At 40.9% G+C, this 1,153,433-nt stretch overlaps 1 protein-coding gene and 3 long non-coding RNA genes across 13 annotated transcripts; 1 reads left to right on the plus strand and 3 right to left on the minus strand.

Moving 5' to 3' along the window:
* Positions 1-9,093: 9,093 nt before the first annotated feature.
* On the minus strand, positions 9,094-730,003 carry CELF4 (CUGBP Elav-like family member 4). Of its 9 annotated transcripts, none has more exons than XM_027784805.2 (13): positions 729,432-730,003; positions 636,927-637,009; positions 319,091-319,139; positions 114,688-114,813; positions 109,743-109,822; positions 93,520-93,663; positions 81,719-81,866; positions 75,975-76,124; positions 63,339-63,401; positions 61,592-61,672; positions 55,519-55,602; positions 33,745-33,911; positions 9,094-9,690 (listed from the first exon to the last, which is right to left on the minus strand). In XM_027784805.2, the coding sequence occupies exons 1-12, from the start codon at positions 729,709-729,711 to the stop codon at positions 33,784-33,786; spliced, it is 1,416 nt and encodes a 471-aa protein (XP_027640606.2). In that variant the 5' UTR covers positions 729,712-730,003; the 3' UTR covers positions 9,094-9,690; positions 33,745-33,783. The 9 variants fall into 9 exon arrangements, with proteins under 9 accessions (XP_027640606.2, XP_027640602.2, XP_027640604.2 ...); XM_027784801.2 differs by having other exon boundaries at positions 55,459-55,602; XM_027784803.2 differs by having other exon boundaries at positions 63,336-63,401.
* A 171,661-nt stretch (positions 730,004-901,664) lies between these two features.
* LOC114011796 (uncharacterized) lies at positions 901,665-910,155 on the plus strand. The gene is made up of 3 exons (XR_003553887.2): positions 901,665-901,793; positions 905,997-906,046; positions 908,724-910,155. It is a non-coding gene; the product is annotated as an uncharacterized LOC114011796 (long non-coding RNA).
* A 112,268-nt stretch (positions 910,156-1,022,423) lies between these two features.
* Positions 1,022,424-1,029,994, minus strand: LOC114011795 (uncharacterized). Its single transcript, XR_003553886.2, has 3 exons — positions 1,027,509-1,029,994; positions 1,026,551-1,026,760; positions 1,022,424-1,025,432 (listed from the first exon to the last, which is right to left on the minus strand). It is a non-coding gene; the product is annotated as an uncharacterized LOC114011795 (long non-coding RNA).
* Positions 1,029,995-1,032,242: 2,248 nt separating this feature from the next.
* LOC114011794 (uncharacterized) lies at positions 1,032,243-1,053,956 on the minus strand. 2 transcript variants are annotated; one of them, XR_003553884.2, is made up of 4 exons: positions 1,053,853-1,053,956; positions 1,045,298-1,045,471; positions 1,041,799-1,041,852; positions 1,032,243-1,035,026 (listed from the first exon to the last, which is right to left on the minus strand). It is a non-coding gene; the product is annotated as an uncharacterized LOC114011794 (long non-coding RNA). The 2 variants fall into 2 exon arrangements; XR_003553885.2 differs by lacking the exon at positions 1,041,799-1,041,852.
* Between the last annotated feature and the right edge of the window lie 99,477 nt (positions 1,053,957-1,153,433).

Below are 1,153,433 nucleotides of genomic sequence, written 5' to 3' on the forward strand. Positions count from 1 at the left end.
ATACCTTGAAATGTTTTTCTAATGACTGCATATTTTAGCTGAAGAATTCACAAGGGCCGACATGGAAAAAGACTTATATATGCAAAACTAGGGTTAGAAGACAAAGTGGGATTATTTTCAAAGCTCATAAATAATTTAACTGTTGGAAGAAAAATGCAGAGGTTTCTGTTGTTCTTATTGCCAAAGGAATGACTTTAGGCCTGATAAAGTAAGGGGCTAAAGGGGTTTTCACACAGAAGAATGGCAGAGCATAGCTGTTTGTCTGTTACAACTTGTCACACCAGTCACGGTTTTTATTGGGTAAAAGATGGGCATGTTGGGACAGCATATTCTGGCTTCTCTGACACACTAAAATGCCTGCATCCAATGCTAAATGACCTTTTCATTGGAAAGAAATTGCAGTTTCTTGTTGACTTTTGTAAGGTGTTCACTGAAAGCAATTGTAAATGTTCCTATTAACTTTTTTCTTTTTTCTGCAGAAAGAGCCCATTGCTGAATGCTTTTGAAAACCCCACTTGCAAAAACCTGGAGGAGCCTTACAAAGGACCAGCCACTGGAAAAATTTGAGAGGCAGAGTGCCTTCTTCATTTGCATTTCTAGTTACCATGAAAATTGTGCAACTTCACAGTGACTAGGGCAGGTCATATAAAGGCTTTGTTATCTATTTTGCACGCACAACAATCCGTGCCATCATCACACGTGCTGAGTCTCCACATCAGTCACTTTGCACAGTCTAGTCATGCAGTCAAGTGGCTGAAGTTCTCAAAGTCCCTCTTCTATATAATTTCTGTTCCTGCCAGCTGACAACAACCAATAACTACCCGTCTAGTTTGTATTCTAGTTTTGTTTTACTAAACTGACTTATCTTTATCTTTGCCTTTGACTTCACATTTCCAGACAGTGAGAGAAGCTGGACTGACAGCCTTGAAACCTGCTTTCAGTGAACCTATGGTCTCTTTGCTTCAACACACCTCAAGCATGTTGGCTGGAAGTCACTGCTGCTCAGCTCAGGGAAGAGGTGTGTAGAAACTCCAGCACTTCTCTTCAGTATGCAGCACCCAGCCATGTGTGCACTCTGAGGCTATTTCAAATGGTAAGTGCAAACCATGGCTGATCTCTTTTACTTCCTGCTGCACTTGGCTTCTTTCAGTTACTACTTTCCAGCTCAGATTTAGTGGTTTCCATCTGCGCTGAAAGTGTTTCCTAAGTCAGCCATGTATAATACTTGGCTGTGACCATCCGCCCATCACCTGTGCGACAGACAAGGCGAATCCACGTGCTCAAGCACTGAAGGACTGATCCCTGAGAACTGACATCTCACTCATTTCTTGGCTCCTCTGCTAAAAGTGCAATAAAGGCACCAGCTGGGCTCATAAGCAGTGATATAGGCCTCTCTGATCTAACACCATCCAAAGATTTCACATAGGAAGGCTTACTGACCAGCTGGATGGCAAGTAGTTATCACCAATGACCTGGTAGGGAGTCAAAGAAAGGTCCAGTTAGGCCAAGTCTACCCTCACCTCAGCTGCACAGACCTCTGCCGACCTTTCTTTAACATTTGCAGTTAGTGGGGAGGGAGTGCTGCTTTAAATCTAATGAATGAGAACCCTTCCTAAAATTTGGCATTTGGTGGTATCAGCCCCTTCATGGAAGGAAAAATCCCCCAGTTTCTGATTAAACTGGATCTGGACTGTAAGTCTCTCAGGCAAGTGTGTTGGTTTACATGGATTCCCTACCTCTAGGAAAATAAAGCACTGTAAATGTCCAGTATTTCACCCAAATTCAGCTTTCTCCCAGCACTGCAAAAGCTTGGTAGTCATGGAGAGAAAATATTTACTTAGTAAAGCTTTAAGATCAGGCTTTTGGGCTGGAAACTGGAAGGTATAAATAAGCCAGATATAGGACAACTCCTGCTTAAACTGCAGAGCTTAATCTGCAAAGCCAGGTATCTCTAGCTCTTTATCCTGTTACAGCCTGGACTGCTCTGTGCGACCCAGTCATCAGAACTGGGAGTTTTGACCAAACGATCTCCTGAGTGGGATGCTCAGAGTGTGCAGAGGAGGCTAATAGCTTTGTCCCGCACACAGGGCCAGCCTGCTCTTCTCAGCTTGCTGTGTGTCTCAGTCTAATCTCACGTTTCTTCTTGTTTCCTGAACTCATCTGCTTGCTGATTATCAGCTAGCAGAGGTATGCACAGGGACTCAGACCGCTTTTGTCTTTGGCTTTTGGGCTGTGGAATGCTAATACAGGTGTTCTGGATAGCTGTCCCTTGGGGTTGGGAGCGCTGGGTCCAGAGGGCCAAGTATCTTTTTGTAATCAGTCTCCTGGCTGTCAGCCCTTAAACCACACCAGGCTGCTCCCTGGAGCCAGCTTCAGGGCACTTGTGTGAAAGGTGATGCCAAGCCTTAGTTTGAAGATTGTTGTGTGAAATTCATGTGCTCTGGCATGCTCTGGGGTCGCTACAGAAAGGAGCAACAGCAGAACAGACTGAGTGGAAGGAGTTAGAACAAGGAAAAATTGAGCTGACACTTTTCATCTGTGCTTACACACCATTGTAGCTGTGGCTGGGGGATTCTATTGGCTTGGCTTAAAAAAGGTATTGCTAATGTCTAACACTTGATGACAGATGGTTCACCAATACTGCTAGGCCCATTGTCTCACTTAATAGCTCTTTGCTCTAGCTGAAAGAAGGTAATCTTTTCTTGTAGGGGTTGGTAGGAGGATCTGTGTATGGAGTGCCTTCTGACAACTGTTCCAGTTTTGGAGTCTGTTCTGTAGCTCACTGAAGTGGAATCGTCTCCCTTACGCCCTGGGAGGAGGGGCTCACAAAGGAGGAATCACAGGCACGATGCCTAATTTGTGGGTGCTTTTCTATCTGGTAGGACTCATAACACTGAATTCAGCAAATACATTCTCTGTGCCATGTATGGAAAAAGTAAAACATGTGATCTGTTCAAAGGGTGAGGAGAAGTTTAGGGTCTCTGTCTCTCCAAGGAGGAGAAGCACCCATTTTTGGGATGTCATGCTGTGGCTCCCTGAGACAGTTAACCCACCCACTCACCAGATGCCTGCAAACTTGCATGCTTGTGTCTCTTCTTTTTAAGAGCTGAAAGCAATAGCTGCAATCCAGCAACACGTATGCCGCAGGAGACTGACATCAATAGCAGACTAAGGTGTACCAAGGGGGAATTCTGTGTCCCTTGCTCCTGGCGAGGTATCCTGTGCTGTACAATGTGCATCACTTTTATAGAAGCAGTGTTAGGAGCCTGGGTCTCCAAGGAGAAGTTATGGAGTCACTCACTTCCTGTTTCCATTTGTATTTCCACCTTTTCAAACAAAATGAGGCAAATCAGTGGGAGGGGTTCTGAATACCTCCCTAGGCTGCTTTATAGTTGTATGATCAGGGCATCTTCTGCTTCATGGGAGCCTCAGGGGGACAAGTCCAAAACATTGCTGTGCTTTTGAGACAGAACTCCCAATTTTGGGGATTTTTTTTTTTTTACCCTCCTCCCTGTGTATTTATGGTTTTTCGTTAGGTTGACAACCACCCCACTGCCCACCCCCCCTTTTGGGGGGGGGTGTCACCCTGTGACACAATAGGAATGTCATATCTGAAAACAGTAGTTTCTAAAGCAGGATTTAAGTTATTTTTTAAATAATTAGAAAAAAATATTTTTTCCTCTTCCCCTGGACAGAGGAAGAATCTGAACTTGTTGTATCTCTCATGAATGCACTGTACCCCATGAGGCTGCAGCTTGCAGGAAAAGGGCATGCTTACCTGTATGTATGCAAGAAACCTCCTTCCCCAGTCTATGCTCACTTAAGGTAGTCCATGCCAAGTTCAGAACTTAGCAGATCAAGGCGCAGAATTCAGGATGGTTTATGAATGTCGTGGTGGGTGGATGTTTGCTACCAAGGTGTTTCTTGCCACCAGAACACGTTGTGTGTTTACCAGTAGTAGTGCTATACAGGTTCCTTAGCAGAAATGTGGGAACGTTTGAGGTTGAGTGGGCATTAACAAAAGCTTGTACAATATCAGTGGTGAATGCAAGTGTGCAGAGATGGGGCTTTGAGCAACCTGATCTAGTTGAAGATGTCCCTGCTCACTGCGGAGGGGTTGGACTAGATGGCCTTTAAAGGTCCCTTCCAACCCAGACCATTCTATGAGTCTATGAGACACCAGAGCGACCTCAATCCCTTAATAAATGGAGCACAAGGGCTCTGATTTGGTACCTTCCAAACACTTTTTTGGGATGTGTTTGGTCTATTGTGAGTGCTTAGTGTAGTGAGAGGGAAGCTGTGGGACTGAAACCTGTTCCAAGGGCTGATTTGCTCCACAAGTAGGACAGCAGTGCCGTTCCAGAAGGGATTTTCAGACCGACTGCTGGCTAACTTGAGACTGTGGCCTATTCCCATTTCATCAGCTCTGGAAAGGTAGGACAAGCCAGGTAGTTTCAAAAGAATTTTGCTAAGGGACCTTCCTAGGCAACAGTATGAACATCTTCCTTCTCCAATGATGCTGTGCATAAGCTTGTGCAAGCTGCTTGGGCAGCATTTGCATGTCGCACTAAAGCACCCAGTGATACGTATTTCCCCATTTGCTAAACCCCTGCGATGTGTGAGATCTTTCTGGGACCACAAATGTGAACACCTGACATGTTTCTAGACCCATGGGGCTGACACTGCCCTGGCACATTGGTACTGGGCTAAACATGCTTTTAGAAACTGGAATAATCAAAGTGGAAAACTCCTCATCCTGCTTCACAAAGTCATTTCCAAATGGTATCACAATTTTAGTTACGTGAAAGGAAAATGGGAAGAGCTCTGTAGCCTCATTCAAAGCCCAGTTCACCTTTAATAAAAGAAAGCTGTCTAATGGACATCTGCCTGGAGTGGGGATGAGGTGGAAGTGAGGAGAGGAACCATTTCCTCCTGTGTGTGCAAAGGAAAGGTGGCTCTGCAGCTATGTCAGGAAAAGTTGATATGGAAAAGTGACACCCTGCAGGAAAGGATTTACTGCTTTCTTAGAGACGCAAAAATGTGATTAGTGGTTGAGGTGTCTCCATGATGGTCCAGAAAGAATGACATGCAAACCATTTACCGAAGGTACGTGAATAGCCATCCTGGCTATTCATGGGGATGGAATTGCAGTTTACTATAATCACACTGGTGCCAAGGAGCACCTTGGTGAAGGATAGATGTTTGACCTTCAATAAGCCTTTAGTTTCATGTAATGTGATGTAGCATCTACAAATCAGAAAAAGGAGCAGCCAGTGGCTTTTGAACCTCTGTGATAGAGCACTCCCTATCTGCTGTACCCTGATGCACATGGGTAGGCAGCTGCAGGCTTTCAGGTTGGCTTGGCCTCTTTCTTCATGTTCGTTGCTTCAGATTGAGTCTTCTCTTTGGCTGCTTGCCAGACCCAGCAAGACGGTCCCATGCGGGAACAGGCCCATGCTGCAAAGCTTTAATTGTTTTGCTTTACAGCACCTACAGTGTAAACCCGTGGAAAGAAGCATGGAGTCTCCATATGACAGGCACTTAAATCTTAAAACAGGGCAGGTGTATTTGTACAGCCCGGAGAAGAGTGTTTATATCAACCATAAGGCCATATCTACATGTGTGCTTCAGCCCATCCTGTTTTAGTCTGTGTCTCTAACGTAACCAGAGTTGAGTATGGCAAGTAAACATCACTTAGTTCAGGCAGCAGTGTGGTCACAGCAGTGCTTTATTCCTCAGCACACCAATGTAAATGAACCTCCAGCTGGCTGAAAACATTGCGGTGCCTCCCTCCTTTTTGCAGACTGGGCTTGGAGATTTGCCCAGTTTTTGAGCTTGCCGCGTAATGCATAGGGAAGTGCTGGGAGAAACGCAAGGACCATGCGTGGTCCCCTCTGTGTCACTCATAGCCAGATTCCCCAGTTCAGTAATCCCGATGGTGTCTCTGCAAAGTCAAATATTTTTAGAGGTACTGGCCTGGGCCACAAAGGCAGCTTTAATAGTGTTTTCAGGCCTCCCCATGGGAGCTGGCTGCTCCCCAACACTGGATATTTTATCTTTTGTGTATTACAGGGTACCTCTGGAATCTTGTCTCACAATCATTCACTGACAGCCCTCAGCTGTGTCTCAGTGGCCAAGGGTGTCCCCAGCTGTATGCCCCAGGGATGCAGCCCATCCTACTCAGACCACATGGCCATGGCCTTGCAGATACGTGAGGATGTACCTCACAGTCCCGTATCCACTGCAGAGACATAGCATCTTCCTCAAGGCAGGTAAGGAAGGGCTCTGGGGAGCTTGAGGGTCACGAGGGGGAGTGGGGAAGGCAGCCAGGGAAACAGGGAGGGAATCAGGCAACACCTTCTAGGGGTACCTTTGCTGTGCCACTGTGGGAAATTGAGTCTTCCCTATTTGTTGTGGGTTTTCCTTCTTCAAAGGGTAAGTTTCACAAGTGCCCCCTTGATTCTCAAATTGGCCCAGGTCAGAGGATATGTCTCTGTCCTTTTCACCCCTACAACTCAGGGCGGGACACTGACTGGCCTTTGGTGAAGAAACTTCTTCTTACCAGAGACCTAGCCCTCATTTTCTAGCTCAGTGACATCTGAAGCCAATTCCCACGTCTTTAGCCTACTCAGCCCTCTACAGAGTAACTTCTCTGCAAAAAGACAGAGATGGGGTTGGTGTATGTGCTCTTCTGTATTTGCCTTTACCTTTAGATGAAAAGAAAATACTGACCATATTCCCTCCTTGTATTCATCACCTGGTTTACATTTCATTTATTTCTATAGCCCTGAACAGACATTAGTAACTCATAATAGTAATAATAGGAGTTTCTACTAATAGAACTCCTTCCATCTGTGGAGTTCAAATTATGGACAAGCACCATTAGTCCCATTTAGAGATCGATTTAGCTGGTGCAACTTGTCCAAATGCAGATGCAGCTCTGAGAATCAGAAAAAAAAAAATATGCAAAAGCTCCTGGTTTCAGACCCAGCCTTAGCTCAGCTGATCCGGTACAGCCATTTCAAGGGAAAAAAAAAATTAATCATTCAAAAGATGAGATGTGAGGGATGCTCAGGAAGAAATTGAGCCTCCTCTCTAGAGACTGCAGAATTTCACAAAGTTGTCCCAAAGCAGCAAAAGGAGCAATGTCCCAAGCTTTGGCCTCTATCCTTATCAGCACGAAAAAACCATGAGCGTGAAATCAAACAACGGTCTTCAAATGGGAGCTACAATGACTCTAATTTGTATGTACTGTTATTTGATCTTCTAACCTACTAGGTTTAAGGTAAACCACAGTGGAATAGCAAGCAGACATTAAATGAAACAGTGTCATTAATTCAATCCAATGAGATACGTTTTATATAACAAAGGGATTTGTTCTGATACTCAAACAATGTATATTAATGAAAAAGTCGAAATAGATTCATTTTGTTCTCAAAGCAAACACATTAAGGAAAGCCATCAAGAAGTAAAGAACATGGCATTATTTTTTTTAAACTGTGCTTTATTTAGGGCTAAGCTGGAAAGCGTCATTCAATAATTACAGAAGATTACAAGGAGTTTTAGGGAATTGAGAGTGAAAGAGCAGTTGTATGGAACTGCAGCTGCGTTACACATCTGTACTTTCTAGCTGTGGGCTCAGTCTGGCTGCCCTTACTCAGGCAAAATACCCTCTATATCCCCGTGGGAGTTCTGCCTGAGTAAGGGCCGTAAGATCTGGCCCAATAGGGAATTAGACTTAAAATTAAATTAAAAGAGAAAGGAAGAAAGTTTGAGATCGACATAAAAAACAGTAAGAAAAGCAAACAAGAACATTAAAACAGAGTAAAACCAAACAAAGAATCAGAAACAATTATCACACTGCTCAATCGATGCAAACAAGTGTGAGAATGATGTAAATCAAGTTATAAGACTGTGAAAATAAATTTTAATAAATATGATATACTTTAAAATATATGTGTTCTTAAATAATTCATTGTTTTTTCTGAGTCAGATTTTTTAAAGCAATGTCTTATTTTTAACTGCTCTAAAGTCATTTACCAAAGATAAATATCGTGCTTTCATTAAATAGTTTTCCTTGTTTTTTCTCTATCATTACAATTAAAAGTCCTACAAAATATGCAAATTTATTTACAGAAACAGAGCCAGCATCTTTTTTTTTTTTTTTAAACATCCCCCTGTTTTTCAAAATTCCTTGTAAACAGTTTCAGAAATTCTTCAAAGAGATTGTTTTATGTTACTTTTTGCTTTTATTTTTTTTTATTTTTTTATTTTTTAAATTTTTTTTTATTTTTTATTTTTTATTTTTTATTTTTTAAGATTAAGGTTCTAGGCTAATCCTTGCCCTGAAGGTTTCTAGAGCAAATATGGAAGCTACTGAAGCATAGGATGATGGGAATCTTGCGGACAGCAGATCATGAAGACATGAAGCACTTAGCTGTGTTTTGTTGTTCAAGTTAGAACTAACGTCTGATAAAAAGACAGCTGTTTTGTTTCCCATTTGCATTGTCTACAGAATCGAGTTTTGTTTTGTTTATTTTTTAATAGCTGGAATGCTTGCAGTTAAAAAAGCTGCCATAATAGCCATTTATCTCCTTTTTCTCCTTGATATATAACAGCATCCAACAGCAATTGGCAGAGTAGGAATTTATGCTCAATCTAAACTCTACAAAAATTACAGTTCTACAACATCTTTGATTTTAGCATTAACGCTAACTTCTATGTAGTATTTTTTTTGCCTTTTTTTTTTTATGTTGTCTAATTTTTTCTATTATATAGGTATTTTAAACTTTCTTTTTTTTTAAATTCTGTACAACTATTAGGATTTTAAATGGGGAGAGTTAGAAGCATTTACAAACCTTTTTTGTTTTCCATTCAATATCAACCATCTTTCCTTTCTCTTCTCTATGCCTTTTTATGCATTTATTTATGTATTTATTTATTTACTTTTTTGCTTTTCATAGATATCCATCTTACCTGCCTTTAACAGTGCGATCCTTACGTATTATACAGAAAACCATATGAAAGCTTCATAGACTCTAATTAATGTATAACCAAAGAACCTCCCAAAGTATGAAAGAACTATTATCTTGCTGTTTTAAAAGCATTTAAGCATTTTTTTTTTTTTTTTTAATTTTACATATTTCATATAATCGCTCTCAAAAACTGTTTTAGGAACAGCTCAGAGAAAAGGAAAGAACTTCCATATTTTACATACAGCTACAAGTCTGCGGTAAAAAGTTTTGTCCTTTGGTCCCTATATAGCTAAGGAATGACAGATAAAGATGCTTAGTGACTGTTACCATGGGTCACGCATGGTAACCGCATCCTTGGTGGCAAACAGGCACTCCTTTGCCAGTATCCAGGTTTGCATCTCCTGTTTGAAGAAAAGCCGCTGTGGTGATATCAGTGTCTCTTCAGAAATCCTGGTTGATCTTGTTCCTGTTCTGATTTTACTTATGTGTTTGTTTGTTTTGTTTCAAGCGCATGTCCTTCGAAGTCAGCAGATGTGATACTTTTCTTGAAGAAATGTTACAGTCTAAACAATCAAAGAGAGAATAAGTCTGAAGTCTTCAGCTTGATTGATATTTGCTGATATGTCAAAGGTGTAATCCAACAGTTCCTGTTTTTTTAATATATATATACTTTTTTTTTTTTTTTTTTCTAATTGTGGCCCATTCAGCTGCTGCCCTAAAAAAATGAAGAAGATCATTGCAAATTAAATCAAAAAGGGGAGGGGGAAGTAGGGAAGGGGGGGAGGGTACTTGGGACAGGGGGGAAAAGACCTAAAAAATGAAAATTAAATTAAAAACAAGCCTGTTCTTTTGGGCCCAATCCTGCTCCTGTTGAAAGTAATGGATGTTTTCTTCTCCCTTCAATTGGGACAGGATGGGGCTTCTGGTTTGATGTTTTGCTTTTGGAGACATTGGCTCTGATTCTGCTCCCACTCAATGTCAACAGAAAGATTCCCCTTGACTTCAGTGAGAACCGGATCAAACCCAAAGTGAGCAAGGTAGTCACGATCATGATAGAAAAAATACAATTGTTCCTAATAGTAATAATAATAATAAATCAAAATAATAGTAGGGCATGTCTATGTAGATCTGTATCACTATGTATGTGCAGATAGCTGCATTTTAATTATTTTTGAGTGCCACTTTACAATGCCAGATCAAAATCTTGCTTGGCGGGCTTTTGTAGTGTGAAAGACATCAAGAAAGAATTGTTCTACATTTTAATGGGGTGCCATCTATGACAGTGTATGAGCTTTCTGTGGAGAAACAGCTGCCAATAACATCTACTCCTTTGTGACTGTCAGAAAGTAGGACTTTGAAAAGGCAATTTATAGGATGTTAAATTAAAAAAAGGCTGTTGGAATAAACTTTTTTTTTTTTTGCAAAAAAAAATGTAAAGCTAACATTTCTTAAATAAAAAGTTATTTAAAAAAATGTAATCATGATCCGACTAGGCTTGACATTTAAGTAGGATGCTTAATCATTAAGGATTAGCTCTTATCTCTTTCTAGCAAGCAGGTTCTTCTTATACACTTGGTGATTTATTACATCAAGAAACTTAGAAACTGCAAAAGGTCCACTCTGGTGGAAAAGTGTCATGCGGAATATCAATCCATGCTGGCAGGTTTTCACACTGTTGGTTCAACAAACAGCAAACCGTACACAGCAGTCTAAACAATTACAACACCAAAAATAATAATAGAATAAAAAAATAAAAAACACTCGTCAAGGACCCTTTTTCAGTTGTAAACAAAAAGATGCATTTTGCTTTTTGATCTGTATGGGTTTTTTTTCCCACTCAAAACAATCCCTCCCTCCCCCGAGCAATTAATTTTGGCTGGAGTTGCTGTAATATGGAACCTTAGAATTAGGAATTCTTGAAAAGACATACAATGAGGCTTTTCTTGGGGTTTCTTTTTTTGGATTGCTATAGTTTTCAAACTACTGTTACTATCATTACTCTTTTTTGGTTTTTTTTGTTTTGTTTTGTTTTTTTTCATTTTTTCTTTTTTTTCTTTTTTTTTTTTCTTTTTTTTTTTTTTTTAAATTTTTAGAGAGTGATTTGAAATATCCTAAGGGGAAAAAAAGGTGTCAATTGAAAAAGGCCCCCAATTCTCCGGAAAAAAAATAAAATCACAAGATTTTCAGTGCAAAAAAATTAATCACGCATTTTTTTCTCTCTCTTTTTTTTTTTTTCCAATTTATCTGTAGTTATAATAATCCCATTTTTTTCTAAAGAATTAGGAATCCATCTTTTTTTTTTCCTTCTATGTGACATCTAAAGAAGCATAAAACGCTGACGAGAAATCAAACAACAAATAAAGAAACCACTGCAAGCACCAAAAACGAAACGAAAATGAGCACAGCAAAAAATTGTGGCAGCACAAAGTCAAAAAAGGCACATGTGATCATGACTGGCCAATCATCAACTGATACAACATCCAAGAAAAATGCTTCAATCACGGCACCTGCACGAAACTTGACGGCATGTCATGCAACCAATTCTTAGCTTGTTACATGACGCCATCATGTCACACTTTCAACTTCGAGTTGATTTGAACTTACGGCCTGGGGGACTGTATTCTCCACTTTCATGTCATTACGTGAACTTTTTTCCTAGCTCAGCGCGAGACTGTGGTGGATTTGACTGGCTCTTGGTTGGTTTTGTTGGAATTTGATTGAATGACAAAAGAAGAAAAGATTTTTTTTATATATATATATTTATATATAGTGTGGAAAAAGGGAAAGGTGGGGAAAGAAGATATATATAAAAATAATAATAAAAAAAAAGTTACAAACACAGCATCAGTCAAAAAGATCTAATGGAAATACTTGCCATTAAACTATAGAAAATGAAACAAGCAGGAGAGCAAACCAAACTAACTGAACGGAAAGAAAAGAAAGAAAGGAAGAAGAAAAGAAAGAAAGGAAGAAAAAAAAAGGATGGAGGAGGCCTAGCTAGAGACACAGACGTAAAACACACACTTAAATGTAGACACACGGTCAACAGTGAACAGTAACAGAACGCTGTGCAGCGGCTGTTGAGGAGAGCATGCACTGAATGAATGAGCGCAGACACAGATCAGTTTGCAAAGTCTGGAAAATAAATACATTTGCTGCCAACCAGAATGCTTTTGTTAGCACCGGCCTTTCCCACACCACCCCCAGCATCCTGGGCTTCACTGGACCGCTAGGCAAAGTCCTCTGGCAGTCTTTCCATTTCCTTGGATGGACTTCAGAGCAGGTACCATTTTAATTTGATTACATCCCAGTTTAAAATCAGGGGGGAATACAGACCAAGAGCTGCTTTGGCTACTGAGAATAAAAGGAAGAAAAAAAAACCCCAAAACAACCCACCACCCCAAAAAATGAAAAATAAAATGAAAACAAAACCAAAAAGCAACTACTACTTCTTGCTGCATGTCCATTTAGTGGTTCACAGGACAGCAGGTTTGGAAACACAGCAATGCTGGTATGGTGTGGGAAGCAGACTTGTAGGAGGACTCAGATGGTATAATGGTTCCTGAATCAGCATCATTAAAAGACAGATATTTACTCCTTTGGCATTTGGGTCTGCTGTGAATTTAAAAAATAAAAAAAGAGAGACAGGAAAGAGGAAGCGGATGAGGGAGAGGAAGTGGACGAGGAAGAGGAAGAGGAAGAGGAAGAGGAAGAGGAAGAGGAAGAGGAAGAGGAAGAGGAAGAGGAAGAGGAAGAGGAAGAAGAGAGGAGAGGAAGAGGAGAGGAAGAGGAGAGGAGAGGGGAGGGGAGGGGAGGGGAGGGGAGGGGAGAAGAGAGGAGAGGAGAGAAAAGGGAAGAGAAAAGAGAAGAGAAGAGAAGAGAAGAGAAGAGAAGAGAAGAGAAGAGAAGAGAAGAGAAGAGAAGGAGAAAGGGAAAGAAGAAGAAAATGGAAAAGGAGAAGAAAGAAGAGCAAAAGGAGAAGGAAAAGAAAAAATAAAAAAGAAACTGCCAGGAGCTGGTTGCTACAATCTCCAGAAGCACCCTGTTCCTTTCCTACAAAGGAAAATGTCCCTTTATTGGCCCAGGGAGTTTTGCCTCAGTAAACACCAAAAATCACTGCACACAACGATACACTTGTCTCAGTCAGCAGCTCTGCATTCTGTTATTCAGGTATTGCCTTTCTATCCTCTTGGCAGGGCTCATATCTCTCCTCCCAGCTTATTTCTGAAAAGTCACTGCACACGACTGAAATTTCACCTTCAATCTGGGTGTCACAAGAATACTGTTGGCAGTTCTCATCCTGAAGTCATGCATGCTGGCTAGAGAAAATTCTATTGCTGGCTTTTTTTTTTTTTTTTTTCCCCCCCCCTGTAGTTTTTCTGAGCTGAAACATGCTTTCTGGCTAAAGCAGTTATGATCAGCTGACAAGAGACGATGCAGAACTAAGCTCCTGATCTGAGCACTGGCTTCGGCTCCACACTTTTCCCACAGTTGGCTGGTGTCTTGTTTGGAACTGACTCCTTCTTGATGGCCTGGCCCCAAGCCCTGCCCTTTGATGAGCTGGAAGTGCCAGCGTGATCTTCCTAGAGTCTGAGTGAAGGCAGTAGACTGGTACCCCTAAGAGAGATGCAAGATCTAGGTCTACAGTTATTTCACAAGCCAAGAGGGAGAAGACTATCTTTTTGAAGATGTCTCAGGGTAGAGCTGCTGTCGCTTGTGTCCTTGGGCACCCAAGGACAAGTACCGTCAGCTGTAGAGGTCCAGGTTGTGCATGAGGAAGAGGGAAAGGCCTCTAGCATCCCTTCTACCTCTCAGGGCTTTCTGGCTATGCCGTACCACAAGAAAAAGAGCAGGTGGGAAGGAACAACAGATGGTAGTACCATCATAGCAAGACCTGGCTCTTTCCTTGCCTCAGTCATGCCAGCAGCATGAGTTAGGCTTTATGAGGATAAGGGCTAACAGGCTTTGCTCCCCTGAACGGGGCAGGGAGGCAGTGGGAATGGGAGAGATCTGGTGGAGCAGATACTATCTCACTATAACGCTGGAAAGTGGCAGCAGCACACACCTGTCTGAGGTTGGAGTATGGGATGGCACGAGCTGCAGCTTCAGGGGTGGCAGCACTATGGGAAAGGCAATGTATACTTGTGGATGCTAGCCCCAGTCAACACTCAAGCTGAGGAGAGGTTCTTTGACATTACCTTGATTGGGGAAAACATTTTCCCTTATGGGTGAAGCAGGAGGGACCAGGGTGGTCTGCCAGTGACCACTGGTTTTGGAGTGGGTACTACTATCCCTCTGCCTGTCCTCTAAACACACCCTCAGACACTGTGGATGTGACACACACACACACACACACACACACATATATTTATGTACAGGTGAAGGATTAGGACTTACTAAGGCTAAAAGAACAAAACAAAAACCCAGAAAATGTACTTTCACATGAGAGTCCATGTGGTCATCTTGCTTGCCCAGCTTGGGTCTCTATTTCAAGCTCCAAAAGAAGCTGTCCTAAAGCAGAGTTCTACAGCACCTACCTAGTCAACGGTGGTGAGAAGACCCTTTGATGGTCTTTAGGGACATTTCCTGCCCACACCGCAAAGTACTGGACTTTAGGCAAAGATTGTAATAAACAGGAGTACACGTAGGTCGATTGGTTGAGTTGAATGACACAGGCTTTCAAGTGCACTATCCCTTTTTCAGGTCTTAAACTTGGTCTGACAGACTTTCCTTCTGGAGGGCTACAGAAGCAAATGCCATTCTCTATTGACTAGTCGGAGGAGTTAGGCACCTATCTCATGAGGACTGCTTCATCAGCAGCCTGAAATTGAGAGGTAAGTTAGGCATCTGTGTTAGACTGGACACCAGCCAAACTAACCTGTTTAAGAAAAGCAATTCACTTTGCTGGGAATGGGTATGAACTTTGGGTATTGCTGAAGTAAATTTGTGAGTAAAAGTGTTAAGGTTATGAAAACAAATATATACACCCTAGTTCAGAAGTGGTGCCTTGGAGATAAAGAAGGAACATACTTCCTGAGCATTTAGGACCTGTGCGCAAGGACAGATAATGCTAAGTATCTTTGCTGCAGATAACACTGACCAGGAACTTGCTCTACTGAGGAAACCATAGCCAAACACAGCGGGTAAATGACAATATTCCTCCAACCCAGCTGCTTCTTTAAAAAGTCTAAGTGGAGCCTGAGACTGTTCTCCTTGAACATTGTCTAGAGATAATGGCTTAAAGTCCTAATGATGGGATTCAAGACACAGATATCTCCATCTGAGCAAATCACTCTGGGCTGGTTTTAGCAGACAGACAGGGTTGGTAGGTTCCAATTCACCTGCCTGAAGTGATCCTTTCAGATGAGACTGAGAACCATGGCCAAAAAAAGCCTATATCTCTCCTGAGGTTATAATGAGGACCTTGAATAACTAGCCGTGAAGGAGACAGTTACAGAGTAGTTCTATCACATCAGGGGAAATGAATCTCAGTCAAAGCCTTGGTTAGAGTGTACATAACTTTAGTCATGTCCTTGTAACCTGTGCTGTCAGCACGGTAGTTCTAATGCTATGAACACCTCTGTCACAGGAAAGCTTTTAATGGCAGATTCTGATCAGACTGTAAGGATCAGCTCTGCATTGTTGCAGACATTCATTGACCATGTTTAAGCCAGAGCAATATTTACTTCCCCCAGAAGTCTTTGGCTTAGACTTATCCAATCCAGATATAAGCACTCAGCTCAGGAGTCCATTTACCCCAAACTCTGCAAAGTCCATGGAGGTGAAGAGGAGCAATGATGTTGCTTAGCTAAGATATGAATGGGACTTGAAGGTGTCTCACTCCTCAAAGACTAGAATGGAAATGTAAGTCCACTCAGCAAGTCATTGAGGCCAAATGAGAAACCCATGGAAACCTTCTCTGTGGCCACTTTCTTTCCCTGTTTCCACATGAGTAACTGCATGTGTGGTTACCCCAGAAGAGACATTTAATGGCAATCTGTTCATACCTTCTATCCCTACTGTTCATGCACATGGCCTTGCTAAAAAAGCAATGATGTCCTTTGGAACTGATTCTAATTTTTCAGCTCTTCATGTGTATTTCTTTTGCTCCACATAGGGCTGAGTCATTGCTGAGACCTTGCAGCCATATAAGTGGGGCTCTGGAGATAGATGAGGCTATGAGGCTGTACCCCCAAGATTCCAGGATCATTTTCCAAGGATGGATTTATTGGAGGACCAAGAAGAGGATGCTGAGACAGCTTTAGTCCCATATACATCACCAGCCTGGTGGGTAGTTATGGCCAGAGTCCAGGTCTGTGCACAGCAGGAAGGATGCTGCCCTGTCCCTTGCTTGGTGCTAATGGCAAACTGCCCTGGCTTCAATGGGAGAAGGATCCCATTGCCGGCATGACAAAGTCAAGCTGTTAAGTGGAGTAAGATTTGTGTTCATCTGTACAACAAACTTTTAAAAGCAAGAGAAGGACAAGCGTTTCCCAAAGACTTTATGAACTAAGAAAGTGCATATGATCTTTAAAAATACACAGCTCCTGTGCTCTGTGACATTCACAGTATAGTCCAGGGACTGCTAGGTTTGCGCAGCATCTTGCACACACCTTTCAGGTCATCTACCTGCTGTCAGGGTATGAATGTATCTGCTAAGCTTGCAAATGTAACCAGCTACAGATGCAAGACTGCTCTGTGTCTTTGCAGGACAACAGAATTAGCCCAACACTGCTCCTGTCAGGACGGGCTACCACGTTGAAGTTCTTCTTCCATTACATAATCTACTGCCTGCTATTTCTTGTTATTCTACTGTGTCTTTCTCCCTAGTTCTTCCTAGCAAAGTCTCCATGGATCATCTTCTCTACCTCTTTTTCTGTGCTCTGTTGGAGGCAAGAAACCTCTCCCTGAAGAAACTCAAAGGCCATCACTTCTTCCAGCACTGAAGTGGCAACCTCCCGTGCTCACACCGAAGCTCTGATCATGGCTGAATATTGCTCATGTGCCCACTACATATGTAGACTTCTTTACCTTTAAGCAATACACTTTAGTCTCTGTTTACACACACAAATATATGTGTGTGTTTGCAAGCCCATCCAAAACTGCGGTCAGGATCCTGTCCTTCCATTTGATAGGGCCTGCTGTCCAAGCACACCTGTAATGGGGCAGTGGAGATATTTCTCTTTACAGCTATTACCTCTGAGTACAATTCCAACTTGTGGTTTTTTCCCTTGTCTGTCTTCTTATTTCTATAGCAATTTCTCTCTCTGTTTTATGCCTTTGCACCAACTTTCTTCCAGTGCTGGATGGCTTCTCTTTGCCTCAGTCCTCATCTTCCCTGTTCCTTGATACCAACCCACACAGATCTCCCCTTCCCTGGCTTCTGCCTGGACTGCCTGGCAGAGGTGGAGGAAGGAGGCAAGGCTCGACAGAGCAGGCTCCATCCCTGCAACAACCACTGCTAAGACTGTGATGGAGCGTCCAAGATTAGGAGCCCAAATGTCTTAGAGAGGGAAAGGCAGTGCAGTGAAGGGGACTTTGCATCCATGCTGGGATTAAATGAAGCCTGATCATTTACACTAGAAATCAATGTGTTTACCTGGACTCTTGGGGTGCTATTTTTAGGAAGAAAAAAAAAAAAAAAAAGAAAAGAAAAGAAAAGAAAAGAAAAAAAAGAATGTTTTTGTCAGATGTTTCAGTTTGAACATCTGAAGGTTAAAAAGGAGACAGATTGTATATATGAATCTTTATATACATGAATATGCACACATACGTATCATACATATGTATACGTACAGAGGTACTATATATACATACATATCAACAGAGACAATTACACATATACAGACAGAGAAGCTGATGTGATCTAACAGGGAGATGGGAGTCCAGCATTTCAAATGCTAATGTTTTCTGTGGTTTCTTTTGTTTTTAAGATGCTTGATGACCCTGCCTCATTTTTCCCATCCATAAATTAAAGGTGACAATAAAATTTAGCTCTTAAATTGTAATGCCCTTCTTTCAAATAACCATATGACTTACTTGCTGTGCAGTGTTCTTAGTAGGATTGCTCTCATTTAACTACGTTGCGTTAAGAGCTAGTTGAAAAATGACAATTATTTTCCAGGGGGGAAATTGTCATTATTTTGGCTTTCTTTCCTGTGAATACTTTGGTTAAAAAACCAAAACAAATCTGGGGCGGGGGAGGTGGCCAGAGGAATTAATTTTTGCCTTTTTTTTTAATCAATCTGAAAACCAGTCCATTTTTAACAGGAATTTAGTGTTTTGAAGGCCAACATTTTTAATCAAGACAGTTTTGGTTTTTGTGCTGTTGGCATTTCTTTTTTAATCTACTAGAAAGAAAATTTACTGTGGAAACATCCAGTTTGGTCAAAATGTCACCTTTTGGTCACCCCCTCCTCCCCCAGCTGGTGTGATGAAAAAATGTCAAGCAGCAATAGCTATGTCACCTCTGATTTATCTATTTTTCTAGAGTCATTAGTCTCAAGCAGCAGATGAAAAAGCACCACACTGGAGCAGCCTGCTCCTGGAGAAGCCAGCCTGGATGGTCAAAAAATGTCACTGGTTCCCCTGTGTGGCTTTGCCTTTTCTTATGCTGTCCCCAGGCGGGGGCAGGAGAGGTGGTCATAGCATGATGGGGATCGCAGGGTGGTGGAGGCACCCTGGAAGAGATGTGGAGGTGTGCAGCACACGGAAGAGCTGGGCTGGGGTGGGACAGGGCAGGGATGCAGGGTGGGCTGGTTGAGAGGGAGCTCCGGTCTGCCTGGCACAGGGGCTGCAGCAGGGAACAGTGGGCAAGGGCCGAGCGGTCACAGCCCTGGTTGCCCTCCTCAGCAGCATCCAGAATTTACTTGCTCATGCAAACATAGCCATGGCTCTCTATTCCTCTCTCAGCTTGCTTTTACTAAGCAAGGGCTTTGCAGGCAAAGGTCAGAGCCATAAATTCAGGTCTTTTTGGGAAGCAGGGAGCAGTGATGGTAAAGGTCAAATTATATTGTTGGGCTACTTTTCCATCAAAGCCTGTAGCCTCTTCTGCTCCCAATGGCCAGCTCAGTGAGTCCTGTGCCCGAAGGAACTTCTGTTCTGCCTCATACAGAGTGCTCACTCCTGCTTTTGCTGCTGGTGAACATTAGGCGGGAGAGGAAATTAAGCTGTGTGGTAGCTACCTTTCTGCACATAATGAAAGGTTCTTTATTACAAGGGGGCCTCAAGGAGTCTGCTGTCTCCTGAGCACTGTACCAACAGTTTAATTAAAAAAATGTACATGGTTGAGAACCAAGTCTAATTGGGAAGATGTAAGTGAGCCTCTGTGCCCAGTCTCTGCTGGTTCTGCTTTTTTCCCTTCGTAGGTTGACTAGAGCTTATCAAAATGCTGATGAACATGATGCTTCACTCTCCTGTTCTTGTTGCTGAGGGTTAGATAGGGATGCTATGCTCATTCCCCCTTTCCTTTTCCTCACCAGACTAGAATGATCTCAGGACCCCTGATGAAGCCCAAAGCCCAGCTCATGGGTCTCAGCAAGGAGGGTTATGCTGCCTGTGACCTCCAAGCAGGTTGCCTGGTACACCCTACCTGAGGCTCAAGCCTCTGCCATGAGACATGACAGCCCACAGCTCTCTGCCAGGCCGGGCTTGAGGAGTCTGGTCTGTAATTGCTCAATGGGAGCAGGAAGAAGTTGTTGGGGTGCTGCTTGTGTGAGGCTGTGTCCAGGAAAGGAAGAGACCCCAGCTTTCCTCCCAGATAAAATCCCGGCCACGGGTCCACAGCAACTCCCCCAGGACTGCTCTGGTGCCAGTGGCAGGAGGCAGGGCTGGACTTGGGAGCCACCAGGCCTGGCTGTAGATGGGGTGGCAGGGACACCCTGTGCCCCACGATCATGCAAGACTTCTCATGTGCACCAGGCACTCATCCACACTCATTATCACCCTGCATGTCAGACCTTGCAGTATCTCCCATGCGAAGCCTTGCACTTGTGGGTCTGCTTGCCTGTGATACATAACCAGACCGTTCCCCAGGGGTGAGACTTCACCCTTCTTCTGCCAAGCCTGTTCAACCTCACCTACATTCCATACCCCTCTAAATCAGAATGCAGCCAGGAACACATATTCCCAGCTTGCAACACTCAATTACTCCTTCTGATATTTTATTTTTTTTTTGCCTGCAGCTTCAAATTACCTTCAAGGTGCACAGTGCAATTAGCTAAAAATATTTCCTGCTTCGTTTTAATTGCACTAAAACTCTAATGTACCTCCAGTGAGGAGCAGTAAGGTGGAAATTGGTGCCCCAAATATTTCAAATTGATTAAAGCCTGGGATGACTCAATAAGCTTACACAGTTCTATTAATTATTAAATGTTATTAATTTTTTTGTTAAAACCCCCACCTTCCTGAAGCCACGTTCTGTATGATGTTTCTGAAAGAAGATACTCTTGCTAAGATGATAACTCTTTCTGAGTTTGAGACAGATTAAGACAAGAATTCCTCCACAGAGCTGGAGCAGTTTCCATCTGAAGAATTCACAGCTCTTGGCAAATTTTAGCATCTCAGAATTTGATTCTGAAAACACTGATGTATGTGACTTACATAAGTGACTCATTTCACTGCTATAGCTGAGGTATTTATATGGTTCTAATTTAGAGCTGGATTACATTTTTGTTCAAAGCCTTTCTTGGTAGAAAATGCAGGTGATCAGTCAAACATGGTGGCTTAAAAAATAATCAAATCTTATTGTCTGAGAATTTAAAAAGATATCCAAAACAAAACTTTTTTTTTTTTTTTGAAAGCACTAAAACCCAGTATGTTGATTTCTTCATTCCCATGATGACTGGTTCATAAGATTACTTCAATGTACTTTGGAAAAAGTATTGAAAGTAAACCCCAAATTCCATTTGCATCCAGTGGAGTCTGATCAGTCTGAGTCCTTTGGGTTTCTGGCTCACTGTCACCTCAGAGATCCTGTGCTTATGAAGTCTGTCCCCTTGTGCCTGCAGCTGTGCTGCCTGGGAGCGCTACTATATCCTGATGCCCCAGAGCTGAACCCCAAGGCTGGACCCCTTCAGCTCTGCTGCTGAACTTGGCTTTGTAACCCATTTTATTCTAAATCAACCTGTTCACCTTATATGACTGAGACAGCAGGTCATTGCTGGTCTAGCTGACCTTAAACATGGCAGCAAGCTATCATATGAGCCATTCAACTGGCAGAAGTGAGGTGGTGGGGGAGACACCGAGCATCTGGAAAAGGAAACCCTGCCAGCTGATCTTGCTGCAGCTAAAAGTTGGTGTGGCTACAACTACAAACTGTAGAGGGCTGTCTGATGCTCCAGCCTCATATCCTAGCCCCATAATTTCATTCCCTAATGCTAATATTTGTGGTGTCATTGGTTTGAGATTGTAGAAAAGTACTGCAGTCATCTGAGGTTCTGAAATTTTATCAAAGGACCTCAAAGAACTTCAGAAAGGATTAAGACCTATACTCATTATTTCTAAGACTGTAATCTATATAACAAAAGCTGATTGGTTTAAATTTGTTTTTTATACACTTTTAGTATCAACATGACAAAGGCATTGTGTAAAGTGACCATGAACAGGATTTGGCAGTGAGAACTTTCACTGGCCAGTGTGCCTAGAGAGGCTATTCCCAAGGGTTCAATAGCTTCTCACCTCTCTTCGCTCTTCTAGTCCTCAGCTCTCAAATGCACTTGCCAACCTGGGTAGCAATCAGGGCTTGTGTGTTATCGAGATGTGTTTGGGAGGAATTGAGGTGCGATGTGAAAACTCATTTCACATGGGCCATCAGTAAGGTGTCAGATGAGGCTTTCTGCTCTGCAGTGAGTTCAGCAAGTTTCCCACCAGTCTTGTACAAATGACAGGCTCATGCTAAGCTTTTTATGCTCCTCCCTGTACCTAAGGGCTAGTGATTTACCTGAGTAAGGAATGGTGGTGGAATTGAGTGTATGTCTCACCCACTTCCATGGCTGTGAATGAAGCCTGCTAGTGATGGTGGAGTCCATGGCAAATATCAAAGATACACTGCCCAGCTCTGCAACTCTCCCTCTCCTGCACCCTCTAGGGCAAGAACAACCTCGACGATCTCCAGAGCAGCTCATGTCTGCAACTGATGCTTACATGATTTCAAGGGAAATTGAAGGTGCTCAGCCTCTTGCCAAAGGGCACATCGAGAAGACGAGTCTCTGAAAGGAAAAACCCAACCCCTTCCTTCTTGTGTGCAAGTCCATTCACTTGCTTCCTCTGCAGCAGAACTCCAGGAAGGCAGGTACTGGCTCCTCCTTCCCCATGGGAGTACAGGAGACAGATTAAAGAGAAGGGGAAAAAAATAATTTCACAGCTAGTCTGCCCTTAACAAGAAAAGGTTCCTGACACCAACAAACTAATCAACACTGAAAGCTTATGAGGTCAAGGTTTCCTTTCTCCTCCATTATTCTTTTGACTTTTTCTGACTGGTTGGGACTTAAGCGCTGCCCTGGCAAGTCTATAAATATAAAAGCCTTTCTTGCCTTCCTCTGGAACACACCAAAGACCATTTGAATACCTGTGGGGATAAGTTAAAACTAAACAAAACCAAAGCAACTCACAAAAAACAGGTATTCCAGCCAATCTTCAAGTGCTGACTATAAATTGCTGTTAAGTCAGGCCCAAGAAGCTTGTCTCTGCTCAGCAGGGAATGGGAAAGGCAGGTCTCCTCCTCAGAGCAAGCCCCCTGGATTCAGTGTTTTGTGTGAAGCCTTATGGACAGGAATGCTAATGGCAAGCAACTGGCCAAGCTGGGAACGGGGTGTAAGCTGTGCCCGAAGGATGGACCCAGGGACCATCAGAGCCAAGCTATGAACTTGTGAGTTGCTTAGAGCATCTTAGTGCCTATGCACCACAAAATGCTGCTGAGCTGCCTTGGGTGGCCATCCGTGCACAGCTGCTAGGAGTTTCCCTGAGCTGGCCGTCAAGAAGATTCCAGCCCTTGTAGTCTTTTCCACTGGCACCTATAGAGTGTAAAATGATCCTGAAGCCAAATGAGGAGTCTTTATAAACCCCCTTGCTATGCAGGAAAAGTGGCAGAGGATCTAGGAATATCTACAACTGCTGTATTGGAAATATTAAGGGTCCCTGCCCTAAGGCGCTGCCCATGCTCTCTGCACTGTAGCACAGGGACCTTTACCCAGCAGTCTTTTCATGGCAAAGGCAAGGCTGCTCCCTCCATCATTGCTGTCCATGGGCTTTCTGCTGGGCTCTGTGCTCCTTCAGTGCTCTAGTAGAAAAGGGGAAAAGAAAAATGCCCCATTCCCTGCTAAAGTCTGACAAACAGGAATCATAGCTGCGGCATAAGCTTCTCTGATGGATTCTGCCTCAGCAAAATGAAATTAAGATTTCAGCAAACAAGCTCCAATTCCATGGTACCAGAAGAACAAATGACATCTGATAATTGCCAGCTCCTTTTGCTTATTCTTTGCTCTGTTCACCCCATCAGTCTCTCCAGATTATATTTTCAGCTGAGTTTAATGAACGCCATTTATTAAACTAACACCAGGGTTCTGCTCTGGCCTCAGACAGATGTGCCTGCTAATATGAATCATTTTGTTCAATTGGATTATTCTGATGGAGAGTGGATCCCCGCCACTCCAAGGAGCACAAACAAATGGGTACAGCTTGCCTCCAGTTGCGACCAGCCGCTCGCGTTCATTAGGAGGCAGCTCTGGGCTCCGCAGGCAGGGTGGTGTCCCTGCCGCTCCCATCACCTGGCACTTCTGCTCCTTCCCATTGCCCCCTCACATACAGAGAGAGCCCAGATCTCAGTGCAGCTCTGGGACTGGCTTGTCAGCGGGATGTGAGCATCACTGCTACCTTCCCTGTGTTTATCAGCTGCATGGGCAACAGGATTCACCTTCTTTGTCACAACGAACAGTCCTTATCTGAATGTGGAACAGACCCCCCTAACTGTATTCTTCCCTTCCCAATGTGCCATGTCTGACCTCCTTTACACTGACACCTGAGAAAATGTAGACTACTTATGTGCTATTGATCCTTCTTTACTCTGATCTTCTCCAATTATTTGGGCAAAGGGACAGGCATGATATGCTTTTAAAGGCTAGTATTAATCAGAGAAAAGAGATAAAATCCATTTGAAATCTCCCAGACAGAGATCCCCCTCAGTCTATCGTTTGGGATTTTAGTGTTGAAAATTTTGGGTCAATCTCTGTAATATGTTGTGTTCAGGCACCAGACATCCATCTATCTGTCTATCTCAATACAAATCCTACCTTCTGTGAACCATAAAACTCCTAGCAAAGTGACATTACCACTTCTCACATCGACAGAACACACTGAGCACACATAACTTGGGGAAAAATTACAGAGGCAATTTGAAAGATCAGAAGAGAAAAGGCAGAAGATTTCTGCTCCCTAAGTGCAAGTGACCAAATCCCACAACAAGTCTAGCTGGCAGAAATCATCATCGCTCCGTTAAAGCCTTTTTTTTTCCCCCAGGTGAAAGGCAGGCACAGCGCTTCTCCAGCTATCTGTGATCCTCAGAACAACTCTTTCTAGACAATTTCTGCAGGAAGAAATGGTTTTCATTATAATCCTAAGCAGCACCCTGGAGTTACTTCCAGGAATCACTGGTAAGTACCAGAAGACAAGACTGTCAGGAAGCGGGGCTGTGCTGAAAGAGAAAAGACCCCAAAGCCAACCACGGTGCCAGCCCGTGTGCCTCTGCTAATAGCCCTTCAGCATGCTTCTCAACAAAGCTGTCTAATGAGAAGTTAATTCCTACGTTCAGGTTTAAGTTCAGGAACACTTCTCCAGGAGCGAGGTAATCCTTTGCTTCTGATCAGGATCTGTACACCTTTCTCTAAATTCCATTACATTGGTCTTCATGAGGAAAAGGAAAAAGACCTATCAGATTCCTGATGGGATTTTGTCTAATAAGGTCTGCACTCTCCGTACCAAATAATGCCCTGGTAAGCTAAAAGCAGAAGACAGAAAACCTTTAAATACAACCCCTCTGAAAGCACCAAATCTCTTAAGAATTGATATGTAAGAGCCCAGTTTCCTAAAGCAGTTGGGCTGCTGCCTGGCTCCCTTTCCCAGTGCCCAGCCTACTATGGTGGAGCAATATGTCATGCAAGGAGAATGCACAGAGGAAAATAAAGAGCATGGAAAGCATTCATTTGTCATGTGTCACAGGAGATGGGATGCAACCTCTGCTGATGAGTGGAGATGCTTCAAAAGAGAAAAAAAGAATCTTATCCAGCAAAGACAAATTTGTGGCTGACTGCATGGCCCACGGATTTCATGGCCTAGTTAATTTCCAAATCCTTAGAAATAAAGATAATGAAAACCTATTTTCTTTTGGAACAATCTGCTTTTTAAGATAGATATTGTATTACCGCACTCTACCATGACAACCAGGGCCCTGGTCCACAGCACACCCAAACCAACCAAAGGACGTCTGTTGGTTTCAAGGGCCTCATATAGCCAGGAATCACAAAGGTAGGCATCTTGTTGCTGTGGGGATCTTAAAGAGCTATCCCGCTTTGCATGGAATGGGTGCTTCAGATGGACCAGCTGCTGGATCAGTCCTACACAGGAAAAGGGAAAACCTGAAGAGGCAGGGAGGGAGAATATATCTCCCACTAACGGGAGGAGTCTGCTTTCTAAAGAGTGTGCAACTACAGCTTTCCAGGGATGCAAGAGGATTTCTTCTATTTGTAAGTCATTGTTGTACAAAAGGGGTTTTAAGAATAAGCCATAGGGTTGTGTTTGGAGATAGACATGTTCATTCCCTAGTTTCTCTGCTCTAAAGAGACCAGAGCGGCCAGAACAGTGGCATTGCATCTCCCTCTAGAATTGCGAGTAACTGAAACATCTCTGCTAGGAGAACATTTAGTGTTAAATAAGTAACAGTGGGCCTGAATCCTTGGCTGTGATAAATCAGTGTCTCTTCACTGACTTCAGAGGAGCTGGTGATTGACGCCACCAGAGAATGTTGCCTGATCATGGCTGTGGTTAGCACCTTTCCAGGCACAGCACTGAGTTTTCATTTACTGTGCTTCTTGCTTGGGAAATGACTTGACTGCTGTTCTCCTTTCCCCTCCAGCTCAGCCTTCTACCCAATATTTCAAAAAGGCTGGATGAAGCTCAGCTAAGTGGAAAAATGAACAATTTGAAATAAAAACTGTCTTTTCTCTAACTGCAGTCACAGGCAGGACGAAAGACACCTAAGAAACAGTGTTTGCACTGTAAAACTTCAATTCGCTGCTACAGCTGAATCAAACACTTCAGGGACCAGAGTTTTGATATTCACTTGTATCTGGCCAAAGTTACTGTACCCATGAATTATTCAAATATGCAATAATTGCATTTGATATATCACTGGGTATAACTGTGGGAATGAGAAACTGTGTTCTAGTGCAGCTGATTGTATATGCCTTCCAAACCATAAGAACATCAATTTAAGGTGCTCACATTGATGGAGCACTGTGCAACCCCTTATTAAGATTCTTGCCAACTCATATAGCAGTTTTCCCCTGCAGAGTAAATTTCATGGAGGTTTTTAGCCTCCCTTTTCTTTATACCTACAGTGTAACTGCCAAACACTACCCCATACAGCTTCAATTCATGGTTCTGAAGTAGCTCTCAAAGGTCAGTGGCAAAAAGATCAGATCATTTTCAGCTTACTGATCAATGCTACACAAGTGACCTGAGTCCTGTGAACTATGTGTTGGAGCTGACTTGTAACTTTGACTTTACTGAGTGTTTCCATTTCCTACATTAACTTTCTCTGCTAATTCACTTTTCCTTAGGGCCAGAGGGCTGTGCTCTGCCTTTGGCCTACACTGTCTGTATCATCTTTATCTGGACAAAAAAAAGCGCGTTCACAATGCTGATGTTTTCTTTTTCTAAACACACCAGAGACAGACCTATCAGCCTTCAAGCATATGAAGCACAGGGCTGTCTAAGAAAAACTTCTCTTGTCTGAAGTCCTAGACCTTTATGGTCTCATACACCACTTGTCCTTTGCTCTCTCCCCAAGTACTTGCATGTGCAAATTGATAACGTGCTTCTTTCCCATCTACTCATTAGTGGGTGCTGCTCTCCCCAGTATCAAAAGGTTTTGCTGATTTGTCACTTATTTGAAGGTCCTGTAGGAAAATGACCACACTTATTTTTAAACCTCATCCTGGATTTTCACAAGCCTCTTTTATTGTGGGTCTTTCCCCTCTCTCATCCTCTTTGTGCCTATTTTGTTTAGTAAAGGATTGATTCTGCCAGTGTTTGCTGCTGCTGGAACAAACATTTTGGCTAAGGGTGTCTCCTGTGTTTTTCCATGTCTTTGGCTCTCATTTCAACTCACTGCTGCTTGAAACATCTACCCATTCCTTTTCTTAACATTTCCCAGCTTTTCTTCAAGTGGCAGTCCCTTGTACACTGGCCCAGCAAGCCTCTGTGCTGGATGAACCTCATAAAAAGGTTCCTTCAGAGGCTACTGTTTTCGGGCTACTGCAGCTGCCCATTAACTGACTCAGTGAGAGCTCGCACCATTTACCTCAGAAGGGCTCTAAATCTAACTTACTCAGGTACTTTGCATGGCATGGTCCATATGTGATCCCACAATAATCTTGTTGGTTAAGTGGATGAATATAACACTACCACCTCCAGTCAGCTCTGGGGCTCTGGGGCTTTTGCTGTTGGAAACCTTTGAAGGTGGCACAACCATACTAAGCTCCTGGTCTTTTCATAGTAGGGACAACTCAGCAGGATCTTTGCTGGCTGAGTCATTGGCAGAAGTTCTCACAAGCCTTCAAAAGTTTACTTTAGAGCATCAGGACCAACAGCATCACAGTGGGATGAGAAATGGGAGGCTGCTTTCATATCTATTATTTAACTCTGAAATAATTGCATTATCTAACATTTAAAAAAAATGGGAACATGGCTTTTAATGAAGAATTCATGCTCTGAAAAGAAGGAAAGCTTTATGGTATTGCATTGTGCTGCTTTCTCACTCCCATGACAAATAGCACGGATCTGTTAGTGACCTACATGGACTCATTTAGATGCAAACACAGCAATACTAAAAAGCTGCCCTGCTTTGAGGAAGAACAAGTTCCAAATATTGCTGAATGGAATTCAGTCTCAGAGCAGTAATTACTGATTGTAATTTTGCAGTAAATGCAGTAATTAATTATTGTCGTTTTCCATCAGTGCATTATATTGTGTGCCAATCTTAGAATAACCACAATAATTAGCAAATGGGATTTTGCATGCTTTCGTATCAAAACTTTATAGAACAGGCATGAGAATTTTACCATAATAAAGTTATTAGTAATTTAAATTGGCAGGCAGGTTAAAAATTATCAGCCAGAAAAGAAATGGGTTTCCTTGTCAGTTTTGCAAACCCCTTCACTCTTTCTGTTTGACCCGCCCCCAGTAACACTCACTTCCATTCTCATGTATGAGCACAGGAGCGCAAAGTTTGGGTTAAAAACACAGAGAGCGATCTTTAATCACAGTCATCAGTGGAAATTAAAGGCAAAATTAATCTGAAGAAAAGAAAAAAATATTGGCTGAGCCGATGTTTTTCCAGCACCTAAACAGACTTTCCCAAATGAAGCTGTGCTGATTCTGTTCTCGCTTTATTCACTCACATTAAAGCTTGCACTGGAGTACTGTTTTGATGTAATTATACTAGTGCAAATTTCCATAATGTAAGCAAGTCCTACATGATCTAAGTGATGACTAAAGGAGGGAAACAACACTAATCTGTGCAGGAGTAAGAGGAATTGGTTAGCATGATTGCAGGAGGCATAACTACAAGAAATGGGATTAGATTCTGATAAAGGATATTTATTCCGAATCTCAAGATGAGCATCCTAATAGACAACAGTGAGATAAATGCAACTGCACAATATCCTCTCATTGAAGGTAATACAAGCCTGAGAGGCATAAGTAACCAAAAATTCAGTGAAAAATACACTTTCATTAGACTTTGTATTGAAGTGATCTGAAATGATAAGACAGCCAGAAATTTTCCATTCACTTCTTTTTGTTTATGGGCATTTAGAATTTTGCTTGTTTGTTTTATTTTTGGATGATAATGTCTGCTTACTTTAAAATTAGGTGGTTTGTTTTTTTTTTCTCTTATCAGAGCACAGAAAAAAGGAAAATTTAGTTTTCCAAAAGACATTTCCTCTGGGAAACATTATCACCTACTCCAGCCTGCTGCAAAAACAAGCATCTCACACCTTCTACAATAAACAACACATTGCACATGTTCAAGAAGCTGTGAAGGAGGACCTGAACATCTTTTTTTTTTCATATTCATGCTTTGGCTTATGTTATTTCCCCCAGCATTTTGGAGAAGCAGATTGCCTGGACAATGCATTCTTTTAATGTTTTGCCACTACTCTTAGGAGCTACTCTATACTTTTGCCTCACTCAGTTTGTCTCACTCAGTTTCTTGCCAGTTAGTGCGCCAGGTTAGTCCCACTAAAATGTCTCTCTACCTTTAGCTTTAAATAAAATTTCAGCAAGGGGTAAATAAGACACTGGTAATGATCAGTCACTGCAATGAAGCCCCAAAGGGCGAACTGACAGGGTTTTCACTGCTCTTCTGTGCAATGTCTTCTATTGATCTACCAGCTAGACACTTCTGTGCTGCTCTGTTAAGTCCCTAAAACTGGAAGAGCTGTGAATTATGGGGTTTTCTAGGCAATATTGTCCTATCATGACTACTACTGACTTAGCATGGACAGAGCAATGGGGAACTCACTTCAACACCCAGTGTGGAGGGCTGGAATCATGCTGATTACTTCTGCCTCCATGGGGAGGATCAGAGGAGGTCACCTTTCTGCCTGTCTAGCATTCCTCCATGGTGCTGGCCATGCAGCCAGCTCACATGCACCCCCAGGCACTGCAGGGTCTACCTGCAACTTTGCCATATCACAGCGTACCCAAGGGCTCCTAGGAATGGTTATCCAAGGGAGCTGTGGATTTCAGCGTCTTTTTTGCTTGATTATTTTGTACATTTACTATCTTGAAAGATACAAGAAGTGGCTCCAAATCCTTGCTTTCTAGTCCAGAGGGGGGATTTGTAATATACTGATTATAGTGATTTTGGCAGAGTTGCCTCAAATGATCCTCCTCTCTTACTTTTGTTTCCTCCCTGCACCTGCCTGTTTCTTTTTTTGCTAAAACCACTAGTTTAATTACAAAGGGGGGGGGGGGGGGGGGAAGATAGCAAAGACAGCCATTTTGGAAACATTTTGCCATCCAAATTCTTCATGGCTTTGCTTGCTGCAGCTTGTGGGCTTATCTGTCATATCACAGAGACCCTTTCAGTGTTTGACAGCAACTTTAGAGCACTTGCAAGGAAAACAAAGGACTTAAAATCACTGTGGCCTAGATTTCTTGTGTCCCAAAAAAAGAGATTTAGAAGTTAAACCCTGCCCTGTGCAGCCAGAATTAAAACTGAGTGAAGATCTTTCTTTCTTGGTTAGGAAAAAACAGACTAGTGGACTACATCAAACTGGGTGCTACTTGTTTGTTTTTTGTTGGCAGCTTCTTGTTTTTGGAAAGAAGTTCAATAAAACAAATCTTTTCCTTAACAAAATTCCAGTTAAAAGGTTTCTTGAGCATTGTCTTGAAGCACATGAGTAATTGCCCTGATGTCAATACGGTTATGAGCATGCTTCATATTGGAATAAGGAACCTGAAGAATTGCAACCAAAGCAAACCCAGATAAAAACCACACAGGAGTTACTAAGTTTCCGACAGTCAACATGATCTGCCTGCTCTTCAGCTTTGCAATAGCTATCTGTGCCATACCCATGTGTCTAGCTTGTTTGCACCCTAGTGTTTTAAGGAAACTTCTAGTTGCAGCAATGATGTTGTCTACTGAGTGGGAAAGTCAGAGATTCCCAGTGGTATTTTGGAGGCTGACTGGAAACTGCACATCAAACCAGACATGGGGGTACAATAACACCACACTGAGCCAACAACAACTGACCAGTCTCGAAGGCTTATTACTGAGGTCTTAGGCCTGAACTAACTCCTACTGCACAGCCCTGGTGGGAAGCTGACTTGTGGCCGTCATGACTAAAAACCTGCTATCTGCTTCTAGGGTGCTAGTATGGATTTTTCTAAGCATTGGAAGGCAGATGAGCTGAAGAAAGAGCTGGATCTAAGCCCTGATGAGCTTCTGTGTATCCTTGCTGTCACCAAGTCTCCTCACCAGACTAACCTAGCATGGTACTCCTTGTGCTAAGTCAGATTCTTCCCTGGGACATACTCCTTCAGTGTCCTCCTGGGGCCACATGTACTTTGTCAGTTCTTTTTGTTAGGTGCAAAAAGACACAGACACAACTTTTTTTTTTTTTTTTTTTTTTCTTTTTTTCCCTGAATAATCCTCTCCTGCTAAAAGACAGGTCCTCTTCAGCTTCTGCAGTGAGCTCACCAAGATGGGAGTCTGCAAGAGAGCAAGGGCCTCTGAGCTGTATTTGCTTCATTTTGATAAAGACTGTCTGTACCTCTGATAAAGGCTCCTATAAACAGAGGATGGAAGTGAGCTGGTAGTAACAACTGAAATGATTTTGCTGGACAGCTGATCATTAAAATCGAAGTAAAAGCCAGGAAGGCAAAAGGACTTCCTATTTAGAGGCAACAATTCAAGACTGTTCTCTTGCTTTTCAGAAGCAAAGTAAAGAAAAAAAATGCTCTGAGAGAGAGATATAGAATTTTGTTGCCATCTTACCAACTGATTCCTTTTTATATAATTCATTGAGGAAAAAAAACCCCAAAAACCCAAACAACAAAACAGTCCTACTGACTGAGTAATCTTTTTGTAGGAAACAAGCTGAGACCTCAACATCAGCCTGACAGTGAAAGGGTAGAGGCAGAGCACTTCATAATGATTCATGATAATGAAAACACTGTAGGCTTATGCAGTGATTCTTTAACAACACAAGTGTCTACAGCACTGCACTTTCTTACATGTCCGTAAGAAAGAAGCATATCCTCAGTGATCACAGCTATGCTATGATATAAAGCTATTGCTTAGTGCCAGACTAGGGAGACACCTGTGTTCCTCGATCCCTTTGCAGATATTACTGAAAATCTCCCCAACAAAGGCAGTTCCTGCTTAAAAATATTGCATGCATGCATCTCCCACTCCCCCCCACAAAAACCTGCAGTAAAAAGCCAGTGTGATGAAGCAAAAAGCGTTTGGATATGGAAACATATTTTGGTTTCAAGCTTCCAAGAGGCCTTGTCATAAGCAAGGAAAAGAAAAGAGGTATTTGAAGAGGGAAAATGCATCGACAATTATCTTCATATAGTCACATATAAAGGAGGGTCTAAACTATGGAGGCTGTATCTTGCACATGCACCTAATAGGTTTACTCGAAAGATTTCTTAATCTGCTTCATGTTGTCTTCAGTGCAGCACCTCTTTCTAAGACCTTTTGATCCCAGTCCTTAATTCCAGGTAGAAAAGATACTGCTCTGAAGACCAGAACAATACATTTTTCAAAGGTATTAGAGATACCAATGAAAAATTAGAACACTTTGTAGTTCTTTGGGAAGGTTGAAGGTAGGGATTTCCTGCCTATACCTTAGATGGTTAGAAAAAGCCTGAATTGAAATCACTGGATCTTAAACATTACAGCTATAATGGCCTAGAAAGGTCACCTAACCCACCTCTCTGTCTCTAATTCAGGAGTGCAACTGCTTGTTGCAGCTTAGGGCCACCCTAGGTGCTGGGTTTATTGGGAAGTCTCCGGTGTGAAACAGTTTTAACAACAGGGACACCTCTGCATCTGTAACAAATACATACGGTTTTATATTTGTGTTATCTAATGGGAAAGCCAGCCAGTGGTAGAAAATACTTCAGTTTTTGGAAACATCTCCATTTCTGTTATTGGTGATAGGCTGGGGTTCCAACAATACAAGCTGCTGCTTCTGATGTTTTTGACACTGTTACATGTATTGAAGTTCCCTTGGAGCACCAAGCTGGCTCCTTTCCAACAACACAAAGTACATGAGTCTAACAACGAGACCCTTGTTCACATTTGTCTAGGTCCTCACTCAGGCAAAGTTTCCTTGGCTTTGGTTGGATTTTATCTACACACAGGATCTAACGCTAACTGAGCAAGAATAGCATGGATCCTTCTATTAACTTCCTGGGCTTGGAAAGAAAGAAATTAGGGGTTATTTAGTTGTCAGGGAGACATATTTACATAGAGTTATTATGCTGGGATGAAATTGGATACAGACCATACCGCATGAAGAATGAAGAATGCTTTGAAACATTTGCAACACAAAGCTATTGAGACAAACACTGTCCCAGTCCAGTCACCTGGGATTAACCTGCAGCCCAGTCCCATCTCTTAATTGCAGATTTTCTTCAGCCACCAGAAACGTTCTCTTTGGCTGAGCAAGGGGAATCAGGACAGCTGCTGGCTCTCCTCTAGGGACCAGGAAGACTTCTTAGAGATGCAGGATGCCCCTGGGGTGGGGGACTTGGCTCATCCCTCGTTAAGCATCCTTCCACCTCTTTTTCTAAAGAGACGCACACACAAATGGTTCCTGGTTTATGTGTGGGTGCATATCTGTGCAGGGTGGCTCTAGCCAGAGGCCTAAGTGAAAAAGGCAGAAGCTAGAGAGCCGCAGAGCTGAATCTTTTTGAGGGTCTACAACACAAAGAGAGGCTACAACCATAGCTGACACCCCCTTCCCCATGCAGTTACCTGTGCTAGTGCTTTGTATCCAGTGGTTCCCATAACTCCTTAGTAGGGACGATTAGCATCCTTTGGCCTCTTGAGCTGCACCTTCAGCCTCTTCATGCCAATCTGGAAGCCATTCATAGCCTGGATAGCAGCTTGGGCACTGGCAGGATTGTCAAAACTCACAAAACCTGTCAAAACATGAGGCAAGGCAGGGGGCTTAATGAGCTGAAGGGGGCCAAGGCACGTACATGCAACGACCACTGAGAATGAACACAGGGAGAGGGCAGCGGGAAGGAGTGAGTGAGCAGGTAGGAGAGTGGGTAGGTGGGCAGGAGAGTGAGGAGAGGATGGTTGCCAATGGTGGATGGAGGGTAGGAGGGGTTGTTACAGAACAGTGTCCCTGGATGCAGTGCCTGGTCTGAGTGCCAGTTTGGACACAAGATTGTGTGAAGCATGGGGATCCAAATGTTGGTGCCACAGTACCAGCACACACAAGATTTGGGACACCTTTGAGCTGGGTGTCAGCAGATGTGATGCATGGTCTCAAGGCACTCTGTCTTGCTCTTTTTCTCTCCACCACACCTGCAGTAAATCTCTGGACCCTCCTTCACTCGCCAGCATAACCTGTCCTTTCTCTTCCAATGTTCACAATGAAGGGAATCTGATATACCTACTGCTACTTCCTTATTATGGCAATATAAGTAAAATGTGAATTTAATAAGTTCTTCATTATGGTATTCATTGGCATGAATAGTTTGATTGTTGGCCACTTAAGCAATATGAGAAGCTTTATTAACTGGCAATTTCTGCAGACTTTATGTTGACTCTGCAGTTGAGAAAGATTAACACTAGTGCTTCCCTAACATTGTTTTCATAAGTAGTTTCATACCTTGCCAGCAAATCATCCAATCAGCCATGGAGCACATCCAGCAGTAGAAACACTTATAGTGACTGAATATTGTATCTACAGGCCACCTGAAATTACATTCTTTGTCTCAATGGAAGACTTGCTCTCTGGGGATCAAAATAGCCAAGGTAGGTCAGAACCACACAGGATGCAATGCATCTAATGCATTCATCTTTGGAGATGGGTTTTGGTGTGAAGTTTGTGGTGGTTTTTTTTTCCTTCTTTTTGTTTTATATGTTAGGTCCAGGAAAGGGCCTCATTTTCCCAGATTGTATACAACTTCAGTTGGAGTGACCATGGGTCTGAGATACTAGTGAGGCAGGGGGCCATCACATTGTATAAGAATTGCCTCTGCTACCTTTGCCAGAAATGTCCCGTTGTGCCAACAACACTTCAGAGCACAAACCCTGGGTAAGACTAGTCTAGACTAGCCTGCACTCCAGACAAAGCCATCTGTTTTCCCATCCCTGTGAAGCTCTGGCAGCACAACTCAACCCTAGGAACCTAGTGTCTCTCAACAGACAGGCTGAAATGAAGAGACAGTTTGAAAGCCCCTCAAAAAGCTAATGCTGAGCATTTGCTGCCAGGTATACACCTGCTCCTGACAGCAGCACCAGGCATGGCTTACAGCCTTGGGCTGTACTGTGATTGCATTCAGCAGCACCTCCTCCCTGGTCTGGTTCCTCCTTGAAAGTAAGTCTCACACATGACATAGGGTGGCTTGCATTTAAAAAAGGCACGCATACACCTGCATGCAAGGTCAGGTCCTCATTCTTGAATTAGAGCTGCCTTAGGCTAATAGCAAAAGTTTATAAGAGATCATTAAACCTATGTCTTAGCCTCAAAGTAAGATAACAGGTTTACTGAGTATGGCAGATAGGGATTTAAGAGGGAGGTCCATGGAATAAACAGGCATCCCTCTTCATCTTCCCTTCTTGAAGCCAAGGCTCCAAGTAACAGGCTCTCCATGCAGTTTTCCTGCCAGCCGCCTGGATGAAGATGTACCAACACTGCAGCTCTGAACATGTGCGCAAAGGTGCTGCTCCAGCCTCACGACAGTGATCAATCTCTAGACAGAAAACTGGAGAATTATGGTAATGAACTGGGGTTCATTGGCAATGGATCTGCTTTTGTGATCACTTATTAGCCAGTAAGCACCTGGTAATGTCCCCAGTTTAAATTTGACTAGTTGAATCACCTATCAATCAACAAGGTCCTATGATCTGATATCAGCAAAGGAACAAACTAAACACCTCATGATTTCACCTGAGTTGATTCAGTCTTTAAATACTTCTGAAAGCTCCCTTGGAAATGCTTTACTTGAGCATCAACTTGAAATTTGCTGTCTAGCTACCTCACATCTTTGAATATAGGATGTAGTAAAAGGCAATTATTTTTAAAATCACCTCTGGCTTGCTAATAATCCTGTGTAAGACCCATCAGCTACATCTAAAACAGTAAACTAAAACTGTGCCAGGGAAGTTCAGACAAGCTGGAGCCCAGTCATCTGTACCACTGAATTTTTAGAAACGTCCTTGATATAGTTTTGGCTTATGCCTAACCAAACAATTCCTAGACAGAACCTGAGTATTAGCACAGAACAGAGGCTGTTTTCAATAGTTACCTTGGATGTGGCCATTATATTCTGGAAGGTAAGATAATTTAATAGTTTGGGTGTGGGCTATTCTCTGCCAGCTGGCCCCAGTGCTAGGGTAAAGTGCCAGGTATGTTTGCTTTACTAATATATACACAGCTACCAAATATCAAAGCTGAGTTGGCTGCAGCTGGGTAATTGTTTATATGATGTCTTTACAGAATCTAGCTGGCCTGAAAACTTTGATTTCTACTCTTGTAAGTGGTTCTGTTGCAGTGTACCTCCTACTGACTAAACGTGCACATCTAGAGTGCGTCTACACAGGCATCCACTTGGGAGCAAATCACCTTGGGATCCAAAATAATCAGTGGAGGTCTAACAAATACAGTCAATGGATATGATCTCTCTCCTTTTTCAGGACACTCTTAGCTGTGCCTAAATCAGCCAAGTCCCACTGGCTGTTTAGCAGGGACCAGCACTGACAGGAATGAAGGCAGGCATCTAGCTTAAGTCAAGGTACTTCTGTTGTGAGATTTACCTGGATCTGTAGGTGGGACTGATATCTTAAGGTAAGATGTTACCTGGCTAGTGCCTGGGTGAGACACTCCTCAAAATGGTGCTGGTTGCTGAATCAAACTTCTAAAGCATGTAAACCCTACCAGAAATGCTGCCAAGTATGATGGAAGTCTACTATTTATCTACTTCTGCCAAGACTAGACATTTAGTTGGGCGATCCTGGTGCCGGGATGCTGACATATTTCTGCCTCTGCAGGAACCTTGCCTTTAGATAAGCTCACAAAGCTACACTAGTTTTTATCATCACTTTGCTTTAGAGATGGAATTCTAAGACCTTTTCCCCATTCTGTGGAAAGCTGTAAATAATATAGCATTTTAACAAATGGTACTATTTTTTTTTTTGCTCACTATGTTTTGTTTAGACCAGAAAATGAAGCCGGGAGTTGTATACTCTGGTGCTATTGGTATTAGTTGCCCACAGGTTTGGACCAGGTTTGGCTTATTATTTTGATTTTCCTCCTTCCTTATCCTGATAGCCACTGCTGTAATATAAAAATCTCCACTGGCAGGCTGCTGAGGGTGGGATCTAGGGTGCAAGGGCTGGGGAGAGAGAATGAGGAGAGAAAATGCCAATAGTTAGTGCATTTTTCTTGTGAGCACGTCCTAGGGACATAGCAGCTAATTCCTCTAGCTTCATTTTGCATTATAGTTTCAGGGGACTTGATGCGCTCAGAAGTTGTTGGTGCATTCAGCTGTCCCCCTTTCTGTTATTTATGTGGAGTTGTATTTCATATTGTTGAAGGTTTTTGGACGGACTCCAAAAGGAAGAAAAGCTATGTGTTATCCTGAGGGCTGAGATATCATAGTGATAAAGGATAGGCAGATAGACAGACAGACAAGCTGTGCTAACAATATCATACTCCTTTGCCTTTTTAGGTCAAATATGTCCTGGTAGATCATATGACGTTGTTGTTGTTGTTATGTGCGCTATTGGCAGTGAACCATCTTTGTTTCTCCACATCAGTGTCAGTACTGTTAAAGGTGCTATGCCATATTTAAACATGCATGACTAGGAAGAGAATTTATATACTGGGAAAATGGCTCAAACAGTTCTTTCTGAATGCCTTTAATGTTTGAGCCCATGACTATAGGGCTCAAAGCACGACGATAGTACTACAGTTGTCCAAGAAGCTGTCTGTGTTTTGAACACTACCCCTGCATTGTCATCTACATTCTTGAAGGACAAAAGAGAAAGGGAGAGGTTAAAAAGCTTGAAGCTGTTTCGGTGCATCAGTTAATTAATAATCAGAGAAATATATGTTCTGGTCTGAAGATGGTTGGTAGGAGGACAGGATTCTGTGATAAATCTATTTTATAGAGGGGATGTTGTTTTTTGTTGTGGTTTGTTTTTTTTTTTAATTTTATTTTTATTTTTGCCCAAGGGATTATGTAAAAAGGCTCTTCTAGTAAATGATATATCAAAGCAGCAAAGAATGAAGAAATCTGCTAGGACTGCAGCTCAGGGCATCTAATCTTCCTGATACTGCATAGCATCTTCCAGGAAGGTTGTGACGCTGGAGTCCATGACTTCTCTTGGCCTGCCCTTTTCCTTCATGACTGTGTAAATGACTAGCAGGTAGAAACTAGGTAGCATCTTGGAGGGTGCTTTGGTTTCTCCCTGTTTCTTCCACAGAAAGTCTTGGTAGTGGGGCACACTGAAGGAGCTTCATGCCCTTTTCATGATGCCAGCATGATCACCAATGGCTTTATGTAACTGATATTACTCAAGGGCTGTTTTTCTGTTTTAATTAGCTGACATGATAAAGAAGGGAATTACCAATCTATCTCAGAGTGCATTTGAAAACTGTTTTGCAACTGTACACTTTTTATTCACAGTGAGTAGTGTCTCTGCATGGCCATGAATTAGTTTGTACACCAAGTGGAGTCCTGAATGAGCACATCATTATGTTCCCATGGATCCCTAACTGGCCTTTCTGAGTTTTCTATTCCTCTTTGCACGCTGCAAGGAGAATTGGCGGTTGATGTGTAGAATAGCCCTTTGATGATCTGCTACTGGGTTGGAATATCATATTGCCTCTCCAGTAGAAGCCTTCCTTTGGATGGAGCCCCATGCTTGGTAGCTACACTGAGCATCCCCTAAATCAGAAGTCAAGACTGCAGTGAATGACAGGTCCAGATGCAAGCTTTTGATCTAGACTCTGAACTGGGGGCAGATGGTCCTACAGCAGGTCCATTTGTGTAATCAGGCTGTTCTCAGGTGATGGAAAGAAAAAGAGTAACCTCAAAGAAACAAATACTTAACTTCTCTTAAAACTAAGAAGAGTTATCTGATCTATGTTCCAGATGCTTGCTGCACAAAACTACCATCTCAGGGATGCACTTTGCAAGAGACCTCAACAGAAACAAATAGACATTGGTGCTTATTAGCTTTTTTAGGCCAGAGATACATTTTTCTGGTTCTGGCTATCAGTGTGTTTTTCTGGTTGCCACAAGGAATCTTTCCTGGCACTTCTTGTTCCTCCAGTGTGAAAGTCACTAGTTAAGGAGAGAATCTCATTCTTCCGAAGTTTTCCCTCTTGTAATTTGACCCATGTTCATCTTATTAGAGGGAAATGAGAATAACAGAAGAGCAAGGATCTGCCTCAGCCTGTTGAAGGCAAATTCCCATGTGGCGAAAAAGAAGAAACAGCATGCACATGGGCTGGGTACTAGTGCAGGAGAAGTCCATGCCCCTTGCTTCCCTTGCATCCAAAGTGCTGCTACCCAGGATGTCAGAGGGGGCCTCATAGTCAGACTACTAAGGCGTAGGAAGCTGCAGAAAGCACTGGCGATTGGTTAGACCAGAGGTCCTGCTTCTTGCCTTCCCCCAGGCATTTGAGTTAGTAATTAAGGAATTAATTATTAACATAATTGGTTATTAATGTAAATTTTCTCTTAGCACAAGATTCCTTACTTTTGTTACTAACCAGTGAAGGGTGAGATCTAGGAACATCAGAGAGTCATTTTCTTCTGGGAAGGCAATGATAGGGTGTTCAAATTACAGGAGTCTTCTCTGCTGGGGATGAGCTCCCTTTTTTCTTACCCCACTGGGACCTGGCCACCTACCCCTGAGCACTTCCCTGCTATTTAAGTACATTTAATTCCTGAGACTGCCTGGTTTCTCTTTCTCCATGTTTATTAGTCTTATCAGAGAATGGAGGTTTTCCTTTAATTGCCTTGCAAGGTCTTTACCTTGCTATGTTCTTTACACGATGTACTAGCTGCTGTCTTGCAATTTTTTAGTGTTGTAAAGAATTTCAGGATACCATCTGTATGTAAGTAGCTCTATAATATATGTGTGCATTGGAAGGTATTGTATTGTAAGGTGATTTATGGGTACTGGAATACTCAATAAAGGAGTACGTCTGCAGACCAAGGGCATAGCACTTCAGCTGTTTTCCAGCATCTAATAGGTTTGGATGACTTTTTGGAATATTTAACCTTCCACTGATGTTTAATCATGTCCAAGTGAGATCTGTCTCTCCTGTTATCCATCCCATCCATCCATCCATCCACCCACCAACTAATTTTTTTTAATGTATGGACAGCTAGTAGCTGACGACTATGCTAAACAGCGACTATTAAGTATTTCACATCTGTGGGATGAGATAATTGGAACCTCAGAATATTTGAAGAATTGGCTCAGAAATTTGCTGAAGCATTAATGTTAATATTAGAAATTTATGGAATATTAGAAAATCTTCAAATTGTTCCAGGGGATAAAAATAACTAAATCTATTATTATTTTTTAAGGATGTAAACTAGATGGCCTGGTAAACTTAATCTTTCATCCATAAGTAAAAGTAAAATTATGAAAACTTTGATAGGAGAAGATAGGGCAATGAATTAAAAAGCGTACAATTAGTACCAATCATCATGGTTTCATGGAAAATATTATCTATCAAATAACCTGATTACATGAAGTTGCAAGTTTGATTAATAAAGTAAGTTTTCATAAAGTATGCCTAAACTTTTCTAGAGTATTTCAGAGAGCCGTGCTTGACAGAAAATGAAAGCAGCCCATATCAAACTTCTTAAAAATGGGACGATAGACCACCAGAAACATTGTAAATTGTGACTTACAATCTTGAGGAGTTTCTAGTAGACTCCTCCAGGAGCGGGCTGAAAGCTCTGTGCTATTCAGTTTCTCTAATGTTACCTGGAAGACGTCTAGAGTAATTACTAGTAAAAATTTCCAATCATACAAGAACGGTGAAGTGGTAAATAATGACAGAAGTCAGTTATGCCGACCTGTCACTGCATAGACTGGACTCAAAGAGTGTTCACTTTAATCTAACCAGTTGCAAAACTAATTACCCACAAGAAAAAGCAAGTGGGTCACTCATAAAAAGGGAAAATATTCACTGGAAATCAGTTCTCCTAAGAAAAATATGGGTGTCATGGTAATAGCCAAATACATGAGCTCTCAGGATTATGCTGAAATACTCAAAGTCTGAAGACTCAGTACAGTCTCTGGGGAATACTTTCCAGAAGTAGCAAGGTGATATTACCTCTGACTATGGCTCGGGAAAGAACTTTATTGGAATCCTGCATTTAGTTCTGGTGATTTCTCTACAAAAAATCGGTTTTAGAATTATTCAAAACTACAGGAATAATTCTAGGTCTGAAAAAGGATAGAAGTTGTCACAATTTGTGAAAAATAAGGTTATACAGTCTTCTGACCATAGTCTAAAAATAATTTCTAATATAATGTGTTTAGTTTAATACAGGAAAAAAAAAAGAGCTTGATGATTTCTTCGGGATGGAAGCAGACATTTGACAAATCTAAAATGGAAATAAGGCACTGAGTCTGCATTTTTTAAATAGTGAAGATAAATAACTATTTTGGAACATCTTGTTTAGCAATAGGGGTGGAGCACCTATCAAGTGAAATCTTGATTAAGAGATTGTCTAAAAGGGATGCTATGACTCAAGCAGAAGGTTTGAACCTGTCGAATGAGCTAAGGTATCTGGCATATGATATTTCAGAGTTCTGTCCAAAGGATCAGAACAGTCCCTTCTGATACTGCATATCTGTCTGTCTGTCTGTCTATTGCTTATTTCACATTTCAGATATTTAGAAAATCAGTTCTTGCCTACTCATCTGGCATGGACTGCGGTAACAGTCATGATAGAGGTGACAATTGATGTTAATGCCTTATAATAAATGGCCCCAAAGTGTGGGCTGCGGACCACTGAGACAGCTGACTGGTACTCGTTCTTCATCTTGCTTCCAGCTGAGAGAAACTGAACAGATGGGAAGGGGAGATTAAATGAAGAGTGAAAGTAGATGGCATGATTAACTTTCTCTAAAGGTCAGAACACCCAGTGCAGAAGGTAGCTTGAAATACACAAGCATCTTCCTTATGTCACCTTCCCATCTTCCCGTGAATGAAACTACTTCTATACATTGAGGCAGTGTGAGCTGGAATGTACAGAATAGTGGTCCCTGTTATTGCGCATTGTCAGTTGGATGCTCTCCAGATAGTGTCTCAGAGAAGCAGTACCTTCTTTGAAGAAGATTGAAGGCTGTAGATACTGACCCTGAATATTCTGGTTCAAACCAAGAAGGAATTTTCTTCCTATGGGTCTTCTCTTTCACAATCTGTTTTTGGGTTTGGTTGGTGGCTTTTGTTTTTGTGGTGTGGTTTTTTGGTTGTGTTTTGTTTGTGGTTTGGTTTTTTTGTTTTGTTTTGTTTTTATAGTTATTTTCATAGAGAAATTACTGTTGTGACTCACATTGAAACCGCAAGGTTAAGATTCGAGATTAGACTAGAATGTGGACAGTCTGAAGGTTGAGCAACTATTCATCTGATGCTATATACTGTGGTTCTACCCATTCTGCTAAGTAGGAGTTGAAGTTACCCAATGAATGGATGGAAGAAGTGAAGGATTCAGGCTTCAGCCATTCTCTGGAGACCCCATGAATCAAATACTAGACCAGCATACAAACATGTCTGCTGTGGACAAGAATCATTGTGTTTCTTCTAAAAGAAGCATAATGTTCCAACTCGGATGATAATGATGAGGATGATCTTCTTAACAAGGAACAAACTTGCCAGTGAGGAATCACAGACAGGTGAATGGTATTTGGTCTTTTTAAATGATGATTAGAATTGAAGCAATTTCCTAACTGCCTTCAGAAATGGAAGGAACTCCTCTTGACTTGCTTTCTGAGCCTTCCTTGTAAATGTTTGGTTTCATGATCTGTCATATAAGGTTTAAGGGGAAAGTACAGGGTTGGAAAAGGGATGAACTTTTTAGGAGACAAATCCTTCTGCCAGTGTAAAGCCAAAAGCAAAGAACAAGCTTAGTGTAGGTTTTACACAAGTTATGAGTGGGACCTAAGTAGGTGCTCAGTTAAGGATGCACTGAGAATGTTGTTGAATCAAGACAAAAGATATTTTTACATTTGTTTTGTTGGAGTTGTACAACATAAACAAGATGAACATAACTACTGAAGCTCCCACCAGCCATGTCACAATCTGTTTCTTATCTTAATTTTAATTTCTTTGCTCCCAGGTAGTCTCCTGGATCAGTTTGTGGGTTCTTAATAAAAAAAAGCCATGTATATGAACACTGCAGCTACTGAAATCACCAATCATCCTTCTTGATCTATAAGAGACAAGCATCATAGAAGGTGATCTTCTTTTTGATAGTATTTCATAGTAGGGAAGTAAATTCCTTCCTGGGTAATGAAGAAAAAACCTCTCAAAATAGGAAAACGAATCAGGAAGGTGCACTGTGAATTGTACTAGCGACTCCTTTTTATCAGTTCTTTTATGTCCCAGGGAGTCTTTGAGATAGATACATTTCTGGTGTAGTAATGTATGGAATCTCCCCACCTTGCTCCTGTTGATCATTGCTTGGATAGGCAACTAACAGCCTCTCTCCTTTATGTCATTCCACACCTGGTACCTCATTATGGGCAGGCTGGAGAAATCCAACAGATACAGAAAGATTTGAAGCTTCTTTTGTGGGACAGTCTGGAAGTTTCTGTTCTGAAACCTGAAGTAGTGATGAACAGTTTTTGGCCATGCTTTTCAAACCAATACTTTGCTTTCTATGGAGGCCAGTGGGTGAAAACCAGCTAACAAAACTAAAATTGAAATCAAAAGGAAAAAAACCCTGCTGTTACCTGGCGACTCATTGGGAAAGAAAAGGAAAAGAGAAAATCCCTTAATATCTAGACCAGGAGGTTGTGAGCTGACACTGAACTATGCTGGGCACCAAGAGGTGAAAGGAAGGAGTTACACAAGTATATTTTAAGCTGGAGAATAATGTACTGTTCCAGGTCCAACCATCTGTTCCATCTCTGGTCCTTTCAGTGTCAAAGTAAGATGTCTGTGTTTTCAACTACCCGCAACGAACGGGGAAATGATCACCTGGCCTCTTCTGTCATCAACGTTAATGGGAATGAAACAACTTCATATTATAGTGTAGAGGATCATAAATTCCTGTGGGTTTTCCATCAGAGTATTCACCATTAATGGCCTTCAAAATAGTATCCTGAATCCTGGACATCTCTGTGAAGAGCTTTCTTCAGTCTCTCAGAAGAATTATTCAGTCTGTAGGACTTGAATCATATCATAGATTGACTAAAGCCTGTTCTAATTCTGGCTTCCTGGGGCTTGTGCCCAATAACCTGTCTGAATTCTTGATCCGCCCTTCGGTGGGAGATGGGAAAATAAGCTTATGCTTCAAATGAAATATGGGGAGTGAAATATTGCTGGAAAACACATTTACAAAAATCCCTTTGACTAGAAAAAGTGAAGATCTGAGAAAGGCAGGATGTCTATTGATAATTTGGACAGGGATCTTATTTTGAAGGGATGGGGTAAAAATATAAATTACCCCTAAAAAAACCTGGCCCTTGCATTGAATCCTAAAATCAAGTAGCAAAAATTCTTCTCTCATAACCATTTTTAAACCCTCAATAACACAATAATCCTTCTGGAGCCTGTTCAACATGTCGGGAGATGCACAATGACCAGAGTAAATACTTTGCAATTTCTGGAAACCCTTCTAGAGAAGGACTTTAAAGGGTCATTAGAGACTTATCTTTAGAACAATCATATAATTTCACCTTGAAATGGTCAGAACACAATCAGATTAGTAGGTCATGTTGCCAGAGAGGGATAAAACCTGTTGCTTGTGAAGCAGCTGAAGACAACAGCTGCTCTTAGATGTTTAGATACACCTCTTCCCTTTTATAACAATAAACATACCTGGCTAAATATCAGGGGCACTAAAGCTCAGCTAATGAAAGGGGCATAGTCCTACTGTCTCTAGATTTTTTGTGGCTTCCATCACTGAGGATCTCATTAGACATGTTCCCTGGCCTGCAAGCTCTATTAACAAAAGCACAGCCAGTCAATTAGTGAAGCGATTACTATTCCCTAATCAGCACTCATTAGATCACATCTGGACTTAGAGTTTTGGGCAACCCTTTCCCTCAGCCTAGGATAGACAGTGACAAAGTGGAGTGAGTTCATCACAGGGCCATTGTGACAGGCAAGGGCTGGAGCACATGCCCTGTGAGAGCAAGAATACAGAGGTAGTCTCCTTGCGTCAGGAGAAGTTCAGATAGGACATAAGGAAAAGGTTGTTCACTGAAAGGGTGCTTGGTCCATCAAACAGACTCCCCAGGGAAGTGATCATGGCACCAAGCATATCAGAGCTCAAGGAGCATCTGCACAATGCTCTTAGTCATATGAATTAGTTTTAGGTAGTCCTGCAAGGAGCAGGGAGTTGGACTGGATGATCCTTACGGGTCATTCAAACTTGAGATATTCTATGATTCTATGGTTCACAGTGGTGTATGGTGGGAGAATGAGAGACAAGGGACATTAACAGAAACAAGAGAGGTCCAGACTGGATATATTGGTAAAGCTTTTTCATCTTGAAGTTCAGCAAGCATTGGAGCAGGTTGCCCAAAATCAAGCCACTTTTTCAGTGCTTTTCATTGTTTTTAATAACTTGCAGACATATTTGTTATTGCAGAAATATATATATATATAAAAAATAGATAATGTACATACCTAAGCATATGCAATATTTTACAGATATTGACTGGGGAGAGTGGAGACGATATTGTATTTGGTTGAGAGTTTTAGGTAGATGGACTTGGGAATGGTTAAGAAAGGTATACCTATTTTTCTGGGCATCTGCAAGTTGTTACCCTGGTGACAACCTTTGAAGATGTCAATATATGCTGTTTGAAGATGTTAATCTCATCTGGAGATATTTTTATTTTGATTTGCTTACTTGAAAAGGGAGGATAGCACATGCACTAATACATTCAAACAATGATAAGGTTGCAAAATTAAGCACTTGAGTTAGAAATGCAAGAAATGATGTTACCTATAAAATTTTAATTCTGTATTGTTTTGTATATGCATTAAAGCATTGCTTCTAAGCACACATTTCTGTATTTTTCTTTTTCATGACATCCTTGTTTTAATTACTGTAGAGAATGAATAACATAACAGGGTGAGGAAAATGGCAATGTATCAGACTCATTATTGCAAGTGTTGGAATGTAGAAAGTAAATAAGGCAGGGAAAGGATGGTTTTGTAGTTGTACAACCAAATGCTGCCTTGGAGAACTGGAATTGATCCCTATTTCTGCCATGACATCCCAGTTATTCTGGTATATCATATATCAAAAAATTTCTTTAATAAGATCTCCTAGGCTACTTTTTTGCTAGTAAATAAAATAGGGCAGGTTCTGACTGAAAATGGTACATTATGGCTTAAATCTACATGACTAAACTCTCTTATTCCTCGAAAGAGGGTGGCCTTGTCTTGACTGCTGTCTAGGGATGCTCCCTGGCCCTTGTTACTGCTGAGCAACCTCCAGCCTTGAGTGAATTATCATGGCCCAAACAGAGCCAATGGTACACAAGCATTAAAGAAACCTTATATGGATAGTTATGGCATAGTGCTTGAGCAGATATGTGAGGACTCTTTGGTTTGTCAGTGAAAATGAAGCTTTACTGGGTGTTCCTCTTTTCTTGATACTCAGTGCATGACCTGAGATTTCACTGGCAGAAAGGCTTCTGTCTCTACCTGTGTCTGAAGTAAACATAAACATGGCATGCCCTGCATTGTGTTAAATACTTTGGAAAACAAGCAAACAGACTAATCAGGCTCATGGCATCTCAGATTCGGAATAATAAATAATTTTGAAAATCTTTCTATGCCTCATCATCCCCTTGGTGAAATGAAGACACCCTGACCACTGTGAAAATGATGTTACTTAGCTCTGTGGACATCCCAGATGCTCTGCTGGGAAGTGCCTTAGGAAAAAAAAAAAAAAAAAAAAAAAGGAAAAAATAGTAAATTCATATTCGTAGTAGATTTGAATATTTTGTGGGAAGGAGGGCCTAAGGCCAAGCTCAGAGCTGTGAGGAACTATTGAACAGCTGCTGCTTGGTAACTAGCTAGCTGACAGACTTCAGAATGCTGAAAAGCAGTCCTGTGCAGTGAAGAGGCAGGATAGATGGATATAAAGAAGTTGAAGATAGATATATGGGGATTGGATGCATGGTTGGATGGACTGATAGAGACTCGTCCATTCTGCAGCTTGAATTTGCCTTACATCAGAGAATTCTTGGGAAAACAAAAATAAATATAGTAATGGTAATCGGTAACCAAAATGCTGTGGTGGGTTTGCAGTCTCACGAAAGCGGGATGTGGTAAGTCTGCACTCTGCAGATCAATCACCTTGAATTCAGAAATGGGATTGCCCATTGGAGGTGTCATTATTTCTGACTTCAGAACAGAAATTTCTGGCCTGCATGAAAGTAGCACTGGAGACCGCCCTCTGGCATTTCTACACATGGATGCATTTGCATTTGAGACTATAACATCCTTACAGCACATGTAGGACCAGCCATACACGACTCAGGTTCATCTACTCTATCTAATGTCAAAGGATTTTTAGAAGAGGTGGCAGCAGATAGCATGCTGTGCAGGCCCACGAGAGCCCCCTCAGGCTCTTTTCTTAGGTCCCAGTCCTGGTGGACTGATTTGAAGCCTAGAGCATTAAGTTTTTTAATATCTTTTAAAAGCCTTTTTTCCCCCCCCCCCGTCTTTTCTTTCTTCTGGCATTAATTCTTAACATTGGTCATTTCTATTAGTCACATAAATAGCTGTTCCCCCTTTGAAGGTCATTAAATGAGTAGCCACAAAGACCCTGTAGCAATGAGTTCCTCCATCTAATTACCCCATGAGTAAAGGCATTTAAAATGATTGTGTAAGTCTGCATATGAGTAGGTATATACAAAGATACCCATAACTTTAAAATATTCTGGATGGATCCTGTCTATTACTTGTGTGGAAAGATGGATGGAACAGTAACAGACACATGGACAGACAGATAAATAGAAGATAGATTCTGCTAACACAGTCTTGTCTAATAAATTGTTAAGCTACAAAAGAAAGCAGAAATCCCTGTGTACAAAGTATAGATTTTCTTTAATGTGAGTTATTGGGAAAAGACAGAGCTGTCCCTTTAACTGGAGAGCTGCAAACAGCTGTTCCTTATGCATACATGCTTGCTTGGTCTGAAAGTTTTGGTAAGTCAGTGCATAACTGACAGTTAGATTTATCTCCCCAATAAGCAATCAACATTATAATAAAGGAAAAATGCTTTCAGTGCACCTTTGAGAGTGCATCAGAAATTAATCTAAACATCAAATTAATTATAGTTTGTAAATGAATAGTGGCTCACAGCCCTAATACTTCTCCCGCTCCTCCTCCTCTCCCTAAAGCCTCCCCCAGCCAACTGCAATGGCTGGAGGTGTTGTGCAGTGAGTCTGATGAACAGCTCCTTCTCTTCCTTACTGACACAACTCTCCTTATCAGCTGGGAAAGAGTCTCATCTTTACTCTGCAGACCTGAAGTCTCAGAGCCTGACCACTTTGGAGTATAACAGAGAGTAGCTAGCAAATAATAAACTTTTGTGCCTCCTTCCCCTTTTCTCTGGGAGCACTAAGCACCCCTCTCACGGTGTCCTCCCACTCTTGGATCACTTTCCAACTGAGCTGGACACCTCATGAATCTCTCCGTGGCTGCCTGCCTGTGGCAGGTCTTTCAGAGTGGAGAGGACCACAACATACTAGCGCTGATCTGAAACGAAACATCCCAGGGGTTAGGCATGCTTAATGTGGCTCAAAAATCATTCCTATATCACCTCAACCCAGGCACCCAAATTAGTGGCCTTCTTCCATTACACTCTGAGCTTTGGTCTGTAGCTATATGGGAATGACAACCTGATATTGTCCAGGGACCCAAAACAAAATGTATTGCCACTAGATCATGCAAAGTAAACGACATAGCCTAATTCCATGGGCTACAGGGAGAAAAGCTCATGTAGATAATTTTCGTAGGAAATTTGAAATCAGGTTAAAAGCAAAAAAAAAAAAAAAAAATCATATTTAATCATAGGACTGGTAACAGCAGCAAGCAGAGCTCCACCTCTCTCCCAAGTGCTTTCTAATAATTCCTCTATTGGGTAAGAATCTTCTTATTTACAAAATAATAATAATAAAAAATCAGAAAAAAAACCCCAAAACCAAAAACTTCGAGTTGTTAAATAACTCTTCTCATCCATGGATCCTAAATCCCTGTGCAAAGGAGCCAGTGTCCTGCTACAGGAAGAGGAACCCAGGTTCCCATATGGGGCAGGAGCACGAGACTAATTTCTTACCCTTGCAGCACCAACTTACTCCTGGGCCTGCTTATTTCCCTGGATAAACATAAGAGGAATTGTTGGTTTGGTTTTTGTTTGTTTGTTTGTTTGTTTTTGTTTTTTTTTTTTTAATTTTTTTTTTATTAAATGAGAAACTGCCAGATTTGGCAGGGTGTGTTGGAGGCACATTGTGAGCAGGTGCTGAACAATATTTTTCCTGATGTACCTCAGGGTCCACTGTTTCCCTCCTATGTCTTATGGAGTACTGCCAATGCACTTTAGACCTGATCTGCAATGCCCCTGGTCCCAGGGCTCTGCATAGCTTTGCCAGTATGCCAGTCTCTTGGTGCTTCTCTCTTCTCTCTGTTTCAGTTTCCAGGTTGAAGCTCTGCAGCCCATCACCACCTGCCTGCTGCTTTGCATCTCCCACTCCACCTTTCTGCCACCACACTGCCGTCTTGAACTGCCACAATGTGTTTTTAATAACATGATACAAGCTCTACTCATCCCTCAGCCCTTCTCAGCTTCGCCCCCTCCTGTGTCCAGTCCTCATTCCTCACTGCTTTTCTCACCTTTAATATCTCTCCTCTGGCTCCCTGTTTCTTTTCATAAATGAGGAGCCAGAGTAAGTTTAGTAGGGAATAGAAATATTTAACAGCAAAAGTAATTAACTGCTGTGACCCTCATCAAATGATGTTATGTTTTCTCTTTTGGCATCTTCAGAGAAGACTGGATATTTTTCCAAACAGGGTGGCATGCTAGTAACTTTCAAGTGGCATCCCTGCAGGAAGTGGGAATGAAACTCGATGTTCATGTTGTACCCAGAGTCAAACAAGATGTTTCCTTTACACCATATATGTCTACGGTTCTGAGAAGCCCATGCAGTTTGTAGTTAAAACTAGAATGCTCCTTGCTATGTTTAATGTGGGACATTTCAAAAAAAGAGTGGGACATCCTTCCTGCCAGTGTGAAAGTCTGTCTGGAATGCATAGAAAAGGAGAAAACCACCCAGCAGTTGTTGTTGCTCACACCTGGGGTATCAAATCATTTTGAATTGGAGGGAAACCATGGTGTCTGTGGCCATAAGCGAGGTTCTTCAAAGTCTCCTGGAGTTATTGTCCCATGTGGAGAAACTCAAGCTGCCACGCCAGTGGATATGGGGAACAGGCACATGCCAAGGAGACACATGTGGGGGCCAAGGAGGGGAGGATGGAACAGAACTGGCCTGACAGCTCCTGCTGTTCAATGGTGTGCAAAAAGCCAGCAGATCTAGTTGCTCACTGCTCACAGAAGGATGTGACTGGAGTAATGAATTTCCAGCTCCACCAGTAAAGCAATTCCTCTAGCTTTAATTTATCTACATCTCATTTGACACCTTGGAGTAAGCACTTGGCCTCTGCTGCTCCATCTACATCCTCGTTTTTCTAATTTCTGTCATGTCTTCCTAATTAATATTGCCCAAATCTATCCTTTTCTCTCTTTCCTCGGTTAAAACATTTTCCTAGAACATGTCTGTCTCTGTATTTCATTTGTTTAACATCTTCAAATACCTTCTTAAAATGTATCTTGCGTGACAACAGTGAGTGCTCCTGAAATTAGGACTGTATTGTAGGGTCACCCTACAAGAGAGGTTGAGTTAGTAGAGTTAGCCATGTGTGGGCAATGTAAAGAACTGCTCTTCTCACATTGACTACTTGCCTTTGCACTCTTAATAGTGTCATTTCATTGGAGTTTTCTTTTTGCCTTGTAGACAAACCGGTCACATTTAAATTGCCTGCATAACTGAGAGGGGAATTACCAGCAGAACCATTGAGATCAGCACTTAGATATGTCCTCTGACATTTAGCATACCTACGCACAGAGAAACTTCTACATATGCAGTGGGAAGGTGAAAGACCTTGTGCAGTCTCTGCCTTGCACAGAGAGAAGCTCCAGGGTCCTGCAGAAGTTGATGTTCAGGCTGTGGCACCCTGTGCCTCTGTGCAAAACTTCCTAAGTCAGCCTGCTGTGAGAATGGCAGTCACTGTCTTCAAGGAGTGCTCAACTAAATGTGGTTTTTCCCTGAGTGAGACAATGATTCCTGCCATGGCCCTGCCATTTCACTGGGACTAGACAGCATGGTCCGGCAGGAGGAACATGCTGGCTGTAAAAGAAGTGCAAGGGAAGAGGCTGCAGATACCAGCTGGGTACTGAGTGAAGGACAAGTGAGAGAGGAGACAGAAGGGCAGAATGGTGAAGAGCTGTGAAGGTGAAATCAGTAAGTCTGAATACAAGAGGGCAGACAAGGCAACACCTGAGGAGAAACCCAAGGAGATGCTGATATGGTTGGTGTGATGGAAGCTCAGGCCATGGGGATGGAAAGGTTGTCGGTGAGGGGGAAGGAGAATTGTGGTTTGCATTTGGCCATGTTACAGCTGCATTAGGACAATGGAGAAAATAAAAGCCAGAGTTTTGAAAAGTTGGAAGAGAAAACGAAGCATTTGGGTGTAGCCTGGATGTGTGCAGCAGAAGAAAAGTCGAAGACAAAGAAGCCTCCTAATTTAAATCACTTTTTTCAGTGAGAAATCAGGGTTGTTTCTCAGGCAGTCTTACACACTACATCAAGCAGTCCTGCTAGGAAAAAAATAGACGTATTTTGAGCGCTGTCACACTTAACACGTGAGATTGGTGTTTGCTGTAGCTTGCATTCTTTGCTGATCCTTGTCAGCCATGAGCCAGCGGTCTCTGAACTGGGCAAGTCAAAGGCTTCATGACCATGGCATGGTTTCTTCAGCGTGTGCAGGTGCTAGTGGTTCTCTGCAGGTCATGGACTCCAGAAACCAGTAGAAAGGCTTGTGGCTGATCTCTCTTTCTTCCTAACACTCTGTGACTGCCTCTACACTAACCTGCCAGTGGCAGTCAAAGGAGATAACTGTGTGCTGAATATGTAGGGCAGAATTCAGAGCCAAATGGGAAGGAATAAAAGTCCTGTTTTGAGATGCTGACTTGCTCACTTGGTGCCAGCTGCTTGCAGGTAGTTCAACAGTGAGACAAGAAGAGCAAATTAAGTATTTTCTGTTTCTGTGGAAAAAAACACAGTGATGTTTTCCTCCATATAATTTTTTAAGTTTGTCTAAAGCAGGACTTCTTGACAATTTCTTGACAACCTGGGGCTAGACTCTGTTACAGCAATTTACTTGGGATCTGCATAGCAGATACATTTTAAAAGGTCATATAATGGTGGAATATCTTTCTGGGGCCAGACAGAATTGTCCCCCCAGGCTATCAGTTGGAGAGCTCTAGCTGGGTTAAAAAAACAGCGCAACAGAATGCAAATGCTATGTTTTTACATGTTGAGTTTTGGGAAATGTTTAAAAAGAAAAGGAAAGTTTTCTTACTTTCAAAGTTTAAAAAAATCCGTTCTTTTCCTTCAGGAAAAAGTAATTTATTTATTTTTTTTTTAAACTGACTTTCTGAACAAAAAATTACAATCACTGCCAGCTTCAGTGGACTTAGCAAAACAAATGAAAGGCCTGATTTTCTGTCATACCCTCTACATTTTTATATCACTTTAAAGTTGAAGGTCACCAGGGTGGGAGGTTTTGAAGAACAGCGTGACATACCTGTGATTATTATCTACCTGGACTTTTGTTATTTCTATCCTTCTGGAGGTGGTGCACATGGCAGCATAGTTAACACGTTTGTCTGAGACCAATAGTCACAGCAGGCACTCAGGTCTATGGGAAAGTAAGTTAAAGCCAGAGAAAACTGGGGCTTGGCATTTGGGGCCCAAACCTGACTGGATATTTGTGTTTTAGAAGCTAATGCAAGGTGAGTAAGATCCACTAGCAATGTCTAATACCTGCCTTTGCTTGCCTCTGTGATTGAGTTGACACATCCAAAGGACACCTTCCTGCTTTCAGGCTGGAATATCCCACCATTGGTTTTGGCGTTTACTTCATCAAACAAGCTGATGTTTAGTTTCCCCCAGTGAGACTCAATGTCAGGAAAAATTTCTGCTCAGATCCCTCAGTTCCTGCTCAGTTATCAACCATGATCTCACAGTACCTTGGAAACAGCAATAAAGGTAGCCCCATAAGCCTGCCCCACAAAGTGGGTATGTGTTGCTATCCCCATGTAGCCTTGTAGCCAGAAAGCCTTTCAGCTGAGAGGGGACAAGGTGAATACCCTTCCAGAAGATACTCTCCCTTATTGGACTTCATTTTCAGCTCGTTTCTCCATTTACCTTTGGTCTTCTCACCTGTCAGTATGTGGAGAACCCGGCTCAGTAGCTCCCTAAATATTTATGATAGTAATGGCAATTTCATTGCCAAAGGTCCGTTTCTAACTTGTGAATATCATTGAAGCATTAGTTTTCAATGTCACCTACAGCTGTGCTGGTCTGCTCATCTTGTTATGAGCTTTTATATGGTTAAAGCTCTAAAAAGCAGGTGCTCTCTGGAGGGAATGGGACTAATTCATCATTTCTCATTTGAATTTCCAACTGCCTCTTCACACCAAACTCTTTGTCCTCCATTCCTCTAGTACTTGAGAGTACAGCAACCCAGTGACTGCTGGTGAAGGAGAATGCTGTGCCCTCTCACATCAGAGGACAGAGCTCCTTCAATTAAAGGTGGAAAAAAAACCTGTTCAGACCCTCTGTGGATGGGCAGGAGGAACTGTGCAAAGAAAAGGAGCATGAAAATCTTGGAAGTACTGTCTGACATGCACCATAGCTAGGAAGGGATGAAGTAAGAGTTTTGGGAGGTGGCTGTCCAGGAGAAGAAAAGGGAAGGCAGCATGGAGGGGAAGCATAGTGTGGAGACTGAGAGTGGCTTTGAAATCAAATGAAACTTCAGTGAGTGTTAACTCTGGAGGTTTGCTTGAGAGACAGAGTCCAGATCAGCTGCAAGTAACAGGAAAAGAAAGGCAGTAGTTTGTCCCATTGCACTTCTCAGGGAAGGTCTGCAAAGAGTGCAAGATGGTGGAGAACCAGAAATTACACATCCCAGTTGTGGGCACATGGATGGGGGAGATCCCCTGTCGGCCAGTTGGGATGGGATCAAATGTGGCAGGGTCTGCATGCCGCTGCACTGCCAGGAGGGATCCTTCACAGGCACGGCTTTGCAAGCAGCAGGATCCCACTGAGACACCATGCACGCCTCACCACATGGTGGTCGGCAGGCTGAGCCCTCCCGTTGTGAGTGCAGCTCAGGGTGTCCCTAGCTGGTGGCTCACAAGCAGCTGAGGCTGTGCTCTTTCCATGCTCCAGCTGGTGGGGTTGAGCCAGCAGCAAGGCCAGAGCTGTGTGAGCACGGTGCAGCTTTCAAACCCAGCCTCTGAGCATGGCCTTTCAGCTGAGGCACAGGGTTAGCTTGGTCTGTCTCCATCTGCTGTGGCACTGGCTTGGGTCCAGCGGGCTCAGAGCATGGCTGCCCGCGGTCCACCAAGCAGCCACCCCCCCAGAAAAGCAGGTTTTCAGCTGATGTTCAGCCCTTGACCCCTTACAGTCTAATGCATCACAGCTGCTGGAAAGCTGCCCCCACAGCTCTGCCTTCCCTTCAGCCCCATGTCCTGTTTTTCCTTTTCCTTAGGTACAAAATTTCCCCTTCTGCCACATGCTCATGCTGCTGACCCTGTCAGCATTTCACCTACGCCCCCAACCTTCTCCATTTTGCTCCAGGTGCTTTAGTCTTTTCTGCACCCTTCCCACCTCCCCTTCAAAGGGGGGATATTGTCCACCCCACCACCAGCAGCTGCAGCACCCGGTGGCTGGTGAGATGCCAAACCTTCACCTCTAAGCAGCACACACAACTCTGAGCATGAGACAATTAGGAGAGAAAAAGGAAAGAGGGAAAGTATTGACAGGAGTAAATTGAGAGAAATCATAAAGCTTAAGCAGAAAGAAAGCAGTTTGAAAGGTAAAGTATTCAGAGAAAGCCCTTTCCTGGATGAATCTAATTGTTTTGTTATCTTTACCCACCAAAGCATTTACTTTGGTTTGTCGCCCGATCCACAAACACTTTCGAGGAGATGACATTACCGAAAGGCAGGAACATCTGCATCAGCTCAGCATCCCCAAACTCCTGGGGCAGATGGTAGATAAACAGGTTACAGCCCTCTGGTCCTATCAAGAGAAAAAGAAGACCCATGAATGGAGAGAAATAGGATATGAGAAAGCACATGGTGAAGCTTTACTTTGGCATTCCCTCTGTCTGACTGGTGAAGGGTCACCTCGAGGACGCAGTCTGTAGACTCTCAGAGGAATGGACAAAGCAGAAGACCAGGAGCTCAGAAAGTCACCTAGAGGCTATACTAACTTCATTAACTTTCCCAGGACAGACACCAGGATAAAATCTGGAGGCAGAGGAACGCAGCAGCACATGTGGCCAAGGAAAGACAGAATGGAGGAAAAAGAACAAAAAGAGTGAAAGAATGTGGTTCATAGTTTTTCTTTGCTCCTCATAATCTCCTTTAATCTGTAAAGTCTTAGGTGACCCATGCTAACCCTTGCCTCTTCTTAGTGTCTGCATGTAGAAGCTTCGTTATGCTTGTTGTATCTGTGTGAGGACTGTGATAACAAAGAGAAAGATATGCACAAACCCACAGGCTTATTTTGTTTTGTAGCATTTTATATTCAACCCCACAGCTTGACTCAGCCTGAAGACTCTCCCCCATCTGGACTGTCTGGCTATGTCCCCCATTCTAGAGGGTTCTGCAAGAAAGAATACAGATGGATTTCAATCCATATTACTAGACAAGAGGAATTGCCCTTTTTTTGCCTCAATGTTATAACATATACTCTTACAGATTTCAGAGGCTGCTTGGAAAAATATCTAGAAAGGAATATTTAGTTAGAATATGCAGTTTTGTTAAAGCAGAGACCCTCAGAAAATGTTCTGTTGAAATTGCATTTTGGGGCAGAAGGCAGAGAATCTGCCTCTGGTCACATAGCCTAGAATGAAACTTTTCAATTTGAGTTTTATTTTTAATCATGTACAGACTTGAACAAAAGTCAAAAGGAAACATGTGTATCCAAGTGGTTTTGTTGAAAAAAAACCCTCTGACATATGAACCCTTTCCAATGTTCACTAGTAGGGAACTGTATAGTCTGAGGAGGCAGGGACTGTGTTTTTTCATGGTCTTATTTCCAAAGGTGATCTTGACAGGTAACTCCGGCTCTGCTTTGCTCAGGGAGGTTGAGGTGAAGGTGGTACACTGTGTGTTTCTTGCAGCAAAGATAAGAGGACAGAGGGAAGGAGGGTTTCCCCTTTCCCTACAGCCCATGTACCTACAACCTACAACCCTGTGACCTGACTTGGCCTGCTTTCCCCAACTGACTTCCAGGTCACAGTGTGGAGAAGGAAAGAGTTTTTAATATTCTCATTTTCTTCATCAGGGCATAATTACGGTGTCATAACACAGCAAATTACAACTTTGCCTTTCCTGTTAGGGAGAGAAGTTCGCCTAGATGCTCCCACCTTTTATTAGCCATTACTCATCCCCCTGGCTGGCAGGAGAAGTACGGCGAAGTCAGGATTCTGACAGATGCCCATTTAAAGCTCATTAAAATTCCTGGGCCTCAGCGTGATTGAAGTCACAGGCTCTCCACATTTCCTTTTGGATTAATGGAAAATGAAGCCCTAATGAATATTTGCTAAGCACAATTTTCCCCACTAATTTGCTAAAAGGACTGTCATGAAGGAACAGCTGATCCTTTGCATCTTGTGCATTTCCTAGAGGTCATGAGGATGGTAACAGGGTTTCTTCCAAATGGGGGGGATAGCGGTATGGTGGGATAATTAGCTAATTAGGCACCCGGTCATCTGCTTAGCTAAATTACTTTTGAACCTCAGTGGCCCACAATGATGCTCCCCTATTTCATGCCAAGCTTTTCTATCTTCCCTCCACCTCCCGTCTGCCTCTTCCTTAGTCCCCTCACTGAGCAACTATCCCTTCTCCACTCCTTGCTGCAGTTCATTTCCACACAATGTGGAGTTACTGGCACAATAAACTAGACATGAAACAGTCTGAAAGTGTTAAACAAACACCGACCCTCTTAGCTGTCTGTTAGAATTGAGGAAATTCTACCCAGGAGAAGACCATGGTCCAGAATAGCAGGGAAAAATTCATTCCTTCATCTGAACATGCCCCAGAGCATTTCTGTTGTGGGATTTGAGATTCACATTATAATAGAATGGGTAAAATCTTGGCTTTGCTGCAGTTAGTGGCAAAATTCCCATTGACATCACCAGAGCCAGCAGTTTGCTCTGTAAAACTGGCAAATCATTTCATAATACCAGCTGCATTTCCTGGGGTCTTGGATGTGTTCTGCATGAGTAGGGATACTGCCTGCATGTGCTGAGAAACACCTACTAAGGCATAAGGCAGACAGGAGGCATGCAACTTCATCTACACAAGGTTTAGAGGTTGGTCTCAAGAAGAGAACAACCCTTAGTTCACCTTGAAATCAGCTTTGTCTCACACTGCTCAGAGACCAAGGGGAAGAGACCAGGAAGGATGTGAAAAAGCAGAGACCATCCCCAAAGCTCAGTTCAGCTTTGAAAGGTGGCTGAGAGATCCATGCAGCGTCTTCCAATACCGACTAAGACAATGAAGGCCATACTCTGTTCACATCTTCAGAGGCTTTTTGCTAATTTCCAATGCTGAAAACTCCACTCGCTCCTGAGAAACAGCTTGGGGTAATTTGGTATTTTTTGCTATCCTTAATTGTGAAAACTCTGCCATTAGAATTTAACAAGCAATTTCTTGTTAAATACATCCATCTCTAGGTTACCTATCACAGTGAGACTCCTTGGTAAAGGAGTTCACAAAACAAGATCTGTCTGCCTCAGCCTTTCTACCTTGTTGGATTTTTTTGGCCTGAGTCAAGTTAATCTGGACACTCCATGAAAGACTATGTGTTTATGTGTATGCCACTTCTTCGTATATGTGTGCATATTTTAAGAAATATGAAGAAATATGAATTGTTCAGCTCAGAATACTATGAAAAGCTAAGTTATTTCTCAGCACACACATGCAATGAGTTTTAAAGGACTCAGGATAACTGGATCCAGAGGAAGATCACAGCTGGTATGGCAAAACCTTCGTGAAGATTCCAACTGTCTTGCTTGAGCGAAAGGTCTTGTTTTGGACTGAGCTAATGGATAATCAGACATCAGTATACTTGGCAGTTCAGGACTGGATACAGTACTAAAATTATTTACCACACACTTCACTTTGGTTTTCAAAAGGGCTGTAAGTCAGCTCAAATTCTAACCCTCACGACACATTATGAGAAGAGCATCAAGGGTCATTTCTACCCTGACACCTACCGTGGCTCTTGGTTTTATGGCTTTAAGTTGTAGATATTTCTCTTCATTTGTACACAAGAAGCATAGATAGCCTTGATTCAGACAAAAGGAAAGAAAAGTTCTAAGGCATGCACAGTTTATGAGTGGTCTATAAATTAAAGGCAAACCATGCTGGGTAATAGAGAAACCTGTGACTGAGGCCACAAAAGCACATGATAGAGAACTCTGTGGTGTGTCTGTGTTGATTTGGCTTTGTTGGACTTGAGCTGCTAAGCCATTGCTCTGACCACCTCTTCACCCTCCATCTCATTGTTAGTTTTCTAGCATGAGGACAGGCGCAGACCCAACCTATCTCTGGGCGTCCACTGTTAACAAGAGTAAACCCCATGTACCTGTGATGACATCATCTATCTATTGTTGCACGCCCAACACCGGCGATCAGTGTCATAAGGAAAGGCTGTGACTAGACTGGTCTTCCAACAGTAATTAAAAATGGGCTGTCCCATAAGGCTGTATGTAAGCCTGCAGCCCTTTGGTCAGCTGCACACCTCACCTCTACAGAAAATACTCAGAGGCTGGAACTTCATTGCCTTTTCTGCACCTGCTGGCTATTCAGTCCCCAGCATGTTTGAGTACAGGGAAGGTGAGAGTCACGAGCCTGCATCACTTTATTTTAATATCTAAGTGTACTTCTGGGTTTCAGAAACTATGTCAAGATGAGTAACACCATATAAACTTAAAATTACACCCAAGTTTTGCCTGGCTGGCATGGACTGAAACCAGACTTCATCTCTAGCTTTGATTGTTTTGGATCTGTTCCACCCCATGCACCTCGTCAGCTGCCAGCAGCCTCAGCACTCATGTGAAAGTAATGACTAATCTCTACAGGAATGTTGCAGCAGCCAAGTGGGTCTGGGCTTGTTGTCCAACCAGGATCCAGGAGTGGAGGGTTAGCATTGTTATTAACAATGTGATCATTCATGTTATTGCTGCTGTAGGGGTGGTTCATTAATGAATCAATGTTTGTGAACGTTCTTACAAACGTAACGTACTCTTCTCAGCACTGAGGGTTATTATTGTTACTATTAGAATTCCCCCTTGCTGCGTTTTCCTGTTAAAGGTTAGAGGTGCTTAAAGGTCTTGACCCTCTGCTAAAAGGGAATGTCATACAGTAGAGATTATTCCTTTAGCAAGTAGCAGAGAAAGTTAGAGCATCTAAACACTGCAGGAAAATGGAGGACACTGGGAACAGCAGCCTGTACTGGGCTGGTGGTTCATCCTCTGTATCTGGCCCCCAACCATCCTCAATAACAGCTGCTTATTGAAAGGAGTGAGGAGTTATGAGATAACTTGTCCACTGGGTGACACTCACCCTCAACCCACAGAGACACACCATGCTTTGTGAACACAGGGAGCTTTGGGCAGCGGGTCTTTAAAGTGTGCACAATGACTATCCCTTGCTTCTGATGGTTCCCAGCACCGTGCTATGCTGAGCAATGATCTGCTCGCCATTTTGTCCTGTGCTTAATCTAGCCCCAGTAAGTAATAAAAAGCAAAGTCCTTCAGCATGGGGGAAACATCTCTGTAATGATACGTTAGGTCTGTGCATCTGTTCTCACAGCAGGAACATGTACTAGAGCTAATCAGGAGCTTGAAGTTGTGTTCCCCAGGAAATTCTGACATCAGAAAAAAATTAATTCCAAATTAGATCGAAATGCCAACATTTTTAATTTTCTTACAAAATGAGATTTCTCCCCCAATGTAGTTCTAAGCCATCAGAATAGTTCAGTTTGATAGTGTCATCTTGACTCATTTCATCCTGACTGTTACACTATATTAAAATATTAAATGTCATTATAGATATATAATAACATGTATAACATAGAATATATCTGAATTAGTGATATAATAGAGGATAAAAGTTGAAATGTAATTATTTAAAATGAGGGTGTCTACACTAGGCTGAGGCACCTGAATTAAATGCTTCACTTTGGCAAGCAGTCCCCTCTTCTTGTCAAAAGGGATCAGTGGACTCCTTGGAGGACAATTGGGACTACCTGAGGGGGTTGCCTCTCAGGAACCCACTGCTACCCGCTGACTGTAAAGGGAACATTACATGGCATGGTTGTCTCCCAAAACACTTATATGAACAGTAAGAGATTCACCTCTTCTTACTTTTCATTACTCAAGTGAAGCTATCCAGTCCTGCAGACTTAGAAAACCCAGGCTCCTCTTATAGTCAATGTAAAGAAATGGGTACTTTTACTACATGAGTCATCTCGTCCTGATATAGAGACTGTAGTCTAAAAGGCCTGATTTCCATTTCCAGGCTATCAAAGGAGGCTAAAAGGACTAGATCAGCTCCTCTAAATAGCAGGTATCTGAAATCATGTTTCTGGCTTCTAATGAAGGGCCACCAGTGCTTTGTTTCCTATTAAATTCTTTATTCCAGTGCAATTGCATTTTTATCTACATTCTTGTTGCTCATCCTGAACACAGATGGCCCTGGACATTATTGTCTGTGCTGCTAACAGGTCTTTCCATGGCTCATGCACATCAGCATGCTCCCCTCCCTGGGGACTGAGAAAATCTCAGCAGCGTTTCTCCATAAGGATGATTCTGCATACTACCCTTAGTACCAGTGATGCCACACCACACACAGGAATAGAGAAAGGACTCAGTGGACCAGGGATTCAAAGCAATTGTCTGTTTAATGGGCACTCTCTAGGTGCATGAGGAGGGGAATCAATGTGGTGGGGATGGTGTGCTGATGCCAGAAAGGAGGACAGCCCATTTACTCACCTTCTCTCTGTTGCTGTGGGATCATGGGAGGTGGCTGTGGGAACGCTTGGCTAATCTGGCCATAAGCAGCAGGATAAGCAGCTGTAGGGGAGGGAAAAGGAGAGAAGAAGAACAGGTTTCAGTGCTGGGAAGCAAGGAGTGTTCACTGCAAACCATCATACCAAGCTAAAGGTGAGCTTTCCCCCTGCATTTTGGCTCTGTGAAGGACCATCTTGTGCAGCCTGAGATGGCTTCAGGAGGTGCCCCATGGCCCTGAGCACTCACCCTCCCTTCATCTTCATCAACAGTGACACTGGGGACAGCCACGTGGTGTCAGTGGGGGTTTATGTTGGGACTTCTCCCAGCAGAGGTGCATAACCTCCCCAGGCTGTACTGCAAACATGTTCATTCACAAGCTCAGCATATTGATGCCCATGCTGCCAGCCATGTGCAGAGTGCCTGCATGTGTTTCCCTGTGTAGTGTCTCTTCCACCCTGATTAATTCACATGCTTATAAAAACAGTTTACATGCGTGTTTCTCCCCTTACTCTAACCTTCATATGCCCACACACTGTATAGGCACAGTTGCACATACACTCTTCAGGTATACATTTTCTTTCATGTCCATGGAGGTTTCCTCTCTCGCACACAAACACAGCGGAAACAGTGTGCGGCAATTAAATGATTTTCCCCACCTCAGCTCCCCCACCAAGCAGACAAGGGGAGCCATTCAGTACCACAGATGGCAGATGATGTGCCTTGCTGCTAAAAATACAGAGTACAGGTCGCCTGCGAGCCCAGAGAGAGTGGGATAGGGGCCATGTGTGTGCAGAGGGGTTAATTAACAGCTCAAAGGGTTGTGCTGCTTCCCATCTATCAAACCTCACAAGCAATAAATGACAATAACTAAAACACCAGCAAATGAAGCCCTACATGGAGAATTAAATTAAGTTGCCAGATACAGCGCTGACATGAGATAATAGCCATTCCTCAGCAGGACCCCATGATTGCTCCAGTTACCACAGGAAATAATGACTTTGGGGTGGCAGCTTCCTCGCAACGTTGGCCATGGACACCTCGCAAGGGGAGGCTGAACACAGTGGGGTCATGGTCTGCACCAGGTCACTTTGGCTGGTGTCAGTCCATCAACTGCAAAGGAGCTGCTTGGCATACATGTGGTGTGATGCGAGTGGAGGCTGACCTGTTGGGAGCTGTGGAGAAAGCTTCTGGGAAGCCAGGAGTATGTCTGAAGTCAGGAGTATGTCTGTGTAGCTTCTAAGCAAGCCTCAAACTAACTGGCTGGGGTATGGCCAGTGCAGATACACCCAAAAATATGGGTATGTGCAGACCTGCCCAGGCACAGCAGCAGTGGCTCTGCAGGGTCTGGTTGCCCGTCTCCCCGTCTTATTGTGGTACTCAAGAAACCTGTTATAGAAAGTGGCCTCCAAATCAGTGGCCTGATTTTGCATTTCTGCACTGCACTAAGCAGACCAGACCTGGTCCTGCCAGTGAGGATGCATGGAGGCATAGGTCAGTGGGAGCCTTTCCCTGGGGACAGGGAGGATGTTTCCTCCTTTTGGGAGAGAAGGCCCTGGGCTTTAAGCTTGTTTTCACAAGAAGTTCAAATTTAGTCTGAGGATCTGTGGCCCCCAGCTCACCCCTATATCAGCAAACACACCCCTTCCCCCAGCCCCCTTAAACATGTTCAGAGATTAAAGACTTCAGAGAAGAGAAAGGTTTATTGGGAGAATGTGTTAATACTAACGACCTGCGTACTGCTGCACTCCAGCGTAGGCTTGCTGCAAGGGGTCTGCTGCAGTGGGGCTCTGTGCTGTGGAGACACAAGAGAGAGAAAGATTTAAGGGGTTAAAGCATGATAATCACTCTCCCTTTCTCTTCCCTTATCGATATGTGGTGTGAGACAGACAGACGCAGGGGCTGAAGGTCCCAGAAGAGGAGCAGCTGGCTCACCCTATGGATAGAACTGCACAGAGTCCCCTGCGATGACCAGGAGGGCTCTGCCTCCCAGCTGTCACCCTGTGAGACGTTGGAGAAGAGGGCATACAAAACTTTCCCCTCCTTTCCCAGGCTTAATTTATGGAGCCCACATCTGATCATGCGGATTTTTGGCATTGCAATAATAAACTCCCAAAAGCACTCATCTTAAGCCAGGACTAACACTGTGCTAGGTGCTGTGCAAACTCAGATCTCAGTGACAGCTACAGTCACATGAAACTTTCAATCAGAGCAGAAAACAACAGGGGCATAGCAGGAGGAAAGAGAAGAGAACAAAGCAGTGGCTCCTGCCATCCCGACATCCCTTCGAAGGATTGTGTTGCTGCCAGGCAGCCCCCATGAGAGAGGAGATGCTGCTTGGAGGGGAGGGGGACACTGTCTGCTCCAGGGAGGGTGCTGTGAATCTCTGTGTAACGCATGCAGTCTCTTGCTGGCTTCAAAGTGCATTTTCTCTCTTTACAAGTGTACATTCCTCCCCCCTAAAACTGTTTATTTTTGTGAAACTTTGAAGTCTAGCTCAAATGCAACCAAAGCTAGTTAAGATTTTCTTTTTCCCCTTTGTTTGATAGGCAGAGAGCGAGAGAGAGAAACGTGTTGGATAAGCTCTTTCTTTATCTGCAGCAATAAAAAATTTAAAGCAAAGCTTGGCTGAACCTCCAGTCCAAATGTCACCTTGGCCCTAATATTTCATTTCTTGTTATGAGTTTAATTTGTATTTATTGATGCTGCACAGTTCTACATTTACAGAGTCCCTCCAGCTTCTTACTTCTTGTAGCATGATCCCTTGGGAAGCTGCCACTTTCCCCCTTCCGTCCCACCTTCCTCCTTCCTACAAGCACAGAGGTGTGGCTGGAGGCAAGGGTTTGGAGGATGCAAACGTGTGGGCCTCTTGAAGGGAAATCTGGTGCCATTGACCTGTCCAAGGAGAGTCACTGACTGAATGCCAAAAGGTGAGGGAGCTTGGCAAACATGAGTGTTACAGACTGAAGGAACATGGACAAAGTGTTTTCTTACAGATGCAAACAGCACCTTGAACCTTAACTTCAAAGATGACCATTGATCATGATAGAAGCTTGCAAGGTCTTGCACTTTCGTCTCAAAATACGAGGAATGGTGAGGAGACCAAACTTTGATGGGACAAACCCAATTAGCTGGTTAAAGGTTTGAAGGTTCCTGTTCATTATGGGCATTACTGAATCACAAGGACTTTGAGGATGGGGTAGTCACAGGAAGAAATAAGTGGGATTTCTGTCTTAGGTTCGCCATGAAAGGTTGAGTGATACACCAGTATCTTTGGGAGAAGGGGTTATAATAACTCGGACCCCCAAAAAACTACCAAATACTGTCAGGTAGAAGAAATCACCTGAGGAAGATGAGGGGACATGTGGTAAAGGGAACAAATCTTTACAAGACATCCATGGTTTTGCAGTCTGCGGTAAAGGAGATGATCTACTGTGTCTGCCCCAAAGCCCTTCCTTGGTTGCACTCATCTGTTTGTAGAGCTAGAAGAAGAAATTGTCTCTGCTGCTCAAGAAATAGAGTCACAGCATTTCCTTCCTTTCCAACTGGGGCTGGATCAAAATATACTTGTTCTTTCTCTGACATGCTATTAGCAATGTCTGTCTCCTCATTGATACGGGAGAAGTCACTGTGCAGTATGGATCTGACTGTGGTCCTTTCCTTCACTCCCTGTCTTAGCTGGGAACGTGGGAACGGCCCGCTCTCCTAGCTATAGCTGAGTCTGTGTCCTGAACAGGACCACCTGGCCTGAACAGGACCACCTGGCTCACTGCAGAGCTGCTCTCCTTGCCCCATCTGTGGAGATGTTGCCTGCCTTTGCAGCCATACTCTGCCCATCATAACTAAGCTATTATGCTTAGGAAAGATACATTGAAAATCATAGTTCATCTTTAAGATTAAATATTAAAAGTGGAAAAATGCTTTATTTAAAGTGCTTGGGACAACAGGCCTTTAAATGCAGCCTTTCCCCCTCCCACTCAAAGCTTTTAGAGCTCATTATTTTCCTGAGTCTTAACAACTTGTCAGCAAGGGTCACATCTAAGGTGACGTTTCTTTCTCAGGAAGCTGCCTTGTGCCCCAGATCACACAGGGAATCTCCTCTTGGCTCACAGCACATGAAAGCCAGTGGGAATGCTCTCCCCTGGTTTCAGACAGCTTTGCTCCAAGCTGGGAATCACTTACTCAAAAGCAAAGAAGATGCAAGGTGGCTGGTCTAACGTACAGGACCCAAACACAGACCAAACCATCCCCAGATGCTTTTGAAAAGAGCAAGTCAAAATCATCCCTGGGCTGCAGGAACAGACATCAGGAGGCAGGGGAGGGGAGCACCCCTTGGCCTGGGGCTCCGTGTTTTACCTGTAGTCTCATACCCTACCTTGGCTGTTTGGGAAAAGCAGTTGTAAGTCACCACCTGCAGGGATTTTTAATTTGGTAGCTCTTAAAAAGAGATGTGGTGACTTTTGCTCACTGAAAACTCATCTTCCTTAGCTCGAAGAGTGTGTTTACTCAGCTAATGAAGGTGTGACTTCAGTACAGTGGATGTGGCTGTGCTGGCCAACAGGGCCTATGAAGATGCAGGGACACAGACTCCAGGGCTGGCTGGGTACCCCGGCATGAAGCCAAGGCAGTTTGGGCAGCCATGAGCATATCTTCATGCTCCGCTCACTCTGCCAGATGAATTAAACCTATTGAAGGGCATAACTGCCTGCGCTCCCAGCTGTAGCGCATATGAAGCCAACGACTGGTATCAATCCAGAAATCTCAAGACACAAATTAGGCATTTGAGGAAGTTGTGGCCATGCTATGTTCAACAAAGTGACAGCCCTCCTACACACTACCGAACCATGAGAAGTTCAGTGAGGGCTGAGATGTACGAGGGGCTCACAATCCAGAGCCAACCTGCCCCAGGCGTTATGTGTGACTGTAGGTTTGAGCACACCATGTGCTAAAATTCAAAGTGATTCCCATCAAAGGGAAAGTGATTCCCATCAAAGGGAAGATAAATCATTTCTGTGTCTCAGCACAAGAAGACCATGAGGGAAGGTTTGCTTTATTCCTCCACAAGATAACATGTAACTTAACAGGATGTGCACCTCTGTGGCCTTCACACACACCATGCTCCCTGTCTGTTACCCGTTCTCGCCATCCAGCTGGCCAGTCTTCTCTGTTACTGAAAGTAATAGTTGAACAGGGGCATGGGGGTCTGGGAACAGACCTCAGCTCCTCTGCATGCTGTCTGTGCCAGGGTGCAAGCCCACTGTGGCCTAGAAGGTAAATACCTGAGTAAGGGCTGGTAAGAGCTGTAGGGGTATAGCAGACACTGTATGAGGAACATAGGTATCGCAATGTGTCTCAAAGGGGCTTTTGGACCAGAACTAGCATATCTCTAAGTTGTATCATCATTAAAAGACCTTGGATGTGCTGGTGACTATCTGTGCAAATGTGCCCATAGATGACATTTGAAATAGCTTTTCTTGTGGTCAGACTCATGGAGATCTTAGGTCCAACATACAGACATATGAAGGATTAAACGTGATGTAACGTACACGCTAAGGATCAGCTGGTGAAGTGAAAGAAGCAGAGAGGCTCCTGAGAGGCCATAGGACAACCATCAATTGTGTCAGCCCTACTGAAGTCCATGTAGCCTCGCGACTTTGCAGGAGCTGATGATCTGGCCTTGCCAGGGCAAACCAAAGGTGTACTGTGGAAACAGATACTAATAGTAACTTCATTTGGCAGCTCAGGGCAAGAGCCTTATCCCTGGACATCACCTTTATATTAATTTGATCATTTCCATATCTCCATGGGAAAAATCCTGCTCAGATACAACTGTTTCTTTGCAAGACTCTCCTGGCCAAGATGCCACAAGGTGACCATGGCAGATAACCTTCCATAAACCTGGAGACATAAAACAAGCCAATGACCTACTATATGGCCATAAATATAAATTTAACAAAGGCAGCACTTATTCATTAGGCAAAAGTCAAGAAAGGACTCCCAAGTCCTTCAGAGAAAGTAGATCTGTTAATGTCACTTTCCAAACCCTCTGCCTGATGCCAAAAACCAAGGATGATTTCCCAAGTCAGCATAAAATACCAGTGCTTTAAAATTAACATCAGGAAGCTTTCTTACTACTGATATATCTCTAGATTTAAATCCAACTTTTTAAAGGGGCATTCAGCTAGTGTTAGGCCTGACATTTAGCTTTTGTCAGAGAAAGAAAGAATGGAGGTGGCAGAATGAAGCACGTTGTTAAAAATAAATAAAATCGGTTTAAGTGATGTTCTATAAAGAATCCCTCCTGAGATGCCAGTAACCCAGCTACCGTGTCTGGCCAAGATGAGTTGTTATATGGGTGCCCCAGGTGAAAATGGTTGTAGGGCATAGAGGGCTGGAGTCTGCTGTGATGGTCAGGGGAGTAAATCAGGAGGATCTGCACCGAAGCCACAGGGGTGGTGAGGAAACAGGATGATGGTTGCTGCCTGAGCCTCCCAAAAGGGGGGTATGGGACAGTGTCCCTGTTCCAGCTCCGGGTATGAGAAAGCCAAGGAAATCTGCTCTTTGAAATCAGAGGGTCCCAGTGCTTCTGAGAGACAAAAGCAGTGTCTGGCACAAATCCCTAAGACACCCTGGGATTTCACTTCGGTGGAAGGATTCAGCAAACCTTACACCTGTATGATATCCTCGTCGCTCCCTGCATCTGATTGCTTATGCGTTTCCTGATAAACATGCTTTATTCCATCTCTTTCACTCTATTTTGCAGTGCTGTTCCCTGCATGGGTTTGCAGAAGCATGTTGTCAACTGGATGCACAGCTTTCTGCTCTGCCTCATTTATTCATTCTTCTCATTGTCCTGGAGGTATTTTGCACCTCTCTCAGGAGCTGCAGCTTGGTCACTATCACCTCCGGGGCAGTGGATGGGGGAGGAGGGCAATCAAAGGGAGGCAGTGCTGTTCAGTCAAGGGGAGGTGGGGGATGGGGTAGTGCAGATAAAATAGTGATAGCAAACAAAAAATCTATGCGAAGACCAGGATTTAAATAAATAAATAAATGAGTGGGAGGGCTCTATTCACCTTCTCCTTAAATCCAATTTAAATCACTCTCTACAGCCCTAATCTATATCCATAATTATATCATTTTGTACAACAAGCTTGCGAGAGGTCTTAAGAAATTTATGTAGATTAAAATTCATGGGTGCCATAGTACAGATTCCATATTATTAAGATTGATTAAGACAGCTGATGCTGTGATTAAAGAAGCCAGCATTTACTGTTGTAATTAATTAGGTATTCAGACACAACAATAACTGCAATAACAGAAAGAATGTGCTGATCTGGCAGAAAACAAAGACTGATCCTGCGTTTTATAGTCTCATTTTGCCATTTAGGGGCTGGACACTGCTCAGTCAAAGACATATTGTCCCACTATCTCTTCCCCTACACATCAAAGGAGCCAAGAAATCCAGGGCATTTGTGCCCTCTGCTCCATCCTGTTAGTTGGAAAAGCCCTTTTGGTAGCATCTCCAGGTATTGTAGATGCTTGTTTGGAACAATATATGGGTCTACTATAAAATTAACGTACTTCATCCCTGGAATTCAGGATCATCATTATTATTTGCTTAATAGTCCCACCTCTAAGCCCCATCCCGAGTCAGGCCCCTGCTGCAGTAGGTGCTGTGCAAAAACATGATAGGATTAATGTCTGGCAATGAAGATCTTCCAGTGGACAAAGCAAGAAAGACACAGAAGACTCAGAAACATGGACAGGTGCAGGTGGCTGGCCAAGGTGACAAACTAGTTCAACAGCAGAGTCAGGACCAGACTTCCCTCCTTTTGCCTAAGGCCGTAAACGTGTAAGTCAGGGTCAGGTTTTAAAAGCTATTAAGGTGCTCTAACTCCGTATTTTTTGGGAGCTTCGTTTAAGTCACCTTTAAAAATAAAGCTCAGGGTCTTAACTCAGGTGCCTCTGAAAACATCAGCTCAGAGCCTGATTTGTATTTACAACTTCTTCCAGATCAGAGGAGAAAATACTTTGGCTCTGGAAAGGCTCCCACAACTGCCTTAAAAAACCTCATTCATTATGGCTGCAGCATGATCACTGGAAGTACATGGCATCATTAAAGTAGCTTAGAGTACAATTGAAGATGGCAACTTGTTATTATATTTTTAATGAGTGCATTCCTTCACTTATTTATTTTACCAGTAAAGCGTGGTTTATGGCACGTGGCAGATTGTTACAAATGGGTCAAATTAATGCTTCCTAGTCATAATGATGTTTCAGGTGCTCACTGTTGCAGTTTTGGAACTGCTGATACAAAATGTGAGCAGGAAAGCTCTCGCCTGGAGATTTAGGGTGGACAAACACAACACAGCCAAAGATTTCCCATAGTAAGTAACTTAGCCTCAGGGTCGCTGAGCCAGGTACATTTCTAGGGCACGGTGTACATCTGCATCAAATTCTGTGGGGCTTGTTTTTTGTCCTTGACTTTCTACAGGTGCAGGCAGGTCAAGGTCACTCTTTTTCACACAGGAGGTCACACAAGATTCACCTCCCCTCTAAACTCTTATCGTCTGACATCTTTCAGGACCGAAATGTCAGGATGGGCGCTGGGTAGGGGAAGCTGGTTCCTTTCTCTGCCTGCACAAGGGAAGCCCTGATCTTGCCCAGTGCCACCAGATGGCGTTTGTTGTGATCAGGACTGGTCCTGGACTGACTGGTCCAGAGCAGCAGTCTGCCCATCAGCAGCACCGCTACCTAATTGACAAGCTAATAGATAAGGCTGTCATATTAGCACACCGGCAACTCTTCCCCTACGAAATTAGCCTGGGTAATGATAATAATTACAGATGGAGTTTGAATCCTATCTCTGCTGGCAATGGGTGAAATTGGTTACTGCCTGGTAGCTCTTTGTTGAGCCAAGGAAAATGAATTGATGGTCTCACTTCAGTTCCTAAGACATGAGTTTCTACAGCACAGGAATTCACCCATGGGGGACATCTTTACTGCCAGTCTCAGCAGGGGCTTGGAAACATGTGGGCATAGAAGCTTGGCTGTCCATTCGTACTGAGAACTAGTTCTCACTGGAGAGGGCTGGACCCCAAATAGGGTGTGAAGTGGAGCTTGCTGTCTTGCTAGCCCAGACCCACAGTGCAATGAAAGGGGCGTGGGGGAACCTCTTCCGTGTCTGCAGAGAGGAGAGAGAGCTAGCTCTGGTGGTGGTGGGTGGTCAGAAACAGAACCACCATGTGCCCGAGAACAGTAAAAGAAATTACATGTTTTTAAAGCAACAGAGGGAACTTTCCTTTTGTTTTCCTCAGCAATTTAAGCCCAGACAAAACGCACTGAAGAACTCAGCATCCTGAAAACATCCCACATCTGAGGCTCCACAAAGCTGCTGTACCACTGGACCCATCTTTGGCTCTGGTCAAGCTGGACATCCCTTGGTCCAGGAGGAATATTTTTGTTTGGGAGCTGTTGGACACTATGGGGTGTATTTCTGCTTCTTTCTGGGCATATCACTGGGCTGAAGACCATAGAGCAGCCCTCACTGTTTTCTGGTCTGTGCCTCCTTCCAGTTCCTTCATTTCACTGATCCTTTGACAGTCAATTCCTTCTTTGTCTTGTTTACTGCCCTTTGGTGTCTCCATTTTCTCATCTCTCCCTCCCCTTCTTTTCCCAAGGAAGTTTTATTTTTGGAGCAAGCATTTTGTCCAGTCCCTCACAATGCAATCCAGTAGGGCAGGACCTGTTACCAGACAGCAGAGTGCTGACGGTGTGAGATGCAGCAGAAACCAGTGCAGATGGTCTCCACTGTTATTGTACATCACACACTGTTACAAGAGAAGCACTGGCCTCTGGGTGGCTAAGAAGCTTTGGCAGAAGAGCTCAATCTCTGTTACTGCGGCTAATGTGGAAATGGCAAATGCTCTTGCACTGCTGCAAAGTGACTCACAAGATCATGGCACAACAGATTATGCTCTTTGTCCCCACTATAAGTTGTGACACATTGCCACATTCAGTAGTTCTGCAAGCTGGAAGACTAAAGGGCAGGCATTAATACACAAAAAGGTCAGATCTCCAAAGGGGCTTAGACTAGTGGAAGAGGAAATATTTACTCGCTTGTTATTCTGTCCATGCCAGAAAGTGCACTGTGAGCCAATATGTACTGGCTGAGCTTGCAGAAGGTGAGAGCATGGCTTGCAAAGAGTATGCCTACAAGGAATGGTTTACTAGTGCTACTGCATGGATCCATAGCCTCACCAGAGCCACATAAAAAGCTGATTCCTGTGGGGACTGGGGCTGTGACCAGAGACCTGGTGAGTAGGGACATTTGACCTACCCTCACCTTTGCCCCAAGGCCATGGATAGTTCAGCCACCCGACTCAAATGATACACTGTGCGTCCTTGCTCTAGATAAAGGAATCTTAAAAGAAGAACACAGGGGAAGACAGAAAAAAAAGAGTGAAACTACACAGTAAATACAATTACATGATCTGCACCTGTTTTTATAGTGCAAAGACTGGAGTTCTGGAGTCCTTTAGGTGCAGCATCAAAAATGTTATAGTACACACAAAGGTGGACATGTAGACAAACTGCACAATTAAAGGGATTTATTTGGGTCTGAATGATATGGTTGTCATGCCTCTACAGATTTTGATTGTCCTGATTTTCTATTTTCAGGCAACAAAGAGTATTCTGCTACAGGATATAATGCTGTGAACCCACATTTCAGTTTTTTGTGGAATATGAAAGAGTATCTGAGAGCAAAATTCAGGCTTTAAACAATATATGGCAAGTCATAATCATAGCAAGACTATGGTTATGTACATAATACTGCGGCACTCTTGGCCACTTTCAAATGAGAGATATACCATAAAAGAAAGTTGTTTGGAAGATGCTGACTTTGGATGGAGACTGGCATGTTCTTTTCTTCTCTATAATGGTAGTGCAATTTCATGCTCAGTTTTAATATTTTATTTCTACCCTTGCATTTAGAAACACAGACATGCAGAACCACAGGGCAATGCCAACAACAAATGCTACAGAGGAAAGTACAAAAAATCCCATAATGAACAATGATGGAATAAGCTGCCCAGTGATGAAAATTTCCTTCTAACCAGAAGCAATTAGTGGCTGGCTTATATCATAAAACATGAAGGTTTGTGTCCTTTCCGCATTTTTATCTAGTCTAATATGGCTGTGGATGTTCTCATTACCCATATAAATGTCTATTTATTTTTTTTTCATGCTGCTAAGCTCCAGGCCTCAATAAAGCCTGTGGCAAGGAGTAAAGTTTTTGGGAGTAAAGAAATGGTCATGAGAAAGAAGAGAATAAGACGGAGCAAATACCTGATGTAAGCTACACCAAAGAGCTACAAAGGGGCTTGCTTTCAGGGTTTCATTGCTACTGGGGACAAGCAGAGGTAAAATGAGAGGTGAGGGTTTGGCCTGCCACTGTTCCCTTTACACCTCTGCTATAACTTAAGATGCCACTAAGTTATGGGGGAGCTGAGCACTGAGAGAGACCAATATATTGCTGAAGAGACACTGAGATAAATCCAAACTTTACACAAAGCAGACTATTTGGATGTCAGCTTTACCAGCAGAAAGGAGCCTCTGCCTGCAGCAAAGTGGAGCAAGGATGACTATCACCTTTCAGTGTGTGAGGCTGTTGGTGTTTGTGTGGGGACTTACTGTGAATTGTTGGCTGAGCCAGTCTTTCCAAAACTCAGAGGGAATCAGATCAAGGCCATTTACTTTTATGTAATTGTGGATGAAATCCCTAACTGAAAGTTTTCTTTAATTATGGGGGTAGTTGGAAATGTTAACAAAAGCTCAAGTCATTAAGATCCGTCTAGAAAAATCATCTTTTCTCTGATACTTGCAGACATGGATCATGGAAGATTAGCTAAGAGGAGATAGATAAACCAGAAAAAAATATAAAAATTTGTAGAGGAATTGTAGAGGAATGAAGGCCGGTTAATTAACATTGATAATATACAGCTGTGGGCTGGCTTCAGGGGCAGTGGGTTGGCTGACGTGGATAATGTGCAGCTGTGGCTGGTTCCTGCTAAGTAGTTAAATAGCTCTAAGGAATGTATGAAGAGGAGCTCCAGATAAAGAGAGACCTGGAAGGAGTAGAGGGAGGAGAGACAAGGAGAGGCCCCAGGAGAAACAGGGAGCCCAGATGAGTAGAGGCTGGCTGGAAGAGGAGCCCAGAGAAGAAAGAATATGGATGCAGCAGAGCCAAGAAGCAGGGCTGACTGGCTTGAAGGGGATGAAGAAAGAGCAGGGACAGTAGATGAACTGTTGAAACCTTGTGGGGGATTGGTGGCTGTGCCGGGGCAAGGCGTGGGAATTACTTGCTGGAGTTAACCTGGTGTGGGGTGGTAAAAGCCTTGTTGCAGCTGGCCAGTTTGGATAGTGCTGCAACAATTGGTGCCCCATGTGAGGCTTGAACTCATGAGACTGAATGTAATGAGCAGCTGCAGCAGTAATGGCTGTGCTGGGGGACATTTGCAGTTCTGAGTGGTGACAGTGGTGCCCAACGTAGCAGAGACAGGCGGGAATAGCCTGCGATCTGGATCCTCAGGTTCTCCCCACCTATCTCAACGTGATTCAGATCGCAGGCTATCCCCACCTGTCTCTGCTACGTTGGGCCCTGCCACCACTGCTCAGAGCTTCAAATGTTCCCCGGCACAGCCATCACTGTTGTTGCCACTCAGACATAGAAGTGGGTGATGCAACAGAGAGGTGATAGACTGGCAAACAGGAAAATACTTCAACAGAATAGTTGAACAGATGGCTGTATTTGTATGACCTTAAAGAGAGGGTGCTTTCTTGGTACTGTGGTTGAGCTCAATGAGTATACTAAGGGCTCCCTGCAATCTCCTGATGCCATTGTAAGTCTCTAAGAGCTCCACATACCTCTAAGCTGCTACAAACATGTAAATACATGCCTAGCTCTTAGCATGGTAAGCCCCTTGATTTCGATTCTTAAAGTAGAACTCATTGCTAAATGTTTACAAAGTGTGTGTTGATTAATTTTCAATACTCTCTGTATTTCTGGGCTTTCCTTTGCTGCATTCACAGGGTGCCTTTTTCAGTGACATTGTCTGAACTGTAACTAGGTAAGACTTTTGTACTTCTACATTATGTGATATTTTTCCTTGTAGCTCATCAAGTCCCCTGTGATGTTGAATCTTCTGAGTTTTTGGGACTGGTTGAGATAAATTTTTTTTCTTAGGCGTTTTGTGGTCTTTCTGGCTGAAGCATCTGACTTGGTGTTTGATTTCCTAACAGACTGGATCAATGAATGTGTGCCCCAGGGTAAAATACTCCTTTGCCGGCTGGTGGCTAGGATCAGTTAGTAATGTTTACTTAGATTTCTATTGTTATGATTAGTATGTGTACAGAAATGGTAAGAAAAGTCTTCCTGGCAGAAGTATAGCTTGGAGGGGAGGGCTATCTGAACTCTTGAGGATGCTGAAAGAATGTAGGTGCATATTAAGGGCTCGAACTCCTGAGTTCTCAGTGATTACAGCCTCAGAGTGTCCATATATTTGTAAGTACAGGTATAGAGTCAGGTGTGTATACTTCAACCTCCCTCATCCATCCCTGACTGCCAGGGCTTGCAAAATCATTCCTTCAGTGCTGGCATCTTTTGAGCTAGTCATGGTCTGAATCCCAGGAGTAGTTCTCCGGTGGTGTGCTACAAAAGTGAAGCTGATTCTGTTCTGTGGCTACATTAAAGGAGATTCAGTCTCCAGGGCTGCTGAGGCAACAGGATCTGGATGCATTGAGCATTTTGGAGACCAACACCCACTGCCTGCACACATGGTCTGAGGCATGGAGCAGTTTGAGTCTCCATGAAGCAGCCATGTGGACCCTCTGGACTTGTGCTCCCAGAGCCATCTGGCTGCAAGAGATACCAAAGTGGATGCTAGGAGATGCAAACAGGCTTAGCACAGCTCCTTGAAGGCTAGCCAGGAGCCAGACCCCTGGGAGTGCCACTAGGACATCTGCCATCATGAACTAGTTAGGCCTCAGACCAAGTTTTAGCTAAAGCAAAACATGCTGGGTGTCCTGATTGCATTCACCAAACAAGTCATCCAGCAGATGAACACTTAATTCTTCAGCAGAGAAATTCTTCACCTCTGACACGCCCTTGGTGTCTACCATCCAGGTGTAAGTGTATGTATAACCACGGTAGCTGCGTAAGCCCTAACTACACCAATGCCAGAGTGAGCCCTGGTGGCATGGGGTATAATCCTGCTGAGGACACTCACGCTAGGCAAAACCTGTGGGTATGGACAATCTCCCTAAGACTGAAGGAGCAGGTTGTGGGCACAACATTGGTCTTGCTTACCTGGGTAAGGGTGGATGCCATTAGCAAACACGGCTTCTGTGGCAGGCTGCCCATTAGCCTGCGGCGGGAGGCCAGTGAAACCATTCACCCCAATGGGAGATGGGATGCTAGGCACAGCTGGTGCAGTTATGCCAGGAGGCGTGCTTCCACCTGCAAGTGGGGAAGACACAATATCAGAGCTGGTGAGTACTGGAAGCAATAACTACACAGAGAAAACTGTTGAAACTACAGCTGTGACCACCGCACAGAAACCTTCTGATAATCCAAAAAAATGAAAAATCTCCCAAGCTGTTGTGCAAAGACTTCTTGCCATTGCTCCTCTCTTTGGAAAGCACTTAAAGGCTTGAGAAACTTTTTTCAAAAGAGTGAAGCTTTTGCTTGGCCATCATAGTCTCTAGACTAGATCCACCAAACTAGCATCAAACAACAGAAAACTAGAGAAATACCAGCCTTCCTCCTAAGCTTTCTCCCAGGGCTATTACCTGTTTAAACTGAGAAAGGAGGAAAAAAAAAAACAAACAACCAAAACCTACATAGATGAAGGGCTTAGGGACATGGTTTCGTGGTGGGCATGGCAGTTCTATGTTATGGTTGGGCTTGATGATCACAAAGGTCTTCTCAAACCTAAATGATTCTATGATTCTTTCCTAGATAGCATCTAACACCAGAAGCAAATTCTGAGCCCCACCTTCCTACAGCATTTCTTCTCAGTTTCTCTATGGAGATGTCACCTTCATGGGCATACTGATTTCCAGGACTACTCTGTCTGTACTCCCTCACGAAGACATGTTTCATGTATATTTAATGTACAAACTCATTCTGAACTTTCTTAGCACCAGGGATCCTTGAAAGGTTTGGCAGGTTGATTGGTACCCTAAAGGCAGCCAGTGATACTGGGTTTTTGGGTGTCACTCTTTGGCCCAAATGTGACTTCATAGTGTTTTAGCAGAGAACTCCCATTCAGCAGGGGCAAATTTTAGGCTACATCTCTCTTTCATAGAATCATATTCCTCCCCTTCCTCCCAGATGCATCATGTGGGGGACTGTAATGCTGCAATCTGAGAAGAACAATTTACTCTTTATGTTTTGGGTGGGATCCTGTCACTCACTGACAGGGAATTCTTAAATTTCTGAGGGGAGAATTAAATCCCTCTGCTAAATCATTGTCTGTTCCTAAGTGTGTTTAAAATGACTGGGCTTTCTGTGCTTCTAATACATTCAGGATGTTTTGGTGGACCAAAAAAGAGTTTTCAATGAGTATAAATTTATATTTTTCCCTTGCTAGCTGTGAGTGGAAAGTTAAACTATCTTATCTTCAGCAATATCTTTCTGTGTCAGGGTATACCACTGATTGAAAGCACCATTTTTGCAGTAACCCTTTTTTCAAACCAATTACAGGAACTTCCTTCACCATAGCAGAATTCTATGATAGGTTAGTCCAATAACAGACTTTAATGACTGCTTAAATCTGTGTTGGTTCTTTAAGAAAGCCAATACTGGTGCATGAGGTGTTTTAATATGTTCTGATTTGAGTAGCCCCCCAAACCAGACAATATTTCAGCTCTTTTCTTATACCCTGAACAGACAAGCTGCTGCATCCCCTTTTCTTATTTAAATTGTGTTGGCCTTTAAAAATGTCCTCTGTGGAGGTACAGGGAGCCAGCAGTGGCAACTGTAGTCCAAAGGCAATGCTCTTAGCATATGCCATCACCTTGCAAATCACAAAGGCTACTTAAAATTTCAGTTGCTTTTCTGGATCTCTCGTTTATTTGCATAGACTGTGTAAGTAATTTTTTCTAAAATTACAGCAAGGGATTTGTGCTTCCTATTTTGTGCATGTTGAAGGAGGTTTAGGCATATTCATTGCAATTCTTTAATTTTCTTCTTATAAAGAATCCCCCTGGAGAGGTCAGATCTGTAGCTGGAGTAAAACTGGCATAATGCCACCGCAGAGAGCAAATGGTGGTGGTGCATGCCAGTTGTGGATTTCATCCCTGGTTTGAGATCTCTTGCTGCAGCTACACCATCTGCAGATTTACAATGTAGAGGGAGGGAGAAGAGAAGGAAGGAAGCCTAAATGAAATTTCATTTCTAGCCCCTTAGTCAGACCCACTTTTCACCCAGACTATGCTAATGATGGGACAAATGTGAAAACTGAACCAGACTTTCTGAGATGTCAGTTTAATTGCCTCACAATTACGGACTGTGTGTGAGATAAAAACCTGACTCGTGATGCAGAACCATCAAACCGCCAGCAAACAGCATAAAGTTTTATGGTCTGAATTACCTACTGCCTCCATTGGAATGTCTACTGCACTCCATTGACCCCCGGCAAGCCAGGTGACTAGTATGAACTAGATGTCTGACTTCTGTATGGTTAAAGCCAGATGAGATGGATCTCACAGTCTCTAGTCTGTTAAATTTGCCTGGAACCAAAACTTTGTAAGTTCCTAGCTCCTGTGGGAACTCGTGAGCCTGAATGAACTCATGGCCATGTCCCAAGGAACCCACTCTCCCAAAGGTGGGATGCACAGGAAGCAGGAAGCAGATGCACTGGGATGTCTGAAGATACCAGCACAGAGGCACAGTGCTCTGCTAATACCTCCAAAGCCTCTAGGACTCTGGGTTACCAGTGTCCTTTTTCTAGCACAATTTCTTTTGCTTAGGAAAGATCAAAATACTTTTTTTTTTTCAATATTCCAAACACTTTTTTTTCTAATGCCTGTTTTTTAGTGAACTTTGAAATGTTTCATTTTCATTCCAAGTCAGAACAAAGATATACTTCAATGACTGGAAATCCTGCTATGAAGCAGAATGATCATTTTCCATTTGGCTTTCTGAATGTTAACAAAAGCCAGCAGGAGAATTCACATTAGGCTTCAGATATCTCCTGGCTACTCAGAAATCGCTTTTCATTTTGGAGGCTTGCTTGCTCAGATGCTATGTGAAACATTTTCTATGCATCTTATCAAAAGCTTTGTGAGTGTTGTAGTAACACAAGGAGTCATTTCAAAGTCTAAACATTTCACCCAAGGAATAATTGTCAATGGATGTTTCCACAAGCCATTACAGAGGTTTTTCATGAAGGAAGCTACCCATTTGAGGTAAATCTGCAATAATGCCAAAGTGTATAGCCTTCATGACTGAAAATATGCCATAAGGAGAGTGCAGACTCTGCCACCATGAAAGAGATCGAGGGGTCATCTAAACCAGCATCTTATTTTCAGTAATGACCAGTCATGGGTGTTCTGGGAAGCATGTAAAAAACATGAGCTTTCCTCCTCTGTATTTTGACAATGTTTATCACTCCCCAAAAGGCACCAGGCACACCAGAAGAGAAGATCTTATGCCGAAGACAGGCTGTGATATTTTTCATGTGCTGGAAATCATGGTAAGCACAGAATTTGGCTGTTGTGTCAGTATTTACATACTTATGTCACAGAACTCACTCATTCTCAAGACTTATTTATATGCAAAAGACCTTGTGCTCTTTTGTGGTGAGGCCATCACAAACCACTGCCTGGATTTAGCTTTCCAGGCCCTGAGAGCATTTGAATTCCAAGCAGACTTTGTTTGATGTTCTCTCTGCTCCCACCAACACAAAACAAATCTAGCTAATGCAAATATGATAATCTTTCCAGCAGTGGGTTTAAAGGGTGCACATATAATTAAGCCACTTTTCTATTTGGATTTGCAGTAGCTCCATAGACTTGTTTATACATTTACCGTTGTGTAAACATATATTTTGAAATGTGTGGCATAAGGTTTTTGAGTCAAGCGCTTTTCCTTGGGTCTCCATAAGTTTATGTGGAGAGCTCTGTCTTTCTGTATCTCCCTTCTTTCCCCCTTATATTCTAATACAAGCAAAGGAAAAGTTAGGTATCTGATCCAGTAGCTGCTGACACTGTTCCCAGCTACAGATTGCAAAGAGATGCTTAGCTCTGTGCGCAAGAGGAGGTTTTCTTTGGCAGACAAGTTAGCTAAACTCAGTTCATTAGGAACAGCCCCCAAGCCTCCAATGCTGTGGTGCCTTATCTCCCTGCCATCCAGTGTTTGTCAGCCATGAGGCATCTTTCTTGGCTGCTTTGTCAGATGGCCCTTTCCCGCTCCAGGACTGGTACAGACCTCTTCTTTTCTGGTACTGAAGCTGCCCCTTTTCTCTCACTGCTCTGCGCTGCAGTCCCAGCTCCTGCTCTGCTCAGTGCTGGCCAGCACCACAGCTTGCTCAGGCATAGCTCACTGCTCCCATGTCTCACCCCAAACCTTTGTCCAGCTGATCCCGTCCAGACCAGCTTGATGCTTCATGGTTCACACAAGTGCACTGATATGCCACATCTTTCTGAACAAGTCCCATTCCCAGTGCCTCTCATAGGAACAACTCGCATCGCCCCAGGGACCCTTTTATCACAACCTGTCCCTTAGAAATGGTCCTCTGAAGATGTACCTTTGAGTCCTCTGCTCCCCTACCAGACTCAGTGGTATATTGCAAAGCTCTCCAGATTCTTACTTCTTTCCTTTTGTGGTTCAGCTCCACTTTCTCTGCTGCCCCACTTTCCTGCTGTTAGACCTCGTGCTACTCCATGGCTATCAGCCCTGCTCGTTCCTTGACCTGTTCCTGCACAAATGATTTCCTTGTGCTTTAAGCCCCAGGAAAGCCAGTCCTGTTTCTGTCTCAGGTTGACTCCCTGCCCACTGCAGCTCTAGCACGGGCTTGTTGTGACACCTAGACAGATCCTGGGAGCCCTTTCCCAACTACCTGCCTCTGCTCCAGCAGCCAGAAACCCTCTCACCAAACACTTCCACTGCAAGTATCACCAGAGGTCTTCCCTGAGTACCCCCTGTCTTATTTCACAGTAGGGGAAAGGCTTATATATCCCAAACACACAGCTCATCTTGTTAACGACATTGCATCTCACCACAGACCTTATTTTATTTGTCTTTAGACCAGCCTGGCTGTGACAGCACCAGCACTGACCCTTTGGACATCTATACGCACCACCAATAAACCAGTGTAGGTTACTGGGGGATGCTTTGTACCATTTAGAGCAGGGGTTCTCAAACTGTTTAAACAGGGGGCCGGCGTGGATGAAGTGGCAGGCAGTCATCTGTGGCTGCTTGGTTTCCGCCCCCCCCCCCCCCCAACCCCCGGTGGGGGGATCGGTAAATACCAGGGGCCGGATTGAGGACCCTGGGGGGCCGTATCTGGCCTGCGGGCCGTAGTTTGAGGACCCCTGATTTAGAGGGTGCTCGTAGCTAAAGGAAAGGGTAAGGCTGAGAGGGAAGGATCATGGCTGAAAGCCCTTTCCAGTGCCTTCCCTGCCAGCACCCTTCCTCCTCCCCAGCAATCCTATTGTGTCCTGGCTCTGGTGAGTCTCAGCCCTCTTGGTCTCCTCAACCATGAGTGCCACTTGGCACAGGGCACAGCTAGACCAACAGCCCGCTTCTAGCAAACTCTTTGACTTTGTCCTTATAACTATTTCATGATACAGAAGCAGACTTGCAGGTGGCCCCAGCCCTGGAATAGGTAGCAAACAGCCTTTCTCCACCCCTTTCCACCACTCTTAGACCACAAAAGGATCTGGTCAGCTCCACTCTTCACTTCTGGTGGCCTTCACCAACAAGACCAAGATTTCTTTCAAGACCCCCTGGGGGACAACCTGTCAGCTTCCATGTCCTGCCAGGTCTCCTCTGGGGTGTGTCAGATGTTCCTGGCCTTTGCCCTTTCCACCTCCCCAGCCCCTTACCTGAGGTTGGTGTCATGGGGGCGGCTGCCAGGCCATTCATGTTCAGAGCCGCCATCTGCTGCATCTGGGCTGCGGCAAAGGCTGCCATGGGGTTCAGGTAGCCACCCTGCGCCACCGACGCCATGATTGCGGCTTGCTGCTGCATCAGCTGGAACAAAGAGAGCAGGGAAAAAATATCATGCGGTCACTGGCAGGGCAGCCCGTGGCACTGGCACCAGGTTGGGGACCCGGTGTAGGTGCAAGGCATCCCTGTTTTGAGATGTCAGCTCACCATGCCTGTGGCACCTCCCAGCCTTGGCCCCCCTTCTTCCTATAGGGGCTGGAGGCAAAGTACATCTTTGCATCTTAGGGTTTTTATGGTCCCCACCCCCACAATGTGTTCCTGACTGTGGAGGATTCCCATGAGTTGAACACAACCCTCTGATTCCTTGGTACTTCCTTGATGATGAAAGGGAGAGAAAACACTCTACAGTCCTGGCCAGAGAGGTTTCATAGCTTACATTGCTTTTGCCAAAGCTTTGAGAAAGCACTGGAGGCCACCAATGGGAGACCAGTGTATGTGGAGCAGCAAGATGAGGAGATCCCTTCCCCAGAGCAGCAAGCCTAGCTAGTTCTCTGGGGTTAACCTGATTTGTTTCCATCTGTCAGTGACAAAAATATTTTTCTTATGCTGCTGGGAGGCAAAACCATTACCAAACCTTCCAACCAGATTACATAGCACCTATTTCCAACACAACCAAGCAGTGACTCCAGAGCTATATAACAGAAGGGAACTCCCCTATTTAAGCAGGATTAATACTGTGTAGTGGGAAAATCCCTTCCCTGTGGTTTTGATCTGGGATGACTTCCTTAATTGTTTATTTCGTGATCAAAATGCCACCTCTTACAAAAGGCAAATATAAGGAACCCAGCCTATATTTTCAGGAATTTAGGAGTAAAAGTTCTGGAGCATAAAGGTGGTGGTGAATGGTTATGCGTGTTGGAAATGCTTCTTGTATTAAACCCAGACTTTGCTATCGTTATCTTACACTCTGAACCTAACACAGTCGGTGCGGTTCATAGGTGCAGTATGGCTGCAGTGGGCTTTTGAAATGCTCCTGGCATGAAGAAGAAAACAGTTTGGAAGTAGCTGCCTCATGTCTCCTTCCCTGGAGCTGTACAGAGAGCCAGATGAGGTAAGTCTGGGTCCATATCCAACCCTCGCTAGTGACTGGTGGTGGAGGCTTACAAAAAATATAGGGGAAAGAGGATGAGCAGAGAGAAAAATCTCACTGTTCATTCCCCAGCCTCTGCTAATGCATAACTTGATGATAATAGTGGAGAAAAAACCTGTTTTTCTGTAGTGGTTTTAGAAGTGACTCATGTCTTTGCTGTCTCCAGAATTGGAGTGCCTCTGTTTTGCTGCTCTCTGTGATAGCGCTCTCTCTCCCATCAGGAAATCACCCTCTGATGCTGTTGTTTAAGCACACGGGACACGCTTCTCAGCATTAAACAGACCTCAAAAGTCATGGCAAGGAACAGACTGTTCCTTACTGTTCGCTTTAATATTGAAATATCAGCTAAATTAGCTGTTTATATACATACACGCTAAAACAAATCCTTGAGTTCACTGCCCTCATTCAAATGCTGAAACTTTCCTTGTCACCATCGGTTAAGAGACCAAAGCAAAGGATGCTCTGCCATTGACCTGCTGTATCACCGTGCACAAATTGTGTAAACTTGCTTCGGTTTCTTCAGTGATAAAATGGGACATGGGTTACCTGCCTCCCCACGTGGGAGTGCCTTCAGATCTACAGATGAAAATTTCTGTACCAGAGTTTAGTACAACTATTATTTTTTGAAGCCTGATGCAGATTGGTGGCAAGGTGGTGGCTTTCCCTTTGATTATCAATTACCTTTTTTTATTATACCCTGCATAAGACACTTTCACTTTTTAATTAGCGATATTCTGTTCTTTGTAATTACTGATGGAGTGATTAGGCAATCTTTTCTATTATAGCACGATGCTGATTTCCCTTTAAGAGCTACATTTGTTTCTGAGCATCATTTGAGTTTATTCTCCAGAGGAAGCACTGAGCAGGTGATTTTAGTAAGTGTGTCAATGAAGTGAATGAGGAAGGGGGAATCCATCCATCTTTAACACTGGATTGACTCCAACACTGAGTGTGCTGACTCGTGTCTCATTTTCTGTGCTGGATATTTTCACCTGGGGAAAGCTGAGCATATAACTGGCCGGGTTGCAGAAATGATCGCCAAGACCTGTGCTTATAGGATCTATTTAGAGCTGCTGATCAAAGGAGCATCTCATGAAATGGATGCAGTTGCAAGGTCTGGGGACAGTTCCAGTCTGGCCTTTGCTGACTTCTCTCTGTGTTTCTCCAAAGCTGACCAGAACTGCATGAACAAACCCACCTCAAAACACGGAGTAACATATAGCTGGTTGCATGTGTGCTGTGGTCAGCCTCGCTGGCAGGTAACAGCCTGGTATTTGTACCAGAGACCATCTAGGGCAGTCAGGGGGCTCTGTTTCTGGCACTTTCCGTTGTCAGATTCCAAAAACTAAATACACATGACGTTTCATCTAAGCTGGTCACCTATTATGGTTGATATGATAACAGGCAAAGGAGTCTAGGCCAAGATCCACTGCTCCCTTCTGTACCTGAATGCCTCTGGGCAGATGAATTGCAGCTTCATTTCTCCCTGTTGACTGTATGCGGACCTCAGGTGATCAGTTCAGCTGCACATACCAACACAGTCAGATGAAATGATTCCCACCCTTTACCTGGCCCTCAGTGGATATTTTTGGACCTTGGGTCCCAGCCATTTAAAAGAAAAGTGTTAGTCCTCCTTTTGTTTGTATTTCACCTGTGCTGCAAGAGAAACAGGGCTCTATCTAAAAGATACTGCATTGCCAATGGTAGTACAAATGATTGCATGATTGCAGTCCTCCAAAGACAGTCCCCATTTTGCACTCAGCAGAGCTAGGCAATCACCTGTGACATTAGCTATGGCTTATTGTCCTGGTTCCAGCTGGGTTAGAGTTAGATTTCTTAAGAGCTAGTACAGTGCTGTGTTTTGGCTCTGATGTGAGAACAATGTTGATAGCACACTGATGTTTGTGGTTGTTGCTGGGTAATTTTTATACTGAGTCAAGGACTTCTCAGTTTCTTGGGCCCTGGCAGCGAGAGGGCTGGAGGGGCACAGGGAAGTGGGAGGGGACACAGCCAGGACAGCTGACCCAAACTAGGCAAAGAGGGATTCCATACCGTATGACATCATGCTGAGTATACAAACTGGGGGAAGAAGGAGGAAGGGGTGGACATCCAACATTATGCTGTTTGTCTTCCGAGTAACTGTTACGTGTGATGGAGCCCAGCTTTCCTGGGGATGGCCAAACACCTGCCTGCCCATGGAAAGTGGTGAATAAAATCCTTGTTTTGCTTTGCTTGCATGTGTGGCTTTCGCTTTACTTATTAAATTGTTCTTATCTCAACCCTGGAGTTTTACATTCCTTTCCAATTCTTCTCCCCACCCCTCTGGGTGAGGGGGAGCAAGCAAGCGGCAGCAGCTTCATGGTGCTTGGTTGCTAGCTGGGGTTACACCATGACACTTATGCAACTTCTTCTCCTGCTTCTGAATGTCTCTAAGCTGTTCAGAGTTAACTCCACAATGGTGGGTGCTCCTTTTGGTTTGCAAACCAGGTAACCTGAGTGTGTGGTTTCTTGTGTATTCAGAGGGCTTATAAATTTGCACTGGAAGATGCATGTTTTTAGAATATACCTTAGTTACATGCATGCTCCTTTTTGCAGTGTAACGCCATTTCTGCTTTTCTGTCACAGGCCTTCAGAAAGAAGGCGGCACTTCCTTTCTCCTTAGGAGAACTAGATGGTCTTGTCTGCTGATCAGTGGTGAAGGTGCAAGGTCTGCAACTTAAATTCTGATGGATTTCAGTGAAAGTCACTTTAAACTGGCCATACTCTGATGGAGACTGAATTAGAATCTTGAGGAGAAAAGAGGTTAAATTCAGCTTAGGGTTAAAAAGCTAATGCAGTAAAAATAAGGCCCTAACCTGTGATTTGAGAAACTAGATCCAGTTGCTTCTGCTACAGCAGGCATTGTCCAGGGAGCGCTCACCCTGTTTCTGTTATGCTTGGTGCTCTGTGGATGCCCAAGATGCCCTGGAGAGCTGGTACCCCCCCCTGACATGGTAAAATGAGCTGGTGCCCTGCACCTCAAGGACCAGAGGACATACACCTTGCTGCAGCCTTCAGAGCCAGGCCGTGGGGTAACCCAGTGTCTCCTCCAGAGCTGGAAAAAGCATAGCATCCCATACCTGAACACAGCCACACACCTCAACTCACTGGCTCTCCTTCCTTGGCTAACCATGTCCCACATCTTTCTGGACATCTCAACCCTTGACAACACTCCTGACACCCTTCTGTGGACATATTTGCTCTTCATGCCCTTCTGTCTCTGGTTGGAGTTGCTCGAGGGTAACAGTTAAGGGGGAAGAGGAGGGGGGTCTTTCCCAGCCCTGTGCCTGATGGTCACAGCCTGGCTGAGTGCAGCAGCATCACAGGAATGAGAGGATGGGAACTTGGTCACCTTGAGCGAACCTGACAGCATAGACCTACCTCCTTCCCTGCAGGACAGCTCCAGGGAAATTTACAAAAGTAGGGCAAGCCCTGTAAGGGTCACCGGTCTCCCTTATAAAAGCTCTGCGGTATTCCCAATAAAAGTCACCCCACTCCTTCCCTGGCTCCCCCTGAAGACAAATGTTCCATCCACTCTCTTTTCACTTTGAAAGAAGCCCAGTGTATGGTCCCAGCTAATAAACCTGTAGAAAGTGAGGCAGTGACCCCACTAGGGGCAAATCAATAGCAGCAGGGCCCTTGGGTATTGTGTACTTTAAAATATGCCATTTGAAATGCAGATTTTCCCTGCATGGGCTGAAGCTGCAGATGAAGCCTAATCAGAAAGGCAGCAGCCTTATTATCTTGGACTGACCCAAGGGGACAGAGAAGAGCCTTCCCCTTCCTCAGCTGGAAGGACGTATTTCCTTTTGCTTCTTTTACTTCTTTGGCATGGCCTTTGCCTCAGCATTTAAAACTTTTCCCCATCCAATTTTAAAGACTTGTTCCCTCTTTCCTTCAATGTGGCCTTTACTATTGCTCAGATATTTATGTTCTGAGGAGACCAAGAGATGCTACCAAATTGGTTCATGTCCATGAAGAGCACCTCAACAGCTAAAAGCCTGCAGTCCTTATCCCAATGCTTGAGAACCAATGGGGCTGCTGAAGAGGCACTGGTAAGGCCAACTAAAGCATGGGAAGTGGTGGTAGTGATGGCTGGTCAACAGAGAGAGAGATAGGAGGCTTCATCTCACACATCTTTTTGATACCTCAAGTTGAGGTGGCTAAACTTCAGCCAGTTCTGTCATCAGTGGGTGGATGGGCAACTACACAGGCTTATCCATCCTATCCTAGCATGGAAAATGAAAGTAGCAGCAAAGGGTGAAGTTTTGCAGCACAGCTGCACTAAAGCAAGAGCTAGCTGATGCCCACCTCCCTCTCCACAGCTTGGCAACCAGGCCAGATGCACACCTGACACTGCCAAGCCCCAGCTCAGGGACAGCACAAACACAGCGTTTACTGCCAGCTTTCCTCCCAGACATGGGGCTCTGTGTGGTCACGACCAGTCTACTGTCGTGGGGTGAGGACATGTGGCCAGAGGTGGGGCTAGACACCTGCCTCTGGGACAGCTGCCTCTGGCATCAGGTGGCTGTTAGCAGGGTCATGCGACTGTGCACAAGGAGAGGACATACTGTCCTTGTCTTACAGGAGAGACAGATGCATGGAGAGATGAAGGAGCTTTCTCAAGGCAAAAAACCTCCCGCTAGAAATAGGGCAAGGATGCTACAGCCTGCCTACCCCAGCCGCCAAAAGAAAATACACGTGAAACTGGAGAAGGGGAAGAGGAGTGAGAAGAACTATTTCTGATATTCTCTTTTTGAAATAGCATGCTCATTGCCCTTGGAAAAAGCTTACTCTGAACAATCTGATGACCTTCTTATTTTTGTCAGTGTTATTTTCTACCCTTGCCTCAGAACCGCATGATGTTTTGTTTGACTTTTCACATTCTTCCTTCAGTAATAACAATAAAAGTAATAACAGCATCCCACGCTTCCCACCTCTAACAATCTATACAAACACTTAGCTAATTAATCCTCATGGTACCCCTGTGATAGAAAGAGGTAAGTAAAGTGATCCACCAAGCAATAAGAAGACACATATTTGGTAAAATCACAGAACTGACAAACTCACTTCTGTTTTATCTAACTGGCCATTGGGAAATAAGAGCAAAACTATCTCCCATGCCTTCAAACAAACAGAAGATATTCTGTAAAAAAAATCAGAATGGTTCTTCAGATATTTTTGATGTCTTCTGGAAACAGAAGTTTCTGCTTTGAAAATAAAATTTAAATTTAATTAAGATTTTGAAAAAAATAAACAGAAGTCAGCACTTGGATTCATGTGTCTTATTGTCTTTCAAAAGCCTGATACACAATAGTTTGAATTTCTAACTTTCTGAGAGCTCTGGAAAAACCCCAAAAACTGAACTAAAATAAATATATATATGTATATATATATAGAGAGAGAGAGCCCAAATCTGAGTGTTCATTATTTCTGAAATACCAGGGAGCTGACCATTAGAAATATGGTATTAGCCCTGCTACAAAGTATTATGGCTTCAAAATAGGTTCCTCTTCTGGAATGGATCAGAACAAGTGATTTGCATAACAGGTAGTATTTACCAAATATACTGCCCCATTTTGGTCATTGAAGTGTAACAGCTGTCATATGAAGAAGACAGTCTATATTCAGTAATTTTTCCCTGATTTCATACAGTTAGCAGAATGTTTTAAAGTATCTTTCCAAAATAATTTCACAGTAAGAATTGAATAAATATTGGACGAAGAGATTCTTCCCTTCAGTACTACCTCAGATCATTTAGCAGAAATGTCCTTTCATCTCCACAGGAGCCCAGACAGGGAGGCAGAGGGGCGCACCCAGGCTTTTAAGGTCAGCATGGTAGTCACTGCTGCCCTAACTTCCCAAGGTGACCACTTATGATGATGACTGAGAGCTTTGCTATACTGGATGTTCCTAGATTTGTTGCAGTTATTGCCTGCAGTTTAGGAGCTGCAGCATTTGTACTTTTTGAGAGTGAGGAGAGCTGGGATTTACTAGCAGGAAAGGACTTGCTCCAGGCCAAAGAGCAAATGTTACCATTGCCTGTGTTGCCTCTGTCCCCATCTGTCTGGTTTTCCTCACTACCTCTATGCCTGTCCCCTGCTGCAGGATGCAATCAGTCCCATAGCTGGAATTTGGCCAGGAGACTGTGGCTAGCACTGCCACCCCATTTTTTATGCAAACTTGATTTATGACTTTGATCTTATTTTAAATAATTTAAAAATTAAATAATTTATACAGTATCTGTCACTTTCCAAGGCTCCTTCCTTTGTTCTTGCTTTGCTTTTCTGCATTTTTCCATCTTCCCAACACTTTTCGATCTGTGCACGCTTTCTTTTCTGCATGGTGGGGCAGCGGTGACATGAGACAGCTGCTAACTACTTGGTATGTTCTTCACAGAAAGAAGACCTGCAGGAATTTTTGCCACTGTTGCTTATTTGGGCCAGGACTACAGTACCACTAGTCATAGTCTGGTTTGATGGTTACTGCTCAGGATTTGGGGGCTGGCCACACACACACAGAGGCTTTAAGGTGTGCTGTGCTGCTCTGAGCTGCAGTGTGTGCCTGCAGGTTTGTGTCGACTGGCAGCAAATCAGAGGTGGTGGGTGCCACCTAGCATCAGTCTCCTCTTCGGGCTGAGTTCAGATCTGTATCTCAAGTTGGCCTTAACTGAAACTGCAGAAACAGCTATCAATACCCAGGTGATGTAAAGCCACCGCAACTTGACAACAAAAAGGGCTGGTGCCCTATACGTGTGTGAATTAAAATAAATAATTGGCCCATAAAAGAAGACATGAAATGAGTATGGGAAGACACTGCTGAAAAGAAAAAAAAATCACACACACCCCTGAAATAAATTAGTATAGGGGCTCTGGGAGTTTTAGGGAGCCATGAAATCTGACTTGTCTTGAGCTGTTTCCAAAAGAGGGGAGGTGGGTCTGTTATGACTTTCTGTGTCACTGAAAAGGCATACAGAGTTAATGCCAAGCTTTGTCTGGCATGCTTGCAGGTGGCACATGAGGAGGGGAGGCAAAACCACACACAGATGAGAACTCACTTTGCTTCCTGATCTTTTTTTACCTCTGGAGCTGAGGCCATACGGCTGCTGAACCCGAGGACTGGTTGTTCAGCTGATGTGAGGCCGTCATTGCTACGAAGGTTAAAGTTGTTTAAGCTGAGGTTGAGTGGCTTGGCAGCGGGCAGTGGCTGGGAGTGAACTGTGACATGGCCATTTGCTGACATGCAAAGGAGGTAACTTAAAGAGCTGAGGTGCAGAGCAGTCCTGGTGGCAACACTAATGACTATCAGTCAAACACTGATGAACTGAGACCCTTGCTGCCTCTCTTCAGTGGTGCTGCTGGATTTGCAAATCCACAGCTGCACCCTAATCCTTCAAACAGCTGTACCATGTAGGTTTCTGCTGCACTGGCCACCTTGGTGCATGGAGACCTGTTTTCAGGAGCTAATCCAGTTCCCGTGATGCGCCTGATGCCTCTCTGGGGGAGATTCCGCAAGAAACTACTGCCTAGGGGACTCGGCAACCTCCTCCATGGGGACAGACCATTAGAGATAATTGATTAACCAGCTCTCATGGGAATGTCTGGAAACTATTATACGGAGACATCAGACAAACTTGGACTGCAGTGGAATAGCTGAGAGGATGAGTTATGAGTACAAACCAGCACAGTGTCTCATGCTAGTCCTGGCCTTACTACTAAGCATGGAGGCAGTCCCTAAACTTGTGTTATCATCGTACCCCTGTGTGAAAACCCATGGGGAGACAGACAGGGTGTCTCTGGGGGAGAAGGGCAAATAAATAAATCTGATTATCAGCTTTATTCTTACATGGGGAAACGAGGCTGAGGGTCAAATAATTCTCCCAAGGTCACACGAGTTGCCGGTGGCAGTGGCATCAGCTGTCATCACTGTCCTGCTCTTGATGTTTCACCTTCCCTCCTCTTGACTTGCCTTGGCTCTTCAACTTCAGTTCAGGCTGAATAAAACTGTCCCCCCTTCCCCTCTCCCCCTATCGATCCCTCCATCTCTTGCTGGCATTTGTGAGGTGCCAATCACCCTGATATCTAAGAGCCAGCAGTCCAAGGTGGATTAATTGGGACCGAGGGAACGTCACAGAGCCTTGGCGCTCCCTTCCTTCTCTTTTGTGTGAGACTGTGAGATGAAGCAGATAGAAAGAGACAGAGATAGGGAGGCTGATTGAGAGACAGCATCTGAGCACGCTCCGGGTGTATAGGCACCACACAGAAATGTGATCCCATCATTTAGACAGCTCTCAAGTCCCCAGGGTAATTGGTGTCACCAGCTTGTCATATCCAATGGGTCAAGATCTAAAACTTATTCTTTCCCCCTTATTATCATATTTACCATTAAAAAAAAAAAAAAAAAAGAGGATGGGTCCAATTCTGCTGTCACAGAAATCAATAGGAAAAATATTCATTGGTTTCAAGTGGAGTGGAGCACACCCAAGAATTGTTTTCACTCTTTCTTCAGTGATAAATCCTCATTCAAGCACCTACCCTCCTAACATCCTGCATTATTTGGTGATAAATAGATGGAAGGAACTTTTGTGGTGCAAAGATGCACACTGCATCCTCTTTTGTATCAGTATAAACCTAGGATGGCAATTAGATGTATAGATTAAAAATTATGTGAGAAGAGGTTTTGGACCAGAGCACCAGGACAGTGGTGTCTTTACCAGCTGCCTGATCAATGCCTGTAGTGTAACACCAGAGCCACATCTCCTGCCTGACCCCTTTAGATGTTTGTCCCAAGCTGTCCATAGGTTGCCTCCTGTTAATTCCTCTGGGACATGGAGGCACAGATGCTGCATCCCTCTGCCAGGCTGCTGGCCACTGACCTGAACTCAGCTGTGATTTACTGCTCTTCTACTCTTCCTGCAGCGTTCCCTGGCCAGGAAGGTTAAACACAGCCAAACTGTAGAGGGACAGCTCTACTATCATGTGAGGAGGGGAGCAGTGGACAAAGGATGAAGCAAAGGTTCTCTTTAACTGGGAATAAGAATAGAGAGGGGAAAATAGAAGGAAAAATAAAACTTGCCTTGTAGGCAGAGAATAAAAATGTCCAGAATAGCACCAGAAGGGGCAGCTGGGAGGTGAGGGGGAAATTCTGTGGAGCTCTACAGCATGTCCTCATGACTCTACATGGTTCATGCAAGGGGTAGGCTGGGTTATAACAGGTGTTCAGGGAGGCACAGGACATTCAGCAGAGGACAGAAATGTCAAGGCCCTCAAATTAAAAAAAAAAAGAGATTATGGGGATGTGACGGGAAATCCAGGGTGCCTACATGTGAGAAAGAAATGGGCAGGCAAGAAAGAAGAGCCTTGCAGTCAGCGCACTGGATGAAGTACGGGTACGTTGGAGTATGATTCCTGAGTTGGCCCTGTATACCTAGGGCAAGGCATTTGGTTTCTCTCATTCAGAAGATGCTACTCTGGAAAATGGGATTAATAGTACTTCCCTCCTGTACACAAATCTAGCAGAGTACAAGAAGGCCACACTTTGCTACCAAAAGGATAAAGCACATAGATGCACTGTCACTGTCTGCAAATCTGCTCCAGAGAAGGCAGCCAAAGTCACCTGGCAGTATTGTGTCTGCCTGCTGCAGGGATCACCTCTACCTTCCTCTGAAATACCTGGCGGAGACCAAGTTACCTAAACTGGATCTTGTCTTGCAGGTCCCTTGTTAATTGCAGCCTAAGGAAAGGTAGTTATGCCAGAGGCATCCATTCCAGGGTTCTTCATCAAGAACCCAGCTCTCTGTATAGCCACATTTTCTCAGGGGCTCAGGGTCCAAGTCTGGTATGTAAGTAGGACACCTGAAGTTAAACAGTGCAACATTGCCTTAAATAGCTGGTGCGTTTTCCCAGTGTGTTTAAATCACATTGTTTTGGGAAACCAGGACTGTATGTGTGCATATGTCTGCTTGTCCATTTTGATATACTCTAGCATGCTTTCATGACTCTAAAAGCACCTATGTCAACAGCTGCCATTTATCTTGTGGTTACTCCAAAGGTACCCACAATGATGTGTGGTGCAGCAGAGCCATCTCCCCCTTTCAGCTGAGTCTGTGTGTCCTTGTAGCAGAGGAGGGCCAGAAAGGTGTTTGTACCCTCACAAACCTTCTTTGGCACCAGATGATGCTGACATGGGGCAGAGAAGCAGGATAAGATGAATTCAGGCCTATTTTATCCAAATCCTTAAAGGCTAGCTGTGATTGGATTTGACAGCAATGGTTTAGACCCTGTAGGAAGTGTCTTGCATGTGTGCACACACGATCACAGTGTGGTTACTGCTAGAATTGGCTATTGTACCTCTTCGACTTGCCTGGCAGATGCCCTTGTCTACCCTGGGTGGCGTGACTTAGTTTGCTCCCATGATGTAATTAGTTTAATGGAGAAATCACTGGTTCTTCCTTTGTTCAGCTGTTCCTCTGCTCACGTGTGCTTTTGTGGACTTCTAGGTGCTATTCCCGTTGCCATGAACATGCATAGAGCCAGTGTCTATACTTACTGCCTGTGCATAGGCGCCATATGCTCCAAACTGGATGGCCATGGGGTTGAACATGCCCATTTGTCCTGCCATTTGCTGCATGCGTCTCATTGTACGCTCCTTGTCTGTATCTGCAAACTTCACCACCAGGCTTGAAGAGGCTCCCTGCATGACAGGAAACAAAAGGAGATACACACGGGAATTAGCCCAATACACATTGGCTCATGCAATCCATACATCCAACACAGATTTGTAACACGGGATCCAGTTGGTGCTGATTTTTTCCATGCAACCTCTCAGACCTTTTGAAATTATACCTTTGCAAGAGGCTGAGAGCATCAGGAAAGAACTAAAGGACCCTGGGGGTGAATGATTGAGGCCAGCAGCCTGGTTCTTAGTTTCCTCCAAAATTCAAACTTCCAGGCTCCCATTAATGCTCTTGCGGCAAAAGCTGTTGCTTTATTCTTTCAGCATAAACAGAAAACCTTCAAAACCTTCTGGCCCAGCAGGCTGGCCTCATCAGAGGACAAAGATCTGGACTCAGTGCAGCAAAATGTTGGAGTTTTGCTGGATGAATGTGGTAGGATTTAACTGATTCTGGCAGAATGTGTTAGCTCTGCACGTGCCAGAACCCTTGAGCTGGATCACACTTTCACACTGCCATGTCTTGTAACCCCCGATTAGAAATCCGCGTCCAGTGAGAAATTTGTGCCCAGTCTTGGAGACAGGATTCAGTATGCTGAACAGAGTGTATGTCTCACCACAAAGCAGCATCTCGTCAGCACTGTTAAACTAGCGGAGCAAAAATCGTACCTGATGGACCTGGTTTTCCGCTCCATGAACAGTAGGAAACAGAGGCTACCACAAAAGACCCCACATTTAAAGCTAAGCTTTTCCAGGAAAGCTTTAAAATGTTTGGGTTATGTCTCCTGTCAACACTGGTGCAGACCTACTGATGATCATTAGAGCTGGCTGCAGAAGTCTGTGAAAAATGTAGAGCTTTTGGGAATGAAAGAAATCCTTCTCCTCCCCAAAATGAGATGAGTGAAAGGTCATCAACTGCGATTCTTAAATTTCTGATATGAAACAGAGATGGGAAGAAATAGATCTGCTTAGGAAGGAAGGCACTGATAATTTTTTTGTCTGGCTGGCTCCAAGGATGTCCTGACTTGATGTGTTAGTTGATTCCCCGCAGCGTGGTGTCCCCAGGGGAAGTGGGGTGTTGGGGAGGGGGGATCTGGCACTAGCCCCAACAGCAGGCAGACAGTTGCCTTGGAAGCTGGGCTGCCACCAAGCCTGGGGAGATGGGCAGGTGAGCTGCCAGGAGACTGACAAAGAGCAGCTGAAAGCACCACACTCCTATGGTACACTTCCCTTTTGACACACTGGTATTTGCTGATGGAAATACATTCAGTGGGGAAATTGCCAGCTAAACCTCTGGCCGTGGCAGCAGAGGAAGTCAAGCTCCATGCCAGAGGTGCTGGGCTGTTGCAGGGCCCTCATTTTCCTAGCAGAGGTGGGCTTGTCTGGGATTGCACAGGGGAAGTGTTTAACTGGCTTACACACACCCCTGTGTCCTGGAACAAGAAAAAATCAAGTCTCAGTGGAAACAGAGTTGCTCTGCTACAAATTGGGAATAAAGTAGTAAACCATAGCTGTGAGTGTACTTATATGTAAGTCCAAGCTATGCATATTCAATAACCTCTCCAGATCCTCAGTTACAAATAAAGACTTGAGGAATTAACTTGCTAAAATAATTAAATAATCTAAGGCCACACAATAAGCGACGTTCCTCGGGATTAGCAGTCTGTTCTGGGAGGAAGTGATTTTCATTGGCAAAGAATCTGTCTTTTTGACCCGTTAGTCTGTCTTTAATAAATCTATAACCCACTCAAACAATGTGGTGAAGAGCAAGGGTTTGAAAGAAGTGCTTCAGGAAAACAATGGGATGGAGAGATGAATGCTCTGTTCAAGGGTGGAGAGCAGTCTTCAGAAGTTATTACAAGAGTAAAATAGAAAGCGTGGCGGGGTTGCCGGGGGTGTGTGTGTGGGGGGGGGGGGGGTGGGGGTGGAAGTAAAAAAACACCTAGCCAAAATTCCCCTGCATTTCTGATCAAGGCTGACTGACTTTTAATTTTTTTAAATCACATGATAAGGTTATTGATCCTTTCCCAAATCACACTCTTAATTGCAGCTCATCGACAAATGAATATTTTAATGCATACATTTCCTGCTAATTATCACCTGGACCAGTCCTTAATTAGATTTCAACACTCATTTAATTAACCCTGATCCAAGAGACTGTTTGGTAACCTGAATCTAATGATTTCAACCTATTTACAGCTGTGTTAGAGGGAGGCACTGGTCCACAGCAGACTGGGCTGTTCAGAGCTGCAGCTGTGATTTGCAGACCAGAGGCTGCAGCACATGGAGGATTTTGAAACTGAGTAAGGTGAATGGGTATTCATCTCTGAAATGGGTTTTGAAGATGTGACCTGCTCTAGTTAACAAGACAAAGAGCTGTAAATAAGTTGGTGTCTTTTTCCTTCCCCCTTTCTTTCTATCTCTGTTTACCCTGGGAGTCTTAAGGCCAGAGAACTGCCTCAGGAAACTGCTGATGCCTCACACTGTTGAAAACCAAGCTATTATTGTAGATGGCATCATGAAAACATGGGTAACCTCCACATGAAGTTCTTGCCCCTGGAGTGTTCTTCCCTCTTGATGTGAGTCATAGTGACTGCACAGCAGCTGTTTGACCCAATAGGATCTAAGGCTGCCTCTTATGAGATGTTTTTCTGGGTTGCCTGTCGCAGCAGGACTTCAGGCCTCTTTGAACATCCCTATCATATACACAGGGCAGAAAGGCCACTGGCAAACAGAAGCAAGTTAGAGCACACACTACAAAGAAAGAGGAGAAAAAGGAGGGCCTTTTAAGAGTGCTCTGCAATGAGATGCACTTGTAAGTGGTTAAAAATTTCTAGCCAGTAGGGATGCTGCATTGCTCTTGAATATGAAGATTGACCTTGGGATTGATGCTTTTTGTATGTTGTTCCTCATGTGCAACCCTTTCATGTGGCCCAAGGAAATCAGGCAGTAAACTCTATCAGATCACCCAGTCCAGGATTTTTACTGGAGGAGCGAAACAGTGCTGTTCATCTACAATTAGAACAAGACTACTTTCTAGTCCAGTACTCCTACTAATCCACTGGATGTTAGAAATGCCCCAGAATGGGCCAGATATTCCACACAGTAAAAACTGCAGAGCCCTTCACTTGGGCTATTTATTGCTTCCGCAAGAAGTTAAACTGTGGCATAAATCAACTGTTGTCTGCTGACAAAGGCAATAGGTCCTGTCTGCTCGATCATTTATTAGTAATACATAATCCTCTTCCTGCTTTCTCCTGTTGTTGGACTGGACCTCATAGTTTGCCAGCCCCCAAGAGAGTTACAGTGGGTAAGTCAATAATGTTTGACATGTACTTTGAGATCTCTGTGTTAATTCGGCATTTTACTGAGGGAAGGACCTGTTTCTTTCTCTACCCTGCAGATCCACAATCAAAAAAGACTACCGTGAAAGTGAGCATTCCTGCTGGTGCTTCTGCAATAGGCTACTTGGAATTGGCATTTATCTCCTTTCCTATCAAATCAACCTCTTTTTTCAAGTGCTTTGATATCTACTGATGAAAAGGATACTGTAAGGGCTAAGTATTATTATGCTTTCCTTATTCTCTCTTGGGCCAGCAAGTCTACTTAATATGACTACCTTGCTTCCCATCCCCCTCCCATGCACAGTAATGAATTGCTCCCCTTAGTCAGCAGAGTCAAATGCTCTCGAGGCTGGCGGGGTGCAGGAAAAGATGGAGGAAAAATCGCTTTGCACCACACTCACTTTGTAATCCCTAATCAGAATCCTCTGCGGGAAAAACTAATTTCCCAGCCTGTCTTGACGTGTGAAATAAAGTCATTCTTGAAAACAGGAGCCTGACAGGTTGCTTGTGAAATTTCATATTCAACTAAAAATAAAACAGCCATCCATTGATATTTCATTTAAAGGCAAAGGAAAACAAATCTTTTGCCTGGTTGTTGGGACTGTTTCCCATTAGTTATGGCCTTCCAAATGGAGTGTATACACAAATTAAGCAAAACCTTTTCAGGAGACCAAATAATGCTGGCGCATCATCAGGGAAAGCTGCTTCTCCCTATAACAATATTCATAGGAAAAGTTTTGTGAAGCTGTTTCCTTGTAGAATATATGTCTGAATTTTCTTTTCCTGTCAGCCCTATAAGTCTGCTCTGACTCAGTACATTACCAGTCTCTACAGATGGTTAGACATCTTTTTCTTGCAGAACTGATGAATCTGGGCCTAATTTGTCAAAGCCATTAAATCATGTTTCACTTTAAACTTAGTGAATGTCCTTTTGGAAGTAAACATATGCAAATACTTTACTGCAAGGGTGTCTATCTCATACAGGTCAACTTTTATGTCTCGGCTAGCACAGACAGAGCCAGTTAAAAGTTCTGGGCCAAAAATATTGGGAAAAAAAAGCTTGTTACATTAAATTCCAGTGACTAAAGCTCTTGAGTATTAGAGATCTGAATATGCAGATCCTATTAAGTATCTTCCAAAATGTCAGCCGTGCACACCAGCTAAAATGCTTAAATGAATAGGTGCTGCTGGATACTTCTCATCTGGGTGATCAGACTACCTTCCTACGTGTCACCACATATGCTTCACAAGGCTTCAGCAAGCCATTTAGGGTAGTGTTTCCACACAAGGATCCTTGATGTTAGGGCCTGAAAGCCAAAGGAGTACTTCTTTGCCTTGGGATCTGTCAGATCAGGCTGTTTGGTATGATGCTTTCTAAGTTTGAAAGCAAAGCCAGATATTTAGTTTTTTAAAATGCTTGTGTAGCTCTATGGAAAATAGGGCTGCTGAATTAGCCAGTGGGGCTTTGACCCCAACATGGATTTCAGACAAGTGAAAAAGAAACTACTGTCCAATTAAAGCTGTAGAGCAGAGGGAATTTTAGCTAGGTAGAAATGTAATTACCCATGCTGGAAGATGGCCAGAAGACCAAGACTAACATCCCTCTCCTCTTGTGAAATATGCTATTTTTTCCTGTACTCAGGGCTTCAATTTCATGTCTCATCTGAAAGATGAGTAGGACGGCAGTCACTAGGAGCTATTTCCACTGTACAGTCCTGAGAGGTGGTTTAGACACACTTGAGATGAGAGTGACAGAGACGGAGTGGGGAAGGGAGGCATTCATCCAGGGCTGGAGTGACAGACCCTTTGATAATGCTGCTCCTTCAGTAGAGGGGATTCTTCACGCAGTGCCTAAGTAGAGAGTTGCTGCAGGTACTTCCCTTCACAGGTCTCCGGAGCTGTAATTTATTTGGAGTGGAAGCTTGATTTAGGTTTTACTTGCCCGTACACTACTTAGCAGGTGTCTCTCTGAGCTGAAGTTATTGCTTTCCACGGGGCAACAGAATCTTTGACTCCTGGTGGCACTGTACCCAATTCTAATTAGAAAGAACTCGATAAATAACCTGGATATTAGTATGCCCCTCAAATCAAAGCCAGATATCCAAAAAACCTGAACTTCAAAGCAGAACTCTTCAAGCAGCTCTGTGTTTTTCAGCTCAGTCTATGGATGATAAAAGTCCTCACAGAATCATTCGCCTTCCTTAATGCATTATGAAGTGGAAAGTGTTGTTATACTGATAGACTGGAAATTCTTACCCGCTATTTAGGAATACGAAGCAATAAATAATTCTTTTTTGTCTATTTGAAGAAAAACTTAAAATCCAGAATTCAAAAGAAATCGTTATAGGTTTCCCTTTCCCAATGAGAGTAACATGGCTTGCAAGATAAGGTGTATTTAATTCTGTCTTTACTAAAAATACACTTCCCCTGAAAATATTCTTACAGCAACAAATGATGTAATTTTTAAATAAATTATTATTACTTATTAAGAAAATGTTTGGTAGCTGCAGCATAGAACCCCATGAAAGCTAGTATCTGAATGATCTCTCCATTATCCTAGGCAAGGATGAAAATAAAGATTAAGTGGAATAACTCCAGAGCCATGAAGTGAATTGTCTATTGTGAAAGCGAGGGAGCATCACAGCCAGGTATGGAGGCCCTGATGCTTTGGGACTCTGCTTACATGAGCCCCACTCTCCCTTGGCAATTCAGGATGAAGACATGAACAGCCTAAGATGACCTGGAAAGAAACAGATGTTGAGGAATGTCTGGCAAGCTGGGCAGCTCCATTACAACTGTGCACGTGACATAAAGGAACGTTTTAGTCACACTGAGTTACAAATACACTGCACGTGACTGGGCATCCCAGATCAATGTCGTGCTGTATAAATCTAGGCTGTCATGGTGTAAAGCATATTGCTTGATGGGACAGTAAGAAGTATTTGCATTTTTGCATCATATTTAAACTGAAGATCTCCAAGCACTGTACATCCATAGGGTCATTAACTGATACAGGATTGTGTTCGCAGGGAGGTATCACCCATGCTTTCGTATGGTGAAAGACATGGTCAACTGAAACTATGAGACAGTGTAAACTCAGAGAAGCTCTGCTGGTTTTGGCGGAATAAAAAGTTGATTTATGCTGAAGGATCTGCCCTTACTGCATTCCACCCCACCAAGACTGAAACGTGTCTCCTTGTTGCTGGGAGAGACTTCACAACCACTGTTCCTGTGAGTACCCACACAGACCTTTGGGATGGGAAGTCAGGCATATTCCCCTACCTGATTTCACTTGCCAGCAGACATCTGAGGCAAAGACATTGGTGTCTGGTAGAATGCTTCACATTTTTGAATTTGTGCAGACATCTGTTGAGGGACTTATCTGAAAGTTATAGTTTTGATCTAAATACACCTTGGCCTTTAAAAATTCATTTTGATCTTTGCAAAACGCATTTGGGTAATAGCTACTGAATGACTTAATGCCAGCTATGCTTTGATAGGGATGGCAATCTACCAGTTACTAAAGACTTTCTGTTCTTAAAACAATGTGTGTTATCAATCCAGACCGCCCACCTAACCATGGTTGGGAAGGAGTGAATTAAAGGAAAACAAGCAGAAGCATCAAGAGTGATTTAATGTTGATCCAGAGCCCACTGAAATCAAGAAGATCCTACTGATGTAAACGAGATTTGGAGCAAAAGAAAGAGGAAGGGAACAGAGGGGGAGAAAGAAATCCGCCAAAGCAAGCAAAGAGGTAAAGACCTAATACTGACATCTTCATTCCTCTCTGTGGTGGGAAGAGCACATCCTTATTAAACGAAGGTGGTGAAGCCCAGTGGAGTTCCCTCCAGTAGGCTGGGAACACCTCTGCCAGGCAGGGAGCATTTTATGCCTCCCAGACCGCAGGCTTACCAATGACTCTGATATTCCAGAAAGGTCAGTGCTTGTGAGTTATTTTAGCCCCTGCAAGACCTAATCTCATCCAGACAATAGAACCGCTGAGTGCCGTGAGCCTCACAGGGGCTGCTGCTGGCACCAGGACTTGGGCAATGCTTGGTGGTGGCACGGTCCAGCTCCCACTTTCCCCCAGCTGCCTCCACATCTGTTGATTTAGTCCCCAGCTCCTCTTGGATCCATAGACAGTTATTATGGTGCCAATGAAATGTCTAGAGCAAGGCTATGCAGCTCATGAGCACTTGTCCCTCTTATCCCGTTTGGGGCCAATGAACGCTGCAGTTTGGAGGGAGCAAGGAAGCCTGGAGAACACAGTGAGTGAAGCCTGTCACATCCCATGGGTCTCTCCCTTGTCCTGTAGGATGCCTGTATGGCTACAGAGATGTGACATGAGACGTAAAGGCTGTCTTTGGTGCCAGTATGATTCATAGCCCTGTCAGGCAGCTGGACTGCCTGGATTTCTATTCTGGGACCCAGAAACATGTGATTTATTAGTTCATTTATGGGACAAGGGGAGAGGCAGAAGCATGGTCTTATGATTTTATTTTTTGTAGAAAGAATTAAGGGAAATTATGGTAACATTGGGAAACTGCTGGCCCAGAGGTTGTAGAATCAGCTGTCTTGGTGGCAGCAGTGGGGTGGGATGGTCTATGAAGCTTAGTTCGCCTCCAGCCAGAAACCGCTGCCCAAAGGGAAGTGAGGCTGAGCTGCTGAGAGCTATTTGATTCTAACGGAAGAAATGTCTGCAAATTAACGCCTAGTTATTACACATCCATTGCTTCTTTCATCCCAAAGGAGAACACATGACTTTATAAATGGCGTTCAGGCAGCATATTCAGAAAAATCATTCATTACTGGAAGGAAGGCCAGGCCTGCTGCTGGTGACTTATGAATGGGTTCCTAATGTATTATTGTTTTTTAATAGAAGGAATGGGTGTGCTGTACCTTGCCCTGAGTTAAACAAGCAGTCTGTCTGTTACACGAAGACTTTGCATGGAGTGTATGTTCTTTAGAGAGCAGCAGATCCATACTGAAGAGAAGAAAAATGGGTCTGAGTTGGCGTCTCCATTCTCTTCCATCAGATTCTCCAACATCAACGAGGCCTCAACCTTCTGCGTTAATTTGAGCAGATGGACTTACACTGATGATACTCTTCTCTGCCCTAGACTTTGTGACTTTGGGCAAGTAACTTTAAGGCAAGTTCAGCTGCAAGGCATGAAGGGCACTTAGATGCTGGACTTTCATCAACTTTCACCTGGAATTACCTTTGAAAAACCCCCCTTTATGTTTCTGTGTTCCTGTAAAACGAAAGTCTAATGACTTTTCAGTTTCCTATTTACCCTGACAGCCTGAGGGGATCAGTGACTCTCTGTCTCTCTACTGACTGTCACAAGGCAGCTTTTATTAACTGAGAACCTGAGTCCACGCTGGAATCTCAATGAGAGTAAATTTTGTTGGTTAATTGCTATTCTGAATCATGATCTGTTTAATTGTTATCTATTTGTATTATCGGTTTATCTAAGGTTCTGTTTGTGTTACCTGAATATTTTGAAGATGCCCTTGGGAAGTGAGGTGGTGGACTGATGGCTTAAAGTTTGACCTTCTTAATTCTGCGTTTTCCAGATTTAAGTACATATGAAGATTTAGATGCTCAAGTATTCACTGGTTATTACTTTTCTGTTGGGACCAGGAAGAAGAATTGCTGTGGCTTTGGCTACAAAATTGCTAAATAGATTGATTAATTGTGTATAATACCAGTTAATTCCCAGACATTGTATCGTCGCTTCTTTTGCTTATCTTTTGTGTCTTGTCCCTTAGAGAGACAGTCGGATGAGCTAACTGCAGCCATTTTGGGGTATCTATTCCAAACCATCAATTACTTAAGACAGACGGATGTCTCTCTAAGGAGCTAGTCTCTCTCCATCAACTGTAAGAGATGTGTAGATGGCAAGACTACAGATGACCCCAAGATTTTATACTTTGATGAACACTTTGATGTAATTCAGCCAGGTCAACCCTGACCTTTAGTTGGTAAGCTGCTGATTGTGGGAGCTTTCCTGTAAGAGGTTTATACAGTGCTTAGCACACAGCAGCAATTCCATGTAAGATCAACAATAACCATATTTCCAGCAGCAGCAGTCTCAGAGGAAACATGCTAGAATTTCTGGAGAGGGTGAAGAAGTGTGTTCCTGTTGAGGTGAGACGTGCAAACACCAGGCTGTGGCTCCACACACCTGGCTCACAGATTTGGTTGACTTCCTGAAGATGCGTCTGGCTGAACTGCAGCCGAACTCCCCCAACTTTGTGGAAATGATAAACTCTCTTTCCAAGCACTAACGGCTGCTATGAGCCTGAAGGGAGAAAGGGAGTGTGCAGCTGGATGTGTGTGCGTGTTTGCGAAGAAGGGAGGAGAGATGAGGGAAGTTTCTCCTATGAAAGAAATGATCCAATTTGAAGCAAGTCCCTCATGGGAAGAGCTGTGACAGAGGCTGCTCTGTTCCTGTTAATTTTCACAGTGCAGCTGTCAGCGGGTCTGTAAATAGTACTCCGTGAAGCCAACACTTCCTATCCACACATCAACCATTCAATTAACGGAAGAACAGAAGAAGGAAATAAAGTGTACCACAGCCTTCTATCACGGCTTTGATGTTTCCCAGCAATTTATGAAAGTGTACACAAATCTAATTACAAGCCCCACTGCTTCCCATTTACATGGAGCTCCTCAAGTTCAGAGCTGTTTATATCAAAATAATTGTTAAAAATACCTCAGCTGATCTATGGCATTGTGGCCCCCCACTCACCGGAGCCGCCACACTGCTCCTTCCAGGGAGTTTCTGCCGACTCAGCACTTTGGTGCCAGTGTGCACGCATAATAACAGCCGCTTCCCCGCTGCTCTGTGAGCGAGGCACCCGGGCTACAACTTCATCATGCCCACAAAGGTCTATTTTCCATATTTCCTCCACCTGCTCAGAGCTCCTTCTGCAGACTCTCACTGCTTCCCCTTCCATTCCTAATTCACCTAAATATTCCTCTGCTGCATTGACAGGGGATGAGGACAGCTGCTTGGCCAGTTTCTGTAATAGGACTGTGTCTGAAGGCAACTTCACAGTGCTTTGCAAAGTCGTAACTGCGCTGTAGGAATGCACAGCAATAATAACAGCAGTCATAAGTGTGAGCCGGGGTTGGTTTCTTGGTGGGGTGCCTGAGCATCCAAAGCCAGGAACATGAGAACCAGTGACCCATTTGCTATTAGTTTGAACAAGGGCCACTACACACGATGTACTGGCAATCACTTGTGTTTCTTGGGGCAATTTTTGACAATCTTATATTTAAGTTACTCTCATTTGGTAAGCTAAACAGGTGAAAAATTCTTTCAGCTTAATTAATGGCAAAAATCCCTTACGGTATGAAAGAGTAGATAGTACAATTTATAAGGCAAGAAGACAATCCCTTCATCTGACTATTAATTGTTTTTGGCTGGGAATTTCAGTGCTATGGGTGACTTCCGAAGGATGTGGTAGGTGGAGGCTGAAAGTCAACCTTGTTCAAGATGTTATGTCATTCATGTTTTCTTGATTAATAGAAAATATATTAAATACAACAATTAGAGATCTAATCGGTCTATTGCCTAAGAACACTGAGCAATAATTGTGTAATTTTATATAGGTGGGTCCTAAACAGAGATCTGAAGTTGTTTTTCTCATTTGTAGTGATAAGAGCCGCACAAAAAAATGTTGAAATGAAAACTCTCAAGTTAACAAAGTTTTTGGTTGCAGTATTATTTTTTTTAAGTTCAACCAAGTTGAATATTTCTCTGAAAGGCAGACATCTGTTTAGTGCATGTATCCAAGTCTCACATTTTCCTTTCTTTTCAAAAAACCAAGGATTCCATCAGAAAGGCAGTTTTCATGGAAGATGTTCAGCCAGGCATGGATAGACTTGTGATGCTATTGCCTAGATGCAGAAGAAATGCTGTGGTTTGACCAAGCAGCTGTAGACTCCTACGGTAAAACCAAAAAAGGGCTTGGCCTGTGTGTTGGAGGAAGCCACCTTACGGGATTTTGGAGGTCTTAATGGCCTTAAATTTCATTAATTAAAGTAAGATATAGAATGAATGTAGTGCTAACAATTAGTGTTAGGCAAGTTCACAGTACACCTAATGGATCAGGAGTCAAAGGACTCAGGTGTGGGATGCCTGGTTTCCAAATTCCAAATTGCTTCAGTTGGGCAGCAAACACCCAGAACAGGATTCAGCTCCCCTTGCAGTGGACATGAAGCCCCCTTTAAGCTGCACACTCAGTGCAGCTCCTTGCACACTCAGCGGGGAGGCAGATGCCTCCACGGCTCCAGGGAGGCAATGATAAACCACATGTCTGAGCTACGTGGGAGGAATCGCCATCAGACAAGAAGCCAAGTGAACAGCTTTAATATCTGACTTGTAGGCGGCTAATGTCAGCTGGTATAGAGTCACCCTAGATCTTCAGCTCTGGCAAGATTACTAGATTACTGTGGCAGTGACGAGTACAGCAGAAGGATTTCAAGGTGGCAGGGGTATATTTCTGGTGAGCAAAGGCAGTTGTAGACTCTGAGACGTCTGCAGGAAGTAAGTGTTTTCAGCTTTTGTTTTTAAGCAGTATGGGTCCTTTTTCATTCTAAGTTACACTTTGGATGAAGAATCACTGTTTCAGAACTGACAGACCATAGGAATCCGACACCTAAAATTAACTAAAAAGCACACTTCTCTTTGGGTTTTGGTTTGACAGGTTTCAAAATCTATTTCTGTAAAATAGAGTTCCTCCATAGATATCTATTTCTCTTTATTGATTGTAATAGAAACTTAGATGACAAACACTTAGATGACAACCTCAGACATAGTTTCTTAGCCTCTGGATGTCTCAAATTAGGTGAGCCGAGTCCCATCTCAGGTATTCACTCTAATGCCCTTATAGAGATCTCCATTAAAATTAATGAAAGGGACAGGCACACCCAGAAAGTGATTTAGTCCATCCCAGCACAGATACATAAAGGGAAGAATGTACAATTCTCTAGAAATGTCTCCCTCTCTCCATTCTATAGGAATCCTAGAGGATGTTTAGATTAGATTACAAACTTTTAGACTGTTAAAGCCAGATCAAATGAATCACTCTCTTCACTTCTCACCTCTATGCAGAAAATGTAGGTAGCAGTACTGTTCTACCCCTTCCAGAAGTTAATTCATAACAAAATGAATTCTGAGGTTCCACAGTGAGTGAGGTGGTGAAAAAGGTGCAACAGCAGTACAGGTTTTAACCCTGTGTACTTTCTAGGTAAGGGCAGAAGCTGCTGCAATTTAGGCATGTATAATGAAGCACAGAGGACAGTTTATTCTGTGTAGGTGGGTGGACAAGCCCGTATCTTAGATGTGTTAGATGTGTTGTGCAAAACAACTTTTCAATATTTGGCTGTCACTGGGATATGAAGACATGGGAGAGAAGGAGAAAACCAAGCTGAAGATGATGCCTAGGTAGGAGTATGACTGACAGGTAGGATGATAATGTTGTCCACAGTGATTGAGAATGGAGGCGGAGGAGAGAGAAGACAGGGTTTGGGAGGAAAAGTTCAAGCTAGACATCCACTACGAGATGCTGGAAAGACAGGCCAAGATTTTAGTTTTGACAGGAGTCAGTCCTGCAACAGAGAAATTAGATCTACAAGCTGTCGCTATAGAAATAGTAGCTGAATTTGTGTTGGTGGATAAGGCTGCCAGGGACAAGACTTGGATGAAACAAAGAGAATCACATGAAGAGACCTATTTAGGTCTCCATTTGGATGGGGAATAGATACAGGAGGGGACAGAGTAACCAGAGCTAGAAGTACGGGGCATATAATTGTTAGAAATATATTATAAATGCCTGCAAAAGTACATGACAGTTATGAGCTCTCATAAAGAAGGACACAGAGGTCAAGTAAAACACTAGTGTAAACCTGATGAGCTGATAGGCAACATGATTTTAAAAGACCTTAGAAAGCTCTCTTGGCAGGTAGATACAGAAGGAACTTTGGGCCTGCTCAAAAGTAAGGGATTATGGGAAAGTCATTTCTAAAAGGAATTTATTGTGTGAAAATTGGAAAGCTGTGGGCCTGTTCAGTGGGCCCTTAGGAGAAACAAGTGCCTTGCACAGAGAAGTGGGCTTCTGACAAATGGCGGTCAGGCACCTGTCCAAGGAAAGGTTAATAAAAGAAAAAAAAAACAAAAACCAAAACCAACAACAACAAAAAAAAACTTTCATAAAAGAAAGTTGCCTTTTGAAACTATTAGGCAACATATGTTGTGTGAACAGGAAGTCACAGTAGAGCAATAATCCTGACAGCTGTGGAGAAACAGGAGTCTGCCGCAGGAACGAACGGCTCGAGACCTGACAAGAATGATGATGGATGCCCCATTGGTAGTACACGAGGACAAGGCAAGAGATGTTTAAATTGGCTGAACCACAGGAACAACTTTGAGTTGGCATCAAAGCCAGACAAATGAGGCCAGTCCTAATGGCGAGAGAAATGGGAGGGGGGGCTGAAGGAAGATGGCAGCAGTGCACCCCTCCTTTCCAAGGACGAGGGCTGCGTCGCCATCTCACCACGAGGTGGCTGCATTTCTCTGTGAACATCCAAGCCCTTAAGAAGCTGCACACCCTGAAGCACCATGAGAATGACAATAGGAACAGAGATCACCTGCAGGGTTTGGCCCATCCCATTGAAAGCGCCTTAGAAATTTTGAGGCCCTGTGGGAAAAGCACTGTGTTCCATGTCTTGACCAAGTGGCGGTCACTCCGCAGGCCCTCACTAGTCCACTTGGCTGTGGTAACTGCCTGTGTGCCCGCTTGTACCTCATGGGAGATACAAGGCAATGCCATATAACTTAACTTATAATGAAGAGGATGAAAATAATTTTCTACTTGCTTTTCCTGTGAACGAAGAGTAGGTATGTGGACGGCTGCTGAGGTTCAGTCAATTAATGGAAATTTGTCAAGCCATGGAAACTTGATTTTGAGCCTGGAATCTGCATCTAGTGAGGGTTAAATTGTTATGCTTTTTCAGATGCTCAGACCTGGTTATTCAAGAACATATCCATAACAGGTATTTGAGTCAAACAAGTCAACAGGAAAAATGGTCCCATAAAAAACTGACCCATGAAATGGCCGGTTCTTCATTGTTTTGCACATCCTAAGCTCAGTTGATGTCAGCGGGATGGAACAGAAATCTACTCCCAAGTGGTCAATAGATAAGTATTTTTTTTACTTATCTGAAGTGTGCCAAAAGTAGGAAGGAAAAAGGCTGGGAAATGATAAGGGTATTTTGGATATACTAGGTCTAGATAAAGTCTTCAACTCTCCTTGGGTTTTGTCTATTTTTTTCCTGTCTTGCTCTCACCTCTGTCACATGAGTTTGCAAGATTTTGGGGACAGGGACTGATTTTTAATACACCTTTTTGTGGTAATATGGAACTGTAATTCCTGATGTCAGTTTATAGACGCTATTGCTTTGGGTCAAAGTTTGAAAGATAGTCATTAAAAGTACATCTTCAACCTGTTTGAGAAAAGATGCCCATATTTCACCATGGGATGCCAGCATCAAGCCCAACATCTGGTATTGTTAGAAGGAAACTTTTAGGAAGAGGGTCCTATAAGTATTGTAATACTTCAAAAAATGGACACCCGTATCTTTAAGGAGAAGTTTTTCAGTAGTATCACTGGTAAACATGTACCATTTTTAAACTGATTTGTGTAAGATGTGATTCCAGAAATGAGATCTTGATGATTTGCTACTTCCAGAAACCTTTTCCCCTGTAAAGAACTTTCCATTTTTGTCCCTGCAAAGATCTAGATACAATCTGCCAGGCCCACTTTAAACTTATTTTAATAAATTCATGAATTTACATCAGAGTATCTTATTGAAAAGGAGATTTTACAGTCCTAAATATTTTTTAATGAGCTTTCCTGTATCCTTTCCAAGTTGTTGCCATGATCCTTTGCCTTTCATGATTTACACTGTGAATAATTAGTAATAAAAATAATATACTATTATAATAAACCAAAACGTGTTGGACCAGATTGTCTTTCATTGCTGACAGTGGAATGTCTTACATCCCTCTGGGTCTGTGTGATGGTGTACAAATATAATTTTCCATAGAAAATACATCTGCATTTCTACTTTCCTGAACTATCAGGTTCAAACCCCCATATTACTAGGTATTTGTCCAAATGGAATGATCTCTGAAATGCTTCCTGGAAGATCCAGTAGTTGGTCTGACTGCCTTTCAAGAGTTAGATATAGGGAACCACATTTATGCCTAGATAGGCACTTTTGTAATAGCAGTGGGAGGTGTCCATCACTGTGCTTCTAGTGCCATCACGTGAACATGCTGCTCTCTGCTGAATGCTGGCAAAAAGTTATTTGGGGAGGGAAACAAAGAAGCCCTTTGGCACAAGTTTCTACTTGATTCATCTCTCTGAAACTTGGAAGTTTACACTCATGGTAAGGTCAACCCAATGTTTTTGGCATCTGTCTTTTTTTCAGGTCATCAGAATTGCTAGTGAAAGAACACAGCACCCCTTGGGGTTCTGTGCCTGTGTGAAATGACAGTGTCTTCCTGTCCTTTCCACTGATAAGCAAAGCACACCCAAGGCCCTGCATGCCTGAGCTGTTATCCATCCTTCCTGGAAGACGAGTTCACAGAGCATAGACAAATCATCCCTCCTCCTCAATCCGGCCCCAGGGCAGCAAAGGCCAAACCAGCCCTCACTTGCCCTTGTTACAGAGCTACTCACCGGCATTGTCTGGCTGCCATGCAAGGCATTGATGGCTGCTTGGGCCTCCGCATGTGAAGAGTATTTCACAAATGCACACCCTGGAAGAGGAAAAAGAAGAATATAAGAAAGGTTACACAGGTACCATGAATGTCCATCTAGGTAAGTACTCCACCCTCAGAACTGGCCAGTAAAGATTGTTGTGGAGAAAGTATAACAAACAAATGTTCTTCTGGTTCCTTTCTGAAGTCCAGTCAGCAGCAGCCTGAGGACCTCTTAAGTCAAAGCTGCATCCAGAATTCCTGCGCTGCTTGTGATGGGCAATGATGGGCACAAACATAGCAAGTACATTTTGAATTCACTTGTGTTTTGACCTCCACAGCTTCACACGGTAAAGTGTTTCCCAATTTTACAATTTATTGCATGAAAATTAATTTTATTTGTATTAGACTTAATGCTGAATGCTCCTCCCTCTGGGATTGTGAGAAACAGTAAGGAAGTACATAGAAGTTGTCAGAAAGCCACACATACTAGTTACAAGCAACCAGAGGCCAAAGTTACAGAAAGTATTCGGGTTACTCCAAGCCCACAAGGTACCTTATCATACCACTGTCTGGTACAGCTCCATGATAGACTGCTTAGAGCTTGACTTGGCTCCAAGCAGGTTTGGTCTGACAAAGTGTGAGACAGCTTCTGATGAAGAAGTGGGGATGGGAGAGATCCACATGGTATGATTTACCATCTTGCCACCACCAGAATCTGAATCTTAGTCCTTCATAGCTGCAGAGCCAGCACCTGTATAAGGACTCTCCTCTGGACGTTACAGAAACATATGCAGCACTTCTCCAGCCTGCATTGTCATATGAGGAATCTCACACTGAACTCTTACATAAGGTTTTAGGGCATAAAGGTACATTTATGGATATGTGCTAGAGTGCAGAAATGATCAACACTTCAAAGGGTCACATGCACCACTAGAGTGGGGGGAAGTATTGCTAACACTCTTAGCTACAAGCAAACAGACTCAGAGAGAGGAAGAGTAATTTCCATATGCTAAGGCAGGTTTTGGAACAGATTGGGAGAGATCTGAGAAGTTCTGGCTTCCATCCCCTTCTATTAGTACCAAAGACTTTTGAGCTTTTAATCAATTTGCAAAGCCCTAGCTGTTTCCCCTGAAGGGGTGCAGATTGCTGAGCAGAGGATGTCAGTCCTGATGATGGGATGACTCTCCTTAATTCCCTTTGCAGAATCCTTAGAAAGTCCACAAATCCTTATGGATCCATACCATGCAGGGTGAAAATTAGAACAGCCCACCTGCAAACTCTAAGAATGAGCCCTAAAGGTCCCCAAAATCAGCACTGTGGGCTGGTACAAGTGAAATTGAAGAAAGCAGTGATGGCCCCTTCTAAAAAATGATACCCCCATATGAAATTAGCTTACAGACAGGAGCCCTTCACTTTCCATTACCCTTTCAGCACTGTGCTCGGAATGTATTTCAGGAAAAGCACAATGATTGTTGCTAATAGTTGGATCTAATTTATAAGGAGCTGAGAGGAGACAATCATGAGAAAATGAGATAGATAAACTTCAGCTGGAAACAATAGGGATCAATTATGACATAATCACAGCCCAGCATTCCCGGGCTTCTGAGATACTGCGCCTTACTCTTCATTAATCAGAGATAATCCAGAATTAGGGTGTTTAATTATTTGCAGAGATTCTTTTGTACTTTCTGCCTCTAAAAAGAATATGCTGATTAGCAAATATACAAAAGCTTTCCAGCTCCAGTCACCCGTTGCATTTAGAGCAGGATTTTTGCCTGCAGTGATGCTGTCATGTTGAAGCCTTCACTCTCTTCAGGTGGAATCCAGCCCTGTGCTAGGGAACTTGATGGATCAGTGGAGATGGATAAAGGTGGGAACAAAGGGAGTAGCAGGCATTTATCTTCTTTAATATCCAAGATACTAATGGGATCCCTCCTACTGCTTCCAGTAGGTTTGAGGTAGCAAGACCAGTGAAAACTCAGCTTTTACTGGTGTATGGTGGCAAGGCAATAGCAAAGATCCCAACATTTTGGCCCTTCTGTTTATGTGTTCAATAGGATGGCTTCTGTACACAACACCAAATGTGCATGTAACCTCTTCCTTTCCTGTTGTCACCAGAACTGACTCCAAGATCTTATGAGCCAAGGATGTGAGTCATGCCAGTCTCCTCAGAAAAATGGTATCCCTTTGACAGAAGCAGATCTGGAGTTTGAAGGGATTCTGACAGACAGAGAAATATATAACCTGTGCTGAACAGGCGAATACCTGTGTTTAAGGTGGTTTGTTTGTTGGGTTTTTTTTGGTTTTTTGTTTGTTTTTTTCCCTTACTTCCAGATTATAAAGCTGGAAGAGCTGCTTTTACTGTCCTGCCAACTTGGAGGAGACTGCAGAGTCAGGGCCTAAGGTTATAATTGCAGAGGGTGTTAAGACTTTTCTTGTGGAACTTATGGTGCTGTGGGAAATCTTTGCTTTCCGAGTTACTGAAGTAGACAACTGCTGCATGGACGGGTGTGTGTGTGGGGGGAAGAGGCTGTCCATGGAGCAGCAATTCAGATGCTGTGGGTCCTGCTGGTTTGCTGAACTGGATCCACCTCAGCTTCCTCACCTGAGGACTCCTGCACTCCTGCCTACACACTAGTGGGCTTCACCCAGAGGGGCTTGGGGACTATGCCTCTCCCATCTCTCCCAGGAGGGACAGGCTCTGCACTCCACTTCAGACAGGGAAATGCCTCAGTCCCAGCTCTTCCACCACCTGGTTACATGCTACAGCCACTTTGCCTACCCCTGAGTCACTCATGCAAGAGGTGTTTCTTCAGCCCCTTGAAGGATATAGCTCACCGTTCAGAACATCACCCATGGCCTCAGGCAAGGTTCAGGCAGCTTTCTGGCTGTGACTGAACTGTGGTGGCATTAAAGTGGGAAGCTAGGTCCTGCCTTCTGAGAGCAGTGCTTGCATGGATGTACCTGGAAGACCTTAGAGGCTCACCACAGGGATGCCTGTGGGACTTCATGTAGTAGGTTGGGTAGGATTGAAGTTTATGGGATTTGATTGCTATCTGATGCTTAGACAATCTGCTTAAATCTCAAATTAGACCGAATTTAAGCCTTATGGGTTTTACCCAAATTAAGTAACTCACAAGCAATGTGTGTCACATTGGTTTCTAGCAGATGGAAAACATTACAAACTGGAAATAACTTTGTGGGAGTTGTGGCTTGCCTGACTAGCTCCTAAGATAAGGGCACTAGCCTTAAGTTTTCTGTTAGATTGACTGCTCTGTGTGCCTGTGTGCGTGTATGTAACTGTGTGTGTGTAAATTAGGAGCTTCACATTCTCAGTAAATAGCACCAGCAAATGGAAGCTGGTAATATTAACTCTGTCAAGGCTCAGTATTGATCCTGAACAGCTCAGTGAAACGCAAGCCTGAGACTGCAGCCCGCTAGCACTAATAATTAAACTGGTTAGCAATATGGAGCTGCCACTCAGATTCAGACTTACAATGAAATTGTTTAAGAGGGAAGGAAAGCAAAAAAGATGGAGCAAGTATGATTACAAGTCTGTGAGTTGGATCTCCTTTGGAATCTGTTTCTTGCAAATCTCAGACATCATTGCCTTTATTATTACTCTATTTAACTCATTTGTCATTAGATTTTGTTCTGTACAATTTCAGGCGGAGGCAGACAGATTTTTTTTGTTGTTGTTGTTTTCCCCAATTTATTGATTTGTTCTGTGAATGGAGTGCTTAACTGGTTACTGTTATGATGGCTGGAGCTCTTTTAAGCCAACCTAACCTACTGTTTTCCAGTGGGGCAGCCCTTGTATTTGGATGTCACGGAACTAAAGTAGACCTGCAATTGAAGAAAGGTGCCCACAGTTTATTTTCAGCTCAGGAAGGCTGAGCTTTGCTGACATATACCAGACAACTGCCCTGTAATGCTGGTGCGAGTCTTTTTTGCCTGCCAGTGATTTTACGGAATACCAATATCTTTCTCCAGTGTATCACTGTGATTTTTTTACCTCTCTGTTGCAAAAATGTGCTGGTTGATGTTGTCACATGTCAAAATATCCAGTGAGATATGAACTGCATCAGCAGGACTGGTCTCTTCTCTGGTGCTGCACATTCCAGCACAGTTTATGATATATTACACACAGATCAATATTTAATGGACATATTATACTGTCAAAAGAAGAGGGCTTCCTATTCAAATTGAAGTTACTTTGTCTAGAGACTGATGGAGGAAAAAAATGACCCTCCAACTCAAGAGAGAAGCCTCATTCTTATACCTGGGCTGTAGCAGAAGATCTTTCATGCTACCCATGTAACAAGTGATGCCAAACAGTGGCAGAAAGAAATAAGGCACGTCGTTTCACAATGAAGCATTTGTGGGTTTCAAATGGTACTTGTCTACTGAATGTAATGTTTGAATCAGTGTCCGTACCCTTGGAATTGTGATCACTGGCTGAGATGTATCTATGCAAAGACCAAGTGAAGACAGGGAAGACCTGTTTCTGGTGGGTGAGAAATAAGCTGAGATAATGGCAGAGACAGTAAATCAAGGTATAAAGTAGAAACCTTGGCTTTGTTTAAAAGGAAGAATTGGCCTGTTCAACAGGGTGGAGAGAGCACATCTTGAGTGAATGCAGAGGCCCTGTGTTCAGAGGGAAGGCTTTGTGCTGTGAACAAACTAATAGTTTGCATGTGGTGAGACATAGCTCATCAGAGGCATGTGCTTTTAGGTGCAATCAGCTTTTTGCTCTCATACGCAAGCAGACACCAACCAGCAAAGCAACAGCTTCCCTCGGCATATGTGACCCCTCCTAATGTAAGAGATGCTGTCCTGGCAGCCACATAGTGAATTTGTCACGCCAGAAAATGATACACAAACTGAGCCTGGGTCTAGCTTGACGGAAGCCATCGCCTTACCTTTGCTGTTCCCATCGGGTCCCCGAAGGATTGTGCACTCCTCAATGTTGCCAAATGCCTCGAATAGCCTGCGCACATCATCTTCTGACTGCTGCTTATTGAGCATGCCCACAAAGAGTTTTCTGTCTTCTGGAACAAAATAAAGAGATGCTTACCATATTTCAGGAGGGATGTGAGAGCCAAGATGGCTCAGTATCACATGCAAAACAAACAGTGATTTCATTAAGGTGACATATTTCAGAAGCTGCTAGTCTTTTCAGGTGGCTGGCTTGAAAAAACTTAGTAGCCTCAGATGTTCAATGACTACTTGAAAATAATTTGGCAATTTCGAGAAACAAACAAGCAAACTAGAAAGTTTTGATTGTATATAAAATCTTTAACTGCTTCTTAAAATCTAGGCACTGAAGTCTTCCAAATCAACTTTTTCTGATCAATCTTTGCAGTCAGCTTACAGTAACTGAAATGACAACATTGCTAGAACCATGATACAAGAGGAATATGGATAAAGTTAGAATATAAAAATGAAGTCCAAATGAAAAATAACAAGTTAACAGCCTTTGCAATACTAAGTAAGTTGCAGGGAAAAAAATGTTTAACACAAGCTGTTTTAGATCAGGATATAAAGGAAGCCACAGCCTGTAAATGGAAATTTGTCATTCATACCCACTCACAGACATATACCTACAAGTTTGGATGAGTTTTTTAATACATTTTTTAAGTTTATTAGAAATAAGCCCCATATTTTTATACATTGTTTTTCAAAACATAAAGTTAATTTATGTCTACTAATATATGAGATAGCTCAAGCAGATGGTATTTCATGTCCAAGCAGGACATGGTCTGCTAGTAGATAATTTTTCTTTTTTGAATGAGGAAGCTCAACATGTCCCGGCAATGTGCACTTGCAGCCCAGAAAACCAACCGTATCCTGGGCTGCATCAAAAAAACATGGCCAGCAGGTCGAGGGAGGTGATTCTCCCCCTCTGCTCCGCTCTGGTGACACCCCACCTGGAATGCTGCATTCAGCTCTGGGGTCCCCAGCATAAAAAGGACATGGACCTGTTGGAATGAGTCCAGAGGAGATGATCAGAGGGCTGGAGCACCTTTGCTATGAAGACGGGCTGAGGGAGCTGGGGTTGTTCAGCCTGGAGAAGAGAAGGCTCCGGGGACACCTTCTAGCAGCTCCCAGTACATAAAGGGGACCTGCAAGACAGCTGGAGAGGGACTCCTGACCAGGGCGTGTAGTGATAGGATAAAGGGGAATGGCTTTAAGCCGAAAGAGGGTAGATTTAGATTAGATATTAGGAAGAAATTCTTTGCAGTGAGGGTGGTGAGGCACTGGGACAAGTTGCCCAGAGAAACTGTGGAAGCCCCAGCCACCTTCAGGAGTGTTCAAGGCCATGTTTTATGAAGCTTTGAGCAAGCTGGTCTAATGGAAGGTGTCCCTGCTCATAGCAGGGTTGTTGGCAATACATGACCTTTAAGATCCCTTCCAAGCCAAACCATTCTATGATTCTATGAGTTATACCTGGTCTTGGTGTTGGTATGGGGATATTCAGTCCAGAATGAAACACCTTCAGAAAATGTTGGTGAAAACAGACTAAATTAATGACTGCTGAGTTGGCAGAAGGACCTCAGAGGGCGCAGAGTGATGCCTCTAGATCAGGTTTATGTTCAGAGACCGATAGCATTACACAAATAAAAAAAGAAATTTACATAGTTTACATTGTGTATGTAAACAGGCCATTTGCACATGATTCATAAATGTCTTATCATTCATTAAGGGCTATGTAAATGTGTGAACCAATGATTTTTTCAGAGCAGTTTACAGAGCAGAAGTAACTAATTTGAATAAATATATCTAAATAAATAAATAAATAGTTTGATTTTTTAATTTATTTAGTTATAATGCACACGTTAACCTAAAGCTGAACAAAACATTGGTTTGTAACAACCCTTTTCTAGCTGACTAATTGGGCGATTTATGTCACTTTTGTTCACTGAGAAATCGCTCGTGTAGGCAATCTGTTCTGCTTCAACCTGTGTTTGATCAAAATTCCCCTCTCCAAGATGCACCTGCAAATTGGCAAATTACTTTATAGCCTTGGATGAGGATAATTTTTCATGCAGTGGATATCAAGAGAGGATATTAAAAGCTTTCAATCCTGTAGTCAGGTTATCCATGTAAACGAAAAGTGTACTGCCCACAGAAAGTGAGGAGTTATGTTGCCTTCAGTTAGGCTGTTGAAATGGTAGGAAAAACAGGTTATGAAGGGTACCTGTGCATTTCTGATAGGAGAGAGAAACAGCGCTAGCTTTCTGATAGCATGCTAAAGCAAGAAATATGCCTACTTTATGTTGGAAAAGTTTAACAAAGGGGCTTCTCGAGGTCTTTGCTGGCAACACAACGTTCAGGCTTTGATGATGCACAAAGCCCTAACTAACACAGTGCAGATTCTTTTCACCTCAAAATAAGGTACTTTGGATGTCTGAAAGGTCTGTTTTCTTGATGGCCAGACTGACCCACAAAAGAGACTCTCCGAGGTGGGGTATAAGCCTTAGAGAGGCAGCTACTGAAGTTGAGCTTGTGCTCTGTGGGGCATCTCTCAGTCTTGGCTAGACAAAGCCTTGGAGAAAAAGTCCAGTCCAAATTCCAGTGGTAGTCCAGATATTGGAGGAAAACCCACCCACCAAATGACACCAGCTGTCCTGGAAGATGGGAGATATTTTAGGAATGGGGCAGAGTGAGGTAATGAACTGGGAACAGCACTGGCAAAAGGCTTTGCCTGGAAAGTTTGTGTCTAGTAAATACTTCCAGCATGGAGGAAGCATCTGTTATATTGTACTTTATATGGTTTCTGCTGTTTCAAACAAGCTGCATCAGCAAAAGCACTTCTATAGCTATGTAACTGTATTTTCACCAGGCTTTTTGCTAATATAAATGTACCATTAAAAAAAAAAAAAATCACATCCCTCCTCTGTCAGCAAAACTCTCTAGTGTGGAACTGGCCTGAAACTGCCTTGTCTGGTTTAGTTTATGCAAAGCTAAAACCAGGTGTTTTAGGAACCACTTAATTTTATATTCTGTTTTATTTGGTTTTAATCTTTTTTTTTTTTTTTTCGTTCCCTTTCCTACATCTCTGCAGGACGCTAGGAATGGTGATGCCTGTCCCCAGAGCTGGCTGGCAGAAGATGCAGTGCTTTGGTGAGCTGCCCATGAAGTGGCCATCAGACCAGCAGGGACAGGCTCGACTAAGGGTGAGGACTACCTCCCCCAGGGGCTTCTGGTCCAGCTGCTCCAGAGAAGATGGCATGAAGGGGTCCCCAGGGCCAACCAGGGCTCAGCACTGCCTGGACATCACCTCCAGCTCCCTCTCCAAACCAGTGCCCAGTCTCTCTCCTGAAAAACTGCCTTGGGTTGTCAGGGGAACCATTTGTCACATCTGCCATTTCAGAAATCCTCACAATCACACACTTGGCTGATAAAAAATGAGTCAGTTTAACAAGATTTTTTTCTCTGAGAGGTGCTTCTAACAAAGTGCTGCATTTACCTTTCAAGTCCCAGCCCTGCCAGGGAGCTCAGCAGCATCTTTAAACACCACCGCTCACAGATCTAGGGTGGGAAAAGAGAGGGCAGGGTCCAACAGCTGGGACCATTCAGCATGTTCCAGGTCTTGGCTAATCAGTTTATCCTCTAATGGGCTTATATGAGCCTATTACACCCCAAGTGTCCCCATATGCTGCTCTTCCAAGTCCCAAACAAAAAGCTGTCATGCCATGCACCAGGGCAACTACTTTGCTCTAAACAAGGCCATGAGACTACCAGGAGAAAATGAAGACAGGATGTGCTGGCGTCAGTGGGACATGTCTGAGCACGTATGTACGCCAAGATGCTTCCCACCAGACTTTTCCAGTGTCCTTGAATGAGAATGGACAGTAGTATCTTGCTGTTCCATCTCTCAGGCCACTCTGCATCCTACAGAAACCAAACATTTAGGCTGCACACAAACCTGGAGCAATCCCGAGATCAAGCTGTCCCAGCGCTCTGCCTGTCTGCAGGGTGTAGGGTCCATCCCTACCACCCATGGTCCACCCATAACACCTCACTGAGTCCCATGATTCCTTCTCTTTCAGTGATATACTATGCCAACTCTATGCATCGCAGGACCAACATCTGAAATTCAGAACACTGGGCAGACTCAGTCCCCTGTGACCTCCTTGCCAAGCTTGATGCTGTCATCCTCATTTAAGATTGTGGGACTGAGTGGTAAAGAAACCTTCAGATCAGGCCCCCTGAGACCTGGGATTTGGGGCAAACTGAACACAGCCAAGGAGAACAGAAATACCCCTGTCCAAGGGCAGAAGAGAGGGACAAAACGGGGCTGGACATGAGCCCATGATCTGGGATGTCCCCAGCTGGAGCTGTGGGCATCACTGTATGCTCCAGCCTAAGCGGCCAATGGAGATGGAAGAAGGAATGGTACCTCACAGTACCATCTTGTCTTACACAAAAGGAGCCATGAGGAGCAGCCTTTATCTCCTCCCTATGAGGGAAATCAAGTCAGTGAGCTACTTAGCATGTCTAAGAACATATATGATGAAAATCTATTCTGTGCAGCTTCCACAAGGGCACACATGGCCTTGCATCAAGTATTTATGCACATACGAGCATAGGCCATAGAAACACAGAATGATTTGGGTTGGAAAGGACTTGAAAGATCATGTAGTTCCAACAATCCTGCTATGAGCAAGGACACCTTCCATTAGACCAGCTTGCTCAAAGCTTCATAAAACATGGCCTTGAACACTCCTGAAGGTGGCTGGGGCTTCCACAGTTTCTCTGGGCAACTTGTCCCAGTGCCTCACCACCCTCACTGCAAAGAATTTCTTCCTAATATCTAATCTAAATCTACCCTCTTTCGGCTTAAAGCCATTCCCCTTTATCCTATCACTACACGCCCTGGTCAGGAGTCCCTCTCCAGCTGTCTTGCAGGTCCCCTTTATGTACTGGGAGCTGCTAGAAGGTGTCCCCGGAGCCTTCTCTTCTCCAGGCTGAACAACCCCAGCTCCCTCAGCCCGTCTTCATAGCAAAGGTGCTCCAGCCCTCTGATCATCTCCTCTGGACTCATTCCAACAGGTCCATGTCCTTTTTATGCTGGGGACCCCAGAGCTGAATGCAGCATTCCAGGTGGGGTGTCACCAGAGCGGAGCAGAGGGGGAGAATCACCTCCCTCGACCTGCTGGCCATGTTTTTTTGATGCAGCCCAGGATACGGTTGGTTTTCTGGGCTGCAAGTGCACATTGCCGGGACATGTTGAGCTTCTCATGCATTAACAAGTCTTTCTCCTCAGGGTTGCTTTTAATCCATTCTCCTCCCAACCCAATTGATGCTTGGGATTGTCCTGACCTACATGCAGGACCTTGCACTTGGCCTTGTTGAACTGAGCATCTCCCTTTTGCTTTTTTCAAGAAAGGCCTGTCCAAGTTTCTGTCTATTACATGCACTAAATGATAGTTTCTGTTTCTGTCTCACACCTATATATCACATGTTGGTGAAGAAACCTTACTAACCTCTCTGTAGAGGCAACCCTTAACAGCAGCAGCCTGAGCAGTGACAGTGCCCTGCAGCATGGGGGCTGGATGTGGTGTCCATGTAATCCTCTTCTCCCCACATTTTTGTTTTCCCTTACTAGTGCTCACCCCATTATCAGTCTTTCCTTACAGCCTGAGTCCACCATGCTTGTTTGGCCCATGGAAATAACCATGGCTAGCAAATTCTCTGGTGTGATGCCCAGGAGAGCCAAGGAGTTTTTTGCTGGTGCACCATGAGGCCCTTCCCATGAGAAACCTGAGGCACACTGATAATACTGAAATTAAGTTTATCTCAAGTCTACACCATTTTGCCATAAACAAACCACAGCAATAACAGGAGCCAGCACCCCCTGTTCCTCCCAGGAGGACAGGTAGGGACAGAAAGGCCACAGCAATGGCAAACCAGAGCTCTCAGGGATGTCCCCTTGGTGACATTTCCAACATCACCATGAAACCAGGCTTCCCTTTTCTTGACCACTCTGCCAGCGACAGAGGCTTGTGCCCATCAGGAAGGGTGGGCTGCAAGGCACAGTGGTGAAGAAATGTAACCTGTCAGATGAGTACACAGCATCTGCAGATCTCCCCAGCTGTGTTTATATGAAGCTTCAGCACCTTCCCTAGTGCAAATAGGGGTTAAATTATTCCCTGTTCTATTTGTATTTAAATGTTATTTCTCTATGATAAGCGTAAGGCAGAGGTGTCAGATGGGCCGGGGCGAAGGAGGCGGCATGCATGAAAGGTGAAATAATAGAGCGTTGCAAACCAAGTGCTGAGAGGAGATGGGAAGGGGGGGGACATGTGAGTGTGGGGGAGAAGGGGGAGGACGGGCACTAATTAAAGAGACAGAAGGGACAATGAGATGCAGGATATTTGACCCTCTGTGGAGCAAGAGGACAAGAACAAGAATCACAGCAATTGCGGAGGGACTGGGGGAAAATTAGGGTCACTCATAGAGAGACACGACACAGGTTTGTGTTTATCCAGCTAGCTCTTGCTAATGTATGTGTGTGCGTGGGGGTACATTTAGATAACAGTATATAAATACACTTGTGTTCTCATATTCCTCATGCAAAACAAAGAGGTTGAATCCTTGTATCAGGAAAGCATAAGACAGCTTTACCATCTAGAACACTGCATTCAAGGCTTTGGAAATAAAGAGGGACGGATCTACCACCTTTGTGGCCCAGGCTAATCAAGAGGGTGAACCAGAAGGTCACGACGGTCCCTTCTAGCCACAAAACCCCTTATTCTAAAAACTGTGAGACTCCCTATTTCATCCTGAGTTCCCTGCCAGGGCATCACACACAGATAGTGTGTGTGCTTCTTTGTGCAAGAATAAAACTGGCATTTGCATATTTCTGTGTGGGAACAAGCATCTTCTCTACGCACATGGTATTCACCAGAGCAGCTCTCTGATGTTATTTGATGCCTTTGGCTTTTTAAGCATTAGGACCAGGTTGCTGCATGGCTTTATTTCAGAAACCAGATGCTAATTAATTCCATTATTTGTATAGCTAATAATTATTTGTCCCTGCTGCTATTCCCCTCCTCCTCAAACATTGCTTGCACACACAGTGAGGGATCAGTGGTAAAGCCTCAGTCCAGGCACTGGGAAGGCCTTTAAGCTTATCTCCTTGGCACCATGACAGAACAAACGAGCAGCCTAGAGAAGTTCTCTGTGCAGTTGAGGGTAAGAAGAAAATGCTGGTGCACCGGAACAAGTGGCACATCTACCAGAGAGGCTGCCAGAGGCAGAGTGGATCTTCCTTGCCTGCTGTCCTGACTGGTCATTGCTTGAGAGGGGAGAGGAGGTGGCATTGATGCTGTCCATCACAGAATCATACAGAATCATTGAACAGTTTGAGTTGGAAGACACCTTTAATGGTCATCTAGTCCAACCCCCCAGCAATGAGTAGGGCCATCTTCAACTAGGTGAGGCTGCTGAGAGCCCCATCCAACCTGACATTGCATGTTTCCAGGGATGGAGCATCTCCCACCTCTCCAGGCAACCAGTTGCAGCATTTTACCACCCTCACAATAAAGAATGTCTTCCTTATATCTAGTCTGAATCTATACACTTTTAGTTTAAAACCATTACCCCTTTTCCTATCATAACAGGCTCTACTAAAAAGTCTGTCCCTTAAAGTCTTATCTTTCTTATAAGCCCCTTTTAAGTATTGAAAGGCCACCGTAAGGTCTTCCTAGAACCTTCTCTTCTCCAGGCTGAACAATTCCAACTCTCTTAGCCTGTCTTCATAGGAGAGGTGCTCCAACACAAAACCTTGTGTTTTGTGGCCCTCCTCTGGATTTGTTCCGACAGGTCTGTGTCTTCCTTGTGCTGCAGAGCTGGATGCAGCACTGCAGGTGGGGTCTGATGACAGCAGAGCAGGAGAATCACCTCCCTCACCCTGCTGGCCACGCTTCTTTTAATGCAGCCCAGGATATGGTTGGCTTTCTGGGCTGCAAGCGCACTTTGCTGGATCATGTCCAACTTTTCATTCACCAGTACCCCCAAACCATGCAGTGGGATCAGGAGTCTGCCAGAGCCACAGGGATGGAAGAGAGATATAAACCTGGTTTTGGGGGGGACAGTCATGGACAAGGTATCCTCCTCTGGCCAAAGAAGAAAGGAGTAGCTATGGAGCAGAGGGGTGAGTTGCAGGTGCCCTGAACATCACAAAAGTTTGGGTTAGGCCCTAAGCTCAAAGCTACAAACTCAAACTGGCTTTGCTCTCCAGCCAGAGTGCCCTGCTGCTCCCCTCAACCCATGCTAATCAGGTGGATCAATAGGCTAAAAGCAGGGCATTTCCTGGGGCCGGGGCTGCACACTTCTATTGCCATTTTCACAGCAGTCCTACAGCTCTGTGATGATGATTACAGCCCTTTCCACAGGGGAAGCGATTACGAATTCTGTTGTAGCTAATTGTAAATTAGCTAATTATCTTCTCCATGGTACCTTGCTGGAAAATACATGAACCTTGTAAAATGGAAGTGTTTCAAAAATTAGGACGGGGGAAAAAAAACATCAGCAACCAAACACCCAACCCACTCTGGGAACAATGGAAACCTACCACTACTTACTTGCAAACAATAACAACCAAACCCTCCTTCCACCTGCATGGGCTCCTATTTCCCTGCTTTTCACTCCTCGTCCCCATGTCAAACAACACCCACAAGGGGCTAATTCTATTGTAGGTTTTAAAATGTTTGCTGAGTTCACCTGTTCCTTGCAGCTGGGTGTTGTGGGGCATCCCTAATCACATCTTAGTAGGAGTGATTTCTTTGTGCTGATCGCTTCCCTTCCTCCCTCCCTGGTTTGGTTTTGCTTAACAGATTCCTAATATCCCATACGTTAGCAGATATGATTGCACAGCTGCCGGTCTCTGACTGCTGAAGACAGAGGCTTTGAGACACCCGGGCTAGAGAGAGTAACAGCTAATCTGAACAGCTGTGTGATGGGGACAAGCGTAAATGAATATAAGCCCAGGTGTGGGAGCATAATTCTCCTGCACAAAGAAGAAATCTTCATCCCACAGGTGTGTTACTCTCCACTGTTGCTGCTGAAAACTTAGTTTGAAGGATTTCTTGTATTTAATTGCTTGGCTGCACTCTGAGCCTCGACTTGGACATGGATCCTGTATGCAGAGAGAAAGAACAGCTGTATGAGAGACAGTGGGTCTGTCTGACTCAGTGTGCTGCCTCCGGTAATAGTCAGTTGTGGATGTCTAGGAAAGAGTACAAGAACAGGGGAAGCAATTTTGTTAATCCCCCCAAATATTGTCATGGACTCTAGGGTTCTGCAGTTGAGGGACTTCTGGAGCCTGCACTGTTTATTTTAATATGCAACAGGTTTTTAAGTCTCCTTCTTTCATATCATTGTTTAGAGCGCTTTTGAACCCATGTAAACTGTGAGCATCCACCACATCCTCCAGCAAGATGTTCTGCAGCTTAGTTATGCGTTGAGTTAGGAAACTCCCCCTTTTGTTTATTTTGAACATGCCACAAACTATTTTCAATAGACAGGCCCTAGATCTCATTTTGGAAAAGAATGAAATCACTCCTGATCACATAATCATAGAATATCTCGCATTGGAAGGGACCCATAAGGATCATTTAGTCCAACTCCCTGCTCCTCACAGGATTACGTAAAAATAAACCATGTGACTAAGAGCATCCTTCAGACACTCCTTGAACTCTGACAGGCTTGGTGCCATGACCATTTCCCTGGGGACCCTGTTCCAGGGACATGTAAGAGCGGAGCCATGAGGATGTGCAAGGGCTTGGCCGAAGCTCCTGTCTGTACATTTCAGATTGGTATTTGGGACTCATGGGTCTCACCTCAAGCCATGCTTTGGATGTTGTGAAAGTCAAAATCACTTTTCCCTTAAACTGTTCTATTATTCCTGGTACCAGAGAAAGGGTTCACCATGTAGTCACTGTTACTGAATATTTATAATACTTCTTGGCCAAGAACAGCTGCTTTGTTGGAAATATGGGCTACATAAATTACCCAGGGCAAAAAGCAGCCTCAGTTTCCCCATCTGCAAAAGAATAATTGGTACTTACACCAGGCAAAATTGGGCGTTACTGAAGCTGCTCAGTGTTTGCCACATGCCAGGAATACAGGTAGCTCAAGCAGTAGTAATGGAAGACATCTGGCAGGCAGGTGGTCAGACCTATGGATGAAGCCTTTAATGGTTTCTATCACATTTAAGTGACTGGAGCTTCCCCAACTCCTTTTTCATGCAAAAGGAGTTTGTGGTGGGGGTAAGTCATGACAGGGTTTAGTTCTGAACAGAAAGCCCTGCTTTTGTAAATGACAGTGACTGTGGATCTTGGAGTTGTTGTTCAGGGAGACATTTTCATGTCCTGAAGTGGTGTGGTCCCTGGAGACAATGCTGCAGTGATCTAGGTGCATGAGTCCAAGAGAACACAGATGTTGGATGCTATTGGTTCTATGAGCAACTGGAAAGAAATTAAACATGTTGCCAACTGGTGAACCCGAAGTCTAAGGTAATATTTTAAATTCAAATGTGTCTTGCCCTATTCTCTGCTTTTGGGTTCCTCTTCCATACTACAGCCCTATCCTCCTGAGCAGAGAGACCTGCTTGACAGGGAACTGGAATAGGCCCTCAGTCAGCATCAGCTGCTAAACCATGTCCAGAAATGGTTTGGGATAGCAAGCATATGAGCACAATTGATGGAGTGCAGAGCTAGGTCAAAAAGTGGAAAAAGCTGTTGAAGATGTTTCAGACTAGGAGGATGAGTGCTCTTTGGGCTTGGGTGGACTGTGCTCCTATGGCAAGACCTGCTGTCTACCTGCACTGAAGTGAAATCAAACTGTAAACCTACAGCCTCATCTACACAGTTCAGACAAAAGCACACTCAGGCTTCTTCTATGCATAGAGGTTATGGACAAAACTTGGGCAGCAGGCCAAGCAAACCCTGCCATGAAGGCATAGCCTAAACAATTCTTTTACAGCAGACTCTTCTTGTACAGCTGAAAATATTATAACCCCAAGACAAATATCTTGAGTTCTGACTTGCTGAACTGTGCCATCACAACTGTCCATTGCCAAGAGATGCTATTCCCTGTGCAGATCTTAAATGACAGGTTTTACGGGTTTGATACTGAGCTGGGAAAACAACTCACAACAACCCGCTTTACTAGTAGCCCTTGTTTAAGGAAAGCTGGTGGTGAGAGCAGTCTAAAACCTTGTGTCATGCAAAGCACAAAGACTCTGGCTGTTTTGTGCCTGGCAGATCATAATTCTTTGAAGTTTATTCATTATCTGAAACACCCAAATGGTATATTTCTGAGAACGATTCATGGGGCGATGCTTTTTAGGAAGACTCAGGAGTCAAAATCTGATCTTTCTAATTTCAACACATTACCCAAACACCCACTTTCTCTTCACCATCCCTCCATAATATGAGGGATATCTGAATTAAAATCAGCCTTTCAATCCTTTAAAAAAAAAAAAAAAAAAAAAAGATTATGCCTCTTTCCCTAGTATTGGCAGCCTCTGCTTACAGTTACCATGTCCTGGGAACACCACCAGAAATGTTCATGGGAGAAAAGTACCTAAGGAGACTCAGCATCTAAGTCTGGAGGTGTGCAGCTGTGCTGTAACTAAACTTTGTAGGGTTTTTCATGGCTGTTTGGGCTTCTTCCTCGTGCAGATCTACTGATGTCTCCCTGACCCAGCTTGATGGATTTCCTGAAGAAGAAGGAGGCAAAGGAGAAACCTGTCTTGTACTGCACTATCAAATGATATCTCAAATAAACACGTATTCAGGTTTTTACACTTATCTTTCAGAGGAAGCTCAGATTTGAATACACCTCCTACAGCCTTTGGTTCTGGGGAATTTAACACATCTTAATTCCTATGTGTAACATCCCCTTTTCACTCTGTGGCCAAACAAGGCTGAGCCTGAAGGGCTGATTGGTTTTCACGCTCATTCAGAGCAGAGCTTAGAAGCTTCTTGATGAACTCTGCAGGGTCAGTGGTGTCAAGTCTGGTACGTCAGGAAAATAAGTTTCAGTTCCTAAACTCATCTCACTGGTGACCTTTTGGGGCTTTGAAACCCTTTCCAGAAGCCTAGAAGGCCAGGACATTAATCCGTGGTACCACTCCAGCCTTGAGCACCGAAGACTATTGAAACAGCAAAGACATGGGCAGGAAGGGAGGTGGGAAGGACATATTTTCTCTTGCAGGAGCTCAGACGACATTTCAGATCAAATTAAACTTCAGTTTTTAAAGACTTCAGTGGAGGTAATTGAAACACTTCCTCACAATTGCCTGAACCTAAGTGTTATCTCTCTTTTCCTCTGTATATCATCCCTTTTCCCCCAAGCCTGAGACAGCCCTGCACGGCCACAGCCTCCTTAATATTAAAGACAGTGATTAAATGGGATTCGCCAAAAGACAAAGGGCTGAAAACCTGCCAATTGTTAATCCCTCTTTCGCTGTGCTTAAAAATTCCATTTCCTTCATTTGAGGGAAGGGGCGGGGGGGGGGGGGGGGGGGGGGATGGGGGGGGGAGAGAAAAGAGAATTATACGCCTATGTCTAATTTAAATTCTGGCGTCGCGGGTCCTGTTCCCTTCTCCCTCTCTTGACGTCTGAATATATTCCTTTATTACCATTATTACAGCTTTCTGATTGCATTAAAATTCATCCACACGCTTCTCTCCACATTCCACTTTTCTTTTGCCAGTTTTTTTGCTAATTCCCTTTTTCTCTCCCCCCTTCCTTCCCCACTTTCAAATTATACAGAATGTCATTAAAGATCTCCACAAAATGCCTCAGCTCCTTTCTTTCTTGCTTTTATAAACTTCCTGGCTTTCCTCTTCTCCATCCCCTCGTCTACAAACAAAGAAAATGAAGGAGAGGAGAAAGAATACAATAATAATAAAGGAATCCAAGCAGCATGTCTCATAGGTCTCAATAACACCTTTCCTACATCATACAGCTCCAGGCCTAATGCTCACTTCAGTTATGAAGCCGTATTTCACACAGAAGTTTTGTTTATTATTTGTTTGATGCTTGTACCTGGAATCCTCAGTTAATATCAAAAGTGTGCCAGGCTGTGTATGTAAGCGTGGAAAGAGACAGTCCTGCCTGTGACTGTAAGCAGAAAAATCAGGAGGTTGGATATAGAAATATAATTTCATCCTGCTTTACAGAGCAAGTGCTGAAATTCTGCAAGGATTTACCTATGGGTGTGAGCAGTGGAGCTGGGCACACAGAGCGTATGGCCAGTTGCAGGTGATTAGTTGAAGATCTGAACTTAAATGGGATCCACACGTTTAATCCTTCAGACATCCCGCTGACTGCAGGGAGACCTTAAAAGTGACATTTTTTTCCCTGCAAGGCATATCACCTAAATACAAGGTAGCCCTTCGCTTAAACCAGTCCCACTTTATCTAGGTGGAAGTCTCAGTCTGGGGATTTTATAGATAGAAATGATGGTGAGAACTGGACTCTCTCATATATGGACTACCATCTGCTTTATAGGTGTTTAAACTAAAAGGTGGGGGCACGACACAGTCAGTGTGATGAGGCTGGGGTGACTGATCCCTCTAAGCTGTCCTTCTGACTTTCCTAGCCCAGCTAGGAGGAAGAACTTGCTGTTGTGCAACTTCCATTCATTCTTGCCAGTTCTTCCCAGGGTGCTTAAGCAGGCTTTTTGTCAGTGTGTTATTATTAATTATTATTGTTGTTGTTGTTGTTGCTATCACCCTCAATTACATTGATATAATGAAATGACTGAAATTGGGTGAAAAATGGAATATTCTTTCTGTGGGAAATACTGATGCCTCAAAAATGTGCTTCTGCTTTGGAGAGGCCAAGGTTCTTATGAAATGGAAATTCTTCAGTTATGAAATGATACAGGGTATTGTCTCAGAGGAATAAAAAAAATTTGTCTTCATGAAATATATAAAGCACAATGGCTGTGGTTTTAAGCCAGACAAAAGAGTACATTTTCACACACTATATGAATAAAGGAAAGATGCTTCTGCCATAGGAAGTTGCTGAATGCAAAAGTCATAAATTAGCTCAAAAGATAATAAGACAAATTAGTGGTGGTTGTGTCCACTCTCTGCTATTAAACATGAATATCCAGATGCAAAATCTATCTTAGTCACTAAACCTCTGTCTGCTGGAAACTGGAAGATATTTAGGGAAGGGTGACTCTTTATAAAAGCCCTGTTCTTACTCTTTCTGATGGGCACTGCTGGAGCAGAGGATGCTGGACTAGACAAACCTTTGGTCTAACCCAAAACGGAAGCTCTTATGTTCTTAGTGGTTTAATACAATACAGGCTTGAAACAAAATTAATCAAAAAGATCCTGTTAAAATGACAGGTTTGTACGTCCTGAAATGAAAACTCGATGCATTAATTTTAAAAAAATGTCCCCTGGCAAAAATCTCATTGAAATGGACCTATTCCAAGGTAACACTTTGCCTTTTACAAAACTACATGTTCGGCTGGATAACTGTTCCTTTGAAATGCTTTGGCCAGCTCAACAAATGACCCAGGAAATGAATGGGTTTGCTTCAGGGTGCCGCCTGGCAGGATCTGGCTTGACTTATTCACATACTCATTTAGACCGTTACCGTAAGGTGCGTATGCGAAGGAACATTATATTCTAGTGATGTTACATCAGTGCTTGAAATAAACATTGAGGATTCAGGGTTAGAGCTGAAGCTTATTGAAGTTAATGAAAAAGAGTGCCACAGAGCCTTGCAGGCTTTGGATCAGACCCTCGACTTGCTGAACTGGTGCTCAGTATGTCCATTACTGCTGGGTATTGCAGATTCTCCCTGATGCAGAACAGTGTGACACCCATGCCAGGGGAGGTCTGGTGAGAATGGAGCAAAAGGACAGCAGGATTTGAATGATGCCGATCACACCTTTTGTGTGCCAGGGTTTCGGTGTCTGTATGCACTTTCCGGACTCAGTCTCATTTCTTAGCCTCCTTTCACCACTCTGTTGCAATAAGGAAAAGAAAAGCACACCCCTATGAAATCTGGAGCACAGGCAAAGCTCATCCTTCCTATGAGTGGAAGACTTTCCTGCAAGCCTGACCCCAGGTTTTGAAACAGAAGTGCAGAGGAGCGAAGGAATGCAGGAGAACTGAAACCAGACATTGTGGCCTGAAATGCCAGGTGGCAATGACAGTGCGTGATACAAGGGTCGCAATAAGATTTATGACCAACACACTCACAAAAGAACTTTCCTCTAATGAAAGCAATATTCAGCACACACTTGGCTAGAAGCAAGAACTGCTGGACCCAGGAAGAAGTTACTCAAGGACACGGGATGTCCCATGCCCTGGTCTGGACCCCCCCAGGCACTTCGTCTCGCTGGATTTGGGCTGGTTTCAAACTCAGAGGAGACCCATGCCAGCCAGCACATTGAGCCAAAGATCTCTCCTCTTGCTGGGGAAAGTGAAACTCCTTTGATGTCACTTTGCATTCCCTTGTAAACATTTTATTGAAGATTATTTCTCCCACCCACATTCCCACCCCCCTCAACTCTCAGCTCTGACTGGCTTTAAATGCCACTGTCATTTCCATCCACTGACAGAGTTCTTTAACTGCCATGCCGAATGGCATCTGCTAAAACCAACTAATAGAGGGAAATGAGGTTAACCTTTAAGAATGGTGAAAACGAGCCAGGTGCTATGCCAGCAGTAAAGAATGGTTCATAACAGCCTCCTGCTGCAGAGGCAGTTTACTCTAGGCAGGCACTGGCATTGCTGGTAGGTCCATTTGCAGGAGGGTTTTGGGGGTGAACATGGCCAGGAGAAGGCACAGGACTTCTCCACTCATGCAGTTTAGTAAGACCTTCCCTGACAGGCCTGTGGGGACAGTCCCAGGACTCTGCCCTTGGCAGCTGCTGTCTGAGCTCACAGCCAATGTGCGTTGGTTGGAGCGGATATGCACAGCGTATTGGTGGCTTGCACCAGAAGAGCTTTTCTCCACTGTTTTCTTCCCTAGCTTGCAGGGAGATGGGAGTGCTCAGGGCCAAATCCTGCCTTGCCTGTCTCCTTGCTGAGTTTTTTACTTTCCACTGGTTTTTTTTTATATCCTTCGCAGCTCAGCCCAACATTACCTGTTAACTCTTATTGACTGAATTAGGGCTCTGCTTCTGTAAAAGTGGTGTTGCTGTGTGGTCATGCACTCTCCAAAGGACTATCATTGTCCTTTTGTTTTCCTTCAGGCTTAATGAACTTGTCACCTTGCTCAAGAGTTAGATAAAAACCTGTCTGTAAACCACAATTTGATCCTATTTGTGCTCATATCTGAGACCCTGTACTGTGCATCTCATGGAGGGTGAAAGGGAACAGCTGGGGACCAGAGACCGTGCACTTCTATGTAAAGACTGCAAGACGAGGGGCATCTCTTAGTCTACACTGAAGATTAACAGTAGATGAGTTTTACAGAAGGGAACTCAATACCTTACCAGTTTGGGTAGCAGAAGGAAAGGCAGCACAATGCCATGGTGGGAACAGGACAAATATTTGTTCAGTAATTTTCTATTGTCAGCACTCTGCTTCATCTAATTTTAATTAGAGGAGAGCGCGTGAAGGATGCCTATACTACTGACTATAATAACAACTGCCACTACAGGACTGAATCTGTATGAAGTAAAAGATGTTACTCCTCTCTTTTCGGTTAATTTTCTCCACTTGCTATTCAGATGCATCTCTGTTTTTACAGAAGTGGACTGAAGTTGATCCTTTGTCTTACCCCTGAACACTACTGACTGTACTATTGTCTTTCCCTTGCCATGGTATATTATCCATGCCAAAAGTACTTGAAACAGAAGATTATACACCTGAACCAAATGATCAGTAAGCATATATCTGCAAAGCTTCCTGAAAGAAGGTCTTTAGTAGGTATAAATCAACAATACAGACATGCACCATGCAATGATAGAATTATTTCTCCCACCAACACAGCTATGGCCAGATCAGCAAATATAAAAAGCAGTTATCCTATTCCCATCCAAAGTTAGTACCTGGAGAAATTAATTCCCTGATTCAGAGTAAAATCCAAGTCTCAGAAAGGCAAATTTCCAGCTACTAGAGCTTCACTGTCCACATGGGAAAATGTAACCCTCAATAGGGTCTTTCCACCTCAGGTTTCATCACCACTAATAATGTTTTTTGGCTAACAATGCTTTTTGAGGTGTGTGGAGAAAGCAGGGCTGTGCAAGCCAGAACTGAACCTGGCTCCAGTCCCTATTACTGCAACAGTACTGTAACTGTGCTAAGGGGACTCATCTTTTCCCTTCATCGGTAGCCAGGACTCAGAGACACAGAGGGAAAGAGAGGGAGCGAAGGTGCTATTTTATAGCAAGCCTTTTCTGAGCTCGCAAGATCACTGTGCTGTTATTTCCCCCTTTTTCCCTCATTTCAGGCCTTTTTTAGTGTTTCATGTTTGGCCCTTGGCAGGCTGAGAGACATGCTGACAAGTTGTAACTCTCACTCGGCTTTGTGAGGGCTTTGTTCTCTGCATGCGTGGAACAGGCTCGCTTCCTCTTTCGAAATGTGACAGCGAGCGATAACTTTGACACAGAGAGCCAGCGCGTGGTCTCGGCACGCTCCACATACTAAAGACCTTCTCCAGCGATCTGCAGCACCAGTCAGGAAGCAAAGATGGGCATTGTATGGGGGAAAATACAGCAGTGATGACCCCTTCTTCCTCGCAAAACTCCCTTAACCCCAGGCTAGTCAGAGGCTCACGTGGTTTATTGTCAGAAAGGGATTTTCAGTGATGTGGTCTCTCCCCCTCCGTACTGGAGGTGCCCACAGAGGTCCCCATCTCTCAGGAGCCTCCCATCCCACAGCTGAGCTGCCATGCCTAAGCCATTCTGCTGCTGCCCTGCAGTTATGCCTATAAATTGTGTTTTGGCTAAAATATGTGTCCTGGTGAGGGGCCAAGTCTTACTATGAGGACAACAGGCAGAGCAACTGTCAGCACCATAGTTTGCTTTGATGTGCATCCTCTTGTGACAAGAGCCTGTCTCTGACTTCTCACTTTGATGTGTTTGGCATCGTGTTCAAATAGGAAAAGTTTCAGAGAAAAGTTCAGCCTCTCTCCAGCTGATGAAAGTGCTCCTTTGTATATAGGCTTTTTTCCCCAGAAAAAATACTTCCTTAAAGGCTTTGGAGCTCTCTCAGGTGAGGATGAGTACAACTCTTTAAGCCTGAGACTTGGACGCATCTGTTTCATTTATACAGCTCTTTTCAAAATCTTTCACAGTTTTTAAAAGGTGAACACCAGTCTGGGATCAGTTTGCCAGAGTACTTCCCCCACCAACCCTACCTACTAAAGATCATCTTTGTCCTCCAGTTTCCCTGTTTATACAGCAAGAGTTCCCATCAGATGGTTTTGCTCACCACCACGCTGGGAGCTAATGTTGACTTCCTCAGCCATGCTAACCACTTTTCTAGGTCATCACCTAGGTACTTCTCTACGTTGCTGTCTTATGAAATACAACCCCTCATTCTTTAGGCCTGTTTTTTAGCCTTATTCCTCCATGAGTCAGCTCAGGTTTGGTTCTGCAGAGACACGGACATAATACCTCAGCCAGCCAAAGCTCGTTCAGGGTGACCTAGGTGACTCAGATGACTCTGTATCAGAATCCTGTTCTTACAGATTTCCATTTTGTGTTCTTCACAGATTTTATCAGCTGGGATATTTAATTCCACATCATTCATGATAATGCTGACTAGCATCAGAGCTGGTACCAATTTGTGCAGAACCCTGCGACAAATACCCTCGCTCTATCATGCTTTCTCTTTGACAACTACATTTTGAGATTTGTCCATTACCCGCTTCTTAATCCATTTAATGTCCGCCCTCTTGAACACTATACTCAGCAGGAACTACAAGGAAGTTCCAATTCTAGAGATCCAACCTTTGCAGCTCATGATAGCTTCTACTGATAAGGAAAACTCAATCAGTCAGTTTTGTGAAGGGGAAGATAGGATCTCGATGGCACATAGCCGCTCTCCTCTTGCCTCTGGCATTGTTCATTCTCACCAGCTTGAACAGCAGGCCTACACCTCTGCTGCAGCACAGTTCTCTAACATTAACATTTCAAGAATATTGTATTTTCCTAAGTACAGGCCATATTCTCCAGATATTGCCACAGAAGCTGGGCATAGACCTTAGTTAATTCTATTGTTCACTGACTTCACTTATTTCAGCTTATGGCCAATGGCTGGGTTACACACAACTTGTATTTGCTATGCAAGTGTAGACATCATCTTTGCAAATCCAGTGACTCAACTATGGTAAGAAGGACCCTGTTCTTCTGTATTATAACCTTGCTATTATTATTATGCAGGACCCTGGGATGAAAAAACCTCTACAAACCAGTCCCACAGAAAGCGTGAGAGCTGGAAACACCAGCAACCGAAGGAAAAAACCCCCACAATTCTGAAGAGTGTTTCATGCAAGGGAAAACACGGGATAGTTTGGTTTTTTTCCCCACCTCAACATCTTTTTCCTGGGAGCAGAAGTAATTGTATTAAATGCACTCAAAGATTTCCCTGCACAGTGAAGCAATGTAAGACAATAGGATTCTTATTCAGCTTCCCTGAACATTTCTCTGAGCTAGAAACAAAGCCCAGGTCCCAGTTGGGATGACATTTATTTAGCATATGTAATGTTAACCAAAAGAAAGTCAGGGAACATGCACTGAACCCTGCTTTGACTCCTCCACTGTTAACTATTGGCTTGCCCTGACTAATTCTTGGCCTGTTCCAGCAACTTTGTCCCAGTCTGAGGAAGATCTAGACCTGGGTGATATGGTGGTCCTTGATGTTATAGGCAGCTACCGGCTCTGTCTTTCTTTTGGATAGAAGCATGCACCTTGTTTGAGCGGAAGGTAGAACTCAGAGAACACAGGCTTGCAGGATTTGTTGCAGGCTTCCCTGAATTTTAACAAAAACACTGAAAGTTTGCCCATCAATAACCCACTCCTGAGTAGGATATAACAGTTTATCCCTAACTCCCTAGATAGTGGTCTTACATTCAGAGAAGGCCTTTATCTCCTTGCTTCTGCTATTAAATGTGAGATTAGTTCCAGGCAAACCTCTGTTTTGCTTTTTTCATCTCTCCATCTGCAATCCAGAGGAATTTTGGCCTTGGCTATTTTCATATCCAATTCTGAAAGAAAATGCCATCACAGTAATGATAGCAGGGCCATAATGTTGCTCTAACATACTCATTCAAAAGTTGCCCAAGTACTAGTAGCTGGTGGTGCTGGCCCTAATTCACATTTGGGGAAACTGAGGCACGGTGACATCACAGAGGAACATAGCCTGGAATAGGCTCCTGGAGTTGTGATTGCCTTGCATCACAACGCACCAGAAAGGATGGTCCTTTTCTCTGGGTATGGACTTTTCTACAGTGCTTTCAGAGCACTATTCCATAATCCTGACTCCAGGGAGCTCTGCACAGTCTGCTTACATTATATTAAAGCACAAGATTCGGAGCTCAGTTCACTCAGAAAATGCATGTGTATGTCTGTGTGTTTGCATATGGATGTGTGCAGTGTGTGGGTGTGATTCCCTAAATATGAGGCAAAGTGCCTATCACAGAGAATAGACCTTAAAAGGGGCTTCTGAGCTGTAAGTGAGAAACCAAAGCTGGGAAGAATAAAATAAAGCAAAAAGGCAACCTTCCCACCATGCCCGGCAGCTCAAATTAAAAAGCAATTGTGTGTGTAAGAAAAAGAAAGCTTTGGAACTACAGGGATAAATGACATTTGTTGTGAAATGCCTCCCCCACTCCTGTCCCCAAGTGATAAGGAAATGAGCTGGATGCCAGGGGAACTTCAGGTCAGATTCAGGCAACAGAAACATTTCCAGGTCAAGCTTCCTTTGATGTTAGTTTTAATTCTGCCATTAACTGGCATTGGGCAATGCTGCCACTGCCATTACCCTCCAACCCTATGTGCCCTCATAACCTGATGGAGATGTGGGCAGGTACCCATGGGCAGGCAGCCCTTTCATACTTTCCCCTCCAGCAAATGCTAACACCAAAGTACCACCCACCATTTGCTTTACATGAGGTCCAGGTGTGTGATGACATGTCCATCCCAAGAGCCTGGCACTGCTTTTCAGGGAGCAAACATGCCGGAGGGCTTGGGAAAGAGGAGAAACTACTCCTCCCCAGGAAAGCATGACACTGCCAGGACTCTTCACTGCTCTGGTTCACTTTATGGAGGAGCAGGGAGTCAGGCAGGGAGTGCTGCTCACTTCTGGGGATCTGAGGTAGCTGAGAGTTTTCCATCAATGCTAATACAGGTGGGAAAGACCCAACCAAAAAAGTGCACCAGCAAGAGTGGTGGGTCTCTAGCATGGGCAGAAGGAAACCAGCTGCAGTATATAAAATGCTAGACAGAATGTAAGAGGGTGCTTTTTCCTCATCTTTAGTGGAGTGGAGGTCACTGCCTCATCTTGATTCCCATCACCCAGTGAGTCCTCAGAAATCTCTGCATGGTGCCATGGCACTGAGCACTGCCTTGATGGTGCTGAAGGGCTGGCAGGACGGGGAATGCTGCTGCTGCTGATTTACTTTCTTGCTACTGTTTGGGTGAGCAGCAAGGTAGGAAAGGGGGGATGATTGAAAGGAGTGGGGAGGGAAGAAGAAAGGGGGAAGAAAAGATAATAAGAAAGCCCCCACTGCCCTCTGCCACTGTGCTGTTCACTAGAAGGCTCCCTACAGAATTACACTGTCGTCTTGCAGGAAAGCATGTAATAACTGAAAATACAGTGTCAAAAGGAATTTTTCAGGCTTTGACAGCTCATAAATTACAGTTCGTTGACTTCTGCCTGGGTCTAGATTTAAATTAATAGGCAGGCAGATATATATTTCTTTTGCTCCTTTCTCCTGAGCAGTAGCAATTGTGGAAGTGACGCAGTTTCTCGCATCTCCCCTTTCCCTCCCTCTTTCCCTTTATAGGCAGTCTTGCCCCAGTGCAGATCAGCTCAACTCACTCCCAAACCCCAGGGTGTGGCAGAGTGGTCCTGATGCCGCCCCTCCCCTGCACGCAGGAAGGGAAAGAAAAGGCAAAGACATTCACGGTTCCCTATAGAAAATAGTGTTTTACAAAATCTAGCCCTTTCAGAGGAGGTATTTGGCAGAAAACAGTCATAGGCAGTGAAGGTCAGAGATACTCAGGTAAGCTGGTGATGGCTGCAGCATCCGTAGTGAAAGCAAGCAGAAAAACCAGGCCTGCCTTCTAAGCAAATCAAAGTGAGATGATGTGGCCATCAATGAACAAACACGCATTGCTCTCTCCATGAAACTGTAGATGCTCACCTGTACTGGGAATAAAGGTGTGACTGGATGGATGGATAGATGGCTAGACAGTTGCGTACAATGGCAAACAGACTAGACACGTGATCATAGTTCCAGAAGGTAGTTATATTGTTAAAGGGATTACTCTCTTCCTGCCTGAAATCTCTTGTAGATGCTTCCATTTGGATGCAATGTTAGCCTGCATGGTAAATCTGCTGTTCTCAGCTGAACAGCTACCAGCATTTTGCTGATAGGATAGATGATCTGGCAAGATGGTAGTTTGCACAACACTTGCAGGTCTCTGGTGAATAGGAATGCTCAGCACTGACCTGAGCACAGGTCTGGAGTTGTTTGGCAGTGCATTGAAGTGTGGTAGGTAGCAGAGGTGTTGGAGAAAACCTCTCATACTTGTGTATGGTGACGCATTTACCAGTTTGGGGCAGGACAAGCTGAGGTCTGTCTGTGCTGTTGCTCTGCAGTTACGAGGAGCTCAGCCTTCACCGATGATGGCTGTGAGGTTCCTAGGAGAATGTGGATTTGGAACACAGGTAGTAAAATGCATCAAGTGCTTTGGGTTGTGGAGTTTGAAAAGGTCTCGTGTGAAAAGGGGTTATTAATAGCATTAATGGTACCGGCTACAAGCTGTAGTCTGTGGCTGCCTAAGAAGCTAGGATGAATACTGGGCTGTTTGCTTGGCAGCTCCTGTGAGACAGAAGTACAGGACACGTTTGTTTTTGGGAGAGTGGCAATGACTCAGAGCTGGGAGCTGAACATTTCCCTTGTTTGCCATAGTAACACAGTGAAACTGAGTGAAAAGTGCAGAGCCAGAAGGAACATGGGTCCTGTCTGCCCTTACGGAGGTATGCAAAGGGATGAGTGCAACAATCACACATTTGAATCATCTGAAAGATCTTTGCACTCTCACTACTGTCTGTGTTAATGCTGGCACTGAAGGGCGGTCATGTCCCTCTGAGAAAGCAGCTCCTTGTGAAGCACCGTGGCTGTGGATTGAGTCGCCTCTTGGCTCAGCGGTCCCTGTGAATTACCCTTCATGGTGGGGCTGGGCGAGCTTAGAAGATAGGAATGAGAGTGAGGGGCTCACTCAAGCTGAGCATGGGAATGGCAGGAAAGCCAGCAGTCCCGGGTGTTTGCCCTGCAGGAAGGCTCGCATGCTGTGACAAGAGGATGTTTCTCATTACCCAGCTCCTCTATGAAACATCCAGCCACTGTGGCATTCAACAGGATCTCTGGGTGCTCCCAGTGCACTCTCTGGTGCAATAACTGCAATGACACGGGAGGCATGGAAACCCAATTTCAGCTCATCCAGGAGGCAAATAAGCTATTTAGTGCTTAAGGCTCTTCATTCTGTTGTTACCTAAACTCTGAGTTTGACTGTTTAGAGGGAGGTGCCGTTTGGGTATGCTGGTGTCTTGAATGGGTAAAGTGTTGGGCCTAGGTGCTTAAATCTATTGGCTATTTTGTGAAATTTTGTGAAAACCTGTCCTGAGAAAGACAGTTATTTGCAATGCATCATTCAAATGAGTGCTGAATGCACCAGCAATGGTGATCCTATCTTAGGGAGGTGGGAGGGCGGGTGATGAGCGTTATCCTTTGCATTTTAGACTACAATTTGTGTAGGGATGGATAACTATCAGCCTGACTCACAGACTCACATATACTTCTATCAACACTATTTCAATTGGAGTTACTAGAAAAAATGTGTAAAGGAGTTCCAAATAAGTAAAGGAATTCTTCAGCAGTTTCACAATCCCATTGCAGGACTTTTTCCATGGCTTCCAGACCTCTACAGACCACAGCTAATAGATAACATTGCCAAAAAGACACACTAATGTCCAGCCTATGTCCTTTTGTCTTGATTTCAGCTCACAACTATTTCCCAGCAGCTCTTGCTCCTGGCCCCTCACTGGAACCATCTAATCTGTTATGCCCCTACAGCCTTCTGTGCCTTACTCTGATAAATACTTACTGCAATCCCCAGCTTTATGATTTGCAAAACAGCATTTTGCAGAGGACACAAAGGCAGATGTGCCAGAGAAATAAGGCAACCTTTCAATCCATTTATCAAAGTCCTTGAAGTTCCCATTTCAAGGAAACAATCAGAAACGGGGAGCATAAAAAATGAATACAAAATCCAGGGCATTTTAAATAAATGGAAAGGTTAACAACAAAACTGACTCCCCTTGATCATAAGAAGAGAAAATCAGTCCTGAGACCTGTTGATCCTGATGGATCTTATTTATTAGGGAGAGCCAATTGAATGAAACACTAGAAGAAAACCACAGAAATATAATGTTTATTCATTTCCTGTTTCTGTTTTCTTAATTGAATGTTTTATTTTGCAAAGTGCAAAAACAAATATGTGTCTGGCATGATGCTCTAGCCATGCGAGACCCATTTAATCACACTCAGTGGGTCAGAGTCTACATGAAGCTATGTGCTGTTGAGCTGTACCTGTCCTGTATTCCCCTGGCAAAGGCACCATTAGCTGGCACACCTCGTTCTGACATTGCTAAAGACTGAGCGGCATGTATGAACACCCTCCCCCTCGCTTGGAAATGGCAACCACTAAGGCAATAGCTAGGCAGGAACTTCACAACTAGACTTGGGAGCTAAGAAGTCACGGCCGCTAATTTACTGCTGCCCATTAGACTGTCTTCTGGCTAAGGAGAAGTTGTTTTCATGATAGTTGTCTGGCATAATTATTTTCAGGCACAGAAACATTTAAATAATGAAGCTCAGAAGGCATGATTTTTGAGCTGAGATCTCATCTATCTAAGTGTTTACAGCACAAGTGTCATGATGATGTCTCAGCTCCAGGCTCATTGAACCAATGAGACCTTTAAGAGGTCATATCCTCCCATGTCTGTGAAATCTGTGAGGTTTTCTGCATCTCCTTCTAGAAAGTTTGATGCAGTCTCTTCTACAGAAAGTGGTGCTGGACAATAGGACCGTAGGTCCCATCTTACACTCATTAGTTGTTAAAGCTCTGCTAAAATGAGGCATGGATGGGGCAAGCCCTCTTCTGGAGTGGGAACTGCTTAAGTGTGAGGCAGAAAATAATTTCACAATAAGGGATCTGCAAAGGAACCTAAAGGGAATGTGGGCTATTTCAGGAATTGGTTGAGTACCAAAATCTCTCAGGCAGTCTGGGAAACCTCAGAAGCTTTTTATTGTTGCTCTCATGTCATACTGATCACAGTCCCAGAGCTGAGTGCCACCACTTTTTTCCCTGGCTCCACTGATGATCTTCAGGAGTGCCACAGTCACTCAGAATCATGTTCCCCTTTCTTTTTGTTTGGATATCCTTCTCGTAATTTCCCTCGGTAGCCTGCACCATTAGCCTATCTTCTCTCCTTGGCGCCAATGTCTGAGGCTGCGAAGGCTGCACTCAGTTCCCTGCACATGAGCATGCATGATGGTGCCCTGAGTGTTACCACTGACCACATTCACCTGTGACAGCCTCAGCCAAGCAGCTGGAAAGTGGAAGTGTAAAGGAGCCTGAGATCCTTTTTACCCTCTGGTTTCAGGTCCTCTGGGTCAGACCCATGGGAGAGCTGGGGGGCAGATTATACTGCCTGTCTTGTGACTGAGCGGAGGACTGCTATGCTCAGGGCACTCAGTCTGACATCTCTCACCATCATGAAATGTACTAATTGGCTTTTTGTATGTGTATTTTTTTTATTTAATGGTCCTCTAGGACACTGAACCTGCGTTATGATCAGAGGCTGATGAGTTAAGGATATGGGGAATTAGGCTCAGCTGGGCATCTCTGCCAAGGGCTACAATAGCTTATTATAGTCTGTACAGTATTTCCAGCAAAATGTTTTGAAATCATAGAGCACCTTCTGTGTGAGGGACAGGGAACTCTTTACCATCAAGAAGGCAGTACAGAAAACAAAGCACGAAGCTTTTAACCCCTGTCAGTCATCTGTCTGCTTCTTAAACCAAGGCCCAGAAAATCTGCCCCTCTAGCTGATGGGATGCCTTTGCCATTACGTAGTCCTGACAGCTCCACAATCCCCCAGCACTGAAGCACCCGATAGCATGTGTTTGTGTGTATGTGTGTGCATCTAACCCCAAGCAGCTCAAGCAGAATCTGGTACCACCTACTCAGCATCCCTTTGATAACCAAATAAAAAAATCCAATATGCCCCCAGCCCCCAACTTGTATTAAGGTCCTACCAACCCCCTACTTCTCCACCCTCTGTTGCAGAACAAGTTATTTGCCTTGGCAAGCAGTGTAAAAGAGTTTTTGCTGCTAGATTTTGTTCCAAAAGGACTAGCAGTTTCTGAGACTTCAAAAGAGGCGAAGTATCTATCGTACAGGATGAAAGCCAACATCTATTTCAGGAAAACTGGCAAGGAATGGGTTTGGTGTAAGGCTATCTTAAAACTGCCTTCTGCTTCTTCTAGAGCACCTGGTGCTTCTGAAAGCTTGATTGAAAACAGGCTACCAGATTCAATTTCTATCTTCTGTATCCAGCATTGCTTTAACTATTTCATATAATGTGCCCACCTTCATTTCTCCTCTGAGGTGTTTCTGCAACCTCGCCAAGCACATATGATCCGAAAAGAGGTCTGGTTCTGTTAGAGATGATGACTCTGGGGTTCTGGCCCAGCAAAGAACAAGGCTGTGATATCTGTGTGCAAAGGAAATGTAAAGCCACAAACCTGTGCGCATCATCTGGCACTAGATGTACATAACCACAGAGTTTAGTGAAGCGTGACTGAATCAGGAAAAGGAGGAAAAAAGCAAGCAAGACAGCGAGGAAAAAAAAAAAAAAAAGAATGAATGTGATGGGGGAGAGCTTGCAGCTCTCAGTCCTGCATTTCTCTTTTAGCACAGTGACAACTGATGTGAAGATGTCTGTGTCTGTTAAAGTGGACATACAGAGCCAGGTCAGGAAACCACTGGTTCTTTAATCCTCTTTCTGGTCTCCTGGTCCACTGATTCAGGGTCAGGCTCCGCAGAGACTGAGGGAAAATCCTGGGCAAGAGCAAGAACTGCTGGGCCTCCCTACATTTAGTATTCTGTTGGTTGTGCAGAACAGGTGATAACTTCTAGCAAACTAGAAAACCTCCCTTCCTTCAAGAAAGTAAAGAACAGGCAGGGTATTTTGAAACATACTGATTTTCTGTGTTTTTCCTCAGTTTCATATTCAGCTCCACTAACTTCTGGGCTCCCTGAGGAGCAGGCATCTACAGAGAAGCCAGGCATTTTGAGGGGGGCCTGAAGAGCACAGAGGCAACAGCAGCACAGCACACGTGTTTTTGTATCTCCACAGCCAGGCTGAGAGATGCTCCAGTGCTGTGGGTGAGAAGATGCTTTTGTATTTATTGGGAATAAATTCAGCTGAGCTGCTCACGCAGCTCTTCTACTGTGCCACCTTATCACACACACACAGACCCCGACTTCTGCCATCTTGTAAAGGTACTGGAAGAGTTCATGCACATTGCAGCACCCTGGTTTCTATAGAACAGGTCTGGCAGATGAAGGCAATTTCCCCCCTTGATTTTGGAGGGTCAGAACCAATTAGCATAGTCCTTCCTACCTCCCTTGAGGGCAGGATAGGGTGTAATGTAGCCAAGGACTGATCTTGCCATGCAATATCATTGGGGGTGACACAGCTGAGCCCCTGATGAGATGTTTGCTGACATGTGTCAGGAAGGATCATGACATGCTTCCCTACATGCCCAGGTGGATTGTGGGTATGCCAAGGGAGGCAGGAGGCTTGTAACATTTTCTAATATGGCATTTAAGACAAAAAAGGGTGAGCTGAGGCAGAACAAGACAAATTAATGTAGGATGACAACTGCCTTAAGGAACATCAGATGTCCAGAGAAAATCAAAAGAATTCTTCTCCCAGAGACTTCAGTGTAAATTTCTGTATATACATATATATATATACACACACACACACACAAACCTCTGTGTGTGCATGTGTGTATAAAGACAGATTGTCGGCTTACTCAGTGGTATAGATACGCTGAAGTAGGGAAGTTATTTGAAGATGCTTAAACATTCATCACCTGTTTGCTTCTTGTATGTGTGAGCTGAAAACATTGACTAGAAGACATTTGTGTATACAGGTACATGCATGTGTAAATATTCTTTTCAAGCTCTCATAGATCTTGGAATCAGAAATCACAAAGATGACTAGAATGGGCAAATATTGGGAAGAAAGCTTGTGTGTAAGGATGTAGCAGCTGTCTGGAGATGCACCTATAAGCATCAAGAGGTGGAAGAATTGAATGATGTAAATCATAGAGCTTTGACTGCATGTAGGAGAGAGAATTTAAGGAAGAAAACTTCCACTGAATGGTTTCTTGGCACCAAATTCCCAAAACTGAAGAACTGTCTTAAAAGAAAGGAGGTGGAAATGTCACAGTTTGAGAACTCTAGACACAATCAAACGAACATACACAATTGTGGAACAGCTGAAATAGGCAGTGATAAGGACTGGAAAAGGAATATGGGTTTCATATTATCAAATCTCACTGTCCTTTGAAGTCAATTTACAAATACTGAGATGCTTACAGACTACTCAGTGTTGCAGAAGCCATCGCATCAGCTAACTCTGTGTTCATGTTCTTAATAAGCCATACCTCTGGGGTAAGATTTAAATTGCAGTTTAAAATGCCCACATTTTATATCTACAGAAAGACTGGCCATTTAGATTGTCATAGCCAATGGAGACATAGTTGTACAGTTAGGGGACCTCAGTATGCTACTCCACTTGCCCAGTGGTAAACGCCTATATCATGAACTGCACTGATCTCTAGACCCCATGTTGCACTGTCAAGATCTCCATTGACTGCAGTGGAAATGTCAGCTCCTCACCCTCATGTAGACACCCACATCTGCAAACTGACAGGTTAGGTGTCTCAATCTGGAGCTATGTTATTGCTCAAACAAGTCACCCTCTATTTATTTCAGTGTAATGCTGCTTCTCGTTCCAGGGCAAGAAGTGTCACTAGGGTCTGCAGAACAGGATTCAGCCTTTTAATATCGCATCAGACATCTAAATCTGAGTACATCACTCCCACATCCCTTCACAGCCAACAGAGGTATTTGTGCCTCCAAAGGCTGATTCATCCTATCAACACCGTTATCTAAGAAAGGTCGGGCAAACTGCTCTGGGCAAGTGCCCATCTCTTTCAACTAAGTATGAAGTACGTTCAAACAACTACTTTAGACTTAACGGTTAATATTCAGATGGCTAAATTTAGGCAAGATCAATCCTGCCTATAGCATATAAATTAAACACATGTAATCTTCTGTCCCTAACTGTACCTCCAGGTAGGTTCTTGCTGGAAGTGTCACAGAGACATGTCATAGCTTATGCAACTGATCAAAACCAAATCAACACAGCTAGAATAGCCAATATCAAATAAACACAGGGATTATCCTTGTGATAAAATCTACAAAGGTAAAAAAAGCCTTCAAAATACATCTCTTAATGTTGGCCTAAAATTACTTTTTGATTAACCCATAATCTACTTGCACATAGTGCATGAGGAGAAAAACAAGTCAAAAGAAGCTGGGAAAAAATACTATTGGCAAAATATTCCACCATTAGCACAATATATAACTGCTACCTACAAAAAAACCTTCCTGAGACAAAGAACAAAAGCACTGAAAAATGTGGCAATAGCTGGCAAGACTCTGCAGCTCCTGAGGTTTCAAGATATTTTAGAGAAATAATATTTTGCACATATGCAGCAGGTTTCACCTGAAGATCTCAAAGCACTTTGTAAATATATATGCATTAATTAATCTTCACAGAGCTCTGTGAGGTAAGCACTGTAAATATAATTATCTTGATTTTACAGATGGTGAACTTGAGACTCAGCGCACAGAAATAACTCCCCTAAGTTCACACTGTGAATCAGCAGCACCACAGTGACTGGAATCCAGCGGTTCCGCTGCCACTTCTCTTTGCTAACCCAGATGACAAAAGTCCCTTTGTTTACGGTAACAATAGACGCCACGCAGAGAAAAGAGCTGCTCTGGGACTTCACACTTTCTTGTTGGTAAGGCATTTTCCACCCTTTGAATAGGGGACATGATAAATGCACACTGTGTTATTTATTATTAATATGCTTATTAGCATCTGCATCATTACCACTGGAGGAACGTTATCAATAGACAGTGTTGGTTAGCAGGTCAGATCCTATCCCCAGTACCGAATACATCCAATTGTGGTGGCTGTTTGCTGCTTAAGAGGACAATTTCTTTGTTAAGCAGTTCTCAAGAAGGCTCAGGCAGCAATCATGCTTCCTGCACGTCTTTCATCTTCACTTAGTGTGACACTCTTGTTGTATCTTGTAAATAACCTGTGATTGTCCCCACTGGGGAGAAACACAGTTTGATATGATGTCATCCTGAGCTGGAACTGAGAAAGCTGAGCTTGCCATGAAGGGGAGGGTCTCTCAAGCACCCACATCTGAAATCTTCAACCCACTCTTACCTTAATAAAAAGTCAATCTGCCAGCATGTAAATGGCAGTGTACAAAAAGGGATGACATATGGCAAACACAGGTGGTAGTGTGTATGGTGGTGGCACTTGGGCTGTTAGAGCCAAGGGGCTTCTGCAGGAGCACTTGGTAGTCTCGTTTCTCCTTCAAGTAATAAAGGTACTTCATAGGGTGATGCATATTGAAAGCATTTAAAGAGGAACTGCTTTACTATTTTCATCGAAACTAAATTCCTTTAGATTACTCCATTCGATTCTGGTCTTGTTAACCTACTCTGTCCCTCACATGGAGCCCATCTCCATGGGGTACCTTTGTTTATGGCAATTTGTGCTCCAACAGTGTGTCTTGCTTTTTATTTTTGGTGAAAATCATAAGTATTTGTATATTATAATACTATGTTCTACTCTCCTGGGATTTGGAAAGGTATTTTCAGCTGGTAATATCCTAGCTGTATCCCTGCAGAACTGTGCTGGATCTAGGTACGTGTCTGGGAATCCTGAAGGTTCATACTCTTTCAGATGATCCCCAGTATATTCATGTTAGATGGTACTAGACTTCACCCATTTCCCTCAGTACATGGTAGCACTACCTCTGTAAGAATATGGTAATATTCTCCTTTCTGATGTGGCAGAGAACAAGATAAAAAACATCCCCTAAGCCACTGAGAAGGAAATTTGATCTTGTAAGGGTCATCACATAGAGGTGTTTTGGGCTGACATCAAAAGCCACACCCAGTTCCCACTTCACTCCAGGAAGGCATCTCCCCTGCAGCTCAGAGATGGCTGGGTGCCAGATGTTCCCCAAGACCACTTCTGCGGGGGTCTGTGATGACTGCCTTGCCCTTGCCCCCATGCAGACACTTGGCCCTTATTGTGGAAGTCAGTGGGGCAGAACCTGTCTGCCTGCATTTCCTCCTGGGTATCTAAGTTTAACTGAGGAGACACTGAGTTTTGCTGTGAAGGTTAGGATATGTCCTCATTCCTTGCTAATTCTTGCCTGAGGAAATCAGTTGTGTGGGTGGCAAGCCCTGAGGACAGAAGGTTGTGAGAGTCATTCAAAGACGTATCCTGCATTGGGCTCTGCACGATGCCACCCTATTGAACATGTGCAGTCCTGGGCTCTCTATTCTTACGAAGATGCCATGTTTTCTTTTTTATTCTAATACCATTTCAAATCCACCTCTCATATGTGCCTACAGGGAGTTCCCAGCTGAGGCCAGTAGCAGATGTGTGGGCACATCTGAAAGCAGGACATGTCCCTGAGCTCCCTCCCATACACCATCCCTCTGGGGATGGACCTCAACTGCTGGACATCACACAGGCCCCCTGAAGACAGCATGTGCTGCACATGCCATTTTTGCTTACTTATCTTTCTGGCAGTATATTAAGGGGAGAAGGTAAGGGAGAGAGAAAAGGCAAGAGAAAGGTCCAAAGTCAAGTGAGAGATGTCTGCAAGCTCTGTCTGAAGCATCATGTGATTCCTTCCTTGCCATTTCTTCCCCAGGTTTGAAAGATGCCTGAGGTAGGTTGCCATATTTGCATAGATTTACTTGTAAAGGGAAAATTCTGCTACTGCGCATATCCCTGTTGATTGCCACATTGTTATGGGCACCTGGGGAGTCCATAAAGAAATCAAAGGAAAAAAAAAAGTTAAAAAATTTGCAAACAGCAAAAGCCATATTGCATTTCCCAGGAAGCCCTGAAATAAGGATGCCTCAGAGAGGAGGCACAGGAGTAAAGCTGACACACAAACGCAGCTCTTGACGTAACAGACAACCCTAGATCTGCATCTTACTCTAATTACCATCTTTGTTTTCAAGTGTACCTGCTTGTGCGGATCCTTCCAACCACCTGAGCATCATTTCATTTTAGTGAAAATACCGATCATCTAAACCAGCTTGAAAACTGAACAAGGCAAGAGAAGTAGGGAAAAAATCCACCTCATCTTCCACCAAAACATGACAATTATGCATCTCTTCTTAAGAGCAGAGGAATTTCCTCGCTGTGAGCTGGTACACTGTTCAGAAGGCATGGGTGCAACCAGCCATTCACATAACTGGCATTGCTTTCCAGCTGTTAGAAAATGCTGCTTCTGGATTGCTTGCACATGGCAAAGGTGCCACAGGACATTCTGAAAGCCTTGTGCTCTTTGTCTTGTGGCTTTCACTTGTGACTGGAGGTAGCTTTAACTCTGTAGGATGACACCAGCTCACCAGTGCATCCTCCCAACCTTGTCTTGGAGGTTCCCTCCCACTGCCGGGCTGTTATGGTTGTTCATACAACAGCTGCTGAACTCCTGCAGTTTACAGCTCTCTGTAGTACAAAGTTTAAACCACCACTGATTTGGAATTCCACCTTGGGTAATGACATCTGGTAAGCATCATCATCCTGTGCAGCCAGGACTTAGGGTTCTTCTCTCTGAAACAGCCATGCTATACATCTACCACTTAGTCAACATTTTGGAAACTGAAAAGAGACTGATTTTATTTTATGCATTTACTTTATGCATTATTTTATGATTGTACAAATTGCCAGTCTTGAGGTTCTTTGACTGACTTTTGTCTTCTCCAGGAACAAATGGTCCTGCTTAAACAATGAGAAATGCCAGTGATGTAAAACCAATATATAAAATGTCCCCATGAATTCAAAACTAACAGGACAACTCATGGAAGAAGAATCCATTGAAAACTACTGATACAGAGAAAGTACCTCTGGTTCAGGAGATGCCTGAGCTGCCAATTGCAGGAAGCTAGGAAAGTATTGCTCTTGTAAATTTCCTTCCACTTTATGATTGACTAGTCTAGGAGATGGCATATGTGTGAGAATGACTGTTGATCTGATTGGCTATAATTGTCCTTCTGTTCTTATATTACATTCCTATGTTCCCTGGGAAAAGTGAGTTGGTACTGTTGGAAATGGGGGATTACTGCAGCACCCTATGGAGAACTGTCCCCAGCAGACTGTTTCACTAAGCCAGATTTGTAGCCACCTCCTACAACTGTCATTTCTCACATTGCCAGGAACAGGGAATGGATTGGGCCATCCACTTGTTGGGCTAAATCAAGCGCAAAACAAGGTGGTCCCTGGGATGGCACTAGTATGTATTGGGGGTGGGGGAAAGAAGTGGAAGAAAACAGGGTTTGATTTCTGACCTTCTCCTCTCAACAGTTCAAAAACTTTCCATGAAGAATATTTACAGAGAAAGCACCAAGCATTTAGACTAACACACAATATGTCACAGAAATATCTGTTTCCCAGAAAAAAGTTGGAAGGTTTATCTGGTTTTAAAAAACAGAAAATCAAACCCCAAAGCTCTTTTCAGCTGGAAGTAGAAGGCAAATAACTAGTTTTATAGGAATTCCTTGGGGGTGCAGGAAAAAATACCCCGTTTTACAAGGAGGTCTATTTGCAGCATGTCTGTGAGCAGGAAAGGTTGTTGCAAGTCTGGAAAAGCACCTTGTTGAATCATTATAGTGTCAGCTTGCTAATCTGTATTTGTATCAGAATGTGCTCAAAGACCGTAAGACTGTCTGTGTCTGATGTATGTGATCATGTGTAGAGATCATGTGATCTCTATGTGATCATTAAACTCTGCAGTTCCTTTAGAAACAGAAATGTTATTAGTTAGTTAACATCCCCCTCCAAACCCTAGAAAAAAACCTTCTTGCTTCACAAGGCCTCAAAATACTCACCACACTCTTGAGCACCAGCTCACAATGAATTTTTTTAGACACACATTGGATACAAAGATGCTACCAGAAACAAGGAACTGGCTTCTTCACTCCTCTACCCCAAAAACCCAGTCCTGAATGATTACAGAAAGCCAAAACCCAGCATTTGCAAAGAGGAAGGTGGTTTAGTTCAGGAAGGTGAGCCAAAAGGTGAGCCAAAAAATAGAGCTGGAGGTGTTTGGACTGATGTTGCATCAGGGAACTGCATATATGAAACCTGACTTTTGAAGTCAATAACTAGGTACAGACTTAGCACTGTAGACAATTACTAAGATAAGATGCAGTTTTACCAATTGTATATCTGTATGTCAAGCAGAACAAATGAAATCCTTGACAGTCTCTTATAGGATAGCAATCCAATTTAAAGTGCATGGTACAGGGATGAGAGCAGTAGACACAGGTTAAGATAAACCTTGCAATTTTGCTGTACTTTCCCAGATAATTTATTCAGTCTTTTTATTTATTTTTTCATACTATGGAAATTTCTGCATGCTCCTTCAACAATAAATTTCAGCTAGCAGTCGACATAAGAATGGGGATTGACAGATTGATTCTGCCTTTTATGATGAGCTTTTTTTACTCTAAGGAACAACATGCAATTCACTGGTAGTCCAAGGAATTGCTAATTTGATATTAATTTATACTAATTTGATATTAATTTACACTGAGGGTATACTCCCTTGAAAGATGCAACTGTTAGAGCAAAAGGTTAACTTTTGCACAGCTCAAGAAACAGCACAGGCTCACAGCACAGATAAGGTCCATGGCCAAGAAAGCACAGGGATATTAGAGACAATGAGTTTGTTTCAAACCTTCATTGTTTCAAACTATGCTTTTCTGCTGACTTCAGGTGGAGAGAGCTGGGAAAGAACTGCCAAGTTTTGTATCAATAAAATTACTCCAGATTAAGTGGGGGAGAAAGTTGTTTCCTGGCTCCAAGTTTACTGTAACACAAGATACTGTCTAAAAGCGATAACCTAGAACTGCTAGCCATTCATTTCTCCAAGATCTTCATTAAACACAAACTTGACTAACTCTGTCCAAACCTTAAATTAATCAGTTGAGCTCATGCCTCCATGGTGTAAAGTAGATATTCCCCCCCCGCCCCAAATATCAGGAGATCGACAACAGTTACTACCACTGCAGAAATGGCTTCATGTTACTGGTGTGTAACAGTTGCTGTGCTCTGCCCCAAAAGGACAGTATCTAGAGAGCAATTAGATGTTATTTTGCATTTTCATCTCCTATGACCATTATGTATGTCTGAGGGCTTGCTGTTTCACAGTGGCATTTTCTACTCCAGTTTCAATGGTTCTTTGGAAAAAAAACTCTGTAACTTTTCTCTCTCTGATCTTTTTTGGGAAAAATAGTCCAAAATATTTCTATAGGAACACATGACTGCTTTCCACTTGCATGAAAAACAACTCCCATTTAGCTTCTTCCAGATGAAAGTACTTTTCTTTTGGGTTTCCACTTCCTTGTCAACAGCTCATTGTCGTGGAAAGCCGAATAGGTGGGAGACTGGAACGATCAACTCCAAAACAATTACCCTACAACAACTGCGGTCATTCCTGTGACACCAAAGCTTCCTTCTTTCTCAAGAATTTGTACTAAGCGAAGGTAAGGGGCTAGACCCTGCTGATTGCAGCCATCAGATGTGGGTTGGAAACAGTATCCCAAGTGCTAAATGTTGGAACCTCACTTTAATGTTTAATTTCATGTTTAATTTTTAAAATTTGATTTGATCATTACCATAAACATTAAACAATATTTCCTGTTTAAATATGAATAGGCTGCATTATTTGATTGAAATGAGTGTTCAGATGGCTAATGCGTTTTATTATGGCCATAGAATTTTACTGTTATTTCCCCTCCAGCTGCTGCTATTGCAGGGAACTTGATGGGATTAAGTTTTCAATAGGATGGGCTCAAACCAATGGCACGGTGTGGTACACAAGCTTGCCAAGAAGAGCCTTTCCCAGACTGGGGGTACTGCTTGTTCCTGGTAGTTTTATAACACTGATGACTAGCTGTTATTGTTCAATGTCCATACAGGGACCTCTGAAAGACTCTTCACAGCCTATCTGCCTCCTACCTAACATCTCTCATTTGCTATTGAAATGCCAGCTCCCACCTTTGGTTATCCTGTGATAACATCCTCTATCACTCAGTAACTGAATTCTTCAGACAAGCATCTCATTGTTTTCTCCCATGCTGCCCTTTCATGCATGGCTGGAGCTTCTTAAAGAGAGCTGCAGTCCTGTCTCAGGATGTTCCCTGAAATTTCTCTAAGACTTGTTCCCTTTACTATCATGCTCACATATAAACTTCGACAACATCGAGACCATAAATCGGTTGAAGCCACTTCCCATCTTGCTGTTAAGCCTGTTTCATTGTTTTCTCTAGTCTATTTTCAGTTTTTTTCCTCTCCCTTCTCTTACTATCCTCGTGTTATGGAAAGTTTTGAGATAGGTGTGCTTTTTATTGGTCTCTGTAAAGGCACTAAAAAGGTACAGTCCTTCCTCACTACAGGCACTTCTCAGCACTATCTTAATTAGGGTGAGGTGGAAAACAAGAATTCCATTTAGCAGAAAATGTCAAGTTTTCATACATAATTTTTGTTCTGGACCATGACCTTTAAAAAATGCTTGAACTGACATCATCACTCCTCCACCCTGAACACCCATGAGCACAGACATTAGGATAAGTCAGCATCGCAGCTGTCTCCCATACTATCAGAGTATGGCTTACACGTTGGAGCAGTACTACTGCAAGAAGTCCATCCTGAACCTCAGAAACCTGCCCAAGAAATCTTTATCAAATCCACAAGTCCCCAAAGTCTGAATCATTAAAAAGCAACTTTTTTGCCTGGGAAATTTTCTCCCTCAAGCACTAATTATCATGGGGATAGTAAGTATTTAAGAAAGTAGCTTTCTAACAGGGTGTTTCAATACATCTAGACTAAATCTTTTTGGCAGTGGGCAATAGAACTAGAAATTGGTAACAGCTGTTATTGATTAAGAAAAAAAAGCATTTCCAGCTTTGTTAAGATGAAGGTATAGTCCAGTTAACTCCTAACAAGGTTTATAATAAGGAAACAAAACTTTACTGTAAGGTCATTATGAAACTCCATCAGGAGTGATGAACCCACTTGTTAGGAAGCATAATTCTAAACACTTACAGATGCGAAAAAGCAAAACTATAGTTTTATAAACAAAAGTTATAGGTCTTCAAATCCAGTATTTCTCTTAAAGGTAATTTCTCCAATACGGAGTGGCAACAGACATTAAAGGAGGTATTCTCCAAAACCCCATAGTCTATAAAACTTCCAATCGTGCATTTTGCAGCATCTTCTCTTCATTATCATCACCACTTCTGATTGCTTTGAGATCTTACAAAATACTTCTTTTGGTACATCTGGATTGGTTTTGTTTAAAGACAGAAGCAAGTTCAAAGTGAGCAGGTTGAGTACAGACAGTACTACGAAGATGACTTACAGGAATCAGAAACAAAAAAGACTTTGGTTATGTGGCCCTCTGGAAACATGGGATACCTCCCCACTGAACATTCAAAACCATTTTGCCTATCTTCATTTTAAGTAGTCCAAACAGCAAGTTACACCTCCCCGTCTTGGGGGCTTTATCCACAGTCTAAGAAAATTCACAATGAGTACTTGCTTCCTTGAGCCTTGTATAAATTGTATAAAGGCAGTCAGACTCTATGATCTTAAGGGTCTTTTCCAACCTAAATGATTCTATGAAATTCCCCTTTACTTGAATTTTGTGCACAAAATAGGGCTTCTACTACTTCCTGGGAGTAATTACAGATTTCTAAATTATCTTATTGCAGAAGTTTGAGCACACATACACATGTCTCATCCAAACCTGTGTTTGCCAGCCATGAAAACCACGTATGTCCTTAAGCAATAGAAGATGCTTGCAGCAAAAAGGATGTACCCTGCTGAGTCTCTGAAGGTGTTATATACTATTAATAAATAGATATGATCTATCACACAAAGGCAGACACAAGAAAACTCAGAGTTGAGACCCTTTAAAGGTTTAAAGCAGGTATCTACCTGTGAACCTCTGTGTTCCCTTCAACAAGATGCAATCTCTGTAATACTTGCTGTTACAGCACTGAGGTGGTTGCCTTACTGTGGGAGGCTGAACCAGAGAAAATCACTGCCAGTCCTTTCCAGCGGCAAGACAGAGTACATAGCCCACAAGATTGTGCTGTTGCTGTCTTCTAGACAGATATTTACAATATGCACTTACATGGTACTCCACATCGACAAAACCAGGCGTTAATTGCATTTGATAATCAAATCTGCTGCTCCACTCAGGTACTGTACAGCTGGCAAGTCGGAATGGATATAACAAATAGGTTCAGTTCTGGTGTTTGTGGGGGGGTTTTTTGGTGCTTTCCTTCATTTTCCCCTAAATTCAACACAAAATGTAGTAGGTATGTATGATCCAGGAGACATTCCCAGAACCAAGATGTTTATATTAGTAAAATAATACTAGGAATGGGATTATCATAATGGAAATCAGTCCTACTTGCATTCTGCAAGTATCTTCTTTTCTATCTTATGAGTAATGTTTGAAAGAGAACTGATTTCCCTCTCCCTCTTTCTCTCTTCCCTCCTCCCAGCTTTTTCCCTGTGTCTATTACAAGGATTTTAATAGAAAGACATTCAAATTGTAACATCAGCAGCCCATGAGAATCAATTATATTTTTTTTTTCGGTTGCTGGTTACCATATTATTTTGTATAATTGTTGATGTCTGTCGGCTAAATTATCTCACCCAAAAAGCGATCACACACATGTCAAAAAATAACAATAATAATAATAATAAAAAAAAGTCTAACAACCCTTCACAACCCAGGCACAACCTTGAAAGAAGGAAAACACAAAACAAAAGAGAAAATAATAATAATAATATTAATAATAATAATAAAAGAGAACAGCCCATCTAGCTAATTCATCTGCCCAGTAAGTGCATGTGTGTGGTGGATCAGATAGGCCTGATGGCAGGTGATGGGGGTCGGGGCTTTGCACACAGTCTGAAAGGGGTTTGATGATTGCAATTACTTGTCCAAGCTTTGACACAGCACACAATGAAGGACTACAATTAGACAACTATTATTCCTAACTGCTGATACCAATGATGTCCATACAAATGCAGCTAGCTCATTTGTCATTGCATTATTCATACTTGAGGTACATTTGTATATGTGTTTGTGAAAGGAGAGGGGTGGCAGTTGTTGTTTGTATTTGTGGCACTGTATAAATTATCTAGATTTATGCGCACTGTCTCTGTAAATCTCTGTTCAAGCACACAGTCATGTACATTGCTTTTCTGCCTGTAGCTTCAGACTTGCACACAAGGAGATGCAGCAGGATCCTTGAGATGGCACACTGCAGTTCTCCTGGTCTGCATTCAGAACCCACAGAAGGATTTACACTGGACATTTCTGGGATTTGGATGAGGCCCTGGATGGGTACATGGGAGAGAGGGATGCAGTTTTCTGTCCTTGTCTTGTGTCTTTTCCAGCTCTCAAATTCCTTGCATCACATTTCCCCTGCATTGCTGTGTGCTGAGCAGTGGCTTCTGGATATGGTCTTGTTACAAAGTGGTTTATTTTCACTGCAGAAGATTTTTAAACTGACAGAAGATTAAGACAGAAGATTTTAAAACTGATTTTAAAACTGAAATGATTACCTCTGCTCAGCAGACACAACTCAGTGCTGTTGGCAAACTCTTCAAACTGGGAGCATGGTGACATTCACTGAAGCCAGAGCATGCTGGCTATTGTATGCCACTGGAGACTTTGGGGTATAACTAAATGTGTGGAGTTTTTCTGGAATCATTAATTTCTAGTAGCTAGTATTAATACTGCTTAATGGTAAGACAAAGTAATAGCTTGCAAGAATACCCAAAGTTGATTAATCTTATTGGTCTACAGCAGTTTGACTGAAAAAAACAAAAAAGCAGCCAGACCAGGAATTAATTAAGAAAAGCTGTTTCATGTTAAATGTACACCATACCTTAATGTGAAGAAATGTATCTATGTAGAGAGCCCTTTTGATTAATTCTATCCTCTGGAAACGGGAATTCCAGTCAAATGTTGCCATAAGCAGTTAAATTACCGGTGGGACAGGGGCAAGGGATCAGAGCTGCAGGATATGCTGGGGCTGGGTTTAGCCCTCCTGCTCTTGCCTTAGCTGTCTGCATTGCAATTCTCACTGTAGATACCAGTGAGACAATCACTGCATGAGTAATTTACTGTTAGATTTATACAGCCTAACTTAGGTAATATGAAATCCAGAGGCAAAATCAAGTTTGTCCCAGATTTACAATCAATCATGTTTTTAATTGATTTACTACTGCATCATCAGGATGAAAACATCCATACAGCCCTCCAACACCCTCATACCTCCTGTCAGTAAACATTTATTCATGAACATTTTTGGACTGCATTGAGAATTCCTCCCAGGAAAGTCAGTCACAATGAAATGAAATGCAAGTGTACCCATTAACGACCAAATCATAAGGCACAAAATAACACAAAACAAGAGTAATAAACCTCTCTAGAGAATTGCATCATTGTTAACGAAGCAAGTAATCAATAGACCATTGTTTGAAAGCATTGCTTATTACATGACTGCTTAGACAGAGACTTGAGTAACAGCAGCAGCCTGAAAAAGGTTGTGTTCTGAAAGTAGCTACTCTATGAGAATTGTTTGGGAATGGTGAAATCGAGGATATTTAGGAGGTCTTTTGCTAGTGGTAAAGATTTGCAAATCTACAGATTTGGGCTCCTGGAGAAGGCAACACTTCCTTTTACCTTCTTTTTTTACCCTTAATTTATTTATAAATTTATAAAAATACCCTTTATTTACCTTATTTTACCCTTAAATCCAAGTTTGTGATTTAACAGAGGGAAACAGCAATGGGTATCAAGAACAATGAAGCTCCAGCAGGCTGGGACCCCAGGGAGCGCTCAGATGATCTGCTTGTGCTGATGTCTGTGCTTCATGGGTCCTCATCGTGGTTAGAAGAGACAGGCCAGGGAAAGCAGGAAAAGCCATTGCCAGGGATGATGCAAGGAATTGCAGCAGCTCATGCTGCTCCCAGAGCTGACAGTCTTTCAGTCAGGGGTTTCTCCTCTCATAGGAAGAGGAGAGAGAAGGAGGAGATCTGGGATGAGATATTAACACCATCTGTTTTTCCCTTTGTCTGCTTGCCTTTCTGCTTTCCTTTCATCAGCCTGTTTCACCTGGGGAGCCAGCTGTGGAGGTTTCCTAACACGAATGCATTTGGCCTGAGTCAAGACAGCTCCTTGTTCTAAGTCTCTGGGGCTTTCTTTTGGGAAGCTGGAGTTGTTAATAACATGTCTGGCTTTCCCAGCTTTCAGGGTGGTAGCATCAGGTGGCAGGTGACAGGGCTTGTCACCATTTGTAGATGTCAAACAAAGACCAGGGAGGCCATGTGTCAGAGTTCAGGGCCAGGTAGATGCACTTCACCTCCCACCGTCTTGTAAACTGTCCAGGCTTCCTTCAACTCTGCAGCGGGGTTTCCAGCTGCAGACGTCCCCAAGACCTGACAAAGCAGTGACAGCCCCGCTGCAGGGTAGGTGGATACATGGCAAGGCAGAAAGGGGATTGCAGGGATGGTTTTGCAGCAGGACAGAATAGAAATTGGGGTGCAGGTGGCACCCCATACAATAGCACCCCACAACACTGGACCTGCTTCCTACACTGGGTGTCTACCAACAGCACTTCACTTTTACAGTAAGAGCAGAGCTCTGTAAAATACCTGTCAATCCATCTAAAAAGTAATGCACTGTATTTTCAGTGGTGGGATCTAACTACATGTGAAACATTTGCTGTCAGTGTGTGCTCCACAAGAAGGAAACTTGCAAGTTAAAATCCCAGCACTCAAGGAAACGAGCCTTTGCTGGGTGAAACTTCATCAGTAAAAGGATCATCCGAGGCACATGGATCCCAGCTTGGATCCACACCTGGAAGCCGTGTGTCAGAAAGGGCACTCATACCTCAAACTGTCTGGGACAGATGTTTTCCCATCTCAAAGAATCATTTTGTCTTTCCAGGATATGAGCACAGGAATTCTGCACAGAAGAAAGGAACTGCCATAGCAGATTGTGTCTTGGACCTGGAGCAGCTTACAGGCATCACAGTCTGTACCCGAGCATTATACACCTTCTTTTAGAGATTAAGGTCCCAGCACTTAAACTGGGTGTGTTAGTCTTAACACACAAGGGCAGCTCCACTGGCTTCAGGGAGACTGCACAGTATTAAACTATGCATGTGTTTAAGCACCTGGTGTATGAGCCTTTCTCTCTAGTGCACTTCTCTCTCCTCTGGGCTTAATTTCAGCTCCTTCCCCATTATAGTTTGTGGCCTCTGATGTAAATTCAGAAAGCCAGGGAACTGATTTTTAAAAAATACTTTCTGCTTGAAATATTGCAAGTAAAGAGCAGATGAGATTATGTATCAGTTAAATGCTTTTTTAAAGGCACGTATGACATGACATGACACACTGGATTCTAAAATTAAGTACAGTAGCAAGGAACCCCCAGCTGGAATTTCCTAAAATATGGCTTTCCTCCTCTGAAACCACTTTTAATTTTAAGTGTTGACTTTTTTGACCCAGAATAAAGTTACAGGCAATGTTTACTAGCCAGCATAGAAGGGAATTGCTCCCTTATTGCATTCCAAGCATGCAAGCCACTGAAAATCAATATAACTAAGTAGAAAAGAAAGAATAAGCACATGCCCACTCATCCCCCTCCTCCACGTGAACAGACACATCCATAGACCTGTCTCTCTCCTCCCCACCATGACAGGTAATGGCCTTCTCTAACCTCAGATCTTGGCAGTGAAGAAAGATGAAGTTTGTCACATTGTTCCCGAGCAGTAAGTTGTACAGCTAGGTCACCTCCAATTTTTAGTTAGTCAGTCATAACTTTTCATAACCTTTCCATAAGCAGCGCACAGCTGCCATTCCCCAACCAACAGTGAAATCATAAGTCTATGTCACTGCAGAGGACACCATCTAAACTCCCGGTATCCCCTTCAGTTTGGTAACCTGATGGGAGGTGACAGGGACATGAGATGGGGCTGATGCAAGGCAGGAAACTCCATAATAGGCCTCCTTGTGGAGGTGGCAAGGGACTGACCTCTGGACATTTCAGAGACACAGGGAGTGACCAAGAGGCGGAAGCTCATGTCTAAAACATGCTGCTCCGGTGCAGGGGGCTGGAGGAAGGAGGCTGATCACTACTTGATGCCAGAGCCTGAAGGCAGACAAGATGCTGCAGGAGCAGCAGTGATCCAGAAGATGTCTCACAGATGTCTCACTTTCTTAATGCACTTCAGAGCTGAGGTGGGAGGAAGAGGAGAAAAAGGAGGAAAGGAGGAATGACTCACTTGTCAATTCTGCATCAGTTGCTAAACTTTCTGCAGAAAGGCCGCACTGCTCATAAAAAAGGTTGGATATTTTCTTTGCTTAAAAGGATACTTCTGATTTCTGTGTGGCTTGCAGACTTGTTTGTGGGAGAAACATACAGTCCTGTCTGCTGCTTTAAGGTTTATTTAAGTACTGTTCTTTCAATGCCAAAGCAGAGGTCCAGTGCAAAAGCAACACTCCCCTTTGACTCCCCATGGTATGGTCTAACTGGGGGCTGTGCAATTTAAGAACAGATTTTGTTTGTTGGAGGGGGCCTGAAGATGTTTTTGACCCATGGTGTCATGCAGGGCAGGTGTCTTGTGAAGCAGACATCAGCTGCAGGGTTAGCAGCAATCACTGCTGCAATTTGTCATGTGTGGGAAGTTAATGTAAGTGGCTCTGTCCTCTCAAAAGTCTTTGTGCCACATAGCGATTTTCTTCCCCTGGTAATCAGATGAAGAAGAGGAATGCAGAGCCTGGATTGTCTGGCACTGTGAACTGAAGACCGACCCAAGATGAAGTGTCTGCACGATCATCAAACCCACCCTACCCTGAGTGTCTCAGGTCTGCCCTTCAGATATGTCCCAGGACGTATCTCTAAACGATGCGGTCCCTGTCAGTCCTCAGAGGCTGTAGCCTTGCCTACAGTCTGACAACTTTTTCACCTCCCTCATTCCCTCCTGCTCTCTGTCACTCATCCTTTGGTGCATGGGGTATTCAGGGCAATGGCTAATGCCAGCGTTAATCGGAGTAGCACTTGGAGGCTGCTGGAGGGAATCAAGGCCTCCGTCTTCCCAAGCCATCACTGCCTCACAAACTCTGGCTCTCACCTTTGATGTAGAGTCAGCTTTCCTGGCACACGGAGGATTCACCCTGTGGGATACTTTGCTAAGTTTTCTGTTCACCTTGACTCAGACACACAATAGAAAAAAGCAGCTGTGGATTCCTACGGTTTCAGACCCTGCCCTGTTTCAATTAGAGAGACGCACATGTTTGCAGAGGAGGCTTTCAAGGAGGATGCATGGGTTTCCTATTGAGCCTTAACACATAGGAAAAAAGAGTTGCACTATGCTGCCTGTTTCTCCTGAGCACCTCCAAGCACCTGGCAAGCAGTTGGTGGTTCTTCTACCCTCCTTTGTCAGATAGGGGAGCACAGAGTGCACTCAAATTGCATCAATGCCCCTTCACACTGCTCACAGTGAGACAAAATGGTTGTGTGTTGGCAAAATCCATTCCCACACGGTAGCAGTGAGTTCTCCCAGCAGGACTTGGGGACAACACAGGGGCAAAGGGCATCGCTGAGAGGAAGTGACATTGGAAAGGCAGAATGGTTTGCATCCCTATGTCACCCCACCCTAGTAACTGTGGATAACTTGGTGCAGGCTGGACCGCAGCTGTTGCATTGATGGGGTCACCTCTGTGAACAGCTTGGTGCTGGGGCTGGGGAGGAGGTGACCATATGGCAATGCAAAGCATTCTCCCAAGGTCTGCAGGAAAGTAGCGTGCACTAGTTACCCTGCTTCGGTCCCTAGGCAACAATTTCCTCGTCCAGGTAAATCAGGCTCCTGGTGTGGAGCTGGGCAGAAGATAATTTGTCTCCCCCAGCAGCTCCTGCTGCTGCAGAGGGGATGGGAAATAGCTGGGAGGGCAGTAGGTGATGCCTGGCAGCTGATCCCCCCCTGACAGGCATGCTCACACCACAGCATACTCAGCTTCAGAATATCCTTTTGTCCTGGAAGCTCTTTCAGAAGCATCCAGCACAACCTGAGAAGCATACCACCATGTAAAAGGTGAAACCAGTCCACAGTTTTTTAGAGGTGCTTTTGTTACTGAAGCAAGAGTCTTCTCCCTACTCTACTAATCCACCTCCCTCACTAGGTTGGAGGGAAACCTTGTACACCAAATTCCATAACAAGCACACTCCTTGCCTGGGAGGGAGAAGAAGGGGAGGAGGTTCTAACTGCAAAGTTGAGGAGCTAGGGTAAACTCAGAAACTGTTTCAAAAGTAGAGAGAATAAGTTTTGTATTTGGTGTTATTTCGTTTTGTCTTTAAGAAATGTATATGAAATTGTTCCAAAAAATGTCAAGCGAGCATCTTCCCTGAGACACTCGCCACTTGGCCCTGGGGAAAGGCAACGTGCTCTGCAGCCTCCCACGAGGAACATAAGCAGCTATGAGGCGTCGTGCCTGGCAGAGGTTTGCGGCAATGATAGGGCTTAGAAACCAATCAGGATTTTCACAGCAATCTCAAGCTGTTCGAGGCCTTGCCCTCTGCTGTCATGTGCACACTTGAGGTTTTTTTTTCTTTCTCGTTCAATAAATCCCCAGTTTTCTAGACCTCAGGAGTGTACCAAAGTTTGAAAGTGACCCAAGTTCAAGCTAAAGGCTCAGCAAGACGCAAATAAAGGAAACTCAAATCTATTATTAAATAAGTAAAACCTCATGACATCCTTAGGTCTGACTTATATGTTCTGAGTCCTTGACGTTGCTAATAAACACCAAGCAAATGGCTGCAGCTTTGATCCTCAGCTCTGATAATACTTGGGAAAATATTCAGTAATATACCTATTGACATTTGGAGACTTTGGGAAATTCTCCACATTTTTCAGTTTGGGCAAGCTCATACGTGGGAAGGGTTTTGCAAAGTCAGGCTATATTGGATCTGTGCTGTCAGGCTTTAGCAGCGGGGTGCTGCAGGGGCGGCTCCTGCGAGAAGCTGCCCGAAGGTTCCCCGTGCCCGGCGGAGCCGAGGCCCGCGGCTCCGAGCGGGACCCACCGCTGGCCAAGGCCGAGCCCGTCAGCGGCGGTGGCGGCGCCGCGGGGGGGACGCGTTTCGTCAGGGGGGAAAGTTGCTGCCCAGCAGCGCCTGCAGCGGGAGAGAGGAGCGGGGTGTGTGAGAGCAGCAGCCCCGCAGCCCCCGGGCCGGGGCAGGGGGAGGCCGGGGGGCTCCGGGCGCCGCAGCAGCGGCTCCCCCAGCCCGCGGGGCGGCCCCCGGCGGGGCGGGCCGTGCCCCCAGCCCGCGGAGCCCCCGGGGGAGCAGCTCCCCCCCCGCAGCCCGGGCAGGGCCCCCCCCGGGGCAGGGGGGTGCCCGCAGGGGGCTGTGACCCGCGGGCAGCGGCGCCGGGGCAGCTCCGGGCAGGGGAGAGGAGCCCGGGCCGGGCCGGGCTGGGGCAGGGCCGGTGCCCCCGCGGGGGGCCGGGCCGGGCCGGGCTGGGCCCGAGGGGCTGCGCCCGCGGGGGGCCGGGCTGGGCCGGGCAGGGGGTGAGGAGCCCCGGCCCTGAGGGGCAGCAGCGGCGGGGACAGCGCCTGCGGGGCTGAGCCCGGACCGGACCGGCGCTGGGGGCAAGGGGGGAGAGGCGGGGGGCGGGCTCTCCCGGGAAGAGAGGGAAGTTGGGGAAAGGTGTTTAAAGGTTTGGTTTTTATTTCTGATTACTGTACTCTGATTTGATAGATACATTTCCCTGAGTCGAGCCAGTTTTGCCTGTGATGGTAATTGGTGAGCAATGTCCCTGTCCTTATCCAGACCCACAAGCACTTTGTTACGTTTTTCCTCCCCCGGCCCAGCTGAGGAGAGCACTGACAGAGCGGCTGGGTGGGCACTTGACGTCCAGCCGGAGTCACCCTCCCCACGGTCTTGGATGCATGCAGTGCTTCGCTTATCTCTAGCACGGAGTCAGTCAGAAAGCGAAATAGAACCATTTTAGGCAGAAAGTTTGCACTAAAGTAAGATAGTAGCTTTTCTCCAAAACACAGTTCTCGTTATTATTTGAGCTGTTGACCTGTGATTAAAAAACCCTAAAATTCTTCCTTTCTCATGGTCTTCAACACTGCTTTACCTAATGATCCCGCTTTTTGAAATGGCCTAGATAAAGTGCATAGTCATGGTCATATATACCCTAAACCTCTAGTTATTCAGAATAGAGCCCCTAGTCAGAGTTTACTCCTTGAAGGGTAGGGTAAATTCAACCAATTAGTTAAGTACTCCAGACCACATCTCAACACAGACCAACACCCATTTCGCTACATGTCATGGTGTAACCCCAGCTGGTAATTGAGCACCACGTAGCCGCTCGCCTGCTTCCCTCTCACCCAGAGGGATGGGCAGGAGAACTGAAAAGGAATGTGAAACTTGAGGGCTCAGATAAGAACTATTTAATACTTGCAATAAAATAAAACCAAAAGAACAATAATAGTAATAATAATAATAACAACAATGGCAGTTATAATGAAAAGGAAGGAGAAGGCGAGAGGAATGAAATCCAAAGGGAACGGAGAAAAGAAAACGTGGTGCGCAATACAACTGCTCACCACCAATGTATAAGCTGAGCATGACATCCCATGGTATGGAATATCCCTTTGGCTAGTTGGGGTCAGCTGTCCTGGCTGTGTCCCCTCCTGATTTCTCATGCCCCTCCAGCCTTCCCGCTGGCAGGGCCCAAGAAACCAAAAATTCTCAGACTTAGTATAAACGTTACCTAGCCCCAAGTAGAAAACATCAGTGTGCTATCAATGTTGTTCTCACACCAAACACAAACCACAGCACTGCAGCAGCTACTGACAAGAAAATTAACTCTATCCCAGCCAAAACCAGGACACTACAGATATAAGGACCATGTCGTAAAGTAACCGCAGCCAAATGCAAACTCTGAAAGTCCATGAAATTACTTTCAGCTTGTTGAAGTATTTCGCACATATTAATTAAACTTTAGATCACCTGGCTTAAATCAGAATAGCAGAACTACTTCAAAACTAACTTTGAAGTGTGCCTGCTGTGAGCAGGAGACTGGACTGCTAGTCCTCCAGAGGTCCATTCCAACCAAAATTACACAATTTCATGGAAACAGCATAAAACTTGTAAACTGGAGAGTCGATTGCTGAGACAGACACACTGGGAGTTTCTAACCACAGGCCATGTTATTTCTCAAGAGCTGAGAGCCGTAGTCTTGCCTTACTGTTGGCCAACCCCATCGTTCAAACACCAGACAGGGCCCCCAACACCAGCCTGGGGACACGAGCTGTCTCTCTGCTGAACAATTGCATTACTTTCAGAGGAAGTAAAAGCACAAAGTGTTTGAAGGTCTCTCTGTCTGAGCAGATTTGCATGACCAGTTCTGTTAGCAATCGTGCATCTCTGGCACGCCTGGGTAGTTAGATGCTCTTCAAAGATTTGCAGTGGGCAGTTTTAGCCATGCGTCTTTTCATCTTTTATAGCTACACTCCTTATGTCTGAGCCATTAGCAATATCTCTAAACTCCCTTTCAATCATGTTTTACGGTGCCTGTTCAGTGCATTGAGGTACCTTTTATGGTTGAGATGACACTTTCATTATAAGCTGCTGTTTTCAGTGGTTTATAACTTTCCCCCAAATTACCTTTGAGGGTTGAAATTTTCTCATGCTTTCTTATTCACAGGTTAGCAGTGAATTTATTTAGAAAGTTGGAAGATAATCTCCACAGCTAATTTGGAGTTATCAAAACTTAGGGCAGAAAACCAAAGAAAAAAATTTTAAAATTCTATTTTTGATCCTTAAAGAGAAAAAGCGGGCATGTACTTCCAGCCTCCTGTAACACAAAAAAACCCCTACTGTGAATGCAGGCTGCATTAGATACTTGTTTATTGTGATTAAATTTGAGCAAAGAAAAAAAACCAACTAAACACAATACGAAATTATAAACCAATCAGGCACAATCCTAATAGTAAGTGATGGAAAACGTACTTATGGCTGTTCGAGGTTGAAGGACCTTTTTTGCTGGCTTCAGCATTTTGAATTTCCTGAGCTTTGTGCGGTGGGCCCTTACTACAGCTTCAATAAATGCCTTCTGAATCTGTAAACCAAACAATCATAGCCACTCAACAAACATATAGGCAAATGCAACTAAGGTATTTATCCAGTATTCTGAAAGTATTTGTTCACTTTTCAGTACATGTGTGTTCCAGCTGGTCCTTGATAATACTTGTTGATGTGAATTATTTTCAGACTTTATTTTGGCTGAAGAACAGTAGTCACAGTCTGGGCAGATGCTGCTTCCAATTATGTCTACTTTCCTTTTAAAGGAAAGATAATGCATATTGCCTTGTTCCCTTCTCAGTGCTTAAAGATGTTCTTCAGATACGTTTGCTTGTTTGTGTGACCAAAGGCTTTCATCTGAAGACCAGAACATCATCATAATGAGTCTGCTGGGTTAGATGGACACCTGCTTTGATGTAAATTGAAATAATCCTCACAACGATCTGGTAGGTATTATGGCCACTGCAAATCTACCTGGGCTTCTTTTAGGTATATATCAAGAGGAAAATAAATATGGAGACAGATTCAGTTTAGATTATTCTCCGTGGATCCACTCCAATGTTGGCTCCAGCCAGTGGGTCCCTTTTCATTGGCTTTAATGGCTTTCCAATTAGGCTCTAGGGTCTGATTTTATGTTCAATGACCCGGTTGTTCATGATGAGGTTTCAGCAATTTCAAAGTAACTGAAGTTGCCAAACAGTTTTAGATGTAAGTGGTTCACTTCCCTCATAAATTTTGCAAAAGCAGCTCCACCTACAGGATCCCCAAAATTAGCAAGAGTTAAGCAACTCCTGCGAAAGGGGCTTTGAAGGCTTTCTTGAGCTTTTAAAATTTGCATTAGCTTTCTGTTCCAATTCTCCTGTGCATTTTAACCTCTCCAGGTCTGTCTTAAACATCATCTCCTCCAGACTTGCAACAGTATCTTTCTGACTAAACCCAGAAATCACCACTTTGAGTCTAATATTCTAATTCAGGGAACTCTTAACTGTACCCCTTTTGAGCTACGTACTTAACTACCTTATTTTAATTTTCAGTACAAGGAAACCTAAGCAAAGACACTAAATATTAGGTAGAGCTGAATGGTCTCAGCAGCCTGATCCAAACTGAATGAAGGAAAAATCTTTCCCCCCACATCAGAGATCATGAATAAGATGATGGTTTCTCCTTTAAAGACAAGTTACTTCATCCTGCAGTATGATATGCTGTATTTAATGCTTCATTTTAAGCTACTTTGAGCTAAAATGAATATAAATACCCAGTGGTCATTCTCTTTATTAAACTGGAGCTACACAAAGGACTAATAATCTGGTTGTCTTGTTGTTCAGTCTAATTATAGTAGGGAGTGTAAGGAATCCCATGTGCCTCCTAAGTTTGGATGAAAACAATTATTCTGCAGATTTCCTTTTTTGGCTTTTATTATTATCATTATTGCAATTAATAAACTTCATCTTCCACTGCCACAGTCTACACACTACAGACCAGAAAAGAAAAGTGAAATGAGATATTTCTGTCTTTTTCACTTGAATTCTGTCTTGCTCTTTGTGTACAATTTGTTTTGTGTATCAGGGCAATGAGCTCAAAGGCTGGATCCTGGAGAAGGGTATTAGAACAAAATGGTCAAAATTGTTTTTGGTAATGGAGGCTGCTGTCAACATTTCTCAAGAATAGGCCAAGCGCAAACCTTGAAGAGGGGCTCTAGGGAATGATTTATAGTATGGACTGATACAGTAAACACAATTTGTTTTAATTAAGGCGATGGCTTACTGCATAATTCACATTACGCTGGCTGAAATGACCGTACCAGGCAGTTTTGGAGAATCACAAGCCGTTCTCATAAATTCCATTGAATGTAATGCAGCAAATGTTGCAGGAAAGAGAGTTTCATCAAGAAATATAAATGCAATGATCCTACTTCTCACAGGTTTACACCAAAACTAATTCCACACTATGTCCAGTTTTTAGCTCCTGTATATTATTAAGTATAGTTTTTCCCTCCCTTTCCCTGCAAAAACCCCCCTGCAAATATGATCAGCATTCAAAAGACCCATCCAAATCCTTAAATAGCAACAAAGTCTGGTGCAAAGGAGGCAAACCTATACCCAAGCCCATCCAGCTGATCATGGTCCCTAGACCTGCACAGGTTGTTATGCTGGGCTACTGCAGCCTACAGGGCAACAACAGTAGCAAAATTTTGAAGAGTGATTGCTGGTTTTATTTGTGAGAGTGTGTCCAGCAAACCTGAGATGCCTGGACTGTTCAGAATGAGCACACCAAGTTGATTCACTCCAGCTTTGGCTTTTGTACTCTCAAGTTTACCTGCCCTCAAAAAACCCTGTGTGATTATGCAATTTAAAAGTGACTCATGAAATAATGAAACAGAAATACAATTGAGCAGAGTTAAATTTGCCTCAATCAGCCTAGTATTGGCATTGTCAAATGTCTTCAGAGACAATTTTATAATATTTACCTTTTTTTAATGTCACTTTGTACTACTAAGAGAAATGTAAAAAAAATATACTGCCTAGCATATATGTGGTAGGGTATACACCTAGAGAGACTATAGTATTATATATAGTATGACTAGAGCTAGAAAGAATCTAGGGATCTGGAAAAAAAAAGAGTGCAACTTAGTTGTTAAATATTTACTATTTTAAATGAATAACTTCAGTTACTCCAGTCTCTGAAATCTGCAAATATCATATACTTGAAAGAAAACAACTGCAAACATCTTAACGTGTTAGTGAGGTAGTTAGAGAAGGGAAGGAAGGAAAGAAGAAAGGTATTGGATCAGCACTGGTATTCATGATTGGACATAACCATTGTATTTATCTCCTCAGTGAAACAATGATAACCCAAATACATGTGAGAATCTGATTCCTAATACCCTGTTATGGATTCAGCTCACATAATACCAGCTACCTAAAACTTACATGTCTCTTCTGTCTATAGGCAATAGCTGTAGGTTTCCAGAAATCTATTTACAATTGGAGGATAGGGTCTTAAAACGAAGAGGGTGAGCCACCCACACTAGCCAACACAGAAGTGAATTTAGATGTGACCTGCTCCCAATCTACTGCATGGGGTTTGTGGCAGAAAAAAAGAAGTGAGTGCATGCTGACTATCTGAATCGCTCTGTGAAACAAACCAACAGAGCTTGCTGAAGCTGAAATTTCAACCTTGTCTGGGCATCCAGTAGCATTGCCAACCCAGCACCATCTGGCAGTGGTGCTCTACGGGCACACTCAGCAATTGCCTTCTGCCAGGGGTAACTGGGTCACCCCAGAGCCAGCCCCAGGACTATCCAGCAGATCGACGGCATCGACAGATGGAGAGCTTGACTTCAACACACCTTTGAGCCTACATCTGTGCAAACAAAAATGTTTCAAACAAAAATGATAGGCTTGCAATGCTCATTCAAAGCTCATGTTCAGATTCTCACAACTGGCTAACGAAACAACCCTCCTTATTTTGTTGTTTCTTCCTCTGGTGCTTGCCTTATCTACTTATTTTATTCTCTGCTGCAGGACACAGACCTCTTCTTTATGTGGGTAATGCTGTGATCTCAACTTGAGGAGGGAGAAGAGGTAGATTTAGGTGCTGCCCAGTTATAGAGGAATGTCAACTTATAATAAGTTGGTGGCTGTGTGCTCTCCTTCCCCTCCCACTCTGCTGCCTGTTATGCCGTGTTATCGGTTTGCCTCCTGTTCTTTCTTTTGGAGCATCGCAAATGTAACAGCACGCCAGAGCTGTTTTTGAGCAAAGTTCCTCACTGCATTAAACATGAGTTTGGAAACAAGGGGAGTTTGTTCTGAATCCCACTTAGCCTCATGAACTTTCACAGGTGAATTTCAGGCCTATTTGGCTGGCTAAAGCTGAAGTTTGAATTATTGAAACAACAGGGGGGCGCTTTGGATCTCTTCTGCCAGGAAGGCTGAGGGAGACAGCATTTTATTTTCAGCCTTATTAAAACTTCTCTATAGAGAGGAAGTCGATCTTTTCAATTGCTCTTAATCTCCAGAGAAATCTCCCACTGATCCCTAAAATGCCGAACTTGCAATCCTGGAGCAGTTTTTAACCTGCAGTGCTGGAATATTTCTAATATTTCCAATATTACTTAAATGCATCTCCCTTTGCCGATTACCCTGCTGTGGCTGGATGCTGCCAAAGCCTACTACGGTGTTAATTTGCACGGAGATATTTGTTGTCTACAAACTTCTGGGAACACCTGTGCCAATCTATGCTAAGTGCTGGATCCTGAGATCCTGGGTGTTTGATAGAGATGCGGAAGTATGAGCCTGCAATACAATTTCAGGCAGGCCTTTGACTCTCAGGAAATAAAACTCATCTCACCTAATCCTGGGAATGGGATTCAGCTCCAGATTGCCTGGACTTTATGTGGCCGTCTCGTCTCTAGGTTTTGACAGACAGGTTAGCCACATGTCCTACAGCAGGGTGGACGCCCTGAGCCTAGGCAGATGAAGGGGCAGAAAGACAAAGGAGACACACTCCTGGGAGAGGCTGGGAATGGTGTGAAAACTTTCTGTGATGTGGGTAGGATTTCTCTTCTGCCTGTGAGTCTGAGCAGGGCTGAGGCAGACACTCATGACATGTTCTGCCTGAGGGGATGGAAGTGGGGGAGGAAAGGTGGGGGGGACACAACGACGACATGAATTGTCAGCATCTGGATCAAAATGAGTTTTGCAAAGACGAAAGACAACAACCAGCTCAGTAATCTCACAGCATCAGCTGAGTTTTACCTGCACTTTTAACGTGTGCTGTTTAAAGATGATGAGCGTGAGATTAACAGCCTTTGTTTTCAGATTTTAGCTGCTTCCATTCCCTGGCCTGGAGTGATTCTTTATCTCCATTGCCAGCTTTGCATGTCATTCAGTTCAACTTAATCGCAAGGATCCACAAATCAAGTGATTTCAGGCTGGGGGCTCTGCCTTACAAAGCCTTTGCACGTCAGCAAATAGGATTTTCTTGCACTTCCTCACGGACTTAACAAAGACATTTGCTCTCAGTTTACAGAATTTACATAGTGCAATTTGGGCATTTCACAGTGCTGTCTGCATGAAGATCCTTTTGAAGTCAGAGCGCTCTGACAGCCTATATGAATGAATGGGGATTAGTACCGCATGTACAAGTTGCATCCAGGTTGGAAAGCTCCTAATTTAATGACCAAACAGTTAAACCAGGTCCAGAGTCAAGACCTTCAGCTCATTTGAGTGGATGGAAGTCTTGCACACTTAAAGGTTACACGAAGAATTACACCAACAGAAAATTACACCCTATTTTTAGGTTGTTAAATGGAGTTACTGTGAAGCATTCACCGATCGCTGCACATATACTCAGATCTTCATGCGAAAAAGCCAGCACACTTCAGTGCACAAGGTTTACCAGAACATTCAAATGTGGGAGAAAACCTGGATCTAACAACATTGTGAAGGGGAACTTGACTGCCTCTCAGTTGTTGTACAGTATGAGCATTTTTATAAGATATGAAAACCCGAGGAATCAGGGCATGCAGCTGGCTGAGAATTCGTGGTTACTTTTTTTCAATTGCTACATTCAATGGAGAGAACTTTGTGTGAAAGTTTAAATTGCATGTGATTTTGGATCAAGGAACACTGACTAGTCTTAACTAAAATTACTGCCCTCCTTGGAGCAAATGTTTGATCCCGGGTCAAAGTGTAATTGTCGGAAATTCTTTTGAAGTAATGTGAACTTTTATCTAAAGCTTGACCTGATTTCTAAAAGGGCATTAATGGTTTAAATTACCCCCACACTAAACACAAACATATATTTCATGTAAAAAGTACATTTTGGGTTCACAAAAACAAAAAAAAAAAAAAGGAAGGAGAGCACTCTGTAATGTTCAGGGGATTCATATAATTTTAGCAGAAATAAGCAGAGAGATGTAAACCACAAAGACTTTCAGCCATCTGATCCAGCGTTATTATGCATCCAGAAGAGATCAATTCCTCAAAGAAAAGTGCAAATTCCCCTGAAATGGCCCATAAAAGACTATATATTTGATAGTGATTAGTACATGGATGTCTGAGGTTCCCCCTTTTCTCCTTATTATTAGCTCCACTTAATGTGGTGTTCACCGTACCGCCTGCTGGATTCACATGGATTTGTGCAGAATTGGACTGGAAGAAAGTAGAGAAGACGTCTATATCCCAAAAAGCTGTATGTTACTTTGCTGTCTGTCCAGCCCTATTCTTCTTCCAGGATTAATCACTCTTGCCTAAAACCTCAGTTCTTTCTGGGGAAGTTGTGGCAATGCTTTGCAACAGCACAACCAAGTGCTTAGAGCAGGGTGCAAAGCCTGATTTTGTAGCCAGTTGCTGTGGTTGTGTGGTGCTGAATGGGTATGTAGATAGGCATAACAGACCCTGCAAATTGGAATTTGGCTCTGGAAAAGGAGTTAACAGTTGCAGCCTTCCCCAAAGTGCCATATTGTCTATAATGGCCACACGCTTATGGTTATAGGCTGCAGGCTGTGCCAGGGAATTAGGCACTGAGCTGTTTCACTGGAGCTATGAAAACAGCTTTCTACAAAGTTGGAAGCTTCGTTGTTTGTAATCATCTGAGATAAAAGATAGAGGAGATGGGTTTGTTGCTTCTTGGTGTCTTGGAGAGTTCTGGCATTTTATTCAGATAGGCTGATTTGTCTGTCTCTGCTGATGTGTAAATAGCTCATTAGAACCAGTAATACACCGTGTAAATGAATAAAGGGATGATACAGCAAACTTATGTCAGAGTGAGAAAGCCTAGAAACTGAATATTGCTGTTCGAGCCCTAGCACCTCTCTAGCAGATAGTGGATTGGGGATGGAAAAGGAGATACAAAATTTGCTTGTGTGGGTCTATGGAATCAAAACCTCCCTGCTCCATTCACAGCTTTAAAAACCCAACTGCTTTCAGATCCTTAAGGAAAAACTTGTTTGCTGGGAGAAGCTGTGAGGCTCGCAGGATGTATTTCCCCAGGACCTATGCAAACATGAGGAAGACAATCTCACCCCAAGCTGACTAACCTTTCAAAACAGGAGTAGGCACAGGGAAGGGTCGTAAAGAGATGCTTTGCAATGGCCTCATTTCTGATGTACATCTACTGTTCCCTGGGAGGAGGGTATCAATCCTTTTCTTCTCCTTTTGCCTTGCTGAGTGATAATTTCCCTCCTAGTGCAATAAATGTGGATGCAATCACCTTTCATAACCGATCAAGTCTACAGTCTCCATTTCATGGCTGCTGAAGTGAAAACAGTGCCATTGCTCTGCCCCACTGTCCCTGCAGACACAGCCGAAGCCTCGGTGGTCCCATTGTACCATCAGGCTTGTCAGCATAAAAGCACATCCCTCAGCAGTTTCTGCTCACTCTATAACTGAAGGGAGCTGAGAAAAACTCATGTTTCTCAGTTTGGAGTAGTTTTGCCAGACAATCAGAACATATTTAGAATGACATGTCTTGAAAGCAGTGCCTCCTGCTCTAAGCACACAGGTGCATTCATGGAGTACAGGAGAAGCTGCTGGCAGCTCTGTTGAAGCTGTTGCTGTAAGAGAGACATTCCACTCTGAGCCGCAGAGCAGCCTGTCATGCAACTTTGCTGCATGTTTACTTTTCCATATCAGCTTTAAGTAAAGGCAAAATTAAACATCACACAAGCTGCAAACAGGGAGCTCAACATATGCACACTGGATGCAGAAATAACCACACACACACGCGCACATGCACACAGTCCCCTTGTCAAAGATGGTAGCAAAGACCATTTTCCAAGGAGTTTTGAATACCTTCTACTGAGAAGCCTGTTTTGCCTTTGAGAAAAGTTGCTTTTGTTTTACAAATAAAGGATATTAATTTAAACAGGTTTTTGGGGTGTCAAACATAAAAATGAGATGTCAGTTGGGGCAAGGGGGGTGGTGGTGGTTGGGGGGGGTAGCGGTGTGGGGGAGGGGAAGACAGACAGAAAAATGCTTCTGATGCAGGCAGGTGGCTTCTTTAAGCACAGAACATGTTGCAGCTAGCTGGATCTTTGGAGAAAAAGATTAATTTCTACCTATTTAAATGAAGGGAGAGGGAAAATCCATGAAGGTGGAGGGCCTTTTTTTTTTCTTTCCCCAGTTGTAATGGATGATTTCAGCCTAAAGTACTGAGACTTCCAGTGAAGAAAATATCTACAGTGATTTTGAGAAATAATCGCTTAGACCTTGCAGTTGCTACCTTGATGTTGGAAAGAAAGAAGTTTATGCTTCATGGTGTGGTTTGTTTTTTGTTTTTTGTTTTTTGGTTTTTTTTTTCACAGGGCTCAGAAAGGGCAAGGCTGGGACAGTCCTTCTGCCACTCCTGTGTTAAGAAGAGAGATTTACTCTTGAGCATCATTTCCCACTGTGGGTTTTTTTTTCATTACACAGGAAAAATGGGAGTATCCACAGATGCTGGTCTCAAGATAACAATAGGCAGACTTAGGGTGGCATATGGGGCTGCCAAGTGCTTGGAAAAGGGAGGAAACAGGCCACTTTGCTGACCTCCAGTGTTGGCTTCTCTCTTTCCCCATGTTTGTAGCTGTAAGCAAACATCTTTGCAGCAGAAATAAACTCTCAAACTTCAAAATATTTGTTAGTGGAGGCAGACACACAAATTCCTTGCATGGTTCAAGCATGCAGGGTTTCTGAGTGCAAGAATTCCTCATGGCTGCATTCACATATTAAATGGTCAAGGCAGTCCCCAAGCATTTCCTTTCCTTCTCAAAGGAACTGTTTTACCACCTCCTGCGAAATGTGGCTGCTTCTATGGTGGCGTACCAGGGGATGCACTAAAAAGTGTTGTTGTAGTTCTGTGTGGTTTTGCAGGAAAGTGAAGAAAGATATTCAATCCCATTGCATCAACAATTGGCAAAACACAATAGCCCACGCTGGAGTATAGCTCAGATCATAAAGAATAGCCTGCACATGTGAAAAGAGAAACCTTTGAAGCACTACCCAGGACTTCTGTTTACACCCCAGCAACATTCCCAGTGCTGCTCTGGATTGGTGTGTGTGGGGAGTGCTGCAGTCTTTCACCAACTCTGATTTCTACAGCAGCAGTGTTTCTCCCCCTGGAGCACTGTCAGTCTTGCCTTGGCCAGATTTAACACTGCTTTGCTGATGAGATATGAACAGAGCAGAAGTGTCAAGCTACATCCTGGAGAAACTAGACTCTGGTGCTTCTGTCAGGCCCTGAACTAGAAACAAGCATTACTGGATTCCTAACCCAACCTTCATTTAAAAAAAAATGAAAACGATGAAAAAATACATTCCTTAGCTTTCAGCATACTAGGCGTCTGCTCACATCACTGGTCCCCTGACTTCAGTTTCCAAAGCCCATTGAGACAGTACCACATCAGCACATGGGAAAGGGCAAATGAGGGCAAAGACATATTCAAGTGGAGCACATACCCAGTCCTTTCATTCACTTCCCCAGCATGGGGATTCCTGATGAGGACAGCTGTGCTCCTACAAAAGGCAGTTGTAATTCCTCTCCCCCACTCCTGCCCGACAATGAAGTGTTTGAGCCTGCTCAGCGTGAGTGTGGAGCTACAGAGGACCAGATAAAAAAGACTGAGCTAAATGGAGAACACAAACACATCTCTGAGCTACACTAATGAGAACATAACTAATATGTTACATATTCCCAGCAGCACAAAGGACACCTAAGGGAAGCACAGGCAGTCAGAGGTATTATTTCACTAGCTGTAAGCTAGTTTTATTCGCACAAGGGTCTATCTATCAGTGTATTTAAGTTCCTATACTGTTTCTTATACCCTCAGAAATTCCCTAAACTTTGAATCTGAGACTAGTTTGCTTGGCTGTCTGTGCAAAGCTACATCAAAACCCAGGATCCAAGGTATAGTGGGAGAGGTGAGCTTTGGTCTGTAAAGGTGTGGAGAAACTCTTGAAATACTGTATGACCCTTTTTATTCCCTCTGAGGTTTGTTCAGTTCGGTTAGTAACCAGAGAGCTTCTGAGGGGCTCCAGATTCACCCAAGCTGCAAGATGAAAGGAGGGTTAGAAGGAAGGCTATAAACAAGATATACATCTTTTTCTTTCTTCTTTTTTTTTTTTTTTTCCTCTCTCTGCAGCAAACTGTGGCAGAGGTGGCAGCAGACAAGAATGCAGATGTCCATGTCATTTGCTCCCCAGTATATCAGGGGAATGACAGGTCAGCACTTGGGTTTGCAGTGATTTGCATTTCTGAGATGAGCAGGGTGACAATTTGAGGTGACATGACAGCAGGAAATGTTTGTAGCTATACTGGCCCTTAAGAAACCGGGACAGGACAGCCAATGTGATATCTCTTATTGGGCCAATGGACAGACCCATTGAGAGGATATTTGCAGAAAAGGATGCCCATCCTAACCCATGAAAAAGATGCAGGGGAGTTTTTCTACCGGAGCTGTTACAGGGTGTCCTTGTTGTCTGTGAGAGTGAGGATAGTAAGAGGAAGACAAAACCCAGAATTCTATTTTGCTTTTCCAACCACACCCTCACCAGCTCACTGTGCGGATGTGGGTACAGCAACAACGCCTGCCCTCCTTTCCAAACTGGTGCAGCTCTTTGGTGCAACAGGGATGTGCCAAAAAGTCACTGTCCCAGGGACTTGCTGGCAGACACAGTGTAAGATCACCCTTCCAAGGCTTTTATTTTTTTTTATTCCCTTTCCATTCCCGTGGAACTGATTACCACATTGGGGTCAACAGTGTCCATCAGTGCTTTCTGCAGTAGCAATTAATTTGTGTTAAAAAAGAGGTTTTCCTGAGAGATGGGTGAAAGCAGGGAGGAGAGGAGTGAGACATTGGAGGCAGACATAAAGCAGGCTTCTTTTGGCTTCACTTTTGCCTGTTCCCCCTTGCAGGTCCTATTGATGCCTGATGCTGCTCTGCAAACAGCCAAATACTGCTCATCAGTCTTTTTGGGTTTTGCATGCTTTCCTTGGAGGATGCTTGCCCTTAAACAAAGGGTCTTAAGCTGGCTGAGGGAGAGGAAAAGACTGAGTGACACTGTTTCTCAGACTGTGAGGAGGAAGATGAAGAATCCAGCCAAGTTTATGCTTGTGACAACTTCTGTGAGAATATTTCTGCAATTTCTAATTGGAATACAAGGCTTTGAGAGGGGAGAAATTAATCAAAATTGTGAAAGTTTTCCTACCAGCTCTAGCCAAGATGGAAGATTCTGTCCAAATTGAATCACATAAATCCCCTCAGGCCTTTTGGCTGGTCTGCTAGGCAGGTGGCTTGTTGGCCAGGAAAAAAAAAAAAAAAAGTTACATGAAAATGCCCTTACTATGCAGGCTGCAAAGGTTTCCCTGCTTTGTTCTTCAAGTCATGTTTAAGGGATTCCTTTTCTGCCCACTGGAGTATCTCCATTGACTTACAGCAGCTGGAGAGCAGACCCCTGGGCAGATATGCGGCTTTCCCTTGCTGAAACAGCTGATGTATTTCATCCCAGAGGAAATTGCCTCTGAGTACCTTATAAAGAAAAAACAGAGTGTGTGAAGGAGCATAGTTTGAAGCCTAACTGAAGCAAAAGCCCATGGCAGGGACAGAAGATTCAGCTGAATAGGAATAAAGAGTCTGTGATTTGGAGGTTGACAAGGCATTTGGGATGTGCTAAGGGGAATGCTGGAGTGGAAAGGACTAGGCAAATGTAGGGTATCATTTGAAAAATTCTGTATCTAGAAACCCCAGCCCTGCCATCAAGTAAAACATGAGCTTATGTGAATTTCACAGAGCTTAGCACTGTCAGAATTTGGGAAGACACAGTCTAGCTCTTTCTTAAGCAGTGCTAAGCACATTTATTTAGTTATCTTAAATGACACTAGAAATGAAGCTAATTTATCAAGTTCCCAAATCATTTAGAGCAGCCATTACAGAAAATAACATTAAAGATGGAAGGAAAGAAAGCCAAATCAAAGAGCCCAACTGAGACAGGGTTTGCCTAATAATTTCCGCTTACAGAAAATCAACCTGCACCAGAAGAATTACAGTGCTGGGCAGTGGACTGTAATTAGTTCATGACAAAACTCTGCCAGAGAGAAGTGCTCCTCTTTTGAGCCCACAGAAGTGCAAATGGGCAGGGACGAGAAGAAATTTTTTTAGGTCGTTTTAGGTTTAGATGACTAAAAGTCTCACTTTGTGCTGAAGAAAGACTGGAAGGCGAACCACTGTGCATAGCAAAGCACTAGGCAGTTTTGCAGCTTTCTGTGTGTTTTATGTGTTTTTCACTAAGTGGTTTTGGAAGAAGGAAAAAATGAAGTATCTTGCTGGAGCTGACCTCCTGTGGGTTACAGTGTGACTGCAGCAGAGGTCATGCCCTGCAAGCTGGGACTTCTTGAACCAGAAGGGTGATCTGCAGGAGCAAACCATGCAGTGATTCAGCACACAAAGGTGTATTGGACGTCTGCTCCTAGCTTTCACACTGCCCCAAAGTCACCTGTCCCCACCACTTCTACTCATAAAGTTATAGAACCATTCAGCTCCTGTCACAGAATTATAGAAAAATGTGGTAATTAATCCCACAGCTTCCCCCTGAAATGTATTTGTTGTATGGGTATTACAGTTAAGAAGCAGGCACAGAGAAACTGGTCAGCCTGATTAAAACCATCCTTTCTAAGGCTTCCACACACTATTCAAAGACCATGCTGAATTTCTTTTCCTGTTGGCAGGACCAAGTGCTGCTGGGAGTTATGCTGTTGTAAATCTGAAACAGAAATTTGCTGATTCCCAGCAAAGAAGCCAAGAGCTAAGATTTCTCTTTTTCTATGTCTCTTATTCCTCTGCACCACCAAGTGGTGCAGGTAAAGTGCAGGTAAAGTGGTGGGAAATAGCATAGAGGACCCACTCAGTAGTTGCTCATTCATTGTATTAATGGAGAACACCAGTCTGCTGAGGCTGCGTGTTTGCAGACCTGGCTGTTCCCCACAACAAGTAAGGGCAATCTGAAGCCTATTTGTTTCTGCCTTGGAAAGTTAAGTAGCATCTGTGCACACGTGTATGCATGTCTGTGTGCAGATGCAGGCAGAAACATCACCAGTGTTTGGTGCAGCCCAAAGGTGTGTCCCTATTTCTGTATTTTTTTTCCCTTCATAATGGCAGTTTTTTTCTGTGCGTATATGAGTTATGTTTTAGTACTTTCCAGCTGGAATGAACTTACAATCCAAAAGAAATGAAAAAGACATGAAAAGCGTGAGGGAAATATGAAGAGCTGAGTGCCAGAGGCTGCCATCCAGAGATTTCTTTTGGCTCTCCATTTCCAAGAAAACCAGAGTGAAGGAGCGTGCCAGTGCTGGGTGTCAGATTCCCCTGGCATGGAAGGGCTGGCTGCTTGGGGAAGATGTCTAGGAATGCCATGAGCATCTACGTAGCCTACCTTGTTTTCAGGGAAAGGGTTGATTTAGAGTGAGCAGAACATAACTTTCTTCCTCCACCTTCCCCCTATGATGTTGCAGACCGTGACTTTTGGACACGCTCAGTGTTGGTCACAGTCAAACAGCATGGCCCTCTCCTGTTGTGTAATTTGTGCTTCCCAGAAGTTATGCCATTATTTTTGGGTTTGAGAGATCTGGAATTAGTCTCTGGCTCTGCCACAAATTTCTGTGGCCTGGGGTAAGCCACTTTTTGCTTCAGCAATAAATTTTTTGTGACCATCTTTGCTTACTTTTCCTAGGAAATCAACAGCATTTACTGTAGCCCTGAAGTGAAGCATGTGCATGTATGCTTGGCTAGGCCAGGGGAGCTTGTTTAGCATCCTGTAGCCTTGAAGCTGAGGTAGAAACAGATGAATTTGGAGTAGGTCTCATTTAGGTATAACTGTTTCACATGGAAGTTGTGCTGAATTTGGTGCACAAAAGCATCTCCTTCACACTTTGCAACCTTTCTTCCCCATCAATAGTACCACCGAACATGCCAAGATTAAGAAAACTGTTTCCTATAAACCACAATGAAACTTGGACATAAAGGATGATGGTCTTCATAGATACATAAAATCTATATGAAGTTTACTTTCTACTGTAAAGTCCAGCAATGTGGTGTGCTTCATCACACTTCCTGAGCTAGTCATCCAGTGAGTGCTTCTGAATTGCAGATAAAACATTTCTTTCTGTATAATTGTCTCTACTCCAGATACTCCAGACTCCAGAGGGTAGAGAAGAGAAAGAACCCAGTTCTTGAAAATTACCCAGTTCCTGAACAGGGCAAACACAGAGAGGATCTGGACTAGGAAGTCAAGTAACAGGGCTATTTCAGAGACGGCAACCAAACAGGGCTTATAGCATTGATGTGGACAACCGCTGAAGGTCAAGTTGAGGAATTTCTAACATAGTTCCTTGGTAGATATGGACTGTGAGTGGACTTACAAATATTAACCACTAAAAAAGTAATTGTCTGGAGCCGAGAGTTACAGATGCTGCTTCACCATACTTCATTTGAACTCCATACACTATGATTCTCATCGAGTATAAAAAAGCTCTGGAACAGTCAGATTGTCAGACAAATAAAGCCTTCTACTTCACTTGATTTTTTAGGTTGCATTTGATAAATATTTAGTGGGTCAAATAATTTCTGTAGTGCCTCCATATAGATGCATTTTTGCCTATGTAAATATACACACAGACCCTATCATATATGCACATCTGTATGCAAACACAGAAAGTACAGAATGATGTTTATGCATGGTACATATGTATATGCATACACACATCTGCCTGTCTCTCTCTCTCCCCCCCCTACCTACCTACCTACCTATCTATCTCCCTGAAACACTGTATTACAAGCATAATTTTCTTCCTTATCCCTGATGCAAGCCCCTTTCTTAACCTCCTCTGAAAACACCTCTAGTGCCTCATTCTAGTGCCTAATTGGCCTTATCATTAAGATTTTTTTTTTTAACTAATGTCTAAGCTCAATGTTTCCTTTTTAGGATTCAAACCATTGCTTCTTGTTATGCTTCTCTCAATGATGTCTACATTATATGGATTGATACCCTAGTCAGGGATGGTTTGAAAAGAAGCAAATAGCATCCATTAAGGAATGGCAATATAAGAATGAATCATATAAAAATATTAATCTATCTGTATATATATTTCTTTCTGTATGCAGGTGGACACACAAACCATTTGAAGTACACACACACAAATCAGACTGCTGCATTTCAAAGATATACAACACTTAAAATCCACAGACCTGTAAGAGCACATTATCTCACTCCCTGGATATCCCAAACTACTGCATGCACATGTCTTTGCAGAAGCCCAGCAAGTTGTAGCTGACCAAAATACATCTTGTCTGCTGCTAACTGTGTCAGCCATGCTCATTTCACAACCTTGTGATCCCTGAGTTTAGACAGTGAAAGTTAGGTGAGATAAATCCCACCCAAACCCTGTGAAGCTGTGGGTCTGAAACTAGTCATTGTTTCAATTACATAGATTTGTGGGATCTAGTGAAAGAGGCCTCCAGGCCCTGATTAAGATCTCTATTTGCAGCTTTAATGCAAAACACTATTATTAATAGTGTTAGTAATAAAGCGTACAGAATGGAAATCCTGGGAACACATGTTATCAAAGCCTTTGCAGACTTTAATAGTTGAATGTTTGTAAACTACTTTTTGATCTTTAAAAAAAAAAAAAAAGTACAAGGGAATTGACTTATTATTATTATTATTGTGGCTTCAACTCCACTAACCGTGTGTTTTTCCCTCACCTTCTTAATTATTTACACAGTAATTGATGGGCTGCTGATGGCACCAGACTTCCCTCAGACAGGCTATGATTGCATAAATACTGAGAGTGAGCAGTAAGGGTTAACTTTAAGAAGGATAAGGTAGCTATAGAGATCAGAGTTCACTTTCCATTGTAGGTGGCTGGGGTGTAAAACACAAAGGACAGAGGTAGGCTAATGCTGGTAACAGGACTTTTTTCTTGATGGTGCTCAGAAATGTTTAAGTATAATCATTAGACAGAGGTTATCACTGTTTTAATGAACAATTTGTTGCACAGTGATGCCCAAACTAAAACTCTTTGATCATCACAGTAGAGTCTTCCTTCTTTCAGTTCCCAAAGCCCATTAGAATAAATTAACTCACCTCAAGTTTTAGCACAGCTTGTTGTTACTGGAAATTAGCTACTTTGTCCAATCCAATTTCAAATTAGACAACAAAATCAAAAGAGTGCCTGCCACTTCACTGGAAAGACCATACCTCCACCATCAAAAAAATCTCATCATTATCATACTCTGTCTAAGGTTTTCTTCATTTCCAGCCTTCTCTTAATTGCTGTTTGTTTGGACCTCATAAGAATGCCAAAGCTTCAGTTTACCAGCTCACATTCGTATAGATTTATCATGTCTTCAACTGCTTGAAGTAATAAGTACCTTTCCTTGAGTATTTTTGCAATGCCTTTCACTGAGTTGTCTGTTCAGTTACGCTTCGGGGTTTTTTTTGGCCTCCAAAAGGACAACTTTCTACACACTGAGTAATATCACAGATATACATAACTGGACCTTTATTCTGCATATGCCACATATTTACTATGGAGATGTTAAAATCTGAGGGTGGCTTTTTCAAAACTATTTCATTGCTCCATGGTTCACAGCTGATGTGGTTCTGGAATGACAGAAGACAAACTGATCTCAAAGGCTGGACCACATGAAAATGAAATATAATCAGTGTCTTTTCCTTATAATCTTGGACTCTTACAGAAGTGGAAACAAGATGTTTCATCTCCTTCTTGCATCTGACATAAGAAGGATACAAAATGAACTTTCAACAAATTTCATTTCTAAAGATTACTTTCCCAAAATCGGAATATGAGATCTTAACTTTGCTGTTGTAAATTGATAAAAAAGCCCTGTAAGATCAAGCCATATCTGCTATAATCCTCCAGCAACCACAGCTGTACTGTGCAAAAAAAAAAAAAAAAAAAAAAAAAAAGAAAATTCAAGTGAAAAGTGTGAAAAAGGAACAGAACCCTAGGATGAACTTATCTCAGTTTGGTCCAGAGAGATACAAACAACTCCAGGAAAATAATCTCTGAGGAAAAAAACAAAAACAACCCAAACCAAAACATGGCAGAAACAAAGACATTTATTATGGATGTTTAGAAAAGCATGCAGAGCTGAGATGCTGTAACACAGCCGTTGCTTTCATCAAGAATTTTTCTTCCCAGTGGTTAGGCTACTATTAAACACTGCATTTTAATGCTGTTGGGTATATTGTGTGGTTTCTTTTGTTACTTTGTTTCTGGATGGAGACCTAGTCACCTAATATTGGAAAAAGGAGAAAGAAAAATAATCAGTTTCTACAGTAGATCATACCAACATATTGGGATTTCATCTTGCATAGCTGAATCATTTGTATCTGACAGGTACAACTATATGGAAGATTTTAGACTTCTTAGATAAATTAATTCAGAGAAATGTTTATACATCTGGAGAGTTGCACCCATTGACTTCTGCTCCAAACTGAAGCAGTGTAACCACATTTTCAGAAAATGGCTTTCCTGTTGCTGTGACAAAAGAGATTTTGGTGAAAGTCGTTCACTTTTTATTACTTGAGGAAGACAGTGCCAGGGTGAAAAATTTCACTGTAATGTTCATGATGTTAATGAACATAAATCACAGGGCGATTTGGCCAACTGTAGTGGCTCTGGGAAAGCTTTCGTTAGCTGAAAGGAGGTATTGTGCTTTTGGTATTGTTTGGTTCAGAGGACATAGAAACAGGAATCAACATTGTCCCTTCACGGTGTGTTGAAGAGCAGGTGCTTCTGGTTTTGGCCAAGTGGATGGGAGAGGGAAGAATGATGGAGGTAGCAGTCATGCTAAATGGGGCAATGCACTGAGGAGCGAGGGTAGCAGGGCCATGGGACAGAACAGGACGAAGGCAAGCTATAGTAAGAGAGTTAGAAGTGCCTTTGATTTTGGGAGCCTTGAACATACAGGTTTCAGTCTGTTTTGACCACAATCCGCTGGACTGCCTTTAGCACAGTCATGGTCATTACCTAAAAAGTGCCTGAGCCATTTGATAATTGATGGGATAAAGATTTCCCTGGGCTGAATTCTATGGTTTACATTAAGTAACAATGGAAATGTAATCATTGAACTCATGGCTTTGTTCATCAGTTTGTGGGCCTGGAAGAGAAAATGGTTCAAAAGTGAACCACTTCTTAAAAGGAATAATAAGTATGAGAAAAGGAAAAGAAGGGTGACTAGTGCTATTAAACCATGCTATATATAATTTGTGTGTTGTCTCAGTCTCACAGAATTATGCTTTTTCCTGGTAGGCTGGAGCTGCGGCAGGATGTTTCTGATGCTTTTCTTTCCACCTGAGTTATGTCAACTATGTCAGTACATATGTGCAGGCACATACACACTTCCTTTTTTTGTACAACCATCCATTCCTTCACTGAGTCCATAATCACATCTGTTCTACAAATTTTTGTGGCCTGAAAACAGGCATAATATAGTTTTTGTCTAATTAAAACCTATGGCTGAGACAATCAAGCTGAGTATGAAGAAAGAGAATGAAAGAATTGTGAAGTACTTTTTATGGTCCACTAGCTAAACTACACTGTCCCTCCAGCATTCTGGCAAAATCAATGCACAAATCAGCTCTTTTCTTATTTAACTTACTGGTGCATTTGGGGGCACTACTGTTGTCACTGGGAGCTCTCCCAGGACTAAGTTCTTTTCTTGTAGAGGCAGAGAACCACCTCAGTATGCCACAGTGTCAGGCTTAGTGCATGAACGTAGGCTAGAAGCAGATAACAAGGACAGAAGGCAAAGAGAGGTAAAGTTGATGGTTCTCTTCTTGGTATGTAAGAATATGAATATGAAGAAATGTCATTTTTATGACCATTTCAATGTTAATTTCTTTCCTGATATAGCAACAATCATCAGTGCATAATGTTCTTTAACTTGCGGACCTCTCCTACCTCTTCCTTTGCCTGAGCCTTATTAAGTGCATTTCACATGTAAATCTGTTCCACATGCTGCAGTGTCCTGAAGAGGACACTTTCAGCCAGTTTGCATTATGATGGAGTCCATGCTTTGGGTTAAGAAGGGGGGTTAAGATTTTATGCAAGTGAGGCTTGATCTGTTGTCCAGGATAGGTCTGTGGGATGGTGTCCAGTAATATCAATGGACTTTGCATCATAAACTGTGGAGTAGAGATGAAAACCAGAAGACATTGTCCAATGCAGAAGACAACCTGGAAAGCTGTCTTGAAGGTGCTTGTCCCAAACAAGTTGAACAGAAAAGCCATGTCAAATGGCACGACTGAGATTACCCACAGTGTGAAATATGACAGACCATCAATGCACTGAAAGTCGGAATACCCAAAGCAATTGAAGATCTCTCCCGTGTGAAAGGAAGGGTCCCATATGAAACTGCATGTATTTTTGAATGTACTCATAAGTCACTCCAGAGGTAACGTTCACTTCTACACGACAGAAAAAACACTTAAGAAGTTCCCCTTGTTCCTGTGGTAACTCTTTACATAAGTGGAAGAGTAGGAGAGGGATTGTTTCCCAAAGAGAGAAGCAGAAATTTTTTATCTTCCTCTCCCTATACCAACGTTCTCCAGTCAGCCCAGAAGAGCTCACTGTCAGTAGGTATTCTCCACAAGAAGAAATAGATATCAAAATCCTGCTAGGAGGTTTCCCTGAGGTGAAGAGTAGGGGAAAGAGGAACAAAAGGTGAAGATAAGAAAAATTATCCTTTTACAAGGTATAGAGCTACCTTCTCAGAAAAGAAAGCAGTGAGTAATACTCAGAAAATGTGACTGCAAGTGCCTCAGGTGCCTCCTGAGTTGGTGGCTTTTACTGAGTGCCAAGTTCTCTCTCTGGCTAGACAGTCACCTACAGGAAGCTCTTGGCTAAGACAGTGTTTCTGCTGGGCAGACAGAAATCAGCAATGCTGAGAGGATGGTCCCACAGGCTGGAAATGAAATGTCTTGCTAATGAGAGATGAGTTGGGCTGGGTACAAAGATCATTGCAAGGTGCTGCTGTATATAAGGACATCTGTCAAGTGCAGTTCATCTGCCAGAAACAAGCCATTTTAATTGGATGTGACTCAAACTTCCTTTCTCTACATGATATTTGTATGCTTTATGGAATAAATGATTCTTGTTACATTCGTTAGCATGTGTCATTGAATATATAATGTCCTGTCACTTTCACTAGTATGTTCTATTGACTATATGGCTGCTTGCAAAGCTCATATTGAGTTAATGTACTCGATTTATTTATACAATTCATTTTGCTTTATTTCCAGAGACATGCTGTGACCATACTGTGATGCAGATCCTGTGAGAGTGACTGTAATAAATAATCCCAGTGAACAATTATCTCCCAAACACAGCTTCTATGACACAAATCAACGGAGTATAGTTCTTCACTTACATTTAAGAGCTGGTGGTCGCATACCAAATGTGGAGTTTAACCAACAGGGAGTACAAGCAATGCATTTGTGATCAGAACTGGAGGGGCAGAAGGAAAAAACAATGAAACAGCTTCTCTAGTAATAATTTGGAGAGGAAAATCAGTTTTGTGGTGTGGGTCGACTGATAAAACAATCTTTCTGAATGTCTGTATTTTTCACCCCACCTTTATGGTGCATTGATAGATAGATAAGCAGATAGATAGACAGACAGACAGATAAATAGATTTTTTTAATGGGATTTTTGTCTTATGATGCTTGCATTTGGCATTAAAAAACACCTTGTCCTTTGGCAAGAAAAGTACACAGCTTTTTCCTTCTGTCTGCACATTTTTTCTTTTTGAAATGAGTAACATTTTATTCTCTGTATGTTTTCTTTTGACTACCCTTGTAGTACAACTATTGTACACTCTGGCTGAAACTTTATCATTCTACTGTTAATGAAAACTGGTAAGTTTTTTGAAAACTGGAAGAAATTTCAAATTTCCAAGAGCAGAGTGCTGCAAAACCAAAGGAATCCTACAATCACTGACTTGCTATCTCTGTAGTTTAAAATAACTCTGAGGGGTGCTTAAAACTAGGTGCTCCAGACATGAGGCAATCGTGAATTGGATTCTAATAGTAGATTTTACAATGTAGGTGTGAATGTTTGAGCCAGGTGTCCAGGTGCCCTGATAAGAACCTGAGATCTCGTCAATACAGTCAGTATTATTTAGGATACAATTCTTGTGATCAAATGAAGGAATCTATTTTAAGCTGAAATTAATCTTGATCAAGCTCCACTGACTGTATTGCCTAACGCAGTGTTGACTATAGAGGCAGCCAAGAGAGATTTGCTCAGTTGTAGATGCATAATCTGTGGACACACATATTCGGTCAAATGAATCACTGCCCTGATTTTGAAGTAAACAAAATTGAGGAAAGTGAAGTCTTACTACGCAGTCCTCGTTAAGTCTTCCTTATCGTATGTCTTAGCGGTTACTTTACACTATCCACATTGGTGTTTGTAGTTCCTCTAGGCCTTATGGTGACAACGTGGCATCAGTGAGAAGACAGCAGCTTTGATTGCAAGATTGCTCCAAAGCCCTGAAAAGCTAACAAACATCTTACCCACTGACATTCTTGTCACTTTGAGCTTTGAGGTATTTAACTTCTGCTATGCTGTTCTGCCTTCGCAGAAGATCTGCTAGGGGAATGACAATATCTTCACATGGCCAACAGCTGCCACCTACGTGAGACCTGCACCACTGTTTCAAAATGGATGAATTTCCTCTTCCCAGGTGCAACTCCATTCATGAAGTCATGTCATGGTAGAGGAAAAGAAGAAAAGAAGGAGTAAGTCATAGGAGAGGCGGGGGAGCACCATACTAGGAAGAGTTTTTATTGTGTTGGGGCTTAGTTGGTTGGTAAACTCGGGCACTGAGAGCTGAGTGTTCTCCCTGCACACTCTGATTCCTTACACCCCAGCAAAGGGGACACAGCTCAGTCTGTCTATCTGCAACAGAGCATTTAGGGTCATGGTGCTAAAGGCCATGGTACACCCTCACAGACACATGAAGTAGGTCTTGGCCTTAATCAAACTGAAGAGTGGACACTGAACAGCAGTCAAAGAAATCCCAAGCTCTGTCCGTCAAGCTCCTGTTAGCAGCCGTGCCATGGTTTGCTGATACTTGAGCTGCTGGCAGTAACAAAAAGACTGTTGCCACAGCAGTCGTGCACAGCATGTCTCCTGAAAAGCCAGTGCATGGCAGGGCAAAAGGAGGGTAGGATTTCAACCTTCGCTCCAAGTTGCTTCGCTTTCCTGGGTTTATGTCAGGCCCTTAGCGTTATTTGAACATAGTTTTTGTGGTTTAATTTGCATAATTGATGAGATGGAAAATTATCTCGATGATTGATGGATGTTCTGCATGCACCAGAGTTTGTCACAAAATATAATGCATCTGTAGGATGAGCCTGCTGTTCCTGCCATGTTATTTCCCAACAGGGCTATAAAACTCTAACTTAACCCTGCAGGTTTTTAGGTTTCTTTTGTTTTTAATCTTTTACAATATAATGCGCAACACAGTAAACAAACACAAAGACACAGCATCAGCTAAAGTTACCATCTTTCTTCATTGTACTCCAAGGACATGGAGTAGTAAAAGGAAAAAAATGGTATCACACTTGTGGAATCGATCCAAGACTTTCTCTACACGAGGTCTTCTCACTCTCAGTAGACTTGCATTATAGCTATATCTGTACATTTCCCCTTCCATATGCATGGAATATGTCTTTCAGATGTTTGCACTAACAAAATTTTATTTTCATTTGCAATTCGTTAACAGTGTGTATACCACAACTCATGTGATGAGTGGACTTTTTGATAATTGATCATTATAGAATGTTTTATAATCAAAAGATGAAGCCAAGTGCAAAAGTACTTTTTAGTAATTAAGAGTGTTTCTTCACAGGGGAAGCTTGACTTTCCATTCTTCTTCAGCAAAGCACTGAGACACATGGGTGACTTGAAGACTGTCTTAAAGTTGAGTGTGAAGTAGCATATACTTTTATGTCCAGTATGCTTTAAAGTTTTCTGTGAAGCAGAGATGGTCTTAGGGACACATGCAGCTTCTTTACTTAACAGTGAATTTGGAGAGATGAAGCCTCCCCTGTTCTGTCTGCAAATTAGTGTCCGGGCACAGCAGGTAGTTATGCAGTTTTCATGCACCCTAACTGTATGGTGGAGGGACGTGCTTTGTGGGATCTGTCCTGTGTAATTCTCTTAGCTACCATAACGAAGTAGCTAATGAGCTCCTGCCTACACTGAATTGTGGACCAGTCCCTCTGGGCAGTCTTGAGATGTCTGTTTGAGACTGTCCCTGACACCCCAGGATGCAGTCCTTGGGGAATGCAGAAGGCGAGGCACCTTTTAGTCCTACATGGGCTATATTCAGAGAGGATTTATGAGGAAAGAAGGGAGAGAAGGAGGTGCAAAGAGAATTTTCTTGATCCTCAAACTGATCATACCCGAAGACTATCATTTCTAGGGCACTTTCAAATTATTTCAGCAGACTAAAAGCACAGGCTAAGCCTAAGATTATCACAGCACTTGAACGACAGTTTTGCTGTGTCAGGTGAGTTTTCTAAACAACTCTAGTTCTGGTATAAGAAGGCCACAACTGCACTGATGTCAGTGAAGCTGGGGAAGATGAACAACACTGGCAGTCCTCCAAGTACTTAAGGTACCAGAATAAAGGATTTACCCCAGGAACTCTTTATTGTGACAGCTCATTGCACTGAATGAAAATTTGCTTCAATGGGAATTTGTTCTCTGAGATACATATAGATTCCTCCAAACTTCGAATAGGCCTAATCTGCTTTTCTCAGTGATATAATTTAATACACTTTAGTTCATGTTTACAAGAAGATAAAAACATATGTGCAGTTTTAAGCCTGTATGTGGTACTATGCACTTTTTCCATAGTCTAACATATGTTGTTAATGTTGCCTGCAGAAAAGGGATAGATCAGACCAAGAAATGAAAAAAAACACCTGAAGAGCTGGGGGAAGGCATGGACAATATTGTGTCTATACCTGCAGAAAATTACTCCAAACCTGAAACTATTCAGCTTCTGAGCACTGAGGTAGAAAAATCATATGGTGACGGCCACGGTTCTTTTCCAACAAGGAACTTTTCTACCAAGGAAAATGAAAGACATTCTCTCCATCCCTGGTCCATGCATGATGCTGCTCCAGTTTGAAGTGACAAAGGGTTGATTAGTTATGATCGGGTGCTACAATTGAGGCAATACAGAACTCCAATCAATTCCCCGGCAATCAATTTGTTACACCGAACTCTCTTTCCCTCCATCTGCAGCTGCCTGACATCCATCAGGGCCCTCTTCCTCTGCCTTCGAGTCCTGGTGAACATCCGAATACAGCTCGGTGGGCTGAAATGGAGATCACTTGCTCGGCAGGCTGTTGGGCAGAGAGGCTGGCAGCATTAACCCTCTGGAGCTGAGTAGCTCAGCTGCACACTTCACATTTCCACTGTGATATTGTATTTGACATTCAATTTGAAACCCTAAACTCCTTTAATGCAATACCTCAGCACAATGATAGTAATAAGGCAGTACCACTTGCTTTCGATTTAACTACCAAAGGCAAAGTGGAGAGGGGGAGAAAACAGCCCCAATTATATTAACCCCTGCGCTGCTAGCTTGGTAGGTGACTCCCTTTATAGGTACAAACTTCTGTGTTGAAATAAACTGAGAAGAAAGGCTGAGGAATGCTTTTTCTGCTAGCAGCTAGAATGCTTTTTTTTTGTTGTGTTTTGCTCCCTGAAAGTGCCAGAGGCTGCCTTTTTCCTCTGAAAATTTCAGTAAAACTGCATGGAGATGGTACTGGATCACCGTAGAGCTATCACCTTACATATCTGGCAGGAGATAAACACTTTAAATCCTACTTTTCTAAATGCAGGGTCATGGTGTTCCCTGATGGGGTCCTCACCAAAGTCCCTCTGATGCTTCAGAAATCTACTTCCATGGTTTTGTCATCATCATATTAACATAGATAGAGAAGATAGCAGTGGTTTAAAGTACTCTGAGGTCTTCTTTATCTGGAGAAATGGGTGGAAATCTGCACCAGCTCTCAGTATCTCTAATTTACAGATGGGGAAACCTGTCAAAACTGTGGTCTGGTTTTATGGGAGATGAAAAATTTGTTCACTGTTCAAGCTAAAATACTGACTGTTCACCTCTAGGCTTTCTCAAGGCTCAAATCTGGGGCTGTCCGTTCTGGAGAACCTTGAAACACCATTTCTAGCCCAAATTTTCCTCTAATCCTAAGGCATGGTAAGATTGTCACCCAGATTTTTGTCAGCTTTCCAGGCTGGGAAAATGCCAAGTCTGGCTGTGTTACACCAAGTTTTGCTCATCTGTGCTACTGGTGTTCACCATCCATTAGACTCTGCAGATATGAGCCTTTGTGAGTCAAAGCAGGGACAAGAGTGGAAGGAAGGGGACAGAGACCTAGTGAATCAAGTGTAAAAGGAGTTAATATTCCTACTATGCATGAGCTTATAAAAGCATTTTTTTCCTTTGGTAACTTAATTTCTTTCTCTTCTAGTATTTTCTCATCTTTTTTCCCCTCATATATAAATCAGTGCTTTGTATACTATCTCTTTGACCATGTTTCTAGACATATGACCCATACTGTAGCAGTTGGTATAAAACTTCGCCGGCTGCCTCTCACCAGCTTGTCCTTAGACACAAATGAATGTCAGAGATCTAGACTCAAACTGTTTAAAAACATTTAGCCAGCTTTACACAACAACTCTTCGGTCAAACTTTCTCTGCTTTAGGAAAGGACATGTCGCCCCTCTTGGCAAATCAATTATTCAGACGCTGTGATAGTCCGAGGCATCGTATCAGTAATAAAGTAGTGAATTATTAATCATGGCTTGTGCCGTTTCGATTAGATTTGGGAAATTCAGGATTAAATTTCTGGCACCCTGTGTCTCAGATTGAGCTCAGCCCAGCTGGCCTGACAGGCATGAGCTGGCTTTGTACTTCAGAGGAGGCTGGTGGATAAAAATTACTTTAAAAGCCTCAGAACTTCAGTTTTTATTATTAGTATTTTGGAAGGAACTGGAATGACTGAAAATAGATTTCCAATCTGCAGGGCACTTTTGGATTCACACAAAACTTGTGCTGTAATAGCTCAGTCTTTTTTTCCCAGTTCCTCTGAGCTCATCTGCTTGCTGCAAGAAAGACTAACTCGGCTTGAAAGACGAGGCAGTCTGGTGAGTCTGTGTGTCTGTGTACAGTATTTACACTTTCCACATTTCATCTAGGCTCTGAGGACAGTCTGGGAGACTGAAATCATATTAATTAGAAGCACAGGACAGGCACTCCTACTGCTCTGGCACTATCTGTTGAGGGAGGGAGAGCTTTAATGCAGGAAGCACGAGAGCTGGCATGCAGGAGACTTTGCTTGCAGCCTGCTTAGGGCCAGTGTAAAAGGGTTTTGGCTTTATCTGCCCTGTCCCCAGCAGACAGCCACCCCTTACAGTGCCCTGTCACATAAATTCAACCTAGCTTCACTCAGCTGATATAGTTTAGCTCCTGCCCATGGCTGATGCACGTTGCAGAGAGTCTGCTCTGAAGTGCTGGTGAGCACTCCCTTCACCAGAGAATGGCTTTTGGCAAGCATGCCTGCTACAGCAATGGGGAGAAAAAACAGGAATGGGAAAGGCAGCCAAGAGAGGGGAAGCTGTTGGGGGCTTGTGGGGAGTGCCAGCTCCCCTATATGTGGTGAGGAGACATGTAGAGAAATACGGGGAGGCAATGCTGGGGTATCAAGTTTGAAGTGGTACCCCTGAGCATGGCATGGAGTGATGCTGTGTGTGGGAGCTTGGTAGCAGCGTCTTGGGGTCATGTGAGCTAAGATGGACCCAGGACCTCAAACCACCTGGGAGCAGAAGGGACTGAACTTCTGGGGTGCCACCAGCCAGAGCAGAAAATGTGCCACAGAGCTGTGAAGAAAGCATTTTTCCTCTCTAGTGACTTTCATCCATGGATGAAATTTATTTTTTCTTTGTTGCCTATAGGCATAGCAGATTTGTAGAAGTTAGTAACTTCTTCAACACTTAGGCTAGAAAGTTAAGTAAGTTTGTCCAGGCCTTAAGGAAATCAAAGGAAAAACCCAGGTGACCTGACCCTACACTCACATCCTTGTCAAAGCAAACTGATAGCACAGGTCTGAAATAAAGCCTGCCGGGTTTCTCTCTGTGAAGTTGGCCTTTTGCTAGACATACAACTGAGGGAACAACTTTTGCCACAAATGTAGTCCAATTCAAACCCTGAACAGGACTCAAAAGTGACTGAGTTGAAAACCCTTGACATGAAGGAAATAACATTTCACTCGGTGCAGTTTTAATTTCATCCCTCTGCCCTGAAGTCAGAGGTTTCTGCACAGAACTGGGACTGACTGTGGAGTGCATGTGCATTGTGGGGAGGAACGTGTATGGGGAGATGTTGCATGTAGCTAGTTTCTTACTTTTAGAAGCCTTCATGACTTTGGGGGAAAGGAAAAGAAAAAAAAAAGTTTTAAAAAGATTTTTTTGAAAGAAGAGCTGAAAAAGACATCAAAACAGATCAAAGAAACTCATGGAAGTGGGAAAAAAAACAGAGGGGGGGTGGGGAGGGAAGAAGGAAAAGCTCCGGCAGTAACATTGGATGAAAATTAAGCTTCTCAGATCTGTTTAAAAGATATTCTGTTTGATCTTTTATATCTTCTGCTCTGATTATCCAGGTTCCTTTTGATGTTGCTGAGCCCTATAGAACTGATATGTAAAAATACACATACATATGTATTAATATAGTGGGTACACATGCACAATCACGCACCCTCTCACGCTGTCCTTGCTGCCCATGAATGGGAGCATGGAGCTAATGGAGCTGAAGCCACGCAGGAACAAGCTCCAGTGCTCTGACCCTGGGTTGTGTGTCCCATACCATGGTGTCAACAGGGACAGAACAGCCTCCTTGCTCCTCTCCCTGGCAGGAACCACTACGAAAAGCTGTGCTCTGAGATGCAAAGGTCAGGGGTAGTGTTGGTCAGCATTTTGAGTTAGGAAGCAGTAACTGGTGGCACACCATGTCCTGCTCTGTGCACCCCCCAAGCCCTCAGAAAGTCATGGACTAACAGTCATTATGATGTATGTCCATAGAAAGAAGCCTCTCAGAGGCTGTCCAAAAAACACCCACAGCCAAAAGGGGAACAAGACATCTACTCCTGGGGACCTTCGAACAGTTAGTGCCACCCCACAGTTCCCCAACAGAGATGTCCCACGGTGGCCCCTCCTGCCTCCTGACTGCTCCCTGTGCCTTCCCACCAAGGCCAGCTCCAGACTCCTCAGCACTGTAGGACAAACTGATTTGTTTCCCTGCCCTCTCCTTAGGGTAAGAGAGCAGGGCCAGCCCTAGGGTGGGTCACTGGCGCAATGAGGAGAATGGGGAAGGATTTTGCACAGAGCAGCAGAGAGAGCCCCAGCATACCAAGCCAGCTGCTGTTGCTGGGGCGGAGGGAGGTGGATAGAGGTTGCATTAAACTCCCCTTCTTGGCCAGGCAACAAGCTTACTTTGCTTCAGTGCCACCACCTGCAAAGTGCTTCTCATGCTTCTGTGAAATGTGGCCACTTTGGAGCCAGCAGGACCCGACCCCGTGTGGCTGCAATAAGCTCCACGTCCCCCCGAGCCCAGGCTGCACCGTGCTGGCCTCTGGTCCCCACTGCCACAGCGCCCACACGCTTCCAAACCCTTAATCTGCTTACCCTCAGGAGGCCCTGGGAAGCAGGCAAAGTGGTGTTAAGCTCATTTTACAGCAGGAAACACAAGTGATTTCTGTACAAATACTAAGCAAGTTGGCAGCAGAGGTGGGACCCACACTGTATCTACTGAGGCTCTTGCTCTGGGCAGGAGGGCAGCTCTCTGCCTCCCACCTCCACCTCTGCATGCTCGGCTCTTGCACTGCCAGGTGCCATCTTACACAAGGAAAACTCTGCCCTCCCAGTCCCCCCATCCCAAGGAACAGTTTTCCACACTGCCTCCCCATCCCCCAGTCACTCCATGATGAACTACTCCAGCTGAACTGGGGCTCAAATGCATGCTTTCCTGTAATCTTAATACACCAACATGCTTCTAATTGTTATAAATGTTTGGAGAGGAGTGCAGGCAGCTGGTAGCAGCAGGCACAGCATTTTGGGTTTTCTTAGCTGGGGCTGGTACACCTGGTTGTCTCAGCCCCCACGTGCTGTCAGTCTGACCCCATCGAACTAGCTGCAGTACCATCTATTTATTCTCATTGCTCCTCTTCCTGGTTGCTCTCCCACCCTCATTCGGATGTTACCCAAATAGATCTGTCTATTGCCACTCCCCTCCTAATGCTCCCAATTTAAAGACAAAAAAAAAAAAAAAAAAAAAAAAAAGGAATACACAGCAAATTTTTTTTAGTTTTACAGACAGCAATAAAATGATCAAAGGCTTATTTGCAGCTAACAGCAGACATACACCATTCATTAAACTAAGATGGGGGGGGGAACATTTTCTTCATCTCCTTACAAATGTGGTCCTTTAAAAAAAAATCAATGGAGGCAGATTTTTTAATTAAAACAGATGCTGATCCTTCTTGCCCCTGATGCTCCTACATGTTTTGCTGTTGTTATCTAATCTGGGCCTTTATTTATTTATTTTTTAGCCCCTGACAATAGAAGACTGTAGCTCTGATTTCCCTGCTAGACTTTCGGGGAACAGAAGGGAGGTGGGCCTCTGAGAGGAAAATGTTTTTCTTTTGTCTCCAGTCTCTTTGCTACACAGATGAGGGTCAAACATCCCCTTCCTCAGGCTTCCCCCTCCTCCAGCTCTGGTGATGGATACAAAGGCTAAGCCTTGCTGTCTCCTTCTCTCCGTCCTTTTTACAGATGCAAATCCCCTATGCTCAAGCTCAAGAGTGTCTCCGGGAATAAAATGTGCTCTGTGGAAATGCCTTCATTTGAAAGCGTTATGGAGATATGGAGATGAACTGCTGAATGGATGGCTTTTCTTTCCTTTTTTTTTTTTGTAATACCTCTCCCCTCCTCCCTGCCTGCCTCCCCGAAGAAAAAACCAATGTAAGGGTCTAATAAAGTGATCAAGAAAGCCAACGCCTAAAGCGTTCGCCCTTCCACCTCGCCCAGCAGGCCTAAATCTTCAGTTTCCTTCCTCTCTCCTTCAACCACTCCCTCAATGGCTCCCCTTACACGAGATCAAAGGGTTCCCAATGAGTCTTTCATAAAGAATGTCCAAGATACACGTTTGCTAGTGCCGGACTTTGTGGGGCTGGGCAGGACCGAGCTCGTGGTCCACCTCCTCCCCCTCACTGGTTCTCCACTTGATGTTGATGAGGGTCCCTGGTCTTCTGCTTTTCAAATCCAGGCAAATGGATAAAGGTGGAGAGTTCATTTGCTGCAAGCAACTGGCAATACCCAACTGTTTCAGTCATCCTATAATCTAAAGCAGAGAGACAAAGCTGCAGAGAATCTAAATCAAGGATATGTTCATCCTCCATTTCAAAAGCTCTGGCTATGAGCTGTGATCAGCCCATGATGGAGGGAGATGTCCTGAGCTGGGACTGTCCACTGCTGCAAGCCCTTCTTGAAGGCCATATTTCAGTCCCCACAGATGCCTTTTGCCTATGGGGCTCCCTGACTGTGCCTGTGGTTCATGCCTAGACATAACCTCAGGGGCTCTCTGGACTCTCCAGATGCAACAGAGACCTACATCAGCCAAAGACGTGGCCAGAGCATTGTCTTTATGTTTGTCAATAGGGCACAAGATCAGTGCTGCAGGACTCCAGGAGAGATTTGTCCTTTCTGTCCCCCACCACACTGCTGGCCAGGTGCTGCTGGGAGGGAGGGCTTTCACACTCTCCAAGCACAGACCACTGCTGGAGGCACAGTGCCTGACATGATGGATCGCTGGCCCCATCTGCTATGGCAAACTGTACCTTTATATGTGAAAGGAAACTAATAGTTTAATCTGCCCAGGGAGTGCTTTTTCTTTTCATCTTATATGTCACCATGTAGCATCCGCAGACCTGTTTGAGCCTGACTTTCCAGGCTCTGCACACCCCTGACCTTCGCTGATCTTAAAGGCTGCCAGAGCATGCAGCCCTTCCCCAGGTCTGTGGGTAGGTGCTGGCAGCCATACCCATGGATTGAGAGATGTGTCTGAATTCCTAACTGTATACTTCACTGGCAAAAATGCACATCAACAAAATATTTTTTAAACATTATTTTCCAGTTTGCAAAAGTGACTTTACTGTCCCAAAATGAGCTATTATGTTTTGTTTCCTTTTTACTAAAAGCAAGCAGATTAATAAAGGAAATTGAGAAAAGGGAAAAGAAAAAGCATTGTTTAAAAAATGCCTTTCCAGCAAAATAGAAGTTCTGCATTTTCACTCAAATAAATTTATCGTGGTATCTTATTGATAGGAGCATGCATATGTTTCCATTCAATGCTTCACTACCTTTTTTTCCCCCAAGGCATAAAATATTTGACCAAAATCCTTCCTTGTGATCCGGAATAACCATCTGCCATTATGTCTACAAAGAAAACTAAATATTGCCTACAAGAATCTGCATATTTAGAGATTTGCTTTTGAAAGGGTATGATACATTCGGAAAAAACTTATGTGTTTGCCACAAGGCATGCCTCCATCTCAGATAATCACCCTCGACTTTCTTGTGTAGTCAAAAGAGATCTGGTCTGCAAAGTCAAGGTCACAACTCTCATTGTACAACAGACATCTACTTCTAGTCAAATCCCCCAGAAAACCACTTTCCTCTCCGTGTTCTGTATTGCAAGTCTTTACTGACTTGCTCATATGGAAGGATCTACATTTTAATTAGCTGTCTTAGATATGGGTAAATTTAGGGAATATTAAACCTGCCAACTAGTTTAAAAGTGAGTTCCTTCTTTAGAGCTGTTCAGGACACTAACAGAATTATGCAGAACCTAACAGGGCTATGGTTTCCCTGAAGCTGGCTGTGCAACAGGACATGGAAATAAACGTTTCTAATTTCTGATTGAATGCCTATGGGCAGAGTCACCAAATGTGCACAACAGTGTACAATTTGTTATTTGTAAGTGAAAACATTCACCCTGTAGAGGAAACACTATTAGGTGTAGCCCTTTTCTACTGAACCATTCTTTTTCTTAATACTAAGACCTTAGAATGCATAGAAAAATTAGAAGTGAGATATAAACAGTTCCCCTTCCCCCACCACCCACACTTACATAAGCACACACATTCAGAAGAGGTAAACTATATACATATATACCTGCAAAAGATAAAATCCACTTAAAAATGCAATCTGTAATCCTGTTCCAGCTTTTGCCTTTATCAGGTGGCAAGTGAAGACTTTCACACCAGTGGAGTGTAAATTCTGCTAATAAATTCTGCTACAATATCTTTGAAAGTGTGAGCCAATAAAATGTTATACCTGGAGATTAAATTATATCTAGCCTCTTTTTGGTGGACGTGGGTTACGGTAAGGGTTTTTAAAGCATCCCTCTGTACCTTTCAAAGTGAACTGGAGAAGGGCACTTCAGTCACAGTACCTTGGGATTAGATGTATTTTCCACTGCAGCCCCTTATCCATGTTTGGGGGTTATCATGGAGTAGCTGCCACACTATACACATCTTTTCTCAATTGCATGTTATTGACTGATGGTGGAACAAGGTTTTTGAGTGATAGCTCAACAATGGAGAAGTTCCAGACTCCCTCTCTCTCTCCTTCTGCCAGTGGAGGGGAAAATGTCTTATCCTCAGCATTAATTAAACTTGGTGAAACCTGATCCTGCTACAGAAGACCTTTGTGTATTTTCAGATTCTCTGACATCTTAAATTCACTGACTGGCATTTACTAGGTAAATAAATAAGGGGATCAACCCGCACTACTGTAAAGGGGTCAAGCAAAATCTTTGGTCTGTCTGTGAAATACATGGGCCAAGTCATCTTCTCTTGAAAACCACCAAAGGCGTACTGAAAAGCTTACTGATTTATGCCATGAAAGGATGAGCTTCTGTAAAGGACTTGCAGCTGAGAGAGAGTCTGAACCAGAGAGTGACTCCTATTAAGATAACCAGAGGAACCTTCTGCCTGGGGACCAGAAGGCTCTGGTTTGTGCTTTGCTTTGAGTCCTAGGTCCGTTTTGTTCTCTGCACCTTTTTCTTTCTGTGTTCTGCCTCCCTGTGGCTGTGTTTACCATGCACCAGATGGTGTGCAGTACTACTCAGCTAAATCAGCTTTCAAGGCAGACTTGTGGAGACCTTACCTTCAAACTGCCAAGTTCTTGCCCTGTCTGAATGGTTTTACCTAAAGGTTTGCTTGTGCCTGTGTGAATTTTTCAGGAATGAGAACAGTGGTTTCAGGGCAACTAAAAGGAGGGCTACCTATATGATTATTTAGGTTACCTCTGTGGTAAATTGGGCCAGAAAATGGGCTGAGACAATGTCCCACAATGGTCAAAATCTATTGCGGTTAGCACAGTGTTGGCCACTACTCTTCTGAACATCATCCAGGCATGGTTCAGGAGATAGCACAGACCAGAAACTGTTCACAGTCTGCAGTATGGATTTGGGCACCCATTTTTGTGACAAAGGAGAGTTTAGGCCTGTAAACATGAGCATCCAATAATTTGTCCCTATCTACAGGGAATGCACCTACAGTCATATGGATGTAGTTCTTGTTTATGTTTATAAATATTAGCTGGGGACAGAGACTTTCTCTGATGTATGGATGCTCTATCCATATTAAAAATTCCCTACACAGAGAAGATATACCTCAGAACACTCATTATATTTTCCCTGATTTTTATGTATTTTTGATAAACATCTGCTGGCCACTGCTTCAGAAAGGGTACTGAATTACCTTTTTCTGTGATCAGAGACATTATAATGACATTTATATCCTAAAATGCCTTTGTTGCCTTTAAGGTTAAAGCATTCTTGAGTTATCTCTTCTAATTCTCCCACCCCCATAAATATATGATCCCTCTTAATCAGCCCGTTCTAACCACTGCATTTCTCCCCTTTGAAAATCAAGGGTGACTTTCAGCTCCCAGCCTGACTGGAAAAAAATTCTGGCAGAGAATAAAGCAAAGAGTTGCTTTTCCCTTCCAGAATCTATGTGGGAGGATGAGATTGGCAGACGTTATTGGTCAAAATATCACTTATGAGTGGCAAAGCTCTTCCTAGGACAGTCTCTTTCACATCCCACTTACAATAACAACAATAGCCTTGGTATCATTTTAAAAAAGAGAGTAGAAAAGGTGTGGGGGTGGGAAGGGCAGGAATTACAGCCCTTATATTAATCAGATAGAAAAGCTCTGTCTCCCACAATTCTTTCATTAGCTAGCGAGACAGGTGCCCTCTGGACCTCCAGCATCACTTACTTCCTTGGTAACAACTACTGCTGGCAGATGATCCCTCTTGTAGACTTCATCCATATTCAAAGAGTTGTCACATCCAACTGATGCTAAGAAGCTAATCAAGTGGATTTCTTTTCCTTTTCTTTCTCTTTTTGTTCCCCATTTCACTTCACTCATGCTAGAAAGACAGTTCCCTACCACGCAGTCAAATTCTTTTGAACCCTGGGAAAAGGCCAGATCCATGGGGAAAGGGGCACAATCCCTTTTCTGTTCACACTTGGAGTCTCTGATGATTTTTTCCCTTTTTACACATCAGGTGTATGACTGTTTTGCATTCCCATTAACAGCATTTAAGAATGACCAAGCACAACCAGGGGCTTGGCTAAGACAGCTGTCACACCATACTTGGTGTTTCAGGGCAGGTTGAAAACTTCCCGTCAAAACTCTTTTGAGATAGAAAATTAAATTTTTAGTGCTGCCTGGGTTTTGGAAGGATGTGGCCTTATTAAAGCAGTTGATTTCAGAGCAGATATAAGATGATGGGCGCGGAATTAAAATTACATTTTACACAGAGGCTAATATTTTCACTGATGTTTGCTGTCTCCCTCACGGTAAGGCCATCAGCTATGCTGTGCTTCCTTCCTGTGTTCAGAACAGGACTTGCCGATGTAGTCTGAAGTATCTAGCAATAGCTTATATGAGAATATTTTATGAGCATTTGATGCATTTTCTACAAAAATAGTATCTAACAGAGATTTCATGGTCATCTCTTCTACCCACATGCAAAGACCAAAGTGAGGTAATTTCAGGTACTGAGGATGAGAACGCTGGATCTGAAACAGTAACTAGATAGAAAAATCCGCCACTTATATCCTTGATGAGAAAAAAGAACCAGAAGAACAACCAAGATGCCATTTCTGCACTTTTCCTTTCTGAGATTTATAGATTTCTGATCATTTGAATACTTATCTAGGGGAAAATCTGAGACCATTGAGTTCAGACAGACAGACAGTAAATCTTCATTCACAACTGTATGCCAATGGCTGTCAGTCAAACATGAGGAAAAGGGAATCAAAGTCAGGAATTTCTGCTCCAGAAAACATAGACCTTTATTTCAGTGAGAAACTCCAGAACACCAGAAATATTTCCAGCTTTTGAAAATGATGTATGATTAGACAGAGAGAGTTCCTAAAATGGTACAAATTTTTCTGAAAATATATTTGTAAGCAACTGACCTGAAGAATCTCTAATAAAAAAGCATCATCTATAAACAAAAGCCCCTTTACAATGCGACTGATTTGTACAATTCAGAGGAAATGCTGACATCTCCCATTCAAGCACTAGTTTCAAGCTACTGAAAATGTTGTTTTAAATCCTGATGGCATCTGTTCCTCTTCCATCAGTTAATTCAAGGGGAATAAATGTGTAAAATAAAGGAAAGATGGAAGGCGAAGGCACACTGGTACCAAACAAACACTACTCCCCCACATCTCCCTTATTTCTACCATCCACTCCCAGGTTTCTTGTTAGAATGTGCAATGCATAATTTACTCCTCATGTCTTTCCTTTCATCATCCTGTGAGTACAGATTCTTCCATAGGCATCCTTGGTGTTACTGCCGTTCCTGTCACTGGTGCAAACTGAAGCTGGCTGGCAGGTTTACTTATGTGTGTGTACTCTGCAGGATTGCTGCTGCAACTTCTTAGCAGCCTCTGTCTTCATGACCCCTTTTTTGGACCTCCCTCTCCCTCTCTCTTGTCTAGCAATGTCTTGTCTCATGGAGACTGGAGAGCTAAGTTCATTAAAATGGAATTTGGTGGGTTATTGCACAAAATTACCTCCATTTACATCTGCTGCCTGTCACTTTCAATGCTCCATGCCTTTTATCACTTAATACTTCCACTATCTATCCATGCCAACTTTCAGTGGGCAGCAGTTGTAAACTCAAGTTAGCATTGCTTGCTGCGTGCACTCCTTCCTACAGAAGCTGCCTTTAATGGGCTGTGTGAGCTGGTGTCTTGGCCAAGAATATTTGTTCATGGGTAAGACAGAGCTACAGCTGTGCTGATATCCAGAAATGCCAAGAATGTCCATAAATTATTTTCCTAGGCTGAATTATAGTTCCTACACTGTTATTAACTCTTTGGCTACAGCAAAAATGTCTTTGTTGAGTTCAGCTGGGAAGAAAATAAAACTGAAAGTAAGCTTTTGGCTAGACTGAGCACCAAACCTGAGTCTTTCATATCTCAACTAGGCTGGGCTGCAATAATTCAGCTGAAAAAGAAGTTCTGAATTTTTATTCATTGAAGACAGCTTAGTAGTGAGTCAGTGAATGACTGCACAAAAACATTCATACCTGTGAGAAATTCAAGAGATGGAGACCCATCTGAGACTCCAGTGTCTTCAGTTAAAAGTCCATGCCTGCTTCCTGGTCAGGCACATAGCAGGCTGTGTGTTCTAGTGGCCAAGTCACAACCTACAGAGCAGTGTGTTACTGTAGTCTAGCATACACTCCTGGTGGCACAGCACTGCCCTAGGGACTAGAAAAGCTTGAGAACCAACCCATTTTCCTGTCTTACATGCCACATCCATTACCTTCACCACTGTTTACTTGTGTGAGCAGTTCAACAGGGACATGGAAAGGATGAAGAGCGGCAGAGTGCATTATTTCCACGGACCTCAGCAGGCCCTGGCTAATGTCCCACATCTGCAGAAGCTCAGGCAATTACATTTTTCTTATTGCTCGCTTTTAGCACGACACCCAAATACCTAACTGGCTACCACAGCAGACCCAGGAAATGTGCCCCTGTGAAAATTAGGCACATACCAACAGGGGACAGCTCAGATCTAGATCAGAAACAATGGCTTTAAAGGCTTCCTTTCTCACACTTTCTTCCTGCCCTTTCGTCAGTGAATTAACACAGCATCAAAGTGTCTGCCACCCTGATCTCTGACCATGAGCCTATTAAAATTGCATTGGAAGTTAACAATGAGAACAGAAAACAAAGATCAAATGAATAATGCAAAAACAAAGCACTTCAGTTAGATATTGAAGAAAATAATATAAATACATTAGATAGAAAAATATATTGAATTATAAATTAGATGGGAAAACTTTTTTTTTTTTTTCCCTACTGGGAGGAAGAAATGAAAGGAAATAAAAAAGTACATAGCCTTTGATTGGCTGATGAGAATAAACTGTGGTGTGGGGATATTTATACTTCTTTGCTGTTCAAGCTTAGTAATTTCATGTGTTTTTGCAAGATAACACTTAGGTCATGTGATTTCATCAACCAATTGAGCTGCCAGGCTCTTCACTGACACTCGGTAATGAAATGATATGGTAGGGTAGGACACAGTCACCTTATCTTTTTATAAATGCATTGAGTGGCATTTGGGATGCCTTCCTACCTTTCCGGTTCATTTGCATTACACAAGAACTCTCTAAATGTTAAAGCTTTCACTTGCAGTGAAAGTTTGACGCTTCCAACGGCATTCAAGGATATCAGTCTTGGAGTGGCATAAAAATAATGATGTGCAGTTGTGTGTGTGGGGGGACGGGGCTGCATATGTGTGTGCGCAACAGCCGGCTGAGAGGCTCCAGAGCTGTCTCCGGCACCAAAGCAACGCGTGGCGTCCATCCAAGTTGACAGGCCTACCCAACCTGAAATCATCTGAGTGCAGTTTCTGAAATCGTTTGAAAGTGGAGTGTCAGGAAGATGTTTGCATGGCGGCTGACATCTCCTCCCGGCGTGGTTTAATGACATCCCTCCCTTGTCATAACTCTCCTCACGCTTCACAAATAATAACAGTGGTGGAAGGACTTGGCAAGGCGGAGTTGGGAGCAAGAATGGGAACGTGAGGAAGGGCTGGGAGGCAGGAAAGCACAAAACGCTGGAGACAAAACCACTTGAAAGAGCTTGAATTAGCCTGAGCAGTCATACTTGGGAGGGCTGTGGGTGTTTCTTGCTTTCCACATAATTTTCTCATCTTGTTACACAAAGGATAGGGATTTACCTGCCTTTGCCAATCACCCCATATAGAGCAGCAGGCAAGGATGAAGCCCCTCTTGGTATGGAGGCCTGTCTATAAAGGTGCTAATTGCCTCTGTGTATTTATTAGAATATATTTGGCAGGTGCAAGAAGGGAGAGGTCAGCGAACATGCTGCTGCCTGTGAGAGCTTCCTCTGACCCCCACTGGGCTTCTGGCTTTGGTGGGACTGGCAGGTGGGTTGCATCTGGGGTGAGACTAAAATAAACACCGCAAAGCCAGAGCTCGTGGGATCAAAGTGCTTGACCACACTGAGGGGTCTGAATTCCTGACTTTTAAAACCCGCTCTGCCACATTCCTGCTGGCTCAGTTTAGGCAAGATGCCCCATGCTTCTGTGCCCCAGTCTCACCCTTTGTAAAACTGGGAGGAGAAGGCAGTGCTGGGATTGAGGAATGAAGATTAATCCCAGAGCAGACCAAACACATAAAGATGACATGAAACATGTTATAACACTGTCACATGGGGGATGGACAGGGTTCCTTTAAAATGCCCTATCAGCGCTACATATTCTCAATTAAATGCAATTATAGCCAGGAAAAATGATCAAGAGCTAACTGACTGAGTCTGTACTGATTTGACGTTTCCTCCACTTCCAAAGAGGCATATTTCCCAAGCGCTTGCTAATTAGTGTTACCTACTTGTCAGGCTGGGAAACCAGACTCCTGGACATTTTTGGTCAGTTCAGTGCAGGTGGGAAAGATGCTGCCTCTGGATTTCTGGCGGGGGATGCACCCAGCAGAGCAAGGCATGCCACCTGCAAAGTCTGTGGGCTGCCAGGCAGAGGAAAGACTTGTTTCTGTCAGGTGTGAAGACAGTGAGAGAGCCAAGGAGCTGGGGAACCAGGTATACTCCTTCCCACGTCTCCAGATGGCTGTCTCAGCTGTCTCTGCAGCCATAAGAGGCAGTTCAGGAACTGAAAGCCCACACCTGCTGCTGAAGGAAACATGATTTTGTAGGTGCTTGGTGTCTGAGGATTTCAATGTGCAATAAAAAGATAATTTATAGTAATCATAACAATCATGGGTGAAACCTTGAGGCCTTTAACAGTCTTTTGTGGGGCGGAACGACCACATAAGCTGGTGACAAGTTTGTTGTCTCAAGGACTAAGTAAATGACTGAACTGCAGTCCAAGGACTATCTCCAATAATACAGCAAATGGAATGCAAAGACCCCCCTTGCTTTAGCTTATACACCTGAGGAAGGGCTTTTGTACACCCAAATTTTATCTTCTCCCCTCCCTCCATATGTAGTAATTGTTACCATGCAGTCCGATAAGAGTAGGTGGGTGGGTTTTTTTACTCACTAACTTTGTCTGAAACACAGGTATGACTGTGCTTTATATAAAACATAAAAGTTTGTTGAGCCAAATGTATCTGAGATGTAACTCATTTGAGCATGGTAGAGATCCATGTTAAGCACTGTGTCCAGCTATGCCAGGGGTATCTGGGGCATGTGTACAGCTCCCCACTGCCCCTCAGCCACCTCCACACACCAGGTATATGTGGAAAAGTCTCAAGCCCCTTTTTAAACATTTTTCCAGCAGATATGTAGTGGGCAGGCTCCTATGAGGATGGAGAGCATCTCCCAGAGGGCAGGAGCCTGCATTCCTGTCTTTGGTAGCAACACCTGACACCGTGGTAGCCTCTCAGACTTGTGTGTGCTCTGCCAGCCCTTTGGGGAGTGTATTTACAAATTAAATGAAAGAGAAAACAGATGCTCTCACATTACTTCACAAGGAACTGTATGACAAAGTCAAGGAAGAGGAAATGAAGAAAAAATTTTTGTCAAAAGGAGTGTGCATCTCAGTGGCTGGGATTTTCCTAAATGTGCTTACATCTATAGTACTGGCAGCGTGCCTAGTCACCGAGAAAGCCTGTCCTGATGATGCTGCACAAGGTACATACATGTACAACTTCGGATGAGTTGTTCAGCTAGCATTCTTTCTCCTGCTTCTCTTGGTTTTTCTGACAGAGGATAAAGGATCCCAGTGCATTTTCTTTGTCCAGAGTACTTGGTTCTACGACTGTACCATTCATCGTTTCCTAGCTCTGCACAACAGAGTCCCCTCACCAAGGCTGTGTGTGGGCAGCTATATGGCACATAGAGATTAGTATTTGTCCCAGTCTACAGCACTGCTCCTCTAGATTTTAGAATTTGCAAGGAACACATGGGCACCCCAGTGAGCAGAAATGCAAACTAAGGGATCCTCTTTTCTCTTAGGTGTCTCTGCTGCTGGTACCAATGTGCCCCTTGAAAACGTTGCGGGTGGCTATTGCACCCAGTTTATTTGCTGTACCATGAACACAGTTCAGGCTTGAAGAGGTGTTTGTGAGTGATGGACAACTTGGAGAAGGACACTGAAGCTAGAATTTGTTGAGGGCTTAGATCAAATTCTGATATAGTTAATAGAGTTAATCATCCTAACTGGGCTTTGAAGAAATCTCCAAACCCTTTAGGTAAGTATCTCTGGAACTCATTTCACCTGGCATCAACCAGCTGAAAATTTGGAGTAAAGGCAAACTGAACCATGCAAGCTCTCTCTCTCTCTCTCTCTCTCTCTCTCCATTCTTACCAATGGAAAGGTCTAGACTTCTCACTCCAGAGGGTGACCTCTTCCCTGGATATGGGGGTATAACATGAACTTCATGCCGAAAATTTACTCAAGGGAAAATGTACAAGCCAGAACACCAGCATAAGTGTATCAGAAACAGCACCAGCAGATACCAGAATATTCAGGTAAATCTTGGGGCAAGCTGTATAGACATAATGCAGGTCTGCTAAATTGTGAGTATTACTGTTAAGTGCAGAATGGAATCTAACTTGTAAGGCCTCTGAGATGGAGCTGCCTATGAATTTCTTACGTTTTACTTGTGTTGGCTTCCTCAGATATCTCCATGACCCCAGCTAATCTTTCCTCTGCTATTCACTACACAACAGCAATGGGAAGAGTTAACTGTTATTGCCAGGGGGCATTTAAGGTGAATACTGTGCAATTCTCCATATTTAATTAAGTGGCTGAGGGGGATAACACATCTATCTTTAATAATATTTTCAACAGCACAGTATACCTCATTCCATTAGAGATATTTAGGATGCAGTACTTAAGTGATTTAAATAGATAAGTATTGGATGAGTTTTGGTGGATTTGTCTTTGGTCTCTCTTCTAGTCTTTGGTTTGCTCAGTTTCTTTTTGGTATAAAATCTACATAACCAAAGGAGGATTGGAAAGAATAGGGTAGAGCAACTCCGTGTCAGGGGCATTGTGTGGAAACTAGAAGCACAGTTCATGTAGTGGTATTCTCTACCCCTCATTCCCCCATACCCAGAGGACACTGCAGTCAACGCTCTGCATGGGCGCACAGAGACTCAGCTTTACCTGCACCTTTGCTCCTACCACAGGTATCTATCTTGCTTTTTGAAACAAACCTGCTCATCCGCAGGAGGACTTTGGGAGGCACTGACCAAGGAGTCTCCCTTCTGCAGCCAGGTTTGCTGCAGCCCAGGCACGCTGAGCCTTGCTGTGGGCTCAGTGGATCAGCTCCACATGCCAGACAAGAAATGCTTCCCACTATTGCGCTGTAGCATGTGAACTATCGGCTATTTCTTTTCTCTTCTTTTCCCTACCCCCTGCCCTGCCACTTGTGAAATTTCTAAAACTTTTTTCATTTACAAGGAAAATTAAATAAACAAATAAACAAATCCCCAGAACTCAGAGATTTCTTATTAAAGTTTCGAACATATGCTACTTAGGAAAAAAAAAAAAAAAAGTGAAATTGGCTGATAAAGTAAGAATCCCACAAAGGGCTGTTCTTCCAATCATCTGGTATTTCTCCTGTAATTTCCTCAGAGATTGTGGAATGATTTTCCAGATGTCTCTGTTCCTTCCAGGTGGTGTGTTCAACATGATTGGAACAAGGCCAATCTTATGCTTCTTCCTATACAAAGGAGATGATGCTGCACAAGGTACATACGTGTACATACTTCCACATTTTTGTAAATGTAAATAGCATGTTTCCTTAAGCGTGCAATTAAAGCACAACTCAGAGGAAGAGTGACTTTCTTGTGAGGCTGGCAAAATTACCCTGTTAGAGAAAGTCATCACCTTTTCCAGTCAGTAAGAAGAAAACCAAGGGCCATTTTTGCTACAGAGCAAAGGGGTCTGGAGGTGGCAGTCAGTTTCCTACTTCTCTTTTATTTGACTCACATAAATTCTGTTTAGCCTCAAAGCTACTTTGGTTCCCTTCCAAATGCTATACCTCCTTGCTTGCCTGTTGAATATAGGCTGGCAGCAGCAATATGCAACCACAGAACTAGGGCTGCAGGGAGTGGGGCTTCTCTTCTTCTGGGGCAAGAAACCTATGGCAAATGAAAATAGCAACAGCATGTCTGCGTCAGGATATTGGATCAGGCCAAAAAGCATTGCATATTCTGCCTATATTCACTATCTTGATATCTGGGGCAAGGAGATCTGTTGCTATCTCTCCTGGAGGGCCTAATTGTGTGGTTGTTTTCTGCTGGAGCTGCAGGTGTGTGGCTGGTAAAGAGGACCTCCATCCCTCTCAGCCCCTCCTTCACCTGCAAAAGAGCAGATGTAGCTGATGACAAACTGGATGATTCCTCAGTGGAGAAGTCTGCTATGCTTTTCACCCGATATACTTTTCACCCTGCAAATTTAACAGCTTCTCTGTAAATGAGAACCATTCTTATTGTCCAGCTCTGCTGTGCGTTATCGGAGAGATTTGAGCCAACCAGTACTGTCAGTGGCCTCTGACTACCTGTGATGGACAGATATGGCAATGTAAATGCCACGGGTGCATTTTAATAGTTGTGATTTCTAAATGATGAGAAGGATACTTGCAGGGAGGACCTACAGAGCTGGGCTTTGGCTGTGGGAGAGACAGCTGAGCAGTATCCTTGAGTAAGGTTTTTGTTCTGCCTCCTCCCAGCACTTATGTCAGCAGGAGCAAGAATGACATGATGGTTTTTAAGATGAAAGGGAAGGCATTTCCTCTGCTCTGTGTTGGCTAGTGTGATATATTTAAATACCTTCAGCATGCCAGCATCACAAGCTAAGTGATGGACCTTTAGTCTACGTTGCTTCAGCTTTACAGTTCACTGTTGCAATTCCCTTAGCTGGGACTCCATGTACATGTTTTTGCCATTTTCACTCATGTTTTTTCAATTGAAGCCCAGGCATTTAATGGAAAAATCTTTCCAGCAAAGTGCCTAAAAGCTGTTGATGAGACATTTCCTTTCCTCCAGAAAATAAGTGTGATTTTCAGAAAAATTCCTTAATCTTGTGTGGTCAAAAAAGACCTTGATTTAATTGAAAACTTTTAGCACCCATGGAAAACTTATTTCTTATCATCTATCTGTAATGGTCACCTAAGCTATCTATCCTATATGAATCTAGTTAACTTTCAAAGAAAATCAGGAGAATTTGGAATGGGGTCAATTCTAGCAATTTCAGAATTTTTTTCCCTTTTCTGAATTGTGGCCAGCGGTGCAATATTTTTGCTAAATTTCTCCTTGAGGAACAAAACTGAGAAAAAAGAAAGAACTTTTTCTCAGCTTAGGATCACTGAGACTTTCCATCTCCATAATTATATGAATACCAGAATGCTGTGCTATGATTTTAACCTTTTACATATTTTACCTTTTCTTCCCTGCAGCTTTGCCTGCATTTCATACATTTCTGGTACATTTCTAGTTCAATAGCCTATGCTTTCTTCAACAACCAAAGCCAATTCAGCCATAAATATATATATTTTAATTCTGAAACAAGAAATCTGCATAATTTCCACCTGGTATCTCTTGCACTGGGAGGTGTGTTGAAAGCAAATTTTTTCCTTGAACTGCTTTGGTTTCGACAACTCACTTTTCCAATAAAGTTTGGGATCCATGTCTCCCAGCGGAGGTTGTTTAAAAGTTAGATGTCAAAGCTGGTCATCCTACGGTTCCTTTATTGTTATTTTGTATATCTAAGCACCTCCTGAGGGCAAATCTGGCTTTTCTTACATTTTCTTAGCTGCAATTAAATGACCTCAGGAGGTGCCTATTCTGTATTGATTGTGAGGAAAGCCTTGTATGACTGACACAGATTAGACATATGGCTTTCAGCACACCTGAATAAGGTGGTGATTCACAACTGGTTTGGCAGAAAATGTCCCCAAGCCCTGTTATTGGCATATTTATGATCATCCCTGTGCCAGATACCCTGCTATCTGCTGGCTCCTGGACAGTGTTGATGGGCAAAGGAGACCATGTCTTTACAGCTGAGAGCAGTGTGGAGAAAAACACAGTATGTCACCTGCAATGCATACTTTGCTTAGAAGTGCTGCTGAAGGGCTAAAAAGTTTGGAGACTGCTTTCTACCAAGTCATCAAAGAGAGCACTGGAAACAGGTTATATTTGTCTCTAAAACCCTCTTTTTCATTTGTGCCTTGGGTTTATTTCCCCAGAGTTTGCAACAGTCGCGTTCTAATTTTGGATACGTGACTATATTTTACTGAGACGGTCACCAAGAACGCAAGATTGACAATAAGTTTTTGGATGTGGCAATCAGAAACAAATTACTTTGTGAAAGTAATTTGAGCAACACTGAATGGATGATAGATTCAGGCCACAAACACTTTCACCTGAATCAAGACAACCTCCAAAACAAATACACCAGCCTGGGAGAAGAGAGCTGCCTTCTACTGGAGGGATGACTGGGCCACTGAGCAAAGCAGTACTCATTATAGTTAGAAAAACGTAAGAGGAAGGATCACAAGGGAGGTCTAGGGAGAAGAAGGGTGTAAAGGGAAAAGCTGAGGACACTTGGGTTATTCTAGCCTGTTGAGATCTTAAATGCAAACTAAATGGGAGTCCAGAAAGATGAGAGAAGAGAGCAGAAAATGCAGCTAGTTTGGCATCTCTGATCTCACTCAGCCCACAGTGAGTCTGAAAACAACCTCAGGCTGGAGATCTCCAGCTGTGACTCTGGTGAAGATGGTGGCCCCTTGCCACCAGTGGAGGAAGGACAGCAAGAGCAATGGCTGGTATTTCCACCCCTGTGTTTACTCCTCAAAAAAGAAGCCCCAACCCTTCTGCCCCAAGGACAACAACAATATCTGCAATTTCCCTTCTCCTTCTGCAGAAAAGGAGGAGTGACCCTGTGAAAACATACCCCTGAAGAAGAGGATCTCATGTTTGGAGAACCAATTTTCTTTTCCAAAAGTGTCCTGTGCTGACCTGATCCTGCTCCCAGGGAGAGTGCTGATAACAATGCCCCCCGACTGGAGCGAGGACAGACCGGCCAGCATGCCAGCCCTTTGGAAAGCACTGCCGATCTTGTGTACAGCAGCCCAGCAGGAGAAGGCTGTCTCTCGGCAGGACCTCGGTGGCTACATCTACATTACTCTGAAAGGGCACCATCTGGAGCAGCAGGAAACATGGCATACTCCACCTCCTGCAGGCTGCCTGCCTGTGGAGAGTTTGTTTGGACCTGCCTGGTAGCGCACTAACCCTCCAGGTATCCCTGGGATGTGAGGTCTTGCACGGTGGGAGCGGAGTATGCTTGACAGACCTTAGGCCATTCTTGCAGGCTCATTATCTGCACAGAGGGTGATTTCCTGGTCTTGAGCTCTCAGGGCTACCCTTAACAAACAGCGTAGACATCTAACATCAAGTGTTATCCAATTCCACCTGTTCACAAGCAGTTCTTCCCTTCTTTTGAAAAGAAAGCATTTTACATCTCTGTCCACCTGGGCCATTCCTCCCTCCTTCCCTCCACCCAACCATGCAAAACTGCACACAACATCAGGGAAGGAAAAGCTGATTTACCATAACAGATCAGAGTGTGGGTGCATAGCATAAAATATGCTGTTTGTGATAGAGGGAGCCATCCAGCCAATTTGATAGCTCTGCTCCCAGGGGATTAAAATACCTCCTTCATCTCAGCAGAGAGTCTGTGTGTGGGAGAGAACCTGAATTAAAATCTACCTTTTTCTTTGGTGCCTTCAAAACACCACTGCCTCTCATGGGCAAAGCCAGACATAATCCTGGATTCAGTGTTCCTTCTCGGTACTGCTCAGTTTGTTATCTCACCTTGTTTGTTTGTTCCACTTACTTGTTGTGTACCCCTGACATGAGTATAATCAAAATCCCTGGAGGAGGGAAGCATCTTCCCTGTGGTAGTGACTGGAGCTCTGCCTGTACCCTGATGCTCCAAGGCAGTCATCAGTCTCATCTGGCTAATGAGTTTGTGGTGGTCCCCTAACTACAGAAGCTGAATATCTCCCCATCATTAGCTAGCCAGCTAGCTCACACGGAGCTCTTTCTTTTCAATAGCTAATGTTACCTAAGGTAAATAAATTTCATCCTAATTGACTGGATCAAGGTAACCCAGGTAGTCTGTGCTAGAATCAGAATTTACACCAGAGGCCAATGTCCTCCCCAGCCTCAGGTTCACACCCCTAATATGAAGTATATATACATCAAGGGGTACCAAATAGAAAAACACCACCTTTGGCTCAGGGATCTTTTGAACTACAAATCAGGGGAAATGAGATTAATATTTTAGGGAAGAATCACTGTCTGATTGCTCTGATTTTATATTTTTTCTTAGGCATATACCCTTGGCCATAATCAAAGGCAGGATACCTGGCAAGACAGAAGTTTGGGATGCCCCAGACTTCCCATTCTTGTGTTCCTCCCTGTCTCAGACCTTGGATTAGAATTGTAGGGACAGCTTTTTAGTGGTGACATTGTTCCCAGCTTCCTTGGCCAAGGTCACATTGGAAGTTTGTAAAGGGTCTGAGAATTAATTCCAAATTGCCTCAGGTGAAATTTCTACACATTGGACTGCCTATCCCCCTGATTCATGGCTGCTACAACTAAATTCAGCTGCAGACTATCAAACCTTTTCAAGAGCTGTCTCTGATCAGTTGATAGTGTTCAAAAAGAAAAAAAAAAAGAAAGGGGGAACACGTCAAATAAATTCAAACAATAAATAACCCAGCTGAAATCGAGGTCTGCTCATGGATATTCAGTAAGCTGCAAAAGAATCAAAATCTGTTGGATAAATTATTCATTGCAAATTATTTGTTCATCTTGACAGTCATAAAATTATACAATCCATTAAAAAAAAAAGTCTAGTCACAGTATTTGACTCCAGCTCTGTGCTACAGAGAAAACCCCAGTAGGGCTGGTATTTGGGATGAATGGCACACCTGTGCTCCCACTGATGGGGTAATGGGGGCATTCAGCAGCTCCCAATTCAGCCTCAGAGGTGGGGTACCATACAGGTAGCTGCTCAGTGGCTCTGGGAGGCATGGCTTCATTTCCCCTTAGAGGATCTGAGGATATTCCTCCATGTTCCGTGGCAGAAAAGAGAGGATGTGGAGACACCACTCTCACGTATCTCAAATGTTAAGTCACACAAATCAACTTCAGCTTTATGCCAAGGGGCTGTGCTCCAAGTAGGGTGTGTTGCAACACCTCCTGCTTGGACACATCTGTGGGCCTTTATGTCATCTGAATTTGGGCACTAGAGGAAGGCGTCTGTGTATTGGCTGTTACCTCAGAGCAGTCCTGTTTTATAGGTGGATCCCTGGGTTTGTTCCAGCAGACAGAGAGCTGGAGTGTGCTGCTTGACTTTCTCCTGTCACCGTCCTCCTCTCTCAAATACACATCTGGGACCTTTTCCCTGCACAACATGATAAGTCTGTCTCTACACGAGGGAGGGACATTGAGCTATGATGATAACTTGATGGCTGGGCACACTCTTTGTGCTCATTTTGCATTGCCAAGTGTAGAGGGGTTGGACTCAGGTTGATAAGCACAGAGGCCATGTCAGCCATCACTTTGCTGCGATTCATCCTACTTCTTACAACCCAAACCACTGAAAATACCCTTTATTTTCAAAACGAGAAATACAGCAGAGCCCTTAACAACATGTAGCAAAGTGTACCAGAGGAGCACACACTGCAGTGCTGTGAGTCCCATACCAGCAAGTGTGCACGCCTTTGAATACTTTCAAACACACACACACCACACACACACACACACACACACTCTCTCTCACTGTGCTCACACACACACACACTCACTGTGCATGTGTGTGTACAGTGACCAGTGCAATCTGATTATATTAGAAAAGTTGTAGACCTCAGAAAGTAAAGATCCCTGCTACAAAAGCAGAGAGAGTATAGGTTCTTCTGCTCTGTTCTATCTGGCATCTTACATACTACCTTGATCACCCTGTCATTTATTTCTCTCTCTGATTTTCTTCTCCTTTTTAAGGTTTGATCTGAGGCCAGGTTTTCTAACCAGTTTAGTGAAAGGATCAAAGGATGAAAATCACCATCTGCTTAAAGAAAACAATAGTATTTCCAATTGCATGATGGTATCTGGCAGGGAAAGCAGATTGTTGGGCTCCTTAGCTACATCACAGAAGAGAGATGGGAACTGCAATAAAGAAGGGAATCTTATCTAAACGGGTGCCAGAGAAATTTCAAGTCTTCCCAAACCCTGCCGATAATTTCTTTTTGGCAGTAGTAAAGAGGAAAAATAGATTTGAGAAGAGAAGATAATGAAGAGAAGAGAGAGGAAAAAAAAGAAAGAAATGAAAGGAAAAGAAAGGAAAAGAAAAGACAAGTAAAGAAAAGGAAAGAAAAGATAAATTAAATTAAATTAAATTAAAATAAAATAAAATAAAATAACATAAAATAAAATAACATAAAATAAAAGAGGAAAGGAAAGGAAAGGAAAGGAAAGGAAAGGAAAGGAAAGGAAAGGAAAGGAAAGGAAAGGAAAGGAAAGGAAAGGAAAGGAAAGGAAAGGAAAGGAAAGGAAAGGAAAGGAAAGGAAAGGAAAGGAAAGGAAAGGAAAGGAAAGGAAAGGAAAGGAGGGGAGGAAAAAGGAAAAGCACTGTCATGTGAGAAGCAAAGAGTAGATGTATTTATCCTCCTCCTGGAATGAGCCCCAGAGGTGCAGGAGTACAGGCTGGCAGTAGTCAGACAGACAGAGCTTATTGGAATGAACTTGTGTACGTCCAAGGCAGCTCCTCACCTGCCCCATTTGTTCCATCTCTTGACAGATCCCATTAAGCTGAACAGTGAGCTAACTGGTTTGCAGAGCCCTGTGGGCTGTTGCAAGTGAGTGGATGCTTACGCAGCTCTGCTTTCCTCTGGCTCCTTCTGGGGCGGGTGAAGTTGTTGAAACAATTTAGTGTGTTTTAGTGGAGATTTAAAGGAGAGAGAACAATTTCAGGTTTGCAGCTTAAGACCCTGCTGATGGTTTTGGACTTCCAAGAGTCACAGTACTTACTCCCCTGATAGTGAAGCTACTTTAATATGCCTGAGAATAGAAAGGAAAAAAAAGCTACTGACCACTTTTGTAAATCTTGGAATGTGAATGTGTGTTCTGTAAATCATCAGTACCAAGTTAGGAAGAGAGATTTCAAAGAAATTTAGACTGCTGAAGAGATCACCATTCTCCTGTCATGGATTGCTAGACAACCATGGAGCTTGGGTGTTAAGCTCTTGTTGATCCACACAGGGGCAATTGTGTGACCATATAACTGCACATGTCCATACTGCCAAGCACCCAGAAACCTCAGACAAATGCCCACCAGCCTCAGATTCTGTTTCCAAACAGAAACAAATGACTTTCTAAGGGAAAATCTGGATGTATGGTGATCCTGCCTGAAGAGCGATGATGGGGTTTCTACTTTCTCCTTTTTGGCTGTTTTTAAAAATAACACTGAACCCTTATGCTCCTCATTAGAAGCCTTGATCCCTTTGAAAACCTGGACCTGTGTGGTCTGTGCATGAGGTGGTATCTGAGCCCATTCTGCGTAAGGTATGATGAGACAGAGGAGGTTGTGTCCCCAACCCTAGACACTGGAGATGTCATCTTTGCAGACATCCCTCCTTAAGAAGAGAACACTCCGCTCTACCAGAGTATTTGTATTTTTTTGATGTTAGCATCAGCCTCTTCCTCCTAGGCAAGTTACAGGTACAGAAGAGTAAATGAGCTAAGCACTTGTGGAGCGAAGGGGGAGACAGCAAATCCACAGCCCTAGAGAACAAGCTAAGCAAAGAGGGACTCACTCAGGCCTTTAGCGCAGCATCCTCTCCCCGACCAGCTACTTGGCATTCCAGCAGGGCGGGTTAATCCTTTGCCTTTGATGAATCTTTAATCTTGGCACCTTGTGGCTGAAGCCGGCACTAACTAGCAGATCCTGGCGATCAAAGCTATGCACTTAAATATTTCATTTACAAATAAAAAATAATAAAATAAAAAATAAAGGCTTGGCTTCATAATAGCAATAAGGCAACACCAGGGGGGTTGTTATTGCCAATTAATCACACTCTTGGGACTGGAGAAGAGCTCCACTGCTCCTTGTAACTTTAATTGCCCTATGGGTGCAATTATCCATACCCCTCTCTTCCTCTCCCTGTCCAGCCAGACCTTATGGCTTAATTTCAGTGTAGGATTTCTAGTTTTTAACCTCTGTTGCTCTAAGCCACCCTCCCTGTGATCCAGACTGGGGATGGAGAGCAGTAAGACTATTTCTTCTCCTCCTGTGCAATTCACTGTGGCTGGCTGCAATGCAGGTTCGTTCACACCTGCTTCCATGCACACAGATCCAGGCTGCCACTGAGGACACTGAGGGGAAGCTCCATGCTGCAGAAGGCAATCCATGAGCGCTACCTTTTTGGATAGAGTTTGCATTTCAAGTCCATGAAAGCACATAATTCTCACCTCCTACTCAGGACCTCAAACTTCCCACTGAAGCTGTAGCCTCTACTCAGATCTCAGGGGCTGGACCTAAGTCATGAAATTTTGAGCATGGAAATAAGCCTCCTTATCGCTGTTTGTGCTACTTTGAATCTCTGGAAAATACTAGATCTAATTTTGTTAAAGACACATACCCTTTTCTTCATTATCTATTATTGAAGCATTTCCCAGTTTGAAGCTTGGACCTGACCCACAAAACGTCTAAACTTATGGATAAATGGAGGCACACATGACACTGCCATGGGACTGGCAGGAACAGAGACTTGGGGAAGGGAAAGAAAAGGGGAAGAGAAGAGAAAAAAAAAAAAAAAGTAGAACACTTCTAATGACTTTTTGAGCTTGTTTATACATTCTACAGAAAGGAGTTTCACCACTAAGTCCTGTTAAAAATTAATTTCCTTGGATCTTTTTGAAGTGTGCTGCCTGACAATTTTTTTGAATGGTCCCCAGTTGTTACGCTGGGAGAAGCACTGAATGACTGTTTTCTGTTCATCTTCCCTGAGACACTCAGTTTTATATACATCAGTCATATGCCAGTTTTATCATGGAAGACTAAAGGCACCAGTTAGCTCCTCAAAGAGAAAATTAAGAGTTGATTTAATCACTTCCTGTGGAACAGAAATGTGAGAATGCAGGGCTCTTTATATTAGCAGATGGGGATGTAGAAAGAACCAAATCCTGGAAGACAAAGCCTGACATGCAAAGAGGAAATAAGGTGCCCCTTTTTAAGAGTAATTAACTATTAGAAGTCTTCACCAAGGACTACAGAAGATAACCTGTCGCTAGCTACTTTAAAATGGGATTGGATGTTTTTATATTTACTTTGACAATAGCTCTGGGACTTGAAGTGGAAAATGAGAAGTCTGAAGGCCTGTTTTATGTAGGAGGCTAGCTTAGATTGTCATACCAGTCTCTTCTGGGCTTAAGATGCATGAATTATTGAGGTCTGATACCGAGTCTCCACGGCAAAGGTTGCTTTCTCTGAAAGGCTCAAGCCTTTAAAGGTTCACTTGTAGCTACTTGTAATGTTCATCACCTGCTGTAGTGGAAGCCCAAAGCTTTGAATTCAAGTCTTAAAGAAAAAAAAATAATTAACAAGGACTGGATTCAGACTGTATGTGTTTTGTGGCTGATCTGAAGCTGGTCACCCTACTATGCCTAACTATGTGAATTGGGGGCTGCAAAAAAACTGCCATGCTGCAAGTTCGGAGCTCTCTATTTCCTTAAAGAAACCTGGTCTGTAACAATACAGTTTCCCTCATATTTTTATTCTTTAATATATCCTCAGATGGTATAAAGGAACAGAGCTCCCTTAGCTTCAGCCAAGCTGTAGCAATTTACCACATCTGAGAATATGTCTCATTTCACCTCTCCATTTACTGATGGCATCACCTCTTTAGAGAAGAAAAAGGCAAAAGTAATTCCCATCCCTGATTCATTCCTTGCTTTACTGCTTAAGGCAGCTAACAATTATTGCTGATCACACACACATACTCAGAGCTTTGCAGAGAATCACTGCAGTCCTCCTGCAAAGAAAATGGTCTAGTTTTCATAAAAATCGGAGATCGAGCTGTTCCTATGCCTTGTGCTTTCCCTTAGCATTTAAGGCCTGGAAAGCTTGCTGCTTGTGTTGTAATCTTACCCAGCTACAGGATATGTAGCTGTGTTGCTTATTCCTCCCCTGTGTAATGTAGACCTCCATGCCTCACATAAGCCAGAGCCTTGTATGAGTTATATGGCTATTATGTTATAAGTAGGACTGATGTATTACAGAATGCTGCCGTAGATCCTACTAATAGCACTCGGGCTCCATTTTTTTCTCCTTGTAATAAATTCGGCACTTTTTTGGAAATGGACAGTTTCACAAAGATGCAAAGATCCAGCACCTGGGAGGGTCTTAGGCAAAGTTTGGAGCTTGCAGGGTTAGGTGGTAGCAGAGCACCTTGCTCCTCTGCAGTGGCAGGATTTATGTTGACATGACCAGCCCCTGCTGATAAACTGGTGTCTTGTCCAGCCTTGAGCAGCAGTGCTGCCAAGAGGCTCCCCCATGCCCACGCACTTCACTCTATTGCCTGAATTGCTTTTATCATAACAAAGTTTTCCCTTGTTCTGAATTTACAGTTACCTCAGCCCCTCACTACCGCTCTTTTCTGCCCATTGATAGACTTGCAGGTATCTGCCCTTCTTATAACACTTTCCTGCACAGGAGCAAGACATCACATGATATTCACATACAGTGTTTTTTTATACAGTGATCTTGGTAAGAGATGAATCTGGAGCCATTTGTAAGGCTTAAACATCTCTAGGCTTTGCTAGATATGCACGGGCTGCAGTCCCATTGTGCTTTCTGTTTTTTGTAACGGCAAAAACCGTAAAGCCCAGGGGACATGTATGTAGTGACTTAAAGTCTCTATCTGGATATGACTTAGGTTGCACTCTGTTTTTAATAATCAGGATTCAAGCAAAACATGAATAATTTCCTTCCATGACAATCTCTTCCTCTTGAATCTGTCCTCTTAGGAAGTTTTGGGTTTTACTGAATTTGTAACTGTAGAATGAGTTGGAAGGGAGTTTGCAGTTATGAAAGGTAGTTGGATGAGCTTTTCCTCCTTCCACAAGTTTTCAGATGGGCACAAAGGCTTATCACTGGCTTTGTCTATACCTATCAGCTAAACCAAGTCACAGCATGGACTCAGGCACCGTGCTGTGGCCATACAGATCGCCATGGGCCAGGCATCCTTTCCAGGAAGAAATTTAGAGTCACTCACCCTGTTGTGGATGGAAAAGATTTTAGGTAGGTGGATAAAAAGCTGTACTGTGTCACTTGTTCCTTGGGCCAGAAAATGGGCCTTGGCTGGTTTAATTTACTAGCATAGATATATGTTTTAAGATTCCATCGTGTGGTTGTGATAACAGGACATGAAAGTTTAAAGATAACAGTATCTTCCTCAGTACTGCTAACAGCTCACTGCGACTTTTCTGTATCTTGCAGTTCATTTTCTTATTTCTTTCTCCTATCTTTCCTTCTTCCCAAAACGCAGCCAACATGCACTATGTAATTTCTTACTGGATGCCTGGAAATGGGTTTGAAAAGAGCCAGGTTCTTTGCTTAGACTAGCTGTGGGACTTAGATATATGCACTGCTGCCTCTGATCCAGCCCAACTAAATGTTCAGCAGCACAGTGAGTGAGTGAACAAGTGGTTGTAAAACCATGATGCAATCGCTGCCTGTCACATCCAATTTAGAAAAGTCAGATGGTGTTCCCCGCCCCCCCCCCAAAAAAAAAAAAAAAGGAGCATAACCAGCGCTTCTCTGTTGGAACTGAAACTTCTACAATCAGAGGGCAGCACTGAAGCACTGCAGCCAGCACATCCATTTTAGACATATCAGACCAAATGGAAATCCATGGCCAATAGATACAAGAAGCTTAAATACCTCGGTGTCGGTAAGGTAGACTCAGCCTGATTGCAGGGAGGCTGGTGAGGTACATAAGGGAGGTCATAAATCCAGTGTGTAGAATGTGATGAAGGCAGCTGTGATCAGGGGCTGGGATTCAGGACTGGCTTAGCTGCGTGAGGCACAAGGGATTAGGAAATGCAGGTCCTGAAGTCATACTGAATTTACCACTAAATGAATCAAGATCTTTTTTCTAGACTCCGATGTATCTATTATTGCTGGTGAAATAAACTATAACAAGATTTGGGGAGGACTCGCTAAAGGGAGGGGTAGGAGAGAGAAATGAAACTGAAAAGTATTTGCATTTATGTATTTTGAAGTGTCTCACCCTGCTGGCTGGGATAAAAAGCACCCCAAGTCCACTGTGAGTGCTAAAAATGCATCCTGAATCAGAGGCGAACAAAGGAGCAATGGTCTGTTTATTTGTATCCACTTGCACCATATCAGGTAAAAACCTCACAAAAAATACTAATTTCATCTGAGTTCCATCATGATGTTGGGAAGTTTCTGACACATTTATAAGAATCTGATTTATAGGATTTTGGCAATGCAGTGTCTTTCTCTGGAGTATATTTGCTAAGTTCAGTCTCACCTTTGACCCTGAGTCCTCCTGAATCTGGATATGGTTTAATTCCTAGCTGGTGTCTATTTTACATATGTTTTACCATGAACCAACAATGTTTTGGTTTTTTTTAATAAAGGGAGGAAAACACAGATGTAACAGGAGAATTGATACTTCTGTGTTTGTCCTGTTTGGTCCAGAAGGGAAAAGTTGGGCAATGGAATGGAGAGAGCGTAGAAAAGAAAGTGAGGAAATCACAGCCAATTTTTCAAACTAGCCTGTTTCTCCATCATTCCCAGATATATCTTTTTCTCTCTCTTTCTTTATTACCAGGGACATTAAGATCAAGGCAGTGTCCTTTCTGAGTAGCACTCCTGTGGCTCCTGCTTGCAGAGCATCTCTAAATGCCTCACTGGTATGACTGCACGAAGCTTCACAGCACCCTTGTGAGAGGAGTCAATATCATTAAGGATGATGGTACGTTATGATACATTTTCTAAAGCTCCATCTATGTACAATTAATCTCCAATTCCAATCCAGTATTTGGCCTTCCAAGGTACACATCACTTTCCGTTGCATGTAGTAATGATTTTCTGTCCCTGGTCCTGACTTTCCACTGGTGTAAATCTATACAGAGCCTGCTCCGGCTCATTTTACACCAGCCCATCATCTCAGACTCTCTCTGATATTTGTTGTCTGGTGGTGTTGCGGGTCATTAAGATAGATGCTTGTGGCTACCTCGGGACGGGCGGATGTCAGTGTTGGGAAGATGTGTTTCCTTATATATGGTTTGCTGTACTCAGTGGGATCTTTCAAGGTGGGAAAGACTATCTGAATGCAAAGTGGAATTGAGTGCACAGACTGTCACAACTGTTGGGCTAGAAGGCACCTAGAAAGAGCTCATTTTTCTTGAGAGGAGACAGCATCACTTATATCTGTGTTGTTCTGCACAAAAGTTTGTCTATCCTGCACTTGCTGGTCTGGAGAGGCTGTGCCCTGTGTGAACAAAGGATTTCAGCTTTTCATTGACTTTGTCATTGTACAGTGTGTCATTTGCAGTAGTAAATTTACCTTGTCATAAATTTTATCGCTTTTAGTGAAGTTTTTTAAAACTAGCACCTGCAATCCTGTAATGATGTGAGCATTATAAGCTTATTTTTACAGTAGGTTTCAAAGCACCATAATCGCTGGACCTCCCTGTCCTCCATTTCTCAGCTCTTGGAGGGGTGAAAAAAATGAACAGATAAGGCAAAACACGATGCAAACCCAAAGAATGCCATATGTGTCTGTTAAAAAACACCTCAAGATTTTAAGCAAATGTTGTGCTTCTGTAAGTCTTGACTGCTGCTTTTAAATGTTTGGGATCAGGAATACTGCAGTGGGAACCAACAAGGAAAAGCAGGGGCCAATTTACCTGCTTGATGCACATGAGAACTGAGTATTATTCTGCCTAAAGTGGAAGCAGACAAGCTGCACAAAGCATCAGATGACAAGAGATGAATGCAGCCATCACTTGGTTAAGTGGTCACAGACCGTGGAGAGTAGACAAGTGCTCTCCTCCAGCTTTTGTCTAACTCTGTGATTCAGCCATCTGGGGTCACATATTCATTCTCTGGAGGAACATCCATAGCTCATACTGAGATGCTGGGGAGCCCCTCACCTATGTCTGAGGGGAAAATTGGGTTCTTAATTGCCTAGCATGGCTGCGCAAGAAAGGTGTATGGCAATAATAATGCAGTAAATGAGGAAGGTGGCTATTTGAATATGACATCCTTTGTCAGCTTTATTTCACTTAGTAATGTGACATGGCTTGGGGAGGGAAAAAATGATTAACCTTGCCAATTTTAAGCCTGAATTGCTAGGAGTTTTTCTGCTGAAATTCATGTCCTTAACTTTCTTTGATATTTAACAAATTCCTAGCTTTATCTCCATGGAAGCCTGTTTTAGGAGGGATGAGGGCTAAATGTCTTGGGGGTGGGGGTGGCAGGGAGAGTGTGGAGCAAGCCACCATTTGGGAATTGGGTGTAAAGTACCCTGGCATTGATTAAAAGAAAGTGGGAGGGGAAGTGTACTGAAAATGAGTGAAAGAACAGTATTGTAATCTGCTTTATTGCATTCCCGAGATGCTTGACTTAGCCTCATTGTCATAGCAAGATGATGTGTACCCTACGAGTGTATAAAAATATATGAACTCCTGGGACAATATAGTTCAATCTGCTCTGCTATTACCCATCATGCTCATCTGAGCACAGTACAGCTATTAGATCTGTTTGTGAAACAGCTGAGCCCATGGATGGATCTCCTGCAAACGGAGCCTGAATGTACAGTTGAGACAGGGTCTGAATGTACAATATAGGGAAGCGGAAACAATGGAAATGGATGTACAATGGGGATGACTGAACAATAGGAGGTGCAAGAGGAATGAATCTTCTCCAGCTGTGGATATGTAATGGTAAAACAGACAGATTTCCATCTATAATTCATAGAGTTTGATTCTCCTTCCCCTTGTCAGATAGCCCTCAACCAGTTTGACTTGCAGAAGCTATCCTTCACTACTAAAAGTTGTTGAAAATCTGTCGTGTTCAACCCCAGAGGTAGCTGCATTTAAAACACAGGAACAGAGCTCTGTATGCACAGAAAAACATGTCCCATGCTTTTTCTTTCCAGAGGGACTAAAGCAGGGCTACCTCTGGGTGAAGAACAGCGACACCAAAGCAGCACACCACAATATGCGTACAAAGGCGAAACAGAACAGCATCCAACAAACCAGGCTCCCTATTAAAATGTTAAAGATTAAGAATATATACCAGAAACGCAACATTAATATTCTTAAAGGGCTTCCATCATAATCCTAATAGCAATTCATTTTTAAGGCACATGAAGACAACTATTGTGCCATACCCACTACTAACACTGATGTTTGGTTATCAGTGATACCATGAAGTAATTGAGTCATGTTCTTCTAATCCTACATTATGACAGTTTTTACAGATATGTATTTTTTTCTAATGATGGCATTGTTGAACAGACTGAAAAATACCAAGCTGTCACACATCTGCATCTTTGTGATTCCGTCTGTAAGAAATTTTCTTGCATTCTCACTACTTCAGTTTGGAAGAATTAAAAAATGTTCCAAATGTTTTTTCTTGTCTATTCCTGGGATAATACTCTCAGCCAAAAAAAAGAAAAAGGGGAGAAATAAAACCCCTCAAAACCAACACCAAACTCACAGAAAGAAAGCTTGTCTTGTTATTTCCTTCTCTGGGTGACTGCATTCTCCATACCTCCCGCTTCAGAGGCATTTACGGTGAGTACTGCCTTCCAATGCTTCTATTGATTTGTATCTCTGCAGGGTGAAAGCCAGACCCTGGCAAAGCCAAAGGGAGTTTTGACTTCATTCTTTAAGAACAAATCCACTGGTGTGCCGGATCAATGCAAAGAGTGAGAGCTCTGGCCTGTTAAAACGGATTTGTAACTGCTGCTCAGAGCTATGGCCATGCAAGCAACCAAACCATACTGCTGAGTTTAGCCTTTACTTTTTTACTGCCTTTTTAGCGACCGAGGTAATGTGGGTTAGTGGCAGGTGAAGGTCTAGGACATCCCTTTCCACTCCTATGTTTGGTTTATGCATTAAGTTGCCCACTTGGTTTAGCCCTACAAGTGGGGACCTGGTTCAGAGCCACCAGAGGGGTTGTAGGATATGCTGCTGAGGTAGAGGAGAGATGAGAAGCTGTGGCAGACCTGCCTAGCAGTGTGAGGTGCAAGGCCATGCAATGTCTCCCAAGCACAAATGCCCAACCTGGCATGCAGTGGTGGACTTTATAGGGTAGAAAGTAGATTTGGCCCAAAGCAAGTGACATAACTCCCAGTAAAGCCAGCAGAACTCCAGCAAGCAAATTCATGACACAAGAGGGAAAAGAGTCTACTGCATTGTCTCTGAGATCACATCAAGCTTAAGAGCTGAATAAGCTGTTGACCTTGGCCTGTTTGTTGGCTATACTATCAGATCAATTAGATACAATTGTTAATAGCATAGCCTAATTACTTCTTAATTTCTTCAAGAATACCCCAAGCATAAGAATTCAATTAACTGCAACTATACAGAAAGTTTGAAGTCTGCACTATTCTCTTATTGACATCATTTGGATGAAGAGAATGTGAGCAGATGTTACATTTCTTAAAGAATCCAATTTTTAATTAATTTTAACTTATAAGCTAATGAATGGGTTTCTCTTGTAAATTCTGTGAAAATTACTTCCATCCTCCAAAAGTAAGAATGCTAAGTTTGAGAAGGATAAGCTGCTGTTTGCTTGCAAAACAATGAGACAGAATCCCAGGCTTCACTGCAAAGCAGAAATTTTTAAATTACAAATCAAGGCTATGTTCCTGTGCTTATTAGACTTCCTTATGCTGTGTGCTTTCACCCCAAATGAAAAAAAAAAAAAAATAAGGTTGTCAGCAGCTTCTAGAAAATATATGGAATTGTGATATTACATAATGTTTTGCCAGAGTTTTCCTTCTTTTCCTTTTAGTCTTGTTCCACTCCCTAATGGCTTGTTAATGCAGTTCAGTGTGTACGATCTCTAAAACACTGAGGATGGCTGAAATGCACAGCACTATCTTAAGATATCAGGGAAGGGATCTTACCCAATGTGTGCAGTGGAGTCTACTTCTAATGATGGAGACTCTTGGTTTTTGCAGGAAATTTGTGGAGGTGAAGCAATGGGAGTGTAAATTAGGCAGGAGTTAGAAAGCAAACCTGTTAGTCGCAGAAACTCAGGGAGTGGTAATACAACCCCTAGCACAGGTAGCATCATCCCCTGGTATCACTGCATGGGGAAACTGCTCACTGACAGTCCCAAGGAGCAAATAGGAAAATAGACACTCCTCCCCTTGTGCGACCACTTGGATGAAAATCCCAGTGAAGTCCAGCTCTCCTGGACAATGCGCTGGTTTACACACACACACGAATATACACAGTGCAGACAGGTTAGAAATAGTTGTTAATTTGCTTAGGACCGAACCAGATTTACTACTTAGCTCCCTGTTTGGATAAATGTACCAACACACAGAAGTTGTACATCCTGCAGAAACCTCTGCAATAAGGATCAAAGGTGTCTGATTAGTTCCCTGTAAGCCTTGGGATGCAAACAGACAGCTATGCCCTCCCTCTTTGCAATTTCAGGTGTGGGCGGCTGTTTAGGGAGGGTTCTGTTTTTGTTAGCTCTGCAGTAACAGTAGTGTAACACAGAGGTATTGGCCTAAAAACCTTTCATACTTTTGCCCCAGCAGGAGGTTGCACTACTTGAACATGCTGGAAAGGGAAGGCAAAACAACTTTAATGCAAAGAGAAGGCTCCTGGGATCATAGGACACATTACCATAGGCCATAAATAAAAATTAAACTCCAAAAGATGAGTCTGCATAGCAGAGCCAGCTCTAAGCATGCCAGGTTGGGTGTTAGCTGTGCAATTGCAGCAGCATGGATGACAGTGGAAAGCTGCAAAAAACCCCCACCGAACTGCTGAAATTAATTACATACAGTGTAATTAATTAATCAAGTCTGTCCTGAACTCGGTGTTTCTGCAGAGCTCAGCTGCCGGTGTTACCTGTGCAGCATGGTGGAGGGCAAGTTCAGGGGCACCCACATCGGCTGCAGCCCTGCACGGTAGGCAGCACCTCAGCCTAAACCTGACCTGCGGGGTGCTTTAGGTTTGGCTTCACTGCATGGTCCTAAGGCTCGAGATCCCCTGGGAGTTTTGAACAGACACACTCCTCACCTCCAGCTTGCCAAGGGAGGCAAGACAAAGAGGTCTCAGGTACCTGGCCTTACTGAATTTCTGTAAGACACTTGTGAACTCTTTAAAACCCGTCTGTACTCTTGAAACACAGCTAGACCGAGGCACTGATAACCTGACCATGTGTATGTGACAGCACTGCCTTGAAAGAGAGGGTGAACCAGAGACCTTTGGAAGTCCCTTCCCACCATGCTCCAGTGATTTCCCTACAATATTTCAGCTGATACCTCCTTGTGCTGCAAAGTGGTGGCCAGGTTGGCTCTGGTTTTGAGCTGGCCATTCTCCACGATACACTGACATTGTCCAGAGAGAAGCTTGGTCCTGCACTGAGCGCTGGGCTGCCATATCAAAGCACCTCTCAGTTTCTCAGCAGTGTTCAATGCCTGGCACAACTGATTTTCACACCTGAAGGTTAACATCCATATTTATCTGTTTTCACCTGCTTTGCTTAAGTTTGAGTATAAACCCTTCAGCAGCCATTTTTTACTCTAGTGAGGAGTGAGAAAAGGAAACTTTTCTGATTTGGAAAACTGAATTGTGTTTGCTTTTAAGCTTTGCTACAGAAAGCAAAAGCCAGCTGGACTTTGAACCCTGACACAGAGACAATTCTCACCGAAGATGGGTTGGTGCATTCACTAGACTACAGAAAAAGGAGGAGGGGGGACAGAGACAAGCATTTCAAAACGTGGTAATGAAAATGCTCACAGGAAATGTCTTAGATCAGTAGATATACTCTAATAGCATTTGCAATTATTTAACATCCCTTTTACACATCCAGCATGGCTTAAGGGAGCCTTAATATAAATGTGAATTGGGGTTACAGGGAGAGAAATAGATACAAGGAAATGGGCCAAACTCACAGCGATGCGTTCAACCAGGATGCATTGGTGTAATTCCTAATGTATGTTAGGTAGAGATTTGTCCATACATTATATTCCCACACACGTGGATGCAGACACACAGATACATGTGCTTTCCCTTAAAAATAGCAAGCTTTCACTGGGCCCCACTTCCCATTAAAGAGGGCTTACATCCTATGAAAATTCATAAACTCTGCAGGCGTTTCCACAGTGATTTGACGGAGTAATCTCCCGTCATCTCAGCTTCTTGGTGACAATGACAAGAGGAAGATGGATTTATCAAATACACAGCGACATGTTTATGACCCTGTTTTGCATAAGCAGGAACCTGAGCCAAAGGCTGTGCAGCTTGAGATAGCAAGAGGGGTTTTTTTATAAATATTGTGACAACCAGAAGTGATATTTGGAAGAACACGAACAAAAAAAAAAGTAAAAAATGAAATCTTTCAGTTTTTTTGAGACAGACTGCATTGTGGTGGGGTGGGGGAAGAAAGCCTTTTTCCCCACTTCTCCACAGTTACATTTATCTAAGAGCATGAAGGCTTAGCTTTCACTCTCACCTTGAAAAGTTTTTCTGTTAACCCTTCTCCTCCCTCTGTGCAGGACATCCTTCTTATAAACGTGTTGTTAGGAAGGCACCAGGGTGAAATGCTGTCCATCTTTGAGAGGTACAGAAATAACATGGAAAAGCTGTAGGAACGCAGATGGCACCAATAATGCCATTTATAACGTGCTCGCAAACATGCCAGGCCCAGCTCCAGGCACACCACTGCCTCCACCAGCACGGCTTTTAAACGGGGAGCACCAGCAGAGGGCCCACGCACCAGCTGAAGTGGATTTTACCCTATTGCACACAAAACCTTACTATTATGATTATAAGTGTAATTCCTGAACAGTGGTCTAGACAGCTCACAGTGTACTGCACAGGAGACCCTCTCAGATTACTTGGGGCTGCAGAAAGTTTTTGTCTCCATGAGGCAGGACTAGACCTATGGTGGCATAAAAAGGCTTTAGAGCCCAGGTTAAGCAGGGTCTTGCAGAGACACCAGGTCTTTATCACCAAACTCTGCCTGTTCAGTGTCCCAGACTGGGTGCTGAGAGATGGCCACAGTCCCCTGCTCAAACTTAGGGGCAGATGGACTGTTTTCCTGCATGTCCCTTTAGCAGCCCTGCCTGCAGGAGAAATAGAGCTGTCAAGAGATGTGGAGACAGCTTCAGCCTGGGGTCCCTCCACCAGAGGCTGTGGAGATGTTCCAGACTGGGGAGTCTGCAGCATGCTGAGGTTTGCACAGATGTGCCATGCCCGGGGGGAACGCGCAGCGAAGGCAGGAGCAGGGAGCAGGGATGAGTGATGTTGCAGAGCTGAGGACCAAGCCCCACAGTTTTACATCCAAAAGTCCCACAGCAGGGGGTATCCGGAGCACTGCCAGACACTCTTCTGGAGGCTGGCAGCGAGATAATAAAATGTTTGCACTGTCTTTCAGCTTCTCATAAAACCAGAAGGGCTGGTTGAAAATGCAGTAAATGAATCACAAAGAGCTAAAGAAGGAAAACATGAGTAAAAAATGTGCTTGTATGTGTTTTTCCTCTCTGGATTCTATCGTTTTTGTGATAATTTATACACCAAATTAAAGGATGAAGCTAAGAGAGCAACTGTGTGTAAAGAAGGGTTGTGGGTACCCAGAGAGCTCATGTGCTAGACAGACTCGACCAAGACCAGCAATGCTCAATGTAAAATACAATCTTTGTTTTAAGTTTGTTTTCCTCCCCCCTTGCTCCTCTGTTTTCTTCCTCCAGATAAATATATTAATTAAATGACCCTTCTGTAGAATTACACAGAAAAGCCAGTTCAGGAACTTTTATTGAACGAACCTGTAAAACTAGAGCAAAATCAGCTTCTCTGTTGTTCTCTCTAAATGATTTTTCCATTGCATTTCACATCTTATCAGGGACTTGTTTGGGCTTGAAGCTCTGAAGCTTTTTCTGTAGGTCAGTTCAATAAGGCACTCAAAGATGCTTTTCTCTCCATTGATTGGGATGTTTGGTATGGTTTTGGATTTTCTATTTTTTTTGAAAGTAAAATAATAATCTGTTTAGCTGGCTTTTGTTTCTTTTATTTTTAAAGGAAAATGGACATATTCTTATTCTTGGTCCAGCACCTTTCTTACAATGAACTCATCCCATTTCCATACTTGGTAACCAGAAAAGACTCTAGCTTCTCCAGTAACACTGCAGCATTACAAAATTTGGCTCATTGTTCTGGATTCAAACAGTTATTTCACAAGATGTGAATGAAACAGCAGTTTCACCAGCCATTACACCCCAGGGCAAACTGACCCTCTATTTAATGACAATCTATATATAGCTTGTTGCACAAAGTAGTTTATTTGTCCTAATTTCTAATTTTGATGTCATATCTAATGAAGAGATGGATGACACGTAGGCTGAGATTGGGTGGAAGGGACAGCATGTGAAGAGTTTTAGGCAGACTGAACTTAACAATGGACAGAAGACAGGTGACACAAATGTATCAGACCCAGCGCTGGTACGTGCAGATATCTGCACAGATCTGCCTCATGGCCAGTGGGTCCCTGGGATCTTTTTAGGCGCTTGCTACTGGTGAGTGTTTAGAGAAGTGTGAGGCAGCAAGGGTGAAGTGACCCCTCTCCTGTGCCTTTCCAGCCATCAGACTTCATGAGCAATAGTACACACCACAAGGTCAGAGGTGGGTTCAAACTCCCATCTGCCCATTGGTGTAATTTCCCTCTGAGATCCCTGCTTCATTTCCACCCCTAATTATAGTTGTGTTCCCCGAGAAGAACCACCAGAGCGTAGCATGGCTTCAGACAGCCCCTGGTGTAGCCTCAAACAATGCGCTGGGTCTACAGCAGTGAGCAGGGCTACCTGAAACCCCAAGGAACCTCTGTGACTCCTACAGGGACTTCTCTGGGCTGATAAAATCCAAGAACCCCTCAAATAACAGTAGTACACACACACACAGAGACACACAGACACAGAGCTGCTCCCCGCAGCCCCTGTTCCAGCTGCAGGCAGCGTTACAATATCCCAGGAGGCCAAATTCAAAATTACTATAGCTCTATACAAAAGTCACCTTTCTTTTTAAGCATTAGTAAAAATTTCCTATCTCCAGTTGTCTGATTAGACATTTTATCTGTTATGTTATATTTCTTCTTCCTTCCCCCTCCAGCCTCTCCCCCCTCACAGCAAACAGTTTCATGCAAACCTTCTAAGATTTCTGTGGGGAGCGGTAGGCAATAGAACTCTGTTGTCTAATGGGACTTCCACCGGCATTTGGCATCCTTCCTGGCATTTCACCCTTCATATTATAATTTATAGAGTAATGTAATTTTTTTCGTATCATGCTATAACATAAATTATTGCCAGTTTGTCCTTAACACTCAAGGAGACAGTCTAGGGCTTTTCGAACCAGGAAAAAGAATGAGAGAAAGAAAGAAAGACAGGCGGAAGGAGGGAGGGAGGGGAAGGAGGGAATGGAGTGAAGGAAGGTATGGGAAGGGGCGATGAAGAAAGGAAGGAAGAAGGGAGAGAGGAAGGAAATCTATTTACAGAAACACACACACCCCACCCCCTGCCCCCAAACCAAACCGAACCAAACCAAACCAAACCAGTTTTTGTAAAGGTAAACTTTTTAAATACAATAAAATACAGAGTACAACTTTTTGTCCCAATAACTTATTAAAATGTTCTGCTTCAGCCTAGGATATATCAATGAGTCCTCAGTGAATCAGACAGGAGAGAGTCTGAGGAAGAGATCATCAGGCTGAAAAATAATATATTTTAAAGTTCCCTTATCTTTCTCACTAGTATGTCCCTTAAATTATTAAAAGTGAAGGACATTTTAATATCACTTGGAGGCTGTTTGTTCATTTTTGGCATCTCATTTAGCCTGGAGAATAACATTATAGAAGACAGTTTTACTGTCTATTTACTTTATTACTATATGTTATTTCTATTATAGTCGCAGTTAGAAGCCCCATTGGGTTAGGTGCTGCACAGATGCATCCCAAGGCGTGAGCAGCCCGTTTAGTTAAGGAGACTGCAGGGATGCACTCATGTCCCCTCCTCCCTGAGCTGGCACTGCTCCATGGGCAAAACCATGCCCTGCATGCAGCAACGCCGCCAGAAGACTGCTTCTGTGTCCTTCATTTGCATCACTTGAAGAAATCATCACCCTCCACCAGCTAAAAAACACCCTCCCTCTGCTCATATATCCCATGTCTCCTTTTGGAAGCTCCACTAAAGGAGCAGAGGGGGCAACAGATGAACCCTGGTGTGGTCAGACATTTAGGGACACTCTATGAGAAGTCCCAAACTCCAAAATGAGGGGACAGATCAATGCCATCGTGTATTGGTCTCAATGGAAAAAAAAACCCAAAAAGAAAAGAAGGAAAATAAAACATTTTTAAACATGCATATGATAGTTTGGGGGTTTACTGAGGTTTGAACTATCAGGCTAGGACCATTTGCCCCTTGCAGTGTGGTCTCCTGTATCTGAAAGTTTGGACAGCCTCCCTGGGCAGACTCCCCATGTGACCCTAAGGCAGCTCACCAAAGAGTTTGGGCTGCATGGCAAGGAAGGAGCTGCTGTTTGCCTACAGCTGCTGTGGCAGGTAAGTGTGCTACTACGTGCAGGGTGGACCTGCTTGTGACATGGGACAGCTGGAGCTAAATGCTGTAGCCAGCTCCTGCTCACAGCAGCCTGGGCTTTTACACCAGGTTTGGATGCTGGATCACAGCACACCTCACTCCCCGACACACAGGCAGTGTACAGGAATGTCAGGAGAGCAAAGGAGTTCTGGAGGATGCCGGTGCCTCCTTCTCCCTTATTTTGGACAGTGTTCATGAGGCACCAAATGCTGGGAGAATCTTTGGGCTTTTGGATCAGGATTTTTTCTACAGGCCAGCTATGACCCTTCCCCTCCTTTCTTTCCCTTCCCTCCTTTCCTGGTTTTCAGCAGCTGAAGCAGAGCAGAGAGGTTACCAAACCACGCAGAGCCCTCCAGCTGCAATAATTGCTAAGGCCTGTGCAGGATTTACACCCTGCAGTTCTAGGATTACACCTATAAACAGCTCTAAGAAGAGAAAATCAAAGGAGAAAAAGTACTTTGCCATGTCCTCATCCTTGTCCTTTCTCCATGCTCTGAGTTACACACCTCCCTGGCCCAGGAGCTGTGGCGACACACCTCTGCTGGTGTCCCAGTGATTTTTCCTCTTCTGTCCACTTTGTCCTTCTCCCACAGCCTTGCTCAGCTACTTGAGCACAGTCTTTAGGGCAGCACCTCACACAGGGTTGCTCTTGGGATATGGTGTGTGTTTGCCTTTTCCCTGCATGGGTGATGCTTGTGCAGGATGCCTGTGGTTTAGGAAAGCCAAATACTTCACCTTGTGGCAATTAGCTAGATACAAACCTGGCCACCTTTCTCTCTGATGGGCTGATCCGAAGTCTGTACACCTTTTGCAGGGCTCATTTTTTAAATATCTTTCGCAAAACTGCAAGATCATAGGAGCTGTGTTAGAAAGGGACACCCCTATTGCTTTTTAGAGGAGGGGATATCCGTACCTCCATTAGAAATAGGAAGCAATGAAGGCGCAGAAGGGTCCTCTCACATCAGCCTGAAGGTGCCTGGTGGAAGGAGCCAAAATAGTGACCCCTCTGCTGGAAGCCTCTCTGCTTCCTGGGAATTCCTCATCAACTTTATCCTCTTGTCTTTTTGGAGCAGCAATTTAGAAATTTCACCCTTATTTCCCATTTTTAAAAGAATGCACAAAATCTGTCTTCCACTTTTTCCAAATGTCATTTTTCTGGCCACATCTGGTCTTCAGCTTTGTGGCATATCCAAGCCCTTCCCCTGTTTCACAAAGAGGGAGTACAGGTTGGCTTCTGTTCTCATTCTGCTGCTTAATCTAAGGTTTTATCTAGGTTTCACTTTCTGCCGGATTCTAAATGAAGTTTGTCCATCCTAATCTTCTCTGGGGTCAGCTCATGAGAACCACAGATGTTATCTGAGCCTGTAGAGATTCTCAGAGGAAGGGGTGGAAAGTGGAGTTGCACTCTTCAGACAGAGTCTATAGAAATAGACACATCTGTATTAATTACTCTGCTGAAAGATCACACATGCCTTGACTGATGCTCACTGCGTGGACCTTAACAGCACTCTTTAACCTTCTTCCACCTCCTTACCCCTTACTAATATTTTTCGTACTCTCTAAGTCCATGTCCGGGTTTGTTTCCTTCACTCTGCTCTGTCTTCAGACCCTGAGCAGAATTTAACTCAATGTGTTTGCTTATACATTTTTTGTCAGCCAGCTGAGCAGAACCACTATATTATAGGGATGCATATTGGCCCCTCTTAGACTTAGCCCGCTCCTTGTGTTTTTGATGTGATGGTTTTGTATTCAATCGATTGGTAAATGGCTAAATAGTGAGAGAAATTGCTTTCTCTCATTACTCTGCATGGCTGTGTCATTACCCTTTAATATTGCATCGTTATTGACTGATGCAGCCTGTCAAGACATGGCCAGCGGGATGTAATGCAGTGGTAGAGATGTGCAAAATATTTCATTCAAAGTTTACTCCTCTAATGGGAGGCATGCATATGGTTGAAAGAGGGAGAGGAGGAGAGGTGTGAAACCCCAGCAATCAAAATGGACAAGCCTGCTTCTCAGCTTGGCTTCTACTTCAATCTGTGATGAATGATTTGGTGGACAGATGCCCCCATTCTTTATCATAAGGATTAGATCGAATCTAAACCATGCCATAGAGACTGCATATCCCCCAAGCTCATACTGCCCTTGAAATGCCGGTTCCTTGTCGTAAAGAACTCTGTGACTTTCCTTTTAAATACTATTATGGCTTGATGTAACCAGTTAGATGTGGTCCAAGAGATACATAAGCTGGAAAAGCAAGATAGCTTTCTGTTCTTGCTGATCTTCTTATCTCCCAGAAACTAAAATGAAAAACAATTTTTTTTCTTTCTTTTACTCCTAATCTTTTCACTTAAACAAGTGTTTTGAAGTTGCTTGCTTCCTGGGTTGGACTGGCCAGCTTTGGGCTTCCTGCCTCCTTCACACACAGAACACGACTTCGGGCACTCTATCAAATGTTTGTAATCTGATTTCAAAATTTCATTTAGTGTTTAGAGATTTCTGCTAAATAGTCCTTTCCCATTCAAGACTCTAGCTTGCTGCTTCCAGGGCTGAGCAATGCACAGGAAATGAGACAGTTCAAACACAAATGGGGGAGACTGCGGAAGAGAGAAAAAAGTCAACTGAAAACAACTCTATGAAGAGAAGACGAAATAACAGAAAGTGACAATGTGACATAAGAATAGTTATTGATTCACATGTCCATTCTCAAAACACATCCATGATTGCTCATCGCCTGCTAACTGCAGTCACCTCTGAATTAACCCACAGATGGCTGGTGGCATGTAGGCATGCTAATGAACACCTGGAAAACACTGTTTGCCCAAAGTGTCATTGACCCATGGAACTCCTTGCTGCAGGGAATCACAAATGCTGGAAGTTTACATGGGTGCAAAAAACAACTAGAGAAATTAATAGTGAAAAATCCATGCTGGGAAACTAACTGCAAGGAAACAGGGAACGAAGGGCAGTATGTCCTTCTCAGCCTTAAACTCCCAGCTGCTGTTGGCTGCTGTGGATAGAAGGTACTGGGCCAGATAGCCTGGCTTGGTGCAGCTGTTTTTATTTCCCTGTGTTCATGTAGAACATGTATTTTGAAACAAAAATGTTGTATTAGTGAAAGAACAGAGAAAAGTGTGAGAAAGATTTTAAAAAATCAGGAGAGAAAGAAACAAAGGAAAAAAAAAAAAGAAATATTGTCAGAGGGATGGTGCTCTGCCCTACTATTCTCTTTCCCTCCCCCTTGCCATCCTAGCCCTCATTTGGGAAAGAAGACCAGTCAAATTAAAGATGGATAAAAACTCATTAAGAAACAACAGGCCTAGATGAAATTGCCACTGGGATTACACTGATGGGATGGTCTCTTCCCACCCTGTCTTTCGTTCAAAGATTACAAAACCTTTTTCTCCTCCAGGGCTCCATCCTGGTCCTGGCTAGCTCCACTTCTGAATGAACCCCTGGGTTTGAAGGGTCCATGTGGATAGAGAGGAGAAGAGAGTGGGGGTTGTTTGTTATGCTTCCTTTTGTTTTTAATTAACCTCCAGTGTTTTCTTTGCCTAAGAGCAAATCCTCTCACCCTGATTTTTACACATGCCTGCATTCAGACTGCAGAAATGTTAGATCTAGAGAGAGAAAATCTGAGAAAGTTAGAGGGGAAAAAATGCTGCTCTGTCAAAAGGAAGAGCATTATATGGAGAGGGAATTGCAATTTTTGTAAGCTTTACAGGCCAATCTTTGCTTATTAATCCTGGTGTAAAGCAAGCCCAAGAGGGCAAAACCACTCACAGACTGATAGTGAGCTACCAGGCTTCTGCATTTCAGGTTTCCTGCAGCAAACTCTCATTGTGGGGGCTTGCACAGGAGTATCTGGGCCGGGCTTTAAGACAAAGGTCTGCAAAAATGACACCCCCACTCTGAAGCTTTTCCTGCTCTTTAGCCCACACACTTCTTAAAGATGGTGATGGTTCAACAAATACCAACACTGAAAGAGCTGTGGACCTAAAGTAGCAGGAGGGTCAAGATATTTCACAGGGTAGTGGCAATGCAGAAGTGACACATCATTGCAAAATAGAGCCTAGAAAAAGGGGAGCCACTGTCTTTATTGAACTGTCTAGACAGGAGTTCCTGGGATTGCTGGGGATGTGAAGCACAATTATAGTTTAGATTTCATGTGCCTTAATCTCCAAGAGTAAGCTGAGCTCTAGATTTTCATGCATGTGCCAGTGGAGTTACTTTCCAAACTAAGGGAAAAAAGGTCAAACGCCAGTTAGCAGACAGACCAGCTAGAGGTCAAGGCAATGTATAAAATACCGAACGTACCACTCCAACAGAAAGACAATCAACTTGACTAACTCCTAGCCTGATTGCGATTAGAGAACAAAAAGGAATATTTTAAACATGTATTGAAACAGAAAAATGGGTCAGGGGGCAGGACAGGTTAGATTTTTGCAAGGCAGAGTAACATAGGCATAGTCAAATACCGGGGTCAAAATTTACATTTAAACCTTCATTCCACATAAATTTGGATTGAAGTTATCTGCAGAAAATGAAGAACAGATTTCCCTAAAAAAACATTATTTGTGTGGACTTGTTCAACATCAGCACAACATCATGCTGTGGAGAGTGAGTTTGCTCACTTCAGCACCCTAAACCTTTCCATGTGTATAAGCATCCTCATCTTTTTTTGGTCTCTCTACTTTGCTAACAGTGGTGTTACATAAGGGAACATATGAAATAGCAGCTTTCCTGTGAAAAGCGTTATCTTTCTGCGGGAAGAGACAGCCCAGCAAAAAGCTTTCTGCCACTGTCAATAGGGACTTTGGGCTAAATTCTCAGCTGATGTAAAACAGTGTAGCTCCATTGAACTTCAGGTTGATGAAGCAGCTTGAAACCACCTGATGTTCACCTTGGAGAATCCACAGGACATACTTTGCCCAGGCTATGTATTAAAATAATAATGGTAATAATGACAATGACATCAATGGAATTTGCCACGGAGCTGCTGGAACACCAATAACAAGTAGAAAATATAGACAGTATAAACATTTAAATATGATCTTCCTGTTCTGTAGACCAAACTTGGGAATTCAATGCTTTCTGTATCTTCACTGAACAAATATTCATTTCACTGCTCTTTTGAAAAGAGTGAAATTTGGAAGTAAGATCAGTTAGGTGATACAGTAAAAATAAAACTATTACAAATCTTGTGTAATTGAGTCCCAGACTCATTCACCATATCTGCTACGTCAAATTCAATTTGGGGAGTCACATATGTAAAGTATCACTCATGCATATATATCATACTGAATACACATAGAAAACAATGCTGAAATGATTAGATTTTTACTTCCTTAGACCTGGATTTCCTCCACTTCCCTCAAAGGAAAATCCAGTCACTGTTAATGACGGCAGGATCTTAACTGTCAAGGAAGGACAACCCACAGAACAAGGTAACTCATACACGAGGCAGTGCAATACAAGTGGGTTGCATGAAGCATGTAGATAGTTGTGGTAACCTTAAATCTTGTGAAATTGAGCACACTTCCCAGTCTTATGAAGCACTTGTGAACGGCTCCTCCTGTTCTTCACTTCCTTTAAGGAAGATACGGAACAAACCCTGAAGACTATGAGGTTAAGAAACTCTTCACAAAGCCTTGGGTCTGCTGCCTGTGAAAGGAGGGCCAGAACCATAGCAAATGGTTGGCAGGACCCTGGAGAATCTGTGCAGCTCAACCAGCATGGTGCAGGAGCAGCTTCAATAGTGCTGTTACTGATGGTTGCATTTCTCTCATTTTTAATCTGCCCCTAGTGATGGAGAGCCTCAGCCTCCCTAGACACCCAATTCTACATCTTTTCTTTCCTCACCATTAGAAAGGATTTCTTTTAGTCAGAATCTTTCTCCATTCAATTTCCTGCCTTTTTTCCTGTGGCAATAAGGAACTGAATAGGTCTTCAGACAAACAACAGAAACCCCATTCTCTCATTAAAGATGTCCACTGTAACATCCCTTAAATGACTGGTGCCATGAGATGCAGACATTGATACAAGCAGCAAGTTATCCTGACAGGGACAGGGGGAAGGACATATCCTTCCACTTTCTTTTCCCAAACTTTATCAGAGCCAGTCTTTCAAAATTCAATATTCATTCTGAGCTCTGGCTTAATAAACTTGGCAAACCTGACATTTTTAAAACAAAACCAAACCATGCTGTTCACTTTCCCTTTTCATTCTTAATTGGCCCATCTAAAAGCAATCAAGTGAACATTTAGCTGTGGTAGAAAGAACTGCAGGAGACCTCTCCTCCAAATGCCATTATTCAGGAGTGCACAGGACTGTGGATATGTTTATGGAGAGTGGAGGCACTCTCTCTCAACAGTGACAGAGGAGCAGGAGGCTACCCAGGACTGGGACCATGGGTGATGTAGGCATCACAGAGCCCCAGTGCTGGGGACTAGCTATTAGGGGGAAGTCACAACCAGCAACGCCTGTGGCTTAGGCTCCCTCGACAGTGTCAGGGGAAATTAGGCATTAGAGAATAAACTGTATCAACCGCACAATGTATAGGAAGCTGCCTAAACTCGCCAAATCAAGACACTACTGAGAAAAGGATCTCCTAAACCTCATTCCTCAACAGGTCTCAGATACCACTCTTCATTAGGGGATCGACTTGCTGGGATTCAGGTGCACGAGACCCTTCTCACAGCATGCCCACCTGGAGGAGGGCTACCTCTCAACTAGCTGCTCAGTGAAAGGAAAGATAAATAAATATCAGGCTCCAAAGCAAAAGAGAAAGAGGCGTGCATAAAGTGTGACTGTAAGATTGTCTCTCTCATGGCTGAAATGCAGACCTGCTAAAGCACTTAATCTGTTTCATGTGGTAATGATATGGGAGGTATGGAAATGCTGGCTGGACTGCTTGGTGTGTGTGATGAAATACATCAGTTGTAGATCAAGTTAACTTTTCACAGCAGGTAACACAATTTCCAGAAATACACACACAAATGTGTCTAGGGCAGGAATCAGATTTCAACAGTGGAGCCATACAGAACATGTAATTATATTTTGCATTTTTAATAGACTCATTAGCATAATAATGCATTAGTCTAATAGAATATTAATGTGATGCAGAAATATTAGCATATTACAGATCATATTCATTAATATATTAGAACTTTATTGTATTAGTAGCACAATCTACTAGAGAAAATGTTGCTTTGTGTCTGATACTGCGATTCAAGAAAAAAATTGGGATGGCAAATAAGAGAGCCTCTGTGTCATGGACATGCCTGAATCTAGGTGTTATTGAAAGAGCTGAGAATAAAATGCGTTTGCGGGCAGAAAGCAGTTGATATTTGAGCAGTTTTCCCACTTCCTCTGAAATCAACCTAAAAACTTTTCAAGGTGTTTCCATTAAAATATGGAAAATTGCAGTGCTCTAAGTCCAAAACCTACAAGAATCTCAGAACAAAAAGAAACACAGTCCCTTTTCTGCCCCCCTAATTTGTAGGGAACTAAGTTCACATCATTGCTCTCCCACTGTTTCATATCCTGGGAAATGCCTGCTTTGGGGACCTGGTGGCATCTCTGGTGACCGGCAGCTCTGCAAGCAGAGCTCCCCTGTGTTGGACACTACCAAAAAGAACATCTCAGCAGCTTGTATCTCGATAATCCACAGTGTAGATGAGCAACCTGACTACCTGTTTATCTGGGTTTCCAGTGTATCTTTCTGTATCTTCTATCTCACCAGAATTGAGAAGCCTGTCCTGATAGAAGCTTAATTGAAAACAGTAGCGTCCCATGAAAAGACCGGAAAAAAAATCCTATTAAATTAAGGCCCCCAAAATTCCTTTGTATCTTTGCTAAGACTTTGTCAGATTGACATCATTTCTGAAGTCCCATCACTGGCCTGTTCTCTCCATCTGCCCCTTAACAAGGAGTAAGACCTCTTTGAGCTTGTGTTGCTATCCATGCCTTTGTATTGGTGAAACAGACTGTGGGCGTTTTTAAAGACAGGCTCCTAGGACAACCAGAATGTCAGAACAAGATCACTTTTTGTGATAGGGACTCAAGGCTCCCATGAATGGGACTGTATAATGCAGTTGTCTGCTCAAGCTGCGTACCAGGCTGCATGACCCTGATGTCCTTATGACAACTGAATAAACATTCTCTATAAGCTATGGAAAACAAATATCATCTAGCGACTTAATCCTATGTCTCTCATTCACAGACAGACTGACAAACAGGACTAATTCTTCTTATTAATACTTTGAGTATAGGCAGCAATGCTGACCAGGATGATTCATAGGTTGCATGATGTGCTTTTAGAAGGATTGGAGAATGTGTGAAACAGAAGAATGAACAATTTCAGCAGGGATGCAGAGTTTTGAAGTTTGATGTTTCTTTTTTCCTTTTGAGGATATGCACTGCTGTCCTTTCCAGAAGCAGGTATTCTCCAAGCTCCAGGTAACACTCCCAAGTAAGGACAACAAAGAGAAAGTGAAAATCATAATGCTTACTCTCTAGAAAACATTTGCATCTACCTAGCATCTCTGTGGTATCAGGATTATTTGAAATACCTTCTAAGAAACTCAGCAAAGTAGGTATTTTGATTTTAAAAATAATATACTACATTCTCAAAAAAAAAAAAAAAAAAAAAGCTATTGGATTGAACTGACTGTAGCACAAATTTCTCTTAGACTTACACTAGAGCCAATGGACTGTTTTCTGGGCTTCCCCCGTTCCCTTGCCCGCCTTTTCCCCCTCTCTTTCCTTGATGTTTTTTAAACAGCAGCTTTTCCTCTCTCCTTGTGATCATGTTAAATGTTTAATTGCTCTTTGCATTTGCTGATGGCACAACATAAGCCCCTGCAGTAAAAGAGATTTGTGCTAAAACTCAAGTGCTTAAGAAATAAAGAAAGAGGTTATATTTTGGGTCAGTTCAATTATCTCTATTTTTTTGGAATTATATATTAATTTTAATATAAGCTGCAGCACAGGAGTGCAATTAGCATTCAGACAATGTGAGAAAGTCTTGCCTGAAGTTAACTGGTGTGTACAATCCATGCAAGGGTTTCAGGGAGGTTAGACAGTGCAGATCACTGCCATAACACAACTAAGCCAGGTCCTCAGATGGGGTAAATCAGCATCATTGATGGAACTGCTCTGATTTACACCAGATAATTATGTCCCTCCACTGCTGCTTGAGATAGGCTCAAGATGACAGCACTGGAATCATCACTAGAATACAGACTTTTTCTAAGTTCCAAATTACACTAGAGCCATCCAGTTAGACTGAGCGCTAGAAAGCCAAGCAAGCTTTTCATTAGCAGGCATCAAGCTACTCAAAACTAACATCAGCCACTCCAGATAAGCCCAATTTAAGTAATAAGGAGAAAGGCTTGCCTCCCGCTTTCCCACCAGTTCAAGGCAGATGCTTTTATATCCCATTTGGAGATAAACTGCTGCACTCTCTGCCTGGCATAAAAGGGATATTGAGCACGGGAGAGCCAGACAACTCTCTGGTGGGACCCACCTCCTTCCAAATTAATGCTTCAGGTAGGATTTTGTAGATATTTAACTTCCTACCATGTCTGGCTCCTCATGTCTGAATCTACTGTAACCCCTCAGCAGGGCTGACAAGCTTTTTGCCAGTAAGACCCTCGTCGGATGAAAAAAATGAGCAAACAAAACCCCTTTGTTTCTAGTCTCAAAACCCCCAAACAGTTCGAGTTGGGAGGTTCACTCAGCACTTTTGTGAAAGAGTCTTGAGTGACAGAACCTATCTAAACTGAGAGAATTAATGAGCTTGTATTCTGCAATGGGCTGGGGAAGGAAACCAGCCAGAGAGACCCTCAATATGACCGTTAGTGCTGCTTTGTTACTATCCTTTGTTCAGCGCTTGTATAGTGCCCAGCAGACAGGGGCTCTGCTGCTGGGTGGAGAGGGGGCCCAGGTGATCCTGAAATGCAATTAATGCATAACAGCTTCAACCAATCCATCTGATTTACTGCCTGTATTTCTCCTGGGCTTGCTTTCCTCTTTATTTTCCCCTCCCATCATGTCCATCATGAGGGGTAGCCACTCATTAAAAAAAAAAAAAAAGGAAAAAAAAGGAAAGAGTATACAAGAAATAACGTGGTGGGGTTTTTGTTTTTTGGGTTTTTTTAACGTGGTGGGGGTTTTGTTTTTTGGGTTTTTTTTGGTTGGTGGGGGTTTTTTTTTCTGAATTCACTCTGTTTTTCCCTTCCTGAACACTGTTTGGGGACTCTTATTTAATGAAACAAGGTCAGCTCATCAGCACAAAAGCTGAAAGTTTCACTGGGTCCAAGACTGCTTCCATCTACGGAATTACTTTTTAACACAGTCTGAGTTAAAATTATCCCCTCTGAGCCAAATGCAGATTGACAGCTAAACACCAAACAATCACATTTTGTTAATCCATTTATAGAGGTGCAAATGCCTAATTCAACACTGGTTTGCTCTGACACCACAGCAGTATTGTGGGGGTTTCTCTTTTCCTTTTTTTTTTTTAAAAAAAAAACAAACAAACAAGCACATTTTGGGAGGGAGACTCTTGTTAAGGGAGACTGCTTAAGGGAGAAGAGAGGGATCCTAGGAACCCCTGGGGCTGTGGGGTTGTTCACCACCATCTCAAGTCTGTTTAGCTTGTTTATAGTTCAGAATGCAGCTTTTGTATCAAAAAAGGAAGCCTTTAACATTTTCAAAGCTTTTCTTCCTCTCAGCTGTGGCGTACATGCAGATGGAGCAAAACAAGGGCACCCAGAGTTCACCAGCTCTTACAATTGGACCTAAACTGATCTCAGTCTAGGGTCAGTTTCAAAAGGAGGCTTCAGGTGCCATTCAGAAATGACAGGAAAGCGCGATGAAAGCCCTAATATTACAGGAATAATACAATACTTATCAGTTAGAAATCATTGCTGGAAAGTTGCAGTCAGAATTGTCTTGCTTGCATGCAAGCTATGGATCTAGATCATTTAAACAGACAGATAGACAGATCTGGGTAAGGAGGTGAAATTCTGTCCTTGTCACTCAACCATCCAATTTAACCTGATTTTCTTAATTTAATTTTGTGTGCCTTACTACAAAAGTGTCTATCACCTCATTATCTAAGTGTGGGAAATGTGAAAATTGACTTATTGGTAATAGAGATAAATAGTTACACCATTCAACAGAGATATACTTATTACTAAGTATCTAACTCCCCTTACCTATTCTTCTACTTAGGCATGCACCTTTCAGTTTTTAGCACTGTTGGAATGGGAAACATTCAAGGCTTAATATTTATCTGCATTTCTTTTTTTTTTAAGCAGTCGATATAAACACTGGCACACACACTCACAGCTCTGCGGTAAACAGCCTGCTTGAAAATGGTTCATAGAGCATCTCCAAAACATCAATGTGAGGGCATTAGATCACACATGGGATATTCAAAAGCTGTGCCCAATGTTGAAAATTTACCTGTCGTATTTGCTTCTGCCCTGTTCTGTACGTAGAAAAGCTGCCAACCCATCACCTGACCTTTAGAAAACAGCTGGTTCCCACTGTAGTTTGAAAACACCTGTGCTCATGGCAGGGCTATTGCTTTTGAGAATAAGTAGCAGGACTGGGAAAAGAAGAGGGAAGGCAGACAACATGGCCCTTTTGCAAGCTAACAAGTGATTCAGTTGACATCAGGCAGGGTTAGAGTGGTGGAGCTGAGAATTGTGCCCCTTGTCCCACCTCCTCAGCAGAAGAACAAATTCAACCTTCCACTTCAACTATCCTTAAGGAAGAAAAGGCTCAAAGGACTCTGCTGCCCACCCACTGTCCCAAGGACTCAGGGGCTGAGTTAATCCCATCACACTAACAGAACATAACAATGTGTTGAGGGTACTTACCATATTCCTTGAAATTGAAGAAAGTTGCCATGGTTATTAGTAGCTCCTAATGATATTTGCATAGATTAACAGACTTTAATGCAATCATGAATGCTACAATCCCGGGGAAAATAATGAAGAAATCCATTATGAGGTAATAAAGTAACTAAGTCAATACAGTAATAATTTGATCCCATATTAGTAATAATTTCATCTCCTGCTGCAAGGCAATTTTAATGCACATACCATTTCTGGACAGTTTTATAAATATCACCTTTGTTTGAGATAATTAATTAGCAAAATCAAAAAATATATTGCTGGTATTTTATACGATAAATTAGTCATTAGGTTTAAACTGGCAGGCTGTAATAAAACTTATTAAGATAAATGTGCTGGGATTCCTAACACTTCAGAGAAGCTGTTCTCCTCTGTCTTAAGGCTCTTCTGGTGCAAAACGACTATCGCTGCTGGGTGGTTTCTACGTATGTTAAAACCCAATTATGAAAATTGTGTTTATAAGCCTGACTTGCTTAGCAATAGGAGCCGAATGCATTACCCTGTGCCTGCCCAGTGGATGAGGCTAAGGTGAGGGTGAGTTGCTGAGGGCCCTATTATTTTGCTTCCTATTGACAGTCAGAGCTCAGAGCCTCCTGCAAGACTGAACCAAACTAACTTCACATCAGCGGCACTCGGGTCCAGGTCCTCCTGCCGATAAAGGGGAGGGTTTTACGTTTTGAGGCAGGGGAGGGGAAAGAACAGTAATCATTAGGGGGCTGGTTACCAATTCTTGTTCTCTACTTCTGCTCTTATTTTGTGATTACTGAATCATTTTGTGCTTTCCAGAACTGCTGGAAATCACAGCGGACCTCAGCAACATCTGTGACAAAGTGACCACTGGACCCAAAAGCTACTACACTTCACAGTGACCACCATTTCCAGCCCTCTGAAATATTCCCTCCATGTGGCTGGGGCTCCAAGAATGGCTTTGCTCTGTGTTTGGGGAGCTGTCCCAGCCAGATGGCATAGGCTGGCTGAGACTGTCAGAACTGGATGGGGACCAGCTTCTTACAAGGAGCACAAATCTTGCAGTTTAATGAGCTGGTCTTGGCTCCCTGGAAGACTGCACTGTGTGGCCAAAGCTGGGATCGCCATTCTGGGCTTCATGACATGACTATCCAGGAATGGGGGTACTAAATCATAAGATCACCTTTTCAAAGGGCCTCTGTTGGGTCTTGCTTAGACATCCTCTGAGCCAGTTTGCTGTCATCTTCCCAAGGCATTACAATTTCCCACTCCAGCCAAACTCAGCCCTTTACCCACAGTTCCCCATCTAGCTGAGGATTCCAAATCCTTGTCAGTTTGCATTTGGAATGGTAGTAAATGACACAAATTGATGATCCATCAGACTCTAGTCTTCTGTATGGGCCAATTCTCAGTGCAGAGTAGGACTGTCCCCAAAACCCCATTCTGATTTATAAAAAATCAACAGAGTGCAACATTTAGCTGGGAGCAGGCCATGAGTGCTGCTGGAATGTACTATGAAGCCAATATTGTAGCCAAGTAAACAGTCAAAAAACAGAGAAAGTGGCAAAACCCATTGCTCCCCCAGTCAGAAAACTACCTCTGGACAATATCTTTAAGGCAGCACAACACATTATAAAACTAAGAAACTCACTCTACTCCAGAAATACTTCCTTTCCTGATACACCATGGATATCACTCTTTAAATACTTCTTGAAAATGATAGAATTAATACTTTGTCATACTTGTTTAGCTTCTTTGGGGTAGAACAAATTTTTTTTTCCTCACCCAGTAGCAATGCCTTAACTTCATGCATACTATCTCACTGATGTACAGGGTGCTTTATGTACAATTTTGGTTTAGGAATTCTGTAAGGTCTGGAGCACTGGAGGCTGGAAGAGCAATTGGGGCAAAAATCATTGTTCTTTGTTCTGATAGTTTTTCCTAAGGATGCTTTACTAGCCATGTCAGGGAAGGCTATGGGACTACATGGCCTCTGACGTGACACAGAATGGCCATCATATACTCATATCCCATCTTGGTGCCAATTGGCGTGGTCCATTGCAGTCAGTTGGTAGGCTGTATGCCTTCCTTCTCATCAAGATCTTATCAGACTTGAATTTATAGTCCTGATATTTGGTATATTGACTGGAAAACTGTTTAAAAGTGTCGTGACATGGAGAGGACTGCAAGTCTAGTCAAGGCCTCATAGATTATTTCATTTGCTGTTATTTGTGGACACACATCAACCCCACAGTGTTCTCTGTTCTACCACCTCTGATTTAGTGCTTTTGAATACACATTTGCTCTGACTGTTCAAAGGGGAAGGCATGTTTTTTCAGGACCACCTTTTGGGGTGTAGGTTTCCTCAGAACGGTCCGAGACTCCTAATCCATTGGAGCTATTTCTTTGGCTGATGTCAGTTGTGCCTGTTGTGTGATGGATGCACATGACACAAGTTCTTCTCAATCTTTGTGACCCGCAAGCGATCTGGCACCTCTAAAATGGTATTTCAATGATGTCTACTACATGGATTGTCATTTGGCTGTTAGATTGCCCTCCCCTGCATGAACTGAGATATGGCAACACAGAATAACCACGGACCATTTTTTAATTACCACATGAAACCATTTGAACTATTTGGGAGAATTGTGGCTTATTGGTAGCCCTGCCTCATTCCTCTTACTAAGGCCTCCTGGCTACACAGAATGAGATGATAAAGCATCTAATGACCACTGGGGTAGTCCTGGGAGGTCTACTCATTTGGCCAAGTTGGAAAAGCCCCCAGGTAGTTGGCCATTTTGGGTTTAGCTGGTTCATGCAAGTTTTTGGGAGCCTTGCTGCTCCTGCTCAGACCCATTTTGCGCCAGGGATCCTCAGCTCCATGGTCACACTCAGCACCATTAAATTGGACGACCTGCGGGGTGAGGGCAGGAAGGAAAATGCCTAGGCATAATCCCTTTAGCATCTCCTGCGGAAAAGTGGCTTTAGCGACAAGCGCCTCACAACTGCCATTCCCACAATTGTTCCCCTTGTCAATACGATGACCTTTCAGAGGCGGAAGCTCCTTTTTATTACTCTGTGCACTGGGGTAAACCAGGCCATGCTGTGTTATCTACCCAATTTATCAACACTATTTACAGCAGGCCCATTCCACTGTCTGGCTTAACTCAGTGCCCAGAGACCTGGCATTGAGAGTGGAGGCGGCTGCTGGAGAGAAAGAAATGTCAATTCCAGCCTAGTCCCCTGAAGTGAAATAAAAGAAACAAAGTAAATAAGGAAGGAGAAGTAAATACAGTATCTCCAGGGTGATTACGTCTATCTAGTCCAATACAGGCAAGCATGAAACCAATAGAAACACCGTCTTATCCTCTTAGTTATCATCACACACAGAATGTCATCTCTTGGTGGCCTAAAAAGAAAGAAGTGTGCCACATCCATCTTTAATGAATATGACATGTCTTTCACCTGCTTGTATTTCAGCAAATCCAAACTGCTGAAAAAAGAGATAGGAGAGTCTGTTCTCCTGTTAGCCCTGAACCATCAGGATGGATTAAAATGTGGAGAGTTTTATTTTTGGTTTTGTTGTTGTTTTGCTTAGTTTTTTTAAGGATTACTTTGGGTAATTCTGTTTTCTTTCTGCTCTTGTGTCCTCTAAAGGTTCAGGTTTACCAGCCATTTTCCACAATCCTGTGATCAAGACGTAATCTTTAACTCTTTATAAATGAAAGAAAAACAGGCTGTTACATGTGCAAATACTTGTAAAGGCTGCAGGTGACTGGAAAACAGCAAGTGTCATGAGACTCACTGTGACATCACATGGGTGGCAGTCTGCTTCTTCTGTCATACTCAAATCATTTGAGCCTTGGGCCTGCCTTTCTAGCAGGTTCAAATTCACTAAGTAGCAAAATCGGCCATACTCCTTTCCCTGTGGTACTGTTGCCTGGTCTGTAGGATGCTTTGAGCCATGTGATGAAGGGGATGCTGCTCAGATACTTCATATCTTCACATGTCTCAGCAGGTCTCTGTTAAAGTCATGTCCTCTTGCCATATGATCTGTACTACATCTCCCTTCAACAAGAATCACGCCATGGCCATTCATACATTCTTCAAATGAGTTAATATATACATTTTATATTTCTCTGCCTTACTCCCCTGCACCCTGGATTGCTATCAGTCCTTCATAGCTATGCTAACTCAAGACTAAACAGGTAGCCATCAATATCTTGGATTTTGTCTTGTATTGTTTAGACCACTATCAAATCGTCACAGGGATGGTCCATGGGGACTGTAACAAACAAAAGAAATTATTTGTTTCCCTACAGCTGAAATATGGCCCCTTCAAACCCCACAGCTGTGATCTATCACAGTGTCTGGGCATAGTCAGAAATCTAACTCAACCATGTCCGTACAGATTTACAAATCAATCAGAGCAAAATCAGGAGACCTGGCGGAAGCTGCTTTCTTAAATCATATTTGAAATGTGAAACTAAGAGAATAGCAAGAATAAAATATGAAATAAAAGATCTGTGTATAAAGAATAATTCAGACAGGTTCCACTGAAACTAAGGTATCTGTTCAGGTTTCCCATTATAATTACATTTTATTGCTGCCTTTCCACCTCTCTGATGACTGCCTAGGAACCAGCCTTTGACAGCCCTCCCTCTAAAGCAGGCTCTCTGGTTTATTACTCTCCTGGAGTCAGGAGCCATAGCTGTCTACTCCAGGCACCTAAGCCAGGTGTCTAGTGAGGCCCTGAAGAAACCATCTGCTTACACTTGCCTTCAAGTCAGCGCTTCATTCTAGCCCCCGTGGACTTTCACTATGAAGCTGAGACAGTAGATGACAGGAAAGAAGAAGACAGTAGAGATCAAGACCACATTCCTGTTCATCCTTGTAAGTACTTCACCAGGGGAGAAGGGATCTAGGTGAGGATAATGCTTCATAAGGGGAGACTCCCTTGGCACTGCACAAGGTTTGCTCACAGCATGCATGTTGACCACCCCAGGTTCCCCACAGCAGGAGCAACAAGGCCTGGGTGCATCCAAAAGCAAAACAGAAAGCATTTAAGAGGATTAGCTTGCACCAGTTCCTTAACAACCATCCCTCCTGTAATTCCCTCTGTAACCCCTTCCTTATTTACCCTGGTGAGCAGAACACAGCCCGTCACTGGTGACAAGCTGTTCCAGTGTCACTGTCATTCAGCTTTTGGTAGCTGCCTCCTAAGAGTCTCATGGTCATTTGGGCACTGCCAATACTGTGAGATAGCTTCAGCACTCCTATCTGATTGGCAGTGAAGTGTGACACCACTAGCACTGAACTTTCTGCAGTGTCTGTTAAAGATAAGTGGAGGGAGGAACCTGAATAATTTATGTAGTTAGTTTAATTTAAATAATTTATATGCTAAGCATTGCAAACAGAGCTGGAGTTGATAATGAGTCCGAGAAGCACATTTTGAACTCAGTTGCAGATTCTACTGCATTGTAATTCTTGCAGGATACAGGATTTCCTAGCGGTATAAAGGCCAGGGAGTGTAAACAGGGTAGTTGCTTGAAGAAGAGTCCGTACAGACTCCTTCTTTACCAATTACCACCAGATCATCTTACGTCCTCTACAGCTTGTTCTGTTTGAATCTTCTGAAGTTATCACGAGCTGAATGCATTCCCCAAGCCACAGTGAGAAGCCTGGCTCTATTGTGTGACAAATAACAGTTTGTAACTGGTGTAATCAGTAATCAGGAATCAATTAAAGAGATATCAACAGGAAAGGACAGATAAGGGAAAACCAGGAGAAAATCAATGAACAACGTTAGGGAACTGATCATTCAAAGGGTCTTTCTTAAGCCCCTGGGTCCTCTCAGAGGCCTCTTTGCTGCATGGCCCATAGGCTTTGTCTTTTCTTCTTCAGCTGCTTTTTGGCCCTTTTACATGAGGAAGCCCTTCTCTTTAGCAGGGAGTGGTGGTGGTGGCTATAAATAAATATATATATTTCTCCAAGCCCCGCTGCCCTCTAAGTTCATTCAGTAACAACTGCCTCTTACACTTATGATGCAAGTGAAATACATTTGAGAGGTTGCTTAGAGCTAAAGAAAATTGATGCTAAACTTTGTGAATTCTTGCATGAATTCACAGTGAATATCTCCAGGAACACTTTAGAGGATGTACATATCCTCCTCAGGGATGCTAGCATCAAAGATCATGAGCACATACCTCATGAAAAATAATTTTCCACAAATCCTTACACAGTTTAAGAACCATCTTTGTCATAGTAGACCAGTTATTTGTTACTGGTGTCTTTTATCAAGGGGTTTGCTTTTTTTTTTTTTTTTTTTTTTTTTCCCTGTTTGAATTTCTAACATCCTTAAAAATATACTTAACTGGTTTCAAAGAAGCCATGAGAACAGCAGTAATGAACCATATTATGGACTCCAGCAGCAGCTTTGAATGTCAGGATATTTTGTGTTGATCCATGACTCCTCCCAGAGTTCCGCTGTTATGTGTGCAAATCACAGCTTTCAGTTAAAAAATAAATACCTTTCCAGACATGAATTGCTGTGAACAACAAAAGCTTGAAAATGTGAGCCAAGTCCTGAGCCCTGAAGACTTGCAAACCACAAATGAAGTGAAAAAAAACCATGCATTTAACCACTGGGGGGGGTGGGGGGTGGGGGGGGATGGGGGAGTAACATTTCTTTAAGCTGATCAGTGTTATGATTTTTAGGGGGTCTTATTCATCACTTTTCAAGATCTGCAGGTTGTCACAGTTGTGAAACCATGAAAGGCTTTAGAGTGTTTTCTTGTAAAATGCCAAGATTTGTGTCATTTCCTCTTGTCAGTTGTACAATAGCTAGGGAATTCATGTGCCAGTGAAAACAGTACTGATGGTGAAGTGAGTAACTTGCTTCAGGGGCTTTCCAGGATCCCAAAGGGGTCAAATACAAAAGCTTAATCTGAGGAAGTCCAGAGGTCACCCTCCTTTTCAGACTGCCAAGGAAGACTAAGACATCCCAGGCTTTCTTTGTGCCCCACTCTTGGAGCTGGGAAAGATCATACAAGTACAGAAGGCACGGTTGTGAGAAGAGCTACCTCAGGTGAAGGACCTAACTGTATTCCCTAAAGTAGGAAAGGTTTTGAGAAGCTGGGGTCATCATCTTTGGGACCAGGTTTTGCCAAATGCCAAAGATTTGCATCTTCTCACATCTCAATCAATACTTGGCTTAAGCAAAGGCAAAATAAAAAGTGTGTGTTCAGAGATGAGCCTCTGCAGTCCACACCTAATCTTTCTCACTGAACCTACAACCCTTTGCTTGAAAAACCATGTACTTCAGTACCCAAAGCAATCATTCCACTACTGTCTGTCACTGAGTTTTAGGATGCCACATTTAACAGGAATAGGAAAGTAGAAATTTTGTTTTGGTAAAGCCAACATTTTTCTTTTCTAAAGAAAGTGTGGGATATGTGACAAAGAAACCTGGGCTTTGCTAATCACAAACAAAAGTAACAAAGTGTAGCTGGCTCCCATCTCCTTAGTTCTGGTAGTTTACCTTATAATCAAAAATAGCTCCAGCCCCTGCTGGTGCTGAACTAGATCATCTCCAGAGATCACTTCCAGCCCCAACTATTCTGTGATAAACTGAACCTAGCTGAACAATTTTTAGAAACTAAGAGGGGAGAGGTGGAGCCAGGAACTGGCCATGCTAAGTATGTTTTCTAGTATTTCAGCACATAAAGCTGGTTGGAAATAAAAACTTACTCATTGAGTTATTTTCTTCTCCAACTTGTCAGCAAGCACTCTCAAGACAGAGAGGTTGGATTGACACTACTGATCAGATTTTAGCCTAGCCAAGGCTGAGATAAAGCCTGGCAAAGAACAGTAGACTTACGTTAGCGTTAAGCATTCTGGGGCTGCAGGTGAAATATTGTGGGTAGTAAAAGAGACAACAGAATTTGTTGTACTGGGCTGTACAGTGCTGGTCTTTCTCTTCTGCCTGGATGGTGCTTGCTGCCTTGGAAGATGGTGATCTCCCCATTTCACCCCAGTAATTCACAGGGTCAATTATGCAAAGTCAGACAGAGAGAGCAGAATTATTTCCTGACCCCATGCACCGCCAGTTGAGAGATTCCTTTATCTTTAGCTGGTGATGCCTTGATACCAACAGGAAGTTATTGCCACTGCTGGTAAATAAAGATGTTTAAAATCTATTATAGCAAGATTTGTAATGGGTTTTCTCTCCATCAAGCTCCCTTTGTCTTGTTCAAAACACAAGGAGGGATGAGTCTTTGTCCCAGTGGTGGGTGGTAACGGTCAGAGCTCCTTTGACCTCCTTGCCTCTGACAGTCCTTTCCCTCCACTCTTCAGGGAGGGAAAGGTTAAATGTCACCTCTGCCTTTCTTGTTTCCATCCCTATTGTTCTCTGAGAAGGAAAGCCCTGAAATTCATATCGGTGACATCAAGTATAGGGTCTGCTGTGCTACTGCATTTTTAAATTGACAAAGCATCCAAGATCGCCTTTCCTTTCTCTTCTCTCTCTGCCTGTTGGCTTCTTCCTTTCTCATTCAAAGCTAAGCTGACCAAGCATTCCCTCTGCCTGATTCCTATCCAGGACTGAGCATACCTGCTCTGCCCTCTCATCTTTCTCTGTTTCCCACTGATAATGGGACTAAAGCAAAACAGTGGGAAGAGAAGGTGGAGGGAAAGCTGATCATATGCATCTGTCTGCCTCTTGAAAACTCACATTGCACCACAAAATACAATTCTCACTTTCTTTTGCAAATCTGTGTTTCCACACATCCTAAAAATGTTTTCCAACTTATCTAGCACTTTCCCTTCTTGTCTTTCCCATTTCCTTAAAATCCCTTCATGCAACCTTTCTTTCCCCCACTTGCTCTGAGGGACTAAAGGAATAAGGTTGAGTTCACCATGTTAATGTTAAATTACTTTTTTTCCTTCTTACTGTTTTTAGCGTCACCACTAGCACCACCATCACAACCAATCTGCCTGTGTGGTGTTAAAATCCTAGCTGAGCCAGAATGGGGAAAGTAGATTAGGACAATGCACTGCTGAAAGTCACCATGGTGGATTCTTTTCACCACTTGCTCCCAATACTAGAAATAGCAAATGAAAAAGAAATAAAGGAATAATTAAAAGGATGGATAGCAAAAAGTTCCTCTGTAAAGAAGACAGGGATTCAGCTAAGCAGCTGGTGCTATCCACTTGCAAGTACTATTGTTTTGCTAGATTCAAGAACCTTACAGGCATGAAATATGTCTCCTTCCTCTCTCCTGAACTAACACATTCAGGACACGTAATTGTGTATGAAGTACATCCACAGCTCTGAAGCTCCTCACTTTGTAAAGAATTCTCACCACTTCCCCTTCCTGGGCTACTGATGCCCACCTTCCTGGTGAGATGTGCCTCAAAAGACTTTGGAAAAAAACATCTGTGAAACTTGAGGGGGTTTTTGTTTTGTTTTGTTTTGGTTTTTTTTGTTTTGGGTTTTTTTAAAGACAAAGACTTACATGGGGCGTCTAAACACAGCAACCTGAATTGCTTGTCACTGAGTTTGCTCAAGCCTGAGGACTGCATTCATTATTATTATTATTATTATTATTATTATTATTATTATTATTGCATTTAATCAGTAATAACACATCCCCATAAATTATGCAACAGGAAAGAAGTTGCGTTCCTTGCCATTAATGTCTCAAAATACATTAGACAAGATGCTTCATGGAAGAGCACTGGTCAAACTGACTGAAAACACAAACACCACATCAGGTATAGCAAACAGGGGTTTTTTGAGGGTTTGGGTGGGTTCCCCCCCGCCCCCCCCCCCCCCCTTCTTCTTCAAAATTATGCTCAAAACACTTGATTCTACCTTTCAAAAATGTGTTTTAGGTCAAATGTCTCCTTTTCTCTGCTAAACCCACAGATAATTTTCTCCTTTAAATGGGGATGATTTTCTGTTGTTTGAAAAAAGATAATTGAAGGATTTCTGATGAAAGTGGAATCTTCCCACAATTCAAATAATAGTGCTGAGAGCCATTTCTTGTGAGAGCAATAGTTTAGCTGTCTCACATGCCCATCCTTCACAGGGCTGGGCTCCCCTGCCAGGCTACAAATCCCATGGTGCTCCCCATCCACAACATTTGCCTGAGGCACTGTGACAGCTCGGGTCTGGCCGCCTGGAAACTGAACTTCAGTTTGAGAAAGTCTGAATGTTCTTCTTCAATCAAAGGTGTCTGCCTAAAAAGTTCCCGCATTTCTGAAATTCATTGTGCTAAGATGGGTTTGATATTCTGCCTTTTCATTCCAATTCAGGACAAAACCAAATGTTGACAAAACTGTAATTGCTTAAGTCAGCTTTCCTATTTAGGTTCGTTTTGTTAGAGCAAGGCAGAGAACTGTGAGGACATTTCTAATTCTGCTTAGTTCAGTTAGGAAGTTTTAACATAAGGTGGAATCTGTTGCCCTCTTAAAGGAATATTAGTGTTTTGTTTAACTATTTTTAGTAAGGTTCTTGTTAAATGGTACAGTAATCCAGGTACACAGCACCAGCTAAAGGATTAAAGAAGTGTCGGGCACAAGAAACAAAGTGCTGATCTTAGATGCTGCTGGTTCAAATGTCTTTGTTGGTTTTCATGCTTTGACTGTGTTTCAGAAAGTTTCAGATTGAACTTAAGGTTCAAGTAGAATCTGGGATTAAATCCCAGTAGAAAATCTATTTTCTATTCTTCTATTTAAAACCAGCTTTAAAGGTTGAAGTTTGTAACAGTGCTAGCTGGCTCACTGATGTAAATGTGAATGTGTGCTCACACCTGATCTGGATAAATTAATACCACAGTGCTTAGCGCATAGCTCCTGATTTAGAGATTTTGGTGCCATACATAATCAATTGCCCTTTGTCAGCTGATGTGATATAACTCATCAAATAAGTGTACTTAGCTCTGCCACCCCTGCATGCAAAAAAACCCCACAAAAATCTCAGAAGGTGGATGGCAACTCATAAGCATTGGTAGCTCGATGGCTTTAGACCATGTAACCACACCTCAGTCTACTGCAGTTACATTAGTACAAGCCTGTTGCAGATGAAAATTGAGGTTCATTCCTGATTTTAGAGCCATGGACAAAATAATTTCAATATCATATACCTGCAAGAAGGTGCAAGTAATGTTTAATCACCCCCAAGCTCAATACAGATTTTCTTAACTGCTAACCCTGCCCAGTCCAGTCTCAACACTAAAGTACCAAGCTCAGCTTTTGACATAACTGTAAAGAAATAAAGATGCTGTACTTCATAACCTGCACATGGCTGCACAGGGAGAGACCATGGATCCAGACTAGCACATCCCTTTTCTGACAAAGGCCAGGAGTGGATGTGTGGGAAAGCTTTGTAAGAGCAGGTACTGATATTTCCTGAGGCAGTACTCCTTGCCTTGAAAAGCAATTGGTAAGTGTATTGACAAGGTGTGTGATGCAAAATACTGTCATGATGCCCTTTCTTACAGAGAGGCTGCCCAAGTGAAATGATCACCCTTCTACCAGCAATGGACTTGTTTGGTGATGGACAGTCTTTGGGCTTTCACATTGCAGCAAGGGAAGGAAAGGCATTTCAAAACATGTTTGTGAGACATCAGAAATCAGCAAAGGATACTCAAGGGCAAACATAGCACCTGAAACTACTTGTAATTCACATTTTGTTCCTGAGGAGGTAGTGCGTTTGGCAATGTCCCTTTAACTGCATTGAGACCGCAGAGCCAGCAACAGCAACAGATCCTCCCTGCCAGTAACCAAGTCAGTGGTGATTCAAAGGCACACCGGGCTACAGCAAATGCAAGCATGCCACTCTCAGTGCCTTTACTGAAATAGTCCACTCTTTAATAAAACTCCTCTTCAGTCCCTTGTTTCTCAGGGCATTTTGTAACTGGACTTTGTCTGGTCTCACAACAGTCCTCACAAGGACTAACCCATTTCCATGCAGTGGAATGAAAGCAGGAGGAATTCAAATGCCTGTCCTGAATGCACCTGAGACCCAGCAGCTGCAGGTGTACACCTCCAGGACAACATGGGCTTCAATGACAGACACATCCTTCTTTTTAACCGTTTAAGAATAACCCCATGTATAATTTAAATAATTCTGCCATGCATTATCATCGCTTAGTTGATCCTGACATATGACAGCTGCTAAATAAACAAGTAACATGGGGAATAACACAAGTAATGTCCTTTAAAACCAGTCTAGGAACTGAACAGTTGAAGCAAGACCTCACTGTATGGATGATTACTCTGAGGCAGAGTGGATCACATAGGAGCTGCCTGAACCATCCAAAAGCTTAGGTGATCTGTGGTGTCAATCAAAACTCTTCAGTGATTCTTTTAAACAGCCACAGTTGATGAGGTTAATGTGCAGTTAGAGTTATACTTCTGATGCAGATGAAGAAACTAGCTCATGTTCCCAAATTGCAACAAAAACAAGAACAGTCAAATCTTCCCATTTACTCCAGTGCTTTTGGAAATGCTCAGCAAGAATAGAAGTGACCTTTGCAGAACTGCACAAAGTGCCTGCCTAGCAGTTCTCTTCTCACACCTCACTGAAGGCAAGCCTTGATTTTGCATGGCATGTATCTTCTGCTCTTTGCAGATCACCACTACGCAGAGAAGACATCAAGAGGCTACCATCTCCAGTCTCCTGTTCATCATGGGGAGTGACAAAGCAAGGCACTCTCCCACCCTCAACCCAAGAATATCTATGTACTGAAACCTAGTGAAGAGATCTCTTCTGGTCCAGGATGAGCAGTAAGACTGAGAGTTTGGCTATGTGTTAGCATGAAGGAGATCTTAGGGCGTTTTACCTATGTGTGGAGAGTTTGGGCAATTTCTTCTTAGAAATGCCAAGGACTACCCGGTTTCATCACCTTTCAAACTATCTGTTAAAGAAAACCACAGGGACTGTAGTGGAGAAGTGAGAAATGGCCATGAGCCAGGTACCGACCATGTACTGGCCACGAGCACCAGTCTAAAAGGAGTCATGCTGTATTTAGGAGACATTTAACCTCTTTCCTGCAATAACTGGAACCCAAATATACCACAGACAGACTAAGCTAACTCTGTTCACAAACAACAGTGACAGCCATCCTGAACCTGCTTTCCTGGGGCCCCAGCCATGGGCACTCTGGGTGCTGAGCAGCCAAGCTATGCTTGCAGGAACCGTCGCCCACCCTACTGAGACCAAAACAGCTGCCCAGATGAATGCAGGCATGATGTTCAAGAGCACCTTCACAAGGGCACACTTACCAGGTTGGCCAAAGAGCCGTGTGGCATGGTCCTCAGTGGAGAAGGGGACCTTCACAAGCCCAGTCTGGATAACTATGGTGACAGGGGAAGTTGTTAATCCCAAATTAAATTTTTGAAGTCACAACAAGGGCCACAATTCCTTCCATTCCCTGTCAAAGTGCAGGATAGCTTGTGCGCAATGTATTGCTTTCAGTAGGAAAAACACTTTTCTGACTGCGTATGAGAAAAAGAAAATCTGAAACAAACAAACAAAAACCCCCACACCCAGGGAGGCATTAGGGAAAGAAAGGGCTAAAGGGCTAAGAGTGTGATGGCAAAATGTACGTCTCTCAACCATGACACATAAACACCCAACCCTATCTTCTGAACCAAAATCCTGATGTTGGAAGGCATGCAGGCTCAGAGGAAAATAACTGTAATTTGTGTGAAGGCGGCATTTGCAGCAATTCATTATAATTCCTTGCTTGCTGTCACCCGTCTCTAAAGTCACTGGCAATGCAGTACTTGTGTGAAGTTATTAAGGCCAAACTCTCTTTAGATTCACGGCAAGTGCCGAATGACAAGGCAAGAGCCCAGGCAGTGATAAAGTGACATGCCATAACCCCTTTCTCTCCCCCACCCAATCACCACCATGCCAAGGATGAAAACACTGTGGGTTTTGTAAATGAGAGCCACCTCTTCTCTCCCTGCCCTGTGATGAGCTCTGCCTGCCACACACACATCTCCTCGATGCATGCACCCCGAGGAGGGGGCAGGAGGGAATGGAGGAAAGCAAAGGAAAATGTGCTTTTCCTCGCTTTCCTTCCACAAAGATCACACAGGTTTCTTTCAGAGGTTCACAGACAGATGGCATGTATGTGAGAGGCAGAGATAGGCAGGCTGGGCAGAGGAGAGATCCAGGTGGGAACTTTTCAGCTATCTGAGATAAAGACACCTCCTTCAAAAGGTTATATATCTATATTTATAAATCAATTACTAACTTATCTGTATCTAGGTTTAGCCCTCTATCTGTGTTGTGCTGTTTATTTCAGTAATGCCCAAGACTAGACAGAGAAGAGACAAATCTCTTACAGTTGTACAGACTTCCGACAAATAAAATGTGTAAGTAAAAGGTGATCACTCTAGAGATCAGGGCTCCTTTCAAACTGTATTACTCTGTCCTTCCCTGTTTTTTCTTGCATCCTTGGCCTCTATGTTTTCTTCCTTCCTCTGCCCGTCCTGTCTTTTCCTAAGCTGGGCAGAAAAATCAGCTTAAAGGATAATACTGCTCAGCTTTCAGTAGGATAACATAGCCAGCCTACAGGGAAGAGAAAACCTCAAACCCAACTAGAACGATGAAAACAAGCAGGTTATTAAAGGTCTTCCTAAAGCGACAGCTAAACTCATGTTTGCAGATACTCACAGGCTGTTGCTCAGCAGTGAGGCTTTCTGGTTCAAATCCAAGTGCTTGCCAACAGAAGGGCTGTAGTGGGAAAAAATCCTCTCCTCTCTCCTAGCCCCTTACTCTGGAAAAGCCATATGCTATTTTAGCAGTGTAGGGATGCTCATAGGCTCCGAGCATCATCTGTCAGAAGCCAAAGAGGAATCACTTTGTCCAAAAGATTTCTACAAGTTAAATTAACCTGCAGTCAGCTTCTGCCCATGATAGATTTAAAACTGCAGTAAAACCTATATGGCCAAGATTTCAAACAGATGAGCAAGGTTATTAAAAGACGTCTGATGGGACTAGATATTTAACCACAGTCCGCTGTGCTCTTACGCACTGGGTCATGGCCATCCCTGAAGTTATCCTTCACACTATGGTACTGATGGCCCACCTCACCTCCCTTTAGACCTGGGAGAACATGTAGACCTTTTGAAACATGTCTGAAAATTCAACACATTCAGATTCTCAAAAAGCAGGATTGAAAAACTCTTCTGTAATCAGTGCTTGCAGCCAGGGAAAGGTCTACCAGCAGCCACTGCTTGCTGTTCTCCCAGGAGGAAATGCCAGTGATGTTGACTTTTCTGATCTTAGCACAGGGAGAGAGGCTTTGCCTCTCAAACACCTGAGGCTTTCAGATGAAGGCACCCTCTTGGCTGAACCAGTTAAGCCCATGGGGCATGGATGCTCCACGAAAAGAAAGGAAAGGGGTCCTGACTTCCCAAGGGAGCAGGGCACTCTTGCTCCGTTGAAGGCAACAGCAGTTGGGTCCTGAAACACATTGGAGAACCCATGAGCGAGTAAACTCTGAGCAAAGATTTAAGGTTAGGGCCCAACATAACTGCACCCACTTGTTTAAATTAAAATTGCCCATAACCCTTTTATTTCCTTGCATCTGATTCTTCCCTGGCAGATGACAAGAAATTGCTAGTTGTTTGTGGTTTTTGGTTGCTGTGAAAAGCCACAATCAATCATGCTTTCTTCTGACCCTGCAGTTACAGGGAAACAGAATGACTCTGGGCTATATTTTCAGACTCCACAGGTTGCTCTGACTCTGTATTTCGTGCTCCCTCCTTCCTCTCTGTCTCCATGTTATAAAAGATCAGGGCTTTCTTTTATAAAATAGTTCTGGCATTTCTATTATCACACATGCCTGCGAACAGGGATGAGATTGCGCTGAATAGTGTGAAAAAAATAAAGGAAAGGGGGAAGAAAAAAAAGAAAAATCAAAGCACAGCCGAGTTGATTATTTAAAGAGCTGGGTGAAATTTGCCATCCTTTTAAGGCATCCTGGGCTCTGGAATATCACTGTGTCACTTAATGTTTGCAGTTAAGTATTTACAGATCTGTTTCCATGGCAACTGATTCCTCAAAGTTACTTTTACAATTCTGTTTTCTAAAATGTGTTTCTTTGGTTGATTGCACAGGGATATTTGGAAAGCAGCCAGGTCTAAATCATGATTTTTTTCCCATTAAGGAGAGGTCCTTTCTAATCATGTTTAGTTAGTTCTTTGATGGCTTTATCTTGATTTGAAAATGTATTTTGTTTTTGGTTAGCAGGTGGGAGAGGGAAGGGGGGAGAACACGAACAAGCATTGTGGGGCTTTAGCAAAAAAAAAAAAAGGTGTTGAAAATTAGTAATGGGAAATAACCTTGTCTGAGTTGATTTTATTTATCCTTTCATTGTTTAGAAGAGTAGAACTTTAACCACAACAAAATAAATAAATAAATGTCCCACCGACACTTGGAATGCATTTTGAGGCCACAGGAGAAGATGACTCATTAATTAGTCAAGGAAATGGCAGCGCAGGAAGGGATGATGAATACTAGAAATGGTGTGGAAGCTGAGACAAGTGGATGCAATGTGTGTGAGGGTTGGTGGCCCCCAGCTGTGCTGAGGCACCTGCGTGGAGCTGGGGAAGGTTGGCCCTGCCAGCTGGGAGGCACCTCGTGAAGAACTAGCAGGGGAACAGTCATGGGCTACGCTGCAGCTTCGTTTGTGACTGTGGTCAAAGTAGTTTTAAATGTGTCTTTGTATGCAAGTTTCCTGAGCCCACTGACCTATGCCCTTCCCATCACTGCACTATCTTCCCATCCCTCCATCTGGCTCCCCGTCCATCCCAAGCACACAAAAGGGAGCTTGATCTAGCAAGCAACATCTCAGGAGCCACACAATTATGTGGGATGGATGGGGAAGGGGTGTACATATTCCCTGTGATAAGGTATTGTCCCTACTTGAAGTCAGAGATAAATTTAAGCTTGTTAGGATGGCTGAGAAAGAAGTGTGCTTAGCAGTGATTTAGGAACTTGGGTGCAAACTTCGGGCACGTGTTAGAGAGATAATCAACTCAGATGTGCTTACAAACCTCACCACAAGCAAGGAGTCCTGCAATGCTCAGCAAGCCACCTCCCAGGCAACGATGTCCCTGCTGACGAGTAACTTCAAACAAGGGAAAGGAAAAGTATTGAGTTACTTGGCTGGACCCAGTACTGGTTGGGGTAGCTGAAGGTGAGCCTTTAATAATCCTGAATAATCCACTCCTGTTTTCAATCATGCTACAGCAGGTAGGAGTGTGTATCTCAAGGGAAAGGGTTAGACCAGTAGACAGAATATTACAGAACAATCAAAGTATCGCACAGCATTATCCAGAGAAGACTGGTGGGGTATCTGGTGTACATAAGGTAGTTTAAATAAGGATGGATTATTACAATAAGATAAAGAACAGTAGGGAAAGGGATAGCTTGTTCCATATGTTCCTGTGCTTTGTGTGAGACAACATCAGATGGTCAAACCAAGGAATAAGGAGTCAGGACTCCCAGGCTTTTTTTCTAGCTCTGCCACTAATTAAATATGTGACCATTCAAGCACTCTGTGCCTCCACTAACCTAAACTTCCAGCATTGTTGTCAGGTTCAGTTAATTACTGTCTGCAAAGAACTTAGAAACCTACACAGGAAAGATGCTAGACAGGTACCCTGGCTTTAATGTTAAAAGTTCAAAATATTATAATTGGAGAGCTGAAAAGGGGTGTTGATCTGAAAATGAAGCAGCAGAACTACAGGAAAGCTTATAAAGTGAAGGAAAGCTTATAAAGTGGAGGAAAACTAAGGAGGGAAAAAAACACCACCTTGAAGAATAAAGAAAGGAAAATGAAGACTCCTAGGCAGGTGTCAGGCAAGGCGAATTTTGGCTGACTGAGATAATAAGCCACTCTTTTGAAACTTTTTCACTTTTTCCTTTTGCTGCAGAAATGCTCCATTAACTCTCAGGAAGATGATTTACCATTTGCCCTTTATAGACAAAGCTGAAATAGTAGGCACATCATAGCAAAACATATGACCCAGCTTTTGGCACACCCTGTGGCTCCAAACCTTTAATGCACAACACAGAGTCTTGGAATCTGATGGGAGATGATAAAGAGACACTGTCTTGCTATGATGTTTATTAAATGGACAACAGCTATTAAGAGAACCAGAAGTTGCAGGGGGCAGATTCCTTACTTGCAAGGAGTGGAGTGACTTGGTTTCATGTGATTTATTTACCCTTCAGTCTATTGGGTGTAAAGAAATTTTTATGATCCATGACCTTGAGGACTAAGAAGCAAAAATGGTTGGTACAGTCACCTCAAAGAGAACTCAGAAAGAAGGATAAAAGAAAAAGAAAAGAAAAGAAAAATTAAGCATAATAACAGTAGAGTTTGGCAGTGTCCTGTTATATTATTAATTTTGGCTGGCTGGTGGGCATTCATAGCCTCATAAAATAGGATCCAAGTCACTAAAACAACAGATAATAATAGGTGCTCTTACCACCTCCCCTTTCTCTCCCTGGTCATTTGTTGGCTGGTCCAGGCAACACAATGATCTGTCAGTAAATGGTTGCTGTATGAAAAGAAAATGATCTAACTAGCGCTGGCTAACCACCTTTTGAGCCTCCAGTCTCAAGATCACAGTTGGTGAAGGAACAGAAAAGCTTTCCCATGCTAAAAGATACAGATTTTCAGCTGCTGGAAACTAGACCTTCTCTTCTAAAGGCAGCAGAGGCACTGGGTATGTCTGCATGGTTAAATAAAACAGGGTTAATGGCCATTCTCTAGCACCAAGGCCCACTGACATAGTCTGAGCACAATCATAGTAAGTATGTCTGTTATTTTGCATGGCATTTGCATTTTGCACGAGAGAGGAACCCCATATAACAGACCACAGTTTTCAAAGCCTGAAAATAAGAGGATGTGCTAGTGCCATGAGGTGTGACATAAGGATGTATCAGCACCCATAGGCATGCAAAGCCTGCTGGAAACACGGTGTAGGACAGAATAGGGTGGAAGGAGGCAAACCTGACAGAAATTCATCCACACTGGTTTTGCGAATGGTCCTTGGCATGATGTATGCTTTCATGTAGGGACTGGTGAGCAGCTTGGACACAAGCCAAAATTGCCAGGGGATGTGTTTATAATTCAGTAGTGTGGCAAGCTGTAGGGCAGGGCTCATGCCAACAGCCTTGACTCTTTTTATCTACAGGTAGAGATGTATCAATGTTGCCCATAAAGACAGCAAGCTGTTGGCCTTCAGTTCTGTGGTTACTCTTTGCTTTACACTCTGTTGTGAAACCCAGCCCCAAAAGATACCAACAGGTAGATTTTCTGGAGCTTTCTTTAACATGGTATGTTATTATTTAATTAGGATGCAAGCAGATTTTTTTTTTTCTCTTGTCTATATGGGAAATATGTCAGAAAACTGGGTTTTCTCTCATAAGCCATACTCTATAGCACATTCATTAGTATTATGTAGACATCTTGGAAAGAAACTTTTCTAGGCCAGCAACTCTTTAAGACTTTCATATATAGTGTAATAAGTCTTTGTCCAGTCCTTCTGGAAAGAAACAAGCTGACTTCACTAATAGTCTATTGAGTTCTCACATCTCTATTATAAATAATTTTAGTTGCAGACATTTAATTAATGTTATAAATATACTATTTATGATGTGCTTTGGGAAATTACTAGTTCTCTTTGTATACATCATGTTTGGGTTTATTGCTTTACTTTGCCTCACTGCAGTGGCCAGGTGCCTTGCAGTTTCCCGTGCAATCACAGGCTGTGCTATGGGGGTTCTGCCTTCATATTCACACCTTTGCTGGGGAGAAAGGAGCTTACCACTTTCCTGGAGTCTTTAGGCACCTAACTTAAATGCAAATAGGAGTACCTGGAGCAAGCAGGATAAAGATGAGATTTATCTAAGGATTAAGTGTTGGATGCCTACCCTGAGTTGTCACTTAGCCTCCCTGTGTAGTCAGAGGAAAGCAACAACAATGTACCTCTGTCTAGGACCAGCTGGGTGATCCATACTCTTTGCCTGCCCATTTTTCTTTACTGTCCCTAAAATAAAACCAGCTCAGACTTCTTCCTCTGACTTCCAAATGCTAACAGTAAAAGCCATGAATCCCACCCCTATATAATGAGTAGAGATACAGGGGCCTCCAGATTTTGCAGGGTTTGCTTCAGATAGCTACAGTCAGACAGTGTTAACACTCCCCTCTGTGCTCAGGCTCTGATCCATCCCTGTGGCTGTTTCCATCTCAAAAATGTGCTGTCAGGCTTGGATTTCTAAAGAGAAGCCAGAGGACTAAGAGACTTTGATGGGATGAAAGTGCTCACCTGTACCAGATCCTGGTGAAAAGCTTAGACTGGGTTTTCAGAATAATGTCATTCATGGAGTGGTAGAACAGCCTCCAACAGTGTGCTCTTTGTAGGAAAAAAAGTTTGTTGCTACTTTGAGTGAGTTCTCACCATGCTTTATGCAGTGATTTCCATCAGAGGATCTGAAATATCTTGCACAACTCACTCTAGAAGAGCTGAAAACTCGTCTGATGTTTGACATTGTCATGACTTGGGGTTTTCTCTTTTCGACTGAGTAAACTGAGGCACATTATATTATCAGGCAGCAAGGAATGCACATTGAGCCAATAACCCATCTGACAAAATATAGTTACATAGATGATCCTGTAATTAAAGCAGCCCAAGAATTTTAAAAAAAACCCAACATAAATGAAATAAATTTGTTTTTTATAGAGACACATGTTATAAACCACAATATTTAATTTAATCTAAACACATTTCTTGTTCCCCTCAAGAAGCATGAAAAGGTTCACTTTGTCTTGTGAATGTGCATGAGTAGCTTCATGGGTTTTGTCTGACCATAAAGCACCTTGCACACTGGACTCTCAGTTCCAGTGAGGATCAGCTGACGCTACTGTTGTTGCTGTTAACTGGAACAGCAAATTTGTAATAAGAAATGCCTTTCCAGGACTAAAAGTATGAGTCTGTGTTCAGCACAAGTGTCCTTGATATCAGTGGAAGTTTTATATGTACGCAAGGTATATCAGAGTTCCTTGTGTTTGTGAAAGCTGTTCTGATGTATTGCTGGAGCCTGTAAGCTTCAGCTCATGCACATGCACACACGTACTCACTCACACACACACACACACAAGATAGAGTCTTCTGCCACTTTCTATCTGGCAACATATTAATCTTGTGTTTCGCATCCTCTAAAAGCTTCACCATTATAACATAATTACTGCTGAAATTGACCTTTAAAATATATTCCAAATTTCAAAGGTCTTTAAACCCCTCAGTGAGCACCATTTTTCAATTTCACATATTGTTTTCTTTTTTAGGAGAGGCGGGACAAAAGATGGGAAAGAGCATTAGCAGATGAATGTCAGCATGTAACATGCATGTAGTGATAAAACAAATTCTTGCAAAAATGTACCTGGGCACTTTTAATATCCAGTCTTTAAGCATTTACGATTTCCCTTAAGGTAAATGAATACATAATAAGACTAACTAAAATGTTGCATTTGTGTCTCACCCTTCCCTAAATTCAATCAATCAGTTTAGCTTCACTAATATTCAAATATATATCTGATACTGGCAATATAAAAGTTCAAGTACTCCTCAGCCTCTAAATACATTTAAAGTATCTTTATTAGACCATGCACTTTCCTAAATTTTTATTAGTACCTAAAATTGGTTGTGTTTCTAACTATCCTTAAAAGAAAACATAACTTTGCCTGCAAATGAGATGCTGAACTGTGTGTGGAGGCAGATTCCTGTACAACACAGCATCTAAGACAGAAAATGTGCATATTACAATGCACAGATGAACTTGTGTATGCTTACATTACTGTGCAAATAAGAACATATAAAAGCATGTGATAGAACTTCAATCTAGCAGCATTTGCATCCAGATTCACTCCTTCCATCTCCCAAACTCCAGGAAAGGGAGAGCAGAGGACCTGAAGGAGAGGGGAGGAAATTCCCATCTCCCACTGGAGCTCTCCACTGCTGTGGTGCATCCCTGCCCTGGTTTGGGACCTCCAGGGAAGGACGGCTGAGGAAGAGTGCTGTTTGTTTGGCCAGTGAAAAGCTGTCACAGATTTATTCACATGGTTTCCAGTTTTGGCCTATCCTAGGGAGATCCCAGCTGGAAAAGATGGTTCATGGACCTTTCACACTGTCTTCTCCCACATAAACAAGTGTACAGTCTGCACGCAGGGACCACTTACGTATGTATGACTGCTCACACTTGGAAGTATACACTCAAAAGATGCTTTGTTATCTCACACTAACAAAGCCCACTTAAGCTGGGGTAGAAGGGAGGTGGATAAAAAGCGAGAGGGAACTGTATCCACAGAGGCACCCAGCCTGCAAAACACATGCCGCATTTCAGAGATTGCTTTGAGTACTCACTGGCACCAAGTGTCTGAAGCCAAGCATAGCTCTGGCTTTACGCTTAACTTCTCTGGCCCCTTGTGGGGTCTCATATCCTTCCTATTGGCACAGCTAACTGCATCCTTGAGCAAAGCGCTGGGCCTGAACAGCACCTGGCAGATGAGCCGAGGTATTGCCTGCGTGCTCTGTAAACTTTCCTTCGTGTTTTGCCCAGACCCTTTACTAACCAACCAGGAGGATGCTGACACCCCAAAGGGATGCAGCTTCGGAGGACCAGCTACAACCCTGGCAGGCATGTGGGCAATGACAAGCAGGCGGTTACAGTGCCAAAGCATGGGTCAGGCAGCTTGCCGATGGAGGTAAAAGGGGACAGCCTCACTGAAAACATGGGTTTTGTGTCCATTTACCCCAGCTGAGGATCCAGTCCATTACTTCCAATTAGGTTTGATGGAGCTTTAATCCAATCTCAAGTGTCAGTTTTCTGCCCCCTGACAGCTGCTTACAGTGTGACGCATGTGCTGTAACCTGCTGGCCCACCTTACCTTCCCTTTTATGAAAAAATGCCATGTAGAGTCAAGCTCGCTAGAAATGAAGACAAATGAAAATCATCGGAAATCTCATTAGTGACCATCCAACAGCTTCACTGAAAGGTAGAAGATTTTTGCTTTCCCTTGCACACACCTGTTTTAGGTTGCGGGGTTTTGTTGTGTGTGTCACACACACACACAGAGACACCTTCTCCTTCATTCCTTCTACAGCACAGTGAGGTAATGCAAACAAATTGTTCTGCTTACTTTGTGCAGAGGTTTACATATTGTTCTGTTGATAACGTTTTTGGTATGCCTAATAGATGTGAGGGGGAAATATCTGTATCACTTCTAAAGTTTGCGTATTACCTAACTAGTTCACACTGCTTTAAAGGTTTTTAGCCCTCCATAAGAAGTCCTTTTGCCTGTGAATCTTTTATGTTACACCTAGGTGTCCTCATTATAAGGGCTGTACTATTTGACAAGCAATGCTTGTCTCTACAGTCGGTGATGAACACAGCATGACAGGCAATGTGTGCCTCTGTCCAAGGCAGTGAATCACAATAAAATGGTAAATTACTGTCTGTCATAGCTAGAAACGGCAGTGACTAATATCCAATTCCTTATTCTACATAAGATGGGGGGGGGGGGGGGGGGGAGGGGGGGAGGGGGGGCAGGGTGCACTCGTTTGGTGGTGGTGGGAAAAGCTAGTATTACCTTCCTTTTTATTGAATCCTTGCAATTGAAAATGTACCTGGACACCAAGAAAGAAAGAAAGAAAGCAAAAGAGGGGTTTTATCAGGAGGAAAAGGATGAATTACTAGTAAATGGCATTATCACTAGAATATTTTTGGATGGCTCAGAATTTGTTACTGTTGGGGTTCATCAGGACAAAGATATTTGCAAATGGGATTCACTCTTCTCATGCTCTGGCAGAAATACCGAATTCAGTTTCGATTAAAATGCAATAATAATTGTGAGTTGGACTGTGTGTCACTGCTGCTCAGAAAGGCCCCCATTAGAAAGGGCTCTATTTTAAAAGAAGCCATTCATCATTGGAGTATAATTTCCAGTAAATATATTGTTTGTTCAACTGTAATGCTAGAGATAATGTTTAAAATTCTCTCCTCATTTCTCATTATGAAATAATTGATAGCAACATGGCCATTTCTTTTCATTTGTGAGCCTTTTTTTTGTTGTTTTTCTCCCCCTCTTCCTTTAAGGCAACCTCTTGAAACAATCAATATCAGCAGTTTCAAAAGTGTGATACAATAAATAAATCTCTCAGACAATGACAGAGAACATCCTTCTTATAATAAATTTACCATAAATAAAACTCTGTGTGATATTCCTAAGAGCCATTTTACATGAATGCCTTCAAATTTTGTGCAAAGAGAGAGAGAAGGGAGGGGGTTGGGGTGGGGGTGGGGGGAGCAGGGAAGAGAAGGTGGCAGATATGTGTATTCAACAAATGGCTTCATTCTCAAAGTATGTTAAATTTGGCTTGCTGTATGGTACACACAGAGTAAACTCCCCCCCCCCCCTTGCAGAAATACACTGCATTGTTTGGAGTTGCTTAATTAATGTTGGCCTTGATTGTCGTATATGACTGGATTATCTGCTTCCTTTTTTAGTAAGATACAGCAGAGCTTGTGACATCTATTGTCTCACAAAACACTTTTGAATTCTTTCTGTTGTTACATTTCAATAGACCAAGATCAGTAAGGGCTTTTGCAGCTGAGGTCCAGCTTTGAAGTGACCCGGCAAGAACATACCAAATGGGTTTAAATATCAACACAGGTCTGAAATGTAGATTATACACTGCTTGGTATAGTACAAAAATTCTTATATTGCAGTTTTTTTCCTCTCATCTCATATGCCACTCTCTGGCATTTCATGTAAGATTGAATTTTTGGAGAAAAATTCTTGTCTCCCACTCCTTCCCCTCCCTGCCGGCTTTCATCAAAACTGGGGCTCCACTGAGAATTCAGCACCCAGCTTTCTCAACCATAAAGCATGTGCTTTAATTTAAGTACATGTGTAAGTGATTCGCTGAAGCGGAATCAAGCATATTGTTGACCTTACAGAGACATTGTCTTTGGCTTTGAACAGATATGCTTCAAGTGTCTGCACAAAAGACCAGAAGAAGGAAGAGCATATTTTTATGCAAGACATGCAGTCTGTTAGGGTTTGATATCAGTACTGGGACACTGGTATGGAGGTGGTAAAATACAGGCAGATGGCCAAGTTGGGCTCCTCTGAAATTTTGGATTGCTTAGATTGAAATTCTTTGATGGAAATCTTATGCTTTCCCACTGGCTTACGCTGGTGTTCTCTCAACTTCAGAACTATATTATTTAGGGAAAAAAGAAGAAATAATACCTGGTAGGTGGTATATGTTTTTTTATTAATAGTAATACTTGGCACTCAGATGTCACTTTTCATCTCCAAAGCACTTTACATAATTAAGTAATTCATCTTCACCATCCCTGCATGAGATGGAGCTTTTCACTGCAGCAGCATGGGAGTTTATGCATTCAGGACTGACACTGTTCACAGAGCAATCAGGCTATCCAGATGGAACCACTTTTGGGTGAAAAACAGCTGACCTGTCCTAAGGACAGGGCTGCCTTGCGACATTGTGCATGGGTAGGTGCTAAAAGAGTATTTACTTTGTAGAAGTTGGCATGTGGTTCCCCAATACTGACCCCAAGGCTCTGCATACCCATGCAGAGAGGGATGCTGTGCACTCTCCTCTCCAGGGCTGTCCCTGTGTCCTGGTGGACCCCCTGGCCCTCTGGGTACTTGGAGGGCACTGAGGGTGGGTTGCCAGTCTCATTAGTGTCTCCACACCTAGAAGACCTATATATCCATTCAGACCCATCCTCTGCCTTCAGTGGGGACTGGTGGACACAGGGTGCTTCTTCATCCAGGTCTGTTGGCAGAACCCGTATGCGAGGAAATCTCCTGTGAAATCTACTTTTCCTCTCATTTAGATTGTCACCAGCATTTCTAAGTAAATCATAGCAGTGACAAAGGGCACTCTGCAGACTTGGCTGGAGGTTCCTTGCTCAGCAATTATGTTTGCTGACATGACTATACTATTTTCTTCTGTATTTTTTCTCTCTGTGTGATGATGGAACTTTTGCATCAGGACCCAATCCAAAGCACCTTGAAGTATGTTTTTCTGCCCTTTTTGTAATGGTCTGGTTACATCTGTGGGCCAAACGCAGATACTTCCACCCTTTCTGCAAACAGCTTGGGACAACTGTTTTAATCTTGCCAAAAGCTCAGACATGCATTGATGACTTCAGTGGTACAGGTTCTGACCCTAGACTAGAGATCATAACAAGCACCTCCAGTGCCAGGCTGTGGAGACTAAACAAAGAAAAACGGTAGAAGCTAGTTTGAGGGGAGAACACAGGGCAAAAAGCCCTTGCAGGCACCCTGCTGCTTTCTCCTTCTTCTCCGCAGATGTAGAAACCTCAGAGAGAAATTACTTTTGTCACAGGGTCCCTAGCATGGCACCAAAAATTAGTCTGCACGATCTTCCCCTGGGTTTAGGCACGTGCTTTGTTGAATGTGGGAAGCTATTATTTTTTTTCTTGGTGCGTGTCCATTCGCACGTGCATGGGAGGAGCTCTCTGCCAGAAGGTGATTTGTCAGAACTTGCAATGAAAGTCAATCCCTGCAATTAGAGGAATGGCTGTACTTAAAAGAGAGATGTAGAACATCCCAGTGCGCACTTGGATTTATCATATTGAAAGAACACGGTCTTCTTTCTACACAGTTGCAGTTTTTGATAAACGGCCTATATTAGGGCACCTCAAAGGTGCACTGCATCATTAATTACCAGGGTATATGCTGAAGAGGAAGTTAATAAAACTTGTCTCTTATATGGAAGTGAGAAATCTTACTACCTGATGATTCCTGATGGAAGAAGATGTTTCTGAAGCCACATGTGCAACCTTGTACAGGTAATAATAGCAAAACACTCAGGGGAGTCTTTTATGTTTGAGGATGTCATTTTTCTTTTTGATTTATAGGATACTAATGGGCTTTCTCTTTTTTTTTTCTTCTTTTTTTTTTTTTTTCTTTTAGCCAAGAGCCATGGTAAAAATCAACTGATGATGCTCAGAATCAGAAAGAAAAGCAGAAAAGAAAACAGCAGAATAAAATGGGACAAATATGAGTCTCTCTGGGAGGAATGCCAGCCGCTAGATTCGCTATTATTATACTGGAGAATCTTATAAAACTCTAGCCATTAATAACAAGCTGCTGCCAGATATTGATAATTTATTCAAATTGTAGGTCTGGATTTGAGGGAGCAGATGTTCCTCATGCAGACACTTTCAGAAAATGAATTCCAAAGAAACAAAATAACATTCGGTGCTATCAGTAGAGAGGAAAGGCAGTATTTTAGTGTGCACTAAACATCTGGACTGCCTGCTATTTTTATTGCCTCTCTCTGGACCCTGGTTTTCTCCTACCCATCTACCTTTACCACTCGATATTCTGTTGCTCTTCTTCAATGTTAATAAATAAATAAATAAATAAACAAATACTCTGTTTAGTCTCCTGCTTGTGTTAGAATATATCACAACTGATTTCACTAGGATTAATGGGACCTGACCAACTTCAAATCACTTTGTGCAGAGCAAAGCCTCCAAACAAGCCATCTATTAGGAATAGTAGAAATTAATTTTGATCCAGAACAAATTCCTCTAGTCATTTCAACGTTTTGAGACTGCTTTACTCGATATGGGGCTTGGTTTTACCCTCCAGCAAATTCACAGATGTTCTCTCTTTCTCTGTTTCCCTGTGCCTTGCTAGGCTGGAGGAAGACTGGGTATTCATATCCCCAAAATCTCACCGGCACATATGCTCCAAATTGAAGCAAGCTGTTCTATCATCTTCTCCAGTTGTTGGCCACTCCATTTGAAACCATCCTAGGCATGGTGCAACAGAATGTGCTGTGTGTCCAAAAACTGTTAAACATATTTCCTTGGGCACAGTGACAACTGTTGATGAACAGTAAACTGCAATGCTTGCTACCAGTGGACCTGTTTTCTCCAAAAAAGAAGCCAACCTCTAGGACCAAATCCAGAGGTTGCAGTGAGATCATGTTGGCCAGATCTTATCCCTGGGAGGTCACTTTGCTTTCTACAGTTCTGTGCAGCTTTGCACTGCTTGGAAAGGTAGGTAGGTCCAAGACTGCCAAGGGGCTAGGACAGTGGTCTAATTTTCAATACTTTACAAATGACTGTACAGACTTGCATTCCCAACCAGTCCCATTTTACAATTCCCATCCATTTCCAGCTAATCTCATGCAATAACTTGTCTTCCAACCAGTCACACGTTGCCATCTGTCTCTGCTCCTGACTGATCCCAAGTCGCCATCTGCCCCTGGCCAGCCTTTTTCAACTATACCCCATTTGGAGAGGTACATAAACGATGATGCTCAGCATTGTCAGTCCTTCAGATTGTCTAGTCCAAGCCTGTGGCTGACACCCGGCTTTCACAACATACAGAGACTGAAGGGACACCTTCTTGACCCACCCCCACCACTCACACACTTAGCCTCCCACTTTGCAGTAAGTGCTACAAAGGATTGTTTACAAAGGGAACCAAGGATGGATTAGTCCAGGCAACTATACAACAGGATGTGGGAAGTGCCAGGGAAGTGAAAGAACAGTTGCAAGCAATTAATTTACAAAGGCTGTGCAGATGCAGTTGTGGGTCACTGCACACTGAATAATCCTAAGACTAGTTAAGGGTTTCTCTCATTTGCTCCCCACTGCCCTTTGCCCATTGTCTGTAACGATCGACATCCAGGGAAGGCTCTTGCATGATAGGAGGCTAAAAGTGATCGTGCCTAATTCTGCCCACCCCCCCCCACCCCGCAGCTTGAATTATGGCTTTCGAGACCTCTTCATGAATTCCCACTGACTCTTAGGCTGTCTGTCTTGCTTAGAGGCCTGTTCCCTCTGCGGGGAAAACACAGCATAGCTGTCGCAACATTCCACTGGGGCAAATTGTTTCCCTTTTGTCTTCCTTGTGTTTAGGGGAGAACAAAAACCTCCAGGTTTCACTCTGATGGTGACAGCACTTCACAGTTGGACAGTAGAAGGGGAATGGAGTCAGCTCACTTCCCTTCCCATCCCTTGCAATGCTGCCTTGGCCTCTGATGCTGCACTTCCCATGCAAGACATGTGGAAAAGAGCGGAAGGATAAGGGCCTGAAGAGTGTGTCTCAATTTATCCTGTGCCCGGTTACCAGCTGCCACCAACTTCGTAAAGTTTATTGACTACTGCTATGTCTGGTGTTAAGTATCTTCAGACTTCATTCCAAGTAATAGGAAAAAAACTGAGGGGCAATCAGCTAGTTCCATGATGAATGAAGCCCATGTCACTCAGAGAAAATGAATATTTCTTTGCAATAATGACCAGATGGTAGCAAGACTCAGATCCAAATTAAAACATGCATGATAAATGCCAAGAAAACACAGAAAGACAAAAACCCAACCTGGAGTGAAATCTCTCTATAAATCTTTCCCCCCCTACAACACAGGCATTTCTAATGGGAATTAAATTATTAAGAGATGTTGCAAGGAGAATACAAATGTGAGAGTCTTCCTCCTTCTTGGAACTTTTTGAAAGAGTATTTCAGCACAGCCAGCTGGCTTTTCTTCTCCATATGAGACAGCACTGGGCTGAATGGGATCTTTTCATGTAGAAGCACAGGCAAAATACTAATCCAGAAAATAAATTATACATCCGAGTTGGCATAGAAATAGAATATATTTTGCCTCCTGCAGAGTTGACCTATGGAACTCCTTGCTGCAAGAAATTATTGCAGCTGAAGGTCTTCAAGGACTTAGAAAGCGGGTATTAGTTGTAGATAGTGATACCTTTCAAAATTTTTTTAAATAGAACAAATGTGGACAGGGGTTTTATTTACAACATCTTCGTTCCAGGTGGATGCTAAAAATAAATTAATGGTGTTGGAAAGAAATGTTCTTATGAAAAAAGTAGAGCTCACAATTTTTCTGATGCTTTTTCATGATATATGTGATATTTGGAAGTGCCTCTCTCTAGCCCCTGGTTTTCTCCTACCCAGCAACCTTTACTGCTCGATGATCCTGTTGCTCTTCTTCATGACAAAGGACAACAAGGACTGCTGGAGCTGATCTAACATGGCATTTGCAGGGATATTTGAAAGAAGTCTGTGTTTTGGCATCCTTCTGGATTGCTGCTGGGTGAGCCAAACAAAGCTTTTCACTGTCCAACCAAGCAATACCCTCAGCAACCTTACTTTTAACTGTCTGTTTCTGACCATGCATGATCTCTTCTATGTCCCCTTCCTTCTATTTACAAATCTCCCGGTGATACAAAATGGATGGTTGCTCAGGGAGCTGGATGGCTCCTCCCTGTCATCACTGACACCTTTCCCCAGCCCTAAGTTAATGAGAAATATTAAATTACAGAGGCACACACACACTTTGGAAAGAAACATGGTGTCTGATCCCACCAAACTGCCAAGCTCTGCTTAAAACTGATAACAAATGTTCTTCCCCAGCAAGATGTGATTAGCTTTTATACCTGTGCAGATTGTACAAACACACAGGAGGGAGCTTTTAAATATCATTGATTTGCCTATTTGAAATTATTAATTTCAAATTCAGCTGGAACAACCTTTGCTAAATTACACTGTGCCAGTGGGAGTTAGAGGACCCACAAGTCTAAACTTAACTTAAGAATGGGAGGGGGGAGGGTTAAAGAAGAAGAAAAAAAACAAAAAACCAAAGCAACTAAAAGTCCATTTAACCTCAGTAGGTTTTCAGTTAATTACATTTTCACACCTATCCCAGCAGTTACAGATGTATTTATAATGTATGCCTACCTTGGTGTTTACTGAATACTGCATTCTTCACAGATTCTCTGAGCCAGGATTTCTTTCCTACATCTACAAGACCTGTTTTCTTTACAGTCATATCCAAATACTGTCTAGGTTCAACTGTAATGGCTTAAATGAATTTCCTTCCCTCACCGTTTCTCCCCTTCTTTCCCCATCTCTTCTCTCCTGTGTAAAGGGAACAACTGGATGTCACATGTGGAGACATCACTGATACCTGGTGAAGCTTGTTTGAGGACGTACCCACCATTTGAGTGTGCAGTGGAACTGTTTCATGTGACTACTCATCACAGCATTCCCACCCCATCCTTACAACATAGTCCATCTCTCTTGGATACTGATACACTAATTCATACCCTCCACAGCTCCCTCCCAGGATGGGAATGCACCCCTTCTCTCTCTGAAGGATTTATCCTCCCTAACCCTTTGTGGGGTAGGACCCTGTGATCTGCTCTCCATGATGCAGGCCCACGGAAGGGGCCACGGCTGAGATTCAGCCCTTCTTCACCAAGTCATAGTTGGTGTCCCACAGCTCTGTGGAGTGAAGCAAGCTACTCCAGAAATCAATTTCCCTGTCTTGTTTTCTAGGAGGAGGTGAATTGCCATCTGGAGTTACCTTTTGCTCTCTGCTGGCTCTAAAGGGAGCCATCGGTGACTAGCTCAGTCACAAATGAACTTTCATGACACCTAAATCAAACCAGATGAACCCTACCCTGAAATTCTTGCCGGGGTCATTTGAGGAGGCTGTTGCAGAGAAAAACTGAATGTGAGTACACCTCAGGGAGTGAAGCTAATGTTACTGAGCCTTCTTTGTATCTGTGAAGGGTTCCTGAACCATTGGAATGGAGGAACAGGAGTGGAGACAGGGTTAATTCTGCAAATCCCCTCCACTCCCTTACCTTTTCCTGTGGAATAGACAACTTTTTCTGAGCTTGTCCCCTCAGGCCAGAAGTCCCCACCTCTTCTGAAGCATACTGGAGCCTCATATCTGCACTCCTTAGCCTGTATGCCTTTGGCCTCTCTAAATATCCTGCATGCTCAACTGGAGCCATATGAACAACTGCCCACTGGAGTGAGAGACTTTGAATGACCGTGTCAGCTCTGAAACACCAAAGGCTTGCAGCGCAGTGAAAGGTTTCTCTAGGGCTCTGTGAAAGCATCTCCCACAAACACTATGGCCATCACAGACTACAGACATCTTTCAGTTATAGAACCAGGGTCACCTCCTTGGCTTGCCTTCCCTGCTGTACACCTCAAGTGCAGACATTGAGACAGACTTCAAAAGCAAAATCAACAAAACCAAAGTGATCATGTACCTAAATTTGCTCCCCTGAGAAGAAAATTACAGAAGAGGCTGTACTGGAGAGAAAGTGGTCATATTGCTTAATGCATGACTAGAAAGCACGCCACTATGTTGGTGCTGAAGATGGGATGAAAACCTATCTGAAAGAGAACAGCACTCGAGAGATTATTCACAGCCGCAGCGTAAACAGTGAAAATTTACTGGAGTATATAGACCACCCAAGTGTGCAGCTAAATGAGCTTCATAGTAATGGAATTGGCATATCCCCCTGAATTGTACCTCTGTAAGGCTACCCTGCTGTTTCAAAAGCAAATTCAGACTAGATGGTAGGAGCCCAGGTGATTAGAATATGAGCCATAGGGAGAAGATAAACCATCTAAGTTGATAAGGATAGCATGGACTGCTCTGACAGAGCAAAAACAGTGTGAGCATTCAAGGAGACAAACAAGTTGTGGAAATAGAGCAATGTTACAGCTAAGGTTGCGGAAATACTCACCTGAAACAATATCGTACTATCTGAAAAACCAACCTGTGATTGCTGTAAAAGGCAGCTATTCATCTGGTGCCAATCAGCATAGCTCCATTGATGTCAGCCTCTTTTCTCAGTAGTATAATGTGCTGTTCTTTTGCTAATATAGTGCTATATAATTTCACACTTTTTTAAACTTCAGTAGTTATACAGACTTCCACGAAGTGAGGGTTTGGTTGACAGCCTTAAGATGCACATTTAGAAGAAGGCAGTTAAGATTACAGAAGTAACTTTAACCTCCTTTCCCGATGTCTGAGTGTTTGGCTGCAGAGCCACAGCGTTACAGTAACGTGATTTCCTCCCGAACATTTCAGCCCCTTCTAACCATTCACAGTCCTTCTCCCTGCACGTCTTGAAAAGCCTTACAAATGCAAGTGAATGCAGCCTGCCCACCCACCTACCACAGCTGTTCAGCAGGTAGCAAAACTGGTGCAGTAAGATGCTGGCTGGTTCACAGAGGTGACACGGGTTGCCTCTTTTTCTTACTGATTTTTCACTTTCTCCCTGATTACGCTTTCATGAGCAGCAGTCAGCATGAAGCCATAGCAAGCAGCCCATTGTTTCTAGGGGTAGCCTGAAAGCTAGGGAAGGTCAAAACACCATGGGTTTATCATTGTTGTCCAAGGGGGGAGCTTGGGCTCAGGTGTTATGCTCTGGATGTCCCTGTTGGTTTGCTACTAGCGTTCAGACTGGCACGGTGCTAGCCCTGGCGAGCTAGCACTCTCACAGGGAATACCTGGAGGCAGTCTGGGGGGTACCACAAAGCCAGGAACCTTTCCCTGTAGGAAGAATGGATGACAACATCTGATTTTAGGGAGAACATCCCTCTCCTGGCACTAACATTAGCACAGTGACTTCCCCTTTTTCTACCTTGAGTTGTTTGAATGAGGCACCTCTGCTGAGACACAAAGTCCTACGGGGTGCTTTGCAAGGGAGAGGTGCCTCCCAGTGCTGAGAACAGCCCGTTTCTGAAATGCTGGCCAACGAACAATTCATTTTGTTGTCCCTGATGCCAGCTTATATCTCCTGGGTTCTAAGGCCAGGAGCAGCTGAGCAGGAGGGGCTCTCCTTTCCCTGCTCTGAGTGCTTACTCAGCAACAGGGGGCAATGAGAAGTGGGGAAAGACAGTGAGGAGGGAAAGCAAAAATAAAACCTACCAAACCAAACAGAAATGTTTTCAGTTCCTGTCAGGAACAGAAAGATTGGAAATGACATCAAGTCAACACTCATTGATTCTCTTTTGTTATAACCATTATATAGAGCCTTCCAATCTCTTATCTCTTCCTGACTGGCAAGTGCTGTCTGAGCACCTCAATCCAGAGTCTCGGGCCAGCCTCTCCCATCTTCTCTTTTTAAATTATTATTATTATTATTTTTCTCCTCATTGTTTTTAAATCGCTCTCCATATAACAGTTGTTTTTCACATTAAATAACATCAGATGAGAGTTTGCCATCGTCAGAAGAATGAAACTGTCATCTCTAATTTGGCTGGCAGAAGCCGTGTTGACAGGAAGTTGTCTGTGGTTGTTTAGAAATAAAATAATGCTCTGAGGAGAAGCACAGAAACTTAATAGGACTTTAAAAACAACAGGAGCCATGGGGACTGCAGATGGTTCCTAGGCCTAAGGACTAAATAAACAATGATTTTATAGGCAAGAATGTAGCCTAGGGGAGATGGCCTCTAAAGAGATGTTCACACATATTGTGTCCAACATCATTAGACTGCCCGGTGGGAGCAAACGTTCAGCAGTTAAAGACATTTTGAAAAGGAAAAATCAGCCTCAAAAGATGCTTTAAATGAACAGGAGGTGGAAGAGCAAACTGTCTGAAGAAATTCGCGCAGCTAAATGACTCACCAAACATCTGTCTCAGGGACCAATAATTTGAAACTGATTGACTTACTGGGTGTAAAATATATAGATAAATGTAGAGGGGAAAAAGTAAAAAAAGGCAAGGTGGGGAAAGTGGGATTTGCTGCTGGAAAACAAGGACTGAGGTGAGGAAGGGGGGGTGGGAGAGGGAGATTCATAAATAAGTAATGATAAAGGCAGTGGGGATGTGCTTTTTCAAAGGTCCGGAGCACAGCTCACATTCTTCCCCTTCTGTGAGGTTTCATTTAAGCCTGGCACATCCGAGTGCAGAGATTAAAAAAACAAAGAGAGAGAGAGAGAGAGAGAGATTGAGAGACAGAGAGAGAGAACCTGGTATTCACTGATTGAAAAAGCAAACACAAGGACCAGCTTCGAAAGGGCTCCAGTGCTGTGATTTTGAAAATAAGGGCCTTGGAACACCAAATGCAATCTTCTACCTAGGGCTGCTAAACCCTTTCTGCCAAAACATTTACATTTATAAGGCCTTCAGTCGTGTCTTCCTCCCCCCCTACCCCTCACGCCTCCCATCCCACCTCGTCTCCCCTCTCCTTTCTGCAGAGCGATCATTTCAGACTCACTCTTTTGTTATACCTGTTTGCAAGTGGGAATTTTGCAGTTAACTTCAGCTGGCCTCTCCATATTTACAGCTTTCAAGACAAGGCAGAAGGTGGGGTGAGGGGGAGAGACGAACCAGGCTTTTTGTAAAGAGGTACGGTAAATTTTGCATCTAGCATTTTTTGGCGTGAGGGTTTGCTACAAAGAAAGGAATGTTGATGTTGATGTTGCAGCTGCTGCTGGAGAGACCTTTTTCTGCTACAGACAGAGAATGGTGAAATCTCTATTGTGTTAAAGCCGAACCCTTATTTTTGTATTTTGATAGCTGTATACATAGATCTGTTAGATTCCAAATATTTTCTTATATTAATTACCTTGGAATAAGTTTGTTCCTAAATTAATGAATTCTTTTATAACTGGGAGGATCAGAATGTCTTTCTTGACAGCAATGTCAAAATTCAGTATTTTGACAATTTTCTGACATTTCTCTCTGGATTCTGCCCCCACACCCCCCCACCCCTCCTCCTCCCCGTAAATAACACTGTTTTCAATGATCTGGAATTTCCTCATAAACTTAGCAACAAAAGAAACCATCCAAGCCAAGCATTATACAATTTAGTGGAAAATTCCTGACCCTCTTACTGGGCAAAGTCTGCTTTTGTTACCCAATCTTACTTTTTAGCCTTCCCCTGAAGTTAGCCGTTTAATTGATATGAACCAGGTTGACCTGGTTTTTTTTTTCTCATTTGAGGGTACTTGGATCATATTCTGTGTCCCTTGAAGCAGTAGAAAAATAGCACCAGTGCTCTTGAAACTAACAGGATGCTCATCACCTTGGGTTTGTAAGACGAACACCAGATAAAGAGAATCAATAATCTATCTCAGAGCAGCAAAAACATCAGAGCAAGCCCTTCCACACAACCCTCAAAGGCTCACAGTGAGTCACCATCAGCAAATGCAGATCTTGCTTATGCTTCTCACGCTATCAGGATAACACACTAGAAATAACAGTGCTATTTAGATCTTGAGTAGTGTTTGTAGGAGGCAAACAAGCCTCTCAGAGCTCTTGCCAAATGCAGTTGAAGCATCACATCCCCATTTTGCAGACTGGGCAAAAGCGGGACCCTCAAGACAGGTCTGGGAATCAAGCTGGAGGCTCCTAATGAGCAGCTCAGTGCCCCATCACTGGTCCATGGGCCACTCCGCTACCCATGTCACCAAAGGCATTGGTGGGGAAACCAGCTTTGGCTGCAAGCACTTGGGGTGGACAGCCTTTTCAGACACTCACTTTTGGAAGTACCTGATATGTTTCCACAAATACTCTGTTCCAGGAGCCAGCTTTAGCCATGCCAGGACAGAAGGGGTGATTCCTAACACCAAAGGTCCAAAACGTGTCTAGAGAGGAAGCCAGTGGGTGCTCCGGGTTTGAATGGGAATTGAGGAGCAAGCTTGGTTCTGCCCCTACTGCTCAGTCGCCATCTCTGCTTGCAACCTTCATCTACTTTGCTACACCAGTGTTTTCAAATGTGGGTCCCTGAAATTAAATCCCTGATTCCTTATTCAGACATCAAAATAACTGGCCTTCATCTCAAAGTTGCTAAGCAACCATTGCTTGTGCAGGAGGCGATGGGATCTGCAAACACACAGCGGTATTGGCTCCAACAAGTGGGTCACTCTCCTGGTCCCTAAAATGCTGAAGAAGGTTGCTGCTTCTAAGCACCTTAGGATGAACTTTCTGACCTTAATTTCTTTGTGCCTCAGTATTCCTTTTTGTGAAATGATCAGTGCACCTCACTGAGCATGGGGGTCTCTCACACAGCCCGTCAGCAGAACACCTCAGACTGCTTGGGTGAAAGGAATTACAAGCAGGAAAGGGGTAAAGCAGGAGGGCAAAGCAGATAAAAGCCAGTGAAAGCCCTGGCACGGAATGAGGTGGCATTGGGGTGGTACAGGCCATAAGCACCTCTCATTTTTCAGTGGCTGTGCTGATAAAATGAAACCCTTATATTAATAAATGACACCTCACAAAGCCCTGCTAACTTCATGTGCTCATGCAGAGTCCTATAATAAGCATTTGGAAAGCCATGCATGAGGGCTGGTGGGGGGAAGGTGGGGGCTTGGAAGCAGTTACAAAGTTCAAAGAGACTCCAAAAAAATCTAGTTTAAGGATGGACATCCTGGTCCTGGGGTCTGGCTAACAGTCAGGTTTATTAGCAGCTGGGCAGGCAGACCAGCTGGCAAGCCAACTGAAATGCAGTGTGCTAGAACAGATTGTGTCTGAGGCGGGGAGCATGGTCCCTAGCCTGCTCCTGTGGGATGCAGCAGGTCAAGTTGAGGGCTGTGCAAACATAAATGCATCAATCTGGCACCCTGAATACCTGACTCAGGGTCAAAGTGGTCCTAGTCTATTGCAGTATGTTGAATAGTGACCAGAAATTGTCCTCTTCACTAAAGATTGGTAATTCATACTCTTGCACTGTTACAATGGCCCATGGAGTGTATTTTTGTCTAAACACATATTATTCTCCTAACGAATCCTCTGGACGGTTAGAGAATTAAGATACGCCAAAGACCATCCTCAATATGCAGTGTGGATATGAACACCTTTTTTTGGAATCTTAAGAGACTTTGATAACACAAGATGCTTCATGTTGGCTGGCCTCAGTGATTGAGAGAGGTCCCAACAGTGTTAACTTTAACAGTCACCAGAAAATTAAGAATCTGGATGTTTTTCATCTAGTCCAATCTCCTAAATACCCCAAAATAAAATATTTCACCCATCAGCTTCTGTGTGCAGCTTATTTGAACCAGACCCTCTCTTTAGAAGAACATTCAACAGCAAATTTTGTCCATGGTTTCTTCTGTTCCTTACACTGCTTTCATAGATGTTAGCCAAGTGAGTCTCACAAAAACACCGGTGAGGTCATCTCCTGTCTTTATGAGCATTTCACAGGGTTAGGGGCAGGAAAACACCCATGGTTCAGACCAAGTGGAATCTCGGCAGAACCGGGAGCAAAGATGAAATGCAGGGATTCACAGTCTGCTCCACAGCACATCGCTGGCGGGTGATGTTAAGTCCTGTGTGGATGCAGAGGGTGGTGTATGCTGGGAAGCAGCAGGGTAGGAAACAGTAGACAGTGTGTACACCGTGAGCAGTAGTGGGTAGGAACAGAAAGATTTGTGGCAAAAAATGAAGAAGGATGAGGGACATTATTAGGTGTACTGTTATGGCTAAGAAAAATCTAACACCTGGAATTTGAGCCATCCCAGACAGTACTGGCCATTTCAGTGGATTTCTTGTTTCCTTGGTCATCCAGGACTTTCTCCCAAACTTAGAAATTCCTTCTTTGTTATTATCGATTCCTGTCTCCCCTTTCCATGTCTACCTTAGATTGAGTTAAAGTACAGGAACGGCAAACAAATGAATACACTGGTATCTCAAAAGTGCCAAATATAAAGGAAAAATTTGGTTTGGTGGAAGAATTTGGGGCAAATTCTTACTCTTTGCAGAGTCTGAGTCAGGAGTCTTCAGGTGCTTTCTTGTCTGTCACTCTAACTCTCTGGCCTGACCTCTCTCTTCCAGAAGATAAATTAGGAGAGATTCTGATTAGCAGGGATGGGAGGAAGCTGTGACATATGAAATGACAGTCTCTGCCAGGCTATGCTTGCACAAACAACCCCCTGGTGCTTTTGAGGGGGGAAAAATGCGGGAAGAGAGAAAGCAGAAGCTATAAGCAGTCTGGCTATTTTCAGGTCCCATTCCAGGCAAAACCGGTACTAAATTATTTACCAACCAATTGTGTGAAGGAATCAAATCCAGTGGCATCCACATGCGGCACTCATAACCTACTAACTGCATTAACGCAGCTGAGGATTAAGGGAGATTTGAATCAAAGTAATGGGAAAGAAATCTTGTGCTGAAGTATTTAGATGTAGTCACTTTTCATGCTGCCTTGATGCCTAGGGACTCATCTTCCCCCTTCCCTGGCACATGGCCGCAGCCAGCTACTAACCATCCGTGCTGACAGTTTCCACCTCAGCCAGGCTTCCATTTTGGAGATTGAATTTGCAAAGATGTGGCTGGGTCCAGGAGAAAAAAAACCCAAACAAAACCACAACACCAAAACCCAAACAACAAAACAAAAAACCAGACAAAAAGAAAGGATACTAAAATAATCCCTCAGCCCTTTGGGAGCCATATGAATTAGTAGAAGGGGGCTGGTGAAGGGAAGGGGAAGTCTGTTGAGGGTCTCCCAACTTTTCTAAGATGATTCTGCTAACCAGCCACATCTTTTGCTGGATTAAAGCCTGACGGGATAGGGAAACGAATCGGAATAGCAATAAAGCAGAGAGCTGGAGCAGTTAGTCTGTGAATGAACAGCCAACTGCTGCAGTGGTGGAGACAGGCAGTGTCCCCCTTGGCTGAGGGAGGAGGAGGAAAGACAATCCTATGATTTTGGGAAGAGTAGGGGAAATTGGTGACTATCTCTAAGATGCTCTCCTTCCTTTCATCAGTACTAAAGAGCTGCTACGTGAAAACAGGCCTATAAAGCTGCAGATCTAGTAACCTACCATAGGCTACACCAGCCAGTGCTGCATGGTGAAGGAAAGAGCTGAGCATGGGGTCTCCTGTATCTTTTCTTTCTGCTCTAGAGCTCGCCCATGCTGAGGAAAAGCTGTATGTGTGAGAAGGATGGAATGAAGCAAGTGCAGCACGACAGCAGTGACAGAGGTGAGGACTTAGGCCAATGCTCAGTTACCTGGTAAATAACCAGCATGCCATTTTTTTGTTGGTGGTTTTTTTTGTTGTTGTTTTGTTTTTGTTTTAGAGGACAGGAATAAGTTTGGACTTTGGGATCAGGCCATGTCTTAATGCAGACTCAATGCAGAGTATCTGTGAATGGGTATCAGAGAAGCTTGGCTTTGAGAGTGGGTTGCATCCTATGGATCACCACCCAGATGCTGCATGGAGTGGTGTTTGATGACAGTGGTGGCAGTGAGGAGGATTATCTCTGCAGAGCCAAGTAAATCAAGGACACAATCTGGTCCTGCTTAGTTAAACCCTGTAAGTCATCATGCACTCAGTTCACACACAGACCTTGTGTTACAGGTGGAGGGAAACATTGGCAAAGACACTGAGGTGACATCTCTTCTGGGAAGGTTACACTAGGATCTTTTTAAACTCTTTGAACAGCAGCCACTAGAGATGTGCAGAAAAGGGGAGCTCCAGTGAATGGCTTATCTGAAAGACATCAGTCCTGAGCAGGCAAACCTGCACTCCGGGGCAGCCAAGGGCTGAGAGGTGGGAACAGATACCTCTCACTGAGCCATCTTAACTGCAGCATTCATAAATCTAAACCTGAAATTATATTTACTCCCAATACCCTATGTGATGTGGATTTTTTACATGGCAATCAATGATACTGTTCTCAAGGGCAGCATTTACCCTTGCCTGTAAAAGATGGCAGGATCAGACCTTAGGGATGGGAGAGGAAGGAGCCAAGAAATGCACGCTGGATTTGAAATCTACAAAGATAGCAACTAGTTTCAACTTCCCTCAAATCTAATAGTAAATGAAATCCAATGGGTCTTTTAATTCATTTCATCTTGCAAATGTTTCTTTTCCTCTCTCCTGTGACAACTCTACATGGCAGTTCTATACGTATCTCTTGTACTTTGCACAGATAAGGAAACTAAGGCATGGGTAGTAAGGAGAAGGTCATGACTTGCTCTGGATAGCTTGGATTCAGACTAGCATCTTAACCTCAGCCTTGGCTCAGGAAGTTGCCAGATGAACTGATTGAAGTCTTGACAGCTGGTCAATGTCAGCTGAAAACAGGACTGCCTATGGGATGAGATAGATGCACTGAAGTAATTGGGTGTAGGGAGAGCTGTGAGACATGTAAACATGTACCTTTACCTAACTAAATGCAACACCAGCTATAACAGATCTTCCAAACCATCCAACAGCAAATCCTGTTTGAAAACTACAGTCCATTCCTGCCTCTGTGAATGATTAATGCTTTGGCCTTGCACATACAGACAGGGGCTCATCAATTTCTTTAAATGGTGATGGCTCTCGAATGCTTCACCTAATTTCAATGAATTTGCAAACCCCATTTCATTTTACTCGAGCCTGTCCCCCAAGGGCTTACATTGTGCAGTTTCTCTGAAAATGTGTATTGCTTTAGATATGTGCTTTGTTATCTGTTAACCACCTACTTAGCAGTGCTTGCCTTTTGGGATTTTTTTTTTAATAGTCTTAAAACTTATGAAAACATGAGTCCTAAATAAAATTCCTCCTGCTAACTACCAGCCATGGAGTCATTATTAGAAAGGGCAGCTGGTGGACGATAGGAAAGCTGAGCTCAGTGCTGCTATTTGGAATGGATAGCTTTGTACTTAATAAAAAAAGTCACTGAGTGTTTAAACTCTGCTTCTGTACATCTGATCAGCGTGCAGCCTGATCAGAGTTTGCCTCTCCTCTGGAGTGAAACAGCCGATTCAAAACCAAGCAACTGACCTTCTTTGGTTAATAGTAATAACAATGAAAAAAAAGAAATAGCATTCATGGGAACCCTCTTAACAAAAAGAAGCACTCAATTTCATAAAGGAGGTATTACTTTCCTTTAAGCTAACACCTTCTCAAGCAGGCTATAAACAAAAAACCCAAAATGTTAAAGCAGAACAGACTTGTCATATATTTTAAATTTTAATCATCCTATCATGCTGATTAAATAAACAAGGAAAGTGGAGATTTATTTGACAGGGAAGAATGACACAGGGAAAGTTCGAATGCATTCAAGGATCAGACGTGCTGCCAAACAGAAGTCAGGGAAGGAGGTACAGCTCTAAGGTAGTTTTTCCTTTGGACTACCTGGCTCCCAGCTCACCTGTAGCTCATTGTTGTGAACAGACACCAAACCTGCAAATGAAACAAGGTTTCACTCACAGTGTAAATGAACCATCTGTCTCCTATCAGCATTTGAGGTGTTGAGACGTGTCCAAAGAAGGCAAGCAAAGCTGGCGAAGGGTCTAGAGAACAAGTCTTATGAGGAGTGGCTGAGGGAGCTGGTGTGGTTTAGCCTGTAGAAAAGGATGCTGAGGGGAGACCTTCTTGCTCACAACTACCAGGAAGGAGGCTGTAGCAAGGTGGGGGTCAGTCTCTTCTCCCAAGTAACAAATGATAGGAGAAGATTAAATGGCCTCAAGTTTTGCCAGGGGAGGTTTAGAATGGATATTAGGAAAAATTTCTTCACCAAAAGGGTGGTTAAGCCTTGGAACAGGCTGCCCAGGGAAGTGGTTGAGCCAAAACCCCTGGAAGCATTTAAAAGATATTTAGATGTGGCACTTATGGATATGGATTAGTGGTGGGCTTGGCACTGCTAGGTTAATGGTTGGACCTGATGGTCTTAAAGGTCTCCTCCAACCTAAACAATTCTATGATTCTATGATTCTATCCTAGCATGACACCACCCTAACAGAACTGACCTTTGGAAACAAACCCTGGATACAAATCCTGCAAAAAGGTTTCAAGGCTGAGTTCTTATTTCAACCTTTTTGCTATTTTTGGCCCAAGTCTACCCATTCTTTACACTGGCACAACTTAGAACAAGATCTTGGAACAACCTTTACTCTTCATATTATTAAATCTCCATCTGGTGTCAGATATCACTCTCTAATTTTATTTTTACCCCTTGCACTTCAGAGCTGCAATTTGAGTAACAAAGGCTGTACAAAACACAGATGAATCATACAGGCAGGTTAGGGTGAACAGCTCTTGTATTAGTCACAAAAGCCTGAAGAACAAGATGAATTATGTGCATGCAAGTCATTGGGAGAAGATTCATTAGACCATTGGGCCTTGAGCTTGGTTAAAATCACACCCTTTTAAATCACCCTGGAGAGGTTTTCTGGTTCAGGGGATAACTCACCAGAGAAGGACTGAAAGAGCTGGGGTCTAGGCAGGCTCTGACATGGTCAGCAATATGACCTTGGAAAAGTAATTTTTACCTCTGTACCCTTGTTTCCCCTCATTTTCTCTGTGTGGTCTGGCAAAATCTGCAGATCGAGAACTACTGCATCTTATTAGATGTAAATCCATCACCTGGAACCCTCAAACCACTCACAGAGGGCATGTGGAGTTGCTACCAAAAGGCAAACAGTGATGCTGAGCCCACACATGCACAAATTGGCACAGAAACCGCAGTACTAGGGCATGCTTCCCAATGCAAATATATTTCAGAATGACAGTGCAGTGAGGGAATTGCTGCTCAAAAATTGCTCCTCACTACTACTTGAGGAGTGAGGGTCCTACTCCTGAACACCAGCATTTACTTAATCAAGCCAAAACAAACTGGAGAGAGGGAAGGAAAAGGAACTTAGAAGAGTTGAGCTGTTATCTGACATGTGAAAGGTTGAGGTTGGACCAGTAGCTGCAGGAATTTTACACAACTTTCAAAGAGCAACAAATACATAGACCAGAGGCTGCACGTAACCAGCAAGCAAGATGTGAGGAGCTTATTAAGCATTAAGTATAAACAAATAAAAAAATGAAATTAAAAATAAAACAGATCTGAGATCAATACTCTCTCAAATACCTGTCTTATCAAGTCTGGCATGTTGATTGCAGCCCAATCAAAATGACCTGCAGTGAATGATTCCCAGTCCTTTTCTCCTTCATTTTTATTTTTTCATTCCTGCACTGGGATAATCTTTTATTGATATGATACACACTTGTAAGAACAATGCTGCAGAGATAGTGGGCTTGCATCTTTTCATAGGCAATGTCATGTTCAGGACCTCTGCATTCCGTCTACCAAAATTACAGTGGGACACATGCAGGATTTTCAAAGGAGTCTACCTCCAAACCAAATAGATTTCAGTAGGAGGTGAAAAACCCAAAAAGGTAATTACGTTCACTGTGCAAAGGCTGTTGGAAGCAGGTAAGAAAGGAGATTTTGTGCTCAGTGGTGTTAATTTGCATCAGTGGATGATCTGGCTTTTTGTTTATTACTTCCATTTTGACAAAGGTAAAACTGAGGCTCAGAGAAACTAAATTCAGTAGGCAAAAAATACATAGCCATCTTGTTGTAACTGAAGGGAATTAGTGAGCATAATTAACCAGTGAGGGTAATAAACCATTGAAACTAGAGGTGTGGGTACCTCTCCATTGCTTTCAGACTTTTCAAGGCAATTTGCTGTCTCTGGCTGTTGGACAGATGCAAGAGTCAGTAACTGAAATTGTGCATTGTGCATGAGGCCAGGCAGAAGTGTCAAAGGTTAGTCCTGGCCTTCAAACCTCCATTTGGAAGTTCTGTTGTTATTTGCACCAACCCTTTGCTTGTACTCCCTGTATTGTACTCCCAACAAGAGAGTCCAGAGCTCATCTATACAACTGCAGCTCCATCTCTTCTTTGACTAAGGAGTTGTAGCTTCCACAGAGACCTGGAATATCTGAGTTTTCCATCAGAAGTTTCTCCCTTGAAATAGAAAACAAAATGACTCCTTTCTGCTTTCCTCACATTTGACTCTCCGTCTCAAAAAATCACAAAGAAATGTCAAAGAACATATTTAAATGACATTATTTGGACATGGTAGCAAATCTACTTGAAATTAATTGATTGTGTGAATGCTCTTTCTGAATGTATCCAACAACTTATGGACCATTACACCTCTAATTCTATGAGTTTGGTCTGCTGGATGTTATGGAGCAATATCATTGAAAACTCATAGAGCTGAACAAGACAGAACCTGAGGTCTGAAACACTTCAGATCTAGAGGATGTTTTGATTTGGCTCAAAGTCATGCATACCAGTCATGTTTAAAGGAAGCCTTATTGATCCCTTGGTCACATGGATGAAGGGATTTTCAGGCAGAGATTATTTTTATGCCCTGGGAGCAGCAGTCTACAGTCACTAGTGCTGTTTGATTCCAGTCAATGTCTTCCACATCCGCTGATTGTAAGGGGTCAGAACAAATCTTTCCACTGGCTCTCTCTCCCCTGTCCCATTTTTGGACCTTTTACCCAAAATCTTCATCATCTTATCAATCCCTCATGCAGTCTTTTTTCCACTCCAACTATTATCCCTTCTTCTTCTTTAACTTCACTACCAACCTTCTCTCTCTGAGCTTGAAACTTTCCTTTAGTTCCTTGTCTCTGTGTTTTTCTACATCCCTCATAATCTCCCTCAGTTTTTTTCATATGAGGCACTTTTTAAATTATATGCAGCTGCTCAAGGTTTACACTGGAGCACATATATGTTAGGCTTTTTTTTACAAGAAGTTCTGAACCAGCACATGCATTTGATAGCACCCACTTTTTAAGCACTGCAGCTCATTTAGCAGCACATTACTTGCCAAATGGGATGCATGGGCTCCCACGCGTTATTTGCTGTCCTTAAGGGGAGCATTTTGGGATTGCAGGTCTAACATCTCATTCATAGTTTGCTCAAAGCGTGCTGAGAAGGGACAAAAGACAAACCAGTTGTCCTTTCTGAGAGGGCTGAAGATCCAAAGGGAACAGAGTTCCTTCTCCAGTCCTTTCACATCTTTTTTAATCCATCTATCCTCTTCCACTTAAGATGTCAAAAGGAAGCAATAAAGTCCATAAAAGTATCAGAGAAGCCAGGAAAGCTCTCAGGGAAAGAATGATGGGGTTAGTCTAGGAAACCGCCCAAAATAAGGGCTGAATTTGCTCAAGACACAGAAGGACAAGCCTCAGAAAAGATACCAAGTAATATCTGTAGCTACAGTGCATGTTTTTTGTAAGAAAGGCAAATGCAGAGAGCTTGGGATCACACCTGAATCTACTGCAAGGAGTTATAAACATCCCTGTCACTGAACAGAGTTAAGATGGAATTACCAATTTACATGGCCAGTGTCTTGGATAAGATACCTAGGAGCAGGTCAACTTCAAATTAGTGTGACAGGGCCCAGAAACACCACCCAGGTCTCAAGTGCATGCAAAAAAGGTAGAACATGAGCACCAGCCTTTGAATCACTGCAGACCAAGATCGTATCATCCTGCAGCCGTCATCCTTCCAAATATAGAAGGGGATTCACTGACAACCTCAACTCCTTATCTTTGCTGCTGACCTTTACTGAGTTACACAATTGGTTTCCTGCACCAAAGGGGACTCGGATTCACAGTTTACTATGCACTGGCTGTCTCCACTTTTATGGTTTGCACTTTTACTTTATTATCTTTAATTTTCTTCTTCCAACCCTTGAGTGGGTATTAGAAAGTCAATACAAAACCTATTCCGGCCTTTTATTCTAAAATTACAGCACTAAGCTTGTTTATTTACACTAAGACAAGATGATATTTGTGACAGTCTTGTCAATAGTTCAATGGCATGATGCTAACTTTTTTTCTTTAAACTCAAATGCACTTTATTGTGTGTATTTCTCTGTTTCTCCAGATTAACTCTTGCTTTCAAGAATCAATATCAATATTCTCCAAAGACTTGAAAAACTGCTCAGGCAACAGCTGGTGAGCAAGGCACATGGCCTTTGAATGCTTCACCCTAGGGTAGAGGTCTACTGATTCCCATGAACGAAGGGTTGCCTACTCATGCACTGAATTTAGAGTTCTCAGCTTGCTTAGTTGAACAGGACTATCTGGAAGAATTAGCTTTTACCACTAACAGGGAATAACTGGGAAATCATAAAATGTTCCTGTGAAGGAGCCCTAGTGTACCCCTCCCTCTGCAAATTCAGACTTTTTTTGGCTCATGCCACTACTTTCTGGTCACCCTGTTGCTATTGACTGATTCCTCTGTTCCTGGGAGCAGCTGAGAAAGGAAGAGTGAGCGGGCAATATCACTCACTGCTCCCTTTGGGAAGAGGTAAATCATTCATGCCCTCCTTGATAGAGCTTGATGCCCCACAGCAAGATGAGAAGAAAACCTTTGTCAATTCTGGTAGCATTATTTCTCCATCCTACTACAGTTGAACATTTTAGGCCAAGTCCTATGCCTTTCTGTGCCTCAGTTTCCCACTTGCAAAACAGGATGGATGTAAAACAATGAATTGATTCGTTATAGATATCAGTTGATAAAACCACATACATTTCAAAATTTTAAGTCTCTGAATGAAAGGTTTGATTTTCAGAGGATCTGCACATCCCCTTTTCCCAAGAAATCAAAGGGAAGTGTCCTCTAGCAAGGGCAAACCCCCAAAGCATTAATAATGTATGTAACAGCTTTCCTACAAAACTCAGAACCAGAGCAGCCCTGCAGCCAGGGGACTTACCAGCGTATTGCAGTAGTAGACATCTCTCTGATGTGCCACCACCATTAGTGGAGCCTTTTGCTGCTCCCTTTTGGGGTCGGTTGAAGATGTTCAGATTGTACAAGAATCACTGAAGAGAGAAGCAATCCCCCAGGAAAGACTGTTTTTCTCCTGAGACTTTTAACACGTCTGAGATGCAAAGCACGTCTCTACATCCAAACACCAGTAAAGCATGCCCCCCAGACTGGTTAGGTAAAGAAGCTATCCTCTTCTCCACTCCTGGCAGGAGAAGCCAGGAGGGACCTGCAGGCCCACTCAGCCTGGGGCTGTTACTAACATCAGTGGGATGGAAAAGTGGGCAGCCAGCTTGAATTCCCAGAGGGGAATTAATTCAGATCAAAAAGTTTGACTCAGATCAAAAGCCAGAAGTGAGGTTCCTCATCTGAACAATGCAAAACCCTCAAGCCTGAGGAGCAGGTGTCTGAATCAAGGATGCCCTGTCAACTCCCCTCTTCTTGGCTGTTCTAAAGAAAGTCCCCAGCACATTTTGTCTCACAGCCCCGGGCAGCTGTGATGAATATTGGGACATTTCCCCGTGCTCTCCTTATCCTTTTCTAGATGCAGGTTACCTAGCTTTGCAAATCCAAAACAGGTAGGCTCTTTGCTTTTGATTCAGACCTGACTACTCTTTGGGCCACCAGTTATGGCTCTGCATTTTGTTGCCACTTTGAGTGGAAGGACCTCCACTCAAACCAGATGTACATCCACCAAACCAGATATCAGACAGACACAGATGCTGACTTCCCCAAATACATAAAACTGAGGGCTCTGCCTGCAAGGTTTCACCAGATGTGGTCTCAACCACCTTGTCTTTCAGATCCTTCTCACCAAATTTGAGATAAAATACAAAAGTGAGTTTTTGTCACTTTATGATCGAGAACTTTGCTGCTGGAAATGTGTTAGCTGCAGTTGTGCAACCACATTGTTCCTGTAAGGCCTGCGGTGGACATGTGCATTAGTGATAAGGAAGGTATAAGCTAATCCAGCCATTTGTTGTTGTAAGACCTGCAGTGCAAGGCTCATCAGAAAGTCCCAGTGAGGCAGGCAAGGTTACAGCCCTCCCAGTAAGCCTGCTGCATCTGAACTAGTTTGTGCTTGTGCTGCAGCAGCTTGGTTTGCCTGTCCCCAGTGAAGTGCTTGCCTTTGTAAAGGGCTATCCATGTCTGCAGAACCTGAAGCCTTGTGATCCTTTAAAGTATGACTGTCAGGAGAGTTTGACCACCTTTCAAAGGAAAATAGGGAATTGCTAAATCGGGTCCATTTTCATTCCACATGGAGTTTGTGGAATAATGAACCTCGTAACTAAAGACAGCACTGAGTCTAAGTCTTTAGAAACACCTGATGTCCAGCTTGAACATAAGTTATACCTTCCTAATTGCACTTGTTCCTGTACACTTTCTCATGTTCTACCTAGCACACATAGGGTGGTCAGTTTTTTTGGGGTTTTTTTTCTTTTTTTTTTTTTTTCTTTTGTCTCATCTGCTACTCCAAAACATTGTTTTGGCTGAAGCTTGTCTCAGATCATGGACCTGCTCTCAGAACTTACTGGGTTTTCTGTCCCGTGGCAAATGTTTCATGTCATTGCTGTGACCTACTCCAGAAGAAGCTGCCTTTTGGTATTGGCTACAAATAGCAGTCTGCCAATTTCTGTAAGGACACTGTGGAGAGAAGGCATGCAACAAGGGCAGAGGAGGGTCATGCATTATTTTTGAACTCTGATTAGCAGTAAAGTGGTGCCTGGGAATAAACGTTAAACTGTGGAATTCAGATGTGGCTGGCTGATGATTTCCCATCTTCTTTTGACCCTAAAAGTCAATAAAGTTCCCATCCTGCCCTTCTTTGAGATTCCCCTTTCCTCCCTATAACAGTGTCATTAAAATACCCTAGTGCAGGGCCAGCCTATTTGGATGGTGCCATGTGCCTCTTCCCCATGGATTTCTTCTCTCTGGCTGTCAGCCAACCAGGCCTCAGCAACCCGATCATGATTTCAGCGTGATTTAATGAACGCTCCTTTCGTGGGGAAGGGCACATTCCTTTATAAAAACTGGTGAGATATCACATTTCACAGGATGACCTCTACTTTCATAAGATGATGGGAGAAAATTGGTTTTGGAAATCGAGGAAGATTGCATCTTGTGAAACAGAATCCAGAGAGTGACACAGAAAGCACCTTTCCATTCCAGTCCATTTAATTTTCAGGTTTGGGTTTTGATGGGGAGCTAAATATAGTGTGGGCCACTAGACCATAAGCACAAATAATTAACAATGAAAGAAACCCCTCTCCCACTTCACTTTTTTACTCCAGGAAACTCTTACAGCAAGTGTACTCAAAGCTGAATAACGAAATAGAGCTTCTCCATGCCACTGCAGCAGTTCTTGCGGGGAGAAATATACTTTTACTAACAATATCCTGCAATATTGTTTTACTGTTGTTGCTCTGCCCAAAAGGCAGATTTGAAGAATCAGAATGCAATGGTCCAGACATTTAAGACCTGGGCCCAGAGGTGCTGTCTGGGGTCTGAAGTCCTACATAAACCTAGAGATTTTGGCACTTACATATTTTTCAGTGTGCTATCCTGAATTCTTGAGGAAAATAGCAAAAAATAGTTAATGTTTATAAGAAGTAGAGTTTAAGTTTGAGAGTTGTTTAAAGAACTTAAGAGAGGTTCTCTTTCATGAAGTCATAAACTTGATGCTCTAGGGTAAATAGAGTCTGACAGGCATGTTTCTTCAGGATACATTTATTCCTGAGCTATCCAGGGACATCCACAATTACTGTCATGAGTCGCCTGCCTGATGATTAAAGAGCAGAATGAGCAAAATGGAAGATTAAAGGCATAGAACAAGGAGCAGTGATGTCTCTCTTCACTGAGAGTGCCCAACTGACAGGAAATTTTGAGCCATTCAGGAATGTGCCTCGGTGTGTGTGTTTGTGTACGCTGAAACTTGCTGTACATTTCTTAGACAGCAACTGCCCTGCTTCCATAACCTTTTATGTGTACAGCAGACCATCAAAGGACACAGATCTTATGGTCTGCACCCTTAGCTCTTCAGAGAGCCCATCCTGCAGAATTTGGACAGTAACAGTCATGTATCAGTGCTGCTCAAGTGTTTGCTTTTCTCTGGACCTTTCTGTGGTGCCTTATAATCCCTAGTGTACCTACAGAATGCCTTTCATACACTTTCCACTTCCAATGTTCCCAGTGGAAAACTGAAAGTGGCAGAAGCACCATTAGTTTCTACAGCCTAATGTCTTTCCCCAGTATCGTCTGGCTTCCAGTTTACCCTGTAAAAATTTAACTCATTCACTGGATTAGTGGGTGAAAGCCTTTGTAGGTACTTGCTTTACAGGGACAGTGCAGTGGCTGACCCCAGGGGTGGATGGAGAGGGGACAACTTACTGGATTACACCTGAAATGAAGAAAAAAAGGTTTTCATTGCATGCCCTTGTGCCACGTATTCATTCACTCTCCATGTCAAGTCAAACCTGCCTAGACTTGCTTCTCCTGGGGAGCTGCCACAGAGACAACTAACAATGATAAAAGCCCATTGTCATTTAAGATGTGATTTGGTCTAAATGTGTATAAGGGTCAGCAAGTATGCCAACACCTATATAATCACTAGGATCCATTCTGAATAGCCAAAGAGAGTGAAAAATAAGAAGAAATAATGTTCTATGAGTAAACTGTGAGGGGAAAAGGGGTGTCCAAAAAGTTTTACCTTTAGAAATCATGAAATGACAATAGAAAAGGGACATTTTATAGGACAGCCCACACCTGGGACAGTTTGGCACAGCCTCACCTATTTCTTTAGAATTTCTTCTACATCACTAGAGAGTTCTATATAAATATATCCTAATGAAAAAGTGTAGGGACACCCCATGAAATAGCCCATTCAGAACATAGTATATGAAGGGCCAGATTATAGAATTGTCTGCTAATATCTAGCTTTTCATCTCTTCATTCCTCATATTTTCCCTTTGTCCTTACCCAGAATGAGACTGGAGAGCACCCTGCATGCAAAGGGGATTAAAGCAAACAGAAAAATAAAGAAAAAGAAAAAAAAAAATCCTGTCCCCAGAGTCTCTTCACCTGCAAACACTTTTCTTTCTGTGTGTGCATGGCTACATGTACTGCAACTTTATGACTGCACCGGGTTCCCCTGGGGAGCTTCAAACTCTCTTAATGGTTATGACCGCCAGTCAATTTCCATCCAGAAATATCCTCCACAGAAAAGACGTGAAATAGGCAAGGAGAAAACAAATATTCATTACTTCAGGAGTTAAAGTAGCATCCATTTGGATTGCACATCTGTAAAAGGCCAATAAATTGAAGGCAATGCTCATAATTACATTGCAGGCCAGGCTTAAAAAATGATGCATTCCTCCAGAGCAATTTGCTATTGTTTGGGGTTTAGGAAACTTTTCCCTCCCTGCTGTTGCCAAAAGGAAAAAAAAGAAGAGAAAAAATAAAAAGAAAAAAGAAAAAAGAAGAGAAAAAAGATACTTCTTTCTTTGGATGATGATGATTAAATAAAAGAATGCTGAATGGCAATAGTCATTAGACCAGCAGGAGGAATAAATAAGCAACATCATTGGTAGTTGTAAATAACTGATGCTGTTTTGAGCACAAAGCAACACATCTGGTAATTATTCTTAATTCCACTCCAATTGCTTTGATTTGGTGGTATAAGGTGCCACAATGAATTCTGCCTTTATTTATTTATTTATTTATTTATCTATCTATTTATCTATCTATCTATCTATCTATTTATTTATTTATTTATTCATTCATTCATTTATTTATTTATTTATTTATTCATTTGCAAATCAGTGTTTAATTGTAAATTGTCTTGGAGGAATCAATGGGATTTATTGCTTCTGCCTTGTGAGGTGTGAAATGTTTGCCATTACTGAACAATGCACTATTTTTTAATAATCGTTGCCTAACTTCCTTTTTGATTGCAATAGGGTTGTTTTGGCATGGGTGGAGTTGCTTTTGGTCCTCGTTTTCCTCACATACCTATAATTTTTGCCTCTCTGCTTATACCTTTTCATGGCTGCTCATATGACAACTTACTAGCATTTGTTCCTTTTTTAAAACAGAGCTTAAAGAAGACTACTCTGCCCGAGCTTTTTTATGTGACCTTCTGCCAATTACTTTTAGGGAGACATTTTGGAAGGGAGTGCTTGGACATAGCCAACACATATAGCTCATTAACCAAAAAATAAGGAATTTTTTTTTCTTAACCCTGATTATTTTTCCATTACAATTTGTGTTTGTCCTTAGAAAGAATCCTTCATATGCAGTCTTACTCCCTCCCGAAATTCAAGGTAAAATTCCTCCTCCTTTCCAACACAAAGGTTAAATGGAGAAGGTACAGCTTTTCCCTTTTCCTTTTCAGTGATTATTAGAAAATTAAAGAAAAAAAAAAGAATACAAATTTTGAAGAAATTTACATTAATAAGAACTCTCTGGATTTGACTGATAGCACTTGTGGATGTCCCTTTCCTCTGTCAAGGATTTCAATTTGCTCCTGCACATAGTATGTCCAAACAGCACCAGGGGTGGTGGTGACTATTACACCTTTGAAATGTCTCTGGGCTTTGGTTCCTTATCTATGACACAGTAATAATGGACCTTTTTCCTGAATTGTCTGCTGAGATTATAACCATGCCAGGACTTCTTTTTCATTACAGCGTGTACAGTACTTAGCAGAACAGGGACACAGTCACAGTTGCTTTCTCCAGATGATACTGTAATTACCACATTAATTTGTATAACAACCTTCAATCCTCTGGCTGGGACACTCCTTCCCCTGAGCCACACTTATTCCTGTACTAGACTGACACATCCTTTCTCCTTAGGACAGGACTCAGTTTGGTTGAGTCTAAGATGCTTTTTTTGAAAAAGCAGGAGGGGGGATTATTTTTTATTTATTTTATTTTAATGATCAAACGCTAATATTCATGAAATCCGTTTTGCTTTCAAGCTAAACAAAGAAACAGTCCCCACCCTCCAGGCACATCAGTTTGAACCTGATGACAGTATCTCTGGGGAACCAGAGCCCAGGTGGCTGCAGGGACTGCAGCTCCCCAGACTTCAGCAGAGCCCAGCAAGCCTCAGAAAGAGTCCCAGGAAACCAGAGGAAAGGAGGACCCTCCTGTTTGCTAGCCATGAAGAGTCTTCTCCCCTGAGGTTGACTAGAAAGCTGCCTTCTTGAAAGCCAGTCTTCTGCAGAAGAGCAAGTTGCTGGAGCTGGGCAGAAGGTCCCTTCTCTCTTCCTCTGGCGACAATCATTGTGCATTTAGCTCTGCTGTGGAACGGAGCAAGCGGGCTAATTAACCAAATAAGTCATAAAGAGATGGTGCCAGTGGGGAAAATGGAGCTGCTCAAGCCTTCCGTGTTCATACTCTGCGCAGTCCTCTGGTCATGAGACCCTGACTGTGTGATTAAGAATGACAAGTGTTAACCCCTCCGGTCGGGGGGTGTCCCAGATCTCCTGCTGCTGTGGTCTCATCCCATTTTCTTTCTCAAAATTACAGCAATTAGCAACAGAAAATACTTATTAGTTCATCTGTCCCACACACTCAGTCTTCTCCTTGGATGGAGTGAACTTAATCCCTATATTCATGCAGCTTATTGTCCAGCCAATTTTTTAATGACTCAGATAATGAAGATTCCTTCAGAAAGCGGTTTCATTGACTAATGTATCTGTCTTGGACTGATTAGCTCCCATACATGAAAGAATGAAATTTATTTAAGGAAGAGGTGAAACTAAAACATTCTCCTTGTAGAGCATTTACCAGATGGCTCCCTTGGGCATGGGTTAACCCTTTAGCCAGCAATCACATATTGACCAGCAGTCTCTGTTTTGCCCGTGGTTATGTTTTGTGTCCAGTCAACACTTTAAGATCTGGGTTGCAACTTCTGGTGAACCACAGAGACAAAACTGGAATTAACATTTTTGGAAAACAGTGCACTTGTAATGTTCTGACTAAAACAAAAAAGAAATTGGTCTTGCTTGGGTGGAGGGGGAAAGTCTGCAGAGAGTGGAAATACACAGCCCTGAGAATGTTCTTTCAGCAAGACTAAGCTGGGTTCAGGGCTGAGTGCGGGTCAAAACCCAGACAGAGTGACACTTTTGATTATTTTTTTTTTTTAATGGATTGCAGTAGTTGAATGTGTGGGAAGGCAAGAAGGGAAAGGAGCAGAAAAGAATGGAAGGAGAAAGGATACAGTATGTTGATCCTGATCATCCAAACTCAGCAGCTCTCAAACCCTTATTTCCTCCTTGCAGGAAATTAGGGTTAAGATACCTCCTATGAACACCTGAGTCAGAGGATCATCTTTGTTATTTTTTCTTGGAGCAAATTTCCCTGTTTAAATTCTACAAAATAATAATAATTGAATACACACAGAAAAGCTAGGTAAATTCCAGGCACCACAACCCATTGGGAATGAATGCCGTTTTCAAGTTATATTTGTTTTTACATTTGTTTTCTTTCTTTTTAGCTAACAGTGCCTCATAGTTAAATATCCCCTGAAGGGAAAAAAATATTAAAACCTACAGAACAGCTGACATAAAGAAAAGGACTGAAAAGAGCATCTGACTAAAGTGGTTATTATTATTCACCTTGATACACGCTCACACACACACATAGACATTCATCCCTAGCAGCTCCTTTACTAACAACTTCTCTTACATTTGAGAGTGTTCCTCTCCAGTAATAAGAATCTATTGCATTTTACCAATAACAAGATCAAAATTGCCCAGGAGTATTGCTCAAATTCCAGCAAACACGTATGCACCTAGACATTTTGTAAAACTTTTTGGGCTTGATACAGAACTCACTGATATCCTCAGTGGTGTTAACATGAACTGTACTGGGTGTTGGATGAGACCTTCAATTTTGTTTTCCATCCTTTCATATTTAAAAAAAAAAATAGAATATTCAACATTGAAGCATGATTCTGGCAAGTGGGGAAAATCCTCAGCCCATGGATAGAATCATTTTTAGTGAATTATAGAAATTGAATAATTTGGGGGAGGGAGGGAAGGATGCTTTTTACCTTCAAATATAAAGAAATAAAGATCATCACTAGGATAGATCACTACAGAAACTTCTGTCTCTGTTTAACTCATGGATTACCTCTCCAGAGGATAAAAAGCAAATCAGTCATCTAAACCAAGAAATGTTGCCCATCCCAGATTAACAGTGCTCTGGTTCCAGACATTACTAGTGACTCTGAACAGACCCAACAAAAGTCAAATGAGAGAAAGAATTGCTTCTGAGTCCCAGCTGAATTTCATCCTTAATGAAGCAAGAGACCTGGAGATGGGCATAACCTTCAAATACAAAGATGCCCGTTACAGGTCACCGTGGAGGAGTACGGAGGCTCTGGGACTGCAAGCCAGGACTTCCACCACTCAAGTTAAAGAACAAACTACTTCTGCAGGGCTACTGCCAGTAATGAAAATAATAACTATGGGGAGTTGTTCAAGCAATCTCAATAATATTTCTTGGAAACTAAGACCATGCACAATTTGAGTTAAAGTATGACCTGTAAAAATCTAGTCTCAATTACTGTAAGTGTCAATTAGTCTTGGGAAATATATATTCCCACTAAAAATTATGTGCTTGATCCATCATCAGAACAGGTATAGCCAGGAATGGCTTAAAGGAATATGGTTGCTGGAGTATTGCCCCTGCTTTCTAAGCTCAGCAGTGTATTCAAAGGCTCACTGTAAGATTGGGAACTGGAAGAGGAACTTGCATAAAATATGGAAGGAAGCTCTACAAAATTCTCCTAAGACCACAGCTGGTTTTGTCCCTGTTATTTCAGAGAGGTCTGCCCATTACTGGACAGCACAGAGATTTCATCTGCTGTGTGGACCCTGGTGCCTTTATGGTTCTGTCCCTTTACCACAGAACATCTGACAAGGGCTGGTGAACATCCTTGCAGCATTTTGAAGAACAAGACAAGTAATATTACATTTTAACATCAGTTGAGTGCAAAGGTGGTTTTTGCTTGTGTTTTCTGTGCTGCTATATGGCAAAGGTGACAATCTCATCTTGCTTTGCTGGGATATTGCCCTCCAGTAGGCTAAGCTAAAAGGGATAATCATTAGGTTTAGGTAACTAGAAGTACCTCTGCAAACCTCTGTCCTCCTCCTGAATGGTTTCTTCAGACATTTAGGAAGCACTAGAGATACTTGAAACAGACATTCCTCACCTAGTACCTAGCCTGATGTTTCAAGTGAAGAAAATGAGATTATCTGGACCAAATCTATTTGCGAGGGTGGGGGTGAGTGATGGCTACAGAAAGGGGCTTACATTCAGCAAATAAACCTCAGCTTCTGCCAAAAGCCATGCTGACAACACCTCCTGGTGCCAGGCTGCCTGCTCTTGTTTGCTTCATCACTTTGCACACATCCATCTATAAAGAGGGTGGTCCATGCAAGAGCCCTGTGCAGAATCCTTGTCACCAGAAATAACCTACTTGACACCTGGTGGAATTGCCTCCCCCTGCCTCCCTGTCTCCTCTCTTCTTCTGTTTTCTGTTTCCGTTTATTGACAAGGGATAGAAACCTGCATTTTTTGCAGTTTCATCCTGTTGGTCATCTATACATATAAACAACTTCTCTGGCAGGATAACTTACACCAAAGCCTGCTTTAACGTACCCCACAGTAAATCAAACTGACTTTTAAGAACTTTCGTAGACTTAGTCACCACCATTAGAAAAAAAATCAAACCTAGTCCTATTCTTTTGCCTACTTGTTATATCTTCTAGAAATTACGGTGATAATACCTAACGAAGCAGGCAGGCAGGTGGAAGAAAGAAAGGAAGAAATTAAAAAAAAAAAAAAAAGGTAAGAAAAGGAGAAAACAAGACATCCTAACTTCTAATAAAAAGAATAATACAATCAATTTAATAAAAACAGAAATGCTTTGACAAATTGAAAATAGACCCAATTATTTTTTCTGTAAAATTTCCACTGACTTCTAAAAAATCTAAAAAGACATAAGACCTGAACAATGCATGTGCACACACAGCCCACATAGTACCAAGTTATGTGCAAATCCACATATTGAAATTCTTGTGATTTTCTTTGAAAGGAGGAATTAAGCTGAATTTTCTTTTACCTAGAATGCTACAATGAGAACAAAAATTTTAAGTATACACTTAGAAAAATCTTGATCTAAAGAAATAAGGGGAGGAAGCATTTTTGATGTTTATGAAAAGCAGTAACTCTGAAATTATATTAAATGGACTTTTTTTGAAATGCAGGTTGCTATATGACTGGTACCAAGCGGGGGCATATTCCAGTTGTCATTCAGTGGTGTCCTTGCAATACAAGTTTTGTGTGTGTGTGTGTTTTAATTCCAATAGTACCTTGCACTTTTTAGCCAAGGTATATCAACTCTACATCAAAAATCTTTACTGGAGAGCTTCACCTTTATGTTGCTTGTAGTAGATCACACTGTGTACTGTGAACACCTACATCTGCATACCTGTGTCCAGAGGTACGCTTCCATCCAGGAAAGCACAGGGATTTCAGAACTAAAGCTGAAGCACCGTCTCTCCTGCAGCTAGATATACTGCCATACATCTGAGGCTTCGGAGGTCTGCTTTGGAGTGTGCTCTCCTGCACTTCATGATGAACAGAGACACTTTGAGTAACAGCTCAGGTTTGTTTACTCCACATGACAGATTCAACACTACTAATGTAACAGGGTTTGGAAGAAGAAAATAGACAGGCTGGACCATGTCAAAAGAAAATAAGATTTGTTCACCTACCTTTCTTAACCCTGAAGTCCATCTAGACAGCCTGGAGATGTGATTGAGTAACAGATAGCAGTATATATTCGAACAGTACTTTTTAATGCTGATATACCAGAGCCATTTCATAAGCATGTGCTGTTTTTCCTGTTACCTTCAGGTACTCATCACTGAAAAACAGCCACCTCTGATGTTGTGCTAGCTGTTAAACAATGCGCAGGAACATCCCCAGTGGCTTTGGCTGGGGAAGGAAGGGAAATGCAACAAGCAGGCTGACTTCTCTGCTGTGTGAAGCACTGTTGAAATCAGCAGAAAGGAGCTAAGAAATCTGTCTGACGCCCTGTTAAAACCAAGAAACTGTTACTACACGAGGCCTCTTGACAGGGTATCAGAGTGCACACACTGAAACAAGTTGCTTCATGGGCAGCCAGATGTGTAAACCCTCTTCCAATGTCCCTACCCCCATGAGTTCATTAACGTCTAATAAAAGATGGGCTTATGAGCACTAATGAGAACTCTCTGCTCTGCCTGACTGCCTATTTTCATGAAATTTATAGGAACACAATAGCTTTCAATAGCTTTGGGACCTCTTCCACCCTACCAAGGATAGGTTAAATTACCCAGTGGGTTCAAAGCTCAAAGGAGGAGCCCTTGACAGATTGACTGATAGATGGGCCCAGGCACACACTTACAAACAGCTTGATTGTACAAGTCTGATTTCCTTTGGAAAGAAGAAGTAGTGGTTTTATTGGTCCCAGCCAATAGATGGAATAACTTCTAGCAAATTGTCTCCTATTGCTTTCTTAAGATGTTGCTTTAATGAAAACCCGATGGTAAAGCACCTTCTGGATTTTGAAGATGTCACTTTAATGCTTCCCTGGGCAAAGTGTCCTTGCTGAGCTTGAGAATATCACTATGATACCATCAGTGGTGAAGATGGTACAGCTGCCAGTGTGCTGAAAGCAAAAGTCTGGAAAAGAAGGAGAGCTTTTCAGAAGCATGTCCTTCATTTTAAAGGGCAAGGCCATGGCTTTGAGAAGCCGAACAATTTCTCTGAAGTACAATTTTGTTTGTGCTGCAGGGGTATTTACTGTTCTAAGGTTTCCTGGCATTTAGGTGGTGTCGGTAGAACAGATTTACATAAAAAGGGGGGAAAATAATCAAACCTTCAAAGGAGCTTTAAAAGGACAATATCCCAACCCACTGTCTGTTTGGGGGATTTTATTTGGACAGAGCTGTTGCTGAGCCTTTTGTGACCAGATATTTGTACGTGTTTTAGTGAATGTTTGCATGGCTGTGCGCAGGAGATAATATAACTGACAGGCTAGTGATGACGGATTCCTGCAGCACAGAGGATGCAGGGAGTTCAGGAATGGGGCTACATCCTCTCCAGTATGACAGCACCATCTTTTCTTTTTTTCCTGCAATGTCAACTGCAAGATGTTCCCCATTCACAAATGGGTGGGTGCTAAGGTCCTGACAGGCTGGGCCCGGAGGTAACTGCCCTCCAGACTCCCCACAGATGCAACCCATGCCCTCTGATTTGTTTTCTAGAAGGTTTACAAAAGCCAGAAGTCTTACACAAAGCTGAGGTAGGGAAAGAGGACAAAATGAATAAAGAAGCAGGCCAAATTTAAGTAAGGCAATGATTAGTATTTGGAAGATATGGCTTCTGCTCCAAGCTGTGTAATGAGGTGCTGCTACCAAACCATGATGACTCAGTGTTCCTCAGTTTCCTTGTCCATACACTGAGCAAGGCAAGGAGGCTGATTTCACCTGAAAAAAAGCTTTAAGAGCCGCTGACAAAGCTGCAGAAGAGCAAAGAATTGTCTACTTCACCCAGTGGAGCACCATCCTTTTTAAAGCCATCTTTTCTCCCCTTCTTCATTTTGTGGGTAAAGGTGAGTAGCTTTACATTGCTGGTACACCAATGGGTACAGGAAGGAACTGCAGTTCCACTTTGCACTTAACTGCTCTTTTCTATGGGCAGGAACAGATGTGTGCACAATTGGCTTAAGTGTTTAAGGCATGTCTATAGAAAACAATGTCTAATTGTAGAAAGCTACAAGAACAGGAGAACAGAAGAAGAAAAAGGAAAATAAGAAGAAAAAAACCAACCCACAGTCAGAAGCATACACATACAGGGAGAAACCCTTCTGCAAAATTTCTATGCCAGCTTCTGCAACCCTCAACCAATTCTTTTTAACACCAACTTGCCAAAATAAACTATAGTTTGCATTTTCAGTGGTTGCTTTTTTGGCTGTAATTTTCCCTACGCTCACATCTCTAAATACATTTGCAGGAGGGGAAATGAATGTGTGCGCCCTTCCTGGTAGCAAATCCACTAACTTGTCTCTGCACTTCATCAGGCTGTGAAAGGCAGACTTCACACCGTGAGAAACAGCCCAGGATAAATCAGCCCATTCACTGTCTTCATTCATCTATTGAACATCTTTTGCATGTGTTCAGATTGTATTGTGGCGTAGATAACACTGAAAGACTCTTGAACATTGGCTTTTAATTGCTGGCTGTTACACTGTTCAGCTTTCAGAGAAGTAACATGATTCCTAAAGAAAATTCCAATATGCAAACACCACATTGATGGTAAGAGGGTGTTTAAGACTTAGGTACTTGGACTGTTCTCGAGGAAACCTTCCATGGAGGCCTTGGTCCAAAGGCCTCTGGAGTCTGAGTAGGCTTTGGACCAAATCCTAAATAGTTTCGTGGGTACACCCTGGTTTCAGACCTCATCTTTGTACCTCTGGAGAATTATGAATTTTCACACTGGAGACAAAATCTTACCCCCTCCAGGACCAGACTGCCCTCACTGGCTGCAGAAGGTCCTGCTGACTATGAAAGCAGTTGCTTACATGGACAAGAGACTGTTAAGAGACTGGTTCATGCATTTTACCTGTCCTATAATGTGTGGAAAAAGAACCAGACACAACCACAGAAAAAAGCACGCACTACAGCCTGTCAAGAAACCCTACCAAATCTAAGCATTTCTGACATGCTTTTGCAGTGGTAATTGACCATTTGGATTGTGGATACCCAAACTGTAATTTTTCAAGGACACCATCTGATGAATGTGAGGTTTTCCCTGGATTTCCATCTTCACTCTGAAGGCAAAATCTATGTGGTCTATGAGCTCTGCTGGCTCATGTGATTGCAGTGGGCTCAGCCAAGGGCCATGTATTCGTTTGTGATCTGCCTGGAGCTGGTAAAGAACTGATATAAGATCAGCAGATCTGTGTCCTGGACCAACATGTCTTTCTCTTTTTCAAGGGTGCAGGAGAGGACAGTCTTATCACAGTCTATTCGGCCCAAGCTTCATATCTGGTAGAGCAGCCCATGTGCTTCCCTGAAGTGCTGTGAGGTGGATTTAGTCCTGCAAGCTATTTGCTTATTTTCCTGCATTTGATGGCAGGATCTGGAAAACAGCTACTAGGAATAATGGAAACTTCAGGGTCGACTGGCTTCAGGAGTTTACATTGAACATTTTGCAGGCAGGAGGACCAACTTATCAAAACAAGAGTCAGGTGAAGACTGGCACTACTAAATGACAACACTTGTGATAGCTTTTTCCCATTCTGCTAATTGAAATAGCAGCAGCAGATACATACACACCCACTAACGTAATCCTTTTTCCTGTAAGCAATGGAAAAGGTCTCATACAGCATACTGTCTTGCACACTTAATCTTCACTGCACCCTGAGCTACAGGAGGAACAGATCTCCCTTGCTCCAAAGCAGGCAGTGATGTCCCAAAGAAGGCAATAGTTATGGCCAAGGTAACCCAGGCTGTCAGAGACAGAGCAAACACTTGAATAAAAGTTCAGGCTGGACCTTTAACTTCTGGGCTGTCCTTTTCTGTTCATAACAGCAGCAAGTGACAGAAGGAGCCCAGCAACATTCACCAGCTTAATAACAATCATTACTATGCTAGGAGACTGGATGGATAATGCAGTCCCAAAGCATGGACATGAACTAATGTCATCAGCATTGGTATAAATAGGGTGTCTGCATTTAATTAATAAATAATAGGCTGCAATGCTAATCTCCTTCTGCTAACTCTTTTCTAAAGGTGCAATCTATTAATCACATGTCACTGCCAGCCTGGTCACTTCTTTTTTTAGATTCAAGACAGAAAAAAATAGCTAGAAATAAATGGATCCTAAATACAGCAGGGCAATTGAATAGCACAGCTAGCATTATGATCCACTGCTGATTTCAATCCTTAGCTACAAGTTTTTCCCCCTAAGGATGGATATAATACTTTAAAGAGAGAATGAAGTCTTGCAATGTTGTTAAAGGTCAGCATGTTACTAATGTCTGTAAAACGGATGATTTTTTTCCTCTGATTATTTGCCCATGGAAATCCTGTCTCTCAACATGCAGTAAGACCCATTTCTGTGGGCGTTGGCTAAGGCAGGTGAGATGTTCTTTTTGGGATGGGGACAGCACAGCTTTCTGAAGAGCACTGGAACTCTCTCACCTGTCTGGCACATGGTAAGACTAGGAAGCTAGAAACTTAAGGAGAAGAAACATTTGTGCTGGTATGGAAATGTGGTAAGAGGGAAATGAGAGCGCTGCTCATATAGAATTCATGCAAATTTCTTCCTCTGCATCTGAATATCCACTTTCTAGGAAGCTTTCCTGTCAATGCTCTGAATGAACTTCTTAGACACAATGCAGATTTTCACCTGTTCGGCTTCAGGATTATCAACCTGCTGTGCCTTTTCTAGGGTCTCTTTAGCAAAGCCTGGGAAACTTTGCCCCAGCAAAACATAGCCGCTCGGGGTTTTGTGTGCAGGAGGTAAGGGGGAGGCATGCGTATTTAGGTCAGAAAGCAAGTTTTCATCCAAATTATTTTGGTTGGAAAATATATCCTACTGTGTCTAGTTGTTAAACATAATTGATTGCAAAAATGTGTCCTTACTAATTGAACTGATTTTCAAAATGATTAAAAGCTTTTCAGAAAGTTCATCTCCACAATTCCAACTTGTTTGATATCAAAGTTGTGCTGAAGCCTCAAAAGAGTCATTCTCCGGCTAAATTTCTTTATTCTTCAAATACAAGTGAGATGCCTCAGCACAGAACATCTGGGTGAAATTTTACAGTTTATGCGAGAGGTTAAGTGAGATCTAACAATTCCTTCTAGATCTAAAACCTATTCATTTCCTTTTAATCTAGCCAGAAACACCAGAAGAATGGCTAGTGCTCTGGTGTTTTGGCCTTTCCTCTCAAAGTCCAAACTTCAATAATAGAACATTACAGGCCCTAATAAAAACCACATTGCCTGTAATACCAGGGCAGAGTGCTGGATCACACGCTGAGATCAAGGAGAGACAGGGATAAATTCAGCTCATTGCAAACACTGGAGAATATACTTGCATCAGGATTTGAATTTCTGTTGTAAGACATGATGTTTGACCCCTGTTTTGTTCTAGGTGGCTCTGGGCCCTTTGAAGAGTTGCCTCTAAAGAGACAGCTGGTACTTAGGAACTGTTATATCCCAGTTTTCTCCTGCTCACTTGCTTCTCCCACAGTACCCAGGGACCTGCCTTGCCTGCAGCAAGTGGCGCGGTAGCATAGTAGTCTCCCTGTCAGTGTGATGTGTCTCTCCAGCATCTGCTGAATCTCAGGTTCTTTTCTACTAGCAAACTTGTCCACCAAAGACAGCTTCTTCACCTTAGCTGCGACCAAATAGCACATGGTGTGACTGTGCAGGAGGAGGGTCCTTGTCAAGAAGGTCCTAAGGTCTTGTGTATGTTACTCAGGAAGTCACTCGCTTTGTCTCAGAGGATGTGTCCCCAAAAGGAGCTTTGCTTCAAGGCCATCCTTAATGTTTCCTTTCCCCAGGTAGACCCATAACTCCACGGCCCCTGGCCTGATGAATTAGTTTCACTCCCAGTTGTGCAACCCAGAACAATGCCTTTTATTGCATCTGGGAAGACACTGCATGACAGGTGCACATCCAGACGCTGTGTCTGGTCTTCTCTTTAGAGAGTAAGCTCTTAAGGAAAAGAGGGCTTCCATCTGTTCTGTATTGTGCAATGAACCTGGTGTCATGGTTCATAACTGGTCTCCCGGGCACTGCTGCAAGATAGATAGTAAATAATTAGATTTCTGATCTAGGGAGTGGAGAGACTGCTTTGGTTTAGTCCAATCTCTAAAGTCATTAAACTCATTCTATCTTCATTCCCCCTTGCCTGAAGTTCTGGCCCATTCTCCCACATCTCTTCTTCACTAGCTGTTTTTAATAATAATAGTCGTAGTCATTGTGGGGGGAAAAAAAATATAAATCCAAGAAAGCAACTCATCCAACCTACCTTACATTGTGGCAACATAATTTCATGTTAATTGGATAGCTGCTTATAAGTGTCAGTAGTTTGTGGTTTATAATCAATGCATCTGGCAATTCATCAGTGACTCAAGAGATGGATAAAATAAAGATTTGGGAGAATTAATTACCATTCATATGGCAGCTCATGGGAGGGAAGTAGTTTACTAACTATGAATTCCTGCTTACTAGGTTTGATGCTACCAGAAAGCATCCCTCCACTAAGGCCAGTCCTAACACATTTGAGATACTTATCTCTTATTTTTAACAAATATTCTACTCCTGTTCATTGGGCAATCTGGAATTGTATTATGAAACAAACCTTTTCTAACAGGACATGTCTTGCTGTAGTTCCCACAAGCATGAACAGGCAGTGTCTCTTACAGGGATGAGTCTAAGTTGACTCCACTGTAAAAGTGTGAGGAATCAGCCCCACAAAGTTGTCTCCAACTATTTTTCAAAGGGAATATTTAGACACACAAGGCCCATTGACTTTATGTGAGATTTGAGCAGTGAAACACATTTGACACTTTTGAACATCTCTATATATCTAACCAAGTTACTTCTGTGGAACTAATGATTAGAGAACCTGAGCACCTCATAATCTTTAATGTATGTATCCTAGCAGCACCAATGCTATTTTATAGAAGGAAACTGAAATCAGAGCAAGTTGTTTGGCCAATTTTGTATGTATTAGACAGTCAAAGATAATATTAGGCATCAGTTAGAAATGGAGTAAGAATAACAACCTGACCCTGAGTAACCTCTTCAAGGTCAAGGTGAAAATCTGTGACAAGGCAAGTAGTTAAGCCTCAGTCTTCCAAGCTGCAGTCTATTGCATTGCATAGAGCTTTCTCTTCCTCTGTGCAGGATCAGGCGGCAAGACTGTCCTTAAAATTGAAAAGAAAGGAAACAGTCCCTCACTAATTGAAGCCAACTGTTTATCCTCCCTGGGGGAAAATGTTTCAGTGCAGTGCTGCCTTGAAAATTACCTCTCTACAAATGATATTACAAGGGGCCGTATTCATTTTCCATCACAGATTCCAAAACAAGCTGGTTTTAAAGATAAAAATATTTTTCTTAATTATGAAAACACATTTTAAAGTCACTGACGTTATGCACTGCTTTTAATTTAAAACTTTTTTTTTTTTTTGAGTTCACTTTCTGCTATGAGAATGGGAGTGGTATCAAACCCAAATACAAAAAAGAAAATGGAAATTGACTTTAAAGAGGAATTAAAATTGATCAGATTATCTCTATTGCTCAGTCTGATTGGGATACTACCCCTCTTATCTTCCCCTGATATTATGAAGCAAACAGTAATGGAAAAAGATGCCTTCCGTTTTTAGGACAAACCCCAGCATCTCCTAGAATCCACAGGTTTTATATAGCAATTTTTATTCATAGATCTTAACTAGGGTTTCAGAACGGTGAAGTATCATCGTTCATACAATACAGATAGAAAACTGTGGCCTGAAAAGGTGAAAGTTGCGATTCATCTTACCTCTTTTCAGGTGTCTAAAAGTGAGATACCTAAATCTGAGTTAATTGGCGCAGGTTCATTCTGGATTCACTGAAGAGAGAGAGAAGGGAAACTTCTGGGCATCATTTATCCCATCCATCTTAGGATGGGGTAGATCACAGTTTGGAAGCACCTCTCTCCCTCCACTGTCCATAGGCAAAGCCTAGATGACTAACTTAGACTATACGACTAATATTTAGGTGCTAAAACTAGGCAAAGGGAATCCTGCCTGAAATAACATTGTAAGGACAGTGTTATAGAAGCCCTATTTAAAATTTCTTCTGTCACTAAGTTCAAGGCTCCTAAGACAACCAGTTTCTGGGTAAAAGCACCAGATACAGTTTACTCAGAGAGCTAAATTGTTTACACAGGGATTTTCTACTTCCCAAACTGATTTTGTGTCCGTAGTGCAGAATAGATATAGCAACTGGAAAATGCTGTGTATGCCACGGAGAAAAGTTTTCTTGACCTCCAGTATCTCCTGAGTCTTGAAACTTCTTGCAAGCTGTGATACTACCATCTGGAATCTTAGCAGGCAAGGGGCAAAACCCTCCTCACTGAAATGCCTGCTCAGAGAAGACAGAGTTCAGTCTGCATTGAATCGGCAGGGCTGATCCAGTCTTATTTTAAATTGCTTAGTTATAACCCCTGTGTGCCAAGACCTGAGGGTACTGACTGCAGTCCAGACATTTTCTAGCTCCTATATCATGCTAAAACTCACTTTCCAGAAAGACCCTGGATTACTCTAGTCAAAGATCTTTGCAAGCATGCAGTAAACAAGTGACAGTCACGGAGAAACGGGCACACAGCAATACGTGCTGAATGCTGGACTCAGCTGTACCCTGGCAATAATTTAGGCAGCAGTATAACTGTATAAACTGTACTAGATCTGGAAACAACAAACTTATTTATCTGGAGCCAGGGTTATAAAAGTGGTTATAAAAGATATTTGATTGACGCTGATTACAGTTGGGGTTAGATGAATAAACAAACACACATTAATTACATGTGTACATCAGATGCATGCAACTGTAAGTTGCCAGGAGGAACTGAAGTTCAGACCTAGAGTAATGATGTCAGGCACGGGAATAACTCTGGATGCCTTATAACATTTTGTGTTTTTAACTATAAAATATGTCTCCTTTTATCCCGATTCCAAGTGACCTACAACACAACGAGTTTTCTGCCAGATGGCTCAGTTTCCTTTGTACTAATTCTTCTTCTTCATTCTTCCTTACATCACATTTTGCATCAGACCTCTTCTAAGACCTCTGCCTTCCTGGTGCAGCAACCAGCAGCAATGACATTTTGACATGGGGTGAGAAACTGGATGTTTCAAATTACAGGCCTTGTCCAGGGATTGCCTGTGCATTTTTATTGAAGTATCACTGGAAAAATACAGAAGTGCCCACAATGCAGAAGTAAAGACAACACCAAACGCCTCATACCTCGCTCACTGCTGACTGTATAGAGGGATATTGGTGCATGACCTCTCTGGGAGCTGGGCTTGGACTTGGTCTGAGAACATTTCAATCCTTTGTGAATGTCAGACGAAATGCACAAGGAAGAAGCTTGGAAAATCAACAGAACATGAAATCTGTAGGGTATGAGCATCAGTCACTCTCACTTTATTCAACATCTGGCAGAAAAATTGCCTATATGTTCCCTTTCCCCCAAATGTTTCTCCAAAAGAACAGTGAAACATGTCCATTTTTTAAAGAAATGCCCCTGTAACCATAACTACAAGTATGTCAATAGAAAAATACATAATAAATGGCTCGACTTTTTTGTGAGACAGTTCATTAGAAACTTCATTTGTCTACATGGATTGCACTTATTCAGCTATATTCTAATAAAATGCACATTGCTTCCAATAAAGGGAATGCATTTACTATTGATGTGCTATAAACTACTATACAGAGAGGTGTTATTATATCCCTGTGTAATAACAAGCCAATTATAATGATCAGCAAAACCTTTACAATAAAGTCAATGCATGAGGAGTGATTATCATAATGCATTCTAACTGCTCAGTGCCATAAATGCTTTGCAATTAATTGTGGAGCATATCTATATATGCATTATTAATGCTGTATAAAAACCCATTGACAAGCAACCTTTACATTAAAAAAAGATACTAGGATTGTAATGTGTCCCTGAGTTCACCTAGGAGCCTGAGTTGTTTACAAAGGCGGAATTTTTTATAGGATTACATTTTTTATTTTCTCCACTCTCTTCCTCCCACCACCTCTCATATTCTTGAAAAACCTCCAAATAACACTGTAGCATGAGGGCCCTCGATCATCCACTGTTTGATTTTTGGTCCTATACACATCATCTTGGGCACAGCTACAGGCTTTCACTGGTGTCCTAACCTATGACACTGACAGCCTGACATGGAAAAATGCCAAAGGCACTTGCCGCAAGTAATGAGCAAACAAAACGTATCATAACCTAAGCAGGCAGTGCAGGAAGGGTGAGAAGGAAAAGGGAATCGAAGTTACATAATTGATCAAAAGTCGTGTGGTAGCAGAGAACAGAACTGGCATCAAAACCTCAAGGCAATGAGCTTCCCAGCCTCTCCCCAGGCTCTGCTCGAGACTCTCTTTCTTGTCAGTAAGACTATTAGGTTACTGATGTTTTATGAAAAATGTGCAATATGTTGTGTATTTTTTCCCCTTTTTTCCCTTAATACTTGATTTTAAAAGGTTGTCCTTAGGACATGTGCTAGAACACAGTGTCCTGTGGATCTTTTCCAGTTCCTGTTGACAGGCATACTTCCATCGATTTCAATCATGATTGAAAGGGCAGACATGAAGAAAAGTTTGATGTCCCTTGTATTCTTTCAGCTGGTGAGTATGGAATGGAGCACATCAGGCTTCAACAATCATTGAATATAGAACACTACACATGAGGGTCTGCTGCAGCCTTTTTTCTCCCCTAGAATAAAGTTTTACCAGACAGTGGAGGGCACAAATGGGGTCATCCAGGGCCACTTTGAATTAACTGATCTATTTGCATGCTGCTACTTTCTGCGGCTTGAAAATACAGTCTTGTGAGGACAACAGTGTTAGCTGTCAGTAGGGTCACGCAATTGTGAATTTCCTCAATAAATCAGATTTTCATTTTCCATTGACTGTAATCAGCCCCACAACAAGCAACAGCTAGAAAGAGAAGATTTTCATGTGTACTAAAATGTTCTTTCTAGATGAGTTTTATCTTACCGCCAAAGGAGAAACACTATAGATTTTCACAGATATTCAGACCTGGGATTAAATCCAAGGGACAGGTTTCCTTTGAGCCTAGTGGTTTTGAGCACTGCTGTAGAAGGTTCTATCACACACAATGGGGTCTAAAGCTTGGCTCTGCTTTTTGAAGACTGTGGCTTCACCTGAACTGAGAGAAAGCAATGATGTCCAAATCTGGGTGACGTTCTTGATTCTGCCCTGGACTCCATGTGTCCCTGTTCACATGGGGACAAACCCAGGACATACAGGAGAAAAGGGGCCAGGGTGATGCTCAAGACTGTGCAGTATCTGAGGTAGCCTTTGTGATCTTAGGCCCAGCTCCCTTCCCTTGACTAGATAGAGAGGTGAATGTGTTTCGAGGCACTGACATCTCTCCCTCCCAGTACTATAGCATCTCCAACGGCCATTCCTCAGGAGCCCGCCCTATCAATGACACCAAGGTTTTCTGCTGGTTCTGACACTTCCCCAGCCTCTGAGGCAAGAAACCTGTCTCCCAGTTTGTATCAAGATCTTCTGGTTAGATTCATCATATTACTTTTTTTCCTTTGACTCATGAGCTCATCTCCTCTCCCACTGGATTTTTTAACAGAATATTAGACTATTTTTAAACAATTATTCCTTCTCTTTACCCTTCACACAAAGATACTGCAACTCTGCACCAGGGTGTTGTTTAATATCGGATATATAATTAACAGAGAAAAGAGATTCAGGTTTGGGTGTGGAGGCATTATTATTTTTTTTTTAATTCCTTGTGCCAGAAAAGTCAGAACCCATTGATTAATCATGTCTGAGGAAAAATTTCAGGAGAAGATGTATAACACTTAGAAGGAGGTTTTGGCATGGAGATAGAAATCTTTCAAACTGTAAGGGCATATAAAAAGGAGGAGAAATGTTGTTTAAACTGTTATGGGCATTAAGGAAAAGAAAGGAGAGTTTGAGGCCCTGGGTGTGGTAAATGATTTGTCCAGAGGTCACCTCATAAAACATGAAGACAGAAGTTGTTACTGTCCAACTAGTAGTCTTAGCCTTGCAAGTGCAATGCTCACAACAAAGGTGACCCAAGCTACAAAAGATTGGGGTGAATCATACTGGGCTCATAGCAATGTTGAAGGAGTTAATGGGTATGCATTCATGGAGAAGTAAGCTTGGATCTTTTACCCTGCTGTGAGAAGGGAGAACATTATCTGTCTTCCTGAGGTGTTTGCCAGGGCCACCTGCCTGCTCCTGCTGGATGGGTGTGGGAACCATAAAAGAAAAAGAGATGAACAGTTGAAAAAGCTGTGGCAGGCCACATAAAGGTAGGTTGTGTGGATTACCATCTGGAAACAGGACATTCCTTCAGCCTGCTTTCCAGCTTCTGGGATAGGAAGTCTTTTAAAGAAGCCCACCAAAGGTACCAGATAGGGAACTGCTGGTAAAGAAGCTTCCAAGGAGATTGACGTGCCAGGCAACAGATGTGGTTCAGAGACAAGGGAGAGATGAGAATTACAAAGGGACAGCTCTGGTGCATGCATCGTCCCAGACTTCAGGACTTCTTGCACACAGCCATAGCCTAATCTCCAGCAGTGCAGGAAAGAAGATGCTGACCTCTGCCAAAATTACCATCTCTTCATCCTTAACTCTCTACTTCAGACCTTTCCAGTCTGAAGGTCTGAGCAAGCAAATGTAATCTTTGCAAAGCACTTCCAAGGAAGAAGGAAATTGCTCCGTGTTTCATAGTTGTACCAGTGTAAAGGCAAACTAGGGTGAAAACAACCAGTCTTGCTTGATTGCAGCACCTAAACAGGCCTGGATCTGGCTGGTACCTGGATGGCAAGCTTTCTGAGAGGTTTTGGCCATCTGCAAAAGCCACAGAATTCTGATCAGTTAAATGGAAAACAGCTAAATGCCAAATAGTTACTGGGACTTTGGGCTGTTTGTCACAGATAAACCCTGCCAACAGAGAGTTGGAAATGGCCTGAATGAAATAAGAAATAGATTCAGACTTTTGTCCCAAAGGAAAATAGGGCTTAGAAATTGTGGAGAGGCCATTCTGGCCCCATCATCATTGCTAAGTTGATGGAAGGGAAAAAAAGAAACAGATCATAGTGCGTGAACAAGGCACCACTGCTTTTCTGTTTACTGTAAATGAATGCTTGGACATTTTTCTCTGAAGCTGGAGTAAACCATAACCAGGCAGATAAATTCAGAGCCTGCACATCGAGTAACAAGTAGAGAAATGATGCAAGTCAGTTGCAATATGAAGTGCAAACCTTCCAGCTGCTGCTATCACCTCCCCCAAACAGCAGACAAAAAAAACACACACTGCACATGCTTTCCCAAAACATACCCCCCAAAAAACTGGCTTGCAAGCACAAACACAGACAAAAGCTTTAGTAGATTTGTGAAGTCTTGCATGCAGAAAATGCTACAATGTGATGAACTGCACACCCCTGTAAATCTCTCAACACCCTTTTTGTATGACACTGCACCCTTTCAACTGAACCACTTTGGACTTCGCCTTTTTATTTTCTTTTGCCCAGGAACCTTCTCTATCTCTTCCATAAAATGCAGGATGACCCCAAAAACACCACAAAGTGTTTCTTGGTAGAGACGTTAACACTGGGCCTGGGTAGCACACTCTGGGCATCTTTGCATGCCTTTCTTTACGGACCTTCCTCTGTCCTTTGAGAGGAATGTGGGAGCAATGGAGCATCTAAGCATCACTAACGGAGTACAACTAGAGCAGCAGGAGAATCTTTTCCTTTTAAAAAATGTTACTCCCTGTACAACCTAGTGGGACCTTGGGGCTGTGTTTATCATAGGTTAACCCTGCCAGCTGCAGTGTGAGTTGTCTAGTAGGAGCTAGAGATATTGTGGATAAAATAAGAAACAGCTCCAAACTTTTGCCCCAAACCACAAAACAGACTTGAAATCTTTCCGTAAGTTTCCAAAACTTTAAGTCACTGATATCTAAAGACTATTTCTAGAGCTGAATATGAAACAAGAAACCAAAAACCCCCATCAACAACAACATGAAAATAATATAAAATTCTATCAGTTTAATTGAGATTTGTCATGTTCAGAATTTAATGTGGAGTTATAGCTTACATCCCTAAAACCATACTGGACTACCTAATCTATGGTGTAGTAGTTTCTTTATAGTCAACCTAAATTTTGGACAACACAAAAGCCAATGAGAGTTTTTAAAACACCCTTAATAGAGCTAGAGTTACACTCCAATTTTTCAGAATGAAATACAGAATTGTTGCCTTTTTATCACATTCTATCAATTCTATTACTGCTGAAGTCTCTATGAAATGTCAAAGAACTCTTTACCAGCCAGGTATTTGAAGCTTCATGAAGCATTTTGCAGAAGGAATATCCCTGTACAACTTTTTATATATACGTGCACAAGCAGGCAAGAATGCAAAATGCAAAATTTTCCCATTGATTTAGACTGTTTCCCTAGAGAATGTACTGAGGATACATTCATTTCTAGTTCCTGTGAAATATGGGAAATGTAAATAATGCCAGTTTTTATTGAAAAGGATTGCAGGATTTGTCTTGCTCTTTGTTCAATATGGGGATTAATGAACAAAATAATAAACCCCAGAAAAACTAATAAGGGGCACTCAGCATTTCCATTTTGTTGGGTTGGGTGTAATTTGTGCCAAGCAACATTTTGAATTCGTCCCCAAACCTAGATAGTCTAATTGTCCAAATTCTCACTCACATGGACTAGATGCTAACACATCTGCTTTTGGTTCAATTGGGAATCAAGACAGGAAGGATTAAATACCAACAAAATCCAGACTCCAGAACAAGAGAAAAAAATGCTGAGCAGGATCTGGTTGCAGGGTAGAGTAAATTCTGAACTCCCACCAGCTTTGGGTTGAGGGATAACTTGCTGGAAAAGTCAAAGATTCATGTTTTAGCAAAGGGCAGGTATTTGCCCCTATATAAAACAGAATCTCACTTCCTCAAGGATACTGCTCACTATTTCCAGTAAAAGCCTTCTTGCAAACTACAGTTTCAAAGAACACTGCATTTTTTCTTTCATACATTGACCTGGCACCAAAATTCCCCATAAGCCAGAAGAGAGGTGTATTCAGAGTGTGGGCTTTGAGCAGACTGAAGATCTGTACTGTGTGTGCAGAAGAGCTGCTTCATCTTCCAAGCCCCTCTGTTCTCTCACGTCCCATACTGATACACAGACACAGTATAATAAGCTACAACTTAGGTTCCTTTGCTGTTGAAGTTGACCTTTATCTTGCAGCCCTAATGAAGCCTTTTGATGTGCTCCTAAGATACATGGCCCCCTTTTTAGCATTCTGTTTGCTGTACCTACTTTAACCAGTGGACTTGCAAAGAACCTAAGTTTTCAAACAATGCCTCCCTTGGGTGACAATTGTTCTTCTCTCCCATATTTGCCCTTGAGTCATGCTGTCCTGAAACATCACCAGCCCAGAAGCAGCTTGTGGGGAATTAGGACAACGTGCCTTTCATGCCAATGATGAGTGCACCCACTTGGCTCCTGCATTATGATCACCACTGATAGGAGCAATATGGGAGCAGAGTGGATGATAAAAGATGAAGTTTGTGTGCGTCGGGGTTATAATTAGCTAAAATACAATGGGGAAGGAACCACTGGTGTGGTGGATAATGTGAAATCAAACTGCCACCAGAGCCTTTTGCAGTTCAAACTGCACCGCCTGAAAGCAGCTGCTCTTAGCAAAAGAGTTTGAAAAGGCTTCCCAGAAAGCCAGGCATGCATTCTCTATTAGTGATTCACATTAAAAAACAACAACAAAAAAAAACCCAACAAAAAAAACCCAACCCGAACCCAGTGATTGGGAGCTACATACCCTGTAGGCGCACTAAGCAAATTGGCCAGCCTAATTATTATTTTTTTGTACATCTAATTAAATAGACAAAAGGCTCTCCCTTCACTCTCGCTGTCGGCACGGGTTCCACTGGAATGTGCATAATGTCCCCTCATTTGTCCAGGCAGCTGAGCCTTTGCCTTTTCCCCTAGGAAATCGGCACTGACAACTGCCCATGGCTTACCCACTCCTGCTCAGACACAGAGCCAGATTGCGAGGCAAGGAGGGAAAGAGGGTAAACTGACCTGGTTCTGTTAAAAACCACCAGATGATGCTGTACAATGTGACATGCCTTTGTGGCAGGTTAGAAACGTATCGTGGCCCTTGATAGCAGAAACTTGCCATCCTGGAGCCCATCAGATATTCTGCCCAGTGCTGGCCAAATTCCCTCAAATTTACTTCACAGGGACTCTGAAAGTGCAATATTTATCCCTGAGATTTCTGGCATTTTTCCAGCACTCAGCTCTTCTCCTGCTCTGCAATTACGTGGCACCACAGCCCTTCCTCACAGAGCCTCTGCTGACCTGCTGGTTTCACCACTCTGTAACACCAGCCCTTTAACTACAAGCTACGTACAAAGTCCTCCAATGACTTGAGTCATTGGAGAGTTTCAGCCTCACACTGATGCACTCAAAGCCTCTGGAATTCAAAGCTTTCAACTGAGAAAAGAACACAATTTCAGCACCTTTTGTCTGCGACACATTTTACTACTTTTAAGCAGTTGTTGATGGTTTCCACTAATGCCAGCCTGAAGATAGTTGTTGCATAAAGGAAGAAGAGTTTACGTATGTGGTGGGAATTAAAGAATTTTCACACATCTAAGAGCCACATCATTACTAAATGACAAAATTTACTCCCACACTCATATGATACATAAGCACTAGTGTTTCTGCTGCATGTATCAGCAAAAGCCGCTCTATTTTTTCCTGAAGAGATAGGTGGAGAGCGGAAGGAAGCACCGTGTCATTATATATGCATGTATATATAAATGTACAGACACAAGAAAAGAAAAAAAGAAAAAAAGCGCAATGATAATTTATCCAGCATAACAGACTATCTCACACTTTCCCCATGGGCTTTGTGTTTGCTTTGACAAACCATATCAGTTGTGGTAAAAAACCTTCTACAGGAAACACCTTAACACTGTTGATCTACCAAACAGTCACTCGGCAAAGCCTTCCAAATCTACTGTGCAGTATGGAAAAGCAAAAGACCAGCTCCTGATTTTGGCTACACCTGTACTAATCCCGAATAACTCCCTGTGACTGAGAGAAGTCTTCTGTTTCCACAACAGGTTTATCCAGATAAGCTGATACAGGTGCAGAAAACTGCTACCTTAGAATTTCCTTTTTCCAAAAGCAGAGTTCCTTCAGGCCAAGCGAAAACAACATGGTCAGATAAACCATAATATATCTGCCTCATCCTAGTCAAATTAAACACCTCTGCAGCTCAGCCCAACACAGGTCTGGAAAACCTACATTGCCATCACTGCTGTTAAACTTTGTTAAGTCAGTGCCTGATGCTTCACTTCTTAACAAGGCAGTTATTTGTTTCCCAGGCAATTTCTGGCACCTGCCTGCCTTTTAAAATCAAATAATAATTGAATATGAGGAAAGCGAGACGAAGTAAAGGAGATTTAATAAAGAGAATCTTTGCTGCAGAGGGAATTTCTTTGGCAGTGATTACGTTACTAATTGATCAGCACATTGCCTGAGAGAAGCCAGAGACAACAATTATACTTAGCAGTGTGGTTGAAAGCAATGCAGTCAACTACCTCCTCGGCTCTCGCTGTCCGCTGGTTTCACCTGGATTGGTCTGTTCATCTGTTAGAAAGAGCGAAGAGAGACACATAATTAATGGTGGAATTAAACATTCATGCAGAGTCTTGCTTTGTTTTTTAACCATGCAACATAGTTAGCACCAGAATTTACTCCATGAGGGTGGAAAAAAACCGATTAGTAAGCAAATAAGTCACCACTGAATACAGGCTGCTTCTTAGTCTGAGGTAAATCAGTGTCACCCCATTCACCTGACAGAGGCTCTGCTGAATCACATTGGGAGAGCGGTCTGACTCATTTCACGCAGGCAATGAAATATTAAACACAGCTTTTTAACTTTCTAATAGTTTTCTCTGGAAACACTACTCTGTCAGAGCAGGAATGCTTTGTTAGAACATTGGGATCAGTGAAACTTTAATTGCAAAGATTTCTTGAGATTGGCACAATGAAAAGAAAATGGAAAAGTGAATTCCACCTTCACTGTTCACTGTTAGCTCAGTAAGATAGTCACCCATAACATAACATGCTCCATCTCATCCTTGGGGAATGGGATTTGGATCTGATTTGTCCACATGCTGCAGGAGTGTTGGCCATCGAGTCTTTTTTTTTTTTTTTTTTTTGGGGGGGGGAGGGAAGAGAGTAGGATATGAGTCAAAACATCTTGCTCTGTTTCTTTTTCAAACATCTTTTTCCTTTCTCACATCAGAACGTGAGAAACTATAAAAGCTTTGCCATTGTGCTGTGAATAGGATTTCTGCTCTCCAATTTATCCCTCTCTCCCTCAACGAAAGCACTGGGTAGCATCATTACCCCCAGAGCTGCTCGCTCCCAGGAGAGAGGGCAAAAGATGCCCACAATCATCTTCAGTGGTAGTGCCTAACATTTTGTAAGTGTCCGATGAACAGGGGTGAGGAATGTCCTCCCTGTTAATAGCTGCAGAAGCAGATCGGATCAGAACCAGTTGAGATTTTCATCTGAAAGCCCTTCCCTGCCTCTTCCTCCATGTCACTTAAAGCAATTCATATACTATGCAGATGGACTATTCAATGTAACTTTCTGTGTGTGACCACCCCTGCACCCCTGAGTGGAATGAAAGTATCCCTTAGATTTGGCAACCCAAAAAAAAAAAAAAAAAAAAAAAAAAGCAAGTGCAAACAGTCATCACAAGGAGCAGGAAGTCAGAAGGCAATGGGAATCTTCCAACACATTGCTTCCATTGCTTCCCAATAAAGTCAGACCACAATTTGGCTGATGAGTGTCACAGGTGTCTTCAGGTGATACTATCCCTCCCTTATTTGTGGATAATCAGAGTCGGGCAGCAAGGCTGTTAGTTTTCTCTTTTCTTTTTTTCCTAATTTCCCTTTTTTTTTTTTTGGAAGTAGTTCATAATAATTTAGATTTATTCTAATTGCTCTGCACACATATTTAGTAATAAAAAGTTATCAAGCTGGCTGACAAGTAGGTTAAGATGATGGAGAGCCTAGCAGATCCTGCTGCACTGTTGTCTCTAGAGGAAAATGTACTTAGCCATAAACTCACTACAGTTAGACTCACACTCGGGAAGAAAAGGATCAATGGCTACAGATGCTACTGAGCAATTTCTTCTCTCCTGAATACCTGTATCATCCAACAAACTCCAGACAGTTAAAGTGCTAAAACCAACAAAGAATCTGATACTAGATAAACCTTGTATCAGTCCTTGCTTCTGCAACTGTAAAGACCTGTTGGTCATACACATATCACAAGATACTGGCAAGGCTGGAGGTGATGTGTTAGCAGCAGCAGGATGGACATCCTGCCATAGGTCTCCTGTAACCACATGTGAGCAGGTGGCTGTTACAGACAATTACAGATCTGACAACACACAGGTGAGGAGGCTAACTTATGCCATGTTACTCCAGATGTTTAAAAAGTGTAATTTTAAGCCACTCTTAAGCTTGGTGTCTGAAATTAAAAGGATGACTGATCTTCTGCCGTGCCTGTTCCTCTCCACTAATCATAGAAGTAATCTATGCAGTCAGAGCTGGGTGATATGAACCCCGTCTTGGTTCTCACTTGCAGGATAATGAGCCCAGACTACACAGTTACTGTTCTTTAACTTTCCCCAGCTGTTCAGCCCCTGCGACTGATTTGTGTTTACATCAGGTTGGTGCTGACACCATCCATGTACGCAAGTCAGATGTGAAACCTGTTAACTTTTGACAGCTGCACTCATGCTATAAATTATGGTTTCCTAATGTGGAGGCAATGGCTGATCTAACTCCAGTCATCAGAGGAGAGTGGTCAGGGGTCCCTGGTGCTCAATCCAAGACAGACAGAACCTGCATCCCAAGCAGTCAGTAAGAGAAACAGTCACAGCAGCCAGGAATTTATGGGAGGTGTGCTGCGCAGAGCCCTGGGAGGCAATGTCTGGAGCCCAAAATGGACACAGCCTTGCAACAAAGAACACTCCATAAATCCTCCAATGTAGGTACTGATAAGAACCCTGCTAAAAGCCATGAAAATCCCCACTGAACTTGAGTGAACTTTGGATCCAGCCTTTAGGAAAACAAGACAGAGCTTTTCCTACTTGTTGAGTTGGGTGTGGCTGGTTATCAAAAGGCAGAAGAGATCACCATATCCCTATTAGCTAAAATGAGAGGAGACTATTGCTTGTTTGCAGTTGGTTTGTGGGTTTTGTTTTGTGGTTGGGGTTTTTTTGGGTTTTTTTTTTTGTTTGTTTCTTTTTAGGTTTTTTTAGATTTTTTTAGATTGAGGCATGAGGAAAAAAAGACAATCCCCAAGAAAGGGAAAAAAGAGGGAGGGAACGATCATCCAACAGAGGAAGAAAAAAACTGGGGAAATTAATAAGTAAAAGGCTAGTGTAATTTAATGTATACTATGATTTATACACTTGACAACTTCTTTATAGACCAAAGAGAAAGTGCTGCCTGCACAGAGCCCATAATACAAATTGAGATCATCTTGACATGAAAGACACCAATTATAGGGAGAAACACTGAGAGGAAAATAATTAAGTTTCCTTTCTCTGTCTATGAAACCTTTTTTTTTTTTTTTTTTAATACAGACACCATGGGAGCAAAAGCTAGCACAGCAAGCAGAAAAGGGTTATGTGGGGAAATAAAAGGGCAGAAAGACATACCTTCCCCAGTCTGGGGAAGTGCCTTCTTGTGGAAAAGGGAACTGAGAGGTTAAATCTCTCTGCTTATTTTTCAACCGGGTATTGTCATGGGTTTAATGCAAAGAAACCAAAATTTATACTTCAGATGGTAGTCTTCTGAGTAGTATTTGGGGAATACTGATATGGACAGTTTTAGTATTTGTTCTGTCTTGGTGGACCCTGAGAGTGTGATAGGAGAAAGATTTACCAGTCAGCAGATCTAATCAATACCACAGGTATCCACATGGGAACATAGGAACTACAGAAATGGCTGTGAGGTTTTATTGATCCCTATCACTAGAATTATTCAAAAGAGATTTGTGTACATGGGGAAAGACCTAGGTAGGCTGATGAGCATTTGAACTGACAGCTGGACTGGATGAACTCTGTTAGGCTTTCCTCTAGGATGCTCTACACTTTTGTCCATCACAATGGTCCTTCTTTCCTCTGCCCATGGTGTGCTCTGTGCTCTCCTTTGAAATATGGTCTTGGTTCCTTATTCTGTGTTATCCCTGTTGGGTTGCTACAGTAAAAGAAGTTTACTGTTTTACCATTAGTTAACCCAGAAATACTTTATGTCCCTTTAGCCTACCTCCTATACTTTAAGACCTGACTAAATTTTTTTCTTTATAGAAACTGTGAAGATTCATGACATTATGGTACCAGAATGCCTAATAGTGATAAAACCATTATAAAATCAGGACAATGTTTATCCATTTTGGCCACAAATTTACTTGAAAGTGCCTCATTCAAGAACAATCCATAACAGAGGTGTGCTGAGGACCACTGAGACACAAAGGGGTTTAGGCAAGAGCCAAAAATTTGAGTTTCTGGTTACATATGACAGACCCAGTTCTCAAAGGGCTGGCAAGGGGATGGCAAATCAGAGCTTTACCAACAACTGTGCTCCCAGTGAGGCGTCAGGCGAAGCCTGTGCCTCAGATTCCATCTGTATTGAGAACAATGGGCACTGGATACCATTACAACTGTGAATCGGCCCCGTTTCAGGAACCCCGTTTGGGTTGATGGAGGAGTTAGAACTTCAGATGCATCATGGTTCTTATTTTTCTTTGATTCTTTGCACATTTATCTCTGCCAAAACCCATCTTTACTATCCTTGGAAAAGATAATTGTACCTGTTACACTTCATACCCTTCATTTTGGCTTTTCCTTTCTTTTGCCTAAAACAAACTCATCCAAATAATGCCAGATGTCACCCTCTCGCACCAACTTGCCATTTGCCCCACCCCAATCCTCCCTGGAAGTAGAAACATGACATCATTTTTCATGTCCAATTACAGCCACCGTGGTGCCACTGTTAAAAGACAGCGCAGGTTCTCCTGTCAAAAAGGGTTTGAGTTACAAGAAGCGATGAATTACAGCAAGCCCTTTTTCAATTCTCCACAGAAATGAAATGTCAGAGCTTGCTGCTGTATTTTTCTCAGCAACATCAGCTACAGGCCACTGCAGGAATTAGACAGGGGACAGACGCTTTTCTGCATCATGATTTTTCTTTTCCTAAGGTTGTCGTTTTCTCCCCCACCAACCTTTTTCTGCTCCCTCTGGCTTTGATATTAATTTAAAGCAGGTAGAAGAATCACCAGGGAAAGAAGAGCATGAAGCAGAGACAGCTGATTTCTCATTGTCTCCATCTTTCTCCCTCTCACTGTTCCTACTACACTTTACTTTCTTGTGTCACTTGCTTTTCATTACTCATTAATATACCTGGTGTTTCTAGCCAGGACTAAGGCTCTACCAGGCTTGAAATGAACAAACACAGAGATGAAAAGAAGAAAGCAGGGAGGATGGTGAGCAAGGGAATGGCTTCAAATGTGATCTGAAACAGGAAGGAAAAGTGAGAAGAGGAGAAGACTACTGAAGATCACTGAAACGCCACTAACGGTTAGGAAAATTGTGTCCAAGGTAGAAAAGAGCTGTGTTGGATGTAATATGCTGGTTGTCCTTAAGGAAGAAGTCACTTCAGGAGACAAAAGTGATTCTAGAGCTGTATGATCTGTAAGACCATGGAAGACGACCACAGTGATCACCTAGCTAATAAGAGCCTTTCCACCCTTCCTTAAGGGGCTTAAGAAATTTGAATACTCCCTGAGAACAGATTGGGCAGTTTGATTAAAGCTTTGTATCAAAAACTATGAGGAAAGGTATTCTATTGTAGATGTTTTCTGAAGTTCCCAAAGAGTCAGTCTGGTACAGTGTAAAAAGTAGAGGTGTTAACCTCTGACAAAGCCTGTTTCCAGCTTTACACCGGCCTTCTGGATGAACTTGGACATATCATTACATCTGCCTCTTTCTCAGCTTTCTTTTCTATACAATGAAGATAAAGATACCCTAATGTACCATGAAGGTGGCTGATAAAAAAAAAAAAAAAATATCTTAATGCTGGTGTTAAACAAAGAAAGAAACCAACAAATGTCCAGTCATTTCTAAGCCTGAATTATGTGGACAGATAAAATGGCAAATAAGAAACTCTTTCTTGCTCATTGATGTGTCGTGTTTGGTATTGTTCAGGCATCAGCCCTCTAAATCAATGATGAAACACTGCTGTGACCTAATCACAAAGGATAAGACTCTTATGTGAGCTAGCAGGTCTTAGCAAATGCTTATTGGGCACTACTGCATCTCTTCAGATGCTGGTTAGCCTCATGGAAGAAAATCCCATACCAGAACAACTTGCTTCCTAAAGATGTCAAACAGTTCTTGGTGATCTCATGACATAGCCTAGATGTTAACTGGAGACATGAATAGTTTACTAACTGCCCTGAAATTTCCAGAAAAAAGGGTTGCTCCTTTTTTTTCTTCAGTGGAAAAGGTTTTTCTTGTTCAAAATCTCCCTCAAAGCACTAACTGGAATTTCATTTTACCAGTTCTTCCAGCTTTTTGGGAATCTGCCATGTACACAATAGTAATTCTTCTGAAGTCAACACAGCTATTTATGTAAGTAAAGGTACTGGCAGGAATGTGTTTGTAGGAGTGGGTCATAACTTTTAAAGCATTGAGCAAAATCTGTTGTGATTGAAGGCCCTAAGGAAATGCAAAGTATATTAGTGTCAAAGTTTGGAAAGGCCAAGAAAATCACCTACAATTGATTTGTGTGTGTGTAATTGCAAAGTTCAAGTAAATCACTCTGTACCATAATTGAATTACAGTGATCTAAACTAGATAGCCGTAAAAGTGAATCCAAAGCAAGCTCCTCTCTCTGAAGAAAAAAAATAAAGTCAGGGCCCAGTTCCTTACCTCCAACGAATTTCTGTGAATGTTACAGAATCGGGAAAGCTGCTTCAATATAGGTTAGCTACACAACCAGCTTTCTGTATTTGTATATTGAAGCTGTAAGGTATGGAGCAAAACCCTGCCCCCATGGCAATAAAGGTAAATGCTGTGGTTGCATGAATCGCCGTGTGATTACATCTTAAGCATACTTTTGTGTGGACACTGCAAATTGTTACAAAGTTGGATTAATGAAAGAGCAAGGAGAGGAAATATTTTAGAAAGTTTGGTGAAAAAAATCACTTTGGCTTGCCTTGTGGGAAGAACTCACTAGTAATCTGAATTGCATTGCATCTGAAATGACTCAATCCCAAACCTTATCTGGGTGGTGGACTCTTAATTCCTCCCCACCATCCTCTTCCATGCCTGATGAGATGTGTGTCACAAACATGTACACAAATAAATGAGAAGACGTGAAATGGGAATGTATGAGATATGAAAAAAATCTTGAAGGATCTGACCTTTACAAATCAGTTAATGCTCTGGTGCCTACCCCTGAGAATGATTGCTACCGACCATCCCCGCACTCTGAGAGTATTTTCTATATATCATATAAAATACATTATAATCCATCCGTCTAACTATCAATTCATCTTTTCACTTGTCTCTTGTATATAGATGAACCTAGAGGTGGCTTAAGTTTAGTTCAGGCTCATGTGCAGAACCTCATGGCTCCAAATCCAAAACTTTCTCCCTGCAGAACACTCTGGGCTTGAGTGTGAAGAAACTGCTGATCTTGTTTATAGTAAAATAAACCTTTCTGGCACAACAAATCCTTTGGTTTGTATTTGGGAAAGCTGAGCATGTAGTGCCTAACCTTTGGTGCCTCTGGTTTTAAACAAAGTTGGGAGGGGTAGAGGAGGAACTCAGTCCTTGGCAGGTTTTGAAGGCAGTAGGAGGCAAAACACAGGATGCTTGGAGCAACAAAGCCTGATTTTAAAAAAATAAGACAGACAGCACTACTTTTTGTTTTAGTATTTCTATGTTACATGTACCTTTTCATATGCAAATCTGCACGTGAAAGAGACAGCAAGAGATCCCCTTAAAGCTCTGGGCAGTCACACAGTAAAACCGATATTCAGTAAGTCTGCTTTCACCTGCTAGCCTGTGCCACCACACACCAGTGAGGTACTCATGCTCTGATCACCCAGACAGGTATTTTTTTGCACTCATACTATCTTGCCTGGCTTGTGCACTTGACCTTTCTTCCCTGGGAGAGAAGGGGTCCTGGTGGATGCTGGCTTTATCTTGGGAAATATGTCTGCAGTTCCAGACCCCTCATGTGTACGTGAGAAGTCCCTGGACATTTAGTGAGTTTACTCAAGCATGTAAAGAGGCCCAGGATTGCCCCACTGGTGATGCTAAGCTGTATAAAAGGGTCTATTTGTCTGTGATTCCTTACAGCAGAGGTATAAGCTCTGAAGGGACACCCTGCTCATTAAATCTAGTTCCCTGCTGCTAGTATGAGCAATCGCTATGTGAAATTCTGTTCATAAACACATCAAGTTCTAATATAAAACTAAGTCTTTTCATGTCCTTTCCTCCTCTCTTCCTTAATATCAGTAGGGTTAAGCTTTTCCACAATCTCACCTCTTCTCTAATTTCCCACTTGAGTTTATTTCAAGATATAATTTACATGTAATTTTAAAATGTGCCCAAACCACCTTTTATCTAAAATTGTTCTTCTCTATCCCTGGCATTTTCTATTAGCCAACACTGCATGAATTTAGTAAAAAGCAAACACTTTCTCTTTTAGCCTAGATATTGTGATCCCAAGCTCTTTCCGGGCAGAGCAACAGCTTAACCCACACATATGAAGGTAGTCCATGTAGATACAACCAAGATAGCCTTAAACTACCCAGCATGGCTAAGGAATAACTTTATCTAGGTGGCAACATAGAACTTAAATGAGCAAGATACACACCAAGGATCCTAGATCAGTTTTGGCACGTGTAGTCAGCTTGGGCGGTTGCGGCTGTAGGTTTAACCGTGCCTGCCCTGCCTAGCTGAAGGTTGCTCTCAGACTTTGTATCTGGGCTGCCCCATAGCTGCTCTCTGTGTGGGTCTGCTCTCAGGTTGCCCTGTCCTGTCTGCAGCTGGTGCTCACCCAGGCAGGAGCACAGCCTGGGGCATTCTCAGGAGCTGCCGTGGTGAGGAAGAGCAGGTAAGGGGAAAGGCAGGGTGTGCTCTGCATATGGGTCCTGTGCCTGTTGCGGTGTTGACCGCACAGTGCAGAGGCCAGAGACCGCTTCAGCATGGGCATCAGTGGGGCAGGCAAGCAGGCCAGAGGCACAGATGTATTACTCAAGGCATTACAGGCACAACCCCTGCCCCCTCACTTAGAGATTAACATCTGCTCTCATCTTTTCCTTATCCAGAGCCCATGACCTCTGGCTGTTGTCACTTCCCTGCTGTGCTCTTCAGTCTCTAGGCTTTATCTCCCCTTCTGAAGCAAGACCCAAATGCCGCCTTTGCCACTAATGGTTGCTCGGCTTGACTCTGCAGACTTTAGGCAAGGCCAAGCTCCATTGACATCTGTGCTTTGAGTGCAAAAGGAGCTTGGCCACTGTCCATCCAAGAAGATTAGACCTTCTGTGCTTGTGGCTTTGTATGCCTGGCCACAAAGATAAGAACCACAGCCAGCCCTTTTGCCCATGGAGAAATGCTTTCCACAGCACTGTCATTTGACAAACAACTGAGTAAGCAGTGTAAATTAACTAGCTGCTTTCACCCACTGCCAGAATCGTGAAATAAAGGCTCCCTCACTGATATAAATGTGCAGGTAGCCTCAGGGCCTTAATTAAAGCATAGCCTCCCCAGGAGCTGGAAGAAGCTATCACAGGGGTAAGGCTGCAAGCAAGTTTTCTTTGGTACCAGACTAGACCCACTTAGAGCCACAAAGTGACTTCCCCCTAGCACTGTCCTGCTTTCAAGGGTGAAATGTTCACTTTCCTCCTCCCACCTACTTTCCTTTCTCCCAAGGGTCAAGGTCATCTGTGGGGTAAGCTTGCTGCAGTAGAACAGGGAGCAGTCCACTGCCCCCCAGTCCTACACCCCGGGAGGACCACCCCTAAACCTATTCCAAGCAGGATGCTGTGGCATTTCTGAAACCTAAGGGCTTCCTTTCAAGGCATATCCCTATCATTACACAGGTGGTGTGGCTGTGCTCTCCTTTCAGTTCTATTAGTTGAAAAAGAAATTTTAATTATTTTAAGATAACCTGAAATAAATCCCATTCAAGAAGAAAACAAACAAAACAGCAGCCATGCCACCTTCTCCACTGGTTTGTCTAAACTGATTGGAAATCACACTTCAAATTACATGTGTGAAAACCTTGCCTAAAGTTAAACCCCTTGGCTGTGCACTGGATCAGGGCTGCAGCTCCCGAAGGAACTGGCAAAAGGAAAATAATTAAATAAAAATAAAAACAAAACCCAACCCACCAACAAACAAGGAAAGCCTTAGAGAAAGAATAAGATTAACTTAATCTTGGCAGTGGTCCTTTAAAGGAAATCTTTTGCGAAAGGACTTAGAGCATTAACTTTTTCTTTAGTCCTCTTTCACAGCTAAGAAATGCATGGGGGGGGGGGGGGGGGGGGCAGGCATGGGGAAGGATTTTAAGCCCCTTCACCCATCCAAGTTAGTCCTCTGTTCCTAACAGTAAATGAATCAGCACAAGCAGGAACCTTGCAAATTAGTATATCATACAAAAAGAAGAGAAAACAAAAATCCTTAGTTTCCCAAATATTTCCTGAATTTGAAAAAGCATGGAAGGCTTAAACAAAACAAAACAAAACCTTTCAATCTTTCCAGATCCCAGATCCTCACGGTCAATGCTGTTCCTTGTGCCAGTTTCAGCCTCTATAGAATCAGGCCCTCTAACAGAAAACTAACTACCCCTCACCCCCATCTATGTATAGCTGGTATCATCTGGTCCTATGTTTTGACAATTATCTATAACATAATTACCAGACTGATGAGTATCACTGATTAATTATGCCATCCTTCAAAGCTGATCTGGGTACTTACAACAAACAAACACCCTGGCTGGGTAACAAAGGTGATTTTCTGCGTCTGTTCCAGCCAGCAAAGGCTAGAAATTTCATTCCACCATGTCAGGACGTGGTTGGAGAGTCCCGGGGATTATTTCTAATCTATCATTCATGTGGAGCTGCTTCTCTTCTGGCCCCTGACTACACCCTGTTTCCCCCACTCCTGAATGATATTTCCTCTCTGCTGAGAGCTATTCAGCATGAGTGATGTCTGATACTAATGCATTGCTGATGCTTTCCTCCTTTAATTATGCCTAAACATTGCCTTTCTTTCTTTTCTGCCCTGATCAACCACCTTTTTTTTCTTCCTTCCTTTCTTTCTTTCTTTTTTTTTTTTTTTTTTATTGCATCAACATGTACCAAAGCATTAAACAAGACATTCCATTAATTTCTTCATCATAATAACTTAAGCCTGGGACATACCCTTTAAATATTCATTCAGCTATGAAAACTGGGCATTAAAATTTTAATAATGTCAAGCTCATTTGAACTGAGCTCCTGGGGGACTATTACGATACAATTAGAATAAATATGATGATTGATTTGGTGTAAAGGTTCACCTGTCCACATCTGTTAGTGGCCAGAAGCAGCATGCCTCCTCTGGCATCACAGCCAACAGCTCCAAGTTATTTACTCTGCTCCTCCTCACTCCTATTTGCTTTTCACTTGCTGGTGAATGACCCCCTTGCTTGCTTGCATAGCATGCTCGGCTTGGATGAAGTTGGAAGAGGCAAACCAGAGAGGCTCCATCAAGAAAGACAACTCATCCAACTGTGTTTTCCTCCCTCCTTCCCCTTCCTGTGCTGCAGCATTTGATTAAAGGCAGAGCATTGATCAGAGCCACTAGAAATTCAGCTATAAACTTTCTGGTGGTATTAGCCATTAACGTTTTTACAGTATGTGTCTGAACTCCCAGGGTCCGAGTCTTCTGTGTGGATCGGTAGCAAGTCTAAGCAGCATTGACATGTTTGAACCAGCATGGAGGAGAAGGCTTGCTGCTTTCTAGCAGCATCCTTCCAAAACCACACCAGAGAAATATTCTTAAGATGCGACGCTGAGAGTAAAAAACCACAGAGAGGGAAACTGAGCAAGAAATAAAACTACTTAAGAACCTTCTGTTTCAAATGTGGGACATTCTTAAATACACAGACACATAATTAAAAGATTTTGGTCCACTGGGTGCTGAGCGTATCTGAAAATTTGGGCCAGATTGTACTTTCTCTCTCTGCAGTGTGAATTGGGTGCTACATGGTGTAAATATGAAATGAGATAAATTGGAGATGTGACCACTGAGAACAATCATGGGCTTTTTTTTTCAGATCATCTACTTTAAATAAACTACTCATTAATTCTCTGAATTAGGGTATAATGAAAACCTCTCTTTATTTAAAGGTAATGCTGATCTAGCCCTGCTTACAGGCACTGCCAGTGCTTCTAGCTTTTGGGGCTTTACCATCAGTCTCCTGACATACCGTGCTTTCCGTAAATACTCAACTTTTGAATCTGAGCAACCTTTCAACAAGAATTTTAATTCCAGAATAAAAGAAAATTCTTAATGCTCAAAATACAGCTCAAACAACATGAATATGTGAAAATAAAATCTTCTTTATTTATATTATCATAACACACATGATTCTTAGAGATAATTTGTCTGATGCATCTTTACAGTAGGCAATTTTAATTACTAGAAGCATTATTTGCTTTTCACTGTTTTAAGCTGTTTCTTTCCGCTCTGTACTTTGCTTAAAGCAGATACTGATCCCAAATCTGTGACTTCCTTTTTCAAATTGAAATCGAGACCAGTTCTTGTGCCTATTCATTGTCTCTACTTCTGCATTTACTTTTCAAAACCTGGTAAAAATATATAAAGCTGTCCCCAAAATATCTTTTCCTGCTTAAAACTAAAGGAAACAAAAATTCTTTTACTAAGTTTTATAGAACAATAATATACCTACATAAATCTTTAGACAGAATCTTTACATTTAGTATCTGTTCTTATTGTCAGCAGCTCACTCTTGCTTCTGTATGATGGACCTGAAACTTCATTTAGTTAGTAAGGACATACAGTATGTCATGGTAACAATCATCTGAGATCAATAGATCTGGTTTTCATGTTGGACATTGCTGTCCAAGTTCTTTGGCATTTACTTTGTTACCAAGATACTTCTAACTATAATTCGTCTGCCGTACACACAACAACTTTTCCCATCTGAACCCTTTTATGTCTGTAGTCTCTGCATGGAAGATCATAGGTACCCAGGTCTGGTTAGATGAGCTCCTGTGACCATCCTCATTATCTGCAGTTAGATTACACAACTGAGGTGACACAGGTGAACTTGTGGCTGTTTCTACCCTGACAGTGAAAAGTAAAAATTCTTGGGTGAAGAATGGGAAATGTGGGAAATGACAGTCATGAACCGATGCCGACTTTTGAAACCGTGCCTGCTTAATTCCTGAAGGCACCCAGAGGCACAAGATAACCACGGGAAGCACCAAAGGCAGTTACAAAAGGTGTTTAAGTATAATGGGTGTAACCTGCTCCTGCAAGATTTCTAGGACCCTTTAGGGTCTCCCTCCCTGTTCTCTCCAGTCCACCAAAAGCTAGAGATGTTTTAAAGTAAACTCAGGCCATTACACATTTCAATATGGATACAGGAAAGGGAGATAATGGTCACTTCATGTTGATTTTCTCAGAAGGAAAGAAGCAATTTGGGAAGTCTGAGGTTTACTTACTGTGAATGCAGAGTGTGGAAAGGTAGGGCCTTGAACTCTCTTTTGAAGTCTATTACCTATCATCTTCTTCCCCACTTAGTTTCCTCCGTGAAGAAAGGGGTTAGGCAGTAATCTTTACCTTCAGGGACCATTGTAAGGATTAATTAGATATTATTGCCACAAAATTGTAAAGTTCTAAAATGCTGTATAAGCTCTCTGTTATTATAACGTGCCATACTCTGCATAACCCATACCATTGCAATATTACCCCTTGGTTGTTCAGGACTACAGAACTGCTGCTTCCAATTGAGTTAATGGCTTCAAAGGTTGGTAATTTAATAAAACAGACTGCTTAAACCAGCAAGGTTTTGATTAAATGGGGTATATGCAAAAGGGAATTTATATTTGTTAGAAGGTCCATAAATTCGAGGCACAGGTTATCGAGGCCCAGATAATGCCAACATAACAGTCATATAACAATGTATAGAGAGGAAGGAAGGACAGAGCTGGAAGCCGTAGAATCACAGAATCATAGAGTATCTTGGGTTGGAAGGGACCTACAAGGATCATTGAGTCCAACTCTCTCCTCCTTACAGGACCACCTAACACTAAATCATACGACGAAGAGTGTCCTCCAGATGCTCCCTGAGCTCTGACAAACTTGGTGTGGTGGGGAGCCTGTTCCCATGATGGGCCACCCTCTCAGCAAAGAACTTTTTCCTAATTTCCAATCTGAACTTCCCCTGACACACCTCCATTCCATTTCCTGGTCCTACTGCTGGCCACCAGAGAGAGGGGGTCACCACGTCCCTCTCTGCTGCCCACCTGGAGGGAGCCATAGACTGGTGCCATGTCCTGCTGTGGTCTGATATGTTGGGCTGGTCCCAGGAATATGCATAAGTCACGGTGTGCACATACAGAGGAGACACTGCGCTTCTCCCACTGATTATTTTTTTTTTAGACATAAGGAGGTTATATCCTAGGTTATCATGCCCCTTACCTGACTTTGGAGAGAAACTCGATTTTTCCTTTCCAACTGGCCTCACCCCCCAGTTTAGATCTAATACTGGAAGGAAAATTTGAAATTTGGGGAGAGATCATATTTGCTTAATGAAAGGACTTAGCCTGTGCCGAAATAACAGATCGGTTGTGAAATTGCCTTTCTGTAGTAAGCGCCTAGCGTGGCCCATGCAGAGAAACTGCTTGGGCTGCTCGGAGACCTCCAGAGGGAGCCCTTGGCTACATAAATTTAGACAACTAAATTATGCAGACCCAATTTCCTAGATGGAGAAATTAAGGATTTACTCTGGGAAGCCTGCTTCATTAGGTACTTAAAATGTACTCAAAAGTTAGTTACTTCGATACACAGCCTGGATCACACCTTTGACTCCAGCGATTGCCTGTATGTAGTGATTTTGGACTATGGGAGCAGCTCCAGGCACTTCCACTGCCTGCTGGCATCAGTAGGAAAAATCTGCCCTGAACGTGGAAAAGCAAGGGAGTCAATCCCTCTATCTTGACACTTTTCTGTGCTGTAAATGCCAATTCATAGCTGTTTCCTTACCATAGGTCAGCAATGCTGTGAGAGAAAATTTTGTTCTTGCATCAACTTTCAAGAGCTCCAAGTCAGGCAAATCTGAAACCAAAGCAATCCTGCCTTTCATGCATCTGACCCTGAAAGACAGAGTAAGCCAGGCACAGCTAGCCTGGCTGCTTTGTATATGAAGAACAGCACCCACAAAGCTAATGAGGAGCTTTTACAGCTGATTGTGGCACACTTATAGATAATCAGAAACAGGTCCAAGCTGCAAAGTTTCATCTGTCAAAAGCTGGGCGGAAACTTTCCATAACAGGGGCCAGCCACAAAATTCAGATCCTTACACAAACACAGCCAGATTAGGAGGGTTTATGGCAGTTGTACTAGTGGCTGGGATTATATCTTATTCAGAAATCTGGCTCAGTTAAACAGTTACTCACTCACATCTTTATCTGACCCAGCCAAGCTCAGCAACATTTGGACTTCTGCAGGGCTCCATTCAGACATAGGAAGCTGTTGGGGTTTTGCTGGAGATGGGGATGCCTCACCCTACAGACTCAGCTGGATGATGGGGACCTAAGGCCAGACATGAGCCTTGAGCAGGCATTCCAGCATGGTGACCAATATTTTGTGGCCTCAAAGGAGCTGATGACAACACTTCCACTTCAGGGGGGAAGCTGGCTCGATGGAAACAAAAAATAAGGAGTGGGAAGTCTGACATCAAAACTGGAAGTTTTCCCTTCTCTCTAAAAGTCGTGTGACTGTTTGATGACTGGTTATTGCTCCTGGTATTCATTAGTCTCTAGCTTACCCTACAGTGGGGGTCAGGCTGCTTGATGAAAATTGTCCTCCTCAGCCTTAAAATCTGCAAATTTTGCTGAAGTTCAGGAAAGGTTTGTGCAGTCATGGAACTTTGTGAAAAGACTAATGACAACTTGCTTGTGGCTCCAAGTACTGTGCTCATTCCACACAAGAATCTTATTAGGGCATCATCAGAAATGTTTGATTAACATTACTTTCACACCAGGCCAAAACGCCCCTCTACACCACCATGACAAGATCTGTTGAGCCACTGCTGGACAAAGGGAATTCAAAATTCAGCTCCTTCATGTGAGATGGTGTGTGCCTCTGTGTGTGTGCTTTAACTAAAGCATTTATGGTCAATAACGCCAGGTTATTATAGGCCAATAACTTTCCGTTATTCACTAGCCACTGTCAGGCAGCACACTAGTGTGTTGGTTCTCGAGAAGCAAAAAGCTCAAGATGAGCTTTGGAAAGGCAAGCACAAATACAGCTTGAGCAGAGAAAATGAAAACAGATGAAGGCAAGAGTATAAGAAGTTCTAGTTGCTCTTAAGAGTATTTTGAGGAACGTGTGTGTGACATTATCTTTCTCATACAACCATGTACACTCAGCCCCCACATTCATTATTCCTGGGCTCCCAGCTGGTCAGATGTGAGGCAGTCCAGATGCCAGGGCTGCATGACCACAGAGCTGGTCCTGAGTAAACATTATCTCTCATTAACGTCTACAAGCTTGGGCTTAATGACACAGTAGCCTGCAGGTTGTATAAGCTTTGCGTGTGGACAGTTAAGCCACACAGCTGCCTGCTTTGTACTGGGTATCCAAGAGAGGACAAATATCAGTTTGTGGTGGTTTTTTTTTTTTTTTCCCAAGTCAGAATGCAAGTATCAATAAAGAAACAAAAATGTCAAACAAATGAAAATAAATAAGAAATTGCAGGACAACATGAAAATTATATTTGCCCCCATCACTAGTGCACTGATGCTAATGCTCTGCTCTGTGTCTCATAAGAAAAGTGGTCAGGAGCCCAGAACAGCAGGCATGTGCAAATAATAGTCTGTCCCTGTGAGGACTGCAGGAGGCAAAAGCCAGCCCTGTGATTTGGCAGAGTCTTGTTTGGCTCCTGTAGAGGGTCTGAGCATGCTGCTCCCAACCAAACATTTTGAGATGACAAGACAGGATGCAGGAGTTGTGGGACGGATTCATCTCTTGTAAAGGGCAGCCAGTGGAAAATGAGTTTCTGTCTCGAAAGTGGAAGCAGAGAGTAAGTCAAAGCCTGGGAGAGGAGATGAGGAAGAATAATTCTGCTTTTCATTGACAATGGGGTATCTAAACTATCTGCCTAGAAGCTTTTTTGGCTCTTTGCTGAGCAGTGTGTTGACCCTGCTTCCATCTAGCGCTGGGAAAGTGCCTCCGCTATCAAACAGCTCAGCACTGATCATGCCCTGTTTGTGGAGCGGGACTCAGCCTGGGGGAAGTGTCACCTTTTCCTGACGTCTCAGGTAGAGGCCACTGCCTGAGATAACAATCCCGGCAGCCTGGGCTCTGTTGACACCCAAATCTGCACAGATGCCATGGGCAATGAGGAGTTAACAAGAGCTCTGAAGAGCTGGTCCATTTTGAATGTGAATAATGGGAATACTCTCCTTCAATCCTGTATTCAGCACAGGGATGTACAGAGGTATAAAGTTAATCACTAGCTGGGCCACCCCTATTTCCAGAAAAAGAACTTTAATACCTCCTTTATCCAATGAAGTACCATTGTTATACCTGCATATTATGAAGGGTTTATTAAACCGGTGATAATCTATTCAAGATAAAGTGATCTGTATGGCCAACTGAGCACAGATCAGACAGAATGATGGGAGGTTATTGTTAAAATATGCAAATTCACATCCTATTGAAATGCAAACCCTCCAGATAAGATTTTTTAATAAATCTGGTCTTTTTTCACTGCATGAAGGTAACCTAATGTTTATTGACTTCAAGACCATATAATGGAACGTAATATCTATTAGTCAGATCCTTGCCTCTCTTTCGATTACTGGAGGTACATGTTCTGGCTCCCGAAGAATTTTTGTTTTATGGTTTGGTACAAAAGAAAAGAGATTAAACCCCCTGAAATTAATTAACTTCCTTCAACCCAATACCCCCCTTCCCCTCAACTGCTGTCATTAGTTACTCAAGTAAAAGGAAGCAGTACCCATCAGCTGAGAAACTGTCCACTGTTTTCAGTGTTAGGAAAAACAGACAAAAGGAGAAATGCTGCTAATGCTGAACACCTCTGTACAGCATAGAAGTTAAGACTTTTTGATGCCTTCCTTAGGTTTACTATTACCATGACAGAGAAAGTTAAGTTTTATTTCATCCTTCCGTAAAATAGGGCTGTGAAATATCTTGACTTGACTTCTGTGTGTGTGTTTCTGGGTGTAAGACTTTTTTAATGTATACATGAGGTGTGCTTTTATGAATTGTGCAGGACAGGTGGTTACAGAACCAGACACAGTTTCAGGTACCCATGCAGCAGTTGAAATAAAGGCTTTTATTTTAGTGAAATGCCAGTGCTGTGATAGCAAAAGTTGAGAACCCATTTATGCTTAAAGGTCGCTTCTCCTCAAACCCTGTGAAATTTACATGCTGATGTAGCTTGATCTGAGATTTGGTGTGTCTGGTGGAGGTGGAAGGTTTGTTTCTTATTCCAAAGCAAAGGTCAGTGAAGTGAAAGTATCCTGAAATACAGCTTCCTAGCTCCTTGGAAAAGCCCTGCCCATCTCAGAGGCTTTTTTATATCTCAGATAGACTCTCCCAGCTGTTTTGTGGTCAAATTGGGATTGTGATCATGTCTAAAATGCTCTCATCCACCCAACATTTACGCCAGCTGGTACTTGGTGGTCACAGAGTGGAAGCAGCAAGACAGAGGGGCTGGACAGGGGCTGGTGTCGCTGCAGGGGATGGGGCAGGCAGCTCAGCTGTGGGCATGTGCAGAAAGGATTCAATAGGCAACTGAAGATGTGCGATCTGGGATGTGTGAACGGCTGCCTACACTTGGTTATCTGAAGCAGTTATGCTTTTTCTGACCTGTGCGGTTCTGCACAGACAAGGCTATGCAACCCAGGGGTAGACTTTTAATACAGCCAAAAACCTTTGTAAGACTGGTCCTCTCTCTCACAGCAGACCTTTGGCTTCCACTGCAGCTGAAGAATAACCCAAGCTAAACCTTTCTGGACAGTTCACCTACCAGGCTGATGGGGATGTGCATAAGATGTACTGCCTGCCTGCATGTCTGTGGTGGGAACAGTGCTTCCCATCCTCAGTCTGCAACGCTGCCAAAACACAGACTCTCTGCCCAGGCACCCTTCTCATCAGTCACTTCACTGGGTATACCACCAGTTACAAATTAGCACTTAATCAAGATAAATCCCATAGGAAGGATATGGATAATATGCAACGCATTAAGCCTGCAAATTAAGATGGTCTGATTTAGCCCTGGCTTTAAAACTCCCAAGCTTGCATTAGGGCTAATGATGAATGGATGTACGTCCCTGGCTGGACAGGAACTCTGTCAGGACAAAGCTGCCCAGCAGTGACAAAGCCAGTGCAAAGCAGGTGCTCTGCTTAATGTTCATTAGACCTTCCACACTCTCTCTGCTTGGGAATGTGCTTTCCCTTGCTATGGATGGCTGTAATAGTAACACTTATACAGGATCCATTGGCTTAATGGTGCCAGAGTTCATTAACAAAACCTAACTTAGGGTGGTGGCTGCTGGCATAATTTGCCCACTGATCGAGTGGGGAAACTGAGGCACACGGGGCTATGTTTGGCATGGCTGACCTGCACCATGCCCAGGGCTTTCCATTCACTGGCTCTAAGCAGGACTCTGTACATCACCTCACTTAGGCATTCTTAATCACACTGGGGAGTCTCTTGTTCTTTCACTAACTAGCTGCAGGGATGTAGGTGACATTTCAGCTCTCTAAGTGTGGCCCAAGGTAGTTAGAGCTCAGTGGCCTGAATTTTTCTAGCAGATTAGTGGAGGAGCACAGAAAAGAAACTCTTTGCCACTCCATCTCCTGGGCTGCAGTATGGATGATGCACCAGGATGGTCCTCAGTGCTTTTTTGCTCCAGGTCCAAATATCCAAATATCACTATTTCTAATGAGCGCCCTGCTCCATGGTGCAGAGCACTTTGTAAATATACAGCTGGAGATTGCTCCTGTCCCTGTGTGACTGAACAGTTACAGGGGTCTGGTTAGGCTCTCTTCCTGCCTCAGCTCCTGCAAGACCTGAAAACAGACTGTTATTAGGCTTCCCATCTACTATATTTATAGCCCAGAAATTAATCTCTGTATGAGATCAGGGAGGAAGAAAACCCCTTAGCAGCTTGCTCACCCATCAAGGTCAGGGTCCACACAGACAGGAGTACACCAAGGTATGAATCCTGCAAAATGCAGGGGGGGCACTACTTTAGGGGAGGATGTCTGCGGTGGAGACTTCAAGAGAAATCAGTTTAAGATTCACATCTGGGGAGCATCAGGAACTGCCTAAAGTCTGCTAAGGGTTAAGGGTCTTTGCTCTGGCTGCAGAAGTCATTTAGGGAAGGAAAAATCTTTAAAATAACAAGCATAGCCACATCTGTGGTTTTAAATGTACTTTTCTTCAGGTTTGCACTAGTGTGCAAGCTTGTCACAATACGGTATCTTTCCTGGATGTCATATGCACTTATTACTAGGAACAACTACTTTCTACAGTGCGTCTCTACTTTATGGCTTTTTAAGATATGGATGCTGTCATCATATTCCCTAGAGATGTGTTCTGGTTCACGGAGAGGCTGTTTTATATAATCTCCCATGAAGGATTAAAACAACAGCAGCAGGAACAACAATAATGCAACAAACTACCTCCTGAGAAAAACAAAAAAGTGGTGGCATAGGCAACAAAATCTCATCACCCATTGCAAAGTGGCAGACTTGAGTCCATCCAGGTGGCTGTGCTTCTCTTTCCACAGGAAGGCTGTACCATATTCATCCTCAAGAGGACCAGCCCTGTCACCCCATCCTGGGATATCCTAATATGTATTACTTCATGAAATGACATCAGAGTTATTTCACAAGATCCAGGTGGCTTGGGACAGAACACAGAAGTTGTGACTGCACCTCTGTGATAAAAAACAAGGCTCCAGCATGGGCTGATGCCTCCTGAGGGTTGTTACCCACATTGTGTACTTCCTGGTGCTCTGGGCTGCTGCTCAGTTGTCCTCAGCTATTCCAAATCCACCCCACAAGGGTTTGGGTTTGCTCAATGAGACTAAACACAGTTGAGTGCACAGTAGCAAGCACACTGCTGATGTACAGTAGAGCCTGAACTGTAGTGAGCATGGGAGTACATGCAAACAAAGGGAAGCCTGCCTCCGCCAAAGCATGCCACCTCTCCACTGCTTTTGTCCCCTCTGATATCACCAGTCACCGGAGCAGGCACTGCCATCCTCCCTGATGTGCCCCCATCCAGCAGCTCAGATCAGGTACCAGCAAGTGGAGCTCTCTGCCAGCCAGTGCAGCTCCTGATGATATCCTTCCTTTCCTGGCCAGAAAATGTCAAATCTCACAGTTTACAAGATCTTCCTTATGCCTCCTTCTCCTCCTTGCAGAGCAAACCCCAGTCAAAGCAGAGGTGATGGCAGGAGAGAAACTCATGGAGAAGGCCCCATATAAATTCATAAAACTCTGCTAGTGAAGGGAAGGGATTAACCTGGGGTACCTCACCCTGTGATCCAGGGTGTCAGCATGCCCCAGTCTCGGCAGAAAGTGAGTGAAGCTGCATCCAGCCAGAGATGCACAGTAATTTGCCAGGAACTGCCAAAGCCAGAAGTTACCTTATTAGCACTGTGACTTTTCCATTGCCAGACAGCACTTTAAGCCACATATCAATAAGAAGAGGGTTGGCATGTGGTTTATGCAAGAGAGAAAAGTTATTTTTTTCATTTTTTCTTTCTTTTATTTATTTCCCCTCTAAGATAAGAGGCCGGCAGCTGCCGATCCACAGGAAAGAAGAGGGCTTTGTGATGAGGGAGCAGGATTAAGGTGGCTTCTTGTTAATTTTGACTGTGCTCAAGGTACATCTTGAGCTGAAGAAACAGGATACGGCTGTGTCCCTGGAGGGGGGGCAGGTGTTTGTGTTTCTGTGTTTGTGTTTCTCCGGCTCCCAGGCTGGAGAAAAAGAGGCCAAGCAGGAGAGATCTGCGTGAGCTTTACACTTGACTGTAACATGCTTCTGGCTTACTTCAAATCCAGATTAACACCATGGATTTTAAAGTTTGACCATGAACATGTGAATTAAATACTTAGGAAAAACTGTTGAAGGCAGACAAACAAATGGAAATGCAGAACTGAGGTGAGGCAAGTGATGTAAAAACAGGCAGTGATGAAGGATAAAATCCAAAGGCCTGCAGTATAAAGGAGCTGAAAGTAAGAGTTTGAAAAAGTCACATGAAAAAGAAGTATAACAAGTGCTGTCATGGATGATTATAAGGGTTTGAACCTGTCACCTACAGCAACAAGAGCACTGGCTTTTCTCACTTGACCTGAGGAGGCAATGCTGTTAGCTGAGGTTAGAGAGGGCAGGTGATGAGTCGCTGTTCAAATACAAATCAAAGATGTCCTTTCATTCCAGATAATTAAACAAAAAACATAAGCAAACAAGCCCTGAAGCTGTGGAATTGCCTGGCAAAGTCCCTGAAATCCCTCAAGAAATGTTGCTAGATCTTCTTATCTCAACAGCATCCACCCATCCTTAGGAAAAGCCATTATCTCAGGGTTATTCTGTTCCCTGGTGTCCATTTAAAAATATCAGTCCAGACACAACCAAACTACACCTGCAGACACATCCCAAAATGTCCTGTGGTACTTTACAGTACACTGAATTCATACAGAAATTCCTGCTTGACATTGCTGAAATGCAGCCACGTCTAGGAGGTAACACAGACGCCGTTTAGCCACGCACCACTAAACTGTGCAAGACAGTAAAAGTGATGGGAGAAGGTAAACTCCCTCTTCAAAAGACAGGAGTAAATTGCTTACAATTTTTTCTTGACTTATTTTGTGCACTTCCTATGAACATGCAAACAGTTGTGTTGTATTGCCATGAATATTCAAGAAAAACCCTGAATTTCTAAGACATATGTAGAAATACTAAAGGAAGCTGAATGCTCGATTTTCACACAGACGTGTCTGCTTATTGAATCAGGAATATGAAACAACACCATATGATTTTTCTGATCAGTCACAACTCACCAACACAGCCTGAAAAGTGGAATGTGCATAGATAACAATCCAAGTACGCAAAAAGGGAGAGAAAATGCAACTTACAGTTAAGAATAATTACGAAGGCTGCATTAAGAATTATCCACCCGTTAATATAAATTCTTTGGGATGAAGAACTACACCAACCAGCTATGAATATATTTAGCCTAGAAATTAGGAAAACTTTATATCCCACGGACAGTGTGAAATCTTAGACCAGTAGTTCAGCAGGAGAAGTGGGGAAAAAAGCACAAGAATAAGTTCAAGATGGACCTTGACAATTAATGCAGTGGCAAGGAATCAAACTTCTGATCCAGGAATGTTTTTCACTATCATGTGTTTTCCTCTTTTTATTTTACTTTTGATTTTACGCCAGTGCTAGCAAAGCTAGGGTGCCTACTGCAATAGTGTCATCAGCTCTGAGGCTTGGCTTAGAAAATGCTTAGATTTTGAATTTTTCATCATTTGAAAGTAATTGGTGTTCAAACTTTTCTACAAATACTGGAGATAGAAACTTAAGTTTTATTTAGTTATTACTAAGGTGAATCAGCACCAATTCACATGCTTCCAAAGGCAAGAGATTTAGGAAACAGATTAGCAAATATTGTTGTTGTTGTTTTTTTAATGATAAAAATATTGTGAGAACTGGCAGAACAGCTCAGGAGTTTCAGTTTTCAAAACCAGTTTCCAAAAACCTGGACAAAGATGTTTTGATTATCTCTTCATCTGTTCATGATACTTAGTTTTCTCATTTGAAAGTCTAATAAGCCAATGTCATTTGAAATGAGAGACACTGCCTGACGCATATGAATGGGAGTCAAGGATTTCTGCACAGAGTGGTTCAGAAAACTGCCAATTTGTGTGTGTGCAAAAGGAGTCACCACCCTCTTAACAAAGCCACTGAGTTTGAATCAGGGACCTCTGGAGCGGTGGGCTCCAGCTCCACAGCTTGTCTTGAAAAGCTGGCAGATGCCAGCTGGAGGCTTTAAAAACTCCTATCTCCTCAGAGCCAGAAAGGACGGGGCTCACGAGTTTAACACATGAGTTTCTGATGCTTTTAATGTCTCACACACATTTTGGAAAGGGACAGGGAGGAGGCTGAGGAGGAGGAGGATTCAACAAAAAACTAAAACATGCAAATTATCTTTTTTCCAGTTTCTGGCAAACATTTAGATTATTATTATCCATAAAGAGTGATAACATTTGAAAACACAAAGCCATTACTCTTTTAGTTGAAAGCTGATTTTCTTTCATGAACTACCCTCCCCTGGTATTTCATCAACATCCAGACAACTTCAACTTAAATAAAACAGCAACAACAAAGACATGAATTTCATAGGGTTTATTTTGGCTGTAAAGCCAGTTTTCATACTCATACATGCACAATTTCAATCAACACTTTAACCAGTGCTGCTCCCGTGTTTATATCTCAGCCCCACTATCATCTTTTATACCTCAGTTTCCCTACAACAAACATCTTAATCACCTTCCCCTTTCACAGGTATTCAATTAAACATTTTAAACTGCTTTTAAGATGGAGAACAGAGAAGCAATCTTGAACCCTGCATATTTACACCTATTAACTTTGCAGTCTGGATCTCAGTTTTGAAGTGTGGGGATTACATCAGATGTTGTAAGCAATATTTAAAATCCAGGGATAGCGATTTTTGGTGGAGAAATAACCTAATGATCAATACAGTAAAAAAGAAAAAGAAAAGAATAAAATTTGATTGAAAGAGAATTCCTAGTCTAAGGATTCATAACAGCTTAAAAAAAAAAAAAAAACAAACAAAAAAAAAACCAAACAACAAAACCCCAAAAGGAATCAGGGAGAGAGAAAGAGGAGACATTAAAAAGGAAAAAAAAAGAAATACTAAGGTGTGTAACAGAACTTCCTCCAAGCAGAAAGCTGCTCTAAGACTTCTCTGTAGACATGATTATTCCTGGCTGGAGGAAAAGCCCCATTAAAAAGCATTTCTGCTCATTCCCCTAGTTATGGGACAGCATCCTGAAGAGAAACCATTGACAAGCCTGCCTTTTTCTGAAGGGGTTAGCCAAACAAATTGTTTTTCTCACCAGAGCTCCTCTCCTTGCTTCTGCCCTTTTGTCTTTCTCTTTCCTTGTTGTGGTTAGGAGTGAACAATTTGGCACATTAATTAAAAATAGTAATAGTTGCAACGGAAGAAAGAAGAGGAGGGGTAAGATGGGGGAAGCTGAAGGGGAATGGTAACTACAGGCCTAATTAATGGAATTACTCTCAGTTGTAAGCCAGTCTGATGATAACTCTTGTCCTTGTGCAACTACTGTGTCTATGCATATCTATGTATATGTGCATATAGATAAATGCACATGTAAACACAGCTACTCTGTTGCTTAGCGGCTAGCCAGTAGTGTTCTTTCATGAAAAAACAAAATATATGTGATAAACCATCTCAGAAACACGAAGTTCTGTGAGCATATTTCTTTTCTCGTAGCTATTCAGACAAGGTGGAAAGTGGCTCTGAAATTAATGTCTCATCCAACGGACAAAGGCAGAACTAAGCTAATTGGATTCCCATCTGTTCCAAACATAGTCTCAACATCACACAATAATAATAAATAATATAGTTTTCATGGTTACAATTAATCTTTTAGTTTAGACTTTTTACAGGGTGTTGAATGGATCCTAATTTCATACATAGACTGCCGTCTGGACATATCTCCTGGACAAAAAAGAAAAAAAACCCACCGAAATATCAATCACCACCTGACCACGCACAATCATGTCAGATCTTTGGGTATATTTCAGAAGAGCAGAGGCTGTCTAATCTAAATACCTCCTACAGCAAAATACAAACTGGAATCTAACAGAATCTAATTTTGATCTAACCCCAAAACAAATGTGAACTGAACTGTCAAATGACTGTTTTAACGTGACACATGTACTCCTTGTTTAAAAAATTTCTGGGATGATGAAGCACTGAGTAAACCTTTCCATTTCAGCTGGAGAGAGGAGCCATACGCCTGTCCCCTGGGGCTCACAGAACGCCCCTCGCCACCTCCTTCCCCCTTCAGCATGCCTTTATCTTCAGTAGCCCCTGGTTAGGTATTTTAACTGTAAAATGGTTGGCCCAACTATCATCTCCTGATTCTTTACCAATGCAAAGGTAGCTTCAACGCAGGACTTTACAGCAGTACAGGTAGTAAAGAGGCGTTACAAACTGGGCAAATTAGCCTTGTAATAAACCAGTGAGAGAGTACAGAAATTATACCCCCTGATGTCCAGTTGCCTGCCACTGCCCAACCAAGAAACCCTTCTGCTGGGTCCTCTGCATGGACAATGCAACAGGAAAAATTCCACAGGCACCCAAAATCCAGCTGCGATGTAAGGGGGACTGCGTTTGCTGAAAGTAATCTCCCCAGAGCCATTGCAAATCTCCATGGAAGAACTGGGTGTGGAAACAAGCTTTTCCACGAACATGTGAACTTTCCCACATATTTATGTAAAGTTTTAGTGTCTACAGCAGCTGGTGGCAATTAAATGCCTAACTCTGCTTTGCCACATGAAAATCACTGCCTTGCCTTTTTTTGACCTGGTTCCTTGGTAGCTTTGTCTGATGCTCCCTAGTTTTAATTCATGCTGAAGTCAACAGAGCTGCAGAAGAGAAGCAGGGCAAAGCCATGAAGTTGTTACTGCACATTGATGTGAGCTCTTGAACATCTGTTACATCCCAAATCCGAAAGAGCCACCCTTTAGTGGTGAGGGAAATGCTCTCTACACAGCTATAGCTGTAAGCAGATGGATAGATATGAGGTGATGTGTGGAGCTGGAACAACCAGTTAGTAAAGTTTATAAAGTACTTTGGGGGTCCATCTGGACAGATGGCACTTTATAAATGTAAGGCCATTATCAGTGCCTCCTAACAGCACCCAACTATCACTCAGCACTTTTTGGATGGACAGTTAAAGAAAACATATAAAATATATTCCTCAGCAGATATTTCACCCAGACTCTTACTTGCAATAGCAGAGGTCTGGGCTTTCATTTATACAGACCAATCCCATTAGCAGTCACAGGGAAAAATCCACAACAGCTCAACTCATGAAGTTGCTGGATCTGCTATATTTGAAGAATGAGGCTTCACAGCACAGCCCTGGAAATAAATGAGTGGTTTGGGAATTTGCTAGTGGCAGGTCTCTTGCTGCAGTAAGGGACAGGATAACTAAAGGGATAGTGATGGGAGAGGCACGGGGGGGTTGTTGGGATTTTTTTTTCCTCTTTCCTCAGAGACACTGCCCAGAATTAAATTCAAGTTGGTAATGAATGAAAAAATAGATTGCCTTTCTGGTGACAAGGTGATCTCATGTGTGACTGTTTGGACATCAGCAGAAGTTGTACAAAATATTTATTTTCCTTGTGGTCTCCCTCATGCTCCTTGGGAGTATGGCTGGGGAAGAAACTGGGAGATATTGCTCCTGGAGTTGGAGAGGAACAGAAACATCATGAAGATCTCACTGAGACTCCTCCACAACATCGGGACAATCTCATTCCTCATAGCACTTCTTTGGTTAAAGAAATATGGGGGACGGTGGGTGGCTGCACTCTCGAGGAAGCCTCTCCTCCTGGGTCTTAATCACCATTTAGTGTGAAATCAGGCTGTATTTCAGAGAAATTTAGGATTTGAGTTCTATGGATTTTTTCATGAAATGAATGTGGTGTCTAAGGATATTTTTTTTTTTCCTTCTGTTTTCTTTAAATTCTGAACACCCCAAAGATTTCAGTCTGGAGATGCTGCCAGAGGAAATGTGTTTTCATTTCCTGCGCTGCCATCCATTCTCTGCTATAAGATTGCTTCCCCAGATGTGCTAAACCTCTCAGGATAGTTTGTAGGCAAAAGTTCCCCTGATGAACTGTCTTCTTGCACTAAGACTAGAGACTATTATACATATCATACCCATGTAGTTAATTTAGCATTATGGTTTATGGAAGAAGTTACCCAAATTGCTATTCACAGCATGGTGGCCTTTTCAAAGATAAATATTTATGCATTCACTTATTATTTGTCCATGGAATCAAAATATTCCATAGACAATTTTAAGGACCTCATATAATTGTTTTTGTCAACTTTTTTCTATGAAGAAAGAGAGCATAAATGTAATGGTTTACTTTTTTACTGCAGACCTAATTTCTCTCTGTTTGTGTCACTACTGATGGGGTATTTAAACCCTTTTAAGAGATAATGTTGGAATAAGCTGTTTCTTTACTTGATTTCCTGTTGCAGTAGATTGGGAGATTGATGGCAGAATCAGTGTCTACTTATAAAACTGTCTTTTTGGGCACGGGAATCAGTCCACTCCAACCTTCATTTCAAAACTTTGACACCATCATTAACTGTCAAGATGATGGTCAAGTAAGATGAACATGGTAACTTCTCAGGGAGATCTGCCTTAAGAGACCAGCTTGAACTTGTGTTTTGAATTCTGAAAACCTGTCCATCTGCCTTTCTTTAGTCCTGACTTAAGGATGGAAAGGGGAAAAGCAGACCTATTCTGATAATAGGGGAGCTACACTGTCCTGTTGGACTAATCCTGACATTTCTGAAGGTCCTTATATTTCACAGCTAGGAGACTGGATTACAAGCAAGTAGATGCGTGAGTGGACAGATTTTAAGTGTTATTAGTTGCATGCTACCAAAGACATGCATAGTCAAATAATAAAGCATGAAGTAGGTAACACACATGATAGCCACATGCCACAGGTGGGAACATGTAAGTATTTACAAAGCTAGCATAAGGGCAGCAGTATTTGGGTGCTAAGTAAAGTTGCTACTCAGTGCAGCATAAAGGAGTCTGCACACTCAAGAAAGTTACATTTATCCCACAAGAACTGCAGGAGGAAGAGTGACAGACTACATATGAATAATTGCCTCCAAAGAGGACCAGGACAAAGAGGTGGAAGAGGATATCAAGGTCAAATTATTACTTTTTGAATACAGTAGCCAGACAGCTCTCAAATGGTTGATTTGAACAGCTCTAATTGAACAATGTTATTAAAACCCAACAGTCAGTGCTCAGGCAACAGCATTGCTGAGTCGCTACCAATGTCTTGGCAGGTGAATATGAAGGTTCACATTGTTAATGACTAGCATTTGTAATGACCACTTTATTTCACTTCAGCAGATACTCCATTTCCAAAGCAGCCCCAGGAAAAATATGGTGAATTGAATCAACATGCATTTTGGGTTAATACAAGCTAGCAGCCTTTAGCTTGGTCACAGGAAGATCAAGCAGAGACCCCTTTCTACATTGTCACCAGCCAGCCAGCTCTTGACATTGCTAGTTCAACAACTTCCGCACCTGTGTCTATTAGTCTCATTAATACTCAGCATTTGCATCATGAATTGGATTCTGGTCCCCACTTGTAAAGCGTCAATCGCTTGCACACCATCAGTGTCACAACCTACATCCCAGATTCAGCAGAGGGCTTCAGCACATGCTTAATTTCAAACACAGGCATACAACCTATTCAACTCGGCATGACAGAAGCTTGTGTTCAACCTGCAGCATGGGGCAAGGAGGCAGCAGATGGGAAATTGGCACAGCAAGGACTGACACAGCATGGTTAGCTACATGTTTTTTGGGTTATTTATACCTATGGGGAGGGAAGGAGGGAGAAAGGGGGAAGCAGGAATGGAAACATCAGGAGGAGGAAAGAAATGAAATCAACACATTACATGTCAATGCAGAAGGATGGAGAAAAGTTCCCTAAAGAGACTGATTCCCCAGTTGGGTTTGGTTCTTTCTTTCTTTTTTTTTTTTTTTTTTTTCATGGAGGTGTCATTCAAGTAGCACAATGGGATGCTGAGGCTGTTTGCTGGTAGGCATGCAGAGGTTTACTCACCGGAGGACTACACCAAGGAATAGGAAGGATGCAGTGAATGTCTTACGTGCATGGCAATGTTCCAGGAAAGCTAACTAAGATGTGTAAAATAAGCCCTTTCCCAACAACAACAACAACAAAATTCCCAACAACTACCAGCTAACAACAAGCAAGAAGTTCAAACTAGTATGTGAATATCTCTAGAAAGCTGAGTGCATCCTACTGTGCATGGAACAGCTAGTGCCACACTCACCATCACTGGGGCTACCTGATTAAGGTGTGTTTGTTAGCAAGATAGAGCAAAACCAGAGCTGCAATCACATTCTTCATGATTCCACTTTTCTCCCCCTTGTGCACAGCTTTCCTAAGTCTAGGAAACAAAGCCTTCTTTCAGTGTCCCCTCTTTCTAAGACTACCTGCTCCAGGTTACTTGTGGATGGATGCTGACCACATGCTATGTAAAGGCACAATCCCTAGTCAAGCCAGCGTAGGCTGAACGTAGATATCATCATTGATAGTTCACCTGGTTTTAAATTCAAAAGGCAATTCTCTCTCTCCTTCATGGAAACCAAGGATTGGTAGTGCAGAAGTTAACTGGAACAGGTAAGGAGGAATCTCTCTCAGGGTTAAGGCAGCAAGGAACATCCCACTGGGCTAGTCTGTAGCCCTCTAGCTCCTGGCAGATGCTGAGCACTTTCTCCAGTGCCTTTCTAGCGGGACCGACACATGCTGGAGCCAAGAGTGAACTTCCTTTGTGTTATGCTTGTGCCCCAAGAACAAATTCTTATCAAGGTAGTGCCTTCTCCATGCCAAGGCCTGTGTTTCAAATACAAGAGACGAACATTGATGCAATAATTCTGTAACCTACACAGGCAATAGGTGGGAGAATGGGGAGAAGCATGGGGAATACAACAACCCCCTTCACAATCAACCACTCATGAGGGTGAAGCAAGGAATGAAACCAAGGACAGCAATCCACAATCTAATAAAGGACAGCGATCCACAATTTAACACTGTCCCTGCTAGATAAGGATGGGTCTTTTTGAAAGACCCAGGCCAGGAGCTTGTTTGCAAGGCACTTCACCACTGACCCCAGAAGCCCTTGGGAGTACGCTGGATACACTTTGGAGAGCCCTGTTGATGCCTAATCTCTATGTGAAACCAGCTTTGATAAAGAGCAGATCTGGTGGCCAAAAATACTGCAGCGATTTTCAAGCAGACTACAAGCTAATCCCTAGGATCACGATTAACATGTTTATTTTGCTCAGTTAAACACATTCTACCGTCCAGAGCTGGGTGTAAGCATTGCTAAGAACACAGTCACTAAGCTGCCAGCTTTGGGTTGCCTTTGGTGATCTAGAGGCTACCTCTGACTATAATAAGCTTGAGCTTCCAGAGAGTGGGGAGGTAGATTTCTTTCCTTATGCTTTATTTTGCTTTTATTGATTTATTCTTATTTTTTAATTAATTTATTTGTTTGGGATTTTTTTCTTTTCTTTTTTTTTCATTTTCCAGACCTAAAAGCTGCTCCGGTCTGCCATTGAACAGTCCTATCAAATATAAGACCTTTGGTCTTTTTAATTAGTCACTTATTGTCCTAGATTTAGGCAATATATTTTCCCTTTTGTTGCTCATGTAAACAAATTTTTACAGCCGGGGTGGGGTGGGGGGGTGGGGGGGGTGGAGCAAAGAGTTTATTCTCAATAAGCAGTAGAAGAAAGGGAATTGAGAGAGATGGAAAAACAGCTCTTCTCTACTTGTCCAGATGCTGGCAGGTTCTGTAGTCAGGGTTACCCATAAGATGGAAAATGAAAGGAGATTGGTCTCTTGGACACCTGGTTGCTTTTTGCTCTCAGAAAAACAATTAAGTCACATGACTTTGGAATAATAAGTGGTTCACTTCATAGCCACTAATGAAAGAGCACTCCTGCAACCCACACCAGACTTTTCCTGAGTAAGAGCTGGGGTGTTTGCTCCTATATGACTTGATTTCCATGTCAGGTTTCATGGGTGGTGGTGGGGAGTCTTTAACCTGCCCCCCACCTTTCTCTCCCAAGCATGTGGTGGAAGAAGAGACTATAAAGCATGAATCATCTTTCAGGCAAAACACACAGCAGAATGATGTCAGGAAAACAAGACCTCAGCTAAAGATCATGAAGAGCAAACCAGGAATCTTTCTCTTGTGCTTTCTGCAAAACACCATCTTGCTACTGACATGGTCCAGTTACCTCAGAAAATTTCTGTACCCTTTGGATACCCTCTTGCAACCGACTATTAGGGTGTGCTGTGCATGAGCATTCATAGGAAGGAAGGAAACATGAGTTTCAGAGGAAACATGAGCTTATTTTCAATTGCACATTCAATGCCAGGTTGTTTTTTCAGGTCTAGGCAAACCAGTACCTCTGCCTTCTCATAGCACCTGGTAGTTACTGACACCCTCTGTGGCCCCTGATGCTATGTTTTGAATTGTCATCTCCTGAGCTACACCTTCCTCCACACTGTCCTTTTACCACTCAGCCCTGGGCTTCACGTGGTGTTTATCCAGCTCCATCACAACAGTAGCTTAGTGACTCAAGGGTTACAGGCTCAAGGAATGACACAGGCAGAATTGACCCTGCCTTGGGGCCTGAAAAGAAGTTAGACAACCTCTGGGTGGCTCCACATTTTCTCATTTCATGCCTTACTCTCCCAAACAGACATTAAGGAGTATGTTCCTAACAAAGAGAAAAGCCAATTGAAAATTAAGTTTTAAGGAGACCTGAGTAAGTCAGAAATCTGGTAATAACCTTAATACTTTCTGTGAAAATAAGGGCGAAAAGAGCTTGGGAAATACAGAAAATGGATGGAACGGCATGCTTTTTCTTTTAAACTGAAAGGAAAGGACTGTACTAACCCCTGAAGAGCACTTCACTGAAATTCAAGAAAACCTGGCAGCGCTTCTGCCTCTGCTTTTCCCTGTGTCTGTTTTTGACTAAAAAAAAATAAAAAAATTCTTTGTCTTTTATTTCTTTCATTTCCTCTGTTTCCCCAGATGATCATCTCTCTTTAGATGACAGGATTTCTGGAGTGGGGAGCACACTGTCTTTTGACACCATCCTCAGCATTTTTGAACCTAGGAGTCACTGAAATATCTATGTAGGGATAAGACCCCACATTGGTGTAAACACAGAAATTGCACTAGAAGGCAGGTGCAATGAGATACATGACTTCAGTCCCTGCTCTGCACAGACTTTTTGTGTGATCACACACAGAAACTGGGCTTCAGTCTGTAAGGGCACAGAACCATGGCTCTTCAGCACAGCCAGGAATGTCCACACTTGTCTGCCTGTTACCTGTATGTTGGATATAATCTGGGGCAAGCCAAATGTCTTTCCAGGAGAGAAACCCCTGCATGAAGAAGATTAGTCCACAGCAGTGGTCCCCTTACCTGGGTACAACTGGCTGAAGCCTGCACACTGACATTTTGAGCTCACACTGAAGTGGTTCAGGTGCCCCAGCTCCTGTAACAGGGCAACAGCTCTACAGCAGGCAATGTCACTAAGGGGCTGAAGGTACTCAAATGGCACCGTGTTGACCCCATGGTAACAAGTCAGTTAAACGAATATCTAGGTTGATATGTTTTCATTAATCAAGCATACGACTTGGAGACTGTCATTGAAAACATCTAGACAAGCCTGAAAGACTGCAGCTGTTAGCATTGTGTACCACATTATCACCACATGCTTAGATTGTTATTAAGTGAACTTTAAGTAAGGTAGTCTCCATTTGTCATTTTCCCCCTGGTGAATACAGCTACCAACATTGATTTCTTTTTTTTTTTTTTTTTTTTCTTTAATCTGAAAATTTGGCTATTAACTTTTCAAAACTTATTAATCTGTTTTCACTGCATTGGTAGCAGCTTCCCCCCACCTTCTCCTTAGCTTGTTAAAACTCAGAGCTGATTAAATATGACACAAGAGTAAAATATTACATAAGCACATGAGAAAATTTTTATTTCATTATCAGCACAAAGTGAGTCATCTTGAATATGACACTGGCTTTGGCTCCATTTTCTCTCACTTTTTTGCTTTGGTTTTATATTTAATCACAGCTTTTTTCTCTGTCTCTCTTTGCGCATATGATTTTGTTTTTCAGATCCACAGCAGAACGATCCAACTTTGTTCTTATGCTATTAATTAACACCACACTCTAGTTTCCAACATACTTAAATGATGAATAAGGTTAAATTCCAGACATCGTTCTGTACATTGCTATCAATTAACAATTTTCGAGGTAGCGCTTCATTAATAAACACTGATCAGCAGAGCCCTTGTGTGGAGTGCATTGGAGCTGAGAATTTGTGCCAGAGCTTCTGTAATATGTGTGCTGGAGTGTGTGGTGTGGGTGAGCGTGTGCATAAGCATGTATGTGTGTGTGTGTGAAAAAAAAAAAAATCAATGCAATATCCTAGGAAACTCATCAGCACATCATCTCCTTAAAGGTTAATTAAGAATTTGAGGAAGAACAGAGGGGCTGAAGCAGAGGTGATGGACATCCGTGTCTCTCCAGATCATTAAGTACTAATTAGGTTTGGAAAGTCTATTGAGCTTCCTTGGTCTCATCAAGCCATGTGATGGTCCCTGGATACCTCAGTGTGAAATGCCATCAGCACTATATCTCCCTTTATGAACAGGATGCACTTCAGTCTCAGGTGTGCCTGCTGTCTCTCACTCTGTCTGTGGATGCCTCTTGCAGTATGTCTCTGATTAAGCTACTTTATATACTGCATAAAACCTGCATGGAGAATACGGCCTGTTTCTGAATCATGTGTAATGCAGCATTTTTGCTGGAACACTAATGAGGCCAAAAAAGGGGTAAAAAAATAAAAGGCAAGAAAAGTTCCTATAAGGTATACATTCCAAATAAGCAGGGGAAGAAATTACAAGTCCATATGAACCCTCTTACTGTGCTACAAGTCCGCTTAAGGAGGACTTCCAAACTGTCTTCCCCTTACCTATGTTTCCTGAACTCAAGATAGAGGTGGGGCCAGACAGGAGATCCACAGTGGAAGTTATCAGAGCAAGACACCACCATGCAGCTTCAAAGAGACCATAATATGTATTTTGTTAATTACCTAATCTAAGACTCTTAGCAAGAAGCGCTGCAGAGCTAAATCCCAGAAGTAGTGACAGTTTTTTAGAAATAGTTTCCATGGAAGGTGAGATGCTGCTTTTAACTTAATTTCCTGGCTTTTCAGTATTTCCCAGTCTACAGGTCTTACAGGGACAGACTTTTCTCAGGATGTTTCCTCTAAATTGAATTGGAAACACAAATTTAGACGCTCAGCTATGGACAAGGATCTAGGAAGCAATCCAATCTGTGCCTGAAAGAAACCTTTGAGGTGCCCAGGGACTGAGTCAGCTCTCAGTGCTAATGTGCAAAGTAATTCAAACCAGATGCCAGTGACCAGATAGGTTCTTCTGGCAACCAGCCTTGATGGTGCTATTAGAAAAAAAGCACAGCTGGCTCCATTATAAGGGTTTCCTGAACTTGGCAAAGCAAGAATATTTGTTAATTCTAGCTTTTAGGCAGTCTTAAGCTAGTGGGATGGCATAAAGCTGCTGAAAGGTAAAGGAAGAATGGACCTGGTAGCACTTCAGCTTTGTTAGTCCAAAGAAATCCTTATTCAGGAATATGCAAGAGACCTATTCCACACCCGGTAATACACCTATTCCCTTGCTTCAGGATGGAGTGAAGGGTAATGTACCTTAAGGTGTCAGCACTCGTTTAATAAAATGGTACTGGAAAGGGCTCTCCTCTGGGCTGGCATTTTCATGGAACACCCAGTATAATGGAGGAGTTGACACTGGGCTTAGTTGCTGTTGCCTTTTTGAGCCCCACTGAGCTTGGACTTTGATTGCACCTGATGGAATGGAAGTTAATGGTTCATTGGCTCAAACTGTTGCCCTACCAATACTGTGCTGTTAACATTTCGGTTATTAAAAGCAACTCCAGTTGCATCAGCAACATCCCAGGGGTGAAGGGAGCAGTCTGGGAACTACTAGGATGTGAGTTCCTTAGGATGCTTCTGGAATTAAAATCAGCTTCCTCCCACTCCCACTAATACTGCCACCCAATTTTCAGCAGGAGATGGCTGAATTGAAAAGCTACTGATAATGTTGCAGCCTGCATGTCTGCTGCAGAATATCAAAGACCCCTTGATAAAACCACTGCAATGCCTGGAGCACTTCATCTGCAGGCGACTTGCTCTCTTCAATATGGAGAGGATTGCGACTAATCCTGGCGCATTACTGTTCACTTGACAGAAGTCGCCTGAAACAACTTGCGTCTGTTCTTGTCCTGATTTGCTGTCGGTATTTATTAAGAGCACTGTGTTTAAAATGGCACACAATGTAGCCTGCAGATAACATCTTAAGCTTCCTGCCTATACCAACAACAACGACCCCCCCACCCCCCACCCCCAAACAACCCCTCATGAGAAAATCTCCTCCAAACATTGTCACTCCCCACTTTGCTCAGCCATGTCACCACTGCTGCTTCCTCCCCAGGAGGTTCCTGGAAGAGCAGTGGTGGTAGCAAGATCCATCTTATCTCCGGTATTTCTGGTAGCCATTCCTGAGCTGTTGTGGAATAATTTTAAAAACTGAAGTGATATAAAACAAAATATTAACCATTCAGATCAGCTCTATTTTCATTGCATCAGTAGAGAAATGTGTTAGACTAACAGCACCTGTGGTCTTTTATTGCCCAACAAGACCTTCATGTTCTTCCCCTTTCTGGCATAACTGAACATTAACCTCCAAGGATGTAAAGATGTAACAGTTCTCTGAACATTTTATCTTAACTGTTGTGCTTAGAAGTGAACAAGACTCGCTGATGAAGACTGAATATTATGATGGTTGTATGATGTGGGCATTTATTTACCAAGAATTTGGTTTGACTCAATGACACTTGTTGGGTGGATCTACATAGTCTGACTTTTCACATAGTAAAGACCACAAAACAACCCCACTAATTCCTGCTGTAATTCAGATTTGTGTCTAGACAAGTTTTTAAAGGTATAGAAATTCCTCTGCAGAAAAAAAAAAATACTACTAGTAAATGGCTCTGCAACACGTATTTTCCAGTTTTCAGCAAGGGTCCTACAGTATTTCCAGCTGGGTTAGTTACAACCATTTCTCCAAGATTTTGATATTTCTTGGTTTCAATATCATACAGGCCAAGAAACTTTATCAGTTTGAATGGCATAAGAGGTTCTCAACCACACAGGCAAATAGAATCAATCTGCTTTTCTGTGTCTCCTACACAAAAGCTGTGGCTCTTCTGTGAATTTAAGTGTTATACAGAAAAATCAGTCTGGGAAGAGATGGATAATCACTTGTGTTGTTTGTTTTTTCTTTGGTTGGTTTTTGGTTGTTGGTTTTTCTTAAATAAGGGAGATATCAGAGAACCTAGATGATACACCTTTGTGCTTCATTTACTGACCCTTGAAGATTTTTTTTTGTTAAACTGATACTTCATTGCTAGTGAAGAAAATTTTCAGACCTACCAGGTCCTTAAAGACCTATTTCTTCTACTCTTGGGTGGATAGTATGCTTAAGAATTCAGCATCAAACAAGCTTTTGCTTGTTCTTTTTTGCTCCCAGCACATTGGTCTCATGAAAAATTTCATCACTTATGCATGTGAAGGATGTGTGTGCATGTGTGAAGGTATGCATATGTATCAGTCTAGCGTATTTTAAGTCGTTTTATATACATATGTATATATACATATTTGTGGAGAGGACATGTATGTGTGAAGAGGGAATATCATCATATCTGGCCTGGATGTTTCTGTACTTTAGGCAGTGTGCAGCTAGAGAGTGGTGTGAATCAGTGAAGATTTATATTGTGGTAACTGTCCTAGAAAACAAAGAGTAAATATAAGGTATAACTTTTCTGTTCTCAGTGATGTACTGAAAGACAAACCAGTGGAATATCTTTCCTTCTGTCTTTAAAGAACAAGTTTGCAAAGCAAGGCCCCGTACATCAACCTAATCCATGCAGCATCTTAACATTTTTCTGGGACAAGCAACATTAGGTATGGCAGACAGTAACGGTGTTTTCAAATGAGGGACAGATGGCTGTCCAACCCTGACACGGCAGGTGTCCAGGACTTTTAATTCGGTTTCATTCAGTGGACCTTTTGCTCTCCAGTCCCTTGCTACCACTGTCAAACTTTTTCAGAAGCAAGAAAAGAGTGTGGGGACAATGTGATAGAATTACAGAAGGTGGTAGAGCCATTTGTAAATCCACCAGGGAAATTAGTCCATCAGACAACACCCTGCCTCACAAACTAGATCTCTGGCAAACAGGTGTGTGTATTGTGTGTGTGTGTACATGCAGGGTAGTGGTGGGAAGCTCTGGGTGCAGGGGAGGGGACATGGAAGAGTTTTAGCTAGTGAGCTTCAGGATGGGAGGTGAGGAGAATGACAGCCAGATCCTGACAAGATATAACAGGGTGTCCAAAAGAGCAAGGCCCAAAGTCTGCCTCCTATTGGTTTCATTTGAAAACTTCAGTTCAGAAAGGGACACAAGTTCGCTGTCACCGCAGAGCCTCACCTGTTAACATCCTTGTAGGTACCAAGGGATGAAATAGACATGAATGGAGTAAAGGCTCCGTTTTTCTTTCATTCCTTTATCCGTTCCTGCAGAGCGTAGTGCGTGGAAGCTTTAAGCATTTAAGGGTACAGACGGGGATGTCCCTGCCAGCACAAGGCAAAGTCCTCGGTAAGCCTGACTCTGGCCCTGGGAGCAGAAGATGCACTCTGTTACTTCTGTGCACTGCTCACCTTTCATTGTGATGATCCTTCAGAGATCACAAACCTGCTTGCAGCTGAGTATTTTGGGAGCCCTCTGTGACAATAGGTACCCTTCAGCTTGCCTGATACAAGTGCAGTGATGGAGTCATCCTAAGCAACATTTCCTCTTGGCTGGTTCTCAGTAGCAAATGTTGGAAAGCACAGTGTAACCCTCGTGGAGTTTCTCAGAGCTTGAAAGGAGCAAGGACACTTTGCCTTGTCTGGCCAGACACAGCATTTATAGAAAACACTTTCTGTGAGCTCTGAAGGCAATAAAGCCTGGCTTGTTAACAGTTTGTGCTGTAAGCCCTAATTCCATTTGGATTTTCTGGTGTCTAGTGAGGGGTGTGCTCCAGCATGTCCCCTCTTTCCATGTAAGTGTTGTGCTCAGAACTGCACATTACAGCATATTCCTCTGCGCCAGCCCTCGACAGCATCTTCTTTGGGAAACAGGGTTTCTGGGCTGAGAGGAAGAAGGAAGCTCACTTTATGTATCTGCTCATTTCTTGAGGGATAGTGGCATTGTGAGATACAATTCTCTGGACCAGGACTACGAGGGTCAAAATCTGTCATCTTACAGGTTCATAATCTGCATAGGCTATAGATCTAAATCCTACCTCCTTGAGGAGAGGGAGAGGAAGAGGGGAGAAATCATAAGTCCGTCCCTGGAAATTTTGATTACTTTTAAGGAATCCACAAAAAGTATTTTTCCAACTTTTAAATACAGAGCTTTCTCCAGAAATCAGGAAATGGCAAAAGAATTTCAAAACCATCTTACTGAAATTACATCTGTTTGGAAAGATATTTTCCATTAAAAAATAGTATCGCAGATGCTCACTTTTGGCCGTCTTTTAGACATAGCTTACATTGAATTGCCAGTCCTGGATATCAAGTACTTCACCTTTGATGGAAATGATATGAAAAAATAAGTGGTTTTCTTTGCAGTCCCTAAGAATAACTGTATTTCTTCATCCTGGCTGCTCAGGATGCTAAGCTGTCCTGCTTCTGCACAGACGGGCAGTGCTGCAGGGGTATATTCCCACCCATACAACTGAAGTGCAAAACATCCTTCAAGCATTGTTCAGGGAAAATGCATATAGCATTTTGACAAGGCATGTTCTTTACACTAGAGATGAACTAACTCAACTTTACATCAGCAGTTTGTTCATGATCTCTGCAATCTTTATTTTATTCATTTGGATGAAAGGAATCATGATTTGGTCGAGTTTCAAAGTTCAGATTTTTTTTAGTTTTCTGCATCAGAAACAAACCTCCCAAGCCTTATCACTTTTGCTTGTCTTTAGCTGAGGTGAATAGCCTGATTCAGATTTTTGTAAATATACTTCAGCTGGTCTCTGAGAGGTACTCCGCACTGCAGAGGAATGAGTCACATTGTTGCTTTCACTTTTACACTAGGGATACTGCTCCTGCCAGGATCTTGCCATTTACTTGGAGAACTAGTCAGTGCTCCTTTTGTATTCCAGATTGTCATCCTCCCCTTCCCTTTCCCCTTTTCTCCATCCTCTGGGAGCTGCAGGATGCATTTTTCTATTGTCCTACGGAGATAGACCTCTGGTAAGTGATGTTGCCTGATCCCTGGAGAAGGAAGGAAGGAAAAGAAAGCCCCAGCAAAACCAAACCTGTTCCCATTCACACTCCAAACCCTGAATATGGTCCCTTTGTGCCAGCTGCACCATCATACTACCGAGTTCTATCTTGCCATGATTTTTTTGGTGGAAAGCTGCTATGCAATCTGTGAGCACTGTTGGAACAGCCCAATTTTACAAGCATAAAGTATTATGATTGCATTGATTTCCATCATAAATCATATTTTCCATCCTCTGTCTCTCTTTCCTTGCACTGACTGAATTAAGCCTTGGTGTTTTCTTTAGCTGCTGCCAGAGCTGAGGCTTGAGATGATATTAGGGTAATGATGATAAATTTTAGCCTCAAGCCAAACCATTTCCACATTACAGATAATGTTTTTTTCCAAATAAGTTCTGTTATTGGAATCCAGGACCCACCACATCTGCAGAGCTGCCTCAACACAGTCTCTGCAGTAATGGGTTTATAGATTTGAAAATTTGCTCTAAACAAATAAATGAGAGAAGAGAGGAAAGAATGAACGAAGGAATGGAGAGGAAGAATCAACCAGAAGGAGGAGAAATAGAAGAGAAGGAAAGAGGGGAATAAAGAAAAAAGGAAGAAGACAAAAAATAAAGAGAAGAAGAGAACGATGGGGAGGGGGGAGCAAACAAGGAGGAAAATGACATCATGCATGCAGCAAAGTACTAGCAAGGCCACTGCTAGCTCTGTGTGTGTCTCTGGAAAGGAGCAAAATTGGCCCTGCTGATAAGCACAAGTGCCACACAAGCATGCACATCCACACCTATGCGTTTCAGATTTCACCCTTGCCTTCTTAAAAGACCATTCCCTGCCTTGGACAGACTAATGCAATATCCCTGCAGAATTTCAGCTCTCCCCACAATGGACTAGGATGAACCTGAGGTAAGCCTGGCCCAACATTGGTATCTGTACTATAGCCTCAGGTGGTGTCTTACTGGTCTAAGTTTTTTCTCAATTTTCTGAAGCTACTGCAAAGCAGGTCATCTTCCAGCTTTCATCTGAGGAGAATTCAGTCTGTGTAATCAGGCCTGAAGGACAGTGCCCAACACTCAGCAGACTATAGATTCTGGGCATGGTGACCTTCAGCAGAGCAGCTGAGGGAGGCCAGTTCCATTACTTACTTGTTCTTCACTCACTATAAAGGAAGGCAGTTTACGATGTCTTTGTGGCATCTTACGGGGGTATACCTGTATCCCTTTTTGGTGGTCCATCCCTGATTTGGAGCATAGCTCAATAAATCTTATGCTCCCTGTGTGGCTTGTAAGCATCTAAGTGCCTTTCTGCTCTTCTCACATTCACTAGACTGTACTTGGTTGAGTGTTTTTTAGGTTGTTACTCTACTGAATGAGAGAAGTCCACCATGGACGAGCATAGGCAGAGATGCCTCCTTCAGCAGCAGGCAGCCCTTGGAAATCAGGCTGGTTCAGAGCAACATGGGAGTTCTGAGGAGCTCTGGTTAAGGAAATCATCTATACACAGATATTCCCATGGGAAAAAACCAGACTTTGATTCCTACTCTATTTTTCTCAGGTGAGACTTTCTGAGGAAGCTGCTTAGCATCTACCACCATTTGTGCATGCAGAGAAAGAACAGTTTTAGATCCTTGGTTCATCTTGAGCTGTAAAATTGCATTTCATTAGCTTACACTTGTGACAGCAGGATTCATCTGAATGAAAGCAGATACCTGTGACACAGACATCTCCATCAGAGAGAGCCACTCCGGACTCCCTTTAGAGTCAACGGAGGCAGACATGCAGTCCTAGCTTGTGATTTGTCTCATCTTATGGTGGATATCTAAGTAAGTCAGGTGAATCCCCCACTAGCTCTAAAGGCAGTCTGGGTGGCTTGCTTAGATGTATCAGCCTGCATCTGAGATCAGATGAGTTGCACACAGCTGTACCTTACTTCTCTACTGGTCCAGCTGCTTACAAAGTGACAACTGACTTGTGCTGTATTTGCGTGGCTTGCATAAGCATCCACAGTGTTATTCAAGCTGGCAAATACTACTACTGCACAATGAAATAGGTATACTGCACAGAAGAAGCAAAAAAGTGCCTATCATAGGAAAATTAATTTAATCACAGTGCTGGAATATGAAATGAAGGTGGAGAAAAGTGAATCCCATGTGGTTTGCTAAAGATATTCCTTGTTGTGCTCCAAAAGGAGGCATGATATCACAAAGGCTGACTTAGTATGACAAGACTCTGGGCTAAAACATCTTGAAAAGGACAGAGCAGAACCCATGGTTTTAAGCTCCAGAGAGGTGTGAAGTCACAGCTCCCTGCAGACTTTGCCTTTCAGTCCTGGAGAAGTTGATGGGTCTTCAAACTTTACCCCAATAACTCTTCACTCTGAACGACACAAGCATTTCAAAACAATCTAATGAGCTAAGGGGAAATGTCAGACTCACAAGACTTTTGTCTGGGCATTCTAGGACTGCACAGACGTTTGAGTAATCTGGACTTTACTCTCAGTAGAAGAGAAGCAAAGCTGGTGATGTTGGCTCTAGGACAAAGCCTCTCCCGAGGTGTCTGGTATCTGACACCACAGCCCCAGCAGTGGGGTAGACAGGTCTGGGTATGGGTTTAGGTACTGCACTGAGAGCACCCAACCAGTTTTACTCTTAGCCTGATCCTTGGTGCGATTTTAGTTGCTGCCAACTAGTGTTCTCCCAATAGTTTGATAGAGGGGATAGCTCAGACTGGGAATGGTTCCAGGTGAAGTCTGGATGAGACTTCTCTGTTTTGGGAGGAAGAGATCTTAGCCACTTGGATACACTTTGTTTTGTGCTGCTTGCTGTGGGTCCAGAGAACAGCTCCTGTCCAGTTAAGCCAGCTACCGCCTGCAAACTTTTTTTGTTGTGCCCCAGGTTCCATGAAAGCACAGGAATATCTGATATCCTGATTTACTTTTCTTCCTCTGGAGCTCAGTTATTGTTCTTCTCAGCCCTAAGCCAGAAGCCCTCACTGCAACAGGTGTGGGCAATGCTGAAATACAGATGATGCAGGTGGCAGGGGCCAGCTCTGACTCTGGCCAACGTATTTACAGCAGGGAGAAAGGAAAAAAATGGACCTGCAGATAGGTAGACAGGTGGCAGCATTTTATTTCATTGGCAGTGCTGGAATGCCTACTTCACAGGATGCCTAATGCAGTAAGTGGGGAGCAGAACAAATTTAAGAGGGAAGAAGGAGGGGGTGAAGCAGTCAGTGCTATTCAGGGTATGAAAGGAACATCCTGCACTTCCAGAGCAGTCTCAAATAAGGGAAACATCCTCAGGATGTTGCCTTTGCAGGGTCCGTGTCTTTATTATTCATATCAGCCCCTAAAGAGGTGTTTTCTCTGAGGACATGAGTCATCTGGGAAAGCCAGCAGCCCTACCATGCCCCTGCTGCAAGTATAGCACAGCACAGACAGTGTGTCCTGGGCTAAGCATTCCAGATGATATGTCCTTAAAATTGGGTTAAACCATTTTGCTTGCTCACCTGGATTAATCAAATTCAGATCAGTTTGACTTAATCCTACTGACTAGTAATCCCACCAGCACTCTATAATAAAAACCTACCTGACACCCTGCTGCTGCAGCCAGACCCATCAGAAATCTGTGCTGTCCTCCACCATTCCTGAAGACTAACTAATTCCTGGTAGTGCTGACTAACCAAATTAGACCTCCACTTGGAATCTCTATTCCTAGTACCAAATCCAAAACTCTCATGAAAAGGCAGAAGGATGCTGACACATAGGGCAGGGCTAAGTGATGCATTTTCCTCTATCTCTTTCTATCCCACAGGTTTATCTTTAAAAAAAAATATTAGTGAAGGCTTTATGCATGTCCTTTTGCCTGTGGAGTGCCTGCATTTTCACTATGCTGACTGCAGGAGAGGAGGAACCACAACTGAAATGTGGAATTTAGGTGCAGTAATTCACAGCTTACAATGCAGGACTCCTTTCAATGAATGGTTTGACCACATGGGAGATAAACAAAGTGGACAGTGCAGCCAGGGAACAGCATGACAGCTGACGCTGTAGCTGTGCAAACTGAAGCATCTGTAAAGGCAAGCAACAATTAGGCTTTAGGGTACAAAACTGTGCACCTGCAGGTACAGGAATGACTGCCACCAGGCAGTCAAGGAGAGCATGGATCCAAGCGTTCATAAGCTTCATGACACAAGAAGGCTTCTGCACAGTTCTTCCTCCTCTGCCTCCACAAATTGACCAGAAATGAAGGCACTGGTTTTGCCTTGCTTGACAGCTCTGCAGTAGCAAAGGCAGGAGTCTGACAGCCATTCCTAGGACCTCACGGATTAAGGTACCTAAGATGACAAAGTCACTCCACATTTCCTACCAACCAGCATTGCTGCTGGCAGGCACACCACGGGGAGAAGAATTAGATAATGCACGGAGAACAACCCCATCTTCTGCCTTGTAAAGGAGCATTTATAACCCAGCTCAATGGAGCATTTATAGTTACTGTGGCTGTACCAGACAGCTTCGGTCTGCTGGGCTGTGATGCTAGGCCTGGTTTTGAATTAAAAGAAATACTAAACTAGATTCAGACTATTTCATGGATGGTATTTTATTTTATTCCATTTGAACAGTGTTTTGGTTTATCTTGCGTTTAATTTGAAGGATTGAGTGGTTTCCCAATAAATCCCATAGTAAGATCTACATGAGAAATACACTTTAAAAAAAGCCAACACAGAACAACAACAACAACAACAACAACAACAAAACCCTTTCTTCTGCTGCTGCTGATAACAAGGCCTATTACTTCCCAGCCTGTGTTTGGTTTCAACACGTATAATCTCCCAGCTGCAAACAACAGACCAAGACAGCTCTGTCTAGAGCTACCCTATAAATGATTTTGTCCTTGATGTTTGTTCTCACTGGAGAGTTGCCCAGCTCCCTGCCACATGTTTAGGTACAGGTGGCAAATAGGCTTTCTGGCTGGTTCATAGGTAACTCACAGGTAGTTTGCTAGGGGAATCTAGTTTTACACCCAATGAGAAAACAGAACTGCTTCAAAAAAAACCCTGCGTCCTGAGGTACAACATCATATTTTTCCCCATTTAGACACAGCATATGACATGCCCCTCCTCGTGTTTTTTGCAGCATAGAACCTAACCTGGGCAATAAAGCATTCCATGAGGTTACACTGGCATGCAGCACACAGGGAACCACAGAGATCTTTTGCTGATGCCTCTCCCAAGTGCTTGATAGTGTTTCCCACTTGACCTGCCCCAAAGCCGACACAGGCTGGCAGCAGCCTGTAGCTCCTTGGTTGCCCCAAATGAGTGAGAGCATCTCTGTTTAAACTAATGGGTATGGACAGGCTGTGATTAAATTTAGGCTAGAAATTAAGAGGAGACAGAGATGTGGAAAGGCCTTCCAAAACAGAACAAAGAATGGGAGTGATCTGAACAAATGCAGATGCCTATAACTGAACCAGACCCTTTCTATTCAATTGAGGGAATTAAGCATCACTTATGAATCATCTCACCCTAACGAGGCACCCAAAATAGACCAGATGAATCACACTCCAGAAACACCTGTTTTTCTCCCCCTCACTGTAAAAGCCCAAGGTAACTCTATCTGAAACAATTTACACATAGGCTGTTAAAGTTAGGTGAGATTAATTAAAAATATATATAAAAAAATATTTTAAAAAATCAACAACAAAACCCTAACTGTTTTTAGCTGCAACAGGACACTTTATGAAGGTTATCGGACACTAATGGATATATGACTGAAGGAGATGATGGAAGGATTCCACTGCAGGTGAAATAGGACAGCTCTTGCATGGAAACTGCTCACAACCACTGCCATAAAAATCCAGATACTAATGCAGCCACTCTTGGTTTATAGTGAAGAATTCGGGACAGTGAAGAACTGCGTCTTCCATGTTAATTTGAATTTAAGGCCTAAAGACTACTGTGTTTCTCTTCTCTCTTTAATTAATCTATTTTCATCCAATATTCCTGTAATTAGCAGAGATGAATCAAGGGATTGGTTTAAATAAGGAGGAAGCAGAGATTTATTCAGAAATGAGTGTTCTCTTGGTACTTTTTTCCTCAAAGTTATCTCAAATGCCACCTTTAAAGACTCCTTTCCCCTTGAATAAAGCCAACTTTCCACATGATTATTTCTGCTACCATTGCTGCCTCAGATCTCACAAAACAACATTGCTTATGTGATGTTTCACTTGTCCATACTGATGGGAAATGGTAGTAGGTGATGGAGAGGAAAGATGGAGAAACTTTTGTGTTCTGGGTACATCTCTTAAACTATATCACAGCAACCGTATTTACAAAAACCTGTGTGTGCCTTTGGCATAGGGTGGAACCACAGTGGAGACAGCAGTGGATCCCAGCCGTACCTCCCGGCACACCCACAAATTAACTGAGCCCTAAAGAGAGCCAGCACACATGGTGCGTGGTATATATAATACCCCAATTATACCCAAATAATATACTACCCAAAGGTATTGGTACCCTCTCCAACTCAGGATAAAGTCCTGACTTCCTGCTTTAACTAGGGGTTAACAGGATTCAGTCATGCTTCTGACACTACTGGAATTTTTTTTCAGGGCAAGGAAGCATCTCAGATCTGCCAAGATTATTCCCCTCTTGGTGCCCATGAATCTGACAAAAATGGACTCCTGCTCTGGCTTCTAGTTTGGAAGTGAGGGGTGAATTTTTGAAACAGCATGAGAAACATAATTCTGGGGTACCTTTACCTTGATTCACAAAACACACCACAATCATACACAGAGGACCTCTGGCACAAAACCTCCCTAGGACACTAGGTTTGAACCTAAAGCAGAATGGTTTTGTTCAGAGTTTGTCCTCATCACTCAGTTGAACAGATCCTAAAGCCAATGACGAAGTGCTGTGATTTCTTGCCATGTTTATTTCCTTCCTTACATTTTTTTCCTCACTTCATTGCATATCTAGTGTTAACAAAGAAATCTGTGTGCACTGACTGGCTTGTCCAGTGTTTCAGATCTTCTGAAGGCTCCCTCACAACTCTTTCACCTTTTGCAACAGTGACCGGCATGCTTTGAGCACGGTTCCTTTCCAACTGACGCCTGTTCTGAAACCCCCACAACAGCACCAGTCCTACCATGTATGAGATAAAATCAAAAGCCACAACTTCCACTTCTTCTTCAGAAAACAGATCTCACTGCACTCCCATCTCACTAAAGAGCTGAATTATCTAAGCTTGATCTTCTGCATCATCATCATCATGTTTTTTAACATATCACCTGGTACTGTCAGTGATGAGAAAACTGTTTCAGAGAAGTCTGCTGAGGTTAGTTGGATGCAGGTGGTGTCAGAGCATTACTTGGGTCCTTTTGAAACTGAAGTTACTGTATGGGGAGAAAACCACCACCTACAGTCGTCCTTGCCCCTGATGCACTGGTAGAGTTATAACTTGCTCCTTTTCCTTTCCCCTTTCCCCTTTCCTTATTCCCTCCCCACCTCCGTCGTTACAGGGTAGTCACCTCATTTGGGGATGAATGTAACAGACAACCGACTTCATGAGTCGAAAAGCCACAAGATGGCATTATGGAGCAATTAAACAGAAAATGTGCGGAATCTGTTTTTCCTCTCTCGCTGGAGGAGGAATTAACGAGCAGCCGAACGGTGCTCGCTGCAAGAGGGGACAGGTGTTTCAGAGCAGCTTCCAACACAGCCACTGTCCCTTCTGTTGACGGTCTCACCTGGTTAACTCTTATTAACATTTCCAAGATTTCAGATGAAAGCCCTTCAGGAAACAGAGGAGAGCACATGCCTCTTAATCTAGCCTTTGTTAGTGTTATTTTCCTCTGAATGCACTGAAATTTTTTCTTCTCTTCCCTTATTCACAAGGGTATGTGCTTGTGCTTGCATCCTTTTTGAGGGGGGGGGTGTGGTACATCAGTCCATTGTCCCTTGAAGCTGTGGATATGATATAAACTGCCTGCTTGACCACAGCATGTGCTGCAGATATAGGTATGTGCAGGCATGTTATGGGTTAGTGTGGGGCCTGATGGACCACAGTAAAAAGTAAGCAAGTGAACGTGTAGGGCGTGCACAGGCTGTGTGAATAGTGTGCGCACATAGTTTACGTGAACATTTCGAGGTTTCGTGGCAGAAGTACACGTGTGCACGGTGCAGTTGTATGTCTGTACGTGGCTGCCTGTGTGTAAAATAACAAGCGCTTTCAGTGGAAAGTTATCTTGGGAAAAGGTTGTAGGTGTGGTGTGTATTATTTTTGTTGCACTGTGGCAAGCTGCGTAGCTATCAAAGTGCATTGCAAATGTGCAGGCATCTCTTGTAGCCTATGGGCTCCATGGCACAGTGTGGAAGAGTGTCCGTGTTGTAGTGTGGGGTGAATTACTCAGACGAATGGTGCCCACGTGGCCATCCTGGACATAGTCACGCTGGCTTGGCTTTGTGGTGCAGCAGGCAGTGTGTGTGCATCAGCACTGCCATGTTTCATGTTTCTGGGGGGCGTGTGATTTACACACGCATGAACATTGTGGAGGGCACATACAGCTGGGTTTGAACAGTCACAGCCCACTGCAGCAGTGAGAGAGGGGAGACTAGTGACACTCAACCTGATCCTGTAGCACTTCTCAGCACTGAGGGGGAGAAATAAGGGTGAAAAAACCCCAACCCCATTGCTGACTTTCCCTGCAGCTTGACAGAGCATGCAGCATGTGCAGAAACAACTGAGCTGCTCACCAACACCTGACACAGAGTAGCTTACTTTTGCAAATAATGTAAGTCCCCTTTATTTCGCATCGTGCATTGTTACAGGGCAGGCCAAGGAATGCATTAGGGCTGATTCCACAGAGCATCCTGCAAATGAGACAGAGCTCAGGCTGAACACGCTTCAGAAATCAGCGATTCGAAAAAAAGCTGGGATCACCAGACCTCTCCAGTGTCTCCTTTCTCTTTCTTACGGTCAGTGAGGGCAGGTACTTTTCTTGGTGGCTGCTAGTGCACAAAGAAATGCAAAGGTACAAATGTTGCTGCTTTATATGCAGTGCTGTTGCATTGCATATACAGTGAAGCAACTATTTCCCTTTTTATAAGTCAACTTAGTAATGTTATTTTTATTACTCCTACCATGATGTTTATAATTGTTACTATTATTAAATTATTTATTAGTCAAATTGGCTATGGGAATCTTTGATTTTTTCCCCTTTTCTTTTTTCTTTTTTATTTTTTTTGCTCAGCTATAAAATTGCTAATAAGTTGCCTCATTGGGGCTCCAAGGGATTGATGAGAGATTATTCCCTCCTGGATTACTTTCTCGGTGCTCTGTCCAGCTTCATTTTAATATTAGTCATCACTGTTTCATATTTGCATCGTGCTCCAGTCAGGGATCATTTCAGCACTGCATTTCCTTAAACATAAAACTCCCAAAAGCTTAAAGGCAGAAAAGAGTGTGGGGGTGAGGCTCTCTGTGTACTGAGGTTCTGTTTTTCTTGGCATTCTGCGCCACAGCATTGTTGTTCCATTGCTTTCCTTTCCATGCTTGAACCTCTCTGTTTTAGAGCACCCGGGGGCTCAGGCATATAACAGCTCCCTGTTGTCACTGAGCATGGCCAGTTCTCATCCCCCGACAGCTTCTCCATGGCCATGTGGTCCTGCCACTCTCACCTAAACCAATTTTGGTGCTCACAAGACACAGAGAAGGTTCATCCTGTTAGTCCTATGAAAAGATATTCCCCTTCCACCGCCCTGCTGTGTCCCCCTGTCCTCAGTTGTCCTGCTAATGCCTGTCAATGCAATGAGGTGATTCTGTCCAGATGAGCAGCAGACATAATACCATGGAGGGGACACAGCATGTGTCTCCACAGAGGACCCAGACTCTGTCACCTTTCAACTAAGCTGTTGCACTCAAGCAGTTGCTCAGAGTTTTGCCTGTACAGGAAAGCTGTAAACACTTTGGGGTGAGGTTATACAGAAAAGCAGCATGATCTGCCTATCTGCTGCATCCCCTACCACTCAGCCTGCCTTGAACCTCCTGTCCAATCCCATCCAGATGCAGTGAAGTGGCACCAGCTTCCAAAAGATGTTCCTGAAACAGGTCATGAGACTATATGGCTAAGGCTGAGCAGAGGGAGTGTGTCAATGCCCCTGTTAAGGAAAAGACACTGAGTGCCACAGGCACAAGGGCACTAGAGCACTAGAGAGTCAACACAGGATGGGCAAGAGAAGGCAAGTACTCAAACACAGGGCAAACATACCGCAGGACACCAGAAGAAGAAACTACAATTCAAAAGCCACGGGGAACTACTGCAAATGGAGTGAATTTTTTAGTTTGTGACCTTTCCACCCCAAAGGCGGAGGAACCAGGTCCTTATGTGGAAGCCCAGACCCTGTGCTACTACTGCCATTGCCATAGTATTGCTACTGATGTTGCAAGACATAGATGTGAAGTAGAGAAACAGAGCAAAAGGGAGATGTCTAGGGAGCTGAGATCCCAGTAAAATGATTTCTTGCCATAACTAAAAGAGGAAGGCATCTCTAACACTAAGAGCCCAATATCACGGTTATTCCTGTGATAAGAAGAGACAGCTCTGTACAACGCCTTAGAGAAGAAATCCCCTCCCAGGAACACTCTGAGGTCCTGATTTAGCACAGACTTAAAAACGCATTTGAGTATCACTGTCTCGAGTGATGCTTACTTCTGTGTGTACACCACGGCTTTCAAAAACTGCACCGGGGCACAGAACAGCTTACACCTGAAGAGAAAGCAGACGTAAGCACAACACAATTACTAAGGCTGCAGATTCAGGCTGCCTGAAAGCCTTCTTTTTAGTGCCTTTGCTTTCGCTACACACAACATGGGGAGACCTCTCTGGTAGGCTATCATGTGCTTCTGGCTGAAGCAGCTTAGCCATTACAAGGATGAGATGATCACCCATGTATGGGAGATTTCTTGGCTTGAAGGACTGAAACTTTACTCTTGGGAAAAGTTCCTGTCCACCAGGCTATAAGCTACACTACAAGAGAGGGGAGAGAGCTGCACCCTCTACCTCCTAACACTGTGAAATTGGTGAGAAAAGACAGAAAGAATATGTAGAGCAGAAGAAAGGGAAGCGACAAGGCTATAACTCCAAAGCTCAGAGATTAGAGAGCATACCTTTGAGTTGGAAAGGTAATGCATTTGCCTTTTATCCAATGCTGATTTAATGTAAAATACATTCAGAGATTAAAAAAAAAAAAAAAAAAAAAAAGACTGAAAGAGAGGCTGGGCTATTCTTCAAGAACATACCCTACATATATGGTTACAAAATAAGAAAGAAATATTTTATGCAATTATTATAGAAGACAGTATGATTAGACAGACAGAGAAAGAAAGAAAGAGACAGACAGGCAGAAATATAAAAGAAAAAGCACAGAGCTAGCTAGCTGTTAGGAAAACTGAGTATTATGAGAAATTGTTGTGTAAAGTAGTAGTTCAATAGATTAAGGAGAAAAAAAAAACCAACTTAGCCTGTCATTGGGAAGGAAAAGTAGCACAAGTTCAGGATGCAACGAAGCATCCAAAGGATGGTTGAGTGGGTTAATAATGTCACAGCGACATAATCAAATTAGTAATGCTATCTTGGCAATGTGGTTTAGTCTATCAAGGCATTTACCTGGTTACATTGTTCAAAACAATACCACTCTAGAGGCAGAGGAGACCAGATGTCCTCCCCATCCTACACCCTTCATGGGCACATGCCACCCCCTCTTACATAAACCCTCACTGCAGGAAGAGGGGAGTTAATGGGGCAGAAACCGCCATCCAGCTCTCTCTCTCATCCCTGCACCGAGCCCTGTGCCCTGGATGCCACCCCCCAGCAGACTGGCTGGGGCAGAGGTTCAGGGCGAGTGGCCTCACTGGCACAGCAGCATGATGCCCTCCCTGAGACAGCTCTGTGAAACGCTGCTGGCTGCAGCGTGGTGGCATCTGTCTCTAGGCATGGGTGAAGCCAAGGTAAGAGGAATGAGTGTCCCTGAAGTCCTTCCTAGAGGAAAAAGATCTACCTGGGGAAGGATGCGAAGTTTTATTACCTGTCTCATCCCCCCTGATTCCTAACAAGCAGCACAGACTCACCGGGGCTGCAACCCCACTCTTCTTGCCCTATCCATCCTTTGTGATTCTGTGCCTATCTACTAGTGTAGGGCTTCCAGGCTGAAAGCAAGGTAGCCTGACGGGAAGAAACAGGAGCAAGTTGAATCTAGCTAGCCAGGTGAATGAGATAGGAATAATGGGATAGGGACTGTTCTTAAACGATGTATCAGACTTGGGACACCCACAAGAAGAAGCAGAAGAAAACGCATAGGGACGGATGGTGGGGAGTGAACACATTTCACAAGATCGGGTATGTTCAGGCTAGAAATTTGTACAGGGAAGGGAGAAGGGAAGACAGATCTTACAAGGACAGTGGTATGTGAGAGAAGCATAGGGATATTTTCACAGTTTTAGAGAACTCCTTTGGGCCGCTGCTTTGTAAGTCTCACTTTATGAGACTGAGATTAAAATGTGTTTATATTTATATAGTTATCTTTCATAGAGATGCTTCATTTAAATGCATATATGTATTGTATATGTATACAGAAAAAAGAGAATCAATAGCTGTAAGGGTCTTTTCTTCAAATTCCCACAACCTAGAAAGGACCGTAAAGGCCACTGATACCTGTTTGAAAAAAAGCCTGTCCCAGCCCCCTCCATCTGCTCTTCTCTTCCAGGACAGCAGGAGGACAAGCAAAGAAATGCAGTTCTCCCTGTTCCACCTCAGTGAGGAAGAAGCAGCACAAAGAGTCCCTGTATCTGCCAGTAGGACTCAGAGACAGGCACGGGGCTCTCCATGAAGGAAATAGAAAATAAAATCAAATGAGGCTTAATCCGAAAAGCAAACGTTTGCAGGGACAAAGCCACCTCAGGGACTGTCATTTCACAAATTGTATTAATCTGGGCAAATAGTGCTTCAGAAACAGTAACTGTGGTGTTAATGCTCGGTTCCCTCTGCTGACCTTATCTTGCCTCCCTTGCTCCCCTCAATACGGGCCAAATCCTTATCACTTTGCACCAAGGGTCTCTTCCTCAGCACTGCAATCACACAAACCTGGAACTAGTGAATGAATCAAATAAGGGAAAGAGATGACTGAAATGTGACTTTTTTTCCTTTAGTTTAACAAGTAGTGTGAGAGATCAGTGGCACAAGATGACAAAGCAACTGAGCACCCGGATATCCATGGAGCAGTTCCTGCACTTTCCAGGGTTTCCTGCTTACAAACAGTATTGTGTTATCACACTCTGCATCTTGGGTCCCAATAAATGTGCAAGACTGAGCAGGTAGAGGGAGAGCTGGAAAACTAAACCATATGTAAGTGTAACAGGGTAAGCAGGAAAGAGCAAGGAAATAATTATAACCAGGCTTGCAACACTTCCTACGCTCCTTTTTGGTCCAGCCAACACATTGGCCACCCGTTTGCCTTGCAAGATGCTTTGCTATAGCTGTAGTCCTTCATTTCAGAAAAGAGATGAGAGGAAAGGTTTTTTTCTGGAAGCTGACGGAATCTCTCTTCATTTGCCTATCTTAGTATTTCTCCTGATCACATGACTTCTGGGCACCTAAGAATCCAAGACTTTTCTATGTACAACTTTGACCAAGGTGAAAGTGAGAAGATAGTGGAATTTCAGTTCTATGGGTGGAGCCAGCACAGAAACAATAGAAGAAAAGCAACCTTTTTTCCTAATGAATATTAGCTCAAAATGATGCTGGGAAAAGAGCTTTTTGTCTTGTTATGCTACAAACTCTATCAGACCTGCTCATGAGCTCGGGAGGTGGAGGCAATATTTTTTTCTTTCTTGATTTTAATGGTACAGAAACATCATGGGTTTGAACATTTCAGTTCAATCTCTAAAGCTATTGAGTTCATGTTCTGATTAAGAAAGGCAGTGAACAAAGAAGCAGGGAGTGTGTGGGGGAAGGAAGTAAAAGTGAAAACTAGCATGGTGAAAAATGAGGCAGAGTTAAAAATATATTGGAACTGTAAAAAAAAAAAAAGCTTTAGAAATGGCGAAAATGCAAAAAGTTATAGAAGAAAAAAACTATCTGTTCTACCTAATCTTAGTGGTCATGCTAATTACCAGATTTAGGTGTTTGCACGTTATGGGAAGAAGAGTGTGTGTGTGAGCGCATGAGCATGGTTTCTGACAATTCACACATACTGATTTCCCCCTTTAGCTAGAGGACAGATTTCTGTTTGTTTATTTATTTATTTATTTCAATTGAATCACCATCAGAATGAGCTGAATTACAGGAAAGACCAGGTTAGGCAGCTCATGTAGCTTTTGAGAAATCCAATAAAAAAAATCCTAAGGATTCCCCAAACCCCAGAACTCCAGGAAATGCCCTAGTTTCTGTGTATTACATTGTTTCCTTCCTAACAGATTAATGTCCACTACACAGCAATATGCAATGGCATGCTCTGGTTTACTTTTTCGTAACTAAGACTTTCATTCGACTTGCAGTTCTGTACAGTCTTCTGCATCCCCCTAAAGTTACACTGGGTTTGGCACCCACATTTTTTCCCCACTGCAACTCAGAAATCACTAGCTTTGGCTAAACTGTGCTTTAGGACGCTAATGGGGCTTAAACAGGGGAAGGTGGGCAGAGGGCAGTTGATGTTCGCTTAGTGATGCGGTGAGGTATGCAACAGCTCCAGTGACAACTACTCATTAGCAGCTAATCCAATCGTTCCTGCTAATCCAATCAGTTTGAGTAGCTGGAGTCCTTGCTTTGCAAGGGTGGTCATTTTGCTCTCTCAGATATCCCAGGAAGTTAACTGAGGACTGAAGGCAAGCTGAGCTGGCCAGATGTACCCAGCAGGTCCAGCCCCAGCAGCATCACCAACAGACTGGCCTTGGACCCGCATGGGAAAAGAGCAGCAGCCAAAAGTCAAGGCACCCAATTAGCCTCTTTGCAATATCGTGAACAAGTTTTTCACTAGCTCACTCTGAGTGCTGGGGACTGGAGGCTGGCTGGGGTGAGGAGGAGGTGGAGAAGGAAAGGGTTAACCCACTGTTATCCCCTCCCCGGGGCCCCCACTCTGGCAAACTGCAATACAGCACTGAATTTTCTCAGCAGCCTCGTTAGTATCATTCCACTATGCCTTCATTACCTCCTGATTTCTAAATAAGGGTCAGTTTGGCTCTGAAAACATTATGTGGTGCTGTTACAGCTGATATAAACCAGCAAAGTGGCACTTGCAGATGAGAAGAACAAGCAAAAACCCCAGAAAATCCTCTGCAGTTGGGTTTAAACAAGGGCTGTAACTTCTCACACATGTCCCGCTCCCAGTCTACAGGAAGAGGCTGATTAATCCTGCATGTGTTAAACTGGAATATTGCATTACTGGAAGCAAAGAAACCCCGTAATCATATTGCTGGTTATGCCAGAGGTCTGTTTTCTCTCAAGTGCATCACATTAAGAGCATCCATCCCTGGGCTGCAGCAGCATCCCAGGCTATTTTTCAGGTTGCAGCACTACACACAGGCTTTTTCATTCTGGTTTTTAGTGGCTGACTTGCTGGGCTGTGGTTAACCTTCAGATAACCACAAGCAGCAAAAAAGTTTTTGAGTGGAGAGGAAGATGGGATTTTGTGATGTCCTGTCTCCCAAAGAAATGCTGATCTGCAAAGAAGAGCCTTGTTTTTAACCTCCCTTTGCTGCTTGCTCCAAAAGCAAAGGGGTGGAGGAAATAATATCACATACAAGATGGGAAGTGGTGCTCTCTCTTTTCTCCTCTTCTGTCTTTTCCACCGTGACCTGAAGAATGATAAGAATTGCACAAGGTGTACTGCTGTCTGCAACTTCAGCCCTTTTTGAGGGCACAGTACAACCCTGATTAGATGTGTCCTAGCTGATAGGGTATCCTCCCAACTTCATTCCCTCCTTCTGTAGCAAGGCTTGTCATTAATGAGAAGAAAAGAGATTCTGTGAGACCATACTCACTTGGGAGATCTGGAGCTTTGGGAATCTGTAATTCCCCCCTAGAGCCATTATAGGAGCGTATAGGGAAAGAGAAAACACTGTGTTGTTAGCACAGTCCCTCTCTAGGAAGCCCAGGGGAGCACACAAGAAATGCAGACAACTTCTGGGATGACACACCATGCACCTGATCTCGGTTGCCTCTCCCCAAGCAGGAAAGGAAAGATGCTTCCCTGTGATAAGGAATAAAGGATTTGCTTCTGATACCACTGGAAAGTTCTTGTTCTGTGTTTAGCCCATAGCTGAGGTTCAAATTTGCACCCATCTCCTGTAAAAGCAGGATCCCCCCGCCCCACCCTGCTCCACTTAAAAAATCCTGCCCTTCCCCAACTAGGATGTTTTCAGACATCCAGCCACCAAATAAAACACAACCAGCATGGGAAGTCCTGGCAGCAGCTTCAACGATTACAAACACGTAGACAAGACCCGTGACGATAAATGATGTCCCACAATGCATGCAACTAAGCAGAAACGTCTTTGAGGATGGCTGATTATTGCACTCAACCCCACGGAGGAGGAGGTGACAGAAGGAAAAGAGCCTCTGTTTGTACAAGCCACTTTGGACTTTCCCTTTGAACAGGACACAGGGGCACTGAGTCTTACAGCCTTTTTAATAGGAGCATCTGCTCTTGTTCCCATCCCAGCTGGATGGCATCTATGCATGTTTGCTGTTAGCGAGATGTGCCATGTGTCATGAGGGGGAGCGAGTGTATCCTGGGCAGGGAGCACACACATGGTTTAGAGGACTTTACACCATGGCAGCAGGTCCATTTGTTTGGCCTGGGCGCTTGCTTGGGGGCAGCAGCTGCATTCTCCTTCTACTGTGGAATTTCCAAATGGTAGAGCCCCCAAGGGTGGATGTCATTATCAGGGTAATGTGTACACAAGTGAGGGTGTGGAGGGAAGGGGCTTCATGGGCAACTTCTATTTATTTTATTTTATTTTATTTTATTTTATTTTATTTTATTTTATTTTATTTTATTTTATTTTATTTTATTTTATTTTATTTTATTTTATTTTATTCTTCCACTGGTATGTGGAAATGAGAGTTCTCTCACTCCTACAGACCCCATGAAATCAGACCATTTGTGGGATCATCTTTTCCTCACTCTCAGTGATGACCTGCTCTGCAAGAGATTGATGGTGATGGAAAGGTGATGTAGGAAATGTCATAGGGATGTCTACATGGTCAATAGCAAATTTGCCAAAATGGGATTTCTGTCTAGTTCAGAGCCTTGTTACACAGCTCTTAACACTTTGGTAGGTGTTCACAGGGATGGAAATGCCAAAGCAACCCTATTTTTATGCCCTGTGCTCTCCTTATTCCATCTATGCCCTTTCCCTGTGGAAACATCCACCAGCAATTCTTAAAAGGCTCACGTGTATAGGGTAAGTGGGGGCAGATGAAGAAGTCCAACCCATCCTACCCCTTGTAAAGGACTTTAGGGGCCCCATGGAAACCTACAGCTGCCTCTCTCCTCTGTCCATCAGCAGCAAACTTAATTGCCCCAGCTGCCACCCCAGTCCTCCAACAGAGCACAAAATGGGCTAGCCCTTACAGCTAAAGTACAAACCATACACAAACTGCCATATGTGGTTCCTTCTATACAGTTTAGTACGATTTGCATGCAAAAGCAGTTCTAGTGTGGTCGACCCCCAAACTGGAAGTAAGAGCTGCCGAAGAATGGGTAAGTGCTGCTTTGTAAAGAAACCTTTGCCTGAGAAAGCGTACTATGAGGTTTGTAAGAGAAGCCTGCATTGATTTGAGCTGGGTGTTAATAATAAATCCAAAAAGCTACAGCATTGGCTCCCCGCCACCCACCTCGGCGAACCCGGCTGAACCAGCAGATGCAAATACAAGTCGAACTCTATAGGCTGGATACACAACAAGATACTCTTGTCCCATCTGTAGCCGTGTACATGCCAGTGGATATCAGCCTAACACAAGGCACGGAGATACATGGGGAAGCGGTTGCTTTTCTCCTTCCTTCCCACTTTTTTTCTGCTCTGAGCTGGGAAGGAAGCCTGGAAGTCAGTGCCACGTCCATGGTGCTCCCAATAGATTGGCTTTGATATGGCAAACAGAAGAGGATGCTCAACATATGCTCTGTTTGTGCTACGACACAGGGACAGACGTTATGGGACCGATGTAAGCATTACCTGTGATGCTGACACCCCAAATTGTTCACCATGCCTTAAGACATCAATTAACCAGGCTCCCACCGCTTAAACATCAGGACTGCATTTTCCCCAGGAGTCCCCCCAGCACCCACACCAGGGCCAACACCCCTGCAACAGCCGGTAGGAAATTCGCTGGACATGACCTGGTTAGTGTCTCCGAGGCCTAATTGGCATCCTCTGCAATCGGTCTGGCTTCAGCTGCCAGAAGAGAGTAAATCGTCTCCTCATTTCACAGATGGGATGGGGGAAGGGGTGACCACTGCGTGTCTGTGTGTCGGTGTCAGGGGACGGCAACAAAGGATGTGAAGAACATGGCTCTGCCAAGGCGCTCACATATTTGGCTTATAACCTGATAAGTGCAAGGCAGGTGGCAAAGTCTATGTCATGCCCTGTGGGGAGTGGGGAGGGAAGGGAAAGAAAGGAGGAAAAAATAAGACTGGTGCAGATGGGAAGTGCCAGCTCTTCTCACTGGAACAGAGCTGTTCAATTGGGAAACCCAGCCAGAGAATCTTCAAAGGACCAGGAGGGAAAGAGCAGAGCTGGTCAGCGTCAGCAAGCTCCTACAGCCTGCTTTGTTGCTATTTTAAAAGTCTCATGTTGATAGGAAAATGCATTTTTAAAACCCCACAATTTTTTTAAAAAATGGAACATAAAGAAAATTTCAGAGATTTCAAATAAGTATGTGACATGGGTGTGTATGAGAGGAAGAAAGAGAGGAAGAGACAGAGACAGAGATTAAAAAAATAACCAAACCCAAAAAAAAACTTCTTGGAACAAAACACACACGAGGCAATGCCAAAAACTTGAGAAGGAGAGTGGTTACACACTAATTTAATTCTCTAATCCCCCTACTCCTGTCACTGTTTACTCACTGATAAATGTGCAGTAGCTTCAGCAAGACAGCCACATTTGCAGAAACTGACAGCCTGACTCAGAGACTATTTACCTAAAGACCATGAATATTAAAACAGGTTTCCAAAGGGGCCCCGTCTTGAAGGAGAAGATTAGCATGGGGCCTCTTGCTGACAGACTCTTCCCTCTCCACCCCTCCTTCCCCCACTCCATGATGCATCTCTTGTGCAAACACTCGAGAAGTATCACCTAGCCGAAGAACTGAAATATTGGAGCGATGCCCTGGAGCTGTGCATTCAGCTTTAGCCTGACAGGGAAAACACCCATCCGTCCAAGGCAGAAGTTGGGGTTAGCTTTTTGGTGTGGTTTTTTGTTTTGTTTTGTTTTGTTTTGTTTTGTTTTGTTTTCCTTCCCCTCCTCCTTTTCTTTTTTTCTTTAAAATAATTCAATAAAAACAAAAACAAGTCTTTTGGAGTGGTCATGCCCCCCCGCCCCCCCTTCCTTCTGGAAGGTGAACTATAAATACAGAATCCTTTAATAAAATTAAAAAGGCAACAAAATTATATTCCAAAGTCCAGAACCTGAAATTGCTTCAGCTGTCTCCTACAATGGTGCATGGAATTCACCACAAAGCTGGAAAAAGAATAAAGTAGAACTAGAAAGAGCAGAGAAAAGGATGACTGAAAAGATCTGAGGGAAGAAATAGTTTCCACAGGATAAGGCAGATGAAATGGTCTAGATAGCCCAGCTGAAATGAGACAAGAGTGGAAATCAAATTGATGTCTATAAAACCAAGATGGAATGTCAAAGGGATTTTTTAAATAGACAGTTAACAGTTGTGGTGGGGGTTTTTTTGTTGTGTTTTGTGTTTTGTTTTGTTTTTTTTAAGAAGTTAAACTATCTGGGAACAAGTCTGAAGTTAAAGTAAGAATTTTGTTTGTTTACTCAATGTATTTTTTACTGGAGGAACTCTTTCACCACAGAATCTTGTGGAGACCAGAATTATAAATAGATCCAAGGAAACCTTAAGAAATTTATGAAAACAGTGTAAAAAGTGCCTTTAAAAGCAATGATGCAGGAGGAAATGATCACAGATTGCTAGAAGAGAGGCAAATTAGGCTTGTCCTGTAGCAGTTTGGCAATGGAATTAGAAGTGCAATATATTTACATGGACTTTAGTTTCTCTCTCCTTATTACCCCTCCTCTATTGGGTATGAGGAGCACTTTTTTTCCAGAGAAAAAGCCTCCACGCACAGAGAAATGGGCATGCACATACAGGCCATGTGGCCATTGAGTGTAACTTCCATCATATACCCAGCGATACCAACACATAGCCCTCTGTCTAACCCACCCTGGGCAAAGCAGTAAGCCCCACGTCTCTTACAGTGGATGACAACATTATGTGAGGCATTTGTCCTGATGCAGACAGTACTGCTTAACCTTGGAAACGGGTGAATATCCTGGCTATGAAGACAATGACATCCAGTCTCTCTCTTAGGTCAGTGAACTATACAGACAGAATTAATAGTCTGTGATTTTCCAGCCTCTTAAGCTACTCTAAGATGCCTTGATGTAGATGTTCATTTGGCGTAAAATGGCATAGCTCTGTTGAAGTCAGAGGAGTTATTCTGTTGTTTGTTTTTGTCTCCAGCTGAGGATCAGGTGTTTTGAATGCAAGCCTTTGGGAGCATTACTGCTAACTGCATGATGGACAAGGCTAACACAAGGACGAGCATAATTCACTTCCAGGGAAAAGGGCTAATAGTCATTCCCAGCATCCCTGGACACCTTCCCAACTGCAACCAGGCAGTCCATGCCTAGAAAACCACTGTCAGTAAAGCTCCACCTCAGCTCTGCCTTCAGCAGAAAAACAAATGTCAGCAAAGCAGTGCCAGAGGCTGCTTGGTCTGAAAGGCTTTGCAAACACTTCATGATTGATCATGTGAGAGGGTTAAACCATGAGACCACCTGGCACACAGCCCTCCTCTGGCTAACATCAGGCTTCTGCCTCAACATCAGTCTAGAAACAACCCCAGACTCTTCAAATTCGTGGTTCCCAGCTGCCATGAGTCTAAAAGTGCGCTGAGCCAGAGGAAGATGAAGTCTCCTTGGGAATACAGAGAAGGCTACCGAAAGACACCTCTTGTTCAGAGGGGATGGGTTAAGTCAGGAGCCAAAGTGAATGGAAATGTTCCCTAACAGAGGTGGAAGTCCTCGATGAACATTTCTTGCAGGCCGGATTTGGCATCCCATTAAAGGAAGAGTTTAATTATAACCAGAGCTACTATAATGAACAGGCAAAGGTGGAGTATTAGGAAAGTCTCCTGGAAGCAGAAATGCACTGTCGGTGTTCAGGTGAAGCGAGAGTCACTTCAGCCTCGGAATTTTGCCCCAGGACAGACTGGCTTCCTCCAGCTTCTCTTTAGAACACCTCCCTCTGCAAAACCTCTTTCTACCACCTCAATGCACTTCACTTTCTTTGCCCACCATAGGCTTTTAATAGGCGCTGAGAAGCTCTGTCGTGACTCTGGGTATATACTTGCCATGGACAAATCAAGCCCACTTCAGGTCCAGTTTTAGATGCAAGCTTTAGTCCATGCTCAAAGGTGAAAGAACAAATGTATGATGCTTAAAAGGTGTAAACAGTGTTTCCTGATGACGACACAAGAAACATTTTGCTTTCTGGGACACCTTAGGCAGAAAAGGTTTTGGGTGCCCTTTGGTTTAGTGATTGCCAGAACCTTGGGGTGGGTTAATGCAGGCAAGTGTCACTCCATGCTACATTTGTTTCCTAAATACCTCTTTTAAAGCATTCCCTTTTAGATCGTTGAACAGGTGGGTCTTGGTATCTCTCTCCCAAGGAGCCTGAACAGGTATAGTTTTCTGTATTGATTGATACTCATCGTGGACTCAATTATTTGAGAAGCTTTTATCTCTATGCTGTTTTCTTTCCATTAGATATACATATCTATACCTGCGGAATGATAACATCCCAGGTGTACAGGCGATACCCCTTGATTTAGGAGGGTCCTGCAGCCTTTATGAAGTAAAGCCGTGCCCAGACTCCCACAGGGTAGACAAATCCATTCTGAAATTCCTTGGGTAAATCATCCGTCTCACTTCCAATGGGTGCATTCCTGTTGTGTGCAGCATTATGCCTGTACACTGAAGTGCCACAAAACCTTTTTTGTTTAGTGTGCCCATGTGCCCTGTGGTAGGCTGACCTACTGCGGACCCTGGGGTGTGTGTCTGTGTCCGTGTGATGTGCCACAGAACTGCTGCAAGGTGGTATATCTTCTAGCCTGACCCCTTGCTTGGAGGAGCTCCTGCGGCAGGCATACTGCCCAGTGACGATGCTGTGCATGGGCTATTGCTTTTGTGAGGTGCCATAGCAGAATGATCACACATCCCTCTGTACATTTATGTGTTCCTCAGGCAGTTCTGTGCCCCTGATCCATGGTAAGATCCCATGTACAGAAATTAATGCAACAGGTATAGAGAAAATCTGCAAAGACATTAAGGTACCTAACTTCTATTTAGATATTTTGTGCCCAACATACGGAAGGAAGATTAGGGTCCTAAAGAAGGATTTCAACATATAAGCATTTTCATGGGTGTAGGAGTCTGTCAGGGAACATACCTTCAAGACTCTGAGGAAATAGTTTCTGCTTTAACACCCCCAACCACGCATTCATCACCCAGCAGACATGCAGGCAGTCCTCCTCTTCCCTCTCCCTTCCTTATTCTACAGCGAAACCACACTATTCAAACTTTTCCACTATCAGTAAAAGAAGCTGCCGTTTACACATTTACAGAGCAGTAGACACAACACTAGTTTAATGATACAAGGAGGGAAAGAAATAAGGAGTGATCTGTATATAATGTATACACATACATTTTAAAGACTCAGCGGGAGAGAGTCTACTGTCATTTTAGTTTATTGAGAAATAGCCAATATTAAAGAGGGCCAGGGTTGATGGAATAGGACGGCAAGTTATATCTCTGAATCTATTTGTAATCACCTGTGTCTCTGCTTCTTTTCTCATAACACCCGCAGAGACATGACATAGTCCTAGCTACCCTGCAGAATGAAAAAAGTAAAGAATGTAAAAGTTTTCCATCATCTGGTACAGGTGGTGTTGGACTGGAACACCCCCAAAAAGGCAGGAAGGAAGAGGTTATTTTAGCCCAGGCACTTGCAATATTTACCTAGAGAGGGAATGGGAGAGGGAATTTGTGATGGCTACTCTATGGGAGGCATGACAGTGTCAGCAACTGTGGTCTGACTGAGCTGTGTGGCTGTAAGAGACCTCTAACTCTCCAGCTCTTGTCTCTCAATCCACACTTGCTCTTTGCAGTTCCTGCAACTGAGACAAAACCCAGCCTCGTGTGGCTTCCAAATTCTCCACATGTAAGCACCACGTGCATTTATCTCTGTGAACACGTCCTCTCCTTATCCTTGCATAACAGCTCCAGATGGGTGTGATTAACAACACATAGGCCTTACACACCTTCTTTGGGAAGTAGTTGTCAGCAAATTTCCCCAATTTACCTTAATTTTACTGTTAGGCAGAAAATTAATTACTCGAATCATGCAGCATGCCCAATGAAAAAAAAAAAAAAGATAATAGAATCCATATTTCTTTTTTCTTAGGTTTTTTCTCTACTCTCTAGGCAACACTGTAACACTGTGTCCTATAATGCTGGCATCATTTTAAAAATCAGTCACAGCTGTGGGGCTGAGAGAAGGACTGAGAGGCTTTTCGAGATTTTTTTTAATGTCTGATATGTATGTCTTTGCCAAATTATTTTTGAGTAGCTACTGACTATTTTTTCTTTAAGAGCTATTCACGAAGGTGCATGAGAGAGACATTACTTGTGCTATAGCTGGATTGCAGCCATTTGTCAGCAAGGCAAGACAATACCTAGTTGTAGTGGATGGTTTTGATCAGACAAGAAGCTCAGCTGGAAGGATGGATACTCGATTTGAGACCTTAGTTCAATTCCTAATTCAGCCAGGTTTCTTGTCCTGTCTCTAGTTCCCCTCATCTGGCCTGAGTCAGTATTTTCCTGCTTTTCAAAAGTTTTTAAGGCAGTAAGTCAAGTAATGATCAAGAGGCACTCCACAGTCTGACACAGAGAGTACAAGCACATAGGCAGGCAGATAAATTGTTTCTGTTCTCTGCCTGGAAGAGCATAACTTTTGCAGTTGTGTGTTTCCAGTAGGAGAATTCATAATTATGAATTCAGCAAGTCACTGCGCTGTGCATATTCCACAGCTGCTCATGGAGAGATCATTGTCTGTGAGAAATGTTTCTGGTTAACATGTGTGCTGCAACAGGCATAAAAATTGATTGCAAACTGGCCATGAACAGGCAGAACAAATTCAATTCGGGAGTCACAGGGCTATTTTGTCCTGCACAATGGTCTGCTGTCATAGAGTTCTGCACAGGATCCAGGGACAGACATAGGAAACTTTGACTCAATTTTCAAATTATTTTTAGTTTGGTTTCCTAAAGAAATTAGGGATTTTGTCATTATTCAGTACCTTAATGCCTATTTACATATCTCTCTCTCTCTCTCTCCTTTCCCCTCAATAACTTTGAACCAATTGGCACAGGAGGTTTCATTTGCAGCTTGATAGATATGAAAGAAAGTAATCATGAGATGAAATGCTGTAGGGAAATAGATTCTGTTATTTTTTCACTCTCCAATGAATGCATATTTTGGAAAAACTTTCCTGGGGAAGTGGAGGTGTTTTGGAATATTGTCTTCTCTCACCATTACAAATCTAGTGAATAAACTGAGATCCTTATTTGTATTAATTTCTAAGCTGACACAGCTATATCTGTGGTTTACATTGTTTGTGTAGGGCAGAGCAGAAATCATCAAGCCCTTTGCTGACTGGAAGTCCAAAGTATCGAGCCAGTAGTGTCTCCAGTACTTGGCCTTAATGGGTTACTCTTTTAATCTCCCATTGCTTAGACTGATATTGAGTGGCCTTAAAGGCAACAGACTCTGAGCTCTGTCTTGGGAACCACTGGCCTAAACTCGTCTGGAAATCACCAGTCAGGCAGTCATGTCTACTGCCAATCAGTGAAGAAATCAGTCTGGTTCCAGAAATTCATTCTGTGATTTAAGGCCAGTCTTGCAGCCATTCTCATAACTTCCTTAGGCTTCCCTATGTCTTGTCAATCCTTAAGGCTAATATAAATAACAGTAGCCTTCATGCTGCTCTGACTTTTATGGAGGAACAGATTCAGCCAAAGCCCAGTGTAAAGGATCTACATAGCACATCTCCTCCTTGTCTCTGTATACTCTTCACTGACAGATCAAGGCTGACCTTGCAAAGACAGACCTTGTGCATGAAGAACCAGCATGAGATTGAACTGCGGGTAAGTCATTAGCAATTTTCAGCTGCAAGCTCTTTAATTTCCATAGGTGCCTAAAAAATTTTCAAGATCTAGACCTCTTTACATCTGTGCCTTGGTTTGCCACCTACCAGATAGGAGTAAAACCCACTGGTCTGTTTCACAGGTGAGCAGATTTCAGTAATTAATTCCTCCTGTAGTGCCCAGAGGCTACAAAAATGGCAATGCCACCCAGCACTGCTGGCAGTGCACATGCATCCTTGTAGATCCTCTCTTTGCTCCATAGGACAAAACTCAGCAAGGACAGAGCAGGCTAGGCTCAATCCTTAGCTGGAATAAATTGAGGCAGTCATGAACTACCATTTTGCAGCAGCCAGAATGCCACCTGCCTGACTCTAGAGTAACGTGATGACTGTGTAAGCTGTGTGCTCCTCCACACTCCTAGGAAAACCAGTCAAGCAAGAATTCAGATGAAGAGGAGTGTGCACAAATGTTTTCTTAATAATAATTAATACATGATTAATAGGAACAAATTCTGAAAATAAATGATTATAAGATGTCTCTATAGCATGCCACCAGGATGATGGGGATAAATGATGCTGAGGCACCTGAAAGTTGAGAGCCCATTACTAAGCATTTATAAACAGGAATGCATAAAAATATTTATCCACGTCTTTCTGAAACAAGCTCTAATGTGTCTTTGAGCAATTTATCAGCTAAAAAGTAATTTTCATTAATCACTTATTAATTATTAATAAAGTGTTTGCAAGTGCCACCTTAATTTAAAGTGCTTCTGACTCAAGGTGTGCTTCCAGACTTTCATTCTTGAAGGAGAACTTGACTCCCAGACCTGAGTCCTTCAGACTCAAGTGACCTTGGTACATCCTTCTTTGCCCAGCCCAGGCCTCTACAACTGTTTAGGCTTGCAAATGGGACGAGGTCATGTTTCTGAAAATCACAATTTCTCATTTCAGAAGGAAACCTGATCAGATCCTCTCCCCACTCACAGAGCTGGATGCCCAGACCTGGGAACGCAGCATTCAAATGTTTCAATTTATCATTACAATGGAACCCTGAAGAGATCACATCTGCTAAGACCATAAATTGGACAAGATCCCACTTTAGAAGGAGCAGGCTCAGCTCAATATTCCCATTCTTGAACAAGGGACCAATTAGGCAGGCTTATTTACCTGCCATAAAATGAGATGTTAGCCAGTGGGAGAAGTCACTTAAGGACAACAACAACAACAAAAAGTCTTTCTGATCTCTGTTAGAAATGGCCAGCTTAAGAAACAGCAGCACTTCATGTTCTCACTTCAGCCTGTATGTCTTCCTTCTGTTCCTCCTATTTCTTCATTCCTCCTTTCAAGTCAGTCCCTGCCCCTCTTTGCATTTTCCTCTTCATCTTACACATTTTTTCTTCTTTCTGTCCCTTCTCTTTGATTCTTTTCACCCTTCTTTTACTTAATTTTTCCTCCTACTACTTTGCTCTCACTTTTTACACAGGCACACATTCAGACAAGATTTAATTTGGAGCTTTACTACTGAACAAGCAATCAAAAAGGTCTTACATCTTGCAACAGAACCTGGGCTACAAAATGAACAAATTGCTCACACCCCCTTTCCTTCATAAGATTTTACTGTGGGGATCAGATCCTCCACTTTCCAAAAACTGGATTCAGGTCCCAAGAGACCATAAAGGGGAAATCTTCAGGCTTAAAAAGTGATATTTTCTGCTTCTCCTCATAACCTCAATTTGGCTTCTTCCCTAGATGGATAATGGTGTGAGAGCATCCAGAGTGGAAACAGAGAGAAGCAGACACACACCTGTCAGGGATGGTCTCTGTACATTTATCCTGCCTCCATGCTGGGGGATGGACGAGATGACCTCTTGAGGTCCCTTCCAGATGTACTCATCCATGAGCCCATGATTAATTGCCTTCATGATCTGCGGTTTATCTATCCAAAGAAATAAGCTTCAAAATCTCCTGCAAATACATATACTCTGGACTGCCTGAGGATATTGCCCCTCCGTCCCTGGAGTGCTGCACCCTAATTTAGACTCCACTAAGGGGATGTCTCTCTGCTGATCCCGGCAGAAATATAGCCCCTTTCACATCCTCTAATAGCACAGGAATTAGAGAATAAAGCTGATTTATTTCAGTAGAGAAAAGAAAGGAAATTCAGCCTCTAAATGGGAAAGAAAATTTCTATAGTCAGCTTCCCCTCAAGACAGAGACAGGGAAGTGAATCTTGGTGAGGGCTGCTGGTGGCATACTCTGGTTTCCCAGTACTGCCTCCCCTCCAGTATAAGCAAGAATAATTTGTGGCTGTATTGCTGGGATAACGAGATATGGTGTGGCACAGAACACTACCATCCCTGCCAGAGGGGAGCCACAGGAGAGAAGCCCGTGACCCATCCTCTTCTCAGTCAGAGGGTGTCCTTGGCTCACTCTGAAGCAGTGCTCATCCATGTAAGGGCAGACATATTTTGTCAGGGTGAGCCAAATAAACAAGAAATGAAAATACTGAAAAGGAAAGATGATAATGAAGGAGGGTGTTGAACAGAAATCTAACATGAATGTCTTACGAAAGACAGATATGAAGGATGGAAACCTCTTACTTATCTGAAGAGATACAGTTCTGAAGATCTCCATCTGAACTACTGAAATTCTCCAGCTGATTTATTCCAGGTATTTAGTTAACAGGGAGATATATTTAACCCTAAAACTTTTTTTTTTCTTCTTCTTCTTTTCTCTTTGGAGGCTGTTGTGGGCCACCTCAAGTGGAGATTGCTGTAGTACTTAAACTTGGTCAGACACAACCTTCCCAAAGAGAATTTACACTGTCTTCATTATGGCAGACAAGGCTCATAAGTAGAAGAGAGGAGAAGCTGGTCATGCAACTCTAATTTACAGAAAAGGTGCCTCCTTAATGAACACAATGCATACTAAAGATATTAAAGACTTAATCTTACATTTTTAGGCTGGCCAGATCTAGGCTACAAGGAGTTTACATTAGCCTATCCTTTCAACAGTCATGACAAAAGTAATAGAGGAAGTTCATTTAGCATCACACTTGCTGTCTCTTCCGAATCATCAGAATTCAAACTGTTACAAATTAATAGGGGTGGGATTCAACTTGCTTAACATACATACCTAGAGTAGCTGTGTATATCTGAGCTAGACACCCTCAACTCCCTTGTTAATCAAAAGAGAGAATTAGATACTTCCATGCACTTCAGCAATTCATTTCCTCCTCAGGCACATATCTAAATCAGAGATCAGAGGACTGTATAAAAAATAAAAATCTTATTTCCATCCATTGACCATAATGGGAACTTACAATAAACAGTTCAGATGCGGATTTCTGAAGGTAAATGGGGTTTCTAACTTGTGAATCCCAAACAAAAAAATAATATAGCTAGTGTTCTTTTCTATGGAGTTTAGCAGGAAAATAGCATCACGTGTACAGCTCCCTCTCTTTTAAGAACTATAGAGCAGAGATATGATTTTGAACTGAGTACTTCCTAGTAACAGGAAAAAACCCTCACTATTTCAGCTTTATGTTTTTAATTCAACTCTCCCGACCAATTTTTTCATTACTTTCTTATTTCTTTAGTTTTCCCCATCTTCTTCCAACAATCTCACCACTTGTTTCTTTACTTCCTTTTCATCTTGAATACAAAGAGCATGTTGATCCCAGCTCTGGCCCTGGAAATGTCAGGCTGAAAATGTTACTCTTGGAGTGATTTGCATGCATTACAAAGTGACAGGTGACAGGTGACAGGAGCACACAACCTCGGCTAATAGATGATTAATGATGTGATGTTGGCCAGCACTGTTGACTCGTTTTCCTGCTCTTCGGGAAACTTCAAAGGCAGCTGGCATTTCTGTTGCCTTATGACAGGCTCATAGGTGAGCGTAATTGTTTAGTCCATATGCGCATAGCATAGAAGTAGGCATGAGCATGTTCACGGAGCGCATTTATCTGTATGTGTGTATATGAGGCAATGTGCAGAATCGTGTGCATGAACTTCTGCGTGTTTCTGTGTGCATATGAGCTCCTCATATACAAACTGCCACTGCCTGGTTTTTTGCAGGTTGCTGAGAGCATCGTTAGCTATCTACTATATTCTGTATAAACTACCATGGCCCATTTGGGGTTACAGTCTAAAGGATTGAAAGAAACTTACTGGAATTTAAATCTGGATGGAGAAAAATCAGCCCTAAAGTAAACAGTACGTTTGGAAGGCAGCCCAGTAACTAGCAATCAGAACAGGATTAGAAATAGGTCAAGGCTGTAAAGTTGGATCTTTTCTTCACACCCTTTTCATTCTCAGGAAAATGTGGGAGGGTTTAGGCCATTATAGAGATTAAGGGTAGTGGTAAAAGATGAGTTCAGATTTCAACCCCACCTAGAGTTCAAAGCATAGGCTCACTTCTGATGCATGTATTATCAGGCTGGAGTCTAGTTAAAGAAGTATTTGGAATTTTCCAGTATAATATTCTTAGGCAGGATCCTCCCAACACATACAGATGACATCCTCTGGATTTAAAATCTTAGTGTTTGATGAAGGTGAAGGAAATCTCATTTCCTACTCCATACAACCACACCTCTGCCTTCTGCCCTGAGTTTCCTATTCCGCAGCACTGTCTATTCAGGAACCTCTTTTGAACTTGCTTAGCATTAGTGGAAAAGCAAGAAAACCGAAATTATAGACAAGGATTAGGGTTTGTAGTTCAAAACAAGGATCACCCAAACTGGCCTTTTTTAAACAGAAATGAGTAGATTTTGTAATCAAAATTCTGCACTAAAAGTGTGTGGGTTTGTTGGTTTTTTGTTTGTTTGTTTTGTTTTTTCTTTTTCTTTAAATGGAAAAGAAAAAGTGTGAAAGTTGAAAGTTGGTCTCTCTTTAAAATAACAAATTGCTCAAGAGCCAGTATTGCATGAAGTTGCTGTAGCATAAAGGAAGCATGTCCTTAAGGAGAGCTTAAGACAGACACATTTTGTCTTTGTTCTTCCAATAGCTATCATTTGGAAAAGCACAATGCAGTTGTCAAAAGCTGAAAATACATGTTCCTAAAACCAGAGACAAATAGCCAGAGGAGCCTTGAAAGATTTGTATCTGTTGATTAAAAGGGGAACATAACAGCGCCACTGACCACTGACTGAGATAAATCTTCTACACAGAATGACATAAAATTGGAATTGAAAGTTCCTCAAGAAATCAGCTGGGTTCTGGGCAAGAAACCTGTCCTAAGCAATTGAAGCCCATTTCTGAGCTCTGAGCAAGCCCTGGCACAGGACATACTTTACAAATCAGCTGGACCCAGGGCAGATCTTGAGCCTGTGTCTCAGTGTCTGCCTGAGCCCTGTTGAATGGTGGTTTCTCATCTCTTCAGCTTGGACACAGAGGGGAAATAGGCTTGCTAGCTGCACAACTTGAAGCAGAGGCTTCAGTGCTTCTGAAACTATAATTATTTCTTTGGTTTTCCTTGCCTCATGGATCATTCAGTTTGTTAACTCAATCTAAAGACTTGCCATGTCCACCTTTCTCAGCTCTCACTAACTCTCTCAATTTACAGGACATCAACCCACTCCAACTCGGACACGGCTCCAAGCAGCACAAGACACTGAGTGCCGGAACACCAGAAAGCAGAGAGAAAGCAGAGAGCTGGGAGTGCTTTGATCCATTTCAGACCTGTCAGATTAAGCAGGTCTGGAGGTCTGGGTGATGGCACTTGTGCTTCATGCTTGCTTAAGCAGAGCTTTCTCCACAGTTGATGGAAGGCATTCATTGGGACCAGGTTAGGTCAGCCTTTCGGAATCCTTTCCCCCACCCCACTTATTAGTAGTGTTTACAAGTCATATAAAGCAGTTTTTCAGCCCAGCCCCAGGAAGGAGACTGGTCTGCCTTCAGCTAGCTGGCAGGTGGAGGCATCCCTTTGCTACTTAGTGCAGAAGCAGCCAGATCCAGGCTCACTGACAGCCTCTTTTACCAAAGGGAAGGCGGCTTGTTTCTACTTCTGTCCTTACCATTCCTGGCTTTCCCTCATGGTAAAGTCTGTGTCACCCTAGCTCCTCCTATAAGCAGCAGCAAAAAAACTCTCAGCATTTTGAGCTTGTGACAATACCAGTTCCTAATTTGTGACATGCCTGTCACAGACTTTCAGGTTAACCCAGGTAGATGCTAAAAAAGGGAGTTGTTGTTTCTACTCCTTCTAGAAATGCAATTCATTCTATAGTTTTTATTCAAAGCCTCTTGAATAACATGCATACATATGACTGTCTGTGAATGTGTCAAAGGGGGAGGGATGTCAGTAACAGAAAAAGAAAGGTAAAAGTCAGCCGACAGAAACAAATATTTTAACTTTTTGATATTACTATGGCACATAAAAATATAGGTTTGATAGTAGAAACATAGGTGCATATACATCTAAACCCATAAAAGTTGTGGCCATTTACCAGTAGTGCTGACATTTTTAAGTGATACATTAAGTGGTACCTTTCTTGTTTCTTAGCACTTTGAAAGGCTGCTTTGAACACTTTTCCCTAGGTTATTGATAAGTATTAACTTCAGGTATCTGTACCATGCTGTTACTTTTAAAAGCTTGAAAATTTAGAATTACAAAAATCAATTTTCTTCCAAATGAGCTTTGTGAAGTCTAGTAAGCTCAAAGAAAAAAAAAAAAAAAACCCAAAAAAAACGGGGGGGGGGGGGGGGTGGAAATAATAATAAAAAAGAAACAACAGAAAGAAAGCAAGGTTAGTTTCTGCCTCACAGTTGCTTTTGATAGGGATTAGCACCAATAGCAATGGAAATGCTTTCCTTCACCACATTCAATAATTCGCCCTTATTTCCCCCCTATTGTTTTAAGTAAAAAACTGGATGGCAGCATTTAGAAGAGTGGCTGGTTTGTTCATTTTATTTTCCTTCCAAAGCTTGTACTGAGCAAATGATGCTGGTCTAATTCCACACAGTCTTTCTGGTTGACATTAAGAATGGACATTTGCAATAAAAGGGAAATTGTTTTAAGGAAGATTTTGCCAAGCATGAAAGGGAGAATTTCAGAGGAAAGTTAGTAACTGGGGATTGCTGCTGACACTCAGCATAGTACTGGAGTCATTGCTCACCTGCTACAGAATCGCAGCTACCTCGGCATGGAATGCACTAGCAGATGAATGTCTCAGTGCTGTTGTTTAAGACAGCAGGACTTTCACCATGTCCTAAGTGGAATCAAGATTAGTTATACTACACAGCAGCTGAGTACAAGAGGAACAGTGCTTTCATTTAAAGTGCTTCTAGGTCTGTTAGGCTTAGAAACTTCCTTGCATGCTCTCAGACCAAAAGGCTTCCACTCCAAAAGCATCTGCTGCTGCTGTGCTGGACAGTCCCAAGCTCACTCCCTCTGGCCAATACAATTTCAAGAGTGGAAGTGGCAGCACAGTGAAACTGTGGCAGTAATCACAAGCTCTTGAAGCTACTATGAAAAGAGAGATGTAACATCCTGAAGTTTCTCCCATGACCTCAATCATAATTTCATACTGTTACATCTTCTACAACTCAGCTCCAAATGGCTTGTCAAAATGCTGCTCATGCCTTCTAGACACTCAGCGTGTGTATCCAATCAATCCATTTGATTTGTAGGTTAGGACTAAGTCTTACAGTCAAACCCAATGATCTCATTGCTGCTAGCATGAATGTAAAATATGTTGAGTGAAAACAAGGGGATTGATCTAAAAGGACACAGGTAATTTAGAGAAAAAGTTGGGCTTTTGTGTATTAATTAAAAAGTTCGCTGTAACCTATGGGACACATCAATGCTCTTGCAAAGGTTGTCATCTCTGTGCAGCCAGCCATTTGTTTTGCCTTCTTCCTAGAGAAACTTGATTTTCATGATGGGCTATGCCTTTTGCTTCTATATCCTCTGGGAGAGAGGTCTGGTCAGATGATTAACATTATCTTCTCTCTTAAATATTGCATTATTAAAATTGGGCAGGGGTTTTTATGGTAGCTGACTAATTAGCCCCATGTCTCATCTCAGCTGTCAAAAATCTCTATTCATTGACAGTTTACTTTAAGTGGCTCAATTAGCATAACAAATGACTCACCAAAAGTTCTGTAGGCATCCTGTTGATTAATGTCATTTATCTTGCAAACCAGCAGTAGATGCCTGAGTTGCTCCTAACAATTATTATATGTGTTTATATATGTTACGTGTCACTCTCAGGGAAGCAATGCAACTTAGGAGTTATTTGTAGACATTTAATAATAATAAAGAGCTCTCATCAGCTGCAACAAGATGGACAACTTCCCATTTAAGAACCAGACAGAGGATGAGGCCAAGTTTCCTTGCACATCACCTCTCATACATCCAAGTAATATAATGAACAGAAATTTCTAAGAACATGTGATCAGACTGAGAAGGAACGAGCCTGATCAGAAGGCTTAGAGTCTGTCTTTTTTACTTTTGCCTGTTGTCTGCCCACACCTTTTAGTACACCGGCCTGGTATATAGTAACTTTGTTTATGCTTTACATGTTCCATGGTTAATGCACAGGAAAAAAAGAAAAAGAAAACAAAAAAGAAAGAAAAATCCTGGATTCTTCAGCTTCAGCTTCAAAGGCTTGCCTTGGGATTTATGCTCCTAAAACTTTTATGTGATTTTGAAAGCACAGTGTCCTAAGCCCCCATGGCCAGAGCTGATAGCAGATCAAGGGGCACCATACAGCAGCATGGCCGCTGATTTCCTATTACAAGAGGACCCTTGACCAGTGAGAGTGCAGCAGTGCTGGGCGGGGGGTGGAGAGATGAGGATTTGTTTTTTCCCTCAGCTTTGCCACTCACCTTTGGCATGGCCTCACTTAACCTCCTCTCTGATTTTTTTTCCCATCCACTTTGATATTATCTGCACTGCTCATGAGGTCCATGTGGTCCTTGCCACAAGGACAGTCCTTCCCTGAATGTTTACGCAGTGCTTGACCCTACCTAAGGTCAGGTCCTCAGAAACCCCTGCTGTGTAAAAATATGTTTCACCACAGAACAAATTCCAGGTATTCACCACAGTGAGGGAAAATGGGCTTATCAGCTGGCGTCAGATAGTATCTCTAATCAGATGACAATGTTCTGAAATTTCTGCAGATAGAAGTTTTCTGTCAATAAAATCAGAGATGGCCATGTCTTACACTGAAAGGCATTAGTATGGATGCCTCTGTAATCAGTGTGAAAAAGTATGTGTGGGTTTCAGTTGTTTCAAAGTAATTCTCCTAGAGGAAGAAGCTTTTATCACTGAACTCTTTAATAAGGTCTCTTCTCCTCAGCCCCAGGAGGGATGGTGCAAGCTTTAAAGAAAGTACAGCAAGTGCTCTCACTACTGAAGCCACTAAGAGTATATTTTATAAAGCAATATTAAAGAAATACTGAGAGCAGAATAATTTAATCAGATTCATGAAATCAAATACCCCCAAGGCAGCGATGAAGATGCAACTCAACAAGTACTGGCATTTCATTCCATAGGAAGAGGAAAATTCATCAGCTCCCTTTTTTTTTTTTTCTCTCTCTTTTTCTTTTCTTTTCTTTCTTTTCTTTTCTTTTCTTTTCTTTTCTCTTTTCTTTTCTTTTCTTTTCTTTTCTTTTCTTTTCTTTTCTTTTCTTTTCTTTTCTTTTCTTTTCTTTTCTTTTCTTTTCTTTTCTTTTCTTTTCTTTTCTTTTCTTTTCTTTTCTTTTCTTTTCTTTTCTTTTCTTTTCTTTTCTTTTCTTTTCTTTCTTTTTCTTTTCTTTTCTTTTCTTTTCTTTTCTTTTCTTTTCTTTTCTTTTCTTTTCTTTTCTTTTCTTTTCTTTTCTTTTCTTTTTTCTTTTCTTTTCTTTTCTTTTCTTTTCTTTTCTTTTCTTTTCTTTTCTTTTCTTTTTCCTTTATTTTCCTCTTCTCTTCTCTTCTCTTCTCTTCTCTTCTCTTCTCTTCTCTTCTCTTCTCTTCTCTTCTCTTCTCTTCTCTTCTCTTCTCTTCTCTTCTCTTCTCTTCTCTTCTCTTCTCTTCTCTTCTCTTCTCCTCTCTCTTCTTTTTTTTTTTTTTTTTTCTCCTTATCGATCTAAAACTGGACACTAAATAAACTAAAAAACAACCTGAGAACATGAAGATTAGTGCAAAGGCACCTTGGGCCTCCACTCAGTCACACTCTGTCCTGTTTCTTTTTTTTGTGGGAGCTGGAAACTATTCAGTACTAAGGAGCTGGAGAGAAGGTTGTCAAGTGTTTCTTTAAACAGCAGGTTTTTTCCTCTACCACATGATCAGTCACTGGCAAAATATTACATCACCTTTTCTCTCCCTACTTGCATCATGCTGCCATGACTATATTGTCTTCTGGTAAAGGGCAGCACAGAAAACCTTGATCCCAGCCTGGGGTCTCCTTATGTTGTAGAGAAATGTAACAATAATATATGAAAATCAAACTGAAAAATAAGCAGAGGGGTAACTTTCTAAATCTTGAAATTTAAGGTGCCTGTGTGTCCTAACTGTTAGAAATCTCTTGCAATGAAGGAACCTATCATTTTTGTTCTTTCATGCTATTACCTATAGTTTCAGCTTATGGCTGATGGCCTTCCTGGGGTTGATGCAGGTGAAGTGTTTCTGTAATAATATTGGTGTTGGCTATGAAAATCAGTATTAAACTGACTTTGAAGGCAACTTGTACTGCTAATTAGGAGACCATGGGAAAGGCCCTTGGAGGAAATCTAGGTGTGATGCCTCAGCTTCTACTATTGCCCCATTGAAATAGCAGCTGAGCAACAACATTGAGTGTACCTGTCCTTGAAATACCTTTGGAGAAGTCACTCTCATTTGCCATATACATAACTGAAGCCAAGAGATAAATTCATCTCATGTAAATTGAACCATCCAAAGTTAGACATTATGTTCATTCCAGGCATCTCCACTTGCTTTATCAATAGGTGATCAGGTGTCCCATGCAGTGAATCATCCTGTGCTGCAAAAGGTGTCATCCATTGTCTTACAAAGGTGCCTGTTTCTCCCTATTGACTATAGAGAGTAGAATATTAGCTTAGACTGAATACCTTGCTTTTTACAGAGCTAAAATTAGCTGAGAAGTTTCCCATCTAGCCATCTTCTCCAAAGTAACACAAGAGAAAGTGGATAGCAATGTTAATTATTCCTTCAGTCCACTAGGCATACACACTGTGCAGGGGATCAGCCTTCTTTTTTATGTGGCCATCAAACTTTCTCTGCAGTGAGGGGATAGAGATACAACACCAAATCTATGCACCTGAGGTCTGGGTGAATGCAGTCCACAAGGACTAAGGTAGTTTGGAAAAGCTGAGCGACTACAGAGGAACAAAACATCTAGGCAGCACATGATGCTGACAAGTGGCAACAATATCCCTGAGACAGATTTTTGAAGAGTATGGAGAGAAAAGCCTTCAGTTTATGATGCATATTTAACAGCTAAAATATATCAGCAGTACTGTCCTGTCGTGCCTTATGGCTTCTTTTTCCAACAAGGCCATCATAATTCTGCCTTGAGCAAAGCAGAACTGATTGGACTCAATTTATTCTTCTTTAAAACACACACACAAACACATTCACTAGGGAAGAATATAGAAGTTCCAGGAAAGAGCTGTAACTCAATTGCCATTATAGAACAGAAAGATAATTAAGTAAATGTTGGCAGGGGATAGCATTGAATAACTTTAGCAGAATGAGTTCTTCTTTGCTTTGCCCTTTGCAGAAAGTATACCGCATTCTCCAGAGACCCCACCCTAAATTGGTTTGGATAGCTTCCTTTTCCATGAAGGAACAGAAAGAAGAGAAATCCAAAGGTCATTTCCCCCCACTACAAGGATCAGCTCAAGCTAACCTGGTAAAGATGCCTGTTTTCTCTGTTCGTGGGCAGGAGGTTGGTCTGTATGTTGTGTAGGTATGCAGTTAACCCATCCCCTATTAGCTACTTGGAACTTGGGGAGGATGCAGCTAACATCTGAATTACTTTGATCTACAGTTTGGAGTCAAGAGCAGCTTTTTAGAAAGAAATGAATTCTAAGTGGGACATAAGTAGACACCCTGAAATTTAACTAGCTTCTGATTGTGCCTGAGTATCCAGAATACAAGGGAGCCATGAGCTGCAGTTACTAATTATTTCCAAGGGCAGATAAATAGCAGCTCTGCTTTTTATTTTTCCTGTGTGGTGACCCACTGGGTTTGTAGACTTTGGCACATTTTATGTCTCAAATTTATCTTGAGTTTATAGCCAGCCAATAAGTTAACAGAAGAAGAAAAAAACCCATCATTGTAAATCTAGGGAGACTGTACTTGTACTAGAATACGAGAGAGAAAGAGCACGTGAGAAGAAAAGAATGAAAACAGAACAGTAAAATATTAAATTGGCAAGTCTGAGTTCATTCTCATTGAGGCAAATAAGTTTTAAATAAGATGGCTTCTCTTTAATGTCAGTGGGGTTTGGACGATACATTTCTTGTTCTTTCTGAGTTCATTGGAAGTATTGTATATAAAATGCTATGTGTGTGTACATGTATATGCAGCCACCTTTAAAATATAATTATTTTAAATCAAAGTCTTAGAAAGAACTTATCTCACTTTCAATCATAGAAGGTTATTCAAACTTCTTGGTAATGAATCTTTGTCTAAAACATATTCTGCAATCTTTGCATAATCATTTCACTGCATTTCATAGACTGCACCTTCAAGAATCACCACATGATGTGTGAAATGAAGCGAAAATAGCAGATATCCCTCGACTGACTTTGGTATGGCAGTGCTAATTTCTCAGCCTCCAGAAAGATCAATGTAATGGTAGAGTTTCAAATACATGAACAAAAATATCTTTGAGGGGGAAACAGATGTACAAATGGGCTGTTTTAATTTAATGTGAAAGTTAGCACAAAGAAATTTTGGGCCACCACCACACCTGAAATGTATGGTAGACTTAGGATGACAGGAAATATTTCATGACTGCACAATCACAAGCAGTTCCACCCTTATATAATGTCTTTACTGCTGCATTTTGTATCTTAAGGTCTGTTATGACAACACCTGTTCAGAGAGTCTCATTCAAAAAATGATATTCCAACAATGTTGTCCTGTGTTTGTATGGGGAAGAGAAGATGATCAATAAGAAAAATACACCCTACCGGATCAGCAAAAAAGCAGCAGTATCATGCTTATCCAAGACATTGGATAAAAAGTAAAAATAATACACAGTAATAAGTATATGTTTTTAGCATATGATTCATTTAATCTCAGTCAGTCCTAACTTGAACAGTATAGCATTTACTTTGACCTAATCCTTCCATCTCCTTCCATCAAATAAAGAGAAACACATACCTCCAAAGAGAGATTTATTTTGTTCTTAGGCATAGCTTGAGGATATAGAAGACAAACTCTCTTTCGTGATTGTCTTCTTTCTCCATTGACTACAGAAAATTTCTAGGTGACCAGATAAGCCTCAGCACCCGACTTCCAGACATCTAAAGGTTGGGTGTATTGAAGCCAACCCACTAGGATGTCTCATTTCAGCCTGAAGTGGCTAAGATAACAGTGGTTGAAAAGCAGTTGGAAAACCTTAGAGTTTTCATTTAATTGCAATATTGGAGAATACAGATGACCTGATTATAATTCATGATTTATATGTTAGTGCTACCAAGAAGCTTAAGCTGCCTAAAGTATACACTGCAAGCAGAGATGATGGATAGGAAAGGATGAAAGTTACAGGAACTCTAGTACTGAGATTAAGTGACATCCTGAAGATCACAACAGCTATCTTGTCTATGGGAAAGATAGGATTTGGAGCTGGATTTCTTGAAACTCAGCTCAGGGACCTAACCGCGAAGCTCTTCTTCCCTCTTTAAAACCATAATAAACTACTTCAGGTAGAATAACAGTTCCTCATGTACAAATCCTGAACGAGAGTATCATCAAAACACTTTAAAGCATGATCAAGAGTCTAATAAATAAATAAATAAATAAATGAGGTTGTGGTTGAGATCCACAGTGAACCCACAAGCCTGAAAGCAAAACCAGAACAAGAAAAGCACCTCAAATGGAAGCTCCTAAGTCAGCAACACGTGTTCCTTCAGATGAGCAGTTTTTCCCCCTCAGCACCATGAAGCTTTATACAGTACTGGAGGCAGTGCTGGAGAGGAAATGGAGAGTCTTGGACACAGCCTTGCGTTTTCCTAAGGTTTTGAATTTAATCCCAGTTTTCATTAGACAAGGCATCTTGTTGTATCAGCTTCCCTCTGTAGTCATCTGAAAAAATAACGGCACCTCAAAAATGAGTCAAATTGTCCAGGCACGGAATTGCCACCTGGAGTGCCCTTTCTATGTATGTACTGTAAGGAAACCTAGTATTGACTCCACTTAGAAATAGAGTGTCTCAGGTTTGATGGGATGAAAGTACCCATGAAGATGAGATGAACAGATGAACAAATCATGTAACATGGATCTGGATAATTTGAAAATTATCCTGTGAATGAGCATGGTTTGACATTGGGTACAAAGTGTTGCCTGAGCTTTGCCACTAATTTCAGCAAAGCCTGGATTTTACATGGATATTGCAGAAGCTCAGTGGAGGAGCCCGGTTTACAGATAGGACTGCAACAGGTTGTCTGATGCCTGCTTGGGACAGGTATCCAAAGGATGAATAGGACATCTACGGGTGATCTAGGTTTCAAATAATCGTCTAGAAGATTATTACCAGCGGCAGATCTCGGTATCTAAGGCTCATCTGTTATAATTTCTTAGTAAAGAAGAAATGAAAGAAAAGATCTGCTAAAAATATACATGATGGATCAGCCAAATTGTTTCTAAATGGTACCTTAGTCAGAGATTTCCACAGGGGACCCGCAGCCAGCTGCACTACACTGTAGAGTAAATGCTACTGCTTTGGAAAAGAATCAGTGGCAAGTGATTTGCATTAAACATTTTTTTATGTGTTTGTTTTTGTTGCTATTTTTGGCTAACACAGAACTGCATCAGCATGTGAAATTCAGAAAGAAAGTGCCCAGTCGCTGATTTCTAGCATATTTTTTGTCTCCATGTTTAGAGGCTTTACTCCCAGCACGGAGAGGGGAAGGGGGGAGTAGCAGGGAGGAGGTGGTGGTAGGGAATCCAAATACACCAAGCAACCAGAAAGACAATCCGGAGCCAGAAACAGCTTTTGTTTTCCAACATTTTCTTTCAAGCTCATGAATAAACAGAAGTCTGTGAATTCAGAACACCTGTGGTTCGCTAGCCTTGGAAATGAGAACAGAAGAGGGAGAGCTAGACCTATGATGAAAGCCACCAAACTCATGAATATGAACAAGGGGCATGGAAGCAAATGAAACCCAGGGATTCATGGATCATGTCATGGGCTATAGAGGCTTTCAGTGAATGATTGGTACGCAGCAGGCTCTGGCCATTTTCCGGCTATTGAGGCTGCTTTTGGGACTGCCATTCTCCTGCACATGTTTGTCCTGGAGGATTGTTCTCACAGATATGGTGTGATGAAATCCATATCTAAACGCTTGCAGGTATATGTAGGGATGGCTCCAACTGTAAGCCTGGTCACTTGCCCAGAGCAGCACATTGCTAGGAGCAGCAAAATGGCTTTGCCCCCACCTTGTCTGCTCTCATCTAGGGAGGTGCTGGGTGTGTTGGGGAGATGTTACACGCATCCTGCAGCCACCGTTCTCTGCTGAATGCAAAGGTTAAGATCAGATTTTCAGGGCTCTTCCCCCAGCTCCACTCCTTCCCTCCTGTGACAGAAGCAACCTGGCTGAACACAGCCCCTCATCCTAGGAGTGGAAAACACTTGGATGCTTCCAAGTGTTATCTCTAAGACATTTTTCATCCCAGACACACATGGACTTATGTGTAAGTAATCACATAAAGATCTGTAATGACTGCTATAAGGATAAATATACAGATAGGTGTATACATTAACATGCATCATATACGTGGATACATATGTATGGATTAGAAAGGAAAGCAAATACATTAAAAGATTAAAAAAATCAAAGTCCAAAAAAGACCACTGGAACAATCCAAGAGGCTTTCTGTCTTGCATTAACCGATCTTTATTATCTAAGGCAAGCCCCGCTAGGTTACGGAACATGCTGAAATCATGCAGTATGATGAGGAAAACAAGAACAAGCAATGAAATATTTAATATCCTCCTGTGGCACCGACACTGTCTTCAAGCACAGGGCAGGGCATTAACACTGTTCGCTATGCCTCTTAACTCAAGTGGATAGAACTTGATTACTGGAGACAAAATGCAGAGAACAGTTTTTGCAGTCCCTTTGAACTGAAAAAACCCTCAACTAAACTGAGGTTTGGGCACTGTTCTTGAAGAAATATGTGGATTGATCAGTGAGTTCAGAGGAAGGAGTGTTAGAAGCTGGGAAAACACCAGCCACAAGAAATAGTCAAAAGAGTTGTGCTTGCTTAGAGTGCAGAAGGAAAGAATAAGGGTATGAAATCAGTATCAGAATACATAAAGCACTTTGCCTAGAAAACCATTATGAAGAGGTTTCGATCGAAGTATGAGATGCTTTTTGCCTGGAAAGGTTACATATCTTAGAGTAAGACAGCTCCGATCCTCTTGAGATGTCACACATAGTCCACTGCTGGTGGAACAAGCTGAGCCAACGTGCTTAATCTTTGCGTATGATGATAAGAACCCTCTCCAGGTGTGACAGCGCTGTCTGAAATACAGGTGTTTGATGAATCAGTGCCATCACTGGCACGCTACACTTTCTTTTTGATACCTTTTCCCTGAGTATGTGCCACTTGCCATGGTTACACAGGACACACGTCTGTGAGTCTTTAATCCAACTCAACAGGATAGGACATATGTTCTTACGTAAAAGGCCCTGCCAGAATACTGCTGAACTTTGGACTGATGTGCACAGCATGAACATGAAACTATATTTCATCTGAGATCCCTTGCCCCACAGATGCTATCTATGTAAAGAGGGAATTCATATCCAGGAATCAGCAGCCACATCTTAAATACCGTGCATATTCCTGAGATTCCTACATTCTTTTATCAAACTCATTAAAAGTTTGACTTTTTTTGGTAAAGTGACAGCTCAGGTCTGACACAGAGCTCTTTTCTACCTTTTAAAATGCTGCTAGGATCTTCCATAGACTTGGTGCCTTACAGAGGAAGCTCTGTTGGAAGATTTGGTCGTGTTTTAATTTTTTTTTTTTTTTGGTTGTTTTGTTGGTTTCTTTCCCCAATGAAAGTTCCAAACCCCTGCCTCTCCTCAACAAGATTTTTTGCTTCCTGTATGAGAAAGGTATTTACAAGTCACTAAAAGCAACTAAAACTCTAGCAAAGTATTTGTTTCCTTGGCCTGTCTGAAACATATTGCTGGTGTACATTAAAAGGACACATGTACAGTGATTACCAGATCTGCTGTTCAAGCAGACCTCTTCATTCTAGACCTACAAGTCCTGGATAAGGGTAGTTTGTTTTTAAGTCCACCCGAGGCAGATTCAGAAATTCACTGTAGCAGAGGAACCAACTTAAAATTCAAACACCCTAATTCGGCAGACTAAAGAGTCTTCCCTCCTGAATGCTCTCTTGGCCACCCAGCCACCCCTCCAGGCTGGCTGCAGCTCCCAGGCACTCAGAACGGATTTGGTGCATGAGATGCAGTGCTCAGGCTGCAGGTCTGTAATTCAGTGCCATTAGTTGCAGCCAGGCCTTCCTTTCCTCGTTAGAAAAGAGATAAATTATACAGTGTACTCTCAGTACAAGCAGCAAGAACCGACAAAGCCATGGAAAAGGGAGAGGTGGAAGGAAAAATAGCCTGAAAAGCAGGGCTGACTAAATGCAACATGGTGTTGGGAGTGGTGGGAGGGAACCCTCATCCTGGGTCTGCACCTGGCTGGAACCATGGCAGGGAGCAAAAGACTTTACATTCCTTGGCCCTCATTTCACCCTGCCCAGCTGCAGGGTGACATGTCTCCTGCTACGCTTGCCCACCCTCCAAAGGTCCCTCAGTAGTTACTCTTATTGTACCTAAGACTTCCATAGAGAAATTCAGTTACTTAAAACTCCAGAGCCCGAGAAGGAAAACATTTATCCTATATCCCAAGCAGACCCTCCATGAGAGAGCCTCTCCCCTGACACCATTTTGCAAAGCTCGATTTTCCCCCTGATAGATGCCCCTTGAAGCACGGTATCAATGTGAGCTCTTCTCTGGGGTTGTGCTTATTTTATTTCCAGGAAAAAATACAGTAGGGGAGAAAGGGGCTGTGTGAAATATCCTACAGCCACCTGAGCAAGATAAAACATACAGGGTGTGGGCAGGAAAAAAATGGTCGACATTAGCTTAGATACCAGACCCCTCTCAATCCTGGCCACTGCAGGACTGTCAACATGGTAACCAACCATCCTGGCACCCTTCTGTGGGAGAGAAATCCTGCCAGGAGCTGGGCCGGACTCACATTAATTTTCTCCTGGCCAACAAAGACCGACCAGATTGCAAAGACTGTGAACTCATGACCTTGATTTTTTTCCCCTCCAAAAGCTCCCTGGAATGTTTGGTTTCACAGCCTCCTCTCTGCCTTCTCCCCTCTGGGGCAGATACAGCCCTGACCACGCACCCCTGTGCAGACCTGACCCACAGGGGAGCAGGAGGAGCACCGGGTGCTAACGTGGCTGGAGTCCAACACTCATCCCCGCAGCACAGGTAGGACTGGGCTGGGAGGACCGCACATCAAAGACAGACCACATTTAGCTGGATACTTTCCCTCAATCACTGCATTAGCTTTTCCTGATCCTATAGTTAAAAACAGCTATTTATTCTATCACTACACGCTGGCAAAGATATATTGCACCAAGTCAGCACCTACAATTATTATAGTACAGACAACCTTTGCTGTAGCACGTTTAGTACTGCTATTTATCAGACACAGCTATTACATCCTGGCTCCCAACAAGGCTATACAATCCTGGCACCCAGGAAGACAGCAGGTGCTCTGAATTAAACCAGAACCCAAAGACTTTCTCTTCACCTTCCTCTGTCTTTCCTTAATAGTCTAGCCAGGCTTGCAGGCTATCAGAAAAGAAAAAAGTTGCAAGAAAGCACTCTGCTTATCTGACACAACGTCTTGGTGTAATGAAATATTATGTGGAGGGGTGAAAAGTTTGCCGTGTTGTGAGGGAGGCAATGGAGTCTCTAGAAATTACAGAATTTAGAATCCAGGCAAGTTGTAGAGTTCCTCGAGGTGCCAAAGCCACAGTATTTATAGTAGAGATTTCTTTGTGAAATGCTTAACCAATAATACCTGATACCCAAGAATATTACATGCCATGGTCCACCTGCCTATCCAGCCATCAGAAAGTGTACAGATATTGCTGCTGCTCCATTCATATGCAAGCCCAGGGCTCTGGATATCTGTTTGGTATCTTTGTTATATTACCAAAACTTCATTCTATTATTCTCAGCAAAATTATCTTGCCAATGATCCACATTTCAGACTAATCAACATAGTGGTATTGAAGAAGGTATTTCTTAAAGAATCCTCTCCAATTCTCTAACTTCAGGGTTGCTAGTAAACTTAAAATTTGGTTCACAAAGTATACAGATTTACTGTAACGATTGAAAAAGAATGAGAGAAGGAAATGCCAGAGAATAGCTGTTGATCAGGCAGAGGGGAATTGTCTGGATACTTTTCTGAGAGCCTGCTCTTCCAGAATTCTCTCTCCCCCACTGTCACTAATTTTCCAAAGAAATTCAAGCCTGAATCTAAGAGACTTCCCTGATGATTTCTTTCTGAAAAATGATGCATTTTTTTGAAAACATGTTTTTTTCAGTAGAAAAACATTGTCTAAATTACTTTGATCAGCCCTGGCCAACATCTTTCCAGCCCAGAGTTGCCAGCAGCTACATTGAGTAATCTGGGTGTAGTCTCCGTGGAGCCGTGGAAAGTACCATTGCTGGTGACTGCGTGTGTTCAAAATGCCAAAAGGCACTCGATGTCTGTCAAGTCCCAATGTTTGTAGGAGCAGAAGCAAATCTGGGGAATTTCTAAGTTCTATAAGAAGGTCTAAAGGCAGAAAAGAATATATAGTAATAGCTGAATGGGGATCAATACCCAGCCAGGTACACAGGACTAAGTCATAATTTTCACTGTGGGCTGGATGCAGAACACTTTGGGTCACTGTTGTTAAGGATATTTTCCTTAAGAAGTTTTTGGGATACTTTGAAACATATTTAGCTTTATTTTCACCTGCTTCCTGCCAAAGGCATCTTTTCAAAGTTGCCCCTGAAGGTCTTAAGCTCCCAGGCTTCCTCTTGGCAGGAAACACATGGTCATCTGGAGCACATTGTCATCATATTATGGAGTCACTACTGACCACCGCTGCCCCATGGCTTTGCCTTTGCAACACGATAGAGGTGGCTCATGGGATTTTTGTGTAATATATTTCTTTATGTTTGATGCTCCGAGACAGCAGTGCCATTTTGATAGAAGAAATAAGCACATTGGATTGTGTGACAGAGGAAAGAAGAGTAAAGGAAGTGAAAATATTCTCAATAATAATAGCAATATTAATAACCAATGCAAAAGGAAGATTTGGCTTGTGGCCATCATTGCTGATGTACAAGACACACATGGTGAGCGGATCTATTGACCTGATATTCCTGCTTACTGTGCAAGTGTTACTAATGTTAGGATGACTATATTTAAGAGACAGCAGCCCTTAAGAGGCATCTGCTGATGGAGCTGCAGACACCACCAGAGATTCATGCTACTAACTAGGGGAGGGACCCAGACAGTGGAAATAATTTGCTTAAAAGCATGTTGATTTGGACATCACTAATCTCAGCATTGATCTCTGCCGGCATTAACTTTGCTGTTAATGCAAATAACTGAACATAAGGATGCCATTAATTGTATTGATATAATGGAAGGCATTGCCCTTGACTTCAAGGCCCTCCTCCTTGGTCTAGTGCTTGCCAACGACTCAACATTTTTGTCTTGTCTCCCCTTTTCTGCTTGTCCAAAATGATGTTTCATTCCTTTTTATGTCCCTGTTATGCTTGGAACATCTTGTCTCCACATTCTGCTCCTTCAAACACTCCTTTCTTCTTGAAGGTCCTGCATTCACCTTCTCTCTTTCCCATAAGTGCAATCTCACAACTATAATGAAAGAAATCAAGACTATAGACCCAGAACACAACAGCAGCAACACAGCTGAAGAATTCAAGTTGTACTTCCAGCATGGCAAATTCCCCCTGTGATTCCCTGGGCTGAGAGGATTGTGAATTGCAGGAGTGAGGGCTTAATGAGGAAAAAGCAACAAATGTGACTTATCCCTATGGCTTTACTGAGAGTGTTATTTCAAAACCGTGCTTTTTCCTACTGTCCAGTTTCCAAACTGAATACTGATAAAAAGTGATGGCTCTAAAAGAGTTTAAAAAATTGAGCTGGGGGCTTGAAACCCTTGTAGCTTCTACAAAGGGAAGTTAGGAAAAGTCTGTTGACCTTTATTGTTATCTATTAAAAGAAAAAAAACCCTGATGGCAGAGAGGCATTTTAGTTCAGGGTATAAAGGCACCACAAAATACCACACTAAACAAACTAAGTCTGAAATCACAGTACGGTTTATTTTAACCATGAGCCAAACTTTTCAGTTTTCAAACCTTTAAATCAACTTCAGTTTTCTACAGGCATGTTCAAGATACGAAGCAAAAAAAATTATGTTAGGAGGAAAGCTCTTGTTTTCCCAATGGAAGTGTTAACTCAGACTAGAGACTTAACAAATACATGAGAATCACTTTCTCTGACCCAAAGATTTTGCAGTGCCAAAAGGGAAGACACAGGAAGAGAAATACCATTGCAGATTTATCATGAGTAACTACAGTTTTCATTGAATAATAAACCAAGCATCAATTAACTCCACATTTTTCTCAACCACTATTAATCGTTTGATTTCCTGAGGGTACTATCATGGTAGAAACTGGTATTGAGTGGATCTGAAGACGTGAGGGTATGGGGAAGATGTCACATGTGTGTGTGGCTTGCTGGATCAGGAGGCCTTTGGGCTGTCTTTTTCAACCAATCACCGCAGCTTCGTTTAAAACAGGGTTGCTGACTGTTTGAAATGCTGTCAACTTTGAGATAATCAGAGGCATAGCCTCTGGAAACTAGCACATTGTGGGACTGTAAAAGGAAGCCCCTGCAGGGGAGAATAGGAATAGTGTATGTAGCAGCATTAAATTGGTATCTATTTGTCAAAACCCATCCTTTGCCACCTCTTTTCTCCAGCAAAAAAAAAAAACAAACAAAAAAAAAAAAACACTGCAAAATAATAAAAAAAACAAACAACCACACTCATCCTCCAGTTCCTCAGTTAACATCTGAATTGCAATCAACAACTTTGCATTCCAGGAATCTTGGAAGAGATGGGAAAATGAATGTTGTTTTTCAAGCTGAACATGAAAATGCAGTGATGATAGTGGGATTATATTGGAAATACATGGCCAATAGGAACCTTGGAGGGGCTTGATCCATTCCAAATCCAAATCCCTTTTGGTCCCTTAATCCATAAGGCTTACTAAAGAAGGATGCTATTGCTAAATAGTTGTGTTTAGGATTTGCAGCTGGATTTTCGTGTACAGTTGTCTATCATCATACTTCTGTCTGTAAATGCATCTTCAATAATTGCTTTGCACTTGCAGAGGGTTTTTCTCTTTGCAAAGTAGTGGTACAAATGCTAATTCTGAATAGCAGTTCTGTAAATGGGAGATATTTATTTGCTCTGTCTTACAGATTGCAAAATTAATAGACAGAGTGTTAATTGAGACTAGTTTGAAAGAAAAATAAGATCGAAATTATTTGTCTCAAAAGAACACACAGAGTTCCAGATGTGAAACAAACCCCTTTATAATCAGCACTGTAAAGAAAAAGAAAATTCCTGTCTCAAGTAGCCTTCACCCCAATTATAAGACAATAACGCATAGACAGGTGGATTATCACAAAAAAAAAAAAGCAAGACTAAAAGTTAGTTTGTTCTTTCCCGTTCTTTTGACAGTAAGGTATCCATGTGGGTCTTAATCTTTCCTGATTTAGTGAAAAGGGCAGGAATTTCCTGGTAAACAGAGGAAATGGGCATGCCCTTGGTTTAGCCTTGATTTACTTCAATGTGGCTAATGCTAGAGGGACCACTCACCGCAAACTGTCTTTCTTCAGAGGAATGGTGTCTGGGATGCTCCTGCCCAGCAAAGCAGCAGGATCTTGGTAGCATCTGCCTTTTCATTAGCACATAGAATATAACATGATACACCTCTCTTTTAAAGTAACACATAAGCCACGTCACTCAGGAGGCCCAAATTTCATGCTGCTTTAGCTCCACAGACTTCAAAATCCAAGACCTAGCTGGAGACCCCAAATATGCCACAGATAATCAATTTTCAGTGGTTCCACAGTTCCTGAGGAGGAACAACAGATGGAGAGGAACACAAAGAGGCTGATTGCATAAATCCTGTTTTTTAAGGAAGTAGACTGAAATAAGGTGTTTTAAATTCCAGATCGAGGGTCAACTTTTGGAAGGAAGTGCCTGAATATTAATGCATATGGCTAGGACAGTAGCTGTGTCTGTTACTGTTGTCAAAAACAGGTTTTGATACACCAAATTTAGTTCTGGTATGTCATTACAAACTGTTATGTCATAAAATGAGCCCTAGACCCATGCATATCCAACTAGGTAAGTAAGCTTTATGTTCATTTCCACTTGAGCCACGCAACCTCCTAATAATAACTTCTAGTTTCAGCCAATTACTTTATAATTATGTTTTAAAATGTCATGTCTGATTTGAGCCAAACACTTGGCTTTTAGCCTTGCCAAGAAAAAGAAAGACTGTGGCATAAAATCACAATATTAAAAGCAAAAAACTGTGTCATCTATAGAGGTACTCACAATTCAGGGCTGTATTTCTATGCATAACTTGGGGCATGGTTCCACAACAGATACCCTTCCATCGCAGAGCCCTCAGAAGAGGTTTCAGCTTAACTGTTTGTGAAATGATCCATTGGCAAAACAATAAATATTATTAAAAAATAAACAAAAAACCCCCAACAACAAAACCCCACATGTCCAAAACTTCCAATACTAAATAAGAATGTCACCAGCAACACATTTGATCTAAAGTTAATCCAAACAAGCAATTTTATTAGTAAAGATGAGAAGGGCAGTGATGACTTGTACAACAGTGGTGAGGACAGGAGACTAATACAGAAGACTGGTAGGTACAGTGATAATGTATATATCCTCTAAGAAGCTAGCAAATGATTGCCTACTCTGACACACACCCTATCTCTCAAAAGACCAGAGAGACTCCTTCTTGATTTCCTTTTGCCACCTAACCAGGGGAAAGGTTTTGCCCTGTGATGATTTTGCACAGAATTATGGACAAGGAGAGCATCTCCAGTGCTATTCTGGAATATGCACACCATGCAACAGGGTCAAAACCTGCTGCAAATCCTGCTGCAGCTGCAGCCTTCCAGGGCTTCCACAAATCTTCCTCCCATCACTTCCCCCAGCATTTCCCACCACATGGCCTGGTATGAGTCATCCTTCACAGCATGAAAGGAAGATGCTGAAATTATCTGGCAGTATCTATATACACTGGTTTAAGGATCGGAGATGTAGTTCTGAAACTACCTTTCCTTTGCACAAGACCAAAGCACTCCACGCTGAGTAACCCACGAGGACTGCCACTAACTGTGTATTCATGGCACTCATATGCAGCTCAGATCTCCATTGTGGCTTTGAAAAATCTACCCCCAGTGTTATTCTAATGCAGCTGTTTGTCTCCTTGTGAACTTATAATGATAATAATGATAGTAATAATGACTGACATTTATATAGTACCTTTCATCCAGAAGGATCCCAAAGTGCTTTGCAAACTGATTTGCAAACGACTGCATACCCATATTAAACACCCCGTCCCTATGTTAATGCAATGTTAATGTTGCAAATGTGAAGCAGCAGAGACAGGAAATGCAAAGGTTACAGCTTCAGGAACAACATGCCGTGCATCTTGCCTATGAAGGTCTACCATTCAAAAGATCACCTGGTAAATTTTGTGCAGCAAGTAACTTCCCAAACTGAAGGAAAGGTGCTCAAAACCTTGTGTATCTGGGCATGAAGGTAATTGGGTGAGTGAGGCAGAAATTACACTCAGTCCCCTTTCTCAGGTGCTCATGTGGAAAGCTCAGTGCTCTAATTTTCTGTTTTTATTTGCTGCAGTTGAGAGGGCGATACTAGATGTAGATGCCCAACAGTAAGAAGTAATGTGGCTAATGATGCTGCAATTGGACAAGGGAGGGAATGGAGAGAATCCTGTTGACTTCAGGGAAGGCTGGATCAAACATTTGTGGAACTTTCTGAACAGTAGAAAAAATTCAGTCTCTCGCTTTCTTCTACCTATTATTGATATTGTGAGTTGCTCTATGTTTTTGCAAAGGGAAACCATTCTTTTCTTTTTCACCCCTTTATTCTTCAAACTATGGGGAGGATAATCTATTTTGGAACTAGATCTCACATGGCAAGTTTCAGCTGAAAGGCATTTAAATCCATTTGAGCTATGTTCCTCTGTTGATAGAACAGATGAGCCCAATGTTAATGGTGCAAACGGTGCTGTTTTCAATGCTCAGTTAACCAGGTCAACACCGTGATGAATGAAAAATAAAGCTAGCATCAGGGAGGACCCCACGGAAGTTGAAATCAGTTGTTTAGGTGCTCATGGCTCTTAACACGTCTTATCTCTCAATAGACACCCTCTTTTTCCTCACATAAGATCAAATCACCTGCGTCAAAAGGCTGAAGTAGAAGAGTTTGAAGGAGACAACTCTGTGTTTGAGAGTGAATGGTTTAGCAAAAACAGCAGCCCCAAACCTTTTGACTCCAACAAGCTGTGAGCTGCTTTTTGGGCCATCTGGACAGAGAGCGATTTTTTATTTTTCCTTTTTTCTGTATTGCAAGATGACCTGGTGAACAGGGCGAAAATGTACACACAAACACAACAGAATCTGACTGTATGCACAGGGCAAACACCCACCATGTCATCACTATAGCTTCTCAAAAGCAAATACTAAAGCTAAGCTATCTGTTAAAGCAGCCATTTCTCACAAAATGGGAAGTAGATTCTGACTATGCAGATCACTTAGTTGTTTTGGCAGGAGTCTGGCATTAGTTTGGACTTGCCTGTCTGTGCTGCTGCCATACCTGTTATTGCAGGGCAAAACTCTCAGCAGAGTGAGGGAAAATAAGTACAATTTTATCTATCAAGTTCCTCAAGGCTTTTCTTGCTATGTTTTGAGAGGCTATTTCCTGCCAGCTCTGTGTATCTTCACACAGTGATAGCAATCAGAGGAAAAGAAAGTAGCAGCAATATATAGAATATAAATTATTTGCATTGAGAAAGACTTAAACCTTTGTTTGCCTCAACATCCATAACAGCTCACAATGGTTGAAATTCACTCCTATGTACCTGCTGCTGTCAAGGTAGGCGGTAGACTGGCTTCCCAAATATCTTGCAGTTACCCTGGGGGTGATTTTACCCTGTCATTTTTGCACCATGAAGGCTTTCATCCCACCTTGAGTAAGACTCTGTAATGGCTGGCTTTGCACAGCTCTGGGAGAAGAGTGGTTAATAGTGTCATTTTGGAATTTCTTATTAACAGGCCAGCAGAACTACAAGGTTGACAGCACTATTAAATATGACAAAGTCTTCTTTAAAACACTGACTGACTGGTGGGAGACAAAAAAAAAAAAAATCCTGGCATGATTTATACCTGGCTGTACGAGTCACAGACTCTCTTCTGCATTTTGTGTCCAAGGAATGATCGCACATCTACAGTCTGCATTGTGCTCAGACAGCTCATCACAGATGGCTCATCTTTACTCTATAACATTGAAACACGCTTGTGTGTCACCCTGCACCTTTCCTGGACAAACCACCTCCTTCTGGCCCCCAATCTGTAGGAAGGTTTCCTCCAAAACTGAAGGGTTTGTAATTAATCCCTGCATTGGATGGATGGCTGTTCTTAATGGGAAAGTCACGCCCCTAACGGATGACATCACTGTTCGAGGTGAAGATTTCATAGCTGGACTGATAAGGTGTGTGGGTGTCTGAAATGAGAAGGCCACTTTCAAATGAGATTGATGAGTTTATTAAAAAAAAAAATTTATACATATAGCTGGGAGTTTTCAAGACACAGAAGAAAAATGCATTAAAATTAGATTAGATGAGATTAGATTGGATTAATAAAGCACAGACATAGTGACCAGATCAACAGTCAGTTTTAGTTCAATACCCTGTCTCAGACAGTGGTCAATACCATCTGCTCCTCTGCAACAAGCAGGGCATCCTTCAGTGGGCAGCTGTGGGGATAACATACACATAAGGACAACATCTTCCTAAAACCCGTTAATTAGAAGCTGGTTTAGCCACTGAGGCAAGAAAGCTTTTATCCACTCTGAAGCTCTAGGAGGTGGGTTTTTTTTTTTTCTTTTTTTTTTTTTTTAAATCCTCACAATTGTAATTCTGGATGTTCTTGCTACATAAGCTTAATCCCATTCTCCCCTTTCCCCTCCTCCTCCTCTACCATCAAAATTTCGGTTTCATAGACTAGGGGGAATAAAATTATTTTTAATAACTGAATTGCAGCTTTTGCCTGGGCAGGACTGAGAAACTTGCGTAACAGCTCACAGCAGCTCTGCCCAGTGCTGAAGAAACAAGGGAGAAGAATGACTTCAGCCACTGAAATCAGAGATGACCGATTTTGTGTTACCTGGCTGTAATCATTAAAGCATCCTGAAAAACGCCCTTCCGTGTATTTTCACTTTTAACGTTTAGCACTCATTTTCTTTGTGAAACAAGTCTAGTAACTAAACCAGCTTGGAAGAGATCCAGGGGACATGGTTAGCGTTATGTATTTTAGACATCTTCAGTGCATGTTTCTTGGCTTGGCCCCTGTCTCTGCACCGCATTTGAATAATACAAGGTTTTACTGAGAGGAAGAGGAAAAAGTATTATCCAAAAGAATAAGGAGTGATATCAGCTCTGCCTCATTTCAGATGCCAGCCCAGTGCTTCATTTTACTGGATGAGTTGTGTAAGGTCAAGAATATAAACACAGGGCTCAGGGAGAGAGGATACTTGTAGTATTTTTCTGCATGATGCTTCAAAAATGTTTAAAGACACAAAGCCCCATATTTTAAGCAATACCTCACAACTGCCTGACTGTGAGGGTTTTGCTAGTTTGGCCAGTGTCACCTCTTTCTATTTCTCAAAATCTCTGAAGTGTGGCTTGATTATTGGTACAGGGGTCCCTAAGGAAATCATATGAGATACTGTCCTCTAAGGTTCTACGGTTTTGGTTGTTCACTCTGCTGTTGTGGTATGTCCTTTAAGTTGTCCAGCCATTAATGTGTCCATCTATAAAACCTTATAAACAGCAGCTTGCCTCCTCAGGAAAATATTGTTTTGGTTTTGCATCCCAGAGACTTTACAGAAGACCCCAAATACTGTGATAAAGGTCTGTTTCCATATGGCCTTATGAGCTAGTAGAGGTTTCCTCTCTCCTCTGTGGGTAGTGGTCCCCAGACAGACTTCATGTCTGGTGATGAACTGCTCCTTTTAAAGCAGAGGAGACAAGACATGCAACCTGAAGACAGAGTTGAGCCTACAGAGGTAAATGAGAGTATGAGTCATTCCAACTCCTATCAGGTGTTGCTCTGACATTCTTTAATAAAAAATTGCAGCTTTCAGATGAAATACCTTATTTTAAAAAATGTAGTCGTACATGAAATGTTTGATTTTTCCAGCTGAATGGGGAACATATTTTGAGCAAATGCAATTTTAGTGTTTGCCCGCTGAGTCCCAACTTTGATATCATGAGGAAGTGGGCAGGATTTAACAGCTCATATCTGAAGTGGTATAGAGGTCCTGGGTGGTAGCTGAAAAACCTATACACAGAAAACGTCTGAAGCATATGTCTCTGCTTCTCTATCCTTGCATGGATATGTGGGGTTTTGTTTTATTTTATAACAAGATGTATTGACTAACTGGGAGAATTTTATTAAAGAAAAAAGTCTGCGTAAAGCCAGCAAACTATTCACTGCCAAAATTTACCCAGAAGTACCTGTGTAATTGAATTTGGCTGGCTTTAGCAAGCTATTTGATTTTTCCTAATTGGATTGGCTAATGGGGGGAAGAGGGTGGGGAGAAGGAGGAACTAGAAAGTTATCTATCTCCCTTGACAAAATGATCCAGTGACTTGGGAAATTTCTCTGCCCTCAAAGAAAGAAGGGCCAGATAAAAACATGAAAACAAAGCGAGAGGTAGGGCTGAAAAGCAGGGGTTAGCCCATGGTTCTGCTACAGACTCCTGGGATACTTGTGGGCAAGTCACTCCATCTTCCTGTGCTTAAATTCTGCACTCTGTGCCTGACATTTCATATTCTGAGTCCTTTGGAGTGCAAGTGTGTTGCGTATTACAGTGCAATTGGGTAAGAGCTGGACCTTGCTACATCACATAGGAAAAACACACTCTCCCATTGAATAAGCCAGTCAATAAATGAGGATATCGATAAGAGTGTCTGAAGGGCTATCACATCTCTATCATACATTTTTTCTACAACATTTTTGTAGACACATGAGACTAGAGGACATGGGCCGTATATTTTAGGATATTCAGCAATCCTGGACATACCCACTGTGTGCAACTCCCCTGTGTGTGTGTGTTTGGCATGAAGCACCCTGAGGTTGCCCTTCAGGTCATTTCCTATGGTGATGGATGAAATTCTCCTATCACAGGAGATTCATGATACTAAATGTTATTAGATATTTTGAAGGAATAAGAGAAGCCTTACCAGATCAGAGAACAGGTCAATCCAGGTAAAGTTCCTCTCATCAGCCCTTCCTGATAGTTGGTGCTTAGGGCAAATGTAGGCAGCAAAGATTATATTTAAGCTGAATATCCTGCTAAACTCCAGTAATTTTCAGTTCAGGGGATCTCTGAGATGTAATATCTACACAGTCAGTAACCTTCACTGCATTCCCATACCCATCCTACATGCTGGACCCATGAAAAACAAAGAAAGCAAGCCAAACTCACCTCATGCTGTAGACATGTGTTTGCCAAAAATCTCATTTTTAGTAATATGGAGCCTACACTTGTCACCACAGCAAGATCAGATGGGCTGGGAGCAAGAGTTTAACAAGGGGGATAAAGACAGAGACCAACAGCTCACCTAATCCCTCCCCAGCTAGGTAATACTCCTATACTGGTGGTATGAATATATTATGTTTGGCAGTATTGTGACACTTTTTGATAGCAGTGTCAAGAAATGCTCTAATGCTCTCCTTATTCTTCATTAAAAATGCAACATATTCATTTTAAAGGATTTTAAATGTCTAATCAATCTTCCCTAAAACATGAGACAGATCTAAAGCCAAGATGGAATAAAATCTTTGGTTCTTGGACACAACTCTAGTATGAAATGAGTGCTAGAGTCCTTTCTTAGTAAGTAGAGTTTGTTTTTCTAAAGAAATGAAGATGATGTGATCAAGCTGCGTGCGTGTGTGTTAGTCTATAACTCTTTCCTGATTACATTATTGCATGCTTCAGATGAATGTAAATTGGAATAGGAAAAAAAACCAAAACACATAAACCAACAAAATACAAGTTAGCACTGTCACTGAAGGGAATGGTTACGTTAGTAGCTCACTCTTATTAGACACCAGATGATCCACAACAGTGAGAGTCATCATGAGCATCTTGGTCACAAGCAAATATTCAGCCATGGCATGTGCATGCACCTTTTTTAGACTTCTGAACATCTAATCATCAGGCACAAAGTCAGAGGAATTCCAGGTTCACACGTGCATGGCTTACAGAATAAATTCTATTTTATTTTGCAGCTAGATGAGCTATTACACTGGGGATTGTAAAACTTTTTGGAATTAAAATAGATAGAGGAGGAAGAAAGAAAAAGAACACATACCTAAATCTTTCTTTAAGATTTAATGACAGTCTACTTCTAAGAACAACCTGTTGGGAGGGCTGGTTTTATAGCCTCACAAAACTGCAGTCTGGGTTACCCTTGGTATATTGTTCCTTGCCTGCCTACTCTTTGTAGGAAAATGTACTCTCCACCATCAATATACATGAAGTCAACTTCCTTAATCAGTTTAAAAGCCTTTCGAAAATGTATTTTGTGGGTGTCTCACTAGCTGAATCTTTTATTTATGGGCTTGTACTGGGATGGTCATTTGAATTTTTGTTGTGAGTCCGTATTTTATTATGCATTTTATTTGGTTTTTATTGAAAGCTTTCTGAAGCACTAAGAAAGATGCTGGGCAAGTGATTGAATAAAAGCAAACTCATTTCAAAACCCCTCCCTGATCTTTCTGCCTCTTCCCTCTGCAGATATGCACACATCCAGACTTCTGCCCTCTATTTCATAGCACACACGAGTACTTTCTTTTATTTTCATCTTCTATGAAAACCTAAGCAATTTGTCCCATTTCTAGGAACAACCAGCATTGGAATGCTAATAGATGTGATAGAAACTGCAGTAAGTTTATTTATTTTGAAGAAAAGTTTCAGAAACAGAGGAGCCTCCTTATTTTCCTAAAAGTTTAGGGTTTTTTTCCCATCAGTTGTCTCTTTGTGCAAGAAGCATTGTAAAAAATAAATATCACTTAAAGATTTTTTTTAAACTTTTCAGTTTTAAAGAAGATGATTTTGAGATAATTATTTTTGCCCTATTTTTAAAAGGAATCCTTAATATTTTTGCCCTATTTTTAAAAGGAATCCTTAACATCATTACTATTTTTTTGTGTGGAAAAAATAAATCTTTTTTGAAAAGAGAATGAAAGAACAGTATGTGCTGTTTTCTGATTCGTTTTGGTTTTTTTTTTCCTGTGCTGTTCTGCATATACTGGCAATCCTTCAGAATGGGCTATTCCACAGATAGATGAAGTCACAGCATCCGAGTCCATCAAGATACACTCCATTCAGACTTCTGGCCTACTCTCACTTTCCTTTGGAAACTGATGAAAGATAAAATCTTAAAGGAAGCCAGTTATTGTTCAAGAGCTTTTTACTACTTGCTGACCATGGTGCAGGACTAAAATGCTGCCCAATGTTCCAAAATGCCATCAGTTTTGAACAGAACATCTGGTGATAGAGTTACACACAAATACAGAAAGAAAAATGAAAGATGTAGATGAATACCGAGGAGAATTTTCTTAAATGAAAAGTATATTAGGTTGTAACTACCACGGGAAATAAAGCAAGCCCTTTTACGTGGGATCTTGAATACTCAGACAGATCAAGAGGAAATACATAACAGAAAACTGGCAAAAGTACATCCTACATCATCTAATCTGTCCTCCCAGCTCTTTTTTCAAAATGTTGAGATTGTAGATATTTGCTGAATGTGGCTGTGCACAGCCATGTTATCGGACATTTACTCATGATGAGTCTCTCCACACAACTCCCCATTTATTCCAGATCATCCTGCTTAGAGATAAAGGAATCCCTTTATGTTTATATTTTACTTAAAAGGTTATGTCAACATCCCTTAGCATGACAAGCTATATAATGTACATCCAGCTCACAAAAGCCAGCTTTATAGGAACACCTGATTTAGGTTTCTGTTACCCACATTTAGTGGGTTTTTAGCACCAATGACATGCATGTTTGCCAATAGATTTACAGCAGCGATCTTATAAATTACACAACCACATGATGAAGCATAGAAAAGGTGATTAACTACATTAACCACACACCTTTGGCCAGGTCACCTGCACTCTGTCCACTGATTTATCACCTCTTTGTGAGAAAACCAAACACAGAATTTTGAGAATACTAGAACCGCTGACAGGTCAACTCCCAAAGTGCTCTGATAACAGTATTTTCTTCAGCACATGGGAATAAGAGTTATATGCTGAAGCCAGTCAGATGAACTTATTGAACTTTAACATCACATGGTCCAACTGGACACAGATAGACACATTTACATTTTGTGGTTTGGTTTTTTTTTTCCTTTTTTTTTTCTTCTTCTTAACATGGGTGAAAATCTGAGACAGTTTGAAAGACTGAACACCTGTAAAGTTGTAATGCTTACTTTGTACAAAAATAAATGTTTCAGTCTGACTGAGCTAGAAATCTTGTAAGAACTTGTTTCCCCTAAGTCTTTTGCATAACAGTCAGGTCAGGAAAAGCTTTTCATCACACTACCACTTAAAGGTATGAAGAGGATAGCCGGAGATTAAATATTCTTTTGAACAAGCATCCTTGACCTGGCGGGGAGTGGAGAGTTGAACACTAAAAAAGACGATCACATTGTCACCACACAGTCTGATTTATATCTTTCCAACAGGAGGGCACACTCAAACAAACATCTTCAAGTCCTTTTGGTAAAGCTGAACCCAGAGAAGTACCTAGGACATGTTTACATGATTTTTCATATGCAGATGCAACTGCACCTTCACTAGTCTCTAAGCATACAGGAACGTTTAGCACCATAGATATCACAGTGCTGCAATGAGCTAAGGAGTGCTGCTGAGGAGCAGGAGCTAACAGTTTGGTTTTGGTGCCTCTAGGAAATTTCTCCTCCAGGAGGCCAGAGTAAGTTTAAGTTTATCCAGCCAGATGTGGTTATTGAACACAGATGACTCCATCTGAGCTAGTCACTTCTGATTTTCTCTTTAATCAGCAAAGAAAAATGGGTGCTTTTGGGACACAATTTATTTGACTGATTCTACATTTCACCATTAAGATGAGAGGAATGACGTCATAAAAGAGTGTACTTCTCTCTACTGACTGTAACACAAGCCCATGCTGATTAGCTCGAATGTATATACCTAAAAATCTCCGCAGCTACAGAAGATGTGTAACATGTCTGTATAGGCAGGCTGTAATGGGAGTTCTAGTAAGAAAAGGTGGGACAAGGGAGTAATTAAATAAATTCTCGTCTTTTATTATTCAAAATTTAAATATAGACCATGGTAAAGTGGCTGAACAACAATTAACTGACAGAGTTAATGAGATGGGGGGGAAAAACACTCCAGCACCAGGTTTGGTGTATCAGGATTCCTGTGCGCACCTTGCAAATTTACAATGTCAAATTGACATAATTTGAAGGAGATGGTGGGCATTATCCTAGAAAAAAAAGAAAAAGCAGACCACTTGTAATTTGCATATGCATATTTATTTATTCGATATAGCAGCAAATTCTGCTGTTCTCTGAGCAGCACCTTTGTATCTTACAAATTTCTCCCCATTTGCACAATTAGTGCTGGCAGATAAATGTGCTGGCTGGTGAAGCATTCTCTTCTATCTTCTCCCCTGCTATGGGCACAGGCCCTCAGATATCTTGTTGAAATGTAAAGCAGGAGCATATCACTGATAGGCTAACTTGCAAACTTCGGATCATAATCCAGTGCAAAACTATTTTCTGCGGGTCATGTAGAGTGGGGGAACCTCTAATGTGCACTCGCCAATAAGGTGGACATATAGACTATAACCTGCATGAGCTACAAAGAGGTGTGTGAAGTCCAGGATGAGCTGAACATGTGGCATGGGTAGTGTTAACAGCTGCAAAGTGTTCATCTCCTAAAACGTCAACACTCCAACCACTCAATAGTCCAAAAAATCAGAACGGATTTCTGTTTCCACTTTGACCTGTTCTGTAAATTTGCATGAAAGACCTGGATTTCTCAGTAGCTGTGTTCATTCATTGATATAGCAGCTGTGTACTGTACTACAGGCTGTAAAGCTTAGTGGTCATAAATTGTTCCTTATTGCTCATTCCCAGGAGAATCAAACACAAAACACATATGTTTACTCATGTAAGACACATTATCCCCGTACTCCTCTGTCTCCCACCGCAGACCGTGCCCAGAAACACAAATAAAGGAAGAATAGGTTAACAGGGATATCATCCATAGGGACAAAGAGGTACCCCTTGGCTACTTTTCCTAGGCCACATAGACCTCTCCGGAATAAGGAAGGGATTTTCAATTACACATCAAATTAATAAGGCACTTCTGATGCTCCATTCCTGCAGGAAGACATTAGTAATTTGTTTGTTCCAAAGGCGCCACTCATATTCACACAAAATGGCATTTAAATGTTAATCGAGTCAGGGGATGGGGAGTGCTTGCCAATCACTACGCAACTTAAGGTCAAGGTTTTTGTCTTAAAGGAGGACTCAATGTTAATTTTAAATTTAAAATTCTTGACAGATAGCAGGTTTTCAAATGCCTGCTACAATCTGGCTTGTTTGATTCATTTTAATGAGTAAGTAACTCGTGGCAAAATGAAGGTTTCTCCATGTCTTCAAGGAAACGGAAGGGCAAAGAGGCTGGACTAATCCTGCATCCACTACAGGGAACAGGAAGCAAAACCAATTTAGACTCCCATTCATCTCCTTGCTCCCCACATAGAGACCAAAAAGAGCAATTTACATTTCTACAAATGCTAGGCAATTATTGGAGGTTTCAGTTTAAAATGAAAAAAAAAATGTTCTCAATATTAAATTCAGCTTTGACTCTCTGTGCTGGGGGAACATTTTGTGTGCACATCTGCGTACGTGTTTGGTTTTGTTGTTTCTGTGCTTTACATTCTTTTGATATGTTTGTGGTCTTTTGGTTGGTTTTTTTGTTGGTTGTTTTGTTGTTTTGTTGTTTTTTTTTTTTAACCTCTAGATTGTAACTTTAAAATAGATTTTAAAACCTGCAATTCTCTTCCTGCCTTTTTTCCCCAAATATGACAGGCCTCAAAAGGAGCCAGAGGGCTTTGCCGTATTTACCCCTGGCTGTTGCAGGCTGGGGCTCAGGCTGACATCCCTCTCAGGCGGCTCTCGCCACTGCTGCACAGGTACATGACAGACTGTCATATTTCCCAGGCAGCCTTGCAGGGGGTGATGGATCCAGATTGCCACTAACTCAAATTTGTGACCTGAGCCAGGTAAGAATATACAAGGACTACCTCTGCTGATTTCTTTGCTGAGAGAAGCAAGATGGGAAGGGAATGAGAAGGGCTGTGAGTGATCGATGCAATCACTGCGATATCAAAAGTTTTGCAGATGCCTTATAGTAAAGGGGCGAAGTTAAACCCTGTGTTCAGGAGAGAAACAGTGTTTCCAGGGTGTAATGCATGCAGTGGTATGCATTACCACTGGAAGGAGGATGCATAGATCACATAAATGAAAGAGGCCATATCCGTGTCACTCAAAATGACTTATTTCTCTCTTGACGAGGTCTTTTTTATATAACTAACTCAGACACACAGACTGCCAAGTTAGCTGAAAGGAACTCCGCACTAACTGTTGATAAGAAGAGCGGGAAATAATTTACTTTGACCTCTTCTTAGATCAATGAAACTAACTGCTGCACTTTCCCGTGGTTAGACTTGAAAGTCACATCTGCCCTGCTGGAATGTATGTGTTTGGTGTATGGATACATATGCACAGAACTCATGGACCTGCGTACCGAGCACCACCTGAGCCTTCGTGAACCAGGATCTCTCAACTTCATTCCACCCCAACCCACCCCACCTATGAAATATATGAACAGCATTTCCATGACTCACCAAAACATTTAATGGTGTTGAGATGCTCAGATTAGCAACACACAACTGGTTTAGATAGGCAGTATCTGAAGAATGAATTGTTTTGACAGGTTTTTCCCCACGAAATTAGAGGACAAGTCTCCATCATTTGACTTTATAGAAAATGGAGACAGATGGTGAGAACTGGGCTTCTGCAATGAGCTATTCAGTGCAGGATCTGAATAAACCTCCAAGAACATCAAGACTCCTCAGCTGGATGGAATTAATCTGGACATTAAAAAATGTTATGGTGCTGAAACTATCTGTCCATTCCATACGTATACAGTCCTCAACAAAGAGGCCTCAGAACTGTAATCTTGACCTCTACATGTTTCAATAACGTTTTACAAACCCATAACAAATGTGGGTGGTTCATTCATGTGCCATCTCCATCGGCATGTGCCCTTTTTGTCATTATACTGGAAAGCACACTTTTTCTCACTGAGCTGGTGTGCACTTGCATTGAACTGAGCTGTTGACAATCTCCCAAGTCTCTTAAAATCTGCAGGGCAGAAGAATGCTAAAATCCCATAAAGTCAAATAAAATTGAGCACATGGAGTCAGAAGTGATTTCATGAACAAGAAACTGACCCACCTTATGAAGTCAAGTTGCCCAATGAAGTCAAGTTGCCCAACCTTCAGCTAATGAAATACTGTTCCCCAAAAATGTGCTGCTTAATTTGTTGTTATTTCAAAACAACCAAAAAGACTCTGAGTCCCAGCTTTGATAGTTCCTGACCTGTGTGATGGTGCTTAGGGAAAACTGTCTTTGGATACATAATCCCCGATTACTGGATTTTATTATTTATTTATTACCATTTGTTTTATTTTTCCTTACTGTGTAATTCAGCCTGAACTCTTTGTGCAATTTTTCCTTCCCATGCCATCACTTCTTTTTACGGAGTTACCTAAATTCTTATAGTTAATCAGGAAAGAGATTGATGAAAGTAGTTATTTTTACACTTGTTCATGGAATAAGTAAGTTCAAACACACAGAAATAAATCCTTTACTAGTCCTGAATACTTTCATTTATAAGTGACAGGTCACTTACTTTTTCTGCAGAGTAAATACCAGTAAGATGTTAGGATACAGAAATACAGCACTAGTAAGTGTCACCACTATTATCTTCTCTTCATTTCCCATTTAAGAAAACTAAAATATCCCAGGGGCCCCAGCTGCCAAATAATAATATAAAACTTATTGTTTAAGGCAGTAGTAGAACAACTGCTTTGAATAAAATGAGTTCAGTCTATGACTTTCCATTCCAAGAAGGAAATCTACAGGCTCCATCAGATTTGGTTAGTTACAGAAACAGTTAAGTCATGTCAAGCTATTAATGTAATCTGCAACCCAACCACTGTGAGTTACCTACAAGAATTTCTAATTGGCACCTTCCCCAGGTAAGTGTTCACATCATTACCATGTCTTTGAATAAGTCTATGTCAAGATCAGAATTAAACTAAGTTCCCGTCCAGTTTGTCAGTAATCAACTGTAATCCTGGGAAACAAATGTCATTTCTCCCAGCTTCTGCTTTTATTCCCTGTCTTAATCCTTGTTGTTTTACTTGGAATTGGACAGTTTTCCAGTGGGCACCGTATTTGAATGAGTGCATGCACAGCACTTGGCACAGTGGGAACCTCGTCTTGGTGGTGACCACTGGCTGCTACTGAAATACAGATAAACAGTAACTGTAACAGCAACTGTCCTCCCTCTCTCATTCCACATTCTCCTCCACCAGAAACAAACAAACAAACAAACAAACAAACAAACAAACAAACAAACAAAAAACAAAACCCGGCTAAATAAATGTAAGAGTAAAGATAAAATATCCATTCCTTGTTCAAATTATTGTACTGAGAAAAGGATAAAAAAACCATTATGGGAGCTCTTCAGACTAAGTTTGGAGAATTTAAAATTCAGGAGAAAAAAATCACGAAATTACCCTGAAAGAAGAAATTCTGCATCCTGGCTGTTTAAGCTTTTCTCTGGACTTCAGTTTCCTGGCTTCTTTCAGATGCCCTTTCATATACATAGAGATGTCTTTGTGTGGCCAAAACCTGTCCTTTTTTTTCCCAGCATCCTAACCTGTGTAGTGGCTTAGCCTGAAATATTATCACTTCTTGGAAAAAGCAAAATCTAGGGCATTTCAGTAAATGTGTAAAATAAATTATTTTTGCTTTGTCTGGAAAAGCAAGAGGAGGAGTTAAAGTTAAGATGAACCTAACACATGAACGCACTGTGCCTGCTGGGGTCTGGCTGTACATTCATTATACAAGGTCAGGGTCTCACTTCCATTCCTCCTAGTGTAATTTAGGTAAAGCCACCACACAATGCCTGACCTTTCCATGGGACAAGCTCCCTGCCTCCCTCCCGACAAGCTGCAGTAAATTTGTGTGTAATTAAACATAGTGTTCCGACACTCCAGGTCTCTGCGGCCGCCTGGCCTCCCCTCTACAGCTGACCTTTCAGACTGAATCCAACACAGACCATCAAGGCTGGGAAATGGCTAGTATCGGACTGCGACGAGTTAAAGAAAGGCATGTCTGCTCAGTTTAAGACAGGCTCCCTGCTTCCCTCCCTGCTTGGGCCAGCACAGCGTGCATTGGCACTGCATTCTCTGTGTTGAATCAGGAGCAGGAGTCATGGGAGAAGAGTAAAAAGGCATCTTTGCCTCCTCAGTGATGCTTCATTTACACCTGGGGCACATGATACCTCCAAGTTCCAGACACGAGAGTCCAATAGACAAAACATTAAGTATGTGGGAATACCAGGTCCTTCTCTAGGGAGATATGAACAACCATCTTTGGAAGGATGGAGGCTTTTTACAGTAGGGCCCTCACTACATTATATGTGTTGTTGCTGGCCTGGGCTGATCTAGTCATCTATCAGAGAGCATAATAACTCTGGGTCATGAAGGCAGGATGAGATGGGGAATGGCCAGACTGAGTGTAAGAATTAACTACAAGAACGTTCTCTAGTCCATAGGAGTTCACCTAAAAAGCAGGATTTCTTCTTGTAGGAAGCTGCCAGAAAATATAATGATATGGCATTGTAAGGAACATGTTTAGAAATATAGCTGCTTTGGAAAAAGGCCCCCAAAATATATGACAATACCAGGCATCTAAAGACATTCCTTGGAGGTTGCAGATACTGTTATGGAAAGACTACAGGAACAAGTAATTATTGCACAGGACTTGGTTACAAAACTGAGAGTCAATGCGCCTATCTTCATTCATCTATACCCACATTTGGACTAATCTTCCAGCTTTAATTTATAGTCAAAGGAAAAAACCTGAAAATTCCACATATCTGCTCTGGGCAGAGGTCTCAACCATGCAGATTTATGAAGATCAGTTAAAGAAATCCCACCCCAGCTTCTTCTTTTACACACTGACCGGTGAGCACCATTGCGGTGATATAAGGGGGTCTTGATGGTCCTTCAGGGCACTCAAAGGCAGACTGTCCCTGGCTATATCAACCTCAGTATATTCAAGTGAAATGACTTCTTTGTGCTTTATTTTTTCTAATAAAAAGAACAACAACAACAACAACAACAAAAAAGACAGTGTAACAATAATATGAAAAGCTATGTTCCCCTAAATTACAGTAGTGTATTACCACTAACTATGACTGACACTGTCTAGGATAATGAAAAGTGTGAAAAGCCTGAAAATGAAGAAATTTTAAATATCATTTCTTCAAGCAAATAGTACTGCAAATCTGGGTACAACCCTTGGAAACTTTTCTATGCCATGACAAGCATTTAGGACTAAGATTAACTTTCTGTTAGTAGGAAACAACATTATCATGCTGGTTCTTTTCTGCATCAGGAATGAAGACACCAAAAGGAAATAGGCACTGCACTGTACTTTCAGACCAGTCTCCATCATTAGAAACTGCCGTTTACCATCACCTTCCTTCACAGACAGACCTAACAAGACAGTGGTGGTATCTTAGGTATCTAAAAGACATTTTGTGTTCAAGATTTTCAGATGCACCATACCAAACTTATTACTACAATCTTATCACATAACCTTGTCTCTGCTTTCTCTTTACACTCTGATATTAATAATTCTCAACCCCATCTTGCTCACGGCTCACGATCCCATTGTCCTCTAGAAGTTTCATGATATTTTCTCTGTCTTTACATTCCATTATTTTAATGGGGAGAGAAGTTAGATTTATAGGATGGTAATTGCCAGGACCAGAAGTAAGAAACAGAAAAAGACCTATTTTTTTTGTAGGTCATCCAGCCATTTCCCTTGCCAGTGTCTAAATGTTCCTTCCTGCATATGTTCCTCTGTTTTGCCCGATGTGCCTCTAAGTCTCCTCAGCAATGGATTTTCTACCCTTTCCTTTGGGAGAACATGGCTTGATATACTTCACTGCCAGTAAGTGTTTTATTCCTGATATTTATTGTGAGTTTTTCTTTGCATAATTGTATCCCATTACTCTTAGTTATATGCCCATGGACCATCTTAAATAATTCCTTCCATCACTGGCATCTTTCCCCTTCAAGTTTGTGTATTTATTTCTTGTCTTGTTAATCACCCTTTAAGAAAAACACAATCTTTCAGCACCTTCATCCTTGAGATATGGAGGAGATGTCTCTGCCTCCACCAGTTAAGGTCACTCTTCATGTTCTGAAAATCACAGGGATTTTGAGAATGTAGTTTCAGAAGTAATTTGCCTATAAACACAAAGGATAGGTAAAAGAAAACAGATAAGCTTTACCGTATAGTGGAAGGGTAAGAGTGTTAGAAGGAAAAGCTGAAATAAAAGGATTTACACTAAAGTGACCAAATCCATCTAGTAATCTTAAAACCATAACTGAGGGAGTTCTCTGGTACTGTTTCCTTGTGGGATCTTAAGATAAGTGAGCCACATTCAACTGGACTCCTTAGTAAACTTTATTTTATCTTGCATGGTGAATAATATACTGCAACACTGCTCTAAAAGGTAAAATAAAGCCAAAGACTTAAAAAGAAATTGCAGCATTTAAGTAGTATCGAAACAAAATACCTGGAGTATATCAGGTACTGTCCCCCTCCTGCAAATTAGCAGTTCATAAAATTCTCTTATGAAGACTCAGAAAGAAGCAAAGTTCTTGCTCGGTGAAATATCTGTGTCCTTCCACTTAGAGTCTTAAGCCTATATATTTCAATTTCTAATAAGTCAAAATACAGGATTTCAATTCAATTATAGGGTGCATATTTAGTTGCAAAGTGCATGTTAGTGCTAGACTTCAGTATCAATACCAGCATCGTACTTCTCCTTACATCACCAGGGTGCAATGAGGATTACTTAGTTAATGTCTGTAAAGGGCTAGGAAGTGCTGTTTAAATGTTATTCTTCTGAGCTCTTCGGTTTTGGGGGCTGATTTCATTTCTGTTGAAACTGTCACTAATACTTTCTTGACCTTTTGATTCAGCTGCAGCACCTTTGGCAAGAGAACTCCCTTTTGAGCTGCTGGTATTTCATCCATTTGATTCACCCCTGAGCCTGAAGCGCACTTATTTGCAGTCAGAATTAATGCGTGGGACAAGGGCTGTTGAGTTACTTCTTCAGCCCTGGCCAAAAACACACAACACAAAAAATATGAAAAAAAGGAGACAGAAAACAGAGACAAAGTGTGTCTTTGTCGAGTCCCCTTGCTAACACTCTCCTTTTGAAGCTTTTGAAGTAGGAGGAAGAGATGTAAATCAAATCTAACGGAGTGCTAGATAGAGTAGGACTGACATTTGAAGCTGCAATACCTTAAAGTCAATATCATTATCTCTGGTATTTACTGTAGCATACAATGGTTGGATGAAATGGTAAAGTTCACCTGTTCTTCCCATACACACTACGTTGTCATATGTGCTTTTATACACACACTGACATATAATACACACATGCACACACACAGAGAGAAATTAAAATTAGCTTAACCTAAATGTCCAGTGTGAACTTCCATCTAAGTACATCTGCTGCTCAGACTCCTCAGAAGTGCTGTGTTGGTGGGTGAGCCACTTTTTAATATAGGTTATCTCACTCAAATGCTTTTTCCAAGCATAAATGCTGGTAGTGTTTGGGTTGGGTGGTTGTAAATATGACTACAATTACTAAAGAGATACAGTATCTGAAGGGGGGCAAGTTTTGGGACTTCCCAGGTATATGCAAGATAATAAGAATCTTGCCAGTATGAGAATGTACCTAGACATCTGCAGTTGGACACTCAGGACTCTTTGTAGTCAACGGAAATAAACAAGCAAGCCCTGGAAACACACAGCTGAGTTATCTGAGTATTGTTTCTCAGGACGTGATGAATCATTCTCAGGAATGGATAATTTTTCTTCTCTGACCACAAAGGGAGGCTAGCATATCTAATCCAGTCTCAGACGTCTCTATTCTGGCCTTCAAGGTTAGGACAGATGGATCTCACCCCAGGTTATATTTTTTCTTTAGTAGGGAAAGATTATAAGTCTTTAACACAGGGGGAAAAGGACAGTATGGGACCAAGGACTTATGATTTTTTTTCCTAGATCTCTAACAAAGTTCTGGAGTGGTCTTCTGTAAACTTATCAGAGTGTTGTGGAATCTCATTCACTCACCTTAGGCACTGAAATAATTGAGTTATTTCCAAATATACCCAACAACACCCTACTTTACCAATGGGGTCTGCTAAGTGCCCCTGAAGGCCTCCAGAGAAAAAATCTTCATTAATTTAACCACTGGACCACTGCTGGTCAGGTCACTATACTAGTAACAAAGGAATTAAGTCTATGATATCTGGCTCTAATGCAAGAATATCTTATATTTGTTGAACTACCGGTCATGATCTGACATACATTCCTTAAGCACAGCAAGGCGAGACATCCAAGTTCCAAGCAAACTCTGAGCTCTCTTTTCAGTGAATGAATACATCTTCCCATTTACTTTTCAAGTCTTCAAACATCATGTTATATACTGTTATTTCATACTATGTACTGTCACCTCTCTTAATGCAAATCTCACCTTGACAGCACTCATGCCAAGCTGAGCTGTCCTGCACTGAACTCAAACCCTCCCTCTTCAGCCATGCAGAGCACAGACCAAGATCTCAGTGTGTGGTGCCTCAGACACTCACATCCTATTATTGTCACAACATTGTCTCAGAAAGGACTCTGAACAGCATGGAATAGCCTAAAACAGAGGTACCCGAACTTTTAGTGCTATGAATGACTACTGCTGCTGGTAGTGGGTAAAGGCTATGTGGAAGCTCCCGACCATAGCAGGAACCAGGTTTGAAACTCCTGCCTGAACACCTGAAAGACAAGAGTTCTTGTAGGCTGAGAGCAAATTTTGCTGGTGATTACAGCAAATGGCTGAGACAAGAATTTCTTTGAGCAGATAGGAATTCTAGGGCTATTTCAAGGGATCCCAGTGTTTCTTGATGCCAGAATACTCCATACTCCAAGTCACTTAGATTACTTCTCCTAAGAAATAAACAAAACAAAACACCAAAAAATACAAAAGCATCCTCCCTCCCCGTTCTGGGTTTCATTATTAATAAGCTCAGAATTGCTTCCCTGAGAAATGACCACCAAGATGACGTCAACTGTCTTGACTTCAAAAGGAACCCTGCTCATTTTTATGCCTTTGTAATTTTATATGAATTTTGCACTTCAATGTGATCAAGAGATGCATTCATCTTGTATGGCATTATCTTGGGAGATGAAGGTATTTCCTTTTCCTTATTTTCTTGATGAAAATATTCTTTCCACTACCTTGCCATTATCTGAAGGTTTGGCCTTCAAGAATGATCATTCCTATTACTACAGCACCAGCAAAAGTGGAAATAGCAAAACACACAGAGAAACAGGGAAGACAACACTGGAATGAACAAAAGAATTCTGCAAAGCACCTTCAATTTTTTAGAGGGGATTTGAAAAGCTGTCAATTTTCTGCTGCTAGCTGACTATTTCTCTGTACCTCTAGCCACAGCAAGCAATAATAATGTAGCTTGCACTTCTTATTTCTTTACCTGAGCTTCTAAAAACTCTTGGCTAAATCTGAACTTGGCAGCCTGGTGTCTGGGAAATCTAGGTAGGCTTTGCTATGAATTCTTTCTCAGCTGCTATCAGGATTCATTATTCAAAGACATACACTTGGATGGCAGGAGTTGAATTTTTCTAGGACAGAAGGCCAGTGCTGGAGTAGATTTGTTTTCCGTAACAGGGAGCATAACAAATTCTATTGGGACATGGTGTTTCCTGCCTTAGACACATCAACTCCAATGAAAAGAAAATGGTGGAATCTCTTTTTCTTTCTTGGTGATACCAGTGCTTACCCAGATGCTCTTTCCCCATAGCCCCTGGATCTCAGCTTTCTTTAAAGAACTTTAATTGCTTTAAATATGTGTCAAGGTCTGGGTCCCCGTTTACTCCCTCCTTTTTTTCACCTGTCTATTTATCAAACACTGACTAGTTTTCACTACTGGTGAGAGAGCCTTTCTCACTTTGGCTCTTGTTCTCTGAACAGCAGAGTTTATCTCACCTTCTGCCTCATGGATTGCCTTCAAATTGCACTTGAATGTCTGCTTTCCCCTACAATAATGGGACTACACCTGGAGGTCCTGAGACTCAATTTATGCTTAATTTGTGAAGGATGCTCCACTATCTCAGTGCCCCCATCTTGAGGGAGTTGATATTTCATTCACCTTAAGTGTGACAATTTTTAGCTATCTTGGGACACTCATTGCTTGGAAACTGTTCTGCAGAGTGTTCTGTATTTTAAAGTGCAGATTATTGCTTCGCTTGTAAGAGCATCAGGCCCCTTAAATTAGATCATTCTACTCATAAGGACTGCAGTCTTGTTTTAATGCAGGAAGTCCATTGGGTCCTACTCCTGCCGATCCTATCGATCCACTCTGGAAGCTGAAATAACTTTACAAAGGGTGGAAATCCCTGCTGGAGAAATCCCTCAGCCCTCTGATAGGAAGAGGAATGTAGTGTGGCCATACAGCTCTTCTTCATGCAGCTCCTGATAGAGATATGGCAAATAGAACCCAAGTTACAAGCAATGGGAGGTTTCTCCAGACTTGTCCAGGTGTGCTCCGGCCAAGTCCCAGGCAGCTGGACACACAAAGATAGAGAGCTGTTATCCTATACTCCCTCTCTATGGTCTCTCTTAGCACGTGAATAGGCAAAAACCCCAGGAACCAAGGCCTTCAATCTGTGTGCTGAGACTAAAGCCCATGTATAATACCAAACCTTTTCGAATCACTTCTCTGAAAGCTTCAACTCTGTTTTCCTTGGGACTCTCCCAAAGCCCTGTCTGTACTCCTTTTAAAAATGAGAATGAGTGGGTGAACGCTGCAATATATTCTGTTAGATCAACCCATACACCTTCTGTGTTAAGTCAAAAGTTTTGGATAACTGTTCCCATCCCTTTTTATTAGATGGCATGTTTTACTTTGCCAAAGAAGAATGAGACACAGCAACAGAATGCCGCAGGAGGGTTCACTGCTTTCTACTGCCAGGGAAAAGCTGAACAGAAGAGACTAAGCAGGCCAGTTGGCCATTGTCTGGAGACAGGAGAAGGCAAGGAAGGCTAAAACAACTCACCAGTGAACCAAGATCTAGTTCACCAGGAGATCTGGTTTCCTTAATAGTATTCTAGGTGATTTTTGCATTTTGTGACTCAGTTGCCATACCTTAAAAAAAGAATAATAATCAACATAAAGATAAACTGACATGGTTTTGCTGCTTCAAGAAAAAATAATATTGACTTCTTTTGGTGCCTGCAGTTTGGAACCTGCTGACTGGACAATATAACTGCCTCATACCAAATCCTAGTCTTAAGGTGTATATCATCACTTCAATGGCTCCCAATACTATGAGGCCTTGACCTCAATTAAACCCACATCTTATGGAATTTAGTTGGAATAACATGGGTGTGCTTTATATGGAATTCAATCAGGCTTATAGTTTAATATACACATCTGGGTGAAAAGGGGCTAATAAATAAGAGAATTACTGAAAGAACAAGCTGCCTTTTACAGCCAGAAAAGGACCCTAAAACAATACAGAATTTTAGTTATAGTTTTTAGCTACAAAAAAGGAGGTTTTTAGCTAAAAGACAAAAATACACCTTTGGCAGCATTTTATTTACTCATTTATTTGATATTCACTCTCCAAGCTGGTGCATTTTTGTATCAGACCAGGATGATCTATTACTCAGCAAACAGAATGATCTAAAGTAGAGATGGAAGGAGATCTACTGGGACAGATTTTCAAGCAATTCACATGCACTCATATATACAAAATATGACCACTCTTGCACACATAACTATACATGCAAGTCTGCATCAATGCATATGCAAATCAGGCTATTGTGTGGGGTATTATGCCCAATCAGCAATTCAATTGGTGCAATTAACCAATTTCTACGCAGAACTCTTGTAACTGGGCATGCAAATTAATGCAACTGCATGCAAAGCTTACACCAGCGTTTGTGTACCTAAATGTTCTGTATGTCTAGTCCATTAAACCAGGGTCTGTTTTAATTAGACTGTGTAATTCAAGCTAGACCAGATCACAATGTACTTGAAAGTCCAGTAAATAGAAATAAAAACATGTTTTCTGATATGCTGTGTTGCTCAAAGACACTGTGAAACCCCTACCACCTCTCTTGGATTATGAAATTGCAATCACAGCCTATCAAACCTTAACATGGGAAAAACATTTCCCCTGATGTTCAGTCTCATTTTTATCTCACTTAATCTTATTTCCTCTAGTCATCCTCCCACTATAAGCACCATCTCCCACAGAATCATAAAGTGGCTGCTGTTTTTGCTTAACTCAATTACAATATTTCTAGGAAATGAATTATATCTGTATGAAAAAAAAAACCCAAAACAACAGGAGATCAGTGGATGTAGAAAGGGGATACTCTTCCATGGATCTTGTTGGTGACAAGAGCCCTATTTTGACAAGTCTTGAAGGTGTCCCATTCTAGTAAAAGTAAACCTTGAGTGGTACTCACTAGACCTTGCAGAATATTGCCTTACACTTTTCCTCAGTTCATCTCAAAGCCAGGCTCAGATAGACCCTTTTCTGTGGATGGAAAAAGTAAAGTAGAGAAAAGGAAGCATCTTCTGTGGGGTCTCACTGTAAATCTGTAACCAAGCAAGGATAAAGTCTAGATCTCCTGAGACCAAGGCCAGGAACAAAATCTAGTGAGTGGAAGGATTTTCTAAAAAAAAATAATTTCAGAAGCCCTGGTTCTTCAACTGGATGTACCCTGGTAGGTCACTGCAGGCTTAGGCTGTGTTCAGAAACAGCAGACTGATCTCTGAATGCAGTGCAGGTGTCCTTAAACCAGTACAATTCAGCCCTCAGGGTTGCAAAATTACAGAGCCATTTAGATTGGAAGGGCGTCATCTGATCCAGGCTCCAAACTGAAGCAGTGCCTGCTTATATCACGGTCCCTTCCTTAACACATATATATTTACCTAATATAATGATGATTTTAATATAGATTCAGTCCTTTGATAAATGTGTTTTCTGTAAGTATGGTATGTTTATTTTCTTAATGCATCCATGACATGAAAAAAGGGGAAAAATTAAAGCCTTTAAATGTAAAAATTTTGTCTAGCTACAAAGATGAGGTTAATCTATGGCTTTTCTTTACATGGGTGATGGTGTTAAACAAGTATAAAGTTGTGGTACCCCACTGAATTAAACCCCCGTTGTAACAAAACCCGCTTTGGCTAATGGCTTAAAACCATTCTGTTTTATCAGACTTAACATAATATTATGCTGTGCAGATCACATATCTTACAGCTGCACTAGAAGCACTTATTCTATGTTCAAGGTCTCCTTTCCTATATATCAAACAACACAATAATGAAGAATTATACTGAGCTGCTAAAATATTAGTGAGAGAGAGAAGGAGGGAGAAATACATTTTTGCAGTGTTTTGAACCTGGTGTCGCTGGGATTTTTTAATGCATAAGAGGCAGAGTAATTTTGCTCTAGTTCCACATTAATTCCTGCACAATATGCATTGGGGATATTATTTTTTAACAAGACATTTTAAAACCAGGCCTGAAAACAAGCAAAATCCATTACTGACTTACAGTAAATTCCTAAAGGATTCTCTGTACTTCTGTTCCTACTTCAAAATGGCTATACACACACACACACACAGATTCAGCAAACATGGCAGTATAAGATTCACTACCCTGAAGAAAATAAGACAAGAAACAGTAGACCCCATTCAGCAAATTTATTGTACTTTCTTAATTTCCAAACCTCAAAAGCACAATGGGCACTTACAGTACATGATGATTTTTAATTCCTAGAAAGTGATCTAAGATGGGAACATTCCAAATGATGACATCCAACAAACCATTTCAAACATGGCCCTGTCCTAGATCTGAACACTCTGGTAAGACTTGCAGACTTATTGATGCTTTATACTTAATATGAAGTAGAATTAAACTTTTACAACTATTCTTTGCCATGACGTCAGGAAAAGTTAGTAGCTGAATTGTAAAAACCCCCATATATATGCATATATATCCATACACACACAGACAGACACACTGTATAATACTGCAGTAATGGAAAAGACAAGTGATGAATATGATTTCTCTTTAATAAAAAAGAGAAGGGGAAAATGAAAGAAGAGACACAGTGTTATACTTCTTAACGTTATACAGACAAGGAAGGAAAACTGGAGAGCATACTTAGATGTCTGGGCAGCGAGTACAAACCATGTCTGCTGAGGCTACTCATTGGGATTAAAGGGTTTTGGACCAGATCCAAAGGAAAGCTGTGGCTGTAGAACTGGGAAACAAGTTGGAAGACTGATGAATGAACCTCAGACCTTCAAAAGACTGAAAGTGAGGAGTTGACTTGCCATATCTGAAAGCTGGATGCTAAAAAAACCCCAAACAAACAAGCTAAATAAATGTGGCAACAATAGTTTTTCCCTTGATGTTTGGAAGTGTTGTAATATTTGGAAAGATGCATGCAGATAAGAATGAAATGACACAAATATTTAATGTCAGCAATGCCTAGCTCTTACCTGTGTGATTTGGCTTAGGCTGAGGACTAGCCAAGTAGCTGAACTTGCAGTCAGACTGCCATGGCTCTTTGCTTGTTGTCAGTAGTCAGGATAACGAGTAGCACTTTTTACCAGCACTGTTCATGCTTACAGAATAAAAGACATGGTAGATAAGTGCATTCCAGAAGTCTGTTTTTGAGACTTCAGATGGGAAGATGAGGCTAAGGTTTTCCAGGGTTTGATTGCAGTATGTTGCCCAGTTCGAGTCTTCTAGAATAAAGCCAACAGTTGTCCTGACTCCTGTCTGAGCTCAGATCCACGTTGCTTCTCAAATCTCACTTTGCCTTTACTCTGTAGCGCTTTAGGTTCTATTCCTTTCACCTCAAGCATACCACTTTAAAGCACGCAAAAACCGAGCCCACCCTGACAGATCCTGCTCAAAGTCTTGAGCCTGCCATAACACAGAGAAAAAGCTCCAGGGCTAAGATTGTAATTAGGAAGCTGGAAATGTTTGTTGCTTTATTGTCCACATCTGCCTATACATGACAGATGTGGCAAGATGAGATCTGACATGAGTATAGGCTCTGCTGAACCCTTTGTCACATCACTTCACGCATAGTGCATGCACGGGATTGGGAGACACAACACACACGTTATATATGTGCACATATATACCCTCCCCCTTTGTTGCACATTCCGCAATGAGCCAAAGTTTTGGAGATCAGAAGAAGCAGCAGTGAATTCAAGTGGAAATAGCAGAACAGAAAGGCATTTTGTTGTCACAGGAAGGATTTTTGGTGTCTTTCCTGCTACTTCCCTGCAATGTTTTATTAATGTATAAGAAAAAACTAAACAGCCACTGAGATTTCCCCATCAAAAACAGGGGAGGAGGAAGACATCATCTTAGTTCTATTTTTAAAGCAAGAAGAGCAGGGGGTGGGGGGGAAGTGATTTTATATTTAGCCTTTCAAACAAAGAAAGGGAAGATGGAGCTAGTAAAATGGTAACTTCAGAGAACATTTTGGGTTAATGTGATGCTGATAATGCAAGCCCTCAGCCTTACAAAAATAAAAGATCCCTTGCTTCTCCTATAAATTGCTGTGTCGTTTACATATAAATGACTCCCCTCTATTTAGCCCCCTCCTCTTTTTTTTTTTTTCCTTTGGACTTTGTATCATCTCCATCTATTCTGCCAGACAATAAAACAGCTGAACTCATCACCAGAATTTATAGGCTAAGGATTTGCTCTGGTCACCAGCCTAGGGCAATGCAACACAAAGAGGTTCAGGCAGGTTTAAAGAGAAGGCAGTAGCATGTGTGCGTGGGCCTGTGGCAGGGAAAAAAATGAAAAGAATTATTTCCAGTGATAATTCTTCTATAATCATTACAAGATACATGGCTTGTATATGTACAGATATGTATATACAGTGAATTTGGGTTTGCTGAGTAGGAGATTCTTTGATGTCCCATATCCAACTTGTCTGTGAAATAATGAATGTGCCTGCATGTAAAAGTCATGTTTATGTATATAAAATGTATGCAGCTCCTGTGGGAGATGTGTTCCTATGCTGCCTTGTCCAGCAATGTGCAGAGGGTAGGAGGTTTTATTCCAGTCTCTGAAGGACGTATGGATGTGTATTACAGCTACACATCTGTTAGCATGTTCTGACTTGCTGAAAAGTCCTTGAGTGCTGTCTGTGAGTATAAAGGCTACATGCTTGTCAGAAAGTCTGTATGATCATTAGTGTGCATATCTGTGTATTCAGGCATGTATTGATACACACTGACTTGTATATGGTTATGTCACATTGTGTGAGTGCGTTTTGCCTTGTTTGAAAGTCTCGGTGAGAGTGTATATATCTGCCTTTAAAAATTGCATTGCCGCAGCATATAAATATTTATATATGTAACTGTCATAAATCTGTCAGCTTGGCAAACGTATGAGTCGCCAAGGTAACTTTGGGAGATTTTTATTGAAGAACTCATAAGCTGGATTTGAGGAATAGCTGAAAGAAATAAGAATTAATGGCTACTTAACATCACTATCATAAAGTTAGTTATCCCAAGTTTCAGAAAATGAAACAGACAGCATTTTGGCGACCCCAGGCACAATTCAAGTACATCAGATTTGCTAAAAGCTTAATATTTTGACTAAAACTAAATCAGGGTACTAGGTCAGTGTGCTGTGTACTGCTGGGGAACCCTGGACAGTCACACTTGGAAACCAAAGGCTGTTGTCCTCCTGTGCTACACTAGGATTATTTTTGGAAGAGCCAACAGGATTTTCATCTGGTGTTTAAATGTGTGCCAACCTACGAAAAAATCCTGCAAACAGGAATGTTTTTGTAACTGAAACCCTCACTTGTTCATAGGCAGTAATCTTTTGTCACTGTGCAGCTATTTAGAGGCACTTGGTTATGCAGTTGTCTTTGCTAAGTTTTAGTTAAAAGGAAACAGTGCAGTGGTTTCATTTTGAAGAGATGTTACAAAAAATGGAAAACATCTTTCCCTTAGGGCTTGTCTACACAGGATTGTCTTTCTAGAGTAAGCTGGAGTCCTGGCTTTGCCTGGGATAGAGTTAATTTTCTTCCTAGTAGCTGGTATACTGTTGTCTTGTGGATTTAGTATGGGAATAATGATGATAACACACTGATGGTTTTAGTTGTTGCTAAGTAGTGTTTATACTAAGTCAAGGACTTTTCAGCTTATCATGCCCTTCTAGTGAGAAGGCTTGAGGGGCACAAGAAACTGGGAGAGGACATAGACAGGGTAGCTGATCCGAACTGGCCAAAGGGATATTCCACACCATATGGCATTATGTTCAGCATATAAACTGGGGAGAAAGCTGACTGGGGCCCACTGCTCAGGAACTGCCTGGGCATCTGTTTGTTAGCAGTGAGAAATTGCATTGTGCACCACTTGTTTTGAATATTCTAATTCTGTACTATAATAATAATAATAATAATAATAATAATAATAAATCTTCCTTTTCTGTCCCACTAAACTGTCTTCATCTCAAACACAAGTTTTCTCACTTTTACTTTTCTGATTCTCCTCCCCCATCCTGCCGGGGGCAGGGGGAGCGAGCAAACAGCTGTGTGGTGCTTAGTTGCTGGCTAGGGTTAAACCACAACAGCTGGGCAGTGCTTTTTCACCTGTCACTAACTGGACTCTGCTGGCTCACATGAAAAACAGTTCAGAAATTAACTGTGATAAATACACTAGCATTCCCTCTAATTCCCAGGCCAGCTTTCCCTGCCCTCCCAGTTTCCCAGTGTAGACAAACCCTCCTGCCATGTCCATGCACAACGTGGTTTTTTATTGCTCATGTTTCGCGCATCTGTTTGCCACTGGACTTGACCAAAGAAGCAGATATCCAAGCTCTGGTTTAGTACCACTAGCTGCTGGTACCTCCAAGCTATAGATAGTATCTCTGGTACTACCTTGAAAGCACAGTTACAAGATATGTGGTTCATTACTTTGGGGGTACAGAATAGTTTCTTAAATGTGGGGATGCTAATAAGTCTTGGTTTTCCACTGATTACTGGCTTGATAAATAATAATAACAGAAATCCTTGTACAATCTGTGGGGGGAAATAAGATAGGTGAATTTTTAAAATAAGAAAAAAATAATTAAAAGATGTGCTTACACTTCCAGTTGAGAAGCATGCCTTTAAAATCTGCTAACACAGCTGGTGTTGGGTTGTTTTACAGCACTTGGTTCAACAGCAAGCACACGAAGCCATTGTTTGGATAGGAGAGGCGCTGGTAAAAATGTGGAGCATATCCTTTAGGATTTGCAAAGTAGCACAGGGGTGTGCAAGGCTAGGACCACTTGCACCCTGAGAAAGAGTGCATGGACACCCCTCCAGAGACAGTTCTGTGTCTTGGGTAGACCTCTGCAATGCTGCAGATACAGCTGTCATCACATTTAAATATAATAGGCAACCTTTCATTTCCATATAGTTAGTTGATTTCCTTTCTATTATTACTTTTATAAGGCATTCACTAGGACTCCTGCTTCATGTCTCAGCTTAAGGCTAAGCACTGTACTGTCTCACAAACAACTTCCACTTTTTCTTTCAAACACCACCTCAATTTTAAATATTTTTAAGTATATTCTTCTTAATGTCTTGTCTTTGGGTAGTAAAAGACAAGTCATGAAACTAAGTTGTTATCTCTCAATATATTTATACATATTTGTATGTACAAATGTACAGAGCTGAGACTGTATATACATCCATATTCATCCACTCATATATGTGCACACCCACACAGAGAAGCACATTTCTAAAATTTTAAAGCTGAGGAAAAGGCTTTGGTGTGCTAGAGACTTGTTTGTAGCTAGTGAGACCCTTCCCTGTGGTAGGGAGCAGGATAAAAAACCCCGATAAGCTCAAGGATGTGAGAAACCTTCATCTTTTCCTCCCAGCATCTTGCTGAGTTGTGGACAAGTTCACACCCCAGGCAGTAAGTTTGCCTGCGGTATCTGCTAAACCAAAACGCAGCCATCAGGGATAGATAGCAGAGGAATGCCAGAAGCCTCTGGGATGATGCTGCTGCTCTCCACTTGTGCTTGCAGAAACAAGCACCTTTCCTCCCTGCTTGGTCTGCCTGGCAGAGCAGAGCCTGCCTCCCATGGCACTGCTGCGTGATGCCTCACACAGGGATGGCTGGCCACACGTAGCAACGCTAGTGAATAACTTCCAAAGCTGAAAGCAGCTTTCGGCTTGATTTCCATGTAAGTCTGTCTTGCTTATTATTTATCAGACCCCTATCCCCTGCCCTCCTTCCTCGGGCATAATTGGTCTCATTATTTGCACACAATGGAGATATCTTGCTTATCGGGGAGCACAGCAGAATCAGGGAATCAAGGAGATGATGCTTCCCTCTTCCCATCTTGCACACAAAATGTTCCTATTTCTTTATGTTGGAAGATAAAGCCAAACGCAAAGTCCCCACAACCCCCTTCAAAAAAGAAAAAAAAATTAAAAACAGAAAAAAAAAAAAAAAAAGCTGAGGATGCAAGTTTTCAGACAGCAACCAAACAGTGTGGCACTACATCACGCTGGATTTATGACATCCCAGAGTGCAGGACAATTCCTTAAAACACACTCACAGTCAGGAAAGTGACTCTATTTAAAATGCCATCTGAGGTTTCCATATTTTATTCTTTCTCTCTCATAATGTTTCCAGGTTGAGTTTGTTAAGTCAAAAAAATATTTTTTTTTTCCTTCCAACTCAGCGCTGGCACACTCCCCTAAGGATAGGTCATGTATTATCTAGCTCTTACATCATTTTATAGGAGAAAGATGCTGCCAAAAAAATGCATTTTGATCATTTTCATCCTTACACCTTGTCTGCCACCCTGCAAACCTGTGGAATTTCTTTCAGAGAGCAATGGGAGGTTAAATACACAAATACTCCTTTGAACCTCTCTCACCCACAGTACATTACCTTAACTAAAAAGGTAGACAATGAAACAGAGGAACTGGATTTTTTTTTGCAGATGTTTTATGGTTGAGTCACATAAACCTACCATTTTGAATATTTTTATTATGAACAGCTTTCTAACACAGTATCTAGAAATATTTAAATCTGAAAACTGTAAGGATATATCACAGGTAAACCGAAACAGTGATTTTATTGTGCTGAGGGAATATACAGCTGTTGTCCAATCAGGGCTAAAAGATATTGCTTGGGTCAATCCAAACATTTTTAAAAAAATGTTTTCTTAGTCACAAAAAAACCCAAAACCAACCCCAAGAAAAAATAGCTAATTGTTCCTTGCTACTTGTAACACTCCAGTTTGGAACCATGTGAGGAATGAGAAGGAATCAATGTTGCAGCCCAGTGGAAGAAAAAAAAAAGGTAATTTCTTAATTAAAAATTATGAATGTAACTTTTGTTGTGTGGAATTCCCTACAGAATAGCTCAGATCTTCCTCACTGTGACTTCCAACAGCTACTTAGAAAGCTGGCCTCGACATCAGTACAATTACGATCTCGCTGGCTAGCTAAAGGGAAGCGAGAGGCATCTCTTTGTGCATTGAGCCTTTAATTAAGCAATAATAAATGAGATCTACCCATAGTTCTGTGTGTCAGGCTTTGGCTTAGGAAATATAAAGACTGAGGAGCAGTGATTCATGTTCAAATATAATGCATGGTTAGGTAACATCCAAACTGATCAGAGAGGGGAGCCAAGGTCCTGATACAACCCAACCATTCATCACTTATCAGCTCTAACCTCTTGACAATCAGGGCACCCCTCCCTCCTTTGGTAATAGGTTAATTAATTACCAATTTAGAAGTAATCTTACAAATCAGCTGTTGCCCTTGATAAGAATTAATTGCAAATACTTTTTGGGGAGGAACATATTAAATGGACCTTTCTTTAAACAAAAATATCATCAGAAAGCAGATGAGCAAGACTCCTAGAGTGGTTCCAGAGATAGGAGAATTGTTTGAATCCTCTTCAGTGGGGATGTGGATGACTACGGAACTAATTAATTTTATTTATTGAGGAATTACCAAGATAGTGATAAAACTGTTCTAAGCTCATTTACAAGCCTCCTTAGCCCACCCATGTTTGAATTTCTCTGAAACAGAAACTTCACCCACTCCTCCTTCTGGTGGGGGATTTAAATACAATTTAGCTCACTTCCCACTGAAATTAGCTAAGCTTTTTAATTATCCTGGGTAGGATTCCTGCCACTTTAGGTATCTGGAAGGTAGACATCCAGGTTCCTCCTGTAATCAATGGAAACCTCACCAATCTATTCACATGATGCAATGTGAGTGTCCGCTTTGGGATGAGATGAATCATGGCCTAATCTTCAGTAGCTGTCCTGTCTACCTACCCTCAGACTCTGAAAACAACCTCAGGTCACTTGCTGAGATAAGGACACACATATTCTATGCAGAGCACTCTTTTTAGATAGTATTCAAGCTGACTCTTTTACCATAGCTAAAGTTCTTCTGCTGTGCTGATAGCACTAGACTTCCTTTAGAGGCAATAGAGAAAAACAGGTACCTTCCAGGATGGGATGGGTGACACCTTTTAGATATTTGCTTTAATATGATAATCATCTTGCAAATGCTAACCCTTCTCCATGGAAAACAGAGGTATTTTAGAGATATAGGTGGCTGTACCATGTGATGTCTATGTTTGTTCAGATGAATCCCAGCTTCTCCCCTAATGCCACAGTTTCTTTAAAGTAATATACTTGACACCTAATGTGCTTGCAAAGTACTCCTAATAGACTATTCCACTCCACTGAGACTGAGCTCTCATCATCAATAACCACATGCTTAGGCTGACCTTAGAACAATATATGAAATACAAGGTAATCATGACAGCAGCTGATGTCAGACTGCAATATTGAGTTCCAGAGCCAGATCTTAAAAGTGTAAACCTCTTCCAGCTTTCAGAAGCTTTGAAATGTGAGATCTAACCCATCAGAAAACTAGGTATCAGCTATAAAGAGTTCAGTGAATCTAGATCGAAACTCCTCCAGAGTTGGAAGGGCTTTTCACGAGTAGTCTTCTTTAATAAGAATTCAAACTCCTGGACCTCCTGATGTTTATCCATTACTAGAAAAATGTATGCTTCATTTCCCATCCCCATTAACATGGATAGCTGTGGCAAAGGTGCATGAGAACCAGCAGGTTTATAGATCTGTAGCCATATGAATTATCAGCAAGATGGTCTGAAGCCACTGGAGTCCGATATTTACGTCTCCTGCATAGGGCCACCACGAAGTCTATGCATCACTTGAGTCCTACCTTAGCACTCAGCTTGGCTCTGCTCTCTCATAGCCTGTGCAGCGATGAGATCAGCTCCAACTATTGTAACCATCAGCGATATCTGGCTCAAATTTTCAGAAAGATTTTGAAAATTTGTTCTTATTCTATGGTTGAGAGCTTGCTTATTTCTTATGATAATTAATAAAAAGAATTAAATAAAACCAGTCTTATACCTCAACATTATATTATCTTCTTGGGTAATTATTAGACTGAAGATATGTTCTATCCTCCCATCACTTTGGGAGATTTTGTTGGTCAAAAAGAACTGAACATACTTGCAAGAAAAAATCTGCTAAAAAAGAAAATCTCCCAACCTGTGCAGAGAAAATTGCAAGGGAAATAAAACAAATAAATACATAAATAAATAAATAAATACCACCCCACCCCCCTCTATAATTTCAAAATAAACATGATTCCATAATTTCAAGACAGGAATTGCTGGGGAAGTGTCACTAGAAAATTACTTTTCACTTTGAAATTGCAGTTCATACCTAAAGGGCTAATAAACATAGTAAGATAAAAAGCAAATTAAACAGTTTAAAATAATGATCTTAAAATATATTCACCTGATTTAATGTTTGTTTGCCACAGTCTTCTCAATTTTACTTTCCATCACAACTAGACCAAAAATTATTATATAAAATCAATCTCAAAAAATTTTCTCCAATGGGAAGAAACAATTCCCATCCAGCTCTGATGTGACACTGCCCCGTTTTGGATATATAATTAGAATAAGATTATTTAGCCATTCCACAGCTAATGAAGATTCTTCTTGAACTCAGTGGCAGGGGATAACACTTGTGCTGCAGGAAGACTTATTTTCAAGCATCCCTGTCACCATGAAATTCTGAGCGGCCAAGGCAAGAAGTGTAAGAAACACCATGAAGTCACAGACACCAACAGGTGTGTTACAAAAGCATTTGCTGCTAATCGCTATGATCGGTACAGTTTCTAACTACAGCACAGTTCCTAACGCATTTTCCCTACAGCCATGCAAACCTGTTGTTGCAAGAAAATGAATGGAGACTAGGTTTCTCAGGTGGTGTTTTTGGTTTTGGCTTTTGTTGTTGTTGTTGTTGTTTTGACACCACATGCCACCCCCCACCCCCGCCGGGTCAACATACAGGGCTGAAGTTTGGCTCCTGTGTTTAGAGCCTTCTGAGTTTGATAAAGAAACTTGGTCTCAGATCCAAGCAAACCATTTACTCCAGTTAAGATTCAGAGTTTTGTTTCAAATTGGGACAACTCTGCCAGTGAAACATCTTTATGAGTCTCAAAGTAAATAAAGATTGAAATTCAAAAAGAGTTGTGGGGTTTTTTGTTGTGGGTTTTTTTTTTGTTTGTTTGTTTCTGTTTTGTTTTTTTTTTTTTTAGTCTATGAACCTGTCGGAAACTGGAGCATAGCCTCCTCTGACTAGAATCCCTAGAGATTCACAGTCCCCACTAACCCTTCAGTCCTGCATTCCTCACCAAATAGATGTCATACATCATTTCTGAAACTAAGACTGCAGATGGGAGCTGAGAATGTGCATTTCCTAGAGGCAGGAGTAAGTGATTCCCCTGACATCTCTTTCACATATATGGCGTTCCACCACCTATTGTCCACTCTGTGTGCTTCCTTCTCCCTGGTAATACCCCCAAGAGATGGCTGATGTCCCACAAAATAAAAAAAGAGAATGCATCTTTAATTGGGTCCAGAAGAAACTTTATTACCCTGTAGCTACCTTCTTTGGTTTTTTTATAACAAATTATCCTAATGATCTGACCCAGGACCAGATGTTAATTGCAATGGAAAGTAATCAATTTCCTTTACTGAGCGTGAACTCATTTGCAAGGTTAGTCAGTGAACAGATATGGAGTTCTTAATGAGGCAAGAACCTAGCAGACCTTCTGGGTTCCTTGTGTCAATTCCAGGTTTACTGCATTGCACCCATTTTTACTCTACCCATCTTCAGCTGGGCCACCTTTTTAAAAAAGTAGCAATGAAAAAAACCTGCAATCTGTCTCTAATCACTTGGTAAAGGATGGAAAAAAAGTAAAAATGCAACAACCACAGCCATCTGAGAGTGGTAGATTCTTAGAGACAAAATCACCCTCTGTATATATATAAAAATAAAAATAATAAATATGTAAATCACACAGGAAATTATGGCTAACGGCATGTTGTTTAATAGAGGGTATTATTATAAATATGGGAGATGCTCAAACAACAAATTAAGCCCGCAGTATTCTGAAAAAGAGCTCAGAGGACACAACCTAAATTCTAACTTGGCTGCTGTCTTTGGTGCTTCTGTGCTTTCGTCTGGGTTTTATATTACCACTGAGCACAGCTTTAAGAGGGAAAGGTTGGGCCATCCAGAGCGATAAAAATATAAAGAGGGGAGGGCAGGAGCAGAAGGAGGTACTTAATCTTCCAGTAAATTTCTCAAAAGATAGTTTTGTAAGAAAAAGAGCCTTCAGTGCACTTGGATGTGAAGAGTATTTTCAGTCCTGGGGAGGACATGGGGAGGACGGTTATCTGTTCAGCAGCCACCAGGATAGCTGTAACAGCGCAACCTCTAGTGTATTTGCACCAGTGGAGCTGAAAATTGGAGTAAACGCCATTGTTGTGAAGAGCAGTTTAGCCAGTCTACCTAGGGGTTGCAGTGGGGCAATTACACCCTACTGCTGCTTATGGTAAGTCTCTAGTCTACCCTGGTTATATGAAACACTTTTTTCTTTTTTTCCTTTTTTTTTTTTTATAAGAGAGGATAATCTTCCCCTCCAGCTCGATCTCACTTCCTAATTCTAAAGCAAGCCCTGCTGCTTTTCAGCCCCGTTTTTAGAGCACAAAATCCCATATACACCATTTTATGTGTGAAAGGGGATCATAAATTTAAATCAAAACCTCTTACAACCAAACTTGGTTTTAAAATATTTAAGAATTAGCCCCACTGTATCAAGATTGAACCTTGTATCTCTGTTAATTGGGGAACTGTAGATACAAAATCAAATAGTTGTTTCACACAGGGTGATCTTCAACAAAGTCCTCCAAATTATACCAGCTGTCAGAACAATCTCTATCCCAGGGATCTATCTTGACAGGATAAAGAAACGCATGCTACCAGGTGAGTGATAATCTAGTGATAGTCTAGGACCATCACTTCCTTTCAGAAGAAGGTGTCTCACATCTACAGTTGTAGCAAGTGATTCTGGAAATTCACACTTTTGGGGCTGTCAGTACCACTCCTGGGAGGTGCACAACTCAGGTGAGCCCAGACATGAGGGCAATGTGCTGTGGAAGCAGCGGAGTCAGGTGAGCAAGAGAAATCTAAGGGAACAAGTATTAATTAAAAAAGAGGAGGGGGAAAAAAAATCCATCTCCATAATATATTTTTATTCATATATATTACAGCAGCTAATTGCAAAACTGAAATCTCAGTGGCCCCCAACGGAGTTACATAAAACACTAGTAATTTTCAGTGCATTCAGCTAGAAAGGGGTATTGGAAGGTGCATTCTGCACCTGTCTACATTAATAAATAGCAGTTCAGTAAGAGACTTTCTCTGTGACGAGGTCACCCCCATGTTGTGCCTATATTAGAGCCCCTTTCAAAGCACACACGACAGGTTGTTCTGCTACGTCAAGGACAGGGTTCGACAAAGCCTGGCAGCTTCCCAATTTGTTTGAGGTGAATGCGAATCCTGGAGGTGAGGGGTGTATGCCTGTGGCTGAGGAAGATGTGCTTCACACCGTCACCCCTCATGTGCTTTCAGGGGCAAAAAACTGAGTGGGGGATTTAGCATGGGGCGGCTTCCCCACCAAATTGAGTTAATTGGTAAGGATGCTTGAGGAAGAAAATATATCATCATGGTTCTGGCTGAGGAGTACGAGTGTGCATCAGCTCTGCTCACAACTCTGTGCATGCCCTGGAGTTATCTCAACTCTGGCAACAGGAGTAAACACACTTTATAAAAGTCCTTTCCTAGCAGTCTTTCAAGCTCTCATCTGGCCTGTTATACATTTAAAGTGGAAATCAGAGGATCAAGTGACTGTCACTGAATCTGTGAGAAGATGGGCCTGATAACTACTTGTGGTATTGGGCAGAAGAATTTGGACCATTGTGCTGCTGAGGCAGCCCTGGCCACACCAGCCCCAGCCCCTGAGCCCATCAGGCTCCTCTCTGCCTGCAGTGAGGAAGGAAGAGCTGCCCCTGGGGCTATTAGGCACGGAGCTGCTTTAGCAAAATTGATAACAGTGCAGTGAAGACCTCAAACCTCTTCACCTGGAGTTTGATCTTATCTATTCACAGCTCTGCAAGCCCAAAGCCCATTCATCTGCCTGTCAGATGCCAGCCTAGATATCTGCATGAGTAATCACTGCAGATTCAAAACACTGCATGTGACTTAGATGCCACTTTCTCCCCCGCTTCTCCTTTCCCCATCTTGCCCAAAATAACAATGACGTGACTGTTACTTTCACCTGTTCCCCAGTAGAGACATCCAAAAGCACTTGCCTGTCTACTTATCACCTCTCCTTTCTCCTCAGAGTCTCTCTATGCATCAAGAAAGGTTTTTTTGCTGGACATTGAGTGAATACGCCCTCTCTTTTGTAAGGTTGCTTATAAAAACTTTTCAGCAGAGGATGCTGAATGCTACCAGAGAATTCACTAAGTCATTAAAGTAAAGCTGCAAAGAAAGTGCAGGAAATATCATAGGTTCACAGCCTGTACCATGAACCCCAGACCCCACACAAACACATTTTCTTGCTCCATGAAAGGTCAACTTTGGACAGACTCAGACAAATTGAGCCAGGCTTATTAGCCTGGGCTCCCAGCCAGCATGTTGGAGCTTGTGGCAGGGTGCAGAGGCTAAGTGTGGGTGGTGTGGGAGGTGGGAAAGTAGAGATAGCATGGAAAGAGGGAGGTGGCGGCAGCGGCAGGAACCTGGGTCACAAGGTGAGTACAAAGAGGATGCTCAAGGAAAGAGGAGGAGGTACACCAGGAGATGAGGTCAGCACCAAGGCAGCAGGAGCACACAGAGAAAGAGGAGCTGGCAGCAAGGTGTGGATTGGTGACTGCCATGAAGCTGGGCTTCATCACCCACTCCAGCAGTAGCTGATGTACTGGTGTCCCAGCAAAGGCAACCCCCCCGTGCCCCCCTCCTCCCCGGCACTTAGCCAATTGTGCAGTGCTGCATGTGGGGAAAAAGAAACTTCTTCCTGACCCCTGCAGGCAATCAGTTTATGCCCTGAAGCATGAGATTTGATTAGCCTCATTATCTCAGCTTACATAACTGTAAACGTTATTAATGGTAATAAAATTATCTAGCCTGTTTTAATAATACAGCCACAGTATTTGTCTCGATGACCTCCCGTGGCTGTAAATCCCACAGGGGACTGGCACATGGCATAGTGGTTCTTTTTATTTATTCTAAATTTGCCAGCCATTAATTTCACCAAGTCACTCCTTGTTCCCCCATTGTGGGATAGAGCAAGAAGAAGCAGATTAGGTCTCAGTGCATCTTTCCTAATGCCAAATGCAAGTAACTCCAAGTCTGATTAATAAATTTGGGAATAGACATCACCAGGCCTTCAAGCCTTGGGATTAATCCTCTCTCCCTAGCTGTCAACTACTTTATTCCCGTGATATGATGGGACTTGGCCTGAACTCTTTAAAACTCACTATTTAGTTAAGAAGATTTAGTATGCTAGATGTGAACTCATCAGTTACTTGAAGTCTAAGCTACAATTTTGGCTTCCAAGTAACCCAAAGTAACACAACTGCCCTGATTTCTGTGGAGAGGTCTTGCCAAGACAGATGCAACAGCATCACTTTAGATTTCAGCCATAACATCTTACTCCATCTCTGATGTTCTGCTTGCTGCCTCTGCTGAAGCAACCAAACAACAGCACACATTTCCCTCCTACCAGTGGATGCTGCTTCCTCAGAGGTCTTCTCCAGTATGTACTCAGGGAGTGTTCAATAGAGGAAAACCTGGAGATGGCCACAAACTCTTTAGGTGATGCATGCTTATTCCATACTACGAGAGGTGAAGGAAGCTCCCTTGTCTCATCTTATGCAGAGAAGTAGACAGACAAATCAGATAAAGAATGATAAAACAAGCTATTCCTTGTCTTGCCTACAGCAGATTGTACCTGCCTATACAATTTTTATGGAAATCCTGGGAATCTGCTCCTGTACCCACACTTTTAAATATAAAGGATGGCATTACGGGACAAAGTTAGGGATAATTCGGAGAGTAGAGGAGTAATAAAGAGTTGCAACTCTACTGCACTTCTGATATAGTGCTATACTGTGTTCTCACATAGGATGTGGGAGAAGCATACCTTCAGCTTTTTCTTTCAAAATTAAAGATACAATGATAGAATCCACATTCTTTGGGTATTTTTTGGTGTGTGTGTGTTTGTTTGGTTTTTTGGGGTTTTTTTTTTGTTTGTTTGGGGTTTTTTGGGGGTTTTTTTTGGTTTTTTTTTTGTTGGTTAACTAGTGTTTGCCTGCTTGTTAAAAATACCCTATGTAAACATTTGCTTATCATCACAAATGAGGCTGTCCCTAAGTGACTAAACCAAAATGAGTCTGGTTGAAAACAAATAAGGTCAACATGGAGGTTGTGTCGTTGGTTGGTGTAACATATTATGTTACATACCTCAGATTAAACTTTTCCGTTCCTTGTTTCCCATTTTGAGAAATCATTTGTAAAGCCATTCTAATCCAAATGAGAAACTGGGGTAAACAATTGCTTTGGTTTGTAGAAAAGAGGGTAGTTCTTCAGAGATTATGTCAGGGGCAGGCAAGCAACAGTAGGTGAAGGACCCATTTGATCTGCACGCCATGACTGCAACATTTGTTCACCTATAGGATATATGCACAGGATCCCATCCCAGAAGCCACTGTGTGCTGTTCCTCCCTGAGGACACCACGTGTCTTCAGCAACAAAACCTGTTCAAAATCCAGATCTGTCATTATGACAAGACTGCCAAGACTTTCACCCACATACCCTCAGTAGTTTGGGGACAAGGGATTGCAAGTTCCTGCCTGAGGGCACAGCTGCTAGCTTTGCCGTTGGGCTGCTTTCCTGTCACCTTTTTGACCGACAGCTCTTTAATACTAGAGGCCAATCAAGCCAGCGTCCTCAGGACAGGCAGAAGAAGTGTCCCTCATTTTGGGCAAGAGCAGCTCCCCAGTAGAAGCAGCAAGAGGCAGAGCAGTTCTTGCAAAACCCATCAGCTTTCAGAGCAAGGGGCAGGCCCAGGTAAGCCTTATGGAAAGCCAGCGTCCTCTGTGCCTTCCCCGTGCAAATGCTGCTCCTCCGCACCGCATAAATCTGTGTAGATAAACTCTCTACACTGAAGGCAGCACTGAATTCCCAGTCCACAGCACTGACCTACTAGTTAAGCACTGCAGTGCCATTTGCTGGACTCCCAATGCAAACATATGCTTCAAACACAAATTGGGATTCTTCTAGCAGATTAAAGCTGTTTTCCTTCCCTGGAAAACAGCCTGTGAGGAAAAGAGTTAAAGGTTCGGCTGCCTCACTGTGCTCCCTGGCTCAAGAGGATTTAATATTCAAGTTGCTCATTTCCCATCCTCCCCCCTCCGCTTCTCCTCTTCCCCCACCCCGCGCCCCCCTGCCCCCCGGCCCCAGACCAGCTCCACGTCTGGTGCCTTCCTCCTACCGATTTCCCTCAGGTCAGAAGAACTCTGTCATCAATCCCCCACTGAGACTTATTTCCAAAGATCAGCACTGACCCAGAAGTCACTTGGCACCGCACCATCAGAACAGCGTGTGCCGGCGCTGCAGAGAGAAGAATCTCACAGAGACCGGATTCAGGATGTCGGGCTGTCTGCTAAGCACTTGTCAGGCTCCCATATTTCAGAAAGAAGTCTTTATGTGGCTGACCCAGTACTGGAGGATGTATTTATAAAACAACACACAAGGGCCAGGCTGGTTGACCCTGCCGTAACACCCTGCATTGCTGAGCAGACGGGCCTGTGCTGGAGTCCTGCTTCTCACTGCTCTCACCCAAAGCCAGGAGCAGGGCAGGAGAAGGCTCCCACAGAGCCTGGAGTCAGGGATAGGAAGTGGGCAAACACTCAGTATTGGGCATGTGCTGTGGGATGAAGGTCTGCAAGGAGGATGGAGAGAGATGCGAGGTACCCATTGAATTCTGCACACAGTCGTTGGCAGAGGGCACTTCTGTGGCCACACAAGAGGAATGACCTCCATCTCTGAGCTGGTGTGAAGTAGGGACCAGGTAAAAGGGATTCTTCAGCTCAGGAGGCCCTCACCAGAAACTCTACACAACATCACATCATCTTTCATGCTCTGGGACTTCAGTTGCTGCTTAGTGGACCACATGTTCATCAGACACCTCCATCTGAAAAAGGAAGTCCAAGGACAAGGGAGGGAGAAGCAGCAGCACTGTCCTGCAGATATACTTGGTCTAGGAACTGGCGGGGCAGTACCTACATGAAGGACTGTTTGTAAGCACAAGCCAAAAGATAGCTTAGACCCTGTGAAAGAAAGAACAATAAAGTCCTATGCTACAGATTAAAGAGAATGTTCCCCCAAAACAGACAATGCAAAGAGATACCTTGGCACCAAGGAACTACTTCTACCTACAGGTTTCCTTCCCATTGGGATCTTACCTGTGGCCTGCTGCAAATGATATCCCTACCCAGCTCATCACCTCCCTGCAACGGAGGGAGCCTTCTCCACATGAACATCAAGTCCAGATTGCAAGCATCCCTCACACAATCTCTGTGGTCAGAGCCTGAATGAACTGATACATTTTTCATCACAGCCTTAATGCATCCCTTGGTGCCTGCTAGCTCAGAAGACACAGAGGTTTCCCAGATCTGGGGCCACTGGATTGCATCCTGCATGCAGACATGGGACAGCTGATCCCACAATCAAAGCACGACAGATGGAGAAAACTGCCTTGCTTTGGACACACAGATGCCAACCACAAAGGAACCTCATGATAAAAACCGATTGCACTGACTGTTCAGAAGCTATCTAGGACCATAACCTCTCACTGCATAAAGGGAACCCAAGCCAGAGAGTATCAGTACTGACTTCAACAGGGTTAGCTGATGTTCCTAAGCAGGCAAGCATCAAACAACTGGTTTCAAAGGTGCAGATCTGAAATTTGAGCCACATTTTTTCAGTGTGGTTGGTCAAGAGTATGACACATACTATTACGGTTCCATCTTCTGTGGTGAACAAAATACATTTTTGTGGTGATATTTCAAGCTGTCATGCTCAAAGCTTTGAATTTTGCATTCTATGAATACTGGTAAATCCTCAAGGGTTTAAGCATTCAGAAGAAGGGAAAAGGCCACTAATGGGAGATGGAGAAAGAATTAAAAGAAACCGCAACATAATACATAGCTAAACATAAGCATACATGCACAATCAACTCAGTCCTGGTTTGAATGGAACCACTCCGCAAAGAACAATTTCTTTCATTCCAGGAATTACTGGGTGAATTTCTCCAGCCCATGTTAAGTAGGTCAAAGCAGATTATTGCAGTAGTCCTCAGGGCTTTAACATCTATGAATATACCCAGCTGACTGCTGAGCAGGCCTTTGGAGTGGCTCAACGCAACGTGTGCTGCTGCTGTTTAGACACAGAGGGTGGGTGCATGCCTGAGCTAAAAGGACTGTAGTTTTTAGTTATAACTCACGATTTTCAGTGCTGAGATGCTGGATTCACATCCCAGTTCACTTACTTTCCCAGCCTTCACTTTGGTTTCTGTGCAGCCTGGGAAAGGAATATGGGTCTTCAGCTGTCGCTGCAGAGCCATGGGACACGTTTTCTTGGCAGCAGAAGTTAGAATCTGTTTTCCTGTCCTTTTCTCAGGATGGCACTGGTGTTTGTCTGACCAGTCTGATCTACATCAGGCCTGGTCAGTGTAGGACCTCAAGCCTGATGAGTGCTACACTGGTGCAGTAGAGAAGAGCATGAACAGGCAGCTAAGTGTGGGAGACAACATTGCCCCTTTTTGTGGCAGCTCGCCATTGGAGCTATTTACTTTTATCATCAAAACACGTCCTTTGCTGTCCTGACTCAGGAGCTCTAGTGATTTATACAGGGCTGACTTCAGATATCATTCCCTTCTAACACAGCTAAGTGCCTCAGTGGTGACAGCAGAACCAAAGCAACCTCCTTTCCCAGCATCTCGGCAGAGGATGGCTCCAGCAGGAACCAGACCTGGCAATCTGTTGCATCTTGCATTAGGACCCCGGGCTGTGAGCAATAGCAGCATGGAGCAGACATGCCTTCTGCTCTGCCGCCTTGTCTGTGGGGAGAAGCAGATGCTGGGGAAAGGAGACAGGTACCACTACAGATTTCCTATCATAAAACACCAGGAGCTTTGAGTCTGAGCGGGGGCCAGGTCTCCAGGCATTTTAATCTGCATTCCTCCAAGCATGGGTCCAGTTAATTTTCAGGGTCCTCTTCTCCCTCCTCATAAGAACTGAGTTATCAGGATGTCAATATTCATCCCATGGTACAGGTAAAACCAACGTTAATTCTTTGCTCTCCCATCTCACCATTTCTACTTCAGGAGCTCTTGGTACCTTGGGATGCAACCCTTATACCCTGAGTTTAGCCCACAGGTAAACTATACCTACTCTTTCTATGCCCATTGCTTTAAAAAAATATAATAAAAAGATGCCTACATTAGTATGCAGAGAAAGTCAATTTATACAGGGCATTAGGCATGCAGTATAAATGAGGCTACAGGAAAAGCAGAGTGGATGGTGAATGTTTATAGAATAAGTTAACAACTGGGAATGATGTTGCATTTTCCATGCAAGCAGACAGACAGATATAACATGGTCCCAACAGGGAAGAATAAATCCCTGTAGTTTGTGGCCTACTTTCAGCTTCATTAATGGAATAAAGGCCAGGAGGCATGATGTCATGAAATTAGCTTCCTAATTAAACATTGCCTTTGCCTCTCTTCCCCTCCCCTCTGTGGATGAAGTCAGTGGCTTTGCTGGCTCAGAGTCCTTGTTATTTGTCAAGGGTTGAAACTTCTTCTGAGCAGGGTGTTTAGATGTCTTTTGCAGCATTTTACAACAGCATGATCTGCAGTTTGGAACTCCGAGACCGGTACCCTGGCTTCTCTGTTCAGGACACTTTGAAAGCCAAAGGACTCTCGAATTGTCTGATGTACCCATGTCCTTTCAAACACCAGCCTATACAACCTTCTCCAAGAACCTCTTAAGAAATGTGCTATGTATAGCCCTTAAGGTTCTTAAAGCAAATTTGCTAGCTGGAACATGTTAGTGGTGTAATGCTTGCTCTGAATCCGTTCTTTCACCCCAAGTTTTCACACAAAGAGTTAGAACACCAGCCATAACTTTGGACTGTAAAACCCAAAGTGAGTGATGAATCTGCCTTGTCAGGTAGCAGGAAATCAGCTCTTTCTTGTCCTGCCCATGCCTATCACTGCTGAAGAACCAGCCTGAGGAGGCGGAAGCAGATTAAAGGAAATACTTTCTTTCCTTCCTTTCTTCCTTCTCCAGGCACAAGCAACAATGTTAAGAAGCTGCATCTCTGCCTTGTGAAAGGAGACCAGAACCAGGTCATACCCATCCTCTTCAAATCTTACTAAGAGCAGTGCAGAAGTAAACGCAGAGGTTATCCTACTAAAGAAGGGAAGATCTACCCTTTTCCTCTTTTTCTACTTTTGCAGTCTATTAATTGGTAAAGCCACCATTTTCCTCCATGGTTTGTTCTTACTGTGGGTGACTCATACATAGAAAAAAACCAAAAAACCCACCAGTATTTTCACCATCATATAATATTTCAGTTTACAATAGTGACTCCAGAAAGAGAACAAAATTCAGTGCTATTGTTAAAACTGGTCACAGGCTTTCAAACTAATCCAAAGTTTGTGGCAGCCTGGTACAGTTTTATAATGAAATATCATTAGATCAAATTCTTAGCATAGTTATAAGCAAACTAGACCTCTCCCAAGTTTCTGAACATCCGTCACTGGCATGAACATGCTTGTTACTCTTCTGAATCTACAGTATGGGAAGTGCACTGACCTTTCTCCCAGAAAATGTCCATGGCTTTACTTTGTCCATTCAGCTAAAAATGCTGCAAATACGGTATGGCCATGAATAATAGAGAGCCCAAAGGTTGATGTTGCCAAGAATGGGTGACTCAGGAAGTGGTTCAGACATATGCATGAGAACATTTAGCCCTGCAATTCATCAAATGTGGATGCGTTGCTCATATTTATCATTTTTATTCCAATACCAAAGCAAAATCTACTGTATTCATTAAAGAAGTAATAGCTTCTGCAGCAAAGTAGTTCCCTGAAGATGAGTGGAACCCAGTGTGAGGCCAAGATCCCACTCTCCTTGCCCTCCTCACTCAGGTTGTGTGGTGGGGATCCAGAAGTCCTGACACATCTTTGTATCAGGGCTCATGGCGTGGGGCAGGAACATCTGGTGAAGTTTCAGACAGAATAAGGCTCTAGTATGCTCATATTAATCTCCATATGTAGACCCCACAGCACTGGTACCACTCCAGCTTCTAATTTATCACCTATGGGCACCCTACATCTCCTTAAATCCCACGTGTAACAATCTGGGGATTCAGAAATGAGCTAAACTGCTCTGTAAAGGGGAATGCACCATTGGAGTGTGACTGATATTCAGGGACTCAAACTCCCTTTGCCTCAGCTGTCTATTCCTGCTTGATGGATGACACTGATGCTGGCAAACTGAGGCACAGAGCAAGAAAGTGGCATGCACAAGGTCATGAAAGGAAGGGATAACGGGGCTGTGTGCCAAAGCTCCAAAACATGATCTATAGCCCTAACCCCAAACTGAACATCCTATATACCCTGTGCTGCTCTTCCCCTCTTCCCTTTCCTGCTCTGCCATACAAGTCCCAGTGTGATACTATTACATGGCATCCCTGTAATGTATGTTAAGTAAGTGTGTGTCTCCGGGTTTGCTTGTCTCCCGTCAAGATGGAGCTATTTTCTCTCACTCGGCATCTTTTGTGCAGGTGCGTGCTTTATAAACAGAAAAATCAGCACTCTGCAAAAGTGTTTCTGTTAACATTTATCACCCCTTCCCTTAGCCATCACCACAGCAGCCCTCCCCGGGGAACGGGAATGCTAATTCAAGGGAAGATGTAATGCTAATCCATTGGGAGCCTTGGATTAGAACACCACAAAAAGAGAAAAGGAGGAAAAAAAAAAGGGGGGGGGGGGGGGGGCGGAAAGGAGAAACTCCTAAAGACAGAGACAGAGAAAGAGTTGAAGTCTCATTCCCTTTTATTGCAGCCCCATGCTTTTTAATTGTTCCGCCTGAGTAAATCCTTCCTCTGTGATCCTGTTGTTAATGAAAAACTCCATTGTGGTCATTCTGCTGGCTTTAAGCTTATGCTTGTCCAATGGTTTCTTGAATCCCAGAGCTGTTAATATATCTGGAGTGGAGCAGCTGCAGGGCAACCTATTTCTATGATAATGTGTATACAGAGCTTTTATCTTTTTTTCAGGGGGTGGGAGCGGGGAGGGAAGAGATGAGTGATGCTTAACTGTTATCCCCTTTCCTCCACCTCTGATCTTTCTGCTAAATATTTCCAGAAGGTCTACCCAGAGCCCTGGGTGTTACTACAGAACTTAAATTTTGATAGACCACTGTTAGGGCCTGAGACTTTATCTGTAACTGAGTTGGATAAGGCTCAGTGTTGTCACTGCAAAATCATGGGTGTACAATGGTTAATCTCTCTAAAGAACTAGGCTGGTAAAATGAAAATCCCAATCTGTCCCAAAGTGCTTTCAAACTGCAGCAACACCTCTGGTTTTGAATTCCAGCAGTAAAATGATTTCACCTTCCAAGAGTTCCTGTAGATATACAGTGACTGAAATGGCAATCTGGAGTTTCGCCCTATAAAACTGTAAAATATTAAAGCATGAAACCAAATAATTTTGCAGACTCCACCCAAAATTGCCACTATCTGTGTCTGAGGCACCTATGTGTTGTAGTACCACACAGAAACCTATTATAATCAATGCCTACAGAGTTAAATTTAATGCTTATTTCCCTTCCACAAAGGTTGGTCAAAAAGGATGTTAACTTTTTCCTTGCGTTCCTCTTGCTGATGAAATTTTTAAAAACATGAAACGAGAAACTGAAATCTTCTAAAATGTCTCAGATGCCCATCAAAACACAACAAAACCCCAGCTCCATTTGTCAATTTCCCCCTTTAATAGACCAAACACATTTTTAGTAGGAAAAAAAAAAAAGAAAAAGATACATATTGGCTACAGTTCTCTAGTACACAATATTCCTATTTTAGCAAAAATTGTAGTAGAGTAAGGATTGCCCTACAGAGCTAAGCATGACATGTAAAAATAGTCAGCACAACAAGTCGCAGAACTTTGCCATATTATCTGTAGAGATCCTTTGGATTTTGTTTGTATACAAAATGGATAGACTTCCTTTGGTTATATGTATCAAAAGCATGTTCTATTTGAAGGCTGTAGCGCACAATACTTTCCTCAAAAGGCTGTTAAAACAATGGGGACCTGTGCAGGCAATGAAGAAGCAGAAAGCAGTAAAGAACTCAACTCTTCCTCTATTATTTTTTCATATTCTCCAAAGCCAAACCATCCAAACCACAAGCTTTTTTTTCAAGTGTTGGTATCACAACCTCAACTTTGGCGAACGATGTGGCCAAAACACAGTGAAAAATCAAGCTGTTTCCTTTTTGTTCTCCACTATGCTACAAAAAGGGTGATTGATCTACTTTCCCCCCACCTCCACTCCTCTACGTATTCAGATGATATCATCACAGAAGGGCCAGGTAACAGAAAGCTTGAATCAGTCTCTCATAGATAAATTTGGTCTAAAAAGGGCAATGGCACTCACATTCACTGAAGAAAAGTTTGGGGAGGGTACTCAAAGGCTTTTGGGGTACAAGAAAAGTTATATTCACAACATACATAGTTACAACCATGTAGCAATGTAGATTTTAACATTCCCACCACCCCACCACCCCCACCCCCTGCCCCATACTTCTATATTTTAAGGCAAATACTTAATGGCCAGCATCCTGCAACTTTGCCTTTTTCTCAATCTAAAGACAACACTGTGTCAGTGAAAGGTCTTGTTTGAGCAGCTGGAGACCTGAAGATTTACATTTTCAGACAGTGTGGAATAGTTTGCCAATGAGAACAACTCTAAAGGTGAAAGGAAATTTCAATTTGAAGCTTATTCAAATCCTCAGTCTCCATTTAACTGCAGCCCAGCTAATGATCCTTAAGAGTGCTCTACCTAGGTTATACTCTACTAATCCTTCCCCATATTGAATTAAATCGACACTGTATCTGCAATTAAAAATAAATGGGATAGAGCAAGACAACAAGAGGAACCTATTTGATAAAAGCAACCAAAGATTTATCAGTAATCTCATATATCAGGTGCACCATCTTTACAGTAGGGAGAGGTGCTACTCAGTCAAGCTTCTCTTGACATGTTTTGACAAAACTCCTTTCTTCAGGTTGTTTGTTTGATCCTAGAGTGCACAAAATTAGAGCCCTGCTGTTTTATACGTTGTACAAGCTCCTAATAAGGAACAGTGTCTGGTCCCTAGAGGACTTAAATTAAAACAGACATGACAGAGAATAGGAACAGTAATAAAAGCAAAAACAAAAGTTGAAGGGCATAATTTTCAGGGAAGGCTCAGATATCAGAAGCTTTCAAAGCCCAGTTCTTTTGATCGTTAGGCAGAGTACAGTGGAGTCTGGTGCAAACACCAATTCTGGATGAAGGGACAGGACAGCTGGGTTTGCTGCTGTGTGGACATACCTCCTGGCTCTGAATGAGCTCAGGCATTTGTAACTCAGCGCTCCCTCTGGTGCAGACATTGCTTATAAATCACTCTGAAGCTCTGACGTCACTTTGTTGCTTTTGAAAGCTTTATTAAAAATTAATGCACCAGGTTGGCTATAAAGTCCCATCAGGACTGGTATCAGAATGGAGGTTTCCAACATGATAGGCCAAGGTCCACATCCAAGGAGAGAAAAGGGGTAAAATCCCTCTAAAATCATTGTGGTTTATAAAAGGTGATTTTTGTCACTAGAACTATGCATGGTGAATGGTGTTAGGTAGGGCTGAGAGTTTTGGAGCGCTATAGTTCTGGAGAGGTTTGGAGATGTATTTGTAGCTCAAACAGCTTTCTCCATGGATTGAGTTTTTCTGTTGTCTATCAAAGGTACAGAATACACATTTAGAGTCGCCACTGGATACCAAAGACTTTTGATTTTAAATGACAAAACCAAAACAAAAATCCATCAAAGATCCCACTGATATTAATCTATTTGGCTAGTTTAGGAGTTAGGTCCTGGCACCTTAGCTAGATCAGATGGCTTGGGAAAAATATTTCTGTTGTTTGCCTACCTCTGTGTAGGCCTTGAGTTGGAATGATGATGCTTCCAGAAAAGCTGCAGCTGTGTGCAAACAGAGGAATCACTAACTTAAGCCCAGTATGGTGATATGCTATGAACTGAACTGGTCCATTTTCTCTTCCAGAAAAATGTGTTGACTTGATGACTCAGGGAGAAAAGTTAAAGGAAAAAAAAAAAAAAAAGATATTAAGCAGAAGTAGCAAAAGGAAGCTGGAACCACACCAGCTTAGCCTTTGCAAAATCCATGCTTGGCCTCAATCTCACCACAAGAAAGAGATGAATAGAGCAGCTGCCTCTCCAGGGGGCTCTACCAGCCCGTACCACAATGGTACCAGTTGAACTGCAGATGCTTTGTAGCAGGTAGCCTTGAAGGACCACGGAAGCCAGCCCACCACCTTATTGAGCTATTACCTCCTATATAAACATTACATTTACTATCCACATGCCTACCAGAGGCATTGTGCTTTCATCCTGGCTTGCTAGGCACAATGACCGCTGCTCCCCTCTCAGTCCTTTTTCTCTTTGTGCTTCCCTGCTTCATTGTCCTTGCTGTCCTCAGGAAGGAGGGAATCTGCGACATTGCTGCTTCAAAGCACACTGCTGTCTACTGATGAGTGTACAGCTGTAGACATGTTTTCATGTGCCCCTTATTGTCTGCTCTGAGAAAAACCAGATTAGCTTTACTCCAACCAGAAACTTTAGACCTTGAGAAAGCAAAAGCATTCCCTCCTTTAGTCTAAAATTACAGCGAGTATAACTTTGTACACTCATTGCAAAGCTACACTAAAAGCATCACGTCTTAGCTGCTGCAAGGAACACCAAACAATAATGCAGCTTGCAAATTATAATTTTCAATACAGTAGTTGCTGGCTCAGGCAAAGCAAGTAAGAGGGAGGGGGGGCAGAAAACCCAGAAGGATTCTGGGTATTTTTTTTTCCTTTTACCTCATTAAGCTTTGCTTCCAATTACATTTTAATGATGCTTGATGTCTTCTGTATGCTAGCATTTACTGCAGTCTCTTTAAATTTAATCGTCTTGATAATGGGTTACTCTGACACTGCAAATTAGGGGCTGAAAGAAACCTTTTGCCACATCCAGAAAAAGCTGTATGTCCACTCCACAGCCTGTTGTTACTCAGCAAGAAATAGCAGACTTGCATTGTGGTGTTCCTTCTGCCTCATGGCTTCCTGCTTCCTAAATGGTGAATTAAGGATGAACAAGCCACACATGGAAAAAACAAGAGAGAGATTTCTGAAAAGTTGTTTTCTGCCAGTGTGTTTGAAACCACTTTGGGGCATGGGGCATCATTTCAAGAAGCTAATTTTCTCCAATTTTCACTACCCTCATTAGGAGCTCTAATGGTTGGTTTCTTGTGGTAAGCAGTAGCTAAGGGGAATTTAAGGAATTATTTTTTAAGATAGCCTTACATTTTTCCAGCACCACTCATACTCATACAACAGGCATCTAGATTTTATCCATGCAAGCTGCAAACTCACAGCCTCATGCAGAAAGATGAAAAGAATAAAATTAGAGGCTCATCACCCACATATTTTCACACTTCCCTGTGCTGTATTTTTGGTACTGCTTTCACTATCAGTTTATACGACTTCCCATCATCAAAACATCTAATCACCTAGCAACTGCTGGGTCAATCCCATTTCTAGGACTTGAACATTTTCTTGTCCCCTTTTATTCTAGAAGTATGATAAATGGAAAAAATATGCAGCAAAGGCAAAGAAAAGAACACAAACAAGATGAAAGAACAATTGGAGAGATGGAAAAACCAAGCGCCACAATTCGTAAGTCATTTGGGGATTTTGGTCAGGTCCAGGTTCCATCGAGATCTCTGTCTCCCTTTCTGTAGAGTTTAACATATTTCTTGAAAAAGCAGTTCTGAGCACAAAGTGTTTCAAAGGAGCTTTATGGATATGGCTTTTGATTCAGAAGTTGGTTATGTTTCCCAGCTACCTTTTTATCATATTTTACTCTACCAAATTATTATTTCACTAGAAAGTGACAGCACCTCCAAATAGCATGAGCTCCTTGGGTGGTTCAGTGGAATAGGTCCCTCTTCAGCCACAGAGACACACAGGGAAACAGCACTTCGTTAACACATCTGGTTTGCCATTAAAATACGAACCTACAGGTTCAGATTGATCCCAGCCTTCCAAGTGTTCCTCAACACGGAACTCATAAATTGCACAAAGAGTGGTTCCAGTAGGATCAAAACCAGTAAAATGTGGGGCAAAGACACAAAGACACCATTTTCTTTCCAGCTGTTATCGCCCACTAGTAATGGAGGCCAGTAGTGGAACCAATGGTAGTGATGGAATCATTCCCATCCTCCACCTCATAACAGCATTTCTTCTGCAAAGAGAGGAACATCACTGAGATAGGTACATGATTTTTGTTCAGAAGTTGGCAGGCTGGTGCAAACAATCCAGATCCTTTTCATCATGTTTATGGAAAGTAACTAGTTTGCTTAATGGCTGTCCCATTAAAGACAATAATTAAATAGATTATGGAAGCTGAACTAATCTAACAACCTCTATGACAAAGATAAACATTTATGGTCTAAGTCTGATAGAGCAAGTTGTTTTTTTCGGGTTTTTTATGTCGCTCTCTCCTGTCTTTTTTCCTGAAGGAACTGTTCTGGTATATCAAAGGCCATAATTTCAGTCAGCTCTGAAGAGCGTGTGTGAGGCCTTGCACCTCTGGAGGAGTGGAAGAGATTACTCCAGATGTTCTTGTAGAAAGAGCTCTTGTGGCTACACCCTGGAAAGGACTAGCCAGTTTATATTTACATTATGGTTCTCAATTGATAACTGATCTTTCTAATTGTGAGTTTCATAAGCTCTAATTTCTAAAAAATTGACCAAATTGATTACCTTACTTTTCTCAAACTTGGGAGAAGGTTTCTGTTCCACCCCTCTCCTACCCCCCTCCCTTCTTCCTTGGAGGACCATGAAAGCACAATGGGATGACTGCGAATAAAAATGTATTTATGCAAGTTTTTGAAATTTCTAAAATGAGCGTGAATTGTCTCTGGAAGCTGGCAAATTTTCAAGTGGCTTCATCCCTAAACTTTCCCAACGCATCATTTTTACCTCCATTGTTTTCATTCCAACACATCTCTTTTGTGCTAAAACAAATTTAGAAAGCAGAAAACCCACCCCCCACATCCAAAACTCACAAACCTTCTGACTTTAACCTTATAAATGAACTTGAAGGAAAATAATATCCATTACTGCCAAGATGTCTCTCTTATAAGCCAGTTCTACTATTTTGGGGAAGCAGAATCTGCAGAAAGAAAATCCTAGCTGTTATCCTCAGTCCTAAAATAACCCTTCATACATATATGGTGTTGGTTTTTTCTTTCCAAGGGGTTGATTTGGTTTGTTTTTAAGGATCTGATTTAGGTTAAATATGGTATAAAAACCAATCAATATCTCAAGGAAAATGTCTCACTTCAAACAACGCTCAGCCTAACACACCTCCATTTGTTCAGCTTCCTTTCCATTTCAGTGCTATTTTAATGGGGTCTCCTCCCTTTTGCTCTAAAATAATCCCCTTACATCTTTAGAATCAATTTCTCAAAGGCCCCAAATGCCATCCTGTTGCTTCTCAAAAACCCTCGGAAATGGACTGGAAACCAGAGAGGGTCAGCCTCTCTCTCCAGAGGTTTCAAATGCCCGCTGATTCAAGGAGGTGTTGCTTTATTGAGGAAGGCTGTTCTCAGCACATTTGTGTTTCTGCTTAAGTGCTATCCCAAGAAGTTGCACAAAGGCATAAAATATAACACATCTCTCCTGCCTTCAGCCCTAAAAAATGGATTACTTTTCTGGCTTTGGAGGAATGTGACTAATGAATGAAGCTCTCACCTTGGCCAGGTTCAACATTGATATATGCAAGAAAAATTTAGCTGTATCCAAGGAAGTTTTGCTTTTACATCTTCTACAGAAACTGTGCTTACTTGTGCTATCCATCACTATTTTGCAAAAAGCAGCTACATCCTCCTATTTTCAAGTTGGGAAGTTAAGGGGTTTGCCAAAGTGCATTAAATAAATCCATGGCAAAAATTAGAACTAAACCTCCATCCTCTGTTTTTGTCTTTTTCCTCTGAGCCTTGCTAGGTGATAAACCGATCTCCTACCACCAGTTGATCTAGGGCCAACATTCTCTTAATTATCATCTCAGCTCATATTCCAGTCTAAAATAAATAAATAAATAACAAGGAAAAGGGATTCTTCAGATTCTCACTACCTTTAGTCACCTTTCCCTCTCCACCCGCCCATTTATCATTCAGGGAACATAAATAATTGAAAAGAATAGTACATAAAATTAATTGTAGAAAATACAGGCTTTTAAATTCTCATATGCATTAAAAAATAAAACAGAGATGCTTGAGCACTCCATTTTGTAAAGTCACTTCCAGCAGACTTTCTGCATCTGCATAGAATTAGCCGCAAGACTTAGCAGCACCATTCATCCTGTGAAGATGTTCTTATCTGACACCCATAGATCTTTATCATAGGAAAACATTAATTGAATATTTATTGATGAACACCAGAGAGAGGCAAGAGAGGCTGACTGAGTGAAGATGGAAGGAGACAAAAAGCAGTGAAAGTGCAGTTGGAAAAGTGGGAATGGAAAGATTTTACAGCTGTCCTTTTTATAGATGGCCCTGACTGGTCTCCCTCCTGCTATATTCATGAACTATAAGATAGCAAAGTAGTAAGATGAGTGCAGTGAGTTTCTGTTCCTCGGGAAGACCATACTCTAGGCAGGCCAACTTTAAAAAAGGAGATTAAGAGAAATGCTACACAACTTTGTGCTTTTGCCTTCAGCACATACAGGCAGAATGAACCCTGTCCGGGACACACATTCACTGCGACCACTTCCAAGGGCAACCTCTGCCATCTGCCCTCCATACAAGGGATCAGCAAAAGCAGTGAACATAGCCCACCGCAGGACCAAGCTGAATCTTGAACAACCTGTTCTACCCAGTTTTCCTAAGGAAACAGGTCTTACAGAGCCATTCTATGTTTATTACCTATCTCCTTGTCCCATTCTTTCTCTGTCAGTATTTCTTATAGCAACCGGGCAATTTAAACCAAATTTGACAGAGTGAGAGAAAGCAAATTCTTACAAGAGAAAAAAAAGACATTACTTTTCATAGATGTTTATGAGACTAGACAGCTGACTGAAGGAAAGCTTTGTAAACCTCTTCTGAGAGAAAGCCGATGTTTGTTCACCTCTTTACAACAGACATTGGAGAATCCACAGAAAGGATGTGATGAGAGAAAGGAGGGAGGCTGGATAACACTGGAAACTGGGCTCCATTCCTTCTGCTGCACAAAGAGAAGTTATTTTTGTTACCAGCACTCAACTGCCTTCCAACAATAAATAAAAGTGACACAACTGATGTCTGTCAAAAATATTTTGTGCCCTTTCTCTTCTATCTCCCCCACCCGAAAGAGAAGCCCGTGCTGAGTGCAAAGACTTTTCTCTGAAGATCTAATTGTAAATGTTTTTTGTGGGGTATTGTAGAAGATGGCTGATGAAGGGCAGCTGGAACAAAACACTCCAGAATACATTGGAAAAGGAAAAATAGAAAGGGAGGTAGAGAATGGAGTGAAGCAAGGAACACAGAACAAGGAAGGGATAAGGTGGAAAGTTTGGTAAGGTAATTCTGTTTGGGTCAGATAAATGGACCTCAGGATCAGTGAAACGAGGGCTGGCATTAGGACATCTGAACCTGCAGTTCTGTCACAGGTTTAATGTGGACATGTGGTGTCCAATTTCCTCATCTTTCATGAGCTGGAGATGTGGAAACAACTTGTAACTATCTTTCAAGTAGGTGGAGAGGAATTTTGAACTTGAGGAGAGGAGCACTGGGATGGTAGAGCCCAGCCACACAAATGTCACTCAGAAAGAAACCTAGAACCAGGATGTTCTGAAGTAATCTATACCAATGATGGTTTACCGCAAGGAGTAATGGAGTGGCATTAAAAAAGGGAAAAATGCAGGCTTAATACACGGGAGAAGACTGAAGGCAATGAGGTGATGCAGGCTCATGACGGACGTGGTGAAGGCTACCTTATCTGAGATGTTAAAAAAGAAGCCAAAGAAAACACTAGAAAATGCACATCAGGAGATACTGTCACATTGTCCTCACTTCACTATGACTGTCCCAGCAACTTTCTAACCGTAGGTGAAGAAAGCCAGTTTCCTTTACCTTCTTATTTTTTCTGGAAAAGCTCCCAAACTTTCTTTCAGAAGACATTGAGATTCTCAGCTTACACTCTACTATTGACAGAAGACTTCAGGTTTGTTTGCACCTTGACTGGGAGTCAGATAATCCTGACAAAAACATTGGATAGACATGACGGCTTTGCTCTCACCAGCAAACTCACTGATGTGTGGCCGAAGGGTGTGTATGCCACTGTTGTGCTTCTCTTAAATCTTTGTTTTTCTAGTGGAGGCATAGTAAAAAGACAGATGATGCCAACACCAGCATGGACCTGGGCGCCTGCCCCCTCTCCCTTCCACAACTCACTTGGGGTTGTCTCTGCTCAGAAGCCTCTGATAAAGGCATGTGTCCCTCTCCATGCTGTCGTCCATGGGTTCAGTTTTGCTCAAAAAGTCCTAAAGGTTGCTAGGAGGAAAGATGGTCCAATGGTTAAGGGCCAACCGAAGGCTCAAGAGATGTGGTTTTAATTCCTCTGTGGTTTCAGGCAAGACACTTAGCCCGACATCCACATAGGAAAATGTCAAAACACTGCATTTCAACACAGTCAGAGACAAAGTGTTTCATGGCGGAAATGCCAAAGGAAAAACAAAACCAGAACAAAACCTTTGTGTTTGGAAACCAGTCTTTTCTTTTCAAAATGCCTTTGTAAAAAAACAAAACAAAACAAAACAAAACAAAACAAAACAAACACCACCCCCCCAAAAAAAAAAAAAAAAACAAACCAACCCCACAACCAAAAGCCCAACTTTTAAATGAGGGGGCATTTTGAAAAAAAAACAAAACCCCACCCTGATAATTACACAACTTTTGATCATCTGCCCCATATAAAGAAGCAAGACAAGAACAAAGCATTTTAGTCTTCCCCTGAAAAGGATTACATTTTGATTCATCAAGCCAGACTGAAAGCAGGATTCTCCTCACTCCAAATTGTAATTCTGCTTTGACCATCCAACGCAAAATTCAAGGTGCAGATGGAAATGAATGAAGGAAATTGAGGACAACAAAGCAAAGAGTTGATAATGAGATAATTTCAAGTTGCTTCTTGTTTTGCAGTTGTTTTTTCAATCATAAACAAAAGTAAGCTGGAAAGACAAATCTAATAGTGGTGAGAGTCTCTTTTGAACATATGTTCTTGACACAGAGACTTCTGAAATAAAATAATCTGGCTATCAGCCTGCTTCTCTGCTTAAGACTGATGTGACAAGTAATTAACTGAGATGGGGAATATATTTTTAATGCATGAGTTCATAGAAGCACAGAATGGTTTGGGCTGGAACAGACCTTAAAAATCACCTAGTTCCAACCCTTCTGCCATGGGCAGGGACACCTTCCATTAGACTAGCCCCATCCAACCCAGTCTTATGTATAAGTTGCACTGTTTATGCATCTGTCCTTTTCTCCCCCTCTTACTCTGACCACTGGACTACTTCCATGGGACACTTTGAAAGCCCATTGCTTGGGAAGGTTTTGATCGCATCTTTCCTGCAGCACTGGAAGAACTCTGGGAGGGCATTCAGGATTTCATCCTCAAAGCATTTAAAGGAAGAGAGAGAGAAAGGCAGAAAGGAGGACAGAAAGAGAGAACTAAGAAATTCAGAGGGATGCATTATTCAGCACGCTTGGAAATAACCCTTTCCACTGGCTCCACTAAGCCTAAATGCCCTGGAGGTTTTTACTATCTATCTTTTTCCAATGCAGCTCAGAAAAAAAGCTCACATCTGTCAAGATCACAGTTTCAAGAGTCCCAATTTATTCAGCTGAATGGGATAAAAGCGCCTGTTGGAAAAAGATTTGAAAGGGGGAGGGGGAAGGAAACTGTCCCGCTCCTACATCTATCTTTCTAACTCTGTGTGCATGTGTGTATATAAAACATGCTCATTCAAATATACACACAAGCAAAAGCTGTCTGCACTCCTGTCATCACAGAACTGTTTGTCTGTCTTCATGCAGGGCAGCTCCTCAAATCTCACACATGTCAAGAGCTGGGCAGATTTACATGCATTGACCTATATATATGCAACCTAAGCACATATGGATATGGTATAAGGAGATACAGATATATGTGGGAGGCTGGGAGTGTGAGGAGAAGGAAATACAAGGGAAAAGCTTAAAAATCTTGTTGACTCTTTTTTAATCTCTGCCCTTCTTGATCTGCTAAATGCTGTCACAAAAACATTTATTAATATGCAAATTCTAAGTAGCAATCTGGAGCCAGTCAGGTTGCGCTAATTTGCACATTAATATCCCTCTTCTGGTTTGCCTTTGCTCTCCAGCGGAGGAGAGGAGACAGAGGAATCTCGTGCTGTATCCTTTTAAAAGGCTGCCACGGCAGTGGTCCAAAGTTTCATTTGAAATGCTGATGCACATTTGAAGAGGAGAAATACAAACAGCATCTAACTCAGATGAAAGAACAGGGCAGAGAGAGAGAATGGAGTGGGTATGATAGAAACCACGGCCAGATTCTTTTCCCCCAGATTCCATAACTCCACCATAATCGCAGGCTTCAAAGAAGGCAGCACCATAATGAAAATGGTCTCAGAAACTAGCTTTGGCATTCTGATTGTCTTCTTTTGTGGGCTGATTTGTGTTTTCTTTGGCCTGGTTGCTTCCTGGATTGTATTTCTCTTTAGGTCACTGATAGGGAGGGAGGGGGGAAGGAAGGAAGGAAGGACCACCTCCCTAAGGGAAAGAGGACAGCAGAGTAAGAGAGAGTTAGAGTGAGAAGGGAGACCTTCCTCTTTAGAATTTTTAATTTAAAGATAGCAGAATGATCCCGTCTTCAGCCTGGAAGAGGCATAGCGGAGGCAGGAGGTAACAGAGGTCTATAAAACTCTCAGTAGCATGAAGAAACTGAATGATAATGAATGGCTGATGTCCTTCCAACATAGGAATCAGGGACTTTCATGTGAAATTAGCATGTAATTGGTTCAAAATACAGAAAAGGAGTTGATTCTTCACACAGTGCTTACGAAACATCTTGCTTGTAGATACAGGTACCAAAGATCTGCATAAGTTCAAAAGCTATTGGAGAATTCAAGAAAGAAAAGTCTACCAGATGCTTCTAACTGCAAAAATCTCACCTCAGAAAATGCCTGAGCCTGAATTTGCTGAAAGAGTGCTGTTAGTACCTAGCAAAATGTTTTTGACTTCCTTTTACAGCTTCATTTGAGCATCTTTTTAGAACCAGTGTTGGAGAAGAAGCTGCTGGATGACACGGATTTCTGGTCAGTAAAGGTCTTCTTAGAAAAGCTGGGCTTTTGCCTAGGTGAGAGACAAAACCTGTAAGTAATCATGAGCGCTGAACATTAGAGTAATAAAGTAGTTGACCCTGTAATTATGGGCACATTTCTGCAGCTTGCTTAGATAAAGCCTAATTCTATGTATGGTGTATTCCTCTTGGGGCACAGAGTCTTGAACTAGGTACTGTACTTCATTAAGGCATCTGAATGCCTTAGACCAGCAGGGCTGGCGAATGTTTAGTTAAAAAAGAAACAAACAAACATTATTTTTTACAGGGAAACTGAAATGTTGAAGCAAGAACCTGGCAGATTCTCTTAACAGTCTTTCAGAATCTTCCCTTCTGATCTTATGTCATACTGGGAGACAAAATAATTGTATTCTTATATACTCAGTCCTAAAACCAAGACAAGAGTGGTTTTCTGATGTAAACTTAGTCAGCTAGTGTAACTTAAGTTGATTGAGATCTCCATACCCTGGAGTTCTTTCTCTAGAGACTAGGCTGAGACCTTCAACTTGCTCTTACCATTTAGTAACAGCCACTTTTGGTCCTGACTGCCCTAAGTCAAATGGAGTCCAGTGACCCTGAGGTGAAAGGATCATTTCCAGGCAACTTGATCAATAGCCTAAGTCTGTTTTGCAAAATTGTCAGGCAGATTTACCAGCCAGGTCACCAAGTGTACCTACTCAGACTTTCACTCATGATGTTGATTGTAAAGCTAATGATATTTCATTCACACACTGCAGAGTTCTGTTATGGGCTCAAGCCATAGAGCCTCTGTTGGTACAGGTTCTTCAGTCCCCATTACCAACTGTAATTTTCTGTTAAACTGCTGCAATGTAATCTGTCCTTACTTTATAATTATGCATAAAATTGTAAATGAGGGGTGAATAAATGGATCTACTAGTCTTGCTTATAAGTACAAGGCAGAGGTATTGAGGATGAAAAACATCTTACCTATTTTTAACTACTTTGAACACAAAATATCTACCTTAACCTAGTTGTCCACAGTCTTCTTACCTTAAATAAGGAGAGAAATCTCTCCTGAAAGTGATTGATCCCATTCTGAGGCACTTAACTGCAGCAGATGTGAGAGTAGAGGCACCTTTCTCATCACTGTCTGCAGAAGAACCAGAACAGCTAGTTTGGATTGCATGCATAATTTTGATCAGTCTGAAATCTGATTATACGATCATCCCTCCTACCAGGAGATAAAACCGCTGTGATCTTAATTCTACTCTTTGGCCCATACTGGGCCCACATTTATGGGGACCTGCACCTTGTGCCAACATTTATGTGGTGCAAAGTCAGAGTAAACACCCTAGCAAAAAAGAAGGATGGTGCTTGACTTTACTAGCACTATGAAAACAAGCATGTGGAGAAAAGTACAGGATCCACTATTGCTATCATGGGAGCTGACGCAGAGTTGGTTAGAGGGAGATGCCTCGGTGAATGCTGGACTCACTGACAACAATCCCAGACAGGCAGGGGAAGGTGCAAGGTCAACCTGTAGATCACTGGAAACTAAGCACTTCCAATCCATTAATTAATTACACAGCTGGAAAGAGGGGACTGTAAAAAAAGGTGAACACAATGACATTGCTGACAACAGGAGCCCTCTATTTATCAGTCATAATGAGCTTCTTCCGCCCCCCTGCATCCTCCCTCCCCCAGTGCTGCAGCTGCACGGATGTGACTGAGCACTTGGGCTCCCCTCTCTACTCCCCAGCCAGTCCCCTCCTTGCCAATGTGAAGGTGACTCAGTTATTCATGTCAGTTAGGCCTGGGGTATCTCAGTCTGTACCAGGCTGCTTGGAGAGTGAACGCCACCCCACCAATGCAACACATCTGCCTGCTCTTTCCTTGGACCCCTTTACCCAACAGCTCCTTTTCCTCCCCTCTTGACATCTTGTGCAGTGAGCCCCTGGCTGGAACTGGAGGGCTAAAGACTATAAAGTGCCACCACCTGCTCTGCATACTTGAAGCTAATGAAGTGAGTGCACATGCATATTGAAAGTAAGGGCTTTCTTCTTTCTTTTCTTTTTCCTCTCAAGTGGTACAGAATTAAATTACTTGTTGCAGGAGATTCTGAGGCAATCACAGAAACAAACTTCAGAAAGAATGACTAAACAAATTCACAGGTCTACCAGCATCTGCTGAGCAAAATTACTTCAGAGCAGGAAGTCTTTACAAGATATATTTCAGGAAAAAAAAATTTTTCTTTTCTTATAATATGTCCCCAGTTATCCACAACTGTTTTAAAAATGGAATACTAGGATAGATGGACTTGTGATCTCACCCAAATCAGACCTATTCTTAAGTTAGCATGCTACAAACCAATATCTACAGCACACAAGCCACAATTTAGACTTGAGACAACACCAGGATTTGTTCTTCCCCAAGTTCCTTCTGGGCTTGCCTAGCAGAATCCTCCACTGTGCCCTACTGCTGGAGAACAGACTTGCTATACATAGAGAAACCGAGGTGGATTTAAATGATGCACAAAGATTGGAAAATCTACCTTTTTCAAGGCAGAAATGACAGCACATCGCTTTCTGAAAAGTGTACGCCTTTTAGTTAACACAATCTCTCTCTTCCAGTGGCAACTTCATTGGGTAGCTCAGAGTTCATGTTGGAGAGGAGAAGTGTGCAATAGATCAAACAAAACTGCATATTTCTAGGAGAGGAGCTGCAAACTCACGAGTGTTATCCCTTATGAACAGAAGAATAGAAAGGTGTGAACTTGTCATTTAGGAGAATAGAGCTGGGGTGCAGATGGTACAACTTTAACAGTCTCCTCTCATTTGCAAAGGCTAAGAAAAGGAACAATGCCTATTACTGTCTCCTGTGTTACTCCACACTAATGGATGCCTCTGAACTAGCAGAAGTCGTTCCCATTAAATTCCTGCATTATCAGGCCATTACTTGACAGGGCAAAGATTAATCGCAAACTTTCCGGGGACCATTTATTCCATTTGCCAATCTATCTCTCCCCGTTACGCTGCTTTGGTTGTGTTGTCAATTTTTCAAGTGCCAAGGAGTTTGGACTGATCCAGTTTTCTGTCCATCCATCTGTCACACACCTGTCAATCTGGTTCGATCTGAATGCGCTGTTTGCTTTGGGAAAGTCAGAGGGGGAGGGGAGGTGGGCGGGGTGCTGAATGGTGTAGGAGTGAGAAGGCCCGTGTTTGAAAAATAAACAGAAAACAGATTAGCAGGATGTATTAGAGAATGGAGTATTCAGAGAAGCCATGGAGGTAAGACTGAAAATTTAACACCATAAATTTAACATCTGCCCTGGTGCTGCAGGCTGACTCATATTGCTAGTCTGAGAAACTATAAATGGGGAACCTCAAAACACTCACAGATGTATGGCTAGAGTTCATTTTATTGTGCTGCTTGGTGCAGGGCAGAGTGTGAAATGGATTGAATGGGAGAACAGATCTTTTAAGAAAATAAACTTTTAACTCAGTGGTCCAAGCCATTATTCAACATCTGCAGAGCTTAGCACCAGTACTGCTCAGGAAACATAGCAGAGGGAAAGTGAATTGTACAAACACTTGAGAGTGGAGTTAATTACCCATCCTGATTTCCTTTTAATCGGTATGCATTAAAGCAGTGAGTTTGTTCACTGTTAGTTTGGTTTTGAAGACGACCTTTCCTTTCTAAGCTGTTCTATTTCATCATCAGTGTATTTGTCCCATGAATAAAAGGTATTCTCACCTCACTGGTAGATATCACAGAAAATCCTGCATTTCAGCCAAGCTCAGAAATAACATCCAGTGCTTTCCCATGCAGTTCACACAGATTTGTGATTTGGAAATTTTCTTGGTTCTGAATTATAATCAGGGTAAAAATCCATCTCAGTTCAAGAGTGATTTAATTGGACACAGCAGCCCAGATCCTTCCATGTAACTTCAGGTATTTAACTAAGATACTAAAGCTTGGAGTTTAGCCATCCTAAGCTCTACTGTAGTCAGCGGAGGGAAAAAAAAAAAAAAAAAAAAGATACTCAAATATTAAGTAGTTGTATTCCCTGTGGAAATTACCTCCCTCCTACCTTTAGCAGACTAGTTGTTAGACAACCAGTATAAGTTTCTCAGGTAATTGTCTAAAGCTAGGTGGGTTGAGCCTAAGCCACAAGCCCAGCTGGGATCCACCTTTAGCTCAAATGATCCTGATCTCCAGGAAATAGGAAATCCTAGAGTTCAAAGGCTGCAGCATTGGTTTTAATATTCAGGACTCTCTTGAAACTCATGTGCATTCACTGATCTTTCACGTCAAATCTGCCAGGAAGTGCATGGCAATGCTTACCTTTCTCCTTCTCCCCCATGAAAATTAATCATAACTTACAAGCAGCTTCACTCCAGTCCAAATTGGTTTTACTCATACTTTCCTTAGAGACATTGTGCTAGAAAACTGGGGACAGTTCCCTCAACAGGGACATCCTTGTGGATCAGCTACTGGTTTAGGATCTTTAGTATAATGAAAATGTAAGAATTAAAATTTGCAAAATTGTCAAGTCACTGACAAACTCCAAGAAAAGACAAGAAATTATAGCTGACAAAAGCCAGGTTCAAAACATTTTACAGAAAGCTCCCATGAATGATGTCTGAAATTCAAGATGTGTGACAGATACACTGATCCTAAAACCAGGTGAGCTGAAACAGGTAAATACTCATCCCTTTACAGGGGGACAGTTTTTACATTTTTAAGTTTTCCTCTTTCTTTATTTGCATGAAACAGTGTAGAAGACAATTTCTGATTTTTAAATGTGCCTAACAGTAAATGACCTCCACAGAGTTTAGGCTTGTGAAGATCACTGTTGCAGAATTAACCCTTAAGCATCTTTACTCCTTCCTTTTTGCCTTTTCCTCATCTTTGAAACTGAAGGTTAAAAATAAGACAAAGTAGAACACTGTTGTCAGACAAATTTGAAAAATCAGTCCTGCCAGCTTTATCCCATCGCTGTGGAGTGCCAGCTCCACTTTCATCAGCACACATTAGAGGTTTCTCACCTTCAGTCCATTTAATCAGGGGAAAACAGTGCAGGCAGATGGAATAGGATGGTTGATCTAGCATCTACAGAGTTGGACTAGAACAGTCCTTCCAGCAAAACCTCAATGGAGATGGAAAATAAAATAAATAAAAAATAAAAAAGAAGTTCTTAATTTCCACTAATAACCCTTCCTCTTGCCTTTTATCAACTCCTTTGCATGAAGTATTGGAGAAGAGTGTCCCCACTTCTGTCTTCTTGCCCTAGAAAACTTATTTGTAAAATGGAGGAAAGTGCAGAGAATCTTGGAATATTTCACACTTGTTTGAAAGATCACAATCATGCATTACTTGTTTGAATTCAGCTTAAAGGGACCAACAGAGCCTAGAGAACTGTGAAGGTGACATACCTGGAGTAAAATGGGCATGCATTTTTTAATGGAGAGCTCCTGAGTCACATCTACTCCTAAAAATCCACACCACTTTGCAGTCTTGTTACAGCTGCATGAGGACGGTGGGAGAGAAGACTACTAGATAACCGTAATGTTAAAGATAGGTCCTTCAGGATAGGGCTGAGATGTCCTGAATGAGACTGGCTGGAGAAATCCAGCCTGACGAGAACACCAGCCTCCAAAACTGATGATCCCAAACCATTCATTAACAAGGACATGCTGAGGTATTTGGGAAAGCAAAAGGTGGGACCATAACAAAATCTTCTTTAGAAATCTCCCCAGCAGTACTTTTGGTGTGAAATGCAGGTGAAGTTTGTACAGCTGCCTCCTGTCAGGGCCTCCTTCCCTGCCTCCAGGCTAGCACCATGGATCCTGGAAGGGACTCTGAATGCACCATGAAATCAGGGCTACATTTCAGTCTCTGTGTCTTTTCAACTCTTTCCTCTTTCAACTGCAGGTCCCGTCCTCTCTTCTACATTTAAGGTGTTAGTTTTGTATTTTTGTTGTTCTTGTTTGTGACTTTGTGTGCCCTGTCCCCCTGTCCTCTGCCCTCCCAATATGAAAACACATTTCTGATTTTCCCTTAATACTCACTTCTCCCTTCCATTCAAAACTGACATGTTGTGCCTCTCAGGTTTCTTTTTAAGTATTCACTCAATTTCCAAGCAGACGGTTACCTTTGTTTCTAAAGCAGCCTCTTTTCTCCATTTATAAACCCAAGTTTGTTGTTATTTAAAGTATTTTTTCAGCAGAAATGCCAAAAATTTATACTTTAAAACAATGCAATGAGAAATCTGCACATCTCTCTGTGCTGAATAGAGGAAAAGACTGAGAGAACTGTAATATTCATCAGTGATTTAGAACATTATAGGGCTTCGAGTTCTTTATCCCTATTTTAACAAAGAGTAGGATGGAAAAGCCTGCCATGCAGCTGAAACAGCAAATGGTGCATCATTACTGCATACCGAGGAACAGTTGAGGGCAAAAAGTGTATAGTCACCTACTCTCATACCCAAAGCTGCTTCATAGCACATTCATATTTTTCTGGTCAATAAAATGCCAAAAGCAAACTAGATTTCTGAAGCACTGGATATCCACACAACAAACATCCTAGTATGTAGCAACACCTTATATGCTTAGATCAGCTAGAAAAAAGTGATGCAAACTGAAGCCTTCCATTTAGCTCCACTATTTAGGCCTTCTGCATGCAGAATTTCAGGCAGTAAGAGTCAGCATCTTAAACTGTCTCTCAGTTGTACCTCACCGTCTCTCCTGCTTTATTTCAGTGCCAAGCCAGCGTCATTGAAAACAGAGGTCAACAACTGATTGTGCAGGTGCCAAAGATGGCATGGAGTAAGCCAGAAAAAAAGAGTGGGGAGATGTGGCTTTTTGAAAGACACATTTGTGAGAGACAGGTGCCTTACACAGAAGCGAGATACTGCTGATCAGCTGTGTGTGTCTTTCAGTGTCAGTCTCCTGGCTCCCGTTGGGTTTCTACCTGTACATGTAACCTCTAATTTTGGAAATAAAGTGCCTTACACTGGAAAAAAAAAAAAAAAAAAAAAAAAAAAAAGAAGAAAAATCAACATGTCGCTATTTAATGGTTGCTGATTCCATAGTTTAATTCATTATTGAAGTTTCACCTTGCTCTGAAACAATTAGGAGTGCTTATGTGATCAGTTACCAAGTCTCAGTTGGGAGGTAACAATTTATGTCTGAGAAGCTGGAGGCAACAACTTCTGAAAGTGCCTTTCAATTGCGTCTCCCCTCAGTTATGATGAATGTATGTATTGATGTAAACACATATTTAGGAAAAAAAGTTCAGGAAGATGATGTTACACAAAAATCACAACCAATGGTGCATACTGATGTACAATAGTTTATGCTGTATTATGTGCAGCACAATAGAGTTAAATAATTGCATGTATTATCAGAGAAGAAAAAGGACTGATGCAGAAAATCTAAATTAAGTCCAATTCACTATTTGAAGTATGATACAATGTAAAGTCTTTTCTAAATTGGCCATCACTGCAGACTTGCATGAGGTACTGAAGAAAGATGCACCATGAAGACCAAAAATCAGTGAGAAAGGGGTGAGCAACTACACTAAGTGCCGTAACATGAACACATGCTGCCCCCATCGCTTTCGCTCAGGAGCGAGTTAAATGTGCTTCAGGATGGCACCAATAACCTTGCCCAGTTGTTCTTGTGTGCTGCGCTCCCACTGGGAACATTAGAAAAGGTTCCAGCAGGGTGGGGATGAGCAAAGGGGGAGCAGGTTGCTAGTCTTCTGCGATACGCTGTTTATCCAGCTTAGCCATAAAGCAACGTAAATCAAGCATGTCATCCTACCTAATTGCATGTTCATATAGGACTTAATTGGTAATATTCCTGCAACCCAGCTCCTCAACCTTCATGTTGCATTGAGTTCCTCTCAGAGACTAATGAGCTTTATACAACAACAAACATTTAGGTCTGTTGTTCTAATTCATTAACATAATGGGCAATACAATGAGCAGTTATGATAATAAACACTAATAAGAGGTACTAGCGACACTTACTCCTAGCAATGCCAGGGTTGTATGATGTGTTTGTACAGTGGCAACAGTGTGACAAAAAAGGGGTGCACTCCTTCCAGGTCCTCTTTCAGCAGCTACCCAGAGTATCAGTTCCATGTCTGCCAACTGAAAGTGACAACACTCTACAAATAATTGCTATTGTAGATGATGAAACAGGACAACACAAATAGACTTTTTTTTTTTTTTTTTTTTTTTTAATAGTGACAGAATTTGAGAAGGAACGTGGAACACAAGGGGAATAGTTCTCGGAGTAATTTTGTCAAATACACTGGCCCATCCCAATAGCTATGGACTTGGCTGCTGCCTGAAGAAATTTAAGCTGCTCTCCTGTTTGTAAATGCACTTTAGTATTTACAAGAAAGGGAAACACATAGGGAAAATGTTTTGGGGTTTTTTTTCCTGACATTCAGGTCAGCCATCTTTGACTACAATTAATTTTCTGGTATTAGATGACACTGTAATTATCCACTGGGACTATCTGGTCCCAAAAGGCACATGTATGTGCACATATCACCCTGCAAAATTTTTTTACAGACTTCACTGAACATAATTGTGGTTCACTACAGCTTAGTCCACTCTTATACCGATCTCTATTGGACTTTGGATTATGTGTAGAACACCATGCTGCCATCAGAAAAGCTCATTCCCCTTTGTTATTTCTCAGACAGATAAAACCAGGTAATAATTTGGATCTTGCTGAAAAGTGTACCACGTGATAATGATAACCTTCAGCACAAACCCATACCCACTGCTTCATTACATGTTAAGCAATGATCTAAACAAGTTCAGATGTTACACTATCTGGTCCCTTCAAAATTTATTCATCTCTGGCCTTTTCCTCCTTTTGGGATTATGGGAGAAAATGCTTTAATCTAGTTAGGATGGCATGGAGGCACTGCAGGTAAGACAGATCTGTAGGATCATGCTTTGTTCTTTATCATGTCAAGCTAACCATCCTGACTTAACAATCATGCTTGGGAAGTGACGTATCCATTTACCTTTTAACCTGATTGCTAAAAATGGTATCCCATTTAGAGGACAGGGTTTTTTCCTCCCTTTGCTCTTCTATGAACAGAAACCTTTACTTTCTACAGTCGTACTCAGGTTTTCAGTGACAGACATTCCACGAGCAAAGAAATATAAGGCTACAAAACCATACGATTTTTGAAATTTATGGACAGAACTTTATCACAATGGAAATATTTTTTCTAATTGAAATCTATGCTAATGTTATGACACTAATTCAATTACTCCTTACATTTCATCCACAATAATTTTACCTTCTTGTAAAAGAAAAGCCACTTGTTTCCCTTACATAGGTAAGGCTCACCCAAGAAGGAAGGGGTGAACTTGCATTCTAACAATATCCTTTAGCAATTAAGCATAAGGGCAATATTAAAATAAAATCATAGAATCATGGAATCATTCAGGTTGGAAAGGACCCTTATGATCATCAAGTCCAACTATTAACAACAAACCACAATAAACCCCATGTTTAAGTAAATATTCAATATCCCAAAGGCTTCTAAGAAAAGATTATGCCAAAAGCCATCTGACAGTTCAATATGCTATTCCTGAAAAGCTGGATACCTCTTTGGAATAGTTTAGATCAGAAATTTATCAGTTTAGAGAACACTGAAAAACTTTTTGCTGCAGTAAATAAGAATTTCTTTTAAACATGTCACGAATCACCATCAAAGACTTCTGGATGGTGCTGAGAACCTGTGATATGCAATGCATGGTATAGAAAATATCTTGTGCTGGAGGTGCATCATTTTTTATAACTCTGTCATCCCTCATGGACCCTACATATATCAGTAGTCTGTACCATGACTCAGACTTTCCACATGCTTCCTGCCAATAAACAGTGTTTCTATACAGGTAATGATTTTGACTATGATGGGAGTTAATATCTGTAAGGACACGAAATGACCGCTCTGCTGACAGTCTCAGATATTTATCTTCTACGCCTGTAACTCATACACACAGCAATTTCACCCATATATTTGGCTGTGAATTTCCCTCATTGAGTAACAAAATGCCATAGGTACAGTTATTGTTCACATAAAATCACCAATGAGTCTCTTGCTATGAACCTCTTTGCAGGGGAAACGAACTAAGAATGTTGGGTTTTTTCTCTTACAAGATTCTTGTAAAGTGTCTCATTGAAGCTATCCAGATTTTAAGCCTAGCCTCTAAGCTAGTAATTTAAGACAAGACTGTAATCAATAGTGATCTGTACCTCCATAAAGGACACACATTCCATCCTAAAACTGATGGTGGTCTCTTAGAAATATAGGTAATATTTGGTATACAACTTTCAGATAATTAGAAGGAATCTACTGTCTTCTATCAGCTGCAGGAGCAGCATGAATCTGGCAGTCTAATGTTCAGAGATTCAACTGTTCAGTGGTCCTTTGAACTCAGATGTTGTATAAGCCATATCATTTATGTCTGGCATCTATAGCAAGTAATCGGAACATGAGCGCCTTGGCCTCTTTAATAAGGACAAAACCTAGCTTAATTCCCACAGGGAAACAGAAAGGCACCTACAGCAATGCTTTCCCTGAAACTCCCTCTTTCATTCCACTATGCGTCTTGTAAGAAACAACCTCTTCAGGGCAGGAGATACATTTTCATGTGATTTACACAATGTCAAGCACACAATTTGCATGAAAACCCTATAACAGCCATTGCCATCAAGCCATGCCACCACAGACATGGCAATTCATCAGTTCATGTACTGCCCATTCACAAAATCTGTTCATCTTTCTCAGTCGGACTGTTGGACTGTGAGCCACAACAGCAGCAGAGAGGTGAACACAATGGCACACCTCCCTTGGAAGTTGTTTTTTTTTCCCCAACTCTCGGTCAATGCTTTTTACTGACCTGCAACAGAAGCAAGACTGTGATTCAAGGAGAGAACTTATTTCAATGAGGGGCATGAGGATGGAGAAAGACATGTTAATTTGTAACCCAGGAATTCTGAGGGGTACCGTTGCCTCAGGATCAATATTACTGGTGCCACAAATGTCTCTGCCACACTTGCCCTCCCTTCAACAAAAACACACATAATTTTTCTTCCTTTCAGGTCTCCTTCCTGCTCATTCCAGAAGCTTTTACAAATCCTACCTCTTCCCATCAAAGCAAACTACTAATGGAGTTTGGTCTTGGAGAAGAGGGAGTACAGAGAGAAGTTGATTGCTTTAGAGAAGAAAATTATTCTCTGCATTCTCCCATCACATCCCTTGGTTTTCTACCTGGAAAAAATACATTGTACTTGAAGGAAGTAATATTATTTTCTAAAAAGTAAGAATATGAAGATAGGACTCATTGGTAGCTTTGAATCCCGTCTTTGACAATCTCTCCATCCATTTATCTACAGCTTGACTATGAAAGATGCATTGGTGGCAGGTCACTTAACGATTTTAGAACTAGCACTGCCAGTGTCCCAAGCCAATTTGCCATTAACCAGCAGAGACTTGGAGCCTTTCTACTATTTGGTCTAATTTCTGGAGGGTGAGGAGATGTGAATTGTTTTTTCTGTGTTGGTTCTCACCAGAAAAATTAGAAATCTTAACAGATCTGCAGTTTTGGACGTATATTTTAGAGGTATTTGACATCCGAGTGCAAAACCATGACACACTAAAATGAAAAGCTAAGCCTAGCCAAAAAGTGTTGGCTGTCACAAAAGCTAGTGTTTTCCATTAATTTATTTAGGAGAAGTGGGCCCTGGAGTTACCCCACAATACTGGCTGTACCTAGAAACAAATCTTTTTAGACAGTCATGCAACAGACATATAAATACAAAAAACCTTCAGCTGGGATGTCTCTGTTATAATTGTAAATGAATTGGGTTTGGGTTTATGGTTTACAAGAAACTGGACCATTGTTAGGGCCTGCTTGCTCATCCCACATCCTTCCAAAAGAACCCTGATCAAAACACCGTAGTTATGTTTCCAGAAAGTTAGTGCATTCATTCAGAAATTCTGAAGACCTCTAGATCCTTCAACTGCAAATTTTTCAGGTGCCTCTTGCCAAATTTACTTAAAATGTGGCAGCACAGACCGGTTGGTGTCTGCCCAGGTCTCCATCAGTGCCAGACATAGCATCAATGCCAACAGTTCTCCGTCACTGCTTTTGAGTGCTTGACACTCTACATAGCACAGAGCACTGAATTTTCCCATTAGCTCTTTATTAAGTACAATGACTTTTTAAGTTGAAATTTATCTTCCAAAAGAGCCCTCTACTCTTTTTGAAGATACTAATAGAAAGTACACCACTTGTTTCTCAATAGCCAGTTATACTTAGCGCTTAAAAAAAATAGTCCATGTCTAACTGCAACTTCTGATCTTTTGTTTCTTGCAATGTTTCCTGCCTTAGATTGAAGCATATTTTATTACCTGGTATTTTCTTCCTTCTCACTGGGTTGTGTACATGCCTTCAGCTCAGACCTTTTACTTGGTGACTGCTGTGCAATAATAGTATGGCTGGCTTGCTGCTGTGTCTCACCAGGGCAGTAGACTTCTTCAGTGGCAAAAATATTGTTTGTGATCATGTACTTGTGCTCAACTTCTTCCCCTCCGTTTCTCCTTCCCCTCCCACTCCTCATCTGTTGGTGCACATGTTGTTCTCCACCTTTTTCTAAGTTGGACCCCCCTCTCACTGTCTTCTCCTCCTCCTCCTCCTTTCCCTTACTCCCTGACTTCTTGCTGGTCCCAAAATCTGCCTGCTTTGCAACACCACCTCCTCAGCTCCTGCTTGGTGGGGCTGGCAGCTCTGTTTCTTTGAGGAGTCAATGTTATTAATGGCAGAAAATCTCATTAGCTTGGATTATGTGACTTTATTTTAAAGCCAGTGAGCTACATTTCAACATTAGGAGCCAGTGATTTAGCCGGTAGGTACTGTGAAACAGGGTCTTTACTTTGGTTATGCACAGTAATGACATCTTCTCACTGCTGATGATTCCTTTGACTTCTGGGGGGCTACTAACAATTACAGTAAGTGATTTAAGTGATGATCTGTGTAAGTAATTAGGTAGCTATCTCTCCCCTCACCTTTCCAGGACCTCTCTGCACATGATCCTTGTAGCCTTTGATTATCAGAACTGTCAGGACCCTTCCTGACTGACTGAGAACTTGGATTAATTCTGCCTGTCTCTGCCTCAGTTTCTTATGGGCTGGGCAATCATAATAGTTCATGCTTCAGGGCTATGAGGTCTAAAGTGGTAGTGTTTGCATCACGTTTTAGGATCATTCAGTACAAAGGCTCAAAATAAATAGTGTCGCATTACAGAACCAGAATACCTCACAATCTCATTATTTTAATTTCACTTCTGTTTCCAATATTAGTGGCTTTTTTGCAACTAGGAGGATATTTCCTAAGGCTCCAAGGAAAGCAGAGAGATGGTTGCCAATGAGTTTCATTGGAAGATGGGAAGTCAATTACCTTTTGTCTTTTTGGAAAGCTATTAAGTGTTACAAAAGAAGTGGTAAATCAGATAAAACTTCCTGGCAATAAATGAGTGATTCTTCTTTCAGGTCAGAGAAGGAACAAAATCTTAACAGCAAGTGTCATAACCCTCTATGAAATGAAACACTTGAATTTCACAAAATTTCTGTCAGTACCATTTCAACATGACCATACTAAGAAATTCACTGCTTTATCCAGTTCTAAGGAACAATTTAAGTGGCAGGATGCAAACGCTGGCTCAGGTGTCATTACAGCAGTGATACTCATTCCTGATTAACTTCTGACATGTTGTGCTGAAACTCACTCAGATGCCCAGGATAATAATTCATTCTTAAGAGCAAGCAGAAATTGCCAAGGCCCTATTCCATATAGGAGCTGGTGTTGGGAAAAACAGGAAGTTCATACGATCTTGAAAGAAAAATCCCTGGACCTTTATTACTCTACCAGATACTCGCTCACAGGTTTTATTTGCTTTTCAAATCTCTCAAGATCTCCCCATTCCTTTTCCTCATATATTTTAGCTTTAGGAGAAAATAAACCCTTAAAAATAAATAAAGGATTTATAATGAGATAGAGTTCTAAATTCTGTATGTAACCGATGTTTGATTGAAGCCTTTGGCAGTCCTTGTCTAGTTTCTAGGATAATGAGACAGATACAATTTTTATATTGCTATTGCAATAATAATAATAATCTTCATAAATTTACACTCTGCTCATGGTGTCATCCCATCCCCTTCATCCAACCTATTTGGCACAGATCATTCTGTGTTTCTAGTGCTGGTCTAATTTAACATCTGGGAAATATACAAATCACACCAAATTTTAGGATTGACAGATGACAAAAGTCTGGAAATGGCTACCACAGTCCACAGACTTAACATATGCCCCCAAAGAAAATTATGGCATACACCTTCAAATGTATATAGTACCTAAATGTTAGTATTAAGCAGACAAACAGAGCAGAAATATTGTATATAGGAGAAATCCAAACAGGTCTGGGAACTGCTAGAGGATGACTGGCTCATCTTCTACTACCAGTTTAATTCTAGTACCAGAGGTAGAACAGTCCAGCAGTTTTTAAATGTATGCAAGATACCTGAGAAATGTATGTTTCTTATCAGCATTGCTACCCAGTTTCCCCTTAAGTATCCATATCTGAATTCAAGTATATTAGATATTTTCTGAAGGAAGAAAAACATTTCTTCTCCATCTAGTCCTTCACCAAAACATGATTAAATCTTTTTTGCTTGAGTAAGTGGTGGTTTTTGTTTGAGGGGCAGACTTTGGAAGGCAGAGGGGGTGATGTATCATTGAACAATGACAATTAAATGAATTTCATTTAGTAGGTCATAAAGGTAATGTGCCTAATTGGAACATAAGGATAGAAGAAAGAAAGGAAAAAAGAGGCCCTCCTATTATCCTTTCTATTTCTTTCCCCTTGATGATAGGATAGCCTATCATTAGTCATCATGAAAGCTCTTGGTGACCACTGAAACAGAGGAGGGACCTTTGACACAGCTTGATCAATCCTAATTGAATAGACCAGAGGGACAGCAGCCAAAAGCAGGGGACCCATTCTTTGCATTTGACAGCCTCGTCCTTTTTAGTTTGTCAGCTGTCAGAAGACATTGGGGCACTCTCAGGGTGTATGAGAATGCTTTAAGTTGCCATACACTTTTTTGCTATGTGCAGGAGATAGTTTTAATACTGGAAAGGTGTTTGATCTGCTCAGAAGATCTAAAATTTGAATGTAGGGAGGTACCTGCTGCAGTCAGTGAAGCAAATGGGAACTTTCCAGGTGAGGCCTTGCAATTTTTCCTCAAATTAAGAGAAGGTTTGGTTCCACTCACCATCCCGTATATCCCAATGCAAGTTATTCATCATAACCCTTTTATTATTTATCCTCTGCTTTGCACAGGAGTAGGATATGAAGCAGAGACTCAGTATTTTCTGTGACACATCCCCCTTGAAGATGCTTTCTCCATACTTCTACATTTCTCTTGAAAAGTTAGCAGTTTTCTTAAGAGAAAACCTGAACTCCTAGAAAAACAACATCTACGGGGGCAGATATTCATTTGTGTTTACACTGCTGTAAATGTGCAACATCCTTTTTGACTTCCAAGAGGCTGCCTAATGTTAAGCCCTAGCACAACTACCACTAGACCTGAGGAAATATTTATAGGAAATACAGGTGAGGAGGGAAAGGGGACAGAAAATGACTGCCTTCTTTCTTACTGCCCTCCCACCCTTTCTCACCCAGCTATGCTGGTAAGGCACCACTGCAATCAGGGAAGTAGTTTCCCATTAGAAATTTCAAGCAGTAAATAAGGGACCAGAGTAAGAAGATCTAGAGCACATTAAAAAAAAAAAAAAAAAAAAAAAAAAAGAAGAAGAAAACCAGTCAGACTGAAGAACATTAGAAAAGACCTCTGCTTCACACTCAGAACAAGCACTTTCATACTCAGCTCTGAGGCCTCTTTACTAGAACTGACTTCCCAAACTCTTCTCTTGCCTTCCATTGCATGAATTTTTTTGGGATCAACTGCACCTGTCCTGATTATTCTTTACATGCAAGTGCCAGACAACCAAGGCAATTCACTGCTTTCACACTGCTTCCAGCTTGATGAGGAGTTTAAAATGCTAAAAATCTTCTCAGAAACTTAATCGTAACTGGGTCTCCATCCCACCTATAAAAATCCAAATAATTAAAAATGCTTGGAGGTGCTACTGTCTTTTCCTATGTTAGTCAAGGCTCAGCCATGATTGCATCTCATTTCTTCTCTCATATTTTGACAAGATGGACAGGAACTTAAGAAATGTCCACACTCTTGTCACTTTCTGATCACCTCCCTTACTGCATTGCTTACAAACCACACTGTCCTTTCTGCTATAAGGACTGTCTCCCTCCATGTATTTGGTAGAGGAAATGCACACCAAGATCACAGCTTCTCTAGCCATCCATCACATCTAGAAGACACCTTCTTCATGAGTTGTAGGGGAAGCCAAAATTGACACATTGGGCGTTCCTTTGGGCAACATTTGGAATGTTGTATCTGTTTCTACAATGCTGCAAATTCTTGTTCTTATATTGTTCGTAGAAATGACCTATCTTTAGGCAATTGATGCACTGCACAATATTAATATAATTAAACCAAAAGAGCAACCACTCCAGCAAAACTGGAAAAAAAGAATGCTGAAAGGAAGAAAGAATAACTTAAGAAAGGTCAAAATAGTCATCAACATTGTCATGACTGCAAAGGTCTTAAATAGAGCCTGCGTGGCCATAGAGGGAATTCACAGACATCCACAGGGAAGGTCTGAAGCTGAGCTCTGAGGGTGAAAGTTCCTGTCATATTCTAGAAAGTGTCTCAGCACTGAAAAGCCAGGTGAACACAGCTGTACTGGAAGTACCATCTCAATTCTGACAGGTCATACCTAACTCTTAACATAAAGAACTCACAGGAATCTGCCCTTTCATTATTCAGCTTATGCTGGGAGATACAAATTTCAGCTTGTTGCACTGGTTACTCCTGTGACAGCTGAGCGGGGCTATGTGTCCAGCAACAGCAAAATACTGTATTCTTATACTCTATTTATACTGACAAACGTCTCCCACTGTGGCAGCTCCACAAGATTTTAATTTCTGCCTAGAGCAACACAGGTACTGATTTTGGTCACCAAGTCCCTTTTAGTCCCAGAAAGGGGAGAGGCCATGAGGGAGGTAATGTAAACTATTTCCAAACATGTCTCAGGCTGTAATTTAGAGAACTCAGGTCTCTGCTGAATTTAGTCCTCCAATAAATAAACAAAAATTAAGTGAAACTCAAGTTTCTTTGCCTTGGTGTTACCAACAGAAACTTTTTGATTCTCCAGATGCCCATGATTCACAGAGATATGTTGAAAACCAATTTAAGACCCAGCGTAACTGAATACAGCACCACATTCAGCCAGCTGTGGAGATTCATGCCAGTGCTTCTGCCACTGGACAGATGATGAATGGCTGGTGGTGTTTGAGAAGATTCTGCAGCCCGGAGCATATTGCCTTGATCTTGAATGTCAGGGAATAGGTTGTCATACTGCTAGCAGTAATGGGAATGCCTGGTTCTTATACCTCCTTCTTTTTATCATAGCAAAGAGAGGTTTATTATTAGGAAAAGCAGAAGAGAAGTGTAAGGTTTGGAGGTTGGTGGCTATGAAAAATTACAAGCATAAGGTGCCAGGGTTGCTGGCAATACTCTGTTCCAGCTTAAACAGGAAATTCAAAGGTGCAAGACAACCCCATTTATAAGTAACACGTCTCACACTTTGGCTTCAAGAAGAAAAGTTGTTTTACTCAGGATACCAATAACTTCTGGAAAGCGGAGTAGAAGGAGGAGAAGAGAGAATGAGAAAAAGTGCAGACTTTAGGCAAGCGGTGTCGGAGGCGGCAGGATCGGCAGCGGCGGGCCGCAGCATGGCCCCCCGGGGGTCCCCCCGCCCGGAGCCTCAGGGGAGCGGGCAGACCCGCCGGGGCCCGCAGACACGCACGGCGGCGGCCGGGCCGGGCCGGGCCGGGAGCGATGGCGGCCGAGCCCCCCGCACCCACAGGGGCCTGTGTGCGGCCCGGCCGCGGGAGGGAGGTGCCGGAGGGCGCTGAAGCGCCGCCGGCTCGGCCAGGGGCAGCGGCGGCCGGCAGCCACGGCCCGGCCAGGCCCTGCCCCGCGGGCCTGAGGCAGCGGCCCCCCGGCGCTCGGGCGGGAAGGCGCCGCCGCCCCGGTGCCGGGCTGCCGGCCGGGCCCGGCGCTCAGGCCAGCACGGGCCGGCAGCCGTGAGCGCGGCCGGGGGGGCCGGGGCCGCGCCGCCCGGGGCCAGAGCCCCGCGGGGAGCCCCAGGGGCGCCGGCGGTGCGGGAGAGACGCCGGTGCGGCCCCAGCCGCCCCCCGAGCCAGGCCCGGCGGGCGGGCAGGGGCCTGGCAGGGCGCGTCGCGGCCCCGCTCCCCGCCCGGCTGAAGGCCGCGGCCGGCGGGGTGGGGGCGGTGGGGGCGGGCGCTGCCCGGCGCTGCTGCGCGGCTCCGCTGGGGCTGCCCGGCTGCCCCGGTGCCGCACGGCGGGGGTGAGGCTCTGCCGGTGCCGCCCAGCAGTAACGGGGCGGTGGGTCACTGGCACGGCGGAGCCGCCGGGCGAGGCCGGCCCCGCGCCAGAGCTGCTGCCGCAAGGGAAGACGGACGGGTGGCTTCAGGGAGACCCCTTCTGGAGGGGACAGGAGGCCCAGCACGGCCGGGCCCACCCGTTAGGGCAGCCCGCTGTCCCCCCGGGGCCGGGGCTGGAGCTGTGAGGAGAAAGCTGCCCGCCCTGGCACGGCCCTCGCGTGTAGCCGTCACCGATTTTTGAGGGAGGCAGCGATGAAGCGGCAGCAAGATGTCCGAGGGCCATCAGGAGAGACTTCAGGGCCTCGGGACGACGGGCTAAGGGATCAGGAGCACAAGCGGCGCTCCCCTCTGAGCAGCCGGTGCACGGAGTGCTGAGGGAAGGAACAGGAACACCCAGGAGATCAGTGCCCGGCTCCCAGCCAGGTGTCACCGGCAGACTTTGGGGGTTTTGATCATGGGGCGGTGACAGATGGGGCAGGCCTGTCGCAAAGGGGGAAAAGAAGCACTGCAGAGGAATTAGCAGGGCTCATTGAAAGGGCTTTGAACTAGATTTGAAGGGGGAAAGGGATAAAACCAGGCTCACTAGATATAAGCCTGGGGTGGCACCCCAGTGTTTGAGGACCAATGTGCTAATGAGGTCCTGTGGTCTGCCATTGCAGTGGAGGTAGGAGATGGAGAACCATGTGGCAGCAAAGACACAGAGCTTATTGATGTATTGGTAGCAGCATGGGCAACAAACTGGTGGAGCTGGAAACCATCATGCAATGGGAAAACTATGACATAATTGCTATCACAGCAACATGATGAGATGATTCACACAACTGGAGTGCTGAAATGGATAGCTGTAAACTCTTCAGAAGGGACAGGCAAGGAAGTAGAGGCAACAGGTAGCCCTGTATCTTAGGTAGTGTTTTGATTCTCTAGAGCTTGATGATGGTGATGGTAGGGTTGAGTGGTTATGACTAAGAATCAGGGGGAAGGCCAACAAGGCAGATATCATGGTGCAAATGTGTTACAGACTACCCAACCAGGATGAAGAGGCAGACAAAATGTTCTATAAGCAGCTGGAAGAAGTCTCACAATTGCTAGCCCTTGTCCTCATGGGGGACTTGAACTTAACAGATGTCTGCAGAAATACAACACAGCCGAGAAAAAAAAAGCCTAGGAGGTTCATGAAGCATGAGGAAGATAACTTTCTGACATGGCTGGTGAATAAGCCAACTAGGGAAGGCACCCCACTGGACCTGTTGCTTGTGAGCAGAGAAGGACTTGTGGGTGGAATGATGGTTGGAGACCATCTTGAGCATAGTGATCACAAAATGGTAGGAGTTTTTGGCTCTTGAAAATAAGGAGGGGGTTCAGCAGAACTGCTGCCTTGAGCTTCTGGAGGGCAGACTTTGGCCTGTTTAAGAGACTGTTGACAGAGTCCCTGAGGAGGCAGTTCCAAAAGGCAAAGGAGACCAGGAAACCTGGATATTGTCCAAGAAGGAAATCTTGAAGGAGCAGGAGAAGGCCATCTGCTTGTGCCAAAAGGCAATCCAGTGGGGAAGAATACTGGTCTGGCTGAACAGAGAGCTTTTGCCGGAACTCATGGTAAAAGGGAGAGTTTATGAACATTGGAAGAAGAAGCAGGCAACTCAGGAGGACTACAAGGATATTGTGAGGTTATGCAGGAAGAAAAACAAAAGGGCCAAAGCTCAACTAGACCTTAATCTGGCTACTGTTGTAAAAGACAGTAAAAAAGGTTTCTATAAATAGATTAGCAACAGAAGGTGGGGTAAGGACAGTCTCCATCCTTTATTTGAGGCAGGGGGAAACATAGTGACAAAGGATGAGGAGAAGGATGAGGTACTTAATGCCCTCTTTGCCTCAGTCTTTAATAGCAAGACCAGTTGTTCTCCAGGTACCCAGCCCCTCTGAGCGGAAGACAGGGATGAGCAGAATGAAGCCCCCATAATCCAAGGGGTAATTGTTACGGACCTGCTACACCATTTAGATGCATACGAGTCTATGGTACTGGGTGGGATCAATACAAGGGTACTGAGGGAGCTGGTGGAAGTGCTCACCTAGCTACTTTCAATCATTTATCAGCAGCCCTGGCAAATGGGGGAGGTCCCAGTTGGCTGGTGGTTAGAAAATATGATGGCTACATAAATGAAGGGCCAGAAGGAGGATCCAGGGAATACAGGTCTGTCAGTCTTACCTCAGTGCTGGGGAGGTTATGGAGCAGATCATCTTGAATGTCATCGTGCAGCATGTGCAGGACAACCAAGGGATTAGGCCCAGTCAGCATGAGTTTATGAAAAGCAGGTCCTGCTTGACTAACCTGATCTCCTTCTAAGACAAGGTAACCTGCTTAATGGACGAGGTATGTGGGTGCTGTCTGCCTAGACTTTAGTAAAGCCTTTGACATTGTCTCCCAGAGCATTCTCCTGGAGAAACTGGCTGCTCATGGCTTGGATGGGCATTCTCATCGCTGGGTAAAAAGCTGGCTGGACAGCTGGGCCCAAAGAGTGGTGGGGAATGGAGTTATACCTAGTTGGTGGCCAGTCACAAGTTCCCCAGGGCTCAGTATTGGGGCCAGTTCTGCTTAATGTCTTTATCGACCATCCGGAGGAGGGGATTGAGGACATCCTCAGTAAGTTTGCAGACAACACCAATTTGGGGGAGAGTGGTGGTCTGCTTGAGGGCAGGAATGCTCTGCAGAGGGATCTGGGCAGCCTGGACTGATAGGCCAAGGTCAATTGCACGAGGTTCAACAAGGCTCAGTGCTGGGTCCTGCCCTTGGGTCACAACAACCCCACACAGTGCTATGGGCTGGGGAAAGAGTGGCTGGAAAGCTGCCTGGTGGGAAAGGACCTGGGGGTGTTGGTTCAACAGCTGGCTCAATATAAGCCAGCAGTGTGCCCAGGTGGCCAAGAAGGCCAATGGCAGCCTGGCTTGTATCTGACATGTGGCCAGCAGGACAAGGGAAGGGATTGTTCCCCTCTATTTGGCTCTGGTAAGCTGCACCTCAAATACTGTGTTCAGTTTTGGGCCCCTCACTACTGGAAGGACATGGAGGTGCTGGCGCATGTCCAGAGAAAGGCAGTGAGGCTAGTAAGGGTCTGGAGCACAAGTCTTATGAGGAGTGGCTGAGGGAACTGGAGTTGTTTAGCCTGGAGAGGAGAAGGCTCAGGGGTGACCTTCTTGCTCTCTACAACCTAAAAGGAGGTTGTAGTGAGCTCAGCGTTAGTCTTTTTTCCCAGATAGCAAGTGATAGGAAAAAAGGAAATGGCCTCAAGTTGCACCAGAGGAGTTTTAGATTGGATATCATGAAAAAATTCTTCACCAAAAGGGTTGTCAAGCATTGCAACAGGCTGCCCAGGGAAGTGGTTGAGTCACCATCCCTGAAGGTATTTAAAAGATGTGTAGACGTTGCAGTTAGGGAGATGTTTTAGTGGTGGACAAGGCAGTCCTGGGTTTATGGTATGATGTGATAATCTTAAAGGTCTTTTCTAATCTAAATAATTGATTCTATGATCTATGACTGTTACTATTGATGGCCGTAGTGCAATGATGAAACAGTTCCTAAACGTGGACTACTCCATGGGGATTGTCCACCTGCTGCAGGAACCATAAAGTCAATCTCTATAACCTCTCATGTACAGAAATTTAACTAGGTAGTATCAGTTGCCTCTACTGACCCTGACATGAATCAAGGACAAATTGAGATCTTTTCACATATGATGACATTATCTTTCTGGTCTGTAACCAGATGGATGGGATTTCCTCCTATCAGCCCCTATATACACATTTCTCAAGTATTTGAGCACAAAAGTGTTTGCTCATGTATAAACATCTTACAATGCTTTAAAGGCTTCTTTGTCCCTCAGCAAGGAAAAAAGTTCCCAGTCCAGATTCTCAAAAAGCACAAGAAAGAGAGAAACCATAGGAATAAAGTTGTGTCCTTCATACATATGGAAATATCGCGGCAGGGGGTTGAGGGCAGGGCAGAGAGGTTTAGAAACTGGAATGAGCTGGCTGGAAAAGACACATACTGAGTGATGGACAGACAGAGGAGGGTTAAGAAAAGGAGCAACCCAAAACAGCTGCTTTAGAAAGGACACAGGTTATAGGAAAATCAAAAGAAAGAACAAATGCCACTGGCTTTTTTTTTTTTTTTTTCTTTTTTTTTTTTTTTTACATTTGGAAACAAAGTAGTTCCTATTTCAGCACTCCTCTCCTTGGACCTCCCATATCTACTATGCATCACTTACGAGTTGTAGCACACTTTCTAAGGCATACATCAGTAAAGATGCATCAGAAAGAGAAAACTTGTAAAACAGAACTTACATGTGTGCAGTAATTAGCAGCTTACATTGTGGACAATTTTGATTTCATCACTATGGATCTGTGATGTTCTAGAAACAAATCTAAGAATTTGGTAGAGTTGAGTAATTCCTTGCGTAATTTGGTACTGAAAGTTTTATGAAACTGGTGAAAAAATTGCTGAAGATTTTATTGTGATGATAACCTTTGATAATATTGAGGTTGCCATGCCTTTAAACTTCAACTGAAGAGCAGTAAAATTTGGTGTAATTGAGAAACAGTTGCTGAGCTCATTACAAAATCAGATGTGCTTTTTTGCAGAAAATAATGTGAAGACAAGACAAAAAGAAAACTTAAAAAAAAAAAAAAATGAGAATCACTATATGGCCTATTACAAGTAAATTTGATTCTGTTCAAACAACCCTGACTACAGAGACGTTTGAATCAGCAAAATGAGATACTTAGCAAGGAACTGGTACATCTCAGTCTTGCTGGACTGTCCTAGTTCTTCATCCCTGTAGTAGTAATCAATTGAAAAGACTCATTCATATTTCACACCTGCTTATTACAGAGAGGGTTTTGTGTTAAGAGTCTGATAGATACTCTATTTCTAAAGCAGAAACAGAATAAGGAATGACATCCTTATTCTACAAAACAAACACACACACACCCCCACCCCCACACACACACCCACCCAAAACAAAACACCCAAAAGCAAAGTATTGCATGATATTCTACTTTAGCAAGAAAGGGGATTTTCTGCATATTTTTTGTGGTGTGTCATCCCCCACCCCACCCCCCATGCCTTTTGCATGGCACAAAGCGACATTTGTTTCACTCTATTTTAATGATAAAATCAGTGCTAGTATGTCATTTCACTCATTCAAAGAATTGGGGAAGAGTAAAATGTCAGGGTTTTTTCCAAATATAAGCACATTTCTCTAGCTCTGCTTCTGCTGCTAACTGTGCAAGACAGTCCATGGGAGGAGATTTCTAACCCAGTCATCAAAGCCAATGCTGACAGGCTATAACTTGTAATCAAAGATTGACCTCACTCAGATGGTATAGAACTCTAGGGAGAATCTTGGGAACTACAGACTGGTGAGTATGACTTCCATCCCTGGTAAGATGACAGTCTATAATAAACAATAAAATCATACAGTACATGAATTTTCCATTGGGAAATAGTCAGCATGGCTCATGAGTCAGCTCATGAGTATTACCTCACTAAACTGCTGGAGTTCTAGCTGGGTGGCAGTAAACGCATGGATAAAAATGCAAGCAGAATTCAAGAGAAGAGGCTTTTCAAGAGAAAAGTCAATAGGGATTGGTCCTGGAAGAAATTATATGCAACATCTTTGTCCATGACCTGGAGAAGAAATAAGCAGAGGAGTATCCAACTTTGTAGATATGATAATCACTTCTAGAAAGTCAAACTGCTTTCCTTTTGGCAAGGAATCACAGACAGATCTCATAAAACTGTACAAATCATTGAAATTAACTCTGATGTGGATAAACCTAAGCTAATGTGACTAAGGAAAAAAAACAAAACAAAACCTAAGCCATCACTGATGGTTCGCAATGCCAAACACCAAACTGGCAGTTACAGTTCAGGTAAGAAAACCTGGCTTAGTGTTGACAGGTGTCTGAAATCTTTGGCTCAATGTGCATTGGCAGCTGAAAAAGCCGGTGAGATATCGGAGACCATCATGAAAGTGTCTCCCATAACATCCTGATAGGTAAACTCAGGAAGTGTGGGTTTTGATGAGTGGACAGTGAAGTGGATCAAGAAATGGCTGAATGCAGAACTCAGAGGGCTGTGATCAGCAGAGCAAAGTCTACCTGGAGGCCTGTAGCTCGCAGTGTTCCCCAGGCATCAGTACTGGGTCCAGTTCTGGTCTTCGCATTCATCAGTGACCTGGATGAAGGGACTGAGCGCACCCTCAGCAAGTTTGCTGATGATACAAAACTGGAAGGAGTGGCTAATACACCAGAAGGCTTCTCTGCTGTTCAGCAAGACCTGGACAGGCTGGAGAGTTGGGTGGAGAAGAACCTCATGAAATTCAACAAAGGCAAGTGTAAGGTCCTGCATCTGAGGAGGAATAACCCCACACACCAGCACAGGCTTGGGGTTCATTGACTGGAAGGCAGCTCTGTGGAGAAGGACCTGGGAGTGCTGGTGGACAGCAAGTTGCCCATGAGCTGGCTTTGGACAACCAGCCTATGAGTGTGCCCTTGTGGCCAAGAAGGCCTATGGGATCCTGGGGGGGCATGAGGAGGAGGAGGGTCAGCAGGATGAGGGAGGTGATTCTCCTCCTCTGCTCTGCCCTGGTGAGGCCCTATCTGCAGTGCTGTATCCAGTGCTGGGCTCCCCAGTTCACGAGGGACAGGGAACTACTGGAGAGGGTCCAGTGGAGTGTACGAAGATGATGAGGGAACTGAAGCATCTCCCTTATGAGGAAGGGCTGAGAAAGCTAGGCCTGTTTAGCCTGGAGAAGACTGAGAGTGGGATCTTATCAATGCGTACAAATATCTTAAAGGGGAATGTGAAGAAGCTGGGACCAGGCTGTTTTCAGTAGACAAGGAGCAGTGGGCACAAACTGTAGCATAGGAAATTCCATCTGAATCAGAGGAAAAAAACCCTTTACTTTGGGGGTGACAGAGCACTGGAACAGGCAGCAAAGAGAGGCTATGGAATCTTCTTCTCTAGAGACATTCAAACCCCACCTGTACGTGATTCTGTGCAGCGTTGCTGTGGAAGAACCTGCTTTAGAAGCAGATTGGACTACATGATCTCCCGAGGTCCCCTCCAACCCTGACCACTCTGTCATTCTGTGTTGATAATGAGACAGGATACATCATTTTGCCTCTCTCTAAAAGGTGTAGTACACCCACATCTTGAGCACTGTGTGCTGTTCTGGCTTCCACACTTCAAATAGATGTACTGAAGTTAGGAAAGGTACAATGAGAAAGCAAATACAGGGTGATGGGGCAGCTGCCTCATGAGGGGAAATTGAAAGTTGGGGCCAATTCAGGAGTCTGAGGAGAGGTAGCACTGCGATTTACAAAAGGTGAAAGCACTGGCTGAGCTGAACATGAAAATGCTCAACACATCATGGAATAAACAAAATTAAGGGAACAATGAAAGTAGCAGTAGGTCTGTTTAAAAGAGGCAAAAGAAAAAGCTTCTTTATGCAGTAAGTGTTGAACCTCTGGAACTTGCTACCATGGGAGACTGTGTGGAAGGACAGTATCAGCTGATTTTATAAAGAGACTAGACATTCATAGACAGTATACAAGTAAAATGGAGACCAACAGGATGAGGTGTGGGAGTACAAAAGGAATAGTCTGCAGAAAGTGGCTGGTTTTATATGCTCTGCTTGGGTAGCAGAGATGCTCCCAGTGTTCTGCTGCAGACTGAACACTGGGAGAGATGAACAACTGGTCTGATTCAATAGTCATTTCTGATTTTCTTACATCTATGTGCTGCTTTGATGGCAGACATGATTTCCATACCCATATTCTAAAGCAGGGTCTACATGGAGTTCTGAATCCAAAGCCATGTAGCAATGGTTGAAGCAGGGTTTACTCCAAGCTGAATAGCTATTGTGAAAAATAGGGAATACAAGGACAAACCCAGTACCATGATAATGCAACTGCATGACCCAGCCTAGAGATGACTTGCACTTGGTCAGGTCAAAGCTGTGTGAGAACTAAGGTCTATCAGGAAAATATTTCATCAGTATTTCTTATTACAATCTGGTATCTCCAGAGTCAAAGGTCTACCAGTGATCTCCTGGGACACCACATCAAATCTCCTGCAAACATCTTGTTGTCCAAGGCAGGAGGAAGTTTAAGGGAGTTATTTTTATGGGACTTTGTAAGAAATCAATATGATCTATACCAGCTTCTGACTGAGGATATATTTTGTGAAACATTAGCTCATTATTTATCTTCTAGATCTTTTATACCCTAGGTGGGCCAGTGGCATGAATATTTCAAAAGAGGCTTTGTTTATCCCTCTGAACATAATATGAGAAAAAAATGGCCCTTCTCAGAGGCAGCTGCTTCTTCTGATCCAAGAGTTTGTGATGACCTGTAGCTGTCAATTTTATAAACCTAGTCAACAAGGGCACTAGAATCTAAGTGATAGTGACTGAAGCTATGGAAATAGCCTGTCCTTTGTGAAGACATTTTATCATAGCACTTATAATTGGAAGAGCGAGTGTATAAATCCAAAGCAGGGATTCACCAGGGAAGTCCTGCTTATGCAGTTGAAGATCTAAAAATAGGGTAGCAGTTATGACCTATTTTTGGTAACCAGCACATGACTGGGAATGAGGAAGGGGTAAGATCCTGACATCATCTGCTTCTTCAGGAGTCCTGGAAGTACTGAGCCCCATCCTTGTTCCATTGTAGGTGTGGGGAAGGGCCTGCCTTGGGTCTGCATAGCAATGGGCACAATAAGTTAGGGTCTGTTCAAGCTTTGCACTTGGGTGAAAGTCATCTTTGGCATGATCCCAGTGCAAGACATTCAGCAGACAGAATTACACATTCAGACCACTTGGTTGTATGTAGTAACTATTTGATTTTAAATCCAGAAAGGGGGGAGACACTTCCATCTGTTACTGCTAATGAAAAATTGAGTGGCCCAAGACCCCAATCCCTCAAATGGAAGCCTGTCCACAGCTGCAGTCTTGTAATCCACTGAAAAGAAGAACTGCTTTGAGCTTGTGCTAACCAAAATGTGGGTGGGCTCCCCATTACCCTCTCTTTATGAAACAACTTCATTATTCTCAATAATTTAGACTGGCCACTGTGCTCCCTCTGTGCCTTGCATTTCTCTCTCCAGAAGTACAAGCTTTTCACCTGGTTTGTGGACCATTACTACACCTAAGGAACGAGAATACCTCAAAGCCCCTTGTGGTCCACATTCATAGTACTGGAAGTTCCGTATGGAAAGATATAGGTAAACCTCTGAATTCTGTCATCTCTTCACAAGCAGTCAATGCCCCTGCCCCAAACACATGCTTTAAACAAAGACATTAAAGGACATGAATGAAACAACACATTAGTTTCCCCATAGCCTTTGTGCTTGCTGCTAAGAATAAGACACAAATAGGATGGTGTAATTACCAGTTAATAGCACAAGGGTACTTGACTGCTCATGTGATAGTTCCGTATTCAGTTTTTGAACAGTTTCTCAGAAGGGCCTTAAATGCAGAGAGTTTGAAAGGAACTTAGGGGACTAGCTTGCTACGTGCTTCTACTTTATATATTTAAGTTTAGAAGACAGTCCAGACTGTTATATATGCCAACAAAATACACCACAGTTTCACCAAGAAACCTATTGCAGCTCCAGCAGACCATGTTGCTAAATCTGTAGTGAGGATAAAGCTTGCTATACACACTACAATGCTCATAAATAGACAATACTAATACTGATAGTAAAAGAAGTTTTTAAACTGGCCACATTCTGATGCATCCTTTCTCATAGTCATACCTCAGAACCTCAGTAATGATCTGTGAGAACTCCTTGAAAACCGACCAGGCATAAAATCATTTGCAACAGAATTTGTCAGTAAAAAATATTCTTTAATAAATAGGTAACTTCCAGGTCCCGTTTTTGATATACCATCTGTGAGATTGCATCTGCATGCAATGGTGATAAAAGTGGTCAGGTTCTGGGAAAAAAATGGGTTAATATTTTAACCCTTTAGAGATATGGGTTATTTTATGCAGGAGTTTTGCAGATTCTGATTTTTGTTATGATAGTGTGACTCCAGAATAATTCATTTATCTGAAGACTTTTAGATTTATTCCACTGAGATCAAAAGGAAGACAAATCAAACTGACATCCAACAAATAGCCTTCCAAATATGTAAATCAAGAGATATGAATCTGCAGTTATTGATAGGTACAAATTACCGGTAATTGTCCAGGTGAGGAAAGAGTTTTGTCTACTTCTTCTTTCTCAAAATTCAGAGGAAAGAAATACAATGAATCAAAAGAAAACCCTGAAAGCACCTGCAAACTCATCAGTCTCTTTCATTTTTCCAAAGCATTATCACAGACATGTCTTACCAAGTGTAATTGTTCATTTTGATTAATAAAGAAACAAATAAATAGATAAATAGATAGATAGATAAATAAATAAATAAAATAAATAGAAGAATTAGATGTTACAACCATTAAATTTGGCTGAAAACGGATAAGAACAGAAATCATAAACAAGTCTGGTGTTGACCTGTTTCCAATCTGTACAGACTGGTAAGTTTTGAACAATTCAGTCAGAGAAGTGTTTGACTTCCTGAGTGATTTAGACCTGAATGAATCAGTTGAGCTTTGGTTATGTGATCAAGAAAAGAGATCTTTTCTTGATTTCAAATATTGCTTCTTTCTGAAGGGTGAAACACAAGATGCATATGGGTGGTGGACCATAATAAGAGTCAGAGAGATATGGTATTTTAAAGCCCCAGAGAAGACCTCATTTGAATTCTATTCTGAACTTCCTGGCTTAGGCCTTTGTCTACACCCTCCTGCTTTTATTCTCTTTAGTTGTGCACTAACAACTTTAAGGCTCGTGCAGCATGTAAGCTGATTGCTTTGAATATAAATGGGTAGACTATTAAAAGCAGAATTTAGGCTTCTACTCATAAATCATAAAAGGAAGCATAAATTCTGTGTTTTAGTGGAGATTTAAATTCCTAAATGGGTTTTATAGGAACCACATAAGACCTACTGACAATACCCCTTTATGATAAAAAGTAAATAGAAGTGACAAAGTCAGAATTCAAAATGCCACTGCTTAGCTCCCAGTAGCCTGAAGAAGACCAAAAAAATGGCTGGAGGAAATCTCAGAGGAAAACAAATGATAACATGAAATTAAATGTGTAATATTCCTTTTTATGCTGTGTGGCGGGAAAAAAGCACTCAGAGAATGAGCTGGTACATTTGCATAACAAAGGAAATCAACAACAACAACAAATTGCCATCGTGTTCAAAGCTGATAATTGCACAGATGACAACAAGAAAGCGCCTTTCTTCTCAGCTCTCTAGGGGACAAGCCTTGTTGAGATGAGGAAAAAAGGTGGAAAGTGACCCCACTTGCTTTCATGAAAATTAGCAAGCTCAGAAAATGTCTTTGGTGCAAGGGGGTGGCCAGTGAATGGTGTGAATGCTGATGAACACGATGAGGGCAGAGGCTCAGCCAATGTTCTCATCAGCTCCATCAGATGATCGTCAACTGGCAGCAGACTCTTCAAACAACCCTTATCCAGCCTACCAGCATTCAACTCACCTTGTCAACAAGGTCTTTTTGGAGAAGTGATTTTTGAGGGGGTTCTGGTTTTTTGGCTTTGTCGTGCTTTAAATTATTATTTGTTTTTTCTACTGATGTTTTCTTTCAGAATGCCACTGAGTTTGAATTATTCAAGACCTGTGAAATGTGGGAAGCTCTCTTGTTTCTCTACAGAATGGCCCCAATTAATGGTCCTCAATTTTCCCATACCAGTTATCTGCACATCTCACCTTACTGGGATCAAAGTCAAAGTATTTTCAATCGCTACCTCCTCTGATGTTCCCAAGCCCTAGAAGAGTTCTCATTCTAAGAAAGAGGTGCTTCTTTGGGCACCAACACATCACCAATTGTAACTGGTTTTGTCAGCATGAAAATATATATTTGCTTCATCTGCAAGATGAAACATAATTCAATTTTTCCAATGATTTCCTGGAAGTAGTGTGACTTCAGAAGTCTACTAAAAGTGCTGAATAGTGGTAGTATTTTTTTTTTTTTTTTTAGTTATCCAGTGGTAGGGTGTCCTTGAAATGAGCTCTGAAACCCTTTGAAAGTATGCTACTGCTGCTGAAAGTCCTATAGAGAAAGACAGGCTGTAGGAGACCAGGACCAATTGATACATCCTATTTAACTCCTCATTTCTTCCTTACTATTTCCCATGCCTGCATCAATAATGCAGCAGGCAACAAAAATGAACGAAGTCACAGTCTGATTCTAATCATTCTTATTCTAGGACAAGCTCTAATAGCACAAAAATAGCTCCCATTGGCAAGTCTTTATAGACTTGAGAGGTTTAAACCCCTGAAATCTGTCCTTTAACCTTTTGGAAAACATATATAAAACTTAACAGTTTCAACCATTTGAGGTAAGAAAAAACCTTTTCAGAGTTTGAAGAGTTTAACACAAATAAAATAATTCTAGGCATATAAATTATTAAAGTCAGTGTATATTCTACAAGGCAAGTTATCTGAATGTATTTTAAAGTCTTTGCTACTGAATTTTGCAGCAGTTTTAATTTTCTGTCATGGTCAATAGGATTGATTAAAAAGCAAACAGCTCCTCCTTCCACCCCCCTCAATAATGTAGAGAAGAAAAACACAAATGTTTAAAATCAGTGAGGCATTGTTTTGTTTTTAAATCCCCTGGGATTTTTGTATTTGGTTTCTGATATCTAGTTTGCTTTTATTCATTCCAGAATAAATGAATGGCAGTCAGAGAGACCTTCAATAGACAAGACGGTTAAGGTACTCATATGAGATCCCTGGGTTCAAGCCTCAACAGCAGACAAAACAGAAACTTTTGCCTGAGGCTTTAACATCCTATGTACCTTAACCTGTCAGTCCTTACAGTTGGAAGAGTTTCATCTTGTATAAATAATGAAACATTTGTAGGGAAAGGAGGTGCAGGCGTGAAAGCTCTGTCATTGAGGGACTCATTTAGGAAGACTGAAGGCACAGATTCAAAACCTTCTTCACCACAGGAAGAACAGGTAAAAGGCTTTCCTATCACCTAGACAAATGCAGTAAGCCACTGCACTACATTGTCTCTCATGTGGGTGGATTTACCTCCCCACCCTGCCTCTGGTGGCCAGTAAATATGAGAGATCTTAACATTATTCTGAATGATAGTTAACCATTGAATCCTTAAAAATCTGTCGTTGGGTAGAACTCTTTGCAGTCAAATTTAGGCTCTGAGAAACAACTGAACTGCTGTAGGAATAAGAGGATTAGCTGACCAGGAGAGGAATAAACCTATATGGGACTGCTAATGGATTCCTTAGCTATCTGCACGCTCCTGTTTAGAAGGAGTCTCATTTTACTTTCTGAACATACTTAATTGGAAAGTGACTGTAGGAGGTCACTGTAAGATGAAAAATTTACATCTAACTGCTCCTCTAAGTTCAGATGTTTGCAACACAGGATCATCATACTCGTGCTACAGGGCACAGGGAGCTTTGCTTTTGTCTCCACTTCATGTCCAACAATCAAATGAAAATGAAGTAGAGACCAGGTTCTCATGAGACCTGGGAGCAGTGGGAGACAAAATGAAAATATGAGTCTGAATTATCTCAATGGAATCCAGGATGCAAATGTGAGGGGCAGGGGGGTGGGGTAGAGTTGAACACTTTGCTGTTTAATCTGTTTTGGACAGGTTACAAGAGCAAGGTTTTCTTGTCTGAAGCCAGTAGAGCAGCTCATGAAGACTTAATCAGATAAGCGGGTCTGTTCTCTTCTTGTTTCCCTGGCTGGCTGATGGAGTTCAAGACCTGCAGGCAACGGAAAGAAGCACCAATTGCCACCTCTCTGGGTGCAGGTTCACTACATGCATCTTTAATGGGTTAATCCTGCCAGGTTTTGGTTGAAGCAGCAAGCCTAGGGTCTGCAGGTAGGTGAGTTTTTTCCAACTGAGGACAGCGGGTGCACAAACTGAACTGCAAAAACAGGAGAAAGAGACTGGCTTGCATTGATCCTGCTGAATGCAGCAACCTGAGCCAGGGACAACTCTGTCTAATGGGCTGTGGGAGTTGTATCAAAAGTGATGAAGATGGGGGCAGGCAGAGGAAAGGTTGGAAATGCTTGAAGTGATAGTCTTCAGCCTAAATCCATCACACTGCATAATCAAGTGCGTATGGGAAGCTGGTCTTGAGGTGCTGCCCAGATGCCCATTAAAATCAGTTTTCTACAGTTCTGGTCATTAGCAAAAGGTTGACTGTTAATACTGTTAATTTTCTGTAGTGTACTTCAGTTTACTGATATGACAGACAGAGCTGGAAGCTCCTTCCTCAATATTTTAACATAGTTCCTAAACAGGAACAAATAATTTCAGACTTTGTGAAATCAATGAGGCCTGTTTGCCAATAGCTTGCTCGTGACTGGATTCTCTGATGTCTAATAAAGGACAAGATCAATTAGCTCTTCCTTCAGTTAAAGCAGTGATAGTGTCTTTTCCTTACCATTCCACCTGTTTCCAAAATTCATGTGAGAACAGAATAATATGTGAGCCTTTTTACTTCCACTGTTAATTTATCACAAATCAGCTCAGAGTTCAAAAGTTGAAGGACAGAAAGAAACTGTGATCATATAGTTTTTCTTCACCTTGAAGCCAGATGTATAATTTTAGATTAAGTTGGAGCTGCTTAGAGATCTCCATGGCAGTACAATACCATTTGTCCAGGGAGCAGACTGAGATAACAAAATTATCATGACCGCTCCTCAACTAAGCTGATTAGCCTGTGCCTCACCAACAACTGCCCCTCTCTGGGGGCCTGATCCCACCATGCATCTAGACCCTGCCCATGTGTATAAGGGAGTAGTTCCCTATAATATTTGGAAGTGTCTGGCAAACATTAAGAAATTTCACAGTCTCACCTGGGAAGAAACTGCATTTTAACTCCATTTAGCAGCTAGTGAAATGAGGGAAAAGGGAAAAATACGTTTTGTGTGTTGTTCAAGGAATGAAGAAAAGCTGTGGCATAAAACCATGTATCTCCCACATATCAGCTTTGTACTTCCAATGAAATCTTATCTTTTAAACATTGGTAATTTAGTATTTGGTACAATCCTGCAGTACTTGAAAGGTTGTGTCTAGGGTTTGGTATGATTTTGTTTCCCTTGAACCAAATTGGGATCTTTCAAGTGATGGTTTACAACAGGAGCAGGGCTATTACTTTTCTCTAATGAATTCATTCATGTAACAGGACCACTTCCACCATGTGAAAAAATTTCTACTCCTGTCCTTTGCTCTCCAGACACAAACCCAACCCCACGCCATTACAAGGTCAATCTCCAGTAGGACAGAGAAGGCATGTCTTCCAAATCCCATGTCCCTGTTCCTACTTGACATTGGATCTCTCTCCCCTTTATTTATTTCGTTTCCTGTTCTCAGTGTGCTGTGAACCTCTCCAGGTTCATTCATTCATTTCACTTTGGCAGCAAGTCACTACGCAAACAATCTATTGAGGATGCAATGGAAATAATATTACGCTACTGAGCTGATAATACTTGACTTTAATATCTCTTAGCAGCATCTCCATTATGCTATGTCAGTGAAACAGATCAGACAGTGTAGGTCTCTAATGTAAACCAAGAAGGGGGGTGGGGGAATACTTCTGCTATCAAAGTGAAACTTCTAATACATCAGCAACAGAAGGTGAAGGGGCAGCAGAACTGCAAGGGAACAGATCAGCTATCTTTCAAGTAGTGCCTCTGAGCAGGTAGCTAATAAACATCTGTATTTAACTCCAAGCACTTTTCCTCCCTCTCTTTCTCTCATCTTCTTGTCTTGTCTGCTCCCACTAATACACTAGGTTGGTTATATATAGCTCGTTTTAGTGACATCATAACCATTCCATTGGTCATTATCATGTTACTTAAACAGATTTACGGTCTGTGCGTTTGAATAAAAAAAGGACAAAAGGGAGATGTTCAAGGAGCCATGAGGAAAGATATTCAAGAAGTGTGGTTAAGACAGCCCTAAGAAGCTCTGTGAGTGGCTTTGCTCTCTAAATCAAGCCAGTAAGCCTGTCTTGTACATAAGACACAGGACAGGGAGTTGGGACAAGCATGCTGTTCTTGTTTCTTCCATTTTTTGGCTATCTGACCTTCAGGGATTATCTAATTTTTCAGTATCACTGTTTTTGCATTTCCAGCTTGTGTGTGAGAGAGTATCTTCTGTGTTTTAGTGGCTAGATGGACACATACATGCTAAACGTATTCATTCCTTTAATTCAGTTGATATGGCAGCAGTGTAGCACTTGATGCAGCAGTTGGCTCTAATAGACCCTGATCATGGGTCAGATTTGATCCTGACGGCCAATAATTTCATCTGAGGATAAGGGTGCAGTTGGATAGAAGGATATTTCTATTTCATTAAATAACCTCTGCTGCCTCAGCAAGCAACTCATCAAGGGAACCATTAACAGCGTGAAATTTTTAAATGCGTGTTTACAGATGATTCTATAACGAAGATGCCTGGAAGAGCCTTTCAACTCTTCCAGGTGAATTTTGATGGCCACATCAGATATAGATAAAATGCAGAAGGTTGAAGAGGTCAAGTCTGAAATGAATGGACCTCTGTTTAACTCTTCATGTCCTGGTGAACTTGGCTGACTTTATTCTGCCTCTCTGGTATTCTTCTGCATGCCGATAATGACAACTTATCATTCCTGAACCTATTGCTGGTTGGCGTGCCACTGCCACCTATACCTAGGATTGTAAGCTACGAGTGTGAAATCACAGTTCAAAGGAGAATTAAAATCCTGCATCTCTGTTCCTACAATTACCTCATACATATCTCTAGAGGAGCAGAGAGGTGGTCCTGTTTGCTATATTACAGGCTTGGGGAGAAGTGTGAATGACAGCTGTACTAAGGCAGAATAATTTACCAGAGAGAAAAAGTCAAGGAAAGAAAAGAAAGAATGAAGTTTTTAATGGGTTTCTGAACTTTCTGAGAGGCTGCAGACACAGCATCCTAGTTTTTGAGATCTATGCTCAAAATGATGAGTTTTCCCCATTTTCTTTTGCTGCTAAACTTCCTCATGCAGCCAAAATACAAGTGGTCCCTCGGCACTTGATTTATATTATTTTTAGCGATGTGCAGGCAGCAACAGTTTTAGGCCCTCAAAGCCTAATAATATTTTTCCTTCAAAGAAGAAAGAGCAAGAAAAGTGATCCTCCACAGCAGATCAGAGCAGGGGGAGGTGACTTATAAAAGTTGGGACTGGCAGATTCAGCACCATACCCTAATTAGATGGGAACTTGGCATTTGCAGTGACTTCTGCCCAGGTAAAGCTTTACTCTGACTAGAGCAGGGAATAAATTCAGCACCTCTTAAAGCTGTCATGGTCTAAAATCTGTCCAGCTCTGTGAGCAACCTCAAATTTAAATGATCCTGACTTCAGACTCCTAAAATAACATGTGCTGAACTATAGAAAACAGCTAATTTTAAGGGTAAGGTACTGGAATAAGTCTCAGGACACTTCAGTCATTACCAATTGTGTACCAAATTTAGAAGTCACACTGGGCAAGGCATATAACTTAAACCACATATGTTGAACAGGCACATTCTTTTGCTTGTTTTGTTTCTTCAGACAAAAACAACTTTGGGAACAGGGGTTCTCCTTACATGTCAGTCCATGATCTTAGGCTCTTCTAAAGGATAAATAGCCAGAAGCAATTCAGTACTGGCATATCTTCATCGGAACATTGGGAGTAGATTCATCAGTACAGATTTAGTCATCTACAGTGTTGGCATTTGCATCTGAGATAGTCATCTAGGTCACCTTCACAACCCATGAGGAATTGTCAATTCTAAAGCACGATCCATTTAATTCAAATGTAGATGTCAGGAGAATCACTCTCTGGGATTGCCTGTTTCTCTCCACTGACTGTGTATAGAGTCTAGGCAATTAGGTCAGATGTGTATTCCTTATACGCATTCGTCAATGAAGCCCAGGTAGTGACCCCTTGCAGAAGACACCCTCTTCAAAGCATCTAGACTTTCCAGGATTTGGCTTGTAGTTAGTCTCAACTGTGGGATCCTTACTGACCTATGGAGACTCCCCTGAGTGCCCAGGTATTGCTGTGACCTGCTAGAGCTCGGAGGGTGAGAATAGGAGTAAGATGAGCACTGATGAAACAAGGAGTAGATTTACATATCCTTTTAGGCAACAACGTTGAATTTCTTCTGTAAGGTAAAGAAAAGCAACACACACACGCCTACAAATGTGAGCAATTCTGTCTGCAGGAGAAGCAATGCACTTTGACTTCTTGTGAAATCTTTTTTCAAGAGTGAGAGACAGTGGGCATTCTCCAGTTTTACTAAGGCATCCCTTTCACAGAGTAGGGTAGTAAAGAAGCACCATTTCCTGTACCTAAGACCCTGGTTTCACAAAGCTGGTCACAACTTCACATTTAATTGAAACCATCCCACAAGTTCAAAGGTTACAGCTGGGGACAAGGCAGAAAGGAAAACTAACAGGCACTGAGAGAAAGATTTCTTAAGAAGACGAACTGCAGAGGAAAATAATAAAATAAAAGGAACAGAACATTAAAAAAATCAACAACCCAGTCTGGAAACCACCCCACTGCCACAAAGAAAGCCATTAATTTACATTCGCAAGGAACCCAACAGCAGCTGGAGGTGTCTGCGCACTGCCATTCCACAGATGATGTCAGGCCTGTAGAAGATTTTTCAATTAATCTCTCTTGACCCTATGCCTTGAACCGTCATTCCTATTTTTAACAATCCCATTCTGTTGGATGACCTTGGGACCCAGTGACCAATAATGCCCATTTAAGTAACTGCGGGGGTGTCGGTAAGTATGCAAGGAGAATTTGCAAGGGGCTCATTATATAGAGAGTTAGTTACCACAAAGAAGGACTCTCTCTCTCTCTTACTCTTGCCTGTAGGCTAGTAGCTGGGGACCTGAAGCAGACACTCGGTCATGCTAAACACACAAAAAATGCTCTAAAAGAGCCATTCTGCTTGTAGACAGTTACAGAACTTGAAGAAGAAAGGGCATATGAATATATACCAATCAAATCTGCCAACATCATGAAGAAAACCATCAAAAACTTCATATTCCTTCTTTCTACTAAAACATTAGATAGAAAGGAATTGCAACTAAAACAAAAGAAGCCCAGATTTGTTTCACAGCACAGTGTAGAACCTAGGTTATTCCTGCTAATCATGTTGAAAGACTAACACAGGAAGGATTTGGCTTCAAGTTCATGCATGTACATCAAATTTAGAGAGTAATTTTGTTTGAGATGAAATGCACTAAACCACTTTGCCTCACCAGTTTTACAGAAGTTTTATGCCCACAAGACGTGTGCTTCAAAGCATCCTGACAGAGATTCAGCAGCAATCCTTGGATGCAAAAAACTTTTATTCCAATATGAAAATGTGTTGTATGCTTGTAAGCATTGTAACGTTATGAATGTGTTCCCTTTCCTGTCTTCAGTACATGCGTTTGACAGGCTGAGAAATAATATATTTTTCTGTTTTCTTAAAATAAAAATAATTATACTTTGTTGAATAGTGCTATGATGACAACATGGGAATGAAAACACTGTGTTGTGATGCTGTGCAAGCCTCTCTGTACTCCTTTGTTGATGGAGTGACAACCATCTTGGTCCTAACTCTACATTTCAACCAGCTATCCTTTCTGCAAAACTGTTTGGATGTGAGAGGGGGAATGATAACAGATAGGGCTAGGTTTAAAGTAGAATGAATGATAGACCTCGCAGACTGGGTTGAATTTGAAGATATGCAAGTGAAAGGAGAGTTTTCTTTGTAGTGTCCCCACTCTTGGGGTTCTGGTAGGTAATAGCTGAAGAACAGGTAAGAGGATTTATAGGAGTTGTGTGGGTAATGTGGGATTAATGCTATTAATCAGAACATAAAACCTGTCATCCTGGGTCAGACTAAAAGTCTGTAACAAAATAACCTGCTTCTGACAGTGACCTGTAGCAGATGTTTCAGGAAAGTATATAAAAGCCATGGCAATTACAGTACGATCTTTCCCCTGGCTGTACTCTCATGCCTGCAGTCAGAGGTTTAGAAGCCTCCCAGTTTTGGGGTTTTTTTTCTGAAGCTTTCAGAAGATTTGCATGTAAAAAGTTACAAAATCCATCAGTAAAATCAGGCATTGCTGATGTTTACTGGTTAAAACCACTCTTGTAAGAATGCATGAAGATCAGACAGCTTGTTTTTATTATTCAGACTGAGTAATAATATTATTATTACTCCAAACAGGCTTAGATCCTTGACTAAAAGCACCTTTGGCATATAGGGAGAGCATGTAATTTTCTCTGAGATGCCATTCAAGCTCCATGCCCATCAGATCATACCAAAATGCACAAATCTAGTGGATTACATGTTGAAAGGCTGGATATAGTACTGGAGCAGAAAGATTTCAAGGGTCTCTGAAAATTCATCAATTATGATAAACCTGTTCATCCAGCATCTGCTGAAAAACCCTTGTCCATGTATTTGTCCTGGTATCACTCTTGCTGGGTCATAGACTAGCAAGGCGGCCAATGCACTCTGCCCTAGTAGCGTTACACAAAACTGATCCTAAGTCATGATCAAATGAAAGCAGAAGGACAAAGCACCAGCAGAACAAAGAAGATAAGGCCCACAGAAATCCATCAAATTTTAAAATGCATTGGATGCAGTAACATCTCAGAGGAGACTCAGATAAGGACACAAGTAACACTTCTCACATAATCCTTTGAGACTGAACTTTGACGCACAGGCTTACCAGTTCTCCAGCAGGTCTGCTCACCTCTTTGTTCCTTCAGGAGCCTTTCTTTTCTAATGGTGAGATTTCATTTTGCTGAGCTCCATTAATTATTAGACAACAAGAACTAAAAATCAAATACTGCTGTGTGGATTTCTCCACCTATCATACAAATCTCACTCACCTTTATTTGCTGTTGCCACTCTAGTTTCATCCAGGGCAGGTCTGCTTACCATAGCTATGTTCAGAACTCATTTCTATATTCTATACATCCTGACATTAAGCAAAACCTCCCTTTTTTTCTTGTTTACTCCAATTAGTTTATATTATAACTTTCTTTATGTCCTTTACTTATACCTTTTAATTCCCCTTTCTTTTTAATTCACTGGCTCTGCACCAGTGTTGCTTAACTCTCATGAAGTATTTTGGGACATGCTTGATTAGAAAAGATAGAGGAGATTAAATTTCAGCAGTTCTGTATTTTTATCTAGATATTTCCACTTTCCCCTGTTAGTATAACTGGAGCATTTATAAATTTAGCATTTTAACAATGGGGTGTTGGGTTTTTTTCCAAATATTCTGACTTCACTGTTTTAAAACAAAGAGAAAGAAACTTACATGATGGATCTAAAAAGGATTCTGGATTTCTTCTTTTGAAACATATTTTAGTATTCTAATTGGATTATTATTTTTATAACAGCCCCCATGTTTTCTGGACATTTAAAATAAATTCATGTCAAAGTTACAAGATTTCTTTGATGTTATGTGGAATGCCTAAAGTATTTTGGGTTTGTATCTCTTTCTTTTCAAGCAGAGTTTGAGATACTAATAAAATTAGCTGATTTACAGAGATGGAAGTTTCAGGGGAAAAATTATATATATTATGAGTCTTTGGTCCTTACAAGTTTAACGCTCAGATATTCTTCATTTTCCTAAGTGAAAAAAATTAATTTAATAGATGTTATTTGTGATTCATTCTGTAGATGGAAAGGTAGGGGTTTTTTCCTCTTTAAAAAGCTGTGCAGTGCTTTAAACATAACCCTGTGAAAAAAATAAAAAATCAGCCATCCACCTGGAGTTTTGACTCATATTCTCTTTCCTTCAAGCCGTACGCCTGACTTATTTGTAAACCTTCCAATAAACATGAATCTGACAGTCAGCCTAATATGCTGGAATCAAAAGCTATTATTGACTTTGCCATATTGATCAATGGTGGCCCAAGCCCCGTAATAGATTATGGTGTTTCTCTCTGAATGCGGCTGCTCAGCTGTTCCCTCGCTGCATTAAATGAATGTTCCTTTGTCAGGAAGTGTTAAAATGACCTGGTTCAGAGCCTCCTGCTCCAGGCCTTGCCCTCCCATAGATTGGGTGCACAATACACTTCTAGAGCCATGTAAATGCCAAAGCAGGAGGTTGCTACTCCTGTTTGGAGGTGGATTTCACGTGGTTCGTTGCCACTCACCCCTGTTTTACCCTCCCTTAGTAACACATCCATCTCCTTTCCCATGGCACGTCTCACCAGCATTTGTACATTTTTTCTTCACCACTCTGCTGTGTGTGCTATATCCTCATCTTATAGACTGGGAACAGAGCCACAGGGAGGCTAATTGACTTGTCACACAGAAAGCTCATGAATAAGAGGGAGTTTGAAGCCACTTCTTTCATGTCAACAGCAGGCGTATGAAATGTTGACTAGCTCCTTCTCTCCTTATGTTCCTCAAACCAACCTTCTCCCAGCATTAAATTCCAAGACAGTCACTGGGTGAAAAAGATCTCTTTGTCTGCTTGAAAAGTATGGCAGGATGGCTTTTACATGACATCAGTCTGAGCTCATAGGAACCCTGAGAAGGACTATCTTATGCCTGGAGGAGACTTATATTTCAGCAGACTGCGCAGTCATGGTCTTTTCTGAGCTACCTAGATGTGTTAACTGCAATAGCTCCGGGAACCACACCGACCCTCTCCCATAAGCAATAGCAGCAGCCATCCGGAAGGCAGCCCCTACGCTGTGCACTGCTCTGGGCTGGGATTTAGGCCAATGATCAGTCCAGCTAAGTTCCTAGCAGAAGCAACCTTTCATGAGGGGTACAAGGATTTAAAAAACACAGAAAGTTCTGCTGTTTCTACAGCAGCCCCTTCTCTTGAAACCAGGAAGAAAAACAAGAAACTAAAACCAACCAAACAAAAAAAAAAACCACCAAAAAAAACCCCAACAACTCCTCATGTATTGTGGAAATATGCAATTCAGAAATTTTTAAATGCAGAAATGTCTAAGGAAAATTTCTACTTCTGCAGAAAAAGATGTAATCTGTACTGAACAGCCAGTTGCAAAAAGTGTTTCAATATTATCTTTTCACAGGAAAAAATTATACATAACGTTCAAGAAAAATGAAATGACTACATAAATGTGGTTTTATTTTTCACAGATTGTTTTCCTAAGTTAGAATATATTGACTGGATATAATCTGAAGAAAAGCAAAAGATTAAAGAAAGGCAGAAACATTCAGTGATCCACTCAAGACAGGTCACAATTTGTGAGACCCAAGCAGGTCAGGAGCAAGGTGTGTACAGGAGCTATGCAAAGGAAAGCTAGCACTGCTCTTCCCTGGGAGTAAGTCCACAGCCAACAATTCCAGATCTGTTATTCAACAGACGTTCCTTCAAACTGGGAGAAAACAAAACTGTGCTGTGAAGCAAACAATGGACATTGGTATTGAAATGAAAAAGATATGGAGAACATGAGAGTTTTAGAGCAGGTGGCATCAAACCCTTCCCAAGCAAGTCAAGGGCTCAGTGTCCCCAAAGCAACTCGGCAGAGAGTTCCCCAAAGCAATCTCTTACACAGTCTTCTGTAGTATGTAAATTTATTGAAATACAGTCCCCTTTGCCTACTGGGAGATGAGTGCACTGTGATCCGTCCTCTCTGCCCACACTGACACAGGCAGCTGACATTGTGGTTTTGAAGATTTCCTTTTTGTTTTTGCTGCCAGCTCGTGGGAGGGGGAGAGAAGGAGGAAGGGGAAAGAGGAGGGCGTTACGCGCCCGCAAGTATGTGTAGGCAGGCCAAGAGAATCTGTGCCACTGAACACCCAGATGGCAGGAAAAAGTCACCTTTTACTAACTGGATCTGAGGCAGATTTTTATAGTGTGTGGGTGTGAGAGAGGGCAGGGGCTGTGAGGGGGATGCAGGAAAGCAGAGCATGTAAATGCACATATGTTTACCCCAGAAAGAGGGAGAGGAGGGCACAGAGTGGATAAACAGGCTTCTATCTGCTTGTATAGAGTGACAGAGTTGCACAGGGAAGAGGGGCAGGGTTACAGAGACACCCTTCAGGAGCAGAAATTCAAGCACCTGATAAGTCTTTCCTTTGCCCTCCTCTGTGCAGAGGCACACAGAAGGTCTCCAGCTTCCCACTGCCCTTGCAAGGTATATTACAGGACAACTTCTTTTTCCCCAGATCCCCTGAAATTGCTTTAACAATGGTGAAAAACTGTCTGTCTTGACCTTTACTTTCTCTACAGCCCTGAAGGTGACAAAGTCCATGTGCAAGGCCAGGGTCACATTCTGTGACTTCATGCTCCTGACCATGAGGCTGTGCCTCCACCTGTACCTCCTTGCAATCTGTATTTCTGGCTTTAGGAAGAAATGAGCCAGCAGAACCATTCAAATATACTTTTCTGAGCACCCATATATCTATGTTAATAAACTAAACCAGTCTGTAACTTGTTCTTTGACCCTACAGGTATGAAAGCCTTGCACATGTGTAGTTAAATTCTCTACCTTCTCCCCAAAACTGGGTGGGCTGAGTCCCACATGCCTGAAAGTCTCCACTATCCCCTAGACTGTGGCACAGTGCTAATTAACATGGGCCCCAAACACGGCAGGGAGTATGCTAACAGCAAAATATTATGGGCAGACCCTTGCTATATAATCACAGAGTGATTGAGGGTTGGAAGGGACCCCTGAATGTCATCTTGTCCAACCCTTCTGCTCAAGCATGGTCAGCTTCTTGTCAGTGCTCAAGTCCGTGCCCATAATTTACCAGTGTACAGGGTTCCTTGGTAAGATCTTGACTCTTCCATCTCCAGGAGTTGAATCCCAATTGTAGTTTCCATTCACCTGAAGTATCTGAGATGCTAGGTGGCTTGCAGCTCTTGGCAGGTGAGCAAAACTCAAAGGGACAAGAAGGCTGACTGGAGCTGTTGAATCCTGCTTTGGTTAGGAGCGTATGGGATACGCATATACAGCTCTCCAAAGCTGCAATAAAATACCTCTAAATATCCCATATTAATTGTATATCTGTAACAGCACTGGTGCTCATCTTAACGGTACCTAAGGACCTTGCAATTCTCTCCATAACAGGAGGTGTAATGAAATGCATGCAAGATAGCTTAATACCATGACCATCTCACTTTCTGGGGGGCAGTTCTTAAGAGATTTGTAATTAATTGAGATCCGTTAAAAGACTGACAAATATTTCCAGTGAGATCTGACCAGACTGGGGAAGATGTAAGACTTTTGGCGACTGAAAAGAGAAGGGATAGAGGGTTCATCTCAACTTCAGCTGGAGTAAGGTGCAAAACTGTTCAAGAAAGATCTGATAAAGAAAGATCTTAAGAGCCTTGCACAGAGAGTATGCTGTGAGCTTACATCTCTAACGTCCACAAACTATGTGTCCTGGGTTGTGTTTCAAGCCAGAACAGACCATTTTGATTATTATTTTAACTCCTGGATAACAGAATTTAAGTCACTAATTCCCAGACTGAGTAAGTGTCCTCTGTATCCCTTACTTAGTAGTACTGACCAAGCATCACCCAACACCTCTGCCAATAGAGGTATTTTGCCCACCACCTTCTTCCCAACACAGGAAGCAGTTGGGCTCTGTATTCTTGATTTAGCCCCAGCCATCAAAGATACTCTGCATTGTGGTAATAACAAAGTATGTAAAGTGACCTCACATGCCAGCATGTGCTATGGGGGAAATCCACTGGGAATGCCTTGATGGTGAGTATCAAGGCAAACCTTTTTTAGTACCTTCAAAAGTAACCAAAATCAAATGAAAGCAGGGAAAAATAATCTGCTTACATCTCCCTCTCTGCAGGCAGTAAATTTTTTAAAATTCACCAGGCAACATCTGCTGTGTAGCAGACAGTGGGGCAGAGAGGGTGGCTGCTCTGTACAGCTTCCTCCACCCCCTAGGCCTGCTTCCAGGGATCACATCTGCATCTGCAATTTGGGAATTTTTATATATCTGTTTGACCGTTACATAGATCTTTGGTGCGGGGATCTGGGTTTGTTCCCTGCCCCTCCTCAGTCCTCCCTCCACGAGGGAGGGGGCCTTGTGCATGGTAAATGGCATGCTACGCTGGCTATTAGTAATCCACCAACTGGCCAGTGACCAGGAACCGCTGCAAGCAGCATTTCCAGCTGACTCCAACGCTTTAATTGTTCACTCTGTGTTAAACAGAAATGCATTTCTGAGTCTACAGATTATGAACACGAGGCTTGCTTCTCAACCCTCCCCCCGGCATTTTTCCTTGACTTGGGGGAGGTTATTCCCTCCAAGACACCCTGTTGCAGAGCTTGCTGTGATAGCAGAAAGGGATACCAGATCATCAGTGTTAGTAATCGAGGGTGTAAGCCTCAGCCCTTGTCCCAACCTTCCATCTTGCACAGGCTCCTGCTCACATTGACTGAGAGCTCATCCCATCTGGGTATTTCTAGCTTTGCTTGTCATGAGCTGCACCTTAACACAAGCTTGATTCAAAGCCCACTGAAGCCAATGGAGAGACTCCTGCCCTCAGGAGCTTCAGATCAGGCCCATAAGAAAATATCTTCAGCACAGCCAGCAGACCAGATCATTAGGATCAATGCAACAGCACGGACTTCCATGAAGTGAGGCCAAAGTACCTTAACAGAGACCTATTTCAGGAGCTCTGCTAATAGAGGGAACCAGTATTCCCTGCAGCAACACAATGAAGATGCAGTGCCTGGACTGCAAGTTCTGGCACACCATTGCTGTATCTCCTAATACCTTCCAGGAAGTTCTTTGTGCAGTTTTGATCTCAAAAGGAATCGCTTAAAATCTGTGTGAACTTCATTTGCAGAATACTTATTTCTCTGCTAAAAAAAAAAAAAAATAAAGAAAAAAGAATGATTTTTGCACTAATGTAACAAAATAGGTTACAGATTGCTCAGGTCAGATGGACTTCTATACAGATGTCAATATGAAAAAGACACACCTCTAAACATTGCTTTTAAGGAAATACACATGACATAACTGTCTAGTCTGACCTCTTTTACAGCACTGATTGAAGGTATTGCAAGTGTCTGTTACTGGGTGAGATACTCTGGGGTCTAGACCCAAGTCCTCTGCAGGGTCAACGGCAGGGTATGACAGTCCCTTATATCAGGTTGCTATCCTTCCTTGGCATTTAAGGTGTTCTCACAGACTTCCTAAATGAACCACGGAGGAAGCTGCATCCTGAGTGGGTCCCTTCCTCCACACTGTCGTGCAGGAACACATGCTATTTTACCATCTCATACTGTTAAGCAAAGATAGATCACATAATGCCAAATTCTGGCAATATAGAACATATTTCATGAAAAATGCATGCAAAAAAAAAGCAAGTAGAAAAGAAGTAAAAGTATTTTATTTTCCCTAAATACAAGCATCAGAGCCCTCTGAGATACTTAGCCGTAGACATCTAAACCTTTGACATCTGAATTTGAGATAGTCATTCCATTACAGACAATTCATTTTGAATGAATTGTTATTAGACTGAAGCATTTAAGATGATTATTTTAAAGACAGACAGCCTGTTAACTCCTCTCATTGACCACAGAAGGGGTGGAGAAAGTCAGTTCACATTTAAACATCTGTCTTTTAGGTTTTTAAATAAACCCCATCCCTGAAACTCATCTTGAGTAGGGGACCTATATACTGCAAGTGGAAAAGGCTTGATTTGTGCTGCAGACTTCTGTGGACAACACTACCATTAGAAGATCCCTGATTCTCAGACCGATGCAGAAGCAGCTACTCCAGCCAGCCTGAGAGCTCACTGTGCTCATGGAGAGAGTCTTTGGCTGTCCCTGTACCGTGAACAGATTTACTGTTGCATCTGTGTCTGTGCCAGGAAAACTTATCCTACTTTCTGAGATGTGTAAAGGCTCCTATCATGGATAAGACTGAACTGGCATTCATAGATCTGAAGAAAAGAAGTTATCACCAGAATATTTTAATCTCTCTGAATATACTGGCTTTGAGTCCAGGTTCAAGCCAGGTTCTCCAGCACCTGAGCTTAGCCACACTGTGCGGGATGGGTTTAACAGAAAACTCCATCCAGTGTCATGTGAAACCAGCCAGAAAAAAAAAAAAAAAAATCACAAAAACAATGAACCAAGCCAACAAATGAGAGGGGGGAAACATAAAAAGATGACTTAAGCACTAGGAACGAAAAATATCAAACAAAGCAAAACAGCTGTGCTGCAAATAACACATAATGTTTTTCATTTATTGCAGAAAGTTTCTTTCAGCAAAATAAAATAAAACGAAGAAAACAAGAAAAAAGAAGTATTTGTCTGTATCCCTATTCAAGATGAATTATCAGCTTCTCTGAGTACCTGGTTAACACTATCTATTTTGGGGTTTAAACCTCAGAGTCACAAGAGTATGTTGTTGTGGACAATGGCAGTGAGTGCAAGATTGTGATGTCCAAGACTACCCAGGAGTCCGACCTTACAGCTTTACTACTCAGCTGATTTTCCCAGGCACTGGTGCAAACATCTGGGTGTTTGTGTGCGTGTTGACATTTATATCTATATTTTTAATGCCACGGGGAACTGAGTATTAGGTTTGTTATTTCCACTAGCCAGGCATTAAAATACTTTGAGCTGATCATGCCCTTACTGAGTTTCAACTGAAAAGCACTAGGCAGCGAGGATGACACAGCCCTAGGAAACAGTAAGAGAGATTAATGCAAAGCACAGCAGCAGCACAAACAGCACCCAGACATAATGCACCGAGTAAACTTTTTCCCCTTCCTTTCACGTTGTGGTAGATTGGCCACCAGAGGGAGTCCAAGAGACCCCCAAGAACTGCAAGATAAACAGATCAGCTTTTGGCAAAATAAAGGTAATTAAACGTTTTCTACCAGGGACTGCACCGTTCAAACCAATGTGAGCTGCTTTAGGTCACTGTGAGATGTGCATCTCAGCAAGATTTCTCAGAAAAACTAAATCAGATTTCATGTACAGTTTAACTTCTCCAAGAAAACAAAGGGAATAAAGAACTGAGTTGACATTGTTAGTATTATTGTTGATGCTGAAAATGGTCTTCTCCCTGCGTATTTCTAATCAAGTAATATTATGTGTTTATAGGTCAACGGAATGGAAAAGAAGGTGAGGAGACCAGAATCCAAAGGGCAATGCTGCCTCATCTGTATCACTATACACTTGCTCACGTGTATGGAAATACACACAGATATTTAAACACAAGTACATTACATACTGTTCAATCTTACTGTTTGGTAACAGAGGATGAAGACACGAGATTTCACATTGCCTTGCATCTTCCAGTCTGACCTCAAGGGTGGAGGAGGAAACCAGCTCTCCCAGGGGACTTGGAAGGGGTGTCACAGGCTGCTGTTATGGCCATGTCAGGCTAGAGAGACACTACCACACACAAATGTAAATAATCTCCCTCCTTATAGAGCAGGGCAAGAAGTAACATCGGTGGGCCAGAATTACTGACATACTGAAAAACTGGGTTGTGCTCTGCTATAAATAGAACTTTTGTGGCAAAAAGTAACTGCATAAATGTCAGGAAAGACATCTTCCCCAGAAGATCCGCTATGCTTCCCTAGTTTAAGTTGGGACTATCACCTTATCAGCCAAAAGTGGAGCATTTGTCTTTAACACTGAGCTACAAAATCCCCATCCCTACATTTCTTCTAATGCTTGTTGTCTGGAGAATCAAAAGGTTCCCTGCCCCCCCCCCCCCCCCCCCCCCCCCACCTTTGTCCTACAGTAACAAAATCCTACAAGACCGGTCTGAAAACAGATGGGTTTCTGCAGAATATTGACATTTTAAGCAGGAAATGCATACATATGTGGAGGAGGAAGGGACTCATACTATTTCTGGGTAATATGGGGCAGATTGTGTTTTCAATATCATGCCGGTAGTGGTAGCTGAGCTGAGCTTTCCAAGAACATATAGCTGAAATAGATGAGGTAAGGGAAGGGTGAAACAGGTGTTAAGAGAAGTGACTATGGCCATAGAGTAGATTGTTGGCAGAGTACACCCTCATCCTCTACACTAAACAGACTGTCCTTTCACCATATTTGAACTCTCCACCTATTAATACCTCACCCATGGTTGCATATGCAATGATTGGTTGAATATGATGTATCTACAGGGCTCTATACAAGAGTTAAGAGCTGAGATGTAAAAAAAGATGCATGATACACAAAAGAGTGATTTGGGACCAGTTTGTCAAGGAGATCAGGCTGTGGTTGGAGATAAATGAATGGTTCAAGCAACACCTTCTGGACCAAGACCTGTCCAAAATCTGTGAGGTGAGAATTGAAAAAGAAGCCTGACCTCTTCCTCCAGCACATGAGGAGTGTGAGATAACGTTCCCTGGCAAGCTGTCTGTTCTCTGGATCAGCAGATTAGTTGGAGTGATTACAAGAAAAGAAAGGATATTTTCCACTCAGTTATTTACAAATTGTACCTAATGAATTATTGATCAGATGAGTAGCCCTTTGCACAGCCCTCTAGGAATCTGTCCTTTGGAAGTCGTGTTCACAGCCCCCTGGCCCAGAAGGGCCAGTGGAGACGTTTCAGCCCTTATACTAATGGTGTACCTGGCTGCTGAAGCCACTATTGTTTTTTCATTGCTTTCTCGGTGCCTGCCTGCAAATTAAACCTCATTAATTTAGGTGGAAAGCAACAGAAACAGGGAAAAAAGCCAAACCTACGCATCTGTACAGGATAAATGTTATATCCACTGCTCCAAATGAGAAAAATTATTTCCCCATTGTTGAAGTGGGTGAAGGATAAACACAAGACTCAAATTCAGGAGTCCTAAGCTCCTTTCTTGTCTCTTCCACTGAAACACTGAACAGGTCACAGACTGTATTTGCCAATGTAATTAACTGTCAGCAATGAGAGTGTACAGCTGGCGCATGTCTCATCCATGGCTCTCTTCACAACCATTGGGGACCGGACCAGGAGCCCCACCAGTCTAGAGTGCAATTCATCCAGCTAAACACAGGTATCTGCTCAAGGCCAATGTGAGTCATGCCCTAAAAGTCACCATCTGTCTTTCCTACCTCTCCATTAATTATGAAGTGGAAGCCTACACTGTATGGATCTAAAGGTAGATCAAATGAGTACCACCACCAGTCTGTGTCCCAGTTCTCCAGCTGCAAATGGTACCCAGTCTTTCACATTCATGTCTGTTTTGTGTCTGTGGTTCTACATAAATCCTCAGGCCTTATGGCCACATCCATGCATATTAACACAAACATGTTTTATCTGCATCCTTCTGTTTCAGTACTTCCTTGTGAAAAAAAGATGAAATAAAAATAACAGCATCAGAATCTGAACCCTGGGTAGAAATGTGGTCTTTGATTCCACTGTACGAAATATAGTGAGGCCCCAGTTTTCATGGCTGTCCCTTTGCTTGCATACTCAGATGAAAACAGCTTGAGCTGTTCCATGCCAGACCTTTTACCAGTACAAGGCAGTGTCATGGCACTGCAGTCAATGGCACTACTTTAAATTATATGGTTGAATACCTGTTTATAATCTATACAGCAAATATTTATGCTTCATGTAACTTCAACTTTATTTTTTTCAAGGGAAAAGAATAACTTTATATTTATTATTATTGGTTTTTTTGCATAGTTGGCAAGAAGGTTAGAGTCAGTCTCTTTCTCTCTCCTCCTCTCTGAGTACCAGCTGTTCTTCATGGGGGATATATGAGCAGTTTTATACAGTTTTAATATCCACCAGAAATTACATCTCGCTGCCTTTAGGGACTGAACCTTTAAAATTCAATTTCAAATAAATATAATTATAAAATAAGGTAGGAGAAAAAAAAGGGCAAGAGAGGAAAAGAGAGTATCAGAATTCAGTTCCTCGCTGTAAAAGCTTCAGGGCACAGCCAGTGGGGCTGTGTTCTTTAGCGACAGTAAGAAAAATGCCCCGGGGCTCTGAGATTAGCATGTTGATGTTTTGGTCACCACTCTCTATATGAAGCCAGAGATGGCAGAATCCCATGCTACAAAGGAGGAAGGGGAGCAAGAGGTTTGCAGAGGAAGTTTTTATATCTTCTCATAATCTATCGTAACTGGAGGAACACTAGAAGAGGAGAGAATGAAAGCACAGTGTTGAAACAGAGCTGAAAGGAAGAAGGGAGGACTGCTGAAGTATCTCAGAGTTCTTCCCCTAGAAAAAGAGACCTAGCTCCAAACAAAGTAGGGTCTCAGAAAGCACAGCTGTAATTTTGGCAGGAAAAAAATGCCACAAGCACTAAAAAAAAAAATGCCATCCCAAGGCCAAAAGCTTTGCAGCTTGTTAATTTCCCTCTAAAATGACACAGAGAGGATGGTCTTGTTGTATAAATGTAAAACTGCTGTAACTGTGTGGACATGCTAGTCCTCAGAGAGGCTTTCAATCCTTGCATGTGCAGAGTTTCTAACAAGCTGGAATTTTTAACTGGAGATTTCACATTAACATAAAATTAAGAAAATCCTTGCTTACAAATCTGAACAGTCCTGAGCTGATAGATGTTCCTTCTGCTCAGTGAAGCTAAGGAAAAGAAAGCATCTTTAGAATTTTGCAGCAGTGATCTCCTATTTATTGTTAGCAATACTAGACAAATCTAGCATTGCTAAAAGAAGAAACAGATGCACAGAAAATGCAGGTAAGTGGGACTGAGGTTATGGAGTAGGCCACTCTCAGCGTTTTGTGCCCTGTCCCTGAGATTGCACTGCATCCAGGGAGCACAAACACTGGAGACTTACCTGAATGCTGAGGGTGGATTTGTTACATTAACAGCTTGTAAGTCTGGTTGGACATCATACTGGTGCTTCTGAATCTGTGATTTAATTCATGTTCATTGGGAAAATCATTGTATTGAGTAAGTACAAAGAAGTGACTTTGAGAGATGAGGACCCACCTGCACACTCCACACTGGCAGCAGATGCTTAAAGTGCTCAGCAACTTGCAAGAAAACTTATGCATGTAGGTGCCCCATTCCATGGCCAGCATTCTCCCCATGTGCACTCTCTGCCTCACTTCCTGGGAGGAATCTGCTCTATCCAAAAGGCATCGTTGATGCTTTAGAGAAGATGCACATAGGGGAAGGCATATAGCCACAGACTGTTTGGACCATGTGTGGGCTGGACTCCAAGAGCTTACTTCTGATTTTCTGAGCTAAATCTAAGAGTGGATGTTCTCTGGAAATCAAGGTAAAGAACGCTTTATGGGAAGAAATTATCTTTTTTCTTTCACCAGCAATTCTCAAATTTTAGGCCAACCAAGTGACCTAGCTGTGAAAGACTGAGTATCCCTGAGGATTTCTGTGAAATGAAGGATCACATAACAAGAAGGAAACAAGATTCATGGGCACAAGTGAAATTACTAAGTCAGGCCAAACATCTCATTGGGTCAGCCATCACACAAAGTTGCTCAGAGGCCCAGGTCTTACCTGGAGCAGATTTTGTTTTAAGAACTTGTTCTTGAACACAGTGGTTCCAGGAAACATTTCTCCTTTTCTCTAGCAATTTTGCCAGTCACTGCTGGGGCTTTGGTAGAAATCCTTGGAAATAGATTTCCTCTACAGCCTTTTCACATCATGTTCCAATCACCAGCTTCACTCAATCCAATCTGCCCAACTGCAGCAAGACACAGTCAAAAATCACTCAGCATTTAGGGAGTCCCCTCTCTTTTATCTCACCTTGGTCTCTGTCTGCTCCCTACCCAGGCCTTGTCCTTTCTTACACAACTTGTGTATCATTGGATAACCAAGTAAATATAATTTCGGAGAGCTGCCCCCTTTTGCCATGCATCTGAATAAGCACCAGGTTTGCAGTTATTTGTTTAGCCACTGAGCTGAACAAATTAGATTAACACAACACATGCAGTGAGGGGAGGAGGATGGAGGGGGTGGGGGTGGGGGCTTCTAACAGAGAAAGGAAAGATGCTGGGGAAGTGCTGTCGTCATGGCAATTAACCCTGTCTTGGCAACGGCGTCCTTCGTTCCCCCAGAAAATCTGCTAGGTAATTCCCCTTTCCTTTCCTCTCCTTTATGTGTGTTGCAGAACTGGGGCAGAGCTGCACAGGATCAAAGCTGTGCTTCAGAGCTCAGGAGGTTGTGACAGTTGCATTTGTGCGAGAGGAGATGTGTGGGAGAAGCTTCCTTCTGCTAAATTCAGTGACACACTGTTAACAAGACAATACAACAGCAGGGTTGGTTGCTGTTTTCCCTCCCTCTCTCTCTATCTGTTGTTTTTTTTTTACAGCCCAATGAGACCTTTCATTATATTTCAAACGTGTTTGCTTTAAAGCTGTTGTGAAGATTCCCTCCTACTGCTTCCACTGCTCTTCCTCTTCTTTCACTGTAGCCGATAAGCACCTCACTCCATCAGGTCCTGTTTTATATAGGAGACACAATGCATGGTGTTGTGGCAAAACATCTTGCTGCTCTCCCTTAGAGATGGGCATCTCACAAGGAGTCTGCTCTTACCAAGCCAACAAGTCACCCTCATCTCTAATTTCAGGGAAACTTAGCATGTTCTTCACCCACAGAGCTGGAGAACAGGTCAGTAACATTTGCAAGGCAGGCTTTCTGTTGCTGTAAAGTAGTACAGCTCCTCTGAAGTCAAAGAAATTACTGTCAAGATGGACCAGATTAAAGCATGCAAACATTGGAAAAGTTGAGATCCATTTTATAAATGGCACAGCAGAGTTAGAAAAGGGTGAATCACATGGAGTCACTGTCTCGAGAGCAGACAGAAATCTCCTGCGTCATAAACCAGCAAGTCAAACACAGAACCTCTCTGAAGCAGCAGTGACTGTCTCACAAACAGTCCTCTGGGAAGCCCAGAGCCTGGTCCATTTTCCAAGAGGAAATTACCAAAAAGGCATAGGGAGATTTCCCTGCAAAAACTGTCTTCAAACTACATACTACCAGTAAAAAACCCACCCAAGGTAAGAAAAGGACTAGCTGTACCAAGGTAACTTAATCAGATTTGTCAAAAGATAACATTGACTGTGTTCTACAACTTTGACTTGGTGCTGGTACTTTTTTTCATCTCTCTGCCCCTCTAATTGAAAGGTCTGGAAGTAGTGACCTCTCACTGTGGGAGGCACAGCACTGAATTGTGATTTTTCTATTTCTGAAATAAACTACTCTGCAAAGGGGAAAAAAGACCCCCAGCACATCAGAACATCTCAGTGAGTTCTCTTCCACCACAGAAAAGAATGGGCAAGTGCTTAGGTAATTGGAAAGGGGATTAATCTAATTGCAAAAAAAGCTTTACTAGATTAATCAATTGAATGTCCCCTCTGATAATTCATGAAGGAATTCCATGCAGATAATCACGATATATTGATAACCCAAACTAATCAAGAGGTGTGGAGAGATGGAAAAGCCTTTTTCCTCAGTGTACTATTGTTACAAAAGACATTTTGAAAGAATCAAACAAGAATTTCCTTCCTGTTTTTTTTTTCTCTTTTGTTTGTTTTTTTGGTGTTTTTTTTTTTTTCTTTTGTTTGTTTGGTTGGGTTTTTTTAAAATGAAAACTGTCTCTACAGAATTTTAGGATGTCCGGAAAAGATTCAAAGATCTTTGTTTATCTAATCAAACTGTAACAGTCCTTTTCCAGGTCTTTCCCAGATTCTGTAGTATTTCCCAGTGGTCTTCAAACTGAAATAGGGACCTGCAGCCAGAAGTTAATCAGCCTATTGCCCTCATCAGTAAATAACATTAACAGCAAGAATTCTCTGTTTCTTAGTAGAGACATGCAGGGGGAACTAATGGTGGCAGAAGGGTGACCTCGGAGTTAGATGAAACCTGTAAGGTGTAACCAGGTGGGAAGCATTGAATCTGCACGTGTGTGAGGCAACAATGCCAGAATTAATTTGCTCTAAGGTCAGTGAAATGACCCGTCTTGGAGGACACTATGAGTTTTTGGACACTGTGACTAAGTTATGGGTGATGCCAGATTTATGAGGGATGACGCATGTATGCGCAATGGCAGAAAAAGCAGGGTGAAGGTAACCATTTCTTGGTACTTTCCCTGCTGTAGGTGCAAAGAGGGGTGTTAAATGGGATGCCTGTGAATGCAAAGCAGAGTTAACCAGTGTGTCTGCTTCTTGCAGACTGGTCCTCAGAGGCACCGGGGACTTCCAGCTCCTAAGTGCCACTGCAGAGGGATGCTCCTGAACCATTATGTTTATATACAGAAAACTACAGTACCTCCTCCCCACAAAGATGCTGCATGGCTTTCTGCTCTTGCAAGGGAAGAGAGTTGACAATGAGAGGCGAGATGCATACTACAGGGCTGACACCTCCCTGCTTTCAGCATTACCCAGCAGAGCTGACTTCACAGATTACCCAGAGCAATGGGAAACAGAGCTGACATGGACATTTTTGTAATGGATTTTCCTATGTAAAAATATTTCTGGGGCAAAGTCTTCAAACTTTCAGGTCTTTTCCAACATATATATATTGTTTGCTTGTTTGTTTTCACTCCTTTTCCACTGTCACATCTCAACATTCAAAGAAAAGTTTCCCTTGCAAAAAAGTAGTTATTTTGATTTCTTTGATGTTATCTTTAGAAGAAAAAAAACCACCCCACCTGCTTAATCAACTGGATTTCCCAAGATGTAATTCCTCTTAGCCAAATTCAGCAGAAGTCCCTGTGCTTTTCCATAACCCTGTAGGCTGCCATACTCTGCTGAACTGTAGAAGAGAGGGAATGTAATTGGTGTTCAAGGGAGGTATCTGGAGAGCCAGACTCCTAGGTTTTGTGTCTGCTTTCATCACCAACATGGTAGCACCACTTTTTTCAAATCTCCTATGACAAAACTTTCGAAACTTAGACACCTCCATGAGTCTTCTGAGGTCTAAAAACATCAAATGTAATGCCTTTAGGTGCCTTGTGAGTGTAAAACCATGAATAAAGGCATTTATGCCACATCTCTGATAGCACCTTTAGGCAGCTCCGTCTTCCCCAGTTCTAAAAGGAGGTTGGACGTGCATACCCTGAAAGGGCTACTGCACAGAGCTGAGATGCTTGCAAGGGGCACTGGAGGAAGTGCCAAGAGGTCTGAGAAGTCAATCTCCCTCCCATCCTTTGCACTCTCTGGGAGTAAAATTCACTCCTGCAAAGAGAGTGTCCAAAGCAAAGTTTTTATAGGCCTTAATTTGTGCTGGATACTCCTCAGCAAATGCTATTCCAGGTGCCAAAGGCCAGCTGCAAACTCCACAGCAAGAGCTAAAATCAATTTGCAGCCAAAGTGAAAAGGCCTGGATATCTGTCCCTGGCTCCTTCGCTTTCCAGCAAAGCCATGAAATGAGCTGCTGCCTTTGGTTACATGCTTAATTTCAGAAATGAAAAGACCAGTAGAAATAACAGCATCACCGGCTACATGGTGTGGAGCTCAAGAAAGAACATGCTGGTTTCCTTTGCAATCCAAGCTGCAGAAACAGTTTCCTCTCAGAAACAATTTCCTTCCATTTTTTGGAGGAAATAGAATAGGCCTAATTCTGAGGAAGAAATTAAATCTTTAAAACATATACGCGAGTGAGTGAGGAAGGCCTTAGAGAAACAACAGTGAGCATCACTGAGGGCCAAAGAAAGGGGCCAGCAATCATAAAAACAATGTAAAAATTTGAGGCTTTCAGAGAAGGCAAAAGAGAAGTAATTCTAAGTGTCTGGGGAAGAGAAGAAAACTTTTAATTATTTTTTTTCCTGTAACAGGAAATTTTTTCTATTATGAAATAAATAAAACCATCCTTTAGTGTATCTGGAAGATGGGTATTTTTTTTTTCCTCTCTCTCTCGGATTCAGAACAAAACAGAAAAAGGAAACTGTTTTCACAGTTGCTGTGCTAAATCCAGCAGCAGCAAAGCCTGATTGCTGGTGCCATTTGACATAGGCTTCTCAGAGACCTCAAACACCTGGGGTATGCTCCCCTGCTAAGTGAATGGTAACATTTCATGTTCACCATTCATGCCATTCCTCTGTCCTTTTAGGCTGAAGAGGGCTGGACTCATATACTTTAAGGAGGAAGGCTAAAGTCTGGGAGATATTTTGTTGTGTGGGTTTTGGTGTTTTGTTTTTGGTTTTGGTGGTTTTTTTTTCATTTTTGCTCAACCACAACTTTCTGGATAATAGGACAAAACCAACTAAAAAAGTGATATGCCTGGCATTCAGGAAGATGTTACACTTAGGCATCTAGTTTTCCTCCAAGGTCGGTTCACCCTTGTGCTGGGCACCAGAAGGAGGCCTGTATGTTGAAGACATTTCCCATCAATTAGGTCATGAACGTGACAATCAACTGCAGGCAGATTGCACCAGTGATGGGTTTCTGCACCAAGGCTGTATGCACCCACACTGCTGCTCAGGCAGGAACAGTAACACCCACCACATCCCCCCAGTGTGTTCTAGACCCTGAAAAGTGCCTGCTGTACCCTGAAAAGTGCCTGCTGCCTCATGCTATGGTATTTAAAAAATAAAAAAAAATATGGGTTTGCCCATGTGATTTCCCAGAGGTTACACTGTGCCTTGATATAGCTTAATCACACTTTCCCTTTCTTGACTGTGCCTTGATATCCCTGCAGGCAACTGCAGCTGGTACTTTGTACCTCAACAGCTTTGTAGACCTGAAATCCTACCTGCCCAGCATGGACACAAGACAAAACACAAAACAGGGAAGCTCCCTGACTTGATGCATGGACTTACTGTGTCCAAGCAAACCTTGTTTAGTGTATTACATCTAAATATGTCTGTGGTGAAACACCTCATATTATAAATAAGAGCAAAGTGCAAAGGGTGAAGGGGGACCAGATCTCCCACATCTCCAAGTTGGTACCTTAACTGCAAAAAGTCTAAACCTCATAGGAGTTTTGGCATTTCCATAGAGGAAAGCTCTTGGAACTTGATTTAGAACAGTAAAACCCTAAATTAAGTCAGCTGTGATTCAACCACATGGCACAACAGAGAAAGAAGCTAACACAACTAAGTCCACCATCACTAGCAGAAATACAGATTCATGAGAAGAGAAAACCAACAAAAAAAGTCTCACCACTGCCTCAGTCATCCATGGTAAATCTGAATATATAGAGCTACAGACTGCACAGATCCTCTGCCATGAATGTTTCTTGGACTGGCAGGCGAAATACTATTTAAAGGCTAGCCCAGTGAAGAGACAGCCCTGATGCTCCACTGTATCCAAAATGCTTGTTTAACTCGAACACTGGTATGAATTACACTGCATATTTTTGGCTGAGGTTAAATTGTTTCATAATGATTTGTGCCTCAGTCCTGCCTAGTAATTTTGCACCAGACACATAGATGTCTTAATAACGCTTTGGTTTGGCTTTAGCTTCTCTTCTGACCAACCTCACTGCCAGTGCTTGCGCTGGTGGATGGGAATGGCTAAGGGATTTATTTCTTTCTGTTGCACGTGGAAAGTGATAGCTAACGCAGTCTTCTTTATTGTCACAGCAAGCTCCCTTGCACTCTAAGTTCCCTCTGTATAATTAATTAACTACAGCTTCTTCTTACAGGGGAACAGTAACTGTGGCTCATATTAGGTTATCTCTCCTTTTCCCCACTGAAAAAGCAAGCAATTGCCCCCAGCCCCCAGTAACCTACATTGGCAGCATCACAGCAAGAAAAATTACACGACTAGAAAAGCTTAAAATCCTACATGCAAAAGATATTATTCCAGTTTCTACCCTGTTCACCCTTAGGATCATCAACTGCCTGTTTAGAAATGTGATCAGAAATGAAACAGAGTGAGATGGTTTCCCAAGAGTCTAGGGACCCAAGGGTCCCCAGGAACAGGCAGAGCTGGGCTGTGGTTTACTCTGACATCCAAGGGGCTTCAGACAGTTGCAAACACGCTGTGCACTGAGCATCTTTAGGATGGTCAGTCCCATCCATGCTGCAAGCATTGACACTTGATCAGATGTCTCACCCATTTTGCCTCAGCTTTCCACCAGGAAACAATGCTTTTCCAGCCTTCCCCATTGAATCTGAAAGCTCTTTAGAGCAGTTCCCAGCTCATCTGAGATGTCTGAATAGCGCCTACTGTATTTGGGCTCTGATTATTGGCATGTTCTCTGCAAGCCACCACATCACAGTTGTGAATCAGGAGATTGTCAGAAACATACACATATTCTCAAAACAAACAGAAATAACTACTCCTTTTTGGGATAATATTTACCATATTTTGAAATTGTGAATAAAGAAAATTAAATCCCATGTTGACAGCTCTGAAGTGTTTTGAAGGAAAACACAAAGGGCGGGGGAAGGAAAATGTGCCCCTGCTCTCTCGCTTTATTAGTTTCTAGAGCTACTTCTCCTTTCCTTTTTTTTTTTTCTTTTTTTTTTTTTTTTTTTTTTTCCTGCTGCAGAAGTGGGACCGGGGAGAGAGAAAGGTATGAAAAAAAGTATTATAAAGTGTGAGTTTAACCCCATCAGGACCTCTTTATAATGCTTGCGCAGCAAACTCTGTAGCACCAGCAATAAAAATAATGAAAGGCTTTGTCTCTCTGTTGAAATGACACACCACATTTTATAAGCATTTTGAACACTTTCATTGAAAAATTGTGTTTCAAGAAAAGAAAAGCAAAAGACGCCTCAACAAGGTTCACAACACTTCCATCCCAAACAATTTCTTTAAAAAACAAACAAAACTGTTAAAAAGTTACCTTGTGATACTTTTTCAATTCCTTCTAGCAGTGACAGTGATGACATTTTTGAAATTTTTCTTTACTCTGCCACTTTCTGGATAAGCCTTCCCATTCTGTTCCCCAACTGAGAGTAAAGGCATTGCCTTTGATGGAATGACTCTGGACTGGGACCAGTATTTGCAAGGCCTGAATGTAATTCAATAAATTTTCAAGTGTTTTAAATTTGAGGACATCTCACCTTGGCTTACATTTCTGAGTTTTTTCACTCTTCCCTCCTCCCCTCTCCCTTTCCTTTTAATAGAGTTAATCTGTTCCTGGCTTTTGCTACAATAAACTCTCTAGATTAGTATTATTAATAAAACCCTAATTTCCACCCCCTCATTCAATTAATCTATGCATCCTTTTTTTGTGTGAAGGTGTCTGATGTCAACTTCAATGATTTAGTGGCCATAAAAAATAAAAATAAAAATAATAAAATCACCCAATAAGCTCTTAAAAAATAAGGGGGGGTGACGAGAAGGAGGCCCTGTGGTACAAAACTATTAAAGGTTAGATTAGACTTTAGCAGAAAAGTCTCTGTGATAATTACTGTTATCTGCTGATCCATAAACTCTTCACACAAACTGCAACAGTAAACCAAAAAACTGACACTTTAATAGCAATGTGCTTTGTAGCGCGGGGACATCTCTCCTCCTCCTTCCCACATCTCTGTGCCTCCGAATGCTTCATTTCCTCGCAGCCCTCTGACAGGCAGAGCTGACAACCCGGATTCCGAGCAAGCGGTGAGCAGCTAGAGGTCGGCACTAATTATTGCTAAACTTTTGCAGACTCACAGCATGATCTAGTTGGGAAAGAAAGGAGGAGGAGGGTGGGGTGAGACAGACCATCACTCTGGTAGTTTGGGATATTTTTGTGGAAGGCAGAAGGAAATAAGAGAATGCCAAGAAGGTCTGTGAGAAAAGAGCTGACCCTGTCCAAAGTGCAAGTCCCGTCAAGGGTCCACCATTCCCTGCTGACCCTCAGCTGGCATAGAGTAGCACAGCTCTGCCAGCTTTAGCTGGCTTACATTTCCAGCTGTTCACCCATCCCCAGCATCTGCCGTGCAGCCCTTTCCATGGCTCACAGAAGGAAGGGATCTGGCCACCACGCAGATGGAAAGGGAGAGATCCGGAAGCACCAGGAAATCTTTCTGGACTTGGCTTTTGTGACACCAAATAAAGAGCAGATTTATCAATGCCAACTTAAGGATGCAGCTCTGGAGAGGGAAATTGAATGCTCCATTTCTCATATTTGAAAATCGTTTATAAAGTGGCAACTTTGTGCTCCTCCTGTAGCTTCACACAATTTTAGCCTCTTGCAGGTACTGAGGGGGAAATCGACTAAAGCAGGGGGAAAATACAGCCAAGGAAGAGCAAACTTTTAAAAAAGGATTTGAGTTAGAGAACTGCCCTGTACGTAGCCATGCAAAAGGTACTCTGAAGTTAATGATTCTATAAAACAATTAAAAGGAAATTGCAAATTTGAATTATAATTGAAGACTCTAGGCCAAAACATCAGCTAGCATAAATCACTGAGGACAGATCATCTCCACTTCCTTCCACTGGCCACATCTTTGTCTCACTTCTCAATCCATTAGAATTTAACAGGAAGCTATTATCCATCCTTAAATATTTTGAACCACGTAGTAAAAATTCAAGAAAGATTCACACCCAGTTTCTCATGTTCTTTAAGAATAGTGAAACTCCCCCCAAAAGATCTTGCTTTCTATTTTATGTCATCAGGTTTATTGGCTCATTTTCTAGAGAATGCTTCAAATTTGATAACATCCTACTCAGTCCAAAGGGAATTTATTCTGAACAACTTCTGCAACAGTTTTATTTAAAATAATATTACATGACCCAAACAAACCAACTAATAAAGTCCTAAGCCAGTAACAACTGGGACAAAACCATCTCAACAACTTGGAAAAAGAGATATATATCAAATTGGTCTAGCTAAATTAATTAACAACAGTAACAAAAAATATTTCACCATTTTGCCTAGGTTCAGAGGCTCTTAGAATACATGAGGACACTGTGATTTTTAGTCTGACTTCATGTACAAAATATTCTCTTCAAATCACACACAACAGTTTCTGCACCAGGTCCCTCTATTTTGTCTAGGATATGGCACATTTTAAAAAAACGTGCAATTTTCATGTGAAGATCCCCTGCTGATAGAAGGTCTATCATGTTCCCAGATACACTGCCCAGCAGCATCCCTTTTTGCTTATTCTTTCAAACCCTTATTTTATTTAATCACAACCTGCAACTCCAGAGTTGTGTTACATAAACTAAATGTGTACCTAAATCTTGGGGTTTGGGGTTTTTTTTTGCTTTTTCTTTTCCATGTGGTAGCTATATTCAGGCAAACATATATGCTCAAAATTTGAAGAAACAGGTGCCCCGAAAGAAATTCCAGAGATCAGAATGCACAGCCCTCATTATTCCAGGAAACCATTATCCTGATCAGCAGGCTTTCTGTGAAATTCCTGAATTATATATATATATATATATGCATATATTACCAGTTTGAGGGAGAGCCTCAGTAAACTGAAAAGGAGAATGCGTTTAACACAGACAAAAGATTTTTATTTATTTTTTAACTACACTGCATAATTATCTTATGCAACTTATTGCCACAAGGTACCACAAAAGCCAAGACCTTACCGTAATTCCAAATAGGATTAGACATTTATATGCATAATGAGAACATCCACAGTTGCACTGTCTCGGATTAGAAATGCTAGCGAAATAACCCTCATGCTTCTAGGCATATGTCAATGCATAGGAACAAAGTTGAGAAGAAACTCAGTTTATTTTGTACTTATCCCTTATGTGGATTTTAGCACTTGTTCTGTAACACCCAAAGCTGAACATTATCTTAAGGCAGAAACAGACCATTGGTTCTGTCAAGCAGCTCTAGCAAGATTCAATTATACAAGTGTAATTTTCAAGTCACTGTTTAACACACAAGGTCCCCTCCTCACCTGGATTTATCTTTTTCACTTACATAGCTGTCTTGTGTATAACAGATATCCATACTGTCTACAGAGTTATGAGAAAGGAAACTTGGATGTATATGCATCCATAGGATTGAATTGAGTATGATCTTAGAAGAATCTTTAGGATATATTGAAATATTCATAGCTATCTATCCATGAGATCAAAACGTTATCAAATAGATTATATGCCCTCTCAGAGCTGTTTCTAAAAAAGGCTGATGATTTCATTTCTATTGAGTTTTATGGGACTTTGCCATAAGAAACTAATATGTCGAGTACTGTTGAATTGGTCTCATTATGCCGGTGGTAGGCAAAGGGTATATTTTCATCAATGGCTGATAATTCAATTAAAGGACTATTCTGAAAAATTAAACAATGCGTAGATTTGAAGTCTGCAATATGCTGACAACTATCTAAGACTTTGCATTGGGCTTCCTTGCTGATTCAATCACCTTCTTTTCCCTGAAGACCGGCCACTAGGCTTATGAGTCCATTTCTGCTTCTGTTAACGAGATAAATCCTCCACTGCAATCAAGCAAGATTTATGCTTTTAGACAGGGAGGTCCCAGGTTACACACCAGTAGATTACACTACTGACAAATATGTGTCCTTTGCATGGGACAATAGACCACATCTATCCCATTGTCCCTCTAAGCGCTGCTCTCTGCTGCATTGCTTTAAGAAGCTTATGCAGAAGACTCCCCAAAAATGTCTTTTCTACCCCTACGGAATGTCATGTAGTCTTTGGCGTATATTCCTGTCTTTTCTGCTTGGGTCTTCTAAGACTGACTTGCTTTTTCTTAATGGATTTAAGTAGGGCCCAGCACTGTGGGTACGTGGTTTCCCTGAGCTCAGCACACATTGTAAATAAGTGAACCATAGCAGACAAAGTCAGAGAAAGCAACACAGAACAATTTGCCATTCGACCAGCTCAGTTTTGCGCAGCCCCCAAGACGACATTTAAATTCTCTCATTATCAGTATGCTACTTGATTATTTCTAAATTGTTAGGCTGTAACAAAACTGGCCTTTAAAGTCACCCTCCCTTGCCCAGCTGGTACCCTATGATGCACACAAACCCTGAACACAATAGCCAAATCCATCTCTGCCCTCACCTTAAGCTTTTCATCACGCTAAAGTCTCATTAGTCCAGATCGAGACGCGCACAACAGCATCCAGCAACTGGCAGATCCCGCTCAGAGATGAAGCAAAACAAAATCAGGGGAGGGAGGAGTGGGGGTTTAAAAATATCGCAGAACCTCAGCCTCTCTCCCGGGCAACTTTCAATCCCATTTATTTATTTATTAATTAAAATCATTTAAGCCACGGAAACAATCTCTGGAGATGTGGAGTCTCATTTAGATATTTTTATTTTTTTTCCCCCTTCCCTGTCTGCTTGGAGCATCCTGGAACGATCTCTGCATGCCTCCTGAGGGGACATGTGGCACTAGCAAAGCCAGAGGTAATTTTCTATTACTTGTTGGGCCATGAAAGACCCACAAGAGAGTGACTCGGGTTTTTTCAGCTTTTCTGTCTGACCATGGCCTATGAAATAAGCCCTGAAGTTCTGGCTCTGCTGAAGTCAATGGCAAAATGCTCGAGTCAATGGCAAAATAGCTACAGTTTCCCTGAAAACAAAATTCTAGTCAGGATTCCTCATCTTCAAAGATGGCCTCAGAAGCAAGAGATAAACTCTGTCTGTCTCCTGCCGCCCCTTGAAAAACAGTGTTGAGGCATAACAGCATTAGGGTAGTGGAACTAATTCTTGGCTGAGAAATAAAATGGAAAATATACCACCCAGGTTCATCATACAGCGTGACTTCTTGAGACAGAGTTGGCCCAGCAGCTACTGACAGCAGAAATGAAGGAGCCAATAAAAAGCCAAAGACCCAAGTAGCGGTGCAGTAAATGGCTTCATACATTTAGTTTGCAGCTTCCTAATTCAGAGCTATGACCCTTCTCCATGCCAGCAAACAAGGCAGGAAAACACTGAAAGAATAGCTTCTGATTTGGAAGTTACAGTCACCTGCCCCAAAACTGTGCCCAGCTCTACCTCAAGGTACCAGCAGGTCTCGGAGTCCCTTATCTCAGGGAAGTGCGAGGTCTGGAGGGGCTGAGGGAAGAAACCATTCCAGCACAAAGGCCCTGGACTGGGTGTGGGGGCAGAAGAGCAGAAGCAGCGGCTGCCAAACCACTCCTGATGTGTTCTTATGGGGAAACTGAGGCATGGGAATATGTGCGGGTATTAGCCTGAAATCACCAAGAAACAAGACCCACCACCAGGACCCTAACCCCTCTCTCCAACTCTTTGTGCAGTGCCTGGATTCCAACACCCTCCCCTTCCTTCATCCAGGACACATCTTGATCCCTTCCTGAAAGCTATTTTTTTCTGTTTTAGCTTCATTCAGCTTTTTAAGTACTTTTCCAGCCACGGAGTTCACTGCACACCTCCAACAAAAGCTCTGCAATGTCAAAGTACTCTATAAAGTCCTCCCTCCATCTCCATCTCTTTATTGTTTTTTCCTTTCTCTCTTTACTCTTTTTTTTTTTTTTTTCCCTCCACAGCCCCTCACATTATTCATCATAATCATAAAACATTCATTTGCGCTTCTGACCAATTGGAAGGCCCTCGCGGGAGGCCATAAAGGGGGGGTGTCAGGGTTATAATGAATGTAAATGCCAGGTGTTTAAGCTGGATAATGTGCAATTTGCAACTCAAGCAATCTGCACAATAAGCAAACCTAACGTTATGGTACCTGATAGGGGCACGATGGCCATTCAGAGAGAATGAAACATTTTACGACCTCTATGTTGCCCTGATCTCATGATCTAATAATAGTCCAGACAAAATTAGTTCCTGCTATAATGTATTCGAATGTTTGGGGGGAGGTGGATGGGGAGGAGGGATTGCAAGGAGTTGGAGAGGGGGATGAAAATTATATCAGGTGGCTGAGCTGAAGTTTCAGAGGATCAAAGGGAATTGCGAGCTGGATGTGCTATTTAAGACAATAACCTTCTGCTGAAAGTGAGGAGGTCAAAGACAGGTCTTTCATAACTATCTCTCACACACATATATACACCACGCAGAGCTGTTCCCCGGGATTTTGGTGCTGATGAAATAAAAATAAGTTGATCCTTGTGAAAGGGCTGATTTTCTGGCAGTGTGGGGCTGGGCAGCCCAATTCCCCAGTGCCTAATGGAGCAGCATCACTCAGAGATTAGCTAATCTCAGGCTGGAAATAACTGCGAAAAGGACTTACTCCCATCTCACTCGCCTGATCCCAAAAGTGAGTTTCATTTTCTTTCTTTCTTCCTTGCAAGCCTGGGTCTGGCTTGGCAAGAGAAGGGGAAAGGCAGGTCTCCACTCGCTCTTCTTGCCCCATCAAAGAAACCAGCAGAGGGGCTGCTCTGCACTGGTGGAAGGGGCACTCAGAGGAAAGCCTCTCCTCCTCTCTGCAGTCTGTGCAATGCTTTTTAAAATGCTGTTCAGATTCTGAGGAACACTGGAAGGAAACAAAGGGGAAAAAAAAAAAAACCAAACCACAACCACCAACACAACTCTTCCAAACAGAGCGTTGAAAGCATCAGAAAGTGCGGTTCCCTTTGGGGAATTCGGTCAGGTTTGTTGCTCTAACCCACATGATATAAACACTTTCCTCTCATGGTACAACAGCTCCAGAAGCGCTCACTGTACCTCCACAGAACAGGGGGGGAGTGCAGAGGCTAAACTGCCGTCTAGGGAGAGCTGTCGAAACTGCAGGCCTGGCTGAACTCCACCAAAAAAATCCTGCCTATCCTCCCCTGTCTCCAATTCTTGGCTTCGCTTTATCCATCTCAGCCCCGATGCTGCTCATTTGGGTGAGCCTAACAACACGCACACACCTTCCAGCACCCTGGTGCTCAGTCAGAACCACTTTACTCCATGTAACCACAGCAGCCTCAGAAACACTGTGTGGCCTTTGGACATCACAGCTTGTGTCCACCCTGTACTGGAAAGGTCACTTCATAAAGGCATCAAAAGCATATCAGAAACAGTAACATGGATTTTGTACTTTCCCACCACCCCCTGCAAAGTAATGTCACCACTCAGCATAGCCTTCTGTGCAGCGTCTAGCAAGCTGGATATACTCTGGGGATCCACATCTATTTAACTTCATTTCATAATGTGGCTTTGGTTATTATTTTTTTTTTGGTTGTTGTTGTTGTTGTTTTTTGTTTTTGTGTTGTGTTGGTTTTTTTTTCTTTTCCATTTTAAGTCAGAAAAGAAACACTAAAGTCTGTTGGTTTGGGTTTGTTTCCCTTTATGATAGATTCTTCTTCTATGTCTCTTGCATTTACTGTTGAGTAGGAATGTGTACGTGTGGCAGGCAGATAGATATCCCACCTGTCTAACAGAGCCAGATAGCTGGATTTGATTCAGATGTTGCAGAGCTGAGTTCACCACTGCAACTGTTCAAGGAAAACTGTGAATCTGCTCTCGTGAGCTTTTAGGTTTGTGTTTCAAAAGGACCTCACTTTCAGGAAATTTCTATTGACTAATCTAATTTTAAAGTTACAAGTTTTTGTGCTAACCCTCATTAACATTTTTAGAGTTTTAGGAGAGAATTTATGATAATTTAGCCACAAACTCTCCCTGAGAAGTTCCCATCAGAAATTTCACGCATACATGAATACAATAATTGCCAAACAAGCTGTGATCAAATTTGGCTTGATTTTTTTTTTTTTTCTTAACCTCTGTGAAAGCAAAGGAACAAGCCAAATGCAAAGAATCGTCTGCCATTGGTCTGATGTGCTTACCAGCATCACACTGCATTCTCTACCCAAGACCCAAGGTTACCTCATCCATTTTTTCTTGCTGAATTTTGCTAAGTTGTGGACCAAAGCTCTCTTCCCTGCAAATTTCCTGTCCTTCCAAAGTCTATAGATTTAGGTCTGAACACTGTTTCCTAGAGTATGTATTAAGGTCTGCAGCCTCGTATACCTTCCTTCTGTTCCCACCTCAGCTTCCCACAGGCCTTTAACCACCCTTGAGCACATAAACCTCTTAAAACCTTGAGGAGTCAACCACATGCCATTGCCCTCCCAATTCCACTTAGATGTAGAAGATGGAAGATGAGACTTTAGCCATTTCATGGTCATAGACTGACCCATGGTGAGGTCCCATTTCACCTGAACCTTCAGGCTGTCCTAATCCTCAGCCCTTTATCATATGAAATCTTTGTCCCAGAAACTACTCAAGGCTGCAGCTATTCTCTAAGAACGCATTAATTTCAGGTGACCTGAAAATAATATCATATACTTGCACCCCGGCAACTCTACAGTTCTGAAGACAAAATCCCCAGGGAGGGGCAGGTTTGCCAAACCCGTTCATCATAAGGATGTAAAATTTGAACAAGATGTCCATTCTGTGCAATACAGGATACAGACTGAACCAAGGTTACTTCTGGTCTTTCTTCAGTCTCCATCACAACCGTTGATGAGGGAGTCTTCTTCCCAGGTCAGTATCAGATATCTAACATGTTCTGCCAAAGGGATTTAGGCACTGAACAGCAGAACCTGTCAAATCTCAACAACCCCTTTCTTGTCAACCTGTGTTTCAACAACATAGCCCTAAGTGGCTGACATTTTGCCAGAAACAGGGATGAAAGGTGGCTTGCCTGATTTTCTGTTATAATTTCCTGGTTTGACTTTTTAATTGCATGTGTGTGGGGAAAAATATATCAGATCTTGGCAGGGAAAAATGCCCCTTCAGAACCTAAATTCTGCAGATTTTATTTTCTGGAGCAGATGATGGTCTTTGTTTATAAGGAAAATTAGGCCAAATCCAACATTTTCACAGATGGAGAAGCCTGAATTATTTATCAGAGGTTCATGGGCTTTCTCTCTCTCTCTTTTTTTTTTTTTTTTTTTATTTCCTTAACTGGTAAATAATCAAGTCCAAAAAGGCTGATATTTATTTCAAGACTGGGATCAACTCCACACCAGCAAAGCGAAAACAATTTCTCTCCATTTTACTCCCTCCCTCTTTCTCTCCCTCTCTTCTCTTGGAGATGTTCCACTTGTATAAATAATTAAACATTCATTGGGCCAAGAAACAAGGAGAAAGAGAGACTGACTTTTTGGTGTTGCAGTGACAACATACACAGAAAAAAGTTTCATACAATGGGAAATGAACAAACTGGCATAATTTAGCTAGTTCCAGCTGTTTCGATTGAGGACACAAGGAACACTAAAGCAGAGAGTGATGAGATAATATGTTCCCATAGAAACTTTCCTCCTAATGCATAGTCATTAAAAGGTTGGTTTAAGCCATGCATTTGGAAGCTTTGCGTTACTGTGTCTTAAAATGTTTCCTTATTTTATTTACTGGTTTCTCCATGCACTTTTCCCTTCTTTTCTGTCTTTAAAGCCTATAAAAATTATTCTCATCAGCTGTACTCATATGGCAAAGAACTTCAGTGGATTAGAGGCTGGAGAGACACAAATATCCCCAGAATGAGAATAAGGAACATGTTTATGCTAGGTCCCAAATGAATAATAATAATAATTTATTAATATTTTTTTAACTTGTACCCTGCCCCAAAGTCACAGAAGTTGCAGAATACATCTGGAAGTTTGAAAGAGATGCAACAGTAGAAGGAACAAAGGAAAGAAAGAGAAAAAAAACCACCAAAACCCACACAGCCAGAAGCTCTTTGAATTCAGGCTAATTTGAATTAACAAGTACTTTGTACTGAAACCTTACACTGGCATGGAGATCTAGGTTAGAGTATATTCAGATTACTCATGAGGAATGCTAATCAAAACCCCACAGGAAAATATAATACTTATCAGCTTGATCTATCCATATCGTACCAGTCTGGAGGTTTGGGAACTCCTTGAATCCCCACTGAAGTGTATTTAACTCTACCAAAAAAGAAACCAGCCAACGACCCTCCCTCATATATTGTTGCAGCTCTTGCAGATGGTCAAGACTGGATCCCATAAGCGAAGATTAGTTTCAGAAAGATGCAGAACCACATAAAGCTAGCTAAATAAAAATTGCTGCATGTGAAACATCTTGTAATTCTAGAACTAACTCTGTGATGGAAATGGATTATATATCCAGAAGACAATAGTTTAAGAAAATTTTCATAATTCACTTGGTGATGCCACTTTGGTACTTGAAAAGAAATGCAAAACTTTCAGCAAGTTGAAGAAAGGATCGATCCCTTATCTGTACCACAAGAGGGTGACATGATAGTCCTCATGCATACACATAAGTCCAGGCTTTGACAGCACCTCCTGTGAAACACCCAGTAACTTATTTTTAGCACAAAGCACCAGTAATAAAGGGACAGTTGTGAGAGATCATTATTTGAAGTTTAGCAAGACCTGGCACAACAAGAAAAAAAAACCCACCTGATTGGTCTGCTCGAAGTCCTGCAGATGCACTCCTGTCAAAACAGCTGAAAGTAAATTCATTTTCTCTTTGACGGCCATTAAACCTGGTTATGCTCCACTGATCAGTTGATCTAATGGAGAGGTCAATTTTCATGAAATGTGGTGGATAGGAGAGCTAAGGAGATGCATCATTTTTCATCCAAGTATCTGGCTTTGGCTTTAAAAGAAATTGTCTTGCGAGAAGAATGAGATAGATACAGAAAAGTTTAATGAATGTTCTAACCTCTTTCCCTATAAACTTCAACTCCATCACCCTATTATGCTTTGCTTAATTTTAGGGAAACAACCTCAGAAGAAACCAGGGTGATGTCTGGACTAATGACAATTGCAGTATAACAAATACTATGCTTGCTAGTAATTTACCAGACATCCCACTCACCCTCCAGAAACTTCTTCCCACGCTCATCACCTTGCCAAGCTCTATTCACTTCCCTGCAGAACATGAAAAGGATGGCTTGCTTGGGATGGGGAAAGCAGGCATCCCTGCAGCAGCAGTCTTTGCTTCCTAACTCAGAAAAGTTTCAATCATAGGAAGAGATACAGACCTAAAAAGGGTAAAAGTACCAGAAAGTCAAAGCATCTGTTAAGTGAGAATCATGTGCACTGGGAGCGTAAGCCAGTCTTACAAAGATACGTGGCAAGAGATCTTTACCACCTAGATAATTGTGAGGTCTGTAACCCAGGGATTAAGTACAGGCTTTGCACACTGTTGCAGAACAAGGAATCTGGCTATTCAAATGGATTTGAGGCCACACTAATCAAACAATTATTCCATGTCCATTTTATCAGTTTCCTTTTTTAAAGATGCAAATTCAAACCACGATATTTCATTGAACAGCTAGCTGGATATTCTGAGATGCAAATAATTATCAATTCCAAGTTATGTTCACTTATCTTAAATGAATTAGAGCAGATTAAAAAAAATAAATTCATAGGTCTTTGAACTACACATATACATTAAAAGGACATATTATAAGAAAACATGCATTTTGCCAAAGACACCATGTTGGAAACAACTGAGTAGCACTCTGCAAACATTTCTGGTCTAGCTGACTATATCTACAAAACTAAAACTTTATGAGATTTATTCCTTGAATGAAATGTCAGTGATAAACTAGGATAAAGCTCAGTATGTAGCTAAAAGGCTCATATTACATACCATTTAACTGTCACCACTCAGTAATTGCAATTACAAATTACTGTAGCTTTACAGTCACCAATCTGAGACTAAATACTTGGGAAAAGTACTGAGCAGACACCCCAAAGTAAATGATCTCTGCCCTAGTTTGCTAATAATTTAGGCACTGAAATACTTGGGCAAAACAGACTGATGGGGTGGGCTGGGAAGACTGGTACAGTGAAAGAAAAGGCGTTTGCTAGGCAATCCCAAATCACAAAAGGTCAATCTTCAAAGCACACACGGGAAACACCTCAAAGGCATGGACTATGTATGTGGAAGAGACCTAATGCTGTACATTATGGACTGTATTTGACAAGCTCTGAAAGCCCGTCAGATTTCTTCTCCATATATATATGTAACTTAAATGGGAACGATGACTTTCAAGACAAATACAGTATTTCAGAACCAACACAGGAACAAAGGAGCATTCTGGACACACCAATTTCTTGTGAATTTAACTGTCTTCCTCAAATGCTCACATGAGTAGCACATGGATTGCAAAGGCAGAAACAAAAGAAAACCTATCAAAACCCTACTCCACTCGCTCTGCTGGGGAGATGATGATAAAGAAAATTAGCTACAGGTGACATAATAGTCCAGCTGTTTAGAACACTATTGGAAAGTGTTTAGATACAGCAATGAGATAAGAAAACTGGAATTGAGAAGAACAGTGTGGGGAGTAAAAGTATGCTTAAGGAGGAATTTATGAGATGAATAAGAGAGCAGCTTTGGAAAAGGTGATACAAAACTAATCCTGCTTGTAGAGCTCAGGCTCCAGTCTGGCTCAGCATCCTCGGCATTGAAGGGACACTCCTGCTCCTGCCTACAGCTCAGCCGGTGCATGGAAAGAGCAGCGGTCACCATCACTCCTGTGCAGCTCTGCTTTCCAACAAAGTGTGAAATCAGCATTTGGATTTGAAAGCACTATTCGAAAGTACCTGAAATTTGTATCTGCAATTTTAATTGATTGAGAAACCCTTAAAAGGAGGGAGCTAAGCACAGCCCGCAGGTACATAATGCCTGACAGACAGTGTTAACAAGGACATACTTAGCTTGCCTGAAGAAACAAACAAGCACAGAATTGATAACTATTTCATGAATGAGCTGTAACTTGTTGTTTTAAAAAGATGCTGTCAGAAGAAAGATGCAAACAAAACAACACATGTTATTGAAGGGCAGTTGCTATTATCTGGGCTATTAGCAAACAGAAAAAAAAACCTATTAAAGCAGAAACAGTGTTAGAAATCTAGTTCATTCTTCAGCATTAATGCTATTTACTACTTCACTCTTAGGTTAGAACAGAGAAAAAGGACTAATCAATTTTCTGTCCCAGTCCTAGCACAATTTCTTAGCAGTGCCTGAAACAGTGTGGTTTTGGAGTGTATACTCAGAGCTTACAAACTAGAAAAACATGACCTCAACAAAGAAAAGTGGTTGTAATGGACGAGGGAAGTTTGGAAGAATGTTGACAACAATATCAGCCTTGGTTAGTTCCACCATTTCTAGGGATAATTTAACCTCTCCTGTAACTTGCAGTTCCTTTTAGAGTGTCCAAAAATGATCAGGACTGGTGTGTTCAACACTGTTCCCACAGGAAAACATATTCCCTCCCATTCACTAGCATATAGCTAGACAAGGTAGCTAATGAATTTGTGAAACCAAATACCATCCCTCTCCCTAACTCCTTCTTTTCATAAACTTCTCATGTTCTGCTGAGGGTTTCTAAAGCAACTCTGTGGCACAGACAAAATCCTATTATTTTACCTAAAACCTCGTTGCTTATGCTCTCAGTCAACTTCAGTATCTGTAGACCTGTCGAATGTAGTGGACAATACAAGGGAAATAAAAGAGAAAGAAGTAACATGGCATTTGAAATACAAAGAGGGCAAAACCATAAATTAAAGTAAGGATTTGGAATATTACTGACTTGTTATTTTAAAGTTTGGAAATGCTTCTGCTGAACTTAAGTTTGTGTAAAATCATGACTGTTTGAAGCACAGGATAAGCACTTTAAATGCAAGCCAAAGGAAAGCAATATACCCTTAGTACTATTTCCATTTAAACTGCTTAGCCACACACTTGCAGACATGAAACAATCCCACTGAGGTTCTCCTGCACTCAGGAAATTCTTCCTGGGTCACTGGCCATCATTCAAAGGGCACATCTAAGCCCAGTGTCCAGTGTGAATTTTTCAAATTAGCTTTCAGTTGCTGCCTCTGCAGTATACATGATTGTGCTCAAAAACCCTGAGTTTTTCAGAAAGGCCCTTATTCCCATTTAACAATGAAAAAAACATGCAACAATATATAATTACTATATTTCACATGCTGTGCAACCACATACACAGGCCCTATAAAAGTGAGACGCCAGCTCCCTTGAAGGCTCTTTATTAGGCTTGCATGCCTTTCCAAGAAGGTTGCTGTGATTCAGCCCTAGTGACGGGTGCCTGGTACAGGAATCACTGTAATCCCATGGCTTCTATAACATCCAGAAGGTCAGGAGAAATGATGCCTTCTGTCCTCAAAATCCTCTGAGTCCTTAATATTGAGGTAGGCATGGGAGAGCCTTTTGCGATGGTTGGTTCAGATAAACATCCTAACAGCATGATAGTGTTGGCTTAACCCCAAAGCTATGTCAGCTGTTTCTACTGTCCAGAGACCTTTGTGTACCAGGGATGTGAAAGTCCTGCCAACATCAGAGGCATCTACTACAGAGTCTGCCTCACCATCCCTCCTTGAAACTCACCTTTGCAGTGACACTTCCAAACCACTCAACACCCACGAGGCAGCTGGTGTGCTATCACTGCAACTTCCCAACCAAATCATAATCTGCTCTATATTACCTTGCTCTCCCTCCATCTGTTTGCTGTGGCCTCTCTCAGGCGTTCACATCTCCGAGCAGTTCGGGTCAAGGACCATCTTTTCATTTTGCATGTAGTAAGCACTAAGTATTCCAGGTCTTTTACCTTCAAATAGGACCTCCCCCACTTGTGGCAATGCACACTATAATAAATCACCAACAGCAACAGTCCTGAGGACTGGTCCAGCTATGGAGTAGCCCATGTCAGCCTCAAACCCCTTCAGGTTATCAGCTCTTCACTCGCTGCTCACAGCACAGCAGAGATGCTGCAGTGACACCAGAGCAGTTTCACGGGCAGCCCCCAAGCAGAAGCATGACACATGCCTTGCAGACACAGACAGAAAAACCATCCCTCTTCCTGCACCATGCCCTTGCCTTTGGCCCCTTCGGATGACACTTCCATCAGCTCAGCATGGTCATGACTGGAATCCTTGGGTCCAAGCCAGGAGTGGAAAAATCCATCAAGTTACTCATGTGGATTTAGAAATAACTTTACACATATTTCCCCACCCTAAAAACGACAACAGCAATAAAACCCAGTACTTTCTTCTTTCACTGCCAGATATCTGATAACCTGCAGCACTGCTTTAAGTCACCATTTTTCTTCTTCCTTTCATTAAAGTAAAACAACCCTCTTTGGTCATCCATGATTTAAAAAAAAAAAAAAAAAAAAAAAAAGAAAAAAAAGGGAAAAAGAAAGAAAAAAGAAAGACAAAAAAATATTTGGGAAATTACATTGGGTAGGTTATTTTATCCTGTTCTAGTATACTTAGAATTTCATGTTCTCCAGAGAAATAAATAAGATACAAGTCTTCTGTTTGCTTTAGAAAGATTAGGTGATGGCTTAAATCAGACCTTAAGAGGGCACCATCTTCCCCCAAAGTGGTTTAACTGGTATCCTCTCCCTCGTGCTACATCAAGCCAGCTCTGTTTGCTGACCGCAGAACAGATAAAACCTTTCTCCACTACTTCACTTGACTACTTTGATTCTAACCTCTCCAGAGCAGGATGCATCTCCTACGTATTTGCACTCTATCTACCCCAGCAGTTCCACCTCCATGAAAAGGTTTGGTGTTCCCAGATTTTTGCTGGTGTCCCACGCAGGGTTTACCACTGTTAAACTCAATTTGTGTTTTTTATGGCACTGTAAGATACTGAAGCAATGCAGTGGGTTGCAACGGGATCTAATTTGAGCCTCTGGGAAGCCCTGGCCACCTATTCCTGTATGGACTCCAAGAACTTGGCCTTGAATATTGTACACACAGAGGCCCAGATTTAGGAAAGGTGGTGCGTGCATGAATAAATCCTTCCCTCTTTAGGACAACATTCAAGCACATCCTTAGCTATGCATACAGCGTGTTTCAGTGTTTTCCAAAATAACATTGATTTCCCAAACTAGTGCTGCAATTTTATGGGCAGGACTATGCTGTCCATGTAATTCTGATTTTCTTTTTTCTTCTAAATCCTTTGCTTTACTGTCACTGCATATATACAAGCAAAGGCTTGCAAAGAAACCTTAAAAACATACACGGTCTTTCTCCTGCACTTTCCTGTTTCAATCCCATGATTTTTAAACAAGCCTAGTCATTTTGAGTTCCCCAACACCATCCATGCTTTCCAAGCCTGAGGTTCAAGCACACTGCCTGGCAAACAAAGCACCAGCGCAGGCTTCGTGGCAGTTTGTTCAGGAGCACACTTAAATCAACCACAAACCAGCTGTCCCAGACCGTAAGGGAGCATGCTGGGCTGCTGAAACTCTTCTCCTGAGTGGGCATAAAATTGAGTCGCATCCACTTGAGAGTAGCAATACTGCAGGGTCTTTTTCATAAGCATGCCCCAGTGATTGGGAACAAATTCTTTCCTTTCAGTCCCTCCCTCTGGGTTCCATGCACAGGGTTATGACTGTATAAATATTCTAGGGACCTGGGACTTGGGGGCCAAGGCAAGGAGGAGGAAGCCAAAGAAAATACATTTTAACTAGCAGGGACAGTTGCTTCTCCTCTTTCTGTCACCTTGTGAGCTTTTGCAATAGAAGAGGTATTTTATTTGTATTTAATAAAGCCCAGCGGTAGAGCTGTTTATGAATCAAGCAGCATCATGCATGGAGCTAGAAAAAATATATATTGGGATTTTCTAGCTCGCTAGAGTTGTTAATCTGGCTCAAAGCCTGCAGTAGGATTTAATATATTAAGTGAAATTGCAGGCCTTTGCCCCTGTCTTTTTGCTAAGACAACAACATACATACGCCATATTAGATTTCATTTTTTGTACATTTCAGATAAGGAGTGGATTAAATAATGAATGAGATTCCCATTAGCTTGAAATTTTGCTTATTTCAGGCAACATCCTCCTCCCCTCCTGCCCCCCCTTTTTTTTAATCAAAATGACTCCACAGTGGAATATTTTTGCATTGCATTGAAGGGATTTTTTTAAGCACTCATTAAATTTGCATTTACACATCTGACAATACTCTTTTTTTTGTCCCAGCCACTGAAGACTGCATTAAAAAAAAAAAAAAAAAAAAAAAAAAAGGAAGAAAGAAGAAATAAAGAGAAACCCACCCTGCTTTTATCTTGAGTTGTGTGACATATTTCTCTGGCAGAGTCCATAAAGATCGGAAGATCTTTGGGATTCCCTATTACTTGACAAAGTCAAGTGAAAGACTCCAGTGTGGCTTTGGTGAGCATCAGACATCACTGTTGTTGATATAGGAGACAGAAGACACCAGTGCTTGCCATGCTACATATTTCTACCAGACTTGTATGGGACTCTCTCTTGCAAGGCCCATTCTGATATTCTTACCAGAATAGAGGCCTTAGGTGAGAAGGCCTCTCAGGTCTTCATCTACTGGCTTTCCCACACCACGCTAAGAAGACTTCTTTTCTCGGGTTAGTGTTGGAAAATTGCTCTTAAGTTCAGTGAGCACTAATATGGAGCTCTGTAGCAAATTGATCCTAGGCTGGAAAGCAGAGATGCTCTCTTCAATTTATTTACCAACTAAATGGCAAGTTTTCCAATGTTTTTTCTGAATATAAACCCCTGCCACAAGAAGACAGACACATCTTGTGCTTGAGTTGCCTTAGGAAAAGGTTCTACCAATCTGTCTTTAGAAATGTCAGCAATAAATGGTCAACAACTGGCTTATGCAACACCAGACCAGCCAATGTACTCAAAGTCTAGCCAAGCTATGCTTAGACATGGATTTTTACCCATCTCTACTTCACATATTGAAGGGTGAACTTTCCCTTCTCTGCACTAAACCTTTTCTCAAATAGCAAGACAGGGTAGAAAGCAATCCTTCCCTATTACCTAGGAACACTGGAGGCAGGAATCAGCTTGCCACTATTTGCCCCTTCTTACTGTCAAAATGCTATATAAATACTTACCATCATTACCTTACCCTTAACAAAATTCTCTTGACATTTAGCTGAAAATTTCCGTTGCTTAATTTCCTACTACAACTTCTAGTAAATCTCCCTTTGTACCATCATAAGCAGTACATCTCCTGCCTTGGAATTTACATCCTTGCAAATATATGGAGATAAATATCACATTCCCTTCCTCCCCCTCCCTTCAGTCATCCCTTAGCCAAGCTACACGTATTTGGTTCTTTTAATCTCTCCTCATAAGTCAACTCTTCACAGGCCCTTCATCATTTTTGTGGCTCTTGTCTGAACTCCTTCCAATTTGCCCACATCTTACTACTGAGAAGATGCCAAAATGGAAAAAATGGGATGAGCCACTTTCTGCTATGTGTATTGCAGACTTGCTACTGACACTGTGCAAGGCTCCCTCCATAGCCCACGGGGCAGGTATCCTGGAGGCTGATTCCTCCATCATGATATTCAGCTGGTAAGAAATGGTGCATTGAAACTTCATGTGAAAATAAAGATACCCTAGCTTTACACCAGTCAGGGATATTTTCTCCGCCCCCCCCCCCCCCCCCCCCCCCCCCCGCAACCCCCTTACTTCTTACTTTTCTTCTTTTTTCAGCCACAAAGAAAGTGGCTGGAAAAACAGTGATTTCTATGTTTATAATCAAAACCTGAAAACATTAATGTAACAGAGAACATAATATTTTAATCAATATCTGACTCAGTCAAAAAATGTGATCTAGGTTTAGGAATAGGAACTAATGAGCATGCTATCTTAGGGAACAACAGGACGTAGACTCTATTCCTCCCTTTTCTGCTTAAATTCACTTTTGGTCCAGGACCATGCAACTCAGTGACAAAGGAAAAAGACCTGAGTGACTGCATTTGTCTGCATTTTAGGGAGCTGGAGGCTTGGTTCACTAGAGCAGATAAAGCACTGAGATCCCCAGCCAGGCCTGCAAATCCTTTCTTAGCTATTGGGATATACTGGCTTCTTTCTGGCTGCTTAAAGAACAAATGCAGTCAGCACAGTAATGACCTACCACCCAACACATAATTGTATATTTTTACCATTGCAACACCCTCAAAATATTCTTTTTGAATCAAAAACTCCCTGTGCTGGGTGCTGCACAGGCAAGGCACAGAGCAAACAGCCAGCTGCTGCACTCCCCACCCCCCCAGCTCAAACTTGGTTTCGGATCAGTGCCCACAAATGGCAGAGGTGTACAAAAGGAGGATTTTGTTCAGCCTGAAAATCAGTGATTTCCGCATGGTGCTGGCTGACTATGGTTACTGGAGTTTTATTTACAGCAGTATGAGAGCTTTTTAATTGTGCAGGAAATAAAACACCAAAGGACTCCTCCCCTCTAGCCCTTTTTTTGCAGAAGACAGATTTAGTTTACAAATCTATCCTGTAATAGATCCTTTGCACTTTTATTTTTCCACCAAAAGATATACTGGTTATTTACAAACACAATTAAATGTGGAGAGGAAGGGCTGTAAATCACAGTGACTCAAGAGGAAGGTCTACCAGTTAGACCCAAATTTAAAAGCTGGCTGCAGTGAGCACAAAGCGTGGCAGCTCCCGTGCACTTTAGTGCACAAGCACTTTGCAGACACGGAGAGAACAGGGTGAAAAGCATGGGAAGTTGGGGAAAGTCAGGACGCCTGGGTTCTTTTCATGTCTCAGTCACTGTGTGTTAATATTAAAGTCATTTACACTCTTTGGGACTCATCTTTAAAAACCAGATCTTCCCTCTGTAGAATTTTTGGGAGGTAAATCAGATGTGTTAAAGTTGGGTGATAGGAAAATTAATGACCTGTGCTTCCCTGCTTCTCTCTCTTCCTCCTTGGCCCAGATGGGGACTTTGTGTGGGTTCAGATGCATTCACAAACACACGCAGCAGCACAAGGAGAGGATCTATTTCTGCACCTGGGTTACATTTCCCACTGATAGGGATGGTCAGGTCCCTTTTGGGGTCTGCATGTTTCTGCCCTCTCCCAGGGTGTCATCATGGACTTACACCCACAGTTCGCACTACTTTTTATTCAGAAGTTCCCACACATTTCCACTTGTGTTCTCCATAGCTGTAGTCCCCAAAACTGTCATTTGGGAACTGCTGCTGCAGCATTTGTGTCGTGGTGGATAAAGGCCTCCACACTACAACAGCCAGCAGAGGAGCTCATTGTGCAGTGTGCTCTTTTGAGTCCCAGGGCTCACTCCACTAATGGGCACTGCCCGGTCCTCTCAGCGCAGGCCAGCTCTCAAAAACAAATGTGCCATGATTTGGAAGTAAAACCCAGAGCAACTGGGTTAACAGCTATTAGCCTGAGCCAGAGACTGTGGGTCTGGGCAAGGCATTCCTGAGCTGGCAGCTGCAGTAGCTGAAACCAGTCCTTCTTAAGGATGGCTCAGCATCAGCAGCAGTTAGGAAAACCAATCTTCTGATGAAGACTGCTGGATTCTAATTGTCCATCAATTAGGTACGTCTGGTCCTGCCTTGCACCTGAACAGACACTCTTTCAAGATCCCTCCCAACTAGTGCACTGTGCTAGAAGTTTCTTGGTAACAATTATCTCTGATGTAAAGCTGATATATAGAGAAAGAAGGGATGGAGAGACAGAAAAAAATAAATATTAATTTGAGTGAGAGCTGGGAAAAAGGTCAGTGAGAGCAACAAGGTGAGGGGAAGCTCTTTCCTCTTCCAGACTTTGAGGAAACGGCTTGTCTGTATCTTTTCTTCCTTTTTTTTGCAGAAAAGAGAGACCCTTCTGTAAAATTCAAAGGCAACAGAACACTTTTGTGAGAAATCAGGAAACAAGTGATAAATATGGCTCAAAAGCAAAGGAGCTGAGCTGGCAACTACTAACAGATTGTTCAAAAACTGCTATTCACCCAAAAGAAAGGGATAGAAGGAGGGTGGGAGCAGGTGAAGGGGGAATCCACTGAAATGAAGACAAATAGATGAAGGTAACTGTCACTGACTTTTCATTTTGTGTTCCTGATAAGCTCCTGTTTCAAACTCTTGTGTCCCACACTACCAGCTTGTTTTTCAGAGAAAAATAAAAAAAAAAGTACTTTTGTCAAAACCCACCCTGCCCCAGCACTGCAGCCTTGCTCAACGTCCCACTTGCCGGGGACGAGCTGTGTTTGAATCTAAAACTGGGACAAGAAAAGATGTGGCCTCTCTGACATGCTCTGGGGCAGCTCCGGGCAGCCCCTTCTGTGCCTGGACCCCTCACTGTGCCTCTGCACATGTCCCAGCAGCTACATCAAGGTGCCTTGGGTGGTATCTGGGGAAAGCAAGGGAAGGACAGGGATCTGGAAGAGGCTCTACTATTCTTCCCTCTTCTCCCACCACCACCTCCACTGTCAGCTGTGGAAGAAAGGATATCCTACTAACTGTTCAGCTGTCCTGAGGTAAAGCAGTTATCCAGACTCCAGAACCTTGGAATGGGGAATATTATCTTTCCCACTGCTGCCTGCAAGGGCAAAGTGCACCTTTTGAGCCCTGGATGCTGAAACCAGATAGAACACTAGGTCTTTGCAGTCAAGCAGAAGTTGTTACTCAGGAGAACAATGGACATGAGCCAGCCTTTATTCTTCCTGTGTCCTGGTTTCAGCTGGGATGGAGTTAATTTTCTTCTTAGTAGTTAGTACAGTGCTGTGTTTTGGCTCTGATGTGAGGACAATGTTGATAGGAGGCTGATGGTTTTAGTTGTTGCTGGGTGATGTTTATACTAAATCAAGGACTTTTCGATTCCTTGGGCCCTGCCAGTGAGAGGGCTGGAGGGGCACAGGGAACTGGGAGGGGACACAGCCAGGGCAGGTGACACAAACTAGCCAAAGAGGTATTCCATACCGTATGACATCATGCTGAGTATATAAACCGGGGGAAGAAGAAGGAAGGTGGTGACATCTGGCATTATGGTGTTTGTCTTCCTGAGTAACTGTTAATGTGTGATGGAGCCCGGCTGTCCTGGGGATGGCCGAACACCTGCCTGCCCATGGGAAACAGTGAACAAATTCTTTGCTTTGCTTTGCTTCCATGCACGGCTTTTGCTTTACCTATTAAATTGTTCTAAGACCTGGAGTTTTACACTCCTTTCCAATTCTCCTCCCCATCCCTCTGGGTGAGGGGGAGTGAGCCAGCGGCTGTGTAGTACTTGGTTGCTGGCCGGGATTAAACCTCGACATTCCTGTCAGACACCTAACCAAGACAGATGTTGATAGCAGGTATATCTGTCTACCCTAGAAAGAAGGAAAAACTGTTCCTATTAGGTCATACAATCCATGCTGTCTGGTACATCGTTTACCATCCTTCCTTCATCTTGTCCAGGAAATGCCTACACTGTTTACATCAGCCCTATGTTCTGAAAGGTAGGATGAAGTATGCTGTGCCACAGGAACAAAAGTCATCCTGGCTACAAATGGTACCTGGGACCACTGGATTTTTATGGATGCATCAGTGTGAAGCTTACAGGGAGCTGTGACCACCATCCTGCAAAAAGGTGATGCAATGGTTGAAACCTTTTCTTTGAGTGATGCAAAGCCTCTCAGGATGCCACTGATCAGTTACTTGGTAGGCCCTTATCACTGTGTGCAGCAGGTGGTAAGTCACTCCCAGTAAGCTCTTATCAAAATAATTTCATCTTGAATTTAGAAAGAAAAAATACATTTAGCCACAACGGTGACAGAGGAGACTGTAACCATAATAAAAGATTCCCTTCCCTGCCCCACCCCCCCCCACCCCACCCCCCCCCAAAAAAAAAGGTAAGCTCAGAAGTTTGCCATAGACTATAGACTTCTTCCATGAGGGTCTTTCAACCTTCCTTGCCTCAGTTTCCTGACTCATGTACTGGGGAAGTAACAGTTTCCACTCTCTCCCCAAAATTTTAGCAGCCTCAGTACATTCAAGACTACAATTGCCATCAAACCCTAAGGAAATTTGCTACTGTTCATCAAGTTGCATATTTTTTGCCTTTCTTAAGCAAAATACTCCATATTTTCCAAATACTTTGAGATTTTCAGATAGCTTTGCAGTACTGAAATATTTTAGGATGTGAGAATACCTTATTACCAAGTTTTTCGTGTTTTCACAAAGAAAAGACTAGGTGGAACCACAGAGAGAATAAATGAGCAAAACCTGTGCTGATGTCACTGCTGCAATAATCACATTATTATACACAGGGAACACTTGGGCCCTTGGATATAATCACTGAAGTTTTCTCTTAACCTGCCTCACTTTTGTTTTAAACACACCTTTGCAGGTCCTTCAGGGACCCTGCTTGCTGGCTCCCCGGTGGAAAGTTGTCCTGCTTTTATGAAGTGCGAAAGCAGCTTCTTTCCCTGCACACTTCTCTATAATTTGAAGCTTAGCCCCTGGGAGAATGCACAGCATTTCAGATCAGACCCAAAGGAAAGTATTTTACCAAGAGGAAAATTTCTGCATACTTCAAAATACCCTATGACATTATTTTTAATCTCTGCACAAGGGTTAATGGCTTCCCCCTTGAATTCAAGGTTCCAATGCCCATTTATAAAGGTCATAATAAATCTGTTACAATTATCAGTTTCTCATCCCACAGCAGCTTTGTCAATCTGTCCATGGCTTCTTCCCAATGAATCCTAGTTCAAGCTTCACTCCTTGCCTTAGTAGCACTCAAAATACCCAACAAATGAGGATGAAATAATGAAAACAGTAGCACTAGACCCAAATAATGATTCTTCAAGCCCAGCACCTATTTCAGACAGTAATCAGGAGATGCTTGTGGATGAAGGATAAAAAAAAGCACAAGTCAATCCCTCCTAGCCAGAGGCTCTTATCCTCTGAATATCAGCAATTACAGACATTTCTCAGAAATAGGTTATGTGGATAATCATATCTGAGAGTCGCCATGGACTCCTTCTCTGGAAATTTGCCTAGTACGAATTTGCCTAGTACTCCTACTTATTTATTTATTTAAGCCTCCCACTCCCAGAATACAGTTTGATCTTCATAATGTCCTGCAACAACTAGTTCCACATTTTGATTATTACTTGGGAAAGAGCTCTTCTTTTCAATGGAGCAATCTCTGCCTTATATTTAGATCTTAATGTCTCTACTCCACACTACCCGAAAGTTGTTGCTTTGCTGGAGCCTAGCTAACTTTTCCGCTTCTTGCCTCAATGCACTCAGGACTGGCTGGGTCCTTCAGTACCCTGGGCCTTTCAATGATACTGGCATTTTTTCAGAGGCATGACATTTTTTGAAGCTAAGTGGCACATCCTTCATATACTGTGAAAAAATTGGAAATAATAATTGCTTTCCCAAAGTACAAAGCCAAAATAATGAAGCTTGGCTTGCTACAGGTTAGGCCTCCCATGCTCTCCCATCTCAACAATCCAGCCTCTTCCATAAGTTTTCCACTATGTCCAAAAGACTGAGCTCCATAGCTAAGGCAGAGTACTGTGCATACCAGTTGTGTTGGCAGGTGTGTGGGTGCAGACTGGACAGCTGCTGTCCTGGCTGAACTCTGCCCACCATCTCCTCATCAGGGAAATGCACTTTTATCCCCTTTCTCTGCAAATTTTTGCACAACCAGTGGGACTGTGATTATCATCAAAACTTGCAGGGTTTATTAAATGTGGTTGAAACCAGTTGATAGGTTCAAAAATATCATGGGGGAGTGCAGACAGAAACAGGGGTAGCACGGGAGCATGTGAACAAACAGATGTGGGTGGACTGTGTGGCTTAATAAGCTGTGTTTTCTTTGGAAACATGACAAAAAACATTGCTCAAATCCAAGCAAAATAAAGGTTTGCCTCACTCCATTCTTCCCACCAGACCACTCCACAGTTGGAGCCAGAGTGTTTACTGAATGCACTCACACATGTTACAGGGTACTGCAGCTGGGCAAGCAAGAGCAAGAGGGAGCAGAGCTCTAGCCTTTTCTACAGTCTGTGGTGAGCCCCTCAAACACAGCCTTGCTGAGGAGCAAATCCTTCCTCCCCCTTACGCATCTGGTGTGTCAGATGTCTCCTTTCTCTACACCCACTGATGTTTCCGACTGAAGAGGAAGAGCAGAGATGAAACTCCAATGATAGCACATTTCCTTATCACAAAGGTCCATCTAGAGTGGGCAGGGAAAGGACACATCCCCTTTCAATGTTCCCAGCTATGGAGAATTCCCTATCAGTGTATTTCCATTTTTAATTCTTTGAGTGGGTCGATATTTGGGTGGGTCAGTAGGGAAAAGAAGGGGTGTGAAGAATTTAAACCTGTGTGTTTGCCAAAAAGCAATACAAAATCTGCTCCAAACAGAAACAGACGTAACTGAAAGGAAAAAGAGAAGGCAAGCAAAGAAGGCTTGGGGATGGGGGGGGTGTATGTGTCTCTTTTTCATAGCTACTACTAATGTTCAGATTGAAAGAACTGCAAGAAAAAGAAAAAATCTCCATCAAGAATGCAGATTTCAAGCTAAGGTATTGAGTGGTCTCAGCTCCCACCATACCCAATGCTAAAATCACACAACTTGTCCCTCTCTGAGGTTCTGCTGTTTAAGACATTCCTTCAGGGTTTAAATTTGAAAGCAGTAAAAGCAGTTGATTATGGTGGCAATGATGAATCAGGAAGATCCTTTTCCTTTAACACTGAGCTTGACTATCGCAAGGAAAGCAGTATTATCCCAACAGTGGTTCTGTTGGTACACCAAATCTTCTTGCCTCATTTCCTGCTACAGGTTTAAAGCAGGATCTTGCATCTGCATCCTTTATAGGTCTCTCCCTCCCTCTCCCACTTGCAAAATTACCACCAGCATCAGTAGGTTCCATTTCAGATAATCCCAGTTTGTGCCCTCCTTCCTCTCAGTTTTTCTTATCCCTTCTATAAGAAAGTGTAAAACAATGGCCCTTTAGGTCAAAATCTTTTGTTTAAATCTCTGAAAGATGAGACTCAAAATGGATTTTAAAAAGGTCAGAGATCTAAGCTTTCAATTCTCTGTGAACATGAAAAGCCTGAATCCACTCCAAGACTCCACTGAGCAGAAAGACACAGGGATGGGGAAAAATTTACATGGAACTGCTGTTCCTGAATCTCCTTTATCATTTTCCCACTCTTCTCCACCTACAGCCTCTATATAGAGGGCACAGCAGCTTCCCTCTGCAACTCACAAAAAATCAATAGTCAACAGGGAACTGTGTATTCTTCCTCACCATGCTGCACTCCCGATTCTCTTTTTCTGTAGTGGCAGTGCAAAATACCCCATGAGGTACCTGCCCTTAAAGACAGCTAAAGCTACAGGGAAGGGAGGGGGAAAGAAAAAAAGCCCAAACCCAAAGAAACAAAAAAAGCCCACCCACTCTGAAAATAAAAGACAAAGGAGAAAGAAGAAAAAAAAATAATTAAAAAAAAATAAAAAAAGCTGGAATCATCCAACAGAACATATTTCACAGGCTTTAAAGGGTTCCGATCACAACTGTACCTGATTACCATGAAGTGCATCACTCACTTTAGAACCCCACAAACTTATTGTTCTTTCCATGTTTATTACTGTAAGTTATTGCCCTCCAAATTGTTGATTCATGAAACTCAGTTTATAGAAAATATGCTATATGTTAAGGCAGCAAATCCTTACACCATCTCTGCTGCAGTTCATGTCTCTCCTAGTACAAGTGTCAGTCAGGACATAAAGCAAGGGATTTGGTACTCCTGGTTTCTTATTCTTGCTTCTAACACTGATGATTTATGTAATATTGGGCACCATACACTAAATTAGACATCCCCTTTATCTACCCAGTTGTCTATAAAATGAGAATTGAGTGCCCAGTACTCTCAAAAACAAACATTAAGACATACTGAACTGCTTCCCTCAAAAAGCATAAAAGTTTTATAAACTGTATTTTTTCTTAATTTTAGGACTGTACAGGTTAGAAATTTGTTTCTAGAAAAGATGTGAAATGGAAACTCAGGTTCTTATGTAATCATGTTTCTAGCAAGTGAAGCTTTATGGAAGGTCTAAATATCATTATGCAGGTGAAAAATACAAACAGAATCAGAAAGGGGGAGAAGCAGAAACGGCAAATTTGAAAGCCTGTCCTCCACACAGGCATTGTCAGGTTTCAGCAGTTAATGTTCTCAAAAGTACTTTTGAAGAATCTCAGGAGAAAGGTGTAAAAAAGTGTAGAATGGTTGTTATTTGCTTTCTGAAAGCTAAATACCACATTTTAAAGGCCAGCAATGCACAACCCTGGAAGGGTTTAGGCACCAAGAGGGATCTCTTCCAGCCAAGCTCAGACAGACTAGAACTGGGAAGACTTACTATTTACATCTACTTCATGATTAAGCAACAGTACAAACAATCCTACAGCTTCCCTTAAGTCAGTGCTAAAGCTCCTGGTCCCAATCCTGCATGGGCCTCCTGCGCATACTTAACGTGGGTTTCATTGAGTTGAAAGGGATTACTCATGCATATAATGTTATTCATACAAGTGAGTGCTCACTGGATTCAGGGGGGAAAAAGAAACCCTTTTCAAAGATTCAGAATATTCAGCAGCCTTTATTAATTATTACTCTGATTTACTTCTTATTTAATATAATGCTGCATTTTTTTCTGTATATTTTATAAACTTGCACACAGAGATCAGCATTGTGGATTTCAGCAGGAGCAAACCCCGTAAACTATCATGAGGAAGTCTTTTCTTGATTTTAATTCTAGATCACCCAAACCCAGCAAGCCCTACAAATCACACCTGAGAGAGACCTTCTGAGTCACCTTCAGTTACCAGGGGTCTGGATTAGGACTGGCTGGGGAATGGGCTTTCCTATGTACTCAGATACAGAAAAAGAAAGATTGAAAAACATAGCATTGCATTGGATTCAGTCTATAGAAAACTTCAATTTTTCATTGAAAATCAAAATAATCTTTTGGTCAAAACTTAATCTTCTTCTCTACCTTCCCCTTTTAATTTATCAGTGTTAAATCACTATTTTCAGGGAGAAAAAAAAAAACAAACAAAAAAAGGTCTTTTCATGGAAACCTAGCTAGATCAAATACCTAGTTATTCCCAAACCCAGCTCTGACAGAACATTTTTACTAAACCTTGTTTGTACACAACTTAAAAATAATTCTCTGCTGCTTTTTTGAGATCCTTTTCTCACCCTTTCCATTTTATGCCTTTTCTGGTAGGAAGCTGGAAAAATCAGAACTACCTCACATTGATTGGGTGCTCACCATTTTCTCAAGCATGCTTTGTTGCTCTGCCACAGCTGTCTATGGTCTTACACAGCTTAAGAACAGAAGAACACCATGTATTGCAGGGTAAAAGGTACTGTCTGTAAGGGATATTCTCGAATGAGCCTTCTTTCAGAAATATGGGAAAATGTCGTCTGCAGTGACAAACTCATTTGGCGCCACAGCCAGGCTGAAGATCCTGTGGTCCTTTGTCAGCACTCAGAACGTGCTGGTGAGATGGGTCATCCTATAATAGACAAGGAGTAGGTTTTCTCTGTGGAAAAGCAGTTGGAGTTACTGCCTCTTCCCAGTGTGCAATTCAGGCAGATGTTCCCGTACACACTTTATATAAACTTGATTGGACAAATCATGTTCTCCACAGAAAACATCACCAAGTTTGTGCACTGAAAGGTTTCCCCTAGGAGAACTTCACACTCTGCACTGACAATACAGTGAAAGGAGGGACACCAGACTGTGTAGGCACCCCTTGCTGATCCTCCTTGAAAGGTGAAGCAATCTGCCCAGGTCATGCAGTATGTCAGGGTAAGCCTATGTCTTCCGAGTCCCATCCCAGCACCTTCTCCATAGCTTTATGCTCTTCCCTTTGTTTTAGCTGATGCCCTCTAAACTGACAAGCCCAACTTCCAGAGCCCTCCTGGCCCCGTCTGTCATCCCAGCTGAAAGAAACTCCATTCAGGCTGTCCAACTTGGGCCAGCCTGAGCAAGCAGAGCTCACAGATGGTTAAATGCATTTGACATTTCACTGCAGGGCCTGCAGCAGAAATCCTTGCCTGCTGTAGCCGGAGCCCCGGATAGTAGCGAATCAAGGCTCGTGGCTCCAACGCTGTGTGTGCACACTCTGCTGTGAGTTAATATTATTGGCTCACCCCTCAATCATGCCTTTTCCAGCTAGCTGCTCCTGTCAAAGCACATCTCATTAGGCCTGAAGGCTCAATGAAATGGAAATTCATGTTTAAATTTAAAAACAACATATTGACCCTGGGAGCCAGTGATGTCTACATTTTTAATAACTTACTGAGAATAAAAGGAGTGTATGTGTATGGAGGAAGGGGGAGGGCTGGGTGGCAGGAGAAAGAGGGAACACACAAGTGGAGGGAGGACGAGTGGATAAGGTGAATAGCCAGCAAGGGACCGTGGTCCTCTCCACTTCCCTCCAGCTCCATTCTCACTTTATTTGTCCCTCTTGCTGCATTGAAAGGGGCTCAGGCTTAACTTAAGGGACCTCATAGCCTCAGCAGGCAGAGCATGTCCATAATCTGATACTGAAACAACAAGGGAGGGAGAAGAGCATTGTCTAATGCAGCCTGTATGTATACACATATGCGTACTCATCTATAGGCATGTGCACAGACATGTGCGAACCCTGGTTGTCAAGCCCTGAGCATCCCAGCGAGATGTGTTTCATTTGTACAGAGAGGTAGTGTGCTGTAGAGCAGAAGTAAACACAGAGCCTCTTGGAGGAGGATGTGAAGACAGCCATGCTGCATGTGACTTGTCATGTGGCACCAACCCCAGCCCCTACGCCTCTCTCTGACGTCATTCCCAGTTAGAGAGGCACATACAGCTCCCTCGCTCCTTTCACCACACCAGTTAGTTAACTGGGAGGGGTGGGGGGGGAGGCAGAGACAGAGAGGCATGTCTTCTCCTCTGTGATTACAGGAGGAGTGATTCTTCTTCTGCTGGGCTTCAGTGTTCTCTGCTAGCACCCAGGGAGTTGGGGAAGGGAGGTGAAGGTGGGAGGTCCTTTTATTGTGTGATCACTGTGGACCCCATGCCAGTGTTTTTTGAAAGCAAGCAGTCTGACAATGTCATCTTGGCTGGCATCCAGCTTGGGAAATTACACACTGCATGGATAAACCCGTTCTGGCTGTGGCGTCTCCCTCCAGACCGAGACAGGTCGTTGTATTGCTGCACAGTAGCAAGACTCTCCTGATGCAAACTACTGCTCAGCAGGAGATAAAAGTCAACACTACTCACTCTTTTGGGGGGAGCATGGAAAGACAAATTTGCAACAAGCTTTAGGATCTTTGGATGGAATTGCTATAGGTGAGTAAAGTGCCTAATGAGAGATGAAATCAGTTTCAAAACAGCATAGCTCTTTCTTTGGTGCTCCCTTCACTTTCTCAGCACAGTACTCCTAGACTACTGAGCAGTCCTCTGGTGATGCCTCTCGTCTGTAGCTCAGCCCTAGTCATCTGTCTGGCTCAGAGGGACATGCCTGTGGACAGAAAACAAGAACATAACAGGACTGAAGACTTCCTGACCTACATCCTGTTCAAAGGTGTCCACTGCAATTGAAACCAAGGTCTAAACATTGTAGGCATGTGAATTCCTCAAGTTTTCCTCCTTTTAACATGAGATCGCCTATGCTTTACAGCTTATTCCTCTATTGTCTTGCAACCGCCCCTCCTATCTTTTCTTCTAGACTGCTTACCATTAGCCCTCAGCTCTGCACTGCCTCTTCTAGCTTCCTTATTTGCAGTCTTTGACTATTTTGATAGTTTCCCCAGCATTTTTCATTGTGACACTGATGGTTTTTGTTTCATACTGTTGTCATTTTCCAGATGTATTCAAAGACTGTGTTCAAACAGTTTAAGGCCAGATTTCTCTATCTTGCCTCCTTGACACTACACTCGACAATTTCCACTCACGTACTGAACACCTTGCTCTTGGCTAAAGCACCTTTTCTAGGAAGGCATCCAAATGTTGATTTGAAAACTTCAAGCAATAAAAAATTCACCCATTTGAAGTTATGACAAAGTTCAATTACACTCACTGATTACAAAAAAAAGCATAACTTACTTATCATTTTTGTCTGGCTTCTTTTCACAGGTGTTAGTTCTTGGTGTCACTTTCCCTGATAAGCTAGAGAAATTTTGTTGTTCACATCATCTAAGTTATGACACTCTTAAGCACTTTTCACCTTCCGCAAGCCTGCTTCATCTGCCTCATCTTCTCCTTTATGGCTCACTGAGTAATTCTCCATCCCCATGCTTTTTCCTGGTGTTCCAGATACCACCACAAGCCTTCACTTGCTGTCCCAAATAACCCAGGTGCCCTGGTGGAGTGTGGTTTACGTACATAAGGACCTATGGCGGCCTTTCAGGCTTGGGGGATGGGGAGGGGTGGGGGTGGGGGGTGGGGGGGCTGTGAATCCTCTCTGCAGGCCACATACCTCTGAGCCCCTTCAGACAGGAGCCTGCATATCTTACCAAAAGGCTACAGAAGTCCATGGAGCTCCTTCTGTATCCCACCCAACTCTGAAGCCTCACGTGCAAGCAGAGAGGGAAGGGGCAGAAAGTCTGCAGGGGTCACATGTGAATGCTATTAAATAGCCTTTAGGCTTCTATTTTATTTATGAATTAAGCTAGACAAGGAGTGTAAAAAGGGATAGAGGTACTTTGTTTCTCAATTTGTGTCTATTATCTATTGAAATTTGACATAATGTCTCCACAGCTCCCCTTAATATTCCACTGTATATAGAATGTGACTAGTTCCACCATCTAATGTGACAGCTTAGGAAGATTAAAAAGAAAAGCTAAACTAGCAGTAGTTGGAGATGAGGAAAAGTAGCACATTTATGAATAATTTCAGCTGAATTCTAACAACATTGCATTCCCTGGACAGGACACATTTATTATCTTATTCACCATGACTACTGCAACATTAGTGATTTGTTACTGAATCAATTATTAATTCACATGAGTGAATAAGGCTCTGTCACTTAACCCTTCAGCTGGCCGTGCCCATTATATACTGATTGCCATTTTTAACTCTGTTTTGTATCCCCTTCAATCACCCTCCTTATCTCTACCCTCCTTGCACATCCATAGTGAAACAAGATTATGCTTTCCATTTCAGAAATCCATTTGACAGAAGCCACTTGCTTTCCTTTTAATTGTGAGTCTCTCCCCTGCAAAGGTCCTCTTTTAACACACCAACTTTATACCCAAATGGCCAAGGATGCAGTCTCAGAAACTGGTTGGGCAAGACGCAATCTGTTGAAGAAACGGGTTAAAAAGATCAAATGTCAAATGAAGACATCTTCCCTCCAAAGATTCTTAGGTTCCCACCACTAAAGTTGCAGGAGGAAGACTTTTAAATGTTTTGAGCTGTTTGGTCACTAGGATATAAAGCATGCTATGACAAAACATGCAGATGGCAGGTTTTATTCTCCAACAGTGAGGTACAGGAACAGATGAGCTCATGGCCTCAATCAAGGCCACCACCTAAAACAGAAGCAAAGGTACAGGTAATACCCACACCATCTGATCTCAGGCTTGCAGCTAATACACCTTTGTCTGTCATCTATTTAGGGAACAAGGCAACAAATTTGAACAGCTGGATTATAGTCAAGGATCCAACACAGATTTACTGCCATGGACAGTGATGGTCACATCTGAGTTTTGTCACCCTGCTGCCTTTGAAAAAAAAAACACTAGAAGGAAATGGGAACATACTAAAATCTTCACAATATCTACTGCAAGCAATTGAAATGACAGTCATTACTTACTCCTTGTCATGTGCAAAACAACAATGGTCATTAGGCAGAAGGTAAAAACAATCATTTTAACCGTAACTACTCTCAATGAAACATACTGTGATGAAGCTTTAAGCTGTGCTTAAACCTTATGCTTAGAGTGACAGAAGAATGCAAATTCCAGGCCAGGACTAGTTGTTATCTGAATTTCTCCTATAGTCCTCTGGATCAAGCTGTAAGCAGCACATCTCTGCGTGATGGAAGTGAGGTGCACCCCTAGCTGCTTTCCTGGTCTTCCAGATCAGACTGTGTCAACTAGACTTAGGGTGGCAACCAGACAGTCCTCAGTGTTGAGCAAAGCAAGGGCTGTCATTCATGTGAGTGATGCAAATGTAGCCACCTGTCCATTGTAACAAGAGCAATGTCCAACCCTAAGGAAAGGAAAAGGCTGCAGCATCCTAAGAGTGTTCTTCATGGGTCTCCCAGAAGGCTTGGGTCTGTCCATGCTCATCATTCAACAGCACAATCTGCAGATAGTACTATAAATTATGTGCATAGTCACCAAGCACCCTGTTGTTTGGGTTTTTTTACTCTGTTTTTATAATTTACTCTGCCCTTCCCAAAGCCTCCCCAAAAGTTTCAAGACAAGGAAAAATGAGTTAGTGTAAAACCTAAGCCAAGGTCTCTCAAAGGGACTTGGGTATGTTTACTACAACTTTGTTTTCAGGTGGAAAAATGCAAGTTTTTGTATCACACCTTTGAAGCACATCAACATAAGGTCATTCTCCAGTAGTGATGACTGAAAATGAAGGGCTTTCCATATCTATCACAGAGGCACTTAGCCTCTCATTAGTAACACCCTGGCATATTTCAGGTTAGCAGAATTACCTGCTAACATATATCAGTATGAAGCTAGAAAGAGAACACTGAAATCAACAGAGATCTTGCAACTGACTTTACTGCTACTACAAATGAAGCTTTCGGGGCACACTGCTCACATCCTTATTACCAAACAGTGTTTCTCTCACAGTATGGGGTCAATCAAGGATCAAAATGAAAACTCACCATCCAGGTTTGCAAGGATAGTACTTAAATGAAAAATTTCCTCAAATTATGCTTTGTAGTTCTTTAATGAGAGACTAGAGAAACAAGGTAACATTTTTAGGGAGATGATTCTACATCATGCTTTCTCACAGCTGGTACCTGGTGCTGTCAGCTTGTTCCTTTCAGTGCTATCACCTGATGTAAAGTTTTCTACGGCCACAAAAGGACTAAAGGCATCTAGTTTATGAATAAAATCTCTCCCTCTGTCCTCCTTCCAACTTCACTGCCCAAGCTGAGAGCACCAGAAGAACTAAAGTAAATAGCCTAAATGATGACAGGTCAATTAGAGGATTGAAATCATGTCCGTTTTCATAATGTGAAGCATTGTAAGTAACACAGAAAGGATTTATCTACACACACGAGTAAATATTTGATTTTTATCTTGACATTGTCCTTTAAAGGAAAGTCAGAGAAGGGAACAGACAGAGATTATAAAGAGGATACTAATGTGTTGAAAAGCAAATGGTTTACGGTTAACAGCTAGGTAGCATAGGGAGTATGCCACCAAGTCACTGTAGTTGTCAGAGAAAGGGACCAGCCATGACAATATGACCCATTCTGTCTACTAAGAGGGGTTAAAAAGGGCCTTGATAAATTACTCTGCATGGCATCAGTCTTTTCCTGATGAGAAGATGACTTCTGCCCCACACATCCTGTAGTCACAGATCAACATTCACATGCAAACACAAGTACACATTGTACTGCCTGCTTTGCTCAGAGGAAGAATGTATTTATTACAGTCACGCAAGGAAATCAATAGTAAAAGAAATAATGTTAAACCCTCTACAAAACTATTCCAGCTTGAATTGGTCAAGATCTGGCTGCTTATTTTCTCTATGTTTTGCCAAAATTTTGTCTCACACTTGGTCTCCCCACATCTGCCTCGATATTCTTCAATATTCCAGTTGCCTCCCATTTTGACAAGAAAAAGGAGATGTAAGTCTGGAAAGTCATTTGCAAGAGTTTTATTCCATGCTTCAGAAACAGAAATTCGCCTCTTAGTTTTCCACAATTCTCATTATAATTAAAGTGGCTGTGAAAGACAGGCAAAGTCTCTGCATCAGCTGAGATGGCTTGACATGGACCTCAGGAAAACAAAGCTACTGATGGAAAATGTTTGTTTATAAAAGCCTAAAAGGACAAAAATGAAAAAAAAAAAAAATCCTCTATCATTTAAGCCTGCCCATAAATCTCTGTAAGACTGCAAAGTTGCAGCTTGCTTGGTATATTTTATAGACAGAGATCTTGCTGACTTGGCTGACACTGGCTAGGAGGCGGGGAAGGCAGGAAAGTTGAGATTTGGGGTGGGTAAACATTCCCATCCATCAAGCAATTGGATTTGCAACTAAAGCTGTGAAAGCCACATCAGATTAACGTTGCCAGGGCAGGAGTGATGTGAAAATCATCTGTCTTTAATGCAAGTGACGGTAGGGACAGGGAATACACACGTGGGGCCAGGGCAGTTCTGGCCCCTCTGTACATTCAAGCCAAGGTGCAGAAAAAGTCTTGCATGCAGATCCACGCCATTTCTCCTACCAGAGTATCTCCTCAGCTCTTTGCACTTGGTGGGGAGCAGTGGGGGAAGGGTGGAGGACAAGGTCTGACAACCAACGCTGCAATTCCCTTCAGCCTCACATCTCTTTTGCCAGAGCAAGATGCCCCAATCCATATGAAAAAAAAACCCACACCAAACCAAACCAAACCAAACAAAAAAAAAAAAAAAACCCAAACCAAAACAACACCAAAACGAAAAACTATGGAGCTTTTTGACCTCCAGAATCTCTCAGGAAAGGGCTGAGACCAAACAATTTAATTCACTTAGGATCTTTGTGTCTTAATCCATTGAGCAAAGTTTTCTACTGGCTGCAGGGGGACACAGGGGCAGGCAGCTCTGCACGGGCTCCCTGGGGCGAAGGGCAAAGGCATGTAGGTGGAGGGCAGAGAGGCAGGCAGGTTGCTCAGCTGTGATCAGTCACGGAGCTCCCACCCACCCCGAGAGGAACCAGCCAGGCATTACTGCACACCAGCCCTCAGGAATGCAAAGCAGCTTTTGTGTGTAGGTCATTTCAGGACGACAATGATAATTACAAAGAACCCCAAAACACACTCACACACCAAATGATGAAGGGAGGTGGAGTCTGTGGGTGGAAAGAGAATAGGTCCAACTCCTCCCTAGGGGGGCAGACGGAACATGCAAAGGAAACAAATTAGCTTAAAAATAAATACATGTGAGGACAATCTATGGAAAGGAGGAGGCTAGGGGAAAAAAAAACAACCAAAAAACCTAAAGAACCCAAACAGAAGAGGAACAGCACACACTTGGAGTGAGGGAGCAAAGGGACAAATCTGGCTGAATAACAGCCTAGGTTGCGTGACTCAGGCAGTACCTCAGTGTATCTAGGAGCCACCTGCTTTCCTTCCTCAGTCCCTTCACATTTACGTAGCCTTGCCAGGTCAGGCACCAAGTTGGACCCTGGCACTGAAACAGGCAGAAGTCCACTGGGGTGTGGGAGTGTGAAATTACCTCCAGACTCATGCAGAATAGGACTTGTCTCACCCCCTTCCCTTGCCCACACCCTAACTCTCAATGTCTCCAGCTACCAAAGTGTCATTGCTTCTCTCAATGCTTACAGCTTGGCTCTGCAGAAGCAGGACCAGAGACCAGGATTTGTACGGTACTTGGAAATTAGAACCTGCCAAAGGAAACAGAGCAAAACTTTGTTCCTATGTGTGACACCTATACAGACACGCAAACCCCCACACATAAAACCCCACTCCCCTCCACCCCATGCTTTATAAAGGTTTGCTTCTACTTTAAGGACACAGTTCAGGAAGGGCAGCTGTTGAATCACATTTCTCTACAGACCACACAGTTCTGAAACAAAATGTTATCACGAAAATCCCTGTGGACTGAAGCTGGGAAGGAAAAACAGACTCCTGACCTGCAGTTGTTAAAAATGGCTTTTTGCAGATGAATGGTAATGTGAAGCCCTATCTTACAGAGGGTAAAAAAATAACACTGGGAACTCAAATGGCATGTACTTTTAGCACCTTGAAAATAAAACAAAAAAAACCCAACAACCAGCCCAGCCTGCAATCACTATTGGAAAGTAGTATTGGCACAGGTCTGTGGTGTCCCGAGAGCCATGCATCTGCTCCTCACATAACTTGCCTCACTACTATGGTTATAAATTAGGTGTCACTGCTCAGGCTCAGATCGATCTCTACTGCGCTGTGCACGTGCAGTGTGGTGGTCAGGCCCATGGCAAGGTGGTGAAAGAGAGAAGTTTGAGGAAGGTAGAGAAGGAGATAGACCTGGTTCTTCCTGAGCTCCAAGTGCTGTAACTCAGCCTGCAGAGACCCAAGAGCCACAAGCCTTGGAAGGTGCAGGTGGGTCACTGCGATGGTTCTGAAGCAGTTGAGCTCGTGAGTCAAACAAGTGACATCAAGATTTGGCAGCAGCTGGGCACTGTGTTTGATCACAGGTCCACACTGATACCAACACCCTGTGGCAGTGCTTTCTCTGCCTCCTACCCATAGGTGTAAAACACCAGTATCTTTCCTCCTTCTCACTGTAGGTCTACCAGAAGCTAAGACCTGTGTAGTACCTACAAACATATCCTGTTCACTCAAGACCCTGACAGGAAACTCTGTAAATTATGAAATATAGGTGGCATTTGCCATAAAAAGAGAAATATCAGCATTACTGTAAGCATTAGAAATTAGTTGAATTCAAATGTTAGCAACTATGTCTATAATTGCGAGGTGAAGACAGAACCACTGCTTACATCAGGTGCGATGTGCCTCTGACTTTCATATCAACTCTTTCGTGACAACTTGGGGAGGAGAAGTGACTGTCATCCATGGTTTTCAAAAAGGAATCAAGACCCCTGTGAGCCCAGGCAGCTACTGAGAGTCTGATCTGAATTTACTGCTGCAGACGGAGGGAGAGGTAAATGGCAATTTATGAACTCCGTCATTTATTGACTCACCAACATTGTTTGCTTTTGGGGAGGCTAGTGACGCTTTTAAAACCTTTTTTTTTTTTTTTTTTTTTTTTTTTACACTGTAAAAGGAGCTGCATTTGTTTGGCTGGCTGCACTGGCCTGATGTAGCCAGCATCACAACCTCATGTGTCTAAGCATGCTCCTTCTCCCCTGTATGGGTGCTGAAAATGCTCCCTTTCACAGCTATTTCACTTGAAGCTTTCTGACATCCCTTATGAAGACATCTCCTGGAAACCCCATGCTTCTGCTGGTCCAAGAGCAGGCTGTTGTACATTCAGCAGTAGTAACTGGGAACACCACAGGTCCTGGGATCCTCCAAAGAAGAGTGCCCTCTTCAGTCTGTCCTGCTGAGCATGGCCTCAGAGAGCTGCAGCAAGCATCTGCTTAAGCTCTTCCTACCTCAAACACTGGTCTAGCGGAGTGACTCTGCGCTGAAGATCCATGCATGGTCAGGCAAACTGACACACACGGGAAGGGAATCACCTTCTCTAACTGCCCCCAGCTAGAAGTTAGGCTCTGGTGGGCTGGCCCTGGCTGGATGCCAGGTGTCCACCAAAGCTGCTGTGTCACCCCCCTCTTCATCTGGACAGGGGAGAGAAAATACAATAGAAGTTTGGGAGTCAAGATAAGGAGGAGAGATAACCCAGTTACCGTCACAGGCAAAACAGACTCAACTTGAGGAAATTAGTTTAATTTATTACCAATAAAACCTGAGCAGGGTAATGAGAACTAAACGCAAACTTAAAACACCCTCCAGCCCCGCCCCCCCCCCCCCCCGCCCCCCGCCTCTCCCCCCTTACCCCAGGGCCGGTCCGGTCCGGGCTCAGCCCCGCAGGCGCTGTCCCCGCCGCTGCTGCCCCTCAGGGCCGGGGCTCCTCACCCCCTGCCCGGCCCAGCCCGGCCCCCCGCGGGCGCAGCCCCTCGGGCCCAGCCCGGCCCGGCCCGGCCCCCCGCGGGGGCACCGGCCCTGCCCCAGCCCGGCCCGGCCCGGGCTCCTCTCCCCTGCCCGGAGCTGCCCCGGCGCCGCTGCCCGCGGGTCACAGCCCCCTGCGGGCACCCCCTGCCCCGGGGGGGGCCCTGCCCGGGCTGCGGGGGGGGAGCTGCTCCCCCGGGGGCTCCGCGGGCTGGGGGCACGGCCCGCCCCGCCGGGGGCCGCCCCGCGGGCTGGGGGAGCCGCTGCTGCGGCGCCCGGAGCCCCCCGGCCTCCCCCTGCCCCGGCCCGGGGGCTGCGGGGCTGCTGCTCTCACACACCCCGCTCCTCTCTCCCGCTGCAGGCGCTGCTGGGCAGCAACTTTCCCCCCTGACGAAACGCGTCCCCCCCGCGGCGCCGCCACCGCCGCTGACGGGCTCGGCCTTGGCCAGCGGTGGGTCCCGCTCGGAGCCGCGGGCCTCGGCTCCGCCGGGCACGGGGAACCTTCGGGCAGCTTCCCACCGCTGCAGCCCCTCTGCTACCAAAACCTTGTAGCTCAAACCCACTACAGAGGCTCTGCTCTAAGACAGTCATCTAGTTCTTTTCAAAGTTAATAGACACAGACAGCCACCTCACGAGATGTTTTGCCCCACTTCTTTATAGGATGGACTGCACCCCCAAGTGTTTCTTCCCATAGACAGCAGAGCAGTCTAGATGGCTAAGTCTAGATACCATCCCAGATTTTAGGGGTGCTGGAGCTCAAGGAGGTGAATCCTGCAGCCCTGGTCTCTGTGCCTCACTTCCCCACCCTGAGAGCTCTTATTTCCACATTCTTGCTTCATTCAGTTCAGTTAACATAGTGAAAATACAGCCCTGAAAATGAAATCTCTAGAGGTTAGGAAATAGTGGTGGATAGGTGTCTATGGCAGACACAAGAAATTACTGTCAGAGCTAAATAAAAGAATATGCTCAAAACAGCCCAAAACACCTAGTAAAACTGCTTGTAGACAAACAGGAGTAACATGAAGGGTGACTTAATATAAAGCCTCTGGCCACCATACCCAGTTCTCTCCTCCAACTCCTCAACACCTACATAAGGCCAAAGGACAACAGGGCAAAGACCTTGTGCTCTTCTTCATTGCTGTGATGACTTCATCTGAACAAGGGTCACCGACTACCCGCACACAAACTTCTAGGCCCAAAACCTGGTCTCATTTCTGTTGGGCCACTAACCACTCTCTGACCGGTGCATCTTGCAGGGTTCTGACCATGCAGCACAGCTTGGGCTCTCCATGGCCAAAACTCAAGGCTGAAAGAATTGCTCTTTACATGATGGCCTCAAGGTACAAACAAGTATCTCCATAAGTTTTGAACTAACAAGTCCCAATTTCTGGTTTCTGAGTATTTAATCATTGGAATTCTTGGTATCTATCAAAGATAAAGCAGCAACCAAAGCTCCACGAGTTGGACAATGTAAAAAGTTGTTTTCCTACATGTCTGAAACAATGGGGTCAAGATAGGGCTTGTTTTTTTCTACAGGAAGCTAACTAGTGGTTCTTTTCTCATACCAAGATGAAATGTGTAGGAACTAAACATCTTTTAAACCAATAAAGCAAGTGCTGTCAAATTCATTTCAAACACAGGAACAAGTCCAAAAACTATTGCATGGGAAAGGGAGGTGGGAAGAGACAGAAGGAGAGGAGAGGCAAAGAGAGAGATAAGGAGTGCTGGAAAATGAGATGTTTATTAAGGAGCGTTTCTGCACAACTGCTAAGTTACCCTAGAATAAGCCAAGGCTGGAGGAATCAGCAGAAGATGAAAACTTCAGTAAGAAGAGGAAATATGGTCTCAAAGCCTCCAGGCAAGCCCTGTTCCCCCCATGTATGCCGTGACTCTGAGGAAGGTGTGGGAGCAGTCTTGCCAGCTCATTGCTGAGGGACATGTCTCCTGCTCAGCTCTTCACGTCCACTCCCACTTAAGCTGCCACAGAATAACCTTGTGCTTCCCGCTGTGCCACTGCGCAAGGGCTGGCAGGGGAAGGGGCTCGGGGATAATGAATGAAGCTCTATATTAGCCACAGAAGCACAGGACAGTCAAATGAAAGGGTAAAAGTATGGTCATGAAAGACAAGCAGTCACTCCGACTGTGTGCTGGAGGTAATTACTGCTATATAAATAAACCAGAGGAAAAAAAAAATCTTTTAAAAATCTAATTACCATGCAGCACTGTGGGTTTCAACCTTGGTCAAGTACAGGCAGACCTGATTTACGCTCCATCATAAAATCCTAAGCACGAGGCTGGTCTCGCTCTCTCTTTACAATATGAGTCAGGGAATCAGCACAGGACATTTCTCAGAGAAGAGCTGCCTGATAGATGTGCCCATGTCTGGGTGGGTCGGCATCTCCAACAAGCCAAGACTACATGAGTACACCACCTGCACATATATTTATCAGTTTTCCCTCTTCAAGATATGGCAACATGTGTTTTGAAAAAAAGAAGAAAGAAGAAGAAAAAAAAAAAGCTCCAAACTCCTGTTTCACTTTCTCTTAGTATTTGTCATGACCCTTAATAAGGATATTTCCCTTTTGTACAGACCTGCCACCTTTCTTTCAAGCGTATCATGAAGGCATTTCTATGAAACTCTTATGATTGTGTAGGAAAGGGAAACTGAGGTAGAGCTTTAATTTACCACTGAGACTTTTGGCTCCTTCTACTCAAGCAAGAAGTTTGTGCTCTGCTTTTCTGAAAACCTCAGTGTGAACACTTTACCCATCATCCTAAAACAAATAATGACCCAAACTTAGATCTTTATTTTCTGTGCCTTTGCTTTTTGCAAGACAGATTTTGTCCAAGAACAGCAGGTGAGTGAAATGCAGCAGCTAGCTTTAAATGTATCATCATTCTGAACTTGCAGAATTGAGGCACTTCCAACAGCTGAGCAAAGTAAATCCTAAAGAACATCTGATTCTCCTTATGTGGAACCAAGTGCTACACTGCAGCTTCTTAACTGCAGAAATACTTCTGACAGCAATCAAGTTCAGACTGGAATTGCAGCTCCATGCTCAGAGTTGTTGATATAAGAGGAAAGAAAGCAGATTTCCCACCATGAGTGAATAGGAGACATTTTTTTCCCGTCCCAAACAGAGAGTGAAAAATCAGAAACTATTGTCAATAATTTGTATGTCAGTAGGCATGCACACACACCCACACACACCTACAATGACAAATATGTTAGGTCAGTGAAATCTGTCATACAAATTTCAAATGTAAAATTGTGTTAAAAAATCTGCAGCTTTATTTAACAGATTTGAAATCTAAACATTGTTTAAAATCTGAAAGCCAATTTTGCTTAAACCCATATCAAAACAATATGTGTCAATACTTTCTAAACATAAAGACAGATCTGAAAGTGGTGGGACACCCTAGGGAAAAAAATCGCTCGTTGTGTCATCTAATTGTTTCCAGCACTGTTTGGAAAACAAACAGTGAATCCAAAATAAGTATTAAACAGTAACAAAATTTAGGAAAAAATACCTTCAGAGTTCAAAAACAATGCAATCTCCCTATCATTGTTAGTGAGATTTATTACCCAGCATCTGCTATACTACATTTAAAAAGTTAAAGCCCACTTTTAATAATTGCCTTTTGCTTTTATACAGTATTTGGCACTCACACAGCTTCCTTGATTAAACCTCAGCACAGGTAAGCACTGTGATTCAGAGGAAGGAGGAGGATTCAGAGGTAAAACAAATTGCTCATAGTTTCACAGAAATCAGTGCCAGAGGAAACAATCAGAGGTCCAACCTCACGTCCTGTGTAATAAACCACCCTGCAGCTAAAGTCTTGGCTACTACTCCCCACCATTAGTGTGCATTTTGCAACCTTGATGGCAGTGAAACTTCTGTAGCTGGAGTAGTTGCACAGAAGCATAAGTACCCTCGTCGGAAGAGACCCTGGCTGTTTAAACAGACACAGTAAAGCAGGTAGGTGCTGCTGTTCATGAGGCTGGTCATGCATGCCGCCATCAGAAAAAAAACCTAATAGGTGCAAACAGGTTGCAGACATCTTTAGACTTGACAGTTTGTGACCCCTGGAGGAACAAAATTCTTGAAGAGCCTGAGTGAATTAATACACAGCTTTACCCAGGGCTGTGATGTGGTAGCAGCACTAGAAGGGGAGAGGAGTGGGTAACTGAGGTGTCCCACCTGGTCTCATTGTAAAGGGTGGGGAAATAACTCACCACATCTTGTACCCACTTCTGACAATCATATTTTTTAACTTATTTTTAACTTGAGATTTCACCCTGTTTTGATGAATTGCATATAGGACAAAGAAAGTGAAAACATTTCAGCTGAAATTTTACTAGCTGTGAAAATCTCAGCTGTAACAGATAACATTCCTGTAGCAGCATTTCTTGAAGCGTGTTTATCAAGACTATGACCCATGCCTTTAAATTTTATCCTATCTTCCTGCAACCCTTTCAATCAGGGAAATTGTAAGCAGAGAATTCAAACTGTGTACAGATCCACTTACTTTATATTTAAAAGTAAAAAGGAAGGGAAAGATAGCAAAATGGACAAGTATTAAAATGTTTCCACACACACAAAAAAGAGAGCTCTAAAAGCAATTGGAATAGCTCTTGGGAACAGTTCTTGTTTCTTGAATAAATACTTTGCAGTTTACAGCTTTCTATAAAAAAGAATATTTTCTTTTCTCCATCTTTCTTCGAGCTACACACAAGCTTTATGTTGTAAAAGAACAAGTTTGATAAGCCCAGGAATGGGCTGCTTGTATGTGTGGCTGTATATGTGCATTTTTAGACTGGGTTTAAGAAAAATGAATGTACAACATGAGCCACACACTGAGACTGGCCCTGCTCTAAGCACTTTGGTACATGTCTGCAATTCAAGGACTGATGGAAGGCATGACTTGGAGCTTTGTAGATGAAAGACACCAGTAGAAGGCAGACCTGCAGGCACATCAAGAGAAACTCAGATCTTTCTCATCAAACTGAAGTATCTACTTTTTCTGTTTTCTATTCTCACCTTCCTCTTACTTCCCCATTTGGCTGTGGACTCCACGCTTATAGGTATCTCTAGTATTTGCAATTATTTGCAACGTTCACAGTTTACTGGACTTTTCCCAGTCAGTCCTTCTTGATTACCAACAGGGATTTCATTTACACACACCCCCCTGTGTGTCTGTGTGTGTGTGTGTCTCTGTGTGTGTGTAAAGTTCATGTTAACACTGCAGGAATGGTTATTATAGTTAAAAAAAAAATAAATACAGTAGCTGATTTTGAGGAAGACAGGCAGATGTCAACCCAGAACAGAATAGCTTAGTGGTCACACATGCCTAACTCTCTTATCAGGCTGATCTCTCTCTATAGACTAGTCAATGAATAGTTTTACTTACTCCTGTCTGATTCAGCTGACCTCGGGTGACCTTCCCTTGGTTTGTCACAGGGTGAGAATCATCAGGTAAAGAAAGTGCAGTGTGAAATTTGGAAAAGTTCAAAAGCACATCTGAGATTTGTATTTGTTCTTTTAAAGAAATAAGATGTACTACACTTATAAATGGTCCTTTAGGTTCCTGAAGTGCCCAACTGATACAGTAAACGTTTTAAGTATTTAGCTCTTACTTTACAATCTAGAGTAAGTGACAAGATGTTGAAGTCTTGTAGGCAAAATATCTTTGTGAACAGTAGGAGCTGATCAGTAAGAGACAATCTCTAAAAAGAGATGTACAGATGTACCTTACCTAGTGTAAACAAGGCTATGTATTTAATATCCAGGCTATTACCGTTATTCTGTTATGTCATGCACTTTATCCTGTGAGGTAGTTTTCCTGTTCTGGAAACAGGGCTAATACATTTACTTTTGTTTCGATATCACAGTAAAGTTATGTGTACACGATCCACCAAAATTTGCTGAGAATTGTGGTTGAATTTCTGAAAAAAAAAAACCCAACCTTTATTCTGATTCTTAAATAACTTTAAATGCATTGAGTTCTACAAATAAATAGTAGAATTCTTTTTTTCTTATATCACCACAATACTGTATATTTTTAAAAGAATTTTGAATTTTATATGGTACTTCCTGCACATGTCTCCAATATTGCACAGATTTAAAAGTTCTGAACTGCAAAACAGAAATAAATTCTAAATAAAGGCATAAACAAAAATGAAAAAGGACAGGATTAGGCGATAAGAATTCTACTCCAAGAGCAGGTGAAAAAGTGAGTCCAGATCTCGGATGGAAACCTGACCACTAAGCCACAAAACAAAACTGAAATTCATCAAACTATAAAATGAATATATTTTTTCTAGCCTTTAGAGCTTGTGGAAAGGGTCAGGACAAAATGTGGGCTAAGTCTGCCATCTTTACCTAACAAAGGATATGAGGAATGATTAGGAGCTGTTTCACTTGTACAGTAGCAGAGGAAAGCACCAAGCTACATAGCTAACTTCATAAAAGAACCGAGGGAACTATGCTTACATGGTTACTGGGATGCAGCAGAATCAGGTAATCTAACAGCAGTGTCTTGCGGGGCTAAGGCCTTCACCACTCCATAAGACACCTTAAAGGAACCTTGCTCTGAAAACCGATAGAGCTTGTCTAGGTAACACAGGCTTTAAAACTGCCCCTGAGTTTCTGTCCCCTCTTTCTGGCAAGGGACCTCCAACCCATGTGGCAGCATCCCAGTGTTGCATCAGCAACACACCCAGCTCATAACAAGAGATTTACAGCTGTGTCAGACTAAAGGAGGCTGGGTGAGGGCAGCCACACTAGAATATTTATTGTGCATCACTTAGAAGATGCAGAATATTGCTTGGACACTTTAATAGATGCATCAGTGTTAACTGATTTGCTCTGAGGCACCATATGCTGATCAAATGGGGTGCGATGCATAATGTCACATTAATGTCGTAATAAAGGAAATCTCAATGTGTTCTGTAATGTCTTTATGATTACCTTTAATTTTAGATAGCTAGTGAAGGAATGTGTGTTCAATACCTGGATCTGCTGTCTAATTACCTAGCATATAACAAGAGCCAAATGTACAATAAAAGGCTAGGGCTTTTATTGGAGATCACTGGTGACAACATAAACCATAAATAAGTCTTACAATCTGTACAAGCCTGAAACACCACAATCTGATTGGCATGTGAGATTGTTTTGGGCGTATTTTGATTTCTTTTCATCTTTAGTCACCAACCTGGAGAAAGGAAATATATAAACATAGAGGGATGTAACTTCAAAGCCACTCCCAGGAGGATTAAATACACAGGTCCAACAGATGTTTTACATTTACTTCTACAAATAAACACATGGTTCTGTCATTCAATTCAAGCCACCCCTTATGCTTGCAACAGCCTTTCAGGTAAAGTCACCTTAAGCTTACTCATCTTTTTCATAAATGCTCTCACACTTCCCTTCTTAACACACACACACATGCACTTATTACTTTGAATTAGCTTCTGACAGTTTGACGCAATACAGAGAATATTAACAGCATTTGGATTTCAGGGGTTTTGTTTTATGTAATTTGCCTAATCCTCAGTGTGTTTTGCATAAGAAAATGGTTACTTTTATTCCCCTTTTATAACCAGGGAAACTAAGGCACAGAGTTTTAATAACCTGATTTGTGTGACAGCACTTTGGAGGTGGTATAGGTACCAGTTCTTAACTTCTAAACCAGCATCTGAGCAACTAGGTGCTTCAGATGGAGTTCCTTACATCAGGTAGCTTGTGCTAGAAGAAAATAAGAAAATTTTGGTTGTGCTGTGTCAGGGATTTGGAGTCTTGCACAAAAGAGAATTGATTTAAAATGATGTCCGTGTTATAAGGATTCTCACCTGAAATCTTGTGCTTTTGAACACAAGCATAAATGAACCTTTCACCCTTCTTTTGTAATAGCAGCTTTTAAACCAGGACCCCAGAGGAAAGGTTTTGCAGCTCAGCTGGTGAAATGGAAAACAGAGCACAACTGAAATTTTCTGCAGCAGCCATCCCAACCAGACCTGCTCAATGGTGATGTTTGAGCCCCTTCACACAGCCAAGGTCCAAGATGGCTTCTCCCTGAACATATTCAACAAGTGTACATGAACAGAGTTATTTCAGGCTGGTGTTGCTGAAACTAAGATGAAGATCTGGTCATTATGACTGAAACAATTAAGAAGGATGGGAAACAGTGAAATCTAGATCTCTGAGTTAACTACAGTCTGCTACCCTAGTATGAATCAGAGAAATGACTGCAGGTCAGTGGAGTCACACCAGGGTAACAGCCATATAAAACTAGGTGAAAACCAGGCCCAGGAATTAGAGCAGCATTGCTGCCTGGGCCCTAAGAGACAGCCAGAAACCCTTTGATAGAGTACAATCATGATACACTGCAAGAAACAACCTGCAAGTGAGTTCCCTATCGGCATCATTAATGCATTCCCAAAGCAGAAACCAGAAGGCTTTTTCCAGAGGAGCAAAGCTGTGGAAAGAGGCTCCTTCTGTAACGACAAGAGGGAATGTTTTGTCTGATGTGGAGACATAGAAATTGGCTTCTGATGGCTTGGTATCCACATGGGCTGGGACTGGCCTGAAATTCATAGTCAGAACATGTGCAAGACAGAGTGTGAAGGGGAAAGGAGGAGTCAACTTAAGTGGTGGGGCAACTACAGAGTGGTCTTACCATTTATGATCCCTACTAGCCCTTTGGCTTTCTGGAAAATGGGACTCAATTTCATTATAATCTGTTCTTCTGCCTACTGGATTTATGGAATACATGGAAGAGGTGCTCAGGATCAAGCAGAACACAATCAAACAGCACTGGGGACAGTCTTGGCCTCAAATAAGAAAGAGATTTGAACTCTGCACCAAGGCTAAGAGTCAGGTTTTCTGCTTTTACAGGATTTTAAGTCTGGATTTTGGTTCCAGGCCAGCTCAAAAAGCATAATGCTGTTACTAGGTATGGAAGATTTCCTTCTCCCTCTTCTTTTCTTCAAAGGTCAAGTCTCAAATCAGTTTTGCTGTTTCTAAAGCTGGTAAAAAAAAGCTGTGAGGAATCCCAGAAGATCAGCTGTTTCAAAAGGAAAGATTAACACCCAATCATTCATGGATCCTTGTCTAATGTCATCATAACCTCTATGGACAGAGACAGCACAATCCTAAACTCCTACCTCATGGTTAACATCTTTGCTGACCAGCTTCACATCATAATAGCTTTCTGCAGCTTTTTTTCCTACTTATTGAAAATTACTGTTCCCAGTGGTAGCTGTAAACTGTCCAAACACAGAAGTTAACTAATTCCATAGAAGCACATATGCCTGACCTCTATCCTACAGTGGCTAACAGTTTGTTTCTTTGTCATTTTTACTTTTTTCTAGTCCTTAACTACCCTTATATTTAATGGTTCCATTTTCCCTTATCTGACTAGTATAACTTGTATAATTTCCATTGTCACCTTCTGTGTTTACATGAAGTTTAATTTGCATGGGGATGCCCTGATTCTTGACCTCTATGCACTGTTTCAGTGCTGGGTACCAAGGTACTGGTTTTATCATCTGAGTCAGATGGATCAGTTCAAGAAGGGATTTGTCACTCGGGTACACCTGGACTTCTCAACATTAACACTGTCCAGTGGGTGATGAAGTAGTAACCTGGAGATGATCAACACCAAAAGGAGACAATAGAAAGGAAAGATCCTGGAAGAAGCTAGAAACAAAAGCAGACAAGGAAAAGAGATTATAAAAATATTCAGAGTCTTATAACTACTTTGAATTTCTCTACCAGTAAAGCATGGAAACACATTGGCTGATATAGATACTGCACTTTCTGTGTATGCTACAAATATTGCTGCAGCAGATTCAAAATGTAAACATAGCACTTCAGCCCAACTCCAGCTGAAACTCAAGCAGAACCTAAGTATTTCTGGGTTTGCCTAAGCTGTATTTCTAATGCGGTTTGTTCTAAGGCAGCAAGCCCTAGTTACTACAGGGAATGTGTGAACTTAAATCCTAATCCATATGAACAATGGCAAGAACACATAAGAGTGAGAATCATAAATCTAAAGCATTCTCTTTTATTTATTTTATTTTATTTTATTTTATTTTATTTTATTTTATTTTATTTTATTTTATTTTATTTTATTTTATTTTATTTTATTTTATTTTATTTTATTTTATTTTATTTTATTTTATTTTATTTTATTTTATTTTATTTTATTTTTCATTACCTGATGGTTTCATAGCTTTAAGCATTGTGGTTTCCACAGAGGGTGGCAGCACACTGCCAGCAGCATACCTAATTAATTCCTCCTCCCCTGTTCCATTTGCCTTCCTCATCCCCCATCCAACTGACCTATCACTTCTCTTCAAAATAGGCTAAATTAATGATGATGAAACTAAGGAAGAAGTGAATTATTTAATTCCAGAAAGTATCAAAGCTTACATGAGCCCAGCATTGACTAGGCAGAAGTATCAGTCCATGCCCTTGGGATTGTTTCTCTGGGCTCCTCCCTGTCTTCTTATCAAAATCAATGAGAATTTAGCCTGGTCTTCAGTGGGTGACCTTTTGATTCTCAAGAGGTGTATAACGCTTGGCATTTACTCTGTGTAGTGTCTTTCGTGAGAAGGGCTCAAAATATCTCTCTATACCAAGACTCACAATATCCTCAGAGGGAAAGTAAGCATTATCCTCATTTAATTAATGCACTGCCAAAGGCTAGAACACGAACTAAAGGAGACTGATCCTTCAAGGTACACAGCTTGCTTATATTCTGGTGAAGTTGGTGGGGAGATTAACATACTGAGCACCAAACAGGATTAGCCTCTAAGACCAAGATTAGTTTTCTGATCAGAGATTCTGGTCCAGCATGCTTCATCCAATGTTTTTAATCAATGCCTTCCTTCATTGCCATGTCAAGACCTAAGTGATACAAATAAAAAGATATATTTCAAAGGAAATTGTTTGTGAGGGTGAGTATATGGACATAAGGTAGCCAATCCCAAAGCAAGTTTCAGAAGCTCATAAACCAGTATGACCATTTTCCCCTGCCAATCAGCATAGCATAGAAAGCAGAAAGGCTCACTAGGAAGCCACCAGAAACGTTCACAGGACTTGGATTCGATTCCTGCCCTGGCCAGGGCTTGACTTATGGCCCTGAGGTAAGTCACCACTTGCAGATCCTCTGTTCAAGTCCTATAACCATCAGCTTGACCCTAATGATGAGTATCGTACTATCAGCAATGTACTGCCCAAAAGCAAGTAGAAAGGAAGGGGAACTGAGGCATAGAGAGGCCAAGGAATGGCTAATGTCACGTAGGATGTCTAATGTAGCCAGGGAAATCAACAGAGTTGACACAAATCTTTGTGGAATTAAGGTTCTGTCCACTGGACTGCAAGAAGAGTACAAAGATGTAAATTTCCTTCTTATTCTCCTCTGCCATCCACCCTTTCCCTTCTCCTTTTTGGTCACAAAGCTACTTATTTTCATTACATTCTAGGTGATACCAGGCTTTCTGTACATTTGAAGCAGACTTGATGGCTTGACTGAGACTCATAACAAACATATAAGCAGGCAGATCCCTGAATTAGTTGAAGAGTCCTGTTAGATGCATCATTGTAAGAAAAGTAAGCAGCAGTGGGGGGAAAGAAAACTTTACCACGGTGCAGACCAAAACCCAAATGCCCAGAGTTCCACTCAAACCCAGCATCAGGGTGTTTTTTTTCTGTATAGCAGCTGTAAAACAAAATTAAGGTAGCGTGTCACCGAAAATAGGATCTCTCCTATGGGGGGTAATGCCTACCATCATCTCAGAGCAATTTTCTGCTCTGTATTCAAAGAACTCCTGAGTTTCTACAATAGGCAGTCTAATTGCAAACATTTGGTGTTGATGTCTGATGACTGAAAGCACAAGCTAAGCCATGGTGTGTTTCAGAATGGTATGTATGCTCTCTTTGCTTCAGAGGCAGGGTAAGACATCCATTAGAAGGTGATGAGCTAACCGCAGTCTTCTTGGAAGGTTTTATGACTGTACCAGCACTAAAAAAATGTTACTTAATGCACCTCAGATAGGTCCGGGTGTAAGACCAAGTCACATATAAGTACTCCGTCAGAGTCACTTTGAACTGGGGAACAAGGATTTCAAGATCTAAAGCCAAATAAACAAGGCAATGAAGAGGAGGGACAAACTGGTAAGTCAACCACCAGTCATAAGACTACTGTGCATGATGCAGTGTATGCTGTAGGTGATTGATATTGACTAGTTTGAACTAGACTGAACTGTCTCCAGCATAGCCTTGAGTATGGTAGTGGTGGAGGAAGTGTATGAGAAAAAATCCTAAACATGTCATCTTGATTAACGCCAAAAAAGTTTCTTCAAAACCTGACTCTCCAGCTGTGTATTTGTGTTCTCTTCGGTCACAAATTCTATTGCCAGTAAAATGCAGCTTCTGTTACAGCAAAGCTCAGCTGTGAGAACTTGTATATTCTGCAGAATATTAATGAAAACTAAAATGCAAAATGTTGAATTTTTATTTTCTTTATTGAAGCAGTTCTCTCAAGTCTTTGTGTAACTTGGTAGTGGACAGTATTAAAGGAAACATAAAAAAAAAATATTTATAACTTGATGACACTTTTTTCCCCCCGTTTTAATTTTGACCTGAAATTCCATGAGCAGGCTACCATATTAATACATATTTAATACATAGAGTTTATAAAAGAAAAGGAGTCATGCAGATCTTTTGACAGAGTACTTTTCTTGATTCTTAGGTACTCCTTAGTGTGTGCTCCAACCAAGTGCCACTGTTATAAACCTATAAACAACCCGACCCATAAAATTTCAACACTAGCTTCTAGTTGTATATTGTTACTTACTATTTTCTTTATTATATTAGACATCTCCCATGCTCCAGGTATTTTACAGCTCTTAGGATAGTTAATGCAATTTAAATATATATAGTAACTGTACTGAGTTCTCATTCAGGAAAGGAACTGTAATCTCTATCAGAAAAAAAAAAAACAAAAAACTAATTACGGTTTATCCCATTGATTTATTTCTCCCCAAGCCTCCCCTCCCAATTTTTTGTAAGTATTACAAACCTTAGGTTGTAATTTTGATATATGCTGCTAGATAGATTAAATACCAACTAATTCTCATATAAAACTGGTAGTTTGATCAATACAGCTAAAAGCTTCATTCCTCACATATGTATTTCCCAGCTTTAGAACTATCAGTTTTAATCTCATGTGTCAGAATTAGATAGTAATCAGGCCAGGAATTCAGCTCCAGAGAATTCAACAAACCTTGCCATTCAAATTCAAGTCAGAAAAGAACGGTTGATCCCTCTCTGGGTTTATAAATATGGACTGGATAACCTTACCAGGTTCTGTCCAAGGCTACATCCTACTCTTCTATCATCTCCCCTTTGCCTTCCTCCCTCTCTCCCTCTGCCCTCTCTCTAAGGAGTAACCTTCTAGGAAGAGATGTGAGAGACAATACATGAACTGAGTTAGGAAAGGCAGTTTCTGAGATGATTTGTTTCCCAGGCTAGAAACACAAGAGAAGAGAGTAGAAAACCACTGAAAAGGTTTGTTCTCATATTCTGTGAGGAACTGAGCAAATCTGTTTTGCTCTTCCTGCATGATCCAGATGGATTTCTCGCCAAGGCATTTCATTTCCCAGATAGCCCCTGTGTCCTTCTTATGTAGGAGGACACCAGAGAGAAAAGGGAAAACAATAAATAAAAATCACTTGGATTCGGCAGCGATGGGTGTGATGTGGGAACCTGATTAGAATGTCATATTGCAGTCCTGATATAGGAAGCTAAATAAATAGAGTAAGCAGCCTACAAAGATTTTGCTTTCAAGTAACATTAATTGTCACCCTGAAAAAAAAAAGAAAAAATGCAGCCAAGCAACGGAGGTGGCGCTGGATCTCCAAAAGGCTTTCCACAGTAACTTTGAAGAAGTTCATGTGAGGAAAAGAAGAAACTGGAGCCCTTTTTCTCCACAGAGGAAAATAAATGGTTGACACTATGCTAATGAAGACAATTCACTCCAGGATGAGTCATTCAGCAGCAGCAAGGTCTCTGTTCTGCCTGTTGATTCATATTCTCTTCCCCCCATCATCAAGAAGTTGTCTTAAAAGAGTTGGCTGGGTGACCTACCCACTAACAGGTTTGGGTTCAATTTTGTTACTTATTTGGTATTAGCATAGTGTCACCCCAAGGAGATTTTCCCTTCAGTGGTGGAATATCCTCTGGGTTATCTTCTGTGGGGTGAGACGGAGAGAAGCTTGAAGCAAGGCATGATGCCAGAACGACAGCAGAAACAAGACATGAGCAGGCAGCATGTCTGTTGGTGGGAAGGTCAGGCTGGCCTCCACCCTCACAGTGTAAAAATTAAGCTAGGATTTTTTTTCGCCTTGAAATCTCATTGTCACTGTATGAATTATTCCTAACAGTTACGTTTCTCTCCTTTGCTTTGACACACAGGAGCTTTTAAACAGAGCAGCCCCTCTGATGTGAAAGCACAGATCTGAACTGGGATATAGGTCCAATTATGCAAAGCTTCCTTGAGCAAAATTGTTTAAAAATCAAAATAAAATGAAGACATCCACAATGCTTGGATGTGTATCCAAGAGTATCAGCTGCACAAGGACTCTACATTGGACATGACTAACTGCAGTGGAAAAAATTATAAACATTGTCCTTCAGAACTAGAGCACTTTATTTTCATTTAATGACAACTGTGATGGTCTTTTTAAGCAGCAAGCAAAAATTAAAGACTGTTTTTAAGTGTGCATTTTTTAAGTGTATCACTTTATGGAGATATTACTAACCAGATAGCTGGTATAAACTGTCATATTTCTAGTGACTGAAGGCAGCTGAATCAATACTTCAAACTAGGTTTAATATTTGAATGGAGCAGTAAGGAAGGTAGTGTAATCCACTGTTATAGATTAGATGGCATGTCAATCCTAAACTGCACATTACAGAAGAACCTTTAGTTAGCGAGACTTTTCCTCTAAAGATAGCTGTTTTTTCCTGAACAGTAAATATTCTTTGTACTATGTCATATAGTCCAAGTTTTCCCTGGTGTCAAACAAAGCAGAATTTGTCTCCTGCATCTATCACATTGCCAATAACACTCAATAAAATATCAAATTAATTATCAAAAAGTATTTAAGATCAAAATCTTTGATTGCCAATAATGAGATGTCCGATGATGCTAATCACAGAAAAAGTGTCTGTTTAGAACTAATCATCAGAAACACATTTCAATGTGAAATAAGCAATGATCAGCATGACAAGAATAATAAAAAAGCGAATCAATTGCACATATATTAAGCCAGGGCTCTCGTACATTAACTATTAATTTTATGCTTCACATTACACCTATAACTTAGTAAATAAATTTTAATGTTTATTGGGGATTTCTTAACTTTCTGCAATGATCTTTTGAAAAGAAAACACAAATCTATTTAGAAAACTCTTTGAAAAGGTGACTTTAAGTTTCATAATCAGACAAATACTTTTTCTCCAAGTTATAAGAACACTGATAAAAAGAAATCTCTCTTCATGTTTTACTTCTTATTGTTTAAAAGGTTGATTTTCTATCAGCCAGGGCCCCAGTTCTGCTATTGATGTAAAGAAGGCAAAACTCCCATCCTCTTCAACAGGAGCACAAGAGGGACTCAAATTTGCAGTGTACCCTCTCTCTCAACAGCCACAAAATCCTGCACAGTCTTTCCCCTGTACAGACAGCCTGATGCTGCATTGTTGGACAGTGCTGAGGGACACAGACATCCAGACTAGTGTGGGACAGTTTCCCATCTTTTGCTATACCAGTGAGAGTCCCAAGTAACTAAACAAAAGCCGAGCTGTGCTACACCAGGTTTAGAAAGTCTCAGCGGCAGCAGTACCTGGCTCTGATATTACATACGAAGCCACTGGAGGAGACAGATCGTTTGCGATGGGCAAAGACAAGGCAAGCTTTGGAAACTTCCCTCCTCCCTCTTGTTTGAATAGCAGAGGCTGTGCTTGCCTGGAGCTGCTGCAGTGGCAACCCATAGATTGTAATCCCTTATATCATCATTAGCCTGAAAAAGCATGTAATCCATGCTCCAATTTACCAGTAAGGATTGGATAAATGGCTCTGTTGAAGGCAGCTATATCCTGGCAGCCCTGCTGCAGCAACAGTGAAGGGTATCCTGTACTCAGGCTGGATCAGCAGACCTGCTCCTTGTGAAGGTTTGGGATGCAAGAGGGCCAGGTAACTCCTACAGGAAAGCTATTTTTTTTTTTTTTAATGGGGTTTGCTTGAAAGTGGCCCAGTGGGTGCATAGGACATCACTGATTTGTGTTCAAGCTATACATAAAAGTTTATCCGATTTATGGGTAGGTGCATTGTATCTCCACAAATTCCCTCACCCACAGCTTTGGGTGGGCTCCTGGGCCACTGTCTTACACCTCTTTGCAGAATGACTGGGTGCTGGTATCACAGCTGCCACAGTCCACTGCAGTGTCGTCTCCTGTGGGAAACACTCTTGCAACCACTTTCAAGTCAGTGACAGAAACCCCATTTGCTTAAAAAGGAGGAAAGCTTTTCATATAAAGCTCTAGCAGTATTCTTCAGTACTGGTAAATTGCTTGTCCCTGCTCTCCATCTCATGGAGACTCAGAGAGTTCTGAAAGGCGCAGTGACCTGCCCTGGCAGAACGCTTGCATCAAGTCCTGGGTTAAAACCACCTTACGATATTTGCTAGGCCAAACCAGACATCCAGGTGAAAAGCATGAGGTCCTGTCTATAATTAGTATATGGTTCTTTTACACATCTTTCTTCTTGGCATTCTTTCTTTCATTTATTATTTATTTTATATATAATATTACCTCTGAAGGAGCAGATTGCTGGGAATTCTGCACATAGGTGCACAAATGGTGAAATTAATGAACATTAATTTTCCCAGTCTTTCTCCCAGTTTGGATTTTCTGATGTCTAGATAATATGTTTAATCTCAGCTGAGGCTTTTCATTCAGTGGGAACTAGGCTTTCCCTCCCATATCCACAGTCCTATTTTCATTAAATTTGTAGGAACTGAATACCTTTGAGAGGGCTTATTGTGTAGGGGTGGGGGCTGGGGCGGGGGGGGGGTGGTGAGGAAGTGAAAAACAGAAAGAGCAACCAGGCCACTCAGTTCAACAGTCTGAAAAAAGGTACGAAAGAAAACAGAGCTACAACACAAAAGTTTAAAACTTGCTTTTTCAGAAATCTAAGCTTAAGAAAGATTCAAAAAGTATTCTGGTGATTTCAAATATGTAGCTGATTGAGCTACTTTACTAATAATGTTGACTCTCATTTTATTCACTTGATTAAAAAAATAAAAAAACAGAGAAAGCAAATAGATTAAAGCCATTGGCAAGAAGAATGGATGACAAATCCAAACAAAAAAATCTGATTATACTGGTTGACTGGTTAAACTGCATGTGTTGCCATTTCCTGAGTCCTGACATCTTTCTCCTATACTTATGTCTCTTGTGTATTTGTCCACCTCTTCCATTATGGTGCACACTGATCTCCTAGGTCTGGCATACTTTCTAAACACCTTTGAAGCTCTTGAGCCTTGGTTGCAAGCAGTGGCAGTATTATAGGTGAGCGCGGCTGTTCCTGCCCTTGGTTGCGAAACACCAGGGATCAGCATCCTGAGTGCAGAACGGAGCAACAGGAAAAGTCAAGGCATCGCTAAAGCAAGGAGGTCTGAGTCCCGCCTAGGATGAAAAAGACTCTGTATGCCTAAGATGGAAGTCCAGCTCCTTTCAAGACAGAAGAGCCTCTGGCCATACACAGTGAGTTCAAAGTGTGATGTACAGACCTGCCACACCAAATGGGGTTTAACTTGTGGAGGGCAGCTTAGTTCCCAGTTTCAGTGAGGAGGCGTTGGGGAAGGATTGAGCCTATAGGTGTTTCACACCAAAATGGAAGCAAAAATCATTGTTTCTAATGCAGCACATGGAGAAACAAAAAATATCTGTACCTTTATTCTCTTGGTAAAATTCTTCAAGTAAAACATTATTTTCCTGTGCAGTATAACAAAAATGACAGCTGCCTCAAAAGCTGTGTTTTGTCACTTTTTGTGACATCTCCTGTCTGCTCAATTATTCAGTGGCCCAAGGGACCAAGCTTAGTATGGTCTTGTTTAAAAGCTCATGGTCGGAGCTGCTGATCTAGGGAAGACTCGTTTATTCACAGATAGTTGAACAGCAAAGTTTCTGTTGAGACAGAGGCCACCTAGTGCCAAAAAAGTAAGTTATTCTGTAAGATGGACACCCTGGTACCAGGTTGACATCTCACTGGTAGTGTGGGAAAAAAAGTAGCTGACAATTAAAAAAAAAAAAAAAAAAAAGGAAAAAAAAAAAAAGGAAAAGAAAAAAGGTGATTTTAGACCCTTCCATTGAAACACATTTACTTATGTTGATTCAGCCAAAAATCTAAAATACTGAATTACTTTCAGGTAATTTTAAAACTTTTTTTTTTTTTTTTTCAAAAAACAACAACCACACACTTTTCTGAAAAGAAAAATATAACGAGACTTTTTAAAAAGGAAGAAAGCAATCACTTTTTCACCTTCATGTGCAGCCTTTATCACATTTCACAACTTGTTACTGTCCAAAATAGCCACCAAATTTAACCCAAATTAGTTAAGATAATACACATTTGTTCAGTTAAAAATCTAACAAAAATGTACAGCTCTGCCCTTAAATCACTGGGACATGGGAAAATAAGGTTCAAAATCTTGGGTTTGTCATAATTTTTCTGTAAATAATGACGAAATGTAATGCTCATCATACGTTTGTTTGTCTAGCCCTCTCGAACCCCGCTATGCAAACACACTTGCAGTTGCTGAACACTCCACAAATTGAGTCCAAGATACAAAATCATAAGATAAACAGGAAGGAAAAATAATGAGAGAATACCTGAAGAGCACATTATATACAAAACATTTCCCTTCCCATGCTACTGTAGATTATGTCTATATAGGGAAAAAAAAAAAAAGAAAAAAGGAGAAAAGAAAATAAAATTATAAAATAAAATAAAATAGAAAAGAAAAGAAAAGAAAAGAGAAAAGAAAAGAAAAGAAAAGAAAAGGAAAAGAAAAGAAAAGAAAAAAGAAAAGAAAAGAAAAGAAAAGAAAAGAAAAGAAAAGAAAAGAAAAGAAAAGAAAAGAAAAGAAAACAAAACAAAACAAAACAAAACAAAACAAAACAAAGAAGAAAAGGCTTCAGAGCAGACATAATTTCTTATGGAATGCTTACAGAGCCACAAGTGCAACAGATCCCAACACCTAAGCAGTACAAATAGCTTCAACTCTTGCCAATAAGGCATTTGAAAATATGTATCTGTTTCTAGGGTTTGTTAATGCTGGAAAACACAAAGTTAGTATTGTGCATCGTAAAAACAAAGGTACAAGCTTTAAGCACACCAGCCAGTTTTATTAGTCCACTGTGCCTTGTATGCTGCAAAGAGAGTAGCCCTTCTGTGGTTGGCATCAAATTCTTGTGCTCTGTGGATGTTGCAGGGACCTTTAGTTCTTCATCAGTTCTCTGTCACACCTAAGCCATGTTCCTGCACTAGACCATATGAAACCTTAAGTACGCACTTTAGTGCAAAAAAGGCATTCCTCTTTAAGGGAAAACTGAGCTACTTTACACTTTGCCAGAATGACCATATTGCTAGGTGGGGCAGAACAAATGAAGGTCAAAAATTTGCTCAGGGCTAGGACGGCTGATGTACCTAAGCATCTGTAGCCAGCAGCACAGTAGGCAGTGGCTACCACAATGTCCAGGCACAGAATAGACACAGAACATGTAGATTCATATGCTCATTCTTTAGACATTAAGTAAGTTCTCTACACAACTTATTAACTCATTCCTTTACTAGCTAGTTGTACTATATTCTTGTAAGCAATTGACAGAAATGTATTTACAGTTCTTAAAAGGTAGCTTTTTTCACCTATGCTTTTTTTTTTTTTTTTTTTTTTTTTTGGCCATACAACTCTTATCAGAGGTGAGCAGCAAATTTCTAATCAACACATTTAATCACACTGTCTCTTCAGAGAGACCACTGTAGTGCTCACGTAATCTCATTTGTCTGGGTTCCTGGAAATTACTTGGAAAAACAACAGTGTGCAGCTGCAGAAGTGCTGCAGGGTGAACAGGGAAAAGAGGTGCTCCAGCCTCTTTCTCACATCCAGAATTTCTCCCTCAATTTAGAAAATGCAGAGATACCAATTAACAACATTGATCAGGGTTTCCAGAGCTATTGATGGGGCTCTGCATGGGGCATTTCACTTGGCTAGTGAAGTATCATATCTAACCTAAAATACAACCCATACTACTAACATGTTTATATTTCATTGGCTAAATGGTATTGGAGAGACTAAAGGCATCACCATCGTTGCTTAGGATTTGTCACGTGGACAGATCAAATACATGTTGGAGATTTCAATGGGCAAAACCGACAGCAACTTAAAGGGGCACCAACTGCTCAATTTATCTCATTAACTTCAGGCTCTTAATAACCTGTCCTTCAGAAACGCTTCAAGAGATTTCATTGACTGCAGAGTGAACTGAAGGAGATTAGCTCCTAACTTGACATCTCAGCTGGAGTGAATCAGAGACCAGCAGTCAAAGACACAAGACTGAATCACCAGTTCTCTTCATAGCTCTACTGCTAGCTACTTGTGAACAACCCTTCCTTTGCCGCACTTCTCTGCCATCCCTCTCTGCTTCTGGAAAGCTCCCAAAGGCAAATGACATTTCTGCACATTTGTAAGACACTAACCCTGTAGGGTCCCAACTTTCGCTGGGGCCTGCAGCAATTATTGATACATAACTTTACAATCTGAATTACTACATCACCAGCAGAACTCATTTTGACAAGGCAACAGTATACATTTAAAAAAAAAAAACAACAACCACCCTCCAAATTAGATGATTCTAATGGAATTACAATCTTCTACATATGAGTAGAATATTAATATAGAATTGGAAACAGCATCTTAGTATTAGGAACCCAGTCCCCAAGTTCCCTATATATTGAATGAACAGAGATTGGCATAGCCAGATGGCAATTCAGATCCTAGGTAGGCTGAATTGACCTCTGGAAGTGTCTGTGAATATTAACAGTTCCCCTTAATGATTTGGAAAGCACATCTTAATTTACACTGAAGCCTCTAGTGTATTTCTTTCTTTTCCCACCCACCTCACAAAATGCTGACATAGAAGACACCAAAGCAGAAAATCCCCTCCCCCCCCCAAAAAAAAAAAAAAAAACCTCTTAAAGATTTGCTTTCATCTTCTTTTTTGGAGCTTTCTCAACAGATTGTATTAACTCATTTAGTTGCCCTTCCTGAACTAAAACACTATTGCAAACTAAAATTTTATCATTCTAGATTGCAAGTCATAAATCAAAAAAGCATTAGTACAGTACCATATAGTACAAAAGGACAAATTCTGTGTCTGTTGACACAAATGTCAAAGGTCTTATTCTTTTGTAAGTTTCAGCTTTAAATGTTAGGGCTACCACAGCAGTATTGTTGGAATTGGGACTACTGTGAGTGATGGGGGAGAGAAAAAAGAATATGAAATTAAGTTGCCCTTGCACCAATACATCATTTTTCCCTGTTTCCACAGAGCATAACAGTTAAAGAGGAGAAAGCTGGACATAGGCCTGTTCATATGAACAGCTGCTCCTGCTAATTACCTGTCGGTTTCTAAACTCCTCATCAGAAGGCAAGGGAACAGCATTCCCACCACTGGAACTATTAAAAGATCATCTGTTTCTATCATCAGACTAGAAATGGAGACTCATCTCACCAGGATGTTTAGGAAGGAAATCTAGAAGGGAACTGTAGTTGACAAGGATCCATTTATCTCAAATTCTGCTACTGTATTTATGCCCAAGACCTTTTCTATTCCCACCTGCTACAGTGGGAGATTCTGCTCTAAAAGTACCATGACTAAGCTGCCATTAGAAGCTACACAGTCATGGGTAGCATAGGAAAGCAACAAGTCAAGAGTATAGATGGATGACCATAGACATGCAGAATTAAATGAGAGTAACACTTGCTAAGAAAGGAAGACTGTCCTCAGTTGGAAATTCACTCTAAGCTCTTCTTCAGTAGCCCATTTGTGTGGATTTCAGGGTGGGAAGGAAAATCCCAGACTATGTGCATTCATGGGTCATTCACAGTTGTTTGAAGCCTCTGCTGTAACTGTTTGTTTGTGGCAGGTATCCAGGGAGATTAGAGTGGAAGAGGAAGACAAAATACAACTCACAGGATCAACAAGATTTCAAAAACTTTAAGAGGAAAATCTACCAGGGCCAAATAGATTTTCCCTTGGGATGCTGTCATCAGACCATGAAGGTAGCTGTTCAGATCTTCCAAACACAGCTTGGGGAGGAACAAAAGTGGGGTCTGGATTCAAACCCACTGAAGGTAATAGCAGGATTCCTGCTAACATCAGTGAGGTTTGGATCAGGATGGCAGCTGGTCACCAGGCATTTGCACCAATGACTTACTAAGACCCTGTGTCAGCAAACAATTTAATGTATCCCCAAAAGTCAGGGAGTTTTAAGGCGATTCTGCAGCCATCCTCTGGTTCAGACTTTAGAATACATCCAGTCTCATCCAGTTCATGTAAAAAGCAGACATCACAAGAAATGTAATCAGCTCAGTAAAAGCTTAGTATTAGCCACTGTTCAAAACCCACAACTCTTTTGTTCATTATCAATATGTGATACCAAATCCAACAGAGGAAAGGGTTGGTGGACACTGTATACAGTATGGATTTTTCATGCTGCCAACAATTAATTTCTCCCACAAATGAAACACCTTTCATATTATTTTGTCAGGGAAATACCAACTTGCCATCAGTAGGGACTTTTGGCAGTGTAGTTTATACATACTTTTTACCCATCTGTTAGCATTAACACTTTCTGCTGTTTTGGTGGTGGGTTGTTGTTTTATTTTTTTATATATATATCCTCTTCCAATTCTAGTTGAAAATTGAAAGGGATTAGGTTAGTGTTTTAAGCAAAAAGTCACAAAGATGGATGAAGATACTTTCAAAGAGATGATACACTAGAGATTCCTTGCTACCAGCTGTCCCTAGGTGGGAGGATTTTCCATATGAATTTTTTTTCTAAAACCTCTATATAGTTTATAATTTTTTTTATTTTTTTTTTTTTTTGCTTCTTCTGTCAAAGTAAACTGGCCAAGGTATCACTTACCTTCATTTCCTGAGACCCGACCAAGGGTCAGCAATTACCTTAAACCAATGTCTGACATTAGCGAATAGACAATCTCCTCTTGTTTCCCACTTGGTGACTCAGCAGTCCCCATGCTAATCGCATCAACAGATTTAGCTAAAGCAGAGGAAGGGGAATTCCAGGCTGACAAATAGGTCTCGGGAGAAATGTACCTGTCAGTTACAGGAGATCGCAGAGGCGAAAGCAACAGGATGGATCTGTGCCACGGAAAGCTATACTCACAGGGTCATGGTGAAAGCCAGCTACACTGATGCACACAGGTTACTGGGGCAACATGTAGCCAATAGGTACTACCCACCACAGACCCCAGAAAGAAAAAAAAAAATAATTTAAAAGCACAGCGGTGTATAAACAGGAGATGAACTGGTCAACTGACATTTTGCTCCTTTTGTTGTTTCTTGCTGTATTGCTACCCAACACCTATATACCAACAACATCCTAATGGTCTCTGGCTCCCTGTTACCCAAAAATATTCCTCTACCCAGTTGTCCCAGAGAAAAATAATAAAACTTACTACCCTTCTAGAAGGTTTATTTTATAATTTCAGAAAAATACCCCACACTTTCTTGGCAAATACGGTCATTACTTCCCCTCCCATAGTGAACACAAACCAACAGTTAGGCCAGGTCCTGAACTAGAACCAGCTCCAGCATTTGACGTTTTTAGTCTTGCAAGTAGGAAATCTGGAACTGCTATACCATTCAATGTGGGAGGAAATATATATAGAGAGAGACCACCTTTGTGACCTGCTGTGGAAAAGGTGATTTTGAAAGGAGTATGATAGATGGAAACAAAGTCAGGAGATTGGTGATGGGAAGGAAGTGACTGGGTCATGGGTTGGGGTCACTCTTTTCCTCCCTGCTCAAGGAAGCTCCTTTGTTACACCGAGACAAGCTGAGAACCTGGCTGCACTCTGAGGCAATTTCATCCCCCATTGGGAGCTGGAGCACTGAAGGTACAAAATGTGTCTCTACTCAGAAATCTCCATTAACTCCCCACTTCTGTTGCAGCTCTGATCACTGCAGCGCTTTGCTAGGGAAAAAAAGAGTACCACCACGAGCTGGGGAGATCGTCTCACTTACTTCTCCTTTTCCCCATAAAGAAGGAGCCAAGTCTGTACAGTCCTATGTCAGAACACGGCAGGACAAGACAGAGTGAAACACAAAATTAATAGCACCAATATTGCTATTATCGCATTAGCACAGGCTCCAAATCCTTCTGAATTACAAGACCAGCCTGGGATCAGCCTTCTCAAACAAGTCATGGAAAAGCAGGGAATACACATCTCCTTAGCTGTCAAATTGTGCTCTTCTCTCGAGCAAAACGTAATTTTTGCTTTCAAAGAAGTGAGAAAGAAATTTCATGGGAAGCTAGCAGTTCTGTTTTAATAATGAAATGTACATTAACCCAATTTTACTCATCAAGAAGAGAGAGGCTTTAAGAATGCCCTGAATTTCCACTATTCAGGTGGCCACTGATGCCCAAATTAGCTTGTTTCACAGCTGTTATTAGTAGTGCTTTGTGCCTGCTTCACAACTAACAAAACAGTTTTATATTAACACAGGGACCTAAATAGATTTGTCCATTAAGCGCTAGTACATTAGACCCAAGGTGTCCCTTACAAGTGTCCCAGTGGAGTTTTCTAAACAATCTTGGCTAGAGCAACCTTGGAAGGCAAGTTTACTGAGAAACATCACTATTAATAATAACCCTTCCAGGGCTGAATCCAGGGTCTAATGCAGAGCTGATCTGGAAGTGTGACTAAAGCTACTCATCCTAGTGGGAAGAGGGAAAATAAACTGTTAGAAGTGACATAAAGGAAAAAGAAAAAATCCCAGCAGGGAATGATGTGATCAAAGATTTAGATTCAAAATCCATTACTTTAAGCAGGGTCTTCCCTCACCCCTCACCCCCCCACCCCCACCCCCCGGCATTGACAATGATATTGAAAGAGCAACAAAATAAGATTTTTATCTCTAGAGGGGAAAAGACTTGTTAATTTCTTGGTAAGCTGGGCAAAGCAATGAGAATCATATTGTTGTAATTATTAATTTCTTCAGTAAAGTGTTAAATCTCCAGGTGCTTTACCTATTGGCTATTTTTTTTTTCCCCAGAAAAGCTATTTAATGTCTCATCTTTTCAGAGGAAAGAAATCTGAATGGAATTAAAGGACCCGTGATTACAGCTAGCAAAATGAGCAGAGTCAGGAAGAAGGACAGAGAGAAAAAAATCAAACCTCTGATAGTTTAAACTGCCCAGGAACACCAGTGGAAAAACGTCCTCTGCAATCTTAACTTGTCCTTATTTGGGTAGATTATCGATCTCGATCAAAGCTATTTTTTACCACTTTGCTTGTGCCAATGAGTAGGTATTGGCTGTATCAGACCAAAAAAAGTTCTATAGAAAGGAATACTTTTGCAAGATGGTATTTATTTAAAAGTATCACGTGCATGCAGACATAGGCAGTCTGAATACAAACATGCATGTATATAATTTCTGCCCACCATACGTTTCTGAAAAGCACCACCAGTGGCTTTAATTCCTGCTAAGTTACACTAGGATCAAGGACTTTGTGACTGCAGATCTGCCCCCAGTTCTCCTTCTTTCTCAGAAATCTGAAGTCAGGGAGTGTGGGCTGGACAGAGGATCATTCACTGGGAGTCACCATCACTGTCTTTCGCTCCGCTTTACTCCACGGAACAAGCCTGATCCAGGCCCCTTTTTCTTTGACTGTGACCTGCTGTGGCCTTATGGAAGGATGGGACAAGTATGGAAGGTCTGGGACCAGTAGAACCATTTGTTTGGGAAGCCTGCTGGGCAAGGGGACGGCATTGCAGCAATGCCTGTACCCCCCCATTTCCTGGACATGTGCAGCAGAGGTGTCACCAGGGAGATGAATCCAGGCTCCCTTCATCCAAAGCCAGTGCCAGGCTACAGAGTTAAAGGCATCACGTTAAATAACACACTAAACAGCAGTCTGACACTTTTAGTAAATGTCTGAAAAAAAATTTTAAATCCCAAGTAAGGAATTTGTTCAGCCCAAAATAATTTTTTTTTTTATTTTTTTTTTTTTAGTTTATAGAAAATGCCAAGATGATTGTGCTGGGGGACAAGCCGAAAGGTTTTGCTTTTAATCTTTTATTCTTTTTGCTTTCTCACTGCTATTCATAAAGCATTACCACCTAGGGACAGGTTGCTAAGGGTCCAAATGTGATGATAGTTTCCACATCTCTACCTGAGACTAGGAGAGGCCAATGGGGAACGTTCTTCCTACTAAGCTTAATATTTTCAAGGAACAATGCCTGTTACAAACCCACAGTGCTGCTGTGCCCCAAATTCTCCTTTTATTAAGAATCAGTCAATGCATCTCCACCTTGGGAAAAAAATCAGTCTCCAAGCCTCAGCCACGAGCCTTTCTCAGAAAAGAGGGTTCTTGCCGTGCCTTTTGGTTCCCTCCTTTGGCCTCACTGCAGCAGACCAGGTTTTTAATTGGAAAAGCAAGGCTAATTAAAACCAGAGAGGCAAAAGAAGCTGTGAGGGAAGTGGATGGAGAGGAAGGGGGAGGGAAAAAAAAAGGTAAATTCAAGCACATAAGAATATTTCTGCCCTGCTGTTCCTAGGAGGGATCTCCTAACACTAGTGCAACAGCCCAGAGGCTACAAGGAAAAAAATTAAGCTACTGTGTCTAACAATGAAAACATCAAACCCTTTGTGTACCATCAAAATGGAAACCAAGAAATAAAGTTAAGATGCTAAACATGTGTTTGAGAAGCACTGAAGCATGCGGCATGTATTTGATTTCCACCTTCTGGGGAGTGCAGGGAGGCATGGCTGAGATCTATTAAATCCAGTGATGGCCAAACGCTCCGCAGGTGCATAGAGCCTGAGTCAGGGCACAAGCCCTGAAGTTCAGACACACAGATTTTGAAGGGTCATGCCACCAGGCATACATGCTGCCTCCCTTTCCTCTGGAGAGAAGTGTCTGTCATTTCTTGGGTGAAGGTGTCATAACCTTTCTCAGTGAGGATGCTTAGAGATGCTACATGTGCTCACCCTTCATCCGGATACTTTTGTGTCTCTCACTCTGGGACCAGCCTAGGTCCCATCCACCACAGCAGGGAAGTACCTTTGCATGCAAAGAAGTTGCATAAACCCCGAAGTTTATAAGAAGCCACTCTTCACAAATGTGACACCCTAATTCCTCAAAGTCTCTAATGTGCTGCTGTATACAACACCTTGCTGGTGGAGAGATGCAGTCATAAGATGCAGTCATAAAGGCCCAGAAAAAGTGGGTATCAGGATTTAAAAGGTAAGAAGAGATACTTTGCCTCCTCTCTAATTAAACACCTTTTTTTTGTGTGTTTTACTTCTCTAAGAATGATAAAGCCAGGCTAAATTTCAGGTGATATAGAAACTTCTCATTTTTGTCCAGCAAGTCAAAGTGGCAGAACTGGGGAATGAGAGGACAAAGACTGACTCTAATTTCCCTCCTTGCACATCCCCTGCTCCTTCTCCTGTGGGGGAGTTTCACATCTTTCGCAGAGTCCCCAAATGCCTGCAGTGCTGTTAACCCCTTTGCTGGCTCCATGCACAGCTTGCTGTGTTTCCTGCAGGTCACTGGATTCTCCGTGTCCCAGCCTGCACACGTGAAGCAAGAGCTTGTGGCAGCAAATATGGACAAGGTCATATTCCTGACCACTTTGATTTCAGCAACCCAGAGGTGTCTGCCTCCTTCAGTAATACAGTTTGAGGCTCACTTTAAGGCCATTCAGGTACAAGGATATTTAAAATTCCCAAGTAAATCCAAAGCCTGTTGAAATATATCCAGGTCTCGTAAATAGGTAGGAAAAACTGGTTTTCCCCTACAAGATCACTTTCATTTCAGCTGAGAAAGAGACCTAAGTATGTGAAACACACAGAAAATACCAAAAGGAAAACTCAACTCTGCCCCTGCCCTCCACCCCCCCCCCCCCCCCCCCCCATCTCAAGCTACCTTTTTGTTATTAACTTTAAAAATTACCTCATTAATTGGCTGCAAGAAGGAACACCACTCACAAAACATTTAGCTACTGGGAGTAGGAAAAAAATATAGGAAAGATAAAGCAATGTACATTGAGAGTTTGAAGACAATTTTGCATCACAATAGGCTTGGGGGTGGGCGGCTACATTAACTTTCAGCATTTCTGTCCCCCCACAGTCAAATCACTTCCCCAACCTGCTTCATCAGTTTAGAAAGAGTTCCTGTTTCTAAGGGATTTTGACCTCACTCCCTTTGCTTCCTCACCAGGATCACAGTAAGTGTGATAAGACCTTAAGGACAAAGAGAGGAAAATAAATAAAAGCAGGCAAGGACAATTGCAGAGCGGACAGTGTTAATGTCACCATATAAAGGGTCTGTCAGCATTTCCATTAGAAACTCCTATTTTCAAAGGTTTATAACTTGGCCATAAAAATTCACTCTGAGCAGCAGCTGGAAACTTGGCAAACAAAATCTCACTCAGCTTTGATTGATTTTTCTTTTTCTTTCTTTCCCCCTGTTCCCCGTCCACCTTCATCCTCTATCTTCCCCCTGCCCCTCACCCCCTCTTCTTTCCTCCTCCTTCTAGACAGTAAGTTTGGCTCATTTAACCAAAGGACTGCAAGAACAGGCATCCTGCCACAAGTTGTCAGATGTGCTAACACTACTCACATTTTACCTTTTCTGTTTCCTAGTGCTTTCTTTATAGAAAAGCCTTTTGCTTTGCTTCCAGATATTCTGAATAATGCATTCCCCAAATTTTTCAGGACAGAGCTCTACTTTGGGCTGACTGCAGGTGCCATGTCAATATAACAAAACTCCACAACTTCTTTGAAGAGAAATAATTCTATAAAAAGAGAGACTCATGACGAAAGTGAGTATTGCAGTCAATCATTTGCAGCATGTGAAGCCCGGTCAGAAATGTCCGGATAGCTTATTCAGGACTACGAGATGTTGAGTCTCCTGGTCTGTGCTGCTTTTGACCCACAAAATCCCTTCTCTTGTCATACAAAGGGCTCATCTACATGGGATGCTTAAATGAATATGACAGCAGCCATCTTGCCTGACACTTGAGACTAAACTGGAGACTCTAAGCATGACGCTGTGCAACTTGAATTAAATTGCCAAGGCGGGTGGACCAGGCATGGAGAGGGGACACGTAACATATGCTGAACAGCAGGAACGCAGCTCTGTAGGTGTAAAGAGTGACTTGAATTAAATGCAATTTGCCCTGGTACAAGTCACTTTCCCAACAGCAGCTCTGAGTATTCACAAATAAAGACAAGGAGAGGAAGGAGGAAAGGGAAGTAAGTGCATCAGTATCATTGAACAGGGAGGTTTAAAAAGAAATCCCACTGAAAGTAGGTCTTAAGGTGATGCAAAGCAAACGAACATTGTGAAAGCAGGGCAAGGAGACTGAAAAGCAAGGCACAGAAGGCTGAGAGTTCAGGTTCGGAAACATCCCAGTGTTTGAGATACTTCTCTGAACTGCCTGAGTCAGCAAAGAGGAGACAGTGATGGGGAGGCAGTGGCCTCTGTCATGAGATTTTCCATCCCGTATTGCATTGGCCAGAGCATAAACTCATACACAAAATAAAGCCAAGAGATTATATAAGGAGGGAAAAAAGACAAAATACTGATGGTCTGAATTTTGGGTCATCATGTATCAGGGAGGGTGTGGAATTATATTCATGCCTGCATACTGGGTTTTGAATTCCACTGAGGGTTTTGGTTTTTGGGGGTATTTTTCTGCTTTGTGTCACAATATAATTTAAGCTGGACAGAATGAGATGACAAGACCAAAATAGCCATAGTACACTCTTTCTATTTTTGCATTAATCTAAGCAAAATAAACAATTATATTAGAAGGGCATGAGGAAATTACATCAGTATGGGAGTAGCCTTTTTGTATCATGATCTCATTTTTCAGACTCTGCACACAGAATTATCTTTAGAATGAGACATCTCCCTCTGTTTTCTGTTTTGCACATACTAAACTGCCTAAGAAGAAATTTAAGGCAGTGTCTCGGTCTTCCTCCAAGTATTACATATTTCTGCATCAGTTAAACATGAGAAGTGAGTTTAGATGTCTGCAGCTCAAAACTGAATCCAAGCTTTGTAAAAATTCATATTATGGGGGTTTTATTCAAATTACGTACAACTGTGTTTTCATGATGACCTAAGATGTACACTTACTTGTTCAGTGGCTTAGGGTTTATCCAGTAGAACATATGAGCTCATCTAACTGAAACTTGTATGTCTCAACTACCCCACAAGCAACTAACTTAACAATTATATTAGAAGGGCATAAGGAAATTACATACAATTACCCTTTGGAAGAAGTGCTGCAAAGATTGGTACTTTAAAGAAAATAAAAGAAGTCAGCAACAAATTAAACAAGATGACAAAATTAGTTCAAAATCATAAGCTTACATTTCTGTCAGAGTATGTCAGCTCAGCAAATGCTTGTTTTCCCCTGTTAGTGTAGTGGTGTCCCCCTAGCAGGGAAGGAAAGGGCAAGCAAATAAAATACCAGGAGAGAACTGGGGCTGCAAGGAAGCTCACAGAGGAAAGAAGGAACACAGTAATTAGGAGAAGGACTTAGGGAAACAGTTACACCATCCCATGGAGTAAGAGATCAAGTGGAAAGGAGAGGAACCAGGAGAGACTTTGGTTTTGATGTTTTTAATTGATGTGATGCATGGCTGATGCCTGAAGATTTGCTACCAGTTTTGTTATTCTAATTAGCAAAGTGTACAGACAGGCAAACCAACATCAAAACCCTGATCCATCGAAGCAGACCTCAGGCAGCTTCAGCAGCAATTGAGGAGATGTGTAAAGCACCGTGACACCAAACACCTACACACTGAAAAGACAGAGATTTATGGGCTAGCATGCAAGACTGGCAGGGGGACTGTCCCTTATTGTGGGACAGAGGCACCTTTGGTGAGCTATAGCTCAGCAGCAGAAAGGAAGTTTGAGCATTAAAAGCACAGACACAGGGCTACTAGCTTAAGGCTGCACTTGAGAGGGGTGTGGGGGTGTTTGCTGCCTCTTTTCTTTTTTTTTTTTTTCCCCACAATGGTTCATGAATATGTTTGATATGTAGATGTAGATTTATATCAGTGAAGACAGGCTAAGTAAAGTTACCGGATAAGAGAGGCTAAGGAGGTGTATGGTTAGGGATTAGAGTGTGATGATAAATGATAATATGCTTTCGTAATTAAAGCAAATCTTATGTTAAAAAGGACTGGAGTCTGTTTGACTGGTAGATAGGGTTTGGGGTTTATTTACAGTCCAAAGGCACATTTAAACTGCTGAATCTCCCAGTTCCAAGTAGATCCTTTGACTGTGTGATGAGCATGTTTTTCATTTTCTTACTGATACCTCCTTATTCAAGGCACATCCTGGTTTCTGAAGGAATGAGTTTTTTCTTTGTGATTGCTATCCAGAAGTTGAGCTTTGAAAATGTGACCCGGTTCTGTAAATATTTGACCTCTCTATCCCTTGCACACACCATCCTCACCTTCCTTCATCCCCTCCATTCTCCCCACCCCCACCAACTGCCTGCGAAACACCTTCTTGATGGCATCATCTCTCATGGGATAGGAGATGGGCAGCACAGAACCAAATATTGCACACAAAATGTAGTCGTGCTGATATTTTCCTCTGAGGGTATTCACTTTATAGTTCACAAAATGGCTACCCAGCTATAAAAACATCAGTGAGGGATTTAAGTGCATCATATATATATATCTCAAGACAAAATAAACTTGGATATAACTAGGTATATCACAGTCCCAAGTAAATGACTCGAGGCATTGCAGCTATGTAGGAAGCTAATCTTGGTATCATATTATCCCAATTGCCAGTTTATTATTTCTTCTGCTTCTATTCAGAGATGGATTTTCCAGGCTGATAAAGCACATGCCAACTTTAAGTTAGGAATTGGAGCTATTCACATGGAAGGCTGGACCTGGAAATTATTCTTTCACATCTTCAGTTTGGAATTAGCTCAACAAAAATGAACAAAGTTTTCATAACCAGGTTTTCTTTGGAAGATGTGGTTTTGTTTGTTTGTTTGGGGCGGAGGAGTATGTTTTGATCATTCACAGAGCTCCTTAAAACAAGTAAAATAAATCCCTCTAATAGTAAGCTACACTCATGCAAAGATTTCCTACTACCTGTCACCCCAGTCTTCCCACTATTCAGCTTTTTTTTCCCTTAAATGACTCCAGAAAATTTCCTTCTTTTTTTTCCAAAACCTTCATCTCACCCCTCTCCCTGAACAGTACTTCCCTCACGTATATACCACAAAATGCTGAAATATTTTTCTCCAAGGACTCCTATAAAGCATTTCTAAAGCATGGCATTCAGGTGGTTTTAGTTCCTCTGGATTCAGGCTAACTCATGGCACACCATTCCCAAAGTTACCTTGCAGCTTTAGCTAGACTCCTGTCAGTGCTCGCTGTAGGATACCTGGATGCGGGTACTATCGTACACAAGCCTGAACACATAGCAAATTACAAATGCCTGTTGGTATATACACACATACACAGCACATTCTCAGCGGATCATTAACCATCTTTTAATCAAAGTCCTTAAGTTATTCTACGCAGTCTTATGATCACCTTAAAATATATTCCTATAGAAAGAATGGGGTTGCCTGACATGATCACTTACAGTGGAAACAGAAACACTATGACCAAGGAGACCAGTAGAGAGACCAGAATTGAAATAATGAATTTCAGCCAAAGGGACGCCAGGTGACTTGCCTTTCAGCAGCCAGGCAGTCAGAAACAGAGCTGCAGAGAGTTATCTGACCTCTGAGAACCATGCCTTAGACACAGGACCTTATGGACATAATCACACACTGCTGGTTTCTCTGCTTGCAGCCTCCACCTACCCTGTCCCCCAGGCAAAAATCATTCAGAGACGTAACCCCATTCACATACTCAGGGGAAATCTTACATTCCCAAAACCGCAGCACACAATGAGATTCCTTCCCAAAACAGAAAGTTCACAGGGTCCCTTGGCACCTATAACTTTACACACACAAAGGGAAAGAGCAGAACACAGCTGTATTCACCAGCACAGACTAGTATAATTTCAAATAAAAAAAAAAATAAACAAAGGCCAGCCAATCACTCTCTGGACATCTACATTTGCATGGTTTATGGCAGGTGTAAATCTAGAAGCCATTAACAAAAAAATCTAGCTTTTTGAAGACACATCCACAGCTTAGTGTCTTTTGGATAACATCATTGCCTTCACAACACTGCATTCACTTTATGAATCATCTTTCCTAAAATCAGTTCTTCACTTTTTCTCTCCTCATCCTTCTTCTTTTTCCACAAATGGGAGACTTAAACTCTTGAGCGCTGGTTTCCACCAAAAATAGTGTCATCTGTGCACTTTATACAGATATCAGGCAAGAATGGTATTCATTATGATGTTTTCCATGCTTCACTGCATTACTGCAGGCTCCATGAAGAGTTAAACTCCTTTGCTGGAAATGATGGGTAGCTAAACTTGTGTGGGAGTCTAGTATATTCACAGCCTCAGATAAGTTAGGTGTGGTATCTCACAAAAACCCACATTCTTTAAGAGTCAAACTTGCAGCAAACATGTTTACTTTCAGCACAACCAACTAAACAAAAGCACTGTTTATTAACTGATAACTCTAACCCACAGGGCCAGAGTGAAAAGTCTTCACACTACCCAAGCAGACCCAGTGCAACTTCTTGCTTAGGCGGGGAAAACCAGTTAGCTCAAAAAGACTCATTTCAAAGCTGACAGTGAGCGTATCTGCTCTGACTAACTCTTGAAAGGGTCCTATACCTGTTGACTACCAAGAGACATCAACCACAGGCTGGGAGCTCTGTTTAAGCTGCCTGGAGTATCCCATTCCCTCTCCAGTGAGCTGGCTGTCTGCAGCAATTTATAAGTGCTCCTGTCCACTGCACCAAGGACCCTGTTCTTTACCAGGCAGAGCAGCACTAACTGTGCTCTGAGATGCAGAAGGTCCACACGCAGCCTGAAGACATGACATTCCAAGAAGCACTGTGCTCAGACCCACCACAGCACATGCTTACTATTCTGAGTTGAGGAGCCGTGTGTGTGAGGATGGCTGCCTGCAGGAGGACGGGTAGTGTTACCTAAAGGTTAAGTGACTTATTTCAGAACTTGGGTGCATTTGCAAGAGACATTTAATGCTAGGAAACAGCTCCTATTTCCACCTTAATAGGAAGGAAAATTACAGTCTCTATCACTAACTTGAAAAGCTGCTGGAAACTCTAACCCTGGAGCAGGGGTTCCTTTTCTAGCTATGAATATTTTTTTTTTCTGCATTTCATTAGAATGGGTGGTTGTGAAAGGAGAGGCAATAGAGAAGCTCCGGTGCTTCAGCACCCTTCAGAACAGCAAGGGCTTTGCAAATTGCTGTATGCAACTCGATTAATACAGATGTACATTAGGGGCAGCAATTTAGGTGTGGGTTTATGTATGGCTAGATAGATATCCTCACAGTATACTTGCATATAGATACATATTTATCTATGTATGTATATAAAAAAAAATTCAAGACAGATAAAATGCACACAGCTGTTAGCAGCTGAAGCAGGCCTTAATTACACTCAGGTTGTCATGGTAACATCTGACAAGCTTTGCTTTCCTGGATGGGAACATTTGCCCTCTTGGAGTTTCAGTGCACCAAGAGAGAGGTTCTAAGGAAAATTAGAATAAATCACACAACTTTCCCTGGCCTTTGTGTCTTCCTGCCAAGGCAAAAAGGCTGGGAAATGGTATTGCTCCACAGGCCTGACACATTGGAACAAGGCAAGACTAAAATGGTACAGGAATGTAAAGCATGCTGGCACTTAAAATACTTAGGTTTGCTGAGAACTAGCATCCAGCCTAAGATCTCAAAGTATTATCGTATTTGTTTTTTAAAAAGTATAATTAATGCAACATAAATGTCAGTAAGTCTGGAACATGAAATCATCACTGGTAACATCTAAGCTTTTATAGCTGTTATCCAAGTAAGAAAACTGATGGGAGAAAGATGTTACTCATTTCATCCATCACCTTGTATCAAACCAGGCACACAGCCAGGAAGGGAACTTAGGTCTGTTCTTACTAGAAGTCCATACTCTTTGCTTAAGGGCAGCTGGTTTAATATGCATTCATTGGTGTCTCACAGCATTTCTGAATAAATTCTGCCTTTCAGTGGAACAGCATTGGAAAACACTCAAAACTGGAAAAAAAACCCTCTGTAATAGATCTGATTGAGGAAAAAACAAGAATTCACTTGGACTGTTTATTTCAGTAGTACTTTGCTGAGAAAACACTAAATAGCAAGCACAAAACCCTTTGGAGCAGAGACCTAGAAAGGAAGTGGCAAAGCTAGACACTTGCCTTTCCTTCTGTCAGAATCAAATAATTCCTGTTTTCCCTTCAATAGCTTTGCAGAAGTAATTATTCCTATGCATAAAATATTCAACAAGCTTCACCCCGGCCCTTTCCTTCCCACGTCTTAAAAATAGGGGGGAACAAACAACCCCCAACAGAAAAAAAAAACCAACCCCCAAAAAAACACCAACACCAACCCCAATCCAAACAGGAGAAAATACTGTATATCTAAAGTACCACATATCAAGACTGCTTTAATTAATCTGGCTCACACACACATTTTCCTGAATTGTTGGCAAAAAAGCAGCACTGTGGTGTGCTACTTCAGTGGTAAACATCCAGCTGGTGAGAATGGTTTCAACATGTTCAGGAAGCCTGGAGTGGAAGTCAATGATCTGAACTTTGACTTCAAGTTTGACTTAGTCAATCTGGACTTCTTCTATAGGCAATGCAGACCAACAGGCACAGGGAATGTGTCTCTGAAGGTGCCTGTCCCTCTCCTGGCTATAAAATGGGCCCAAGAGAGCCCATTCAGGCACACACTTTCAGATGCTGGAGATTGAACAAGATGGATCTCCTCCACCAGCTCTAAGAAAGCCAAAAAACATACAAGTGAGCATGTCAGTGGCAGCTCTGTTTAAATCACACAGATGTGGCTCAACAGCCTTTCTTTGCTCTTGCACAAAAGGAAGTTAGCAATGCAGAATTCATGTGTTTGTACAGCAGGCCTCCAAACACTACTGTAATACATCTAAGAAAGAAGAACTGAAAATCCTAATGAAAGCAAATTTGCATACAAATGAAAGTTATTTTTGTATGCACTATTCCCCCACCTCCAGTTTCATTCTCTTCTCGGAACCTCAAGGATGCATAAGACACGAGGAATTACTGCTGGACAGAAACCTTGTTTCCATTTCCCACAAAAAGAAAAACAGCAAAATTTCTCACAAAACATACTTGGCTATTTCTATGCATTGATGTGTTAAAGTATAAGGGGGACAAAAAGACTTACCTTTTTTTGGTAACTTAAAAAAGAGGAAGAAATAGTGTTTCAAAGTGGAAAGTCAAAATGCTTCATTACAGAAAACAGAAGCAGAAATGGGAAAAGAATAATCCCTCTGGGCCTCCCCCAAAATTCCAGAGGGCACAATGCTCTAAGATGTTTTATTGCAGGATGATATTTTTAGATTAAAAACTCTATTAAACAAAAAAAAAATATTTTGAGAAAAAAAATTATTATTCTTCCTTTGCTGAGCACTGAATGTGTGTTATTCTGTCTCTGAAGGCTTCTCACATATTAACTTAGAGCTTTTTGCATCATTCTTTCCTAGGAACCTGTTTCTAACTTCCACTTCTCTCTCTCTCCTCCTCCTCCTGCCTTTAATTTTATTATTATTTTTTTCTTCCATTTCATAAGCTCTCAGCTTTTTAATATGAGAGCCTTTATTTCTATAAAACTGCAGCTGCTTTCATTTAGTTTTATGGATTTAATGTATTTAGAGGTTCCAAGAGAAGCTTGGAGCTGGCAGTATTATCCAGACGTTTGCTGCTTAGTGCCTTTTCTAATGACAAGACTTATCTGATTCAGAACATTTCATATCTGTAGAAAAATTAATTCTCTCTCCCTTTGTCTTTAGGCCTCAAGATTTAATTTGTTCAGGGGATTCTTTCAAGAATCTTTTTTTTTTTTCTCCTCTTTGCAGATACCCTGATGACTTACTTCCAATGCTGAAGTTGTTCTTCCTGCTGGCATGTGAGTCTGAACCATTTACAGCTTGGTACTTACATGCCTTCCCATCACCATGGCATCTGAGCTGCTTTCAGTATTTAATGGATTTGGTCCTCCTGCTCTGTAACATAGAGGTTGCTATTTTCACCATTTTACATACATGGAAATGAAGCAAAGAGGGAACTAGAGCTCATTTCTACAATTGATCCATATTGATTTCAATATGAGCTACTCATCTAAAATACTCTCCTGAATGTAACCTTAAGTGATTTACTCAAGGTTGAACAGCAAGTCTGGTGAAGGAGTGGAAGGGAACTTGGGCACAGTATTTATGGTTACCATCCTTTCTACCAAAACACATCCCAATCTACAGCATGGTGTCCCTGTAGGCATTATGGCAAGCCAAAGAAACACATCCATCAGAGAAAACTGGTCAATAAACAGTTGAAACTTTTGGACATTGACCTCAATACTGAGAAGCACAGTAAGACAAGTTGTGTAATTTAAGACAGGTCTGAAGATGAAACTAGATGAGCTAAAACTGTCCTGTGCTGGTAACAGGTGGACAGCATATGAGGCAGCCTATCAACATTCACAAAAGTCCAGGTTCTCTTCATGGGTTTGATCATTAGACAAGTATATTAATTTCAGACTACTTTGTCCTCTCATCAGAGTAACTCAAGGACAGCAGCGGGATGCTAAGGCATGGACCAAGACTTTGCAATTACTGAAACACCGATTTAGTTATCACTTGCTATTACTCTGTCACCTCTGTAGCACAGGAGAAAACTGCACCTGTTCAGAAGCACAGTTATTATCCATATCTATTTTCTCTATTTCATCTCTCTACTTTTTGTCCTCTGCAATAACTCCTGAGGACCTTGGAAGGCCTCATACTAGCCTTCCTCTTCACCCCATCTATTAACCTGATCAGCAATGAAAAAGTTCATTGCAATATTCGTCCATAATTTTTACGCTTTATGGTTAATATCCTTTAATACATTTATGGGGAATTCATGCCTTGCAGAAGCACCATCTCTAATCACTTAGGACAGTTCACTGTCTTTCTTGGTTGAGCTCTTCCTGCATTTTTCTTGCAATGTTACGAACTAGGTTGGAGATAGTTGAGATTCCTCATGAACAGTTTTCAGATATTTGTTTTCCCCACACTGTTAAAAAAAATAATAAAATAATAATAAAACCACCACACATCTACGTAAACCTTATTGGGTTTGCAATCTAAGCCTAAAATTGTGTATATTAAAATTTGACAATAAAAGCTGTAATTGTTTGTAATTAGATCTGCATTTAAAATTCTGAAGTTGTAAAATGTTTTCAAAAACAATATTGAAGGAAAAGAACCCCAAACAACCCAACCCTAGGATCAGACAATAAAATTTCTCCAAAATCATCACAACTTTTCTGTCTGTCTTTCAGCTACCTATGTCCTCCTCTTCAGAAAAACTTAAACAGTTCTGAGGTTTGAATTTGGGGGTGACTGGGACAGGGACTTGGTCTAGAGGTCAGAAGATAGAAGAGAACAGAAACAGCAAAATAAATTTCTGTGCCTTCCTCCTCTCCCCTTCTAAAGTGTTCTAGATAGCTAAACCTTAAAATACTAAGAACAGAAGTCTAACTGAGAAGGAAATGCATGTTAATGTTTTTGTTTACATTTGTTTGAAGATCTGGGGTTAAAAAAACCTGAACACCCTGGTGTGTCAAAACCTTATCATCTCTACCCCCTTGAAAGCTCATGTTTATGAAGCATTTTAATAAAACAAAAAAGGAAAGATTTGATAATATGGTGAAGAACAAAACCACAAAAAATACCTTCAGGTATACATATCATAAGGAAGCTAAGGCCACCCCTCAAACCTGTTGTATGCATTCCCATGCACCTACTCTCAAGACTTTTGACGGGAAATCTCATGAAAAGGTTGTATGGTACCAGCTGGTCAGAAGCAGGGCGGTTATAACTGCATGTGCTACCATCCCAGAAACAGAAGAAAGGACAAGGGATAGGTATGATTCTGTCTCTGCATTTCCCATCTGAGTTCCACATGACTATTAAATATGTGTGTTAAATGCCTCACTGACCACTGAAGAAGGATGGTGCTAGGCGCTGCGGAGGCAGACAGCATCTTTAAAATCTTACAAGCCAAAGAGGTAAGACAGCAAGAGGAGGTGGTAGCAAGCGGCTTTTCAAGAGTCACAGCCAAAAAGTCAAACAAAAGATGAAGCGGAAGGAAAAGTCAACTTTTCAGCCCAAGGGAGTACTTGAGTACGATGTAGAGAGTGACGGTGCCTCTCTAGCTGCCAGCTGTGTGCACGGGCACCTTCCCTGCACACACAGGCTTGGGGAGAACCTGCAGAGGGAGGTGCTGCCCTGGGTATTCTAGAGACATGAACAGCAGGGGATTGCTCTCCAGCTTCATGATGAGACACACAGGCATCCTCCCTGGAAACCCAGTCGACTAAGACAGGTGTCACTCTTCAAGTCAGTGCTCCGCGGTTCCCTTGCGCAGGGTCCAGAAGATGGGAGTTTTTTCTCACAGGGAGGCGGTGATACAGCTGGGATGGGGGGTCACAGCAGTGGGTATTCCCGCACATCACAGCTCCCTAGCTCCTCTGCAAGCACATTCTATCTTGTTTAACTCCCCAACAGAGCTGCACACAGAGCTGAACTCTGTACGCTCCATTTCATGTCCCTTCCCTTATAAACCTTTATTAAGGCTTTATGTTACACAACTATCACCGATACAAAACTATTGCATTTAGGCTTCCAGGCGACCGAGTGCATTAAAACTCCTTGCGTGGAATGGCAGGAACCAATTCCTCATTTTTACTGGCTGGGAACTGAACCTTAATAGGCCACAGAGCACAAAACTCATAAACCACTGGAGTAAGGGGAGGAGGAGAGCGGGAGAATAAGGATGGAGGAGGGGGAGAAGTTTGTTGCTGAGGTTATGAAATTATAACATAAGAAAACAAAAGATGTGAAGCAAGGCACAGTGAGGAATTCTCTCCATGCATGGCAGAGTTAACCTTGCTGCAAACACCCAGCAGCTGGAGGGGAAACAAATAAGGCAGGACCATGCTGCTAAAAGAAAGTGTAGCTCCTTGACACTGGAATAGCAGCAGCCTTCATCTCCAGCCCTTACACTCCTTGGGAGAGGCATGAGTTGCCTTTGCCTAGCAACCAGTGCAAAGTCGGTCTGTCAGCTTGGCCTACAGTTGTTTCATCCCACCTTCCTCCCTTCTCCATGCATGGTATAGGGTCTCCGAGCTCGTTTGTCAGACTTCAGCTCCAACCAACTCTAAGCCCATCCAAAGAGCTCACTGCTCCCATACTAACTACATACAAACTACCTTTGAGTAGTTCATCGCATCCCCCTTCATCTTATTCTGCTTTTGCAGCCCCTCCTTGAGAAGCTCTCAGAGGAGGCACCACCTGATTTGACAAGATACTTAACCCACTGGATTCACCTAGGAGGCATCACCAGACACTCCTGAAAACACACACATCTCTTTCTGCCTGGCTGTGATATTAAAATGTCCATTTCTCCATTCTGGGTGCAAGGACATTTTTAAAGCAGGAGGTGGGACAAAGAAAAAAAAAAAAAAAGAGAAGGAAAAAATGAAAAGATTGGAAGCTAATTTCTAAGGACTGTTCTCCCTGATATGTAACAGGTGCTGTAAATGCATAAAAAAATTCTGCAGATTGAAGAGGAAAAGTCAAATCTACAACTCCAACCTCTACCCAGTTAAATTCTGCAGCCATTTATTTTAATGCTGGAATTTGCTGCTGGTATTCTGCCACGCTGTGTCACTCTGACCTGAACCACAACAGGCTGGGGATGATACTCCTTCCTGGAATAGCAAGAATTCATTTCACCTTCTTGCCCAACAAAGGAACTTATTAGGAAATTAAACAAGCTGCAATGCACAAGACAAGCCCAGTAAACACAATTGTGCTCCAGTCAGCATCAGAAGGGCTGGCTGGTCTCCAAAAGTTGAAGCAAGTTAGTCCCTACATCAGGGTTGCTTCAAATCAGAATGGAAGATAATCACCCATTTCAGGCACCGGAGGGATATTTACATAGTGTGTTCGGACTTTGAAAATGGAAAATTACGAGATATACGGCTGCAGTTACCTTTCAGAGCTTTAAGTTATCATAATGCCATTCTTCTAATTATGAATAAAACTCTTAATGAACAAGGGCCAAAAGGAGCCAGATTCCAAAGGTAGGAGCAGTGTGCATCAGGTAAGCTTACCTTGGGAGCTGTCTGGCATCACATCCCAGCCCACCAGCAGGAATCCTCTCCCCTCACCATCAGGGTCCTCTTCTAAAGTATAAAGTATTTTTTCACCTTTTAAAACTTACAGGAAATAATTTTCAATTGCAAAATCTGTCTGAACAGAGGAAGAACATCTGAAAGCAAAGAGAAATTTTTTAAACACCCACCCACCTACCCACCCAAATATTTTTCCTTTGAAAGTAAAATGCCTCTTTCTTCTGGGAGTGAAATTTCAGCAGTGCAGGGCAGTTGTTTCACAGGTCAGTGCTTGGCATGTACCAGGACCAGGGAAATTACACCCACAACCCAGCCTGGAGGCCAGCCTAAATATAGTGATACAAGATGCTGAATTCAGCCATGCGACACCTGGACCAGCATTGGCAGAAGTGAGGCAGATAGTCGTTCTCACCCTGCTGAGTTGCTAGGGCAGCACCAAATTTTCTCATCAAAAAGCTTTTCTCTATAAAAAGGTAGAAGAGACAATGGTTTTTTTAACATTTTTAATGATATCAAATTCAATTGAAACGAGCTACTTTGTCATCACGGCTCGTTATTGATCGCAAGCTGAACATTCTCGGCAAAAACGGGATGAGCAAGAGCAAATCTTACATAAAAAGCACGGTTCTATTGATCACAGCAGCCACCACTGGCCCTCCACTGAAGCAACAACCAGCTACTTTAATAAAAATGTAATCCTCCAATAGAGAGGAACCCATCTGCCTTCCAATCCACTCTGCATCATACTCTTCCAAACGCTCTTGAGAGAGAAAGCAGACCAGTCCATCCCCCTGATAAAACACTATTACTATGCAGTGACACCATCGCACTTGATTTAAGTATATCTGGCATTTTCAGGTGTAAAGCCTGAAGCAATAATACTAAAAAACTAGAACAACCCTAGCTACGCCCTCTGGGAGTTGCATGTGTGTGAACTAAGTAACTTATAGAGTTCCTATTTCCATAGTATCAAGCTCTTTACATTCTGTAAAGTATTTGTCTTCCTGCTACCCAGGGGAAGGAGAGGTCAGTGCTGCTCCTCTTGCTTTCCCAATGCTTACTTAGATCTTCATTTTCTATTGCATGGGAGCTGGAGACCTGATCTCTGCGTGGGCTTGAATCTAAGAGGCCTGGCCGTGGTCACACGGGAAGACATCACTGTGGCTGAGACCTGGCTTTGAGACTAGCCACAGGTCAGACTCCAGGCTCTGCTGGAAGCCATTTGGGCAAACTGAGTGTGATGATTACAGCAGGTGTCCCTGAGGATGTATCGGGACTTCTGTCTCCATTTCTGCTGCTGGGAAATGACATCAAGCTCCACAAACACTGTTGTACTCATTTCCCTTCCCACCACCCACACTGCCATATCAACATGGACTTTTAGGCTAAACACAGTGAAAAGGAGGCAAGGAGCCTCCTGTTCTCATGCTGAACCTCATGAGAAGTCCCTTGCCCTGTCATTTTCCTCATTTTCCAGTGTTTAGGCTTAGACCTAGGTGTCTCTGCCTTCAAAACGTCCCTGGGGAGGAACCTGGGTAATCCCCTCCTGTTCCCCATCCTCCTTGCACTCTCTGCAGCCCTGCCTTTATGGCTCACTGGGCCCATTTCAAAGCAAGGACCAGGGCAGCAGCCACACATACGGATTCAAGCTTGCTTTTCTGAACAGTATGGGGCAGTTCAGGTTCTGTAAGCAGAAGAGGTTCAGGAGATGACGGAGCGTGCATGGAAACAAAGAGCTGGGTTTTCATCTCACATAGAGCAAACAGGCAGGGAGACGTATGGACCGATGGAAACCCGTGAGGATGCACAATTGTGCAAGGAGATAGGTGGAGCTAGGGAACTGTCTGCCCTGCAATCGCTAATTATGAACAAGCATGGTTTGCTTTTTGTGGTGTAACCCACAAGCAATTCCTGCCAAACGGATGGAGCTGCTGCTACACCGCAAAAGGGACGAGGAGATGGAGCAGAAGCCTGTGGGGGCATTCAGTTCCCCTCCATCACAAGCTGAACACTAGCACAATAAAGGACACGTGTAGCTCCTGTGTGGACATGTGATGCTGGGGACTACAGAGGCTCTGCTCAGCAAGCCGAGGAGTTAATAGAAGCAAAACAAATCCCCCTTATTTGCCTCAGGGTCAAGGGTCAGTGTAAGTAAATCATTAATTAACACGCTGGTGCCTCAGTGCTATTGACAGGGTTTTGTGTACACAGTGGGACTGTGGCACCCCCTGCAATTAAGCAGGCAGTGAACTTTCCTCCTCCTGCTGTCTCCCGCTCAGCTTGAGCAGCCTCGCTTACTCCCCTGTCCTCGTTGGAGGCTCCTCTCTGTTCTTCCTCTCAGCACGGGGCACCAGCCACCCCCATGATCACGCTTCTCGCCTGCCCAGAAGAGCTATCTTCAGAAACCAAGCCTACTCATTTTGCTGCTTTCCAACTTCATGCAGCACCTGCTTCTTAAAAAAAAAAGTCACCGGGTATTAATTCATCAACACGTGCATTTATTTTACCTCCCTGATCAGGCAAAGCTGCCTACAGCCTCTAAAGAGCTCACAGGTGCTTGGTGATAATTCGCATGACTTAAGACACTACAGTGTCTCAGAGGAAAAAAAAAATATTCCTTGCCTCTCAGCCCTTAGATTTTAGTAAAAACCTGGGATTCTAATACCTTACTAATGGCACATGGATATTCCTGCCCCGCCCCCCCCCCCCCCCCCCCCCCCCCCATCGAAACAGGACTGTTGACAGCCTGATTTCTGTGCCAGCTGGGAAACTGCCATATAAAGAGCAGTCATTTCAGTGACTGCAGTCACAGATCCTCTTAACAATCAGGCCTACGGTGTCAGAGGAGCTCCTAAGAAATTTGTTTTACACTTTTCTTTGCAGAGCAGCCTGCTTTCTTTTGGTTGCTTTGGGTTTCAGAATGGTCTTGGAATGCTGTCTGAAGGTCTGACGTTGATAAAAAAGACCACCTGCCTCACAGCTACACCACACTGAGGTCAGCACCAGTTTTGAAGCTGAACTTTGAGTCCCAGGGAACATCAGCTGGAAACGCAAGATCAGGGTTCATCCCTCCCAAACCCAGAATTAAACACCGCATCATTCTTAGGTGACGGGACAGCCCACAGTCTGTCAGGACCCAAAGTACAAAGTGAAAGACCTGTCCAGGCAAAATCCTAATGTATTCTTGTGCAGCTACTAATTGAAAACAAATACAGGTGCTCGGATCTGCTTGAACACATTTGAAATAAAAGCATCTGGACAGTCACCACCTTCTGCTCATGAAGCATCGTGTGAGTTCAACATTGTTTTAGAATCTTTGACATATTTTTTCACATAGGATAAGAATGAGATGATAAACATGATCTCAACCCCGTAGGACCTGCAACTACCTAAAAACTGCAGTCATATTAATCTGATTCCCACAACAGTCTGCCCTCCCCCAATTATTTTTTTTATATTATTATTTATGATTTAGGAAATTCAGCTAAGTGCCCAGTCATTTCTTCATTATACCTTTGAGAAATTGCTACTTTGGGGAAACAGTCAGTAAAGGTCCTCTGGTACAAATTTGATTAACTTGCCACAGCACTTTCTAGAGAGAGAACAAAAGCACAGTCTGTGCAAAGCTCCTCTTCTGCCTGCCAGCTGCAAGCACTGGACAGACTGATGAGGACTGGGAGAGGGAAGAACACAGCTGAGCATCTCCAGAAGCTGTGCAAGGGCTTTTCTCAGATTTTGAGACTATGACAGACTAGTACATCCTCAAGAATTCAGATAACCTACAAGTCTGCCTCATTTCAAAGCTTAAATGCCAAGATATCAGTAATTTTAAATGTGCCCCCAATGCGTTAGACACAACTGAAGTTTCAGGTGTGCTGATGGCACTAGCCTGTCCCAACCTATGCCTCCTTGCCCCTCCCTTACACCCAGGTACTATTTTCTTGTATTTGTACGCTGTTACTAGAAACGGTAGTCTTGACTTGTATACTCTACTTACATGAAGAGAGCATCTACACACTGGCAAAATTTCCTTATGCAGTACACTTGTGGATCATGCATCCTGGTATTTTTGGTCACCAGGACAAAGGTTGAGGGAATCAGAGCTCTCCTCCTCTTTCAGAGTATTCCACTGGTATTTGCCATCTTTGCATTTCAGCATCCAGTTCACAGCCCTTGCACTAGTTACATGAAAATGACATCCTGTAAGGTTCCTGAATCCAGTGGATGTTAAAAGCAGAAAGCTGCTAGCAGCCAAATTAACAGCACATAATTAGTCTTATGCATAAACCTCTTAAAAAAGTACAGGGCACTTGGTGTCAAGATTAGACAATTAACTTTGTCAGAGCACAGGAGAATGCGCTGAAACGCTTACATTTGCAACGTAGTATTAAGTCTGCAATTCTCACCGGGACTCATGTGAGTAAATACTCTAGGTCAAAGCCTTGACAGACTTATTTAGATTTTGCTCACTTAGTGCAGGCTCTGCTCAAGTAAAGACTACATATAATCCAAGCAAAGACTTCAGAGTTTGGCTCTGTGTTCTGATAGCCTATAAAAGACTGGCTGGAGCATAATCAGGATCAGCAAAAGTAAGCCCTTCCATATACACAACTCTGAAACCAGTGCTGTTTAACATGCTAGCCAAAACGTGACTGTTCACTGCAGCATATTCTGCAGTGGTCCACCCAGCTAAGCTTTAAAAACATCCCAAAGTGGGGAAGGGCTTCTGCCAATTCCCATCATTGTGAGATGCAGCATCAACAGAGCGATCCGTCAGCAGTTCATAGCTATGATCAAATAGGCTCTTTCCCTGGGGAGTGGCAGACCTAGGGAGATTGGCACCTGTCTCTTTTCTGTTTATCACTGGCAGGTGCTTAAGTGAAGCAAGATATCGGCTCTGCTAAAGTGAACAAAAGATAAGATGGATATGATAGGCCACTGAGCTAACACTCGCTCAGGAAACAGAGCAAATGAGTCTCCATCTGTTTAGCAAAGGTAGCTTTGTGAGCTGATAGGAGCAACATGGTAATTCATTAATACAGTGAGTATTAAGGGTCAGTATAATGTTACTAGGAAAAAGCCTTCTGCAGCACAAACAAAAGAAATTTACTGGCCCTGAAAAATGTGGGGACCTGGGTGACTCTACAATGTCAGGAGCAGACAGGCACAAGCTGGCTCTGTTCAAGCTAATCCCAGAGCTGAAAGATCAAGGGAGCCTGGAACAGAGGTGTGGATGTGAGCCTGCCCTGATCTGGAGGCAGTCTGGCCACTTTCACGGAGCACCTGAGCTAACAAGCCCCCCTTCTCTGCAGGTAACACTCCATCCAGCTTAACTCTGTCAGCTAGATAGCTAGATCTCTGTGTCATATTCTATTCTGCAACCACCTGGTGTAAATATCAGACAGTAAAACAGGTTTTGTAAGTAGAACATCTGGGTTAACTGTTGCAGGAGTCTGTTCAGCGCTGAAGAACTCAGGTGTGTGGAAGGCAAGAAAACAAGGTGAGAACTTAGCCACTAGGCTTGCAGTTTCATTTGACCGTGCAAAAGCTAGAAGAGAATACTGTCCTCACTATGTGAGTAAGGAATGGAGGAGAAAAAATAGCTCTCTGCTTTCAGTTTTGCTTAAATGTTACCTAGACATCTGTAGCAGCACATGGGTTTGGGTTTGGTTTTCCGCCCCCCCCCCCCCCCTTCAAATTACTAGGCATATAGCAACAGAACAGCACAAAGCTGACATGGTTTAGTGGTGAACTTGGACGTCCTGGGTTGATGGTTGGATTTGATGATCCCAAAAGGTCTTTTCCAGCCTAAATGAATCTGTGATTCTATGATTCTGTGAAAGGTTGCACTCATTCAATCAGTAACAGAATTTTAGTACTGTGATGCTGCTTCGTGCTCCACTGAAGTCTCCAAGTTTTCATATTTCGGAGGCTTTGCAAAAATATTAACTCAGATACTCTAAAAAACTTGCCTGACACAGGAACAGAAATGTCTGTCAAAAGCTCTGACCCAATATGTTGGTGTCTAATGTCTTCGTAGAATACAGAAAATCTTCCAACATTGTAAGAGTAGGTATCATTTGGCCTTCTCAGTTTAAGGAAAAAATAGTTCCTTGTGAATTTGTTTAATGTAAATAAACCCTCTATTTATCCTTGCTTTTAATGAATTCATGCACTATTAGAAAATCCTTTATACAAGAAGACCCACTGAGCTATATCATCTCATTTTAAGAGATTTCCTGTCGGTGGAAAACAAAGCAGCCACCTGCAAGGGCCTAGTGCTCAAAAGGATTTAAATAAACACACAGATAATTAGATCAGTTAACCTTGCAAATTAAAACAAGCACATTGCATTATCTTCAATTTATCCTAAAAGAAAATATGAAGTTGCCTCATATAAATAGTTTAACAAAGATTTAAGTAAAGAGCTTATACAAGCAGCATAATGCTAAATCTTCTAAGCATGTGGGCTAATAGAATGAAAACCCAGTTTCTGACTAGCTTTAATTTGGAGAACTGGTTACTGGTTTGCATGGTACCAGGGGATCGCATTTAATTCATAACCCACATTGTCAGAGCAGTTTCACCTAACATCACTCAGGCAGCCTAAGCCTTTGATCTTGGGTCACTCTCTGTTCAATGGAAAAGAGCAGGTGTGATGAGTGGACACATTCAACTGCTGCCCTCCAATGACTCTAGAAGAAAACCAGACATTTAACCTTCATTATGCTGAAGTTAGGGCAGATGAATCATACCCATGTGTACAAAATGCCACTTTATGTCTCAGGCATCCACCTTCTTTTTGTAAAGAAAGAATTGCAGTTGGGGTAAGTTTTCTTACACAACCAGAAAGCTGAGCACAGCACATTAGTTAGGCTACAGAGAAAAAAAATCTAGAGTGAGAGTTGCCCTAGCAGCTGGGTAACACCAATTGTCCATTAGCATCAGTGTGCCAGCTCGGGTCACATTAGGTCACCTACATGCAGAGAAATTTCCCTTGTGGTCAGCAGCCTAGGTGCACAGCACACAAGCTGCACCAATTGCCTACCAGTGTCAGTCTGCTGTGACCACCCATGACCAGGGCTGGCCAAAAACCACCACTTCATTCGGTAAACATTTGAAGGCTTTGAAATGTATTTTTCCCCTGTAAAGAGACCAACGTTTTAAGAGGAGATATATCACTGCATATTATCCAGTGATTAGATGTGATTTTAAAGGACAGTTTTCTACCAGTTTCAAAGCAGGTTTATTTATTGGTTTCTAATCCCAGATGTCATCAAACCAGGATAAATAGAACATCTTGGTCAAAATACTGTCCTGTATCTAAGATATCATCACAGTAAGACATATGCTGAAAGCAATATTGTTTCAGAAAACATTTCAGTTCTTTCCAGGAGAAGAAAAACTTTTGTTTGCTTATTTTTCCATCATCTCTGCTCATAAAATCTGGCAGCGCCCTATGTTTTAAACAGGAAAGGAAATAGTCACAATTCTAGCAGTGAACTGGACTGCACTACAGCTCCTGCACACAGGTAGCTCCTACAACCACACATCACAGGCCACTTGCTGTTCACTGCTGGAAGGTCATAGATGGTTGGTCCTGTAGTCAGGAGCTGCTGTTACTCTGGCAGTTCTGTCACTGCTGCTGATGGCACCTGTTTTCATGATCAAAACTGTTAAGTTCTCAAAAATGTTTTGTGAAAACCTGCTGAAAATGACAGATTTAAAGCTCTACTGGGGCTGGTTTTGTTTGTTTTTTGTTCGGGTGTGTGTGCATGTGTGTCTGTATCTATCATCTATCTATCCGTCTATCTATCTATCTATACATGAATGAACCCCTATACAGCTGAAGTGAATGCCATTCAAGCACCAAGGACAAAACAGGTCTTTTGGTAAAGAAAAATGGTAAAGAAAAAAAACACCCCATGATTGACTACAACAGTGACAACTTTTTTGCCCCAATATTGACATCAAAACATGTTTATGGAAGATTCAGAAACAAGGTGGTCCTATACTGAGGCTTGCTAGGAGATCTACAGAGAAATAAGCTGGTGTCCCAAATAAAATAGAGAAGTTTAGAGTGAACACTTGCTGCTATGTCAGCTAGTCTGCCTTACCATGTCACATGGGCCACTGAGGTTTGTAAAGATACTACAAGCCCTAGCATAAATTGGTGGTTACACAAGGAGACTTCACAGGGGTAGAGTGAAAACTGAATGGATCATGGGGCTGAACTGATTTTTTTGTTCAGAGTGTGTTTAGGTCGCACACCGAGCGTATGCCAGAATCTCAGTTTGATCTTCAGGCTCATTTCTGTACACATAATGAAATTCTTAAGTCAAGGCTTGATTACCCACTGCCCTTGGTTACCAAATTGTTCTGGTTAGCCTAGCAAACAAACCTAAATTTGCATCTGCTGCTCTGCAAATAAATCCCCTGGGCTGGCACAGGAGAAGGTCATGGCATTGGGAGTGCATTCCTTAATGCCACAGGCTGTACTGTGCAGCCCTGTAAATAAACACAGGGGGCTTAGTTACCAAGGCTATCCCTTCTGCTGCACCTCTTACTGGAACTTCAACATTCAGAAGAAAATAAAATAAAATTTAAAAAAAGGTGTGTGTGTGTGTGTTTGTGACACACAACAACAACAACACAGAACACCAAGTTTAAAAAAAAAAAAAGAAAAAAAAAAGGGCAAGCCAGAAAATAATTTGGCTGCTACAATGCTAAGAAACAGACCTTCCCTCACCTATTTTACACCCCCTGCTTTCTGCTGCAGATCCAACAAACTCGTGTTTCATTTCAGAAAGTAAAGCTGCTAAGCAGCTACGAAATGACCTTTGCTTCTCAGATGAGTATTTATGGCAGGCAACACATAACATCAACAACAGCAAAAAGTTTCCCCAGTAACAAAAATGTTTCTGCCAGCAATGTATCTTTTACAAGCTTGCAAGATGTACCGAGAGTCTAATAATCAGATTAAAATCACATCAAATTGTGTTGGGAAGTCAAGGTGAAGGCCTTTGGATTGTTCTCATGAATAGCCCTATCCAGACCTACCAGATGATGATAAATTCAGGTTTTTGCTTAGTTGGTGTTTTTCAAATTTATTTTAAGGGCTTACAGTTTTTAAAAGCCAAGAGGTGGGAAAACAGTTGGTGTTTTAGCAGTTCTTGCCAGCATCTGACAATAGTGAAATGGTAAAGAAAAAACCTCATGATTTCTCCTGTGCAGGGGGCCAATGGACCTGGTAATAAATGCTTGATTTTTTTATGCCACTTTACAAAAGAGTTTAAGAGCTTTGTCTTCCTTTTACATGTGGAAGCCCAAGTCTCAGAGAGGCGAAGCAATTTGCCCAATATCATTCATAATTCTAATACTTAACCTAGTAACAAACTTGAAACCTAAAGACCCAGGATGGGGTTGTATTTCCTCCCAGGATCACTAGGAACCAGATTAGTGGATGGGTTTACTGCTTGTATTTACTGCAGAACTGGAATGGTCAGAGTTTTAAGTTGCTGAGCACAAGGAGAAATGCTGAAGGCCTCGTGCTTTATTTCCATCTCCCATAGAGAGCTTGCCTGAAAGTTTGGTTTGAATCTCTGCTTTCCAGAGAGCACACAGCAACCTGTGTATAGGTGCTTGAAACGGATGCTACACTCATGCTGCTCCCTGCCTTCCCCTCCCTATAGAAGGCCACCTGGGAAAAATAGACAAGCACTGACAAATGTTTTTAGAAACACTGTCATCTGTCAAGGCGGATTATTACGTGTGAGAACAGGAGTTCAGAATGTTAATACCTGCTCTGCAGATATAAAGAGTAGGAAAAGCCTATCCAGATACCTGCAGTACCTGAGGTGTGCAGCATCTAACCAGCCTAGTTACTGGTGAGCATCTAAATTACAGAGCCCTACCCAGTTTACCGCAGCAATGCCAGAATATCACACCCATTTCAGCTTAATTTGAAAGTCAAATCACATGACTACATTTTCCAGTTTAACTTGCATGTCTGCCACCACCAAACCAGTTTCTAAGAATTGTATTCACCTACCCACTGCACAACTCCCACCAGCTTCCCAGTATATGAGAAACAGCTTCCTTGGAAATAAAAGAGCTCTATCATTAGGGAGACTTGGTGAAAGCCCTGATCCTCCCACACGCACTGAGAATGGACACTATGGGTAGCTCACACAAAAAGAAGGGTTTATAATGCCATTGATTTAGATCTACTTCCAGAGAAGCCAGATGAATTTTTTTCACTGTTTCCAATGGGAGCAGAATAAAACAGATACCGAACATGTATTTAAGAAAAATCTACCCACCTATTGCCAGAAAATCCAATCTACTTCATCCCTTACCCTGGTACTAAGTTGGGTTCTCTACACAGAAGTTAATAAAGTGTAATTGGCTAATCTGCAGAGAGATATCAAAACCAGCAAAAGAAAATGCCTGAAGAGCCTCTTCATCATCTTCCCTCTGGAAAAGTAAAACTGTGCTTTAATTCCAGCTTCAGAAAGCCTCTAATTTTTCTACACAACTGCTTAATCCCATGAACTCCTGAGATGACATCAGACACCGGTGGGACTTCACCACATAGAGAGGCAACCTCTCCTAGACATGTGAGTGTTGGTTGCGGAGGCATCAGTGAGTCACCAGCAAGCAGATACACTATGTGTACACACAGCCCATATGCTACTGGATGTATCATCTAACTGTAGTACATCTCACAGGCTCCAACGTGTTCATGGAGCAACCTGCCTACCCCAAACTGGGTAGAACTGGTCCCTCACAGCATTACAGCCATACCCAAGGCTGGTTTCACTACCAGACCAAGCAGAGTGATCTCATCCCTGAATCATCTGAAGCCTCAGCCAAACACCCGGGGGGCCAGTGCCAAGCCTTATGCAACACTTCACCCCCTCCCAGCATCCTGAGCTTCAGCAAGGAAACTGGCAACTAGTGAGAAAGATGTCTCAGCAACCTCAGTGGTGCAGAGCAGGTTTAGGTCTTATGAAAGGCAGGTCCTGCTCAACAAACCTGATCTCCTTCTATGAAAGTTGACCTGCCTAGTGGATGAGGGAAAGACTGAAGATATTGTCTACTTGGACCTTAACAAACCCTTTGAGACCATCTCCCAAAGCATTCTCCTGGAGAAACCAGCTGCTCATGGCTTGGATGGGTGTTCTGTTCATTGTGTTAAAAGCTGGCTGGATGGCCTAAGCCCGAAGGGTGGTGGAGAATGGAGTTACACCCAGTTAGTGGATGATCACAGGTGGCGTTCCCCAGGGCTTAGTGTTGGGGCCAGTCCTGTTTCATTTCTCTATCAACCATCTTGAGGATGGGATCGAGTGCACTCTCAGTAAGTTGCAGACAACACCAAGCTGGGTGAAAGCACTGATCTGCTGGAGGGTAGGAGGCTCTGCAGAGGGGTCTGGGCAGCCTGGACTGGTGGGCCAAGGCCAATTATATGAGGTTCAACCAGGCTCAGTGCTGGGTCCTGCCCTTGGGTCACATCAACCCCATGCAGCGCTACAGGCTGGGGGAAGAGCAGCTGGAAAGGTGCCCAAGTGCAAAAGGGCCTGGGGGTGCTGTTTGATGGCCAGCTGAACATGAGCCAGCCATGTGCCCAGGTGGCCAAGGAGGCCAGCAGCATCCTGGCTGGTGCCGGGAACAGCGTGGCCAGCAGGGCCAGGGCAGTGCCGTCCCCCTGCACTGGGCACTGGCGAGGCCGCCCCTCGACTCCTGTGTTCAGGTTGGGCCCCTCACTGCCAGGGGGACGCAGAGGGGCTGCAGCGTGTCCAGAGACGGGCAGGGGCTGGTGCCGGGGCTGGGGCACAGGGCTGGTGGGGAGCGGCTGGGGGAGCTGAGGGGGGTCAGCCTGGAATCGAGAAGGCTGAAGGGGGACCTATCGCTTTCAGCAGCTACCTGGGAGGAAGTTGTAGGCAGGTGGGTGTTGGTGCATCCTCCCAGATAACAAGTGACAGGACAAGAGGAAACAGCCTCAAGCTGTACCAGGGGAGGTTTAGATTGGGTATTAGGAAAAACTTCTTCACTGAAAGGGTGGTCAAGCATTGGAACAGGCTGCCCAGGGAGACGGTGGAATCACCATCCCTGGAAGTGTTCAAAAAAGCCACATATATGTGGTGCTTAGGGACATAGTTTAATGGTGAACTTGGCAATCCTGGGTTAGTGGTTGGACTTGATGATCTGAAAGTTCTTTTCCAACCTAAATGATTCTATGATTCTAGCTCTTCACAAGGGGACTAACACCTCCTCACTTCAGACAAGGTAAAAAATACACTTTATGTATCAGGGAAATTAACATCACTCTAGAAGAGAGGCCATTGAGGCAAAACAGCAAGTGTGTGATCCCATTAAGAGTGATCACAAGTTGAAATGGTTTTGTGTCTTTTACTTCCTGAGAAACAGTTTTTCAGAGTATATCATCTGTATTTTTTCTTATCTTATGAGGACCTGTGTGCCAAGTACTTGTACCTTAAGAAAAGTGGATGCTCAAAATTAGAGAAGAAACACCAGCTAGGAATGAAACTAAGACTCTTCTGGCAATAAACAGACTCTGATGAAGTGGGCATCAAGGGAGGATTTCTAATTTTCTTCTTGAAAGCACTATGTTTCATCTTTATGCACTTGTAAGCAAGTGCTTCTTTCGATCGCTGTGTATCAGTATGAACTAGAACAGTACCAAACCCAGTAACACTATGAGTAAATAGTTATATCCCTAAACTTAATTACTAGAAAGAGCTTTTTATTGATAGATTTTTAATAATAGAATGCAAATTATAGGCTATGAGTATTATTTGTTTAGAAGCTTTAATCAGCAATTATTTTCCCTAGCAAAAATATAGATTTTTTTCCTTGCATTAATGTGGAGAGGGGTATTACTTGTTGTTTACACTCCTTATTTTTTCGTTTTCCTGACCGTATAGAAAGTGGCAAATGAAAAATCTTGTGGGTTTTTTTTTTCCAAGATCCAAGCAGAATTGTCTTTTGAAAATAATTTTAAAAGGATTTTTATCAAATGTTCTGAAGAACAAAACAACAAAACCCCCAGTTGTGCACCAAATAGTGTTTTCGGAGTACTGGAAACTAATGTGAACCTCTACTAATGGGACTTGCAAAATTAGTATTTGCATTCAATTTTCAGTGTCTACGTCACTTGAATTTTCAGAAAGCTTTTGAGAAGCCTCAAGAGATAGATTACAGAAGATCCAAGCCAGTCAGAAAAGTACATTAATACTTATAGTTTCAATGCATCTCCTTTGAAGGTTTGCTAGAACCTGTACGAAGAAAAGATTAATAGGAAATCGTTGCCCCCAGTAATTAGCATCCTGTGTTGAAAACCATTTATTTGACTTTCAAAACATATTCTGGACCCACCTATTACTTGGAACAACAAAGGTTATATTAAAGGGCTGTTTGAACAGCAAGAATCTTACAGGGAAGACCACAAGATACTAAAAAATACCAGGATGATATAACAAACACTCAGGCAAATTTCTCAGTCCTCTTTTTGCTTTTTACTTTGGGTACATTTATCCTCCATTAAAATTCTCTATCTTCTACTTGATACAACAAACAAAATGTACAGCATAAGTATATTAACTCTCTCTCCAAAGTTTCAAGAAAGCTGTTCTCCCTTTTCTTTCAGCCAAACTGAGCCTGTTTCCCCACTCCCCCTCCCCCTGGTGGGGGGAAGGGCAGAAGAGAGTTTCTTTGTGAAATCAAAAGCTACCCTTGAATCAAGTCTGATAGGCTGTGGAAAATGCAGCACAGAAACGTGTTTCTGTCAGTGAAAGACCTTGTTTGTAACCATAAGGATTGCATACAGCAAGTTGTTTGATCCTGGGAGGACTTTGATCTATGCTAGCACCTCAAATATGTCACTATTGTCACAGCAAAGGATGTCACTAGGCTTTGGAAAAAGGAGGGAGAAGAGAGAAGAAAAGGGAAAGAAAGTGCAGGTGTGTGGCACCAAGCAGATGACACTGAATTATTGATGCATTGGTCAAGTGAAACTGGGATTTGGACAGAGGGCAGCAGATGTCACACCTCTGGAGGGAACTAGATTTCACCATCTACCCCAGAAAATACCATTCCAAAACAGAAAAGATTCAGTGAAAGCACCTCAGAGCAGCTCTGGGCATTGAATTTGAAGCAAATAATTTCTTTACCTATGATGACATGACTACAAAACCTTTTATGAGGCATGAGTGAAATGAAACTCAGTCGTCTCTCCTCCTGGTTTCCAGTCACCCCACTCAAAGTGGACAAGGTTTGACTGAGACTCAGTGCTGAAAGTATTCTTGAGGGCTAGAAACAAATGGTGATATACAAAAGCCACCATAATGCTGTGGGCACTGATCCAGAACTGGTAGGGCAAGATGTATGAGGCAATCAAGGTCAAGAGCCATCCCTAGATGTGAACCGATCAGAGGTCTGTGATAACATATGAAGTCTCCTGTTGCGGATGGACAGTGTACAGATATGGCAGGGAATCTTAGTGCCAAGACTATACAGATAGGATCTATTCTGCATACAGGCAGATGCCTAAAATTTGTGCACTTGTGAGCAGCGTGGGAGGCCTTGAGCAAACAACACTGAAAGAAAGTGACCTAAGACCACTTTTTTCATATGCGAATGGTCATTCCCTCATCTCTCCCCAAGGCACTATTCATTCACAAAAAACCCAGCTTGCAACCTCCCCATGAAGTAACAGCAAGAAAAAAAGAAATTCCCCCTGACAAAAGCCCTTCCTCCCTCCTGCAATTCTTACCCAGACGGGGAGAGGACACAAATGATCAAGCAAGACAATGTGAATGCTTCACCTTTTTCCTGTGCTCACTGATGCTAGAATAACTTTGAGGAGCTTGCCCCTTGCTAACCAGCTTCCCTTTCTGTGCCTTGGTGAGATGTGGTGGAACATGATAGGCATCTTGTATTATGTCTTGGAAAGAAACAGAGAAGAGAGAGGTGAGGAATACTTAATACAATGCAGAGATTCAGTGCAGTGGCAATAGTCTCTATTATTCTTGACATGACCCTAATACAAGCACAGAGCTGTTTGTAGGATCCCTCTTTTTATTGAAAAGTATATCTGACCCAAATTTTATTACAGATGTCAAATATAGTATGGACAAGTACAGCATGAATCTAAGAGAATTTTTCCTTCCTTTTTATTAAAAAAAAAGAAAAAAAAAGGCAATAGTAAGAATGTCACTCTTCCCTTATTTATTTTCAGGTCAATCATGAGAAAGTGGAAAGAGACAGCCCATTCTGAAAGGCAAGAATGATTCTGAGCCATCACCTTATATCGGAAGAAAGATTTTCCCTCCCAACAGTTATCATCCTTTGTCAGCATCACAGGAATGTCTAGGACACTGTAGTCAAAAGCAGGAGCTGTCACTGCTAAGCACTGTACACAAACATAGATGGATAAGAAAGAAAAAATCCTACTCTGGAGAACTCTAAATGTCTACTAATCAAAGAGGTAACAGTGGGAGAAGGTTAATTATCTCCATATTGTGGGTCAGATATGAAGGCAAGTTCTTTGACTTCTGTCACATAGGGAAGTATTGAATCTAGATTTCTTAAATCCTGGTTGTGTTTCAACCCTCAAAACCACACCTTATCATAGGTATTTTCTCTCCATACTTTCTCACAGCCTCACTTTTCCATCTAAAGGAAGATGAAAGAGACCAGTTTTGAGACAGATAGCTGAGGAGGTGCCAACATCTTAATGAAACCTGAGGTCAGCAACAGTAAACTCCCAGTCTGTATGCCTCATCCCCCCTTGCTACAGCATGTCAAGACCCTGTATATTCTTCTTAAAACCAGCAAGGTCTGGTATTGTGCCTCAATGATCCATACAAAAATCTTCATCCACTCAAAAAAAAAAAAATATCTTTAGTATTTCAGATAAATTGCTTAGTAGTTTCTGTAAAAATAGAAGAGATGAGAACATAAAGGAAGCACATGTGCCAGTCTTCAAATAGCCAAGAATGAGGTGAGTAGGAAACTTAACTGGAGTGGGCAGAAGAGAACCAGTGTGTGTTCACTTCTTAGTTTGAATTTGGTAAGGCAGAGATTTGTATCACGGAAGCTCCATATGTCAAGCAAATGTCATGCCTGCCTGTTTGGGTTGATTTCTGCTTTTCTGGCCTTTTCATTTGAGCAAGAATTTTCTAACAGATCCAAAAACCTCAGTCTCAGATAAATGCATGACCAAAACCACCATGATCCCTCAAATGGAAAGGTCCTGAATTGACATTTTCTGGAGAAAATACTTTCATTAAAAAGAAAAATTAAACATAAGGCCCTAGTAAGAATCTTAGGCATTATCAAGCACACTGTCTAGGATAGAACAAAAAGTAAAAATTAAAAAAAAAAAAAAAAAAGAAAAAGGAGGAGCGAGATCATGAGATGACAGAGACTAGTAGACCTTGGAGTCAAGAAAGAATTCTGATTTCCTTTAGATATGCAGAATCCATTTCTAAGCCCAGCATTTGAGAAGCATAAACATTGCACTTTGGTGTTACCATTGCAAGTGTGAGGGAAACAGACCCACTTGCACATAGACTCCTTAAGGAGAAATCAGAGTTAGGAGTTCTATTTGCTTCAGTCAAAGCAGAAATGGTATGAACTGTTTATTCTGAAATGTGCATTCCCTCACAGGTTAAAAAGTAATTTTAGGATGGATAAACTGACATATGGTAACTCACACTCCAGGTTCAAAGAAGTGAATCCAGGTTTCAGCAGCTGGATGAACTGGTGATTTTAAGTTTGAATGATAGATACTATGGACTTACTGGTTTAGGATATCTGTATATCACTGACCTGGACCCTGTTCCAGAAGCTAAACCCACTTGCAGGAAAGCGGTTTTCTTGAAGTGGAATAAGAAGAAAATTGGAGGGCAGCTTCTACAAAGCTGATAGTGGCTGCATAGAAAAGGAATGGGTGTGCAAGCAGCTGAAAGTAGTAGTACGTTGATGTGATCTGCCACTGGATGGTTGTGCAGTCATTATACACTAAATCAAGTTGTTAACTGTTGCTTTAACAGTAGTTTTATTGAAGCAAATGCTCCATGACTTCAGTCTTTCTGGGGAGAGAAGACTCCAATTCTCTTCCTCAGGTACCTGGGTTTTGATGAAGGTCTTCTGCAGAGTTGGAGGAAGGGGGAGGAAAGGCGGGGTGTGGGGGGTGAGGGGGGTGTGGGAGTGTGGGGGTGGTGCATGCATGCACAGGCTTCCAGAAAGAGAATGATAGAACACAGAAATATTTCTAGGGAAAAAATGTTAAAAAAAATTATGTTTTTCTCTGATGGTATAAATTCTTCCATTTTACAACTTCTTTTTTTTTTTTTTTTTTTTTTTAATTTAAACGCTGTTGAGTTCACCTGGTACAGATCTGATTTTAACACAGTTGATTGAAGTGCTTTGAAAATTAAGTAAGGAAAAAAGAGTCATTCATTTTGATTAAAAGGGCATTAGGCTAGATTTCAAAAAGCCACAAGGTAGCATATCATCTTAGTCTAAGTTCAAGGTTAGAGCTAGTCTTAAAAGGCAAAGCAAGTGAAATCAAGAGGGTTACTGTTAAACTTGGCTCTTATAATAGTGTCGGCTTCTGTTCAGAACTCTCTTGGCCTTTGGACAACAATTCAATAACAGCTAGCAGAGACTTTCTAGGACTCTCAAGGATGTTTTCCGAGATATAAATGGAGAGACCTCCAGTGGCTCTGATCTGTATCATCAAGCCACCATGGTGCAAGACTTCAAGCAACATATCAGGAGCAGACCTGGCTGACTGGATGGGCTATGAAGAACTGTAATAACAACAATTATAAAGAGCGTTTGCACATCAGTGCAAAAGAATGAGGAGCAAAGAGGATGAATGTGACTGTTAATCTTCAGCTATCTGCATGGGAAAGTATGATTAATAACTATAGAGGCTTAACATAACCTCCTCAGATAACGAGTGAGGTGGCCTTCTCCGAGCCCTGATTATCCTCTTCTAATGGGCTTCATTTATTGTATAAACTAATAACCAAGGCCTAAGCACTGCGCACTCCAGGGTCTGCAGGAAAACCACTGGGCCCAAATGTGATTAAGCTGGTGAAGACAGCCCAGCAACACAGTGTGTTGGTTGAGGCGGGGGGGACCAGGAGGAGGGAAGGGCAAGCAAAGGATCCTTCAAAAAAAATTAAGCAGAAAGTAGCAGTGATCTGCCTTTTCATGTCAGTCTGCTGGTATAAATCCCCTGCCTTTCAACTGGGATTTTTATGAGTTTTCAGCTCGAATTGCTGGAAAGCCAGAATACAGCCCCAAGGTGCTAATATCAAGAAAAAGAGGCATTGATAATGAGGGGATCTGATTGCAATGCTGTCCAGAAAGTCAGCAGCAATGCCAGATCTGGAGAGTAACTCAAGTTGTCAGTCAGAGTTTCAGTGTTCGAGAGCAAAGAGGGACTCAAAGAAAGCTGGATTCCCCAAAGTGAATGAGTTCAACAACACAACCCTGGCCCAGAAAAAAAAAAAAAAAAAAAAAGAAAAAGAAATGACCTTCCAGCTCCCCTGGCTGTATTTCTAAAGTGCAAGCACAGCTGAAGGGAGGCAGCTTTACAGGGTATCTAAAGAAAAAGGGTGAGATTCTCATTTGAGCTGCACTGAAGTAAAGAAGCTTAAACACTGCAGAGTCCATGGAGTTACTCTGAACTTATACCCAGCAGACAAGAGTACGGAATGAAAGCCCCCCTCACTGGGAAGCATATTTCTTAGATGCACAATGAACATCACATTAGATTATCCAAACTGAAATAATTGTAAATACCCGATTTATCTGGACCCATTTATGCTGTCTGCTTAATTGTTGCACTTCACTCAACATGGACAATGAAATTAGTTTGGACAGGCTCACTTTAGAGGCATTACCACTGTGCTGTGGCAGCTTGGGTTCAGAGTGCTGATGGAAAAGGTTTAAGGCTTAATAGAACAAAAATAAAAGAGAAACACATAGCAATATAGATAAATTTGGGACCTCCACTGGGATATGAGACAATGTCTTTGAAGCGTGTCACATCTGTATTTTACTTTTTGGAGTGTATCCACATTTGTAGAGCCTGTACTATAGTTCCAAAACACATAAAGAGCCCACAAGTACATGCGTTTTCTCAGGATCCCCTCAGCTGCTATCTGCTTGCTGGCTGCTAGTGACATGTTGTGCCCAGCTTCCTGGGAGTGTCTTGGCTGCTCCCCTCCCTGGTGAAAATGAGTCTAATATCAAACAATGTGAAAGTGCAGTAATAGAAAAAACAACAAGCTGGGAGCAGGGGCTGCTATCACCAAAACATCTAGCCTGCAAGGCTTGGCTCCCCTGCACAAACCCCACCTCCCTTCCCCTGTGCAGGATAAGCATGGGCACAGAAATCAGTTGCTAGTCATTGCCCATTTGTTCTAAGGAAGAGCAGGCAGGAGAATGTTGCATGAACAGCCCTCTCCTTGCTGCATTGTTTCTTTTGGGCAACATGAACATACATGGGAAAACCCACATAATTTCAAAGCCTCATAATTTCAAGGAACATCAGATTTACAGCAAGCCACTTCTGCTACCTATATATGTGTAGCTTCACAAAATGTGGAAAAAAAATCTGTCACCTAAGTCTTTCCCTTTGTCTGGGAAAAATATGCGATCTCCCATACAGAGGTAGTTGGGAAGTAAGGTGTTCCTCCTTGGTAGCTGTAATCTCAAGTCATTTCACCGGGCAGGCAATATGTGAACACAGAGTAATGTTTCCAGCAAATCTAAAAAGGATATGAGAGATGGCAAGGGCAGACGTGAGAGTGAGATGGGACAGAGGAGAAAAGAAGGAGAAAATGCTGTTCAGCCAGACATGAGGCACTAGTGTGACTTTATTGAGAAAGGACACCACAAAGTATTGCAAAAGATAGAAGCAATGTCTCAGATGTTTAACAAGAAAGATCTTGACATAAGTCAGCCATAAATAAAAAGACCTAGAAAATCTGATTCCAGTTTTACCACCCTGGAAACAAAATGCTATTCCATTGATCAAAGTTATAAATGAAATCAGAAACTCATGCCAGCAAGTCTTATAAGTTACATATTTACCACGCAAAGTCACTATAGTAGCATCAAAATGTCTGAACCATTCACAGAACAAGAGAAAAATAAATTCATTCCATCTGTTTGAAGGAGCAACCTGAGCTTGGAATGGATTACATATAGCTGGACAAGACTTCAAGACTTGCTTTGCCAAAACCAGCCTACAAAGCCAGTGATCAAAACAGTTGTTTTTTGCAATATGCCAAAGAAAATATGCATTAGAAAGTAGCAGAGGCTTTGAGGATTGTTGTTTACCATTCCTAAGGAGGGGAAAGGAACAACTTCATTCTAGAACCATAGGATTCATTTGGTGCTGAAAATGTATGCAGACCAAGGTCAAAATATGGTGCAGAACTCATAGAAATCTGAAGGTACATGTTTTTAAAAGGAAATTTTAAGAAGATTTTTTCTTTCAGTATATTTTTATTTTAAAGGGGTGACATGATGGGAAGGAGAGGGGAGAAAAAGTATAAGAAACAAGATATAATAAGTCCCCATTAAAGAGAAAAATGGGAAATGCACATTTCTTCTTTGAAAAATAGGTTAGGCTTAATTTTGTCCTTGTACTTACAGAAACTAATCAGAGACATTTGACATTGCTGGGAACCTGCCAAGTGCAGAAACTCATACATGCAGTGCCGCTGTAAGTCTCTCACTGCAGCTTCTCAACAGAGCAAAATCACTTCAGATACCTACTTGCCTGAACTGATAGTGCAATCTCATGGTCAGTCATTCCCCACCACTTTTTCCCTGCCAAAGTAAGAGCTTAGCAGAAGTAAAGCACAGTAGCTAAATGGGTTATATCATGTCAAGTCCTATCAAAAGTTATCCATAAGTGGAGAGATGGGACAGTTTTTGTCACTCCCAAAAGCATTCCAGCTCAGCTAGTTCTTTAAAACGTGTTCTTAACTTTAAGCACAGTTTTAAGCTTAATGCATGAATCATGCTCTCAGGCTGTTTAATATAGGTTACACAGCTTTTTGAAAACATCTGCAGCCAGTGGTTGGATTTCACATGGTAAGGCTTGCAGTCTGTCTATGCTGCAACTGAAAGTCTGTTTTCAACATGCATTGATGTTCCTAACACACATGGCATGAGTAGCACTAACAGAAATAACATTTCAGGCAAGATTCAAGTCCTTATTGTGTAATCATCTCACAGGAATTACAGTAATGGAATGTAGTGGCTCCACAGCATTCATATCTGTGGTTTCGTGTTTATATTGCTATTATATGTGCTATTTAAATTTAACTAGACCAAGACACACTTCTTCGAGTTTCGATGATAATAATTTTGGAGGCAGACATACTTACCTGATCCATCACTCTTGTGTATAGTCTTCAACCTTTTCTACTTAAAAAAAATATATATATATATTATTTTCGTCTCACCAAGTATCTGAAGGATTTAAAGACATACATGCACTGCATGAAGAAACACGGGGCAGACAGCTTACACCAATGTAAGCTATGAGAAGTACAACTGCCACTGGTAAACCTATAGTTTAGGTGGGCATATTGCCAGAGGTGGAAGTCAAAATCACATAATTGTACAGCATTTTCATCTAAGTGCATTACTGAAAGCTTGCATTGGCCTTGCATTACAGATTACAGTCAGCACATTCTTCTCCATTACTGTATAGTGCGAATACGGGAAGCGGGTGTTTATGGAAAGGTTATCCTGTGAACAATGACCCCTGGACTAGGTAATGTCTCACAATATCATCCATATGACCAAACAAATGAAAAGTAAATTGATTGTTAAAGCATGCCTGTTCTTCTCTACCTCTGTCGCTCTGCGACTGAGAACATGGGACAAGAAGTGTAGGTTTATGGCTTGCAAGTTATTCCTGGGTGTATCCCATCATCACTCAGATCAGTAGGGTGATGCAACTGGAAACCCATGTTTAGGGTTTGTTAGCATCTAATGGCTAACACTGTTGAAACACCAAGACACCAACCATCTTTAATTCCTATAGCTTGAAGCTGGGATCTCTCTCTAGTAAAAACCCCATGGGAGCTACTGAATGGACCAGCAGGTGTCAGAGATGCTCAGCATTTTGTGAGATCAGATATTCAGATGCAAAGATTCTTGGTAGAAATATGTTTCCTCATTTAGAGCTATGGTACTGTTCACGATGACATCATTTCGGCAGTGACAAATATAGCTGACTCTGCTCTTTCCTACGCCATATAAATCCCTTGACCTCAATCAGATGACTGCTGATTTACACTTGTGTAAATGAAGTCAGAATCAAGCCCATGGCATTCACAAATGTAGGCCAGAGTAAGCATTACTCACAGACAAGAGACAACCCTTCAGAGGAAGGAAAAAAAGATCATTTTCATGCAAATATCCTTAATAATAAGGAACAAGAGATAGAAATAAGAGTATGAATGAAATGCAATCAAGAACTGCTCTGAGATCAGATTTGCTTCTAACTTTATGATGCTGCATCAGCTGCTCTTAAAGTAGCTTAAGCCCAAAATTTGACCTACCTGAAGCTTGTTATATATAATTTTTCATCAGGGATCTGTGAGCTAACTCAATCCCTAGGCTTGGCTTTGAAGGTAGCTGAAGGTGCTCAGCTACTTGCAGGATCTGAAAAGATTTGATTGCTGTGTTCTATGAAAATGGAAACTTTTTTTTCCCCCCCTGAGATCCAGGTTTGCCCTCAAATTGTTACACATTATCTATTTATTTATGCATAAACAGTGGCATTATGGCTTGGAGAACAGGGGCTCTTTGATGGGAGGTAAGCTTGACTAGCCTATGGGAGTTTACTGCTATGCATATAAATTAGGCCATACATACAAATATGCAGAATAGACAAGTGAAAATATACAGCATCTCTTTAAAATGAAATACTTTGATTGCTTCAATCACAAGAAGTTGTAAAACTACCTTGAAGAATTAACAGCCTCAGTACATGCTAACTACATCCATCATAAATTCGTCTTTAGTTTCTGTTATCATATCACTGTCTCTTGGGACCCCCAGTGCTGTCATCATTTGCCCTTTATAATTTATTCAGCTTGTACTTGCCTGAATCCTTTCTACTTATCATTCATCTTTACAGTTGTACATAAAATTAGATTGATCCTCCTATGCCAGACACGTCAGAGAGAAAAGTTGTCATTGAATAACACATAAAGCAAATGAAGGTCCAGCAAAAGCTTTTGTTGAATAACTTGGAAATTGTCCTTTGAGAGCCAAAAGGTGTCAAAGCAGAAACACAAGACAATATTACCTTTATAACTTTTTTTTTGCACACCATTTTCCAATGTCTGCCAAGTCTCAAACACAACTGAGAAGCCTTGTTCCCATTTTGCATATCAAGCTGATCTTAGCTAGCCACCACAAATGTGATGAATACCCCAGTCTCAGCTGAGATAACAGCATGCATCCAACACACTGGTTCTGTCAGAATGCTTGCTCTGTATCCTTTTCCTCCAAAGCTCTTTGGACTGGGTGGCAGAGAGATAGTTTACTTTGTATTCTAGAGGCTGCTGTATAGGGATACAGAAGCCAATCTTTAACTAGTGAAATGGAACTTCAATGTTTACCAAGCAGATAGGACCCAGGTGTTTCATCTCATCTGGTGAACAGAACAGCACTGTCAAACTACAGAGGTTTTTAGCAAATGGGAAGTGCATATAGTTTCCTCTCTCTTTCTTATCCCCCTCCTTTCCCCAAAGCAAGATCTGAACGCCCTTTTACTGGCTGGTCAGCCAGGAGGAAAGAAGGGGTAAAAAAATAATAACTATTTTAACCATGGCATTGACACTCCAAGATTTTAAAGCATTGGAGAATTTCTACAGGACTGTTTTTTGCAAGTCTCTCACCTCAGCTCTGGTTTTATTCCTTTTCATCTTCATTTTTAACTTCAGAAAACAGACACGTTTCTCCCAAGGGAACAATTAAATGTGTTTTCTTTCAAAATCTAAAGGGCATGGTGAGCAGGCTGTGTGTTCAGCAGGCTACTTTAATCAATGGAACCCATCCAGCCTGGCACTGCTGACCAAATGGCAATTTACATTGGTCGAAAAAAACTTTTGAAATGGGAAGGTGTGGGACTGTAGTACCATTTTTTGCATAATGCAGTGTGCAGGGTGAGATGTGGTTTAATGGTTTTCTAACAAGTTTTTGGAAAAAAGCTTTGAAACACTAAAAAAGACAGTAAGACTGCAAAATTACAGCAAGGTCTGCTTGAACAGTGAAATCCATGTTATATGTGCAGGGCTTCTAACATCCAGATGACACTCATGTCTCATGTAAGCCTTATTACAAGGACTCAAATGGGCTAGATTTCGCAAGACAGCCTCTCACATCCTCGCCATACTCAGGTTTCCTCACATATACAGAAGAGTCTGAGCTGGATAAGGCTAACAACATAGAAAAACATTTCTTTTTTTTTTAAAAAAAAGAAAAACAACAACTAAGCACAGAATCAGTTTCATTAGAGAGGGGTTTTTATTTGTTTAAAGCTGAGTTTAATATAAGTTTTATAAGCTCACCTGTCTTCTAATGTTAAAGTTGCATATTTTTGCATATGATAAATAATACAATGCATTTTTTTCTAGATGGCAGAAGAGACAAAGGGTATGAGAAAAGTTAGGAAAAAAACTAATTATGTTATGGACTGAGAAATTCAGCATACCAGTATTACCACTCTCCCTTTCTAGAGCAAGAAATACAGTAAGAAAGCCCAGTCTGCCTCCTAGCCCAAATAAGCCCCGCAGATTGCTGAGGTTAACAGATTCATAGCTACTTAATTTTATAGTTTTTCTTTGCAAGTCTTACAGGGAGGTTTTAGCATTATGCAAAGAGGCAGTGTCTCCAACCAAATATACATGGACTATTCACTCCCATTGCCTGAGAGAGCCACAAAGAAGCAAAGGAGAAAAATGCTGCTGTGCTTATCATACATGAGCTCAGTTTATTTGTGCTATAAATAAAAGTAGATCTTGATAGCATAATTACATTTCTCAGCATTATCCTCTGCCATTCGCTTCAGAAAGAAAAAAGAAAGGGGAGAAAAAGTTGACTTCACTATAATTTGTAATCAAAATGACTACACTTAAAACATAATTTTATTTCCCTGATTTCATTTCCTGTGGAGCTTTGTGGGGCAAATAGATAATATTATACCAAATGTGCAGGCAGATAATTCTCACATCCCCTGCACTGTCATTGTCTAGGTCACTTCCTCCCCTTCCCATGCTTTCCCCAAGACCATGGGCCATGGGTTTGATTTTATCATTGAGAGAGATATCAGAATCAGAAATCCCAAGGGTGAACCAACTTTTACTTTCTCTACTTTCTCTCCTGGTCCCCCAAAATTAGTCTTCCTTGCCTAACTTGCTTTTTATAAAGTTGGAGGGAAAAAAAAAAAAAGAAAGAAAGTGGTTTCCCACTATGAAGGATTAGCACAGATTATGGTGAACAATGTTAATTATAGGTGGGGAAAGAGAATAGTGCATCTCTCCAATCTGTTCTTGATTTCCCCCGTGTCTGTCTGTCTGGTAATAAGCCTCCTTTAATCTGGCAGTCCCCTTGGTGAAATCATCACCACGGACAGCAATATTGATTGCTTCTGAGAAACCATCACAGCTGCTCAACCAAATTACCTTTGATATGTGACCTTTAATGTAATTACTGCAACATCAAAGCATTTCTATAAATTATTAAAGAACTCATATACTTCATCATCCAGCTACTCTATTATATGTAAAATAAACAATCACAAGTAAACACTAAAATCTGAATTGCCTGACACTTGCAAAGCGCTCTTTACACACACACACACACCCTGCTACGTTAACCTTCCATTTTAGGCAAGACAATTTCCAACTGCCCAAAACAGCCTAATTCATTTAGATAAAGAGTATTCAACTAATAATTTTATGGTTTACATTCCATTCTCATTGCTTCAAAATATCTATCATGATTCCTTCCCGCCCCAAAACAAAGTGCTGTAAAGACTTTATTAATCAACACATACCTGCTTGGAAGTCTTTTGATTATTCGACAAGATGACTTTATGTCCCACATATAACATAGAAATATGTGAAACATATTTCTGTCATATTACAAAGCACATCCAGAAAGTAATTACTGTAAAATATGTGCATGTAGCCACTCCACTAAAAACAAAGTGATACATAGCTAAGAGCAAGGCGTCTGAAATCTGGACACAAAGTCCTCATGCCTCACTATTTCCATACATTAACATTCATGTGCATACTATTAAAAATGACTCAGTTCTCTGTTTTATAGTACAAAAACCACAGCAGTATTGCAAGAGCAGGCAAATACAGTTTTCTGGGGGATGGGAAAGAAGTGTCTTGATTCAACAGATCACTGTAGTACTATTTTCTTTTTTTGTTATAGCAGACTTGTTAATTATTTTTGATACCTCCTAAGTACTGCTGTTTATGTCACAGACAGCAGAGGGTCAAGAGAAGGTGTTATATATGTGTCATTTGTGAACTCATGTGAATGAGGACTTAGACCCCTGACCTTACAAGTGCTTTTTATTTTATGGTGATGAACTATGCTTGATATTGTTGGTGCATGTTATCAAGAACAGTCAGGTAAGTCATAAATAATTCTTTGCTACTCACACAGAAACCATAAAACAGATCCAGGCACGATAGTTTATCAAGAGACAAGACTGGTTTCCTTAAATAAACTACAGTGAGATCATTCAGAAGATGATTTTAGAAACTTGGCAGAAAGCTGTATGCAGAGGGTTTGCTGGTGGAAAGTAAACCTTTATCCTGAGACAAAGAGAACTGGAAATGGAAGGGATGGCAGAAATCAGTGCTCAGAACTCTCCAAAACCTGGTTGCTATTTTAGACAGAGGATTCACTATTCTCAATTCAATCAGATCCTGATGTGTCACCTCTAAGTGTAAAACAAAACAAAAAAGCTTTCTGAAGTCATCATGCTCAGTATGGGCTATATGTGATGGAAATTACATAAACCAAGGAAGAAGTGTTTTGCCTGTAGTCTGGAATCAGTCAGCATAACCTCTGAAGGAAGTCTTGATCCTAATGCAAAAGCTGGTTGAATTTTTTCACTGTCCAACAACAGTTTCGACTTTAAGAGTTTTGTGATGTGAAATCTCTAAGACACAGAATGAAATTCAGAACTGTGGATATATCATCACTTGCCCTCCCTCCCCAGTTCTGAGCCCTCACTCACTGACCCACTGTCTTCTTGAAGATATTTGCATAATACAACTTCAGGGTGAGATTTTAACCCTATAAAGAAGATATGAGCTCCACATGTGAGTGGTCTGGTTCCTAATGAGGAGAGCCAGCAGTCTCAGTGAAAACAACTGGAATTCCAGATAGTATTTTTAAAATACACACCACCTTATTCATCACAAGCATGTTTCTAGTTTTGATTTTGAATTTCAAGCATATTTCAGAAAATCTCAGGTAAAAGGTTACCTGAAACATCCTTATTCAAAATATTTTCATTTCTTTTACATCCAGTTCTATCAGAGGAGAGATAAGTAAAAAGAAAACATCACCTGTCAGAAGCCGGGTGGGGGAAGGCGGGGAAAGAAAAACCCCAAACTGAAATCCCACCAAAACTTATGCTACTTTCAATCTGTAGCTAAACAAGTGTCTAGAAAAAAAGTAATTCAGAGGGAGTTGTCAGCTGACAGAAATTTATTTTTAGGGAATGAAGTATTTATATATTTACATAAGGTATGGCCTTTAAAGCAAAGATAGATGTAGATGAGCAAGTGCATGGGCATCTTCATACTGGAAAGGTGGCATAAAGATAGGTAAATAGACCTGGGATGATGGAAACAAGCAGAGCAGAATCAACACTTCCATCAACCACACAGAGCAACTGATGTATCTTGTTTTGTGGAAAGGTAGGTTATGGGTATGCAGGACTCAGTCATTCAACACCAACTAATAAAGGCAGACTTTGGGTTCAATTTCCTCTCAGTTCAGATGCAACCTGGAATCCTCAGGATCCCACTTTTAATTATTTGATCACTGACTTTTGTGTCATTGTGAAACCAGCCCTATTCTAGCCACAGGAGTACTGTACTCAGCTGTTTCGAATCCATGTACCCTGGCTGAATCTAAATAGTCTCTTTCTTTCTCCCTCCTCCCGGTTACTGCTAAACTGGAAAGCCATCCCAGCAGGGCAGGTCTTCCCCACATAATGCTGATTCTAATTTTTGTTCTGCTTGTGTTGTCTGAACCTTAGATCTTGCTCATGTGAATAATTTTCCTCATTATCTTGTGTTCGTCTCTCCTCTCTCTCTTTTCTCCTTGTCTCACCGCCTTTCCAATCTGCTACAGCTGCCTGAATACTAAAGTAACTGAGTCAAACCACTTTGTCATCAGGAATATGTTTTCATTCTGTAATAACTCAATAATGTGATCTGTTTCTTGATTTCTTGCTGCCACACCTTGCTTCAGAGGAAAAATATAGTAAGACGTAACACCTGGTAAACATTTCTAATATTTCATTGTAGTAGTCAGAACCCTAAAACCTTCCCTCAGCTGAGTAAATCTGATAGAATCGAGCCCATAACCAGTTAAGTACTGCTTTCTGACTCCCAGTAAGAGCAGAGATGTTTTCATTTTTTGCATGGAAACTGTTTGGATGGTTCAGTTGATTTTATTAGCACAATGCAAATAGTGAATCATGCAAGTAACCGGAGACATTAGTGTTCCAAACCCAAGACAAGAACTCCATATACAACCCTTTATAGTTGTAAATAAAAAAAATAATAGCAAAAAAAAAGTTATCAATCTGGACTCACCCCTGGAAGTGTCTTCTGTTCATGCAGTGCACTCTGGGCCTTTAGAGCAGACTCCCTTTCGCAGTATGTTAAGAAGGCACAGCCTGTAAACAAAAGGCAAAACCTCAGTAAGAGCAATGTTTCAAAGAGGATCTGCTTAAAATTGAGACACAGAGCAAACCACATTCTTGTCATCACCTCATTCCCAGTAAATCAATAATAAAAATATCTCCTTAGTAGGTCAGTAGTAAAGAGTCAAGAAATGAAACTATCATCACTTCCTCTGAGCCCTGATGAAGTGAGCAACAGTGTGGCCATGAGTGCTTACTCTTGTTTGAATACATGTTTAACCATTGGAAACAGAGGGTTGTACAGGGTTAGGGATCCCAAAGAACTCACACGGTGGCAAGGTGGGGTAATGAGATCCCATTGCTGCTCCAGCAGCACCACTGGGAATAAGCCACATAACTGCCACATCACGCTGAAGGTCTCATGACCTTCTTTTGTACCCAGTGTTTAATTTAAAGGCATACAAGGACTTAGGACTTCCCACTGCAGAGGACAACACCTATTGTTTAGCCTGACTTGCATCTACAAGTAGTCTCCCTGTTTGCATCACACCAGAAAGCCACTTCACTGCACTTGCTGCTGCAAGGGCTCATTGGCTTCCAACCATTCATACAGACAATCACAGCAAAGCCCAGTCAATCAGTGCAAAACATCCATGTCGCTTTACAGAACATTAGAACTTCAGAGATGCTCTAGTGGATCACTTTCCTGATTCTTTAAAAAAAGTTGTCTTATAAACTGCAAAGGCTAAAGACCTCTCATGGTAGGGCAGAGAAAAAACATTTCTCTCCCCACATCCACGCTTGCCTTCTGATAAAACTGATCGGTTGCTATGTCTTACACCGGTTGTGTGTGTGTATGATGTGATCAGACTATTCCTTCTTACTGCAGTATACTGAAAACCTGCCAGTTCCTGCAGCAAAAGAAATGCTTGTTATGCAGAGGACATTTTCTCTTTAGTTACTACAGAATGTCTGCAACCTCGCCAGCTCCTTGAAATGGAGGTATCAGATCTTTCAGGGTTTAGGGAGCATGTCCATCAAACTGTGGGCATATTCCAAGAACAACACAAGTACAGAGAGACTGCCAAAGAAACAAATGTGTCCCACAACCTCACCTTGACCCACCCACCTTTTCCTCATGCATATAAGAAGTATGCAACAGGTAAGCACACAGTAGACTATGAACTTTTTTTCATCTCTGATCACCACTATGAACTTTTTGTTCATACAATGTTCACTGCTTTATCAAGGTTGGTTCCTTAAACAATATTACTGAAGAAATATATGCTCATTCTTTTCTTCTTTATAATGCTTTAAATATATTAGTATGGCCAAGAGACTAGGGAGATTTTTTTTTCTATAAACAAACATACATATATATATATATATAAATATGTGTGTGTACTTTTTTTTTTTTTTTCCTTAAAAATTGTTTTGTGGAAGTCACCCTACTCTTCACACAATGAAGCTACAAGCTGGATCTGGATGAATGTTCCAATTTGGTGTGGAAAAAACCCAACCCTTATTTTTGCCCTATTTCTTACTCTATATTGCTTTCTGAAGGTCTTGTTCCTTTCAGTTTATTCAAGCCAACCACGTTTATTATGTCTCAATAATTGAGACTCAGAAGTGGAAGTTGACAATTAAGGAAGCAGACTGAACAGCAGCAAAAGTTTGCATACTCTAATTGGAATTATTTGGATTCATTCCCCTCTAACTTTAAATGGATGAGTTTCCAGTTAGTCTGCATCTACCAGAGAAGAGGAAGAAACTGTGGCAGAGAGTTTACAGCTAGTAGAACTAATGGGTTGAAAAGGATCCTTAAAAGTCAACCATAGCCTGATAATCAAATGGGAAACTATGCTTAAATTTAATTTCAGTGTTAAATCACAGGCTGAGAGCTCTCTCTTGACTAGACACAATAAGAAAGTCTCCCTTTAGTAGCAGACGTGGAGCAGCTGATACAGTCTAATTAGGCACATCATAGTGCACTGTTATAGAGATAAACTATGCAGTGTAAAGCTCCCATAATGATAGCTATATTTTTCTCCTTATTGTGATGGTCATGACAACAGTTCAGGGTAACAGTGTCCTGCAACTCCTACCATATCATGACTGTAATTCAAACTGAATAGACAGGAGACTGCTCCTCTTTGAAGGATCAAAGTTTCTGTCCGAGATCCATGTGAAGGGGGGTGGGGGTGGGGGGTGGAGTTTGAGGGTGGAAGTTCTCATCAGGGAGAAACCTCTGTTAAGTCCTCTCCAAACATGTTTGTAAAAGTAGTAGAACTACCAAACTCCAAGAAACAGTACTTACTAGAAGGCATCCAAACATCTCCAATTTCCCAAAGAGGGTGTTAAGGGTAAAAAGACTTATAAACTGAAAAGAAATAATCTGGTCTCTCATACGGTCAGACAAAGAAAAAACATGTTTTTCAGGGACAATTTCTTTTTTTTTTTTTTTTTTTTTTTTTAGGTATTTATTTTTCCTTTCTCCTTAAAAATATTCTATGCACATGAATTACACTCTATCCCACTCTTGTTGTGTAAGAAGTAATTCATTCAGGAAAAATAATACTTCATTTGCTTTAAGTAAGTGTCCTGATTGCTTAGAGACAGTAAGAAGTTCCATCCTAGCAGTGGCCAGCTGGAATAAAGTAGAGCTTAATGTTCATAAGCCTCAAACCTGAACCTTAAAAGCCCAGTTCATGGGGGTTCTTTTGTCTTCCTTGTGCTTATCACAAAATTGCTTTACAAGGCACTAACCCAGCATCAACTATCAGCTAGAGTAGAATTTTTCAAAAATATTAACATATGGCTTGTGATGAAACAATACATATCTGTTATTCCATCCTGCAAGAATTTCCATATTTCAGTTCCTTGTGCATTGCGACAAAAGGCAGTAAGATTTCTTTCTCGCCTTCCCCCGCCCCCTTCCCTTAGATACATCAAAATACTTGATTCATCCTTTGTATTGTGATGCTTAATGTAATTACAACTATAGCACCTCTTTCAGGTGTTGCTTTTCCTATGCTACATCTTTCAATGTGCATTCATATGAGCCCTCCAAAGGATTCTTGCTTCCCGAAGAACGTTGCTTAAAGAACAGAGCACTGAACACTCAGGTCTTGAAATAACGTCATATGGAGCAGCAATATTGGGTTTTACAGAGAAAAGTGAAACTGGTGAGAAAAGGTGTTTTTTAAAATTTTGATTTCCCAGATGGAAAATAATTTCAGAACAATCGGTTTTCCCCACTGACAGTTTTGATTGTGTATAGAACCACCCATTTCACTGGGTGGGGGGGTGGGGGCGTGGGGGGTGTGGGGAGCACAGGGGAAGAACCAAACAAAAACCCAAAATATTTTGCTAGTAAACTGTTAAGCAGCTCAACCTGATTGCTCACTTCCTATCAGCTCTTCTTGCTGGATGTGTATCTGGACTTCTGTGCGAAAAGCTTCATATTCCATTACCAATCATTCGCACCATCCAGCCCCCTGGAACAGCCTATGTTCAACAGTATAATGCATATTTCTGAACACATCTCTTAAGGAAAGATAGAGTGAAGACTATGCATTATTTCTGTCATCTACTTGTGTGGGTGATAATGACTGAGGGAGTACAGTGCTTGAGAATCATATCTGAATTTGAACAAAAAAATCTAATTGACTAATTATTGATAATGAATGACTTGCTCTTAGCTGTTCCTAATTTCAGTTCCATTTCTCTCAAACATACCAAGTTTTCCAGACATATGTCAATCAGCTAAATGATGCTTTGTTTGGATTATGTCTTTCCAAATGTTTATTTGCTACCAGCGGACAGCTCTTTGGGCTAGTGCATAAACATCTGGAAACTCCCAGCTGGCAATTAACTCTCAACCTATTGAACTACAGTGTCTTGGAAACATGAGGACGTACCAAGTAGTCTCCTGGGAAACAAGGCTGTTAAAGAGAAAAGGGAAACAAAAACAAGAGCTTGAGATAGGGGTAAAAAAAAATTAAAAGCTCCATTTTAATTTTACCTCCAGGGAATTCAATAATGTAAATAATAATTGCATGGAATACAGATGGATAATGATCACACTTACACAAACTTCAACAACACAATAAGTCTCATGAAGATTTTGCAAAAGCCTGGGAGGAAAAATGGTCAGAGGACACAGTCTGAGCTGAACAGAATAATTCTAGAAACAAAATGTTACTTCACCCCACCGGTACTCGGTTCATCCTGGGACAAATGAAAACAAGTCTTCTCATGACATCTTGGTGTTTATCACTTCAGTGAATCAGGTGACTGTCAGTCACTTTAAATCAGTCAAGTAGCTCTGACCAGCTAAAAACCAGTGGTCATCTAACTCAAATTTAGCTATTTAAAATTAGTTATCTTAGGGTCTACCATCAATGACAAGGCATTCATTTAACTTAGCATACAGGAGAGGAATAAACCTCTGGAAAGGCCTGTTCTCTACATCAGGTGTAAGAACTATGCACAACCATCTCTGGTGCAGGCTTTTAGCTTGAAGTTTGCATGTTCACAGCATTAGATTCCACCTGCTACTTCTAATTTCCCAGTTACCTCAAGTATATGCATTATCTGTACCTTAATTAATCCTTGTTATATGTGATGGGAGATGAAGGACACTGGAGATCTATATTTATATATATATAATTTATATTTATATTATATATATTCAGATTAATAACTGTAATTTTCCTTCTTTCTTTTTTTTTTTTTTTTTTATTCTGGCAGACAGCCACAGGTATCCCAGCACAGTTTCTCCTCTTTACCCATTGTTTAGATCAAAGAACAAGCACTTGGTGACTTATGACTCTTTCTTTGCATGATGTCTTTTGGTGACATCTTATGATTTTATTTTAGAACTATATAACCTCATGCAAAGCATGCCTTTAACATCTAGATCCAGAGGCATTGTCTAAGATAATTTCCAGGTATTCTTTGTCTGTCCAAACAAGGTATTAAAGGTCCAGTCTAAATCTAATGAAAAAATGCTTGTACACTTTGACAGGCTTTGGAGAAGGGGCCTTTAATCTTTCTGTGCCCGTGTTTACTCTTTGGCATTATCAGGGAAAATTTAGAAGTTTGTTAGGTGCTTTAAGACTCTTGGACAAAAGCCAAGAGCTAAAGCAGATACTGAGTTCAGGGGTGTAAATCCAGTCAAGGGGAGAGCTCTCATGTAACTCAACAGAACTATGCAATTACACCGCCATAAAACAAAGTTCCTGATTTGACCCATAATCAATATACTGCCTCTCTTAGAAGGATCCTGGGCTCAGACAGTGATTCGAGCTGAACTGGTGATAATCCAGAGTAGTTAGGGTAACCATAGGTTTTGAGCAGGTTGGTTCAAGTGGTCTAAACCAGTTTTTGATTCACATACATTTATGATTATAGAGTATGCACTCAACCAGTTATCACAGCTCAGCTGACAGCTGATAACTTCTGAGACTACACCCCTTCTGATACCTGTAAGGATAATTAAAATCAGAATCATTGCCCAAGAAAAGATAAAACTATCACAGGGCTGTCAGGATTTTTGGTTTTTTTGTTTGTTTGTTTGGTTGGGTTTTTTTTCTTCTTTGAGTCAATTAGCTTCATGCTTTTAGTTACAATAATATTAATTGACTTTAATGGTGAGTTTCCTAAATCGACCTTCCTATGTTGTTTTATGTTAAGATTCCTGGATAGCACACTGAATGGTGAACAACTACTATTCTTCAAAACCCTTGTATGAATAATTATGCAAGAACGAACAAAGGAATCTGTTCATAGTTTCTCCTACTGTAGACCTTTCCCCCCTATCACCTTTAATGTACATAAGTTCCCAAAAACCCAAGGCAAAGAAGCCAAGGGCTTTACTCCAGCAGCACACTGTGGAGTTCAAGAAAGCAAACTGCAGTTCAAGCAGAACTATCCAAGATCTTCATGCTTCATACAGAAAATGGAGGAAAGCAGTAATATCGTATACCTTAAACCACATGTTAGTACTGGTAAGAATAGCTACAGTCTTGCAAATGAGCTGCTTTGAGAGCTAAAAGCTTGCATCTCTGGGAAATCGGAACTCTCAGCTGGTCACAGGTCTGAGCATCCCATTTAGTGATGTTTCAGTCTCTCTGTGCTTAATTGCCTTTGAAACTTTTAGATCAGCTTGTACAAGTTACCTGTGGTGGACCAGAGACCTGTTCCCCATCTTCCAAGCTCTAGGTTTCTATTTAAAAGAGCCTTTCCCCTGAGGATAACAGTTGCTTGCTTCAAGATTTCAGGGATCTGTTACACAGAGAAAGATTGTAACACCTAAGAAAACTCTTTCCTTAAAATCAACACCTTGAATGATGTCTCCCAGCTAGGATTTCAAAGTGAAAAAAGAACCCTTTTTCACTTTAACTATCCTAGCTCTACATGTCTGGTTTTGAAACAATTCTCATTTGCTCTGTCTACAGTGGACTGCCCAAGGTTTAATCACTTGAGGGTTTCAGAGATTGAGCTGAATTTTCTTGAGGGGGACACAATCAATAAAGACTTTTGGAACTGGAAATGTTTTATCCAATTTCTTCATCTGTTTCTCTCTCAGTGATTAACTACCTTCTGATGAAAGTTAACGTCTTTGCAGGTAAAGAACATTCACTTGGCTAGAACTTTCTTTTTCTCCATCTCCCCTGCTGCATAACTACTGAACACTAACTGTTTAGAGAAAAAGATAGGAATAAACATCTTCCCAGATATCTGCTTCCCTGTCAATTATATTACAAGGCAGATTAACATCCGAAATGCCCTGCTGTGTGGAATGCTAATTTTCTTTCTCCTCTTATGTTATCTTCCATTAACTATTATGATGCTGCTGTTTTCCTACTATAGACAACTTGATAGGGGACTGTATGTAAAAGCATACATAAGGCACACTCACATAAACCCATGAACCAATATTAAAAAAAAAAACAAAAACAATTTTAAGAGTCCAAATCTGAAAACACATAAATTAATCATGTTTACAGAATATTAGCTCACTTACAATGCATTTCAAAATGAGACATGGATATGCAAAATTCAAATCAGAGCCCTTCCTTTGACTAAGCAGGGCTTAATTACATTTAGCAGTGTCCAGGCAGACAGCAAAGAGACTCGAGTATGTGTTAGTGTATGTAAGCATTTCAACAAAACACAGACAATAGTTTCATCTTGATTTTTTATAACAAGTAGGTTTTTAATGAAAACACCAGTTTTTAAAAGACCAAAATTTCTCATGGAAAGTTTCAATGAAATATTTTGTTAACAATCATTTCTTAGCCCTATGATTGTCCTGTTGTCAGCTGGGAATAGCTACTTTTTCTTCTCAGTGGCTGGTACAACATTATGTTTCAGATTTAGTATGAGAACAATGTTGATAATACACTGAGGTTTGCAATTGTTGCTACCCAATGTTCATACTAAGTCAAGGACTTTTTAGTTTCTCAGGCTTTGCCAGCCAGAGGGCTGGAGAGGCACAGGGAATTGGGAGGGGACACAGCGAGGACAGCTGACCTGAACTAGCCAAAGAGATATTCCATACCATCGAACATCATATAGAGTATGTAAACTGGTGGGGAGGGCTGGCCAGAGAAGGCCAATCACTGCTCAGGAACTGGCTGGGCATCAGTCAGTGGGTGGTGAGCAATTGTATTGTGCATCACTTAGGTTTATTTTTCACCCCTCTTCTCTTTGGTTTTTATTCCTCTCCATCTCTCTCTCCTTTTCATCATCATTATTGTTATTATTTATTATTTTATTTCATTTATTAAATTGTTGTTCTGTCAACCCTTGAGTTACCCTTGTCCCCCCAGTTCCCATCCCCCTCCTGCCAGGGGGAACAGGAGGAGTGAGTGAGTGGCTGTGTTGGTGCTTAGTTGCCAGATAGGGTTAAAACATAACAATAATACAATTTCTGATGCAATCCTACAGCAAAAGAAGCTTATTCCAGGACAGTCAGTAGTCCAGACTGTAATCTGAATCAGTGAAACAAGGTCTCAAGCCCAGGGCTTCTACACATCAGAGCAGAGTGCACTGTCACTGGCAGACCCCTGAGGGTTATCTCCCTTTCTTCAGTAACTCCAGAGCTACCTTGCCTCCATCACACGGCAGAATTGGAAATCTCAAACCTTTTACTCCCAGGATGAGGGAACAGTTTCTGGCTCTGACTCACACAATGATAAGTTTCTCACAGGTTCCTTGCAAGTTGCTTTGAACCATCCTCTGTGGACTGGTAAACTCAAGATAAGGTACAGAATGAACCATTGATTTGACATAGCATATGCCAGGTCCTGTTTTCCCATAACTGCCAACATTTCAGTTTTAAATTTTATCCTGAAACTTCTGAGATACTTTTGATCATCTGAGCCCAAGTCAACCCAAGATTGGCTGCTCAAGTTTCTGCAAGTCTAGTCATCTAAAGAATTTTATTTCCCAGAGTAAGTGTCTAAATTCTGTATGCACAGTAAACCATAAATAAATAGACATCCCATTAGAGAAATATGAATGTTGATTACTGGTTAAGGTAGTTGTCTACCAAAGAGAGTGCTGGTGTGCCTAACAGGGCCTGAAAATATTTGATGATTTGAATTACAGTAGAAAACTTACTTTTAAACACACCAGCCTCAGTTCAGCTTCTCTAACTGTGGACTCCATGTTGTAAGGAGACATGCATGCCCTCAGGCCCTATCCATCAAGAAATTATGGCATTTTTTTTTAATTTAAAGTTTAGGTTTACCTAAACCACTGATGTAAAAGTCAAAGCCAAACTCTAGGGAACGCTTAAGTAAGGATAAGAGTAAGTAGGTTTCAGCTTCTACTCAGTAAGGAAACATCAAGTCAGAATTCTGATCACCTCTAAGCCTGGCTCATTCCAACTTTCCTATTACTTCAGAGAAAAAGTCAACATATTGGTGTTACCCATTTAATATTGTAGCCTCAGAAAAAAAACCTATAAAACTATGTCATTAAATCTTCAAGATTTCTTGTTTCCAGGGTGATGATAAGTGAAAGAAATATGGAAGGTGGGGTTATCGCCTTGCTATTTACTGGTGAAAGTCAGGAATGTAATGAAAAACAATCTTGCTATTGAAGCACTACTGCTTGCCTTCAGACAGTTATGGGTTAAACCTACTTAGAGCACATGCATTAATTAGACTCTGTACTTGCTGTTCTGGGTCCTGCCTTTCAAGTTCTTACTATTGTTAGCAGCATCTGAATACCTCAGTAGATTTTCTAAAACACTTAGTTGTTCCAGAAACTTTTCCCTCTCTTCATTTTGTTTTGATTTTTATATCCACTTCTTTTTGGGGAGACTTTTTCAAGAATTCTGAACTAGTCTCCAGAGGTTGTTTTACTGCCAAACAACATTCATTTGGAATGCCTTGCATCTCAGTAAAGTAAACCTAAACCAAAACCATCTCCAAACAGATTAAACTGTTCTACCACATACAACTTTTCCCAAGCCTTGACTTTCTGCATCCACATAGGGCTCTTTGGGTTTTTTTTGGTTGGTTGGGTTTTTTTTTTTCAAGTGCTCATTATTTTTAACCAGGGTGAGGAACAGATATTTCTTGGAAAATAACATCAACTCTGTGTGCAGGAAACTTGTTTGCACTTAAAAACATAAGAAAAGTTGGTATTTCCAACCTTAAAAAAAATGTCAGGGCCATGCAGTGAATATCTTCTTAATAGCACCATCATATGATCAGTTATTTATGCTTTTGTCTTGGGAACATACAAGTAACCTGTTCTAAGTGCAAACTTGTATGCGCTCCAAATAGCTTCATATTCTTTCTTCTGAGATAGGGCACATGTGTCAATAGAGACTTCTGACATTTCCAGCTCAAGGTTGAAAGCAGAAGGCACTGAAACAACTGCAGGAAAGAGCTATTATTAAACAACTTCTAGCCCATTCAGAAACAGACTGTTTAATATCTCTCTATAGAGTTATTGTTCTTACAATTGTGCCAAGCCACATTTTTCCAATTCAAGAAGTTCAGATTCAGAGTGGAACCTTTAAGACACCTCTCAAAATCAACCTCAGTACCTTTCTATTACTTATGATCAAGTTTTTTTCACCTTGTGCGTAAGAACTGTAAACAGAAAAACATTATAATCTCTTTCCTAAGTTCCACAGGGTTTTGTTAAGTTTAAGTTCAGGTAAGTGCATCTGAAGCCACCTTAGGACTTTTATATTACAAATCGAATCCAGACCCACAAAGAATGTCTTTCATGATTCCAGCTGATACAGAAATGAAAATCTTTAAGCAGCAGCTGCTGCCTCAAGATGATCATCCTGAGACTGGAAGTCTCCAGAAACTTGCAAGAGTCACAATATGAGCCAGAGAAAAACTCTGCAATACCACCTGGCTTCATGAGATTTCTGGAGACAAATTTTAGCTGTCAGAACAATTAACATCCAGGCTCCCATAACCAGATGCTGTTTTCCATATGTTTTGACTTTGGATAGTTTCTTCTATCTTCTAATTGATGTTAGTAGCATCAAGTATTGTCTTTTCTATTTCTTTCTCCTTACCCTTCTTTCTCAATTTGACTTTTTCATTAACTATAGGCAGTGGAATAGCATGAAGTAGGATCAAGTTCTTCTGCAAGCAGCCAGAGATGAAGTAATCTTCTTAATCAACAGACTGCTATCTACTTAGGGCCAAGAACCACAAGGCACATACTCTTTGTGTGTGCATGAGAGAGAAAGTAAGCTGGGAGTACAGCAGGAGAAGGATGGTAAAGGCTTCTCAAAGGTCCTCTCTGTATAGCACAAAGGAAGAGAGGTAGGTCCCAAGAACAAGAACCTCCACTGGCAAAAAAATAAAAAACCTCTAAGTTGAGCCATCATTGTATTGTACAAGCTTGCTTTAAGAGCCTGGCTCAAACATAAATTATTTAGGAACAAGACAAGGCATGCAAAGTCTGAAAGAAGATTTAACCACCTGTCCAAACCCACACAAATAGTTTGTAGTAAAGGTCAGCATTGAACAAAAACTTTCCAAGACCCTATCCAGAGCTATGAACACCTATCAGTCTACTTTTCTTAAACTTGGATGTATTCCTGCATAGACTCACAAATACATTATGTCCCAAGTAGATTTCCTTACAAAAGTAAACTAGAAACACTATTGTTCCTTGCATCCAGGTGCACTTTCCCATCCACTATTGTGGGACTGAATTTCTGGGTAAGAAGTTAAAAATGAACAGTGTGTGATTTTCAGTCAAAAACTTCCTATTTTTACAAAAGATATAAGGATGTAATCTTAGAAGTGAAAGAGAAACATTGAAATTAATTATAACAAGATCTGTGTAATTTACAAAGCTTCAGTGCACTGGGTTTAAAAGGGCTCTTGTCAGTGTGAAGTGGAGGAAGTACAATTTCCTGATGAATATAGAACACAAGGTAAAGTGTGTAGTAATCATTACCAGAGGTATTCTGATCACCTTTTGTTGTTGTTATTGTTGATCAACCTAAAAATTAGTGAATGCTGAGTGCATAGTAGATTGTTTCAGTTAAATATTTGAAACAACTTCTAGCAGAATTTTTTTCTTTGAGAAATAAATTCATATTAGATTGGATGAACAGAAAGCTCCCAAAGCACTGAGGACTGGCAGAAGGAATGTGCATGGTTAACATCAGTTGCATCAAGATAGAAGAGCTATCTAGCAAAGAAGATCCGATCTCAGATTGAAACGGCACAGCAATGAAGATTTCACACATGAAGAGGAATGGAAAATAAATTTCAACAGATCCTTGAGGGTGCTGAGCTCCTTAATAATGTGCCCAGTCACCTGAATCACTATTGGGGAGGATTAGCAATGCCTAAGACCTTGCATGATTCAGCTCTTAAAATACAGGTAGGGAACAGCCACAGAGGCAAATATCTGAATGTTCAACAGGACATATGAAGCTGGAAGGCAGTAATGTCAAAAGGCACTTTTAGATGACAGTGGACAATGTCACAACCAGTAGCATGTATGTCACTTCCAGATCAAAGACACCTCCTTCCTGTGCTGTCAATAGAAAATCCACATCTAAAGTGATCCTGTCAGCTATGATCACCTGACAGTGTTCAGAAATACATGGAAGGAAGGAAAAAAAAAAGGAAAAGAAGAGATGGAATTCCGAGTTGAGTAATAGAAATTCTTAATGGGCTGGGAGGACTGACTTATGTGGGGAGATTAAGAGAACTAAATATGTGTAATTCAGGTAAATGATGGCTAGGGGGGATAAACAATAACCAGCTACAAGCCTTGAAGGTATAAACACAAGTTGTGGAGAAAGGTTGTTCAAGGTGATACCAGACGATAACAGCTAGGGGTAACCCCAGAACATTTCAACAGAACATGGAGGCTGAGCATAAGAACTGCTTCCTGACTGTTGAGAATATTGGTCTTTGCTCCACCCCAACAGCCCTTAAGGTGGCTTTTACATCTAACTGATCTGTTGGTCAAGAATATATTTAGTTTCAATTTATTTCAGTTTACATGCATAAGTGTAGCACATGACCACAGAACCTAACATTTCTCATATCCTACAAGTTTGGGAACAATAGTGGAATAATCCCTTAAACATGGCTGAGGTGTGACTGTTGAAGGTGGAAGTGTAGAAAAGGCAGGGACCGAAAAGACAGAAAGAGATAAAACAACATAGTGGGGTGCCTTTCAGCACAAACTTTTAACTCTGCAATTTTCCAACATCTTTCATGTCACTGTTCCATCTGACAGTTCTGCAAGCTTTTTGTCTCTCTGTTCCACTGAGAGGCATAAAGAGAGAGAAACGCTTGCAGGCCTAGAACAGAATCATGACCACACATTCTTATGCAATTTAGGACAATTGCAAGTTATAAGATGGAAGTTTATGACCCTACAAAAGGCAAAAGTAAATATCATTTTCTCTCCCAGCCTTTAGAGCAAATCACTCCTTCATGGAATTTCTGTTACTCAAGTCACTTGAAACCATAAACAAAAGTTAATGCTGACCCAAGAGCAAATTCATTCAGAGGGCTTCCATTCCCCCCCTTCTCCCTGTTTAAAGCTGTTGGATAGAATCATAAAAGTTAAACAAATCGATTTACCCGAGAGAAACCCATTCTTTTAAGAAACCAGTTTCAATAACCTTTCTCGATGAAAACAAATCAGAATGTCTACTGACTGGGATGGCAAGTTGTATTAAAATGCAATCCATCCATGGTCAGCTGGGCAATTACCTACAGTTTTTAAGGGGTTGGACAGAGATGAGCAGCCAGCCAGTTTTTCTGAGTGGTGTGATGTTTTTATTTTATGAAGCTCAATTTCAGGAAAATAATTGAGAGTCAATTATAAAAATGCAGTTATAATTCTACTAGGGTGTTTTTAAAATGTTTATATGACACCTTGCTTGGTATTTATTTCTCCACTGAATTAATACAGATGAGAGAAGCTTTAAACCAAGAATGAACATAAAGGCACATGTACCAACAGAGTACCAGCAAACAGTTCCCAATGGGAAAGTATTCAGACTGTGGAGCAGTCTCCTTAAAAGAGACCAGTAGAAGCCATTTTGTCCAAGACGTTAAAAGCTGGAAGAAAGAACTCTTCTAGGATACCTCCTGAATACGGTGCCCTACCAAAACTTTCCCTGTTACCAGTCTATGAATCACTGGCTAGTGGATGCCTGGAAACAAACACACATTAATGATGTGGTTTCACTCTATTATTTTTTCCATCAGGAACACTAAAAATAGTAAGCCAGCTGCTGAGCATCTCTGGGAGGCTGAAACTCACTGGAGAATCCCTGCTGATGTCAGAAAGTAGGAGAGTAGAGTTTAATGAGTGTAAAAAAAAACCCAAACAACAAATAGTGTTGTCTTCAAAAGGAGTTGGATTAGAGCATCATATAAGGATGACGGTAGTAGGTCAGACAGAGTCTGTCTCATACAGTTTCCTGTTTCCAACAGTGGCCAGAAGCAGAAGCCCCGAGAAGAGGTTAAGGAGAGGATGTGCATAATGCCTCCTCTGGGTATTTTCAGTCTCCAGCTTTGTGGCTCAGGAACTTCTGGGCCAAAAGTGATCCTGTGTATACAGTAATCACTTGATGAGACTGAATCTCTCATTTTACACACCCATTTAGTACATTTTAGCATTTCAGTTGTTATTTTCACTGTACACAGATTTAGGGGGGTTTGTTTGTTTTGTGGGATTTTATATGATTTGTAGTTAATACATTTTCCCAGAAAAGTAGTAGAATCCTGCCTAGCAAGCTGAAGTCTTAAAAAAATGCACCATAAGAGTCTGCTTCCAAGGCCACCTATAATCTGATCTCACTGAGCAGCCCAAAAGGCAAATCAAGAGATTACAGCTTTAGAAGTGTGACCCACAGGGCTCCCAGCATCTTACCAACCCATTTACAGACAGCCACAGAACCTTTCAAGACCCAAGTAGATCAGCTTGCAGAAGCTTTGAGTTGAGCATTTGTTAAATATTTTGTTCCAGTAAATCAACATTACTCAACATGGAACTAATTTATCACAGGATTTCCTCTCTAGTTTTACCTCTGCTGATAAACCAAATTTCTCACAACGATACCTTCTGCATAATAACAGAACACTCACAGGAATACTAAATAATATTCCCTCAACACTCAGGAAAAAAAAAAAAAAAAAAGATTATATATATACATGTCCCTCCCTTCCCTCCCCTCCCCCCCCCCCCAACTATAAAAATCCCCTTACATCTTAAAGAGTGAAAATACAAGATTTCAAGGGATGTTATCTTGGAGGTGGTTGTGGGTTTTTTTGGCGGTGGTTTTTTTTGGGGGGGGGGGTTTGGTGGTTTTTTTTTAAATGCAAATCAGAAGTCAGGAAACATTTGAATTTAAATTGCCCCTATAGCAAAACTACATTAATATATGTATGCTTTATAGGAGTTGTCAGTTATATGATTGCACACTATTTTTTCATCCTCTGTACTCTAGCTTGTCACTGGTCTGTCTTTGTTCTGTACTTGTACAAATCCTAGCAGATCAGCATCCTCATCAAAATAAACGTATGCAGCCACTTTCTCCAGTATTTCTAAAGTAATTCACTGCCTGAATTGAAACATGTGATATGATCATCATGTGATTTATTTGCAACATATTAAGTTTATCAGGATGTATAGAATGTTATGCTATAGCTACAAAAGCAGGATTCCTTTCCTTGGGAAAGGGGCAAAAAAGCGAAAGGCAGAAACCTCTTGTTCCAGCTATTATTAAAGAGCCCTAATACTGGACATCTCAGAAAGGCCAATCTCTTCCTCCCAACCCCCGACATGCATTCAAACCTTCTTCATGCCACTTAGACTCCACTCATGCAGTAGTTTGTTCTTTTTCACCTCCTCTCTCTACAAAGAGATTTCAGAGATGCATTACCAAGGAGGATGCATCCTGTAAGAATGCCATACCCAAAGGTGATGAGGAACTTTGGTAGACCCTTGATTCAGTTTTGAGTGAATTTAGCAACTAAATTTAACAGCTAAATGAACAAAATTTGGCTCCTATAGCTCATGCAGTATGAATATATTGCTTTGATATCCATATATTATTGTATAACACAGCGGTGTGATAACATGACATTTGACAAACCATGCTAATGTCTGTCCAACTGAAAAGCACTCTTCAATGACAACCCACTGACACAATGTACTGGGGGCTGATATTTACTGCTACCCTACATCTTGTCTTTGCCATGCAACACAGCCAGGTATCCACAAAGTCTCTCATCTGCTCTGCATTACCATGTCTAATACTTTCACAGTTCTTGGCTAAGTACTCTGCAGCCATACCACCACACCTTTGGCTACAATGCCTGCAGAACTCATGAAACCGTGTCTCCACAAGAACTCCACTTGTAAAGGCTTTACTTACAGCTCACATGCCACAGCAGGAAGACTACATGGCATCAGTCTTTCCCCTCACACATCATTTTGCACTGTATTTGGCTTTGTGAATGAGAAGGCAAGCCAGAACAGCTTGTAGCTACTCTTTCTTCTAGTTTTGGTAAGCATTCAATATCCATGTAGGTCCTTGCAAGGTCAGAGACTGCCTGGAAAGGTAGCAATTCAGTGGTCATCCAGTGAACGTTACATGACAGGACATGTTACAACACTCTAAAATGCATGTCCAGGAGTATTGCTACTCCAGACTGTTCATTTAAGTTCTCACAACATTCCTTATTGAAAGTGCAAAAAGGGAAGGACAGTGGCTTCATCTCAGTGTGTTGCTCTAATGCTGCCTCCAGCAGTTAACAAAGCCTGTGCCCAGAGGAATAGTCAAGATCAGGAAAAAGAGTACATTAAAATTGCCATTAATATGAGGCCGTTGTGAGGCCTCAACATGAGGAGGGGGTACCATTCCCCACACCGGTGTTCCAAGGGATACAATACAAAGCCTGGAACCGGAAACATGTTAGCAAGTTTGTGTTTTATGCAACAACTAAGAGCTTGCTCTGTCTGTCTAGCAAAATGGAAAAAAAAAAAGGCTCAGCACGGATAGGATTGCTAGCTACATCCCCACAGTAAATATCAAGGAGAAAAGAAGCAGCATTTAAAATAAAGGACAATGTTGCACAAGGACAAATAAGTATAAATTGACCATGAATAAATTTGATTTGGGAATTAGAAAAAGGTTTCTAACCATCAGAGAAGTGATGCTCTGGAACTGCTTTCCAACAAGGATAGTGAGAGCAAACGACCTAATTAGTTTAAAGATGAGGCTTGATAAACTTATGAAAGGGATTATGTGATGCGGTTGTCTGCAATAGTAGGGAGCAGATCCTGATGAGCCAGGATTTCCTCCCAGTCCTGTGTTCCAGGCCACATCCTGTCAACCTAAATTCTCAGCTGCAGTGCAGTGATTTACCAGGCATCGCTGGCTACCCTATTCTAAAACAGGACTAGCTTCTTTTTTCCGAAAGGCATAGGTTTCAACTTACATTGAAAGGGAACATTTCCTACTAGGCTGAAAACACAAGAAAAAAAGGGCAGTGGGAAAAAGCCCCTAGAAAGCTTTATAGAAAATGTGAAATGAGAAACTTAGAAATTTGTCATTGAAATTAAGGTGGGGGAAGAATGGAAAGATTATTTCTATTGGAAACTTGAGCAAAGTACTCCATTATTTTGAGAAATAATCATATAGGAAGAAAACCGTTTTGATATTCAATAAAAATCAGTCCATATATTTGTAATTTTTGTTGCAGGGGATAGCATGCTAGATAAGAATATTAGTCATGCAAACCATATTTTCTGTTCAACTTTACAAATTGAGAGCAGCACTCTTGGCTGCATAGCAGTAGTAGGTGAATCACAGAACTGTCAATTCACACCAATTACTATGAAATGGAGCTTGGGAGGTCAGCTCATCCAACCAGCCACCAAAACATATGGTATACATAAACCATTTAACATTTTTTGTGCAATCAATTCCTAGAAACCTTCAGAAATAAAAAGAGAATCTATATTTTGGAATAATAATGCAATGTACATTGACGACAAGTATTAAGGTGGCAGGTGTAGGAGATATAGAATATAACCATTCCTCTTTTTTCAATAAAAAAACCTTATACTGTGCTTCCGCAAAGTTAAAGTTGTCCCAGGATTACTCCAATAGCCGTCTTGTTATTAGCTGTTATTATTCCTTAAGATAACTGATAAGGTTCCCAGGAAAAATCAGTCTTGATGGGCAAAGCAGTCTCACACTGCAAGGGAAATTATTTTCTGACAAAAGTATAAACCAAGCACCTCTGGACTCTAGAGAGATGTTAAGGGTGTCTTAGATTCACCAATTTAAAGGGTTTTTTCTTGGCCACTCCCAACACTTAAAATGTTTCCTGAATTAGATCGCTGCCATCATGGCTATTAAAGTCATAGGGACAGAACCCCCCATTCCTATCATTACCAGAAGGAAACCAGGCTGCACAGACACAGTCCAGGGTTCCAGTTCTTGTTTCAGCCTTCACCTAACACAATTGGCCTCTATGCAGAAATGCAATAGCTGATGAGTATAATGTATTAAACTTCCTAAACTGTAGGGTTTTCTAGCCATGTTGCAAGAGTCTGCAGTTTTGATTCTTCTGAACCAGTGCTACAGGAAAGGTAGAATTTGTTATCCCTGTTTCACAGATGTTTGAAAGAATGTTTAAAAAAAGCAGGAAAACCTCTGACTACCTTTCCTATATATGCATATAGAGTAGTTCAGGGCTGTTTATCCTAGATACCAAGTTAAAACCAGTATTTTGCCTCTTTCAGCTTTTCCCAACTTGTCCATAGTGCATTTTACCTTCTCTCAACTTAGTCCATAAAGAGATTTGGGATCTTTTCTGGAATGGAAGATGTTCTACAGCTACAAGCTGTTATAGCAGCCAGTCTGCCTACTGTTCTCCTGGGCACCTGCATTATGCAGAGCTTAGTGTTCTCACTCTTAGCTCCAGGATTTGGTTCGACACTTCGGAAACACAGCAGACTAGAGATAAGATATTTAAAAGAGATAAAATTCCTTGAGAGTAGTTTAAATAACTTGATTTTTCCAAAGTTGTTAGGAAAAGGAGTTTTGAGACCAAAAAAAGATGTGTTGGAGAAAAACACAAGGAGTAGGAAGGATATAAAGTAGTCAGAATGACCTACACTGATGTCTTTCCACCTGGTCTCCCCTGCTTTGGTTTTACACATTAAGAAAGTGGAGTGGGCTTCTCTGTGAGAAGTGCTCTCCAGCTCACTTTCAGGATGCATGACCAGCCCTCATTCAGCTGATCAACCAAGTCTTTCTGATTTTTGAGCTGTGGAACAGGGCTGGTACTTCCAAATACCCAAGTGGTTCTTGGACATTTAAAACCCTTCATGAAGGGTAAACAGCTCCTTCCTTCCTTCCCACTGCAATGTCATAGTCTTTTCCTAGCTCCCTCTTACTTCTGCCACACAATACTCCTGAGATTTACTTTAAAGATGAGCCTGCTCTGGAATCACATCCCCGCCCCTATTCTTTCAGGAACAGGATAACATATATGCTGAAGCACACTTACAAAGTTGCTTATATGTATGTAATGTCTCATCGTACTGTTTCTTTAAGAGGCAAACAACAAACATCAGAAACTTCTTTAAATTCTCCTAACTCACTTAAGAATCACTTTCTCAGACCACTCTGGAAACTTCATCCAATGTTTTATTCCTTTACTTATGCCCTTTTAAAAGCTTCCAAGTTCCATCTTTAAAGTTTAGGCTTTATTCCACCAACTTTGTGAACACAAGCCATTTGTGACTCAACTCCTTTAGGTACGCAGGGGGTCAAATAATAAAAACATACCTTCCTGAAATGTCTGGGTTAGTGTTATCTGGGAATGGGAAAGAGGGGGAAGAATGGGCAAGGCCAAAATAATGATATTATTTGCAAACAAAAAGTCCCAAATTTGAAGGTTATAAGGAGTTTTGTTCTGAATCAAAAGTCTGTGATGAATCTTTCTGTCCAAGGCAAAGGGACAATAAAAACAACAAACAAAAAAAGTCCAAAATATGTTTCATTTCAGTGTGAGGTTTTTTTCTGTCTGTGTCAGCAACTTACTGCTACATCTGTAAGCCCACAACTGTGGGACAAAGAATAATTCTGATTTTCATCACTAAGCTTGATTTCTTCTGAAAATCTTAGTATTAAGTTTAGAACAGATAAAGGACTATTCCAAAAAAGCTCTGGTTAAGGGGTAAGTGGAGTCCAGCCCATCCCCAATCCTATGATTTTAAACCAATGACATGAAACATCAAGTAAAGACTTCCAAAGTACTTAAGTCACGGCACAGTGGAATTCTATGTAGTTCAATACTATTCCTGTGAAATGAGTTCATGCACTTAAATTTAGGCATTTCAGACTAACTCACTGAAATCAGTGAAGATACAAGGATCCTCTGTCACAGGAACTGTGGTTTTGCCTTTATGATGTCTGGGTCAGTGTCCCGGTTTCGGCTGGGATGGAGTTAACTTTCTTCTCAGTAGTTAGTGCAATGCTGTGTTTTGGCTCTGATGTGAGAACAATGTTGATAAACACTGATGTTTGTGGTTGTTGCTGGGTAATGTTAGTTATATATATATTTTATACATATATATAATATATATATATATACATATAAAATATATATATATAAAGTCAAGGACTTTTCAGTTTCTCGGGCCCTGCCAGCAAGAGGGCTGGAGAGGCACAAGAGACTGGGAGGGGACACAGCCAGGACAGCTGAGCTGAACCAGCCAAAGGGGTGTCCCACACCATGGGGCGTCATGCTGGGTATATAAACCTGGGGGGTTGGCTGGGGCCTGGGGATCGTTGCTCGGGCACTGGCTGGGCATCAGTCAGCGGGTGCTGAGCAGCTGTACTGTGCATCACTTGTTCTCCTTTCTCCCTTTTCCTCTGGATTTTATCCTTTCCCCCACCTTTCCAGTAAAACTGTTATTATTATCATTATTGTTATTATTGTTGTTGTTCTTACCTTTATATTCTTTTAAATTATTAAATTGTTCCTATCTCAACCCTCGAGTTTTACATTCCTTTCTGAATTTCCTCCCCAGCCCTCCAGGTGGGGGGAGCAAGCAAGCAGCTGCGTGGTGCTTAGTTGCAGGCCGGAGTTAAACTACGACAGTCAGCAAAAAAGTTGATGGACAATTCCTTCTCTGCCTGCTTTCTACCCTTCCATGTTCTTGCTTGGAGCTTTGACTCCTGATGTCCACTGACAGAGATTTGCTTCAGGACAGGTTGCTTACAGATCCCATCTGCTTTGCAGCAGCAGATGTCAGGCTCTTTCAGGAAGGATTTGGCAGCACCTTCTCCACTGTTTGGTGTTGATCAACCAGCATGGCTGCAGGAAACATTAAATAACAGAGACAGGCCAGACACAGCAGACCAGTCCCTCCATGACACAAGTAAATGTGCACTTTGAGCACAGAGCCTTTATTCCCCCTCTTTTCCCTCTGTCCCTTAGATCTAGCATGCCACAGACTGGCACGTGCCCTGTATCGATGGCCAGCAGGGTGGGACCTGAGTGCAGGCGTGGGTCCAGCTTCCTTACACACTGCCGAGTTATCCTGAGGCATTTGAGGAAAAGGTACAGGAAGACAAATTCTCTTGCTTCCAGCACAGAATACAGACAAAGCGACAGCAGATCTGGATGGGGAGCACTTGGCCTTGTTACAATGTGTGGGGAGTAAGAACAAAACTAGGCTCTGGGCCTGCCCAAAGTTTGGCTCTAGGCCTCCATGGCTTTATTCCTGCTGCAGCTACAAATGTGTGAGTCTACAATTTAGTAATAATATACTTCTTGACTGACCTTTTCTGGCAAGTTAATGACAGGAGAGAGTAATAAGGACATGCTTCTTAATCTAATGTCAGTCAATAATAGTATACAACTAATAGACTTAGACATCATACATTCAATAATTGTTTTTACTTAAAGCCCTTACAGTTTGCCCACTGAGACATAGCATGTCAGCAGCAGTCGCTGCTTATTGATAGGCACTGGCAAGACATTTATTCATACCTTTCTGGCTAGTTTACCTTCTCCCAGAGCATCCATCACACGAGTATCTAAGCACTGAGATACACATTCATTTATATACACACACATTTTGGCTCAGCTGCCACAGAAGCTGGATTCATTATACATTTCTCAATAGAAAGCTAGCTCCCCTACAACTACACCCATTTATTTCACTTGGTTGCAGAAGGAGCTTATTTATACCCTCTAATACCTAGAAATCCCAACCAGAATCAGTACTTTCTTCATGTGAAGAGGCATATGCGTACTTGGACCATATTCAGCTAGACTGAACACAAACCTTTTTCCTGTATCTGCTTGTGTGTCAGTTGCTTTTCAGAGGAGTAAATAAAATACTGAAGAGGGAGACTGAATAAGAAGCACTCAGCACTCCAGAAGGACTGAGTGAAGTAGGATATTACCTCAGACCGTGGCCAAGGATGTAAAGGGATCCCTGCACCAGGTCCTGTAATGCTATGAAAAAAAAACAGGTTGCCTCATCCAAAGTCACCCATCAGGGAACAGCATCCAGGTTTTCTGTCACCCAGCACTGAGGCACAGTATCCCGCAGCTATCATTGCCATTCAAGCATCAGTTGTTTTGGAGAACAGATTACCAAGGGTTCAGTTAGAACTGAGATATCTAGAATAACAAGAATTGACTTTTTTTTTTTTTTTTTTTTTTCCCCCATATAAGCATTATTCTTCTTTTTGGTAGGGGGCAGGAGAGACACATTAATATTTAGTTTTTTAGATAGTAGTTGCCCCAGGGTTAAATTGCTAAAAAAGACTCTTCTTCCTCGTTATCCTTATTTTGTTGGAAGAATTAGGTTCATCATTTTACATGGGAAAGATGAATGACCCAGTCCACTGGCAAGGCCTAAATTATAGCCTTTTGCATGCCGAAGTCTTCCACCACTTACTCTTGTCACAAGCAGCACCCTGCAATCCATTTAGTTTCATTTACAGCAGATTAATTTCTCCCTGACCCTTGGCTCTACTGCCAAACAGGCCTGAGACAGACAAGAGCTTAGGAGCAGCAAGTGCATTTGATGATGTCAATCACTGGACCTCGGGGATATTCTTAACTTCTCATGTGCCAAAGCACCACAAACAAAACCTCTCTGCTCCTGGATGCTGGCATTCCCAATGACTGTTGTTGCTAAGCAAGCCCTACACAGTCCCCACAACTGCCTGTACATGAAGATAAAAAGCAAATATTTTCCTTATTTTAAACTTATTTTCAAATCCCACTCTACTTTTCCTCTGACAATTAGATTGATTTTCTTTAGGTTAAGTTTTAAAGGTAAATTCTTTAATGTAAGGGTCATACTGCTCCTATCACTACTCCAGCAATTTTATTGCCTTATTGCCATTTGCATACCATTACCCAGTGGGCCTTGCAGCATAATTACTTTGCTTTTAAGACTCCATCTCTAAGAAAAAGAGCAAGCTACAGTCACTCTGCATAAGGAAAAGAACAGTTAAATTCAACTACTGCCTGCCCTATTCTCCAATAGAAAGGTCTCTCTCCCATTCACCTCCATCAGGAATTACTTCAGCTGAATGCTCACTCAGGACTGAGATTTCATCCAGAAGACAGGGAAGGCAATTTTGTTTCCAAGGGACAAGGAGTATCTGTGGTTGGAATCTAGGAACTACTTTGTCCATCTTCCTTTCAAAAGGAGAGGAAACTATTCACATCAGCTGTCAGAGCTCTACTCATCGTTGGACTTCCTCAGTATAGAAAGCAAGGCTGAAAGGAAGGGAAGGCAGTTAAATTAGAAGGCCTCGTTGGTCTTATCTGGATTACTTCACTCGCAACTCAGCAGTGCTCAAGAGGACGATGGGAGTTGGACTCCTTGCTATTTCCAGGGCACCACCTGGCAGAACTGCAGGACTTCTCATGTCACCTAGCCTCAGTGCCAGTCTCCACCTGCAACACTACGCAAATCCTTAGGCTTTCTTTCTCTCCATGAATTTTTCATGGGGACTTCAAGGTTTACTGCAGCAAGTTAGACATTTCCATTAAAGAGAACACCCTGAGTGGAATCAGAGGCATCTTTTCAGTCTCTGTTCAAGAAGTCCTTCTGCAGAGTTGGCAATTGCTTGTGGAAAATTATTTTCCAGAACACATCCAGACCCTCTTCCTGTAGCCATATGCTAAAAAATCACGCTTCACAGTCTGAAAGGCCCAAAATGATTTGAAGGTCTGTCATTTTTCCTTTCCCACAGCTCTAAAAATTCTTAAAATAAGTTCCGTTTTACCAAAAGAACTTAGGTTTTTCAAAAGCAAGCAATAAAGGGAAATATGCAGAACTGAGTCATTTCTGCCAGCATGTTTCTTGAAAATAACGATCTCCCTTCTCCAGCACTTCCTTTTCTAGAAAAAAAAAAGTGTATTCGTGTAGATAATGCATTTTTAACTATTGCTTGTTACAGTTGGGACTAAACACAAATGTGCAGCAATAAGAGCAGTTTCTGGCATTAATTACACTAAGCACTCCCACATCACTTTACATTTTGAGCAATGTCTCTGACCCATCTTTCCTTGTCTCCTCCATTTACACAACTTATTTTAGAATTAATTTTGTTTAGTAGTTAGTACAATGGGCCTGCTGATTTCAGATAGTGCGTTACTACATCAAGTGGTAAGTTCAAATATTAAAAAAGTCCAAACACAGAAGCACGCTTTCTCAAATCCTTCCCTATATTTTACTGTATCCAGAACACCTGATTGCATTGGTTTTCAAGAAACATTATTAACTTTCATTGCAGATTATTTCTTTAATTTAAAATAAACCTTTCCAGAGATGGAATCCAGTTATTTCAAACTCTGTCAACACCTTTCTAGCTTCCTATGCCAGGTTTCTATGTGCATGAGAGAAGCCTGAAGTGTTTTGATCTCCTTAGACAGAAGACCCGGCATGAATCTTCATGATTAACAATACTGTGTGATGCTGATATTGCGAATTTATAGGCATGCCACTCCAGGCATATGAGTGTGTGCAGAAACACAGATATGCAACACTGTACTAGAGAACTAATGCTTGGCACTTACACAGTGCCTGTTAGTTAAAAGTGTTGGAAAACTCTCCAAAGCTAAAGGAAGCCTCAGTGCATAAATATCACAGGTAGAAAGAGGAGCCAAATGACTCATGCTCAGTGCTAACTGCTAGGTCATATTCAGCCATCTGATGCATGTGGTTGTGTCCACACCAGTCCACCAGCCACCTTCTGCTCTAGCTAGGATTTTTTGTTTCTCAGCTACATGTGTGAGGATGACAGCAGACAAGGGTGAGTGCTTAAAGAGTTCACCAAATACCTATTTCATGCTTTTCTGACCAACACATATATTTTTCCACCTTCTCTGCCTTCATTCTCACATGCCTAGCCTGCTCAATTCACTCAGAAGGGGTCTTACAAAAATCAGCCTAAAAACTGAAGCATGCGTTTATGCACTGCTCCTTTTCTGAGGCCATAAAGAAGTGAAAAAAGGTTCATCTGATATACTGATGTGGGTGTCCTCTCCATGCTCCACTCACCCCTTACATAGTTATTCTAAAAGAAGGAGATGCACAAGTGCCATAAAGTGACACAGGGTTGTGCTCTGGGAAAGCTGTTTTATTATTAAATGGGTGAATACATTGGAGGGTAAAGGCCTGACTATGCTATCAACACATTTATTACAACTCTTACTGTTGTCTTGGTGGTTTTGCAGCTTATTTTATAAAACATTTCAGGGTTTTTTCCCACCTGAGTTGGGCCTTCCTCTTAGTGTTTTTTTTCGAGATATGGGTGGTCTCCCATGCTGCAGAGCCCAGAGGACAACTATGGGAGCAGAACTGGGGAAGGCAAAAATTTAATTTCAAATGGCTCGATAGAAGAGAGATTAGAGCTTTCTTAGATTGAATGACTGAAAGATTGTCCCTTTTCTCTCTCTATCTCCAACTAAAGAAACATGCCACAGAAGTCAGCCATATCAAAGTTATAAAAACTGTCTATCACATGTTAGAGACACTACATACCCACACAACAAGGGGTTGCCCAGATCCTCCAACATTATCATCTACTGGTAAGAACTAGATGGTTATTGGGAAGTTTTACTCTTCCCCAGATCTGGTAACCTGCAAACCAAATTCAGGTCTTCCAATTTGCTCTCCATCCCTCAGGAAAAAAAAAAAAAATCAAAAATCCAACACACAAGCAGAAACAAGTGTCCTGGTTTCCACCTTGAAGTTGCGTGATTCACATCTAACCTCCGAGGTGGCCACGGAGGATTGACTTGAACTTGTGGCGTTGTACACAGGAGGTTGGCTGGAAGCAAAGTAAGGATGGCTCCTTCACTTCTCCAGGAGAAATGTGGAACCTTTCTACAGTCTATAAAAGCTGTTGCCTGAAGCCTGCACACATACCATTATGTTCATGGGTACCTTCTATGTCACTGCAAGACTACTCTGGCTCCAGAGAAACAGTTACCTCTGAGCCCCTCTGCATTGCTATAGCTGCTCAGGGGGCAGCGTGGCAAGTCCTAAATAATGATACGCCATCTTGCACCTCTATCTCTTCTGACTTATTTTCAAAGGACAGATCTTGGTTTCTGAACAGTGGCAGATTCTGTAATTATGTACATTTAAATATGAAGGGGGAATCAAGAGCAATTTTAAGGGCATGTGGATCTGGCCTTCTGCCAAAGTGCTTTATTCTATAATGAACTCTTCCTTTTAAGCCATTTTGGTCTGAGCCCAATATCAATAATATAGGTTAAATTTCACATGCTTAACAATATTTAACCCTGGGGCCTCTTCTTGGGCCATTGAACACCAGACAGTACACCAGCCCAGGGTACTTGAATAGGAGGTGAAAGCTGGGAAGGCAGCCCACCAATGGGTAACTGGAAAGAGAATGGAAAACCTTGACCTATGCTGTATGAGTTCAGCATTGCAAACAGTAGAGCAGACCTTCTTTTTCAGGCTGTTTGTAGTCACATTTAAATAGTCAATAATTCATCACTTACAGTGAGAATGTTAAATGCAGAAAGCAGCAGAATGTAAATTGAAATAGCTAATCCTTTTTAGTATGATCCATTAACAACAAAATATTAAAGGTGAATGAGAGAATGAGAAGAGACTTCATGGGCAAGTGCATTGGCCTTTTGCCTCTGAGGAAAGGTCTGTACTCAAAGCTTCATTAGGTTAGAAGCATAAGTGGGTCACACAGGCCTAACAGACGTTTGTCCATATCACAAAACCAGTGACAAGCTGCAAGTACAACCTAGAGCCTCAGATAAAGCTGAGGTTATGAGAGGACCCTGTTAAGTCTGTGCATCCCCCAAGCTGTGTGTGGCACTGAGCGTGCTGCTTTGTTTCTTCAGCACTGCCACCCATCTGCAAGGGAACAGTAACTCCTGTGCATCTCTGTGGTGCTGGAAGGATTATTGAGTTAAACCAAATGCTTGGGGATTGTCATTATGGGGAAGGGAGAGGATATTACAAGTGGAAATGACACTATCTAAAATACTGATGTCACTGTGTATGAAAACTAGGATGTAGCAGCTGAGCTGGAAAGTAGAGTAGCAAGAGAGGATGGAGCTTAGGATGCAGTTTTACACTTTCACTGTGTTTTCATTTAAAATCCTAACACAGAAAGATTAAAACCCTAACAGAACCGTATGATATCAGAGGCAAAGCAGCTTTACAAGTACTCCCTGTTGATTTGAGATGATGATCTCCAAACCCTAAAACCAAATCAAAATATCAACTGCCTCATTTTAACCACGACACTGAAAGACTGAAGGACCACCTCTGAAAGCAGGCATTATAACCTTTCAGCGCTAAAGCTTAACCTATACAAATTGAACACTGGCATCACTACAAATGTTGTCTGCAGGGCCAGAGGTTTGGTGCTAGAACAATGTTTTAAATTGTTCATTGAGATACTAGAGCTATAAAGAAGCAGAAATTATTATCAGAGCAATGTATCGGAATGGGACCTGAGGGAGCTTTTGAGGGATTTGGGTGCATTCTTCTGGGACTCTGCTCATTCATCATCTTTCCAAGAGAACTTATTTACTCCAAGATTTTGCTGGGTGTTCATGATTTGGGTACCTCCCACCACACCACCACTTGGGCTGCTGAAATCTGTGTTCTGAAGCCATTTCTTTCAGGCAATGCTCCAGAACATAGCATTTCTACTGGGAAATAACGACTGCAAACAAGCATAGTATCTACTTAGCAACAGAAAGAAAAAGAAAGAGAAGTGGGTTTTCTTGTAGTTTTTATAAAAGGCACAATAATCTCTTGCCTGAAGAGTAGTATAAGTGCTTCTCATAAAACAACATAAAACAATACAGTCCTGTAAAACCAAACAACATGTCAAAGCCCTATTTATTCCTTTCATTAACCTGATCTAATCCCAAGAAATTTCTAATGGAACATGCATTGAATTGATGAGTCTTCCTCCAGCCCCTCAACTTACCCCAAAGTGATGAAACAAATATAAATATATTTACACTTTACACTCAGTCTTAATTTGTTCAAAGCTTGGAGGAACTTAAAAACCCACTAGTGCCTCATGGAAAACTGACAACTATTCTATTTGGAGATATTTTGGCTGCTTATGCCCTTGTTTTTCCTATGGTGTTCCCTTCCCCCACAGCAAGGGCTCATTCACATTGGGGACATGAGAGTTTTACTGACATTTGCTGAGGAAGGGCCCTGCCACCTGGCACAGACCACCCCCCTGCTAGTGGGGAACTGTTCCCCACAGCCCTCAGTTCTGCTATAAATAGTCAGGTAAACTACAACCCCCTTTTTCAAGACCTGCCCACCCATGGGGAAAAAAAAACGCCATGTTTTTTTTCCCCAAGAGAAATACGTTTATCTGATTTAATTAGTATGTTCTCCTTGACCTCTATAATATTCATTACTAGTTTTCTCCTGTTTCATCCCCAGTTCTTTATGAACCCCAGTTCAGAACCCACCTCCCAGTAATCAGATTTTTTCAGAGGTTCTTGCTCCATAAGGTTAGATAGGAAGACATGATGCAATCACTGGAAGGGAAGGGACCATTGAAGGAAGAGCCACCTCTCAAATTTTAGGCAAGGATCTTTGTAATGCCAATGGCTGTTGGAAAAAAAAAATGGTTGTATTTGATCTAGCTCAACCTGGGAAGAACAGGCGAACATGTTGTACTTCATAGCTTTATCTCTACCAGAAAGCAAATGTTAGCAAGGGTGCTGCTCTGTGGAAGGCAGCAAGAGTATATAAGCAGATGGTGTCTGAGCATTTAACCACCGCAATCCAAGCATGACTTGGCAATGAATATACTAGAGGCCTTGTTTACCCTAGAGCTTTGGACAGCACAGCTGCTACTCCAGTTCTGGTAGAAATTTTCAAGCACAGGTATGCTTGGTGAGGGGCAGGGATCACTGCTATAGATGGGCAAGAGGGACTGTCTCAAATTCAGTGGTGCATAGACTCTCCAGACACTCTCCGTTGCTGGTCTGCACACTGAATCCTAACCAGGGTGGCTGATGGATGCATCAACATCTGAGAAATAAGAAATACTTGGCCCATACAAGCTCTGTCAACCAGTACTTGAGAGGCTGACTGTTTCCTCAACAACCAGTAATGTAGATGTGTTTTAACTGCCCAGCTGTAAACTTCACCCCACCCACACCCTCCTCACACATTTCTGCCCCACTAACTATCTGCATGAGACTGAAAAGACAATCTTCAACAGAAGCCTGTCTTTTTTTCTGTCCATGATGAAAATATCCATGGATGTTTGGAGATGTTACTTACACATAGCTAAAGATGGGAAGAGAGCAGGATGATCTATACAGGAATAGAAATTAAGGAAATAACCAGTAACTCCACATTCTCAGGCAAGAACATTAATCTCCTCAGTGAATTGTTAGTGGTTTAGTCTAAGCCTATTTTCAACAAATGTCCTTGGGCATAAAGACCAATAGCAACCTGATAGAAATCTAGTTCTGTACTGAAAAGCCCACACTCTGACCTCCAAAATCAGATCCCAAATATCCCCTATTTCTCAGGCAGTCAACCAAATATAAAGTACAAAAAACAAATCCAAATTGCCTTAACGTCACTGCCTGCAGTGCAATAGCGAGGTGATCCCTTGCCTCCCATTACCCACCCCAATAATTCTTTTATATGGAGTGTGAAATAATTAGAAGCAGCAAAAATAATTTAGGAAACAAGAAGAAACTAATTGTATAAGCTTGTTTGGGGAAAACACAAAGGACAAAAGCAAACCTCGTAGAGATGCTGACAGATACAGTACCGGTATATTAAAGCCCACACATGTATTAATAATAAGCTAACTAATGGTCCCTTGCACAATACACAATGAATTTACTACACGGCAGCCTGCTGCTATGGTGCACTGTGGGTCCACACTACAAAGAAGATCACGGTTTGTGAAGCAGGAGAGTTTAATATCGTGTCCAGTCCAATGACTTTACACTGTGTTTAGGGATACACCAAGGTTTCAGAGTGCAGCTTTGGGAACCCAAAAAACTCCAAGCCAGCAATGCTGCTGATTACATCCTCTGGATCCAGGCAAGTCACAATCTACCTCAGTGCCCACATTCCCAAAGCATTAGATCCACGTACTGATAAGTGACATTAGTCTGTAGCAGCACTGCTCAGGCCTTTAACTAGTGCTGTGACTCAACCTTCAGGGATCAAACTCATCTTTCTGTTTCAAAATGACTTCTCAGCTGAGCTAAAGGACGCTCTCCATCAGCAATACAAGTCAATGGAAGCATTTTTTCATACCTGAGGTACCGTTTCCTTTCCTCAGAGCATGCTGGCAAGCCAAGAGGTTATCTAGGCTTGCTAATTGGAGAAACCAAAGTATGGTGTTGACTGGAAAGCTCACTGAAAAATCACATAAGATACTGAGGTTGTGTGGAGGTGAATCCACAGCTATCGCATCCTTGTCCTGCACTAATAGCTCAAAGATCTTTAAAAACCAGGCAGAAGTCAGAAGCTTAAGGTCAGACAGTTTGTTTCTGAACGCCAAGTATGAAGCCTGTTTGACTGGACTAGCACAGCCTGACCTCCGGCAACACAAGCTCTTCTTGACAGCCAGACCACATTTTAACTTACCCTCTTTTAACATTGTCTTTTATCATGCCTATTAGTGCCCAAAACAAGTGGATACAAGATGTGGGTGGATTTGCAGATGTGAACAGGGATCTCAGCTGGTCACAGCCATTCTAGAAGCTGCTTTGTTCCAGGGTAAATGCTCCCCCATGACGAGGCTGTGTTTAGAGAGGTGAGCATCAACCAAATAAAATTTCTAAAAACCCACAACACTCAAACCCACACAATCTTATAAAACACAGTTGTGGCCTTCTGCTAGAAGAGACAGCAAGTGGGGCACTGGTCTCAACAACGACAAAAAAATCATCTTAAACAACTACCCTTTCAAGGTTCCAATCCTATGCATTTCAAACTCAACCAATGCTAACTAAATTGGCTGTCTACACAGCCCAGCCTAGATCTGCTTGCAGACCATTGTTTTCTCCAGCAGCTCAATTCCAGTGTCTGAGCTTAGTCTGTATCCTGAGCTTTAGCTGTTAAAAAAAGCCCTTTGTTCTTTGAGCGACTATCTTAAAGAAGCTAGCCAAGTACACTTGATCCTCCCAGATTACCTTTCCTGATCACAAGCTTCCTAGCTGAACTCACTGATTTAGAAACAACACACTAACATACTTCGAAAGCCCCTTCCAATTTTTCCAAGTGAAAGGCATTCACTCAGGCATGCTGCTCAAACTCACCCAAGTTGCCTGCCCAAAGCTCCTCTACCAGTTCAGTGTGTTGCTGCTTCTTTCTTCAGCAGCCACTGCTGCTGCTGGGTAGCACTGCTGTATATTTAGCCACCCACCCACTGCACATCACCCCAGCAGTGGCTGAATGTCAGTGCCAAGGCTAAAGGTTTCCTTTGTGCGTATGCTGATTTTGTAAAGCACTTCAGGATCAAAGGTGCCAGTGAGATGCAAGGGTATTATAAAAGCCCAGAGTTTCCACACAGCCAGCTTGTCAACTAAATACAGTTGTGTGCTTTGCTGAGAAGCTCTGAAAGGTATCAAGATCAAAACCCCATGCCACCACCTGACACTGACAATGCTGTAACCAGGAGTGCTGCCATTTTTCATGCTTTCAGGACTGGCTTTGAACTGGATAAGAACTCCCACAGATATGTGCCTGAAGCACAAGCCAAGTGCACCAGTGCAGTGATCCGCCACACTTTCCATCACTTTACACTCAACTGCATGCTAAGCCTTCATAAATTACACTTGCTTTCCAGTCTGCCTCCAACAAGAACACAGTCGACTTCAGTGTCACTCGTGCCAGCGGCGCAAAGCACAGGCAGAAGCTTGGATGGAGGACTGCTCGGCAGAGCTTTTCCATCTGAAGGAGTCATCACAAACATGCTTCTTTCTCCCTTGCCCTCCCTGAAAAGCTGCAGGTAATCTGCAACACAGATGGACTGACAGTTTAGACCTTGACAAGAAAACAATTTGTCTGGGGTTACTGAGAGTCCAGGAGAAAGCCAGGAGCAGAACTTGGTCAGATGAATCTCAGTACACCATCTCAGACTGTAACACTGGCTTTCCTGTGAGAAAGGGCTGGTATTTCGGTACCAGGTGTTCTTTGTTTGATCCTGCCTAGTCTGACACACATGGATAACACCCCCAATCAGGTGACTGACTGCATGGGTTAATTAAGGAAAGGAAACCAAAAGCCACATCTTCCAGCTTCTTACTCTATGTGCTCTAACAACACAACTCCATTTCTTTGCACTCTGTACAAGAAACGTAGGGGGCTGAGAGCTTTTTCCCTCCTCCTCCTTCCTCACAATCACTTTTTAGAGATTGTTCTAGCTTTTAACAGGTAGTTTATGAAAGGAATTAAATGACGTGGTTGCTTGCAATTGCAGGGGGGCAGGCTCAGTGACCCAGGGGTCCTTTCTAGGTCTGTGTCAGCCTATGACTAATGTCAATAAAAATTATTTCATCCCAGCTTTTACATGTAGGCAGGAGAGCAAACAACAAATTAATGAGAACAAGAATCTCTGAAAAGCTGTAGGGAGGGGGGTGGAAGAGAACAACAAAGCCACGCGTGATGTTTAGTGCTGGGAAAGCGAGCATTCAACTTGGACTAAAATATGACTTACAAGGCTGTTCATTTCCACCCGTACTCCCACGTACCCAAAGAGAATAGAATTTAAGTGTCCCAGCTCTGGCTTTGTAAGTGATTTGACAAATTGTTTTCTGTGCTGCTGCCACAGCCACCCAAAATAGGTAAAATATTTCATTTCAGAAAGGAAAACATTTACATGAGGACTTGACCTTTAACTCAATGTCAGAAGCTCCCCAGGTGGGAGGCAAGACTGATGGGAGCTTTAGCAGAGTCTAGAAACCTCCTGGAATAATTACTGTCTCCATGGCAACAAAACACTGACATGGGAAGAGGGGGGAAAAGGAAGGAGGGGGTTATGGACCTAAAAAGCAGACGGGTTCCCACCTATATACAACGTACAGCCATTAAAGATGCCCAAGTCACTCTTCTGGAGTGGCAAGAGCTTGGACAGCCCAAGTGGCTTTCTCCATTGACCAGATGGGGTATCTAGCATGGGTGCATCTTCAAAGTACCACACTGCAAGGCAGGACCCCAGGAGCAAAACAGGATGAAAGCCACCTCCACCCCTGCTCATTGCTCAGCTTTCTGCTGAGGCCCTCAAAGGGTGAAGAGCAACAAAGGCAGAGAAAGTGCTACTAGCCCTAGAAACCTTAGTTCACCTGCAAGCGGAGCTACAAAGCAACCAAAAAAGCCTGGAGACAAAGTACAAGCTTTTAGTCAGAACTACTGAAAGGCATTCTGTTTAGTGAGAGAGGGGAAAAAAGACCCACAAAACAAACAAACAAAAAAAAAACCCCAAAACCCAACGAAGGAAAAGTAGAAAAACTAGACTTCCTTTCAGAGTACTGTTGGCCTACTCTCATCATCATTTAACAAGCCAAGTGGCCTGACTGATTTTTAGATGCTTCACCATAAAATTAGAGTTTCTGGCCAGGAATTTCCACAGGACAGAGGGAATTCACCAAGTTGCCAAGACAGAAAGCAAAACTAAACCTGTTCAAAACCATAGAGGTGCACATGCTGATGATCATCTTGACAGAATAGCTGAGGTTGGAGGGGACCTCTGGAGGTCATCTTGTCCAGCAATTGTATTGACCAAGATCTTCCCTCTTTCTGATCTGTATTAGCTCACTCGGATCACGGTGAGGTAGTACAGGCTCTGCTCTAACTCCAAAAACATTCTTCCTTTAGGAAGACGCCAAAACAGCAATGGTATGTTCAGGTCCTATGTGACACTGTGTATTCAAGTCTCTTAACTGAAATTCCTTGCTAATGGCTCAAAGTGCTTTGAGGGAGAAATAAGACAGGGGCATAAGAACTTTGCTTCCTGATTTTAGTACAGGAAAGGTAATGTTTTTCATCTTGGTGCTAAGCAACAAATGTTTCCTTCTTTTCCATGCAAGGTTTGTGTTTTAAGCCATTTTCTCCTCTCTACACCCTTCTCTTCCTCCCCTCCCTCCATCTACTTACAAAAGCTGTTCCATTCAGTTTAATTGGAAAAGATGGAAATATAGAAAGTTCCTTTTAAAAATTTAAATAAATTATATACACACACACTCTTATATTATGATCTGGAGAAGGGAAAAAAATCAAAATCTGAGAGCAGAGAATATGAAGAGCTAGTACTCATTGTTCTGATGCTGAACTCTAATTTTAGATGTGTTTACAAATGTGAGCCTTCAAAAATTTACAGAAAGTGCTGTTCCATAATATATGTTTTTGCTTCTCTTACGGCTAATGCTTTTTGCTAGAAGCTAGCAGTTGAAACCTTCACATGCAAAGCAATTCTATCCCTCAGAAATAGGGAAGAAGTGGTCTATGAAGTTCACCAAACACTTTCCCCACTCCCCACCTTCCTTCTCTACACAAACAACTTCTCTCATTTTCCCACCACCCCCTTCTTTTGACCCTGGTACATTTAACTTTCTAGAATTATACATTTTGTGCCTGAATTTAGTACTTCTGACAAGTGACAGCTACTGGATTGACAACCTGAGAGAATGACATCCTATTTATCTGGAAAAGGGGTACAGGAAGCCATCCATAGCTCTCTACCTACCACGTTAATCCTTCCATGCTCTTGTAAAGGATATTTCATGGGTAAATCTCAAAGCACTTAATGAAGTCACTATCTTAACTCCATTTTACAATGAGAAGACAGAGGCTTGGGGGAACGTGAAGTGACTTGGTCAAGGTCAACCAAGAGAGGTGTAGCAAAGCTGTGTATGCAATCCACCTCCTTCACGGTCAGCCCTCTGTCCAGCTCACCCACTCATGCCCCTCTGTTGTAGACAGCAGCACATTTCCTTCAGCTCTTACCCCAGCCAAAGTGCATTTTGAGGTCGGGTGAACACACCACAGAAAGTGCAAACCACAGAAACCATTGGAACTGACAAAGGCTTCTTCATGGTGTCCCTCTCTTCATCATAAATAGTGAGATACATACCCCCACATAGGTTATTAAGGTAGCAATTAATAGTATTACTGCCATTGTGAATAGTGCTGATTTTATACATGGCCTCTTCTTCAGGCATAAGGAGGATCGGATTTGTAGACAAAATAGAAGTCTGAAAAATCTACTTGCACATTTCATCCCAGCATTATTGAAGGCCTCTGAGCAGGAACATAGCACCTGAGAGCTGCTACCAGTCTGCCAAGGAACAGAAAACCAGAGCAGAAGGCTGTATTTCTTTCATATTGAGAAGTTAATGATGAGCTGAATTTAATTTATTATTTAATTCAATGGTAAGAACATTATAATTAGCACTGCCCTCTATTTATCAGCCCTGTTGACTACAGAAACTCTTTGTCCATATCATATAACCACAGCTAGAGCCTCACAGTATCAGCCAGAAAGCAGAGACGTCAGAAATGAGGTGGGGGCGGAAAAAATAAAAGTCATGGTCTAGTCTTGTTTGAGATGTTTTGTTCACCTGAAGGTACTTGATGTCTTTCTACCTTCACTGTACTACAAAAGGACATTAGATTTCCCAGGATCTGCAACTGAGAGTTAGAAGCTGCTAGGAATATACACCTAATACAAGTAGACAGAAAGAAAAGAGACTGAACTTTTAGTTACTAATGTTATTAACACTGTCTCAGTGAACATTTTTTCCAACTACAAAACTCCAAAAGGAACAGGAAACCTGAGATGTAGACCAGCTAAGGGCCATGCCACCAGATCAGGCTAGCAAAACTCATAAGCTGAACCCTGAGTCTTCTCCAGATGATCCAGGCAGTATCCAGATGAATCTCTGCCTCATCCTTGAATCTTACATTGAGACTGTCTCAGGAGGCCAAGATTTGTACAAGAACTTTGCTGAAGATGGATCAGAAGTGATCTAGATGAGCAAGCAAAAAGATACACATGGATGTTCTGAGAGTATAGAGGGGAGAAAGAAAGTTAGTGAGCAAATGTGTGTTTGGTGCAGACAGGCAACAAGGTCAGACTCCGTCATTCCACCACACTTCACCCCCGTCTCCAAAAGAAACAACTTTCTCTCCCTGCCACTCCAGCAACATTTCTGCAAGTCTGCTGCAGAAAACAGTACAAACAAGACAAAATACAATGACTGATGTCTCCCCACCTTTCCAGTTCTACATCTAAAACTCTGAGATATTTTTACCATTTCTAAACCTATCCCTTGGGCTTTCTGTTGCTTTCTGTGAGTTTGCATCATTATAGTTTCCTGGTTAAGGGAGATGAGAGGAATCAATGTAAATTTGCATCCCCTTGATGCCATCCTAAACCAATCCTTTCCCTCCTTTAAGCTGTGCCCACTACATGAAAAGATCAACACCATGCCGCACACTGATGTGGGAGATGTGGGTTCAATTCCTATCTTCACCACAAATTTCCTAGGTGACAGGTGGGTTTTATTTTCCCCTCTAAAACAAGCATTGCATTTCATTACCCTACAGGGAATTTGTGGTTGAAGCATCCCAGTGATGTTTCAGCAGCTCAGATTCAAAGCTGGTAGAAAATTTCTATTAGAAATACTTTGAAACTGGGGGAGGGGAGCTATTTTTCCCCCATAAGTTGCAACCCCCCCTGTAAAATAGAAGAAAAAACATCCAGCAAAAGGTCCAGGCAAAGAAACATTCATCTCTGTGTGTCCCCCAGGCCAGTTTACTCAACAACAACAACAGAAACCCAACAACCAAGAGCCATTTAAAGAGATATACCAGCACTTTTTATTTATAATAATAATAATAATAATAATAATAATAATAATAATAATAATAATAATAATAATAATAAATATTGTTGTTGTTGTTATTATTTTCTATCACTCTTGTGCCTTTTTAGAAAAACAGAACGTTCTGGTCAATTCCCTAAGACAGATAAAGGCCACCCCAGAGCCTTGCTCTCTTTAGAGGTGTCTCTGAGACAAGCATTCTTTTTCCACTCCGCTGACAAACAGCACCATGGAACTAATGGGTGAAGATCTGAAAAACTTTTCCTCTAAACAGGCAGGGCGCATGAAGGCAGGAGTTACAAGGTACCAGGTGAATAGCTAGGAGACAGAATGGAGTCTAATTCCATACAGAGACAGATCATTCTAATCAGACAGACAATTTAAAGATGCATTATGTCTTTTCTTCTTTATTAGTAATGAACATAAATCAAAGGTAACAAAATCCTCAGTGCTCCCTCCCCTCCCTGCAATTACCTACCTGATCATGAGCTCTAAGAGAACAGAAATCATGAAAGAAATTTTGGCATGTTTTGTTTTGGACCATCAGGCAGCAGTTTGTACTGATAGATGTATTTTTGAGAGCATACAGCTGCCTTATTCACTAATTAAGGCTTCTGAGAGTGTAATGAAAAACTGTGTGATTTCACTGCATGGCAAACGGCCAGCACAATTTGTTCCAGATACACAAAAGAGATTCGAGCTGCAGATTATCTGGGTATGGGTAGGGTGAGTTTCATGCAGGTGTGCTGCAAAGGCAAGGGAAAGGGGCTGGCACCATATTCCCAGCACAGTTGCAAATCTTACCATTGGCATTTCTTCCAGTGACAAAACCCCACAAAGCACTGGTGACATTTACCGCTTGTCCCCGTGTAACAGCCCTTACCTGAGCGGTGACAGCATATGCCATACGTACCTGGTAACGCTAGAGGGAGCGTGCAGAAGAGGAGGAGGAAGAGCAGTTATATTTTTGGTGAAAGCTGTAAATCTGCAAACTAGTGTAACTTCTATAATAAGGCAAAAAACCTACTCAAGTAAAGGACGCGATTCCCTTTTCCATTCATTCTTTTGATGTGTGTTAGCTGGTGTGAATGTCCCTAACCGTTAGACATATTTTATACTTGCTACCAAAGGCAGAAAAGCCTCTTTCATGTTGTGAGAGGGGACACCAATAAAACAGTTTAGGCCTGCTCAATACCGAGCAGCACTCATGCAACACAATTCAGAGAGAACAGTCTCCAGACAATGGCTGGTATATGAACACGTCTCGGAACGATGCTGCTATTTCAGCAGTCCAAATGACAGAGGCTAGGAAAGATGCCAAGACCAGGAGCCCCAAGAATTGCTGACAGGCTAAAAAAGCACCAGCTCCACAACAGAATCTATCCCAGAACATCATGCAGTGTATCACCCTGACCACACTGGCAGCAGCTCTGAGCTATCACAGAGTGAGAAAGAGGCACACTATCAAATTTACATACATCAAGCAGACAACAATATGACCAAAATTAAAAAGCTACTAATACATAGCAATCTGCAAAATCGAAATTCTGGACTCTTTGGATATGCAACTCCATGTCTCTGTCTATTATATTATGAACATAATCTCTACGACTATCAGCAGCTGGAACATACAAGGTTTGCTTTCCTCAGTATTTGGAAAAAAAGCTCACTTTTTATCCCAGTGCTCCATAAATAGCACTTTTCCCGCCAATTTATCTGCACTATAATCCAGATTATATCCCAAACCTTCAGTCAGAAGCCATCAGCTTTCAGATATTAAGGAGAATACTGATCCATGGAGAGAAAACATGTCAAAGAACCAGATCCCTCTCACTGATGGAAATGAACACATTTTTGGAGATAAACCTCAGCCTCAGGCACGGTTTTGACAGTCTGATCTGTACAAGGCAAAGTAGTCACTAAAAACATGCAGGATCTTTAAGTAAAAGCATTCTCAATAGGAAAGGGAATAGGCAGCTTCTTACAGATTTACAGGGCTGCCATGATCTACGTTTTTAGCTACACAGTTTTAGAAATCAGAGTTTTTAGAAATGATGTTGTACTTAGTAAAAAAATTAATTGCCAACAAGATATATACATTTTTTTTAAGGGAGTTTGGAAGACAATAGCATTGTCAAATATTGGACATCCCTGTTCAAGCATTCCAAGTTGCCTCTACAGGCACCCTTCACCCTTAACATAGCTGCAGGGAACAACTATGTTTTAGAAATAATAAAAGAACTGACCAAAGAAACATGACGTGATTTTTGTTTGATTTTCAAAAAGTTCCTTTGGTTTAGTTACCTTTCAAAATAATTACTTGTTACTTAAATAAAATCTCATTAGAACTTGCAATACAGTTATTTCCCACTTCTTTTTTTCCCCCATCAGAATAAAATGTACTATTTCCCTGCCTGCCCTAGCTCACAGTGAATTCAGTCAGCTGTCCCATGCCTCAACAAATCACAGCAATTAGCAACAAACACCACCACAGCACAAACATTTCTAAAGACTGTCCACAAAACACATCCAGAGACAATATTCAGAACACATAAATCAAGAAGCACTTAAAACACCAGTCATGAAAAACCTAATTAATCAGATTCAAAATAAATACTGTAGCAAAATGCTAAGTGACGTTAAACAGGCTGCAAAAGACTTCTACAGGAACAAAGTGACCCCTTGACATGGTCAGTGAAGCAGTACAGCAGTTCAGAGAGGGAGGGGGGTTTGGGGCATGGATGGGTGCAAACCACAGCGTGCTGAGAGTAGAATAAGCAGGAGAGAAGCTCCTGTTTGGAACACTGAGCTCCATATGACCCTGGCCTAGGCATATCTTACCATGACACATTGTGGGAACTAGAAATCAATGCTCCCACTAAAACAGTGGCATGATTTTTCAGAACTGCTGAGCATAGAGTTGCCCCCATTGATTTCAGTGAAATCTTCTGTGTATTTGTATCTCTGAAAGCTAGGCCACACACTTAGGTGCCTATATATAGCATTAAAAGTCTATCTTTAGGCACATACTTAAAAATAAGCTACAGAAACTTCAATCCCTGTTCCTGGAACTACTGTCTTTGAGAAAAGAAGCAAAGCCCACAGGGGCTGGCATTGCCCTGGCATTTCAAATCCTATCCCCCTCCTCAAAAGTGTAGCATTCAATGTGTTGCTGTGGCTATAAAAACTGCAGGAAGGTGCCATGAACCTACCTGTGTTAAGGCTGAACCAGTGCTTCATGGAATGAGGAAACAAAGGCCCTGCCTGTATTACTGAAAAAGATTCCAATATTATGATGGTGGTCAACAAGAAATCCCTCGGTCCTTTATTCTGGTCAGGGCACATGTGCTATCTGAGGAATGGTGCCCCAGCATGGTTAAAAAGCTGTTATGCACTGCCCCACAGCAGACACACTCCCCTTCCTAAAAAAAGTAACAAATCTGGTTTATAGTGAGAATGGCAGGTCACCTTGAAAACATCAGAAAAGAATATAGCACTGGCAGCTTTGCATGATTTAGAGATGTTAACTAGTGACTTTACCAGCCTGCACAGCTTCTGTGGTATGTTAGGTGCTTCAAGAAGTTTATGATATTGCCTGTTTTTAAGCATGATAATATATGAGGATATTACCTCTGAACAACTACCATGCTTCATTTGACAGAACAGGTCATAACGAGCCTTCACTTTACACCTTTGAAGCTTTGAATCAAGGGTAGGATTTTTGTCCATTTCTGTACTAAAGCTGATAAAATTGACATCCCTTTTCTCTCCTCACCACAGAGCCTGCATTTTTTCCACAGTCCTAAAAGAAGTGAATACTCTTAAATCAGAGACATATGTTGTTCTAACACCTAATATTAAGCTGTTACAACACTGAAGTATGAAAAGATCAAATATATTGCTACAGCTGCTGTACTGATTAACTAAGGGTTTATAAAAGCCCGGTTTTCTTCAGCAAATGGTTTTTCATTACCAAATGGGGGCAAAGAAAAAAACACCAAATACACTGCCTTGCCCACCATCACTTCTGGGTTTTGGAGAACATTTGCCACTCACCATTACGGTTTTAGTTTTCACTTGACTAGAATAGACCTGGAGACAGAGATTCCTCCCACCTCACTTTAGTTACGTGGCTGGGGCTCTCAGAACAGAGTGTGATGGCCCAAAGTTATTTATTCAGCCAGTGAATGCAGAAAAAGGGGTCTCAGGAGGGCCGTTTATAACCACAACCTTCTGGGTCAGGCCCAATGTCCATTTATCCCAGTATCCTCTCTCTGGCAGTGGTCAGTAATGGCTATTAAGTGAAAAAGCATAAGAACAGCACAAATATGTACATTCTCTCCCTAGTATACTCTCTTCTTTCAAAAACTTGTGGACCCCAAGGTAACAAACATTAGACTGAAAATAAAAAAAACAACAACCCTTTAGTGGAGTCATCTGAACATTTGCCTAGTCACTCTGAGTTGGGGAACTTCTGCCAACCCCATCAAGCTGCAAAGAGCTCATCAGTGCATAGGCAATGATGTAGAAACTACTGCCATAATATCACTGCTTCAAAATCTTAGGAGAATGCTTTTAACCCATTGCAAGACACGAGTAGGCATCAGTAAAGACATCCAGCAAGACTCCAGCCTCTGGAAGCAGAGGTAGAAATGCCACAGAACCAAGATCAAGCTACTTTTTCAGCATCCAGTAGCACAATAATGCAGAAGCACTTTTAATATGAAAAGCCATCAACATTAGTCTAGCACAGCTAGTGAGGTGCTGACAGGGTGTCTTGCTTCAAGTTGCAGAAGAGTTAGGGAACAAGACTCCTGACCCTCAGCTCAGCTTTGCATTCCCCAGTCCAGCCATCTTCTGTCACACCTACTATTTATCAGCAACTATTTATCAGGAGCAGATACTGCTGCATGCTGGAAAGGTTTCTGTGGGGCTTCCTGGGAAACACTTTCGAGATACTGAAATGCTATTTTCTAAGGGGGTTTCTAAGCAATATTTTTAGCTTTATCAACTCATCTTAAAAGCCTGACATCATTATTATAGGGTTACAAAAACAACACAGAAGACTTTCAGGAAAAGCTGTTTGAGAAATTGTTTTCCACAGTCTGTCTTTCAGCTGGTAACAAACACAGTTGTACCACTCTTCAAAAGGCTTGTAGCAAGTCAGCTGGATACCTCACGTGCTGCCTACAATTCCCAGCACCCTGTGTAAAACACTTCCAGGTCCTACTGCTTTTTGCTTTCAAACCATATGCTGATCCAATAATCAGGTATCATGTTATCTGTTTAGCCTGTCCAGTCAATGCATTGCTATTTAAGTTGCATTTTCACCAAGATATATTTGGTACAACATCTACAGGGACTGCATTGCAGAACACTTACTTGTTTGCTACTGAAATGCAGGGCTATTCAATCTGTCCACAAGAGGCCTTGAAACAAGACCCCATCTCACCCCACACCTGCATTGCTTTCCCGGACAGCTTTAGGGACAGTACCTGGCCAGTGTCTTCTGAGGTCCAGTACTGGCTGCAGCGGCAGTGGACCACAGGAAACATGGCACTAGTATGTGCAGAGCTCACAACACAGTACCAAAAAAATATCAGAGCTGCTCAATGTCCTCACCCTCCACTAAAACATAGGCAGAGATGAAAAGCTGGTGATGTCCAGTGTGATTCATAAATGGTGCTTTAGGCCAGAGTGAAGGAGAGCAGATACCACTAGTAGATGGCCACAGTTGAAAGGCAGAATTCAGAGGGGGTGGGGTGCGGGTGGGTGGGGGGGTGAAAAAGTGTATTAAATTAGCTCTAAGTTAGCAGTGAAAAAAGGGAAAAAACCTGGAGCCACAGGACTGACTACTTCTGCATGGATCGGCTAGCCAGACCCAGACATGAGGGAAAACATTATTATCTTCTCGTTTCCATGAGTTGCTTATTACCATGTTACTTCAAAGCTTCCCAGAGAGAGAGAAAAACATCTCCCACCATCAGGCTCCACCAAGGTGACATCGTTGCTGGGAGACTCACAGCTGCAGATACCTACTACAGAGAAGTAAAAAGACAAATCCATTCTGCATGTGCAACTGAGGCTTGTGGTTCAGCCACTTCCAGCTTGCTCCTGGCAGCCTGGATATTACCTCTAAGATAAATGAATAAGAGTTTAGGTCTTATTGGATTACTGTTTATTGAACTTTATAAATTCCAATTAACAGACCCCTGAGCAATAAGAGACATGTAGTGTACTCTTCATTTTATAGTGCAATTATTACTGAGTTTATCCTCAGCTGAACAAGAGGTATTAACGGATAAAACATGGGAAAGAAGACATACTAATAGATAAAAACAGATATTGGAGACAAGGAGATAAACAGATACAACTAGGAGAAAATGCACAAGGCAAGAAAGAGCACACGTATTTGGCTGATTAGGTTATTTAATTGCTTATACTACTATGCAGGAGGCCTACAGGAAATAGATGAGACAGTTACACAGATGAGTAAGTGTCCTAAATATGCAAGCAGGAGAAAGGAGGTAGGGAGAGGGAAAGGGAAAAACAAAAAAAAAAAGAGGTAAACAGCAATGAAAATAGGACAGAATTTGGTGTTGGTCCTTTTTATTTTTTTCCCCACAGTTTCTCTAGAGACATGAACATGTTGAGAAACATCTCCCTATTCAGCATTTGGGCAATGTGCAGATGAGGTTGTACTAGTGAAGCTTTGGTACTATTTAAAAGAAGGAAACATGGCCAGAGTGTTCATCCATTAACTAGTTTATACAAACAAAATACAATGCAATCCCTCCATCCCCACCCCAATATCAGATAGAAACCAAGCTGCCAACACAAGATCTGTGGAAGCTCAGGTCCGTTAAAAGCCATGATGACAGGAAGGTGTTTTTTAAAGTGCTGCCACTACAGTTCTCTCAAGCCATCCTTGCCACCCTCCTCATTCCCACCTGTGCATACTGTCTTTTTCAAAGACAAAGAGTATGTATGTGTATAAACTCCAGCAGTAACCAACTACATTGATCCGGTCCTCATTGCCAGGGTTTCCAGACTTTCACATGCTAAATATAAGACCTCCCCTACCTGTTTGCTGCAGGTATTATGAAGTGGAAAAAGGAAAGAGATTCACGTAATCTTCATTTCATGGTTGAACTTCCACATTATGGTCCTTCACTGGTGGGAATATTAGCAAGGTAGTTTCCAGTTCCTTCTCCCCATCCCACCATGATGTCAGGGTACAGATGCCCTGTACTGATTTAAGTGTCCCTCAGGGAACTCACAGCTTAGAAGATAACACATAATGTGGGTGGTGGGTCTTTTGCTTCCTAAAGTCCCAAACACAGGTTGTCAGTTACTTAATTCAAAATAGGGATCCAAAGAAAAGGTAATTTCTAATGTTGGGCAGCTTCTTCCTGGTCCATAGAAAGAAAAAAAAAGAAAAAAGAAGAAAAAAAAAAAAAGACAAACCAAAACCAAAAAAACAATCAATCCTGCAACACTAAAACAAACTGAAGATGTTGTTTTGTCAGCAGGGTTAATGCTCTCCTCCCTGTGCACTGATGTCAGGGGAGATGAGGGTCAGGGAGCTGATCAGACGCGCTACACAATTACTAGCAAGTTAAAATAAGATCGAGTGGCTACACCTAGGTGTTGTGCATACTTGCAGTGAAAGATAGCCGTGCCCCAGCTCAGTTACAGTCTGAACAAAAGGTTTGCAAAGAAAGGGCAGGACAGCAGAGCTGCACACGAGGAAGAACACCTTTGTTAGGGCATTGACCTTTCACCCCATCTTGAAACTGGTCCTAGATCTGTCCACCCACAAATGATTTCTTCTAAACATACAAGAGTTGCAAGGGAAAGCTGGCAAGGATCTTTTCCAGTCCTCCTCCTCAAAGGAAAACAGATTTAGTTGTTGCAGTCTGGTTTAATTTTTGTCTTCTCCTAAGGGAAGAACTCCACTGGAACTGCTGGTGTCAACTGCCATAGGTAATGGACTGCAGCAACAAATAGCCCACACATTAGTAAGAGATCCAAACATCAATCTTTCTCTCTGAATACTATGTGGAAACTTCTCCCTGTGCGAAGGAGGTGTAGGAAGGTTGATTTGGTAGTGCTTTGAATAAACAAGGCTTTTTTAATATGAAGAAGATATGAAAAAAGACAAGGCAAGGCCTATACCATTTTAAAGCTTTCCTCCAAATACCAGGGTGACTTTTCCATGATATAGCAACCACGAAGTTTAAGAAGCTTGATGGTCTCAGCCTTCTTTTTTACAGCTTCCATCCCTGCAGCTACCTCTAGCCATATCAACCACAGGAGTCACTTATATTTCTCAGCTGCTTTCCTACATTCGCTTCTCCTTTATGTACTTGGAAGCTGTAATGCCTACCCCCTTAAAGTTATTAAGTAGCAAATTGAAATAAAATATTTCTCTAAGAGGACCTCTTGTTGATGAAGCACGGTCTGTTTATGCAAACACTGACACAACACAGGGTTGCCAGCAAAACTGCAAGCTCTCCTGAAGGTTAGAGGTTGCACAGTACCCCAACAGGTACATGAAAGACAGCAAACAAGCCCCAGGTCATTGACAGTTATCTACTTAAAGAACGTAAAGTACCTAAGAAAGTAATGCAAACTAATAATGGTCACCCCCCAGCCCCCTGTACCACCTCCTGAGCTCCCAGGTCTTGCAATAGATCATACAGAATGGATTACATTAATTTTCTATAAACTATATCACTTGAGTGACATGTCCTTAAGGGTTAGGTAATTGATATCCACAATGAAGTCTTATAATCTAAAATCATATTAATATTAATATTAAAGATTTTCTGTCCTTTATGTGCATCATTAAATTCCGAGTATAAGGTGAAATTGACAACATACATTTTGACAGCTTATCTATAATAAATATGCAAATCTTGATACCAGCGTGTCATCACAGACTTTGCTGCTCCTTGAAATATCAGAGAGATCCTTTCTTTATATGACATTTACAGTGAAAGATCAGATATAAAGCATTTTGTATGACTGAGATTTTCATTGGTTTAGTCTTCAAGAACAATGATAGGAGTTTCATATTCCATTGGCGCCACCATCCTCCCTCCCTCCTGTCTCCTTTTCATGACACCATGGTTGGGAAAAAAAATGAAGTGTTTCTACTTTTTCTTTGCTCTTCTTACAGGAAATATTTTTTAAAAAAACAATAACTCTCCATAGGAACCTTAGCAATGCCTTCCCTTATGTTCACTTATACTACCAGAGATGATGGTTCAACACAAGAAGCTTGCATTTTACCCAGGAGGGGAACTATATGAGTTAATAGACAGAATGCCAGCTGTCCTTCACCCTGTGAGGGCACCTCAGGAATGTGTAGTGCTACCCCACACAAATACATGGCACAGAGAACTTAGAAGCCCAGGCCTGATGGAAGCAGTATTTTGGAGCAGTACCCTGCTTGTTCCTGCCCATTAGTCCCACAACCTCAATACACAGATACCCACTCCATCACACAACCTGGTACACAACATCTCATGCTTTTGTGTTCATGGATGTTCAGGACTCTGGCAACAAGATCTCCTTTCACTTCCACCCTATTGCTTGCTGGGACTCCACATATGCAGTGTAAGCCAATGCCACCCCTGGGCTGCATCACAACACTTGTGGTGCAGAGTTCCAAACCCACTGTTCTGTGCTGACCACAGCACATTCTGGAGCCTTCAACCCTTCCCTACCTCCACACTCCTTATCAGAGGCTGCTGCCAGAGAGCAGTGGCAGGAACACTGTTTTGTTACGTGAAATTGCTGTGACTAGCACAACAAGTATCTAATTTTGATTGGGAATTTGAAGCATAACTAATCTAAACGACTAATCACAATTTTTACACTATCTTGAGAGAAAATGTGTACATGTCCATGTACACATACACTTACTCATTATCTCCTTCTAAATTAGTCCTTGCATCTTCTTGTCAGTAGAAAAAGAATTGAATGGAAATATAAAAAGATTTTCAATGAGGACAACAGTTCATAAGAAACCAACCTGAGGCTATGAAATTTATTGTCTCAATGTCTGTTATAGCTGTTTATTTCTGACAAGGTAGGGCAAAGATAGAATGGGAACAAAAAGATCAAAACCCACTTCTGTTATCTTCTGGCCAAAGCCTGACATCAGCCATGAAATGTGGGATATGAACAGGGCAACATGAGAGCCCAAAGTGTGTGACAGGGGCTTCGCCAGAAAGTCCATGTGTGTACACAGGCAGTTGCGCTGAACAGGAGATAAAAGTACAAAGTAGCTTACGCTACACTCGCTGAAGGATTAAACGCTGAGCCTTTACTATTTAGTAAAAGCATGAACCCCAGCAGTTTGAACAGAATAACCCCCTTCATCCTCAGGGAAGGCAGAAAATTTGTAATTTATTCAGGTGTTGAAGCCTTCAGGGTCTTTTATGCTCAAAAAAAAGGAGTAGGGATTGGCCAGGGAAGACCAGCCCCTTTTTCCATAGGTTTTTCAGTGCTACCATGTCACTAATTCCTTGCAACTGCCACTACTCGCCTTTCACTAAAGTCACAGGAACTTATATTTAAAAAGCATCTAGGTTTACTCAAAGGCATCTTCCCTCTCACAACAGGCTTGCATGGATAGTTTTAGTGCTTCAGAAACTCCACTTTCCAATACGGCTCAGTTGTTTGGAGTCTCTAAGGGAATCCTGCTGCTGGAGAAGGGAATGTGTGTCACAAAAGGCATCTCCCAGTTCATCCTGCCAGCAGCCAGTCTCTGCTCACAGCCACACCACACAACAGCTGCAAACCGTGAGACGTGGCTGAGGGCTGCCACCTTGCCTGCCATCTAGGAACCAAAGCAGGAACTTCTGAAGCTGAGAGTTACAACTCTGAAACATGAGTTACGCAGAAAGTGAGCTCTGCAGGAAGGCTGCAATCTTTGCACACTAGGGACACATTACCAGAACACATTGTCAATGCTGACCCCAGGACAGACTGTCTTCAGAGAAGGAAGGGGCAAATAAAGGAGGTTTTATTTCTTCTTCCCCTGCACCATTCTCACAATTAAGACTCAGCTCTTGTGTTGCATTCATCTCTGACTAATCCTCCCCTGCTTTATTTTTTATTTGTGTTCACTTGAAACACCTTAATCCCTGAGTCAGCCCCTGTTTCTTGCTAAACCAAAGGAAAATTATACCAAGTCTACCCAGCAATGTTAAAACCAGCAGGATTTATAATGCAAAGCACCTGCTAAAAATACTCAGGCAAGCATACTGACTGCAAGAGCTTTCCACAGTGCCAGAAACAAACATGTCACACCCAGAAGATGCAAAGCAAAACAGGGGTAAAGCAATGCAGTGTATGAGAGACCAGGACTCTATCCTGCACCCAACTCCTAATGAAGGAGAAGGCAGAGGCAGGAGAACTTCTGTCTTGGCCTCTACTCATGCAATGATTTTTCACACTCGCTTCCCCTGGACCTTGGTTGTGCCACCTTTCACATGAACATCACCCACGTCTCTCACTACACCATGCGTGCATAGTCCCTCAGAGCGGGTGGTGCGCTTGCTTTCTGTCACACACATATTCAGCCTCACTTGTGGGGACTCTGCACAGAGGTGTTTCACCTCACCCAGGGCACTGCCTGCGCACACTCCCTCACCCTTAGCTTGCACACGCTCCATCAGTAGCATGCTTCCGCACTGTATTTTTTCCTCTCCCTGTTTTTGTCACCATCTCAGAGGCCAACACCCTACCTGTCTCTGCCTCTTGCAATTGTACACGCTGATGCGTTCCCCCTGTATCCATGTCCCAGGCACTGTGTGCAATTTGCACTTCCTCTCCCTTCCTCCTGCCTGCCGACATCAGTCTCTCTCCAGCTTGAAAGAGCCATGTGCCAGGCAGGAAGACAGTTTTTTGATTCATCCACATTATCAGCAAAGTGCATCCAGATCCAAACAGCCCTGTCAGCTCTTGAGAAATGAAACAATAGCAAGTATCTGGTGAATTTCATGGTTATCAACACTCCTAATCAGGCAGATGAACTGGAAAAAAAAGCATTCATTACTTTGAACTAATGATTCCTTAACGCCTTTGCTTTTTGAGACTTGACTCATTTCAGTTTCCTATTTTTATTTTAAAATTAATTGAAAACTCAACCTTTTTTGCCCAGGAATTTCTGCAATATCCCAGATCCTGAGGTCTTGTTCCCTCCTCCCCCTCCTCTGGTTTCTGTTTGCAGAGCATCATTATCATTATGTAATGATGTTTCTGTCGAGCTAGCAGAATTGCATAGTAAAGTGCATTAACCTGGCGATAACGGATCACTTACATTTTTTATCATGATCTATTGCCGAGTTAGCACACCGGGCCACTTCCAATAGCACCACACACTCAATAAATTAGTGTGCTGGCCTAGAACCCGTGATGGAATATTGTTTGGATTTCTGGTGGCTCTGCAACTAATCACATTTTTTCCCCTTCTGTTTGCTTTGCTTTGACTCAGGGCTGTTGAGGGAGGTGAGGGTGTAGGGGATGAGAAAAAAAGAGATCTGTCTAAGATTTATCCCTTGGCACTAATCGTCTTAGCCACTCCTTCATTAGGACCTCTCCCATCAACTCATTCCCAGTTGATAGCATCCAGCTCTGCCTGATCCAGGCAAGGTGCTGAGCCCCTCCTTATTGTCTATAGGGAGGCAAAGTTTTACCATGGCTGCTAGTAGTTTCTGTAATCAGATCGGCTCAGGAGCGTTAGACGCCTGAAGTTTTCAGCCAAATCTGGAACAGGACTGGGCTTTCCAGAGTTTTGACTTCCTATTGTATTGGTCTCATTTACAAACCCACATGCCTCAGGAGGGAAAAAAAAAAAATAATCTAACCGCCAAAGCATGCCTCAAGCCAAGGGAGAGCTCAAACTGCTTAACGAGCAACAGCAAATCCCACCTGACCTCCAGTTCCTCACCCAAAATAGAAGTGGTAACGGGTTTTGAACTCAGCAGGTTTTTGAGAGGATAGAAACACTGGAGATTCTTTCTAGGCTCAACAGTCAAGACTAGGTTCCTGCACAATGATGTGCAGGACCAAGAGATGGGTGCCTGCATGGGTGGCAGCTGACCTTTCAGGCCAGAGCTACATATTGCTATAAGCTCTTTGCTCATAGCTTCTGCAGCAGACACATTTAGCACAGCTGATACAGAAGGTGTGTGTGGGGTTGTGTGTGTTTGTTTCCTTTTTCATGAAAGCCTTGTTCATTTTCCTTGCATTTCAATAATCAGGGGCAAAAACAAGTGGTATTGCCCCTATCAACATAGGCCTCCAAAGCCAGATTACGGCATTAGGTGCCTTTGTGCACAGTCCGCTGAGAGCTGCCCTGTTATTACTGCAAGCTAAGCAGGTCACTAGAGAGACCTAGAGATCCCATTTCTGGAAACTTATGCATGTAATCCTCGTGCCACTGCTGACCACAACAAGTTTATTTGTGTACTTAAAGTTAAAAAACTTCATGAAGTGCTTGCAGAATCGGAGTCCTATTTCCCTGGATGGTAGTTCTGCTGCTGGTAAATAAGTGGCAGGAAATAGAGCAGAGACATGCTGGTTTGTGCATCCCCAGGCACACAGAAGATAGAAGCAAACTCTAATATTTACCAACCTGAAAAAACGGTAAAAACCTGGAGTTTCCAGCTTCTCTGATGGTACTAGCAGCAGAAGAGTGAAATAAATTAAATAATCATGCCATAAATACTAATTAATTGCCATTAAAAAGTACTCAAATCGTTTAAAAGAAAAATGCAGCCATTAATCAGAATAGCTCAGGTACCTAAATAAATATTTACTATTATGTGTGCATATTTAATCTACCTACCCATCAAAGGCTAATGCTCTGTTCCTTGCCAGTGAGGCTTATTAACATCCTAGAGGGATAAAACAGTGCCCCAGAACTGTGCAGGAATGGGGCATAGGGATTTAGGAGTAACACAGTTGCATAGGTAAAAGCATAAGCCTGGAAATGTGGTCCTATATATAGACTTACATACGGGAATAACCTCATCTTATTAATTGTGTTTAAACTAACAGCTCTAGGCCCTAATACACAAACTCATTGTCCCAAGCAAGCCCTTCTTAATAGATCCCACCCTGAAGAGCTCCTAAGCCCACACATCAAAGTCTTCTCAAGATCAGGATTTAACATATTGTATTAATGAGAATTACTTTCAAGCGACTGTGCAAGAACAGGTCTATCTATAGCTTTTGAAAACAAAATATCTCTGTGTTTGAAGTCTGCTCAGAGATGATTTGTTAGGGAGGTGGGTTGGAACAATTTTCAGAAGAAAAAAATACAGTTAGGAAAGAAAAACAGAGTTTTGAAGATTTAAAGAATGGGGGGAAAAAAAAGAAAAAAGACTTAAACAGCCTTGTTAGAGAACACACAATCCAACTCAAAGTTCACAAACAAAAATTAAGAATACTCACCATCTGGAACAGAGATTTAGCAGTCTATCGCCTACTGCAAAATGGACCCTTTAAGGCCTTTGCAATGCTTCTGCCCCTCATTTTAAGGGGTCATCCCCCCTAAAAAACAAGCTAGAAAGATGTCATCGAAGGGAAAGTTTAACAAGATACAGCTAAGGGGAAAGAAATGATAAAAGGAGAGGACATTTGGGGCTTGTTTAGATGCTATTATGTGATGCTTCTGGGGTAGTCCTGAACTTGCGTGCTCCTGCTTTTTGAGTAAATTGCTTTTCCAAGTGTCTTTAGGGGAAATTAAATATAAACATTTAATAATTATTGGAAAGATTATGTTCAAGTGTTCTCAGTAGGCATTTGCTATGATTGCTATTATTTCTAATAAAATTAATGAAAGCAGAGGATTTGAAGGCTTTTTTTCCACCCACCCCCCGTAATTGGGCTTTGCTGTTTTTTCTTTCCCCACAGTGAAATACAGATAGATACCTCAGTAGTGACAAAGCTAAGAAAGACTCAAAGAAAAAATATGTCTGTTAAACTTAATAAGCAGGGCTTACTGCAACAGCTTGTTTGATTTGGTGTTCTAAAACTTCTGTTAGCTTCTCACATATAGAGAGTTAAAGAGGTTTAAGCAGGTGGAGGCTGCTCTAGAAGCCAAGCTTTTTAAACACTACTGCCAATAAAACACTAAATACCTTTTCCACTTGCTAACTTTTCTGATGTTTTGTTTGCTTCTGTTGAAAGTGAATTTCAAAGTTTATGCATTCCTTAGCAGCTGAAAGTTACTCCTTACCTGATAGTCTAACTTACTAAGGGAAGTTCCTATTCTTCCCAAAAGAATAGTTAGGCTACTACATGCTGGGTAGCATATTCAGGATATAAACTTACAGTCATAAATGAAGAAACATAAAGTACTTATTTCTTAGTGACTAAGAGCTAAATCCAAAAGCAGAGTCAGATACATATCTGCAAGGGGATTTCAACAACAAGTCTACTATCTAAATGACCTTAGAGATGCGATTATACATCATACACATGTCTATAGATCATCCATTCACGCAAAACAGCTTTAGAGAGAAACAGCTCAGGAAAGAGAAAATAGCCTTATAACCAATGTCTCAGCTGCTTGAGATCTCTGTAGCTTTAAAGTAATGCTGATTTACTGCAGCTGGGAACCTGCAAGACAAATGCAGTGAGTGGGAACCAGGTCTGATCTTGCAACGAGCTCCTGCCCCCAGGTGGAACCACTTCTGCCTGGAGAGCTGTTAAGGACAGAACAGAGCTTTGCAAAGGAGTCTGGCAAGGTCCACCTTCATTTCTGAGCAGAACAGGTGTATTCCCTCTCTTAACTATGTGCACAAAATCTCTTTTGTCCTAGCCCTGTACTGCTGCTCCTTCTAGGTAATCTTGGTAGGGAGAAGAGCAATTTTCAAGAAGTAACTTGGTGGGGTTTAGGGGACACAGTAGAAAGTGTTTGGGTAGCAAAGACAGCAATGCCTGGCTGATACCTTCCCAGGAGTGAGATGAGTTTACCAGAAGATTTTAAAAACAAAAAGCTTGCTCTGGATGTTGGGTACGCCTAGCTTGGATGAAATTTCTGATGGGAGAGGCATATGCAGGTGTTTAGTGTTAAGGAGCATAGATGTGAAATACCTGTTGACAAGATGTGGCAATGTCTTCTAAACCTGGTGTTTATTTTGTGATTGCATAAAACTGATAATTCCCTGTTCTTGGGTGGCTGTAGTGGCAGTGGCGGGCACCAGTGCTGCCTGGGCACAGGGGAAGGCTGCTCTTCTGTCACTCACCTTTCAGTATCGCTGCAGAATCTTCTGCTTTTCACTGTTGACATTGTGGGTTTGTTGCTTTGTTTTCCACATGGCATATGTACTGCTCTTGCCCTGCCTTGTGGATCTGAGCTGTGGGTGTACAGCCAAACAGAGGAGTAGAACATGGAAGCAGCTCCATGTGGCTCAGATGCACTGTGGAACTTGCACAGGCGAAAAAGGAACAGGTGTGACATGTCATTATAAATGTTTGGGGTCTCTTGCATGAGCAGCCCAGCCTGTGTGTCTGTCTCAAATTTAAGTCAGCCTTCCAGCTGTGATGCTTTCCAGAGATGTTTGCAGGAAGGGGATAAACTAACCTCAGTGACTCTAGCATCCCTTTGAAGAGAAAAGTCCTTCTAAGCTGGTTCAGCAGAAGGACCTTAATGTGAGCAATTTAGATTTACTGTAAAACTCTACATTTAAGGTGATGGGTGGGGTTTTTTGCTGATTCCTTCTTAGGATTTATTGTCTTTCTTTTTTCTTTAAGTGTAAGGCAGATTCAAATCAATGTTTCAGAAAACAGCACCTTGATTCTCTGCCCTTGACCTCAGCCTGTATTTCTCTGCAAAGAAGCAATGCTGTTCGGGTTTTGTTTTGTTTTTTTTCCGTCAACCGTTAAGGAAACTACAAGCTTTGTGTTTCCATGACCTGGCCTGGGTTTTAGTACTCCCAGTGTCCTACATGTTTCTGGTGAACATTTGTCTTGTGTATTTGTGGGCAGAAAGAGTGCTTTTGACTGGTGATCTTGGGCACAGAGGAGGTCCAGCAGCTGACCTGGGTGTGCTAAGCTTAGCTAGGGGATGCTGGTGCTGGAGATGGCTCTCTGGACTGACACAGTTGAGTGAGTACCCCACCAAGTGCATGGCGGTGATTTGATGTGACAGTTACAACTGTTCCCAAGGGAAACAGTGTGCACCAAAAAGAATCAAGATGGTGCTTTGGATGCTGCATTAGCAGGGGATGAAGAGGTTTTGCTGCTTCTTGTATCTTAATTCTGGACCAGAGAGAGTTTGAGAACGATGCTCTGGTAAGAGCATTTATGTGACTCAAAGGAGACCTCAGATCTGGGCCCTGTTCCAAAATATGGATTTGTTAGAGAAGGTGTATTTATGCTGATGGCATAGGTGCTTTTGGTCTTGAGTAGAAGCTGAGCAGGGCATTTGAGGTTGGGACACAAGCACCACAAATTATGGTCTAGACATTTTTCTTTATTTATTTATTTGTAGCTGTAGCTCCAGCTTTTTCCTACATCTCAATTCCCTTTATGTATCGGGGAACAGAAGCAGTTTTTACTTTCTAGGGGCAAGGTAAGAATATAGGTTGTGAAGTGCTCTTGCATGATGATGATGAAAAGTGTACAAAGTATACAAAACGCTTGCTGACCTCACTGATGGTGCAGTGTATACTGCAGCATAAGGAACACTGGGCTGGTGGTCAAAAAACTTAAGTTCATTTTTTCCCTTGGCTGCTGAGTTGCTGCATGGCCTTGAGTGTATGACTCCCTCTCTTCTGTTTCTTTTGGCTTGCATTTTTGTTAAAGCATGAACAGCACCTTGCACTGTGGGGCACTGATTGCAGCTGAGCTTTCCAAACACAAGCATATCACATAAGGCAAACTTATGAATTATTTCTATTGGTTGTCTGATAGAAAACAGATTTATTCTTACTCTTGTAGTAGAATGTCATTACTCTTGTAAGGAAATGGAGTTTCCCCCAGCTGTGCAAAGCTGGTGGCCAAACCAGAGAGCTTTGAACTCCCCATGAATTTGCTAATGCATGAATTGTCACTGACTGGCAAGTAGAATTTTCCTTCATGTTTGTTTGTGGGTGAAATTCATTCCTCTCTGTTTAGGCTTATATAACTATTTAAGTTGAGGCTGACATAGAAGACTTACGGATTGCATAGGTGTGCAATTGCTCTCTATAGAGGAGTTCAGGCTTTTCATCTCCTGTCTGCTCTTAGCTTTCCTTTAAGATGGGGTATGTGCTGGAAGTATTTTCAAATCAACTGGAGTTTGGAGCGAGAGTCAGAGTTGGTGTGAAGAGTTAAACAACACTGATATCAGTGGAGCATCGTCTATTTCCAGTAGTGTCCTGCATCAGACACCGGGAATTTGGTTCAATGACTCCTGGTTTTGCACGGGTTGACTGCAAGTCACGTACTGTTTCCTGCCTGCTACAAGGCCAGAAAGACCAAAAGACCTGCTTCCCTTTGCATGTTGGCTTCTCTTCTAATGCTAGACAGAGGCACTCACTTAGACCTAGACCTCACTGTTCATATCCTAAACTCAAAGACTAGATTAAATCTGTGCTAGCGGAAAACTAAGAAAGATTTCTGGATTGCTCACAGGAAATTCAGGGTGCTGTGTATCCTTGCAGACTACCAGAAACTGTTCTGTGGAGATGGATCAAGACAGCTTGAGCAGGGTAACCTGCCTACCTGCTGGTGTTACTCATTTGCCTTCTCTCCATGGAAAGAGAGTTTATTTTTAGCTTAGTTTTCAGAAGACAATGCCGATGTGATGGTGGTGTCACTGTCTCTTACCCTCACTTCTCCACTCCAATGATTCCTGAACCTATTATCCAACCTCAGATAACTTCACTAGGTAGAAAGGCTTAGTGACTGAAATGGAATAAATTTTATGAAAATGGATGTCTGGGTAGAGAAGAGACATTAGAATTGAAGATGCCCTAAAGAAGAGACCACAGGGATGGCTCCACCATATTAGCTGAAAGAACCCACATTCTGTTAGTCAAAAAATCTCTCAGGTTTTCTGTTTCCCAGCACATTTATCTGTCTCAGATGGCAGCTGCTGAAGGAGTGCTCTCAGTGAGGCATTTCATACCAAGAGCGCTGAGAAATAAGAAAGGAGCCAGTCTGGTGCTCTTGGGTGACTCCAGTGACAAGTCAGTGCAGCCAGGCCTTTCTGCCGTGCCCTTGGTTGTCCACACAGCATACTTAAGGGCCACCTTGTAGGTCAGACCAGGCATGGGTAAGGATTGTCTACATTATGGTCTGCTATGTGCTTTTACCGTGCTTCAACTCATTCTGTTTCAAGTACCTCCTAACACAGCAAGAGTTGTGGTCTCTCACTCTTAACTTCGGCATTTCTGGAGATGGCTGGGTTGGTGGCCAGCTGAGGTTGTGTGTGAGCTTGGAGGGATGAGCACAGATTTTGTCTACAAAAATAAAAAAACACCTATAGCCTGCATTTTCTGCCTGAGTGCATGAATGTTTCACTATTACTCCCTGCCTAGCACAAGCCCTACTTTTGTTTCCTCTGACCTCTCATGACTATTGTTTTAAATTCTTTCCCTGACTCCAAATTAGCACATGAAGCTCCAAAGTCCATGGCAGGGAAGTTTGCCCTGATGGACTATCTGAAAAAGTAAACGCAGCAGCTGGAGCACTGTGCCTCTGCTCTGAAGTTCCTAAAGTAATTTTCTCTAACTTGGTCCAAGCTCATGAAGTTCCATAGGTGCCTGATGATTCAACACCTCACACACCCTGCTAGAAAACAAGCACTGAACTTGTTAAGAAAATCTACAGAACCTGGAATGTGCCTTCCTCATCAGGGAGCATCTTCATGAAAACACACAAAAGATGACTTGCAGCAATTACTTTTAAGCTGATTTCTTATGGAAATGTGTTTTTTCAAGCACCTATGCTGTCTGCCTACATAGAGGTGGCTCTGTCTGTCAGTCTGCCCTTCCTGTGTAACCCTGAAACTCACTGGGCAAACCATTCACCACAATATGATAGAGAAGACATGTCTTGGAGACTATTGTAAACTTCATTAATGGGGTGGCTGATAGTGAAAACACTGAAGAAAAGGCAACTAAGCTTTTTTATTAGACATATTATTAGACATATTGTCTATATTAGTAGACAATAGAGAAGCTGCATGGAGAGCAGGACATCAAAAGTAAAGCACCACCAGTTTTCTCTGCTCTCTGAACAACTTGGTTTTAGTTCCTCTGGACCTGAGTGAGACAGGGAAAGGATGAATTTAATTCCCCCGCCCTGGCAAGAGAGTATGCTTAGCCCCTGACATCATTACAGACGAATCCCTCCAGGGATATTAAAGATGGAGAGCATAGTTCAATCTTGGTGGCGTCATGTCCAGAGGGCCAGTGGGAGAAATCCTCCTTGCCTAGTTAGGCTTAAAGGGAAACTTAACACGAGGAGGATGACTAAAGTGCATTTAGAGCCAGTGATTTATGTAAAACTATAACCTTTATAAAATAGGATTAAGTGCCAATGTGCTTACATTTGGATGGGGAACGCTTGTTATTTGCCCTGCAAGAGTTATGGCCAATAGGTCTCTGCAAACTGAGACCGAGGAAGAGACAGAGAGTCTCAGTCGCTTTTTCTTTTTCCCTTTGCCCCTGCCCCCCTCCTTCTTTCATTAAAGCTACACATCATAAGAAGTGGCACCAGCCTCGGAGAGTCTCTGACAAAACCATTGCATGGAGCCCCAGGACAGACCTTGCTGCAGTTCATGTTCTCCCCCTCTGCCCTTCTTCTCCCTGCCTTTTGCTTTCTGAGTGTACATCCAATAAGTCAGATGAAACTTAATCTTGTTTGCTTTGTCTCTAATTCTCTCTTCTTTTCTCTGTTCTCCTTTTCTCTTGCTGCTCTGCTTCCTTGTCCCTCCTCTGCCCTCCAGCTTCAAGCTATGGTTTGTGTTGCTCTAGAACAGTGGCACTTTTTGGGTTTACCTTTTTTCTTTCATGTGTCTGGCCTTCTCTCTTAGTTGTGGATCAATAAGTGCAAACAGTGGGCAAGGGAACATCAGTGGAATAAAAATGAATTGATACAGCTCAGCCCGTTTTATGTCTCTTAAATTTCTGGATGGGGTGATTTGCAGCAGAGGTGTGCTTGGAGTGGAGGGAGCAATTCTGCTTTTTTGTTCTGAGGTCTGCAGGTGCTGCGTGCTCCTGCTCAGAGACACAGATGCTGTCTTGAAGATGAACCCCTTGCCCAGGAGGTGTTGAGTGAAATGATGCTCTGATCTGTAATGATTAGTAGCAAGCCAATATCACAAAGCTCCATTTGCCACCACCTCTGTGTTCATATAGCACTGTCCTGAGTACTTTTGGATCTGCTTTGGGGTTTTTTTAGGTTCTGGGTATCTGTAAAAATCTAAACAAGAGATCTGCTTCTGCAGCATAAGCTCTGCTCTCTAAGAAGATGAGCCGTCATTGCCTTGAAGTTTTTATTGTTTCTTGGGCTTTCTGTTTTTTTGTTGTTGCTGTTGTTTTTTACAAAAATAGAACTTAATTAGCAGACAAGGGGTGCTATAATCAATGAACTGGGGACTCAGGCTTGTATCTTTCTTTCTGTGAAAAAACTCTGTCCTTTTTAACACCTTCCTCTGCGGAAAATAGGAAACACCACCCACCTGAAACGATGAAAGTGGGGAACTCAAACCACTTAAAAATAAGCACTGTCTGATGAAACCTGCCTCTAGTAATTTCTTGGTTTTAGGAAAATATTTCCCTTCTCATGCTGGTGGGAAAGCAGAATTATTGGTAGACTTTGTTTTTCACATCCTCTGCTGCTATCTCAGAAGGAAATTGTAAGTATAAATCAGTTGGAGACTGATCCAGGTATTCTCTTCTCTTTTTGAGCGCAGATTGCTATATTTTCTTCCCTATGAAATGGGAATTAGACTCATGGAAATGCAAGGCTTGTAAAGCTAGATTCTTATCACGCTCCAGTTTTCTGCTGGTATTATTGCAATGACTTCTGTGTTCTTTGCTCCTGGTATATATTGTGATTTATGAAGATAAGGGTTGGTGCAGTAAGGTTCCTCAATACTAGCAAGAATAATTAATTTCTAGTCTGAGCCCTAACATGACATGTGCCAGTTATTGATGGATGAACAGTGAAAGGGGCAGAGGCTTCACCCAGTTTGAATTCTTGCTCCTAAAAACCTTTTCAATATACTCTCAACTTTAGCCAGGAGCTGTAACGTTGCAATAAGTCCTGTCTCAGATTTTTTATCTTGACTCCATATGATCTCTCTCCCTAATGGTTACCTGCAGCTGTCAGGACTAGGAGCATTTATCTGCTCTCAAGACAAAACATGAAGACATTTTCAGGATCTGGTTTTCTCAGATTTCCTCCTGCTCTTGGCTAAGCTGGCTGTGCTCTAGCAACAACTTTTCTTCCAGTGACTCTGCTTTAGCACTGGAGCTCAAGCACTGCATTGAGCCAGGAGCCAGGAGAGCACCAAGGCAACTAAACCCCCTCCTCCCAACACCCAAGACATCCCAAATCAGTTTGATTACAGTTTTGCTTGAGAGCTGCTGGGTCCCTTTGAGCCTAAATGGTTGTCATGTTTTACAGATGGATTATTCCAAATCTGTAGGGAGGGGAAAAAAATTAACAAGGAGGATGAAAGTAGGAAAACACTGTTGCAACAGTCGCACCAGCTTCAGCTACCTGATGGCTGCTGTTGTGTAATGCAATCCCCCTATATGGTGCATTACTGGCTTCCAATATGCGGTAATATTTGTATTAGCATTAGGACACCATCAAGCCTTTACTTATCCACATGGTTAAAATTTTTATCTGTGTATGAACCCTAGAGATGATATATCTAATTGTCAGCAGTGACCTGATGATAATAGCAGTACAATTTAGTTACAATATACAATATCATTAATCATCCAAATGTAGCATAAACAGAATGGACCATTTGCTAAGGTCTTGCCGGGGGTGGGAGGATGGTCCCTCACTCATAACAGCTGTATATGCCAGAGGCTTCCCTAAGGAAAGGGTCTGGCACGATGGGGAGGGGGAGATCTTCCACTGAAATCAGAATCACCTTCAAGGGTGGTACATGCCTCTATTTATTAGCATTATGCTACATATGCTAATGGCAGACTGTACACTATTTCTGAGCATTAACATCTGCTCAAAGCAACAGACTTTCACTTACAGAAACTGATTTAAACTCAGTGAAGCAGATAAACACAGAAATCTAAGCAGGTGGCTGCGACTGAAGGAAGAATTCTCAATTCCTGCACTCAACCGATGAACTTCACTAAAACCATAATTAATATTCAGATAACTATATTCCGACACATAAAATAAACAAGATCATTTAAAGGATGCAAATGTCTACCTGGGACGAGGGGAGGCAGGGGCTCGGGTTTGGAATACAGAGTGGTTTGAATAGAAGTCCAAAGCACTCCTGAATTTCATACTGCTGCCTTTGATGTTGGCCTGGGCCAGAGAACGCGAATAGCAAAAGGACGTTATTGCATTGTTCACAGGCACAAAGTGGGAATTCAACTTTTAAACAAGTAGTTTGTGGAAGGTAATGATAGAAATTCATTTTTCCTTGTAAGATCTTAGCTGGTGTAAAGATCTTGTTACAACAGTGCTAGTAAATGTGGTCTCTACTTTTAACACCGCAACCTTTCATTGGGGAAATGTTGTACAGGCATGATTAAAAATACAAACAAAAAAATAATTTTCTGTTCTCTTCAGTCACACTGGCTCAAGTTTTCTTTTGAGCTGGTTCCAATGGAAAGAGTCACCAGTGTTTCATCTATGGGATAAAGTTTTAAAACCAAAAGTCCTCCTCATTTCTCTCAAACTCGAGGCTCATCTGAAAGGTTGGATGGAGTAGCCTAGCTGAACCTGCAGCTTAGACTGAATTGTTAAACAAGAGTGAATTTTACATAGATTCACCTTTTACTGCAGGCATTTTATCTGGTTCTAGATGTACCATTTCTCCAAAGAATCATTTGATAGTTCTTTTTCTTATACTAGGGATATGTTTCCTTTCTGCTGGTCCTAAAAGGCATATTCAAACCTTGTGTGCTTCAGCTAGGTCTCTGGACTGGTATTTCCTCTCGGATGCTTCCAAAAGACTCTGCTCAAGGCTTTATTGTGCCCTCTGAATTATTTTTCTCCTCTCTATTGACCAGATGCACGGACTTAGGTCGATGATGCTAAGTTTTCAAGGACTGTGGATAAGATCCATGCAGTGATGAAATTGCTCATTATAGTTCATTACATCAAGAAATGAACAACGTCAGGCTTTGGAAATCCCTTGGGCTGAAGACGGTGGGAAGCTGTGAGAACGTCTGGGGGGAGATATTGTATACACTTGTCCTGTTCTTATGGTTCTCTGGGCATGTGTTTATGGCCACTGCTGGATGCAAAATGGCCTTGTGTGTTCCATACCTCTGAATCAGTATGGCTGTACTTCTCTTCTTAAGGAAGCAGCATCTTTCATTCCTTTTTCTTTCTTTTTCCCTTTGCATCTTTAATGTTGAAAAGCTTTTCTAAACAACCTTCAAAGATGTAAGCTTTGTTTATAAGGCTGGTACCTGTGTTCACTGGACTCCAGGAGAAGATGAATTGGAAAGAATAGCAAGCAAAGCAAAATTTAAAGGATAATTGTGAGACCTGACCCTCAAAATAATTAAATACACCATGTGCATAATCAAAGAACCAATTTGCTATTCTTTTTTGGTATTGCTGTCTCTTCCAGTTTCTACAAGCCTGGTGTACTTTGCTATGCTTCCTCACAACCAGCTCCAGAATGTGTGAGAATATATGAGAATTTCAACTTTTTTTTTTTTTTGTTACATACATTTTCCAGCCTGTGTGTTAACTGAGAAAATCTGAATCTTAAAGATTGAAATATTGCGAAACAATTAGAAATCTCAAACTGTACAGTTTTGAGCTAAAATAATTTAATGTCTTTTGTCTTAAGATTTTTAATCCAACATTATAGTTTTGGAGGGTCTATTCCATTTTTCTAAATGCATCAGAGCTTGCAATAAAGCTCTATTAACCTTTAAACTCCAATTTCTTGTTTTCTTTGAAATCAAAAGTAGCAGCTTCATGGACTTCCAAACTCTAATACCAACTCCCTCTTCTGTGTACGCTGGGAATCACAGGGTATAACTATGCTACCATGATCTTTTGGGAGGAGTCGTAGGATACCAGATACTTAAATTACCTATTTATGGTGAAGATTTGAAGTTTACTTTGGCTGATCTGTCCTTCTGCATTTTCATTCCCCAAGTACAGGTTCCCTCTATGGATTCTGGATATTGGAGTCTGCTAGGTGTTTTTTATGTTAACACCTTATCAGAAATGTGGAGGCAAATTCTGCTATGCCTATGCAATCCATTTGACTTGAGTGAGGCTGCACCCCATTAAGTACTTCATGATATGCTCAACAAAGTCAATATTAAAGCTCCTCCCAGCTCCAGCTGTGCGGGAACAGGGCTAAACTGGGGGCAGAATGTATATTATTACCAGTTTGAAGTTATTAGTTTCGTATATTCCCAAATTTTTGAGTATTTAAAATGACTGTTAGAGGCATGCATGACTTTCTGAAATTCTGTTCAAAAGGATTCTTTACTTCAAAATATTAACAATATGGAGAATTTTCAGATGGAATTATTAGGTTGTTGTAGCTTTTTTTCTTTCTTTCTTTCTTTTCCCCCCTTTGTGCTTAATTGTATGCACACGAATGGTTTCATTGACTGCTTTGGAGGGGTGCGAAAAGATCTGCCTGAAAAAGTGTTCTGTATAAAATCACAAGGGGGAAATGAAAAGAATGCCTACCAATCTGTTAAAAAAAAATAAAATCACCCAAGTGTGTGGTATCAATTTCCAGGGAAGAAAAAAAGGGTGTTTTCAAGAGCCCCTAATGCAGCCCTAAGTAAGTCTTCACTGCCAGTTTAGAAGAAGAATTTGTCTGAGGAAAAACAAAGCAAAAGCAGCCGCCAAAGAAGAAGCATGCCTGCAAAACCAAACTTTTTTTTTTTAAAAAAGCATACTTGCAGCTGTTGCCAGACCACACTGCAAAATGCGACTCAGTTACAGCCATCTTTCCCCCCTTGAGTTCCCCTGCCTTTTTCCACGTGTGTATTAAATGCCTGGCTGTTATCCACTCAGCGCAGTAGGGTCACTACAGACTGGATGATATTCTTTTAGCCAGCCGTGACTGAGCGAAATACAGCATCTATGTTTGGAGACGGGGCCCCAGTTCTGCACTGTGTTATTTATCCAACCATCAGGAGACATGGACTCCTGTTGCCTCAAACTGGCACAAATGTGGGGTTAAAATGGAAGGTGTGAGACATTTTCAGGATAGGGGCTGCTGTCGTAGAGGGGAGGAAAATCTGTGTAATGGGTGGACTGGCTCTGCAGCTGAGCCATCCTGCTGCCAAAAATACGTGGGTTGCTCTGTGCCCTGGGGTACCCCTTTGGGTACTGGGAATGCCGCTGCTTTTCTCCTCTCTGCAAGTGAAGGAGAGGTATAAGCAGACAAAGCAGTCTGAAATCTCTGTTTGAGCAGTAGGACAGCTGTACGAAGATGTATAGTTATTATAGACATATATATAGCAAATAAACCAGACTGGAATCAGGACATCAAAAGACTGATGCTCTCTCCCAAGTATTCATCCTTTAAGTACTGTGTCTTTCTTTCTTTCTTGTTTTGTTGACTGTCTATTAGTGTGCTAATCTCTTGGGGGAGATTACTGAACAAATAGCTGTTGGACAAAAATAATGATAGGGAAGGAAGGAATGAAAAAAATGTAAGAAATGGAGGCGGGGCTGGTGATGGTAGAAGCAGAGGCATATGAAATCACTCACAAGTTTAAGAGTGAAGGAGGGCAAAGAGCCTGATTTCCCTATAGGTCAAAGGGAAAGGGAAACCAGCTCTGCACAGAGGGGACTCAGCAGCCTTGCAGGATCTGCCCATGCCTTCCCCAAAAGATGTAAACCCACATTCTGTGTGGGAGTGGTAGCAGGTGATGCCTGATTGCCCTCTTCACTGTTCCTGCAGGGGCGATGGTTGCTGTCCCTGAATGCTTCAGATTAAAACAATGACTTCCCAAGCTGAACAGCCTCAGTGAGAGCTGGGAGCGATGACAGAATTGCGTCCTTCATGGATCTGGTGTGGAGGGGGCACATGCAGCATACCCCAAGCTGTGGGTGATGCCGGCCACCCCTGGGGACCTCTACCAGCTCTGACCTCTGCATCCGCAGCCCTCACTGCAGCCCAGCCCTGGCCCTACTGGAAATGCAGCTGTCTGAGGCACAGCCCTTACTGATTTTCCAGCTAACTTGTTCAGAAAACAAATCTATTGTCCGTGGTATGTGTTGCACAAATACTCACTTCCTGGGAGGAGCTATTTATCTATATTTGCCTAGGATTGCTTTTGAACTGGACGTTGAACCCATTTCCATGCAATGATTAACAGTGGCGGTGGAGCAAACAAAAGGAAATAGCTTGGAGTGAGCTGGTTTAAAAAAAAAAAAAAAAAAGGGAAGGGAAAAAAAATCCCTGTGGTCTGATAATGCTACAGTCAAGGGAAGACATTCTGTAATCTGGGAACAGTCCTATATATAGCAATATGCCTGAGTGCCTCTGGGGAGCTGAAGCACTTATAAATCTCATGTATTAGATGGAGCCAGAGTACAGCACTCTCTCTGTTCGTATGGAGGTGGCTGTTTCTAGTGGTTCTTGTGCATCTTGGAGTACTATCACTCTACTCCAGGCTGCCACTTTTAGAGAAAAAGAAATCCTTTTTGCTTTTGCACTGGCCTATTTGGCTCTTTCCTAATTTCTTTTCTATTTTGTCTACTTTTTGCTTAGTTTGGAGAGACTGAGAGCAGACCGTTAGCTTGATGACTAGACTTGCACGATGTTTTTGTCAGCTGGTATTTGTAGAGAAAAATAGCTTAACAGGAAGGAAAGCTGTTCACAGATTTGGAGGAAATTTGGCAAGTTGTTTCAAGTAGGAGATAAAAAGGATAAAACCAAAACATTTTCTTTTATTATCTTTTAAAAAAAGAGAAAAATTTTCTGTGGAAATATTTTTTTTTTTCTTAAATAGCCAGGACTTGCTTTGTTATTATATTTTAAGAAAAGTGTAGAAGACCTTCCAACATGAAAGTGCTTCAAAAATACCTTGAGATTATTATTTTTTTTTACTTAGAACACAAAACAAATTAATTTTTTAACTTAACCTGAAATTCTTTTCCCACCCCCCCACACCCCCACCCACCCCAACTGGTAAAAAGTTCTCAAACCTCCCAAGCCAGGCTCCATTAACTGTTTGCAGGTCTGTCATTCTGATTTCTCCCTGGAGCTGCCGTCCCTGGCTTTCACTGCCACCTCTGTCACTGATGTGCCCTATGTTCTTGGTCGAGTCATCAAATCTCTCACCAAAGGTTTCTTTCTCCACACGTGCATGTGCAGCGCCTCGCACAGAGGGACTGGCTGTGGTAGCGACCTGAAGGTGTCACTACTACACAACTAATACTGGTACCTTCGGGTCCTGTTCTGTAGCTCCAGGATGGCTGCACTGCAGTTACAATGAACATGCAGAAAATTGCAATAGGTGTCACAAAGTACACCTTTAGCACTTAAAATACACCAGTATACTGACCTGTTGGTGTCCGTATTTATTCCTTAGTGGCTGCATTACATTGGCATATAAGCTCCAATCTTACTTCCATTAAAATCAGTGACAAACTCCCATTGACTTAAATGGTGCAGGATAAAGCCCTAAATCTTTAATGTCATCGTGCTTATGTCTGTTTTTTCTAGATAATATAACCACAAAGATATAAAAATACATCTATTATGTGGACTTTACTCAAATCTGTAAATGTGACAGTAATCAGCCTTTCATATTATATGCTGTATATCAACAAGTTATTTCTACTTAGTAAGAAAGAGAAAAGTTCTTATAAGTTCTTTTCCAAAAATGTAAATGTACTTCTGAGTAGAAATTCCCAGCTAAGACTCTCTATAAATATTAATTCTTCATAACATATACCAAGGCTGTCTCACACTAGGAATTACACAGTCACTGCATGCAAATATTCCTTGGTGCCTATACATCCCTACAGCACCAGCTGGGTTAAAGTAAGGCCAGCACTTATACCAATGCTGTCACCAGGGCTGCCAGACCCTTTTCAACCTCATTGCAGCCTGATCGTGCAGTTAGGATCAGGTTGTGGACAGTTTTACTCACTGTAATCAGCAGCTGCTCCTGAAGTGCCTTCCCCACTGCTGCCCTGCACTTTGTCCACCCAGCAGCAGTGAGGAGGTCTTCTGTGCTGCCACAGCTTCCAGGCTCGGTGGGGAAATGATGTCACACCAGTGCCTTGATTTCCCCTCTAGCTATCCTCACAGGGCCAAATCCTCAGTAAGTGAAAAACTAGGTGTTTCACCCTTCTACCTGCTGAGGGTTTGGTCATCTTGAAGCAAAGAAATGGAGGAAAACACTTTCCCAGCTGTATTTGCAGCCTTTCTCACACACTGCCAGATCCACCTCCCTCCCTGCCCCATCCTGTTGGTGTACATCTGCAACTCCTGTCTCCTTAAAAGCAAGGGCAGAGGGCTGCAGAGGTGCCTGCCGTGTGAAGATACGCAAGTAAAGCAGACCCTCCCAGGTCAAGTATCCCCCCAACACTCCTGTCGGGGTGGCCAAGACCCAAGGGCATCCCTCCCTCCTGCCCTTTCTCAGGCTGGAGTAGGGAAGAGCTGGAAGGGCAAGAAGGGACCTGGTGGGAGACATCCCAAGGTGGCTGTCACGTTTGCCAGGTTAATTAGCCAAGACCGAAAGCCATCCTCCCAGCTGCTGCCGAGCCCCTCCTCACCCCTGGCTGCTCCCGGGCACCTGGAGCGGATGGGCCGCTGAGATGGCTGTCAGCCACGTTGCCGAATAACGTCTCAGTGTCTCCTCACACTTCCACCGTCTGCCGGTATCCATCTGCTGTCTCTCGTCCCCTGCTCAGCATCCAAGCGCCTTGAGGCAGGAGGTGTCTTTTTGTCCCCCATCTGTGCAGCACCCAGCACAGGGGGGCTCCCAGCCCTGATGGAGGTGACACAAGGGACGGCTCTAGCCCAGAGCCAAGGCAATCCAAAGGTGCGACCATGCTGTGTGAAGCAGGAGGGTGTTTGTAAGGCAGAGAGGAGGCTGAACTGCCCTGTCTCTGTTTGCTGTCTTTACAATATCATGTGAATTTTCTTTTACCCTGAGAAGAGCTATGGGCTCATCCTGGGCATTAGGGTGCACCCCAAAAGCTGGCTTACTACACCCTGCAGGAAAGAAACAGCCTCGCAGAAATAGAGCCAGTTCCCTTGGCTGTGGTGTCTTTAGGCCTGGTGTGCAGTAGGATTTGGAAGATGGGAATTAACATGCATTAATCCTGCAGCCTTGTTGAAGCAACGTCTAAATAGCTTATATGTATTAAACACTCACAGCCTTTGCTGCCCGAGCCTGTTACTGCCTTTCAGCAAATGCCTCTAGAGAAGGTCCTAACCAGACACCAAGACAGAAAACACAACAGGAAAAAAAAAAACCAAAAAACAACAAAACAAAAAAACAAACCCAAAACTTTAAACAGCCTGATTTTAAACAGGAGTGTTTGGAGAGGGAAAGTTAGGGGCACAAATTACACCTCAAGCAACCTGGTGCTCTTCTAACTAGCAGGTTTCCTATTGTCCTGGCAGCTAAATGCAGAGAAAACCATAGCTATGGTACAGTGACTCATGGTCCTCTAGAAAACTCTCCCTGCATGCTCCAAATCCTCACTTCAATCCTGCAGTATCAGAGAGGAGCCAGCAGGCTTGTAGGAGATGACTGGACTTAAATCAACATTATGAGCGTAAATTTTTTTGGTAGGCTTTAAACCTGCTCCATGAATTGAAGCAACTGCATGGGCATAAGGGCTCCCCCACCCCATCCCCGAGATAACTGCATCCAAGCTAGTTATCCATCAGGGCTGTGGTTGCTTTGGAGTGTATATAATGCACATGTTCAGCTTTTGAAATGTCTTCTGGCCCTGGTGACTTTGCAGTGGCTTTCACAGGGTTCGGATCTGGCCCTTCCTGTTGTTCTGTAGCTGTGACTCTGATTATGTGAATGTTAGTGTCTGGGGAAGGGAGATCAAAAAGGTCCCCATCTGTCCTGATTCTGAGAGACTCGGTCCTGATCCTTCCCTGCCAGTCGCTGTGAGTAAGGCTGCCCTGCCAGCCCACCCCAGGCAATAAGGAATTGCTCGTGAGGAGTAAAGGTGGAAGAGGAGGATGTCAGACAGCCCCTCCTGGAAAGATTTATAAATGCACCATAACCGACTTCACAGGCTTAGTACCTTGGAGAGTAATTGAAAGAGATGTTCCATATTGATCTTTTCAGAAAGTTCAGTTTGTCTAATCCATCCCCTCCCTAGAGCCGGGTGAAAAATGTTTGAACTTGTAGTTCTGGGGTTGGATTCTTCTCTCTGTCACCTGGGTGTAAACCTAGGGAGGCACCTCTGAAGGCCATGGCAGTTTCCATGGTGTAAAGGAGAGCAGAAGCCAACCCCAAGCAGAGACAAAATGTACTGGTGTGTCTGTAGCTGGGCTTGGTTCAAGGAAAACCATTTCTGTCACAGCAGGTTTCCAGTGATTTTATGGGATGGGCATTATGTATCCATGTTGTGATGTGAATGCCAGGGATTTATTGCACAAAATATGGAGAGGACAGATGATTTTGTGATTAAGAAATCAGACTGGGACTTGTATAATCTGTGTTTAATTCCCAACCCAGATGTAGATTGCTGCTCTGCCCTTGGATAAGTCATTTATGCTCAGATCCATAAAGCTATTTAGGTATCTAACACCCATTGATTTCAATGGGAGTTGGGCTCTAAGTGCCTTTAAGGATCTGAGTCTTAATCTCACTGCAGCTCAGGGTTAGGAACCAAACCTATTAGATCACTATCTGGTACTTCTTTCTCCTACTGATGTGTGCTTTTTTGTGTCTATTTGGAATATGGTAGGTCTGTTTGTGCCTGTACAGCATCTAGCATGGTGGGGTCCTGAGCTCAGCCATTGCTGGAAAATTACAATGCAAATACGATGACAACTACCAGAATCCCCAACAAAACAAACCCCAGAATCAAGAACTAAACTGCAAGAAAATAATTTAATGACCTTAATGTTACTATTTTTTAATATTCTATTGTGTTTTAAAAATTATTAGCAAACCCCATGTCTTTTGCTGTACATAGATCTCCCATGGCCTTTTAAATTATTCAGCCCTTCCAGTGACCCTTCCTCAAAATATCTTAGTTATTTTACAGGTGTGAACTGGGCTTTGAATCCTACCCTTCCAGACATGGGGTTATTACTTTGTTTACTTTGCAGTTCAGGAAACTGACTCACAGAACTTTGCCCCAGACAAAAGGTACATAAACCTTACACTTAGGTCTTGAAACAGCAAAACATCCCAGTAGCTGCTGCCCTGGAACAGACCTGCAGCCCCCCTTGTTTCAGTCAGAATTACAAGTATCCTGACTTTAACCAGGTCTCTGGGGATAGGAGTCCCAGTTCCAGTACTCTGGTTATTAAACTAGTCTTTTCTGTCACCTCCTCGTGCTTCTCACTAGGTTTGTTATCATAATAACAGTGTTCTTCAAGAAAAGGTTGTGTCTCTCTCTCAGTAAGAACAGGCAATGTGTAGTCCTTCATGTGATTTTATGCCAAAAGGAACGTAAAACTAAGCGGCCACAGAGAACACACTCTTTTCAGGGTTGTGGAGTCTTTTTGATTAAGAAACTTTTTAAACCTTGTACTAGATACACCATCAGGTGTCTGGCAGTGTTTGCACAGCATGAGGACTGCAGGTGTATCCTTTGCTAAGAGGCACCAGGGACAGATGGAGAAATGATGGGGATTTTTTTTCCAGTCTCATTCCCCCTGCTGCCCCAGCACTGTGCAGGAGATGTGGGGAAGCTCCCTGGCTGCGGTCAGTGGCTGGGGTTTGCCGGGACTCAGGCACAGCTCGGTGTTACCACACTTGAACACGAAAAGCCAACCTCAAAATGTAAGCCTGCTTCCAGGATGGCTAAGACATTTCCATAGATGAGCACTAGATTCTTCTTGTCGGGGGCACATTTTCCCCAGAAATAGCGACTAGCCTTAACATTCCTTCTTCTTCTTCTTTTTATTTTTTAATTTTTTTTAAAGTGAAAGTTTGTAAACTTGCAGCATTGCCCTCCTGCTCTTCGGATTTCAGTATCACCAAGGGCCAGATGCAATGTGAAGACTCACTGAACAGAGGCAAACCATGCTGCCTGGGGAGCACCGAGGGTGAACGGGGAGCCAGAAACATCCAGTGCTTCCTGGCTGCAATGGTTCACATCATCCTGAAAGAGCAACAGGAATTTGAGGAGGATGTAATGGCCTTATTTTGAAACAACATTTCAGTAAAAAGCAATTAATTCATTTCCTGAATTAAAAGGAGCCTTGGAATTCTAGTGGTGTTGCAGTACACCGAAGACTTGCCTAACCAGGATGAAATGGGGAGAATCACACCAGGAGGAAACCATTATCCTTATTGTATCCAGGAAAATGGGAGCAGTTCCACCTGGCGTTTAATTCATGTGAGTGTTGCTGATGGGTTTAAAGCTCTTCTGTTTTTCTCATGTGTGTGGGGAAAAAACAACAACCAACGACAGATCTCTCTAAATAAATTAAAGGACTTTCTTTCCTCTACTCAGTTGCCCTCTCTGTCACATCCCTCGCTGTCACTCCTTCCTTTCTCCCCTATAAAAAATAATCAGTGTGAAATAAATGATTGAAAAGCCAGCATCTTACCAAAGCATCTTTGTGGAAAGGTTTAATTTCCTGCCCTGCTGTGTTTTTGTGTGTGTGTGTTTTTCTTTTCCCCAAAGGAGGGAAGGAAATAAAGAAAAAAGCAATGGGAGGAAAAATAAAAAGAATCAAGAACTTGACAACCAATAAAGAGAAGATGTTTAGGAAAAAAATGGCCTGATCCTATCCGCATTTCCACGTGTATATTCTGCTTGCACCAAAAGGATCAGCCACCTCTGTAAGGATCTGGAGAAGTGGGGTAAAACAAAAAGCAGGCAGTGTCTATCAGAGAAATGAAGTTTGGCATTCCTACACCTTCCCTTCCAACGCAGTGTCTTTGTACGAAGCACTAGCCGCCACCCGAGACAAATTATGGGAGCGTGCAAGGGTCTTGTAATTTATGACCGCTGGCAGGGGGCTCTTCTTTGGTCTCTGCCTATGCTGGAGGCAAGTGGGGCTGGGTGGCATCCTTGACCGTGCAGTGTGAGCTGGAGTGCCAGAAGCCCTCCCTGGAGAGAGAGACAGGATGCTCTCTCGCAAGATCTGAGCGGCGGGCGAGTGTGTGCAGCAGAACAGAGAGGAAGGAGCCACAACGTGGCAGCATTGTATCTGGTGTGCTGGAGAGACGGCGAGAGTCAAGCTAGGCTGACCTTGGTCCTGCCTGTATCAAATCTGAGCTGATTAGTTAGGAAAAGGTCAGTGCTGGAGGAAACATGCGAGGAGCAAAGTTTGTTCTCAGGCACCAGCACTTCAGCATCTACCCCTCTCTGGAGAAGAGGAAAAAGAAGGAAAAAATTGGAGTGGCTTGATTATTCACCAAAACACGCTGGATTCCCTTAAGCAAGAATCTGGCAAAGCTCTGCGTGTTAGGAAAAATCTGTTAACACAGTATGTGCAAGTCCAACAAGGTCTGATCCCTGATACTGCAAGTGACTGTCAATTTGTTAACTTTCTGGAAGATCTCAAAGTTCTTCATGGAGAAGTTTTATTTATCCAGTTTTGTAGGCCAAGGATCAGAAACACAATGCCTACAGTTACATATCTTGAGGTTTTTTAAATCAACCCCTAATTTATGGTGTCCAACTTGAAACGCCAATTGCAGTAGGGACACCCGTCCTCAAAGCACGTACACAATGAGCATACAAAACAAGTAGGCACTAAAAAAAGTAGTAGCCAGTAATATTTTTTCTCTAGAAATTACTTGTTCAGCATCTGCAGAGTAAACCAACAACTAAGCTAGAAAAAAACAGCCATCTCTCCTAACTGCCAGCTCTCAACAAGACCATAATGGTGCGTTACAAGTGTAGATAGGGCTGTGAATCAATGCCTGTCCTCATGGTAGGACCTGGGCAAGATGGGTGGCTTTTCTGGGCTTACCCCAGCAGTTCACCTGAAACCAAGGAAATGAGCTATCAAGGCAGTCCACTTGCTCATCAGGTTCATTTTGTCTGCAGTCCTCAGAAGGATTTCTGTTCCTCTCTTTCTCTACTCCTCATAGAGAGAATGGCTCCCATCAGGAAAAACAAAAACAAAAAAGGAAAATGCATTTGTGTTGTATAGTTTGAGCATGAAACTGACATAAAAATAAGGGCTTCAGAATCTGGGCTTGGTGAAGGAGAGGGAGGGGGAAGAATTGGAGTGTGGGGGGGAAGGAAATAGCAATTTGCTGTCACCTGAAGTATTGTTTAACGCTTTGCTTAAAAACTCTGACAGCTTCTGTACTGCTGTACCCACGATAGAAGCAGCCTGCTGGCACAGTGATAAAGTATTAAGACGAATGCAGATTTGGGCATGATACAAAGAGAAGAGATCTCCTTACAGCTGAATTAAGGCAACACACACAAAGTAACCATTACCTGGCAAAGGATGGTTTTGATACCAATGTCTTTTGTTTTGATTTCAGATCAAAGGGAGGCTAGGTTGTGTAGGGCTGGAGCTCCAAGCTGGTGCTCTGAGCTGCATGGCTAACTTATCTGTGGCATTCAAGCCGGTATAACATCGTCTGCTTGTAAGTAGAGAAAGATCTGAAACACAAGGGAAGGACCGGAGACAAGGGGGAAAAGCAACACCAATTCCATACTGCGGAAAGGTGCAGTCTCGAGTCCTGCAGAAGTGCATTTAAATACTTATCTTTCTTCTTTAAAAAAGTTTGGGAGCAAAGTCCTCCTGCTGTTCTCAGTCTGGAAAGCCTCACTCCAAATCCAGATCTGAGGTTGTCTCTGCTGTTAGAAAGCTCCAGCTCTTGTGCTAGGATACCCTCTGGGTCCACAGCCCCAAGCCAGCGTAACACCACCTTGTCACAGAAAACATTATCTCAATAGACCCTGGAGGGTGGGCACAGCTGTACTGGTATTAAAATGCCTGATGACAGAATGCCTTTGCTTTACTTCTATCTGTGTGTGTGTATGTGTATTTATATGTCAGTGTAACCACTTCTATACAGGTATTGTATTCCCTCTAACAGAGAGATTTGCCATCCTGATCATGCTGCTGCAGTTAAAACAGTGCAGATTTTCTCCTTCAGCAGACCTAAACACAGTCCTGCAAAGCCCTGTCAGTTCCTGCTGGTTTGGAGGGAATGTCAAAGCATCTTTTGAGAGGGTCTCAGCAACCCTCCCTGCACCCCAAAGAAGAACTGGGCCCCAGGTTAACGAAAACGAGGGCAACCTTATACTATCAGCTGTCTGAGAGGGTGCCTGGCATTTAGAGAAGGAGTGACAGAGAAAATTCAAGTTACCAAGGCAATAGGCAACCTCAACATAGTGAAGGCAGACATAAATATATGGGCAGGAGCCAAACACAGTCGCTGTGAGACAGGCTTGCTACATGCACTGCCTCAGTTTCCCTTTGATTCTGAGGCAAAAGATGATGCTGGTTCACCGCAGTTCATCGTGATGAAGATGTTGCAGCCAAGATTTCTGATGTGCTGCTAAATGACCTGCTCTCTCTAAAGTGCAAGTATCTTCTTTGCGTTGCACTGGAATCAAATAGATCGGCTTTTCTGCTGCCCCTGCTGGAGCCCTCACAGAAGTGAGTTGTGCGGCGTACGATCCCATCGCAGCCCATGCACACTGCAAAGGAGAAAAAGAGAACTCCGACTCTTTCTTTGCTTTCTTTCTCCCACCAGACTGGGCCAAATCTTGATCTCATTTATGTTGCAGTAATCCTGGAAGAAATTCATGGGAGTCAGTTTTTTTAGATTTACATGGGTACAACTGAGAGCAGAATTCATCACCACGTCTTCATAGATGGCTCCTAATCAGGGAAAAAATACTAAGGCCTCCTTTATCTTGACGGCACAAGATGGCTCAATAAATGTAAAGCACGTGTTATATAACAGTACAATAATCTATGGTATTGAGGGCTCACAGATCCTGAAAGTCTTTTCCACTTGCAAGGGGAGGGGGGAGGGAATTAAATAATAAGAAAAAATATATATTGAATAAAGTGCTTGTTGCAGAATATTTTTTTAAATACTGAACTGTGAAACCTAAAGTAGGGCAATACCCTCCCTTTCAACAATACTTTGACTTCCTACAGTCAGCAGATGCAATATGCATAGGATTCAGAAAGATCCCATTAAAATTCATTAAACCGTGTTTCCAGCTATTTAGTAAATTTTGAAGAAAAGAAACCTATTGCCTCTTCTGCTCCATACGATGGCCTCTTTGAATGTAATTAACCCTTCATTCATGGGTCTTTCTATCCAACTAATCTCCCACCCCGTGCCTTCCGATGCATTTTTAATAGCACAGCTAATACCACCACCTAAAATCCTCCAGCAGTCACCATGCAATAGAGCTCTTTGTACAGGCAAGGTACTGTAAATCTCCATAAACAGTGCTTGGATGAACAGCAAATTCAGATAAGTGATGTGTTCTTTTTCATGCCTTCCAGTTACAAACGGGGGATGCTCTTCATCCTTCAAGGTAGATTTTTATTTGGGAATGATGTTGGTTTCACACCTGTTCAGGGAATGTAGTCCCTGGATTTGGGGAAGCTGGGCAAGAAGAGGTGTAAGAAGGGGAAAAAGGGCTTAAATAAATAGTGAAACAGTAAAGAGAGACCTAGTCATACACATGAAAACAACCCTCCAAAATTAAAAAGCAAAATCATAACGGATCTGGCAAATTAATAGATGTTATACAAAGTGTCAACTTCATCTGTGTAAAGTGTAAAACTCTGGTCTTTTTATTACATGGTTGACAGAGACTCAGGACCCAATCTGGTCTCATCCCGCGTGCGATAAACCGTGACCAATTTCAAATTGGAGCTCCTATTTACGGAGGTGCTAAGCAAAGAGGGGGATTATATCATGCAAAACAGAAGCAACCAAAAATATTCCTGTTCCCCCCATCCTCTTTTCCCATCTGATAAATGAGCTTGTTTGTCAAAACAGGGTGTGGAGTTGGAGGGCCAGGGAAAAGGGATTGGTATAAAAAAAGGAAATGGAAAATGAGAACTGAAAATATTCTGTTTCTTTCTGCTCGGAGCAAATCCCATTCCCAGGCCAAATCTAATCAGAATCTGTCCATAAAAAAAATCAGGAAGGAAATGCTTTGAAATATAAGAAAGGTCTCAGCCCGATCCATCCTGCAAGGTGTTCAAGGTACATGGCGTTTCTTTCATGACTTCAGTGTTCTGTCAAAGCTATGAAGTGTTATTTCTGAGTCACAGAATTATGATTTTCACTTGGCTTTTGTAACACCCCTACACTTAATTGTTTCATCCGAACTGCAGATTTCCATGGATCCAGCAAAGCATTTAAGCACCTGCTCAACTTTAAGGACCTATTGCGTTCTGGGAGGCTTTCACAATATGAATTAAGCACACATTTTGCAGGATGGACAGCTACATTTTGTCTGGAAGAGATACAAGCCTGTTCCCATGGGGTTCGCTGCTGTTTAGTACATCAGTCTAAAATTTGTCCATGAGTGTATGCGCCTCTTTTGTGAAAGACTTTGTTGTACCTGTTTGAACTCTGGTACAATGTTCATGATCAGTCTTGGACAACTCGGGAAGGACTAATCCTGGCACCGCAGGACGGGACATGAACATTACAGTGTGTGTATCACCCTAAGCCACTGGGAAGCCAGTCTGAAGACTGCTTGCTTAAGAGAGAGGCACTGTCATTGCCTTACTCTACCAAATCAGGTTATTTTAAAGAGAAAGCAGAGCAATTCTGTTTAAAATGCACAAGACATCTGTACAGAGGATGAGAATTTCAAAGTACAGCACAAGTCTTACTTTATGGGAAGTATTATTGTCATTATTCTTACAGAGCTGGAAAGGGAAGAGAAAAAAAAAAATATATAGGAGCTCAACTCTACAAAATTTGCAGACCTGAGTGGCAGGCTAAGTGCTACGCAGCAAGCTGTGGAAAAATATCAGCAATCAAAAGCCAAAATCCTGGTCCCTGAACTTCCCATTCAAAGACATGCATTGTATTTTTCTTTACCCAAGAAAAAGTAGCAAGGAAACACTAAAAATTTAGTGGTTAAATACCCATATAGGGGAATATGTTAATTGCTTCACACACCACTGGCACTGGACGTGTTGCCTGTAACACCATGGAAATGTGTGTACAAGTTAACAGCAAAGTTCAGTCACTGCAAGATGTGTATGTCTTTGTCTGCTTTAATTGTTTCCATGATTTAAGCTTTAGGCACCAGGAAATTAATCTGGGCAATAGTCAAGACAATCTGTACAAAGCTGGGTCCAATGTTGCTAAAACAAGCTGGCTGAAATGAAACAGTGCAGCTGTGACTCTCCGCCTGATACCAACGCACACACACACACACACACAAACACACGCGCACACGCAAAAACGGCCCGATTATTATTCTTATTATTTATGGACACAGATGAAAAGCCAAAGGGGGCATGGTAATGCACACAGATGCTGATTAGCTGGAGATTATATTGATGATGTAATAAAAATTCACTTTGTCTCTTAAGCTGCACCAGGACAATCAAAGACAGATTAGATAAAAATCAGGGAGAATGAATAATAGAAGGGAGAGGTAGCATCGTAAACCATAACTCTCTGCAAAATGTTCTACCTCTGAGTGCCCCTGGTCAGAATAAATAAGGGATGGAGGGTATAAATGCAGCCCAAAGGTACGTAAGTAGGAGGTAGATGTGGCTTTGTACGTGTATTATTTATCAATAAGCAGCCAGATATGCGCATCTACCTGCATGAGTTTGCAAATGCACACACATACACATCTACATGCACACACCTTTCCAACTCTGTTGAACGGATGAGGCAAGGGAGTGCAAGAGAGAAAGCATTGTATTTGGAGAGGGCAAACGGACAGAGAAAGCATACGGGGTGAACGATTAAAAGCATACGGGAAATGATCTGAGCGAGAAAGATGTGAACTTGTGGGGGAAAAACAACTCAGTCTCTACTTGACAAGGTAAAAGACACACATGCAAGCCTCCACATGTGCATGTATTTACCTAGACATATACCAGAGTCTGGAAAAAAGGTCCCTCCAGCCATAAAAAATCCTGATAAGGAGAAATTGGAGAAAACTTTCTCCTCTTAGAGTGCTTGCTTGGAAAGCAGCAGAACTCTTTTACGTCCAACGTTGGTTTAAGTTTACTGACCATGTTTAATATTTGATTAAACCTTTGGCATAGCTGACTATCCTGATCTGAATAGATGATCCGATGCTTTCTGTGGTAGTAAAGCCAAGCATAAGTAATAGCTGTCCTCTGACAACTGCTGCCTTGTGCATACGAGTAGGATTTTGCCATCTGAAAACCTGCTTGCTACCTGCTTCTGGATACTTTTCAGCTGCTCAGTATTTTCAGCTGTGCTTTATGAAATCAAACGAAAAACACAAAAATCCTTCTCCCAAACATGGAGAGGGCTGCAATTTATTTGTAGCTGAGGGAAAAATCCCTTCCTTCCCAAGTCTTCCCTGGCTTAAGTATTTAACTTGTTCTCCTCACTGTACTTTTTGCCTGTGGTTGCATCGTTACTTGCTAAATACATTAGCAAATGTTCATCAGCTTGCTCGGCAGCTTGGGGATGTTTGTGTGGTTGCCCACACACATGCACAGACGCATACATGCAGCAATTTTACGAATAAATCACAGTCACAGGGGTGAGGAGAGGGCATGTGGTACTTTATAATGGAGCAGAACAGCAAAAAAGAAAGGACATCTCCAGGATCAGAAAATAAGGGCTGTCAGAGTTTCTCTGTGCCTCTGAACGCCTGTGAGGTGGCCACTGCTGCCGATCACAGAAGGTGAGAGAAGGGGACATGAACTCAGGCTGCTTCTCCCTTGGCCTCCAAGGTGAGGAAATGTCTAATCCTTCATTACAGACAAAAAACAGGCCTAAATTATCAGCCTACATGCTCTACACCTCAAATGAGACAAGGCTTGCCAGGAGAGGTAATATCTTTTATTAGACCAACTGATACAGTTGGAAAAAAATAGACAAGCTTTCAGGCACAGAAGGAAGTCTGTCATTTTTTTCCACAGCTATATCAGCTGCACTAATAAAAGATATTACCTCTCCTTACAAATGCTGTCTCATTTATAACCTCTAGACCATCACCACTAAAGCTACAGCACGACTTCTACCTTAAATACACACAAAGCTCTTTGCAAAGCTGGATATCACAAATTCCTCTTTACACATAGCAAACTGAGGAAGAGCAAGGTCTAGGAATGGGATCTGGCAGGACAGAAAAGGTTAGTAAGAGGGCTGGGCTACAAATAGGCTCCTAATCCCTTCCTACCTAACTCTGAATGAAGAAGACTCTGATGCAGCACTACATAAGCACAAGAGCTTATTTTGCCTTCTTGCTTTAATTTGGGGTTGCTAGAGAAGGGTTCTGGAGCTGAGGGGTAGTTACGTTTCAAAACAGCAGTGAAAAATATTTTTGCAAGAAGCTGAACTGTAGTCCCAGAAGGGACTGCCAGGAATAGTTAAGAATAAGATCACGATTTTAAGAATTCAAAAGAAAATGTATGCAGATTTTTTGTTCAGGTGTGAGAAATCTGCTGCTGATTTAATGAAACAAGAAAAGTTAAAAAAAAAAAAAAAGGTGCAATTGCCTTGGTGAAATTATAGACTTACTGCACTGTTTTGTACTTTTAATCTTTGACAGCGGACAATAAGCTTTGAACCTCAAAAGAAAAAAAAAACCACCCACCTTTTCTGTCTAGTCTCAGTAGCTGATGTACGGAAATACACGTTTGTGTATCTGTGTGTGTGTGTACATTTTGCGGGTGTGGGTCTTTCCGCTACTACCCACAGCTTTTTTCTTTTGGAAAATACTCGGTCAGTATGGCTCTCTTTCCCCAAACCGTTCAGGAAAGAGTGGCAAATGGAAAGGAGAGATAGTTAATGTGGTCTGAGAGAATCAGAGTGGTGACTTGCAACATGAACCAGTGAAGTGCTCTCTACAGGGGTGACAGCCAGCAACAGCACAAGGGCAAAATGTCGGTGCAGAGATGAACTGAGGGAAGAGGAGTGTGAACAGTGATGGCGAGAGCCAGGGAAACAGGTCTGTAGTGGCAGAGGTTGGCTATGGAAAATAAACGACGCGTGAGCACAGGTAGACTGAGAAGGACATTGTGGGAAATGGATATTGAGCCTGGAGCAGTGGCTGGGGAAGGGACCTGATGCTGGGCACAGATCTGAGCCTGTGGTCCTCGCACCCATGCCTGCACCTTCCACCCAAGGAGGAAGCCTGGGAAGAAGTGATGAAGACCTGGTCTTGGATGCAAACCCAGCCAGTGAGAGCCCAGGTGCAGCATTTGGAGAGTAAGTGCAGGGGCCAGGCATGGAGAACCGAGCCTAGGGAGCGAACTGCTCGCCTGGCAGTCAGACCAATGCCTTTTGCCGGGTGGCACAGAGCAGGGTCGCTGGGCATGCTGGTGGCTCGGCTATTTCTTTATAAACTAAGAAACTGCTGCCAAGAGTCTTGTCCCTGGATTGGTGTAGGGGAGAAGGCAGGGGAGTAACACACCTATTGTGCAACTCCTTTTATGAATAAACTCATAAAATCTAATTCTACCAGCACCTGTCTGGCCTTTTTCAATGAGCCAGTCAGTAACAAATGATCATTTAACAGCACAAAGCAGCCGTTATATAGGAGAACAGATTGAGGCTAATACAACACACGTTCCCCTCCAAACAAGAACCCAACATTCTTTCTTCATTTTTTTTTTCCCCATCTGCAAACACTGTCAGTAAAGCTGAGTAAATATATAAATAATTAAACAAACAAATACTTTCCCTGCTGCCCCCGGGCCTTTGAAACTGAGACTTAGTTGGATTTCAGGCAATCAAACAGCATCACATTCACACACTCACACTGCACGCACGCTTCCTCTCCACCTTTGACAGAATATCATTGACTTGAGTGCACTGTGATGATTTCAGATAGGCTAGGGGTTAGATAATCGACTACACACACATACACACATGCACACTCCAGCTCTTCCATTTATTTCATAAAAGACATAAGCACAGATAGGATGGAAACACACACACACACACACAGAAAAAAAAAAAAAAAAAAAAAAAAAAAGAAACCAAACCCACAACACCAAAACTCCACATACGTTGCTATTGATGAACTAACTAAAACTGCAATGAAATAACAAAAAAAACCACAGGGAGACGAATTCATTTGCTTGTCAGAACTTCACTGTAGGAGACCACCTGAAACCCTGGTTTTAAATGAAAAGGTTTATAATTTAATTTTGTTGTGGCTGGATACTTGAGGTCACTGGAATCTTGTTTGTTCCCCACAATAAGCTACTTCTTGGGTAGCAGTAGTGAAAACTCCCTTCTGGAGCACCTTGCTCTGCCAAAGACGGACATGCATATCCCTGCTTAAGGATTCACATGGTGTCTGTCTGTTGTTTGTGAGGCTGGGTCACAGTCTAACTATTGACTTGAGAGAGTGTTGGGTCAGTCCTCAGCAAATGGGCGATGACTGCCAATTCCATCTGCCCATACTGAGGGCAGGAGTACACTTATCTAGAGAGAACTTGCTCTTTTCACTGACCCGGTGAAGGCAGATACCTTTGGCTTGATCCAAATCGTACTGCAAACAATAGGTTTGGATCAGGCCCTTAGAGAAGGAAGGTGGGATGAGCCCTTCATCAAATCCTTGAGCTTTGCAGCTCCCTCAGTTGCCATAACAATGAAGAGTATGTATGTGATTCACTAAAAGAAGAAAAAAAAGAAAAAAAATCAAGATCCTGAATCAGTGAATGATGATATTCCTGTAGACACAGAAATTAAAAAGGATGAATCCTACTCACACAAAGAAAACTGGCAAAATTGCTATTGACCCTTTCTTAGCAAAGCAGGGACAAATATGTATTTACAAGTGAAATGAGCAAAGCTAATTTTCCATCTCCCCACAACGTGTTTTTTTGAAAGCGTGTTTTCCTGATCTGCATTGAAAGGGGCTCTGATGTAACACACTTGTCACCAGAGATACACCAAAACCTTTACTGAGAAAAAAATAAATGTCAAATTTGTGCCATTAAATTTTCCTTCCTATGAAAAATAAAAAAAAACCCCTAAAATTAAATTAAAAAAAAATCCAACTGTCCCAATACTGCAGATGGGAAAATGAAAGATCAATAGCTCACTGGAGCCAATAAGAATCTTTCCATTCATTCAACAGGTTTCAGATCAGGCCTGAAGGCACCGAGCTTAAGTGACTCCATCAGAGAGTGATGGTGAGTAATTATCCATGCTGTGATTAGAACCCAGGCTCCTCACCGCCTGCCCTCACCTACCAGATAACGCCCTTCCTTTGAATGAAACTGCAGGCGCAGGCAGCAGTTTAAGAGGGGAAGCTCTGAGGTGTATTAGCTATCAGCAAATAATCCAGAAGGAATGGCAACGCTTGCTTTTCTTGTTTATTTATTTGTTTGTTTAATTGGATGTTAACTTATACTAAGTCATAACAGAATGTAAAACCTAGCGCCACTCCATCACCCTTACGTCCTGCAAGATCTTTACCTTCATTTCCTCCCAGTGTTTCTACAAATTGGCTTGCCTTCACCCCCTCCCCGGCTTCTCTGTCAATGACTAAACTAGGAGTTAAATTATTTGTAAGATACTCTTTTTCTTTGGTATCAAAATTGGCTGAATCCCGACTCTTGTAAATGAACATGCAGCGATGGTATGGTTTAAAAGATTTTGCCAAAGGATTTTTGTTAGTTGTCTTGCCCATTCCTCACTTCCACTCCTACCTTCCTTGTTTATTGCCAGTATCTTGAATGAGATTTCTTTTTCTTAAAAGGAAAAAAAAATCCTTAAGAAAAAAACCTAAAAGATAGAAGGAAAACAAAGAAAAAAAAATTCCAGACTCCCTCCGAATGCACAAACCAGAACAAACCCCACAGAATAGCATAACTGAATAACAATGTATCTTCATAAAAGAGGGTGAAAAATTGCATCCTCATCCATGTATTATTGAAGATGGAATACAATCAAATAAATCACTTTAAAAAGCAATTAAATACTTACAAAATAAAAATACTTGTCTTGTAAACTGACCAAAAAAAAAGGGCGTAATGAAATGCAAACCATCTTGAAACTACCACACAGAAACTGGAATGAGACACTTCACGCTGAACCATATAGCAGAAGTGAACTAGCGTACCTAGATAAGGCAGCCTATTGCTGAAGACGGAGTAGTTAGGAAATTCAGAAGGAAGCAGGTCTGTGTATCTGGATTTAGATGAGTAAGAACCTAAAGGCAGTCACATTGCATATTATCGGTCATTCCTGCCTCAAATAACTGTTTCTTGCAGAACTGTCCGTAACCTAGGGCCCAATCCAAACACTGCTGCGGGCAAAGTGGAGTTTTCCTGAAGACTTCAACAGGCTTTGGAGCAGGTTTGTAGCTGCTCTGGAAAGTGTTTTCCTGTCAATTATAGATTACACATGTCACAGAATATATGTTACTTCCACCCTCTTCCCCCCCCACCCCCCCCACCCCCCCATTTCTTAAATGCTGCTTAAGGGTGTGAAAAAATAATCTAAATCAAGCACTTGTGTTGCATTGCTGTGTAGAAAAAAAAAAGCTCTCTAGGATTAGTCCTGTTCTGATGGAGGCTGAACTGGTTGACCAAAACAATCCTAGTTGCATTGGGTTTCTCAAGCCCCTGGCTTCTCTGCAGCTGCCAGGCAAAGACCCGATCCTAGGGAAAGAGGTGTTTCATTTCCATCTGGGTCAGGCGAAATAATGGGCAAGAAATGGCACCTTGCCTGTAAGAGGCAAGAAAAGTGAGTTCGCTCTGGGTTAGCTTTTGAAGAGCTGCAAGCCACCTACTTCAATCTGCTTAGCAGAGGTATCTCCCTCTCCCCTCCTTTCCTCGCTCATGCACCATTTCAAAGAAGCGCATCTTTACCTTATTATATTATTAGAATCAATCAATAATATTAATATTACATGTGAGCAATTCTGTAAATTCTTCATAGTTCTCCTCCTTGCCTGTTAACAGCAGGTACATTATACAGTCTCTGGTTAGATTGGTCAACCAGGCTATCGATAGTCTTAATAAGCAATATCTATATTGTGACCTTTGCTCACCGAACTGAATCTCTCCTATAGGGCTGTCAGATTCCTTAAAGAAGTATTGATAAGCTCATTACTGTATTGCTACATATAATTTTAGGTGTTATTTTCACTCACCCTCAAGCATCTAGTAGCCTCATGCTTTTTTTCTTTTTTTTTTCCCTCCTAAAGTTTCGGCCCTTTTACAATTGATCAAATAGTGAATTAGAGCATTATAGAGAGGAAACATAATCAGGGGATTTCTACAAGCATACTGTGATATATCTTTTGATCTTCTGACAGCCTTCTTCCCTCTGGATCCTAGGAAAGAAGCACTGTTTTATAGGGATATTATTAGGCTGATGCTGGTTTATACATATACCTGCAAGAAGCTACCGAATCCAACAAAGATATTTGTGCGCGTTTGCAGTGAGTGATGCATATTATGTGATGCGAATCTGTCCTTAGGGACTGAAAAGGAGAGGAACTATGTGCAAATGTAAGTCTGCCCTTGCGATACGTGTGTGCATACACAGTCTCTGTGTATTATATACACAGGCATTTGAATTAAAAACAGGCCAAATATGCAGTCAGATCTCATCAGCCCAACTCTGTCTGCAAAGCTCCATTTTTATTCTGTTTGAAGAAGCTTCATGTCCAGAGTTATCTGCCCCAGCACACTGGGAAGTCAGCTGGGTTGCCTCTGGAATATTTTGGAGACTCAGAGACAAATAAACCAGAGATGGATTAATTAAGTGTGACTGTATCATTAAATTAGTATAATGAACAAACAGCTATGTATCATGTTAAACTCTGCGTATAATTCCAGGAATAGCCTGTTAAGTCACCTGCTACTTTCATGCAAGAGTGTGATTTCTGTACTGTCTTTTAGAAAGGAATTGTTTAGAGACCTGTATCAACCTGTCTGTACTGAATACATGTTTTTGTTAGTATCACATGTAATAAATGGGTGTGTGTGTGCGTGATATACAAACATGGCAGGCACACTTCTCTCTGCATATGCACTTCTCACATAAATGTTCATTCTCGGTTGCACCTTTCACACAAGCGATGTCTTTTTTATGTTTTCCAGACTGAAACAAGGAAATTATAGACCTCAACCACACAAAGGGGAAAGAATAGCCTGCGTTACAAACTGAGTCTGCACTGTACCTTGGTATATCAAACTTTAAGCAACTTTCTGGTGGGAAAATACTTTGAGGCACTTAACAGCGAAGGTGCTTGTTGCTGGCAATTGTATATCCCTGGAGGCACCAACATTGGCAACAAATCCATCTATGAAATAGTTAATGTTAAAGAATGATTGTCCATGTTCAACAGAGGAGGGAGAAATAAACAGATAAGGTGAGGTAGATCGAAATCTGCATGCCTCATTGGCTGAGTTGCCGGATATTTCTAGTGCATCTGAAAGGTTTGTTACTAAGAACCTGTTAAGTATCTTTAAACCTTTGATCTGTAGCTGGTCTTAACAAAGGTGAAAATTAATTAGAATGCATTGCAATAAAGTCACATCGTGGTCAGTTTATATATACCGTCCAAAGCTGGTTCACAGAAGTCACTGTCCATTAAAGTCTTCTTGGAGTCTGGTTCATTATCAATTTTTCCCCCTTGCTTTGATCAATATTTTTGGTTGCTTCTGCTTGACAAACTTAACACAATGTCTATATCTATATGTCTTGCCATTCATTTACATGGAATAGATGGCCATATATGATTTATTTTTAGCTACTACATATGGTCAGGCACTTTATTTGAGAGGTTTAGCTCTCTCATCCATCTTTATTTTAAGGAGCGACAATAATAAGCTTTCTCTTCCTTCAAGGGGATGTCAGTTGGATATAATGAATGCACATTAAAAGCTGCATTCACCTGTGTGTGCATTCAGGCTGTGGCTCACGGTGACAAAAGCAAACAAATGCAATATCTGTGGTGACATCCTGACTCCAGCCCACACCAGGCAATGCAGCACAAAGTGATTCGACAGCTCCTGCGATCCCCAAAATGCGATGATGTATCTCGAGGAGGCACAGGGAGAGAGAAGCCCCTAGAATATATACCCTGGCTCAGCCAGCGAAGTCGCAGTGGAAGAACAGCCATAACTTTAGCTCACCATGGTTATTATTTTTCCCTTTTTCCACTGCAGATTTTAATACATAAGGGTCAGTCTGCCATGAAAAACCCCGGCGACAGTCATACGGGCATCGGTGGAGCAGTTAAGTGAGTGAGAAATGTGGCAGAGTTCAGGCTTTTGTCAGTTCCTCAGCTTTGGTTTAGTGTTGGTTTCACTTATGGAAGGAAAGCTAAGTTAAGGGCAATCCAGTAAGCACAGAAGCTGGTAACATTAATTGCAGGTGTTGTAGTTTGCTGCATAAATCCACACTCCAGCATTTTAAAGGGAATGTGAAACGCAAAGTGCAAGCCTGCACCAGAATTTCCAAAAGTGGACTCACCGAAGCGATGGCAAAAATCTCACTGACTTCTGCCAGCAAGCAGGCAACGGGCCTTCGCTCCCTAAGTAAAATGATGCTGGGATTAATGGAACACCAGCCTCTCTGTTAAGGCTGGGATTCAACTTAGGTCACTTAACACTTCTCCTGCTTAGCACAAACCGTTACAGGGCAGAAATCAGACAGCACTTAACGCACAGGTCATGGTGAGCTCCGCAGCCTCCTGCTATTATGGAATATTATTTTAAGGCTATAGCCAATACCTACATGAGTCTTTGTGCATCTGATGCTTTTTCTCTATTTTAAACGCAGGTAAGTGGCCCAACAGCCTAGATCATCTCCCCCACTTTTTCTCCCTTGGAACCATTACTGTCTGTCGCATAAACCTGCCTGGGTTCACAGTTGATTGACGGGAGGGACAGTAACAGCTCCTTTAGTGTCGTTATGGTCTGTCAGGTCAGTGCGGCTGGTATGCATGCGCACAGGGTATGCATGATAAAAAACACCCTGACATCTTGCGGAAAAATGTGGCTGTGTATTTCCAGCTCTTAAGGCTAGGGGAGGCCTTCCTTGACCATCCAGCCCCTTCTGCCCCTTGCTCTTGACCACCGTGCATAGAAAGTCTGTCCTCTGCCCGCTCTTCCTGATGGGTGCAATCCACTTTTCCGCTGAGCACGACACTTTCCGCAACCTCACTCATTTCTTACCCTTGCAAAATTTCCAGATACCCTCTGACAACTTCCTTCAAAAAGCTATTCCATCAGCTACGTGGCTTTTATTATAGTATGCAATTTGAATCCTGTACTAAAGAAAGCCCTGCCCGTGGCACTGGCCACTGGCTGATGCAGGATACAGGACCAGATGAACCACGCTTTTCATCCAAGGTGACAAGGATCCTCAATTTTTTCCCCTACTTCAGTGCTGATGCTCCCACTCTCTTCTCACTGAATACAGGTTGGGGGGGGGGGGGGGGGGGATAAAATAAAATCAAACCAAATTGTCCCCTTGTTTCTGTTATGCTTCAGAAACGAGTAAGCTCCTGATTCACCCTTTAAAACCATGGTTTGGCCAAGTAAATACTATGAAATTTGGTTGTTGTCACTATTTTTTTTTTTAAGTAAAAGAAAAAAAGTACCTTTTTTTTCCTTCACTAAAATGCACAGAGACACCCGTATACGTAGATATTGAAGGACAAACCCAATTGTAATCCATAAATGTGTAGGAAAATAAAAGTCTAACCTGAAGAAAGGCAAGAGAAGAAACAAAAGCTCTAGAAACACAAACTTTAATTTCTTTCTTTCCTCCACGTTACGTAACTTTAAAACAAATCCATTCTTGTAAGGATGATTAGTTGATGTGGTAGTGGGGCTAGCTGAAGAACAGCTTTCAGTGCAAAACTTAACAGCCAAGCGAGAGATCCCAGAAAATTGGAGTTTGTATTGGAAATGCTGACACAACCGTAACAACAGCATCATAACTGGCTGCAGCTGCTTTTAGAAACCAGAATCCATGTCCAGACCCCTGAAAAAAAGAGTTAACATATAGCCTTCTAATTTATGAAGCAATCTGGGCTATCTGTTTGACATTATCAAAACACATACACGCTCATCTGTACGGAAGATTTTAATGTACAAGGAGTTGCTTTTTTCTGCTCTCTTCCATCAAGTTATCCAATTGCATTTTGATTGTTTTAAAGGGTTGTTCTTTAGACCTTAGGCATAAAGCCTCCTCTGTTTTATTCCAGTTTATTTGTGCATTTACCTCCCTAAAACTTGTATGGTTTACTACCATACTAAATGCTGTATGTGTTGCTTTCAGCCAGGCAAGCCTTATGTTTCAATTATGGAGGAGTTTATTCAGCACCTATATTGCGTTGTGCTTCTTTTCAACTAAATTTCCATTTCCCAAAGGCTGTATGCATAAATGTGTATACACCTCTTTTTTCTGTATGTATACAGATACAAAAATCTATACATTTATACACATATACAAATATATCATCTTAACTGAATGCTCATTTTCATTGCACCTTTGAATTTCTGAGATATCCAAAACCTTCATAAACATATTTAGACTCAACAAGGTTTTAATTTTTCTAGCATCTATCTTTGTAATCAAACAGAACAGAATGCAATGAATGGAATCCTTGTTTACCTACCCCCATGGTGTCTTAAATTTCAAAATTATTTATACTTTTGAGATGGTAAAGCAGCAAAAGAACTAAACTGTTCTTTCCATACTGCATTTTTCTAGCTGCATTGAATGCCTTCTGAGTGAGGTTCGGGTCAGGTAGGAACACCGTCCTAACCACGGTACTGCAATGGTGGGTTTCAAGGAGGGTTTGGAGTTTTGTGTCTTTTTTCCCCCGCTAAACAAGGGTTGAAAGGTTGTAGTATCTCTCAGGTCTATGGAAGGCTCTTGCCTTCCCACCGCACACTATCTCCACTCTTTAAGTGCACTCACCCGCGTGTGTTTCAGTAAATCTCAGTTAAGTGTGGAATGCTGATTTCTTCTGACTTCCTAAATAGAATATTATGGAGACCTGTGCGTTTTAAATTAAAACACATTCCAAGCCTTGGGTACAAGCAAGCTTTGATAGAAAAGGCTGTTTAAACCTTTGGGACAGTCCTATATTTAGATTACATTAATTCATAAATATTATACTAAATACCACTTAAATTGGCCTTAAATGACTTCAAAGATAATGCATTATAATATGGCTGTCCTGAGAGCACTAACCTTTATGCCTCCCAGTAACTCAGCCTTTAAGCATACTCCACTGCTAGATAAGGAGGGGAGAAGTTATGAATGAATGGCTTGCTAAATTGTTCAAGTGTGATTAGTTAACTCCGTGCGTGTGCGTATGTGTGTGTGTATGTGTGAGTGCGTGGGTGGGTCAGCTCAGCCCTGGTAGGTTCCTACCCGTGGATCTCAGCACACAGCCTCTTCCCAACCCTAGAGCAAAGTACCACAGCAGGAGCCTGTTCCTGCCCCGTGTGGAGAGAAGCGAGGATGAGGGAAATACGCAGCAGCTATGCTCGTGTCATGAAAGCTTGTTTTCTCAGGGATCTGGCAAGCCTTTCCTACCACCCCTCACACGCTGCTTCCCCCGTACCCTTTTCTCTCTGCTTGACTGTGAGAGAATTGTCCTCCCCTGCCTCTTCCCTAGTATCTGGCCTGACATCAGCCGGGGCTGCTGGTGAGAGGACGTGGGACTTCACTCTCCTTTTGTGATAGTTTTTTTTAGGAAGGGAGCATAGCCATGTACTTTATCTTCAGGCTCTTAATTCTCTATTTCCTCCTGCTATACAGGAGCACCACAATAGGATCTCTTCATAATATTTTCAAGAGCACACATCCTGTGCTCTCATTTTGATAGATTTACACCTGAAATTACTCTGGGTGCTACATTTTTACTTTAAGCTAATCCATGTCTCTTCCCTCCTTCCAACACAAACCCACCTTCTCCCTCTCCACACCCAAGGTTTGCTCTCCGTACACTTAAATAAACTACAGCTCACTATTAACCCTTCAAGGTATACCACTACCACAGCCTCATCCCCTGGATTAGGAATGAAATCAACAGAGTGATGGATCAATTAATGTATAAGCATTATGCATCACTTATGGAAAGCATCTTGGGGTTTCATATTGCCAGCCTACCCCGAGAGCCAAGTTGGACTATCTTTATGCAATTCTTCACCTATGCCTGCAAAGCAAAGCCAAAATAAGGAGATCTGAGTGAATACTATGCTTCACATGACCGCATCTAGAGAAGGGAAAAGGAAAAAAAAAAAAAAGATTAAAAATGAAATAAAGTGAAATAAAATAATAAAAAATAAGCCAAACACAATCCTCTTCCTTCAAAGCCCCATCATGCTTTTTGATTTAATAGTAATTAATCACTACTGGCAAGAAAGTAATTTTTTTCCAGGTAGCCAGAGGCACATTTTTATCAGGATTAGCTAATAAATCAGCGGCATCGCTAGAAAGGAGTTCAAACTCTTCTCGGATGTACTAAATAAAACCGATCTCTGAAACGCTGGCAACTCAGTGTCTATTGAAGCTTCACTCAAACCCTAGCCTGCGAAATAACGGTCATCATCATTTTTTCCTTCCAAAGTCCAAAACTTCTAGCAGGTTAAATATGACTGTTTCTTTCAAGAGGAACTCATGCAATTTGGTTTGATGAGGTGACAAGATTTCCCACCTGGCTTTTTTCCTAGGTTGCAGCTTTAGAACAGAAATGAAATGAAGGGAAATGAAGTTAGTATCTTGCTTAATTCAGGAATATGTGTTAAACACATCCAAGCAAGATAAATGATCCCTCTCTCACTCTCCTCTCCCTCCCTCCCTCCCCCGCTTCCTGAGTTTGTCTCTGTGAATACAAGCATACAGTAAAAGCAAAACTGAACTGAAAGGGAAAGAATTCATATCTATGAAACAGAAATTAAAGTTAGCGCATAGACTGATTAATTACAGGTTTAAGAAGAACATAATAAAAGAATAAAATCTCATCAACAAATTAAAATAACCACCCCCCAACAGAAAAATCCTTTATCGAGGTGTTAGCTCAAAGGTTTCCTCTACACTATTTGAAGTGTTTCTCTTCAGTGTGGCTTTTACTGTTGTTATTTTTATTTTACAGAAACCGCAGATAATTTTTGCAAACAAATGCGTGCACACATGATCTCAGTGGCTATTCTCACTATGGTTCATCTGTTAGATGAAACCTCCCAGGACCTTTCCATCCCTGTACTTCTTACTATTATTTTTATTGTTATTATTAATAATTATTATAGTATGGATGTCATGTTTAAATGATGCCCATTGGACCTTGATGTGGCTTCTAGGAAGCTAGTCGGAAAAGAAAGCAATGTCCGAAAGGGCTACACTGATCATCATAAATATGAGAGGGGTGTTTGGAGCAACCGGCAAGAAGGGAAGGAAGAAATATCCTATAACTTGGACTGACTCCCCGGTTCCCGAGCCCTGAATATTTTCTCTAGCCTGTACGAAACCGATACTTTTTGCTGTCAGGGTACATTTTGAGTCGCATTTCCTGAGGGTGGAAGAGAGGAGGGGAGTGAGTGGGAAGAGAACTAAACATGTTGTTAAGTTCAAGATTTACAACTCGCCAAGGCATCTAGAAAGCTGGGAAGCCAGTAATGCCATTACCCGTGACTCTCCCTTCCGGGAGTCCACCAGGCTGGAGTAGACACTGCTACTGAACCTCTCCTGTAAGATACAACTTCCACTCCCCCCGTGGCTCCCTGCAAAACCCTTTCTCCTCCTGCACTAAAAGTGGAGTCACACCCCAGTCACTTCTAGTCTGGTCTTTTCTTTTCTTTTTTTTTATAACTACATATCCAATGAAATGAACACACACACACATACACAGAACCTCAGTTAATAAAGTGGCTCACTTTGCTCCTGGGTCTCTCCTGCTCCTAAGCTGGGCTACCATGCAAATTATCTTCAACTTCCTCCCCGTGAGTCCTACTTTCCTACCCGGGGATCCGAGCATCTCTCCCCCACTACACGCACCCTCCCCCACCCCCAAAACGTAGCATTATCTAATCTGAAATGCACCTCCAGAGAGCCTAAGCTAAGCAGGGAAAGCAGTGGGCAGGGATGGAGCGAGTGAGGCATTGCATGGGGAGTATGTCTCCACTGCCTTTAAAAAAAACTAAAAAGTTCCCGAGATGGACTTTGGACACCTTAAAGTAGTGCTTGGAATATGCTTGCTAGGGGACTTCTCCCCTCTGGAACTAAACTGCCACCTGTCCCTCCCGGCTCGCTCGCTTCAACACAAACACAAACACACACCATTATTTTGTATACGCACCCCTGCCCCGTTTGAGATAGCCTTTTTTATTGTTGTTTCTAACCCTGTTCCCACGCTGAACAAGATCTAAATTAAATCCCACCCCGGAGCAACTCACTCTCCTCCACCTCTGCGCTGGATCAGACTACAAATAATAATTGTAAAAGCAGTAAAAATTAATATTTAGGGAAAAAAAAAAAAAACAAACCACGGAGCGGGGGGGAAGGGGGAGAAAGAAAAAGAAAAGGCGCCGGTGCCACATACACAACAGTTGTAAAATCGGGGCTTCCCAGCCCGGCGCAGGCAGGCGGGCAGGCACACGGGCACACACCCCTGGGTGGGCAATGCGCGGCTCCCGGCGGTGGGTACGGCACCCGCTCCCTTTCAGCACCACGGCGTGCGGACAGCTGCCCGCCAGCCCCGCCGCCCGCCCCGGCGCTCGCAAGTAGCTGCATCTCGCCCCCCGGAAAGGGGGGAAAGAAATAAAATTTACTAATAAACCGAACGGAGCTGACTCCTTTCGCTGCCTCTCCCTCTTCTCTTTCCAGGAGGGACTATTATTTCTTTCCCTGTGCCCCCATCCCCCCCAGCCTGCCGCCTCTGCCCTCCGGGCCAACCAAAAATGAAATAAAATGAAATGAAATCGAAAGGAAAGAGAGAAAGAGAGAGCCAGGAAGGGAGAGGGAACCTGCCTTCCTCTCCCCATCTCTCTCGGGAAAGTTCAGGAGGTAACTCACCTTTGTGCATGCCAGTGAACCTGTCCTTCAGCACCGTCAGTTCATAGATCTTCCCGAACTCCTCGAAGAGCGGTTTGAGGTCTTTCTCGTCCAGGTTACGGGGGATCTGCCCAATAAAGAGCTTAATGGCATCGTGGTCCTTCATTGGGATGGTGGATGGGTTTCCGGGACTATGGTTTAATCCGTTCATATGCCCGTTGGTGCTGGGGTTGCTGTGATTGCTACTCAGGCTGGTATTGTCTGGTTGTCCGTTTGCTAACGTGGCCATCTTTATATACATAGAGAAAATCTTCTTTCCTTTTTTCCCCCCTCTTCTTTTCTCTCTCCCTCCCTCTCTCCCTCTCTCTCTCTCTCTCCCTCTCTCCCTCGCTCTCGCTCCCTCTCCCTCTTTCACACACACACACACACACACACTCACACACACACACACTCCTCCCTCTCCGTCTCTCTCTCTCTCTGGGTCTGATCTGATTTTTTTTTTACATTGAAGATCTGTGTCCTTTCCGTTTAAACAGGCTGGATCGGTTCAAATTCCCAGCCAGACTAGGGGGTGGGGTGTGAGTGTGTGGATGTGTGTGTGTGCGGGGAAGGGAGGCTGGGGGTGGGGGACTGCTTTTGCCTCTACTCTGGCTAAACCCCCTCCTCCCATCCAACCACCCCCCCGTCTGTCTGCCCGGTAGAAGCTCAATGGTATCTTCCAACACAGCCCCTGGCTATAAATAGCACTAGGCGCATGGCTCTTTGAGAGACAGTCAATTTCTATTGTGCCAAGTGAGCAAAGGGGAACGGTTGCGTTTTTAGGACCAATGATGATGATTTTTTTTTTCCTTTTCCTTTTCCTTTGCAAGCCCTCCGATCAATCGTTGTCGTTATAATTTCAGTGATCATCGGGAAAGCTGCCGTTTTATTTGAGAGGGGGAAAAAACCCAAACCCAAGGTGTTCTGACTTCTTCCTATTAATATGATGTCTCTTATTTATTATTTACTCTTATTATGAATTCTCAATTGATAATAAAAGCAGTACAGACACGGACGAATCCTCGGGCTCAGAGGTTGCTTTTGCTGTTGTGGTTGTGGTGTTACAAGCTCTCTTTACTATATCTCTTCTTGTTGCATCTAAAAAAATGCATGCTCTTTACGCTTTTTTTTTTTTTAAATTATGCTGCTGATGATGACATCAAGCTAGAAAAGGCGCAAACTGTGTTATTGTAGCTCTTTGGAGGGAGACGAAAAATATTGAGATGACTTAATTTTCATGATGCCGATATTTATTTTACATACAATCAGTGCGGGCGTTATCTCCTATACTAGCTGCATGTGTGTGTGTGTGTGTGTGTGTGTATTGGAAAGCGATTGATTAGATAAGATTTTCTTGCCCGACTTCCAAGCCATCAGGATATTCTGTCTCTCTCTGATGGAAACATAAATTGTATTTTGTAGTCATCAGGGATCGGGAGTTGCTTGTCCGAACAATGCTCTCTAGACGGTGTGTACTGTATGGTGGAAATGAAATCAGCTCTGCTTTCATAGCATCTGGGGGTGGGGAGGGCAGCGAGGCTCGGATTAAGGACACAACTCCCCCTCGTCCCCCAAATAATAACAGTAATCCGGACAGTAACAAAACAAGGCTCTGCATGTTCTCAGAGCAATTTTTTGTTTCGGCTTGGCTTTTTTTTTTTTTTTTTTTTTTTTTCATCCCTTTCCCCCGGTTCCCGTGCAAGCTGCGCGGGGACGAGGTTTGGAGGAACAGCAGCAGGCGAGCCCCGGAGCAGCCTGAGAGTTACCTGGCCTGAACCCCCCCCCAACCCCCGGCCAGACTGCAGCCACACACCCCCTGGCTCTCTCCTCTACCGCGGGGGTGCTGGCAGCCCCCCTCCCCGCCCTGCCCTGGCCGCCCCCCCCCCGGGCACCGCGGGGGCTCCCAGCCATTGTTCCCGGCGCCGCTGGCTGCTCCCCGCGGCGGAGGCGGCCCCGGGGGGCGGGCTGGGAGCCGGACCCCCGGCCGCCCGTCCCCCGGGAGCGTCAGGCAGGGCGCTGGTAACACGTGTGACTGTAAACGGAAGGGGCAGCCGTGGAGGAGGGAGGTTATTACTTAAAATTTGCAACGTCCCTGCGTGTTTTATTGACCGGAATTTATTTTTATTTCTGTTTTTTTTTTAAAAAAAAAAAAAGAAAACAAACAACAAAAACAACAACAACAAAAAGGAACAAACCCACAACACCTTTGTAGCAGTTTTCACTTCATTTGGCTTTGGTTGTAATAATAGAGCAGCAAGGCAGTGTCCTGCTCCACCCTACCCCCCCCCCCCCAAAAAAAAAAAAAAAAAAAAAACCAACAAAAAAAACAACCAAAAAAACCCAAACCACCCAAAAAACCAACCCAATGCAGGTGGCTCCGCTGTTACAACTACTCCCGTGAATGCGAGCCCTCCCGTGCCTTAAAGGGGAGCCCCTGCCAGGGAAGGAGCGCGGCGGAGCCCGATCGTGGGGCGGAGGGTGGCCGGGTGCGGAGGGGTACAGCAGGGCTGCGCCCCCTCCTTGGGCGACCGACGGCCCCGCAGGGGGAGCGCGGCGGGGCGGGGGGCGGGGTCGGGCCCTGCCCCAAGGAGCCGCCCCGCCGCCGGATCCCCCCCCCGCCCCTTCCCCCGGGGCCGGCTCCGGAGGGCGACACCCGAGCAGAGCCCCCGGCAGCCCTGGCTGCTTTTTACGGCTCTTGAAATATCTTTCGCCGCTAATGGGGAGGCAGCTGCTGCCAGACGCCTCACGCCGGGCTGGTGGCAGGCACCGCGCATTGTCTGCCGTCTGACCGGGCTTGCTATTTATTGGGGTCTAAGCGCGGGGGGGATCTGCCTGCCTTCCCTTCCCGGGCATGCACTAGCAACGTTTAAAGGCTAAAGAAACGGAGACCTGACAGCCCAGGAGCTGCGGGGAGGGTAAAACCCTCAGACAGCCCCTCTCCCAAATCCCCAGCCCCGTGACTCACCTGCTTTCAAATCCTGCCTTGTGCCTTGGACTGTGATAAAAGAATAACAACAACAAAAGCTGCATGAAACAAAACCTTTCAGCACACACCACTCACCCCCCGAACCAGGACCTTAAAAATCTTGATACCCACTCTTCCTGAACCTTAAAACGGTACCCGTGATAGAGCCAGGGAGGCTCACCGAAAGAAAGACTTGTTAAACGTTTTTGAAAGAAGGAATATCCACTAGTGAAAAGTGAAACAGCATCCAGCACTGATCCATCCCAGGGATAGCTCTGTTAACACTTTGTCCCTGAGCAGGCCACTCCGCCTGCAATCACGACTTATCCCAAATGGAAGCCAATTAAAAGAATAGGGCAGTGAAAAAAAAGAGTAATTTTGTTGCTCATCAAGGGTGCCCCTTTTATAACAATATATATTTTTTAAAACTTTGTGCTGGTCCACACCCCGTTTTCACAAAGCCACAAGTATAGTCATTTAGAAATGGATGCTGTTCAAGTACAGCCCCCTGGTGCACAGGCACAGCTGTGAGGGGTGGCAGGATGAAATAATATGGACACAAATATTGCTACAAGGGCTCTGAGATGAACACAGCTGCTACTGTGGATGGAAATAAGCTATACCCCGTAAGCACCTTTACACATGTACAAGGAGCTGTACTGGATTTTAAACAGATAGAGGCAAAGGAGGAGTGAAATTGTTATCTATAAACCAGCCTTTGCTGAACAGTTCCCAAGTGAGAAATGTTCCCAGTGTAATCACAGTGGGTCCAGTCCAGTCATCCATAAGCAGGGGAGTCCACAGGAATTTTGTAAGAATAAGGTCTTTTGCAACAGTCTTCCAGTTTCTCCCAGAGAGTAAAAATTATTTATCTGCTTGGAACCAAAATAAAGCACTTTATATTACCCCCTCCATTTTTTGTTTTTGTTTTGTTTGTTTGTTTGTTTGTTGGGTTGGGTTTTTTTTGTTTGTTTTTAAATGTACCTACTTGCCACAAAAATGCAACTCTCTCCCAAAACCATTTACAGCCCCATTTGCTTCTGCTCCACACTCTGGTTAGTGTCTCTTTTTGGGGGGGCAACACAAACACTATTTATCATGGGGTAGATTGCCAGCAATTTTTAATTCTTCAGAAGAAATGCTATACCCCCGAATCAGCATAGCTGGAAAAATGCACTGGCATTGCTACACCCGCAGCAGAGAGATGCAGTGGGACCAGCCACAGGTATACACACACACACCTCGTGCAGGAAAGGGTTTGGGGACCAGGCTTTGGCTTTTAATGTGCCTTTCAAAGGGCTTGATTGATTGCTGTTAATCCTGTGAACAACTTCGGTGTTGTTAACAGGACTGCCCGCATTAGTAAAGGTGCTTGCATGCATTAGTATGCCTCTCGTCCCCATGACGTCAATAGACAGCTTTCCAATGACTTCCAGGAGGGCTGGATCAGGCCCTTGCTAGCAGCAAGTTTTTAATGAACACCGTTTGGTGCAGGGAAGAGGGGCATAGTGATACATCAGCCCTGACTGTCTTCAGTCTCCAGGAAACAAGCAAGTAAAAAAGCAGAGCAGGAATAGGCCGAAAGGTTGCTGGAGGGGGATTCTTCTGCTGAACTTCAAAACCTGGACCCGTAGCACACACAACCATCACTCACTGAATGCTATAAAATAAATGGCAGGCAACTTTTTTTCCAAATAAGTAAATAATACCTGTGATTTATTTTTTTTTTAATAGATAAAATAAATGGCAGACAAGTTTTGTTCCAAATAAATAAACTGTAAGTGTTAATTTTGTTTCTAAATAGTAATTTATCCTTCTTTAGGTCAGCCCAGATACTTTCAGATACTCTGCTAGCTTATTTTATTGAAATTTTTCCTAATAAAACATAAGACCGTTAATAGCAAAGATACACATTCCGGTTACAATTCAAAGATACAGCTCTCAGCTACTATTAAAGGGCCCGATCCTGCCAAGCTTTCTAACTCAGCTGGGACTGTTTACTTCAGCTTGTTAGGCTTTCTAGGGAGCGCTGACAGGATCAGGGCCTATTAGCCGCGTAATCAAATAAAATAATTGAGAGCTGCATGTGGGCCTCTAATACATCTAACTAAAGGAGAGGGACCACCGTCTAGTAAACTTTGAGCAAGAACCTAAGCATCAGGGGATGGACCTGATCCTGAAAACCTTAATCTGCATTGCTGTTAATCAGTCTGCTGTGGTCAGAGGGATTATTCATCTGAGGAAGGATTACTCATGTGAACATTTGCAAGATTGGTCCCTGAATTAATGCGTGAATCAGTGTGGGGTTTGGGTTTTTTTTTCCCTCTTCTTCCCCCCACCCCCACCCGCACCCCCGCCTTAGTTAGAATCAAGAAGGTTGATTGAGGAGAGAACTGAAAATCTATTTGCATCCAAAGGAGCTTAGTACAGGATTGCAGACAATGTAGGCGATGACAAAAGGTATCACTGTAATGAAAAGGGAGCTTTGTTTACGGAGGCCTTTTGTTATTAAAGTAGCACTGGTGAATTTCAGGTGGTAAAGTGAAGGCTGTATAGAAAACGGAGGTTAATAGAGGACAGAAAAATAGAAAAGACCATGTATGCATGTGTTTGCATATACGTTTAGACACAGAGTTTGTGCAGGCACATACATGCACATCCTTACATCCCTATGGATCCTATGGATTCTGCTATTTAAACAGAGCTCTCCAGAATATTCCTAGTACCCACACTGTGAACACTGTAAACATGTTGTATTAGTCCTTTGAAAAGAATATCGAGTTTATTACCTCCCCATCCCTATTCTGTAGTATGTATGTCCCTGTATATAATGAGTAATGAAAGCAGGCAAGCCTGTATTGCAGGGGCAATAATGCTTCATGTTAATATGGTCCTTTTCATCATCAAATCATTGTGCAATCAATAACAAATTAACGTTCACAGCGCCCCTCTAAGGAAGGGAGATTTCAGTTTAATAGGATCTAGTAGCGCCACCAATTACAAAGGTTGTCTGAGACTCCCTACAATAAAATCCTGTTTGGCTTTGACAAACTACACGTGCTTTGGCTGAAACTCTAAGTTGGGTGCCTGCCTTTAGTTCAAATTCTTTAATTATTTTGGGAAAATTTCAGCCAGACCCATTTGCCTGTCCCTGAGAACAACCCAGAGGAGAACCGGGCAGGTTTGAACCGAGTCAAATGAGATGCTTTGTAAAGCTCTCCTGTCCCCATGCTTTACAGCATGATACTAAGAGCTGACAGGAGGTGAAGCTCTTTCTCAAGTCTTTTTGCTATCTTGGGGAAAATCCGCCCCAAAGTGGCCAATTAAAAGTCTTGGGAAAATGGCAGTTCTCATGCTCACTAGAGATGCAGATTTCCAAAACCAGATTCCCTGGTGGCTCAGCTCTCAGCGGGTACACTCCGGCGGAGGCGAGTTATTCCTGTCATTGCAGCACTGGCCTGGGACAGGCCAGGAAAAATTTGAGTCTGGATACCTGAGACAAAAGCAGCATGTCTGTCTTCCCTGTGCTTTCAGGGACTGACAGGGAGATCCAATAGTGAGACTAGAGCAGGAACTAAAAAGAGCTGGAGGGAATTCAGGAAAGCTAGAAAGACAAAGGATGTTGGAGTATACTGGGATGGATTGAGAAGAGACACAACGGGGAACAGACCGGGATTCAGACTCATGGGTAGTATCTGCACTAGCAAATGAACCAGGTCCAGAGCATAGGTTTGAGAAATTAATTATTACTTTAATCTTAGCACATACTTTGGCATGGGTTTGGCCCATATCAGCCTCCCAGCCACCTTATGGATGCAGTTTGAAAGTCATCACAGGCCAGTAGGGTGTTTCCAATAGGCACTGTAGAAAAGGACAATGTGGTTTTTGGGAGAAGAGAGTTTAGCCATATGGGTATGTAGTGCCATTACATTTAGACCCAGGGTAAAAGAATTCTCCAGTTACTTATTTACACTGACCTGGTTAGCCATGGAAAGCTTGGGAGGAAAGGTGGTGCTGAGACGCAGCAGTCTGCTTCTCCAAGGGAAGAATCTGGGAAAATGGAGGGAAATGGGAGGGGAAGCAGATCTAACAGGGAACCGTCTGTGGTAGAATAACAGGGAAAAGGGAGGAGTAGATATACAGAATGCAATGTAAGAAAACATTGGAGGGGAAACTGTGGGAAAGCATAGAGGATCTGAGAACTCATGGGGTTTGTAAACTCGGGGACAGGCCACTGGAAACCTAAGGCAGGAAAAAGAGACAGACTGAGGAAGAGCCAAAAAGTGAAACTGTATACTGCATTAGAACTGGATGGGGGGATACAGAGTGAGAAGGGCTGGATCTGAGACAAGGATGAGTTAAAAAAACAAGAGGTGTTGCCAGGAGGACAATATTTGCCCCTAAAAGACCACTCTCCTGTGTGCTTGAAGTAGGAGGCAAAATCCCCCAGTCCTCTGCAGTCAACAAACAGCACTGCACATGCCATCTACTCTGTGAGTGATCATGTAATTAAAGGCTGAATTAGAATGCATCTGTACAACAAAGGAAAATCCAGGTTGTGCACGTAACCTCAGTTCTGGGGGCTCTTAATATTTAAGTGCTTGTCTTTGCAACCAGAATAATTTCTTTTTAATTAGGGCTTGTGTGCATGTTTGTGTGTGTGTATGTGCACTTGCATATATATGTGTGCATATGTGTGTTCAATTTATATTTATTAATTAAGAAAAATAACACCAGGCAAAGAGCTACAGGGAAAAAAGTTAACTCCTTTTTTTTGTTTCCTTTATTTTCTACCACTAGTTTGGGATTTTGGGACTTCAACTTAGTTTAGGTAAAAGATGGATTTTAAGACAGCTTTTTGGGAATGATGTCCTCCCAAAACTGTAAGCACACTCAGTACATCTTCTTGAAAATCAGACCTAACTTTGAAAAGGACTTTAAGCAGCTAATTCATATTTGGGCACCCAGCTGCTCGCTGAGCTTTAGAGAGAACGGAACATGGAGATTAGGTACATGACGTTAGCAGCCCAAGTCAGTCGTCACTTTTCAAGTAGAGCTTTACAGCCTCAGGGGAAACAATGACAAAGTCAGTGCTCAGATTCAGAACACCCTGATATCCCATGGCATGTTTTACTTCTGAAGCTATACCCAGTCTCACTTTGAACAATGTATGTTGTAGGCACAGTCTCAATATTGGATTTGTTTGCATGAATGAATACTTGTTTTATAAAACCCATTCTTGCTCTTATTTTATTCTGCAAGTAGCCAGAGGGAATGTCAGTCAGGGTCCAGCATCAACAGTGCTGATTTCACGTACCTCATTCTAATGCAGATCCATGGCAGATGACCAAGTGTTGACAGCATGTGTGTGTGGGGGTGTGTGTGCACGGGCATGTACGTGTACATCTACACATACACATATATGGAAATAACTGCAGATAGAGAAGGAGGGCATTCTGTAGCCAAATGGCAAAAATGTTCCTCATCAGCTTTCTGTTAGAATTTCATAGTACCTTTAAAGATTTTTTCACCCCTTATTTTGTATTAATTCTCTCTGTCTGTCTATCTCTCTGCCTATTTCTCTCTCTCTCTCTGTCTATCTATATATCTATGAATCTATCAGTTCTTTGCTGTCTGATACATGGTATTTCTACCTGCATTATTTGCTATTGTTTTTGCAAATATGCTCAGTTTCCTTAATGGTCAATTTTCTAAATCCATCCTAGAATTTATGAAAGTAATAAACTTTAGATCTCCTCTTACACCTTTTTAAACTTTTATTTCTTAGTGGTTTTGTCTGTTTCTGTCCAAGATAGTAAATCATCTATACTGTGGGCTGTCTTCTAAAGGCCAGACATGTAGATGGAGGCTGTAAAGGAAATAAGCAAGGATGTGCAAACTGTCCAGGGCTTCAAGAGCAAAGGGAGAGACTATTCATGCTTCTAGTTAGCTGTTTAACCAACCCAAAACTCATAAGCTTATGGAACAAATACAAGGGGTCATCTGGCTGCTGTATTTGCACACAAGTGTGTATTCTATAGGAAAGCTTCATTTCAAAACAACTTTTACACCTGGGAGCAGTTTTCATCTCAGACTTCCTTCCAGCATCTCAGGAAAACTGTACACTGCATGTACACACACCGCCCCCCCCCCCCCCCCCCCCCGCCCCCCCATGATCTTGAAGTAATAGTTATAGTACAAGTGATAGCATAATATAGAGATTCAGACCCCATTTATTCCTGCTGCAATAGGAGGGTGAGAATTTTTTTTTTTATTATTTAGCTGATGGGTTGTGCTGGGCCTGAAATTAGAGCAGACAACATTACATCCTTTGTGCTTCCTGCATGTATCCTTTTAATTCAGGAGCCCCAGTTGCCTTTGTAGTTGATGCCGAAAGATAGGCGTTGTCGAGGGCTGTTCATCCCTCCAGACCTTTGGTTGAAGAGGAAGTGGTAGATTTGAATCCAGAAAGAAGTGCCGGGTCTCTGAGAGGCAGCAGATGAGAAAAACACTCAGAGAAGGTCACAAGTGGGGCTAGGAAGAGGGGAGAGAGAGAAATTGAGAGGGAATGTAGATATGAAAAGAAATCTCTAACTCACAGGGAAGGCAGCAGAAGGCAAAAGACCTAGTTTCCTGGAAGAACTAGATAAGTCTTCCTGAAGAAATGGCTTGGGATGAGAAAACCATAGATTACAGGAAAAGAACTGGGTAGATAAGGAAACTAAGACCTTTCTGAGGAAGCTCTGAAGAGGCAGTTAAGGAAACTAGATGCAATGGCTTGGAGGGGTAGGAGCATAAAGTCCAAGAGGTAAAGCACGGGGAGAAATGACAAAAAAGCTGTAGGCTTTTCCAGAGTCCATAATGGAATAAGAAGTCTTTGAGTCTTCCCACACTTCCACAGTCTTCAAATTCATCTAGGATACTGACAAATTGTTCCAGCTCCATTCACAGTAGTTTCTTATGGAAATATCATCTATCATAGGACCATAGAATCATTTAGGTTGGAAAAGACCTTTGAGATCATCAAGTCTCACTGTTAAGACAGGATGGCCAAGTCCATGTGATAGGAAATAATGAGTTGACTGTAAAGATGTCATCACCTTTGTGAATTTATCTACACCAAAAAAAAGTACTTAAGATGAACAGAGAAATTTGTATAAGCAGTTGCATGCATATATTAACATTGAAATTTAAGATTTGCCAGTATTATTTTCACATAAAGTTGGAAATCAGGGATTTTGGTGTGAAATCATGGGAGAAGTTTAAACATGAGTTTAAACTTCCTCCCACTGGACTTGCTGGAAGCACCCCATCAATATAATCAAGAAGTCAACTCAAGCACATGGAAGAAGTCAAATGAAATACTGGTATCCAAAGTAGGATCAATTGAAGACTCAGAGTCAAAACAGGAGAGTTCCTGTCCTGTAGTTCTGTTTTCATGCATTGGCTCATGCTGTGCTCCTGCTGGTGCCCAGCCACAGTGCTGCTAAGAAGAGACCAAGAAGAACCCTGCTAAGTCTCAGACTGACAAAATCAGACCTTGCTTTCCAGGAGCAATTGATTTTGAACAAAAAAAGGCCTGATCTTCTTTGCAGTCTGTGCAGAGGGAAGGAAATTTGTCTTTCTTCTTGCTTTTGACTGCAGGAAATGTCCAACTGACTGATCAATGGTGTACATGCTGTCTGTTTGCTTGCAATGCAACCTGAAAAGAAACAAGACCCCACAGAGTGGGACATAAAGGTGAGGCTGTACCATTCTTTCATCAGAGAGAGAAATGCATAGCAAATGGCAGCCATGTGTGTTATTGCTATTGCCTTTGAAATCAATGAGGAGAGAAGCCTTCTTAGCAATGCACCTGAGAGAGAAGTTTGCTCCCTTGAAGAACCAGGATCAGGCCACAAGGATATCAGCTAGCTTAAAGATTTTACGTGGCTGAGAAACATCATGTAATGAAATTACCCTCTTGCACATATCAATATATTCAGTATCTTTGGTGTTGTTATGAAATGGAACATTTTTAGCAAAGAGATGTCTATCTCTAGGTGATCTTTTTTCCATCCACACAGCTGAATCAGTTGAACTTGTGTAACTCCATACGTCCTCTGAGCCTCAGGCCCCAGCAAGCTTGTGCTACCAACATGTCAACCAATCAAGCTGTAAGAGCCTGAAAGCTTAGTTACTTTCCACAGTCATATCAAAAGGTCGTATTAAAGGCAAGAGCCTTGCTGGTGGCTTATGCGTTTCCATTATAGAAAGTGAATGGGTCTAGGTTTCAGAATACATAGGAGTTTGTGCTTAATGAAGATGTAGGTACAATTTTTGGTGACTGTTTTCTGCAGCAAATTTGCTTCCCAAAGACGCAAGTGCTGCTGTCCAAAGGCCATCAGTTCCCTCCATCTCTGCCTCTCCTGAACTCTACAGAAAACTTAGACTGGGTTTCACAGCCCATCCCAGAAAACCTCAGGTTTTTAATCTGAAAGCAAGGACTCTTTCAATCAAACCTGAATTCTGCCTCAATAATTGGTATGAAATACCTTTGTTTGTATTGGTTAAGGATCTGCTTTTTCATGCCAAACAATTCAATAAGAAAATTTGCTGTTACTCAATTCCTCTATTTTCAAAGAAAATAAGAACCCTATGAGGGGTAAACCTCTGTCTAAGCACATAGGACCCAAAGCCACCAGCATGCACCTCAGTTTCAAAACACTAAGATTCTTCTCAAGTGTTTCCAAGCATGGAAAGTTGCAAGGAATACTTTATTACTATGTCTGAAATATGCAGTTCAAATATACACTTAAAATATACAAGTATACATTTTTAAAGAACTCTTTTGGTTGTTGTAGCCCTTTCCTTTCTTTCAAAGCATTCATCTTAGCATCAGATGATATACCAAATCGTCCCCAGTTATCATACTTCATTGATTTTGCTATACTTGCCATAGACCATGTTGAGGATTTGAAAATCAGAATTCAATGTCAGCTGAGCTTGGGAAGGCAACGTGGCTTCTGATAAACCAATTAATTAGCTGAACAATCTCAACCTGCACCCTAATATTGACCTTAATATTCTGGGGCATTTCTGCCACATACAATTTTCAACATGTTTAATTTCTATTGTGACATTAGTAGTATGTTCTTCTTGTACTTAAGCTTGTGTAAACTGGAAGATACTCTGTTATCAGTGGATTTACTAGTGAGTTGGGGCAAGGCTGAGCGGTATTAATTCCCAAATTTAACTGAGTACAGAACAGCTTGTAGACTCAGCAGTGTTTCTGTGTTCCTGAGCTCATATCAGGATGAGATATAGGAACATATCAAGGCTCCTGTGCCATGGTTTCCATGGAAAGAAAAGCGAGACATGCAGTCTGGTCAGTTTGGAGACAGTAAGCTCTCAGTAGACTTTCCAAGGTTCCCCACATTTGTGTTGTGCTGAAAGTGGGGGATGTGAACTATAAGAATTGAGTTTCATTCCTGAATTTAATGCTGCTTTCATTAGGGACGTCATGTATCTATGCTGATCTCCAGTTTGCCTTTTGTACTGAGTAATGGACTCAGTAATTAATAGTTATTATGTGTTTTTAATATTGACAAATTTAGATTTTGGCTTATATGGTACCCCAGAAAGCAGGAGGCAAACCTCACATTGAATCTCTGGGTGGCATTTTCCTTCCTGACTAGTCAAAATAGCTGGTGGAGATGCTTTTGTCTATTCAACAAACATGGGAAGACTCACAACTAGTCACTAAATCAAGTGAACTCCTAAAATTAGGTGGTAAAGCTTGAGTCCTAAGTTCGTAAGTGGCCCGTGAGTGCACAGAGGAAAGGTCACTGTGGTAAGTAAATACCATATGACACACAGCAGTATCCCTGGATGCAATAGTTTCCTGGAGATAATTCGCATGATGATGGACTGAGTGTCTGGGAATCTTAGCAACAATGAAACACTCTTCTGCAACACGACTCAATGCTTGTAGATACAATGAATGCAAGGAACTGAATGTAATGCTGTCGTTGGCCCTTACCCAGTTTTCTGATTGAAAAACAGTCTGGAATCCCATGCACACTCAATCAACCAAGGTCCAAGATGGAGGAAAAGAAAAGACCAATACAGTCAGAAATACGTTATGCAATATGAGGGCTTGGACATGATAATAGCAGGGTTTTTTTAAATAGGATGGAAGGTATGACACTCTTGAAACTATCCTCTCAGAGGCTGTCCGGGGAGAAGTTCAGCATCCCTTGGCAGCAAGAAAACAGATGAATATAGAGTTAATAACGTTCCAAGGCCAGCATTCTCCTGCTGAAACAGATTCTAATATAGAAGGCTACATGTGAGCTATTTTTGTGCCTACAATGACTGCTGTGTTTGCCTCCACTCCCAGCATCACTCTCATTGTACTGTATGTAAAGCACTTTGGGACACGTTGGCTATGAAAGGAAGTTCAATTTGTGAAACCAAATTCTATTCTACCCTCAGTCACTGCACACTGAGCCGGGTCAGCTCTGCATTCATTTCACATCTTTTTTTTTTTTTTTCAGAATTTACAGCTCCTGCCTGTCTTCAGAGTTACCGAGGAAGCACACACATGATTTTATATAAGTCATGCAGATATTATGTTTTTATTTGTAAAAATATATACATGCTTACGCATACACAGATACATATACAGACTCTGTAGAAATGACTCATAATAAAAAGCAAGAGACAGGGGAAAAATATATCAGTTCATGCCTTTCTTTGCTTCAGATTTTTTATTGCTTTTCTGTTGAATGATATTTCTGTACTATCTACATAATGAGTACCATCTTTCTTCAGATAATTAAAGAGATGCTGCCCATATCCAGCTAAAATTATATATTTACACATGGCAACCTTCTAATAATAAACATGTGAGATTGTTACAACTGAACAAAACCTCACAAGTCTTCATTATTTCCCTCCACTTAGGCTCTTTATTATCCTTCTTCTTATGCATCTAGCTCTGGTGAGTGATGCCAGAGAAAATCTCAGTAAAAGGACAAGGCAATACAGCCTGTTGGCTTGCACCTGGAGTCTGATGACTTGGACTGGCTCCTTGGTTCTGATCTCTGGCGTGGCTGTGGGGCTCTTTCCTTTGTGTTTCATGACCTCTAAAATCGGAATAGCACCATTTCTCCCTTACCTTGCTCCCACACACAGAGACTTTCAAGGAAACTTGATGGAAAACCAGTCTTTTTCAAGGCCAAATACTTGCCCATGAAATATCACAAAATACCTCCAGACTGTGATCCTATGCCCTCCCTACAGAGTATGAAAAATCTTCCTTCGAATGTGGTGACTCATTTTGGATTCTAGTTTTGTGGTTCTTCTCTGTAACATTAGAACCAGAGGGAGTTGTATTAGACCAACAGATGCAGCTGGAAAAAAACCCCACAAATTAACCACCAAAACCCAACCCCCAAAAAATCAGTTACATGAGCCTGAAGAAAGCCCTGAAGAAATATGATGGCTGAAGTATTGTTATGGGTTTGTTTAATTTTGTTTTCCTTAGCAATATGGCTGGATTAATAAAAAGATTTATCTGCTTTCTACTCCAATTCACATTATTCCTATGCTTAAATCATCCTTATGACAAAACCAGTACCACCACAGTGTACTGCAACCCTGGAAGAAGAAACAAACAATGCACACCTATGTAAAACACTATAACTAAATGATCTTTTTCTTTCTCAACCTACAGAACAACACATACAAAGCACATGTTGCAGCCTCCCATCTTCACTTTGTGCTAAGGAAGCTGACATCACTGTTCTTGCTCCAGAGCAGTGAGCTCAATCTGCAAGCAAGAATCACTTGTGCAGAGTTGAGGAAGAAAGCTAGATTTTCTTCTTTGGGTTTCCCATTAAATGAATACATGAATAGCATTCTCACTCACATGCCTCAGTTTCAGCATGACTGTGATCAAGAAAAAATGCAGATAATGAAGCATGGCCAGTTCAAGTTGAAGCAATATGGTGTTTACTTGTTTCCCACAGCCTAGCCTTGAAACCAAGCAAAAGGATTTGCTCCACTTCTTCCTTTCCTGCTCACCATTCAGCATTTCATCTCATCTTCCTGCTCCCCTGCTAAGGTGTATGTTGGTTTTGGTTTGATTTTTTTCTTTCTTTCTTTCCCTTTTTTTTTTTTTTTTCCTATTTTGCTAAGTCTGTTTACAATGATTTCTTCTTCTCTTTTTCCTGTCTTCTGTAATCTTGGTCCCAGGAGTTTGGTTCTCTGAAGACCTAGTTTGATGCCCCTTGTTTTACTGTTCTAGATTATTTGGTAGCCAAAAACCATTTCAATTCACATTTGACTTCCCCAATAAATCCTGTTATCCCTGCCCAGTTGCCAGCCTTCTCACTCACAGTCATTATCAGCTATATCCTATTTGCCCTAATCTGGTTATCTAGTCTTTTATCAGCTTATCTTACCAGCCCCCACCCAAGCAAAACTCCCTTGAATCCAGTAGCAGGCAAAGGCCCTCCTGTCTTCTTTGGAGTGGATAATTCAAAACCCCAAAGCATGTGACAAGGCAGTTCTGAAAGAAGACTTTGAAAACATCCATGCAAAATAGCTCAGGACAGTGATTCCCCTCAGAGGCCAGGGTAGGCTGAACGATTCCACCCAAGCCATGCAACAAGAAATCACCTGGGAGTAAGATCTAGACTTTGCTCCATAACGTCATGCTTCATAGCCAAAAAAATCCTCCATTCCTCCCACAACTGGCTGCCGTATATTTCTGTACTTGTTCACTTCCTAGCCCCTTCCAGGCTTTTGCAGGTACTCGCTGATGAAAACCACTCTCTTGGCAGAGAACATTTTGGCAGACTACACAATGTATCTCTATTTCCCATGAATAAAAGTTTCTCATCCACCCTCATCCACTGTTATGTGCATCTGAGCCTGGACTGAAATTTTTCACTAAGTTATTTCTTCTGATTATCTAAAAGGAACATCTTGAAATGTTTGAATTTTGTATACAAAACACAACCTTTCACATGCCAGGACCTTTGGAAAATCTCCTCAGCAGTTCTGTGTGTTGAATCAATAGCCCAGAGGTGTGTCAGATGACAGTGCAATGTTAGACATGTTGGTCTCAGATGAGATGTAGAATTGTGGTCCTAAGAAGCCAGAGGTTTTGAGAATGCTGTCTGTTAAACAGCAGCTACCAACTGGGCAGTTTTAGATCTGGAAGTGGAGGAAAAATCTCTCCTTCACTGATAATGCAACATCAATACATGGAGTGTTGATATGATTACTTTTGTGGGGGGCTTTGGGTAAGACAGGCTGTGGGATCTTCAGTAACCATCAGTAGGCAGGACTGGATTTGATGTCATGTTTGAAGGAAGGCATCTGCAAGATCACAATACCTTTCATGACCTCAGCAGAGCCCTGCTTGGTAACGGGCATGGAGTGGAAAAGGAAAGAGGTCTTTTACTGACTCATTCCCATTTCCTGAGTCACTTGAGTTTCCCTTGCAGGTCTTCAACTACGCATTATTCTAAGGTTGCATTACTGAAAATGCCATAATAAAAACTGAGTTGTGATATTTCATAATGTAAATTTCTCCTGCATTAAACTTCAGTGATTGAATTCTTTCTACAATTGTTGGCTCAAATTCATCAAAAGAAAAATACATATTCTAACATATTTTTTTTTCTCTTCCACATTAAAATATACTGATGCTTTTATTGAGAAAACCTTTAAAAGACAACTTATCCAAAAATGTGAATATATTTATTTTTGGTTTTTCCCAGATTTTTTTCAGCACTCCCATTAATTTAAGACAATCTATCCACACTTCCTATTTCACCCTCTGACTCATCTTTAGGATTTCTCAGTCATCTGGTATGTAGTGGGAGTCGAAATAACCAGCAGAAAAGTTGGGCTCTTGCCTCTTCTCCCCCACCTCCCATGTCACAACTAAATCAAGATATGCCAAGGAAACAATGGAATTAACAAATAAACTACATTGTTAAAGTAAATGGATGCAGCAGAATCAAATTAACAGTAATATTGTTTTTAAATCTTTAGCAGTTGTGAAGGCAACTAATTCTAACAACATAAGAGGGGACAATTCAACAGTTACACTCTGGAAGATGGAGAGTCAATTTCCTCCACAAGCACAAACTCTCTGCGTGAATGTTTCTGTTGCCCATATGTCAGGGAAGAATTATAGCATCTCTTTCCTTCACAGGAATGTTGGTAGGATAAATACATTGAGGACTTGGAGGCACTCAAGTCCAGACTCATCCCACTTAACTATGACACCTGTCTGAGGAAACCAAGAAGAAGTTTAGTTATTCAAGGATATATAAAGCTGAGGCAGAAGGATGGACATCTGCAGAAGGCAATTTAGCCTGCTGGAGATGTGAGTCACCTTCAGGAACTGTTTACCATTTTCCATGGAACTCATAGCAACTATGTACTTAGGGATGGGATGCAGTCGTCTGAACATGCATTTGTAATGATCTCCTAAATGCCCTAAAGAAGCTAAGACATGTGCTTGGGGTAGATGGACGTGACACAAGACTTCCAGGACAGAATGGGATGTCCCACAGCTCTTTCCATGACAGTTGATGTCTATGTTGAAACAATTGAATTTTGCTGAAAGTGTTTAACACAGGTAAATAAATTTGGCCTCCAGGATATCACCAGTGAACAACAGTTAGGAGTTAAATAGGACAAGTCTATTAGATGTAGAAACACCCAGTTGAAGGCTTCTGCTAGAAGAGCATTGTGACTACCTTGAAAAGTGTGTCGAGCTTCAAAAGTACCTTTACTGTTCTGCTTTCCCTCTTCTTTCAGCTTTCAGTTTCACCTAAACTGTTTGTTAGCTCTATGTTTAGCTAGGAATAAGGACACGTAAAAGGTGAAATAGGTAATGCTATGTTACGTTACATATGATTTTTTAATGAGGTGTTAAAGCAGTGACATTCCCCAAGGACCACTGAAGGAAGTGTTTTCTATATTCTGTTCTCAGACTGGTGGCTGCTCTGTGTGTGTCTCTGAGCAGGTTTTGCTCTGCTGGTGAAATAATGGGTGATCTTGCAGGTCTGTTAAAAGTTAGCAAAGGTGATATGTAGAAAAGTCTAGACTATCCCTCACAATGCCATGGAAATTGCCAGTGTTTCCTGAGCATGTCATTCACCATCTTAAGTCTCGTAGATGTATCTGTGGCCCTCATTGGTCTAGGCTCTGAATATTCTCCTAATCTCAGATGGCTGCAGGCCTTAAGAAGTATGAAGCAATAGGTTAATTGATGCAAACTCCCTGTAAAGACAATGGAAAGAGACAGAAGACTCAGTCAGTGATTCAGATGTAAGGTGGGCTGAATTCCTCTTATGAGGTGCTTTCTCCATCAGTCTAGAACACCTCTGCACCCAGCCTAGGTACGCCAGCTCAGTTACAGCTGTGCAGGCCACAGTGGCTTAAAAAAATATGTATATTTAGAAACTCCAACAAATTCCTTCCTCAACTCCAGCAAATTCCTTCCTCACCAGCAGAGATACAGCCCTGGTGTATAATGTCATTCCCTCTCTGTATTATTGGCTTTTTCCCCATCTCTTGGCTCCAGAGCACTGCCTCTGTCTTGCTGTATCTGAAAGATTATGAACTTTCTTTTCTGTCCTCTTGATTATTCCTTCAAACTCTGCTAATAGCTGACCAGCTTTCCACTGCACTGTAACACAGTATATAATAATATGCAATTATTGTCCATTTAGGCTTTCCCCTGGGTCTGCTTTATTCCTGCCATCAGTGGACCTGTACACTGCTTTTCTGCTGATTTTACTACCAGATTCATTGCTGTGGAGAAGAAAAAAAGATCATTGATGATCTATAACCTGTTATATAATTTTCCTGACTGTCGTTCTTATCTTCTACACCCCCACCCCCCCAATTCCTTGGCCTACTCTAGAGACTTTACAAAAATTCCTTTATAATATGCATTCTTCAGCTGTTGCATCCTGTTCTGTACTGGATCACTCCTTAAGTGTTTTGCTGCTGCATTCGCTACTTCTGCACAGCAGTTACAGTTTATGTGTTACCTGGAGGTCAGTGTGCACAATAGCTCTGCTGCATTTTCAACCTCTTTGACTTGGCTTCTCCACCCTCTTTTCTGTTCTGGACAGCTAAGGTATCTAGAATCCTAGCTTAGATATTACAGTTTATTACCTTCCATTTTCATTAGGAAGGAAGAAATTATTACACCAAGTCTGACCTACTTAGCATCTGCACATGTAATTTAGTCTATCTACAGAGCATCTATCTCCTGCCTTTCTTCTCAGTTTTGGGTTACCCTCCAGGCCTGGCTTAGGTAGGCTGGTAAACCTTTCATTCAGTGAAACTCTTGGATTGAAATGTAATGAATTTCTCAAGGCAAAGTCAAGTGGCAGTTATGCAATTTACAAGCCAAAGGGTTATTGGTGGGAATAAAATTTCTAAACAACTCAGAGGATCTAGGCTGTTGTACACATGAATTTACAGAGGCACACTGTTATACTTACTTCTTTCATGTGTTTTTTGTGTGTGTGTGTGGGGGGGGGGGGTTATATTTTTTTTTCAATATACCACTGATTAATTCCACCACCTTTGAATTTATCCAGTCTGTTCCTGTAAACATTAGAAAAGGGGTTCTGTGCACACTCAGGCAAGTCCACATGTATGCTGCTCAAAGGGTTAAATGCGTACAGTTGCTTATCTAAGGAAAACCAAACTCTTCTGCAAATCTTTAGAATGAATGTGTACGTAGCCTTCTTCAGCGCCCCCTCCCCCCGCGACCATACTTATGCTTGGTTAATGGGCATGATCATCCATGTCTAGATCCAGTCAGTTCAGAGGTAGCTTCACTGTTGAGCTGAGCAGAAGCAAGGAGTGAACCTCGATGTTTTGTTCGCAGCCCAGTGAAGCTGCTCCACCACCCTGCTATGCCAGATCTGTCCCCCACAGTCTTCCTGGGGGTGCTGGGACGTTCTCTCCAGGAGCTGTTTGTGCTACCCTCTAGTGGCCAAAGCACAAAGAATACAGTCAAATTAAGAGCACATACCAAATTTTTATGGGAAGGTGATCATGGTTTGTTGGTTTTTTTTGACAACAGGAAATCAAAGCAAACCGTTTGGGAAAGTGGAAAGAAACCCACACCACTCAACAAATAAATCTGTTTGAAGTTAAAGGTTGGGAATGAAATGGAACTTCTAAAATATGAGTGTCTTCTAAATATATGCAATTTGCATAATACAAAACCTTGATGAAGTGGAAGGTGATTTTAGAGTTTACACAGGGACTCATAGTATTTTAAATATACCAGAGATTTCTTGTGTGAACAGAAGGCAATAGTTTGATGTTCCCACTCAACACCAGTAAAATATGACAAAAATACTGAGTTTCCTCCACTATTTGTCTCTTGCCGACTATAAACTTTTTCAGCGACAGAAACTCTCCTACACTGTTCATATAGGTCAGTGAAGTTCTTATCTTTGTTGAGCCCTACCACAACAGTGAAAGGAATAAATAATATCTGATGAATTACAAGGTTGTAGAAGATGAGGTAAGATGGAACTCAGTGGTGGAGAACTGCTGACCAAAGATGTCTAAGCGTTGTGGAGGAGCATGAGACAGGGTTTCCAAAGTTATTTAGCTATCTGACATGCTGGATACTACTATAGGGATCATATAGGGTGAGTGAGAAAATTCAGGGAAGGACAAGGAAGGGCAAAGGGACAGCACAGCTAACTGCCCACAGAAGAAAAATGGGCAAAAGATGTGAGACTCTGAGTGCCACAGAATCCAAACTGACACTGAGATTTAACATGTATAAGAAAGCAATGAAACATCCCCCAATATTCCTCTCCTTCCTAGTCCTCACCAACAATTCTTTCAAGTGTACATTTAGAAATGGGCCTGTTCTGACTCTTAGAAAGCCACACATTTTTGTAGAGAAAATAGGCTCAGCAAGAAACATGGGAAATGCTGGGGAACCGAACCAGCAAAACACATTTTCTTTCAGTCTTGCTTTTCAGACCAGCGGAAACAACACTTGGCAGAAGACCTGTTTCGATCCCAAATATTCAACGGAGATTGTATGGCTTCTTATAATGTTGCTGGGAGCTATGGAAGAAATGTTCCCACATACTTATAATACATACATACGAAAGTCCTCCCTATAAAGCTTTAAAGGTCCTTTAGCGAAGAGTTTCAGAAATCTCAGAGGTTTGCATCTCTGGGCATCTACAATGAGGAAATTTAATTGCTAGTTGTTCAGATATTCAGATGGTTCCCAACTGCTTTCAAAACACAAGGCTATTGACTTCTGCTGACACCTCTGTTCTCACTTGGGATAACACCGAACTACTATTCAAATGACAAAGGAGCAACTCAGGTAGAAGTTAAGACCATTAGTTTAAGATTAAAAAAAAAAAAAAAATAATTACCCCAAATTTTTAAACTGCTTTAGGTAGTGTGAGACATCATCTAATTTTATTACCTGGTAGTTCATAATCATCTTGCAGTAATGTGCCCAGGCAACTCTATTTCTTCTACTGGGCATGTGGAAGAGGGTTGCCATTTTGATTGTGCTGTGCTGCTGGAGGTCTATCTCCTATGGGGCTGTTTTAGTCTCGTGAAATAGTAACCCTTAATTTGAGGGGCTTGATGCAGTAGACAAAAATCAAAGTAAGACTTACATTCATAAAAAACTCATGAGTTTGGCAAACAGAGGATAAGACAGCAGCTGAGAGTTTTGAATTGAAAGCTTAGTGGTTAGATCACGGTTGCTTAGTGTTCGTCTTCAAAGCTGTACTCCCAGGAAGGAGGGCAGGCAACCTAGATATTAAGTGGAAGATCAGATTAACCCTGACATTTCTAGGTCAAGGGAAAAACTGAGGTCATGCCTTTCCCATGCCCACAAAAGTCACATCTGTGCTGATCAGAAGTGCTCATGGAAGTACTGATACAAAATTCAGAAGGGCAAATGGTGCCACTACTCTTTAAAATGCAACATGTTAACAATTACTTATGTTTTCACTCACTACATCACTGTGTATGTTCTACCCTGTCTCTCTAAAGAAATCTTATGAATTATTGAAGCAAATGGTTCTATTTTTGCCTCAAATATCCTAGCCTTGAAATCTTATGAATATTTTCCAAATTAGGTCTTCAGTTTACTATATCATTTTATTACTTGGAATTGGCTGTTTTATTTTTTTTTTTTTTCTGGTCCTTACTGTGGAGAACAATAGCTTGGAGGCAGAATAATCAAGGAACTAGCAACTGTTTTATGAAGTGCAGTCACCCTTTCTGGTTTCTGGAATACACTTTACATCCTGGTTTTGCATATTGTGAAGAGCTTCTGTTTAAGAAGAAACAAAAAATTGACTTTGGTGAGTAACACAGGAGAGCTAACCTGGGTTTAGACTGTAGTGAGTGCAGAATCATGAAATGAACTTTTCCTTTCTACTTCTAAGGCAGATTTTCTGCCTGTTTCAGACCTCATAGGTGTTCACCGTGTTTTAAAGAACCTCCAGCAATGGAGATGTTACATGCTTTCCAAACAATTTACTCAGCTGCTCAACTATTCTCCATCAGGAGAACATTTTCCTGGCATCTAATTTAAATCTTCTATGCTGTAATTTAAGTCCATGCGTTATTCTCCTATCCACAGTGACTCTGAAGAATAATTCATCACACTTGCCTTGGCACCTTCTGAACTGAAGAACCATTACTTTGCCTCCCACTAGTCGTCTCTTTTCTGGACAAACCGCACCAGTTCCTTCAATCTTTCTTTCAGACACAAGCAGGATAGCTATAGCTTAACCGTGTAGCAACATATTTATGTTCATGGCCCTGTTTTTAATATGCCATTCTGTTCTTTTCTCATTACGATCATCTTTTTTTTTTTTTAATTCATATTCCACATATTGATGTAAATAAGAATGCTTTTATATTTGGCTTTGATTGCCTGTAGCTCTGTGTGTCACCCTCTGCCGACTGACAGTAGTTTAGAGGAGATGCTACAGCATATGACATCTGTAGTGGTGGCTTTTTCTGTAACTCCCATAGTAGCAGATGTGAGGACTTCAGGAACTGTGCTTTAGTCTGTGTGTACTAACTGTAGGTTTCAGCACACTGGCTGTAGTTTTTCCATAACAGAACTGTAGTCTAAGACCCCAAACCATGGCAACCAGTAAGTAAAGACATCACCGCATCCCTGAAAAGTATTGAGGCCTTCCATTGGGAAGGGCAAATGCTCTATTTCTAGGAGTCATGGAGCAAATGTTGTCCACATCGCCATGGACAGATTAGACAGAAAACTCTGCTCAGCTACCTTCTGTGCTACCTGTATGACTGTGGGTTAGTCATTAAGTTTTCTGTTGTCTAAATTTCCTCTCTCTTGAACATGGAGAAAAAGGTTTCTTGACCTCATAAGGAGAAAATAATTTAAAACTGCATAATGGTACTAAAAAAATTATAAGATGCATAAGTACCATTATGGCAAGAACAACTCCTCTATAACAAACTGTGAAGCACTGACACCTTTCAGATGATGCACAAAGATCTAGATGTACAATATCAAAGGAATACATTACAATTACTATCCCTTTTACTGTTTAGCTCATAAACAAATATATTTGCTCCAGGTACAAACTATTATATGTATTAAAAGTACATGCCAGTTTACCTTAAATGAGATTTCACATACATACTAATTTTTACAATGAATTTATACAGTACGCATTTCTTATTTTGTAAAAAAGTATACTTAGGTATCAAAACAAGTATGAGAAATGAATAAAAAATTGGGTTCTTATTGTAGCACCATTTTAAATGGCCATCTCTTGGTAACCAACATGACTCATACATTTCTCTATTCTGTGGGCAATGTGGACATCTCAGTGCTTTCAGTAGCTAGGATTCTTAAATATTGTGACTTGTAAACTATGAAAACTATGGTAATCAGCAACTTTAAATTTTCCTTAAGTGGAGGGTTTGACATTTTGTAAAGCAGATACTAGTCCCAGATAATGGAATCGTTAGATGGTGTTGGATCTTGTCATCTCTGAACTTCCAGATAAGCAGCTCTGGTTGCTCTGTTCCCTCCTAAGGTTCATGACGCTTCCCCTTATAAGGCCCTCAATCCAGTTTCTTATAACTTTGACATCTTGAATGCTTGCTTGTCTTTGCAGGAAAAAAAAACCCCACCAAACAAACACAAACCCCCATATCCTAAACCACTAGCTTTTCTGGAGAAGAAGCTAGGGAAAAATAAATTCTTTGTCCTACCTACAAATTTCTGGTAATATTTTGTCAATTATGCTCTGTAAGCTGCTGTAAAGATTCAAGATCTCAGGTGATGATGACCTTTGGTTTGGAGAAGTGCTCCTTGTTGTAACCAGGACCTGACTGATGTACAGGCCTCTCAAAATTCACAGGCTCACTGAACTCTTAGAGGCATCTTAAATTTCAGCTGCTAAATTCAACTTCAGCTCCAATTTCAGTTCAGCATTGTGGGCTGCAACAGTTCTACCATTTTGATACTTGAATGCAACGTGTCTCCTGTGCTTTCCCTGGTATCCTTTCTTTCTGCTCTCCTCAGGTGGGTCTTGCTGGAGAAGATGAGGAACATGCTTGGTGAAAATGTGGGAAAGAGAAGGTTTGGCTTGAGAATGGTGAGGACTTTTTAAGGAAGGAGGAGGAAGAGGAGTGGAAAAGGAAAAAGAAACTGCAATTGGGTACTAACAGGAGGGAAAGGGAGGAACCTAAAATGGAGTGGACAGTTGAAGGAAGTAGGAAGATGGATCTAATTTAAAAAAGAATGGGTTGCAGGACAAAAAGGCAAGAAGGGTCTGAGGATGGGTGCTGTGCTTGGGGGCAGAAACCACTGCAGGCAGAGAATATATTTGCCAGGAGGGCAATTATTTTCATTGATGAAATTGGTGAGTCTTCAGTGGCAGATGACTTCACTATAGCTGGATTTTGAACACACGAAACACAGTATAAAGTGATCCACACTGAAAGGTCAGGTACTGGCCATCTTCATACAGTTACCTATGATTTTAAACTTTAATATCTTGGTGCCTCAGTTTCTCACTGTGTATATGCAACCAAAACACTGAAGAGTTCTAAAGTAAATCCTATTCTATCCATACACTGGAAAGGAAGGTAATTTTTTAAAACACTTTTCAAAGGAAAGAAAAGGCTCTTTTTTTGGTTGGGTGCACCCCCCCCCCCCCCCCCCCCCAGTTGTTTTTCATGGAAATAATGGCCTTTAAAATAACTTTTTCATGCAATGTTTTTCTAAATTCCCTGGGAGAAAAATACCTTAAGTTAAAGATAACCTCGGTCCTTCATATGAGTATTTAATTACATAAAAGACTCCAGTTTTCAGTTCTACTCATATATGCTGCCTGTTTGTCTCAGTCATGTGAGAGCAGCTAGAAATAAAACCAAAGTCTGTGACGTTTCTCTGTTACAAGGCAGAAAGCTGCCAGCACAGTGCTTCTTGATGCAATGGGAGTGGTGGTTTTTCTGAGATGAACATTTGCAGCATCTAAACTCACTTCCCCAAGCAACCATCAGATGGTAGCAATGCTTGTTGATGCATGGTAGCATGCTATCTACCATGGACTAGATTTCAAACTGGGATGCAGGAATCAAGGCTGTTACTGCCAGTCACTGCAGCCACCCAGTCAGTCGCCTTTTGAGAGTGCCCTCATGTTAGCATTTCGGAGGATGTGGAAACCGCAGATCTCGGTGTTAATGCTGAGGTAGACACTATGTAAAGTGATCTGATCTTATATGCACAGAGTTGTAGCCAATAGCCACATGCATGAGGGAACAGATGAAACCCAAGGGAAATGCAGATGTCCTGTCCCTGGTTTTGTTCTCGAGGTTCTGGTTTGCTGCAAAGAAAGACTCTAAGGGGTGAGGAAATAAAAGTAGCAAGAAAATTAGCTTGGGACCTTGAAACTAACTAGTAGAGACTCTCAGGGAAATTGATCCAATGTCACAGAAGGGTGATAGAGCGGACTCCTGTAGCATGTAGGAGTCCTTGGTGAAGTGTTAAAAAGCTTTCTTCCTGAAGGCCTGGCCTAAGGTCACTGAAAGCAGCCCTCTACTGTGGCTACTGTTAGTCGAGCATCACCCTTGAAGCTGAGGACAGGATTCAATGCCCCTGACTTCAAATGTCAGTTAGACGCTCAAGCCTGACTTCCCGTCTGCATTCCCTGTATAGCCCATGGGGAGACAGAGACCTCAGGAGAGAGAAAAAAACTTTGCCCAGGCTTAGGTTCCTGACTTGAGGTGTGACAAAGCAGCCTGAGAAGGTGGCTGTTTCTCTCTGCTAACCAGAAATGGATCTTGTTTGACTTGCTTATATTTTGGCCCTAATTTTAAGTGACTAACATGGTATAAATCAATCCCCATGAATGCCATTGAAAGGCATAGTTCCCAACATTCATTCTGCTTTCCTGTCCTAGCCAAAAAATAACTTTGTAAAATGTACACACATGACATGCAGTCACAAATATCTGTAACCATCATATTCAGTTTATTAACAATTCTAGAGTAATTGGTTCCTCTCTAGTTGCTTGAATTACCAAGTTTCTCCTGACATACCAGTACTATTGGGATTTCATCAGCAGTTAGAAAGTATGTTTGTTCATGAGTGCTATGTTTGCCAGTCTTCCATCATGTCCAGTACTGACTCCCTTAACATGTGTTGTTTCTGCTGTGAGATACCTGATCCAGCCACCCTGGGAGAGCTGCCTTTTTAGGTTCACCTTGTTTTGCTGTTTGGTGCTTGTGTGATGCCTTTTTGGCAAAACATCCCTTTTATTTCCCCTTTGGCCCCTGTCCCCTTTGTCTGCATACACCTCCTGCTCAGTCTTCCCAAGGTGGCAGCTTCATTAAACCACAGGATGGACGCTTGGGGCGTCTTTACTGTTTGAGACAACTAATTCCCATCAGTAAATTACTATACTGTAACCCACTGTCAGACTTTCTGGTGGCAGGTGTACTATATTTAGCAAAAATAGATTTGGCATGCCTGATTACCTGTTTAGCCATAGTGTCTCATAGTAAGCTCTCAGGGAAGTGAGAATAATATTCTAGAACAAGTACATTTTTTTTCCTGTCAGCATAATCAGACCTATGTCGGCTTTGCTCCAGAGAGCCTTTTCTTTTTTTTTTTTTTTTCTTCCTGAGTCACTGACATTGGATTTTTTCTGACTTGGCCTGGGCTTATATTTTTGGCATGTATAGCAAGTCTTGACAACTTCTTAAATGTCAATTTATATTTGTCTAGCTTTTTTTTTTTTTTTTTTTTTTTTTTTTAATAGGTCTTTGAGCTTTTTCTTAGATTTTTCAATTCTTAACTGGCCTTAGTAGTTCCCCAGAATTAGTTGCAATGTCTGAGTGCAGCCATGAACTGGGACAAAGAGAAAACGGTCTGGGCTGGCTACTTTTATCCTACATGCTCATCATCAGGCAGCTCAGGCACCTTGGTCACCCTGGTGGTGTCTCCTCAGGACTGGAATATTACGTTGTACCTCACCAGATGTGCAGGTTCCCTTCTGAGTTGTTGTTTTAGAAAATACAGTATGAATTTTGTCAGGCATTTTTTTTGTGCTAAATCAAAGAAAAAACTCAGAGAAAACCTCTGCACAGTGCTCCTTTGCACTTCAAGAACATGTTCCAGAGAGAGGGACTGAAGTTTTAGCTGTCTGCGAAGTTTTGTTTTAGCTTGCAAACCATATCAAAACAAAAAAATATATGTTTTCAGCATGGTGGTGGGAGGCCAGGAGATGGTTGCATGTTGTTTATGGTCAAAGTGGAGAGTAACTGCCTCTTACAATTAAGTACATGTTATTTACTACATCTATATGCAAAGAGTAAAGCCTTAGTCTCCATTTAACTTCATCAGTGCAATGAACCCTGTACCACTCACCTTTGGTGCTTACCATGCTGCTGTAAAAGGTCATTAGTGGTGTCCACCCTAAACAATGGCATTTTATAGTTACTGTAATAGCACCTTATGCCTGTGCCCTTTTAAAAGAATGCGTTGTGTCTGCGCATTCTTTACTGAGATTTGTGTCACATTTGCGTCCAGTGGGCATCTGTGACTCACTGGTTTGGATAGTTAGACTGGTGGTTACTTTTCTATATTGCTCATCTGTGCATTTTCCCTTTCTTTTGCAACAGGATGACTCGTGATGACTGATGTGATTGACTTAAACACCATGTCAAATCACATCATATACTTGGTTTTGTGTTTACAGTCTTTTGAGGCTGCCCAAAGCTTTTGGTTCCACTGTTCCAGTATTTCATCCCAGAGCTATTACTGCCAGCTATACAGACCTCTCTGCTGTCCACAGTGTGGCTTGTTTGTAGTGAGATGTGTCAGGTATTGGAACCAACCTGAACAGTGGAGTGTGGAGACAATGCCTCCAAAAAAATAACCAGAATATGCAGAGACATATGGCATTTCTCATAGAGGCACGTGCCAAAGTTCTGACTTCTCAAGCAGAAAATATTTAGCATTGACCCTAACCACTGTTATTTTTCTCTTTAAGGATACTAGAAGACATTTTTTTTTTGCACATCTGTTCAGTTTGGAGGCACCTATAAACAGGAAACTTTTCATTCTCCCCAGTGTCTTCACTTGGCCCTTTCCTCACTCAAGCAGTCTCATGGCAATAAGGCTGCCTCAGGTTTTCTTTTAGCCTCTTTAACAAAGAGCTTTTTTCCTGAGGGCTCTAGTGACCATGAAGTTCAGCTGCCCTGAGAACTTCTCTGTTCCTTATGCATTTCCAAAGTTGTTTCAGTCTCCTACTTTTGTGCTGCATATACTTGCTTGAAGACTTTAAAATGTTGTTGAATTTTAAGCCCAGAAATGAGTGGGCTTTCATCTTGTTGTTGTTGTTTTGGTTTTTTCTTTTCCTGGGGATATGACAATTGCCATATATCAGGGATTTCTTCTAAATGATAAAACTTTTGCTTGTGTGACTTCATAGAGAGCAGAAAACTTTAAAGCAAGGATAAAGCAATACTTGCTTTTTACTGTTGTGTTTTTTTTTTTTTTTTTTTTTTTCTTTACTGCTTGATTGTTGTAAGTGTTTATAAGGTGAAAACCAAAGTGTAGTTCACACATGTATATATGATTAACGGGAAGTAAAAAACATTGCAAGTCCTGTTGGTTAATGACAGATATAAACCCCTGTTAATTCTTCCCTCTCAGCACTATAGAATCAGAATATAATATGGCCATGTGCCCTTATTGCATAGCCTGTAGCTGGGGAGTTTCTCCCCATGATTGTTCTACCTGGTTTAAACACCTACAGCTGAACCTCAACACTTCTTTCTGGAAACTGAAGGGGTTTCACTCTTGTCATTGCTGTCAAAGGGAGGGAAGCGGGTGTACATGATGCAGGTGCTGATGACTTACTTGTGCGGTGTTTCTCCTCTTGTGGCAGTGGCAGGGATTATGCCATCATGTGCCTATGAAAAACCCAGCTGTATCTCTGAGCATGAGATGTTATGAGTCTGAGCAAACTTGTGGAAATTGTATTCTTTTGACTTGCAACAAGAATAAAACCATCTGATATATATCAAGGCCTCTACTTATTTTAGCTATTTTTTTCTGTTGTTGATAGAGTGATGACTAAGATTTCTTTCTTGATGGAGAACAAAATAGGGTGGATAAAACATAGTGAAAAGTTAAATCAAAGGCATTTGTGGTTGCTGAAAGACAGCATTCATCAGTAGGAAAAAACACTGGGAATCTGGGAGCTCTTTGGATTTTAGTGTCTTTAGTTTAAATGTCAAGCTTCAATACGATATTTTTCTGAATCTCTAGAATTTAGGTTCAGAGTCTTTAAAGAAGAAAAAAAAAGAAAAAGATTTCTATAAGTTTCTAGCACCTATGTTAAGGGCCTTATTCAACCTTCCCTCCGTTATCCAGTGTAAACTGGAGAATGTTCGATGTCGTAAGTGGAGAGTCAATGCGTGTATGAAGAGCAAGGCTTCTTCTCCCTTGAGAAAATGTACCTGTCCAAGAAAGCTGCAGAGACACTGAAAGAGGTGATTCATAGTTTGCAGAAGTTGAGAGCTATCCAGATTATTTTTTTTCAATTAATAAGGAAAAGACTGTAATGCAGAAACTGAAAAGCTTACGAAAATGACAGGCATCTGTTTCTCTTACAATGCAGAAACACCCAGAATATCCCCTCTTGAGTAAAATAACTGAGCTGTGTGCCAAGACAGAGAGACATCACTTCCTCTTCACTGATGGTAAGCCTTATCCCCAGTTCTGAAAGACAATGTATTTGGAGGGAGAAAAAAAAAGGGGAAGTTGTAAGGAGGGAAAAATATGATGGGTAAAGAATATCCACAGGCATCTGTCAAATCAAGGCAACTTGTCAGTTCTGCAAGCTTGTGGGTTATATCAAGTCAGATTCCTCCATTATATTTGGACATACTTGATCTCAACTAAGGAAGATTCACAGATGCTTCAAACTGATTCTTCATGTAAACATGAGCAAACCTAAATGGATGCTTTAATATGGTGTTTTGTGTAAGTGTTTGTTCATAATAAATCATTGTATTCTTTAGAAACAAGCTTGAAACAAGTGCATAAATATTAAATGGCCTCAGGAATAAAGACATTTTTAGCAGAATTATCGAGTGTAGTTTTCCAAATCCATTGGGTAATCCAAAATCCCCATAGTCATTTAAGGACCAACATGTACAGCCATTTATAGCAATGCAAATCCAGTGTAACTGTGCTGAAGTCAATAGAGTTATTTGAAATTAACATAAAAAAATAAATAGAGTTTGGCCTATGAAATATAAACAACATAATTGCCTGAAATTCAACCCATTAGGATAAAAGAATGAAAATTCTATACCTCTGCAGAAATAGGAAGTGATCTGTATTATGTGTGTACAATTCAGGCAAAAAAGATTATACTGATTTCATTCATGTGATAAAGCTCTTACACCCTAATCAGAAACCTTGAAGTAGAAGTTATTCATTTAAAAAAAAAAAAAAAAAAAAAAAAAAAAGCAAGCTATTCTACATTTTAATAATTCCAGCAGAAAAAGAAAAGGAAGGACCAGCTCTGTGGCTCCTGCAAAGTAGAGGTATTCAGACCAATTTTATTGTTTGCAGACTCCTTTTAAGAGGGAGTGGTAGAAAAAATGAACAGTTCCTGTATCCTCAGTTTCTGATGATCCAGAGACTTCTCATATCCCAAGGGACAGTCTTTTGGAGACGGCCATGTTGTGCCTTGGTTACCTGAGGTTTAAATTACACCTGCATAGGTTGCCTTTATCCCTCCTTTTATATACGCTTCTAAGATACAGTTTGCCTATGTATGCGATGAGTAGGTAGAGATGGGAGACAGCTAAGTCTATGAGAGACGTGTAACTTCAAGGTATCCATCTGCAGTAAAACTAGTCATATTACAGTCCTGCTAGCATGAGGGAAGAATCAAAGACCTGGGGCTCCTCAGTATAGCCCGTGAGAGTGCCTTTGGGCACCTCAAAACCACCTTAAAATGCAAAATAATGTTTTTTTCCCTTCTGAGTGGAACTGACCACTGAGAGTGAGCAGAGAGTAGGCAGTGTGACCTGATCCAGCACGGAGCTAATGGTTGGGTACTGTGGCAGTGGAGAGGCATTCCGATACCTCACTCCGGGGCAACAAACGGGACATCATAAATGGTCTTCTGCAGGTAGTGGGAATGTTGTGAGGCACAACATGTTGATGGAGGAAAGCATTTACTCAGTGGTGGTACTGCAGTTCCTGCTGGAAGGCCGAACGAAAATGATGCATGTGGAGCAATGATGCCCTCCCCTTGGTGTATTTACTTGTGCAATCATAAGTAGTTAGGTTCAGTTTGGCCCATTAGGTCTATACTACACAATCTGGGATGCTTTTGCCCAGGATCATTGTTTGATGCCCAAGCAGGGACCCAGGGTCGTGCAGATGGCCTCACAGAGCACAGCAGGCACTGCTGTTGAAACCTCTCCTGTTAGGACACAACTGCTGACTTATTCTCTGCCCTGCTATCCATCAGCAACAGAGTCAGTCACAACTACAGGGGACAGGGGATGACTTCAGGACATTGTGTCGTATATTTGAGTGCTTGATTTATGAAACATAGCAAAGGCAAACCAAAGCTGGAACAACTTGTCCATAGGAAAACTCCCTGTGCTTCAGCTAGGAGACGTGCCTTTCAATGCAACCTCAAAACATTTATTATAAAACAGAACAATTTGTATTGTATTCAATAATGTTTTCAAAGGATTGTCAAGCTCTGTCTGCAGGTACCTTTTCTTACAACATATAATCTATAGTGCTCATTTCCCCCCCCCCCCCCCCAATAACCATATAACAGAGATATGCATTACAGAATATGTGTATAGGTTTGCTTCTATTACAGTCATGATCAAAAGGCTATGATATATTGAAATATTTGCATTGTACAAATACATCTGTTATCAGAGGGTTCCTTAACATAAATGGTGTATTTTCTATAATGTGCTCCATCTAATGAATGGTTCGGCGAAGGCATGAGAACAGAGCTATGTGGGGAGAATGCAGTAATTTCTCTTTAACGTGCAGGAATTCTGAATACAAGTAAATGCATGCCAAATTTTATTGCTTCTAAATCTGAATAATTGTATTTCTGAGCTGTGCATCTGGGTAGATAATAAAGCCACAAAACAATTTAATGAAACATATAAAAAATCAAATGACATTACTAAATATTATAATATGCAGAAAATATATTTTGCATATTGTCACCTAATCTTTCATCCACATACTAACAAATAATGCAACAATAATTGAAAGTCTTATTATCCATCTACGTAAATTGAGACCAAATTTACCTTGTTTCCTTTTCTTTGTGTGTGTGTGTGTGTGTGAACATAAAGGTGAGATTGATATTATTGCTTTATGTTTATGGTACATTTTTTCCATAATACCTAAGGTGACCAACATAAGTCTTTTTTCCATTCAAATCAGTCCTCATATTGTGATTATGTTACCTAACCAAGTACTTATAAGAGGTAAGACTTGAATATGTGGCCTTCATTGTTCCCTCTCTTTGATGCATAATTCTGCAGGAATGAAAACTGGAGTACCATAAAGAAAGTGGGAGTTCTCATATACAGATTCAGTGTCTGAATTTCACAGGTATGAGATGCCCTCATAGTCAAAGGACAGATATGGGTAATGCAGAGGGCAGTACTGCTGACTCATCCCAGAAGACTATTTTAGGACAAGCCAGGCTGCTCTTTTGGAGGTTTGTGCTTCTTTCTGTTGACTCTTAAAGAATCCTAAATGGTTAGCTTAGATTTAGATGTCTAACTCTTAGAGGACCATGTAAGGAAACAAGAGCCTCAGCTAAAGAGGTTAAAATACTCACAGGCTCCAGGAGGGAGGGATGTTTTTTGTTCTTGCAATGATTCTAGCACTTTGTCACTGATTTATTCTGCTCTGCCATGGAAGAGGTCAATGCAGACTTCCAGCTGGTTGTAATGTCTGGATTTAAAGGACAGCAATCTGAAGTGTCTGCCGCAAAATGCCTTTTGCAAAGGTGAGCCCGTATCATCAAAGGCCACACAAACAGTCGGAAAGGGACTGAATTTCCCAAAGACCAGGGCTTGGTAGTGTTCTGGCTTTACTCAAGACAACTGTCTCCTTTTTCTTTCCTGGTGATGTGTTGGCCCAGATTTTTACATGCTTGCACAGGGAGCAGTGTCCCATACCACTGGATGCTCAGCAGAATTCAGTGCAGGAAATTGTGCTAGGTTAAAGTGGTAAGATGTTCCTCCTTGCTTTAAGAATATATAAACAACTCCTTCTTGATAGTTACCGCCTATACTCATAGAGAAGGATTACCACCACCACCACCTCATCTATCCCTCTGTGGCTGGAAGGAAATTCACTCTCTCCTCTCCTCTTTATTCTGCTTTCTTACACACATTAGGTCAAGCTCATAGTCTTGAACCTTACTTTACAAATTCTGGAAACGTAAACTGGGAACTAATAAACACCCTGAGCCAATTAGTGAAAAAACTCTCATTGTGAAAGAAGGAACTGTCCTCAGTGAAGACAGGGACCTTGTACTGTGAGGTGTTTATTGTATTGAAGACAGGACTTGTTTTTAAAAACCACACTATGATTGTGGAACACATTTCTGTAAGAAGAAAGAGCCATTGTAGAAGTCCTAACACTATCCACTCTGGGTGCCAAGTGCACTTCTGGATTCCGTCTGCTTGTTCTTACATATAACTCACATGGACTCGATAAAGATGTTTTGTAAAAAATAAGCATTTTTCTTATCAGGAGGAAGAGTAAGAAAGACCCAGATGTAACTAATCTTGGTGGCCACATTCCTTGTGATGCTACTGGAATAAGCAAAACTGCAAAACTGCTTGGGGGGGGGGGGGGAGGGGTTGGGGGGGGGCGGGATGTAAATACAAATATGCTGAAAAATAGAGATTAGGAATTGCCACTTAGAGAATTGCTGCAGTGAAATGGTGAGCAGAATAATCAATGCATATAAAAATATTCTGCTTCCCTGATTTAAGAATCAAATGCCTGTAGACAGGTTTTCTTCTCATTCATACCAGGGTAATTTATTGTACTTCACAGAATGCAGGAGAAAACTTGGCCCTTAATCTGTGAAAGGAAGTTTTCAGGATGGGGATTTTGATTTGACTTCAAAGAATATGAATCAGTTCTTTCTATTCTGTAGTCAATTATTCCCTTTCAATGCAACTCCCATCGGGAATAAAGCTTTCTCTGATGAGGTTTAGCCTTATAGTCCACTGCTATCACCCTGGATTCAGTCTTTCCTCTGAGATTATTTCTTTTCTTTCTCTCTTTCTCTCTTTCCCTCTCCCCCCCACCCCTCCTCTTTCTTTCTCTTATTCTTTCTTCTTTCACTCTTTCTTTTCTTCCTTTTCTGTCTTCCTACCTTCCTTCAGACCAAGATTTTTCCAACAATTTATTGAAGATTTATTTAGACAGCCACTACCTAAATCAGAACTAAAATCCTGGTAAAAGAGTCACGTTTTAATCTTTGATGCTTAAATGAAGGAAGTGCAGTATGTCTAACAGGAGATTTATGCTTCAGATATTTGGTTTATATATGATTTGTGATGGCATATAATCTTGATAAAATAAAACTCCAACAGGTCAAGATCTAGGATTGAATAGCTGTCTACTTCCTAAAAAAAGATTAAAAAAAAAAAAAAAAAAAAAAGGAAAGAAATAGTTCAAACTGTTGTAACTCATTAATTCTAAACGGAACTCTTTATTTGAATGAGTACTAATGGTCTTTAATTCTATTAGTATTTTAAAATATTAGATTTGTCCATTCAAAATAAAAAGCATATATAAATATACACTTTACTTATTCTTTAGCCAGTATAAACATGGAGCACTGTGTGCCTAAAATAAATCTCCTTACAATTTCCATTTGTGATGGTATTTCAGGTGATGGAATATTTTTTTAGAATTAATGTGAATTAACATGAGTTTTTGAGTGAGGTTCAAATTACAGGTTTTTATGGAAAAGGTACATTTGTAAGTGAAACATAATTATGACGCCTAGTCCTAGATTCAAATCTGAATGCTTTTCTGACGGTCTGAAAGATAAGATTTTGCAGGTACATTTTCAGAAAACTTACAAGAGTACTGAGCTTCTCCTCTCTTACTTTCCTCTGCCCAGATGTGGCCATTTTCAGATGTTTAACTGGAAACACATCCATTTAGAAAACTTTTCCCATAATTGTAAAAATAGTGTTTGTAGCTCAGTTACATGGACACTGTAAATTTAATTCAGGATTAATATGTAGATTTGATACACTTGCTATTTTCTGTAATTTAGCTATATCTAATCCATCTTTCTCCCAGCCATAAAATCTGAGGAATATACTCCAGTGGAAATTAAACAGGGACTATCAAAATAATCAAAACTTGTTAAGGACATGCGTTTTCTCTGTTTCAGAGTGATGTATAAATGGGATGTGGGGCAGAAAAGTAGAAAAGCCAGACTTCTCCCCCCCCCCCCTATTTTTTATATATTTCTAAACTTTCCTGGCAGTACATTAAAATTGTCATTTAACTTACTAGAACTAAAGTGTTAAATATCTCCATATGACATCTTAAATGCAAACAACAAAATATTCCAAAATTGTAATTGGAAACGAGGAAGTGAAATAGATTGTAAACCTGAACTGAAGCTGATTTTTCAATTTCAGCGTCCCATTATGCAGAAGCATAAAACACAACAAAAAAAGGAGATCAGATTCTTCATTAAAAAATTGAAAAACAAATTACTCACCCTGGAGTCACTATCTGGAAAGGGGGAAGGTTGCAAACAACTTGGGGGATTCATATAGGGAGAGGTTACACCTATCTGTTCCTTTTTATAGGTGAGAGAGGAGGTTTGGTATTTTTTTGTTCTTGCTATATAGCTTCATGCTACTGGAAAAAGGGTGAAATTCTGTGATCTAAGGTGGAATTTATCTAGACAAGGAAACATCTCTTTTTTAGATACTCAGCTTTACTTTCATGTTCTTCCCCCTTTAATGTTAAATGGGTCACAGGACTTACAACCTACCTACCTTTTAAAACTATTCTTTTGCTGCTTGAGATAACCAGCAGCGATTAGAATTGCTTAATATTTCAGGCAGAGGTGTAGGGTGGAAATGCTCTAGCTTATTGGTAAGCAAAGTAGGCAGCACTGGTCTCACTGGTAGCAAGAAGATGAGTGGTTTAGCATCAGACATTATATACTTGGAAGAAATAAAAAAAAAAAAATCAGGAAAAATATAAATAAAAAAGAGTGCAAAGTTTTATTGTCAAGCGCGGCTGTCACTTCATGAAACCAGAGTCATATATAAGATATATGTGACATACTAATAGGAAGTAATTTACCCAAGGATGTTTTTGTGCCTTGAAGTGCCTTCAACATTTCTGCTTTGAAAACTTTGCAAGTGTGTATGCATCAGAGCAGTTACTGAGGCGCTGAAGTTCCCAATTTGTGCACAATGTGACTTTTATAATGCTATTAAACTCATCTCATAGAAAGCGGTGTGCACAAAACAATGATACATGAGATCTCAAGGAGGCTGCTGAGCGGGGGAGAAGGCTGGAGTGAAGAGAAAGCTTTTATAAAGTCACTTTGAAAATGCACCTCCGCTCCAGAAACCTGTTTATTCACACTGGAAATTATCTCCTGTGCTTTGGGCTGAGATTCATGCTGCTTGCATTCCTCACCCCCTCTGTATAATAAATTACATGCAATTTTTTTTCTTTCTCTTTAAAGTAAATTTAGTGTTGATGAGATGCAGCAGACTGACAGCCCTGGTAATTGAACTCATGTATTTATCTCTAACATGGGGCAGTGACAGCCCAAGATTCCCTCATGCCCCATGAGCTCTAACTTGAAGGGATGGTCTCAGATGAGGATGTGGTATCTGTAGCACAACTGGTCATGCAATCATCAATAAAAGCTCACAATTTTCCAGCTGAAGTGTGACCTTTTTCTCTTACCCTTGCTACAGCCTTTCCCACCTGCCCTGCTCTTTTTTCTTTGGCCTCTAGACTGTAAATTCAGGGGAAATTTTGTAATGTGTGTAAGCAGCAACGTACCCATGGACCCCAGTTCTGGGTACAAGGATTTCAAGGAGTTTATTGGAACAGGTAAACCCCAGAATTACACAAATGAAAATGCCATCTTTTCTCATTGTGGCATGCTGGGAAAGTTCTGAGCATTACTTTTGCCCCAGAAGGGCCAAACCGAGGGCATCAGATTAATTTCCTACAGGAAAGCTGTGAGATGGTGATAGACCTGAGAAGAGAGAACACACAGACTTTCTTGTGTGATAGAATAGTCTAAACCTGTGATTTCTCTTTGTCCCTTCATAAAATACAAACAAACCTTGAGAACAAACAAATAAACCTCTTGCTGCAAAGTGAAATTCCCTGGAGGAAAGAAAAATTGGGGGAGGTGAAGGTCAGTCCAAACATTTTGCTGTAAAAAAATTAGAGCATTTTATTCAGAGTAAAACTATACATGACTTTTTTAAAGCACTAAACCAGCAATTTTGTGAGCTATTTTTAAATTTTAAAAGAAGTATCCTTTGTGGAAAGTATTGCCATGGAATACTTTGTCATCACCATTGCGTTTCATTTGTTTTCTTGCTCACATTAAATTTGCTTGAAAACAATACATTTTTAGGTACTTTGAAAAATGTTATTTTCATCACCAGACAGGCATTCTGACAGCATTGCATGAATAGCTTTAAATGGCATTGTTTCTGATTCTGAAACACTCTGCCTGATTTAAGGCATCTCAGCTATGAGTGTAGTTACTGTGGATGTCTTTTGCCAATGGAGAAAGAAAGAAAGAAAGAGATGCCACCAAAAAGCAGTTCAGGATCTTCAGTTTTACCATGTCTTCTCTGGCCATGCTGGCAGAAATGAAGTTATAGCAATACAAGCTTCAGTTGCCACACACATATCCATCAGATCTGGTAGGTATGTGGAGCCCATATGAACTTCACAACTACCTCTGTTTTGGCCAGCCAGGTGAAGGCCAACAAAGTGACAGTGAAGACTCCAGACTACTCTTTCAGCATGGCCCTTTGCTTCATGAGAACTTAGGATAGATAATCCTTAGTCATGGACTTAAATATGTTCGATATACTCAGGCTTGCATTTAATAGCTAGGAACAAGTAAAACCTGAGAAAGTTGGGCTTAGTATGGGAATATCTGTTTAGTTTGGAAAAGATATAGTCTTGGCTCTGTCCTCTTTCTTCACTGGCCTTCAGAGTTGATGTAGCTCATCAGCAAATAAATAGTCTTACATTAAAGTAAGGAAAAAGCAGTGGAAGAAGGTAAGCCCTGATAACTCAAAACCTACTCTGAGATGGTATATTATAATACATTAATAGATTATTTTTGGTTCATGCCTCTTTCCTCCTAAATACACAGCCTGGATCTTTGTCTAGGATTTGGATGTGGAGATCTCTATATATCACCCCCAGCCCCTATTTCTTCCCCCTCCCCTTCAATTTTATTAATGGTATTCAGGGAGAGTCAGACTTTTTACTTTTAACATGACATTAAGTCATTGTGTTAAATATAGGATTTGGGACTTGGCAAATCAACAAGCACATTGTGCTCCTATGGAGACAAAAGGTGACTGAACAGTTTAGTCAGCTGACATCCAGGCAAAAGGAATGCTCCACAGTAAGAGGATTGCCAGCTCTATTGTTGGGCCTGCAACAGTAACCAACTTATTGCAACATTAATTTCCCATCTCACATGGAAGTTATTTAAGGGAGAAGACTAACAAGAAAACAGTGCCCACAGTTTAATCCTATTGTCACCCTGATGGATTTATATTTGCTGCTGGGTTGTAGGGGTGGAATGAGGCTGCTTTTTTATTATTTTGACTGTATTTGCCAGGGGAAAAAACAACCCCAGGATTAGGAAAACATGACTTCTGCTACCTTTAGATAGTCAGGAGCTGCTGTTCATTAGTGTAGGTATAAGATGACTAAAATTGTATCTTAGTGATGCAGAAATCCTTCACTCAGAGATGATAGAAATATTTTTAACTTAAAACTTGTGAAATGTTTCCTTTTTTTGGCTACATCTGTTCTCATGACTTCATCTCATTTCTCATTTACCTTTTTTTAACATGTGTAGCAGCATTCACAGCAGTACATGGCGCCAAGTGTAGTAGTTATTGTGTGTAGTGTGGTTTCCTACTCTGCATCCTGCAAATATCTGTAGTTGCCCTATAGATGTATATTTTTTCTGTAACCCTGAGGTGTGACATTAATTCTGCAGTTCTAGGCAACTGCTTTACTGGCATCGAACAACAACCACAGACAACTCCAGTAGAGTAGCCATTCAAATATTTAGTTATTCAGGTTTGGACAAGGTTTCAGAGCCTCTAGCAATCCTTTTTAGCACAAAGCTATTCAACTTTACATGCACAGAAAGGCAGTCACATCTTTGGATTACCAAGCAGATACAGCACAGATTCAGTTTAGCCAAATCTTCAGCTGGTATTGATTGTCAAAATTCCACTAAAGTCAGGAAGTGTCACAGTGATTTACATAAGTAAGAAAAACAGACCTGTAGCTTTTATGGCTTGCTTGAAAGGGATAGTTGCTTTTCTATTTATTCATGGTCAGAGTGAATAATACAGCTGGAAGTCAAGAGTCCTCATTGCTTGTGTTGAAATCACAAATCTAGGTCATTTACAGGTAGTCACCATTTCACCTGCTTAGCGATTCCAGACAAGTGTTTTTGGGTAAAAAAAACCCCAAAAACCTACTAATGTTTTGGGGTGAAAACTACCTCTAATTTTCTTATCCAGAAATGCCTATGGTTTGGGGTTTTGTTTTTTGGGGGGGAGTTGTTGTTTTTGTTTTAATTTACTGAAACCCATTGCCTGCAAATGTACACTCGATTTTTTATCTTGATTATGCTTAAGGGGAAAAAATAGAAAGCAACAACAAAAAACAACCTTAATATTTTAAATTGCTTGTGAACAGTGTTTACTTGTTTTTCAGCCAGTTTTAACTGAAAAAAAATATTTTTGCCCACAGACCACTGGCTTAAAGCAAAATCTTTCTTTCTTGAGGCACATCCAAATGCTGTCTTCCTCTCCTCTTTATTTGACTGCATCAGACTAGCATTCTGAATGGCACCATGGCTCTAATGCTCCTCATTATGTCTTTTTATTATGTATATGTTGTATTTTTTTTCCTCATGTATGCATATTATATTTTTGGGTGCTCAATACTTTATTCCATACGGATGGAACACATGCAAGGGCCTGTCAGCTTGACAGTCTTTCTCAGTCTTCTTTAAAAATAATCTCTTTAAGTATTTCTTGATCCAGATCTCTGCCTTATGCTCTTTGGAGGAGGGAACATATCTGATTTTTAAGTACAAAGAGTTCCTTTCTACAATTAGAAAACACATTTTCAAGGATGGAAATCTGATATACAGTTCTCAAAAAATCCAAAAATATGCAAAATATCAACCAGTCCTGTTTGCATAATCCCAGTGCTAGCATAAAGTTTTTATACTCTCCAAATACCTTCCTTCTCATAGATTTGAAGCACATGTATTAGAAGTGTCTCCTTGTACCATTTTAAGTTCTGTGTGAGGTCCCCAATCTCCTCCTATAGCCTGTTCCTGAACTGCAGCAGCCATCATCTTTCAGCCCAGCTCTGGAATATTGATCAGAAATTACTGCAGATCCCAGCACAGTGGCTCATTTGCATTTAACATAACTAAATCTATTTAAAAATTATGAATTTGGGATTCCTTTCACCTAATTTTAGTTATCCGCAGGGTAAGTGTCTACAAGCTGGTTTTCTGAGCTCTAGTTGTGAGACTCCACAGCGGGGCTCCTCCAATCAAATCCAGCACCTACTTCAGGCAGAGCCTGATTATTCTCCAGACTACATTGGTTGCACCTGGAAAAGGGTCCTAAGTGCTAAGTTTGTATTGCAGGATGGAAGGCACTTGGAATCCTGTATCCTACCTATCAGCCCAGCATCCATATCTTGGATAGCCACGTGTCAGTGCATGTAGCTGTGCTGAGCTCTAAATGTCCACGCATCTCTGAGCTGTCTTGGTTCCATCTGGAGTCAGCAAGGCAAGAGAGCTGGGGGGAACTGGTTTTGGGAGGTGGGTGTTGCTCATTCTTTGCTGTAAAGAAAAAGTACATACCCAATTTTTAAGGCAACTGAAGTGGTCTGTGGTGAAACCCACCCTCGGTTGCATATGTGGGATGATGTCAACTTTCTAATAGTGCTTTTAAAGAAACACATCCTTAAGTCACACCCTGGAAGTGAATCTTAGTCTGTTTTGGTTTGGAAGGTTGCTTTTGGCCTCGATTTGTAGAGGATCCTGAGGCAGTTGCCTACTTACTTATTTCAATGTTTCCTTATCTGAGCAGTGGATAATACTCTCACAGGGATTTTATTATTTATTTTTAACACCGATACAGCACTGATTATATACAAACATATTTAGAATCACATTATGTTAGATACTGTAAAAAAAAAAAAATAAATCATACAATTTCTATTTCATAGAATTCGCAGCCCAAAAGATAATATGTAACAAGTGTCCAAATAAAGAGGTGAGACTGAGATGGAGGAACAAAATTAATTGTACAAAATCCACAGCCAGTCAGTAGTAGCAATTATAAGTCATTACCTGATATTTTTCAATGCTTTAACATGTTTGGATGACATTCTCTAGATAGCTAATGCCAGTGTAAGTGAATCATATAGTATATGAGTATTTGTAAGCAGACTTGCTATATTTGGGACAATAAATGCTTGTGTTATGAAACAAAACAAAACAAAATTAAACACAAAACCCCCAAACACATTTGCTTTGAAATCTTTGGAACAGAATTCCATTTATATTTATTAAAAGTCATTGTTATGAAAATTAATTTCTTTACATTTAATGTGCAACAGTTCAGTGCAAAGATTATGAACCTATTTTGACTTTTTGACTTGCACTGCTTATAGTAAGGTTCATCTAGTGGATTTGGTTGGATAAAAAATACACTATGACAGGAGAAACAGATTAGCTGTGTGGGAGAGGGAATATACCTTAGACTAAAGCAAACAAACAAAACATACACAGAAGTCTACACTGATTTAACACACAGCCTCCTCTCTAGAACAGTGTCATGCTGTCATGCTTTGGGTAGTAAGGCACCCATGCTAGCAGCACAGTTACCCTAGACAACATCCACAGCTATCAGCGAACACGAGTCACACTGAGAATTCTTTGCAGCATAGCTGGTGTGAATCTCAGCCCAAAGGTTTGATGCTGAAAGGACTAGATAGGTGCCTCATCATCAGGAGATGATGTAGCTGATTTGATTGGACAACATAATGTAATTTACTTGTATACTTATGTACTTATCTATGCGGGACTGTGACCTAAAGACACAACACAAGTAAGCTTAGTGGACTTGAGCACCTGTTTAAGAACAGGATCATACTTACATGCTGTCCTAAGTAGAACATGAAGTCCAACTGTTGTAGGATAATCTGTATTATATAAACTTCAGTTTGTATCTCGTAGTCAATAAGTGAAGTATTCAGCTAAATGAAAAATATATATGACTGCTGCAGGAACAAAACAGATCTGGGATATGTACAAAGCACAGCCTGACTTTTCCAGTCTGGATTGCTGAGCTGGTTCTCTCTTACAGGGAGTCCCTGCTGAATAAAGTTGCAGTCATTCCTCCACCTGGTTCACTGTGCAAAGACACCTGCACATACTGCCAACATAATGCATACTTGCTAAAACTAAACAATAGGGGTTTTTTGTACAACACCATGTATTAGTATAACTAGTCACACTAAATTCATATACTAACCCTGCTTTATAGGGCAAAAAAGAGTAGGAGAGTAGGATTTATTTCACTAAACTTCCAGTGTCTATGGTATGGCCTTCTCCATCTGAACTAATAATCTAAAGAGGACGTATATTCAATACAAAGCAGCATGCTGAGGATGTAATTGCTTTGTCTTATTTTACAAGTTAGGAACATACTGTAAGTGCCTATACCTGCACACTGACAGTGGAGTGAGGATGTACAGAGATAGAAGTATCTACCTGTTCATGGATAAGTGCCACCTTCATTTCTATTAAATCTCTACACAATATGTGATTTGTCATAAAGTCATTGACTGGAAAGGTTTATATTTGCTTAATTACTGTTATTGAATAAATACATCGGTCAACTGAAGCTGTTTCAAGAGGAGTAGTTCTGATAAAGGCTGCTGTTCTATATCTTGCCTGGTGGGGATTCCCCAGTATTTAATGAGAGGTAATGTTACTAAATTTTCACTTGCAGTGCCTCATTTTTGTATTTTGGGACATTTCCCTTAAATATGTGGAAACTTAGTATTTTTTGTTGTTTCTGACACTTTGGCAAAATTGGTTGAAATTAGCTAAGGCTTCAAAAAAACTGAAATGAAGATTCAAAATCTGACATGCTTTATGATCACAAGCATTGACTTTCCTTGGAAAATTGCTGAAAAACTGCAGCTACCCTTCAAAGTTGCCCCAATATGTAAGAACTTTTTGAAGCCTACAAATTATGACATTGATTTCTTAACTTGTATGTTATATGCATTCTTATCCCTTGCCCGCCTAAATCTATTACCTGCTTTGCTCATTGAAAGCGCAACATTTAAAGAGGCAACACTGGGAATGAGTAGTGTCTCAGTCTTCCCTATCATAATGGAATACATCTCTTGGTTGTTCTTTAGGTGTTATCAAACTGTATCTAATAAATAATAGTGACAAACTGCAAACACCATGGAAAGTTGCATTGATTATAATATTAATTCAAGTACAAATAAGATAGATTTTTTTCTGTAATTCAGGAGGAACAAAGCACAGCATAGAAATTGAACATAAACAGAGTTGGGATCTGCAATTCATTTTTCTTGTTTACTATGAAATTGGGCCTAGTTAAGTTTCAAAAATGCTAATGAGGAAATAAATTAGGTAGCAATTTTCCAAGGCAATATCTCATTGGATTTGTATTTGTTTACTTTTATCTATATTTGTCCTTGTTAACCCCTTTTTTCCTGGCCATTCAATTTAATTCGTTTTGTTTTTTCTCTCTTTCTGTATTTGCTTATTTGTTTGGTATGATTGCATTTGTGTCCTTCCAGGACATACTTCATAGAAAAGAAAGGGGACAGAAGAGGGAAATAACCCACTTCAAGGGTCCTGCACTCTATTATTGTCTCACTGTCAGCTGCATAACCACATCACTCATACCGGATTTCCAAAAAGCGCTTGATATTTGACTAGCTCTATTCACACTAAAGTCAACGGTAGTTCGTTGAAGCCAGTGAAATCAGACTTAGGCCAGCAGTAATCACTTTTGAAAATTCTGTCCTTAATCTCCAATAATTTCTATGGACCTTTTTGAGAAGCTTCTCTGGAAGGAAACTTGGACTGTAATGAATCTTGAACACAAGAGGCAAAATAAGGTATTTTTTTCTTAAGGCCAAACTATATACTCATAAGTTTAAATGTAACTCTTTTGTAAGTATGTCTTCTTTTTTTCAGTGAGAACCATATTCACCACCATAAGAAAAAGTTAATAGTAAATTATTGCATGACATGAAAGTTATATGGCTTAATGTAATGCCATAGCACTATAATTCCCTTAAGTTTTGCTCTTGGTAACATGCTTAGCACATGGGCATCAGTCTGGGCAGAGGACAGACAACGCACTTGCATTGGAAAATTCATCTGCAATGCAATTCCTTTCCATTCCACAGGTTTGTCACCATTATAAAGTCAATTTTCAAACACCGTATAATGACTTTGAGAATGGCACTCGAGGACCTGCTGATATAAAACCTATCGTTATCAGGTCAATCATTTCCCAATGCAGTGACAGATATTCAACATTATTTTCAGAGATAAATGAATAGTCTTCATCGCAGCTCCTCTCCTTGTTGGCAATTTCAGTAAAGAGGCCAAGAGGTGAATAGCCTGCAGAACTTGTTCTCTTTTTTTTCATGCCTGGGGTTGACTTTTTTAAGTTAAAGACCTTTTGGAGAAAGTTTGCCCTCTCATAGCCTTTTTGCAAAAAGTGGCCATGTATGTGAATTTTGAGCACCAGCAACACCCATTGCTAAAGGGCAGGAGCTAACCAGGGAAAGGTCATTCCAATTCACAAAGGGCTTTGATATTTCAGAATAGCTGACTTTGTTATGAACTGAAGGAGAACCTCACATTTCAAATTCTTTGTGTAAAAGAAAAATGTCATGGTCCTCAGGAAACCTACCAGAAGAGCCATCCTGAAGGTATGAATACTGGAAGCTCTTGGGGAGGTGGCTCTACAGAGGTTCCACAAGTTTCCTGGTTCTTTTACCCTACACATTAAAATGGGAAGCCACATTGATGAGCAGCAAGATGAGGAGGGGCCAAGGTGTTTAGGAACAAAAGCTCCAATAGCTTCCAAGCTTTCATCTCCCCTTCCATGTAAAGAGGCACAGTGGAATCCCAGCAATCAACATAACAAACTAACAGAGAAAATGGAGACAGGTATTGACCAAAGAGAAGATAACTTTTTAATGGAACCATCATAGATTCTGATGCAATTCTATCAACATTCAACAGCTGTCATAAAACATTCCTATTTCTATGAATCATAACCTCCTGAGGAAATAAAATTCTTTGGGGAGTTTCCAATATGAGGATATAGCACTTCAAGAGGTGAAGCTTTTTTTTTAAAAAAAATTTTTTTTTTACTATTTCATGTTAGCCTAAACATAAATTTAGGGTTCACCTGAGGCACATGGACCCAGCTTTAACAATATTTTCCATGTTTATTCATTCTTTAGTTTGTTTTCCACAATAGTTTATAGCATATACATTCAATGTCAAATATGAGGTAGAATCAGATGATGGCTTGGGGTTTTTTTCAGAACTGGGAACTGAGTGTGGCTCCCTTCTATGCTAGATATGTAACTGGAAATAAGCAGAAAAAGCTATATGAAAATAAGGCTTTATAAATTTTTCTTCAATAAAGTGGTAGACCTTTAAGGCATGGGAAGAAAAAAAAAAAAAAAAAAAAAAAAAAGAAAACACACCTCCATGAAAAGACATATTTTTTAGCTGTTATTATATTCCTGCTTAGATTCTTCTCTCCTGCATGTTCACCAACCAACCAATTAGCTTTTTAAGCAGCTCCAGGTACACCAAGACTTTTATTTTATTTTTTGGGAACTTACTCCTTTGAAATGAAACAGGTCAATATATTTCACATACAAACTAGATCCATCCCCTTCCTGAAACCTCTTGTGGAGGCCTCTCTGTAGCTGTCATATCCCTCTGACAAAGCCCAGATGCTCATAAATTGAGGACACCCCTTTTTTCTGCTCTGCTGAAGTTTCCCTGTGCCAGTCTGAGACTTCCTGCCTTCCCTGCTGTGCTCTCTAAATGCCCACATCAAGACCTCATTCCTTGAGAGAAGATGCCTGTTTCCTGCTAAGAATCTCTTGAACAAGCCTCCTTCTAAATAAACATCATCCATCAGGTAATTGTGTGACTTATACTTTTCATCAGTGAAGATGTGTTGATCCAGGCGCCAAATGTACACTGAGCTCCCTTAGGGAATGAGCTCACCTGTATGAAACTTCCTCTTCCAAATCCGTTTCTCACGAGTGTTTCCTTTTTCTCCTTCATTGTCTCCCACATTTTGCTATTTCCCTTCATCCTCCAGCACATCAAGTGTTTTTATCTTAGTCTTCCTACATTAAAAAAAAAAAAGTAAATCAGATCATTATTACAGGGAACCTTTCAATTAAATTTCTAAGTAAAATGACTGTATTAGGCAAAAGTTTGTGTGGTAGCCAATAATTTCAGGTAGTATGGAATGCAGGCTTGGGCTAACCTTGCAACCCAATAAGTTATTATGTGCAAGTGTTACAACTCGATTTTGAAGAGAATACACATGTACGATGAAGCCATATTATAGCTGAGTGATTGATTACAGCATTCTGATCCATCTCAACAAGATAAACTCAGATAAAAGAATATGCTGATATTTAAGACTTGACAATTTATTATCCAAAGACTACTGTAAAAAATGATTTTATAATTCCCTTCATTTAAGTGGTTTTTTTTGAAAGTAATAAAACATATTTTCCAGAGTAACAGACTATGATCAGAAACTTTTCTTGCTACTAGCAGTAAATTCCACTAGGAAGTAAAATGAGACAAAACAAACATTACTGGTTGTCCTAGCTGCTTCTTGAAACTTGTATGAAAGCTAGTCAAATGGGAACTTGTTTTTTGGTGAAAATTTTAAGCCTTAAAATCTTGTTATGGGCTAAAGGGAAATGTAGCAAATATGTGAAGTCAATAATTTATTACTAATGAAATCTTAACAGTATAACTAGACAAATATTATTAGTTCAGATTTATTTATTGCAGAAAAAGAAAATAAAGAATGCTTTTACCAAGGAAAAAACCCTCGGAAATATAGCAAAGTGGTTATAATTGTTATATGCACAGTAGTACCTATCCCTTTTAAAAGCATTATGGTCACCCTTCCACTGTCCCTCTGGATACTACACCACCAGTCTTCCTCAAGCAAGGGGACATTTGAACCAGGTCATCAGTGTTCCAAGTTCTTCCATGGGAAAACGGTAACATTAAATGGGGTTTAGTCTTTCTTCCTCTGTTTTTGGGGTGATTGGCATGGGCTATTTCTGTATTTTCTAACTACCCATACACACTGCTCTTTATTCCTTGTTTGCAGCTACATACTACATCCCAGTTTACTATATGTAATGTGTTCTACATATGCTAGATATCTGGTCTTTGCTGTCTTTGTTAACCCTTTTTATAACGCAGCTCCGGGTCTTCATTTCTTTCACCATTTTTGAGTTGTTTATAGTCTTTGGGTCTAGAACTAGAGTGGAGAGCAGGATTCATTTCTCCTAACCACCTATTAAAAGTTAAAACCAATCTTTAATTGAGGTGTGTGGGGAGAGAGAGGGAGAGAAGCACTTCCAAAGGACCAAAAAGGAGCCTAAATTTTATGCATTCAATTAATACTGGAAACTTTTTTGTCTTTCTTACTTCCTAAGAGTTATAACTTTTTTTTTTTTTTTTTTTTCTAATCACCAGCTACAGAGGGATCTAATACTTCTTACTCCAATGCCATTTTGAACATATAATAGCATAACCACCCTACCAGTGTCCTACTTTCATTGTGGTAATATGGATCCCAGACTATTAAGAAAATATGAGCAGTTTTTCTGAAAAACATTGGTACAGTTTACACAATCTTCCCCCTCATATTCAGTGTTGGCAAGTCTCTTTCATTGCCCTCAGATTCAACAATTTAAATTTTGTTAAAGAGAAAGCAGAACCACCAATCTTCCAACTCAAATAAATGGTCTGGAAAGCTGCTGTTGACTTCCTTGAGAACTGGCTTGTTCTGTAGTTATTGCTGTATTCAGGCTTTCTGGACTTCAGATAAATATTACCTAAACTGGCTCTGGTGATCTGGAAAACTGTCTGTTTTGGTGTCACAGATGCAGTGACGCACTTCACTCGTAAGACAGAAGCAGCAGTATGCTTATTGGTATGAAACAGATTTAACAAAGTTTGATAGAAAATGCAACAGTGGTTTAACAAGAGCTGATGGCAAGGTACACTTGCTTATTTACTGCACAGAGAACTGGCTCAGACAAAACTGTCAGGGAGACCCTCCCATTGAGTCATGAGGTTCAGAAAGAACCTCCTTGTGGTATAAACTCCTTCTCAGAGGGGAGTTTTAGTGCAGCTAGATTCAGACTTAGACTGGATCAACAGTTTGTATCTAAAGCACTACATGTGCACAATGAATCCTTTATATCACTTAGCTAAGATTTCAAAGTTTAGCATGCTCTTAGTCACTTGCAGAGAACCTGTTGTGGCAAGGAATTTCTGAACCTTGAGGAGTAACCTTGATGTGATAGCTTAAGGAATAAGACGAATTTCTACCATTGAGACTCCTTTATTCTATCACTCTTAGTTGTATTTAATCTCAGTCCAATGAAACATATTGCTCTAGAAACAATTAGAACCAGAAGACTTTGTGTCCCTGCTCCAAGTCATTTTCTTTCCCTAACCTTGGGCAAGATTTTTAATCATTATTTCCTTCTATCTCTGATACATAAAGTGGGGAAACTGGTGTAGCCTGATATTAAATAGCAAATTTCAAGATACTGGAACCATCTAGCTACCATATGAATAATGATCTGCATATATTCCCTACACATATAAATAACCATAATAAATGTTGTAATAGGTAATAATGCATTTCCTTGTTGTGCCTATTCTTTCAAATGGAGTAAAACCAGAACAGCAATAATTGGTATGAGTAATCAACCATCACAACAATGAAAGTTTCAGCTGAAAATGAGTACCAGATGCTGAATGAAAAATAGTGCAATAAATAGATAATATTAACCTAAAGGTGTGAAAAAGAAGCAAATTCCATTTCATCAACAATTTCTGAGATGATGAAGTTTGGCTTTTTTTCTGAACTGGATAAAATATACCTAAAATGTTTATTAGGAAAAAATAATATTTATTCTCAAAATACTTCCCTTTAACAAAATAATGAAGTTACATCTTTATTCAAGTCATTAAAAACTTGTCTATATATTAAAATCTAAGACAAAATGTTATAGCAACATAAAAATCATATTACAACACATATATCAAGTTTCTGTTCCAGAAATATTGAAAAGAGACATTACAATGCCATCAGAATCCTTCCCATATTACTTTAAATTAAACTGTAAATTAAATCTATCTTATTTCCTGAAGTTTTTTTTTAATTATTATTATTTCAGTAGAACCCTGTACCCTCACTTTAATTTGTCAACATATTTCTGACCAGATACAGCCATAACACATACTCAATATGTCTTGTTTCTGTCAGCTGCAGAACCTAAGATTTTAATTCATCCAACATCACTGCATGTAAATGACAAGTCTTGGAGGCTTTGTCACCCACGTCTGCTTTCTCACTGGACAGACTGAGACCATCACTCAGCAACTCACGTGATACAAGGTTAGATCACCCTCTGGAGAGAGTCAGGTTTCTGTGTTGTCCACTTTAGGTGGAAATTAGACCATGTAGTCTCCTAATTTAAAACCTTGTTTAGGCTTTAAGCTTTGGTAAGAAGAATATAAGATCCTTATCTCATGTTTCAAATATTTCTAGTGATTTATTTTGGTTTTGGATCAGTATTGAAGGCCATCAATTTAGCTGCAAGAGTGTTATCATTGAAATCTTGGATTATTTGGAAGTTAGCAATACCAACATTCATAAAATAGATACATCCTGCCTTTGGAATTATTATCCAAGATAATTTAACTATTGAAGGTTTAGTTTTCCACCCATTGAATATATCCAAGTAAAGCTAAGGTGTTTGGTGGTGTTGTTATTAAACACCTGGGCAACACAAGCTGGGGTTTAAGGTACCCTTACTACCTTGAACTATTTCTAATAATTTAAAAACCATTCCTATATAATACATCTGTTCAGTTCAAATATATAATTACATTTTGTTGCCATCTAGAAATGCACAACAGTTCTATCACATATTTTGTGCCAAATCATTCTCCCGATCACAGTTCTCTGAATTTCTGTTTCTCCCATTGTGAGTGAAGCTCAATATTAAAGCTCTAAATTCTTGTAAGAAAAGTGCCATTCTCAATTCATCCCATCTTGTGGCATCTGTGCCTTGAAGGAATACAACTTCTACCACCTTGTCATGGCCCCTGATCTGGTGGATGTGCATTGCTCATAAGGCTGAAAGAGTTGTAGCCGGTTCTATTTACAGGGTCTTTCTGGACTTTGGTGGGGGGGACAGTGAATGCTGTCAAGGCTGGGGTGTTTTTATGCAGGTCAAGAGCTTTCTGATTCTAGTCACTGTCAACAGTGAAAGGAGACACTTCTGCATTGTCCCACCAGCAGGGAACTGGCTGCTTGGTGAGCAGCTTTGCAGAAAAAGACTTGGGGGGCCCTGCTAGACACGAAGTTGAATGTGAACCGGTGATGCACCCTTGTGAAGATGGTGGCTAACCACATACTGAGCTACATTAGCAACTGCATTGGCAGCAGGTTGAGGGAAGTGATTATTATATTCCATTCCACACTAGTGAAACCAAACATGGAGTACTGCATCTCCCCTGTATGAAAAAGGTATTGGAAATTGAGGCTTGCCCAGCAGACAGCTACCAAGATGTGTGGGTGTCCAGAGCATAAGACATTCAAGGAGAAACTGAAAGAGCTGGATTTATTCAGTCTTAAGAAAAGAGGAGTAAGTAAATGTCATTAAACAGATATTAGGTAGTTAAACAGATGGCAGAGCCAGACTCTTTTTGGAGGTAGACACAGAAAGAACAAGAGGTGATGGACACAGGTTACAGAAAGTGATGTTATGGTTGTAAATTAGGGAGAAAAATAATCTTAGAATCAGGATGGTTAAACTTTAAAGTGGAGGCCCAGCCAGGAGGTGAAATCTCCATTTCTGGAGATACTCAAAACTTGGATGAACAAAGGTCTAAGCCAAATGATGTAATTTTTAAATTGGCCCAGATTGGAGCCCTGATGACTATTCAGGACTTCCTCACAACTGAGATTATGATCCTATGATCATGTGGGAAGTGTGAGTTCTGAAATCAGATTATCTGGCCTCACAGCTACTGAGTCAAAGGTCTAATTGCAGACATTTTACTGAAAACCATAACCATAAACACTTAATGGGTAAATTCTGTCCGTATCAGAATAAAATTAAAACAATGGTCAAATACATAATATGGGGAAAAAAAATAGTGAAATAATTTTTCATTAAATAAAAAACCTCAACAAGCCAAACCAACAGACAAACCTCCCAGGAAGGTTTTAAATATTCCATTAAATAAATAAAAAACCCTATGGAATTTAGTATTCAATCTTTAAATGAGCTAACTTGTAAATAACCTAGTTGAGCTTTTAAAAAATACTAGAAAACTCAAGAGAAAAGCAAAAAAAAAAAAAAAAAAAGACTTAGAAGGCAAATATTTTTTGAAATGTCTGGATTACATCTGAAAAGAAAAACAACAACAAAACCAAGCTCAAATAACCAATGTTTCTCACCTCCTTAGGAGCAAGCCCAGGAATTGTTTCTTGTCCAGGATCATGTTCTGTTTTCCTCTCCAGCAGTTCAGCTGCTCTCTAGTGTCTAGTTTTGTAGTAGTTCAGGGCAAATCTCTCTATTGCTTCATAGCCATACAGCCTGTAAAGGATGTTTCAGCTGCTTATTTATCTCTCAAGGTGGACTGTAAAAGGCAAAAGGAGCCAAACCTGAAGGAAATGTCTTTTTACATTTTTTGACTATGGAAGGAGGGAACCTCTGGGTATTTATGGGACCAGGACCAGGAAGAATCACAAAGGGGTTGTGTTTTGCCTCAAAATTATGTGATTTCTATCAGGTGACTTTGAATTGTTTCTGCACCTTCTAGAGGGCAGTGTGTTCAGTGGGACTATGAGTTGCTAAGCTCTACTGCTTGTATAATGTTTGTTGGCATGGGTGCATATTCCAGCAGTTCAAATATGTTCTGAGATACCTGCACATATTCACGGTAACAACCTGCTGCTTGTAAAACAGAAGTGAGGTGTGAAGTTAGGTGAATGAGAAACATTGCCCCTCCATGACCAGTATTCCCTTGGTCTCAGTGTCCAGAGTTTCCATTAAGAAGTGGTGAAATACCTTAACAGTCTCCTTTGGGCTGCCATGTCATTACAGGTCTTCCCCGCTCCCCTCTGGAGTACGGCTTTGTAGCAAGGTTTTATAGATGAAAGGAAATGGATCTCAACAGCTGAGTCCTGTTTCTCAACTGTTCTTCTGTGTAATATCCCAGAGCCAAAAGAACAGGCAGGAGTACATACTGAAAAGCATGTTCCTAAGAAATTCAGAGCACCCAGTTCTGTGAACAGGTGTGAAGGTGAGTGCCTTCTGACGTGCTCTGGGTCTTATATGCAGATGAAGTAGGAACTAATATTTACCCTATCCATGTATTGCAGCCTAGAAAGGCTGAAAGACCAAGACTAGTGGGTGATCTTTAACTCCATTCACAACTTCAACCCTACCCATTTAAATAAAGCTTTTTCCCTGGGATGAGCACAGCTTTTTATAACAGTTTCAGGAGATACAGTAAGTCTCTTGGAGATACAAGCTCTCCTTTGTGTTGCATGTGGCTGCTTTGCCTTCCTCCTAGGACTCAGAAAAATCTACAGCTACACTTCCCCTGCTATCGTATGTACTCACAGCCAGGGAACATGTTTTGAGATGTAGTTTCCAGCCTCTCAGTTCTATCAGAACCATATTGGACTTTCCTAAACTGATGTCAGAATCCCTTGGCACCTCTTAGATTCTCGTTAGGAAAGAGTGAACCTGTCATATAGCTTCATGGAAATTCACCGCATCCATACTTCAACTAATATTGTCTTCCCAGCGAATGATACCACTTTATCATGGCTGTCAGAAGATAAAACTTTTTACTTCCCAGGGAGGCAGTTATAAAGACAGGCTCTTAGTCTTTTCTGGCCTGGAAGGGGAAGGACCAACAAATGCTGCATTTACTGGGAATATAAGACAGAATTTCTTCAAGGCAGTGAAGGCATTTAACATGCTCATTTGTCAGTAGAATTTGGCTGTGACAACAGGGGCAGATTTTTAAGTCTAGGGATTCTAGGAGAGCCCTGACTATGGAGAGGATTAATAAATGTCCCAAGCTGGGTAAAGAAAGATGTGTCAATTAATTAGTACTGATCAAAACACACAAGAAAAAGGAATATAATACTGATTCTACCTGGTAGGTCACACGGCACACTGGGAAAGGGAAATGTACGCCAAAAGGAGGGAGAAAATGGCTAAAATGCATTTAAGTGTTCTGTGGCAAAGAACCCACAGTGTAGAAGGTTAATGTCTCCAAGACTATGTCATGATAGAAACACTTTTCACAGCAGTTGTGAGCATCCATAGTGCTAAGCAACACAGTAAATAGGAGTCACAAAGATTAATCAATGTGTAAGTATCTTTATCCAAATCGATCACATTAAACTTCTTTCATAATCAAGGGAAAATGAGATCAGTATATCCAAAGGATAGTTCATCTCATCCAAAACCAGGTAGCTAACTTAGATCAGCTGGCTTGACAACTGGTCATGCCACCTTTCCTTCAATGACGGTGAAAGCCTAAAATGACCTGTATGTCTAAGTTCAGATGCCTAAATGTAAGTGATAAAAATCACACCAATGTGACTCTCACAATAACACCAGTTATTTAAGTTAATGACTGAGTGAAACAGTCAAAGAGTGTTATAGAACAGCCATAATGCTGGTCATTTCATGAAATGTCTGAAAATTTCAGTTATTTCATGAAATTACTGCTTTCACCATCTGACTGTAACATACAGGTAGAATTAGAAATGAACAGGCTACAACCACGTTCTTAGTTACTGCATTTGTATCTGAGCACAGTTGTTATTTCACTGAGGCTAAATCCTTATGTAGGTTCTTATCAGAAAACTTTGCTATTGCAGTTCCTCTTTAGCAGATAAACAATTTTTGCTGTTCTGTTCTTTTTTCCCCTATTGTTACCAAAATAATAATGATTATAAACATCACTTTAAAAGCATGCCATGCTAGGTTTGTCTGTATTGCAATATATCATTCTGAACTCTACCTTATTTGTTTATGGTGAAGCATTTTATATTAATGTTTCCATTGCTTATCACAGACACTGGCATTATAAGTGCTTAAGTCAACTCAGCTCAGTTATTTATTAGGATGGTTTCACTGCCGTTTCCTTGAGCAAAATCCTTCCTGTTCCCATTCAGTGCAACTGGTTTATTCCTGCCAGTCACTGCTACTTGCTACCCATCACACAATTCAGTCCATCAGCATTAAATAAATTAAAAATAGGATTCCTGGTAATTAATAATTATGCTTTTCAGACATGCAGCTTCTTAGGGTTATATGCACAGATTAAAAAAAACCTAGAAAATATAGAACAATTAGAAAACAATCTAACACCTGAACATCCAGTCACACTTGAAACTTCAGGTGTTAGAAGCCTTGATCCTTGAAATCCAAGTTCAACAGTTCTGGTCTATTCTGATTCTTGGTATTCCATACAATTTCCTGAAATATGCTCTCTGTTTAAGGCCCTGACCTTTGCTGATGAATATTAAACAGTCCAAGCCAGTGTTCATAAGAAACTGTGCTTCCCTGTCTTCCTTGGCAACTTTCCTGTGCATCAGTTGTTATTTTTCCATAGTGAACAGCTCAGGTGGCAGCAGCGAGATGATTTTTCTATCTGATCCTTTACCTGTAAGCTACCTTCCTTAGGCTACTCTTGAATATGCAGTTTTTCTCAGGTTTCTTTTCTTGAATTCCTCCCAACAGAGAAGATTTTGTATCAGGGTCTTCTCTGTTATAAGTAGAAACTTTTACGCTGAACTCAGCAGGGCTGGACTACTTCATAACAGCTAACGGTTTGGCCACATGTTGTTACTTCTTCACCTAAGAAACTCACTTACATCACTGGGGCTAATTCCTTGTTTAGTAGTTACTTGAATGTATTGACCCTAACATGCTTAACAGGCTGCAAGCTAGAAGTATCCCAGAAAAAAATGGGTTTTGAGAAGGTATTTGTTGCTATTAGAAAAAGCGGGACAGAGAAAGATCATACATAATGCTCTGCCAAGCGCTGTCTGGAGGCAATATGGTATTCTTCACCCTCTAACTAGCTTCTTATTGGGGGAGGAAATCCTGTCCAGCTTACGTGTGAGCAGTTGAGTTTGATAGTGACCAAACAGAACTCCACTAAATGAGGGGGTCAAATGGAGTCTCATTTTGAGGTTTCATGCAAAAAAAATCTGAGTCCTGGATGTTGTAGGATTATCTTAAAATCATTTTTTTTCCCAAAGCTATATGTGTATTCTTTAAATGTAAATGGATTTGCTTCTTTTCTGTGGGTTTTTTTGGGTTGGTTTTTTTTTATTATTTTATTTTTTTTTTTTGTCTGCATGTTGAAGAATTGTGCTAAAAATGCTACCTTGAGTGGAGAGGTGTAAACAAAAATCCAATGGTATTGTAGTCCATTGTATGTCCTATTATGGGGGAAAAATGACTACCAAAATGCATGCATTGTTTGATAGCTAATCCTAACAAATAGACAGACCTGTGTAACTAATTGATTTTTCACTTGGCTGGTAGACCCAAAAAGATTTTTCTTTGCCTTGCTGAAAAAAAGAAGAAAAAAAAAAAAAAAAAACAAACTTGGAAAGAAACAGAAGACCAATTTGTTTTGTATTCGTATCTCTTGTTTGAAATTACTGAAGATGCTTTTTAAAAAATTAAAGGTTTGGTTTTGTTTGAAAATACAGAAAGGTAATAACATGACTTTGCTCATTCTGGAGGCATGAAATTCTTTCCACTCATTATGATTCAGTGCACAATTAGTTCTTGTACCACAGCATCTCAGCCCACGGGCTGACATCCCATCCTTTCCCCAGGGTCCTGCCCTGTTATCCCGGGGCTGTGTCTGACACTGGCTACTCTCTCCGAGTCTGATCCTTCCCCCCATCCATAAGCTCAGCCTGGCCCTGTCACCATGGTCCAGACAGATCATGGACAGAAAAAGGGCTGTTATGTGATTTTATGGTGGTATATATTAGGTTAACTGATTGCAACATGGCAAATATACCAAGCTCAGCTTCAGAAAGCATATACAAATGTGTTCTACAAACATACAAATGTGTACTATCAGTTAGATAGCATTACCAGTGCTGGTATTTATATGATTTAAGGAAGTACTTAAGATCTTTGTTGGGTATAGAATTTTAGGAAAACAAAGTATGTGGACTTACAAAAAAGAATCTAGTAGTATAATCTAATAGGAATGAGCACAATATGATAGAAAGTCATACTGAAAACTCAGCAGAAGAAGTTTCTGGTATATCAAAATGCATGGTAGTTAAGTTTACTGTTTTCTGGAGAAAGAAGCATTAAAAGAACAAATAAATACAATTGCTCCATGAGGGACTGCTTTCAGAGCACAAAAAGCCTACTAGTTCATAGGACATATGTCATTACTTGTCAAGATCAGCAGTAATTTGTTTAATTCTATCCAAGAAAAATACTTTGGAAAAGTAATTGAAAATCTGGGAAGGTAACAGAAAGGGAGGAAAAATTAGTATAATATTGATTTTTGAAAAGAAAAAATAAAAAAAATGATCATGGTAGTTATCACTTCCTAGGCCCAGCTAAAAACTACACTAAAATAATAGATCAAGTACTACAAAATAATAATTAGGGAACCTCTAGATAATCTTACAAGCACAATAAGCATACTGGGCTCATCAAAAGAAAATACTGGAGAATTTCATCAGTCAACTTGTGTCTTTTCCTGAAGGTTAAAACTCACGCCTGCAAGAATGGCACATACACAAGCCCCTCCCTACCCCAACTCCAAATAAAACAATACAGAAACCATAGCCAAGTGGCATCAAACTTTTGCAGCTTTTCCATCCTTATAGAGAATGTTTAATTATTTGGGTTAGCAAGAAGCAATCTTTTAGCAAGGGTTAAAATGAGACCTTCATACAGAAACGATTTTCATATAAACGCCACCTTAAAACTCAAGGATTGAAGAGCTTTACAGATATTAAAGAAGTGATCCTTAACCATGTAAACTTCTCAGCTGAGTATTCTACTGAGGTTGACAAAATGGGTCTCAGGAGTAAGTGCTACCTGTTGAATTAAAAGTGGTTGGGATTGGCCTTCACTTTCACCACCTTGCTCTGAACTACAGAAGTGTTATTAAGGGTCATTATTAATCAGCATGTCACAAATGGGGAAACTGAGCCATCAAGAATTGATTTATTAAAGGTCATAGAATAAATCCTGGTGGCAGAAGCTAGATGAAATGATCTCCAGCCCTTTTAACATATGATTAACATTTCCCATCTTAAGATATCCATGTGCATGCAAAGATACTTAGAAATATAGTAATAAGTAAATTAATAAATAACTGTGCGTATGAATACATGAGATCTTGGGATTTCTAGAGACTTCTGTACTGCTTTACCTCCATCCACGTTAAGTGGGAATGTACTTTGTTGAAAGGTCTTTTTTTGATTACGATGTACTCTGTGCTGTGTTTGTGGGTTAGAAATAAAAAGCTAATAATTTACTTTTCAATTAATTTTCAAGGTCATAAGAAAGTCCACTTTGATAGTTACCTGCATTTCTGTGTGTGATGGACCTATGGAGTGCAGGAAATAGATTTTGAGATGGATGGAAAATGAGCAACTGCTGACAATAAATAAACTGTTTAGTCTAAGACAGATTGAAAGTCACGATTACTCTTTCATGAACATAAATGGACATTTAGCCAAAAGATCTGCCAAAAAAGGACCCAAAGGAAGGGGCCCATAAAGAGTAAGAGACATTTTAGTTTTTGAGTTTCCAAACTTCAAAGTCAAAATAGACAGAAAGGCCTACAAAGACATCCAGTTAAAGCTCATTCCTCTTTTCCAGTGTAAATAATCTGTAAAGTATTTGGGATCTTTATGGTTGTACAGAAAAATAAATAAGAACAAATATGTTTCAGAAGACTTTGACCAGAGGTGTGTTACAGTATATTTTTTAGCTACAAAGACATTTGTTTCTTCTTAAGGAAAAAAAAAAAGGAAAGAAAAAAGAATGAAGAGAATTTCATTAACCAGCCAACCAATGAACCTCTATCCCCCCCCACTTAAACAAGGAGAAAAGAAAGCTTGAAGAAGTTTAACAAAAGACCAATCTGTGTAAGTTGCTAACTCTGCTGATTTACACTAGTTGAAAGATGCAGTTCAATATAGAGAAGAATGGGGGAAAAAATGATAATGAGCTTTTATATAGATCTCAAAGCTATTTCTTAACTTTTTTCTTTGGGAAGCACTTGGCACAATCTGGGGGCTGCAACAACCAAAAAAAGAAATTTAAAAAAGAAATAAGGAAGGATCAGTTTCGCATACGCGCAATGACTTGCCATACAACATATGGAAGATGGAGGAGGCTTAGTAGAAATGTTGATCACTGGATGGTTAGGGAAGAAAATCAGTAACGTATCCCTAAGTCATATTACAATGTGCAAATGCTGATATTATTGCGAATCAACATGTAATACTGTAGCATTAAGTTTTAGCTTGTAGGCTCCTTAAGGAAGCTTTAGGTTGTAAGCTTTTTGGGACTGAGGGGTAAGTTCCTTCTCTGTTGTATGCACAAGCCATCACACTGGAGCTTGCCAAAGGGCTTGGGGCTTTTCAGCAGTAGCATAACACATACAGTTTTGTGGTGAAATCTTTAACCCCATCCAAGACAATTGTTAGTTCTGGATAAGTCAGGTTTCATTGTCTGCTGCACTAACGGAGTCCCTCAGCCAGCACTCAGAATATAATAATAAAATACAATCAATGACCACAATATTCTGCTCTGTGCCTGTAAACATGAATCCTGGGAGATGATAGATAAGATGCCAAGAATCTCAGGGGATAGCAAAATTGCTCTGGACTTCATACAATCCCAATTTCTAACTGAACTCTTACACTGACTCTAACCTTTGCTTTTAGAACTTTTTTTCTTCCATATTTTTTTTCTTCCACTGATTTTGGCTCTGTCAGAGTGGCTGTATGAAACTAAGGATGCTGGAGGGGGTTGAGACAGAGCCTCCATATTTTTCCACTCAGCCAGACTGACAATACGCTTCTATACTCTTTATTTAAAAATCTGATTAGGTTGAACTGTGGGTTGTGATGAGACATCCAATGAAAGGTCAATCTTTCCTCTAAATTTTGCATAAACTATGTCACGACAGAGTAAAACTGCATATGATCAAGTGTACTAACATGGTGCCTATCACCTATTTGGCTTATCCAAAATAGAGCATAATTGTTTTTCCACATAACCAAGCTCCTCTGTAGAAATATTTTTGAATAGGAAAACAATCTCAAAACAAACTCCTTTCACTTGGGTCCAGTGGTGTTTTCTCTCTCTAAAGGATACTGGGATTTGACTTCAATAACAAACACATCATTGATAAGTGGGAAAGGGACAGGGAGGAAAAGGGGGGAATTTGTAGAATCAGAATTACGCTTCTGTAAATATAAAAGCAAATAAAAAGGTATCTGATGGTGAAACACTTTCAGTTTAAAATACAACTTAAATACTTGCACAGTGATCTTGGAAGCAACTCTTACTGCCACAGGAGTTTAGAGATGCCCCAGAAACGTGGGATCATGCTACCTCCCTGCAAAGAATCACTGAATGTCGGGACAATAACTAAATTATTATTTTTCAAACTCAGCCCATCTGTAAGATCAGAATTACTAGGGAAGCACTGGCTAGTTATTGCTGATTCAGAAAGAAAAGCAAGTGTGACATGATGTAAAACTGCATGTTGAAATTAGGGTGTACATAGATTTGCTTTTAAGCTCAGCATGCTTAGGGACTGTGTAGCTAGGGCAGATAAAATCCTCTGGGAATTATTAGCCAACATCACATCAGCCAACCTTTTCTTGATTGACTGGGTTTCTGAGGCTGCAGCAAAGCAAACAACAGCATTTTCCTGTTTTCTGATTCCCCTTGCTATTACAAATGGATGTATAGGGGTGAGGCCACACATCCTAGTGAAACCTCTTGGTGCCTAATAATGGATGTTTCTATATACAGGCAAGTGGTATCCTATTATTCTCTACATCCTCTGTGCAGGGAGAGGGGAAAGATAGACTATCAGGAAAAAAAGGTTGTATTCATTATTTCTTGGCCTTAAGAAAATGTGCCCATCAATCCATCAAAAATGAATTTTATTCTGTAATATTAACGTTTAAGGCTATGCTTTTCTGGCGTATTGATTCTCCATAGGCAGAAGGACTCTGAAATGGAAACAATTTTAGAAATGTAGTTTTCAGTTTCCTTAATATTGTATGTTCCTGTTATGAAAGAAAATGGCTTTTCCTTCACCCTTCTCTCTTTCTGCACTATATATATTAGTCACAGGAAAGTGGGCCAAGTTTATCTCTTGTACAAGTCCAAGGACCTTATGTATCTGTGAAATTTCCAAAACTAGTTTATTTCTTAAATAATTATATGCCATCATGTCATTATTTATAAATATTGCAATAAAATTCTGGCCCAAAGTCAGAATTACAATCAGGTTTTCTTTTTTTTATTTTTCGTTGAGTCCCCACATGCAGGGCAACAACCGACTCAGGACACAGGTTAAACACATGCTTAACTTTGACTGCGCTTGTAACAATTCGTACATTTGCTATTTCTAAAAGATGGACTTAAACATGTGCCAAAAGTGTTCCTTTCTTTCTGTAACTGAGGGATGTTTGGGCAATGGAAAGGTGAATCTTCAAATGCTGTGCAACAAGATCTTGCATTCTAATGAGCACTGGGGATGAGTGTTGGTAAGTGTTACGGAAATCAATGGTGCAGTCTTGGACAAAGTTCTGGGGAACTAAATTCCAGATCTCTAAAGTTGAGGCTGGAATTGGGATGGCAGCTAAAATCTCCTCACGTCTCTACATCTGGTGCCTCTATATCGTGGCTAACATACATGAATGCTTCCACTGCCAGTGCTTCTAGTGTGTGACGTGGTTTGAAATCTGTTTTTTCCTGTTGGGGAACAGAAGGTTTAGGTCTCCAGCTCTGTCAGTTTGACACCTCTTGACAGCACAGACCTCCCTCTTTGGCACTGTGTTTTTTAGCTTTTCTGTCAAACGTCTCCTGCTTTTTGAAGAAAGAAATCACTTAATTCATTATAGCTGAAATGCAGTCCTCTACAGATAGCCAGCATATGATTTGTGCAACCCTAGGGCACTGTCTGCCAGGATCTAACATAAGGCCTTCAAAGAGGACTTGGGAGACATTTTAAAGGTGAATGGATCTTGTTCTGGACCATTGCCTACAAAAGAACTTCAGTGCAGGGGAGGAAACCACACATGAAATAATATCACAGATTTCATCCAATATGCTGTTATTTATATAACAGCTACTGATAACCCACAGAAGGTCTCTAAGCATGGATTACCACAGGAGATCATGTAAACAGGCACACTTGATAGACAGCTGCCCTCTTGAGCCAATATAAAGAACAAATGTAGCTTGTTTATAAACTCTGCTAAAATGAGATCTAAATGGCATTAAAAGAAAAAAAAGAAGAAATCCTATTTATAAACCTTGCTTCCATACTCAATAAAAGTCTGCAGGCTAAAAGTGTGAAAAGCCTTCACCATACGGGTTTGCAAAACACATGGAAAAATAAAGATGTGTGTGTTTACAGAAAATATCCCAAACTCTCAGGCTGCTCTCAGCACCCAGGCGATGATCACAGTTGACGGGTTCTATGGTGTCGCTGTATGACTTGTTATGTCAAGCATCCATCTTGGCTCAAAGATTTTGTACAACCCTGCCTGCATATCGCTGCTGTGATTAATTCTGTAATTCACAGGAGGAGGAAGTGCCATGTAGATAAGCCAATAAAAGTTAGGTGGAAGGAAAACTGCTTCCAGCACTACCTTCGGTGCTGTGGGAAAACATGATATTGACATTCATCTATTAATTGTGGTCAGCATCAAATACATATCTCTGAACAATTACTCTAAGATGTAATTGTATGCTTTTGAAACACCACACGATCTCACATAGCTTGCCAGTTTCTCCAGCTCAGTCATGAGATGGATCATGGTACAAAGCAGCTCCTCGAAGTTTAGACTTTTAGTCATATAGTGATGCTGTGAGCAGGATTAGACACTGAGTTATCCACAGTCAATTACTGTATGCTTTCTCTGGAGCTCACAAAGCAGTTTAGGCTGACTTCTGTTTCAAGGGTGACCTGTGGTTCCATGTGATTTTTTTTAGCATCTATGCTTGGCATTATTTTAAAAGGTGGATTGACCACATCTATGTTAGAGACAGGATTAGGAGAAGGCAGAGCAGAAGACGAGACATCAATAAAAAAGTATGCTGATTTACATCATACATTCTGGGAACTTAGAAATAAGAAATATTCTCATTCCTGACAGAAATAAAATAGTGCCCTTTTCATATCTGGACTGTGGAGCAATCATTGCCCTCTGAAGATGTTTACTGTGGCTTCTTTGTAAAGCAGGTTTTGTTATGGGCTGTTCTTCACTTAAGTGAGATATGTTAAAGTCAAGATAGATGCCTTATCAGGGCAGCTCTCAGAGAACCGATTTAGCCAATGTTAATGAACAGTAATGCCTGATGCTTAATCAGGAGAGTATTATAGGGGGAAAACTAATGCAGCAGAGATGTGTATTTAACGTATGCCAAGTGATTAAGTGGTGATTAACCAGGGGTTGAAATTCTGAGCTCTGGACTTTTAATAAAGTGTCAAATAAAGATTAAAAGGAAGGAGAAAGAGTAGTCAAAGAAGAAACTTGGTAAGCTTCTCTTTTATTACTGTCTTTTTATTCAGTTTAGGGTTTTTTTAAAGTCCTATAGATTTTTAATCTCAAATAAAATATTGCAATAGAGATGGACATTTAGAATGCAATATTCAAATGCACTTAATGGATTTGAAAGCCTGCCTGTTATCAGGTTGCTTTCTACGTTACCTAGCTTCACAATGCATTAAGTGGAATCCTAACTATTTACAGTATCACTTCTAAATAAAAATAGATATCTTTGTTACATCATTGTCTTATATTAAAACGCCACTGCGAAGCACTTAATAGCTTCACAAACCACTGATCACATTCTGCAGATTTTCTCCAGCTTGGATAACAATTACTTGGGAAAGCAGCGTTACTGAAGTCAATGGACAGAGGCATCGACGCTACTGTGCCATGAATGTGGGTCATGGAATCAAAACCTGTGGTAGCCAAACTACTTTACTGACTCCAGAGGACTTATTAATATGCAGTGGAAGCTCTCAAGGTGGTTCTACTCTCCAGAGCTAATGATTCATGCCCAGGTATTATCATCATGCTTCAAATGCTGTTCAAATGCAGTCTATCTCATCAGTTGCAAAGGATTTCATTTCTAGATAGCACCACATGCTAAGTTTTAACTCCTCTTTTGGACAGGCAGAAATGGTAGGTACCTAAAATGAACGTCTGGGAGTAAAAATTCCCCTTCAGCAAAAAGCAAGCAATGAGAAGTAATAAATTACCTTTGTGTTTTTCCTCAGCCTCAGGACTGAACATTGATGGGGGCTTGAAGAATCAGGCTCCAACTACCCTTGCATTTGAGTAGTGCTCTGTGTTATCGTGCAAAGGTGGCAAATAACTGCTTAACAGTCCACGTGCAGCTGCTTCATGGTGCTCCCCAAATGTTTCACTGCAAAGGGAGAGGAGGAATATCAAGGATCTTCTCCCAGGTGATGCTTCCTAGCATGGGAACTGCAGTGATCAGACGATGAGTTTACAAGGAACTTGCCATGTTGAGTGAACTCTGAAAGAAACACCAGCTGTAACTGAGGTTGTACCGTGAGCTGGACAAGAAATTAAAGATTGCCTTAATGAACTGATTCTTCATTTTTAGGGTACTGCAGAAGTAAAAACAAACAATGAAACAATAAAAAAAGAAAAACCTAACAAAGTGAAAAGCTACAGAAAACAATCAGTAGCTTCATCAGCTAGCCTTTAAATCATCATGATTGCGTTACCAATACTTTTTTTTACAAATAGTCTGTTGCTTGTATCTTTACTTCTCTTACTGCAGCTGAAGACTGATTTTTAAAGCATTTTGATTGTCATAATGAAAATCAACTTCAATGAAAATGAAGGTAGCTCAACACCTTTGAACACCAAGCTATTATAAAGTTATATTATAGCTGATGGCACTGCCTAAGTAATTTCCCAGGTAGTATTACACTGCAAATATCCATATACTTAATCCAGTGGTAGTTATATGCAGAAGTATTCTTTGGCACAGAAAAGGAAAAAAATCCATCCAGGTAGCATATCTTTATACGGCGTGATTGTCTGTAAATTCAGAAAAGGCTGCACCAAGGAATATTCCACTGATACTTGTTAATTTTCACAACTGTAAAGAGTGAATGACTATAAACACTCTTATCATGCAGTGAAACAGGTACTTTTTGAAGCTGTGTCATGGAGTCTTTACTTATGGTTCAGCTAGCTGAAAAAAAGGATGCTTTCTCAAACATGGAGAATCTTATCTTTATTTTATTTCTTACACCAAATTTACCTCTGGGGTTGCAGAAGGCTTCAAACTACAGTCAGTTTGAAAAGTGGGGAACTTGCCCCTAGAATAATGAAAAGAAATGTCACAGCAGGCATTTGCACAGCTGTGATTCGAGCCAAGCATAAGGTTTTTGTAGGAAAAGTGTTAAATGAAAAGCAATGTTTATCATGATTGTAAGGGTCATCTTTCCGCTTTTGACAATCCACACCTCTCCATGTCTCTTTTCCATCAGCATCTGGATCAAGCATATTCCAGCATATGGTTACTGAAACCCACAGGAATCACTTCTTTAAAGGATTCTGTAGGTAAGCTGTTGACTGGTCTGTCTCTAATTCAAGATCAGATGGAAAACAGACAAACACAGACATTGTCACCAAGAAAATGATACTTGCTTATCCATAAAATCTCTAAAATTTTCCAAAATGTGTCTAAAATGTGTCTTTCTTTTATCTTGGTAGTTAGATCTATTTTTCTATCCTTTGCCACTGCAGTCCTGCAAAGTTTCTTTTGATGAAAACCTGCTCAGCTGCTTGTTTTCTACAGCTGGGAATATACTTGTAACACTGCAGTGAAGAAGTCCTGAAATCAGAAAAAAAATAAAAATCCCAAACATAGCAGGAATGTGAAGACTATTACCTTTGCCTACTCGCATTGCTGATTCCTGTCTTTCCTCTTTTCCAGTGAATTACCATCACAAGACTATGAATTTTAACAGAAGGAGCCACTGCCTTTAGAGTCTTGAGTATTCTCTGTGGTCTTAATTTTGGACAGTTTAGGGGATTGTATTTATGCTCTCCCATTGAAAATAACTTTTTAAAAAACTCTTCTGTGCTGAATTGCTTATTACATTCATGTAAATCAGTCAGAGGTGAAACCTGTGGCCACATATTCTTTGTTTCACCTCCCATCGCCACTGTTTGGCCTGCAGTGCTGGGCACCATCAGGAGAGACCTGCTTGGATAAGAAGGTGCCATAATGTAACAGTCATAAACCATTTACAAATCCAACACAGGCAGCTTAACGTAATAATAATAAAGAAAAAAAAAATCAAACATAAAATAATGGGAAAATACATGTATTGTTTGTTCTGTTTGACATCATAAAGAAGGTGCACACTTGGGATGTTTATGCCCCAGATTGTTATTTTCTGATAATGTACCTGGTTAAAGTAAAGTTTTCCCTCTGGATGCATATATAACGCTTAGATAAGAACAATTCACAAAATCCTATTATAGTGCTGCTGTACACAAACACAGTTTCAGATGCTTCAGATAATATCAGGTACATATATACAAGAGGAAAAGGTATTTCTAGGAATATCATTATTGGTGGCATATCTGTTCAAGTTTCCATATGCACTGGTGGCTCTTTCTTTGAGGCAAACATTAAAAACATCAAAAAATACATTTGTGTTTTTTTTTTTTTTAATAACAGATATTTTTTTTTTACAGACATGCAAACAAAGAAACACAAAGTTTTAGTATTCTTCCTCTCCACTAACTACCATGATTCTTTCTTTCTCCCCAGAAACAATATCATCACTTTTAGATCTCCAAGGTACTCTTTTACTTTTGGTATATGTTTAATTCCATCCAAAAGAAGGAATGCATGGCAATTTTAAACTGTCAGGAAGCACAAAATGGAACTTTTTCTTGCTTTTTAATAGATATTTAACTAAGTAAGAAGTCTAGAACTTACACTCTGGGAGACACTGTTTTATTGCTGGTGCGCTACTCTGAAGGACTCTTCCAAATCCTTACCCAGCACTGAGGAAACCAAAAGGTGTGCTGTTGAACCTCACCTGTGTTTCTACAGACCTGCACTGTAAGGTCCGTATCCACCACGGACTTTTTTTGCGACCCCATGTAAACAGTTTAATCTATCTTTGTCATCAAGACATGGGGGTAGTCTTGAGGAAATTTCTGGGTTTGCCTTTGGCTTCCATTTAGCAAGCCATTTCTTTCCTCGTGGTTTTGTCATCCCAGCTGTGCCTAATGAATTTGAAACTGGTACTAAAGGGTATTGATATTTATAGAGGCCTCCAACAGAATGCTAGAGGGGGAATGCAATCACTGCTGACCCTTGAATACCTATAGTTAGTACTGGAATGCACTCACAGAATTTACTCTAAGTGGTTAGTTACTAGTTTGCTGGGAAATTTTAAGATAGCTTTGTAATTGTTTAAAATCTCCTATGTTTAAAATAGGTTTAAAAGTATCTGGGTATATATTTTACTAAAATATTCAGGCTATTCAAGTATTCAAGCTAATTAAAAATAGTCTATACTGGTCCTATATCTTTCAACCAAGAATCGGCTGTACACGTTAAAGGAGATGAGACCACAGGCTATAGAACAGCCAGTACTATATGAAGTCTAAATATCAGCTTTTATAATTATAACATGTTTTAGCTTTCACTATCTTCAGCTATTCTTGGCAATATATTTATAAACATTGAATATTTTATAGCACTTATGGAAGAAAACACTTTCAATAAGCAAATCATTAACATATTTTTAGTAGATTTAAACTAGAGCTTAAACTAGGAGTGAAATAAGTATTACATTTTGTGCTTTGTGTAAAGTATTTTATAAGAGCCTGTAATTGGAAAGTTGTAAATGCAATGCAGTTGTAAAGCTAGGAACCATTTGGTCAAGAATCAAGCAACTAACATGAATGTCTCCTCAAAGAACAAGACTCCTTGTACTAGACATCCAGCTGGTGTAGACATTATCATAATCTCACAAAAACAGATTTTATAAAATATGCTTTAGAAAGAATCCTGACTTTCAAAAATGTAAAGAGCAAAGAGGAATGTAGGGGTATGTTAACAGAATGTATCATAAACAGCTCTTATTCTACACTCTAAAAAAACTTCTTGAAGTCAAATCAAAACTTCTTGATGATGTCTTATTGAAGTGTTTTCTTCTAAAAGTGCTTTAAGCTTTTGAACTTGAAGAAACATATTTATGGCTCAAAAAGGCATTAGAGAAAAGGGTGATTAGTTCTGTAATATTTGTGTTTTCTCTTAATCTTATAGATGCTTTTTTTTTTATCTCCCGATAACCATGAAACAGTAAAATTCTTCTGAGATATCTATCTGTAAATATTGGATTTTAGTTTGTACATGATATGAGCCTAACTTGCAGCAGTAACTGAGGCATTCATCGTAAAATAAAAATATGATTCATTTTACCACATTTTACTACCTGAGCAGAAAGGAGTCTAATCTAAACTAGCCTCACAGGCTCCACCTGTAGTGAGTACAGGAATACTGATGCTTTCATCCCTTATGATTGTCATTTAAGATGTGTGGTGTGTAAGATGAAGCCAACCAAAGTACAATCTTCTGCAACTATTTATCTGACAAAGGGGACTTCTTAACTGACCAGTTCAGATGAGGTGCAAAATTTGAAGTTGAAGACAAGTGAGTTGAACATTCCAGCAAGTCAATAGGAAAAGGCTGATATTTTCACAGGGTTCTTCCTGAGGGGAGATTGTGTCCAGCTACCTTAAAACATCTAAACTTACATAGACATTATCTTTCTGTGACAGCCTTCAAAGGTTTATTTCTTTCTCATAAAGAAATAAGAGACTATCCAGCATGTTGCTTCAGGAGGCAAAAAAGTTTAAGAACTTGTAAAGATTAGCTTACCATCTTTACTTATGAAGTTTATGGAAGCCCTGTCATGGAACAATGTGGGCTGTAATTTTGGAGTTTTTTTATTTACAGGAAACCTTTTAAAGATGAGAGTGTATACTGTTATATAGTGTGTACAGTATCAAATGAAGACTTCGGTAAGACCATGTATTTGTTATTTAGCACTGGATGTGCTACTTAAGGTATATCTATGCTAAAGATTAGGGCACTGAGAGCTTGTTATGTCTATTGTTGAGGCATAGAAGTGTGTTGCAAAGTTGCACTACTGAACACATTTTAACATTCCTTCTCAGTACTGCTTATGCATTTAGACCTAGTGCTTTTCAACCAAATTCTTAGATGTTCTGATCAGCACACAGAAAAGCTGAACAGTTCTCCTTGCTTGCAACGCATGTTATAGCTATAGCTTTTCTTACCAATTGAAAAATAAACCCAAATAAATAAATAAATAAATAAATACATAAATGAATGATTGAATGCATAAATAAATAAATAAATAAACGAATGAATAAATGAATGAATGGATGAATAAACATAAATAAAAAATAGATAAGAAGGTAAAGCTTGTACACTAAGGAAAACCGCAATGCTCTTTTCCTGGTCATTCACCTTGGAAAGCCCTCTTAAAGACCCCTGTTAAAAGACTCTTCTGAGAAGACTGTTTCCCATCTTTTTTTAAAGAGGAAGGCCACTGCTATTTGCTTGAAACAGAATTTCAGCTTGTATTAAGCATTATGAAACTAAATAGCCCAAATAAATACAAAAAGCTAAAACCTTGCCTTGAAAGGAACTCTAAGTCATTTTTACTAGACATACATACATACAAAAGCCAGTTAGAAGTGAACTACATATGCACTGACTGCAGTACTGAGCTGTGTTTCCTAGGCCACAAAGGTGTTGAGTGGATGACAAGAGTTGATTTTTAATCCATCAAAGCCTAAAAAAGATCCACATTTTTCCTTGCCTAAAGTAAGAGAGAAGGTTATGAAACCCTCTGAAATGAAAGGGCAGCTCTCTTTCTGCTCAGCTTTATAGTATGGCCAACAGCTCTTCCAGTTCACTCCTGGGGGTTTACAGAAACCAGGGGCCTAAGAAGAAGGGCTGAGAACAAAAACCAGTACAACTCATCATAAAACAGCAGTATCCAACAACTCAGCACTGTTCCTACCATGTGATGACATCACTGGGATGGCATTAGGAGAGATGATCTGCAACTGGGAAGCTTTGCCACAGAACTTCTTTTAATTTCTCTTTGAACAGTTTTACCAGGGTGTTGAAAAGCTATTGTTATGTAAAGGGATGAGGGCTTCTACTCTTGAATGGCAGCTTCTTTAGGATATATATTCCTGGAGAGGACACTGAGGCTAAAATTTGGTAAACAAAGATAAGTAATGGGATTTAATACAGATTTAAGGTTCTTGATATTCATTGATTTGTCTGTCTCAAGACAACTGCTTGACTGGCTTCTTTTGATTAACTGACTTAAAGGCTTTCTTTGGTTTCATAAGATTTATTCAAGATTAGTCACATTTGCCCAATTATAAATTGGTTAGGTTCTCCATGATATACCAGGTAGCATTCACCAACCCTTTAATGAATTTTGCCCATCTATAAATTATTTTAATTACCTGTGATACAGTATTACTTGTCAGCTACTAATTTTGATAATAGAGTACTTGGTTCCCTCAAGAGTCAACTGACTCTCTAAGGTGTAATATGTTTTAAACACCCTTTGTAGAGAAATAGGCAGGAGATTGAAGTAATCATTGTTTGTGTACTGTTTTGCTTTTAATCTAGGTCTTCTTTTTTTGAGATTACAAGGTTCATTGCAGAGAATCATCCATTTCTTCTTTTTTTTTTAGCTTTTAAGTATGACATGACAAAGAACCCAGCTCAAGAGACTAAATGAAGGGAATCAACCCTGATTCACCACCCAGAGAGCCAGATATTAAAATTTAGTTTACACCTCTTATAATTTCTTCAGATTATGAATTGCCTGCATGTTTTTAAATAAAATTAAATGCCACTCAGTAACTTGAAATAATTCTTTCTAACTTCACAGTATTATTAGCCACTAAGAATATTTGATGGTCATCTTTAATCTGATTATTTGTTCTTGCTAAATAGGAGCCCTTTTCATCAAGGATTTCTTTCCTGTTCGAGAAATGGGAAACTGAAAACCAGCATGTGTGATAAAATATCAAGCAAATTGGAAGGAACTGTAATCAAGAACAGACCTGGCAGACAAGTAGATGGGTATAATGTAATGTGAAAGAAGCAACACAACTTCTATAGGAAGTAGTTATCCCTTACAAAATTTATTACAGTGCTTTTAAAGAGTGAGCAAGCATATGGATAAAAGTGCACTTGGATTTTTGAAAAGTCCCTTACCAAAGGCTTGTAAAGAAACTAAAGTATTGCATAAAGAAATACGAAAATATTTTCTTGTGTTAGTTACTCCTTAACAAAACTAAATGTGGAGTGTAGGAAAGAATGGTCAGTTTTCAGAGGGAGGTGTCCAAGGGAGTCCCACAAGGATCCTTTCTGTTTCAATAGAGACAAAATCTGTTGATGGCATTGATGTAGTCAGGGTAATAAATCTCGCAGACAGGAGCACAGATATCATGATGCTGAATGATTGGACAGCAAAATGGTAGGTGAAATTCAGTGCTGATAAATGCAAAGTAGTGAAAAAGGGGAAGAAACCCCCTAACTGTATAGACATGGTGTTAGGCTGTCATGTCTCAGGAAAGTGATTTGGGAAGCACAACAATAAGTACCACCAGAACATCAGCATATTGCTCAATGGAGGTAGGAAAGGCAAAAAATGCAAATAAAAAGGAAACATCTTTTTGCCATTATTAATATCAAGTGCACCTGTGTTCTGAGTCCTGTGGACATGTCTCTCCCCTGTCCAATCGAGGCTAAGAATGGATGTAATAAATAGAAAAAGGAAAGAGAAGGGCAGCTAGAAATGGTAAGCGCTGTGGAAGAACTTTTGATTTTCTGCCTTCTGACAAGGCAGTCATGGTACATATGTACCATGTACAGATGGGAGGTCCCAGTTGACTAAAGGTTAGCAAATGTGACACCCATCTACAAAAAGAGCCAGAAAGAGGATCTGGGGAATAACAGGCCTGTCAGCCTGACCTCAGTGCCGGGAAAGGTGATGAATCAGATCATCCTGAGTGCCATCACACAGCAGGTGCAGGACAACCAGGGGACCGGGCCCAGCCAGCATGGGTTTATGAAAGGCAGGTCCTGCCTGACAAACCTGATCTCCTTCTATGAAAAGGTGATCTGCTTAGTGGATGAGGGAAAGGGTGTGGATATTGCCTGCCTAGACTTCAGTAAAGCCTTTGATGCCATCTCCCACAGCATCTCCTGGAGAAACTGGCTGCTCATGGCTTGCATGGGAGTACTCTGTGCTGGGTAAATTTGGCTGGGTCGCCGAGCCCAAAAAGTGGTGGTGAATGAAGTTACATCCAGTTGGTGACCAGTTACAGGTGGTGTTCCCCAGGGCTCAGTGTTGGGGCCAGTCCTGTTTAATGTCTTTATTCATGATCTGGACAAGGGGATCAGTTTTCCGATGACACCAAGCTAAGGGAGAGTGTTGGTCTGCTTGAGGGCAGGAAGGCTCTGCAAAGGGATCTGGGCAGCCTGGACCGATGGGCTGAGACCACTGTATGAGGTTCAACCAGGCTAAGTGCTGGGTCCTGCCCATGGGTCACAAAAACCCCACGCAGTGCTACGGGCTGGGGGAAGAGTGGCTGGAAATCTGCCTGAGGAAAAAGACTTTGGGATGTTCATTGACAGCTGGCTGAACATGAGCCAGTTTTCCAAGAAGGTGGCCAAGAAGGCCAGCAGAATCCTGGCTTGTATCCAAAGCAGTGTGACCAGCAGTACAAGAGGAGAGATAGTTCCTTTGTACGGGGCACTGATGAGGCTGCATCTCAAATACCGTGTTTAGTTTTGGGACCTTCCTTGCAAGAAGAATGCTGAGATGCTGGAGCGTGTCCGGAGAAGGGCAGCAAGGCAGTGAGGTGAAGGGTTTGGAGCACAAATCTTATGAGGAACTGGGGGTGTTCAGCCTGGAGAGGAGGAGGCTGAGAGAGGACCTTGTCGCTCTCTGCAACTGCCTGACAGGAGAGTGTAGGCAGGTGAAGACTGGTCTCTTCTCCGAAGTAGCAAGTGATAGGGCAAAAGGAAACAGCCTCAAGTTGCTCCAAGAGAGGTTTAGATTGGGTATTAGGAAAAAAGTTCTTCACCAAAAGGGTTGTCAAGCATTGGAATAGGCTGGCCAGGGAAGTGGTTGAGTCACCACCCCTGGAGGTATCTAAATATGTGTAGATGTGGTGCTTAGGGACATGGTTTACCGGTGAAATGGGCAGTGTGAGGTTTATGGCTGGACTCAGTGTTCTTAAAGGTCTTTTCCAACCTAAATGATTCTATGAATCATGAAAACTGTGACAGGCAGAAAGGAAAATGGCCCTGAATTTTCAATGTTTCTCATGGTGTTGGACCTAGAGGGGAAGAAATTTTATGATCAGGAAAGAGATTCAGATTTTCACTAAGCATTAGAAACACATCTTAATTAAGCAGTTACTAGAGACGTAGCAGTGTTTGCAGAGCACTTGTGCATTTAAGTCATGCAAGCACACTTGTACCTGTTCATATAAAGCATGATGGTGGTGTGTTTTCCTTTTCTGCACAAATCTTAACAATACATACACAAGAATAATATCTATCTCTATCTATTGAAATGCACTCTGGCTGGGTGTTTCTGTTTATACATGTTTACACATATATTTATACTGGGGTTGGCACGGGAAGATTCAGTTCCTAACTTCGGAAATGCTCTGAAGTGCTTAAAGCAGGCATCTCACTGGATAGAGAACTCAGCTTCTGCTAGCGGGAGAAAAGGGCTCATCTTTTTTTATGCCTCTTTAGTTTTGAGCGACGCTCAGGAGAAAGATGCAACAAGTTAGATTATAATCTCCCTCCCACCAGGCAAACCCAGAGCAGACAGACCAAAGCCAGTCACTTCATTCCCAGCGCACAGCAGCCGAGCCAAGAGCAGACCCTTGCCACACAAAGTTTGATGAAAGCTTGCCACCACAGAGTTTCTGGAATAAGAGATTACAGTCATATGACGTAAAGTCTGAAAGTTTCTGACATTTAATATCAGTAATTAAGAGTTCATATTGGTGGCTGAATCAATAACCCCTTGCAGTTATTGATCAGAAACTGCCACCCTGCCAATCACAGAGCACAAATGACCTTATGAAAGCTGATCTTTGCTTCTAGCGCTGTCCCTGTACCACCTTCTTATGGCCTACGTGCCTCAGAAGTGCTTAAAAAGATGTGCAGATGCTGTCATCAAGATTTGCTCTGACAGGGGTCTTCTGGGACACTCAGCAGTGGCTGGCTGCTGCAGCTCACTCGGGTATGGAAAAATCTTCAAAGGTCCAAAAGGCAGGACCACTGGAGAGGCACTCCTTCCCCCACAGACCGACCCGCCTCTCAATCTGCCACCTCTCCGCTGCCAACCCAGAGCAGCTGTCCCCTCTCCCTTAACTGAGACAGCACAATCCTTTCTCTCTGACATGTAAGCTGGAATGTTCTTGAGGCACCCTTTGCAGCCCAGAAAACTTCACGCACCGTAGAATGAAGCTGCTCTGCCATCCCTCCCTGCTGATCCCACCATGGAGGCATTGTTGGGCTCCTCTGTGCACTGGGCTCTAGCACTATGCTACGGCCTGTGAATGGGAGACACTTACTTAGGTGTGCAAAAGGCACTTAGCTGAAGAAATGACCCACTGAACAGTACCGATGGGCATCAGGGTAATATCTCTAATGTTTTCCACAGGCAAGGCTTTAGGTTTTATTTCCCATCTGAGATGCAGGAGTGGCTGTAAAGTTACTATCTACAATAGTTTAAAAAGTAGTATACTACTACTACTACTTCTACTACTACTACTACTACTACACAATAATAATAATAATAATAATAATAATAATGATAATAATAACTGTCAATTAATATAGTATCACAATATAATGTTTTACAAAAGTAGTCTTCTTTCCAAAGAAAACATTGACTTTTCATTCACCAAGAATAATTCACTGGAACAACCCCTCCATCCCAACTATTATATCAACAAACATAAATATATTAGTTTACAAATTTTTCTCTTGGACCATGTCTGCCACGGTTAGCTGTGTTCAGAGAGTCTTTTGCCTTAGCATGTAGAACCATTATGTTGCAATGGGAAATGTAGTTCAACCAGGCAATTGAAAGGGAATGAACACATGAAACATCCCTTAAAACCTGTAAAACTTGTGACTCCCATGAAACACTCAGGAAACATTCTGAATCAAAAATTTTCAGATTTTTATTTTAAAAAAGCTGTAAAACTTTTTCAGAAAACAAAACCAAAAAAAAACAAACCAAACCCACAAAACCTAGCATATAATCAATTTTTATTACCAGCTTCAGTATTATTAAAGGGATCCCACCACCTCTGCCATTTTTTTCACTATCATCTGCCAAATGGTTCCTTGTTAATTAGTGGGAAGTTTTAAAAGATTCACAAGCCAATGTTCAGAGTCTTTCCACTGCTAAATAGTATGCTTTATCTTCTCTGCCTTATGCCATACCCATGAGTGGTGTGCGACAGTGTTTCACATCCTCCTTCACACAATGCATCTCTACTGCCTGGTTTAATACCTGCCCCTGAAGGAGAATTAATAGTTACTTAACTTTTTGGACTAACAATGGATAAGTATTTTTAGACTTGGAGCTATCTACAGATCTCGATTTTAGTCTTCAGAGATATTAATGTCACATAAGGGCTTATATGTTAAAATAAAATTTGATTAAACTTTAAATTAAGAAATATCTGCAGAAGCAGGCATCTGTGCAAAGCAGGAGAGAGGCGTGCACAAGGAACAACACTGGTTATCTTTTGTTCTTTTGAAACAGCTCTTCTCCGAGCTGAATCTTCTGAGATGGGACCTGTAAACAGTTCACCTCCTTCAGCAGGGACCTGGGGGAAGCAGGAGCCGGAGGGTGCTGTAAGTCTGCTCAATCAGCTAATGAAAATTAGCCCTGTTGATGTACAGATCAAGTTGGGTATGTTACTGGCTGAGTGCAGCAAGACTTAGCTATGGATGAGGAAAAGTCACTGTGTGTGTCTCCACTGTACGCTGCCCAATCTAGCCCAGTCATCATGTTTATCCTAATTCAGCGCTATGTTTCACCTTCCCTTGGCAGAGAGTGTGACATGTGGCAGAAGCACCTAGCAGAGAGGACAGGCTGATAATGCTTTGAAAGCCTGTTTCATAGGAAACACCTTGCTGGCACTTTCACTAGCTGACCTTTAAAGGTCCCTTCCAACCCAAACTGTTCTATCATCCTGTGAGCTCATCAGTCTAAACCAGAACCTTGACGTTCGCTATCAGATACGGTCAAGCTAGCGAGCACTGTTCACATGGGGAAAAGGAGGTGTAAGTTGTCACTCACCTGAAGGCTGTTCCACTGTAACACGTTTTAAATACGAAAGGCTGAACTTACAGTTTAGACCTGGGACCTGGACAGAGCCAGCCAAACATAATGATTTTGCCATTTCTGTATATATACAATTATTTAGATAAAATCCCTGTCCACACAATAACTTAATAAATACAGACAGGGGCTACAAAGTACAGTTTCCATTTTTCTCAATGATTTTCTCAGTCCCTAAGGTACAGAATATTTCCATCGACACCAGGCATCCCACCTATCTCCTCTTACCCTATGCTAGTGCATGCTTCCGGGAAGGAAAAGAAATTGCTTCAAATCACTTCAAAAAGACTGAAGATTGAAAAGTTAGTTATTGTATTCCTGTGTGAACACTTCATTTTCTGAACTTTTGGAAAAAAGAGGCCTTTCTCTAGCATGAGAATTTGTCAAATGCTTTGAGGTTGTCTATTGCACGTGACTTACATATGAAAGAGACACTCAGCTGTTTAGTATCCCCAGAACCTAGACATTTTGGGCCAAATCTAGAAACACATACAGGCATTCAGTGACCCTTTATAGTAGCAAACTGGATGCTTCCTTGTAAGTCCTACAGGACAGGCCCAGACCTGTTATGGGTGCTGGCTATTACTTCCTTAGAAATGAACTGGCCCACAATGATATCTATGTGCTTTAGTAAGGTCTCTCAACCAAACCATGCCATTTGCATGGTTTCCCTTGCAAAGAAATTAGAAAGGATTCCCAAACAGGAGGAGCTTTCACAAAACCTCACTGGAACAGGAGGAAACACTCAGGATGAAAACAGTGATCCAGACTGTGAAAGGGCCATAAATATTGTCCATGCTAAACCTTTCACTGCCATATGCTCCTTGCTGCCATTACCTGTGCTAAGGAAATGTAGCCAGTATGTGTGTGCCTATCCTTCTGCTGTGAATATACCTTGATTTTTTTGTGTAAACACACCCTCAGCTGTTCTGCTTCTCAGCACCCCATCTGCAGAGATGGAGATGACAACACTTCCCCATCTCAGGAAGCCTGATAGTGGAGGTCTTTGTGATTTCAACAGATGGTGCCTTGGAATTTAGGTGAGGAAATCAGCTGGTAATCTGGATTTAGAGAGCTACACACACTTCATTTCATGCATCACATTGGGACAAACCTCCTGGTGCCTGTTCCTCAGGTTGGGAGCTTGCCCAGGGGAGGGCTGTGTAGATACTTCATTTCACACAGTGGCTATTTCAATTTTAGTCTCTTTCCTGCACAGGGACAAATGGATTAATTTTACAAATAATGGCAGAATGTGTCTAAGGCAAGACAATTTAGATGGATAGATTTTGGCTGATGTTTAAGAACTGTAATAAATAATCTCCTCCTCACCCACGCCTCCCCCAGAAATCTACATACCTTTGTGCATATTTTATAACAAACCCTAATAAAGAAATAATCCAAAATGGCACCTGTTAAAAAAAAGAATAACCCCAAAATGTAGGTTATTGAAATATGAGTGCAATATAGAAAAGATAGCAGTGCTGATATTAATGACCTATCTGTCTCCTGGTGCACTTAAAAAAGTCTCTCAAGTATTTTATTTTATTTTTTATTAGAAACTGTATCATTAGCTCTAAAAGATCTTACTGGGAAGGGTGAGGAGAAAGATCTGACTTTAAAAGCCAAATTCAGGTAGACGGTTGTTTTTTCCTCTTACTTAAAAAAAAATAATTCATAAACATTTTTTTCCCTCTGGCTGGAATATTAGGACAGTATATTAAATTTCTGCCCCCAGTTCTGCAAAAGGAAGACCCAGCTACATTTACATAATAATGTCTCTACTGTGCTTTTGACAGATGGGTTTCATCGACACAGACATACTGTTAGGGTCCTAGCAATAGATTAAAAAAACAACAACAATACAGTATAACGTAATAAAAGTGTATTGTAATGTACATCATAACTTTTGGCCAAGGTTAAATATCCAGTTGGTGTATGAAAGTCATATTCCATTAGACAAAATAGATGTCATGCTGCAAAGCATTAAGGATGAGTTGACTAAGTTATTTGTTATTATTTATATTACATTATATTTTCCTTGATTCTATTTATGCAGCAGGTAAAAAAAGAGAAATCCTTCAGTCTCCCTTACTCACCTACACTGCTGCACGACATTGTAACTGACAGTGAGTAGAGCCACAAGATTCATCTGCTGTAATTGCAGCCCTCCCATGTAGATACACCTGAGCAAGCTGCAAGCTCTTACCCTGTTAGCAAGGCAGCCACAGCCGTACTGAGCTCACTGAGCTACAACATGGAGTGCCAGGACAGCTTTGTCCACGCTGCTCCAGTCACCTCTGCACCAAGAGCTGGTTCCTGCTCTGCCCTGCTTATAATTTTGGAGGCCAGAAGGGATTCCATGCTGTAGCTCACGAGCTGAGCTGCCACAAGGTCCCAGCTGTCCCCACTCCTTGCTGTCTGCCCTAAGCTTCACAGAATAAACTGCTTTGTAATATAGGGACTCTTGGAAGCAATATGCAGGTGAATTTATCGGGGAGGTATGTGCAGTCCTACCCCAGGTGTACCATCCATTGCAGTGCTCGCTCTGGGTCAATTTACAGGCGGGTCCTGTGCATTGTCCCCTCCTCAGAGCACTTCTGCAGCTGCCTCCAGTCCTCAGGAGATTCTCCAAAAGACTGAAGAGAAAAGAGAGCAGCATGTATCTTATTTTTATTGTTGTTGGTTCTTTCCCTTTCCCTCCCTGCTCCAAGCTCCAGCAAATTTGTGCCTTTCTTCAGTAATGGCTTTGTGCAGCTTCACGATAACAGTCATCCACCAAAGAGACAGAGCAGTTTTCTCTGCACGTCTCCCTGAAAGGTACTCTTGGTTGCAAGAGCTTCACAGCCTCTCTTTAATGTCAAGTTATATGGTTTTGGGGGCTTTCCCAATTCCATCAATCCCCCTGACGGCATAGACACTTTGAGTGGAGTGGTGAGGACAGAGCTGATAAACTGCAGCCTCCTCCGGTACTGGACTCTGTCCAACAAGACAATAATGCTCTCCCCAGGAGGTGGTTTATGCTCTGTATAAAAACATTTTCCCACCAGGAGGTGGTAGCCAAGATGCACATGGGGATGCATCAGGTGAGGCTGACTTCCCTGGTGACACCATCTTTCCTTCCTTTATGGAGCCAAGGCAATGGCCTCCTTGTGTTGTTCCTCCTGTTGTCATGACAACATGCAGTCAGAGGGTCTCATCCTGCCTTGGAGAAGCTGTCGTGACACTCAACACAGCCCAAAAGAGTAGGAAGAACTGTAGTGGAAATCACTAAAGAGAAGCCGTTCACTAGACAGCAAGGATGAAGGGAAGGAAATGTAACATTTAACAGTTTGGGAAGTGAATGTTTAAAAAGCGATCAGATGCCCCTGCTCTCTGCCACTCTAGGTTTCCATCACCATTGGGCTAAACACAGTACGGCACAGGTAAAGGCAGTGTCATGAGAAGTGGCTCACAACCAAAGGCCTTAGATTTGTGCTGGAAGAAAGGAAACGGATCTCCTTGCTCTGCACAGAGGAGTCAGGGGTGGACTCAGTCCACTGTCCTGTTCACACTTCATGTCTGCAGAAGAGCGAGGAAATGAATCCCAGATCATCATAAGGCACAACAGGTGTATTGCTTTTATTCCACTTACTATGAACTCTAGAAATAAGCCCTGGAACAGTAAGAAATTAAGTATTATCTGGGCAGTCTGGTGTTGGGCTTTCCTCTTTTGGTCATGACAGACAGAGGGACTGTTAGGCATCCCTCCAGTAAAACAAGTCAGTGGGTTGGGTAGGCACACAATGAGGTAGAGGCAGTATGTTTTATTTTCCCTCCTTTGCCTTGTGTTATACAGAGGTCACACAACCTCTTGGCTCTTTCTAGCCTCAAATTCTATGCTGCCATAGCACCAGGATCACGTCAGAGTGACAACAACTTTTTATACTTCCCATTCTGGAAGAAGGCCCTTTTCCTGACATCACATTACTGACCTTGACTTCTGGTACTCAATAGCAAACACACATGCACACAGAAATGAGTTTTGCAATGGGCTAACATAGCACTAACCCAAATTGCTCTTTATTTATGAGTAGAAGGATATTTCATATACCAAAATGACGGGGGGTTTTTGTTTGTTTTTATTTCTTAATCACATTCTGAAGAGGTCATATGTGAAACACAGCTGCGAGAAGAGTACATTTTTCTGTTTTTTATCAGCCTTCCTCCTCATTTATTCTTATAAGATTATACAGCTATCTGCTTTTAATTTCCTATTTAAAGCATATCTCCAACTTGTAAATATATTTTTTTTCTGGTTCAAGTCAAGTTTTAGTCTTCAGTTAATGAGTAAAATGCATTGAACACCAATGCCCTGTTACAGGGTTGTTGATAAAGTGAAATCTAATTATATTCTGGTCTTTGCACTTGCTGTAGATGTTTAGAACTTGTTTATACTCAGGGTCTCAATTCAAGGCAAACTAACACATCACGTTTGTGTTTTGAGAACCTGCATCAACTTTCACCCCCTGAAGAATTTATTAGTGCTCTATAGCATCTGTCTGCACAGAGCTGCAAATGGGGAAGAAGAGGGAGGAGGCCATTTTTGTGATGTGTTCAGTTTAACCAGGGAAAACTAAGTCCAGGCATCTGAAAATAGGGAAAATGTAAAATAAACCCACTTCCATGAAAGATCTATGACACTAGGATAAGCACCGGGGAATGATCCAGACATTCTGATTAATGCATGGCTCAAACTTGCAGGTAAATGTCTGATAGTTACAGGTAGTTCTTCTTTCCAACAAGAGATGGAAAGAAATTCAGCGATGTCTAAGTACTCATTGCTTCCCCAAGAAAGGAAACAGGTTTTGTTTCAGTATCTAAACTCTGACATGCAGTGGGTAAAAAGAGTCATCCATGCAGATAAGAAGATCCTCAGATGCTGCTGCAGGGCTAACTCAATTGCTTTCCTCCTGTGATAGCTAAAATTGGTACCTCCTGTGCAAAAGCCATGGTAAACAAATAGCAGTATCATTCCAAATGCACTGTCATCATCATCATCATCATCATCATCATCATCATTGGAGGCCTCCTCCTGGTCACTGTAAGATGAAGGCCTGACCTTAAAAATGGCACCCCTGGCTCGGGCCAAATGTGACCGTTTTTGTCCCTGCCATCTGTCTATTCATCTTGGTGACAGGCAGCCCTGGCGCTGCTCACTGCCCATCCACTATGAATAGGCAAGTGCCTGCAAATGAGCTTCACTTAAATGGAGGGAACTGATACCAGCCTCGGGAAAATATTTCACACATCACAGCAGGGAAGGGCCGTTGCTTTTGTTCAGAGTTGGGGTTTATTTTTGGCTATGCTTATAAGAAAAGAAACTGTCCTCCTTGGGGTTAATGCAGAAGTGAGTTCATAGTTTCTATGGGTAACTAGTTAAGGGGCATTATAAAGGTTTCAGGGATGTGGTGCAAGCCAGAGAGGCAGTGTGGGGCAAGGATTTGACATACTAGTGAGAAAAGCAAATGAGTGTTTTTTCTGGGGTAAATACCCAGAAGTAAGACCTTAGGGAAGGTAATAAGTCTTTGGAAGGCATCTGGGATTTGTTCTGAAAATTGTCTGATTAAACCATGTTCCCACACAGTCAGTAAAACCTCTGAGCTTTGCTCCCACAAAAAATCTTGCCTCTTGGGAATTAATGAAAACTTAGAGACTAGCAATCACAGAGAGAAAATAAAGACCAGTGATTAAGACGCGAAAAGACCTGAAAAGGACTCTGTTCTGCTGTAAGTATGTTTTATAAATCTAGACAAAATAACTCAACCTTTCTACACCAAAGTCTCACAACTAGAGACCTATGAAATGGGTGTAATAACACTTATTTACCTTTCTAGAGCTTGGAAAGGGCACACAAACAAGAAGAATCTAATATAGGAGCATCACTTTTCTACTGACATCACTGTCTTACTATGCTGGGTCACTTTAATAATAGGGTGTGTGGTTCAGGCCCCAGATTTCCCCACAAGCTCACACAGGTTTCTATTTCTACCAGGACTGCAGTTGGACATCATGTGTCATTTGACCATCCCACACTGATCCTGTCAGTCTTTTCTTTCCCTGACTTGTTGTTGTCATGTTCCCTGGAAAATGTATCTGGTGGAGGAGACAGGAAAAAAAGAGCAAATCTTAGTCAGGATGCAGACAGCATGTTTTGGGTGGTGTATGAGGCAACAAGGGGGGAAACACTAGTGGGACAGGAATGGGAGAGGAGAGAAGGCTGCATTGCAGAGAGCAAACTGGAGAACTGACAAAGTTAGCTGTGGGTCCTGGGCAGGAGTGGGGAGGATGGCTCACACAAGAGTGTCATTGTGTGCTGTTTGGCTGCTTCTCCAGATGGAGAAGATGTTCCAGGAGGCACAGCAGGTTTCTGGCCAAGAAAGAAACAATATTCAAACCTCATCATTACTAAACTGCTATTTAATCTTTTTCCACAGACTTCTGGCATTGGGCTGTTGCATGACTGCCTAGCGTGCTAGGAAGAAAATCAGGACTGCATTGTGGGATGAAGGTACACTTCCTCAACTGCATTGTGCAGCCCCATGCAGGGACTCAGACAGATCACTTCTTTTCTTTGGGTTTTTCTGGTGGAGGGTAAGTTTGGATGGTCATCATGTGAGAGGAATGGACTGGGAAAAATTGCATGCTTTATATGAAAATACAGGGCACAAGAAAGACCTGAAGTATATGATTAAAATAAGAACACAGATTCTGTAGCCCTGGGCAGTTCCAGTGAAAACATTTATTTCACTGGTCTGGTCTGGTTACAATTTACCAAGGTGAGATGCCAGTTCTTGTCTGAATTTGAAGCTATCCTCCCTTTTGAAGAGTTAATGTTGCCCACCACTAATCAGAGCCACAGTGTGTAGCACCTGAGGTATTTGTTGGGCAGCTGGGTTGTCACAGAAAATAAGACATTCTTTTAGGAACAGCCCAAATTCATGCATACAGCTGCCGTTCATGCAGCTCAGGGACACTCCCAGGTGAACACTGGTTTGGGGCTCCTATTTTTCAGGAAGTGAAGCTCTCTCCTTTCTTTGCCTAGATCCCATCATGAGACTTTTCCACCACAACACGGTCAAGGAATCATTCTCATAGCAGTAGTCTGGTGGGACAGAACTTGTTAGTATATACAGAGAAGAGGAAAGGCACATACATTGGTGTTTAATAGCTGAAACATCGGCTTGAGAGTCTCCATGTGGTGACTGCATCTAGAGGTCTGGAATGATGGATAATATCCCCTGATACCATTTGTGTGACTCTACTGCCCATTTGAGGCTTTGGATATGTGTGTCCAGGAAACTACAAATTTTAGAATGCAGATCCAGGGAGGGATCGCCACAAAGGTGTAAATCCAGGTCTAGAATTCAGAAAGAAATGGAAACAACACCTTAGCAAGGAACTGAGGTCTTGCTGCAAGCCAGTGTACAGCATTTTAGCATGGCACATTACCTAGATTTAGGTGGCAGCTTGTCACTGTGGGACCTTGTGCTGCCTTTCTGTTGTGACTAATGAGCCTGTATAGCCAAGTGGGCTCCTTGCACGTCTACTGGAGAGGAAAGAGAAAGGTGATCTTAGAGTTTATGGGGTTGAATAAAGCCCTTGAGCACACAGCCTCACTTTTTCCTCCTGTTGCTGCTACAGATTTCATTTTACCTTATAAAGAAAACAACAGCAAAGAGGTGAAATTCATTAATGTCTCTGGGTTACATGGATGGGATAATGGCAAAACTTTGACAGATTGCACCAGAGGTAAGCAAGGCTTTGGTGTAGGCAAGAGATCTCAGGGGTGGAGTTCTAGTCTTGGTATGCATGACCTAAACAAGTTAAAGACCATCTTCCTCCTGTGTGACTAGACATCTGTTGTCTCTACTGATGAAGTAGAAAAGACGGGTTTCAAATCAAAGCTGATCTCCAGAATTGTGTGTACTTGGATCAGGCATCATCTTTGTGATGGGGGGGTTTACCTCTGAGATCCCAATTCAAACAACAATAAGGGGGGTGGGGGGTGGGGGGGTGGGGGAGGTCCATTTTAGTGAGGGAAACACACAGTTTAGAACTTTTTAAGTAGCATTGTAGATATATGCTGACAAAAGGGGTTGTGTTTGGTTGTTTTGTTTTGTTTTATTTTTTTTCTTTCTGCCTTATAAAAAATGACTCTGGATGCAACAAGAACAAGGTGTTCTAATTAAATAGATTTGTTTACATCTTGTAGCATGAAAAACTAATTCAGTCTGTTACACTGTAGGTTCTTGCATTCTCTCTCACTTAATGTAAAATTACCCATTTTAAGTCGTGTTTTATTTAAGAGAATTTAAAAAGTAGCCTTGATTAAAGAAAAACTGATTCAAGTTCCAAAGTGTTTGTTTCTAAAATAAAGGTTTCACTTCAGGGTGCAAGATGATGGGAGGGGGAGAGCAGGAGCTGTACTATATCTATCACAATATTTCCTTCCTGTTTTATTACATTGCAAAGGTCCCTACCTTTACTAGTCATGAGAACTCATAGCCTGTGGCTAGAACACATTTTATTAAGTGAAGGTTAAAGTCAGGGCCAAAACAGATCCACTGTAATATGCTTACAAACATAATATCCTGACCCAGACCTGTGCCACAGCATCAGCTCCAAAACAGAAGCAAAGACAACGCTTCCTGATTGTAACTGTGTTCCTACCAGTGTAAAGACTTCTGCAAGTTCTCTACCCAGACAAAGCTGGAGCATCCTTAAAGGTGCCACAACGTGAATTAATCGGAGGATAAGCACTGCAGCTACTATGTGATCCAGCTGCAAAAACAAAGAAATGAGAACAAATCTCAGCAACTTATAGAACAGACCTGGCTATCAGCTAATCTTTTGTAGGTTTATAGAGCAAGGCTGGATGAAGCTGCTGCAGGGAAGAATAATATTCCAATGAATTTATTTCTCAGGTTTCCAAGTGTTATCCACAACGAGATAAACAGGAATTTTTACTGCCGTTTAGACAAATTTCAGTTCAGGGACAGGGGACTTAGATGACCTGCCACAGACAGAAGCAGAAGCCAAGTGTCCAGTCCACCCCTGAATCAGAAAGACAGCAATGTCTGCATGCACATAAATCAAGCAGCAACCTTCTGTACCTTATAGTTCCATCTATGGGGGTTACAAGTGAAAATGATGGACTGCTTGAAACAGGGTAAATATTGGATTGGTCACTGCTCTCTAAGAGAAATCCCCCCTGTCCTTTCCTGGGACCACCAAGTGCTACTGTAGAGATACAAGGAGGCTCAGGACCCTCAGTAAGTAACTGTTGCATTTCATTCATGTAACCTTTCATTCCTGGTGCTGTTCATGGGCGCTGTAGATGGCTGTGTTCACCCTGAAACTGGGCTCGGGAACTGGTGGCCACAGAGTGACTTGGGCAGTTCTTGGCTACAGGCAGAGGACTGCCTCAGTGCATAACCCCAGTTGTTGGAGGTGCAGAGTCCTTATGACATACATAGGGACACATCCACTGGAAGACAAGAAAATTGAGAACAGAGCCTATAGATGGCTAGGTATAAATATGATCTAGTACTGAAGGAAAACCTGTGTCACATTCTTCTTCTCTGTAGAATGAGTGATCAAAGCCATTTTTAACATAATAAGTGCATTAATCTATATCCAAGGGGAAAAAAAAGTTTCAAAACAGGTTTCTTCTAAATCCCGATGCCTAAATGAACTTAAACTGTGCTAACTTCCAAAGTTCTTTTTTTTTTTTTTGGAGGGGTAAGAAAATTGTTTTTGCAAGTTCTCACTCTGCTCCAGCTCTCTGGCAGCCAGAGTTGCAGGAGATGTGGGGATGCTAAGCAGCTTGGGCTTATGCCTCCCTGGCAGCTGGAGCTGTAGGGAGGCTGCAAGCCGGGTGGGAGCTGGGTGCTCAGCCCCTGGCCCCCTGCCTGCTGCAAGGCTCCTGCTTTTGTCAATTGTCGACAGGCACTGAAAGTTAAATTGACAAGAACCTTCAGGGGAGGGGGTGGGGAGGATAAAAGGAAGAGCCAGGGAAAATCACTGCCATCTCTCCAAATCTAAAAAAGAATAAAACTTAAAAAAAAAAAAGAAAAAAAAAAAGAAAAAAAAGCCTCAAATTTGTCACTGACATTGAAAATTTCCACAGAAATTTTGTTTGGATGGAGAAAGGATGTTCCACCAGGAAATCGTTCCAACGGGCAAGAGAAGAAAATGAATCATGCAAAACTCTCCCAGGCTCCTGATGGTCTCAGTGAAAGGTGTCCATCGCCTTTCAGGATAACGATCAGCACTTCCCAAGAGACACTTAGCACCTTCTGAGGATTTTGCCTTAAGCCTGGTGTAAGAGGAACACAGAGGGTAAGAGCTCCAGGGAAGAGTAATTTTCACCTTTCTGGTGCTTACAGCATGATAAAAAACTTTCCTCCGTGCTTTTGAATTAATTCCTCAAAAGTTCCAATGCCTGCACACCCATTTGTTTCCTCATTGTTTTTATTAAACAAGAAAGGCGAGCTTTATTACTGCGCAAATGAAAGCATCACCAGAAGATAGATACTTCCCAGATTCTTATTAATCTCTAAGACTTATGAGGCTGCCTAAGTTCCACAGAAATTAACATACTCTACAGATTTCTTCCAGCAAGTCACTAAGTCCTTGCTACCCTATCTGGAGAGAGAAGGGAAGCCAAAAAAGCAAAACCAAAGGAGAATAAATCTGCATTATTAGGAGGCTGTTGCAACTCAAAACGTGCGTGTGCTGGCATGTCTTTTTTCTGTAGATATAGGGCAAGGATCTGTGTTATGGTGCATCATCTACAGCACCATTATAGTAATTTACCATAGATGGTGGTTGTATAGATTGAACTGTGTGCCACAAAGTAGAGGTCATAATCATAATTAAAGTGCAGTTTGATTTGCAATTCAAAATAATTTAAGACTAATCTCTAAACTGCGACTGTGCAAATTAATACGGTAGGGCATTGAATTTATTCTTGTCCCTACTTTTCAGTGTAAGATTACCCATGCCTAACTGCAGACACATTTAATGCCTGTATTTTTGCAGCATTTAATACCCCTAGCAGAGACCAAGGTCCCATAGCAGCAGCTATTACACATGAGACAGACCGTACCCCAAACATAACAGTCAAGAAAAAACCCAGAGGCATAGCAGATAGGTGAAAGGACTTAATCATCCAGGTCAGTGGCTGAATACCCAATTGAATACTTGAACCAGAGCATTCAACCTGTAACACCTTAAAAAAAAAGAGTAAGAAAAAGAGAGAGAGAAGCATAAAGAGCACACCAGGTCCTATCCTAAGCCAGGAATAACATACAATTAGGGCAGAAGAGACTTATGCCACTGGCAATATTCTGAGTATCTTCTGCTCTGTTCTAGTGGCAAATTCCACAGTTTGCTGCTACAGTTTCTTGTGGTGCTCCAGTTAGCTAGATAAGGATGTTGTGTAATGCTGGGAAGGTCTGTGTACTTTCTTTTTTTTTTTTTTTTTTTTTTTTTTCCATTTGAAGTAGATATTTTGATAATTCTTTTGATGTAAGTGTCTAGAACAAGGTTTCCTGAGACAAGAGGAGACTGAAGTATATGTCCCTCATGGTACTCATGTGCCTATGCTTCCCAGTTACTAGGTTTCTGTTGACACTTCAATTCCCATAAGTTCTCACCCACTCTGCTGACTTACCTATGCATTACATATTTATTGAAAGTCAATAATGGTTAGTCAGTGAATGTGAAAGAGAGAATGGGAAAATTAAAGAGTGCTGATTGTTGAATATCATGGGATGTTCCTGGCATACCAGCAAAACCTCACTGAGTCATGTAAGGTGCATCTGGACTCTTAGGAACTGTGAATTGGCATAGACAGCTTTGTTACTGATGCTGATCACCAGTGGATTTAGTTTCATGGTCAAAATACTAAGACTTAACCACATGATGCCTAAACTTCAGTAATGGATTTTTTTGCCACATGAGCTTACTTAATGGCAAATGAAAGCAGCCTTGTACAGAAACTTAAGCTCCACTGTGCAGGTAGTTTCCTAAAGGTCTTTTGCAGTGCCACATGTATTACAATGGACTTTGCATAACCAATGGGAGGCATTTCCTGGCCTGAAAAGAGACCTCATGGGCAAAACCCCCAGGAAAAATAAACTTATCTTGTCACAAAAAAGGGTTCCTTGCATTTTAAGTAATTAATTGGTAACGAAAACAAAATTGAGCAAGCTTGAAGACTGCAAAAAATAGGAAGAAATATTAAATGAAGGCTTGCTGTCTGTGGTCACCTGCTAAAGCTTGTGACTGGGTGGAACGAGGTAGCTCAGTTTAGCAGCCACAGACTCAAAGGTATGCCTGATAGGAGTAGGGGCATGGAAAGGAAAAAAAACCCTGTGACCTAACATCATCGAAGAACAGCATACAGCATACTATCAGGAAAGGACAGGAGGGCTTGAGCACCCCTGAGGTAGCGTGAAAATCATGCCTTGCCTGTTCACGATCTATATGATTGTTTATTTGTAGCAGATGCTGAGATATTTCAGCACATCATGTAGTTTTTGGTAATAAAGTCATACCGACAATAAAGTCACACACTATGTGACGTGTGTCATTCTTTCCTCCTTCAAGTGTCATGGTAGGCTCGAATATCTATCTGAATATTGGTTGTGCAGACTCCCTCACACACCTCAGGTAAGTACTGACCTGTGTGCACATGTTTTTCTACCGTCATCTTCCCTGGCTGGCGAGTAGCAGAAGACCACAACCGACGAGCATAAAGTTCGGTTGCCTTCTACTTGCCCCAGATTAGGACAGCACATAGACAGTTATAAGGATGAACTGATCTGCAGCAATTTAGAATCAGGTAAACCTACAACTTCAGAGCTAATCTGATCTTTCAGCTGAAAACCTTAATTCCTGTAACTAATTTAAACTTCTTCCTGAAGAAATCAGACACAATTGTTTTGTGGTCCCCTGTTTTGTGCGTTGTGATTTGGTGGGGGTTTTGTTGTGTGTGTTTTTCTCCTTTCTCCCTCTCCTCCCCACACTCTGGTTTTGGGTTGCTGAGGTTAGCATTTCAGTGTTCCTTCTTTAACAAAAATTTCCAATGTATACACGTTGTGCTCCTCATTTATGCTTCCCCACTACCCAATTAACGTCACACTAAATTATATACCTGCAACAGATTTAATTCCAGACCACTGAGCTGTCGCTTTTAACCCTCTGCATGTACCTCTACAATATTTATGAGAAAGCTGTACTTACTTTAACAAGTAATGAGAGATTTCTATAGGTTTTTAACAATTCAGTTTGTTATAAGAAAGAATATATTCCTCCACTGAAATCTGTGGGATGGTTCCAAATCCATAGAGAAGGATTTTGACATCTATTCAATTCTCAAGGTTTTAGAATAGTTTTCCAAATCCCTATTATGCTGCTATGGAATGAAAATGGATGGATCTATGGCTAGAGTTAAGCAGAGATCTGGGCTCATTTCCAAGCTCCATTGAACTCTTCTCAGATGACCTTGAGCAAAGCACTTCAGATGTGGTCCAGAGTGTTTATTTCAGTGTCCAAATGGGGCTTTGAATGAACTCAAAACCTTAAATTCCAGGAAGCTGTTTTAAGGGATTGTCTAAGCCTAGAGCCACACAAATCTCACTGCAGATTTCCATGGTGCCTGAACTCAGAAAGTACAGGACAATCACAAGCTGCCTGGCCTGAGGCATTAGAATGCAGTCATCAGGCTCATCACGTACGTAGACTTCATCAAACAATTTCTAAACATGAAAAGCCTCTCACCACTCCATTATTCAAGGTACAACTTGAAATGTAGTTATTGTCCATATCAAGGATAAAAACCCAAACAAACCAAAAAACCCAGAACACCACAACAAAACCAGGCCCTCAGCTAATTGATACAGACTGGTTTGTGCCTGTATTTTCTGCAGAGGTCTGGTTGTGGCCATCATCACTTGGAATGAAACCTAGAGGGTTCAACATCATCCTGCTTTTAAGAACTGGGCCTGTGAATGGGCTGACCTCTCAATAACATTTTCGATATCTTGGAGGCAGACCTTTCACCTCCCTCCAGGTAGGACCAAACTATTGCATACTTGGTCTGATGAATGCGGCACTAGGTCCCAGTGCAAGAAGTGAGCCATTTCTACAATGCAGGTGTATCCTGTGGTAGTTGGTAGGTGACTCTTGAACAGTTCCCACAGAGCCTCTGACATGAGAATCAGGACCTCTCCCTGCTCAAAGACCAGCATAGAATCAATGAAATTGATTTTTGGCCATTATGATGTGAAAGTGAGTGATATGAGTCTTGCTTTTAAACTTTATAGCTACATCTCCAAAGATATTGCTATATGATGATTTCAAAAGGAAGTAGGAGGTTAAATACCTTTTTGGTATTTACTGCTCTGTCTCAGTTTCTTTCATGTAAAATGGAAACAGATGCACTTTCACTATCTTCTATGGCTGTTGAAATGAAAAAAATGAGACACTTTGAAGAAATCAAATACCATACTTTTGAGAGCATAAGCAACTTACATAGATAAACACTGTTTGGTTTTGACACCACCAATTTTCAAAGGACTTTTTCTGCGAGGTGACACAGTTTACCTCATTAGGCAAGAATGAGCATTTTCAGTTCTCGTACAATCTTTTGAATACTTTCTGCCACTACCTTGTTTCATGCATGTGCCGCTTCCTGCAAATTTTTAGTATTTATTTGGTGGTTACAGTCTTTCAGCTTAACCAGACTTATCTGTAGTTGATGATCAATCCTTTGTATCTTCTTCATTTAATAGGAAAAAAAAAAAAATATCTCCTGGTATTTCTTAAAGAAAACAAACAAACCCCAAACCCAAAAGCATTGACAAGCATTTTCAACAAGACAAAGTCCACACAGCAACTGTGAAGAACTGAAAATTACATTTGCTCATCTCCTGTGCCAGATCAGTCAAAGCAGATCTGATTCAGATGCTATTGTTCAAGCTCAGCAGGATTTCTAAGTGTTGGCATGGTAGTAAGGGTACCCAAATCCTCAGCCGGGTCTGGCCAGTACTGTCAGCCAGGTGGAGTAAATGAGCCACCATTGCTACATGTTCTGTAGGTATCTCTCAATACTTCTGTTACTTAGTCATCATTGATAGGGAAACAGAGCAATCTATGTTTTGAAGATTTGATTGGTGTTTCATGGCCATTCAGAATGACAAAGCAAATCTCCATGTATGTGAAACTGCTGTTTTTTCAAGGAAGCCCAGGAACAATTCCTGATTTTTTTATAATTCCTGCAATTCGTCAGAGTTCTGGGTAGAAGAAAGCAGTATGGTCATCTACCCTTTCCAACAAAGGGCAGATGAAAGCATAAGAAGGCTCAAAAAGTACAAAGGTCCTGTAGTTTTTAATTAATTTATCCTGATTAGGAATCAAAAGTTAGTGGTGTGATTTGGCTCAGGGATTAAGACATCTAATTTTAGATGTCTGCATGTGAGACAAATGCCCAAATTCCCATTACAGAGAGTAGAGGTCTAGTCAATACACTTAGTGGTTTAGAAAAAGTGGTTTAGAAAAAGATGAAGCAAATGTCTATATCTGGTCAACCAATAGCTCTCCAAGCTTAGACACCTAGCTCATATGTAAACACCTAAATTTAGATATATAGTGGCTTGAGTCAATTGCCTGAAAATAGAAGTCTGACAACACTTGAAGTGTCCTTGCTTTTTGGAGACATCATGGAATCATAGAATCAATTAGGATGGAAAAGACTTTAAGATCAAGCCCAACCATTAACCCAGGACTTACAAGTCCACCACTAAACCCTGTTCCTAAGCACCACATTAAGCATTTTTAAAACACCTCTCCCATGGATGGTGATTCCAGCACCTCCCTGGGCAGCCTGTTCCGATGCTTGACCACCCTTTTGGTGAAGAAATTTTTCCTAATATTCAGTCTAAACCTCCTCTGGCACAAATTGAGGCCATTTTCTCACCCACACAGCTGACCCATGTGGCGCAGGACTTTAGGGAGATGCCTACTTTTTTGCATCAGCCGCTGGAAGCCAGATGTCATGCACTAGTACATTTTCAAGTGACACTAATTGCCCTCTTGTGGTCTACTGAAAAAGTTCCACAGCCACTAAGCTTAGCCTAGATGAGTCCCAGGACTTTCAACTGCCCATGCACAAGTATCTAGTGCCACTTGAGATGTTCTAGGCTATCTGATACAGCTAAAATGTCTGGCAGATACGGCATGGAATCAAAGGGATGCTACACCCAGAAGCTAGACATCTGTCTGGATAGCCCAGGGCCTATATTAAAGCAACTGAATTGAGCTCTAAGTGTTAAGCTCATTGCCTGAGGCTTGTTTTCATAGTCAGTAGAGAGAAATACAGAGAGAAGTTCATCCCTTTCCTCTGATAAAGGTCAAAAGCAGGTCAGAAGAATTGCCCTCCAGATTTCTCTCAGCTGACGGTGAAGGGAGCCCAGTATGGCTAGTCTCTGCTTTCGGTTTGGGAGACAGAGTTCGTAAAAGTGCAGGTTGCACGGGAGTCCATGTAGCATCCTAAGCAGCAAGGACCCATCAGTCTTCTAACAAAATGCTCAGACATACCATATGCATTTATACTGTCACTATATGCCTTTCAAACTCTATTACCGACAACTGACTGAAGAGACTGACACACGATGTGTATTACAAACATCCATATTGGGATGGAATCCCTGGCAACTGTGCCCATCAGTATAAAACAAACCACCATATCTTGCAGTCCTGAATAAGATCCAGTGCGTAAATTGCATATGACAAATTTTCAGACAGCTTGTTTATGACCAACAGGCCATTTTTTTTCTGTGTTTGCTTTACAAGTTAATGTGGTTATACTACATGGAGCTTTTCTCCCAGAATGATCCCAAAGCATTTTGTAAATTGAAAAGATGCAAAAGAACTGGGGTAGGGGGAGGAGGAGCAAGAAAAAAAAAATATGTTTTACCTCTGCTGAGAAAACAAAAACCTTTTTTCTGAGTTAGGAGTCTGGCAGTTAAAATTGCTAAAGGGCATTGGTAACAGATATCATCTGTGAGTAACATCAAAAGATTAGTTCTTCTCAGATACAATGTGGGATCTTTTATTAATATGATGTGGTACAGACTGGAGAGTAGGGCCAGAGGCATTTGAGGAATTTCACTTCCCCTTTGATTTCCCCTTAAGCACAGGGTCTGATTCTTACTGCACCTTTGAACCAGTTCAGCTGGTGGGGAGTGGCAGGGGGGGGAGGGGGGGGGGGGAGGGGAGAGGGAAGGAAAGGCCCAGCAAACCTTTCACACTTGCTGTTAAAGCCATCTGCAGACGGAATCATAGGACTTAAGCAGTCGATTGGAATGGGATGTGTTAATTGTCATTTACATGAAGGTTTCACTACACAGATTCACTAGTAGACATCCTCTAGGGCTGTGGCTGAGCATGTTTTAGTCCATGTCATAGATGGTTCCCTAAATTTCACCTGCCTTGTTACCAATTTTTACAGGTACTGAGTTCAATGAATTCTTAGAGTCAGCAGATTCCCTTTTCTCTGAGGTTTCAGTGGTCTGTATGTTGGTATTACTGCACCAAGGGCTCTTACCGCTGCTCTCAGAACTGAGATAATCACAGAGTTCATTAAAGCCACACACTGTGCTAGGCATACTCTTTCAGATTCAACAAATGAAGCAAGAAGACCTCTTTCTGCAATAAGTATAACAAGGGGTTAGAGATCTAAAGTCCCAAGAGGTGGGTACATGAGAGGCAAGAGGGGGAAGCTGACTGGCCCAGGGGATTCCTTTACCACAAACCCAGGTTGTGTGTGCAGCCCATGTGGCTGGAGGCTGGACAAAATCAAACTGGATCCAAAGCAAAATCAAAACCACAGTTTAGAGTTTATAGGAGATGCAGACAAGGTTTTAGAAAGAAACAGAACACTTCAGATACAGTCACCGCCTGCAGGAAAGTGAGGTTTCCTGCTCCTTTTTCTTTTACAATGCTTCCACTGCAGGATACCGGGTTTCTACCATTATGTTCTCATCCTACAGACAAAACCATCTGAGACCACCTAAACCAGAAGGCAGAGGGTTGAGAAGTTTTTGGAAGTCCACTCTCTTTTGATTAACAGCACTGAGACAACTGCTGCAGAAACAGGAACTCATCTGGGGAAAGAAAAGCTCTCCTGCTCCCAGAGAAGAGTGTGCAGGGTGTAAATTAAAATAAATAGTTAGTAAAAGGGGCATCGATGTCAAAGTGGTGCAAGGGCCTTATTCCCACAGCCAAGCCCAGCGTCTGCAGCTCACCTCACTCTGAAAGTCCACTTTCTCTATGGGCAGCTCTGATCACCCACCTGGCAGCTTCTCCTCCTTTGCCCAGAGGACAGGCAGCTCTGCCTTGCCCACAGCCTCTCGCTGTGCACACCTTTCACAAAGGTACCGGCTTTTCTTTCTGCTTGGTTCCTGCTCAGTGCCCTGTGCTGCAGCAGGAAAAGTTATTGCACTGGTGACATTTCCATGTACAGGTTGACATTTCCCTTTGCAGGAAGCTACTCACCTTACAGTCTCTTTTATTTATTGTTGCTTTGGCTCATGGGCCACCATGGAGGTTACTTTAACATAGATGTAATTAAGGATCTATAATGATAAGTAGGGATCTGCTATTTTTATTCAACTGTAAAAATCACATACAACCACAGGGACTGTGTAAACCATAAATATAGACATGGTTGTGATTCAGACCTCAGCAACTGTGGTGTGAATCACAGTGAAAGCACTGTATTTAGGAGAGCCTTACTGCTGTAAATTAGAAATAAATCTATATAGTATTAAGCATTCTATATGTATAAATTTTGAAAGATTGTGCTGGGAAAGTACCATCATATTTTTTTTAAAGATGGATACATATGCTTTAAGGTCACATTCCAAGTCAGTCTGGTAAAGAAACTGGTCTTTGTGAAATCTAGGTCAATAAGTAGTATTTTGGATTAATGCAAGCAGTAACTGGTAAAAAGAGTAAGAACTCCCATTATTTTTTATGTTTTTTTTACTTGAAATTTGAAATAAAAAAACTAGAGTTGGAAAGAAGGAAAAAGTATCAGTGTGAAAATGTTTTCATTATTTGCATTTATTTTGACTCACATGTACACACACAAAATGAGAAGAACTGCAAACTGAAGACTGAAGAAAATATTTAAATAAAAAAGTTAAACTTTTTCTTTCATTTGAAGACGCAGCAGGAAGGCAAGGATTAATCTTTGGAGAGAATTAGAGAAAATGATATTTTGGAAATAGAAAGCTGTAATGTTTCATTTTCAAATATGTCAAAATATAATATCATAATAAAATTGACACTAAAACTTTATTTTTATTCCAATGGCAATTTTTTTTTTCAGAAAACAAAATAAAATAATAAAAAAAAAAACACATGTAAAAGTTACAACTGATAGGGCAGGAGGAAATGGCCTCAAGTTGTGCCAGGGGAGGTTTAGGTTGGATATTAGAAAAAACTTCTTCACTGAAAGGATGGTGAAGCCTTGGAACAGGCTGACCAGGGAGGTGCTGGAATCACTGCCCCTGGAGTTATCTGAAAGATGTTGTAGATGTGACACTTTGGAACATGCCTTAGTTGTGAACTTGGCAGTGTTAGGCTATGGTTGGACTTGATGATCTTAAAGGTCTTTTCCAACCTAAATGATTCTACGATTCCATGACTCCATAAAAAGTATTTTTACTGATGTCAGAAATTAATTGTAAATCCAGCTTATTTATTAATTATTCAGAAAAAAATATTGATGCTTTCTATGAAGCCATATCAGAGACAGTGCTGAACTGAAAGGGCTTAGAGTCTTTAATAGACAAATTACAGTGTTCTTATGTGACATTTTGGATCACTTAGTGGATCTTGATTAGCAGATTTACTTTGAAAAAAGAAGTGATTCAATACATATTGCAGTTACTTAGCTACTTGCAGAATCATAAAAATATGTGTTGGGAGACATCTTTTGAGGTCTCTAGTCTGGCTGCATATTCAAAGTAGGACAGCTGCCAGCATTGTATTAGGTCAGGCATGGCTATATCTACCTGATCTTGAAAGCATCCAAGGATGGAGAATCCTTCAGTTACCTGGGTGATTTGCTCCAGGGCTGCACAATCCCCAACAGAGGACATTTTCTACTGTCCAGCCTAAACTGCCCAAGCTGCTCCTTGCAGCTGTTCTGTCTGTCATAATATCTACTACTGCCAGTAAAAGTTCATCTGTGCAAAAGAAACTGACAAATTATTGTAAATAATTTATTTTGTTAATATTTTCCAATACTTTAAAAAAATAAAGGTTAATAGAAGTAGTTCCACAGTCCCCTATACAGACTGTTCTTCAATGCTCTTGCATTCTCTACAGTGAATATTGTGTTAAAATAAAATTAATAGAAAATAAAATAGAAAAACTTTAAAAAAACTTTTATTTGATTGAAAAGCACATAAAATTGAGCATTTTAGGAAAATCTTGAAGTGTATGTGCTTTCATCACCTTCTCTTTGGGGCATTCAAAGAGCTTTACATCAGATTGATGCAGCATAGGTAATTTCAGGCTGAAGTTCTTAGACTAAAACCAGTTTTTCATTTTTCAGGAATACATTGAGTGCACCTTAGTCCTTTGAAAATTTACTCCCTGAGAGCTTATAAAGTGAGATGGGCTAGAAACAAGGAGAAACTGATTCAAGTCTTTTCCAGTGCTACTGAAAATCCTGAGACATTTAAACAAAGCACCTCTTCAGTCTAAGCCTTAGTCCTTTGAAAATATATTCTTAAGACTCCACATGGCAGAAGAGTTTTCACAAAAGTAAAGCTTGTAATTGTAAATTCTTATTGAAATTTTGATCCAAATGCTTTTATGTCAGAGTTGTTCCTGTAGAAATTGCTGGCCTTTGCAAAAAGTCTAACAATAGTAAATTCTACTTCAACTGTAAACTCTTCAGTGCCACCATTACATCATTTGTTTGGTTTGGGTATAGCTCAGAGGAGACTGAGACCAAACTGGAAACTCCAGATGTAATCATATTCACATCACGATCTGATGTTTACCGATTCTTTATAACCTTGATATCAATTGTTTCAAATGACTTAACATGAATACCAGAAAAAAAATAGGGAAAACAGATTTATCTTAAAAGGCCATTCTGCAACCAGGTTCCCTTCTAATGCAGTGAGAGGGGAAAGAGGTCAGATTCATTTACACATTGCTTGTTCACAAATCTGAAATATAATAAATGCTACCATTCATTGAAATGGTGACCACAAACAATGAACACTTCTAAAAATTTAATTAAACAGCTGGGCTAAATCACAAATACACTGAATGAATTTTTAAGCAACTTTTTAACAAGAGTGCATTTCTTCTTTAAATTTGATCAAAGAACTACATATAAACTTGAAATACATATTTGCTTATTTCTACTTCTTTATATTTTCCTTAAAAAAAAAAATAATATCTGATCTGCTGGAAGATGCAGTATAGTGATCAACTCCAAGAGTATCAAATCCAGATACTAAGAAGGGGGCTGTGCTTGAAGAGAAGGAAAAGCACATATCACTAAAAAGTTTGAAACGGCCTAACCAAAAGCCAAACACTTCCCCACTTTTGATTACCTAAATCAAAATAATCCCATTGATTCCTTCTGCACATTTCACTTCTTTGTTGTGAAAACCTGCTGTTTTCCACTACCAGTTGCAAGTTCTCTGGAATAAGAGTTTTTTTCCCAAAAGATAAAAGAGTTTTTTTCCCAAAAGATAGGTATGCTGTGCTTGATATATGTGGACTGTGGTTCTTATTTGGCATGGTGAACACCCTCATCAACGTCATCATTTTAAGAAAAACAACCAACCAACCACCTGGAAATAACGGAAGGAGGAGACATTGCATAGAATGGTTACAGCAAATGCAAAACCTTGGAAGATGCAGCTCATACAGACCACCAGTTTCAGAGGAAGGGACCGCAGCTGCGGTTCATGTGCTGACAATGAACAGCTGTGACTGATGTGTTTGCTATGTCGTTTATGTTGAAGTTGTCTTCAACTCCTGGTTAACCTTGCATCTGGCATAGTCTGTAGGTAATCATCATCTCTGATAGCTTCTAGGCTCGTACACTGGGTACGTGTCTCAGCTTCTGTGAGGTGTTTGCTTGTAAAGAGAAATGTAGCAGGAGTCTAGGTGCACAGTAAAACTCATGCTGTAGTCAACCAGCTTGCAGATGACGTGTCTAATAGAAGGTCAGTCTGTTATTTAACCTGAAATTTAGACAAAGTATGTAAATATCTCTAATGAAAAACAAGAAACAATTTGCAAAACAGAGGATGTTACAAATACTTAACAACACATGGCCTTGGGAGAAGGAATAGATGCCATAAATATGTCAGGCTGGGGCATAACAAGATAAGCTTAAGGAGAACCAAATGGTTAATGAGATCAAAGAGAAAATTACTTGAACTACCTGTGTTCTGTCCTAAATAGCATACTAAAAGATCTGCCCATGAGCAAAGAAAGCCCCCTACTAACAAAGACTCCTCCCCACAGAACATGCATGGTGAAAAAAAAGAAGGCTAAGAAAGAACCTGCACTTTTTAATGGAGAGGAGGCCCATAAGAACCAATGAGAATTGTGACTAGAACTAATTGTAAACAATTGTCCAGAGTGTATAAAGTATTTTACTGTGTATTAAGAGGTGTACTAGCTTTGTAGATTTACCACCTGGTGCCCGTCTCTGTGTGGACATGTAATAAAAGGTATCTCGGCTCTGTGTGTGAGATGGGCTCTTTGCACACCGGGGAATGAAATCTGTTCGTGAGACAGCACCGGACTTGTGCACGGGACTATATATGTTTCCTACAGAATAATTGGTTGAGGAAATGGCCATAGTCCTTTTACTGAGGATGCGGGGGTTCACAGGTCCAAAACTCCAGCAACACAGCTAACATTTAATTCATCTAGTTGTTACAGATTTGCTAACAAGTTAGAATTAATTGACCTTATTTGATTTTATAAAATCATTTTTAATAGAAATATAGAGGGATAAGAAATATATTTTAATGAAACTTGTAATTGCACAGTAAAAGCTGCTATGAAATCATTTGTACAGCCCTATACCAAGGCCAGAAGAATGGGCTAGAATCATTGTTTAAAATTTAGGTAACAAATTTGGGATTTTACAGATTTATTTGTATTTGACTAGTCTTCTGTACGTAGAAAATGTATTGAAATGTCAGAATATAGAATTAATGGAAACTGGGGGGAGTCAACTGGAACAACTAGTAGTTACCTGCCAAGAAACCGTGAACTTTAGTAAAAGGTAATTCCGGCAGGGGGAGATCGCGACCACCAACTCACATACAAGTCCCAAATCGTACCCCAGACCCATTTCTGGACCTTTCTAACCTTTACTGCGCAGAACTGGATATGGGAGGAGGGTATGCTAATGATTTTCGGGAAATATTATGATTATGCATGAATATTTAATGAATATGTATGATACATTCTATATATGGTGTATGATTCTGAAATTTGGTCTGTGTTGATTGTGAAGAGACTCACTCACGCACCCAGCTGTCAATAAAGTGTCTGCTTATCTACATCGCATTGGTGTCGGTAAGTTCTTCATTCCAAGATTTCAGTGACATAGTCAAGTTTTCATAAAGGAGGCAGCTCTGTTTGTTACAGTCTTGGATGAATTTTAAGAAACATTCATCTGTAACACTTTCACTTTCTAGATCCTTTGTGTTTTGATTCTCATTTGCCTCTGAATTTCATTAAAAAAAAAAAAAAAGCCACCAAAGCAAACAAAAAATCTCAGAAAAGAGATCTAGAACTCAAGTACTTAATGCCACACACACACACACACACACCCGCCCCCCACCCCCTTCTTTATTAAAGTAGAAAATATCCCCTTAAAATTGGCAGGATGAGTTCTGTGACCTGTAAACCCTGAAACAAAATTACTGATGTTGTACCAGGACAAAGTTATGTTAGCATTGTATCTCTTTAGGGGTATAAAACATCTCTTCATTACAAGAAAGGGTATTTCTGTAGGGTGCTTCACAGAAAAAAAGGCAAGTTGCATTTACTCATGCCAAGTGGAAAGCACAAAAATAAGGCTATTGAGACTAAAGCAGTAATAAAGGGGCCAGATTCATTAGCTCAAGGATGTCACTGTGCTAACTACTTACTCAGCTTTTGGTCCTCTCAATGCATGTCAAGAGAGGTCTCCCACCCACTCACCCGTACCATCTTGACCATGCACAAGTATGTGCTGAACTACACCTTTTCCTTAAGTGATAAATCTTCAGCCAAAAAAAATATCTGGGAGAAAAAAAAAAAAAAAGAAGAAAGAAAGAAAGTATTTTCTGATTTTGAAGATATCAAGTGATGGAGTAAAAAACATTTCCCTCAGTAGTTTGTGCCACTGGTTAATCATCTCCTCGGTTGTGCCTAATTTCCAATTTGAATTTGTCTGGCTTCAGCTGCTAGCCATTAGTTCTTGATGTGCCTTTCCCCGCTAGATTAAAGAGCCCATTAATACCCAGCATTCTTCCCCTGTGAAGGTGCTGATACGCGGTACTGCAGTCACCTCTCAGTCTTCATTTTAATAGGCTAAACAGATTGAGCTCTTTAAGTCTCTCTCTGTGAAGCATTTTCTCTGGACCTGAAATCATTTCCATGGCTCTTTTCTGCACCCAGCTCATTTTTTTTAATAAACTCCTTATTTTTATTCATGCAGATGCCACAGTTATATTCTACTGTCAGTCCTATGAACACTGAGCGCTGAAATAAAATATTTTCTTCCCTCCTTCACCCTTCCCTCTTTATGCAGCCAGGATCACACAAGCTTCTTTTCTACCAGTGCTATTCTTGAAATCACTATTACAATTATCCTTTTCAAAGTCTTCATTTTGCAGCATCCCATGTTCATTCTGTGTCTGGAGTGCATATGTTGTTCTCATGTATATAATTCATTTAGAGAACCAAACACAGCAAAACTAAATATGACGGGTGGCAGAGAGACTCATTTACCAAGAACCCAGATGCCTTTGTATGGGTGCTTGGATATTGTTAATATTTATCCCTCTATCAGCTAATGGAATGATAAATAATGTGTCATCTGCACATTTTATGAGTAATGATTTTATATATTCTTCCAACTCCCTGTTTAAAATGTTGATGAGCATTAAGTTTTTCTCTAAACTTCTAGTATTCACTGATGTTTCTCTATTGATAACAAGTTTTTTCACAGCTCTCAGGTCAGTGGAGAGAACTGTGTGGGTTTTGTTGATACTCTGAAGTATGTATCTTTAATTGATATGGTGCACTGAAATAAATAATGCTATAGCACATAGCATAGTAGTAGAATTACTTTTACCAAGCAACTTGCAAGCACCTTCAAACATAAAACCAGGTTTGCTTTATGGGGCCTCTTTTCCATTTTTTTTTATTATTATTATTACTATTGGTTTTGATTGCATTCTCCACTTTAATTTTCTATTTATTTGCTGAATGTCTTGTAAAATTTTCCATTGTCTTACCCAGAATTGACTTTTTATTTTTTATTTAAATAATGGAACAATAGAATTATCTTTCTAGATTGTTAGGGGTTCGTTGTTGTTTTTTTTTTCCCAAAAAAACTATTACAAATTTGTATTAACAGGAAGATGGGCACTTAAGGCCCATGCTCAGGTTCTTGAGATGAGAATTTCAGCCCCCCTGATTTATAAATGTCTATGCCTAGAAAGAATATTTCTCTACCTTTATTAGTTACTAATGGACTGAAAAGTACTTTACTCACCTCATGTGATACAAATGCTTCACATTGCCTCTTTCAAATATGAAAGCTCACTTTTTACAGGAAATATCTCTTTTTGTGCATCTTCATTATAATTTTGTCTATTACCATTTAGTAATGGAAATATTCCACTCTTAGGATCTATTTTACTCCTACTACACTTGGAAACTCTGTTTTATTTTTCTGTGCCCTGCAAGTAACATAATGTTTCCTTGAGGTCTTTATGAATTTTCTTTACATTTTAGCTTCTATTCCAGATAAACCAGAATATTCATAATTGGGATATCGAGATAATGTACTGTTAGTGTTGGCTGTACCTGGTTCAGATGAACTTCAGTTTCATACAAGCCCTGGGAATGTCTTAAGGATTGAGTGATGCCAGATATACTGTTTTCAAGCTTTTCAATTGCTAATACATCTCTTTGCATATATATTGCAACACACAAAAGGGTAGGGGTTTTGACGGTGATGCTTCTGTAGTGCAAAGCATGTTCTAAAATTCAAAAAAAGACATGGATATTTTATGGTTAGCAACCCTCTTTTTATTTCTATTCTTGACCAGCCTTTCATCTTATATCTGGTAAATTTTTACTACTTAACAAAGAGAAAAGATTTAGGGAGTTAACATTTACTGATGAGGTGCAGTGGGCTTGAGTTAATGGGAACAGCCATTTTTAAAGGTATCTGGCAACCTATAACTGACCTACTCACAGAATTTTGCAGAAAGGAGCCTTGGTTTCTGTCCCAGATGCTAAGTCAGTTTGGTTAAATAGGAAATGTCTCGAGATTCTTACATGATCCTTACTCTTCATCATCCCTGCTTCCCTTGAGGTTCATGTATGAATAATAAAAAAAGAAAATATTGGCATTAGCTGGCAGCCCAAAAGCAGAAACAATTCTGAACGCTGTAAGAACATTGTATGATAAACGTGTTGAAGATATGGCTATTTGCACAAGAATTTGACCCCTTATTATTATCACAATATCTTTCCCTAAAATTGCAATACAGCAAACCAAAGCCTGTCCTCTGTTACCAGTTCCTGGGCTTGGGCATCTAAGGTGTTTGGAATGCCTTTATTTTCCTGTGGGAGGAAAAAGTACTTCACTGAGAAGGTGGCTGGTCACTGGAACAGGCTCCCAGGAAAGCAGTCACAGCACCAGTCCTGTCAGAGCTCAGGAAGCATCCGGATGGTGCTCTTACTCATATGGTTCAGTTTTAGGTAGTCCTGCAAGGAGCAGGGAGCTGGACTTGATGATCCTTATGCAACCCCTCCAACTTGAGATGTTCTGTGATTCTATGATTCTTTCTTTGTTCCAACAAAACATTCATCGTTTTACACAGAGAAGGGAGAACATCAGATATGAAAGTACTGAAAAACCCTATCCATAATGCTCAAACATGCATACAACCAACTAAGCAGTAGTCTGAACAGACATTAATTATAAGTCTTTGAAATGTTGTCATGGCATATTTCTCCTTTCTTTATGTGCATACACATGCATATTTTTATGTATCTGTATGTATTTGTATATATATACACACAGAAATATGTACGTGCATATAAATAAGTACAAATTGAATGTGCATCCATCTGATATTTCTCTCCTTCTCGCCACCTTTCTGCATGAACTATTTTAACTTTTCTGGGTTAAAATTACCTCTATTTCTTTGTTACTTAAATATATATTTATGAGTAGACACACATCTGTTTTCCTGAATTAACTTTTGTCAGTTGTGCTTCTCAGATGGCTCAGGGAAGACTATAAAACCTGGGTGTCTTCCAAATGGTCCTGGTCCATATGAAAGGCTGTCTAAGGAACTTCAAGAACATGGTCCTCATAGGCAAAGTAACAAGTGAAATGGTATGAAATGGGCAGTGAGAAAACAGATACAGGAGGTATCTGTAATTTTATCTTAGACTGTCTCTTGAAATTTTTCCTTTTTACATTCTCAACCTTAACATGGCTTGAACTCTTGTGGAAAAACCTATGCAAAGTAGGATCTTACAGCACAGATCATGTGATAAATGGGATGCCCTTCAGGAACATAAATCTGTGCTTGTGCATCCTGATGCAGAATTGGTGTTGATGTTAACATGTAATTTTCCCAAATGCTTCAGAGTCCTTTGGGCTTGCCAAGAATGTAAGGATTTATCTTCTAATCTCAGAACCACTTTTCTCTGTCTGGATTATCCATGAGCAGGAAAGTCGTTAACATTTATGAACTGGGGATTAATGACACTCCAGAGCATATTATGTGTTCTGTTTTTCCCCTGCCCAACCCCTTAACCTATGACTGAGGTAGAAAAAAACCTGGTAGCAGAGGCCTCTACTCGCCTGGAAACTTAACGGAGTTACAAACTAGCTGAGGTTGAAAGGGATCTCTAGAGACTGCCCAGTTCAGACCCTGTGATCAAAAAAGGGTCATCTATAGCAAGTTTCTTAGAACCATGTCCAAAGGGATTTTGAGTATGTACATGGACAGAGAATACACAACCTCTCTGGGCAACTTCCTGCCACGTTTGAACCATGTCCAAAGGGATTTTGAGTATGTACATGGACAGAGAATACACAACCTCTCTGGGCAACTTCCTGCCACGTTTGACCACCCTCACAGTTAAAAAGTTCCTTCTTATGTTTAAATGGATTTTCCTGTATTTCCATTTGTGCTCATTGCCCATCATGTGCAAACTTGTTGAAGGTGCATTGTCCCATCCCTCAATCAATTAATACAGAATTTAAACAGCATTGACCCTTATTGTAGACCCTTGGGATACACCACTAGTAATTGGCCTCCATGGACTTTGTGAATGCAAACCCTCTAGAAACAAGTTAGGCAGCGTTCAGACCACCTCACTGTCTATTTAACCAGCCCATATTTCATCAGCTTGTCATGATGTCATAAGTCTTTCTACAGTCAAGAGGAACAAGATCCACAGTTCTTCCTTTGTCCACCAAGTTAATCTTTTCATCATAGAAGGTTATCAGGTTTGTCAGGCATGATTTTCCCTTTGTAAATCCATGCTTACTACTCCAAATCACCTTCTTGTCCTTTATGTGTTTAATTCCCATGAGTATTTGCTCCATCATGTCCCTAAGGACAGACATAATGTTGTCCAGCCTACAGTTCCCCAAAGCTTCCTGAATGCCCTTCTTGAAGGAAGGAGTGATGTTTCCTTCCCCAGGAACCTCCCCCAATTGCCATGACCTTAATTATTTGGGAGTGGTCTCACAATGACATTGACCAGGACCCTTAACAATTGTGGGTGAATCCCATCAGGTCTCATGTTCTTGTCTATATCCAGTCTTTTAAAATGTTCTCTAACCTGATACTCTTCCAGCAAGGGTAAATCTTCCTTGCCCAGACTTTCCCACTGCTCCTGGAGATTCTTCAAGGGGTTTGGGATTCTTGATGTTAGATCTCACCAGTGAAGACCAAGGCAAATAAAGCATTGAATACCTCACTTTATCATGTTCCAAGTCCCCTGCCCTGTTTAGAGGGAAGACTAAATATTCTGTAAGTTTTCCTTTTGATGATGAAAAAGGCCTCTTGTTTTCTTCATGTCTCTTGCCAGAGTCAGCTCCAAGTGGGCTTCCCTAAGACTATCACTACATTTAGTCTCTACATTGCTAGCAGATCCCTTAACCCTGCCTCAGTGTCTTGTACACTTGCTTTTCATATCTGAGTTTTGTCAGAAGGTGCTTGTCCATCCATGCAGCCCTCCTGCCACCTTTGCATGATTTCTGGCTAGGTAGGATGGACTATTCTAGTGCTTGGAGAAGGTGGTCTCTGAAAATCAACCACCTCTCCTGGACCCAACTTCTCTTCAGGTCTGTACCCTATGGGATTCTTCCAAGCAGATCCCTGAACAAGTCAGTCTCCTGTTACCTCTTTGTTATCTCCTCTCATGGTCCTGTACTCCACTGTCTCTTAGTCACTGAAGTCAATCTGTTCCCAGCCTTCACTTGTTTAAGCACAGTACTATTCCTCAGCTAGTGTCTGCCTCTCTGCAACTGAAGGGTCAGTCTTAGAAACAATGAATGACAAGCTTGCTTTTGTATAATAATGCTGGACCTCTTCTGAGATACTGTGGCAGAAATAATTATTAGCTGATCCAAAGGACATGGAGGTCAACAGAAAGATTTTCAGACTTTATGCTCTACAGATTATATTTGATGACCATTTTTTCAGCACAAAAAATAGAGGATGTCAAATTTAATCAGTAAAAGGCAAATGAAAATTTAACAAATGAAGGGTATTCTTCTGATGGTAAAGACGAAAAGCTTGATGAGTTGTTAAACTCCTTGCTGCAGGAACATTTAGAGATTAAGTATCTGTATAGGTTCATAATAAGACCTTCATGAAAGAAAAAGCCATCAAGGCTAACACATAAAAAGGCCACCCCTTACCTTAGAAGTCTCTGCACTGCAAATTGCAGTTAGCATGGGAGACTGAATGCGTATTCTGAGAAAATGCCATGTGTTTACCTTACCTGGTCATCCACCAATTGTCATTATTAGAGAGAGGATACTCAGTTTGGTGGGTTTCAATGTGCCAAAATATTGTCACACAGAGTCCTGATGCAAGCTTCTAAGGTGCTGTGGGCAAAACATCTGAAATGATTGGAAGGTTTGTCACTGCCTTTGATGGAGTTGGAACTCAACTGTCACCAGTTCATTTTAGGAAATCGCTCATATTTTGATGTTATAAGCCAAAGACCTGTGCATCAATCCATTATGGCACTGTGGGTCAAAGATGCAAAGATGTTTCATACTTGTTAAAAGGACCTGCTTTTCTAAAAAGTATGAAATTTGGGGTGGTTTTTGAACACCTTTCCCATCACTAAAACATGAACTTCTCAAAAGACTGGAAAGGTAAAAAGTGCTGCTCCTTACTACAAATGCCAAGAGTAAATAGTATGCAAGAAGTTTAATTCTGGCATTTATGTATGTATAAAACAAAGAAATAATTGAATTGTGAAATAGTTTGTGGTTTTCCTGTTAGTGTTTCTTCTGTACGAGTAATTTTGTAAAGTCCAGATTAATTTCTGGTGCAAGTCTATGAAAAGCTCTGCATCAACAGAAAGGATAGATTTGTTGGGTAATCTTTTTTTATTCCAGTAAATGATAAGCCCAGCACTTTACTCACTGTTTCTCTTTGTGAGTTAATACACAGTATTCAATTTCCTCTTTGTATTTTCATTCTTCCTTTGTGTAGGTTTTTGGTTTTATTCCTTTTTTTTTTTTTTTTTTTTTACTTTTTTGTTACTTTCCCCAGAGGATGAGGCGAAAGCTTCACTGCCAAGAAAGCTTTCAAAAAACAGCTTTTTTTATTAAAAAACTAACAAAACAAAACAAAAATTAAAATAAAGAAAATGAAGTGTGTTTCTTCTTATATGGAGCAACATTTTGCAGCTAAAAATTTTTGTTGTATTTTTGGACAGGTTATTGGAATTATTAGTAGCCAGGAGACAGCATGTAATTGCAATGATGTAAATCAGAACTGGATTGAGGAAGAGAAAGAGGAGAGAGAAAGAACAGAAGAGAGAAGCCAAAAAAAAAAAAAAAGAAAGGACAATGACAGCAAAAACAATGGGCCATATCTTTCACTGTTGTGAATCATATATATGCTTTTATTAACAAATACAAGCTAGTTTCTGGTCCTACTTGCTATCGTCATTACAGAGCAGTCTTGTATTATTACAAGTGAGGTCAGCATCAGGATCATGTGGTAGGAGTGAATGACATATGTCCTCTTGTACTGAGACTTTCATGTTCTGTCTGCTCTGTTGACTGAGGATAGGAACGACTTTTCATTTGTATTTAATATGTTCTAAATGGTAAAAATAAATATCGCTGAGGTTTCTGAAACTGATGCTGTTACCTGGCAGTTCATTCAGTTGACATCTCACATTGTACATACTTGTGGCAGGGTAACAGCAGTCTGATTTCTATTATACAGCACCAAGCAGCATGAGAGATCTAATCTGGAATAGCACTGCGTACTCATCAATACAAGTAACCTAAAGCTTGTTGAGTTTTGAGAAATATTACAAGAAAAGAGCCAAATGAAATACCTAGAACCCTTCCCGTCCCATACTCTTACTAAAACAAAATGTTTCTCACCTATATCTTTGCATTTTTGTGCTGAAGAAACAGACCATATACCTGGGTAGCAGGATGGCGGGCTTCCTCTCACCAGAAAGAGCCTCATCCTAATACAAGACTCAGATATATCCTCTGATGGCACCTATTTTTCTCCATGGATCACAGAGGTAGTTAGATACTTTCTTAGTATCTATACAAGGCTAACAATAGATGACATCACCCCACTTCATGTATCTACAAAATTGTCCTGTCACATTTTGACCAATCTACTTTCAAAAGTGGACCCTGGCTGCAAATGGATTTTCAGTTTCACAGGACATTACAGGATTTCCATAGTTTTCACTTTTTAACTGGATAATATAATAGAACAAATATGAAATTTACTCAGGAATGAGAGTCTGAAATAAAATAATAATGATTTTTATTTGAAACTTGCTTTTTCAAAGAAAGTGAAATGGTTCATTGGAATGTTCATGTTTGATTTTAAACACTATAAGAAGCTTTAAAATAATACAAAAAAGGATGTACGGAAATGGAAACACCTGAACATTCTGTTCCATTCCAAGCTCATCAAAACAATCTTCTCAGATTTCTTCATAATGAAGTTTTATTAGAATTTATAGATTTTTAAGCATGCTGTTTTGACAAGCATTTTCTGAAACAAAGAATAAAGGGTGGTAGAGGACATCCTGCTAGCTTTATTTGAAAATCTCTGTATTATATTAAAAGAAGAAAAAAAAACCAAACCACCACAACAAACTCACCCGACTAAAAAATAGCTAATCACTTCATTTGAGTTCTCTCTAGATACTTCTCTACTATGGTTCTTCCACAGGAAGATTTGATTACTTTGTGCCTAAAGAATATCTTTTCATTCCAGGATCTCTAACGTGCATACAAACTTTTATTCTCAAAACAGCTCCAAAGGGTAGTCTAATATATCTGTTCTTACTTTCCCTTTAACATGCTAAAGTATAGAGATTTTAAATGAATTGCAAAAACGAAACTTGAGTTTGATGAAGAATCCAGATTGAGGTATTGCCACGTTAGACACCATTAGGCACCCCTCCCTCCAAGAAAAGAAAAGAAAAGGAAAGAAAAGAAAAGAAAAGAAAAGAAAAGAAAAGAAAAGAAAAGAAAAGAAAAGAAAAGAAAAGAAAAGAAAAGAAAAGAAAAGAAAAGAAAAGAAAAGAAAAGAAAAGAAAAGAAAAGAAAAGAAAAGAAAAGAAAAGAAAAGAAAAGAAAAGAAAAGAAAAGAAAAGAAAAGAAAAGAAAAGGAAAAGAAAAAAGAAAAGAAAAAAGAAAAGAAATGAAAAGAAAAGAAAAGAAAAAAGAAAAGAAAAGAAAAGAAAAGAAAAGAAAAGAAAAGAAAAGAAAAGAAAAGAAAAGAAAAGAAAAGAAAAGAAAAGAAAAGAAAAGAAAAGAAAAAATTCCTCATTTGTGGATAACTGTTACAGCTCCGCCATGTGCAGTACGAAAGGAGAAGTTGCTTTATCATGCTGAAGCATCAAAGAAACACTTATGAGGGAAAAAAAAAAATAGTGGAACATCCCACTTTTGCTTCTCCTGCATAAATAATGCAACCCAAGGACAATTAGCATTTGAAGTGTGGTTTCTTGTCATGTCAAGCACCACTTCAGAAGCCAAATGATATAGACAAGTCCCTATTACAATGGAAAACACAGTGGGACAAAGAAAAATATTTCACTTCACTAGGTAAAATCCTTTATCTAAAGGCCAGCTACAAAAGAGACAATGATCTTTGTTGCTGGACACCTACTAGCCATTAATGGAAAAGTTCCTCTGAAAACATACACATGCACTTACAGCTTGGGCTCTAATGAGGGCTTTGCTGTTTGATGACGACACATCTGGCATGCTTTCAGAACTCTGCAGTCCCAATTATAAAGCTGTCCAGCTTAAAAACCCATTACACATCTGAGCCACCAGACCTTCCAAATGAGGTTGAAGAAAAAGAAAAAAAGAAGGGGGAAAAAAAAAAGGCAAAGGAAAGGGGTTAAAGATGAAGAAAATAAGGAAGAAAAGAAAGGAAAGGAAGGCTTGATTGGGGGGGGGGGGGGGGGGGGGGGAAATTAAAAGGTAAAATGCCTTTAAAGAAAAGTTGCTCCTAGAGCCCCCTGTAATGTGATAGAGCTAATTTGTGCCTTCAGAGATCTAAAGAGCTTGCTAGCTGCAGGTGACAAAAAGGTTACTTCTGGCATGGACTGTGGGCATCAGACAACATAACACACAAAACTTCTGTCCCCCATGGTAAAGTTAATGAGATCAACTCTTTTCGGATCCCCTAAAAGAGTTCCTTTAACCTCACCTCATCCACATCTCATTCTTGCAGCCAAACAGAAAGTGTCTGGTTGAGTTTAATTGGCCAACCAATGCTTTGATAGCTGGGTTTTTTTCGTTGCCCTTGGGGTTACTCCATGTAGCAGAATTAGGCTAGTTTTTTTGAAACATGAAAGTCAGCTTTCATGCATTTTTTGTTTTGTTTTCAAACGTGTGTGTGCATTTTTACTGCTATTGAAAATTTAGGCCTGGTAATACATTTCCACAAATAGCAAACATTTTATATCTGTCAGCTTTTTAAGTGTGAAGTCCCATCATTCCCAGAGAGGTCCAAAGAACCTCCAGTGTAGCTTTAAGTGAAGAAGACTTAGAATGAGCAGTGGTGCATTTGTTTCATGATGTGGTATGATATAATTTATGCATGTTAGTGACACAGCTTCAGTATTAGAGGACTCAACTATTACATCCACAATGCATTAAACATACAAGATATAAAGTCAAAACTGGGGGATGACTGCACTGCACGGAGCTGTGCCAAGATACCCTTTCTGTAGCACATGCATCAAACAATAGTCTCAGCAGAAAAAAACCACCACCACCAAAAAAACAAACAAACAAAAAAACAACCCAAACCCCAACAACTGTACAAGGTAACTATTCAGCAAATTTATTCCATATTTCAGAGGCCATGATACTGGTCTTTATCAGAGAAAGATGAAAGGTCGGATATGTAAAGCGAGGAGGAGTCTACATAACCCTAAATACTGGTCTCTTGTAGAATTGCTCTCTCAGCAGTGTCCTTTAGAGCACAGATCACTGCGGCAGTTGGCCTTCCCACTACCAGTTGGGTCTGTAGCTTGAGCTCAAAGTATATAAACTGACTAAAGAGGTCTGAACTCAGGAATGCATGGGAAGGAAGGGTTGTAGGGCATTTGGTCCTGACTGCATCTTTTCTGTTCAGCCAGTGCATCATCTGATAGCTTGCTTTGGGCGAACAAAACATCCTCGGATGCTCCCTAACATGGGAACTGCAGACCTTGGCCTCAGTCCATATGGATTCCATATGTAAAATGGAAAGTCTAGATTAGAACCCATCCTTTCCCAGCAAAGGACTAGAGGTATCTTTGTGTGAATCTCAGGAACTGAAGCAAGTTCTCTGATGTAACAGCCTCATGATGATCAGACAATTTCTCTTGTTCACATAATCACCCCAGGTGATATTTTCAGCTGTCTAGATTCTCTGTAGCTTCTTTCACAAAATCTGCTTTTCCCTGTCCTCTGTGAGTCATTCCCTTCCCTCTTCTGTACATCCTCCAGACAGAGGATTATTTTACGCCTTTACCTCCATCATCATTTGTCCAAGTCATTCGCCCCCCTGTCAGCAGGGCTAAGGGAAATCACCTCTTAGTGTGAGGAGGCCTGGGAGTTTAATCTCTCCTCCTTTTCACCTCTTAGGGTAATGTGAAAACATTTTCCTTCAGAAAAGATGTTTATGCAGCATCAGCATCAAAAAGCCATTTTCTTGTTTTCCCTAATGACTTTATCAGACACGCAGCAACACAATGAAAGATGTTGCTATTATTCCTTTTTCTTTCCTTGATCTTTATGTTTTCATGGAAACATCATTAGTGAGGATAATAGTTGTGCCAGAATATATTCAACACATGGGCCTGACACTCTCATTCTAATGTGTTGCCAAGAAGATCTTGGGTGGTTTTTTCCTTTTGAAACTCCCTGGTACTCATCACAAGTCCATTCAGAAGCAGAAACCCTGGATTACCCTTCTGCCATCTTTTAGAGAGAAGGATGTGAGAGACTTCTACTTTATCTTTCCATGTAGTGATATGGTATCTCCATAGGCTGGTAGCATCTGAAATACTGGAGACTTGAATTCAGTTTCTTACTCTTTCTCCAACGTGTTTCATGGATTCCTTTCTCCCTGGAGAAAGAGGGAACTTGGCCTTTTCCAGCTATGCTGACCACCAAGATGATGAAATATGAGCTCTCATCAAATGCTGGCAGAAACCGCTACTATAATTAAGATTTACATAAACAAACAGCCAAAAAACAACGAACAAAATTAAAATAAACCTTAAATTCTGCTATCTGTTAGTCTTGTCATCTGTCTGGGTTAACCCGGTGGTTTTGTTAGCAAAGGTTTTTGTACTCAGGGGTGGTTATTACAGTATGTCGGTCTAAGTCTCAGCTTTTTTTAAGTAACAAAATTATAACTAGGAACACCACCTTTCCTGTGCTACGTAGCAGCTGCTGAAGAAAGCATGGCTTTAGCTTCACTGAGCAGTCATTTTTCAGTGGATTATACTCCAGTTTTAGCTTTCTGCATCTCCATTTCTCTGTGAAATGTTAGCAGTGAATGCCTACAGGAAAATCGATATCCAAAGAAGACAACTGAGCTTAGCTGTGAGGCAGAGACAGCCCATGTCCTCAAGAGTTTAGAGACCCGTTAGACAGTGGAGACAGAGAGTAAATAAGGACATAATGTTACACACAGAGGAGACTCAGGAGGTGGAGGAACTTACTTGATTGACTCCCAGTGCAACACTGCTTTTGCATGTAGCGATTAGGGCACGTCTTCAGAGAATAAACTTCCATTAGTCTGTATTTGGAAGCTGTGCAACTTAAACTTTGTGTGAAAAAGTCCAAATAGATAAGCTTTACTTTTCAGGGATTGCTAGCTTGCAGTCAGTGTTGCGTCATGGCTCAGCAGAGTGGGTTTATTCCTTTTTGGATTGTCACGTGGGTAGGAAGCAGATACAAGCCTCTGTCATCGCCTATTGTATCATCTTCCCAGCCGCAGGCTCTCTCCAATTTCTGAGGGCACCCACTCACCCATACTCCTTGGTTATATGCTGGTGAGCAAGTATATATGCAATGGGAATGGCTGGCTGCCATTTAAGCTTGCTGCAGTAGGTCTCTATTTCTTTAACCTTACAGGCTAGTTTGCAGAGAATTATGTATTTTTGAGGGGTGTTATTTGCTCAAAGGAAAAGGCTAGAAATGCACATTATTTTTTGAACGCTTTCTCAGCTGGTCTCTTAAGAAGAGCCTTCTGCAAGTATTCCCCTCAGCAGTGAGTCTTTCTCTCTGTATATCACTGGAGTCCCCTGCTCACAGTTCATCTAGAAGAGAGTGAACTGCTCAGCCTCACTTCATAGCTCTCAGGTCCCAGCTGAGATCTATTCATGAGATGCTCTACAGTACAAATCAAGGGACCCTTAGGGCGCTGTATAAATTCATAACAAGGAGTAATCCTTTCTCAGCGGTGCATGCAACAGCACTTTAAAAAAAAACACACCCAGAAAACACTGTGGAAAACATTGGGGGAAGGCAGAACCACAGGGGGATCACAGAGTAGTGTTGCAGAAAGACCAAATTCTCCTACCCCCAGTGCTGTCAGGGTGCCTGAGCACTAGGCAGGACAGGGGGCAGCTGGGCAGTCCCCTTCACAGAAGGGGAATTGGGGCACTACAAGCAGCTGGTGGGATCCATCCACTTCATCTGAAGATGTGCCCATGCTTGGAGTGGGATTGTGCTAGGTTTTCTTTAGGGATAATGGTGGGACTTGAGAGTCCAGCTGAGTACTGGACCATGTCCCAGAAGGGTTTTTTGCCTTTCTCTCTGTTAGGTTTTGGGGGAAATAGGGTAGTCAATATCTAAATAAGACTAATATTTCAAATTAAACAGGTTGAGGTAGGCCCAAGGACATTACCCAAAATTAAAAAGAAAACTTATGATAACCCTGAAATTATGCCACAGTTTATCAGTCTCTGGAATAGACGCTAACTCATTGTTTGGTTACAGCCTCTTGCCTCCTCCTGCCTTTCTCCTCTTCTGTGTTGTAACAGAGAAATAATAAAACCCAGTAATGTCACTGAATCTTGGGATGTAGCAAGGTGAATGGGAAGTCACCTGGTATAAAGGAATCCTAAAGCAGTTTAAGACAAGTAGAGATAGGTTTATGCCTTACACAGACACCTATCCCAGGTATTGGAAACAATTGATTTCCACTGAGGAATGGTTAAGAAATGCTGCTCCTTCCACAGTGTGGGACTCATTAAACAGTCCTTGTGTGCTGAATTTGTCTGTAAACAGAACCAGCTCGGAGGCACATCTAACCTACCCCTGCAGACAAAAGACTCCTGTGTTAGCCCCCACCCCACTGAATGTCTGAGACAGAAAACCTCCAGTCCCTTGCTCTTTCACTAACATTTAGTGCAGCATTTTCAATGTGTCCACTATTAGTGTGCTACTTTTCTGACCACAGCAGGTAGAAAAATTGGCCACAGACCAAGACTGTGTAACATCAAGTCAGTATTTCAAAATATGGAAGGTTTTGTGTGTGTGTGTTTGTGTGCTTAAAATATCTCACGGCTTGGGTTTATCAAGCAGTCTATACCCAAACTTACTCAACAGAATTCTGGCAATTGATGACAGCACTACCTTGTGAGATTTCCTAAATTTTTGAAATTTATCTAGGAATGTAAGCTCTAAAAATTATTTTCCTGGTGTACTACTATTATTTCTCTTTTCAGTTCTGACAGAACGTGTGTGTGTGTGTGTGTAAAGATAAAAAGTGGACCCAACATATTTAAGTTACTCAAAAATCTCAATATGAATCAGATCCATAAGACAAAAAAACACAAGTAAACATTGTCAGACAGTAATCTTCAAATTATTATGACATTGGAGTAAAAACAGTAAACTTTTTTCTTGCAAAAAAGAGAAATTACAGAGTTTTTGCTTTTTGCACAATCAATAAGTATTTAAGTTAATAATAAAAACATAAATAGATGTTGCTAATTCCACGAGTTGTAGGCTCGTCAAGAACTAAAAAAAGTGAGAACTGGAAACAGCAATGGGGAACTGACTTCATTACCGCTGTAAAAGCTGTTGCATCTCTTGGGCGATAAGGAGCTTTAGGTACAAGCAAACAGGTTATAGGGGGTGCTGGTAAAGTAGTTAGGGGCATCAGCACTGAAGACCTCAACAAAAGTCCATGAAGTCAATGGGAAAACTGCTATTAACTTTAGTGGGCTTCAAATCAGGCTTTGAGTTCAAATGCTTTGATAGGGCTGCGGGGAAAGGATGAAAAAGAGCAGAATAATAAAGCAAAGCAGTACTGGGATGAATGACGTACACTCCAATAGCAAGAAGTACCAAGGATGTTGAGCTGTAGCAGAGCACAGGGCTGTGAGGTGACTACAGATCTGTGGAGGTGAATTCACACAACTAACATTCATACCATTTCTCAGATGCTTACTTTTCTGAGCAGTAAACTAATTCATCATTTTATATGTATACATACACACACACACACACATATATATACACAAAATTTTAGGAAAAGAAAAGCATGCTGTTTAATATGTGGCTCCAGGATGCTGAGTGGGAAGGTAATGATTTATAATACATTATAGGAGTGGGCATGATAAAAGTCTGGAAAAGATTCTATTGCTCTGCAGCCTCTGGTCTCTGCATAACTTAAGCAACAAGGTGCCTCTTGCAGACTGCATGGTTTTAACCTAAAGCTATTACCAGCATTTGAGATAACACATTGTTTAATCCTTCTAACTTCAACATGAATCATTCAGAGGAATGAGGGGAGGAAGGGAAAAACTGAGGAGAGGGGAAGAGAAGGACTCTTCTAAGAATTATTAGAAGTGTGAGCTGCAGGACCGGATGATAAGACAGAAAGAGCTGCTGAGCCATCTGTGTAGGGAAGGTAGGATGCTACATGACAGCTCCTGGGGATCTGTGAGCGCACCTACCAGGCTGAGAGATGAGTAGCGTACAGCGGCTTGCCCCTGGCCTTTGCTTTCTGTCAAGGGGTATTTGAATCCCTGCCCAGTGAAGTGTCTTTGAAGCCATTTATTTTCCTTCACCAGTGACCACTGCTGATGTGGTTGGAGCACTGGAATCTTCTCCCCGTGGTGGGTCCCATCCCCATGGTGAAGCTCTCGTTGCTGCCAGGAAGGGACACATTAGAGCAGGGCGTGTGTCTGGCCTCTTGTACCCTGCCTCTGGGACTAGACAGGCTCTGGGGTCTCACAGAGCTTTTGAGGACTGAGCTGAGACCTCAGAGATGACAGCCAGGTAAACTCTTGGAGCATCGTTTATATTCAATACCTACAGGCTTTCCTAAAGCACTATAGGGCCAAAAATCAAAGTCAGTTGCCTTAGTCAAAACTATATGTCCAGCACCCTGGGAAGCTCTCTGTGCAAGAAGTGCTGTCTCTCTGCCCTTTCTTGGGCTTCTTTTCACAGCCTATTGGCTTCTTTCTTTCTGTTTCAGGAGCATTATAGATTGCAACTCTTGGTACTCTTTTCAGCTACAGGGAAACTTCAATCTTATATGTTCCTAACCTGTCAAGTACTCTAGTTTCAGGGCTTTGACACAATCCAGTTGTTATACTGCAAAGAACAGCTTGTTTCCTCTTTTTGCTGAGCCTGAAGGATATTTTTTGGCCAAAACATTAGCTTTAATACATCAATACATTTAATGAGATTTATATCTGCATCCAAAATTTACCCATGGTGGCCTTTCAGCCTTTCAGTCAGGTGTTGGCAGCTTTGTACTCTTGACTATTTGTTTGAAATTCAAGCTCGTAAAGAGTGTTTCTACCCATTAAGGTGACATGAATTAAATATTCCCTTGGAGCTTACTTGTGTATAACCAAGAAAATGCATTTTTTTTTTTTCCTTGAAGACAGGAGAAGCAAGCAGCAGCCAGTAATTGGGTATCAGACATACAGTCTCTCTCTTCTTGGTCCTATTTGTGGCTGTAGAATGAAAAAAAAAAAAACAAACAAACAAAAAAGCTTTTTTTTCCATTCTGAATCAAGGTGATTGTACTCAATTGATCCAATGATCTTAAATTGCAGTGCAAAGGAATCCTTGAAACCAAGAGATCTCTATTTTCTAGGTGATTTATGTGCAGATAAAATGTGCATATAAGATATTCTGTTCATTTTGTAACACCTAAATCTAGATGTCTGAATACTGAGCCTAACTATCACCTATACTCTTTTTGAATAAACAAAAATATTACTTTGGGCAGCCAATCTCATGGAGATCTGTTTTTCTGGGTTAGTAGAAGGAAATACATCTTCCTTTCTGTCATTATTTTTTCCTTTGCTTTCTCTAATGGTATTTTCAAGGAAAAAACCCAAACATCAAAGCTTAGAACACAGGCTCATTTTAGCTCCATTATGATTGTTATTATTACTACCAGTAGTACTACTTACTTTTATAGCTCTTTTTCTTGTATATTTCTCAGAGAACTACATAAAACAAGGAAATGTTCTTATTCTGCTTTCCTGAGGCACTGAAACACACAGTGAAACGAAATAATTTGCCAGCAGTTAAAATGGAGGTTGCTGGTGTGGCTGGAAACAGACCATAGGTCAGACAAGCAATGGCTCAATGGTAGAATAGCAGTTTCCAGGATAAGCTTGTCAAATGTCTGCAGAAGTGCTCCATTTTATATTGGGAATTGGTCTTTAAGCCAGAAATCTCTGTTCCAGATGAGAAGAAAGAATATGGGGCACTGGGTGGAGGTAGAGTGTCATCTTAACAGGTAAGAAAAGACCCTGGACCTAAGCAGTTGGAAAAATTGTCAGATACAAACCAAAAAATCTGAGAAACCCCATTCAAGGTGGTGTTACCTCTTATTAGAAAGGGGAAATTAGTCTCATTTTTTGGAAGATGGGGAGAAATATTCATACGTGACTCTTCAGTCCCACAAAAACATTCTTTCTAATTAGGCCAAACCCAGGATTTTCTCTAAACATATTTCAATTCCTGAATTTCTGGTTGATTTTTCAATGCCAGATATATTAAACAAACAAACAAACTAAAACAAAAAAAAAAACCCAAACCCCCCAAAAAAACCACAAAAAAAAAAAACCCACAAAAAAAACCCCTACAGACTGCCAACTCCATTGGTATCAGTCACAAATGCTTGCAAGGATTACAGCACAGTAATGAGCTTTTGTACTAATGGTACATCTTTTAATAACTGCTATCTGCGCTTCCAGTTGTAAGTGATAAGTGAGGCTATATTGTTAATGACAAAAAGCCTCACCTTTCCCCTCCCTCCACCCTGATATTTTATCTTTCTCTGAATTCATCAGCTGAAGGTTGTAGAGGAATTAGTTTATTCTGAAACGGTTGCTTCAGACCTGGTGCCACTGCGGGTGGCCGGTGCCTCCCAGCTGGTCACAGGACTGAGCTGGGTCCCCCTGGGCTGCGGCACTGGACACCTGCACTGGGGCATGGTGAGGATGCCCAAATGAAAAACAGCAAAATCCTTCCTTTTGTGGCAGCAATTGATAGCAGCAGGGAAGAAGAAAATGTAATAATAACAGCCTTGTTTCAGAGGCAAAGAGAACTGTGGAAGGACAGAAGGACCAGAGGAGGGACGTAAGCAAAATGGCTTCAGCTTTCAGCTTTCTGCTCTGCCTTCCTGTGCGGTGTTGGCCAAGGCATTTCTTTTTCAGTGCCCTCTCTAATGCTAACAACATTTCCCCATCTCACATGAAGGTTCAGAAGGGAAAGGGAATGGGGATACAATCATTCAGTGAATGTCAGGTCATTACTTATTGTGATGGAGACATAATGTTGTGAAACTTTGTTGCTCTGGAGCTTTTTAAGAGGAGATTAGACAGTGTCAGCGCCAGACTGCATTGCTCATCCTCCCCTGGGTGCAGCCAGGTCTGTGTCCAGTGATGTTGTAGCTACAGCTACATCTTTGTTTAAGCATTAACTTTCCCCTCAGCACCCCCTTTCTTTCTTTTTTTTTTTTTCTTTCTCCTCTCTACCACTCTTCCCCCTACCCCCCCCCCCCCCCCCCCCCCCGGCCCACGCCCCCACCCCCACCCCCGTTTTCCTGAAAGGTGAGAAATTCAACATTCATGGAACTTCACAGAAGAGCAGAAAAAGAGTCAGCTCACATTACCGGCTTGCTTAGCCTCTGTTCATCTGGAGGCATCCCTCCCTGGCAGCACAGTCAGTGCTGAGCCAGGTTCTCTGATGTCTCAGTCTATGATGGTGTCCTCTCTTCTAGCACAATCTATAGTCTGTACCCATATAATCTGTGGCACTCTGGGTTTGGGTTTTGGTTTTTTTTTTTTTCCTGATCTTTCTGGAGTACAGGAATGTATCTGTTCAAGGTACAGAGGCTGGCCTGGTGTTTGGGAACCTCACTGAGCGATGTCCTCTAACCTGAGGCTTTAGTCTGGCTCAGCATGCTTTCAGAGTCCCAGTGAGCTTGGTCCACAGCATGGCAAAAATTGCACGAGTGACATAGGCAGAATGAACTTGCTTAGAAAGAACAAGGAAAAAAATATAAATAAAAATAAGAAAGGATTTGGCTTCTACGCAAAGTTATTAATGGCAATAATAATAAAAATGAAACCTTCTGGAAAGGAATTTTCATGGCTAACAAGTGCCACACATATTTGTACCAGTTGAGCACTTCATCTTCTCACCATACTTTATAATTAAGGAAAAGGAGACCATTAATAAACATCCTTTGTTCTTTAAGTGATGTATAGAGCTGGCCAGAAATTTGAATTTTCAGAAAGTATCCAAGACTCAAACACTTCTTTTTCTTGTTTGGTTGTTTTTTTTGTTGTTGTTGTTGTTGTTTTGTTTTAATTTAGAACAAAATGTAGTCTGGAATTTCAAGCAAAAGAGAATATTTGCAGAGGGAAATGTCAGAAGCACAGTAAACGCAGCTATCACTACCACCTGGAACTGTTTAGAAAAATTTCCATGGAGAATTTTATCAAAATTAGCACATTCCAGAAACATTTTGATTTTGCTTTAATGGCATATTCAAGTGGAAAAAAAAAGTTATATAAAAATAGTTTGAGCAGTTGTATGGCTTATTTTATTTTATTATTTTTTCAGTAAACCCATTTGCTTGGATTTTTAAAACTTGAGATAGAAGAAAATCACTAGACAATATAAGTGTGGATAATAATCCTACCCTGGGAAAGAAATGGAATATTTTAATAATGTGAGGTCCTTATGATCTCTGCCTGCTAAGATTATATGGTAATAATATTTTTTGAAGCAGAAACAAATGCAAAGTCTTTACTGTACAAAAAGTCATGGCAAAGAAACAGTGCCATATGACATCAATACAAGACCTGAACAAAACATTTAGGAATGCCCCCCCCCCAAATATCCATAAACATATTTTCTTCAGGCCTGTCAAAACATATTTTTTTTTTTAAATATATATACAATTCTGTTTATGTGAGCATTTATGTAGTTCATATGAAACAAAGTAATTTTCTTTGTTCAACTGTGTTTCAAAATGTTAAATTTACAAATTCCATTGAGATGTTCAGACCAAACATGTGATGCTGAAAGTTTCTTCTAATGTACATCAAGCAGTTACAGCAGTACTTCATTTTCAGCAGTATTTATACAGATGTACACCTATACACACAGACACACAGAGAGGGCATTTCTATTGAAATAAAATTTCTGATGGAAATCAGTTTTAAACATTTTCTTCTGACTAGTTCCACCAAAGAGCTAGAGGGTGAAAAATGTTGCATGAGAAGAGAGTAAGCATGTAGTGCTATTTCTCCAGACTATCCCCCAAGGATTCCTTTTCAGGCTGTTCTTTGTCAAAGGCAGTATCTTTGGGGATAACAAATCTCAAAGGATTTTATCTCATTTCATCTTTTTTTTTTAAACCCATAGGAATTTGAGCACATGCAACATCCTGTGGCAAGGAGTTCCAAGAAGTATTTCCTTTACTTCATGTATGAATTTCCATCTGCCGGTTTTGTTTCACGCCTTCATTCATATTTTGAAAGATCCAGTGAACAATGTTTTCATAGACCTTTTTCTTACCATCTCTCAGTCATCTCTTTTTTTTTTAGGCTTCAGAGTTTCATGCATGGATTTTATTTTACATGTCTGATTTTTCTTGTTGCCTTTTTTTTCTATATCTTCTCTGGTGATCTTTCTTTAAGAGATGATGAAAAGTAGAACTGCACACAGCATTGTGTGCAGGGATGCTGCAGACTTGCAGTGCTTTTCTCTCTCTTGCATTCCTAAATATAACTACAGGTGAGCTGGTATTTCTTAGTACTATCTTTTATCATCCCAAGACCTCATTTCTAAATAGTTCTGAGCCCATAATGGCACAAATACAGTGAAAATTTCTGTTTCCGTGTTCATTGATGAAACCTAGGTGTGATTCTTTATGTAAGGAAAAAGGAAAATAAGGCACAAGATGTTCTAGGATATAGTAATACCTCCAGATAATAACCCTAGGCAAGAGGTTCAGGGTGAAGACCCTCATAGAAAGCTGTTCTCTACGGGAAAGGGTGAGTGAGCTGAAAGATGATGAAGAGCCAGATGCCAAGGGTATAAATTCTCAGAGTATAAAAGATGAGGAAAGGTTAAAAAAGGAATTAAAGAAAGATTAGCATTACTTGGAATTTTATATCTAGAAAAGAGTCTGCTGAAGGAGAGCACTATGGTGAAAAAGCATTCTAACATACTTTCTGCTTACACAGGGAAAAAGAAGAAACTGAGGCAAAAAAAGTACTCAGAGCTAGACACTGTCATCTCTGCCACACAACTGGCAATTCATTTAATAACTTTCGAACCTGTGCCTTGGTATTACAAGCTTTAAAATCTCCAGCTGAAAACAATCACTATTAATAACCCCCCTGCTTTGCAACATGAAAGCAGCAGGTACAACAGTGAGACACCTATAATCCCCCCCATGTTAGACAGCAGCAGAACAGCACTCAGCCAACCATGGAGGAGAATCCTATAAAAATACCCAAATCCATCTCTCCATGATGGATGGTCTTTGTACAAGCACTAAAGTGTATTCCCTTTAGTACCACTGTCTATTGATGCTGAGCTACTAAGTAATCTGAGGGAAACTAGGAAGCGATCGCCATGATAAAAAATGAAATGGATGGGGGATAAAGCTGGAATTTCGTCAAAACCATCATGATCAGAACAATATTGCCTGAGAAATGGGGAGCTTTATATCTGTCAACATGTCAGTGTTTGGACAGAAAACCAAAGCCTTGGAGATTGGTGTCAGAAGAGGGATCTTTTTCTTCCATAAGCACCATGCGTGTACCAATGTGAAATACAAATGCAATCTTGCTGACTAGAATTCATGACAAGTAGCTCCTGTGAGAACAGTCTGAAACCAGTAAGACTGTTCAGATATTCCTGGAAGAGTTCTCATATTCACTAAGCATTTACTCAACCTTTACTCATGAAATACATTCTGCTAATTCATAGGATTCTTTTCTGAACAATTCAGGACTTATTTCTAAGTTTCCAGTTCAGCCAAAACCCACGTACCTTGTGTGAAGTAATGAGAAGGAAAGGTGAGAGAATGACTCATGGGATTAAAGGCAACAGATAGGATCAAGCCATACACAAGTACCACGACCAAAATTCTGACAGCATTATTGGGATCTAAAGCTGATTGAAAGAATTAAAACCAAACCAAACCAAAATTAAGAAAGATGTGTTGACACTGTGATTTAGAGAAAGACAGACTGTCAGCAAAGTCACATAGGAAAAAGTTAACTATTTTGGGTTTGACAGCTGGGGCCCACCATATTTCTGAACAGTATGGGCACAGGGATGAATGTCTTAGGACAGAATAAACCATTCTGGAAGAATAATGGCATGATGCCAGGAAAGAAAAGTGGCCTGAAACCTATTTCTTCTCTGCATGTGTGTTAGGGATGCAAAGCAAGGAAGAATCACAGAGTCACAGAATCACAGAAAAGGTGGGATTGAAAAGTGCTTCTGGAATTCCTCTAGTCCAACCCCCACTTCAGAGCAGAGTCACCTTGAGCAGGTTGCTCAGGACCACGTCCATTTGGGATTCGAGCATCTTCAAGGATAGAGACTCTACAACATCTCTGGGCAACTTGTTGCACTGTTTGACCACCCTCAAGTTAAAAAGTTTCTTCTGGTGTTTAAATCGAATTTCCTGTGTTTGTGCTCATTGCCTCTTGTCCTGTCACTGGGCTTTCTTTACTACCACTCGTAAGGTATTTATGCACATCGATGTAAGAACCCCCGTAAGCGTTCCCTTTCCTAGGCTGAACAGTCCCAGCTCTCTCAGCTTCTCTTTGTACGCCAGATGCTCCAGACCATTCATCATCTTCTTGACTGTTTGCTGGACTTGCTCTGGCGTGTACATGTCTCTGTACTGGGACCCCAGAACTGGAACTGGCACTCCAGATGTCAGACTGCTTCCTTTTTCTGCACTAGAACCACATTAGGTCTCTGAACAGGAGAAAAAAAAATGTAGAGCGAGATTTCACAGGCTTTTATCAGGGTGATTTAAAATAATTCAGTAGAAACACTGGGAAGGCATCGACAGAGAAAAAGAAAGTGAAAGCCATGTGAACAAATCTTACATCAACAATGGGAAATAGTATCCACTTTCTGTTAAAATGCTTTTGGAAAGAAGTTGATTGAAAACACAAGATTTTTGAGGCTTGTAGGTTTTTGAAGTCTACAGAGGGACATTCATGAGCAGTAAGTCTAGAGTTCAGCTGCTCTGAACTTGGCCATTTGCCGCAGAGAGCTCCAGTGCCTTTCATTAGAGTATTGTCTGGCTAAACAGTGAATAAGACCCTTACAGGGTAGCCTCAGTACCTTTAGCAGTTTAAAAAACTTTTGGAGATGGGGAAGATTTCTGTAAGCTGAAATGCATCTCACTTTCTGAGCTGAATAGATTTTATTTTATTTATTTTTTTGTTCACAAAATGCTTTAAAATCTCTGGGTTTGAGTTATCTGTGGCTGGGGAATTGCAAGTACTTTTCATGCATGAAGACCATTCCAGACCCTTTGCTTGTGACAAATAATTCAATGTTTGGGAAAGTAAAAACTTGGCATGGAGATCACATGCAGCAAGAAGCAAGAGACCAGCTTCTTAAGCAAAGGAATAAAAGAACTAGAAATACTGAAAATGGAAATATTAAGGCCCCAGGGCTGGATAGCCTGTTTCTCCTAGAGGATGTCGTGACTCAAAGGATGAGACACATACTCAGATAAGATGAATACCAAAAATTATAATAAGTATTTACCAACTACCACCTTTGAGGGTTTAAGAAAGAATATTGTCTCGGGGACAGGTTATTCAGTAATCTGTAACAGCTTTCTTTATTTGGGTTTTGGTTTGGCTTTGTTTGTTTTTTCTTTTCTGTCTTCTGTTGATGTTTCAGTTTTTTCTTTGAGGCAGACAAGCTTCTTGTTATGGGAGACAGGACACTGAACCCTCTAACTCTTGTTCTGACCCAGCAGAATGAGTTCTGTGTTCCTGTATTACACATTATTTATTATTCTTCATATGAATCATCCAAATAAAGCAAATGCATGCAAAAGCATGTACAATCATCTGTGCTTCGCAGGTAGAAGAGGGTGTGTTTTCAGAGCTGGGTTCACATCAACTAGTCTTTTCACATTTAAATACTATCTCTAAGATGGCTCACCTAGGTTCTGCCAGTACTCAGTAGAGTAATGTAGGCAGTGATCTATAGATTTAGTCTTGGACAGTTATGTTAACCTACGTTGAAAGCAATCTCTATTGCTCTTGTCCTGTTCCTTCAATTGATATCACCACTGCTTAAGTGTTTAGCACAGCCTAAATCGTTACATGAAATCCACCCCAAAACTTGCATAAGTATATAAACAAGACTTACGTCATATTGGCAGATGATAAGAAATCTAGCTGTTTTCTGGAATGCTTGGGAATGAGAGGAAAGGGAAATAAGTACCAGGGAGGAAGAAGAAATTATTAGCTTAAAGGATAATGCTGACATAAGAATATCTTGAGGTAAGTTGATAATGAGTAAATGTAGGATGGAATGGGAAAGTCAATTCCTACCGAAAAAAAAAATAAATATTGGTTTAAATTGATGTTCAGTATATGGATCTTCCAGCTCTGTAATGAGAATCAGAAAAAGGAAACCTAATTCTCTTTTGATTTAACATATAATGAAAGCAGTTTTCTGAGGTAGTACCTGCCCTTTGTGACCAGAATGTCCTTACTTCCCTGTGGCAGTAGTAGGGCAAGCAGAATTTGCTTAATTTAAGTTTATTTCAACATGTTTCACAAATCTTACGGGAATTAATCTTTTTTTTTTCTTCATTAGTGTGAATATTCATTACATATTGCTTTTATTTCACACTTTAAATGTTTATATAACTGCAACAAAATCAGGCAGAATACCATATTACATTAACTGAAGTAAAAATTTTCATTGAATTTTTATAGAGCTTAAATTAAGTTAGCAAGACCTTCAGCATTCAAAATCAGGAGCTTCACTATGTACAAGCCATCAGAGCTGCCAAACCAACTGGAAGCTCCTAATAGAATGATATGCATAGCTTTATGCCATCTGACCATTGTCTTGGAGAGTATCTAGGCCTGCAGGGGGAAAATTTAATGAAAATAAGAAAATCAGGTTGCAGATTTCTTTCTAAAAAAGTTTTGGCCTTGTATGACTCAAAGGGTCTTGGGTTATGTTTTAATGCCACTCGAGATATAAGCTCTGTCAGGAAAGCTTTCCATTGAACTGCAAGGTATAATGTAGATAAGGTGGGGTGTTTCACATGCCTCAGACTGATTAAAGAAAAATTTAAGCCTCGTCCTACATATCAGTGTAGAGATCTTACTTGATACAATATAAAGACATGAGATCAGCAGAGTAGATCTGAGCAAACAATTTTGCTTTGTGATGTGCGTGCTAAAACCATTGGGAAAAGCAAAATTCTTAACTCCCTGACTTTTATGCGTATCAGTTTTGTAGCCCTATATTGCATTACTTTGAATTTATGATGATTTGGAAGTTGATTTTTATAATTTTTTCAACAGCTATTAGTTTTACTGGAGTTTGGATGCTCAGTACGCAGTCCTTTTTCTCTGCAGAAACCATAGCAAGATTCAGTCTGTGTAACTATCATGTACAGGAAATTAGGATAGAGAGTTTTCATAATTCGTGGTCTTGCATACAAATCTTCAATTTCTGGAACACATACAGCACTTCCCCCCCTCAGAGCTGAAGATAAAAGCCTGTGAGTGATTTTGAGGTGCTAAAATATGAGAGACAAGGACCAGATAAGAATCTTGGTAGATATGATGGGCAGATATAAACACTAACCCTGGATAAGATTTCAAGCAGTAATCTAATCAATAAACATATGGGCAAATGAAAATGCAAATGAGCCACAGAGATATAAATGTTCAGGAAGAAAGAAAGATTTCTGTAATACTTACCTGTATTGCATTGACTTCAAGTAGCCCTTAAGTGGAACTGACGGTATTACAAACACAATAAGCACTTCTAGACAAACTGGAATAACAATCACTTCAGGAGCCTGGAAGCATTCACAATTCTGCTGTTGTCAACTCTTTCAGTGGCTTTAATTTTCAATGGTAAGCACAACTCCTATATAGTGTTGTCAAAACCGCAATGAAGTTATGTCATTGAATATTAAAGCGCTGGCCTGCGGAATGCCAAGCACACAGATTTGAATTTCATGCTCTCTACTAAACATCAAGACAAATATGTCTAATTTCATAAAAACTTTGCCAGCCCAGAAAGGCTGACAATCAGGCCTAGTGTTACCACTTTGCCAGCTGAAACCAGAGTTTCTAATGTAAAAAAGCTCTTCCCAGGAGGTCAGAGGAAGGGACAAGCAGCCTGGGGTTAGGATTCATGGATGCAGCATAAGATCAAAGCATAAAGAGGTTGGGGTACTAAGGGTACAATTCATCACTGAACAGAAAAGGCATATTTGTGTATGAAAATGTGCTGTTTGGAAGAGGCTGGCAGGTGATTGAAGAAGTACATACGGAAATTGCAATATTTACCCTAAAAGACAGGAGTTTCATTTGCCATGGAGTATTCCTGATTCCAGCCTTGATTTGTGAGCCATGTCGGTGACTTGTTCAACAGGAGGAGCAACACACTTGTGCTCTTCACCAAAGTCCAGAGAGCTGCTGCCTCTCTTGTCCTTGCTTCCAATGCTACCTTATGTTTCAAGACGTACTCAGGGCCTCTGTCTTTCCCTGTCTTCCCATATTTTCATGAGACAAGATAATTTATCGTAATATCTTGGAAGTCTGTAGTCTCTCTGTTAAATCTACTTAGGACTGATATGTGCTTTACCCTCTGCAGCAGGTTTTGTGTGCTAGATTAAAAATAGTGATGAAGGACTGTAACCACTGGAAAAACTTAGGAGGCCATATGATCATGAACTTAATGGTAATCTCTATAGACTAGTGAGGCAGTTTTCTTCTGTCATGTTTTCTAAAAATGGTTGCTTTGACCTTGAAAGTAAAATTTTGTACCTGATTCTATTGGATGAAATGCATCTATTCAAGGAATAGATGCCCAAAGCTTACCAATTATATTCAGATGCTCAAAATAGTCTTGACACTGATATTATGGACAGAATGAGTTCCATGCTGATGTATTCCTGGCAGGTAACAAAAAAGAGAAAATTAATTGCTCAATCTTATTTGGTCTACAGTTTATAGATAGCACTGTAGAAAGAAATGTTCACTGTGCTGGGTTTGTGCTCTTTGACCTCTCCAGTTTGAGACTGTCTGAAATCCACCAAAGTCTTTGCACCTACATATCTTAAAGCTTAGAAAATTAAAAATCATTAATTACCCTGACTGTAGTTTTAATGACTAGTAAATAATCAAGAATTATAATAATTATTGGGTTATTTTTGTTGTTGTTGTTCCATAGAACACCAAAAGCATATTAGAAACACCACATTTCTCCCAAAGTTACATTGGTTTCAAGATATTTCTCTCTGATTTTTTTTTATTTCCTTGGGGGAGCATCTCTATGCTCACAGAAATCTTTTGGATGCTCTGTTTTACCAGTGTTTATGCCCTCTGAGATCTTGCATTATTAATAATACTAATTATTGCAATTATTTATTATTAAATGAAGGATGAGAGAGTTTCCAGCAACTGGCAAAGCACAGAAGGGAATGTAAGCCTTATCCTGCAGGGGTTGTGGTTGAACTTTCAGAACCCTGTGTAGTGAAAAGCCCCCAACAAAGAGGAATTGTACTTAGGAAGAACAGCTGCTAAATGGACATAGAAAATAAATAAATAAATATAAAGACCTCATACATCACAGGACTTCTTACTAAAAAGGTTAAACTGGGGGGGCTGCTAAAAAAAAAAGAAGAAAAAAAAAGTATAGTAGATAGTATAATAATCCAGAATACAGATCAGTATCTGGAGAGGTTGATTAACATCTCATAATTTCACGAGGCAAACTTTAATTCTCTGTAGGAGATATCCTTTATCTCTTCTGAATGACAGAGAAACTCCTGGTCACAAAAATGCAGGTGTACTAAATGAATAACCATAGCTCATAGTGTGCACTGTTACGCAAGTTTTCTGAGCTAGAGCAAAAATAAGAGAGATGCTGTATCTGCAGATGCAGAATCACAGCTCACAAGCTACTAGGAGAGACTGAGTTCATATATCAAACAGCTTAGGGTAAGACCCAAAGTGATGCAAGGTTATAGCATAGTCTGACTGGCACAACAGACTGTCCTAGTCAAAAAGATGTAGGATAATGAAAGCTCAGAAATAGAGGATGGCACTTTGAGAAAAATTATCTTCAGGGAGTTTGATGTTAAGGAGGGAGCATGTTCTCTGAAAGGCTGGCCCACCACATCTGTATTTTTCAAGGAATAGAGAAGGACATCTGTTTTTTTCACTGTAACTTAAAAACAGAGGCCTCTAACTCATATAAGTGGTGAAACAAGAGCTTAGGCAGATCTAGGCATATCCATAAGTTTTTATATTTCTAATTCTCACTTCTACTTGCTAAGCAGATATCCTTTCATCACTATATACTTTTGATTAGATAATTTAAAAGAAAATGTATTGGTTTTCACACAGAACTGGAAAGCAATAGGTAGTTGATACAGATCAATTATTGTGTTTTCATTTTGGTTCAAAGCTGAAGAAAACAAAATGCTGCCCAGAAACTACACAACCCATGAAGTACACCTAAGGTGAGCATCTGAGAAGACCAGAGGGAGAATACAGACAAAATAATCTCTGTAACTATGACAGTGACATTAGTGACTTACAGAAGCTTTCAGGTATTATCATTATTCAAAAGACGAGTGTGCTTCCCTTGTTCTTTTCTTTCTGACACATGCCTTCCTACCCAAACACACAGCAAGTGATTTTTTACATCCGAAACATATTCTATAGAATGAAGAACAACAGATGTACAATTGAAAATGGATCCAATCCAAAAGGCTGCTTCTGAACAACATCTGACTCAAGAACATTTTTCCTTTTTTTTTTTTTTTTTTTTTAATTAAACCCATCCAGAAACAAAGGGTTGGTTGTTGTTTTGTTTTTTTTCTTTCATGTGCACCTACCCACACTCCTGTCGATGCTGAAGGAGGAGTCCTACTTTAGAATCCAAATGGCTTAATGCCAGCAAAGTATGTATTAGATACAATCATAGAAAAATAGCTTTGCAAAGGGTCTTGAAGAGGGTGTGTAATCCATGTAGTTCTTTCCCCAAGGCAGGATCAACTAAAGCCATTTGCAAGCGAAGATTTCTATCTCTTGTTCTCAGTAATGACCAGTGATGTATTGCAAACCATATACTTATGTAACGCTAGAATTCGGAGAGTACAGGTCAGATTAAAGTCTTACTTGCTGACACTGTGCAAACTCCTAAGAGGCAATTCCAGTTCCAAACAGCTTTCAGCCTCAGTAGACAAAGCAACCAAGGGAAAGAGAAATATGTCATCATGATTATTTTTTATGGAATTTCTAACTTTTTAGCATTAGCCTAATCCATCTTTGTTTAAGGTTAATAGTGAACCTGCAGCTGACCACAACTGGAGTTAACTAAAGGCACCACAGATTACGCAAAGGATATGCAGAAAAGAAAAAATGGTCCATATGGGACTGCTGTATAACCCAGATCTCTCACATCTCAAAATAGTGACAAAGTCTTCTGTGTCTAGCATGAAAGTTTTGGATCACTGCACATTTATAAAAGAAAATTATACTTTTAACAGTAAATAATAATAAAAATAAAGCATAGCACATGATGGAGTTTTCCAAACACAGCATGGAGCTGTGGAGCCAAACAAGCTTATCCACATACCCTGAGTGATGGTTTATGTTTTGACATTGACTAACTCATCCCTGCTCAGGGCACAAGCACTCAGACAATCTCCATCACCAGTTTCCCATTACAAATCTTGATCTCTGCTGAAACAAGCTCAATTCCTTTCATTATTTCCCAGCCGACAGACGGCTTGAGAGGGAGGATATTACAAGTGTCAGTCTCTTTGCCTCCAGACAGGCCATAGATGACACAAGAAGGAGAGAAACAAACAAATAAAAAATATCTCTGTTTATGTGACAACTTTTTAATGTGTTTGTTGTACCACTATGCTTCATTCTTTCTCCCAAAACTAGTTTAAAAGGTATATATTCTTGGAAATCCTTCAGCAAAAGTGTTTTCTCTCCCCTTTTTCTCTGAATTGTTAGGCTCTTGTTATTTTGCTGAACAAAAGACCTGGCAATCGATCTTGAAGAGCTGCTTTATTATTAGAAGGAGTTATAGAGCTTTTCAAATTAGTCATTGCATAAAATTTAACAAATATTTTTAGAAGGGTGGGGGTTTCTTACTAAACGAGACAAAGAACAAAAAGATAAGTCTTAATGTAGGGTTTTCAATAAATAGCTTCAGAAGGATCATTTTATTTGTTAATACTTGCATCAATTTGGCAATGAGATATCAAGATCAAGGTCTGTAAGTTAGCAAGAATTGTCATAGCTCCATTAACTATCGTAGTGGTACAGTGCTTTGTGTGAAGAGTTAGTCACAAACATAGTGAAAGATAGTTCCTGACCTGGACAACTTACTTTTTGAAGGCAGAAAATAGACAGAATTGAGAAAAAGCATGAAGAGTAGAAAGAAAGTGTGTTTTCCAATCAATGCGATTAGTACCAGTCACTTGATATGAGCTGGTTCTGAACTTACATGCCAGCCTCTCCTCGTTCTCTGTTCTTGCCCCTGTGTGTTTCTGGGTATAGCCTATAGTTTTCTATGTGGAGGTTCTCCAAAACTCTTTTTAGTCAGTAGCATTAGAAGACTCTGTGGCTATGTTAATACAAGTAAATTAAAAGTTTATTTGCCCTTTCCTTGATACTGAATCTGGATGCTGTGAAATGGCCCTCATCCATACTATAGCACACAGCTTTTAAAACAAGATTTTAACTGCCTATTAAGAATGGTCCCTGACCTGTACTAGATGCTCAAACCGTACCAAGGAATAGCTTTGGAGACCGATAACTGTAATAAGCCAAAACCATATCAGGAACTGTTCTAACTACTTAGTAATATCGGGATTCATGTTCTAGTGCCTGTGAACGTTCCCAGACAGTGTTTTATTCATTAACGTAGCCATTCCCTATCTGTCCCCTCAGGGGAGCTGCATGATGGCCAGTGAAAGAGCATCAGCACACAGGTGAGTTTTATTAAATGTATATGAATAAGACCATCTGAGAAGAAAGATAATAAAAGATCGGTAGTGTGGGGATGTGACTAAGGTAGTTATCACCAAAGAGATTCTGTAGCCTCTGGAATATGAAAATATTAGTATAGACCACATTAAAAATTAAAACACTTTCCCTTAGCTGTTGACGTTCACCATTTCGATGGAAGTTTTCATTAAAAAACTAATCTTTTTGAATATGTTAAAAGAATCTAATAACGGAACAGAATCAAAACAACATTTTGGTGTTAAAAGAAGGAGGAGAAAAAAAGAAATACAGAATCATTGATAGGAGAAACAATGCAAAATAAAATAGGTCAAGGAAAGCTAAGGGAGGATGGGTGTAATGTCTCAAGAAATCTAGTAATGACCTGCTAGAGCATGGAGGAGAAGAAGGTGTGTTTTGCTTTATTGTGTGTTTCTGTAGAGTGCAGTAAAAGAAAATTCTACCATCTGTCATCTTCAAGAAATTGGCATGCTATGATATTGGACAGGTTTGCTCATACTTCCAATCTGCTGCTCGCTCATTTCTGCTGAACAGTTTTGTTCTCCACTTCTCCCACGTAATTTTTATTTTTATCATTATTATTATTATTATTATTTAGAAGTTGGATCATGTTCCATTTTTTTTCTATAGCTGAAATTCTTCAAGGAAAAAAAAAAAATAATAAAAAAAAGGACCAATCTACCAAAAAATCCTAGATTGTCTCCATTACCTGGCTTGATCTTTGTTTTTGATTTTTCCAGATGTCATTTAGGTGTATATTTTGAGTAGGTTTCCCCAACTCACTGTTTGGGACACATTATTAAATGAAACATGTCATAATGAACATTAATGTAACATCAATTTTTACTTACATTAAAATCCATCAGGCAATATATATAAAATTTATGTAAGTAGGCAATATCTTCTATAATGGAAAGTATATTTCTTCAGGGTATAGCAGGAAAATGACTCTGTCAGAAATTAAAATTGCAAATCCAAAAGACAGGATGCCCTTGCTGTATGTCACAGAAAGTCCTAGATATGGGATTTACTTAACCCAGCTGGCCCAGGTGTGTCGTATTTGGATATCAATTCTCAGCTTACCTTCCACCTTGGGAGATCCCTGCCTCCATTGTATGCTCAAAAGGGAGGACACTAAAAAAGAAGACCTTACCATTTCTTACTGATGACCAGGAGGGATTAGACAACCATTGCAGGGTAGAGGTCCACCTTTTAGACAGTAAATATTACAGTAGGCAAATATAATTCTGTGTCACTTCAGGTGTGCCAGGTTCCTAAATCTGCTAGGTCAGGGATCTGAAAGGGGAAAGCTTGAATATTGTGACTTCATACTCCAAGATGTAGATTCAATTTCCTTAATTTCCTTCAAAAAGCACAACAGGTCCTGAATGGAAAATGAGGTCCTGAATAGGAAAAGAAGAAACCAACCCAAACCCCCACAAAAACCAACAAACCACACGGAAAAAAAGTTTTTAATTCCTGGAGCTACAAAACTTTTTCTTGGAATTCATCTCCTGCTTCATATTTTAGATTTCCAATGATTGGTATGTCTTCATATTACAATCACAATTTAACTAAAAAGCAGACTTCAGGCATGTCCACATGGCTTTCAGCAGAAATTTTATAATAAAGCATAGTTTCAAGGTGAACAAGTTGTTTTGTAGAAAAAACATAGAGTAGAAAAAGATGCAAATTTTGAATCGCTGAATTAAGCAGATCCATATGATACACAAATGTATTTGAAATAGATTACTGAAAGAACATTTCCTTGGTGTAAAACTAAGTAAAATAGGTTTTTAACATTATTAGATATATTTATGGTCCAGATATGATGCAAATTGTGATAGTTACATAAATTTTGGTGAATTGAAATTATTAGAATTATATAATTAGAAAATTAGTTGGTTTTTTTTTTTCCCAGGGGTGGGTGGGGTGGGCAGGGGGGGAATCAATGTTTTTTCAGGTTAGGGAATATTTTGTGTAGCTTTCTTTTATCCTAAAGGGAAAGGAAGAGAATTTAAGATTACTGAGGAAGGCAAAGAAAAGCTAGAAAAGGATTCATTAGGCTGAAGCAGCAAATAGACCTGCAGGGAAAAACTCCAGACTTGAAACTCTGAGAGTGGTGATGACTCAGGGGAGTTACACTAGACTTGGAGCAGTGAGTCTCATAGCACAGTTTGGCCCACAGCCTAGAAAAGAGCCTTCTTGCTGTCTGTCAATGTTCAAACGAATATTCTTCAAACTTAGCACTCTTTTTATAGTGTCTTCCATCTGGGGTCTGTAACATCAAGGTGTAAGAAAGATAAAAATTTGGCCAAGTAGTTTATAATTCAGGAGAAAGTGCTTCTAGCCTGGTGACACATGGTGTGTAATCAATAAATAACAATACGTACAACATCTGTGAAAATAGTTGTCTTGTTAATTAAGATATAAGTTGACACATTCCTCATAAGCCAGGTTTAACAGATCAATTCTAGCAGTATTAATAATTGAACGTCTTTTTTGGATGTTTTTTTTGTTTTTGTTTTTGTTTTTGTTTTTTTCTTTTGGGGGTGGGGCATGGGCAAGGCAGGGCAGGGCAGGTAGATAACAATTAGCAAGTGGCATTTGTGGAATTTTCAGAGAAATAAATGAGTTCTAGAAATTCCATCCAGTAAAAATTAACACAAGCAAAGCAGAGAAACAAAAAACACAGACTAAGAAAAGACAAGGTCAAACTTTTTGATTTGCCGTAATCTCCCCCGTAAAGAATGTGTTTCCAGATCCCTTGCATGACGCAGTGCAACATTTGATCAACCAGTGAAAGTACAGAAGTTCTGCTCACTGTCTCTGGAAAACGTTGATTATCTCAAATGACCTGATCCCCATGTCATTGCATAAGCTTCCACTGATACTGTCTTTCAGAAACGGAGGAAACTGAGACAGACCAACTCCTCTCCAAGGACTTCTAAAACTCACCCTTTGTTCCTCACCCTTCCCCTAATTAAGCAAAAAACAATGAAGATGAGAAACAGAGGAGAAAAAATAACAGAAGTTCTTTAGCCCCTGGCAGTCTTTATGGAGAAAGGTTCCTAGCTCCAGATCTGATGCTAAGTTTGACACCCAGCTCATAAGAAGAGCAAACCAACCAAGAGGTGCTTCAGCACCCTCCACAGGCTTCATACAAATGCTCTCACTTGTGATTTGTAGCCAATGTTCAGAGAAGATGAACAAACTAATGTATTCATTAGGCAAGGGTAGAGAAATAGGTGAAGGGGAAAACCCTTCCTTGTCCATTCAGGTAGTAAGAAGAAACCATGAAGCATGGGATTAGCGCATACCAGGAGACAACTGCCATACCTTCTGCCAGTATCATTTTTCTCATCAAAAACCCCTTGTTGTTCTGACTGTGACAATACTTGGTTGGCCTTTTGTTACATTCTCATCTGCTTCTGGTTATCCAGTCATTAGCCATCAAACTCTGCTGTCATGAGCCACTACCATGCAATTTTTTTGTTCACTGTGGGTCAAGGATAACAAATATTTTTGATTGCATCTTATTTTCTTGGTTTCTTGGAGGGGGGAGGGGGAATAAACAGTTAATCTATTTCATTTTACTGATCACCATCAGGAGTTCTGGATGGGTAATTTTGTGTCGTTACTCTGTCCCCATCTCATAAAGTTTCATTTACTGCCTTTTTAAACAAATGATGACTCCAAATCTATTTGTCACACAATAGCTCTCAAACATGCCAAACAATAACTATTACTATTCTTGGCTTGTTTGATCCAAATGGCATTTGCAGACATTATTCCTCCCCTCTCCTTGAAATGACTTGAATAGAAACCTTTAAATAAATAAAACAAAACCCAGAGCAAACCTTGAAAACAATAAACCAACATCCAAGCCCTGGAAAATAATCACAAAAACACTGGCTGTTACCGTTGTAAGTGGGGAAATCCAATTATGAGATGTCAATATTGTTCTCCTTTCAATTGCTTCAAAAAGATTCATATGTGTATAATTTTTAGGTTGATTTCATTGGCTTTGTCAAAAAGAAACAGAAATTATGTAGCTGAAAGAGGGCTTAACCCTCAAAATTCTTCCTGTACATGAACATGCAAATACATGCACGCACATACGAGCACACACACACACAGACACACACACACAAAGTAATCGATATCAATTTTCAAATGTACTATTGATTTCAGTAGCCCTTAATTTCAAGACAAACAATAGTTTCTTTTGTAATTTCCATGCTGCTGATATAACTGCCATCATTGCTGACCTGTATGTTGTCAAATAATATTGATTGGGTATGAAATGAAGCAAGAAAGGGCTGGCAGTAAGGTGTGTGATGGGAGGGGAGAAGAATATGGGTGCCTTCTCATTAACTAAATGAATAAATGAAATGGGTGCAACAACTATATAGTCAAATAGCTGAGAGAGCTGGGTCCTCAGTCTGGGTTTTGGTCTGGATAAACTTTGACCCCCTGCACAAACTCGTCTTTCTTCCTGTAACTCTGTCACTGGCTTCCCCTTGGTGGATTCTCCTATTTATTCAAACTGTAAACTCATGAGAGGGGATTTTCAGCTTGAATTCATTAAATGTACTTCTTGATTAAGCCAGAGAAGAAGAAGAATGTTTTTATGACTACAACACTGGAGACTCAGGAGCCCCCAGTTTTCTCTCTGGTCTACCAGTGGCTGATGAATCCAGAAGCATATTTCCAGGTGGCTGACAGTTCTGCACAGAATCATGGAATCATTTAGGTTGGAAAAGACCTTTGAGATCATCAAGTCCAACCATTAACCCAGCACTACCAAGCCCACCACTAAAACATGTCCCTAAGCACCACACCTACATACTTTTAAAACATGACCAAGAATGGTGATTCCACCATCTCTCTGGGCAGCCTGTTCCAATGCTTGACACCATTTCAGTGAAGTTTTTTTCTTAATATCCAATCTAAACCTCCCCTGGTGCAACTTGAGGTCATTTCCTTTTGTCATATTGCTTGTTACCTGGGAGAAGAGAACAATACTCCCGGCTGCCCTGCCCTGCGTCGCCCCCCCTCCTCCTCTGGCCCTCCCCCCCCCCCCCCCCCCCCCCCCCAGCCCCGGCCTACACCCTTCTTCCGGGTAGTTGTAGAGAACAAGAATTTCCCCCCTGAGCCTTCTCCTTTCCAGGTTAAACAACCCCAGTTCCTTCAGCAGCTCCTTGTAACACTTGTGCCCCAGACCCTTCACCAGCCTCACTGCCTGTCTTTGGACATGCTACAGCACCTTGACAACTCTCTTGAACTGAGGAGCCCAAAACTGAACACAGTATTTGTGGTGTCGCCTCACCAGTAAATCTTTTAAAAATATTAAAAAAAAAATATTGGTTCCTTGATAAGGAATCAAACTTGGCTTGTGGTAGTGAAAATGTAGAGTCCGTCATTAACTCCAAGAGGCAGTCCCTAGATGCAGAGCTGCAGCTTTTAGCAGAAGATCAAAATCAGTTTTAGTTTAACCTGATGTCCTGGTTTCAGCTGGGATGAGCTGATTATCTTCTCAGGAGCTAGTACAGTGCTATGTTTTGGTTCTGATGTGAGAAAAATGTTGATAGCACACTGATGTGTTTAGTTGTTGCTGGGTGATGTTTATACTAAGTCAAGGACTTCTCAGTTCCTCAGGCCTTATAAGTGAAAAGGTTGGAGGTGCACAGGGAATTTGCAGGGGACACAGCCAGTCCAGCTGACCCGAACTTGCCAAAGAGGTATTTATTCCATAACATGGGGTGCCATGCCTGGTATGTGTACCTGGGGGGCTGGCCACGGCGGGCAGGTTATTACTTGTGGACTGTCTGGGCAAAGGTCGGTGGGCGGTGAGCAGTTGCACTGTGCACGACGTGTACCTTTCTTCCTTTCCCTCTGGATTTTATTCTCTCCCTTCCCCTTTTCACTATAACTGTTATTGTCATAATTGTTTTTATTCTTTCATATTTATTCCATTTCAATTATTAAATCGTTCTAACCTCAGCCCTCGAGTTTTACATTCCTTTCCAACTCTCCTCCCCATCCCTATGGGAAAGGGGGGAGCAGGTGAGCGGCTGCGTGTTACTTAATTACCGGCTGGGGTTAAACCGCAACACCTGGATAAGTTTGATCAGTACGGGTATTAGTTATTCTGATGACCACCACGTCTTGGTGTCTTCCCATAATTTGCATTGTCTTTGCTGTAATCACAGCCTGGTCCATACCCATAATACCCATATCCTGAATAATCATAACCTCCACAGCCACCATAACCTCGCTGATAGCCATATCCTTGATTCCCATATCCCTGATTCCAGTAATTGCCATAACCTTGATTCCACTTTTGACTTTGAGCTCCACCTGCATGGTCCCTTTGCAAGACATCCATTCTCCGAGGTGGGAGTACAATTCTTTGTCTTGTCCATTAAATTGTACAATTTTTATGATAAAGGGTGGCAATTGAGACATTTCATACAGCTCTTATAGGGCTCTGTCTTTGAGTTTTGGGAGGTTACTGGGCTACAGACACATTTTTGGAAGTGTTGTAGCTGTGGTATGTGCCACAACTGCAGGTGCACAGTCTACATACCAAGAAGGCAGCCCAGGACTAGATTTTGGCTCTCATTCAGGTGACTAGAGCGTTCACGAGGATTGTCAGATCCTTAGATTTACTTTGTAGGACTTCATCCACTATCTTGTGCTCTCTAAATCAATATTAAATCCAAAGTATCCTCATAATCATGTCTAAACTTGGAGTTATGGATATTTGAAAGAAGCCTCTGGCTCTCACACAGAAAGGAGAATATTCATTTACTTGTCTGGACAACACGCTGACTGGTGTAATTGTATTCTACCAGCTCAGATTTCTCCTGCAGTATCTGCTGGCTTTGAAATCATTCTTAACTTCCCATCCTGAGCTGCTTTGTAGTGTTGCTGTGTGTTTTAAATCATCTGAATCAGCCATGTATCCGCAGTGATGGTACCACAGCTGACTCATGCATTAGTGCACGTACCTCAGCCCAATTAATCTTCCTCTGAGGAAACTGCATAAATAAGACCTTATGACTACATGTTATCCAGAACCTTTCATCTTAAAACATTTTAGGCTTTCTTGCTAGGCTATATGTATATGTACATATACATGTACATTTATGTATATAAACACACAGTGAGAGAGAGAAGAAAGGCCAAACATGCAGTGTTTGGATCCAAATTTGGGTCATAGCTGTAAAAGATCCAGCTTCAGGGTATACTGATACTCTGCACACTTACTTACACTAACAGTTCACTTAACTGACTTCATTATGATTCATGAGAATTATAGATGCAATATACAACGTTAATCTATACCGTAGATATGAGCCTATGGGTAAAATCCTAGGCCCCTTTGGAATCAATGCAGAAATTCCCAAATGACTGAAAACTTCTTTCTGTCTAGGAATCATTCCCTTCGGCATGACAGTGCACCCCTCACTGGAGTGGCAAGCAGCTGCAAAGCTTTAATAAATGAAAAAGAATATAATATCCAGCTAAAACTTAAGTGGGAATTATAAGTAGGCAAATCAACCAGAAGTTACTCAAATTTAAATCTATTGAGGATGCTGGGGTTAATGACTAGTTTATGCACTAAATTTCCTTCCTTTAATATTATTTTAATATTGTTGTATTTTATTTTAATTACATTCAATCTTAGTTTTTCTGTTACTTTATAGAGGAAACACATTTGTGCTCACTAACTTGGAAAAAAAGCAAGACGCAAATGTCAAACTTACACCATCACATGGGATCTAAAGCTTGGTTTAATCTTGGTTAAGACAGATCTAAATTAAGACTACTGTCCTTTCCCTGCAGACCCCTTATTTAAAGATGACAGATCCCTGAGTGTGTCTGTTTGTGAGACTGAATGTGTTACTAAAGCATCATGAACAGAGCCCAAGAGAGAAGTAGAGAAAAGAAACAGGTAGGTGCAATGGTTGGTTTCAGATACTAAGTCTTGCTTGAGTTTCCTACCCTTTTGAAGTGCCTCTGTCCCTCTTGTTCTGTGTGAGGATGCCTTTTACCTTTCAGACTGCTTTGGAGAATAAGCTGAGTAACAATAAGAATCACACAGGATACGGAGAATGATGGCACACATGGAAAGAATCTATTGTAGAAGCAACTGGTCAGCAGTCTTTAAAATATGTATTCCAGTTTATGAGAAAGGAAAGCTTGCATAGTTTCAAAAAATAATAAAAAAAAAAGTAAAAATTGCTACTGTATTCCACAAAGAAATATTTATTTAATGATAGGGAAGTACAAAACATTCTGGAGACTCACAGAGATAAGATCTCAAATATGAGTTCTTGGTTGCTAACTGCTAAGAAAGACTGTCTTGTTACATTAATAGAAATGTGTGCCAGCAAGAACAAAATGGTTAAATAAATAAAAGAAAGATAAACCAGAGTGAATCAACTGTGAGCATGAGTTTGTTCAAACCTCTAGAAACAACTGACAGCTTGGGAAAGAAAATTTTATGGACAAATTCATTTTCCCACCCCTTAACTTTTGTGATCGATGAATGGCATTCCTTCACAGTTTTATCAATAGAATGTAATTCTGGCCAGATCAGTCTGTCGACAAGGAACAACATAAATCATTTTGTCCATATAAATAAATCACTTGCTGTTTATTATTTCTTTTCTTTGTGGATGAAATGGGGCTATTAAAATGACTTCTGTAGCCCAACATAAGAATGGGGGAAGATACTTCATTGCAGACAAAACACCCAGTACAGACCAAATTGCCATTATGCACAGAATTACAGAATGCAAAAGGTGAAATGAAGTGAATGTGAAAGAACCTTTGATTGCCCACTGCCTGATTTGTAAAATGGATCTGTGGTGAAACTGATGGTTTGAGGTTCAGGTGTGGAGCTTTGTGGTATAAGCACAGTAAACAAAAAATCATGAAAGTTGTGTGGAAGGGCTTGAGAGGCAGTTGTCATCACTGGCTAATATGCAAGAAATTTGGGGATGTCCATTTCAGTGGATGTTCTCAGTTAAGGGTGTCTGCTTCTAATAGAAATGTTTCCAAGTCCTCATCCCAAATGTTCCCAGTTTTCTTAAGAAAATTCAAAAGTGTTGGGGTGTGTGTTGTGATTGATCAACCAACTTTTATAAATCTTACTTCCTCAAGCTCATCATTGCAGAAGGACACTCTATCCCACTACAGCCCTTTCTCCCACCCACAGGCTGCTAATTCCTACCCCTTTACATCTACTTCTCAACCACCTGTGGCTCCATGAAGGGAACCACAGAGGTCAGAGAACTTCTTTTAATACTGACCACCTCCTTACCATATAAGCTCTATGTCACAAAGCAAGGAAATACTGTAGAAGATTAAAATTAAGGATTTTTCCAACTGACACTGTTTCAAGTCAGAACCTTTCAAGTTTTGGTTGATCCAGGTTTATATACTTTCATACACTGATGGGAACAGCTTTGTCATGATCTGACATGTCACAAAAAGAGATGAGCGAGTGTAACTGTCTTTATTTCCTTGTAGTTCCCCAGAACTGGGTAGGACAATGTGCTGCAAACTGTGTCTTATAGCAATCAAGGACAGGAAAATCTGGACCTATTTTGCCAACTAATAAGCTATGTGTCATCACAAACAGTAAATTCATAAGGATAATGTCTTTCATGCCAAAAGATAATTCAGGACAAGGACTCACCAGGATATTTGATAAATCATGGCAGAATAAGAAATAGATTTAGCTGTCTGTAATCTAGGATATACTTGGGTCTTTGGATGACCCTTGTCCTCAAATCAGGAGATTTCAGGCTCTGGGACTCTTTACAAATAATTCTAGCTTTCTGCAGGCTCTAGAACTTTGAAGGATGCAACCACTGGAGAGAAGAACACAGCAGGACACAGCTTTTTCATGAAACTGCAGCATGCATCAAGGATACAATGTTTAAAAAGTTTAAATGAGTAAGTGAAGAAAGACAAATACTTTGAATTCTTGTTCTCAGAGCAGGCCACAAGTAAACTAGTCAGTAGATTTTAAATTGTCCTTCTCAAAAACACAGGTGCCTAATTCTGGGTTGCCAGAATGATTGCCACCTTCTAGTCGGCACTCATAGCCACTAATGTTCTTTCTAGCCAAGTTGGTAGCTCTAAGTTTACTGTCATCTCAGTAGTTGGATCACAGTTTAGCTTCCCTCTGTTTATAGTGATTTAAATTCAGACCTCCTCAGCTGTGGATGACTGCACTAGCTTCAAGACAATACATTGCTTCATGCATGAAAATGTAATATTTGTGCCTAGAATTTCTCAGAGGTGTTCATGAATGAGCTGAGAAAATCCAATGATCTGAGAAAGCTTCAGGCCAGTCTTTTCATTTTGTCTAGGCTGGCAAAGAAGAAGTATTAATGAAATTCCACTGTCCTTTTTGATACCTTCTTAGCTCCTTCAATATTTAAAAAAATATAATCTGTACAAAATGAAACTGTTTGTAGCGGAGAACTTGGACTCAACCCTGTTCAGGGTGCCCAAAGCCGTGAGGTTGGGCTATAGTCCTAGGATGTAAGGATAGGACAGATTCTTAACTTATGGGCCTAAGTGTTGTATGACAGTGAATTTGGACCCAGGTGACTTAAGTGACAGCTGAGCAGAGACTAACCCACAAACTCCTTTCATTAATCTAACTCTGCATCAAACCGCTGACCATTGAGTGCTGGAGGCTCTTAGCCTGAACCAGCTGTCCCTTAGACAAGAGCAAATATATCAGTTGCCTGCAACCTGCTTGTTGCTCTGGAAGGGAGCCAGAGCGGGATGGTGGAAGAGCCAATGATCCAGCCTCTAAGTCAGGCAGGTTGTGTGTGTGGATAGATTGGAAGGCTGTGCTCCAGGGCAGAGGCCCTAGGGAAGGACGGTACTTCCCTGTAGCCTAGTCTCCCTGACTCTAGATTTCTCGGTTGTATTTCTTACCCTTATTTTCCACACTCCCCCATGTTTGCTGGCAGGTCTAGCCCATGCAAAAAAAGAAAAAAACAAAACCCCAAACCTGTAAATGCCTTAGTGTATGTTCATTTTTGTTGTTGTTCTGTTTTGTTGTTGCTTTTCTTCCTCAAGTCCCCAAAGAAACATCAAAGTACAAAGGAAAGAAAGCAACACTGAGAATAAGAGTGAAAGCCAAACAAAAAGACAGAGGGAAAAAACAAAAGAAGAATAAAAGAAGCTAGTGATGGCCCTGCAAAACTTGCTTCAAGGGGGTGAGGCTTCCTTCAGAGAAAGTTTAGATATATGTTTGTTTATTTGCATTTTCAAATTGGGGCTGTTTGTGCACATTCGGAGGAGAAGAACAAAAGCAATGCAGATTTCAGGGGAGGTGTTTAGTGCGGCAGGCTGCTGGCACTGCCACCTGGCTACTGCAAGCAGCCCATTGCCTGCTGTGCTCACCTGCTTAAATATTAACAACGAGGGGGCAGGCAGAAATGTATCAATTAAACATCAGGAGTGTCTGAGCAGGGGATTGTTTTCAGGACACAAGGCAGGCAGTCATGTACCCTAACTTCTATTCCTGGTTATTTAACCCTCAGAATGTTAACCCATGCCAATGTGTCTTCCTTGCCACCCTTCCCTATGAGGACATGATATGAGGATATGAGGACAAATGGAGCAACATTCATTTCTAAGAATAAGGAATAGAGATTCCAGAAGCAGACTTGAGTTAACTACAGCTCCAGACCAGAATCTGGCACCCTTCGTCTACAGTCTCCACCCAAGGTGTCAGGTGTTCTGTGCAAAGTAGAAGAGAGGCACACAAAATAAGTCTTAGTGACTGCAAATTAAACAACCTGGTAGATGTTGAGGATCCTGTCTTTGCTCTGTAGCAAGGAAACCCATCCCAAAGCCAGGAAGCAAACTCTAATCAGTCTGAACTGGAAGACTTTACCTAGCAAGTCTTAAAAATAATAACATACTGGACCAGAGTTAGGATCCATCAGCCCCAAATTCTGAGTGCTTCTAATAACGGGTGCCTAGGGGTAGGTATAAGAAAAAAATAGGTAATAAACGTTTTGTTTTGTTTTGTTTTGTTCTGTTTTTCTGTACAGTCTCCTAGCTTCCTGAATGACCACCTGAATGTAAAGGTGTCTTCTATATATTTAGTTACTTTTAATTAATTTATTTTTGGTGACATTGTTTTTCCTTGATTGCATGTAAACTTCTGACTTCCGTGAACTGCTGTGACAAGGAGCTCCTCCATTTAACTACTCTAATTGCACAGCTTAGGGTAGCTGTCATGTGTTAGATAACACACAGGTAAACCTGTGATCAGGCAACATAAATACTTCAGGTGGTTGCACTTTTCCACTATATTCATACTGCCATTTGCACCAGATTTTGAAAAATCTGCTTATGTGACTGTACTTCAAAGTGTGGCAGGTTTGGTGAATGGACTTGAGAAGAAGATAATCTGGAAAGTGTACAGCAAAGGAAGGTCATACACAGTGGTCTGAATGGGAGATGGCTTGCAGTCATGTGCAGTGCTACTCAGGCAGTGAGAAACATGCTTTCACCTACACAGATTCACCTACAAGCTTGGCAGTCATTATGGCAGAAGACCTGGGGTCTTAATTTCCAAACTCCCTTTCAGTTCTTACTAGTACCTTAATTTCATACTGGCTTCATTTTGGTTTGAATTTCAAGAGATTTAAACTAGAACATTTTTACCTCTTCAGCTAAGCAATTTAAAATACTTGCTGATAGTTCAAATATGCAGATAATTTACTCTCCCAGTATTTCTAAGAACTAATTACCTGTGTGTATAAAATGATAAAATCTCATTATATTTTCTTTAAAAAACCCACCATGCATTTCATTACATTATCCAATTACTGCTGTGCTTGTACAGTATTATGTTACTGCCCATTCACAGGCTATTTACTGTACAGATGTGTTACTTTAATTAAACAAATGCAACTAGTCCTACAGAGCAATGTTTACTCAGAATAAAATTCTCAAGTACTGGCTATTGATTCTGACTTTAGTTTAACCAATGAAGGGTGAATTAGTTTTGCAGAAGACTGGTCTTTCAGTTTCCATAAACTTTTCAGCAGCAGTGATTGCTTGGAGTTTCTTCAAATTAAAGATAACAGTCTAAAGCTGGATAAAAGATTTTTTGCCCTGAGTTAAAGCCTAGAATACCATATTAAAAATTATTATTATTTTTCTATTTGCAGTGGTGAAACTGGATGGAGAAGGGATGAATGAGAACATGAAGCAGAGACATCTGAAGAGAAAAGTCAAAAAAGGGTTGGAAAGGAGAAAAGGAGCAAAGGACAGCAAAAGAAGTTGGCTAAGGACCCTCACTAAGTCCGTTACACCGGAGGTGGACCTCAGATCTTTACAGGCCCAGAGTCGTGTTGTACCCTCTTGACCAAGCTAAAATCTTAGAATAATTACATAGGACCAGCTCATCAACTGGCAAAAAACCCCCATACTCTTGACTTCCAAGAGGAATCTTTATAAAAAAAAACCAAAACAAAACAAAAGAAAAGAAAACAAAACAACAACAACAACAATAAACTGAGAACTTGGACAATAACATGTATTTGCAAAGAAAAAATATAAGAATTTTTTAAAGGGATTGATTAACATTGGAAAGTGCTACTTCTTTTATCCTTGCAGGCATCTGTCTTGGTCTTGGAGCTAGTCTTCTGAAGAAGAAATGCATGACTACATATAAAGGTTCATCTTGTATTATGTATTGATATTATATATGCTAGCTGTTTAACAGAAACAACCAAATCAGGATTTGGGTAATTGTACTTTCAGGAACTTCAACCCACTTTCCTGATGTAATATTGTGTGAAGTTAGAAAAGCTATGATGGAAAAACCCCTTCCTGTGCTGTTTGCCACAGCTCCCCACAAAGGAACTGCAGCAAAGATCTAAGGATGATGCAGCATTTCTAAAAAGAGAAACTTGCCACTACTCCAGTGGTGTTGGCAACTCCTGAGGCTGTGTGTGAGTGCCATCTGCTGACCCCTGCCATGGGCAAACATTGCAAACCCCACTGGTGTCATTGTTCCTTTGAGTCTGCAAATGCTTCCCACCACACTGAGAGTAAACCTGTCACCCTTCCCCATAATGTAATACATTCCCTAAGGCAGCTGCTTTCCTAGTTATTTCCACCTATTGGCTTCCCCTAAGACCTCACAACTGTACAACCATACACCCACTCTACGCTGCATTTTCTTTTTAAACTAAAAGCCTAGTCCAACACCCAACCTCTGCTTACTGTCTTGACATGAGCCCAAAGGTTCCTTCAGCTCCTATGAACACAATATCTTCTAGAGCTTCAGCTAGGGCATACCTTCTTAGTACCACATCTTCTTCTAACAACATATGGAAAAAATATGGCACAGTGAGACACCAAAATCTATGCAACTTTTAAATTTTGCTTATATATGAATGATGTTACAGTAATAAATGCATCAACCTGGGACTGAACTACCTGCTGTGTATGCCCTAGCTTTTCCACAGTTTGTTGTGTGACATTGGACTTCTCACTGAATCATCCAGTGACTTGGGTCTCTATCTGTGAAAGGGGGATAAGAATATTTCCTCTGTTTGCCTGGTCTGGGTGGATTGTGAGCTCGTTAAGGCAGTCACTATTTCTTTTACGCATTTCTTACAGAATCTGCCACAGCATGTTCCCTCTGGCATCGTGAGGACTGCACAGCTGCAGTACATACAAAAATACGGTAACATTAATTTAAAACTCTTTTGAGGACTCACATAATGCTGGTTTTGGGTTTTCTTTCTCTTCTTTTTTTTTTTTTTTTTAATTCTTCTTCACAGGGGAAATTTCACTCAGAACAATAGAGACTAAATTAAACTGTAAGACCATTGGGAGAGATTCAACCATTTCAAGTAACTGTTGATATCTATATGCATGATCTAAGTACTGTGGTACAGGATTGGCAAATCAGAAAAAAAAAAACCCCAAAAAATCGTCCTAACTCACAGCAGCAGTAGCATCCCACCTCACTCACAGTCTTTGCTTGTCAGAGAAAATATTCTTCATTCAGATTATTTAATGTTTGGATCAGCCAGACCCTTCCCCAGGAAGCTGAGGTTCCAAACCAGCGTGGGGATTTGCTAGCCTTCTTCCACAGTCAGGAGTCGAAGGCCAGGGAACTGAAAGCACATGTCCAAGACTGCAAATACAGTCACGCTGCCAAGAATGGGAATTGAACCCAGACTTTCCCCGGATTACGCTGCAGAGAGATGCATGCAGTCTGAGCCAAGTGGTGTTTGCATCCGTTGGTCCTTTAATGCCATGTGATTCTGTTTGCACATTGCTGAGCCCAGGTGAATAGGCTATGCCTCTTGGCTGGGCTTGAAGGCTGGGGTGTGCTGGCACCTGACGTGCATTTATACAGGTTTTAGTCAGCCCAGGATAACACGCAGCCGGAGCACTGGCCCCAGCCCTCCACATGCCCAACTCAGATTTTGGCCACAGGAGCAGCTTTTAAGAATTTGCTTCTTTAAGGTAGAGGAGGAGGTCAAATATTACGTTTCTTCCTCAAAGCCACAGAACAAAGTGAGAAAGGCAGAAAAAAGCTAACCCTCCCTTCCCCCGCCACCTGCAAACAGCAACAAATTCCCACCTCTGTGGGCACCACATTTCCAGCCTTTAAATAAATAACAGCGAGGCCAACCTTTCTATCTCCCCTATGTAAGAGGAGAAACATTCTGGCTTTGCCACATGTCCTGTAATTATGGGTCGAACCCCTGTTCACAGGGGTATCGATCTGCTGCTAGCTGAGTCTAACTCATTAGGTATTCCTTCATTGTTTCCTATGCAAATTAAGTTAATGAGAATTAGGAACATAATGGAGCCCATTCACCGTTCTAGTTGGTGGAAAATGGGTTTGACTACCAATTTTCCATTACAGCTGTTTTGTAATTACTCTGGAGCACTCTGCATTCTAATGGAGATCCTGAGCTGATCTGACAGTCACTTAGCTTTCCCCCGCCCCCTCTCCCATTTTCTTCTTCTTCCCAGAAAAAAAGTAAGATTTTTTTCCATTAAAGCTCTGAAGTTTGATTTCTACTGCAGTTAAAAAAGAAGAAAGTGGAACAAAATCCCCTTTCTTCCGCCCGCCCCCCCCCACCCCCCACCCCCACCCCGGAATAGCTTGCTCCTTCCTTTTTCCTGAAGTCTGACTTGGGGGTTGTTCTGCTTTTAATGCTGGGGTTAGTTTGCTCTGGAAAAAACAAAGGGAAATTAAACAAAAGCATCATGGATTTTATTCTTTTTCACCCTGGTTTCTGAAGGAAATGAGGCTTATCATGGTCAAAGAGCACATGTGCCTCTGCCTATTTGTCTGTCTGTCTCACTTTACAGACTGATTAGCTCATTTCAATCAAATTTAGCTGAGGGTTGGAGGTGTCAAGTATATTAAATTACTACGAGCTTCAGAGAAGAGGCATCTGAGTAGCAGAAAAACAGTCTGTGAGCACAGCCGTTAAAGGCGGGCGGCAGCACGAGCCCACTCTCATTAGACACGAAAGAACCCACACAGAAGAACGTGGTTTTGAACATCTCAGCCACAGGATTGGGGTTTGCACCTTCCCTGACACAGCACAGTCTAGCCACGAGACACAAAGCCAGCAAAACCCAGGCTTCATTAGTTCCACAGATCACAGGATGAGCTGTTTTTAAGCCATTGAGTCTAAAAGTACATTTAAAGCTGCAAAAGATGTTCAGGGCTTCAAGCCTCGGAAACTAGTCTCAGCTATTTCTCTACAGAACACGTATTATTAATCACATTAATTACAACAGTGCCTATGGGCCAATCAGGTATGGGGCTTCACTGTGCAATTAGGCACTGAGTAGACACCGAATAGTAGCTGGTCCTGGCCCTGGAAAGCTCCCTACTCTTGTCATCCAAATTACATATGAAGATAGGGAGATATTGGAAACCATGGAGTCAGATGTGGCAGTGGTGCTGTCCCCATCAACGTTGTGTCCCATCTTTGTTGAGGATAGAAGTAGCTACCCTCAGCCCAGATCCTTCCCTGCATCATACTGGGCATTAGTATCCTGGAAACATTCTGTTTGTTGGACAGTGAAGTTCCTTTTGCTTTTCTGCTTCAGAATATCTGGGGTGCAATCCTGAAATAAAATTAATATAGTTCTGAAGACTGATATAGTAAAGGCACCTTTCTGCAGTTATATGAAGAAATGAAAGTTATTAACACCAAAATATATTTTTACTATTAATAATAAACACACTTTATGTGAACAAAGATCTTAAGAGACCTTGGCATGGTCTGACATGCTGCTGTGCTCAAAATAGCAGAGATGGTTGCTCTTGCATAGTTCTTATGAATTGCCTTTTTGGGCTTCACCTCAACTCTATGGCTCTCCTGGAGCTCAATAAAGTAACTCGAAAGATTAACAGCTACTGGTTGAGGGTCCACAGGCCACCTTGCAAAGAACAAGCCCAGATGTTTCAAAGTGATTAGCGTTTCTTACTCCTTTTGAAAAGCTGGCCACATCCAGTCCCGCATGGTTTCCTTTCTGACTCCAGCGAGTGCAAGATGCACAGCACAGTTTGTAGTAAACAGAAAAATTCCCCACCTCCCATAATGAGAGCGGGATGAGACTGAGGGTCGAGAAAAGGCAATGACTACGTGCAAGGAGGTAATGGAAGTACAGCTGGATACCTCTATACAAGGCCAAATGCACACAAAGTCCATCATACCACTTGGATTACGAGGGAGGTTTAATTGAAATGCACAAACCAAAAGGTCAAATTCATGTAAAATTTAAAGGCCATTTTTATTATTTGACATGGAACAAATTGTAACTTTATATTGCCTTTAGATGCAATTTTGTTCAATGAAATTAGATTAAGCTAAAATAAAACACGCCCTTTAAAGTGTTAAGATGAAATATTAGAACTTATTATGGGCGGAAAGAGGTTTTGATTTCTCTAATAAATACCGAGGAAAATATTTGGTGGAAACTACAGCCACCTAATTTGCATTAATACAAATGAGAACTATTAAGTTTAGCTGATTAGCATATTCATATGTACTGTAGGCACCACATATTCAAAACAGACTCTGATTACTAACTTAAAGTACCACATTTAAAAGCAGAACCTCTGAAACTCAGAATGCACCGTTCATTGTATTTGGAACACGATGCGAAGGAAAGGATTTTACAAAAAAAAAAGAATGGAGTAGATTGCTTGCTTTTTTTTTTAAATCAAAAAAATCTCAGAGTTTAAAGAACTTTAAAAATGCCAGAAATAAACATATATGAGATAATGCTGACTGTTTTGGGAATGTTTCACTTTAAATGGAAAAGCAAAATAAAAGAGAACATTGTCAGGTGAAAAAAGAATCACAAATACAATAGAGATATGGTCCCTTATCAACATGGCATCTGGACATTAAGGGATTTTATCCTGATGACATTTTAAGATTACAAGAAAATTATTATCCCTGTCTTCACATGAAAGGGAGGGTAAATGAAATGACTGTCTAAAACCACAGAGGAAGATCTGGGCTCAGATAGAGTTAAACACATACATAGATACATATATACATATATATATATATACATAAATTATTTTTTTGACATCTGCTATTTATGCCTTCTTTGATATCTTCTTCTCACTAGACATTTTCTTCCATTTATCATAACATGCACCACTCAGTCCAGCAAACCACTGTGGCACATATTTTCGACTATATGAACTACCAGGACTATCTGAAAAATTCCATTGACTTCCATAAAATCTAGTTATGTTTAATGATCTCACACATCCTAAGTAGTTTGATGCATCATGGTATAAACTATTGGCAATTTCAATTCAACAATTACCTTTGTAACTTTGGTAAGTGTAATATAAAAAGAAATAATAATGTTTTCACTCAGGATATTTTAGCTTAGGTGGTTTCTATTTATCTTATTGTTTGGCTATCTTCTTCCAGGGCTTAGTGGGTTTAAAGAGTCCTCCATCCTTGCCCTGTCATGAAGAAGCAAAGGAGGAAAGTCACTGCTGTGATCTATCCAGACCTTTAAGGAAAAGGACAAAGGGAAAAATTACTTGTTATTTTCTTTCTCTTTTCCTCTAATCACTTAATACCAGTGTTGAGCTGGGGTGCTTATTTAGAAACAACCATACAAATTCCTTGAAAAAGCATGGGATGCTGACAATGTATTCTCTGCTTTAAATTTTCCTTTGAAAGAACTTAATAACTCTACCGGACTTGCATCAGTGAAAATATTTTATAAATTACCAAGAGGCTTTAAGTACCATGATAGACCTTTCTAATTAAACATGTGGAACTTAAGAATAGGAAGGTCCATTCAATAGTGAGCTTGTCATTTTGGCATACCAGTCACAGACTGGAATTGCAGATCTGATTGATCTAATGAAACCCTGGCGCTTTTTTAAACCTGCAATTTTAATAGGAGCTTGGGAGGTTTTTTCCTTACTTTTTCCTTACTATTTTACAAGGCAATCTTTTCAGCATTCGACTCCCCATCATCACTGTTATTCATTTGTTTGTTTTTTGATTAACAAAGAAAGTGAAATAATTTTCACAAGGCTACTATGGATGCATTCAGCCACTGAGATAAGACACACCATCAGAGATTTAACCCTCAGATTTGTATTTCCATCTCCCTCTTTACAGTAGTTATATTCAAATCTGGCAGGTTCTAGCCAAAAGATTAGACCTCCAGCTGTCATAGCAAATTTAACTCTAATAAGATCTTAGGCAAAAATAACAACAGCAACAGCAACAAATTGTCCACTAGTGAATTTTCATGGTTCCACTTCTCTACCCAGCATTTCTAGAAACTGGATAAACTGCTGATATAGAATGTGAATCACTGAAAAGTGCTTCAAAGAAGTCCTCCTTGGGCAAATCCTATCCCAGATAAGGGAATAAGAATTCACACTAAGAGAATTTCAATGAAAAACATAGCACCAAGATGTATCCAACACAGCAGTTGATGCTAAATCTCCCACGGGGGGGGGGGAGGGAGGGGAGGGAATCCATTGGTAAATGTGTTTTAGACTGGATGTAGCTAAAAACTTACAAAGGTGCATATGATAAACAAATTAGACAACATGAAAGGGATCTGAGGGTATACTGATCCCTCATTTTCATAACAGTTGGACATGCCAGTCTCAGATACACCCATCTTCACAACATTTCACAGGTATTATCATCCTTATTTTGTATACACCAAGGCACAGAAAAAACAGCTGGTATTCAGGTCTTCAGGATTAAACAGTTCCTGCCTTCCTTTCAGTGGAATTAAAGCTAGCATTACAAGCACAGATTTCTCTAAAATAGGAGGAAAGGTCCAAACCCTGGGAACTACAAGAAGCTAAGCATTTAGTGGGATAACTTTTTGCTATGGAGACCTCAATGGGAGTTGTAGGTGTGCAGCATCTTTGAGGATTTAACCTATCACTTTCAAAACAGGCAGCGTGAAGCTTATTTTCTCTTGTCCTCACTCACCCAGACTGTGCTTTGTTAAGAACGTTGTATTCAGAGCAAAAGATAGTTTTGAATTTCATACTCAAAAGGTGTAACTTGAATTCCTGAGCTAATTGAATTAGATGAATGGTTTTCCCCTGGACTTTACTGGGATCAAACCTTGCAATATTTCATTTCCATTTATGAGATACCAGAGATATACACTGGCAGCAATTCTGGCAAGAATGAAAGTGGAAAGAAGAGCAAATGGTCATACTGTCCTTTTTAAACTTAAACTCTGAAGGTTGTTAGGGAACTTTTCTTTCTTTGCCTTACTACTTCAGATTTTCTTGCTCCTTTCTCTAAATAATCCACTATTCACCAGAGATGGAAGAACCAAGATGAAGAAACAGACATCTATTAGAGTATCCTTTACAAAAGCCCCTAAACTTCCTGTTTTCAAATTCTTTTTTTGTACAGAATAAGACAGACCTAGGTGTGACCGTATTTAACAAAACTGAACCTAGAAATCCTCATTATTCCTCAGCACTTTCCCAGTACAGCAGAAAGTTTCCTAGGAGAAGCTAAAGAGGGCTAAAGCTTCAGATCAAAGCCAAAAAAACCCGGTTTTGTTGGCGGGGGGCGGGGGGGGGGGGGGGGGGGGGCGGGGCGGGGAGGGAAGTAAAAGTGCATTCGGAAATATAACTTCAGTAGAACCCCTGGGAAAGAAAACAGTTGTTCTTTGGTATTTCTCCCCCCCACCCCCGGTTTCTTAGCAGTTTTTAAAGGGAAAATAAATTACATTAGAAGATTTTTTGAGAAATTATTTGGAACACAATGCAAAGACCTGCTGAATGGGTGGTATGACTGCAAGAAATAAACTGGCACTTTGAAGTAGGTTGGCACTGGACCAAGAATCTGGGAGAATTTTTGTCTGATACAGCCCTAGCACACTTGCCGGGCAGGGGGAGTGCTATGAAAGGCTGTACTTGGAGGAGTGCAATTTCATACTGCAGCAGATGTGATGCCAGTGGACAAAATCACACTGATTCTTTAAGAGGGAAGCTCTCTAGACTGAACTCATTGGAATACTTCAGTGATTAAAGCCAGCATCTTCAGGCTGGTTTGTAAGGGATTTTGTCTTCCAAGGGTCTGTCTCACATGTGGAAAAGACAGACATGAGCTTATATACCATTTTCAACAGGATCTTGTTGCTGTTTTCTACAAATGTTGCTCATGAAGGATGGCAACGTATTTCAAGTACTATTAAAGATTTTACTTCCCTTCTCTGTGTGAAATGGAGAAAGTAAAGTACTGACCTGACCCCCATTACTGCTGCTATTCCCTCGTCTTTCTCCAAGGTGAGTAAATATTCCTCGTACCATATCCTTTAGGATTAATATTATCTTGTGATTAGAAATGGAAAACTGGGGCTTCACTGGGAATCAGGATTGCACTTCAATCTAGCCATTAACAAAGCTGCCCATCATTATCCCTCTGTTGCGAACCACCTTTAGAACATGAGAGAGAGATGGTATTCCCTGTCTCACCCACTGTTAGATATTCACCCGTACAAAGCTAGGATGCATCGATTACCAGTGGCATGACCTGTTTCTGCTAGAGTTTTTATTTTTCTGCAACCAAAGGCTTTCAAAGAATCTCTAGCATTAATTTGTCTGTGTAACACTCTTGAGCAGTGACAATGCTTGGACTTAGGGTTGAAACGAGTAACCCCCTTTCCCCTTTATTAGAAAATTGAGAATAGGACCACAAAGCCACAGGGCAGGTCAGTGCCCCTCTTTTAGACTAAGGCCTATTCCCTGCCACATTCAAGAGTACAAGAATATACTGAATGGAGCCACCAGAAAGTAATGTAAATTACTACTGTATAGCCCTCTGTGTGTTGACATCCAGTGAAAGCCAGGAACCAAACAGTCTGTCCCTAGGCCCATCAGATTCATGACTTTGAGAAACAGCATATAAAATACATCACATAATGTCCTCCAGGGATGTATTTAAGCACCCAAATCTATTTTCTGCCTAGGGCTGCTTGGAAGCATAAAATAACATTCCTTCAGTTTTGGGAGCTTTAAAGAGCTTCCAGTTTTTTACTTTCTAAAACTCAGCACGACAGATGTGCCAATCAGTTGTTTCATAATGGTACCCAACTCTCTTAGTCCTTTCAGAAGAAAATTACCTCCTTCCTCTCAAATACTATTACATACAATATCACCTATGCAGAAGTTGCACTGTCTGTAGTCAGTGCTTAAGGTCAGCTCTCCAGTACAAGTGAGAGTTGGTTTTACTGTACTTAGTCTGAACTTATTTTTAAGTTGCAAGGCAGGAGAAGCGTAGGTAAAGCATAAAGAAAAATAATCTAATTCACCAGGAGATTGCCACTTAGTTTTGCATCTTGTCAGCAATTATAAGTGGAGGTGCATCAGCATAACTGCGGAAATATTGATTCACTTTGTATGTCTGTAGTACAGACATACAGCATAAACTAGGCCAAATCTTCAGTTAGGGGAAACTGTCATAAATGTATGGAAGAAAATAAAACTACCCTTGTTTACATCAGTGAAAGGCCTGGCTCATGACACATGCAGAGAAAAAGCTGAACAAAAAATTCAAATATTTGCACCTATTTACATACGTATGCATGTACATCTAGACACTGCTTATTGAGTTTTTAAAGTCAAGCACTCAGGCACTAGTAAACATCAGAAATAAGGTTGCCAGTGCTATTTGCCTTTCCTCTCATTGTGGCTGTTGATTATGAAGCCACTCTTAATTACATGAAGACATGTTGTTCACTCCATGGGTGTCCTGCCTCATTCAACACTCAGGTTGAATAGGCCTCATTTTGTACATAATGATCCTATACGTGCTTTCCCACCGTTGATTACCAACCATTGGATTCACCTCACCTCCTTACAGAGATCCCACAAGTATATGTTTATATCTAAGCTAGCTGCTCCAGGCTCCCCCTCTAAACAGGGGGGGAAAAGTCATTTTAAGAGCTGACCCATTTTAAATGTGTGTTTTAGAGTGAAATGAATCACCCCCTAAGGAGAAGCACTTCTCTCCTTTGACTATAAAGAGACATTGACTAGCTCAGATGGAGCCCTCTGCACTGTTGATGCATCTCAATGCATGTGACCTCAACTGTTATGTAGCACATAGCCTTTAAACCCTCTTCCAAAGAAAGAGGTATTATCAGCCCTATGGGTAACCTGGTGGTCTCTGTAACACCGCCTGAGTGATTCCTGTAGCACATTCACACTGTAGGCAAGAGTGCTCCAATCACCCAGCTTCCAGCGCCAGTGTTTGCTAGCAGGGCTGTTGAGCCCATCTAACCTCACACCATCAACAATCGATGGAAGCAGTGAGTCCTCTCCAGAGAGCAATTCGCCACCGGCTCATGAGAGACGGTACGGGGATGTATTCTGTGCTTAAACTTGAGTGAACTGAATAACTCCTTCACCCGTGACTTCCTTTTTTAGACTACTTCATGCAACGTTTTACATGCTGAGTGCACAGCCCCTCTTTCCTTTCATTACTGCTGTGACCCAGCACACACCTTCACAAATCAGACCCCAGAGCCTGAAGTCAGGCACCAGAAAATGAGGAAGAAGCCATTAGTGACCACACCTGAGAAGTTCACATCTTCATTTGCAGCATGTATAAGGCATAATCCTGATCTCCAAAACAGGTCAGCATCTTGTGTTCTAACTCTATATGTCCTTTACCACAGGTAAGGATGGTATTTTTCTTTTTTTATTACTTCTCAGTCCTGTCTAACCACCAGAATATATCCATCCTTTTGAACAAAATGAAGCAGAGATTCTTAAAGGCCTTAAACTGAAGATAAATTCTCTCCCTTGGCCTTGTTATGACATTTATGCAGACTTTCTAAGCTAAAAAAAACCCTGATAACAAGTATGCCAGCTTCCCTTCTTAATCTCTCAGGTGTGGCATAAGCATATCAGTGACCCCTGCAATTTTCTCAACTTGTTAGTTTTCTTTTTTGCCCACAGGCTCAGACTGTCCCATCCTGAAGCTTACAGCTGAGGGTGAGCAGGTGTCTGAGAAGAATGGACCCGAGGTGAATTCAACATACACTCGGACACAAGCAGAAATGACAGTACAGTTGTATCCTCCTTGTCCTTGCAGCTCAACTTTCTTTTTTAATGATGTTGTTGTTGTTTTGTGGCCCTGTCTTCTGTGTTTTCCCCCTTCTTATTTTCTATCTTTTACAATTCACATCACTTATAATTTTTTTTGTTTTCTTCAGTCATGCTAAAGCTTTAGTGATCTTCACCTGCTTTACTCCTGGCCTATGCAAAGGGATGCCGTGCCCTATCAGTTCCAACTCCCTATCCACTTGGTATTCAAAAGTTGGTTTGGGTTTTTTCCATCCATTCTGTTTGGCAAAACCTATCACCCATTTCTGGGTCTCTGAATTCAACCAAAGAATTTTTATTTCTCTGCAGTGCTTGAAAATAGCAAGAAAGTCACTAAAGAAGCAAAGGCAGGACGATTTCCTTGGTTGGATCACATATCTAAACTTCACTGTAGTTCAGACAATAAAAACAGGAATGCATTTCAGGTTTGGACTAGACCATACCTGATGGAAAAAGAAAATGATCACTGTGTTTAGCAGCAAGAATCTATTGCCATGTAACTTGTACAAACTGATGTTTTCAAAAACTTGTGAATTTGGCACACTGGGGAAGTTCTTGCTGTCCAGAACAAGATGCATCACTGTTACTGGGATATTTTGGGACCACCAAATCTTGCCCATGCTTTTACCAAAGCACAGAGGCTTTTAAAATTTTCCAAACCAGATTGACTTATCATTCAGGAAAGAAAAATTGGTATTTTTCTGTCCTATCTTCATCCACAGAATAACGAGCCATGTTGGCTGAGTTGAAGAAAGCAGAAGCAAACCCAAACATCTCATCCACAACTGGAGGCAGACACACTGCTGAGACAACTTTAGTTACAGGGACTTAACTTTAACACTTGTTGTTAGGTTATATGATGAAAGCTCATTTGCATGCCTACACAGGAGCACAGAGAGACAATAGCAGGTGGGGGAGCCTAAATAATCCACTACTAGGTTACTTCCAGGCCCATCATAGGGGCCATCAACCCATCAAGGCCCAGAGGGACAATGCCAGACAGGGACCCAAATCAAGGACTCCCAAGAAACAAACACCCTGTCTGTCCCTCTGACCCCAAGCTGTCCAGCAAAGCCTTCACCCCAGATGACAGGTCTACAGGTGTGACACCCACCACTATAAGCCATCAGGAACAGCTCTTGGGATGACTGTCCAGATGAGGTAGGAGTTCCTGCCCAACAATGTGGGACATGTTATAGAATGCAGAGGAAAAGCATTATGTGATTGCACTGGACTTATTATTGATATTTAGGGAAGAAAACAAAGGAAGGGAAAGGGAAGGGTTTAGGTGATTTTGGAAGGAACAAGGAACGGAAAACAGAGGAGTAAGAGGACAAAAATAGCCAGTCCCATGTAAATAATTTACCAGTGAGTACACTTGTCTGGCTGTGCCCTGTGCCTGCAGCACAAACTGTCCTGTCTTCTAGTTAAATTCTTTTGTCTTTCCTGGGTGAAGCTGTCTGTTCTGTGTACACGTGTGTGTATGGGGTGTGAATGCAGCAGCTGGGGGTCAGACCTCAGGGGACCCCTCTGTCCATTTGGGCAGCAGGTGAGCAAGCGTGTGTGTGTGGGTGAGGCTGTGAGTGCCACATAGGGTCAGGTTGACAGGACAGTGAGTAAGTGAAGTTGCACAGGGGGGTCAGGTATGGGAAAAGGGGAATTCCAGCCAGCTCTGTGTGTGTGGTGGTCTGTATCAGCAACAGGAGTAGGGCTGTGGCCTCAGCAGCTCATATGTCCAGGTGCCAGCAACTGGGGAGGCTGGGATCCAGGGAGAATTAGTGAGCAAACTGTGTGCCTGAGACCAGTGGCTTGCAAGATCCATCCTGTACATATATGTACATATACATATGTTCTCACTAGTGGACCTCCATTCTCCTCAGCCAGAGAAGGGAGCAGGATGAAGGTGGTGGTGCTGTCTGTGTTTGAGTGTTCTGAGTGTCTGTCTGTGATCTGTGTGGCCAGGCAGCTACTTATATATGTACATATGTGTGGTGTATGTGCGCTTTGTGTGCATGGGCTCACTGGGAATACAACCTCATCCTTGCTGCTTCTTGGACCAGGGGATTAGGAGCTGTAGCAACCTCACCTTTCTGGGGCTATTGAATCCAGCATGATATATTTTTCTCTAACACTTATAACTAACTCAATACAACATCTACTAACAAAACATATAGGAGAATGACAATATTAGATCTTGGTACCAAATACCCTCAAAACAGTATCACAAGAATAATGCTCCTAAGTCTCTGGCCAAAAATGGGAAGGAAACACCCTCCAAGAAGACTGCTTCTCACAATCTAGTCAACCTTTTCATTAGTTAGCAGTGTGTATTGGCAAAAGTCTTGAAGAGTTTGTTTCATGTTTTGTGAATTCTCACACAGTCCAGATATGATCAGTGAAGCTGCTTCTTACAGACATTACTATTGAGTCTCCCAAGGACCAAGGACACCTTGGTATTTTGGGACAAAATGATACAAACCACTAGCTTGAATCCAGAGTAATCTAGAAATTAAAAAAAAATATTATTAATTTGCCACTGTTCCATTCACAGGAAAGTAAAAAAGGAAAGCTAGATGTGTATGTATGCAAGCTGTTTCTTTAAAGATAAAGTAATGCTGCTTTTTGTCTGGTGGTGTCAGCCTCTCCAGATGATGGGTAGTTTTAAGCTGACCAGAACCACCCTGATTGTAAAACCTGAAATTTTGATCTGAGTCAGGAGGGAGACAGGAGAGTTCATTAAATTATTAATAATCTTTTAGCTAAATGTACTTGGAAAGCTTTGGAAAGAAAACAATTTTTCATTATTTATCAAATCAGACAGGTTTGTTTAACCTGTTTGTTTTCTCATGCACTAACATGCACTGTGACATTTACTAGGGTTTCACATTGTGCAGCAGCTATTCTGTAGCCCTTGTCATATCAAATGACTGCTTCTTTTGCTCCAGCTGTGAAGACACCTCCACCTCAGGTTGGATGGCACCCATTTCATTCCTTGGTTTTGGAAACCTTAATAATTAGCACACCCACCCCGTCACAAGTATCTCTAGATGGGGTGCTGAATGGCTTGAAGGGCATAGTCACACCACCGTACAGCATTCTGTGGGTCATGTGCATCCTGATGCTTTTCTGTTTGCAAATAACTTTTAGATATCGAAGGATAGGAAAAGTGCCCTTGTGTGGCAAGAAGACAAGAAGGGACCACCAGCAGAAAAGATTGAGCCAAAAAGATTCAGCATGGTAAACTAACAGGAAAATAAGAAAAAATCTCAAAGGTCCATCATGTCAGGGCTGCAGCTTTAACCAGGGCTGTCTGATGGTCCCTGAGGTGGCATCGTTCTACTGCAGCTCTGATACTAACTGAGCACCAAGAAAATGAAGGCTTTCCAGGCAAGAGACATCAAGTACAGGGGAAGAAGAGGACATGGAGAATGGCTCGAAGTCTATCTCTCATGCAGATAACATGGATTTAACTGACCCAGGAAGCCTGTAACAGAAAATTCAAGCTTCACAATAAGGAGTGGTTAACAGGGACAGAAGAGAAACAGGCAAAAACACTTCTTCAGTGAGGGACAAGCTCAGCCTCATCACTCACCTGAATTTATATAGTTATGACTGCAGACTATATTAAAAGTTCTCTCTTCCGTCTTAAGGACAGGACATTTTCTTAATACTTTAGAAAAGGAAAAAGTATCCACATTTCTTTACCCTTTTTACCAGTTGTGTAGTAATAGGCAAAGAGTAAGCCAAAGCAATGCAGCAAACATTTGAGGAACCTTGACAAAGACTTTCAAGTTCTCCATGCATTTCAATTTCCCCTACTGTCTATTGTCGCCATGAACAAGAATGTTGTCTAAAGCAAGGGTGGAGATTATATGACCAATTATCCCGTTACAGTGCACTTTGCAGACATTCATCATTAAGAATGGCTTTCAGAAATGAATGGTTATCTCAGGAGACTTTATTCACCCCTTGTCCGTCGGTTAAGACCCTACTCCATTTGTTATGCTGTCTGTGGCACAAATATAAAAGAGCAGAGTAAACTGGAAGATTTCTAATGAAACATTTCCCGATTTGAAATAGTTAATCTACCAAAATCTACATTCATTGTGGGGATCTGAGGACCCTTGTTTAGAGTACAGACTTGTTTTCCCATTTGCTTTCAAACAATTTGCAAATTAATTCTTTTCTTCTACTTTAGAACACTTTTTTTTTTTTTTTTTTTGAGACATTTGGGAATTCATTGGGATTTTTTCCCTTTAGTTAATTCTACAATCAATGGTGTGTTTGATCATTTAAGAGCCTACAGTCTAAGAAAGTAATTATTGCTACTAGTGATTGGATGTTACATCCTGATATGGACTAATGCATTTGGATCTCTTGAGCAAAATGAGTTTGGTGTTATCAGGTATTTCTCAGGATCTTATATGTACCATGGGAAACAGGCAAAAGGAGATGAAGGGGACCAGCTGATTCACTGAGTCTGCCACTGCTGACAGATGTGTGACTAACATACCCCTGTACATCCAACAGGTTCCCTTTTAAATCTGTTGGGCTTCTTGACCTTCCTGTTCTGGTTGAATAATGTTTGGATAAATAGATATAAACATAAATGGACTGACAGAGAGTTGAAAATACTCTGGAATGCATTTTGATTTCCTTTGCTGATGATCTATTGAATATACCTGATGCATTCCATGTTTTCATTGACTTTTCTATTTGTTTAATACTTGTACTCATTTTTACTGATCACCATCCTGCCTTCTGTAATGTCAAGATATAATGAAAAATCTTCCAACAACAAAGGTGTCCTTTTATATTTCTTATAGCTTTTATATATATATATATAAATTTATTTTTTTTCTGGATCTGTGCCTGTTGCTTTTTGATGAAGTTTCAAATGCACAGCACACAGTCATAGCTCGGGATTTGCAGCTGGGGTCTCTTTTGTCCTTCCTTTCATCAGATTTTCTTTTTTTCCTTAGCTATTTTATTCAGAATTGCCATAATTGTGTAGAACATTTAATAAGGTTGTTCATAATATTGTTGTTATCTGACTAATAGGGAACTAAAAATTGGTCAAGTTATTGCACTAATGAAAAATGTAGATGTGAATGTTAGTCTGTTATTTTGTTGCTGAAATAATTGACAGGTGTGACAATACTGACCAGAACAATTTATCTATTTAACAGAGGTGGGGTGTTTAAAAGGTATCAGTGACTTTGCAGTGCACCCGTGTCAAAACAGTTTATCTGAAACTGAAGCTCCTTATGCAATACAAATGCTTTTTCGAGAGTTTTCTAAGTGCAGTGTTTTGTTTTGTTTTTTTTTTTTTTCTTATTCGTCTTTGCTTTTCCCCTATATTTTTTTCTTCTATTTTATTGTTTGAACATAAAAGACAAAAGGACCCTGGAGGGAAGACTTAAAAGTGGTGTTTTCTCACCTTCACACACAATGGTCTGTAGTGGAGGAAAAGACTTAGAGCAGCTTTCTGGGGAGGGGGGGAGTAAGATTTTCTAAATGGATTTTCAACAATATTTTTACATTCTTCCTATCCTTTGAGGGGGGGGGGGGGGGGGGGGGAAAGATGAAAAAGAAGAAAAGAAGGGGGAAAAAAAGGCTTTGATTCAAACATCTGTGAATTAACATGAGAACTCTGACATGAATTTAAAATGGCTGATATATAAAACAAAAATTTAGAAAAATCCCTGCAAGAAATGGAAAAGAGAGGTACCTTGCTGGGTACCTTGCCCTTTAAAAGGGGCACATGCATTGAAACAGACTGTAAGTGCCTGTCCTTCTAGAGGGGAAGGCATCCCACGCAGAAACAAGAACCAAAACCTTTCTTGACTGGCACCCTCAGCAACAATCCCAGAAACTGTGAAAAATGGCAGTGATCTGAAAGGTCTGGTCCCCCCGTCCCACACCGGCATGAATCAGAGCTACAGATTCCAGTGGATTTATCTGCGGGCAAACCTGCTGTTCAGTCACAATAAGGCATTTGTCTTCGAAGACATGTTTACCACAGGTTATTGGGTGTCGTACATGAATTACTGGGTGAAGTTTCTCTGGCTGTACTCTGCAAATTGATTGCCAACTCCCATGATTTCAGTTCGTTTCCCATGAAAATTATTTCTCTTTAAACACCTACTTTCTGGAGGTACATGTTTTGGAGAATGTCTGGGTTTATGTCTGTCATTTAAATATCTTGTAGTCCCTGCGACCGCAAAATTAAGTATATGGACATGGTATGAAAAGAATCCTAAAACCCTCCCTGCAACCTCCCCCCCCCTCCCCGAAACAAACAGTGAGAACCAGGGCAGTGTCTGTCAGCACGCCCTTACAATTTTTACACGTTTCATGATCTTCTAGGAGGAAGGGCTGGGATTTGGTATTGATATTCCTGAATCTGGTAGTGGGTAAGCACAGTAACATCTAATGGCCTCAAAATGTGGACAAATACAATATATTCTTACAAATAATCTTCTAAAAAGAAAGTCAGTAACAATGAACACCATGGTGAAAAAGTTTGTCTTGCTCACACCGTGCCTGTCCAATGAACAGAGGAAGAATAACGCTTTGTCATGTCAATCTAGTACCTTTTTTTTTTTTTACTACCACTAATTAATTTTGAACACAGAGGAAAAAATATTTAAGAAAAAAAAAAAAAGGGGGTGGGGGTGGGGCAGAAGCTTGGGAGAGCTTGCCTAAATCTGATTAACTTTCTTTTGTAATTAAATAGCTAAGAAGTGACTTAAAGTGCAGTTATCTAGGCATATACTTAATTACTACATGATAAATAAATAACCTGAATTAGAATCTTACTTCTTGGTAGAGGGACAGCAGACCTGGGTAGGCAAAGTGGTTGAAGCAATGAAGAAGATGGGAGAGTGTGGCTTGGCTCCTTCTCTAACTAGAACTCTTTGCATTTGAATAGATGAATTCCAGTTTATAACAAGTATTTATTATTATATTGTCACTGTCACAGCATGTCTTTCCTAGTCAAGCAGGCTGAACTGTTTTGAGATAGCATCTGGGTACTCCTCAGGGTGGGCCTGTATCTCTTCTCAGGGAAGCTGTGATAGGGGAGATTCCATCTCTCCCTGGGACCTTCCCTGTGCCTAATAGAAACTAAAGGGACTGTCTTCTTCCACAGCCTTCAGGATGGCCCACACCTCCAGACACAGGCAGAGATGTTTCCACCACAACGGTTACATACTAGGGCTAGAGACTGTCCTGTCGCTATCCATCACGGTATTTAGAGAAGAACCGTACTATGCACTTAGGCCAAGCTAGACGTGGTATCTTCCAATAGAGATATAAAGGACAAGATGTGCTTGCTCCAAGGAGACCAGGGTAACACATATTGTCATTAAGAGCAAACCAATTTTCTTTAAATGGAGAAAAAAAGGATCTGGTTGGTCCACAGGATTTTTTATATTGTTACTATTATTATTGATTTTCAGAAAATAAAATAAACTTTTTGATTTGTATGTTTTGCTGTATTTGTTCTCTACTCCAACAAATTTTGAATTTTGTTGTCTTCAAGGAAACAGAGACCTTGGTCTCATTTCCCATTGCAAATATAGTTGTTAAAGTGCTGGCAAAATTCTTATTCTTTAAATCAATGCAGTGCTTTCCCTGGTACCCCTTACATGATCTTGGCTGTTTGAAGGGTGCTTGCTCTGGTTTTGTTGCTTTGACAGCAAACTGAAGAAATGTTTGAAGGAATGCAACTGCTTGAGCCTCACAAGGCTGAATTGGAAGTGGTATCCACATTTTGAATGAAGCTTTGAAGAAAGTAAAAAGCAATGTGAGTTTACTCCAGCCTGCAATTATACTGATAAGATGTTAATGAAGAGAAGCACTGAATAGACTCTGCAAAGTAGTTATAATCAGGTCTTGTTGTAATTAAAATTGTCAACAAATTGACATAGACTTTTAGTGACTTGTACTAAAACTGCTAGGAAACTGGAGCTGGGACCATCTGTGCATTCACTAAGGCCACTAGCTGAAACATTGCCTCCTTTCAGGATGACCTTTTCCTTAGGGAATTTCCCATATATAGGTTCAAGGTAAATGTCCTTTTAGCCTAAACGTGAAGTCTACCTGAGGCCAACTGCATCTGTTTTGTGAAAGTGTGTAAGAAGTCAGGGAAGCACAGTGACGCTTTGCCTCTTTCCTCCTAGCAATACGCAGTTTCAGGACTTGCTGATCAAGACTTTGTGCAGGTGTCCAAGCTTCAAAACCTTCGGCATATTTTTAGACCTACAAAGGAACGGAACTTTCTCTGGGCTGAAAAACCTGCGTGTATGATTGTATACATATCTAAGCACCACCTTATCTCATTCTACCCATACAAATCTTGTTATGTACATGTCTCGCTTTAGGAAACAGAAGATCTGATGTGTAACAACAACATTGTGCACATATAAGATAAAAATTGCATTCATGCAATGGTAGTGGAAGGGATCTCAAAGTCCTTTAGAGGCTCTCTAAAATAGTGTAATTCAATAATAAATAAATGAATGAATGAATGAATGAATGAATGAATAAATAAATAAATAAATAAATAAGTCTGTGGTGGTTTATTTGCAGCAAGGGTCCAACCCAGGGAAACTATGGAACTGGTAGAATTCACAAGGAATGGAACTGGGTTTGGTTAGCATGCCAGGCATAGCTAAGGGTAGCTGTACAGGAGAACTGGTTTTCTGGCTGCAGTTTTTCTGAACCAGGTCATCTCTTCTTGGTATAATGTTATATTTTTCCCTTCTATCGTTACATCAAAAGTTCATGGAAAATCATTAGCAGCAGTTTCTCAACCTTCAAAAGGTATCACCCCTTTTATTCCACTGTAAAGGAAAACACACTGTAACTCTCAGCCTTTCATCCTCAAGTATTTGCCACTTAAAAACAAGTTTGAAAGCAACTTAAATGTACAACACATCATATATTTATAAGCTAGGAGCAGAAATGAAACAGCCTAGGCTTGAGGGAAGGCTGGAAATAGCCCACATCTATTTCTATAGATAGATCCTTTTGCATATGGCACATAAACCTCTGAGTCAAAAAGATTCTAGTGTGCAGTGTGAAATAACTCCTTGCTTTTGAGTAGGGCAAATGCAACGTGATGTGATTAAAAGGATGATTGTAATATTGTATGTCCCGAAACATTAATAAGCTGGAATTACAAATGCTCCCAGGTAACCAGTTTTGACATCAGCATTATTAAATGTTAATCAAGGAAGGGGAATCACTAGATAAACATTAAGCAATAGTGATCATGGAGTGTTAGTAAACACAGGAAGAAACAACGTGTTCTCACACGTGGCTAGAGCTGGCATCTACATCATGTTTCTTTGTTGTTACATTTCTCTGCCTCTCTTCCTAGCTTGTCTCACTAGGCTTTCTGGGAGTTTTTTCTTCAAATTTTGGTTTTTATTTTTGTGAAATGCAAATATTACTAGTAAAATCTGTGAGGCTTAGATGTTTATAATTGTTTCTTGCAAAATTATTAACACCTTCTTTAAAAGCATCACATATTAGTCCTGCTAGAAGAATGAAAAGGGATGGAAGAATGTTCTGAATAAAGATGTTTTCCTATTTTTTTATGTTTTCTTTTGTGAAACTTAATTTGAACTCGGAATAAGTGTTTTCAAAGTTTGAATTCAGCAATCTCTTTGGTTTATTTAATTAAAAACAAAAAAAAAAAGCACGACAATCCAGCCACTTTTCATGCACCTAGTGAAAATGCATTATGTTTCTTCAGGATTAAAGGTAGGCAAGTCAAAAAAAGAAAACAAGAAGAAAAAAAAGAAAAAAGAGGGGAAGAGAAAAGTGGGATGGTTCCTCCTGAAAAGAGACTAAAGGGTGACTTTATGGCAAGCGTTCTTTCCCCTGAGCTGGTGGTGACTTATCCAGGCTTACACATTTTGCAGCCTGTGAAAGAACAGCCACACAGCCTCTCTAAAATACACTGACTGAACATTTCTGTCAGCCTGGATTCGCCTGAGAGGCATCACAGTCCTGCTCTACTTCCCCCTCCTTCCTACACCACTGACATGTCCCCCAGCCTGGGGGGTGGGATGACACACAACGACTTGGTATCAGCTGGGGAACCTTCCCTGATGAGGAAATCCTTAGTGGCCAGTTTAAAGCAGCTGGAGATACCCTTTAAAACACTAAGGCAGTCAGAAAGTGGTGGTTAATCAAGGCTGTCCTAAATTTTACTTAGAAAACTTATTTGGCTGACTTGCTTGGACTTTAGGGACAGAGAAAATGGGACATGGAATGGACTTCCTTCCAAACATGAACTGTGTTTTTCTTTTTTAGATTCTTTTTGACAAGAAAATTAGAGTCCCTCCTTTATGAGCAGTTGGTTATTTTGTGCATGTTTTTCAAAGCTTGTCAGTAGGTGTCAAGACCCATAAGAGAAGTTCATTTTAAAAATGCTCCATCAGGCACACAGGTAAAGGTACATATTCATGGCTGACACTTCCTCCTATGCTCTGAGCTGCACAGCTTACGGAGTCACAGCGACGTGAGTGTTGAGTTGTCACCCACTTCTCCCAGAAAAAGGCTTGATAAGATACAGTCAACAAAACCAAAACTACTTACTTTGTATTTCAGAGTACATAACTGCGTAATGTAAGCCCATTCATGTCGGGATATGTAATAGAAACCTGCTAGAGCAAGGAGGAAGCCAAATTCTCCATGCACCATTCCCACTTCGTTTTTCAGCGCTGTCTATTCCTTGCAGCCAGACACTTGGAGTTTCTGTCTGTCTCTTATTTAAAGCAACTGACTCAGGTTCTGTACCTGAGTCTTCTGAGGCTGCACTCCAGGCAAGGACCATATCCATGCTTAGGCACAAGGGAAAAGTTATCTTGATGCAGTCAATGCCATGAACAGAGGGAATTGATGACTTGGCATTCAAGTGCCAAGTCATCAATCATAAAGAATCAATCTTCACTCCCTGAGGAGCTGGCCCCAGGCAAACATAATTCTCTTTCACTGCCACAGACCTGATAGCTCTTGTCCCATTTGTAGGGAGTGTATTTGTTCTTATTTCAACATTGATTCACTTGGCATTCAGAAGTATTTTCCAGATTCCCAGAAAATGTCACCTAATTCATCCTCTCTCAAAGGGGTGGTGATGCTTGTATGTTAGAGTATCCTAATACTTGTTTTCCCAGTAGTATATTACACTCTAAGAGCTGAATGGAAAACAAGATCCTGTTTGTTCCCATATTGCCTTTTGTGCATGTGATTTGAGAAAGTGGAATGGTAGGCACACAAGGAGGGCTGTTAAAAGCTTTGGAGTGCTTTTAACTCAGTCAGGCTTTTTGTGCCTGTCAGCAGGCAGGTTAATCAGTAAGCCTTATTATTTGTATTCCAATGGCAACTGAAAGGTATCATTCCAGACTACGACATCATTGCAGCCAGGACCTATACTAACCAGAGAATGAAAGCTGCGCCCTGCCTGCTTAAAGCTTATACTTTAACTTTTAGATTTGATAATTTCCTTCCTTTTCTGTTTTTTTTTCTTTTTTTTCCCTTTCTCCTTTTTTTTTTTTTTTTTTTTTTTTTTTTTTTTTTTTTTTTCCTGAGCCAAAAAGTCTTGAAAAACATCAAGGTAAGTAAGCTCACTGAATTCAAGGAATTTGGAGTGCTGACTCAAAAGCACAGTTGCTGTAATCATAGACAAGAGGAAAAATTTTTATTATTATTGTTTCCTCTTTTTTTCTCCCTTTAAATTATTCTTAATCCTAGACAGGGAGTCAGACTAGTCAGCTCCCAAGCACCAGAATGTGTAACTAGCTAATTATGTGTGAAAGAGAGGACTGCATTTACAGTGTTCTCTTCTGCATAGGTCCTTATTATAATTTTGGGGACCTATTGAAAGATGGTGTTTGGAGCTTAGAAATGCTCCAATAATTAGGAATCTGCATCACTTTTTTCTTGTTAGAAGTGGAGCTGGTACTCAAAACTTGCTAGAGAGCACTTTTCCAAAAAATGGAAGACAAAAGGCTTCAATGTTCCTTCCATGCTGTGGGGAATAGGGACTCACATCCCCTGCATCACAAAAACACGTCTCAGTCACCAGTGCCTGCAGTGCTTCAGGAGGTTACATTCCTCTCTTCACATGTGGCTTTCCACTTGGCCTGAACTGATCTAACATTGTGCTACAGGCGAAAAGGGTTATCATCTCAACCATCCCCTGCTCCTGACTGTGATCTCCTGCTGCTACCTTACATGAGTTCCAGAAATTATGCAACCGTGCAGTGAGATGATGTAATTCAATGCTCTAGTTGAAAATGAAGTCGGGGGGGGGGAAAAAAAAAATATTCCAAAGCCCTAAATGTTTGATTTTCAGTCAGAGAAGCAAACTGATGAGACTCACTTTGTAGTCACCAACGTGCTAAATTGGACATGAGGTCAGGAATGGGGATGGAGGGGAAGAAAGGCTGACGTCTTTCAAGCACAACCTGCATTAGGTCATGAAATGGTAGTGCCTACACTTGAGTTACTGTGTAATCAAGACTGGCAAATTCGTGTGTTTAGAAACAGGTTGTGTAAGAGGATGTGGGAAGGATCAGAAGTCTTGACAACTTCAAACACTGCTGGAACTACAAAACAATCTAAAGTTTTTTTAGACTGTCATCCAAATTGTTCTTTCCTCCACTTCCTGGAGAGTTGGACAGATGTCTAACCCTGCTTCTCATTTCTTAACTTTCTTCCATCTTCCACAAAGTGGAAAATCAGTTTATTTTCTTCTCTCTATCTCTCTCTTTTTCTTTCTTCCAACGCCCTCCCCCCCCCCCCCCCCCTTTTAATATTTAAAGGAATTATGGGGAATAAGTAAAATCAATAATAATCAGTTTGAGTGTTTAACCACTGGAAAGAACCCAGATTCTGTTGCTGTCATTTAACAGGGTAGGATACAGTGAAGTGGAGCTAGAATCTTTTTTTGGGGTGGTGGTGGTGAGATTAAAGAGATCATATTCACTCTAGCTGAAATTCATCTAAGCAATATAATGGCAGCAATGTGGCCTTCACAATTAACCTAAGTGGGAGTTTCTTAGTATGTGAAAATTGTTTGGGATGTTCTTATAGGTCTGAAATTCCCTTGTCACAGATGAACTGGGGCAACGATGGTGAATTTGCACCTTGTTACTCCAGCACTAAATTCCTGGTCTACAGGGAATTTATAATCACATCTCACTGGCCTAGAAGAATTTTTCTTCCATCTGCTTTGCTGATCTGGAATAAATAATTAGTAATACCAGAGTTTAATGAAAAATTCTGGTTTATCTTTACAGACATGAGTTTCAAAATAAATTTATATAAAGTTTTGATAAGGCTCTAACCTGAACCTTCAAACCAGCTGAGTTTTGTTCATTCTAAGCTTTAATGCTTGGGAAAGTGACCAATGAGGCATAAAGCAAATCTTATTGCTTCATCAGATGGTGAGTGCAATTTATGATCTACTGACAAACCCAACAGAGAATGCTGAAATATTTTGGTCATGCCTAATAAAATAGCAGGTACAGTCTACAGATAGGGCAAAGACTAATCTCAGCTCCATGCACTAATCTTTGCTGAAGCCAATGGGAGTAACCTTGGCCTTGGTTCAACAAAATATTTAAGCACATACTTAAGTGCAGAACTGTAGTTACAGTAACTACAGGCTACAAATGAGACAAAGTAGGAGCAAACTCTCAATGAGACTAGATGAGGCAGCCCATTTCACTCCTTTTACTAAGCCCCATAGCAAGTGCTCTTAAACACTGAGTCACCTTTGTAAGAAATTTTTTTTTCAGATTTGAAATGTTCTGAAGTGTATGTTTTAAATTAAGGTTTTCCATTTAGCTGAATTAAGTTTTGAAGAGAAAATTTGTCCCACAGATCTGGGACAGTGATGGTAGGCAAGCTATCAGGAGGTTCTGCTGGCCAAAGAAATGCACATTAGATCTTTAAGAAGTGGTTTAATTAGCCAGCAAGTTTCCAGGAGACTCAGGAAGACATTCACAGTCCTCACAACAACAGAGAAGCAGAGTCTTGCTGAGACAATGAGGGACTTGCTTGCACGATGAATCCATGATTATCTTTCTCTCCACACATTCCTGCTTGTCCTTCTCACCTAGCTTAGGAGAGCTCTTTTCGGAGAGAATTTCAAGGGCTGCTTTATTTGTTAGGAGACAAGGAGGCACTAATAAATTCCTCTGTGTGAGGTATTTAATTACATAATAATGTGTACACTAATCAAGGTAAATGTGTTTGTGAAAACACCTTGATATGGGAACAGTTAATCACCCAAGGCATTGCTTCTTAACACACCTTGGAAGTTAACTTAATTAAATTAATTAGAACAATGAAAAAATGAACTGTTTATTGGTCTACAATGGCCCGAAGCGAACGCTTTTCCACCAATGCTAGGAAATCTCCCAGACTGCAAGTAATTTTTCTTTTTTTTCCCAAAGCCTCCAGTTCTTTCACTTATGGCGACTTGTGAGGAGCCTGAAACTGGTGACATTTTCCTCTACAGCCTTCACATCTGAACTGTCTCTGCAGGAACCACATGATTTGTACCCAGAAGTACTGTACCTGATGCCAAGACCCAGAAAATGAACTTATCGGTGAGCTGATCTGTGTCACTCCATGCTAGTTAGAAAAGAACAGTTAATCCGCAGGGGATATGCTTGCTCACAATCAAAAGCCAACCGAGATGTGTGGAAAGACACCGTATTATCTCTAGTGAGCTTTGCACTGGATCTCACTATCCATTATCACTTTCTACCTCCAGATATTACATCCAGTACAGCCATTTGCTCTCCTGTTTTTCTGGTGGATCTGGCTGACAAATACAATTATGTTTTCCCCTGTGGCTTCAGCAAATTCTTGTTGACCACAACTTAGACAAACATACAGCTGGTCTACAGGAACGTGATTGTGTCTTTGGTCACACATATAGCTGCTGCTAGCTCTATGTGGACACCAAGGCTGACTTAAGCTGCAGATTCATGTATAATTTAAGATGCTGTCAAGACAACATTGATGTGGAAAAAAGCACACACACTCTTCTAAGCCTGTCTTCCCTGCTCTCTTTTATTCCCATCTTTAGCTCTGGAAAAAAACATTCTTACAGCGTTATGGAGAGATAGATCTACTAGACAAAATATATGTATTTTGCTTGCTGATCTTAAACCAAAAAAGCTCCTTGACCTGATTCCTAGTGGGGCTGCGCAAAGGTTAGCTTTAGCACAGAATGGGGAGGGCACACTACAGGAGATGGAAGGAGGGGCTGGGTGAGATTGCAGTGGGTATTCTTTGTGAAAGCAGTAGCTTATGCTGACTTAAATCATGCATGAAATTAATGCTGTAGCAAGTCATGCTGAGTGATGTAAGCAATGGGGTTGGAAGCCTAGCAGACAAATGGTTATTGATAACTTCTGCCATGCATTGACCTTTTGGAAGTGACCTAGATTACTCACTCTTGGACACCCAGGGGAGGCTGGTCAGGGACGGTGAGGCCCGTGGATGCCTCGGGACCCTGACACCTACTTGTTATCTGCTCCCAGATGAAGCGGAGGAGAAAGGGCTTCATCATTGCTACTAATTTGAAGTGGGGGTTAGTCTTTCAATCAAGAGAACAGCCCTTCTTCCTTCATCATGGTCTCCTGATTGTGTTTGTAAAAGGAAAATGTAGTTTCTGAGTAGACTAGTTTTAAAAAGAAGTTGTTATAAATACTCAAGACTCCAGGACCTCCTTGTTCTAGGCATTTTGCAAACGTTGAACAAAAGAATGGGCTTTGCTCCAAACTGCTGCTTTGGGGTCAGCCAAGATGCTTTGTAAACATGGGACTGGGTCCTTAAGTTTGCCAGTCTGCAGGGCAGAATGGGACTGTGCACTCAAAGATCCAACTTGGTGACCTTTCAAACCTGATGGTACAGACAGGACTGTATCTTGATAGGACAGAAATAGCAGGTTCCACTCCTCCATAGAAATTCTGCCTTTTGTAGCTCCCAAGAGTTTAGTAGCTGGTGCAACTGTCCCTTCAGAGCAAAACCAGCATTCGCCTTCAAATGGATTTCTTCACATTTTTCAACCTAGGAACTTGTGCAGATGCACAACTGGATCCAGAAAGAGGCTCGTTGTGTCAGTGTGGCTTTGCATCACAATTCACGTGTCCTGCTGCTCAGCTTTGCAGTTTAAATGCAGACCTCTGTTCATACATACAGATTCATCTCAGTTCTGCAGCTGACGTGGCCAACATCAGCCCAAGGCTTTCCTGTTGGCAAGTGCTGATGAGCCCTGTGATGTGGAGAACTTGATTTAGTGACCTGGAGTGTGTTACTGGCTGAGTCAAAGATGAAAGAATCCCACAAAAACCAACTGTGAAAAAAGTACTGGTATTTGCGAAGCCAATTAACGGTTTTGATAGACAGTTTCTTCCTAGATAGCAGTTGTCTCTGCCAGCTATGCTTTGCTTATCAGGACCTTTGAAGGTATCTCTAACTAGTTTAAGAAATAAGGGCTGTGAGGAAATGAAGTGCAGTACAGTTCTGGCCTTCATTTTTTTAACCATGTAAATGAATCTGCCACTGCAGTACCTCACTCCTGCTCTCACTCACCTGTATGATCCAGTCTGCCTCATTGTCACAACTCAAACACAGCATATGAAAAGAGGGGGAAAGAAGGCATTCCTTGAATATGTGACACCAGCGTTCTCTGCTTGCTTTGCCTAATCCTGTTTTTTTTTTTTTTTTTTTTTTTTTCTGAAACCTCTGTTTCCTTCTACTTCCAGGTTTTATAAACACTGTTCTTCTATGTAGGTATTGTTTGTCCTCACTTTGATTTCTTTTTTTTTTTTTTTTTTTTTTTGTCTTCTTCTTTATGTATGTTTTGTTTTCTTAGACATTTATTTGTTAGTTTGTGTGCATGTGCAAATGCGTTTATAATTTTCTCGGGACTCTTTCATCAGAACCTATTATCCCAAACCTATGTTGTTGCTATGTAACGAAGCCGTGCTGCTGTTTTGACATGGTTTTTCTTGCTTTATCTCTGTGCTTCTTTCATTTCTTAATTCTCTCTCTTCCAGGCATTTCTCTCTCCCTTCCTCTCCCCTGAAGAAGTCCAAGAGGCATATACTACATATGCACATGCACACACGCATACACGGGCACACATGCACACACAAATGCAAAGAAACACTAGGGGAAAAACACCCTTCAATTCTTCCTGTGCTGTTCGGTGACTTATTTATTTATTTTTGAGGTCTCTTCTGGAGCTGAAAAATAAGACACAACAAGGTGTGTGTTATGCTGAGATAACACATGCCTTTGGGGAAGTGTGAAACACAAGGCAAAGACGAGCGCCTTCAATGACCCAAGATGAGAGTTATCTTGTGGTAACACACACCTAGATGTGTCCCATTATGGCTGTGAAGGATGGGGATGGAGGAACTGGAAATAAAAGGAATCCTAGAACTTAGATTCCTTTTATTGTTGTTATTATTTTTAAGTTACTCTTCAGCATGTCCTGTCATTAAAAGGAGAGTAGGATTCCAGCCAATAATCCTGTGGGAAGCCCATTATAATCTGAAATAATAAATGCAGAGATGATAAAGCCAGAAGGGACACTCACATTCACTCTTCCTGTGGGTAGTTCCATATCACAATTTATTAAATGTCACCAAGCTGCTCAGCATTGGATTAAATGTATTTGATTACGTACCTTCCCAAAAGGCATCCCTACCACTTCTGAAGACATGAGAACACAAGGAATCTATTACTTACTTGGGTAATTTGTTCTGATAGTTTATGACCCTTACTATTAAAAAGTTGTGCCTCCCTCCAAATTTGATTGTCTGGCAGTATGAATGTGTCAAGTCATTTGTGCTTCTTCTGTCATATTGCTTTAGATTAAACTACATATCCTACCTTGTCCTACCTATGTTTTAATCAAGTCACCTCCTGGTTTTCCTTTCAGAAAATTAAGTGAATTGAGTATCTTTAATCCTTCATTAAGAACATTTTTGAATCCATATGATAATTTTTAAGACTTCTTTATCCATTGCTTTATGTCAGCACCTTCATTTCTCAGGACTGTCACAACTCTAATCTCATCGGTATCATTTACAGAATGATTCTTGTTTATTCTCCAGTTTAGACACTGAATGAAAGTTTACATAGGCATATTACACACATGTTTTTAAAAAATCAACGTGAGAATCCACGATGAGTTTCTGGTTTTCAAAAGTGTTCAGGGTCTTCTTTCTAAAGAAGGCAAAGAAGTTTTGGACCTTCCTTTTCAAGGTATGACCTTGGCATCTGTTGCAATGAAGCTTATGTTTATATGGTTGTCGTTTTTTGAGAAAGCCAAATGATTTCCCTGTCCCCATCATTACCTACCATCCTATCAATCTCTGCGTCATCTGCAGGTTTAAGCTGTAGCAATTTCTTATTTACTTATTGATGAAAATATTGAATAATGCTGCACCAATTACCAAACCACATTAGAAATAGCTCCCTCCTAAATCCTGGGATCATACAACACTGAGTGCTGCATTTTGAGATCTGACAGTTAGCCAGTTCTTAATCCATTTAGCATATGTTTTATTCATATTTTATGGTGATAATTTTTAAATTAGACTGTTTTTCAGTACTAAGTTAGATATAACAAAACATACTGTAAAAAAAGATAGGATGAGAGGAGTCTTATGTTTTATTGACCCTTTCAGCTATCCAGGAAAAAAAAAAAAAAACAACACAAGAGATTCCATCTATATTTATTTGCTTTAATGACTGGCTTTTCTTTCTAAAACATCGAACTTTTGAAGTCATTGGAACTCGTCAGAGATTTCAGCAAGTAGGCTGATCCAAGACAAAGGTAAGAGAAGATTGCTGCAGTCCTGCTTTTGGTACATGAACTCATCTGCTATCACGCGAAAATCTGTCTAACTATGATCTTAGAAACAACAGTTTTTCTGTGTGACCTGGGTAAATTGAATTCAGTTTGTAGCAAATTGTGCTCAATACCCAGTAGAATGAAAACCTCAGATTAATAGATTTTAAGGCCGGAAGGGAACATTATGATTATGTGCTCTGACCTCTTGCATAGTGCCTGTCGTGGAATTTTAGACAGTAACTCTTGCCTTGGGCTCAATATCTTGTGATGCATAACAGCCTATTACTACAGCAAGTGTTGGACTTCTTTGGTGCTGCCTACATGAGAGTCAACTGTTTTCAGCATCAGTTTGGGGGTAACTTGGGGGTGGCTTTGGAAATGGCTGTGAAATAACATATAGTTTAGCATATCTTTCACAAGGGAAGGTAGAACCTTTCATACTCCTTTACAGATATATATGTGTGTATGAGGGGGTATATAAATACATATAAATATACAAAAATATATAAATACATATAAATACTATATATATATATATGTTTAAAACATAGAATCATAGAATCATGGAACTACAGAACAGTGCAGGTTGGAAAGAACCTACAAAGATCATCTGGTGCCACCACACTGTCCAATTGCATCTTGAAAAACTCAAGTGAAGGGACTCCACCATGTCCCTGGTGGCGGGGGCTGTTCCAGTGAACAATTGCTCCTACTGTAAAAAATTTCTTTCCTATATCCAGAGGAATCTATTCCAGGTGCAGCTTGCTCCCATTTACCTTTTTCTTCTCCCTGTGGCTCCTTGTGAAGAGAGAGCCTCTGTCCTTTTTGTAGCTACCCTTTAGGTACAGGAATACAGTGATAAGGTCCCCCCCTGAGTTTTCTTTTCGCCAGGGTGAAAGGACCTAACTCTTTCAGTCTTTCCTCATAGGGCAGCTTCTCCAGTTCTTTTGGTCATCTTTGTGGCCCTCCTTTGGATTCCCTCTGGTCTGTCCATATCTTTGTTGAACTATGGGGACCACAACCACAAGTGCTGCCTTAGAAGTGCTGAGTAGAGTGGGATGATCACATCTTTATATCTGCTAGTAATGGACCTGTGGATACAGCCCAGGATTCAATTTGCCTTTGTTGCTGCAGCAGTGCACTGCTGATTCATATTCAGCTTGTTGTCCACCAGGACCCCCAGATGCCTTTCATCAAGGTTGCTCCGCAGCCACACAGATCCTAGCTTGTACTGGGCTTTTTGGTTATGTCATCCCAGGATAATTAAATTTATTCAGTCTTAAATTTCTTTTGGAAAAAAAATAAAAATCTTCTCCATTACAATTCCTGTATTCTGGACAGCTAGTGTTCTCCATGCTATACGTGACGGAAAAGCCTCAGGACTTGACATGGCTCAGGGTGTGTCTACCTTGACAATTTAGTTTGGAACAGGAGTGTATTTCTGAAGTGACCTGAATCTTTCTCAATGACTACACTTTGCACAGAGTGAGTTTTGAGGGTGTGACCCGGGTCTTGTTTTGGACAAAACTGATCCCAGTCATAAAGTGTAATAGAACAGCTAATGTGCCTCCTGTAGCTTGTGTTTATGAAAGTAGCCTAGGGCTAGTCTGAATAATAATAAAAAAAAAAAAAACAACAAAAAAACCAACGAAACCCAAAAGGTGTATGGTGTTGGTACTGGGCTTAGGGCAGCAGCTGATTCTGCATATCTACTAAAGTTGCATCACCCTGCTTGTTAATGTAAATGCATCCTCAGCTATCACCACATCACCTCATCCTGTGCATGGCTCTGAGGCTAAGTAACTGCTCTGCAAACAGCAAGAGTCAGCTCCACTCCAGAAGCACTCCTTTAGCTTTATCTACAAGCCAATTGGCTTTGTTGGTCTCAGCCTGCACTGGGAGGAACCTGCTTTGAAGTCAGCCACAGGGCATGGTTTATCTACAGTCTGAATAATTATCTCATCAATAAATGAAAGCTGGATTTTTTTGCTGTGGTAGCTTTCTACCTTCAGCTCTTTAATGCCTTCACCTTTGGCATATCACAGGCAGGAATCTGGATATTTCCATTCATCTCATGCATGAGGACACACATCTAGAGGGTGTGAAGTTTTTCTTCCAGATTAAAACCTGATGGCACTGACTAGCAATGTCCTGGGGTACTCAGAAACTTGTTTCTAATACCTGCTTTTTACATTAAAATGAGAAACATGAAAGGTTAGGGTCTCAGAAACCCAGAACAGAATGAGATTTTCAATCTTGTGGTATTTTAAAGCTGTGTTTAGTGGTTAGTGAGTGGTCCATATGGAGCGTGTTACTCAACTATTTTTTTAGGGTATCGGGGTATGCATCCAAGCTGACATCCTGATTGGTAGTCCCAACAGTTCATCTCCAGATCACCCGGGCACATATGGTGAACAAACTACATGCACTAGAGGTTAGGAAGACATAGATGGCAATTTTGATGCTGTGAGAAATGTGCTTTGTGAGCCAACTGAGGCTTTGAGCATTCTGTGGGACTGATGCACCTTATGTAACATAGAGATAACTGCTAACATTTTTTCTGAGTGCCCTTTCCTCAAGGTCAATGAACTTGCTATTGCTTCACAGAGGAAAATTTAGGTCTCATATACTCCTCTTTTATTCTTCACTTGATTCTCAGGGTGCTGGTCAAGATGGCAGACTTTGCAAATATGAACAGAAGAAAAACACAGCAGGGATCTAATGAAGCAAATTCTTCAGCATGTAGCAGTAACGGATTTTTATACCAGTCCTAGCAAGGACTCTCACCGTGAACGGCGTGCACATTAACTTGCATTCCCAGGAACCTAACACAAATTCTTTTGAACACAGTACTGGAAACAGGACAAGCTAAGGGGTGTCATTCTACTTACTAATAATGCCATATCCATTATTATCTTCAAATGCCCCTTTTAGAACTTTGCTGATCCCATTGAATATTCTGGGTAGCTGAGTTTTCAAAACATATTCATTCCCAGTAGAGCTCTATGCTCTGTTGATTGGCTGCCTCCTTTCCTGATCACGCTGTGAACTTTAGTGGATGAAATTTTATACATAATCATGCTGCATTCTTTGCTGATTGAGCCGCCTATTATCACTGTTTATATAGCTATTACATTCTGCGTTTCCCAGTCCAGTTGCAAGCTTGTTTTTCCCCAATATATTATGCAAAATAAACTGAACAGGAATTACAGTATTTCCAACCTGCTGTGTCTTCAGAATCTAAGATAGCAAAATGCTTAGGTTTTCTTTCAAATAGTAGGATAAATGCTTCTCCAAAGATTGAAGCTGCTGGTTATGGAAAGCTTGTGCCACTTACTGTATGCAAAATAGGGAGATTTACAAAGAAACTGATTGCATCTTTATTTGCTTTATCAAAGAATCTAAAACCATAGCTGAAACTATAGAAAATGCACTTTAGTGGTCTTAAAACAAATGATATCCCCAACAGATTTGTCGACAGCTTAGCACATAAGCCCAGACTGCTGAAGCAAAAAGCATCTGGAATTTCTACTGCTAGAATATGCACCTTAATAAGGAAAAGATTCAAAAGTTCAATGCCTGAATTGTACAGCTTGGTCAGCGGAGTTTTGCAGCTGAACAAGCGTTGTCTGTGCAGCTGGCTTTGCCAAAAATAAATAAATAAGGGGAATGAATAAACCGGCACTGAAAAATATGAATCTTCCCTAATAATAAAATATGCAAAAATGATAGTAAACTCTCTCCATTTATTAAATTCAATTATGCCTCTCAATCAGCAAAGTGTGCAACAACTGCACTCAAGAAGGGCGTCACTAAATCAGGGGAAGATACAGCCCAATCAGGAAAATTTAACAACTCGATCATTAAATTAGGCAACACTACCAGAACCAAGGTAAATAAAAAGAAGATAAACTGTACAGGCTGATCTTTGCAGGCTAAAACGGTGAGAGGGAGACTGAAAAGACACCATTGGATAATAAATAGGTCAGTCTCCTGGGGGACTAGACCTTTAGGTGATGTAAATAATTATTGCTTTAATGAAGTTACTGGAGCTGTATCTGTTCTTCTAAAGTAAATACCTGGTACAACAATTGCGTTGTGACTCTTTCTTTATACAATATTAGCTCCTTTGTAAGCTGATGATAACTGCTACTGCTACCTACCCCCATCAGGACCCTACTGTGACAGGTGCTCTAAAGGCAAGCAAGGAACTGATGTTTAGTTCTTACTTATGTAGTAGTGCTCTTTTCCTTCTTTCCCCAATTATTTTTTTGTTTAAAAAAAAAAGTCAAAAGCGTCGGATGTACACAAATGTAAAAATATTCCACCAGTGCTATGCAAAAGATCAGCCTTCACGCTCAAATGTTTAATGCCAGCCTTGAAACATCAAATGACTCTGCAGGGCAGCTCGGTGTAGGCGTTACAAATGGCTATGCGGGCCTAACACATGTAACGGGAAAGAATTAAATACAAAGAAAAAGGCAGTGACTTGAAGGTGGTGATTCCTGGAAACGAAAAGAAAGTTTGCTATTGATATGAATGGGAGATTGACAGTCCAAGCAGGCCTGCTGATAATTTTTTAGCCTCTCTAATCAGACAACCTGTTGTAGGATGGTGTGTCTGGAAAGTGATTAGAGGGCCCTTGGATACTACTGCAATGAAGAGAAAATCATAAAAATAGATAAGATGATATCAGATCTTGTATAGCAGGAAAGTCTTACAGGCAGTATTGTCAATAAATATATGAAATTTTACCACTAATTTCTGAGATAAATCTGACCTGTTAATGATGGCTGCAAAGTGAACATGACCCTGCACCATAAGAGCTCAGTAGACTGGGCTGGAGAGTTTGCAGTCTACTAGACAGATCAGGTGAAAGGGTTAAAAGATACCAGGGGATCATGTGGCCAAATTGAGGAACAAGTGTAAGTCCATGGCAAAGCTGCTGATTCACGCTGTCCTGACTTGGTCACAAAGTTTCATAGTCCTGTAACGCAGGACTCACTAGGTGGCCATTCACTAACCTGTGTCAGTTGTTTGCTGTCAGTCGTCACTGATCGGCGTCCTGTCCATTTGTGAGGACTGGAAGTCTGGATATTTACTCAGGGCCTTTGGTGGGTGCATATGAGTTTTTCTAGCCTGTGTCAATATATCATTGCTATTCTCTTTACCCGTATCAAGTAGGCTAAAGGCAATCTGTTCTGAAATCATGTCTCCGTTTTGCTGGGTAGACATATGCTTAGTCAGATCCTTAAGGAAAGCTGCCACTAATACAGTGTATGGAGGAGCTGAAGCTACTGAGCATTACAGGTGTTTATTTAACCTTGGCATACATGGGAAAACTATAATGATTTGTTTTGTACCTGAAGCCCCAGAGAGGATTATGCTGCCTGTCTACTGTCTGTATGTGAGGTGTATGAGCAAGGCAACTTAAAAGCCACAGCCAGTTCCTGTGCTTCATCAGGATCAAACATTTCAATTAAAATACTAACTTTTAAACATTAACAGTAGTCTGAAATAATTATAAAATAATGTTCCCTGTGGCCATTATATCCTTAAGCGAGATGTAATTTCTGCTGTTAGTGTTCTCAGCACTATTTTTCCAGCTTTCTTCTTTACAATTCTTTTCAATAAATTCAGTGCTCTTGAAAATAAGATACTAATTAAAACAGCACAAGAAGGAAGGTGCTAAAGAACACTAAAGCACAGACATGCATAAATCATAGAATCATAAGAATCATTTAGGTTGGAGAAGACCTTTAAGTTCATCAAGTCCAACCGTTAACCCAGGACGGCCAAGTCCATCGCTAAACCATGTCCCCCAGCACCACATCTACATGTTTTTTAAACACCTCCAGGGATGGTGATTCCACCACCTCCCTGGGCAGCCTGTTCCAATGCTTCATCACCCTTTCAGTAAAGAAATTTTTCCTAATATCCAATCTAAACCCCCCCTGGTGTAAGTTGAGGCCATCTCCTCTTTTCCTGTTGCTTGCTATCTGGGAAGAGAAACCTACCCCCATGTGTCTACATCCTCCTTCCAGGTAGTTGTAGAGAGCCACAAGGTCCCCTCGAGCCTCCTCCTCTCCAGGCCGACCCCCCCCAGTTCCCCCAGCCGCTCCCCACCAGCCCTGTGCCCCAGCCCCGGCACCAGCCCCCTGCCCGTCTCTGGACACGCTGCAGCCCCTCTGCGTCCCCCTGGCAGTGAGGGGCCCAACCTGAACACAGGAGTCGAGGGGCGGCCTCGCCAGTGCCCAGTGCAGGGGGACAGCACTGCCCTGGCCCTGCTGGCCACGCTGTTCCCGGCACCAGCCAGGATGCTGCTGGCCTCCTTGGCCACCTGGGCACATGGCTGGCTCATGTTCAGCTGGCCACAACCAGGATCCACTGGTCCTTTTTTGCCAGCTCTTCCCCCAGTCCATAGCACTGCATGGGGTTGTTGTGATCCAAGGGCAGGACCCGGCACTGAGCCTGGTTGAACCTCATACAACTGGCCTCAGCCCATCGGTCCAGGCTGCCCAGACCCCTCTGCCGAGCCTCCTGACCTCCAGCAGGTGAACACTCTCCCCCAGCTTGGTGTTGTCTGTGAACTTACTGAGGGTGCACTTGATCCCCTCCTGCAGATCATCGATAAAGACATTAAACAGGATGGGCCCCAGCACCGAGCCCTGGGGAACACCACCCCTGACCAGCTGCCAGCTGGATGTAACCCCATTCCCCACTATTCTTTGGGCTCAGCCACCCAGCCAGCTTGTTACCCAGTTTATAGTATACATGTCCAAGCCATGAGTAGCCATGTGCACACACATGCATATATAAACATGAAAAAGATGTCTGTATGCACACAAGCGTGCAGAAGCTCTCCTAACACTTTCTATTCTGGATGGTCTCATCACACACTATATTCTACAGGTCATGGGGCCATAACAGAAATATATGCACAGTCGACATTCAGATGTCACAAAGTGGTAGATGTCTGAAGGAACCATAGCCTCAGAAGCTGACAGAGGTATAATTCACAGGAGTTTAACAGGGCTTTGAGAGATACAATGTCTTTGCATCTTCTGCACGCTTCCCATGGTTAATTCCTGTTCTGCCCCCACTAAAGTCTATAGGTGAAATACCCAACACCCCTGGGGCAGATCTGGGTGCTCAGGAGACATTGATTTGCCAAACACACAGGCATGTGCTTCAGAGCCACTGACTTCAATAAGAACTGCCCACTTGTTCTCAGCTTTTATTGAAGCCAATGGCTCTGAAGCACATGCCTGCATGCTCTGCAGAGATAAAACCTGAGGAACTGTCATGTTCTGAGGCTGATTCAGATACAAGCACACAGAGCCCTTAAATTGATATAAAAATCCTACAAAACATAGACACACACGTTTCACCACTTTATCATCCTTGAAAATCAAGGCATTGTGAAACAAAACAGCTTCTATATAATGCTGGATAATAGATGAAAAGGTAAAATACATATGATATGACACACTTTTACCTGAAATTGTTCCTTAAGGAGCATTTAGCCTTTACTTAATGGTGCAACAACTTGTTATAAGAAGATGTGGAAATTTGTTTATTTATTCAATTACTTATTAGAAGGTATCGTTATTTAATTTCTGAAGTGTCACAATAAGAACACAGAGGACTGGGGAGCATTTGCCCTGTTTTTACATATGGTAAGAGGAAAATTTATATGTATGTTTGGGGAAGGATACTTAAAAAATGTAAAATGTTTCATTAAACAGCAGTTTACCTCAGCTGTTAATTTCATTTTTATACTTTACAGAAAGGAAAGTGCTGCCAATAGCTGTTCAAGGCAGCTGATGTCTTATTTAAGATTGTTAGCTGCAAATGGATGATCATACATGTCCATTGTTAGGCAGTTTGCAAAGCCTCCTCAGGCTGGCTCTCAGCACTGGAAACATCTGAAGACCTTCGTAACGCCCAGTTCACTGCAGTGACTCAGTCTTTGCAACAATTAATGAATCGAGTAGCAACATCACAATATCATTAGTGCCAGGAGAAAGGGTGTAATTCATATCACAAAATGTAGATGTGTATATATGAGGTGGTCATTTCAGGGCTTCCTTACCTCAGTGGGCGGAAACACATTTAGATAATGTAGTTATATAAAATGGTGTATTAGAATTGTGGGGTTTTTTAAAAAATGATTTCTTTAAACCAATACAAAAAATTGCCATGACAGCCACTTTGGAAGCAAAAGGTCAGAGTAAATATTTCAGTGAAAACTCTCTGGGATGAATACAGATTAATTATACTTCCCTTAAGCCTCCTCTCCTTCTTACCTCTCTCCTATACACAACATAAATCCTTCTTACTCTAAGGGAAAATTGCTTATATTACGGGAAGATTGTGATGAACATTTTGACCAGCTGTGTTTTGCATCACCTGATCGATCAGTTTATATATACATATATATATTATATGATATATATATTATATGATATAACAGGCACAAGCTCTGCCATTGCTTCAGGACTAAGCATTTCTTGTTAGAAGATGGTTTAGGCTATATTAAACTTTTTTTCTGCATGTCATACAAATCCTCTGAATTTACTGGTATTTAAACATGTTCCTAAAGGACAGCTTTCGGTTTCAGTGTTCTTCTGAATGGGATTTTCTGCTACTTAGGTTTGTAAAAGCATTGATTTTGTAAAAAATAATGTTAACTGACCACCTAATTAAACCTTAGCTTTCTGAGTCCCCACAAGAGGGCTGAATCCTTGTTCGGATTCATTTTGGTGTGCTAACTTTTAAGTACTTCAGTTTGCAGCTTGGTAATGTTCTCTTAGCTTAATATGTGTGTGATTTTAATGATGTCCTCTGTATTCGTGTATTGTACATTTAGAAGGCCTTTTTTAAAACAGATACTGGTCTGAACAGTAATTTATTGTTACAGTACCTCATAAACTGTTTCTCAGAAATACAGAGCAATTTTAAAAGGAATAATTTTTCAAAGTAATTCTTGTTTGACCATGTCCCTTCCAGTATGAAAAAGCATAATTACTTCATTTTTTCATGCGACCTAACCTCAAACTGTCTTTAGAAAATATTACTTTTACAAAGTATGTATGCAATTTCTTTAAAATATATTTTTTAAGATGTTCCTTTAATGAGAATCTGCGTGCAAAATTTATACTGTACGTTACTATCATTATATATCTAATTGGATAAGAGCACAGAAATGGGAAATGGAATTTTTCTGTAAGCTGAGAAAAAGCATGTATGTTTCCAGGTGTAAAGTATTTAACTGTATTAACCTGCAGCTGTGTAATTGTATTGCCAAGCCAAACAGGCAATCTTACAGTCATTGATAATTAATCTTGCAATTTAATTCTAGATCTCTGCATTTACTGTTCCATTTTCCTTATTACTGAATGTTATATTTCCTTCTTTGAACAGTCCCTATATAAGTAGTACCTTTAATGTAAGGACTTTACTCCAGTGTATAAAGAATAACATGTAATAGTATCATAAGATGGTAAGGACAGGATTTATCTCACCCACCTTTGGTTGCCTGAAAATTAGGTACTTGGTCTAAGCTAGATAGCTGGACTCTTTATATTCAGCTGAGAGGAATGGGCACCCTCAGAGACTGATTTGTCCTGCCTGTGTCAGACATCTGGCTCAAGTTGGGACAAATCACTATCTGGAGTTGTCTGTTTTTCTCTGCTGACTGCAGAGAGACCCTAGGTGATTATTTTAGGCCATTCACCTTTCAGACAGCAAAGGTTAGTTGAGATGAATCCTATCTCTAATTGTGGAAACCCAGATGGCAGGGGAGGGAAAAAAAAAAAAACCAAACCCACAAACCAAAAAAAAAGACGAAACTAAAACCAAACCAACAACAGCTAAAATACATGCGTTGCATTTATTTGAGAAAGAGCAGGCAGGCACTGTACCTAAAATCAGTGCATAACATTCTGTGCTTATCATGTAAAAGCCACAGCAAAAAAACCAGCATTCTTCATGTGTGTGGATGCGTGTAAAGGGACTAAGCAGTTTAACAGATGCTTATGCTTCCAAAATATCTTTTGGATTGGACCCAAATTAAATTTAGTCAGGCCCGAACACCTGTTTAAGGCTGTGATGACACTGCCATATGGTGGGTCACTTGCTGCACACATGCAGACATGGTCAGGTTTATCTGGTCAGTTCAAGTAATAATAACCTAGACACCTACCCAGGACCCAGAGCGTGGTTTTGGTGCATGAGATCTGTAAGATTCACAGCTATGCTACCCTGAAGTAGCCAGCCTACAGCTATTTTGGGCTAGCTGCCCATGATGTAGGAACATCTTACTTTGTGAAAATACCCAAGGGCTGTCTCGTGCTGCCACAAATTTCAGCAACATAGGGTGCACAAAAGTCACATTCCATTCCTCCAGCCTCACCTCTACCTCCTTCCCATGTTCATGTAATCTCACATGCATGTTGAAGAAACCTGGACAGGAAGAATAAGAACATCACAATGTACAGGCTTTGAGTTTCCTTTGTACTATTTCGGGTCTTTTACCAAGCACAAAGGAACCAGAGTGTGATGCCACGCTCCCATCCTGGGTGGCTATGTCAGGCACTGTAGCGTGATATAAAAAAAAATAGTAAAAAAAAAAAAAAAAAAGAAAAGATCAAAGCACTTGGCCTTTACAGAAAAAGAGTGGGTTCAGCAATGTTTTTAAGAAAAATAAGATAATTAAAAAGCTTGTTCCTCTTGGACCATAATTAAATGCAAGCACAATTAGAAAACTACTTTAAAATAGGGAAAATTACTTAAAACCAGTTAATTCAGGATTTGGAAGTAATTTGCATTTCACAGACTGAAAAAAAGCCCCAAAGACAACCCTAAGCTGGGGTATATTTATATAGGTATTTTTATTAAGGTCTAAAAAAAGTTGTATTTCAAAGAGAAATTAACCTGTAGTGAAATATATTTACAAACGTGTAATTTTTTTTTTTTTTTTTTTTTTGCTTTGAAAGTATGGATATCAAAGTAATCAAACACAAACTCTTACGATATCAGCAACGGACTTTCTTATTTATTTAAAGGAAAAAAAAACATTTTAAAGCAGTTTTTGACATAAGTATTCCACTTGTAACATGCCTAGTCACTTCAAACTGCAACGAGTAGATCCAAACAACAGTGTAACGGTTGAGATCCTGTTGCTGTAGGTTCATCTGAATTTACATTGGCTGCTGTGTGTCACAGTGATGCTGTAATGATGTGCATTGACAGCATTTTACCTGTAAGTTTTGTTAATTTTAATAGTAAACCAAGGTTTCCTTTAAAATCAAAGGAAGATTTACCATGGGCTCTTTCTGCCTTCAGTCTTCCGAGTGGAAAGTCAGCGGCCAAACTCCTCAGTTTAGGGTTCCCTTTCTTTCACCAGAGGGTGGAAATCCTTTAAGGACCAGACAATTTGGACATCATTCGTAGGGTTAAACATGTACATTTCCATCTGAGCTAGTCATCTATGCTCCCTTGTAGTCAACAGACAGAAAGAGAAACTCTTTGGTCACAGTCTATCCTGAGGTAACTGTCTAAAATCTGTCAGATGAACCATACCCTAAAATTGCCTATTTCTCTGCTTCACTCTAAAAGACTCTAGGGCAATTGGATCAGTATTTGTTTACCAGTATCAGATAACTATAATTATGCTTGGTGAGTCCTGCCTTCTCCGCTGTCTCAGCCGCTGAGCTCCAGGATGACTGGTCTCTTCTCCCAGCCCTGTCTCACCTGAGCCAGCCAGAAGTGACTGAAACCTGCTCTGTGTTCGGTGTTCATGTCTAACACAACATCAAAACATGGGCACAGGTCTAGCTTACGGTACAAGAAAACCATGATTTCAGCAGGTTGGTTTGGACTCAGTCTGACTTCATAGCCCTACACCTAAAATGCTAAGAATTAAAAATAAAACTCTGTTGGGGATTGTTATTGGTAAATTGTAGACCTGCTTCCTGATGAGGCATTATCTTTATCTATACTGTCTAGGTATGAAAGAAATGTAACTGTATAAGCAAAACAGCTGGTGCTAAGCATTTGATGGCCACACTATAGACACTTGAAGAGTATTTGCTTGGGACTAGTCATAGACTGAACCCACAGACTGCAGTCCCATTAGCAGATGTAATGCATCTGAAGAACTCCTGGACTATATCTTCTAGTTTAATTATAATCTAAAAGGAATACAGTTTGCACACTCCAAGAGTGCCACGTAATGCAAACCAAGGCATGGTAAATGAGGACAATTGGGAAATTTGCTTCAGAAGCACACTTCTGGTACCAAGTAAAACACTGATGTAGATGCATCTGCTAATAAGTGTCATTAGAGCTTATACAAGCTGTGTGCAGTTACCTGCAGTGAAGAAGACATATTTTTGAATTGAAGAAGACAAATTTACAGATGTAATTTAACAATGTAAAGACCATAAACTTAATGGTGAAATATTTTCTTATCCATTTCTCTGCCCATAGTAAAAAAGTACATTTATGTAATCTGGACTGTTTGTCCCTTGAAGTTATGTTATTGTATTGTCAGGAAACAAATCCTTTTTTTTAAGAAATCTGATTACATGTTTGAGGTTTGAGTTATTGACTTTTTTTTTAACACGTTTTGTTTTTCTTTTAAAGATGCTCATTAAGATCTTTTGTCTACAAAACAAGTATGTTTTCCTATGCCATAGAGCAACCAAATTCTAATTGCTGGCTTCATTATACAGAAAAGTAGAAGTGTAACAATCAAGAGCCTTATTACACATACATAATTGAGTTTCATTGCAACTTATGAAAACATAAACTGTCTTAAACACACTTGCAGAAAATGTTGCATCATCAAATCAACACTTTTATTATACAAAAGTAATTGTGTTTAAAGGAACCAAACATATGTTACATATACAAGAGAAAAACCACAACAAAACACAACTCTAATACAATTTAGAATTCTTAGCAATTCTCAGATCTTCAAGAGTTGGTCTTGTTTTGCTTTTTATATCAATATGACACAAAATGAAGTTTGGTGGAACTAACACCAACTAAACATATTTCAGTTGCTTCTGGACAAAGCTGTTTGGACAAGGTCTCATTTGGTACAGAAGGTAGGTTTCATTCAGAAGTTTGCAAGATAGACATCTACAGCTGAATTTATTGTCTAACATTTCTATCCATCCTCAGAGCTGGAGATAAGCTTTTACTTCATGTTTTATTTTAATCCAGATGTCAAAAAAAACAAACCAAACCAAAAAAAAAACCAAACCCAAAAACCCCAATACATGTCATTACTTGAAATGCTTACTTATTTTTATGCAGTCAAATGGAGATCTCTACATTGTCTCAAGCCTCAAGCTAGATGAGATCAATCCACTTTCTATCAGTCTTCAGCATGGATTATTAATAAGGTTTGAATTGGGGCCATCAGTCTAAGTCAAAGGTGATATCGTATTGCTGGACTCTCTTAGGTAGAAGAGGAATTGCATGTATTGTGAGACGTTTTCTGCTCATCTTCTAATATTCAATGTCTTCTGCTTTGGAGACTCGCTGAGAGTGAAGCACTTTGTCAGCTAAGATGGTAGCCCTCAACCACACTTTTGTGCTTCAAGTCTTGATGTAGGGGACAGTCTCTGCTCATTAATCCAGATACCCTGTGGTGGGCCATGTTAACACAGAGGTCTTGCTTGAGTCCAAGCTTGCTGTTTGAGTTTGGACACATTTTGGGTTTCCCTTCTGGAACTCCTGAGTGAAGCAGGTAGGAAATCCTTTGCAAGATTGTTTTTCTTCTTGTTGGCATGGTTCTTCATGCAATGTGATTTACACGGGAATGAGCCTTCAGGTGTGGTATAGCCCCGGATAATTTAGAAGGGAACAACACAATGCCTGAGGCAAATGTACATCTCACTGTAGAACAGTGCATGGTTAGGGGAGCCAGATACCCAAGTTTCACTGGGTCACAGTATTTTCTCCATATTAAGCATATATAGATATATATGCATTTAATATATTGTCTTCCATCTCCTACTGTCCCACATTTTTCATTTTTGATTAAGCTAATCTCTTCCTTAAATTTTAAACTACCTCCTAGGGAAACACTTAAAAATCTATGTTTAGTATTAAGATTTCACTGGTTGCTCTGACTTTAATTATCATTACTACTGATATTTACTACTCATGAAAATATTATTTTAGGGTACTAGCCTTGATTGAGATGTCACTGTTTTTTGAATAAACACATGGAAAAAGTCAACTCTTTAAAAGAAGAGACTAGACTCTGAGGAGGATGTCATAAATTGGGATGAATGGACTTTGGCAACAATTCATAATACACCCACAGCAGGGGAAAAAATTCCTAGTTCCCCGTTCAGAGCCTTATCTGAAAGACCACAATTCTAACTCAATCCCATCTCAATCTAACCGTTGGGTAGTAACTTACATACTACACCTTTTCCTGATCATTAGCAATAAGTAATTACTTCAGTATCAGAGTCTGATATTTTCTTCTGGCCATTAATGAAAAATAGTGCAGCTATTCATTCCAGTCAGTAGCACCTTGACTGTCTTCCCCCACAAATAAATGGTGAGAACAGGAAATAACAAAAAGCTTCTTTCTTTTTTTCTTTTTTTTTTCTTTTCTTTTTTTTTTTTTTTTTTCCCCTTTTTTTTTTTTTCTTTAGGACTTGCAGAGTATCCTTCACCTTATCCATCAACTCTTTTGGTAGTATTTGTAACGTGCCCTACTGTGACATCTTTGCTTGGTTCCACGTGTTTTATACATCAGTTCCTCCAACATTCAAGCAGACTTTATAGAGATCTATTCAGAGACTGATATATGTGCACTATTAATTGTATATATTATATATAGTATATGAAGCGAGAGGGAGAAAGAGAGAATCTGATTACTCTAGGGCATCAGCTCCTTTCAACCAATAATAATTTAACATCTCTATTAACTACCTTTTGATGTTCTCTGTAGAGGGTACATACTGTTTTATATACAGGATGCATAATAAATTCCTATGAGATTATGCTGCAATTGAGTAGAAAGTCTATAATGCATAAGTGATGGAGCTGCAAAGCAGCTAGGAAGGATTTTCCTTTCAAAATAAGGTCACATATTTATATCTCATAGGGCGACATGATGGGTGCTGAGGAGCAAGAGGCACTGAGCTGCACTTTCTGGTGCACTAAGCTTTTCTGTATATCCACTGCTGCTGGAAAATGAGGTGATACATGAAAAGAAGAAGATGAGGAAGAAAGACCCATAACCTCCTGAACCTCCAACCAAGGATTGGGGGTGACTTTCTTCAGAAGAGAGAAAGCAGAGGTTGGGATTAATCTCAGCTGTCATTAGCTAAGTGAGGCATCTCTTCTCAAGCAGGCTAGCACTTTTAGTCCCTCCGTTAGGCAGGGTTCTGAACCTCCCACTTGATGCCAGAGGAAGCCTGGGGAACTAGCACAGGCTGGATGCCTGCCTTTTGCAGCCTGTAGGCTGGCAGTGGGACATCCAGCTTGCCTCCTGAAAGAATGGTATTCTACATCCCAGCTATATCTCTGACTTTTTGAGGCTTCAGATTACATTATAACTTACCGTGGCAAAGAGACTCTATGTCATAACAGGTAGTGTGTCTGCCTGAGAAGAAAGGGAGACATATTGCACTCTGTGTTGGCATATGGTTGATCAGGGACTTCACAAATCCACCTATGCAAAGAGCTGTCATCCACTGTTGCAATCCCACCCCAGACCAGGCTGAAGTTCTGTTGAAATGTTTCCATCGTAAGTTTTGTTGTGGAAAAATCAGTGTTTTCCATTACAGAGAAATTTACTGAAAAGATTTCCAGTTGTCTCAACTGGTTAATTCTGTCCTGAAGATCTTTGCTCACCTTCTATCAGTTTGAAAGCATCTAGTTTAGGCATTTGAGTCTCTTAAATTTGGAAATATGGTCACAAAATATTGTGCCTTCCTAGACTAGCTGCATATTAGAAAACAAATATTGATATTCTTAGCTGTAAATATAATAATAAAAGTTATTTAACTTTATGAATAAAGTTCAGGACTCTATGAATAGAGTCCTGAAAATTGTCAGTTAGAAGTAAAGCTCAGAGAACTGTCAATTTTAAAAAGTTTTTTTCTCGAAATAGCAGTTTGTCATAACTAAAGTTGTCCATAAAAAAGGGTTTGTTCCAAGCACAGAAACCTCTCAGCTTGAAAACTGAAATGCAGAAAACTGCCAAAACATTGTATGTTGCTTTTCAAACCAAACAAATAAACAAAGAAAAAAAGCCAAAACAGAACAAAAATCCCAAATTGGGGAAGCTGGTTTAAGTGGTTTGCCTTTCAAGATGTAAGCTAATGCATTAGAACATATTTTAAAAATTAATTGGAAAAGTATTGGAACTGCCATACCATTAAAAAAAAAATAAATCCCATTTTCCTTATCTGGGATAAGATTGTCTTTTCATATGTTTATAGTTGCCACAGATTATAAAAAAAAGTAAATTCTGGCTTGCATTCAGCTAGAACCATTGTCACGTCCTGTATTCTATGGCATTTGTGCATAGTGTCTATGTGTTTGCCAAAGAAACCACATATGAGTCTGTGCCCCTTTGTGTCCACAATTAGATTTACATATGTATGACATGCATACACTCACACATGCTTGAGACAAAGAAAGAGACTATGTAGGGATTAATATGTGTGTAGGGACTCCAAAACCAATTTAATTTTCTTTTATTCACAGAAATCTTTAAATATTTGCATGCATGAGTGAAGTCTCTCTTTCAAACATCACTGCTTTGTAAAACTGACCAAGAGATTCCATGTGCACATGATTTCTTGAGAACTGTAAGATGTTTTCATTTCCTTCCAGATCTGCCTCACACAAATTAGAGGTGGAGAAATAATACAGTTTGTCCAAGTAATAGGCAAAAAATAAAATACCTAAACATAAGAAAAGAGTCCTGAAGAACAAGACTGAGTGAGAAGTTCCTATCTCCCTGTGTTCCTATCTAAATTACGGGAAAGGGGGCTCTTAAAAGTGATCGGAGAAATACAAAAAGGCTTTTTTTCAATCTCATACAAGTTTTAGCTGGATACATACTAGGGTTAAATACGTTTTAGAAAAAGAAATCTCAATGTGAGACAACTTAAACACCAGTGTGTCAGCAAACCTGTTTCTTTACAGAATTATTGCTTTCTGTCAAGAAGGGTGGAATCCTTACTCTCATTTCTTCAGTTGTTTGTGGCTGCTTGGCTTTCAACAATCTCTACGTGGTTTTATCAGGATCCTCAGGAAAGTCTCTTTCTGTTTCTTCTTAGCCCTGGCTGTGTCTCTACTCACTGTTCATCTCCAAAGCCTGCCTGTTGCAAGGCTCCCTCTGGTTTTCTGCCAAGGCTAGTCCGTCCTCTAGAAACTTCTCCAGATTAATAGAATGAATTAGATTTCAGTAGTAAGTTATTTCCCCTCTATTACCACCATAACAGCTGAAACTTGGCAAATGGGAGCTTCACACCCTAATGTACAGTCCTCTTAGAGTCTGAGCCACAGGACAGTGCAAGCTGACAATACGAGGTTGTCTTTGCCACTCAATAGGGTTTGGATTTCTCAAAGAGCAGTCAACAAACAACAAACAAGTGACAGCAGGGAGAAAAACAGTTTCCAGGAAGTGTAAACAACACTAAAGAAAAATACATTAAAAGACTGAAAGAGAAAAGTTATTAAAAACCAATGGGGAAAAAATTAAATATAAATCTCTAGATTATTAAAACTTCAACTTTTCCTTCAAAAAATTATTACCTTGTATTTTTTAAACAGCTCTAATGCTGATGCGCCTAGTTCCCTGCTGATTTTGACTAGTCAACTGTAATAAGTATAACTACATTGTGAGCAATAGCATTTAAAAATGTAAAACCAGTGTAATACAGAAGGCAGCTGGCTCAGTAGTGCAAAACTAATGCAAGCATAGTCTCTCATTTCTTGTTGCCTCACATTATGCATTCAGTTCATCACCTTGCTGATTCAATGCTTTTTAACTCTGTATGTGAACTTGTGTGTGTGTCTGTGTGTCTACATGTGCATATAAGAACGCATGTTGTGTTATGCGTGTATATGATGTGATGTGACTACCAGTTTAGAGTCTTTGGGATCACAGTGGCATGGAATAGAAAAAAGCAGAAAAGACAAAGACATTGCCCTGGCACAAAGGAAAGCTCTGTCTTTACAACACATCAGGACTGAGTCACCCACCCTGGAACCTCTCCCCAGCCCCACCACTCCAAAATCCTCCTGCAGGCAAGGATACTGCTCTAAAGAGGTATTCACCTGGTAAAAACACTTAACATTTATGCAGAGTGGTTGGGAGGAAGGTAATGAAATATGAATATTTCACATAGCAGTGCTGTACAGAAATCATGCAGAGTAATCGTCAAGTGTCAACATTCAGTCGATAAGACCAACCTGAAATGGAAGATGAAGTCACCAAATTTTCTTGCACCGCAGTGAATATCCAGACAGACTGGCCTCATCATGGCCTCAGCCCTCCGGTTACATCTCACAGCTATGTTTGTGTTACTGTTGTTTGCCCTTAGCTTTTCAAAGTTCTGTATTTTAAAGGCTCGAATAACAAAACCCACTGTGAGGAATTACTGGCCAACTAGGCAAACTATTAACCTGTAACCAAGGATAGGCAATATTGTAAAGAACACATTTTTTTTCTCTTTGTATTCTGTTCTTCTTGTACAGGTTTTCAGAATATTTTGGACTTGGACTGATTTTTCTTTTCTTGTCTTTTCTCTAAAACTTCTGGTTTTTAGCAAGTTTGATTCGTGTTTCTCATACTTCCACTACCCCACCTTTTAAAGGAATGAACGATGTCAGAGCCTTGTGCAAAGGAAGTTTGATAAAGTCTGAAAGACTCAAGTGCATGTGTTGCTAAACTAAAGTTTGGGGGTTCTTCTAGCTGTCACATATTGCTTTAAAGGAGCTGCTGGATAGTATTTATGAACTCATGCTTCACATCATGAGCGTGGTTGTTATGATTATTTGGAGAAAAAGAAGAACATGAAAAATTCCCTGAAGTGGCTGCCTGTGCACGCTTGGTCCTACTTTTTGCCTTCTGCTTTTTCCTTGTGTTGCTCTTCTGATTCAGTTACTCCATCTTCTACATCTCAGAATGCCTTCTATTCTTTCTGAGGACTAAAATCTCCCCCTTTTTCATGGCTGCAGCTTGCTGCTTCCTATGTTTTATTTCCCCTCTTCTTTCTTTTGAGTACTTATAGATAAGTCTACCTCACGTCACCCTCTCTTACACTTCTCCCTATAAAACTGTGTCACTCTTCTGCAAGTATGCAGATACTGCCTACTCTTTACCACTTCTGCTGCTATGTTTTGACTCTTCTATCCCTGGTACCCTCTCAGGTCTTAGCTTCCACTGCCATCGCTCCTGCTTTCTGCCTCCAGGACTGTTTTTGCAACATCTGCTTCAATTGATAGGTCTCTCTTTTACTGCTGCTGCTTTCTCTTCTATTTCAGAATGAGGAGTGAATCTCACCTGAGCCCTGAGGGTTTCTCCTGCACTCCTGGGGGTACTGTTTAGTCACTGACATTTTCCCTGCTAAGAATTGTCACTGTGATTCCTTGTACGTGGCATCTCTTCAGCATGAGAAAACACACCCTAGCAAGTGACATTTGCCTTTGACCTTTTGTGACTCCTCTGCCTACTATGTGCCAATTGCACCTTCCTCAAGATAGGAGAACTCACAGGTTTCATGCTGCCTCCATTTTATTTTTAGGTGTTTACAGTGGCTGAACTTCTCTCATTGAATGAGTGTGCCAAAGAAGCATTGCTTTGGAAGAGCTCAGAGCAATCAGGTGTCATTTCAGTTCTTTGGAACTGGGTGAATGTGAACCTTTTGTGTTGAGCTGGAACACTGCAATGATTTATCCCAAGGGAGATCCTGTTTCCTCAAGCAGAATATTTTTCAAAGTTGTAATATAATATAATATGAGAAAGCAGGAATTGTTTACTTAAAGGGGTTCTGTAAAATGGCTAGGAATTGACTTTATGGCCTGAGAATATCCCCTTTAATCATGTGTGAAATCCAGAGAATGGGCTCAGGGCTCACATTTTGCTTATAGATGATACCGATCATGTTAAGCTAACTCAGTCCCTCTCAACCTGTGATCCATGAAGTATTAGAAATCAAGACATAATCTGCAGAATGGTTGCAAAAAATCATCATAGCTTCTTATTTACTTTGCCTATTTAGAAGGTCAAATCTCCAAGCCAGATATCTTCCTTCTGTATCTGCATGACAACTTGTTTGAAGCATAAGGAACTTTTTACTAAGACATCAGATTTGTCTACATGGTTAAATTTATGTCTGAGGGATCCTTGATAGAGCTGGGACCAAACTGGTCAGTCTATAAATCATAATTTTATTATGTTTGACTGACACACTGGATGGATATATGTGGACACTCAATTTTGGCATTTACTTATTCTGAGCAAATCTCTCCGGAACATCTGAAAGACTGCTCAAATACCAAGCCTGAAGATGGTGATTGATAGTGTTCACTTTACTTGCATGGTGCATCCAGCTCCCCTAATTCACTTCTCATTTAGGTAAGTTGCTTTTTACATTTTAACAATTCAGCAGAGACTAAAGTTGAGCTCACACCATTACCAAGGTTGCAACAAAAAATGCCTTTGTTCTGAATTGTCAGAGGTTGTTTTCTATCTCCTACTGCTTCCTCACAATATCAGAGATGAGCCCAAATCTGTCAGCCCTGTTTTATTTTGAGAATAAAGTCAAGATGCCTAAGGAGTTTTAGAAAAGCCAAGTTTAAAGGGATGAGAAAAGCTATAACAAACCTGTATAGAGACTATAAAGGGAACAGTATAGACACTTGGACTGTCACAGTATAGGCATTCATGTTCTCCTGGGAATAGTAGGAAAGAGAAAGGGAAATGTTTTAGTTCTTTGGATTAGGATATTCAAGACATTACCACTATCCCAGACTAGCAGAGTAAAAGGCAGTATTGCACATGTTTATGCAGACCAAAAAAGCCTGGGGAAAAAGAAAAAAAAACGTAACACCGATCATGGGCAAATTTGTAATTATTCTGATGCTGTTAGTGATTACTGTGATGCAGTCTTTTGGAATGGCCACATCCCTTAACAGGGAATAGCATACTAGCACTGTTATGGTAAACCATTCTGACATGTGCTTTTGCAGGAATGTTTGAATAAAAAATAGTGTAATAGTTGGAACTGTTTTATTCAGCCTTAATATGCATCTCAGATAGACATATCATCTTGACAAGCCTGAACAAAAGCACAAAAGCTGACTCTAATTTTTTTTTTTTTTTTTTTTTATACTCTTGAAGCTGGCATTACAGGTCTATGCCAGACCAGTAGCTAACAGACCACATGAACACCACATTCCTTCCTAAATTCATGCACAAGCATGTCTGGCTGACCACGTTTTTGTACAGTAATGAGAAAACAGTGAAAATCTTTCTCCTAATACTGCCATTGGTATGAGGCAAATATAGTCAAGCTACAAAGTATGGACAAAAGCTATCAGCAAAACAAGAAACATAACAGATGAACACTGTCTTCTATAAAACGATAAGTTTAAATCAAAATACTGAAACTACAGTTTCACTAACCTTTCCCTAAACCATGTGGATTTATACACAGGTGTCAAAGACTGGTTTTCTGGATATGAGTCTGGATGAACAGGACAGTTGTTTGGCTTCCTTACAGAGCAATTCATTTCACTTCTTGCATTCTCTTGTTTCTGAAGAAATGGGGAGAACTTTATACTAATAATCTTTATTTTATTTTATTTTTAATCATAGTCCCTGATATAATTGAGTGCAGGATTCAGCAGAGGTCTGCCGTTTCTGTAAGACTACAAAGAGCAGCACCAATGCAGGAAATCTAACTGAAACATATTGTTTGAAAGTGTCTATTTTCCCTAACCGATTTCATTTGTTATTACCAAACCCAAGAAGCAAGTTTGTTTGTTTGTTTGTTTCTGCTAGGAAGCTGTTTTGCATTTAAAATATTATCTGGATTAACAGCTCTCCTCTGCCACCCACATTCACACACCCATGCCTTCGTGGCAGCTCTGCTCCCAGGTTTCACCTTTAAATGCTTACTTGCAGCAAAGCTTCTGAGTGACCTGTGAACCACACAGAAAGTCTCTAAAGCCCTGGGGCAAAAGGGTTAACTACAGATGACAAAGTGCAACCGTCACTGCTATAACTAACCCTTCATGCCATTTTTTCTAATAGGCTTTTGCACTTTCAAATTGCTCCATTCTCAACCTGAAAGAAACAGCTACTGATCCTGGGGCAAGAGCAAGTCAAAAATAAATGACAACTTGATTTAGCTGGGATGGCCTGTCACAAACAGACTGGTGATTTGTTGCTTTCTGCGGTTGTTTAGTATACTGTAGCCCAGCTAGGTACAGTCATTTGTATGGGAATGGCTGGCAGCATTTCTCCCATTCTGAGGAGGCTCTTCAGACAGGTTTCTGAGTTTGCAATCTGTATTTATAGCACTGCACTGGTCCAAGTGCTGGCTTTTCCACCTGGTGGGACCTCTGTGCTACAGGTTCTAAGTCACAAAGCCCTGCGTGCTATTCCGTCCATGTTGGGGATACCAGTGCACTCACATGTAGCCCCACCTCCAGCTCCTTACCAGCACCTCTTTATTAGTTCATGACCCCACATGCTTTTAATTTTCTTCTGCTCCACTCTTCCACCCCATGAAGCCCTGAACCACAGAAGCATGGAAATAACAGGGCTGGGTTGAACCAGTATCCAGCTTGGTCAGCATGTTTTCTCTGAGAGTGACCAAAAGCAAATGCTTAGGTAAGAACTTAGGAACAGGACAACTATATTTGATACTCTCTGAAATACTGTTCCAGCGTGTAGCAAAACTTGTTCAAAAAGTCTCCTGATCTCCAACATTTTGAGGGAATTTCTCATCCACAGACATGGCCTTGTAGTTGATAGCCTTTAATGAAAATTTTCTACAATTAGCCTAATGAGTCTTTCAATCCACGTCACCTTTTTGCCTTTGCACCGTCTTTTAGTGAGCAGTACCACAACTTTCTTCATGTTATTGAAAGGACACAAACTGCTAACACACCCATGTCTTGCCGCCTATATGTCATGCATCACTTCACCCTAATTTGACTTTTACTCTCCTTTTCTTTAACAGTCCCAAATGGGGGTGAATAAAAGGGGCCCCAGTAATTTCTGTAAATGTCTAAGCATACAAGTTATAAATTTTAAATATTTTTCTTTGTCGTCCCAAGGCATATGATCATTCACCATCTCAAAATTTATTATCTGGCTTTCTCAGTTTCCTATTTATTTGTCTCAGTGGTCTGTGGTTGCACTGATATCCACACTCATAACAGAAACCCAGACTCAAGATATACAGCTTTCTGTTTCAGCAGAATCAAGGAAAAGCTTTGAATTTCCAGGTGGAAAACTTTGAGTTTCCAGTTGTGACTAAATGGGCTGAGCCACATTATCAAGGGAAACAAATCACGTTTAGCTTTTTGACTGACCTTTATAAATTCCATTAATCTTTAATGTGAAGGATGATTTTGATATCAATGTCTGATCTTTTCTATGTTTACATCTAAGTGAAAGACATAAGTGAGAATGTTACATGCTCCTTTAATGTTGAATCACTCACATTTAGAAACGACTCTCCTCAAAGTTGATTCATCAGCTGTGGTAATCAGGCTTTTAAATTAGATGCCTTAACTGTCTAAAGTTAACCCCGATAAAACCAAGCTTATACCATTAACTATACTAGACACCTCCCAGATGCAGTTTATTTACTTATTGTTGAAGGCAAAAATGTCCCCAGGCACAGGCTTCTTCCTTTGATTATTTTCCATAGCCATTTACAATGAAATGGAAGAAGTGCAATAGTTGAGCATAACTAGACGTGAGGGCTTTTAGTATATCTAAAAGCTATGTAATTTTTCTTAAATTGCAACATCTGCATCAGGGGCAGGCTTTGACTTCATTTCAGTAAAATTCCTGGTGTAGTGCAGCCTTAACCCACAATTGTAGTTTCCAGTCATTACCATGCTACAAATAATAATTGGTAGTAGTAGTAAACAATATATTTAAAGGCAAGAGACAAATATAACCAACAGCAGAACTGTGCAATGCCAAAATGGCATTAGGAACCAGTCATCTGAAAAATAAATCTGTTTGAAGAGATCATATTATGATGCTCTGACTTTACTGATTAGAAATTCTATAGGCCAGAAATATAATTTTGTTCAAGCCACCAATAATAATTAGTGATATAGAAGTCTAATTATTTGTTGCTCTTTCCTTCAGAAATTCCATTTCAATCATTCAGAAAGTCTTTGTTTATTTATTGCTAACTAGCGTAAAAACCTCAATTTATACCATGAAATTAAAAAGTGGTATTGGTAGGAGCTGCCTTCATGCTGCAACTCATATCAAGGAGGGGAAAAGAAAGAAGGAACATAGTGCTGCTGTTTGTTAATTAATAATAAGGCAGCCAAGCATTGCAGAACACTAAACCCACTCCACTACAACTGAGATGTAAGTCTTCTTTTTACTTGCTATCTATATTTCAGTCATTTCTAAAAGCTCCTGGCTGGTTTCAGGGTACCATTGTACAGGAGACAGAATTGATGCATGTCCTTGAAGAAAGCCAGTCTGAATATAGTCAAACATAGAGTGAACCGAGGCAGTGAAGTAGCTTGTACATTAACACCCAACAATAAAAGTAAGAAAATAAATCTGCCTCCTTTCTTTTAGTCTAGGATGCAAGTCAGTGGGTCTCATGCCCTCCACCTATGTAAAATTGTAATTCGTCTTTTTTGACTCACACAATTCCTCTGTTTCTCAAATGCTGTTGTTTTATGCTTGACTTAACACTGCTTAAAGGAATGCCCCCACCTTCACAATTTTGTTTTAAGCCAATTTAGTAATATCTAATTATTCAATATTAGAAAATATTAAAACTATCTGAAGCCAACAATATGGATGATAGATTAGCAAAGTGAGAGTAAAACTCTGGGCAGTATATGGCCTGCTTGCTTTTAGTCATAATGTAAAATAAAATAACTGATTTTTAATATAGGAAAATTCAGAACGGAGGAAATTTCTGTGGAGTGTGATCAGAAAGCATGCTTAAAGACAAACCATCTTTTGTCTTCTGTTCAGTAAAATAACTTTATGCTAGCAACAGTTATACACATCTTAAGATTGCCAGACATTTTTATTAAGATAGTTTAAAATGAATAAAAAATAAAATATTTTTTCTTTATGCTCAGATTTTTTTTTGTTACATTTTCTCGTCAGAAATGGTGGGGTTTTGTTCTATTCATACTATGCTTCACATATGTAGATGTCCTAAAACCTTCCTTGAAATGTACTTCTCAAGTATACATAAACCAGGTAAGATTTTTTTCCTCTGTAATACATTGGCCACTTGTGAGTAATCTTCAAGGTAAAGCTTAAATTTTGAATCTGAAATCAGTTTTCTTTGTCATTAATTATCCATATAACAAAGCACTTCACAAAAGGCTTAAAGATGTTACATATGAATTCTTCATGTCTTAGTTGTTCTTTATTTAACCCTCAGGATATTTTTTTTTAAGATATTGAAAGAGGAGATTAGTTTGGTTTTTGTGGGGGTTTTTTTGTTGTTGTGTTTTGTTTTTTTTTTTTTTTCTTGATTTAGTTTGCTTATCTCTTCCTCTGAAAATCCCATTCCTTTTTGCCTGGTGCCCTAAATTTTCAGACTATATGTGGAAATTAATTTTGATTTGACCTGACCCTTTGTAAACTTCTGAAATTTTTCAATGCCCTGAAATGCTTTGATTTTTTAATTTTTATTTTTTTTTCCCTTTACAGTCCATGATCAGAAACAGAATTCTCTGATGCAAAATTAAAAACCACATTATTCCTGTACACTTCTACTACAAAGTGTCAACTATGTATGGGCTCACTTTTATCTAAATTAACCTCCCCTGTTTTGCTGGAGATCGTTTTTTATTGAAAAGGAAAAAGGTATCTTTATTTATTCATAAGCTTGAATTCGGGGGGGGGGGGGGGGCGGGGTAGAGTGGGAGGGGTGGTGGTGGGTGCCCTTAAACATTTCACACACCTATATCTCACATGTCTTTAAAAAATAATATGTCCTAGAAAAACCAAAAAGTAAATGAAAAGGCCTTGTATGCTTTGGTTTCCTCTCACTTAATTTTAGGCGGTTAAATTGGAACAGTTTCTTTCCTGTTCTGGTCAAAATGGAAAGAAATACCTGCCAGCTGCCAGTCTCTCAAATCTCAGGTGTGCTCAGTGAGTCTGTGGAGCTGCTTGTCCTCTTCCATTGACTACAGAGAAAACCTAACCCATGAAGTTCCTAATTCAGAACTGCCAAATTTGGCATTTCTGGTAAATATTTTTAAATGTGCAGCATAATTCTTTGTCAGCTGTGTAACTGACATAAACTCACTGTTTTAAAAATCTGGACACAACTCTAGTCAGATGTATTCTGAGCCAGAACTATACTTATACAACTTATTCCTGAGGCTGTGTTGGGTTTGGTCAAATACTTGAGACATACCTATCTGATTTGGTCTAAGACCAATTATTTTTTTCCCTCCCCTTCATTTTTGGTTCTGATTACCAAGCATGCTAACTTTGTCTGTTTACTAGATAACTGTTCACATTCTCATGAGGTTTAGTCTTCACCTTGCACCTCCAGATCTGGATATCATTGTTGGATATCCTTTCAATATTTTATGGACTATAGAAAAATTTTCTTAATTACTTGGCAGCTATCTTAACTTCATAATATACAATCAAACATACAGAATCTGAACATCCTAGTGCCAAATGTCATTTGACATAACCAGATGCAAAGAATGAAATGACACATGACCAAAATCGTGATTTATAGACCTCATGGTCCTGTCCATGACTAGTGTAATTCTTTGAGACAATATGGGATTTTATGTTGGTTTTGGTTTGGGGTTTTTTTTGTTCTGTCCTGTGTACATTTTTATTTATTTATATACCTTTCTATAGGTAAATGTCAACTGGCTGTTATGGTTAAAGCAAAATTTGAAACTGCTAGCTAAATGAAGTATCACGTTTCCTTTGCTTAGGGGAAATATATGTATCTTTACAAAATAAATCTACTGACCATGGATACTTTTAATCTGACTATTAAAAACCTTTAACAATAAGGAAAAAAAATTCTGGAATACTGTTAATAATAGAAGGAATGGGGGTGGAAAATAGACTAATTTTAACATGGGACCTGATAAATGTATAGAGTGGATTATAAATTGTAATTACCTTTGTTATGAGAGGACAGGATTTGTCAGCTTGGATATCCTCTCCTACATCCTATGCCATTCTGTTTTTCGCTCAATGCTTTAAATAAAGTTGTTTGGGTTTTTTATTGTTTTTTGTTTTGTTTTGTTTTGTTTTTAATCAGCTATCATATGCAAGAAATTCAAGACTTAAAGTCAACCTATTTGGACAATCTACATATATTGCAATTTCTGGCTATATATCTTGATTTTAGTATGCGTGCTTCTCTACTGACTTAAGCTACCTGCCATTTAAAATTTTGCAAACCGAAGTTTACGGCAGGTATTAACTACTTACATTCAATATGCTACCATTTTACTGCTGCATTTTCCAGGCAGAACTCAGTATTGAATCAGATCCAAAGTTGTTGTAGATAACAGGTTTACTGGCAGCTAAAAAGTCTAGTACAGCTATGGACAGAAATTTCTATATGGATCAATTTTGGTAGGGTTCTGCTTCAGCTCATGTCATAAGCAGACTCTACCTAGTAAACACAGTAACTAGAAATGGACGAGGAAAGCTCAGTAGGGTCCTTGATGGAAAATGTTTCTATTATAAAATCACTGAGAAAATTATCCAGGAAATGGAAGAGATAAGGAAATAGTGAAATATAACCAACAGTAAATATGGATGCATATTGATCAACAAAATGTAGTGTCAAAATATAATAAAACCAGTACTGTGTATCTTAGTTATTGCATATGCAGACACCTTAACTAACATGAGTAATCTGAAAGAATGAAATCATCAGGAATGATGTTTGAAGGCTGTTTAAGTAATGTGACCTGAATATTATCTGTTGAGTTATGACAGAAAATAATGAAAAATATAAATTCTTTCTTCCTTTCTTCAAGCACCTCTTGAGATGTAGGGAGGTAAATTTCAGTCAGAGAACTCCAAGGCCATAAAGTCAGTTATTTCATCATTCTGCCTCCATTATCTTACTCTAAACCTTTCTGGAGATACAAAAATGACTCTGCTGTCTCTGGACATTGCAAGGTCAGCCTGCCTTTCAGTTTAGTGGACTCCTCTAAAGTGCTATTGTCAACTCATGAGGCTGAGTCACATAAGGTGAGTACAGGTGGCGGCTCTACAGGAGAGAATGACTGCCTTTTCCCATTTCCCTCCCATCCTTCAGTCTACACTGAACCCAAGGAACTGCAGGAAGAAGCCATGGATCAGTAATTTGGTAGAGCTCAGAGATCAGTCAGTCAATCTTAAGAGCAATTCATTCTTGGATTTGTGGATGCTGTGCAAAAGGATGCTTAGAAAAATCTAGGCTAGGGTAGTTATTAAAGGAGATTAAAGGGTATTATTGAGTGCTTCAGCAAGTTATAATTAAAAAAAAAAAAAAAAGGGGGGGGGGGGGGGGGGGGGAAGAGTAGGCTATTTTTTCCAGTCAGTGAAATTTCAAGGGTGAGAAGCCTAGTTTTGCTTTGTTATTGGCTTCAATATTAATTATACAGTATTTTTTCCACTTAACAAAAAGATTCAGCTCCTTCAATCCAAATTCCCTAGTTAATTTCTTTAAGGTAATAATGCATACATAAGACACAGACTCAATGTTTTTGCCAATTAGAGGTGTGCCAGCCTCACAGACTTGCTGGAAATTTAGCCGCCTCTGAAAATTGAGTGCCTCATGACACACAGATAGCCCAGGTATGAATCCTATCTTCCTAAATGGAAAAGGTAATTCAGCATTTGTTTCAATCATGCAAAGTGCTCTACAGGGAAGTATCTTCCTGTCTTTTCATCTGCAGGCAGAACTGGGTGAATTTTATGATGTTACTCAGAACATCAGACTGCATAACCTGATGGTCACATATGCCCTTCAAAAACTGTCTGTGTCTATCAGTCTATGTAATGACCTATTCTCTTGCACATTCACCCTCACTATAGCATCTGATTGCCCTCAAACTAAGATATTTAAAGCCAGAAGGCATTCTTATAAAGCCAGTACTGAACATGCATCTTCCAAAACAGTAAAATGAATTAGAACCCTTTCATACTCCTAAGAGATAGACTAAATAATAATATTAGTGATAATAATAATAATAGTAATGACAATAATAGCAATAATAATAATAATAATAATGATAATGTCATTACTACTGTTGTTATTGTTATTGTTGTTAATTTAATATTGGTTCTAGATGTTACTTACCTGTTTTTACTGCTTTTACCCTGGCCAAGAAGCCAAATGGCAAGACCTAGCTTCTATGGTCAACTGGAATGCATGAGTGTTTTGTTCTAGAAAATGTATTTTTATTTTGTTTTCAAACTACCCAGCAAAATCCAGTCTTGAAGGACAAAGTTCTTTGATTCTCCATCCTGGTTCTGTCTTCAGAGGTTGTTTCAGTTTCCAAATAGGTGATCTGCTTTCAAGATTTCTGGCTTCCTGGACTGTGGACTAGGACCCCACTGCATCAAGATATTCCCTTAGACATTAACATTCTGAACACTGCAACACCCCCCTCATTTTTCATATGCAATGTCTATGAACGGCATGCAGCCGTTTTTGGCCATGCTGAAATCTGGTAGCCATAGCTAATTCCTCCCCTTGTATTCAGACCACATTCCAGATTCAATTAAAATCTTCTCAGCATGTGCTGTATCTTTCACTTACCAAAGCTAATGATCAGGTCCTGAAACCTCCATTATACTGTGTGGTGCTTTTTGCTTCCCAGAGCTATGCTACACAGAACCTGACATTGCCAGAGCTTGTAAAGACCCTTTACGTCCTTAGATTCCAGACCTGCAAGGTCACTTCATCAAACCAAAGCTCATTAAAAGGAAGGAAGAAAGGTGATCTACTATTCTGACCTCAGATATTGTAGCTGAAAAAGCCCTTTGCCATTTATATTTCAACTTTCAATGAGTATATGACTCAGTACTGGAAGGATTTGTAGCTGACACTCAATAGAAGCTGCTCTCGAATTTTGACAAATCCCATCTTGAGCCGAGAAGAGAAACAGATATTGATCCTAAGTGTACCTAATTCATCTCTGCACTTGTAATCCCAAAAGAAAATGGCTTCTATGACCAGAGGGCGTTCAATATTTTTTCCATCTTGTAAAATAAACAGCAGTTATTTTGGTGTGTCTTCATGCATCAGGAGCAACATTGTAAGTAAACAAAGCACTCATTTTTTTCCTCTCCTCTTTCCTGAGCAGAGTTGCAAGAACTGCTGGGCCTTTTGATTGGACTAATTTAATTGTATCGAATAATTTAGACTGATGAAAGTCTGGAGGCCACAACACCACAGCTGAAATCTGTGGCTCTGAAAAGAAGCTTCATTCCTTTATCAGAGAGCTGTATTTCAGCAAGGATCATGTAATAAATTGTGAGGAAATTCATTTCACCCCCATGATGAAGCCTCAGTAGCAGTGTGGTGGCACTAGCACTTGGGGGATGCTGAGGGTGATGATACATGGAGAGATAAGAAGCAGAGTTCTGTTGTCAATTACTTTTGTGTAAATTTGGAGAAATTCTATTGATTTCACTGGTGTTTTTTAAGATATAACCAGAGGTCACGATCTAGCCTGTGATTTTACTTATTGTTCCTCTTTTTCAGCATGTCATATCAGAACAACTGACTGCAAAATATAAAAAGTTTAGAAGTTCTGTCCTGAGAGTCACTTGTGACAAGAGCTGGATAGGAAGTAACCAACCATTCTAGCTGACGAGTATTTTCAGTTCCTAAAGCACACTCAACTAGACAGACCCAACCATGCAGCACACTGTTCATGAAGCCCTCCTCTGATGTGGGAGAAACAGTCTGTCATGGTAAATAACCAGACCAGGCATTTGAACCTGCATCTCCCATCATTATTGGAATATTGAATTTTATGGGGCAGCTGGGACTCTTTCCTGACATAGCTAAGATTCACTAAATATGCTAAATTCCTCTGAAAAGTTTTCATTTCAATGAATCAGTCTTTTCTGACAGCAATGACAACAAATGCTGAAAAATTTCCTATCAGCTCCAATAATCACGCAAGGGAGCATCCTGCTGCAAAAGACTGGTGAGCAGGGCAGAATATTTTATAGACAGGTGAGAAGCATTAAGTGCAACTCAGCAGGGTTTTGACATCTAAGTAAGAGACTGTTGGGGGAGGGAGAAAATGAAGAATTTACACTTAGATTTTTAAGGGTGTTGTTTTCTTAGAAGCAAGGGTAACATGGTATACTTATGTGCATATGGGTAGCTGTTGAGAATGGATGCCACACACATAAGCACCCAAATTTTCCCCTGTTCTAGATCTGCTTTCAGTTTGCTTCCCCACCCTCCCCCACTGCCCTAGAACTCTTAAATTCAGTGTTAAGTGCTGCTACGAGTTCAGTGGCACACAAAAAGCATCTTGTTAGTGCCTAGTATGTTTTCCTGGACTGAAATCTCAACCTTCTGGCGAGACTACAAAACCCTAATTCAAACAGGTGCTATGAACATGCATGTCCAGCAAGACCTTCCAAAATGTCTGGTTATGTTGAAATCAATGGAGACATCCTTCTGCAAGACAAAGGTGCATCTCAGTAAGACTACAATCATGGTTCACTCAGGCCATTCCCAAAGAGGTTGCCTATTTGTAGTGAAGGCAAGATTTGATGCTCTACTAGGTGATCCAGAAGCCATTCTCTTGAAATAGCTGCAGTGAACTGGCTCATGGGATCCAATGGGAATACTGGGTCATGCTAAAAATCAGTGTGATTGTCCAGCGCTGTCTCCCTCAACAAATTTTAGCTCAGAGGTAAGGATGGGGAAGTCCCGGGTGCCCACATGTAGGCAAGTGAAGGTTCAAGCAGAGTCTATAGCTTCTTTCAAAAATAACAAATGCTTTCTGAATTTTCATGTAGCAAGCACAAAAGATATCAGCTAAATTATGTCAGAACAGGAAAAATTCATCTTGTGAATTCAGCAATATTTTTGTTTGAAAATGCATTTAGTTACATGTCTTGTGGACAGAGAGGTGCACAAGGAATTTATTCATTGTCATTTCTGTTTGGAAATATCTTGCTGTTATGGGTAACCTCTGAAATGTGGGGGGCAGAGGAAACTGCATTTTCTTGATAATGAAGAAAATAAGAAATGTCTGGGAAATTGGACTATTTGGAGAGAAAAAAAGATACAGAATTAATGCAACACAATTTTGTTTTAAGGATGCTATATGTAATATTTTGTCTTATATTTTTCGTACTTTCAAAGGTTTGTATTTTTTTGTTGCTTAGGGCAAGATTGCTGATAATGATGCACAAGTAAGCAAAAAATAGGATGTGATTTTCTGTGGGTTTTCAGGAGCAGCTGTCAGAAACCTAGTTACTTCCTCAGCCAGAGTATCGCATAGCTCTGCCGAAGTTATCAAAGCTGTGTTGTAGAACAGCTTCTAAATGATCTGGAAGTAATACTGGACGATAAACAAGAAACTACTCAACCATATTTGCAGAATCATGTTGCAGGGGTAGGAGAATTCAGAAATAGGTGGGACTATATAGATGGCTGTTGGAGAACAGACATCATAAGGACGATGTGTAATGGTCAGGTCATTTAGGTATTCTGATCACCTGGTGAAGCGATGTGAAGTTTGTGACGTACAGAAATGAACCATAAAGCTAGCATTTATTTACTCTCTTTGCTATGACTAACTTCCTATAAATATAAATAAATAAACAAACAAACAAATAAATAAATAAAGCCATCTGGCATACTTGCAAGTATTGGACATAAACATTAATGGCAGTGATTTTGCACTTGCATATCACTTTTATTCTAAGGTTCTTAAAACGATCCACATTAATTAAGCCTTACGACTCTTTGTTGAGGCCCATAAGAAAAGGCAGATAATACTTGCTGGCACTCTCTTAATATTGGGAAGATAAATCAATGACTCTAAGATTCTCAGATACTTTTTAAAAGGTGAGTTGATTCAGATTGCATTCACATAGAGGTTTACATCAAAATTCTAGCAAACAAAAGGATCTAGGAATTTCCTTTTTCTTTTTCCTTGTTGTTCCCAAATTTGTTTTTTCCTTTATTTCTGGAACTGTTTTCTTTATCAGATGATGGATGATAGAAAGTGAAAGAGCTGCCTGAGATCTTGCAGGATTCATTCTGAACACAAGCAGATTACAGTTTTCATTGTCCATGGGTGGAATAATGAAAATAATAATTAAAAAATCCTGTAAAAATGAAGGACCTCTCTAGGCTGTGTAACCAAATATTGAGGAGCACACTCACAAAGGCCTAGATTCATTGTTTCCTAAGCACCTGTCTGGTTGTTATCATACAAAATACTCTATGATGTTAAAAATGTTAGCTTAAATTTCTCCAGAGGTTAGTTCAGCCTTCCTCTGATCTCAGTTAACTGGTGAAAGGACTTAACTGTCTTCACTGACTAGACAAGGAGCTGAAGGTAACTATATTCCAACTTCAAAGCCTTCAGGTGCCTCACAAATTAGCAAGATTAATCCAAGTCTAAGTCTCTAAGACTCCTTCACAAAATATTTCCATCAGAAAACTAGCTGGAGAGTGTACATATCTAATTTAAAACAGCTTGAGTGATGGTCAAAATAAGATTCCTCTCAACTGAAGCTCAGTTTGATTGAGTAGAATGTATCTAGAAAGATGACAGTAGACTAAAAACCCAAAATGTTAAGCTAGCTCTTCTGTTTCCAATAGGCAATTTTATCAATTGTTGTAGAGCCAAGATTCCACCTCATTTGTCAGTGGAAACTCCCATTTGAAACAGGCCTGGGTCACCTCAACTTTTCAGTGCAAGTCAAGCAATTGTCCACCAGCAGTTTATTTTATAGGTTTTCTTTGTTTCCCTTTCTTTCTACAATGAAGTTTTGGAAAACTTCTGACTCTTCCCTTCTCTGAGCACACTGAATTCTAGATAGTACTTCTGCTTCAATAGAGAAGTTTCTGTGATACCATCCTTGACCAAAATTCTCTCTTATTGTTATTAAGAACATTGTTGGTTGGCTCTACCTGACTCTTTTTCATGTACATACAGAGAAATACCATACTTAGATTTTAGATGTAAATACATATAAAGTATCTCCTCCTGTATATAGACCCATTAATATAGATTATATTATTAATTGCTATTTACTCCAGATGAATAGAGCAGTATCAGGAGTATTCTTCACTGCAGTAGAAACAATAATATATTGTCAATAGAATGATACTTTAATAAGACGAAAAATACGTTCAATGACAGGAACAATAGATTTCATAGGAAATTCTGTGACAGGGAAGAGGCATTGCATTGTTTGGAACACCTGTGGTTAATTATCATAGCTGAATACATTAAAATCAGTTTCTAACCTCATATATCTTCATAGACTGTTTGGTGATATTAAGCGATAAAGGCTTAATAATCAAAAGTACTGAGTTAGCAAATGTTTTCTAATTTTAATAACTTCTTGTTGTAATTACCAAGTCTTGGAGTGAAATGATTTAATTAGAAAGTAATCAAGAAGTGTCTACTGTTAATTGAAGAAATTATAAAAGATCTAAATTTTTAATATATTTCTTGGGTAATAAAATTAAAGTCTATGATAATTATTTTATAAACCATGCTGATAAGAAAAGTTTGAAACCAAAATGAGATATTGTGTATAATAATTCCCATAGATGCATTTGCCTTTGGCAGGTATAACCCAAAGCAAGGATACTTTGGACATAACCATTATGTGTCATTTCACATCTTAGTGTACTTAAAGAATGTCCATTCATGGTCACAGCTCCTATAAAAATCACAATTAATTACCATTATACTTATTTTCTCAACTGATAAAAGTGAGGTTAAATGCATCAGAATAAATGATGGCTATTTATAGGTTAGATTGAAAAATTTCTATCTAATCTCCTTTTCATAAAAATTTTGGATTTATAATTAAACTGTTTTTAAAAAAGAAATTGATATGATTGTCCTTTCATGAATATTATAACTTCAGAAATGAAAAAGGTACTTGTAAGGTCAAAGCAAAAAAGCAAAAAAAATAATGTTCCAAAATTGTTCAGCTGAAGCCAAAAGAATTTGGATTTAGAAAAAGTGTGCAGATCAGCTAGTAGGACTTGTAGTTAGTATTCTTTACCTTTTCATTATTCTCTGCCAGCTGAGTACTGAAAATAGACAGTATTTCCCAAAATCCTCCATGGCTCTGCATTCCCATGCTGAACGATGCTTGGCAAGTGGGGTGTCAGAAACGCTGAATGTGTCATAGGGATAAAACCTTTTTTTCCTGACTGCTGCTATTTCAGTTAAACATTCCAAGACACTGATCATCCAATTTAAAACTTCTGTGGTGAACTGCTATTCCCTCTTGGGTGTCTGTTAAAGTTAATTTGTCAATGCACAAGAAGCACAGGATAAAGATCTTCTAACACAGGTTTGTCAGAATAGACATGGTTATGTAGGTTTCCGAAACGGTACATGCTCTTAGGTCCTCAGCTTGCACGAAAATCTTGTACTCTAATAAATAAATGCTATTATAAAAAGATGTTTTCCATGAAAAGGAAAAATACCTGCTTGCAGGAAAAGTGACAGAACTAAAAACACACACAGAAATGTTTTCCAACCTGTAACAGCAATAACTGGAGAAAAGAAACACATTCTAAAAAATGAGAAATTAACTCATTTTTTCAGGAGACGGCCATTATTGGTTTACACATTTTAGTTGTTTCTCCTGAAAAACACATCTGATTAATAACAAAACCAACATCACTATTCCTTTGGTTGCTTTTCTTAATCTTGAAGGTTTTTTCAGACTGTCAACAGATGATGTCATACGACACGCACGGTGAGCAGCCACTAGTGGGATGGAAAGTGACATCTGTATAGCTGAACAAAATTCAAATGATCTGTCTGACTAACAAGACTGCAAGATGTTGAAGTAGTGATTGACAAACTGTCAGGCACTTCATATCAGGTTCACAAATGCATGTACATTTTCATTCCTAATTTACACATGCTGTTAATACAATTGTAGGTGCAAATAAGACGCTCATACGCTGTAAGTGTACTAAGATCTGGAAACACCTGATTGACATACATATGTGAATTCTCTTACCAATTCAATTAGCTTCTGTGTACCCACACCTTTTCTTAGTTTGGTAAGGCTTTAAAAACCCCACCCACCCAACCAAAGAACAATGTTCAAAACTTTTTACTTCTCTGGAAAGATCAAACTAAATGTAAATTATTTGAACATAAGGTAGGAGCTGTTTTGTTTCTGCTCCACCTTAGACAGAAGAGTTGACCTTGATATAAGGCATCTATTTGGAATTAATGACTGGTTGGTGATAATTGTCTCTAGCTGTTCACCAGGCCTTTAGCTCCTCCCAGCTCTTCACTAGTCCCCAGAAGTTACCTTTGGCCTTGATCAGTATTGCTTAAACAAACACATCTTGAAAACTTAGGAGGTTACTTTTCATTTACCTGCCATCTACATTCATCCTTCAGAGACACTTTGTCAGCAAAGGAAATATGAGTCAGTGTCTTCACTGTAAAAGAAAAAAAAAAATAGAAGCCTCACATGTTTTATATGAAGAAGAGAAAGAATAATTATATGTTATCTCTTATGGTTACCTTGCAACAGGGAATTTTCTGGATGATTTCTTTTACAGAATGAGTAACTATTTTACAAAAAGAAACAAAAAAAGTATTCTGGGGAGTGGAGGCATTGGGGAACTTTTGCATCCTTTAGGATAACAAAAAGGGGAGAATTACAAAGTCTGTTCCCAACTGGGCATAGATTTATAAGTTACACGGAGCACCCTTATTTACTGAAATGCAGAAGTATATGCATGAGAAATTCCCAGATGCTGACATTTTGTGAGCTTTTAATAGTACCATTAGTCAATATATCAGTATGCAGCATATCATATTGACTAGAGCTGATGTTTATAGTGGAAAGCTATTGACTTATGGGATGAAAAAGTGGATATAATTCAGCTTCAGGCATTATTGCCCACTGGAGGTTACTTTTTCATTTACAGGGACAATAATTTGCCCTGTAAACTGAAAACTCTAGGCTCACTATATATTTTATTATGCACTTTAATAAGACTTTTTTGCCCTAAATGTGCTTTACATAGAGGTTCAGCAGTAGAATATCCTATGTTACTATAGCTGTTACTAAAAAAAAAAACCAAAAACCTTGAGTGGCTCACTAAAATTTCTTAATTTTAGAAATGGTCAATAACACATTTAGATATAGATGTAAAGGGATACCTCCTACATATCTATTATATTGTATGACATTGCCAGCAGTCTTGAGGTTGGACTTCAAATCTTAAATTGAATACTACTCATTTATGCATCCTTAGTATGGGATCAGGATCGCTGGTATAGAATTTTTCTCAGTTAACTGCCTGTTCAAAGCAGTCAAACAGGTTGTGCACAGAGGTTGCGCAGTCCTCGTCTTCATAGGTTTTCACGGACACCCTCAGCAACCTGGTCTGACTCTGTTTTGAACAAGAATTTGGACAAGATGGCCACTTGAGGTCCCTTCAAACCTGAATTCTCCTATGATCTTATTAATGCAATCACTCTAAAAGTTTATACAATCTCCTTCACCATTCACTGGAGAGACATAGATAGCTACAGAAGTTAAGTCACATCACAAAAAAAAAAAAAAAAAATGTCTGTTACAAGTGGGAAGAAATGCTCTCTGGAGCCACCACAGAAGGAACCCAGATTAGCTTGGATTAGGCAATCAACAGACAGCAAAAAATGTTGATATCGTGAGGCACTTCACCTTGACTAGACAGACTACTGGTTAGTTGAGGACCACATGATTATTCCAAAATGTTTTCTTTGTATGGGGCTTACTCATTCTTCATCACAACTGATGACTTAAATGCTACCATAATGCATAATTGCATAAAATCAAAAGTACCATATGGATTGACTGATGAACTAATGGGCTGGATCCTACAGTTTTACTAAAAGATCAGCTTGCTAACCACAGGATGCATACATTTCAGCTGACAATAGATCTTGATAAGCTAAAAAAAAGTCAGAATTAGCTTGTCAATAGCAGAAATGAGTCAATAGCAGAACAACTTCTAATCCACTTCTAATCATAGTAATGGCACAATAGACAATATTCATTATCCACCTGTCAAGTCTTGGTGTGAAAAAATGCAGTAATAGATCAAGGATAACATAACAATAACAGTAACAATAATAGTAAAAAGAAGAGCAGCAGCAAAACCAAAAAAGTCATATCCTAAAATTAGTGACATAAATCAATGAGTGTTTTCTTGTGTCAATTCACATTAAGAACCACTGTATAAGGCATAATAACACAGAGTATCCTAACACAACATGAGATCCTAGTTTTACTTCATGAATTATAATTTAAGACTGGATAGTTACTTGCTGTAGCATAATATGTTCATGGATTTTCTGCAGGTATCTTGGTAAGAGTCTCACCTACCTATGTCCTAGGAGAAAAATCAGTTCTTTCCTCTTGACTTTTTTTGGTGGCATTCACCCCAACTGTATTGGGATGTGTGTAATACTGTGTAACAGGACTAAATAATTTCAGTCACAGTTTGACAGCTTAATGATGACTTCCTCTCATAGGGAGGAGAGACTATTGAACTAAAGCTTAAGATGGGAGAGTTTTGAGAGCTTGTGTAGGTCAGGTTTTCTTTGTGGAATTGCTTTCTTGCTATCCAAACTATTTCTTCCACTACTAGTTTCACCCCTGATTAGTAGTGACAGCATTACAGGGTGAGCCAAGGTGGTGGTGTGTTACCCACATAGGATTCCGTCACTTAAAGATAGGTGTGCACATAGCAGGCATCATATGTCAGCTGAGTGTCTGAGATCCCATTATAGTCAAAGGAGATTATGGTCAATATAGATACCGTACCCTAAAACAGACAGCTACTGGTTGTGGGGTTTTTTTGTGGTTTTTGTTTGTTTATTTGTTTGTTTTTACAGGCAAGTGGCTTTCTATATTTTTCAGTGCATTGACTGAATTTCCTTAGACTGCAATGAGAACCAACACGTCATCATTACCGTATGTAGGTTTCTGAATTTGGAGCTGAAACCCACCCACACTACTCAACCTAATTAGTTAGACATTTAAGTGTGCAATATCATTTGAGGCACTGCAGTGTAGCTAAAACTTGTCTGTGGGGTTGAAAGTTGTGACACAATCTATAGGTAGGTAAAATCCTTCCATTCTTTTGGAGTGTCAACCAAAAAGGGACACCCAAGGGCATCTCGAATGACACTAGATAATTATGTCTAGGCAACTTCACTTTATTCTTAGTGTCTAATTTATGACAATCATTAAGGATATATCTATACTGAGAAATTAAATTGGACCAGGAACATTTCTGGTCATTGGGGTCAAGCAGAAAATGTATTTGGGTCTATGCTGGTGAATTCTCTAAGCTTCCAAAAATGTTGAGTGCACCTGGGGTAGTTATTGGGAGTAGGTAGTTCTAACTCGCAAAATGCTTCCAGGTGTTGGCAGTATGTTAGCTGTTATGAACCAAAACTGGACCAGAGACAGTCCTAATATCTCACTAATATGGCCAGGCATGCTCAAGAGTCCTTCTGGGCATTATTTAACAGTCACAGCTAAAGTGCCTAGGAATCCAGCCACATGTAGACATTAACAGATAAATATTCCTGGTTTAGACAATAGAAATGGTAAAAATTCTTGTCTTCCAATCTCCCCACTCCTAGCTCCACTCTAGTTTATCCAAAATAATTTTGCCCCTTTGAGATAACATACCTCTACATAGAGTTCTACCACATTCATTTTTCTTGTTCTTGAAATAATTGTCATTCAGTCCTGGAGTTAAGGTATTGCAATAGGTTTGTATGTGTTTGGTATTTTATTCATTCCTCTCTCCACCTCTGTTTTTCTCTTTCCATTCAAACACAGAGCATAACAGAATTGCCCCTGTGAAAACCCTCACTCCACTGGAGTGAAAACCATTCATTTGTCGTCTCAATTTTAAGATTCCTGACTCCAAATGCAAGGGTATTCTCCATGGATGTAATGGGACATTTAGCAATTCATTCATTTTCTTCACATGCTACTTATTTAGATACTCAGCAGTTGGCAGCTTTGATGTGAGTGGTGAAAATTATAAAGACATTACATATCATAAAAATATAAATGAAAGAAAACATAGGCCCTGTTTTATATCAGATTAAATTGACTAGTGTTATACTCAGGATATTTTTGTTTTATAAATTATAATCGTTAGAGGAGGTGTTCCCTTCAGTGAAACACTACCTGTCTGTTTCATATATAACATGAGCTCTTCATATTTTCTCCTATAAAGAAATCGCTCTACAAGACTTAGGCACAAAGAAGTAAATGTATAAACTCAAAAAGTACACATGAACAGAATAAAGTATGCCTGTGTTTGAGACCTTAAACATAATTAAGGTCTCCGAGTGTCAGTGAAGGGAAAGAAATAATATGGTATGGAGGGAGTAGTAAAACTCTGTTGGAGGGGTAGGGCTACAGTTGTTCAGAAATTTTTAAATACAAGGGGAAGAAAAAAAGCTGGAAAAAAAAAAACAAACAGGCGTTTCATGCTGTTGTTCTCTCCTATTTTTATGGCCATTTGTGGTGGATTGAACCCAGAGAGCAGCTAAGAACGCACAGAGCTGCTCACTTACCCCTACCCTGGTATTGGGACAGGGGAGAAAACAGGAAGTGCAAGAGTAAGAAAACCCACGGATCCAAGTAAAAACACTTTAATAAGTAAAGAAAAGAGAGGAATGAAACCCAACCACAAGTGATGCAAAGGCAATTAATCATCACCTCCCACAACCAGGCTGATTTCTTGCCCATTTCTGAGCAGCAGTGACCTTGAAAGACACCTCTCCACTTCAATTTTTAATTGTGGACCATGACATTGCATGGTATGGAGTATTCCTTTGGTCAATTCAGGTCAGCTGTCCTGTCTGTTTCCCCTCCCAGCTTCTTGCCCACCCCTAGCCTACTTGCTGTAGAAGGGGGCAGAATAAGAAACAAACAGTCTTCATGCTATGCAAACATTGTTTATCAAGACAAATTATAAGTGGCCTATCAACACTGTTTTGGACACAAACCCATAACAGAGCATCATATGGACCCCTATGAAGAAAGCTAAACTCCATTCCTGCGAGACAGAACACCATTGTAAGTGCTGGTGTAAAGACAGTGACCCATTTTGACTACAGAGCACGTATATAGCGAGACAAAACTGACAGGTGTACCCTGGGGAGTGAATCTCTAGATGTTTGAAGTAGGACTTGCATACTTGAAATAGAATGGCATATTGAACCAAGGATCATTCTGGGATCAAGATCTACTATAACCATTCAGCCACTCTAGAGCCAGTAACAGCAGTATAACTGAGGCTGGGGGTGCCTATTTCCTTCATGCACTTTCTGACTTGGTTCTAACGGCCTTCCTCTTCATGATGCTGAGCAAACTGATCTCAGCTGATTCAGCTTTGAGCAGGGAGTTGCAGCTATGAACTACCAGCGTTCCCTCACAATCAATACCACATCATTCTGCTCTGTGGTTCCAGACCAGTTCACTCCTACCGGTGCCAGTAACCCTATACATAGTTACCACCATTTAGGTCACCATTTCATCCACATTGTTTTGTGGTATCCACAAATACCCTGACTCTCAGTGAGTGGATATCCTATCTGTCTTGGGGTTCTCAGTGTCATCTCAATCCTTTGGCTCTGATCTAGTGGCAATTGCCCTGGGAAAACAAAGGCAAATAGCAACGTGTGTGAAAAATCATGGAGATGCCTGGGTTTTGTTGTATTGACTAATAGCCATGAGCCTTTCTGTGAGACTGTCTTCAGGTGTGGATGTCTGCACAAGTCTAACACCTGGTAAATTTGCTTCATGGAATTTTACCTTCTGGGACTTACACCTAAGATACCAGTCAGGCAGGATGGTAAACTGTATCTTAAGTTTGTGAAACTTCTGTACACTTCAAATTCACATATGTGTTTAAGTATTATTTTGAAAACTTACAAATCAAATCTGGACAAATACTTCAGCATAATGTTTTTATTATAAAAAACACTAAGATTTTAAGGTTTTTTTGCAGTAGTAAGCACAGGGCACTGAAAAGTCTCTTTGCACACTACTGTGGTATCACAAATAAATGCAAAACTTTTTCAAGGGCTGAATAATATCTTTCAAACAACAATGGCATACAAGACAATGCTTTTCCAAACAGCTTGTTTAGTTTCCTTGTGACTTTAACGTTTCCCATAATTATTTAATTTGATATTTTAAAAAGTTATTTTTAGATTTGCTGCTCAAAATCAGAAGGTGGGAGGGTTGTTTAGCTCAACTGTCTTTACCCATCTGGAGGTTTAACATCTAGTGCATGCCAGTCTTCTAGACTTCAAATATGGTTAATGACTAAAATACACATTTTGAAAGGTGACTTGTTCTATCAGTCTTAGGTATCTGCTTTAGGGTGGGATGAGTTTTCTATTTTCTTTGCACTTTTAAAATTATATTGATTTCTTGTGGGAAGATAGAATAATTAACTGCTTCAGTTGAAGAATTTCCCTGCAAATATCTTGGTTATACAAAATGTTTTGTAATACTGAATATTTTATGCTAAAAATGTCAGCTACTCATTGAGGTTTTTTTTTTTACTCCAAACCCTAAACAATCCAATTCTGTAACTTTATTCTAATTCCTACAGGCATTGTTGTTTGGATGTTGAATACTCAGTCTTTTCTATTCTATCCTCAGGTCAAAGACATTCTTATGACAACACGAATGCCACGATACACTGGTTCTTCTCACAAAAGAGGGCATGCTATGATGAGTGTTATTTTGGCCTGTTAGGAATAATGGTTTATACAGTTATGGCAGCATAACTCACTTAGATGGATTATTAACTGAAATATATTGTATTGTTTGACCAAGGTGTTTTGTTGTTTTGTCAGTATTCAACATGTGCCAGACTGAAAAGAATCTTATGTAGATTATAGCTTCTCATCAAAGTGAAGTTGAAACTCTGAATGACAAGCTTCGTAGGATCCATTGTTAATAAACTTCTCTGTTCAAAACAATTTTTTAGATAAAGTTTCATTTTGAAGCTGTACATGTCAAACATACAGTTAAAAAAGATGTCTGCTAGACTTTGAGAGATGATGCATATGTTTTTTCCATATTTTCACTGACAAATAAGCAAGCCACTCTTATTAAATTACTTCTGTTAGACTTCATTTCAATCAAAAATCAAACCTAAACCCATCACAAGTATTTGAAGATTCAGATACATATAGTTGATTGTTCTCTTTCCCTCAGTTTTTTTTGTACTGATATCAGCTGGAATTTGTTGAAGTGATTTTTGTGTTTGTTTCAGTTTTATACTCTGTCATTTCATCATTTTTGAAATAAGAAAAATTATTCTTTCTACAGAGTTAGGCTGAATTTGTAAAATGTATGGTTGAAATATATTTGAACAGTTCTGGGTTTATGTTTATTCTTCTTTTCCTCAACGCTGCTTTAATAGTTTAATTTTCCTTGCCAAATAAAGTAGATATTTACTTTTGAAGTCTGATAATTTTTTGCCCTAATCTTTGTCTCTTTCACTTCATATATATTGTTCTCTTACTAATGAGTCTTGATCAACTTCAAGAATAGTTCTTTTATTAGCTTTTCAATGTCCAATACAACTTTGAGTTATCTATACATTTTTGGCTTCTATTGCTTATTAGTGATTCTTCTTTCCTTACTGATTATTCTGTAATCCTTTTTCATTCAATATAGTCTAGTAAACTTTTATTCAACTTTTGCTTGAGATAGAACTTTTCAGTAGCTTTTCTATGTTGGAAAAGGAAAATATACAGGCCCTCTTTATATTCATGTGCTGGATCTGTTCCACCCAGCTGACTTCTCTGCCTAATTTCCTTTTGTCTGTTATCACTGAAAACTTTAGTTACAGACTTACTTCTATCTTTTCATTTAGCTTGGAAAGAATTGACTTAAAATCATTCTATCCAGCATTAATTTTCATGCCTGGCTTATCTTCTTGACTTACCACTACCAAATCTTACACTGGGATCAGAAATCTTTCAACTCTGGCATGTGACAAACCTGTAGGTAGCTAGGGCTGATATGCTATCACAGTGAAATTATTCTGAAGCAAAGGTACAGCCAGTACTATTTTGATTTTTCACGGTGTTAGGAATGTTTCTACAAGTATAAAAAAGAATAAGCTCCTCTAACCAGGATTAGTATGGGAGAAGGCTAATTGGTCTTTCACCTTATTTTTGCTGTCATACCTTCAGGGATTAGGTTAAGCCTCAGTGTATGTTTCATCAGGGAATCATGGAGATTATACTTTGTCTCTCTGTCTATCATTCAGACACTTCCTCTAATGTTGACTAGTTTTTTATAAACCTCACAACTCATCATGCCATTCCTTTTAGTCAAAATACATATGTAATTTATGGTACCAGAGGAAGCTGTTAGGGTAATGGAATGCAAGGCGTGAGACAGTAACATGATTGCTAAATCTTTACTAAGTTTCCTGATTTCCCACCTCTCACCCATGCTGAGTCTCACCTTACCTGTGGGATTTTTGCATCTTTAAATTAAGAAGATGCTAATGAGATGTCTACAAGTCTGACCTCAGACACATAAAGCATTCTGGGTAGAACTGAGATTGCCTACTATAAAGTAATATAACCCAAAGTCATGACCTGGTCCTTTAAAATAAAGCTCCACTCAATGACAAAATAGAACTGCTGTAGGAAAATGTCAGTTACTCAGCAAAATTTAAATGAGGCACAGAGACCAACTCTTTTTCTTCCAGTTTCAGCTAGGAATCTTCACAGATATTGTAAAATTGACGATCATTGTGGTAGCTGAATGCTTAATTATTCACAGAATTTCCTGTTAACCTAAAGGCCACGAGAAAACATTGTATTAATTTAGGATGGGATTCATTTCATACAGCTTCAAAATGCCACAACATTGCAACTGGGACAACAGCACTTCCAATTCAGTACAATAAACAGGCATTATTAGGGAATTATTCCTTGGCCCTACTTAGAAGTTCACCTTAGGATGAGCTGAGTTATGTCCTAGATATACCAGTTTCTAGTTTTGACTACAAGATGGACAGGGTAAGACTAACTGTGGACATTGATGTTTGTTCAGACATATCTCATTCTTAACCTCCCTGTATAATCAATGGAAATCAGCACATTCAGAGGATGATTCATCCCACCTAAGATGCATGTCTAAGGGAAGTGGAGTGAATAGGCATGTGAAGGTGTTAGTCTTTCTTTACTAAATATGCAGAAAAAACTTTTTACGTAATCATCTTAGACAAAATGCCCAATTTCCAGTTGACTAAAATAAACTACCTGTAATTGAACTTTTAACTGCACTTAAGATAAAGACATGAATTCCACGAAGAAATTCCAGTTTTAATTCTAGGGTCTATGCTTGTACACTACATTCTAAAAATAAACAAAAAAAAATATTTCCTTATTTGAAAATGTCAGATGATCAAAAACCTACTGCAGTCCTTGACCAGTCATTCTACATTTTTCTGTGATTTTAATTTCTTTGCAGAACCAGTTTGCCAGGTTTCAATTCCTAACTGCTGGATCTTCTCAAGTTTTTCCTTCTGAGACTGAAGAAACTTCTATTATCATATTTTTATTCCCTCAGTGGATATTTATAGACCATGTCTAGTTATGCCTTTATCTTCCTTTTGAAAAATTAAATAGAGCATGGAGTACTTCATTGCAAAGTGTTTTCAAACCTTTAATAACTCCTATGGAACTCTTCTGAATCATCTCCAATCTTTTTCAATAGCCCTTCTCAGCTGCAGGTACCAAGACTGGACAATTTTCCTATAATGGTCATATCAATGCCAAGTGCAGACTAATAAAAAGATTCCTTTTTCATATTTCATATAATTTCATTTATGTGTTTATGGATCATATTAGTCCTCTGCAATGTAACATCTCATAGGATCCCATATTCTGCTCGTGAGCTAGGGCTGACTCTCATTTTCTCCTTCAAGTCTTTTACAAGATCACAGCTTCTCAAGATAGATTTTTTCGTCCAGTAAATGTAACTGATTTTCTGATCTTGGGGCAGAAATGCAGCTGACTGAGGTCAGTGTAATTTTGTCCTATGCCATTTTTTGCTAGATCAGGATCTAAGAAAGGATTTTATTTCAAGAACTTGTTATATGAACTTGATAAATTCCTTTGCTTAATTTTACACCAGAAATTAAAGCTAACCTTAAAGTGGTCCTAAAACCATTCCTCCTGAACATCTAAACTATATGTTCAACTTTTATCTTCAGGAGCCATCCATGCTGATCTTGGAAAATCTGCTTCACTTCTGACTATGCTGGTCCTGTTGCCATATTTCTCCTAGTTCTTCCCTATCTGAACCGTGCTTGAGACCTTCATATTTATGACAATCTTTGAAAGCAAAGAGCCCTTCATCAATGAGAACACTCTTTTTCTCCAAATTTCCTTTCCCCCATATCCCTTCTTTGCTTTGCTATTAGTCTATCAAAAAAAAAAAAAAAAAAAAAGCTAACAAAAATATTTTTTAAAAAAACCTACTGCGAAATTTCCAGAAATGTTCCACTTCATAAATAAGAACCACAATTTGAATAAGATTGATTTCATTGTAAATTGGTTGGGAAGCGATAAGCCCTGACTACAGGACTGAGAAGAGTAGTTCACATGGCTTCACTCTTTTAGAGGCAACTGTAGATTCAATTTGATACATCCATGTAGACTTACATGGTGTCTCTCTAAGCTTCAGTTTTTTAATGATGATACACTCCCATTTCACAACATGATTGCAGGGCTAAATCAATTAGGAGCTAGTGACTAAGGATTCACAGTGATCCGAACCAGGAATTACCTCCAAGTACAGACCCTGCTTTGCGCAGCTGCTTTAACAGATTTACAGCTTTCTGAAAATGATATTCACACTTCTTCCTCCATTTTGGACAGAGAGCACTTGAAGGAGATGCTATGGTTTCCAGAGATGTGGACACTAATTCACATCTTATTGGCAGCTACTTAACGTTATCAGGTGTACTAGGTGAATCTTAATAAAGGATTAATGAAGACAGCATGTTTCTTCCTGCTTTTATTATTGTTCCATTAGATTTTCAGTGAATCACCTTTTTTCCTTCAACCTCCCTTTAGCCCATGAACAATTCGCAGTCATCGCAAACCAAGAACATCAGAATGGTATTGTCCTACCAACACTTGAAAAAGTATGACTTGCCCTCTTCACAACAGATTTCTCTCTTACCATCCAGAAATCCCTGTCTTTCCCTTAACCTGTTATTGATTGCTAAAAACCCCTAATAATTATTCAACAAAGATTTAGTCCCCCTAAGGAATGCTGGTATTTCCTCCTCTTTTCTAGTCCATTTTAGTGATGTTGTCTCTACTGACAGATCTCTCTCCCAGAAAACAAGCTTTATTTCCCTGTAATCTCCACTTTTGCTCTCCATAGACTTTGTGGTCGGTCTTCAAATGTACCAGACAAATGTACTCTGATGGTAGCTCTCATAAGCACTTCAGCACTGTAAGAACAATACAAATTTGAAATAGGCAGAAATAAGTATCTGGTCCCTAACTCTGGGCAGAAGTTAGGACCTACATGAACGTCTGAGATACCATCCCTAGATTCTTTTACTCATCTGAAAGAAAGAATAACACCATCCACCCAGTATTAAAGCTTGATTTATGGTTTCTAAGTAAAAACAACACAGTATTTTTATCAATAAGGTGATGACGGGGTTTCCTTTTCTCCCGAGAGATTACACTTAATCACTTAGTTTAAGTGAAAGATGGGTATCTGTGGCCAAGTGATAAGAATTACATTTTGATATGCAGTAAGCAATACCTATACAAATTCATATCTTGTAACTGTAAATAGTGTAAACATTTTTGAAAAAGACTAATGCAGTTGGTCTGACCCAGAAGATCACTTCCTGTCATAGCAAGGAAACCTCTGCTGTGAGCTCCAAAGGCATCATGACATTTAATGGAGAGTTTTTTAAGTTTTGCCTGAATATCTTGCATCAAATGATGCATCATCACTTTCCCCCACAAAGTTATCAGCATAAACTTTGTGCTCTTATCAAAACTCTGCACATTGCTGGTCTGCTCTTTGAGACTCCTGTTTCTTCATATGAGGCTTCCATGTTGCCCAAAGCTTAACTGACCAGATCTATCTTTGGTACACTGTGTAGTACAATTTAACCACATGGGCTATTGGAATAATGCTGCATCACTCATACGCTTGCCTCCCACAGTGGTTCAGCTTTCATTGTCAGCTTCAGAAAAGCACACAACATGACATGTTTTTTTTTTTGCATTTGCTTACACTGCAGTGGTCAAGCTAAACAGTGAAAAGTCTGTGCCAGTTCTTTTCTGGCATTTGGATCTCATCAACTGCCAGACCCTGTAAAAGAAATAATCTCCCAATTGAAGACAGTTTGTGGTGGAGTATGGTGATGGGATAATTGTTTAAACAGCTTCATTAGTCTTTCAGAGCAAGTTTTCCACTGTCAAAGTCACTGATTATTAGCTCAGTCATTGTAGGAGGCTCCCCCCCACCCCCCACCCCCTCCAGCTACAGGACATTGAGTTCCATAATTGTTTACAGTCAAATGCCTATGCAATAGTTAATTGCCTTCTGTAAGCTGCTTGGCGAGTGGAGCAAGAGGAATGGTTTGATGAGTAGAGCTAGAGTCCAAAACACTGTGGAGCTTGCAGCAATAGAATCCCTGCTGATAAGAAACAAACACAACTGCTTCTGTGTCATTGTTTTTTTGGCTGCATCAGGCAAGTTTTGGGGAAAGTTATTGTCTCCTAGCAGGCGGTGTAATGGGCAAGCACAATGTGCCAGTTCACCAGCCTTTCATCTCAGGCTCAAATTCTGGCTCTAGTCACTCTTCAGAATGACTTAAGTACCTCCCCATTTATGCTCATTTCAATGCCACAGTGGCTGACACAGACAGGCAAAGTTTGCTTCAGGTTGCTGCTGAGGTGCCCAAAAAGAGTCTTGGAATAGCTAACTATATGCTGAATATTGGGTCAGGCGTGTATCAAGAGCACGGTTTGTGAAGAGACAAGGGCCAGACTACGACAGAGACCAACAGGCAAGTTTTGGGTATAAACCCCAATATATATGCAAGGGTGCAGTCCTGGCATAGAAGAGAGCTATAAATCAGGACTGAAGTGCATTATCTCTCCAGTATGGTTTTCAGAATGGGCAGAACATTTTATAGCTTGATCAGAAACAAAAGTCTTTCTTAATTGCAAACAAATAAACAAAAGAATTCACTCTTCTTTTTACTGTAGCGCAGAGCTGTGTTCAATCCTTCAGGGAATGTTTTTGAAGATCAGGGGATTAGCTATGTTATCCTGTACCCTGAAACCTGAATTTATTTAAAGGATTTTTCATGCTTGCCTCTTTTGAAGAATCTTGTAATTCACAAACAGACCAAGGAAGAAAACCAAAACAAATTGAAGAAAACTTAGGGGCAAAATAAGTCCTAAGGTACTTTTTTAATGGCAAGTTAATATAGACATGTAGTTAATATGATTATACTATTTCTGGAGTAAAAGATATTTAAAGATATTATATCTCTTGCTGGTGCTTAGCTAGATAATAGGACCACATTTTAAAAACACTTATACATGTTCTTAGCATTAAGTACTTAGGTAGTTCCATTATTTTTATAAACATACCGCTATTTAGTTCCATAGCTTTAAGCACATTACTATCTTCATTACAATCTGAACAAAATTCAGAGTAGTAATGGACATAAGTAAAGCAAGATATCATGTCTATTCAGGAACCAAATTTTACTATTCCCATGCTCATTGTACAAAAACCTAATCTTAGATGGCTTGCATAAATCAATAAGTTAGTAGAAGTTAAAAATAAAAACTAAAAGAGCGCCACAGATCTTTAGAAAATACTATTTTGTTCCATTTAATTTTGCAGAGGAGATATTATATAAGATGTTTTTTGATTTATTTTCTAGAAACTGAAAACAAAAAGTATGAACTTTGATTTAAATTTTAATATTATAAAGTAAATATGTGACTTCATTGGGTAGTGGTAATGAATTTTGGAGGACATAAAGATAGTAAGAAAAAGCAAATACATTAAAATACCAATAGCCCATTTGAGGGGGCTGGATTGAAAAATGAAAAAGCACAGACTTCTTGAACTTTATAGTCTTCGTGCTGTGACTATTGCTCTGGGAAACTTGTTCCCTTGACTGACCACCCTCTCAGTGAAGAATTTTTTCCTAATGTGAAACCTGAACTTCCCCTGCCACACCTCCATTCCATTTCCTCGCATCCTACTGCTGGTCACCAGAGAGAGGGGGTCACCATCTCCCCTTCTGCTGCCCGCCTTGAGGAATCATATGGAGCAGAGAGTTGGACCTGATGATCCTTATAGGTCCCTTCCAACTTGAGATATTCTGTAACTCTATGACAAAGCCTTTCAAAGAAGGCCATTATGAATTCATATTTGCAAGTGTTAGCTTGTTACTTTAATTCTGCTATGGAAATTACTCCTAGGGAAGCTCTTTTATCCAGAAGAACCCATTTCAACCACTAACATTTTCCCAATCTGATTTGGACTTTAGACCATCTGTTACTATTCAATAGAAAGGGCTGATTTTATTTTTGTTAATTTGAAATTCCAGTGAAAAAAACCTTGATGTGACAACCCTCAACAAAATTACTTTGACTTTCCATTTGGCTATTTGCCATCTTTAATCACTCAATCCATTATATGGAATTTCTCCATTCTAATGGGAAGTCTTACTTATGTTGTGTCTCAGAATGGATATGCTTGCAAAAGACTGTGCTGGCCAATTAATGTATCACATATTCTAATTGTTGGGGAAAAAAAACCCCCTATGATAGTGATTCTTAAAAATCCCAACCTTTTTTTCATAACTTCTGTCATTCTGGATGGTAGAAAAATTAAAAGTAAATGCTGAATAAAAAGTTCTGAAAAGGAATGGAAATTACTTGGGGCAAAAATCAGTTGCCTGAATATGGATGTCTAATGCCTTTTAATCCATTTTCCAGCAGTAGCTGGATGGAGGTGGGATAATTTATGATATCTAAAGCAAGAGATCAGTGTTTGGGCAACCGAATCACAGTAATAAGATCCATGACTTTGAAGTGACTTAGGCACCAAATGTCTCTGTTGAAATCAAAGGGAACAAACCACTTCAAAGGTTTTAAAGATTAGGCTGAGAAGCCTGCATTTCATCATTTTCCACTGATATTTAACCCATACATTTCTAAGTTATATAAACATAGTAAAGATTTGATAGCTGGAAATTTGTTTTATTTGTCTTCAGGACAGTTCTTGTCAAATTAAAGACTAAAATAAGCCTCCAGAATCAACAAAATGGCAACAACTTCATATACATTATATACACTTGTTCTTTCTTTCTCTCTCTCTCTGGGTCATCTCTATTTTGTAGACCACAGAAATAGTGTCTAGGTTAATTTTTTATCTACTTAGGCATTTTGAGCTGCAAGTCATTATTGCAGTGATTTATAGCAGCTGCTCTATTGCCAATCTTAACACAGTATTTTTCTTATTACTTAATTGTTCCAGTAGTGCTTTAGCCATTAGTTTCTTAGTTTTGAAAATAGGAAACAGGAGTTTTCTATTACAGATGCTTGTCTAATTAGTTCAGAGTCTGTCTAATGGGGACTATTAAAAATGCAAATAAGGAGTGATCAAATAGTGCAAAGTTTTGTCCTGACAGAGTATACTAATAAGTTTCTGCCAAAATAAATAGATAAAATTATGGAAGAGAATCAGGCTTTAGATAGCACCCTTAACTAAAAAGGGGATATCACAAAGATAACATGGATGAAAGCCAAATACCTTGTGACATTTAAATTTGGACATAGCTATAAAAATATACCTTGGGGGAGAAGGGTGTGTGTGATGAATGCTGTGCTGAATTTATGGTAAAGATAAAGAACAACAGTAAGTCTGTTTCTCTGCCTCTGATCTGAGTTGCTTCATAAAACATCAAAAGGATGGGCCGTGAAAACCTCACATTTTTTATCATTGCATTATATAAACATGTGCATGCATGTAAGCAAGAAAACAAACAAGGTGCTATCAGAGAACAATAATCAAACATTCACAACTTAGCCTATTTTTTATTTCTTTGTAAGTCAAAAACATTGTAGCAACTGTGCATAAGTTGTCTCACAGGCTCTTAGGATGAATGGTCTTTGAATTAAAAAAAGGTTGAAAAAGCTAGTGTAAATGACCTAAAAAGTGGGCCTACAACTTTCACAGTGCAGTGAACATATTTTCCTTCAGTGTCTGAGAAAACTAGTAGGAAGGAGCAGAAGTTAACTGAATGGGAGACAAATCTTATTTGCAATTCAAATTAACAAATATTAGTATAATTTTACTCACCTTAGACAATGTTTCAGACGTGAGAACCTTTGTGGATTGCAGCGCATTAATCAATTTAGACAACAGCCTTGCTACAATTTGCACATTATGAATTGTCCAGAAAAAAATTTGAATCTGTCAGATGTCCTGCAAGGAGATTACCTGATCATATAGTTCAGGGTTACTTTTTCTTAAAGAGAAGATATTTCTAAATCAGAAGTAAATTACTGTAGGAGTGAAAGAGTCTAGATCTGGAAAATTGTCAGCTGCACTAGGACTGTCCTGGAAGAAAAAACTTAAAGGAAGGTGTAGTGCTGCTAATAGAGAAAATGGAGCTTTGTAGTAATTTGGGACTATTTGTACTTTTGCTTTGGTGAGATTCATCCCACCTTTCCTACCAGCTTCATCTAGGTCTGCGTGCTCTTACTCCATTACCGAGTTGCCTTTTTATTGACTCCCATGCTATTTTTAGGAAAGAAGTTCTGACAGTTTTCCCTTCTCTTCCTTTCTGTTCTGCTCCACATAAATCCCAGCCTAGTGTTTTACTGCTCAGTGGTCCTTTATTTGTTCCCTATTATTGTTCCCACTGAACAGGCAGTTTTATTGATTTCCTTCTCCCATTGCTACAGTGGGATTGCCATTTACATGGCGGTCATACGCTGAAACCTCAGGGCCAAATTCCTGCCCATTAGCAAGCTGCCTTGCCCTATTTAAAAAAGGCATTTTGTGTCCTGCCTGTCTTTTAAATAGGCCTCTTGCTGGCTGTAGCTCCTTCTGGAAGTGTCTCTCTCTGTGTTGATTAGAGCCTAGACTGAACATTTGCTAAGGAGGTCCAAGACAAACTTCTTTATGCACAGGGTAAGTCATGCATAAGATTGGATCCCAAAGGCAGCAGTACAATCAGCAGTAGGTTATATATAAGTGAAACAAACACTCAGAGGGGAAAAGGCTTTACAGGGTATAAACATGAGCAGATAACTAGGCTCATGACCTCCTTTCCTTGTAAAATGTTACTCTTCAGCTGTGGTCATGAGCTAAGTGACTTTGTCTTCAAGACCTTTCCTTGAGCGTTAGTCCCTCTGGATTATTTTGGTAATTTCTGTTGAAACAAAAGGAATGGGATCTGGTGGATTTGGGTGGAAGGGTCCGTAATGAGCAAGCTGTTCCCTCTGGAGATTGTGAATGCTTTTCTGACTCCAAAAAGCCATATGGTGGCTTTAATAGGGGACACGACCTGCATTCACTTAACAGGGCTCAGCATACCATCATCTTTCTCTCAGTTCTTCTTGTTAAATCTTTTCTACTCTGTTTACATTTCTCTATGCACACACACACACATATATAAGGAAATGTGCTGAATAATTTGATAGTGAAGTAAGTAACACACTTCAGAAAGGAAACAGTTCAGAATAAGCTGAAAAGAAACTCAAAACCTCAGTGCTCACATATCCTATCTTCTGGGCTACCCCAAGATGAGAAGATTTTGATTTCTCTGGTTTTAATCACAAGCCCCAGTGGGGAGCTGAGAAAACTTCTGTGACAAAAGTTTCCTCGGCACTGCCATATCTTCATGAAAAGTTTCAGTTTTGATGATTCATCATTTTCACACACACACAAAAAACCACATTGTGTTGAAAGATTTCTGACCAGCCCTAGTAATGAATCCATCTGCTGCAGTCAGCGAACACAATTACGAGACAAATGACCCATCTTCAACAGTAAAGCTGAGAATAGAACCCCATTTTTTTGGCTAAGAAAAAGAGAGAGAGAAAGAGAGAAGGGGGAAAAAAAGAGACAGAAAAGGCACAGACTGTTATCTTTTAATCTTAAGGAGCTTTTTACTATCCTCTATTAGCAGATAACTTATTCTACTCTCCTAGGTATGGCCCAGCTGCAAGAGACAGACACGATCTTATAACCACACACAGATGCACACAGAGAAAAAGAGAGAGGGAATCTGTGTATGTCCTTTGCCTACTCTGTGATCATTAAAAATCTGATAACACTTCTGTTGAAGGATGAAGGTTAGACCCCACCTGCTAGTCATTCTGCCCAGGTATCTGCTAAACACTTCTTTATTCTCAGTAGTTTGGCTAGGTAGCTGTTACATACCTGCTGTGCTCTGCACAAGGGATGGCTGCATATGAATGGGCAGCGAATTGCTCTTCCTTTGTCCCTGGTCTACCTTACAATGCATCAGTGTGAAAGCCCATTGCTTCTGAAAATGATAAGAAAGTAAAGAATGTTATTGAAAGATCAAACCTGAGGCCAGATTTTGCCTGAAGACTGAACTGCTTTATGAGCAAAACACTGAGGTTCAGGTAATCGATGTTCAACGTCCATTTCTACCTCAGATTTCTTTCAGCCCACTGGGGACACCGTTTAATTTAGCTGTTTGCTGTAAAACAAAGATTGTGCTCATTCTGCCTCTACCCTCCAGCCTCTCCCTGGTCTTCTCTACTTACACACTGTAAGATCTTCAAGTCGGGGAATTTAATGTGTTTGTACAGCACCTCACACATAGGGACCCGTTTCCCACCTGGGGCCTCTACACATCACAAAAACCACACAGCAACCGTTTGGAAATGAGAGTTTAAACACAGAAGTTGGCATTGCTTGCACCAGTGTAGATAGAGTTAACCCCTTCCAATACACTTTTCCTTCCCTCCCCAAAATACAGGCATTCCACTGTACCACATCTGACATTTGGGGATGATGTGGAAACCAGGTAAAAAAATAAGAGAAATAATCACAGGGCAGATACCACCTGCCTGGACTTCTCCATGGGAGTGAGTGATCTGACAATTATAGACTTCAGGTGCCATGAGGAATCATCTTTCCAAACTGCTGCCAGGGGGGAAAAGACTAGTTCTGATCTGATATCTAGACAGTCTAAGAGTTATTTTTGTCCTTGAAGCCTAATAGTGTGTTATTGGTAATTATAGGAAAAAGAAAAAATAAAAAAACCTAGAAAAAAGATGGGATGTCTTTTTTTATTTCTTCCCCATCTGTTCAGTTCTACAGAAATGTTATGGGGTTCCTATTCCACAAAGCGCCACTTTAAGGAGACTTTACCTCTATTCTTATTTCAAATTAGAAGTTGATTGTTCTGTGAGATGCTCTTTTTAATTTTTAACCTTAATGTCTCTATTATTGTAATAATTTCTCCTTAAACTGCTGCAGAAAGCCGCTACAACACTGCCCAGAGAAATAAACCCCATTTTACACAGCAGTGCATTGCTCTTGGAGTGGACAGGGAGAGATCCCTTCTGCTAGGGAAGGGGAAACCCAAAAATGAAAACCAGAAGCAAATCAGGAGCAAATGGCAGAGGATGAAGAGGAACTTAATGGAAAGAAGGGGGGGGGGGGGGGGGGGGGGGCGGGGGCGGGAAGAAACAGAATAGAGAATGAAGTGGGAAAACAGGATTACAGTTGTCCCACATGAACTTCAGAAGCCTCAGAGAAACCTTTCAAAATTTTCTTTAATTTTATTCAGGGATGGGGCTGAGTGCAGCTTTGAAGGAGGCCATGTAAGAGCCCCAAAAGCTCCACTGGCTCTTCAAGACAACGGGAACAGGCAGAAGCCTTATGGATCCCTTGCTGGCACCAAGGGGCAGGAAGAGACTGCCAAATGACAAACAGCAAAAGAAGCACAACTTCCAAATCTTTATTTCAGACTTTCAGGACAGATACTAGAAGTCACAGATACCCTAAATCCATTGATACCTCTGAAAATGCTAGGGGAGAGGCAAGGAAAGATAGGTACAGGTCTGAGAGAGCAGGTGTAGACCTTAGTGGCAAGGCTTCTTGTGGGAGGATCTGCACTGTCATCCTTGATTTCGATGGGAAAAACATGCCCATTTATCATTGTTTCAGACCTTTTACACCAAAGGTTTCAAAGGAAGACTAGGAAGGGAGAAAGGGAGTAATACAGTAGGGAAGAAGAACGTGGAGGAAGGCTGACGACGATGAATAGGAGGCTATGGAACTTGGAGGCAGTGGAGAGCCTGGATTTGAAGCAGGCAGTAGAGGGCTTCAGCAGGGAAGTCTGGTCTCCAGCCTGATTCAATTGCAGAGATGCTGCAGTTATATGCTGAACTGCCTGGCATTGTTTTGAAATGTCTGAGAAACTGGTGGTATTCAGGGCAAATTACATCTAATTTTCTGTACAAATTGCTGAACTATCAGACCCAGCAAATACGTTTATTAAAAATCAGAGGCATAGGCATGGGTCACATCTTTGTGGCACCAGATAATCAGAAAGAAACTAAGCTGACTAATATGGACAAATTGCATTTGATTTTTCATGTTGGAAAGGTAACCAATAAGGGCTCCTTCATCCTTGCTTTTGTTGTCCTGGAGTATGTTTGGCCCAGAAGGGGGTGTTTGCCTATTCCAGTGCTATCGATTTATTTGGGAACCTCAGTCACTGACCCACACTCATGATTAAGACTGAGTAAACTTTTCTCTCAACTTGTAACTCATGATGTTTCCTAGCAATGAAGAAGTAAGTACAGAGAACAGAGATCAAGCTGGAAGAACTGTGTGAATAGCTATGATTCTTCAGAAATCACTTCCTTCATCTCACAGTGGATATTCAAGAGTCCTTGGTGTGATGGAGGCATGAGAACAGGTGAGGAAAGGTATTTTGGGGTTTGTAGGGATGTCTAAGTGAGGGGCTGATGTTGAAAAACATGCAAAGCTGCTAAAAGCAGACCTTCTATTATCCAGGTAGCCTGACTTGTTTCTTCTGTAAATAGGGAAAGGAAAGGGATTTGTTCATTTGTTCATCTACTATTATAGGTCATCTAATTTGGGACTTTAAAAGGTCAACACATCTGTTACCACTAGCAAACAAACTAGGTGTTGATCTTTGGTGGAACATTTCATTTAAGGAGTGCACAGGTTCTGGACAAAATTTTCTCTCCCATAAAGGGAAGAATAATTGTTTGAGTTTTTTTTTTAATACAAGCACAATGTTCTTTGATATATTTTAAGGAAATCAACAAATCCTTAGTTGTGAGGCAATTCACAGAGTCTTGATTTACCTGGAAGTTATGCTCATGGAAAGGCATATGGAAAACAAAGAGGTGACTGGTGACAGCCAACATGCTTTCACAAAGGACAAATTGTGCCTGATATTTGAGACCTTCTACATTGGTGGATAAGGGAAAAGTGGCATCATCTACTTGGGCTTGTGCAAAGAATTTGATACTTTCCCAAAATACATTCTTGCCTCTAAAATGGAGATGCATGGATTTGATGGCTGAACCACTCGATGAATAAGGAGTTGGTTGGACGGTTGCACACAAAACGTTGAGGTCAACAGACCAGTGATGAATTCTGTCCCTCAGGGGTCTGTATTGGGACCAGTATTATTCAATAACTTTGTTGGCAACACGGACAGTAGGACTAGAGTGCGCTCTCAACAAGTTTGCTGACAACTTCAAGTGGTGTGGTTGATATTCTAGAGAGAGGGGATGCCATCCCGAGGGACCTTGACAGGCTTGAGAGATGGGCTTCTGTGAACGTCATGAAGTTCAACAAGGCCAAGTACATGGTTTTTCACCAGCCCTAGGGCAAACACATAGATGTAGGCTGGGTGATGAGTGGATTGAGAATAGTGCTGTGGAGAAGGACTTGGGTGAAAAACTGAGTATGAGCTGACAATGTGCACTAGCAGCCCAGAAAACCACTTGTATCCTGGGCTGCATCAAAAGAAACATGACCAGCAGGTTGAGGGAGGTGATTCTCCCCCTCTACTCCTTTCTCACAAGACACCACCTGCAGTACTGCATTCAGCTCTGGGGACCCCAGCGTAAGGACATAGATCTCCTTGAGTAAGTCCAGAGAAGAGCCACAAAAATGATCAGGGGGCTGGAGCACCTCCCCTATGAGGACAAATTAAAAGAGTTGGGGTTGTTTAATGTAGAAAAGAGAAGGCTCCGGGGAGACAGTATAGCAACCTTCCAGCACTTAAAAGGGACCTACAGAAAAGAGGGGCAGAGACCCTTTATCGAGGAGCAGTGATAGGCCAAGGGGAAATGGCTTTAAACCAAGAGGATAGGTTTAGATTAGGTATTAGGATGAAATTCTTTACTGTGAGGGTGGTGAAAGACTGAAACGGGTTGCCCAGAGAACCTGTGATGCCCCATTCCCTGAAGCGTTCAAGGTTAGACTGGATGCTTTGAACAACCTCATCTAGCAGAAGGTGCCCCTGCCCATGGCAAGGGGTGTGGAGCTAGATGATCTTTAAGGTCCCCTCCAACCCAAACCGTTCTATGATTCTAAGATTCTACAGTTCTATGATTTGGTGATCTCTCTTAACTTGTCTACATATGTTGAGAAATATGAGTTAGATCTAAACAGAATATTGCATAGGAAAAAAAAGACCCATATATATGGATTGTGAGATATATGGATTGTGATGGTACCCAAAAAGACTCATTTAAATAAACTGAGTCTTTATGGTAGAGACTAAACCCAAAAATAAAATAAATAAATTTAAAAAATTTAAAAACATGTTTACATCAGAAAGGAAACTGTGAAGGACTTATTAATGCTAACTGTTCCTGTCCTAAATGTATGGAGATCAAAGCTGGAAGTGCTCACATACACCAATTCAATTAATTAATTGAGCTTTGGATACAGACCTAGTCTGAGATTTTTAATTTGATTGGAAATTAATCAGTCTGCATAGGCTTATGTTACTCTGTTAAGACCTAGCTTAAACAGATCATCTCATCCAGAGTCTTGTTCTATTGGAATCAGATCTTTTTTTTAAGAAGCCTATCACAGTACATGCTCCCAGCCTTTTGATGCTATATTTCTATCTATGAATTGTATTTTTCAAGTAAAATTAGTTAAGTGCTAGACAATGGTATTTGGAACGAAAAATGTATAGACAAAATTTTCAATTTTAACTGGGAAGAATATTTTCTGAAAAGAATGAAAACTCTTAAGGGATAATTTGTAGAAAAAGTGGGGAGATGTATCCAAGGTGAATCATAAAAGCTATAGCTTTAATGAAGAAAAGGAAAAGAGTAGAGAGTTATTTATATATATATTTTTTTAGGTTTCATCTCCACCTTGTTATAAAGGGACAAACTTGCAACTGGAAATGCAGTTCTCCCCTCTAGCATGGTGCCAAATTACTATATGGATCGCTGTATAATTACATACATTCAAGGTTCTCCTAAAAAGCTTGATTTATTCAGAATTGTAAAGGCTATGCTTTTGATTCTAAAGGATCTTTGTTTCAATCCCCACTTATGTAATAGCTGCCATCTTGGCTGACATTTAAGGCTTGAACTAGATATAGTCAAGCTGAAAGTGTAAACTGTTATAGCTGGAGTACAAGTTCCAAGGTTCTTTTGTTAGGGCTGAAATAGGCTCAGAGCATCTGCAGATTGAGCACACAAGGAGGACTGTAGCACACAGTCTGCAATGTATTATGTGTCCTCTGAATGTGAATTTTGCTGGAGTGTGGTTTAACACACTACAGACATTCACAGCTCCTAATATTTTACACAAATATAACAAAAGGATAAGAATTGTTTCAGAAAATCAGAAGGATTATAATATTTTATTTTATTTTTTTTCATAGTAATAGTTTGTAAGGCAAATCCATCTCACAGATTATATCCCCAGAACTCAGATATCTGGTGCAAAACATTAAACTGAAAGTCAAAGGTGGATGGAGGTGTGAAATCTACTCATGATTGTGATGCAAATGATGGATAATCAATAAAAGTGCTGCTTTTTCAAAAATATGAATCATCTTTGCAATATTTTGTGATCAACTCCTTAAAGCAACAATGATCACTTATGTGCTTGTGTGCACTGATGAGATTCAAATGCTTGAGTACTCAGTAATTCTGTAGAGTTTTCTGGGAACTCATGACCTGTATATTGAAAACACAGCAGGCGCTAGCCTGGAAATGAATAAAATTTCCAAATTTAGGTCTTATGCAATTTCTAAAAATTCTGCACAGCAAAATAGGGTACTTACATAGATTTGCGCAAACCCTTCTCAACCAGAGAAATCAAGGACAGCATTTCTTTCTCAGCAAGGGTTCTATGTTGAGCTCCTGAGGATAGTCTGAAGGCATCACCATATAGAAGTGCTGAAAAACTATAGGCAAAATGAAGATAGGTACAAAACTAATCAATATAAACCGAAACTAGATATAATGAAAAATGTCAGTGAGGTTTATCTACATCACAATAATCTTTCTATGAGATATGTTTGCAGAAGAGATGGCAGAATTAATTAGATCCAAAGGTACATGGACAAAGAACTTGCAAAAATATTTTGTTTCAAATAATATCCATACCTGACTTCTGAACATATTCTTATTCAAAGAATACTTATTTTATTTTTGTCTATGTCAAAAAAACTTCTAAACATTTTTGTCGTAGTACAGTGTTCTCATTATTCATTTTGATCTCCCACAGAATTTAGAGTATTGAACTGGCCTGTAAAAGCTGACTTGAGTATTTTTTTCTCTGCTGGAGTTCATTGTGGTCACTGTTTGAAATGCGGATACTCTGATGACTGAGTGCTAGAACACATATAGTTATCAGAAGAAAATACTTTGAAGAGAAGTGTCCACAGAAAGTACCCTTTGGCAGACAGTTGTGTAAGATAAGTTAATAGTTGAGCATTTCTGCTAGATCATTCAGAAGTCTGGTTTCTTTCCAGCATTTATTAATACATTTTTTCTAATCTTTTTTCTTTTTTTTTTTCTTTTTTTTAATACTCCATGCTGTTCTAGAAGATAAAAATCTTCTCTTTCTTAAACATGTTATGAATAATGGTATTATGTACCTGGGAACAACGACATCAATGCTTCAGAGGCTTTGCATCGACCATTTATCTGTAGCGTGTCTGCCCAGACACATGACCTCCCATACACCCTGGCTTTCTGTAATACAGTAAGCAGTGTACAGACAAAATCAAGGTTTCAGCTATTATATGCAAGAGGCAGTGGTTAGCAAATTCAGGGTCATGATATAGGCAGGAGAACTATTACACATTTTTCCAGCCAGTTTGATTGTACGCCTGCTCCTTGACATGATTTTATCTTAGGTTGTCTACCATTTCTCAGATCAAATTTTGCCATATAATTTACCATTAACATTGCACGCATATAAAATGAGAAACTGAAGGTGACAAAATGTACTGAATGTTTTATTGGAAAGTTCTTAGATACAGCTGTGATTAACAATGATATGAGCAATCAAATTGAATAGAAAAGAACCAGTATTCTGGACTTGGTAGACTTCTGATTTGCTGTGAAATTGCATTTCATGATTTTATAGGCAATCTTTCCTAATCAAAAATTAACACCAGAATTTTGTCCCACCTTTATCTATGATATAATTCATGACTTTTTATTGATATGTAGGATTTGAATTAAATTGGCTGGTAGAAATAAGTAACATTTCCACGGCTAAAATATATATGTGGTTCCCAATGACAAAAATATTATGACTAATGTACTAGCAAACTGTACAAGACCTAACCATGATGCTTTTTTTTTTATTTTCCAGGTGTCTGAACTCAGCTAGATTCATAAATCATGAATGTTGGACTCTGGAGGGTTTCTTGGTAACTGTCATGTAATGTTGCTTGGCAAGGTTAATTTTCTTTTTTTAAAGATCCACATTTTAGTTAGGAAACCAGTAGCATTCAAAATCAAGTAGTACTTATCTTGATGTTGGCTACTATGAAGTGAACCGAGTTTTCATTTGGTTGTGGTGGCTAGCAGGGATCAAATAATGACTCAGTGGAGTTTTGTTCACGTTTTCATTAGGCTCAGCAGTTGTGTTTTATACATGCATGAGGCTTAGGATGAGTGCAAAAAATACACATCAATCTGTTAGTTGCCTGTATGGGGTGAGTAAAAGAAGCCATGTTTTTCTAATGTCAACATGCTTGTTCCTCACAAAGTGAGGTCTGCATTTCTGTCCTTTTTTTCCTGTATTTACCTGGTACACAGATCAGACAACATAAAATATAGTTGAATGCTTTTCACTGTCATCTAAGGGTAATATAAACAAGATTTCCCTCGATGAGATGACCACAACACTGGGAGAGAATAAGGTGTATACTTGTCCAAGTCTGTAAGTGCCCACTTACAAGTCTGTATGCACTGTTCTTCATTGGCCATGTCTTGGCATCCTGAGTCGTCCATGGAAGAACAAACAGTAATTCTTGGCCTGCATGGCCACAGACTACAAATTAGGGACACATTGCCCTAGTCAAGTCTGGAGGTGGCAATCTTTCAACAATCTCTCTGGAAAAATTATCATCCCTACACAAAATCAAAGGCCTTTGAGTCTTGTATCTGGTCTTTGAAAGTGACCACCAGGAACAGTATAAATGGAAAGAGCGTAAAATACAAGGCAAGTAGAGAATTATTACTTTTTTGTGCTATAGTGCTTCAGCTTCCATCATTCTTCTGACAAACTTCCTAAGTTGACTAACTTAATAGCCACTAATATATCTATCCTTCACAAATTTCTTCCATACTCTTTGGCTTTAGCTACCACAGCATCATATGAAAATTAATTTCATGCTTTAATAACATGCTTCTTTTTGCTTTCAGTTGGCTTCAGAATTATTTCATTGACTCATTTTTACACTGTAAGAAATACTGAATCATTGTTTCCCAGTTGCCTATATTATTTACATCCTCTCTTTTGCTCTTTCGTCTGGCAGATGAAAACCTTTTAAAATACCTTTATACAAAAATACCTTCCTCTAGAAGATTTTCCGAAGAAACATTGGCAAAGTCTGGACTTTTAACAGATTAAGATAATAATTTTCAGAAAGAAACAAATTCTCAATCAGTTCTGTAGGCCTGATGTTTTTCTTAAATGGAGCATATTCTTTTCCAGTGTGTAAAGGATAGTTTCTGTAAGCAAGTATTCTGAAGTAACTGTTTCTCAATACCTGTCTAAAATTATATGAGCTCACCATGCCAAAACAGTCCTCTTGAATAAAAAAAAATCTAGTACAGAGGATATTGCAATGGTGAAAACAGTCATTATATTGTTCAAATTTGTTATATAGTCCTCCAAAATAATTTGCCCCTTGTCACATTCTTGCATAGTTCAGTATTGATTGCAACTCTACAACCCAAATGATATATATTATCACCTCCTTTTATGACTGTCTTACAGGAAAGAAACTTGGATTTCAGAAAAATAGCCTTTCTCTTACCTGTCTTGCTGGTTTCCTCCCACTGCTCCTGTTATAATTTTGCTGATGAATAGTAACCTCATGAGGATGGGAGACTGAAAGAACTGTATTTTTCCAGCCTTAAGAGAAAGCCGAGAGGAGATCTGCAGACTAGGCCATCTACAACTAGCTAGTGGGAAGCTGTAGGGAAAATGGAGGCAGGCTCTTCTTCAAGTGCACAGTGGAAAGATGAGCAATGGACATAAGCTGAAGCATGGAAAATTCTGATTGGATTAAAGGATTATTTTTTTTTTCCCCCTCTTAGAGATACCCACAGGGCTTCATGTTCAGAGATACTCAAAACTTTGACAAACAGTTCCTTGAATACTACTTTAATTGGACTTGCTTGGAGATGACCTGCTCAGGTCACTTCCAACCTCTATGATTATGTCATTTTATGATTGTGTAGGTCTCTTTTCCCTGAAAATAATTGGCATGACAAGAGGAAATGGCCTCAAGTTACACCAGGGAAGTTTAGATTGGATATTAGGAAAAGTTTCTTCATTGAAATGGTGGCCAAGCATTAGAACAGGCTGCCCAGGGAGATGGTGGAATCACCATCCCTGGAGGTGTTTAAAAAGTGTGTAGACGTGGTGCTTAGGAACATGGTTTAGTGATGCACTTGGCAGTGCTGGGTAAACGATTGGACTAGATGATCTCAAAGGTCTTTTCCAACCTAAATGATTATATGATTCTATGATTGTATATCTCTGATGCAACTTCTGCCCACAGTTGAGCCATAAATGAGTTCCACATATTCATATGCAACAGCAGGTGGTGATAGTTTCTTACAGTTGAGGAATAACAATTTATATAATATACAACAAACTGTTTCTTACAAAAATGTAAAAGGAATAAGAATGACACACACACACACATTCTTATTACATCTGGGAGAAGAAAAGTATAAAGATGGGTAATTAGAATTTAACAGATTTCCAAAAAAGTCCAAGTAACAAAGGGATTGAAGGAAGAGCAGCTTGTTTTATTCAAACAAGTGAGTTAAGAGACAGAGAGGGATAGCTCAGAGTAGTCTTGTCGTGAATAGTCAACAAGAAATCTCCTTTAATCTAACTAGCCAAATTTACAGCAGCAGGTTATGTCCTTGTGATTTTATTGAATTCGTGAATGGCTAACACCTACAACAGTGTCAGCTGTGCTCTTGTGAGGGACCATGGTTTGAAAAGGTGCCTTGCAAAAAAAGGTGACATCTAGGAGATCTGCCAGTAAAATAGGGCAAAAGGCACAAATGGGAGCACAAAACGGGACTGCAAAGAGAATGGTTTCTATCACACAAATAGTAATATATTAGGAGGAATAAGAGAAGAATTAAACAGAAGATTAGAGAATACATGTTTTAGTTAATATCTTAAATGAAAGGGAAAATAAAAAAAAAGAAGAGAACAAGGGAACTCCTTTATGATTACTGTGAAATACTCTTTCACTCAACGGATTTGGAAATCACACAGTGGGTTGTGTAGTCAAGGTTAGTGAATAGCCCGTAACCCAGTCTGCAACATCAGATGTTCCTGCATGTGGGTGCCCATTTCTGTTTATAATGATATTTGTGTCCATATTATCATTAATTTACCTTCTTAGGATAAAGTTATCTAAAGAATTGCCCTCTTTGCTTCTTGTCTTCCAGTCTTTTGTGTTCCAAACTGTATGTATGTTCAATTCAAAACAGCTACTTAAGAATAGAAGGTATTACTTGCTGGTTGTCAATGTTTTTTTGAGGAATCTAGTGAGGAAAGACAGGAGTAATATAAACAGGATTTTGCAGCTAAAATTCTGCTCCTTCTGCTGAGGCACTTGAAAAAGAAGGCACCCTATTAAAAGCCTGACACACGTTCCAAAGCTTTTCTGGATTTTTTTCCTCCCTATACCAGAGTGGTATATGTACCTCTCCTGTATATGTTGCTATTACCTTCATCATGTTTTCGATCTTTGAAACTTTCGATAAAGTCATGCAATGCGCACAAAGCAATAACTGACAATTATCCACTTAGGGGGTTAGAAAACTGCCTTGAGAATGTAAAGTACACTACCAATCATATCTTTGTTATTTAATGTAAAGCTAGTGTAATTTAGTTGGCATGACTGTCATGTAATAGACCACTGTAAATTCACTTGAGAAAAGAAGACCAAAGGCAGGATATATACCAATGCGATAGCCCTGAGGGTCTTAAATTTATATTTTCCTGTAATGCTAAAGAGGTTTTTCAAGTAATTTTCCTTTCCAAAGCCTAAATTCTCCAGACTGAATAAACTATCACTCATAAATTCACTATGACAAACAAGTAGGTGAGTGTATGTACATGAAATACAGATTTAATAAATATTCTTCATATACAGGGAAACTGCTGATATGTGTACAGCCTACCAGTGTCCCATCTTTCCTTTGCATGTTTCACAAAGTGAGACTGGTGATGGGTGATTCTCTTTGGTAAGACTCCTGACAACTGGCTTTGTTACCTTATTTCAGTATTGCTTTTTCCTGATAAACTGAAAGATGAAGAGACAGATATTCATGGAGATAGTGGGGAGACACACCTCAGAATCAAGAGATTGATTGACAGTTACATTCAGTGCTTGAGGAAAGGCTGAAATATTTCTTACATTAACCAATCCATTTAGTAATGCCTAGTTCCAAAGTTTCCTTAGCTTATTAACTCTCAGCTCCACTTGTACTTTTTAATTATTAATGCAAGAATAAAACAATATGGCCTTTTTGGACTGCTGAAGCTCTGCCAGTTAGCTCTACATGTCTCTCTATCTAGATCTGAGCCCAGAATCTAAATCTTTGGGCACTTTGTTAAAGTGCCCTTTCTTCTTGCCCAGACTGTAAGTCTTCAGCTAAACTATTCAGCAATATAGCATCTTTCTTATTCACGATATGATTTGTGCTTATATTATCAAGTGTTATTATTGCATAATTAATCATAGTGATGATAGTGAAGAAGATAGAGAACTGAAGAAGTTCTGAATAGACCTGCTTCAAAATATTATTTTTACAGTAGAAAAAAAAATATTATTAGTATCTTATCAACATTTTTCAGTAAAATTCTTAAAAACTGTTTTTATTTGAAAGAACAGCAAAATCATAAAAAAATCCAATACAATATTACTTTTGGATTGCTAATTAAAATACTGAAAATTTCGGACAAGGTTGAAATTTTTCTGAGGGCAGGAGAGGGGAAAAAATGGAGAAGTCATTCATTCGTAAAATTACTAAGAAAGCTTTGGCAATATATTTGGTTCTGTAATAATCTTGTTTGTCCACAGTTGCAGAAGAGTTCAATTCATGGAGAATTTAATAAATAGTGATGGAAACCAAATTTCTACCATTTTATGGAGTTTTATTTGACCTAAATAAACATTACTTTTATGCACACACTCCACTATAAATGTAATCCTTTCTCGCTTTACTCTTTAGTAATGGGTAACATTTGTATGCAGTTTGCCTTATTCTCATTTTATGCTAATTTTGTTCAAATTCAACCTCAAAGACAAGTGTCTGCCTGTAAAGAACCTACCACATTCTGGGATTAATGTGTGGTTCAAAATGCACCAGTGATTGCCTGTATATTAGAGCTGGAATACTTTAAAAGCTATCCCGTTCTAATTAGTAATATGAAAGATTATTTACCTGGTTTGACTCTGCTGAGCAGTGATTGCAGAAGAGGTTACCATTAATGTGAGATACAACAAGGGCTAATCAGGAACAAGTAAAACAATGTGTCACCTTTACAAGAGCAATGATGACTTACCATCACAATGCTATTGAATATCCCCTTTCATCCCCCTTTTGGTGTGAAAAAAATCCATATAAATATATGTTCTGCTATTAAGTACCCCAAGCACACGTCTGTAAAATAGATCTGTTTTCTGGGAAAAAAAGGCATTTAAAAAAAAAAGAAAGAAGTCCTGCAACTCTATTTGTGTAACATGAAGGACACATCTTATTCACAAGACCATTTTTTTCTCTGTAATGTAGACATTAAAGATATTACAATTTCCAATCTACTTGCAGTGTAATTGATTCTTTGATGTCTGTTTTATGTGTTACAAACATTAAACAACTTGTCTGCAGGTCAGTGATGATTTTTATTTTAGTGTGAGGTTATATTATTTTTTTCTGTGTAACTGATGGAAGTTTTCAGTTATTTATTTATTTTCTTGAGGATACAGCATATGACCTAAAATCCTATGTTCACTATAAAAGAATAAAAATTTTGAAGACACCTGACTTATGTAAGCTACTCTGTGCTTTCCTTACATCAGAAAGATACATAAAAATTTCAGAAATATATGATTAAAGCCATGGAGAAACTGAAACAATCAAACTATACAAACATATTTTTAGAAGGAAAGATTAGTCTTGATAAACAAGACACGCTCAAGATTCTTTTGGATTCTATAAAAAATGAAAAAATATCAAAACGTTTCCTGTCCTGACTGATATCCACAAGTCAGCATTTTAAGAGCTCTTTTCCTACTTTAAAATGTGCAGACAAAAAGGTCTTGTGTCTATCAAACTATTTAAACATTAATGTTTTGTCTTGACCTTCAGTTCTTTTCTGTAATACTTCACTTAATTTTTGAATAAAACCAATTTCTTATTCAGAAGGAAGAATTTTTCAGTTTGGCAACATCAAAATAGGAGAATTGAGACATCTGTTTTTAGAAATGTAATTAACCAAGAAATTTCATCTGAATCCTAGCTGTTACTTATAAAAAAGGAAAAGGAGAATACAATGAAGGGAAATGAAGTTAAGCATCCATTCTTTTTTGTTTGTTTGTGTTTTTTGTGTTTTTTTGTTTGTTTGTTTGTTTTTATTTTTGAGGACTGTTTTGTTATATCTAATCTCTATATTAATAAAAAATTATTTTTAAAATCTTGATTAGGTAAGTATCAAGTAAATCCTTATTAAAGTATGTTATTTTCCAGAGAAGATAACCCTGATATTATATTTAAAGCAAATTTGGCAAGCAAAAGATTTGGGTACAAGGAAATTAAGTGTTAATACCTATTTGATAATGAAAGTAACTCCAAAGGGAAAATTGCATAGATCCTTTTCTTCCAGATTTATCAAACAAACTAGGTAGTTCCTATAAAAATTCAAAGGAGAAAACAGTATTTAGATTTATGTCAGGAAGCTGTTGTTCTGGACAGTATCAAGGACAAATTTTTGCATTGCTAAAACCCTGGTTAGAGTACTCTCATCACTGAAGTATTAATTTAATGTAAATGCTTTGCTTAGAAAGGCACAGTAAATAATAAAAAACCAAACTAACAAACAAACAAAACCCCCCTCCAAAACCCATGACAAACCTCAAGAAAACACACATTAAAAAAAAAAAAAAAAAAAAAAAAAAAAGAAAGAAAGAAAAAACAAAAGCAAAATGTTCTATGGCAAAGATCTCATTATCTGAAAGTCAGTGCTAAATAACAGGATTATGCATAGTAAACGGTTTGCCTGTGTTCATTTATTTTTTTCGTTTAGTCTACCTGGTAGCCTATGGTTCCATTGTGGATCTTGGAAGACCACGTGCTAGGACTTGGATCTAGTCATCAAAAACTACCCCCTTGTCTCCCTAAAAGTCTAATCCAAGTTCTTCAGACACATCTGTTTAACCAAAGTAACCAGCTAATGAAAGCCAAGAAGAACCTATGATGATGTAGTAAAAATTAGTGTTACAGAATTCCTTTAACATGATTCTGCAATATGCAGAAAGGAAAATCATGCTGTTATGTAGACTTCAAACTTAGATGTATGTGCTGCTAACGGTCCAAGTCTTGTGGACATCTAACAGTTATTAATAACAATAAAGCATAAGTAGTGTTGAACCCAACAGCTCCTGACTTTCAGCAGGGAGGATGTCGAACAGTAGGATGGTAGTGAATATGGAGTGAACCAATTATTGCCTAGGCACTAGTGATTTCCCTTAGCAGATTGAACAGGACATAGGGTGAGAACATACAGAATGTAAATGTATGTGGTTTGTCAGAATCTGGTTAATGTCTGTTCAGCACAGAAGATTAGAATGACGAACAGAGACAGCACATTAAACACCCAGACACACAAATCCTAACAGGAGTTAAGGGAGTTGCTACCAACAACCACAGATCTCAGCTCACTGATAGATTGATGGACTGTTGAAGGGACTGCTTGAAGCCCTAAGGAAGTTCAGCTGGAACCATCAGCATCAGACAGGGGGAGGGAAACAAGAATATTATGAGTTTCAGGGGACAGAGCAAATTTATTGAGAGATATTTGAAAAGGCTTGTGGTGTTGCGCAAAATGTGTTGTGGGATGTTTAGAGAAAGGGCAAAAGTTAAGCAAAGGGAATGAGCAAGGTGGATCAGGGAGAAAACACGGAAAATGGAGAAGATGGGGGATTAAATATGTCACATAAAGAGGGTACAAACAGTGTGCTTTTTCCTAGCCAGTTCCTCTGCCTGATAACCAGGCTGGTGGTCTTCTTCATATCTTCTTACCCAACTCTACTCCCACCTGTTTTCCCCAGTGACAGTGCTTGCTGTTCTGTGTTTGTGAGGACAGTGACTTTCAAGGTGAAGTATCAGGGAAAATAAGAGTTCTGGGAGCCAGCTACCAGAGAGACCAATGGTCTGAGAGTCAGTTACTGGGGGCACCATAGGTCTCTCCCACAGTGACAGTAGAGATCTCTTTGCATTTGAGTGGGAATAGGCACATTCTAATAACAAACACTGAGCCTGAGTAGCCAGCAAGCACAAACAGGATCAAGCCATTTTGTATTATTCATGTTTGTGTGAGTGCTGTTTGTGTGTATGTGGTGCCTGTACAGGTTCTTTCCTTGTGTGGGTGGTGATTAGTTCACATGCATGATCAGCCTTGTTCCTGGCCAAAGAGGGGGTCTGGCAGCAGCCTAGCTGTAGCAAGCTGCGGAGGAGTCCCAGCCTCCCTTGGGAGTCTTGGTGCCCAGCAAATTTGGATTCCCTTTAACATTGACTGTCTGTAAATGTGTAACAGAGTTAGAGTCGTACAAGGATACTCATTCACTGTAGCCGTGTTATTGATGCTTCATGTCAGCTGAGGCACAGATTCATGCAGGTATTCTGCAAGTATCACACTTTCTGTTCTAAAGCTCTCCAAGTGTTTCTGCTGACATTTTGCCTTGGGGTATAGCCATAAATTCCAAACCACAAAGAGGATAGGTAATTTCCAAGCCTGCCATGTGGCACGTGTCATGGTTCAAGCTTCATGCAAGTCCTTGCACCTAAAAATCTTGACCAGATGTGATATTGCTACTGAAGAACAGGGCTAATGTAACATATTGCTTGATCAAATTCCCTCTTGATAGTCTTCTCCTTGGAAGTGTGAAAACATGGTGACTGGCTTTCTAAGGTTAGCAAGCAAATTGATTATGAACTGGAGTTTTGTCTACCAACAATTTTTAATATGTAATCTTGTCATGAGTGAACTAAAGTCATTAATAATACAGTAAGCAAAATGTGCTACAGTTAACCTTAAATTATAACTTACAAAGAGCATTCTTGCAGTTTCTGCTATGATTTATGGGCTCAGTTTATTCTATGCAAATTCATGCACAGTTTCTAATAAGAGGGAGGAGGAAAGATAAAAGAGCCCTGAATATTTTATAAGCTTTTTCCACTTACCTTAATTTAGAAATATGAAGCTGAATATGTAAGTAGAGAATAATTACCTATTACTAATCTCCCACATAGTTTATCTATTTCAGCCCTGAACATCCTGAGCAATGCAAAACATAACTGTTTTACTACCTGTACCACTGTAAATATGATAATTAGGTATACTTCAGTGCTAGTTTTTGCTGATACATGAGAAGATAGATACAGTAATATAATCAGGCAGTGCTTTGCTATTGTTTTATATCCCTTTTAAAAATAATATACCTGCTGTTCAGTATTTTATTCATTGGACACAGGAAAGTTAACTTTTAAGAGGATGATGCCCTAGATAAGTTCCTTGAGTGTGCTCTTCCAGATGCAATCCTTAAATTTTAGAAATGGTGTAACAAATTTAGGATTGCCATAGAAATCCATGCAAACAGCTGCAGCAGAACTCAGTACTCTTTGCTCTGTAGCACAAGCACTTCAGTACTCGGTGCTTAGTTGAGACTGACTCATAAAGACACTTGGGCACCTATATCATGCTAGACAACTAGTTACAACAGAGCAATATGCAAGCCATCTAGCTCTAAAAGAGTAGTATGCAACCCTTCTTCCAGTCTGTTCCTCCTGGTCCTGAGCTACTTAGGTATGATTGATCAATTCTGAAATCTAACCAGAAAAGTGATGAGCATTGAGGCTACACCACCTTCACTCAACTCAGTGTCTCTCTGGAGGACCGCCATAGCCCCAAATCCTCATGCTATCAGTAAGCTTCATGCAATGACAATAGAGCAGAAGGATAAAATCTGTAGGTTGTATTTCACTTCCAAAAATCTGAAGGAAGCTAAGGTTTTTTTTCATTGTTATTGATGAATACCAATAAGAACCAAAATGGGGGGCGTACACTTAATGGGATCTAAAGACTCAGCAAAGAAAAACATACTGATGATTTTTTTCAATGAATAGACACACTTTTGAATCTAAGAATCCCCATTTTTTGAGAGAACCTAACCTGACAGTAAAGATTCCTGTGGCTCATACTTTTTTTTATATCACTATCAATACTTTGAAGAATCCTTGAGTTAATCACCTATATTATTATTTTTTAAATTATTAAGGAAGGAAGGAAGGAAAGAAGGAGAGAGAGAGTCCTTGGTTTATCCAAAATTACAATGAACCAGCTTTACACTAAATTGTATTTTTCATTGGTTAATGAACAAGCCAAAATGTTTTCCTGTGATCTCCATTTCTATTACAACAACTTAAGATTAAATGACAAATGACAAATAGACATCCACCTGTCTGGGGGGAAAAATTCTTTTCCTGTAAATCACAATCTTATGTTGCTTTATTGTCCCCTTCTCCAAACTGTTTGCCGCTCACTGTTTTTCATGCACTTGCCTATCTAAAGCATACTAACACCAAGAGCTATCTCCCAGATGAAATTTACGCATGCAGTAGTGTTCAGATTTTGCTGGGATCCTAAAAGACCAGCAGCTGTCTTTTCTGGTTTGAGTCTCAAGGCCGTAGGTAGTCTTGTGTGCCACACCTAGCTCAAGACATCTGTTTTGTGATGTTTCCTGGTTTTTAGATCCTGCCTAAACTCTGACAGGATCCTCAAGGTGGATTTTTTTCTTGCTGCTTTCAACTCTGAATCCAGAACCAGAAATGTTTGTTTAGACATAGCTACCGAAGCTGGCTTCACTCAAAGGCCAACATCTGGATCAGAAGCAATGTAATTTCATTGCAGGTAAAACAGGAAACCCTGTGATGTACGCAAAAATCAGGACCTATATCACCCTCATAAGTGTTCAGACTAGCTGGTGTCCCAAGGTATATGCACGGCTCAGTCAGTGAAGACAGAGTGTTAATTTCTGAGAATACGATCCCTCTTGCTCTTGTATCTTGCTCTTAATGTACCTTAAAGATAACGTTATCTTCTATTTGAGGGGGAAGAATATATTTCAGATTTGACTCTTGAATGAAATTTGAGGGGAGAAAAATAACCTAACAAAATTAAAACTATAAGATTATTCTACACTCAGATTTCACTGGGATCCTCGTAGAAGATATTTTGTTGAGTGACAGCTATAGCTGATTAGTGATCAGCAGCTTTTCCCTGTGGCAAATTCATGTTTCACTGGACAGCTTACCAGTTATTGAAGTTTTCCACTGATAACAAAACCCAACCAGTTATCCTGGATATTTTATTTGTGCCTTAACTGAAGGGTGAAAAAAAGAAGAAGAGGAAAAAAAAAAAAAAAGCCTCTAGCTCTTCAGTGGCATGCAAAGGCTATTTCTTTTCCCACTGGGGAGCAGCAAAAGTGGCTTGGAGTGAGGAAACCCAACTTCCTTGTCTTCGTCTACCTTCTCAGGACTTATGAGAGTGACTCTGCAAGGTATTAGATGCTCTTTTCCAGCAGTCTCTAGTCACAGCTGAATAACAATTCCTTCCATCTGACTTTTGGCAGTTAACTGAGCTACCTAAATTATCAACATACTTGCCCTCTGGCTTTTACTATAGTTGGTGGAAAGAAATAATCATCTCTAGATATCAGATTCTTATGCTCCACTTTTACCTCCTAAAGCAAAAAATGATACTCATTCAGTTTATAATTTTAACCTTAGTTAATAGTATAATTAACAGAATGAGAATCAATATAGAAGCTGAAAATGGATTCCTAATTCTTAACTTTTCTATAAGGTGTGTAATTACATTTGTGCAAAACAACCAATGAGTCATCCCAGCTGAAACAGCACCAACAAAGTCGCATGAACACTAGCATATTTTTTTAATTCAGTGAAAGACTTCTTAAGCAGCAACCTTTACTACAGTACATGCTTTTCTGAAGGCTACACAAGCTTTCAGTCATTTATCAGTTGTTTTACTCAGGGCTGTCCCAAAGACTGATGTGTTTTTTCTATCTGTCCTTCTGCTGAAGAATGTTTGCCCAGTAACATCCCAGAGTTTTCACCTTTTGTCCAAAATTCCCAGACATGTATAAATGCTTGACATGGCCACAGAGCTCCTGAAAGGATCTAACTTCTTACACCTTCTGCGTAACCAAGGGAATAATAGTCATAGGAAAAGATGCAGGGGAAGCCCTCAGCTTACTGTGCTGATTGGCAGTGACTGGAGAGAGAACAAACAGGCTCATTAGCCCCAGTTTTACAGTGGAAAATTTATGTAACCTGAATCCTTGGATGAGTGGAACACAATGAATGGTGCACTTTCTGTCTCACACACGCTCCTGCATGCACGTGCCTTCGCTCTTTTCTCTTTTTTCTTCCTAAAATGTAACTGCTCTGGGAGAAGGAAGATTGCATTTCTTCGATGACTGCATTGTTTATAAGAAGCTGTCGGTATTGATCAGTGGTTAAGGCCAGCAGAAAGAAAATGGTTTACACTTTCCATTTTAAATGTGTGAAAACTAAATAATCCAACAACCAGTGCCGGACAGCAGCTTCTTCTCACTAGCATTTGCTTTGTTACCTCATACGTGGTTAAGTACTACTAATCTCTGAAAGGAAATCCTCTAAAATGCAGTGAGTGGAAGCCCCTTCTCTCTCCCACTGCACCCCTAGACTCACAATTATACCTCTGCAACAATAATACATCACAACAAATATTGTTACTGCAAAAGTTTGTCTTCTGTAAAACGAGGACAGGACTGTGAATGTAATGTGTGCCTGCATAGGAAGTAGGTGGGAAGAAGTTCTGTGGGCTTTCTTTTTGTTTTGGCTGGGTTGGTGTTTTTTTTCTGGCTGAATGCAGAGAGGGTAGTACTTGTTTCACCTCCTTTCATTTAAAAACAAATTACTTTTTAATTATTTTTTATTTAGTTCACTTTTGAGAAATTAAATTAACAATATTTTGGTCAAATATCAATTGTTTTATGACATCTTGATCTGAAAGAACTTTTCTACACTTTTCTTTTTTTCTCTTTTTTTCTTTTCTCTTTTCTTTTCTTTTCTTTTCTTTTCTTTTCTTTTCTTTTCTTTTCTTTTCTTTTCTTTTCTTTTCTTTTCTTTTCTTTTCTTTTCTATTCTTTTCTTTTCTTTTCTTTTCTTTTCTTTTCTTTTCTTTTCTTTTCTTTTCTTTTCTTTTCTTTTCTTTTCTTTTCTTTTCTTTTCTTTTCTTTTCTTTTTCCTTTCTTTTCTTTTCTTTGCAAAGGCAAAACCAGTGCAAAATGTTTTTTTTATTTATTTCCTCCATACTTAGATTTTTCAGCAGTGACTCAGGCCATAATGTAGAAAGGGGATTTTCTGGTATGCTCTATTGTCATCTATCGTAAACCATTCACTAATGCCAAAATAACAACCAAAGATCATATGTTTAAGAAGTTTAAGTTTGATTTAACCTGCATACATCTTCTGGAGCACCAAATTTTCGGAACAGTATTTGAGCTGTTCAATTGTAATTTCTGTGCATGAAAGCTAGTGTATACCACAGGGAGTTCATCTGTTTGATTTTCCTGGCTTATTCTTATTACAACTGATCCAAAATTGGAACTTTTTGAATGACTGAATACACTGGGGAGCATTAAATATAAATGTGGCTAAGGAAAAGATTTGCTAGCCATAGCAATTCCAAACTCCGACAGAATTTAAGGGAATAATTTATCTGTTTATTTACCATAAGTTTTTTGAGTAGATCAATGTAAAAGGAACAAAAAGAAAGCAGTTTTTGAAACCAAATGAGTGCAACAGACAGGGTTCAAGTATGAATTTCTGTGAGAAAAAAAAAAAAAAAGAAGCGTTCTCCAAGGGTTAAAATGTCACTTGCCTGTTCCTTAGACACTAGGAGAAACCTTTTAATTTTCTCAGATACATAAAGAGGATGAAGAGCAGAAGAAACAGAAAAGGAACCTTAAATTAAACAAAGCTGCTTCTGAAAGGGAAATGAGAATGCCAAGGAAATGTTGGGTATAGATGGTACCTGCCAACCACTCAAGCTGTTTGATAGCACTTCTCTGTAGACCCAAGGGGGGAATTGGTAGCACAAGAAAGAAGAGTTAGCAATACCTTCAAGGGCTTTTATGAAGCTTACTATCGATCACAAACCTTTGTTGTTGAGGAAAAAGGTAAAAGAATATCTAGATAAATTGGAATTGACAAAGCTAGGCAACTTAGAGAGAGAAATCTCTTGAGTAGCCTGTAACCAAAGAAGAGATATTGAAAGTGATACAATCGATGTAGCCCAGGAAGACTCTGGGGAAAAATGACTTTACCCATCAAGTAACCATAGTTGGAGATGTATGGCTGATATCAATTTGTTTTGGATTATATGTTCACTGAGGCTTCTATCCTTTCTACATTTAATGGTGTATTTTCAGGATTTTTGGGGGATCAAATGGAGAGCTTCTTAATAACTTACACGGTCCAACAGTCCCTATCAGTTCTAGGTGATCCAGCAGCTTTTTGAGCATTAGGAGAGAGATCTAACTTTGTATAGGACAGATGTAAAACAAAGGAAAGGGAAAATGGGGTGACTCTGTGCCACCTACATATTCGGTCCTCCAGACGAACAAAGAGAGATTGAGGATACCCAAAGAATATAGATGCTTCAGAAAAAGCTCTTGAGAAGTGAATCCAAATATGTAACTTAAAAGCCACTGAAAGAAAGGAAAAGAAAATACAAGCAGAAGCTAGAGTGAAGCAGACTATTGAATTCACAAGGCTCAGAGTACTAGAATGAGGAGGAAAACATGCATTTTCCACCAGCCTTGATTTTTTATCCTTTATCTATAAATGGGGCTAATCTCCCTAGCCTATTCTGTGGTCACTGGTGAGAAAGACATTGGTTTGGAGACCGATTTACAGCCAGACTTTAATCTTTTCTGGATTTCTGGTCTCTCTAAATTAACAATTTTTCATTCATTATAACTTGTAAAGTTAGATTTAGAGATGTCATGTGCAATGTGATTTCAATAGGTTTTACTGTTCAATAGGTTTTACTGTATTTCAGTAGATTTCACAATATGTGCACAACTTTACCCTGAGTTGTAACGATAGCTCTTTTCTATATATCAGCTGCAGTTTTCAAAATCAAATTCAAGTACCATTTAATCTTAAGCATGAATTGAATATAGTATGGTATCCATTTTTAGCAAGATTTCAACTTTGCTGTTGGATAAAGAAGGGTATGCAAGCAGTCTAAGTTTGCACAGTCAATAATTGCAGTAAAATGTGTCCAGGAACCTTCTGGGCATAATTTAAAATGGGCCAGAGGAGGCCTCATCCCTCCCAGAAATCCTGTGATCTTGTAACAATGGTATAACTGACTCCATCTACTGACACCCATTACTCCAACGGAACCAAAACCTCCATAGGAAAAGATCTCCACTGTTGACTATTGGCCAAGGAGAGAAAAGTGACAAAATGGTTAATGATTCATCTCTGTGTCAGTTCCTGCAATACTCTGGGGCACAGTTACATTTTGACATGGGAAAGAGGGCGCGAGAAGGAAGCAAGTGGGATGAGGGGACACATGCAAGTCTTGTGGAGTAATTAGAGAACAAAGGAGAAAACAGATAGCGAAGCTGGTTTCACCTCCTTCTAAATAGTGACCTTTGACTCCAGATATATGGAAATGTCTATCTCTCTCCATCAGTTACAGAAGGAGCTTAGGATGTTCATCTTCCTACTTAAAAGACAGTTATGCACTTAAAATCAGGTGAGAAGAATCAAAACCTTTATTCATATAAACTGTGGTCTACCAAAATTAAGTTATCTCTCCTAAACCTCAGTTCACTCTACCGCAGCTCCCATCCTGTGTGGGTTTCACACACAACACTGAGTGCTTACAAGAGGGAATTGCTGCTGATGAATGGGCAAGGTAGGTCTTCAGTTTTTCTCTCTTTTAAAATTTTTTTCCCCCTTCAATTTCCCTGAGAAGGGAGCACACAATATTATTTCAAAATTTTTCTTCAGCAATGCTGTGACAGACAAGTCAAGACATCTAACACTTGCAAGAAGGACAATGCACATATGTCTCTAAGTCCAGATCTAGCTGTCTCTATCCATGTGAGGATTCACGCATGTCTGTTCAAAGATCAAGGCACTGGAACTGGTAGAATTTTGTGAGAAAACACAGATCTGTATATAACTTTATGCTGAAAGGTGCAAAATTATAGCTTCATTCGAAGAACTGCAATGCCTAGAGTGGCCCTTAGGGCATAAACCCCTGCTGTATCAAATGATACAGCCTCCTTATGTGAATGTAAGGACCATAATATTGAAGGTTTTACATATTTAATTTCCTGGCAGAAACCAAGCCACAGTGATTTAAGCACTTGCTTGCCTTATCCAGGGCCATTTGCCTATGCTGCTTTTAGCACCAATGATGATATACTACACCCCTTTGTTTGTGGGGGTACAAAATAAGAACTTATCTCCTAATAGCAGCAGTTTTGCTATGTTTATGTCAGCACTGAATGAGGACTGGCATGTCTCTGCTGATTTAAATTCTCCTGAATACAAGCCTTCCAGAGTTGCAAATAGAGGGAGGTTAAGGCCAGATCTTCCAGCTCAGATGAAGTTGCTTCATCGTTTATTATTGTTCAGTTACAATCAAGTTATTGATGTTCTCAAATTTGTCTGGGATACTGAAAGATGCAAACCTCATGAGTGAGACAGTGGGAAACAAGAGGAAAAAGAAATAATGTGGGGAAGAATAGAACTCTTAGTACTTGCATACATCATCATACAGGAAATAAAGCCCAGAATGGTGCAACAGGATTATGCTTTTTTTTTTTTTTCCTATGCCTTTCCCCCCACCCCCCACCCCCACCCTTTCCTCTTTTTCATGCAGGATTTGAAAATTCTTTGCATGGGACAGGAGAAAAAGTAAAGTTAAACATTCTCAGGAATGTTGAGATATCAAAGTGCAGCGTTTTTCCCTTAAGCATATAAAATATTAAGAATGCTCAGCAAAAGCCAATAGGGAAGCTGCTTAGATAAGAAGATGAAAAATTAATTTTAATGCACAGAGGACTAAGTAATACACTTATTTCACAACCTCAATCAATTTTAATATTTTAGTATTTAATAGTAGTGTATCTCCAATATTTTAAAAGTTGCTTGTGTGTCTTTTTATTCACACTATAAGTTGTTCAATTTATCTCTTTGCCTCTCTTGCTCTCATTCTTTCTTTCCAATACATATAAGAGATTGCCTTAGATGCATTTTCTTCTCAGTAACCATCAGTATAAGGTGATTAACACATTCCTCTCTTCCATGGTTTTCATTTCTTCTCTACCCCTCTCACATTTGAGAATAGAGTGTTCTTGCACATAAATAGAGGCCAAATTCAGTGCAATAAGAACACTCATCTTCAACAACAACCTGGCTAAGTTGCAGTGGAAGATTGCATAGACATAGCCAGAGTACTTCTCAATTAATTGCTTTGAAAAAGTAACGAATAGGAGTGAAAGCTTCAGTGCAGACTGTAAAACTGCAGCCGTGAATTCAAGTGAAGATAAATGTGTTTAGGCCAAGCATCTCCAAAGCTTTGTGATTCTCTTACCATTAACTGTCTGGATCATGTAGTTTAAAACTTATCTCATGTATATCTGCATGGGTGAGTTGCCCCATTAGAATACAATAAAGACATGCTTGGAGAGGAAATTCTTATCTTCCAATTAAAACAAAAAACAAAAGCAAAGAAGAAAGTGGAGAGGAAAAAAAGGAACAATCTTGATTTACGCATTGGTAATCATGTCCAGAAATGGCCCTAAAAAAACATATTTAAAAATAAATTTAAAAGCTACAGGTTCTGTGCTGATTTCCAGGTAGATCCCTAAAGACTGAGCCATCTTCTTGTACTTCTAACACTGCTTTTATTTGGTGACTGGGAAAATGTACTTATTATAGTCACTGACTGCTCAGTTATTAGTGAAAGAAGTTGTCTGCCTTATACCTTCATTTAGGCATTTGTCTCCACCACCACGTACCTGACTCATTTTGTAACAAAGCCAGGTTTGGACAAGTAATTTCCCCTGCATTTCCCCCCATAATTTTATTTGAAAGCAGTACAGATTTAACTAGATATGAAGAGAGAACTCTCTGAAACTATGTTCCTCCTAGGTGGAGAAATACTCTTTATTTGTGCCTAATAATCTTAGACATAACTGAATAATATACCTAAACAGAGCACTGCACATTAGAAAAATGGCCATGCGTGCTATAGACAAATACACCAGCCTTTACTGATCACATATTCCTCTTGATTATACTAGATTTGCTAATTATCATACCATCATAGCACTTAAAGAAAGAAAAGGTTCATTAAATACCATCTATAATGTTATGGAATAGAGGGCTGGTATTTTATTTTATTTTATTTTATTTTATTTTATTTTATTTTAATTTTATTTTATTATTTTATTTTATTTTATTTATCTTTTAAGCTTCATTCACAACAGCTCTGGAATTAAGAATGATACTCGGAGAGAGATTTAGGAAAGTACAAATATTTCTGATGATTGTGTAACTTCTTTTAAAAAAAAAGTAGCAATGGCTGACTATGGGCATTTCTATAGGCAATGGCTCTTACACATTCGAGGGTGTAGAACAAGTGAAAACACCCGACAATAGGAGCACACAGTAGCTCTCAGATATAATGTAGTCTACCATTATTTCCTTTTCCTGACACATTCACATCAAAATAGGAAGAGCCAACTTACTAATGTGATCCAAGTTTGGTTTTAATTAAATATGTAATAGGCAATGATGTTTCTGAAATTTCCTAAACCATTCTAACTAAATAACTGAAATGCAGCTCAAATATTCCTTCATCTGTATCAGCACTTTGAAGACACTTAAGATCAGTCTAGTATTTTTTCTTTAATAGCCTTACAAATCTTTTTTACAACACAATCCTTTTTTTTAACACCTGAACACTTCCTAACACTTTCTAGCATATTTAATTTCTTATCATAATTCTTTCTTTCCCTTTTTTTTTTTTTTTTTTTTCCCCTGCCTCCCAGCCCCCGATATGAAGGTGTCTGAGAGTGTTTGTGACATTCTAAGAACAATCTTCTTAATGAGGAAGCTGTTTATGAAACAGAACGGCCTGGAACTGTTATCATATGAACTCTGGTAAAAATGTATCCCTGCCCCAGACAGCCTAGTTCAGACACATTGAAGATGGATATGTAAGTAATCAGGCTAGAGATAAAATGTCCTGATGAAAAAATACTTGTTTGCTTGTATATTTTTTCCTTTGAAAAATGGGTTTTCATTTTATTCAAACTTGTATGTAGGGACTGTCCATTTTTACGATCTTTCTGATTTTGGAAAACAATAGTTTGAACAGAATAAAATATTTCTTTTAAAATCTCAGTTCAGACCTGACTCTTTCCTTTTGAATTGTCATTTGAATTAAAGTGGAATTTGAGTGGCATTTCAATTTATGATGCCAATTTGATATAAAATTTATGGTTCCCATCAACTTTTCAAATTGAAACATTTCATTTCAAATCAATGTTTTGTTTCAAGGTTTCATTTTACCCTGTCAAACATTTTGTTTTAATTGAAAAAGAATAAAGCCACTTCACCCTTCTGTATCCATTTCTTTCTGAAACTTAGATTTTTGTCATCCCAACCTGGTGTATTCATCAAAAATAGTTGTAATAGAATTTTCAAACACACACAAATGCTATTTTATCTAATACAATTTATTCTTAAAATAAATACATAGATTTTTATAAAATTCCAAGAAGAAATTTGGAATGTTCATAAAACACCTTAATATAACTACGTTACTTCCTAAAGTAATCTTTAATTTCCCGTTGATGAACACTGAACAAATTGGATAGGCTCATACATGTACATGGTGTACACATCGTGATGAAGAGGCTTTTAGATGCCTATATGATCCTGAAGCATTGTGAAAAAAATCTTTTAAACACTCTGTACAGTAAGTAAATTATAATTATTATAATTAAGATAAATATTTGCATAATTTTAAAACCAGAAAAAAACCCTTATGATTGAATTAGAAGCAAAGAGGCTCTACATTTTAGTATTAATATTATTTATGTACCTATTGAAGTCTGAATGACATTACAATTGCTATTTTTTAAAATCCATTCCAAGTCTAGTTACAGTTTGGACTGGGTTTTTTTTAGAAAGATGGAAAAGATATTTCTGTTACTTTTTTTTTTTTTCTTTAAACATAACATTTCATTATTATTTTGCAATTTATAATTAATTTTTTTAAGAGCAGTTTCATGTGAGAGTTCCCCAAGAAAATAAACACCCTTTGAGAATAACAAATCAAAAAGAGAGCCAATGCTATCAAACACATTTATCTGAGCAAAGGAGTATGTATTATTTTTGTTATTGCTATGTTTTAACCCCAGCTAAGTCAACTCCAACTAAGTCCCACATAGCCACTCATCCCTTCCCCCCACTGCCACCCCTGGTGGGATGGAGAGGGGAAATGGAAACAGATGAAACCCCTGGGTTAAGATAAGAACAGACTAATAATTGAAATAAGTAAAATTTAGTAATAATGATAATAATATTAACAATAACAACAGCAATAACAACAGCAATAATAATAATAATAATAATAATATTATGATGATGATGATGATGATGATGATGATGAAAAAGCAGATAGCAAAAAGACAGAGGAATAAAACCCAGTCTCTGAGCAGCAACAGCCTTCCCGCAGCCAACTCCCTCTCAGTTTATATAGTGACCATGACATCCCATGATATGGAATATCTCTTTGGTTGGTTTGGGTCAGCTGTCCTGCCTCTGCTCCCTCCCAGCTTCTTGTGCCCCTCCTCACAGGCAAAGCATGGGCAAATGAAAAGCCCTTGACTTAGCGTAAGCACTACTTAGAAACAACTAATGCATCCATGTGTTATCAACATTATTCTCATACTAAACCCAAAACAGAGCCCTGCACCAGCTACTAAGAAGAAAATTAACTCTGTCCCAGCTGAAACCAGGAGAGTTATTAGCTAAACCGTTTTGCTCATCTTCCAATAGCAGAGTGGCTAAAACAAGATTAACTTCATGTCACAGTCCCATTTGCAAACTATACAACTGGGAGAAATTATTTATCATATAGTACAGAAAAATAAAAACAAAATATCCCTTACTTCTGCTTATCCTTTTTTCCAACTGCTTTGCTTACATTCTTCATAAGAGGTCCTAATACTGCCCTACACAGATATTGCGGACAGTATTTTGCACATGAACTATAGTAATTGATAACTAAATTTTGCCCAGATAAATCCCAACCCTATTAAAATATTTACAAATCTTAGCAGGAATAAATATGCATAATAGACTTCTTCCTATTCTGACAGCCATTTTGAGAAGCTCTTTTCTATTTGCACAATGAATTAAAGCAATTATTGTTCATTCTACTGGAAGCCCCAGAGGCTCCATTATGTTACATACTCTAGAAGGACGCACAGAAATACTGTACTTGTCCTGAAAACTTTACAGTCTGCTGGTGGTGGGTGGGGTGGGGGTCTTGGGCTACATAGGAAAAATTAAGGCCAAGGAAAAATGTAGAAAAAGTGAAGCGATATTCTCACAGCTGCACAGAAAATATTTGGAACCACCAAGGAGAAAACGGAAGTTTAATTTCCTCTGTGCAGTCTTCAGGACCGAGACCACAGCTCAGCACTTACAGATAAATTAAGAAAAAAATTAAGAAAAAAAGACTGCATTAACTTTTTTTTAATTTAAAAACAAAACAACAACAAACACCTAGATAGGGAGGGTCTGACTTCCTTGCATCACTGGATGGCAATTAATCCCTCTAGAAGGTCTCATTTGTTGGAGTAAAACGCCATTCCTGGCCTCTAAAACTACATGTAACGTCTAGAGACTAAGGTGCAAATAGGTCCATTACAGGTAAGTTTATTTGCAGCTGGAATGGCTCCACCCTGGAGTAACATGATATTGCTAAAAGCAGTGGCAGTTGAATTTTGTCTTTCATTAAAAAGTGAATGTTTTTACATCTATGCCCACGCACATTAAAAATGAATACTGGGCATTTTTCTTGAATGAAACTTCCGTTGATATCAAAACAGACAGAAGGAGGTGAGGCAAAATTGCTTCAATAAACTCAAAATATGGCACTAAAGGTTTGAGGTTTTAAGGTTTTGGGGGTTTATTTGGTTTTGGTTTTGGTTTTTGTTATTCACTGAAAAATAAAAGTTAAACTCAAAAGGAACCACTTCGCTTTAATCAAAACAGGGCACATTCAGTTTGGCTAGACACTAAATAGTTTTGAAAACAATTGCAGTAAAAATGTTTCAAGTAAATTTTTTTCCTAATGTCAAACAAGTAGAAATATGTGAAAATGGTGGTATTTTTTGCAAAAAAGATATTGTGATCTTACTTCAGTCTTATCTTTCAGATGTATGTATTTTTTGTGTTTGTTTGGGTTTTTTTTTCCTGTTGTTATTCCAGACAAGTGTTTTCAAGCTGTTTCCTTACTGTATAAAGCAACTACTGAAACTGAAGTAAGCCCAGGAAGATTTTATACAAGCTACATACACAAATCACTGCTCTCCTCATCCTTTTTGTTGTTCCTTCTAGTCCTTCTTCTGCTTTCCATGTAACTTGCCACTCTTGTAGCCTCTTTTGAAACCTGCCAAACACTAATTTTTAGTAAGCAGTTCTCTGAATTAATCACATTGCAAGTAGTCAGTTCTCTTTCCCCTAGAACTTTACCAAAGAGGGGTAAAAAACCCCCAAACAAACAACAAAAAAAAAGCAGCAAAAAGAGATAGTTTTGTATTGTCGTTTTGTTTTGCTTCTTTTGTTCTTCTCCATGTCTTACTTTCATGCAACTTAATTTCACTGGCAAGACAGAAACATTCTCCAATCGTATTTTTTAAATGATGCCTTTTTTAACTGATACAGTTTTCAGTATGTTCAGTGAGTCAAAATAGAAGGATTATTTATTTATTTATTTTATAGAATGGGGCTTGAGAAGGTCAGAACATTCAATTACAGCAAAGGCTGGTAAAGCCTCCATGGGCAGGGCATCATTACTGGAGTTTTTACTGCAATCCAACTGTCAGGTCCTGAGTGTAATTTCTTCCATTCTGCTGCATGCAGAGAATTCTTGGAGATAGAAGGATATTTTTAAAACATTATCTTCTTTACCATATACTTCAGAAATCAATCCCTGAGCCTTCTCCCACTCCCCAGTGGAGAAATTGAGCTCTCTCTTTCTGCCCCATGCAACATATAACAGGGCATGCCCGAATGAATGGCATGTGATGGAAGTGGGCTCCCATAGAGGACTGCATTAAATCAGATACAATAATCTGACTGCAGCACTGCAGTTTGTTTCTGATGGCTTTTATTTAGCACACAAGATGAAGAAACAAGAAACTTTTTCCTTGATGGTGTTGTAAATAACACAAGAATTGCAACGAAAAAGATAAAATTTCTTTCTCAAATAAAATTTATCTTCTATTGGGAAAATAAACCCAGTTGCTCTTCAAAGTGAGATTGATCTTCCAGACTAAGACATTCAAGCTCAGTAGTCTACATGGAAGGTAGGTGTCTAAGCTTTTGTTGCAGTCCCTGGGTCAATACGGACATCGATTCTGTTTAACTACACATGTGTATCCAGTAGTATTTGAGATGTATTAGGGTGTGCGAGCTATCCATGTGGGACTGGTAGATATGATGTGGGACTGTGAGATGCCCTTGGCTTTCCAGACCATTAGTTGGAGACCAGATAAGGGTGTCTTAGGGCATCATAGTTGTTTCTATGCCCTCTGTTTTAAAAGGTGAAGCAAACTCCACTGAGTGTACTTTTTAGAGATCTGCTGAAAGCTCTAGCTGATGTGTAGGCACTTATGCAATGTCTTAATTTGTTTTAAGCTGTGAATTGAATCTCACCCCTGTAAAACAAAACCATGCCATGTTCATAATCACTGGGGAATTTACACATCTTCTGATGGTGAATCAAAACTGACTAAAGAATCATTCCCTGGAGGTGATGTTCTCTAGGAAGCTGCCCAGATAAATGGGTTTTTTTGCTAAGCAAACTTGTTAGATGTTTACGTTTTGGAAGGATGAACACAGGCAGTTGTGGTTGGGAAAAAGAAAAACAACCAACCAACTAAACAGATATTGCTTAATTTGGAGATGGTTCCCATTACCATCTGAGTGTGCGCTGGCTGACTGTAAAGCATGTGCCAAGACCGATAAGTACAGTTCAGGCTCTGAAATGAAGCTGAGGCCATTTTTGGCTAGCTGCCCATCCAAATCAAGCTGAGCTGAACTGGAACCTAGCATAACTTAGCATCTGGTGGTGGTTTATGGCAGGAGGTGTCACACAGCTTGAAGATCTCTGAAGTACAGGAAGGCTATGAATTTGGTTGAAGGGATTAAATGCAAAAATGCTGTTCCACCAGCTAAATCTCAGTTGATAAGGATATCTTTCTGTGCTGATCTCTGCAAGTGTGCCAGTGCTCCCATTCTTTCCAGTGTCATCTTATTTTTAAAAGAAGTTGGTGTTAAAGTCTTTCAGCATTGTGTCTTAATGCCATCTTTAACAAAAACAGAACAGAAGATGAGAGAACTTGTGTGGCTATTCTTACAGTGAATAGTTTGGAACCCAGAATTGCAGCCTTCAATTTAAGAGTTAGCTTTTCCCTAAGCATTCTTGTCTTATCTCCTGTTTCTTATTCCTCCTATTTCTTTTAGGTATGACTCAACTTAATTGACAGTCAATGGCCTGGAGAACTCATGATATGGATTATGACACTGTACATTGAATCAAACAAACAAATTAATTATTGGTCCACCCGTATCATCTACTTACATTTATAGTGTTTGCAATCAAGCAATATTATGCTGGGCATAAGTACATTTCCTACCTTCTCCAACTGACCTATTTAAAAGAAATAATTACACATGTAAGAAACATGTTAAATCACTGAATTTCCATGAGGCACTAATGTACTACAAACTATCCATGCAAATAGATATTTGGGCAAATTGTCTGCTGGTCCAGCTTCATTGGCTTTAATCAGTAAAGAACTCAGCTGAGGTTTCCCAAGGGAAGATGTTGGATTTTAAACTGATGCTGTGTTTGAGTTTGGCCAAGAAGCCATGATGAATTAAATCTATACTCAAACATACTGAGCTTTTTCTCAGTTCTTCATATGTCTGCATTGCAGAGTATTTCCCTTAAATAAAATACTGCAAAATATTTTTCCTTCCCTATTTCCACACTTCAAATTAATGGAAATATCAATTTGTTAAAGTTTATATAGAATTATTTGTGGTGGGATGCCCAGCAAGTGGGATATGTTATGTTGGGAGGAAAGAATATGAAATATAAAACCATCTTCCCCTTACTCATGAATGAACAAAGAGACTTACTCTGCCTCTCCCTTCCACCTTCATGCCCGCCTAAAAGAAAATGAAACAAACCAAAAAACTATTAATATATAGGGAGAATTTTCCTTCAGTAATGATATTCAATTGTTCTAAGAAGAAAAAAATGGTACTAAGTATAATGAGATGCCAAATACAAAAAAGCCATGCTGCTCATCTCTAAGCCCTTCTGTTCCTTGAAGTGAAAACTCATTTTAAGAAGATTATGCTGCATATATTAGAAGATGGGCTGATATTCTGCATTCTTACTCTACTGGGGCTTTGGCAGTAAAAGAGAGAGTGGAGAAGGAAAACAATGAAGCTAAAAACAACATTTGTTCCTATTTACCTAATATACTAATATGAGGCATAAGTCTCTTTTCATTCATTTAGGCTTGAATGGATATATAATCTGATGGATTCTTCAGCTGAAAAGGAGTCATATAGTATTTTTGATTAGCAAGGTGGCTACAGAGAGGAATAAGGTGGTATTTGAATGAAATCCAAATTCAACATGAGCTACACAATTTTCCTGGTTTCAGGGAAACAAAAACTGAAAATAAAATATCTTTTGATTAAAGGAAGAGGGCTCAGATTCCCCACAAAATGCTTCCAGAGCTGTAAAAATGTAAGAAGGTTTAATTTCTTTACTGCATGAGGGGCAGGGAATACATCTCCAAAGAATGAGTAGCTGAATGCAAGTTCCTTAATGAATTTGTAATGAACAAAGCCTTTTCAATTCATACCCAAGGAAGATATTGCTGGGGTTGGTGTTGAAATTTTAAATAAGAAATTGTGTGTCGGTTCCCCATCTTAATTATCTCTTAATATTTTTGCAATGCGAATTGACTATAGGTTTCTAATCTAATGATTTGTTTAAGGTAGAAACTGTACAAATAAGATTTTTTGTTAATTTTTTAATGTTTATTATGTTAGTTTAGGACTAAGTTTATCTATCTGCAGTTGAAAATGCAAGACTTGCTTTGCCCTTATCTCTTTCCTAGACCCATCTTATTTATCTTTCAAAAGGAATTAATACAAAATTATCTTACTGACCTCAGGTTATATTGAACTCATATTATGTTAAGGTCCTGCTGTGAGTGAAGGGTTAGGCCAGATGACCTCCCACACCTCTAACATAAATTATTCTGTTTGTTTGGTGGTTATTTCATGTAAAGACTTGTCACTTATTTTATTTTTTTATTTCTTTCACTTTCATTTCATTAGTGTTAGTAGCAGCATTCTTAGAAGAAATGAGGGCCTCATCCTGAATCATTACATTTTGAAAGGTTTCCTGTTTAAAAAAAAAAAAAAAAAAAATGTAACTGGACAAAAATGAATTGGAAATTTTTTTTGAGATTATGTTTTCCACCTTTTGTAAAATTCAGCATCATTTAACATTTTATTTCTCTCATAAGTGAATAAATGAAAAATATTTTCCCTATATTAAATTTATATACATATATGCACGCTTACATATATATATGTTTTGTATACACACACACACAAACAAATACATACGTGTGTACAGCCTGAGATAAATCAATCATGTTTTAGGTGCAAAGAAGTTATATGTTTAAGAAGTCAAGTACTTAAAGGCTTTAGGGGCCAATTTAATTTTCATTTGTGTCTTTCATGATTAAAAGTCTCATTTTAATTGAAATACAAGGGATTTAGACTTCTGATTACTAGGTTACCACTGAAAATTAAATTTAGGCTCCTAAATAATTTATGCATTTTGAAAAACAAAACCAAACCAACCCTTCACTCCTTTAAAATGTGCATATGTTTATACAAAGTAAAAAGATTTAAAATTAAGCTCTTGCATTATTAAACTTAAATGCTCTGACTATACCGATTTAATGAGATGGGGAGGGGGGAAGAAAGCATTTTGCATTTTAAACCAGTCAAAATACATTGGTTTTTAAAGACGAGCTTTTAGTTCGGTTTTCTAACTGATGTCTAAGAAATTAATTGGAATAACTGTTCAGTATACAGTGTGTTCAAACAAGGGAATATATGTGTGTGTGTATATATATATGTGTGTGTGTGTGTGTGTGGTTTTTTTCTGTGTTAATTCTGTCCATGGCACTCTTCTACCAGCTCCAAACTTACTGTGTCACAGCTAAGGTACCTGATCAGAGTAACTTGATATGCAGTTCATGAAAGTTGAGCAGTCCAGAAAACACACGATCCATCTAATGTTTTATGCATACGTATAGGTCGATAATGTTATTTATCATTACAGCATACTGGCATGTAGACAGAGCCCGAGAGAGGACCACAGGGCTATAAGCCGAAAGGTAGTACAAACAAATGACAGCCCAGCACTGCAGTGCATCTATTTGGTCACAATTTTCAGTTTGTGAGTAACTACCAGAAAAAACAGTGGAAGAAATGACCTAATGACCACAGGTGATGCTTAGAGACCTCTGCAAGTTGTGTGGAATAATACTGGAAGAAACTTGCTAGCTGTGGGACAAAGTAAATTATTCTGAACTAAGCTGTAGTAAAACCAAACCAAACCAAACCAAACCCAAACTTGTTACAAAGCTTGCATGTGTTACTTGCAATGACATTACACAATGTCAAGAAGTGCTTTAAAATTAACACAAGAAACAAGTGTCCAAATTAATGAGACTTTATTGAGTATTTTGTGTATTTATGGCTGCCACCTCAAATTTTAATCAGTAAATCAGCTGATGTTTTCCCATGGAACTAATAATAAAAGTACTCAGGCTATACTACCTAACATGCCACACATATGAAGGATGAATCATTGCAAACAACCCTGCAGGAGAGTAGTCTTCAACCTCTTGCAAACACTATTGCACACAAAAGCTAAATTGCAGTGAGCATCAGCCATACTGATCATAATCCAGGGCTGGACTCAGGTTTTCCCAGTGGAAAGATTGAGAAGAAGAAGAAACGTGTTGCAATGCCTTGTCCACTCCTTGACTGCAGATAAGAGAAGTTGCATTCTGCAAACTGAGCCCTAGGTGGTTAGGAAAAGAAGAGTAAAGATATGAAATAAACCCAGCAGTGGAGGAGGAGTTACTCGAGCTCACACAACTAGTTGGCATAAGACCTTAATGGTTTGGTAATTGCTTTCCTATGAGAATTCGTCTAAAGCATGGTTTTGCAAATGTTAGTTCACAGAGTGCCCTTAGATGTTCTTCAAAGACGGTTGTCACAACATGCCAGGCTCAATAGCACATTTCTTGAGCTGACATCCCCTGCTTATTGCAGCCCAGCCTGTTACCCCTTAAAAGCAGCATGGGATGTTATTCTGGATGTTATTCTGTTATTTCATTTGGCTAAGTATTTCCTCAGTGGGCTGGTGGCTGCAATTTCTTATGCAGAAGACTTCATTTTTGAAGGAGAGTGTACAAAAGAGGAAAAAAAAAAATCTTAAACTGTGTTGCTGGAGAAATGAAAAATTCAAGAATCTAGAAGTCTTTCCTTAAGGAGGGTCCAGATAGATTCAAATGAAGGGTTATAATTAGAAAATTCCATTTGTATCCTTAGAAAAGGTTCATTTTGTTACTCTGGTCATGGCAACAATGCAGTCTAGTTGTCACATACAAGGTATGAATATAAGCTCTTGCGCATCTTGAGAAACACTTTGTGTTGGTCTTCTTGTCTATATGATCTTTCCAAACTAGTTGGATTTCTGAATAACTGAAGAGGGATTAGTTCTGGCTTTATCCTGACAATAGGATGGTTACTGTCTTACATTCATGCTGACCAAGTATGTTTGCCTTACTGCGACCATCTTGTCATTCAAAGCAGTGAGACTTCAATTTCAGATTAGACTGAAGTTCAAATTTGGCTGAGGTCTGGGAGCACAGTTGCCTTTGGCTTTTTTAATTACTTGCAATGACCACAGAGGAAGCCTAATTTAGATGCTTCAGTGAAGTGCCTAAATTAGGATGGCATGGATCTATTCCTTAAAGATTGTGATCGTCCCTTGAAAAGGGGCTAGTACAATGAGAAGGACTGAGTAAAATTGTAATACAAAATAATATACAGTAATAAGCTGCAAAACGATAAGTGAGGTTGTTTATTACAAATCAGACCAAGTGACATCTCTCAGCTACGAAGCTTGATTTATTTCCGTTTTCCTGGCATGGCTTATGGCATGTGTTAGCACTGTTATCCATGCATTATAAATATTTATTTATGTATTTATATTTTATGCTTTTACAGGCCAGTAAAAACAAATAACTGAACAAGTTTACAGGCAGTTAATTTGATATTTAATGGAAATAATAGTCTGCAAATGTCCTGCTTTGTGCGAACACTGAGCTGAGCTTCTCCAGGGGACCATTTAGAGCAACTGAGATTTTTCCCTCTGGATGCTGGGAACCCAGACTTTGAGTTCCTTTTTTATGCTTTGCAAAACAATGAAACCACAAAATTCTGTCCATGCCACTGAAAGTTCTCAGCAATTCCTCCTTTCAAGGATATAATTGCTGTATTGTAGTAAGAAAAATAAATGACAGCAGTTTGCCATCATGATCTGATAAGAATTAATTCAGGATCTGTCCTGACCGATAACTATTATCAATGAAAATTCTGTCTCTTCTTTTTTATAATAAAAATATTTCTCATTTTTTAAGAAAAAATTAATTATTAAGGCATTTCAAAACTAGATAGTCTCCTTTGCTTTCCCTGTTTTTTAAAAGAAATGCTACAGAAAAAGGAAGGGAAAAACAGGAGACGATTTGGGGAAAAAAGGGAATGCAAAGAGAGTACTTCCAGAAAATCGAAACTGAAGAATTTTCATTGGCCCTGTTTTTATTAGTTTCTTTTATCTCTGTAGCTGTGATTCACTGAAAATGCAAATATTTAGGGGACATAAAGTTTTCTATGGGAGACGTGGGGTTTTTATTATTATTTTTTTAAATAAACCAGCCATGTTTCTTTGACGCATTTGCACACACATACACAAAAGATTGTGGGTTTTGTCCCCAGCATCTCACTTGGTCCCACTGTCTCCTTATTGTAGTCTCACCACCACAAAGGGGCTTTACTTCTCTGAAAGTTTGCATCTCGTATAGGATAGTTCCCTGTTTAGCTTACAGTGAAGATCAGCTATACAGCATGGCAGGAGGGGCAGCGCTGGGGAAAGAGGATGGATGACTGGGAGCAGCAGAACTGTGTGCTCCTGCCCCTGCTGGAGGCCAAGAGTCCTGTCTAAACCTTGAACCAGGCTCAGTAAATCAAGACAGCAAAACAAATGATGGAAAGACTCATCTCTTCCACATTTCTGTTCTGAAGAGTATTAATAATCACTAAGTCCCCTGTGAGGGAAATCTGTGCAGCAAGTTTGTAACCACTGTATCTTCCGCTTGTACAGGAGTAAGGAATTTTATCATAAATCTCCATCAGCAAATCATTTTATTGCCTTGAATAAGCTTTTTTGCTTGTTCTTGTCTTTGGTTTGTTCTGGTTTAACTGTGTTGTGTTTGGGGTTTTGGGGGGGATTTTTTTTTCTGTGTATACTTTTGGTTTTGCTTTTTCCTGTGGGTTTGGGTTTTGGTTTCAGGTTTGGGTTTTTTTTTTTTCCCCCCTTCATTTTAAAGATAGAGGCTAAATTCATTTATTTTCTGTAGTACTAAAAGAGGAAGGAAAAATCCACTGAATAGTCCATTACTTTTTCCCCACATCCTTCAAGCAGTCCAGAATTCAGCTTTCATTTTGATGGTGGTTTAACAGCACTTGATTAAAAAAAGTAAACTAATTACAATGGAAATGCAGCTCTGCAAAACTTTTAGAAAAACACATTATTTTGTTTTAGGGTTCGGTTAATATACATTCATTTATCATCTTTATAAGAGATGTACAGGGCAATGATGAATAATCCCTGGCTTCCAATCAGGAAATGCAAATTATTCTTCCCTTTCTTTTTTTTTCTCTCTCTTTCCTTTTTTTTTTTTTCTTTTTTTCTTCTCTTCAATGAATAATGCATACTAGTAAATTTGAAGGAAAAAAAAAAAAAAAAGGTGCCAAAAATCTGGCAGGATGTAATGACAAGCAAGAAATGTAATGTGGTGCGTTACCAAAAACCACTAAAGAGAAGCTAAATGCTGCATTTCCTTCAGTCAAAATTACATCATCAACCTTGAACTTAGGGAAAAGTTTGCAAAATACGAGCCAGAGAAAGAATGGGGAGGGGAAAAGTCCTCTGTGGGAAACAAATTAGGTAAAACCAAACTCCTAGTTTTGGGGGCTTTCCTTGGTTTCATGTGGTGTGCTTTGGTTTGGTTTGGTTTTATACTGTGGCCCAAAATCATGTCTTCTAACTTGAGGCATCTATCTGCCTACCTGAAACACTAATAAAAAATGCCAGCACTCTTGGCTCTTTTCTAGTGACAAATCTGCACTCATGCTGCGTCACAGAGATCTGAGGTTGGCTGGACTTGTTGAGCTCCCAACCCTCTCCAGCATGTAATGAAGGAGTTTCAGTTGACTGGGCTTTTGTTGTAGACTGTGTCTTTCAAAGCTTAAACCAAAGTGGGCTGAATTTAGGTTACAGCTTCATGCTGTTATCGCACACAGGAGTCAACTCTAATGAAACCGGCTGAATGTTGAAACATACCACAAGAAGGTCTCAGTGGAAGCTGTGTACCTATGCATATACCACAAACAAAAAATATATAGCAAGGGCTCATTTTCTTAAATGTCAGAACTTCAGTGAAGGCTTATTTCTTTTCGGAGCCTGCTACTAATAACCGAGTTCTTGACTTTAAACCACAGTATTAGTGTATCCCAATCACAAAATACATAGAGAAAGCATTGTAAAATCTTCCCCCCTCCCCCCCTTCTTTCTTTGTAGGTTGGCTTTTTTTCCCCTTCTTCTTTTGGTTTGTTGTTTCTTTTTCCCCAGGTCCTCAATAAAAACTTTGGACTACAGTGCCTGTGCTTGTTGCTATTTTAGTTACAGTGTTGGATTCTGATCTTACAACCTAAAATGAAAAAAAAATACATTACCTCTTAAGTTTAACCACAAACTCATTAGGCTGAAGGCTATATCCGTCTGTGCTGTCTAGGTACCAGGAGAACTTTGACAAACAGATTAGACAAGAGGAACCAGACTGCAGAGTTTTAAACACTGATTATTAAATGCAGCATGGCAACCTGCAATCACTTTTTTCTTTTTCTAAAGTCAGACTTATGTTGGAGGGCCCTGATTTAAAGTCTTAAGCTGCTCAATTCCTCTGTGACATTTGCTCTGTGAAAGAGTCTTTGAAGAGTTTGGTTTACCTGAGATGGTTGAGCAAATACATTATAATACTCACGAACAGCATTTACCTTGTCTTTTCTTAAACAAAGGCATAGTTTTAAAACCCTAAATGTTCAACAAACTAGAGTCAAGATTTAGTCACATGAAATCCTTGATTTTTTAAGGATTTTTTTGTTAATTTTTAAACGTAGGCTTCTTAGCTATCTCAAAGGTCAAGTGTTGAGTTTTTAATTTTACTAGTAATGCAAATTAACTATACAAAATTAAGAGGAAAACGTTGGCCAAATAATTGCAGGAAAAACTTAATACTTAGTTTAGGGATAATAATAAGTTGGCCTAAATATCTTTGTGTGCATATATAGCACATGCATAACTGAATGTGAACTACATTCAGTTCGGTTTACATTGATTCTCCCTTGGGTCTCTCTGTTTTTTGCTTTAATTAATTAATTAATCTATTCATTCATTCATTTATTTATTTATTTGTTTGTTTGTTTATTTATTTATTTTTTTATTTTGAGGGTGTAACCTTTACCAAAACACCTAGTATTTTAAGAATTATAACTGAACCAAGCTTTTTCACTTAAAAATAATTTTCTGTTTAAAGAAAACTCTTCTGTTTTATGAGAAATTGAGCTGATTTATCGTTAATCTTTGAAATCTACATATGGTTTCCTTTCAGTCATTCAAAGGAATGTTTGTGATGAAGATGATAACTCATAAAACCATAATAAAGTCAAGCACAGCAGCAACGGTAGAGTTACACAGAGAAATTATTTGTAAAAATAATGTCCTAAAAATATATGTATAGAAAAAGCTTCCTTGAAATGTTTTGGTCATCCAGACACTACCAAAAAATGTTGCTTCTCAATTTCAAGTACTTAGAGATAATTGTGAGCACATTTTATAGTACTTAAGCATGTGGGAAGAGGTTTAATGAAAATGGGCTGCTAAATCACATTGGATTTCAAAAGGATTTTGATTGCTACACTTCTCCAGAATTCTTTAAATTTCTGAACTCTAAGTACAGATCTATGAACATGTCAGACTGCTGAATAAGCATTTGCATCTTAAAAACAAAATCATCTAAGCAACCACTTGAAGTGGTATTCCTACAAGAATGTTCCGGCACCAGACCTAGAAAGCAGCTCTACCTCAGCCCCTAGTCTCCTTCCTGATAGCCACCAGTGTTGCCAGAAGAGATATCACAGTTATGAGTTTTTACAGTTTACTGGAATATTTTCAGGTTCTACTGCTAAAGGACAATTCTTTCAGTATTGAACAGATAAACACTTTTTTTTTACAGAAGTGCACACCCAGGGCATAATCATTAAGATGGCTATTGATAAACACATGCTGTTTACAAAGCTAAGTTTTCTCCTTTTGGTAACAAAATTGAAATAATAATTTCTAATTTTTTTTACTTGCACATTGTGTTGCTGCTGCTATTTATTTCCTCCCATCTCCCTCTTTTCTACCCTCAAGACTGCCACAAATCCCTGGTATCAATTGCTTATGTAAAATATATATTTCATGGATGGATAAAGGCCAAGAGCAGGTTGTTTCATGAGGATACAGCAAAATGTATTCTGGCATACCATTAAAAAATCAAGAAACCCAAGACAGGATGGGACCTCTTATTGTGTTAGAAGCCAAAATATATTTATTGCCCAGATGTAATTTCAGTTTTATTGCCCAGATCACAGGTCATTGGTTAGCAGATGCTGGGCAGGGAATCTAGCTGGTCAGCTAATAGCCTCCCCACTGCTGAAATTAACTAACAGTCAAAAGGTTTAATAACCAAAGGTCACAATAGGCTGTTTGAAGAGTCGGTAGGAATCCAGCTGATAAATGATCTTCTTCTGTTCTGGGGGAACTGCTGCCTCACCTCCCTCCGTGATATAAAATGAGAATTAGAAAAGTAAACTCTTACTGCAGGCCAAAAAGTTGATTTTCACAGCTTGCTAACGTCTTCCAAGGAGGACACTCCCTGTCCTAAACTCTTGCCTGTGCTGTTGCTGTTGATTCTGGAATCAAAACTTATTAAATTAGTAAGTGGAGCAAAAGAATGGATTAATGGATTAAAAGTGAGAAGAGATTTTGAGGTTTATTTTTGTAAAAGGATTTAAGAATATCAAACAGAAGATACCATGTAAGCATGCAGAATCCTTGTTATACTCAATTTTATGTTGCATTTCAGTTATTGACCCAACCTATCAAGAAAGAGTTAAAAAAACTTCCAGAGTTAGGATTAGATAAGAATTTGCCATCAAATTATACCAAACCATCAGTCTTGAGTCTAACTGCTAGACGCACACAGAAGTGTATTTTGTCACCTCCACTGTTAACTTCATCATTCCCATCTAAAATGCCAAGAAAATGACAATCTGCAGCCTTGATGAGTTACTAGTGCTTTCAGTAAAAAATGACCATTAGTGAACAACGAATATTTCATGTTTATTAAAACTATTTTTTTTCCCCACCTTTAACTTTTCTGTGAAGTAGGCAGAAGCTTATTTTGCACACCCTTAAACACAGCCTTACAAAACATCGAGGTCTGAAATGAGTATTACCATTATGGAGCAATTTTGAGCGGTGAGGAGAGGGTAAAAACTTTTCTTTACTTTATTTATATCATCCTTATGTGCTCCCTTATCATACAATGGAAGAATTGCCAGGTCATTTCGAGCTCTTCTGTCATTCATATCACGGGGCTTTGATCACACTTTATAGAAAAGGCCTGAAGTCAAGAGGATTAAGGCCATGACATTAACGCTAGTGACAAGATGCACCAGGCTCCATTACCCTTATCCTGTTTTAATGCTGGTCCTAGGCTTCAGCTTGATCTGTAAACTAGCTCAGCTCTCATCAGTCATGTCCATACTTCCAAAAGGGGCAAGAGTTTGCATCCAGATACTCAAAATATGGGTTGATTTGCATGCCTGTATATTTCTATCTGGGTGACCTCCTAGCTCATTCTAGATGTGAGTCGAGTCATCGTCAATGTGAATAACTGATGAGTATGGTCTAGAGGGTGACCCTGAGTACCAAGAAAGCATAAAAGCAGAGCCATACTCTGAGCATGCAAACACGATTAAGCAAAAGGAATGGGCTTGCATAGCCAACTTTTAATGATGGCTCGAATTCAGTCACTGAGATTTGATTTTAAAGAACAAAACCCTTCCCTGCTTAGAGATATTTCATTCATAGCCTGTAGGATCACAGCTTATTTTGTACTTTTCAACATTTTCTCATATCCTTGTGCTGCACTCAGGCTAAAATAATCATCTCCTTTTCATTTCTTATTCATGCTCTGGTTCGAGGACTCTGAGGGAAATGAAATAACATGTGAACCTGAGGACCAATGCTGCAAACACATATGTAAAGGAGAGCATGATCATCACTACAAACAAGTGTGAAATATTGCAGTAAACAGACAAGCCCTTAGCAAAACATAGAGTGAACTCCACACACACACATGAGCGTGCAGGAGAAGATTTATGCAGAGAGCACTGGATGAGGAAAAAAAAAAAAAAAAAAAAGAAACAGCTACAGGACAGGGCTTGTGATACTGTAGCAAAGTACTGTCAAAAATAAGAAGTTTTCAAAGTGCCAAGAAAAGTGAGCCACTTTTAAAAGAGAATGAAAGTCATTGATCCTTATGAACTACAGCCCAAGTTTAAAAGAAGTCCTTTTTATTACATTTTAGATGATATGCATGGCTTCATGTTTTCAATCCAAGGGTTTCATGGCGCTGAAATTCACCTGACACATACATGATAGAAGAAAAATGGCAATTTGCTGTGAATGAAAGCTGGGAAAGGAGAAAGAAAAGGGCTTTAAAAAGAAATAATTAAAAAGCTATGTTTCTGATGGAACAGTTTGGATTACTAGGTGGGACTCGTTTGTCTGAACATAGATGAACTGATCAATAAATGCTTCAAGGAGTGACTGGCTCACTTTAAGATATATATCAAATCTAGATTAATATGAATCAATCTCTGGAAATGTCTGTTTCTCTCTATTCTAGACTGTCATGAAGGAAATCTTAACTAATGAGATCAGACTTAGGCCTCTAAATTTTAGACATCTGAAATTAAGGGAGATGAATCACATCCTTACTTACTTGTGATAAACTAGTCCTCAAGTAACCCAGCTCAAAGGGACACACACAACCCGTTCAGGTAACAGCAGAGTCAAGGGTATGGGGGTTACTCTCCCAAGAAGAGAAAAATATTGAGCTGCTTTGCTGCTCCACAATCTAGTAATTAATTACTATTATGGATGTTGATTTGATAAACATAAACCCCACAGAAAGCATTGGTGCTTAGGTTTGGTGCAAGTGACCAAAGTTATTTGTTGCAAACTTTCTGTGACTTTTTATAAGATTTGGCAATATGGCCTCAGTTTCCCATTTAGGCAGCAGCTTCACTTACTGAAAATCTATGAGCTACCTCAGAAATGGGGAATATGCAGAACTCCCAGGGAGGTAAAGAGCTATTCCACCTTCAAGGACTTTCTGTGTATTCGCACAGCGATTTTGGTGCAGCCTCTTGAGATGGACTTTATATTAGCATCCCTTTAAAACCGTTCCTTTTCCTAGTCAGCAGTTTTCTCTTTTAGTCCCACACTTCCCTTGGCCAATTACATTAATGTGTGTTTGTCAATACTGAATTTCATTTGCCACATAACAGCTCAGAGCCCAGCAAATCTTGTTGAATTTTCCTTGTCTCTTAAGCCTGAGTTCTTGCAGCTCCCCAGCTTTGTGCTGTCAGCAAAACTTAACACATTTACAATTGGTCTCTTGATCTAGGGCAATTACAGAGAGAAGCAATAGCAGGTGCAGGAAGCTTAACAAGAGACGGATGTTGTACTATCATCGTGGTCTCCAATCCTGCCTTAGTATCAAGGTTGTCAAATTGGTTCAAATTAAATTTACATGGTGGTAGAGTAGGTATCACACAGTTGTTATAAATCTGAGGCATTCTTGGCTCTAATGCCTTGAGAGGAGACAAGGAGAAGGAGACAAGCATGTGCAGAGGCAGCAGAAGGCAAGAGTGAATGGGGTCAGGGGGGAAGGGAGAAAAGGAAAGGCTTTAACAGGCTGCCTCCTACATCTCTGGATTGTCATAAGAAGATAATTGTTGAGGACACACACAGTTCAGAACATAGGAAATGCATATATCATGGTTCAATATTTTTTTCAGTTTCCAAGGCAGAGTATGAACAGGCTGGAGCTTATAAAGGATGAAAATGTCTGCAACTTGGTGCCTTTATCACCCAGCTTTTGCCCATCAGGTGACCCTGTGGAATGCAGAGCTCAGAACTGAGAGCACATGGACACTTTCTTGGAAAGGGGGAGCTTCTAGGTGAAGAAAAAAAAAATCAAAAAAAATCAAGGTCTTCCATATCTTCAGAGATTTCTCTGGGTCATTGTGTTGTTACAAAACTGGTGTTCTCTAACTCTAATTGAACACTTTGAAAGATCTGGTTCTTTTAGCATTCAATAGGCAAGGAGTACTTTTAACACATGAAACCCTTCAAAGGACTTATGGAAGGGATATTCCTTCTATGAAGTAGGAAAAAAGTAAAGAGTCTGTCAGATTGGTACATTTCTGAGCACACACAACAAGAGAACTCTGATCCCTCAAATGATCCTGATGAAGTGTAGGCTGTTCACACGGGTGTTCAAGCTTGGAAGATAGTCACCCTGAAGTGCAGACAAATAAATATTTCCAGAATATGAAGAAGCCATCACGAGACAGACATGTTCAACAAAGAGTTCAACAAAGGAAAATGTAAGGTCTTGTACTCAGGGAAAAATAACTTAAGGTACCAATATGTGCTGGGGACCAGTTGGCTGGAAAGCAGATCTGGCAGAGAAGTACCTGGGGATCTTGGTGGATGAAAGACTGGATATAAGCCAGCAGTGTGCCCTTGCAGCAAAGAAGGCCAACAACATCCTGGGCTGTACAAGGAAGAACATTACCAGCAGGTTGAGGGAGGTGAACCTTCCCCTCTGCTCAGCACTGCTGAGACATCTGAAGTACTGTGTCCATTTCTGGGCACTGCAGTACAAGAGAGATACAGGCATACTCTCTTGCCCAGAGATCAAGCCCAGTGAAGGGCCACAGAAATGACAAAGACATTAGTGTTAAGCAGTCCACATAGAAAATACACATTTACGTTTCCACAGTAGTCAACAGATTTTGATCAAAATACAGTAGTCCAAAAAGTTATGTATTTAGAATCCTAAAATGCACATCTAAATTTCCTAGGCTCAGTAGTGCTGTAAGCTTTATTATGTTTATAAACTAGCAGCTTGATTCAGCTGTCTAAAATGAAACATCTACTGTTGTTTGAGATGATGAGAGAGTATGAATCATCCACATGGGTCTGTCCAGACTACACAATGCCTACACCCCTCTGGACTGAAATTTGGAAACCAAAAGCGATTGTCTAGAGCATATTGAATGACATTAGACACCTCTTTCAAACAGCTCAATCAGATCTCTGATTTCTTTTGACTAACAGGATTTTAGAAACCTTTGCATCTAAATATCTACACTTAGTTTTTCACTCTGTGAGTTGAATCCCACCCCATATATTGAGATGAGTTAAATCTCACTTGGGATATGATGGAATAAGTGTGTGCAGAAGCTTCCCTCATAAGAACATGCCTTTCTGCTAAAAATAATACAAGAACAGGAAAGACAATAAAACCAAACAATAACCTTTCCCCATCTTCTGCACAAAGAAGATTCTCTTTCCTGTTTTATCCCTTGGTTAGCTGGAAGAAGTTTATTCATTCCTGTTGTTCTAATACCTTTCCAGGGTTGAGTGATCCTTCAGTACATCAGCACTTCAGGTAGTGACCCTGCCTGTGGCCTTCAGTTTCTAAACTCTACCCATCCTCCCTGTCCGCTAAGTGGAAACGAATGGCCTGCTCATGAACCAAGATGTTCAATGCCTCATCTTGTGTTTTAGCATAAAAATAAAGCCGTCTTACCCTGATTAGACTGAAGTGTTGGTAATCTCCTAAATCCCACATTGTGAAGTATCTTCATGTGAGAGGCATCACTGTTGTGGGGACTCTACTCTGTTGTGGCTTCACTCTTTGAGGAAAGAATTAATGCAGAAGGCTTGTCAGTTTAGGAGAATATTTAACTATTAAGGTCATTATCATCAGATGGACTTTCTTTTAATGTCCATCCATCTCCTGCAAAAACAAAGTCTTTTCTGTAAGGACTTATTGAAGTTACTGCAGATTGAGTGCCAAGCACTCAATATTTATCTTTTTGATAGGTTTAGTCAGGCCATTTTGTTTAATTTTCTGTATGTTTCACTGCAAATTGATTATTTCACTGCCGTCACCCACCTGTTGCTTCCCCTTCTAGTCTGACCATCTCAGCTTCTAGGTTAGGCATTACAATTACAATTATTTCATCCAAAGGTCTGCACGAGATTGAGATTATAGTCCTATCTCTTAACCACCTATTCAGAACAATTTAAGAGAGACAGACAGACAGAGAGACAGACAGAGAGACAGAGAGACAGAGAGACAGAGAGACAGACAGACAGACACACACACACGCACACACACGCACACACACACACGCACACGCACACGCACACACACACAGAGAAAAATTATGCTCATGTCCTCTGCATCACAGGTATCTTTTGGTACCCTACAGAAGAAAACCTATTACTTAAATAAAGCCGAATCCGTTACTCAAATCTAAGTCCTTTTGCAGTTATGTGCTGCTTTCTACCAAATTCCTGAATTCTGACTTTAGCCATTAACTTTGGTTGTCATGCACTGAAATGATCCTTCATTTGTGTGCAGCTTTCATGAAAGCACATCTATAATTAGAGTTATTGCAAAATACTCACAAACAAATCCCATCTCATGGAGAATTCATTTTGCTTGCTGTTTTATTAAAGTCTGAAAAACCAGTCTGTGTGTCTATGAGGATGAGAAAGTTTTCTGAAGTCTTTCTAATAGTGTTTTGTTTAAAGTAAATGATTTTTTTTTTGAACAATAAGCATTAGAAATCATAGAAAATTCTAATCGTTTTACTCCAGTCCAAAACCAGGAGGAAAATTTTACAGAAAATTCTTTTCCATACTACTTAAGAACATTTTTTTTGTTGTCAAATAAATTTTCTAGCAATGCCAAAAAAAGTAAAAAAACCCCAAGATTAAGGTAGATAAAGAAGTGTCATCATGACGGAAGACACAGAGCAAATGATGAGCTGAAATACATACTGTGGAAATACTTGCTTGGCTTGTATGATTCTCCCAGGGAATGTTGGGATATTCTCCAGCAGATGTTTCATTGCTCAGACATCTAAAATGTGATTAGAAAAAGCAATAGGAAAGAAAGTGCAGTGAATTATCATTCAAAAAATTGTTGAGATTGCCATCAGAACAGACAAACTGTTTTCATGTGCCTTATTAAATATTAAATATTTGATTGCCGTTATCCTAACATACCCTATAATTTTTTGTGACTTGTTTGTATGTTCTTAACACATTACCAAATGTAATAAAGAGTAGGAATGTGGATTTAATTCAAAGCTATCAGTAGATGATAGATTTTGGGTATTTAACTAAGAATTATTAAATCAATACTATGATAAGTTCGCTATCCAGATTATGACATAGTTCACTAGCGCCAATCACCTTTATACTGAATGGTTTATAAAAATATATGCATACACAAGGTGTGGTAGAGCAGTTATTTCACCTGCCCCCTTCACATTGTCTTCCCCCATATAACAAACACATCCTTACAACCTCCACCCCAGCAAATCTCTTGGTTTTTCATGCTCCTATGACATCTCTGGGCTTCTAGAAGGCATTATAATCTCTATCCCCTGAAAATCAACATGCACAAGGTACCATCAAATGGAAGCAACTCAAGGCAGAGCACTGAAGCTGTGTGTGGACTGCGTACAGTGGTACTGGAAACCTGAAGGTTAAGGAGAAGAAATGAGGCTGCACTTGAAAATTAAAATTACAACCCCACCAAATGCAAAACAGAAAGAAAACAGAATTTTAAATAGGTTGGTAGATAACATCAGCTCATTAGCAGTTCTATTACAGCTTACACTGGTTTGTTTTCTCTGAGCACAAAAAAACCCAAGTGATATGTTTGTGTCTATGTGTCTGTTTGTGTATGGAAGGAAGTAAATTAGGCAGACATAGCACAAGTTATTTTAGGACAGTCTGAAAATGTAAATGTACCCTTCAAGACAACTGGGGATGGGGAGGGGAAGACTGCTGAAGCTGATTTTCCAAAATGTTGATGCATCTTGGTTAGATCCATGTCTTGTGCAAGGCTTTTACTGCCTCAAACTGACCACAGTTTCTTCCTATTTTAAAACCATGCTGTTCAAAGTCAAGAATACTTCCAAAAAACAGAAACCAGGGCCTTGCTCCTGCTGCCTGTGACACAACAATCAAGGTCAAGATGGCAAGGCAAAGCGGAATAAAGGAAAAAATATAGATTCTAATTATTTGCATTTAGAAATGGAAATACACCACACTGAAAGTTGGTGGGTTTTTGGTTTGGATTTTTTTGTTTTGTTTTTTGCTTGGGGTATTTTTTTCAGATTTCTTTAGAAGAAATTATGTCTGCACAAAGACAAATTAAAGATTTTACCAGAGAGTAAAAAACCCTTCCTACTTTAAGACTAAAACTTTAATTTTTACTAATAGATGCTATCATGAAAGGTCCAAGAACTCTGTTTGCATAAGTTCTTATTGCTGTTGTCTCTGTGATAACAAGTCAATATGTATCAGCTTAATAAAATGAAGACTGAACAACAGCTGCATGCAAATATTAAAGCAAGATCACTAGGAGACAAGAATTGATTGTGGACAACAGAAATGTGAACTGGGTTTGAAATATTTTAATGGGATACTAGAAGGAAGAAGCAGTGAAGTTTCAATGGCAGGCTCAAAGAAGAGGAAAATCATAAAATCACATGCAACTTTTATGTATTTATTTGTTTTCAGTTTGTGGGGATGTTTGTTTACAAAATTAATAAGAAATTACTTTCTTCAAAGTCTGTTCCCATTTTGAATTTTGCACATTTGTATAGCTCTATGAAGTCTAATCACAGTGATCACACATGGATCAATGCATCTCAGAGTAGCACTAGCAATTTTGCAGTGAGATCACCTTAACTTCAATTTTGTTTGTAAAAGCAATTTTTCCTTTGGTTTGGAAAAAAAAATAAATTAAAGACATGGTCCATTTACTATGTATATCCATTTTTTCAAAGATTATTTTGGTCCCTAGTTCACACTGAGTCAACAGAACCTGAAGCTAAAATCAGTTCACTGACTGTAGTTCATGAAAAAAAATATCTATTGAAGGTGAGAAAGACAACCTAAAATTTTAGATGTAGATGTATTGATATAGTAGTGTAGTCCTGACTATTAGATGCTTCTTACTGAATATAGACACCAGAATGAGCTCCTATGATCAGATTAATGTTCTCAATTACCTCAAAGGTTTGTTTTGTAGTGTTTAATCACCAGTGTAAAGGACATTTAGGCAATAAAACAGTCTGGCTGCTTCATACTGTTGAAGATCCAGGTAGATTTTCACCTCCTGGGTCCTGAAACACCAGCATGGGTATGGGTGAACAGATTTGACTATCTCCTGATCAGAATACAGGTGAACTCTTAGCAAGTGTAAAATGAGATAATTGTACTGTGTTTGGTGGAATGACACTATCCAAAACCGCTGCAAAAGCATGAGCTAATAGGTGCTTTCTTACTAAAACCAATTGTTAACACATTGTATAATCTCCTTTCATGCTGCTAAGAATTAGGGGCATTAGAGATAAAGAGGCATTCGAGGACTTCCTCTAATGTAGGTGGAGAGATGCATCTGGGTGGGTATGTTGAATTTGGCCTGAAATATCCCTTAATCAAAGCAGAGAAGTTATAATTCATGCCACTGAGGCAAAGAACAGGGACTTTAGATGGTGGTGTCAGTGTCAAACTTAAAGGACACATCATTTGATCTGCAACACACTTCTGTCCTTTTTGGATGTTAAAAGCTGATGTGAGTTCATGGGAAAAACTGGACAGGTTTACAGGGGAAGAAAAAAAAGGAAATAAAAAGGAAAAAGATGATAAATAAAAAGAAAAAAGAAAACTTTTAAAAAAGAAGAGATAAAAGAAAAAAGAAAGGAAAAAGAAAAAAAAAAGAAAAAAAAAGAAAAAAGAAAGAAAGAAAGAAAAAAAAAAAGAACAAGAGAAAAAATAAAAAAAAGAAGACAGTTACTAAGTGCCTGAAAAGTACTTCTTGCTTAGGAATTTCCTGAGCTTGGAGTGTTTGGAGGCCAGAGAAATATAAAAAGAAAATATGTTTACTTGCATAGCTTGCCATAGAGAAGTCCATAGGGTCAAGTGCACCATAGTGAAGAGCTTAGTCATCTGTTTATGACTTGTGTTGGATGGAGGATCCTGGGCAAAATGAAAATTAGTTCTTACAAGGTAGATTTCCCTCAGTTATCACGTGAATAAGTGTCATCCAATAATAGGCAGTTTATATATGTCTAGATCAGCTCAAAGTAAAAATTCTTTATTTTCTCTATGAATTACCCGGAGAGTTATGGATAGTTCAGACACAAGTTTGGTGAAGTAATGTACTACTACTCACTTATCACTGAAATGTTGCTAAAACAGGGAATATTTGCAGCATTTCATAGCAACTATATGCAAGAATCTGATTTAGCTCTCAATTCTAGTAAAATCAATACAGAACATCTCCCCATCTTGACCTTATTTCTCCAGAATTGTCTGTTATCCAGTGGCAGTGAAAGACAAGTCCCCTGGAGGCAGAAAAAACTAAACAACCACCGGAAAGCAAAGTCCACCACAATTACCTCATTCCTGTTACATGTAAGTGAAGTCTACTGTTCTGTAATTTATCGTTAACTGTATTACATGGGATGCACACCACCACTTCCCTCCCTCACCAGTGCAGTCAAAGATACAGAAAGACTACATCAATTGAAAAGCAAACTTAAGATGGTACATATTGAGTCAAACCCCCGTAAAAGGGTTTTGGAAATTTTGGAAATCTGAGGCATTTGGAAACCCTAATTTTTACAAGAGAGAGTGAGAGAGCTTTTATCACTCTTCTGCTTGATAGAAGCTATTCCAAAAAAATCTTGCTATCAAAGGCAGATCTATAACCAGATGAACATAAAGACAGAAGGAGACAATGTGGGTAAAGGTACCAGGATATAATTTTCTTTTATACGTCAAAAAAAGGGTCTCTGTCCCAGTAACAGTTATTAGGACAGTCTGAATACTTTGGCATGTTCCACACTGAACTTTAATCTTACGATTTCTGGTGCCAAGGTATTATTTTCACTTCAAAGAATTGTTTTGAGTTAGTAAGAAAATACTGAACATTTCTCAGCAGAAATGTTGAATTTACAAATATATAACTTCTACTTTATTTTAAAAAAATGCAGAGAGGACCTTGTAAATAAGTTTTAAAATAACATCAGCTAAAACAAGGCAGGGAGACAGAAATCAGGAGAAGCTGGGCTTTATGGAAACTGAAATAAGGCTCTGGAGGTGTGGGGAGTCAAAGTCAAGGAAGAGGTGATGGGAGAAATGATCTGGGGTAAATCTTCCTTTGTATTGCTTATATACACCTACATACATTTTTTGTGGCTGAAACACTGCTATTGATTTAATTTTTTTTCCAGAGAGAAAAAGGGATAGTCATAGAAATATGGATGAGTACTTTGCATTAGTTACATCACATACATTCTTCTGCATCATTTATCCAGAAATGTGACATTGAATGGACCCCTGAGGGTCCAGTAATTCTAGTTTCCTGGTACTCTCAACATACTAAAAACCCCTTCTGAAGTTCAATTCTATACAACTCTGTGAAATACTTTTCCATAGAGTTATTTGCAATTTGTTATTTAAAATCAACATCAAGATTCATGCACTTTTTAACACTGCTGTAAGAAATCTTACTCAGAGGTATTCAGAGAAGCCTCTTTGATTGCAGTGGACTTTCACAAACTCATGTCATCCAGAGTTCTGGCTCTTGAACACTCAGTGTCAGAAAGGATCATCTTCCTCTCCAGAATGTGTACAAAAGCACATTTAGACCCCTTAATCCGGTGACCTTGAAGATCTGCTGGTGATACTGCTAGTGAATATGCCATGTTATAGCAGTGTTCAGGTATTATTTTTCCATTAAACACTTGTAACTGTCAATAACCCCTGAACCTGATTTTTCCCTTCTTTCTTTCCCTTCTTCCATTTGGTCTATGTTAGTGAATTCCTATGCATGTAACCACCCTTGAACAAAGTTTTGCCATGCAGAAATAGTACTTTAAATTTCATCAAAAAACCATTCTTCCTGACTGAGTATTAACTAAGATATTGTCTGTGTTTTTTCACAGTTAGTTTAATTCTGTAGTATAAAACTGTGGTGATAAAATAGTCCAACTCACCAGCTTTGAAACAGTGTAATTGAGAGAAGAAACTGGTGAAATGGAATTGCACCAATTTTACATCAGGATAGCTGAGTTTAATCTTCTGATTAAGGTTTGAAGTTGATAGCATACAGATGACTCTTATTAGCAACCAAATAATTTACTTAATATTTCTGCAGTGTCAAAATGTAGATAAACATGGATACTCCGTATGTTCCCAGAAGTATAACCTTTTTAAAAAGACAAAGCAGCTGAAAAGGTCTGGAGAAGTACTCTGCAGACTTCAGAGACAATAGTCACGTTTGCCAGTACTTATACACAAACACAACCTGTGACCTGAGTACTCACAGACATCAGGGTAGTTAAAATAAATCAGACTAGAGGTCTGCCCAGCTCGGTCTCCTGTCTCTGACAGGGTTATAAAGCAAACATCTTATGGAAGGTAAAAGATCAGGACAAGCAGGTGAAGGGAAGTGTCTTTAAGTCCTTTCGGAGGACTTGGGGCTCAAGAGATTCCTGAAGCAGGGCACTGTCTCAGTATTGAGCCACCTGTGAAGGACTCCTCTGCCAGGAACTTTCCTAGACTCCCTCAAAAATGTGTACCTTGTAGGCAGTTAGCATTCAGAACAGCCATGGCAAAGTATTATGTGCTTCTGCACTGCAGAGGTGGTCAGCATCTTTATCAGTGCTATAGAGAATGAAACAGGCAAATCTGTAAGAGCAAGAAACTCAGACGTTCAAAAGTAGAGCTAAGGTTAAACTTCTTCAATATTTGGTAGCAGATGTGAGAAGCCAAAATTCCACAGATCTAGCAAAGAGGAAGACATAGGCTTGTGTTTTACAGTGAGTGCAGAACAAGGAGTTCATATTCCAGCCATAAACTAGCAGCTCTCAAAATCATTTGAAAACATTTTGGAGAGCTCTTTAAGCAAACATAGGCCCGATAGTATCTTTACATTTCAAACCATCTCTACTATTAAAATCAAGGAAGTGGAGAACTAAAGCCAGTGAAGGAGAAAAACAGGGTAGATTCTCCTCTGCTAAAATCCGGTGGCATCCACTGAAGTTTGTGAACAATCCAGCTTGCCCTAGACAAAGACTGGTCCCAGTGATGCCCCTTCAAGCTATTTTAGCCCACTGTAGGTGCCACACTCAAAGAGCGTAGCACAGTCACCAGCCTGTTCATGGGCATCACAGCTCATATCCAAAGACAGTAGTGGAAATAAATAGCATTTTAATGGCATAAGTCATTTGAGCAGTTTCAGACCTCTAATGCAAAGCTAGCAAATTACCTCTCAGGAGTGTCTATTTCCCTCCATGGAGTACAAAAGAGTCTTGAGTGATGAGCTCAGCAGCAAACAAGATTTGCTCAGCACTAGGTCTTTTTGTCTTTCTTTCAGAAATGAAAAAACTGAAGCACAGTAAAGTTTAACTCAGCAGGCACACCTCTGGAACACAACCCAGCTTGGCAAAGCACCTCTGCTACACTCCTTCAGTCTAGAAAGCACTGCTCAGAGTGTTCCACAAGTTTGATGCTACTCTGACACAAGATGGATCTGGATAGACCCTGCCTAAATACATGCTTTATTTTATTTTTTTTTTCTCTCCCCCCCCCCTTCTTTCAAGAACGGCACTGTGAGTTGCTCTTTCCATTAACTTTGGGAAACAAGCATCAGTTTTAATAGAGCTTGACATGTTTAACAGCCAATGTACACTATGCCTTCACATTGATTATATTCACTTTGGACAATTTTCTTTCAGTGAGGACATTATGGGGGGAATAACATGCTCTCACTTTTCTCAGTGTGATGTAGTTACATCCTGTAGGGCTTGTAAAACACGTGGACTTTGAAACACATTTGGCTTCCTTGACAATAATATATTTTGTGTTGGAAGAAAAATGAACCACTGCATGAGTTATTTTAACTTTGTACACTGGGTATATTTCAACTTTTATAAACTTTATATGGATAAGTTCAGAATATAAAATGCCAGCATGATTTTTTTTTCCTATTATTTACAGTAATTTGAGCTCTGAGTGGGTCCAAAATTTATTGGCTGGAGGCAACTGGTCTGCCTTCAAGGATAATAGATCATTGCATTGATTCAGAAGCTACATTTTGTTTATTTGAGAATTTCCCTCACTGGAATGAGAAAAATGATTATTCAGCTTTTTTTATCAAGTCTTAATTGCAGGTTTCAGTCCTGTTGTTGCTGGATTGGTGCATCTGTCAAAGAATCAGCCGTTGTTTCTATCAGTTGTGAAAGGGACACCAGAAGATCAGCATGCACGCACACACAGCTCTCAGCATGTCATGGAGCTGAGAGTCTGGTTTCCAAGAGCATGTAAGACAATATGCCTACTTTGACTTAAATCTACTGTCAAAGCCAGGGCATTCTGAACAGCCAGTGGAATAGCTGTTAGGATGTGCTTTGCCCTTTGCTGGATCTCCACTGAGAACTCTTGATTGTAAAGAATCAAGTCCACCAGACATAAACAGCAAACCTCAGTAACAGTGAAAGAGAGACCTTATGGAAAGCTTTATGTAGTGCTTGAATTGTTTGTGGTGTTGCTTCTTTCCTGCTATGTAAGTCTTTTAAGAATTGAAAGTTATGATCCAAAGGGCAATGACAGAAAAATATCATACGGCTTTTGAGGCATACTAAAACTACAGAACTGTTAAGACTTTTTTTCTACAAAAATCTTAGAAATGTACAATAGTTATAACTTGTGGTAATATCTGCCTGAGTTTATAGAGAGGCTGGATCACTTCTCCAAAAGATAAAGTGCTTTCCTGTTGTCTTGTGGATCAGCAGATATGCACTCCACCAAACTCTATCTCTCCTTATATATATATATAAATATATAAGCCCATAAAGACAGAAGATCATACGGCTACGATTCAGATGCCTAATGATTCAGATGTATGGCAATATTGAAAATGTACTGAGCAGATCCAGTCCCCTGGTTTAGTTTGCTGAGTAACTTTAAAGCTGCAGAACATGTAGAGACTTGCATGATAGCTAGTGCAAGAAGTTGGATGGTTCTTTATGATTTATGTAGCATGGGGCACAGTGGACATTGAAGGAAGAGTTAAATGGGAAACCACCAAGCATAAAGAAATGTCTTTTGAAAAAAAATTTATAGAACGACCCAGTGGATGGACCTTGGCTGATTGTAATCTGCATATGAGGTCAACACAAGAGGAAAAGGGACTAACAATCAACACTAGGGTAATTTGCCTGATAATAGAAAATTAAAGAACTGGAGAGGTAAGCAGCAGCCTGCAAAATTCATGCAGATTTGGATCTGCTATACAATTAGCCACAATACTTAGACCGAAAAAAGTTAAAAAAATGAATGACATCAAATTAGAGAAAGATTTCTATAATAGACAATAAAATGGAAGAGTTTATATAAAAAGGAAGCTTAGATAGTGGGGAGAAATTTAAAAAGCTAGCAAAGTACTCATCATCTGAACAGTAAAAAGTTTTGATATGATTAGACAAGCATCTGTGACTTTACAGTCAGTACAGGTTGTAGTACGATAATGAAATAAAATTGATGTACAATATGCTTGCAGAGAACAAAACCACCATACAAACATATACTTCAGGGATGGGTTTGAATGACACTCAAAAGAATGTAGTGGCAAAGGAAGGATTTGGAGTTTTGTGCCCTGCATGCATCTTTAATTATATTCTAAAGATGAAATGTACCAAAATCTTACCCTGTTTTGGGTGATATATATTAAAGCTAAACTTCTCTGAAAATTAGGTCAACATAGTGTAATTTTCAACTCCTCCTTGAAGTAGCAGGACATTAGTACCTTCATTGTATACCTCCAGCATAGGTTACCAAGGACTTTGGAAGCTGTTTGTAACTTTTATTATACATCAGCATGGATGCTTATCTTCATTCAAGTGAGTATTCTATTTAGAATACTCTTAAGGACACTCTTGTGCTGTGTAATGACCAGAGATTCCTCACTATAGGTCCTAGCCCATCCAAGTTTGCAGTTTGTTGTTCCCAAAGTTTGGGAAACAGTGAATTAGGGGGAAAATAAACTGGTTTTCCTAAAACCTTAATATTTGTAACTACATGAAAGATATGAATGAAAAATGTTTAATAATCAGCCCTTCAGTCTCATATTTGTGCCTCTCCCCCTTTTCCTTCTGTTTTTCTCCAGTTGTGTTATAGCTAAGAACAGTCTTTTTGCTTTTCAGTTGAACAAACTGAGCATGTCTGTCTGATTGAGCTCATTCCACACATTTTTACCATGACTGAAGAAAAAATAATATTGCAAGTGTGCTTCAAATTAATATATGTTTGTAAGCTGATTCATAGACAAAATGCTCAGAAATATGCTGAAGAGTCTTCGGGTTTTGTAGAACATCTTGTATCTCTGTGTTCTCTTTTGACCGTCTGAGTACTTGAGTAATCAAATACGAACCCCTGGCTGAAAGTCAGAATCCAGGTAGGATATGGATACACACTCAAACATGGTTTATTACAGAAGACTAAAAATTTACTACTTATCTTTATTAGTACCTTGGATCTGGAACAAGTGAGGACTGAATGTATGTATACTCCCACCAACTATGAATTGAGCCAGCTGAAACATAAGCCTATATTGTCAGGCAACCTATATATACTTTCCAATGATGAATTTATTTCCTTTTTTCTTATCTTTTCTCTGATCAATTTTCTACTTAAGCAGAAACACAGTGCAAAGTTGGAATTGAAAAATTTAACCAGACAATGAGAAATAGGAACTTATTTAACCTCTTGAATTTAAATACCTTCATATATTCTCTCTCTCTTCCCCGCCCCCCCCAGTTGTCATGGTAAACATCCTTCCTATTTTTATTATTATGAGACAAAGGATAAACAGTGATAGCCAACAAATGAGCAGTATTCTGAGCATTAACCTACTGTTAAGACTCCGGACAGCATGGCTACCAGCAGTTTGTGCAAAGTGAAGGAGTTGTGATTAGAGAAAAGAAACCTAGTTTTCCTCCCCTCTTGCCCACCCCCCCACCCCCCCCACCCCCACCCCCCGCCCCTTTCCTTTCTTTCCTCATTTTTTGAACTACCTTTTAGGAGGAAGAATAAAAGGGATGAGGAACACTTGAAACTAGAAGACAGCTAGTTCCAAGTCACCAGAAATAAATGTAGATGAAGTCTACTTGAGCTTGCTATAACAACTTTTTGAAGTTACAACTGAATAGTACTTAGAAATTACAAGTAAACATTTTGGAACTTTCCGCTATTATCTATATACACATAAATTTTAAAATATAAATGACTGTACTTCATTTTGCATGGGGCTATGACAGCTGCTGATCAAGTTTTGGAGTACCATAAAGCCTGGTGTACTGCCGTGACCAGATCTGGTCTTGAGAAGATCCTTTATAATTAACAGAGCTCAAAAAGAACAAGTTTGATTTCTTGTGAGTTAGAAACAGAAAGGAATACTGGGATTTCACATAGTGCAAATTGTAACTGTGGTAGATAAAATAAAGAATTTCTTCAGTCTCAGTTGCTGGAGAAAACGAACACGCTTTGTATTATCCAAAATGTATTTTCATACAGAATGGAGGGTTATTTAATGGGATACAGACTGACAAATTTTCATTGTGGAATAAAGTCCCTGGTTATGTTTCTCCCATGAAAGTAATAAGAAAATAAGTTACATCCCAGACACGGTTGTTTTTCCACTGCATTTCCTTGCCCAGATTTCTCTACTCTGACGGGCAAATATTCTTTTAACCTTTAAGGCCATTATTACATTTCATGTTTATTCCCTATTAAAAGCTGATTCAGTTTTCTTTTAGGACACTGTGATAATCAGAATTTTGATAACTAATGCTGTTACAGATCTGCTAATAAGTTAGAATTAATTGACTTTATTTGATTTTATAAAATCATCTGGAATAAGAAATATATTCTAATGAAACTTGTAGTTGCACAGCAAAAGCTGCTATGAAATCCTTTGTACAGCCCTGTACCAAGGCCAGAAGAATGGGCTAGAATCATTGTTTAAAATTTAGGTAACAAATTTGGGATTTTACAGATTTATTTGTATTTGACTAGTCTTCTGTACGTAGTAAGTGTATTGAAATGTCAGAATATAGAATTAATGGAAACTGGTCAGAGTCAACTGGAACAACTAGTAGTTACCTGCCAAGAAACCGTGAACTTTAGTAAAAGGTAGTTCTGGCAGGGGGAGATCGCGACCACCAACCCATATACCACCTACCCAAATCGTACCCCCCATTTCTGGACCTTTCTAACCTTTACTGCTCAGAATTGGATATGGGAGGAGGGTATGTTAATGATTTTTGGGAAATATTATGATTATGCATTAATACTTAATGAATATGCATGAATAAGTTCTATTTATGGTGTATGATTCTGAAGCTTGGTGTGCGTTGATCGTGAGAGGACTCACTCGCACACCTGGCTGTCAATAAAGTGTCTGATTATTTGCATCACATTGGTGTTGATAAGTTCTTCATTCCGAGATTTCGGTAACAATGCTGTTCTTAGAAAAGCACTTTTCACAGAGTTGGCCACTACCAGCTGAAAGTCAGAAGGCAAAAAAACTTATCACTTTTCTGCCAGCAGTTTCTCATGAAGAGGGTTTTTTGTTAAATATTTAATCAGATCCACAACCTTTCACTTGGGACTATGGTTAGCCCTTCCTTTCTAATTACAACAGTTTGTAGAGTTTTGCAGTATAATTAAGGAGTCGGCGCTCTCCTTTTCTGTATCGGTCACATTTATTTCCACTCCTAAAATTTAGCAGAACTCCATTATCATCATAATTAAAACATTTGATAGAGGGTAGGAAAAAAAAAAAGAATCAAAATAAATTAAAAGAAATATTTATAGTAACTGTCTTTCAATATTTTAATTCATCTAAAATATTCATCCAGTCATCAGCCTATCTATCAGCCTATATATCTACATTAACTTTTACTGACTGATGTGAGATGGTATGAAAGAATATATCCTGTCAAAAATGAAAGTCCAGTCAATAATTTCAGATAACCCCCCCAGATTTTCCACATATGCAAATAGGCAGTTAATTTGAGTAAGATTTATTTCTATTGTAAAACATCAACAAAAAAGTTTGGATGTTGTCAAAGTTAAGAAGCCAGCCTTCAGCCTCAAGAGATACATGACTTTCAAGTAAAAGCCTTCATTTCACATTCAAGATGGTATTTAAATAGGGAAAAAAAAAAAAAAAAAAGAGGCAGTTTTGGGGTTTTTTTAAGTAAGTGCAACATAGTTACTACAAGTAATAAAGTTTTTATTTTTATGTAGAAATGAAAGAAATAATTTATGCACAACAGCATATAGTTGATATTCACTAAATTGTAATCAACAGGACTAAACAATCAAATTTCATGATTTTTTTCACTATATTTCCATATATCTCCTGTTAGCCGTGACTTTTTATTATACTTTTTACTTTTTACCTTTATTATATTTTCTTTCAGATATTTTTGGCTTGGCTTAAAGTGTCATATTGATCAGCTTATCTGATTGTCTTTCAGACTAAGGTCCTCTATTTAATTAACAGTGCAAGTAGAGAAAAAGAAAGTGTGCTATCAGCTGTACTGTGTGTGCCGCTTCCAAACAACTGGCTGAACTTTCCCTCCAGAAATAAGATGCTTGAGGCAAGAATACAAGCAGAAAAGACATACAGACTGATCTGCCTTTTTTTATGCCCTTGTAGTTTCCCATTATCAATGTGTAGAGCCCTCATGAACCTCGAGTTGCATGAGACCATAGTCAGTGATGGGACTTAGCATGCATGAGCTCGTCCAATCTACTTCTGATTTATAATTTACAATTTTTGATATACCATGATATTCCCACAATTACTTTCACTATAAAATATCTTGTATGAGAAAATTGTGATGCCTGGTTATTTCACTGTGTGCACTTTATTATTTTTGATGTGGGGAATGATCTTCATGATTATACATGAATGGTAAAGAACATGTGTCCTGCCATCTGCCTACTCTTTAGCCTGAAGATTCCCATATGGTTTCCTATGTCCTTATCTGAAAAGTCTTACCAGCCATCTTACCATCCTCAGCTCCCATTTTTGTAGCTTCTCCAGCTCTTCTAAAAGTAGACTTATACCAGATTCACTTTCTTGGTGATAGCAATGAAAGATCCTTACTTGGCAATGACAGTTTAGCAATGGTGACTTGTAGACAAGGACCTGAAAACATTCCAAACATGGTGCTGACATCCTAGTCTGTCACACTCAGCTTCTAATTGTGGGCAGGCCAGCCTTGTCTGTAACTCTTATTTTTCCTTACACATAGTTACACTACTTTTTGTTTTTGCAGGAAGAAGTTTGAGACATAGAAAACAGGCCATAAACTTAGTCTGTATATGCTTAATCTAGATGTACAACCAGAAATTGCAAGTTTCAATTCCATGGAGTATGATAGAAAGATGACAGTATGTACTCCCACATGTAGTGGAGTAACTGCTCATTATTGCCAAAAGTTGGTTAGACCATTCTGGACATTGCGTTGGTCAATTCATTTTGCTCCTATCTATATCCAGATCACTTTGTTGTAAAGTCAAAATAATTATTTCAGTGAAGTGTGGGCTATGCCAGTTGTCAAGCTCTGTTGAAAGTGAAAGGTCTGAAACACATAAGTATTCTGTTCCTTTTGCTATTTCCTTTCAATTTAAGTCCACTTCTACCTACCTAATTTAAAGTAAGCAGAGCAAAAGATCCAGATACTGTGCTGAAGGATTTTTGCAGGACACTTAAAGCCTGTCTCCTTTGGCTAATTTGCAAAAACAGTTTTTGATTTAAAATAGAAGGATGGCATATCCCTCTCTGGGAGAAAACTCGCATCCGCTAATGTTCCTCCAGAAGTGAGTTATGAGAAAAAGCCTCAGATGGATTAAAGACGAAGGTTAAATTCCAAGGCACTAATTTGCTGAAAAGGTGACGGTAGCTAGCTAAAAAAATAAAAAGATTGTCACACCACGTCTGCAGTATCTTTAGGCCTCACTGAATATTGCTGGGTAACATACAGATCTCAAGAAGAACAAATGCCATAAAATAAAGCAAGGTTGTTTCCCTTACGAAATGTTGGTGCAGAGTTCAGGTAAAGGCAAATACACATCTTTTTGACTTGTTAAGATCTTTCTACATGAAATATCAATTTCAATTTAATAACTTAAGAAGAGTAATAATAGAGAGACACCTTTCACTTTTAAAAGCCAGGTAACTTCTTTTAGCTATTTTATCATTCCTTTGCCTCCCTAACATTTCTCACAGATTTAATGGCCCCATTTCTGGTATAAATCAACATAGTTCCAATTATGTCAACTATGCTAAGCAGATAATATCGGCCCAGTATTTCATTCATAAGTGTACATGAGGTCAAACTTACTTGGGAGTTGAAAGTCATCAGACAAAATTCTGACAGAAGACAGAAAGGATGTGGCTGGGTAGGACAAGGTGGACAAAGCCTTCATGCCAGTCCATGAACTGCAATGGGCCATGCTTAAAACATATTCCTTTCCAGATATGGCTATTGGAGCACTGTTCTGATGCACACATGAATGTCCCAGCAGAAACAGGGAATAATGAGCCTTCAAACTGGAAGAACACTTTTTTTTTTTTTCCTGCTTCACAAAAAAGGGCATCTCTGTCATTAAAACAGTAGTAAGCTATCACTGTCCATAAGAAATCTGCCTGAATTTAGTTATAGGCTAAATATCTAAGGCTGAATTAGACTCTTTCAGCTCCTTTTAAATTCAGCAGGGAGACAGACAAAACTTGCATAAGCAGTTGAGGCATACTGTTGAAAATTCTGGTGTGAGAAGTTGGTCTGAAGCTTTCCTGCCTTTTTTCTCGGTCTCCTCAAAACTTTTGCCTTAACTTTCCTTCCTATTTTACCTTAAGAGGATTTGTTTGGTTAGTTGGGTTGGTTTTCTTTTCTTATGTTTGGCACATCCTCTTTGTTCCTTCCTTCCATGTTGCAGAATCATCCACTAAGGTTCCAGAGACAAAATGATCCCTTTGCCTTTCCTTGTGGTGTTTTGCCACTGATACTGCAGTCTTCAGAATTATAGAGAAAGGTGCTCTTATAAAAGTATCAAGTCTTCTTCTGTGTGTCATTCTCTTAAAAAGATGAGGTTTATGTGTGTATTTGCAGGATGTTATCAACAACAGCCATGTGATTTCCCATGTTCAGTCAAAACCAGCTGTTTCTTTTGTGTCCTTATTCTGGGGGCCCTGACACGGCTTCTCAAGGCAGCGGAAATTTCTGAAGATCCCAAAATACCGTGATTACTGATTGTATGATGATGAATCACTTTGGTCAGTAAATATTAGAACTGTCAGTAACTCACATTAACGGAAAGACTGTAGCTCACACCTCTTTCAGGTCTGCAAGACTCCTGGAATAAAGTCACATGTAAAGAAGTATCTAAAAATGCAGTTTAAATGTTAATTTCAAAAGGGACTTGGATAATTTATCTATCACATTGTTGTGCAACCTTAACTTCTTTAATTGCCAAAATTACTTTAAAAAATTATATCTTTACCTCTACCTGGTTCCCCTATCATTTCAGATTTGGATAGCCAAGAGGCTTGTGAGCCTTTCAGGCAGCTTCCTAGCACAGTGGCAGGTAAAAAAAAAAGCATTGAGACTTACTCCTTGTTTAGACCTGTGCCACTACAGTCAATCTCTATTTCAAACAGGGTAAATACACAACCTGCTTATGACCTGAGTAAATTTTCAGGTATAGAGATATTGTAAGCCTATATCAGTCAATGATATGCTTTTCCATACTTGAAGCAGTTTTGCCTGTAAGCATGGTGTATATAAGAAGGACAGATACATTTGTAGAGACAGACCAATAATCAAGTTACCAAAGTTGAATAAGTTAACACACACTGTATCTACACTTATGTAAGTCCTTAGCGAAAGTGAGATAATGAAAGGGCTTTAAGATAACTTTCATTATGATTCATCTGTTACAGACTCATAATGTGCACACTGAACACAACTGAATCTCAGCTGATGCTTGGTTATCTGATAATCTGCAGGGGTTTGACTGTGTTTATACCCTGAGAACGGCAAATGTATCCATCAAGGCAAGGTTTCTATGCAAATACAAAAAGAGCAGCAAGAACATCAGAAATACTTAGTGGCCATCTTGTTGGTTGGAAGTGTAGTAGTGTTAAAAATGTAAAGCATGGTACAAGTTAAAACCTTGCCAAAGAGGTTAGAAAAACAAGAAAAAAACATCTTTCTTTTCCTATTCTTATATCCCTGGCCCAGAATTCCTTTTTAGCCAAATATTACAATATAGTTAATGTGGTAAAAGAGTTTAACTAATACAAAGGCAAAATATAAGTTCTGTGCTATTCTGATTTCAGGCCATCAGTTATCATGATGAAATATAGAATACCAAAGTTTTCAGTAAGCAGAAGTCTTAGGCTCTAATACATACTTAAGCTTATTGATTATACTGGTTTATGTGATAATAAAAGTACAAACATATGCACACACCTTTTGCAAATAAGAAAAATCATTTGTCTTGGGCTATCTCCTTCCTTGTTCCTTCACAGCAATTCAAAAGTCATAATAGATAATGAGAAAACAAAGTGTTTGCATTTCATGAATGACCTTGGAAAAGTTGCCAGGTTTCTCTGTACAGCACTTCTGGCACTGGGTAGGAAACACTCTCCTGCTGTAAACACTTGTGAGACCCTACAATTTCTGGTGAGGTGAAATAGAAAAGACTTTATTAATTTTATTTCATGTTTAACTACTGCAAAGTGGTTAAATAGATATATTACTGTGAGCATACATTTTTTTATCTTAGACAAAAAACTAAAAAAATCAAACTCTAGATGTTTTTCCAGTTCAAAAAAACATTTACTTTCTAATTCTACTGTATATATGAAAGTTAAATCTAACATATATATACTACACATAGTTACATAATTTTCTTGAATTAAAATTAATGTAAGCATACTGGTTTATGTTAAAAAGTTTAATTTCAATATCTGAATGTTTTTTGGTGATAAGTTAGGAAATTATTTTTGCAAAGTGGTTCTGATCTACTCTCTACCTATAAATGGGCTTAATTTTAGCTTCATGATTTTTAGTAGTTTGTCCATGTGAGCTTTCATACTTCAGAGAAGGAGGTATGTATTTGTATTTTGATTTATAAGCAGATCTTCAGTCACATTTGGAGATCAATATGGTATTTGCCTTATATTCATGCTTGTGGGACATTATATACTATTTAAAGACCAAAGTGTAAAAGATAAGATATTAAAAAAACAAAACAAAACAAAAACAAACAAACAAAAAAGAAAACCCCAAAAATGATTTGCATAAGAAATCAGAAAATCCTAGACATTGATCATATTGTGCCTATAATAAAGATATTTTAAGCCAAAACATTGCCAGGAGCCTTAGCTGAGATCCTGAGTTTCAACATCCATCCTGAGATACCTACCGGTACACAGCCTTGAGCAGGATGGTTGGGCGTAGACTGTGCTGTAGACACTGCCACTATCCATGCAGTCTGTTTCAGTGGGGACCTCTTCTTGCTCTTGACATAACTGATAAGAGAATGTTGTTCTTTTCATCCAACTCAGCTGTCACTACAGATACAGATACTTTCCCGAAAGACTTATGAATATAACTTGTCGGCTTTCAGCTGGTTGTATTCATGTCAGAAGCTGGATCCACCAGAGGGTCAAAGGATAGATAGGCTGCCTGCTCTGGTGATACAATCCATTTATATTCCACATAAATCCATATAAACAAACAACAGTTTTCTACTGTTACTTCCCACATGAGGAAAGGAGATACGTTTTCTTGCAGCTCAGACTTGAATGCACGTGCAATGGGAGTTATGATACCTAAGTTTTCCAGTTAGTGTATCCCATGGTCTGCAAGGTACTCCTGTGTCTGCCTAATGCAGTCTGAGCCAGATCTGTCTTGGATGGAGCCACATACACCCTCCTCTGCTCACCCCAGCCAGGCTTTGCTTATCCTAGTGTAGCCTGAGCCCAGCACCTTTTATGCACTTCTAGTTATGACTTACGGACTTCTGCAGAAGAGTGAAGCACTAGAATGCCTTAGGGCAAATGATGTTTTCTGTTTGTGGGGGGCTTTATTTTATTTTATTATCTTATAAAACAGCTTAATCAATGAACTCAAGCAGGTAGTAGAAACTGAGACTTCTGTTTATGGGGAAACTTTTGAGATTTATTTTGGCCATTTGTAAGTAGTGCCGACATCTGAGTTCTGAAAGAGGAAGAAATGGAAAATGACCTGATGTATTTTTTGGTGTGCGATGAATCAAAATTTCCTTTTCTTTCCAAGGGCTCTACAAGCCAGAAAAGTGACAGGATTGTCATATTTATGATGTTTGTTGTGCATCTGTGTGAAAAGAAATAGATTATTCCATATGAATTCCAAATAAAATATATGGCTAAAGTAAATTTTTCTTATGGATATTGATTGTATTGACTGAAACCTCCTCCTTACAAATTTTCTTGTTTGTATAACACAAGTGTTATAACTTGGTTGAAAAAAAATGTGTATAATGAGTTTTGGCATTGCATATTTTATTTAACAGTGAACTGAAAAGCTTTTATTCTTCAGAGATTACTATTCTGATTCTCAATAAAGTGGTGACAGTGGGAGGGATTATTTGGTTTTTTGGGTTTTTTTGTTTTTTTGGTTTTTTATAATTTTTCTTAATAGTAAGTCTTAGTATAATCCTGGGCGGGTTTTTTTACAGATTGTCTCTACAATCTTGCCTGCATTTTTGCACTCAAATAAACTGCAATACAAAGGGCAGAACAATCGTTGAAGCCTATTTTCCTGCTTTTCAGAAGTCTGCAGAAATTGTATTTCTGATTTCATTCAACCCAAGGTAACAGAGAAAAACTGTTTCCTCCCTCCCCCACCTTTTTTTTTTTTTTTTTGTTTTGTTTTGTTTTTGAGAATTTTAGTAAATAATGATTGCCTTAATGATCAAGCACATCAGTATTTGTTAATAATGATGTGGAAGGCAAAAAAGAAGTGCAAAAGAAACTAAACCCCAAAATGCATTAGTCTGCATTCTCATGTGAGTAAAGTTAATTTACTCCAATTCCACTCAGCTGATGTGACGGCGTATTTTTTGTCTCATTGCAATCACCTGTCTTCGTTACATATAAGGTTATATATCTCCTCACAGAAAGTTTGGTTACAAGCATATTCGTAATAAGACAATGATGGCCACTTAAAATCTTCAGCACTTGCAAGGCTACCTGTCATCCTCTCAGCTGACTCTACAGAGTAAGTACTCCTAACTCGGAGCTTTCAGTAGTCTAATGAAGACAAGTGGAAATAATTTGGACCAGTATTCCCAGCAAATATTCAGGCAGAGGCTGTAGCCCAGAAAACATATTCCTAGTGAAGAGGGAGAGAAGAAGCAGCAGAAGAATCATTGGGAAGAATATGTCAATGAGCAGATTATGCTCAGTAGGTGCAACGTTAATGATAATAGTGCAACAGGTACAACATCTGGTTCACCACAAGGCTCTTAAAGTAGAAAGTCAGTTTTTAGAAGAGTTAGTTTACATAGACATGGAAAATCTGTAGACCATGGGAAAAAGAAAACAAAATAAATCATCTAACATCACACTTCAAAGTCAATTTCATTTTTTACCGATTTAAAATATCTCAATGCTAATTAGATATGTTTTGTTCACTACTGTCATTAGAGATGAGAATTAAGGTGGTATGGGGGCTTTAACCTAGAAGTTTTAAGCTGGTTTATTTATGATTCTCCAGTTTTTGACTTCTAGGTTTAAAAGGAAAGTTTCAGAGGTAACAATGACCAAACTGTGATGTACCCTGTTATACTGATACCCAGGTTCAATCTTCAGTCTATTTCAATCATTTTTTTTTTTGTTTAAAATATGCAGTAGTTCCCAGTGTTCAGAACCCCTCTGCCTCTCATTGTGCTGTAAATATACAGAATAAAAAAAAAAAACAAACCAACAAAAAAAAAAACCAACCAAAACCCACAAAACCCAAAACTAAACCCAAACCCCACAAAACCCAAAACTAAACCCAAAACCCACAAAACCCAAAACTAAACCAAACAACTTTTTCACATTTTAGGGTCCACAGAGGTGTTAGGCAGAGGATGCAAAGAACTGACTCTCCACTGTAGCTGATGGGTGGCTGCAGAAGTTTTACGCACAAGACCCTACCGTGTTCCAATCACATGGTGGACTCCTAATCTGCAGGCTGCACACCTGGGCAAGCATGAGTGGAGCACAATTTGCTGAACTAACTCAAGCATGTAAATTCATACATTCCAGTCCTCTCTGTGACCATAAGAATACATCTGTATATATGTACGTGCACATGCATATAAATGGCATTCTGTTCATTTTGTCTTGAGGAGCCTGTCTTCAGCAAATAGGTATGGAGGTCCATTTTTTATCCAGCTTCATACTGGGAGTCTAAAGTACCAGACAAGTAACCAAGTTCATTGGGACCAAAAATTTTTGGTAGAATCAACAAAGTAAACCCAGGTTTATTGTCACGTTTTTTTTCCTGCCACAAAGTGAATTATTTCACCTTCGCACACATCAGTTCGGTAACAATGATGGTGGTTTTAATACTTGAAACTCCAGATTTGACACCCAAATGTTTCAAAGGGCCTGTCTAGACAGTTCATTCTTGTGCCATGGCTAGGTGCCTAATAATTCTGTGCCTTAGTTTATTGGTCTTCAAAATGGGAATATGCTGAATCTGGCCCTAACTCAGGGAAAAATTCTGTCCATTGACTCCATTGAATGCATAAAAACTTAAGGATTTGGCCCTGTGCTGAAAGTCAGTAAGCTGAAGTGCAAATGTTCTACATGTGCTATTTGACCTCTACAGCTGAGGATTTAAAACTTTAATTATAGGAACGAGAAGATGAGAACAGATTCTGAGTTAGCTACTTTTTTTTGAATAGATATTCAGACTCCAGGGGGAATAGTGATTTGCAGGCTCATTGAGGGAGAAAAAGGATGTCCTTTCTTTCCTAGGTGTACGGGGGGAGGAACAAAAGGGGGCCTTGATACTGTTCCATTAAAATAAATCACTTTTCAATCCAGGCGAGAATTTGTATCAGAATATTTGATAATCGAAACTTTACCAACAAGAGCGAATCAAAGAGGGCATTTGATTGCGCAGGGCCAGATCCTGCTAGGCCTCCCTCTGAGGTGTCTTACTGAATTCAGGAGCAGATCAGTATGCAGAAAGTTACCTGGATAAGGCTGTTAGACGGTGGAGTCTATGAAAGAGAGAGCTGTGTTGCTTCTTTGTTCTGGGGAGAGTTGGCAGTGGACAAATTACAAGAGTACTAATCATACAGCCCGACCTCCAACTGCCATTGAGATCAGTGAAAAAAATTTTCTTTTGACTCCAGCAGAGACAAGACAGGATACTTAGGGTTAATTAATTTATTACTTTCCAGAAAACGCTTTGAGATCCTCTGGTGTGGAAATCCTATGTAACACCAAAGTGGCATTGTAATCCAGAGAGATGCTTAGAAAGCTGTCATTCATAATACCAGAACACAATCATTACACGTTAGTCAACCTGCTCATTTCCTTCCATCAGGGCAGAAAGATATTTTTAGGGTCTAAATTCTCTAATCAACTCAGAAGCAGTAGTGTGGGAACCGGGTGGGGGGGAACGAATCTAGCAAAATATTTGGTCAATGGGCCTCTCTGAAAGTACGAGATGACAAATATGCTGAAACAGTCAAATACTTTGCTGAGACATTCTTTTTAAAAGGGGGTATGTGTGTGGTTGTATGTGTGTGGAATATCCTCACTTGATCAGTAGGATGTTTCTTTCTGGAACTGAACTATAGTATAGATTTCAAAAGGCAAAAAGCATGCTACCATGACAAACAAAATATTCCAGAAGATAAAGTCTTCTTGTCCTTGTTTTGTTGATTTTTTTTTGTAATGTTTGAAGAGAAAAATAACTCTGAGTACCACAAAACAATTCTTCCCTCCTCTACCCTACCTACATTTTTAAAGTTAATCTACTAGTATTTCTTTGTATATATTTCTATGCACAACCATGCACTTATGCACCTAGATATACTCACACCTTTACTTTCTGTTATTTTGTTTCCTAGAGAGAAATTACCCCAAAGCACCCCTAAAAAAAAAAATCATAAGTCTGAATATACATATATTTTTCGACGACATAAAGAAGGTTAAAGTTCCTGCCCAAAATTATTATTAGCAGTAACAAATGGCCTGTCTGCATTCTTTTTCAGCTATGGATTGCAGTACATCTTATAAGCAGTCATTTAGTTTTGTAACACCCTGACAACGTAGTACAATATTACCATTCCCATTTTATAGATGAGAAGAACCAAGGCAGAACGATTAAACAAGTCACCCAAAGTTATACAAGGTCTGAGACAGAGCCAGGAATAGAATCAAAGTCTCTTGAGTCCCTGACTTTCATATTAAACACAAGATCATCCTCCCTCTGTTTCTAGTTAGAGCATTCAGTTCACCCCATCTGGTGTGCATGTGTAATTTGTACCAGAGGGGTAATTCATCCCTAGAGGAGGGCAGGCGGGGATTGCAAGGGGTGTCAGCTGTGAGCTCAAGATTTGCATAGCCTGAACATTCATCGAAATGAGAATTTCTCCCAAGGAGCATCCCTGGTAAAGACATGAAAAGGGGCAATGCAAAATTCTGTTTAGACTTCTCCAAGCTCTTAGAAGGTGATTTTCCTCAACTGTTTCCTTCCTTTCATTGCAAAGCTAAAACTGAAGTTTATCCCTTAGTAACCCCAGGCTTCATTTACTACCTTGAAACTGTCATTTGGTGTTTGGGACAGGTGATCATTTAATGTCTTCTTCTTAACCCTGCAGGGGACAGGCTGTTCATGGTGAGTGTGTGCTGATAGAACCGATCCTTTATATGGCCTTCACACGCTTAATTAGCCAGTGTGAAACGAATGCCTCTCAGCTATCAGCATCATCGTTGGAGCTCAGTAGCAGTCCTTCCAAAGGATTGCTAAAGATGGAGTGAAATAACTGCAATAATGTTAAGAAGAACCTTAAATCATATATGTATGTGTTTATATGCATATACACATGTATACACAAAAATGTGTATATTGCTTTGAAATTATAGAAAAGTTCCCACTTCATGTTTTAAGAAAATACCTCTGCAAACTGAGGATTATTTTTGTTAGTTAATTGACAACTTAATTGATTATTGTTTCTTTTCATGGCACCAATTAGGACACAAAACTAATGTGATGTGGTAGGTTGCTCTGCGAAGATTCCCAGCCAGATGGCTCAAACTCAAGAGCTTCAAATTAGAATAAGAATCCTACTTTTTGATGCTTATCTAAAATGGAGTATTAAACTTTCTCAGATTCATCTAGGGCTAGAAATTAAAAGCACACATTGGCAGAAGGTGGACCTGTCCACTGTGAATCTGAAATGTTTCAGCTTCTGCATTTTTAAATTATTAGTCACAAAAAAAATTAGACTGATTCTGCTCTCTCATTAGTTCACTGACGATGTGATCCTGCTGTTAGCAAGGGCTTTCCTCCAGATATATGTCACTGTATGAAATGTATGAAAGTGGGAAGATGATCAGGATCAGTATCTGTGCTTAGAGCAAAAAGAAAGATAATTTCATTTGCTGTTTGGTGTTACAAGCAGCAAATTGTCACTCACTTAAGTCCATATGTTTTAAAGTAATGTTGGGTCATTTCCTGCTGAGGTCAAAGTCTATGAGTGTTTTCCACATGACTTCAGTAGTCAATAGGCTCATATTTGCTTTAGTATTTTTCTTTCCCAGGGGAACAAACCACTATTGGTGACTTCCCCTAAGGGGTCTAATCAAGCAAACGATTACTGACAATGCCCTTCCCAGAGTTTGGCCCTTAGCAGCTTGGAGCAGGAGATGAGAGTGGCTGGAGGGCAGAGGAGCATCCTCTTCCCTGTGTGGAGCTGCCAAGTCCTTGCCCCTCTGGCAAGCCTGTGATACTGTCTACCTGATCCAGGTGTGTGGAGAAGGGACAAAATATGCCTTCAGCCTCCTTCAGCACCTTGGCAGAGCCTTTAGTTGTTATCCCATCCCTGACCAAGATCACCTCTAAAAGGAGTGTGTCAGAGACATAATACTTTGGGGAGCTATAGCCTAAACAGGTGGAGATTGTACATTCACCCCTTTCTCTTCCCCATTTCCAGCCTTTCCCCAGGTCAATAACTTTGCAGAGACATCTGCAGTAACCCCTGCTCAGGCACAGATTTCATCAGAGGAGACCAAGCTACTCACATGAGTAAAGCTGAGCTGGATCAGGCCCAAATTTAGTATTAAATCCTGGCAGTTCCAGAACTGTAGCTTTAACAAGGCTTATTTGAGATGAAGGCACATTTTTCAGTGCTCATAACAGCAGCAAGATTCTTATTATACAACATTTAAAAGCAATAATTTCTGCAGATTTAACCTCATAGATTTTCTAATACAATAAAATTAAATTTAAAAAACCCTGAATGCAGCAGATATAACCCCTTCATGTGCAATTAACAAATTTTAAATAGAAACGTTAATATTAACATTATTCTTTATGCCTCGATGAGTGGAATATTATTTAAATTGATATGACATAAGAGGATATAAATAATTCCTAAGTGTGGATCTAAACTAGAATTTCAGACTGTATTGAAATGGCAAAACATTATCAATTCCCTGTTTCCCAATCTGTCATTCATTACAAGCCTGATGACACATTTTTTTCAAAGAGATCAAATTAGCATTAGAGTGCTGATACACATTATAAATAAATACAAAAAAGCTATTCTGAAAATTCAGTGTAACATAAAATAAATGTCTATGCTCCACCAAGTTTCATCTTCTTTCTGGTAGCTGAGAAATTGTTGCAAGTTGACACATAAGTTGAGAGTGAACTGCTGTTCTTTTCACTGCAATAAAAATACAAACATAGTGAAACCAGGAATTGCAATTTAATTAAGGAAAATTCTTCATTCCAAATAAACCTATCATTCATAATGGGCAGAATTACAATTGACATTTTTACTAAGGAAAATGAACTAAAAAGGTTCTCTGTGCTGCTTTGTACAAGTTAGATGAAATAGTTGTTTTCTTTTCCACAAGGTATAAGAGTAAACCTTTAAAATCATGACCATCTATGACCAGAAAAAACCCTATGATCCATATACATTTTTTATCAAAGCAGTAAGTTCAGCCTGAGAAGATCAGATGTATTGCAGTCTGAGTAGCTACTTTTCATTGACTACTTTTCTTCACAATTTCAGGATTTTTTTTGTTTGTTTTGTGTGTGGGGTTTTTTTGGTTTTTTTTTTTGTTTTTTTTTTTTTTTTTCTCGGTACTTCATCAAGAAATATACAGATAATGAATGTGGTTTTTTTGTTTGTTTGTGATGGCAACACATTCCAGCAGCAACCAGACCCGTGTAATTTTTATGCAAAAATATCACTTCAGCCTACAGGTCTTTTAGATCTGTATTTGATTTATTATATATTTATTATATATTATATATATATTGTATATAGATGTGATTTGAGGTGAGTAGTTTAAGGTGCAAGTCTAGCAATCTTTTGCCAAAACTGCCTCTAAATTCAGTAGTATTTGGCCTTTGCAGAGTGACATTATTCAGCTTATTAAGCAGATAGGAAGCAAATGACAAGGGTCAGACATTACCTAAAACTTGCTTTCTTCAAGACTCTTAATAAGGAAATTTATGTGAGTGAGGAAAACAATACCTTGCCTAAACATACAGTGGTCTGCAGAAAGCCAGAATACGTTTCTTTTCCCAAGACTATCAGGGCAGAATAATTAATCCATGGTACAATACCAGATTCCTTGATATCTGTAGCTATAAAATACACACGTCCTAATACTCTCTCTGACACATGAACTTCACTTTCCATCAAATCAAGGTTAGAGTTTTGCCTATTTTGTTTTTAAGGTTATGTTACAACCCAGACTCCTGTCTGATACTATTTTTTTAGTGAAAAATCCACTTCCCAAAATCTTCAAAACCTGAATCACCTGAAGCAGGCCAGACCCAGGTCACAGCATGAGAAGGAGAGTGACGAAGTGAGTGCTGTCAACAGACTGTGCCTTGCCAACAGTGCTGAATGACATGTTGATGTGATGGGCAGCTTGGGTACCTGCCTCACCCCTCTGACTGTTGTGAAGGCTGGGCATGCACACAGGTGCTTATATTCCTAATAATTACGTTGCAAATCACCTGTGCCTTAAACTTTTCATGAAATTATAAATGTCTGTAGTTCCATCACCATCACAAATTCTTACAGGCCCCATGGCCAAGTCTTTATCACGGGTAAATTGCCAGAACACTAATGAAGTTGATAGAGCTATGCTGAATGGACAAAATTGTGCGTCTCAGAATGTGCAAGTCAAAATAACTAAGAAGAACAGAAATGAATGCCAAAATGAATAGATAGGTTAACACAGAACTTTGAAGATTAACAAAAAGAGGGTCTCACATGGAAATGAGAGAAAGAGAGGAGGAGGAAGGAGGGAAGAAAGCCCAGGACTGGGTGTCCTGAGAACCCAGATTTCCTTCTGGCTGTTCCTACTTAAATAGGAGGGTTAAAAACCCAAAGAAAACAAAATACCCAACACTTGCCTCAGTTTAGTTTCTGCATGGGTTAAATAGCAATGCAAAGATATGTTAATATTCACATTCCATAGTTTGAAGGAGGGAAAGAACAGCTCTACCTCAAGGGTTCATAAAAGAATAACCCATTTTCAGTTATAAAGCTTCATAAGAACACAGGGACTTCATAATAATAAGGGGAAAAGAATTTTACCTTCTAATACATATCAAAACTTGCAGGCTTCCCAGTGTCTTTGTTAAAATAGAGCTATTCTGCATAGAGCACTTCTCAGTACTACCAGTAGTTTTCACAGTTTTTGTGGCAAGTGAATAATAATAATAATAAAAAAAAAATAACAAAAATATCCTGGAACCAACATGAACTCTGTTCTTTCTGTAACTAAGAGAAGAATCGCAAATAAGGGGAAGTGCTTCCAGACACACAAGTTAATCAACCATATACTCTGAAGTGTAAGATTTGATTAACCTTAGTATGTGCAGGTACAAAAGCTGCTCTGAAGGTAACTTTATTTTTCTTTTCTTCTTTTTTCCTTTGAAGTGATAGGGCCAGGTTTTCAGTCTAGCTCTGGTCACTATTTCTTATTCTGTATGATCAAACGTAACAGTCTTTGTAATGACACCCACTATGCACACAGCTCTTTGAAAGCATAAAATAGCTCACCAGTCCAGTCCAGCCCTATTAAGAACAGGCACAGTTCTTCATGTTGACACAGATGAGATTAGAAGAAATGAGCATTAGGGATTCTAAAATACATATTGCCACCAATGGTTGGACCCACAGGATATGTGGCATTGCACACATCTCAGACATAAGGAAATCTATGAACTGAACTATTAGACATCTGAAGGCAAGCAACAGAAATGTGTTTGGCCTTGTACAGTGTTTGAAACACTGAAACACATAGCCCCTCTTGGCTGCCTGTAACCATGATCACACCAAAATACACCAGTAATGCAGTGAGCTGCTCGCTATGTTAACAGGTCAGCAAAATACAAATTTGGTGAAACAAATCCTGTCTGCTACTTCTCTTTCTTTTGGTTAGCAGCAGCATTGCTCAAAACTGCCAGACCCAAAACCTAGTGACATTATCCTTCAGCTGTGCTGAAGCAGGAAGGTTACCTTTGTTTTTACTCCAAGGCTGGTGTAATGTAACTGATCCATTCCTATTTATGCACATTAATGGTTAGACTTTGTCCTAAAGAAAGGAGTGCAGCCTTTTGTGCATTTACCTCTCCTAGTCTTAAGGGCGTCTTATAGTTGGTTCTTGTTATACTGAGTGGATAATATTAAGTGACCATTTAATAAAATATTGAAATGTAAACACTTAGGCACAGTTAGTAGCTCAGACTTCCTGAATAATCACCACCATGGAGGGAATGAACACAGGTCTACACATAAAGCATTCCAGGGAAAAGCCATCAAAAAAGGATTCTCCTTTTCAACATCATGCAAATTAGTTTCTTAGCTCTGTAGGGAGAAGCAGAACCAGCCCTGCCGTCTGTGTGAGAAGAGTAACACTCCTAGATCCTGAACAATACCTCCCTGTGATATTGGCTGGACTTGTAGATCTAGTACAAAAATTGAAAAAAATATGTGAGAAAATAGGCAGAAATGTTATCTAAAAAAGCTCCTAGGCTGGTGGATGTAGAGCAGGTCACTTTGTCCCAAGCTGTTTGGGGGACATCTGCAATACTGGCTGTCCCCAGTTCTGCGCTTTGTACATGAAGGGCTAGCAGCTTATTTTACACCCACCCACCCACACCTTGAAATGGGTTAGCTGGTTGTCAGACTGCTCTAAAAAGCTTTTGGAACATGTGATGGTGCAAACCAATGAGATTTTCCACAAACTCTCCTTTATTCAGGATCTTTTTCTTTTCGTGGTTCATACAACTCACTTCTGCCTGCTGGGGTGTTTCCACCATTGGGGTCAGCATTGCATTTGGTATGTCTCCTGTTGGCTCAGTCCATTGCACTGCACCAGCTCCTCTTTCTCTTTTAGTACATGGTACTCTTTTTATTTCTTCCTGGCATCAGGGTCTCTGTGTGTCCCTTATTCTCCACTCTTACATCTCATTTTCTTCTATTTTCCCTCTCAAGCAGGGATGTTCTGTGCCTGCCACTCAGGTGACTCCAAATCTCTGTTCCCTCATTCCTGCTTTCCTCCCTTGTCCTTTACTTCTTCCCAGGGAAAATGTACATACCAGCCATTCCCCTTTTCACCTTCTGGGGAGGACAGATATAACTCTCTGCCAAGTTTCCCAGTCCTCACATTAACAATCCATATTGTCCCTAAACTGCTCCATGTTTGCAGTCCCCTGCTTATTCCAATCTGCACCAGAATTTTTATTTATTTTCAAACTCCATAGGAAATAATGAATAATTTTAGATGATACTAGGAAGAATAATAAAACTAAATCTGTAAATGTTCACACGAAAGACGGGAATAGATGATTCTTCAATTTAACAAACACAGGACTGACAATATCCAGTGGCTACCACTTGAACAGTAAGAGATTTAAAGGAAAAAAAACACAAAAACATTAAAAATAAAATTATAGTGGCTGATGTACTGGTAACTTGAAAAGATATTTTTTCCTTCTTTTTCTTTCCTTCTCCTTTCTCTCGTTCTCCTTCTTCTTCTTTGTTTAATATCCATCCTAATTCCATGAAGAATTAACTCAAAGCTTCAAGAGCTGATTCTGTTTCTATAGAAGATTATACTGCATGACTACGATAGCCTGCTTACATTACAAACCGTGTAAAGGTTTATAATGGAGAGTGATTTTAATGGCTGCCATGAGTGGTTTCTTTGACTGTTACAAGGCTGTTGAAGCTGGAGGCCTAGTAAAGTGATGTGAGACATTTTTTTGTCCCTCATCCAAAGTATAGCTTTTCCCTAAAGCCCAGTGACAAGTCAGATCAGACGGAAAAAACCCTAAAGCAAGCAGGCTTCTTTCCCTTTCCCTTTCCCTTTCCCTTTCCCTTTCCCTTTCCCTTTCCCTTTCCCTTTCCCTTTCCCTTTCCCTTTCCCTTTCCCTTTCCCTTTCCCTTTCCCTTTCCCTTTCCCTTTCCCTTTCCCTTTCCCTTTCCCTTTCCTTTTCCCTTTCCCTTTCCCTTTCCCTTTCCCTTTCCCTTTCCCTTTCCCTTTCCCTTTCCCTTTCCCTTTCCCTTTCCCTTTCCCTGTCCTTTTCCCTTTCCCTTTCCCATTTTAACTAATCCTAGTATCCTGTTTTCTAAGATATCCTACATAATAAAAACAGAGGGAAAACTTCATTACGTTATAAACTTTTGATCACTTATTTTAATGAATATTTTATTAATGCTAATTATTGTTATATTTCAGGATTGTTTGGGAACCTCAGTCATGCATCTAGATTAGATGTATGTACGTCTAGAGTACAGAACACTGCAGTTCATCAGGCGCTTTTTGTATGGTAGCTGCACTATAGCAGAGGAAGTCACCTGTATTCGTAACTATGAGCAATGCAACAATAAGTGAAAGAAAATGCTTTCATTTGGAGTAAGAAAGGTAATTTCCTGATAGTAAGCTCCACTGGCATTAAAAATAGTTGGACAAACAATACTATGAAATCCTTCTCATCTAGGGAGCTCCAAACTGAGACGGAACAAGCCCAGAACAGCCTAGGGGAAGAACTCCACCCTGACAAGGGACTGTGACCAACCTAGCAGATACTCTCTTCCTCTAGTCTATGTGGTTGAGCATTGTCAGTGATAGCATGGGTTATTTATGACAGTCTGTTTTATCAAGTAGTGAATAGAAACCTTTGTTAAAGAAATTTTATTTCTGTCTGCTTGCCATCCCTACTCACTGAGAGGAATATTATCTTTCGAAGTTTATCATTTTTACAGCACTCCTGCTAAGCTTTCTGTCTCTGCCTCTTCAGTTTTATCATTATAGCTTTTGCTTTTGCTTCAGAAGTGTCTTCAATGACTTGGCTTCAATGACTAGGCATTTTTTTTAAACCTGTAACTTATTGGGTCCTTTGCAGTCAGCTAGGGCTTTACCTAGATCCAAGGGATCTAGAATCAAAGCATCCGTACATGAGTGGTTGTGGTTGATCTAGGTTTTTGTCTAATGCTCAGAAACAGATATACCTTTGCTTCAGAGATCAGTGATGAATTACTGGTTAATTCATTAAGGATTCTTCGACATTGTAGGGTTTTTTTTCTGTCCCTCTAGCATGGATATTTTGGAAGTTGGTGGGAATATAGGACATCAGAAAAAACAAATAATTCAGAGTTTCAAATGGAACCAAGGAACTATGGTCTTTGCATATTTCATAGTTACTTTCTAATTTCTTTTGAAACAGATCAATAGCCAAACTTCATGACTTTTTTTCTGTCTCATAGTGTTAAGGATTTTGCTTGAAGGCTAAACTTAAAAATTATACCAGTTATCAATAATTTATGGAGTGTAATCTCTAATGCAGAAAACACAGCTGGAAGATATGCTGAGAAACCAAGCAGTCCATCCTCAAGGACTCAAGTCTACTTCCTTAAGAGAAGATCAATTCTATGCACATCATTCCTGATAGATGTTAACAACTTCTTGAAGACCTCCAGTGATGAAAAGCCTACAGCTTCCCTTCACAAACAGTCCCAGGACATCACTATCGTTCTCTCATGGATTTCTCTTCTTTTTCTTTTTCATAAAGTATCTCTTGTTTCTTGTGTTATCTCTGTGATGAACAGATAATTTCCTTCCTTTTTAGAGTTTTAAATTTCACTTAAATATTTGTTACTTCTGAGTGTGTTCTTTGCTAAGACTAAGTGCTTGTATGTTCACACCGAAGTGAAGCCAAAAGGGCTGCAAACAAGAATCACTTTGGAAATTGCTTTCTAATTCACCTGACTATTCAGGGTCCTCTCCTGTCTCAACCAGATTTTTCTGCAAAAAATGGTTTTGCTTATGAAAGATATAATATAAACCCCAGCACATTTTCCTATTTATTCTCCCTTTCCAGATTTTTGTATAATAAACAACAACTCCCAAATAAATAATTAACAAAAAATGACTTATTTATAATCAGAAATGTTTGGCTACCAGATGGTCCAGAGTATATCTTCGTATAATAGGATCTTGAGTACGGTTTTAACTCTGCGGGAACAAACAGCAGAATATTAATAAAATGTCAATTAGTTTAATTTAGTCTCATATCTATTGAATATATATATTGGCACCTACATGGTTTTAATTTCATTTTGGGATTCCAGCTGTTATTGAAGGCAGAAAACTTTGAAACAAGTAAATTAAAAAAAATTGCAAAGACAAATAAATATGTCAAAGGATGGAAAGAAATAATTTTAAATGAAGCTGACAAGAGACTTCACTGGGAATGTAAGAACTTTTTCTGCATCTACATTGTTAATGTCCTTGATTGTTTTCTTTGTGACATTAAACTGAAAGTCTTATCCTAATTTGAAATAGTTTTAATCATTAGCATGATCCTGAAATAATCCTGAAGTCAGGATTTCTCCCACTCCCTACTCCCCATTTTCAGAAACTTTTTTTTTCTTTTTTTATGCATGAGTAGGTTTTTGTATAGTTTATGCAAGTTTATTTTCCTCAGACTTTGTTGACTCTTCTGAAATACATTTTTAGATCCTAGACTGAAAGTCACTCTTTTACGTATTTTCCTGAACTATACTTGTGTTAAAAGCATCTCAAAGAAATTCAACAATTACAATAAACTTACTGTGAGTTAGTCACAAGATTGCATTTGAACCCCTCTCAAACACAAGTTATTTGAAGGGTGAGGATGAGAATGGGTGATGAGGGCAAACATATCAAACTGATATTGAACTTCAGCTGTCGTACTGGATCTGGCTGGGATGGAAATAACTTTCTTCCCACCAGCCCATACAGCGCTGTGTTCTGTATTGTGACTAAAACAGTGTCGGTAATATACCGATGTTTCAGCTGTTGCTGAACAGTGTCTTCTGTGTTAAGATTTTCTCTGTTTCTCACTCTGCCCCTTTGCAGTAGGCAGGCTGGGGGTCGGCAAGGAGTTGGGAAGGACACGGTCAGGATAGTTGACCCAAACTAACCAAAGGGGTATTCCATACCATATAATGTCATGCTCAGCAATAAAAGCTGTAGTCTGTATGTGGGTTGTCTTCCAAGCTAGCTGTTGCTTGGAGACTGGCAAGGCATCAGTCTGATTGTGAGAGGTGGCGATTGCCTTTGTGTCATTTGGTTTTCCCGTCTTTCCCTCTCTTGAACCATGAATTACCTTGCTTTCACTATTTGTGTTTTCTCCCCCATGCTGCTGGGCACAGGAGTGAGTGAGAATCTGGATGGGTGCTTACTTGCTGACCATGGTCGACCCAGCACAGTCGTTCCTAAGTTTCAGCAAAGGCTGCATAATCCAGCTAGGAAGGGAGTCAGTGCTTGATGGTTAGTGATTTCTGAGCTCATTATTACTGGTAAAAGTAGTATAAGTACCTGAGACCCTTGGGCTATGTCTACATACAGCATTAGCACTGAGTTAAATATAGCAAGTCTCAAGACCCTTTTGTTTTCTGACACACACTGGCTGTCACCAATCTGCAGCCCGAGGTTGATAAATCCATGTTGCTCCTCAGAAGAGCGAAGATGGTAATACTTGATATGGGGCTAAGCTGTCGTATAGAATCATGGAATCATTTGGGGTTGAAAAGACCTTCCAGATAATCAAGTCCAACTGTTAACCCAGCACTGCCAAGTCTACCACTAAACCATGTCCCTAAGCACCACATCTAAGTGTTTATTAAACACCACCAGTGACGGTGACTCCACCACATCCCTGGGCAGCCTGTTCAAATGCTTCACCACCCTTTCAGCGAAGAGATTTTTTCTAATATCCAACCTAACCTTTCCTGGCACAACCTGGTCCTGTTTCCTCTTGTCTATCACTTGTTACGTGAGAGAACAGACCTGACCTCACCTGTCTACACCCTCCTTTCAGGTAGCTGTAGAGAGCGATAAGGTCCCCCCTCATCCCCCTCCTCTCCAGATTAAACAACCCGAGTTCCCTCAGCCACTACTCGTGAGACTTGTGCTCCAGCCCCTTCACAAACTTCATTGCCCTTCTCCAGACACACTCCAGTCTCTCTGCATCCCCCTGGCAGTGAGGGGCCCGACCTGAACACAGGAGTCAAGGGGCGGCCTCGCCAGTGCCCAGTGCAGGGGAACATCATGCCCTGGTCCTGCTGGTCCTGCTTTTTCTGGTACAAGCCAGGATGCTGTTGGCCTTCTTGGCCACCTGGGCACACTGCTGGCTCATGTTCTGCTGGATGTAAAACAGCACCTCCAGGTCTTTTCTACTTGGTCAGTTTTCCAGCCAAACTTCCCCAAGCCCGTAGTGCTGTGTGAGGCTGGTGTGACCCAAGGGCAGGACCCGTCACTGAGCCTGGTTGAACATCATACAATTGGCCTCAGCCCATTGGTCCAGCCTGCCCAGACCCCCCTGCAGAGCCTCCTGCCCTCCAGCACATCCACACCCCCCTTTCCCCCAACGTGGTGTCATCTGCGAACTTACTGAGGGTGCGCCCTATCCCCTTGCCCAGATCATTGATAAAGATATTAAACCGGACTGGCCCCAGCACCAAGCCCTGAGGAACACCACTTGTGACCAGCTGCCAGTTGGATGTAACTCCATTTACTACCGCTCTTTGGGTTTAGCCACCCAGCCAGCTTTTCCACCCATCGTAGAGTACACACGTCCAAACCATGAACAGCCAGTTTACCCAGGAGATGCTGTGGGAGATGGTGTCAAAGGTACTACTAAGGTCCAGGCAGACAACATCCACAGTCTTTCCCTCATCCACTAGGCAGGTCACCTTGTTGTAGAAAGATCAGGTTTGTCAAGCAGGACTTGACTTTCATAAACCCATGCTGGCTGGGCCTGATCCTCCAGTTGTCCTGCATGTACCATGTGATGGCACTGAGGATGTTCTGCTCCATCACCTTCCCCAGCACCGAGGTCAGGCTGACAGGCCTGTAGTACCCCAGATTCTTCTTCCTGCCTGTCCTGTAGATGGGTGTCGCACTGGCTAACCTCTAGTCTGCTGGGACCTCTCCAATTTGTCAGAACTGTTAAGAAATAATAGGAGCGGCTCAGTGAGCTTCTCCACCAGCTTCCTCAGTACCCTCTGGTGGATCCCATCCAACCCCATAGACTTCTGAATGTGTAACTGAAGCAGGAGATCACTAACCATTTCCCCTGTTGGGTTGCATGCATATCTACTCTGATCAGAGTTCATGGTGCATACACGAGTCTGATTTTAGGGTTTGAGATAATCTAGGGTTCACTCCATCCAAGTTTCAAACCTTAGACTGAGGTGCCCCACTCCCACTGAGATGAGAAAAAATACTATGTCAATGGTGATTGAACTCTGAATTAAGAATAAGCTCAGATCTGTACTTAAATTACAATGTAGTCTTAACCTTTAATTTAAAACTAGAAATGTCTACACAGGTAGATGTCAGAAGTGACTACATATTTCAGGATTACTTAACTTTCTGTCTGTGCTGCAGCATGAAGTTCAAACCTTGTACTTACTTTCAGAGAGTTGGGTGGAGAACTGAACATCCACAACTGTGTCCTGTGTAGGAAATCTCCCACATTTCAGCCTGAAGTACTGTGCCAGAAAAGTCTAGTCCTTGTGCTGGATGTCAGAGTTATGTAGATCGCACGCTCTTTCAAGGTTCCTCCTTCTTTTGTTTTCAGCCTTTTCTGTGAGGACAAAATACACAATTTCACACTCTCTGGCTATAGTAATTTCCTTTAGGGAAGGATGAAGTACTAGCGAGAACACAGCTACCACTGCATTATCTGAGGCAAAAGCAAGCACAGTACATAGTGAGGTGCAAACAGAAGGGACCTTAGTCCCCTCCTTAGTCCCCTCCTTCCCTCCAACTCTTTTTCTGAGAAGAAACCCATTCCACTCTTGAAGCCATACTGTGCTTTTTGAACACAAGGGTGCTGTATTTAATTTTTGTGGTGTGGGGTTTTTTGTGGGTTTGGGTTTTTTTTGTTTTGTTTTTTGTTGTTGTTGTTGTTGTTGTTTGTTTGTTTGTTTGTTTGTTTTTTCACTTGGAACTCCTATGTATTTTACCTCTAGATAAAACTCCATGTGCTTCTACTCGTATTCAAGCCTATTTTATCCATGGCCCAGGTTTTGACCAGGTTTCTTGTGCACTGCCCTGGAACAGCTTATGCCACTTAAATCCTGTGTGCCAGGGGATAATTTTATTTTTTTCTATGATCTAAATACTGTATATTATCCAGAACCATCTGCAGACACTGTGGCTGAGGAAAGGTAGATTAACATTATCTCTGATATGTGTATCTTTAAGGTTTTTTTTCCAGTTATTATTTGTAGGATCTTCCAACAGAGAACAAAGCCCCTTTGCACTTGGGGCTGTATAAACATGCAACAAGGGATGGTACTTTCTCCAAAGAATCTACAGTATAAATAGACAACCAAGTGGGGAGGGAAAGCTTGCTCAGAGACTTGCCTAAAGTCACACTGCAGGAAAGAGCTGGGAATAGTATCTAGGTCTCCTGATCCCCTCAAGTCTGTTGCTTTATTCACTAGGCCATGTTGTCTTCCTCCATTTAATTCCCTTCTCTTTTTCTTTATTCTACTGTATAAAATTCATCAGTGCAGGTTCCTATATGCAAATAGACATTCGGTTAAGGGGGGAAAAAATCCACAAAAAATCCAACCCTCTGGAAAAACACCCCATCTAAAGATTTGTTCCAGTGCTTTTTTAATAGGGTAGTGACAATGTTCATGACTGCCTATGGGATATTTGTATAGGGAATTTGAATGTAATTTTATTTGTAGTCTTTGAAGGAGTCATAAGTTTAAGATGGTATGCAGCTTGGCCTGTATTTTACGTGTGTGCATGTTTACAAGGAACTTGTCATACTGGGGGTAAAGGAAAAAAGTGGCCTTAGGGGGGGAAAAGGAGAAAAATGAATGTCTTTTAATATTGCTCATTATTTATTTTGAATTCACTGCACTCCCAATATCAGTTCAAAGAATTTCCCTTTAGTTCAAACCTAATTGACATGGTATCCCCAGACATGTCCCGGTATTGCTCTTAAACGCTGCTGTAAGATTGTGTTTATTTATTTATTTTAGTTTTTCAAAACAAGTTGAAGATTCAAACAGCCTTAAGTAAAATTTCTAAGTCACATGACACATTCTTGACTACTACTGGGCATTCCTCACAACTCCCATGCCTTTTCTGCTTATTTAGTGATCTACATGAGCATCAATAAAAGTTACATTAATGCACAGGTTGTTTTGTAAACTGGGGATCTTGCACAGTGCTGAGCACAGAGGGCTGTAAATCAAGCTTCTTGGATTCTCCTTACTGGAAAAGGCTTTTGTTGGTGATCTTTGCAGAGGACGTTTAAGGTGGTATTTTAATATGTACAATAAACGCAAGGTCCCTCTGTGACATTTTCCTTCAGTTCTGAATTCTGCATAAGCAGAAGCTTGAATGTGAGTAGAGCCACTTCAGAGTGTTGTTCTTAAAGTACTTCCCTAGCAGGTGCTCAGCACACCTATAAGGAGGGCTGTGCTGTGATCACTGCTAGCAATACCCTTCCTTCCCTTCTGACAAAAGTCCCATGATTTGCAAGAGAAGGTCCCTAAACACCATTGAATGCTATATCCCTAAGCTGAATTTGAACAATGTATCTCAGAGACCACTGTCGTGAGGCATCCAGGAGTGAAATCTTTCTATGGGCTCAGGGATATATGCGTGAGAAAAATACTACAGGCAGTTACTCTGGTAGGAAGAGATACCTATTGATCAGAAAGATGATTTCACAGCTAGCTTATTTGATATCTGAGTTCAGTCCTATGTCTTCCCACAGATTAGTTGTGTTACTTGGGACAAGTCAGCTTCCCAGTCATATGGCGTCTCTGTTCCCTCTGCTGCAAAATAGGAAATAACAACTAACCCTTGCCTTGTTTGCTTAAACAGCAAGTTCTACAGGCAAGACAGGATTCTTTATTATGCATATGAACAACATCTGGCCTAGTGTGCCAGGTGCACAAATCATTTATTTATGTAATTAGTTAAAATGTGAGCTAAACTGTGATAACAAATCCATGTAGACGCTCTTAGTCCAGGATGAATATAAGGTAAGTAGAGGAAATTCTTTCTTTAAAAGCTTAGTGTGCATTACCTCATATTTGCTGCTGGCTAAATGCACATGAGTTGTCCCAGATGAGCTGACACAGGACCATTCATTACTCCTTCTTGTTCACATGTTTGAGCCTTTACACACCTGACTATATTTCTTTTAGTAAAGTAAGGGATGCTTACAATGTTAGCTGTACTAGACTTGAATTTGGAGGATAATTAAAGCTCCTCACCCTTGCTTAGGCAATATCTCTTGCTGTCCCCAGAATACTTTAGGGATAAGGAAATTGCAGGAAAGTCAGTTCTTCCAGAGGAGCTTTTGCTTTCTACACAGTTAAATGTCGATGGAATAGGAAAAGGAAATGGGGAAGTAAGAGTTGACAATTGATGCAATGACTACTTTTTCTGCACTGGTAAATGAATGTGTGTTCATTTATCTTCTGATCCAGAGCAAAGTCAAGAACATTATCTCAAACCATCTGTGCTTTGCATTAACTTGTTTGTCTTCAAGTCAGTATGGGAGAGGAGACACAAACTTTTACATCCAGCTACCATGCTCAGCTAAGATCTAGCAACTGAAAACTTCATTTTCCAGAGATTATGGTGTCTGCTGCATTTCAGCTTATAGATGCGTGTTCTGTAGATGTAGCACATAACAAAACTAGCTAGACCAAGGGCCAGGAAAGCCCAGGACAAACACAAAGTATGCAGAACTGCTACGGTTTTCCAGATAATTAGTAGACTAAGTAACCATATTGACTCAGATACCTCTGCATCAATTTCTGCTCTTGAGTGGATGATATAAATCTAGAGAAGTACACTAAATTTTACTGGATTAACACCTGCAAAATGGTTGATTGTGTAACATCAATCACAAGTGCTGAGCAAGAGCAGTAAGTACATGCTTTCATTCTAGAAATGCAGTAATAACATATCCTTGCTGTGTATAACATTTCTTCCCCTTTATCTTCTCTAATTCAGTTTAAGTACACCTTTAATGAAATTGAATCATTATTTTTCACTTGTACTTCCTCCTCCCCATGTGAATTAAGCTATAAAGTGGTGTGTTGGCATTTTTTTTTGTTTTTTTGTTTTGGTTTGTTTTTTATTTTAGTGGTTTTGGCTTTGTCAACTGATATTAAGTGGAACTGGTTTTGCTTTGTATCTTTACTGACAAATCTATATTAATAACAACATCAATACTGTATTAAATTTGAACTATGGGAATAATTTCTAATCACACTAAAATTAGTAATGTCGCATATCACATGGCAAGTCATAGAGTATGGGAAGTAAAACTACGATTAGCTTGGATTATTATTACCTTATTATGGTCATTTAAATAGGCTGTAATTCTGGGAATTTAAGGGTCATTTTGATTTATTCAATTTAGTTTGTTGTGTGTTTAGGAAACTAATTAAAGAACAAACAACATTCTTAATGGCAAATATGTACAAAGGGGTTACTAATTCTGAAACTCAACACAATAATGAAGATTGTTATAATTTTCAACATTCAACATTACTTCTTCTCAGAAATTATTTTTTTTCCCTTTCATTAAAATGGTTCCACTCAATTTTGTTCTTAATATTTTGAAAGAGATGTCCTACAAATATGTCCCCCCAGGCCTGGAAGGCTAAATGATCTCTAGTTAGCTTGAGCTTTCAGAAAAATGACAAAAATAAATAAATATGCAGAAAAATAATAATCTCTGAAATAGCCTTTAATCCCCATGACTGACCTACAATTTGTTCACAAAGTAATGACTGTCAAGTGTTCAATGTTTCCACAAAGCCTTACATTGTCATGGCAATTCTTCTGCACTGCCTATTCAATGAAGTACCTAAGGTTATGCTTATGCTTATGCTTATGCTTATGCTTAAAAAAGTGCTGCCATGCCTTTAGCTTCAAGAGTCTTGAGCACCTATGAAATTGTAAGTCATGTTTAAATGTTTTGTGGAATAGGAAGATTGTTTACTCTGCCTGGAATATTTTGCAGAATCAGATCACAGTGAATAAAGCTATTTAACCCAGCTCTGATTTGAAGCCCTCTCTAAGATGGACTGTGACAAATATTAATCCACAGAGCACAGGGCATGGCTATGTAGCATCTTTGTGCACAGGTAGATGAAGAGGACAGATGAAAGTTATGGGAGAGATTTCTACCTAATAAGTACAGAATTCCCAAAGAAATTAGTGTAGCCATGACAAAAAAAAAAACCCAACCCAACCCAAAACAAAACAAAAAACCCCAAACAACCACACAAAAACACAAAAAAGCAACAAACAAACAACAAACAAACAAAAACAACTAAAATTGAGATTTTACATTTAAAAATGTAGTTTCTCTTTTGGCCACCAATGGTAAAATGTTCCTGTTTCTTCAGTTTAAGTCTTAGATTACAATATTTCCCTCCTACAGCATCAAGATCACTGTCACAGAAATGCTACCTCCTTTACCACTTCGGCATTAATATGAAGGCTTTCTATTCCTAAGGAGACAAACAGAAAATAAAATGTTTATTAATCCTGTACATTCCTAAGAAGTAGCATTTCTGACAATATCAATCAACATTTTAAATTTGTGGTTTTGGTTTAAAACAATATATACATTTGGAAATATTTCCCCAGAGCCATGAGGCCCTGTGGAATTCAAAGGTCATGTGCTTTTTCAAAATTAAAAGGGGAAAAAAGATAATTCAAGATCCTATTTTTCCTTTCCAAAAAATAGCAATTAAAAGAATAATATATCTTTTTATTCTCCCAGTGTTGAGTCAATTTAGCTTCCACTTAACAGTAAGAGGTCTTCCAGAATCATAGATATTAGGGCTGCAAATGATCTGTCATGTCAATTCAATCCATCTCCTCACAAAGGTACTGTCAATATCCAATATGAGACCGTTAGACAACACCTGATGCAAACTCCGTCAAATACTCAAGTGAACTTCCATTTATTTCTGAAAAGGGAGAAACAAAGACAGCCTGTGCTGAGAGGTTTGGAATATGTGGAAGAGATCTCAAGTCAGCTTTGCATCCATTGCTGGTCGAGTGCCTAATTCCGTTCTACTTTTGCCAGAGCCAGAAAACCTATTGCTAACACAAGTAATTATTCAATGTCTTATCTAGAAAGTAGTGTTTCTTCAAAGCTCAAGATTTTGGCACTGGTTCCAGACATATTTGGCAGGGGAGAAGTGGATGCCACTTGTGCATCACCAGCAGCATTTTCCACAAAATTTGGGATGTCACTGCAGCTCTTATTCAAAAAACAACCCTCCCAGCATAACCAGGGAGAACTGACAAGGTTATCACCAGAGGCGGGTTGCTAGAGGCCCCAGCTGACAACAAAAATGAGGGGGTGTGAATGTTAATATTCAAAGAGACAGCTACCTGCTGGAAGCACTTGCCTGGAAGAAGTGCAGGGACCGAGGGGAAAGCCTGTATAAATGTAACCCTCTCCTTGTCCTATCCCAGGAACTTTTGAGGTCAACCCAAATCTGCAGTAGCTGGAATCTAAGAAGCAGCAACAGGATTGCCCTTTTATTGTTGTGCTCTTAATAAATTCTCCATGTCGAAACCTGTTAACCCTGGCTGTTGCTTCTGTGTCTGCTAATATGCAAGCCCTCCACCAGCAAATCAATCCTTACATTGTAATGGCACTCACTTGACAAGGTATGTTTGGCTTAGTGCACCGCTGCTGTTTGTACTGCGTGCAGCATCATATGGGGGTGTGATGTGTAGGAAAACGGAACAGAGGAGCTGGTTGGTACGCACAAAGGACAGAGGGAGCAGGCTGTGCAACAGGGTGGGGAAGCAGGGAAGGACTTAATTGCCTTTAGTGCTCTGTGACATACTGAAGGTACCCAAAGCTGGTTTAAAACCAAAAATAAATACAGATGGTGACTTCTGAGGTCACAGTATCTTTCATGATCCCTTGCTCTTTATGTGTCTTTGGCTTTATTCATTCATCCTCATTATGCCCTTTTTCCTAAACGAGAGCCTCCAGGTCTCCCAAGTATCAGGTTAGGGAGCACACAGCAGTCTTAGAGACCTACAGCAGAGGGGTTTGACTGCTGAATAGGTCACACCTCAGGGCACTGCCCTGGAAAATGCTATGTGTACACACTTTCCTGACTCAGGAGGACCCTGAGAGATATTTCCCTGAAGCACTGTCTCTGCAATGCTTCTTGCTTGATCTGCCAAGCGAAGGAGCAAATGGAAAACTTCCAACCTGGAGAAGTGAAGCCCACCACCCATCTGGTTCAGCCCTAAACTGGCAGTGCAGATGACTAGTCCTGTTTCTTTCTGCTCCCTTAGTCTGACTGCTGCTCTGGGATGTCTCAGAGAGGAACTGCAGAGATTTTGCAGCTGTCTGGGGTCAAAGGGTTAGACAGGTCTGAAGCCATGCCCCTTCCTCCTTTCTCTGACAGCCCAGAACCAAGACAGCGAGAGAGGAATCTTTAAACATAACTATTTTATTTTACTTTATTTTATTTTATTTTATTTTATTTTATTTTATTTTATTTTATTTTATTTATTTTATTTTATTTTATTTTATTTTATTTTATTTTATTTATGTTTTATTATATTATTTAATTTTGTATTTTATTTTATTATATTTTTTTCTGTTTTGGTTTATTTTATTTTATTAATTTATTTCAATACAACTCCTGGCATGAAATTGAACTGGGAAGCTGGACTCCACTGCCTGTTCCTGTATTTTTTGGGGCTGAGAGTTTAACCGAAATAATGCAGAGCTCTAAAAATGCTTAGCCTGGCCTTGGGCTTGTTCATGCAATAAAAGACATTGAAATATTAGGTAAGATGTAGAAACAGTAACAGAAATCTCAGTTCAGTGCTCATTTACCTACAAATACTTAAAAGGGGAAGAGCAGACCATACACCTGAAAACTTTTTTCTGCCAAAACTTTTAGGCCAGCCCCTGTGCCTAGTCACAAAAAAATTGCAAGCTGTCCTTGCCGCTGTTTACATCCCGGTATGATGTCAGTCTAATTCCTTCTTGCAAACCGGGGTTCAGCTGCATGTGTGCTGTATAAACATTTCTTACCATGAGAAAGGAAAACTGAGGTAGCCTTCACCTGGCACCTCTAAGAAACTTTGAGTATAGGTATAAGGGCTGCTCTTCACAGGATGGCCTTGCTGGAAATAGATCTTTTGCTCTTTTTCTTTTGGCACAAGTTTAGAAAGAAAAGAAAAAAGAAAGAAATTAAAAACCCCAAACCCAACAAACTAACTCAAAAAATAACAAAAATTCCAGACAAAACCAAGAATTAGAATAAAGGCTGGAATCAGTGGACCAAGATCACCTTTAGGTAAGGATGTCCAATATGACACAAATAAGGGGTGTATTCAGAGGGCAGAATCTCTTCTCCAGTTCTCTGCTCTGACTGTGATCTATTCCTTTCCTGACATGAAGATATGGAGTAATATCAGTTGCCTCTGCCCTTTTAGTACCTAGACTTTATTCCTTTTCTGCACCAGAAGCAGAGTTCATGCCATCTCTGACCCCAGCTGAATGATACCAGATGACACCTGATTGTACGGTACACCAGGGCTGTTTCTCTGGTGCTTTAAATTACACCTCCAGGTATGCTTCCTATTTTCATTTATTTTTTTCTGTGGCTAGAAGTGAAAAAAACCCAATGCCTCAAATATGAATTGACTAAGCCCAACCCAACTTTAATCTCTGGGTTGCGTGGCTATTTTACAGTGGAATTACACTTCAAGCAGCACTGCAAAACAGCTAATAAGCTGTGTTAATGCATCTTCACCTCATCCAGGAAGCTCAGAGGACAGAGAGGGTAAGCTCCCATCTGTCTGCAAATGACTGTATAGACTTCCACTGAGTCATGAGCTGGACTTTGTTAATGTGTAATGAAATTAATTAAAACCTCTCCCTTCCCCCAATATTGGTTAAATATTATGACTCACCTGGTTGCTTTCTGAGCATAATAGAAGTTGACAGGATTGGAGGAGGGGGGAGATGCAGAGGAAGGAGGGGATGTGGGATGTTTCTTCCTCTTCCTGTTTTTTTGTCTTTTCAGTGCAAACTCACATTCTGTCATGTTGCATACACACCAAAACATTTAGAAACACACAGGGCAAAGATCAGTTTGCAAGCGTGAGTTCATGAACTCTGCCAGCGTGCAGAAATCTCTGCCAGAAGCAGCATAGCATCCCAGAGGCAAGTCAAATAAAACCAGTCAGAATAATACACTCAGGTAACAAAAAAGGCAATTGTACAGCCAGGACTGATCCTGAACAGAATGCATTTTGACATGTACTGAGACCCTTACAAAAGGAAGCCTCCAAGGTTACCAGCAGAGTTGACTTAGTTTTTTATCTACCTTTTTATTATTTTTTTTAAAGGAGAAGGAGTGTTTAATTATCAGTTCTCAAGCAAACAGTGGTTCGGCAAAATGTCAGATCTCCAGCTGAGACGCCACCAGTTTGTGCTTGGGATTGTGTGCCAGGCGGCTGTATGGACAGGCAAAGACCTCCGACTGTTCGCTGAATGAATTTCCACTCGTGCCTCTAGACATTGATTGAAAGCGAAGGCTGCTGTTGGAGCCCTCAGGCTGTCTTAAGAAATCCATCCCTCCCCATGCTAGATCCTTGATGAGTGTAACTCCAGCTTCAAGAGACACCAGGTGAAGTGGGAGGAATTTAACCCTTCTGGCCCCTGGAAGCAAAACTCTCATTGGTTTGGGCTGATAGTGAAAACAAAAGGAAAGGAAGGAAAGAGGAAAATGAATCAAGAAGAGGCTCACATACAGTATTTTTTGTCTTTCTTTCCTTTTTTTCCCCAAGTAAGACATAAAAGACATCAGCAAAGAATCAATTGTAAGTTTTTGTAATTACATTTGTTTTGTAAGTTTAAGGTAGAACTTCTGTGAATCCATTTCACTATCAGAACAAAAAAGCAGGGAAAAAACAGGCCCCTGACTTTGACATGGAGAGCTAAATATCGTCTTTGCTGAAGGAAGGCAAATCATAGATAAAGATCAGTATAAATCGATCTTAGAGCTCACTATGGTAGTGATGCTTGAACTACTTGTACTCACTGAGAATCCAACCTATGAGATTCACTGGCAGTACATCTCTGATTGTCAAACACCAAGTTTGAGTTAAATACTGTGCCACAAGGTCAGTGTATATTCTGACAGAAACACCTGACAGCCAGATCCTACTGAGGCATAAATGGGTGTTCTCCAGCTAGTGCCACACCAATCTGTTCTTTGCAGGAATGTAGCCCATGAAATGTAGCAAAAGTGTTAATTGCAAGCAGAATTTAATTTGCTTTTATCAGTGTGCAGCATTTTTCTTTGAACTTCTTTATATTTTTCATACCAGGAAAGAATTGCTGTGAAAGCTAAATGCAACTACAGTCTATCATACCAGCCAACTATTGTTGTATGTTGTTGATTTTGGTTTTGTTTGGGTTTCATGGTTTCTTTTTGTGCTCCCCTCTCTGTATTCTCCTGCCTCATATTTTAGGGGCCATATTTTGACTTAACAGTTGTACATCATGTAGCACAGTGGGGTTCTGATACGTCACTTGGAAATACTACAGTAACAGCACTAACAACTACACACTAACCAAGAGAGTCACTGCCACAACAGACCACAGATAGATAAAGTAGAAGAAGAGAAACAAAAAATATCCAAGATAGTAAAAATAAACCCCACCATTCATTAACAAGCCATATTAAAAAAAAAAGGGAAAAAAGAAGAAAAAAGAAAAAGGAAAACAAAAGAGATATACACATCTGTCTCGCTGCCAAAGCTAATCAAAATCACCAGTGATTATCATGGGATTTTATTTAAAATTTTCCCCTAATCTCCTGACATAGGCATTCCCTTCTAAAGCAAAGTGCATAAAGGCCTTTTCCTTTGTGCCTTTGAATTATGGTATAAATGTTTCACATAATAAAATCCCATTTTACTTAAATCTAAACCTAAATAATACACAGTTCTCAAACAAAGAAAATATGTTTGGAACAAGACTACAAGTAAGTTAATTTCCTCTGTATTGTTTTGATTTTTAAATTTCATTAAATTTCACAGAAGTTCTTATTTTTATTTATCTCCCTTTTCCCCAACACATATCCAGGAAAATTTTATAAAAGTGAACATTTTCACTCCAAGGGAAAGTTTTCTAGGCAAATAACCTTTCAATATAGCACTAAAGGATCCCCACTTGCTTCACTAGGTGCTGGATACAATGCTAATTAATGTTTGTGCAACATGTGAGACTTAAGCTACTCCCTACTGAAATTAATGAAACACCTGCTATTGACTTTAACACATGCTGGATTGGTCCCTAAAACAGACCAATGAAAAAAAAGGAGGGAATCTAGCCTTGATTTCTTCCCGAGGCATCCCCAAAGTCATTGAAAACTGACATCAGCCTCAGGCTCTGGACCTACAGTTTCTGTTCATACAATAAAGCTAATTAGCTTCTCCAAAACAGAGCAGCTTGTGCAGATGGGATGGGTGCTATTATCTAATGGTGGAAGTCTGTCTTCAAATGTGTAAAATCACTGAACTCTCCTTTCTGACCAGAAAGTTCACCCGTAGTTGTGCTATCCTTTGCCTCAACAGACACGGCCAGGACATTAGGTTGACAGATAGTTCATCTTTCTGGAGCAATGTTAGGAATATCTGACTCTTCTCACACATCCTTGTCTCCTACAAAGGACACAGCTGTAGTGCTGTCACTCCCCTGTGAATGCTCCCCTTGCATAAATCCATGTAGCGGTTCCTGGCTCCAGTCTCTACCCCAGAATTGCCTGAGTTTCCCCATTGAAGTCACAGAATATGTGTACAGCCTTAGTCACCAGGGTTGTCCCCTTGGAGGGACCCCATGTTCCCCATGTGCACACCCCCTGGGGACCCTCACACACCCAGTGCAGCCTAAGAGGCAGGGAGATGCACTTTATTAGGGTACTGGAACGGAGATTTTAGGCCCAGGTGAATGTCATAGCCAGTGAGAGCTCAAAAAAAGAGGTCTGTGGTAAAATACTTCTCGCCTTCCTTAAAAGAAGTGAGCCATATACATTTAATTCAAAGAAGAGATGTATGAGACTGCCCCAATGAGGGCTCCTGGCTACCAGGTACCAGATGATTGAAGGCAGTTACCTGTGGTCTTGATCAGGAGTGTGAGCTTGACATATGGCCAAGATTTTCTGACAAACCCCAGTATTCAGTGTGGGTTTTTTTCTCCTTTCTTATCCCTTGACTTTTCTTTGTGAAAACACTCTTTGAGGTGTCCTATGCTTTTATTTCAATGTACAGAACAGCTGAGTTGCTCTAGAAGTCTGGTAGTCTGTTTGTTGAGGCAAGGACTGTTAAGTTACCACCTCTTGTTTTCCAGCACCTTCCAAATTAAGTGATTTAAATGGCAATTAAAAGGACACTGTAGTCATACTAGTACCTGAGAGTAATCAGTACACGCAACTCGTGAATTTGTTTAGGGAAATAACATGCATCATAACTGCAACTCACACTACTGCTTTCCCCTCCATAGCTGGCAAATATGAAAGGCTGACTTTTCATAAATGGCACCAGAATACCTTTTCCAAAAGGTTTCTTTGATATTTTTATTGGAGAAATTAATTTATGCATTAAAAAACAAAAGGACAAGAAGGAACCAGTAAATTAATTGTGAGTATTGGTTGCACTTTCAGGAAACCAGGCTGATTTGATTGCAACATGAATCTCTGTATCTCCTGTCTGTGATCATCAGAACCACTGCACCATCCAGGACACGTAAAGGAAAATACCAGTCAGGCAGATACTTCAGTTCATGCGTAAAATTTAGCGTGTGATTTTTTTTCTGCTGAAAACAGGATTTCGCAATGCTGAAGGAGAAAAACATACATGCAAGTCTGCTTCTGGGCTTAATGCTGAATATAGTGAAGAGCCTGATTTGGTTGGATTGGGACATAAATGCATCATAGGTTTGTTCACATGATCATCTGCTGGAAGTTACAGACAAACAAGGTGAAATGGTAGGTAGCTATATAAGTGTGCCTACTTCGGAGCTCATGTTTATAAGGCCTTTGTAGGAGCATAATAGCTAAGATGTTTTCTTTTCTCCTAGATTAGAGGTGGCCTATGCCCTCTGGCTTGAGTATGATTTCCAAAGTATAATGAAAAAATATCTCTAGAAGTAGTGTTGCAAATGCAAACTCCTGTTACGTGTTTACTCATGTCAGCAACATTATTCCTGCAAATAGCCTTAGATAAGACAAGTATGATCTAACTTTAGTATAAAAGCTCTGTGCATGTTCATTTAACTGAGTTCTGCCACAGCACAGATTTTGAAAGCCTGTAAAAAAGTCAGAGAAAAGGAATTTGGGAAATAAAGATGCAAAGTTTCTTCCTCATCCTTAACGGCTGACCTTACAGTGCAAAAGTAATTTTAGCAACTTCAGTAGAAGTTTGGTACTGTAATATGTTAAGTAAAATAGAACTCTGTCCTGCCTGCTTATGAGAGACACTTTTGCTTCTTATAAGACAGCAGGAATACTTCAGTTAGCCCATGAGCTCATGCAAGGTTTTTTAAAACTTCCATTGTAAATATACGGTACTGTTGCGCTTGATGTACTACTGGAAAGTAAAGCCTGTTACATCCAGTAAGCTCTCGTGTTGCTAGTGGTGTCTCTGTACACACATTTTTCTTCAGAAAGCTTAATCTGGAACACAAAGGAGGAATTGTAGCAGACAAAGGACTAGACAGGCTGGGGAAACCCACACTGCTAACTTTGCATTTCCCAGTTTAGGGTCCCTCTCTTGTTCCTGGTCTGTGCCTTCCCCATCTGTTTAGCTCAGGAGTTATTAAGCATGGAGAAAAGAAAGAGTCTGAAAATAAAGATGAATACTCTCCTTTACCCTGATGAAGAAATTGAGAGAGTGATGTTTAATGTCTGTATGTTATCTCTAATTTTTTTACTGGACAACTCCAAGAACAATCTGACTCCATATTTTTGCAAGTACCTATCGGGTGGTCAGACACACAAGAAAATATCCCCTCAAGTCACCTTGTCTCCAGGATGAATAGATTCATCGCCATCAGCCCCTCCGTGTTCATCATGTTCTCCAGATCCATGTCCATCTTGATGGCCTTTCACCAGACTCTCTAACATATCCCTGTCTCTCACTTCCTGGGGAGCAGAGCACTCCAGATGTATCTCACCAGTGCTGAGCAGAGGGGAAGGATCTCCTCCCTCAGTGCTTCATCAATTGCAGCCCAGGAGGCTGTTGGATTTCTTTGTTGCAAGGGCACGTTGCTGTCTCATGGTCAACCAGTCCGCCAGGACCACACCAGGTCCTTTTTTTTTTGCAAAGCTTCTTCCTACCCCCTACTCAAACAAAATAGCAATTATAGTAATAGGAAAAGCATACAGGCAACTCTAATTAGCAAAGTTATATCAATATTTCCTTTCCTAGTCAGGAAGCCAGATGCAGTGCGAGCAATACAGCGGGGGACAGGCTTGTCCCTCCCTCCCCCGGGGATCGGGGCCAGCGCTGCCAGCGAGAGCAGCGCGGCTGCCTCCTGTGTTTGTTTTCCATGAGGGGAAGGGAGTGTTTGCTGATCTGCTGTGCCTGTGTTTAAACTGACTTTAGGAGTCTAATTGCCTGGTGTTTTCTGGAGTGTATTTGCTTGCTGTCTTGACTTGGTTTGGACTGGAGTGTGTTTGTTCTGAGTGATTTTGGAGTTTGTTTGCTTTAAGGGAAAGTGGGGATTTAGGTAGACAGAAACTTGAGGTGTGCCTGCACCAGCTGCTTAGGAGGAGTTTCTCTTCCCTCAGGGCACCACTTTCTCTGGAGTTTTGTCCTTGTTTTTCCTCTGTGCAAGCAGGGATATCTCATGCAGAAAGGGATCACCAATTTTTCTCTTCTTTCATGTCCATTGCAAAAGGAATTCTTTAGGAAGGATGGAGAAAAATTCCCTTTAAGATCATTTCTAAACAACTCCTTGATGTTTTGTTTTGTTTTGTTTTGTTTTCCAAAACAACAAACTGGATACATTCATTTATTGGTTTTAGACATAAGCACAGTACCTCTTAAACTGAGCAAAGAGCCATACATTTATTTCCTGGGAGGAATGTGCAAATTAGAACAGACAAACAGAATATTTGGGGTTAATTATTAAAGGTTTATATCAGCAATTAGCCTGCCAAGGGTAGGGAAGACCTTAAATTTAACAAGCAAATTTCCTTATTACAAAACAAGAAACAAAACAAGAAACAAAAATTCAAAACCCAACAAAACCTGGACACACAAGTTGGACAATTTTGGGGTGAGAGGAAGGGAGGAGGAAGAAAAAAAAAGAAGCAAATTATCCCTGTTTCTGTTTGCTCTTCTCATCAGCAGTAAAATGCCATGGGAATTTCAAAGTAATAGAAATCTAAATAACACAGAATAAGAAACTGAAGATATGTCTATTGTTATGGGAGTAACCTTTGTCCTGTGACTTCTCCACTGTGAGAAACTTCCACTGTTTTTTTTCAGGAACAGAGAAAATAAGCATCAATTGCTCAGTGTAGCCTTTTTATTTTTAATTGCTTGTTTGCTGAAATTCATTGTGAGTGATTAGGCAAGAATGCATTAAACAAAGCATAGACCGAGGAAGCAAAAGAGCAGCCCTACACTTCCTCACAGGAGAGAATTACAGGAAGAGAGCTCTGAACTATCCCTGTAGTTCAGTGAGTGGGGGAACGCTTCGTTCAACGAGATGAACCCCTAGTATCCAACTGGAAAGCACTGGGATGAAGGGATCCTTAAAACGTTAGGACAGCTAAAGCTGTTTATGTGTCGTGAGCATCTATGAAAGAGCGTCAGGAAATTATATGTCTATCTGCAATTTATCAGTCAGCCACTAGATGTCTCTGATTATTGCACACAGTTTCAGGCCAATTCAGTCTCCGCTAAACAAAGGAGACAAAAGTGGCTCTGAAGAGGTGTGGAAGGCTTTTTTGTGTAGATCTCGACTTACGTTTGCTGTGTTAGACAAATGTCCTCCTTTCAAAACATCCATGATCCTGCATATTACAACAGTATCATTTTTTTCATCTATACAAACTTCCTTTTATCACAAAAGATCCAGGTGTGTTTCTCCTTCTTCTTGTAACTTCCAGATTGTGTAAATATATATTTTTAAAAAAAAAAAATTACAGTAAAGGAAAACAAGTCTAAGACTCCACACGGTAGCTATTGTATCAGATTAACAGAACACAGTACTGTGTTGTCCCTAAATCACACTATTTATTTACAAATGTGCCAGGTAATGAATGAGATGTCTTCAATTAATAGTAATCGCATTCACTGAAAATGCTTAAGTAGTTTTCATGAATGTGCAACAAGCAGTTGAGAGTGACATAGTGGCCAAATGCAACTGAGGGCATAGTGTGCATCACCCATCTAAAATCTCCTGCAGCTTTTGATTGAAAAGTTGATATACAACGTATTTTTCCTAAATGGAGTGCATGATGTCGTAGGCCAAGTCTTTCCAGCCCAGAGTGCTAATGATAAGGAAAATACACTTATACATACATGCATGCAGATCTATAAGTGTTTATTTTTTCTGTAAGTGTGTAACTATAAGGGCCAGCTCTTTGCAGCCTTTTTCTTGCAGAACCATGTATAGTGGGTTTCAAACTGTGTATACAATGGTATTACCCTGGACCTGAGCTAGATACAGCCATGTAATTTAAAACAAGAGGGAAACCTAAACAATGTAGTGAATATAATGGCATTTTTACTCCAGGAGCTATTCAATCTGCAGCTGTCTTTCTGTGTCCCTAAGGGTCCAAACAGGAAGCGATATCTGGAATAGGAAGGAGGCGGGGCTGGCACTTTGTAGAAATCTGCTGATTTAGCTGTTTAGTTTTTTTAAAACAAAAAAATTCCCTCCAGAGCAGAGAGAACCTGAATTTCACAACCCAAGTGTCACCTCCAATTTCACCAATTCCTTAATAATATTCTGAAGTGTGTAAAAGCCTCTGGGATGTGTTAAATATATCACTTCATCATGATAATGATCATTGGAAAGGTTTATTCATTGACATTGTTGGCAACAATATTTTCTCTGTGCTGTGCCAACCAACCTGAAGGCAGGCATCTCCCTATTCCACATTGTGATTAAGTGTGCTGGGATGTCAAACTGGGAAAGGACTTCTTGGTAGAGAGCAAAAGTGATAGGAATAGGAACTGAGATTCTCAGGGAGATAAATGACTAGGAGAGATTTATTGATGAAGCATAGATAGTGCTAAGAGTAGAAGTTAAAACAGTAGAAAATGAGGTTCAAGGGAGTAAATTGAGGGAAGAGATTTGTACTACAGGGAGAAGCAGCAAATGGAAAGTGTGTAGGCATGATAAAAGAGCATGGAAAACATGGGCAAGAAACAGAGATGTGAAGCTATAAACATCTCCTGGTCCTCCCATGTGGGTAACCCATTTTAGCAATCTACCTGCAGTGTCATTACTGGAAATGAAATCTGGTATTTACATGATGGCTTTGAAAGGTGGTAGGCCACATGTATTGCTGCTGTAATCCCACTGGTGTCACCACAGACTGTGAAGTTCCTCTGGGGAGAGCAACCTTGGATGTTACACCTGCAGTTAATAAACCTCAGCACATCTCAGCACCTCTTCTGTGATCAAAGGCAGTGGTTCATGGTAAACCAGACAGAACAGCTGGCTTGAGGCTTTTGTGGCTGTTCTTAGGAACCAGACTCCCTGGCAAGGTTAGCTCCATTATCTAGCTAGCGTAATTCTTACTCTGTTCCTCAATTTATACCTACAACAGATTTGACCCAGAGCTGTAAAAACTTAGCTTGAACAGCTTTTGCTCTAGTTACTTAGTGCAATCATAATTATTTATAGTGGTTTTAAATTCAGAGTGTTAGAAGCGTAAGTGATTACATTTGCTTGGATGTGTCTGCAGATAAGGTTTGTAACACAATTGTAATGAGCTTTGACGGAGAGAGTCTTAGCTAATTCTGCTCTATTGAAAGGCAGTAATTCAGTGCAGAAACAAAGGCGTCAGCTGGGAAAGATGTAATCTGAACTGTAAATGTAAAAAGGATTGACTCTTATAAGAATAAAGTCAGATGGATAGACTGCAGTTTGGGTTACAAGAGCATAAACTTGATGTAACTATTTCTGCATTGGTGGAGCTTGAAGCAGAGCTCCTCGTGGTTCAGCTGGACACTAGATCCCATTCAAGCCCAGGGCATGATTCTTACCACTCGCAGAGTGTAATACTTACCACACAGCTGCTCTAAAGGTACTACAATTAAAACCAAGTTACTCAAGGTACTGAGGTCACAGATTTCAAACTGGTGCAGTATTGCAATAGCTAGCAGGGCAATGCAGTTTATGGGCACTGACCCAGTAGAATTAGGATTAGGTGCCTGCCCATTGCAGTCGGACAGCCCAGAGCTATGATCCCAGGCGTTATTACATCTGGCAAAGAAAATGAAGTACCGCCAGCACTCAGAATAATCAAACACACTAACTTTGTGAAAACTGCCAAGGACAGGGGGTCCACTCAACCAGGATGTAAGGCCTTATATTTTACTATAGGCAGGCAGGTATGGCACCAACATTTTTTTTTTTTTTTTTTTTCAAAGTCAGAATGAGGAAAACCTATTTAATCAGAAGTCAACCAGAGCAGGCTGAGCTCCCTTCTGTTGCAGTGGTTAGACCTCCATGGCTCCAACCATATTTTCCTCTTCAGATGACACTTTTAAAGTAAAGCCTACCTATATGAAGAAGCCCATCCTATCAGCTGACAGGCTTTATCAGGCTTGAAAATATTTTCCAGACCGATAAAGACCTATTCTTAGGTAACACAAGGTAAGTAGGAGAAAGATTACAACTGAGCATGCGTGTTCAACATGGTAGCAACGTCATCCACATGGAATGCAAATCCAAACTGGAAGCAGCAGATTGGGTCTTGAATTCTGTTCCACATGATCCCCATGCATCTGGGTTATGCAGAAATAATTAAGAAGTTAACCTTCTATCCACCAGTCGTTATAATAATAACATGAAAGGTCTCTCTATTCATATCTTGTCTGACCAGTAAGTTCCTTCAATTTATGCTGTTTTTCTAGCCTGGCCAATGCTTTCAGACAAACCACATTCGAAGCCAAGTGCAGAACTCAACTCTACCTCAATAATTTCTTCACCTAAGTACCTATAGAGAAATGGCCACAGACACAGCTCAGCAAATCAAGCAATTTCCCTCCTGTGGGAAAGAAGAAGAAAAAAATTATAGCTGCCCTGTCTAATCTGAAATATTTGAGACATAGTGAATTACTGCACTGATGAGACCTATGATTTCCACAAGAAAATGAGACATGTAGGCTCCCTCTGGGAAGGTGTTTGACTTTAACAGAAACATGCATGTTCCCCCAGGCTGGGATGCGACTGGCAATGTACCATCGATCTGTAAACCGACTGATTTCTTATCCTGCTTGCCATGCACAGTGTTATCACTGAAGAAGCTGTTCCGCATTTAGAGCAAGAAGCCGCTGCAGACCAGCTCTGGTGGGGGGTCGTGAGTGTGTCTGATATCCTAGGTGCCATATATAGGGAAAGGAGAGAATATTAATGCCTTTCAGGAACTTCCAGCTGCTTATGCTATGCTCATTTCAACATTTTTGTGGGGTCCATCAGTCCTATGCCATCTCCCAGCCTTCAAAGGAAGGACTGTTCCATCCCCGATTGTCTCCTCTATCCCCTCTTTATTCTCTCTAGCCTCCAAATGGAGGAAGAATCGAAATTTTCATTCCTCAGTCCAAACAGTAAAGCCTAAGATGATGTCTAGGTGAATTATCAGGGACAGTGTGGCAACCTTCCGCATTAAGAAGACACAAAGAACAGCTGATTAAAATATACAGGAGAACATGAAGTATTGCATAATGACACAAGCCTCACACCTGGGCTGGTCCCCCGACGTTTTAGGCTCTTCTGTAGAAGTCTGCACTCACAGACCCACCTCAGTTATTCACCAACATCCTTAATTACCTCCTTTCCTCCTCCAGCAGTGTAACCCTGATCAGTCTTTAATGCTGACTGTCCTGGGATTCTGGATGAAATTATTAAAAAAAGGTCAACAAATGGAACCAAAAAATAAAATAAGAAGGAAGCCTCCTTAAAAGCATACAGCCAAACCATAGTACTGTTAGATATATTTTACAGATATGTTCATAACCCTTGGTGCAGAGCACAGAACTGGGATACAGCAGTTCCTTCCTGACTACTATTCCACCATTTAACACCAGTCGATATAGTCTATGTCTCTTTCTATCAGATTCCTCATCAAAAGGAAAATCAAAACCCTAAACCAAGACAGATCATAAATCTCAAATTCCATTATTGTAATTATTTATAAAATGCTTTAATATCTGTTGACAAGGTTTTATCAGAGGCTGGTAGGTTATTAATGGTCCAGGTATAAACTCCGTATTTTCATCAGAAAATCAGTGTGTTTGATGTGGAAAGAGAACAATACGCTAGAGGAGTGAAAGAATGAATGAATGAATGAATGAATGAATGAATGAATGAATGATTGAATGATAGAATGAATGAATGAATGAATGAATGAATGGTGAGAGAGACAAACAGTGGATGGGTAAGCAGAAGGAACTGATTTTCATCACTGGAAGTACAGTGTTCCCTTTAAGTTCAGGCCAACAAAAATGGATGTGTATGGGTTAAAAAAAAGATCTAAAGCATGAAATGTAGGAAATTCTCTTCCAACCCATTTGTTCAGGTGACAGATGACTTTGTAAATGTCACACAACTTTTTCCCTCCCATATGAAAAAAGAAAGAATCTGATCAATTCCTCCCTGCTCCCCCCGCTTCCCCAGGCAAGTTCTGCAACCGATGCAAAGCATAGCGTAGCAGTGTCAAAGCCTGTTACATGCTGCTATCTCCTAATAATAATAAAATGAAAATGAAAGTAGCTCCCAAACAATCTTTAAATCAATCCTAATGTGATCAAATTGAATATCTCCCTCTTTCTTTTCCTCCTCCCCCCCTCCTTTCCCTGTCTCTCAGATGTTTACTACAGCATTTTGTCTGCAGCAACAGATTCAATGGTCACATTGTTGGTTGGTGTCCAGTCTCTCAAGTTTGGCATAATTGTTCCATTCAAAGTGTTGCTGTGCCCATCTTTTTAATATGATTTTTTTTTTCCTCCCCCCTGAACTGGAGCTGCAGCAGGTTTTTCATATAATTGAACAGACTGTAAGGAGATAAGAATTTTTGCAGTGACAGGGAAGGAAGTAACTTCTGCCTCTTACAGTCTAAGGATGGCTTGTATTTCCCATACCTTGACATTGTATGGGCTACTCTCAGTGTTTACCAGAACTGTCGGTTCTGGATACTCCCTCCCTGTTTTTTGCTGCTGCTGTGAAATCACCAGGGTAAAAGTGTCCTTTGACACTCTTCATAATTGTCATCTGTACTTGACTTATTCTGGAAAACTAAAAAAAACCCAAAACAAAACAAAAGGCATTTGAAAAAAGCTGAAAATGTGTATAAAATAGTCACCACATAGCTTGCTCTTTTTTTTTTTTTTTCTCTGCCCCCCGCCCCTTTATTTTAAAGTAAAGTAGTAACTGATTTTTTATGATCGCACATTGTGAAATAGACTAAATTCTTTTTCAATATATCTGTTGTTATTACTTGGAAATACCGATGTTATGGTACCAAAATGAAAACTTCAAAATCCTGGCCAAGGGTTGGCTGATTATAAGAACATTCTTGCAACAAGAAGTTAGATGAGTTCTCTAGGAAGGAGGGCAAGAAGGAATTGGTAGAGATGGTTTTAATAATTAATATAGCTTACTTTGCACAGATGAAAAATATACTGAGCAATGGATCCCTAAATATCACATAAAATGAGCAATCAGCCCTTCACAAACTCCTTTCAGTGAAATTCCAGAAAGGTCATAGTTCATACCTATCATTATTAAGTTGTTTTAACAAGCACCTGGGGAAACAAAAAACAAAACAAAAAACAACCCACCAGAAAATAATTACTGGGAGTATTTTCAGATGACATAAATTTGTGTATAGCAGTATACATAGAGCAAAATAGATGACTGAGTTGGAGCTCTTTAGATTGCTTGGTAAGCTGGGTGTAAGCAACCAATTGGGACCAAATGTGCCATTACAAATCCAGGGAATAAAAAGAATTAAAGCTGACTGTACAAACAGAAGGATAATGCAAGGAAGTAGTGACCCAGTTTTTAAACATGGCTATAATTGCTGCTCTTCCAGATTCCCTTCGTAAAATCTTTTTCACATCAGGGTTCAAACTTATTTTTTTCTTATGTGTCCCCATATGAATGCAGTATTTCACTTCATTTGACTTGGCAGAGGAAAAACACATGTGGAGCTTTGATTAGTCTGTAAGTATCTATGTAAAGAACATTGTGGATAATGTTGTAGCAATGTTCAAAGGCTGGTTGTTAAAGCTACAGAAATCCAAACTGAAAATAAAGCATAGATTTAAATAGTAAGATAATTAATCATGGGAACTATTTACCAAAGATGATGACAGATTTTCCATCTCTGGGTGTTCTTAAAATGGGTTTGCTATTCTATTCCTACTTCAAACACAGATTTTGGACTCGATGTAGGAATTAATATAAGGAACTCCCAGGGCTTGCTTTGTGGAAAGAGGTTTTCCTTTATCCAGAGAGTTAAAGAAATGACACTGTCAGCAATGCCTTGTTTGGCCCCAGATTTAACCAACTAGAAAAGTGACCATGAGACATTCACCCACACATATTTTACACCAAGTCAAATTCAGCTAGCTCTGTGGACATAGTCCAGAGGGTGTGCTATTAATTGTCCATCTGCCTTTAAGGTAGCACCTCTTTTTCCCTGATACATTCAATCTTTTCAACTCAATCCTGAATTTGGCACTGCTTCAAGCTATTTATTATGATTTAGAAATAAATCCTCCAGTCTAATGACACAGCTGCTTTTGTCACAATAATCACCTGAGCACAACATGTTCCTGTTGTGAAGCTTGATAGGTTAATCGAGCTTCACAAAGCTTGAAACAGGGTTTGGGATGCTTGGATAAAAGTGATAAGTATTGGGTGAAATCACTGCTAATATTCTTTAAAACCTCTCAGGTATAGTGGCACCCAGTTAGACATGCTGAGAACATTAGCAGAGTATTAGTTGAGATATACATCAGCACCTTTCTTTCCTCAACCTTATTTTCTGTAAGAAGAGAGAATTATTATTTTTTTTTTTTTCCCCCAAAGATTCAGCACTGAACCATTAGGGCTGGAATAGGGACACTAGTGGGTGGCATATCTTGTGCTTGTGCTTCACAGCAAGAATGAATTCATTTCCCTTAAGCCATTATTGTTAGACTGATTATAAGTCCGCCCTTGAAAGCTTCTAAGTGAAAGTGGTTCTGTGACCTCCCTTGGCAGTTTGTTCCATGGCTCTAGCTATCCTAATAGTTATAAAGTTTGTCTTAATCATTAACTTAAATTTCCCCTTTGTTGCAGCTTCATCCCATTACTTCTTGTTCTAACCTTGGTGACTAATTAGAATAATTGGCCCCTGACCTCCTTATGTATTTGGAAGAGAGATGGGTGTAGACCTGAAAATGTGGAACTATATCCTAATGCCCTGACAGCCTCAGGAAAATATACAGCCTTGGAACTTCTTTCTGACCTACAGTAAGGTTAAAAGCCACGTGTAAAAGTTAGAGCAGCAGTCCATCTTTAAAGAAGCTTCCTTGTACTAGAGTTGTTGTACAGGTTGATAAAATTGTCCATATTAGCAGGCCAGAACGTTTTCCTGAACAGAACTTACCTGCCCACAATATTCAGTTACTCCTCAGGTCTTCCTTTGCACAGCCACAAAAGTAGTGAGACATTAGTAGCTCAGAGCAGTACAGAAGTTTCCAATGCCACAAGATGAACTGAGCTCTCCCAGACACTCATGACCCTGACATCATTGAAATTTTGGTAATCTCTTAATGCAGAGCATTAGTATGTTCTCTACCCACAATCCTCCCATCCAGCAAATATGATGATTTTAGATGAAAAGCAGCTTCTTCCTTCCTCTTACTGGATTAGCACCCAATGGTTAGATCAGCCACTGGTGTTGTCTGAAGTTGCCTTGAAATGCTGTAGAAATTAGGTCAAGTTAATAGTACTTACAATAATATTAATTAAAAAATTAACATTCTCAACAAATAATTTTTTTAGAAATCAATAAAATGACTTTGTAGCTAACGCACACTTTTGGTTTCTATTACACTCTGTAGCAAAGAGTTACACAAGGTTGGTATATTAATTATGTTTGTGTGTGTGTATATTTATATAAATATATATATATATATATATATATATATATATATATATACTCCAGTGCCTAATAATTTCATTGTTTTTTACATGGTTCTTTTAAGAGGAGGAATAATAATTTTCTTTATACCCCTCCGTAGCAGTTCTATTTTAAAGATCTCTGCTGCTTCTCCCTTATCTGTGGAGATCTGATATTATTGCACTTCGCTGTACTTCTCTGCCACATTGACATTGTTGGTGTCAGTGAAATCTGTAACTCATCGATTTCAGGGGGAGTATATGGGAGCAGACCTTTCTTGCCTTGATAAATGGATTTTTCCTATAAATGGTGAAGGAAAAGAATTTGGTGCATAGAACAGCACACTCAAATTCCGTGGCTAAACTTACAAATGATGTGTAAAGAAATTGAACAAGATTTCCTTAACTTCTCCTCCATTAGCATGATACTTCCCTGGGATAGCACAGCAATGGCATATTGAAGTCTTGGCCCTAAATTAGGTAGGTAGATAAGTAAATTTTACCAGTGGGAACAGATTTCATGTCCCGCTTGACAGTTGTGACAGAAGGTAACTTCTGAGTTACAGCAGCTTATCATTCATGCCATGTCACAAAATATTAACACCCTTGAGTATGATTAAGTAAGTGACACATCATAATAACTTATCATATATCGTGAAGTAAGTCAGAAGTCAGTGCTGGCCTCATTTGATGATCTTGGCTCCCTCTAAACGTGAAAAAAAAAATTATACTTTGTTTGCAAGCTAAGAACCAATGTGTCACTAAGACATCCAATGAAAGTAATTAAAGTGAAATGGAAATAGCCCTATCAACGACAAGGAAGAACTAGCCATCAACATAATTCTTATTTGTGCAGCACACATTGCTTTGAAATGTAATGATAGCTTTTGCATACAGGTCATTTAACTTGAGCATGGAAGATGGCAACATAGAGTCAAAAGATGCAAATTACCGTTGGCTGATGGTCATTGCCTTATCGTGAGAAGGAGGTTACCAAACCGACGTGTGATTATGCAAATAAGTTTGCTATGATTTGAAATAGATCTAGCAAGAGATAGAATCTTTTTTTCTTGTTTTTTATTCACAATATTGTTTAGGTTTATTAAGATGTATTTAATGAATAAAAATCCCTTTCTGTCAAAAATATTTTTTTTCTAAAATATTAAAGTTCTGAAAATGTTACTTACAAGTTCAATACTCTTTTTTGTCAAAATAATGATTGTTGTTTGCCAAAAGCCCAGCTATTTTTACCTGTTCAGTTCCTGATCATTCAAAAAGACTGCAGGTTTATGGAATTTTTCAATAACATACTGCAGACAACAATTCTGAAGAAGATGTTTGATCAAAAGTGTAATAAAATATCTATTTTTCAAAATCAGTCATACTGAAATGCAGACTTTCCCAGTGAGCTTTTATCTCTATTCATTTGAAACCTTCAAAGGGAGGTATCAAACAGTCTTAAGAGTGCATTTTTTATCATTTACATTTGTTACATTGCAATTCCATATTTCATTATTCTATGGAGCTTGTATCAGGTGTCCTGAGATTCTTTCTCTTTGTATTATAGAGTGTCTTGATCACGGTTCATCTAAGGTAGAGGATCACTTAGCTTTTCTTCACAGGACTGCAGCTGAGATCCACATCTCCCAGGATACCATCTGTGATACAAGGTAAGTGACTCCCAGGAGGACATCACACAAATTTACATCAATTAGTATGTTCAGGCACCAGAAATATATGTTAACTTGTGAAGGGGAGTGAAAAGAGAGGAAAAAAAAAAAAAGAAGAAGAAAAAAAGGCAAAATAACCCCTCTTCATTAATGTCCTCTTTGAATTACCCTGCAGGACTATGAAGATGTAATGGAGAACCACGACCATCAAAGAGACAGTACTCCTGTCTCTGATGCCACTCAAGCATATTTCCATAAGCTAGGTTCAAGGTCCATGCATTTAGGTGAAGTGCAGTGCATTCATCTATCTCCAAACCCTCTCAAGATTTTTAAATGTATAGTCTCTGTTTTACAGTTTAATAGCATGATGCATTTTAAGCTGAAGACTAAATAGAGCCAGTCAAAGGTTGCATAGGCAGACACAGCCACACATGGAGAGCACTCCAGGAGGAATTTCTATCATCCTGAAGTAGGGAAGAACAAATTTCATGCCATATTCCACTGCCTGATATGTCCCTAGTGCCAATCTAAAGTGGGTAAGGTTGTAAAAGTTCAAGACAAAAAGTGTTACAACCCAAGCTGTACAAAAATAATGGACATTTTTTTAGCTTTGCACACCTATTTTTGCTCAGAGTCCTCTGTTATCATATTTGGTCTCCACATTAACCACTCAAAAGTTACTAGTAATATACTGTGATATGGATTAGAGATGTCCTCTCTGAATACTGCGGAAAAGGAGGAGAAAGAAAAAGTCTGTCAGCAGAATATCAGATCATACCTATTGTTCCGAAGTGTAATGGTCATTGCTGGTTCTATAAAGCAGACTTACCTAAAATGCACCTGTGGTACACGTACCCTCCTAGGCCATTTTCATACCACTTCTAGAAGGAAGCAAAGTACCGTGATGTATATGATAAGAAACTCAAAACAGAGAGGATAAGTGGCATAGTCATGGCCATACAGGAGACATGTGGCAAAGCAGGAACTTGAATGAGGATCTCACCATTACAGCATTGCTAATCTACCAACATTTACTTCCTAAAATACTGGAAAGACAGGTATCAGCCAAGTAAACTAGAGACACAATGTATTAAGAGGAGTCTGAATGGGCTCAAGCTGAGGAAATCTGTTACTTCAACTGCTTAAAGCAGATGGATAAGTATAGGTAAGATCTTCATATTAATTACTAACCCCTTTCAACTTTTTATTTTATCAGCAGAATGGAGGAAAAGGGAAAAAACCACAACCAAAGACAAAAAAAAAAACCAAGAAAAATATGTCTGTATTAGGAGTAAAAAAAGAGATTATTTTTTTTTCCCAAGAAAAGTTGTAACAAGTCTTCATCAACTGTAAACTAAGAAAGACAGGGGCAAGAACACTTGGCAGGTTTTTTTTGTTTGGGGTTTGGGTTTGTTTTTGGTTTTGGTTTTTTTTGTATTTTGTGTGTGTGTGTGTGTGTGGTTTGTTTGGGGTTTTGTTAGGGTTTTAGTTTGGCTGGTTTTTTTCCTCGTCCCTTCGTTCTTCTTTTGCTCTTTTTTCTTCTGTGCCCTTCCTCAACCAGCAGCAGTTCTGCCGCAGCAAATGCACACCTGATGCGCAGTGCTGGCTCATGGTCAGGCAATCTTGACAACTGCTCTCTCCAGGTCTTTTGGGCAGGGGGCAGGAAGAAGGGAAGGGGGCTGTCTAGGCTCTGTGTGTGTACAGGACGTTGTGCTTCAGTGGTCTTTTGCTTCCGAGTGCATAATGTCCAGCTGGAACCATTAAAATCACATGTGGAAAGTCACCACCCAGTATTGAGATTTAATGACAGATATTAATATTACTCAAAGGGGAAGGGAATAAAAAAATACCCCAGTCTTTAAAGATCTAGTGATAAGTTCTTTCTGCCTTCACCATAACTGCTTTCATTTCTACTGAGGAGCTAGTTTGCTCTTTCTCAGTCCAAACCTCCCTTTTCTTCTCATTTCTTCTTTTTTTCCCCTTTCTTTCTTTTCTTTTCCTTTTAGGTTCTCATTTTTTCTTTTTTATCTTCTACCTCTTTGTTCCTCTTCTCTGTGGACCCCTCTGCTGAGATCAGACTTCTTTTGTTTTTGTCATTTTCATTTTCACTTTCTAAAACTCATTATTTCTTTTGATGACCAGCATTCATCCTTCTAATAATTCAGATAGAAAGAAAGAGAGTATGTAAAGAGAATAGCTAATAACTTCTCCTGTTAATGTTTCAATCTACAACAGGAGCTGACATCCTCAAGAGGACATGGTAACAAGTTTTGGAGAAACTTGTGAGGCACTTGGCGTGGAAATTAACAGAAGAGACCCTAGTCACAAAGAAAGAAAAGCAAATTCTTCCCTAGGCTGGTGACAGCTCCTTAACTCATTTGCGTTTTCTTCTCAGAGGCATGATGGAAAAAGCCTTCGGGTGGGAAAAAGGGACACAAGGACTGATGTTCAAGTATCAAGAAAATGGACCAGATCCTCATCAGGCATAAATTGACACAGAGCCTCAGGAATCAATGCAGCAATGCCAATTTGCACCGGATGAAGACCTGCCCCAATAAATCTATCATGCTCTGGATAAAGGGGTGAGTGAGGAGGGGCAATGTGCTATGAATTAGTGTCTGGTCAAACAGGCAGTGAAATAGAAACACATCTCTTTGTTGCAGAGGGCTAGCTGTGGAAAATGCTTCCTTTGAAAAGAAAGCATACCCCTGGGGACAACCTGTGCCCTTCGCTCCTGCTCCTGTGAGGGAGGCGATGGCCAATGTAGCACCGTGAATGCTTGCCTGAAGGTTCACAGGAGACTGAGGCATTGATTCCACATTATGCAGAGGGGGCTATTAAGTAATGTAAAAGAAGCAACCCTACTGTAAGAGGTCTTCCTCACATGTATCCACTCTTTGCCCTGAAAACCCCAGCCAGAGAGTGTCCTGAGCTGGTGCTCAATGTGTGGTATCTCCTCTACCAGTCATACCTTTATTAACCTATAGCTCTCCAGTATTTGAACATTTTATGACGATTAAATGAAATACTGTATCTGTTTTCTCACATTTGGTGTCTCTTTACTGTTTAATAAAATGGTTTGGGACTTGCTGGTGGTTTTGAGTTACGTGATGTTTAGAGTGTGACATCTCTGAGGTGTTCCTGAAAGCCAAATAAACAAGGATATTAACCGCTTTCCTCATTTCTTTTCACTGGTGCTTTCCAAATATTTGCTCTTCCTCACTTTCCATCCCCCATAGTATTACAGTTAAAAGGAAAGCGAGAAACAGGAAGAAAAAACTGAAAGAAAATAAACTGAAAGAAAGCACAGAGGTGTTTTTTTGTTTGTTTGTTTGTTTGTCTGTTTGTTTGTTTTTCCTGAGGAGGAATAGAAATCTCAATTAAAAATTTCATAGAAAAAACAAGCAACTCAAGTTGAAGGTTGCATGAATAGGAAATTTGGCTCAGTTCTCAATGTTCTAGGTTGATATTTCCTTACTGAGAGCAAATGCTAATGGCTTTAAAGAAGACTATGAGTAACTCTCAGATATTGTCAATGGTGCCATGCAATACTGGAACACTCCTTGACAATTTGCTGAGAAGTTTTTTGTGACTTTTTGTCTTTTTTTTTCTTTGTTTCTAACACAGTTTATATTTCAGTATAGCAAAAGGAATACAGTGCATATTAGCCATAACTAAGCACCAACTGGTGGTCAGAAATGAACACAGAGACAATTACTTTCCCAGTGACAAAAGGGAGCACAAAACAAAAAAGATGGGAAAAGAAACTAACAGATCTAAGGGCAGAAGAATGAAAAGTCATCATCTACATAAAATGGCAAAATTACCTTCGGACTCCAAATGAAAAGATCCTGTTTATCTTCATCTCTAGAAAACTTTGTTGGAGAAGTAAATAGGTAATACTTCCATTTGTTTTACTGATAAATCTTGAAAAATTAGCAAGGTTCAAAAATGAACAGAATCAAACCATCAAAGCAGGGAAATGTTGTCACAATCAGACCAGCACATCAAAGTACAGACAACTATGTTTAGCAGGTCATGAGGATTTTTAACAATCTAATTAAGAAAACAACAAAGGATAGTAAGGAATTGACCTTGGTGGCCAAGAAGGTCCTCTTCTATTTTATGTCTTTAATGAATGAAAAGCTGGTTTTGCTGAAGCAGTTTGGGGTAAATCATTTAATGTCCATAGTTAACAGGCAAAGTCAGACAGACCTACCTGGGATGAAAATTTTGCCACTGAAGTACTGACACTTGGTTTTCTTTCAGAGCCACCTCAGGGTCTGAAAGAGCCCAGCCTGTCTACAGTAGGTCTCTGTAGGTTAGTGAACTACACCATAGACAGAAACCCACATGTCCATCCTCTGCAAAGACTTCAAAAAGTTAGTTTCTCTCAGCCAAACAATTCACGAAGATATGCATGGAAGGGAGCAGAATGGGTCTGGATTTTGCTTAACTCCAGAGAGGAAAAGAAAAGTTATATTTTCCCCTGCTTATTGACTTGAACGCATGCACAAGCTTGAATTCCGAACACAGGAAGACCTGAGTCAGAGAAAATAACTTTGATAGTTCCTCTCTTTTGCCAGGGCATGGTTGTGTTCTTCCTCCCTTTCTTCTGTCTTTGATTTCCTTTTTTTCATAGCCATATTTTCAGACCTTTCAGGCTCTCTGGCCCTTTTATATTACTTCTATTTCTGCATCTGCCCCTTCACCCTTTTCTTCCCGCCTCTACTCTGCACAGCTGCAAAAAAGTCCACTCTCCCTCCTTCCCCACCACTGCTATATTCTGATTCAGACTGCTGTGAATTTTTCCACCCACATAGTCCAGATCACTGATTTATTTAATGTGTGACCTGTATTTTGGTGCAGTGGCTCCCATTGTTTCATCTGCTTCTAAACAAAGGGCCATTTAATTGTTCCCTCATTTAGCCACAAGAGGAGGTGGCTGCTAGGCACACCCACTTCCCTGAGGTTTCCCTCACCATAATAAAGCTATTTTGTTATTTTCTTCAAATTTAAAATGCAAGAGAACAACAGGCTGAATCTATTTGTGTAGATAAGGCTCCATGGAGGGGATGAAATATCAAGCATTAAAAAGAGAGGAAGAAAGTGAGAGAAAGTGACTGAACATACTGAACGGAAACAAAAATGTATAGATAAATGCATTTTTATGTTAGAAAAACGTTCTAAATGGTCCTCAAGGCAAGGTGCAGGACTATTCAGAAGAAGGCAGTTTTTATCAAAGGGTTACAGTACATAAATATTGAAAATCTCCCTAACAGGTTAGCCTCATTGCTAGATGTCAGTGCATTCTTTTCAAGATCAAACTTGCAGCAAATTGACTGTGAAAGGAAAGTGGAAAAAAAGAAGAAAGAGAAAGAAAGGAAGGAGAACTCCTTTACAGAAGGCCTTCAAACCCCTTTTTTTCTCCTCATTCAGCCATACTGCATATAAATGCACTTAAACATCTCTGAAATGCCTTGCTCATACAACCCCATACAACTTCTGTCGGACTATGATTTGCTCAAACCCCCGCCTCTTTCACTTCTGGAGGAAAGAAAAAAAATACTCTCCCTGCCAATAACACCTCTGTGAAATCTCCTCAAAGGACATCACTTCGTGCACCTATGCTTTTCTTCCACAAGCTGCCATCTGCTGTAATGCATCTCTATTTTGAGCTTGAGTCACATGACTTAAATCCACATAAGTGTTGATTGTACATGATTGCCTTTATTGATTCTACCTGGGACGTACCTTGCCTGCATCCAAGTTCATATATAGTTTTACTTTGGACTTTTATTCCACTCTCTCTTTAATACTTTCTTTTCCTGTCCTTCCATTTTTCTGATTATTCTTTTCACTGTGGTAGTGCCTGGGAATTCCAGGCAGGTAGAAAAATGTCCTGTTATTCTATACATGCAACAAATGTTTCTCCAAGAATGTAAAGAATACCTCTGTCTCGCTCTGAAGAGTACCTTATGTTGTAATAACAGCCACTAAATCTTAAAAAAAAAATAATTCAGCCTGAGTAATCCAAAATTAGGGGAAAAAGTACATTTTTTTTTCCAGTGAGTTATTAAAGCTTACTTTGAAACAAGTAATGCTGTTCTTTCGGTGAGTGTAAGTAAGTAAGACTCATAGCCCTTTTTTCCCTGGATCATTAGATTGCAGTAGAAACTAGATTTCAATGCTGTTCCTGTCTTTTGCCAGACTACTTCCAAGATGTGGAGTCTTTTGGCTGTGGTTTGGGGCTTTTCTCTATGTCTCTTTTCCTGAGCAGACTAGTGCTTGCTGCACTGTTTATAATTCACTTTTTCCATGCAGGGATCGAACAGGTAGCCTGGGTGCCAGAGCAGCTCTGATCAAATCAATGTTACCCATACACTTAGAATTAGGCACCTGGTTACACTGCCTGCCTAGAGAGCACTCAGTGAGTTAAATGGCTCATGAACATCCTGAGAACAAATCTCCAGATTTATCTCCAAAAAACAGTTGTTAATGATTTAAAAATACAAGTTCCCTTGATCCAGTCAGGAGGGAGTGTCACTCCTCTTGGGTAGGACTTGACTTTAGAAAGTAAACCGACACTTGAGAGAAAAGACCCAGAATGTTTCCTGCTTTTATTTTGTACTCTTTTTCTCCTTCCCTCACCCCCTTTCTTTTATTTAAATGATGGACTTGAGCTCAGATCATTTGCAAGACTTTTGGATACAGATCAGCAACTATACACAGAGAGTATGAATCTTGAATCTTCCATTTCACACTCTGCCTGAACAGGGTAATAGCTTGAGGTGCTGTCAGGACCTTCATCTGCAAGAAATGATGAGAGTAGCAAACTTTCTGTGATTACACAGCTGGGGAACAGGCCACAGGATCTTTGGATGACTGAACCAGGGAGAACTAAAAAAGCATTTGATTTTTACTGATGCTTACATGTGTGCACACTGGAGCTGATAAATTAAAGAAAGAAGGACTCTGTATTCCTTCTCTGGACAGGAGTGAGATAGGAAGGTAAAGCATAGGGCTGAAATTCAGCTGATTTGGGGTGTCACATCACTATAGGCTGTTTGTTTAGTGGTCTTCTTTGAGGATGAGGTGATCAGTGACCGCAGCTGTGGCTGTGGGAGAGGGAAAGAAAAAGGAACAGTGAGGAGACATGATTCCCAGGTTTATCAGATAGGATATGTTCTGGAGGGGTGGCCAGGAGCTGGGGGGATGCATGTTTCCATGTTCCTCCTCTGTCTGGGAATCCCCTCAAAATCCTGGGAGTCAGTATATATTGGCTTTCATACCAATGGATTTGATAGAGATTTTTGCTTACTATTTTGTTATGGATTAAATTTAAAGAAAATCAAATATCTCAGACATTTGAACAAGGGGATCCTGTGAGATTTAATGCAGAAGACAACCTATGCACAGAGCTCAAGCCGATTGTCTCCTGAAAGTTGCTTTTCCCCTAGAATTTTTCAGCCAACACTATCAAAATTAATTTTGTGTGGTAGTAGCATGCAATCTATGTCAAAACCACCTGAAGCCAACACTATCAAAATATATTTTGTGTGTAAATAGCATGCAATCATATGTCAAAACCATCTGAAGAGAGAAAAAAAAAAAAAAAAAAAAAAAGATGCTATGGTATGGAATAGTCATTTCAACATTTCTGCTCCAGCAACTAGAAATAGGATTTATATTTTACCTGTAAAGTGGGAGAAGCATTAACATGTAAGTTGGTTACTGAAGTAAGTTGGTTACAAAGGAGCCCCTGCATCGTGTGCCTTTGGCTCATCATTACACATTAAGAACGGGATTGCAGAAAGCAGTCTTGGATGCACCAGGATGCAGAGCACTAGTGAGCTAATTCATTATGGGTGGGGTCTTTTTCTTTTTTTTTTCCTTTTTTCTTTCTTTTTTTTTTTTAATTTAGAAGAATGCAATTAAAACTGAACTTGATAATTAATTCTGAACTGGTGAGAACCAGTTCCAGAGATTATGACTATAATGCTATGTAGCCATTGATATAAATATTCATGAGGTTTCATTGTTTTATGGTTTTTTATGAAGCACACAGCTTATCTGAAGAAGTAAAATTAAAGTACTATTATTTGACGTTACAGTGTAAATAAGAGTCAATTGAGAAAAGAAAAAATATACGCACAGTAAAATGTAACATAAATATTCTGTAAATAAGTGTCTAGGTATTTGTGCATTTAAATGTGTGCTGTATGCCATGTTATGTACTTCTGTATGTTATGTACAGACATTGTATAGTTGGTTTATTAGACACTCTTTTACAGGCATATACAAAGTCCCAACATATGAAACTGTTGCACCAAAAAGCATGTGTGCACATATTTCTAGAATCTCCAGCACCCATAAATAACACAGAGAATTAGAAAAGACTAAACAAGATTGGATCTCAATGTGGGAACTACCTGGTTGCTGAAATTCATAGAAATCAACTTAAGTCCCACCAGAAATCAATCAACATTTAAAACTAATCATGTGAGGTTGATGACAGAGCAAGAAAATGGCTTGTCTTATTCCATTCTCGGCTCAAGATGTTCATCATAGCTGCCTCCAAAGCAAACATGGAATCTTAAAAAATCCTGGAAAAATAAAAGTATGCTGACAAACAGTGCCTAAAGGAAAAAATATGGCTAGAAGAAAGTTCAATGCCTGGCTAGACTGAAACAGGCAAGGAAGTCACAGCGAAGAAAAGAAAAATATTTTTCAATTTTTTTTTTTTTTTTTTTTTTTTTTTTTTTTTTTAGTTGAAGTAGAGATAGAGTGGTTTAAAGAAAATTGTTTCATGTGGTGTTGGGGAACTGAGGAAGCTGGCTGTAGCTCAGGTCCTCCAGTCAGCAAACACAATATTCAAATTGGAACAAGATTTAAATCTCCTGCACTGGTATGTTCAGTTCATTTATTGTAAGGCACAGAAAAGTCAAATTCAGTATTATGTGATTAAGCTACATCTGTCTCAGCACAAGCAGTAACCATATTTCTTTAAGTTCAGCAGGTGTTTTGCAAAGAATCTAAAGGATTTTGCACAAAATTAGTGCCTATAATAAAGCGCCAGTGATGAAGAGACAGCTCTTTATATCACTGATATATTATAGTTTCGTTCTAATAAATGTCATTGCCAAATATTTCAAAACCTAAACCAGGTTTGCTGACTGAACTGTTTTGCAAGCATATTTGCTATGCCTTATTGCAAAGATGTTCTTTTATAGACATACAGTTTAGAAATTTTATTTGACACTGCTGACTACTAAATTAGCAGCTTTTCAACTTTGCCAGACTCGTGCAACACAATTGAGATGAAAGGTAAAATGCATAACTTCTGCATTAATTCTTGTTGGTAGTGTCATAAGAATCCTCAAGATGTGTTAATTGAGGATAGAGTATGTGAAACAAATGATGAAGGCCCCTTCCCACCTTGAGGTCCTCTCTCTCCCCTTCCTCTCTCACTTTGCCTATCGTTATGCTGTATGACAGTATGGCTTGCACTGGCATGTGTGGCTCTCTGCAAAGTAAACAAGTCTTTGGTGCATTTCTGCTTCTTGTGAGGGTGTTTGAGAGAAAAGAAGTGACCTTTCCAGCTTTCTGGTTCTCATTTCTTGCATTTACTGCTGGGATGTTACTCTGGGCTATGAATTTCCAGTAGAAGAGACTCATGAAGTTCCCACAGAAGTTTGCCAAAGTTTCAAGACAGAATTCAACAGTGATTTGTCTTTGTCTTTATTTAAAGTCAGATTTGTAATATGAATAGACATTTCTTTGTGTTTGATTTTTATATAAAAATTAAATAAGTCTTTTAAACCATAATTTTAAATGAGATTTTTCTTATTTATTTGATAAAAGGATGGAATTAGCAAACAAACAATCAAAATTATCTAAATTCTAAAAGTATAAAGTTTTGGGAAGGACAAACAAAGGATATGTTTTCTCTGGGGTGTTTTATTTGGTTGGGGTTTTTCCCCCTGGGGATTCCAAAGCAAAATTTTATGGTAGGTTTTTTTTCAGTCAATTGTGACATAGTTTACAGCAATGTACAAATTCCTGAAGATTGGGACTGTGTGATGATGAGTATAAAGCTAGAAAAGTAAACCATGAAGTGGGAGGTTCTGATTCCATCACACAAAGGCTAGTAAAGACCTGAAGAGGTCACCTGTTCACTAAGTTCCTATTGAAAATTTATTTATTTTCTTCCCCCCCCCCCCCCCCCCCCGGGGGATGGGGGTAGGTAGCTTCATTGACTCTCATTTGTCTCCTAAAAAGTACTAAATAGGCAAAAACAAATCCAGCAGACTGAAGGAGAGGTTGGTTATGTTAATTTTAGAGCTTTTAATTTTGATTGACATAAAAATACAATATAACAAGTTGTCCAATCTTTTATTTCAGCTATAAGGGAACAGCAAACATTTTATAATTTCTGGATAAGAAACATAACCTGCAAAAAAACAAAAACAAAACAAAAAAGAAGAAAAAGAAAGGTAGAAAAAGGAAAAGAAAAAGAAAAAAGAAAAAGACGAAGAAAAAGAGAAAAAGAAAAAAGAAAAAGAAAAAGAGAAAAAAAGAAAAGGAAAAAGAAAAAGTGCAGCTCAAGAGTCATCAGTTCTTGTGTTAAAATATGCTTCAACCACTGTCTTGATTCTTATTTAGATTATTATTTTGCTGTCTAAGCACCTTGCCTATAGAGACCCAAATTCAACTGACATAACATAAAATATCTGAGGTATTTCAACTATTAGTGCAGTTACTAAACCACAAAATTTAGGTTCTTCCCACTCTTGCTGGAGAGAAATAAACATTTCCAGCCTCCTGGATGAGCCAGTCCACCCTCCAGAGGCACCTATTTCTTTCCATTGACTATGAAGGGAGCCTACTGTGGCTGTGCTTCTAACATAGGCATCTCACTTAGGTTCCCATAGCTAGCCAGGATGAATCCAAGCCAAAATCAATACCAATAGAAAAATCTATGTCAGACTTCTGGAAAGAAAAAGAAACAAACCCCAAAGCAAAACAGTGTTTCCCTCACCCCTCCGCTCTTCTGATAACCACATAAACCAGAAGCCTTTCCTTAGTGTGTGCTTCCTCAGGAGCACTCCAGCTGTTCTGCATGGAGAATGCTGAAAACAAGGAGAAAATGTACAGGACATAGCTCCAGAGATAACTTCTACCTAGAGTGCAGCTCCCTCTGAAGAGAGCCTTTCTGGGTTCGATGGACCAGCTCTGCAATGAATGGTGACTGACGGACAAGACAAAGACAACTTGTGTACATTTTACAGTGTTGGTACGAATGGATGTCTGGAATTTACTTTCAAATGAATTTATCTTCTGTGATCCTGAACTACTGCACAAGAAGTTCCTTGAATATCCACTTGGCTCCCAGGGTTTCATTAAAATACATTAAAAAAAAATCATCAAGAAACCTTGTCTATGTTGCTTTTCTTTAAAGAACAGAAATAAGTAAGGTGAAGCAGAATGGCAAAGCTAGTTGTAAGATTTCTTCTCAGAAATCTATTTTTACAAAAAAAAAATTAATCACATTTTCAAATATACTGTTGAACATGATAAATATTCTTACCTATAGGACACATTTATGGAAAGGCAAAATACTATAATCATTAAAAAAATGAAGGCTCTAGTTAAGCATTTTGTCTGTTACAAAATAGGTCTTTTTTGTTTTAGTTTTAAAGAGCTTGCAATAATATTTCCAGTGAGCCACTCTTTCTAGTAGGGAAAAAAAAAGAAAACCGCAATGAAACAAAAATATAAGGAGGTTTCCATCCTTTACATCTACTTAATTTTTGTGCCTTGATAAAGGTTTAACCATGGGAATTGATTGCCTAAAATCTTCTTCCTTTTTTTTTTATTTTACTTTTTTTCTTAATAGAAAGTCAAAATACTTGATGAGTTTCATGTAGGAAAATACACCCCAATTGTAATTAGTGTTCTGGCAAGAAGCTCTATGAAATATGAAAAAAGAAGCTATAAAAAATTGAAAATATATTAACATTCATACTTGTGCCAATGCTGTGCGAAAAAGAATGTATGAATCTCATGATTTTCACATCTGCTTATAATGCAACGTGTATCAGAAACATCAGATAGGTAGTTGATTTTCTCTTTGTAAGGCCAGAGTTTGCAGTTTAGCTGAATCTTTCACCTTGTTTTCAGTAACATACTTCAGGAAATATGTCCACCATCTGTAGAGATTTTGGAAGAAGAAATTGGAGAGCTTGAAAATTGTCTTTGGGGTGTGATAGCACTGTCAAGTCTTACAGAAGATGGAAATAATCCCTTTCCTCTGTTATGACAGACAGGACAAGAAGTTCCTCCTTTAAATTACTGCAAGGGGGGATACTAACTATGAATTGATAAACCAAATGGTGCAGCTAGTTAGGGGTCAGAATATAGTTTCATAAGGAACTGTGGGGTTTCCAACTTTGGAAGACTTTCAGAATAGTTTAGGCAATGGTTAACTCAAAGCAATAGGGTGATGTCAGGTTTGGCACATGCCTGGGCCATAAAGTCAGTCTGTCTGACTTCTTGACGTCATTTTGAACCATGTTCTTCTGTGATCCTGTGAAGAACCATTCGAGGGATAAAGGCACAAAGGTGAGCATTGATAGTAAGAATTCAATTTCCAGTTGTTCCTGGACTTTTTGTGTCCTGCAGCAATTATCTTTCGTCTTCTCATACCTCAGCTTCACAAAACAATACAAATTCCCTGGTTTATCAGGCCATAAAGGTGCTGATGAAATGGCATCTAAGAGGGTGTCCAGTATAGTGGTGACTGAAACTGTAGAAGAGCCCAGAAGATGAAATAGTGACAATTATTATAACTATCTACTCAACCTGAAAATAGGCTGTATTTACATGTTCAAAAAGAGTATTAATACTGGTTTACAGATAAGAAATTATAGGCCCTTTAAAAAGAAAAAAAAAACAAAAACAACTCAGAAAAGGGATTTCGAGAATATATTTACATATTTGTGGTGGGTTAATTTAAATGAACTCTTTAATTACTTCTGTGAAATGAGTGGAATCACAGAATAACAGAATCATAGAATGGTTTGGGTTGAAAGGTATGTTAAAAATCATCCAACTCCTCTGCCATGGGCAGGGACACCTTCCACTAGACCAGGTTGCTCAAAGCCCCATTCAGCCTGGGCTTGAACACTTCGAGGGATGGGACTTCCACAGCTTCTCTGGGCAACCTGTGCCGGTGCTTTACTACTCCCAGTACCCTTTATAGACTGGATAGAATAGTTAAATAGAATAGACATTGATGCCAATGGTTATATTTCACTTGTTTCAAAGGGCAAATAACTATCTCTTTGACCAAGAACTTAATTAAAAATCCTAGGCTTATCCTTAACTACTCCTGGCAATGTTACCTGTGCTTTATTCCTGCAAATGATGTGCTTACATGTCTTTTATATTCTCTTTGGTCTGGCAACTACAAGGCATCATCATTGAAGTTCAGAGCTTGCACATAGCCCTGTACCATCCTGTGCTGAGATTTAGTGACTAATAATGAGAAAAGAGATATAGTAGTATATTAATGACCTGGAATTTATTTTGGAATGAAAGTGAATGTGAACTCTTATTTTAGTGCATTAGCTTTTTTTTTTTTCTTTTTTTTTTTCTTTTTTTTTTTTCTTTTTTAGACATGAATTCTCTGTTATTTATGGAATACTAGCTATGTAAAGGGCATGTAACATTTTAATGAATTAGGCTTCCAGAACCAGAAAAAAAAAGGTGGAAAAAAAATGGATACCAGACCATTTTCATGTTATCAAAGATACTGGCATATTCATTGTTTAGCAGTAAATAACACAGAGTCACCACATTAGGATGGAGATGAAGTAGGGACTCCACTACCAAAGTGCAACTAGTGTTTTATTATAAACGTAATTCTGAATCACTCCTCTCACCTCTTCTCCCCAAACTTATATAGGTAATAACTTGCAAACATCTTGCTTTTACTTTAAAACTGTTTTACAAGTTTTGCAGCTGGGGAGAATTTCTTTATTTTGCCAACTTTGAATTTAATCAAACAAGTTCACTCAGAGACATAAGAGAGGAGCCTGAGCCACTTCCCTCTTTAGGGAGATGTCTCCTAATATTTACAGAGAGAACTTCAAGGATCAAAAATGACCCTCTCCTACGCCAGCAAATGGATTACTTTTAGGTGTCTGCAAGAAAAAACAGTGACCTGGACACTTTTCAAGGGACTGAATTTGTCTGCATTTCCTGTGGAAGAACCAATCTCTAGAAAATTCTGAAATTGCTGTCCACTGCCAAGCTCATAAACATGGGTCTGCAGTGAGATCTATTACATCCTTGCAGGCCTGCATAACCGCAGTACCTGTATTTAAGCTCTGAAGTGGTATATATTAGTGGGTCATACAAACAAAATGAACATAAAGACAGCTCTACCAAGTCAGACCATCCATTTATCCTGTCTCCAGCAGCAATCAACAGTAGATAGCTGATAAGGAATGTAAGAGTATGTCAGTCATAGAATGACACTTTATGACGGTACTCTTCTGGCCTCCAAAATTAGGGACTACGGATATATTTTTTTTTAAGAGGGAGAGGTAGTATCTTTGCATTTAGTACCTTGAGAAATATTATTCTTTCATTTAATTTGTCTTTTGAAATCATGTAAAATTTTAACATTCATTCATTTCTTCTTATGTGCACAGTCTGCGAAGAAAAATTCTCAATCTTTTATTACATAAAATATAATTGAGAATTTAAGATGTGATATTTGGAAAAGACTGTGAGAAATTGTTTTCTATTCAGCTTCTCCATGTCATCCATGGTTTTGTTTAGTCTGTCTTGTACATACTGAAACTACAGAGGCAACTTAATTGATCTGGCAAACATATGCCAGCTTGGCTGCCTGTATTAATAGAGTTTAATTTACAGTTTATCATTCAGGCTAAAAAAATAATAATTATTATTTTCTTTGACATTTAAGAGATACTGGACACCTACCTGGCTTAAACACCATTGGAAATGTCATCCCTAAAGATAAGCATCTAAAAAATCCCTATGTTTAGATAATTGAAACCTATGAAAGGACTAAGTTTGTAAAGTCCATTAATAGTAGACCTAAAAAGAATCAGGAGATAGAAATCACTAAAAGCTTCAGGACATAAAAATGCTTACAAACCCCAAAAAGCCATGCTTTAAACATCTCAAGCAGATAAATTCTATTGAGGAGGAAACACTTGTCGTTTGTGTGTACATATACCCTTCTCTCTTCAGTGTAACGCTTCAGTCTTATGTTTAGATGTATAGAGAGCTCAGAATTAAGTTTTCATTGTATGGTTTACTTGCTACTGAAGTCATGCCTTTGTAGGTCCTATGCACACTTACAAACATCTGTTTAAAGGAGGGCAGCAACATGATGTACTGAGAAGTGCTTCATGAACAAAAGCTACAATCATTTAATTATGAACACTTGCATCAGCTTGGACAAAAGTTATTTTGTCTCTGTCAGTGGTCAGTGCTGAGGCAGCATTTATCAGAAACTAAATGGACAGATAGAAAAACACACATACATTCAAAGCAGGAGGTATGGACGTGTATCCTGATCATTAACCTAAAACACTTCTAGCTGCTGACAAATAGAGACAACTTGGATGAGAGCTTGTATCCAGAGCCTGTTTTTTGCTTAATGTTGTTACATGATCTTTCAGTGCTCTTCAATAAATAATTCCAATCCATTCCTTATTAATCCCCTTCCTCCCTTTCCTGATGTTGTATAAGGATGCATATTTTCAGATTTAATTCTTAGTTTTATGTTGCTGTTTTCTTTTAAACCTTCCATTCAAGCACTGCAGGCTACCCATTGTCTCCCATTACATTATGTACTGCACCTAACATCATGGAGATGTGGTATTATCAAGGGATTCTAGACATTACTGAAACACAAATTATAATAATACAGTATTGCAGCTGCTCAGCCAGTGTTCTAGTATGGAGCCAAAAAAGTCCCCTTCTCATTTCCTCACGCCCTATTTCCATCTTTATAGAATTGCAGATGTGAAGAGGAGAGGAAAACAATGATAAAACCCCCTTGTGATTGTTTTCTGGAAGGGACAATACTTTTATAAATCCCCCTTGAAGCAGTACTTGATTTTGTAATAAGTTTTTCTTTCCCTGGCAGTGCTGCTCAGAAGGGGCTGCACATATTTCAGGGTGTGGGGGGAAAGGTTACAGGGCAGAGAGGGAGAGGAAGGCAGGGGAAGGGAGGCTGATAGTTTTGTAACTGAAAATGATGTCCTCAAATCCTTTAAAAAAATATCTTCCATGCCCTCAAGTGCCCATTGCAGAGCAAATGTTCACAGTCTTGAGCACTGAACCAGCCATCTTCTTTTACAGCATATACCTTTCGGGAGGTGCCAACAATGGCAGATATTTCAGGATTATTCACATAAGAAGGCAGAATTAAAAATCTCGGCTCCTGGTGGAGCAGCAAGGAGGCTGGAATTTACCTACCATTGTTCAAGCATAGGGTGACAGCAAGGCTGCAGCTGCTTGGCTCCCTCTTAAACAAACCTCCTAACCAGCCACCATGGAGTGTCTTTCACTCTGTTCCCATGGCAACACCTCTATCCTCTGGTGCCCATGGTGTCTCTAATGCTTTTGACTAGTTGGATTCCTTGGCACCTGCCTCCAGTGCCAGGTCTTGTCAAAGCTTATTAGACTGAGAATCCATTTCAACTGCACTAGTGGAAAAAGAAAGAAGACATATATAGTTCACTTGAGATCTCTTTCAAATCCCAGCAGAGCAAATTTCTCAAGTTTCCAACTAATAGCTGAACTTGCCTAGGGCAAAGACGTGCACAATCACACTCACATATACACAGAAACTCCTTCCATCACATCCACTCTTTCCTTCTGCAGAGTACAGATGTATGATCACACTCTCTTGTGTTCACAGTCTAATACAGATGCTCTTGCTTTTGTTTGCAACAAGAACCCCCCTAAAAAATCCTGGTTTTTAATGCATGAGCAAACTGTCGTACACAGACAACTCCCCCCTGAGGTTTTACACATTATCTCATCACAGACTTGCCTGCACACGTGTAGTTACAGGAAATGTGATGTCCCTCTGCTATGCTGATGCACAGAAACTTCCCATCTTACAAGTGTTCATGTGATTGACGCATGCTACGACAGACTTTGTCTTGTCACACACTCACTCTTCTACACTCACTATGGCTCCTGCAAAGTCATTGTTTGTCTAAATACAGGTAAAACTTTACCAACTTACTGGAGAAACAAAAGACATATTTCTAACAAAGACAGATTCTCATTGACTAGGAGGAATAGTGTTATAAGTGCACCTCGCTATAATTATATCCCATGCTCATAACCCTTGTGTCTGAATACCTGTATATTTCTAAGCATATTAATATTCATCAATGACCTATATGCTGGGACCTGCAATGCGTTTTTGATGGGTATGTTTTGCCAGGTAGGGGGATATCTGTTTTTACCTCAGTCCCCAAGCTGACTTTTTCAGTCAACATAAATTCAGAGTTTCAATTTAAGGTTTAACAGAGACACACTGTTTCTCCGGTCTCCACCTGTATTTCATGCTGTAGACTGATGACTTTGTTTAGTCAAATCTGAACAAGATCTGTCTGGCAGTGTCTAATCTAAATAAGTAATCTAAGCTCTTTCTACAGAGAAAGAAAGGAAAAGACCTGTAGAAGACGATTCTATACACTCAAATTCCTGCTAAATATCTCCTTTTTAAAGGAACTTAGGTGATTGTATACTTTGCTAAGTATGTAAATTACATGACTAAAAATAAATCTGGGGCAAAATGGATATGCATTTGGATTTGCTTTTGGAGGAAAAGCTGGGACTACTTTCTTCAGGTTAACTTCCAATGTGCAGGATTCTTTCAGCAAAGAATGCATCAATTTCCTCTGTTAATATGCTTCCCTAAGCTGTCCAAGGAAGCAATAGCTCCATAGACCTGGCCCTCACTGTACTTGCTAGGGCATTGCCTTTTTACTTAGATGAGTGACAAGCAGCTGTGGATCTCTCTGAACAAATCTATTTCATTGAAGCCCTTCCTATCTTGAAATTGTCCAAATTGCTACATGTTTATGTGATGTGATTCAGAGTACAACTGGTCTAGATTATCTGCAGCTTCTACGGAATGTTTAAAAGCTTTATCAATATACTGGACATCAGTTTCTGGAATCAAGTCATTCTAAATTTTTTTTTCATAGGGACATCTCTCTACATCATATTTTCACTACATGAAGACCTGTTTCATTGGCTATGATCTTAAATAGGATTCTCAGGAGCAAAGAACACAGGTGTGAAAAGGAAAAACAATTTTGAATTCATAAGCCCTTTCATATGTGTGTGCAGGCAAGGGTGTGGTAGGTGATTTTGTCATGAAGACCAGACTGTACAGATATTCTTGTGTCACCAGTCCCCCAAGAGTGTAGTGACATGTAAAATGACTCCCCAGACCTAATGACCTTTGCTGTCGGGAAGGCATGCAGGATGTATGCCAGCCTGTCTACTACCTAGTTTTTGTCATGTGACAGTTTTGTATAAGTTCATGCTTATCATTGGACATGGTTAAAACATGATTAATTCATTTTATTCTGTCTTCAGTGAAGGTTAAAGGGAGATTTTAACATTTGGTGAGATGGTTGCAAAAGTTAATCTGTAATTACACGGACTACACAAAATTGGTGAGGCCTGTTGCCAGTAATTTTTTAAGACCCCTCTCACCTGAGGGGTCTTGGGTCTTGAGGAATAGCTCAGTCTCCTTCATTATGCTGTTGTCAGAGAGCAGCCATCAGTGGGATGCCACCCAGCACAGGACACAAGCTCCATTCACAAAGATTCTACAAATTCTTTTGGTGTGCCGCACAGGACAGACGTGTCTTTCGAAGCTGACAGCTGGGCCTGCAGCTTTAAAGTGCGTTTCATCCATTAATTTTGAGGACAATGCTAACTACCACTGCTTCTGTCGCAAGCATGCTTCTCTAAACTGTGTTGTGGTCACTATACCACTCCAAGGCTTGCTTGCATGCATCAGAAACTCTAACTAGGACTTTGTAACATACAGCTTGCTTTCCCCTCAGGGCTGAGTAACTAAACATGCCCTTCTGTTTCTGCTTCACTCATAACTTTAGTGGAACTCACAGTAGTTGGATTTCAAACTTACCTAATTAAAAGTAATCATCAAAGAAAGCCAAGGAACCTGTTTACCCACAGAACTCATTGGCTATGTGAATATCTTAGTTTGGGCTGTCTGCTTGATTCTTTATACTACAATTAAAAGGTTTAGTTTCTCCCATCTCTCTAGTGCATCCTAAGACAATCCACAGTTCAGCTTATCTAGTCATATCAATTATGTAGTTTTAAGATAATTGCATAAAATCACAGTAGTATCATTCAATTTCTCCTTAAGAATTCATAACACATAAGCAAAATAGGCAACTAAATTAAGTGTAGGGTATTGTGGTTGTTTCTTACTGACAGTTTTGGATAGCTTTTGTTTTTCAAGGCTTCCCATTGGGTAACGATATGTCTGGGAGCCCCACATTAATCTAAAGGTCTCAAAACTTTTAAGCTTCTAGTTTTAAACCATCCACTTTAGAAAGGCAGTGTATTGGTTGCTAAAGTAGAAGAATCCTTTCTGCAGGAAGTGTTGAAAGTCTTTGCCTTCAAAAAAGCATGTACCATTCTTTTTTTTTTTTTAAAACTCATATTGTTTTCTAAAATGGAGTCATGAGTTTCAGACAGCATAAGTTTATTCCTTGTACTTGTGTGCAGCCAGAAAAAAAAGTTTTCCTAATTGTATTCCATTTTGTAATCTCAGTCTCATCTGTGCATCAAGATAGCCTGAGACCGAGACATTCTTATGTCAGTTGAGTTTAGAAGCGGTGTTCCTTTCATCAGAAAAGTTTTAATCCCTGGAGAATAAGGGTTCCATATCTCCATCATGAATAGTCTAGGCAGAAAGATGGATAACCTTGATAACTGAAAATTCAACCTTGCAAAAATTCATCTGCTGAATAATAAGATGTAATTTGTACATGCACTTGTTAATTCCATTCAAAGCTCTGGCAGTGATGTTTTGGAGGCTTCAGTGCACTTAACTAACCTAAATTGTACATTTCACATTCAAGACTTAAACTGAAACAATAACACATTTAACTAAAATTTAGAATCCAGATATGTTAGCAGAAAAGCAAAGGTTTTAAAATAAAATTAATTTGTTTTATTTTATTCATAATTTTTGGGGGGTTGTTCTCCACAGTTTCCAAAACCCAGTTAGTATAGGTATAAACCCACAATATTTCCTCACTTAGCCTGACATATTTTTGTCATTTTTTAAACCTGAAAAAGTAATTATTCCTTCTTGTCTGCCCCTTTTACAGCTTGTATCTTTCTTCTTGCTCATTTTGCTCTAACACACAGCAGAAGGGCTGTGTCTGAAATGACATATAGGGCACATTTCAGCCTCCATTTCAGCTACAGGCATCTTAACTATCGGGGAGCAAGGGATTGCTAATGTGAGCATGAAAACCTTTAATTTTAAGCACATGGAGCAAGGATAACAGGAGATTGAGCACTGGTAGGGTGATTGGTAGATGGATGCTGGTTCATGCTCTGGGGTGCTCCTGGTAGGATACTTTCCTACCTTCCTCAAAATTGCAAATTAGGTATAGCCATTCCTTAAATAAAATAGGTGTAGTTCTTCCTGGATCTGAAATCCCACTGAACTTATAACAAAACTGGGTCCTTATTAAGCAACTTCAGTTCCAAAGAAAGACTGCAGCATCAAATAAATACAGCAGTTTTGCACCCGGACATAGTCTTATGAAACCCTATGGTTCTGTCCTATGTCGAGCCACCTGACAGACCCACTGAGTTTCATCTCAACAATTTCTGTTCTGTTTCACAGTCTGATGCAGATATATCTATGTGCACATATAAAATTTATTTCAAGGGGTTCTTGACCTGATTGCACCCTCTAAGATCAAATGTTACAAAGTCTGAAATGTTCTCATTCCTTCAAGTGAGGTCACATTACTTCAGTTTCTGGTTCCTTTCACTCTCAAATGTGGGCTGGCGCAGTACTTTAATGGGAAAAAAACAAGGACCTCGGTGGTATTGGAGATAGATGTTTCAGATTGCAATCATCCCTAAAGATCTCTTCCGTGATTAGTGACTCCATTGGCTTTTAGCTGTGAATTCTTCACTTCATTAACTCATTCCATAAAATACTTTGGACCTCTGAGATGCACAAGGAACATGTAACTTCTCATATTAATTTGCCTCTAGGTAGTACACCAATAATGGTGTAAAAAAAGGAAGTATACAGACACACTTGTCAGACCCACATGAAAGCACACAGTTACTCATGACAAGACTTTCAAGTTGTTCTCTGTAACTTTCCTTCTGTAGAAGTGAAGTGTGTAGGCACTGTCTGTAGCCAATTTATAGAGGAAGAAACCTTCACAGATGCTTCAGCTCATGTATCTTAAGGAGCTTTCTTAGGAGGAGGTGTCTCCATTGCGAATAGAGAGAGCCTATGTGATCAACCTAAACTCAAAATCTAGCATTTACACAGTCAAGCAGGTGAGATGAAACACATAATTGACTTCCTTGGTTCACCTACAGAAGGTGCATACCACCTTACGCATTCTCTCAGTTTTCATACCTTTTCTTGTCCAAATGTAATTGATGATTTGCATTATTAAAGAATAGCATCACATAGTTGAAATTAACAGGAGTTTGTCATTGGCATTTGAAAACTTACTACATTCCTCCCCAAATCTGGATAATATTATATGCTGAGGGCATGCTTACTTATTGGATGGTTATGAACCCTTATTAAGGCAGACTGCATTAGGATACCTTAATGAAGTACGCTTCTCTGTAGCTCCTCTGTAGATGGTGATGATGATGATAATGGTGATTATTAATGTTAACATTTGTTTTATTACAATTTTAATTTTAACATTTACACTACAGCAACAGGAATTAAAACACTAAGTTGAATAATAGCAATAATGATTGTCAAATAATAACTATCATTGTATATCACAGTAGCAAAGCTGTGAAGAACCACTGACTAATTAAAATAATCACACTATGCTAAAACTTAGAGCTGAACAAAGGCAGTACTGAACAAACTGTCTCTTCTCCAGTCCTAGAAGATTTGGATGCTAAATGTTTTTAAGTATTAATGTTCACCATGGGAAATACCTAACAGAAGACAAACAAATGAGTCTTGGCAAGAAGTTGTTGGACGGAAGGCAGCAAAAATTAGGGAGATTTTCTCAGTTCTTTGCTAGCTATGATCACAATTTGTTATCCAAACATCCAAGGTCAGGTCAGCTATAAGAAAGAAACAGATCCCCAAGATTTTAGACCACTTTGATATCCATCAGGATGGATGTCATTGTACATATGCAATGTATCATTAGAATTATTATTGCTGCACATTACAAATAATGTTTGTCTAGAATGTTTTCTGAAAGAGACTGACAGTGGTGCAATCACTGATGTTCTCTGTAATGGGAAAAACAATTAGTTTTCAGTCATTTGCCTTCCTGGGAGTGCTGTATGTGAAATTATATCCCTTCTTCAATGAAGAGACTCTGTAAAACTTAATATTTCTGTTGCAAGACTTTCAGACAATAAGGGTGGATCTGATCCCCTGCTTGCTGTTTGTGTCACTGTTTTTGGAAGCTATAATCACACTGCAAGCATCTAGGACTGAAAGCATTCTCTGATGATTTTCCAAAGCCCCTGCTGATGTTCTGGGGAGTCAGATATGTGAAAATCAGTGAGGAGTCTGGGAATACTGGTGGCAATGTGACCTGGATATCTTTCTAAAAGACTGTGTCTTGCATATCCAGGAATAAGACTTCATGCAAGAATTACTTGGGAAAAAAAAATTGGCTTGTTACATACGAGGTCAGAATGAATGTTTATAATGAGCTTTTTGAGCCTTAGCAAAGTATGTATCTAAGTATTTATCTGTGGTCCCTGGCAGCAAGAAATGCCAGGAGGATATTTCGAGAGAGGAAATTACACACAGTTATGGTGTAAGAAACGTACCTATACCCAATAAGCAGACAAAGTCTAACTACTTACCTGAAGTACATCTGGAATCTAAACCTCTCAGAAGATTAAGAAGTTTCTGTGCTGTGGTGGAAATATTTTTCCTGATCTCTAGAGCTGTTATGATTACCTGGATCCATTTGTACATGAGGTGGTTTTCCTTGCCCTTCTAGTCCAGCTGAGAATCCAGGACAGATGGAATAAAGTTAAAAAGCTTTGTAAACTTCATTTAGAGTTCCTTTCACCTAAATGTAGGCATAAAAAACATGGTGGTTATGGCTGAACTAATTATCCTAGACTCTCCTTCTAATCATGATACAAATTGCCTGGTGCAGATTATGGTATGTAGAGGTGGATTTGGAGGACTTCCTTTCTGTGGATAAAAATATGACAACAGTTTATCAGAGATACAGCAGTCTTGTTGATTTAGAAGTTCTGTATGCAGAAGAAAAATAGCAAAACTTTCTCAAGAAAGGTAGTGGTATTTCATCATTTGCTTTTTCAACAAAGCGTATGTCTAGAAGGTATTTTCTGGGTATAAGATGTTGACATAAAGATACCTGATAGATCAAAAGAAGACATTTACATTCATATTTAAATGTTACCCAGAACCAAAGGCAGGTCTTTACAGGTCTCTGATAAATCCTTCAGTAAAAATAATACCCTAAGGGGTGGGGGAAATCCCTAAAAACACTGTGAAACCTTGCACTTAGGTCAAGTTTCAGTATTTTTGGATGTTAGTTGCTGGATGTTCTGATAATTTGCAGGTAAATATCCCAGTGATTAGCTAGGTTAGAGTCACAGTTTTGCTTATAGAAACAATTTCAGTTAACCTAAAGATAATCTGAATGGTGTTATCTTCTTTAATTTATTAGTAGTATAAATGAAGTCTAGTCAGTCTTATTAGTTCAGATCTAGTTATTACAGAAGAAAAATACTTTTATGCAGAAAAACTTGCAACTATAATGAAAATAGAGTTATAATGCTATAGAACACTTAGGCTTTACTTCTTTTCATGGTGTTATATTAACCCTTCTACCATTCTATGGTCCCAAGGTCACTAACTTCATTCACTTGCAGTGGGATATTATGGCGAGTTGTCAGGATCAGGAGCCCTTTGTGGTTTATTAGTGTCATTTATATAAAAAGATGGTTTTATAACTAAACTCAATTAAAAAAAAAAAAAAAAAAAAAAAGAGTTAAAACTATACCCAGTTTTAAAAACTAAAACTCAATATATCCTATGCGTCTTAGTGGAATTTCCTCTGGTGTATTTGAAAATGGGAGCAAATTTTCTAATAAAACTCTAATCGTATGTGGTTAATTTGTTTAGAGTGTCTTAAGGCACTCTACAGCCACCTATCCTACTAGTAGATTAAGCCAGTTATTCCATGCTGAGACAAATACTCAGTCCTGGTTTTCACTTCAAAGAGCTTACTGCCTAAGTTTAGATACATGACATGGAAATGAGAAGTGACAAGTGAACAAAAGAAACAGCAGGAGAGAGAGGGAGCACGAAAGGATATGGTTTACAGAATTATCATAGAGTTTCTTGAAGGCATGTTTCATCTTACAAATTTAGTCATCAAAGTTGCGTATCTAGTATTAGCAAATAGAAGACCATTTCCGCATGTGGTCAATGGATCTAAATGGAGGCCTCCAGAAAATTATTTAATTTAGAAATGTATTTCACAGTGAATAAATGACTTTCTGGATGCCACTCTCTCTCTGCTCTAACAATTGAAAGACTCTTTGCTTGTGCTAATCACCTAGCTTTCTGTTTGTAATGTTTTATATGATAAATCTTTTGTAAGAAGACCATATGGCTAGCTAAGATGGTAGAAGTAACAAGGCAATGATAAGGAATTACATTAGTGAAAGCTTATGGAGCTTCATCTTGTCCTGTCCACCATTTTAGAATTGTTTTAAAGAATGACACAGACCAACTGCATTCTTCTGCCTTATTACATTTAAATGTAGGACGCTGTCAGCAGTGGCTTTCCTATGGTGAGACCCTTCTTTGACTCAGAACAGTGTTCAGTGAACAAACTGACCCAATGCTCAGCTGTTTATTTTGACAGATTTCGTAGGCAGAGTGCCTTGTGCTCCTGGGTAGGAACACAACCATGCAATGAAAGTCATTTAATAAAAAAGTAAAGCAAGTTTTTTATCCTAAACACATTAATGACCAGTAGTAAATAGTCCCAGAGACCTAGCACAATGTGGGTTTTCAGACTTCAAAGGACTCAATAACTCCATGTTTTGTGTGAACACAGCTGAAGTTTACATATTATTCAGCTCTTACAAGCTAAAGAGACTAGGGCTGGCATTGTGGTGCTGAGGTTTAACCCCAGCCGGCAACCAAGCACCACTCAGCTGATCGCTCACTCCCCCTTACCCAGAGGGATATGGAATAGAATCAGAAAGGGATGTAAAAGTCAGGGGCTGAGATAAGAACAATTTAACAGGTAAAGCAAAAGCTGGGCACACAAGCAAAGCAAAGCAAGGAATTCATTCACCACTTCCCATGGGCAGCAGGTGTCCGGCCACCCCCAGGACAGCCGGGCTCCATCACACATAACAGTTACTCAGGAAGACAAACACCATAATGCCAAATGTTCCCACCTTCCTTCTTCTTCCCCCAGTTTATATACCCAGCATGATGTCATAGGTATGGAATATACCTTTGGCTAGTTCGGGTCACCTGCCCTGGTTGTGTCCCCTCCCAATCCCCTGTGCCCCTGCAGCCCTCTCGCTGACAGGTCCTGAAAGACTGAAAAGTCCTTGACTTAGTAGAAATATCACCCAGCAACAACTACCAACATCAGTGTCCTATCAACATTGTTCTCATATCAAATCCAAAACACAGCACTGCAACAGCTACTAAAAAGAAAATTAACTCTATCTCAGCTGAACCCAGGACAGCAGGAAACCTTGAAAATTAAGCATCTGTATCAATCTGTGCTGAACCAAATCTGATTCCAGGGGCTGGGCAGAAGGAGGAGAAAAATGTGACAGATGCAAAAAATGAAATTTCAATTGCATTCCTAGATCATACTTTAGAAGTAATTACTGGCTTAATATATGGGACTGGTTTAGTTTCTATAGACATTTAGACATGAAAAAAAATCTTGTTTTCATCACAGAGTCCGCAAGATACGTTATGATTAGCAGGAAAAGTACTAGCAGCCTATTCAGACTTTACAGCCCTTAAAAAACAGACATCACACAAGTAATTCAGAACTTTTGGCTGAAAGAGGGGGCTAGCGGACAGGGGTTTTAGTAGGGCCTGTAGCAATAAGACAAGGGGTAATGGTTTTAAACTAAAAGAGGGCAAATTTAGATTAGGTATTAGGAAGAAATTCTTTATTATGAGGGTGGTGAGACACCAGAACGGGTTGACCAGAGAAGGAGTTGATGCCCCAGTCCTGGCAATATTCAAGGGCTTTGAGAAACCTTGTCTAGTGGTAGGTGTTCCTCCCCATGGCCATGGAATTGGAACGAGATGACCTTTAAGGAACCTTCCAATGCAAATCATTGTATGATTCTATAATTCTATGATATTAGCTTCTTTCAAGGAGTGCAGACACTTCTAGGCTCCTGAACACTGCATAAGAAAAAATTAAGTCCTGGGAGTGTCTGACACAGAGCATGAATTAAGTCTTCCCTCTGGGCACCAGTATCTTTTCAGTATCCAGAATGCTACATCTGTTTCCTAAGTTGTATGCCCACTGTGGGAAAAAAGAAGATAACTAGGACTGAAACTGAATTTAGGCAGTTTGGATGCAGTCCATAGTGACTTCAGAATGGAGGAATGTCTTCCAACATAAGGCTTTGATCTGTGGCTAAAGCATCTTTCCTCTGTAAATGTCACCATTCTTTAGTCTGTAAATACCACCTACATCATGTATAAGAATAAGTTTTAAAATGGACAGATTTAATGCTCCTTTCTAACACAGGGAGTTTATTATCATCTAAAGGATACCGCCACTTTTCTTTTTTTTTTCTTTTTCTTTATGCTGCAATTTAAAATGTAAGCGTAAAGCAGTACTTTGCCAACAACCATTACATATTATACATAGATGGATTAAAACTAATTGCTGAAAAATCTCACTTGTATACACAAAATACAAAATTAAACCATTCCTCTCCTACCTCACACTCAAATGCTTCCACAGACATGTAGTCTATTCACTTGAAATTATACACACTGACAGACTACCCTTAGACTCTCAGAGGTCTTTCTACACACCTTGTGTAAACATATAGCAGCTTCCACCTTAGGAACTGCATCTAGATATGTGCTGGACAAAAGGCAACCTGAGATTCACACCTGCACCCTTACACTGGACTGCAAACAGACAGAGACATTCAGTAAAACATGCATGCAAGCTTTGGTGCATGTATTCATTGTAGAATCACATTATGGAAGCATGCTTAAGATCACAGGCTATATATAATTCAAAATTTCAAAAAGTGAGAGATTTCTTCCTCTTCAGTTTAGGCATTCTAAAGGACATGCAAAAATAGGAAGATGGAATGAACATATTAAAAAAACAATTGGAAGTAATGGGTTTACTTTTTGCTTGGATAATATTTCCACAAAGCTTGTGAAATATCAAATATATCGGGTGAGCCAGATATATCTTTGTTTGAAAATTTTAACTAATTGAAATGTTAAAACTATGTTTTAATTTGAGGTAAATGCTGCTTTTTATCCGCCATGTCAACACTTTTTAATGAAAAAATTTGAAACTAAGGAATTTTGAAATACAGTTTTAATTTGAAGAGGTTTTTTGAAAGGAAAAATCCAAAACTTTTAGATTAAAAATATCAAGAAAAAAGTTTTTATTTTCTCCAAAAAAGAAATAACAAAACAAGGAAGCCTAAGTGAAATGATGGCAATGTGGTTTACTGCTGATAGTTTGAATGCTTTTCTTAACATATGAGCTCACCAAGTTCACCAAGGTTTAACCAGAAGGCTTCCCAGCCACACCTCTTGAATATCGATGACCCCTCTTTATTGTTCTTGATTTGGTTTCCTGGGTTTACTTAAAATGTAATTATCATATCAGATCAACATGGATCAGAATTCTGCTCTTGGAAATTGCTGTATCACCCTCAAATCAGCCTCTACTGCATATTCTATGAATGATTTTATTTCTTTCCACCAATTTGCAGAGAAGTCGTGACTTTAAATCCTGCAGGCAACATAGTACTAAGAATACTGTAATATACCTGGAAATATTCAGATTATATTTTTTTTTTTCACTTGAAAATACTGATACATCAATTTGAAAACCTTGGAGTTCTCATAAGGTTTATTTTGTACAAATCCACGTTGTTCTAGACAGAATTTCTATGGACTTTCATTCTTTGACATATTAGATCAATTTTCCAAACCCTGGGCTGCTAGAGGCTCTGGATTTAATGTGTTTAGTGAGGCACTGAGAAATAAATAACTGTTGTTTTTATTTCTATGGGTTGTAAAAAAAAAATAAATCTGAACTTTGGAAAAAAGTCCGTCTGAACAGATAACCCCCAAAAGTTTAGAATAATTGAATCATAGAATCACAGAATCATTTACATTGGAAAAGACCTTTCAGATCATCGAGTCCAACCATTAACCCAGCATTGCCAAGCCCACCACTAAACCATGTCCCCAAGTACCACATCTACATGTCCTTTAAACACCTCCAGAGATGGTGACTCAACCACCTCCCTGGGCAGCCTGTTCCCATGCTTGACCACTCTTTCGCTGAAGAAATTTTTCCTAATACCTAATCTAAGCCTCCCCTGATATAACTTGAAGCCATCTCCTCTTTTCCTGTTGCTTGTTATCTAGAAAAGACAGACCCCCATCTGTTTACAGCCTCCTTTCAGGCAGATGTAGAGAGTGACAAGGTCCCCCCTCAGCCTCCTCCTCTCTAGACTAAACATCCCCAGTACCCTCAGCCATTCTGCATCAGACTTGTGCTCCAGACCTTTCACCAGCTTTGTTGCCCATCTCTGGACACGCTCCAGCACCTCTGCATCTCTCTTGTAGCAAGGGGCCCAAAACTGAACACAGTATTCAAGGTGCATCCTCAACAGTGCCAAAAAAAAGGGGACCATCAGTGCCCTTGTCCTCCTGGCCACACTGTTTCTGCTACAAGCCAGGATGCTGTTCGCTTTATTGGCCACCTGGGCACATGGCTGGCTCATGTTCAGCTGGCCATCAACCACCACCCCCAGGTCCTTTTCCACTTGGGCACCTTTCCAGACGCTCTCCCCCCAGCCCATAGCACTGTGTGGGGTTGGTGTGACCCAAGGGCAGGACCCAGTGCTGAGCCTTGTTGAACCTCATACAACTGGCCTTGGTCCATCAGTTCAGCCTACCCAGATCCCTCTGCAGAGCCTTCCTGCCCTCCAGCACGTCAACACTGCCCCCCAGCTTGGTGTCATCTGTAAACTTACTGAGGGTGCACTCAATCCCCTTGTCCAGATTGTTGATAAAGACATTAAACAGGACTGGCCCCAATAATACTGAGCCCTGGGGAACACCACTTGTGACCTGCCACCAGTGGGATGTAACTTCATTCAGCTTTTACCCAGCACAAAGTGCACTCGTCCAAGCCAGGAGCAGCCAGTTTTTCCAGGAGAATGTTGTGGGAGATGTTATCAAAGGTTATTACTAAGATCGAGGTAGACAACATCCATAGCTTTTCCCTCATCCACTAGGTGGGTCACCTTGTCATGGCAGAAGATCAGGCTTGTCAAGCAGTACTTGCCTTTCATGAGCCCATGCTGGCTGGGCCTGATCCCCTGGTTGTCCTGGGTACACTGTGTGATGGCACCGAGGATGATCTGCTCCATCACTTTCCCCAGCTCTGAGGTCAGGCTTAAAGGCCAATAGTTTTCTGGATTAGTTCAGTTCTGTTGAGAACTAGAATTTCTACCTCCGGCTCTGCTGGCATCTATTTTCTGAGTTTCAGTTCTTTTCTTCTCCATGACTCAAATTTCTCATTTGTAGAAGAGGAATAAGTATACTTGCTGTGGTTATACAGAAGATGTAATTACAACTTAATGAAAACTGACAGAATTGCCAATTTCAGCTGCATACAGCTTGAAAGGAGAACTGAAATTGTTAATTTCTCATCAAGAAAAAAATCTGCTTTAGATCGTTACGACACATTTGAAACATTTCAATTGACTTTTTATCATTTCTATTATGATGTAGTATGTTATGGAACAGTATTGGATGGTGTGTTATGCAATATTAAAACACAGAAATGGAAAGTAATTTCAGAAGAAAGAGGCAAAAAGAAAGAAATAGGTTATTTCAGAAATGTCAAAATGTAGTATTTTGAATTGTGAGAGCTTTATTCCATTTCTCTTCAGAATAATACTATATTGAATCTGACTCAATTTTTGTAAAGTGTTTAATTTCTGAGTGAACTGTGCATTCCTGATGCGAATATGGTTTTGACAAAGACTCTTCCACTTCCTTGAAAAAGGCTGTGAAATCTAAGAGGGAAAAGTGCTATATAAAGACCAAGGATTACTATAATGGGTCTGATTCCAACCAGGCTAAAGAAGGATAGGAGCTCACATAATGTGCTGATCTATCTCCCTTTACACAGCTATGAAAGTAACAACCACACTCCTGTTTCTTGATCTTTGAAGGAAGGGTGCAAGGATCTGGTCTTGAATCCTGCATCAATTGATACAGAAGAAACATGTGAGCAGCGTAAATAGTAGAAACTTGTGCGCTATGACTTTTTAATTCATGGCTGGAATTTCTGATGTCTAGTAAAGTATCAGTGTTGATTGCAATATTTCTTGTTGCTAGGGTTTATTGTTACAGGTTGCAAAAAGTTAAGAATAGGTTGTTGATAGTTCCTCTTTCTGTTGTGGCTTCTAGTGTGACTATTAAAGACAGATTTCATGATCTTACCCCTCGGATGATTATATGAATTAAGAACAAGTCTTTTCTTTTTTTCAACCACTATTTTCATGGATCATATTGGAACTTAAGACATGTAAATGTCTTCTCTATTAATTGTGCACACAACTGTGTAACAGGTTCACAAGCTGTTGAAGAGGGAGTGCTGACAGAAAAGCAAACAAATGTGCAGACATTGACATAAATACAGAATTTATTATTATCAGGTTCATTTACTTTGCAAACTAGGCTGTAACATACACAAAGAAGCAATTCTACATGCAGATCATGTCTGATAGAAAAGAACATGTGAATTTTCCAGGATCTAACATGCAAGCTGAATGAAGCCATAGACCAAAACAATACTTTGGGTAAGGCTGAGAGAATAAACTCTTCTTAGTTTAAGTTGCATGAGAAATGTCTGTGTGTGATTGGAATAAGGGGTATTTGGTTCAGTACTTGAGTAAGCGCCTGGGTCATCTGCAGTAAAGCCATTGCTTGAGTGCTCAAAGTAAACACTTGACTCCGCCAGAATAGGATGTGTATTTTAGGAAGCCGAAGTGCAATCTCACAGGGTGAAACATCATGAAAAATCCAGTAGTTATGACTAGTAGTGACACTAGCAAGGATAAAACAATAGGGGACCTCAACCCTCCTGCTTCAGGGCATGAATGATTTAAGAAAGATGAAAGGCATTTTCACTCCTTTTTCCCCTGAAGTATAATACTGAAAAATTGGTTCTTCTGGCTGCATGTCTGTTGCTTTCATGCACCAAACACTGACCATCACTGACATGAGGGCAGTAGGACTGGGACCATCAGGTGCTAATTCTTGTTTGCACACAAAAACAAGGCATGTAGGCAGATGGATGCCTCAAAGCTGGGAAAAAGCTGTGTGGCTTCTTCTGAGAGCTGGAGGTTGAGACACACAGATCCCTGTGCCTCTAGGTTAAATAAAGTTTTGTTATCCTCAGCCTCTGAAGTGATTAAATTTGTCCCAGTATCATTGCAAAGTGGAATTAGCAACAAATCATGGAGCCACAATAGCCTAGGAGTGGTTTCAACAGATAGGACAAAACCACTCTAATAACAAGGGCTGAGAATGATGTCACAATTATTGTTAGTGTTGCTGTTGATTTACATCAATGCAAAAGTTCCATGGCAGCCATCATTCAGGTTTATGCTGATTTCCTGGCAAGTATTTCTAGATATGTAAATGTTACCCATGTTTTGGGATGTCCTGGTAGATCATGGAGAGAGATTCATCATTTTTTGAAGGCAGTAATGCTCTGAAATTAGATATTGGAAGAAGGTTTTTGCCAATCAGCTTTCAAACAGGAGAAGTGAGGACAGAAAAGAATGACAAAAAACCTAAACACTTCTAAAAGAAAAGCAAACCTACTTTAAAAGGATCGTGTTATGTTATATTTATAGTGGGAAGAGATAGCACCTAGATGATTTTGAGTCCTCCTCAAGTCTCTGTGTTTCTGAGAAGAAAGATAGGCCACAGTTTCATTTCTGCTCTGTTGAAGCAGTTCAGTCATAACTGACCCTCTTAGTTCTTTATTTCCTCTTTTTTTTTTTTGATGATGGGAAGTATTAGAAATTGAGCTGATCCTCTATGTTATTTTTTTTTTTTTTTTCTTTTCCCCTGGTGTCTGAAACCATAAAATCCATCAGATTTAGTGTAAGTCACAACAAAATACTTTTTTGATGCAATTCAAGGCCAAGCTCATAGTGAACATGAAGTGAGCTTTAGCTAATCTTTTGGCTCAGATAGAAACAGTACAAACACTGATTTCATTTCCCCAACACAAGGTAAACACCCATCCAGTCATTGCAGCAACTAAGAGGCAAAGGTTGTATTGATAGAGACAAAGACTGTGGCTGGTATCCATGTGAACAGACAGAAGGATTCCAAAGCTCCAATTAAAATGTATTTAATGCCAACAAATAAACAAAAAAATGAGCATAAAGACAAAAAGGCAGCACGTCTTCATTTCCAACAAGATTTAAATAAAACCCAAGTAATACTTCCAATTCCTTCTACCTACCTCTCTGCCTGTTCTGTTTTTTCACTCATTTGCATGTAGTTGCTTCCCTTCTGTTAATCTCTCGATTCACTGTACCAGTGCAGCATACAGGGGAGTGCAGGAATCTTAAATATCCCAGGCCTTCTATATCATACTCTGAAGAACAGAATCAGATGTGACCTTTGAAATGTTTGGAGAATTCATTGTGTAGAAGCCATTTTTCTTCATATGAAATAGTCTGGAAAACCCACCACTTTCACAGGAAGTAAATTCTTGCTGAACAGAATGAATTGAAATGTTCATTCATTTAGCAAACTGAATATAGTTCCATATTGGCCAAGAGACAGAAATGCATACTTGAGAATTAAAATTGTTCCTTAGCATAGAAAAAACAATCTAAAATATTTAATTTTATTTAATGATATAATCCAATATGTATCATTTAACAACCTTCTTAATGCCTCCCTATCATAGCTCAGAATTTAAACTTGGTTGGGAAAAGTGATATAAAACCTCAGCACCTTTAATATTCTGCTTATGACCCCATGTAACCTCTCTAGTCCAATGTTATAATTGTCTGAGCATGTATAGATTTTTTTTCTTTGCAGCTTTCTTGAGCTGACATAAAGGTTGACAAGCTTGGTGACATAATGGCTATTATTTAAAGTAGTTTCTAAACAATATCATTTTTGTACCCTTCTGCTTTCAATAAAATTATAGGTTTCTTTATTTTTTATGAAACAATGGCTCTCAGCTCCCATGCCATATTTCCTGGGAAAATTTCGGGCAAGATTGCCATGACTCATTATTAATGCAATTATTGCTGTTGACGTCAATGGAAGCATTGGCTATGCTGGTCTCCATTCATGGTGTCACTTGCAAGGACAGAGTTCTAAACACTATCTTGTTATTTAGCCTACCTGTGTAAAGCAAACAAAAAAATAAATACAAATATAAATACTACAGAATATAATAAGCTACTAGTTCAAAATATATCCAGATAAATAAAAGCAATATTTATAGAAATGTACTGGTAAGAGATCAGCTGTGAATGTGAATGAAGAGCTGATAAAATCTCATTACCTGCTTGGGGCTGACAACTGAAATGACCTGCTAGACATCTGCTGGAAATTCAATCAGGTACCTGCAAAAAGCAGACATCCCCTGCAAAAATCCGACATGTGTAGGGCTTCACTTAGTGTTTAGGTGTTCCATCCCTGCGCAGTCAGGAGTGCAGGAGGTATGTCAAGACTTCAAGCTTGTCTGAGGCAGAAGGAAACTTTAAAGGTCTTGCTTTATCCCTTTTCCTCCCTGCTTCATCCTACCATCCTACTGTGAGTTTTATGTGCCTTAGTTTCTAATAAGGGAAGCAACACTTTTTTTTTTTTTTTTTTTTGATAAAACTTTATTTTTTATGTCCTGTCTCACCAGACAAAAAGAGCTCGTAGTTATAGGGTGGGAGTTATTGGTTCCGCTCACATGATACTGGCTCCACTCACAAGAGTCTGCAAATGCCTAACCATGTTGGTGACAGACAAAGTTTCAGGTGGCCTTAGGAACTTTGTGCTGACTCCACCATGCTGGAAAAACTGCCTCTCCAGTCAAGATCGTTCTCTAGCTCTCAACTCATGTTCTGAAAACCCCAAACCCTCTTACTGAAACTCAGTATTGTCCTGCCCAGTCCTAAAATTTACCCCACATTCCAATAAATCTTCAGTGAGAACTCAATGGTTTAATTTTATTGGTTTCCATCACATATGGGCTAAACCAGACTTCTTTTAGGGACTTTTAGGGACTAATATAGTCTGAAGTTACATCCATCCAGGGGTTGAGAAGATATGTATGACAATCCCAAAACAATGTTAGGTAATTCTGAAAAGAGAAAGAAAGAGGTTGCGCTGACACTTTTGTAATCAAAAAAGTGAAATCAAAGTAGACAGAGTACTAATGTAACTCATACAGCATTTGGGAGAACTGCTCACAGATATGACCACACTTGTCCAAGGAACATAAATGTCTAATTGGATCAAGCTGTTGAAAAGCTCCAGGAATGATATAGGAAAGGAGAACTTTGTGAAATTTGATTTATTTAGAACTGCCAAATGAAGGCAGAGAGGGAATGAAATGTTCCCTGTTAAAGAAATAAACATTATCATAGTACTTTGCTCTGTTTTACTAATGTCCAGATAAAGTGAGGTATTTAATACAAATGATCAACCAAAGATATTTTTGCCTGAAGTTAAAGAGACTGGTAACCATCAAAGAAGCATTATTCTGGGAGAGCCTTCTAACAGGAACAGTGAGTGCAAATGACCTAGGTAATCTGACATTTCTTTGCTATTTTTTGTTTTCTGTTTTTTTTCTTTTTTTTTTTTTTTAGATTAATTGTGACCAGTTTGTTGATGACATTATATACCTTAGTTTCCAATGACAACAGTGATCTGAATTCTGTGATAAAGATCCCTTCCCATCATGTATGTTCTTATGCATTATAGTAATGTATACCATTACAACAACCAAACAAGAAACCCAAATATTTCCTTGATAAAGTGGATATAAGTTGACATATTCTGAAGTAGCTGATACACTCAGAAATTTTGCAGGTGAGACATATCCAAATGTACACAATTAACAACACTGCAGTACCTTCCGACTGATTAAACCAACTATATATAGTAGCACCCTGAGTTAATTCAGGCAAGTAAAATGGCCCTTATGAATTTTATTTGAATTTTCTGCTCCAGATCCTTACTTTTGAACATATCTTAATCATTTAGTTGAACAACAGATTTGTTTGCATAAGTGTATTTGGTAACACGTTCTATTCTACTAAGTAGTCATTAGGCTGCCTGCCCTAATGACTATGATACAGATGCAGAATTCAAGGAACACGGGATTTATTCTGTCATTAATTCAATGCACCAGTTTTGAACAAATCACTCTCTTACAACAAGAACTTGCATAACTGGGTTATTCTGTGAGGTAGGTAGATGGCAGCTGCCACATGCCACTATTACCCTTGAAAATTGCTGGTTTCTCTCCATCGGATACAACAAGAACACACACTGCTGGTCAGACTTACACATCTAACTTTTAGACAATTAAATTAGATCATTAGTTCTGACTGTATATTTTTTAAAGGATATTTGCGTTACGAGGCAGTAATTCATAACCTCAAATACTTTTTCTTAGATTTCAGTGTGAATAGTATCTGGGTTTTTTTTTAAAAAAAAAAAAAAGAAAGGAAAAAAAAATTCAGAATTTCAACAAAGTAAGAAAAAATCCCTAAGGAAGTTCAAAGCAACACAAAGAGTGATGCTGTGGTCACAGATTATAGCAGGAATATCATCCATCAGATAAAATGGATGATATATTACCAACCACAGATATGGAGAAGTTTTGATTTCTGGAAGTTCTCACCCTTCTTTTTATATGACAGGTAGATCCACACATAATTTCAAATAAATATTTTGCCTTTAGGTTGCTGTGGCTACTCCAACAGATTTTAATGTTCCTCCTTTCTCTCAAACGTTTTATTCCCTACATCATTGTCCAGGCTGGACAGAATTTACTATGGGTTTACATATTTTTTATCCTCAGAAATGGTCCAACCATGCTGCAGCAGAAGGTTTTAATAGTGGTAGAGCACTACCTTGAGTCACAGTTTCCGTACCCTAGTATCTGAACTGGCAATAAAATATAAGAGCAGACCAGGATTTTAGAAACAGATTAGACCCTTTCATTGATTATTTTTCTTAATGGAGAGGTGGGGGATCTTTAAAAGCACTAGTGATAGTGAGAGAGCAAGTGTTTTTCAGGCAGCCTACCCTTTTAGGCAAAATGAAGGCTGTCCACACTGCTACCACCACCAAGCTCCTTTGTCTTTAAATTTATACCATAAAGTTATTTCACACATTAGCCAAAAGAAACAAGACAGACAAAAAATGTAGGACAATTTGGTATCCATTTGATTTTGTTCTTTTCCAGACTTAGCAGATTCATGTACTGCCTATATTAATGAAGTACCTAAAATTTTCTGTTGTGCAAGCTGGAAAAAGTATATAGCAACAACAAAAATTCCCTCTGTACCTTCTCTGATCTAAAATCACTAAATTCACATGACTCATATCAGTAACTTAATCAGATTAATATCAGAAGTTTGGGCAAAGTGAAATGCTTTCAAAGAATCCCCCTAACTCCAGAAAGAAAGGACATTTTTCTAGTGCAAACTGTGATAGAAGAGTGACAGTAAAATTGAGATCCTAAAAGCCTGACTGGAAAGTAAAGACACGAACACCTGTTTCAGTCCCCACAGCAAAAACAAAGGGAAATTGTAATATCAAGAGATGACATATTTGAAGGTTGCATTTTTCTCAGTTCATTTCCATGATGTTGGACTCGCCCTCCCTGACAAGGTCTGAAGAAGATGTAGTTTATGAGGGTGGTTCAAGTGTGATAAAGAAGCTGCAAGTTGAGGACATGAAGGGTTAGGTGCCCTTGAGGAGCGGATGGGCTCGAGTGCTCTGCAAGGATTGATGTTATTAAATTGAATTATTATTATTAGCACTCATATGACATAGGGTATGGATGAGCAAAAGAAAAGAAAAAAAAAACCAAACCTACACCTGATCAAAAGTGAAATTAAAATGCAGTGCAGAAAATAATGCAAGAAAACTGCTAACACTTCATAATTATAAATCTACATGTAATGTGCTCTTAAAAAAAGTTGAAGAAAACACCAGCATGTCAGGTAATCTTGATACCTCCTTCAGACTCTGCCTTAATATCTTTTAAAATGGGTGCTGGTCCACCAAATTATGCAGTAACCTGCCTTGCCACAAATGCCTCCTTAACCCCTTGTAGCTGAGCTACACCAAGTGTCCCACTGAACAGTTTTTTGGGAGTCAGCAGGTACTTGTTGATATAAGGCAATTGTGGTAGCCAGTTCATGGAAACAGATAATTTTTCATCTATATTTTCATATACAGATAGATCACATGCATACATCTATATCTCTGCCATGTGTCTCTGAGTGCACATGTGTGCATATACATATACATACATATGTGTGTGTGTATGCGAGCACATAGGAGGAAATTTATATATATTTAGGAAAAAACCAGCTCTACTCAGTTTTGTTAAAGGCTAAATTCACTCTAATAAATTCAAAGTCCACTGTTTCTATCAGAAACAAAGTCATACAGTAACCTTAAGGTATTACATCTTTACTTGGCATTTCTCACCTCTTTTATATTCCACAATCTGAGCTGTTTGGCCCACGATTCATATCTTTTTAATGCCTTTCATCGTTTGTGTTTCAGATGAAGAAGAAGCGGGGCAGAAGAAAGGATCTTGTCATGAAATGAGTGGTTTAGGTCAGGTCAACTAAAGAATCACCACCAAAGGTTTTGAGTGAAATGGGTTTAATACAAATTTGTGGAAATACAGCTACACAAGATTTGATGGCAAGGTTCACTCTATTACTTATTAAAGGAAAAGGGCTTGGGGGTGGTGATTGATGGCCAGCAGAACATGAGCCAGCCATGTGCCAAGGTGCCCAAGAAAGCCAACAGCATCCTGGCTTGTATCAGAAATAGTGTGGTCAGCAGGACAAAGGAAGTGATTGTCCCCCTGTACCCAGCACTGGTGAGGATGCACCTCAAACCCTGTGTTCAGTTTTGGGTCCGCTGCTACAAGAGAGACATTGAGGTGCTGGAACGTATCCAGAGAAGGGCAACAAGGCTGATGATGAATCTGGAGCACAAGTGTTATGTGGAATGGCCGAGGGTACTGGGGTTGTTCAGTCTGGAGAGGAGGAAGCTGAGGGGGGACCTTATCACTCTCTACAACTACCTGAAAGGAGGTTGTAGGTGGGTGGGGTACGTCTCTTCTCCCAGATAATGAGAGAGAAGACAAGAAGAAATGGCTTCTAGTTACACCAGGGGAGGTTTAGATTGGATAGTAGGAAAAATTTCTTCAGTGAAATAGCGGTCAAGCATTTGAACAAGCTACCCAGGGAGGTGATTGAGTCATCATCCCTTGAGGTATTTAAAGGACTTGTAGATGTGTCACTTAGGGACATGGTTTAGTGGTGGACTTGGCAGTGCTGGGTTCACAGTTGGACTTGATGATCTGAAAGGCCTTTTCCAACCTATGTGAATCTATGACTCTATGATTCTAATACATGGACTAAATGCACAAAGATAAATGAAATTGAAGCCAAGTCAGAATAAAGTTGGAAATAGTTTGTAAAAATCAAAGGCATAAGAGGGTAAAGGATATCCTCCCATTGAGTCATGATATTTGCAGTGGACCCCCTTGATTTCTAAACTCTCATAGAGTTTATGTGCAGCTAGATCCAATCTTAGTCTCAGAGTTGGTCAACAGTTTATGTCTGATGGGAGAGATATAGAGAGTGGGACAAAGAATAAAGGAGGCCCTTTCACTGAGTCACAACGTTCAGGGTAGAACTTAACAAGCTGACAGCATTTATTTATATGTCCTGGTTTCAGCTGGGAAGCAGTTATTCATCTTAGGAGCTAGTGTGGTGCTGTGGTTTGGCTTTGATGTGAGACTTTTCAGTTCCTCAAGCCTTGCTAGTGAAAAGGCTGGAGGGGCACAAGGAATTGGGAGGGGACACAGCCAGCTCAGCTGATCCAAACTAGCCAAAGAGGTATTCCATACGATGGTACATTGTGCCTGGTATATATACCTGAGGGGTTGCCCTGGGCGGGCAGGTCGTTGCTCGGGGACTGGCTGGGCATGGGTCGGCGGGCTGTGAGCAGTTGCACTGTGTACCACGTGTACCTTTCTTCCTTTCCCTCTGGTTTTTATTCTTTCCCTTCCCCTTTTCTTTACAACAGTTATCATCATTACTATTATTGTTCTTTCATTTTTATTCTATTTCAGTACGGCTAGATCTACTCCTAGTCTAAGAGCTGGACAATGGATTAGATCTAAAGAAATGTAAAGAGCAGAGGGACTTCTACCATTGAGTCACAAGGTTCAGATCAGACCCACTTGCTTTCTAAACTCTTACAGAGTTTAGGTACAGCTAGGTCCAGTCTTAGTCTCAGACTTGGACAACCATTTGTATCTAAAGCGGGGAGAGAGAGAGTGAGAATTTGTTGGAGAGTCAAGAATATCCATAGGATTTTAGCAGCAAAGTACATCAAAAAATTTCTTCAAATTACTGAAACAAATTAAGTGATTCAAGATTGTAATGCTTATTATGACAAAGGCATATATCTGCTTCAAGTTCCCCTTGAGTTCAGTGAAATACTCATGTCTAATGCCTTTTGCATTCCTCAACAGGTGACGGGTTAAGCCTTGAGGAGCAGAAGTATCAGCTCAGGACCTGTCATCGGCTTTCAGAGATTGTACCTCTAGTATCACAGACTTGGTAGTTCCTGAGTTCTGAGCAGTGTCCTACTCAGACAGAAATGCTGGTCACAGCCTGCTGCTCTCCAGGAGAGCTCAAAAGGGTCTCGCTTTAGGACTGCTGTTGGTAAAGCTGTGAGTGTGAGATAATTGACTTTAGTTATCTGTAAATTTCCACCCTGGCCACAACCTGAGTTGATAATTTTTCAAAAATTCCGAGAACAATGGTATTGTTCCACTTGGGTTACCACTTAGCCTATGACCCAGGCAGGAGCATTCTGGGATTGTCAGGAAATAACTGGTTGTCTCCGTCTTCATTCCCTGCTTCGACCAGTCAACAGGAGTTCCAGTACGGATAGTGCCATACTCTGCCTTAGCCAAATAAGAGCTACTGGTATGATCGAGGGATATCTAACTACTCAAGTCATTACTCAAGGTGCCAAGGCCTAATTGACAGATCCCAGAGTTGTAGAACAACGTGGAGAAGTGCGCCACCATAGATCTACCATTCACAGTGGCTTTCATGAGCCTTGCTATCGAGTACACTAGAGAATAATATTCTAATTTGCTTGTCATGGGAGTGAAACATAGGATAGCACTGATGGGGTAGCAACGAAAAGAGAAGTCTGTAGAATTGTTTTATCTATATGTAAGGTAGGTAGTGGCAGTTTTTGCAAGAGAATGGTATATCTAGTACAGAAATGTGTCTACCTCTCCAAACCTGTCATTGCCCTTTAGGTGGGCTTTGGCAGACCCTTCTTAACTGACCTTTGGGGTTTAGTTTGGACTTGAACTCATACTAAACATAGCTTCTAGCTTCCTTTCTGAAACTGGATCACATTTGGCAAAAGGAGAGAACATAAAGTTCCAGCTCTTTGCCCTGAGTTCATTCAGAGTGTATTGGCATATAACTGGTACACAAACTCATACAGGTTAACATACCCACAAATTCTGGGAACAATTAGTTCATACATTTTCCTAAAAATGCAATGATTGTATTTCGTGGTGTAGCAAGTTTGCATGGCCAGGTTTTGGTAGTGCCGGGCTACAGGGGGAACTTCTGTGAGAAGATGACAGAAGCTGCCCCTGTGTTCAATGGAGCCAACACCAGCCAGCTCCAAGACAGACCCACCGCTGGCCAGAGTTTATCCCATCAGTTATGGTAGTAGCACCTCTGGGATAGCGTATTTAAGAAGGGAAGAAAAAAAAAAAAAAATCTGTGCCAGTGAGAGAGAGGAATTAGACAGTAGGAGAGGAAGACATCTGCAGACACCCAGGTCAGTGCAGAAGGAGGGAGGAGGTGCTCCAGGTGTCAGAGCAAAGATTCCTGTGGTGAAGACCATGGTGAGGCAGGTTGTCCCTGTGCAGCCCATGGAGGTTAACAGTGGAGCAGATAGCCACCTGCAGCCTCTGAAGGACCCCACACTGGAGCAGGTGGATGCCCAAAGGAGGCTGTAACCTGTGGGAAGCCTGCACTGGAGCAGGTTTGCTGGCAGGACTTGTGACCCTGTGGGGGAACCTACAGTGGAGAAGCCTGTTCCTGAAGGACTGTGCCCCGTGGGACGGAGCCATGCTGGAGCAGTGTGTGAAGAAACTGCTTTCCATGGGAAGGGCTCATGTTGGAGAAGTTCATGAAGAACTGTCTCCCATGGAAGGGACCCCATGCTGGATCAGGGGAAGTCCTCCCCCTGAGGAGGAAGAAGCAGCAGAGATGTGTGATGAGGTGACCGTAACCCCCATTTCCTGTCCCCCTGCACTGCTCAGGGAGAGCGTGTAGAGGAATTGGGAATTAAGTTAAGCCCAGGAAGAAGGGAGGGGCAGGGAGAAGGTGGGGTTTTTTTTCTGATTTGAATGGTAATAAACTAATTTTTCCCAAGTTGAGTCTGTTTTGTCCATGACAGTAATTGCTGAGTGATCTCCCTGTCCTTATTTCAACCCATGAGCCTGTGGTTATGTTTTCTCTATCCTATCCATTTGAGGAGGGGAGTGATAAAGCGGCTTTGGTGGGCACCTGGCATCCAGCCAGGGTCAACCTGCCACATGTGGTTTAACACCAGCCAGCAGTTATGCACCACACAGCCGTTTGTTTACTCCCCCGGAAAAGAATCAGAAGGGTGAAGTAAGAAAACTTGTGGGTTGAGATGAAAACAGTTTAATAAGTAAAGCAAAAGCTGCACGTGCAAGCAAAGCAAAATAAGCAATTCATTCACCACTTCCCATCAGCAGGCAGGTGTTCAGAACCATTTCCAGGAAAGCGGGACTCCGTCACACGTTGACGGTTACTTGGGAAGACAAAAGTGATAACTCTGGACATCCCCCCTTCCTCCTTCTTCCCCCAGCTTTATATGTTGAGCGTGATGTTCTGTGGTCTGGAATATCCCTTTGGCCTGTTGGGCTCAGCTGTCCTGGCTGTGTCCCCTCACAACTCACTGTGCCCCCCAGCCTGCTCACTTGTGAGGTGGGGTGAGGAGCAGAAAAGGTCTTGATGCTGTGTTAGCCCTGCTCAGCAATAATTTTAAAATCTCTGCATTATCAATGCTGATTTCAGCACAAATCCAAAACATAACCTCATGCTAGCTGTAATGGAGAAAATTAACTCTATGCTGGTCAAAACCAGCACAATGTACCACTACTGGAATGCAAGAAACTTTTAAGGTATAAATGAGTACTGATACTGATGATGACCTCATATTTAGTCTAAGTATCTATATGGCAAGCACTTCCGTAATTTTGACCAGCTTTCTATTCACTGATCCTTATAATGGCTGTTTAATAAGAGTATGTCTTAGAGAAATATCCTGTCTTCATCACAGCTCATGTTCCCGTGTTCCCCACAAATGTCAGTGTTTTATCTTTCCAAAACTTGTTTGCCAAAGAGCCAAAGGGATGACTGGGGCAATGTGCCAATCATAATCACTGTTAGGTGTGGACAGTACCGAGGAGCACTCACCCTTGATTTACTACCAAGTGGGGGAAGCCTTAGCATTGTGCACATCATCAGATCATCCCACAGCAACAGCAGAGCTGACAGCCCTGTATGCGTCATGTCCTCAATGCTGTGAAGCCCTGCGTTTTTAGAACAGTGAGCATTTCTGCTGGCTAAATATGTCAGAAACATAAAAGGAAATTGCCATCAAAAAATAATAAAAACCCCACCCCTGTTTAATTTTTTCCTTTTTTTTTTTTTTTTATTTTTTTTTTTTTCTGTCAGGAAAGCACTTAAAAAAAAAAGAAAGAAAGAAAGAAGAAGAGTACTAATAAAACTACACTTCTTGAACTAAAAATGCCAGATGGGTCAAAAATCAGGACAAGGGAAAGACAGTGAATGAAAGAAAAAGAGGGTGACACATAAATGAGAATGATACAACTCCTATTATATGTAATTGGGTACCAGTCAATGATGCGCTTGGCTTATTTAGTCCAACCTAAATCTCTTCCAAAGGAAAAGTTCACAGTGAGGAAAATGAAAGCCAGAAGACTAATTGTCCCCAATCACATTCCAAAGTTTGAGAGTCCAGTTATCACAGCTTACTCTTTTTCTGTGCATGCTCATGTCTTCGTGAATTAATGCAGGCCTACATATGAAAATCAATGTTTCTTACACATATAAACACTGCAGATCTGAATCAATCTCTCAAAGCCAAAGAGGGTTAAATATTTAAACAAGCTATGTATTGAAATGCATTTTTAATGCCGTGAAGTCATTCTGATGAAAGATTACTCAAGAGCCTTCATTACCGAGTTTAGAGAGTAATGTGGTATTATTGGAACAGATGGCGCAGCTGTGTGCAGCCTCAGCCTCCGCCCTCCCCCCCGGGGTAAATCCGGGTGCCACTCCTGAGCAAAGTCACCCACTGCCAGCCAATGGACCGACTGGATGGATGGCTATGTCTAGCTTCCACATCCATACATGACAGCCAGGACAGCTAAAGTCTTTAAGAACAACTCCTTAAAGAGAATGGCTGCTTCTGTAATCCCATGTTTCCTACATGCAGCAGCGAGGGGAAGAAGGAAGCAGTGCCGTGAGCATTAAGAATGAAATCACTGTGCTGCTCTGTGCCTTAATTGCTAGGATTATGTGGTATCATTATGTCAACTGCAATTGTCTCCGTTAATTTCAAGCTGGCATATCCCCCACCCCCCACCCCCATCCCACCTTTCTTTCTTTTCTCCCCATTGCTGAATGAGTGTGTGTGGGTGTTAGGAGAGTGACAAAGAAAGGGGAGAACCATCCGGACACATTTTGATGATTATTAATTACAAAAGACAAAGAAAGAAACAGGCAAGTGTGAAGTCAGGGTCTGTGCTGTAGCAATCCAAGAAATGATTAGCTGCATGGGTATTAACGCTGTCACAGCTGCAGAGAAGAGGAGCCTTGCACCTCAGGAGACTACTTCTGGAGCTTTCCCTCACATTGAGGTTTTAGCTGGAGATAGGTACAAAGAATGTCAGTTTATGATTAAGGACCTGACTTCTAGATTTATACAACAGGATCAGATTCATCACATACCCTTTACTCTATATTTACAATACTGCATACAAAGAGGGTGCATAAAGACTCAAAATGCCTCTCTCCTGATCTTGCACTGATGTAATTTAATTGGTTTCTGTGGAAAGATTTCTAGTTTATGTATGCACCTTTTTATCCACCTAGTGAATAGGCTGAGTTTTCTGAAAGATTAATGTTATAGCTACTCAACAACATTGAGCTGTGCTGAATGGTATTTTGGAATAGAAATCAGAATCCATATTAAAATATGTTTAGGCAGTGTCTGCTGGAGAACCCTCAACCTGGTAGACTCCATCAAAGCATCTTCCCATACATTTAAGTATCTTCTTTGAACTGAAATACCTACCTGGTAACATCCAGGAATTAATTAACATGTTAATTTTTAATTCTAGAAATTAGAAGTAGAGATACAGAACATTTAGTGATGCCTATTATGTGCTGTTGTTCCTCCAGAGGTTTCCTTTCTGATCTAAAAAATATCTCTCTTTATTTAAACAGTCTTTCTATTGCTCTGGTGATCCTCTTTCTGTATCCAAGGCTTTTTCTGAGTAAAAGTGGCAAGGATGGAATTCAATATTCTAGGGGAGATCACATAAATGACTTGTGTAACAACATTAGCTCTTCCTTACCACTACTACAGAAAATTCATTTCACATCTGTTAGGACTGCATTTACTTTGTCCATAGCCACATGGATGCTTCAAAGTCAAGCTGTAATCAAGTAAGACGGGCAACTCTTTCTCTTCTTTTGGACTTTGCAAAATAAATAAATACTTAGATTCCTGTAAAGTTTTGAGGTTTTTAATCCTTAAACATGCAATCTCTGATTCAGTGTTATTTCTATTATTTCAGTTTCTGAGGCCATCTCTTTCTTTTTGGCTAGTAAACAGTGAGTTCTGTGCTTTGGTGTTCCCTCTTCCTAGTAATTGTGCATTACTAGGAAATTTCTTTAACTAGTTGATGATTTGAAGCGTAATTATCAAACAAAGCAGCAGACAAAAATAGATAAATAAATCATTGTTCTGTTAAATTTCTTAAGATTTCAATAATATCAGACAAATAAAGCATCAAAGAAGTTCCAGAGAGAGGAAAATACATTACAATAAGAAAAAAAGTTTTGTTTAATTTAAATTCCCTTCTTCTGTAAGTGGTTGTTAATAACACCAGATTTAGCAATCAAATATAGGTAGATTTATACCAGCAGCCTGGGTTGACACATGCAAAATAACATGGTTATTTATAGTAAGTACCTAAAATTTGTATTCTTTGTGCACTCAGATTGCTAGGTAATGTCACTTAATTTTCACTTCACCAAAGGAAGTTATGTTAACTCACTTTTCTTTGGGAGCAGGATAACAATATATGAAGAAGGGGTTATGTTGCTCAGCTGACAAGCAATTACTCCTCAAACTGCCACAGCTCTATTGATCTCTAAACAATACTAGATGGCAGTGATTTGTAGGCATCACAGAAAAGGTAGAGTTTTAAGTGGGGATTTATAAAAGGACTCAGATTTTGATTTTCAGGATTCCACAGCAGTGAATATTTGATCTCAGGAATGAGGGTATTTATAAGGATAAATAGAAAACAGTAATTATTTTTTGAGTGTTTAAGAATTTTTTCAGTCTCTTTGGAACATGGGAATTTGCAAACTGGATTAGGAACAAGGAATATCTAGTCCTGCCCTGAACAAAATCTGACATTTTTTGATTCAGTAAGTTTGCAGCACTGTTCCTGGAGCTGGCCAAAGAGATATATTCTCATTCTCTAATGTAAACTTGCAGAATGTTGCTAGTAACTTTAAAAGAAGAACCTTGCCCAACTGTTATGCAAGTGTATTTTAACTTTTCCACTTGCTTTATTTGGTTTTAAATCAATGGTGTTTCCTAGAAATCAAAAGGCTATCAGGGAAAGTAAAGAAAATGGAAGGATTCAAACTAAGATACAGCTCTCAAAGTGATGATCGTCAGACGTTTTAATGGCCTTACCTTACAAGCTGCAACTTGTGTTGAACTGAACTGCCAGGCAGACATGGAAACAAGTTTAGAAGGTTCTACTTTGCTAAAAGAGCTCTATTAAGAGCAAGATACCACTGGAAACGGAAGCTTCATGTGAACTGAAGCATCTTTGCAAAAAACAAGGAGCTCTCCATCATGATTTATGTGCTTTACCTTCACAGACATTGTTAGTTTTCTCTATTTTTCCTGCATATTCTCCTGAAAACAAATGGCCACAAAGACCATAGCTCCATGGCTTCCTGGAGAAAGTTTTGTTCAGTAGGTGGTAATGCTCCCAGCTGAGTGGCTCTGAGCCAAATGAGACCCAAAAGCTCCTCATTGCAATAGCTTGGCACTTGGAAAATTAAATATTATCTTGGTTACTGCAGTACATTAATGCAACTACATAGCTTCTGTACCTGTGATGGTTTATGTCTTTTAAGTTTCAAGCAGGGGCTTTGCCCATGGAGACAAGCCCCTACATTTGTGGAACTGCTTCAAACCACCCTTAATTTCCAGAAGTGCTCTCTTCAGATTTACACTTTATTTATGTGGTTTCCGTTCCATTTACAAGGCTGAAAGCATTAGTATAAAGAAGCTGGCAAGCAGAAATGCTTTTTGGCTGGAAAGGTAATGGAATTTTGCTCAGTTGTTTTACCAGGAGTACAGGATGATTAGCACTAATTACAGCTTGAGACACTGAGACAAATTTAGAGTAAAAATGCAAGATGTCCTTTAAAAATAGCTATTGCAGTAATAATGTTATTTGTCTTGAAGCAAACAAACAGAAAAGGCTTTCCATTTATTGGTTTGGGTTTGTTTTTTTTTTTTTTTTTTTTAATGTGTCATTTCAGAATATACTTGAATTTCATATAAATCGATTTGTATTTGACAGTGTACTGTCAGTTGGTGTTGAAGTTTACCAATAGTTTCAGAAAGATTTGGACAGCATTGGGCAGACAGCAGAGAGAAACACAGGAATGGTAAACAGTATAGCCATACATATTTCTCTATTTAGGAGGGGACTACAAGAAAACAAGCTAATTTTCCTAATGGTTACTGAGGGCGATAGTCAGATACATATCTGTCCCCCTGGACACTCACAGCAATTGACCCATAAGCTACTCACCTTATTTTATTATACCTGTATGTGATATTGGCAGTATTCGGCTAAACTGAAAAATATTTCACCTGCAGTGTAAATAACAGGGGAGCAGACACTAGCCTTTAAAACAGCAGTGGCATCCCTGCTCACAATATGGAGCTCTGAACACCTACAGGTGTGCAATAGATATGACTCTGAAGTCCAGAATTGCTACAGCAGCATATAGGAGTTTATGTTTAAGCCTTTTGATGCTGTTTTGTCCACGCACCCAAGCCATCAAGGACAGGTATTTGAACTTTATTAAGGAAGACAGAGTTTCTGGAAATGCCCTAATGGACTACAGTTGCAAATGTGCTTCTCTGGAATGAGCAGAACTGCCATACAAAGGGAGGTGGCTACTTATTTCTCATTCAGAAGAACATTTCTAGCTAAAATTCATACACTTTCAAATCAGTGCTTCAAAAGTATATGTATAATTTTTCTATGCTATTAGGCCTTTTAAAACACTATGATGAAATCAGGCAGCTTCATCTCATTGGTAGTGGATGACAAAACTCATTCTTTCCCACTCACTATCTTCAGCTTGGCTTGCATAAAAAAAGTAAACCCTAGAATTCCAGTCTTTCCACCATCTATGTGTTCTTCCCCACAACAAGTTTCCTCCATTAATATCCCATTTTATTCCCTATATGCTTCTGTAATAGAAAATCAACTACTCAGGGCTGGGTCTTTTCCTATTCAACGACTCTCAGGTGCTAGGACCCTGAAGCAATACTTTTGGCACATGGGGCAAACAGATGTTTTCTAAAGTGAGGCCTTCAGTAATTCCAAGAAAACATTCCTGCAGGTGAAACTGAAAAGTGTCTCTTGTGTTAGAGAAAGAATATCTACAGCAGTGGCTCTCAACCCTGGAGAACTGGAGTGCCACTTCATCACTGAATAGAACCACATTCTAATTATCATTCTACTGCATTATGCTGTCACATCGTTTGTGAGTCACTATCAGAGACCATTGTATGGTGATTTAACATGTTGTTAGGTCCAGGACGAAAAATTTGTAGAAAAGAAAATAATAAAATGGTGTTTTTACCCGGGGTACTCATCCAGTACATGCAGTAAGTCACCAGCATTGTATTTTGCATTTTGAATTTCCAAGCCTTTCAGTGCCTTTTGTTAGGATCCTTGTCCAAACTGCTTTTAAGTCAGTGGAAAGTTACTGCTGCCATACACAAATTTTGGAACAGACGCTAAAAGAGTTAAAATAGCTAAAACATTGTGAAACTTAGTCTGAATATCTAATTACTGTTTTGTTTTTATCCGAGTGATTCTCATGCTGTGTCAGATAAATGCCTTTCTTGCTTTTTTCCTAAGGCACTACTGCTTACATGGTCACACTATCTATATGATATTGAGTTGGTCCATGTCTCCACAATATCGCTAAACCCTCTGGCCAATTTCAATCACATTTGACGGAAAATGTAAAAGTCTGAGAGATAATTCAGATCCTACAAATACCATGAGGAAAGGCAAACAGTATAAAACTTTTTTTTTTTTCCTTATTAGTTACTGAAAGAAGGGTGCAACGTGAATTCATTCCATATAAAACACCCAGGAATATGAATGAAAGAGGCACAGACAAGGAGGAAGAGACAGATGTCATGAGATCTGAAATTAAAAACAAAGCTTAATTTCAACATTACCCCTCACCTAATGTCCATGAATTCCTTTATGAGATACAAAATTGTGCATACTGCACCCTCACTCAATCTTCTGTTCACGGAATGTGTTCTTTCATCATCAGTTTGCACAAGGGATACTTCTGACCACACATCATATAAAAGAAATATAATGTACCAATAGCAAGGAAAAGTTCTTATGTGGCAGCTGGTGGAAGTAATTTAATACCATTGTTTGCACTGAATATGAAGGGCTTACCAGGTCAGTCACATGGCCCAAAGAAAGGGAAAAGTAAGTCAATGTCAGAGGTCTGCCAGCCTTTCCTACTGGTGAGGAGGAAGATGAGGAGGCTGAGGAGTGCCTCTAATGACTGCTGGCCTGGCACTGAGACCAAATTCATCTAATTTACCTTCTGGTATTAAACAGAGATACGTGGAGTAAGATCACAGGTTTTCTGTACAGACAATGAAAGAGTTCCCCTAAAAGGCAAAGCATCTTTTCTTTTTGCTTCTGGGAAAGGTTTTCCCCTTAAAGCAGCTCTTAGTGTCACTTGGTATGGAAGCATGGCGTAGTAGGTTAGATTATAGCACCTGTGAAGGCTTCCAGATTGACCATAAATCCCTGCTCTACCAACTTAGAGATTTTAATATGTTTAGTATGTTACAGCTCATAGGATATAAAGAGTGAGACAAGAGATTATCCCAGGGTGAGATCTCATCTAATGAGCCCTATGAAGATTAAAAAGTAATTGTACCAACGTGGCTACTCTGTACTTGACCTAAAGCTGGTAGATCACCAGCACTTAGCTGTGTGGACATAACAGACCTGATTACCATGATATCAGATATTTTTGTGTCATATTCCACTGCGTGGTATATGCATCCCCAGAGAACTGGTCTCAAAATGAGCTCTGAAGTCAGGTCAGACCATTGTAATAAGACACTGAAAAACAAACTGTAGAAATCCACTAAATCAACGGCCATCTAAATTAGGTGTTTTACTTAAGGCAAGAGAGACAAAAGGAAACCTTACTGTTTTCACTTAGAAGTTCTTAGGAAAGAAGGATGCATAACAATACACCGTTGATTTGTTGAACAGTGCAAGATTTCTTCTAAAGGAAAAAAAAAAAAAAAAAAAAGGGAAAAAAGCCTACACAATGTGTAGCCTAAATAGCTTAAAGCGATCCGATCTAATACAAAAATTCAGTACCTCCAGGTGTAATCACCTGTTTTCCCCAGTAGCTGGAGGAGAAATACAGAGACTCACCAAGAAGAGTTAAGGTACAGATAGATGGAGAAAACTCAGCATTCAGTAGCTGTATTTTACACATCTGCTAAGCTGAAGAGCCTTCTATCAGCAAACTTCTGCCCATTGTAGGGACATTTAAAGTAAGATTGATCTCAGTTAACTTTAAGTGTTGGCTTAGCCAAAACTAATCGTCTCTACTCCCTTGGTAGTCAATGCAGTCAGAAACAGGCTCCTCTGGAGGGTGGTTCACTTCAGCTGTTGTAGAGCCTAGTGAGTCACTGCCAGAGACACCTCTATGATCAAGTACTCTCAGACTTTGGTAACTGGTAGAAGTGTAGACTAAAGGTGGAGCTTCTTGAGTCTAGCAATAAAAGCAGGCTTTCACTCAAATTTGTGGTTCTTCTCTGCCTTCTGTCTGATTTGCAGATCTCTTTATTGATCTACAGAGATAAGAAATTAGCACAATATTCCAATTACAGCTATATCAGTGTTAAGTAAAGAGATATTGCAATTGGCTTGGTCGAATGTGCCCTCTTTGTATGTTCAGTGTTCATACTAAACCTACAATGAAGTCCTTTCCAGAATCACCCATTCTCAAAATTGAATTCCCTGCTCTCTAATAATAGCTTATGTTCCTAATTTCTGTAAGTATAATTTTGTATTTCATATGTATATTTATACATATCTGTACATTCAAATGCATATAGATGCATAAAATTGTGTGTGTGTGTGCTGTTCACTCATCAAGTGACCAGTTCCAAAGGCTTTTGCTCTTCGATTTTAAATGTTCCCCATTAAGAAATTATATCCAGGGATGATATTCTGCTCAAAACACGCCTGCTTTGTGGGGATGCCTCAATTTCATTTCAGTTTGATACTTAGTCTATGTTGAAGATAACTTCTTGACTTTGTAGTGCTCTTATTTCTTGACAAAACCATTTCTGATATCAGATTGAATAACTGGACATTTAAACATTAGATTATCAGAACAGGCATCATCACTCTTCACTTGTACTTTAGAAAAGGCATCAAATTATCATAGGTCTATATTTATAAACCAATTTAATTTGGTATTAGTTATATTACCTTCCTTTGATTCTATGTTAATTAAATCTCACATTACCCATTTTATTGTTACTGATTGTAATCAATTCATCCCCCAGTCTGTATTATACTGGGGATAATATGCCCCAACCCAGGTGCAGAACCTTGTGCTTGGCTTTGTTGAATTTCATGAGGTTTGCATGTGCCCACTTCTCAAGCCTGTCCAGGTCCCTCCGGATGGCACCCTTTCCCTCCAGTGTGTTGACTGCACCACACAGCTTAGTGTCATTGGCAAACTTGCTGAGAGTGCACTTGATCCCACTGTCCATGTAGCCAACAGACACTGAACAGACCTGGTCCCAGTATGGACCCCTGAGGACCACCACTTATCACTGGTCTCCACTTGAACATTGAGCCATTGACCACAATTCTTTAAGTGAAACCATCCAGCCAATTCCATACCCACCAAATCATCCACCTGTCAAATCATGTCTCTCCTGTTTAGAGACAGGGATGTTATGTGGGACAATGTCAAAAGCTTTGCACATCTGTGCCTTGAATTTTTCCATATGTTTAGAGATTTTTCTGTGCCACAAGAGTCTTTTATCTGTTACATTCCAGAGAAAACTTCACCCAGCTCTTTTGAAACTCTTGAATGCAAATACTGGGATTTTGGGGATGTCCTCCTTCACTTTGTCTGTAATTACATTTGAACACAAAATATTTCATTTGCATCACCCAGTGATCTGAAACTAAATTCTAACTTTTCCTCAACTACAGGGCAGAAATGCATTGATTCATACTAGTAAATTAATTTTTTTGTTGTTTGTTTGTTAAGATAGGTTGCCATTCCCCTTTATCCTTTGTCCACTGTATCCTTCTTTAAAAGTTTATATCCACTTATTTTAAAATTCAGGTCATGCAACTCTTCCCACCAGGTTTCAGTAATACCAACTAGGTCAAATTTATGCTCATAAATGAGCAATTCCAATTCCCTGTGTTTATTATCCAGACTCCAAGCAGTGGTGTACAGGCAATTAAATAATTTCTTCTCCTCATGTCCTTCGGTGTCTTGATTAATTTGGTTCGCAACATTCTGATTTTGTTCTAAGTGAGTACATGTTTGTTCCTGCTTTTCACCTTTTTTTTTTCTTTTCTTTTTTCTTTTAGTTTAACACATACCTGACTAAAATTATTTAGACTTACTTCTTTGTATTAGTTTGGTTTTAAGCAGAATAAAATAATTGGTCAAAACTAAAATCTTACAGAAAAGATATGCAGGTTTCATTTAAAGTCAGCCGAAAAGATTTTAATTCCCAGGATAATGTCTGGTCAGAAGCACAAGTCTGGAGTAGCCATAAACTAGGATACCTACACAGTTTTGAATACACTTTCCCATGGGAGTGTTCTAATTTGCAGGTATTATTATGGTTTTTTTACGGTTATCAACTTTCAGTCTTTCTTATTATGGTTATTCCAGTAGACTTGTTTGAATATATGTTTATTGTGGATATTTATTAAATTATCACAAATTAAGTGATAATTTAAAGTAGGGTTTGATATTCTATATGATATAAGAAAAATATTTGAGCTAATATAATTTTGGCATGCCTTTTTGGCACATCACACTCAAATTCTTAAGCTAATTTAAATATACACCCACACACATACACAAAAATATGAAACTTGCAGCCAAATATAGCATAGGGAAGTGTTTTGGAATGGATATTTTGTCATATGAGGAAATAATTTTGCACTCTGGTCCTTTATGGTCAGTTTGATGTTCCAGAAGCTTTTTCTTAATTTCTGAAAGAGGAGTCATGCAGAGTTTAAGAACTCTCATTTAACAAGAACACACACAAATTTGGTCAACCCAACTATTGCAAATTTAAGAGGACTGTACTTACACTGTTTTTCATTTCCAGAAACTTCTCTGTTTTACCTGAAAGGATTTCCAAGAAAATTAGATGGGTAGTCTTCTGTTGTAGCCTTCTTTTAAAATCTGTGAAATCTCTTATATACATTGTGTGACGTTCTAGAAGTATTGCCATTGAAAAGAATATACACCATCAGTAACAGCATAAAAAACTGCAAAATAACTTCAGAATTTTTCACAACCTTTTATCCATATCTCTAGCATCTTGGTTTGGGAAGATTTCAGGCTGTCCTACTCTTTGCATTTCATAACATAGTTTCTGTTGTCCATAGTAAAAAAAAAAATTAAAAAATTAATAATAATTCCACACATCTTCTCTATCTCATACCTCATTTTACTAGGATTTGAGTGGAATCATTATCTACAACTGTACATTATATTTACATATTTCCAGTTTATTGCTCAGCTGTGTCTTTAGACTGTTTGCCTCATTTTCCATATTGAAGGTCTGTTAAGACCAGAAATGGCCACATATGCAGCGTTCTTGCTAGTGCTTTTCCTTCTGACAGTATATCTGCTCACCGCTCTTTCTCTAGGCACAGGAAATGGTGCTTTAATGTGTTGTTTATGCTGGCCATTAGCTGCCAGCCTCCCACTCCAATGTTTCTCACACCTTCTGGGTTTTTTAAATGGATGTCCTTCTTAGAAGCAAAGAGTATAGTCTTTGTTTGCCCAAGAATTTTTGCACTCTATGATTCTTCATAACATGAAAGAGACCTAATGTTTACTCTTCCAGTGTAAAATCTCTTGGGTTTGCATGTAGTTCAAATATAAAAGTTCTTTATGCTTTTGAGAAGAAAATGAATAAATGTCTGCACTGTTCCAAGTCAGAACTAATATTTTGCAAGATAACACAGCACTGTGCATAACACTGAACTGAAAAAAAAAAAAAATAATATTTTGCAAAATCTCCTGTTTGATTCCTTATAAATTCCTTTCACAACTGGCTTATTCAGTAGCACTCAATCCTTGGTTCTACCCCTTTATAAACAATAGAAAATTACTAAATGATTGATAGCATCAGAAGGGAAATTAGGACCCAGCATTCTGAATAAACACCATTTCTACTTGCCACCCCCATTTCAAATGATTGCAACACTCCTTAAACAAATTCTGAGCTGGGAAGGAGTCATAACCAATATAGTTTCACTAAAGTAAAATGTCCCCTAAGTTAATATTGGTTTGTAAACTGCATTTTCTGCAGGACATACTTTGCAATTTGAACAAAGCTGGTTGAAGAGATGTACACTACTGCAAGGGGGATGCTGCTACAGTTAAGAGCATGCGGCTGTTCGGTGAGGGAGTGGGGAAGAGAAAAGCTGTTTCTCACGTACGGAAAACATTCAAAGCCTTGTGTATGTTTGGTATCACCCAAATGTAATTTGAGAAGCTCACTTCTAATCTAGTTTGGGCTTTGATGATAACAGCTTCAATTTATACAATCAGAGCCATTGCATAGTGACTTTGCCTTCCCCTACATCAAAGGTAATTATTATTTTTATAGTTCAATTAGCAAACATTACATTTCTGTTTTCCTTGCAAAGATGGCACCATCTAATTTAACAATAACATATTTATCCCTGATGCCCTCTCAGGGACATGATGTTATTATAATAGACTCTTCTGGACCTATTGATTCCTGGGAGCAAGTTTCCTTCCAATTTGCACCTTTCAACCCTTTTCTTTAAGCTTACATTAATAGGGCAATTTGCCAGTTGTAGATCATAGCTTGCATTTTTTTTTAAAGAAATCTATACAGCATTTTGCACCAGAACAGTGCTTTTAATACTTTTTTTATCTTACTGACCAGAAAGAGCAAAGATGTTTCTGTTTCTTTCTATATAGAACCAAGCAAGAGATGTTTTTCTTGTACTGTAATGATTATTTTCCTGAGATTTCCAAATATATTCATGTCCTGTCCTCAGACGAAACCAATAGCTCTACCCCACCCCCTACCTGAAAAAAAAAAAAAAAAAAAAAAAAAGGCCCTCAAAAGTAGAAAAAGAAAGGTTATTGAATTAGGCCAGCTCTAAGGAGATTTATCCAGTGCCTGTAAGAGAGAGATCAGAACGTCTGATTTATTTACAGAGGTTTGACATTGGGTCACCCACCTCTCAAGTGGGCTTTCTAATCACTCATGCAGGTGAACGTCTATCACTCACTCAGTCCACTATGTGATGATATAGTTTCCTAAAATGGAATAGTGTAAGTTTATCTCACGTATTTTTAGCCTTAATACAGGATGCTTAGTTGCTCTGTCATCCCTGGAGAGTTAAATGCAAGAAAGAAGCAATTGCAAAGGTCAGTCAAAATTTGGATGGGCCAAAGCTACCTCTGGAGAAAAAATACCTGTCTCGGGTGAATGCAGACTAAGATAACTGGATTGAATCTACAACAATAACTCTTACAAAAAATAACTGGTATAATTACCTTCGTATACCTGGAGCATTAATGTTTTTTCTCCTTCATCTGATTTAATCAGGACCAGATTTCTAGCTTGATCTTTCATAAGAAAATACCCTGACTATTTTATTTTGATGTGGGATCTTTTCTAGGGTTTGAGCTTTGCCCATAAATTCCACTGAGGACCTGAGATGTTTGTCATTATGAAAGTTTAGTTGAAACAAATACATCCTTGTAGGAAATTCATTACTCTAACAAGAAATTTTCTCATTAAAGAACGTTTTCAGCCAGGGGCAGTGAAGGGAGACAACACCAAAACTCAAAGTCTGAACAGTTTCTTAGGAGGCTATTCTTTGTTCTGCAGGAGTTGATCATAATTTGTAGTTGTCCTAGGTACTCTGTGTTGTACTTTGTATTTTCCAGGTCCCTGAGGTGGTGGGAAATCCTAAGGAATGTTGGCAGGCTGCTTCTTGGGGGTCACAAAGACTATTCCTTCATATTTTTCCTAATACAAGCTCAGCCAAAGCTTGTCTCCCACTTCCCTTTGTCACAACACTAGCAAGATATCCTGGTATTATCTGAGAGGACCCACCCCATCACCTTTCTTCTGCCTAAACTGTTAGGCTCTAGGTAAATATGTTTAAGTAAGTCTGTCACATTCCACTAGACCATGTTCGCATTGATTATGCACAATTATATCCGTGCATCATGGCTATTCACCTGTGCACACTAACCCCTACCAGAGTGATTTATTACCAGCTAAATTGTTCCTAGCAGAAACCTGTTTATCACTGTCACATGTGCAAGCAGCAGATATGAGTATCTGTATGATCAGCCTGTGTCTGTGTCTGTCTGTGTGTGTGCATCTGCATGTGAAGGCTGTGTGTCCTGGGGGTAGATGAAGGCATGCAGGCTCCTGGAGGTTTCAGATTAACTCTGTCAAGTCCATACCCAATCCTTTACCACCCATCACTGTCTTCTAGTGTCATGCCATTTCTAGCATAAAAAAATGGTGATTACAGAAATGTCTGTTGATCCTGATGTAACTTCACTGATCCCTTTCAACCTCCATCCACACAATGTCATTGAAGAGGTTCTTATGGAAACAAGAAAATTAATCAGAACCCCAGTTAATTAAAGACCCACAATGACATTTGAAACGTTCAGAAATGATGGAAGAATCTTGGAAAACAGGGACATTTTGACTTTCAGGAAACATGCTTGCTCTAGTTTCTTCTAGCACTTCCTTCAGATTTTAACAGGATTAGACAAGTCAGGGAATTGTTTAACTCCCTAGAGAAAATTATGCTTTACTGTTATGTGTCTCTTATTGCTATTTTGTTAGCAAAAAAGGGTGCAAAATTACATAGAAATTATTTGCTTCATATCAAATTTTAAATAACGATACATCACAAAGCATTAAAGAACCACTACCCCAATATTTTATAAGACAGGTCTTCCACTGAAATATCAGAAGTCAACTGAATGACAGCATGCTACAGAGGACAGGAGCCTGCATGTTCTGTTCCCTACTTCAACTTTCTTTTGCTTCACAGCACACTACCTCTCCACTTAAAATCTTGTGCTTACTTGTACATAGTGGTTTCACCTTCTGATGCGATGGTTGTCAGTGATCCTCCGCTGAACTGGTAATCTCAGACCAGTGAGCACAACGTCAAAGTGCACATCACACAGCTGGCACTACCTGGTATCCTGGCTGGCAGTCCCAGCTGAGTGGTGGAGGATCTGCCCTCTTGCGTTGAAAAATGATCCCTGAAAAACAGTTTTGCTACATAACAATGGGAATGTATGTGTATGAGATGAAGGAATGTTTCAGGGCAAGGAGTGAAGCTACTCCTTTGCTCTGTATCTTTCCAGTGGCTAAAACTGTAGAGACTTCCATTTCACATGAAATGCAGGCAATGAACACGGTCTAGATTCAGATTTTCCTGCTGGATCTATTTGAGCTGGATCTATTTGATAAATGTGTCCTCGTAGCACACTTGGCAATGCCTTAAAGCAAATTTTAAAAAGGCAAAAAGGGACAGGCCACTTGAGAGAAATATAGGAATGTTGTCAGAACATGTGGGGATGCAATAAGGAAGGCTAAGGTCTGTTTGGAATTAAATCTGGTAAGGGAGGTCAGGGACAACAAGAAGGGCTTCTTCAGGTACGTCAGCAGGAAAAGGATGACGAAGGAAAATGTGGGCCTGCTGCTGACTGGGGTGGGTGCTCTGGTGACAAAGGATACAGACAAGGCTGAGTTACTGAATACTGCCTTTCCTTCAGTCTTTACTGCCAAGGCCAGCCTTCAGGTTTTCCAGACCCTGGAGGCAAGAGATGAAATCTGGAGAAATGAAGACTTTCCTTTGTTCAAGGAAGATCATGTTAGAGGTCACTTGCAGCCCTGTTCAACTTCTTCATCAGTGACCTGGATGAAGGGACTGAGCGCGCCCTCAGCAAGTTTGCTGATGATGCAGAACTGGGAGGAGCGGCTGACACACCAGGAGGCTGCGCTGCCGTTCAGAGAGACCTGGACAGGCTGGAGAGTCGGGCAGAGGAACCTCATGAAGTTCAACAGGGGCAAGTGGAGGGTCCTGCCCCTGGGGAGGGACAGCCCCAGGCACCAGCACAGGCTGGGGTGACCTGCTGGGGGGCAGCTCTGCGGAGAAGGACCTGGGAGTTTGGGTGAACAGCTGTGTGCGGAGGTGATCCTCCCCCTCTGCTCTGCCCTGGTGAGGCCACATCTGCAGTGCTGTGCCCAGTGCTGGGCTCCCCAGTTCAAGAGGGACAGGGAGCTACTGGAAAGGGTCCAACAGAGTGCTACAAAGATGGTTAGGGGACTGGAACATCTGCCTGATGAGGAAAGGCTGAGGAAGCTGGGGCTGTTTACCCTGTGGAAGAGAAGGCTGAGGGGGGATCTTATCAATGCATACACATATTTTAACAAGGAGTGTGAAGAGGATGTGGCCACACTGTTCAGTGGTGCCCAGCAACAGGACAAGGGGCAACAGGCACAAACTGCAGCACAGGCAGTTCCATCTGAATCTGAGGAGAAAATACTTTGAGAGTGACAGAGTACTGGGAGAGGCTGCCCAGAGAGCCTGTGGAGTCTCCTTTGGAGACATTCAAAACCTGCCTGGACTCCACTCTGTGCAACCTGCTCTCAGTGAACCTGCTATACGAGGGGGTTGGACTAGATGATCTCCAGAGAGCCCTTCCAACCCTGACCATGCTGTGATTCTTTGAAATACCTTTAATTTTCTGATGCATGAAACATATAGGCAGTTCAGCCTAGTGGCCTAGAAGCACTGTGTCCTCCTTGGCCAGAATGAAATACAGAGGATTACTCATTCCAAATCTGAAATGAATGCATCATATCCATTTAATTCCAGCAAGTAATTGACTTTTAAATGGTTTTAATGCACACATTGCCAAACTGTGCTGCCAAATTCTTATAGCTCCAGAGCTGATGAAGTTTTTGAAATACTGACACTGAGTTTTATGGGATTTGGCAAAATCATCCACCACCCAAGTGTCAGAATTTCTGAGGAAGGTTGTATTTCATAGTAGCACGATCCTATCCCAGGTAGCTTTAAAGACAGCTTAAGCTCTTATTGTTCATAATAGCTTGTTCAAAGGTCTAGATAATCATCAAATGCTGGGCTATTGGAAAAGTAGGTTTTCTTCTGAACAGTCTTTAACTAATGTTTTGTAAAGATGACTTTTTTTGATGCTCTGTACCTGTGTCTTATAGTAACCTTGTTTCTGGAAATCCTTTAAAAAAGAAACTTCTCTGCCCAATGGGCAGAAAAAAATTCCCAAACTTGCTAACAATACAGGAAGAAATGTATCTGAAAACATCTAAAAGGAGAATCTGCATGGCTACAGTTAGATATATGTATTGGACAGACAGGATCTTTTCCTGCAGGCCTTCAAAGACACATAAAACACCTGAAAGTTAGGCACAAATTAGATACCTAACTTATGCAGAGTAGCTTCCATTACAGACAGATAACTTGCTTTAGTTTAAGTCTCAGGAAAGGAATTTTCGTAGCTTTAATCTTTCTATCTAAATTTTCTATTTGGAATTTGCTTTGTTCTTGGCATGAAGGAGCTCAGACTGGATGGTCTTTCAGCTGGATTTGTAATAGCCATGTCTTTACTTAAGAATTAATATTGACTGGCTAAGGACAGATGATTTATTGTGTAATTCTGTAATTATTTTCCTGTGTTGACTAATTTCTGCTATAGAAGTGGAAAGATGCTGCATTAGCAGCTAATGAGTTTTTTTTTTATTAATATTCAGAAGCACTCAATAATGGAAATAGACATCTTCCATGCTGCAGAGAGGGATATATCAAAATAAACAAACCCTAAAACCATTCCCTTTGAAAAGTGTTGGTTGTCGCCCCTCCCAAAGAATCTTTGTCTAATTGAATTAGCCAACCTAATTAAACCTTGGTAGAAAATGAAATACTTTTTGGGTAATATTTCAATCCAGATTCAAAGACTGAGGTTTCTGTATTATAGATGTCTACTCATCCTACTTATCTAGACCCCATTGGAGACTGACAGTGAGCCAAATCTCAAAAACACAATATAACCTACACAGCTATGCAAACACCCGATAGAAACTCCCTCCAGTAATCTGGCTGAAGAGCAAGTTCAGCGAGCAACCAGTTGGCTGTGTAAACTATATAGTTCATATACAAGCACCTAGTGCTATCAGTCCCAAATAGCTGCAACATCAGTTCAGGGTTAGAAGATATAATACAGGGACTCTCGAAGACCTGTTTTTGGTTCTTTTTTTTTTTTTTTTTTTTTTTTGGTGTTTTTTTTTGTTTTGTTTTTTGTTTTGTTTTGTTTTGTTTTTTTTATTATTATTCTGGAGTATCAGTAGGGCATCTAAAATGTCACTAGTCATTTACCTTGGTTGAATTGTACTTTCAAGACTAAATGTCCTGTGACAGCACTGGGGGCTTGAATAACAGGAGTCTCACAGATAGGTGAATCTGGTACCAAATCCCACATAGTGTTTTACTGAAGTTTTCTTGTCTTTCAAGCCATGATGTGATGGACTGAAAACTGTAGTTTTCTCACACTTATTTTTTAAGAAACACTGAATATTTCCAGCCAGGGCTGTAGTCCAAATTGTCATCTTCATGGAAACTCTTGATATGTAGATAGTAATTCCATGACAGAACAGACTATCTTTTCTGGGATGATTTTTTACAGTGCGTAGCTTGTTTTCTGGTTTTATTATATTCTTGGGCCATGAGGACCATGTTAGAGGACAAATACTAAGTAACATTAAATAATAATATTATTAACTTCTAACTGACAATAATTTCCTGGCACAAAGTAGATGTCTTTTCTGGGAATGGATGGATGATTTATTTTTTTTCCTAATTTTTGGTACACTCTTTAATTCTGTTTTTGTTTTGTCTTGTAGTAAAGGTATATATGTAAGTTCCCTCCTATATCAGAGGAATGGTAGTCAGTCAGTAGCGTAAAGGTTTCAACAGTTAAATATTAAATTAAAGTTCTTTAATTTAAAATGTTATTATCTAGACTCAGGACAGAGAAAGAATGGGCTCTGTTGATGCAGTGTGGATGTGGAGTTTTATAGCATCAGCGTATAGAGGGAGTGATATAAGGAGGCCATTACTTACTCTGGGAAGGACAATCTTTTGCCAGTAATAGCTGTTACTCAGGAAACAGACACCACCTGCCCTGAACCTATGATAAAAAATTTGTTGGATTCCAGCACTTAGAGGTAGTGGGCTGTAAAATGTCAGTAAATCAATTTATTAACATTCTATTAACTAGGGTTTTTTAGGAATTTGCAGCTGTCTGAAGTTGGCAACGTATCTACCATATGTAGGGAAGAGTAAAGGACTAAATAACACAAGATTAGCTTAAAATATAATAAACTTAAGATACTAGTTGCTAGCAGGAATTTAGAGTAGAGGCAGAATTCCCTATCTCATTGCCTTACCCACAATTTATGAGGCATCCTACAAACAATTAGCAAAAAACAACAGGAGAAAAAAAAGATCCAACAACAAAAAAACAACAAAACAACCAAACCCAAAACTATTAACAGCTAAGGTGAATGTAATTTGGAGATTTTTCTTGATTTGTGCAGGATTGCTCTATTTTTAATTATCTATAGAGAAACATTTTCATTATTTGAACAGAGCTGACTATCGACCTGCTCTAAAGTCAATCAAAAGTCAACAGAAAGATTGAGCAACATTTTTTTCTGTCCAGCAAGACTAGAAAAACTTTTCACTTCTCAAATGTTGTTTATACTACCTGAGCATTCTTCATGCATTAATTGATTTACCTTGCAAAAAGCTTATCTCCCTCTGGGTAGAAAGCTAATAGACACATTCACTTGTCCAAAATAAAATAAAATAAAATAAAATAAAATAAAATAAAATAAATAAAATAAAGAAAAAAATGAAGCCACAACCTTTGGTAGAGTCAAACCCTGATTCAAGGCATTCAAAATCTGAGGCTTGATGGGTTTTTTTCCTCTTTTTTCTAAATGTGTTCTGCTATCATGCAACCAAAGTTCAGATTTTTTTTTTTTTTCCTTTCAGCTAGCTACAGGAAATATGTTTGTATTGTAGTTGTAGAGCATATCCACTCATTCCACCTCAGGTGGCAAACAAAATCCCTTGAAACCTGATTGTTTATGAGCATCTGTACATAGTCTGAACCTTCAGCACCAATGGATGTAGCTTCGCATTAGGTTCTCAAAGTAATTTACAGTAATTAAAGAATTCATGTTGGCACATAGTTTTTGAACATGATAATATCAACATATAGCTGGTGAAACAGAAGCATGCACAAATGATGTGTCTAAAATAATACAGACTTTTTTAAAAAAAGATAAGAAACAAAATATAGATCTTACTGCCAAGTTTTCTTCTTTACTATTAAGGTAAAGAGTGACCATAGTCCAGGGGATTTCCACAGGAGAAGAACCAGAGGGAATGAAGGCTACTTAATTTGAAAAGAGAGACATTATTATGTACTTCATAAGTTAAATGCATAAATGGGCAATAGAGATCAACCTTGTTAAATATTGTTTAATACTTATCTCTGCTTCACATTTAGAGAGCGTGAACATAATCTAAATGAGAAAGACTGGAGACCATTTCCCTGAGAGGTGTCACACCAAGGAGTGATACAACATCCCTGGAGCTAGCATAATAATACAAAGTCATGGATCAGAAACCAATAGGCTAAATAATTCCTTGGGCTGGTGTTCCAGACATGACCAGACACTCTTCATGATTATTTGATTGTTTTATTGCCCCTAGAAATAACATTCCAGGGGCAGGTTATGAACCACCAAATGATTATATATCATCCACAAGTAATCTCTCTTTCCCCCACTTTCTCTCTTTCCTTCTCTTTTAATCTTTCTGCTAGTTCTGTTCTTCCCACACACAAAGTGACTCTGCATTATCATGTCCACTCTGTCTCTCTAAACTGCAATACATTTTTGTTTGGCCAAGGCCAGACACTGCCACGGACAGCCAGTATTCCCAAGCCTGTGAGACTGACTTGTCTTTCTGTTCAGAAGACTTACCTCAAGTGCATGGGCTGACAAAAGGTAGGCTACAGTAAAATTCACTGGCTTACAATTTCCAGATATGATGGGATAGGTTTTTCATTTAGTTCCATGGGGAACAAGATAGAGGTTTTCTTTTACCACCCCATTCACTTTTTTTATTTATTTATTTTTTCTTTTTTTTTTCTCTTCAGTTGTAAAAAAATGGCTTGTTTATTCTGGTTTGACCTTTCTTTCTGTTCCCTTGACATGTTAGCTAGTATCAACAGTAAGAAAAATCCTTTCTCTGTCTCCTCTCTTTTTCTTCCTTCCTTTCTCTCTTTCTCCCTTTCTCTTTTTCTCTCTTTCTTTGTCCCTCCCCCTTCTTTCCTTCTTCCTTTCCCTTTCCTTTTATTTTTATTTTATTTTTATTTTTATTTTTATTTTTATTTTTATTTTTATTTTTATTCTTATTTTTATTCTTATTTTTATTCTTATTTTTATTTCTTTCTTTCTTTTTTCTTTCTTTCTTTCTTTCCTTCTTCCTTTCTTTCTTTCCTTCTTCCTTTCTTCCTTCCTTCCTTCCATCCTGCCTTCCTGCCTTCCTTTCTTCCTTCCTTCCTTTCTTCCTTCCTTCCTTCCTTCCTCCCTCCCTCCCTTCCTCCCTCCCTCCCTTCCTTCCTTCCTCCCCCCCTTCCTTCCTCCCTCCCTCCCTCCCTTCCTTCCTTCCTTCCTTCCTTCCTTCCTTCCTTCCTTCCTTCCTTCCTTCCTTCCTTCCTTCCTTCCTCCCTCCCTTCCTCCCTTCCTCCCTTCCTCCCTCCCTTCCTCCCTCTCTTCCTTCCTTCCTTCCTTCCTTCCTTCCTTCCTCCCTCCCTTCCTCCCTCCCTTCCTCCCTTTCTTCCTCCCTTCCTTCCTTCCTTCCTTTCTTGCTTCGTTCCTTCATCTATTTATTTATTTATTCCTTCCTTCCTTCCTTTTCTTTCTTCCTTTCTTTCTCGTTCCCTCCCTCCCTTCCTTCCCTCCTTCCCTCTTCTTTTAATCCCCAGTCTTCAATGTGTATGATACAAACAATAAGTATCTAATTAGCTCTAGAAATTCCAGTATTAAAAATAGTTTCTGTACTGCAAGAAGTTGACATTATATTTGCTTTAGTATAGATTGCACAGTCAAGTAGTACAAGTGTAAGACTACCTACTAGGAAAACTAAGAAAAGAACATAGACATTTCACCCCCTTAAGGCATTCGCACCCCATCTGACCAGCTGAGGTGATAAACACTCTGTAGTTATGACAGCCAGCCAGAAAGGTTATAACAGTTGATATGTTCCTTTTACACCGTAATGATTTCCTGGCCCACCTTACTTCCCTGAAATATAACAGTACACTTTACCTAAAGAACTGGAATGTATCATTTGTAATCATACGTTATGACTCTGAATAAAACTTTGAAGTGGTATAGATTCTCAGCTGCAAAAGCAGACCTCTACCAAGATGTTTTGCAAACTATAAATTTTTAGAGCATGGGTTGAAATCTTTGCTAAACTGCTTCCCCTTGCATATTTATTTGATAAGGGCAGGTAAGGAAATTCACTAGTTCAAAAGCCTCATTCCTGTCAAATCAGAAATAATAGATTTTTCAGTAGTAAATCCAACTGAGTAACTACTCAACTGAGTAGTCGCCAACTGAGGACAGCATACTTTTGGGTGGTGATTTTTTTTTCCCTGCCACTTTTGTAGTAGTTATTGAGCTGAATACAAGAGTAATTTAGTGAATCTTACTGAAGTTGCTGAAATTGGTACTGATTTGATTTCTCATGCTTTATTATATTTCTAATAAATAATGTCAAGGAAATTTCAAACTAAAAAATATTAAAAAGAGAATAGCCCTAATCATGGCAAGAACAAAACCAGTAAGATAGAGTAAAAAAAGACGGAGTAATGCAGTAACTTGGTAAGATTTCAGAGCTTGAATATTGAACAAAAGTATACACCAGTTCTTGCCAGCTCTTCTCTCCTCCCTTGCTTAAGTTTAATGGGAGCTAACCTGGCAAAGTTTTAACGCAGAAAGAAGAGTTCCTGTGGCCTCTGTTTGTCCTTAGAAATGTTTAGCATTACAAGACCTGTCCTTTCTTCCCTTTTGCCTTTGTTTAAGAGGCTTTCATTGGATTTCTTGCATATCATGTCGCTTGGGTTTACAAAATATTGGCAAAGCTTTATAATAAGTAGCAAATCATTACTACGTGCTTTGGTGTTCATTGTAATACAATTAATCATCATAAATTTCCTTTGGTATATTCAAGTGGATGAAATAGCTAATCTCAAAGACAGCTTAATTCAGAAAACCATCCAATTTATTATTATACTCTCACCTTTAAGGGCACAGAAAACACATTGTGCACGAGTTACACTGAGTAGAAATTATTAGATACATGATAGACAGGGTGGAATAATTAATCAGTCTAGCGTTCAGTTTCATATTGTTGACAATTTATTTACTCTAAAGAGTAAGTGATGAGACCATTTAAGTCTCTAATGCTAGAGCTCTACTAACCTTTCTAGAAAAATGGAAGAGATAGATATGCTTGGCATCCCCATCAGACTTGGTTTAATGCCCTAGTACAAGGCCTTGTTTATTTATTTGTTTGTTATTTTTTGCTGAAGTCTGTTGGGAAATTTAGCAGGGACTAAAGAGCAAAGTCTCACTCAAGCTCTGTACCACCTTCAGAGAGGAAAACTATGGCAGTGCTCCTCCACATGCAGGGAAACTGGTTAGATGTACAGGTTTATAGGATTGCCATGGTTTAACCTCGGCCAGCAACCAAGCACCACGCAGCCATCCGCTCACTCCCTCCTCACCCAGAGGGAAGGGAGGGAGGATCGGAAAGGAAAATAAAACTCAAGGGTTCAGATAAGAACAGTTTAAAAAGTAAAGCAAAAGCCACACATGCAAGCAAAGCAAAGCAAGGAATCCATTCACCACTTCCCATGAGCAGGCAGGTGTTCGGCCATCCCCAGGACAGCCGGGCTCCATCACACATAACAGTTACTCTGGAAGACAAACGCCATAATGCCAAATGTTCCCACCTTCCTTCTTCTTCCCCCAGTTTATATACCCAGCATGACGTCATAGGTATGGAATATACCTTTGGCTAATTCGGGTCACCTGCCCTGGCTGTGTCCCTTCCCAGTTCCCTGTGCCCCTCCAGCCCTCTCACTGGCAGGGCCCAAGAAACCAAAAAGTTCTTGATTTAGTATAAACGTCACCCAGCAACAACTACCAATATCAGTGTCCTATCAACATTGGTCTCATGCCAAATCCAAAACACAGCACTGCACCAGCTACTAAGAAAATTAACTTTAGCCCAACCAAAACCAGGACAAGGATGCATCACATTATAAGATTTGGCAAATTTCAGTCAATCAGTAACCCTAGATGGGACTCCATGACTCCAGTAATTCTGATATAGTTGTCAGGATTTTAACCATCAATTTCAGATGAATCAGCTTAATTTCTCCATTGTCTTCTTAAAAATACAAAATAAAACCCCAACAAAGGTATTTTATTTAGCTAAAAATATTTTTTTCCTAGAATATTTCATGTTCTTTGCACATCAAAAAGCTCAAGGCAGGATTTGGAAGGAATGTTGGTTGTGTTTCTGGAAGTCCTGTCCTAGAGATGAGGACCCCAGTATGCCCATCAGGCACCTTTGCAAAATTAATATTCCTGTTAATCTCACTGTTTCGTAATAATTCTTAATAGTAGGGTCTTGTCACTTCTAATAATTTTTTTTTGTTTGTTTGTTTGTTTTTTCTTAAGGAAAAAGAATTATAGCTCAACTCAAATAAACCCAACATCCTAGCCAAACTTGAGTCCCAGTTGGTTTTGGTTTGGTTTTGAGTTTTCCCCTTTGATTTGTTTGTTCATTTGGGGTTTTTTTATGTTTGTTGATGGTGGTTTTTTTGAGGATGTTTATTAATGGACCAGCTTTTGTAGTAATGTATTTTTTATTTAGTCTCCACTGCTGGAAGGATGTTGGCAAGGCAATTATGTCCTTCTTGTTCAGATATGGCAAGAATGGTGTAATGATCATTGGCTGTTGACAAGGTTAGTAGGCATGTTGTTAGGTGCAAAACAGAACAAAACAAAACAAATCAGAAAACATGAAGATATTAGTCTCTTCTTCAAATGTTTAAAAACAAGTACAAACTTTGCAGAAAGAGGCCTGAGGCATGGATGTGGTACAGACACTATCAGTAATGACATTTTTCTTAGAAAAACAAAGCAAAACAAAACAACCAATTAATCAATTAATCAGTCAAGATGTCACTCTGTGGAGAAATGCAAAAACCAGGATTATTCCCCAAGGTTAGTCTCTTTCATACCAATGATTTATCCCTTTATGTAAAATAGACATGAAGTTGAGTCCTTAACTTTTGTGGACCCATTTAACAGTCAATGACTTATGTACATTAATCTAAATTTTCATATAAGAACATGGGAATCCCCATAAAGGATCAGGATTTTGGTTTGTAGTTGTAACACATGCTTTGAAGACTGAGGACCTATCTGTTTGTATTTAGGCAGATTCTGCAGAACTAAATAATTCCCTTTGAACCAGAGAAAAGCAGAGGAGGGCCATAATATAGAAATAGTGGAAAGATGGGGAGAAAAAAAAAAGAAAACAAAAATTCTTGCCCTTGGACTTTGATTAAATTCAGAGTGATGATGATAGTATTTATGATGGTAACGTGTATTAGGTTGGCTAGGGACATTTATTATCTCTGCAAATACTACCTAGAGAAGGGTAGGGGTTTTTTTCCAGGTTGCACATTATGTCCGGAGATTATACTAGTTTGTGTAATCAGATATAGAAGAGAGAAAGTGAAGGTTTCTATATGGAGTGGAAATGTCAATATTTCAATGTATGTTTTACCCCAAACTGATTGAGTTTTACCTCTCTATATAAATAGATACAGATGAATCAGAAAGTTAACATAACTTGGACTCAAAAATTAATTTTATTTTTATATTGTAACATTACCAAATTGAAATAGTTTACTTCAGCTTGTGTCTTTTCTGAAAACTAATCCTGGTTCTCCATCACTTTAATATGAATATAGAAAGCTTTAAAACTTGCAGTATGTCAGTGGATATATAAGTTTAGTGTCTTACGAGAGCATTCTTTATTATCTGAATGCTGTTGAGGCCACAGCATGCACACCATGAACAGGATTAATACTGTGTAACGTTCACCATCTAAAAAGGTATCGATCATAAACTAGTAATTTGTTACACCTTCCATCAGTAGGACCCTCAAGAAGATTACTCATTACTTCCTGAGATATCTATCCCAGACAGGTGGATATATGGCCCCTGGAAGGCACTCATTCTCCCTGCCTCCCATCCCCCCCAACCTGTGTCGTTCCCCCCCTCCCCTTCCCCGCCCCTTTCATTGGCTTGAACTTCCCAGATCCATACAGCTGAAGTTACCAAAAATGTATCTCACCCTGGCCAAGCATCCATGGAGGAAACCTCAAGTTAGGAAAATGCTAAATTCCAAGTCATATTGATAATTTACAGCAAAACTATGAACTAAGGCCAGACACTACCATACTCTTAAGGTCTAAAGGTCAGATACCCAACCTTACACTTTTCTAGATGTGATTGATTTCTGAATCTGCCCCCCGGAAGACCATAAGCAAAATTCTTAGGTAATCAGCAGGCTGGCTTCACAGCTTTGAAATTAGAAACTTCATTCAGACTCATCTGCCAACTAGCATGAAGCTCTCATTCATGGAAACTTATCCATCTTTCCATGATTAATCTGATAGGCTACAGTATTCTCACAAATGCACACTAACCATTGCTGTTTTCAGAAGAAGGGGGCTACATCTGGGAGATTCGTTAAGATTCAAGCAGCTTCCACCAGGTTATTGATTATCATAAGAAAAGTCATTAGCATTATTGAATCCTCTTTGTTATGACAGTAATCAGCAGCTCCTTCCTGGATTACTGGGAGCATTTTTGAAAGGTTTATGGCTTACTCCTGATGTAGATAAATGTTTTTAGAATCCATGGTTTTGCCTTTCATGAATAAAAAGGTGATTGAACAAAGACTGCATTCATCATTCTGTTTATCGCCCTGAAACAACAAGTGTAATTTATAAACCAATAATACTTTTTTGTAGTGTTATACACATGTTCTAAAAGAATGGATCAAATTAATGCAGGCCCAGAAAACAACACCACCACCAGACTAATATATCCAAACCCTTAAGGGATTTGAAAGAATCCAGCCAGCACGGTGACTTTGATAAGTACTTCGGATTTTTTTCATTTTCTGTTATGTCTTTTTTCTCCCCAATATTTTAAAAATAAAATCATGAATCTCTTCCAATAGTACAGCAATTCTCTTAACATTAGCATAGGGAAGGAATGCTTATCCCTAATTAATAATTTCAATAGTAACCCTACACAATGTATAGGTATTAGAGAATCACTTTAAAATTGTATATGGTTATGTAACTTGTCTGGATGTGAAGAAATATCTAGAATCAAGCCTAGCCCTTTCTGTGCAGTCCCCTGAGAGGCATCACTATGTGCGTCCTACTGCTTCAGCAAGGGGGACCATGTTCTCTGGTTAGCATCCTGAAAAATTCCCAACCCAGAAATGGCCAGAGTCCTGGCTTTTACCAGAAGGGACCATCAGATCACCAGCTCAAGGCTCCCAGTAACTCTCACATCTCTTCCACAGTGGAATTCAATCCTCAAGTAATGAACTTTCAACTAACAACATTCACTGAGGGCCATCAAACCTCTGAAGACAAAAGACTTAAGAGATGCCAAAACAGGTCTACCAGCACAGGCCAGAGCCACTTCTATCCCTTATGCCAACGCATAAGTTTCGGAGCATTTATCCTGAAAACAAGGATTAAATTGCTTATTTTGGAATCAAATTCCTTGGCTTGTAAAGACTAGCCATCCCATTGCATCCAATTGTCTGTATAATTATTCTCCTTTCTAAGAAATTAGATTTTCTCTAGTGCTAAACTTTGTTAATTTCTGTGTCTAGTTGACTTTTGTTATACTTTGGTTGTGAATTGAAGGCCCCTGAGTAACCGACACTATTCCTTGTGTGAGTGATTTCAGAAAACAGTGAAGTCCCTCCCCTCCTTTTGGCAAGATGTCTAAGCTGATCTGTTTATGCCTCAGTCTGCAAAGGTATTTCTCAGCCCTTAGATGCTGCCTCACATTTTTCTTTGTTACAGATGGTAAACTTTATATTTTATCCACAGTATCATATGGGATGGATACATCCACCTACTCCATTCCAAATACAGAACAGAAATACATACTGTGTATTTCTGCTTTTTCTGAGTCCCTATTTATATTTTCACCATCTGCAGCTAGCAGACATTCTTTTTTGTTCACATTACATTTTTAAATACTTTCTTCTTTCGTAATCTCCATTAGTCAACAGGATATTTTTTCCTTGAAATCTTTTATCTGATGTCTACATTATTTAACTAGAAATCCATATTTTTTACCATATATTTTCCTATTACCATAATTTCTGTATTTAAACTTTAAAAAGAAAAAAAAAGTCAGACTTTCTTGATTTAAATTGGATGACTTATCATATTAAATCTCTCTTTTATTAGTCTCCGTATTTTGAAATCTGACTATTGATGATGATGATGTGGCATATGCTTAAAGACTTTTAATGTTTTTATTTCTATTTCAAATCTTAAATTTTTGTCAGTAACTATTCAAAAAAACTTTGTTTTTTATTTGAGGGTAGTTTTAAAGATAACTAGAAAGATATTTCAAAAAAATCAATTCAGGTCGACATCATCTGTTTTATAATGTTCTGTTGAGATTCTGCATTAAACTAATGAAACCAATTTTTTTTTTTTTCTTCTTCTATGATAAAACAGCTTTGGCCTGTGTTCTTCATTACACTTTCAGTCATTTAAGAGGTCTACAGTAATCATAACTCTTTCAAAATTTGTACAGTTTAGGTACAAATTAAATAACTGAATAAGGTATCCTAAATGCTGTCCTCAGATGCTTCCCTTAAGGGATGCACCACTAAAGGATGTGTTCCTTGCATGACTGTTTGTGAAAGGATTTGTCATAATAAGGAGCCTACAGGCTGGTTTTAATATGTAAGTATGTGCAACTTGATTGTCATAGTATCATTTTACCTCACTTACATTGCTTTAAAACCCTCTTGATAATCCTAGAAAATCTATTAATTGCAAATGCTATCCTGTGTAATGAGATTATCCTAAGAAGGGTTTTGAAAGAATAAGAGGCAACAAAAAGGCATTCAAAAATATGCTTCAGAAGGTTGTGCCAAACCTGTGCTGGTAAATTTAAGATTTCCCCAATTCAAGATAATCAAGTTAGTTTTGACTAACATAGGGCAATCTTTAACTAAACTGATTTTGACACATCAATATCTCCCTCTTTAAAGATGCATTAAAGATGTAGGATATGCCCATCTACTGAGATTCAAATACAAAGTTTCACCATTGACAATAACTGAGCTCCTGTATACCCTGGGAAAAAGAAGATGGGATGTTTTCCTGATCCATTCTGAAATACCTGAGAATAAAGTCATGCTTTAGATGGTGTATATAGACTATCACAAATAACAGTTCATTTAATGTTTAGATTTTTAGATATTTTTGAGGCCAAATGAAGACACATCCTGTCCAAAGCCATATGGGGACTGATTCACCCCGTTTTCATTTGATTAAAATTTCTGGCATCTCACTATAATTAGTTGTCAAGGCTCAAGTTTACTTAATGCAGACACATGGACATACCTACAGGGCAGATCATTCAATGGTAAGAAAGGGGTGTGTGGAAAGAGTTGTCCTGTGCAGTTCCCTCTCTTTCATCATTGTTCATCACCAGAACGGAAACAGCAAGTTTATATCAGCCTCTCGCTTTTGGATGGCCAAAACTCAATAAGATCAACCCCATCTACAATAATTATGACTTTCCTAATAACATACAACACAATTCCTTTCCTCTGTTGAAGCATATATGCCGAAGAATCTTAAAGTGCACTAAATAATTACATTGTGAAATGCCTTGCTTCAGGATGCAGCGGTTATTGCAATTTTGTATGTATTACAAAAATGATTGGAAATGGTCATGGAAGAGAAATTCACTGAAATCTGTTAGATGCAAAGATACAAGCTCTAGGGAAGAAAGTTTCTTCCTGAAAATCATTGCAGTTATAAGAATATTGTGCACTTTATTGCTATATATTTATTTTATATTTGGAGTCTTCCCTGGGACTTAACTATAGTAGACATGTGAGATGGGATACTAAGCTAAGTGGTTGCTTGGTCAATTCCAATTTAGTTACTTGTATATTCTAAGTTCAGGTAAGGTTAAAGCAGTACTACTAATTTTAAATTAGAATTCATAGGCCAGTGGTTTTTACATAAGTTGGAGAAAATAAAAATTCTTTCTGTAACCTTCATCACTGGGAACCAGAAAGTGAAACTAACCTGTCTGCTTTGATCGAATGAAATAAGTGAGGTGCAAAAAGTACAGTACACAAGACTTTTTTTAAATGTGACAGTCTTTGTTTCAGAAAATAAAAGCAGAAAAGTAAATATCAGTGAAAGCATGATTCAAAATCTGTTTTGTTTTCTACATGAGAGATTTTAAAGGACATCACAACTTACAATTCTTTAGAACAGCCCCAGGCAAAATTAACAGACCTGGCACAATTAACATAAGATGAAGATTTGCTCAAGTATAGCTGTCAGTCAAATAAGAGAATAATCAGGCCCTGATAAAAGTATTTGGAAACAAGGATTCTGTTGAAGGAAGGAAGGAAGGAAGGAAGGAAGGAAGGAAGGAAGGAAGGAAGGAAGGAAGGAAGGAAGGGAGGGAGGGAGGGAGGGAGGGAGGGAGGGAGGGAGGAAGGGAGGAAGGAAGGAAGGAAGGAAGGAAGGCAGGATGGAAGGACGGAAGGATGGAAGGACGGAAGGAAGGGAGGGAGGGAGGAAGGAAGGAAGGAAGGCAGGACGGAAGGAAGGAAGGAAGGAAGGAAGGACGGAAGGAAGGAAGGAAGGAAGGAAGGAAGGAAGGAAGGAATAAGGAAAGAAAGAAAGAAAGAAGGAAAGAAAGAAAGAAAGAAGGAAAGAAAGAAAGAAAGAAAGAAGGAAAGAAAGAAAGAAAGAAAGAAAGAAAGAAAGAAAGAAAGAAAGAAAGAAAGAAAGAAAGAGAGAAAGAAAGAAAGAAAGAAAGAAAAAGAGAAAAATAAAAAGTTCTGCAATTTTTTTTCATTCCATTACAGATGTAAAATAGAACTCTTTAATTTATACTGGGGGAAGAAAAGAGAAAAAACCTCATTACTCAAAAAAACAAAATCAAAAGAAATAACAAGCAAACAACACACAAAAACCAAAAACCAAAACAAAAAAACCCAAAAACTCCACCAAAACCACAATCAAACAAAAATAAAATAAAAAGTATGTGATCCCGGATTATCCAATATCCCAGGACTAAAGACATGAGAGACATGGAGATTTTAGACCATGTTCTCTTGACATCACTTGTCACTAGCATAAACTGCTGTCTCTCCTGTTGAAGCTGCTCAATTGCATATAAGTAGTTCAGTCTGCGGCAGTGTTCATATGGTGACTAGGGCTGTCATTCACCAGGTGAGGGCTATGGAGTCCCAGCTAGTCAAAACCAGGGAAATCAGGGCTTGGGGCCATGTTGTAAGACCCTTGCACTCAAGAAGTTTCCGTAGAAATTATTTCCTGGCAAAAGCTAGTAAGACTGAGCACTGAGGCACTCTGCAGTCTACCAAATGCTGTGCAAGAACTTTTGACTGCAGGGAAAAGAAGTTTTCTCAGGAAAAGAGCATATTTCACCATTAAAATTCTCACCAAGAAGTGTAGGCTTATAGAAGGACAATCATTAAAGTCTGGGATGTGCAAACTGGAACATTAGCCACATTTACAGCACATGTAACTATAGATTTTAATTCTCCAGGTTTTGTAACCCTAAAAGTCAGTGATGGGTACTCCAAACATGCAATGGTATGAATGGACTAAAGTCTGTTTCGTTACTCTTATTCTTTCACACCAAATACCTAGGTGAGGAGCAGGTTTCTCTGATGTTTCCGCTGTAGTAGCCCATAACAGAATGAAGCTCTGGTGATAGTTGTCTGTTAACTGACCTGCCCTTCTGAATGCCCCCATCAAAATTACCTAGGTGAAATTCCAAGGGTCTTGAACAAGACTTCCATTAACTTATTTTTCCTCAGAAAGTCATATTTTTAATCTCTGTTTTCTTCTAAACAATGCTCTGGACACCACTTCTTTTAGTCATATCATTTTTCTCAGTAGGTGTGCAGTACAAAAAATGACATGTTACTATATGTCACATATGAATATATATATTTAAATCTGGATAATGTTGTCATTGAATCAACCTTTTATACAAAATTTATGTACTCAATACACAATCTTTACAATTTTACAAGCATATGTTTATATATATGTTCATTCATTAGTCAAAAATTATATAGGTGAACAAAAAGATTACCTGTGGACAAAGTATGGAGTAATTTGCTTTCTGATCTTTTGTTAAGTTAGTGATAACACAGTTTATTTCATATTTTTCTTGGATCTGCATCAGAAAATAAAAGATGTTGACACAATCTGGTTTGTCAGATTGGTAACCCACTTTAGCATAGAACTTGATGTTAAAACCACTGAAGTACATACCTACTCTAACCACATATGTGCAGTCCATTGATATTCACGCACTTTAGGCCCGCTATGAATTAAAGCATGTACATAAATACATGTTTGGATTTAAAAAAAAAAACAAACAAATAAAATAAGTTCTCCTGTACTTTTGGTTAGCAAGCAAAATAAGAACTTATTTTCAAGGGTTAATTGTGTTGTTTTGTTTGCTTGTAAATGCTGTTTGCAGCTTCTACTGTTGCATTTAAGATTATATCTCAGATGCCCAATAAAGTTTACTGCTTCAATAAGGTATTTGGCTTAATATACAATTAATAGTTTTGTTAATTTTCAGTTCATTGTGAACCTGATCTGATGGTATTTAAATCCGTTGGTTTGGAAAAGACTTTTTCTTTCCTTGCACAACTAAAACCAATTCACCATGCCTCCAAACATTTGAATTTCAAGTTTCGTCAGTGATTGAATTACAGCATCTTATCTCTGTTAAACTAATTTGTGAAGAAAGGTTATTTCAGCAAATTTACTAAACCCCTGGCCCCTCTGACATATGTACACACAAACTGTAAGTTTCTCAGTTCAATCAGATTGAAATTAGAAAATTGCCTATTCTTTTTAGACTTTATGTAACCATTTCATTAGTTAGGTAAATTACAGCAAGTACAGGAAATTCTCTGAATTCTCATGTGATTAAAAAACCCTTTAAAAAAGCTTTCAGTTGCATAAACATTATGCTTAGAAATGCATATATATTTTTAAATGAATAAAACAAAACAAAAAAAAGAAGCAGCTTTTCTCCAATGAAAGCTATTAATATTTTATGTCTCACTGAAAGCTGCTTCCTTTTCTCTTTCTTCTTGACACCAGAGAGTCTATTAGCTCTTTATTTTTATGTCTCCCTTTTTCTCACCCCTACCGTGCCCCACAACCCAAATAATAACAACAACTTCAATCTGCCTCTTCCTGGTCGGGACACCGTACTTGCTATCTTTCCACTTTATTAACTTAAGCATTAGCTTTTTGAAGCGAGCAAAATTATAAATGACATGTAATCCTATGCTGGGTGGCAGAGGGCTGCTTTCTGAAGCTGTGATTGACTGAGGTGAACAGGGAAAGGGAAAAATTTGTTCTGAGGGTTGCAGAGTGCCAAGCGATATGTCATGGCCTCTGGCAACAAGAGCAGCATTGTATTTATAATCAGTGCAACATGCTGAGAGGGCAAATTAAGCTGCAGGAAGCCCAGCTGTGGCAGTGACATAAGGGGCCATACTTTACTCCATATTCTTTCACAGATGTTAGCTTGTGCTGGAGCCACAGCTCCAGCCACGTGTCGGGTCTCGCAGAAAGCAGCTTCTGCTCATGGGTGAGGAATCACTCTTTCTCAGTTTGTGTGGTGTGGATCCTTGTATTTCACCAGGCCGTTTCGTTCTATAAATCCCAATAGCTGTCTATGCTTATGAAAACTGTTCCAAAAGAGGTTGGCAGACCCCACTGTAAATTAGGCTCTCTCCTCAAGTTGGGCCACAGTAATAAAATGAAGGCTAGTGCGAGGTCAGACCCAATAAAGCAAATGTCAAAATTATGTCAGCAGGAAAATATGGAACTGACGCATCTTTAGGACTTCAGAGATAAATATCTGCTAGTGATGTACCGCAGGGTCAGTGCCTGGATAACACAGCCTTTGAAAGAAGGAACACAATTCCCATTTTTGCAGTTGTAATTCATATTGGAATGAGTTTCGAGTTTGGACCCACAGTCAGTCCACTTGTGATGTTTCTGCTGTGCAGTGCAGCATGGATTTTACACTCTTTGTGTCATTAATCTTTTAAACTCCACTTCAAGACCCGAGAGACAGGAAGACATCAGTGGTACCCAATGCCATGCTAGTACCTGGAGAAGGGAGGCCAGAACTCCAATAAAGATGAAAGGAACAATGCACTGGAAGCCCATGTTTACCTAAACCTAGAAGCTTGTACGCCGGTGTGAAAGGACTTTAAAGTTCTTTGAAAATACTACACCTCAAAGGAATTCTTCAACTCAACCAAAACACATTCAGGCTGGTTAATTTTACATCAAGGATTAGAGATCAAAGTCCTTTTAACTAAGATTATGAATCTGGAAGATTGGGATATTAGCCCCAAACTGCATCAAATCCTGCCTCTCTGAGAAGGTTTGCAGCTGGTCACATTGTTAAGGAGATCAGTGATTTCACCAATTACTTCTAAAAAGAGAAAAATAAATTGGAGAGGAGGACCATACCAACTGTATTTAAAATGGCAAGGAATTATCTAAATGTTACACAGTTGACTCAACCAATATTCATTTTTTTGTTGAAACCCAGCTTTTTTCTTAACTTACATGCCTTTCAGAGTCTGCTTTTTCTAGTTTATAATATGGATCTAGGAACTGCTTTGGTTGCGTGGAGTGCATGAAGTGCCAAGATAAAATTCAGCTGCAGTTGAAAGAAAGACTTCAACTTGTTCCTGTACAACAAGTGGTACAAGTTGTATCTTAGAATAAGTTATAATCCAGCCTGGGTATCTTTTATGCCTCTTGAACCAGGCATGATGGTAACTAGTTGAAAATATGTTTTTGCCCTTGATATTAAAGTTCGGCAAATACTGATAGTAAATGAGCAGAGGAACCAAGTTTTTTGTTATATTATTTGCTTTAAAGAATGCGTACCAAAATGTATTTTAAAGCTTTTTAAATTAATTGACAAATTTAATTATTTCCAAATTAGGAGTGACACCCCTCACCTCCCACCCCCCACCCCAACCCCCAATTATCAGAATGAAAATTTTAAGAGGAAAAAAATATGAAACTATCAGCATGTTTTTCAAGGAAAGGTTACAATCTGACATTCCTTGTGTCCTTGTGCAAATATCTCAGTTTATTTTAATCATTTAACTCTGTATAGACTTGAACCATTAACATTACTCCTGTGATTCTCATGAAAAGTTTGAACAGGAAGATGTTATACCAAGCTAACAATTTGTCCATTTGCTTGGGTTGAATCCAACATCTTGAAATAACCTTTCTATTATAATGTCCTTGGAGCCTTAAAAAGCTTGGGGGTTTTTGCCTTTCAAATTTCCTCATTTCCATATAATTTCCATGGAATTTGTAGCCATTAACTTGCTGTAAATCAAACTGTAAAAAAAAGAAATTGATGTTTTGCAGAATGTGCGTAGTTTTGAGGCTACAGAACTTGGTGTGGTATTTAAACCTCATCCACCCTTCCCTTTTGTACCGTCATTTGCGTCCCAAGACCTGCCTGGACACATATTCACATATGTAAAACACTTAGCCTAAACCAACTTAAGCATGGCTCACTGTTGTAGCTGTCAGGGGGTATTTTCTTACAGCATCCATCACACATCACCTCAGCTATACCAAACCTTAACTGTGCAGATTCTAATCTATCTGCTTCCTGCGCACTCTCCGGGATCAAAATGCACATAGAAGTTTAATCATATCTGAATTCTCCTTAACAGGTAAGGCAATGTTGTCTTGCATGTCAAGCACTTCAAAGAAAATAAAGCTCTTATTTTAACACAGACATCAATTAACTTATTCAGATGACATTTAGCTATCATCTAAAGTAATTATATGGCTTCCATTAGTGTATAGTTTTAGATATTCATCTCCACAACAGCTCCAAGAGGATCCAAGAAACTGTGGCCTAGATTTAGTCTACTTAGTTTTACACATTTAGTTGAGAGACTAAAATAAAAATCTAGTCACCTTGAGCTCTGTCTTCAGGACAAAACACAGAGAGGTGTCTCCAGATAGTTATTTACCTCAGGTATGGGATGAATCACTCTCTGGAAATGCCTTTTTCTCTATTAGCTACTGTGGGGAATTAATTGCAACATGAATCAGGCCCCTCTGAAACAGTTTAGATGTTTCTGGTCCTAGGCATGTCTAGGAAATGTGTGGCACAGCTCAGGAGGGAAAGAACCCCCCAAAAACCCAACCATTTTTTTAAGGTCTGTTCTGGTTTCCTATCCACACATTGTTCTATTGACTCTGTGTTTATTTTTTAAGTTACGCTGGATTACTCAGTAACAGAGACTGAACTGTATTTAAAACCATAAGAGAATTTTTCCTTATGATACTGCCTGCTTTGAGATGTCCCATAGCAGTCCACAACTTCTTTCCATAAATAAGTCAAAACCACATGAACATCATTCAATACACTGTTATCTGCCTTTTTTAGAATAAATTCAATAAATATATCCATATTAAAAACCTAATAAGAAATGGTAGAGAGTGATGTTGTACAGATACCTACATAAATAAATATACCCAAAAAGGGATAATAATAAAAATACTAAGAAATTCTGAATAAAGATGTCTCTTGATGGAGGTGTGTTTTGATCAATATTATTTATTTATAATAATGCCCTGATTTTAAGAACTGAAATGAAACATTCAGCTTACATAAACATTTCCATTTCAAACAGACCTTCAAGAAAAGCCACGCATTTTTCAAAGACAATAAAAAATACTGTATAAATGTTGATGCATATTCCTCTTGCATTGTATAATTTTAAGATACTTTTGACAATTTTGTTTTTACAGTACCAGTCTGAATCATTCAATGTTTATTCATTCAGTGTAACTTTTGCCAGCCCTCAGAATGGAGATCTGTTTTTCAGTGTTGGCATTTTTGCATAAAAGGGGGGAAAAAAGCAATTATTTTTTTTTAATCGTGTTCTAAGGATAAATGGCTGAAACAAGAGGCTAAATTATGTAAACTGGTGTTTATCTTAGGTACTAACATAAACTACTGAGACTTGAAGTATAGTCTACCACAGCGAAGATTGCCTTTGATGTTGACCATGCAAGCCAGTCATCCAAGATGCATTTTTTCCTGTTAATGTATGAGGTTGAATGATGATATGCTTAAAAAAGTTGTGATCTGTAAATGAGATAAATTCTAACATTACTAACCTCATGTGTTTTCAAGACAGTTTCAGATTATATTTTATTTTATTTTTAAAATGCCATAATTACTAATCAAACACAGCAGCTCCTCGACTACTAGATACCAAGTCAGTTTATGATCAATTTTGTCACTGCAAATATATAAGGACCTTTATTAATTGTTAGAGTGTATGGAAGATGGTAGTTCATTTGGAACAATTAATTTAGTGGTTGGCAAACTTCAATATTTTTGAGTGTCCTCACAAGTTACTGATATACTTGTTTTGTTTTGTTGTTTGTTTTTTCTTTTCTTTTAAAAGTGCAGCTTTATTCTTTCAAGTGTGCAACTAGACACTTACTTTTCACTTTCTCTGCAAAACACTTGAGATGGTAAGCTGTGGATAGCTTCATATATCTGGCTATGGATAACATTATGATTTTTTTACAAAGCACACAAGCTGTGGAATCTGGTGCTGTAGGATGTTGTGCATGTAAAAAGCATACATAAGTTCAAAATCAGAAAGAAGAAATAGAAGGACAAAAATTCTAATGAGCCTTGTACAACAAACGTGCCACTTATGGCTCAGAGAGTTCCTGTGCCCACAAACCGGTGATGTCTGGGAGAACATATCAAGGAGGTACTTGTCCTAATCTTTTTTGCTCCTCCAGGCAGCTGCAACTGGCCAGTGCTGGAAACAGGATACTGGGCTAGATATACCCTACCGTGACCTGCTCTGGCTTCTCTTCTGTTCATTCTTCTGCTCACTACTTGAAGGGATCAGAGATCAGACCTTTGCTCATTCACACCTTGTCTTCTCTGCTGTGACTGCCCACAGAGGTCTCAATTAATAGCAATTTCAGTAATAACTAGAGTGATGGGCTCTCTGATGGCTGAATTCTTTACTGATCAAAGTCATCATTGCTCCATTAACTACAACACAGCAATGCCGATTTATACCAGGAGTGAGTAAAGCCCTGAGTTATTGAAACAGGTCTATAATCACTGCATTCATTTTAAATAGGGTAGCAGGAGGCCATTGGGATCAGAGAACAACAGCATTTGTTATCAGTTGTTGTGCCGGAAGAGGCTGAGGGCTGCATCCTTGAGCAGAAATGGCATTCTTTTCAGCTTAAATGACACCGACCTATCAATGGGAGTAAGAAAAGAGTGTCATGAAGAATAGACAGGTTTCTGTAAAAGTTTGTTTAAAATAAACAAACTGTTCTCAGGTGAAAATAACAAAGAAAGGGACTATTATTTTTTTTTTTATTCCATAACTAACCACATTTGGATAAAGGCAAATGAGTAACCAATTAGTTGAAATCCTTTACAGTCAGTTTTTTCCCAATATTTTCTGACATGTCTTTCCTAATCCTTTCTTTGAAATGTGTTTTTGCTTTCCAGTAAGAAATAAATAGCACAAATAGCAAGTTGTGGTGTTGGGGTTTTTTCCTTGCTTGAAAAATAATGCTGAAGGAATTGTTTTGCAGTTTAAAATTAATGTAACCCATTATGTCCAGGAAATTTCTTCAATATATTACTTGCCAAATCTTTGGTCCTTGTGAAGAAAATAATTTTAATTTATCTCATTTTTCACAACTGAGCCAATGATTGTTTAACCTAAAGTGCCATTGTGACTAAGTAGAGAAATATCAGGGTTCTTGGTCATTTCATTGGAGCTCAGCTATTAAGTCCACTAGGTTAGCACAGAGAATCACAGAAACTGCCAGTTCAGAAAGAAAAAGTCCTAGAGAATGTAACAGAGGATGAAAATACTTAATTTGGCCTTTTTCGCACTGCTTTAGAG

Source organism: Falco peregrinus, chromosome Z (genome assembly GCF_023634155.1).
Source record: "Falco peregrinus isolate bFalPer1 chromosome Z, bFalPer1.pri, whole genome shotgun sequence".
In the NCBI taxonomy this organism is placed as follows: domain Eukaryota; kingdom Metazoa; phylum Chordata; class Aves; order Falconiformes; family Falconidae; genus Falco; species Falco peregrinus.

What these genes read in the sequence shown, in the direction of transcription:
- CELF4 (XM_027784796.2), bottom strand. Translation starts at nt 729,711, where the DNA reads ATGTATATAAAGATGGCCACGTTAGCAAACGGACAACCAGACAATACC. An exon ending in AACAGAAGACACTTCCAGGG is followed by an intron (nt 319,140 to 636,926) that starts GTGAGTCCAGAT and finishes TCTTTCTAACAG; the next exon opens with ATGAACAGACCAATCCAGGT. An exon ending in TGGCATCCACCCTTACCCAG is followed by an intron (nt 63,402 to 75,974) that starts GTAAGCAAGACC and finishes GTGTCTCCACAG; the next exon opens with CACAGAGCCCCACTGCAGCA.